At 39.8% G+C, this 1,153,433-nt stretch overlaps 3 protein-coding genes, 1 long non-coding RNA gene and 1 pseudogene across 7 annotated transcripts; 3 read left to right on the top strand and 2 right to left on the bottom strand.

The window, feature by feature from the left end:
* Window positions 1–53,868: 53,868 nt before the first annotated feature.
* On the bottom strand, window positions 53,869–225,861 carry LOC308623396 (uncharacterized protein). 2 transcript variants are annotated; one of them, XM_081245703.1, is made up of 5 exons: window positions 225,738–225,834; window positions 168,590–168,676; window positions 167,360–167,909; window positions 66,950–67,006; window positions 53,869–54,383 (listed from the first exon to the last, which is right to left on the bottom strand). In XM_081245703.1, exons 3-5 carry the CDS (start codon window positions 167,522–167,524, stop codon window positions 54,276–54,278), a joined length of 330 nt encoding a protein of 109 aa, XP_081101829.1. In that variant the 5' UTR covers window positions 167,525–167,909; window positions 168,590–168,676; window positions 225,738–225,834; the 3' UTR covers window positions 53,869–54,275. The 2 variants fall into 2 exon arrangements, with proteins under 2 accessions (XP_081101829.1, XP_081101830.1); XM_081245704.1 differs by lacking the exon at window positions 168,590–168,676 and having other exon boundaries at window positions 225,738–225,861.
* On the top strand, window positions 76,535–77,350 carry LOC308623776 (large ribosomal subunit protein uL18-like; annotated as a pseudogene). Its single transcript has one exon. The product of its transcript is annotated as a large ribosomal subunit protein uL18-like (transcript).
* On the top strand, window positions 224,723–227,753 carry SOX4 (SRY-box transcription factor 4). Its single transcript, XM_081245702.1, has 2 exons — window positions 224,723–226,214; window positions 227,073–227,753. The coding sequence occupies exons 1-2, from the start codon at window positions 224,850–224,852 to the stop codon at window positions 227,280–227,282; spliced, it is 1,575 nt and encodes a 524-aa protein (XP_081101828.1). The 5' UTR covers window positions 224,723–224,849; the 3' UTR covers window positions 227,283–227,753.
* Window positions 227,754–343,653: 115,900 nt separating this feature from the next.
* On the top strand, window positions 343,654–882,110 carry LOC308623326. The gene is made up of 4 exons (XR_014016806.1): window positions 343,654–343,766; window positions 385,697–385,740; window positions 604,731–604,872; window positions 882,020–882,110. It is a non-coding gene; the product is annotated as an uncharacterized lncRNA (long non-coding RNA).
* On the bottom strand, window positions 796,956–807,370 carry PRL (prolactin; the record flags this gene model as incomplete). Of its 2 annotated transcripts, none has more annotated exons than XM_081246810.1 (5): window positions 796,956–797,147; window positions 799,347–799,526; window positions 802,900–803,007; window positions 804,811–804,995; window positions 807,343–807,370. In XM_081246810.1, the coding sequence occupies 5 exons, from the start codon at window positions 807,368–807,370 to the stop codon at window positions 796,956–796,958; spliced, it is 693 nt and encodes a 230-aa protein (XP_081102936.1). The 2 variants fall into 2 exon arrangements, with proteins under 2 accessions (XP_081102936.1, XP_081102937.1); XM_081246811.1 differs by having other exon boundaries at window positions 804,811–804,992.
* Window positions 882,111–1,153,433: the final 271,323 nt, after the last annotated feature.

The raw sequence follows: 1,153,433 nt of genomic DNA, 5'->3' as shown, positions 1-1,153,433 counted from the left end.
GAGTTAATTGATGTTTATAGGATATCCATCCAAAAACAACAGAATACACATTCTTCTCAAGTGCTTATGGAACATTCTCCAGGATAGATCATATCTTGGGTCACAAATCAAGCCTTGGTAAATTTAAGAAAATTGAAATCGTATCAGGTATCTTTTCTGACCACAATGCTATGAGACTATATATCAATTACAGGAAAAACACTGTAAAAAAATACAAACACATGGAATTAAATGATACACTACTTAATAACCAAGAGATCACTGAAGAAATCAAAGAGGAAATCAAAAAATACCTAGAAACAAATGACAATGAAAACACGACGGCCCAAAAACCTATGGGATGCAGAAAAAGCAGTTCTAAGAGGGAAGTTCATAGCAATACAATCCTACCTGAAGAAACAAGAAAAATCTCAAATAAACAACCTAACCTTACACCTAAAGCAATTAGAGAAAGAAGAACAAAAAACCCCCAAAGTTAGCAGAGGGAAAGAAATCATAAATATCAGATCAGAAATAAATGAAAAAGAAATGAAGGAAACAAGAGAAAGATCATTAAAACTAAAAGCTGGTTCAGTGAGAAGGTAAACAAAATTGATAAACCACTAGCCAGACTCATCAAGAAAAAAAGGGAGAAGACTCAAATCAACAGAAATAGAAATGAAAAAGGAGAAGTAACAACTGACACTGCAGAAATACAAAGAATCATGAGGGATTACTACAGGCAATCATATGCCAATAAAGTGGACAACCTGGAAGAAATGGACAAATTCTTAGAAAAGCACAACCTTCTGAGACTAAACCAGGAAGAAATTGTAAATATAAACAGACCAATCACAAGCACTGAAATTGAAACTGTGATTAAAAATCTTCCAAGAGGACTTCCCTGGTGGCTCAGTGGTTGAGAGTCCGCCTGCCGATACAGGGGACATGGGTTCGTGCCTCGGTCCGGGAGGATCCCACATGCTGCAGAGCGGCTGGGCTCGTGAGCCATGGCCGCTGAGCCTGTGCGTCCGGAGCCTGTGCTCCGCAACGGGAGAGGCCACAACAGTGAGAGCCCTGTGTACCGCAAAAAAAAAAAAAAAAAATCTTCCAAGAAACAAAAGCCCAGGACCAGATGGCTTCACAGGCAAATTCCATCACACATTTAGAGAAGAGCTATCACCTATCCTTCTCAAACTCTTCCAAAGTATAGAAGAGGGAGGAACACTCCCAAACTCATTCTACGAGGCCATCATCACCCTGTTACCAAAACCAGACAAAGATGTCACAAAGAAAGAAAACTACAGGCCAATATCACTGATGAACATAGATGTGAAAATCATCAACAAAATACTAGCAAACAGAATCCAATAGCACATTAAAAGGATCATAGACCATGATCAAGTGGGGTTTATCCCAGGAATGCAAGGATTCTTCAATATAGGCAAAACAGTCAATGTGATACACCATATTAACAAACTGAAGGATAAAAACCATATGATCATCTCAATAGATGCAGAAAAAGCTTTAGACAAAATTCAACACACATTTATGATAAAAACTCTCCAGAAAGTAGGCATAGAGGGATCTTACCTCAACTTAATAAAGGCCAAATATGACAAACCCACAGCCAACATTGTTCTCAGTGGTGAAAAACTGAGACCCTTTCCTCCAAAATCAGGAACAAGACAAGGATGCCCACTCTCACCACTGTTATTGAACATCATTTTGGAAGTTTTAGCCACAGCAATCAGAGAGGAAAAAGAAATAAAAGGAATCCAAAAAAGAAAAGAAGAAGTAAAGCTGTCACTGTTTGCAGATGACATGATACTATACATAGAGAATCCTAATGATGCTACCAGAAAACTACTAAAGCTAGTCAAGAATCTGGTAAAGCAGCAGGATACAAAATTAATGCACAGAAATCTCTTGCATTCCTATACACTAATGATGAGAAGTCTGAAAGAGAAATTAAGGAAGCACTCCCATTTACCATTGCAACAAAAAGAATAAAATACCTAGGAATAAAACTACCTAAGGAGACAAGAGACCTGTATGTAGAAAACTGTAAGACACTGATGAAAGAAATCAAAGATGCTACAGACAGATGGAGACATATACCATGTTCTTGGATTGGAAGAATCAACTTTATGAAAATGACTGTACTACCCAAAGCAATCTACAGATTCAATGCAATCCCTATCAAACTACCACTGGCATTTTTCACAGAACTAGAGCAAAGAATTTCACAATTTGTATGGAAACACAAAAGACCCCGATTAGCCAAAGCAATCTTGGGAAAGAAAAACAGAGCTGGAGGAATCAGGCTCCCTGACTTCAGACTCTACTACAAAGCTACAGGAATCAAGACAGTATGGTACTGGCACAAAAACAGAAATATAGATCAATGGAACAGGATAGAAAGCTCAGAGATAGACCCATGCACATATGGTCACCTTATTTTTGATTAAGGAGGCAAGAATATACAGTGGAGCAAAGACAGCCTCTTCAATAAGTGGTGCTGGGAAAACTGGACAGCTACATATTAAAGAATGAAACTAGAACACTCCCTAACACCATACACAAAAATAAACTCAAAATGGATTAAAGACCTAAATGTCAGGCCAGACACTATAAAACTCTTAGAGGAAAACTTAGGAGGAACACTCTGACAAAAATCACAGCAAGATCCTTCTTGACCCACCTCCTAGAGAAATGCAAATAAAGACAAAAATAAACACATTGGACCTAATGAAACTTAAAAGCTTTTGCACAGCAAAGGAAACCATAAACAAGGCAAAAAGACAACCCTCAGAATGGGAGAAAATATTTGCAAATGAAGCAACTGACAAAGGATTAACCTCCAAAATATACAAGCAGCTCATGCAGCTCAATATCAAAAAAACAAACAACTCAATCAAAATATGGGCAGAAGACCTAAATAGACATTTCTCCAAAGAAGATATTCAGATTGCCAACAAACACATGAAAGAATGCTCAACATCACTAATCATTAGAGAAATGCAGATCAAAACTACAGTGAGGTATCACCTCACACCAGTCAGAATGGCTATCATCAAAAAATCTACAAAGAATAAATGCTGGAGAGGGTGTGGAGAAAAGGGAACCCTCTTGCACCGTTGGTGGGAATGTAAATTGATACAGCCACTATGGAGAACAGTATGGAGGTTCCTTAAAAAACTAAAAATAGAATTACCATATTGCCCAGCAATCCCACTACTGGGTCTATACCCTGGGCAAACCATAATTCAAAAAGAGTCGTGTACCACAATGTTCATTGTAGCACCCTTTTACAAGAGCCAGGACACGGAAGCAACCTAGGTGTCCATCGACAGATGAATGGATAAAGTAGATATGGTACATATATACAATGGAATATTACTCAGCCATAAAATGAAACAAAATTGAGTTTTTTATTTTGAGTTGGATGGACCTAGAGTCTGTCATAGAGAGTGAAGTAAGTGAGAAAGAGAAAAACAAATACTGTATGCTAACACATATATATGGAATCTAAAAAAAAAGGTTCTGATGAACCTAGGGGCAGGACAGGAATGAAGATGCAGACATAGAAAATGGACTTGAGGACACAGGAATGGGGAAGGGTAAGCTGGGACGAAGTGAGAGAGTGGCACTGACATATATACACTACCAAACGTAAAATAGATAGCTAGTGGGAAGCAACTGCATAGCACAGGGAGATCAGCTCAGTGCTTTGTGACCACCTAGAGGGGTGGGGTAGAGAGGGTGTGAGGGAGGCCTGAGGGGGAGGGGATATGGGGATATATGTATATGTATAGCTGATTCACTTTGTTATAAAGCAGAAACTAACACACCATTGTAAAGCAATTATACTCCAATAAAGATGTTAAAAAAAAAATCCACAGTCTGTCTTAGGTGGGCTGCCATGGGAACTTAACCTGTCTGATAGCTCAGTCTGACATTTCTTCTCTGAAATGTCTTCTTCTCTATACCTTGTATTTATCCTTAGTCAAGGATTTCCTAGACTGTGATCCAAGAAGCATGAGTCCTGAGAGGTGTTTTGACAAGAAGAATGAAAGGGGGTCTGGCATCTAATATGTTTGGAAAACTCAGCATGCTATAATCCCCTCTTGGAGATTCATAACAAACATTAAAAGCCTCCTCAACCTTGGTTACTGTGGAGTTTTCAAGCTTAGTTGACTCCAGAAGTCTACTTTCACATAACACCTATTAAGAGCGAGAGACACATTCTGGAAAATACTGGCCTGGTAGAAGATATTTTGGATTTTGAAACAAAAGGCCTGTGTCTGAGTCTCCTCTGTGATTTCCTAACTGTTGGCATCAGATAAGTCACTAGGGACCTCAACTGCATTGAATATAAAATAAGTGTATATAGCACTGTCTTACCTTATGCCTACCAGGGTGGTAAGAAGCAAAGAGGTCTGTGAAAGCACTTTTAAAATTATAACGGCTGTTCAAAAATAGTTATGTATACGTAGATCTAGACCAGCACACTAAATCTGTCCCCCTCCCTGATTTTGTAAGTAAAGTTTTATTGGCACACAGCCATGTTCACTTGCTCACACATAGTCTACGGCTGCTGCTACACCAACGGTGGCAGAACTGAGTCGCTGAGACACAGGCCACATGGCATACGAAGCCCCAAATGTTTATTATTTGACCCTTTATAGAAAATGTTCACTGACCCCTGATCTATAATAAAAGAAGTCATTTATATTCAAAGACTTGTTCTGTGTGTGTGGGAAGAGAGATGATAAGGCAAAGCCCCAGCCTGGATTCTTGTCTCAGGGCACCCAGGTGGCTCTGACCCCCTTACCAGGTAGATCAGGTGCTAAGGTCTCCAGGACTAGCAGGAAGGTGGTGGAATAACTGCACACAGACTTTCTCTAGATAGTAACTTGGGCGATGTACATGCCTGGACACTTAAAGTAGATTGTGGAAGGTTGCCCAGTCTACCCCAAGTAGAAAGGGGCCAAAGAGCATGTCGCTCCAGGCCTCTGGAAGGGTCAGAGTGACAGTTTGTCACAAAGGCATTATTGCAAATTGCAACCGAGGACATACTGTTTCTGTGAGTGTCTAAATTCTTTAGGAACCAGACACAGGTGTTCACTTGAAAGTGCACTTCTCAAAGGATTAGCAGAGCCCTGAAATGTCACGGTGACACTGCTTAACATTTCATCCTCAGGTCCTGCCTGGTGCTTTAGGACCCCCAGGTCCCTACCTCTCAGACTGTTGGAAACACTCAGAGAGATCAGCATTCTGAAAATCCGTCTCAGTGATTTTTCTGGAACTCGGCATCCTGAACTCAGCTGCTTTACGATCACAGACCAAGAATGCAAACAGTGAAGCACAGAGACATTCCTGGAGGGAAGAATGCTCTCCACTTAGTCGGCGGGTGAGTAACATGATAAGAGCTTTAAGGCCAGGAGCTAGAGGATGATCGTATCGCTAAGACCCCTGTTTCTGGTCTCCACAGTCATGAGCTGCTAACAGGATCTGGCGTCCGTAACTCCCGGTTGCGGAATGCTGGCAGGGCTATTTGTGGAGCCTGTCTCTGAGAGCACGCTTAAGACACCTCATACATCTCCAGCCTTCCTCCCCAGCTCACGTGGGGCGTGTGCCGTGGATCTGTGCATGACGGGGCGGGGTGAAACAGGCCGGAGAGTCACCGTGACATTTCAGTGCTCCGTTCATCTTTTGGGAATTGCTCTTGAGGGTGTGTACTTACCTCTAATCCCTGACGATTTTAGAAGCTCTAAGAAACAGAGTGATAGTCACAGCATGGGGACAGACTAGCCGATTATCATTCTGCCTGTTCTCCTCTAGTAGAGTCATCAACTTCCCTTAGCAGTTTGGAGGCAAATGGACTTTCCTTCTGCTTGGAGTTCATGGCCCTCTACCATGTGGGGACAGTCTCATTCCCCAGGACTCTCTGGCCACCCACTGCAGGCCAGAGTGTTACTGTCCACAATATTCCCCCCTCTCCCTTCTGCTCGCCTCACTCAGGCTCTTCTCTTCACCCCGCCCCTCAAGCCCCATCTTCAGGAAGCCTTTCCTGACATCTCTAAGCCCTTTTATCTGAACTCCCTTGGAACGTAAGCTCTACATTGCAGTTTAACATTTAATTAGATCTTGTGATTTAGAGCCCACTTTAAATATGTATGTATTTTTACTCTCCTCTCTCCAGAAAGAAACATCCGCTTCTTGAAGGCAGAGACCATTTATTTCCTCTGACCCTCCCTCCCCACCAGTCTAAAATAGTGGTTAGCATTATAGCAGTTTGTCAGTAAATGCAGTTGAAAATGAGAATTTTGAAGATAGGTTTAGGGGTCTCTCTGATTACTACATTTAGAAAAAAAAATGGGGCTTCCCTGGTGGCACAGTGGTTGAGAGTCCACCTGCTAATGCAGGGGACATGGGTTCATGCCCTGGTCTGGGAAGATCCCACATGCCGCGGAGTGGCTGGGCCCGTGAGCCATGGCCACTGAGCCTGCGCGTCCGGAGCCTGTGCTCTGCAACGGGAGAGGCCACAACAGTGAGAGGCCCGTATACCACACACACACATAAAATGACAGGTTTCAGAAAGATACAGTAGCAGTGCCAGCTTCAGAGTGTTAACCATGTTCATTCTAGGACTCAGATGCACCTGGAAGGCCAAGGGTAGGCCACCAAGACCTATTTGTATTTAATCCAAGGAGTTTCTTAGGAAGGGACTCATCCTTGGGGAAGAGAGAGTAAAGGGTCATGATATTTGGACAAGGCCTGTAGGCCAGTGAGGGACAGAAGAGATTTATTAGTTTCCTGGGGCTGCCATAACAAAGTACCACAAATCGAGTGGTGTCAAACAACAGAAATTTGTTCTCTCAGAGTTCTGGAGGGTAGAAGTCCAAAATCAAGATGTTGGCAGGTCCAAATCCTCTTCGGGAAGATCCTTCCTTGCTGCTTCCAGCTTCTGGTGGCCTAAGCATTCCTTGGCTTGTGGCTGCATCACTCCAGTCTCTGCCTGTCTTCACATGGCCATCTTCCCTCTGGGTGTCTGTCTTCACGTGGGGTTCTCTCTCTTTTAAAGACACTGGGCATATAGATTAAGAGCCCACCCTAACGACCTCATCTTAATTTGATTGCCTCTGCAAAGACCCTATTTCCAAATAAATTCACCTTCACAGGTACTGGAGGTTAGGACTTCAACACATCATTTTTGGGGATGTAATTCAGCCTATAACAGGAGACATCTTTAATGGAGACTTGTGTGTTATTCTTTAATATTACTATTCCTTTCTTTAAAGTCTTTGAGAAGTCAGTAAAAGTAAATCTTTATAAAACATTGAATTTATATTCTTACATACAGTCAGCCTTCAGTATCTGCAGGCTCCACCTCTGCACATTCAACCAACCACAGATCAAAAGTATTTGTAAAAAAAAGTTCCAGAACGTTCCAAAAAGCAAAACTTGAATTTGCCATGTGCTGGCAACTATTTACATAGCGGTTACATTGTGTTAAGTATTGTAAGTAATCTAGAGATGATTTAAAGTATACAGGAGGGTGTGCATAGGTTATATACAAATACCATACCATTTCATATAAGAGACTTGAGCATCTGTGGATTTGGGGACCTTGGGGTTCCTGGAAGCAATCCCCTTGGACACCAGGGCTGACTGTCTTGGGGTTAAGTGACATACTAGTGAGGTTACGAGCATCTTCTCCCCTTGAGACTGGAACTTGGTGGAAACTAAAAGGGCAGCCGGGTCTGGGCAGAGGAGCCCAGCCTACACCAGGGGTGGGAGGGAGAGGAGGGAGAGGCCAAGAGGACTGTCCCTGAGTGCGTGCTGGGGGGGAGCCAGACCTCACCGGAGACGATGGGCAACGCTCTTCCCTCCTTTTCTGCCTGCTTCTAAGCCCCCCTCCCACCTCCAGATGTCTTCTGTGGGCTGTCTTCCTTGTTTCTCCAGCTCTCACAGTCCCATGCTCTCTGGGCTTCACTTATACCCTTTCTTCCTTGTTCCAAGAGCCTATCAATCCATTTTATTTAAAGGAAAAAAAAGAAATGATTTTCTCCTGTAGGGAGTGTCATCTATGTCTTTATGGTTCTACTGACTCCGTTTTTCACTGTGCAACTTTCAAGGCCTTTACCAATGAACAAGTACATTGCTTGTACTTGGGAACCTATCTCATTGCCTGGTGCCAATTTCTAGAAAGTGTGACGCCCCTCCCGCCCTCTGGTTTCCCTCTCTGATAATGGTAGAAGGTGGAGATGACCAGATGCTTCCAGGTGGCACAGATGCCCTCTGGCTGTGACATCTCTGAACCCCTGCCCAGAACCGTGTAGGTCAGAGCCGTATGTACCTGTTGTTGGCTGAGCTGGCTTTTACACATCCCCAGTGAGCTCTCTCAGCCTCTTTATTTGGTCATAGGCATCCTCTTTTCCGACATAAAACAGGAATTAGACTAATACCGGCCTCTCAGTCTTGAGGCCCTCATTTGGTGCCTTGGGGAAAAACGTGAGGTGGAAAGCTGCCCCTGTTGACGTGGACCCGCCGGTCCTGGGGCATCTGCCCTGGGGGTGATCCCAAGGAAGGTGGCAGAAGCCAGGCTGCATCTGCAGCAGCCACAGCCCTGGCATGTCCTGCAGAGCCAGGCCTCTGGGGATCTTGTGGCTGGCAATGCTAGCTGCTGCTGGTGTCAGAGCCCCTCCTAAGGGGCGGAGGGGGTGAGGAAGAGATGAGCTCACCCTTCCCCTCCCTGGCCGTTTAGCTCCGAGCTGTGCCCTTGCTCACCTCCCTGTCACCCGGCCCTCGTCAGGCCGGCGCTGACAGGGTAGCAGGACACTGTGTCACAAGCCCGCCAGCCAGACCCCACTTGATTCTTTTGCTGGGTGTGTAATCAGGGCATTAGAGGGAACTCGGCAAACAAAAAGGATAAAGCAAAGTCCTGAGACGTGGGCCAATATTTAGGAATTGAAAAAATCTTTGCTAACATGAGAGTGTCTGTTGCTGATATGTTCTTGCATATGTTTGTGCTTACATATTTACTTACAGAGGCTTAATCATTAAATCATGTTATCCCCTAAAGATGTTCTCAGCGGCAACAAATCTCTTGGCGTGAGATATCATAGCAATAAAAACTACTCATGACAGGCAGGATGCTGCTGGAGTGCAGAAAACAAATTTTAAAAACTAGGTTAAAACAGTAGGAGGCATGATAGTGTAGCAGAAATTAAAATGGCAGTCAGAGATTGTCAAATCTTCTTTTCCTGAATAATCACTGCACTATCTTTAGCTCTTAATTTTTTCATGTGTAAAAATGATGGTAACATTACCTTTTCTCCCAGTTCCTGCCCAGAGCTTCCCCATCTTCCTCAAGTCTGGAATCAATATAATGTTTTTAAAAAAAAGAAAGAAAGAAAGAAAGAAAAGAAAACAAATGCTTGTCATTAATTGATAGAGAAATTGATTCAACAAATTGGGTTCAGAATAAATGATAGGAACGAGGGAGAAGGAAGGAAAAAACTTCAGGGATACAAAGCACACTTTCATGTTCTTACAGGGTTTCAGGTCACATGAAATTGGCTGTGATTTTTTTAGGCTAATACCAGTTAGTCAAGATTAATAATAATATTGACAATTTGAGTGGCCTGTAATATGTGTGGCGGCCTGGCAGATGCCATTTTTCATTAATTACTCAATCACACCAGCTCCCTGAGGAAGGTGGAACACCCCCTGTTTTATAGATGAAAAAACAGTGGCTCCAAAGACCAGACGAGTTGCCTAGGGTCACATGACTAGTGGCCATTGGAGAATGGCCAAAATACCATGCAATGAGCTGATAGAAATATCATAGATCTTGGATATTGATGTTCTGTGGGCTGCTCACTGTATTCTAGCATCTTTACTCTCCCCTTCCCCAAGAAGCTTGCTCTTGCACTGGGCCCTATGTACCTCCTGGGCTTCCAAGGCCTTAGCTAGTTACCCAAGCCCCAATACTCAGAACAAATATAGCCTTGTCCTACGGGGAAATCTGGAGACCAGGAGATTATGTCAGCGTGGCTGATGGACCAGTCAATGCTCCAGTCACTCAGAGGCCTTCGCGGTTCCTGGCTTTCCCTTCCTGTGCAGAGGCAGGCCAGAGGGGGACAGAAGTGATGCTGCCTTAGCTGGAAGACCCTGGGGGTTATGTGGGACCAGACTGGTACCTGGCTTCACTTAGCCTGAGGGCTTTACATGTTCCAAAAGGACGGCCTGTAAGATATACAGATGTTCATTGTTTTTTGTTAATTTTTATTTTATATTGGAGTATGGTTGATTAACAGTGTTGTGTTAGTTTCAGGTGTACAGCAAAGTGATTCAGTTATACATATACATGTATCTGTTCTTTTTTAGATTCTTTTCCCATATAGGTTATTACAGAGTACTGAGTAAAGTTCTCTGACCTACAGAGTATGTCCTTGTTGATTAGAGATGCTCATTTGAATCTCTGTTCTTGAGTGGTTAGTATATACTCTGGTCAGGAACGCCCACCCCCAGGTGGTCTGTTAGATTTGCAGCCCTCTCTGCTCCACAATCCAGATGTGTGTGGCTCCTTCAAGGCTTTGCTTCTTGGCCATCTCCATCAGCAACAGAGGCTTTGTGATTTAGCGCAGGAGACGTTGGGAAACATTTTTCCTTGTCAGGACAAGTGGTGTTGAAGACGCAGGGACTGGCTAGAGCAGCCTCCAGGCCCCTCTGCCCTTGGCCAGACGGGGCTGAAGGCTACAGTCAGCCTGGTCACAGGTTCTCCTCAGAATGGCATTTTGTGTGGCCCTGACACAGTCACCTGATACCCCCTGGAAAGTAAACCGAATCTTGCTGTTAGGGTTGAGGAATACATACCTTAAATGAGAGTTTTTCAGAAAGTGCTTGTTGGGATGTATAAATAGGCAGAGGCCTGGGATTTTACTCACCTTCCAGGGACACGTGCTGTGACTGCACGGGTGCTGGGTGGGTGCCTGTTGGCTGGGAAATGTTTGCCGAACCAGTCTGGGATTTACTTTCATTGTAACGCGTCCCCGGTGGTGAGTGTGTGTGTGTGTGCGTGTGCGCACACCTGTTATTTCACTGGTGGGCTGGAGTTGCATGCACGGGCCCGTGTGAGCTGGAAAGAGGTCAGTGTGCACATCGCTTCTCAACCCTATGTCCAGTGACATCGCTTAAAATCCACCACGAAAATGAGCAAATACTACCAATCAGGGCTTTTTTTCCCCTGGGAAAGCTGGTCATTAAACATTTTCCGAATGCCACTGCCTGTAGTCTCTGGAGGCTAATTAAGAATGTCCAAATTGGTTTAGGAGAGTTTGCAACATCACTAAAATAAATCCACCTGCTTACCTCTATTATTAATCCATAATGATGCTCGAAAAAGGGTTTAATTTGTCTTATAAGAAGAATCCTGGGGTTTTTAAATATATATGTATTGACAAACCAGGTTTAAAAATGTTAAAAGCGACACACCTTTTATGAAATAGTAACAATACAAAGAAGCAAAAAAGCTGGAAATTATCACCCTTAGTTCTACCACCCAAAGATAATAATTTTTAAACATAGATATTTACAAAGTTAAGTCGCTTGACCAAGCTTTACTTTTAAGAAAGAGAACCAAAAAGAAGAGAAGCCCTCTTCTTGATTTTGTTGACATAACCCTTATTCATCGTGGAAGGCCTGTTGGAAAGGTTAATTTTCAGTCTTTCATGATCCCTTAAATGAGTCACGATTCCAAAAAGAAAACCTGCTTTTCCACAAACTTAAAACAAGTTTGAAGTTGGCCCTCCCTTTGTCTTGGATTTCAGTGTTCAAAAAGTTAAGATACTGTCTGACTTCAGCGTGTTTGCTGGAGTTTTAGGGGTTATGAAATAATAAGATAAACTGTCTTCCAAATTCTCACATTTTGCTGCATCTGAGCTCCCTGAGAAACTGTCCTCAGCAAGGAGTTCAGTCTTTGGAATCATTGAAAAACGAAGCCCCTTCTGATTGCACAATGAGAAAGTCGGAAGTAACTGTGGTGAGTTCAGGGACCCACAAAATGCAGTCATCAGGGCCTGGCCGGGTTCAGAAGCACACAACAGAGCACATTAGCTGAGATGTGTTTGCTTTGGCACCAAGACTATTTCAGAAATAAATTAAGGATCCAAATGTAATAAAAGTAGCAGGGACAAGACTCCTCTTCTTTCTAAATAACACTTGCAACTTGTTACCCCACGTTCTGATGCCGTCACACTGCAGTTGATTTGAACCCACTGCATCTGGCACTGATTAAGTCACATGAGGACATCCAACCCCCGAACCTTATAGGGCACCACCATTATCCCTGTCCTGAAAATGCACCCGTGTGAGCTCACCCCTGATGGCTTGTTTCAAGTCATGCTTGTGACCCTTCCAGACCTGTAAGATAATTTTTCTATTCCAGAACTTTAAGATAGGTCCATAGCAAGAGCTGGGCAGAATACTGAAGGCTGTTGGAATTATACAGAACTTGGAACTGGGGTCCCTGCCCTCATGTTGTCTGCCCTCTAATGGGGATATAGGGTAAGCATCAATTTATAAGGCCCAGCAGAACCCAGATCACAGAGCAGGTGCCATAAAAGCCATTGATAAAAAAGCTTCCCCTCACCAAGAGTGAACCTAATGTAAACTATGGACTCTGGATAATAATGACGTTTCGATGTAGGTTCATCAGTTGCAACAAATGTACTCCTCTGGTGTGGAATGTTGGTAGAGGGGGAGGCCCTGTGTATGTGGGGCAGGGAGTACATGGGAACTCTCTGTACTCTCTGCTCAGTTTTGCTGTGAACTGCTCTAAAAAGTAAAAAGAAAAGCTTTTAAAAAAGCTTCCATATTCAAAGGGTAGGAAGAGTCAACTGCCAGAGCTATGACACTTCTGGTGGTCACATGAAAGCCAGACTCTGAGTATGTGTTCAAGGGTGCTTTGGACCCTGAGTCATTAGAAATGAGTTTTTAAATAGGAAAGAGAGAAAAGGAGGGAGGGAGGAAGCGAGGAAAAAAAGGAAGGGAGGAAGGGAGCTCATTTGAAAGACTGTTTCCAATAAACCCACCAACCATTGATTTGTAAAAGCTTTCAGTTAAAAGTAATGAGAGAGAGAGGGAGATGCTGCATTTTCAGTATGTTTCCTTTGAGTACATTGTTTTCAGAAGATTTAATTTATTCTTTTCAGTGTGGTACAGTAGAGGGGGGAATAAAGGTAGAGCAAGGGAGACAGTCAAAGGCCAAGAGATCTGCAGTGTGACTCCTTCCTGCAAATCCGCAAATCTCCAGTAAAATCTGTAAAGAAAAAAAGCTCTAAAATGCCTGCCTCAAAGTAATCAGAGAACAGGCTGAGTTTTGTGTTCTGGGTGTCTTAGGGTGTAACAGGGACAGCTCCCGAGGGTTTAGGAGAGTGAAGGCAAGAGAGCAGCATGAAAGAGAATATGAGCATCAAAGGAAAAATAATTTTATTCGTGCTGGTTTTCTTAACTATGGTGATGGTCAATTTGAGGAATATTGTTACAGCCAGAAGGATCCCTTTGGTGGATATATTATACCCCAGACCTAGAAACTGCTGACATCAACACCAAAACCAGATGGTAGTTTCTAAACTGGCTTAATAATAGAATCCAGAGTTATCACACAGAAGAATTTCAACTACTAAAACAGTTTAATCTGAAATGATGCTCAGAAGGTATAATAGTGACAGAGGAGATAGCTCCAGTCATATGGGAAAGCACTCATGATCCATTAATCTTGGAAGATTATTCTAGAAACAGAGAAATCACCTGGGGATTGACTGTTTATTGTTAGGCGATAAATTGAACCATGCTGGGAGGAAGTCATGACATCTGCTAAGTACTTTGAACTTGGCCAGAAAACCACATATCTCTTCTTGGTGACTCACTTCTCCAAGATGATAGGACTCACGGCTTTTCAACTTATTCATAATCAGACAAGAAAGAAGGTGGCAGGATTTTAGTATGATGCTCAAAGATACTTGTGGGAGAAACATATTATATATGTATTAACTTTCTCTTCTGCTAGATGTGGAGCAGATCTGAAACATTTTTGTGCTGGGTCCATGGAGATTGGGAAGGATGATGGGGGAATGCAGGTATTTCAAGGGATGGATCATTGATCCCACACACATTCAGGCGGCAGGGCCATGGTGGGGTAGGGGTGGGGTTCAGTAGGCGATTACAGTGCTGCGATCCCTGTTGATAAGCTTGGCACCCAGGGAGTGGAGCCAAAAATGCGGCCACTTGACCTTGAAGGGATTATGTAGACCTGGGGAAAGAGGAGCAATATGACTCCCACAGGCTGAGGATCAGGCCCTCTTCCATTTTCCCAGGCCCAAAGACATGTTTTATAACCAGGCTAGTTACAGCTGCCTAAGCATCTCTATCAAAATCTACCTTCATCTGCCTCCTTCCATATCTGTTTCCAGCCAGGTGTGATCCATTCCCATCCTTCCCTAGGGTTAAGCTCTTTTTGTCCATGATAGGAGACCACTACCTGCTCCAGCTGGACTATTTAAGAAAGCTTTAGCTCAGTGTTTCTCAACTGTGACTACAAACTAGAGTCACCAGTTTTAAACCGAACTGTACTCATGCTCCAAATTTGGACTCAGTTGTTATGGACAGAAATTGGTTATTGAATTTAGATTAAAGCATAGCCCAGGTGATTCTAATGTATAGCCAGGGCTGAGAACCATTGCTTAGCTGAATCTACATCTGGGTTCTGGGTAGGGTTTATCTGATGCTTTTGTTGTATTGACTTCTATTGAGTTGACCTTGTATTGATTCTCCAGTCTGCCTAGGTTCTGACCTTTGATAATTTTTTGTCATGTCTCCCAACCTATTGCCTCCTTGGCCTCTGAAACTTGCATTCTCCTACGCAATCTTCTTTAATATGGCTTTTCCTGCAGAAAAACCCAGTTATATCAAGAGGCGTATTGGTAGAACCTTTGATTCTAGAGACCAGGACATGATTTTCTGGTTCCATCTGCAGTCTCTGGCTGTGAGACATTAAAAAAGAGAACATGTGGCCAAGGGGGGCCCTGGTATCACCACCCCAAGGCTATAACAATGTGTCTTTAGGGGTCTTGCTGTCTTCATGGCTCTCTGAGTTCAAGACCCAAGAACTGGAAGGTGTGTGTGTGGCTTCCAAGGTTCCCCAGCTCAGAGCCAGCACTCTGATTATCGAACTTCATACATCTCAGAACGGGGGGAAAAACAGGGTGATCAAAGTTCACACTTTGCCTTAGTAAAATGTCCTCCCAAATGAGGCAAATTTTTGTTTCTGAAATGCCCAGCCTCTACTTTGGGACTCTTGTGTGTTGTTTAAACTTCATCATTTCACTGTTGAGGACACAGAAAGCACGGTGGGTGGCTTCCAGAATTTAGACCAAGGTGAAACTCTCATACACCTTTATTAGGCCTCACAAATCCCTTCCCTACTTTGTGTCTGTTATCCTGAGGCACAGGCTTGCCAGGATGACTGTTTAAAAAAAAGAGTGAGAACTTCCCACATCTCAACAACTTTGGTTAAAACCTCCAGGAGTTCTGGTCTCTTGCAAGTGAGAGGTTAAAAAAAATGCTTAGGAGTTGTGAACTCTTCCTTTGAAATTCTCATTTGCCTTTGAATATACATACTCTTTGTCGTAATATAGGAGAGTCACCTGTATTACCCACAGCTCAGGCTGACTGGGAGAGATTTTCAGTTCTGCAAAGCTAACTTGGTGTTTCGTATGATTAGATCTTCTTTCTTAAGTCTTTTCGGGATGCAGAATGCTTGGTTTTCCTGAGCTCAGGTTCTGTGATCTGACGTACCACCCCTAGGTTTTCAATCTGAAATATAGCTTTAAAAACCTGCATAGAGGGCTTCCCTGGTGGCGCAGTGGTTGAGAGTCCGCCTGCCGATGCAGGGGACACGGGTTCGAGCCCCGGTCTGGGAAGATCCCACATGCCGCGGAGTGGCTGGGCCCGTGAGCCATGGCCGCTGAGCCTGCGCGTCCGGAGCCTGTGCTCCGCAATGGGAGAGGCCACAAGAGTGGGAGGCCAGCGTACCGCAAACAAAACAAAACAAAACAAAACAAAAAACAAAAAAAACCCTGCATAGATATGGTGGTATTTGGAAAAACAAAAACCCAACTCCAAAATAGACTGATAAGTGAAGTTGTCCTCAAAAGGTATTGAATCATATATTTGCTAAGTTAGAAATATTGTTTAAAGCAGCTTTATTCGTTCATTCAATTACTCTCTGTTCATTATGTGTAGGACCTGTACAATTTTAACAGTAGTTTTCTAGACTTCCACTCCTTTGTAGTTATGGGTAGTGGTGCTAATTTTTCAAGAAACTGGAATGGGGATTTAAGGTATGGGTTTAGGCTGCCTGGTGAAATTCAATGAAATCAATAGGAAGCTCCTATGTTTGCATTCTGAGCATTGGAACTAAGGAGGTGCCAACACACGTACATTTCCCAGTAATGAAACTTCAAGATGTGCTCCTTAATGGAAGATAATCAACTGCAATGCAAATTTAATGAACTCTGATTTTGAATTGCAAACCAAACCCAATATCCCACAGAAAATTAATCTAGTCAGTAATCTCATTTGAAGCCTTAAGCTGTGAGAACCATCCCCGGTACTGACCAAATCTGCCTCTTCAGATGCTCATGGGAGGTGACCATCCTTCTCAGGTTTACTGCCTGTTCCTGCAGTATTTTCTGCATATTTCACTACTGGCTCAATGCTACCACTCTTCATCCTTAACAGGGTGCTATCAAACTTATAGTAACCACCCCTAAAATGTTAACCTCCGTAAGACTGTTTGCAAAAAAAAAAAACAAACCCAACTTTATCTGAGCTCATATAAAAAAAGAAAGAAAAGCTCCTTCTCAACCAAACTCCACTCCAGTTTAATGTACATCCACCCCTCCACGGAACAGCTCCACTTTCCCCCCTCCATCCTCCATTAAGCCTTGGGGAGCTTTTCTTACTTTCCTTGAACCACAAAGAATCTCCCTTGGCCCCTCTGTCTCAGAAACTGAGGCTATTTGCCCTGCATCAACTCTTCAAAGTGGAACTTCCTTCCTTGATCTCATGGCCCTTTATCCTTCAAAGGTCCCCAGAAGAGGCCACCTGCAGAGTACTCTTCTTTCCAATGTAAAACTACTTCCTGTGATTACAGGTGCTTCACCTCCCATCATGCCTTTTTAGGAGTGGCCGACAATCAGTGGGACCAGGATGTTTTTCTGGCTCTTTTGATAAGGCCCCCTGGTGCCAGGCTGAGCAGGCAGCAGAATATGTAGGTCTGGAAAGTAGGAGAGAGATCACAGCTGGAGCCCTGGGTTTTGATCATCCCCACATGGAACTATTCATTGACATAATCGCTAAGGTAAGATTCTCAGTCAAGGAGATGGAAAATGGAAACAAAATTCCATAGCACCCTGAATCCTTTAGAAGGTGTGGATAAGCTCCATGAGGCCTGGTCTCCTGCAGGTGAAGGTGAGGGGAAAAATAAAGGAGAGACAAGTGTAGCAACTGGAAAGCCACACCATGTAGAGAATGCTCATGGTATAGAAAAAGGATGTGATCCAGTTTTATGCATCTCTTCTAAGTCAATGAGGGATACAGGTTATTAAGCATTTTGAAGAGTATTTTGGAAGCAAATCAAGCCATCTGTAGAAGTTAATTTCTAAAGGTTTATAGACTTGGTGCTGAACTACTGTTCTTACAGTAACTGCATAAGGGAGAAGAAGACCTAGCAATAATGGCCTGGAAGCAATAAGAGGCTGCCACAGCGTGGTTGGTGCGATTGGTGGTTCACAAACCACATGTGGTATATGCACTGGAATCAAGACTGGAGATGAGGAGAGACTTCTTCTGAAGCCACATTTGGGTTAAAGGTTATTCCCTCCCTGCCCAGGCCCCCCCGCAACCAGCCGCCCAGTTCCTTAGAGGAGAAAGAATTGAAGGCAGGCGATAAAACCCACTTTGTAAACTTTACAGTTCATTTTGCTTAAGTAATCATAGTGTGCATTGTAAACTGAATCTGGGTTGCCAGATTTAGCAAATAAAAATATGGGACACCTAGTTAAATTTGCATTTCAGGTAAACAATGAATGATTGTTCTAGTGTATATCTGTCCCGTGCAGTATCCATTCTGGATTTTATAGGATAACCCTAAACTGAATCTAATTCTCATTAGAGTGTCACATTCAACATTCTCAACAGCACCTACTGTTTTCCTCATGAGGATCCCAGTGAAAGGCCTTCTAGTCTTTGCTGTTGTCCTCTGCACTTACTGGGTGTCCTCAGTAGCTCCACCACATGCTGTTTCTCCAGTTTTTCTATAAAATTTTCATTCCCTTGTGTACCAGTGGCTTAAGGAAACACTCCAGATTCCTGCCCCGTGAACCTGCTGGATCCTTCATGTGGTTTTTCTCTTGTTGACCCTTTTCTCCTAGGTTTTTCTCTTCCTCTAGCCACTCCCCCACCACCTGGCTTTACAGATGGTCTCTTGCTTTCCAAGATGACCCTCGCCTCATCTGTAGATGTCCTCTGCCTCACATTCCAAGCTGGGAGCCAGCCTTGCCCACTTCTAAGTGGGAGCTGATTTTGTGGGTTGTGGCCAGTATGGCACACTGCACCCTACTTACCCCAGTTAGAGAGACCAACAGGTCTGATAGATCCTCCCTAACTATTCAAGCCTAGAATTTCATTTGGCCCACAGTGGCCAAGATGAGAAGTCCCTCTTACAGAGCGCTGTCTCTTTAAGGCTGAGTTCTGCAAGGTTTCCACGGTGAAGGCTGCCCTCCAGGCCCTGGGGCAGTGAGGGGCCAGTTCTCAGCAATCACATAGTTAAGGCAGAAGCACATCTGAGAGTATTTTTACAATGTTTTATTTTATAATACTAGGATTTGGGGGGAAGGGCATCGCACAGTTTCCTGAGGAGCTCCAGACTCCAACTCAAAGCCTCATTCCAAAGAGCCCTTTCACATTTATTCACCCTGAAATAAAAAGGTTTTAATTTGAGCTGACAGTCTCCACATTTCATTAGCACCGAAATCAAGTAAAATCAATTCATGTCAGCAGGATTGTTGATCACAGAGGAGGACTAAATATACATACATATATATATAACCGCATAGTGGCAGATTTCACCCAGTGGTTACAGAGAGAGGATGCCTCTCTTTGCAACTGATGTACTCAATTCCACAGAGTACCCTGGAATTGCTCCCCCTGGTTACCTCTGTAGGGTTATCTCAGCATTTCTTGTGACCTAGATCCCTAAGCGTTCTGGTTTTGGTCCTCTGAGGCATGTTTACCGAGGCCCAGGCTGGCAGTGATAAATGCCATGTCTTTTTCGACCAGAGCTTATTTCTACCAGAGTTCTGCTCAACTCTAATAGCTCAGTAGCTGGGTATAGTTTCTGCAATGGCCCAGGGTGGGTTAGATCCGGGCAGGATGGGGGCAAGCCCCAGGAACCACTCCTAGCTAGTTAAAACATTATTTCCATGTGAGCTAATGCCATTCCTCCAGCTTTTCATGGAAACAGCTCAGAATGATCTAGCGACATCTGGAATGACTCTCTCTCTCTTTTCCCTCACAGTGTGAACACTCAGAGAGCTTTACTTCACGTGACTATTGGCCCTGTAAATGTGATTATCGTAGTGACTGCATTTATCCACGTGGACAAATGAGTTTGTACACGTAAAAATCTTTGGGGCTGAAGCCAAACAAGGCCCCTCTCCTTTGCCACCCTTCATTCCTTCTAGCTCACAGCTATTTTTACAGCAGCTTGAGAGTCTGGAGTTTTGGGAACAAGCCAAGTGTTTTGGGGTGTGTCTGTGCAGATTCAAAGACCTTTGGGGAAAAAAGCAGCAAAAGAAAACAATTTTCCTTTCCTTGGTTTCTAAGCATTTCTGTGCATCTACATCATGTATGTGAATGTTATGCTAAGTTGTTTTACATTGGGGGGAATAGACTGTATTTTAATATTCTCTGTAATCTTGGTTTTCATTTCCTCGCAAGCCCTTTATTCTACTGCCAAATCGCTGACCTGTCTAACCTTTGCTGCAAGGATAAACTCTGACCTTCATGGAAATTCCACCATCTCAGGAAAGGAAAACTTTAGCTCCAGCCAGGCCTAGAATCTTGCAGTGAAAGGAAGCTGAAGTGAGATTTTTATTGGAATAGGCACGGTCAAATGGTTTATTCAAAGTGAGCATTTTAAAGAGTTTCTTCTTTAAAAAATTGTCTCCAGCATTATTGTTTTAAAATATGTAGCTTCAGATGGTGCCTGGAAGTAGGCTGTAAAAAAAAATTAGTAAAATAATAACAAACTCAATGTTTTCTCGTAGCGTACGGATCCTAAGTTCAAATCTTCAAATTTTATCATAATGACTACAGTTCTTAATATTACAAATATGAAAAGCTACTTAATCAATTCCTTAGTCTTTCTCGTCCATATCTTCCCATTTCCCTTCCCAGTTCTGAAGGGTGTTTTTAGTCACTAAATACATTGTGATATTGCTTATCCAAACGTTTAATTCCATGGGCTACAGAGGGTTTATTAAAATGGGTGTGATTCCCAGTACTGTAGAAAAAGTATTCTTTTTGTGGGGAGGGAGCGGTAACAAGCCATACAATTACACTTACTTGCCTAAGTGTTATTTGATTTCCAGAAAGAATTTACTATTAGTCTGAGATCAAAAAGTCATTAGCCAAGATGAAAGGTGAAACAGAAGCCTGCAGTAGTTAAATTCAGCCTCTGGGTAGAGTTGTCTGCTTCTGGTACAGGGACAGTGGGTCTATCCCATGGAAGAACAGAATGGGACCATCTTTCCAGATCCAAGGTCTGAGGGGTTCTAGAATGTGGAATAGATATCACTATTAGCTGGCTGAGAAAATAAAGGTCAACAGGTAAGACACTATTAGCATGAGTCCCTTAGTGCACATACTTTCTCACTGGTATTTCATGACCCCTCTTCCCTCCCTCAGAAGCAGGAGAAACAATGAAACAAATATCTGTATTGAGCTTCTATTATATGCTGTGAGATATTTCAGTGGGGAAAGACTGTGTTCTCACCTGGCCTTGTTAGAGAGCTAAGCCACTTTCACATGAACTCAGAGCCTGGCAAGGACGCATCTACCTTCCAACTTGAGTAGTTGGTGATATTTATGCTCTAGGATACGATATCATGATGATCACAGTCTCCTGAGGAGTTGTAAAAAATGCACTTCATCCCCTGAGATTCTGAACTCGTCAGTAAAATACGAGGCCCAGGAATCTGCATTTTTCAGGAGCACCCACAGTTTCTAGATGCAACCAATCAAAGCTGTCCTCATTTATACCAGGCTTCATCTGTTTTTAAAAAATGTTAGGCAGGAGAAAAGGGCTCCAGCTAAAAAGATTAGTTCTGAAACCATGCACTGAAAGATAGTCTTGAGGATTAATGGATATTTATATATATGTATAAATATATGCATACATATAATACTAAGTAGATATACTCTTTATACTTATATACTAAATATATTTAGTTTTATGTACCTTTTAATATTTTAATTATATATACACAAAAAATATATATAATTAAGGTACATATAGACACAGGTTTTATTTAAGGCTGGAAAATACTAATGCTCCTTAGTAAGCATAATTATTTTTGTACCACATGAGAATTATCTTTGGTAAAAAAATCCAGCAGGGGCTGTTTCGCAAACTCCTTTGGCGGGATTTGTTGTGAAGGCTTTCTGTGTCAGAAAGTTTCTGTGTTGTACGTATATAAGGACGTTGTATGCGTGTGAGGAACATATATAAACTGTATGTATTATATATAATATATACATATATATAAGGGAGAGGGGAAGGAGCAGGGCTCTGTACAGATTGAATTTGGCCATTTGCTCCTCCAAATGCATAAAGTACAATTGTTATAAGTGAACGTGGGTGGAGGTTAAAACTCCTGAAAGAGTGGTGTCACATTCTTGATACCGACAGTTCTTTTCAGAAGCTCAGCGGCAGTCCTATTTTCAGAATTTCTAAACTGACATAGTTTTGAGGTGCCAGCTAGTTAGAGAAGACAGAATATATTAATAGACTCAGGTGGTAAGATCCAGAGGTATGACTTTAACCTTATAAATAAGATCCCTGGTTTTCAAAATCCACCCCCACCCCGCATCCATCTCCAGCTTCCCACACCCCTACTGATTGCTCATCAGTTCCCAAGTTCCCATAATTGAGGACAGGGCCTTCCACTAAAAAGTATCCCTGAAATACATTAGCACATGGACTGCAGTGCAAGCTAAGCACAAGAAACAGACCTCAACCCTTACTCCCTGATATTCTTATTCAGTGGGTCTGGATGAGGCCAGGAATTTGCGTTTTAACAAGCACCCAAGGACTTTCTGAGGGGACGGATACTTGGACTACAGCTTGAGCCAGTCCACATTACAGCGTGCACGGCTGATGGTGGATTCCTTCTCCAGAGCAGAGGGTCTGCCCGTCATGGGAAGTACAGGGAATATACAAGCTCGGGCACACCGACACCTCCTCTGTGCTTTCTCAGGAGTAGCCCTTGATAATCATCCATATAAGACAGATGTTTAAAATATAGAAACAAATGAAAAAGACTAGAAAGAGCTCTTTACCTTCTTAAGACCATTATGAGAAAGATCACAGAAGGGACCCTTTTTTACCGGGGGAGGAGGGTTCCAAGCCTTCAACTTTGGAACTCAGTGAATAAATATCAGCAGCGTTTGTTCTGCAGAGTAGACGGGGCGTGGAGAATGAGCTGGAGGATATTCCTCTGGACACCCTCCCGGGATAGCTGGGGACACACACCCTCTCTCATCTATTCTTCATCTCTCCTCCACGTACACTTGCACTTCTGAGGGCACAGACACTTCACTGTGAGGAAGACTGATTGGACTTGTGACCTGGAGTCAAGGGAGTCAGCTAGGGAGACGGCTGGTCACGAGGTTGAACTTAAGGGGAGCAGCAAGGGCCTCGGAAAAACTGAGTGCACGGAAATGGGGACGGTCCTGGGTCAGAGGGACCGGCCTCCCTGGCCAAGGTGGTGATACCCAGGAAGACCTGAAGCTGACTGATCGTGATTCACGTCAATAAGAAAGTTGTAACAAAGTGCAGTAGAGAGGGACCACTTTGGGTAGAAGGTTTTAGGAAGGAATAGCATCAGCTAGAAGGACCTTGAAGAAAGAAAGGGATATAGACGTCAGATGGGGGAGCCAGGGAAGGGGCGAGAGCCTGGATGCTGAAGGATGCTTGGACTCCTGTGGTCCAGTCCGTTGTCATAGGTAAGGCTGAAAGGCCGGCTGGGAACAGCTGTATGTCAGGCTAAAGGTGTGTTGGTGTGTGTCGGTGATGTGATGGAACAGGTGAGTACTGTGATCAAGCCCAGGCTTTAGGAAGAGCGATCAGGAAGCAGCAGATGAGATGGACTCATGCAGGGCAAGAATGGAGTCAGAGACATAAAGGAGATTCTTGCCGTAGTAAAGGGAGGTGTTAAGGAGGCCTGAACTAGGGCATGGGCCTTTAGGGCCTTTGGGACACTTGAACTGGCAGTGCAGCTGGACCTGGTTAGGGGAAAATTACCAGTTTGGTTTTGGACCTGTTGCACTGGAGATGCCGGCAGGCTGTCCCCGTGGAGATGTCCAGCTGGCATCTGGAAAAGTGGGCCTGATGGTAGGAACGCTGGGTTAGGGAACAGAACCTCGAGAGCTGCCTATGGTTAGAGACGGGAGGAGTGGGGAGGACACAGGAAAGGTGGCGTTCCCCGTGTCAGGGGCTGCTGTGGTGCAGCGTGATGGGACACGGGGAATCAAAGAACCTCAAGGAAGACGTGGCAGCAAACAGTGTCACCTGCTGCAAGGCTGGGGCTGATGATCCCTAGGATCGGGGCTACGGTTGGTGTTAGTGATGCAGGCAAAGTGCGGAATAACTCGTAATCTAGGGTCGAAGCAGGGGAGCAGTTTAGATCCAGAGGTATGTAAGCTCCAGAGCAGTAAGACCCAGAGGTATGTAAGCTCCAGAGCAGTAAGATCCAGAGGTATGTAAGCTCCAGAGCAGTAAGACCCAGAGGTATGTAAGCTCCAGAGCAGTAAGACCCAGAGGTGTGTAAGCTCCAGAGCAGTAAGACCCAGAGGTGTGTAAGATCCAGAGCAGTAAGACCCAGAGGTGTGTAAGCTCCAGAGCAGTAAGACCCAGAGGTATGTAAGCTCCAGAGCAGTAAGACCCAGAGGTATGTAAGGTCCAGAGCAGTAAGATCCAGAGGTATGTAAGATCCAGAGCAGTAAGATCCAGAGGTATGTAAGATCCAGAGCAGTAAGACCCAGAGGTGTGTAAGCTCCAGAGCAGTAAGACCCAGAGGTGTGTAAGCTCCAGAGCAGTAAGACCCAGAGGTGTGTAAGATCCAGAGCAGTAAGACCCAGAGGTATGTAAGCTCCAGAGCAGTAAGACCCAGAGGTATGTAAGCTCCAGAGCAGTAAGATCCAGAGGTATGTAAGATCCAGAGCAGTAAGACCCAGAGGTATGTAAGCTCCAGAGCAGTAAGACCCAGAGGTATGTAAGATCCAGAGCAGTAAGACCCAGAGGTATGTAAGATCCAGAGCAGTAAGATCCAGAGGTATGTAAGCTCCAGAGCAGTAAGACCCAGAGGTATGTAAGCTCCAGAGCAGTAAGACCCAGAGGTATGTAAGCTCCAGAGCAGTAAGACCCAGAGGTATGTAAGCTCCAGAGCAGTAAGACCCAGAGGTATGTAAGCTCCAGAGCAGTAAGACCCAGAGGTATGTAAGATCCAGAGCAGTAAGACCCAGAGGTATGTAAGATCCAGAGCAGTAAGACCCAGAGGTATGTAAGGTCCAGAGCAGTAAGACCCAGAGGTATGTAAGGTCCAGAGCAGTAAGACCCAGAGGTATGTAAGGTCCAGAGCAGTAAGATCCAGAGGTATGTAAGATCCAGAGCAGTAAGACCCAGAGGTATGTAAGATCCAGAGCAGTAAGACCCAGAGGTATGTAAGCTCCAGAGCAGTAAGACCGAGAGGTATGACTTTAACCTTATAAATAAGACCCCTGGTTTTCAAAATACGCCCCCCGTCCATCTCCATCTTCCTACACCCCTACTGATGGCTCATCAGTTCCCAAGGGAGTTGCATAACTAAGGGAAGGATTTTTAAAGTATTCATTCATTCCCTCATTCATTCATTCACTCATATTACTGTCAGAAAGACAGAGGTCTGTTTGTCAGGGAGGTCTAAGGAGAGAGTGCAAAGGCTGAAGATACAAACAGGCCGTGTCCAGGGAAATGGCTCAGAGAGGGTCAGAGAAGATGGAATGAAGGAAAGCGTCGAGCACAGGCCTGGGCACAGGGGGGGCCTACGTTTTCTTCAGAGACAGGACGGAAGTGGCTGGTGAAGGTACAGCAGAGTTAAAAGAGAAAGGGTGTTGTTTAGTGGGTACAGAGTTTCAGTTTGGGATGATGAGAAAGCTCTGGAAATGGATGGTGAATGTACTTAATGCCCCTGAATCGTACACTTACAAGTGGTGAAAATGGGACATGTTATGTTAGCTATATTTGATCAGAGGGAGAGAGAGAAAGGGTGAGCTCAGTCTTGCAGTCAGGTAGGTAGGGAGGGTGAGTGCTGTGAGACCCCGAGGGTGGGCATGGAGGGAGAAAAGCTGTGAGGACCCATACCAGGTGGCACAAGAACTGCGCACCAGAATGGCCCAGGTTCACAGGTGATGTGGGAGGTTCTCCTTTTCTTGGTAAATCTTAATCCTATCACGTCCATCCTTTGCCTAATATTTGTCAATGGTTTCCCATTTCTCTGAGGATAAAATTCTAACTCTACCAGGACTGCCCAGGCCTGGCATGAGCTGAACTCTGCTCACCTCCCTAATCCTGCACCCCCCACCATTCCCCTCAGACTCCTCCCTGCAGCCACACAGGCCTTCTCAGGTTCCTGGATGGACGTGCCGGGCACACTTCCTCCTCAGGGCTTTTGCACGTGCTGTTCCCCCAGAACGGCCCCCCTCATCCTGCAGGTTTCAGCCTGGACGCCCCCTCCTGAGGAAGTGGCCTCCCTCTTCCTGCATCATCCCCGATCACAGCACCTGGTCACTTCCTTCACAGCACCTGTCACACTGGGGAACGATGTATGTATTCATGTGTCAACTTGTTCATTCGCTGTCGCCCCACTAGTCTGTGAGTGTGATATCTGTCCTGTCTCTTCCCAACAAAGTGTTCTCCTCACATAGTAGAGATGTGCTCGGTAAATATTTGTTGCATGAATGAACGAATGAATAGATCAATCTCTTCACATTTTGCAACAGTGCCCAGCAGTCTGGGCACAAGAGGAAAAAAAACAGAGAGTGGTGATTACATAGGACTAGGAATGACTTTGGGGAACATGTGTGAGAAGCTGGGGGCAGGGGGAACTTACCAGATTCAAGAGAAACAGATGTATGAACCCACTAGGACCTCGAATAGACTGATTGAGATGCACGTACCCAGACAAGGAAGAGATGCAGATGCACAGGTTTATTGCATATTTGTGCTCTGCATAGCAAACTGAACGTGATCAGGCCAACAGACACATTAGATTCATACCCAGATTTCCCAAGTGCCGAGATGGCCTGAAACATCAACAGTAGCGAAAGCTACTCTTGCTCCAAAACGGTGCTTGCACTTTGCACATTAGCTTGTTTAATCCTCACAACAACCCTCCGTGATGAGTACTTTTCTGAAGATCAGACAGTGAGCAAGACAGCAGAATCCCCATTCAACTGAGGCCTCTCTGTCTGTGGACACTGGGGTTTAACCACTCCTAGATTGTTACCAAGTGTATGGGGTTCCATATTCACAGTCACTACTACCAAGGAGATTATAACTTCAGAGCAATCACAGGAGGATTGAACATGAAGGTAAAACCCTCAGGTTTACAGAAGGCATGTCTTCCAGGTGCTCATGTGAGACAAAGAGTTGGGCCCCCGCACAACATTTAATAACCAAATCACTTGCCCTGGGGCCTAACATCTTTTCTTTTGCGAAGTATTGTTTAGAAATACTTTGTCCAGAGCACACCCTTTAGTGATTACTTGATTAGAAAGCCTCTGTGAAAACGCCACATCTTGAGTCCCACTTGGAGTCATTCTTCCTCCTTCTTTTTAAGCACCAAATGCTGTCTTTGGCACTTTGCAGATTGGACAGAAGGTTTGCCTTCAGGGGCAGAGAGTGAAAGCCATAATTTTCTGCCCCACTTAGTGCTATAGGCAATTTTCATTTTCTGTTTATAAAAATTATTAGCACCAGTAGTATAGGAGCAGCTTTTGGGGTGGAGTTTTGTTGAAATTTCAGCTTGGGAGCTTGGAAGGAAAAATAAGATCAAAGTGGAGTAACATGAGGAAATGTAAATATTAGGGAAACGGCCTGGAGAGGATGGTGAAATGCCAGTCCATCTGACAGCAGATTTCCAAGGAGAACTGTATTTTCATGACCGGTTCACATGTAAATAGTCAACGGAATGGATTATTTTGGCAAAAGTGAGTTCAGAAAATCTGCTCGATAATATTCATTCAACCTGCTTTGCTTTCCTGTTGACGTCAGTATTTTCCAGGAAGAGCAAGTGCTCAGAAGCCACATGGAAGGCACGAACCCCAGGCAGGAAGCCTTCCCAGCACCAGCCTCCTCTGGGTAATGGAGAGACAGTTCCCTTTGGGTTCTGCTAGAATGGTTTTGAGCTTTGGCAGTAATGATCATGAGGCCGTAAGAAATCGATTGGTGCTGGGAGAGACCCCTGCCTCCTCTTCTCTGAGCCCATAATATACAAATGGTCGTATCAGTAGTAGATATTAACATACTTAAGGGTTCAACGTAGCATCACTGTTGCAGGGCAGAGGAAGTGCTGACGTTATGGCTCCGTGAATCATTTCTCCTTAATTCCAGCCACCTCTGTATTGCTCTTGGAGTACAGCACCACACGTTCGGGAAAAGTAACGTAAAGCACACAGTGAGGTGGTTTTGTAGGAACCATAGGTTGAAAGCTGCTCTAAAGATCACTCTCATCTTCATCAGACCACAGCTGTGGGGGAAATAACCTGAGGTGGACAAGACGTACCGAGGGGGGAATGCCTGAAAAACAATACATTTTGACTGTATTCCCAAACAATGAAGATTTCTGTTCATTCCTGTGAGACTCTCACACATCACTCTGTAAACAAAGCTGATCAGGAAACTTGTGGGAAGCAGTCTGAAGTTTAAATGCGTGCCCACACTCTTCTATTCACATGGAGAGGGCCCTGTTTCCAAATCATGGGGATTTAAAATATAAAGAGGTATTGGTTTTCCAGGGCTGCTGTAACGATGTACCACAAACTGGGTGGCTTAAACAACAGAAATGCGTTGTCTCACAGTTCTGGAAGCTAGAAGATCACCAAGATCAAGGTGTCTGCACAGTTGGTTCCTGCTGAGAGCCATGAGGGAGAATCTGTCCCAGGCCTCTTCTCTCTTAGCTTCTGGTGGTTGCCAGTCATCTTTGGTGTTCCTTGGCTTGTAGAAGCATCTCCTCGATTGCTGCCTTTATCTTCACATGGTGTTCTCTTTGTGTGCATGTGTCTGTGTCCAAATGTATCCTTTTTATAAGAAAGGCAGTCATATTGGATTAAGCTTCACCCAACTCCAGTATGATCTCATTAACTAATTACATCTGCAAGGAACCTATCTGCAAATGAGGTCGTGTTCTGAGGTCCTGTGGGTTAGGACTTCAATATATGAGTTTGGGGAAAACACAATTCAATCCATAACAAAAGAGTTGGTCTCTTGAATTAGGAGCTTATTAATTAGTTTATAAGATATATAGGCTCTTGATTTCCCCTTTTACTTTTTTTTTTTTTTGCTGCCCAGTTTCTTATAATAAAAGTTAGGTAAAGAGGGAAAAAATAAAGTTCAAGCCAATGTGTCTCACTTTGTGGCACGAAGCTTTGGTAACAGGATGGGGTCAAAATGAGGCTTTTAGTTCATGGTGTGTATAAGCAGCTTCCCATCACAATGATAGATAAGGGGGTGGTGGCTGAATTATGGATAAGGTACCAGACCTAATTATAATGACAATGATGAAGTAAGGATTGCAATCCAACTTAAAGTTGGGAGCCATAATATTGATATGTCTTCTTGCAACAGTGCTCACTGCCATGTGATTTACTTGTCTGACACCTTCGTCAAGTGTGTATAGATGGCAGGTTCTATTCTAGGCTGACCTTGGGGAGCCCACACTCCACAGGGTGGAGCTGGAGCATCCCTGCCTGGAGATCCAGGACCCAGGCAGGGCTTGAAATAGGTTGTGTTTCGTTGAACAGACTGGGGCAGACTGGTGGGCTTCATACCAACAGACATGCTTGTTTGCAGGTCAAAAGGTTATGTAGCTCTTATTTTAAAAAAAAAAAAAAACCTTTTTCTTCCCACGTCTCACCACCTCATTTTCCTTCTAACCCATTCTCAAGACCTCAGTCATGTTAGACATGCTACTTTGCCCCATCACTCCCTCTCATTAACTTATTTTAGAGAAAATAGTTGTAACAGCTTTCTCCAAGGGAAATTATTCTGAAATTTCGACCACCAGAGTTTTTCCAGAACATTCTAAAATGCAGCAGTAACTTCTGAAGGTATCAAGGAGAAAATGTTTAGAAAATGAAATTGCATTTTGCTAATTGCCATGCTGCATAGCTCTTAGAGGGCTGTGGTGAGGCTTACGGGAGAAAGGCACCAGAGTGGATTACAACACATAGCTGACCTTTTACCACCCGACTGAAGCTTGAAAAACAAAACCAAATCCCATCTTACTAAACCATACCTGCGTCTTTTCTGGGAAATACCCCAGAATACAAGCTTGTTTGTTTTGTAAGATGGTTTCCCTTGCCTGGGAGAACAGTCCCGAAACTCAAGTCATAATATTCTCATGCTGCATAAGCATTTTGCCTCCTCGGATTGGGCTTGAGGCCTTTTTTCCCCCCTTCCTTCTCCAACACACATCAAATGCTTAAGATCTTAGTTTGTCCTGGGCAGGTTGTGCAATTTTAATCTTATAAATATGAAAATAAAAGGCACAATTAGAGCTAAAACAGGACACTTTATTTTTAAACCAAAGGAAGCCAAAACAGCAACAGGAAAGAAAAGAACCCTATTAGGACTGTCTCTGGGGCAAATGTCCATTGGTCCCAGTTTCTTCTACTTTTCCCACCCTTTTCTCCATCCCCATCCCATCCCTCTCAGCCTTCTCGATCTTGTCTGCCTCCGTGAAGCTCTCATGTTCTGATTCAACCCCAGCTTCGGCCACTAAAATAATGAAACTTAAAAAATAGATTTAATCTGATGTCTTTGTGACAATGCATTTTTCACTCTCAAGAATAAAGGGGGGGCTTCCCTGGTGGCACAGTGGTTGAGAGTCCGCCTGCCGATGCAGGGGACACGGGTTCGTGCCCCAGTGCCGGAAGATCCCACATGCCGTGGAGCGGCTGGGCCCGCGAGCCATGGCCGCTGAGCCTGCGCGTCTGGAGCTTGTGCTCCACAACGGGAGAGGCCACAACAGTGAGAGGCCCGCGTACCGCAAAAAAAAAAAAATTATAATAATAATAATAAAGGGGACTTTGGAGTTGAGGAGATGCTTTAGCCAGTGAGTAAATTGCTGGTGGTGTCGGGTAAGGTGGCCCCAGAGTGGCAGTGGCCTACTGGTACAGACCCCATTAAGAATAATGGCTAATACTTACTAAACTCTTATTGTGTGTGTGTATGAGAACTCGTTTGTATTTTATAACGACAGGTAAAATGGTTTCATTTTACAAGGGAGGAATTTGAGGGGGAAAGAAGTTAAGTCACTTCACAAGTTACTCAGTTCTCCTGGCAGAGTTGGGAAAGGAACCTGGGTCTTTCTGACCAAAACATTACCCATTACTCTCTATCTAATAATAATAGGACAAGAACCAGGAGAACAGGGAGGGAGAGATCTGTTTGTGATCTTAAGAGTAGAGTTATACAAGATCCAGAAGTTGGAATTGCCAGGGAAAGTCATTAAGTTCCAGTATTTTCCATTCTCCTTCAGCCATGGGGCAGGGCGAGTGTGGTTTCTTCTGTCGACAAGGCCTGAGAAAATGTTACAACTGAGGTTTAAGTCAAATGTGTGCATACAGTGGAATATTATTCAGCCTTAAAAAAGGAGATCCTGCCTTATGCAACCACGTGGATGAACCTGGAGGACATTATGCTACATGAAGTAAGCCGGTCACACAAGGACTAATACTGCATGATTCCACTTATGTGAGGAACCTAAAATACCCAAAGTCATAGAAACAGAGAGTAGAATGGTGGTTGCTGGGGAACCGGGGGAAGGAGGGAATGGGGAGTTGCTGTTTAATGGCTATAAAATCTCAGTCTTGCAAGATGAGGGAGTTCTGGAGATCTGCTGTGAGACACGGAGCCTACAGTCAATAATACTGTATTGTACATTAAAAATCTTATGGGGATAAGATGAAGGTAGATCTCATGCTAACTGTTCTTACCACCATAAAAACAACACCACCAAACCACGTCAAATGCATAATGGAGCCAATCAACCTTTTCCAGCAGTAGGATGGGGGTTAGGGGGCAGGCAGCATGGGAGAACATCAATGATTAGATGGTGCTTGAGTGGTGGATTAGAGAGGCAAAGGATCACAAGAGGACACAAGGGCATGGAGGGTGCTGACGAGAGAGGATGTGCTGGAGGGCTCCAGGGTCCCACATGGGCAGATGAGGAGACAAAGCCAGTCACTTGTCTTCTCACCATTTCCTCGGCCTTTCCCTCTTGTTGGCAGCCTTCTGGTTGTAGCATAGCTTCTGTGCCTGGGAAGCTGACGTGCCTGCTTCCTAGTAGGAGGAGGATAAAGAGAGGGGTCTGTCCCCTTCTATCAGGAAAGGGCTGTCAAGGATGTCCCCAGCAGCACTGTGCTTGTGTTCCATTGGCCCGACTGACTCATGGCCACCCCTGGCCAGGAAGGCTGGGAGAAGCAGTAAAGCAGCTGGGATTATAACTACAAGGAAGAAGAGAATGGGTGAGCGAGCAACGTATCTGCTGCTGCTATTGCTGTTCGCACCTTGGTGTAAATAACTTATCAGTTGGCTTTTTTACCTGAAAGCTGTTACGCTCTAGGAAAGGAATTTTGGCAGGTATGTAGGACAGAAATAGACCTAAGGTGAGGAAAGGGAAGGATAGTTTCGTGTACCGTGTGCTTTAAGAACACAGGTTTCTGAGGAGTTCCATGAGCAGGTCGTCGTATAAATAGAAAGTAGCCAGGCAGTTGAGGGGCCCAAAGGCCAAGTGATGGGATGGGGTGATGAAAGCAAGATGTGATGCCAGCAGTGATGAACCCAGTTTATAATTAGACTTTTCCCAGGATTGGCCACTTTTCTGGTGTCCCAGTTGCTAAACAACTTCTCCAATGCCTGTTTATTTGTTTTTGTTTGTTTTTGTTTTTATTGCCATGCAAACTAAACTTCACAGGTGCCTGCTGTCAATAAACCACACCCAGGACCCTTTCCAGGCCATTAAGAAAGATGCTCGCGACCTTCAGCCTGCAGCACAGCTAGGGCTGCAGGTGGAGGGGTGGAAGTAGCAGGCCTTCCTCTCTTTAGGTCACTTGCCTCTGGGACTAAGCCTGGTCCTCGCCCCAGCTGCATGGCCTCAGGGGATGAGGCCGGGATGAAGCTGCCTTCACTCAGCTGCAGACTCTTACTTAGTTTATCAAGAACAAGACCAATCATGAATTAGCTCAACAGGAAGAGCCAAAAGGAGCGGGAGATCCTGAATCGTTGCCTTTCATTTCTTCTCTCTCATTTTGTTTCCCAGTTAGTTTTAGTTCAGTTCCATCTTGGAAGTTCCTTTGGCTGCAAAGGCGTGGCTTTGCCCTGCAGTGAGGTCAGGGCACTGGGCTTGGGGAGGATCGTTTACATTCTTGGTCTCCCCGCCGGTGGAGCCGCTGGCAGCTCTCAAAGGCACACAGTGACTCTTCGTAGACACCCCGTGGGTGACTTGCCAAAGGTCATCTACGGAGATGGGGAGAAGCCACCATCCTTGGGCATCCCACTTGAACGTGTGGCCCACAGGAAACCCAGGGAAAGGTTTGCCCTTTTAGTGTAATTTCAGTTATCACCAGTTCAAGCATTTGGCACTGAACTGCTGGAAGATGGTTTTTTAAATTTGCCTTATTTAAAGAGATTCTATCATACTATCATACTAAGAGATTTATCATACTATCGTTGCTACTTCAGATTCCTAACATATGCATAAGAGTGATTTATGAAAATGTTTGTATCGTCTAAAATTGTAATTATTGAATATTGGTATATTTTTCTCCTATGTCCTCAATTATTTCACTCCTTAATGAGCCCTGATTGCATGAACCACCCATCCCCCCCTTTGAAAGTCAAGCTCTCCCTTCCAGGCTAGGTTTTTGTACCAGATAATTGTGTGTGTGTGTGTGTGGTACGCGGGCCTCTCACTGTTGTGGCCTCTCCCGTTGCGGAGCACAAGCTCCGGACGCGCAGGCTCAGCGGCCATGGCTCACGGGCCCAGCCGCTCCGCGGCATGTGGGATCCTCCCAGACCGGGGCACGAACCCGTGTCCCCTGCATCGGCAGGCGGACTCTCAACCACTGTGCCACCAGGAAAGCCCTGTACCAGATAATTTGATATTACACTCTCATCCCTTTTAAACTACAATGCAAAAAAAAGTCAAATTTTTAAATATTTTTATTTGGAGAAAGTCCCATAATGAAGACAGTTCTACTTATTTTAGATTTTTGACATTCTAGTGAGATTACCATGTTAAAAGTTTAATTCATCTTCTTAATTACCAAAACATATTTATAGGTGCTCTATTAGACAATGTATTAAGGAAAAAAATACAGGCTCTTCTGAGAAGTAGTTTTCATTCTAAGGAATGAATTGATATTTTCTATTCAAGTGCATAAAATTAATTTCAAAGTGATTTGAAAATTACCTCTCACACAACTGACTATTTTTAGGTTCATCTCATGGATCTTTGTAGATCCCTGTATCAGGTGCCACATGGAATTCCAGCTCTGCGTTTACTTGCTTGTCTCCTCTGCCAGCCAGTAAGCTACCAAAATGATTTTGGATGAATATATAAATGGCTGGGAATGGGAAGGAGAGTAAAATTAAACAACTAATAATGAGTTAAAGCAGTCCTTTAAAAGGCAGCAATCACTGGAACAGAAGCACACCGTTTAACGAAGGCACAGTTGCGTTAAGATAGCAGCGTAAAAACACATGGAAATATTTGCATCTTATTGCCTGCAGATTTAGTTAGGGTCCTTTTGGCAGTAGAGAATAGCAAGAGTGGAAATGAAGGTTTCATTTTCTGCCCGCCAATATTTACTTCTCCATTCAATTCACAGAAGTCTCACTTTCCCTCACACCCTCACCATCTCTAGTGGGTCCTACTGCAACAGCCTCCGAGGTTGGTATCCCTGGCCCCTCCGTTCAGATAACCTTTCCAAATCATGGGCCTGAATATGTCATTTCTCCTTTTTTTTTTTTTTTTTTGCCATACGTGGGCCTCTCACTGTTGTGGCCTCTCCCATTGCGGAGCACAGGCTCTGGACGCGCAGGCTCAGCAGCCATGGCTCACGGGCCCAGCCGCTCCGCGGCATGTGGGATCTTCCCGGACCAGGGCACGAACCTGTGTCCCCTGCATCGGCAGGCGGACTCTCAACCACTGCGCCACCAGGGAAACCCTCATTTCTCCTTTAAAAAACACCCAATGCCTCCTCATCATCTTAAAAGAAAGCCAAGCATCTCAGCATGCCCTGCTGCTGGGCTTCTCACTCACCCCCATCTACCACCAAATGGACCATATACGTTAGTTATTGTAAATTTCTTGCAGTCCTTGCACTCGCCATGTTGTTTCACATCTCCGTGCTTTTTGCATGTGCTGTTCGCTCTGCGACTGTCCCTCTGCCCTTTGTCTTCCTATAATCCCATCTTCAGCTTCTAAACTGGGCTCAACAGTTAAGTCCCTTGAGAGCCCTCCCTTCCTTCCCTCTCTTCCTTTGTGACTGAGTTTATCTGCTTCTCTTGTAACATCTCTTTGTCCATTGGTGTTATTTTGTGCATGTGGTGATTGTTTCCTGTGCACTGGCAGGAACTGGGTCTAGTTCATCTCTGACATAAGGATTCACACATTATCTGACATGTTGCATTTGCCTGATTCATATCTGTGGGAATGACTGAGTGGAAGAGTATTTGTAGACTTTGTTGAAGAGGTAGGGGTGTGGGAGATTTTCACATGGTGGGGATGAAAGGTCTAGAATGTCCTTGAATTCCAGGTCTATGTGGATTTAAGTTCCAAATACTGTATATTAGTTTTAGGGAAGTCTTCTTTCTAGTCCTAGAGCATTGGTTCTCAAAGTGGTATCCCCAGATCAGCATCATCAGAGTTACCTGACACCTTGTTGGCAATGCAGATTCTCGGGCCCCATCCCAGACCTGGGCAGGACCCAGCAATCTGTATTTTAACAAGCCCTCCAGGTGATTCTGAAACACACTTAAATTTGAGAACCACTGCCCCAGGGAATAAGGAAGTCAGGATTGAGCAATATGCTGGTTTCCTAGTTTGAATTCAGTGAAGACGAGTGACTTTACACAGGCTCACCGGTGTGAGGAAAACCACTAGCGACTCTGTTCAATTTGCCTAAGTATATAAGACACCCCCCGCTTTCAGATCTACTTTCCTTTCTTAGCCTGGGTTTGCTACATCCCTCAGTTTCTAATGGCAAAACAGAGAGTTCTAGAACATTTGGTTAACAGGAAAAGATATATCAGGAACGAAAAAGGCCTGTTTATGTTGGAGCAAGTGCATTGGCCTCAGGGTCTGCCGTACCCACTGGGGAGAGGGAAGGACACAGTGGTACGTAGTGGATGGACCATGGCTTTGAAGTCAGGGATACCTGGCTGAAGATCCTACCTCCAACGCTCAGAAGCTGGCCAGCCCCTTGACCTTCGCGGGCCTTAACTCCATCAAATGTGAAAGGGGAATCACAGTCCCTATCCTCTAGGGGAATTATGAGGATCAAATGGGACACGACATATTCAGGTGCTCAACAGATGCTCGCCCCTTCCGTCCCCTACCACCTGGTAAAAGGCCTGGCCTGGGCCAGATTCACAAGGGAACGAACGGGTAGGGCTGAATCAGTCAGCGCTACAATCTGCAGCAGGGCTACCCCATGGCATTCCAGCAAGGTTGGGTGACAGAGAAGCCCTGGTAGGTTGCCAGGTGAAATACAGGACACCCAGTTAAATGTGAATTTCAGATAAACGACGAGTAACTTTTTAGGTAGTACTTGTGTGTCCCCTGCAACATCTGGGACGTACACTAAACAATTATTCTTCATTTATCTGAAGTTCACATTGAACTGGCTGGCATGTATTTTTATTTGCTAAATCTGGCAACTCTGACTCACCTTAGGGTAGAAGCAAGTTCCATGGCAAGGCTGTCTGCCCCGCTCCCTCATGTTTTAATAAAGGTCATCTCTGAGCAGAACATTCTGGGTACAACCTAATAAGGAAACTCCGCACTGGGAGATACTGGGTGATGTGGACCCGAAGGGGAGGCCCAGCCAACGGTCTTGGGAACTTGGGAGGAGGGAAGGAATGCTGCTGAGGATTCGTGCCTCTGCTAGCGGAAGAACTGGAAGCCACCTCTTGCCCTCCCTCCCACTCCAGGCCCCTCCAGAGGTGGAGTTGTGGTTGTTGGCCCATTTCTGTGCACATGCTGCACAACTTTAAGTCAGATGAAGGATTCAAAGCATAGCCATCCTTGTTAGGATTTGATGGTGTTTTTTCTTATTTTCCAATCTGGTATTAGTATGGTAATGGGACTCTATTAAATCTAACAAGTGAGTTGGATCTTAAAGCATTTGCTTATTTCCACCCCCTTTGAACGTGCTTAGCAGTTGAATTATTTAAACTAGGGAGAGCCAAGGGAGTTAGGAAGGAGGGCTGCCTGCCCCAGGCAGAGCCGGAGGAGGGTGCTAAGCGTGGTTATCAAGAGATCAAAGACCAAGGAGAGACTCCTTTGATCTGCTGCTTGTCAAAGTTGCAGTTAGATCTTTGAGACTCTGCATTTGGCCCCTGCCTCCTCCCCACCCTTTCTTCTTATTTCTTCTCTTTTCCTGGACACCTGGAAGTGCTAGACCCAGGCATGCCCTGGAGAAAGCCGTGTGGCTGAGTGTGCTTAGGACACAAGAGACATAACCTCTCCTCGAGGAAAACCCCTTTTCTAAATACAGTTGCTTTCATTCATCATTTTTGAGGGGAGAAAAGGTAAATGTGAAATCCCCCCAGTTATACCTGCACATGCATGTCCCAGTGTGTGAGCTGAGATGAATCATACTGTGGTTTCAGTGCGTTTCCTTTGATACAAACAGGAAAGGTACCAATTGGCTGGGACTCACTGTGAGTTGCCTGGGTTTTCCAAATGTTTGGCGTGGCGGGGCCGGGGTCGGGGGGAGGCAGGAGGCGGGGGAACCCGGGGGAGGCCTGTCACATCTGAGCAAAGGCCGCTGCATATCCAAGCCATATTCCACCCCTTCTGATTTCTGTGACTTTTCTACATAACATAGGACTACACAACCACATTTGAGAGCCCTGCTGTGTCTTCCCTTTACCCCGAAAAGCTGCTTATCAGGGCCCTTAAGATCTTATTTATGGCAATCCTCTGAGCAGCCTCGGTCTCATTCTGAGAAGTTTTTACACAACTCGTACGAGTCAGGAAAGTACAAGAATAATGGGTACATTTCTGCCGATGAGTCAAACACTTCATCCCTATCAGTCTGTGCAAGATACAGGATGTCTGTGGTTTTAACGTTTGCGTCCTTAATGGACAAGATTTGATATGTGTGTTTCCTAATCCCGAGCTATTGAAATATTGATTCTCATCCTGACCTGGCCTCCTGGGAACGGAGCCAGTCTATCTGCATCTCTGCGCTCCACATTTAGACTGTCTTCCTGCTGGCCTAGACGGTGAACACCAGCATGAGATTAGATTTGCTGGGGGTGGGGAGGAATGTAAATCCCAGTGAAATAACTGTCTGGCCTCATTTCTGTTTGAGAGAGTGGGGCAGCTATTCTAGACGTTTCTGGCCAGTGTTATCATGTGTTTACCCAAATATCCTTTTTGCCTTCTTTTCCCCATGGGTGATTTTTTTCAAATTTATTTTATTGAAGTATAGTTGATTTACAATGCTGTGTCCATTTCTGCTGCCCAGCAAAGTGACTCAGTTATATATATCTCTTCTTTTTCACATTATTTTCCATTATGGTTTATTACAGGATATTGACTATAATTCCCTGTACTATACAGTAGGACCTTGTTGTCCTATTTGATTTTAATGTATACAGGCTGTCCGGTGAAAATAAGAAAAGAAATCCTAGCTAGAGATCCATTTGAACTTCCGAATAGGATTGGCTAAAAAATGTAAAGTATTTTACAAGGAATTCCGGAAAGATGAATAATTTATACCACGTCGAAAATATCTTCTGACATGGAAAATATTAGAAGCCTTTCCGCTATTTGTGTGATCTTTGAGTATCGATGAAAGATGGTTTGGAACCAAGCTGTCACAGCCTGGGGCTGGGCACAGAGTCTGATGGGCTCTAACGCCATCCTATTTGAAGATGGAGGCGTGGGGAATGTGTGTACCAAGCGACCATCCATCATCATCAGTCCAACCCCTTTGTGCCATGACGATGCTTAAGAAATAGAAATAGAACAAAGGTGAACCCCAAGGAGACTAACAGGCCCTCGCACAACATGTTTAATGTCTTCTTAAACATTGCTGACTCCCTTCCTTCTTCCCTCCCTCTCACACCACTTCCCCAGTTTGCACCCACGCAACCATTCACCTGGACCAGGTGATGACTCCCTACTGTGCCTCCCCTTGCGCAAGCTTGTGCCTTCCCATATTCATCCTCCATACTAGTGCCAGACTGAGGTTTTGAAGATACCCACTTGTTTACAATCCTCTAGGGGCTCCCTACTACCCAGAGTCCCATGGCCCTTTATTAACAGATACAGTCGTCCATGACCTGACCCACCTCCGTCTGCAGACTTGGCTTCCTTCCAAACCTATCTTGAACTTCACCTTCCAGAAATACTGAAATGTCATGTTCCATGTTTGCCTTTGCACGTGTACTTTGTTTTTCTTGGAGGTTCATTCCTTTCTCTTTCCCTTTTGGAGACTCCTCTCAAGGACATCTCCAGGAATCCTTCCGCATTTGCCATCTCTTCCTTCATTAACTTCCCTTCCTTAGCAGTACCTGTGTTTGCCTCCATCGCTGCCCTCCCCGTATTTACTGATTTCTTTTGACCCATTCATCGCCTTGACTACGCGGTGAACTCCCGGAGAGCGGGAGCAGGCCCTATTTACCTTTGTGACTTACTCAGTGGAGCAGAGAAGGTGCTCATGAGGGGTCTTGACCGAAATTTAAGAGAGAATGCTGAGAGTAGAAACAGGAATAATAAAGGCAAAAAGAAATGGGCATCAGTAACATTTTGATTTTGGTGACAACCCTTTAAGGAAGGATTATTATCTCCATTTTATTGATGATGAAACTGAGGGTCACAGAGATTAAGTTTGGCCAAAGGTCACAGACAGCAATTGGGGGAGCCATAACCTGAGCATGAACACCTAGAACAGCTCCAAGAAATGATCAATAAGGATCAATAAATATTTGTTGAATTGAACGGGTTGCTAGAATATCTACCAGCATTATTCCTGAGTGGGTTCATCATCAAATCACACGTAGGAAGAGATCTTCAAAGACCATCTAGTTTCTTTCGGTAGGATTTTATCTTAATACCCATTTGATATAGTAAAATTAGGTAACAGTCTCCTGGATTTAAATATTCATTCATTAGTTCCTTCGGCAAGTATTTATCAAGTATCTTTTATATGCCAGGCACTGTACTAACACATGGAGGTGTGATTTTAGGGGAAGAAACCTGCCCCAATGAGGCTTTTCTGGAAAGTAATCTGTCTAGAAAAATCCCTGTAATAATGTGGAATGAACTGACTCACCAGTGGATGAGATATTGTACCAACCAGACTCATAAAAATGCACACTAGTAGACCCAAGTCACTGAAGCCAGGAGCACTTATGAATCACCCAGGACTTCTGGATCTTTTTGGGTTTGTTAGTTGGAACAGAAAGGCCGATAAGCAGCCAAGGAATTTATTGAAAAGATTAGTTGGCTCAGAGAACCACGAGGACAGCTGAAGGACCAAGCTCAGGAACTGGGCAGAATCAGAGGTAGGCAATGCATCAGATTTCTGGCTAACATCCCTCTGCAGAATGGGCCAGTGGGGACACTGCTGCCACCTGCCAGTCACTGCGGTCCACATGGCTGCCGGTGGTGAATTCTGATGCCGCTGGTACCATTACCACCACTAGAAAAGAATTATCCTATGTCCCCACATCTCGTTATCATCAACTTCTCTTCCTTATGCGTACGTATACTTGGTAAGCCCTGTGCACACTTAAGTCTGTACCTTGGCTGGAAAGGATGCTGGGAATGTGGGTACCCCACCTCTGCAGCTACTATAAAGGATCAGGGGCTATGCCTCCCCAAAAGACTTATACATAGGAGAATTCTCCAACATAGGAAGGGCATCTAGACAGAAAAACAGTGTCCACTATAGTCACTAATTTTAAATCTTAGGATTGAGGTATCTCACCAATGGCCACATCCTACAATATGAAAACGCATAAATATTTATCCTTGTTAACACTACTCATTGAATTCCTGAACTGCCTTTGGTAATTAGCATCAGTGTTTTACAGAAATAGTGGTCAAAGTTTTACCACATGCCTTTCTTTCTGGAAATAATAAAAAATGGAACAATAATATTTTGTGACAATATCTATTTTCCTCCTTCCCTTCCTCCCTCCCTCCCTTCCTTCCTTCCTTCCTTCTGAAAACACTTATCAGGTGTCCACTATATACGAGGCACTGTGCTTGCTACTAGAAAATCAAAGATAAATAAGACGTGCTTTTTACCATCCAGTTGTCCCTAACATCATGGAGGAGAGACGGACATGGACAAAATAATGACCCCGCAATGTTAGAAGACCTAGGATAGACGTCTAAAAAGGGTTCAGTCAGAACATGAAAGGTCGTATGTTCATCTTTACCCTGTGGAACTGAGAGGTTAGAAAAATCTTCATAGACAAGGTGGTCCTTGAATTGAGTCTTCAAAGATGTAAGTGGTCACCTGGAGAAAAGGCAGAGGGACATTCCCAGGTGGTGGGGTGGGGGGACTCATCCTGCGCGAAGAGGGCATGAAAAATTGCTGACTAGTCAGCAACTCTGAGAGCTTGGGATCGCTGGGACATAGTGTTTGGGGAGATGGATGGTGGACTGTGTGAAATAAGACCTGAATGAAATAAAATGACAGGCACTCTTCGCATGCAAAGGGGTTTGGAGCTTATCTTGATGGACCACAGAGCCACTGAAGGGATAACATGATCCAATTTATATTTTCAAAAGATCACTCTAGTGGCAGTGAGGAAAAAGATCTGGAATGGGATGAAACACCAAGAGGCCAATTAGGAGATTATCACAGTCCAGGTGGAAGATGGTATCAGATCCTGTAGTACTGTCATAGTAGTGGGAACGGAAAAGAGGATAAAAAATAATTTTTTAGGAGCTGGAATGTGTAGGACTGTGTATGGCTGAGGAGAAGGCTGGTGGTGCCCTTCCTTTAATAGAGAACTCAGGAGGAGGGAAAGAAGTTTGTTTGGGGGCGAGAGGGCTGGTTGGGTGGAGACTGAGATGACTCTTTATGCTTTAACCATGATCATCTAGATGGAGATGTTGTGTTGGTGGCTGCATATAAAGGACGAGAGCTCAGGAGAGAGATCTGGAATTAGGGTCAAAAATAAGAGTTCCATCTCTGTAGTTACCTTACTAACAAATCTCTAGGCTCTCCTAGTTACCAGAGGAAACCTGATAACATATATTCCCAAAGCGTGAAACTGGAAAATTCAGGCTTAGTCTCAAAACTCCAAAGTTGGAGCTAAAGTTTGCACCGTCCTAAATCTCAGAGTATTTAAAGCAAATAATACCGTATTTATTGGGAGTTGCATTTATGACGATGGAAAAGACACTGGGTTGGCAGTCACGTCTGGGTCTTCTATGGAAACTCTACCCATTACTTACTTTGCAACGGGGGTAAATTACTCTGGACTTGATTAGTTCTTCTCTGCAAAATGAGAACTAATTGATCTCTGTAGTCCTTTTTGGTTCTAAATTAGCCTGAATGACTGGAGTCCCACCTTGGATACATATGAAGCCACATCCTTTTGATTTTTAAGTTAAATCTAGCTGGGGCCTCCAGAGATTGACAGGATACCCAATCTCTCTAAGGTATCCAGATTACTTAGTTCTGGTAATAAACACCTCCTGGAGAGAGAGCTGCCATATGTGACCAGTCCATGAGGCAGCCCTCTTGTGGCTGCTCGTGCTCCTTCACTGCCTTCTTGTAGACCCACGTGGTCACAGCTCAGGGCTCCCATCCTCTCCCGTGACGATGCCATTGCTGGTCCAGATCTTTGTGCCAAGTGGCTCTTTAGGACAGGATGATGAGCGCACTCTCAAGGTCCACAGGTCTTGGTTTACATTTCCTTGCTTGGCCGTTCCCACCACCCCAGTACACCCACGTTATCTACCCTACACCGGAAGCACATCTCCATCGCTCTGCTCTTGTGGAGTTGGGGTTACATTTCTAGGCTCTCCCTTTGCCATCATGCTGAGACCCCCTTTGGAGGCCCTTGGTGTCTTTTCCTGCCAGCAGACCTCAGTCAGTCTACTCCAATCCACCAGGCACTAGTTTGTGGATACCCGCTTAGTTTACATTAAAGTTATTCTTCCAAGAGCCATGGAAACCTCCAAGAGGACTCACCATCTCTAGGATAGAGATGAGATTGCAAATTTTAAGTAACTACCTACTTTTGTTAAAAAATAAAAGTTAACAATTCTGATTAACCAGGCACCCATTTCACATTACACATCTCTGTAAACAATGAACAACAGTAAGAGAAGGGAGGGACCCAAAAGGAAGGACTGGGAAAGAGCTCTGAGAAGTGAAACTTTTGTAGTCAGCATCCCATTAAGCAGATACAGTCCCTGGTTAGAAATCATTTTGTCAGGATCCAATTTTTCAGCTGAGGCTGTGGGAAATTCTTGTGGTGTGTGGCTAGGGGGTGTCCATCATCACGACAGAAGGGATAGATAGTCCACAGCCACCCACCCAGCGATCAGCTCTCCGCATATGGCGGCCACATGCCCAGAACTGCTCTTCCTGCTTCTCCCAGCTTGGATATGAAAGTGAGGGCCAACCACAGACTGCTTGGGGGTGGGGGTGGGGGTGGGGGTGAGGCTGGGAGTGAGAATGTCCACCCCACAGCATCACAGAAGAGCCAGCAAGTGGGAGTGCCTCTGAGACTGCTGAGTGATTTTTCAAAGAGAAAGGGCAGCTTTGCAAACAGCATGGGGAAAGCAAGCTGGATTGATGAGTAAGGAGCAAAACATTCTAGAAAAACATCACCATTTCTTGCACAATCAACCACTGAATATGTGTCATCAAACACGAGATCATCTTTACCTGGCAATAACACAGCTGAAATAGATCATTTGAGTAATTTCTCGTTGTGACTGAGCCCGACAGGGCCTTTAACCATCCCGTAACAAGAATACTGACACAGTAGCCTGAAGTACAGAAAAAGTTTATATTCTTCATAATCAGATGAAAGTGTTGTGGGTACAGAGCCAGAGAACAGCCTCATATTGGAATTTTGGGGTGCCTTAAATTTAAAACAGCTTTTTAATTTTTTTTTTTTTACAGTAACTGTACCATCCTAGTAAACTTTTTGAGATGAAATGAAGAATTTAGGTTTCACTGGGAAATCTACATTCATCTTGAAGAGAGTACACAATATCCTCAACTTTGTTATTCGCTGAAGATAAGTTCTTTGAGAATTAGGATCCTGTTTTTGCTTGTAGTCATCGCATGTGTCAAGGAAAACATTAAAGACAAAGCCACAGATTGACTTCAGCCACAACAGACTGATGTACAGAGCATGAAATATGCAATATGTGTAACTCCTGGACCCAGCATCCCACCTAATGAAAACCCAGGGAGGTGACTGGCTGATCCTTGGTTTCATAATTAGAACTTTTGCAGGAACAAACCAAGTCAAGAGAAAAGGTACACTTTTATAACTAGTGGTTGCTATAATTAAAGTTATTAGTTAAGGAAGGGCTATTACTCGGGGCAAAACAATCAGAAGGAAGTTATAGCAATTAAGTCAAATTCACTGTGGTTGTGAGGGTTTGGGGTTTTTGACCCCTTTCTTTCTGGAAAACAAAACAACCTCAGGCAAGTGTCCTGTACTTCTCAAAGAGCATCTTGACTCCACAGTGGCTGGAGAGCAAACAGCGAACAGTGAACTGTGCCGTTGATTCTATCAGCAGGTTAATTAAGAAAGCTGTTAGTGATGATAAAAAAAAAAAAAAAAGCCAGCACATTTTCAATTCATATTGACAAAATCCATGACCTAGGCAGAACTGACGTTTGTTCAATGCTAGGAAGACATGCTAGAGGCATTTAGAGGAAAAGGCCGACACAGACAGCTGAAAGTCCAGTACAGGATGTCCCCTACCCTATTAATAACGTTAGCAGAACTGATCGTTTGAAATTCCACGTGCTTTTTCCTCTCATATAAATTATGTAAGCGGAAGTGTTCAAGGCCTCAGATTCACTCTGAAAAACCCGGTTCACTCATAATGGAGTCGTCGTGAGATAGGGCTAGTTTGGTAGTTGGGAAACTGAGTTCTAGTCTGGGATCTGAAGCTAATGTGTTATGTGGTTTGGGACAGTGGGTTTGACTCTGCATTTCGACTTCTAGACTATGTGTACCTTCAATACAGTCCAGTCTCAGGAGCACAGAAAATCCACCTTTCCCGTGTAGCGTTTCCCATTGGGGGAAATCTGTTCACAGCTCCGGTATGGGATGGTAGGAATGCATTGCCCTCAGGGCAGTGGCACTGAGTGGGACCATCCTTCTGCAGGATAGAATCACTCCATCTGCTGCTGGGGGGCTGGGCAAAGACTCATGAGGAGTTTGAGATGAGACCATATTGCAGGTTGTCCTATGTTTGCAAACCCTGAAGTCAGACCTTGATCAGGAAAAATCTCTCAGTTCCCTAGTTAGGCTTTTATTTCATTGACCTTGGGGTTGGCTGTCCTGTTTCTCTTTCCATGGCCATTAGTCATTCCCAAGGCCCCCAGAATTTGTCCCCTTGGAGACACCACAAACTGTTTCCTCATGCTACTGGCAAGTTACAAGTGCTTATGGGATTGCTTTAGGGGACATGGAAAAGGAGTAGAAGGGAGTAAAAGGGTTCCTCCTAGACCTGGCATTGACTCTTGCCCCCGATCCCTTTCTCCCTTAGGGAGGCACCACTGGTGAATCCCCAATCCCCAGTTGGGACGGGCCCAGGGCAGGAGCCACCACAGAAAAGAGAAAGCAAGAGAGAAGGGACCTCTCTCAGGAGGCTCTAGGATATAAAGGAGATGTAACTGACAAACCTCTGACTGCAAATGAGGTCAGATGCACTCAACATGTTATTTTGACACAGTTACTCACCACCTCAGAGTTGACTTAACATCATTTCTCAAGGCCTTTTCTATCTGTCAATATTTGAGCACCTTTAGTGACTTAAGCTCTAAATTTAATCCTGTGATATTTTGGACCCTTTGAAAGTCTGGTGGTAAAAGATACAAATATTGACTCCCAAAAGTGAGTTCAGAGATTTGATTGAGAAATTAAAATACACTTAAATAATCTCACTCACTCTGGTTTATAGAAGCAAGGATATTGTGTATTTGGATGAAGTGGCTAGATGGCATATTGAAAAACCCAAATGAAAACGAGAAGGAGAGAGACCTTATAAGTTACATGGAAGGACCACAGGACATCCCTGGGAAGGTCTTAATAGCAAGAGTAAAATGGACAATAGGAATTGGAATGAATAGAGTTGGAAGAACTGAGCTCAGAAAGTATAGAAGGAGATGGAAGCTCAACTTGGGGAGCTAAATACACCACAAAGTAGATAAAAGCAGAATCTCAAAACTAGGATCTATGCCAGAGGCACAGACAAGGACTCTTTATTGCTTTTCAAGGATGACAGTTGAAGTAGCATGGGACTTTATTGGTTATTTATCTCCATTCCATCCTGTTTGCACTTTGCACCTCAGATTTGCTTCATATGATGGTAAAGCTTAACTTGTACAGTTATTTTGACCAAATGCCAGGCAGAAGGATGGAGGAAGGGGTGCCACTAAAAATGGAAAATAAGGGAAGCTAGTGAACATTTGACATTGGTTTTTTTTTGACAAGTAGTCATACTACTTTCAGGTACATGTGCATTTTCTCCATTTTCACAACCTCTTTCTTCTAAGTCTCTAAATATCATTCTCTGATTATATCATTTCCCTGCTCAAAATCCGTAAGTCTTTTCATGTCTGTGGAATAAAGTCCAGCTATCTCAGCCTGGCCCTTGTAAAAGCTCTTCATTATCCAGATCCATACGTGTTAAACTAAAATATATAGCAGACCTATGCCCATACATAGAAGGCACGTGACAAGTGTTGGTCCCCTTAGTGGATGTTAGTTTTTTCCATCTGGCATCCATTTCTTCTCCTCCTTCCTTTATCCTAAGATAACCCTTATTTTTCTTAGATCTCCCTTTATCCAACACTTGGAAATATGTCTCAGGGGGAAAGGGAGGCTCTGGTTGGTCTAAGAATAATCCAAATCCCCTTGCTAGTGACTGGTTTAGGAATGTGCTTATCACACAGTTCTGGCCAATGAGATGTGAGGAGAAGTGTGTCAGAGGCCTCTGGAAGTTTCCTTGCTTTTGAGAGAGTCTTAGGGAGAAGCGAAGTCTGTCTTTGGATGCTTTATGTTTGACTGGGTTTCCTGGAAGTAAGCCAACCCCAAGAAGAACAGAGAGATAGAAAGAACCTAGGTCCATCAATGGCATCCCCAAGCTGCTGAAGCAGCTACTAACTCTCAAGTCTTCCCTGCCTCTGGAGACCCTGTTATATTAACATGATACAATTTTCTATTTTAAATCAGAGTCAGCCTTTCAGCTACTTGCAGCCAAAAGCATTGTACACAATCTTGTTCCATTTTTATTTTCTGTTTCAACCTAATTGCAATCTGGATCTTTACCACTTCAGGGTCCCCAGCCAAATGCATCTGCGCTACTCTATAAATGCCCCTCAAACTCCCTCCCTCCCTCTACCCATCTACTGAAATCCTCACCGTTAAAAACCTTATTAAAACATCATTACCACTAAGAACTCTTTCCTGATAACCCACTCTCCTCCCAGCTGCCAGAAAGTTTTCCCTTCTTTGAATTCCAAAAACCCTTTCCTTCCACCTCTTTAGTCATTTTTCCTATTCGGGCATCATAGTTATTCATGTGAACGTCATGTCTTTTTCTAATTGGAAAATCCTGGGCTGTATCATTTATAGTTTTGTAGTCACCTCCCATCTAGAATAGAGTCTGTGTTTTATATAAAGCACTTGAAATTTGTTGAAGGAATCAGATATTACTAGACTGATTTACCACCCACCCTCTGAGAACTCCATGGACACTAATTGGTGTAGTAATAAAGTAACATTAATTACGCAGTTGATTCTTTAAAATGTCGCCTCCGTGTGAGAAATGTACGAAATGAAATTTTTAAAGAATCTGGTCCCTCTAGTAGGGCGATTGAGTGAAATTTAATGATGACAATTGAATGACATTGTAAACAATAGTATCAGTTCACTTAGAAAGCTCTTTGCATTTAAAATGCAAGAGTAAATCGCCTAAGGAGCTTGGCTATGGTTTTTTCCAGTTGAGTGGAACGGTCAGATGCCCAAATTTCAAAAGCAAAACGGAAACAAAAGACAGTGCAGAAATTGTGCTCCCAATTCATCTGATAAAATATTGGCTCGTCGGATTTACAGTACTGTGACAAACCTAACGAATTAGGAAACTGACATCTTGGTTTGAGAGGAAGGCAATATATTGTACTGTTAAGTAGCAATAGAATCATGGGTCAATAAACTTGCATTTCTCTTTTATGGGATCTTTTAAAACGATGACATTATTTGTTGATCTCTGATCCAAGTCTGACTGTAAGGATACAATTAAGATTGGAGAGACATTTTAACTTCATCATATTTTATTGATTTTAATTAATTTGAAATATTTTATACATGCAGAAAAACACAGACACTAACATTTCAGACACCCCATATACCCAGCATCTTGATTTAACATGATAATATTTGGCTACATTTGTAATATTTATTTTCTATTTTAGATCTCATCCTTCTGTGTGATACTCAGAATAAGGTTCTACTCAGATTTTGAATTCACTAATTCATTATGAATTTCTTGAGTTTTATTTTTAATTTAGGCAACATTTATATAGATTAAAATGCACAGTAAATAAGTGTAAGTCCAATGACCTTTGACAGACCTACACACCTGTGTGTAAATAAACGTCCCAATAAAGATGAACATTTTCATCACTCTAAAAAGTTTGCTCGTGCCATGTTGCAGTCAATCCCTCTCAAGAAGCACATCCTGTTCTATCGCAGCAGATTATTTTTGTCTGTTCTTAAATGTCATTTAAACGAAATCATATGGTATATTCTCTTCTGTGTCTGACTTCTTCAGCATGACAAAATGGGTTTAAGATTTATCCATGTTGTCACATGTTTTAGTAGTTTTTCTCTTCAGGTTGTGTAGTAGTTTTCAATTGTATGAGTATACCACAATTTCTTTGTCCATTCTCCTGTTGATGGACTTCAGGGTAAGTTTGGGATTATGCATAAAGTTGCAATGAACATTCTTGTGCATGTCTTTTGTGGATGTGTGTTTTTATTTTCTTGAGTTAAATACTGAGAATGGAATTGCTGAGTCATAGGGAGGTACATTTTTAACTTTATAAGAAGCCAACAAATTTTTTTCCATAGGAGTTGTACGATTTATATACCCAGCAATGGTATGAGCGTGCCAACCACTGCACATTCTTGCCAGTATTTGATGGTTGTTAGTCTTTTTAATTATTATTTTTTTAGCAGAATGAGTGGCTTCTCATTGTGGTTTTAATTTGCATTTCTTTGTTGACTAGGAAAATTGAACACTCCTTCATATGTTTTTCTTTTATCATTTTAATCTACTTTGGTGAAGTGTCTAAGCATTTTGCCCATTTGAAAATAAGTTTTTCTTTTTTAAAATGTTAATTTATAGTGGATTTTATGTATTTTGCATTCAAGCCCCTTAAGATATGTATATCTATCTACTTATCTATTTATATATACATAATTTTTCTCTTGTGACTTCCCTTTGTATTTTCTTAATGGTACATTTTGATTAGTGGAAATGTTTAATTTTTATTTCTCCTTTCCTACTTTCTTTGGAGTTAATATTTTTTAGTATTCTATTTCCTCTATTGACTTTTTAAAAAACAGCTTTATTAAGGCATATTTGACATACAATAAACTATACATATTTAAAGTGTACAATTTTATGTTTTGTCATATGTATACACCTGCAAAACCATTACCATAACCAAGATGATAAACGTGTCCATCACTTCTGAAATTTCCTCAGTGCTCCTTTTATAATCTTTCTCCCCATCTCTTCTCCTCCCTGTTTTCTTTTAACCCCATGCAGTAACTACAGATATGCTTTCTGTCACTGTAGGTTAGTTTGCATTTTTTAGAATTGTATACAAATGGAATCATACTCTATATACTCTTTTTTGTCTGGCTTCTTTCATTGGCATAATGAATTTTGGTTCCTCCTTATACCTGAGTATATCAATAGTTTGTTACTTTCTATTATTGAGAAGTATTCCATTTGTTTATCCATTCATCTACTGATGAACATTCAGATTGTGTTGTTTTGGGCCATTACAAATACAATTTCTGTGAACATTTGTGTGCAAGTCTTTGTATTGACACACGCTTTCTTTGTTCTTGGGTTAATATCTGGTAGTAGAATGGCTGAATCCTACAATAGGTATATGTGTAAGAAACTGTCACACTGGTTTCCCATGGTTGCATCATTTTATATTGCCATCATCAGTGTAGGAACGTTTCAGGTACTCAACATCATCACCAACACTGATATGGTCATTATAATTTTAGCCATTCTAATAGACATTTGTGGCATCTCATTGTGGTTTTAGTGTGCATTTCCCTAATGATGAAGGTTGAACTTTTTTTTTTAATTTGCTTATTTTCTTTGGCAAAGCATGTGTTCAAATCTTTTGACCATTTTTAAAAACTGGGTTGTTTTCTTATTATTGAATTTTGAGAGTCCTTTATATTTTCTGGATACAAATCTTTTATCGGACATCGTTTGCAAATATTTCTCCCAGTTTGTAGCTGGTCTTTTCATCTTCTTCATTTTCTTCTCATAAATGGCAGACGTTTCTATTTCTGATTATGTCTAATTTATCAATTTGTCTTTTTAGGGGTCTTGCTTTTGTTGTTGTATCTAAGAAATCTTTGCCTTACCCAGGGTCACAGAGGTCTTCTCCTATGTATTCTTCTATAAATTTTAGAGTTTTGGTTTTATATTTAGATCTGTGACCCACTTTGAGTTAATTTTTGTATGGACAGAAGTTAACTTTTGCATATGAATATCCAATTGTGATGCAACATTTGTTGAATGTCTATTGACTTTTTAGGTATTCCTCTTTGTATTTTTTGTTTAACTGTTGCTCTAGGGATTTTATTATGCATTCTTAACTTGTCATAGTCCACTACCACTTCACGTAAAATATGAGAATCTTGCAGTAGTATAATTTCATATGCTGCCACTCCATTCTTCATGAATTGTCATATATTTTGCTTCTATTTATGTTATAAAAATCCACAACAAAATGTTATTATAGTTAATTTAAATGACCAATTTTGTTTTAAAGAAATTTAAAACATAAGAAAGCAGGTTTTTCAAAATGTACCCACGTATTTACTAAGAGTGGTGGTAGTGACCTCTCTCTGTATAACTGAGTTTCCATCTGTTGTCATTTCTCTTCAGTCTGAAGAACTTCCTTTAAGAATTTCTTGAAGTGAGGATCTGCTGGTTATGAAATCTCTTAGCTTTCTTTTATCCAAAAAAAATTTTTTTTAACCTCATTCATTGAAGGATATTTTCACTGGCTGTTGAATTCTAGATTGACAGTTTTCTCTCTGTGTTTTATACATACCATTAGATTGTTTTCTGACCTTCATTATTTTCTGTGAGTAGTAGTCATTCATAATTCTTACCTTTGTCCCCTGACACACAATGACTTTTTCTTTTCCTCTGCTTTATAATTTATCTTTGATTTTTAGTACTTTGTGATATGCTGAGGTATGATTTTCTTAATGTCTTTCATCAAATTTGGAAAATTCTCAGATACTATTGCTTAAATATTTTTTTCTATTCTCTCTCCTCTCCTTCTTCATCTCCACTTACACTGTGTTAGATCACTTTATATTGTCCCACAAGTCACTGGGGCTTTGTTTTTATTTCAAAAAAATTTTTTCCATGTTCATCAATTTGGAAAATTTCTATTGAGCTGTCTTCAAGGTCACTGATGCCTTCTTCTGTAGTGTCCAATTTACTTAATAGTAAATTGCTTATCCAGGTGATCTTTTATTTAAGATTTTATATTTTTCAGCTTAATATCCATTGGCTCTTTTTTTATTGCTTTTATGTATTTTTTATCTTATGACTAAGATTCCCCATCTCTTACATCATAGTTATTCATGCTTTATTTCACATCCTTAAGGATATTTATAATAGGTGTTTTAAAATCCTCATATACCAATCCTAACATCTGGGTCTTTCAAAGTCTGTTTCCATTTTTTCTCCTTGATTCTTTGCAGGTTTAATAATTTTTTATTGCATGCTAGACATTTTAGATGATACATTATAGGGAGAAGTGATTATGTTGTCTCCCTTTAAAGGGTGATAAGTTTTGTTTTGGTGATATTGAATAGTGACATAATTGGTAAATCTTGATCTAGTCAGACTTTTTTTTAAGGTTTCTTAGAATAGTCTATTACTATTTTTGCCCTAAGTCCTAGGGAATGGCTTTTATTCTAGGACATAAATTTTACTAAGATATGGCTTTTCTAGGGTCTCAATTGAATACCTGATGTTTTCAGTGAGGAGTGTCCACTCTGGCTGGGCCACAATCCCAGATTCTCCAACCTCTATGTGCTCGCTAATATCTCTGTTCAGCTCTCAGCTTCCCAGCAGCAGAACTCACAGAGTCAGGCTTTGTACATGTGCTTCTCAGTTCTTGGCCCAGGATCTGAGGGAGTGGCCATCCAGTTTTCTTGGGCCCCAGCTCTGTGTAGCTACCCCTTTCTCTGGCCATGCCCCCAAGAATTTTAGCTGCCTCCAAAACACATTCTGAAGAATAGTGGCAATATGGACAGCTCTATCTTATTTCTGATTTTAACAGAAATTTCTTTAGTATTTCATTGTTAGCTTTCAGTAAATATTCTATCTTGTTTTAAAATCTTCTATTTTTACTTTACTTAGAGATTTCATCATGAATGCTTACTGAATTATATCAATTACTCTTTTGTCATATATTGGTATAGTCCTATATTTTCCCCTTAATTTATTAATGGAATAAATTATGTTGATAAAATTCCTAATGCTCATTCTTAGGTTTCCAAAATAAATCCTTATTTTATACACTGATAGGTATGCTTTTCAATTTTTCAAGCCTTTAACATTTAAATGAATAAAACAGAATAATAAGCTTTAAAATACAGGGTGCTTAAAAAAAAGGACAAATACTTCTTAAATTTCAGTCACTTTGCCTTACTTAAGCATACAAAGGCAAGTTGATTATTAACAGTTAAAAGAAATTTATACTGTGTCTCTCTACTTGTGCTACGAAGACAATTACATTCAGCTTCTTGAAGTATGATTGATGACAACTGCACGTTAAAGACAATTGTCTTTGATATTGTGAAAAGAATTTAGAATCCTAGCTCTACCACTTACGAACCAAGTGACCTTGTTTAACTTACCTTCTCAGAGCTTGTTACCTTCTGTGTAAGATGGGGGTGGAAGTCACACCTACCCTGCACGGTTAACGTGAGCATTAAGTGTGATGATGGGTGGGGGTATGTTTTGTAAGTGCTAAGCTATTGTTGGTGGCTTTTTTTTTTCTTTTCAGAATTGCTCTACTGTATTTCTTTTCCTCCTTTCCCCCCTCTTTTAAAACATTATAAGACTTCTGTGTCTTTTTAAAAGCAATTTAAAATTCACAGCAAAATTGAGATGGAGGTACAGAGATTTCCCATATAGTTCCCATCCTCACACATGCATAGCCTCCCCATTATCAACATTCCCCCACCAGAGTGATGCAGTTGTTACAAATGATGAACCTACATTGATCCATCATAATCACCCAGAGTCCATCCTTTACCTTAGGGTTCGCTCTTGGTGTTGTACATTCTGTGGGTTTGAACAAAAGTCTAAGGACATGTATCCACCATTATAGTATCATACAGAGTATTTTCACTGCTCTAAAACTCCTCTGTGCTCTGTCTATTCATCTCTCTCTCTCCAAACCCCTGATAACCACTGTTCTTTTATTGTCTCTTTAGTTTCGCCATGGAGTTGGGTTTTTTTTTAATTAATTAATTAATTAATTAATCGTTGGCCGCGTTGGGCCTTGGTTACAGCAAGCGGGATCTTTCGTTGCAGTGCACGGGCTCTTCATCGCGGTGCCAGAGCTTCTCTAGTTGTAGCATGCACTCTCCAGAGCACGTGGGCTCTGTAGTTACAGCATGTGGGCTCTCTAGATGTGGCACATGGGCTAAGTTGCCCCGCGGCATGTGGGATCCTAGTTCCCAGACCAGGGATCGAACCGGCATCCCCTGCGTTGCAAGATGAATTCTTAACTATTGGACCACCAGGGAAGTCCCTGCCATGACTATTCTTTATTACCTGTGGTCCCCAAGGACTACACAGATGACACGGGACATTCCTTGTTAAGGAAAGGGCAGTAGGAAGATTCTCTCTTGAGCCTTGTTGTCACTGTCTACTATTGGATTTACTGCCCTGGCTGCTGGGCAGGACTCCCAAGGGTCCTGTTATTGTTTGGAGAGGCATAAAATGGAAGAAGAAATCCACTCTCACTTCCTGAAAAAGAAGGAAAAAAGGAAAAGGGAAGAGAAAATTCATTTGTCCCTGAGAGGAAAAGGAGGAAAGAAATTTAAAGGAAATTCACTTCTGAAGACTAGGACTGTAGCAAAAGCAGAGTTCTCACCCTGCTTCCAATATCCCTGTTAGGACTATTTCATTGTTTTTCCTAAAGAAATAATGGGAAATGATTTTTTCTTTTTCTTTTTTTTTTTTTTTTTGCAGTATACAGGCCTCTCACTGTTGTGGCCTCTCCCGTTGCGGAGCACAGGCTCCGGACGTGCAGGCTCGGCGGCCATGGCTCACAGGCCCAGCCGCTCCGCAGCATGTGGGATCTTCCCGGACCAGGGCACAAACCCGTGTCCCCTGCATCGGCAGGCGGACTCTCAACCACTGCGCCACCAGGGAAGCCTGGGAAATGATGTTAATACTCCAATTCAACTACCTTACCATTTAAATAAATTTTTAGAGGCAGGCTTGGAAACCTAACCATCTAAAGAATTTTTTTTAATGCATTGTATATTAAACAAGCCTACAAACAAACACCTTGCAAAGATGTTTTGTAACTTAATTCACCTTTCTGCCTCTACCCAGATGCTTCATATGCATCTCATCAGCTCAAGCTCGAAATGCCTACAGACATGACAGCAATGCTTATGAAGGGCCCTATTGAATGGCTGAAGAATGGTGATCTGACATCAGGACGGACAGCACAGGAAAGCCGCTGTTCTGTTTTGCAGCCATGGAAATGCTTGGGAATGGTTTTCGAGGAACAGTCAACAAACCTCCAGGTGAGTGTCAGATACTCAGGGCTGCCCTGACCCCAGACAATAAGAATAATGGAGAGTTGTGGACAATTTCAGAGCTGAGAGCGTCCAGAGAAAATCCCAGTAAGGCTACCCTTGGCTAGGTGGCCAAAGTTTTACATGTACCAAAACATATTAAACAAATGTGCACGTATACCCTCAGCTTGTGACTCTGGGCAGTACAACTATTAAATTGCAATATTAGGACTCAAGTATATTCACTTGAACTAATTTAACTTATGTTTCAGATAATGAGTCAGTTAAGTTCCTGGAATTTCGCTCCTCTTATTTTTCTTTCTTCTGAATTTAAATCCTAGTTCACCTAAGAGATTTCAGTATTCTGGGAAATCTGATTTGTCTAAAATAGATGTAAAAAGAAGCCCTCTATATTTATAACCAGACCAGAGCATGGTCAGTGGTGAGAAAAACATCCCCATGGTTCAACTCTATAGCCCTGAAGACAGCTAAAAGAGAATTTGGGTTGGTAGGCAGCTATCTGTTGATGGAATGATGCACTTAGAAGATCTTCAGCTTTCCATTTGTGATGTTATCTGTTTGGTTAGTAGCCAGTTTGTTGTTTTTCAGGAAAAATTCTGCAGAGATAAACATATGCTTCCATGTTGTTATTCTTCTGGTTTCCACAATCCAGGACATGGGCCTGCCCACTATTTCATTTATCTCCCTTTGGAGACTCAAAATTGATTTATTGAGTTGAATTAGCTTGGGTTGATGCAAAGAAAGGTCAGAAATTGTGATGGAAAAAGGATTCAAAAATAATGGTGGAGAAAGGATTAAACAAAGCAAGCAAATCAAGATGGCAGGAGAAAAGGAAAAAAAATAAGGAAGAAGTGAAAATGATGATTGATGTCGATGTTGCTGTTTTAACTGAGAAATTTAAAGGCTGCGAAACATTGAGAAATCAAATTAATGACCTGGAAAATAAACTCAGATTAAGAAATGTCAGATTGGAGGATACTCTTGATGCGGTAGAAGTAGGAGAAACAATGCATGTTCCCCCCCCAACCCCCGCCCCACATACAACATTGCAAAACCGCTTTGGGTGAATAATGTTTAATTCCTTCCACAAGCCATATCTTAATTTCGCTAAAGCTTGATGCCGTGACAGAAATCTGTAGTTTATATGTGAGATGAGAAATTCTTACAGGGAAAAGATAAATATCTTAACTTCTTTTGGCCTCTGATGACTTTTTGTTTCTGTGGAGAAGCTGACAGAGCTACCGGCTTTGATTGTTTTTGATTATGTAGGGCTTAAACCAAAGTTGTTAAGGGTACTAAACCTTATGAGTCAAATGCTTATCTGGCTAACTCCAATGATCATATTTAAGTCACGTACTCCCTTGAACTGTTATCTTGATAAGTATCTTTTCAAGATTGTGCCGAATCAAAAGAATTTTTGAATAGTAAAGAGAAAAGTATTTTAGAGAGGATGTGAGAGGCAAAACACTTTCTTTGTTCCTTATCCTACTTGGAGATTCCCAGAAATTGTTCTAGAGTCACAGTGGCTGAATGGCCTTTTTTATTAATGGGACTGGGTGTGGTGCATAATTATTACACAAATAATAGATAACAGTTGTTGAACATCTACTCTATGACAGACATAGTTCTCTAAGTGCTTTATATGTATAAATTCAGTTGGTCTGCACTACAATCAAAAGTGGTAGGTATGGGACTTCCCTGGTGGTCCAGTGGTTAAGACTCTGCACTTCCAGTGCTGGGGGCATGGGTTCATTCCCTGGTCAGGGAACTAAGATCCCACATGCTGTGCGGCACCACCAAAAAAAAAAAAAAGTGGTAGGTATGATTAGTGTCCCCATTTTAAAGATGAGAAGAGCGAGCTGCAGAGTTAGATCATTGCCCAGGTCACCCAGCTCTTACAAAAGAGGCAGAATTCGTATCCAAGTTATCCTGGCTCCAGAATCCACCTTTTCAACGACAATACTGTGGTTCTAAGTTATTTAAAGACACTGGGATTTTAAAAATAATCTATTTCTGGCCATGGGTGTAAAAATATATTCATGTATCCCAGGAAGAGTTTCATTAGCAAGAGGAAGTCTCTTTTTTGTTACCCATTCATTTTAAGTCAGTTTAAATACAAAACAAATCAGAGTTTTTGCACTGCCAAAAAGAGTACAGTAAGATGTGGAGAAAGCCAGAGAAGCACGTGTTCAGAGGGACTTTGTGTTACCTTCCTGGCCTGAATGGGATCAAGGTTGATATTTTCCTTTTTAAAAAAGATGGAGCTAAAATGTAAAGAACTGATTTTTCTTGTTTTAATTCATTTTATTTCCTTTGACATTACGGCCTATTTAAATTACACAGCAGCTGTGAGTGATAAAAGAAACGCTTCAGTTCAGAGCAGAGAAGAAAGAACATGTTTTAAACCATAGAGTCAGAAGGTGAGAAACTCCCAGGTTACTAGGAACAGAGCTACTCTCAGAAGAATGGGATGAGTTGGTGACTACACCCCTCAGCACAACAGGAAGCGCAGTGTCTCCCAACATGATGGATCTCTCAATACCACAGCATTGGAAAGAGCCTTTGTTTTTTTCCACCCAAGGGATCATTTTAAATAGTCTCTCAAGATGGTTGAAGTGGCTATAATCTGGTCAGTGTTCCTCAAAGTGTGGCGAGTACCCATGGAGCAAAATAGAGAAGAGGTTGGAAGCAGAGTGGGAGAGACGAGCCCCACTTCCAACCCATCCACTACTACACTCATCACTTTTTTCTTCCTGCCTTGCAAGGTACAATGTTGCTACCAAAGTGCAAGAAAGTGTCTTTGTGAGTTTGAGAGCTCAGACAGGTGAGGGGGAAAGGCACCTAAAGTAACAGTGGTAAGAGTTTAGAAACAATATTAAAAGCTGTGGAATTACATCAAAACTCAGTAGGATGGAATTCCATCAAAAGTACACATCTTGGAGCCCACTCCTTAGAGCCAAAGGAAGGCTTAGCTTAGATCTCTATTTTCTACATTGATATTAGGAAAAAGGTATGGTTTCTTTCTTTTTACAATGTTTCCTGGATACAGAAAAAAAATTCCTCAAAATTTTGCGTGCAGAGAGATGGATTAAATAACTTTAAGAGTTATCTCTTTTCCAAAGAGAAGGTGTCCTTGCAATTTTATTAATTAATTTATTTGTGATATCATAGATTAAGCCCGTATTTAATGAGAATGCTGATGGATGAAGCCATGACCGTATGGGGATTATTACAGTGGACCAAGAGTCCAGATTTTGTGCTTGAAGACACGGGCAAAGCAGGTACAAAGTCTCTCAGCAGATATTTTTATTTGTGAAATGGGACAACACTTCTGGTTGCTTTTCAGTGGTGAGGATTAATGCAGTGCATGGTACTGGGCTTGACAACCTGTGAGCAGAGATTTGAGGACTTAGGTGCTGCAATGAGCGCGGTATTATTATCACTTGTAATTTTCTAAATTATGGAATTATGTAGAGTGGCTCCGACTGCAGATTGCACGTGAGGCCTCTGAAAGGCATTTTACTTCATGCTTTCTGGGATGGTAAAATTGTGATCAACTTTATGCAGATCCAAAACAAAGAGTAGAGTTTGGGTTAGATTTCATATGAGACACAACAGTTTGGATGACCCTTATTTTCAATATAGTCAATAAAATGCCAATTTACAACTGAGATGAAGAATTAAAATTCTACTGAAGATTTATCTTCTTACAAGGTGTAGTCTGTATATATTTTCCAAAATTATGTGCTTTATGATTTTGTCATAAAATCAATGCCCATTCATTCAAATATAGAAAAATAGAAATAAATATGTCTTTCTTAAAGAGTCAAGTACCGTGACCAATTTCACAAGCAGTGAGAATGGAAGCCAAGTTAGGAACCCACGGAGTCTGATTCCCAAGCCAATGCTCTTTGCAATGTCACAGTTTAGAGTTTAGCTAATTTAATATTTTGCTTTTTGTTTTCACTTAACATTGTGCCAAAAGCATATTTGATGTAAAACTTTCTTAGGGGGAGGTATAACATTCTATCAAGTACCCCAACAGTGTTTTTGAACATTTAAAAAAATATCTTGCGAATGTCAGTACTTGGGGTGAAGATCAAGGGTGCTGGAAGGTTCGCAATGTGTGTCTGCACCCGGCTGGAAACACAGGTTACACAACAGCCTTGCCCTCCTCACACCTGGCTGGGGTTTTGCAGAGTCAGTAGGAGGAGACGATGAAGTCAGACAATGGCTTAGTAGATTTTACTTGGGAGGGAGAAAGAACATTTAAGAGGAATATTTAAATCATAAGAGAAAGAAATGGGAACTTGTTTCTTGGGGATTCGCTGAAGAAAGAATGGAGAAAAATCCCATCTATCCAGCATGGTTAAAGTGGCCCTTTGCACTTAGATGAGTGTATCAGGGTGTAAATTAGTTGTTTCTACACTTTAGATCTGAAGGGAATGGAAAAAAGTCAAAAAACAAAACAAAGCAAAGGAAAAAGGATAATTCACCATAATACTCTCAAAAGCCAAAGTTGACTAACACTAGCGCCCAGGTTATTCTAAGACATGAATTTTCTGATGACAGGACTGGGAACCCTCCGCTCCTCCTAGGTGTCCCCTCGACCTCCCGGGAGGCCTTCCGCCCACTGCCGCTCTGCTGTCTCCCAGGAAGCTGTTGGCTATCCCTTCATCTGCTCTTTTCTGAGCTCCCCAGTTTCGTTCCAGCAGATCACTCCACTCCAACAAACATACAAATGTTCCTTGTCATGGATACACATCCTATGTAGATTTACTCTATAGTTAGTGAGTACCAGACTCATTTCACAGTTCATAAGCTAAGTTTGGATTCATGCTCAACCTCGCTACCAAAGCTTTTGCAGCTAAGAGCTGCAGCTCACATCACGTGCCCTGAGTTGCCCCTACCTCTGTGCCTATCACCCATCAGCGAGATCTATTTTCTCTGCAGAAGCACATGCATTGCCCCACGCCGACACTCACTGGTTTTAGCATTGGCTAATCACCAATACCATTGTGTTAAGTGAGATTCCTAGATGCTGATTGCATTTATTGCATAAATTACTTCATTATTAAAATCAGATATTTGAGTCCCCAAACCATTAACATGAAAGTTATTAACATAATTTCATAAGCTAATAAATCAAGCACAGGAAAAGAATTAAAGGGTTCTTAGTGATAAGTGTTTCTTCAGAGATTAAGGAACACAATTTTCTTATGCATATATTAACATTTTACCAGTGGGTTCTTGCAAGAGCAGTTTTTTCTCTCTCCGTACGACTTACACTCTGTCTTCTTCATACTTGGCCTCTGAAACTCAGTTTCAAAATTAAGGTGTTTTTTTTTTTTCCTTTTCAAAGAACTATAAAGCAATTTTCCTTTTTTGATGATGAATGTGTAAGAATACACAGAAATTTTATTTTTTTAACATCTTTATTGGAGTATAATTGCTTTACAATGGTGTGTTAGTTTCTGCTGTATAACGAAGTGAATCAGCTATGAATGTACCTACATCCCCATATCTCCTCCCTCTTGCATCTCCCTCCCACCCTCCCTAACCCACCCCTCTAGGTGGACACAAAGCACCGAGCTGATCTCCCTGTGCTATGTGGCTGCTTCCCACTAGCTATCTATTTTCCATTTGGTAGTGTATATATGTTCACGTCACACTCTCACTTTGTTCCAGCTTACTGTTCCCCCTCCCTGTGTCCTGAAGTCCATTCTGTACGTCTGCGTCTTTATTCCTGTCCTGCTCTTGGTTCTTCAGAACTTTTTTTTTTTTAAGATTCCATATATATGTGTTAGCATATGGTATTTGTTTTTCTCTTTCTGACTTACTTCACTCTGTGTGACAGACTCTAGGTTCATCCACCTTACTACAAATAACTCAATTTCGTTTCTTTTTATGGCTGAGTAATATTCCATTGTATATATATGCCACATCTTCTTTATCCATTCATCTGTAGCTGGACACTTAGGTTGCTTCCATGTCCTGGCTATTGTAAATAGTGCTGAAATGAACATTTTGGTACATGACTCTTTTTGAATTATGGTTTTCTCGGGGTATACACCCAGTAGTGGGATTGCTGGGTCGCATGGTAGTTCTATTTTTAGTTTTTTAAGGAACCTCCATACTGTTCTCCATAGTGGCTGTATCAATTCCCACCAACAGTGCAAGAGGGTTCCCTTTTCTCCACACCCTCTGCAGCATTTTATTGTTCGTAGATTTTCTGATGATGGCCATTCTGACTGGTGTGCGGTGATAACATCATTGTAGTTTTGATTTGCATTTCTCTATTGACTAGTGGTGTTGAGCATTCTTTCATATGTTTGTTGGCAATCTGTATATCTTCTTTGGAGGAATGTCTATTTAGGTCTTCTGCCCATTTTTGGATTGGGTTGTTTGTTCTTTTGATATTGAGCTGCATGAGCTGCTTGTAAATTTTGGAGGTTAATCCTTTGTCAGTTGCTTCATTTGCAAATATTTTCTCCCATTCTGAGGGTTGTCTTTCCATCTTGTTTATGGTTTGCTGTGCAAAACCTTTTAGTTTCATTAGGTCCCATTTGTTTATTTTTGTTTTTATTTCCATTTCTGTCGGATGTGGGTCAGAAAGGATCTTGCTGTGATTTATGTCATAGAGTGTTCTGCTTATGTTTTCCTCTAAGAGTTTTATAGTGTCTGGCCTGACATTTAGGTCTTTAATCCATTTTGAGATAACTTTTGTGTATGGTGTTAGGAAGTGTTCTAATTTCATTCTTTTACATGTAGATGTCCAATTTTCCCAGCACCACTTATTGAAGAGGGTGTCTTTTCTCCATTGGATATTCTTGCCTCCTTTATCAAAAATAAGATGACCATATGTGCGTCGGTTTATCTCTGGGCTTTCTATCCTGTTCCATTGATCTATATTTCTGTTTCTGGGCCAGTACCATACTGTCTTGATTACTGTAGCTTTGTAGTATAGTCTGAAGTCAGGGAGTGTGATTCCTCCGGCTCCATTTTTCTTTCTCAAGATTGCTTTGGCTACTTGGGGTCTTTTGTGTTTCCATAAAAATTGTGAAATTTTTTGTTCCAGTTCTGTGAAAAATAGCATTGGTAGTTTGATAGGGATTGCACTGAATATGTAGATTGCTTTGGGTCATATAGAAATTTTAACAAAGTTGATTCTTCCAATCCAAGAACATGGTATATCTCTCCATCTGTTTGTATAATCTTTCATTTCTTTTATCAGTGTCTTATAGTTTTCTGCATACAGGTCTCTTGTCTCCTTAGGTAGGTTTATTCCAAGGTATTTTATTCTTTTTGTTGCAATGGTAAATGGGGTGTTTCCTTAATATCTCTTTCAGATTTTTGATCATTAGTGTATAGGAATGCAAGAGATTTCTGTGCATTAATTTTGTATCCTGCTACTTTACCAAATTCATTGATTACCTCTAGTAGTTTTCTGGTAGAGTCTTTAGGATTCTCTATGTATAGTATCATGTCATCTTCAAACAGTGACAGCTTTACTTCTTCTTTTCTGTTTTGGGTTCCTTTTATTCCTTTTTCTTCTGATTGCTGGGGCTAAAACTTCCAAAACGATGTTGAATAATAGTGGTGAGAGTGGGCACCCTTGTCTTGATCCTGATCTTAGTGGAAATGGTTTCAGTTTTTCAACATTGAGAACGATGTTGGCTGTGGGTTTTTGATATATGGCCTTTATTATGTTGAGGTAGTCTCCCTCTATGCCTACTTTCCAGAGGGTTTTTATCATAAATGGGTATTGAATTTTGTCAAAAGCATTTTCTGCATCTATTGAGATGATCATATGGTTTTTATCCTTCAGTTTGTTAATATGGTGCATCACATTGATTGATTTGCATATACTGAAGAATCCTTGCATTCCTGGGATAAACCCCACTTGATCATAGTGTATGATCCTTTTAATGTACTGTTGGATTCTGTTTGCTAGTATTTTGTTGAGGATTTTTGTATCTGTGTTCATCAGTTGTATTGGCTTGTAGTACTCTTTCTTTGTGACATCTTTGTCTGGTTTTGGTATCAGGGTGATGGTAGCCTTGTAGAATGAGTTTGGAAATGTTCCTCCCTCTGCTATATTTTGGAAGAGTTTGAGAAGGATAGGTGTTCGCTCTTCTCTAAATGTTTGATAGAATTCACCTGTGAAGCCATCTGGTCCTGGGCTTTTGTTTCTTGGAAGATTTTTATTCATAGTCTCAATTTCAGTGCTTGTGATTGGTCTGTTTATATTTTCTATTTCTTCCTGGTTCAGTCTCGGAAGATTGTGCTTTTCTAAGAATTTGTCCATTTCTTCCAGGTTGCTGATTTTATTGGCATAGAGTTGCTTGTAGTTATCTCTCATGATCCTTTGTATTTCTGCAGTGTCAGTTACTTCTTTTTCATTTCTAATTCTATTGATCTGAGTCTTCTCCCTTTTTTTCTTGATGAGTCTGGCTAATGCTTTATCAATTTTGTTTATCTTCTCAAAGAACCAGCTTTTGTTCTTATTGATCTTTGCTGTTGTTTCCTTCATTACTTTTTCATTTATTTCTGATCTGATATTTATGATTTCTTTTCTTCTCCTAACTTTGGGGATTTTTGTTCTTCTTTCTCTAATTTCTTCAGATGTAAGGTTAGGTTGTTTATTTGAGATTTTTCTTGTTTCTTGTACAATTGTACTGCTATTAACTTCCCTCTTAGAACTGCTTTTGCTGCATCGCATAGTTTTTGGGTCGTTGTGTTTTCATTGTCATTTGTTTCTAGGTAACTTTTGATTTCCTCTTTGATTCTTCAGTGATCTCTTGGTTATTAAGTAGTGTATTGTTTAAATCCATGTGTTTGTATTTTTTACAGTGTTTTTCCTGTAATTGATATCTACTCTCATACAGCATTGTGGTCGGAAAAGATACTTGTTATGATTTCAATTTTCTTAAATTTACAAAGACTTGTTTGTTTGTTTGTGGTACACGGGCCTCTCACTGTTGTGGCCTCTCCTGTTGCGGAGCACAGGCTCTGGACACACAGGCTCAGCGGCCATGGCTCACGGGCCCAGCCACTCCGCGGCATGTGGGATCCTCCTGGACCGGGGCACGAACCCATGTCCCCTGCATCAGCAGGCGGGCTCTCAACCACTGCGCCACCAGAGAAGCTCCGAAGGCTTGATTTTTGACCCAAGATATGTTCTATCCTGGAGAATGTTCCATGAGCACTTGAGAAGGAAGTGTATTCTGTTGTTTTTGGATGGAATGTCCTATAAATATCAATGAAGTCCATCGTGTTTAATGTATCATTTAAAGCTTGCATTTCCTTATTTATTTTCCTTTTGGATGATGTGTCCATTGGTGAAAGTGGGGTGTTAAAGTCCCCTACTATGAATGCGTTACTGTCGATTTCCCGTTTTATGGCTGTTAGCATTTGCCTTATGTATTGAGGTGCTCCTATGTTGGGTGCATAAATATTTACAATTGTATATCTTCTTCTTGGACTGATCCCTTGATCATTATGTAGTGTCCTTCTTTGTCTCTTGCAATAGTGTTTATTTTAAAGTCTATCTTGTCTGATATGAGAATTGCTACTCCAGCTTTCTTTTGGTTTCTATTTTCATGGAATATCTTTTTCCATCCCCTCACTTTCAGTCTCTATGTGTCCCTAGGTCTGAAGTGGGTCTCTTGTAGACAGCATATATATGGGTCTTGTTTGTGTATCCATTCAGCCAGTCTGTGTCTTTTGGTTGGAGCATTTAATCCATTTACATTTAGGGTAATTATCGATATGTATGTTCCTATTACCATTTTCTGAATTGTTTGGGGTTTGTTATTGTAGGTCTTTTCCTTCTCTTGTGCTTCCTGCCTAGAGAAGTTCCTTTAGCATTTGTTGTAAAGCTGGTTTGGTGGTGCTGATTTCTCTTAGCTTTTGCTTGTCTGTAAAGGTTTTAATTTCTCCATCAAATCGCAATGAGATCCTTTTTGGGTAGAGTAATCTTGGTTGTAGTCTGTTCCCTTTCATCACTTTAAATATGTCCTACCACTCCATTCTGGCTTGCAGAATTTCTGCTGAAAGATCAGCTGTTAACCTTCTGGGGATTCCCTAGTATGTTATTTGTTGTTTTTCCCTTGCTGCTTTTAATATTTTTTCTTTGTGTTTAATTTTTGATAGTTTGATTAATATGTGTCTTGCCATGTTTCTCCTTGGATTTATCCTGTATGGGACTCTCTGTGCTTCCTGGACTTGATTGGCTATTTCCTTTCCCATGTTAGGGAAGTTTTCAACTATAATCTCTTCAAATATTTTCTCAGACCCTTTCTTTTTCTCTTCTCCATTTGGAACCCCTATAATTCAAATGTTGGTGTGTTTAATGTTGTCCCAGAGGTCTCTGAGACTGTCCTCAATTCTTTTCATTCTTTTTTCTTTATTCTGCTCAGCAGCAGTTATTTCCTCTATTTTATCTTCCAGGTCACTTATCCATTCTTCTGCCTCAGTTATTCTGCTATTGATTCCTTCTAGAGAATTTTTTATTTCATTTATTGTGTCGTTCATCATTGTTTATTTGCTCTTTTGTTCTTCTAGCTCCTTGTTAAACCTTTCTTGTATTTTCTCCATTCTATTTCAGAGATTTTGGATCATCTTTACTGTGATTACTCTGAATTCTTTTTAAGGTAGACTGCCTATTTCCTCTTCATTTGTTTGTTCTGGTGGGTTTTTACCTTGCTCCTTCATCTGCTGTGTATTTCTCTGTCTTCTCATTTTGCTTAACTCACTGTGTTTGGGGTCTCCTTTTTGCAGCCTGCAGGTTCGTAGCTCCCATTGTTTTTGGTGTCTGCCCCCAGTGGCTAATGTTGGTTCAGTGGGTTGTGTAGGCTTCCTGGTGGAGGGGACTGGTGCCTGTGGATGAGGCTAGATCTTGTCTTTCTGGTGGGCTGGACCGTGTCTGGTGGTGTGTCTTGGGGTGTCTGTGACCTTATTATGATTTTAAGCAGCGTCTCTGCTAATGGGCGGGGTTGTGTTCCTGTCTTGCTAGTTGTTTGGCATAGGGTGTCCAACACTGGAGCTTGCTGGTCGTTGAGTGGAGCTGGGTCTTAGCATTGAGATGGAGATCTCTGAGAGAGCTTTTGCCATTTGATATTACGTGGAGCCGGGAGGCCTCTGGTGGACCAGTGTCCTGAACTCGGGTCTCCCACCTCAGAGGCACGGGTCTGACAGCAGGCAGAGCACCAAGACCCGTCAGCCACACGGCTCTTTCAGATACACCTTGGATGATATGGACTCTGAAAATTCAAGTTACACCCGAGATTCCATTCCCCTGTGGTTACTCATCTGGATCACAGACATGTAGGACCTGTCTGCCCTGAGAGGCCACCTCCAGTTTCTTCCCCATAAGCATCTTTGCCATAAACATATAAAGCAATTTTCAACTGAATCCATTAGCCTTCTGTGATATGCACTACCTATAAAATTCTTTCTTCACACTTCTTAGACTGCAAAAGCTTTGGGATGGCAGGGAAGGCAAGGTAGAGTTGGAAGGAAAAATGCCTTGGATTAGTCTTAGGTAGTGCAATTTTCATTCTAGGTGAATTTCAAATGTATTTCTAGATTTAAGAGGTTCTAGTGAAGTTCTAATTATCTCTCTAATTACAACACATACTGAGGTTAAGCATTCTTATCAAATGGTGCATTAAAAATGGGTTTTATTCCCAGGCTGGATCTAATAGGGTGAGATACTGGCCTGAACACATAGAAATTGGTTCCCTCATTCATTTCACTTACCAGATTGTGAAAGATTCTGAGGGTCGGAACCATCATTATCCAGTGCAATGATGTTGCCTAGAAACGAAGATAGGTTCCAATGTAAATTAGACTATAACAACTTTATCCTTTGTGCAATTTGTGTAATGTTTTTGGCAAATAGCAACTGATGGATCATAATTGAAATATGTAGACTGTTGTTAGCAAAGCATTACATGTGATTTTACAGGTGAATTGAGGAAATGGGTGGGCCAACAGTTCCAAGAACAAGTGTAGTGATCACACCACACTTTTTCCTCTATAATCTTCAGTGACTACGAATATTCCCCTGAAGAAAGCACAAACTCCCCTGGACCTCCTCCTCTCCACCTGCTTAAAACCTTTCAACAGCATCTCATTGCTCTTAGAAAAAAACATTTCTCAGCATGGCCCACAACCCCACATGGTCTAGCCTGCCCTTATTGGTCTAGCCTCATCTCAAAGCTGGCTTTGCTATTCTGCTTGCTTGCAGTTCTTCATAAGCACTTTTCCCCTTCCCATCACAGAGCCTTTGCACAGGTTTCCCTCTCTGATTATAATGTTCCCTGCTCTCTGAACCCATTAACTTCTATTCATTCTTCAGATCTCAACTCAAGAGCTACTTCCTCCAGGAAGGCTCCCCTGACCTTTGTGATTAGGTCAGATCTTTCCTGGCTGTGATAATACCATGAATGGCTCAATTACATGTTTGTCAGATTGCCATTTTTTAAGTTTTATAGTGTGTTTTTTTCTACTTTAAACATGTTTACATGGTAAAAAAAATCAAAATGAAATAAAAACATATATACTGAGCTATCTAGCTTTGATTTCTGTTCTCATTTACCCCACAACCTCTCCTTTTATAGACAAACTTTTTTTCATTAGTTTCTTATTTATCTTTACAGTATTGCTTTTTTGCAGGGACAAGTACAAATATGTATCTTGTTTCTCCCCTTTTTGACACAAAAAATAACATACTTTATGCATGTTCTACAACATACTTTTTTCTTCCCTAACAATGTACTCTGGAGCTTATTCTATATCAAGACATAAAGAATCTCTCTCCTTTTTACAGCTGTGTAGAATTCTACTGTGAAACTCTTGCACTGTTTCTGGAACCAGTTCCTTATGCTGGCAGTTGGCTTGTTTTCAGTCTTTTACTATTACAAATAACGCTGCAATTAATAACCACATGTGCATGTCTCTGTCTTTTCCACATGTGCAAGTTCTATGTAAATACCCACAAATAGGATTGCTGGGTCAAAGGATAAATGCATCAGTAATTTTTTTGTGTGTGTGTGGTACGTGGGCCTCTCACCGCCGTGGTCCCCCTGGCTGTGGAGCACAGGCCGCGGATGCACAGGCTCAGCAGCCACGGCTCAGGGGCCCAGCCGCTCCACGGCATGCGGGATCCTCCCGGACCGGGGCATGAACCCGCGTCCCCTGCATCGGCAGGCGGACTCCCAACCACTGCGCCACCAGGGAAGCCCATGCATCAGTAATTTTGATAGAAATCACCGCATTACCCTTCCTGTGGGTTGTACCACTTCCCACCTTCATCAGCAAAACATGAGTGTCCATTTCTCCACAGCTTCACCAGTCGTGTTGTCCAACTTTTGATTGGGAGGTAAGAAATTGTACTCAGGGCAGTGTTAATGTGCCTCTGTCTTATTTTGAGTAAGGTTGAGTATCTTTTTATGTGCTTAAGGGCCATTTATAGTTTTTGTGTGTATGAACTGACTGTTCATGTCTCTTTGCCCATTTTCTGTTGGGCGCTTTATCTTTTCATTCCTGTTAACTAGGTGCTTTTATTAGCTGATATTAACCATTTACCTGTGATGTATGTTGCAGATATTTTCCCCAGTTTGTCATTTGTCTTATGACTTTCCATATTGTGTTTTCAGATAGATAATATCTCTCTCCTGCTAAGACACCAGGGAGGGCAAGTTCCACAGGTCTTGGGCTACCACTATGTCCCCAAATCTGTTTCTTCATCTGTAAAAAATGTGAACCTTGTTGTAGGGCCCCTTCACCTCTGAAAGTCTATGATTTCATTTTCTCTTCTTACCTTTTGGTTTATTAAGGTTCCCCTGCCTTCCCCTCTCCTCTGCCAACCCCCCCGCCTTCCCCTCCCTCTGCCTCTCTGCACTTGGGCTCAGGGGTCACACATACATTGGGAAATGTGGAAACTCACATGGTGTTACCTGAGAAGTGCCTAGAAGGGCTTCCTCCCCCATATATCCCACCTGATTTTCACATGAAATTTCACCATTAGTGATACATTGTCTTCTCAATTCCCACTAACTTTATTCAGGTCTCTGTTACTTCTTATCTGGACTTAAGCTGGTCTCCAAGCTGCTCTGCCTGGATCACTTCTTTTCACCCTTCAGTCTATGTGCTGCCTCCAGATGACATTTCTTATAGAAGAGCTTTGATCAGGGTACTTTCTAACTTTCTTGTATTGTCCATTTATTTTATTGTTAAAGTTCCAAGTCCCTTCATGATAAGATCTCAAACTGTATTTTCAGCTGCAAGTCTCATTGTGCCCTCCCTGGTCCCTTTCCTTCCATCATGTAGGCTACTCACTGTCATCCACCTCCATCCTCTTCTCAGGCTGGTCCTTCCATCTGACATGTCCTCCTTTCAACCAGGTCTAATTCTATCTACAAAATATTACCCATTTCTCATCATCCTCCTCTCAAGCTGGGATTAAACTCTGCTTTCCCGGTGCCCTCATAACAGTTTAAATAAAAGGTCACACTGCATGTTTTTCTTGGAAGGAAAGTTCATGGCTCTCTAGCGGAGTATAACCTCTTTGAGGGTATATTTTTTTCATCCTCATAGGGTCTGTAAGTAATAGTCTCTAGGGCATTTATTGCCTAGAATTGAAGCAATGCTCACTCCCAGGAACTTTAATTTTAATTTAATTTGTACAGTACTCCTGGGATGGTAGCAAGTTAGGTAAGAGTTAATTAGTTTAGCAGATTTGGTTTTTTCCTCTTAAATTATGGTTCAGTAAAATATTAGTGTATACCTTTGTGTATGGGCATGTGTGTGTGTGTTTATGTGTGTGCGCACACACAAATGCCCACACCATTGCATGCTTATGGAAAGGGAATAGTGTTGAAAGAGAGGAAAGTATATAGAGGTGAGAATAGAGGGGAATTGAAGAGAACATTCTTCACTTTATGGTTTTTCCGAAGAACAACTGCACTCTTTCCTGAAACAGCCCACCTCTTTTTTTTTTTTTTACATCTTTATTGGAGTATAATTGCTTTACAATGGTCTGTTAGTTTCTGCTTTATAACAAAGTGAATCAGTTATACATATACATATGTTCCCATATCTCTTCCCTCTTGCATCTCCCTCCCTCCCACCCTCCCTATCCCACCCCTCTAGGTGGTCACAAAGCACCGAGCTGATCTCCCTGTGCTATGCGGCTGCTTCCCACTAGCTATCTATTTTACGTTTGGTAGTGTATATATGTCCATGCCACTCTCTCGCTTTGTCACAGCTTACCCTTCTCCCTCCCCATATCCTCAAGTCCGTTCTCTAGTAGGTCTGTGTCTTTATTCCTGTCTTACCCCTAGGTTCTTCATGACATTTTTTTCTTAAATTCCATATATATGTGTTAGCATACGGTATTTGTCTTTCTCTTTCTGACTTACTTCACTCTGTATGACAGACTCTAGGTCCATCTACCTCATTACAAATAGCTCAATTTCGTTTCTTTTTATGGCTGAGTAATATTCCATTGTATATACGTGCCACATCTTCTTTATCCATTCATCCGATGATGGGCACTTAGGTTGTTTCCATCTCCGGGCTATTGTAAATAGAGCTGCAATGAACATTTTGGTACATGACTCTTTTTGAATTATGGTTTTCTCAGGGTATATGCCCAGTAGTGGGATGGCTGGGTCATATGGTAGTTCTATTTGTAGTTTTTTAAGGAACCTCCATACTGTTCTCCATAGTCAGCCCACCTCTTTGTCCTGCCAAATTATATCTTTCCCATCTCTTTGATTTTGGATAAAATTTATCCATGGAAACTTTTCTAGTTAACCCATCATGACCACACCCCTTGCATCTCTCTGATAGGTTAACACATTCTGCATGGATGTGTTAAGACATTGTTGGAACAGTCTACTGTATCTTGAGGCTATCTTTTATCCATCTTATCGCCTCTTTGTCCTTCCTGAGATAGTACTTCCTAATTTAATCTTATAGCCTTTCCAGAGGAATAGCTCATGACTGTTTGAGAGTGAAAGAATTCTGCAGGATGTTTGATCTGGGTCAGACCCTAGTGCTCATCTCCATAACCCTCTCATTTAGCTGTGCCCATGGCTGCCTGGATTGAAGACTACATTGTTCCAGCCTCCCTTGCAGCTAGCTGTGGCCATGTGACTAAGTTCTGGTCAGTGAGATGTAAGTGGAAGTGCCACATGTAACTTCCAGAAGTGATTTTTAAAGCAAGAAGGTGCTCCCTTTTAAGCCTTCTCTCCTTTCCAGTGGAGAGGGATGTCAAAATAATGGATGAAGCTTGAGGGACCATCTTAGACTATGAGGTGTGATCCCTATGCTAAAACTGGCAGTATAGCAAGATAGAGCCTGCGTCTGTGATGATTTTCTGCTGATGCATTTCTAGATACCTGCCCCTAGTCTTCTTTTATTTATTTATTTATTTATTTTAAAATTATTGATTGATTTATTTGGCTGCACCAGGTCTTAGTTGCAGCACATGGGATCTTTGTTGCCACGTGCAGGATCTTCAGTTGTGGCATGCGAACTCTTAGTTGTGGCATATGGGATCTAGTTCCCTGACCAGGGGTCGAACCCAGGCCCCCTGTATTGGGAGTGTGGAGTCTTAGCCACTGGACCACCAGGAAGTCCCCAGGCTTCTTTCACATGAAAGAGAAGACATTTGCCTTGTGCAGGTCTTCATTATTTAGGGTTCCATTATTCGTGGCCAAACCTAATCCTAACTGAATATAGTCATAAAAAAGAGCAAGATCTGGAGAATTACCAACAGGCCTCAAACAAGATTGACATATTAAAATCACTTTGGAGTGATAGTACCTCTCCTTATTTAAGCCATTCCCAGGAATTTGAAAGAAAGGAGCAAAAACATTCCAGGCTGCCATGATTCCACAAAACAAACTACCTGAGAAGATTCTTGTTGAGAATGCAGTGACGTGGGCATTACATACAGTAGAGAAACTGAGCTCCAAGAAGGAAAGTGACTCTCCCTAGACCACCCACCTCATTAGTTAGGCTCTGAACTCTCCTTCCTTGAGGCTCCTAGGCCAGTTCTTTTGCCTCAGCACGTTTTATCTGCAAATTTAATCCACTCTCCATCAGGGGAATTGGTTATACCCTGGGAAACTGTGCGGAAGCAGAGTGGAATATTCATCTTAGCTATAAGGCCATGGGTAATCAAACACTGAGCTTTCATCTACCACCCACAAAAGAGAAGTTTAGCTTTCAAAATGTCTGCAAAAAAAGTTCTTTCAAGTTGTGTCTTTCTGACTGTAGGAAATGAGTCCTGCATGAGATGATACATGATAAAACACTTTGTGTGGGGCTGAGAGGTGCAGTGGAAGGCAATACTCTCTTGTCTTCCCCGTGGAGTTAGAAATCTCCAGGTCCCAGGAGTTGACAGGTGGACCAGTCACAGTTATAGTTACAAAGTTGTGCTTGAGATCATGAAATGGAAACATAAATATGACAAACATTTTCTTTGGTACTAGATGACAATTTCCCAGTGCACAGAGCTCTTCAAAAAACAATATTGCTATTTTAAAAAAAACAATATGCTGTTTCTTTCTACTAAATCTTTCAGCATATTTCTTATTCATTGCAAATTTCTAACACCTGTCTGTGTATAAAGGTGCTAAATCCGAGTTGGATATAACAAATCCTCATATAATGGGAGTTGTGCTTTTTCAAAGGCTTTCCTCCCCGTCGTTTCAGGAAAGTTGCCTATCTTAGAATCTCAGGTTTTTAACACTGACAGAAACCTCTTAGTTCAATATATAGAGAATCTAATCCCTTCATTTATAAATGAGAAACATTGAGGTCCTACGAGAAGAAAGATTGTGCTACAGACTAGCTCAACTAGCTCTAGGTCAGAGCTAGTTGAAGTTTTAATAAGTATCTCTTCAACTGCTTTTAAATCTTTGAAGAGCAGATTAAAAAGAAATATAGGACTTCCTTGGTGGTGCAGTAGTTAAGAATCCACCTGCCAATGCAGGGGACACGGGTTCAAGCCCTGGTCCGGGAAGATCCCACATGCTGTGGAGCAACTAAGCCTGTACACTACAACTGCTGAGCCTGCGCTCTAGAGCCCGGGAGCCAAAACTACTGAGCCCACGTGCCACAACTACTGAAGCCCACGCACCTAGAGCCCGGGCTTCGCAACAAGAGAAGCCACCGCAATGAGGAGCCTGCGCACTGCAATGAAGAGTAGTCCCTGCTCGCCACAACTATAGAAAGCCCATGCATAGCAGTGAAGACCCAATGCAGCCAAAAATAAAGTTTATTAAAGAAAAAAAAACTTAAAAAAAAAGAAATATATTTTCTTCTGTTTTCCAAGCCACCCAGCAGTCCAGATGAGATCTCAGGTTTGGAATCATAAATATGGGACAACAAAGTACTACAATATACAATTCATCATATTTTTCTTTTACCCTGAAAGAACAAAATGTATCATAACCATTCATTCTTTCTCACCTTTGTCGTCAGCTTTCTATTCATGGGTTGAACTGGCTGTTCTTTGCACTGAGGTGTGTGTGTGAAGATGTCATGTATTAACAGCTAATTAGGAGCATTTCAGAGCAGAGGTCGGCCTCGCTAACACAAGTTTCTTTGTCACGGTGGTGCTGGATGCAGCTGCTGCTCTTAGGTGTCAACAAAGAAAGCCCAATACAGTGGAGACATTAGCCTAGGGCTAGAAGAAGCCTTCTGAGAGCAGCCAAAGTCCTCATTTGGAGCCTGCCACGTAGCTGTGTTGGCTGTTGGTCTGAGCAAACTGCTAGATGCCCGGAGGCCCCTAGTAACCCACTGCTAGCTCCAACACCTCTTATATTTACATGGAACAAACTATAGGCCCCCCAAAAGGGCAGCAAATACTTGTGAAAAGAGCCGTAGTGCTAAGAGAAGGAGACTGAGATTGTAGCCACCACTCTGCCTCTAACTGGGTGATGTTTCCATCCCATTCGCCTGCATTGTCAAAACAGTAGTTGGCCAAGCTTTCAGTCCTCAGACAGAAGTTATCAGGAAAAAGTAAAACAATTAATGAAATAGCATGCTTTGGGGGAAGAGGAGAGAGAATGACATATTAATATAACATAACTAGGAGGTGATAAAATCTACACCTTCTATACATGATTTATCTGATTTACTACTGGCGGTATCACTAGTATATAAAATATCAAAGTTCTGTTTGATGCATTCCAGGGAATTCAATATTTTGCCTTCATTGAAATTGATTAGGGTGTTGTGCTTTTCACTTTTCATTTCAGACATTTAGAATGAGAAGCAGCTGCTTTTCTAGCTTCAACTTAAGAAAAACAGCTAATGAATTCATCAGTATTTATTCAACAACAACTCAGTTTGCACAGGCCTGTGCCCAGCGATATTGGGATTAAAGCTTGGACCTGCCTGATTCTTGGAGTACATTTTAGACAGCATGTAATTCATACAAATGCCCTATTGAGCACCTATTCTAGATGAGGCAAAGAAGGCTGTTTTGACTTTACTATTTTGAGATAGCCACTTGGTAATTGCCATTTTCACTTCCTTTTTTTTCCTTCATAGGGAACACAAAAATTTCAGAACTCTTGTCACTGGTGTTTAGTGAAAACTAATAGAAACTGATTGTCATACAGAACACAGGATATAAAGGATATAATTGGTTTCACAATTACTTAGTGCTCCCAAAAAACAAACCATAGGGACTTCTAGCTAAACACGGCAGATAAAACAAAACATGACCGAATCTCCATTCCCTCTCGAAGCCCCACTAAGATGACAGAGAATGAAAAAGCACACATCAATAAGGACCATGGGAACAAAAGAGGAAATAGCATTATTTTGAAAGCCAGAAAGCAGATGGATGGGCAATAACTGACTTACTAGACAGGAGAAAGCTGAATGGCAAGAGCCTGTAAGAAGCAAAGCCAAAAATCAGGTTTGATGGAGCCACCAAGGCCCCAAGCGTCTCAGTAGTAGAGGCACCAGCTCCCTCCAAAGGGGTGTGGGCAAGACTGACACCAGGAGGAGTGATTAAGAATCTGTTTAAGGAATACTTGGACCTAGGTTCCCTATGGTATCCTGCACTGCCAGTGACTATACCTTCTCAACTCAGTACAAGACTGAATGTTTATTCTCAAAAGAGGTTGAGTGAGACTGCTCTGGATGATGGAATACTGGACACAGCTGAGGGCACTCGTGACAAATAGAAACCAGGGAGGCTAAGAGGGGCATCTGCAGACCAACTAGTGGCACCGCCAGCAACATTTGACCCCCAGAATTCTGCATGTGCACTGGCAGGAGAAAGGAGCCTTCCTCTTTGGGTAAATGGATCAGCCCAGGAGAGAGTGTCTACAGGTACTGGGGTAACTGTGGAAAGAGTGATGTCCACATCCTAATCCCTGAAGCCTGTGACTATGTTAGGTTACATGGCAAAGGAGAATTAAGGTAGCAGATGGAATTAAGGTTGCTAATCAGCCAACCACAATAGGGAGAGTGTCCTGGGTTATCCAGGTGGGCCAGTGTCATCACCAGGGTCTTTAGAAGTGGAAGAGAGAAGCAGAAGAGGTCAGAGTGATGTGATATGAAAAAGACTTGACCATTGTTACTGGCTTTGAAGAGGGAAGAAGAGGGCCAAAGGTCAAGGAATACAAGTGGCTTCTAGAACCTGGAAAAGGGAAGGAAATGGACTCTTCCCTGGAGGCTCCAGAAAGGAATGCAGCCCTGCCGACAACCTAATTTTAGCCCAGCAAGACGGAATCAGACATTTGACCTCCAGAACTGTAAGGTAGTAAATTTGTGTTGCTTTAAGCAGCCAAGTTTGTGGTAATTTGTTACCGTTGCAATAGAAAACTAGTGCAGACACAGACCGTTGGGGGAGCCCAACAGTGAATCTCATTTGTTGCAAATCCCACACATACACTTTCATTCCTCAGACAGGAACTTTTTAGGACTTCTGCCACTAACGTTTTAGGACTTCTCTTGAAAATGGACAGCCAAGGAGTAACAGATATTTGAAGGAAATATCTAACATAAAAGGCAAAGTTCAAAATTAATAAACACCACAGAGGGAAGAGACCATTCAGGTAGCAGAAGAAAATATAAAAAACAAACAAAGCTCTCAGAGAAGTAAGAGAAGATATTGCATCCATGAAACAAGAACAGAGTGCTCTTGGAAAGGAACATTCACAAGACTTAAAGCACTCTTAGAATTTAAAAATATAATAGAATAAATAAATATTAAATAGAATGGTAGAGAAATAAAATTTTAAAAACTCCGAAAAAGAGGTCAATGGCAACCCATCAACATGGATCTCTGTTAAAGATATCAAGAATAAGTCTTACTTTAAGAGATACCAAGTAAAATTTAAAAGAAAACAAGAGGGTAAAATTGATTGCTATGCTCAGAAACACTTGGTAATCCAGGACAAAAGTTAAGTACAACACAACCAAATAAAGAATGTTTGTCCATGTAACCAATAGAGATATCATTTGTCAAATCTCTTATGCCTGAATAGAAGGGCATATGATATTCTGCGAAGATGATGCTCATGAACTCCCAAAGCACGGGGTGATGGTTGGCCTGACGGATATGCTGTGGCATTCTGTCCTGGCCTCCTGCTGGCCCGCAGGCTTCTCAGTTGGTTTTGCATGGACAAGATATAAATACAACGAGGAAAGCTTTGATGGTCAGCCTGGTACCTTCACCTGCTATTTGAACTAAAATTTTGCCAGAACTACCACTGGAAATAAAGTTTTTGGGGCTCTGAGGGGAGTTGTGGATGGAGGCTTATCAATGCCTCACAGTACCAAATTATTCCCTGGTTATGATTCAGAAAGCAGGGAATTCAAAGCAGAAGTACCTCAGAAGCACATTGTGGCTCAGTTACCTTATGGAAGATGATGAAGATGCTAACAAGAAACAATTCTCCCAATACATAAAGAACAACATAGCTGCAGACATGATGGAGGAGATGTACACGAAAACTGTACTACTGTATGAGAGAATCCGGCCAATCAGAAGAAGCCTAAGAAAGAAGTTAAAAAAAAAAGAGTTGGAACTGTTCCAGAATGTCTCTTGCTCAGAGGAAAGATCGAGTAGCTCAGAAAGCAAGCTGCCTCAGAGCTCAGGAGTGGACCACTGAGAGATAAATCAAACCACAATTTTCTATGAAGATTTTTCAGATAAAGACAATAAACTTATTGACAAAGCAGCGAAAACCACCACCACCAACAAAAACCTTCATAAAAGTAAAACAAGTGAAAAGTTTTTAAAATAAGAGAAAATAAGATGTAAAAAAATTATCTGTAAAGGATATCCAATAGAAGTCCCATAATAAGTGGAAGAGTTATTAGATTGAGTCAACATGCAATTAGATGAATGAAAAAGGACCCCTACTGAGATATATCATTGTCTTTTTTTCCCAGAAGTCCAGAAACAGAGATGATTCTGAAAAATTCTAGAGAAGAAAACCTGATTATGGACAAAGGATCAGGCATCAGAAGGTCTCAGAGGTCTTAAAAATAATATTGGAAGTAGAAAAGCAGTGCCTTAACAATTCTGAAGAAAATAATTTCCACCTTAGAATTTCCATCCACGCTGTTAGACAGGTCTGCAGGTGGGGTAGCATTTCAAACATTCAAAGTCTCAAAAAGTTGCTGCCTATGCACCCTTTTCCAGGAACCTACTAGAGCATACCCTCCAAAATAAGGAGAAAGAAAGAGGACACCAGTAGACAAGAAACAGGGTGTTCTACAGAAGAAAGTAGCCAAGGGAACCTCAGAGTGATTACTGTGCAACAGGGCCAGAGAAGACCGAGTCCAGATGGAATAGAAGGATGGAGGGCTCCAGAGGGATGACTCCAAGGGGGTGGGGGAGGAAATTGATCATTCATCTGTTGTTCTTAGGAAATGTATACTTACTGCAGAGTTTGGAGCTGAGTAACTGGCAAGCACATAGAAAAGCTTCAGCAAACAACTCAAAACAGGACAATTATTTACTCTGAGGATCAGAGCAAAAATCCTCACGTAAGAAAGAAAATATAATCCTAGTTCACTATGAGGTCTAGTTATAAGTAAACGTCCATCATTGTAATAGGGTCAATATTAAATACTCATTTAACTCTGACTGGTGATATATGATATGTCCATGTAAAGAGGATGGTGGCGAGGGAAAGTACCCATGTGTATGTATACTACTTGTGTGTAGTAGATTGCAAGAATGGCCACAATTTTCTTCTCCCTGTATCCTTCACGATGAGACTTTATAGCACCTCCCATCAAGAGGTGGAGTCTATTCCTCTTCTACTCAAATCCAGCTGGCCTTGTGAGAGAATGAAGTGGGAGTACCAGAAAGCCAGTTCTGAGCCTGGGCCTCAGGAAGCTGCATCTGCTTCCACTCGGACCCTCGGGACCCTGTCCATCCTCTGTGTGAACGTGCCTGGCCTCACCTGCTAGAGGATGGAAGAAGACCACGTGGAGAATGGAAGAGCCCCCCTAGCTGAGGCCACTCTGGTCAGCCAGCCCCCAGCCACCCCAGTAACTGACCACAGCTGACCATGAGCTCAGCCAAGACCAGAATTGCCCAGCGCAGTCCAGTTCAAACGGCTGATCCACAGAATTGTGAGTACATAAATGGCTGGTTTAAGCCAGTACATTTTGGGATGATTTGTTACACAGCAAAAACGAATTGATACTATGCGTATGTGTGCCTGTATGTCTACAGGAGGATGTTAATGCAGTAAAGTGAAGTTTTTGTGTTCTATAGTGGGAAATCGTTACATCTATCTAAATCTGAAAAAGCAAGCAACACGAGAAGCAGATTGTTTGGAAACATGATGACAAAAGCAGTGAATGGATTTTAAAATGGATATCCAAGGAGTGTAAATCAGGGGTCGGGATGGATAGAAGTTTTCATTACAGGCTGTGTAGAATTGTTTGATTTTTAAAAATTAAGTACACATTTCATTTTGATAAAACTGCAAATTAAGTGGAAATAAAAAAGAAAAATAACTAAACTTTCCAGTTATTGGTAGTCAGCTGGTGTAGAGCATCGGCCATTGCCAGCAGAAGTCATGTGTTCAACAAATGCCCCAGCAGCTGGAGGAATTTCCTACGAACACCTTAAGCCACAACCAACCCAGTTTTCCCTTTTGATTAGTATTCAGTCTTCCAGCTTGCATACTTGTGGTTAGTACACAGTGGGAGAATTGAAAAAAAAGCACATGAAAAGTTAGATGCTGAGCCTCAGACACTGCAGGTGTTCTTCACGTTGGTAGTCTCCATCCTAACAGAGTCAAATAAGGACCACAAACATCAAAACATAATGGAAAACTAGCTGCAACCAAAAGCAGGGCATGGAAAAACTGGTCACTAAAAATCATTCTGTGGTAACATTGTTGAATTGGCCTGGGGAAAAGATGGAGCAAATCACCGTGCTCAGCACAGCAAAGTGGCACTATGAAATCAAGACACACACAACTGCAGCAGCAATATCTATTGTCAGACAATCACCCTCTTCTTCCCTCATAGTATACTTTCTGTGCTTTAAATGTACTTTTACCTTTGTGATGATTCTTTTTAAGTCTGTTTATAGGGTTCTCTTTCCTCTGTTACGTTGGGAGAAAGTAAGTGATATTTTGAGAAGACACAAAAGGTAAAAATAAGATACTAGATTCTAAGTGATGTGTTTATTAGTCAGAATAGATAGATACTGTAGTAATGAAAACCCCCAAGTCTCTAGGACTTAACATCACAGGCTACATCTTCAAAGTTAGGTCTTCAGAAGAACTCTGGTTATCTAATTCACTCAAGATCCGAGCTGATACACCCTGCCATGAGCACTTCCTCTCAAAGCTGACCGGAAGTGACACTCATCACTTCTGCTCGTATTTTTTTAGCCACCTTCACATGGCTGTGTCTAAATTCAAATGGGTGGGAAAATGCAATTCTACCAAGTACCCAGAAGGAGAACTGGAATATTTGTGACATATGCCAACTCAATATGCTATTCTCCCTGCTGTTCAACATAGTCATACGTCACCTAGAATATAAATGAGTTATGTGTATTTTTAATCCAAAGTATAGGAACTTTTCCTCGATGAGTTTTACTCTGGAAAATTATTGTGCTTTAGAGGCAGATGATGCATCCGACTAAGGGGGAGGGCCTGGGAGGTTACATGAGGATTGAAAGTTATGTAAAGTAATGTGGTTTCCTTTTTTTTTCTTCCTGCGGTTTAATGATGCAGCACAGTATTTGTAGACCAATCCTGGTCTTCCTCAAGTGGTTTCTATAACAAGATAATTTTCCTTCACCCGATCACTAACCAGTTTGCTTTTGCTTCCAAGTAGAGCCTTATTTTTTGCCTAAATTTTGAAGACTGTGACTATAAGGGCACACCACTTTCTGCCTATTTAAGAAATAATCGGGGGGTTTCCCTGGTGGCGCAGTGGTTAAGAATCCGCCTGCCAATGCAGGGGACATGGGTTTGAGCCCTGGTCTGGGAAGATCCCATGTGCCACAGAACAACTAAGCCCGTGCACCACAACTACTGAGCCTGTGCTCTAGAGCCCACGAGCCAAAACTACCGAGCCCATGAGCCACAATTACTGAAGGCTGTGCATCTAGAGCCTGTGTTCCGCAGCAAGAGAAGCCACCACAGTGAGAAACCCGCGCAACAAAGAGTAGCCCCCACGCAGCAACGAAGATCCAACGCAAACAAACAAGAAAATTAATTAACTAATTAATTTTTTAAAAAAGAAATAATCCGAGGTGGGCTGGATGTAAAAATGCTAATGCATGCATGAGAAAACTTTATTTATTTAAATCTCAAAGCAACAGTTGCACTTTGAGAAGGAGAGGTTCAGGTGAGCAGGGCCTGTGGATCTGGAGGATCAAAGTGGAGTCTTCAGATGAGACAATGGAGTGGGGAAGGTGGGAAGTAGGTTTCCATCCCTGGGGACCAAGGAAGGAAACTTATTTTCCTACTGTTATTTTTGAAGAACTTCAGTGATAAGCACTGGGCTTCTCTCTTGCATCAGGATGGAAATAGAGAAGTAGGGGTTCTAAATATTTAGCCAAAGTCCCAAAACCCTTTGATAGTACAGCTTCAAATATGTCATGCATCACATCCAAGTATGGTTACACTTCCTTGCTAAAATCCAAACAACCAGAAAGCTGAAATAATCAGAACTCTTTATTGCCTGGCAGTAAGAAAAAAACACATGGCAAGTAAATCAGTTGAAATCAGGCATACCTTCAAAAGAAAAGCAATTATCAGAATGTTACAGGGTTGAGACTGATTTCAGCCAAATTTCCTAACTTCTTTAAAACATATGGCACATTCAGGCAGAAATAAACTTCGCTGAGATGAACCATTTACCACATGTGGCTCATTTTGAACTCTAAAATCTTTATTATGGAAGGTTCCATCTAGTCAGAATTATAAGCAATAAGTTCTTTAACATGAGGCCTAAGGAGATCTGTTGTGAATATTTGTTGTGGATACTCAGACCCATAAGTATGTGCCTTAAACTTTAAACCATCTATTCAGGGTTCTGAGAGAAACCTCTAGTTCTTACTCATGAACATGCTGGTGACATGTGACAACCAGGGGTCTGAAGGAGTGATCTGAGCTGGTCTGCTAAAATCGCCTCTATTTGAGAACCATGGGGCTAGACCACTGCTGTCTTACAGAAATATGATGCAGGACGTTAAGTGTGAGCCTCAGAAGTAATTTTAATTTTTCTAATAGCTACATTAAAGAAACGTAAAAAATAAACTCGCAAGGGCTGTGCTCCGCAACGGGAGGGGCCGCGACGGTGAGAGGCCCACATACCGCAAAAAATAAAAAAATAAATAAACTCGCAAAATAAATTGTAATATTTTTTATTTAACCCAATATATCCAAAATATTATCATTTCAACAGGTAACAATATAAGAAATTATACATGAGGTATTTTCCATAGTGTTTTTTTTGTTTGTTTTGTTTTGTTTTTTGCGGTACGTGGGCCTCTCACTGCTGTGGCCTCTCCCGTTGCGGAGCACAGGCTCTGGACGCGCAGGCTCAGCGGCCATGGCTCACGGGCCCAGCCGCTCCGCGGCATGTGGGATCTTCCCGGACCGGGGCACAAACCCGTGTACCCTGCATCGGCAGGCAGACTCTCAACCACTGCGCCACCAGGGAAGCCCCATAGTGTTTTTTTTCCCCTGCTAAATCTTTGAAATCTGGTGTATAATTTACACTACAGGACATCTCAGTATGGGTGAACCTCCCTTCAAGAGCTCAGTAGCTACATGTGGCTAGTGGCTATCTTGTTGGATAACACGGGTCTAGATGGCTGTTAAGGACTTTGTGTTTGTCCCTCCAGAATTTATGTGTTGAAACCTAACCCCCAATGGACGGTATCAGGAGGTGGATTTGGGATGTAATTATGTTTAGGTAAGGTCATGAGGATGGAGTTCCCCCCGCCCTCACCCTGCCACGCTGGGTTAGTGTCCTTATAGGAAGAGACTAGAGCTTGTTCTCTCAGCCATGTGAGGATACAAGGGGAAGACAGCTGTTTGCAAACCAGGAAGAGGGCCTCACCAGACACCAGTTTTGCCAAAGCCTTAATCTTGGACTTCAGCCTCCAGAAATGAGAGAAATAAATGTTGTGTAAGCTCCCCCAGTCATGGTATTCTGTGATAGCAGCCTGAGCAGACTAAGTGGCTTTGCTTTTTTCCACTATCAGTTTGAATGCCATGGTTCTCTGTCTCTGTAGTTAGAATGTAAGTATTAGAAAGGCAGGGACCAAAACTTATGCTCACAGCCGTAAATCCATTGCCTTAGCACAGTGCCTGACACAAAATCAGCACCTATTGTTGAATGAATATGAGTACACGTACGCACTCTCTGTCAACTGCGTCCTCTTGCTTCCTGTGCTGATGGAAAGGGCGGATAGAGCACAGGCCTTTCTGCTTAGTCACTTCATGCCAGCTTTGTGTGGGTACATTTGTACCTAAAGAATTGCCCAATGAGAACTAAAGATAGGACCTCTTTGATTTATCAAAAAAAAATTATATTTGGGGGGAGGGTGAAATACGTAAAGGGAATCAGCTGTATGATGATGGATGGAAACTAAATTCTGGGTGGTGAGCAAGCTGTAGTGTATATAGAAGTAGAAATATAATGTTGTACATGTGAAACATATAATGTTATAAACCAGTGTTACCTGAATGAAAAAATAAATTTAAAAATTATATTCAGAATATGATTACTGTTAAATACATGGTATGAAACAGTAAACATCGTTATTGCCAATTTATCACAATGTTGGGTTAATTCCGATTCTCTACCAAGCATTCTGGAGGAATGGTAAATTTGAAATTTTGTTGTTTTGTTTCATCATATTAGGTTTTTGGATGAATCCTATTCTAATACTGGTTAATAGAACTGTGTGCAACAAAGAGGGTAAAAGAAACCTCAGTGATGGCCATTCTTCCCTGTAAAGACCTTTTTTTTTTTTTTCATTTAAGAGTACCATTTAGAGAATTAAAACAGGTCGCAGAGTAGCACTTGAATATGAGCTAGCACAGCTGGGTCTGTTTCTTCCTCACTACGAATGATCTCTTCTTTGTATGCATTTTCCTTTGTGTTGTTTCATCGGTGAATCTTCTTTCCCAACAACCATCTCCAAAAATGCTGATGAAATGATAAGACACCTCCACAGCAAATGGTTTTCCTTTAATTCTTTCATTCTAAAACAGAGAGTTTTAAAAATTTTCTAATACCATCTCCTTTCCAAATCTTCAAGATCATCAAACTTCTTTGGGGTGGGGAGCTTTTTAAAAAGATTAAAGGGACAGAAAATGTAGACAATGGAAAATAATAAATAAAGAGGAGTATGAGGTTCGGGACATTTCCAAACAGGAAATAAAAAGCAATATGGAAGTGTGTCAGGCAGTTGATTAGTAAACACATGTTATTTTTCTTGAAAAAGAAGTATTAAAGGACTTCACCTCCAGAGATTATATTTCATTGGCTCTGGTGTGGGTCCTGATCATTGCATGTTTTTAAGTCTCATGGGTGATTTTGATGATCAACCATAGTTAAGAACCAGTGGTTTAATTTCCTATATAAATTAAAAGAGGGGGTATATAATAGGGAGATATATCCTAAAATCCGTTGTTTTTCTCTTGTGAGACCTTCTCTGGGCAAAGTGAGGTCTAGTCCAGGAGTGGATCCTGGACATAAATGAGGGTTAATGAGAAATACTTTGAGATAAAAGTGAAGACAGCTAGGTTTGATTTTGGTACTGACAAACTGTCTTTAAACAAGTCATTTATTCTTGCAATCAGTTTTTCTACCTGCAAAATGGATTTTGCAAGCAATGGCCCTTACTTTATGTTTGTTGAAAATGTGATTTGAAATGTATTTAGGCTGTGGAAGTTACCTTAATTAAAACTGTTATATCAATAATTACTCTGGTATATAAAACAAAAGATCAGACTTGCTTCTCAGTATTTCTCCCCAAACATTTTCTTGCTACTTTATTCATTGGTGGAAGATCCTTTTTATTGTTCTCATGAGAAATCATCCTAAGACTTAGTCTAAGGATGGAGGCATAGACAAACACAGCAGGATCCCAGATACATAACAGAGATAGGCACAAATATACATGGTTTCTCTGATCTCTAGTAAAATCTCAAATTAACACAAAATTAGTTCCAAAAAATTATTTATTTATTGTTTTATAGTATATTTTCAAATATATGTTTTTTTCCTTATTTGGATAATATTTCATAATTAATGCAAAAAATTTAAGGCATTTAAAGCATCCTTTTGTTAATATTTTTTAAATGGTAGGGCTAATTTCAGTGAGACATAAAAGAAAACTGTGGTTAATAACTAAGCATGAAAACATGGCTAGTTAGAATTAATTTGCATATGTAAACTTAATGTTTATTTTATTCAAATCGAGAAATTTGCGTAAAAATTGAAGGGCATTTCTTTTATGTCATGTTTTCATTTTGTTAAAGCTCTGATACTTTATAAATATCGCAATGGCTCCAAGCAGTTATTGTTCTGATATAACAGGGTGTTATAGTGATAGCTAAAATTTTGTGGTGAATTCATTTTCGTGGAAAGCCAGTATTATATACTCCATCAAGTGTGTTTAGGATCTATCTTCAGGGAAGCTAGATAGAAAAAACACATACTTACGTATCTATGTAAAATCAGAATGATCTAGAAAGATGGAAGGTAGTATCAGCCAGCATTGGGCTGTCTTGCCAAGAGGATACTTCTCTGATTGGTTTATCACTCATGAGAAGAGGCGCACACGTGGAAGCCATCTCAGATCGAAGCCAGCACATATGCCTCTTGTAAAATACCACCCTCTGAGGCAGTGGAGAAAAGCTCTTTATTCCCATCCCCACCCCATTTCCTGCAACTTGTGAAGTCACAGAATTTGGGGAAATAGTGACGCTTCCTGGCCTAGATTTAGCACCATCTGGGAACTAGAATGAGCTGCCTGGTGCTGCCACCACCGCTTTCATCTGCCACATTCTCGGAAATTCATCACCCATAGGGTGATTCTAGCCAATGCGAGTCACTCTCGTCCACGGGGAAGAGAAGGAAAGACTAGGAAGTGAGTCCTGCCCAAAACGTCCTCCTGGCTGCTTCTCTGTGCTACCACACCCCGTGTAAAAAGGCCTTAGGCTGACTTCCAAGGCCACCAGTAATTGGGTTCCACCCTGCCCGCTTCTCTCCCCTGCCAAATTGGTCTCAGTGATCTCTGAGCAGACTCCTCTCTGCCTCTGCCCTTACTGAGATTGTTGCTCTTCCCTGTTATCCTTCCAGGGGGCAGCCCAAGTCTCCAATCTCCAACAAGTCTTCCCTGATTCCTCCAGCTCACACTACAGTTCCTCCCTTCTGACCTTACAATTTTGTCTGTAACAAGTAATTTAGAACCTAATTACATGCTAGGAGGTATTGTCTTTTGACTGTTTCATGTGTTAATTTTAGTTCCCCAATTAAATTGTAAGCTCCAGAGGATAACTTTTGTGTCTAATGTCTATTTGCTAAACTCTCACTTTCCCTTTCTTCTGGTAACCATCGGAGTTCTAAGTCCTTAATAGGTGTTCAATAATTCATAGCATCTTAGAGTTGGGACTTTTAAATCCAGATAATAGATGGGCATAATGCTTTGCCCTCTTCTGTCCTCCCTTCCTTCCTTCCTTCCCTCCCTCCCTCCTCCAGTCTTTCCTTCCTTTTTTCCTTCCTCCTTCCCTCCCTCCTTCCCTTGCTTCCACATTTATGCTGAGTTGAAATCTCTCCACCTTTAACTTTTATTAATTTATTCATTCAACCAAGATTCTGGAGCACCTACTGGGAGGTGGACCTTGCCAGGCTCTGGGGATATAAAGGTGACTATGACCTGGCTCCGTCTCCTGGGAAAGGCAAACCAGTGAACACAGGGCAATGTGAAAAGAATTATGCTGGAGGGAGGTTTAAAGTTGCTGAGAGAGCACCTACCTCCCCCTGAGGTCACAGCTTTGCAGTCTTGCAAGGTCAAAACAGATCATTACTAAGGCTTAACTAGCATTGATTCAACCGTGAAGACCTACTACAGATTCTTAGCAGGGAAATGGCTAAGGCTGACTTAAAATCCTACAAGGAAGTTTGCAAATTATGTACCAGTTGTTTTTGCATCATTTTCTTGATAGAAGCCGCAGTCTGAGAGATGTTGTTTTGTCACCAACTTCTAAGACATTTTATCCCTTCCTGGGTTATCATAAAGAGTAGAGGTAATGTATGTAAAGTATCTACTGCTGCAGTAATGACAAATATGAGTAAAATAAGTTTAGTATTATGGAGAGCTTACTATTACTATTAGATACTATTAGATATTAGCAGAGATAGATGCTATTTTAAGCCATTTATCATATTAGCACCTTTGATTCTCACAAAATCCCAATGTACTACTATTACGGCTGATTTATAAGTGAGAAACTGAGATTTAGAAGGTTAAGGAAGGTCACTCACTACGTGGCAAAGCTGGGATTCAAAACTGGGCAGTCTGGTGCCGGAGCCCAGCACTCCGGCTTTTGCTACTATTGTCTGTAGGGCCAGTAGAACAGACATTTAAAACAGAAACTGTCTTAGAAAATTCGGTACACATGCTCTTGGTAGTTTCCAGTGGGTGGGCTAAGCAGAAGGGACACAGGATCATGTGTGAACGTGTAAGAGGGGCGAAGTGGGGATTAAGAGGACAGCTACTGGGCTGGCACCGTCTGTCATGAACTCCAGCCCTCTTGCCCTTGCTCACCCATGGCCCCAGCTCACACACAAACTCCTGGGGCCCGCTTGAGCTCCTAGGCAACGCCATTTCTCTTCCACACTGCTGGTCTGCTGTCAAACTTCCAGATGTCGCTTGCCTGGCTTTTAGAAACCAGGGTTCCTTTCTTGTTTTCTAATTCTGCCATCTTTATAGCAAACACACAGTAGTTTGGGAATTCTGTCTTCCCCCTCCACCCTTTCATCTTCAATTTCAACCAGGAACGGCAATAGATTCATTAGATAATAAAAGCTAACAGCATGTTATTCCCAAACACCATTGTTTAAAGTAAAAATTACAGTTGTCCCTTGGTATCCACAGGGGACTTGTTCCAGCACGCATTCAGATACCCAAATCCAAGGATGCTCCAAGTCCCTTGTATAAAATGGTGTAGTATTTGCATATAACTTATACACATCTTCCCTTATACTTTAAATCATCTCTAGATTCCTTATAATACCAAATACAATGTAAATGCTATGTAAATAATTGTAAATACAATGCATATAATTTTTAGCACATGGCAAATTCAAGTTTTCCTCTTTCGGAACTTTCTGGAACTTTCTGGAATTTCATATTTTGAATATTATCCATCCAAGTCCAGTTGAATCTTGGGATGCGGAACCCATGGATATGTAGGGGCTCCCATACCCTTTTGTTTTAGTAAAACCCCAGCTTCAGGGTACCACTGAGGACTGGCTGCCGGAACAGAGGTGAAGAAGCTTTGGGGGCTTCTGGAAAGTGGAGCTGTGGAGTGGGCCTTAGGTGAAGATGAGGAGGCCATTGCAGGTGGGATGGAAGAGAAGGGAGCATCTGGTTTCTCTCTCACTCTCCTCCCTTCGCCCCTTTTATCTATTCTGATGTCATAGACGCTGCCCTTGCCCAGCCGGTGAGATAAGGGGTCATGCCTGACAGTAGCAGCCAGAGGCTGGTGAGGGCAAGGGGCCGGGCGGCTGCTCTAGGCCTGCTTATGTGCAAGGGACAGATAAAAACTAACTGGCCCAGTGAATTGCACTGGCCTGCATTTTTTTTTAACAAAATTCAAATGCCCCATTTTAACATTTAGAAATTAGACATACAATGCAGAATCACTGTAGAAAAATCAGGATGACTGTTAATCTAGACAGCACTTTTTCTGATCTCTTTTTGTTACATCCAAATAGTGGAATCTGTGGTCATCTCAGCTGCCCACTCATCATTTGTGGTTTTATGCTAACTTCAGATTTGAGGGATAATCTTAGATTTATTTATTTATTTATTTTAAAAATAAATTTATTCATTCATTCATTCATTCATTCATTCATTCATTGGCTGCATTGGGTCTTCGTTGCTGCTCGCGGGCTTTCTCTAGTTGCGGTGAGCGGGGGCTACTCTTCGTTGCGGTGTGCGGGCTTCTCATTGCGGTGGCTTCTCTTCGTTGCTGAGCACGAGCTCTAGGCGCACGGGTTTCAGTAATTGTGGCATGCCAGCTCAGTAGTTGGGGCTCGCGGGCTCTAGAGCGCAGGCTCAGTCGTTGTGGTCCACGTGCTTAGTTGCTCCGTGGCGTGTGGGATCTTCCCGGACCGGGGCTCGAACCCGTGTCCCCCACATTGGCAGGAGGATTCTTAACCACTGCACCACCAGGTAAGCCCCATAATCTTAGATTTAGATCGCCCTGGGTTCATGAATATAAAGGACTTCAATAACTCCTTTACTCCTAGTCCAGGCTAGAAACAGAAAGTAGAATAAAATTATCAAAATAAAAATAACAAGGCAAGGCAAACTTTCAGAACCAGCATTTTAGCTTTTTCAATTGAATGTATTCACAGCCCATTTTCTTTCTTTCTTTCCCTTCCCCCTCCCTCCCTCCCCTCCCTTCCTTCCTTCCTTCCTTCTCTCTCTACCCCCCTCCCCCCCATCTCTCTCCAGCAATGATTTTGCCAACCTGTAGAGAAACGAGTTGTCTCAGGAGCATTAAATATTATAACTGATAACAGTGAACTATGAACAGGGAGTTGGCCCAGAATTTCATACAGCTGAAAAATAATTCCACGGAGAGCTAGATAATATGAGGACAGAGGAATCCTGAAGTGATAATGGGAATTGTGTTCAGGTAACCTTGAATCCCAGAGAGCAGCTTGCAAGGAAAGTCTGAAGCTGATGACTGCTTTTTATGTGGAGAGAAAGGGAAAAGGTATTGATTTACTGCACAAAGTTCACTCATTCCTTGGCCGGCCACTGGGCAGAGTTTTGGGGGACAGGACACCTCGGTACTGGAGTTTGGGGGATTCCATACACCACATCTATATTGTGCTAGGTGCCATGGTGGATAAAAACCAGAGCTTGCCTTCTTAAGGAATCATAGTACCCCCAAAGTGCCTTCTGGTTCTTGGTTTGCCAAGTAAATGTGTAGAACTGTATCCTGTGAATGTGAAGATGGGGAGGGAAATCAACAAGGGACTTAAATTCTAAGCCACATGCCCAAAGGAAATGGTCTTCCCATAGATAAACACCATGTTTGTAATTGGAACCAAATCAACTACAAGCCTGTACTTTGCTTCTTGACTAATGGCAGGTAACCTTAGGGAAAAAAAAAAAAAGATAATTACTAGAGGCAGAATAATACAAAATTAACAATCACAGAGACCAATTTAAGGGGAACTTCCTCCCCTGGTTCCTTTATTTGTATATTCCACAGCTGCTTTCCCATTGCTCAAAAGGTAATTAAGAGGGCTTCCCTGGTGGCGCAGTGGTTGAGAGTCCGCCTGCCGATGCAGGGGACGCGGGTTCGTGCCCCGGTGTGGGAGGATCCCACGTGCCGCGGAGCGGCTGGGCCCGTGAGCCATGGCTGCTGGGCCTGCGCGTCCGGAGCCTGTGCTTCGCAGCAGGAGAGGCCACGACAGTGAGAGGCCCGCATACCGCAAAAAAAAAAAAAAAAAGGTAATTAAGAGGTGATAATGATATGTATCCCCCTTATCAAAGTCATTAACACATTATTATTGTTGTGAGCAGGCTAGCTATTGCTTGGTCGTGGAGATGCCACTTTAGGAGAAGAGTCTTTATTGCTCTACCAGAGATTTCTGCTGTGATGAAGAAATTACAGTTTGGGGATGAATTAGCAGGTTACATTCTCTGTGACTCTTGAGTGTCTGATCTCCCAAAACCTTGTGGGTTTCTGAGAATCCCCAAGGCCATTCTGACTCTCAATTTAGCCGACAGCTTTCCTCCTTTCCGAGCTGTTCTCTGCCAATCAGGGATTGAACTACCTCCTATCCATCAAATTGCACATCTATTGTACTTGAAGATTTGGCTCAAACCCCCCTATCCTTGGTGCCTTCTCTGAATCTATACTCAGATAAAGACTCTACAAATTCTCCTAACATCCGCTGGTTTCCCTGCTTTGGTGAGCAAGTGCTACCATGTACAGATTCACTCAGACTGCGGTAAAGCTTTGTAGTTATGTAATCTCAAACCTCTTGGGAAAATGTGGGTGTATCTGCTTATGGAGCTTCTCACATTTTAAAGATATCTACAGATTGGAGAGGAGAAGGAGAAAATGCATTCAGATTGGTTCTGAAATCTCCTAGGCTTTGTTAGATTAGAAAATGGTCTGTGTGATTTTTCTCAGATGTGTTTAAATTGTACGATCCTTAAGGGCAGAAGTGTATCCGATTTGTTGATCATAAACCTCCTTAGAACCAGAGTTACAGCAGCTTAAAAATAACTTCAGATGTATCCAAATAAATGTATATATTTTAAGAGTCAAATATTACTAAAGCACTTTAAAAAATAAAGATAAAACCCACAGTTATTCTCCTGCCCCCACCCCCTTTACCACTAGTCCCTGCAGGTAGCTACTTTAAATTAATTTTAGCAGTTTCTTCTGGTATTTACTTCCATATTTCTAAGTCATATATGTGTCTGACTAGATCCTTATTTAGTGACTGTTACAGTTGGGGAGGACTTAAGTCTCCTATCCCACAACACTGCTTCCTCTTGTTCCCTTTTTCGGTTAAATCAGTATTCAGGATTTATATTATTATAACTGTATAAATAATGTTCTCTACTGAGCTAACATTACACTATAATTACCTTTCCTTTCTTGTACAACGTTTTGTTTTTCTTGGAGTTAATAATTGCCTTGTTTTTTCCATCAGCCAGGCTTTGTATATAACTATCCCCAACTTTCAACAGTGTCCCCCAAACTTTCCACATAGTAATATAGAACAGGTAATCTATCAGAGTCTAAATACCTCCTTTCTGGGACCCTTGACGTCTTTTTTCCAACCTGGACTGGTTTTTCTCTTGGGCTCCACTGTTCTCCCAGGACTTCCCTCTGCTATCATCCTGTTGATTCTCTTCACCTCCTTCCTGTGCTGGAGCCTCTCCTTCTTGGTTCCTTCCTGGTTTTCCTCTTTCTTGCTTTACTCCCTCATTTTGGTGGCACACCCTTCCTGAGAAAGGGTGCATGTGAGGTAAATTTACTGAGAGCTTTCCTGCCTGAAAATATCTTTATTCTACCCTTGCATTTGTTTGATAGTTTGGCTGAAATTTGAATTCTAGGTTAAAAATAATTCTCACTCTGAATTTAAAGGCATTGCACCATTATCTTCTAGCTTCCAGTGTTTCCATTCACAAGTCTAATGTCATTCTGATCCCCCATGATTTTTATGTGAGTGTTGTGTAGTTCTGTAGTTCTGAAATTTCAAAATGATATGCCTTGGTTGGGTCTTATTGTGTTGGTCATTAAGTGGTCCTTTTAATCTCAAGTTCCACATCCTTTTGGATCTTTTCATCTAAAGATCCATATCCTTCGGGTCTATGAAATTTTCTTGTAGTGTTTCTTCAATAGTTTGTTTCTCCCTATTCCCCAACCCCCCTGATTTTTCCTGTGGAACTCTTATTGGTCAGTTATTGACCCTTCTGGATTAATCTCATGTTTTCTTATCTTTTCGCTCACAAATGCCTGCTTTATCTTTTTGTTTTGCGTTCTGGAAGACTTCAGCTACTTTGTCTCCTAAACTTTCTACTGATATTTTTAAAATATCAGGGCCCATATTTTTAATTTCTAGGGAATTTTTCGTGTTCTAGGATTGTTCCTTTTTTTATAGCACCTGTGCTATTTTATAGATGCAATATGTTTTTTTAACCTGTGGATGTTCAGCATACTTTATTTGAAGTGTTCTTCTAATCCCTGCATTGTCTCTCTTCCCTCTGATTTTCTTGTTTTCTGTTTGCTGGTTTTGTCTCTTTCATGTTGGAGGTTGTCCCTCAAATCTTGTGATCCTTGGCTACAAGGGAATCACACGTGAGCTGAATGTTCTGTGTGTATGTAAGGCTCACCAACTGAGGGGTTCACTATAGAATGATAGGGCAGTAAGCCAACATTTTTATTAGTGTATCCCTGAATTCTACAGGTCCTTTCCTTAAGCCCTTTAATTTCTCGACAGGAGGGCTTTCCAAAGCTTTCTGGGGATTATAAACCTGGCTGAGGCCTTCTGGGTGGTAGGTGGGAGGAGGCTAGAAGAGTTTGGTGATCAGACTCTTGCTAATGGCCCCTATTTCTCTGTCTTCTGTGCCTTGGGTCCCTGGTCCTGAGCCTGTTTGGTTCAATTTTTTGAGAGAATAAGTCACCTGTCTCTGGAGGTGGGAGGTAGGTCATGATGAGACCTAAGGAGCTGGCTGCCTAATGTTGACTTTCAGTCACCCTTGACCTCATGCCTGTATCTTCTGCACACCCCACACCTCCAGTTCCTGAGCCTTCCCGGAGTTCTGAAGGATGGCTAGCTTGTTCCTTATTGGGTTGCCTCTATGGGCACATAGAATCCAGCCTTTTCTGTTCTGCTTAAACTGTTATCATTCCTCCAGTAGTTTTCATTATAGCAGATATTCATTGCCATCCTCATCCACTGATGTCCTCTTTGCTGTTGTATTTCTTGTGGGTTTATACTTTTGTATTCTTTTACTGAATGGGTTTCCAGGAGGAAGTGGAGATAAATATATATGTATGTATTCAATGTCTCACATTTAGTTGGATATGAATTTTGTAACTTGATTGATGATTGCTTCTGAGTTATAGCTTACTTTTTAAGGGATGTCAGACCTTATATTGATAAGTGAAATCAGAGTGGGAATTTAAATATCATATTAACATAGCATTTATTTCAAGTTAATACATGCAGACCCAGTCTTCCCTTATGAATTAAACAATATGTGAAAGTTGGATGTGCTAACTAGGTTAGACCAGGACCAGGGTTTGTTTTATTCAGTTTTGTATCAACCATTCTCCTAGGAGTTAGCCCACAGACTTCTTTTTTTTAATTTATTTATTTTTGGCTGCATTGGGTCTTTGTTGCTGCGCTCAGGCTTTCTCCAGTTGTGGCGAGCGGGGGCTACTCTTCATTATGGTGCACGGGCTTCTCATTGCAGTGGCTTCTCTTTGTGCGGAGCATGGGCTCTAGGTGCACAGGCTTCAGTAGTTGTGGCACGTGGGCTCAGTAGTTGTGGCTCCCAGGCTGTAGAGCACAGGCTCAGCAGTTGCAGCACACGGGCTTAGTTGCTCCGTGGCATGTGGTATCTTCCCGGACCAGGGATCGAACCCATGTCCCCTGCATTGGCAGGTGGATTCTTAACCACTGCGCCACCAGGGAAGCCCAGCCCACAGACCTTTAATGAATAAACTTAAAAACAACAACAACAATGAACTAATACAGCTGCAGTTTTCTTCTTTTCTTCAGTAAACATTTTAATGATCAACTAAGTGCAATAAACTTCTGTATGAGCTGGAAATATCATGATGAAGGAAAAAGAGTCCTTAGCCTGGAGAGCTTCACAGTCTAGTGAAAGAGACTGTCAAGAAAACAGCTAAATATCAGGCAATGTAATTCATCTTAGTTTAGAAATATGCACCCAGAGCAATGGAAGTACCATTTCCCCCTGAAGGTGATAAAAATGCCTAGGTCAGTTTTTCTTGATACTCTTTATGTAGGATCCAAGGCTCTGGCTAGTGTGAAGGTTGGAAATGAGTCCATATGGCTATGTGCTCTATCCTAGATATATAGCTATATGTGATAGATAGATGATAGATCAGATAAATAGATAAACAGATAGACGCTATATTTTAGCAGGCCCAGTACTCTAGAGGAGCATCACCAGAGATAGATAGAAGCTCTGAATACATCTTCTCCTCCTCATGGAGAGACTCCCCAGGCTATGCCCTTCAGAGTTGATCCAGTGGTGTGCATGGGTTCAAAAATGCTCCTCAGTGCTGACCAGAATCCTAGGTAGGCTTTGGAAGTGATGGTATTATTACCATAATCATATCATTGTTATTATTTCTAAACATGTCTGTGATTAATCTTTGAGGGCAGGTTGAAGGTCTTCTTCATTTCAGGAGGCCCTGTGGTGCAGTGCAAAGAATATGGTCTTTTGCAGGGGAGCTGGGTTTGAATTCCACATATTGGCTGTGTGACTTTGGTCAATTACTCAATCTTGCTACACCTAAATTTACTGCTATATCAGATTGAGATAATAATACCTAACTCCCAGATTGGTGGTATTAAATGAACAAAGCCAGATAAAGGGTTATGGGCATTTCTTGATGGCAAGTAGGTGCAGAATAAATGGTAGATATTATTTTTTCTTCCTTCGCCATCAGGGGGTGAACCTCTCAAATGGAGAGACCATGTGCTCTTCTTACATGTAGCCCCACCCTTGGTGCAACACTGGGCATGAAGTTGGCACTTAATGCATATTTAATGAATTAATGAATAAATCAAAGAATGTTTGGATTATACAAGTTGAGGTTATTTTCCTGACATGTGAATCATCATCATTTGCTATTTTCTTCCTTTAGAATGTATTTTCTTAACTATTTGCTGATCCTATATACCACTATTCTTTTCTGAGCTCCTGGATTACTGGTTCTCTAGTGCTGCAAATAAAGCTAAGTGCTAAGTGCTGCTAAGTGCTAAGAGCTAAGTGCTAAGAGCTGCAAATAGAGCTAAGGAACACTAACATTATTTTTAAATGCCCAAATAGCACTTCAAATCCAATACCGTGGTTCGGAATGAAAAGAGGCAACAGATTGTCTCCATTCTTCATTTAAAAGACCCTTTGGCAATCACTTCCTTTGGCAGGTCTGCAGATAAGAGTCTTTGGCTGTGAGTCTCTGCAATGAGAATAAAGGGCGAGAAGAGATGGTGAGATGAAGAGTTCATGTGTCTTTTTTTTTTTATCACGTGTCTTTTCATGCACTGGTAGCTTTCATCCACAGAGCTGGAGTGGGGCATTTCCTGTCAAATCTTCCATTCACTCTTCCATTCATGAATGCAGGAGCAATGTTTGGCTAAACAGCCTTTGTCATTTTCTAGCTTGGGCAATTACATTATATTAGGGCAATTTATTTTTAAAAAGTTCTAGCCTCAGTGTCATCCTTCCTGCAGCAATCTGGGCAGCACCTGCTTTTGCTCTTTGTGGGGTCTAGGGCTCCTTGGCAGCCGGCATCGTGGACCATCGTAGAACCTCCCACCTTCTATAACTGGCATCACGCAATTTAGCTCTGAGTTTTAGTACCACTCTTTGGGTCAGCTTTGTCCTCCCAGTTACTGTTAGAAGTCCTTCGTGTGCCGAAACCATGCCTTCCCCATTTCTTTCCCACTGTGCTTGGCACACGCCTTGCTCCGAAGGGATCTACCAGCCAGCGGCCTATGGTGTTAGTGTTTCCTTGAACTCTGCAACATCTGACTCCGTGAAACACCTTTTTAGATTAAACTCTTTTACAAGGACTTCTTTGAGCTTATGCTTTTTGATTTGCCAATATTATTGCTGATCATGTCTCTTTCGTTTCTTTCCCCAGGGGAATCTCATTTACTTCCAGGGCCCTAATTATGACTTTTATGATAATGACAGCTAACCTACACACCCATCTCCACCTCTTAGGAAATTCACAATCAATACACCTAAAAGGAAATTTATTACCTTTTTGCACAAATCAGTATTCCTCTCTTTTGGAACTTATTTTATTCTACTTTGTATTTATTTAGTTATTTTAGTATGTTTCACTTGATTTTAAACTCTCTCTCTCTTTCCAGCTATACCTGTAGATTTAAATGTATGTCTATGTGGATATCTCTATGTATATTTATCTCTATCACTTGGCCTCTGTAGATGCCTAATGAGTGTTCAATGATTTGTCTTGCTTCACTGTTCTGGCCTTTATATTTAACTCAGGTTAGGTCATAAGGGCAGTGCTTTGAGATGAAGATCCTTCCAATCCCATGGGAAGGAACAGATCCAGTGTGTTCTCCAGAGATGAGTATAGGGCTTCAGACCAGGAAAATTAAAAATAAAGTCATAAGGACATAAATACACAACATTTTTAAAACGTGGATTGTATAAAGGAAATTATTAGGCCATGACAGTGCCATATCAACTCAACAGGAGTGGCTAAATTAGCTCAAGGTTGGATTTTTGAGGCATCTGGGACTTGAGATTAGAAGAATTTTGTGCAATATTATAGGAGACATGACTTAACTCATCTTTTTCAGAATAGTCTTGGGGAATACAAGTTTTCATTATTTCCAAGAGATTTCAGGTGTGGTCCTTGAAACACAAGGATAGATAGGGAGGTCGATCTTTAGGTTCAAGAGTTATACAGACTCATCTTATCGCAAGCACATGGTGGTTAGACTACAGAACACATCATCTCCAGTGGATGCTGTCATTTACCCGCCTACATGAGATGGAGAAGGCCCACTGAACTTGCTAGGCCGAAGGCAGGTTAGACTATCAAAGTGGTTCACGGCCACAGAACCTTCCCAGTGAATCTCTCCTCTTGCCTGCAACCATCTCTTGTGGTGCTTCAGATTCCCCTGTGTTTCGTATGTCCAAACATCCCAACCAGGCACACACTTACAAGTGAGGGAATTGGAATCATCCATTTCCATTCTGAAGCGTCTCCCTGGAGCCTCCATTCTGGTCTCTGTTTAGACTGGACCTCAAAACGCTAAATGTGCTTTTTCTCTGCTAGACACTTGGAAAAGGGGCTGTGAAATTTACGGTGCAATTCATATCATGGCAAGAATATTTTAAAACAGTGGTTTACGGTGTTTAAGCAAGCTTATTAGTCAGCAGGGATTTCTGCTGATGGTCCTTGGGATATCGAGTTAAGAATAGCTGGCTGCATGTCTGTGTTTTGGGCTTTGAAATGCTTTGGTTTCTTGGGCCACATTATCGCAGACTTCACCGCATTTTCAAACAACACACATAATAAATGACGTCTCCAAGAATCACTGTAAGGCTTACCTGGATCCCTCTCCCCTTGTTTTGCACTCCATCATCTGTTGCTTACATTTAAAAGCCTGCTGGAGACTGTTTTTCATCTAGCTCACTAGAGAGGAGTCGTTTTTCATGAAGAATTGGGCTGTTGAAGTGATTGTAATTCTTCTTCCAACAATCTTGGCACCGGAGTCAATTTAAAAATGTATACATTTAGCTGGGTTGCTTTGGCTTGCCCTATTTACGCTGGTGGATTTTGGGTGAATTCTCAGGCCTATGCATGAATTCATATGCCTCAGTGTTTTGTATTAAAACTAGCGTTTGCACCTACAAAGTCTCCAGTTAGATGCTATAATATTTAATTTAGTTGGGGAAATTAAAAACAACAAAACTTCACACATGACATTGAAATCAGAGTATATTAAGATACTCGTCTTCAGGCAGTGTTTCTATGAGCAGTCCTATGTGACGGTAACACTGCCACATGGTTAAGTGAAAAGGCTGATGGACTTATAGATCTGTTGAGTTGAGTTAGCACAGAGTGCATTTCTCTGCTTCTTTGAGACTCATGCTGTCTGTAACCAGACATAATTAAAAGATTAAAGAGACATTTAGAAATGTGAAGCTGGTCACTTTTTAATCAGGGAGATTGATTTTCCAATCCCAATGTGAAAGTGGAATTTTAAATAATTTATCGGGTAGAAATCAGTGGCTTGTCACAACTTGGCTAAAAGAATAAAGGCAAGGGGAAAAGAGGGACTTGATTTTTTCTTCTTCTTTAAGTGCCTTACAGAAAAGAGCATAAAAGGGAGTGAGCCATGATTTGGTTGTTATGGATGAGATGTTTCCCAGCCTCTGTATCTCTGCTGGAAGAATGAAGATTAGTTTGGTTCCTTCCCACCCTCCTTCCTTTTCTCCCTGTGGCTGGAGGTCTGGACAAATTCTCTTGACTACTCAGCAACATTTCTCTTTTATCCTGCAGATACCAGTCAGGTTCCAATCGGGTTAAAACCAGAGTCTCCTAAAGAGGGATTGTGACTGCAGTACAGTGATGCTTCCATTAGCCAAGAGGAGCATTCCAGGGACACGTATTATCAGAAACTAAACAATCAGAGTCAGACTATAGGAGGGTTAAAGGAGGGCTCCATGGGGCTACCTCAGGGCACTTCTGGCATTAAAAGAAAAAGTCATCCGATAGTAATGTAGGTTCCAGTAATATGTGCAAGAAGATATTAAAAGTGTGTTTCAGAAACCTTGGCGCTAAGGTTGATTGATCGATTGTCCGACACCAGAAGAAAGCTTGCAGGGAGCAGATGGCTAGCAGAGGCTGTTCTTTTAAGGGTATGGATTCTTCAGGAAGGATTGGAAAAAACTTCTCCTCCCAGGTTGGCCAAGTTGGTGGGTCTTCCCTAAGTCAGGGGGTGTCCGGTAACAGAGGTTCACTGCTGGTCCCTTCTGCGCATTCACTGATCATGACACCTCTCCTCTTTCCCAAACGAGTTTTCAAGACCAAATCAGACTTACCTTCAGACAAAGCAGTGGGCTTAGTGAAATTTTCAAATTTGGTTTGCCCTCTCTCAAGATTTCTCTGCTGCTTTTAAAGTCTAGAGTGGCTTTGCCAAAGTGGAAGGTGGAATGGGGAAATCCTTTTATTCCACAAGTACCCTATGAAGTCGTGGTTGCTGTGGATGCATTGCTATTAAAGTGCATTGATCGGTAACGGGAAGTAAGTGATGGCAGCTCCTTCTGTGCCAGCTCTTAGTCACCTGCTCTTGCTCTTGGGAAAGGAGGGGGTGGGATGGAGAAGAAGGTGAATAGGTGAGGGCTAAAGAGTGCACACTGTGCTGGAGGGGCGGTGGGAGGGAATTACTCTCATCCGAGGGAAGGAAATACAGAAGAGGCTAGAGAAGAAGATGGCTTCTCATGGCATCTGTCTGCCATGAATTTGGCTGGAACAGTTAGAAGCTGGGAACTAAGGCATTCTTGCCCTCATCAAGATCCGTCAACTGAGTGATTTATTTATAGGAAATTTCCTCCCATAGAACCTGCTGATTAGAGGTATCACTGAAACAGAGACCCAGAGCTTCTTAAAATGAATTGGCTAAGATTCCCAACCTTCTCCTTCTGGCTTCTGAGATGGTGATGAATAGATTAAATGTAGAGGCCAAAACCCAACTCTCCAAACAGCAGACTGTGGGGCTGGATGTAACGATGAATTTCTGAAGATGAGCAACATTCAGCGCCTCTTTTTGCCTTCATGCTCTATATCCATGCATTCCTGTTCCTGTGCAAGATGTAACTAGAAATTACTACATGACAGTTCTGTCATTTCTACAACCCTGGCTACTCACCTGTAACCCTAAAGCAGGGTTTTTCAACTGCAGCACAATTGATAGTTTAGGTTAGATCGTTCTTTTCCGGAAGAGGCTTTCATGTGCCTTGAAGGATGTTTAGAAGCATCCCCAGCCTCTACCCACTCAATGCCAGTAACACCCGCTCCCATCCCCCACTTGTGACAACCAAAAACGTCTCCAGATATTGCCAGTAACCCCTGGGAGGACAGGGCAAAACTGCCCCCAGCTGAGAATCACTGTCTTAATTAAAACCTATCATTTATATTGAATTAGTAGGCCAATTACAAATCAGGTTGAATCTTCACTTATTTATTAAGCTTTCCTACAAATATGTAATAGATAATAAGACCATATTGGGCGTGAGCCTGTGGGTTTGAGCCATACTGGAATCATCCTCTCATAATCGTTACCTACCCTGTTTACACCTGTGTTGCAATACAATCCTTAATAAGGCTCTCCACACACAAAGTTGTATGTTACCACCTTCATTTCAACTCTCTTCCTCTTTGCCTCTCTTTGTATTCCCCACCACCACCCTCTTAACCACCAACTGACTTAAATACGATACCTCTTTGAAGAATGTTTTCCAAAAGGCAATGTGTACTGTAAAGAAATGATTCACTCGTGGTGGAGTTTCAGGCAGCAGCAGGGCTTGGGTGGCCTGGGAGGGAGTTCTGCATGGAAGCCTCTCCCCTGTCCTTAAATCCTACCAGGCAGCAGCCACCCAACCCCTCTCTTCGTATGGTTAGCTCTGTCGGGGCAGATTATGTTTTGAGTGTCCACTGACAACTGGCAGGAGTAGTCAGGGGTTTTGGTAGCTTTGCTAGGAAACAGATCTGGTTTTGCTGTGAAGGATATTGTCTTAAAGGAAATGGAAGCTTTTGGGCCCAGGAAAGGAATACATGTAATCAACGGTTCTTATAGGGATCCTGGTCCAAGCAGTTTTGGTCGGGTTCAGCGTGTCAGCAAATTGAACAAAAGTGTTACCACTGTAGATTATGAAATGCAGAGTCTAACTTTAATAAGGTAACCAGTAAAATTTGGAAGTTCTGGGTCAATAATGGGGAATTCTGGGTGAGTGAGAGCCAAAGAAAAATTAGTAAGACAGACCAACCAACAACAACCTGCAGGGTTACCATGAAGAACTCTTCACTTGAAAACTAAATGAGAACAGGCAGTATAATTTCTATCTGTGAAACTGGAGGGCAATCATCAGTTAGATCCCTTAAACTATAGCTTAATTAATTAATAAAGAATATCCTGTAACCTGCCTTCACTAATTGTTCTTGCAAATTGCACACCCTCCTAGCTTCACAGAGCTTAGGCAATATACATCACAAGTCTCCTTTAACTGCCCCCTATAGATAACACTTCTTATGTATGGATCGCTGTGGTAAATGGTTGATTAAGTTGTTTTTCAGGAACTTGGAGTCAGCTGCTGTCCAGTTCAAATCTGAGCCAATTAAGACTGGCTGGGACCACCAACCCGACAACTGGGCATGCACAAGTGTCCTCTCAGTAACCTTTTGATGTCAGAGGGTCACAAACTCCACCCTCAGACATGCTAACTTCCTGAACATGCATCCCATGAAAAAGCATGTAATTCAGACAGGCCTGTGTAGAGCAGCGATTACCTCACCTTTTTCTGTACCTCCAAACACCTTATACTCTCCACCCACAAATACCCCAAGCCCCTCGCCTTAGTGAGGTGGATTTGAGACTTGTTCTCCCATCTTCTAGTTCAGCTGCCTCATGAACCCTTTCTCTGCTGCAAACCTCAGTGCTCAGCATCTGGCTTGCTGCAAGTCGGGAAAATGAATTTGGTTCGGTAACATGTGCACTAGCGTGGTGTTGCAAGTGATGTTTGATCACTAGGTACATTAGGTGGGGATTCCTGTCCTAAGGGTCTTCTAGCACTTAGGCCAGCTAGAGGAGGGAGTGGGCCTTTGGGGCCACTGATACCAAGGTCTATCTGAAGATGGAGCCCTGAGTAACAGCCAGTCCCTCTGACAGCGAAAGTTGGTCTATTCCTTACCTTTCTGCTAGCTGAATAGAGTGAAAAAGAAATGATCTTGCTGGTTAAAAAACCTCACGCTATATATTTTGAAAAGTTTCTCCAACTACTGGAAACCCAAGTGTTCATTCAAAATCATAAAATGAAACAAAACAAGATGGGATAAACTCAGAGGCAATCCATCCCGTGCTTCTAGCTTTCTTGAACTGGGATACAGTTCCTGTTAAGAACACAACGTCCCTGAAATCTGTAGAGAAGAGCAGGCAGGGCAGCAGCAAGCTGGGATCCATGACTGTCCAGCCTCTCCTGCTTAACTCAGCTCCTGTCTGTGTTTGGAGATATGCCACCTTTCCTGTCTGTACACATGTGTTGACTCTTTCCCGAACCATTTTGAGATGTCTGGTGAAAACTGGATCTGGCATGTAAATGCTTGCTGAGTTTCCAAGCTCTGTAACAACTGTTTCCCTCCCCACATAAATGATCTGCTCAGCATAAGACTCAGGGCTGGCTGTTTCTTACTTAACTTTCAAACATTGGGTAACTCACTCCTAGGTGATCTCATTCAGTTTCAGGGTTTAAATACCATCTGTTTGCTGATGTCTCCCAACTTGCTGTGTCCTCTAATCCAGAATTTTACCTGAACTCCTGCTTCTTATTTCAGGATCACAACTGGGATGTCTCTTGGGCATCTCAAACCTCACATGTTCAGAACCTTGACCCCTGATTCCCATCCAGCAAACCCGTTCTTCCTGCAGTCTTCCGCATCTCAGCAAATGTCAACTCCACTCTTCCCCACGATCAGGCCAAAACCTTGGTATCATCCCATCCCTCATTACCCACATCTAATCCATCACAAAACTGTTGGTTCCACCTTCAAAGAACATCAATCCAGGATCAAGTCAATTCCTGCTGCCCCTACATCTGTATCTGGGCCAAGCCCCGCCTTGTCTCTCGCCTGGTTAAACGCAACAGCTTCCTAACTCATCTTCCTGTTTCCCCTCTTGTGCCCTTTCATCTGCTTTCTCAGCACAGCCGCTAGAGGAGCCCTTTTTAAATTGCTGCTCTGCTTAGGATCATCCAGAGGCCTCCCATCTTAGAGTCAAGCCAGTGTCTTATGGACGAGAGGCCACAGTGATGCTCCCAGTTGCATTTCCTGCCCCTCTTCCTCTTACTGTGTTCCAGACCTACCGTCCTCCTTGTTTTTCCTTAAGCCCACCAAGAATTCTTCTGCATCTGAGTCTCTGCACTTGCTATGACTTGCCTGGACTGCTGTTTCCCTAGACAGCAACCCGACTTCCACCCTCACTAACTTTGGGTTTCTGCTCAAATATCAGCTTACTAGTGGGGGCGGTCCTTGACCCAACTGTCTAAAGCTGCACTTGGACCTTTGCTCCCCACATACACCTCTCTATGCCCTTACCTATATTATTTTTCTCCATGGCATTCATCACTTATACTTACTTGTATCCTCTGTCTCTCCTACGAGGATGTAAGGTCTATGAGGGCGGGACTTCATTTTGTTCACGGCTGTGTCCCTAGGGCCTGTATCAGTGACTAATACCTTCTAGTACACGTTTGTGGAATGAATAGCACCTTTTAATTCCATTTAAATGTTACTTTTGTAGGAAGCCTTCCATGACCCTGTAAGTCTCTGTGAACCGTCCCTCCCACAGCTGTCTGTGCTTTCCCTGTTACAGTACTTCTCACACTGCAGGGTGATTTCATGGTTAATTTATTAAAAACTCCCGTAAGAGCTGCATCTTTTTCATTGATGAATCCCCAATAGTTGCAAAGTGGTTAGCATATCATTGACACTCATATTTGTTAAATTGAATGCAACTTATACATATTTATATGCATATATAGTATACATAATGAGACTGGATTATAATTTGAGTGAAAACTCACATAATGTAGAATTAACTATTTTAAAGTATACAGTTCAGTGGTGTTTCATACATTCACCATGTTGTGCAGTCATCACCTCTATCCAGTTTCTAAGCATTTTCATCACCCCAAGAGGAAACCCCACCCCCATTAAGCAGTCACCACCACCACCTGTCCCTCGACTCCCTCCCTCACTCCAGCCCCTGGCAACTACTCATCTTCTTTCTGTGTCTATGGATTTACCTATTCTGGATATTTCACATAAATGGAACCCTACAATATGGGATTTGTTTTTGTCAGTGAGGTTTCAATATATGTGATGTAGAAAGTCTTTAGTAAAGCAAGACTGTTTTTAATCCTATTGACATGTGTAGCAATAGGTCTAACCTGTATCTCTTTCTTCCTGTCAAGTACATACCACTTGAAATGGCTAAAGAAATGAATGTGAAACACTCTCTTCCAAGGTATCACTGTTATTTTACCAGAAGCCTTTTCTAGTGCAATGGCCAACCCTTCAAGCCTTCATCTTTCTCCAGCTCCCCCATCCTGTGTCTTTCATTCCATTCTCCCCCCACCCCCATAGTTTACTGTCTTCTCTCCCACCTCTTTCTTGATGCCTGCTGGGATGAAAGTATTGGCGGTAAAAGACTAAAGCTGAGGGGAACTGATGAAAATCCATAAAATCATGAAAGGTAGAGAAAATCTGTGTAAGAACTTGTTCCCCAAATCTCAGAATCTTTTTGAAGCTTAAAGGAGCTAGTTTAAGGGAAAAATAGAAAAGAAGTTCTATCTTATGTAGTAGATTGACTACATACAGAACTTGTTATCCCAGTGAAAAGATAAATAGCTTTAGGGTTTAGACAAATATACAGACAATAAATCAATAATAGGCTGTTGAGAGGAAGCTGGGGAGAGGAGTTAACATCCAAGGGCAATTTCATTCCCTCCCACAAATGTCCCCTCACAGGGGCAGGACTGGGCTGATGGGCCCAGGGGGGCCCCATGGTGAGAGGGTTAACTGGAGCCTCCCCAGCTGATCGAGTAGACTGTCTCTTCCTCGGAAATCTTCCTGGAATTGCAGTCGGCTTCAGATTTTCAGAGGCAAATTTCACGAACCATCAGTTCACTTGCCCTTGGGTTGGACATGAACATACTTCGGACTTGGGGCTATTTCAGAACTTGGAGGTGAGAGGGTGACAGGGGAAAAGAAAGGCATGGAAACCAATACATTATTTGCCTTGTTACCAAGAATGGATTCAAATTTTATCTTGGAGGAGGCAAAAGCAAAGGTTTTGGATTACTTTAGGTTTTCAGTAGCCCGGTTAATTACCGTGGAACACTTGAGAATTAGCTGAATAGTTTCAAAATTTTACATTTGATTAAACACCTTATTGAAGAAACAACACTTCTCTTTTATGCTTTGACATCAGCTTGTTTTTACTTTTAGACTTTTTAGTAATTTGGGAGGGGGCCATATTAGCTTGAACCTGTTGTATATAATTCAGTCTATTGTCATATTCCAATGCAAAGGTCTGAAACTGATTTGGTCCCAAAATATTACATTGTTTCTAGACTAATGTTAATATGTATGGTTTAAACTAGGATATGACAAAGTTTCTCTGAAACAAATAAATGAACAGTAACCAAATATTGTTTCCTTTTGCCAGTGAAAATAGCTGGCTCAATGGATGGGCCAAAGAGAACTAAAACCAATGCAGTGAGATTTCTTTTCGAAAGCTTAGGCCTCTGAAATAGGTGACTAGAAAAACTCAGAGGAGTTTTGACCTCTGAAAATGAGGGTGTGCTTTTCTTTCAAAAAGAATCTGGTGAAATTTAGCGTAAAAGTGAAAATAACTTCAAGGCTTCAGGCATGATGCAGAGATTATTAATCTGGGAACAAAGGGCACTTGGCCAGTTAAAATAGTAATGATTTTAAGTAAGGACTACAACTTTCCCAGCAATGGCTGAAACCCAATTAGGTCTTTCCAACTGGAGTTGTAGTACCTTCTTCCAGATTATGCGGTTTGGCATAATACAGAATGAGTAAACATTCTTAGATGGGGAAAATGTAATCAACAGAAAATAATATCGTAGCGTAGCTTGCCCAGAGCCAGTATTAATGAGTGGGGAGGGTGCATTTGCTAGTTAAAGAGTATATGCTAAAGCCTAGGGGTAGGAGGTCCCTTGAAAAGAGATGACAAATCAGAAGACAAATGTTTTTAATTTGTGTGGTTTCCAGTAGGAAATAACTGATCAACTCACATGTGTTTGTTTAGGACCTACTTCATGTCTAGCCCTGTGCTGGGGATTGCTGGGTCTGCAGGAACTTAGCTCATTTGGGATCCTTGCATCCCTCCTCATCATCATCATCAACACAGCCACCGTGAAATGAAACACGCATCAGGTACTGTGAATTTGTTACTTCGTTGAATGTTGGCAAATCCCCTGCACAGCAGATATTATTTTGCCTGTTTCACAAATAGGAAAACTCATGTACAAAGAGATTAGAAAACTTGCCCAAGGTCTTTTATCAGTGGCAGAGTCCAAACCCAAAATTCTACATTTTCAATATCTATAAATCTTATTTGAATGTAGTGAATTTTTTAAAATGTATGTTAAATCTGGTTAGTTTTAGTTCTCGATTATCTGGAGGAAGTTTTAGTTCAAAGCAAAGGTGAAATTTCCTTTTTCCACAAAACAGCTTAGTTTTCCAACTACTTCCACACAACTATATTATCAGTATGTGCGACAGCTATTTAAGTCGTTTTCAAAGTCCCCTTTGGAGCTTTAAAATTATTTTTAATGTACATACATATTAATGGAAAGGGACAGACCTTTTGTTCCCCCGAAGACATTCCCTAATAAACAAATACAGCACATCTGAAATTATTTTGCTTTTACCTTGGCTAAAGTTTATTTAAGGGACCTACATTTTTTTTAGGGACATTTAATTCACACACCATTAAATTCACTCTTTTAAAGCATACAATTCAGTGGTTTTGAATGTACTCACAAAGATGTGCGACCACCACGTTCTCACTGTTCCAGAAAGAAACTCTAGCCTATTAATGGTCACTCCCCATTCCGCCTTCACTCAGTCTCTGGCAACCACTAATCTATTTTCTCTTTTCTTAACTTTTAATTTTTTAAATTTTATTGGAGTATAGTTGATTTACAATGTTGTGTTAGTTTCAGGTGTACAGCAAAGTAATTCAGTTATACATATACATATATTCATTCTTTTTCAGATTCTTTCCCCATATAGTTTATCACAGAATATTGAGTTCCGTGTGCTTTATAGTCAGTCCTTGTTGATTATCTATTTTATATATAGTAGTGTGTGTATGCTAATCCCAAACTCCTAATTTATCCCTCCCCGCCATGTTTCCCCTTTGGTAACTAAGTTTGTTTTTGCAATCTGTGAGTCTGTTTCTGTTTTATAAATAAGTTCATTGGTATCATTTTTTAAAGTTAGATTCCACATATGAGTGATATCACATGATTTTTGTCTTTCTCTGACTTACTTCACTTGGTATTATAATTCCTAGGTCCATCCACGTTGCTGCAAATAGCATTATTTCATTCTTTTTTATGGCTAATATTCCCTTGTATATATGTACCACTTCTTCTTTATCCATTCCTCTGTCGATGGACATTTAGGTAGCTTCCGTGTCTTGGCTACTGTAAACAGTGCTGCAATGAACAGTGGGGTACCACAAATCTATTTTCTGTCTCTATAGATTTGCCTGTTCTGGACATTTCATATTAATGGAATCATACAACACGTGATCTTTCATGTTTGACTTTTTTCATGTAGTGTAATGTTTTCAAGGTTCGTCTGTGGTGTAGATGTATGAGTAATTCCTTTTTATGGCTGCATAATATTCTATTGTATGGGTATACCACATTTTGTTTATACGTTCGTCAGTTGATAAACATTTGGTTTGTTTCCAATTTTTGACTATTATGATAATACTTCTATGAACACTAATGAAAATGTTTTTGTGTGGAAATATGTTTTCAGTTCTCTTGCACATACACAAGAGTAAAACGGCTGGGTTGTATGGTCATTAAGTTTAACTTTTTGAAGAACTGCCATACCGTTTCCTATAGCAACTGGACCATTTTACTTTCCTATCAGTAAGGTAAGAGGTTCTAATTTCTCTGCATTATACCTAATACTTGTTATTGTCTTTTAAATTTTTTAAATTATAGCTATTCTAGAAGGTGTGAGGTGGTATCTCATCACAGTTTTGATTTGCATTTCCCTAATAACTAACGATATTGAGCATCTTTACCTGTTGGCCATTGTATATCTTCTCTGGGAAAATATCTATTCAGGTCCTTTGCCTGTTTTTTAATTGGGCTGTTTGTCTTTTTGTTGTTGAGTTTTAAGAGTTCTTTATATATTCTGGATACTAGACCTTTATCAGATATATGATTTACAAATATTTTTTCCTATTCTGTGGATTGTCATTGAACTTTCTTGATACTGTCCTTTGAAGTGCAAAGGTTTAAAATTTTTTTCTGTTTGTGCGTTTGGTATCATGTCTAAGAAATCATTGTCTAATGACAGATCAAAAAGACATATCTTTGTTTTCTTCTTGGAATTTTATAGTTTGCTCTTACATTTATGTCCTTAATCTAGTTTTATATGTGGTGTGAGGTAGGGTTCCAACTTCAGTTTGTTTTTCCATTGCTAAAATGAAAATGTCTTGGCAGAATAGCAGAGTGATTAAAAGCTCAGGCTCTAGTATCTAACTGCTGAGATTTAAATTCCTTTTATTCAGTTACTAGTTGTATGATCTTAAGAAAGCACTCTATTTTCTCTATGCTTCATCTTTCTCATGTAAAGAGGGATAGAGTAGTAACTATTCATTAGTCTGCATTAAAATTCAAATCATAGAATTGTCGTAAGAATTGAGTCTGTGCATTTAAGGTGCTGATGGATGGTAAGCACTGACAGATAATAAGTTATCATCATCTCTGGTTCCATGAACTCTCTTTACACTTAGGATTATCTCAGCATCTCCTCTAGGTATAAGTTTTCAGTGGCAGACTTGGTAAGTGTCTCATCAAGAAGAAGACTTAGATAGATTTTAATATACCTCGAATGATCCAACAGGGTTGGATGTGGGCTGAATTTATAGTTGTAGCTCACCACAAAAAGAAGCAAAGTATTTGGAGAAAGACATTTCCAGTATTTTACAGAGCTTCACACAAATAAAGAGACTAAAGCAAGGCAAATGTGTTAGTTTGCTAGGGCTGCTGTAACCCAGTACTACAAATGGATGGTTTAAACAACAGAAATTTATTTTTTCACAGTTCTGGAGGCTGGACATTTGTGTCCAGTTTCCTCTTTTATCCTGTTTGGTGGTCCTGCCCCCCACACCCCCCTCTGGGGGGCCAGTCCTCTCATCCAGCTAGCGTCAATTTGATCACACAGAAAAAGCCGAATTCCTACCAACGTGCAAGCAACTTAAAATGTTACCTGTCGATCCAATAATGGACTTCTTACCCAGGTAGTACCACCAATCTATGAACTATTTGACTCCCAATAGGAGGAAGATCTGAAAGCCCAACTTATTTACGAAAAAGGGTGCCAGCCCTGATTTGACCTTCAGTACCCTGCCAGGAGCATGTCTTCTGCTACCAGTTGTCCCACTGATCCCTGCAAAACTAAGCTTCATGCTGCAGGGCCTGGGGGGAGCGGGGGGGCTTCTGAGCTGTCTCTGCTGGGCCCCCCTCCAGGTGAGTGGGTTCCAGTAAGAACCAGAAGTTACTTCTTCCAGGCATGGTACATTTTGATGCAGAAGCAAAGGCAATGATTAACTCTAAAACTGATGTATTTGTTGTGAAATTCTGATATTTGCAACAAGCCAGTGAAGGCAGTGCATTGGAGAGGAACACGTTTTTGCTAACCCTCTAATCTTTTCAAGTAGGGAACAAACTGCCTTCATAGCACATCAGTCCTACTAAGATGAAAGGTCCTGAATTTGGTAGTTTGTAGAACATATTTACCAAGAAACTTTCAGTTCACATAACAAGAAGCTTCTAGGTAATTTAGAGTTACTTGTCTTCTAATGTGAGCTCAGTATTCTTAAAAAGACAAGGCAGGGCTTCCCTGGTGGCGCAGTGGTTGAGAGTCCGCCTGCCGATGCAGGGGATGCGGGTTCGTGCCCCGGTCTGAGAGGATCCCACATGCCGCGGAGCGGCTGGGCCTGTGAGTCCGGAGCCTGTGCTCCGCAATGGGAGAGGCCACAACAGTGAGAGGCCCACGTAAAAAAAAAAAAAAAAAAAAAAAAAAAAAAAAAGACAAGGCAAGGGTTAGTGCTTCCTGGGATTTGGCTTCAAGTAATTAATACACGATTGCTGCCTTCAACAAGGGACACAGGCATGGGGTAAAAGTGTTGCCTCAGGGAGACTTTTGTCAAATGGATAATTCAAAAAAGTCATTCCTTTTGAGCTTGGAGTCATTAACTCCTCTAGTTACCAACTGTGAGAGTTATGTTTGAGCTTGTCTTGAAAATTACTTACAAAAAGGAATAGACAAGGGGCTGTTGACTTGGCTGTCACTTTATTTACACGTCTTAAGCAAGAAGCTGCACATACTTGTTTTAAGATCCATTTGGAATCCTACTGGCACTCTCCAGTCATCTCATAGAAGAGTCTGTCTGTGTTAGAATCAGCCCCTGCTACAGTGCGGGTCAGACTCAAAAGTTGTTATGGACCCTAGATCACTCATTCCTTCTTTTTCATTCAGGAAAAGTAATATTCAAATACTTGTTCTTACACACTCAGTCATTTGAGCAGATCAACTCGAAACAACTCTTTTAGGACAAGCTCACTGTCCGGTACTTGGTTCAACACGTGATGGCTCATCAAAGTGCTGTCCGTTCTGCTGGTCCTTAGTCAATGGGATGTACGTGAGGCAAGGAGAGGGAATCCCAACTCTCCTAGTAGTAGGCGTGTGGGGTAGGTATTTTAGTTTTTTAGGGCTGCTGTAACAGAGTACACAGGGTGGCTTAAATAACAGAAATGTATTGTCTCACGTGTTTGGAAGCTGGGAAGTCTAAAATCAAGGTGTCAGCAGGGTTGGTTCCTTCTGAGGGCTGTGAGGGAAGGATCTATTCCCAGCCTCTCCTTGGCTCATAGATGGCCCTCTTCTCCCTATGTCTTCCTTCTCTAAGTGCTCTGTGTCCAAATTTCTCCCTTTATAAAGACACAGGCCATATTGGATTAGGGCCCATCCTAATGACCTCATTTGAACTTGCTTCCCTCTATAAAGGCCCTATCTCCAAATAAGTTCACTTTTTTTTTTTTTTTTGTGGTACGCGGGCCTCTCACTGTCGTGGCCTCTCCCATTGCGAAGCACAGCTCCGGACGCGCAGGCCCAGCAGCCATAGCTCACGGGCCCAGCCACTCCGCGGTATGTGGGATCCTCCCGGACCGGGGCACGAACCTGTGTCCCCTGCATCGGCAGGCGGACTCTCAACCACTGCGCCACCAGGGAAGCCCCTAAGTTCACATTTTAAGGTATTTATTAGGTGTTAGAACATCAACGTATGAATTTGGCTGGGAGGGGGATGAAATTCAGGCCATTATGTGGGGGAAGTGTGGCATTCAGTGAAAACCCATGCAAGGAGCACCCACTGCTGGTTTCTGGTAGCCTCACTGATACGCTCAGTGCAAAAACAAATGCTTTCAGTGTCTCAAAAACAAACCTCCTAGAAGCAGTCAGATTAAGTTCACTGTGTTCTGTTAACTAATATACAGACGTGCCCAGGACCTTTTGGAAAGATTTTCACCACAAGGTATATAAACCATTAAAAGACTCGGTATTTGAAGGAACATCATTTTAATTGTCAGTGACTTTAACTTATATGTTCATACTGATTTTTCACTCACTGATTCTTCATTCTGAATAACTGAGGTTCCTGTATTTAAATTTTTGCTGTAGCCTATTTCATTCTTATCCAGAGGATGCCTAGGACCATGTGTTCTTTAGCATGGAGTAATGAAGACAATTTTAATGACACTTTTGTTAAGACTGATATATCTGCCTCTTAAAATCAGGATTACTTTGGACAGGTGACTTAACCTCTCTGTGCTTCTCTTCCCTTGTCTGGAACATAGCTTAGTAATAGAGTTGAAGAGTCAGGTGAGATAATGGCAGGTAAGCTCTTGGTTTGGGACCCGGCACATAGTAGATGCTCAATAAATCGTAGCTGCTCCAACTTTATTATAGTTTGTATCTTTATAAACCAAGACTGTGGATCAGAGGCCAGGTCTTCAGTGTCGACAGGCTGAGAGCAGGTGGGGGGGGGCCACCTATCATGAAGGGGGGCTTCCTGAGCTGGAGGGGGTACTTTATAAGCTGGGTGATGCTGAGGAGAGGGAAACGACAAAAGGCTGTGATGTGACCCACACTCCCAACATCCTGCACGTCTCTATAAACTGCACACATCACAGCATCACTGACATGACTGGACTTCCTGTGGAAGTTAGCATGAAATGGTGGTTGGCACCAATCTGGTATTAGAGTACAGGGTTGAGACAAAAAGTCAGCAGGGAGGAGCAGAAGAGGAATCCATGAGTAAATAAGAGCTGAAATTCAGAGTATTCAACCCTTTAATCCCCTACGAATAAATAAATGATTGGGAGAAGCCCATGTTGTTTATGATAAGATATATCTATTGATAGAAAATGAGAAAACTCTCCTCAATCTTGTTGCTTTCAATATTCTCTAGTATAATCAACCCCTTGCTTAATTATCAATTTTCCTTCTATTCTCTTAGCTTTCTTTGGTCCTCTTGGTTGTTTGGGTTTTCATCCATATAATTCGTCTCCCTGTGTAACTTTCTCCCATCCAGTGTATGCAACTCTACCTGTTACTTTCCCTATATTTCTGGCTGCTTCCAATCACTTTTAGTCCAACTGGGGAGATACTGCTTAACGGTGAAGTTCACCCTGATCAGCAGACAATTCAAGAGCACCCAGAAAGTTCCTCTAAACCACTTTTCCAGCCTCATTTACCATCATTCCTTACATCAAACCCTTTAATCAGGGCAAATAAGCGACTTACTGTTCCCCCGGAGTTCCCATTTTCCATGCTGTTGTTTTTTTCTCCCTGGAATAATCCTGTTTCTTTCCATCTCTTCTTCACCCTTTCCTCCCCACTTCCCACCCAATGCACACACACAAAACTGGAGCCTCCAACTTCCAGCTCAAAAAACACCACCCCTGCCCTCTCAAGAAGAAAGAATTCCACTGGTTCTTCCATGGTATTTCCTTCAGATGCCACCCCATACCTCATCTAACAGTATTTTCCGTCTTATTCTTAATGATGTGCATGGTGAGACTGAAGCTCCCCACTCCCCAGAGCCTAGCTCACTGCCTGACATAGAGGGGCAACTCAATACAGGTTTTAATAGAGGGAGAAATGAAGGGATGGGAGTGAATAGTAACAGGGAAAATCCCAAACATCAAATAATCCCAAAGTAATCTATATATGACTTTGGAATGTATTTTATACACACATTCAGAGAACATCAAACACAAAACTTCAAACACAGCAATGAAGCCAGCCTGTGCAGATCCCAGTTGGGTGGGGTGGCCTGGAAAAAGGGTGGGAATCCTAACAGGAAGGGAGGAACATCTCACCAGGCAACTGCCCTTTGCCAGCCTCAATGGCTTATCTAGAAATCAGAGAGACTCCACATGACTTAGAGCTCGAGGGTATAGGGCTGGGTAATTAATAAATGACTGTAATGCCTTTGGAAATGGAAGTGCTATGCAAATGCTAAATGATAATAGAAAATAATCATCTTCCATTATCTTCTTTAAAGATGTAAGTGACATACTCTTAAATCTAAAATGGGTTCAAGAAACAGCAGTTAGCTTAACAGGGAGGGGCACCAAATGATTATGCAAACCCATTCAGCTTCCTAAATGCAATTATAGTGCTGACCATCAGCCCTGAAAACAAATTACAGTAGCTAATGACAGGGAACGGTAAGTAGAATGTTTTTAGAAAATTACTTGGATACAAAATTGTCAACAAAGACCACTCAAATATAGCTGTAAACAGCTTAAATAACAGAACATTGCAGTGACCTAGGCCCCAACTGACATGAAGAAGATGTTAAACACATTCCAGGTCCCAAATCACTGTCTTCCAAGTGCTTATGTACATTGTTTTTAACCTCAGTCTTTCTAGGTCATTCTAAATGAGGTGGAGAGCCAAGTGCCCTTGAACATTCTGCTGTTTAGTAAAGTCTTATCCGGGTTCACTCCTATATTCTGGATAAGTCTCCCTTTCCTCTCTCCTTTGCAGTCTTTGTTATCTTTGGCATTCGTTTTTGAAAAACATGCGCCTCACTTGGAACAAATCCATTAAAGCAAACAACCTTAAAACTTTCCCAACAGACCCCACTGCTGCAATCCGCAGGTGGCCCCGATCCTGGGGAACCCAGCTCCCAGGGCTTACAGTGCTTGCAGAGATCCTGGCGAAAGAGTTTCTTTTTAGCTATAATAGAATCTGACGTTTACATATCTCAATTTTAATTCCCTGCAGACTAGTGCAGCTCAAGCCTGTGATAAGCAAGTGGGGGGATGAAGTATAGAGGAAAAAAAACAGGCATGGGTAGAGGAGGGTATGGAACAGGAGACAAAGGACACCCTGCAAGCCTTGAAATTGAAACATGTTCTCATCCTGTTTCATTAGTAACAGAGCAAAACCACAGAAATTTGAGGAGGGAATTGCTTCTATAAAAAGTTGCCACTTTTTTTTTTTTTTCCAGAAAAGCTCAAGTTTAACTCCTCATTTATTGCCTATAATGGAAGACTGAGCAATTCCTTGCAGTTGTGTGTATCTGTGTGTGTTTTAAGGCAAAACAAGTACCAAAAATATTTTTTAATAAGAAACCATACTCAGTGGAATTCTTTCTGAAATGTGTATTCCACATGTTGCTCTTACTAGACAGCATCCCAAAGAGGTAAGTGTCTTGCAATTGAGGGCTCCAATGTCATTATTAGAGCCAACTGCCATAGAAAATGCTGGAATATAGTTATGCTTGGCACCTAATATTAAATCATTTTCAAAATGTTTTAGTACACTTTGGGGTGGTTTTCTCTACCTCTGGACTTTACTGTCAGGCTGGCAGATGTCACCATCCACTTTTCAATTTCCTGCTTCTCACATGCTATGGCCTAAAACTCTAACTTGTTAGAATCGTGGCAAGAATGAATCTAACTGGCTTTTAGTAGGAGCCTGTGAGTTAAGTGACATTCACTGCTTGCTAGAATCCTTTTTACTTTTATCTGTCTCCTGACCACATTCCAAAGATTTGAGCTGACTGTATAAATGGGGTACCACTGAAATGAATAAAAGGTGCTAATTATAGCATAGAATTTAGGCATCTGATAGAGATTTATATGAGATACCCAGATTACACATAACTTTTGTTCAATTTTCATTTCATATTTTCAGGATGATATGTTAACATCCTATTTATTTTTAATTTAATTTGTAAAATGTCCACTAATAGGATGAATATAATTCTATTACAGAGAATTTGTTATACAGAGAAAATAAACAACAACCCCCAAACCTGTAGTTCCTATCACCCTAACACTACCAGGCTTTGCACTTTGGTGTACTTCTTTTGATATGCATGCTTTTCCTATGCATGCTTTTGCAAACATACGGACATTTGCTGTACAAGTTTACATCCTAGACCTCTTTTTTTAATTTACTGAAGTATAGTTGATTTACAATGATTCAGGTGTACAGCAAAGTGATTCAGTTATACATGCACATATGTACTTATTCTTTTTCAGATTCTTTTCCATTATATTTCCAATATATTGAATATAGTTCCCTCTGTTATACAGTAGGTCCTTGTTGTCTATTTTATATATAGTAGTTTGTACCTGTTAATCCAAGATTCCCAATTTATCCCTCGCCCCTTTCCCTTTGGTATTTGTTTTGTAAATAAGTTTATTTGTACCATATATTTTTTTTTAGATTCCACATATAGGTGATACCATATGATATTTTGTCTTTCTCTGACTTGACTTAGTATGATAATCTCTAGGTCCATCCATGTTGCTACATTCTTTTTTATGGTTGAGTAATATTCCATTACATATCTATATAGATAGATAGATAGATGGATAGATGTATATATATCTTTTTTATCCATTCATCTGTCAATGGACATTTAGGTTGCTTCCATGACTTGGCTCTTGGAAATAGTGCTATGAACTATTTACAAAAGATGTGTGCATCTTTTCAAATTAGAGTTTTCATCTTTTCCAGATACGTGCCCAGGAGTGGGATTGCTGGATTGTATGGTAAACTCTATTTTTAGTTTTTTAAGGAATCTCTATACTGTTCTCCATAGTGGCTGCACCAATTTACATTCCCTCCAACAGTGTAGGAGGGTTCCCTTTTCTCCACACCCTCTCCAGCATTTATTGCTTGTAGACTTTTTGATGGCGGCCATTCTGACTGGTGTGAGGTGATACCTCACTGTAGTTTTGATTTGTATTTCTCTGATAATTAGTGATGTTAAGCATCTTTTCATGTGCCTGTTGGCCATCTGTATGTCTTTCTTGGAGAAATGTCTACTTAGGTTTTCTACCCATTTTTTGATTGGGTTGTTTTGTTCTTTTGATATTGAGCTATATAAGCTGTTTGTATACTTTGGAAATGAAGCCCTTGTCAGTCACATTGTTTGCAAATATTTTCTTGCATTCCGTAGGTTTTCTTTTAGTTTTGTTTATGGTTTCCTTTGCTGTGCAAAAGCTTTTAAGTTTAATAGGTCCCATTTGTTTATTTTTGCCTTTGTTTCCATTGCTCTAGGAGAGGGATCCAAAGAAATATTGCTTTGATTTATGTCAAAGAGTGTCTGTCTGTGTTTTCCTCTAGAAGTATAGCATCCAGTCTTACATTTAGGTCTTTAATCCATTTTGAGTTTATTTTTGTATATGGTATTAAAGAATGTTCTAGTTTCATCTTTTACATGTAGCTGTTCAGTTTTCCCAGCACCACTTATTGAAGAGACTGTCTTTTCTCCATTGTATATTCTTGCCTCCTTTGTCATAGGTTAATTGACCAGAGGTGCGTGGGTTTATTTCTGGGCTTTCTATCCTGTTCCATTGATCTATGTGTCTGTTTTTGTGCCAGTACCACACTGTTTTGATGACTGTAGCTTCATAGTATAGCCTGAGGTCAAGAAGCCTGATTCCTCCAGATCCATTCTTCTTTTGCAAGATCGTTTTGGCTATTCAGGGTCTTTTGTGTTTCCATACAAATTTAAAATTTTTTGTTCTAGTTCCATTGATAATTGGATAGGGATTGCATTGAATCTGTATATTGACTTAAGTAGTATAGTCATTCTGACAATACTGATTCTTCCAATGCAAGAACACCGTATATCTTTCCATCCGTGTCATCTTTGATTTCTTTCATCGGCGTCTTATGGTTTTCGGAGTACAGGTCTTTTGCCTCCTTTGGTAGGTTTATTCCTAGGTAATTTTATTCTTTTTGATGCGATGGTAAATGGGATTGTTTCTTTCTCTGATCTTTTGTTGTTAGTGTATAGAAATGCAACAGATTTGTGTATATTAATTTTGTATCCTGCAGCTTTACCAAATTCACTAATGAGCTCCAGTAGTTTTCTGGTGGAGTCCTTAGGATTTTCTATGTATAGCATCATGTCATCTGCAAACAATGACAGTTTTACTTCTTCCTTTCCAATTTGGATTCCTTTTATTTATTTATTTTTCTGATTGCTGTGGCTAGGACTTCCAAAACTATGTTGAATAAAAGTGATGAGAGCAGATATCCTTGTCTTGTTTCTGCTCTTAGAGGAAGTGCTTTCAGCTTTTCACCATTATGATATTAGCTGTGGGTTTGTCATATATGGTCTTTATTATGTTGAGGTAGGTTCTGTCCATACTCACTTTCTGGAGAGTTTTTTATCATAAATGGGTGTTGAATTTTATCAAAAAGCCTTTTCTGCATCAATTGAGATGATCATATGCTTTTTATTCTTCAATTTGTTAATGTGGTATATCACATTGTTTGATTTGCAGATATTGAAAAATCCTTGCATCCCTGGGATAAATCTAAATTTTGTGGTGTATGAGCCTTTAAAAAAAAATTATTTTATTCAAATATAGTTGATTTATAATTTTGTATTAATTTCTGTTGTACAGCAAAGTGATTCAGTTATATTTACATTCTTTTTCATATTCTTTTCCATTATGGTTTATCACAGGATATTGAATATAGTTCCCTGTGCTACACAGTAGGACCTTGTTGTTTATCCATTTTAAATATAATAGCTTGTATCTACCGACCCCAAACTCCCAGTCCATCCCTCTCCCTCCCCGCCAACCAGTTGGCAGCCACAAGTCTGTTCTCTATGTCTGTGAGTCTGTTTCTGTTTTGCAGATAGGTTCATTTGTGCCATATTTTAGATTCCACATATAAGTGATATCATATAGTATTTGTCTGTTTCTCTTACTTAGTATGATAATCTCTAGGTCCATCCATGTTGCTGCAAATGGCATTATTTCATTCTTTTTAATGCTGAGAGTAATATTCCATTGTATATATGTACCACATCTCCTTTTTTATCCATTCATCTGTTGATGGACATTTGTTTCTATGTCTTGGCTACTGTAAATAGTGCTGTTATAAATATAGGGGTGCATGTTATCTTTTTGAATTATGGTTTTGTCTGGATATATGCCCAGGAGTGGGATTGCTGGATCATATTGTTATTCTATTTTTAGTTTTTTGAGGAACCTCCATACTGTTTTCCATAGTGGCTGCACCAATTTACATTCCCAGCAGTGTAAGTGGGTTCCCTTTCCTGGATGAGCCTTTTAATTGATTGTTGGATTCAGTTTGCTGGATTCAGTTTGTTAGTATTTTGTGGAGGACTTTTGCATCTGTGTTCATCAGTGATATACTGGCCTGTAATTTTCTTTTTTTGTGGTATTTCTGTCTGGTTTTGGTATCAGGGTGATGGTGGCCTCATAGAATGAGTTCAAAAGTGTACCTCTGCCTGCAATTTTTAAAAATAATTTCAGAAACAGGTGTTAACTCTTTTAAAAATATTTGGTAGAATTCACCTGTGAAGCTATTTGGTCTTAGACTTTGGTTTGTTGGGAGTTTTTAAATTACTGATGAAATTTCAGTACTGGTGACTGGTCTGTTCATATTTTCTATTTCTTCCTGGTTCAGTCTTGGGAGATTGTACCTTTCTACAAATTTGTCCATTTCTTCTAGGTTGTCCATTTTATTGGCATAGAGCTGATCATAGTAGTCTCTTGTGATCCTTTGTATTTCTACATCCTGTTTTTAAAGTGTACTATCTCGTAACTATTTTCCTTGTTGCTATATATATCTTCATGGTTATCCTTTTAATGACAACAGATTATTCCACTGAGTAGCTATATAATCAGTTACTTAAATATTTTATTATTGAAACTTTAGATTATTTTCAATTTTTTACTCTTATAATAACCCTGCCATAAACACCTTCCTGAACACAGCTTTTGCTTGCTTGATTGACTGACTTGGGATTTTATCCTTAGGAGTCTCAGAAGTAAAATTACTTAGAAAAAGACTATGACAACTTAGAACCAAGTCTCAGAAAAGGAAATTTTTGGATGGGTATTGGTAACCATGGACAGCAACTGAGAGCAACTCCAAACAAGGTGGCGTGAATCCCAGAGATGAGAGGTACTGGGCTAGGGAAGTGTGTTTCACAGCTCTGCTGCCACACTTCTCAAGTGTACATACTGCTCTACAATGGTAACAAAGGCTTTGGAATGTTTTAAATAAGATAATGTGAAAAGCATACTTGAATCATTGTTGAAATGTGGCAGCTATGTGGAGAAATCTGTATCATAGCAGCAGTACACTTGTGTTCAGGTTGACTCACGGGAGGGAAAAAGGGAAAGAACTACGTTGAGAGAATTCTTACATAAGGTAAGAGTTCTTTCTGGATGAACACTTAAGGCTAATGAGCAATTTCCTTATACTTCTGTCTTTACTGGATGCCACATGAATGCACTGGGATGATTTTGGCAAGTAACAGAAGATCCAAATAAAAGCCTAAACAGGAAGGGGTTTATTATTTCACATAACAAAAATCCATAAGGAATCATATTAATAATAATTTATTCAAGAAATAACATTAAGGACTAAGTCCCAGGTATTATGCTATGCTCTTAACATGTATTAACTCATTTATTCCCTTATATAAAGCTCATCATGTGTCCCCACCTTGAGATGAGGCAACTGAGGCATGGAAAGTTTATTATTAAAGTTTACACAGATATTAGGTGTAAGATCCAGAATTTAAACCCAAGCTGTCCAGCTCCAGATCCTACTCATTTAACTATTATAATAGGACTCTTCTCAAATAGTTAATTCATTGGTTCTATAATTTCATAAATGATAGAAAACCCCAATTCAAGCATACCACTTGATTTACAGTTGGTGTACATTCTGATTGGTTGGTGCCTGTAGTGTACTGGTTTTAACTATTTGCTATATCGCCCCTGGACCTAGGTAATTTCCAGCTTTCTACTTTGCCATCTTTATCACATTGACAGTGTCTTCCTTCATGGTCGAGAGGAGTTCATTAATTTGAAGAATCACAGGTATGATGATGTCCAGCAAAGATGAGTTAGACATTTTCTTTCTCTTAGAATTTATTACTTAGCTTCTTAAAAAGTATAACATACATACACAAATCTTAAACGGTCAGAGGATTTAATTCTTTTCTGGAGGGCAGAGAGCCCACACAAGTTGACCTGAAAATATCCTAAGGGTGGATCCTAGGCTTTGTTAGGCTTGATCTTTTCATGCTTTGTTCTGACTCTCACAGTAGAGTCGTCTGGGGTCTCAACAATATTAGGGGCCTTCAATCATGTTGGGCCTCAAACTTCAACCTCTGTTTTCTCATCCTCTTTGGAAACTCCAAACCTGAACTTTTTCCAGGCCACAGAGATCATCTCTGTGCTGGGCTGTCACTTTCTGCTCCACCTTCACTCCCCACACCATTAATGGGTAGAATTAGAGCATCCTGATGGAGGAAAAAAAAAATGCAGGTCTTCTTTCAGTTTGTCTCCTCTCTCTCCAGAAATTTGGCCAAGCAAGTCCTATTTGCCTTCACTGTTCTCTTATGGCTTTCAATGGATGGTTTAAATATTTTGTTCAGCCTTCATAAGGAGGGGAAAGTCTAGCCAGAATACCCTCAACAGAATACCTCTTGAGTCCCAATGGCAGGGGTTTCCTAAGTGAGTCCGTGACAAGGGGAAGAGACCATCATATATAGTTTAGACCAACTTGGGCACATGGGACATCTAAGCCAAATTGAGACTCTGTCAGAAAAAATGAGGGGAACTGGGATTCCAGACTGTCTATTTATATGATGATGGCTTTCCTTACAAGGACTATCACATGTTGGGATTATATGGGGCTCTCCACAATCTTAATCTCCAGCTAAACCCACCTTCTGCTATAGGAGCTTCTTCTCTGCTTTGATTCTATTAGTTTACAAGCTCCTCTGGACTGGTGTTCTGCCTCTCTTTGTATCCCAAATATAAAATGTGGCTAAAATCTAGATAAGGGAGGTTCCATTATGACTCATTTGATTTAAAATGCAAATTTCACATGTGAAACCAAAATAACATTAAAAATTGTGTTACAGTGTATCACAAAACATGAAAATAATAATTTCTTCCTCAATACCAATAACGCCAAAAGCTATTTTAAAAATTTCTATGGGAAGTTTATATTATAGAAACCTATATAAATTATTTACAATTGGTTATATGTATACTTTTGTTTTTAAAAAGTAGTTGGTTTCCTGGACAAGATGGTGGAGTAGAAGGAACTTGAGCCCACCTCCTCTCACAAGCATACCAAAGTCACAACTAACTGCTGAACGAGACTGGAACCTACCAAAAAAGATATCCTATGTCCAAAGACATAAAGAAGAAACCACAGTAAGACAGTGGGAGGGGTGCACTTGTGATATAATCCCATACCCCCCAGATGGGCGACCCACAGGCTGGAGAATAATTATATTGCAAAAGTTCTCCCACAGGAGTGAGATTTCTGAGCCCCACATCAGGCTCCCCAGCCTGGGGGGGGGGGTCTGGCATTGGGAGGAAAAGCCCCCAGAGCATTTGGCTTTGAAGGCCAGCAGGGCTTCATTAGGACTGGGGAAAACAGAGACTCCACTCTTAGAGGGTGCACACAAGGTCTCGTGTGTACCAGGACAGGGAAAAAGCAGTGATTTCATAGGAGCCTGGGCCAGACCTACCTGCTGCTCTTAGAGGGCCTCCTGGGGAGGCAGGGGGTGGCTGTGGCTCTCTCTGGGGTCATAAAAGCTGCTGGCAGACATATCAGGGAGAGTTCATCTACTGAACTCTTGTTGGAGGCAGAGGGCCTGAGATAATATTGGAAGAGATAATAGCTGAAAACTTCCCTAACATAGGAAAGTGAACAGCCACCCAAGTCCAGGAAGTGCAGAGTGTCCCATACAGGATTAACCCAAGGAGGAACACACTGAGACACAAAGTAATCAAACTGACAAAAATTAAAGAGAAAATATTAAAAGCAACAAGGGGAAAGCAACAAATATCATACAAGGGAATCCCAATAAGGTTATCAGCTGATTTTTCAAAAGAAACTCTGCAGGCCAGAAGGGAGTGGCATGATATATTTAAAGTGATGAAAGGGGAAAACCTACAATCAAGAATACTCTACCCAGCAAGGTAGATTTGATGGAGAAATCAAAAGCTTTACAGACAAGCAAAAGCTAACAGAATTCAGCACCACCAAACTGGCTTTACAACAAATGCTAAAGGAACTTTTCTAGGTGGAAAGAAAAGGCCACAACTAGAAACAAGAAAATTGCAAAATGGGAAAGCTCACCAGAAATGGCAAACATACAGTAAAGGTAGGAAATCATCCACACACAAATATGATATCAAAAACAGTAATCATTAGAGGAGGAGAGTAAAAATACAGGATATTTAAAATGCATTTGAAATTAAGAGACCAGCAACTTAAAACAATCATGTGTATATACATATGCATATGTATATACATATATATACACACATATATATGTGTGTGTATATAGATATGTGTGTGTGTATATATATATGTATATATATATATATATATATATATATATGCTGCTATACTGAAACCTCATGGGAACTGCAAAACAAAAATCTATAATAGATATACACAGAAAAAGGAATCCAAAAACAACACTAAAGACATCATCAAATCACAAGGGAACAAAAGAGGAAGGGAAGAAAAAGACCTACAAAAACAAATCCAAAACAATTAACAAAATGGCAATAAGACCAGACATATCAATAATCACCTTAAATGTAAACAGATTAAATGCTCCTACCAAAAGACACAGACTGGCTGAATGGATACAAAAACAAGACCCATACGTATGCTGTTTACAAGAGACCCCACTTCAGATCTAGAGACACATAAAGATTGAAAGTGAGAGGATGGAAAAAGGTATTCCATGCAAATGGAAATCAAAAGAAAATGGAGTAGCAATACTCATAGCAGATGAAATAGACTCTAAAATAAAGACTGTTACAAGAAACAAAGAAGGACATATTATCCCTTGATAATGATCAAGGGATCAATCCAAGAAGATAAACAATTGTAAATATATATGCACCCAACATAGGAGCACCTCAATATATAAGGCAAATATTAACAGACATAAAATAAGAAGTTGACAGTAACACAGTAATAGTGGGGGACTTTAACACCCCACTTGCATCATCATATCATCCAGATAGAAAATCAATAAGGAAACACAGACCTTAAATGACACATTTCACCAGATGGACTTAATTGATATTTATAGAGCATTCCATCTGAAAGCAGCAGAATACACATTCTTTTCAAGTGCACATAGAACATTCTCCAGGATAGATCACATGCTAACACACAAAGCAAGCCTCAGCAAATTTAGGAAAATTGAAATCATATCAAGCATCTTTTCCGACCACAACACTATGAGATTAAAAATCAACTACAAGAAAAGAAACTACAAAAACACAGACACATGGAGGATACTATGTTTTTAAATATGCTAGTAAACAACCAATGGATCACTGAAGAAATCCAAGAGGAAATTTAAAAATTACCTAGAGACAAATAAAAATGAAAACATGACAATCCAAAATGTATGGGATGCAGCAAAAGCAGTTCAAAGAGGGAAGCTTATAGCAGTACAAGCTTACCTCAGGAAACAAGAAGAATATCAAATAAACAACCTAACCTTACACATAAAGCAACTAGAGAAAGAAGAACAAACAAACCCAAAGTTACTAGAAGGAAAGAAATCATAAAGCTCAGAGCAGAAATACATGAAATAGAGATGAGGAAAACAATAGAACAGATCAATGAAAATAAAAGTTGGCTCTTTGAAAAGATAAACAAAATTGATAAACATTTAGCCAGACTCATCAAAAAAAAAGTGCTGAAATCAATAAAATAAGAAATGAAAAAGGAGAAGTTACAAATAACATCACAGAAATACAAAGGGCCTCAGGAGACTACTACAAGCAACTATATGCCAATAAAATGGACAACCTAGAAAAAAATGGACAAATTCTTAGAAAGGTACAGTCTCCCAAGACTGAAACAGGAAGAAATAGAAAATATGAACAGACCAATCACCAGTACTGAAATTGAAACTGATTTTAAAACTTCCAACAAAAGTCCAGGACTGGATGGCTTCATAGGTGAATTCTATCAAACATTTAGAGAAGAGTTAACACCTTTCTGAAACTATTCCAAAAAATTACAAAGGAAGGAACGCTCCCAAACTCATTCTATGAGACCGCCACCACCCTGATACCAAAACCAGACAAAGACAGCACAAAAAAGAAAATTACAGGCCAATATCGCTGATGAACATAGACGCAAAAATTCTCAACAAAATACTAGCAAACCGAATTCAACAACACATTAAAAGGATCATACACCAGGATCAAGTGGGATTTATCCCAGGGATGCAAGGATTTTTCAATATCTGCAAATCAGCACAATACACATCAACAAATTGAAGAATAAAAACCATATGATCATCTCAATAGATGCAGAAAAAGCTTTTGATAAAATTCAACACCGATTATGATAAAAAGTTTACAGAAATTGGGCATAGAGGGGACATACCTCAACATAATAAAGCCCATAAATCACAAACCTACAGCTAACATTATACAGATGAAAAGCTGAAAGCATTTCCTTTAAGATCAGGAATAAGACAAGGATCCCCATTCTCCCTACCTTTATTCAACATGGTTTTGCAAGTCCTAGCCCCAGCGATCAGACAAGAGAAAGAAATATAAAGAATCCAAATTGGAAAAGAAGTAAAACTGTCACTGTTTGCAGATGACATGATACTATACATAGAAAATGCTAAAGATGCTACAAGAAAACTACTAGAGCTCATCAATGAATCCAGTAAAGTTGCAGGATACAAAATTAACACACAGAAATCTCTTACATTTCTATACACTAACAAAAGATCAGAAAGAGAAATTAAGGAAACAATTTACCATTACATCAAAAAGAATAAGATACATAGGAATAAACCTACCCAAGGAGGCAAAAGACCTGTACTCCGAAAACTATAAGACACTGATGAAAGAAATTAAAGATGACACAAACAATTGGAAAGATATACTGTGTTTTTGGATAGGAAGAATCCATATTGTCAAAACTATATGACCATACTCCCCAAGGCAACCTACATGTTCAATGAAATCCCGATCCAATTACCAATGGTATTTTTTGCAGAACTGGAACAAAACAATTTTTAATTTGTATGGAAACACAGAAGACCCCAAAAAGCCAAAACAATCTTGAGAAAGAAATACGGAGCTGGAGGAATCAGGCTCCATGACTTCAGACTACAAAGCTATAGTAATCAAGACAGTATGGTACTGGCACAAAAACAGAAATATAGATCAATGGAGCAGGATAGAAAGTCCAGACATAAACCCACGCACCTATGGTTAACCTATGACAAAGGAGGCAAGGATATACAACGGAGAAAAGACAGTCTCTTCGATAAGTGGTGCTGGGAAAACTGGACAGCTACATGTAAAAGAATGAAATTAGAACATTCTCTAACACCATACACACTCAAAAATACCCCTCAAAATGAATTAAAGACCTAAGTGTAAGACCAGATACTATATAACTCCTAAAGGAAAACACCGGCAGAACACTCTTTGGCATAAGTCACAGCAATATTTCTTTGGATCCGTCTCCTAGAGTAATGGAAACAAAACAAAAGCAAAAATAAACAAATGAGATCTAATTAAACTTAAAAACTTTTGCACAGCAAAGGAAGCCATAAACAAAATGAAAAGAAAACCTATGGAATGGGAGAAGATATTTGCAAACTAGGACAGACAACAGATTAATCTCCAAACAGCTCATACAGCTCAATATCAAGAAAAAAAAATCAATCAAAATTTGGCCAGAAGATATAAAGACATTTCTCCAAAACAGACATACAGATGGCCAAAAGGCACATGAAAAGATGCTCAACACCGCCAATTATTAGAGAAATGCAAATCAAAACTACAATGAGGTATCACCTCACACCCGTCAGAATGGCTATCATCAAAAGGTCTACAAATAAATTCTTGAGAGAGTGTGGAGAAAAGGGGCCACTCCTATACTGTTGGTGGGAATGTAAATTGGTATAGCCACTATGAAGAACAGCATGGAGATTCCTTAAAAAACTAAAAATATAGCTACTGTATGATCCAGCAGTACCACTCCTGGGCATATATCTGGAGAAAACCATAATTTGAAAAGACACATGCACCCAAATGTTCATTGCAGCACTCTTTACAATAAAGACATGGAAGCAACCTAAATGTCCATCAACAGATGAATGCATAAAGAAGATGTGGTATATATACACAATAGAATATTACTCAGCCATAAGAAAGCCTGAAATAATGCCATTTGCAGCAACATGGATGGACCTAGAGATTATCATACTAAATGAAATAAGCCAGAGAAAGACAAATATCATATCACTTATATGTGGAAATATAAAAACTGATACAAATGAACTGATGTACAAAACAGAAATAGACTCACAGACATAGAAAACAAATTTATGTTTATCAAAGTGGAGGGGGGAGGATAAATTAGGAGTTTGGGATTAACATATACACACTCCTATATGTAACAGATAACCAACAAGAAACTACTGTATAGCAGAGGGAACTATACTCAGTATTTTGTAATAACCTATAAGGGAAAATAATCTAAAAAAGAATTATATATATATACACACACACATATATATATGTATGTGTATATATAAATATATGTATGTGTGTGTATATATACATATATATATAGTGAATCACTTTGCTGTACACCTGAAACACATTATAAAATCAACTATACTTCAATTTTAAGAGAAGTACTTGGCCATTACAGGATGGCACAAAGAAGAAAACAAAATTAACTTCAATCTCACCATCTTGGGATATACCTTGTTAACTTTTGGAGAATATCCATATGACATTTTTTCCCCTGTCTCTCTGTGGGTGTGCACACAATTAAAATAGTTTTAACACTGTGGGCATTTTATACACTTTGAAAACAAACTTTGTTTAAATCTTTGATTTTCTTTTCTTTAAGATATAGACAAAAACTATAGTATTAGATTATCTGAATATTAGGGCTTTTCATATAATAAACACGTTGTAAAAGTGATAATTCCTTGATACTATTTTGACAGTGTTTTTCTCCATTTAAATATGATCACACATCCTGGGAGTTGTGAAGAAAAAAATAAAATAAAATTTTATGAGAGTCAGGTCACAATGAAAACAAACAAGGAATTCAAGAATAATATGTGGAGTTTCACACTGTCATGCCTATGACTTCACAGCAAACCTCTGAGATCAAATTGTGACATTTCCAGACTGAGAACCCAGAGCTCTAAACCCTCCTCCTGTTTTATTTTGCTAACATCTGAAGAATGTGGGTGGTCTCATAAGGGAAACCTGGATAGAGAGAGGAAATAGACAACATCAGGGAATATCCTAGGAAAAGAAAAACATGATCTCCTTTCTACCAGAAAATGTAGCTGCTCAGCCAAATTAGTCTTTGCTTGTGCAAACCAGTCATTGGGGTGGGAAAAGAAAATATTAAAACTTTATTTTTATTTCTTCATTTAAAAAATTTATATTTTCTATACATATCATATATATTAATACAGTAGGATATATGCATACTTTATAAATTAGTATGTATATGTATATTGGAGTTAACTAAAATTTGTGTATATTTACACAAAAAATATAAAATACAAAATATTTTCATGATAGGAGTACACAATTAAAACATTTAGAGATCACCATTTATCATCCTTCAAAATCACTTCTTTATTGGAGTCTGAGATTTTAAGTGCTGGAGAATCGTATATATCCTCAATGGAAAATACACTGTTTAAAAATTTTATGTATGGGGCTTCCCTGGTGGTGCAGTGGTTGAGAGTCCGCCTGCCGATGCAAGGACGCAGGTTTGTGCCCCGGTCTGGGAGGATCCCACATGCCGCGGAGCGGCCATGGCTGAGCCTGCGTGTCCGGAGCCTGTGCTCCGTAACAGGAGAGGCCACAACAGTGAGAGGCCCGCATACTGCAAAAAAAAAAAAAAAAAAAAAAAATTATGTATGTCTTTTAACAACCGAACTAATTACTGAATGGAGTCGAAGGAAGAGGACCTTCTTTCCCAGCCCCTTTGCTGTGCTAATGGAGAATAGATTCATTCACTCGTTCAGCATGTATTGACTGCCACTCTTTGGAGTGCACCGTCCTGGGCACAGTGAAGGGAACAGAAAGGATTAAGACATGGTCCAGATGATAATCTATCATTCAAGGAGAAGTAAGGAGGGAGCTCTTAGTTCAGACTGGGGGTATTGGGAAGACGGTTTCCAAGTGGGAGAGATTTCCATAGGCAAGGAAGTGCCAGGCAGTCATGGATGAGGAACCGAGCAGAGCCGTGGAAGTGCAGAAAGTATTTGGTCTGTCACAGAAAGCCAGTCATTCAAAGAGACAGGATCTCAGGGTACTCAGAGTGATAGAAAGAGCTGTAGACTGGCCTGGAAACGAGACCATTAACAGTTCTTGGAAACTGTGCTGAGTCTGAGCAAAAAACCCTGTAAAACCATATTACCATCCCCATTTTTATACTCAGAGAAGCCTGGTCACAAGGTAGGTATAGACCAGAACTGGCTTCCAAGCTAACGTTCTTTTCACTTTTCATTTATAACTCTTAGCCATATAAAAAGAAAAATGTACCACCTCCTAGATTCATGAAAATAAAAACAAAAATAAACAAATGAGAACTAATTAAACTTAAAAGCTTTTGCAGAGCAAAGGAAACCATAAACAAAATGAAAACCCACAGAATGGGAGAAAATATTTGCAAACAAAGCAACCGACGAGGGATTAATCTCCAAGATATACAAACAGCTTATGCAGCTCAATATCAAAAAAAACCCCACCCAATCAAAAAATGGGTGGAAGATCTAAATAGACATTTATCCAAAGAAGACATACAGATGACCAAGTGGCACATGAAAAGATGCTCAACATCACTAATTATTAGAGAAATGCAAATCAAAACTACAATGAGGTATCACCTCACACCAGTTAGAATGGCCACCATCAAAAAATCTACAAACAATAAATGCTAGAGAGGGAATGGAGAAAAGGGAACCCTCCTACACTGTTGGTGGGAATGTAAATTGGTATAGCCACCATGGAGAACAGCATGGAGATTCCTAAAAAAAGTAAAAAACAGAGCTACCATATGATCCAGCAATCCCACTCCTGGGCATATATCTGGAGAAAACTGTAATTCAAAAGGATACATGCACCCCAATGTTCATTGCAGCACTATTTACAATAGCCAGGACATGGAAGCAACCTAAATGTCCATCAACAGAGGAATGGATAAAGAGGTGGTACATATATATAATGGAATATTACTCAGCCATAAAAAAGAACAAAATAATGCCATTTGCAGTGACATGGATGGACCTAGACATGGTCATACTGAGTGAAGTAACTCAGACCGAGAAAGACAAATATCATATGATATCACTTATACGTGGAATCTAAAGAAATGGTACAAATGAACCTATTTATAAAACAGAAGTTGAGTCACAGATGTAGAAAACAGACTTGTGGTTACCAAGGGAGAAGGGGGGAGGGATAAATGGAGAGATTGGGATTGACATATACACACTACTATATATAGGATAACAACTAAGAACCTACTGAATAGCACACGGAACTCTACTCAATACTCTGTAATAACCTATATGGGAATAGAATCTGAAAAAGAGTGGACATATGTGTATGTATAACTGACTCACTTTGCTGTACAGCAGAAACTAACATTGTAAATCAACTATAGTCCAATTAAAAAAAAAGAAAAATGCAGTATGAAACGCTTTTCTGCTTTATTGCTTAATTGTCATGTGGGTTTAGTAGAGGTAAGTTGAAACACCTAATAAGACTGTACAGCCCTTTTCTCCTTTTATAATATCAGTCCTTTTAAGTCAATATGTTTGAAAACTTGCTGTAGCGCTCACAACGGCAGTCATTAAAGCGTGAATGATGGAGACCGAAACCTCTGTACCTCCATATCCCCAGTGTCTGACATAGTGCCTGGGCCCTAGCAGGTACCTAATAAATAAGAAGGAAATAAAACCAGGTTTTCTATTTTCATTTTAAAGTCCATTAAATTTTATTTCAATCAAGGAAGTTGATTAGGGAAGCATGCACACAAATACATTTGCAATCGATTTACATCCCTTAACTGTGGATTTGGAATTTTATTTATGAAAACTAAGGTTTTTAAATTTCCAGTTGACAACTACCTAATTGTAGTATTGGACAGAGCACAGTGACGGAAAGTATACAGGACTTACGAGTTAGACAAATTCAGGTAAAATCTTGGTTCTATGCTTTAGTTAACTATGGATTAGACTTTATTTAACCTTAGATAATTTCTGTAAGTTTCAGTGTTCTCCTCTGTGACATCAGAATATTACTACTATTTTGCAGGGTTGTTGGAAGGATGAATGGTATAAACTATGTATATATATAAAGTCTCTGTCAAATAGTAGGCACTGAGTAAGTTGTTGCTATTCCTGTTGTTTTCTGTTTTAATTTTTAAAAACTCTGTTATACTTCCTGACAAATAGTCATTTTGTTGGATGGAATTCCAAGCTCGTGAAATCTGAATATGTTCTACAGCCATGTAATTTTTTCAACCTGTGTACATTAAATTTAAATACAGAATAATCCTGGGTAGCTTCAGCTCAGTTGTGTCCTATCTGTGAAAATATCACCATTTATTTAATAACATGTCAGAATACAGTAAAGGCAGCCTACAGAATAGTAGTGAAATTGGGTTTAAACAAATCTGTTTATATTTAATTCTCTCCACTTACTGATAGAATGAAAAGTTTTATTAGAAAATAATCAGCATGTGGATCTCTTTTTTCCCCACATTCTCTCCACCTGCACTACATAGACCCTCTTAATCTCAGTGATTCTTTTTGAGTTGGGTTCTTAACAGATAACAATGAACTTTAAGCATAGTGTTTATCGCACTCTTCATTCTCTGGGGAAATTGATTTGATGGGAGCAATAGATTTGGAGTTCCAACCTGGGGCAATGTGGAAAATTTACAGAAAAAATAGATAACTCGGCAGAGTAAACACTATCTTTAGAGAACTTATCATTCCCTCTCCAGAAAAGGCTAGCAGAATGATTCTCTTGCTATGTATCTTATTTTGCTAGAGACATAAATCTCAGTTATAAAATCCGTTGAGGACTCTGCCGTGCAACTTTATAAAACACATGCTTGTGACAGAACTTCCCTGGTAGTCCAGTGGGTAAAACTCTGCACTCCCAATACAGGGGACCCGGGTTCGATCCCTGGTCGGGGAACTAGATCCCACATACGTGCCACAACTAAGAGTCCACATGCCGCAACTAAGAATCCACATGCCACAACTAAGTAGTCTGCACGCTGCAACTAAAAAAGGTCCCTCATGCCACAATGAAGATCCCGCGTGCCACAACTAAGACCCCGCGAAGCCAAATAAATTAATTAATCAATGAAAAAACCAAAAGCAAGCAAACAAAACAAACCACATGCTTGTGTCTTAAAGTTCCTACATACCCAGAGCATCCTCCTCATTCCCATTCCCTCAGGAATTTTTCATTAGAGGCTTGAGATGTGACTTAATAGGGTTCATGATCTCCATTCTGTTTCTCCTGTAAGCAGGTCTCCTAAGAGTATTAATTTACACATTCTATTTCAATAGAGACTTTCACACTAAAAACGTCCAATTATTACCCACATAATTTTTGTCACTTATTAGTGAAGTCTCAGTTGTCAAGTCCCCCTTCACCTGAGAAGTTCGCAGGAGATGCATTCCAACTTCTCCACAGGCATTCTGCTGAAATTCAGCACTCTGCAAATTCTGTGTGCAAATCTCAACCTGTAGCAAACAGTACCGTTTAACCTTCCACTTCTCCTTCAATAAAAACAAGTTTCATCCTGCTTGGTAGTAGATATTTGTTCATTTCTAACAGTCCAATCTCTTTTTGCCTTTTTATCAGCCATACAAATTCCCCAAATTGTTTGCTTTTCTAGTCAAAAGCAATTAAAAAAAAAAAAAAGGAAACATCCCATATGGTAATGAGCTCTTATTTTGTGGCCAGAGTCCAGAGGTCTTTACAGAGGGTCCCTTGTCGTTTGCTGGGCCTCAGCCAGTCTCCATGGAGGAAAAGCAGGGTGGGAGGACTCTCGGCCTCTTCCCTGCTTTCCTGCTGCAGTGGAACTGGCAGCCTTAGGTCAAGGCGTGGGCCCTGCAGAACTCCACATGAGAACCCTGATTTGGGCCCATTCTCCAATGAATCCATTGATTTATGAGAGGTTTTCCCTGACCTTATAGGGCGATTAAGAATAGGTCCAGAGAGAAAGTAGAACAGTGATTGCCAGGGAGTGGGGGGAGAGAGAATGGGGAGTCATTGTTTAATGGGTACAGAGTTTCAGTGTTATAAGGTGAAAGGAGTTCTGGATGGTGAAGATGGTTGCACATTATGAATATGTTTAATACCACTGGGCTTATACTTTACATTACTTAAGGTGGTAAATTTTATGTTATGTGTATTTTACCACAATTTTTTAAAGTGGGGGATAAAAAAGAGTAAGTCCAGAGATATCACCCCACCTTTAAAGGAAACAGGCTCAGTGCACCTTCAGAGTCGGAGCCAGGACAGCGCTGGCTCAAATGCCCTCTTGATTGTTCTCATCATAGTCTCCTCAGATGGCAGCTCTTGGCCTCCAGCCATTGGTCAGATTCTCAGCAGGAGTCATTGCCTCTTTCCTCCTGGGGGACCCTCTGTGCAGCTCACGTTTGAGGGCTGGAGAGAAGAGCCGCAGGGTGGCTTGGTGACTCCAAGTCCCCACTGCTGCTCTCCGGGCTTTGTTGGACCGGCTCAGTCAGCCTCATTCCTCTCTGTGTCCAGGCCTCCATCTTCAACACAATTTGGAAACTGCCCTATCTTGGGGAACTTTCATTTCAGATGGTTTTCTACTGAGGGTGAAGGTGAGATAAGTGCTTTGATGCTCTAAAAATTCAAGGACCCCAAACTCCAAAGCTTTGGTCACCCCATGACTTTTTCCCTAAAGAGCCTCTCCTTGCAAACATGCCAAGGGAGAGAATAGCGCTGTCTTGAACTGCAAGTTCTCTCCCTCCCAAGAAGAAAGGCCTCCTGAAACCCGATCTTTCAGGCTTCTGCTTCATACCTTTCCATGGTTTCATGTAATTTCCTACACTCTTCCCATCCTCCTTCTCTGCTTTATTTTTAACCTTAGCACACTCATGACTGCCTGATGTACTATGTAGTTGGAAAATGTATCTTATTATCTGTCTGCTTTTTAAAACATGAACCCCGTGATGTCAGATCTTCCTTCCTTTTTGTTCGTTCCTGTATCTCTGGCACCTAGAATAGTCCGTGGTACATACTCTGTGCTCGGTGGACATTTGTTGAATAAATGTGAAGAAGGAACAGAGTGAGGGCAGGCCCAGGGCCATTTACTGCCATCCTGACTACCCTCAGCCAAGGAAACCCAGCTCATCCTTTCTCAGGGGCCACATGGCTCCTCTACAGTTGATCACAGGTGCCCCACAGACTCTGGTTGTGCCCCTGAAAGCCGGAAATGCGATGGATCCCCTTTTCATTGGTCAATGACCTGGTAAATGGTGAATAGTGAGGGGGCTCTTTGTATGCGTAAACTGAGTATCTCAAGCCTCATCCTCCCGTGGAGACAAAGCAGATTATATTTACATGGAAATATAAATCTCAGCACTCTCAGCTCCCAGCCCCTGTAATTGCAGGCCCTCGACACATCTCCCTCTCTCTATTTCTGCCATGTTCTTCCATGCCAACGTGGCCAAGGCACCTGCCCACCATCTCTGCTGCCAGTGCCCTCTTGAGAAAGGTCCTCAGGATGCCAACCACCTGAACCACTTGGGGGTCTCCTCTCCTCAGGCCTGGAGCTTCTCTGTGGGCTCTGGGGGAGTGAGGGGAAGAGGGCAAGCGGCTCTGCATCTGTCTCGAGTCTTCAGCGACGACAGCTGCTTTGGGGTCTGGGTCTGCGGATTTTACAGGCAACTTCCAGACTGGTGGGGGAGTTGGGAACTTGCTCCCTTTTCTTCTCCTTCCAGGTGCTCAGGCAAAATAAACACCCCTCGACGCCCACACCCAACACAGATGTCTCTGCAAATGGATTCTAGGGATTGGGCACTTGGAGTCCTCACCCATGGGCCAGAAGTTTCCAGCCTCTGACCTAACAGGACCCCCTGTAGCTCATCCTCATTCTATTTAGAGGGTCCCCTAGGGTGCCAGTCCACCCTCTGTTTCCGACTCAAGTTCACATGCTGTGGGTCAGGAGACAATTCTTACGCTCCCCTGCTGGGAACACAATCCCAGTTATCTTGAGGGCTTCTGGGAAAATCTGCTGCAGGTTTCTGTGCACAAACCACATCTTTCTTTCTTTATACACATGCTGTTCACTGGACGAAGCACAAACCAGCACAGCCCTAATGGATTTCGGGCCACTTGCCCTAAATTCAAAAATTAGTATTCTTGCACATCACAAGTAAGAGTTCCCTGGCAGAGAAAAAAATATCATTCTGAAGTCATCCTCATAATTCAAAATTATGCCCTTTTATATCTCTTCCTTGCTTTTAAACCCCTCCCTTCCTCCACACAAAGCCTTGATCAATTTGTGACACTACAGGCCTTGGGTTTGAAAAATACGGATTTTAACGACTGTACATCCTTCAAAAGGGAATATGCTGTTTTCAGCATCTTTTAATGATCTGGTTGTAGCTAAAAGATGCCTGTTAGATGTCACCAGTGGAAAATATTATTGTCTGAAATAACCAAAGTTTGGTGCCCACCTCTGAATCATGATGGGTGATGGTCCTAGAGTTATAAAGAAATCCTCAGCAGTGAGCGTCACATGGCTGCTGCCGAGACCCTGAGGGCTTAAGGCTGCTCCCAGAACCCACCTCTCTCTGCCACTGTCTCCATGCCTTGGTCTTGCCGAGTCTCCTGTTACTTTGCACCGTGGCTTTGCACACTTACCCTACTTTGCTATCACTTTAGGACAAACAGAAGTTTGCTTAAGCTCCCAGCTTATGCTTCTCTTTAAAAATGGCTCAAAGCTGAAAAAACACTGAGGATCAACTGTTCTCAGAGGAAGAAGAAAATATGGAGGGTTTGTCACTGCCAGGAAAAGCGGCACTAAACTTTCACCCGGAATTATATACTATCCTTTTCCAAAGTCTGTTTTTAAACACCCCGGCTGGTTCTCGCACAGCAACAAGACAGTCCGCCCAAATGGGGCAGTGGGCAGCTTCTAAATCTCTTCTCCAGGAGCCTGCAGGCCTCAGGCCAGTTCCAGGTGAAGTTCTTTGCTAGATAGTGGCCTGGTCTGCTGTCTTTCGGGCTCAGTTCAAAGTCCACAATTTTTATAAATAAATGTTTCTTGTGGAAAGGGTGTTTTAAGGTTGCTGCTTTGAGAGTCTGTTTTTCCAGAAAATGTGAACTGTTTTTATTATCAAATGTCTTTTAGCCCTGTGACCTGAAACAAAGTATCACAAAGGTTTGAATGTCATAAACTTAAAAACAAAAAAACCTGCCTACCCCAGCATTTTAATAAGTGAAAATGTCAATTTGTAATTAAGGCTCAAATTTTCAATCGCCTAAGTGGCTGACACTGATTCTACTTGGAATCACTGTTGATTTATTTATCCTGGAATAAATGCAATGCCATTATGTCTTGGTGACAACAGAAATAAGCTTTGGCCAGGTCTGTGCATAGTTTGGGGATGATGAAAATAAGTTTTGAAAGGCAATGGGCATTGCTGATTATAGATTTTTATTAGGAACAGATGTGGGGCTGTGGTTTTGAGTGGTAGACAAACTGTTATTGAAACAAGCAGCTAAGAACCATAATATCTTCTTTTTTAGGACAGAAATATTAACAAATTGAATTCATCATCTTTTTCTTCAAGGAGTCACCTAACCATCAAAAACAAACTCTAAGATATTTGTTTATGCATATGTTGAACAGTGTACAACAAACGTGGGGACTGTTTTTGTTAACATATCTCCAGGCTGAGGCAGTGGTTTAGAAAGTAAGTATAAAGATTCCTTTACCACTGTGCTTCAGATCACTTCAATCTAAATTTGTTTATGGCTGCCCCCTTTCTAACAGTTGCATCCTCTTAGGGCGTTGCAATACCAGTGCTAGGTTACATACTGTATGATCATTTTGTGTATTGCAGGCCTATTTCCTTCTTCCTTTAAGAATAAAAGTCAGCGTTCTGGATTACTTGCCGCTCAGTTTGGGGCTGGGTCAGCTAAGGGGGAGACTTTAGCCATTACAGATTATTTCCATGTCTCTCTGCCCGCCTCTTTTGTCCCAAGTCATATATTGAGACCCCCCCCTTTCATTTAATAACACTTCCCAGAAATGTCAAATGATGCTTCCAATCATATACCATTGGCCAGAACTTATTCAAATGTCCACACTTAGCTTCAAAGGAGTCTGGGAAATGGAGTTATTCTGAGTGGCCATGGGCCAAGTTAAAGAATCAGGGTTCAACTTTGTAGAAGTGAAACACGCTGGGACCTGGGACCCTTTGCTGCAGTGCTGCAATGCTTGCACCTGGACAGATGTCTCCTTGAGTACTAAAAATAACTGTGTACATGTGCGGTTGGCACAAATTCTGGACAAGATACAAAAAAAACCCCAAAAGCCCAGCTGCCACTTCTGAAAAGCTGGGAACAAAAGCAGAGGGTTGAGAGCAAAAGCAGCGTACTGTGCATATGCCCTGCACACACCACCACCAAAGGGTTGGGCAAACCACCTAAGCCACGCCTCCAGCCTGACCCCTGGACACACCCCTACCCTCACCCCATACAAGGACCCAGCCCGCTGCCCCCCTCAGCAAGCGAGCAAACAAGAAAGGGAACCTGTTGTTTGTTCTCACTCCCCCCTGCTGCAGCAGGGGCCCCAATAAAGCCTTGCCTGAATTTCTTGTCTGGCCTCTGATCAATTTCTATTCATTAAGGAGGCCAGGAACCCTGGTCGGTAACAGAAGGGGAAATGGATATTGGGATAACTAGTAGACTATACCAATGTTTTGTACCAATTTACACACCTATCATCAGGGTATGAGAGCTCCTTTTCTTACATGTTTTCATTAAAATTTGGTATTGTCAGACACTGATTTTTGTTAAACTGATAGGTACTCGTTTATTAAAAAAAAACTTTTATATGCATATCATATTGCCATTCCCTCCCCCTCCCAGACAACCGATCTAATATATTTAATATATATCTGTTTATATTCTGCAGGATGGGCAGTATTTGGTATGTATCTACTTTTAATTCTTTAGTTCATAAAATGTTTGTACTATATGTCTTTTTTCACTAAGCACTGTGTTTTCAAGGTCTTGCTATGTGTGCAGCTATTCTATTGCTCTGACTGCTACATGATATTCTGTGATTTTCACCCCCACATCTTACTTGTCCATCCTCTCATTGATGGACACTCAGGTTGTCTCTAATTCCCCAACATCACTTATGCCTCACAGCAAGCCTGTGTGGGGAGTATTATCGTTCCAGTTTTACAGATGAGAAAACTGAGGTTCAAGGAAGTTCAAAAAAAATTGCCCCCAAAATTATGAGTCGTAGATTCAAGTATTATATGTTAGGTTAATTTTCCTGAAGCTGATCATTGTGTTGGGATAATATAAGAGATGTTCATATACTTAGGAAATATACATTGAAAGATTTAGGCGTAAGGGGGCATAATGCCAACAGCTTAATCTGAAGTGACTCAGAAAAATATGCATATATAGAGAGAATGATAAAGCAAATGTGGCAAAACGTTAATAATTGGAGAATCTGGGTAAAGGGTCTATGAGAGTTCTTTCTACTATTTTCCCAACATTTTTGTAAGTTTGAAAATGTCTCCAAATTAAAATTTTCTTAACCTCCCCCCTCAAAAAAAAATAAAGTTTTCTCCTCAGTTTAAAAAAAGATTTGCCCCAAGTCCACAAAAACTGACATACAGATCAATGCTACAGAATAGAGAGCCTAGAAATAAACCCACACACCTATGGTCAATTAATCTTCGACAAAGCAGGCAAGAATATACAATGAGGAAAAGACAGTGTCTTCAGCAAGTGGTGTTGGGAAAGTTGGACAGCCGCATGTAAATCAGTGAAGTTAGAACACTCCCTCACACCCTACACAAAAATAAACTCAAAATGGCTTAAATACTTAAATATAAGACATGACACCATAAAACTCCTAGAAAAGAACATAGGCAAAACATTCTCTGACATAAATCGTACCAATGTTTTCTTAGGTAACTCTCCCAAGGCAATAGAAATAAGAGCAAAAATAAACAAATGGGACCCAATCAAACTTACAAGCTTTTGCACAGCCAAGAAAACCATAAGCAAAATGAAAAGACAGCCTATGGACTGGGGGAAAATGTTTGCAAATGATGCAGCCAACAAGGGCTTAATTTCCAAAATATACAAACAGTTCATACAGCTCAAAAAAAAAAAAAAAAACAATCAAAAAATAGGCAGAAGACTTAAATAGACATTTCTCCGAAGAAGACATACAGATGGCCAATAGGCACATGAAAAGATGCTCAACGTCACTAATTATTAGAGAAATGCAAAGCAAAACTACAATGAGGTATCACCTCACACTGGTCAGGATGGCCATCATTAAGAAGTCTACAAATAACAAATGCTGGAGAGGGTGTGGAGAAAAGGGAACCCTCCCACACTGTTGGTAGGAATGTAAACTGGTGCAGCCACTATGGAGAACAGTATGTAGGTTCCTCAAAAAACTACAAACAGAGTTGCCATATGATCCAGCAATCCCACTCCTGGGCATATATCCAGACAAAACTATAATTTGAAAAGATACATGCACCTCTGTGTTCATAGCGGCACTAGTTACAATAGCCAAAACATGGAAACAACCTAAGTGTCCATCCACAGATGAATGGATAAAGAAGATGTGGTTTTTGTATGTATATGTATGTATATACACACATACACACACATAATGGAATACCACTCAGCCATAAAAAAGAACAAAATTTTCCTATTTGCAGCAACATGGATGGACCTAGAGATTATCATACTAAGTGACTTAAGTCAGAAAGAGACAAATACTGTATGATATCACTTATATGTGGAATCTAAAATATGACACAAATGAACTTATCTACAAAACAGAAACAGACTCACAGACACAGAGAACAGACTTGTGGTTGCCAAGGGGAGGGAGGGTATAGGAGGGATGGAGTGGGAGGCTGGGATTAGCAGATACAAACTATTAAATATAGGATGGATAAACAACAAGGTCCTACTGTAGAGCACAGGGAACTATATTCAACATCCTGGAAGAAACCATAGTGGAAAAGAATATGAAAAAGAATGAAAAAAATTTTAATTAAAAAATAATTGCCCCGAGTCCCATAGCTAATGTACCCTACAGCCTTAGGCTAATGGTCTCTAGAAAGAGTGCCAGAGAAGATCCACTTGTAAGTATAAAAGGTAAGTGTCTGGTGTAATTTCAGAGATTCCAGGTAAGCCTTTCTGCTCCAAAATCTCTCTTCCATTTAGCTCCAGTGATGCCTCAAAGTTAAAAGCAGAGATTCCTTTCTTTGACCTCATGATATCTCTCTGATGAGAATCTTAATAGATTGTAAACCTCATTGGTTATTTATGCCTTGTGATTAACTAAGTTTTCAGCCCCTTTTCAGAGGTTAAGGACTAGGTGAGCTGTTTGGCTATTGAGGGGTCAGAGGGCAGCGTATCAGTTGGGACTGTATTCAGCTAGGAATATATAAAGACAGTGGCCTCAACAGATAGGAGTTCAGTTATCCAAGTGGTTCTCAAAGGCTGGTCTCTGACCAGCGGGATCAGCAGCACCTGGGAACTTGTTTCAGGCCCCACCCCAGACCTTCTGAATAAGATACTCTGGGGGAGGGGCCCAGAAACCTGTGTTTTAATGAGCCCTCCAGATGATTAAGATGCCCACTGGAGTATGGGAACCACAGGGGTTATCCTCTCTTACAGGAAGCCCAGGGTTGAGCAGCTGGGGCTGGTACCCTGGCTCAGCAATGCTGAGGATGCCGACTGCTTCTCTCCTCCTGCTCTGACATCTTCAGCATGTGACTTTCATCTTCCTGGGAGCAAGATGTACTCTGTATGCCACCTCTGCATGCCAGGTAGGAAAAATGGGTGGGGCCTTTATCTTTCCCAGACATCCTCTGCTTGTATCTCCTTGACCATAAATGACACACAGCCATGCCCGGATGCTACAGAATCTTGCTGTAACTATGTGTTAACTGTGTACATTGCCATTGTCCCCTTGCCCCGAAGCTGGGATTCTGTTGATAAGAGGAACAAGGGGATGGATGCTGTGTGCAGGGAAATTGGCAGGTTCCACTATTTGCACTTAAAAGCAGAGATAGGAGATACCAAAGTAGAGCAGTAAGTGGTCAAGATGGCCTTAACCTGCGTCATAATTGTTCTGGAGGCTGTCTTAGTATGGAGAGAAGAGCTCTACAAGCTGGTACACTGGAGAGAGATTGCTATTTCACCTTGAATGAACAACAGTCATTTGGGTTTGTGGCCATCAGTCCCCTCTTGTCCTCAGAGATCAAGAGACGTTCCATAATTCACAGTAACTAAATCTGAAACACTAGCCTCAGCACCAAGAATGCATTCTATCCTGCAAAAACTACAGAAGCGATTAGCAGTGGGACAGAAACAGATTAAGAAAGGCTTGTTATGATGAGTTTGTTTACATGAGCTCCCTGCAGCCCAGGAGAGGGGATGATCATTTATTTTTGCTACTCGGCCTTGAGCCTGTTTTTTTCCTTGAGTATCTCTGCCTGTTGACTTAACTCTCCAGCTTGGGGAGTTTTTCACTTACTTTCTAGGTGTACTTGGGAACAAGCCCCCTGATTGGAAAAAAAATAATTATCTTTATTTTAGTCCTCTCAGGGCCATCGTTTGAAAAAGGAAAGCCAGAGCTGCCTTGTCTTAAGCCTGGGGAGGCTGCAAAGTGCAAGAGAGATGCTTTACCCAGAAGTCCTCAGGCAGGCTTGCTTCCTCCAGCCTTCTGCCTGGGACAGGCAGGGCCGCCACAGCTCGCTAGGGACCTTTCACGTTTCCCTGCTCCTGGGAATGGGTTGTGCCCACCAACACTACAGGTGGGTCCCGTGCAAGTGCCAGACAAGCAGCTGCACAGCCCAGGGACTTTGAGCTGTTCGCAGCTCTCCTCTCTTTGTATCCCTGCCAACTCGCACACACCTGGGACCGCACCAGCTGCCTACCTACTGCAGCCCCCTTTCCCCCATGTGACCTAATCCTCATGACACCTGCTCCTCTCCAGGGCTTCGAGGCCCCTCCCCTCCTCGCCTCAGTAAGGCCTGAGGACGTTTGAACAAGACCTACGTTTTTCATGCCTAGAACAGTCAACTCCCACTCATTTCATGGCATATTAGAAGGGATTAAGGTTTACAGTGAAGAAAGGCTGGAGCTGACAATCAGCTTGGTCATTTGGGGATCTAATTAAATTGGACCTGAGACCTCGGCTCAAAAATGGAATCAAATTCTCTCTTTGGCATGATGTGTGTTTTGGACCAAGATTACAAACACAGACTGTCCCCATCTTCCTTCTTTGCCTATAGATGTTCGTTTGCAATTTTAAAACGCAGCAAGGGGTGAGGCAAGTACTACAGTTTGGATTTTTTAAGTGAATGCAGGGCTTCAATTCAGCAAAGAGTCATTCTGTCTTTCTTTTGTCTAAGAAGTCTCTTGGGTGCTGGGGGCAATAAGTCTGTATAATCTCAGATCTGTGTCGTCCTGGAGGTCAAAGTCCAGTAAAGGATATGGAAATGCTATAAATATAAATTTGACTAGAAGTAGAAGAAGCTATAGAAACTATCAATTCCGACTGGGGACGGGCAATGGCTTCACAGAGGAAGTGACATTTGAGCTGACTTTTGAAAGATGGGTGGTAGTTTTGTACTTCCTTCGCGTAGACACTGGGGAGTGACCTACCGTCAGGGTCTTTTAAATTGTGTCTGACATTGTTTTGTACCATTATTGCTCCTAACCTTCTGGGCATGACTACAGTCTAAGGCTAAAAGTGGCAGTCACCTTTGGCAACTGCCAACAAACATGAATAACTTTTCTGGGGCCAGCTTTTCTCGAGGAAGTAATAAATGTACCCTTGTGGCCAATGACAGTCAGCATGAACGTCTCTTTCTGGCTCCCTCGCTGCCTTGTGACTTCGGGCAGGAAACGTATCAATTCATTGCCCTTACAAATGTGATTTCTTTACGATGGTTTGAATTAATCAACAAATGGGTTGTAAGCACCCACTATGTGCTTCGTACTATTCATTGCCACGTCTCTTAGTCACAAAAGTGCAGAAAAGATGAAAAATGGGGAAGAGAAAGCATGCTCATGGCAATATAAGTAAAGAAACAGCCTTGCTATTCTGAAACAAATATCATTTTCAGAAGCCACTGTCGTGGCCACTAAAGGTTTTATATAGTTTGAGAGGTTTAGAGTTCTACTAAGTTTTCTAGTAACTTTTAGCCGCCACCCCAGTGCTCCCTTGGTTAGAGATCATTCACCATGGTAGACTGATAGGCATCAGTGCTGCTCACCAATATTTCTGGTCCTCTTTTTGGGAACACAGAAGGCTGCATTTCTTTAGCTCCTTGAGTTTAAGCATGGCCATGTGTCTTGGTTTTACCAATGTAAAGTGAGCGGACATGGCATTTCATATCTGAGTCAAATCATGTAACCACTGGTCCTCAGTTACAGGACCCTCTTCTCCTTCCTCGGTGTCATGGAAACCTACTTCCATAGGAGGCATCTTGCTGAGCCATCGAAGGAGGACAGCTTCCCTGAAGAGTCACACAGACCTTCAGTGGCCTTTGCTTAAGTGGAAAAAAAAACCTGTAGTTTCTTTTTGAAAGCCACTGAGACTTAGGGATGGCTTGGTATTGCAGTGTAACCTAGCCTCTCCTAACTTATGAGACAATGATTAACCATTACTATCTGTGTTAACATGTAAGAGATTGGAGCAGATTAGACCACACACACCCTAGGTAGGATTGACACACAGGAGTCACCTCAAGGTATTTGTATGCTAAGACCATTTATATACAGACCTGCAGCACATCACATAAATGATCTCACTTTAATCCTTACCATAGCACTATGTGATAGATATTACTACCCACATTGCACAGGTGAGAGGACCAAGAATCACAGAGTTCAAGTAACTTGGCCAAGATCACATAAAAGTGGTCAATGTGATGCCCAAGGTCTCTCCTTTATCCTTGCCACCTCTCAGGTTGCTTATCTAGATCATGCCCTCCTGATTGTATTATTTTATCCATATTCATATAAATCTGAAGTCCACATGGACCAGGTAATTAGCTTCCCTCTTTTTAATGGTCTCTGCCCTAAATCTCTCTAGAATTCCGAATCAAGTGTCTGATGATGTCAGTTGTCAAAGAAACCAGAGAGGAGAATGTGGACAGAATGGAGCAATCTATCCCAACTTCTGGAAAAAAGCAAACCAGACAGTTGGCCAATAAAGTCATTATTATGTTTGAAAACCAAGAAAGATTTTTATGTAATACACAGATGAAACAAACAAAAAAATTTTTTAAGTTCTAAAAAGGTTGTCCGCTCTGTTTTTCCAGAAAAGGTGACTGTAACCCAACCAAGGCATGTGTAAACACTCCTCCACTGTCAGTGATTGCCAATAAACTTTTCACAATTTCATGTAGTAATTTGTTTTGCTAGTACCCCTGACTATGGGTAAGCTCCCCAGTTTCCCCATATTTCCACATGGCTTGCAGTCCAGCATCGGGTTGTACACAGGATAGAGTGAGGCTCTTTGAGGACAGGGACCATGATGATCCCATTAACTGATAGATCTCAGTGCCTAGTTTGATACCCAGCAGGCAGTAAGCCATTAGAGACATTTGGTAAACAAAGAGATGAAGTTAAACAACCCGTGACCACTGACGAAGATGACAAAATAAATACAGAAATTAGAATGTGGTTTTACCAAAATGAAAGTTTTGCTTTAGCCAGTGACATGAAAGACCGTCGCCTAAGATCTGCTTGTGCAACCATAACTAAGTTGCATGGGTTTATTTGAAGTCTAAATTCAGAAATGGAAAATGATACCTCCCTGTACATTTAAGCTGAAAACCTTAGATTTTCCTGTTTCATGCATATTAATTTAATATTAATAAGAATTCTATTACTATTCTGAACATATTCCTTTGGTAAAGGCTGAAATTTAAACTGGGGGCTTTTGAGTTCCTGGGGTGCACTTCCAGTGACCCCAGAGTGGCCAGTGTGCAGGTCTGACAGACAAGAAGGAGTCAGAAGAATCTGCGATGGGCCGTGGGGTGGACTGTGCAGAAGCAGTGAAAAGTGGATGCCTGGATGCAGATAAAGCAAGTGCTCATTCCACAAGTTTCTCTTCTTCAGCTGGGATAAAGCCATCATAATTTGTTTCATAAGAACACTTTTCCATGAGCTTTCAGCGTATATAAAAGATCCTGGGAAAAATCCAATCTTGGGAGACAGAGACAAGATGGTGGAGTAGAAGGACATGGGCTCACCTCTTCTTACAAAAACAACAGAATCACAACTAACTGACGAACAACCATCAAGAAAAAGATGCTGAAACCTACCAAAAAAGATACCCTACATCCAAAGACAAAAAACACCCACAATGAGAGAGCAGGAGGGCTGCAACTGCAATAAACTCAAATCCCATACCCGCTGAGTGGGCAACCCACAAACTGGAAAATAATTATATCACAGAAGTTCTCCCACAGGAGTGAAAATTCTGAGCCCCACATCGGGCTACCCAGCCTGGGGGTGTGGCAATGGGAGGAGAAGCCCCCCAGAGAGTCTGGCTGTGATGGCCCATGGGGTTTGATTGCAGGAATTCCACAGGTCTGGGGGGAAAAGTAACTCCACTCTTGGAGGGCACACACAAGGTCTCATGCGCACCAGGACCCAGGGCAAAAGCAGTGACCTCATAAGAGCCTGGGCCAGACCTACCTGCTAGTTTTGGAGTGTCTCCTGTGGAGGTGGGGATGGGGGCAGCTTTTGCCCACTGCAGGGATAAAGTCACTGGTGGTGGTAGCTCTGGGGAGTACTCATTGGCATAAGCCCTCTTGGAGGCCACCATTTTAGCACCAAGACCTGGCCCCACCCTACAAGCCTGCAGGCTCCAGTGCTGGGACATGTCAGGCCAAACAACCAACAGGGTGGGAACACAGCCCCACCCATCAGCAGACAGGATGCTTAAAGTCTTTCTGAACACACAGCTGCCCACTAAACACACCGCTTGACATGGCCCTGCCCACCAGAGGGGCAAGACACAGCTCCACTCACCAGTGGGCAGGAACTAGTCCCTCCTACCAGGAAGCCTTCACAAGCCTCTTAGACAGCCTCATTCACCAGGGGGCAGACAGCAGAAGCCAGAAGAACTACAACCCTGCAGCCTGCGGAACGGAAATGACAATCACAGAAAGTTAGACAAAATGAGACGGCAGAGGAGTATTTCCCAGATGAAGGAACAAGATAAACCCCCAGAAGAACAACTATGTGAAGTGGAGAGAGGCAAGCTACCCAAAAAAGAATTCAGAGTAATGATAGTAAGGATGATCCAAGATCTCAGAAAAACAGTGGAGGCACAGATCAAGAAGATACAAGAAGTGTTTAACAAAGACCTAAAAGAACAAAAGAACAAACCAACGGAGATGAACAACACAATAACTGAAGTGAAAAATACACTAGAAGGAATCAATAGCAGATTGAGGCAGAACGGATAAGTGAGGTGGAAGAGAATGGTGGAAATTACTGGTGCAGAACAGAATAAAGAATGAAAAGAAATGAGGACAGTCTAAGAGACCTCTGGGACAACTCTAAATGTACCAACATTCGCATTATACAGGTCCCAGGAGGAGAAGAGAGAAAGAAAGGACCTGAGAAAATATTTGAAGAGATAATAGCTGAAAACTTCCCTAACATGGGAAAGGAAATAGTCAGCCAAGTCCAGGAAGCACAGAGAGTCCCAGTCAGAATAAACCCAAGGAGGAACATGCTGAAACACATAGTAATCAAACTGACAAAAATTAAAGGCAAAGAAAGAACATTAAAAGCAACAAGGGAAAAGCAACAAGTAACAAATAAGGGAATTCCCAAAAGGTTATCAGCTGACTTCTCAGCAGAAACTCTGCAAGCCAGAAGGGAGTGGCACAATATACTTAAGCAATGAAAGGGAAAAACCTGCAACCAAGAATACTCTGCATAGCAAGGCTCTCATTCAGATTTGATGGAGAAATCAAAAGCTTTACAGACAAGCAAAAGCTAAGAGAATTCAGCACCACCAGACCAGTGTTACAACAAATGCTAAAGGAAATTCTCTAGATGGAAAAGAAAAGGCCACAACTAGAAAGAAGAAAATTACAAATGGAAAAGCTCATTGGTAAAGGAAAACATACAGTAAAGGTTGGAAATCATCCTCACCCAAATATGATATCAAAACCAGCAACTGTGAGGAGGGCACAAATGCAGGATATTGGAAATGCATTTGAAATTAAAAGGCCAGCAACTTAAAACAAACTTTTTTATATAGACTGCTGTACCAAAACCTCATGTTAACTGCAAATTGAAAATCTACAATAGATACACACAAAAACCAAAAAGGAATCCAAACACAACACTAAATTTAGTCATCAAATCACAAAAGAGAACAAAAAAGGAAGGGAAGAAAAAGTACCTACAAAAACAAATCCAAAACAACTTTTTTAAAATGGCAATAAGAACATACATTTTGATAATTACCTTAAACATAAACAGATTAAATGCTCCAACCAGAAGACAAAGACTGGCTGAATGGATACAAAGACAAGACCTGTGTATATGCTGACCCAATTCAGACCTAGGGACACATACAGACTGAAAGTGAGAGGATGGAAAAAGGTATTCCATGCAAATGGAAATCAAAAGAAAGCTGGAGTAGCAATACTCATATTAGACAAAATAGACTTTAAAATAAAGACTGTTACAAGAGACAAAGACGGACACTACATAATGATCAAGTGATCAATCAAAGAAGAAGATATAACCATTGTAACTATATATGCACCCAACATAGGAGCACCTCAATATATAAGGCAAACACTAATAGCCAGAAAGGGAGAAATCAACAGTAACACAATAATAGTGGGGGACTTTAACACCCCACTTTCATCAATGGATATATCATCCAGATGGAAGATCTGTAAGGAAACACAGGGCTTAAATGACACATTACACCAGATGGACTTAACTGATATTTATAAAGCATTCCATCCAAAAGCAGCAGGATACACATTCTTTTCATTGCACATGGAACATTCTCCAGCATTGACCACATGCTGGGCCACAAAACAAGCCTTGGTAAATTTAAGAAAACTGAAATCATATCAAGCATCTTTTCCAACCACAATGCTATGAGATTAGAAATCAACTACAAGAAAAAAAACTCTAAAAAAAACACAAACAGGTGGAGGCTAAACAATATGCTACTAAATAACCAATTGATCACTGAAGAAATCAAAGAGGAAATAAAAAATTACCTAGAGACAAATGAAAACGAGAGCACAATGGTCTAAAACATATGGGATGTGGCAAAAGCAGTTCTAAGAGGGAAGTTTATAGCAATACAATCTTACATGAGGAAACAAGAAAACTCACAAATAAACAACCTAACCTTACACATAAAGCAACTAGAGAAAGAAGAACAAACAAAACCCAAAGTTAGCAGAAGGAAAGAAATCATAAAGATCAGAGCAGAAATAAATGAAATAGAAACAAAGAAAACAATAGAAAAGATCAATGAAACTAAAAGCTGGTTCTTTGAAAAGATAAATTTGATAAACCCTCAGCCAGACTCATCAAGAAAAAAAGGGAAAGGCCTCAAATCAATAAAATTAGAAACAAAAAAGGAGAAGTTACAGTGGACTTCACAGAAATACAAGGAATCATAAGAGACTAATACTGGCAACTATATGCCAATAAAATGGACAATCTGGAAGAAATGGACAAATTCTTACAAAGGTGCAATCTCCCAGGACCAAACCAGGAAGAAATAGACAATATGAACAGACCAATCACCAGTACTGAAATTGAAACTGTGGTTAAAAATCTTACAGCAAATAAAAGTCCAGGACTAGATGGCTTCATAGGAGAATTCTATCAAACATTTAGAGAAGAGTTAATACCTATCCTTCTGAAACTATTCCAAAAAGTTTCAGAGGAAGGAATACTCCCAAACTCAGTCTATGAGGCCACCATCACCCTGATACCAAAGCCAGACAAAAAATAGCACAAAAAAAGAAAATTACAGGCCAATATCACTGATGAACACAGACCCCAAAATCCTCAACAGAATACTAGCAATCTGAATTCAACAATACATTAAAAGGATCATATAGCAGCATCAAGTGGGATTTATACCAGGGATGCAAGGATTTTTCAATATCCACAAATCAATTTGTTGATGTGGTGTGATACACCACACCAACAAATTGAAGAATAAAAACCATATGATCATCTCAATAGATGCAGCAAAAGCCTCTGATAAAATTCAACACCCATTTATGATAAAAACTCTCCAGAAAGTTGGCATAGAAAGAACATAGCTCAACATAATAAAGGCCATATATGACAAACCTACAGCTAACATCATAGTCACAGATGCAAAGCTGAAAGCATTTCCTCTAAGATCAGGAACAAGACAAGGATGTCCACTCTCACCACTTTTATTCAACATAGTTTTGAAATTCCTAGCCATGGCAGAGAAGAAAAAGAAATAAAAGGAATCTAAATTGGAAAAGAAGAAGTAAAACTGTCATTGTTTGCAGGCAACATGATACTATACATAGAAAATCCTAAAGATGCTACCAGGAAACTACTAGAGCTCATCAATGAATTTGGTAAAGTGACAGGATACAAACTTAATACACAGAAATCTGTTGCATTTCTATACACTAACAATGAAAGATCAGAAAGAGAAATTAAAGAAACAACCCCATTTACCATTGCGTCAAAAAGAATAAAATACCTAGGAATGAACCTACCTAAGGAGGCAAAAGACCTGTACTCCAAAAACTATAAGACACTGATGGAAGAAATCGAAGATGACACAAACAGATGGAAAGATATACCACGTTCTTGGATTGGAAGAATCAATACTGTTAAAATGGCTATATTACCCAAGGCAATCTACAGATTCAATGCAATCCCTGTCAAAGTACCAATGGCATTTTTCACAGAACTAGAATTTTAAAATCTTAAAATTTGTATGGAGACACAAAAGACCCCGAATAGACAAAGCAATGTTGAGAAAGAAAAATGGAGCTGGAGGAATCAGGCTCCCTGACTTCAGACTATACTACAAAGCTATAGTCATCAAAACAGTATGGTACTGGCACAAAAACAGACACATAGATCAATGGAACAGGATAGGAAGCCCAGAAATAAACCCATGCACCTACGGTCAATAAATCTATGGCAAAAGAAGCAAGAATATACAATGGAGAAAAGACAGTCTCTTCAATAAATGGTGCTGGGAAAACTGGACAGCTACATGTAAAAAAATGAAATTAGAACATTCTTTAACACCATACGCAAAAATAAACTCAAAATGGATTAAAGACCTAAATGTAAGACTGGATACTATAAAACTCTTAGAGGAAAACATAGGCAGAACACTCTTTGACATAAGTCACAGCAATATCTTTTTTGATCTGTCAGAGTAATGGAAATAAAAACAAAAATAAACAAGTAAAACCTAATTAAGCTCAAAATTTTTGCATAGCAAAGGTAGCCATAAATAAAACGAAAAGATAACCCACATAATGGGAGAAAATATTTGCAAATGATGTGACCTGCAAGGGATTAATCTCCAAAATTTACAAACAGCTCATGCAGCTCAATATCAAAAAACAAACAACCCAATAAAAAAACGGGCAAAAGATCTAATAGACATTTCTTCAAAGAAGACATACTGATGGCCAAGAGGCACATGAAAAGATGCTCAACACTGATGCTTATTAGAGAAATGCAAGTCAACCTACAGTGAGATTATCACCTCATACCAGTCAGAATGGCCATCATCAAATAGTCTACAAGCAATAAATGCTGGAGAGGGTGTGGAGGAAAGGGAACCCTCCTGCACTGTTGGTGGGAATGTAAATTGGTACAGCCACTATGGAGCACAGTACTGAGGTTCCTTAAAAAACTAAAAATAGAGCTACCATATGATCCAGCAATCCTACTCCTGGGCATATATCTGGAGAAAAACATGGTTCAAAAGGATACATGCACCCCCATGTTCATTGCAGTGCTGTTTACAATAGCCAAGATATGGAAGCCACCTCAATGTCCATCAACAGATGAATGGATAAAGAAGACGTGGTCCATATACAATGGAATATTATTCAGCCATTACAAAGAATGAAATAATGCTGTTTCCGGCAACCTGGATGGACCTGGAGATTGTCATACCAAGTGAACTAAGTCAGGCAGAGAAGACAAATATCATGTGACTTTGCTTATATGCAAAAATCTGAAAAAATGATACAAATGGACTTATTGACCAAACAGAAACACACTCACAGACTTAGTGAATGAAGTTATGGTTACCAGGTGGAGAAGGGTGGGAGGGAGGGACAGACTGGGAGTTTGGGACAGGTACACACTGCTATATTTAAAATAGATAACCCACAAGGACCTACTGTATAGCACAAGGAACTCTGCTCAATATTCTGTAATAACCTAAGTGGAAAGGAGTTTGAAAAAGAATAGGTACATGTATATGCGTAACTGAATCCCTTTGCTGCACACCTGAAAGTAACTCAATATTGTGAATCAACTACAGTCCAATAGAAACTAAGTCTTTTTAAAAGTGGGGGCCTTTGAGAAGTTAGATCGGGGATGCGCTAGTGTCTCGACCTGGCTTTTACCACTTGAGTAATTAGTGGACACACCCTGCAAAGCAAGGTGCCAGAAGAGCAAGAGGCTGTGTGCAGAAGCGCACATTCCTCTTGGAAGTGTAATCACCTGCTGGCTCAACATAACCCACTGGGCCACTGGACTGCTACAAGTATCCATGGCTTTAAAAAACAAACACTGCCGTATTCGGTAAGTCTAATTTCAATGTAGGTGTCATCATTCCGTAGTGCAGGTAAAAGATAAAAGTCTCCAGAGAGATTTTTACCAAGTATAAATAGACCCATATAGTCGATATTACAAAGATGCAAGATAGAGCATACATATACAAATGCATGCCATGAGCATCCAGCTCTAGGAATCTGCAGCTTGCTGTGAATATGCTGGCCTTCTTTTGCATTAAGTCAACTCTGAACCCATAGCTCAATGTCCTTTCCTCTGTGCAATTAGTCATTAACACGTAGTTTTAAGGAGAGGTTTAACTAAACGCTCTGTCCACTAGAATCATACAGAATGGGATTGTGGTTAAGCGACGCACATATGTAACCAGCTCATGAGTTCCTTGCAGGCAGAGTCTACATATGACTACAGTTGACCCTTGAACAATGTGGTGGGTTAGAAGTGTTGACCCCCCCATACCCCACTACCCACCAGTCAAAAACCCACATACTGCTATCTCTACCTCAAAACAAAGGAATTGATAAAATGATTCACCCAAGGGCAAGAAGCTGAAACTGTTTGGATAGAATCAGGACTCAAACCCTAGTTCTTTTGATTCCACATACTGGGATCTCTCATCAAACACAAACTTTTCCCCACACTTAGTTCATTTAAAAATCTGTAAAATGAACATACAGGTACTCTATTTATTGAAAAAAAAATCAGCTTATAAGTGGACCCACACATTCAAACCCATGTTGTTCAAGGGTCAACTGTAGTTTTAAAAAATCCTTATAGCACTTGGTCTTGCATACATTGGTGTCTAGCAAATGTCTGTCAAGCAAGCCCAGTATATACATATCTTCCCCAAATTATTATGAGGTTACATACAGGTAAATCAGTTGTAAGTTGAAAACATCATATGTCAAAAATGTATTTAATACTCCTAACCTACAGAACATTATAGCTTATCCTTAAATGTGCTCAGAACACATTAGCCTACAGCTGGACAAAGTCATCTAACACAAAGCCTATTTTATGCTAGTGTTGAATATCTCAGTAATGTATGGAATACTGTATTGAAAGTGGTAAACAGAACAGTTGTCTGGGTACAGAATAATTGTATGTCTATCAGTTGTTCACCTTCATGATTGTGAAGCTGACCATGAGCTGTGGCTTGCTGCTGCTGCCCAGCGTCACGAGAGTATTGTACCACATATTGCTAGCTTGGGGAAATGATCAAAATTCAAAATTCAAAGTACAGTGCTACTGAATGCATACCACTTTCATGTAGTAGGCAAGAACAAATCTGACTCCATATTGGATCTGTTTCTTTTACTTTCACTTTTGTATTCTGTTGCTTTGGCTACAAGTTAAGAATGTTCCCTATAACCTGAAATATACGAGAGAGCTCATTCTCAAGTCTCTGACCTTTAAAGGTATAAAACTTTTCCCTTCATATAAAGATAAAAAGTTGCAGAACAGAGAATAACATTTGTCTTGTTGGAGGTTTACAGGAACATCATGACCTGACCTAGTGGGGATAGATGCAAGAACAAAGTATTCTCATATCCAGAAGTTTGCAACAATCAGCCACACCCTCTTCCCTTTTAGCATAAAAGCAGCCTTAAATCTAACTTGGTTAGATGGTTCTTTGGGACACTAGTCTGCCATCTTCTCAGTCTGCTGGCTTTCCAAATAAAGTCACTATTCCTTGCCCCAATAACTCGTCTCTCAATTTATTGGCCTGTAGTACAGTAAGCAGTATGGGCTTGGACTCAGTAACATTCACACCATCATAAAGTTGAAAATCATCAGTCTAACCATTGTAAATTGGGGATCATCTGTACTTGTATCCCGTAATAAGGCTAAGTTTATATTTGTGCAAACTCCACAACACATAAGCTGCTGTTCACATTTTATTATTCTTATTAAAGACTTCTTTTTTTTCTTTTTTAGAGCAGTGTTAGGTTCACAGCAAAACTGAGAGAAAAGTACAGCCATTTTCCGTATACCTCCACACATGCATAGCCTCCCCCATTATCAACATCCCCTGCCAGAGAGGTTCATTTGTTCCAACTGATGAACCTACACTGATACATCATAACCCCTCAAGGTCCATAGTTTACTTTAGGGTTCACTCTCGGTGTTGTACACTCTATGGGTTTGGGCTGTCAACTTTTTGATAAGAGCAAAATCAAAAGTTTTCATTTAAGATTAATTTAGTTTGGTTTTAGATTCATTTTAAAAGTCCCATTAGAATTTTTCAAATTTCAAAATAATCACAAATTTACAGAAGAATTAGAGCAACAGTACAAAGAACTTTTCTTTTATGAACCATTTGAGGGTAAATGCTGCTCAGATGCCCCATCACCCTGAATATTCTAGTGTGGATTTTTTCATACTATTTTGGACATTCTCCTACCTGGCACAATACAACCATCAAAGTCAGGAAATTAACATTGATACACAGCTTCCCTCTAATCCTCAGAGCCTATTCAAGGTTCTCCCATCGTCTTATCAATGTCCAACTTTATAGCTAAAAGATTTAGTCACACGGTGCCTTTAGTGATCACCCATCTTCACTTTTCTTCTGTCAGAAACAGTTCCTCAATCTTTCTCTGGTTTTCATGAGCCTGACGTGCTTCTGAAGGGCACAGGACAGTTTACTTTGTAGAATGTCCCTCCACGTGGATTTAGCAGCTACTGTCTCATGATTAGATTTAGGCTATGCAACTTTGGCAGGAATAACACAGAGGCAGCACTCTGTTCTCTTTGCATCCTGATAGGTGGTGCACGATTACACCTTGTCCCCTTACAGGCATTGCTCAGTTTGATTGCTTAAGGTGATGTTTGCCAAGCTTCTCCACTGCAGTTACTCTTTTTTCCCTTATTAATAAGTATTTTGTGGGGTGGTATTTTGTAACCATGTAAAAATACCATTCCTCATTTGAGTTTTACTTTATTAATAATGTAAGGATTCATCATTTCCTATTTTATTTGATCTGTTAAATCTATTTATATAACTATTTAACTTAATGCTCAACTTATCCCACATTTGGCCACAATAGGAGTCTGTTCAAGCTGACTTCTGTGCTTTTTTACATGACATCATCATTTTTTGAGCACTTCCTTAGTTTCTGGCACAAAAAATGTGTTTCAGGCTCATGTTGTACTTCACCTGACCTGACCATGGAATTGACCATTTCTCCAAGGAGCTCTGGTTCCATTTAGTGGAGAGGCCAAGATCTGGAACATAATTGTGTTTATTTCCCAGACACTCTCAGTGGACAGAGCTGGGGAATATATATACAGATACGTGTTTACATGTACATTTAAGTCTATATTTCTATATCTATATATTGGAAATCCTGAGTTCATGCTGATTTCTCCACTCCCTATCCAACCCCACAGGTTAATTCTAGTTTTCTCCCATTATACTTCCCTTCTCTGGTAGTGAGGAACATGATACTATGGATGGAACTATATTCCCCCCCCAAATTTATACATTGAAGCTCTAATCCCCAATGTGATGGTATTTGAAGATAATGCCTTTGGGAGGTAATTGGCTTAGATGAGTTCATGAAGGCGGGACCCTCGTGATGGACTTCTTCCTTTTATAGGAAGAGGAAGAGAGACGCCAGAGCCCTCTGCCATGTGAGGACACAGAAGCCAGCTATATTATGAGAGCCAGGAAGAAACCCGCACCAGAACTAGACCATTCTAGCACCCTGACCTCAGATGTTCAGCCTCCAGAACCATAAGAAAATAAAGTTCTGTTGCGTAAGCCACTCAGTGTAACATACTTTGTTATGGCCGCCCGAGCAGACTAATACATGTGGTTTCCGTCACTCTTAATATACTTATTTGATCAATCTCCTTCATTTGGGATCCGACCCTCCACACTTGGCTACCCTTTCCCTCTATGGGGACACCCCACTTGGGCTCCAATTTCCCGTTCTGGGCCATCCTGTCTCCCTCTCTCCCTACACCATGAACTTCTACTTTCCTCTACTTCATCTAATGGCTTTGGGACTGAGTTACACAGGAAGAGAAGGAAATGATTTTGTTTAATTCCCCAAGGTCTCACTTGATTATTTAGAGAGATGTGTTTTTATCAAGCACAAGTCTGAAAAGTTCATTATTATCATAAATTCAAAGCTAGAAGGAAACTTAAAGATAATCTAACTCAACCACCTTATTTCATTTAGTAACTAATTTCTAGGGATAATTTCTCATTAGAATAAGAAAAATTAAGTCTTATAAAGGAAAACTTTTGCATTAATGAAACTATGATTATAAAAATGCTTCTGGTGTCAAAACCACTGCTTTAAAGAACCTCCTTTTTATTTATAGAAGCTCCATGGTTACCTGGAATGATGGAAGAACTAATGCTATATAACATTTTTGAAGTAATCCATGGCTATTATTGTCATTTCTTCATGTCATTCAAAGTATTTATCCTGCATCTCCTTTGCATTTCCAGTAGAGGGACTTGGAGAAGCAGATGAACAATTGAGACTTAGCAGGAAAGTCTAGGTAATACAGTGACCACACATAAGTGTTTTACTGGGGAATTACGCAGGGCTTAGTCTATAACAGAGATTACAGACAATTATGTGCCTTTAAAGATGGAGCTGATTTAGGGATGAGGGCAGAGTGGGAAGTAAACCAAGAGTAAATAGAGATAATCAAGACAGTATGGTACTGGCACAAAAACAGAAATATAGATCAATGGAACAGGATAGAAAGCCCAGAGATAAACCCATGCACCTACGGTCAATAAATCTATGACAAAAGAAGCAAGAATATACAATGGAGAAAAGAAAGTCTCTTCAATAAATGGTGCTGGGAAAACTGGAGAGCTACATGTGAAAGAATGAAATTAGAACACTCCCTAACACCATACACAAAAATAAACTCAAAATGGATTAAAGACCTAAATGTAAGGCCAGACACTGTAAAACTCTTGGAGGAAAACATAGGCAGAACACTCTTTAACAAAAATTACAGCAAGATCTTTTTTGACCTGCCTCATAGAGTAATGAAAATAAAAACAAAAATAAACAAATGGGAACTAATTAAACTTAAAAGCTTTTGCACAGCAAAGGAAACCATAAACAAGATGAAAAGACAACCCTCAGAATGGGAGAAAATATTTGCAAACGAAGCAACTAACAAGGGATTAATCTCCAAAATATACAAGCAACACATGCAGCTCAATATCAAAAAAACAACCAACCCAATCAAAAAATTGGCAGAAGGGACTTCCCTGGTGGTCCAGTGGTAAAGAATCCGCATTCCAATGCAGGAGATGGGGGTTCGATCCCTGGTCGGGGAACTAAGATCCCACATGCTGCGGGGCAACTACACCCATGAGCCACAACTCCTGAGCTCCTGCACCTCAACTAGAGAGCCCAAGTGCTGCAAACTACAGAGCCTACATGCTCTGGAGCCCACACGCCCTGGAGTCCATGTGCCACAACTAGAGAGAGAAAACCCACAAGCCACAACTAGAGAGAAGCCCACGTGCCACAACTAGAGAGAAGCCTGCACGCCACAACGAAAGATCCCGCGTGTCCCAACAAAGATCCTGCGTACTGCAACTAAGACCCGATGCAGCCAAAAAAAAAAAAGGGCAGAAGACCTAAATAGACATTTTTCCAAAGAAGACATACAGATAGCCGAGAGGCACATGAAAAGATGCTCAACATCACTAATTATTAGAGAAATGCAAATCCAAACCACTATGAGGTATCACCTCACACCAGGCAGAATGGCCATCAGCAAAAACTCTGCAAAAAATAAATGCTGGAGAGGGTGGGGAGAAAAGGGAACCCTCTTGTACTGTTGGTGGGAATGTAAATGGATACAGCCACTATGGAGAACAGTAAGGAGGGTCCTTAAAAAGCTAAAGATAGAACTACCATATGATCCAGCAATCCCACCCCTGGGCATATACCCAGAGAAAACCATCATTCCAAAAGATACATGCACCCCAATGTTCACTGCAGCACTATTTATAATAGCCAGGACATGGAAGCAACCTAAATGTCCATCAACAGAGGAATGGATAAAGAAGATGTGGTACATGTATACAATGGAATATTACTCAGCTATAAGAAGGAAGGAAATTGTGCCACTTGCAGAGACATGGATGGACTTAGAGATGGTCATACAGAGTGAAATAAGTCAGAAAGAGAAAAATATCATATATTAACACATACACGTGGAATCTAGAAAAATGGTACAGATGAACCTATTTGCAAAGCAGAAATAGAGACACAGACATAGAGACAAACATACGGACACCAAGGGGGGAAAAGGGGTGGTGGTGGGATGAATTGGGAGATTGGGATTGACATATATACACTACTATGTATAAAATAGATAACTAATGACAACCTACTGTATAGCACAGGAAACTCTACTCAGTGCTCTGTGGTGACCTAAATGGGAAGGAAACCCAAAAAGGAGGTGATATATGTATACATATAGCTGATTCACTTTGCTGTACAGCAGAAACTAACACAACATTGTAAAGCAACTACACTCCAATAAAATTTTTTTAAAAAGAGTAAACACAGAAAAGTAACCAAGGAACCAATGCCTTCATGAGCGTGCTTTGATTGGGGAAGGGAGGAACTTATAAAAGTGCAGTGGGAGAACAGAGCCTGCCTTGAGAAGCTGAATGGATTTGACTCTTTGGCCACATGAAATCTTTTTTTTTTATTATTATTATTTATTTTTGGCTTTGTTGGGTCTTTGTTGCTGCACACAGGCTTTCTCTAGTTGCGGCGAGTGGGGGCTACTCTTCGTTGCAGTGTGCAGGCTTCTCACTGCAGTGGCTTCTCTTGTTGCAGAGCACGGGCTCTAGGCATGTGGGCTTCAGCAGCTGTGGCACACAGGCTCAGTAGTTGTGGCACACGGGCTTAGTTGCTCCGTGGCATGTGGGATCTTCCCGGACCAGGGCTCGAACCCATGTCCCCTGAGTTGGCAGGCAGATTCTTAACCACTGCACCACCAGGGAAGCCCTGGCCGCATGAAATCTTTTAGATAATGAATTTCAGATAGCATTGAGGTCAATTGCAAATAGTAGAAAACCCAACAATAGTGGCTTAAAGGAATAGGGGTGGATTTTTCTTATCAGAAGTTTGGAGGTTAGTGGTAGCTGCAAGTGGTTCAATTGCTCAAAAAGGTAGGACCAATGTCTGTGTGATTCTCTTGGCCTTTCCCTCATGGTTTCAAGATGGCTACTGTAGCACCAGGCATCACATCTGCATTTAAGACAGGAAGAAAGGAAAAGGCTATCACAAGACATATTTGTCATGTTTTATCAGGACAACAAAAGTTTATCCAGAGCCTTGCTTCATCACCACCCTCAGCAGATATTCATTTGCTGAATATTAGCCTGAAATTTTACAGCATTATTTCTATCTACAAAGGAAGTTGGGAAAGTGACTGGTTAACTTTCCAAGATTCTATAGTGGAGACAGAAAGGGAAAAAGTGATAGGAATGGGTGTTGGGTCTATCAATCTATGTGTCTTCCACAAGAAGTCTGATCAGTTATTTTTATCATTTAGATGACAAAAGAAGTTTCAGTTGGGTGCAGAAAAAAGTTTTTAGCCCTTCAGTCAGGTTAAGACAGACAGCAATGTCTCTATCCTTCAAGATCTTGAAGTTGAGAGATATTCATTACTATGTGTCTTAGAAGATTTAGACATTCTGTTGCCTGAAGCCTGGAGATTGGATCGGGTGATCTCATTAGGTCTATGATGATTTGATTCACTATTTCAAAGCTGTACATTCCCTACCTCTCAAAGTGCTGTGAAATACCAAAAAAATACAAGGACACCCTTCTCCCCTCCATCTACTTCACTGGAAGACTTCCAACACTTTGCTTTTAGAGGTTCTAAGGTTAATACCATTCCTCTTATTCAAAACTAGTTTCAGGTATGTCAAGAAAAAAAAAGAGAACTGGATAAATGAGGCATAAGTAAAAGATCAGAAAATCAAGATTTTTGGATAAAACTAAAAATTGATCTGAGATCGTATTAGGGAGATGTGAAGCCATTACTTGAATATGATGTGGGCACTTTAGAGTCACAAAACTTCCCTCGACATAATATTATATAAGATTATGTGTTATGCTTACTTTTTAAGTAAACACATTCGTAAATCACTTGGCAAACATGTCAAGAGCCCATGGCTTATTTCTGCTTCAATATTGCACCGTAGTCTTGGCTATACCAAGTTCTGTCATGGCAACAACTAACCTTTTTTTCCAGACAATCCTCATACCCTGGAGCAGAGAAGACAATGCCCCGTTGTGAACTTACACAAGATTTGCAAATATGGTGCAATTTTGGTGTACCAGTGGCCTGAAGTTCATAAACCCACTGAAGATTCCAGCTAGTCTATACTTGTCAGCCGGAAGGCATGAGGAAGACTGGGGCAAAGTCCCTTTTCTTAACCATGTTTCAAGATGATCTAAAAGACACTTTCTGATATTGAGCTGCGTGAGCTGCTTGTACATTTTGGAGATTAATCCTTTGTCAGCTGTATACATATAGCTGATTCACTTTGTTATACAGCAGAAACTAACACAACATTGTAAAGCAATTATACTCCAATGAAGATGTTAAAAAAAAATAAAACATAAAAGCACTTTCTTCCCCTCCAGTCTCTTAAATGACCAGAATGAGAATTGGGATTGATTTCATGATAACCAAACAAATCATCTCTTTCATACACATTTATTTTTATGCCATTGCTACATTAATTTAAGGTAACATATTCGCTTCTGGTGCTTCTGTAGAGCTTTGATAGCTGAAAGCCCTTGTTGTTTTCACCAGGCTCCAGACTCCACGTAGGTGCACCATATGTATCTCAAATTCATTTCATCCAATTCAACAGATTTTTTTGTCAAGCATCTACTAATGAACTGGTGTTCTAAGTGTTGGAGGGACATGCTACTGGGAACCCTCACAACATTACAAGGTAGTTATTATTTACATTGTAAAAATTAAGAAACTAAGGGCCCAGAGAGAGTAAATAACTTCTCAAGGTCACACAGCCAGTCCATGGCAAAGCTGGCTTGAAAGGCAAGTCTGTTTCACTCCCTATTCCATGCTTTTCACCCAGTATCTTGCTGCCTTCCTGCTAACAACTGGCCTTATCATAAAAGGCCCATCATCAGAAATGCATGAAATCTTTTCTGAGACTACAATTCCTGAACATTTACAATTATTCTGCCCAAAGAGTTAACGTTCATGGTATGAGAATGGAAAGGGGGACTCTGCCTTTGAACCGGGTCTGAAAGTTTTCACCCAGTCCTTTCCTCCCCAACCACTCATCTTCAGAATTTGATTTCAGAAGCCTTGAAGTTGTATGGAATGCTAATTCATGCTTCCGGGAATTGTCCTGGCAGGCTAGCCTTAGACTGGGCATCAGGTGAATCCTGGTCAGAATATCCTCAGAGAGGTGAGCAGAGAACCCGAGTCTGCAGTCAGGAGCTGAGTTTCTGATCTGCTTGCTCACCACCTGGATGACTTTAAGTTGTTTCAATTCTCTATGCTCCAAGTTCAGGGTCATAAGAAACAAATGAGATAACATAGATGAGAGTGGTTTGAAAATTGGAAAGTAATATATAAAGAATGGCCATTATCCTAACTCACAAAGCAGAAGGGACTGAAAATTAAAGGCAACATGGAAGAGCACATCAGCTTAACTCTACAACACTTCTAATAAAGCATCATTTAATTATCAGCCTCCAAGGAGGGATAATGAAATTAAACGTAGTCCATCACAGCTGCTTTGTTACTGATATCTGGGGCATGAAATTCTGAAGAGCATTCGTTCTTCTCGAACATAAATGCAACCATGGTCAAGAGTGGATCCTGCCTGCCTCACCAATCTTCTAAAAACCAAGAAAGATAATTAGTGGGGTATCAATTACAGCTTCTGAATGGAAGGTTCAGAGTATAGCAAAGGAAAGCAGGCAGCTGACTTCCATTTGGTTGATGGACCTCGAATCAGCTCCATGTGCCCATGGGCGAGAATCACAGAGGCAGGTTTTAAAATGTCCTGAGGCCTCAAGAAGGAAAGAGAATCAAAATGATTTGTGTTGGCCTAAAGCCCTCTGGAAAAGTGGATGGTAAGTATTCTGATCCACTTTTCAAACTCAGAGGTGGGCACATCACCCTGGGGTCCATTCTCCCACCTTCCCAAAGCACCTCCACAAAACCTGGGTCTTCCTGTCGGCAGATGAATGGATAAAGAAGATGTGGAACATATATACAATGGAATATTACTCAGCCATAAAAAGGAACGAAATTGAGTTATTTGTAACAAGGTGGATGGACCTAGAGTCTGTCATACGGAGTGAAGTAAGTCAGAAAGAGAAAAACAAACACCACGCGCTAACGTATATATATGGAATCTAAAAAAAAACAGTACTGATGAACCTAGTAGCAGGGCAGGAATAAAGACACAGGTGTAGAGGATGGACTTGAAGACATGAAGCGGGAAGGGGAAGCTGGGATGAAGTGAGAGAGTAGCATGGACATATATACACTACCAAGTGTAAAATAGCTAGCTAGTGGGAAGCAGCCGCATAGCACAGGGAGATCAGCTCGGTGCTTTGTGACCCACTAGAGGGGTGGGATAGGGAGGGTGGGAGGGAGATGCAAGAGGGAGGGGATATGGGGTATGAGTACACATATGGCTGATCCACTTTGTTATACAGCAGAAACTAACACAACATTGTAAAGCAATTATACTCCAATAAAGAGAGAAAAAACAAAAAAAAACCCGCCTCTTCCGTCTTCCGTTCCTTCATCAGCTACTCCAGTTTTCCAACCAGCTCACCTGTCTCCAGGATTTACGTTGCTGTTTCTAACCTTCTTTTAACTCCTCCTTGGAGAGATCAGCCCTTAGTCGAAAGCACACACAGTGTCTTATAGAGACTGCTCTAGAAAGATGGAGCTGTGTAATGCAAAAACAAAACAAAAACTGGCCAGGAGAAGAGGCACTGGGCTTCGGTTCTTGCAGGCTAGGGCTCCTTGGGTAAGAGCTTTAACTTCCCTGAGTCTCCGTTTCCACATCTATAAGAGTAGGAATTATCCCTGCTTGTTTGGTCCATAGAAATCAAATGAGATGTTTGTGGAAATGCTCGAAAACACTACAAATATAAATGGTCCCGTTCTTCCCCTGGTGATCTTGTGACAAATGCAGTCATTCAGCACATGAGGATTTATGATGGGCCACACTGGGCTGGGCCCTGGAGATACAATAGAAAATCTAGCATGTTCCCTGACCTTGGGGAGCGTACCTGGGGGTGGGGTACAGCAGCGTAAACAAGCAATGAAAATACACTCTGCCACATCTCATAAGTGGACAGCAGAGGGGTGCCCAGCTCAGGCTGAAAGGCTTTGCAGGGAGAGGGATAACACAGGAGCTAAATCTTGAAGGATGATAAGAGAATTCACTAGGAAAAGAAGGGAGTCAAGGTCATTCCAGGCGGAAAAGCAGCATGTGCAATTGTAGGCAAGAAAAATGAGAGCAGGGCACGGTTAGAGTATAGCAAGTATTTCAGTAGAGCTGGCGCCTGAGGTGAGGGGAGCAGGAGAGGGGACACTGGGGACTCAGGAAGGAGGTCCGCCTTGGAGGGCATGCTGCGTGCTCTGATGATGACCTTCACCTCACCAGGTGCCAGGTACTCCTCTAGTGTATCTCATGTATCACCGCTTTTAATTCTCCCAATCACCCCAAGAAATCAGTCCTTTTATTATCCATTGCTTAGAGAAGAGGAAATGGAAGCTCAGAGAAGTAACTTGCTCAAGGTCATACAACTGGCAAGGCTACCAAGGAGTTGGGTTTTTTAGATAATTTCTTGACAGTCTGCATAACTGATAAAGTGCATGTCACTTGCTCATGTGGGAATTTATGTTGTTTGCTTAAATACTTAATGATTAACTATCACTTGGGCTTATCAATAAAGTAATCCAGTAATTGAAGTCTTCTGAGATGAGGAAGATTATACATGGAAATTTATACTTAATGATCAATTAGCTTGACTAATTTTGCTTTCCCCCTTTCCCTAACAATCCTTTGTGAGAGACAAATAGAAGAATCAGTGGACTTGAAAAATACAGAAACTTATAAGACACAGGATATACAAAAAGCCTTCAACTGGACCCTTTTTTTTTTTTAGTAATTTCATTTCTAGGAATTTATACTAAGCAGATCATCAGGCATACTAAGTTATACATACAAGAAGTGTACCCCTGAGACTTGGGTACCATATCATCTTTCCAAACAATATTAAGGCTAGTATATCACCACCAGCTAGAGTTGGTGGGATGCTCAATTATTTTCCGAGTTCTAGTTTTCCTCTTGCAGCCCCTGGGGTTGTGGAGAATCCTTGGGCTTAAGCAGTTGAAGAATTGAGGGATGGTAGTTCCAAGGAGTTTTACTCTCTAGGCTTGCATGCATTTTATCATGGCCAGAGCCTCTGCTAATGACACCACGACCCTCTGGACCCACCTCAGCCACAGGAATGTAGAGTAGTCCCCAGGCAATCCCACAGTCCCCCATTCAAAGTTCTGCACCTCCAGGATGCCACCACCAGCTTGATGCCACCACAGCCTCCTGAGGAACCCACCCCTCATTCCGAATCTCGGAAGAGTCCACCTTCTGCTTCCGGTCTGGCTCTTTTCCCTCTTGACTCTAGACTTTCAAAGCCTCCAGCGCTTTCCTATGTAGGACTCCCAGTTGACTCACCGCCCTGAACACACACTTTTGAAAACACAAGGGCCTACTGACTTGCCCCTAGGGACCAAGGAAAGTACAGATAACCACGACTCAAAGGCCTACACGGGTCCTTGGGAAGAGGAGGGAAGAAAGACCTTGGCTGCTTCTGAATGTATTCTGCCACATTAAACTTTTAATGTTTCCAATTACATCTATAATAGTAGAAATCTGGAAAAATTTAAATGTCCCACTAAAAGGATTGTATATTGGAATAATATACAGCAATTAAAGGGCTCTGTTCTTGATATACTCATTTTTTAAAAGCAGGTTACAAAGCAGGATATGCAATTTAAGTCCAATCTTTTTTTTTTTTTTTTTTGCAGTACGCAGGCCTCTCACCGTTGTGGCCTCTCCCGTTGCAGAGCACAGGCTCCGGATGCACAGGCTCAGCGGCCATGGCTCATGGGCCCAGCCGCTCCGTGGCATGTGGGATCCTCCCGGACTGGGGCACAAACCCGTGTCCCCTGCATCGGCAGGCGGACTCCCAACCACTGTGCCACCAGGGAAGCCCTAAGTCCAATCTTTATAATTTATTTACACACAAACAATTGTATCATACAGACAATCAATGCTTGTCTTAAGAATAGTGGGATTATTGTTGAGGTTTATTTTGCTTCTTACACTTCTGTGCATTTTCCCAATTCCTTTTATATATTTGCATTATTTTTGTAACGAGACTCACTGCACCGTACAATGATGGGATGTGTATGTGTGTGTGGCAACGGCCCTTTTTCTGGAGTACTTAATGCACTGGAGTGCGGTAGTAAGCTCTCTTGGTAGATTATGGGCTAGGAATAAGAGTTAACTTAAAAAGGGAATAACAATGTAAAAAACAACGCTGAAATACAGAAAGGGTAGGACAAAAACTTTAAAAATATATCAGAATAATGTACTACAGTATTTTTTTAAAGTTCCTTTTCCTTCTCCTTTAGACATCTAACAAGTGACACAAATAGATATTTTCATTTTGGCCAAAATCAGCTCTTTGGCAATGTGCCACTCTCAGAATCAGGCCTGATATTTGAATATCTGTGTTGGATGGTGGATCTTTTATTAATTCACTGTGTAATGGGGAACAAGTTAATAACTTCTCTTGACTTGAATTTCTTCATCTTCCATTTTTACTCTGTTATTTAACAAATGCTTCTATAGCATCTGTGTGCCAGCACTCTCCTAAGAGCTTTGTGAATATTAACTAAGTTAATCCTCGTTCCTACCTTCCAAGGAGGGCACTTTTAAAATTTTTTATTTATTTTTTTTATTTTTGGTTGCATTATGTCTTCGTTGCTGTGTGCGGGCTTTCTCTAGTTGTGGTCAGCAGGGGCTACTCTTTGTTGCGGTGCGCGGGCTTCTCATTGCGGTGGCTTCTCTTGTGGCAGAGCACAGGCTCTAGGCACGCGGGCTCAGCAGTTGAGCCACTCAGTGGCTCATGGGCTTAATTGCTCTGCGGCATGTGGGATCTTCCCGGACCAGGGCTCGAACCCGTGCCCCCTGCATTGGCAGGTGGATTCTTAACCACCACGCCACCAGGGAAGCCCAAGGAGGGCACTATTATCCCTACTTTACATATGAGGAAACTGAAAACCAGAGGGGTTAAAAACTCAAACTTCACACAGATGGTAAAGCAACAAAATCAGGATTCAAATCCCAGCTGACGGGCTCCAGACTCGGCTACGTTAGCCCCTGTGTTTTATGCTGGACTAAATGACGTTTAACACGTCTATCGTTTACTGTGTGTAAAACACCCACAGCCCTGGGCATATTCCCTCTCCATGCTTCCCAAATCTCTTTTTGACCCCTGAATTTTCTTTTGGAAATCGAATTTTTTTAAAAAATCATATATACTCTAGGATTTATTTTATGAAACAGGGACTCTCCTACTGCCAGGTATTAATTTTTTAACTTCTCTGTTTTCAACTCACCTCTTCAGTACTGAATATCGTAGTCAGTGCAGTGAAAGAGAGATCATGTCTTTAAGTAGCTCAATAAAATGGCGACTTTGGGTCCACAGCCTCTAATGTACCAATCCTGACCAGCCCCCTATCTAATTCAGTTAGTTGCTGGCTTTCTGGCTAGGTCAAGTACAAAAAACCAGTTTACCTCTTTAATATGTCAGTAGAGAGATAGAATCATTTTCACATTTTTTTTTTTACCCACAGAATGTTCTATACATAAATACAAAATGGAACTTTGATACTTTCTGAATTTACTAACTTTCAAAAACTTTGGGGATTAAAAACCTCAATTAGAGAATAAGCTTCCTAGATGTGAGTGAGCAAACAGCCTTTTTCCCTTTGTACTCACAGTAAAGACTGACTTGTCCACGAACACAATAACGGCCAACCAACCAGGTTTTGGGGGGACTGAGCCTCCAAAAGCGAGCTCAGCTTCAGGCTTGACCACCATGAGCAGGGTCTGGGCAAGAGTACAGACAGAGGCCTCCACACCATCTCTAAATACTTGAAAGGTACAAATAAAGCCAACATGTTGTTAAAGAAAATAAATTCTACTCTCTTCTTACCTTGACAAATCCTCCTTCCCAAGGCCAGAACGGAACGTGGGGCTCTTCCCTGCTCCGGGTTTCCATGCCAGAAAGTGGCGGCGGTGCGGGCAGCAGCCTCTGGCCTGACCAGCGCCTCTGCTCACTCCCAGTGCTTTCTTGCGTTAGGAAAGGCGTCTCCCACATGTGTGGACACTCCAGCCCACCATGGTACCCAACCAAACTTGGGTCCTCTCGCCCACGCGCAGTAAAGCCAAGTTACTGACACCCGGTTGTGGTGAAGGAACGTGCAGCGTTTACTGCAGGGCACCAAGCAAGCAGTCAGGACAGCTAGTGCTCAAAGCACTCAACTCCTCCTTGGGTTTCAGCAAAGTAGTTTTAAAGGCCAAGTGAGGGAGGGGCCTCCCAGGGTCCGTGATCAGCTCGTGCGCAATTCTCTGATTGGCTGATGGTGAGGTAACAGGTGTCACAGGGGTTAACGTGATCAATCCTTAAGTCCCGTAGGCGTGGGGGCTACGTGCTCATGGTCATCAAGCAGTTAATGTCTTCCATTTGGTGGGGGTTTTCTCATCTGTAAAACAATTCAGGAAACGTGCATCAGATACTGTTATCTGGGCACTTGAGAGGGGAGCTTCAGCAGAGGATATGGGGGAGGGGTCTCTCCCGGGAAGGCCCCACAGGGTCCTGCTCGGTTACAGCCTGGGGCTGCCCCCCAACAGCCTCCCCTGCCCACCTCTCAGGCCTAGGAGTACATACACTGGCAGCATCCTTCATCCTCAGCCCAGGATGTTTACACAGAGATGCCTGTGCAGGAATTCAGGATTCCAGGAAGCACGCTCTAGGAGCAGGGGACGCGCAGGCTCTGGATGGGCGAGTCCCCTGGACGCACTGCCTTTGCCCTGTGGGGAGTGCTGTGCCAGGGCATGGCAGCAGAGGGGTAGAGCAGGGCCCTCTGAAGTGCAGCTCTCAAAAGCATGGCGCCCAGGGCAGAGGCCCCTCTTGCTGAGCCTAAAGGCTGTGTTTCTCTGGTATGTCCTCAGTCATCTGCTATGTTTTGCAATGATGCGGTGGGAAATTAATCTTCCACAATTCTACCTTTGACCCTCCTAGACGGAAAGACCCTGTGTCTCCCCGTTTTGTTAAAATTAAATTAAACCTATGCTCGCACATATTCCACAATTTGACTTTGTAATGTAGAATTCTGAAAGCATGAGGGCAGTCTCATGGGGAACAGCTGAGGAAAACCCTCACCTGGAAGAGCTTGATCATTCAGTGAGTTCTATTGGTTGTTTCTGCTCCACACCAAACTGAAAGCTGGGGGGAGGGGCCTTCTTAGACCTTAAAAAAAGGGGGAAATTTAATGTGAGGTCCATTAAAATAAGCAAATTTGGACATGGTAAGAGAGGGCAGTCTGCTAGGATCTATTAGAGCAGGGGTCCCCAACCCCCAGGCCACGGACCAGTACCAGTCTGTTGCCTGTTACGAACCGGGCCGCACATCAGGAGGTGAGGGGCGGGCAAGCGAGAAGCTTCATCTGTATTTACAGCCGCTCCCCATCACTGGCATTACTGCCTGAGCCCCGCCTCCTGTCAGATCAGAGGCGGCATTAGATTCTCATAGGAGCGCGAACCCTACTGTGAACTGCCCATGGGAGGGATCTAGGTTGCGTGCTCCTCATGAGAATCTGATGCCTGGTGTTCTGAGGTGGAGCTGAGGCAGTGATGCCAGCGCTGGGGAACGGCTGCAAATACAGATTATCCTTAGCAAAGAGGTCTGACTGCACAGAGACCAAAATAAATCAATTGCTTTGTATAATTATTTCATTATATATTACAATGTAATAATAATAGAAATAAAGTGCACAATAAATGTTATGTGCTTGAATCATCCAGAAACCATCCTCCCCCACCCCAGTCTGTGGAAAAACTGTCTTCCACGAAACCAGTCCCTGGTGCCAAAAAGGTTAGGGACCGCTGTATTAGAAAACCCAGATTGATGGAGGGCCAGTTGAGTTCTAGGAGGATGGCACCTTTGGTTGATATGATGATGATGGTGGTGATGGTGGTGAGGATGATAAGGACATTAATATATACTGAGTACCAAGTGGGTGCCAAGCATTGTGCTAAATACAGTATATATACTTAATAAAATGTCATATAATTATATATTATATAATATATACATTTCATTTATATATAAATAATATATAATTATAATATAAATAAAAATTCATAAATATATAACTCAATTATAATTTATATTATTTATATATAGATAATATGTATATGTTATATAAATGTAATTTAATATTCACAGCAACCCTTTGAAGAAGTGAAGCTCAAAATGGTTGAGTAACTTGGCTTAGAGTAATGTTGCTAGTTAAGTGGCAATACAGATTACAATCCAGGTTTGTCTAATTACAAAACCTAAACTTTTAACTGGTCTGTTATAACCAACTAGTACTTTATAAAAACAGGCGAATTGGTGGCAATCCAGCCAAAGACAGACCCAGTCACAACGATCTAATGATCTTTTTATCTAATATCTAATGAAAGCTTTAGGCATGCTGAACTGAATGAAGAAAGATGGCCCGAGGGAGAAGCCACCTAGAAAGTGCCATGGGTACATGGACCAAAGATTTGAGAATTTCCTCATCCTGGAGGATCAGGGCCAAGCATAATTTAAGAGGCAGGCCTTGTCCTGCTACTGATGGAAATGTTATGGACCAGAGCTGGTGACCAGAAGCTGAGTCTATGAAACTTAGCAGATTTGGGAAGCAGAGAGAATGTCCTTATTCTTAGGAACTACACCAGTACAGATTATAAAGAAGCTTGGTCTAGGGTTCAGTTAAGAGAGGATTGGATAAATCTCACCCACGAGACTGTTTTCAAGATATGGATTCATGAAGAGGCCTTGAGAGGGCAATCCTTAACTCATTTATGGTTTTATAACATAAATGACCAATCCCTTTAAGCGTTTTTGTGATTCTTTAACTCCCTACCTTTGCTTCCCATAATCATTTCCCTGAAATTGCATGCAGAAGAATGACTTGAAAAATGAAGAGATTTGGTTTTTTGTTCTGGGAAAAAAAATTAGGAGTCAGAAGGAAGTGGAAAAGGGAAAAACCAATTGGGAAAAGTAGGGGAGGAAAGGCAAGAGGCAGAGAAGAATCCAAGTAAAAGAACAGCTGGGGATTGTTCAAGAGGCAAAGGGGTTACTTTTCAAGGACCTGCAGATAAAAGAAGGGAAAGCTGGTCCAAGAATGGGGATAGACCTTGGGAATTAATTATGTATGCCCTGAAACCTCCTCCATCCCAATACTGATGCTGAGTTAGTGGATGAAGGCTCACCTGGGCAATGGGGATTGAGATTGGGAAGGGCTTCTTTCGCTCCACCATTAATGGGGGATTTGTACCTTTAAAACATCGGATCATAAGGGTTTGCAGGCAGTCACTCATCACGTTAAAGAAATAATTAATGCCACATAAGAAAAAACAGTACGTTGTTTTCAAAATTCTATATTCATCATATATAAATTTTACTTAGGAAAGCACTATAAACAAATGTTGAATTCTAGTTAAACACTTCAGCAGGTATCTCCTTAGGGGTAAAGTATACTGACGCCTGCAACTTACTTTGAAATGCATCAAAACAATAAGATGGATTGATGGATAAACAGAAGGGTAGATAGTTGGATATACTTGTGATGAAGCCAGTACAGGAAAATGGTATTTACAGAGTCTAGAGGGTTGGTATCTGGGTGTTTACAACTTTTCAGCTTTTCTGTATGTTTGAAATTTTTCATAGTAAAATGTTGGAAAGATTCTCTTACTAGAGAGAAGAGGCTCTTTAAAAAGACAGTGCACAGACACAGTACACAGACAGGAGATTTTCAACCTTTTTGATCATGGTATTTTTTGGTAAAAAGCCTCACTGAAAAATGTGAGTGCTTTTCTTTGATCTTCACCTGTTTCTTTTGTCTCACCTGCCTTTTTCTCTTTGGCAGCCTAGGATAGCACAAATATTGGTACTTGGTAAAAGCATGTCTCATTACTACACTCCTAAAACTCAGGGAAAACTATACCCTGCCATTGTCCTTGTAGTATATGTTAATTAGAGAAATCTCATATCAACTAGGAATATTCTATTTGACTATATGTGAAACGCATCTGTTCACCAAAGTATTTGTATTGCAGAAAAGTCTGCAATTATTAAGTGATAAAGTTTGCACATCCTATCTTAAAATACGAGGCATTCTTGTGGATGCTATGAGCGTGGTTCTGGTGTTTACATTTTAAATCACTCCTGCTAACTGTAGCTGATGCTCTGTGGTGATTGGGGGTTAGGAGTTAGGAGGGAGGGGATAACTTTTTACCTATCTTTCTCACGCTCATCAAAAAAAAAAAAAGGTACAAAGTAGTGTTAAGCCATGACAGTATCTGAGATTCACCCAAATTAATCCCTACTTTACAGCTGATTCTTTAATTTTTTCAAATTACTTGCAATTGTAAAGTTATCCTGGTAGTCTTTTTCAACTGTTATGCTTATCTAGAGCATTATAAGTAAGACATATCCATAGTGAAAAAAGTTGTCAACAATGGATTAGAAATTATCTATTATTTTATAATACCATGATCATTTACATTCAATGACTTAAATATAGCTTGAAAAGAAAATTTAATTTTAGAGAAATACTGGAGTTCAAGAATTTTAAGTTAGCAGCTCTAAATGTTGAATCTTTTCTTTTTTGTGGCAAAACAAGGCAATTTCAATATCATCAATATCTATCAAGCACTAACACATGATAGCACTAGTGGCACTTGCATCCTAACAAAATAAAACAAACCTCTCATTTTCCAAGAATATGAAGTACAAATACGTGAATCATAAAACTATCAGTTTCAAATTTGCTATTTTATCAAGTGAATACAATTAGTTTCTCATTCCCAAAAAAGTAACAAAAAATCTGATTTCCAATTATTCTTAGAGAATTTTAGGATACCTGTTACTACTTAAATATCAGACTTGTAAACCAGTTTGCTCAATCAATGATTAATTACCCTGCTCCAATTTTGACTATTGGAGAGCTTTAAAATGCCAGGAATTTAAAACCTTGCGCAGAATATCAAGACTATGTTCCCCCCACACACACCGCCCCGCTACAAAAGAAAACACTTTGGCACCTAGGCAGTGTGGGTTTCTGAAAAGCCCTTTGTCCATAAGAGCCAAGCTTCTTCCTCAAAAGATAAGAATAATAGGTTCAGTATTAGAAATGTGAGCTATCTCACAAAACAATATGGTAACAGAATTGACCTCTAGTGAATTGCTGCTATTTTTAAACAAATTATTTACAATGTAAAACTGTTGCCCCCTTTCCTTTGGAAAGCCTTAAAACTTCGTATGTATTCAGACAAAGGGGGAAAAAAAACTGTATTTAAATCACTTTTTAAAAATACCATGTTTCATTTGTATTTAGAAAAAACACAGGAAAAAAAGTTGTTTATTATCCCAAGGTTAGTGAGAATAACAATAAGTGGAAATAAAGTATAACATAAAAAACATATACCCACTGAAACGAGACAACAAGGAACATCATCGGCTATAGAAATGATCAGAAATACAACTTACCTCCTTCGGCCAAAGGTGTTTGCAGGGGTGCAGGAAGAGGTAAAGCTGGGAGAATGGATTAAGAAATATACCAGCGCTCAGGGTCTTCAGCAAACAACTCGCAATATTAGACAGGTGTGTTTCAACCCCACCTTCCTCCGCAGGGATTGTCATTCCTCGAAACCCTACCTAGAGAGTCAAACTTAAATCACTTGACTAGCAGAAGCCCACATACTGTCTGCTACTGAGGGTGAAATTCCACAAGTGCCTGTGCCTATCAAATGATTACAGTCTGTTCTCCACGGAGGCTTGAAAAACCATGCCACTCTCTCAGGTGGCACAGTGACCCCTGAGACAAAACCTGCAGCACTTATTTGGGTGAGACTTCTACTTGGAGAGCGAGCAGACACAAACCAACCAAAGTCTAGGACCAAAGCTTCCTATACCCACTCAGGCACACATGCTCTCAATAAGAGCTGCACAGAGTTATTACTGGATGTCTCTTGAGCTTCTTCTCAATTTGAAACGTTTTTGTTTTTGTTTTAAACACATCACACCAGGATTATAATTCCCTGAAAGGCTCTCTAACCTGAAAGCAGAAAGGGGTTTCAAAAAAGAAACAAAGATGAACACTTCATCTTGGCTGCATTTTTAAACTCCTCCTAGAACAGAATCTTCCCTCCCTTCTGGTAAACACACGCTTGTATACATTAAAATTAAAAGGGTGTATAAATTAAGAAGTCTGTGCTCTCCTGTATCCAAGAATCAACCCCAAATATACAACACGCTCACCAATTCCCCAAATGGACATTTGGGGTATAGGCAATGGAGACACATACACACACACACACACACAAATGCAAACCCAACGAAAGAGACATTGTAACCTAGGAGAATGTTCTTTGCTTTGGGAGTTAAGGTATCACACACACTGCCTCACTTTTGTTTCGGTGCAAGAGAGATCCAGGGTGCCCGGCAGGGTGACATACAATGGGCGTTAAAAGCACACAGTCTTAGCAAATTAGGTAAATTAGAGATCATTTGACGGTATTCTACGGTTGCTATTGTAATCACAGTAATTTTCACTGGTAATGGTGCTTCATGATGAAGTGCAGTTCTCACAGGATAATTGTGAAAGATACCGAAAGATTCAGGGATGCAGCATCTGGTTTTAAAAGCTCTTCAGATTCAAACTGGCATTTTACTTTATCTTGAAAATTTATTAGAGATTCAGAGCATGCCGGTTTAAATGGAAAGGTGGAAAGCAGGGTAATTTCAATCTATGAATTATTCAATCTCAGCCTGGCGAAATTGCCATCCAGGAACTGATGCTCTGAGAGTCCTTCCACAGAGCCTCCATTACGCTTGTCATTTTTATTTCTTTATCCACGATCTCCTTCTCAGTTACCCAGCTTGTCTCTTAGGGCTCGGCTTCACAAACCAAAGTATTTCAAACTGGCAATAACCTAAATGTGCAGCCGTCTCAAATCGCTGTCTCCACAGGCTGCCTTTTTTTCCAAATCATTTTTTAAAAAGGCACACATCCATGATGATATCTGTTAGGCTCTTCGATTAGATGAATTAAAACACACACACAAACACACGCCACACACACACAGAGGAGGGCATCACTGCGAAGAAGAGCAGTTATGTTCCGCTAACATCACAAGAGAAGATGAAGTGATGCTTTCTGCTTCCTTCTTTGTTGTCAGTGTGACTGACCCATCCTAGTTGAATAACATCACGCAGGAAGGAGCCAGCACTAAACAGTCTTGCCTGGCACCCTGATTTCCAACCAGCGCAGACGAAGACTGTGTGGAAGGCAGACTAATCCAGGCAACTGTACACTTAGCGAGCACAATTATTTAGGAAAATAAGAAGAAGCCATCAGAGGACCGCAATTAAACTGTCAATCTCCCAGGCTCCACCTGCACCCAGACTGCAGTCGCAACGATTCTCCACTTGATGGCTGGCTGTGTCACTGCTAGTCGACAGCTGTCCCCGCATCCAGAGAGGACTGGGATGGATTTAGGTCAGTGAGTCTGGTTTCTCCTTTAAACTGTGTTCTAACTGAGAAGCGGGGATCTGCGCCAGCCCCCGTGACCAGCCCGAACTGGGAGCTGGGAGAGTCACACAGCATCAGTTCGGTGGAGTCTGCCTGCCCAGGCCCCAGCCAGGCAAGCGGCATCAGCATCTCCTCTGTCCTAGGGTTTATTCCTGCAGGTAGAGCGGCGCGGCGTGAGAAGCCCGCACACTATTCCCACACGTGCTGGGGACCCAGCCGCGCTCCACCAGGGGCAGTCTGGCCACCAGGCTCCAAGCAGTACCTGCTCTGCTGGAAATGCACGCTGCCAAGTGTGAAGCCATTGTGAGCATTCAGACTGCTTCTCTGCTCCTGGCTAAACAAAGGTAAATACTCCTCACGGAAGAAATGCTAGGTAGCAGCAGGAAAAGCACACTTTCAAACTGTCGCTTTTTGCCTAGTTGTATGCTTTGTGATGAGGAAACGGCAGGAACCAGGGCTGGGGCAGTGCGATGATGCAGAAAGCAGCAGCGATGACACAGCAGTCAGCTGACTTGCAGGGTGTGATCATTCAATGTCCTCTACAGAACCGGGCCAGTTTCTAAGGTGGCACCAGTCAGACGACCTTGACTGTGAAGCGGAGTTGCAGGAGGGCAGCCTTTCTCCGTCCACACCTGGCAGTGCTACCCCACACCTGGCAGGGACACCTCACATTGCGTGTCTCTCAGGCAGAGTTTTTAACTCACAGCCTTCGGGACTTAACTATTTCTGTCCTGCTTGCTAAGAAGGCAGGTGATTCTTGGCGTGACCGTCCCAATGCAAAAAGAGGTGAAAACCTTCACAGTCCTTATTGCTTGGGTTAGTTTCGGCATCAAAAGAAGAATGGTGGGAGAGCTCTCGCCTGCATTTTGGTTTTCAAAAAACACACTGCTTTTTTAGCAGGTAGAAATTGCCTTAAGCTACTTGTATGCTGTAATTAACTTGTAAATTGTACCTAACGGAATGGCAAGGGCAGTAGGAAAAATCTCGAAGATAAATGAGTCCAGCAGTAGCCTTAAATCATGGTCCGGCTGCTATAAAGCTGTGTGCAGGCTCTACTGCAAAAGGCAGGTCGTGCATCCCAATTAATCTGACAATGGAGCAACAGCCTTATATGGTATTACCCCAGTGATTTGAGGAATGCTAATAAGAAAGCATTCATTACCAGGCATTTGTTTAATGACTGTAATCATACAGAATTAATTTTTGTTGCAATGTTTAACAGAAAGTCAATTATAAATTTGTGCTAAAAGAATAACAATACTAGTACCCGCACGGCACCTTCCTCTGAGGCGACATCCCCTGAAGACGATCTCAAATCCCCGACATTTACAGAGCGCTCAGAATGTGCTAAGTGCTCTACGGAGCAACCCATGCCCAGCCTCTCTGAGGAGAGGTGCCTATTGTTCTGAGCCAGAAGGACACATATATCGATATATCACGCAGGTAGCACAGAGGTAGCACCACCTTGACCAATGCCAGGTGTTTTGTAAGGATTCCGTGAGTTTTCTCCCCATTTGTGCCTTATGAATTTTATTTTTCTATTTGCTTCTTATTTGGTTCTCTTGACATGAATCCCACTTGAAAGAGGAAGTTTTTCCATAGCAAACAGAAAGGTCAAAACTGGATGGAAGGGGCTTCCCTGGTGGCGCAGTGGTTGAGAGTCCGCCTCCTGATGCAGGGGACACGGGTTCGTGCCCCGGTCTGGGAAGATCCCACATGCCGCGGAGCAGCTGAGCCCGTGAACCATGGCCGCTGAGCCTGCGTGTCCGGAGTCTGTGCTCCGCAACGGGAGAGGCCACAACAGTGAGAGGCCCGCGTACCGCAAAAAAAAAAAAAAAAAAAAACTGGATGGAAGAGCATCCTCAGGTCATTAGGGAACTACTAAAAGTCGTAAGTGACATTTAAATAAAGCAGTGATTCTACTTTGAGGTGGTCAGTGGGTGCAGGCCCATGCGGAGGGATGCTACCTGGAGAGAACCAAACAGACGCCTTCTCTTCCTGTACCCTTTTTCAGTTCTCAGTCAAGAATCCAAATCTCATAAATTCACCTTGCTGCCTTCTTTCAAAACCTGCTCTCAGGAAATGAGCCCCCGGATGGTACAAATAACCAATAAGTTTTCATGTAATTCCTCAGAGGCACTTATGTCTTTGAAGAACACAAGACTTCCAGAAAAGCCACGGCTATCTAATGGGATTTCAAGCACCAACGCTCCAGGTGGGAAATCATTTCTGTGGGGCAAGGAGGCCTGCCAGGGAGTCTGCATCTCCATCATATGGCAGGTCTGTGCCTGTGGTGCCAGTGGAGCAGGTAAGGCTTGGTCTGGAACCCACTAAAGCCAGCATGTGCCCTGAATATATGTGGTCAGTGTGGGTCATGGGGGCAGGATACAGTCTGGCAACATCTCTCCCCCCTCAAGGGCATCCCATCATTCCTCGTGATTTCTCTCAGGTCCTTGCCCACCAAGGAAAAGTGGCCCACGCATTTGTATTTTTGAAAAGCTCCCCGCCACCCCTGCCATCAGGTCATTAATTCTACTGTGTATCCAACATGGAGAACTACTGATTAAATAATGCAATGTATTCCTTGATGCACATGTGAATTTTGTTTGGAAATTCAAATACACAATATATATTTTAGTTGAATATGAGAATTAAGCAATAAAAATGAGTCCTTAAATGTGTCTATCTTTACTGTTAAAATTCTGTACAAATCAATAAAAACTAACTTTAATCGAGGACATCTACGCAGCTGCAATATACCCATAGGTCCTCTGTAATTGTCTGGCCACCTGTGGAGGTCACACCCTCCCACAGCAACTTGTTCCTTCCTCTCTTTCAGCACCTTGCCTTGTGGCTTTTTGCTCACCTAGTGTCTTCCTCCGTGGACTTAGCTCTTCAACAGCAGGGGCAGGAGACATTTGTCTTAATGGCCCCGGTGCCTTCACTCTGCCTGGCAAGTGGTATGTCCTCAATATCTGTGAAAGGAATGAGGGAATGCTAAAGGATGTCTTCCTGTTAGAGGAGACAGTTCAGCGATACCCAAGTTTCCAACACAAGAAAATCAAGCTTTTCCTTCACTGTAGATTATCCTGAAAGAACATGCTCCCCAATGACTGAAAGAATGTTCATTCTCAACTATAAATATTGACTCAAAGCCGGTATTTATAGTTGGCTTTGAGGAAAGATTTAAAAAGGGGGGGCTGTGTGGAAAAATGAATGACATGCTTTATGAAAGTCAATCAAAATCCCATTAGTATTTAATGGCTAATAAATTTCAGTTAAATTTAGATATTCAGAAAAGTAAGGCACATCTTTTATTTTCCTTTTCATTTTGGAGAGTGAGGCCAGTGAAGTGGTGGCTCCTCAGGACTTTGCTAGAAATCTGCCCTCTCCCAGCACAGATGAGGGGAAAAAAATTCTGTTCCTAAGCCCTCTGGAACTCTCCATTTGGATATGTGCATTTTTTTTGCCATTCAGTCTCCGGTAGTCTTGTAAAGTTTATGGATCATTTCTCAAGGATGCTTTTATATGCATATACAATATAACAAATGGGATTACAAAGAAAACTAATTGTCCTAAATATCCTAGCTGAAGAACTTTTGCCTTAGAAAATCAAAATACTTCCAAGGTAAAATTGCAAAGTGACTTTGATTGTCTTTCCTCCAACAATCACCCAATAAGAAAGCAAAGTTCAAGAAGAGCCTAGACAATGGGAATTCCTTAGCGGTCCAGTGGTTAGGACTCTGTGCTTCCTTTGCAGGGGGCACGGGTTTGATTCCTGGTCGGGGAACTAAGATCCCGCAAGCTGTTCAGTGCAGCCAAAAAAAAAAAAAAAAAAAAAGAGCCTAGACAAGATAAAGGTGGAGGGAGGGAAACAGATGATTGTATTTATTGAATTTCATTAAACTGAAACTTAATTTCTTCTCAAAAGTGACCTTTTTAGTGACTGGCATATTCCTCATTTTCCCATTAAAAAAAGACTATACTTTCCAAACTTCAAGTCACATTATAGAGACCCTTCCTGAGGCTTAAAAAAAAGTGAAGGCAGTGGATTCTATTTTTTGTTTTATAGATGAGGGAGGGCACTGAAGTTCAAGAAAGATTGAGTCTTGCTACAGCAGCATGTAAGTAAAGAGGGAAGACAGCCCAGGACCCAACTCTCCTAAACCTACAGCAAACCCTCTCCTATTACATACTGATATTTAGTCAGTGATGTGCAGGGATTTTACAAACTGGGTACTTGAAATTAGCCACACTGGGAATATTTACACCATGGAAACGGACAAATACTAAAAATTTAGGGTTGTTGCTTTTTTCTGGAGAGCTGGTTGACATGCTGCAATATATTTAATAATGCCAACTTATAATCATATGTTCCTTTATTTCAACCCCAGAATCCAAAATGCTTAAGAATATAAACCACAATGGTTAAGCATGAAGCTCTCAGGTTAGAGGGCCTACCTTTTTTTTTTTTTTTTTTTTTTTTTGCTTTTACGCGGGCCTCTCACTGCTCCGTTGCGGAGCACAGGCTCCGGACGCGCAGGCTCAGCGGCCATGGCTCACGGGCCCAGCCGCTCCGCGGCACGTGGGATCCTCCCAGACCGGGGCACGAACCCGTGTCCCCTGCATCGGCAGGCGGACTCTCAACCACTGTGCCACCAGGGAAGCCCGAGGGCCTACCTTTGAATCCCCTACCACTTATAATCTGTGGGATCTTGGGCAAGTTCACTCCCCTGAGACTGAACTTCCTCTTCTATAAAACAGGGCTCATAATACTGTGTGCCTCATAGGTTGTTTTGTATATTCATAGACTGGTGCATATAAGCCGCTTAGCACGGATTCTCACACAGGCTAAGCTCCCAGTGGCTGTTAGCCATGAAAATTTTCCCCTTCTTCTTCCTCCTTCTTTTTCTTATTCCATTGATCATCGTGGCAGATTGACATTGTTTGCCCTGAAATAACTGACGAGATTTTTATGGGATTACAGGCAGAAAACAAAACCAGAAAAAACATATACAACCAACTTAGGATTCTGGAGAATGGAGGGTTCCCCTGTGGTTCCTGACTCTTGTGGGTAATGGAGGTTTGAAGGGCTGGTGTTATTTTTGCATAAATTGTAGAATCTAAGAAAGTATCACAGTTCAACAGAGAAATTATTGATGGATGTAGTTTCAGCATGATTTAGAGATTTTAGAGAAGACACATTAAAACTATATGCTGTATTAGGGAATCATTGTACCCAACACACGCAATCAATCAGGCCTCTTGCACCTATAGTCCTATAGCCTCATGAATGCGTTTTCACTTGTAGAGTCTAATGGCCAATTTGCACACCTGCTGAAACAGACCATATTTTTCAGAATTAAGCACTCCTCTGTTAATAAGATTGAGCTTTGAGGGAAGACCCTTTGCCTGGAGGCCAGGGAAGACTTAGTTCTCAGAGGCCCAGGAGTTGGAACATCAAGTCAGCTCTATCCAGAGCGTTACAAGCCAGGGAGACACTCCTCTCCCCGCTTTCTGTTGGCACTGGCAGGTCCTTGGAATGGGGGTCACAGGTCTGTCCCTTGGGCCTCTCTGCAGTCAGTGTCACTGAACACAGGGCCACTATTATAGCGAGAGGGTGGAGAAGCAGTTGAGAAGAGGTGGGGGCAGAACCCTGCTTACTTCCACCCAGCCCAGCCCGACCACAAAGGAGCACAAGGGGATAAAGCTATCACCATGGTACCCTCAGGGCTAATATAATCCCAAGGGGATACAGAACAAATTTGTGCAGTTCTTACAGCCTGTCACAGGTAGTAAGTTCTGTCGATTCAAAGAAAGGACAGGTCACCAGGCTCTCCCTGCTCTGCCTGCTTCCACGGGTTGTGGGTCTCCTAGCCCACCCACTTGGTGCTCGTTCATTTTTAAAGCTGAAGGTCCAGTCCCAGAAAATGGCATCCAATGTGACAACAGACACTCTCCAAATAGCCAGGCTGTGGCCCAAGAGACATCAGCCTGCCAGCTGCTAAAGAAAAAGGTGTTTTAACCCAACTGCCAATTCTGTCTAATAATGGAACTGCAAAAAGAAGAAGAAAAGCAATTCCCATTTAGTGAGTGTCTACAGTGTGCTGTGCACGTGATCACCTTCCCAGTCATAAGTACAATAACAGAGACGCATATGGGGCCTTCTATGGCCAGAGTTCCAAATGTTTTACATACAACAACTCATTTAATACCTCCAGCAGCACTTTAAGGAAGATATTATTATTCCTACAACCACTCCATTAGGTGGGGAGCTATTATGCCCCTTTTACAATCCAAAGCTTGACGAGGTGTTATTCAAATCACACATCTGGTAAATACAGGCTTGTGGATGCCAACCCAGGTTGTCTGACCTGGGTTCGAATTCAAATCTATGCTCTTACCTATTCATATTCAAATACAGGCTTCTTACAAATTAGTGTTCAGTTGTGATAGTCTATTGAGGGTTGGAAGAGCTAGAGAGAGAAGGAAGGGAAGTGAGACTTGGAGTCACTCAGGGGAAGCCTTAAAGTCTGAGAGGTGATGAGGAGGGAGACCCTGTCCCATACAAATTATTAGAAAACTGGGCTTCTCATTAGAGTGTTCCTTTAACGATATTTGAACTCAGTGGCATGCTAATAAATTGGCTTGGGTCGGGGCTGGGAGCCCTGGCTTGCAGTGTTTGCCAATTTTCATGGTGTAAATACTCCCACTGTGGCCAGTTTCAAGATTTCCACAGTAACAACCTGTTCCCAAGATTCCTGAATATAACAATTGGTTCTAGCAAGCTAACAGGAGTAGCCCTCAGGACACCACAGTTTGGGCTCAAGCACAGGATTCCCTTGAAGCCTCCAAGAGCCATATCGTTTTATAATGCCTCTACTTGCAGGACAGTCTTCACCTCTCTGATTAAACCCCAGCTCTCTGCTGCTTCAAGGTCTTAGATAGTCTCCTGTATCTTTCTTGTTCTCCCTCGCAAACTGTGTGCCTGTACTTCTTGTATTTAATGAAAGATGGTTTCACTTTTGTTATTCTTGATTTTAAAGGAAGGTGAGACATTTGTATTTCTCTTCCCTTGACTATCTAATACACATAACAAATGTGTGTAGCTTATTAAGTGGGAGTGACCCCTGATTGGGTAAAAGGTTGCTCACTCCGAGAACTGGTCAGCCTTTGCGAGAACAAAGGAGCCTGCAGGTGTGTGTTTGCACGTGCTCCCCCTCACACATGCATTCAATAATATTTATTGCAAGCCCCATACAGCCAGGAGCACGTACAAACACACTGCACTCACCATTTTGGATTCGCACCTGTTCCCAAGGGCTTTCCCATACTTTAGCCAGTGCACAATACTTTGAGGCTCCAACAGCCATGCAAAGTCACTCTGTAAGTACATGAATACCATGAGGTCATGATAGGAATTCAGACCTAGCAAATTAAATTGCAATTACCCTTTGAGAAACCAAGTAACTCTAAGGATAATCACCATGTTCTGTGTAATATTTTTTTTAGATCTTTGGGGGCACTAATTTGTAAAGCACATATAACCAAATGAGCAAGGGGCTGACAGGTAGTTACTAAATAACTGCATGCTATCTGAAAACATGGTTTAATAGAAGATGAAAACAGGTTTAATAGAAGATTCCCCTAAACTGTTTCTTGTACCTGTGGAACACTTTAAAGTTATTCTGTTTTTGCCTTGGTTCTGTTTAATGCTAAGCCATAACTCTTTTGAACAATGTTGTCTGGTAAAATAAACTAGAGTGTAGGCTCTAAGTATAGGTTAGAACTCAATTTGAAATGATTTCTTTTTCCTACATTATGTAGAGTAAAGGTTATTAGCTTTTAAAAGTTGATCGTAAATGCAGTCTATTTTGGAAAAATACATAGCCGTGCAAGCTTCTTGTTTGTTTATTAATGTAGGGGTCTTTCTAGCATCTAGATGTGCTTGCAGAATGCTCCCCAAGTATCACTGCCTTCTTATTCCATTTTATTCTAATAACAAGTCTGGCTGTATTTCTCTCTCCCTCTGTCTCCTTTCTCATTTCGGGAATGGAAGCTAAAAGAGATGAGATAAAAGTAAATAAATGCACGCTTGTGGCATGGGGGGAGAGGTTTTTGAGCTAGGAGATAGAAGACATTGGGCAAATCACTTACCTTCTCCATCTCAGGCTTATTAATTTTAAGCTGAGAATGAATACATTTTGTGAGTAGTGCACACAAATGCATAACGCATGTGAATGTGCTTTAAAAAGCTGGAAGTGCTACTTTAAAATACAGGCACTAATGTAACAGTATTCTTTAAATTTTTGAGTAAATTCTAGTAATCGCACATGACCTGGTTGTATACCACTGTTCACTCTCCCCACCCTGCACTGCTCCTAGACCCTGCCTCTCGTTCCATCCTGTCTTTGGCAATATCTTGTTCTAATCATGCTTTGCAAATGGTCAAAAACAAAAAGCTGCAAAAAGCCAAATCTTGTAGAAAACTTGTTCTTTGTATCTTAGCAGGATATTAAGTTAATTACTGTTTTCCTTCTACCTTTAGGAAATTTTAGGATTTTTCCTTGAAGGATATTGCTTGCTACAATCCACTGAACACAGAAAGAGTCTAAGAGTTAAAATTGGTAAGAAATAGAACTTCTGAACACCACCAGTATTCCTGATATATTCTAGATGGTGGAAGTTTAGAAATATGAAAACCTAAGGTTTTCTATGCCATCATGAAATTATCTGCTTACAAAGCATTTTGCCAAAGGGACTCATGTCTCTTCCATTCTCAGAGGACGTGGTGCTGGGCAATGCCAATCCCAGGGTAGATGCAGACAACACATTTTCTTTTCTCAGATCCTTCATGTCACTAATGCTTATTGCACTAATTCAAAATGGAACCAGCCAGTTTTCATTTACTGTATCACTCAACATACCACCATTTCCATAATAAGTTAGTGTTACAGCCATAAAAATTATTTCCTAAGTATGAAAGAGCTGCAGTAGTCAGCCTTGTTATGTTAAGAATAATATAATAAGAAAACCAATAACGAGCCAATAAAGTCATGCAGTGTTTAGGTTCAGTTTCAAAGTGAATTAAAAGTCATCCTGATTTAGCAGGAGAACACATTTGTGAAAACTAGACTTCGTAACAGATTTATGAATGCTTTCTGGATGCAAATCAGATAAATGAGCAGCCCTTAACGTGCAAGCATCCAACAAGCATCCGGTTTGTCAACTCCTCTGACTTATAAAGACTGCTGCCAGTTGTATGTGCAATGGCTGGTGACGTTCAACATGGTTGGAAATTGAGGAACGTGTGAATGGGAGGCAAAGAGGTAGAGAAAGCATATGTTAGATATTCTTTTAAGAACTATGGTTAACAAAGACCCATTAGAAGGAGTAGTTTAAAAGGTACATATTTCTGCACATGAGATTTGTGGGGGTATTTATTTAGGATAGAAACTTTAAAAATAAAGTTATTGGCTGAGGAAAAATAATTAGTAAAAAGTGTTAAGTTGGAGATATGGAAGATAGAAGGGTTAAATGATGGAGTTCCAGAGAGACACGGGATGAGGCCAAGAACGTCCTTGGAGGAGGAGCTGGCCTTGAGCATCCTTCTTATCCTCTGAAACTGAAGCAAAGATATACGAGGGTATACGAGGGAGCTACTGGTTCCTGTCTGTCTGACTGTGGTTTCCAGAATTAAGAGCAACACTGCAAACACGTTCTGATCAGAAAAGACAGACTATTATCTTCCTAGACATAGATATTGTGAAACTAGGAATGTAGTCCACAACTGAATTAACTTCAGACAGATCACTTTTCCTTAGGAAACAGTATACTATAGAGGTAATTAATAAGAGCCCTGGCCTTAGGTTCAAATCCTGGCTTAGCCACTTACTAGCTATAGGACTTTAGTCAAGTTCCTTATAAGTCTCTGTTTTCTCAAAAATAAAATAGGGATTGTAATTATAATAACTCTACCTCAGAGGATTACTATGAGAATTCAATGAGATGACTAATAGTAAACATTCAAGAACTGTAAAATATTGATTGCTGTTACTACTCGTGGTAAATTTAAATTAATAGAGATTTTTATAGGGTGTGTTAAGAAACATTTTCCCATTCTATCTGTATACAGTTGATTCTTTTAGACTCAGGGGTAAGACGTTAACTCTACTGAATTTTGCATGTTAGATTCATTTTTTTATTCCATTCTCCTAAGATCCTTCTGTGTTCTGACTTCTTCAACATATTTATTGTCCTCCCCAGACTGTGTGATCTGTGAATCTCAGGAGAAGCCTGTGACACCCACTGCTACTACATACCCAATATCCATTTTTCACCTTCTTCTTTACTAACAAATGCTTGATTGCATTAAATTGTAGCAATGTGTTCAATTAAAGTACACTTGACCCCTAACAACATAGGAGTGAACTGTGTGGGTCCACTTATACGCAGATTTTTTTCCATAGTAAATACTATCGTACTACACGTGGTTGGTTGAATCCGAGGATGTGGAAGCCCAGATATGGAGGGCAGACTATAAGGTTACACAGGGAGTTTCGACTGTTCAAGAGTCAACTGAACTCTACGTTCCAGCATCCCTTGCAGCTAGGGGTGGTCATGTGATACAGTTCTGGCCAGTGACGTAAAAGCAGAAGTCACTGGAAAGGCTTCCAGGCAAGCTTATTAAAGAGGCCAGATCCATGAGGATGAAAACCGGAAAGAAAAGTAGCCTGGGGCATGATGCCACTGTGTAGCAGCTGCACAGCCCTTTCACTAGGCATCCCCAGAGTCTTTGTCTTGTGACAAAAACAACCCCTCTTTGGTTAAGCCTCTGTCGTCAGGGTGCTGTTGCATTTAGCAAATGCAATTTCTATGGGCTCCAGATGCCATCTGTAGTCTCATCTAAATATTTGGGGGAAATAAAAGATACTGAAACAGAACAGAGCTAAAGATAGAACTATGGCATATCACTACAAACCATCCTCCAGCTTGATTGTTTTTTTTCCAGATTTACTGAGATATAATTGACATGTAACACTGTAAGTTTAAGGTGTACAACATGATGATTTGATTTTACATATATATATACACACACATATATATATATATATAGAGAGAGAGATGGTTCTTACATTAATATCTTTGTAAAAAAGTTCATGTCAACAGGTCACTGTTTCATCTGTGCTAGTATTGTCTACATTATGAGCACTATGAGAGCATATAGATTATGTCTTATTTCTTTTACATTTGACACAGTGCCTAGCCCTCTCCCGGATGAGTGGTATGCATTCAGTATAGATTTGTAAAATGAAAGGAGTCTTGCAGAGGTCAACTTCTCATGGTACAGATAAGGAAACTGGGGCTCAGAAGCCTTGTCCCAACTCAGGCTTCCAGCAAGTCCTAGAGCCTGTGCTCACTCTCAGATTCTCAGCCAGTGTTCTTTGCATTGCACCACCCCATTTGAATAATTCATACAAAACTTCCTTTTGTCTTATACTCTCTCTTTTCAATATCTCATTTTACTGAACCCAGAATTATATTATTAACCTTTTAAGTACCCTTGGGCATTCACGAGGAATTAAAGAAAATTTTTTGTTTTCTAGGTAAATATACTTTAGCTCTGAGACCTGAGTATCCTGTCCATGATCACAGAGAGCCAGTGGCAGTAAGAAAAGTTCACGAAAAGGCTTTTGCAACTATAGGGGCCATGGTTCCTAAAAGGAAACAGACTGATAAAAGGTCTCAAATTTCCATTTGGACCTGGTCGCCTTGTCCTCCCCCCCACCATTGTTGAGATCTCAGTAAAAATAGCTTTTCCCCAGTGATGACTGCCACTCTTTCTAAATGGAAAACAACTTGTAAATTTCTCTTACCTCCCTAACTGGGACAATATTGGCACAAACATTTCCTTGATATTTCATAACTCCCTAACTCCCTCCAACTGCTGCAGCTGCTCCAGGACGGACACAGGGAGAGATTAGATAGGGCATTTGCACCTGGCCAGCCATAAACTGTTTCTTAGTTGCACATGAAGGTTAACAGGCCCAATTCCCTTCTCAGACCCAGAATGTGGAAACATGAAAGAGAGCTGTAGTTATTTATAAACAATAAAAACTTCTGTGGAGTGTATAAAGTGAATGGATTTATTTGCCTGCTCAGAGGAGAAGCAGACGTTTTCCGGGTAGTTGACAACTTTGGTGCTGTGCTCCTCCTTGCCTAGTCCTTTATGTTCCAACGTTAGACTACAGGTTTTGTTTCCACCAGAGGGTAGGAGTGAACTCATCACTGATTGTGTGCTCCCTCTGCTAGTTCGAGATTCTATCCTTCAACAAGTTGGACGTTTTCTCTTTGCAACTTGGCCTTGGTACTTTCTGGTACATCTGCCTCCAGCTGGACTCTGCCCCCCTCACTCAGCATCAACCCTGAGTGGGGAGAAGTGGAGCTCAGCTTGGGAAACGGGGTGGAGTTGGGTGCATTTCGTGGAGTCCTCTCCTTAATTTGATTCAGTGGATGCTGGCTGGCAGGAAGCACGATTAAACTGAGTTTATAGACCTCTACAGCCAGCTGTCATCTACTTAGCCACAATGTGGTAATTTGAGAGCATTGTGGGAAAAAAAAAAAAGGCTTCATATTAGATCATTTGAATGTGCTCCTTTTTCCCCCCACAAATCCTAAGACTCTACACTTCTGTTATCAGTGTGTTATATAAGCATGATTCATTCTTAGACTTGAATAACTCTTTGACCATGTGCAATTCAGAGGTACACAAGGAACTTCAATTCAAATGGAAATGTGCCATATTCGTGGCACTTTCCACCCCTTTTTTCTAGTAGTTTCCAATCTTTTCAAGTATGGGAGCCCATGTTTTACCTAATAATGGTTTGTTTTAGTCCCTGTTGATTGAGGATTCCAAAAGCTACCATGAAAGCAGCATATTTTGTATTATTAATCATTACAACAGCAACTTACACATGAAAAATAGTACTGCATATATTCCAATGCATTATTTATTCTGTCCTTGATAGTACTTGGTATAAATATAGATTCCAGGACTCCTTAAAGTAACTGCAAGTGTTCCCAGGGGTTCAAGGCCCCAATTATAAATATAGTCACTCTTTGAAAAAAGGAATGACTCTTGCAGAAGGAATTTAGAGGGAGGGCTGTTAAAATCATCTTGCAAAAACTTGCAGAATAAGATCTTTGGTACACCATGTTCCACAGGATAAAAAAAGGGAAAGCTAGGAAGATAGCATTTGAATTTCCAGCAATAAATTTAAGTGTTATGATTTTGCCATTTAGCAAATACTATATATTTTTTTAATGGACCAGTGTAATTAGACAAAATTCCTAAATCAGCTCAAATATTTTTATCTTCTTATAGTGTGTAACCCTTAACCGGTATACTCACTGTGATTAGCAATAGTGAACTGTGCTTGAAAATCCCTATTTATTAAAACTACATTAAGTAAAATATAGAGTACATGATAAACAATCTGATTTAATTTTTATATGAGATTATTAACAAATATTGAACTATTATATATAATATAAAACCATCTTCTCTCTCTTTATTCAGACCTGTAAAATAATATTCAGGTAATTGGATATGTATTAAAAGTTATTTCTAGCTTCATTTTCCCCTCTTGACTTGGGGCAAGCAATGGTTTCTAAAAGATTCTCTGATTCACATCTGAAAACACAAAGCAGAACTCCAGTATAAACCATAGGCCTTTCTTCTCTAAAAATTGTGGAGAAAAACACATTGTGTCCCATTTTTCAGTAATCCTTGACTCTTCTTATTTTCTCCTGAGAGTCCAGTCTTCCTGATGGAATTACATTTGGTTTGCAGTCTAAAGCCCTGATGTTTTCACTGGGGGAGAAGACATGAAAAGATCAGCCTCACACCTAAGCCAAACTATTCCCTGGATAATCCTCTCCAGATAGCAAACATTAGAACAAACAAAGATAAACTTCACATGGGCAGCTCCAAGGCTATGCACCCCTAGGAGGGATACTTCCAGACTTCCCTGGGTGCCTAGTTACAAAAATGATATGATCCGTGATGAAAAAAGATACACATTCCCACGCAAAGTTTATACAAGTTAAATAGTGGTCCCCACCAAGCAGGCAGGGGACCAGATAACCTCTCCTAGTTGGGCTGCCCAGAAAGATCTTTGAAAGCCAAAGGGTGGAATACTGACATACACTCAACTGCCCCGACAACATGCAGTTAACCTGCCAACATCGTATAGCTACACACCTTTGCAGAACTTCCAAAAGGGCAAAAATCAAAGGCTTCAATCTCATTCCTGTTCTGTAGCATGAGGCTGCATCCCTCACATAATGTAACACCTTCCTTCACCCCAAAGAATTCAACTCCCTCTCCCATAGGCCACCACTGAGCCCCCTCTCCCTGGACTTGCATCCAGGTGCAAATTCATACATGTGGTGGGCATCCTTCATCCAGATGCAAATCACTTTGCAAGATCAAAATTCTTTTGCTAAGGACTGTTGCGACCGGACTCTAAGAAAATTTGCATTTTGACTGGTAATATAGGCACAGCCATGGGTCATAGAAATGAAGGGACAAAGAGATCATTACAAAATCAAAGTAACAAACAAATGAAATACAAATATACTTCATTAACTATCTACATTTTTCTGAAACAGGAAGAGACTAGAATTTAGAATGCTGAAATGCAACTAAGTGAAAAGGGGCAAAAAGTATTTTAATGAATTATGAACCTGAGATGCAGACTGGATAATTAGTCTCCAATTGTAACTCAGTGGAAAGCTGGCTTGATTTAGCCCTCTTCCGATGATTTGTTAGAGAAAAATGGCTATATTTCAAAGTAAGAGTTCCATATTGGTTGTAGTTTAAGACAGCTAAGTTAGAAAGAATATTCAAGCTAGTATTAGAAAAATTTTAAAACATTTCCAACTCAATATTTTTAAATTGCTTGCTAAAACATTTAAAGACAGTATTTTTTTGTATTATAAAAAATGAAAATTTCCCCAAATTGAGTTCCCAAAATTCCAGCCTTAGTTTGTTCTTTATATCATTCTCCTGCACCCAAATATATCGACACTGAGAAACCAAGATACCTCGAGTCAGTGATGTGGATGAGTGTGAGGCCAATAAAAACGACTGATAGGAAAAGTATCACCACGCCCACAATGTGTGAGATGGAGTCATACTTTGACTCTTGAGGAGCTCCACAGAGAGGACAGAAATCTGGACAATGACCAACATCATACACCCTTGATCTCTGGGGTTGATCTGGGGCGTGCCTCCCCACCAGACATGGAGATTCACAGCCTTGAGAGCTTCATGGGTAGACATGGGCCCTGCGGGGACCTGAGCCACCTCTACACACAGGCTAGAAGTGGTTCAAGGGATACGTGGAGATGGATCTCCTGACTCAGATACGCAGAACACAGTAAGATCAACTTCCGTAACCGTGGGGAATGAATGACACTGAGGGCATTTTCTCGAGTATGGTTAAAATTATTCACGGACAATGATTAGAATTGTTCGTGTAGTGTTCCCATAAGATTCCAAAGAAGACTGCAAGTTTCTTGGAGCATGAAAAGTCTCCCTGCTGTTGCCTCTCCTGCAAGGCCCCCTTTGCAACCAAGTACCTGACATCCAACCATTGAACCCTTGGCCATCATAGGAGCTAGAGGCTAGATCAGCTGGGGTGTCTATTTGGAATCATTTAATGTAATGACTGGCACAGGATAATGACATATTGATCTCTCTCTTCCTCTCTCTTTCCTACCTTCCCTCCTTGCCTTTCTGAAACCAGAGCAGAAGTGTGTGTGTGTGTACACACTTGAGTGTAGGTCCTGTTCACATCTACCTGTAATTGTAAAACTTCTTCTTATCGCAAAAGACTTGCAAGGCTTATCTTTTTTAAAAGAAAGAAAAAACGGACCCCACCCCTGCCTCCTTAACCCTTCTCCATTCGAGCAGTAAAACTTCCATTCTTTAATGCCAAAGGGAAGCAACAGTTGGGCTTTTACAAACTGTGCTTTCTAAATGCTTGCTTTGAAGAGCACAGCACTTTATATTTTCCCATTCAGCCCTTCCCCAGAGTCAATACTGTACTCAAAATTCAACTATATTCCCAGGTCTAGTAGCACAATTATATAATGCAGTCTGTTTAGGAAGTACAAACTCAATGTCAGGCGTGTATTAAGTATTCAGTGCAAATTCTTTGCCTTTCTACCCCTTATCCTTAAAGCTAACTGAAGGTTAGATATAGCTTATCTCCTATGCTGTTTACTCCACTGAAAAAGATCATAGCAGGTACAAACCATTTGAATGCTAAGCCTCTTTATTTTCTGCATGATTTTAACCTTATTCATGGTTTGTGGTGTATAACACTATTACTTTCCTTTATCCTCTGAAGGATGTCACTCAATAGACATTCACGCAGTACCTTTTATGAACAGGACCATAGTGAGGCAGAGAGGTGATGTAGGGCCATGGTTAACAGAGCAGCCTGGTTAAGAGAAGACTCAGGAACAGCCTCGGTCAAAGTACGTGCTGTTCCTCAGTTTTCTCATCTGTAACTTGGGGATAATTATAGTATTTACCTCATAGGGTTGTTGTAAGGAATAAATGGGGCAGATCATGTGAAGTGCTCTGAACAGTGACAAGCATCTGTTAAGTTATAACTATTTTGATGTATCCAGGAGCTAGTGCAGGGATTCTTAGCCTGGAGTCCATGAACTCCTAGGGCCCACAGATGGATTGAGAGTATCCCAGAACCCCTTGAAATTATTTGCAGAATTTAGATTACTTTGTCTAGAGAGGAAGTTTATAGTTTTCATCAGGTTCTCAAAGGCGTGTGCGAGGCCAAAAGGGTTAGGACCCACTGAACTTGGGCTGTAGAGACACAAGACAAATTTTCCTCTGACAGAGGAGATGGACACTTAGTGACAATAAATATGATAGCAGTTATGTAGAAACGGTCCAAGGTGCAATGGGACACACAGAAGAGCCACCTGGGGGTAGTGATGCAACAAACAAAGCCTCCTGGAGTAGGTGGCATTTCAGAGAAGTATGAATAGAGATAGGTAGATGGAAAAGGGGGTTAACAGTGTCCCAGGGATAGTGAGAGCCATGTGCAAAGGTAGGAGCTGGTGTGCTCTAATTAGGAAAGAGCAAAGACTCAGGTGTGAGTGTGCCAAGAAGAAACTACACCAGAAGTAAAGAAGTTAGGAGGTTAGTACATTAGCCACAAAGTGAAGCACTCAGTTCTCCACCAAGGCAGTGGTCTCAGGTACAGGATAGCAGGTAAGCTTGGGTCCTTTCTTATGCAGCAGGGGCTCATGAGTCTCCCGATTAATTATTGCAAATGTGTACTGAGATAAATTCCCTAGCATATACCTAAAGCATATTATTCCTACCAACCATGACTACCAGCTGAGGTTACTAATTTTCATGTCAGAATTAAGGAAACCTATTGAGGAAAAAAAAGGCAAATTTGAAAGCTAACTTATTTATGAAAAAGCATTTCCAATTCCATTTTAATTTGTTTCTGAAGTCCGGTTGGAATGACCTAAGTATTCCTTGTGAATGCAACATCAAGGGTATCTATGATCATTTCAGTGGTGGTGACTAGTTTTACACATTCTGTAGCTAAATATAATCGATTCTGTAGCTTTCTAATGATCTGCCCTGAGGAGTTATTATTCCTGATGGCAATTAATCAAAATGAAAACAGACTGCATAGAATGAAGCAAATTCAAACCTCTAGCCTCAGTTAGGAACACCTGCACCTTAAGATTAATCATGGATCTTACTTGAATGTGACAGGTATATCAATATTATAGAGAAAAAAGAAGAGTAACATTTTCCAGCAGAGTTCCAAGTGTAATTCCAAGAAGCAAAGGTTCTAAACCTCGGTCTATGTCAAACAAAACCACACAGAATCCATAGTTGTCCACTGCATTGACATTAAAATTATTTTCTTCCCCAAAGCTTAGAAATTTGTGCCATTTGCATTGCAAAACATAAAATGCAGGGAGTGGTGACAACAAAATGGAGCAATTTGACTGTCTTCCTCCCAAGGAACACCAATTTTGACAATCACCCACAAATGAGAGTGCCTTTGTGGACATTCAGGAGTTCAACATAGAAGTTCCAACACACTGTTGGAGAAAAAAAAATCCAAGATTGGACACACTGAAGAAAGTAAGAGGAAGAATTTCACTTTACCCAAGTCAACCCCCTACCCCAAGGCAGTACAGCTCAGTGCTAAGAGAGACCTTCTATGTCAGTGAGAGCACATGAGTGAGTGCCTGGCTTTCCCAGCTGTACAGGATGCAGCCAAAGAGGCCCACCTCATTGGTCCTGTTCATGCCTCATCCAGAATACTGAGATGTGCTGCACAACTGAGAGGAGGGGAGGGGCTAAAAAAACAGTAGCCAGGGCTCTTAGAGGTCAGAAAGGGATGCAGATCCTACTAAACGCCATGCAGACTGCATCAGGAAGCTCAACCACAAGTCACTGGGGATGCCTCTTTTGAGGATCCTCCCAACTGGCCCACAGACACCCTCAACACTCTGCACAGCTCACCTACACACACCACCACCACCATGTCTACATGGTCAGCTCCCTGCTCATGCCCCCAAGGGCAACAAGTGCAAGTCTTTGCAGACAGTTAGTGAGTATGTGCAGAAAGCTGGCTCAACTCTACAGGATTGGGAAAAAGCATAAGAACTTGAGCATTCAGCTCTGCCCTGGGGAAGGCAAATGGGATGCTGTCAGAATTCAGCCAGCCTTTGCAGGATCAAGAGAAAGAATACCATCATTAAGAATTCCCCTCCCCCAAGAGGGAACAAGAAGTGTGGAGCATGTATATCTATAGAAAATTTCTGAGAGAACCTCAGAATACTTAGCAGGGCTGGCAGAAGGTATTTCTCTCCTGAAGACAGTCAGTGGAGACTGCAGGAAGTGACTGCTTCTTCAAATGCAAATACAGCAAAACAAGACTTCAAGGAACATGAAAAAACAAGGAAACATGACACTACCAAATAAACACAATATTTTTCCAATAACAAACTTTAAAGAAATGGAGATCTGCAATTTGCCCAATAAAAGAATTGAAAATAGTTGTCTTCAGGAAGCTCAGTGATAAAAAGAAATACAATTCAAAGAAATCAGGAATACAATACAGAAACAAAATGAGAATTTTAACAGAGATATAGAAATCATAAAAAAGAACCAAACAGAAAGTCTGGAGCTGAAAAATACAATGAATGAAAGGAAAAAATGCAATAGAGAGCATGAACAACAGACTTGATCAAGCAGAAGAAAGAAGCTGTGAAGTCAATTCAGGTCATTTGAAATTATCCAGACAGAGGAGAACAAAGAAAAGAGAATGAAAAAGAGTGAAGAAAGCCTATGTGAATTAGGGGATACCATCAAGAAAAAGAATCTATGAATTAATGGAGTACCAGAAGGAGAATAGAGGGAGAAACAGATAGAAAAATTAAAGAAATGGTGGCTGAGAACTTTGCAAAGCTGGGGAGAAATACGGACACCCAAGTTCATGAAGCTCATGGGTCCTCAAAAGGAGTCAACTGAAAAAGATCTTCTCCAAGCAGATTATAATAAAATGAGCTAAAGTCAAAGACAAAGAATTTTAAAACCAACAGAGAGAAAGAAAAAACCTCGCATACAGGAGAACCCCATAAGGCTATTAGCAGATTTCTCAGCATAAGCCTTGCAGGTCAGGAGAGAGTGGGATAATATATTCAAAGCACTGAAAGAAAAAAAAAACTGCCAACCAGGAAGACTTTACCCAGTAAGGCTATCCTTCAAAAATGAAGGAGAGATAAAGACTTTCCCAGACAATCAAAAGCTGATGGAGTTCATCATCACTAGACCTGCCTTATAAGAAATGGTAAAGGAATTCTTCAAGTTTAAATGAAAGGACACTAATTAGTAACATAAGTAGATAAAAAAATATAAGATATACTGATCAAGGTAACTGTATAGTCAAATTCAGAATACTCTAATACTGTAATATGGTATTGTGTTAATCAACTCCAGTATAAAGGCTAAAGGACAAAAGCATTACAAATAACTATAGCTACAATTATTTGTTAATGGATATACAATATAAAAAGATGTAAATTGTGACATCAAAAACATGAAATGGGGGGGAAGGGTAAAGTTTTTGTATGTGATCAAAGTTAAGTTATCAGCTTGAAATAGACTGCTATAGCTATAAGATGTTCTATGTAAATTCCATAGTAACCACAAAGCAAAAATTTACAATAGACACACAAAGATTAAAGAGGAATGAATCAATCAAAACATACCATTATGGAAAATCATCAATTCATAAAGCAAATCAGCAAGAGAGAAAGGAACAAAGGAACTAGAGAACAGCCAAAAAACAATTAACAAGATGGTAAGTCTTTACCTATTAATAATTACTTTAAATGTAAATGGATTAAATTCTCCAGTCAAAAGACATGGAGTGGCTGAATGGATAAAACAGAAGACCCAACTATCTGCTGCCTACGAGAGACTCAATTCAGTTTTAAGGACACACATATGTTCAAAGTGAAGGAATGGAAAAAGAAATTCCATGCAAATGGAATCCTAAAGAGAAAAGGGGTAGCTATATTTGTATCAGACAAGATAGACTTTAAGTCAAAAACTTTAACAAAAGACAAAGAAGGTCATTAGATAATGATAAAGGAGTCAATTCATCAAAAAGACATAACAATTGAAGTATATATGCAGCCAACATTAGAGCACCTAAATATATAAAGTATATGCTAAATGATTTGAAGAATAAAATAAACAAAACAATAATATTAGGGGAATTCAGTACCCCATTTTCAATGCTGAATAGATCATCCATGCAGAAAATCAATAGGAAACATTACACTTGAACTATACTTTAGACCAAAGGACCTAACAGGCATTTATAGAACATTCTAACAGCAGCAGAATACACATTCTTCTCAAGCCCACAAGGAACATTGTCTAGGAAAGATAATATGTTAGGCAACAAAACAAGTTCAGCAAACTTAAGAAGACTGAAATCATACCAAGTATCTTTTCTGACCACAATGGTATGAAAATAGAAATCAGTAACAGGAGGAAAAATTGAAAATTCACAAGTATGTGGAAATTAAACAACAAACTCCTGAACAACCAATGATCAGAGAAGAAACCAAAAGGAAAATAAAAAATACCTTGAAACAAATGAAAATGGAAGCACAACATATCAAAACTAATGAAATGCAGCAACACAGTTCAAAGAGGGATGTTTATAGCAATAAATCCCTACATTAAGAAAACAGAAAGATCTCAAACAACCTAACATTACACCTCAAAGAACTAGAAAAATTCAAACAAATGAAGCCCAAAAGTTAGCAGAAGGAAGGAAATACAAAGATCAGACAGAAAGAAATGAAATAAAGACCAGAAAAATAATAGAAAAGATCAATGAAACTGAGAGCTGTTTTTTTACAAAACTGACAAACCTTTAACTAGACTAACCATAAAAGAGAGGAGACTCGAATAAATAAAATCAGAAATGAAAGAGGAAACATTAAAACTAATACCACAGAAATACAAAGGATCATAAGACACAACTGTGAACAACTGTATGCCAATAAATTGGACAATCTAGAAGAAATGGACAAATTCCTAGAAATACACAGCCTACCAAGTCTGAATCACGAAGACACAGAAAACTGAACAGACTAATAATGAGTAAGGAGATTGAATCAGTATTGAAATCTCCCAATAAAGAAAAGTCCAGGAACTGATGGTTTTACTGGTGAATTCTACCAAACATTTAAAGAAGAATTAATACCAATCCTTCTCAAACTCTACCAAAAAATTTGAGTACTTACATATTCATTTTACAAGGCCAGTATTACCCTGATACCAAAGCCAGACAAGGACACTACAAGAAAAGAAAACTACAGGCCAATATCCCTGATGAATATAGATGCAAAAATCCTCAACAAAATACTAGCAAGCAGAATTGAACAGCACTGTAAAAGGATCATATACCATGATCAAGTTGGATTTATCCTTGGGGTGCGAGGATGGTTCAACACACAAAAATCAATAAATATGACTCACCACATTAACAGAATGAAGGATAAAAACACGATAATTTCAATAGATGTAGAAAAAAAGAAATCGACAAAATTCAACATCCCATCCTTTCATAATAAAAACTCTTAAAAAATTAGATACATAAGAAATATATCTCAACATAATAAAGGCCATATATGACAAGCCCAAAGCTAACATTGTACTCAATGGTGAAAAAGTGAAAGCTTTTCCTCTAAGATCAGGAACAAGATAAGTGTGTCCACTATCACCACTTCTATTCAACATAGTACCAGAAGTCCTATCCAGTGCAATTAGACAAGGAAAAGAAATAAATGTCATCCAAATTGGAAATAAAGTAGTAAATTTTTCTCTGTTTGTAGATGACATAACGTTATACATAGAAAACCCAAAGACGTCACCCAAAACCTGTTAGAAATAACAAATTCAGTAAAGTTGCAATATACAAAAATCAGTTGCACTTCTATTAACAACAAACTATTAGAAAAAGAAATTAAGAAAACAATCCTATTTACAGTAGCATTAAAAACAATTACTTAAGGATGAATTTAACCAAGGAGGTGAAAGACCTATACACTGAAAACTACAAGACATTGATGAAATAAACTGAGGATGACACAAATAAATGGAAAGATATCCTAAGTTCATGGATTGGAAGAACTGGTATTGTTAAAATGTCCATACTACCCAAAGAGATCTACAGATTCAGTGCAATCCCTATCAAAATTCCATTGGCATTTTCCACAGGAATAGAAAAACACAATCCTAAAATTCATATGGATCCACAAAACACCCTGAAGAGCCAAACCAATCTTGGAAAGGAAGAACAAATCTGCAGGCGTCATACTTCCCGATTTCAAACTCTATTACAAAGCTATAGTAATCAAACATTATGGAACTGGCACAAAACAGACACATAGACCAGTGCAACAGAATAGAGAGCCCAGATACAAACCCACACAAATATGGTCAACTAATCTTTGACAAGGGCACAAGAACACACAATGGGGAAAAGATGGTCTCTTCAGTAAATGCTATTGGGAAAACTGGATATTCACATGCAAAAGAATGAAATTGGACCCCCTACCCTACACCTACACCACTCACAAAAATTAACCTGAAATGGTATAAAGACTAAAATGTAAGCCCTGAAACCATAAAACTCCTATAAGAAAACATAGGGGGAAAGCTTCTTGACATCAGTTTTGGCAATGATTTTTTGGATATGACACCAAAAGCACATATAACAAAAGCAAAAATAAGCAAATGAGACTACATCAAACTAATAAGCTCTGCACAGCAAAGGAAATCATCAACAAAATGAAAAGGCAACCTACAGAATAGTAAAAAAAAGATCTGTAAATCATATATCTGATAAGGGGTTAATATCCAAAATATATAAGGAATCTATACAACTCAATAGCAAAGCTGAAATAAGCAAGAAAGAAATCCTGTCATTTGTAACAATGTGGATGAACTTGGTGGACATTATGGTAAGTGAAATTAGCCAGAGAGAAAAGGCAAATAGGGACTTCCCTGGTGGTACAGTGCTTAAGAATCTGCCTGCCAATGCAGGGGACATGGGTTCGAGCCCTGGTCCAGGAAGATCCCACGTGCCTCAGAGCAACTAAGTCCATGTGCCAAAACTACTGAGCCTGCGCTCTAGAGCGCATGAGCCAAAACTACTGAGCCTGCGTGCCACAACTACTGAAGCCCGCACTCCTAGAGCCAGTGCTCCACTTCTCCCACAATGAGAAGCCCACGCACCACGACAAAGAGTAGCCCCCGCTCAACACAACTACAGAAAAGCCTACAGGCAGCAACAAAGACCCAACACAGCCAAAAAAAAATTTTTAATAAAATAAAAAAAAGAAAAGGCAAATACTGTATGATGTTTCTTATATGTGGAATCTAAAAACAAAGCAACAAAAAGTCAAACTTGGAAACAAAGAGTACAGTGGTGGTTACTAGGGGCTAGCAGGGGAGGGAAAATGGGGAGATGCTGATCAAAGGATCCAAGCCTTCAGCTCTGGGGATCTAATGTACAGAATTATGACAATAGTTAATAATACTGTGCTGTGTACTGGAAATTTGCTAAGAGTAGACCTTAAGCATTCTCACCACACACACACACACACACACACACACACACACACACACACACAAAGATGAGGTGATGGATGTGTTAATTAACCTGATTGTGGTAATCATTTCACAAAGTATATGCATGTCAAATCATCAGGTGGTATACTTTAAATATATGCAATTTTAGGGCTTCCCTGGTGGCACAATGGTTGAGAGTCCGCCTGCCGATGCAGGGGACACGGGTTCGTGTCCCGGTCCGGGAAGATCCCACATGCCGCGGAGCAACTAAGCCCGTGTACCATGGCTGCTGAGCCTGCGCGTCCTGAGCCTGTGCTCCGCAACGGGAGAGGCCACAACAGTGAGAGGCCAGCGTACTGCAAAAATAAATAAATTAAAAAATAATAATAAAATAAATAAATAAATAAATAAATATATGCAATTTTATTTCTCAATTATATTTCAATAAAGCTGGGGGAAAAAAATCCTAAAATGCACTACAGAGAACCCAAAAGAAGGTAGATCAGCTAAATGTTTTCTTTTGTTTTGTATGCCCTGAATTGTACCAGAATACAGATAGGAATTTACCTGTTGTTCCTATATTTAAAATCAAAATATGCTTTTGTGTTTTTCTCAAGCTTCCAATTCTGTATTCACTCATTGTTTTATCAAGGCACAGCACCCCAGAGGAGCACAAGAGAGGCGTATACATATGGTTAAGCACACATTCTCTGAAACCAGATTTCCCAGATTTGAATCCTAGTTTTACCACTTAAGAGCTGTGTGACCTTGAATGAGTTACTTCATAGCTCCGGAACTTAGTCTCGTTCTGCAAACTGGGGATAAAGATAAGATATACCTATTAGGATTGAGGAAATGAATTCACATGTAAACAATTTAGAATGGTGCCTTGTACATAGCGAACACTTTATGATTTTTTTTCTATTATTATTATTTTATAATTATTAGGCAAGTTTCCTTAAATTCTCTGGGCCTCAGCTTCTGTATTTGTAAGATAGGGATGATAGCATTGGTCACATCATAGTATTGTTATGAGGACTAGATAAGATAATAAAAGGACATACTCTCCAACCAACAGCTAATAAATAATGATGATGATGACATCATTTATTGAGTGCTTATTATGTGCTAATCCCTTTACATCTGTTGTCTCACTTGTTTCATAGCAAGTCTAAGAAGTAGATATCACTTTATTCTTTAAAAAGATGAGGAAACTGAGGCCTGGAGAGATGAAGCAAAGTACCTCTGCTCACACATCTTAATAATTGGCCGAATGAGGACTCCAGCCTGTCCACTGCATTTGAAAACTTGTGCCTTTAACAAGTACCCTCTACTAACAAAAAAAGGAAAGAGGAAAATAAAGTGGTTTTTGTCCTGTAGCTGAAATTCCATATTACAGATAATATGATTTAGAATCCAGGCTACCTGTTTTTATCAATGTAATTAGAATAAATAATGAAATGTTAGAATACTTTTAAATGGGAGAAGAAAACTCTAAATAAGAGGCATGGATAAGAATGAAAAGTTTTGAAGTTTGAATTGTATAGAATTGGGTAGGAATTATAATGGTAGCTTTTTTCTTTTTAAATACAAACATGTCTATCTTAGTGGAAATTCAATTTACAGAATTCAAATGATAATTATCATGAATGAATTGGCATGAATTTATTCTCAATGAAAGAATTTATTCTTTGAAAGAATAAATTTGAAATACATTCTTATGAAATAAATTCTTATGAAAGAATAAATATAAAGAATTAAGGAAAGTCCCCAAATGTAAAGAATTTGGAAGTTCCAAGCTACCATCTTGTCCATACCTCTTTTTATACCAAATAACAGGAATGATCACCTATTAAGGTTTAAACAAAATCAGTCCTATGCCTGACACCATCCTCTGATGAATTCATCCCCTAATGAGATCACTTGTCATTATTTATAGAAAAAAATTCTTAGAACAGAAGAGTAAACATAGGTACAAGTTGCAAATGTGTTCCCTAGCTTTCTGATTCTGGCCCTCCAGAAACAGGCCAAGATGGGCAAGACAGGAATGACCCATTAAGCATTCATTTATTCAGCAAATACTCACTGAGTTTCTACTCTATACCCTATATTGAGTTACAACCTAAGAGTCCAACAACAAAGAAAAAAAAGGAAAGAAAAAGAAAAGAAAGACAAAAAACAATGTTCCTATTCTTAGAGCTTACAGTATAGTGAGGAATACAGCTGAGTGAATAGGCAATTTGTGTATAGTGTTAGAAGTGCTTTAATAGGGAAATAACAGGGTGCTTTTTTTCTTTAACTGAAGTAGAGTTGATTTACAATGTTGTGTCAATCTCTGCTGTACAGCAAAGTGACTCAGTTATACACATATAGACATTCTTTTTTAAAAAAATTATTTTCCATTATGGTTTATCCCAGGATGTTGGATATAGTTCCCTGTGCTGTACAGTAGGAACTTGTTGTTTATCCATTCTAAATGTAATAGTTTGCATCTACCAACTCCAAACTCCCAGTCCATCCCTCTCCCTCCCCCACCACCCCCTTGGCAACCACAAGTCTGATCTCTATGTCTGTGAGTCTGTTCCTGTTTTGTAGATAGGTTCATTTGTGCCATACGTTAGATTCCACATATAAGTGATATCATATGGTATTTGTCTTTCTCTTTCTGACTTAACTTCACTCAGTATGATAATCTCTAGTTGCATCCATGTTGCTACAAATGGCATTATTTCATTTTTTTATGGCTGAGTAGTATATATGTACCACATCTTTTCTATCCATTCATCTGTCAACGATAGACATTTAGGTTGTTTCCATGTTTTGTCTATTGTGAATAGTACTGCTATGAACATAGGGGTGCAGGCATCTTTTTGAATTATAGTTTTGTCCGGGTATATGCCCAGGAGTGGGATTGCTGGATCATTTGGTAATGCTATTTTTAGTTTTCTAAGGAACGTCCATACGGTTTTCCATAGTGGCTGCAGAGGGTGCTCTTTTTAATAGGTCCCCATAAATGAAAGGTTAAAGAAAGCTTCTCAATTCTGAATTGAGACCTGAAAAGTTTACTGTGGTGGTGATATTATGAAATTTGCGTACTTGAAAGATCACTGCTTGCAGGGAAAAGACTGAAGGAGGACAATAGTGAAGGGCACTAGGAGACTGCTACAGTGATCCTGGCGAGAGAGGATGGCAGTGGGTACTGGGGAAATGGCAGCCGGGCTGGAGAGACGTGGCTAGATTCTCAAGATGATGATGAAGTAGAATTAATAGAATTTGGTAATTAACTGGAAGAAAAAAGGAAGGGATTGGAAAGAAGGATGATATCTTACTTCGGTTTTCCCCAGAAACAGATCTCAAGGAAAAGGTTCAAGGGCAAGTGCTTCCTTTGAGAAGAACAGGGAATATGGGTAGGAAAATAAGGAAGTGACATCAAGGAGGAAATATAGCCAAGAAAGAGTGCTTTATCAAGCCAACGATGCTATTAATGTCATGGAGACATCCTGGGAAATGCTATAAAACAAATGTCTCAGAGTTCTCCCACCCAAGAGGTTGAGGAGCTGGGGAATTTATAAACCAATTGCCATGAGTCACTGGCTGATAGGTTTAATACCCCAGCATTTCCAGCCTGTTCTGCACAGACAGAGCAGCTTTCTGTTGCTTCTTTAAAGGCCCTCAGGCAAAAAAGACATAGATACAGGCCTTCGGAAATGGGCAGGAGCACAGGGAATGGTGAGGCCCAAAGAATATTTGCTACAGATGACACTCGGTCTCTGGTGTGGGTCAGTAGGGTAAGGATTAACTGAGATGGGGAACCCAGGGGTTAAAGCAAGACAGAAGGGTAGTGGGGAATAGAGATTATGAGTTTCATTTTTGGCATGGTTCATTTGAGGTGCTCATGGGACATCTAAGTGAAGGTGTTTAGGAGACAGTTGGATATGTGAATATGAGTCTTTGGAGAGCAATATGATCTACAGTTACAGATTTGGAAACTATCAGCATGTAAATTCATTAAATTCCATGGGAACTTGTATAGAGTAAGGAACAATGATGGGCATGGGCAGGAACCAAAGATCACTAATATTTAAGGGACAGTGAAAGGAGGAGAACTCTGCAAAGAATAAGACACATCAGAGAGTTATAAGAAAAACCAGAAGTACTAGGTATCTAGAAGCTAAGAAGAGAAATTTAAGAAGTAGAAAGTAAAAATGTGTCACCTGCTGTTGAAAAAGCAAGAATAATGAAAGACAAAACAATGTGATTAGATTCAGCAACAAGCAAGTCTTCAAGGATCTTGGAGTGGTTGGTTAAGAGATTCTATTACATCGAAGAATGCATGTGTGTGAGTCACTGCAAACAGCAAAGATAGATAACTCAAGAAGTTTACCTGAGAATGAGAGGAGCTGGAGAAAACAGAGATTGAAGGTTTAGTACCTGTAAAATACTGTAAAATGAAGCATATTATAATGGTTTAAGAAAACTGAAGATGACCATCAGGTTAAGGGAAGAGTTGTTGGTGACAGAAGGATTGTTTGTTTATAGAAAACGAAAGAGACAAAATTTTGATGAGAAAGAGCCAATGAAGGGGATGGAGAGTGAAGCTACAGGAGAAATGATTCAAAGCCATGGAGTTCGCTAGAAGACAGAAAGGGGACTGAGTCCAGAGACAGGGGCAGGGAAGACCTTACATGGACTTTGTTTCCTTTGTTGCAACTGGCAAGAAGAAAAGTGCTGGGTGCAGATCAAGGCTAATTTGTAGATTTGGTGGCATGAAGTTAAGAATGTACCTGTGTATTTTCTCCATGAACCAAGAGTTGAAGAGAAAGGTGTGAATATGGGGGAATCAGTGATGTCACAGGATTAAGGAGCTTATGGCTAGAATGAAATGCCTCTGCAGGGAACTGAGAGAAAGCTGATGAGGAACACAGCTGTGTGATTTCCTCTCACAGTGCTCAGGTGTGAGCCCAGAGACCAAATAGTTGGACTTCTTCAAGATTGGGCTTCAACAAGTGATTGGAAGAGAGGGATGACAGGGCAAGAGAGTTGCAAGGTGGCTGAAGTGATGACAATAGAAAATTGAAACAAACAGGGAAGAATTAAAGATAGGAGGAAAGGATGGACAGAAGCAATTCATGGGAATGGCGTTCCAGGTTCTGATCAAGGGATTCTATTTCCAGGGTCTGGGGTAAGGAGAGAACACACTAGGAGGGAGACTAGTTACAAACAGGAACCTGTTGTAAATTGATGAAAGTTGACCAGCATTGACTAGTTTGTCATGGTAGAGGGATAAAGCAGGAGATGGCTCAGAAACAAGTGAGGAAGGAAACAAGGCTGCCATGGCTGAGATGACAAATGGCTGGATTTCCTTCCCATTTAGGTCACTACAGAGCACTGAGTACTCCAATGAAAATTAATTATTTAAAAAAAAAACAAGAAAGAAAGACATGGCTGGGCCAGTGTCTAAATAAAGAGCTAATTCGATGGTCATGGTATGGCCATTGTTCTGTCTCTCTATTATGAGCTGAATTGTCTTCTGCAAAAAGATACATTGAAGACCTAACTCCTGGTTCCTGTGAATGTGACCTTCTTTGGAAATAGGGTCTTTGCAGATGTAGTCAAGATTCAGTGGCCCCTAAGCCAATATGACTTATAAGAAGAGGCAGAGAGACACAGATAAAGACACACAGGGAGAACACCATGTGACAACAGAGGCAGAGATTGGAGTGATGTGTTTATAAGCCAAGGGACACCAAGGATTGGTGGCAACACCAGAAGCCAAGAGAAGGGCATGGAACAGATTCTTCCCTAGGGCCCTTAGAGAAAGCATGGCCCTGCTGACACCCAGATACCAGACTTCTAGCATCCAGAACTGTGAGAGAATATATTTTTGTTGTTTAAGGACAAGTTAATTGCCATATCTTGTTACAGTGGCCCTAGGAAACTAATACACCCTCTATGCTTATATATGACTTAGCCTGGGTCATGGGTATTTCCTAATGTCACAGGGCACCAACAGAAGTCAGGCTGTGGTCAACAGATACTGGGGCAATTCTCCATTTCTAAGTAGAAACTGGACCTTTTCGTTCTTATTAAGAGTTGTTTTCAGCTCTCTTCCAGTGATACAGTAATTCAATGTACGGTTATTCCCAAGCAAAGATGTCCAAAGGGTAAGTTCATCCAGTAGGAAGAGAACTAAAAAGAAAGGCAAAATGACTTCTACGTAAATTTAGAAGTGTTAGGATATTTTAGACTAGAGTCAGTCATAGTACCAGAATATCTGGTGTTTACTGTATTTTTTACTTTCAAAAGGAAGTCAGTGCACTTTTTCCGGTGACAGTTCATGCCCATTTTGTGTACTAGAACTTTTTTTTTCACAACAATATTGACACACAATTTAATGTTCCCATTTCTACTGATTGATTTGGCACAAACAATGCATTTCTGTGCCAATGAATAAGAATAGATCTATGTGACCCTTTTCTCTTTTTTCCTCTTACTAACTTGCACACACAGACACATATAAAACAGAAAATATATCAGTATTTTTCATATGAGCAAATATTGAGAATAGTAATTTAATTCATGAATTAATGAATTAATACCCCATGGATTGTTCCCCAAAGGCTCAAAGTCAGGATACTTTTTTTTTTTTTTTTTTTTTTTTTTGCTGTACGCGGGCCTCTCACTGTTGTGGCCTCTCCCGTTGCGGAGCACAGGCTCCGGACACGCAGGCTCAACGGCCATGACTCACGGGCCCAACCGCTCCACGGCATGTGGGATCTTCCCAGACCGGGGCACGAACCCGTGTCCCCTGCATCGGCAGGCGGACTCTCAACCACTGCGCCACCAGGGAAGCCCTGGATACTTTTTTTTTTTAATATTTATTTATTTACTTTTGGCTGCATTGGGTCTTCATTGCTGCACGCGGGCTTACTCTAGTTGTGGCGAGAAAGGGCTACTCTTCGTTGCAGTGCACGGGCTTCTCATTGCGGTGGCTTCTGCTGTTGCAGAACATGGGCTCTAGGCACGCGGGCTCAGTAGTTGTGGCTCGCGGGCTCTAGAGTGCAGGCTCAGTAGTTGTGGCACATGGACTTAGTTGCTCTGCAGCATGTGGGATCTTCCCGGACCAGGGCTCGAACCCATGTCCCCTGCATTGGCAGGCGGATTCTTAACCACTGTGCCACCAGGGGAGTCCCTTTTTTTTCTTTTATAAATTTATTTCAGGATACTTTTATTAGCCAAGGACTAGATGAAAATTCAAGATTTTCTATGGCCTTCAAACGTTGCTAGGTTTTCAGCTTTACACAAATTATTTAAAACTTAAAGTTATAAACAGTTTATATAAATCAGGAAGGCAAACACAACCACCCTCAGGAGTTGGGCACGTAATAAAAATAACTGAAGTTGACCTGATTGTATTCTCGGGACATACTCTGTTTACACATTAAACACGCAGCTTTACTTCCACCCACAAATGTGTTTTCTCCCACTTTTCTTGAAACACAAGGCCCTGCTCAGTCTACTTTTCATTTTTTCATTTTTGCAGAGGCTCATCTATAAAATTATTTCACCATTCTATGAATTCTGTAAAGAGAACCAACAGGGCAAGCATCAGGCTGACTGGCTGGAGGGCTGAGGCCTTGGTGGTGAAAAGAAGACAGTGAGGAAGCTCAGGCTCCATGTGAGGGGGAGCAGGTCTCCCTGGGCTCCAGCTGGTCCTACCCAAGTAGGACTGTGTGCCCAGTTAGTAGACAGGCCAGTTTTCTTTTGTTGTTTGTTTGTTTTTTAAATTAATAAATAAATATTTGTTTATTTTTGGCTGCGTTGGGTCTTCGTTGCTGCGCGCGGGCTTCCTCTAGTTGTGGTGAGTGGGGGCTACTCTTCGTTGCAGTGTGAGGGCTTCTCGCTGCGGTGGCTTCTCTTGTTGTGGAGCACGGGCTCTAGGTGCATGGGCTTCAGTAGTTGTGGTTCATGGGCTCTTGGCATGCAGGCTCAGTAGTTGTGGCGCACGGGCTTAGTTGCTCCGTGGCATGGGGGATCTTCCCGGACCAGGGCTCGAAACCATGTCCCCTGCATTGACAGGTGGATTCTTAACAACTGCACCACCAGGCAAGCCCGATAGACCAATTTTTAAAGGGATTTAATACAAAACCTCCTGATTTCTAAATGTCAGATTTTAATCCCTTCCCTCCCCTCCCCTCCCCTTCTCTCTTTTTTTTTATGCACACAATGATGTCCAAAACAGTTTGAAGCCAAACCAAACATGTCTGGGAGCAGATTTAGCCAATGGGAGGCTAGTTCACAACTTTTGCTAAATATTGTTTTGTTGTGTGGTAAAAAATATATAACATAAATTTTACCATTTTAACTATTTTTCAGTGTATAATTCTGTGACTTGAAGTACACCCACAGACGTGTACAACCATCACCACCATCCATTTCCAGAATAGCTTCATCACCCCAAGGAGAATCTCTAGACTCATTAATCTGTTATGTATTTTTATTATCAACTTTAAAATGGAAAGAGAGCTTGAAAATGAAAATGTCCTCCAAAGTTACCATACTTGATGTTAAAACAAAACCCTTCAGATTTCAGGGCTAGGCTAAGTGCTCACCTTCTTCCAAAAACCATTCAGGAGTTAAATCCTTGCCACATATAAAAGTCTCTCCAGAAATCCTTTATCTCATCAACTCTCAGCTCATACCTGCTTACCACATCCATCATTCCATTTGACCCAACTCTGGACCTCATTACAGCCTTGAAAATGTCTGCTCTGTGTGCTCAGCCAACTTTCCTATCTCTCCACCTTGCTCTCCCCACTCTTTCCACCTCTGCCTCGGTAAACCCTAAGTCCTGTCCAAGAACATCACTTCCCCTGTAGCCCTCTTAAATAGAAACTGCTTATTCTCACTTCAGGTTTGGTAGTTGGGTCCATGTTTGCCTACCTTCAGACATTACTTGCTCCTCTTGTAAATATCCCCTCTCCCTTGAGACCCATAGAGTCACACTTTCCTCCTCTTTAGTGTGGTCACCTGCAGTCACTTCTCTTCATTCACTTGAGATTTCAACACCTGGCTTCCAATCTTCCAGTCCACCTTAACTCCTGTCATCATTTAAGACCACTTCAACATATACTGGAGACCCATGCAAAGGGCAGAGCTGTTAGTTCTGCCTCAGCAACCTACAAAATCACAGAATCAGATGTCCCATTCTCAAATAAAACTTTTACTTTCAGCTTATTCCAACCATCACCCCTCTCTTCCACCATCTTCCGTCTCATGAAGACGTCCAATCCATAACCCCATGGCTTTCTCTTTGCCCATGAGCCCCTCTTGCCTTTACTTCTCTATTTTTTTCCAATCTAATCTATCTTTATTTTTATTTATTTATTTTTGTTATTTTTAAATTATTTTTTTTATTTTTGGCTGTGTGGGGTCTTCACTGTGGTATGTGGGCTCTTCATTGTGCCGTGTGGGCTTCTCTCTAGTTGTGGCGTGCGGGTTTTCTCTCTCTGGTTGTGGCGCACAGGCTCCAGAGCACATGGGCTCTATAGTTTGTGGCAGGCGGGCTCTCTAGTTTAGGGGTGCAGGCTCAGTAGTTGTGGTGCACGGGCTCAGTAGTTGTGGTACGCGGGCTTAGTTGCCTCATGGCATGTGGGATCTTAGTTCCCCGACCAGGGATCAGACCCGCGTCCCCTGCATTGGAAGGCAGATTCTTTACCACTGGACCACCAGGGAAGTCCCTACTTTTCTATTTATTTAGATACGTACAGTCCCTCAGTATAATAACTCCTTTGTAAACACTATAGTAATCCCCATGCTTCTTTATCCTCTGTCAAACACACCAAACCCCAACCCTAGATGAACCCAACCGTCTATCTTTTTGTTCTCATGCTCAAACTGGAGAAAACACACAACTGACCTGATTGGTATCAATAAAAAGTCAACATCTCCAACCTAAACACTGCTTGGCAACCTAAATATGTATCTCCAATAAACTCACTTGATCATTTTCCTAATGATTATTTTGTACTTCCCTACTATTCTCAAATCATTTTCTCCCTCATCCCCATAAAAGAGCCCACCACTAAGTTCTATCAATTTTACCTCCAAAATGTACCCCAAACCATTCACTTCTCTCCTTTGTTGCTACTCAAACCATCATCATCTCTAGACTGGGTTACCACTGTTGTCTTCTAAAGATTCTCCCTGGTATCTTATTGCCCTCCCCATGAATTTTCTACAGAGTGATTACAGTGAAGTTTTTTTAAAACTGAGTTATAGTTGATGTACAATATTATACACAATAAGTTAGAGTGTACAATATAGTGATTCACAATCTTTAAAGGTTATACTTCACTTTATAGCTATTATAAAATACTGGCTATATTCCCAGAGCTGCACAATATATTCTTGTAGCTTATTTTATACATAATAGTTTGTACCTTTTAATATCCTACCCCTATATTGCCCTCCCTTCCCTCTCCCCACTGGTAACCACTAGTTTGTTCTCTATATTTGTGAGTCTGCTTCTTTTTTGGTATCTTCACTAGTTTGTTGTATTTTTAAGATTCCACATATAAGTGATATCATACAGTATTTGTCTTTCTCTGTCTGATTTATTTCACTTAGCATAATACCCTCAAAGACTATCCATGTTGTTGTAAATGGCAAAATTTCACTCTTTTTCATGGCTGAGTAGTATTCGTGTGTGTGTGTGTGTGTGTACACCACATCTTCTTCATCCATTCATCTGTTGATGGACACTTAGACTGCTTCCATATCTTGGCAATTGTAAATAATGCTCCTATGAATATTGGGGTGCACATATTTTTTCAAATTAGTGTTTTTGTTTTTTTCAGATATATACCCAGGAGTGAAATTGCTGGGTCATATGGTAGTTCTATTTTGAGTTTTTTGAGAAAACACCATACTGTTTTCCACAGTGACTACACCAATTTACATTCCCACCAACAGTGTACAAGGATTCCCTTTTCTCCACACCCTCTCCAACATTTATTATTTGTTGACTTTTTGATGATGGCCATTCTGACCAGTGTGAAGAGATACCTCGCTATAGTTCTGATTTGCATTTCTCTAATAATAAGTGATGTTGAGCATATTTTCATGTGCCTGTTGGCCATCTGTAAGTCTTCTTTGGAAAAATGTCTATTCAGATCTTCTGCCCATTTTTAATTGGGTTATTTGTTCTTCTGATGTTGAGCAGTATGAGCTGTTTATATATTTTGGATATTAACCCCTTATTGGTCAAATCATTTACAAATATATTCTCCTATTCAGTACGTTGTCTTTTCATTTTGTCAGTGGTTTCCTTTGCCACTTTTATTGAACATAGTATTGGAAGTCTTAGCAACAGCAATCAGACAAGAAATAAAGGGAATCAAAATTGGAATGAAAGAAGTAAAACTGTCACCGTTTGCAGACATGATATTATACATAGAAAATCCTAAAGATGCTACCAGAAAACTACTAGAGCTCATCAATGAATTCAGTAAAGTTGCAGAATACAAAATTAATATACAGAAATCTGTTGCATTTCTATACACTAACAATGAGCTATCAGAAAGAGAAATTAAGGAAACAATCCCATTTACCATCACACCAAAAAGAATAAAATACCTAGGAGTAAACCTAAGGAGGTAAAACACCTGTACTCCAAAAACTATAAGGCACTGATTAAAGAAATTTAAAATGACACAAACAGGTGGAAAGATATACCTTGTTATTGGATTGGAAGAATTAATATTGTTAAAACAACCATACTACCTAAGGCAACCTACAGATTCAGTGCAATCCCTGTCAAAATACCAATGGCATTTTTCACAAAACTAGAACAAATAATTTAAAAAATTTGTATGGAAACACAAAAGACCTCAAATAGCCAAAACAATATCGAGAAAGAAGTACAGGGTTGGAGGAATCCCACTCCCACTCCGTGGCTTCAGATTACTCTACAAAGCTACAGTAATCAAACAGTAATGATACTGGTAGAGAAATGGACACATAAACCAACAGAACAGGATAGAGAGCCCAGAAAGAAACCGAAGCACTTATGGTCAATTAATCTTCAACAAGGGAGGCAAGAATACATAATAGAGAGAAGACAGTCTCTTCAATTAGTGGTGCTGGGAAAACTGGACAGCTACATGTAAAAGAATGAACTTAGAACATTCTCTAACCTCATACACAAAAATAAACTCAAAATGGATTAAAGACCTAAATGTAAGACCGAAAAGCATAAAACCCCTGGAGGAAAACATAGGCAGAACACTCTTTGGAATAAACCGTAGCAATAGTTTTGGATCTGTCTCCTAAAACAAAGGAAATAAAAACAAGAATAGAATGAAGTTTTTAAAATGTTAATCAGGTCATGCCATTCACTTATTTACAATCAATCCATGACTTCCTATTGCATTTAGAATAAAATCTAAACTCCTTAATATAACCCAGTACCCTGCATGGTCTGGGTCCTACCCACCACTCCTTTTCTTCCGTGCCACTTTTTTTCCTTGCTCATTACGTGCTAGTCACACGGGTTCATGTACCAAGCTTTCCTCTCTCCTGCCTTGGCCCATTTCGTTCCCTCTACCTGGTGTGCTCTCCCTGCCTCCCCCACCTTCCTCACCATTCTTCACCTGGACAACTGCTATTCATTCATTCTTTCGGTCTCCTACTTAACGACTCAACCTCAGATACATCTGCCCTGACCAACTCCATCTTTACATTATGCTCTCCTCTTTCTTCGCGCATGCTTAATCTTTCCTTACAATGCTTACATACGTATTTCTGTGTGTATTCACCTCACTTCTGACTCTTTGATCAGACAGCTTCTTGAGGTTAGGAACCATATCTAATTTGAGTTCCACTACATACTGGTTCCTGACAGAGTATAAGTGTCCCATAAGTTTTTGTTGAATTAATGTTGAATGAAAATCCATTCCTGATTCAGTACAGGAGAAGGGAGAAGGTATAGAAAAAGAGAAAGGTGGGAGAGATATTTTACAACAATTTTGGTATGATTACTGACACTCCTTTTTGTTTTTATAAAAACAAACAAAAAAACCCAGCCTACTTCCAGTACTTCAAAAAAAATCATACTGTACTTGGGCTAGAAGAAACCTTACGACAATTACTTCAAACTATAGAGGAAGGAATTGTATTTTGTGACTTATTTTAACTATAGGGTTATATCTTTGCTAATGTTTTAAAGCAGGAGTCCGTAAACGATGGCTGGCAGGCCAAATCTGGCCTGCCACCTATTTTTGTAAATAAAATTTATTAGAGCACGGCCATGGTCACTTGTTTATATATTGTCTATATCTGCTCTTGCACTACAGCAACAGAGTTAAGTAGCCGTAATGGAGAATACGGCCTTCAAGCCTAAAATATCTGCTGTCTGGCCCTTTACAGATGATGTCTGCTGACTCCTGCTTTAAAGTATTGAAAAGTAGGTTTTCTTTAAATAACTTTTGTCTTTTTCTGATTGTTTTTATCTTTTTTATTGAGGCATATGGACACTAAAGGCATAAACAGCACTGATCTTTAATGAACAGCTCAATTCATTTTTACATATGTATACACCCCTTCGAACATTACCCAGATAAATGTACTGAATACTTCAAGTATTCTATAAGGTTCTTTCATGGCCATGTCCAGTCAACTCCTCATGGACAGATAGTGTCCTTAGTGTCCTCTAAGTTCTATCACTAACAATTAGATTTGCCTGTCCTATACTGCCCTAGCACTCAGCAAATATTCTCTGGGAGAAAAGGCTATTCGATGATCCTGTAGATTCCAGTTTGCCCATGCCAATCAACATGGATAGAAAAAATTTTGTTTTTCCCCTTTCCTTTCCTACGACAGCCTATGACCAGACTCAGCAGATGCTCCCAGGCAAGAAAATGCCCACCAGCAGCCTTAGCCTCTTCTCTCCCTAAAATGTATTTCTTCTAATCTTATATTCTTCTCTCCAATATTTTTTGAAAATATGACTTTGTGATTTCTTTTGTTCTAGTTGTGATAGCTTTCTGCTAGTACCACATCCTACTCAGAAACAGAAATGTTCATGTCTGTAATAATGTTTTTAATCTTCATGTGGCTTAAATAAAAACCAAAGAAAAATATCCTAAAATATTAGTCCAGATACAACTTTTTCCTGGTAGAGTGTAATTTTGATTTTAAATGCAGCTGAAAGGAGCATGAGATTCACTTCCAATAAATCCACTTTATAGCAAATTGAGATGAGCTATATCAATTCCAAAATAACGTGGAACAGATTTCTAGTGTTCACTCATACCCGTTTTTCCTCTTTCCTGGGGCAGAGAGGACAGATATATTTCCAAGCCTTCAGGCAGAGCTATGTGTCCAGTTATGTCCAATGGACTAGAAGCATAAATGAAATGTGTTGCTTTCAAGAAGAGGCATTTAAACATGAGGAAGAGTTCTCTACACTCTCCCTTTCATGACAACCAGGAAGGTCACATGTTTAGATATAGAGCCACTCAGCCTGGTTCTCTAAGCCACTGCTGGGAAAGGAGCCACTCTGGAGAGTTGCTGAGCTCACAGTGGACTTTGCATCAGTAAGAAAGAACTTTTTTTTTTTTTAAGACCTTATTCTTTTTTTTTTAATTAATTAATTTATTTATTTTTGCTGTGTTGGGTCTTCATTTCTGTGCGAAGGCTTTCTCTAGTTGTGGCAAGCGGGGGCTACTCTTCATCACAGTGCAGGGGCCTCTCACTATCGAGGCCTCTCTTGTTGGGGAGCACAGGCTCCAGACGCGCAGGCTCAGTACTTGTAGCTCACGGGCCTAGTTGCTCCGCGGCATGTGGGATCCTCCCAGACCAGGGCTCGAACCCGTGTCCCCTGCATTAGCAGGCAGACTCTCAACCACTGAGCCACCAGGGAAGCCCAGTAAGAAAGAACTTTAATGTGTCGAGTCATTGAGTTTTCAGGACACATCTACATCTCGGCATAGTCCATCCTATGAAGGCAAATACAGTAAGGAATACCTAAACTAACACAAAGACACAGCATTTTCTCAGTTTACTGTTTTTTTTAAATCCTCCAAATTCTAATATTCTAGAAACTGTTGTTTGGACTACTAGATATTATAGGCAATGGTTATAATAAAATTATTTCTAAGGGAAAGTTAGTGAAGAATAACTTTTAGTTACAAGGTATGCAGTTTCCTTTGGAGTCTTTTTTTTCTTTTTCATTTTACCTTTGAGGCATATACATGAAAGGAAAAACTATATCTATTCTGAGCTCAGCTATACCATACCCTAAACTTGAAGTAATTTTAGTGATACTATTGTACATATTAACATCAGGGACTTTCCAGTCTCAGGAAATTAAAGCTATATGTTTAAAGGGGGCAGCAATTTTAACCTTTAGTTCTTCCTTTTCTCATCCATCATACCATACGCTGTAGCTGAGAGCACTGCATTTAAACCTTCCCTTCTCAAAGTGATCTTCTCTTTTACCCTTTCCTCAACCCCTCCCACTCATGTTAAAACCTACTTGAACCTACTAGAAAAGCTATTATAAAGAACTGTACTGTAAGCTGTTATTGCCTAGTAGTAGCTCAATGCAACACCTTCCTGGATAATCTGCATTTTAATTAGAAAAATATATATTATAACCTAAAGGGATAAGCTTTGCTGTTATTTATTGATCGGTGGGGGGAAAGGTTAAGATGTCAGAAGGGAGGATTAAAGATCTTCCCATTTTCCATCAAAACACCTTCTTGGGTGGCTACTTATTCGACCTATACTTGAAGGCCATCCTTGAGTAGTCAATTCTCTAAGCAGGACTATTGGTAACTGTCTGTGATGGTTAATTTTATGTGTCAACTTTACTAAGTCATGAGGTACCCAGAACATTTGGTCAAACATTGTTCTGAGTGTTTCTGTGAAGGAGTTTTTGTGAAGGTTTCCTGAAGGTTTTCCCTAACGTGGGTGGGCCTCAACCAATTGGTCGAAGGAAGGCTTGAAGATAACAAAAAAACTGACTCTCCCCCAAGTAAGAGAGAATTCCCCCTGCCCCACTGCCTGCACACTGGGACACTGGCTTTTTTCCTGCGTTAAGACTCCAACTGAAACATCAGCTCTTCCTGGGGTCTTGAGTCTCTTGGCCTTTGGACTAAAACCACACCACAGGCTTTTAAATCTTGAGAGCTGTCAGCCATATATACTATGTATATATGGCTATACATATATACTATATACATATAGTATATATATATATTCTGTTTCTCTGGAGAACCCTGACTAGTACACCATCCCATGGCATTGGAATCACACCCTGTATGTGACCACTACACTTTTCCAGGGTCTAGAGAGTTGATACTCATCCCATCTCCAACAATTGACTGAAAGAAATTTACAAGCAGGAGCAATGACTAAAAGGCCAAGATAAGCTAAAGAATCAAATAATTGAAGGCTTACTATGGTTGGTCTGTTTACTGATCATAAGTCAATAAATGAAGCAATAGCAGAGAATGAAAAGTAAGACCAGGAAGAAGGAAAAAGAAAAAAAAAATAATGGAGAGAAACACACTAGCCAGGAAAGGCCACAGACAGCAGAAGGAGTGACAGAGATGACAGACAAACAACAGTGCTGGTGGCAGCAGGTCTCCTGAGAGGAGAAAGAATTTCAGGAAAATCTGGGAAATGGCAAAGGAGCACAACTTGCAAGGAGAATAGATAAGCTAGCTGGGTTATTCAAGTCTGGCTCACCCCTATATCCACCATGGGCATTAATGAATACATTGATTGAACTCATAAGGAAGATCTGGAATCACTAAAGAAAGAGAATCTTCTGGGTAGATTTGTATTTTAGCATCTGTCACACGGTATCGTAATTACTACTACTCTGTCCTCTCTTACGGCATAACAAGCCACCCAAGACATAGTGATTTAAAACAACGATGTATTGTTCTCATAATTCTGTGCGTTGTCAATCTAGTGATTCTTCTACTGGACTCATCTGGGATCACTCATGTGGCTGTAGTCATCTGACAATCCTACTGAAGTCCAAGATAGCCTCAGTCACATGCCTGGGACACTAGCGCTGGCAAGGCATCACTTTCTCCCCATAGGGCCTTTTATCCTCCCCGTAAGTCAGACTAGCTTCTTCACAACACAATGCTCTTTAGATTTCCAGTGGCCAAACCCCAAAGTGCAGGCACTTATCAAGCCTCTGCATGGGTCACGCTTGCTAATGCCCCATTGGTCAAAACAAGTCATGTGACCAAATCCTGAGCCGATGGGGTAAGATCCACGAAAGGCATAAATACCAGAAGGCTGATTTATTACAAGAATCCAGAACATCCACTGTGAATTTAAGACTTTGGTATATCAATAGCATTCCCATTCCTTAGTACTTGCCTGGCACCCTTAATTCTTAATTCACATCTGGACAGTACTCCCTAGGGAGAATTTTGGAACTTTTAGACAACATTTTGGATGTTCTAGTGAAATACAACCTGGGCATGCACATTTGAAATGTATATTATTGTATTATAAATTTTGTGCCTATTTCTCCTTTATATTGTAGTTTGAGCATTATGTTGATTCAAAAAATATATTAAGCCATAGTAGGAAATATTATCTACAAATTTTCTCTCAGGGTAGTAAAGTTACATTACAAAACACTGGTTCTGATAAGGCAGTGTTTGGGTGTGATATTTGTGAAATTAATGAGTTAAGTTTGAGCGTTTATGGACTAGGCTTCAGTTACTTGGGGACCCTTCTAGCCCAGATTAAGTGTCACTAAATCATTATTTTAAAATTGTTATTGTTAATTTTGATCTCTGTGTTCTGATAATGTGGGACAGGAAGCACGGGGAGGGGGATCACTCATACTTAAGAAAGCAGAGGGACTTCCGTGGTGGCGCAGTGGTTAAGAATCCGCCTGCCAGTGCAGGGGACACGGGTTTGAGCCCTGGTCCAGGAAGATCCCACATGCCGCGGAGCGGCTGGGCCCGTGAGCCACAACTACTGAGCCTGTGCTCTAGAGCCCGCGTGCCGCAACTAATGAAGTCCACGCACCTAGAGCCCGTGCTCCACAACAAGAGAAGCCACCACAATGAGAAGCCCGTGCACCGCAACGAAGAGTAGCTCCCGCTCGCCGCAACTAGAGAAACCCCATGCGCAGCAACAAAGACCCAACGCAGCCGAAGATAATAAATAAATAAATTTTTTTAAAAAGCAGAGGAAAATCACAGAACTTCCATACCTTACTCTGCCAGACTCATCACCTCTCCAGACCCCCAAACCGCCTCAACCGTCCTCCCGGGCACGGCGAATTTCCTTACAGATAATCGTTCGAATTGTGAATTTATTATACAATGTACAACATACACAACGGAACAGATGGTGCGTTCCTGAGCCCAGCAGCTGGAGGGGACACTCGGCACACAGTAGGGGCACCATAAACATTGACTGACTGAGTTCTTTGCCTCGGTTGACTCGAAGTCATCTTCTCCCCAGGCACTATCCTTACATCTCCCCAAGCCCCCAGCCCTGGCCCGAAAGGCGGTGAGCTGGGAGCAGATGGCGAGTCCCGGGTGCCAGGTGTGCAGCGCGGTGTGGGGCACGGAGTTCTTTGGTCCCTGCTCCACTCCACCCCTCCCATCCCCACGAGCCGCCCTCGGTGCCACACGTGATGTCGGGCCGAGAGGGACCCGGGGAGGGGAGGGCTGGGAGCAAGGAGATCTGGTGCCTGGCGGAGCCCGCGCGTCCTGCGCCCGCTGCCCGCCGAGCGCCCGCCTCCCTTCTCCTCTGACCCGCGTCACCTGGCAGCCCGTGCAGTCTCCGCGCCTTCCCACCCTCCCTCTCTGCAATCGAGCGCCTTTCTTCCTCCCCCTCCCCTCTTCCTCTCGGTCTCTTATCTGACATTTTGCCTCGCTTCCCTCTGCCCACTCCCCAGCGGGTTTCCCTCCCTGGCAGACGCGCCCGCCCCAGCCCGCCCTCGCACACCCTCCAATTGTAGGTCAACCCATTTGCTAACGTTAGCTTAGGTTAGCTCTCGTTGAAGCGTTTTTCCATAAGTGAAATCAGCCGCTTCCCCCGTGGGGCTCCAACTGTAATTGCTTCGACTTGGCTGCTGCGTTGCGGGGTGGGGATCCCACTGGCTGTGCTCCCATCCACACCGCGTGCTGGGGTCACTGGGACGGTTTCGGGGAGCCCCGCGGGGGGGACGGTGTTGGCAGCCCCACCCGGACGCCTGCTCCCGGGCCTGGCTGCCACGGTGGCCTGTGGAAAGCCAGAAACACGCGAATCCAAGGGGGACAAAGGGAGCCGAACCCCTCCTCCAGAACGCTCTGCTTCTAAGTAACTGCGCCTCGGGCGCAGCCTCTACTAGTGATTTACCTGCCAGAAGCTCCCTCTTCCCAGACCTGAGACCCGGGGCCGAGGCACTGGGGGCTTCGGTGCGCCCCGGCCATGGGGCCCTGGCACCGCCACTCCACCCCACCCCCACTCCGCCTTCCCGCACGAGGGAGGGCACCGAGGCACGCTGGCCCCTCCGAAGTCTCTGGGGACGCTTGAAGGGTCGGGTGCAACCAATTGTCAACCTCCCTTCGCCCTGCGGCTTTTTTTCCTCCCCTCGCCCGCCGCGCACACACCCTGCTCTGCCCTCCTGCAAGAGACCAGACAGCTGCACGCTCAACGGGACCAGGGAGGGGCTGCCCAGCCCGTGTACGAATGTCGCATGCCAGCCGGAGCGTGGGTTCCAGACGCACAGCGCGCACAGAGCGTTCAGGCGTCCAGAGCGAAGGCAGTGGGCGCGCTGGAGATCAGGGGCCAAGTGGCTGTCAGTTCCGGTCAGGGACGGAACTGGGCAAGGTGGCCGAGGGCCCAGCTGGCTTTGGGGGTGGGGTGGGGGGATGGAGGAGCCGAGCGCCCGGGAAACGACCCCCCACACACACCCCCGGCTAGCGCGGCCAACTGCAACTTCAAAGGAGGGCTAGGAGCTGGCGAGGGCGAGGGGGCGTGTGTGTTGTGTGTGTGTGTCTCTTCGGCTTCTTCCCCGGTCGTAAACCCTTAACGGAAGACGGGTGTTAAAGTGCTGCTGACAGAATCGCCCGAAACATGTTTACAGTAGGAAAGACTTTCCTCCAAAAAGCACAGCCGGAGTCGATTCCAATTTATTTCCTCCCTGTAACTGTAATCGACAGGCGAGGCTCAGCCGCCGCGGCGGAGCGACACTGAGCACCGCTAATCCCCGCCGAATCCTCGCCGAGCTCAGGGCAGGAAGAGCGCGGTGCCTGCGCCACCGAGTCGCGGCGCTCGGCGAGGCGTCGGGCCGGAGGAAACCATCTTTTGAGGAGGAGGGGCGGCCTTTCCTAGTCCTTAAGTAAGGCGCCGGCTTCGGCAAGATACTGACACGGTAATTGATAATCTCCCGGTTCAGTTACTAGATCCAAACGCGAGGCAGCCTTGGCGTCCCCAGTCTCTGGGAGCTTCTGACAAGTGAACAGGAGGCGGCGGTTCGTTGCCCTAAACCCTGATTTATGATTTTAAAAAGATCAGAATTCACCGACACACCCTATTAACCGCTGATCGTTTAAACTGCTACCTAAAGAAGGTAGAGTAGTGGAGGATGATAGGGGTTCGGGAGAGGAGGAAGGGGGAGAAGAAAGAAATCCGACCGTCCCCACGTTTTCCCACGTCTGCTCGTGGGCGCAGAGAGGCTCAGCGCTGCCACCTGGCGGCTGCTTCTCCCCGGATTGGGGGCCGGCTGGTGGCAGAGCAAACCCGGGTTCCCGATGGGTGTGCCTTGCTTCTGCTTCGCGAAATGGGACAGAAGCTCGTATTCATGCTTCAAATCTACGTGGCCCGGTGCAAACACTCATTTTTTGGCTTGTTCTCATGAGAAAATTGAAAGGAAAGGAAAAGTGAGTTAGCGGTAATATGAAGTGCATACATACATACACCTACCAGGTGCCAGTCACTGGTTAGGAGGGGAAAGAAAATATTAAAAATTATTAGAAATGCAGGGTTCTTATCTCTTAGTTTATTCTAAGAGTAAAAATAATTCGTGGACTTCATTTAACCTCAAATCCTATTTTGATATTTTGCAAATAAGAATTACTTCCATACATTGTTTTTCAATACAACCCCACCCCTTTCCCAGGAAGTCCAGTTCCAATAGTTTCATCAGCCCAAAAAGATGAAGTGCAAGTTATGTTTGTCTACTTGATTGAGAAGTAAATCAGCTTCGGACGGAGGGTTCTTTTCCATAAGGTGTGGAACCAAAAAGCCTGGGGCCTTTCAGTTGGCAAAGGCCAATGACATCCAATTTCTCAGGCTTCTTCCCTGTCTGCTAAAGTAACAAAGACAGGTTTCCCCACCCCCCACCCCTTTATGTTCCTTGAACTGCATAGTTGTCAGGTCAGACCAGGCCCTACAATCACAATTTCTACAACCAAGGCAAGGCAAAATCTTGCAAATCAGTTCAAATCCAAGAGATTTGTTAAACTAATTTCCCTTAAGGTTTTTTTTTCCTCCCTCTATACTGTAGAAATATATTTAGCAGTAGGATAGAATCTTACTTCCATCTATACCCCATACCATTTTATGGATGTGAGATTTTATGTTGTGCAGGTGTGTGAGAGCAGAAGAAAATAAATGAATTAGCAGATATTACATTACATCTCAAATAGAGTTCCATTATTCAATGGAAACTAAATAAAATAAAATATTTACCTTAATTCAAAATTTGGAATGTCTAGCATCATTGCTAATAAAGACAAATAGTCTATTATTCTAAAACAGGAATTTTTCTGCAAATTTTTTTATCTTGGTTTACTGTTAATATGGCTTAAAGAGTAGCATTAAGAATTACTTCATGTACTGCAAAGCCAGCAGAGGGAACACTGAGTACTGATTTAGTAGGGGCCACCAAATATCTGGTATTTGGGAAAAAATGCCAGTAATGGAAAACTGGTTACAAAGCATATGAAGTTAGGTAATGAGAACACAGAAATCTTATCTCATTATTTGGTATTCAGGGGCCTAATACATTCCAGTGTGCACATACTCAGTTGGTGAGAAAGATGACTTTAATAAAAGGCCAGTTGTCACATGTTTTCTTACATTTTAAGAGGACTACTAACACATAAGCACAAACCTACTTTAGAAGTCTAAGCATTCATATATACTATAATAATCTTATAGTCAATAGAGATTACTAATATATTTCTTCATTCTAAGAACTTCATTTTTAACATCTCAGATGTCTTACAACTATGGGGATGTTAGTTTCATTGGCAGTTTTTCTCCCTTAACGGCATGTAACTATGGTATGTCTTAAAGACATCGATTAGATTTGTTGAAGTATAGAAAATACATCTGACAATAGAAATAGGCCAATGGATATTATTTTTAGCACACACTTTAAAAACTCTGTGTGCTTTTGTGTGTGTGTGTGTGTGCGCGTGTGTGCGTGCTTTAAACATAAACAAAAGTACTCTGACTGCTTTGATTAACTTCCACTTTTCCCTGATCATATTCACTGGTAGACTCATAAATGGCTTTGGAAATATAATCAATTACATTGATTAAATTATTCACTCACCTTGACTGAAATATCACAAACTAGCCATACCCTCAAATCATTAGTTGGTGCAAATCCCAAAATAAACATAGTATTTATTCTTTTTTTTATTCTGGTGAAAATATTGATTTTATAAATAATAGATCTCTTAGAGTAATTTTTATGTCAGATTGATAACATGTAGGGGTGTGTTGTAGTGGGAATACTAAAGAAAATGAAAAGCCTGATGACACACCCAACTTTGTTATATGCAAAAGAGGTGCCTGTGGGTTTTTTGTTTGTTTTCAAGATTTGTTTCTCCTTCTAAAGGAAAAAATATATAACTTGGGTAACTACTGGTCAAAAATTATTTGCTTTTACCCACAAAAACATTCTTGCTTGTGGTTGATCCTCAGAGATCCAGTCAGATGTCTCCAAAGGGTGTTCTTTCCAGTAAAATTCTAAATCTGACAACCTGGGCCTCTCGCCAACCTACATACTTCAAAAGTTTGACAAGATAAATAGAAATCTGCTGCCTAGCACTAGTTTGATCTGAATCGAAAGCTGACCTAATTGTGTTGGGTTAGCCCTACCTAACCACTTATCACTGGCCTGTAGAAAAACAGTTTACTATTATGGTGTTAGGGAAGACCAATTTTTACTAGAATTTTAATTTTCATACCTTGGAACAAACGTTTGTGGCCAAATTAACATGTATTCTGACTACCTAGGCACCTTTTCTTTGCTGCATTCTTCACGATGCTCGTGAAGTTTCTTTTCAAATCACTGGGATGACAAGGTTGCCACTGTGGTCCTTGGACAGTTCACATCCATGACCTGTAATTATTTTTTCACATTGGTGGCCATCCTCGATTTTAGCCTCTTGAACAACATGCTGCTTCTACTTTAAGGAGTGTCTCTGGAATCTGAATTATCAAGGGAAGGATAATTGCATTCATTGAGGGCTTATTATACATCAAGCTCACTGAACCCTCACAACAACCCTATATGAAGTAGTTCCTAGTGTTCCCACCTCACAGATGAGGAAAACTGAGACTTGGTCACATCCCCAGGGTCACAGGACTAGTAAGAAAGACTAGCAGCCAGGTCTAATATAAATCCAGAGTTTCCATTCTCTTCTGCTACCAGTTACCACTGCCTTCTACAGTTTCTTTGCCTTGGCCTTTTAGTTCCATTTGATTGAAGTAACAAACATATAGGAGAAAAAATATATATATAGGAAAGGAGGAGGAGGGTGTGGGGGGGAGAAGGATGGAGAGTGAAGCTATCTTTAATTTTGATAATGTGGAAAACAAATATTTAGAAAGTAAAATTGATTCCCATTCTTTGCTCACCATTATCACCTTACACAAAACTCTATGGAAATTCTCCCATTGAGTTAACTACGGAACACTGCCTAATGTGTTCCAGTGGAAAGCTCCTCTGTTTCGGCTATCCAGGATTTATAGGGGAGTTTAAATCATTAAATGACCATAGTTAACCCTTGTTTGGTTAAGAGAGCAAGTAATTATTGCAAAAATTCCTCTTCTCTGCCTTCCACAAACAGCACCAAAATAGCTCTGAAGGGATTTACACAATACTTCAACATCTGTGCTGTACCTGGAATTGTTAAAATAACTGTGATGACAGGTGTCTAGGTACCGCTTTCTTAATGATTTTCAATATCTATTGATTTATTGTCATGGCTTCCCCTCCCCCCTTTACATCCTTGGCTTTATGAAGGAGCCGAGGAACAGATTTTGCACTAGAGGCTGATTCTTTATTCCAATACTGAAAAGAACTAATAAAAATAATCACTTGGCTTTTAAGCAGAGAGCTTCCATTTACAGTATTTCACCCTTCCCCCCTTCTAAGCCCCTTGTTATCTAACATAATGGTTAGAATACATTTCCGTCTCTCCCCTTAATAATTTCATGCATTAACATCCTCTTCACACACCACACACCACACACGCACACGCACACGCAGGCACGCACAGCAAAAGGAAAAGAGGCAGCAGAAATCTCAGCTGTACTTCTAGCCCTTTTAAAAAGTTTGCTCTGTAAATTGGAATGAGGTCAGATTTGGAGCTTCTCATTGCACGCGGAGATTATTATTGCATCGGGTTCCAAGCCAATGGGAAGCCCAGGGGAGGGGCTTGGCTCGAGGAAGCGTTGGTTACAGCGGCTGATTGGCCGCGGCCAAGACTGGGAAAGGATAAAGAGACGCGAGGCGGAATTGGGGTCTGCTCTAAGCTGCAGCAAGGGAAACAGTGTGTGAGGGGAAGAGGCCTGTTTCGCTCCCGGGTCTCTAGTTCTTGCACGCTCTTTAAGAGTCTGCATTGGAGGAACTCTGCCATTACCAGCTCCCTTCTTGCAGAAGGGAGGGGGAAACATACATTTATTCATGCCAGTCTGTTGCATGAAGGCTTTTTGGCTTCCTACCTTGCAACAAAATAATCGCACAAACTCCTTAGTACCGATTCCGCCCACAGAGAGTCCTGGAGCCAGAGTCTTTTCTGCTTTGCATTGTAGGAGAGGGACTAAGTGATAGAGACTATGTCGCTTTCCTGAGCTCCTGAGAGCGCTCGTGAACTGGAATCAACTGCTTCAGGGGAAGGAAAAAAAAAAAAAAAAAAAAAAAACAGACTTGCCTGGGAGGCGGCGAGAAACTTGCATTCGAAGCTTCAGCAACCAGCATTCAAGAAACTCCTCTCCACTTTAGCACGGTCTCCAGGACTCAGGAGCCGAGAGACAGCGCAAACTGCGGCGCGGTGAGAGAGAGAAGAGAGAGAGAGAGAGAGAGGGAGACTCTCCAGCCTGGGAACTATAACTCCTCTGCAAGAGGCGGAGTACTCCCGCCCCGCATCTTTTGGAGACTTTTCTCTCTTCGCCCACCTCCGCCCCGGCCGGGAGTTGAGCCGCCCGCTCGGCCGCCGCGCGCGTCCCCCAGCTCGGCGTGCGCTTGGCCCCGGGAGCCGGGAGGGCCCGGCGATTGCGCCGCGGGCGCCGCAAGGGTGTGAGCGCGCGTGGGCGCCCGCCGAGCCGGGGCCATGGTGCAGCAAACCAACAACGCCGAGAACACGGAAGCGCTGCTGGCCGGCGAGAGCTCGGACTCGGGCGCCGGCCTCGAGCTGGGCATCGCCTCCTCCCCCACTCCCGGCTCCACCGCTTCCACGGGCGGCAAGGCCGACGACCCGAGCTGGTGCAAGACGCCGAGCGGGCACATCAAGAGGCCCATGAACGCCTTCATGGTGTGGTCGCAGATCGAGCGGCGCAAGATCATGGAGCAGTCGCCCGACATGCACAACGCCGAGATCTCCAAGCGGCTGGGCAAACGCTGGAAACTGCTCAAAGACAGCGACAAGATCCCTTTCATTCGGGAGGCGGAGCGGCTGCGTCTCAAGCACATGGCTGACTACCCCGACTACAAGTACCGGCCCAGAAAGAAGGTGAAGTCCGGCAACGCCAACTCCGGCTCCTCGGCCGCCTCCTCCTCCAAGCTGGGGGAGAAGGGCGACAAGGTCGGTGGCAGCGGCGGGGGCGGCCACGGGGGCGGCGGCGGTGGCGGGAGCGGCAACGCGGGGGGAGGAGGCGGCGGCGCGAGCGGCGGCGGCGCCAACTCCAAACCCGCGCAGAAAAAGAGCTGCGGCTCCAAAGTGGCGGGCGGCGCGGGCGGCGGGGTCGGCAAACCCCACGCCAAGCTCATCCTGGCGGGCGGCGGCGGGGGCGGCGGGAAAGCGGCGGCCGCCTCCTCCTCTTTCGCGGCCGAGCAGGCGGGGGCCGCCGCCCTGTTGCCCCTGGGCGCCGCCGCCGCCGACCACCACTCGCTGTACAAGACGCGGACTCCCGGCGCCTCGGCCTCGGCGGCGGCCTCGGCCTCCGCCGGCCTCGCGGCCCCGGGCAAGCACCTGACCGAGAAGAAGGTGAAGCGCGTCTACCTGTTCGGCGGCCTGGGCGCGTCGTCCTCGCCCGTCGGCGGCGTGGGCGCGGGCGCCGACCCCAGCGACCCCCTCGGCCTGTACGAGGAGGGGGGCGCCGGCTGCTCGCCCGACGGGCCGAGCCTGAGCGGCCGCAGTAGCGCCGCTTCGTCGCCGGCCGCCGGCCGCTCGCCCGCCGACCACCGTAGCTACGCCAGCCTGCGCGCCGCCTCGCCCGCCCCGTCCAGCGCGCCCTCGCACGCGTCCTCGTCGGCCTCGTCCCATCACTCCTCCTCCTCGTCCTCCTCCTCCTCGGGCTCGTCGTCCTCGGACGACGAGTTCGAAGACGATCTGCTCGACCTGAACCCCAGCTCAAACTTTGAGAGCATGTCCCTGGGCAGCTTCAGCTCGTCGTCGGCGCTGGACCGGGACCTGGATTTTAACTTCGAGCCTGGTTCCGGCTCGCACTTCGAGTTCCCGGACTACTGCACGCCCGAGGTGAGCGAGATGATCTCGGGAGACTGGCTGGAGTCCAGCATCTCCAACCTGGTCTTCACCTACTGAAGGGCGCGCGGGCTGGGAGAAGAGGGCCGGGGGGCGGGGGAGGGGGGGCAGAGAGGAAAAAGAAAAAAAGAAAAAAAAAAGCGGACAGAGAAAGAGTTGCAAGAGAAAAGGGAAAAAAAAAAAAGGAAAAAGGAAAAGGAAAAAAAAAAAAGTGAGCAGGGCCGGCTTGGGCCGCGTCCCGGTGGTCGGAGAGCAGCGCGGCGGCGTTTGGGGACCCGCGCTCCCATCCCCCACCTCCCCGGCCGGAGGGACGCGGCGGAGGCGGAGGTAGACAGGGGCGACCTTTTATTGTTGTTCTTGATGTTGTTGTTGATGGCGAAAAAGCGACTTCGAGTTTCCTCCCCTTTGCTTGAAGAGACCCCCCCCTCGCCCCGCACCGCTTCCAACGAGCTTCCGGACTTGTCTGCACCCCCGGCCAGAAGCCGAGTTGGTAGTTTTCTGAGACTGAAGGAATCTCGTTCCTCTCTCATCGCCCCCTTGGTGTTTTATATTTGTTTTGTTTTCTGATCCGGAGAGGAGGAGAAAAAAAAAAAAATCCAGCGCGCCCCCGGGGGGTTTTGTTCTTAGCATCCCCGCCCCCATCCTTCTTCGCCACCCCCCCCCCAAGAAGACAGAAGGCTCCGGGGAGTCGAATTTGACCGACAGCAGATGTTGGAGGGTCGCACGGACCCGAGCGTCGGGACTGAGAGACTCCACGCTGGCGAATTCCCGTTTTGTTTTTGGAGGGTTTTTTTTTTTTCCTCTACTTTTTTTTTTTCTTTTTCTTTTTTTTTTTTTTTCTTGCCCCTGCAGCCGGAGGAGGAGATGTTGAGTGACCGGCGCTCGGAAATGACCCAAGAACCTAGTTGGAAAGCCACACCAGCCAGGGCGAGGGGCGGGGAGGAGAAAGACACGAACTGGACAGGGGCGAATAATAAAACTGAAATGGATTTGCACGTTGGGGAGAAGGTGGCGGCGTCTCCTGGGCCTCCGCCTCCCACATCTCTGAAATCAGTGAGGTGAGACTTCAAGGCCCGCAGGCGCGGAGGAGAGGAGACTGTTTGATGTGGTACCGGGGCAGTGGAGGGCGAGTGGTGTCGGGGGGAAAAAAAAGGTTTTTTGCTTCTCTTAATCGGAATCGTGATGGTGTTGGATTATTTCACTGGTGGGGTTAATATAGCATGTTATCCTGTCTATCTTTTAAAGATTTCTGTATAAGACTGTTGAGCAGTTTTTAAAATAGTGTAGGATAATATAAAAAGCAGATAGATGGCGCTATGTTTGATTCCTACGACAGAAATTATCACCAGCTTTTTTTCATTCTTAACTCTTTAAAGGATTCAAACGCAACTCAAATCTGTGCTGGACTTTAAAAAACAATTCAGGACCAAATTTTTTCTCAGTGTGTATGTGTTTATTCCTTATAGGTGTAAATGAGAAGACGTGTTTTTTTCCCTCACCGATGCTCCATCCTCGTTTTTTTTTTCTTTTTTTTTTTCCTTGTAAATGTAATCAGATGCCATTTTATATGTGGACGTATTTATACTGGCCAAACATTTTTTTTTCTAATTTTGTCCCTTTTTTCTTTCTTTTGCTTTTTTTTCTTTTTACTTCCTTATTTACTCCTTCCTTCCTTTCTTTTTTTCTTTCTTTCTTTCTTTTTTTTTCTTGTAGTTGTTGTTACCCACGCCATTTTACGTCTCCTTCACTGAAGGGCTAGAGTTTTAACTTTTAATTTTTTATATTTAAATGTAGACTTTTGACACTTTTAAAAAAACAAAAAAAGACAAGAGAGATGAAAACGTTTGATTATTTTCTCAGTGTATTTTTGTAAAAAATATATAAAGGGGGTGTTAATCGGTGTAAATCGCTGTTTGGATTTCCTGATTTTATAATAGGGCGGCTGGTTAATATCTCACAGTTTAAAAAAATCAGCCCCTAATTTCTCCATGTTTACACTTCAATCTGCAGGCTTCTTAAAGTGACAGTATCCCTTAACCTGCCACCAGTGTCCATCCTTCGATCTCAGTCCTATAAAAAGGGGGAGGAGAATTAGCCAAACACTGTATAATTTTAAGAAAAACAATTTTTTTAAGCAAAATACTGTTGTATCCAGAGGCTTTAAAACTGGGGCATTTACAGCAAAAAGGGATCCTGTAGCTTTAACTTGTAAACCACATCTTTTTTGCACTTTTTTTATAAACAAAAACGTGCCGTTTAAACCACTGGATCTATCTAAATGCCGATTTGAGTTCGCGACACTATGTACTGCGTTTTTCATTCTTGTATTTGACTATTTAATCCTTTCTACTTGTCGCTAAATATAATTGTTTTAGTCTTATGGCATGATGATAGCATATGTGTTCAGGTTTATAGCTGTTGTGTTTAAGATTGAAAAAAGTGGAAAACATCTTTGTACATTTAAGTCTGTATTATAATAAGCAAAAAGATTGTGTGTATGTATGTTTAATATAACATGACAGGCACTAGGACGTCTGCCTTTTAAGGCAGTTCCGTTAAGGGTTTTTGTTTTTAAACTTTTTTTTGCCATCCATCCTGTGCAATATGCCGTGTAGAATATTTGTCTTAAAATTCAAGGCCACAAAAAAACAATGTTTGGGGGAAAAAAAAAGGAAAAAATCATGCCAGCTAATCATGTCAAGTTCACTGCCTGTCAGATTGTTGATATATACCTTCTGTAAATAACTTTTTTTGAGAAGGAAATAAAATCAGCTGGAACTGAACCCTAAATCTTGACTTTTGTCATTATTATGCCCAGAGCCTAAGATTGGAAGGGCCCTATGGTTTCTAGAAACTACACCATCTGCCTTAGCTTTGAAACAAGTGAGTTTCAGAGAGGCCTGTTAAATGCCATCTTATTAAGAAATAATTGCTAAGTTCCTCTCGCCGAGATTTTGCAGGCCCTAACCCTGAAAGGATGCTGTCAGCTGAGTATGTGTCAACTCTACATGCTTTCTAGGAATTTTCTGAGTTTACCCCATTTAAATAAGCGCCCTTTGTCTTGAATTTTAAAAAGTGGGGAGGGGCAACATGGACAGAATTCCTTACAGATGAAACCTGCTGGCTGATCTTTTTTTTAACTTTGTGGTCCTAAAGCTGCTTTCTCCTTGACTTGCCCAGAGTTACCAGCGGCTAGAATTGTTTCCCACAGATTAAGAACACATATGCCTGTTAAATTATCAATATATTGTGGTGGAGAAAGGCATTACCAGTTATGAGATATAAAAGTATCCATTTTTTCCTCAAAGAGAGAAAGCTTCACGTGGTGCCAAAATCTCCATTTTGTGCCATGACCAACGTGGTTATTCATGTAAATGAAAAGCAACAGTAAGGGTGACCTGGAGAAGTTGGCTCTGTAAGGGCTAAGAGGAAAGATTCGCCCCCCCCACCCCGCCCCCAAATCTGGGAATAGCACACATTCAGCTAGTGGAGATTTATACTTTCTATAGTCATCAGGCACAGTATTAATGAGACGTGTATGCAAGGAGAAAAAAGTGCCTTGAATTTCCTAAGGCCTGTTGGTATTTGGTTTGGAGCCTGCACCTTGCTAAGGGGCACAATTTACTGTTTACTTTGAGGGTTAACAATTTCCATTAACTAGCAAAAACCCATCTTCCCTTCCAAATGTTTGTTAAAAATGTCTGCTTTATATGTCTTCTAGTTTTTCAGCACTGGAGAGGAGGGGTTAATAAGCAGACGTATGTGGAAATAACCCTTTAATCATCAGGATTGCTTGTAGGTAAGGAAGTCTCCTTCATCCTGGAATGTACAGCTGGACGAAGAGATTTTTGGAGGCTGTAGTCCAAAACAAGCAATTTTTTTGGTCAATGAAAAGCAATAATTCCCCCCTCCAAAATAATACAACTATCACGTTTCAGTATAATTTCATCTTTTAAAGATCGTTTTAGCTACTAGTCTCCAAATTTTTCTTTCATGTATTTACATACATTTAGTTTTAATTGCATTTGTGTTCTGTAATGGTAATATTGTTTTTTTAAAAAGATCTTAAAAAAAAAAACCAACATGGTATCTTAAGTTTCTTCAAAGACTTTTGTAAAAGGACTCTTCTACAAAGTGCTTTAATTTTTGTTCATGGTAGTGATAGTATGATTGTTTAGTTTTTTCAGATCCAAAGTATGAAAACCTTGATGTAAATGAAGACTATATGTTGTAATTTTTTAAGTATATTTTATTTTGTAGGGTTCTCCTGCTAGAACTATATTTATTCTTCCTTGACTTTCCATATAAGGACAGATGCTTTAACTATTTTCTTTAAGAATTTCGATAACATGGCTTTAAAAACAAAAGGTTAAGTAAAGTGTGTGTCCTTCCTAGGAGATGATAGAGTAAATGTAGGAAACATTTTTGTACTTTCTTTCCTCTGAATCAGTTTTTATTCATAAGGGATACTTACGTGCTAGGTGGTACAAGGCATAATAAACCTGAGAGACCAAATAGTTTAGTACGACTTTTTCTTTCAGATAATTTGGATCAATAGAAAACAAATTTCAGATTTTAAGAATAAGAAGCCACTTTTCTTTAGAGATACTCCTCTGGCCCTGGGCTCCATTAGAAATGTGAATCAGTAATACTTGCTTAAGCAAGTTTTGTCTGTTCCTAGTTGAATACCTATTAAGTGCCAAGAAAAAATGTAAGCTGATAGGCTGGGCTGAGTGCCTGGATTTTCTGCTCACATTGCTTGGTGGGGGGAAACGGGGCAGGGGTGCTGGAGGCATTAAGGGATTCTGAAGAAAGTGAGAAAGCAAAGGGCTGGGACGTGGACATCCACATCTACCAACTCTTCCTTGGGTTTATGGGGTACCCAGGAATCAGAACACATGGTTTGGATAATGCTAGCGTTCAGAATATTTAATCATAAATTTAAAATAATTTATTTTAAAGGGGCATCTGGATAGATCCATATGTCAAGAAAACACTAAGAATTCTGGTAAGAATACAAATCCATCTTACCCATTTGGATTTCTCAGGGTGGAAGGTTGGTACGCTTTATTTTTCTTTGTGGTTATTTTATTATGCCTTTTTTTTTTTCCCCTCCTTTGAGTCCTGTAGTACAATATCTCTCTAACCCATATTTACTAACGTTTACCCTACCCGCCCTATTCTCCTGGAAAATTATCTCCCTATCCATTTTCAGATCTTCACTCTGGCTATCATTTGAAAGCCAAAGGGGGAGGGAGGGAAGCCATTCCAGACGTCTGGTGTTCAGACTCTGCTAGAAACCTGCCAGATTCCCGCTTGCCCCAGGGTAAAGCACAAAATTCGTATGCTGCCATCCAAGGTCCTGCACACAATGAAATGCCCACCTTTCCAGTTCTCCAGAAAGAATTCCAGTCCAGTGGTCTCTCCCATTGGACTGCAATTGTTGAAAGACAGGAACTAGACCTTAAATAATTAGTTTCCCCAAATTTACCTTCTCTGTTTTGTGGCATACAGTAAAAATGTTATTGTTATTTATTGAACTTACATTGTTTCATTGGCACTTTAAGAGCTTCCAAAATGCCTTTGCATATTAGGCTTTATTATCACAGCTGTGGTAAGGAGGGAGCCTTGGATCTATTGAAAGCCTGAGTTACAATGCTACCTCTTAGACCAACCAGCTGTGAAGGATGTTCACATTTCTTAGCCTCCTTAAGCCTCAGTGTTCTAAGCTGTTAAATAGAAAGAATGCTATGTGACATATAAAGCTATTGTGAGAATCTAGTGGAATAACACATGGAGCATATCTGGCATCAAGCCTGGCCTCTTGTATGGGCTCATTAAATGCTAGTTCCTTACCTCATGGGTTGTTCTAAAAAGATAATTCATGTTCAAGCCTAGCACAGTGCAAGCAACATAGAAGGTACCAAGTTCTTAAAAAGAAAACCCTGGAATTGGTGTCTCCTCATCTGCTACATGAACCCTCACATCTCAGAATTACCCCAAGATTCTTGTTAAGGGCAAAGATGATAAAGATTATCAGACTCTGGGGGTGGGGCCCTAAATAAGCCTCCATATACAATGCTCACTGAAGTTGGAGAATCATTGCCTCCACGGTCATTTAGCATTTTCTCCTAATAAATATGCAGCAAGGGCTTATTACCACCTTTTGCTCCATGGAGAAATGGAATTCAGAGTGGCTCAATGAGGTCACGAGGTCAGAAGTGAGAGAAACAGCACTGGAATCCCTTCTCTTGAGCCCTAGTTCTGATTTCCAGAAATAGATGTCTTCTGTACTTTAGTCGTAGAGATAAGAGACTTAACCCAGGCCTTAAGTTGGAGAGAAGGATTGGCAGTCCTCTGACTTCCTGTCCACTTCCCAAGGATGCCCTCCAACCTCCCTAGTTGAGAGGGTAAGTGTAAGTAATTAGCTATGTTCCAGTTCAACAAATGTGAGCTAAGCTCAGGGACTAAGTTTTGGAAGAAGTAACTGAGGCAGAAGAGAATAGGAACAGTATAAACATGGTGAGTGGAACTTCTGCTTTGCTATCTAAAAGTGAGATAATTGGAAATTATTCAGAGGAGTGTACTCAGCCTTTATAGAGAGAGCTACAACCTACCCATTATATCCTAATGAGATTGACCGTTGGCTACAGTTAACTTGAAGGGTTTTATGGTTTCCTGCATGTGTTGTTTTCCTTCTCAATGTTAAAAAGAAGAAGAAAAAAAAGTCTCACATCACCAAACGGTATTTCCCAGGGGGCTGTTGGAGCAGGCTGCTGCATTTTGGTGTGTGCCTTAGTTAACAATGCACCTTCATGTGTGTATGTCTGTGGATCCAGGTGATAATAAATTTAGCCTATTTTTATTTTCTTCTGACAGGTTCAATTCAGGGCAATTGGTTTATGGAGTACTGCCAGACAGGCCAGGCCTAAGTCAGGGCAGGAAGCTTCATGTTAGAGCCTTCCTTTACCCTGCAGACTTGTTCTTTAAGGACCAAGTTGTAACTCATTTTAGCACCAGTACACAAAATTGCTTTCCATTTTTGCATCACTCATACCACATTCAGATGATATTCTACTTGAATTTGTTTTTGGTTTTTTTTAAGGATAGGATAAGAGAAGAAACAAATATCATATTTATCATCATTTAGCCTGCTTGGTACTTTAGATATTTTCCCCAATATATAATTCTTTGGACCAGTTGTTAGACAACTAATGAAAGTGCTGTTTCCTTTCACAACATACAACTGAAAGACTGGAGGCAATGAAAACACTGAGCATTATCTTTAGTAGGCTCTCAGCGTAGTGAATGCCCAGCAGTGTAGCATGATGATTGGCTAGAATGTATGGTGCCTATAACTGCTTTCATAAAAGCTGAGCAGCCAGGCCCTGTTTAACGATCAATTAGCTCTGGTTGTATGTGTGGTTAATTGCCACTTTCTTACCAGGGCTTGTCCTAGCTTCCCCAGCTCCAACACCTAAAACCTGTGAAAATACTCTCTTCTGGAACTCCTGACCTTCAGTCTTGGCCTCTGCTTTCTCCCTCCCCTTTCCCACACTCCCAGTACTTCGGGCCTTTTATCTCTCTTGCCTGCCAATCCCCTGAGACTTTGAATAATTTATTTGAAGTTCCTGGGAAGTTGTGGGGCTGTAGTCTCAAAACACATTGCACTTTGTTCCTCCCCTGGCAGAATTAGGTCCAGAAACCTGTCTTTGAAAGAGGTGGTGCTGGGCTTCCCTGGTGGCGCAGTGGTTGAGAGTCCGCCTGCCGATGCAGGAGACAGGGGTTCGTGCCCCGGTCCAGGAAGATCCCACATGCCGCAGAGTGGCTGGGCCCGTGAGCCATGGCCGCTGAGCCTGCGCGTCCAGAGCCTGTGCTCCACAACGGGAGAGGCCACAACAGTGAGAGCCCCGCGTACCGCAAAAAAAAAAAAAAAAAAAAAAAAGAAAGAAGTGGTGCTAAGGACATTTGGGAATTTGCTAACAGTTATAATTTGGTGTCTGGGTGAGCACCCAAAGAGTCCGAAAGCTGGAGGGGAATAAAACTGGGGTGGAGTTTGGGGAGGTGTTGCTGAAGGTGAAAAGTACTTTACCCAAAGACTATCTACAAATAGTGTCTCTCAAGATTTTAACAGGTGTTCTGTGGTCAAGTAAATTAAAGAAATGCTGTAAGAAGATTTCCATTTTTTATTGTTATATCAATGTATATTTTTTCATATCTGTGCAAACATGTAAGAGTTTTTCTTGAGTAGCTCCTAGAAATAGAATTGCTAAATCTTAGTGTTATAGACATTGGCTTGTGACAGTTTTTCCACCCTGGAGCTGGTTGGGTATGAAGTGGGGTGGATGTTGAGAAAAATCAGTGATAGGTCTAAGTGAATAAATTAGACTGAAACAATCACTTTACGCTCCCCCCTCTGCGCCCAGAGGGTGAATAGATTCTTTTAGCATGTAAAAAGGGACATCTGCAAATCATGTTGAGATGATTTTCTATGCTTAGTGTCTGATAAACATACATGATTCGAAAAACAGAACAATTACAGAAATAGCCTTGACCCTCACATGGTGACAGAGTATAGGGATTTTAGCACTATGGAAATGAACATGAGGACAGGTTCAGCTCCCTCTGGTCTTTTTCTTCTTCTATTAGAATTCACCAGGCTGATTCCCATTCCTGTGTTACTGGCTCTACTTTTTTTAGGCTCTGTGATTGCAAAAAACACTCACTCGAGTAACTTGAAATCATGCGGCTTTATTGCAAAGAAAAGCATGACTATCAGGGAATTAGAAATTTCATGAGCATTCTGAGAGAAATACCATTCAAGATACATGGCTCTAGTGAGCAGGTTAATCGGTTGCCTAATTTAGCATCAAGACTGCAAAAATATTAATACTGACCTGATAGCCTCTTGGACTTCCTATGTGTCTTGACTTTCTCCCAACACTAAATTCTTGATTCTTTTCTCCTTATCTGATCCTTCAAATTCCCTTTTTTTTTTTTTTGCAGTACACAGGCCCCTCACTACCGTGGCCTCTCCCGTCGCGGAGCACAGGCTCTGGACACGCAGGCTCAGCGGCAAGGGCTCACGGGCCTAGCCACTCCGCGGCATGTGGGATCTTCCTGGACCCGGGCACAAACCCGTGTCTCCTGCATCGGCAGGCGGACTCTCAACCACTGCGCCACCAGGGAAGCCCTCAAATTCCCTTTTAAGACAGAATTTCATGTGCTCAGTTACTTCATCATTCACTTGCCCGGCAGTAAATTGGCTGCTTCTGGGTTATATGCCCACTTCTAGACCAATCATTGAGTGTCTACCCACTGATTAGTTGAGTCTATTCTTCACTCTCTCATCCCTCCTTTTTTACCTTTGCTCCAGGGATCTGAAAGCCCTCACTTCCTGTCACATTCCTTCTTTGCTCTCCTTATACTCCAGGATGGCAAGCCCAAGGTCCACGAAGCAGTGCGCTTCCTCCTCTACAATACGCAGTATCGTCACTTGGAACAGTTTGGCTTTTATCTACTTGATAGACTGATTTTTTTCCCTGTAGCTTTAATTTTGTCGCTAAGACTTAGAGATATAAACACAAGGATGAAGTATACCACATTCTAAAGAGAGTGCTCAACATTGGCGGCCAGAGAAAGCCCCTTCCCCAATCGTCCAGAGCAGAATTGATCCTAATATAATCAATATTCTCCTTCTCACCACCCCACCACCGTCCGCAAGTCCAAATAAGCAGAAGATGGGAGAAAGGGAAGGAAGAGAGTCAGAGACCTGAAACATCTTTGAGGGGAGCACAGTGGGTCCTCACGCCATTGTATTTGGTCATCGGCTTATTTGTTCTGCCAGAGAGAGAGAGAGGAGGGCTGGAGGGGTTTGTTGATTATCTGCCTTCTACTGTTTGACTCAGGAAGGATATGAGTTTGCACAGATCAAGTACACTGAAGTAGGAGTCTGAGAAAACTGTGAGGAGTACTTTGGGAGCCAGAATTAGAAAAGTAAGGAAGAATCCAAGCTGGAACCCTCCAGGACAGGGAGAATAGGGCTGTTCCTCAGAAGAACCCACATATGTGCCCTTGGGAAAAAACAGCATTTGGATAATCACCCATCAGAAGGCCATCAGTGATCAGTAGGTGTTCGCTGGAGAATCAACACAAAGAGAGGATTCCAGCCCTGGGCAGTTCAGTGAAGGGATATTCACATTGTTGTCTCTCCTTGCTCCCTCCCCCAACACACTGGAGGAGTTATGCTTTGAAGCGGTATGGGAGGAAAGTATTTTTCCACTCCAAGCTGCTGAAGTTGACTCTGGAAAGGTAAGGAGAGGCGATCTGAGTCAAGTTTGAGGGTAAATGTAAAAATTGTATTCGCTTTTTAAAAATTGGAAGTGACCAGAAAGTTATGGACCATACCATCATGTCAGTAGATGCTCTAGTTTGTTTTTTTTTTCCTGCACCGTGATGCCAGTCTTATCACACTATATTCTACGGGTGGAACATCCATGTGGCAAATTAGCAAAAGATATTTGGGGATGGGCGTGAGGCTATTTTAAAAATAAGTAAGAAAGGGAGTCCATCCTCTCTAGTCATCATGAAGCCCCAAAATTCCCTACTCCCTTCCTTTCTCCTTTAGACAGATGTGCTCAAAGAAATCCACACATAAACACACAACCAGAACAGTTCCCCTTTCACCTATTTTACATAAAAAATTATGCTTAAAAAAAGTGGGGGGCTTCCCTGGTGGCGCAGTGGTTGAGAGTCTGCCTGCCGATGCAGGGGACACGGGTTCGTGCCCCAGTCTGGGAAGATCCCACATGCCGCGGAGCGGCTGGGCCCGTGAGCCATGGCCGCTGAGCCTGCGCGTCCGGAGCCTGTGCTCTGCCATGGGAGAGGCCACAACAGTGAGAAGCCCGCGTACCACAAAAAAAAAAAAAAAAAAAAAAAAAAAGTGGGGAAAAAAAAAAAACTCCACTGCTTTAGGATATGATCGTAGAATTTTAAACTTTTTCGATTACAAAGGAACGTTAGAGGCCATCTGACCCATTGCCCTTCACTGATCCTACCAAATCCCCCAAGCCCCACCTAACCCTGGAGAGCAGTCCACGCTCCCAAATTATGATTGTCAAAATTGTTATTCAAATCCCTGTCCCCTCAAAACAAGATAAAACCCAGTGTCTTTCCCTGAGGACTACTGTTAGGTAGGTGTTGGAAGAATATCAATATGGTTGAAACTTTTAAATTAAATGACCCTCATTCTCTTAACTGCTAGACATATTTACATTTTAAAAAGATGACGTTAAGTTCAACAAAGCTATTCATTTGTACAAGGGTGAGTAGTTTGACAAAATGAAGTGAGAATATGCAGGAAATGGGGGAGATTTCTTTAGCTGTAGGTTAGTAATTGGTCGCCATTTTGGCCGACTCACTGGTAGCAGACCTTGGGAATCTGCCAGAGGGTCGACTCCTCTAAATTGTTTCAACTTCTCCCAATTAATTCTCCTTCGCCATCCAAACTCACATGTTCTCTGAAAGAGTGGGAGGATGTTAAGGGCAGTGTTCAAATGTTGTAGGTTCAAATACATATTACTAACGAAACTGGCTTAAAGAACTTCTCAATAAACCACAAGCATTTTATGAAGGAACCTAGCCTCAAATATTTAGGGAGTAGGAAAACCCAAGATATTCTCCATTCTTTCATGCCCGTTTGTAAGAAGACAGGTTTGCAAACTGGGACTGCCAATTGCTTTCCCCTTCTTGCTACGATTAACAAGACCTTAACAACTGTGGAACGTTTAAAAACTAAACCCCACAAGGGATAATTGAAACTATTCATTTCTACCTAACAAAAGAAGCTGGAGACCACTGTGGTTTTCTAACCTGTACACACTCATACAGTCCGGGAGGAGGACCTCCTCATCTCTTGCCCCTTGATTCCCGCATGGCTCAGTCCCTTGGGATGGAGCACTTTTCTCTCTGTGCCATCTCTGATTCAAGTTGGTCCATCTGGAAGTAGGATTACCCAAGCATTTATACCCCGAGCCTGGTTCGCCACAAGCGACTGCATGTTTCCTGAAACCAACTATTGGCAGCTGTTACATAGGCCTTTTCTGCTTTTTAGATACCTATAATTACACCAATTATGCCAATCACTGATGTTTATAAAGGATTTAAAATTTTACACACCCGGAGGAGTCTATCAGAAAGCGGCATCTGAGGCAGAGTGACACCCCACGGAGGGGCCTATTTGGCCATTGCAGTTGCTGCATCAAAAGAGTAAGTAAGGCTTCTTATGAGCCTATATGTCTTAGGCAAGTTAATCCTGTCACTGAAATAAAATTGTTTGCTTAAGGACCACAGAACTCAATCTAACTTTTATTTTCAAAGGAAAGAACACTGTATCCAAGTCAATGAAATCAGGTTGTTTTTTTTTTTGCGGTACGTGGGCCTCTCACTGTTGTGGCCTCTCCCATTGCGGAGCACAGGCTCCGGACGCGCAGGCTCAGCGGCCACGGCTCACGGGCCCAGCCGCTCCGTGGCATGTGGGATCTTCCCGGACCGGGGCACGAACCCGTGTCCCCTGCATCGGCAGGCGGACTCTCAACCACTGCGCCACCAGGGAAGTCCTGAAATCAGGTTTTTTGAACTGTGACCCTCTGAACCGCAATATGAGGATGAGATGGTTGGTATTCCTGTCCCAGGCTCCACCTTTAGATACAATAAAAGACTGGACGAGGACCATCCAGTCAGCACGCTGAGCTGGAAGGTAAAGAGCCATCCTGGCAGTGCCCAGATGAGCCGTATTACAGCCTGGGGCAAAGGGAAAATAGGGTAATACTGATCCTGTATTTAAAATTTTGATACTTGGTTCATCATGGATTTTTTTTTTTTGCATTGATTTTGATTTTTTTTAAATACTGCATTAAGATATTGTTTATTTTTATTGATGAGTTTTTTGGATCCCCCTTAAATTTTGTGTCTCGCTTGCCTCACCCTAGCCCTTGCCCTGGGTTCCCTGGGGCAAGTTTGGTGTGTGGTTTGCTGGCTTGGTGACTGGTCCTTACACCTGAGTCCTTTTTATATGCCTTTAAATGCAATTAATGTATTTGCCATTTGCCCAGCAGCCAGCTGGACAGAATTTGAAGTATTTTTAGTTGACTTCTTGAAACATTAGAACAATTGTCCTTAATTGATAGTATTTGTAAGGATTGTCTGGGGTGCTTGTTAAGAACCCAGATTCCTAGACCTCATGCCCAGAAGTTTGGGATTTCCTATGCCGAGGTGGAATTCGGATCTCTGCCTATTTGCATTTTTAGATAAAAATGCTTCTGATGCAGGTATTTTACAAACCACACTTGTGTAAAAGCCTCTTTTCAGGGGATAGTTCTATTTTGTGAGTTATACCCCTTTCCATCAGGGGTAAAGGGGATTACTGGGGGTTGGCAGCTGCCTATGGAATAGCCACCAAAAAAGTAACAATAACAAAGTTACTCTCCAAACCAGCCCTGTAAGGAGCAGAGACCCAGAGCCAGAAACTCCTGTTACAGTAGGCTGTTAGCTATCTGCAGCAGGTAGGATTTTCTGATAATTCAGCAGACATTAAATAAAACAACACATGTGTAAGCACTTGATAGCTAAAAGCAGCTCACAAACACAAGAAGTTATTGTTATTACATTTATTCAGTGCTTTTAGAGACACTTAAGAAGTTCCACAGAACATTGCATTCCTTCACAAATCCCCATCAGACCAAATTCTCTAAATTTAATAGGATTATCCCCTCATGGAATGCTTTCACAGTATTTCTGAAATCGAGGTCTGAGGATCACCTCTTTATTGTGCAATCCAGAGGTGATAAGGTGGCTTTTCCTGAAAATGTTACCGGGAGCTTCCCAAATGCTTTTTCACAGCCTCAGGCACTTATGGAAAGCTGCAGCATTATCTAAATCAAGATAGGAGGAACTTCATAACAACAGAAGCTGAAGCGGTTACCATGGGCAGGTTCTATGCATTTGCATGGATTACCGGCCGCACTTAGTTCTTGTAGAGCTGGCAGGGACTTTACCCGTGATCAACAGAGGCAGAATTTGAACTCGGGAAGTAGGACACTGGGAACAGGGCACTTTCCCACAGTACTGCAGCTGGCAGTGCTGGGGACTGTGCTTCTGTAAGCTGAAGTCTCTTCCTCTCTAGAGTAACATTCCTAGCCGGTTTATCAACACTTCTTCCCTAGACAGTTTTTCAGGTGATCCCCCATCTTGGTTCTCTGTTGCACATTTCATACTTGTAAAGGGACTTTGAGGACTGAGGACCCTGTCCATCAGCATAAATCCTATGTCATATGTCAGGCCAGCCCCAAACCTTCCTCAAGTCGCCCCATCTTCTTGGATCTTGGTCACGCTGCTGGTCTCTCTCTCTGAGTTTCCTGCCCTAATCCTAATCCTCAACATTCTTATCTGATGCTCGTGACCCACCATTTACCCCACTAGAATTGTACTGATTGTGGTTTTGGCTGGTGTAGAATGATTTTGATCCAGTTTCTTCAAAGGTACACAAGCATTGACCTCTCCAACTCAATTCCATTTATACTGGCCCTCACTGGCTGTGGTGAGGCATGCTCCGTGTTTGGGATTCTCTTATCTTTCTGCAACAAGATTGGCCCAGGGCATCTGGTTAGGCGAGTCCCCACAATGAGGGGAAAGAACATAGTGCCTCCTTTGAAAGGCAGGAGCAGAAGAGATGACTGCCGTCCCTGCTGCACGCTCTGCTGTAGAAAGGGGCCGTCTAGTTCTCATGAGTTCTGCTTTACTTTTACAGCAGATGGAGAGCTTTTTAACCTCCTGACTTTCTCTCTTTGGGGGAGGTGGGGAGCAGGGAGAGTGCCTGGGCTGGGATGAGAGGTGTGGGGAGGGTAGAGAGGGAGCCAAGCCTGGGAATTATCAGAAAGATACCGATGGAATCTTTATTTTACGTTTGGAAGTTAACAGGGGTGAAGTTAAAAGGCAAGTCTAGTTTCTCTGTCCACACTCTACACACAAACACAGACACACACTCACTCAGTCCCTTCTCCACCGTCATTCTCCTGTTGCATTGCTTAGAAGAGGAAGGTGATTTTTTGAAAGACATTTGATCCACCTAGTGGAAGAGGAAGCAAACAGGGAGATGAGATCAGGGGGATTTCTGGGAAAGAAAGTGTGAAACACAAGGGACAAAAGAGTGAGTCATCGGGCCAGATGCAATCATGAGAGACCATCTGGCTCAGTGCTTCCCAAACTTTTTAAGGGATATTTGTAAATTTCTACATCAGTTAATAATTGCCTGTTTTGCCGCATTAGGGAGGCGGTGGGGGGTGGGGTGGCGTGTTTATCTATTTACCTCTGACAATGAACATCTGTGCAGAGATTGAGGTAGGGCATTCTATTTTGGCTTAGTCATCTGAAATGAGCCTTTGGAAAACAAATATATATCTGATTGATAAGGAAAAGGAGAAACAAAGGTAAAATAAGGTGGCAAACCCTGGTTCACCTTTTTTCTCGTTGGGAAGGTGGGAAATCCCCTTTCCCACTGCTGTGGGTACAAAGGGCAGATACTCAGTTCCCAGCCTCCTCTTGGCCAGGACCAGCCCCTTGTGTCCCACAAGACATGCTGAGAGAAAGCCTGCAGGGGAGGGGAGGGGGATGTCTGAGAATGGTTTTCTTGCCGGATAATGGGTGAGAGGCCTTTGATGAGTGCCTGTTCCTGTTTCCTTCCTGTTGGGAGCAGCTGCAGTGGCTTATCCTGTGGCCATGAGGGAAAACCCGAGAGAACCGTGGAGATGCTGACCCAGAGCCATTCAGACACGGTGAATTATGGAACGAAGTCAAGAACAGCACCGCTGAACTCCTTGTTACACAGGGAAAACAAAGTCACATTGACAAAGACACTTAGTCAGGTGCTCTGTGGCTTGCAAGCAAAATCTTACCTGACACAGATAGAGAAGATCATTTTCATGCAGAAAATATTGATTGGCTTGCTTGGAAACAAATGAAATTACTACTAAACAATTACCACAACTCATGGCATCAACATTTATAGAGCACTTTATATATTTGTGCTTTATATATGTTGTTTCATTTAATACTGGCCCTTTGAGATAGTTATTATTATCCCCATTTTATAGATAAGAAAATTAAGTCCAAAGAGGTTAATTAGCCCCAGGTCTAATAAGAAGTAGAACTGAACCTAGGCAGTGCAATTCCACAACTGACCCCCTTTTCTATTAGACATAGGACCAACATTTAAAGTATGGCATATGTGTTAAGGTAATTCTTAGAAAGTGGTTAGTTATATGTTGTTCATACATAATAGCCTTCACTTAGCCATCACAATTACTTGGATCAACATGTCCATTTTTACAATTATTTTGAATAGCAATTCAATTAGAATTCCTTTGCAAGATTTTCCAATGTCTGAAGTAATAAAAGCTTGCCAAGAATGAAGTCACAAAAGAAAACAAAAGGCACTTTTGAAGAATCATCAAATCTTAGGTTTGAAAGCAACTTGGAGAATATCATGTGACTTTGTGAAATGTTTGGCTGAAATCAGAATTTACCTTAAATGTAGTATTTATATCTGCAAGATTAGTAGCCCCTATTAAAAGAAAAAAAAAAGAAGAAACCAGAATGTAGTCACTTAATTAAATTTAGTTTGGCTCCATGTGATTGCTGAGTTATTTTCTCAGCAATCACAATCAGTTAAATAGAATGAAAATCTTGAGTTTTTCTGGGGCTTAATGTAAAGCACTTTGGCCTATGGTTAATCTTACCCCTTCCGTTCCCTCTTGAAACAGAAGGATGTTTGCCTTTCTCTGCCTGTCTCCATGATTACATAAAGATGCCCAAGGGTGGTCCTTCTGTTGTCCTTCAGCCTTTTGGGTCTTTGGGAGATTTTCCTGTGGGGCCTCAGAGACTCAACCCTGGGGAGACAGACAGGAGAGCTCTCACTTTCTCCCCCCATTTGGGGCCTTGGTTGCTCTCAGCCAACATGCCCTTCTTTTTCTAAAGTCAAGCCTCAAGATGGTGAAGATGGAAACTAAATGGAAGAGAAATTGTTCTGAGTTTTCTCTGGACCGAGCTGCAGGCCTGTCTCTTTCTTTTCGTGCTTCCTTTTTGAGCCACAGACTGTTTTGCTTTCAGGGATGTGCTTCAGAGGCCTCTGGGCATCCAACTTTCTGAATCTGTTTCAGGTTGGTGCCCTTCTCTCATCTTTAGCTCGGGCCCTTTGCAAACCTGAGCACACCAGAAAGCTTTGCATGCAGCTGGCTTGCAGCTGTCTTCACCTTTTCTTCCTCATGCAAATTCTAATAATACAATCACAAATGATCCCGATTTTGACAGTCCTCTGTTCTCTTACACTATTTCTCATTTTCAATTGTACCCATCTTTGAATATTTGAAATCTGCTTTCCTCATCTCTTCAAGAGTATGTTGGATGCTACTTAGCTTTTCCTTTCTCTGTTGGATAATTATGATTCCGTGGGCCTCCTGCCCACCCCCCACCCCCAAGTTTCTTGTCATTTCCACTGTACTAAAGAATTATTTTCCAGATAAGAATTAAATCCAGAAAGAGCATCCAAATTCCACTTTAGAAGGGAAATTTTAATTTATTTGAATTCCAGTGTAGAAGGGAAATTCACCTATTTCAAAATTAAAATCTGTAAACAAAAGAAAAATTTATTCTTTATTCTTAAATCAATTCTATAACCTCCTCCTTCCTGGAATTAATATAACGTATTCCTCTTTGGGTGTTAAAGTATATAATGGTGGATCAAAAATCATGCATAGTTTTGTTGATTTAATTGAAAGATTTGGAAGTAACTTTTTTTCAATTTTTTCCTTCTTTTAAAATTCTATGGACACAAAACTTTAAAACTTGATATGTCTTTTATTATTAGCTATAACTGATTCTTTTAAAAATGCCATAACTTGGGCTTCCCTGGTGGCGCAGTGGTTGAGAGTCCGCCTGCCGATGCAGGGGACACGGGTTCGTGCCCCAGTGCGGGAAGATCCCACATGCCGTGGAGCGGCTGGGCCCGTGAGCCATGGCTGCTGAGCCTGTGCGTCCGGAGCCTGTGCTCCGCAATGGGAGAGGCTACAACAGTGAGAGGCCCGTGTACCGCAAAAAAAAAAAAAAAAAAAATGCCATAACTTAATTGCACTGTGGCCTCAAATCATGTTTATTTTTAAGAATCCTAACTTGATTGTTTCCTGCTAATTTTTTTTTTAATTGAGGCTGTTTTCAACCCTTTTCAGCCCTGATTTGAATTTTTAAATTCAAATCAAAGTAGCTTTTGCAACTTTGAGAACCAAATGTCTTTCAGTGCACAATGCACTCTGTGTGCATGTGTGTGTGTGTATGTATGTGTGTATGTTGTGTATAAAATTATTTTTATTGATTGAGAAAATCAATCAATTTTTATTGATTTTTATTTATTGATTTAAACCTATTTAAAAATGTGTTTAATTATTAGGGTCACTGTCTTCCCCAACAAGAAGTCAAGGGAGCAGTTCCTGGTTGATTGACCATCTCCACAGTGTCTTCAGAAACCCAGTCTCTTTCCTTCTCACTGCTCAGCATCACTTGACCAAATTAATGGGTTTAACAACTCTAGGCATCTCATTGTCACTAAACACCACTGGGAAGCAGGAAGGGAGGAGAAAGCCTTTCTCTTCTTGTCTGCTTCTTTCTCTCTGATGTCTCTCTCTCCCCAAAGTTTCCTGAAAACACCCCCCGCAAACACACACATACATACATATACACACATATATTTTTTATGTCTTACATATATGCATTAACGATATTATTAAAATTTACAACCAGACTACAATTTAAGTAGTGTCATGGAACATTATTAAAGCAAGAAAAAAATAATTCTACTTGTCCTCATTATTTAAAAAATTAGATAAGTAAATTGAGAAAAAAGAAGAAATCTTTGAAATAATGCAGGAGGTGAGGATCATTATTACCCTGATTTAGGCATGTCTGTTGATAAATCACATTCTCTGAAAGAAAACTCTACCAGTAAAAACCTAATATAATGCTATTAAATCTACATTAGGGGTTAATTCTAACCTCTAGCAGTATTTTAAAAACAGTTAATTCTATTAAAATAATCTTCTATTAAAATAAAATAAAAGGTGTAGGTACATATCGAAGACAACAGAACATTTTAGGACTTAGCTCTAAATGAATCCCTGTGCTATGTCTGCAAATTATCAGAATTGGGATCATGTCCTAGGCTCCTTCTAATTAGACTTTATATATGCAAACTGTATTAACTGGTTTGAGTTAATGATAGCTTTTACATGGAAGCCTAGCCTTAACCTTATGCTGCAGCCAACCCATTTTACAGAGGAGCCTGTTGGTACATGAAAGTGAATAGATTATGAAAGCTGTAATTAAGGAAAGGGCATGTACAAGTCCTTTGCTTATTTAACTGCCAACTAAATGAAAGTGCTTGAAAAAAGTTTAAACTTTAAAATTGGCACAAAGCCTTCAGCAATTAAGAGTTCTATGAGTCTCTGTTTCATTCAGGAAACTCTATCAGATGAGAACTTGAGTCTGGGTTCTATTCCCACAAGTCCACTGACCCAGCTCTCACCTTTTTAGTCAATGTCATCTTTGTTACTAAATCCACTGTGTGCTTTTCCATCTTGATCTGACTGGCCCTCCCTGGACACTGCCTGTCACATCCTCCTGCTCAAAGCTCTCCTCCCTTGCTTTCTATGATACCACCTTCTCCCAGGGGTCTACTGCTCCATGGGTGCTTCTCTTGGGCTCTTCTGCTGCTGGACCATGTCTTCCATATTGGTGATCTGTGGTTCTCTCTTCTCATCCTCCACCTTCTCTGGTGAGTAAGAGCATCCAACTAGCATGCTCTTGTTCACTTCCATGGCTTTAAAAATGATATACATTGTACACTCATAACATATAATATTGTATATCAACTATGCTTCAATAAAAAATATTTTTAAAAAAAGACATATGAACTGTTGGCTCCCGGAATCTGTGTTTAAGTGCCCTAGCCTCTCTCCCGCACCCCGGACCTACTAAACAGCTCCATGTGGATGTCTCCCATTGATGTCAAACTCACGTTTGATGTCATGAACTCCTGAGCTCCCCTTCAACACTGCTCTTTCTCTGATACTCTTTTTGATGAGTGACACTATTGTCACTCAGTGGCGAGGTCATTAAAAGGAACAATTCTAGATACCTTCTTCAGCTTTTCTTCACTCACACGTCCAGTGATTTACTAAGTGTCCTGCAGTCTACCTTCTCGATGTCTCTGGAATTTACCTTTCACTCCATTCCTGCTGCCACTACTGTAGGCCAGGACTTTATCATGATCTCACCTGGGATATTTTGGCAGCCTTTCACCTGTTCTCCTATCTAATCTTGCCCAGCTTGAGTCCATTCATCACACTGTCCCTAGCATGGTCTATTTAAAACATAAGTCCAATCATTTCACTCCCCAGGTTGCAATCCTTGAATGCCTCTGCATCACCTTCAGGAGGGTTCAAAGGTTGTAGCATGGCTTACAGCACTCTTGGGAACTGGTCCTGACTTAGCTTCCTGGTGTCATTTGTTGCCGCCCCTCCTTCCTCCTTTACAACGAACCTCTCTGTATTCTGTACATCAGCAGTACTAAAATATTTTCAGTTACCGAAAGATACCACGATTTCTCACTTTTGTGCTCTTGATATGATTTCCTGGCTTCATGTTATCCCCTTTCTCCAATTCTTCACCTGGCTAACCCTTTCCTTGAGAAATCAACGTGGACTTCTCTCCTTGGGGAGGCCTTCCCCACCCCAGTCTGGCCACCTCTGCTGTGATTCCATATTACTCTGTGAATATCAAAGTGCTTATTTCATATCCATCTGTTTGCCTGTCTTCCCCCCTCACCATAAAATCTTTGAGGGAGCAACTAGTGTCTTACTGGTCCTCGTAAGCTCCCCACCTTAAATAGGCCATTCCTTAATACATGCTCTAATGCAGCAAAAATTAGGCAACTAGTTAAGATAGAAAACAAGTTTTGTAACTTTTTCAAGAAGAAGGAAAAAATTAAAGATATATTCAAATGACTATTTGGGGTCGTATTTTGGTAGAGAATAGGAATATTTTGATTATAGTAGAAACATTATTTTGCTTTTTCTGGGGGGGGTGTTATTTATTTAACTGAAGATCTTTTGTTGAAGTGAAATAACTTGGATGTTGGGGGCAAACAAACTGGTCTTCAAACACTAGCCCAAGCCTCCTCTAGTGGTTTGCTTTGGATGAGTTACTTATACTTTGGAAACTCATCTCTCTCATCTGCAAAATGAGGATTGTATTCACCTTAGAAGTGTGTTGTGAAGGTTTAAATAAGAGACTTATTTAAAAGTATCTGGATATAGTGAGTGTTCAGTAAATATTGATCATCTTTCCCCTCTTTGAGTAGCTTATTAAACTAGGAGGTTAAGGGGACTTCCCAGGTGGTCCAGTGGTAAAGAATCACCTTCCAGTGCAGGGTACGCAAGGTTTGATCCCTGGTAGGGGAACTAAGATCCCACATGCCGTGGGGCAACTAAGCCCACATGCCACAACTACTGAGCTCGTGCACCTTAACTAGAAAGCTCGCATGCTGCAAACTACAGAGCCCACACGCTCTGGAATCTGTGTGCCACAACTAGAGAGAAGAAACCCACACACGACAACTAGAGAGAAGCCCGCACGTCACAATGAAGAGCCCGCATGACGCAACTAAGACCTGACACAGCCAAAAAAAAGAGCCTAAGAGACACATCACTTGACCTTCAGATTATATGGATTATAGAATCTAAATATCTCAAAATTGGGTCTATTTGTTCATTTCTTTAATTATAGTAGCTTTGTGAGTTGTGGAATAAACTCATTTTATGGTAATTAATATTATATAAATTATTTTTTCTGTGTAATAATATAGAAGCATCTACAGTTTCCCCAATTATCTATTATATTGAGTAGCACATTAACAAAAGTGGCCTTATTTCATTCCTTTCTAGAAAACATTTTTAGGTATACTAAATAATGTGTAAGTGTACAGAGTTAAAATAAGTCCAAATGATAATCCATATATTGAAAATTACTAGGTGGAAAGTCATACACTTTATAATTTATTTCTTTGCTATTGCACATGGCATAGAGCACTGCTTGTAATTCTGGAAAGTAAATCACATGAATCTGAATAAGTGGATTTAAAAGGAGACTATAATTCAGATAGTTACTAAAATAAATTTTCAGATAAAAAAGCTAAATCTAGGCAGTAAATTGGGCAATTTAACATTTTTAAAGTATTCTGCAAACATTTGAAATGGCTTTTTAAAGTTTTTTAAAAGTCAGTTCAGTCCTTTTTTAGGGTAAATAATTGCTCCACTTGAAAGCCTTGGCAAAGGGACTCAAGCTCCTATCCCAATACCCCTCACTTTATGGGTTCTTTCACCCACAGATCTCTAGCAGGTTAAACTGGCTACATACTGGCTTATTTTCACAAGATATGAGTAATTACTTTAATTGCTCTGTTTTTTTAAGTGAAATCCAAAGTAACTTCTTTGCCTACCTAACATTTAGTTAATGAGCACAGTGGTACCTCCAGGAGATTAATGGGACTTTGATAAAGGGGTAGTTTAATGGGTGAAGCAGCACATCAGATTTCATTGGGAAAGGGATGGAATAATCCATATATTTGGATGCAATTTAATGTAATTACATTGTAATTTTGGTTATTGTGAAAAGACAGTTTGCCACTGGAAGTGGGAGCTGGAGGATAACTAATGTAAGTAATTGGAATCTATAACAAATATTAATTGAGTACCTACAAGTTTCAAGGCTCCAGGGTAAGTATTGTGACAAAGACAAGGAAACATAGGACTTAGTATCTCTTCTCAAGTAACTAACTTTCATTTGAAATGAGAACAGATTATGTCACTCACCTAATTAAAACCCTTCAAATGTTTTCCATTGCAGAGAATAACTTGCAGACTCTTCAACATAGCCACAAGGACTGATGTGACACTGAATATAATGTTCCTCATTGCTCAGTAGATTCTAGCCATACATTCTATGTTTTCCCTGAACATGCCTGGCTTGTTTCTGTCTTAAGGGCTTTGCAGGAACTGTTTCTTATGCCTGGAATGCTCCTTTCCAGTCTTCACATGGCTGCTTCTCATCCTTCAGATCTCACCTCAAATGTCCCTTCTCAGAAAAGACTTCCTCAACCACCAACACATCTCTGGTGCATAACTTACTTTCTACATAGCTTATCACTATGAGAAATTATCTTATTTGTTCTTTCTTTTCCCAGCCATCACTAGAACACAAATAACCTGACTGTGTCTATTCTGTTTGTCTCTGTGATCTCAATGCCTGGAATGATGCTTGATACACAGTAAATAGTCAACAAATATTTGTTGACTATTGAATGAATGAGGTCGCCACATCTCTTTGAGCCCAGAGTTTCTATTAAGAGAGAATTATATGAGATTTTATACATATCACACATGTATATGATATATTGTAAAATATAATTTAACATATATAAAATCTCATTTCATATATCGATATGTAATACGTAAAATCTCATTATATATAATGTATACACATAAAATGAGATTTTATAATATATAAATGCCAGATCTCTATCTATATCTACCTGGCACTTAGCAAAGCATCTGGCCCAAATTAAGAGTGCAGGGCTTCCCTGGTGGTGCAGTGGTTGAGAGTCCGCCTGCCAATGCGGGGGACATGGGTTCGTGCCCCTGTCTGGGAAGATCCCATATGCCACGGAGCGGCTGGGCCCATGAGCCATGGCTGCTGAGCCTGCGCGTCCGGAGCCTGTGCTCTGCGACGGGAGAGGCCACAACAGTGAGAGGCCCAAGTACCACAAAAAAAAAAAAAAAGAGTGCAATATTTGGTAACTGTTGTATTTTCCACGGATAATGCAGGATAAAGTTAGGATCCTGGGAACAAGTTTTGAAACTTACATTTATTCTGCTAACAATACTTATGGAAAACACTTGTAGTTTCTTCAGAAATTTCATCTCAAGAACTTGCTGAAAACATGTTCAAAATTATGAGGAGGCCACTTGATAAGAGTTTTCATAAATATTTTCTCAAACCAGATGGCAATGATTTAGCAAAAGGAAGCACTTCCAAAATCACTGTTCTGAGTTTTACCAAATAACCTGACCCATTCAGAAGATTTGGGAGTTCACTTTAGGAGACTACTGGAAAAGACAAAATTTGTTGTGCAAAACCTATATCATTTTGATTAGGAATTAATTCTTAGTGTCCAATCTTTCCTGAGAAGGCCATTAAATATCTTTTGGATAGCTCATCTTTATCTTGAACTAAGCAACATTGAACTGAATATTCATTTTCAATTGATAAGAATGAAAAAACAGATTTTTCTCTTACTTTCAGGTGTACACTTTTGCAAACCAATTAGCTTTGTTATTACTACTTGAAGATCTTATTTTATTATTTTTTAATTGAGTTGCATTCCTTTGTTTTCATAGTATTTGCTTTTATAGTTATTTTCTATTTACAGAGTAATACAGTGCATATGGTGGTGATATAGTATCATTTAAAAATAAATTTATTTAAATAAAAATTTGATTTTCTTTAAATAAAATTATTATTATTATTATTATTTGTGTGTGTGTGTGTGTGTGTGGTACATGGGCCTCTCACTGTTGTGGCCTCTCCCGTTGCGGAGCACAGGCTCCGGATGCGCAGCCTCAGCAGCCATGGCTCACGGGCCCAGCCGCTCCGCGGCATGTGGGATCTTCCCGGACCAGGGCATGAACCCGTGTCCCCTGCGTCGGCAGGCGGACTCTCAACCACTGCGCCACCAGGGAAGCCCTAAATAAAATTATTGAATAAATGATAAAGTTAGTGACAGATATGGCAGACTCATGAGGATGGTATATGGCCACTGAAGTTGGAGAAACAGGTCTAGAGTAGTATTTCTATATGCGGTAAAGGACCAGTTTTGTTTTGATTTTTAAGTTTTCAAGACATTGCAAGAGTTTACTTTTATAAAACACAGTAGCAATTAATTACTACAAAAATAAAAGCAAAAAAAAATTAAAGGCACTAAAAGAACAGGCTTGGATTTTAAATTATTAGATTCACCATTCATAAAATAATTCTGTCAAATTGATATAAAAGTTTGAAACATTTACTCTCAATTTCAGAACTGACCTCCTTGTATACTGGTGATGGTTTGCAGACTGGCAGGTGGGTCTATAGACCACACTTCGAGTAACAGTGGCCTAGAGAAAGGGTATAGACTGGAGGAAGGTTGGTATTGAAAGCTAGAACAGAGGAAGAGTAGTTGCAGTGTCTCCTTTTTCAAATCCTTAATTCCAGATAGTCACTACTAATTCCTATTAATTTTTTCTCTCTCTATTGCTGTTGACTTAGTTCAAGCCCTCCCTTATGAATTGAATATAAATGTATTATTGTGTAAAAATGTTGTTTCTCATCAAGTTTTTTAAAAAATGAGGCCTATAAAAGTTTACTAAGAAATTATCCAATGACTGTTGAAGATATTGTTCTGTATACAGTTCAACATCTCTGTGTAGATGGACCTGTAAAAGTTTCTCTTTGGAATTTAGTACCAGGAAAATATTTTCTTCTTATGAATCGGTATGCTTCCTTTTATTCCTTCAATGAGAAAATGAGGGTTACATAAAACCTCCTTTTATACACCTCATGGATATTTTTTTGCCGGGAAAATCAGGGATAGATTTAATATATAATCACAGTAATTATATTGGTATTCAATATTCTTCCTCCTTTTATATCAGTTTTAGTTTTCTATTATATGAATCCCCAAACTGAGAAAAGGAATAACCATTGGAAAATCAAAGATATGATTACTTTTTCAGTACTTTACTTCTATCCAAGCAAGGTGAAAGAGCTTAAATCTTAAGAAAAAGAAAGAATTAACAGACACTGAATCTTAAAATACCCATTAGTCTTCCTATTTTTACATATTTCTGAGGTCTTCTATAAGTTCAAAGTAGATAAAGCCTACAGAGCTACAGATTTAAGTGATTTGTTTTAAAATTGTCCTTTTTACCAGCATGGAATTTAACTTGTCCTCTGAGATTGAAACAGTTAACAGGAGAGATCATGATGGAGCTAGTTCTGCATGTATTTTCTGGTTATTGTTAGTTGACTGTTGGAAGTGGACCTAAATTTGTTCAGGATATGAAGTAGGCATGATTCATCCAGTTATTTTGAAAGGGTTGTCTGTCCCAGTTCCGGGAGAGATGCTGTTGTTTGCCCGCTCCACTAAGGAGGAAGGCAGATGTGAAGTGGATTGTATGACTCCATGATTACTGGTCTCAGATAAGGAATTGAAACTGCAGTGTCAACCTAAGGGCATCCAAGCAAAAGTGGCGGGGAATGGGATTTGGAAATACCAGGAGGCAAAGTCCTAGCTTGTAGTCAGTTCAACTCTGTGTTTCTCTAGGTACATTCCTTGTTTTGTTTTGTTTTTCCACATGAGTTTAACTCACAACATGTTCTTATTGGAGGTCCAATAATAGCTCTTTAATTTTTCACTATTTTCTGTGTAACTGCTGGTCAGGTAGAGGTACCATTCCAGCCTTATCTTGGAAGGTGGTTGAGGAGGAACCAGTGAACTAAAGTGTGAATTAGAATGTCAAGAGGATTGGAGCTGTAAGATGGTATACTGAATACAAAGTGTAGAAAAGTAGGAAACGATCATAGTTTTGGTGGCAATGATGAATTTATTGAAATTTGAATTGATATTTGTATTTTTCATCCATCATGAACACTGATTTAGAGTCGGGAGCATATTACAACATTAAGATGCTCATTCTTTATTAGTGATTGGGGTCTGGGAAGTCTTTATTGTGCTACTCAGTTGACTTAATGCATAAGAGATGAGAGAGGAAATAAATTCCTGAAGTATTTACACTAGAAGAAAGTGCTGGCTGCTTGCTCATCCAGAAACATTTATATAAAAGTTACTTCCCTGATCATCATAGGTATTTAGTATATGTGAGTCCTTGCTGCATAAAACGTCCATTTTTATTGGAAAGGACTTTAGTACAGAAACTGTGACTAAATTAGTGGTTTATTTGTGATAGAAGGAATGAGATAACTTCTATTATCTGCCTTTAATGTAAGAAATTCTTTCCCAGCTGTATTAGGAATGTTCTGGAATAGAGCTGCAACAACATACCAAGAAGTCTTGGCTAACAGACTAAACATTCTATCTTATATTGTAAAAAATGATAAAAAGGAATGGACTTATTGATGTAGCAATACTGTTTGTTGCAAAGAACAACCAAAAAACTAAAACACAATGCAAGCTTAGCAGAGTTAAGCAAAGTATAAACAGAAAAGTGCATGCTAGTTATATTAATAAGTGATCAGATTTCACAAGTAATAGGAACACCTTATGGAACTAGAATGTCCCCCATATTTTTGCAATAATTTACAAAGCAGTTCATTTAAAGACTTGTAACTCCAGAATATTTATATTGCTAAAGTTGATTTGACTAGAGCTGATGCTTCTACAGTTATAATCTAATTTTATAGAATTATGAGATTTGAATGCTAAAAATAGCAACCAAGGAGTAATAGTCCCTTCTGACCATAATGAGAACTGTTTGTAGTTCATATTAATATCCTTAAGTTATTCTATGTTCAAGCTAAATGGTTACTGTGGGATTAATTTTTTTTTTTTGCGGTACGCGGGCCTCTCACTGTTGTGGCCTCTCCCGTTGTGGAGCACAGGCTCCGGACGCGCAGGCCCAGCAGCCATGGCTCACGGGCCCAGCCGCTCCGCGGCATGTGGGATCCTCCCGGACCGGGGCACGAACCTGTGTCCCCTGCATTGGCAGGTGGACTCCCAACCACTGCACCACCAGGGAAGCCCCTAATTTTTTAAGATAACTAATTTATACCTTGACATTAGTTTGACTGAACAGGTATTCTAGTATAAAATATTTAGTCACTGAGAAATTAGAAATCACAGAAGAACTTGTTTTCTTTTTTCATATTCCATAGTCTCTAGACAGTTTTCCACTCAGATTACATATTTCAAAAGTATGAGGAAATAAAAACTTTAGACATAAAGATGGCACGTGAAAAGATGCTCAACATTGTTAATTATTAGAGAAATGCAAATCAAAATCACAATGAGGTACCACCTCACACTGGTCAATGGCCGTTATTAAAAAGTCTACAGATACTGGAGAGGGTGTGGAGAAATGGCAACCCTGCTACACTGTTGGTGGGAATATAATTTGATGCAGCCACTATGGAAGACAGTAGGAGGTTCCTAAAAAAAACTAAAAATAGAGCTACCATATCATCCAGCAATCCCACTCCTGGGCATATACCCAGAAAAAATGAAAATTCTAATTCAAAAAGATACATGCACTCCAATGCTCATAGCAGCACTATTTACAATAGCCAAGACATGGAAACAACCCAAGTGCCCATCAACAGATGATTGGTTTAAGAAGATGTGATATATATATATATATATATACATATATATATATACACATACACACACATACACACACACACAATGGAATATTACTCAGCCATAAAAAGAATGAAATATTGCCATTTGCAGCAACATGGATGGACCTAGAGAACATCATACTAAGTGAAGTAAGTCAGGCAGAGAAGGACAAATATTATATGATATCCCTTATATGTGGAATCTAAAAAATAATACAAATAAATCTATATACAAAACAGAAGCAGACTCACAGACATAGAAAAAAAAATTATGGTTACCAAAAGGAGAAGGGGGGAGATAAATTAGGAGTATGGCATTAATAGATACAAACTACTATACATAAAATCAACAACCAACAGGGATTTACTATATAGCACAGGAAACAATAGTCCATATCTTGTAACAACATATAATGGAAAATTATCTGAAAAAATATATATGTAACTGAATGACTTTGCTGTACACCTGAAACTAACACAATATTGTAAATCAACTATACCTCAATGAAAAAAATCTTTCTCTATAAATGAATTCTAGTGTTTCCAGTGAAACCTTTTAAACACACTTCAAAACTTTTCCTTTTCGCGGCATCCATGTCACCTAGCAACAGACTATGTAAGAAATCAACCTCACGATCGGTAGGAATCAGATTGTAAAAGTTTTTCATATTACCTTTGCTTTTTTTTTTTTTTTTTTTTGCAGTACGCGGGCCTCTCACTGTTGTGGCCTCTCCCGTTGCGGAGCACAGGCTCTGGACGCGCAGGCCCAGTGGCCATGGTTCACGGGCCCAGCCGCTCCATGGCACGTGGGATCTTCCTGGACCGGGGTACGAACCGGTGCCCCTGCATCGGCAGGCGGACTCTCAACCACTGCACCATGAGGGAAGCCCTATCTTTGCAATTTTTTAATAGAATCTTTTGCTGTTTACAGCACCATGGTTTTTTATATATTAATATACCCACAAAACTGCTAGAACCCTTATTCCATGTCCCTTGCTATATAATGCGCCAATGTCTTGTGACTTCTCACAGGTCTTAGGTTATCACTGTCTTCTCTGGTTCTGGACTCCTTTTACTGCTGAGTTATTTAAGATTTGAGACTGTTGTTACGTTTTTCCTGCTCTCCATCCTGTTGAGCTAGATAGGGAATTCATTCTTGGTGGGTTTTTTTTTAAAGTTCTCTCAGAAAACAAAAAAAACACTCCCAAAAGGCATTACCACATGTACAGGTCTTTACTGAATATTTTGTCATGGCAGAGACTCTTATTCATGAAAGTTCAAATATCTTAACTATGGAATGTTAAGAAGACCTGGCCCTCAGATCCTTTCTAAATATGGGGTTTGGCCTCTAGCAATATTGCGATCTCTTCCTCTCCCCTCTTTTCAGTCTCATTTTCTCAGACCCAAATATTCTTTGTTTTAAACACAGAGACACTGAGTTTTTTTTTGTTGCTTTGGCTCCTGTTGCCCCAAGCTCTCACCTCCCCACTAGTAGTTTGGCAAGAAAATCTAAACAAAGATAGTTCCTTCCCTAAAGGCATTCATTCTCTTGTATTAACCATAGTAGATGCCAAGATCAAGTTCCATGCCCTTTGCTTTATCTTCCTTTCTTCATTGTTTGAAGCAGGATTTCCAGTAGAATGCTGAAAAGAAACTGTGAAATCAGCTTCTCATTGTTTTTTTCTAACAATCAAAAAAAAAAAAAAAGCTTCTGACATTTCACCATTATGTATGATGTTAGCTATAGTTTTTATCTTTTTAAGATATCCTTTATTATGTTAAGGAAAGGCCAATCCATTCCTAATGTGCTAAATTGTTTATCATGAAAGGATCTAGAATTTTAGTGATGGTTTTCCTGAAATCATTAAGAAAATCTGATAATTATTACCCTTTAACTTGTTATTTTGTTAAGTAACTTCAATAGATTTTTCTAATGCTAAATGATTCACGTATCCTTGGGGTACACCATACCTGTTCTTGTGGTATTACTTTTTAAAGTACAGTGGTAAATTAAGTTTTTTAATATTTCATTAGGATTTTGGGGTCTATGTTAGTAAATAAGATTAAACTCTAGTTTTCCTTTTTTACACTGTCCTTTGCCAATTTTGGTATTAAGGCAATATTAGTCTCATAAAATGAAGTAGGGAACTTGCTCACTTTCTTCAATTCTGGAACAATTTGTGAAAGATGGAGCTTATCTTTTTAACAGTAAAAAATCACTGTAAAATCATTTGGCTCTGATGCCTTTTTGTGAGTAGATTTATGTTTACTGATTTAATTTTTAAAATGATTACAGGTAAGTTCAGATTTTCTCTTCTTGAACCAATTTTGACATTTTATATTTTCAAATAATTTTCAATTTTATATTTTTAAGTTCACTGGCATAAAGTTGTTTCTAATATTGTCTCATGATTAAACATAAGACACAGATCTCTTGACTAGTATTGTGTATTCAAGATCTTTCTTTCTATGTTCATCATCTCTGTAATATCTTTGTCTTCCATTGCATTACTTTCTGCTAATTTTTGTTTTTGTAGTGGTAACAAACTGTTCTAGCACCATTTGTTGTAAAGACTTCTCTTTTCCTATTTAATTGTTTTGACGGCTTGGACAAAAATCAAATGACTGTATAAGTGTGGGTCTTTCTCTGGACTTTTTATTTTATTCCATTGATCTGGTTGTCTGTCTTTACATTAATGCCATACTTTCTTGATTACCTAATGCTATTGCACTAAACAGAGTAAGTTTTAGAGTAACTCTTGAAATCAGATAGTAGAAGTCCTACCCTTACATTTAACATTCATAGGTTACTTGGTGTCTGCTTATTTACATTTCTCATGGCATAGCAATTGCTTTGCCTACTCTTGCTATTTGAATTCTGAGCCTTCACTCGAGTAACATTTCCTTCTTACTAAAATTTGGTGAATAGCAGATTGTCAAGGCCTTTGTAGGTTTAAAATGTCTCTATATTGCCCTCATTCTTGTTTTTTTTTTGCTGTACGCGGGCCTCTCACTGTTGTGGCCTCTCCCGTTGCAGAGCACAGGCTCTGGACGCGCAGGCTCAGCGGCCATGGCTTACGGGCACAGCCACTCCGCGGCATGTGGGATCTTCCTGGACCGGGGCACGAACCCATGTCCCCTGCATTGGCAGGCGGACTCTCAACCACTGCACCACCAGGGAAGCCCTGCCCTCATTCTTGAATGACAGTTAAACTGAGTATAGAATTCTGTGTTATTTTCCCTGAGCACTTAGATAATATTATGATATCATCTTTCTGCCTATATTTCTGCTAATGAGAAGTTTGCTGTTCCTCTTATTGTCATTCATTTTTGTGTGCATGTATATATATTTCTATCATTCTCTCTGGGTAAATTGATACTTCTCTTTTGGTTTTTCCAGTTTTGCTATGTTGTGTCTGGACTCAGTTTTATTTATCTTGAGGACTTGATTCTTCAATCTGTTCAATTCATGGCTTAATTCTCAGGAGCTTATATGCACATATTTATATAAATATATAATTATATATAAAATATATTTATGAATTTATAAATATAAAATTTATATATATAGATTGCCTCTCACATTTTCTCCCTATACAGGCATACCCTGAAGACACTGTGGGTTCAGTTTCAGACCACAATAAAGCAAATACTGCAATAAAGTGAGCCACATGAAATTTTGGGTTTCCCAGTGCATATAAAAGTTACGTTTACACTGTACTGTAGTCTATTTAGTGCAATAGCATTAGGTCTAAAAAAGCAATCTACATACCTTAATTTAAAAATACTTCATTGCTAAAAAAATGCTAATCATCATCTGAGCCTTCAGCAAGTCATAATCTTTTTGCTGGTGGAGTGTGATATATTGCAAGAATTACTAAAATATGACCCAGAGACACAAAATGAGCAAATGTTCAATGCAGGTTGCCACAAACCTTCAATTTGTAAAAAACACAATATCTGCAAAGCACAATAAAGCGAGGCATGCCTGTACTTTCTTCCTGAAAATTATTTAATGTGTTGATATGATTGTCCTTCTCATTCTAGCTTATAAATCTTTCAATTTCTCTTTCATATATTTTATCTCTATCTTCCTGTTTCATTCTAGGATATTTCCTTTGGTCTCTCTTCCAGCTTATAGTGTCTCTCTTTAGCTGTGTTTGCTCCTTAACTCAGTGTAGTATCAGTGGCACAAACATCTCCCTGGGACCTTTCAATGCTTTTTGGCCAGCTTCCAACTGCCAGTATTGCATTTGTTTCTGGAACAGTAGGCTGGAAGTGTTGGGAAATAAGCACCCTTTCCATCAGCCCAAAATGACTAAGACAGCATAGTAGAAATATGGACTCTTTACCCATATATGGAGAGTTTTGGCATTTTGGTTTCTCACAAGACTTTTTTATGCAGTGGACCTGTAAGCTGGTGAAAAACTACTTTGCTGTGTCCCTTAGTGGGAGGTGGAGTTTTTCTGGCTCCTCTTTCACAATATAGACAGCTATAATAGGGATCTCAGCTACAGCTACAGTCTTGCATGGCAAATATCACAAATATCACATCTATTGTAGCACACACACACACACACACACACACACAATCCCATGGACTAGGGCCGCTGCTTCTCTGAGTTTCTAGTTCCTTAAGTTATGTTTTTACTACTCTGTGTAACGTACTCTCTTTCTCTCTGGCACTTTGGCACTTCCCTTTTATTCTTTCAAGTGTGTGTATGTGTGTGTAGTATTTCTATTTGTTTGTAATGGTGATGGGAGAGGGGGAGCCACAATCAGCTCAGTCTCCCATTTTGCCATATGTTGGATTTTGAGATCATCTCATTGATAAACAGGTTGTCATTGCGGCCACTGTGATTTTCCATGGTGCCTTGTTCATGGTGATTGTTTAATTCTCTGAGCTGTGGAAGGCTGCAGTGACTGTGGTGTCTTAAGTGTTCTAATCCATGCCATGCAGACACAGAGTTATGGATTATAATGAACGGAAAAAAAGAATGTTTTGAATATTTAAAATCTTAGAATTTTTATGGAGAAAGGCATTTTACCTCTGAGAAAAAGGAATTTCAAATTTGCAAGTTAAAAGAAAAATTTGTTAAGAATATTTAGCAAAAGTAAGTGGGGCACAATGATAGATCTTTTCAAAAAGAGCTATAGCTGATGAGTCCTTTTTTTTTTTTTTTTTTTGGTTTCTGCAGGTGAAAATACAACCAAAGATAGGGTATATTTGACACACCCTAACTGCACTGCACGTTCACGAGGATTTCCTTATAAATACAAGGATCTTTTTTTTTTAATTGCATGTAGATTTTTTGCCTTCTAGGAAACTGCAAGTATACTGATTTCTTCTGACTTTTTTTTTTTTTTTTTTTTTTTTTTTTTTTTCTTTTTTTTTTTTTTTTTTTTTTTGCGGTATGCGGGCCTCTCACTGTTGTGGCCTCTCCCGCTGCGGAGCACAGGCTCCGGATGCGCAGGCCCAGCGGCCATGGCTCACGGGCCCAGCCGCTCCGCGGCATATGGGATCCTCCCAGACCGGGGCACGAACCCGTATCCCCTGCATCGGCAGGCGGACTCTCAACCACTGCGCCACCAGGGAGGCCCTCTTCTGACTTTTGATGTCAGACTTTGTGAGCAAAATGTATTCACCATCTTTTCTTTTTTTTTTAAGATGTTAGGGGTAGGAGTTTATTAATTTATTTTATTTATTTTTGCTGTGTTGGGTCTTCGTTTCTGTGGGAGGGCTTTCTCTAGTTGTGGCAAGCGGAGGCCACTCTTCATCACGGTGCTCGGGCCTCTCACTATCGCGGCCTCTCGTTGCGGAGCACAGGCTCCAGACGTGCAGGCTCAGTAGTTGTGGCTCACGGGCCTAGTTGCTCCACGGCATGTGGGATCCTCCCAGACCAGGGCTCGAACCCGTGTCCCCTGCATTAGCAGGCAGATTCTCAACCACTGCGCCACCAGGGAAGCCCCTATTCACCATTTTTACATCCATAAATTTCTGGGTTTTATGCTCAGTGTTATATTTTCTACTTTCAGGTAAGTCCAGATGTTTTTAATTGATGTAATAATGACAATAAGTACTTAATACAGTCTTCTGTTTATTCAATTAATATATTCTTAAGTAATGGTTTTCTAAAACATATCTGTTTTGAAAACTTGAAACTCACCTATTTCTCAACATGCTTTATGCCTATGGTATTTTCTATACCATACGTTTTATGCTAATATTATTTTTTATTACCAGCCTCTTTTTGAAGCTGGTGTATCTAAATTACGACAATGCTATTACTCCGGAACAGATCAGGTTCCAGGAAGTCCTGTTAATTATCTTCCATTCCAGAGACTCACAGGTTGTTTCATCCTAGAATCTGTGAGTTGTTTATCAGCCATATTGAAGTAAATCTTGAAAAACACCAACACAGGGTATAGAACAACATTAGATGTTAATACATTTTTTTCCCAAGAATGGGTAGTTGAAATATATCAAGCCTGAGTATAGAGGCCCAGCAGGATACATGAGTGTATCTTAGGTCACTTCTGAATTTTCTAATCCACCATCCACTCCTCTAACTTTCTACATCTTTCATCTCACAGATTGCAGTCTAGAGCTCAAAGTTCAACTAGCCATTTCACAGAAAAGAAACAATTGAATAGCATACGGTGGGTTTATACTTTAGAATTGTTTCAGTGATCTCAAATGAAAGATAGACGGGAATTCAAGTGAGCTATGTCTGGGTTTGAATTCTAGTTTTGTCCCTTGCTACTGCTCTATGAGCTTGTGCAAATTGTTTAGCCTCGCCCAGAAGTGGGCATAGTTGACAAAGCTCCCTTTCTGGGTTAATGGAAGGATTACATGTAATCATGAGCATTGAGACAGCACAATTATCTGGCATATAAGCTCATAGCAAACAATTTTCCTTCCTCACTTTTCCACCATAGCTCTTAGCTTTCTTATACATTTAGATATTACTATAAAACCGGTCCACAAGTAGAATTTTATTCTGCATTTGTTTCAGCAAACATTTAATAGGTACCTATCACCAGTCAGCATGTGCTACACAAGAGTTAGTAATATAGGTTCTCAAGGAATAGACTGTGCCTGAAATTGATTTGTCTCTATTTAATGTATTAGCCTTCATAAATGAACTTGTTTTCAAGTGGGTTTGTATTGATTTACCCATGGTGTTTCACTTTGTCCTCCGTGTGACCCAGATCGCATGTACTGCAGCGTAGACAGACAAAGCAGAGTCTCACTACAGAGAGAGCAAGCCCAGGGCTTGCCTGAGGTGCTGGTAGTCAAGCCTATGAGGCTCGTTTACCATCCAGGCATATAAATGGGCCACGATAAGGACTGAATTCTGATGCTCCATTCCCACTTTTGTGCAAACCATCAAAGCAAGCGAAAAAGATTTTTTAAGTTATGATGCTAAGATGTTAATAGCTTAGGGCAAAAATAACCTATTACCTGGGTGAAAAGCAACCTTTCAAAGAAGGGGAACTGAGAAGCCTATGCAGAAGGAAGTTTAACCCTGGACATGATGGGGAAAACTGCCACATGGTGGCCAAAGACAAATAGATGGAGCCTCCCAAAGTGGGAGCTGAATGGGGAATTACTGTCTAACAGGTACAGAGTTTCTGTTGGGGATGATGAAAAAGTTCTGGAAATGGATAGTGGTGACGGTTGCACCACAATATGATCATATTGTAGCTAATGCCACTGAATTTTGTACACTTTAAAGATGGTCAAAATAGTAAATTTTATGTTATGCATATTTTACCACAATAATAAATAAATTTATTTCTATAAACAAACAAGCAAATAAATAAATAACTTAATTTTTTTAAAAAGCACAATGGAGATATAGCCATTCCCCCCCCTAAAAAGTAGAAGTTGGCTGGTTAAATCCGGAGGTTCTCTAGGAAACCATCTCACTTCCTTATTTCTATGGCTAAAATGCTAAGGTACTGCACTTCCTTTTTTTAACTCATGAACCTGAACATGTGTGTATATGTATGCTTCCTGTGACCTGCTCTATTAAAAAAGTTGGAATCTTTGTATACAAAGTATCATTATGTAGCAATGATAATGATGTGTTTTCTGACTCAAAGCCATTTTCTAATAATCATATAGCACTTCATATTTCTCCAAGTGCTTTTATATCTATTATCTCAATTGATCTATAGAACCCAGGAGGCATTACCTCTGTCTTACAGATTCGAGGAAATGGAAATGCAGAGAGGTTCAGGCCTCACTAGAGTCTTAGTATAATATATAAGTAGGACTAGAACCTGTGTGTCCTGGGAACTGAGTTAACATTTTTCAGATACAAGACAGTAGGACTTTCATTTCACAGGGCTGACACTACAACTTTTCTGTAAAGAGTGAAAAGAACCACCAATCACGAATGTTTGCTTTCAGTGATAATAAGTAGCACCAACACCAAGATAATTAAATTTTTACTTTCTATCCAAGGATTTTGACATGCTACAGTCATACCCTAAATATAAAAAGAATTTATTACAAATGTTGGAACAAAATAATTTGAGGGGCTTCCCTGGTGGTGCAGTGGTTGCAAATCTGCCTGCCAATGCAGGGGACACGGGTTGGAGCCCTGGTTTGGGAGGATCCTACATGCCGTGGAGCAACTGGGCCCGTGAGCCACAGCTACTGAGCCTGCGCGTCTGGAGCCTGTGCTCCACAACGGGAGAGGCCGCGATAGTGAGTGGCCCCCGCTTGCCGCAAATAGAGAAAGCCCTTGCACAGAAACGAAGACCCAACACAGCCATAAATAAATAAATAAATTTATAAAATAATAATAATAATTTGAAACCAGGCCATACTTGGCATAGTCTAAAAAGCTCAGTCTCAACTGGAGCTTCAAGATGGCGGAAGAGCAAGATGCGGAGATCACCTTCCTCCCCACAAATACATCAGAAATACATCTACATGTGGAAAAACTACTATAGAATACCCACTGAACACTGGCAGAAGACTTCAGACCCACCAAAAGGTAAGAAACTCCCCCACGTACCTGGGTAGGGCAGAAGAAAAAAGAAAAAACAGAGACAAAGGATAGGGACGGGACCTGCACCAGTGGGAGGGAGCCGTTAAGGAGGAAAGGTTTCCACACACTAGGAAGCCCCTTCGAGGGCGGAGACTGCGGGTGGCGGAGCGGGGGGAGCTTCGGAGCAACGGAGGAGAGCACAGCAACAGGGGTGCGGACGGCAAAGCGGAGAGATTCCCGCACAGAGGATCGGTGCCGGCCGGCACTCAGACAGCCTGAGAGGCTTGTCTGCTCACCCGCTGGGGCGGGCGGGGCTGGGAGCTGAGGCTCAGGCTTCGGTAGGACGGCAGGGAGAGGACTGGGGTTGGCGGCGTGAACACAGCCTGAAGGGGTTAGTGCGCCACGGCTGGCCGGGAGGGAGTCCGGGAAAAGGTCTGGACCTGCTGAAGAGGCAAGAGACTTTTTGTTGCCTCTTTGTTTCCTGGTGCGCGAGGAGGGGGGGATTCAGAGAGCCGCTTAAAGGAGCTCCAGGGAAGCCCCTGGTGGAGCAGTGGTTGAGAGTCCACCTGCCGATGCAGGGGACACGGGTTCGTGCCCCGGTCCGGGAAGATCCCACATGCCGCGGAGCGGCTTGGCCCGTGAGCCACGGCCACTGAGCCTGCGCATTCGGAGCCTGTGCTCCACAACGGGAGAGGCCACAACAGTGAGAGGCCCATGTACCGCAAAAATAAATAAATAAATAAAGGAGCTCCAGAGACGGGCGCGCGGCTATCAGCCCGGACCCCAGAGACGGGCATGAGACGCTAAGGCTGCTGCTGCCGCCAAGAAGCCTGTGTGCGAGCACAGGTCACTCTCCACACCTCCCCTCCCGGGAGCCTGTGCAGCCCGCCACTGCCAGGGTCCCGAGACCCAGGGACAACTTCTCCGTGAGAACACACGGTGCCTCAGGCTGGTGCAACGTCATGCCCGCCTCTGCCGCCACAGGCTCACCCCGCATCGTGCCCCTCCCTCCCCCCAGCCTGAGTGAGCCAGAGCCCCCAAGCAGCTGCTCCTTTAACCCCGTCCTGTCTGAGCGAAGAACAAACGCCCTCGCGACCTACGGGGCCAAGTCCAAAGTTGAACCCCAGGAGCTATGCGAACAAAGAAAAGAAAGGGAAATCTCTCCCAGCAGCCTCAGGAGCAGCGGATTAAACCTCCACAATCAACTTGATGTACCCGGCATCTGTGCAATACATGAATAGACAACGAATCATCCCAAACTGAGGAGGTGGACTTTGGGAGCAATGATATATATATACATATATTTTTTTCCCCTTTTTCCCTTTTTGTGAGTGTGTATGTGTATGCTTCTGTGTATGATTTTGTCTGTATAGCTTTGCTTTTACCATTTGTCCTAGGGTTCTGTCTGTCCGTTTTTGGTTTTTTTTAAGTATAGTTTTTAGCACTTGTTATCATGGGCGGATTTGTTTTTCTTCTTTCTCCCTTTTATTCTGAGTCGTGTGAATGACAGGCTCTTGGTGCTCCAGCCAGGCGTCATGGCTGTGCCTCTGAGGTGGGAGAGGCAAGTTCAGCACACTGGTCCACAAGATACCTCCCAGCTCCACGTACTATCAAACGGCGAAAATCTCCCAGAGATCTCCATCTCAACGCCAAGACCCAGCTCCACTCAATGACCAGCAAGCTACAGTGCTGGACACCCTGTGCCAAACAACTAGCAAGACAGGAATACAACCCCACCCATTATCAGAGAGGCTGCCTAAAATCATAATAAGTCCACAGACACCCCAAAACACACCACCAGACGTAGACCTGCCCACCAGAAAGACTAGAACCAGCCTCATCCAACAGAACACAGGCACCAGTCCCCTCCACCAGGAACCCTACACAACCCACTGAACAAACCTTAGCCACTGGGGGCAGACAGCCAAAGCAACAGGAACTATGAACCTGCAGCCTGCGAAAAGGAGACCCCAAACACAGTAAATGAATCAAACGAGAAGACAGAGAAACACACAGCAGATGAAGGAGCAAGGTAAAAACGCACCAGACCTAACAAATGAAGAGGAAATAGGCAGTCTAGCTGAAAAAGAATTCAGAATAATGATAGTAAAGATGATCCAAAATCTTGGAAATAGAATGGAGAAAATACAAGAAACGTTTAACAAGGATCTAGAAGAATTAAAGAGCAAACAAACAGTGATGAACAACACAATAAATTAAATTAAAAATTCTCTAGAAGGGATCAATAGCAGAATAACTGAGGCAGAAGAATGACTAAGTGACCTGGAAGACAAAATAGTGGAAATAATTACTGCAGAGCAGAATAAAGAAAAAAGAATGAAAAGAATTGAAGACAGTCTCAGAGACCTCTGGGACAACATTGAATGCACCAATGTTCAAACTATAGGGGTCCCAGAAGAAGAAGAGGAAAAGAAAGGGACTGAGAAAATATTTTAAGAGATTATAGCTGAAAACTTCCTTAATATGGGAAAAGAAATAGTTAATCAAGTCCAGGAAGCACAGAGAGTCCCATACAGGATAAATCCAAGGAAAAACATGCCAAGACTCATATTAACCAAACTATCAAAAATTAAATACAAAGAACAAATATTAAAAGCAGAAAGGGAAAACCAGCAAATAACACACAAGGGAATCCCCATAAGGTTAACAACTGATCTTTCAGCAGAAACTCTGCAAGCCAGAAGGGAGTGGCAGGACATATTTAAAGTGATGAAGGGGAAAAACCTACAACCAAGATTACTCAAAGCAGCAAGGATCTCATTCAGATTTGATGGAGAAATTAAAACCTTTACAGACAAGCAAAAGCTAAGAGAATTCAGCACCACTAAACCAGCTTTACAACAAATGCTAAAGGAACTTCTCTAGGCAGGAAACACAAGAGAAGGAAAAGACCTACAATAAAAAACCCAAAACAATTAAGAAAATGGTAATAGGAACAAACATATTGATAATTACCTTAAATGTAAATGGATTAAATGCTCCAACCAAAAGACATAGACTGGCTGAATGGATACAAAAACAAGACCGGTATATATGCTGTCTGCAAGAGATCCACTTCAGACCTAGGGACACCTACAGACTGAAAGTGAGGGGATGGAAAAAGATATTCCATGCAAATGGAAACCAAAAGAAAGCTGGAGTAGCAATTCTCATATCAGACAAGATAGACTTTAAAATAAACACTATTGGGCTTCCCTGGTGGCCCAGTGATTGAGAGTCTGCCTGCCAATGCAGGGGACATGGTTCATGCCCCAGTCCGGGAAGATCCCACATGCGGCGGAGCGGTTGGGCCCATGAGCCATGGCTGCTGGGCCTGCGCGTCCGGAGCCTGTGCTCCGCAATGGGAGAGGCCACAACAGTGAGAGGCCCACATACGACAAAAATAAATAAGTAAGTAAGTAAATAAATAAATAAATAAATAAACACTATTACAAGAGACAAAGAAGGACACTGTAATGATCAACGGATCAATCCAAGAAGAAGATATAACAATTGTAAATATTTATGCACCCCACATAGGAGCACCTCAATATATAAGGCAAATGCTAACAGCCATAAAAGGGGAAATCGACAGTAACACAATCATAGTAGGGAGCTTTAACACCCCACTTTCACCAATGGACAGATCATCCAAAATGAAAATAAGGAAACACAAGCTTTAAATGATACATTAAACAAGATGGACCTAATTGATATTTATAGGACATTCCATCCAAAAACAACAGAATACACATTCTTCTCAAGTGCTCATGGAACATTCTCCAGGATAGATCATACCTTGGGTTACAAATCAAGCCTTGGTAAATTTAAGAAAATTGAAATCATATCAGGATCTTTTCCGACCACAGTGCTATGAGACTAGATATCAATTACAGGAAAAAATGTGTAAGAAATACAAACACATGGATTTAAACAATACACAACTTAATAACCAAGAGATCACTGAAGAAGTCAAAGAGGAAATCAAAAAATACCTAGAAACAAGTGACAATGAAAACAAAACGATCCAAAACCTATGGGATGCAGCAAAAACAGTTCTAAGAAGGAAGTTTATAGCAATACAATCCTACCTTAAGAAACAAGAAACATCTCAAATAAACAACCTAACCTTACACCTAAAGCAATTAGAGAAAGAAGAACAAAAAACCCCCAAAGTTAGCAGAAGGAAACAAATCATAAAGATCAGATCAGAAGTAAATGAAAAAGAAATGAAGGAAACGATAGCAAAGATCAATAAAACTAAAAGCTGGTTAATTGAGAAGATAAACAAAATTGATAAACCATTAGCCAGACTCATCAAGAAAAAAAGGGAGAAGACTCAAATCAATAGAATTAGAAATGAAAAAGGAGAAGTAACAACGGACACTGCAGAAATACAAAGGATCCTGAGAGATTACTACAAGCAACTCTATGCCAATAAAATGGACAACCTGGAAGAAATGGACACATTCTTAGAAATTGCACAACCTTCCGAGACTGAACTAGGAAGAAATAGAAAATATGAAGACCAATCACAAGCACTGAAATTGAAACTGTGATTAAAAATCTTCCAACAGGGCTTCCCTGGTGGCGCAGTGGTTGAGAGTCCGCCTGCTGATGCAGGGGACACGGGTTTGTGCCCCGGTCCGGGAAAATCCCACATGCCGCGGAGCAGCTGGGCCCGTGAGCCATGGCTGCTGGGCCTGCGCGTCTGGAGCCTGTGCTCCCCAACGGGGGGGGCCACAACAGTGAGAGGCCCGCAAACCGCAAAAAAAAAAAAAAAAAAAAAAAAAAATCTTCCAACAAACAAAAGCCCAGGACCAGATGGCTTCACAGGAGAATTCTATCAAACATTTAGAGAAGAGCTAACACCTATCCTTCTCAAACTCTTGCAAAACATAGCAGAGAGAGGAACACTCCCAAACTCATTCTACAAGGCCACCATCACCCTGATACCAAAACCAGACAAAGATGTCGCAAAGAAACAAAACTACAGGCCAATATCACTGATGAACATAGATGGAAAAATCTTTAACAAAATACTAGCAAACAGAATCCAACAGCATATTAAAAGGGTCATACACTATTATCAAGTGGGGTTTATCCCAGGAATGCAACGATTCTTCAATATATGCAAATCAATCAATGTGATACACCATATTAACACATTGAAGGAGAAAAACTATATGATCATCTGAATAGATGCAGAGAAAGCTTTTGACAAAATTCAACACCCATTTATGATCAAAATCCTCCAGAAAGTAGGCATAGAGGGAACTTTCCTCAACATAATAAAGGCCATATATGACAAACCCACAGGCAACATTATCCTCAATGGTGAAAAACTGAAACCATTTCCACTAAGATCAGGAACAAGACAAGGTTGCCCACTCTCACCACTATTATTCAACATAGTTTTGGAAGTTTTAGCTACAGCAATCAGAGAAGAAAAAGAAATAAAAGGAATCCAAATCAGAAAAGAAGAAGTAAAGCTGTCACTGCAGATATGATACTATACATAGAGAATTCTAATGATGCTACCAGAAAACTACTAGAGCTAATCAATGAATTTGGTAGAGTAGCAGGATACAAAATTAATGCACAGAAATCTGTTACATTCCTATACACTAATGATGAAAAATCTGAAAGAGAAATTAAGGAAACACTCCCATTTACCATTGCAACAAAAAGAATAAAATACCTAGGAATAAACCTACCTAAGGAGACAAAAGACCTGTATGCAGAAAACTATAAGACACTCATGAAAGAAGTTAAAGATGATACAAATAGATGGAGAGATATACCATGTTCTTTGATTGGAAGAATCAACATTGTGAAAATGACTCTACTACTGAAAGCAATCTACAGATTCAGTGCAATCCCTATCAAACTACCACTGGTATGTTTCACAGAACTAGAACAAAAAATTTCCCAATTTGTATGGAAACACAAAATACCCCGAATAGCCAAAGCAATCTTGAGAAAGAAAAACGGAGCTGGAGGAATCAGGCTCCATGAGTTCAGACAATACTACAAAGCCACAGTAATCAAGACAGTATGGTACTGGCACAAAAACAGAAATACAGATCAATGGAACAGGATAGAAAACCCAGAGACAAACCCACACACATATGGTCACCTTATCTTTGATAAAAGAGGCAAGAATATACAGTGGAGAAAAGACAGCTTCTTCAATAAGTGGTGCTGTGAAAACTGGACAGCTACATGTAAAAGAATGAAATTAGAACACTCCCTAACACCATACACAAAAATAAACTCAAAATGGATTAAAGACCTAAATGTCAGGCCAGACACTATCAAACTCTTAGAGGAAAACATAGGAAGAACACTCTATGACATAAATCACAAGATCCTTTTTGACCCACGTCCTAGAGAAATGGAAATAAAAACAAAAATCCACAAATGGGACCTAATGAAACTTAAAAGCTTTTGCACAGCAAAGGAAACCATAAACAAGATGAAAAGACAACCCTCAGAATGGGAGAAAATATTTGCAAAGGAAGCAACTGACAAAGGATTAATCTCCAAATTTTACAGGCAGCTCATGCAGCTCAATATCAAAAAAACCCAAACAACCCAATCCAAAAATGGGCAGAAGACGTAAATAGACATTTCTCCAAAGAAGATATACAGATTGCCAACAAACACATGAAAAAATGCTCAACATCATTAATCATTAGAGAAATGCAAATCAAAACTACAATGAGATATCATCTCACACCAGTCAGAATAGCCATCATCAAAAAATCTACAAAGAATAAATGCTGGAGAGGGTATGGAGAAAAGAAAACCCTCTTGCACTGTTGGTGGGAATGTAAATTATTGATACAGCCACTATGGGGAACATTATGGAGGTTCCTTAAAAAACTAAAAATAGAACTACCATATGACCCAGCAATCCCACTACTGGGCATATACCTTGAGAAAACCATAATTCAAAAAGAGTCATGGACCATAATGTTCATTGCAGCTCTGTTTACAATAGCCAGTGCATGGAAGCAACCTAGGTGTCCATCAACAGATGAATGGATAAAGAAGCTGTGGCACATATATACAATGGAATATTACTCAGCCATAAAAAGAAACGAAATTGAGTTATTTGTAGTGAGGTGGATGGACCTGGAGCCTGTCATACACAGTGAAGTAAGTCAGAAAGAGAAGAACAAATACTGTATGCTAAGACATATATATGGAATCTAAAAAAAAAAAATGTTCATGAAGAACCTAGGGGCAAGATGGGAATAAAGACACAGACCTACTAGAGAATGGATCTGAGGATAGGGGGTGGGGACACAGCTGGGATAAAGTGAGAGAGTGGCATGCACATATATACACTACCAAACGTAAAATAGATAGCTAGTGGGAAGCAGCTGCATAGCACAGGGAGATCAGCTCGGTGCTTTGTGACCACCTAGAGGGGTGGGATAAGGAGGGTGGGAGGGAGGGAGACGCAAGAGGGAAGAGATATGGGGACATATGTATATGTATAACCGATTCACTTTGTTTTAAAGCAGAAACTAACACATCATTGCAAAGCAATTATACTGCAATTAAGATGTTTTTTAAAAAAATAAGCTCAGTTTCATGGGGTTAAAGAGTCTTAAAACTTTAACTAAATTTATCCCCTTATCAGGGCTTTCAATTCCCATGTTTGTAAAAAAAAGACAAAATTATTTTTGCCCCGATTCATGTGCTACATTTGACATAAATGCAAAATATAAACCTCAATTTTTGAAATAATTTTTTGGAGGGTAGAAAATAAGGGTAGAAAAACTAAATGATTAAAGCAAGGGATAAGATTACACACACAAACAGGTTAACCTTCTCACCTTGAGTAGGTGCTAGAGAAGATCGGCTAATTGGGCTTTACATTTCTGAGGAACAAAGCAAAGAGGGAACCTGCTTAATTACAAGATTTATCCACAGGATTAAAGCCAAACTATAAATGGAACACTTTTTCTGAATCTAAAACCTGTGAAACATTTCTCCTGTAGATTCACATAAAGAGGACAGGGTATGATATTGTGAAAATGTCCTTGGCAACATCGCTACAATAGACACAAAAATAACTTTCATGTCTCTGGGTCTTTGATATCCTTCAGTTGAGGCCAATAGCATATCACTAAAGCTCGTTCTGCACGGGGTCACTGAGAATCTGTGTTCTGAAAGTCTCAGCTTCACATGTAGTAACAATAATGGAAATATAGTACATTATAATTTGAGCTCAAATTCAATTTCAAAGTATATATAAAATGCTTAAAATGTTTAGAGTGAACTTTATCAAATCCAAGTGTACACAGACTAAATACTAGTGTATATCATAAACAGTAAGGGACGAGGTAGAAGAAGAAACAATAACTTTACAGATTAAAGCGTGACATATTGGGCGGGACGTTCTTGTGACCAGGTTTACCCTTAGGCAGATATGGTTTAGGGAAAAAAGTTATAATGGATTGTGGCAGTAGAATTAGGTGGATAAGTAAGCAGGTGAAATGTGAAAGTAATTAGTTAATGAATTGATTTCAAAGTAGAGGGAGAGTTTTAATGCCCTTTCTCAGGGCTCTCACCAGGACATATTAATCCTTTTATGAAATCAATAACTTAGCTGAAGGTGCAGAATTTGTAATTGGTGGATCCATTATATTAGATCTAACTGCCAAGAAAAGAAAACAAGCCCAAACCTTGACAGGTCAGAGTGATGAAATAATGTTAGCAAAATCAAAGTCAAGAGATAAAATAAGGTCATCTACTTTTGAAGTAGTAGGAGCAGAAATGCGGTGTTGATATTTTACCTAGGTCATTCTTCCAATTAAACAAACATTGAGTGCCTGTTGTATGCCAGGCACTGTGCTAGGCACTAGAAAGGCAATGATAAATGAGGCACACGACCTAGTAGGGAAGACATGTATAAACCCTGCTAGACAATTGGTCAGTGTTGGAATAGAGATGTGGATGAGTTTCAACGGTTGTATGAGGCATGGGGAATGTTCGGTTTCTTGCATGTGGAAGATCAGGGAAGGCTTCAATGAGAAAGGGAAGCCAAGTTAAAGGAGAGAGGGGTAGAGGGTAGGAGTGGCACAGACAGAAAAAGACACAGCGTGCTGTAAGTTATTTAATGTGGACGGAGATGTTTATATGTGGGGAGGGGAGATGGTAGGAATGAGGGGAGGGTGCTAGATAAGGCTAGATCACAGAGGAGGCTGAGTTTGGACTCTGGCAATGTAGGGAGCCATTAATAATTTTCTTTTTTCTTAAGGAAATAAATAATGTGATCAACATGCCATTTTTATAAAAGTCACTCTGGGAACAGTGCTTCAGGTTGTTTGGACATGGCGCCAGGGTGACTGCGGAGGAAGAGACTGGTTTGGAGACTGTATTGGTCTGCTCGGGCCGCCGTTACAAAATAACACAGACTGGGTGTCTTAAACAGCAGAACATTTATTTTCTCACAGTTCTGGAGGTTAGAAATCCTAGAATAAGGTGCTGGCTGAGTCTGTGGCTGGTGAGGGTTCTCTTCCTGGCTTGTAGATGGCCTCCTCCTTTCTGTGTCCTCACATGACATTTCCTCCATGTGTGCATGGAGAAGGAGAATGAGAGGTTTCTGGTGTCCCTTCTTACAAGATAACTAATCCTATCAGATCGGGACGCCACCCTTATGACCTCATTCAACCTTAATTACTTCCTTAGAGGCCCCATCTCCAAATAAAGCCACACTGGGAGTTAGGGCTTCAAGATAGGAATTTTGGGACCGTTATAGTTGTTCAGTTGAAAGATGATGAGGGCCTGAATTGAGTAGTAGCTATGGGGCAGGATGGGAAGCATGTTGGAGATGCTAAGGAACTAAAACTGACTGTTCTTTTTGAGTGTTTAGGCATTTAGTTGTGGACTGAAGGGAGAGGGGAAAAGTGTGGAGTAACTCCCACAGTTTTGTTGTTTTTGTTCCCTTTACCAGTGTGTATATCTAAATATCCTACTGGTTCTCTTTCTCTGGAGAACCCTGAATATATATGGGTTATAATCTCGTGAGTCAGCTGAGAAGTCCCACCATCTGCAGACTACAAGCTAGAGAACCAAGAAAGCCAGCTGTATAATTCAGTCTGAATGCAAAGTTCTGAGAACCAGCAACACCTGTGTCTGAGGGCAGGAGAAGATGGATGTCCCAAGCTTCTTGGGAGAGAGCAAATTCGCCGTTCCTGTGCCTTTTTGGTCTACTCGGGCCTTCAGCGGATTGGATAACGCCCACTCACGTTGGTGAAGGTGATCTTCTTTACTTAGTCCTGTTTAAATGCTAATCTCCTCTGGAATCACCTTGACAGACAACACGCAGGAATGTTTTACCAGCTATCTGGGCAACCTTTAGCCAAGTCAAGTTGACATAAAATTATCCATCACAATTGGCTAAATAGTAGTAGAGCTAATAAGAAGGATTGTAGGGGAGAGCTTCCGATTTTTGAGAAATAGCTGGTAAAATTAGCTTAAGCTATGTTAAATGAGAGGTATCTGTGGGACCTGTGAGTGAAAACCTCCAGTGAACAGTTGGATTTATAGGTGTTTGGGTCAAGGAAGAACAATCTGGGCTGGAGGTACAGGGATGGGGGTTGTGAAACTCAAAGCCATAGTTGATAGAGTCAGCATAGATAGGCGGGTGTCGTTCAGGAAGAGAAGAAAACCAAGGATTAATTCTTGGGAAGAAACTGGGCATGGAAACATGAAAACCCCTTGTTAAATGTCTTATTACTTTATTTTAAATTTAGGAGAAAAAAAGGGGAAGTACTTTTGGTGTAATACTGTATATTTTCCCACATCAGACTCTCACCCTTATTCTTAGTAATTTTGTATGAGCACATCTGCACCTTTACTGCTGACTCAAAGTGATATTTTTGCTAATAAATGAGTGAACTCTTTGGAAGTTGCTGTAATGAGTAAAGGATTGCACTTAGCTGTAGATTTAACCTCTGTAACTCCAGTGGCAAAATGAAGTCATTTATTACAGGGAAAAATTGCTGGCTCTGAAGGAGAAGACAAATGGTTGCCTCTTTGCCCTAGTTTAAATAGGATGATGGCTCTAACACAGTTCCTTAAAGACAAGGGTCTGTTCCGTGGAGGCTACTGGCAACCATTTATGAGGCCAACTGTGATCGCAGCTGCAACAAGGACCAAGTAGTTCCTCTTATAGGGCGGGAAGTGCTGTTATCAGAATTCCTGCCTGTGCTCTTGATCAATGGATGTCTCTAGCCCTTTTTATGAGGGCTAAGCTTGCCAGCAAATAAAAAGCAAACTAAATAAATAATGAGAGAAGAAAATACTATAAAACTGAAGGAAATCTCTTATGAACTAACATAAACTGAAATGAGAAAAGAATATCTAAGCTGGGAGTATAGAGCTTCCAATCCCAAAGTAGGTGATAACCCAGGCAAAGTAAAAAGATGCACTATTCCAAATCATGTTAGAGAAAGTATAATCAGTGTTACTATTGATATACAGGACAATAAAATAGAAAGCAGGGGAGAGATAGCAGGTGGCTGGGGAAAAAGCCACCTTGTTTTTCCCTTGTTCTTTTTAATTGTATCTATTAGTGATAGGCTTCCTGGATTAAGTCAAAGCTATAATAAAAATGTCTTTCTGAGAAACTTCTATGACTAGGATGACCTTGATTTTTTGTTTTTAGCCTGGAGAAGAAAGTCTAATAATACCTTTCTCCACAAAACAAAATATTCAGCAGTTCTGTTCTTATTTAAGGCTGTTATCATCTCAAATAAGTATTTCCACAGGAAATACTAAGCAATGGCAAAATTACATGAATTTTAGAGCCAAAAATATTGCAAAATTGGAAGAAAACAGGTAAGACTATTTCCATTAAATTGTATTTGCCTTTGGTTAAAGATTTTATCTAAGCTAGATATCAGGGATAAATGTCATGAAACAGAATCGGGAATTAAAACCAAAAATTATGCCATTTCACATAGAACGGTGTCAGGCTTTTACCCCCTGAAGTTAAAGATATTACTGTTGCATAATCATGTTAGCCTGAAGGACTGTTTCATACACAGGGTAATCATCCAAGAACATGAGTCGTAATCAGAAGTTGTGAAGTACATTTTCCTAAAAAAGGTGCCAGCCATCTAATTCATGCGGAGGGGTTCAGGGAGGGCTCTATAATGGATGGAAACTTGATTCCACTGGGAAGCATACAGTATAACAGTGCAAATACAGGGACGGTTAGATGATAGGAACTGGGTGAGCAACAAGCAGAATGGGCAAAGTTGCTGGAAAGGGAAGGAAAAAAAACCTCAACGGAGGGAAATGTTTAAATTTGTTTTTTAAAAGATGCCATGCTGTTTTAGAATCTTCTAGAATAATGACATGGAAATGATCCTTGGTTCAGATGGGAAGACAGAAACTAAGGAGTTGTAATGCATGAAGAAATGCAGGGACTTTGTTGGTGGCGCAGTGGTTAAGAATCCTCCTGCCAATGCAGGGGACACGGGTTCAAGCCCTGGTCTGGCAAGATCCCACCTGCCGGGGAGCAGCTAAGCCCGTGCGCCACAACTACTGAAGCCCGCATGCCTAGAGCCCATGCTTCGCGACAAGAGAAGCCACCGCAATGAGAAGCCCACACACCGCAACGAAGAGTAGCCCCACCTTGCCGCAACTAGAGAAAGCCCACACGCAGCAACAAAGACCCAACGCAGCCAAAATAAATAAATAAATAAATGTATAAAAAATAAAAAAGAAATGCAAGCAGACGCTGATGGATTGTCTTGGACAGATGGAAGGTGGAATTTGTCGGGATCTCTCTTGCACTAATATGGAAAAAGGCTGCATGTGACACATGTGACAAGACAGATTACTGCCAGTACCTTCCTAAATGTCAGGTAAGATATTTCCCCCCAAATGATCCTTCAGAAGAGGAGTTTGCCTTACCCAAAAGACCCTATGATGTAATCTTTCAATTTCTCAATTATTTTATTTCGAACAACAAATTATATTTGGCAAAGCCACATTACCCTCAATCTTTGGGCCTCAAGCTGGTTTCTAATGCTTATGGAGGTCATATAACAAACTAGAAATGAAGGAGGCTAACGTATTTAATATAGACTTATTTATTTAAAAAATTTTATCCTGGGGATAAGACCTCATGATCATCAAATTTTGCTGTCTTTGTAAACAAATCTTTTCAAGGTAAAACAAATCTTTTCGTGTTGTGGCTAGCTCAGCTATACATCTGTAGGAAAGATGACTACCTTTTTTTAATGTTATGTGAATGATATTTGTGGGTTGGGATAAAATTTCCATTTTCAGTATCAACAGCAGCTCCAGAAGAGCTGTGTTTTCAACAATTTAAATAGAAATAAAGATGATGGGCTCTGATAATGAGAGATAAATGAATCAGAGTGGCTATGGGGATGACAAAGATGTGTGAGAAGAGAAAATAAAATTGTTTCGTGAATTGTGAGTGGCAAAAACAGAAATATTTCTGAATTATTATTTCTAAATTTATTAATGTGACGAAAATATGGAAGCATATTAAATAAGTAGACACATGATCTAAAAGTGTGTATATTTAAGTTGGCCAAGAAACTTTTAAAACAATCTTCTTATTGGGAAAATGGAGAATTACTGTATATTATTCAGTTACATACAGTACATAGAGCAGAACTCCACTGTAGCCTGGATGAAATACTCTTCAGTCCAATACATGGACAATACATTAGATTCCTTGCTCTTTCTGAACCTTCTAATGGTCTACTGTGGCCCATATATATTGATATAAAGACTGAAGCACTGTTGATTAGGAAATCTAGTTTCTGGTATAACACTTACAGCACAATTGTCTCTTGAGAGTTTGGGTAGCTTTTGTTTTCAATGCCCAGCATCCTTAAGGAAGATACTTTACTGAAGTTCCATACCTTTATATCGGAGAAGAAAAGCTGAGAATCAAAATGAAATTCACCATCTGCTATTTTACTACTTTAACTTTATTTAAATCTGCTAGAGATAATAAACACTCAATAAATGACAGCTAATTTTTATTACTGTCAGGTTTATATGCTTAGCTCTTTACATTTTTGATGACATTTTATCCATGCAATCCCATGATGCAGGTAGTCTTATGTTATCTTACACATGGTAACCGAGGTCAAAAAGGTAAAGTTACTTGATCACAGTCACACAGCTGGCAGTGGCAAAGCCAGGTGGCAAAGCCAGGTGATACACACCCAGCTGATGACTCTAAAACTCACATTCTTAATAAAAATTCTACTACCTCCTGAAAGGATAGAGATATTTGATGGGATAAATGAAGGAGAGGGACAGTTAGTCCAACTTGGGGTTTCTGGAAGGAAACCTATTACAGGAGATGCTTGTGTAGAAGGATCTGAAAGGCAAGTAAGGATTAGAGATAGGAAAAAGGTGGGATAAATGTCTTCCGAGAGACAGCATGAGTAAAAGTGCATAAGCCTGAGCTGGCATTGCTACAAGCAATTTAGTATTATCAGGGCATGTAGTATGAGTCAGGTTGATGGAAAATACAGATTGAGGGGGTGGGGAGGCTTTCTGTGGAGGACCTTACATTCGAGGCTATGGAGTTGGGATTTTACCAGAGGAAATGGAAATCATTAGAAACAATAACAGTAGCAACAACAAGAGTACAAGTAAAACCAACGGTCCTTAGGGCTTAGAAGTAAAACGGGGTTTCAATTTTCCAGATATCTCTTGGGAAAGGAAAAAGATGTGCTGTTCATTATTCTTAGCAACATTTTTGCAATATAGTGATTATTGCTGGGATATTAAGAAAATGAAAAAACATTTCAGAACAGGCAAGCCTCCTTATTAATGTTTCTGAGCCAGGAAAATTGATAGATAAGCTATGAAGTATTTGTAACTGAACGGTAGCCACTATTACATGTAGCCCCTCGATTAAGGACCTGAAAATCTCATTTAATTCTCATAACAACCCCATGAAGTAGGTGATTACTTCTCAGTTTTATTAGGTAAATAAAACCAGTAAAACTTCACCAAAGGTTAAATGACTTGTGGAAAGAATTTTACTTTAAAATGCAGCATGATAAAGACTCATTGAGTTGACGGTGTTGGTTAAAGAAGTTCTGAAAGTTGGTAAGCCAGTGACAAAGATTGGGGAAAGTCAACTCTTTCTGGGGCAGATGCAAAGGTGAAGTGTATCAGACTCCACAAAATCCTACCCCCTTCTTCGTAATTTGTTGCTAGGCTTTTATTTTTTTAACAAGAAGATAAACTAATCTTTCATAAAACAATTTACCCAGCACAGTACCGTTAAACTTGAAGTCCAGTTGCAAAATATTATGGGAAGTTCACGGGAGCTACTGTATAAACTTTCCAAGATCCCAAACCCATAAGGAAACCAGAAGTATAACTTTGTAAAAATAAATGACTGAGAGTATCTGAACAAGTGAGAAGCAGCCAGGTTGTACCGTGATTACAAACAACCCTAAAATCTCAGTGGCTTAGGACAAGAAAGGGTTATTGTTTGCTAACACAAAATGATCACTGAGGTTGGCTGTGGAGGGGGCTCTCCCTGGTACCCAGGGCAAATCAGCAACCTTATCCAGCATGGAGGCAGATGGAAAAGGGACACATGAAATCATACACTGGCTCTTAAAGCTTCCACCTGGAAAAGACACTTATTATTTCTGCTCGCATTTCATTGGCCAGAACAGATGATATGGCCCCATCTGATTCAAGGGGAGTAGGGAATTGCATTCCTAACGTGTGCCCAGAGGGAGAACAACAAAAATTTGGTGAGGGCTTCCCTGGTGGCGCAGTGGTTGGGAGTCTGCCTGCTGATGCAGGAGACACGGGTTCGTGCCCCAGTCCGGGAAGATCCCACATGCCGCGGAGCGGCTGGGCCCGTAAGCCATGGCCGCTGAGCCTGCGCGTCTGGAGCCTGTGCTCCGCAATGGGAGAAGCCACAGCGGTGAGAGGCCCGCGTGCCGCAAAAAAAAAAAAAAAAAAAAAAAAAAAAAATTTGGTGACTAGCACTGAGGACCATCACAGGGAGAATTTAAGAAAAACAGCAGTGAAAGCAACCTAAGAAGGAAAGTTCTAGGAGCTAGGGACGGCATTGGGGCTTATAATTATGTGGATACTTGAGGACTTATTCATAATGATGGCTAAGAGCAGAATAAGATTTAATATATAATTTCATAAAAACTGTTATAACAGTTGGCCAATTTATGCTGTGAGAAGTTTGGTGAAAAACACCGTAGGATCTCTCACTGGAAATATTACTGACTAGGTCACACTGAGACATAGTATGAGATGTGTTTGTCATCCTTCTTAACTCTCATCAGAGGCTCAAAAAAAGCCCTCTATGTTACTTCTCACTCAGTTTTAAAAAAGGTGATTCTAATAGAACATGCTGTTGCTTTGCTGTCTGCTGGCATCAGACTTAAAGAACTTCTTTTCTTATGAATCTATGTACAGAAATTTCACACACGAGGTACGATTCTATACTTCATTTAGTAAAATATCTAATTTTAAAGTATGACCCAGAAAGTAAACTAGATAACTTAAACACTTTTCATTGCTGAAATAACCTCTTTTCCAGGGAAAATCTGATTTTGTAACTTTGTTCTCCGAATAGAGTGGATTCCTCCCTTTAAAAAGCACGTATCTGAGAGGTGTCTTAGGCTGAGTTCCTGCAGAAGCTGACCGTGAGACCAGGATTCGAGGGCAAGTACTGTGGCCTGTTTGGGATGTGATGGCAGAAAGCACTAGAAGTACGGGGAGACAGGTAAGGAAGGGAGCCAGCATAGGGTTCCTTAGAGAGCAAGTTACTGCTGTGGGAAACTGAGACTCAGAGATGAGGACCTGTGGGAGACAGTGTAGAATACAACTTAGTAAGTCTAGGCCTACCTCCAGGTGAGGAAGCTGGGGTAGTTTTAAACTGACTTGCATCCTCCATTGCTTGAGGGCTTCTCTGAGGGGCATTATCTGCCTGGCACTTCTAGCCTGCCCTCCTGCATTAGCAAAGTGGGGTCTTCTTCTGTTCAAGGAAGCCCTTGAACAGAGAAGCAGAGAAGGGAGAGCTATAGGATGCTGTCAGCCTGCTGTAGGAATGGCAGGGGTGGAGTCCCAAGTGTGGTGCCCACATTGTGAATTCAGAGAGGATACTTGGATTTCCAAGTCCATTTGCTCTGGTATATGCACCATTTTTATTAATTTAAAAATATTAATAATATGGTGGCCTCGGAGAAACGATGGCATCCTTTTCAAAAGTAGCAGTGGCTAGTGTCGTACACAGAGAAGCCCAGGAGAGGAGATGGGGGAGCTCTGACCAGTTAAGGACCAAGATTCTTGGGAGGAGATCACTTGTTTTCCCTGCAAGCAGGTTGGGAAAGAGATACTTCGAACAGCCCTGACAGGAGTGTTTCATAAAGCAGGGAGCAAACCTTCTTGAAGCCATATTGACTGTTCACCTGGCAAACGGCCCTTCCCCCTCATTTCTTGAGAAAAGAGAGAAACAAGCAGTCGATATTTTCAAAAGCTTTGGTAATGTTTTAATAGATTCAATTAGTCCAGTATAGCAGTCAGTGGAGTATTGGGTATTATTTAGAAGTTAGCAACTCTTCGTTGATTTACCCCATAGCTCGAGTATTTTTGAGAGGCAGCAGAATTGAATTGTCTCGAAGTCCTGACTTTTCATTATTTTCCAAGCAGATTCCTGAGAAGAGCGGAAAGTAAGGGTTTGTCGCGTGGGGGTGGGGGGAGGGTAGACTTCTTCTAAAAAGACAATTCTGGAAGTCATCATAATTAGACAAAGAGGAAAATGTGCCAGACAGGAGTGGAAAGGGGCTGTTTTCTCTTTGCGGTTGGTTGTGGAGCGTTCAAGATCCCTAACCTAGGATGAGGCTTCTGAGTTCCCAGTAGGCGAGGAGCCGCCCAGGAGACCCGAGGTTCCAGGAGGAGGCGGCGCAGGTGTCCAGGCTCCGGGCAGGTGAGCAGGCCGATGCGCCAGGAGGCGGGCCGGGCGGCCCCGGACCCCGAGCCCTGATTCTGCGGCCTCGCGGCTGCTCGCCGAGCTGAGAGGGCCGGACAGGGCGCGCGGGAACCCGGCCCGAAAGGCGCGGCTCGCGCTCGCTCCCGCGCTCTCGCCTCCCGCGCAGTCCGAGCCACCGCCCTCCGCCTTCCCTCCGCCCGCTTCTCTATTTGCCACCTCTTTCCTCGACCTCACTACCCAGCCCTGCACGCATCCAAACGAAAACTCGCTTCGTTCTCTTCAGGGAGCCGGGGAAAACGTGTGCTCCTCTGGCCCTTGCACCGTGGGTCACCCTGCGCGCGGGTGTAAACGGCGGCGCCAGGAGTGCTGCTCCTCGTCCGGGAGGGGACGGGGAAGAGGGCATCTCTGGTCCCCGGGTACGATTGTCCCCATTTCTTCTTCTGTTCCCTGCGCCGCGCGCGCTAACTCTGGGGGAAGTTGGTTGCAAAGTTTCCGAGAGCGGCGTGGGCTCGTGCAGGCAAAGCGGAGGGCGGGGTGCGGGCCCCGGGAGGCGAGGACCGAAGCGCTCCTCGCGGCGTCTTTGTTCTGCTCTGGGCGAGAGACCTGGCGAGGAGTCGCCGGGAGAGTATCGGGGCCGTCGGCCGCAACATTCCGGCCTCAGCAGGGGCTCTTCGCTCCTTCCCGCACCTCCTCCTTCAGGCATCCCCCACCTCCACCCCAACCCTGGACACTGGTCCCAGGTTCCCAAGCCTCCTTGTACCGCAGCCCTTTACCCCCAAACTCTACCGTCCCAAAGATCCCAAGTCTAGGATGGGGAAGGAGAAAGGGTGGAGGCGAAGGTGGGCGAAGGGCCGGATACCTCCTGGAGGGTGGATGTTCGCTTTGGAATGCTCGTTGTTGTTGTTTTCCTTTGCCCTAGAAAATGCTTCCCATTGCGGACCCCCATTCTCTCCCATTTCCCCCACCTCCGGCTTTCCTCCTCTTCAATTCTAGTAAGATCTATAAGGAAAATTAGCGCTACTCTGAGTCACTCAGAGCGCCAATACTGTGGCCCGCAGCTGGGATGAGGGTCTAAGGATGGGGGAGGTGAGGATGGGGTCCCCAGTTCTGGAGGTTGGGGAACGACTGGTAAAGGGCCTGGGGAAGAGTGCGGAGCTGTTCCTGGTCCGAGACACCCGATTTGCCCGGGGCAAGGCAGTGGGGGAGGAGACGGAGAGAGGGGATGTTCGGCCTCGCCAGGGGGTAGAGGATGGGGAGGCAGCCAGGGACCCTGAGTCTGATCTTTGGAGCGAGGACACGGCAGTGGTGTAGAGAAGGGAGCCGGTGAGGAGCGCTTGGCTCCAGGGTCAGAGGGAGCGCGGTCACCCGGAGAGCCGTGCAGTCTCGGTCTGAGGTTAGGAGAAGTTTGGGGTCTGAGAGGTGGGTGCGATGCTCGAGGTGGGAATCCGCCCTCGGCGCCCCTGGACCGAGTCGCGCAGCGCCTGCAGCAACAGGTAGCCCCTAGGGGTGGAGGTCCCGGTGGGACCCCGAGCTGGGCTTTGTCCTCCGGATTAGAGGGAGCTCCCAAGGGACAGAGTGAGTGGGGGGTGGGCGGGGGGGGGAGAGTTTTCTAACACTTTTTGATGCCCCTTTGAGTTGTTTTGGTGTGTTGGGTGGAGGGGGTGATCCAAGGGATGGAACCAGGATGGAGAGCCTAGGGTGCACCCCACCTCCAATTGTGTGAGCGCCTTTATATTCTGGGGTTGACCCCTTGCCCTTCGGATTTTGTCTCTTGGGATGAGGAAAAACTGACAGAAACTCGATGCCAAAGTGGATTGCTCACACTGATTGGCAGGGAAAGTGCAAACAAAGAGGTGCATCTCCCGGAAACAATGATTTTGGAGATTCCTCCCCCTCTCCCCCCGCAGACTTGAGCGCGTTAGACAGCGTGGTGGGTGTGGAGGGGACCAGGACAGGCATCTCCCGGGGAAAGTTTCGGGTGAGGTAGTGGGAGCAGAGGGTCGGGGCAGAGTTGCGATGGGCTGGGGACTGAGCCGCCCAGTCTCGCCTCCGAGGTTCCCGGCCGGGCGGGAGATGCGGGGAGAGGGAGGGGGCGGGGAGGGGAGGGGAGAGAGAGAGGAAGAAGGGGTGAGAGGGAGAAACCTGCCGCCGCTCGCCGCCTCTTTGTCTGCTCCGGGACTTGGAACAAAAGGGGGAACTCTGATGAACTCTCTTTCTTCCCCTCTCCCCCCGACGCGCGGGTATCTCCCTCTCGCAACTTTGCCGCCGCGACTTTCTCCGCTGTCAGGCCACACAAAAGTGTCCGAGCGCCGCGAGGACCGTGACAAGGGAGACGTCTCTCAGAAGTGCGACGAAGTGGGGAAGAAGGTGAGTGGGGACTGTTGTCTTGTTTATCTCTCTCCCCCGCAACGCGCCCCGCTCCCCGCCCTCCGGAGGACCGAGGAGCAGTCCGGTGGCGAAGTTTGGCCAAGTTGTACCTCCTTTCCCCTGTTCCCTTCTCTTTTGTTCTTTAAGGAGCTTGCACAGATTGTTTTATGTGTTTATTTCTAATGGGCAAAAGCCAGGCGGGCATTTCTCTCAAGTGCCTCTTTATATGAGGAGCTGGGGGGATGGGGGGAAGGGTGTCTCAAGGGGGCATTGCCTCGCTTTCTCCCAGCTGCGCGCAGACCGGAGGGAAGCGTGCTGAAATGGTTGGGACTTGCCGGGTCTGACTTTGGTCCTGCCAAGGAAAGAGATATGGAAGCGGGGGTCGTTCCCTCACCATTTTATAACTTAACAGCCTGCGAAGCGTTGCGCAGATCCAACGCACCATACCCAAAGCTGCAGCACGAGAACGCAAAAGAGGTTTGGGTGGTAGGGTAATGGACTCTTGTGTTTGCGGTCGAGGGTGTTAGAGCAAACAGGTAAGAGTTCAGAAAGTTTTCTCTGGGGCTGGGATAGGTTGGAGGAAGAAGCCACAGGTTCTCGACTGTCAGAGATGCAGGGATGGAGGGATGGGGCCTGGACCACTAGCTAGAGTCGGCCATCCCGTCCACCCCTCTCAGTTTCACGACCCACCCAGAATAACCTACGCGGTGCTGGCGATCCATCATCACCTCTCTCACTTAACGCGGGCCCCTACCCCCTCCCCATCTCAATGTGTTTGAGTAGAAAGGGGAACGCGAGCGCCTGAAGCTCCACAGACCCAGCGGCCCGCCCCGCCTTTTGTGTTTTAACCTTTTGTTTCTGTCTGCCACGCCCGCCCAAAAGAGGGATGGCTGTTGCAGCTTCTGCGGGGTGGAGGGGCAGCGCAAGTCCCTCTGTGTTTATAGGCAAAAGGAGACTCCCTAACTTTGTTTCCCAAGTAGCTTCACTTCGCAGTGTTTCTGGGTTGGTTCTTGCTCAGATGAGGCGAACACTGCGCACCTAATAAACATCTCCACTTTATAGGGCATTTCTTTCAGCACTTTCCCACTTTATCACCAAGTTGTTTATCCTCCCAGTCACTTGCTTCATAGAAAGACATTTAGGGACAGAAATTGGGAGTTTGTTGAAAGTGGGCAAACGTGGTATGTTCTAGCAGTGTTTAAATATTGCGAATGTGTGGAACAGGGCTCTTGAGTTAGAAAATGCAAATTTAGGTCATCATCTTCAGGTCTGTTTTGTGAGATCGTTCCAAATACCAGGGTAATTAATTTATCACTGCTACCCTCTCCTATCCCCACCCCAGAGCTAGAAGCTTTCCTCCCACCCTTTGCCTTTATCTCCCACCTTTACAGTTTGACCGGACAGAGGAAACATCAAACTGTGCTGCTAATACCTGGAGGAAAGAGCCAAACATAGTCTATTTGAACTTCTTAAAGTTGTGATTTCGTACAGTAGTATCCATTATTAAAACTTGCAGCTAGGAATGATTCAAGTGCCAGAACTATGTAGTTTTGAATTTTTGTGTCCAAGAAAGAAATATATTAATGCTAAGGTTACTTCTTTAAAAGAAACTGAGTGTGTTGAGTGACTTGGAAGCTAACACTAACTAATTTTAATTGTATAGGTGTGATTACTATTGTCAGCATCTAGAAAGCATGATGAGTGCACTGACTCCTTCGTACTGCATTGTTCTTACTGGATCTTTCTATCAGTGAACATTATGGAAGTACCAGTACAACATCAAGTCATTCCTGAATGAAACTTACCAAACTTTTTTCTTTGGAGTTGCTTAAAAGTTGTCGGGATTTTTGATGATGCCTTCCCTATGTGGATTACTACAATTTGATCACTGGACACTCTCCACCTTAAAGAAGGTACGTTGCTTTTTAAATACTTTACAATCACTTCATTTTGGAGCTGGTACTTATGCCACTAGAGAATTGCCTAGTTATTTTGAGCTGTTGCCTGATCAAAGTGATTTATGACTTGGGATTTCCTTGTTTTGAACTGGTTTTTGTAGGTTCATTTTCATCTGGAATGATGATTTGGGTACTTCTACGGAAATTTTATTAATTTGACAGTGTCTTCGAAATTATTACACATAATGAACGTGGATTATATAGTTACTAAGGAAGGTTATGTAACAATGATGGGTCCGATAGGCAAATGTCCTATTTTATTTATGATTGATTTTGCTTTTAAATATCACATTGAATGTTTCTATAGTAGCAGGACTTTTGTGGTTTGCATTAATTTTTTTTCACTTTTGACATTTCATTTTGGTAAACAAAATCCAAAAGTGGTCAGAAGGAAATGAAGTCCTACCAGCTGGGAGTCAATATAAAGTACAATAAGTTCTGTTAGAATAAAAACTTTACTATGTAATAACAACAGAAACTGTACATTTGTTTAATCTTTATGGTAGACATTAAGTTTTTATAGTGGTCATTAAGAGTCTTATATTCCTTCTTTTATGTCTTATAATTCATTCTTGATCATCTCTGCGAGAAAGCCATTCGAATTTCACATAAATACTGTTGGTAATATAAAAAGTATTTTGATACAGTATTTACTTTCCTTGTTTAGCAGTTGTTTGCCATGGAAAGTGAGAGTTTTCTTTGTTTAGAATAGGTTGCTTTGAAATGATTTAAGTTGTAGGATTTGATCCTCAAAATTATTCAAGTTCAAGGTGGTTTTAAATGCTACAGATGGAGAATATCATTGATATATTACTGTAATTGAGAAATGTTAAGGTATGGTCAAAAAGATAATTGGGAATTGGAAATATTTTTATCCCGCTATAAGTAAAAAGTATTATGATTTGCTTTTTTTTAGTTGTAGAAACTTGGACAAATTACTTCATCTTCCTGGACTTTAGTTTGTCATCTATAAAATGAAGGGTTAGGTTAAAGAAACTTGAAGAAATCTTTTAGCTTTAAGGTTTTTTGTGATTTGTTGATTGCTCCTGTAATTAAGGAGCATCCTCTCTTGTGAAGTTCATTTTGAAATTGTTGAACAGTAGAGTTACTGACATGGAAAACTTTATGTGTATTAATAACAATTATTTTATATGACTGTTTAGCTCAGGGAGTATTAGTTCAAGAAATAGGCTTTAAATTTTCTGTGAAGTATACTTTCGGCAGTGTGTTGCATGGAAACGTCAGATTTCCTGAAATGTTTTCAACAAAAGTTTATCTGCTGGAATATTTTGGGGTGTGTGTGTGTGTAGAGTGCAGTGTTATTTCCCAACAAATATTTTACCTACAAATGTCTGATGTGAATATCTTTGAATCTGTTTTAATGGCCATCCAGCATTGCGCTCAGAGGTTTAGAAACAGTCTCTGGAATGAAACAGACCCGAGTTTGAATCCTCATCTTGATAACCTTGGCCAGTTTACTTGCTTTCCTGGGGTCTCAGTTTTCTCATTTGTAAGTGGGGAGCGTAACACTTATCCCATGAAGTTGTTGTGGGGAATGTATTTTTTAAAACCATATATGTAAGAAAAAACTTAACAGAGGGGTAAGCATCTGTAAGTATGTTTAGTTATAATAAAAGCTACTACTATTGCCTTTCACAACGAATCAGTGATGTTTTGATACTTCCAACTTTCTTTGTTGACTGCCTTGCAAGTTTCAAGCCACATTAACCAAAAGTATTCACTGAAATATTCAAAGTCAGTTTGGATAGAAGTTTTCACATGTTTAGATATGTTCTTTTCTCTAAAAGTATGTTCTATTCAAGTTTTTTTATCCAGTTAAGCATGGATTAATTAACTTCAACAAACATTTATTAAGGTTTGTTACGTATAAACATGTTACCGAAGGTCATGACTTCCTCTTGTACTATGTGGCCTTTCCTTTTCCTTACAGAAATTTCTGTAAATTGAGATAAGAGCAAGTTTCTAGAATTGATGTACACAAATTCTCTATTTTCAATGTTGTCAGTGAGGAGTAAACTTAGATATAGTTTAAAAAACTTTGTTCATTCACTTTTCAGCTATGATATAAAGTGATGGTTCAGTGATTGCTTGATGAGGAAATCAAGAACTACAGCACATTTTCTGACGTTAGTTTTTATAGAATCGTCTTTATTTAAATAAAACACCTCACAGTTAGTACATACAACACTTAGAAGAATAGCATATCATTGTGAAATGAAGTTTAAAGTCTTGGATTTTCATTTTCTAGATCTGTAATTTAGCAAAATACATGGCCATCCCTGAGTGATAATTTAGTTTGGGGGAGATTATATTCATTTACCCTTAGGAAGTTTCTGATGGGAATGTTAAAGTACTGTTTCTCCTCATTTGTAATTTATCAGCAGAGAGTTGCCTGGAAATGATAATAATTTAAAAGAAAAACATGGGATAAATCAATATTAAAATGGGAAACTTTTTTTCCATATGTATCCACAACTTTCTGTTTGTGGACAACATCTATTTTAATCAGCAGATTATATATCTTTAGTATAGCAACTACTAATATAAAAATTTGTAATTACAGAGTTTAAAATGGTAAATTCCTTAAAGTTTTTCTGTGATGTTAATTCTTAGGTTATAACCAAATATACTTAATAACTTTACTCTAAGTATCAAATTTTATAGTCTTGGTTATTTAAAAGTGTTTGTTGACATGATTAGTTTGAATTATTGAAACCAGAAAAATTTGCCAAGGTACTCACAAGAAACTTACAGAGGAAGAAAATCTAAATGTTCAGCTCTGCCTTCTAAAATGATAAATACAACACATACTAAGCATCTTACAAGTAAATAGAAAGCATTTACTTAACTTTGAACTTTATAATAAGTCTAGGGGGTGATCAACTGAATATTTTGTTATATTTTGAGTACCATTTCTACTTATTTATTTAATTGAAGTATAGCTACTTACTTATTTGCTATGAGTTTCTTTAGGAACATTAAGTGTTCCCAAATTTACTTTGATTTCTTCTCTATGGCCTCACATTTCCTGACTTTTAAGTGTCAGTCATTTCTAAAAACTTTGATAGTATTTCTGCCCGTTATTGTTGAAGATACAGGTGTTTAGAAATATATTTATCATGAATCTATGAAGCCTACTTTGTTCATTCATTCTTTCCTCATTCATTCTTTTAAGTGATATGCCATCTATGTGTCAGGCATTGCTCTAAGCACCGAGGATACAGAAGAAATAAAAATTTTTGTACTCTTGGAGCTTTTACTAGTGACAGTAAAACATATGTTAAAAGGTGACAACTACTGTTGAGAAAAATAAACCAGGAAAGGAAGATGGGGAGTCAGAGGAAAGGGGCTTGCAATTTTCAATGGGATGGCCAGGGAAGACCTCACAGAGAAGGTGACATTTGAGGAATGATATAAAGGAAATGAAGGAATGAGCCACATGATATCGGGCAGAAGAGCATTCAGGCAGAGGCAGGCCAAGCGTCTAGTTTATCAACAGAAAGCAAGGTGGGCATAGTGGCCGGAGTGGACTGAGCAAAGGGGACAATGGTAGGAGATGAGGTCAATGAGGAAATAGGAGTATGGTGAGCAGATCACATGGATCCTTAAAGGCCATTGTGATTTTACACTGAGAGAGATGGGGTACCAATGAAGGGGTTTAAACAATGATTGACCTGATGTAACTAATGCTGTAACAGAGTGACTCTGGCTGGTGGGTTCAACGAGATCAAAGATGGGCAAGGGCAGAAACAAGGGAGACCATTTCGGAAGCTCTTTCAGCTGTCAAGTGAGGGGTGATGGCAGCTCGGACAAGGGTAAAAGCAGCATGGAGGTAGTGAGAAAGGATTGAATTCTGAAGATATTTTGGTTGGAGGAATTTCTGGTGGACTGGATAGGAAGTATGACAGAAAGAGAGGAGTCAAGTCTGAGATTTTTTTTGACCCAAGCACCTGAATGGACCCAGTGCCCATGAACTGAGATGAAGTGTGTACTCGGGGTGGGGAGACAAGGAGCTCAGTTTGAGCACATTGAGATACTTAAAGCATCTAGGCAGTTTGATACACAAGTTTGGTTTTCAGGGAAGAAATCTACAAATTTGTGAGTTGGAAGAAATTAAATGCTATTTAGGGACTTCCCTGGTGGTCCAGTGGTTAAGACTCTGTGCTTCCACTGCAAGAGACACGGGTTCAATCCCTGGTCAGGGAACTAAGATCCCTCATGCCGCATGGCCAAAAAAAAAAAAAAAAAAAAAAAATTAAATGCTATGTAAAGTCATGAGACTGGATGAGATCACTAAGGGAGTGAGTATAGGAAGGAAAGAGGTCTAGATACTGAGCCTTGGAGCCCTCCAGATTTAGAAGTGGGGAAGATGAGAAGGGGCAAGTAAAGAATAGTGAGAAGGGGCTGCCACTGAGGTGGAAGCCCAGTGAAGAGAGTGTGTCCAGGAGGAAGGCAAGGCCGTCTGGGTCAAGTGCTGCTCATGGATTGAGCAAGATGACAATTGAGAATAGACCTTCGTGGTTAGGCCTTTGGGAGGTCAATGCTCATGGGTAGTCTTGGCTAGAGCTGTTTTGATAAATGGTGAGAGATCACATCTTTTTCCTAATTTGTGTGGGCCATTACATGCCTTTAAAAAAACCTTATCTATTCTAAATAAAATTTGTCAGTGCTTTATAATTGATAAAATGCTCTTGTTAAAATGCATATGTTATGTTAGTTGTCTCATAGTAGTCTAAGAGAGATGGGATGATAATATCCATGTTTATCTTACAGAAGAAGAAATTGAGACTCAGAAGTAAAGTGATTTGTTCAAAGCCACCCAAATATAAGATAGAGCTGTTTTTTTTAAACTTCATACCCTTTGCCATTCACAATAGGGGAGATAGTAATAATAAAACAAATTCCAATACAATGTGACAGAGGTGATAATAGCGATATATACAAGGTATAGAATTAAATCAGGGCAGGGAGTGATTATTTTTTGGGGTCAGGGAAGACTTTCCCAAGTTGGGATTTAAAAGATGCATAACATTTTAACATGTAGTCAAAGGGAGGAACGTTCTAGGCTTGGAAAATATGATGTGCAAAAATGTGGAGGGATGAAACATGGGGTGATAACTGGAATGTATTTGGGATGTTTAAGCCATTTGATTCATGCTGAACATGAAAGAAAGTAGAGGAGAGATAGGCTGGAATGACAGCAAGTGCTAGTTCAAGCTTGGATTGAAATATGTTTTTAGTAAAACAGCTACTAGGTGCCATCTTAAATGTATCTCATGTCACACAAGATAGTATGCAACCTAGTTAGAAATGTCTGAATATATGTATATATACATCACCACAAATGCATTGTCTTTGTCACTTCAGGCTGCTATAACCAAGTACCATAGACTCGGTGGCTTATAAACAGCAGAAATTTATTTCTGTCAGTCCCGGAGGCTGAGTAGTCCAAGATCAAGGTACTGTGTCTGGTGAGGGCTGGCTTCCCAGTTCATAGATGCTGTTTTCTTGCTGTGGTCTCACATGGTGGAAGAGGCAAGGGAGCTCTCTGGGAGCTCTTTATAAGGACACTAATCCCATTCATGAGGGCTCCACTCTCATGACCTAATCACCACCCAAAGGCCCGGCCTCTAAATACTATAATTTTGATATTTTTAGGTTTCAGCATATGAATTTTGGGGGGATACAAACATTCAATCTATAGCATGTGTATCTTCAAAATTCAATGTATATGTGAATCATATACCACTGAAAAAGCTCTGGTGACTGTATTTCTAGTCTATATCAATCAGGATGCTTTTGGCTTCAAGTAAGAAATACTTAAGTGAGGGTTTTTATTTTATTTTATTTTTTGGTTCCACCTTAAATAAATTTGGATTAGGGCTATTTCAAGAGCATCTAATTTAACAGCTCAGCAAATGTCATGCATGGTTCCTGGTTAGCTGACTTTCTCCTTCTGGTCCTGAGATAGCTACTACAGCTTCAAGCATCATGTTCCCACATGGGAACCTAAGATAGGAAGGATTGAATCCTTACTTTCTCTCTCCCCCCCCCCACCCCCATACACACACACACACACACACACACACACACACACATACGCAAATGTACAGAGTTGTGCAACCATCACCACTTTCAGAACTTTTTATTACCCCTAAAATATCCCCTTTGCCCAATGCAATCAATTTCTCTTCTCACCCTCTGATCTCAGGCAACCACTAATGCAGTTTCTGTCTCTTTAGATTTGCCTTTTCTGAACATTTCACACATAAATGGAATTATACAATAGTGATCTTTTTGTCTGGCTTCTTTTGCTTACCATAAAGTTTTTGAAGTTCATCCATATTGTAGCATATATCAGTACCTAGTTCCTTTTTATTGCTGAGTAGTGTTTTATTGTATGGATATATTGTACTTTTTCTGTTCATCAGATGAAGGGCATGTGGGTTGTTTCTGTTTTTTAACTAGAATGAATAATGCTGCTAGGAACATTTATGTGTAAGTTTTTGTGTGGACACATGTTTTCATTTCTCTTGGGTAGCTAGGTAGGAGTTGAATTGCTATATTGTATGGTACATTATTAAACTTTTTTGTGAAACCGCCAAACTGTTTCCCAAGGTGACGACAGCATTTTGTGGGTTGAGGATTCCACCAGTAATGTGTGAGGCTTCCAGTTTCTCCACATCCTGGCCTTTTGTATCTTTTAAGGAGTGAGGAAAACTTTAAAAGAAGTCCATGAGAAGATTCCCAGGGTAACTACCGAGGGCCATGATGAAACCTAGTCACTAGCAAGGGGGATGCAATTGCTCTGAGCTGCTCAGACTGATCACGTGACACCCTGAGCCTGGGAAGATGCCCATCATGTCTATCAGTACATAGTGTCAGAACGAAATTGAAGGGAGATGGCTCATGGGTAGGTAACCAACAGAGTCAGCCAATAGGCTGTGTGTCAGGCTAAGGACCTGTGATACAAACATACAAAGTAGGGCCAAGTGTTTACATTACAATTATGTTTTAAATGGTAGCCACAAACTTGAACAGAAATAACCCATTCTATTGGAATTCAGGTTATTTTCTGCTTATTATGTGAAGAATTTTTGAAAATTAACCTGTCCAAACTAATAGCAAAATAAGCATAGCCTTGGTGAGTGACTCTGGGCAGTTGCTAAGCCCCAGCATTCCTTTCCTATGAAGTACCATGTAACATTTTTGGCATCCCAGTAATAGTTTTATATAATCTCGGTTGAGTGTAAGTTAACAGCCACCAAATCCTGTCTATATCCTTAAGATATAGACAGACATTTAGACTATTTTAAGTGTTGGACAACCTGGTGGCACCTTGAAGAAAAGTATTTGAGCTTTGATGGCAACAAAAACCCCACAAGACTATATTTTATAGTCCTAACTTATTCTTCCTGTTAATTGTTTTTAAATATATCTTTTATTGGGTGGTGTGACATACATAAGGATAGATAAACCTGCAGTGTGTGTAGGAGATTGATGCTACCCTGTCTTACAAAACCCAGAATATGTGGGTCAACATATTCGTTTCAGTGAATGATGGAGTTTCAAGTGATTCATACTTGAAAGTCCCTGAAAATCTGATAATTAGAATGCATAAATAAGTAATTCTAAAAATGTAGGCAGATACAGATAACTGTGGAGGGAAATTATGTTTGAAATTGATTTCTGTGACCCTCTAGCTCTTACAGTTATTTTCTTCTTTCTTCAAATCTTAGCGTAGGCACCTAGAAGACTATGATACCTAAAATTTTGTACTGTAGTTTTAATGCTAACATTTTGAAGTATACAGTGACTTAAAAATCCAAACAACTCCAGTAGTTCTCTCATAATGAGCCACTGATGGGGAAAGCCAAGGAGAGAAATTTAAGTTTCTTAATTATTGGTCTGAGTGGGTATAAAGTATATGTCTTAAAATTCATAGTTCAGTGTTCTGTTTCTCAGAGAAGTGATAACTATCCAGAAACCTCAGACATTTGTGCACCAGTATCTTATACAGCCTCTTATTTGAGCCTCACTCCAATCCCAATGTAGTAGGTGTTAGTGACATTCTCATTTTACAGGGAAGAAATAGGGGTTCAGAGAAATATCTGGCCCAAGTAACCAAACTGGTAAATGGAATATCACAAATCCATTCATTAGGGACCAGCAGTGTAAATTAAGACAAGAAGGAATATCCCTTTGAGAGGTTCTGCTGAACCTGATAACATTTCTAGTTTCACGTTGATGATTTACCCTTATTCTGCAGGTTCTGTGAATATATTTTGAGACCCAAACATTGAATCAGGCTTAAAAAGAGGACCCTCTGCTCTGCTGGTGTTTTAGATTCCTGCTTGTGTTGCAAGCAGCAGTTGAGAAGCTGGTAAGATGGTGAAACCAGTCGGTGTTCAAGAGTTTTACTTGTCGGATTTTAATGGGATGGTGTCATTATTTGTAATGTATTTTTATACATTATTTATAATGTATTGTAATGCATAAATAATTGTAATGTTCTGGATTTTCAAATGATGTATCAAAGATGATACGTAACAATGTTCATAGAGTCGTCTTTCTGTAGCAAAAGAAAAATGGGTTTTGGAACATCTTTTCATTCTGTTTCTTCTTCAAGGAAGATGTCCAAGGAAGAGCTCTGGGTAGAGCTTACAAATCCTGAATGGAAAACCCTGAGTGGAGGACCTCCCTGTGACTACAGCTTACTTTGTCTTTGCCCTTAGGTGTCTCTCTTCCTCTATATATGTATGAAAAAGGACACCATGTAGAGACATACTCTTTGTCCGTAGATCTAGCTCCTGTTCTGGGCTGTCTACTTTGGTGAGCAACTGTTCTGGACTGTGGTGAGGCTCTAGGGGCCCTTCTTGGGGCCTAGGCCAGAGGCTGGCCTAAGTGACCTGGTCCCTGCCTTCTTTCCCTCGTCCCGGGGTTGGCCTTCTTAGGCTTCTGGTTCTTACGGCTTCGATAGGGGGAATAGGACTTCTCTAAAAGTCTAGAGCAGAATTGGCCAAGCTGGAGATGCTTTGCTTCCTTTCCCTTGGACTTGGCCTTTCGATGGTGTTGGTGTCTTTTCTGGGGGGCAGGGGTATACAGTGTTTATATTTTATTATACTTACATTGAAATTTCACCATTAAATACTGAGCATAAGTATTTAAGTAGATGCTGGCCTCATGTTCAGATTTTCAAAATGTAAAGATAAATGGATGGACAGCTTTAAGGATGTGATGGATGAGACATTGAGGAATATATTAAACAATTAGAGAATCTAGGGGGTGGTAAAATTTCATCTCTACACATTTACACATTTAGTGGCACAAGAAAACTCTAGGGACATGAAGACATATGTAAAGCTTTGGGTTGCAATTGGAGGAAAAGCCTGTTCAGGAGTTGTGGGTGTCTTTAATCGGGAGACTTCCTGAAAAAGAGAGGCTTTTCCACAGTAGAAGGAAGAAGAGAACTTGAACCTCCCTCGACACTTCACACCAGAAGTTCCATTGCCTACACTTTTCGCGACCCTCGTATTGTGTCCCCGAGGCTCATTTTGGCCTGCACCCAGATCTTCATAGCTCCTGTTTGGATTGAAGGGTGAACCCTGGATATATGGGCGAGGCGGAGTGCACAACTGAGCCCCTTTCAATTCTTTCATTGGGATGCAAGGAAGATGTAGAAGAAAGGAGTTGTCCCCAAACTCAGAACACCCAGAGGTGGGCAGTTCTTGGCTCTCACTTTGCACGGTGACCCCATGTTTCCACCTCAAATTCTGTTTAGCCCCCACCTCAGATTGACATTCTAGAGAGCTTTCCCTTCCTGTCTTCCCCCTTCCTCGTGAAAAATCTCACACTGCACTGGCATATCAAGGATGATAGTTCCTAATGGTGAGTTAGTATAGAATGGAAAGCCCGTCAGGGGTTGGCACAATTAGTTACGACGAAATACGTCCTACTGTATTTGACCTCAGTGATTATAATAAAGAGATGGTAGTGTAACAAAAAATTACTAGCCTATGTTTTCAGCTTCTTTTATATTTTGCAGATTAGTGTAGTTAAAAGACTAAAAAAAAAAGGCACTTGTTATTCTGTCTTTGGGATAAATAAACCTTGCTTCGTAATATGTTTTCAGTATTTGTCTCAGCGTGGGAATTTGGGTGAAAGTTCATGGAATTTTTTCTTCAAAAATTTCTGTTGAATTCTGCCTGACTCTGCAGCCAAATTCAAAATTCTCACTTGACTGTAATGATTAAACTAGTATACCTAAATATATTGTGTAGGTTTCTAACTAAATGGCTGTAAGAGCGCATTTGAGATGCAAGCAAACAAACAAGGGCAAGAAGCATCATGTTATCATTATTCTACTGCCAAGTCCTTGCCATGTAGGGTGGCCTCCTGAGTCCTCAGAGTTTGTGTGTGCTGAGGATTCCGAAGCCAGGGATGGGTTTGGCTAACTCTGGGTTGGTATCCAGATCACCTTTGGAACATAGGAAGGGATCCGGGTGCCCAGAAAAGGGGCTCAGAGTCTGAGCATCTTGTAATTCCCATCTGATTTTCTGACTCTTGGCTTTGCATCAATTTAATCCTTATTTACCTACTGATTCAGGTTTGCTATGCAAATTCCATGACTTGGTGCGCAGGTTCAAATAGTTTATCTTTGCATATCCTGGCCATTTGTGCTCCTCACTTGTTTTAGTCACTGACCTTAACTCTGCTGGTGGTATCCTGCTACTGCTTCTTGTCCTTGGTTCTTACCTTCTTTAGATCTCAATCCCCAGAGCTCATCAATTTCAGCAGCTCCTGGCCAATCCCAGTGATCTCAGGTTCTACCTCCTGTTCTTATGGAATAACATTAGATCCTAATATGTTGCTAAAAACAGTAATCTAGCATATTTCCAAAATCAGAACTCTCCATTTGCTATCACTTCTGCTCTTTTCCAGGGAATTACTTTGATTCAGTTACCAAAAATGACATCTCCGGAGTACAGTGAAATACAGAGCCTCTCAATCATCTAAAAAGAATCAAGCTGTGCTGAGTACTATTTTTATGCCAAATGTATCTGAGTGTTCTGAGTCTTTGAAAACTGGTGATGGATGAATACTATAGGTGGTGGTTCTTTATTAACCAAGCTATTTGATGAATCCACATAAGGAATTGTAGCAAACTAGCTGAAACAAGTTAGCCTTGGTGGGAGACCTTCTGGAGTGATGAATAAGAATAGGGCATTTTGTTTTGAGTTGCTTAAACCCAGAATAAGCCTAATTTACAAGCATCTGTTGACCTAAAGTCTCTTGCTGGTAAAATTGGATGCTTCAGAAAGGGGCTGGATGCCTGGGTACAGCGGAAGGAGGGAGAATTTTCATGGTATATTCTTGTGTATCATTTGAATTTTGAACTATGTGACTGTATTTTACCCAGTAGAAACAGGAGGATAAAAGGAAAAAAGGAAGGAAGGGAGGGAGGGAAGAAACTAATTACAGGGAAAAATACATCAATTAAGTAATATTTCAAAGTCACGTGCTTATATGAAGCACTTTGCAAAACTCTTGGGAGATAAAAGTGTATAGTAAAAGGAACTCTTCAGAGATTCCTAGATGCTAGTCTTTAGGGAAATGATCTCTAAAGCTGTCAACCACCCCGTAAATTAGGCATTGTTATCCACATTTTGCAAGTGAGGAAAGGGAAGCTGTTAAGGGTAGAGCTGGGAGTTGGATGTAGGTGTGTCTGACTCCAAACACTGTGCCATGTGCCTATCTTAGCTTGGGTTGCTATAACAAAATACTGCAGACTGGGTGGGTTAAACAACAGACATTTATTTCTCACAGTTCTGGAGGCTGGCAAGTCCAAGATGAAGGTGCGGGCAGATTCAGTGTCTGGTAAGGGCCTTCTTCCTGTTTTGCAGATGGCTGCCTTCTTGTTGTATCCTCACCTGGTGGAGAGAGATCTCTGGTCTCTTCATACCTTTATAATGGCACCAATCTCATCATCGGACCTCCACCCTCATGACCTCATTCAAACCCAATTACCTCCCAAAGGTCTCACCTCCAAATACCATCACATTGGAGACTAGGGTTTCAACATATGAATTTTGGGAGAGACACAAACATTCAGTCCATAGCACTACGTCTCCAACAAAGATGTAGCATAAGGGACCTGTAAATGTTCTCTAGTATCAACTCCCTGGTCAAAACTGGCTTCAAGCAAAATTGTCACGTAGTAGAAATTTGACTGCTACTGTCTGCAGTTCTCATTCGCTCAATCCCTTTTCCTTCCTTTGTTATTTTCTCTCCTTCTCTTTGTCTTCTTTCCTTTTCTTGATCATCCAGAGCAGTTGAGTCTCTCAAGATGTTATTCCATCCATCCATCCACCCATCCATCCATCCATCCATCTGTCCACCTACTCATCCATCCACCTACCCATCCATCCATCCACCACACACCCACATGTAAGGACTGGACTAGATGCTGGAGACACAAAGTTGAGCAAAAATGGACATGGTTCCTGCCATCATGTAGCTTAAGAGGAAAAGAGGCATCTGTGTCTGAATATGTTGGGGGAACTCTACACACTGTGCAGCCCCTTTTGGAGGCTCAGCAGGCCCTCTGAACACCCTGAGATGTCCATTGGTTAGAGTTTCACTTTTTTTTAAAAAACTTTTCAAATATGGAATGATGGTTCCACTGTGATCTGTCCTGGAGTGTAATAATTTGGGGCAGCAGAAAACTTTCTGTGCCTCTCAGGTCATATAAGGAAGTTGCTCACTACAGCCGTGAAAAGATTAGCCCCAAGACAAACAACAAAAACAACAATAAAGGGCTTCCCTGGTGGCGCAGTGGTTGAGAGTCCGCCTGCTGATGCAGGGGACGCGGGTTCGTGCCCCGGTCCGGGAAGATCCCACGTGCCGTGGAGCGGCTGGGCCCGTGAGCCATGGCCGCTGAGCCTGCGTGTCCGGAGCCTGTGCTCCGCAACGGGAGAGGCCACAACAGTGAGAGGCCTGCGTACCGCAGAAAAAAAAAAACCACAACAATAAAAACAAAAACAGGAACCCAAAAAATGTACCAGATTATAATGGAGTGGGACAAAACGTAAAGGAGTGCAGTAAAATTAAGATGATGTAATAAGCAAGGGACCGTAAGAACAGCCAGAATGATAAAGACTACTGGGCTGAAAGCGGCCCTTCAGAAGCTCACAAAATCATCTGAGAACAGCTGAAAGAAGATAAGCAGACCCTCATCTAGTCCCAGGAGAACCATCTAAGTTTAGGCAACCTGGACCACATTCCCTGAACTCAGGCAGAAAGTTTGTTGATATCACCCAGTGTAGCACCTGCTTAGGATGCTCTGCTTGGTTTTCAGTCATTTCAGTTTGATGGCTGGTAGCCCTGCCTCCCAAAGAGATCAGGTCCTAATATCTGGAACGTGTAAATATTACCATATAAAGAAAATGGTCTTTGCAGATGTGATTAAATTAAAGATCTTGACATGGAGTGATTGTCCTGGGTTATCTGGGTGGCCCTAAATCCAATCACAAGTGTCCTTCAAAGAGAGAGGCAGAAGATCAACCCCACAGAGCAGAGCAGAAGGTGATATGAAGATGGTGGCAGAGATTAGAGTGATAGGGCCACATTCTAAGAAATAACAGCGTCCGCCACAAGCTAGAAGAGACAAGGAATAGTCTCTGACGGGCACATGGCCCTGTCAACACCTTGATTTTGGACATCTGGCCTCCAGAATCGCGAGAGAATAAATTTCTGTGGTTTTAAGTCATGGAGTTTGTGATAATTTGTTACAGCAGCCCTAGGACACTAATAAAGGTTGTAAACTCTCTGAGTGCCAGGCAATGTCTTCTCCTCTGTATTGGACTTCTACTCAGCATTCAGAATTCTGCACATAATAGGCATTCAAATACTTACGTACTTGAACTAACTGACTTCACTGGTTCAGCCATTCAGAGCCTCAAGACTAGTATTTGAAATTTTATTGGAATAGAAGTGAGACCAGAAAGATCTGGATATTCACTTGCAAAAGAAGGAATTAATACCCCCAAGGCTTAGTCTCTTGTGAATTTGTTTCATCTTAAAACTTGGGGGGCTTCCCTGGTGGCACAGTGGTTGAGAGTCGGCCTGCCGATGCAGGGGACACGGGTTCATGCCCCGGTCCGGGAGGATCCCACATGCCGCGGAGCGGCTGGGCCCGTGAGCTATGGCCGCTAAGCCTGCGCGTCCGGAGCCTGTGCTCCGCAACAGGAGAGGCCACAACAGTGAGAGGCCTGCGTACCGCAAAAAAAAAAACAAAAACCAAAAAAAAACTTGGAGTTACACTGCCTTTTAATGTAGCAATTCTTTTGCTATACTGGAATATTAATAATACCACCGAGGGGGACTTCCCTGGAGGTCCAGTGGTTAAGACTAAGAGCTTCCACTACAGGGGGCGTGGGTTCAATCCCTGGTCGGGGAGCTAAGATCCCGCGTGCCGTGCAGTGCAGCCAAAAATAAAAAATAAAAATAAATAAAAATAATACCACCGATACCACCGAGAAGACTTCATCTAGCAGAACAAGAAAAGTGAGTCATTCCAGGCAGTGGTTTGACATCTTAATTAGATACTTCCTTGGTGCTGGATTTCTCTTCTTTTGCACTGACAGTATCTAAATGACAGTGTTCTGGGATTTCTGGTTCAAACACAAAATGTCTTCTGCTCAAATCTTCCATGAAATGTCATTTTGAAACTATGAGCTTAGTTCTTATTCAAGCAGAACCCTTAGTGTATTTACTGGGACTTTAGCTGAATAGGCACTGCAGGATCATGTTTTTTGGGAAATAGAAACAGTTTGTTTTTACATATAGGGAAGCTGTAGAAAAGAATTTGGAATCTTGACTCAGTAGACTGACCTGGTGGTGAAGATTATTCTCCCTATATTATGGCATTTCTTTATTTTTCTTCTGTAGGGAAACGGTCTCCTCTAAGACCATTCCTCTAGGATCTCAGTTATCTTATATAGCCATGTAACAGCTAAAATAAATTGTTAGAACATTTAACTGATATTATTAAACTAATGGCAAAGGAAAGGCAAATCACATACCATGCAGTGTTGTGGAATGTGTTGATTTTGTTTTTGTTGATCTATAGAGTGTAGGTAGTGGTTTCTTTACAGATTTACTGTGAGATTCATTTTTTTTTTTTTGTTTGTTTGTTTGTTTGTTTTTTGGCGGTACGCGGGCCTCTCACTGCTGTGGCCTCTCCCGTTGCGGAGCACATGCTCCGGATGCGCAGGCTCAGCGGCCATGGCTCACAGGGCCAGCCGCTCCGCGGCATGTGGGATCTTCCCGGACCGGGGCACGAACCCGTGTCCCCTGCATCGGCAGGCGGACTCTCAACCACTGCGCCACCAGGGAAGCCCGAGATTCATTTTTTTAATCACTTATGTCATTGCCTGATGCCACATAGAAACGTTAATACACTCCTAGACTTTACAATATTTGGTCACTTTCATTGATTTTAGTAAGAAAGTCTAGCAGATAATTATATAATTATAGTAGTATGGCTAAAGTGAAATGCAATTAATCTCCACCATGGCTACGCAGGTGGATGGGGTGAGGATTAGATTTGAAAGAGATCTTGTCCCCTCTTGAGTTGAAATTGCATTTGCATGATTACTTTATCTTCTGATTAAGCTTGAAATTTACATTAGACAGTTTTAGCTTTAAATCAACCCACCTCACATATCCAATTAATGAAATCCTTGAATTGTTGTTGACACCATCCCCTTCCCAACTTGCCATATTTTAAATATGCTCCAAATATGCCATTTAGTTTTTACTGCAAATAGCTACAGCCCTATGACCGAAGTATTAAGCTGTGTGATTGGGACCTTGCCTAAAATGTTCCTTATGAAATTCCCTAGACTTTGCCTTATTTCGCCTACAACATAGCAGTTGCTCAATAAATAATTATTTAACTGAATGAAAGAATGATTGAATAATGATTAAAATCCACACATTTGGTGTCAGCAAAGCTTTAACTAGCAAATTAGGTGTCATGGGCTCACATATCAACTTTGTAATTCTCATCTTGTGCTGAAGGTGAGAACAGAAGGATATTCTTAACAGTTTACCCACTGCTGTCCAAGAGAAATATAATGAGAGCCACAAACGTGAGCCACATACATAATTTTAAATTTTCTAATAGCTAGTCCCATTAAAAAAGGAAAAAGAAATGAATGAAATTATTTTTGGTAATATATTTTAACTCTGATATTGAACATATAATTTCATCATGTAATCGAAATAAAAATTATTGAGATATTTTACCTTCTTTAGTTTTTGAAGTTTTATGCGTGTTAGTACTTACATTACATCTCAAATTGGCTTTGCCTTGTTTCAAGTGCTCAAAAGCTACATATGGCTAGTGGCTACCATATTGGATAGTGCATGTTTATACCATCTGGTGGCTCCTATTTTAAGTAATTATTCTCACTAACTAGATGTAAAATTTGGATTTTATAAGCTATTGAGTGGGATAGGTGTATAGTCCTGTCAATGAACTGATAAAAAATTGTATCAGCTATGTAACTGAAACAAAACTTACAAAATTAAAAAAAAATCATCATTTAGAGATTGTGTAAAATATGTAATGCCCTCTAGATTTTTGAGTCCACAGCCAAGCTTCCATTGCTCTGAGATTCAGATTTTCTCCTGTGCTGTAGTGGAGCAAGTTAATTATCCTCTCTTAAGCCTCAGCTTCCTCTTCTGTAAAATGGGAGTAATATTTATCTTAAGGTATAATGTTAACATTTCCAAAGGATTTAATGATGAAGCCCCAAGCACTCATCGTTAGCTGGAATTAGTTCTTATCTAGTATTTTCTTTTGCACACAAAACTCTAGGAAAAAAATGGGTGACTTCTCCCCTATGTTATATATATAATCTTTTCATAATATTTTTTTCCGAAGTCAACTCCCCATTGTGGCAAGAACTTGATGTGATTATTTGATGAATATAAGATCATTGACATTTTGTTTAAATTGGTTCAACATGGGCTGCTCCAGGTAGCTCCTGTACAGGGGGCTGTGGAGGATGCCAAGATAATACAAGACTGGCATTTACAGATAAGAAAACTTGGGAGACCCTTAGTTGACTTTCTTGAGCTATTGAACTGAATTTGGAGATTCCATGAATGCATTTCTATTAAACATATACCAATATCAAGCCAAAATCTATTAGCTAGTGGGAAAAGGTGATCGTGGTAGAGAATTAATTACAAATACATCTAGACTGTTCATTCTACATAAGACCTATTTTGCCCTCTGTACTTTACTGATTTTATAGAAATTTATGATAGAAAAAGGTTCTAAGCCATTGTTTGTTTACCTTGCTTTGGGTAGGAGTGAAACATATAATAAGAGATCCCTGGAGATAATAGCTAAAATTTCTTTCAGCATCCTACCAAAGCACATCTAAGCTTGGTCAAACACTTGTTTTCTATTTTTAAATGATATAAATATTAAAATTTCCTCTGGTACTTCCTAGGAATTTTTTCATAACTTAAGTACCTTTATTTACATGTAGTCCCTGATTCTAAGTAAGACGATATTCCTGATAAAGTTTGGTGACAACTAGAGTTCTATTTTGGGGAATATACAGTCAGTTCCCTGTTGCTTGCACTAATGATTAAGCAGAGTTCTGATCCTCCTTTAATTGTGGAAAAACATTTATCAAGGGAAGAATGTGTAATTTCAACAATACTTGACAAACCTCTGACAGACTAAGGGAGAATATTATTTTTGAGGCTGGTGTAGATTAAGATTCGTCTAGTTTCAATTTTTTTGTGTGTTTTTAACTTTTTAAAAAACCTTTGTCTGGTTAGTGGCCCCCAGACAGTTGGACTTTGGAAAAGAATTGTTAACTTTGGGGTTGAAAACAGAGCTTTAAACTTAGTGAAAGCCGCATACCTTTGCAAAATATGTTTTCCAATAAATAAATAAATAAAATGATTTTTTGCTTTTTTCTTGTAAATTGAAAAAATACACAAAACTGGCCCTTGCATTTTTTTTTACCTTGCACAACACGAATGACTATTTAGTTGAAATAGACATTCATTTAAATGGAGGAAATGGAGAAACACTTAGCATTTCTTTTCAAATGTTGCTGTTAAAATATTGAGGGACTGGGGCTTCCCTGGTAGCGCAGTGGTTGAGAGTCCGCCTGAGATGCAGGGGACACGGGTTCGTGCCCTCGTCTGGGAAGATCCCACATGCTGCGGAGCGGCTGGGCCCGTGAGCCATGGCCGCTGAGCCTGCGCGTCTGGAGCCTGTGCTCCGCAACAGGAGAGGCCACAGCAGTGAGGCCCGAGTACCGGGAGAGGCCACAACAGTGAAAAGCCCGCGTACCGCAAAAAAAAAAAAAAAAAAATATATATATATATATATATATTGAGGGACAAATCATGGAGAATCTAGATCATTGAAAGCAATGGTTTTCCTTTTTTCTGAATCCTTGATTATAAAAACCATATATTTGGCTTATTTTTGAATAGGTGAAAGGTGGCAAACCTAATTTTTGTTTTTGTTTTTGTTTTAAGGGAAATCAGTCTGAGGTCTCCTTTGGCTGTGAGGTCCAGGGCATTTGACTTCTTTTTTGAGCTTTTCTTTGACATAGTCCACCTTAATGGAAATGTTGGAAACTCTTCTCTGAGAGAAGAAATTCTAGCTGATTTGGCACTGCACTTTATCCTGTGTAGAATGCTCACAGAAAGGAAACCATCTCTGCGAACTTTTGGGACAAGTTGTATTCCTGTGATATTGAAGGGGTGTTGAGATAGGTACATATTTTCCCTCCTGTGGAAATAAGATAATCACTCTTCAGTGTTCCTGAGTCAAGAAGCAGTTACAAAGCTATAATGAGGTAGTTTATTTGGGGGGAAAAGAAGAAGGAGAAAAGAAGAGCTGGTGAATTGAAAATAAAAATATTTGTTTTCCTTGTATCTACTTGCAAATCTGGTTTTTCCTTTATTTTGTTTGTAAAGAAACCCAATAGATGTATGAACCTTTCTTCATCTTGTGACTGTGCTTTTTAAACCTTTGTTTCAGCTTTGTTATGACTGTGGTTGGGAATAGGGTAATTTTCCTCCTTGGACCTGTGCTCTCTTAATCATTTGGTAAGAAACCTCTCATTGTCAAAGTAGCCAAAAGGCAGGTCTAGCTAATATTTTTGAACCTAGGAAATACTTATTATACGAAATATTGTTCAACTGATGGGTTAGCAGGAAATCCTGGGATAAGATAATTTTCTTCATGATAAGGAGAAACTGTAGCTCAGTTTCTTTTCTAGAGGGCTTTTTTGTTTTCCTTTTCTGATTACTGATCCCGGATTTAAGACTCACTTTTTAAACTAAATGATGATGCTGTTGAATACGAATGTCACTTTTTTAGTTTGGGGATACTTGGTTTTTATTTCATAAGTTAGTGGAGTTCTGTTCTTCATAATAATGGTGACTATAGAGCCCTGGCCATCAGTCTTTATTGAGCCAATAAAGTTTTATTTACTTGCTCTTAAAAGCTTGGTTCAAAAGCCCTGGCAGTTAGATGGATAAATATATTTAACACAGATTTCAAATATCTTTCTTTGAAATGAGGCAAGGGCCGATTGACTTATTGGTTAGGATCTGTGAGAGCGTTTCAGTTGATGTTTTGAACGTTGCTTGATGCTCTCAGAGATGGTTCATTCTGGAACAGGTCCTTGGATTGTGAGAGAGGTGAAGGTGGTTCCTTCCACCAAAGCTAAGTGATTTGCCCAAGGGGTCATTTACACAGCTTGAGGTAAAGCCTGACCCTGCTATGCAGTCAGTAGTACCCCTTCCTTGCTTTATGATTCAAACAGTCATCCAAGGGAAAGTGGAGTCAATTTTAAGGAATATTTTTTCGGTTAGTAAAATTGAAATTTTTCCTAAAAGCCTTGGTTCTTTTACATTTTATTGTGGAAGAATTGGCCAGGTACCTACATTTGTGAGCACCAGAGACTTTCAGTAAGATAACTTACAAATGTTGAATACTCTATAAATATTATGTATACTCCAGTATGCTAAAGTTTTTGTAGTTACTACTGCATGCAGTGAAAGCAAAGCACTCAAACTCCATTAATGATTAGGGTTTCTTGCAGGCATTGAAGAGCCACCACAAGGCACAATGCTGCCTTCAGAAAGATCCCGGCTTCTCGTAGACTACTGTTAATTTTTTTTTGTGTGTGTGTGTGTGTGTGTGTGTGTGTTTGTTACGCGGGCCTCTCACTGTTGTGGCCTCTCCCGCTGCGGAGCACAGGCTCCGGACGCGCAGGCTCAGCGGCCATGGCTCACGGGCCCAGCTGCTCCACGGCATGTGGGATCTTCCCGGACTGGGGCACGAACCCGTGTCCCCTGCATCGGCAGGCGGACTCTCAACCACTGTGCCACCAGGGAAGCCCTCGTAGACTACTCTTAGCACTGTCATACTGCTGTCGTCTGGTTTAGACAGTCCTGAAATAGAAGTTCTGTAGCAGGAACACTGGATTCATTTTGGTTAATCTTTGGTTATGTGTCATTTAATTATGTATTTAATTAAAAAACCACACTGGTAGAGTTCAGTATCCAGAATAACATGGTGATTTTACCCCTACCCCTCCCTTTCAAGAAAGGACAATATGGGTGTGGGCTATTGGCCAATGTTTGAAAGTAATTGAGTGTACATTAGCTGCTTCCAACACTGAAAGCTTTTATCCCCTAGGCAGTTTGAATTTTTCTGTTTTACTGGATGGTCTCTAGGAATGTCTGATATCCTCGAATTCTGCAGATGGTGGCTATTGAATATTAAAAACATATGTCTGCGAACATTTTAAAATGATGCGATGCAGACTCCTCCTTCGATGTTACATATTGAGTGTGTGGACCCACAAGTGTCCCTCATTAATTACAGGGCTTGACATTTCTAGGACTAACCAAGGAAGATGCAGTTGGTTATGAATCACTTCTTCCCATGCTGAAATGCCAAGCTTCTGTTTTAGAGCACTAAAGAGGAAGTCCAACGGATTCATTGCTATTCTCAGCACCAGTATTTTTTGCCTCCCTCCACTTGCTGATGCAGCATTTGTGTAATAAAAAATGTACCTCTTCACCTCTTTAAAGTGCTTTACATTTCAACAAATATGTTTTATCAAAAGGTTAATCCTGACACATTATTGTAAATTATTTCTGGAAGTTCTGCTACAGGTGCAGTTGAATTAAGTCTATGCTATGCATAGCCAGATGTATATTTTAAGAAAGTTTTAGTGCATTTACTCTGGTAAAAGTAGAACTAGAAGACTAGGGAAGCTCACAATGGGACCGGGATCTTTGCACTACTGGGCAGATAAGGTGCAGATAAGTGATGTTCTGGAAAGGTTCAATTAGAGCTTTAATATTCCTCAATGAAGCACCTTACTTTCTAGTGTAATCCATTTTTTCCCTCTGTCTTTGTGATTTTTTCCCCTTTTCATTTTCTCATCTTAGTGGGAAGGTAAAACCTCTATTCATTTATCTTCTGGAAAGAAATGTTCTTTGTGTTTTTATGACAGGCACTTCTCATACCCATTGTTTGTAGAAGCAGGAGGATTTGTCTCATTTCTTTGCTTCCTGGGTCACAGAGATACAAAGAGAGGATGAAACAAAAGTGGGCCCTGAGAGAGGAATATAAGTTAGTGTTCCAAACAAAGCAAAAGAAAGAAAAAAGGTGTTGAGCACATACCTGCAGGAGAAGGCTTGATAAGTGGAACCGATGAATTAAGTAAGTAGATGCAGCCCCTACCTTAGAGGCACTTTCAATCCAAGACCCACATAGACAGGCTGTAACAGCAACTCACAAATTGATGTTCCTATGGATTGAACCTATGAACCGATGCAATGATGTTTCTGAATTTTGCACTGTGAATGGTGTATTAGTTTGCTCTGGCTGCCATAACAAAGTACCATAGACTGGGTGGATTAAAAACAGAAATTAATTTTCTCACAGTCCTAGAGGCTAGAAGTCTAAGATCAAGGTGTCGGCAGGGTTGGTTTCTTCTGAGGGCTATAAGGGAAGGACCCATCTGAGGCTTCTCTCATTGGCTTGTAGATGGACGTCTTCTCCCTATGTCTTTCACATCATATTCTTTTTGGGGGTGTCTGTGTCCAAATTTCCTCCTCTTCTAAGGATACCAGTCATATCAGATTAAGATATATCCTAATGACTCTTTTTTTTTTTTTTTTTTTTGGCGGTATGCAGGCCTCTCACTGTTGTGGCCTCTCCCGTTGCGGAGCACAGGCTCCGGATGCGCAGCGGCCATGGCTCACGGGCCCAGCCGCTCCGCGGCACGTGGGATCTTCCCAGACCGGGGCACGAACCCGTGTCCCCTGCATCGGCAGGCGGACTCTCAACCACTGCGCCACTAGGGAAGCCCTCCTAATGACTCTTTTAACTTAATTACCTCTTTAAGGACCCTGTCTTGAAATAGTCACATTCTGAGATACTGGGAGTTAGAACTTCAACATATGAATTTTAGGGAAACACAATTCAGCCCATAATAAATGGCTGCACTTATCCCTGGACACTAACCCACATACTTCTTTTCTCTTTTCTTTTGTTCTTTCAAGTATGTAAGAAGTCAGAATTTTAAATGTTTCAGTTTCTCTTAGACGCTTCTGTACTAATGATCTTGAAATCGCTTTTAGAGTTTCTCAGTGAGTTTTGAAGTTCTATTGTAGCCCTCATCATTGGGTCAAATTCAGTGACTTATCATTTCTTATTTTCTGGTGGTCATTATTGGTCTGGTATTGAATAAAACAGTGAATAAAATTAGGAAAAAAAAATTGAAGACTAAAATGTTGGGTCGATCCGTGTAGAGAACATCTTCCTCCTCAAACATTGACAACCTGCCACGTGAGCCTTTTCAGATAGATCTGGGGTGAATGAAGTGATTTTTTTTTTTTTTCTCAGCATGTCTGCTGAGTTAAGAAGTCTTGGGAGAAAAGGAAGGAATGAGAATATCATATCTTGGGTATATTTTTTTTCATAGTTTTTCGGCTAAGTATATTATAGAAATGTAGAATGTACATTAAAGAAAAGCACGCCAGCCTTGAGTGCACAATTCAATACATTATCACAAAGTGAACTCTTTAGATTAAGAACGCTGGTAGCTCCTTTTCTGTCCTTCTCAGTTATGGTTCCTCCCACAGGTAACTATTGTCAAGACTTCTGTCACCATAGATAGACATTTTATACGCTTTTCCATTAATCTAAATGGAATCATATACTATGTACTCTTTTGTGTTTGGCTTCTTTTGCTCAACATTTTATTTGTGAAATTCAACCATGTAGCAATAGTTTCTTTATTTTTATTGCCTTGCAGTTGTCAACTGTTTGGATATTTCGTAATATGTTTATCCACTCTACTGTTGGTGAACATTTGAGTTATTTCCAGTTTTTGACTGTTGTGAATAGTACTGCTGTGAACGTTCTTGTAAATGTCACTTGTTGAACATGTGTATGCATTTCTTTTGTGAGATGGAGTTGCTGGATCATAGGGCATATATTAAACTTTAGTAGGTACTATTAAATGGTTTTCTAAAAGTGCTTGTACCGATTTACACTTCCACCAGTAACGTATGAGAGTTTTTGGTGTTACCACAGCTTTGCTAATACTTTATACTGTCATCAGTTTTAATTTAAAAATAAATAAATAAATAAATATTTATTTATTTATTTTATGGCTGCGTTGGGTCTTCATTGCTGCGCACGGGCTTCCTCTAGTTGCGGTGAGCAGGGGCTACTCTTCTTTGCGGTGTGCGGCCTTCTCATTGTGGTGGCTTCTCTTGTTGAGGGGCACAGGCTCTAGGGACATGGGCTTCAGTAGTTGTGGCATGTGGGTTTCAGTAGTTGTGGCTCATGGGCTCTAGAGGGCAGGCTCAGAAGTTGTGGCACACGGGCTTAGTTGCTCCGCGGCATGTGCGATCTTCCCAGACCAGGTCTCAATCCCGTGTCCCCTGCATTGGCAGGTGGATTCTTAACCACTGCGCCACCAGGGAAGTCCCTATTATCAATTTTTAGACTTTAGCCATTCTCTTGGATGAGTACTGGAATCTCGTTGTGATTTTATTTTAAATTTCCCTGATGACAAATGAGTTTGAGTGTCTTTTCATCTGTTTTGCTCATTCAAATATCTTCATTTATGAAGCATTTTAAAGTAATCTTGACCATGAAACCATCCCTCTCATTTCTCAAAACTCTTCTAAGTCTTAAGCAGACAAATAATGGATTGATCTTTTCGCACATTTTGGTTCCTTATTGCTAGAGTGAAGCAGTTGGTTTGCTTGGGAGAGTCTAAGTGTATATACTTATGAAGAGAATCCTCATTCACTCTCAGAATTGTTTCAATTTGCACAATAAATTTATGGTCATCTTATTTATATCCATCATCTCTTCTGCATTTTTTTTTTTTTTTTTTTTTTGCGGAACGCGGGCCTCTCACTGTTGTGGCCTCTCCCGTTGCGGAGCACAGGATCTGGACGTGCAGGCTCAGCGGCCATGGCTCACGGGCCTAGCCTCTCCGCGGCATGTGGGATCTTCCCGGACCGGGGCACGAACCCGCATCCCCTGCATCGGCAGGCGGATTTTCAACCACTGTGCCACCAGGGAAGCCTGTCTTCTGCATTATTTTTAAAGCTTTTCTATCTGATTTCACTTGTTCACTTATTCTATCATCACTAAGCTCTTACTTTATGCCAGTAGTGTGATAAACACTGGGGATATAAAGAAACATAAAGCATCTGTACCTTAAGGTCCTAAGTCTTGCAGAAGAAAACAGACTATAGAACAGTTTTACCTGATTCAATCACAGCTCTGTAATCACAACTCTAAATTTCAGTGGAGCTAGATTTCTGTAAGAAGAATATCTATGCTAATGAAGTGATTTGTTATACCCAGTAGTTTGCGTTGATGGTTTAGGATATGTTTTATGTGACTGAGCAGTTATATTTGGTCTGAATCACTGAGACAGTTCATTGTATGTTTTCCTCTAGCTTTGTGAGGGCAGTAGTCTAAAAAATATCCCTTTTGTCATTCTATTTGTCTCAAGATCTTAATCTGTGTTGTATATTTATGGCCAGAGAATTCTATCATCAACAGCTTCATAGAACTCATGTTGCAGACACAAGCTTTAAACCCTTGAGTTATAGTGAGAGAAACTGGTCTTAATGAGTTGAACTAAATGTCTTAAAAAAAAATCATTCCAGTCCCTATGTCCTCGTTCATTTGAATCCAGCTGTGTTAAAGAGGCAATCTAATACTGCCTCTTATCCAGCAGAGAATACTGCTTTAATTTAAATGTGTCTTGTCACATCTGCCAAGGTGCTTAGTTATCACTCTGTGCTCACTCCCCTGTGTGACTGAGTCATAAACACTGTCTTGGAATTGTCTGTTTAGTTGTCCACTTCCTAGATTAGATTGTGATCAACTCAAAATTTCTGGCGCCTGACATGATGCCGGTCAGTAAATGTCTTTTGAATGAATTGGGGATAAGCAAATAGCATTAGAACCCAAACTCATTCACTCATTCATTCATTCTTTCTTTCCACTCAGTATGTAATTACCTAGAAACTGTAATGTACCTGGCACAGAACTAGGCACTGGGGCTGGATAAGGGTGGCCCAGAACAGATATGCCGACTGCTTCAATAGGCTTAGAGTTGTGGCGTGAGGAGCAGACAATAATTAAGTAATCACACAAAGTGACGTTTAGTTACAAATTGAGGTGAGTACTTTGACACAAAGGAGCCTGTGACAAATAAGCCTGACCCAGATTTGGAGGGTGGGAAGGCTTCCCAAAGAAAGTGGCCCTTGGGATCTGAAAGATGAACAGAAATTAACTAGAAGCAGGAGGTGGGGCAGAGGTGAAGGCATCTCAGGCTAAGGGAACGGCTTGTGCGAAGGCTCTTGGTGGGAAGGAACATGTGTGTGCTGGACCACAGAGTTATCCAGAAAAGAGGAATCCGGGGTGACAGGTCATGGGTAGACTATTCCTGGCTGAGCAGGCTTCATTGAAGGTGCTGTTCTTCAAGAATAATGGTATGCTTTTTAAAGCTTTTTCAGGAAGGTATAGGAGTGCTATAGGTAGAGATTTGCGCTAGCTGAGGAACTAGCTCATTATTTTACAAATGTAAATAAAGAGAAAGAATCAAATATTTAACTCACTGTGCTGTACAATTTGTATCCCAAAGCAGCTAGCACATGAAAATTTTCTCTGTAGAAGTGTGCCAGCTAATACATGAAAAGGAGTGATGGGATACCATCATTTTGTAGTCCTTAATGAATAGTATGTTTAGGCAAGAATTATCAATAGCTGTGAACATTACAAAAAGAGATACAAGCGGCCATTATATCATTCCTGGAAGTATATAATACCACCTTTTGGTAGACTTGTTAAGAAATCAAACCTGAATCTGACCAAGCTTCTAGACCTGAGTAACCTATTTTCAGGAAATGTGACGGGCAGAGGAATATGCTCCTGTCCACACCACCATGGACATGCAATCAAAGTAAAATCCAGATCCTGGGAGACCCTACAGCATGAACAACCCAGATTATTTCCGCAAAGAAATTGCCAGAGGAAAAAAAGAAAGATGGAGAGGAACCTATAGATTAGAAGATTTACATAAACATATAGATCCTATTTGGATTCCGGTTTGAACACACTACAGTAAAATAAAACAAAACGTTTATGAGACAATTGGGATAATTTGAACAGTGGATGAATATTTGGTGATGTCAAAGGAGTATTATGAATTATTCTTACGTGATAATGTTATTTTAATTATGTTTAAAGAGCAGGAACAGAAAGCATCCCTATCTTTTAAAGATACATGCTGAAGTATTTATGAAAAGAATGATGTGATGTCTGGGATTTGCTTCCAAGGGGGAGTAAAAGTGGATGAATGTTGAAGTTGGGTGATGGGTCAATGGGATTTCATTTTACTTTCTTTCTACTTTTGTTTATACTTGACATTTTCCATGATAAAATTTTGAAAACTTATAGGGGAAAAAAAAGAGATCACCTTGGGTTGACTTTTCTCCTTACCCCCCAAATTCTCGGTATGTTCAAGATGAAATTTTATCGGCTATTCATATTTTAATGTATTAATATATTTAAATATTTTAATTTTAATACCTTGATATATTAGTATATCTTAATGCCCCTTAGAGTGATTAATCTTTTGGAAAATTAATACTGTTAATTGTAGAAAATTAGGATGTTTAGGAGAAACCCAGTGAAGACAATAAATAGCACTGATGATCTCATCACCCTAGGCAGAGCTGTAGTTAATATTTTTGGGTATCCAGTCTCATTGAGGATATATACATATTAAGTATAATTTTTTTTTTTTTTTTTTTTTTTTTTTTTTTTTTTTTTTTGCTGTATGCGGGCCTCTCACTGCTGTGGCCTCTCCCGTTGCGGAGCACAGGCTCCGGACACACAGGCTCCGCGGCCATGGCTCGCGGGCCCAGCCGCTGCGCGGCATGTGGGATCTTCCGGGATAGGGGCACGAACCCGTGTCCCCTGCATCGGCAGGCGGACTCTCAACCACTGCGCCACCAGGGAAGCCCTTAAGTATAATTTTAATCATAAAATTGTTTGATTATCTGATAAGTTCCTTGGTTCTTTTCCTAACAGTCTATTGTAAACCTTTCCCCAAAGCATTAAGGATTCTTTTATAAACTAATTTTAGTGGCCATTTAGTATTACATCATATAGTCATTAGTGGCAAAATTTATTTAATTAGTTCCTTTTTGTTGAATATTTAGGGTTTGTTTTGTTTTTTTTAATTTATACCATTAATGACACTCTAATGAATAGCCTTATTGATATATCTTTGTGCACACTCTGATCATTTCCTTAGAGTAAATTCTTACAATCGAGTAGCTGGGTCAATGAGCCTGTATTTTTAAGCAATTGATACAGAATCTTTCAAAATGTTGACACTGATTTGTGCTCCCATAAGCTGTATTTTGTTTTTTCTGTGTCCTCATTAACTCTGAATATTTTCTATAATTTTTTTTGGCAAGCTTGTTGATGAAAATGGTATTAAAATGCTTTAACTTACATTTCTCTGATTACCTCTGAGGTTGAACATTTTTTCCTATTTATTATTGCATTAATCTTTCAAATTGCCAGACATGTCCTTTGTATATTTTTCTATCTGTGCATTCTTTTTTTTATTATTGATTATACATACTCTTTATATATTAAGGACAGCATCACTTTGCCAGTCACGTGGTAACAATTTTCCCTACGTATTTTTTAATTCAGCATATGGAATTTTCTGGTATAGACTTTTCATATTTTTATATACTCAGATTGATTAATCTCTTTGTTCATGGATTCTCTCTTTGGTATTATAAAGTCCTTTTCCATTTCAAAATTGTTGTATTTGCCTTTTATTCTTCCTATTTTTTTACTTCTTTTACCTTTGACTCTTTAATTCACAGTGACCTTATTTTTGCTATATTGTTTAGATTAGGGATCTAACATTTTTCTAATAGTGACCAATTATCTCAGAAGTTGAACAGTTCTTCTCTCTTTGGTTTGAATTACTACCTCTCTCACATATTAAGATTTTTTGTACATGGGCTTTGTGTATGCCATGCTATACTCTTTCAATGCCACGCTAGCTAATCTTATGCCAGTATAGCAGTATTTTAAGCCTTGCAACTATATAGTTTTTATATATAGTATCAATAATCTCTCTTTTTTAAATTTAATTTTATTTTATTGAAAGGAAATGTCTTGGCTCCCTTCCTTCCCCCCACCCTTTTAATCTTCCAGATGTCTTTCTCACTCTTATTAAGGTTTGACAAGAATTTCCTTGTAATGAATGGGATAACATCAGATTTATTTAAGAGAGATTTGATATTTTCACATTATTCGTCTCATCCAGTAATGGATAAGGTATCACCCTTCAACAATGTTCTTTTATGTTTTTCACATCAAGTTTTGTATAGGCCCTGCATCTTTCTTGTTCATTCCTAGATATTTTATTAAACATTAAACTCTGGTCTCTGTCATCAACTGGCTGTGTGATCTTGCATCACTTAATGTTTCTGGACTTTGTTTTAATCTAAGGTTCTTTCTGGCTCTATATTTCTAAATATACAATAGGCCATCAAAATATTTCAGCCTTACAATTTATATTCTATTTCCCCTCTTTCTAGACTGAATGAATTTATTCATTTAAATTCAGAATAAATTCATTCAGGATAAAGTCATTTAAAAGAATTTAAATGGTAGCAGAGCAAATAAAATGTTACAGAAATGAAATTTTGAAATATATTCTGTGTTTCCTCTTCTTTCTATTTACCTGGTATAAGCTCAATTTGGCATTTTAATTGCCCAAAATGTTAACTTTGGGTCCTAAGACTATCAAGTGTGATTAAGAATAAAGCATGACTTCACTCTTGGAGGCTATGTCACCCCTCTGTTTTAGAAGCTAGTTTTAACACTTCTGATGGGAAGAACACGTTTTTATTTCCAGGTTTATTTTATAACAGATGACCCAACTTTAATATTTTGAAACTGGTAGTGTTTTCACATAGGCTGTTAATTTTCCTACTGACACAAGGAAAGAGTTCACTTAAGTTGAAATCTGAAATGCTTATTGATTATGAAAAACAAAGAGGAAAATTAATGACTAGGAATCCATGCCACAGTCCAGTTGGGCAGAGATTATGTTCCTGGTGAGGTGCTCAGGATTACAAACTTCTGTCAGTTGCTCTTCATTTCTGCCACTGAATATGTAATAACCCTGTGTTCTCAGAAGTAACTGAACTTGCAGAAATAACTCATGAAGTCATTTTCTATTTAAATGGTCTGCACTCTTTAGACTAAATACTCTTTAACTAGGACAATATTAATATATGTCTTTGACAGCAACTGCATTGAGAAGACAGCCTTTGCAAAACACTTTAGTCACCCATCCAAGTGTGGGTCTTTTATGACAGATTGTTGTGTATCTGAAGGAGCTATTGTGTCAACAAAGAGCATCATAATGAGTCCAAAAATCTGACTCAATGGAACAAATGTGTTTTAATGGCATGCATTTTATTTTAAAAGGATGTACCAAAATAGAGCAAGAATCTGAAAGCAGGGCATTATTTTATAATGAAAGACTAATATATGGGTAGTTCTTAGTAAGAATGTAACTGGGAATGAAAATTGACTTAGGGTGGATAAAATCATTCCCATCAGCAAACCACAAATGCTCTATGAGAGTTATCTGCAGTGGTACAGGAGGCAAAATTAAAAGGGGTACAGGCCCCCAGGAATGTCATTTACTGCAGTGCACCCCAGTGAGGTGCAGGATTCCGTTGGGCATAAGATTGCCTTCCTATGGCACTCAACACACATAGCACCTTGTTCTGGGCTTGCAAAATCACACTTACTAAAATGCTGTGCAAGCAATCCCAGAATAGCCTGTTCCTGTCCATGTTTAAATTCTACTTATTAAGTGTGCTATAATCTTGAGGGAGAAAGAGTTAAGTTTGGAGACTGAGATAAATTTTCTAACGTGTTTAGTGGTAAGGGGTATATTTGTAGAACTCAGGACACCAAACTTGTACGTAAAAGGTAGATGTTACATAATAACAGTGTTCTTTGAAATTGATATCACTGAACTTCTGGAGTTGATTTTTAAGGACTGTTTATTATATTTTTGGTAAGGAAATTTGCATTTTATGGGAATGTAGTATAGTTTATTTTCTGCATTTATATTTTTCAATTTATTAGAATCCCTAGTCTGAGATATTGGAAATCCCGTTCATGTGTACTTATATACCAAAAAATTAGGCATGTGATGTCAACCTGGGGATTATGACTTTTTTTTTACTGCCTGTGATGATCCACTTTTTTTTTTTTTTTTTGATTACATCTGCTGCCTGAAAACAATAGAATCTATATTCCAACAAAGGCCCTTTAGGAGGCAGAACCCTTTTGGCAAGACAGAATAGAGGAAATGGGAAGAAGAATATGAGTCCTGAATTGTCACTTCAGACATTTTATTTTCTGGGCAGGGTTTCCTGTTGACCCCAAGTCACCATTATGTCCCTTACCATCTTCTCTTTCCTGCTTAGATTGCTACAGTGTTGTTTCTGGTTTCTTTTGCAAAATTGCTCACTTCATAAATGCATGGTGTGGTTCTTTTCTCCTTCCTTTAGATGCCTCCTTTTAGCTACCAGTAAGCTTGCATAAGGCAGCGATGCCTTTTTATAAATACTGTGTGACTTGCAACTTCTTGGGGGTGGAAGTTTGGGAAGAGAGAAATAACTACAAGAATTAGGATAAGCATTGCTAATTGAGCACCGCTGTGGTGGATACATGGACTTTTATGTCTAATGATCTCCTGAGGAAGGTGCCTTATCCTGATGTGCAACCCGGGGTGCCCTTTGGCAGGAAGCATCTACTTGGTTTACAGATTTGATACAGAATGGGAGCTCTGTGATCTGGAGCTGAAGGGTGGTGAAGCTCAATGCATGTTTTCCAGTCTTCTAGGTTGATGGGAATATGATCCCCCTTTTAAAAAGTAATATGGACCAGCTACTTCGGTGTAGGAGGTACATGTTCTTAGAGCACTGCCGTTATACCATCATTCCAACCATGTTATAAACTATTTAAGAGAATGGACTGTGTCCCATCTACCTCTGTGTTGTCTCTGAAACAATGCCGCCCATTAAAGCACCGATGGCTGCGGACCAATAAATTGATACTCAAATGCTAGTTGAAATGAGAGGAAAAAAATTTGAGAACCATCTCCTCTCCCTTCCAAGTTCCTGAACCATTTGCTTATCTGTGTGGTTGTTCTTCTCCACGGAAAAGAAGCCGGGAGTGTATAGATGATACAAAAAAGACATTCTTGTCAATTGGCACCAGAGAAAGGGCAGAGGTTAAAGAGAGAACAGGGAAAGTCAAACTTTGGGGCTGCAGAGGCATCCCCAGGCTCGTGAGGTGGATGGAGAACTGTCTAGGGGGCACATGCCTCCATCAGTGTGAGGGCTGCCCCGAGAGGTCAGGTCTAGTTTTTTGCAAAGCCCCAGAAGTGAGCTTCTCTTCACAGAATTCCAGACTGTACTTCAGTGAACAGAAGGGAGTCTTTTGTTCTTTGGCAAACTGCACATTCCAGAGTCCACTATGGAGGGGTCAGATTTGTGAATGCTGAAAGGGTTCATTTAAGGAAAAGGCATCTTTATTGAAAATGGAACGGGTCGAGGGTGCAAAGGTGAGGTGAGGCAGATGTCGTTTTGTGTATTGTAGTTTCCCATTATCTAAGACATCACTGGTGAATAGTAATTGCTTAATACCTAGTTGTTGAGTGACGGCCTGATGAATCTTTGGGACATTATTTGCTATGTATGTGTCACTAAAGAGTATTAAACTTTTCCCACACTATCTGGAATGCCTCGCTAGAGAGTGACAATTCTCTTTCCAGAGTGAAGCTTACCACCAGAAAGGAGTCTGTTTTATTGAAAATGTACTGGAGTCAGTTTCCATAGTTGGCATTTTCCTTCTGCATTTAAATGAGTTTCAGAGTGCTTTCCGAAGCTGCTGGTAAAGATTACTCTCTCAGGGTAACCAAAAGGCCAGCACTGCCCATGTCTAGGTTATACAGAGATAGAAACGTGCTTCTGGACCCCTCCTAGGCCAAAACTACTCGTTGGCACCAGAAACTCTTTTCTGTATTTAAAAATTACTGTAGCCTGTAATTTTGGGCACTAAATTTGTCTGTGTTGGCATTGGCATCAGTTAACTCAACCTCTTTTTCCAATGCGTTGCTCACCCACACATTTGTAACCCAGGATGGTGGCATAGGAAATATTTCCAACCTGGAAACATAATAAAGAGAAGGCCTCCTTCAGCAAGACAACTGGAAACCTGCTTTAGCCGTTTCTTAGCAATCTTTGGGTTTACCTTTTCAGTTGTTCAAACTTAAATAAATTTGCTTAACAATACAGATCTGAACACATGATGGGAAAACTGGAGACAGGACATTGGGAAACATTTATTCACAATTCAGTGAACACTGGTTGCCCTCCCCCCAACTCTGTGTTAGGTGCTCTCTTAGGCTTGGGGGCTGTGGGTATGAATAAGGCAATCACCCACCCCTGAGGGTGCTCACAAACTTAATTTTTTCTTCTCCAAGGGAAGTAAGCTTATGAGAAGACATTAATTTAGGAATTACTAGTTCCTTTTTTTTTTTTTTTTTTACCAGTCTCTATGCAAGGCCCTTTATATCCTGTCTAGTCTCGAGAATGCAAGGCACTTACTTACTCTGCTTACTGGTTAGAACAATCCTGTGAGAAAGATTCTGTAGATGTGGAAACTCCAGCTTTGACAGTATGAATAAGCTGTGCAAAGGTCCACACCTGGAGTCAAGATTAGCCCCAGGTCATGGACTCTAACAAATGCTCTTTGGTCTAAACCAAGCTGCCCCCTGCTTCTACACACCCTGTACTCCTATAATCCATCAAGCCATCCTCTAGCGAGGGCAAGAGCTGAAGCAGCAGAATTTTAGAGCTCTCTAAAACCAAGTCTGTCCCTGCCACCGGTTCCTGCTTCTTCCTTGAATGGTTGAATACGACCTGTCTGGGCCACGGTGCTCTCTCTTCATGTAGGGCTTGCTTGGAAAAAAAACCAAATCTTGGTTTTCTTGAGACCCTGTTGACCTGTCAGTCATTTTTTTGTTGACACAAACATATTAGGCTGGTGTCAAGAGAAGATACTTATTTTATTCTGGGAGGAAAACCTTGAAACTTAAATCTAATTTTTCTTTAAGTCTTTAAAAAGGGATGAGATAATTTTCAGTAATCATACCTCCTAAAGGTGTTACCCATTAAAGCACCGATGGCTGTGGACCAATAAATTGAGTTGATAATCAAATGTTAGTTGAAATGAGAGAAAAATAATTAGAGAACCATCTCCTCTCCCTTCCAAGTTCCCGAACCCTTTGTTTATCTGTGTGGTTGTTCTTCCCTACCAAAAAGAACCCGGGAATGTATAGACGATACAAAAAAGACATTCTTGTCAATTGGTACCAGAGAAAGAAGGTCAGAGGTTAAAGAGAGAAAAGGGAAAGTCAAACTTCGGGGCTGAAGAGGCAATATCAACGTTTGATATTATCTCAATTTACTGTGTTTCTCTAATGCAGTCTGTAGCCATAAGCTTGATACATTGAAGGTTTTGACAGACTAATAAAATGGCAAGAATCACTAGCAGAAAACATTTACCAAGAGAGTATAGTTGACCCTTGAATAACACGGATCTGAACTTCATGGGTCCACGTATACGTGGATTTTTTTCAATAAATACACATAAATATGAATTTCTTTTTCACATTAGTCAATTCATTTTTGATGGCTAGTGTTAGTAATACGTATAACATCTACAGTATTTTGTATCATATAAGGCAATAATGATGTAGCTACTGATAGATGATTTATCTTGTGAACAGACAGCAGACACTTATGGTATCCATAAACACAGTAAAATACTGTAAATGTATTTTCTCTTCCTTACGATTTTCTTAATAACACGTTCTTTTCTCTAGCTTACTTTATTGTAAGAATACAGTATATAATACATATAGCATACAAAATACGTGTTAGTCGACCATGTATGTTATCGGCAAGGCTTCTGGCCAATAGTATGCTATTAGTCGTTATGTTTTGGGGGAGTCAAAAGATATATTTGGATTTTCGACTGTGCGAGGGGTCGGTGCCCCTAACCCCTGCGTTGTTCAAGGGTTACCTGTATTTCCTATCCCTGTTACCCTACAGGTATCTAAAGCCTTCATCCCTATTCTTTGGATGCAAAGTCAAAGAAGAGAGGGGTGCTTCATTTATAACTTAGTAATACTTGAGTGTCTTCCGCTTGAGGACATGGCATGACACGTTTAATATTAGTTACTCCTTTAATACGCCTTTAATACTGCACTGTCTTGTTTAAACATTTAAGAAAGTGTGGCTCCATTGTACACTTTGAGTGTTTCATTGGAGGTTAAAAGGAAACTGTCTCTCTCCCACACAATTGTGTAACATGGTTGAGCGTATGTATTATTTATCGCTGAACGGAATGGATTCAGTGCGTAAGTTTCTAGCTGCGATGTACTCTAGAATGTGGAATTCCCTGATGATTGAAAGGATGTGGAGTATTCTTTTGAGGACTGCCTCACATATTTAATGTATAGCTTGTTTTGTCTGGGGACTGCTTCTCAGAACTGTGCCATCTGTAGTGGGTGGCAACCAAATCTCAGTCTTGAAGAATTCATCTGTTAATTTTCTTTCTTTCTTTGACTTGATGACACCATTGTGGTTACTTCTCCTCCCTCTCCAATCAATGACATCTCATTTTCCATTATTACATCTTAAGTATATTGCCGTGGTTGCAAGCTGTTACATTTTCATTGTGGAAATATGATGGCTGGAAAAAATCTGTCTGGAAAAAATAGTAGGAGTTCAGATTCTCCAGACAGGGTGGTCTTTCAGATGAATTAGTGCTTCGATGGGAGAGCAACTCCACCTGCCTACATTTCTCAGTTTACCTCCCACCCTGTGTCACCATTTTGTAGATGAAGGCCCTGGAACTTGGGCGTGAAGTCACCTGTCCCTGTATGGCCAATGTAGCTCTCAGAGTACTGGGTCCTGACTCTGTTCTTCTTTACTGCTTCTTTTAAGCTTACATTTGAAAGAATATCAGGGAATTTTAGAAGCAGAGTCTTATTTCTGTTTGGCTATCAGGAAAGGTGTGTTTGACCATCAATAAAAACCAGCCAGAATTTTCTATGTTGTTCTCTACCTAAACGTTGGAGTGGCAGGCCTCATACAATGGCTGGACTTGAAATCGTGATTTGGTCTTTTGGCAAATGGAAGAAATCTGGAGGGTAATTTCCTTTGTTTCTCTGTGTTAGTGTTTTTAATGCCTTGGTTGATCTCTCACGGACACCCCTTTTTGGCGGAGAGGAATGGGGGTGTTCCTGCCTTTTACCAATGCATTTCAAATGTAGAAAAAAGAATAGCCCATGTTTGTAAAGTTGTATGGGAGCCTTTCTTGAGAAACAATGGAAATACTTAGGGAATGTGTTCTAAATTGGAGGAAGAGTGTGATTTAAGGTTGCTTAGCTTGGTGGGATTGCGACTAATTGGGACTGGATGGTGGATGAATCTTGCCTGGTAATACTCATGGGTAAGTGAACCATGGGGAGCCCTTTCTCCATAATGGTTTGGGCTCAGGATGTTGGTGGGAGGCTAGGCGATGGGGGGCCGGTACCGAGCTTCCCTTTCCTCCAGCATTCTCGCTGGCCTCCACCTTGGGGCCAGGGTAAGGGGAACAGAGTGGGAAGGAATGGGAAAAATTCAGCTCTTGGGCCTCTTACAGCATTCTTTCAGGGAGCTGTGTCTTGGTGCATTTGAGCTAAAATGTAAATCAGGGTTTATTTCCTTTTACAAAGTACAGTATTATACTCCTCTTACAACAAAGAAAAGCCCTCAGGTGGAGGTGGTGCCCCAGAGGAATGGATTGAACGGATTTCTGTGGTAAGAATAGGGCCCGTCTTGTTGACCTCCATTCCTTCTTTCTCTCTCTCTTCCTCCCTCACTCCCTTCAAGTCTATTGTATTAATCTATTGATTTTGCCTTCATAATGTTTTCCTGTGGGTTTCCACCCCAGGACACTCCCAGGGCTTTCTCATTGTAGAACCGAAAACCACTCTTACCCTTCCGGCTCACCTGGATCGCTCCTGTTGAAATATCTTAAAATCCGCAGGGCTGTGTGGCCTTAGGCAGTTACCTATCTCTCAGTGCCTCAGGTGTCCCTACAATGAGCGTGATCATAGTACTGACATCTTGGGTTCTTGTGGGTTTTAGGTGAGTTAATATATGTAAAACACTTCAAAACAGGCCAGGCATACAGTAGGTGCTTTGCCAGTGTTAACTGTTTTTGTTAACACTGTTAATTGTTACTGTTACTCTTCAGTTCCTTGCCCAGGGCCAAAACTCTCAAATGCCTGGCATCACTTACGGGGTAGCATCCCGTGTGGCCTGAACCTGGCCCCCCTTGGCCTGTACCTTCCCTGCTTCCTCCCTGGTGCTAATCTACCCCAGCAGCCTGCCTAGCCCGGGGTGGGGATGGGGTGGGGAGGTCGGCATGCGGCTCCTTCCTCGTTGAACTACTCTGTCCTCCTCATCAGGGCTTCTTCCCTCTCATCTCCCTGCCCCTGTTGCTGGCATTAACCCTCTAACGCATCTCTCCATCTTCTGAGTTTGAACAAGTCACCCTTCTCTACCTCTCTGCTCCCTCTTTTGCCTCTGCTCTTCTTCCCATTTCTCCCTCTCTTTCTTCTTTTTTCTTTCACCTTCTACCTCCCTGACACCCACCCTATGTTTTATTATTAAAAACAGCTTGAACAATGGGAGAAAGGTCACCCTTTTCTCCTATTCCTAGTGGTCTAGCACATAGCAAGAGTGTGTGACTAGAGGGCTGAAAATTTATATTAGGGAGAAGAGCAGGTTGGGAGGACCCTGAAGGTACCTCATCCTGACGGGTGTGAAAAATAGAGGGTGATAAAGTTCATGAAAATTACGTTGCTTAGTATAATTCAGTGGTGGAGCGGCAGTAGTTACAGCAAAAGGATAAACAGAGGTACTTAGGGTAAAAACCTGTAGCACATAGTTTTTGCTTAACGATGTCAGAGAAGTTTCCTCTTCATTTTTATGGAAAAACTGTATTTAAAAAAATAAATTTATTTATTTTGTTTATTTTTGACTGCATTGGGTCTTTGTTGCTGCTCGTGGGCTTTCTCTAGTTGAGACGGGCCGGGGGTGCTGCTCCGTTGTGGTGTGCGGGCTTCTCACTGCAGGGGCTTCTCTTGTTGCAGAGCATGGGCTCTAGGCGCATGGGCTTCAGTAGTTGTGGCACGCAGGCTCAGTAGTTGTGGCTTGCGGGCTCTAGAGCGCAAGCTCAGTAGCTGTGGGGCATGGGCTTAGTTGCTCTGCGGCATGTGGGATCTTCCCGGACGAGGGCTCAAACCCGTGTCGCCTGCATTGGCGGGCAGATTCTTAACCACTGTGCCACCAGGGAAGCCCCAGAAAAACCATATTTTAGAATCTAGAAACTTCTACCTAATTCTTTTGATGTGTGTGTGTGACTATGCGTGATGCACATTCATATTTTAAAATAGGGTAGTTTACTATGAACTTGCTATATTTAAATAGTGTATATGGTTAATGCGAGGGAGATATTTTAATACCACATATTTAAGTGTTCTTGTGAAACACAATATATCTTTTTTTTTTTTTTTTTTTGCGGTTCGCGGGCCTCTCACTGTTGTGGCCTCTCCCGTTGCAGAGCACAGGCTCCGGACGCGCAGGCTCGGCGGCCATGGCTCACGGGCCCAGCTGCTCTGTGGCATGTGGGATCTTCCCGGACCGGGCACGAACCCATGTCCCCTGCATCGGCAGGTGGACTCCCAACCACTGCGCCACCAGGGAAGCCCACAATATATCATTTTTGAATAGGCTTTTTTTTTTTTTTTTTTTTTTTTTGCGTTACATGGGCCTCTCACTGTTGTGGCCTCTCCCGTTGCGGAGCACAGGCTCCGGACGCACAGGCTCAACAGCCATGGCTCACGGGCCCAGCTGCTCCGCGGCATGTGGGATCCTCCCAGACCGGGGCACGAACCCGCGTCCCCTGCATCGGCAGGCGGACTCTCAACCACTGCGCCACCAGGGAAGCCCCTGAATAGGCTTTTTCCCTTTTGTGACTTTTCATTCATTTTACTCCAAATTCCCTGTAAATCTCACTAATAATTAAGGTGAATTAAACAAGGTGCTGGCATACTGATAGATTTGTTCAAGATCTGGTTCACAGCTTTTGTCTTCAACTGGTTTTGTGTGATAAAAGCCCTGCATGCTTAAGAAAATTTCTTTTTTAACCTCATCTATTAATTGATGAGACATTGAGATTCGCAGTTGCATAATATCTAGAGTTGAAAATAGAAAAAATAAGGCTACAGGATCATTTTCTTTTAACATGTTGGGTAATAATTCTTTCTTGTTGAAGCAAGTGGAGGCCTCTCTAGGAAGAGTAGATATTTCTCTGTGAGGCCAGGAGGCTGTCTCTTGGGGCCAAGAACAGATGCTTAGAAATCAGCTTGTTGGCCTCCCCAGATATCAGGAGAGAGTTCAGGGTAAGCACATACCTTCCCCCTTTTCCAACTGTCACCTTTCTTTCTGCCTACAATGCCCATTGATGTTGAGCTGGTGAGAGTGGATGAATAATTTATATCATAGTATCAGCTTCATCAGAAACCCATAAAGATTTCTTGAAGGGTTCAGATCTAAAATCTTTCTGAATTAAGCCCTAAATTATTAATAATGTGAAACTAGGGTATATTTCTTGCCTGTGGTGTGTGTGCTGCTATATTTTGAAACTGAATGATTTGTGGATCCCTTTACCAGTCGTTCCTCTTTTTTTGGTCTAATGCAGACAGCATGGAAAGTTCTAAGCATCTTTACAACCACTACTAGATGTCGTTTATGGCCCTGATAAATTCAGTAGACAAAATAGAAGTAGTTAGTCTCTTGGGCCTTAGTTTTCTCATCTGTAAAACCAAGAGATGCATTGAAGATTCTTTGTAGCTTTAGATTGTGTAATTCTTTCTTTTAGAATTTGTCTGGAATTTATAATATTGATGGGAACTAAAGTTTAAGCCACTAAAACAAGACAGAAATCCGGTTATCAGACACAGGGTTGTTTTTTCAGCCTAGTCTCTGCCATTCCAAGCCTTGTTATAACCACAACGTGGCAAGATCTGATGTCCCATTATTATTTCTTTCACTTGAGAATGCTTCAGCTGTACAGATCTATCACAACAGTTGTTACACTGTGAGTTTCCCCATATCCATCAGAAGAGGAAAATCCATCATACTTTTGACCACTTTTTCCTCTCCAAGAAAATGGTCTTTAAGAGAATGACATGTAATATAGACTTGACTATTCTTAAGGCATTGGAGAAACTGCATCTGAAATAAAATCAATACATGATGCAGTAGTTTATTTACATTTAAAATATTGAATGGCAAAGCATTGTATCAAAGACTTTGGGGCCGAATACACATTCCAGACTTACATAAAGTGAAAGGATAGAAGGAAGCAGAAGTACGGGTATAGTTACTGTGTATAATACCTGGCTGTGGTTCAATTACTCTATGTAGCTCAGCTACACTAACAGAATAAGGTAGATTTTTGAGCACTTAAGAAATGTAGATATTAGGGTCAGTATGTTTAGAGTTTTTTTTAAAAATTTCATCCCATAATCTCAATTTAAGTTAAAATGGTTACCAGGCAACTGAGAGGAACAAAAGTACAGTCTTACCCTTCATATTCCTAGTGTTATTTTACACTCTGTTTTGTAGGTAAAGGTATAAATTTTGTTTTGCTGTTGCATCTTTTTAGAAGGTTCCTTTTTTTAATGTTCTTGTAGCAGTTTATATAGCATGGAAATTGCTGGTCCTTGAAATTTAAAATAATTGGCCAATAAAACCAAATGGGCACTGAGCATTTTTATTGGTGTAAATTACTTTATGCGTTTCTTAATTTCTTCTATTTATTGGTTTACTTTCAAGAATTGAAATCTATATAGAAAACCATCAGTTACATAAAGATTTAAAAAATTTACCATGAATCATTTTGCAATACGTATGTGTATTGAATCATCAGATTGTATTAAATTTACACAATGTTACATGTCAATTATATCTCAGTAAAGATGGCAAAAAGACAAATAAAATTTTGCCATGAAATTATACGTTAGATAATCGTAATTTTCTCAATAAAAACCTAAACACAGTTATTTCTAATTTTATTGGTGTGTTCTATTTCTCTTTGATTAGATCTATATATTCTTCCCCCACAAAAATCTAGCTCTTGGATTCCTTTGTTTACTCTGAGGCTTTTTGGGTTTTCTATATACTTTTGGATGCGATCTTTTTTCTTTTTTTTTTTTTTTTTTGGTATTCTCTCTTCTTTTCTTTCTTTTTTTAAAAAATTAGTTTCTGCTTTATAACAAAGTGAATCAGTCATACATATACATCTGTTCCCACATCCCTTCCCTCTTGCGTCTCCCTCCCTCCCACCCTCCCTATCCCACCCCTCCAGGCGGTCACAAAGCACCGAGCTGATCTCCCTGTGTTATGCGGCTGCTTCCCACTATCTATCTACCTTACGTTTGGTACTGTATATATGTCCATGCCTCTCTTTCGCTTTGTCACAGCTTACCCTTCCCCCTCCCCATATCCTCAAGTCCATTCTCAGTAGGTCTGTGTCTTTATTCCCGTTTTACCCCTAGGTTCTTTATGACATTTTTTTTCTTAAATTCCATATATATGTGTTAGCATACAGTATTTGTCTTTCTCTTTCTGACTTACTTCACTCTGTATGACAGACTCTAGGTCTATCCACCTCATTACAAACAGCTCAGTTTTGCTTCTTTTTATGGCTGAGTAATATTCCATTGTATATATGTGCCACATCTTCTTTATTGGATGCGATCTTTAATCTTCTCCTGCTTTCCTTTGTACGTATTCCAGTGGCTCCCATTATGATATAAGGTGGTATCACATTCACAGGTCAACCCGAAACCCACTGGCTTATAGCCCCGCACTGGGAATAGAAGGCTCTTTGCCTCCTCTGTGGTTCTGTCTCCTTCATTCTCCCGCAGAAGGATTCAAGAACTCACAGGCTTTCATGTCTGTCTGGCTCTTTCCTGCATATCTCCCATCACCTGCCTTCGACTCAGCGCTATTGCTGCTCGTAGGCTCATGGTTTACAGCCACCATCACTGAGGTGGGTTCAAAAAAGGCAGACCCTTTCCTTTATTGCTCTAGTCCAAGCTTGGACTTAGACCACTCCCCTTCTCCTGCTGCCATAGTTCCTCAAAGACTTCTAAATTGAGGCTGTAACACTGAACATGACTTGATCAAAGTTTAGGCTAAGGGAGAATTATAGCACAGAGAATAACTTATAATTAGCTGTGAGATATGATTATTATGGGGATCCATAGGTCTAGGTCATCCATAAGGTTTTATTTTAGGGTTGATGTGTCTCCAGTCTCTGGCTGCTTTCCATGGGGGCAGAAGTCGGGTTTTCTCCCCATTCTCCGGCACCTGTAAGTGAATCTCCACTCCTGAGAGTCCAGGCCAGAGTCTCACTAGAATTAGAGAAGAAAAGGGAGTTTCCTTCTTAGCCTAAGGCCTTTCCTCTTTATTTCCCCATTTAGGATCTACTTCTTCCCAGCATGACTGAAGGAAAAAATACTCAGTTCCATCAAAGGAAACATCACAGCTTATCCAGAGCGTTATTACCTTAACCTAAAGCTCTAGCCAGACCACCATGTAATCTAGTGGTCCATAAGTTTTTAGCTTTGTGGAAGCAGGCTTTGAGCGATCCATGAACACCGTGAAGCTGAGTGCAAAATTTTGTGAGCGTATGCTTTTTTCTGGGGAGCAGATTCACAGCCTTCATCAGGTTGTTAAAATGATCTGGCATCTCCCCAAAAGATTAAGAACCACTTCAGCCGGGATTAATTAGGTAGGACATCCACGGTTTCCTCTAGATGGGGCTTCACTTGTAGTCCTTCCTCCATCAGCACATAAAGATGGGGCTTCCATATCTTCTCTCCAGACATCTGTGTCCAGACAGCTTCTGATCTTCTACAAACAACCACTCAAATGCAGATGTCTCCATGGAATAGTTTGTAGGAATGATAGGGTCCAAATCCATTCTTGGACAAGAAACGTTCCTTCAGGACAAGAAACAGGCTGCAGAGATGCAATTCTGCCTAGTCTTGTAAAGATGTTCATTTCCTAAGAGGTCTTTGCATAGTTAAACTGCCTATTTGGCTGGTTCTTCCAGGACAAAGAGATAGTCTTCTACAAAGGGGTAGGATTTGGGGGGTCTTAAAGCCAAAACTTAACTAGGTCTGAATTCTTATAACCATATGTACCTCCTTTTCCCAGCAGTCTTTGCAAGATGCAAACTTACCTCAGGCACCTGCCCTAGGACTTAGAGCCCAGTAGAGAGATGATGGTAGCAAAAGTTTTCTTTTCTCTCATCACATGTACTGCCAGACGTCTCATCTCCTGTTATACTTGGAACTTGGGTATCTGTCGGGCTTGATATTGGATTCCTCAGTTCCCTCACAGTCCCCATAGACTCTGGCAAAGTCCCTCTTCCTTTGCTGAAATTGCAGGGCAGCTTACTTTGCATTGTAATGAGCCCAGCTTATGATGTCCGGCAATGCGTTTACTGAATGCTGTTTCTCTTTTTGTGCACGGGACTCATTCACTCTTCCAAGTAATGCATGGGTGTTCACTCCAGTGCAGGTTTAGGGTTAAGTGTAGGAGTGGGATAAAGTCATTTGCAGTGGGATGGCAGCTTTGAAAATTGAGGACCACTGTTTTTCTATCTTGTGTGGCTGTCTTTGTAAGAGGTGGTTTCTGGGGCTTTGAAGACAATCTGCTGGAGATTTCTAATACTGTTATTAGGGGTGGAAAAAGGAAACCCGAGAGATGCGAATCTGGGTCACCGCCCTGGCAGGTTGTCCATTTTTTCAGGATAATGTAGTTTCTCGCTCAGGTGCCATCAGCTAAGGTTAGTGGAGCCCTCTCACTTCCATCCCTCACATTGTAACTCAGGAGGTAGCCTGCAAAACGGTGTTTCTGAATCTCACCACAATCAGTGCAAGGGTGGAAAATGTTTCCAGATTACGATCATGCCTGCTTCCTGTCTTTGTTCCCCATGATAAGATTTCTCCCTCTATTGGTATTTTTTCATTTTATAGGAAGCTAGGAGTGAAAAGTCTCAGACTTTACCATTCTATCATTTCACTTGAAATTTTGGAATTTTTTTTTTTTACAAAAAATGATTTCACAAAATTACAACTTGGGATCATTTAGACACTAATAGGGAGTTTTAAGCAATTTAAAATAATGGCTCTCCTACTGACTTGTAGAGCTTGAAATTTCACATAAAGGAAATATAAAACTATGAAGTACCCAGCAGAGTTTAAGATTAAAGGATCCTTCAGTTTAACATGAACTTTTTTTTTTTTTTTTTTTTTTTTTTGTACGCGGGCCTCTCACTGTTGTGGCCTCTCCCCTTGCGGAGCACAGGCTCCGGACGCACAGGCTCAGCGGCCATGGCTCACGGGCGCAGCCGCTCCGCGGCATGTGGGATCCTCCCGGACCGGGGCACGAACCCGTGTCCCCTGCATCGGCAGGCAGACTCTCAACCACTGCGCCACCAGGGAAGCCCTAACATGAACTTTTAAGTGTCTCAGTGAACCGTTTTTATTGTAAAGTATCTGATAGTCTGCGTTAGTATTTATGAAATGTCCAGTTTTGAACTGGATTAAAATAACTATTTTACAGCATTATTAGCACCTTAGTTTAAAACACAGAGTATATAAAGAAAAGTTGTTTCAGGGCTTCCCTGGTGGCTCAGTGGTTAAGAATCTGCCTGCCAATGCAGGGGACACGGGTTTCAGCCCTGGTCCAGGAAGATCCCACACGCCGCGGAGCAACTAAGCCGGTGCGCCCCACTGCTGAGCCTGCGCTCTAGAGCCCGTGTGCCACAGCTACTGAGCCCGTGTGCCACAAGTACTGGAGCCTGCGTGCCTGGAGCCCGTGCTCTGAAACAAGAGAAGCCACCGCAATGAGAAGCCCGTGCACCTCAATGAAGAGTAGCCCCCGCTCGCCGCAACTAGAGAAAGCCCGCGCGCAGCAACGAAGACCCAACACAGCCAAAAATAAATGAATAAACTAAATTTATAAAACAAAAAGGAAAAGTTGTTTCATGATAAATCATTTTGTAATACCGATCTTCATGAAATGACAGTCTCCCCTCACCTGATTTCTTTGAATTTGTACCACTGTAATCCATGTTCCAAAAGAGGACACAGTTTGCAGAGTTTTCAGGCCTAAGTGGCAGTTCTGACCGGATTTCCTGTGGCTGGTGAGGTTTCCACTGACTTCCGAGATAGCGCTGGTGGTGGGACCAGGGCTGGGCCTTGCGCTGCAGCCAGAGGCTGAGCCTGTGTTGCCTTAAAGTTTTGACAGTTGGGCCTGTGCTGTATATCTTTATTTCAGTGTGCTTTTTTTTTTTTTAAACTTACTTTTTGTTTAAGAAGCGCTTTCCCACTCCTAGGTATCATGAGTGTTGTCCTGTATTTTCTTCTATTGACTTTAGAGCTTTACTTTTTGTATTTAAATCTTTAGTCTTTAGGTAATCTTTAGATTACCTGAAGGTAGGAATTTAGTTTTATTTCTTCAATAAAATTAGTCAGTTTTCTCTACACCATCTTCTAAATACTCCATCTTTTTCTGTTTGACTTATGGGGCTATTTTTAATCATATATTAAGTTTTCCTATATGCAGTTGGCCCTTGAACAACACAGGTTTGAACTGCACAGGTCCACTTATATGCAGATTATTTTCAATAAATATGTACTACATTACACATGATTCTTGGTTGGCTGCATCCACAGAAGTGGAACTATGGACATGGAGGGCCAACTGTAAAGTTATACGTAGATTTTTCGCTGCTTGGGGGTCGACACCCTTAACCTCCTTGTTTTCAAGGGTCAACTGTATATGGGTCTGTCTTTAAGCTCTCTAATTTGTTTAATTAGTTCACTTTCCTGTTTTGCCTCAGTACCACACTGAACTAACTTATGGTTGTAGCTTTGAGATCGGTCCCCCCATCCCCTCTCCCCTATCGAGATACTGCAGGGTGCTTTTTCCTGGTATTTGAGCTATTGGTGCCCAGCCTTGATCATTTAGATTCTTCTTTGCTGTCTCCCTGGCATCCTTGCATGTTTAGTTGTTTTGTCATATTATTTATTTTTCCTCGTAGATGTATGTTGTAATACACAGAGGAGGGTGTCTCAGGCTGCTATAAAAAAATACCATAGACTAGGAGGCTTAAATAACGGACATTTACTTCTCATAGTTCTGGAGATTGGGAAGTCCAAGATCAAGGTGGCAGCAGATTTGGTGTCTGGTGAGAGCCTGCTTCCTGGTTCATAGACAGCCACCTTCTTGAGATGTCTTCACACGGTAGAAGGGACAAGGGAGGTCTCTAGTGTCTCTTATATAAGAGCGCTAATCCCATTCATGAGGGCTCCGCCCTCATGGCCTGATCACCTCCCAAAGGCCCCAATTCCAAATACCATCACATTAGGGATTAGGTTTTTAACATAGGCATTTTGAGAGGTTACAAACATTCAGTCAAAACAGATGGGTAGGACTTTCCTGGTGGCGCAGTGATTAAGAATCCGCCTACCAATGCAGGGGACATGGGTTTGAGCCCTGGTTGGGGAAGATCCCACATGCTGCAGAGCAACTAAGCCCATGCCCCACAACTACTGAGCCTGTGCTCTAGAGCCTGCAAGCCACAGCTACCAAAGCCCGCATACCTAGAGCCCAACGAGAGAAGCCACTGCAATGAGACGACCACACACCACAACGAAGAGTAACCCCCGCTCGCCACAGCTAGAAAGCTAGTGCGCAGCAACAAAGACCCAATGCAGACAAAAATAAAATAAATAAATAAATATTTTAAAAAATTTCTTTAAAAAGAAAACAAAACAGGTGGGTTAATATATTGTGTTATTATACTTCCCCAGCAAAGCTTACAGTAGAGCAGAGTTGCAGAGAGCCAAAAAGGAACTTTTATATCATCCAGTCCTGCCCAGTGGTCTCATAAATTTGAAGACTAGGGCCTAGCAAGCCTGACCATGCCTTCCTTTTACTACCTGTAGTTATTTCTGTGTCTGGACTTGTAATCATACATGGATTCATATAGTTCATCACTGAGCACTGAGAACAGCAACATCCACCCTCTTTATGATGAACTATAATGTGGATTCTTCTTCTTCTTTGGTGGGTTCTTCTTCTTATTATTTTTTTTTTTTGCTGTACGCGGGCCTCTCACTGTTGTGGCCTCTCCCGTTGCGGAGCACAGGCTCCGAAAGCACAGGCTCAGCGGCCATGGCTCACAGGCCCAGCCACTCCATGGCATGTGGGATCCTCCTGGACCGGGGCACGAACCCGTGTCCCCTGCATTGGCAGGCGGACTCTCAACCACTGCGCCACCAGGGAGGCCCATTATTTTTAATACATTTGTTGCTACATATGCTGGGAGTCTGTTGAACATTGTTGAATGTAAACTGTTGAATGATTTGAAGTATTTGTACTCATCAGCACTCATAAGTACAAATGTCATTTCTGTCCCTTGAAGTGTGCAAAGCATAGGTGCTTGAGGGCCTGCCAACCAATGCACAGGTACCTTTATTTTCTCTACATCCTCTCCAACACTCGTTATTTGTAGACTTTATGATGATAGCCCTTCTGAGAGGTGTGAAGTAATATCTCCTTGTGGTTTTAATTTGTATTTCTCTGATGATTAGTGGTGTTGAGCGTCTTTTCATGTGCCTGTTGGCTATCTGGTATATCTTCTTTGGAAAAATGTCTGTTCAGGTCCTCTGCCCATTTCTTAATTGGGTTGTTTGTTTTTTTGATATTAAGTTGTATGAGCTGTTTAAATATTTTGGAAATTGACCCCTTATTGGTCATATCATTGGCAAACATTTTCCTTCCATTCAGTAGGCTGTCTTTTTGTTTTGTTGATGTTTTATATCATGGTAAATATTTTAAATTAATTTTTTTTAATTGTGGTAAAATACACATAACATAAAATTTACCACCATGGCTATTTTTAAGTATACAGTTCAGTGGCATTAAGTACATTTACATCATTGTGCAAGCGTCACCACCATCCATCTCCAGATCTCTTTTCATCTTGCAAAACTGAAGTTCTGGTAATGGTAAAATGTATTGTCTCTACAAATACATCCATAAAGCTGAAATAGTAAAATTCTTATGGTTGAAGGTGCAGTAGTGACATATGACTAATTAGGTTTGTATTCTCCATTTCTTCAACATTTCAACATCTTCAATTAACATTTATATGGTGCTTTATTATAAATATTCTCACTTAATATTCAAAACGCATGTGAAGTAGACATTAATATTCCCATTTTATAAAGGAAGAAGTTGAAGTGGTCATAGAGCAGTAGTGAAGGAGTCAGAATTCCAGCTTAATGCCATTGCCCTTACATCCTTTCTGTTTCCACTGTACCGCACTTCAAAAGACTGTGACTAGTATTTTCTTTCCTTCCTCTCTTCCCTCCTTCCCTCCCTCCCCCCCCCCGCCCCTCCTTTCCTGCCTTCCTTCCTTCCGTCCTGATCTATCTATCTCTTTTTTTTTGGTAGTGATGGGGTAGGTGTCCAGAAGGTAAATTTCTGGAGTTTTGTTTTAAATTATGGGTCTTGCCCTAACAGCAGACAGTCTTGTTCATAACCTTGGGCATGCTCATCAGATCAGGGATTATTATGCTTTGCCTAAACACTTAGTACGTGCAGCAGATGTCTATTCAAATATTACTTTAAAAAAATGCCCGGAATTGTATTTAAATGGCTTCCATTCTTCACTAATTAAATTGCAGATTGTTTCTCCTGGGGATTTTGCACTAGGCTGAGTTTCTTCAATTGTTTGTGTTGGACGATGACAAAATAAATCTATTGCATTGCAGCTCAGTGAAAAATCCTGCTGAATGGGCTAAAAAGTCCACATTCATCCTACAACAGACTTATTTAAAATATATATATATTTTCTTTTTTTCCTGGTAAGATGGAGCACGAGCAGCTAGTGGGCTTTTGTTTGTGTGTGTGGTGTTTTTGTTTTTGTTTTTGTTTTTTTGCGGTACACGGACCTCTCACTGTTGTGGCCTCTCCCGTTGAGGAGCACAGGCTCCGGACGCACAGACTCAGCGGCCATGGCTCACGGGCCCAGCCGCTCTGCGGCATGTGGGATCTTCCCGGACTGGGGCACGAACCCATGCCCCCTGCATCAGCAGGCGGACTCTCAACCACTGGGCCACCAGGGAAGCCCTATTTGTGTATTTTGATTCTAGTGCTTAAGATACCTGGAGGGGGTCTGGGATACAATGGAGGCCCATGTGTTCTATTGAGTGTGTCAGCTTCCTTGGTCTGTATGGATTTTACAAAGAGCAGAGCAATGGAATTCAGATATTTTAAAACCACATGTGTGTTTCTTCCATGGGTGCCACAATTTAAATCTTTAATCAGTCTTGTCAAGAGGTTAGGAGTAGCAGCTGGTTCGCCCTCAGACTTCCTCTAGGGTCATTATTAGTTGCTGTTGCCTTGCTAGGTAGCGTTTACAGAACATCCTCCCATGTGCTATTTTCATTTATACTGAGAGAGGGAAGCAAAACCAGAATTAAGAGAAGGAATCAGCCAGAAGAGTTCAATGTTTCTGCAGATCAGAGACTTGTCACAATATGCCTTTGAATTTTTGCAGAGGAATGCTTGCTTGCTCTTAATATGTAAATTACTTCCATTCCCCTAATAAAAAAATAGATGAAAATTTCATGCTAATGTTCAGTCTTATAAACAGATAATTAACTTTGCCCTCAGAATAAATAAATACCTGACACTTGCCAGCAGTGGCTTTGGGGCAGCAGTGTCTTTGCTAAGCCTCATATACATCGTCATAATGAATCCTTACAACCGTGTTAAGAACGTGGTATTCTCCCTATTTTATGGACTAGGAAAGTGAAGCTCAGAGAGGTTAGAAGAATTGCTCAAATGTCACACAGATAATAAATGGCAGATCTGGGATTGTGTCCTTTTTGTGATATCAGTGCTCACTTTTTCAGCATTGTTGTTGATATTAATGTTCTTTAGACCTGAGAACCGACGCTGACCCAACTCAAGCCTGTGGGTGTTATAGACAATCTCAGATAAAATGTAAGAACTTAGTTCAATTCCACAATGCGCTAACATGGCAGAGCTGAAGTGGGGAGCTGTGGAGCTACCAAAATATTGGATGGGAAACTGAATGCTTTTTCAAATCAAGTGCCCTGAGTAGTGACCCTGGACAGTTGGTAAGAGTGTGTCACCAACATAAATAATTGGAAAGAAGTGTTGGATAAGTTGGAAGCAAAGCCAGCGATTCCTACATGGAGCTGTTAAGAGGGGACCAGGAAGCGTGAAGAAATGAAGGTTACTCAGTGTCCAGACTAAAATAAGGGATGGATCTTAGCACAACAGATGGAAACTGCAGCAGCAAGTAACAGAGAACCAGAAGAGAGACACTTCCATCTGGATTCATTCAGAAAAGGATGTCAGAGGACTATAACAATGAAAGCATATAAATCTCCACTGGTTATGTCAGATCAAAATTCAGGACAGATTCAACATGGGCCCTTCACATGCATATTACTGTTTTGAGGTACCCTATGCCATATAAATGATGTTGTAGGTCAAGACCTATTTTAGCCTTATACATTAAATAAACACTTCATAGAATCTCTTACCACTTTATTGTTAATTTTTGGAATAAAATGTAGGTAGTTTGTTCTTACTGTTGTTTCCCAATTTTTAAAAATAAATTTATTTATTTATTTGTTTGTTTATTTATTTACTTATGGCTGCATTGGGTCTTCGTTGCTGTGCACAGGCTTTCTCTTCATTGCGGTGTGCGGGCTTCTCATCGTGGTGGCTTCTCTTGTCGTGGAGCACGGGGCTCTAGGCTCATGGGCTTCAGTGGTTGTGGCATGTGGGCTCAGTAGTTGTGGCTCTCAGGCTCTAGAGCACAGGCTCAGTAGCTGTGACACGCGGGCTTAGTTGCTCCGCAGCATGTGGGATCTTCCTGGACCAGGGCTCGAACCCGTGTCCCCTGCATTGGCAGGTGGATTCTTAACCACTACGCCACCAGGGAATTCCCCCAATGTTTCAGAAGATGAGCTGGCAGACACAATTCTGTTGTTCTGTAGCTGTGATGTGGTCTTTGAGGAATGCTGAGGAAGTTCAATTATCTTTCGTAGGGTGGTGATGAAATTCAGGACTGGAGGGTGATTTACAGGCCAGTAGGAATAAAATGCTGCTGTTTATTTCTGAATGTCAAGTCACAATGACCTACTTTCTTTTTTGCTTATGTTTTTCATGATTCAAGTTTTTTCAGGCATAAATAATTTGGGGGCTTTTGTTCTTTTTCTTTGCTGCCTCTTATCTTAGGATCTTCGTGTTCTGGCACTTGCTTGCTAACATGGATATTTTAATCATATTTCATCTGAAAAGGCATGGGAAAAGATGTTGACACTTTTCATTAGACAAATGGAAATTGTGTTGTATTTGTATACAAAAATGTGTTCTTTACCAAACCAGCAGGATATCATGTATTTTGGAGTCTGTGTGTGTGTGTGTGTGTGTGTGTGTGTGTGTGTGTGAGGTCCCTATGAGAATTTCTTAAAAGCAGTGGAACCTAGCCCCAAGAAAAAATCCATATGTTCACGTACACATAAGATTTTCTCATGCAATTTCAAATGGTGGATTCATCTCTGAATTCTTGGTTATGAATCCTTTGTTCTGAAATATCAAAAGTCAGTTTGAATATACTTGGCCTTGGGCACTGGCTATTTGTGCGGTCCCCAGGGAAAGGTGGACTTTTGCGGTTGTATGAAACAGTAGGTGATTTGGAGATTTCTAGATTTCAAGCGAATGCACTATAAGCCACACTTACAGAGTGTGGTAGAAAAAAAACGTGACTTTGAGAGTGTGTATCCTGGGGATGCCGGATGTTGAGAAATGAAACTAGAGAAATATTAGAAAGCATAATTAGTGATTTAGTTTTTTCTTTAAAAAAAAAAACTTGGAACATATACTCAACATGGGGATTTCCAATAACAAATACAATAAAGACAAATAAAAGTAAATATTTACAGCCACATTAGACCTTGAGAATGAAGGATGGAAATCCTTGAAGGCAAGGACACGGCCCTGTGCTATATGTTCAGGGACCTCCTATATGTGACTGAGGAATTAGCTCTGGGAGTGGAAGAGGCCAGTCCTCATTAGGTATCTTCTGGGAGGAGATGAGTTTTGGGTCAGAGTTTCATCTTGAAGCTTATTGGATTTAATGCTTTTCTCTCAAGGCATCTCAATGATAAACCACCTAGGATGGGAGAAAACCCTAGAAGAGTTAGAGGCCTCCCTGTCCTCCATTCCCCTCATGGTAGAAGCGCCTTTGCTCTCCAGCTCCTGAATTGCTATGGTGAGAGCTGCAACTAAACAAACTGTGCAAAACTTTAACCTAAAAGGAGCCAAAATCTTAGACCACATTTACCATCCTACCAGCCATATACAGTAAAAGCCCATAAAACAAAAAACTTGTCTTCATCCTCCTGTAAATGCCAATAATCCCGTTTATACCGTTTACATAACATCTATAGGTAATGCCTTATAGTTGCCTTAGTTCATTTGCCGGACTGAAAAGCCCTTAAATTAAGGTCAGGGATCTTTTCTAACACCACTTGGTAGTCCTTTTACTAGTAAAGCAAGCCGAGCATGTTGCTGGTGTTCAGCAAATAGTTGCTGAACAAACAGTAAAAAGGCCGGTTAGTGTCACTTAAAATCTCTAAACATTCTCGGTGCTTTGTGACCGCCTGGAGGGGTGGGATGGGGAGGGTGGGACGGAGGGAGACGCAAGAGGGAAGGGATATGGGAACAGATGTATATGTATAACTGATTCACTTTGTTATAAAGCAGAAAGTAATAAAAAATAAAAATAAACATTCTCTTTTGAATTGTCTCCAACTGCTTATCCAGTTGGAACAACAATTCAAAGTTACGTTGACAGAGGTGGAGCTATTTGCTTGTCATTCTGACGATTAGTCTTGTAAGTTACCCAAAGTCTGCATAGCAAGTAACATGTAGTCCTTGCATGTTTGGTTTTCCATTGCTGTTTATGAGGTACAGAATCCTGATGGATGGAATTGCAGTCAGATTCTGATCATTTTGTTGTTTGGTCTCAGTTGTGGGCAGGGATGAAGCAGGTTCGTTCATTAAATGACCATTCATTGACTACCATGTGCTAGGTATTATTTTCTACACCAAGGATCTCAACATGAGTACGATGTGGCATCTGCTTATCATCAGCTCTCCACTTGGTAGGGGAGACAGATACATGAGTAGTGACTGCAACATCTAATGTGTTAAGTGGCTTGAGAGAGGTAAGGAAGGGAAGCGCAAAGAGGGGACTAACTGATTCTGCTCGTGGGTGGGAGGAATGTGCGAGGCACAGGACAGAGGGAGGAATGAGACTGGAATGGCGACATTCCAAGCAGAGAAAAGAGCCAGTGCAAAGCACAGAGGAAGGTTTGGAGATCCTGGAGCGGAGGGTGCGAGGGCCAGGTGTGGCTGGGATGAGACGGAAAGGGGCTATGTAGACGCTCCAGAAGTGTTTTTAAACCCGCCTCCTTTCCCACAGAGAGTAGTTTGGATTTTCTCTTGTAGGCACTGGTGCTTTTGAATGGGAGGAAGCCAGTTCTGACTACCGGGTTTTTTAGAGTAAACATCTACACCCAGATCTCAGTTCTTGCCTGGGGTAAATAGTAAACAGAGGCTGTAATTGGCCAGAGGAACTATTTCATCACACTGCAACAAATTATCAGGGGACCTTAAACAAAATTCAGAGTAGGGCAGGCTGACTGCCAAATTACCGTAGAATCATTTTAGAAAGTGGGGAGATACTCTTGAATATAAGTTTGTTTGCTTAGAATTAAGAGAAATAAGGGTTAACTTTGTTTTTCATTTTAGCATTTTGACCTGGGATCTGAGTGAGGCTAATGGTGTAATCAGCGCTGTCCTTTCTAAACTGACTTTGTATGGGGCTGGCATCAAAGAGTAGTGGCCAGTGGTATAAATAAAAAAGGAACAACAGAGAACAATCAAATACTGAATCTAAGTTGTCTTGCGCTTGGTGGGGTGAGGAAACTACGTTAGATCCAGCACTTGTATAACCTGCATAACTGGATTTCCATGTTCTGGCCCCCTATTCAGAGTCTGACAAGTAATTTTAATTAAAAGAAACCGAAAAACTCCACTTTGTCATATACCTAGTAGCATTGTCACCCTGTTCATTCCTTTATCCAATAGCAAGTATTTATCGAGCACCTACTAAGTGCTACTCTTATAGATTAAATTTTAGGAGGGAGAGGGAAGATGGCACAGTGGGGATGCTGCAGGCATTTGTAGGAGTATGCACCAAAGCCCAGGGTGAGTGTGTGTGTGTGTGTGTGTGTGCGCGCGCGCGCGCACGCGTGCGTGCGTGCGTGCGTGCGTGTGTGCGTGTGTGTGTGTGTGTGAGTTTGGGGAGAATGAAAAACACTTAGCCTGGCTGTACAGTGGAGTGTGACGGGAAGCAGAGAAATTGGACTGAAGCCTTGATCAGAGCCCGATCGTGATTTGAACTATGTTCTGGTGTCTGGAATTTATCCTAATGGCAGTAGGAGATTTGCTTCCTAGAAAGATCGGTTTAGCTGGTGTGAAGAACGGATGGAGTAAGGCAAAGTTGAAGGCAGACCAGTTAGGAGGTTTCTGCCGCAGTCTGGTTGGGAGATAACAGTAGCCCTAACTGGGTAAGAGGCTGTAGGAATGCAGAAACATGGCTGGAGTCCGAAGATATTTAGGAGGTAGATTTTAAATGGGACTTGGTGACTGACTGGAGGTGGGGTTCTTGGGCAGCTAGAAAGAAGAGGATGCTCTTTCTTGATCTAGGAAACATAATACTTATACACGGGGGTGGGCATTCTTTACAGTGTAATTCAAAAAGTATTAAATTTATCTAGGAAATCTTTACATTCTGTGCTAGCTCCGTCAATGTACAGATGCATGAGAAAGGAGAGGAATAAATTCAGAAGCATGAAAGCACTCTCATTTTGATTTTTCTCCCTCTGCTTTTCAACTTCAAGGCCAGGAACATATGCCTCGTGAGTTCGAAGGAGATTGTGATCCTATAATCGTTTTCATTTTCACAGAACTAGAGAGATGTAAACTTCCTCCGAGAAGGTGATTTTGCAGCCTCTGGATTAAAAGCTCTTCCAGTTCCACCTTTGGTTGAAAATCAGTGGTGTCTGGTGTTTATCAGAACCCCCCCCCCCACCCCGCAACACTCTTGTGTACAGGTCACCAGCACTTGTATTTTATGCCTGGCATTTTTTTAATTTTTATTTTTTTTATGCCTGGCATTTTGAGCCAGAAATTTTCCAGTGGTCCCCAACTGCTAGGATCTCAAGCCCCTATTTTCTTGGATCTTCAATTTATTTTAATTAAAAAAAATCTCTTCTAGAAAAGCACATTTGATGTGTTGCTGAATAAATAGGTTTTTTTTTCCTGAACATGTCATCCCGGTCATTAAATGGAAAAATGTAGTTTACGATGCTACAGAGCTTGCCCTTTTTAATACATTTTAAATATAAAAAATCAAAATTGCGCTCTGTTAAAAGAATGTATAGCTGGAATTTTAATTTGATTATCTTCCCCAATTTTCCCAGGCTTTCATAGGCCAGCACTTTGTTTGAACAGCTGTACTCCCGTAAATCTCAGTAACGAATGAATCAGGAATAATTTTGTGGAGCAAGTCAGATGAAAGGAACTTCCTAAGAAAGGTCATTAAGAGAAGGAAGAAGGAAAAACTAGCAAAAATTTGAGACATTTAACGACTGTTTTTTTAATAAAGCAATTTGCTGTCATAATTCTTTTCTGATAATCTTAACATATGCTGTCCTTTATTTCCCTTTAGGTTTTAATATTGGGTGGAAATACAATTTAAAACTAAAGTCAGCAGGAAAAGAGATATGCTAAAAACTGAGAAGCCTAAAAAATAGGATAGAGCAGTGTAGTCAATTTTCTATTATCTATAATTTTCTGTCATCTATACGTGTATTATCCATATGCTGGGGTTGGCGGTATAGAAGAGGAGGGGGTGAAACTGTGAAATCTGTCTGCCTCCAATCACAAAAAGATCAAATTAACATGTGAAAAGATATTTGCAAGAGCTGGAGGATAGAAGGGTTTTTGGCTTTTAACATCTTACCTAGTGGATAGATTTGAAAGCAAAAAATAAAGCTAAAGTAAATTCGGGGAAACATTAATTCACCCAACTGAATAAACAACTTACTGAATTTGCTAAGCTAATTAATCAACTCTTGCTTCTCCTTTCCAACGTAGATTCGCAGGCAGTAAAATAAATTAAATCAACGTTCCCCTCCCCCGCCCTTACTAAAAGTAAGCTTGCTTTCCCTGGGTAACTCAGTCATTTAAATTCCCAAGGCTGTCCCCCCCCCGCAGTCCACTGGCAGGAAGCAATTGTACGGAGACAAAATTGGTTCTCTGCAGATTGCAGACTTTGGGTTCTGAGTATTATACTTTAGCTCAACTACCTAAACTGATGAATAAAATAAATATTAACTGAGGTTATTTTTAGAAATAAATGGCCTATGGATGATGTTGATTTGCAGATAGAGGAGACTGTGACTTATAGATAGATCTTTTTATGAAGCTTAAAACTATATTGACAGTAGGAAATGATGACTTGGGGGGAAAATCCTGGAAAATTAAGGATATTTAAAGTTTGAAAACAATTGTAATTGTGAAAATCTGGACACTGAAATATTTCAGTTCAGTAGTCTGCAGATCTGGTAGTTAATATTGCACTTACTTAAATTTAAATCACTAGAATAAGATTTGGTTTAGATTGCACGTATCTACACATTTGAAACACACATACATTCACCTAAACACAATATACAAGGAACCGTGAAAGAATAAACAGGGAAGAAAACGAATGAAAAAGATTGCAAAGTGGTGAATGACAAGTTTTGCCCAAGTTAGGCAAAATATAATACAGGGATATCCTCATTAACAAGTTAATTATGAGTCAAGACCATATCGCTAGGTTTTTCATTGTTCAAAGGCATGATATCCAGATGCAGAAATAGGAAGATAGCAGATTAGAATTGAGAAAGAAAACAATGCTTAATATAAAAGTTCTTCTCACATTTGCAGCATTTCCTTGCCTTCATCATGATTGGGCACCCTTCCAAGGAAGAATCTAAATGGAAAGTACTTCCAGCTGACTTCTTAACGCCACAAACCTTAATCACCTTCTGGTGCCCTCACCTTGAGGATCAAAGACTCCCCACGGATTGCCTTTCCTTACTTTTCCTTCTCTGCTGGACCAATTCTGATTCTTTCCAGTCTTGTTCACCCTAGGATATTATGCTCAAGACTCATTTACATGCTCAACTAATCTTAATTAAAATGTAAGGGAAGATCAGGGCCTGATCAGATTCGGTTCTGAATAAACTTGAACAGTTGGGCATCAGTTTATAGGATTAGACAGTTCTTGGAACGGCTTCTCTTCCTGACATTGTCTTAGTCTTGCTGTCATTTCTTAATACTCTCATCAACTTCCATGTTTAAGTATTGGCTGAATGTTCTCTTTTAACTTACAGATGATTTTGCTATCTGGAAACTTATGCCCACGTCTTTGACTGCGGGTCAAAATTGCTTTCCTCACAGTCTGATTGGGAGAGTTGTTAAGCGTTGGAATGTCCTTCTGAGGTGGGCTGTGGAATGTCATGTAAGTTATTAATATTTTTTTCTGAATATGATGGATTTCCATATGTTGCAGGAATGGCTTGGGCAAGTCTGTGAAATTTCCTTCTTTTTTTATTGAGGTGCGATTGACATGTAACTCCCTTCACCCATTCTCCTCACGCACCCATTCCCAACCACCAGTCTGTTCTCTATGTCTATGAGTTTGTTTTCTTTTTCTTTTTTTAAAGATTTCACATATAAGTGAGATCATATGGTATTTGTCTTTCTCTGACTTATTTCACTTAGCATAAATGTCCATCCATGCTGTCTCAAATGGCAAGATTTCTTTTTTAATGGCTAAATAATATTCCATTGTATATATACCACATTTTCTTTATCCATTCATTCACCAATGGCCACTTGTTTCCATATGTTGGCTATTATCAATAATGCTGTGGTGAATATTGGGTTGCATGTATCTTTTCAAATTAGTGTTTTCATTTTCTTCAGATAAATACTCAGAAGTAGAATTGCTGGATCACAAGGCAGTTCTATTTTTAATTTTTTGAAGAAAGTCCATACTGTTTTCCATAGTGACTGCACCAATTTACATTCCCACAAACAGTGGACAAGGGTTCCTTTTGCTCCACATCTTCACCAACACTTGTTATTTCTTGTCTTTTTGATAATAGCCATTGGACAGGTGTAAGGTGGCATCTCGTGGTTTTGGCTTGCGTTTCCTGATGATTAGTGATGTTAAGCATCTTTTCATGGACTGGCTGGCCATCTGTATGTCTTTAGAAAAATGTCTACTCAGATCTCTGATGTTTCCTTTTAAGCTTGTGAGTCCCAGAGTTGTTGTTGGGCTTTACAGTGTGAGCTCCTTGATTAGTGAAAATGTAGAAGGCAAAGAAGTAATTTAATTTAATAATATTTAAAATCCACCATCTCCATTCTGTTCTGTGGTCAAATATACTGAAAATTGAATGAACTGTTTTAAACTTGGTTATCATGGATTTAATTGCATACGTGGCCAAACTAGATTGATTTCGAAGAATTCGTAATTTATCAAGTAATCTTTAACTCAAATTGGGGAACAATTTGGCTAGATGCAGGTGAAGAAGATAAACATGACCTTGTGTTAACTGTGATGGCTAAGTCATCCTTAAAAACTCATCACTTCTCCTGTGACATCTTCCCAGGCCTCCCCTCCCCACTCTCCAGCCGTTAGTTGCTACCTGAGTTGATCCATGTGAAGCAGTAAGCAAAGTGTCTAGGACCATGTAAGTGTGTTCATAAATGTTAGGTTTCACTAATAATATTTTTAATATTCATAATAAATTTTTATTTTATATTAATTTAATATGTATAAAAGATTTATTTTTATTTTATAATAAAATACTTATTTTCATAAACTGTGCTCTTATATGGCAGCTTGTACATCATATGTGTATTCAATCAGTCATCAAAAATTTATTGCTTGACTAATGTGTTTTAGGCACTGGCACTAGATCCCAGAGATACAGAGATGACTAAGACAAAGATGTCCTTTTGAAAATGATGGTTTACCTCTTATAATAATGTGTTATCCTAGTGTGTTTATGTCTTTTATATTTGTGAGTTCGTTTGAGGTCAAAACCATGAGAGCGAAAAAAATCATGTCAACTTACCCTGAAATAGTTTAGAATGAGAAAGATAAATCATCACAAAGTAACCTTGCATTGGTTAAACTACTTTAATTTTTAAATTTTAATTAAAAAATTTTTATTAGCACTTAGCACATTATCTGACACATAGAAAACTCTTAATACCCAACTATTATTATCAGGTCATTTATTTTCAATGTTGCTCTCTGAGCGACTTTTCACTGAAAATTACTACTTAGTAAGGAGGCTCTAAAAAGGATAGAGCATCATGCTGATGCTGATCAGCACTGAGTTCTTTTCTCCCAGTTTAACTGAGATATAATTGACCTGTAACATTGTATAAGTCTAAGGTGTACAAGGTAATGATTTGATAGATGTACATTTTGAAAAATGATCAGCATAATAAGTTAACATCCATCACCTCACATGGTTATTTTTTTTTTATCTTGTGACAAATTACTTTTAAAACATTATAGTATATTCAGTTCTGGACACATTAAGAATGTTGAGAACTTCAGCATATTGACATTCCTCTTTATCCTTTAGGAGACCATACTATAGCCACAATGACCACTGGTATCATCATTACAGTTACTCTCTACTAGCAATACCTAGTGTTGTATGGAGCTCCTGCATCTCTTGGCTCATGTGAACCTTAAAACAGTTCTATGAGATATGAAGGGCCGCAGAATCATCTGTTATTTTATGGATGTGGGCAACCTTGCCAGACAATGTGAGTGATGTCCTTAAGATCGTGCATCTAGTAAGTCTAGCATCACGGCTCAAATCCAGGTTTTTTCAGTCAAAATCCATTGTGTTCACCACTAGATTATTATGGCTGGGATATTACGTGGACAGTTGAAGAAGCTGGGATGGTTTTAATGTGGAAAAGAAAATATATGTGGGGAAGATGATCACTGTCTTTGCATGTTTGAAAGCCCATTCTGTATCTGGGGTACTACTTAGTCTTACTCTGAAGCTTCTCAGGATAAAACTTTGAATATTTGTTGCTTATGCCTGCTTTTATTTTGGCTACATAAGGACATTTTTTTTTTTCTGATATGTAGGGCCACAGGTGAGCAAAACCTACCATGCCCTGTGCACCGGCCTCTGTGCATCTATTTGCCTCATTTCATCAAGTTCTTCCCCATCCCATTCATGACTCATTGGTCATCTTTTCTACCACAGGACCTTTGCACCTCTAGACCCTCTGCCTAGGTTGCCATTCCACTTTCCCCACAGTTTTGCTTGGCTGAATGTCATGTATCCCTTTGGACTCAGCTTAAAGATTGCTTGCCCAGAGAAGACTTTCCAAAGAGAATGCTTGTTGTGTGCCAACTTCACTAAAGAGTCAGGGTCCCTCATGGCAAGCAACAGAAAATGCACTTTAAGCAGAAATGAAGCTTACTGAAAGGATATTGAGAAGTTCATGGGAGAGAGCCTCCATGGGAGGGCTGAAGAACTAGGCACACAGCTAAAATTTCAAGAACAATGTCCAAAACCATGCCAGAGAACTGGCCCAGAGAGGAATATTTTGCCCCCTGATTTTCCCCCCTGAGCGCTAGATGCCGTGGTTTGCACTGCTGCCAGGAAATCTGCTTTATTGCAAGCGCTGCCAGCAGTAGTGCTGCTCTGGGAACTCAGCCTTGCAGCCAGCATTGGCCCCCTAAGCTGGACACCTCTCTTGCCATCCTGACCAGTAAAAGCAAATCAAATCCACACCAGTATGTAGCGCCCTTCATCCAGTTGCTCACATGTGAATCCCAGTTTTGGAAGCTTCAGTCTAATTAGTGGTGCTGAAGTCACCCTAGCTGAAAAGTTGGCTGGAGAGCTGAGTTTCCTAGGTTCTATCTTGGGAAAGTGGGACCCCAAAAGCCAAAAATGACCCAGCTGCATCAAGGGTGTTCCAAATGTGCTGGCTGGTCAGAAAACACGGCAAATACCTTCTACACTGAGTCCTAAGGTTCTTATCTATATTATAGGCCAATCATTCCTACTTCACAGGGTTGTTATAAGGATTAAGGAAGGTAATTTAGGTGAAGCTGCTTAATAAACTGTACAGAGAGATATAAGTATAAAATAATATGATTCTTTTACTATGATTTATATCTTTGGCCAAAGCATAAAATTGAGTGCTTAATAAGTTGATTAACCTCCAATTCACTTTAGAGGTTTTTAAAATAGGAAGAATATTCTACTTCCCCCAAAGACATTGTGTAAATATTCAGGAGAAACTGAAAAAAAACAACAGCTACTTCTATCAAAGAGCTGCCCTCATAAATTTATATCATCTCCACATTTTTATTTTGTAATGGAATCATACAAAATGATACCAAGCATAGAAATGGTAGTTTTAAAATTTGGGTGGGTTTTCAGCTACTTTTTGACTCGTTTCTGAATTTTAAGTATTTGTTCTGCTTTAGTTTTTACTCTGGTTTCATCATGAATACAGACCTCTTGTTCCAAAGCAGACAATGGGCTTATTCAACCCTCAATGCCCTCTACATTTGGTTGTTTTGCCGTGGCCTTTCAGTGACTCTACTAGAGGGATTATTACTCAGAAAAAAATGTAGCTGTGACAGATGAGTTTTTAGCACAAGTAATAGCAGTTGTGTAAAAGAGGGTGTTAGTGTAAATGGCTGTAGCAGTTGCCAGATTTGCATTAATGCTAATGCAGTGGGAATTAGTCACATATTCAGTGAATGCCATTCTGGCCTTCCAGGTAAGCCTCCTCTATAGAAGAGGAGAGGTCAATAACAGTGTAATTTCAGAGTAGAAAGAGCCAGGCAGGGCTATTTTCTTCTTTGACAGAAATATTTCTCTGTATACTATCAAGATTTTGAGTTAAGCTACTTGATTAGCTTTCCTTTTTGTAAATATTAAAGTAATATATTGCTAGAAAAATTAAAATATGACCCAGCTTTAGAGTGCTGAAAATTGGGTTATAATTCTCAGATCGTTTGATTTCTGGCAGAAAATGGCAGAAATGAAAAAAGTTATATTTTATTCAAGAATATGGAGAGTTTTAAGATACGTGTTTTCAGATACCTTCTTACTTATGCGATGCTTCATACTAGATTGAACTGCCTCTTGAATTTCCAAATCCCTCATGTTGAATTCCGGGGAATTTCTTCTTAGAATTAAGAATTTCTTCTTAATTTCTTCCTCCATGTCTTCACATATGTGTATACACACTGTCACTCATTTATGTTGAACCTAAATAGGATATTTGTTTCAGGACATTGGACGTCTGGAATCCTTACATTGTGTTTTGATAGAGATCTTAGCTTGGAAGTGGAGGCTGCCTTGTAAATAGCATGTAGTCAAGAGAGCTTACTGGCGTGAACAGAGCATTCTAGCAAATAGTAAATTTTGGTGACTCAAAATTTATTTTGATTATCTGACATGTAGAAGTATTTATGTGATCTGTGAATATTTTCTAGCTCTCAACATTTCTAACTTCAACTCTCGAAGTATGTACTCTAGATAATGGAGCTGACTGTTGGTTGGTTCAGGGCCTGGGGCGGGATGAGGTAGATTGAGCAGCAAATGGAATATTCAGTGCTGAAGCTTTTGCTTTAACTGGTGTTGTTGAAAGTAACTTGACACCCTGCCCCCACCCCCCAGCCAGCTCCAAGTCTGCAAAGGAGTTCTCAGTGTGGGTGTATTGTGATTGCCTTTTATTTTATTGACTCACTAGATTCTTAGATTACTCTCCACCATGTGATATTGACAGACCATAAAATTCTTATGGAACCTGCTAAGTAGTGACTTCTAAAGAATTATCTTGTTAATAAACTCAGAATCGTTGGGAATTCAAGTTTAATTAAAATGGAAAAGTAAATGATTATGTAAATATTTTTCCTCAGTTAAGCTTGTATACTTTTACTGTCTCTTTGCCTTTTCTCCGAATTCATGGATATTATTTCAAACCCATTTTTGGTAGGTGAATTTTTACAGAATCTGTTGTAATACCTGTTTTGTTGTTAGCTTTTGATTTAAAGATTTTTTTTTTTTAATTAAAAAGGCTGAGAAGGACTTCTGAAGTAGAGTCTGAGGGAGGTAAAATTGAAAAACAAATCTATGTTATCCAGGGGGTTTAGTTTTTTAGGATGCTGTTTAAAGATAATGATTGTTTATGGACTCTTTAAAGGTGTTTTCTCATAAGAGTTGCCAGATAACAGATTACTTATCTGGGAGTGGTTTGAAAGGCCTTTTGAAATTGCCTGGGTGACAATATTACCTTACAGTACTTAGAAAGCTCCTTTGAAGTTGGTTTTTTGTTTTTTGTTTTTTTGCCGTTGTGGCCTCTCCTGCTGCGGAGCGCAGGCTCAGCGGCCATGGCTCATGGGCCCAGCCGCTCCACGGCATGTGGGATATTCCCGGACTGGGGCTCGAACCCGTGTCCCCTGCATCGGCAGGCAGACTCTCAACCACTGCACCACCAGGGAAGCCCCTGAAGTTGGTTTTTTATATTGGAAAACCAGAAAATATTTTTCTTTTCTTTTTTTATTAAACAGAAAGTAATACATGGAGTAGAGATTTAGTAAAATGTTGTAGAAGAAATACACTGGTTATTTTTGTGATTGACTTGATTTTTCATCTTTCGGACTTTGTGGGTTACAAGATTTTTCTCAATTTGGATTCTTAGCATCATGTGTGTGCTGTTATTTGCAAATGGTACATCGTTACCAAGTACACACTGCCATGCCTTCAAATCTGAGGCTCTCTTCCCTTTTCTCACCTCTTTTCCTCCAGATATTATTCGGTGCAAATTCTGTATTGCTGCTCCCAAGCATGGTTGTTAAGAGAGCTTTGGGCTGTAGGGCAGGAAACATTCCTGCACAACCTTTGTAATACACAGTCACGCTAAAGGAACAGGGTCAATGGAATGGGCTGTTGGGGTCAAGGCTAGAAACTTGCAGAGGCAGATATTGTTGTCTGGGATGGCGGGAGTTTATGAGAGTCTGAAGTCCAAGCTTATCTGAGCTCACAAAGGAGATTCACGGTCCGTTGCTCTACAAAAGCTATTTAGGCAGGCACTTTCCTTCCCAACTAGCTTTTAAGTGCTCCTGGGGCCTTCCAGCCTGTTCACTTAGGCCTCTTAGATTATGAAGACATAAACCTTAATGATTTTGGAGTCCTAAAGAAAGACATCCTAACCAGAGCATCATCAAAACATGATTCTGCTAATTGAATGAACAAATACATTTTAGGCTATCACAAATTCACTCGATTCTAGTAGTGAATATAGTAGTTAGTCTCTAACACTTGAAGAACATTTATTCTGTTTTAGCATTATAGGATGGTTGATATTGATTATAAATTTGCATTCAAATAGTGGAAACAGTCTTGTGTGATAGATAGATCTAACTTATGAGAGCAGCAGAAATGATTTTAGTTTTTATGGTTTGACAAAACACACAGGGCATTTGATGAATACACAAGTTGTTTACTTCAAACATGTTGGAGCTTTCATTATCTCATAATCCACAGTTACGGAGATTATGCAGCTTTTCCCCCCTTTCAGTTTTTTCTTTCAAAATAAAAATTGTTATTGCAATTATTTTAAATATATTGTCCAATATATTTTAAATATTTCAGTTGCTTTAATCAATGTTTGATATAACATGAATCCAACTCAAAATTCCTTCAAGGGAGAATAGAAACAATCATATGAAATTTGTTATAATAGGATTTAACCTGTAGTGTTCTGATTCTCTCTTCCCTTCAATTTTTATCAAGTTTTTAATTGCCTACCAGATGATTTATTTTAGAATTGGCCTACTTTTTTTTTCTTACTTTAATGCCTGTGGGCAAATGTAAATTTGTAGCTGAATTAGCAAACCAGGGATCTCTGTATAAGTTAATAACTACAATAGGGAATCAAGTAGCTGATTTCTCTGCTTTCCTAGGTTGGCTGTGTATGTAAGGTGGGTAGAGCTAGGACTGGGAGGTAAGGGGGTTTATGGGGGCACAACTGATTTCACATTGTTTTATTAATATAAAAGGAATATATGTCTATTGTAGAAAACACAGAAAAGTATATAAAAGAGAAGGGTGGGCAGAATTAAGATGGAGGACTAGGAGGACGCGGGATTCGCGTCTCCTCACCACTAGGGCACCTACCAGGCACCGGTGGGGGACCACGGACACCTAAGGGGATGGGAGGAACCCCCAGCGACCGGGTAGGACGGGGGGTGTGGGGGGAGTGAAGGGGGAGGAGAAGTGGAGGCGCGACGGGACTGGCGCCCCTGAGGGGCGGCTCGGGGAGGGGAAGGGATCCCACGCCCGAAGGGGGAAACTGGGGAACCACTGGGAGGGCAGAGGATCAAAAGGGAGCGTGGCCAGGTTTCTCCTGCCCACGTGGGTCCCTGGGAGCCTGCTGAGGGCCCCAAGGGCCCCTCCAGCTGCATGGGTCCTGAGGGAGTGGGAGGGAGGGAAGGGGGAGCAAAAGTAAAGGCCGGACCTCTGGGACCGGCACCCCTGAGGTGTGGCTAGGGGAAGGGAGGGGGTCCTACAGCAGCGGGACCCACCCCGGCTAGGGGTCCAGGGGCTACGGGAGAGACACTGGGGGAGACGGTGGGGGAGGGGCACAAAGGAATGGAAGGGAACGGGGCGTGCTCTCCCTGTCCGCTTGGGCACCAGGACGCCTGCTGGTCTCCCGGGCCTAATCCTCTGCCCTCGGAGCCTCCCTCCTGCTGCCCAGAGTCCAAGTCACGCCCCTGCTACCCCACTCGGGACCCCACCTCTACCCTCAGAGATCCCCTCTGAGACCCCTTCCAACGAGCTGGGCCTAACCCCCCCCACACACACCCTCATGTAGGGCCCTAGGAACTCCACACTCTGGAGGCCCTCCTTTGCACATGCCGCCTCTCCCTTTCCGAGCAGGTCCTAAGCAGAGGCCCTGCCCCAGGCTTGAACAGTCACCCTGCCTAGGCCCCACCCCCAGGGCCTTTTCTGGCTAGCCTAGGACCCGCCCCATGCTCAAACGTCACCTCCTCACCCACCTAATCTCGTCCTTGCTTAAGTTCCACCCCCACCTAAACTCCGCCCCCATAGCAAAGGCTTTTTTTTTTCTCTTTTAGATTGGGGTTCTGTTTTACCTTGTTGATTCACTATTGTTGATTATTTTATATTTTTATTTTCCCTAATGAATCTTTTATGGTTCTAATTTTACTTTATACTTTGTTACTGTTCGCTCCTTTTGGCTTGTGCCCCCCCTCCTTTTTTTTTTTTCTTTTTTCTGTTGTGGTTTTCTTTGCCTTGTTGCAGTTGTTCAATTATAATTTTATTTTTCCTAATATATTTTTTAACTTTCTAATTTTAATTACGTTTTTTATTCTTTGATATTGTACTGCTCCGTTTTTACTTTTTTTTTAACCATGCCACGAAGCCTGCAGGATCTTGGTTCCCATGCCAGAGATTGGCCCAAGCTCCTGTGGTGGGAGCTCCAAGTCCAAACCAATGGACTCACAGAGAACCTCAGACCCCAGAGAATATTAATCGGAGTGAGGCCTCCCAGAGGTCCTCATCTTAGCACCAAGACCCGGCTCTATCCAACTGCCTGCAAACTCCAGTGCTGGACGTCTCAGAACAAACAACCAGTAAGACAGGAATACAGCACCACCCATCAAGAAAATAAACAAACAAACAAAAGGAAACAAAAAAATATGTTACAGATGAAGGAGCAAGGTAAAAACCCACAAGACCAAATAAATGAAGAAGTAATAGGCAACCTACCTGAAAAAGAATTCAGAGTAATGATAGTAAAGATGATCCAAAATCTCGAAACAGAATGGAGAAAATACAAGAAGTATTTAACAAGAATCTAGAAGAACTAAAGAGCAAACAAATAGTGGTGAACAACAAAATTACTGAAATTAAAAATACTCTAGAAGGAATCAATAGCAGAATAACTGAGGTAGAAGAACTGATAAGTGAGCTGTAAGATAAAATAGTGGAGATAACTACCACAGAGCAAAATAAAGAAAAAAGAATGAAAAGAATTGAGGACAGTCTCAGAGACCTCTGGGACAACATTAAATGCACCAACATTCGAATTATAGGGGTCCCAGAAGAAGAAGAGAAAAAAAAAGGGACTGAGAAAATATTTGAAGAGATTATAGTTGAAAACTTCTCTAATATGGGAAAGGAAATAGTTAATCAAGTCTGGGAAGCTCAGAGAGTCCCATACAGGATAAATCCAAGGAGAAACACGCCAAGACACATATTAATCAAACAATCAAAAATTAAACACAAAGAAAAAATATTAAAAGCAACAAGGGGAAAACAACAAATAACTTACAAGGGAATCCCCAGAAGGTTAACAGCTGATCTTTCAGCAGAAACTGCAAGCCAGAAGGGAATGACAGGACATATTTAAAGTGATGAAAGGGAAAAACCTACAACCAAGATTACTCTACGCAGCAAAGATCTCATTCAGATTCGATGGAGAAATTAAAACCTTTACAGATAAGCAAAAGTTAAGAGAATTCAGCACCACAAAACCAGCTTTACAACAAATGCTAAAGGAAACACAAGAGAAAGAAACGACCTACAAAAACAAACCCAAAACAACTAAAGAATGGTAATAGGAACATACATATTGATAATTACCTTAAATGTAAATGGATTAAATGCTCCAACCAACAGACATAGCCTGGACGAATGAATGCAAAAACAAGACCTGTACATATGCTGTCTACAAGAGACCCACTTCAAACCTAGGGACACCTACAGACTGAAAGTGAGGGGACGGAAGAAGATATTCCATGCAAACAGAAATCAAAAGAAAGCTGGAGTAGCAATTTTCATATCAGACAAAATAGACTTTAAAATAAAGACTATTACAAGAGACAAAGAAGGACACTATGTAATGATCAAGGGGTCAATCCAAGAAGAAGATATAACATTTGTAAATATTTATGCACCCAACATAGGAGCACCTCAATATATAAGGCAAATGCTAACAGCTATGAAAGGGGAAATCGACAGTAACACAATCATAGTAGGGGTTTTAACACCCCACTTTCACCAAAAGAAAGATCATCCAAAATGAAAATAAATAAGGAAACATAAGCTTTAAATGACACATTAAACAAGATGGACTTAATTGATATTTATACGACATCCCTTCCAAAAACAACAGAATACACATTCTTCTCAAGTGCTCATGGAACATTCTCTAGGATAGATCATATCTTGAGTCACAAATCAAGGCTTGGTAAATTTAAGAAAATTGAAATCATATCAAGTATCTTTTCCGACCACAACACTATGAGACTAGATATCAATTACAGGAAAAAAAAACTAAAAAATACAAACACATGGAGGCTAAACAATACGCTACTAAATAACCAAGAGATCACTGAAGAAATCAAAGAGGAAATCAAAAAATACCTAGAAACATATGACAATTAAAACACGATGACCCAGGGCTTCCCTGGTGGCACAGTGGTTGAGAGTCCGCCTGCTGATGCAGGGGACACGGGTTCGTGCCCCAGTCCGGGAAGATCCCACATGCCGTGGAGCGGCTGGGCCCGTGAGCCGTGGCTGCTGAGCCTGCGCGTCTGGAGCCTGTGCTCTGCAATGGGAGAGGCCACAACAGTGAGAGGCCCGCGTACCGGAAAAAAAAAAAAATTGTATAAAACACGATGACCCAAAACCTATGGGATGCAACAAAAGCAGTTCTAAGAGAGAAGTATATAGCAATACAGTCCTACCTCAAGAAGCAAGAAAAATGTCAAACAAACAACCTAACCTTGCACCTAAAGCAATTAGAGAAAGAAGAACAAAAAGCCCCCAAAGTTAGCAGAAGGAAAGAAATCATAAAGATCAGATCACAAATTAAAGAAAAAGAAATGAAGGAAAGAATAGCAAAGATCAATAAAACTAAAATCTGGTTCTTTGAGAAGATAAACAAAATTGATAAACCATTAGCTGGACTCATCAAGAAAAAAAGGGAGAGGCCTCAAATCAAGAGAATTAGAAATGAAAAAGGAGAAGTAACAACTGACACTGCAGAAATACAAAAGATCATGAGAGATTACTAGAAGCAACTATATGCCAACAGAATGGACAACCTAGAAGAAATGAACAAATTCTTAGAAAAACACAACCTTCTGAGACAGAACCAGGAAGAAATAGAAAATATAAACAGACAAATCACAAGCACTGAAATTGAAACTGTGATTAAAAGTCTTCCAACAGACAAAAGCCCAGGACCAGATGGCTTCACAGGCGAATTCTATCAAACATTTAGAGAAGAGCTAACACCTGTCCTTCTCAAACTCTTCCAAAATATAACAGAGAGAGGAACACTCCCAAACTCATTCTACGAGGCCACCATCACCCTGATACCAAAACCAGACAAAGATGTCACAAAGAAAGAAAACTACAGGCCAATATCTCTGGTGAATATAGATGCAAAAATTCTCAACAAAATGCTAGCAAAGAGAATCCAACAACACATTAAAAGGATCATGCACCAAGATCAAGTGGGGTTTATCTCAGGAATGCAAGGATTCTTCAATATACACAGATCAATCAGTGTGATACACAATATTAACAAACTGAAGGATAAAAACCCTATGATCATCTCAATAGATGCAGAACAAGCTTTTGACAAAATTCAACACCCATTTATGATAAATACCTCCCAGAAAGTAGACATAGAGGGAACCTACCTCAACATAATAAAGGCCATATATGACAAACCCACAGCCAACATCGTTCTCAATGGTGAAAAACTAAAACCATTTCCTCCAAGATCAGGAACAAGACAAGGTTTCCCACTCTCACCACTATTATTCAACATAGTTCTGGAAGTTTTAGCCACAGCAATCAGAGAAGAAAAAGAAATAAAAGGAATCCATATTGAAAAAGAAGAAGTAAAACTGTTACTGTTTGCAGGTGACATGATACTATACATAGAGAATCCTAAAGATGCTACCAGAAAACTACCAGAGCTAATCAATGAATTTGGTAGAGTAGCAGGATACAAAATTAATGCACAGAAATCTCTTGCATTCCTATACACTAATGATGAAAAATCTGAAAGAGAAATTAAGGAAACACTCCCATTTACTATTGCAACAAAAAGAATAAAATACCTAGGAATAAACGTACCTAAGGAGACAAAAGACCTGTATGCAGAAAACTATAAGACACTGAGGAAAGAAATTAAAGATGATCCAAACAGATGGAGAGATATACCATGTTCTTGGATTGGAAGAATCAGCATTGTGAAAATGACTATACTACCCAAAGCAATGTACAGATTCAGTGCAATCCGTATCAAACTATCAGTGGCATTTTTCTCAGAACTAGAAAAAATTGCACAATTTGTATGGAAACACAAAAGACCCCAAATAACCAAAGCAATCTTGAAAAAGAAAAATGGAGCTGGAGGAATCAGGGTCCCAGACTTCAGACTATATCACAAAGCTACAGTAATCAAAACAGTATGGTACTGGAACAAAAACAGAAATATAGATCAATGGAACAGGATAGAAAGCTGAGATAAACCCATGGACATATGGTCACCTTATCTTTGATAAAGGGGGCAAGAGTATACAATGGAGAAAGGACAGCCTCTTCAATAAGTGGTGCTGGGAAAACTGGACAGCTACACGTAAAAGAATGAAATTAGAACACCCCTAACACCATACACAAAAATAAACTCAAAATGGATTAAAGACTAAGTGTCAGGCCAGGCACTACAAAACTCTTAGAGGAAAACATAGGCAGAACACTCTATGACATAAATCACAGCAAGATCCTTTTTTGACCCATCTCCTAGAGAAATGGAAATAAAAACAAGAATAAATAAATGGGACCTAATGAAACTTAAAAGATTTTGCACAACAAAGGAAACCATAAATAAGATGAAAAAACAACCCTCAGAATGGGAGAAAATATTTGCAAATGAAGCAACTGACAAAGCATTAATCTCCAAAATATACAAGCAGCGCGTGCAGCTCAATATAAAAAAAAACAAACAACCGAATTCAAAAATGGGCAGAAGACCTAAATAGACATTTCTCCAAAGAAGATATACAGATTGCCAACAAACACATGAAAAGATGCTCAACATCACTAATCATTAGAGAAATGCAAGTCAAAACTACAATGAGGGGCTCACAGCCCACCCATTGAAACCATCTGGCTCCAGGAACTCTGGTCTGAAATGCCAGATGCAATGCCTCTGCACACGACAGCCTACGAACAAGTTAAACTAGAGGAACGACAAACGGGAAAAAAAGTTTCTTTCCTGCTGCCTGGTGCTAGTTTCTCTGAAGTGGGCAGGGGAGCCCTGTGAGCCCATTGTAAGACCAGGAACCCCAATGTCTGGAAAACCTGTGAGCTGCTGGCCAGAATAAGAAACACCCATTGCCCCCCCACCCAACTTTTGAGGCAAACCTTGGGTGATTATCGACTGAGGTTCCACGAGCTCTCCTCCTGGTATCAGCACAGAATACCATCTGCCCCAGCGGTCTGGCATTATATGGGTGGCAGGACACAGATAAGATCACACAAATCCATGCAATGTAATTTCCTGTCTCTGGGAGAAATCACAGATGATTGCAGAATGTGGACCCCTTCCAGGGCCTGCAAGTGGACTCTTGTCTAACACTCGGAAATGAATTGTCTGGGGAGACACATGTGCTGACAGAGCAAGAGACTTTATTGGGAAGGGGCACCTGGGTGGAGAGCAGAAGGCTTCCTCCGGAAACTTTAATGAGAGTACTTAGCTTCTATTCAAGGGAGGGGCAGGGTTATGATTCTGGGGCTACGGCCTTGGTAACAATATCATTTAACAAAATTTAACAAAATGTTGTAACTCTAATGATTATTTCCCTCATACCCAGTAGACCAGTGGCTTCCAAATGTTTTTAAAATAAACTTTATTGAGGTATAGTTTATGTACAGTGAAGTGCACGTACGTTTCAAAAAAAAAACTACTGTGAGGTCTGATCTCACACTGGTCAGAATGGCCATCATCAATAAGCCTACAAACAATAAATGCTGGAGAGGGTGTGGAGAAAAGGGAACCATCTTACACTGTTGGTGGGAATGTAAATTGATACAGCCACTATGGAGAACAGTATGGAGCTTCCTTAAAAAACTAAAAATAGAACTACCATATGACCCAGCAGTCCCACTACTGGGCATATACCCTGAGAAAACCATAATTCAAAAAGTGTCATGTACCACAATGTTCTTTCCAGCACTATTTACAATAGCCAGGACATGGAAGCAACCTAAGTGTCTACTGACAGATGAATGGATAAAGAAAATGTGGCACATATATACAATGGAATATTACTCAGCCATAAAAAGAAATGAAATTGAGTTATTTGTAGTGAGGTGGATGGACCTAGAGTCTGTCATACAGAGTGAAGTCAGAAAGAGAAAAACAAATACCATATGTTAACATATATATATGGAATCTAAAAAATAAATGCTTCTGATGAACCTAGGGGCAGGACAGGAATAAAGACGCAATGTAGAGAATGGACTTGAGGACACGGGGAGGCCGAAGGGTAAGCTGGGACGAAGTGAGAGAGTGGCATGGACATATATACACTACCAAATGTAAAATAGATAACTAGTGGGAAGCAGCCACATAGCACAGGGAGATCATCTTGGTGCTTTGAGACCACTTAGAGGGGGTGGGATAGGGAGGGTGTGAGGGAGATGCAAGAGGGAGGAGATATGGGGATATATGTATATGTATAGCTGATACACTTCGTTATAGAGCAGAAACTAACACACCATTGTAAAGCAATTACACTCCAATAAAGATGTTAGAAAAAAAAAAGAGAAAATCCATTATTCCTCTACTCAGAGGTAGTCATGTGAACATTTTGATATCTTTTACTTCATACTTTGAAAAAATATTTTATATGTAAAAAGTGTGTTTTTGTAATAAAATATAATAAAATACCCACCTGTGCATCTGCCTCCAGCTTAACAGAGCAGCACCCATCCTGTTTTATCCCCAGTCATGCCTCCTCACTTGTGTTCCAGATGCAGTTTTTTTCCTTTTCAATTCAAATTTGTCTTTCAAAAAAAAATGTTATCTTGATTATTATAAACTTTAAGTCTCAGTGTATTTTAAATAATTCAGTACCTTCGATTTTGTGTGTATCATTTTCATGTGTTCCTTTATAGTTTCACCACACACATGTGTGATCCTAAGTAATCATTGCTTTTTTGTGTGTGTTTTAATCCTTTAAATAAGTGGAATTATATTGTATTTCTTCTACTGCAACTTACTTTTTTCGATTAACATTATATGTTTTGTGAGGCGTGTGGCTGTAGTACATTTATTTTCACTACTGTATAGTATTACTTTGAGTGAATGTACCACAATTTACCCGTTTCCTATCGATGGACATTTGGGTTTTAGTTGTGTAGCAGATTCTGTCAGTGCCTCACCCTTGACCCTTGGGTCTTTCTTGGTGCTCTCAGCAATTTCCAGATGCTGTCCTCTGCATCTATGCCTGAGGACGTTTCTCCCCACTCCCTGCAGAAAGCTGTGTGGCCAGTGCACAGTGCAGCAGGTTAGGCACACCCATAGGAGTAGCTCTGAACCAATGACTCTTGAGAATTGGGATATAAATCCCTTTGCTCCCTCTGATAATTCCAGTCCCCATAGTTTACCCATGAGGTGATAATCCAGTGACCTGCATAGTGTCTCATTTAATAATATGGTCAATATTCGGTATCCGCAAGGGATTGTTTCCAGGAGCCCTGTGTATCCCAAACCCAGGGATATTCAAGCCTCTTATATAAAATTACATAGTACAGTAGGTTCTCTGTATTCATGGGCTTTGCAACCCTGGGTTCAACCAACCATAGATGGACATTTTATGGTTGAATCCATGGGTGCAAGACCTTCAAATTTGGAGGGCCAACTGTTCAGTATTTATTAAAAAAAAATCCACGTATAAGTGGACTCCTGCAGTTCAACCCCATTTTCTTCAAGGCTCAATTATATACCCTTTATTGACTGTCTTTCCTCCCATGTAGTACTTCTCCACACCACTACCAGTCTTCCTGTTTATTTTTCCTTCTAAGTAACCTTAATCCTCACCTCAGGGTCTACTTCTAGGAGAAGCTAAACTAAGATTGGGTGTTTATTGCTGTGGATATTCTTGAACATGTGTCCTGGTACAAAGAGCAAGTATTTTTCTAGGATTTCTTCCCAAGTAGAATGACTGGATTACAGGGTTTGCCTATGTTCAACCTTATTAGATGATACTGAGTTCTTTTCTAAAAAGTGACCAACACTTATGAGTAGTGAATAAATGTTCCTATCATTTAACACCCTTGCTAAGTTACCTTTGGTATCATGGTGAACATAAAGTAGTTTGTCATGGTTTTAATTTGTGTTTTTGGATGATTAATTAGATTGTGCATCTTTACATATATTATTGGCCATTTGTATTTGTCTTCTGTAAAGTGCATATTTGTATCTTTTGTCACTTTTTCTATTGGTCTGTAGTTTCTATTTGTAGGAGCTCTTTATATATTCAAGCTACTAGTGTTTATGTGCTTTAAAGATATCTTCTCTCAGTTTGTGCCTTGTTAGCTCATTTTCTGATGAACACTTTTGATGAACAAATATTAATTTAAAGTAGATTAATTCAGAAGAAAGCATTAAATCTTTAAAAATTAAGTGTGATATTACTTGTAGGTTTTTCTTAGATGCCCTTTTAATTGGAATGTTTAGACCATTTGTATTTAATGTAATTTTTTTTTTTTTTTTTGCGATACGTGGGCCTCTCACTGTTGTGGCCTCTCCCGTTGCGGAGCACAGGCTCCGGACGTGCAGGCTCAGCGGCCATGGCTCACGGGCCCAGCTGCTCCGCGGCATGTGGGATATTCCCGGACCGGGGCACGAACCCGCATCCCCTGCATCGGCAGGCGGACTCCCAACCACTGCGCCACCAGGGAAGCCCTAATGTAATTATTGATATGATTTGGTTTAAATCTATCATCTTACTTACTTTCTGTTTTTCTTATTTTCTTTCTTCTTCATCTCCCTATTTCCCCTTTTCCTCCTCTTCCTCTTCTTCTTGTCATATTCAATACTTCATACATAGAACCAGAAATCCAATACATTAAAATTTTCACAGTGTTTTTATTACGTGGACAAGTAGAGGATTCCTTTCTATCCTGGATTGCCAGCCGTGGAGTACATATCTAGAATAAAGTGTTTCTGACAGAATGGATTTGGACATCACTCATATCATGAAAAGTATGAAGTGTGAGTTTGTAATACTGAGCCACACTCAGTGGGTGACATTGTTTGCTGATAAGGTGGCTCTTCAAATGTCACAGACCCAGACAAATTTCCTAGAAAACACCAAACAATTGAACATAATACTCACCTTTGAAGACCATGTGAGATAAGTGATGGGCAACATGTAGAGAGTGCAACTTAGAGGAACATCTGTATGTAGTTCATTAGGTTCATGATCAAATCAAGAGTCTCATGCAAGGGACCCAAAGCCATGTCTCAGTTCATTCACCAAATAAAGGGAGACTTGTTTCTCAACTTTGTTATGTTAATCTGCCCGTAAGTTCAGCAAAACTCTTTTTTTTTCTTTTAAAGTAACTGAAATTACATGAGAACACTTTATCAGTTAACCTAAGTCTTGCTGCTTTAAACAGCTTAGTGTAGAGGAGTCTTCATAATGTTTATAAAATGTGGTTGTGTGAGGTCCTTAGAATGGTGTTTGTTTTTCTTGCAACTATTTCTGTGACAGTTATATGCTGCTTGATAGGCTTTGTTTGGCAACGCGTGATATCATGAGCATACAAATTTTTGGTCTGTACTTCCTGAAGCAACATTTTACTCTGTGTATAGATAGTGTGGTATATGCTAGTTCCTGTGATTTTAATAACAGAATTATACTGTGTGAGACCTGAAATGGATCTTAGATGTCATCCAACTGCTTCACTTAACAGAAAAATAAATAGGCATGGAGAAATTAAAAATCTTGTTTCAATCATGCTAACTTGGAAATACAGATAGATCACGTAAAGTAGAGTTTACCCCCAAAATGTATTAGTGGTTGAGTATTGATCTGGCAGAACCATTCACAAAATTTTTTTGTTTTTACTATCAGGTCCTTTAATTCAGAAAGTGACTAAAGTTACAAGAATGTTGAAGGAAGGCTAAGTTTCAGGAGAATATCTATTTCTCAAGTGATGCATTCAGTGAAAAGTGGTGGGTAGGGAGATAGGAATCATAAATCTAAGCTTAGGAGTGTTATAGCCAATCTCAGTAATTTGAAGGCCAAATCTCATGCATGCATGTCTTGAGGTAGTCCCTGTCGGTGATTGCTTAAGAAAGAGGGGACGCTTAAAAATAGTTAAAATGGAAAATTTTATATTATGTATATTTTACCACAATTTTAAAAAGAAAGAAATACAAATTTAAAAAAAAAGTAGGCTGTGAATTCACGCCATTTTTTCTAGTTCCTTGGGTAAGAGAGAAGGTAGCCTCTAATGGGTATAACTTCTGTGACTTTCCTGAGGGTTGCTACCAACTCCTGAAGACAGGTATCTCTTTTGAAGGTAGAGCTGAGGGGATCCTCAAAAAAGTTATGGGAAAATAAAAATGGGCCTGGCTGCCAGAGGCTACCCAATCCTCTTCTTTCTGTCTTGTCAAATGAGGACTTCATTCCTTTTGCTCTGGCCTTGCTGCTGTGAATGACTGATGATTCCATGTAAACCTGAATGGATGGTATTTATTCGGTATCTGTTATGTGTGAGGCAATGTACTAGAAATTGTATATACATTATCACAATAGTTCATCACAATCATGTGCTGGAGGTGATATTATCCCTAATTTATATACAAGAAAAATGAGGCTCTGAAAGGTAAAATAAACTATTCAAACTCACATAGGTAGTATTTTAGAGTTAGAGTCCAACTCCAAGTCTGTTATTGAAGTTCTCGATCTTTTTACTATAACACAATTACTTCAAATTTTTTATCCCGTTCAAGTTAAGTGAGGGCAAGAATTTAGCACCTTACACTTGGTATATAATTTTGCAAGGGAAATAAGTATAAGAAAAAGGATTTTGTTTGGCATGAAGTGAGTATTTCATTCATTCATTAGATTTTTAATGAGAGCCCACTTTGTGCTAGGCATGGTGATCCACAGCCCTGAACAAGATAGACAGGGTTCCTGCTTGCAGGGAAAAATAGATTATGTCATTTAAACCCACCTCATCTATATGCAGAAATTTATTTAAAATCTAATTAAAGACAAAAGTAGAGCTTTTGTCTAAACCCACTTCATCTATATGCAGAAATTTATTTAAAACCTAATTAAAGACAAAAGTAGAACTCTTAACCATTTCTCTGCTACTTTCGTTACCACCAGCTGTCGTCTGGTTTAGCAGGAGCAAAATAGACTGATTCGCCAAAATATCTTTCTTTGTAGAACTCCAAGAATACCCATATTTAAAATAAGTGCATTCAATTCTTGTTATTCATGGTAGTTATGCTCTGTAAGGTCACTGTGAACACTGAATTTGTAAATATGGAACCATTGCTCCTAGGGGAAATAGAAGGTTAGGTTCCTGTGAGCCTCTGGTCACAACATTTTTGTCAACTAAACAACACATAGCCTTGTTTTATTTGTGTTTCTGCTTAAAAACACTTGATTTAATATATATTGTTGATTGGTTAATATTTAACTCACAGCCAACAGCCCTGGTACTCATGCCTGAAAGATGTTTATCTAACACAAGAATTTTCTCTGTAAGTACACCATAGCCTTCCTGTGCAAGACGACACTTCAGTACCACACTTGGGGGGGCATCCTAAACAGCAAAATCACCAATAAAAAGCACAAAAATGTGAAAAATGGGCAGTAAATAGACCACAGAAAGGATACTTGTTTGCTGTATGAGACCTGAAACAAAAAATAGAGCAGGGCTTCCCTGGTGGCGCGGTGGTTGAGAGTCCGCCTGCTGATGCAGGGGACATGGGTTCGTGCCCCGGTTCGGGAAGATCCCACATGCCGTGGAGCGGCTGGGCCCGTGAGCCATGGCTGCTGAGTCTGCACGTCCGGAGCCTGTGCTCTGCAATGGGAGAGGCCACAACAGTGAGAGGCCCACGTACTGCAAAAAAAAAAAAAAAGAAAAAAAGAAATAGAGCATGACCTTGTTGGACCCCAGCTGGGAATGTGTGCCTTGGTCAACTCAATAATTTTGCTGCTCTGTGCTTGCCCTGAAGGAATGTGGAAGCACTGCGTGTATTGATTTGGGGGATTACAAATGAATTTTAGCCAGTTAGGCATGTTCATAAATACAAAAGGTGTAACTAATGAAGATGGACTGTTCTGATTTCAATAATAACAAATAATGCGCAAGAAAAATATCAGATGTTGCTCTGCAGAGAATTAAGTGGGGTGATGCAGAAGCACCAGGATGGGTGCCGCTGATTGGGAGGTCAGGTGAGGAGCTTCTGAAGAGGCTTCCTCTACCCTGGGATCTGGATTGCAAGGAGGAGTCGGTCCTGTGAAGATCAGAGGGAAGGGCATTTGAAGTGGGGGGAACAGGCAGAGAAAAGGCTCAAGACAGGAAGGAATTAGGAATGAGGAACCCCAAGAAGGCCAGTGTGGTCCTGAGGCATGAGGGAAGGACAGGCCAGCTCATTAGGGCTTTGTAGGCGGGGGTGAAGGGTGAGGATTGGATTCTCGTGCGATGGGACACACAGGGATGATTGCAATATCAGGGCCGCTGAAGGTCAGTTTGGGGGCTGCCTGTACAGGTTGAGGAACTGTAGCAGTGTCCTGGTTGCACGGGCTATTTCAAGTGTGCCCGGGAAATTCAGGTTTTCCCGATCCCACGCTTGCACAAGCCTCTCCTCTCCCTGTGAGTGCTGGTCCTTGCTTTTCCAACAAATCCCTGGCCAGGAAGTCCTTCCCTTGTCAGAAGGACTTGATCCTGACCACTGCTGTGTTCTGCATTTCCTGAGCACTCTTACTTATTCCTCTGGTACCTCATCACTGACTCTTGGTCTGTTTCTCTGTCAATGTTATACCCTTTAAAGCACTTTCTCAGTCACACTTCCTAAGTGTAGGGGTCATTTTTTCTTCTTTATTCTCTTTTTTTTTTTAAGTAGTAATTTTTTTTTTTAATATATATTTTTATTTTTGGCTGCGTTGGGTCTTTGTTGCTGCGCGCGAGCTTTCTCTAGCTGCCGCGAGCGGGGGCTACTCTTCATTGCGGAACACGGGCTCTAGGTGTGCGGGCTTCAGTAGTTGTGGCTCGAGACTCAGGCTCAGTACTTGTGGCGCACAGGTTTAGTTGCTCCGCGACATGTGGGATCTTCCCCGATGAGGGCTTGAACCCATATCCCCTGCATTGGCAGACGGATTCTTAACCACTGCGCCACCAGGGAAGTCCCTAAAGTAGTAATTTTTTAATTGAAGTATAGTTGATTTATAATGCTCTGTTAATTTCTGCTATACAGCAAAATGATTCAGTTATATATATATTTGATATATATATATGTTCTTTTTTTAATATTCTTTTCCATTATGGTTTATCACAGGTTATTGAATATAGTTCCCTGTGCTATGAAGTAGGACCTTGTTGTCTATCCATTCTATATATTTTATTCTCTTTTGGTACCCTGACACAGTAGCCCCTGTATGTGTTGAATGACATTGAACTTTTGTGTTCCGGTGCTGTGACCATTCATCCTGCGGACATTATGGTTGCGAGTGAAATATACATGAATGATGACACAGGAGTTTGCTGGGAGGTAGGGGCTGAGTGGTGGGAAAGGAGGGAGAGGGCAGTACTTACAGGATGAAGGTTACCTATATGCTTCAGGTCTGAGTTTTCTCTAAAGGAAGAATAGCAATGTTTGCCAGGAAACAAAAGTCTGGACCGGAAATACATTTAAGGTCTTTGATAATTCTTAATATCTATGGCTTTAAGATGGTCATAGAGCAGTTTATGTAGTTCAAACCCTTGAGGAATGGGGCAAGGTAAACATAAAGATATTATACTTTGCTACCTTTTGGTATGTTGGAAGCTCAAAACTTCTGCATTGAGCATTTGATGCCACATTAACCGATAGTTTGGTTCTCTCAGTTATCTGTATTCCCTTTGATCCCTGTCTAACTAAGCTTTTAGTAAATGCAGCTTCTCGCTTCTGTTTAGAAGCATTGACTGAAAATGATAGAACTTGTGAGTTTTAAAATTTCATAGAACACACTTTGTATGTTGTATTTGTTGGACATTTTTCAGCATATTTGGTGAAGGTGGACAAATTAAATTTGCCTTTTCCAATGTCCTCTGAATTTTTAATGAGCTGCTATATGTCTTGTCATTTTTTTTCTGCCCATAACCATTGTTTTCAGCATAACTGTATTCTAGAATTCTTTTTTCTACAGAAGTAATTTGTTTCTTTTACTTTTCAAGATGGCTTCTATTTTTCTGCATGCAGGTTGCAAATTTAGTACAGTATAGGGTGTATAAAACACCTTTTTTTAGACTGAAAAGCTATAGAATCTGTTATATGCAATATATAACTGTGACATATTTATCTAAGAAGAAACATGTCACCACAAAGACATGGATTTCTTTGCTTTGGAAGAGTTTTCAAGTGCATCAGTGCTTTAAAAATCACCCTTGTGTTATCCAAATGTGAGAATGAGTGATTTGTCAGAAAGAAAAAATGTGTTCCAAATAGATCTCAGGTGATTTATTTAATCATGCATTCATATTATGGGCTTTTTTTTTTTTTTTGAAGCTGAATGTTTTTACTAAACACTATGAAACTGCAATTATAAGCTACTGTGTCAATTAGGAATTAGAGGTTCTTAGACCCGTGGATTATTCCATAGCTCTGTGAGAACACTGTCTGCATGCTAAAATTCATTTTGACCATAATTAAGTACAGAAGTAGAGCTTTTAACCACTTCACTGCCAGCTTTTGACACCATTAGTCGTGGTTAAGTTAAGCAGGATCAGATAATAGACTAATTTAATAAAATATATTTTTTTGAGAACTAAAAAATACAGGCACTTAAAAATATTTCATTCTAGTCAAAATTTTGTTTATTTACACAAAACTGTAATTTGGTTTTGGAAAGTACTGATTGTTTTTACCTTGGTTTTAAACCCCAGAAGAAAAAGTCCAGTCTCTACTACAGCCAAGATGAACAAGTTGATCAGCTTGAGTGTCTTTGTAAACAACCCAGTCTTTCAAGAAGATTAATGACTCAGCCGTCTCGGTTGCCTGATGGATTTAGCTTGGGATCATGGACTAGATAGGAAACTGTGGCTCTGTCTTTGCCCAGTTGTCTGTCACATGCCACCCATTGAACACGATGGTTTATACTGAGAAAACGTGAATAATTCAATGCCAGATACGTCTGTAATGATTGGAAATACAACTCAGAATATACAGGTCCCTAATAGTAACGTCATAAGTATGTGAGAAGATGAAATCATTATATTAACCCTGTGTGCAGGAAGGCAGAACCATTTAGAGTTTCCATTATTAATAATGTGATAATTTTATGAAAATATTGCATCTTCGGCAAACAAAGATGTAAACATTCATCCCTTGGTATATGAGGGGGATTGGTTCCAGGACTGGCTGCAGATTCCATAATTCATGGGTGCTCCAGTCCCATAGTTGGGCCCCCCAGTATGCTTGGTTCTGCATCCATGGATTCAACCAGCAATGGTTTGTGTAGTACTCTGTGCATTTATTGAAAACAATCACATGTAAGTGGACTTGTGCAGTTCAAACCTGTATTGTTCAATGGTCAACTGTATACATTTGTCACTATGTTGGTAGACATGCAAAATCAGTAGTATGGGTTTTTTATGGAACTCTGAGTGTCTGGGTGATTGGTGACCTTATAGCAAACACATACAAAAAAATCACGTCTGGCCTCTAGGGTTTATTTGTTTGTGTGTTTTTTTTTTTTTTTTTTTTTTTTTTTTGCGGTAGGCGGGCCTCTCACTGTCGTGGCCTCTCCCCTTGCAGAGCACAGGCTCCGGATGCGCAGGCTCAGCAGCCATGGCCCACGGGCCCAGCCGCTCTGCGGCATGTGGGATCTTCCCAGACCGGGGCACGAACCCGTGTCCCCTGCATCGGCAGGCGGACTCTCAACCACTGCGCCACCAGGGAAGCCCTGTGTGTTTTTTTAAGTATAGTTGATATACAATTTTGTGTTAGTTTCTGGTGTACAACGTAATGATTCAGATATATATATATATATATGTATATACATATACATATATCTGAATCATTCATATATATGCTCTTTTCCTATTCTTTTCCATTATGGTTTATTACAGGGTATTGAATACAGTTCCCTGTGCTATACAGTAGGACCTTGTTGTTTATCTGGGCTTTAGGATTTTTTAAACTGGAGAGTATAAGGGAGACTATTTAAAAGGAGGTTGAAGCCTCATTTTTCTAATGTGCACTCATATTCATGATAAGAACATTATATATTGCCAACCACATCTCTCTTACTATCTATTCATTTACATTGTATCTTTATGTATTACTCTGTATCTCCCAGAAGGTAGCCATTAACTTGCCTCTTAAGATTTAGTTAAGATTTCCTCATATCCTCATTCCTCAGATTTTGAAGGGTTTGAACCCACTTCCCTCACCGTCCCCTGTCAAGATATCCCTGAATTTCCAGGGCTCTTTTGGCCATTTCTTGTTTTTAGCTCCTTTTCCAACTGAATCCTTAATCTCACTCATATGTCCCCCTCTATGGCTGTCCCTTTCTCTTCCCTCTGCACAAACTCAAAGCCTCAGACTCCTTTCCATGATTTAAAAAAAAAAAAAATCACACAATGCATTATGAATGTAGAGACTTTAATGAAAGGGGTTTTAGAATCACAGCAATACCAGTAATTCAAAACTTATAATAAACATCCCTGTTCTTCAGTATCTTACTGGCCATCCTTTCTCCATGGACTCTGGGATTCTGCAAATTGCTGATTCTTCTTTCTCTCTCTCTCTCTCTCAAATTTCCATAATATTTTTACATCAAGAGGTTAGCTACACTATCTCCTTTCTCTCCTGTCTCCCTTGCCCTCAAGTGGCTCATAAAGATATTTTCCTAAATAAAGGCAGTTTCTTCCCCAAGAGGCTCTGGGATCAGCTGTTATAATAATACTTATTTTTCCCACAACAAATACAATTGTCATGCAAAATATTGCCAAATTCTCATCCCATTATCTTTCTTTCTCTCTGTGTTTCTCTATCTTGGGGAATATCTGTAGAGTTTTTGTTTCATATTACAGCAGGCTTTGATTACTTTGGCCATCTGTGCCAAGGCAGCAAGGCGTTGGTACTCAGCAACTCGGTGGCAAAGTAGGAGAGTCACTTTGGTTGCTTCTCATGCTTTTCCACATTATGGCACATAAAATATCTGTAAGGCACACACTCAGGAGCCAATAGATAAGGTTGCATGTGGCCAAAGATGCCTGGTCCAGGGGCTCCAGCTGTTCTGAGGGCTCTGGCCACCCAGGCTCTGTCCAGCCAACACAGGGCTGAAGAGATCAATATGGAAGCATACCTGTGAACATCACGTGGTCACTTGTTGGGAAGCTCTGAAACACAGTAGCCTCACTCAAGCCAGGGAAAATCAACGCAGCTCCTCATCTGTTTGGGTCAAATGTCTCTGTTTGGGACTTCTTGTGATACTTTCAGGAGATGTATAGTTTTTTCTACATAGTCAAATATGTATTGCATTAAGTTGCATTACCTCCAACTGTGGAACTCTTAAAAATACAAAACCAAAAGCCTGCCTTATGGCACCGGGGTTACTGGATTGTACTTCATTAAATCATGTTTCCAAATGTACTATATTAAGATGCACCATAGAACTATCTTTTGTGTTTATTGTTATTTTAACATTCTAGTCATTGCTCCTTTTAATCAGCTGGATAATTTAAGGGGACTTTAGAACATCTGCAGGAGAATCACCTCAACATGTAGGTGGTTAATTCCAAAGCTCATTTTCAAAAGGGATGGAGTGTGATCATTCATTTTTTTCATTCAATCATTCATTCAAGAAGTGTTGGCTGAATGCCTGATGTGTGGAAAAGAGAGAAAGGAAAAAAGTACGTCATAGTTGCTCCCTCCAGGAACTATGGAAACTAGAGTCCAATGGAGAGACAATTCTGGGATATTTGAAGTGTTGAAGTTACGGATAAAAGAGTTTATAGTAGAGAACAACAGTGATGGAGGAATTTCCCCAAAAGTGTGCTCTGGATGAGGGTTCATTGTTAGGGAGTAAGGCATAATTTTAGCTGGTCTGGAAGGATTAGTGGGATTCAGAATAGCAAGAAGTGAGCTAGTCCTAAGACCATGGATTCCTGCAGAGTTCAGTTTAGTATAAGAAAGGGCTTGTTTTAAAGTAAAATACCTTCAAGAAGAGAGGTAAACATTGGAGCTAAGAGTTTTCCTAAGTAAAATTGTATTTATTTTAATGAAAGAGAGGGTGAAATAAAGAAGAAATGATCAATGATGTTGGCATAATTCTAGTGTAAAACGATCCAGCATGATTTATTCACTAAATATTGGCGAAGGATTGTGTGTTAGCTGTTCAGATGGGTGCTCATTGTTCTGATAATGAAGAATAAGTGTCTCAAAATTGTTGCCTACTAAGAGAGCAGAAATAGGAATAATATGCATTTTTAAGACCCTGTAAATATTTTATTTGTTCATAGCCAACACCTTTATTGAAGGGAAACACTTTGGCTATTTTGGGACAATTTATCTTATTAGCCATGCTGCAAGATGTGACTGATGATAAGAGAAATAAGGATTGTCCATCTGTATTCTCATCCCAGCTCAGCAGAACCCAGTTAGATGTTATTTATTTTCCTTTTCTCCTCTGGATTGCTCTAGGGCCTGCAATAGAAAGGACATAAAACTGTGATTTTTGAGTTCTTCTGGGCCAGGGGCCCAGGACTATTTTAAATCCCTAGAAAGAAACAAGACTAAATTCTTGTCCGTTTTTTCCTTGAATGTGCTGGTCTGAATAAATTCTTCCCACGAGTTTTGAAAATTAGTCTGTATAGGAAAGTTGCCCAAGAATTAGAGTGTAGAGGGGCCAGAAAGGGAAAAAAAGAAACACAAAAAAGCCTAGCTGTTCACTTTTGTCATTGTAATCAGTAGAATAAGTAAAAACTGGAGAAGATTCTTTTTGCCAATTAAAAAGAAGTGGACTCTTACACCTACTGAGCAGGTTAAACTTGTCTGTGAAGGTTTTGTTCACATGAGAACCAGCTATTCAATTTATAAAGCAGCCACTTAGAGCATTTATCATTCATTCATTTATTCATTCATCCTTTAAATGTTTTGTACCTACTTCCCAGGTAAGCTACCCTGGTGTATGTGGGTTGTCATACCTCTTTTTGTGCTGTTTGCGTTTTCCCCGTGTTCATATACTATGATCAGCTTTCTGCGCCCAAACAACTAGATCTTCCTTATTCTTACGAATGGCATGGCAGTTTTGGATGGAACAGAATGAATGTATCATAATTTATTCAAGGAGTTTCCTTTAAAAAAGTGCAGGAAAACTTGTCAGTTCTCATACTTAAATTAGAGTTAGGGAAGGCAGTTAATATTTGATTTATTTAAAGAATTCCACAAGCCCTGGGGGGCGGGTGGTCTGTGTATACGAATTAGATATAACATTTTCAAATAGAAAATCTGAAGTTAAAATCACCCCTAAAGGACAAAATACATTCATTCTTTACAGGTCCACACACAGAGACAAGACAAAGCATTCTATGGACTGCAAGAAAGTCTTCTGCAGCTTGGGCTGGCCTCCATTCTTTTTAAGGAGCTATCTGCTTTTGATTGTTCCATTGCCCTTCCTCTCGCATATTCAATCATGGTGGGGCTTTTGCTCCCCAACTGCTCTCCGTATTCCTGGAGGGACCACCTCCCTCCCTAGCCTCATGCATATGTTTGGGTGTCCTGAAGATTTGCAGAAGCCTGCCCACCATGCACCTTCTATTTAAGACTTGCTGTTTTATTGTAGGTAGAACTGGAACCACTCTTCTGTAAGGTTTGGTACAAGACCTGGTCCTGTTTTCACAGAATCTTCCATCCTTGCTTTCTTCCCTCACTTTGAACACCTTGATGTTTTGGTCTGCCTGATTATAGTGATACTAATTTATTTTATTTTACCTATGTGGATCGAACATTTCAGATTCATCTATTCACATCTATGTAAACATCATTACATAAAATTAATTTGAAGGTTGTTTTTCATACAACAAAGAACAATATGTGATGTCTTTAATTTTGGCTGCAAAGTTGAAATAAATCAGTGTTTTAACAAAATGGATTTATTGGGAGATGAAATGCAAACATCGCTGAGAAGGAAATGTGGTATGTATTATCTATTTAGGAGTTTACCAAAGATAGACACTTTTGTAATTTGAGAAATAAAGCCTTCCAGAGATATACAGAATTAATCTTACCCTTTGAATGATTGTGATGGGAGAGGGTTCTTTTTTGTTTAAAACTCAGGTGAAGTCTGATACTTTTGTCTAGAGTCTACTTGGCTGCATTTTATTTGACATCACTGAACAGGACAATGCAACCTTATCCAACATGACTCCCATTCTTTAAAAAAAATTAAAATGGGTCGTGAGACGATAAAAATTTAATTTCTTTTAAATAGAGGAACTTGAGAAAACTATAAAGTGCTTACCCAAACAGTGATATTTCCATGGATTGATAGCTAAGTAATTTAGAAGAGGTTGGTTCATTTCTAACTGTAGAATGATATCTGTACCAAGATACATTTGTGAAATAGGAAATCTCTAGAAAATAATGAAAAATTATAAACCATGCCCATAGACAATACTCAGCCAAACCAGATTGTGGAAGTACAAGAAGATATAGCTCATCTTAGTCATGGTAAGGAGTGGAGAAAATTTGAGAATTATGCACACTCCTCAGAAAAACCCTGTATGGTTAACAGTTCATGCTAAGGCAGCCTGATTGAAAGCATTTCTCTTCATATTATCTTATAGCACTAACATCTACCTGTACATTGTCTCAAAAGAACTTTGGCCTCGTAACGGTCTTGGTTCAGCTCACACAATGTCTTTTTATTGTTCTGAGTTATATTCGTTTCACAGGGATGATGCAACTGATTATAGAATCAGTTTATTTGAAAGAGATGCAGCATAAGTACTGTGAATCCTGAAATGTTTTTATTACTTTTTTTAGATTCTCATTTCCTTTGGTCATGGTCTTATGGGAGATTTCAGTGGTAATATAATCTTGATTTCTCTTTTCACCATTCTTTGCCCATGAGAAGGCAATCTTCCCTTTATTGTTTTTATTTAATAAATTCTGATGTTTTAAAGAAATCAGTTGTTCACTCATTGATAACTTACCAAGCACCTACTAAGTGTCCTGCACTGAATTAGGTGTTAAAAGGATATTATTTTCAGTTTTTCAAGTCATCTTATTTACTGGATTAAAAAAAGGGTATTAGTATAGACTAGAATGTAGATTTTTGTTTTCTTTACCAGTTGTTTGCTGCTTATATAAATGTGGACTAAATGGTTAGTTTTTGGTGTTCCCAACCACCTAACCTTCAGAGTTTTAAAGGTACTGCTGTAGGGGCTTCCCTGGTGGCGCAGTGGTTGAGAGTCCGCCTGCTGATGCAGGGGATGCGGGTTCGTGCCCCGGTCCGGGAGGATCCCACATGCCGTGGAGCGGCTGGGCCCGTGAGCCATGGCCGCTGAGCCTGCGCGTCCAGAGCCTATGCTCCACCACGGGAGAGGCCACAACAGTGAGAGGCCCACGTACAGCAAAAAAAAAAAAAGGTACTGCTGTAGAATTAAAATAAATAGATCCCTTAGTCCTGGCCAAACTCATGAATTGGTGATGCTTCAGAATAATGTTGGCTTTTAATGAACAGAATAGATTTGTATGGAAATGCCATTTTCAGAGAGAGAAATGGAGTTGGGATTTACTTTTCCCCTGAAGATCTGCATTGAAAATTTGTCCCAGGCCTGCTTTGCCCGTATCCTAGTGATAAAAATTATCACTTTTATTCTTCCTTGGGATTCATAAAGGTAAGAATGGCAAACAATCTGTTTTGCAGTGCAATTATTTTTACCTTATCTTTTACCATCCATGTAAAATCACTTTTCCCCTCTTATTCCACCTGCCTTGCACAGACCAGACAAGAAGAGTGAATGTGAAGGTGAATTCAAGGGCATCGCTGAAGTCCTTCGCCTGCCCTGAGCCACAAGAATTTTTTGCATAAAGTTACAAGTTCATATTAACTGCTCAACTTTCAAATTTTAACGGAGAACCCAGTCTTTATTCTTCAGTGGTGTTATCAGTCAACTAAGTTTGTATTCTGCATCCTGTCTTAATATTTTCCCTCTCTTAGCTTCTCCCCAACCCCAGAGATCATATTCTCTGCATGTGTCAAACTTCCTTTTCTCTCCTCATATTTCATCCTTCTAGGATCTGTCAAGTGTCCAAGTTGTCCAGAGCTCACTTAAAAATGGATCAGGTCCAGAGGGACCAGTGCCAACTTCCCATTAATCTATCAGGGTTTCAAATGTACGGGCTTTTGAGGTGGGAGAGGAGAAAAAGAGAGTTAGGGCTCCTCTCCAGGAAAGGAAGGTGTTTCCTCTATTTCTGTGGCAGGATTCTTACTGTAAAGTTCACTTTCTCCAAGGTGAATTCTGAGCTTAGCCATGAAGGGACAAGTCAGCTCAAATCCACAGGAGTGAGACAAGAGTTTGGCTAGGACCCTGTGACTTAGCTTTGTGGTCAAGGAAGAACATGTAAATTCACTCAGTTCCCAGGCCTTTCAGCCCTAGAGGAAGAGGATTAGGGGAATCCAAGAGTCCTGACTTTCCTGGGAGGCTGAATTACAACTAGAGCCTGTTTTAACTAGCACAGCTTGAGTTTCATACTTGAAATGAAGCTTAAATCAAAATACTCTCTACTCTTACCATATTCTAATGGGAAATTTATTAAATGTTAAAGTCTAATCTGAAAGCAAACGTAGCTTTAAATAAAACTATGCAACATCATTTAATAGCGTTTATAACTTGCGTGTTGGGTATCTGGGCCTAATAACCCAGATAGGAGAAGGAATTCCACAGCCCTCCTTCCCAATCTGGACCTGTCTGGAAGCGTTTATTTGTACTAAGTTTTCCAGTCTGAAAGTCTGTGTCATTGTTTAGATTCTGCCTGAATAAACAGGCAGAATGATAAACTTCCTCTTCAGGTGAGGTTTATATCTTTTGAATCAGACCATAGCCTCTAAGCCATAGCTTTCCTGTTCAGAGGCTGCAGAATCAGTTCTGCAGATGTTTCTGGGAGGCCCTAATATGTGCCCAGACCTGTAGGGTGTACTTGTAGGTATAACGATGATGACAATGATACATAGCCCCTAATGAAGCTGTAGTCATGTTGGGAAAGTAAATCTGACACACATGAAATAAGATGCTCATTTAGGAAAATCCTAAAGTAAATATAGTCAAAAGTCACGATGTCACATATCAAGTTCATTTCAAGCAGAAATTTTGCACTTAGTCATCAGGAAGAGGAAAAATGAGTGTGGGCTTTAGTTATTGGGGGAAAGCTTGATGAAATAAATTGGATTTGAGATGGTCAGTGCAGACAGTGTTCAATTTGGGGTGCCAGATTTTAGAAGAGTAACCAATACTATTAGTGTAGATCTTCCCATGTGGCTACCATGCAGGGGTTATAGGCATGCTACACATCCATCCTACGCATCCATGCTACACAATCCTGGGCAGGGGCCTGAGCCAAGAGTCCTCAAGCTGGTCAGCACTGCCCCAAACCCTTGTCATCCTTTCCCAGTATGTACCAGTGAACATACAAGAATTTTGCTCCAATAAGTGTTTTCTTACAATTAAAGTGTCTGACAGGGCACTGTTTTTTCAGAGCAGTGACTCCGTCATCCCTGAAAGCGTGAAGGAGAAGTTGGATGTCCATATGGTCGGCTGTGTGGAGAGGGCGGCCGGGTTGGACCGAGTGGGCTCCAAGATGCTTTTCCATTCTGATAGCTTGATCACTGGGTGTGTATTGAGGAAACCTAGGTGAGTAGGAAGTGTGGTGGCAGAGACCTGAAGGGTGAATAAACATGTCAGGGGAAGCAGGGGGAGAACTGGAGATTTCTCTGCATCAGGTGAGTGGTGAGGAATGAGATTGATGGTTGAGAACTTTACGTATTCTGATAGGCAATGGGGAACTTGCTTCCTGTTCTGGGGCAGGATATGATAAAACCAGTGTTTGAGGAAGCTTTGCTTTCTATTCTGTACTCAAAGGATGTAAGAAAGAGAGCGAGAGAGAGACAGAGAGAGACAGAGAGAGATTGGTTCCAGCCAGGGAGACCACTTAGGAACTTTCCTGTAATCCTATGCCTTACCTGTACTATGGTGGGTGGTAATGGAAATAGAGAAAAAGGGGCAAAATCAGAAGTTAATGGAAGGACTAATATGGGTCTCCTTGAAAATGGCTTGGAATTAGGATTCTTTAGATTATTACTTGAAAGGTATGTGGTTGATGTTTTTAGGTCAGCAGGCCACAATCAAGTATTTACATCTTGTCTACCACTCCAGCTGACCAGTGACCTGAGACAAGTCATGAAAATTCCTCTTATTCCCATTCCCTGGTAGTATCATCCCAACAAGAAAGAGTGTTTACAAAATAGTCTGAGCCCTGGATGTAAGGGGGCTTGTTCTATTAATATTGTGCTATAACAATTCTTGGTGTTGGGGTTATTGTTCTCCAATACATCTCCAATACAATGGTGATGTAACTCTTTATTTCCTACCTTAGGGATATTTTTGTCTTCCAGCAGGATTCTGAAAGTGGGCTTTCCTGTGAGGTGTTCTTTGAAAGACTGGCAAATCTTTCAAATATTTGTTTTAATATTGGTCCATCAGGAGAAAGTGAAAAATATATAATATTCAAGATGATCACTCCTATTCCCCCCTCAATCTAATACCTCAAATATATTGAAAATCCTCTGGCCTCATCTATTTACAAGAAGCTATAATGATTTAGATGGATGCTTTCCTGGGGTACTGATGTTATTTTTCTGTGGAATTCTCTAAGCAGGGCTTTCCTGAAAAGAATACATTAAGACTGTCAGAATGATTCTTTTCAGCAGGCTAAGCTTTGCAGATGCCCTTTGTTGAGGGAAAAATGCATTATTCTGCAAGTCCTTCTGATCTTCAGGAAAACTGAAAATATCAAATGTTCTTCTACAATTTAAACTTCTCTATAAGAAAATCCCGGAAATTTTTATTTTCTGGACTAAGATCATTCAGAGCTTATGGTATTTTAAAACATGAGAATAGAAATGTCTGGAGGAAAACAACAACTTTTAACACATGCGTTTACTGAGAGGAAGACGCCTCTGCTCTCGAAAAGCAGAACTCCTTGTGCCTCCTTTCTGTTTTCCGTTTAACCTTTTTTTTTTGCACCTGAACATTTTTCTGAGCGATGTGTCCAGCATAAACATCTTGGGATATAATTACTTAATGTGTGCAAGTAAGACATGGTTCAGATACTCACTGAGCCCTGGTTGGCTGTGTCCTGAACAAGATCGTGCTGTTTCAGGATTGCAGCAACAAATCCAGCGCATTGGAAAAAGAAGAAAGGAAGACATTCCTTGAAAAGAGTTGCTTTCATGGTTTAGACATCCACTTTGTGCTTCTATGGGCAGACAGAGCTTGGGTGGGAGAGAACTCACTTTGATTTACAGGGCCTTATAAAACATGCTACCCTTTGTACCCAAAGCCACAGACCTGCTGTTAATAGGGCATGGACCCGGAGTTTTTTCTGGTGGTAAAATTTGTAAAACCCAACAATATTCTCTTCGGTGAGCTACTCAAAGATGGGAGCGAGTCTGTTAACTTCCGTCTGTTTGTTCAATGTTTGGCACGGGGCCACATGTCCACAAGCCCTCGCACATGTCTTTGCTGTTGTGGATGATGATTGAAACGGGGATGAGAGTGACGAGCAGAGGGGTTTGTTTAGCATGATGGATAGAGGAGAGCTCGGAGAGGGGGAGGGGAAAGATGGATGGGCAGGTCGAGGACGTATTTTGGCAGATGCTCCTGCTGTTCTTGAAGAAAAAGGAAAAATGGCTCAACTGATCTTCCGGGAGTGTTCTGGCCTTCTGCTAGGAAACTGGTCCCTGGTTTGAAGGTGTCTGAGATGTACAATGTGATTAGAGGGCGAAAGGTCATTTGTGGCAGAATCCTGTCTTGGCTTTGCTGTGTGCCTCCCCTGCTCGGTCTTTTAGGTCAGTCCCAACTCCCTTCCTTTCCTTCCCCTTTAAGTGTCTTCCTTCCTCAACTACTTCTTTAGTGCCTGCTTCTCTTCTAGGCTGGGAAGATACCGTTCTTTTCCTTCACGCATATAGAGACCATTTCAGGGAAGGTAGAAGGACCTCACATCAGCATTTTCGTATGTGAGGAAGCTGAGGCTTGCTTAGGGCCAGAAGGGGAAAACCTACAACGTTTTCTCAGCTGCATATTGCATTTTCTTACCCATTGAGTGGAAAAGCGTATCAATGGGCCATCCTGTCCATAGGATGAATATAAACTTCAGTAGTATTGCGGTTTATTATTGTTTAAAATGTGTTCATTGAAAGCAATTTTGTTGAGAAAAATTTCTCAGTTTGGGGGAAAAGATAGTAGAAGCCAGTATGTGGTTGTTTCATTGTTGAGTTATTCTTTTTTTTTTTTTTTTTTTTTTTTGCGTTACGCGGGCCTCTCACTGTTGTGGCCTCTCGCGTTGCGGAGCACAGGCTCCGGACGTGCAGGCTCAGCGGCCATGGCTCACGGGCCCAGCCGCTCCGCGGCATGTGGGATCTTCCCAGACCGGGGCACGAACCCGCGTCCCCTGCATCGGCAGGCGGACTCTCAACCACTGCGCCACCAGGGAGGCCCCATTGTTAAGTTATTCTTGAAGTAGCAAGAACAATGAAGAAAAATTTCTCTCAGGTTATTGCAACTGAGCTGAAATTCTACTCTGCACACATATGCTTGTGAAAAGTTACAGTAATTTCGAATTGAAAATCCTGAAAAACCTGCATGTTGCTGTCAATAGTTACCCTAATTCTAGTTTTTGCAGAAAAGATGATTCATAATAGAAGGAAGAAAATATACACAAGGTATATAGTTTGTTATACTTTTAAAAGAGATTTTGCACGCACAAATACTGATTTTAAATATGTATTTTTATTTATTTATTTAATTTAATTTTTTTTTCGGTATGCAGGCCTCTCACTGTTCTGGCCTCTCCTGTTGCGGAGCACAGGCTCCGGACGCGCAGGCTCAGCGGCCATGGCTCATGGGCCCAGCCGCTCTGCGGCATATGGGATCTTCCCCGACCGGGGCACGAACCCGTGTCCCCTGCATCGGCAGGCGGACTCTCAACCACTCTCGCCACCAGGGAAGCCCTGTATTTTTATTTTTAAAACGTTCTTTTTTATTTGAATCATAGAGCTCTGTTCAGTGAGAACTTCTTACACTATATATTGGTCAACAAGCACATTTTCTTCTAAAATGAAGCCCTCCAACCTGATTTTTGCCTCTGTCCCCAGTGTAGTCTTCCTTAGGGCAACTCTAACTTTGTCCTACACTCTGGATGGCAGTGGGGCCCTTGTGGCCACAGGAAAAAAATGTCACCCCTCGTGGTTTCCTCACTGCCAGAGGTGGGATGACATCCATCAGTTGTAGGCCCATTTGTTCCCAGAAACAAGTTGTGCCCTTTGCATCTGGAATAGTCCAGTAACCATGGTCAATGGTGTCCCTCCTCAGGTCTGGTTTTGCTTTAGGGTTAAAGTGACCCTACACTCTGGTTTGTCCGACACTCCCGTTAAACACCTGCTATCCCAGTAGAATTACTAGAAGCACCTCTTTCATTCTCTGGGTTTATTGCTGACTTTCCTCAGGTATTAGTAGAGAGAGGCCAGGGTCAAAGTGGGTGTTAAGTTAAACCCAATACTATTGTATTGGGAGAGAGAAACTATTGTTGTTGGTAACTTAGTAACCATGGGTCTACGTGAATAGGTTTCTGGTCTGGGAAGTGGATCTCAATTATTCATTTAAGAGATATTCATTCACCACCTATTTTGCGTCAGATGCTGTTCTAAGTATGGGGAATATCGATGTGAAGAAAACAGAGTCAGGCCCTAAAGAAGCTTATGTTTTGGCAGGGGAGACTGGCAATGGTGAAAATAAAAAGAGCTACAATTTAATGTCAGGTAACAATAAATGCTATAAAGAAATAAAGCAGAGTGTGGGGATACGGGTGTCACCAGTAGTGCGGGGTTAGGTGGAGTGTCCACAGACATCTTCTGACATTTGGACCACCATCATCATTCTCTCAGACAGATCCTGTGCAGCAGGAAAGGCTTCCTTGAGTTGCCTCACATGCTCCTGGAGTAGCCAGAACCCTACAAGGGAAAGGACAGTGATAGCTCAGTGCTATGGCAGATTGTTTTGTGTGTTATCTTCAATTGCTCTGAACTTGCTTTCCACATCTTAACTCCGGTCCCAGCCATCCTACACCAAATATTTTCTACTTGGTCTATTCCCCACATTGCACAGCCAGTCCGTTTAAAAGCTCTAAGAGGTATGGAGAGAGGTGGGCATTTTAAAATACGGTGCAGCAACACTACCAAATGTTTCCCGAGGCTGCTTCCTGTCAGTCACTTGGCTTCTTGGGGAGGCATTCTGGAAACTTCTTCCTATGCCCCAGGTCTTAGTGCAGAGCTTCCTGCCATCTGAGAGGACTGCTGTGTTTCCTGAACCTTACAGAGTGAAGGGGAATGGGCTCCTATATCCAAAACCTTCAGACTTAAGGGTTTGCCAAGTGCTTTGCAATCTGCCTTTGCATAATTCCTCTCATTATCTCTGTGATGGGGTTTATCATGCCGGGACTGCACATCACTGAATACATGGAGGGACAGATGGAGGCGGCAGAATGGAGGAGAGGAGGAAGAAATGACATTGTGTTCTGAGCTCTTCACGGGGATGGTCCGTCTGTGGGCTTCCTGTGGGAACAGGCTTGTGATGGGCAACATGGGATGGGCTTTCAGCAAAAGTGGCATGAGTCAGATACATCAGGTGGTGGGCGGGCTGCTGTTTACCTGAAAAGTTTTGAATACAGTCAGATTGTAAATTAACTAAGAGATCATGCTGTTGATGAGGAATGCGATCTCAAGTCCTCTGGCATGGTGAATCTTCTTGATCTGTATATCGTAAAGAATTTTAAAGAAATGGATGGCATTTAAACCTTTTTGGTAGATGAAGAAAGCCTGAGTGATGAGGGGGTTATTATATGGTGGGTTAGCTCACTACCCCCTCGGGTTTGAATTGCTGACAATATCTTGAAAGCTGTAGCTGATGGCTGGTTGGTCTGTCCCTATGTTCATTTGCCCATCGGTTCATCCATCCACCCATTCGAGTTTGTCATATAGGAAGAGGTTCCATCGCTTCACCAATAGTGTGGTTATTTGGTTTTCTTTTTTTTTGGCCGCACCATGCAGCATGTGGGATCTTAGTTCCCAGACCAGGGATTGAACTCATGCCCTCTGCATTGGAAGGGTGGAGTCTTAACCACTGGACTACCAAGGAAGTCCCTGTTCAGTTTTCTTATCTATAGAGTAAGAAAACTAGATCATTTTGTCTAGATCATTTAAAGGGTCCTGTTAATTCTAGAATCCGGAGCTTCTTATAATTCGATTATATGTAAGACAGTGGAACGAATACAAACATGAATTAAACCTGGGTCCCGCCTCCCCCAAAAAGCACACAGTGTGGTAGGTGTGCTGACATTAGAGGGGTAGTGATAATGCAGTTAGAGGGTGCGGAGGAACCCAGCACAGCTGAGTTAAATTGGGAGGGGAATTGAGAGACGGGAGAGATTATTTTTGGCTGCAGGTGTTAAGGAAGGCTTGGGGGTTAAGGGGATGGTGGCATTTAGTTTGGCGGGGGGAAGTAACACTAAGTTGATGAGCAAGTGTTGGTTATCATCCTGGGCTCACTTAAAGTTCACAACGAGATAGCCTTTATCATCCCCATTTAACAGATGAAGAAACTGAGGCGGGGAATGAGATGAAGTCACTTGTCCAAAGCCACCGGGCTGTTTAGAGGCAGAGCTGTGATCCAGGAGGAGGGCTCTTAACCCCGGTTTCATCCTTCTGTCTTGAAGTTTGAGTCAGTAGAGAGATGAGGATGGCTAGGCATTTCAGGTGAATAAAATACCATCCCCATCGGCATGGCTGGGCGGAAGTGCCTGCACACAGGAGGAACAGCAGGGACGACAGGCGGCCTGGAGCACCGTGAGCCTCAGGGGTAGTAGTAGAAACCAAGCCCGGGAAGACAGTTTGGGGTCTGACAGGAGAGACTCCCTAGTGTCTGGCTACAGGATCTGGTCTTTATTTGGCCCAAACGGAGGTTTTGTTCAGGGATGGGACATGATTAAAGGAGTACATTTTAGGATGTTTATGATGGTAAGACCTTCCTATGATTCTAAAATACTTTCATGCAACTAAGCTCTTCAGTGTGATGCTGAACAAACTCCCTCCCCAAATGCTTCCTGCAGTCTAAGCCCTTGAGAGTTTTAATCCCAGGGTTTCTGTCCTAAGGAACACCCAGGCCCTGGCTCCACCGTCCTGCCATTCTGAGCATCAGCACTTTAAAAATCCCTGCTCGATTCTTGGGATTTTGAGAAGAAAATTCCTTAATCTTCCTCCTCTCTGCTGTTCCCTCGCTTTTAACCTATTTTCTGCTATTTCAAAACTTCTACCTAGATAGACGAATAATTAGATGTCCTTTGGCTTTGCTAGTGAAAAATATACCAAAATATTTAGATTAAAACAGTGTAATAACGACACTAGAAAAATACATCCTGGTTACAAGATGAATTCCTCCTTTTCCTTGTTATTCGTGGTATCCTGGGGTGGCCTACTGGAGAAAAAATACTATTTGATTCTCCCTGGGTGGTCAGACAGGACTTGTAAAGACTCTTGTTTGTTAGTGTTGAGGCTTCAAAGGCACGCAGACTTTCCTACATAAAGATGTACTAAGAAAATAGGAATTTTTTTGAAGTTGCTTTGTATAAAGGGAAATTCAGAGCAAGCATCTTCCTTTAGAACTACAAGCTAATGTGATTAGAGGGTCCCTTTTCACCAGGCATCTTTGTTGTTTCCATCTTGGGTCATTACCACCAGTCTGATGGGGAAATTTGTGCTTACGAAAACCATCTTCACCTTTTTTTTTTTTTAACCCATCATACAAACACATCCTTTCAGTTTTAAAACTACATTTATTGTGCATATTTAGATTTCATAAGAACTAAAAATGTGTGTGTGTGTGTGTGTGTGTGTGTGTAATTCAGGGCTCTCTGGTGGTGTGTACTGCCCAAACCTTCCAGGTCACATGATCTGCACGTTCCAATTAGTAAGGCCCACCTGCTGTGGTATGGGAGAAGAGTTTGGACTGGGGTTAGGGCTGGCTAAATGTAGGGTACTTTTTAGTGCAGGCTTTGCAGAACTCCCTTATTAGGACCTCGGAGTCAATGAGCACTTGGTGAAGCTCGTATCCTGTGCACATTTGGTATTTTCTGCTGTGCGTGGTGTGTTTTGGCCATTTTATTTACCCATGCTTCTCTTTCTCATTTCAGAATATTTTTAAAATGTTAAAAAGCTTATTTATTTATTTATTTTAGAAATTGAAGTACAGTTGATTTACAATGTCGTGTTAGCAAAGTGTACAGCAAAGTGATTCAGTTATACATATCTATTTATCTATCTATTTATAAAATTAATTGTACATAATGGGGGAGGTTGATAGTGCTGAATTATTTTAAGCCTGGAGGGAGCGGAGCAGCTGTGTCCTGCATCATACCACTGATCTATCTAATCGGTTGTCTTGCTACCTGATTCACTGGATGAATGTGCGTAGCCAATTATGTGAATCCCTATAAGGAAGGAAGAATGACCTTGAACCCAGAGAGCCAGACAGTTGCTTTATGCAATGCATTCACCCACTGAAGCTGCTTCACTGCCTTGGCCTAATAGGAGTGTCATATTTCTAATCCCTAGAAAATTATTGCTCCTTAAAAAAATAGCCACGATGTGAAATAGCTGAATCTTTCATGACTTGCCAAGAACTTTGCTTTTGGAAAAAGGTGCTGAGAAAATAAGTAATTTGGGGATGTTGCCTCTAAAAATTTTAAGCAAGCTCAAAACCTCCAAGCTTCTTCCTTGTTGTACCCAGACATAACCTGCTGGTATAAACTATGTTTTTCTGTTAAATGAGGGATATTAGAGAAAGGAAAATACAGATTTTTAAGTAAAAACATTAGAAATACAAGCTAATTTTCCTGGGCATTCTATTGGGTAATTATTTTATAGTCAAGAGCATTTTCACAAAATATCAGATATTTTGAAAAGATAAGTCTGGCACAGAAAACAAACTTAACCCTTGATGTAATCTTGCATGTCTTTTTAAGTCCTGGAGTCAAAGTTCACGGTGGCTTTGATGTGATGCTACCAGCAACACGATGGCATTCGGTAAATCACCAAGGGTGTAGTGGGAAGAGCTTCCCCTTTGGGGTCAGCAAGCTCCTGGTTTTGATCTATGGCTTTGCTACTGCTGGATCTGTGACCTTGGGCACGTTCCTGCACACTCTCAGCCACAGCCTTCTGTTGCTATCAAGACTAGCCTTACTAAAGGGTTTTAGAGGTTAAATGAAATAAGCTATAGAAAAGGACTGTCTAGGGTCTAGCATGTATACTGCCATTAGCTCCCTTTTCTTCTGATTACATCCCAGGACTAGTCTTTTCCAGTGTAGCTTTTTACTGTCAGGTTTGGGAGTCACTCTGGAGAACATCTAAAAACCCTTCATTTTCCAGATAATGAAGTCTGGGCCCAGAGAAGGGGAGTCATGTGCTTGCAGTGCCTTAGTGTAGGACTAGCAGAGCTGGTGCTAAAACCGTGCCTCGCTGGGTGCTTCCAGTTTTACTCCAGGTAGGAGGAGGGCTTAGCACTCTGGAGTGTGTCCCTGGCATGGCTCCAGAGCAGTCAAGTCCAAGGCTGGTTTTAGGGCTATAGTTTAAGACATAATCAGCTCTTCAGATTTTCCTCTAGGTACCTTCAAGGTAGACAAAACTGTGTTCTGAAACCTTACTCTGCTGTGTACTCCTTCCTTTGACAACTTTTGACTCAGTTTCCTTTTCTCTCCTAGTACTCTCAGGTGACTACAGAAGTGTCAGCGCCCACCATGGTCAGGTAAGAGACTTCCTGGATGGGGAAGATTTCCAGACAAATCCCTGACTCCCTCAGTGGTTACCGCTTGTCTTGCTCATTTCTGGGCCACCCCAAAGATCCTAAGGGCCACCATTCCCTTGTCTGTTCTCCATTTTGTTTTCCTTTGTTTAAGTTTCTTTTTTATGCTTTTAGTCTATCACATTTTTGGTTTCATTTTTATACATTTGTCCATGCACGCTGTTATGACATAAAACATGCATGGGGATGGTAAATCCTGCATTCAGGACAAGGGTTGCCTATGAGGAGGGTGGCTGGGTGCAGGGTGGATGCCAACTCTATATGTAATGTTTTAAAAAAAAGAAATTTTTTCAATATGTATCTCTTAAAGATAAGAACTTTTTGTTTTTTAACACATAAATACAACACTATTTTCACACCTAAAACAATAGTTAACAATAATTCCTTTCATAAAATATCTAGTCAATGTTCAATATTATTAGAGAGACAGATACTGGAAAAACAAATCTCTTAGGGATGTAAGGCAGTACAGGAGGGCTGTAGTTCCCACTGCTGTCTGGTATAGCTGACAGTTGTTAAGGTAGATCCCAAGACTTATCATCACAAGGGAAAAATATTTTCTCTCTTTTTTGTTGGGTACCTATACGAGATGATGGGTGTTAACTGGACGTTAAGTAAACTTGCTGTGGTAATCATTTCACAATATATGTAAGTCAAATCATTATACTGTACATGTTAAACTTATACAGGGCTGTATGTTAATTGTCTCAATAAAACTGGGGGAAAAATAAAAACAAAAACCAATCTTTGGTAGTTCGACTATTTGAACGTGCCAGAAGTGTAGTGAGACCAGCGGCATTAGCATCACCAGGAAATTTGTTAGAAATGCAGATAGTTGGACGCTACCCGGAAGGACTGGATCAGAAACTTTGTTGGTGGGGTGTTTTAACAAGCCCTCCAGATGATTCTAATATTTGGTAGAGTTAGAACCACTGGCCCAAGGAAAATAAAAAATGTATGCTCTCTACTCAATTTTAATTTGTGTTTAACACAGCAACATATCTGGAGACCCTCAGAATACCTAAGCTGGTATACTTAACACCTGGATTGCTGTGATATAATAGCAAATACATTTTTTGATCTTTGTCCCTGGCTCCTGGCCAAAGCTCCTAAACGCCCTTCAAGTTCCGAAGACATGAGCAATAGGAGCATGTTTTGTTCTAATATTTGGTTTTTGTCCAAATAACCTGAAACAGCTCTGGAGTGGTGAAGGTGAAAAGACCATCTTTTTTTTTTTTTTTTTTTGCGGTACACGGGCCTCTGCCTGTTGTGGCCTCTCCCGTTGCAGAGCACAGGCTCCGGACGCGCAGGCTCGGCGGCCATAGTTTACGGGCCTAGCCGCTGCGCGGCATGTGGGATCTTCCCCGACCGGGGCACGAACCCGTGTTCTCTCTGTCGGCAGGCGGACTCTCAACCACCGCGCCACCAGGGAAGCCCGAGACTACCTTTCTTGTTTTTCAAAACAAGCCGCTTTCAACCACTGCTGAGTTTATGTTAATGAGGTGATTTTGGAAAGCCCCTAAATATGGAGGCGGGTTGCCAGGGGAACCAACCTTCTAATTGGGGAATCGGCACTCTTAGTCCCGCCCCCTGACCTCCAGGAAGGCGAGTGGGGCGGGAGGTTGAGTTCCTCAGCTGTGGCCAATGATGCAATCAATCGTGCTCACCTGCTTACGTGCTTACGTAAGGAGACCGCCCTTAAAAGCCCTATAAGGCGGGGGATTAGTGAGCAGCTAGGTTCAATACGTGGAGGTAGTGGTAGGTTGGCGTCCTGGAGAGAGCGTGGAGGCTTCACACCTTTCCCTGTGCATCTCTTCCATTTGGCTGACTGTTCCTGGGTTGTACCCTTGATAATAAACCAGTAGTCCGGTAAGTGAACTGTTTTCCTGAGCTGTGTGAGCTGTTCTAGTAAATTGTGGAACCTGACGGAAGGGTCGAGGGAACCCCTGATTTATAGCTGGTGGGTCAGACGCCCAGGCCACAACCTGGACTTGGAATTGGCGTCTGCAGTGCGGAGCGAGCTGCCTTGCGGGCCTGAGCCCTCAGCTAGCGAGGTCTGTGTTAACTTCGGGCAGTTAGTGTCAGAATTGAATTAAGTTATAGGACACCCACTCCGTGTCCGTTGAGAAATGGAAAATTGCTTGCTGTGGAAAAACCCCACACATTTGGCGTCAGAAGTGCTGTGTGAGCAGAGAGAAATGGGAGTTTTGCTTTTCGTTATTATTGTGTTTTATTAAATTAAAAAAATTATACAATTTTTAAAGGTTACTTTCCACCTAGTTATTATAACATTGTCTATTCCCTTGTTGTACAATACATCCTTGAGCCTATGTTATACACAATAGTTTATACCTCCTACTCCCCAAGCTTTTACTTTTTAATCCCCAAGATGGCGTCCGGCGTTTCCTCGCCTCCTGGGGCGGGTCCCAAGCCTGCTCCCACCTCTAGCTGTGGAGAGCTTCAAACTCAACCTGCTCCCACGTTAGGAAGTGCGAGTGCTCGCAGGCGGTGGAAGTAATGACCAGAACTTGCTGGAACAGGACAGCCTGGGTGGAATTAGAGCTCTAATGTCTTTGAGTGGATTTGGTAGAGAAACTAGATGCTTTTGTAAAGAGCATACTTCTAAAGTTGTGGTTCTCATCTACTGGTTGTGTAGTGGAGTCACCTGGGAGGCTTAAGAAACACTGGTCCCCTGGCCTGACTTCAAGAGATTCCAGTTTCAACTGAGTTGGGGGTAGGGGTGGAGGGAGGTGAATGCAAAGGGTCTCAGCACCCCCTTGGTTTGAAGGCTCTCCAGGTGATTCTAATTGCAGTCCTGGTTCAGCACCACTAGGAAAGACAGGTTTGGTTTGGGACTCAGACGAGAAAGAAGGTAAAGAATCCTGCAAGAGTACACTTTCAGGGGTCCTATCCCTCAAATGAGTAAGTGCTTTTCAAACTGTGGGTCTTAAGCTATTAGCGACCTGATTTTGGGGAAGTGTTCTTCTGCCTGTCTTTCACTTTTTTGTTTTTGTTTTCATCTGGTGCTGATCTGTTGCACAGTATTTTTGGCCAGATTGTTCTAGGCCAGGGGACTTGACTAAAGTTTATCTACTCATCTGTAGGTGTGTTGGAGGAGACTGTTTCTGTTGCATGTAAATGACATCCCCTCTCACCTCTGTGGTTCTCTTTATGTGAGTGGATAGAGCTCCAGGGAAGGAAGTCAGAGGTACTGATACACATTTTGCAGTGTGAGGCATTCCTTCCTTGCAATCCCAAAGTTAACAGAAAGGAAAGACTGAGCTGTGTTTGTTGAGTGTTGAAATATTCCATGGAAAAAGGAAAGGGAAACAAGTTCTACCACTGATTTTTTTTTTTTTTTTTTTTTTGGCAGGGTTTATCACCTCCCCCCATACCAAATTTCTGGCAATTGCGATTAGAAATTGACTTGCAGGGTTTGCTCACACTAGCTTCCCAGGACATCTTTTGTTTGCTTGCTGCTGACTAGCAGTAGTTAATTTGCTATCTCTCACACGTGTTATCCAAAAAATCACAGAACTCATTAGCAATAAACAGCATGAACTTGGTCCGTCACATTTGGAGGATTAGCCAGATGCAAATCTGAGTTGCACTTGGGAGGTTTCGTGGGCCTCATTTTAAAAATAAATAGAACTCTAGCCTTGAGTAGAAACAGATTTTTTTTAAAAAAAGAAATATCTTACTGGAAAACAAATTTTTTTTTCCAGTAAAAAATATGTGGAGGAGGTAAGCTTTTCTTGATGCCAGTGCTTATTTGATTTCATGCCCTTCTCCTTGCTGATGGCAGATGTGGCAGAAATAAAGACCCAATTTCATTGTTCAAAATGGGAGAAAAATTTAATCAATTCAGGAATTTATTCTTAATTGACAGCAGACGTTTAAAACTTGATTGGTCACAGTCGACTGTTAAACGTGCCTTTTAGGAAAATAAACATTTTTGTATTTCCCCAACCGTTCTGTGCACTCATCACTACATTGCAGGTTATGGAGGTGTTGGCCTTGATGATGATTCTTAGACCTTTTAAATAATGTTTCTCACTAAGCAATTGAAAGGGGTAATTTTCATGTGGTTACAATATATGATTGATGTGATTAGAAAATTTCTGTTTTCTGTTGATATGCAGACTCGCTGCCAGTGTTACTGGATATTCATATGCCACCTGTTTTTAATTCCAGCAGAACTTATCAGAATGAAATAAATAACTTACCTTTGAAGAATCAGAAAAATAATTCAAATTTATTGAAACTTTTTGTATTTATCCTTCCAGATCATACTAAATCAGATGAGTACACAAATGCCCAGGGGTTGACTCTACCAAGTAGAGATAATGTTTCATGCAGACACATGAATTGAATTAGAGACCTGTTAGAGACTTCCCATGAACTGATTTTGATCATCCTGGTTTCTAGCACTCCCCAAATGCAACAATTATATCACACTACCTCCTGTTTTCTATTTCTTACAAAACTATAACCTCCTTAGGAAGACATCTGCTTTATCAAAATCAGTACAGGACTGTCAGCAGTTCAGTCCATCTTTCTGCTCATGAAATCATTCATTTTCTATTTATCGTCAATCCTGAGGTCAAATTAACAGTGTATGTTTTTCTTCTTTTCTAGGGAGAAAGACATTTTGCCCAGTTAGCATAAATTTAGTGTTTCAGAAGAAGTAGATGGTCAGATCTGCAGCAGGCTGACTTCTCAGGATTCATTACAGAAGGGCTCTTTTTTGAAACATCTGTCACTGAAGGTGTGTCATGAGGGATGTGGGAGGAATGGAGAATATTTGATCTTCCTCACTTCCAAAGAGCTCTGTCCCCTTAAAAGCTCTATGGTAGCAAGGTAGTAGAACATTTCAATAAGGGAGGCTGCAGGAAAGGGTAAAGAGAAAGACAAAATGAAGTACCAGAAGCAGGTAGTTCTATCCATGTTCATATCATGTCCATACGACCTGAGAAACGGATACTGAAGTGGCAGAACCAGACTGCTGCTTCGTCCCGATGATCTAATTAAATGTATTTTCACTTAAAAAGGATAACAATGTTAGATCTTAATGGGATTAACCTAAGTGAAATTTATTACGCTTTGCTTTGACAGTAAAGATTATGGATGGCTCAAGTGCCGTTTTGAGATGGTAGCTTTGGATCCTGTAATTTTTACTATTGCTGCTCTGCTGAAGATACCAAAGTTACCCAACAAAACTTGTGGGTTATATAACTGAGACTTGAAATACAAGCAGAGTTTGAATATTTTTCCCTTTAATTTTTTGGAGGCTAATTTTTACTCTTTCATACTAGAGTGAAGTGTCTTTAGCTGAAACAAAGGAAATGGGAGCTTTTTTAAAAGACAAGGCAGTGTTGATCACTCCTTATGGTCTGTCTTGCTCAGAATTACCTTCAGTCCATGTTCACTTATCTACCTGCTCCTTTTCCTTTGTATGTATTGCAGGAGCTCAATAATATAAATAGATTTTTGGTGGTAAAATATACATAAAATTTACCATTTCAACCGTGTTATGTGTACAGTTGAGTGGAATTAAGTACTCATATAGTTGTGCAACCATAACTACCATCTGTCTTCAGAAGTTTTTCATCTTAAACTGAAACTGCTTACCCATTAGACACTTAATTCCCCATGCTGACCTCCCCCAGGCCTTGGCAATCACCATGCTACTTTGTTTTCATGAATTTGACTATTCTAGTGACCTCATGAGTGGACTCATACAGTATTTGTCTTTTTGTGACTGGCTTATTTCACTTCGCAGAATGTTCTCAAGGCTCATCCATGCTGTAACATGGATCAGAATTTCCTTCCTTCTTAAGACTGGATAATATTCCATTTTATGTATGTACCACACTTTGTTTTCCCATTTGTCAGTGGGATAAGAGCGTTTTTAAACCTTTTGGCTTTTGTGAATAATGCTACTAAGGACACAGGTGTATAAATATCTGTTTGAATTCCTCGATATCTTTGAATTTTTTCCCCATAAGAAATGTCTTTCCAGCTGAATGCTGGTTTTGGTACTAACTTAGTGACTTAATATTGTTTATAATAAAGCCTTTTATGTAGCATAATTGGAATTAGTACGTTGAGTCTGAGTTATGAAGGTCCCCAAAAGCATATGGGACAGGTAATCACAAGGCAATGAAAACCCTTTTGGAACACACCTGACTAGGTATTGTGAGCCATTTTCATTGATAAAGACCCGTTGCAAGAGACTTTTTAAAAAAATTGGATTTATTGTAAAGAGCTGTGTTTTAGCATCTTCATTAAAAGATATGTTGCTGCATGGCATCTGGAAAAACCAAACTGTAAAAATGACTTGCAAAATAAACATCCTGTGATTAACCAAAATCCTCCGAGCAGAAGACAATCCAGGGTTTGGGATGTGTGTCTCCTTCTCTAGAGGAGAGTCTGGCTTCCCTCTTGGAATGTAGAGTAATAGCGCATCTGCTGGCATGGAACACCTGAAGATACATATCCTACCCTCACATTGTTGGTGTTTTCAGTGTCTTCTCTATTTTCTAGAACAACCTTGAGAATTCTTTCAGATACCTTAAGCTTAACTAGACAGAGACAGGCTCCTTCGTTTAGTTAATACTATTTATTGAGCATGAACCATACATCAGAGCTATATTATTACTAGCTAACATTTATTCAGTGCTTGGCATATATTGGGCATTGTTCTAAGCTCTATATGTGTTATAACTTATTTGATCTTCACAACATCTCAATGTATTTGATACCAGCATAACTTCATTTTACAAATGAGCTAAGTGAGACACAAGTTGACTTGACTGAGAACACAGAAATTGGCAGAGTAAGACTCGAACCCAGGCATCTGACTTCAGACCTTGTATCTTTGGCCTCCATGCTGTGCTGACCTGATACTTTACAGTTGATCTAACTTATTAGCCCTGTGAACAACAGTCTCTGGAGGACAAATTCTTTTTAAGAAGAATAACAGCTTGTAAATCTAGAAGTTGTGTGGGTCTGTCTGGAAACCCATGCCATGTTAAATGATCCTAGAGTAGTTTAGAGGTTCAACACCAAAGAACCAAGGTTTCTACTGACCATAGTGACCTTTATGTCACTTTTAAAGGTGAAACAGAAAACGATATTCATAGAAAACATTTCATAGAAAACGATATTCAAAAAGACCATGCTGGGCTTCCCTGGTGGCACAGTGGTTGAGAGTCCGCCTGCCGATGCAGGGGACACGGGTTCGTGCCCCGGTCCAGGAAGATCCCGCATGCCGCGGAGCGGCTGGGCCCGTGAGCCATGGCTGCTGAGCCTGTGTGTCTGGAGCCTGTGCTCCGCAACGGGAGAGGCCACAACAGTGAGAGGCCCGCGTACTGCAAAAAAACAAAAACAAAAAACCATGCTTAGGAATATTGAGGAGTTTATTTTTGTAAAAGGTGTTATTACTTCACTATGAATTCATATTTGGTGAAGAAATTACCAGGAATATGTATTAGGAATCAGCCTCACTCAGATATTTGGTATTAAAGAGTTTGTAAGGAATACCTGCTTAGGTCCATTTATAAAGAGATTTCTCTTAATAGAAGATATTGGGGGTTTCAAAAATACTTGCAGCCACTTTCGTTTAAATATATCTGTGTACCTTTATTTACATCTGTTAGCAAGTGGTGAGTCTTTTTAATGAGAGGTCTTAATTCTTAATGCTCATGGTGAGGTTTAAAGAGTTCTTTACAGCTGAAGGAACATTCACTGAGCAGCAGAGTTGCCAGGAATTTTGCTAGATGCCAGGGCTTTAAAGACAGTCAAGGAATAATTGTTACTTTTAAGGTATGCTTAATCTATGAGATACAGAAGGAAGAAGAGACTTCTTCATCCTCTTGAGGAAAGAGGTTAGGAGAAAACAACTGGGTGGGAGCTGGGTTTTGAAGGTTGAAGAGGAGTTTTCCAGGCAGACAAAGTAGGGTGAGGGGGGTGAGTGGTGTCAGGCAGAGGAAAAGCCATGTACAAGGGCACTGAGACAAGCAGCATGGCACGTTTAGCAAACCTTTAATAGCGAATTGATTATAGTGTAAAGACCGTAGGCTTAGGCAAAAGTTAAAAAACCTACTCTTGAGTCTTGGTTTTACCCTCTTAAAAAAACAAAAACAAAACCTCAGCCACTTTCGTTCTTGTTTTGAGGATTAAAAATAATACATGTAAATTGTTCAGTAATGAACAATTTAATGACATACAGGTTTTTATATTGATACTATCAATTATTTTTAATTTTTGTCTTGATTTATTGTTTTGAATAATAAATCTGCATGGTTCAGAAACCCAAAAAGTAGACAAAGCACCCATCTTTGTGCCTCATCAAGTTCTTCCTTTTCAGCCCCCATCAGAAACCACTGTTCTTCATTTCTTATCCTTCCATAGTCCCTTTATGCTCCACGAGGGCCCTTTTACAAAAAGGTAGCATGTTACACACATTGTGCAATACCGTCCTCTTTTCACTTAACTGTTCATCTTAGAGGACTTTGCCTATCAATTTGTAGGGAGCTTCCTCATCCTACTATAAAGAAGTGCTACTTTATTTTTATGTAGCTTGACTCAAGAAATTGTGACAGTATAGAGTTCCCATTGTGCCCTTCACCCAGCTTCCCCCAGTGGTAATTTTACATGACTGTAGTAAGCTGTCAAAACCAGGAAACTGGCATCAGTATAGTACTATTAACTCAGGTAGAGACCTTATTTGATTTTACATGCATATTTTTATATGCAGTTTTTATATGCATTTTTTTGGGGGGTACATATTTCTATGAGGTTTTATCATCCTTGTACATACAGTATCTTCAAATAACCATCACCACAGTCAAGGTACAGAGCTAATTGTTCCCTTACCACAAAGGAGCTCCCTTCTGCTACTTTAATAGTCACACCCTCTCCCCAATCCTAGCTACTGACAGCTGCTGATTAATCCACACATTGCACGTGTGCTTACTTTAAGACAACCCTACCATGTATTATACCTTCCTCAAGGGTAAGAAACCTACTTTCAAACTTTTTTATTCCCTGCAGGCCTGTGCACTTGATGGGTACTTAATGATTTTTTTCTTTATAGGTTTATTTATTTTTGGCTGCGTTGGGTCTTCGTTGCTGCGCAGGCTTTCTCTCGTTGTGGCGGGCGGGGGCTACCCTTTGCTGCAGTGTGCGGGGTTCTCATTGTGGTGGCTTCTCGTTGTGGACCGTGGGCTCGGCGCATGGGCTCAGTAGTTGTGGCTCGCGGGCTCTAGAGCGCAGGCTCAGTAGTTGTGGCGCACGGGCTTAGTTGCTCTGCGGCATGTGGAATGTTCCCGGACTGGGGATCAAACCCGTGTCCCCTGCATTGGCAGGCGGATTCTTAACCACTGCGCCAAGAGGAATCAAAACCAAAACAAAGCCAAGCCCAAAAGACAATTCAGAGTTGAAAAACAAATGAGTCAGGATAATTTGCTTTCCAAAATAACAGAAGTTCAGACACTCTTAAATAGGAACTCCTCAATGTGAATGAAGTGATAATTTATCACTTCTTTCTGGCAAGACCCAGTAACCTAAAAGTGCTAATGATGAGAAACACAATTTCTCTAAAACATCACTTTGCACTTTTCAAAGCATTTTCATTTTTATAAATTTTTCTCTTTAAGGACTTTGATACGGTAGAACATTTATTATCTGTAGTTGACAGAGTAGGAAACTGAGGCTAAGTGAGGGAAGAAAGAGAACAGTGACTGAATCTAATGTGCTGTTTCGTTTTGTCCTCCCAACAACTCTGGCCTCGACATTGTTGTGCTCGTTTTACAGAAGAGAACGTGGGTGCTCAGAGGTTCAGTAATGTGTCTGTGGTCAGTGTATAACCGAAAAGATTCTCAAACCCCACACACCACTATGCCATTATGAAGCTTTCCTTAGGGAATCTGAATTCTTATTTAACTCCTGACCTTTTCTTTTTTTTTTTTTTTTTGCGGTACGCGGGCCTCTCACTGCTGTGGCCTCTTCCGTTGCGGAGCACAGGCTCCGGACACGCAGGCTCAGCGGCCATGGCTCACGGGCCCAGCCGCTCCGCGGCATGTGGGATCTTCCTGGACCGGGGCACGAACCCGTGTCCCCTGCATCGGCAGGCGGACTCTCAACCACTGCACCACCAGGGAAGCCCAACTCCTAACCTTTTCTAAAAAAATGGTGGTGGGAGTGGTGTTTCAGTACATTACTCAGTTATAAACGATAACTACTGTAGTAGTTTATAGAAGTGGTTAAGGGTTTTGGAGTCAGCCAGACTTCTGTCCAAATCCCAGGTCAGCCATCCTCTAGTTGTGCTGACTGTGGGCACAGTTTTATTTATATTTATTGAAACTTCAGGTAATCAGCTATAAAATGGAGACTCTGGTCGCTCCTCCATCAGGTTGAAGCAATTAAATGGAATAAAACCAGCAAAGCACTTAGCATAGTGCGTGTTGGCTGCCACTCGTTCAATAAACAGCAGCTGTTATATGTGAGTCTTCACTTTATGGACTTTCCACTTCCAATAACAAATTTTAAGCAAATACTAAGATGGTGTTGTGCAAAACAACGTACTGTTGATGGAATTAACGTAGCTACACAGTTAGACTTAATCTTTAAACTTAGAAATTTAGAATACATTTTACCTATACAATTTTAATATCATTCAAGTTGTTGTATTTTCACATCTAAAGCTGCCATTCTCCCCCCAACCCCCTAAAGTTTATGACTTTGGTCTGTGAACGAGTAGACTTTCCATAAATGAAGAATTCGTATCTATAACATGGGAAAACTGTGAAAACTATTTGTGGCTTAGCTCTTGCTAAGGTTCTGGTACCCTTATCCCTATATATCGATGGACATTCATGACCTGAGAAATGGTCCAGTGGAGAAGGGGGTAGCTGGTGTGTGTGTGGAGGGGTGAGGGGTACTCATTGTATACAGCTTTTGTAATACAGATAATTAAGTACAATCAACAGGCATTACAGTCATATCCTTTGAATTGTTCAGAGAATGTGCTTAGCTCTGCTTAGCGGGGTGTGTGTTTAGGGTGAGACTGACAGTTGAGGTATATCGGTGAGAAGCATTTGTATCACAGCGACAGACTGCAGAGCTCTTTCCTGTGTTACAGATTGCTAGGAAATTGGATAGGACCTCCTGAGAAATTCTATCCCACGCCTTCCCCCAAGACTAGTCAGTGACATCCGTTAGGAAGGCAGCGGGGGTGGGGAGGAGAGCCGGGGGCTTTCTGGGAGCGAGCTGCCCCCCCCCACCCGGGCTGGTGTGGGAAACACCCTGTACTTAGGGGCACTCTGCACAGAGCGGTTGAGCGTCCTCAGGTCAGCATGGGGTGTGTGCGAATGTTCCCTTGAGAGCCCCTTGGACTTGTCAAAAAACCTCACCAGAAAGGAGAGCTTGCTTGGCAATTCTCATCAGAAGTCTAAATGACGGAGTTTAATGCTGAGATAGAACAGTGGCTCTCAACTCTACGTGCAGATGACGTGGGAATTTTCTTTAACCTTCCAGGTGATTCTACTGTACCTCTGGGGTTAAGAACCACTGGGATAATGAGAAAGCACTCTGACAAAAGGGCAAAAGGGCAAAAAAGCCCCTCACCCTTCAATGGGTGGCTGGGTCCCCATATTTCCCAATGAGGCCACTGGCCTTTTCAGTTGGCTGAAATTTCTCTTCACATTCTGGATCAGGGTCCACTGGGCGGAGATGCTGTTGACTGCCGTGGCCATCCAGCTGCATTTCCTGGTGAGTGGGATAAAACTGCTCTGCTTGTCTCTGGGGTAAGGAGCATGATGTTTCCTTACTTTGGAATCATTTTTTCAAGCCTCGGCCCTCAGGCTTTAAGCAGAAATGTATGCCACATTCTGAAGGATATTGTGTTTAAATCTTAATAATTTGTCTCTTTCACATAAGAGAAATAACTGTGCAGGGTGGACAAAAACCCTCAGAGAAAACCATGTGTTTCACATTTACTACGAATAAGTCATTCCCTCGCTTAGCTGTCAGAAGTCATAATCTGGGAATCATTCTTTTCCTACGAAAACCAGAAGCCTGTTTTTTTCCCTCTCCTTTTGATAGCAGCCGTAACAAAAGTTCCCATGGGCAAGAGCTTTTGATTTGATAGGATGCAGTGGCTGTCTTTCTAGGGAAGCTGTGGAAAATGCATTGGTGCATTTTTTTTTCTCAGTTGCATGTATCTTGTATCCCCTGAACATCACGTCCAAGCATGATGTCACTCACATGACTTTGCTACATCCCAGGTCCTTTTACAAATGCAAACTACAGAAGAAACAAACTGGTTGAGTGTACAAAGTATATTTCAGGAACGTCCTAAATGGTCTGTTTCAGAGGCACACAATTGTCAGCAGTATTTGCTGACATTTATTGTCCGGCTTCAAATTATTAAATGTCTTTCTGATCACATGGTGCCATGTTTTGCATAGGGTGACATATCTGTCCCCTTTTAAATGCATGGGAATTGGCAACCATCTTATTTCACTGGTGAGTTTGCTCAAGTGTTTACAAGACAGCCAGGATGATTCATGAATGCTCTTCAGGTAGGGAAATGCTGCCAGCTTGGTTTGTGTTTTGTCTACCTAGAGTTCTGCTGCTTAATTTTCTATTTCGGTTAAGAGTAATCCCTTTTCCTGCTAGTAGCCGTACTCACATTATAAGAGACTTAAAAATTCTCATCTCCCAGTAGTTCTCACAATGTAAGCATTTTTATTTCATGTAAGATTGCTCTTTTTTTCCCCTGACATTGGGAAATATAAACTAGGAAATCTAAATATTGGTCTAATTGGAAGAACTCAGGGTATGTTCTGGTCAAGTGGAGAAGTTAAGGAGTGATGGAGGGGAGTCCTGGACTCCATCTGAAAGGGTAGCAATAGGCCTTGAATGTGATAAGAGACTTTACCTTGACAGTTTTTAAAAAAGAACATTAAAATTTTGCCTGAGAATCTGATGCCTTTGGTAAATATGGGATCTAGTGAGGCATACTAGTTTCTGCCTCTCCCCATATATCCCTTTGATCGCGTTTGTGCCGTTTTTGAAAGAACCACGTCTCTCCCTGACTGGACAGGCCCAGAGATGGAGATAAGTAGGCCCTTCGTAGACACCTCTTTTCAAGTTTGTTCTTAAAAGGAGGCCAAGAGTGTGGAGGACAGCTCTAAAATCTGGGAAGTGCAAACTGTAGCTACTTTTTTTTTTTTTTTACAACCTTGAAACTACATTTGGACGTGGTTAATTCTCAGGTGACTTGGAGCCATGGAGCATATGCCTTTCATAATCATATGTATCTATGTCTAGAACTTGTGTTTCATCTCACCTTTCATAGAGTGTTTTGAGTGGTACATTGTTCACAGAACTATCTTTTCTGGACCTAGGATATAAATTTTCTTATTAGGTCCTTTGCCATTCAATACTAGGTATTTAGGAAGTTCACTGCATGTTGAGAGGATGTGATATTACGATATTGCTTGATTAATTGTATGGTTGTTGCAGTTTGGATTTATAGATACTGCAGATACTGTTAATGGTTAGTGGTCAGATAGGCAGAGTGAATCACTAAACTAGCAAGGAAATTGACTTTAACTGGAGGTTTCTGATTGGCTGCCTAAGGCTGCTTAGTGATGTCAATAATCTTAGAAAAGATGAATTGGAAGTATTACCCATTTTTATTTATGAATTTAATCCTGTGGATAAGTAATGTTGAACATGCCAAACAGTAATCCTGTGGCGCTTGTCACCTAAAGGCCACGTGACTAACTCTGTAGTAAGAGACATGGAAACCCATGGTACTCATCTCTTTTGGGATTTGTTCTTTTTTTTCTCCCTTTTTTTGGGTTCATGTCTCCTGATGTTCTAGGGGGCTCATTGAGATACAAGAGTTTTATACTTTGGTTTCTTTGCAGAAAGACGGCAAACAGTTCAAATTAAGTTCATAAGTATTTGCTTGGCTGCAAATAATTTTTTACCAGGTGATGATGGAGGTGAGTGCACATGGAGTCAAGCCAAGGGCAGGCGGAGAGGAGCGGGGGTCTGTGTGTGCAGATGCATTTCCTATTTCCCATAGCTTGGTTCCGTGCTGCTGTCAAAAGTAAAGAAGTTAATTGGTTTTCTTCCTGGGATGGTCTGTTGGACTGACAAGCCCTCAGTCAGCTATTAAATCCCACCGTCTTGGCCTTAGATTGGGAAATTCAGGTTCCTCACAGATGGACTTTTCCAGTTCTTACTTGATTCTCTCCTCCTATTCTCCACTGAGGGAAATGGAATGGAGGGGAGAAGAAAGAAGAATCAGATTTCCAACTCAGATTTTACTGATTTGGAATTAGGAGTTGGCTTAGTTAGATGCTACCTTATTTTCTCGTTTCAAGAAAAACAAAGGGTGTGTGTGGGAGTTATAAGTAGCGTGACCTAAATTGTGTGACATTTATTTGACACGACGTAGTTTAGAAATACAGCTCTTACACCAACAGTTGTTATGTTAATTACATATTTACTAGGCCAAAACTAAAAACATTTTGTTTTGGTATTTTATGCCTTTCAAAGCAATCCAACTTTTTTTTTTTAATTGTAGAATTCAGATGAACCTTCAAGGCAATTAATGTGAGTTAGGTTGTATTGAACCTACATTCAGAGATGCATGATGATCTGAATTAGTGCCTATGACGTGCCAGCTCCTATTATCATTTTAAAGTCAGCGACGGGCAATGTGTTATGACATTGGGGTTAGACGAATGCTACCTAAACCTAGATTTTTTTTTTTTTTTTTCAAATAGTAAACCAAACTGTTAAAACAACGTCGATACATTCTTTGGCTACAGTTCAGTCATTTGAGAGGTTTGAGAGGCTTTTTAAAAGAAAAGTTCATGTACGTGTATTGTCGTCTTTAAATACTAAAGAATTTCACACCAAGAATGTTAACGTTTTGCAGTTAGTTAAAAGACCATTCCACAGTAATTAGAATTACCATGGCATTAAAAAAGCTTACCAAGAATTAAAGAGAGGGGGCAGCTGGGGTATGAGGGGCAATTTGGGGTTCTGTTGATCCTCTGGGGCTGGCAGAGTCTTTGGGCAGCAGAGTTCAGAGCTGGATCTAGGTTGCACCCTGTAGTTTCTCTTTCCACTTGGACAGAAATGGAGGTGTTGGGCCTATAATCTGGTTGTTGCCCACAGCCAAGTTAGTGTTAGGCAGTATTTCTGTTTTGAACACGTTTGTCCTTATTTTCCCTCTTCTCTGCTTGCCCACTAGAAGGGAAAAAAATAATCAGAGGTCCTGCTTGCGTGGAGCCACCCTTTGATCTCAGCGCGCCAGGTTTTTCTAGGTTAACCAACTAGAACTTTTCAGCTGGCTGAGGAGGGAGTGGGCTGCAGCTGCTCTGTGCTGCCTTCTCAGGTTCCCTTCCTCCCTTCCCACTCAGGAGCAGCCCAGTTGCTGAGCTCGGAGGGGAAGACACACTGGTTGAGGGGGCTGGGGACTGTTGACAGCAGCTGTGTCCTTTTGTAGGGAGGAGTCCCAGCAGATTTCCTGGAAGGTGTGGGATGAAAAATATCCACCTTTGAGTTAGCTACTTCTGTAACCTTGCCGTGTGTGCCTGGGAGCTCAGACGTGCTAGGGCGGGGGAATGGTGTGCCTGAAGATTCTGGTGAGGATGGATGGCGAGGAGGTTGAAGCCTCTGGGGCTCCATCAGAACGGGAGTCAGCATCCCAGGAAGCAGAGACTCACCCTTTGGCTTGCATCCTGAACGCTCCCCGGGGGAATTAGGAAGGACCTTGGTCAATTGTGTGGGAGCTGAGAAAGCCAGTGGGGTAACTTGATTCCTCCTTGGAGCAATGGGGCTTGTCAGGCTGCCTCCCCACTGCTTCTCTTTGCTGGGGGTGTGGAAGGGGCAGCGTGGGGAAGTGGGAGGTTTTCTGCTGGAGTTGATTGAAAATACAGCTGCCCTCTTCCATTCTCCCCTCCCTCGCCCCTGCCGCACCCCATCCTTCTTTCTGTGGCAGGATAGAACTATGCTGTAAACTTTGGCAGGGGTGAAACATGTTAATATTTTTCGAAACAGGAAACTTTTTTTTTTTGTTTGGCATGGGCCTGTTAGGTTAAAGCTGGGGGAAAAAAGCATAAATAAAATTTGATATAGTCATTCAAGAAATGATTTGTGTTCGTCCAGAACAGGGTCAGAGTTCAGTGGGTTTGAGTCTAAAAGAGCCAAACGAAGATAAGGTAACGAGCCAGTATTTGGAGCTGGCAAGCTCATGCCAGAACTCGAAGGCGCGTTTGTAGCCCTTCCTTTATTATCATAACCTCTTCAACAGAATACACCATTTGAAATGACAGTAAATGCTTCTCAGTGGATACGTTTATGACCTAGTTTTTTGACCAAGAGCACTTATGGGATTGAACGGCACAGGGAAGCACAGGAGCTTGGACACCATTGGCCAGAAGTTCTGTGCAAATCAGGAGCTCAGGGCTAATGAGAAGCCCGAGACATGAAGCAGCAGCTGTGTTATGGTGTGAACTTTTGCACAGAGGATTTCACCAGGCTCATTCTCCTTGGAAGTCTGTTTGGAGAGTGGTTCTTTGCTGGCTGTTGCTTCATTCTTCTTTGGAGGCCTGTTTTCACTGAGTGTGAGAGTTTTGTGCCAAATCTAGCAATGACCTTCTGGTGCCTGGAGCTGCCTCCCGCCTGGGCTGACCCAGTGGGGCTGGGCTGGGGGGGGATACTTGGGCAGAAATGAATGGGGTGGGAGGGTCATCTTAAGCTCTGCTGGCTCTGGGGTCGTCCCACATCTCAGACCTGGAGTTGAACAGAAACCAAGGGGAAGAGAAAATGTGTCTTCTGTCTGTTCTGCTCATAAAGGGGGATGCTTGGTCCCTTCCTCCCTTGTGCTTTTTCTCTGGACTCTTGGACCCACTCTTACCTATGTCTCTTACCTTACTCTTGGCCCCTTCCCCTCTGCACTCTGTTAAATCTGAACTTGTTTTTTTTGTTACACTTAACATGTGAGAATGTTTTTCAGGGAAAATTTTGGGAAATGAATTAAAATGAATCTGAAGTTCACTAATGGTATGGGCCTTAGGGTGTAGTTGACAAACTCCTCCCCCCCACCCCGCTTTTTCCCTCCTTCTTTCCTCCACAGTTGTTTTTCTTTCTATCCTCCCGCATATATTTGCTTTTACAGTGGAACTACTAAACATTCTTAGAAATGTTTTAGAAAGTAAAATCACTCTCTGAAAAGTACCATTAATGGCATGATAACAGAGTCTGGGATCCATGAGAAATTGCAGAATTAAAAAGGGCTAAAGTTAATATCAATTATTTAATTATTAATAAAAGTTACTTAAATAATTACAGAAAACACTAAATTTTCATATTGCACATTTCTTTTTTAGGAATGCACATCTTAAAGACCTTAAAAGATACACACACTTCTATCATTTATAGACACATGAAGTCTCCATGCAAAAGGCTCTTTACATGGGAAAGCTATGACAATACCCCTATCAATACCCCTATCATACACCAATAGAGAAATAATTATGTATGTTAAAGTGTATGAGAAATATTGGATATTAAAACTGTTTAGGCATTGTTTTTAATTCACATTTAAGTTTGATTTACATTAGAAAATGTGAAAGGAATATAAGAACGCAGATACAATATTACCTATGTAAAGATGTACTTACAGATATTTAGAAGTAACTATGCCAGAACATTTAACAATAGTTGAATAGGGGTTATGAACCTGTGAAATTATTCACATTTGCTCCACTCAGTTTTCCACAATGAGCTAGCAAATCTGTTATAACATCTAACTTTTGCTAATACACTTTAATGAATGAGCATGACAATGGCTTTCTCCTATGTTTCTTTCTGACACAGTTCAGATGAGATATTAATTACAGGACTTCAGCAAAAGTTATTGTTTTAAGTCTATTCACATTTCCAAGGCTTTCAGTCATATGTATGTGTAACTGACATCGTTTGGGGCAAGGCTGGCACAGGTGGTTTGCACCCCGATTTCCAGGAAGAGAATGGAACATTTCTTGTCTTCCATGGTACGTGCCCATTTTTTTCCTCAGTGCTCGATTCCTTTCCTTTGACTTGAAGGACTCATCCTTCCTCCCTGTTCACGTCGTGTTTCTGTTTTTTTTCCTTCTGGAATCCTGCCCGCCCTCCTTGTTGTTGCTGCTGAGTATTCCCTTTCTGCCACCGTGGATATGATCCCTGCATGACTTTATTGAAGATGACTCATAATCAGGGAGCCACAAGTCGCCAGTAAAGTTAATAGTGCATCTTTGGGATCCCATTTGTGGCAATAAAATTTGCAACTAGGTATGAGCAATTTCAATTTGCGACACAGTGTTTTAATTGTTTGGAGGTATCTATAAAAAGCGTGCGGCAAATTAAAATCGCTTATGAACGAGATGCTTTTTCTTACCCAAAGAGGTGCCCCTGGAAAGCACTTCTTTTCCGTGGTGGCATGACTGTTGGCGCCAGCATTTGCTGTCTGCAGATCAGGCTCTGCTTGACACGGGGCGCAGGGGCACACGTTTCTCAAACTGCCAGCTTTCCAAATCTTGTCTGAAGGAAGATTTAAGCTAGAGGTAGCACCACCCAGGTTGGTGAATTGAATGAATCATTCCACTATTGATGCATTTTAGCCCTGACTCAGCCTCTTTACATACCACCCAATGAAATGAAATCTAGTTGAATGAATTCTCCCAATCCCCCCCTTTTTTCATGGGAGAAATTAAAATCTTATGAGCTCTCTTCCGCTTTCCCAATTTCCGAAAGGTAAGTGGGGGAGGAAGGGGATGTCTCTAGGGTGTCATGTTGTCACTAATAACTGTGGTACTAGAATGTTTCAGGTAAATGTTTCTGTTTCTTGCCTATATCTGCCCATCTTACCTTCTTCCTCAGTTTTCTTGGTATCATCCCCCACAAGCGACCCACTCTCTTCCTAAATCATTTCGAGGGTGAATGCCAGTAAATACCTGAGATTGTTGCCTGCTTGTAATGCCTTTCATTTTGAGAAATGCCATATACAGCAAATTTCATGAGGCCATTGCTAGTTAAGCTTGGACATCAATTACGCCCAAAGTATTCTTTCTTCGTGGGTAATTGGTGAATGTTTCAGGCTGAACCAGACACATTCTGGGTAGAGACTACAGTACTTGTTACCAAGAAGAGAGTTTAAGAAACATTGAATTCTTAACCAGATGAACCTGTTGTGTAGGTAACCATCCTCTGAAACCCAACAGAAGGAGATGATTTGGGCAGTGAGGTTTGGAGTCTCCCTCATTCTGTAGATTGTGGCATATAAACAGGATATAGTATGTATATTTGGGGAAGGGTTGGGAGCATAATACTGTATCTGAAATGAAAATGGAAAGTGAGCAGGAGACATACAGAGCATCAGGGAACTACCTCTGTTATCACTAGTAATTCTCAGGTAGAAATGCAGCTTAGAGCGTCTACGGTAGCATTGCGTCCTCCCACTAACAGAAAGGTTGCTGGAGGAGTGAGACAAATACACACTCCAAAATCAGACTTCCTGAGTCGCTTACCTTTCTGTACCTTAGTTGCCCCATCTGTAAAATGGGGGTTAACTCGTAGAGTTGTAAAATCTCTCCTCTGAAGGCCATACAGGAAACACATGCCTGGCTGAATTTGTGGATCTCAGAGCTGGCCTGCTGAGCTGGAGGAAGGCCCCAGAGGCCCTTCTTTGATCAAGTTTTGGCCTTCCCGCCGTCTGTCCTGGGCTGGTCATTGTAGCCTTTCTGACTTGAGTGACTTCCCTTGTGGAATGAGATGATGGTGCTCCGTCATCTATTCCCTTAAATCTCTCTGACCCAAACCATACCCTTCAAGAGTCTGGCTCTCTGGAGGGTCAGGGTGAGGGATGCCTGATCTGGAGATCAGGCAGGGTCATTTCTCCAAGTCTGAGTCCCTTTCTACACTGACAGCCCTCTCGTACGAGTGAGGGGGAGGTGAGGCATCTTCACTGTGCTGGGTGTTACGTGCTTGACCTTAACTGTGAACATCAACAACTTAGGCAGAGGTGGGCAGTAAACTTTCTTGGTTCCAAATCGCCCTCTTTTTTCTTCTCCTCACCTATGTGATTTTTTTTATTACTTAAAAGCAGAGATGACTTGTGCGGGGAAAAAAACACAACCCATTGTAACATTAAAAAAAAACAACAAAAAACACAACAGAACCCCTCCAGATGGCTATTTGTGCTTGTTTTACAGCCGGAAAACCTACCTCCCCTTCCAGTCCCCCGTGGAGCCCTTGAACCTTTGCTTTCCTTCAGACTCCCCCATGTCAGACTTAATTATGAACAACCAGTGTTGCGGGTTTGGAATGGGTTTGTACACTGGGGCAGGCAGAGAACAAAACCCAGTTTGTCCCCACTTTGAGGCCTTAGGGCAATACTTCTGAGCCGCTGATGAAGCTGTAGTACACACTTTCTAGGGAAGGTTGCTTTTCATAAGCATACAGAGAAGAGAGAATTTGTTGTGTCACCAAACCTGTCTCTAGCTTGCCGTTCATACCATTCTCCTATTAGATCCTGCCACTGACAAGATAGTTAAAGAACCTAAGTTGGAGAGGATTTCCTCCATCCACCTAAATTCTGTGCATTTCTTTCAGATCAGATTTTCGAACTGAAAACCTCTACTGTGCTTCTTTGGAAGGAATTACAATGACAGAGTTGATGTTTAGAATCTTGTTTGAATCAACTCTGTGTCTGAGGGCTGGTTTCCCTTCGAAAAGGAAGATCTTTTATTTTTTCTCAAACGTTTTTCTCTAGCACCTTGGAATAGTGACTTGTGCGTGGTTGATGCTTACTTAATACATATGTGTCAGATGAATTAACACTTCCCCTTAATCTTGTCTACCCTCTTTTTTTTTTTTTTTTTTTTGTGGTACGCGGGCCTCTCACTGTTGTGGCTTCTCCGGTTGCGGAGCACAGGCTCCGGATGCGCAGGCTCAGCGGCCATGGCTCACGGGCCCAGCCGCTCCGCGGCATGTGGGATCTTCCCAGACCGGGGCATGAACCCGTGTCCCCTGCATCGGCAGGTGGACTCTCAACCACTGCGCCACCAGGGAAGCCCCTTGTCTACCCTTTTTTTACACCGTTTGCCATCACCATAGTTCTTGAAAATCTGCTAAAGCCAAGTGAGTCTACTTGCTATTTTTTGGCACGCAACACACGTGTTTTCACTTTGTTATTTTGCACAAATTTTCTCTCTGCCTAGGTTGCCCTCCTCCCCCGTTCAGTAACTTATATTTGCTATTACTGACAGTCTAGCTGAAAACCTGAGCCTTGCAGTAAGCCTTCAGTGAGCAGCCCCATGTACCTAGATCTTCTCTCCTCCTTACCTGCATCAGCACATACACTTGCTCTGTTTTGAGCACCCAGAAACCTGGGTGTATCTTTAAATAGTGAGTATACTTTGATATGGTGGAAGAAGAGTGTGGAGCTTGGGTGCTGGAAGGGACAGACCATCCTCCCTGGGCAGCAGCACCCCTGGGCTGCCAGACTGCAGTATGTTGATGCCATGATGGTGGCAGTCCTGATTCCCTGCTCGCATTTACGGGCTCGCCTGTATCTGAGATGAAGCTTATTTCAAGATGACTCTTCCACAGCCTTTCTCTCTTCCGTGACAGCAGTCATGAAGAGAGTAGATTTCCTGAAATATCAGCATTTGTTGGCCCCCTGGCTGAATAGTGATCTGTAGCCTGAGGAGGAAGGGATTTCTGAATAGATCTTCAGCAGTAAAGAAGTGCTGAGCCTTAAAAAGAAACATTCTTAGTGCAATGCACTCTCTTACCTACTGTGAACGGGCATATGCTTCTCAAAAACGTGACTCTGTGAAGGGCATTTAGAGGTGTTTGTAGAGAGGGGAGGGGATTTAAAGGGTGGGGAGGGGCGTGGGATGGAGAAGGAGACACTTGGGTTTCTCATCCTAGTTTGGTAATCATCACACAGTCGTATTTGAATATCCCAGTTCTTACATGTGTAAACCTCTTATTTGGAAGGAATTGCTCAAATTACTTTGCAATTAAACAGTTCTTGGATCAGCATTTATAGGACAAGAGGTTGCAGGATTAAGTAAAGCTATTCTCTGGCCTGTTCAGAACCACAAAGCATCTTTCATAAAGTCTAGCACTCTGTTGCTGAAGTGCCCACTGATGTCAGGGTAAGGAATGAAATGAGACTTAGGATTCAAACTGGTAGTAACAACTTAGAAGCAAATTATATCAAAATAACTACTTAAGGGAAGGCTGTGACCACTTAGAGGGCCTGGGTGTGAGCAGTAGGGTTACTTAGCACCTGGACATGGCAGATCCAGTTTTGCTTGGTAGCTAGAATACAATCCTGCATTTATGGCATTTTTATACCTTTTTTATTAAAAAAAAAGTCTTAGTTGAGGAACCTCTTTGGACAGGAAAAGAGGTCAAAGTTGTATATCTAACGGTCATTTCCAAATCCATTAACCTGATTAGTGAATTGGGTACTATTTAGTGAACATGGGTAGAATTGCATTAACCCAAATGATTGGGCTAGTTCTGATAACTAGACAGAGTAGAACTTTCTGTTTGACTCTACTGCAATCTACTGAGGCTCGCAGCCAGCTGTGGAAACCCAGTGAAATTGGTAGTCAAGCATACTAAAAGATGAGAGAGTACTTTCTCACAGTTGGAGCAGGAAAATAGGGAAGCTACCCTTGGCGTTTGAATAGAAATTCCATGTGCCTTGGTCACATGTACATTGATTCTTGTGTTAGCTCCTGCTTTCATTTTATTACTGATACTTAATTGATAAATCCAAAAGACTTCTTCTGGGTGTTTCTAATAGCACCATGTGTTCACAACGTCATTATCTCCTTCCTTGACCTTTACCTGGGCAACTGCTCTTCTAGATGCAACTTCTTATTTCTTCTAGGTTTTCTTTCTGTCCGCTTCTCTCCATAGAGTTGAAACTAAAATCTTGTGTATCTTAATATGTTTAACAAATAGAAAGAAACCAGCCAAAATTTGTCCCTGAAATATTTTGAGAGTCATGTATATTTCAGCAATTCCTTCATATCGTTGAATAATTAACAATATACATTTGCTTCATATTTTTGGTGATAGAGCTCATGGCCACAGTATGTTCCCATCAATCAGAGTAATTTAACCTAAAACGGAGCTAGTGATGGAGCCTGGAACATGAGCAAAGTTTAAGACCAAAGTGGATAGTAGGCATTAGACATTTCTCACATTATCTTCTCCATGAATCGCTGGTAGGGTCAGGGAGTAACTTTCATCAACGTCTTGACTTGTCTGGCCAATTAAGACATGTTTCTGCAATGTAAGCCTATTAAGTGAAAAGGGTCGAGTCCTATTGGGTATAATTGTAATTAAGAACAGCCCACCATCCCTCAGGTAATTGAACCAAAATAAATAAATACCCTAAATATAAATAAATCATGGTTAAAGCAAAGCAAAACCTGTAACTCATTACCATCCCAGCGATGTTACATCAATATCAATATGTGGATTTCATAGGATATTTTTTCTTCTGTGGGATCTGAGACTCATTTGGAATTACCTTGGCAGAAGAATATTAGCTACTCAGACCTATAAAGCATATTTTGAGCTGAACTATAAGAAGCACATGTAGTAATTAATATAAAAGCAGCTGAAAGTGCCTGAGGTCAGTAGTTGCTACATCTATATTGCATGTAAACAAAGTATTAGCCAAAATTAGTTTCAGAGGGCACTAATTACATCTGTTTTAATTTAGTCTGATTTAATGATGCTTTTTTTAAATATGAATTTGCTTCATGGTTACTCTGATTGCAATTTCCTTTCCCTGAGAAGAGTGTATACGAGCTGGCATAATTGTAAACTTTTGTAATCATTTAGTTTGACCCTGGATATATCAAAGGTGTGGTGTCTTACTGCATAGAATTTTCGGTCTAAAGAATGAAAAGCTAATAGATAGAAAGCTAGTGATTCAGGCTTCATTTCAATTTGTTTACAGTTTTTTTTTAAATGTAAAGTTTACGTATAATCAAGTGCACAAATCTTGCTGGTGTGTTTCATTTTGACAAATGCATACGCTTGTGTAACTTGGACTCCTATCAAGATCTAGAACGTTACTGTCGCCCCAGCTAGTTTTTCTGCACCTTCCGAGTCACCTACTCCTCGCCTTACCAGCAGGTAACCACTCCTCTAGCTTTAAATTTTTTTCCATTGGAGATTAGATATGCCTCTCCTGCAGCTTCACGCAAATTGAAGCCTCACGACGTGTGTGCTGTTGGTTTAAGGCTTCTTTCACTCATAAGCTTAATTTTAATGAATCGTTTTCATAATATATATAATGGAAGCTAGTTATGATAAGTAATTGCTTGGGAATGAAGCAAAGAGCTGTCTTGTTTCAAAGAAGGAAGACAAAATACTAATTCCAAGATGGTTAAGCTAGCAAATACTTGTTCTGTTTTTTTTAATTGAAATTTGAACTAAGATAATTATAGCTTCACATGCAGTTGTAAGAAATAATAAAACCTTAAACTAATTTCCCCAAATGGTAACATTTTGCAGAAGTATAGTATGATATTATAGCCAGGATATTGATGCAATCTACCAATCTTGGTTACACTTACAGTTTAGCTTATACTCATGTGTGTTTGTGTGTATTTAGTTCTGTACAGTTTTATCACGTGTGGACCTGTGGATCCACCACCACAATACAGATACTGAACAGCACAAGGAGCCTTCTTGCTGCCCTTGTTAACAGTGACACCCATGTCCCTCCCACCATTCCTCTACTATCCCTAGCCCCTAACTGGTTTGCCACTTCTAAAAAAGCCTTACATAAATGTAATTATATAGTTTATAACCTTTCGGATCGGCTCTTTCGACTCACCATAACTCCCGGGAGAGTCATCCAGGTTGTTGCATGCACCAAAAACTTGTTTCTTTTTATTGTGGAATAGTATTCCATGGTATGTGTATGCCATAGTTTAACCATTCACCTGTTGAAGGACATCTGGGCTGTTTCCAGTTTTTGGCTATTACGAGTGAAGCTGCTTTGAACATTTGTGTACAGGTTTTTATGTGAACATAAGTTCTCATTTCTCTGGGACAGATGCCCAAGACTGAAATTGCTGGGTCGTATGGTAATTGCATGTTTAGTCTTAAAAGAAACTGCCAAACCATTTTCCAGAGTAGCTGTACCAATTTATACTCCTCCAGCAAAGTATGAGTGATCTAGTTTTTCTGCATCCTCACCAGCACTTGGTGGTGGTCTTATTTTCACTGCTCTGAGAGGTATGAAGTGAGATCTCATTAGATTTAATTTTCAGTTCTGTGATAACGAAGGATGTTGAACCTCTTCGTGTGCTCTTTTGCCATTGATAACGTTCTCTTCGGTGAAATGTCTGTTCGTGCCTTTTAGCCATTTCTCTAATCGAATTTTTAAAAAATCTGTGCTTAAAAGACAGACTAAACAAAACACAACCCAAGTAGTTTTCAAGAACATTTAAGAAAATATCTCAAAGATCTCACTTGGCTTGAGATGCTTTTAGACTCTAGACAAGTAAATTGAATCACTTAACAGATGTAAATGCATGTTTTTCAACAAAGGGGTGGAAAGAATTGGGAGCTTTTTAAGGCTCCCACAATTCTCCTGTCAGTAGCTTGGGCTTCCAACCACTCCCATTTTCCCAGGTTCTGTGCTCTCTTCCCCTCCTCTTCTGTCTCAGACCTTCTATTCTTTATTGCTTTTCTCTGAGAAGCCTGGTGACAGATGTCACCCCCTTGACTAGTTTAATTCTGAAGCATATTAACGGATTCTTTAAACAGATCTTGTGGACCAATTTCTTTTTTGTAGAACTTGGACATTTGAGATCATCTTTCTTTGCACAGTTCAGTAGTAGTGTCTGCTTCTATCATTGTAAGACAGTGTGTCAGTTATCTTGATAGAAGGTTAAGAAAGAAGCAGTCTAGAGACAGAACCTTTCGCGTATACTTGGTAATGAATTACTGTAGAGTGACCTAGGAGTCATCAGAATGTTTCTTAGATGATGCCTTTCTGACCAAATAATAAGAGCCTAAGACTTGCAAAAGGACCTGGATTTGTGACGTTGTTTTGCCCTTATTAACTTAGTGACATTGGGCAGATTATGTAACCTCTCTGAGCCTCCACTTAATTATTTGTGAACATGGGTAATAATTCCCATACTATTACAATGAGTTTATAAGGATCAAAAAGAATAATGTAATGCATTTGTAAGTGGTAAAGCACTATACAAATGTAAGCTGCTATTACACTTATAATAATTATACTTCTCCTTCCCACATCTAAAGCAAACACATACAACCTGAAAGAGAAACAGTCATTTGCACAGAATGAGGTCAAATGATCACTGTTTCTTTCCTAAGGGTGGGGGGAACCTCTACACATTGTTTTCTTAGGTGTGATTTTAATTTTGTTTGGTAGGCAAGAGACTGCTAAAAATTAATCAACCAGCAATAATTGCACTTCATTTATGGCCACTAAGGAAAGCTACTAAAAGTTAAAATTGAGTTGCTTTAGGAGTTTCTTGATCTTACTCATTTAAATTCTAGTTTTAAAGATGGGTTATGAATCTACTTGCCAGTTGAAGCCTTACCTGAAGTCGTATTTCCCTCCACTGTTGTCTTTAGTCGGCAACGACGTTAGCCTTATAAAGAAGCCAGACAGACCTAGGTTTGTACAAGGAATGTTATTAACTGTGTGTAACCTTGGACGAAAGATAGGGTCTCTCTCTCTGTCTGTAATACAGATCCAAATGAAATTGGTAATTGGTGTAGGTGGTAAACTATCTGAATATCTGCCTTTAAATAGTAACTTTGAACAATGCTGTACACAGTAGACACAGGGTAGCTGGTACCCCTATCTATAAATTGAGAAGTGTAGAGAAAAGGTCAGTGAGGGTCTGCTTAGCAGCAAACATACTTTCTTCTAAAATGTCATTGGTAACAAGCAGCCTAAGATTTGATGAAGCCAAAAGCCAGTTCGCAATTCTTTACCCCCAGATCTTAGTTTAGACAATGTATTTTTGTGATTTAGGGAAAATTAAAAGGGCTCAAGACTGTCGTGAGGATCAGATGAGGTAAATGTATGTGAAAATGCTTTGGGAATTTTTATGTGCTATGCAGACTTTCAGTTTTAGAGGTGATGGTGAAGGAGGTGGTAGTGATAGAAGTAGTGCTGTGAGAATGTGTTCATCAAGTTTGATGACTTGTCTAAGAATATGTCCAGTTATTGGATCGCATTGGAAAAACATTTAAACTTTCATTCATTGACTGTCACGTATATCACCACCCCACTCTTGGAACACACAGCCATGAATTGAATCACTGTCCACTTTACGTTTTGAACAATTCAGTTGTAGCAGGTGACGTTTATAAAATTATCCATGAAGTTGGGGAGAACCAGTGCAATGACTTGAGAGCACAACGGGGAGAATCTTGAATTAATGGAAACCCAGCCAATGATTAGATTAGGTGACAGGAAGGGGGTCAAATTCATTATGGAAAAACGAGGAAGGAAGTGAAATGAGTCATTATGCTTTTAGTTACAGTGTATTTTTACAGTTGATTCTGTGGGTGGTATATTGTTTAATTCATTACAGCTTTTAAGGACCAATTTCAGATTAGAAAACATGAATGATGGAAGCTCTAACCAAAGTCTAATTCCAGTTACTAGAAAGATGACTTTTTAAATGTCCTTCTACATATAGCGGATTCACTTTGCTATACAGCAGAAACTAACACAACACTGTAAAGCAATTATACTCCAACAAAAGTGTAAAAAAAAATTAAAAAAATAATCTGAAATAGATTATGGCTTTCCTGTACTGTCGGATTCCTCCAGTATTTATTTTCTCTCAAATACAAGGGTGTATTTCACTCTTTCAAACTTCTAAGGCAGTCGCCTCCTGCCTTTTAATATAGGATATTGGTATCTTTAAAAAATCTGCATGTTTTAAATAAGAATTACACTAGGAATTTGTTTGAAGCTTGTCCCTCCTTTATTAAGAATAAAAAATATGTATCTGATCATAATGGCAATCATATAATCTTTGTAAAATCTTATTACTTAGGCTACTTGCATCTGGTGGTATAAGTTACTACATTCAGTTATTGCTGTGAAAAAGAGAACCCCAAGGAATTCAACAATAGCTTTCCTTGGATTCCTCATTTTTCCTTTTGTGCAGCCCTTTACATGTGAGTCAACCTTGCGAATGATCTTGGTCAGCTCATGTGAGGAGGGCTAGAGGAAGGGCATGCCTCTCTTTCTTTGCTTCAGAGTCAACCAAGCAAATAGAAGAATCTAGCCTCACACTTTTCTTTCCTTCTCTAAAATTCCTAGATACTCATTAATTCACGTGCTTGTAAGCAGCCTTCCACTTCTCATACTGACCCATGATTGTGACTCTGGAGTTAATATTATTCTTGTTGGATTTAGTCAATATGATTTAAATTCTCTTTCTGTCTCCTCTACTTAAAATAGCAAAATTCTTTCCCTAATCCTTTGTCACTTTCCATCCGCCTTATTCCATCTTGTTTTACTTCTTGGCCCTTAAAATTATTTGATGTTATGTTAAATATTTGACTGGTTTTATTGTCAGTCTGCTAGGATATAAGCACTATATGACAAGGACTTGGAGCCTCTCAATTTGGACTGGAGCTGTGGGGCAATACACAAGGATTTGTTGAATCAGTTAATGTGTTTCTGTGAAACACAACCAGCCAATGAGATAGATTCTCCTAATATTTAAATTTCAGGTTCTAAGCTTGGTATCTTTGGAACCATGCTTTTCTCTTTCTGGCTTCTAACACTGTCGTTGTGCTGCGCGAGGAGGAACTCCTAAAGAACATGTTGGGAGGAAGGAAGGCAACTGAGTGTGGGTGTCAGGTTATCAAGTAAACACTGGAACCGTTTTTGCCTATGATTGGGAATGTTTATTTTGTTCAAATGTATGTTTGGTCTGACCTTAGAGTTAGAGTTACTTAAGAAGTTGCATAAATGTTAATGAATGTTTATAATGTTGAGTCTAAGCTGAAAGCACTTAAAATATAAATATTTGAGCCATATGTTAGAAAATAACCAGAGCATTGCAGCTCTCTTGGATTGTGGAGGGAAATTGCTTGATTTATTGACAAGAGCTGGAAATTTTGGAGTCCTGGGTTCTATTTCCATTCCTGCTTTTGACAGCACTTCACAAAATGTCTGTTGAATAAATGCTTAATAGGCAGAGCTAATCCTTTTTAAAAATACTTTTATATCACTTAGACTTCTTGTGCTCCAGGTGCTCCGCTTTATTGATATTTTGTTTGTCTTTTCTTCAGGTTCTTTTTTAAACCTTTTGAGGTCCTCCCTTTAGTGCATGTGTGTGTGTATTTGTGGGAAGTTTGATTCTATCTTATCAGTGCCTCATGAGTATTTTTCTACCTCTTGTTTAAGGTTTACCTAAAAAAAAAAAATGAACATGGTACTTAAAATATAAAGTAGTCTAACTGTGCTTATTGTAGCAAATCTTACAAAAGTAAGAACAACAAAAAAAGACGAACTAGACAAATTTTGATGGTACTGGGGAATGGCATTCCCCCATGAAAGTAACCAAAGATGAGAGCTTTCTTCTCCAAAGCAAAGAAAGCAAAGAGGCTGGACCTCGATAAATCTTGAAAGAAGGCAACTAGGCACAAACAAGGTGCCCTATTTAAAGAAATTCCCATTACCACCATTAGTGTTATCAGGGCTTTCATGTCAGACTTCTGTCTGTGGTGTGTTTGGTGAATTTTTAACTGAGCAGGCTTTGAATTGGAGCAGTGGAACAGACTATAAACAAAGCTAAAACCACTTTAGAATTCCAGAGGCCTGACTCAACTCCTTCTCTCATTCTCTGTACTCGCCTCTCTTGCTGGGGTTTCTCGAGGGGTGGTCCTGGGACCACAGGCATCCAATCACTTGGAGCCCTTGATAAAAGTCCTAGGTCAGGCTCTACCTGTGGACCTGCTGAGTCAGAAACCACGGGGGAAAATTTTTGAAATCATTTTTAACAACCACCGCTCAGGTGATTCTCAGGCACATTCCAATGTGAGAAGCACTGGTTTAGTGCTTCTAGTTTAGTGCTGTCCCTTGTCTTAAGGTAGCAGTTGATTTTTTTTTTTTTTTTTTTTTTTTTTTTTTTTGCGGTACGCGGGCCTCTCACTGTTGTGGCCTCTCCCATTGCGGAGCACAGGCTCCGGACGAGCAGGCTCAGCGGCCACGGCTCACGGGCCCAGCCGCTCCGTGGCATGTGGGATCTTCCCGGACCGGGGCACGAACCCGCGTCCCCTGCATCGGCAGGCGGACTCTCAACCACTGCGCCACCAGGGAAGCCCAAGCAGTTGATTTTTTATAGCTTCTTCTAGGACCACGCTAGGCTGTGAATGGAGGGGGAGAAAACCAAGATATGAAGAAAGACGTGTTTTTTTTCTTCTGAGTCCAGTTTCTTAATAAAGGTTGTAGATGGAGAAGCCATGCACTTGTTTCCTCTGTGGGCCTGCTCTCTAGGGATGCCCTATAACTACCAGACTAACATATTGGTGTGTATTCACTAGGAAAACCTCTGCAGATAGGAAGAAGAAACTATGAGCTCAGCAAGACCATACCCACTGGTGCCTATAACCACTTTGAGGAGGATGTCTGGGTAACCAAGCCAGATGCATTGAGTATGCAGGGTGGGTTGGGGCTGATGTTTCAGCTCTGGGCGACATTGAGGGCTTTTTACAATGACATTGGTGTACAGTCTTTTCTTGGGGAGAGGGTTCACAATAGAAGTACTGCTAGAGGTCCTAAAATGGGATATAATGTGGTTGCACCCTTTGTGATAGTTGTCCAATAAGGAGTTTCTGTAAGAGTCTCGGTTTCCTAATGTGTGAAAGACAGCCCATCTAATGTAAGAATGCAGTCTCCCTGAGACTGGGAGCAGGGGACAGGCTGAAAAAGCCATCAGGAAGGAATTAGAGAGGTTTTGACTGATCACGGAAAAACGGAGTTTCCTTGTCTTACGTGGGGCACCTGCAGTGAAAGAGAAAAAGCAGCTTCCTCAGTTTATTTAAGTCAAAAAAGAAAGTTGGTGTGTCCAGCTTCCATGACATCATTCATAAAGAGAGTTCATGTGGGAACTTCTCAAGCCAGGCTCCCTGCGTGATGTGATGCAGAGAGTGACTGAGATGCTGAACTTCTTGCTGTTCTTGCCCTTCCCCCTTGCCCGTCTGGGGGAGACTGAGAAGCTGAAGCCTGGTATGGAGAATTAATTTATTTTGATATAGACAGATGGCTAGGTCACGAGAATCGGTTGAAATGCTTTAAGAAACTGCTGCATCGGATCAAGTATTGTGTGCTTTTAAATTGAATTGATGGGCTTGAAGAGACCCAGGGAGGAGACAAGGTATGCTCTTGGCGGTGACGTGACAAGACATAAGAACTTAAAACTGCAGGGCGAAGGAGGAGCTGGGCTAAGCTATGGAGGAATCGTGCATACAGATGGGGCTGGCGTGCTGGGCATCTGGTGGAACTTATCCAAGACATGTGGATTCAGGGACGTTGCATTTTCAGGAGAGACACACAGGTCATCTTGAGAACCAATCTTGACTGAAATTCCTGCTGCTGCCTTTGGAGTTAGACCCTTGTTGAGTTCCAGCACACAATTTAGATCCTGCCCCTATTTTGCAGGCTTGTGGGAAGGACTAACTCGGACAATATTTATAAAGCCTCCATCCAGTTTCTGATGCACAATGAGTGCTTGGCAAAATCTCCACTCCATGAAAACACGTACAAAGGAGGAAAAGGAGTTATTCCAGAAATGCTAGAGCATTGTTGCTGCCAATGGCCTTTGAAGATTTTTCCTTCTACCAGTTTTTACTGGAGACAGCCCCTAAGTGTCCTCTTTCCTTTTCACACTACACGCAATTGTGTGGGAGAGCTTGGTTTCCTCGTCTGCACCTCAGGGATTCTTTACCCCTTAGATGGTACCACTGAGTGGATTCATCTATGAATATTTTTGCCATTGGAGTTTGGAAGTGGGGATAAGGGGGCAGAAAACACTGTCTCAGTGACAGAACTCTGTGCTTGTGCCTGGGACACGGTAAGAGAAAAGCTGGATTGAGAAGTGAGGGTTTTTTTTTGTTTTTTTTTGGCGGTACACGGGCCTCTCACTGTTGTGGCCTCTCCCATTGCGGAGCACAGGCTCCGGATGCGCAGGCTCAGCGGCCATGGCTCACGGGCCCAGCCGCTCCGCGGCATGTGGGATCTTCCCGGACCGGGGAGCGAACCCGTGTCCCCTGCATCGGCAGGCGGACTCTCAAACACTGCGCCACCAGGGAAGCCCCGAGAAGTGAGGTTTTTTATCCCCAGTAAACCAAGAATCAAGAAGCCACCTATAATCTCAAGATATTTCAACAGAGCGGGCTTATGGTTTTGTCTTGATCTCCTTCCTCTGTGTGGGTTTTCTTTCTTTCTTTCTTTTTTTTTTTTTTCCTGAGCATAGGATGGGTGAAGAACCAGGCTATAGAGGCCTCATGGAACACCTATTTGAGGATCTGCCTGGGGCTGGGTGTTGGAGAGCTATCCCTGCTTGCTGGGGTGGTGAAGAATGATGCACGTTGACAGGAGCTGTGGAGGCTCTACTAAATGCAGAGAACTCACTGGGTGGGGAGGGAAAGCTTCAGCTTCAGCTGTTTTGACTTTTGCTGCTTGGACTTTTTGAGAAGCACAGCTTGTTTTAAGATTAGCCAAAGCAGCATCTTAATTGAACGAGTAACAGCTATTGGGACAACCACATATAATTAACTTTGATGTTTTTGAATTCCTTTTCCATTCTTTGGTTCGCCTGTGCTTTGATCCTTAATGATGTGTGCACAATGAATTGCCCTGGAAGAGAAATGTCTGTGTTCATATTAAATATTACCAGACCATTCTTTTCACTGAGTGCCGGGGCATTTTCACCTCATGGCAAGACGAATTGGTAAGGCACACAGTGTCCTCGGTAAGTATGTTTTCAGTTGAAGTAACAGCCAGTAACATCACAAATTCAGGGTCAGAATAAACTCTCTTCCAAACAGACAAATATTTGTGATGTTAGGAAATGCAATAAGTTGTGGAAATAGACTCAAAAGATGGAAATTTTCACTTATTAATCATGAAGCAAGCTCACTACCTACTTACTTGTATGTAACTTTGCCTGTGATATTCCTGACTTGGAGAGCTGCACATTCATTAGGTGTTCATTTTCCTGCAGCTTTTATTCCCCTTACTTTTATAAACTGAAAGTTAATGATAAAAATGGAACCTGTTACTCAGGAATCAGAAGATATGTGTTGTGGTTCTCTGGGCACTTGTTATTGTTTTGGGAAAGCCACTTTCCTGAACCTCAGTTTTCTTACCTGTGAAGTGGGTGTGCCTACTTGATGGATTGCTGTGGGATCAAATGAGGAAAATATATGTGAAAATGGCTTGGAAGCTGTAAAACTCTTTATAAATAGGGTTCTACAATTATGCATAGAGAAAGGCAGCCCAGACTAAGCAGAATAGCATACGTGCAGCTTTTTCGAGGTCTAATCCTTTATCTCACACATACGTGGTAAGAAAAGTTTCCTTCTCTAGGTATCTGCCCTTCAGGTTAGTCTCCTTTCACCTGTCTTATCACTGCATCTATTACTTTGGAATCTGTGGTTATTAGGTGACAGACTGTTTGGAGTGCATTGATCAGTTGTTTGAAATTATTGCTGGTTCAGTAAGCCACGGTCAGTTAGAAGACGTAAATACAACTTTTTCTTTTATGGTTCTCACTTGTTTCCTCCATTCCTTTACCCAAGTTTTTGGAACGTAAGTACTGAAATTTTGGTGTATCAGCACAAATTTCTAGATCAAATTATGGATACAGGAATTTGGACCCATTTTATCCAGAGAATGTTGTTCTTTTACTTTCAGGATGAGCTGATGTATCAGCATGTGTTTAGTCTTTTGCTTTTAAGGCTTAAGAACTTGAATAAATTTTACCAGTTCTGTTCTGATCTTGTACCTGTTATGTGTGTTGAAATTGGGTTCTCCTGCAATTTGGTTTGCATTCTTATATTTTGATCGTCACCTCACTGGATGTTCGTTTAGGAAGGTGATTTGAAGCAATTGCTTCTTTGCTTGATTGCTTCATTACATCCATGTCCACTCATTTCTCATGTAAAAATCATTAACCTGTCACCGATGTGACCCAATCCTTGCAGTAAGTGTGTACTAAGTATTAGATAAGCGTGCTGGCATTTAGAGATGCCCATCCCCCTTGTTTCCTTAGATGTGTTTTGTTGTTCTGTGTGACATCAAATTTACACTTGTCCTTTTCTCTTAGAGACAAGCAGTGGGAAGGGAAAGACAAGATCATAACATGAAGATTGAATGTGTTTCTCAATCTTCACATCCTTAACTGGTTTCTTTGATGCATTTGAGTTTGCTATAAAATGTTAGGGGAGGAAGGCAGGCAACCAGTGATAATCAAAGGGGAGGAAAGATCAGGGTAAGGCTCGGTGACATTTGAGGCTGTTTTGGAGCTGTTGCAGGAGTTATTGCTGCTTGTGACTGGCCTGGAGACATGTCAGAGCCATTAACTTGAGAATAACAGACCCTTTAAGAGAATGTCCTCTTTTAGAAAACTCCTCATTAACCTAATTTATGGAAGGGGAGAGGAGTTAGGGAGCCGAGAGCTGGGGGTGCCTGGAGTGGAGGTTAGGAAACAACACGCACAAAAGCTGTGAATGCTGGATTATGTGAAAAATGTAAAGAAACAAATAAACCCCCAAAACGCAGCTCTGCCTCTGGTATTCTCAGAGGCCGGTCCTGCTGGAGATGGAATTGCCTCCTTGGTGATGGCTTTTGAAGCTCAGTCCCTAACATGGTTCCCAGACAGGAAATCTTCAACTCTAATTAAGCTTTGGCTTATTTTGATTCTCTTCCAGCCTTGTGGTTGAATAGCTTTGTGTATATAGTCTTTTGCTCACAACTTTTCCCACAGTCAGGAAAATGTACGTCTGCAGTGCTGATCCTTACCTGAAAGGCTTTGGCCACCGTCTCGCAGAAAGTGGCTGACTGGTGTACATGCCTCTCCCTCGGGTCCCCCACTTGCCCTTCACCATATTTGGGGAGTGGAAGGAATATAGCAGCTATCATTAATAGAAGAATGGGGGAAAAAGTGCTGTCTGGTCTCGTGTAGCCATGAGAACGCGTCAGGATTGGCCATTCCCCTTGAATGTGTGCTGCTCTGCCCCCCCCTGCCTGGGGAGAAGAGGTGGGATAGGAGGAGACAGTTTAAACTAGTAATGAAATCGTTCAAAAATAGTTGATGCTACCCATCTGTCATGTGTTCAGATGCAGAGGAAGGAAGGATATTGTCATGCCAAGTCATTGCAAGGCAGTGGTGGTGTTGCTGTGGTGTTGTGTATGCGGTACCATGATAACAGAGGGAGAAGAGCCCAGCGTGTGTCCTGGGGAGGCCGAGGGAGACTGTCCTGAAAAAGGGGCCTTTTTGGCTGAGGATTAGAGTAAATGTTTGCAAGGTTTTGAAGTGAAAGTAGGGCGTTTGTGTGGAAGGCATATCATGGAAGATGGTATGGGGGAATGAAGCGATCTGTCCACAAGTAGTTTACAATTTCCATAAGACATTCACTTGTTCATTTAATATGGATTTATTGTGCACTTATTTGTACCAAGTGCTTGGCTAGGTACCAAGAGTTTTACTGGTGAATAAGCTGAGATAGTCAATAGAATCTTGTGATGGATGGCCTTTGGGAGGGGAGGTCTCAAGGTATGTAATGTGGACACCTAGGTTGATGGTGGTCCATTTACTGAGCGAGGAGGAGAGGACCAAGTTTCCAGGGGGAGCAGGTGTGGCCATGGTTTGGGTGACAGATGATGAAGCAATTTACATAAGCTCCTTTGTATCTCAGGGAGATGTTAAGTGGATGGTTGGATTTACAGCTTTGGAGTTCCGAGCAGAGGTCTGGGTGGGAGATACGAATTTGAGGCGGTTACAGGTGTATAGATGGTAGTTGAAAGAACGGATGAGACCGACTAGGGGAAGAGCAGAGACTAAGGAAGGAAGAAGACCTCTGGGCCGGTGTCACTGAACTGCAACATTTCATGGCCAGGTAGGAGGCGATAAGCTCCTAAAGGATACTAAGAATCGGGAATGAAAGGAAGGTAAGAAAATCGGGAGAGTTTGTTACTGTAAAAGTCAAGGGAAGAGAGTACTATAGAAGAAGAGACCAACTGCAGACAGAAGATGAGAAAAGCCGAATGTCTACTGGATGTAAGGATGTAAAGATCACGGTCATTTTAGAGCTATTCATATGGAATGATGGGGATGGAAGCTAGATTGCTGGGGAGAGGCGGCTGTTCACTCTGGGGGGTGTTTGGGAAATTTGTGTGATGCTTTTTTTCCATCATAATTGATTGGAGAAGCACTGCTGGCATTTAGTGAGCAAAGCCCAGGGTGCCAGTACCTTACGACACGCTGGCTAGTCCTGCACAAGAAGAATCGACCTGCGCTTAACAGGATCCTCAAAGGTCTTACCAGACCTTTATGTAAGGTTAGGAACAAAACTTGTTTCAGGTGTTTGAGCTGGAACCCAACTCTGCTTTACATACAGGCATGAATATTTGTGATTAGGTTTTAATATACACACTGGATTTTCCAGGAATAAAACATTTTTTAGATTGGAGAAAGATTGTACATCTTTTCATGTGAACCTTTACTAAATTACCCACTTACCAGTAGAAATATTGCTGATCTGTGTTTCTTATTGTTGCGTTCACGGTGATTCTATGTATAGATGTGAGCATCTGTCCACTTCATGATATTCCCTAGTATGGTTTTGTGTAAGTACATGAATAAGAAATTATTTAGTGTAAAGTACACTTTTTTTTCTTCCACCATACTTAGGACATTATGCAGGTAGGTTACAATAATTTTTATTTCGGGACAAAGTGTTAATGCAAAGGGGACTTGAGATTTTCAAGGCTATCAAATGCTGGCTTGACCTGGAAGCACTTCATATACCATGGAAAAGAGCTGTGTATCTTGTAGTCTGTTGTTCCTTATAGGTTGAGCCTCAACCTAATCAGAATCACCTGGAGGGCACATAAAAAGTAGGTTTTCGGGTCCCACTCTGAAACTACTGACTTCCTTGTGGGGAAACCCAGGAATCTGTATTATCAGTCTCCCTTCCCCAATGTAGACAAGATTTTTTTTTTTCATTTACTTGTTTATATGATCACCTTTTCTTTTTCTCTTTTGGCTGCGTGGGGTCTTTGTCACTGCGCACAGGCTTTCTCTAGTTGCGGTGAGCGGGGTCTACTCTTCTTTGCGTAGGCTTCTCATTGTGGTGGCTTCTCTTGTTGAAGAACATGGGCTCTAGGTGCTTGGGCTTCAGTAGTTGTGGCATGTGGGCTGCAGACCGCAGGCTCAGCAGTTGTGGTGCATGGGCTTAGTTGCTCTGCCACATGTGGGATCTTCCTGGACCAGGGATCGAACTGGTGTCCACTGCATTGGCAGGCAGATTCTTAACCACTGCACCACCAGGGAAGTCCCTAGACATGATTCTTAACTCCACTAACATTTGAAAACTCTTCCCTGTAGACAGGGGCAATTGTTTAAGGATTGAGAGAAAGAGGGACAGAAGCTGGTTTTGGGGTTAAAAATAATATTCTGATGGGACTTGAGAAGGTAGGTGGATGGAGCTTGGGACTTCGGGCTGTGAACCAGTGAGGTTTCTATTTTAATGCTCTAGATGAAAAATTTTGATGCAATATAGCAGTGGTAGACCTGGAAGAGAAAAGTTGTTAAAAAGTAAAATGATTCAATGTAGTGATTGCACATGGGGACTAAAAGAATAAAAGAGGGATAAACGGTGATTAGAGATGGTTTCCGGCTATGGTAGGATCATTGATCAAGCTGAGGAATCGAGGAGGGTGGATGGCTAGGCTGTGAGTTCTAGTTTGGGCATGCCGGTGCTTAGGTTCCTGTCTACCTGTAAGTGGAGATGTCAATATAAACATATGTGGTTTAGGAGAGCAGTCATCCAGAGATTAGAATGAGGGAATCATTCATATAAGGTGGAAGCAGAAGCCGTTCAGGTGGTAGAGATTGTCCCCCGGGGGTGTGTGTGTGTGTACAGAACTTTCATTAAAGTAAACATGTGAGCTTGTTTTGTCTTCCTGTTTCTAAGCAAATCTTACTCCCTGAATATTCAAGACTCCTTTTAGGCACGGTGGTTTTGATTATTGAAGACAACATGAGTTGAAACATCAGGTAAAGGGAATGTAGTTACATCTTTGCTGAATAAGCTTAATTGGGGTGGAGCGTGGGAGACCCATAAACCTGATACACAACATGCCTCTGGTTTTGCTGCTCAGTCCCGCCTTGGGACCAAAGATGTGCCTGAAAAAGGCTGATGACACGGTTTATGACATAGGAAGGTTATACTGAAGACAGCTGCCAGTGGACAAAATCAGTGCAGTTTATAGAAATGGCATCTGTGAGGCTTATTGATCATTAAGACCACCAAACCAGTTGGTTTAAAAGATTTTTACTTGTCTTTGCGTTTTCTTTTCCCTTAAGAGTACACATACTCTCGCCTTTGAAAAGATCATCCTTTGGGCTGAGGCAGTAATGAGGATGTTCTAGCTTTGTCAGCTAAGTCACTTCTCATTCAGTTCCTTCCGTTCACTCATGCACATTTGAACTTGCAAAATTAAACAAATAGACTGACTTTGTTTAGCTGTTGACCTCTGCATGTGAAAAATCACAACTTTCTGTTCGTCCTCCTTTCTCTCTGCTGCTAGGAGAAGTGGCAGTGTACAGTTACTCCTGAAGTGAAATCTGTGTATTTCTCTCCTCCCTCTGATAATTTAGTAACACATTGGGCAAGTGCTTTTTAAAATGTTTCTTCGTCAATACTCAGTGCCTTCATTTAGAAGTCCAAGGTCTCCAGCCCTTACCGTGGCTTTCATTGCTGGCGAGTTTCACTTTTACAGTTTAAAATCACAAAGTCATATGCTCTGGAGACTGACTTCATAGGGGAGAGTCAATATATTTAAAAGCCTTTTTGCAGTGCCAGCTGGGGCTAATGTTGTGTCAGCATTTCCATCGTAATTCCCAACATTCGAGGGTTCATAACCAGACTGTTAGTTTCACCACAAACTGAAGCTTGGTATGTAAGAGTAGAGCCTGAAGCAAACTTTCATGAAAAAAAAAAAAATGCAGTTTCTCTATAAAACCACTAATAAAGAAGCAAAGCTAGTGATTATTGTTGTTACAGTACCCGAACTGCTTGGTTTACTTAATGCTGCAGGGACATTAGTCTGTAACATAAACCAGTCACTCCAGGAGTTGGGAAAAAGACAATGAATGTGAATATTTAATTTTGAAGGGTGCCTGTTTGAACAATTGAAAACATTTTCTTCTCAATTTTAGTATAATTTTCAAGGCTTGCTTAACTATCCCATGGGGCAACAAAAGTGCTTGGGACTCGTGATAACAAAGTCAATAGAAATATACAAATGCTGAGGACCTCAGGCAAAACCCTTTTCCCCCATCCTAGGGACAAGAGACATGGAGCATATTGATGAGGGCACTGTGCAGCCCAGCGCTGCTGTAGAGTTGGGCTATCTTGACTCAATAATGTGCTTTCACTTCCAGGTAAACTTGATCCTGAAGGACTGTTGTAGGGAGAGCAGATACCTTGGGAGAGATATTTGTGTGCAGTAATGATGACGGATTTCTGTGGATACACCCCTAAGCTCTGGCCTCTCTGTTGTGACTAGCTGGAAGAATACGCAAGATGCTAATTTGAGTTAGGCACAAAATCTATGGCCCTGGAACAGAAAGAGTGTGACTCACACATGGATGAACCCATGACTCTGGCTCCTCTAACACTCCGTGTTTAAATCACCTAAGTTGCTTAGCACCGGGTTAATGGAATGAAAGCTAAAGATAACCTCGTGTGGGTCAAGTCCTGCCAATCTTGTCCTCCCTCCACTTTGTTGTCCATAGATATTCATTCCACTTTTCTATTTACCTTGTGTTGACTCATCCTCTTTTCTTCATCTTCATCTCTTCTTGGTGGATCTTCTCTTCACTCTGCCTTACTCCAAACAATTTAGGCCTGAGAACTATTTGTAGAGATCCTGCTAAATATGGATACTAGGTGATGAGCTCCATGTTACCACATGCATTCCAAAATTTAAGTGGGTGGACTCAAATTTATTGATAATGAAATGATATACATACGTATATATACACATACATGTATTTATATATACATATATGTATGTATTAACAAATAAGCATATTAAAATAGTTTGAGGGCTTCCCTGGTGGCACAGTGGTTGAGAATCTGCCAGCCAATGCAGGGGACACGGGTTTGAGCCCTGGTCTGGGAAGATCCCACATGCCGCGGAGCAACTGGACCCATGAGCCACAATTACTGAGCCTGCGCGTCTGGAGCCTGTGCTCCGCAACAAGAGAGGCCGCGATAGTGAGAGGCCTGCGCACCGTGATGAAGAGTGGCCTCCGCTTGCCACAACTAGAGAAAGCCCTCGCACAGAGATGAAGACCCAACACAGCCAAAAATAAATAAATAAATTAATAAAAAATACTAAGGTTGTTTCAAAACTGACTTTAGCCAAAAATCAATTAAAAAAAGTTTATTTGAGCAAAAATTGATTTGAATTGGGCAACATCCAATCTAAGAGGCAGAGAGGAGCTCTGAGGAGCTGTACAAAATGAAAGACTTTTATAGTTAGAAGGGAGCAGGAACAAGGAAGTTACACTAGGCAAAAAAGTGGGTTATTGTAAGGTTACTTTCCTCTGGGGGATGGCAGGGGTCCATCAGGCAGATGATCTCACTCGTGCTGATCAGGTGATTCCTGATTGAATAGTTTAAGATTCCATTTCTGGGAGAACTGAAATGCTAAGTTAAGCCTCATTTTGGTGATGTGGGGCTTAGCATAAGTGACTCCATTTTGGGCCTTTTTTTTTTTTTTTTTAAACAGTAGGTGTGTTTGTAATCTGACTTCGGATATTTCTGCAGCTAAAAAACGTACCCAGTTATGCTGTTCAGGTTATGGGTTTGCAGAAAATTTTAATGAATTAGAAAAAGTCCTTTCTGGCACCAGGGCATGTAGTTGGCGAGTAGGTGAGGGCTGGCTGGTGTTCCGCTCATCCCTTTGCTTAGACCACGGTTGTGTAGGGCAGAGCTTGTACAGCCCTGTGAGGTGACCCTGAGAATGTCATTAATTAGCATCAAGCCTCTTTCCAATGTGTTTTTCTCTATTACTCACTGTAACCCCAATTTTAAGAAAAGGGTCACAAATACTCAAGGGATAACAAAGTATTTTTAATATAATGCAAAATTCTTTCATTTATCTGTATCGGAGTGTATCTGAATTTTTAGATGTTGGGAAGAGGCATATGATCTGAGGAATTATTTGTGCTGATATCTGGCTATTCATATTATAGTGTGACTTGCAGGCAAGTGTTAGCCAGGCCTCTGAGTATGACCTGTGATCATTGTTTTTTCACCCTCAATAATTTAGAAGATAAGTTTCAAGCATAGAGACCGTGTTTTATACCAAATTCTATGAGTGCCTGGGGTAGGCCCCTTCTATTCCTAAAGTGTGATGGTTGTCAATTGGAATTATATGCCTGGATAAATAGTATCTTAGTAATTGTTTTGTTTTTATGTAACTCATATCCTAACCTTCTCTCCAAATCCAGTGACTTAACTATAATTAGGGAAGTTAAGAACTAAACCCGGTATATAGGGAAATCAGGACTGCTGAAGATACTGAATTTATTGTGGACCTCCTGTATGGGTGTTTAAAAATGGGCTTATTAATCCTACCGTCACCATGCCTTGTCCTTTTCCATACTCATCAATTTTCTTTCTCCTGTGTGTGGTGAACATGACCCATAATGCTGCTTAAGCCACATTCTCCTCTAATCTCAACTATACAGTATTGAGGTTATAAACACTATGCTGACCCAGCCTGTTAATTGAGAATGTAGAGAATGTGACTATGAATCTGCTGCTCCCAATATGAGACCTTATTTTTATATGGAAGCCAAATCATGTGAAGTGAGATGCAAACCATTCAGATGAAATGTCTGTAAGAACCGACTTAGGTCATTATAAACATAACGAATGATTTGGCTATCTTGGAATATATTGTTCCAGAATAAAAAGTTAATCTGGAGTTGTCTATTTCCTTTGAAAATGATGGGTAGTTCCTTAGCTATGACTCACTTCCTGTGTTGGGGGACAGGACACTGGATAAGTAGTTAAGGCCCGTATATATCCACTAGCTTTGCAAGTGGATGGAGTTTCTATTGCTTATCCAAGGAACAAGGAGTAGAGATTTGCCCCTTGTTAAACTAGAATGATCTTCTTAGAAACAGAAAGCTGTTCTTTAGTGGTGGTTTATCTATAAAATCTTGTGACAAGATCTATTCTGTAACCTTGGCTTTACTGTTTTGTAAGATTATAGACTTCAGTTTGTCTTTTCTAAGTGTAAAAATGACAGCCAGCTCATGTGTATAAGAAGTGATTCATAGCACCTTAAATGTACATCTCCCTTACACCCCCTCCCCAAATTGCCAAGGCATCTAAAAAATGAGTCTTACATGGGATTTAAAATTCCTTGCCTAAAATGTCAAACCTATCTTCATTTCTTTTGTACTTCAAATGCATATTGAAAATAACACCCATATTTGATTTGACCATTGATTTGTCCCAAACAAATCATTGGGGACTATAAGGAATCGTACTTGGGGTTGGGGAGGGAAGAAAAGAAAGATGATTCCTCTTCATGGTGGTGGTCTCATATTTTGGGAATACCTCTTCCACATTTCTTAAACTTTTTCTCTTGAATTCAGAAGCAGACATGATGCTTCTTCATTCCACAAAAGGATCACATAAAAAAATATGATTGGATTTGAATGAAGAGACAACAGCTTACGGTAAGATGAACACAAATAGTACCTCATGAGATAGCTTACATACCAACTGCTTGGTAATATTGAGGAAATAATTCACAATAAAGATAGCAAAGGGGGCTTCCCTGGTGGCGCAGTGGTTGAGAGTCCGCCTGCCGATGCAGGGGATATGGGTTCGTGCCCTGGTCCGGGAACATCCCACATGCCGCGGAGCGGCTGGGCCTGTGAGCCATGGCCGCTGGGCCTGCGTGTCCAGAGCCTGTGCTCCGCAATGGGAGAGGCCACAACGGTGAGAGGCCCCACGTACTGCAAAAAAAAAAAAAAAAAAAGGCAAAGGAAGTAGATAATGTGATACATAAACATACATGAAGGATTTCTGTACATGAAGGCCTGGGTTCACCTGTGTCTACTGGATCAGATTATTGGGCAATTATTATCCAATGTTCTTATGACTTACAATGTAGTCTAACTGTAGAGCCTCTGGAATCACAATTGGGGTCCAAATTCAACATGCCATTTCTGACTTTAATAAGGGTATGGATTTTGGGAATGTGTATGTTGGATTGGAGTTAGAGGTCCCAAGGTGCAAGCAGTGGCCTTACCTTTGAAGAACTGGGGAAGGATCAGGTTATGAGCGTGGAACACTGAGTAAGGGGATGTGGTTATCATGACTAAAATGTGTATTTTTGATGTCTCACTGCCTCTCACACCTGGCCACGTCTGTCCCCACCTTTGCTTGCACACCCATGATATCATTGGCAAACCTAGGCCTCAGGATGCCTACCAGCTCTTGCACCCTGAGCCAAGGCAAAATTCCATCACCGTGATTAGCTACATGTGGATAACTTATCTATGACAATTAAAAAAGCCACAATTGGCTTTTTTCTGTTGCCAGCCGGCCACTGTCTGCAGTTGTTAGCTGGCTTGTGCTGAGGGAATATAAAATTTAAAATCACTCTAAACTGAACTTAATTAGGGAGGAAAGTTGTTGCCAACTTACCACCCTCATGTAACCAAATGTAAATGATTTTTGGATGATCCAAATTAGTTTCGCCTTCTGCCAACTACTTTGGAGCCCCAAGATGAGAGAGAAACAGCAAGGCCTTGTAATAGGTAGGTTTTGGAAGGGATTCCCTTTGCCTTAGGAAAGGGCATTGGGAAGAATGCCCCTTAGAAACACTTAAATGTTTATTTTTGGATTTATGATACCAGCGTATTGCCTTCTAATTTGTTCCTTGATTGTTGGGTGCTCAGCTTTTCCTGTCTTGCTTTTGATTTTTGTCTTGATGAATTTTTATAACTTTGAAAATGACAACTCCCATTGCTTAGCATATGGGACAAAAGGAGCTCTTTTCCCCGTGTGTGTGTGTGTGTGTGTGTGTGTGTGTGTGTGTGTGTGTGTGTGTGTGTGTTTTAAGAAGGCATCTAAAACTTCATTTTTTTTCTCCCCATTCTCTTTAAGCTGCGGATGACCTAAAGATTAGGAGGGTCCTAGGTCAGATTCCTTTCTTCTTTGATTCACACACAACTGTCTTTTCCTTTTTGTGATCCTTGTGATTTGTATGGGGATTCTGCAAGGAGAAGAGTGTATGTGGGTTGTTACAAAATACATAAGCTTTAAGATGTGGTAGGGAGAATCTTTATGCTTCGGTTTAGGTGGGGGCATGTAAGAAATTAGATGACTTTGATTACACAGCCCCTAAATAGTGAGGACCCCAATTCCTCTTCTCCCTCTGAATCTAATTAGTTTGCTTTGACCCCAAGTTAACTGTGGAAGGGGACAGGCTACAGTCACTGTCTTTGCATGTTTTTGGCATGTAGAAGAGTATGGAGTGGGTTGGGGGAGGCTTGTCAGAACCAAACTGAAAGACGCTTGTAGACGCTGAATTTGCTCTGAGCAGATTATTAATTTTTTTTTCTCCTTGTACCTTATTAAATCTGTTGGAAAGAAACACCAGCTCAAGATCTGTTATTCTGGCTCCAGGCCAGCATGCCAAATTCTGTCATCTTTGCGGCATGGCCAAGCATCTTTATTACATGTTACATTCTGGTATTGGGCTGGATCCAGCAATCCTGATAACAACATCAGGTGGGTAGGGGTGTGGAAAAGGAAAAGGGCTATATTCATCTCCCAGTGAGGTTTTGGGAGAAGTGTGAGAGCAGGGTGCATGTTGCGCTTGTCAAGAGCAAGGATTTTTTCATGGATACCATAAACATCTTGTTTGTGTGGTCTCGAATTTGAATTGCATTATCAATTTCTGCTCATACAGATTGGTTTTAGACTGAAGACAAATTGGGGCCATGCTTCTGTTCTGGCCACAGCATTTCCAAGCAGTTTGGTAGTTAGTACCGGCCTTGAGAGCAGTGTCAGCATCACAGATGTGCTGGTTTCATCCCACTGCCCTGTTGCTGGGGTCCCTTGATGACACTTGGCCTCCATCAGTCTGGGGGAGTGGGGAGCTGAACTCCTGAATGGTTCTGTCTGCACTGGCCTAGGAGTGACTGTTGCAGGGTTAACTTTTCTCTCTCCTTCAAAACTGCTTTAGAGGGGGAGGAAGAGGTGGGAACAGAGAATAGTTTAAAAAAATAGGAGGGGGAAAAAGATTGCATTCATTTCTTGAGTACAGGGAACCTTGACCCTGTCTTCTGCAAGCAGCCTCTCCTCTCTGCTCTTAGGGGTTTTGCAGATGAAGCCTTGGCTTCGGTTTGTCAGTGAAGGACTGTTCTGAAGCTCCAGAGTGCGTTCAGCAGCAGCGTCGCAGGAAGCAGTGACACAAGGTCCCGGGCCCTCTCCCCCACTTCCCACTTACTGTTTTGGGATTGTCAGAAAACAGGCTGGGATGAGGAAGAAGAGAGATTGAGGTGTTTTTTTTTTTTTTTCTCTCTCTCTCCAGTTTGGCTGCTGAATGAAAGCAGGCACTTTATTTAGAAGTGAGTAGGGAGGGAAATGCAGCTTAGGGTTGACACCCTTCTGGTGCTTACCCATAAATATGAAATGGTGTTAGAACACCCGACACCAGAGAGCTTTCTGATTGGCTGTTGGTGATGTCATCTTGTCATTAATACTGTGCTCAGAAAATAAACTGATCCGCCTGTTTTCTTTCTTTCCCTCTTTTTTAAAAAGCTGAAACGTATAAAATCCATTTTGTAATCTAAAATGAGGCACGTCAGTCAGAGTGTTTTGAAAGAATATTATATTTCTCATGTGTTCAGAGTCATTTGGCCTTCACTTTGGAGCTGCAGTAATCAACCACCAGTATTCAGCCTGTCTTATTGCTTGAAAGTAAGGCAGGTGCTTTTCGACACCTGGGCACCAACAGTTGACATTTGACCACATTAAAGCTAATGCAGTAGATGGGAATGTTTTCCTTTAAATGTCTTAGGACGCTCAGAGCCAGGGTACGGGAGGGATTTGGATGGGTAATGAAAAGTACTTTAAAAATTTTTCTTAAATCCTTATTTTATTTCTCCATCTCCGATAGCCCTGCAGTTAAATCTAAGCTGGCCTGCTTTTCCCCTTAAAGCATCTAATTGGGTGATGGTGTTTCACCTGGGGCATCACACGTGTGGCATGTCCAGACTGTGTGTGTGGGTGTGTGTGTGTAAAATCCAGTAGCGTTCTTGCTATGTAGGAGTGGAATTCTCAGGAGGAAAGCCACTATTCCAGCATCTCTTTGACCCCTGCATTGATTTATGACCCCTGCAGGTCTGGGAAGGTTTGACAATCCTCCATGCCTACTGGTTTACTCTGTTCGAAGGAGGCATCCTGTTTCCATTAACTATTGGGAAGCATTTTGTATAAACACGGCTCTATGCACTTTAAAAAAAAAGAAATCTAGAACTGCTCTTTTGAGGGAAAGCCATGTTCTTTGTCGTCAGAAATTTTGTGTAGAATTATCTTGCCCTTATTGTAATTAACTTTGCTTATGAAGAACCATTTAATAATGTATTCCTTAGTCAATGTACTCTTAGGAAGAATCTCCTAATATCATGTACAAATGTTATATAAATTCACTCCCCTTCCCTGGAAGCTGTGTCATATAGTGAAAGTGGAACCTAAGAGTTTACTTCATCACTGAAATGGCTGTCCAAGGTTATTTTATGCATGCTGTGGAGGTATTATTTGGATTACCAAAATGCATAGCAAGCAGGTGTAACTTATTTCTGCCGTGCAGTTGTAGCTCTCCTTACAGAGAGATGCTGTGCTACTTTTCAAAGTTTCCCCTCATTTTAGCAAGGTTAGGAACCAGACTTAGCGGCCTTTGGAGTCAAAGGGAAAAGAGAAGGACAATGAGTCCCATTCATTCTTATGAGCTCTAATGAGTCACAGAGATAGTCTGTTTTCCAGGTTAGAGCTCTTTCCCTGACAGCCTTTAATTATCTGTGAGCTGAAACAAGAAGTGATAGAAACATGCAAAAGCCTTTCAGGAACAGATTTTTGAAGATGAATCGCCCAAGTCGGTGTCCTGCTCAGCCTGTTACAAGGGCCGGCTCCCTCTACTTGCTTGCCTCTCGATCACGTGACAGCTGTTTGCAGACTAAAGGAAAGAAACCATCATTCACTAGCAGGAAACTCAATCTTGGGCAGGAACAGTTTGGGTAACGACTCTGGGCCCGGAGGTCATCGTGGTTGCGAGACCTAAGCTTTTGCAGATGGTCTGAGTGGGAGGAGTGAGATCCAAGGGTCCTTCTCCCACTGCGGCTCCCAGACCGTCCCCTCCTCCGGGTGGTGCTACCATCTCTCCAGATACCGCTGAACTTTGGACCTCAAGTACAGTGCGGCGTTTAGGATGTTTGTTTTATAGGCTTCAGATAAAGCAGTAGCGGATTTTAAGGAAACAGTGGACAGATGCATTTCCCTTTTTCCTCCAGTGATGGTAGTGATCTCATTGAAGTCAGTGTTTGAGCAGCTTCCTCTGTATGTGCTTTGGGTTGTCTTTCTTTTTTCTGAAAGACGCTTACGGACGTGAACAAAAGCCGGATGTCGTACTAGAGCTTCTGAACAAGTGCTCTGTGTTAGATACGTCTGGAGTTGACACACCAGACTTGCCTCTGCAGACCAAACGTGATCCTGTCTGGTGTTACGGCTCCTTATTTTCATACAGCTGTTGTTTTCACTCTTTAACAGTGTCCCTCTGCCAGTACTGCTCGGCCATAAAAAAGAATGACATTCTGCCATTTGTAACAACATGGATGGACTTGGAGGACTCAGCTTAGTGAACTAAGTCAGGGAAACACAAACACTGTACGATACCACTTAATATGTGGAATCTAAAAAAAGTTAGGGAATAAAACAAAACAGACTCACAGATACAGAGAACAAACTAGTGGCTAACAGGAGAGGGAATGGGGAAAGGAGCAAGATAAGGGGATTGAGGTACAAACCACTGTACATAAAATAAATAAGCTACAAGGATATATTGTACAGCACAGGGAATAAAGCCAATATAGTATAACTATAAATGGAGTATAATCTATAAAAAATTTTGAATCACTATGTTGTACATCTGAAACTAATAGGATGTTGTGAATCAGCTATACCTCAACTAAAAAAAAAAGTGTCCCTCTGCCATTTTATTTCATATCGATTACTAATGGCTGCTTTTCTAGTTATATTGCTTGGAACTAATGGAGATTCCTGGTGCAGAAACGTGTCACACCTAAGGGCTTGCACACTTGGAAAACTGTAACAGTTGTAAAAGAGGATCAGCAGTCATCCTTTCTGGGGGTTGGGGGGTGGGTACCAAAAAACCCAAATAATAGGGGCTGTAGAAAGTATCAAATGTATAAACTTGTAGGGATAAGAGTAACGTTTTCTCAGTTGCAAACTAATTTATTGAAAACTGTGATTCTGGAAAGAGTATAGAGTATTTGCTAAACTAATCCACTTCTCTGAATAGCCCCTCATTTTTTGTGGCTTGGCGACTAAAACTTAGAAATCCACAATTATACTGTATAGATGAGCCTTGTTCTATATTTAGTGTTTAATCTCCACTCAAGAGGTGCATATGGCCATGAGCACCCACTTAAGAGCTAAAAATGTAAGTTACCGCCCACTTTCTCCCGAATTGGAATCATACATGATTGCTCTATGCTTTAAAAAATCTTGCTTTGAGGAAAGGGTTCAAGATCAAGTTAGTAGGCAATCCCAAATACGAAGCAAAGAGTCACTTGGCCCTTGGACGAAGCTAATTAAATACTTGTTGAACAAGTAACATAACCAGCAAGAATTAACACCTCTCGTTGCTCAATCAGAAAGTGAAATGGTGAGTCCAGTAGCTCTGGAATCATCTTAGAAGTAAACACCCATCACAACATGGGCATACAATATCTAGAAGCAGTAAATGGTGTGCTAGGCTACAAGAACAGGTAAAAATAGAAACTATGGCAAGTCCACTGGTTTGAAAACCTGGCTGTTCATCAGTCATCTTGTGACCCCCCCCCTTTATTTAAACATCTTTATTGGAGTATAATTGCTTTATAATGGTGTGTTAGTTTCTGCTTTATAACAAAGTGAATCAGCGATACATATATATATATCCCCATATCTCCTCCCTCCTGCGTCTCCATCCCACCCTCCCTATCCCACCCGTCTAGGTGGTCACAAACCACGGAGCTGATCTCCCTGTGCTATGCGGCTGCTTCCCATTAGCTATCTGTTTCACATTTGGTAGTGTATATATGTCCATGCCACTCTCTCACTTTGTCACAGCTTACGCTTCCCCCTCCCCGTGTCCTCAAGTCCATTCTCTACGTCTGCGTCTTTATTCCTGTCCTGCCCCTAGGTTCTTCAGAACCATTTTTTTTTATTCCACATATATGTGTTAGCATACAGTATTTGTTTTTCTCTTTCTGACTTACTTCGCTCTGTATGACAGTCTCTGGGTCCATCCACCTCACTACAAATAACTCAATTTTGTTTCTTTATATGGCTGAGTAATATTCCATTGATAAACGTGCCACATCTTCTTTATCCATTTATCTGTGTATGGACACTTAGGTTGCTTCCATGTCCTGGCTATTGTAAATAGAGCTGCAATGAACATTGTGGTACATGTCTCTTTTTGAATTATGGTTTTCTCAGGGTATATGCCCAGTAGTGGGATTGCTGGGTCATATGGTAGTTCAATTTTTAGATTTTAAGGAACCTCCATACTGTTCTCCATAGTGGCTGTATCAATTTACATTCCCACCAACAGTGCAAGAGGGTTCCCTTCTCTCCACAACCTCTCCAGCATTTATTGTTTGTAGATTTTTTGATGATGGCCATTCTGACTGGTGTGAGGTGATACCTCATTGTAGTTTTGATTTGCATTTCTCTAATGATTAGTGCTGTTGAGCATCCTTTCATGTGTTTCTTGGCAATCTGTATATCTTCTTTGGCAAAATATCTATTTATGTCTTCTGCCCATTTTTGGATTGGGTTGTTTTTTTGGTATTGAGCTGCATGAGCTGCTTGTAAGTTTTGGAGATTAAGCCTTTGTCAGTTGATTCATTTGCAAATATTTTCTCCCATTCTGAGGGTGGTCTTTTGGTCTTGTTTATGGTTTCCTTTGCTGTGCAAGAGCTTTTAAGTTTCATTAGGTCCCATTTGTGGATTTTTGTTTTTATTTCCATTTCTCTAGGACGTGGGTCAAAAAGGATCTTGCTGTGATTTCTGTCATAGAGTGTTCTGCCTATGTTTTCCTCTGAGAGTTTGATAGTGTCTAGCCTTACATTTAGGTCTTTAATCCATTTTGAGTTTATTTTTGTGTACGGTGTTGGGAGTGTTCTAATTTCATTCTTTTACATGTATCTGTCTAGTTTTCCCAGCACCACTTACTGAAGAGGCTGTCTTTTCTCCATTGTATATTCTTGCCTCCTTTGTCAAAAATAAACCCTGCACATATGGTCACCTTATCTCTGCGCTTTCATGTTCCATTGATCTGTATTTCTGTTTTTGTGCCAGTACCATAGTATCTTGATTACTGTAACTTTGTAGTATAGTCTGAAGTCTAGGAGCATGATTCCTCCAACTCCGTTTTTCTTAAGACTGCTTTGGCTATTTGGGGTCTTTTGTATTTCCATACAAATTATGAAATTTTTTGTTCTAGTTCTGTGAAAACTGCCATTGGTAGTTTGATAGGGATTGCATTGAACCTGTAGATTGCTTTGGGTAGTATAGTCATTTTCACAATGTTCATTCTTCCAATCCAAGAACATGATATATCTATCCATCTGTTTGTATCATCTTTAATTTCTTTCCTCAGTGTCTTATAATTTTCTGCATACAGGTCTTTTGTCTCCTTAAGGTTTATTCCTAGGTATTTAACTCTTTTTGTTGCAGTGGTAAATGGAAGTGTTTCCTTAATTTCACTTTCAGATTTTTCATCATTAGTGTATAGGAATGCAAGACATTTCTGTGTATTTATTTTGTATCCTGCTACTCTACCAAATTCATTGATTAGCTCTAGTTGTTTTCTGGTAGCATCTTTAGGATTCTCTATGTATAGTATCATGTCATCTGCAAACAGTGACAGCTTTACTTCTTTTCTGATTTGGATTACTTTTATTTCTTTTTCTTCTGATTGCTGTGACTAAAACTTCCAAAACTATGATGAATAATAGTGGTCAGAGTGGACAACGTTGTCTTGTTCCTGATCTTAGTGCAAATGGTTTCAGTTTTTCACTATTGAGAACGATGTTGGCTGTGGGTTTGTCATATATGGCCTTTATTATGTTGAGGTAAGTGCCCTTTATGCCTGCTTTCTGGAGCGTTTTAATCATAAATGAGTGTTGAATTCTGTCGAAAGCTTGTCCTGCATCTATTGAGATGATCATATGGTTTTTCTCCTTCAATTTGTTAATATGCTTGATCACATTGGTTGATTTGTGTATATTGAAGAATCCTTGCATTCCTGGGGTACACCCCACTTGGTCATGGTGTATGATCTTTTTCATGTGCTGTTGGATTCTGTTGGCTAGTATTTTGTTGAGGATTTTTGCATCTATGTTCATCAGTGATACTGGCCTGTAGTTTTCTTTCTTTGTGACATCTTTGTCTGGTCTTAGTAAAAGGGTGATGGTGGCCTCGTAGAATGAGTTTGGGAGTGTTCTTCCCTCTGCTACATTTCGGAAGAGTTTGAGAAGGATGGGTGTTAGCTCTTCTCTAAATGCTTGATAGAATTCACCTGTGAAGCCATCTGGTTCTAGGCTTTTGTTTGTTGGAAGATTTTTAATCACAGTCGCAATTTCAGTGCTTGTGTTGGTCTGTTCATATTTTCTGTTTCTTCCTGGTTCAGTCTCGGAAGATTGTGCTTTTCTAAGAATTTGTCCATTTTTTCCAGGTTGTCCATTTTATTGGCATATAGTTGTTTGTAGTAGTCTCCCATGATCCTTTGTATTTCTGCAGTGTCAGTTTTTACTTCTTTTTCATTTCTAATTTTGTTGATTTGAGTCTTCTTTTTTCTTTTGAGTTTTGCTAATGGTTTATCAATTTTGTTTATCTTCTCAAAGAACCAACCTTTAGTTTTACTGATCTTTGCTATTGTTTCTTTCATGTCTTTTTCATTTATTTATGATCTGATCTTTAGGATTTCTTTGCTCTGCTAACTTTGGGGTTTTTCTGTTCTTTCTCTAATTGCTTTAGGTGTAAGGCTAGGTTTTTTATTTAAGATGTTTCTTGTTTCTTGAGGTAGGATTGTATTGCTGTAAACTTCCCTCTTAGAACTGCTTTTGCTGCAGCCCATAGGTTTTGGATCGTTTTGTTTTCATTGTCATTTGTTTCTAGGTATTTTTTGATTTCCTCTTTAATTTCTTCAGTGATCTCTTACTTATTAAGTAGTGTATTGTTTAGCCTCCATGTGTTTGTACAGATTTTTTCTTGTAATTGATATCTAGTTGAATAGTGTTGTGGTTGGAAAAGATACTTGATATGATTTCAGTTTTCTTAAATTTATCAAGCCTTGATTTGTGACCCATGCTATGATCTGTCCTGGAGAATGTTCCATGAGCACCTGAGAAGAAAGTGTATTCTGTTGTTTTTGGATGGAATGTCCTATAAATATAAATTAAGTCCATCTTGTTTAATGTGTCATTGAAATCTTGTGTTTCCTTATTGATTTTCATTTTGGATGATTTGTCCATTGGTGAAAGCGGGGTGCTAAAAGTCCCCTACTATGATTGTTACTGTTGATTTCCCTTTTATGGCTGTTAGCATTTGCCTTATGTATTGAGGTGCTCCTGTGTTGGGTGCATAATATTTACAATTGTTATATCTTCTTGGATTGATCCCTTGATTATTATGTATTGTCCTTCTTTGTCTCTTGTAATAGTCTTTAGTAAAGTCTATTGTCTGATATGAGAATTGCTACTCTAGCTTTCTTTTGATTTCCATTTTCATGGAATATCATTTTCCATCCCCTCACTTTCAGTCTGTAGGTGTCCCTGGGTCTGAAGTGGGTCTCTTGTAGACAGCATATACACAGGTCTTATTTTTGTATCCATTCAGCCACTCTGTGTCTTTTGGTTGGAGCCTTTAATCCATTTACATTTAAGGTAATTATCAATATGTATGTTCCTATTACCGTTTTCTTAATTGTTTTGGGTTTGTTGCTGTACGTCTCTCCCTTCTCTTGTGCTTCCTGCCTAGAAAAGTTCCTTTAGCATTTGTTGTAAAGCAGGATTGGTGATGCTGAATTCTCTTAGCTTTTGCTTGTCTGTAAAGGTTTTAATTTCTCTGTCAAATCTGAATGAGATCCTTGCTGGGTAGAGTAATCTTGGCTGTAGGTATTTCCCTTTCATCACTTTAAATATGTCCTGCCACTCCCTTCTGGCTTGCAGAGTTTCTGCTGAAAGATCAGCTGTTAACCTTCTGGGGATTCCCTTGTAAGTTATTTGTTGTTTTTGTCTTGCTGCTTTTAATATTTTTTCTTTGTATTTAATTTTTGATAGTTTGATTAATATGTGTCTTGTCACGCTTCTCCTTGGATTTATCCTGTATGGGTCTCTCTGTGCTTCCTGGACTTGATTGAGTATTTCGTTTCCCATATTAGGGAAGTTTTCAACTATAATCTCTTCAATTATTTTCTCAGTCCCTGTTCTTTTCTTCTTCTGGGACCCCTACAGTTCAAGTGTTTGGTGTGTTTAATGTTGTCCCAGAGGTCTCTGAGACTGTGCCCAATCCTTTTCATTCTTTTTCCTTTATTCTGCTCTGTGGTAGTTTTTTCCATTATTCTATCTTCCAGGTCACTTATCCGTTTTCTGCTGCAGTTATTCTGCTATTGTTTCCTTCTAGAGAATTTTTAATTTCATTTATTGTGCTGTTCATCATTGTTTGTTTGCTCTTTAGTTCTTCTAGGTCCTTGTTAAACGTTTCTGGTATTTTCTCCATTATATTTCCAAGATTTTGGATCATCTTTACTATCATTACTCTGAATTCTTTTTCAGGTAGCCTGCCTATTTCCTCTTCATTTGTTTGGTCTGGTGGGTTTTTGCCTTGCTCCTTCATCTGCTGTGTGTTTCTCTGTCTTCTCATTTTGTTCAACTTCTTGTGTTTGGGGTCTCCTTTTTGCAGGCTGCAGGTTCATAGTTCCCGTTGTTTTTGGTGTCTGCCCCCAGTGGCTAAGGTTGGTTCAGTGGGTTGTGTAGGCTTCCTGGTGGAGGGGACTGGTGCCTATGTTCTTGTGGATGAGGCTGGATCTTGTCTTTCTTTTGGGCAGGTCCGCATCCGGTGGTGTGTTTTGGGGTGTCTGTGACCTTATTATGATTTTAGGCAGCCTCTTTGCTAATGGGTGGGGTTGTGTTCTTGTCTTGCTAGTTGTTTGGCATAGGGTGTCCAGCATTGTAGCTTGCTGGTCATTGAGTTGAGCTGGGTCTTAGCGTTGAGATGGAGTTTTCGGGAGAGGTTTTGCTCTTTGATATTATGTGGAACCAGGAGGTCTCTGGTGGACCAATGTCCTGAATTTGGGTCTCCCAGCTCAGAGGCACAGGCTTGACATCTGGCCAGAGCACCGAGACCCTGTCAGCCACATGGCTCAGAAGAAAAGGGAGGAAGAAAATGAAAAAGAAAAAAAATAAAATAGTTATTAAAATAAAATTTTTTTAAATATTAAAAATAAAAAAGTTAAAAAGTAATAAAAAGGAAAAAAAAAAAGAGAGCAAGCAAACCAAAAAACAAATCCACCAGTGATAACAAGCGCTAAAAACTATACCAAAATAGAGAGAGCAAAGAAAAAGAAAAGGACACAGAGAACCCTAGGACAAATGGTAAAAGCAAAGCTATACAGACAGAATCCCACAAAGAAGCATACACATACACACTGACAAAAAGAGAAAAAGGAAAAAAAATATACCTTTTGGGAAGTCTGAGGTGTTCTGCCAGTGTTCAGTAGGTGTTCTGTAGCAGTTGTTCCACATGTAGTTGTATTTCTGCTTTTTTTGTGGGGAGGAGGGTGATCTGCACGTCTTACTCCTCCGCCATCTTGAAGGTCTCATCTTGTGAGCTCTTAAACAAAGACAAACAAGTATACTAAAACCACTGATTCCCAGACCTAACCTTCAGAATCTTATGTGTAGACAAGGAACCACTGCCTTTGTCCATAGATCAGAAAGGCTGGGGATGAGTAAGGGATCTGTGGATGGAGGTGTTTCAGGGAAAGTGTAAACTAGAGACATGGCAAGACTCTGCCAACACAGAGCAAAAGAATTACACTGTCTTTTTGGTTTGTTTTAAAATTGACTTGGCACACATTTATGGAGTTTAACACACTGCATCATGTGTTGTGATAGAAGTACACAAAATGAGACTTACTGCTGCTGATGGGCTCACAGACATATTTATCTTGGACAGAATCTCACACTTCTTGTGTTATGGACCTCTGAGAACAGTTACTGTAGGAACCTAGACAAGGTAGTACTAACACCTGGATTTGAAGAAGTTTTCACAGGGAGGTGATATTTAAACTGGCATGCTGAAGGAGGAGTAGAATTTTTCCAAGAGCAAGAAGACCAAAGGGGAGGTTAAGAAGGTGAAAGATCAAAGCATGCACAGAGACCAGGAAGTAAGAAGGAGCACGTTGTATTTGGGGAGTGGTCGAGAAAACAAAGCATGACCAGAGCTGTCAATACCTTTGTTAGTCTAAAGCCTTTGGGCTTGATACTTGAAAGGACACCTTTCCCCACCTCCAGAAAGAGAGGGAAAGAAGGGTGGGTGTTGCCTCCTGCAGAAGGTAAGCCTTCTGAGGGTGGGGAAGCTTACCTTCCAGAGATTATTCTCATTCTGGCAGCATGCAGTAGGTGTTAATAATGACTCTTTTGCTAATTAAAAGATGTTTAATATATGTCTTATTAAGCAGAATACTCAGTTTCTCTGAGAATGCTCTGTGCCTTATTTTTCTCCTTTTAATAAAGGCAAAAATAAATTAGGGGGATAAAAAATAATTAAGGGCAATCTGCTAGCTCTCCATGTTTTTCCCTTGATAATTCTTCCATTCTCTTCATATCTCACTTTTGGCTGACTTTCTCCCTTGACTCCTGCCTCTTCTGATAATGTGAAAGTGAGTGTAGCCCACAGAACCAAGAGGGCTTAGTACTAGCCTGTTTTTCTTCACACAGCTCCCACGATGGAGCCATAAGGTTGTGGGAATAGAGGGATTTTAAACCTTGGTCATCCATGCTCCTCCATCTTTAATGCTAAGAGGCCTTCACAGGTGCCTTAAGGTGTAAAATGGCCCATATCCATAGGCCAGAGGTGCTGTTTCCAAGAGCTTGTTTTTGTGCTTATTTTTACTGCAGGTTTGTATCTCTACAGAATATTCATGAGATAGAAAAGGAATGTTTTTTTTCCTCCTTTAAGGATGCCAAGTACAGGTAGGGAGTAATGATCTTGATAAATTCTAGCACTTGTCAATTTGAAAATGTTCACGGAAAACAAATGAAAGAGAGAGGATGGATTTGTTTCTATGCTGTCATTCAGTGATTCAGAGCTGCAGACATTTCTGTCTTCCCGTACTTGTGAAGTTAAGGATTGGAACTGGATAACTGACAACCTTCCAACATGAAACATTATCAAGCTTGAGGGGTTTTTATTGTTTTTTTTTGATATTTCATTGTTTTCTAGTTTGCCTTTATGTTGCCTTTATTCCTCTGACAGAAGTGTGGTCATGTTGTTGCTTTCCTTTCTTTTCTAAGCATGTATGGTATGACGGGAATTATTTCTCTCCTTTTTCCTTTCTCTTCCTAATTTTGTTGGTTGCAAGAAAAAAAATTATCTGTCTAGACCTTAGATAAATATACCAGTCAGTTGTAAATCTGCTTTTGTTTTTCCTTCAAATGTTTTCAGTTTTCTTTTTAAGTTTGTTCATAGTAAAGAATTTTAATTATAAATTAAAATGTAATAAAACCGGTTAAACTTTAGCCCAAGTATTTTAGGTTATCCTTGCTTGGTAAACCTTTATCAGTGCTTCGAATTAACAGCTAAATGATATTGTGGTAGATATGGTGGTGGTGGATGTTGAAGAATCCTGGAGTGTAAACTATTTTCAAGTGTCCTGAAGTACTGGAAGTCTCCATTTCCATAGCAGCCCTGGATATTATAATTATGTACAATTCTCCTGTGTTCATTAAAATATGAGCCTGAGGCTCTGCCGACAATTTGTTAGCTTCCCATAGGTTGAAAGTAATAAAATTGCTTTGCTTTAAAACATCTGTACTTCAGGACTTTTACTAATTCAAATGAGCTCTCCCTCTACTTCTTTCCCAAGTAGGTAATGAGAGGAATTACTTTTTAAAATACCTCTGAGAAAATGAGGGGGTCTGGCCATACTAGGGAGGAGAAGGTATGGATGACCCTGGAAGGTGAATGTGATTGTTTTTAGTGCCTTGGTCCTCAAAGGCCAGCAATTTTAAAGACATGGTAGGTAATCCTCTCCCTCTCAGTTCCAGCAGTCAGTCTCTCTCCCTGTGTTTCCAAAAAGGATATGTATTTTTCTAAAACCGAAATAAAAGTTTCCATTACCTCAATAAGACAGATATTTTAAGAATGGGGGAAAAAAGTTTAAAGACATATCCACACCATAGCCAGAAAGGTGGAAGCAACCCAAGTGTCCATCAGCAAAATTTGTCGCATACCTTCAGTAGACTGCTGTTCAGCCTTTAAAAGGAAGGACCTTCTGACACATGCGGCCACATGGATGAACCTTGAGGACATTAGGGTCAGTGAAATAAGCCAGATACAAAAGAACAAATATTGTATGATTCCACTTACATGAGGTACTTGGAATAGTCGAATTCTTAGAGACACAGTAGCATGGTGGCTGCGGGGGGATAGGGTGGAGAAATGGGGAGTTAGGAGTTGGGTGCAGAGTTTGTTTCGTGAGATGAAGGATTGTGTGGCGGGTGGTGATAGTAGTAGCACAACGGTGTGAATGTGCGTAATGCCAGACACCTGTGTGTTCGCTTAAGAATGACTCCCACGGGGCCTCCCTGGTGGCGCAGTGGGACACGGGTTCGTGCCCCGGTCCGGGAGGATCCCACGTGCCGCGGAGCGGCTGGGCCCCTGAGCCATGGCCGCTGAGCCTGCGCGTCTGGAGCCTGTGCTCCGCAATGGGAGAGGCCACAGCAGTGAGAGGCCCACGTACCGAAAAAAAAAAAAAAAAAGACTCCCATAGTCAATTTTGTTAAAAATTTTACCACAAAGTTTACAAAAACAACAACAAAAGGGAAAAAAAACTGTTAGTTTAAAAAACTTACAAGTTAACATAAAACAAATTTGTCGCTTTAGCTAGTTTTAATGTTTTTACAAGCAATATAAATTGCAAATATGTTTAAAGTTACAACACCATCTAAAAAACCCAAAGATGCATGATGTCTTTTTGACAAATAATTGGGCTTAATCTAAAAAAAAACAAGTCAAATTAGGTTTTTGTCATTTGTGGTATTTGTGTCTCCTGTATAGACACTTTTAAAATTTGGATTCCTATCCTAAGAAAAGTAAAATTATTTTCTTTTTTTGAAGTTGGAATTCCCAGAGCACATGAACATTGATATGTGTCCACAAACAAAATAGATTGAACTGAGTTTTTCTCAGTTAATACAAGTATGAAGCTCCTGGGGATTTAACATCCACATTTTGATTGAGTGGGTCTGGGTTGGGACCTGAGATCCTGCATTTCTAACCAAGTCCACCTGCAGAGGTACTTCGAATGGTTCTGCTTTCCTCAGGGCTAATTGGGGATCCCTCCAAAGGCTGGCTAGTCACTTATTTCTCCTCATTCCCCTTTTTAGCTTCCCTAGTAGCGAGGCTGTCATCATCTCGGTTGTCTTGTCCTTGTGGCTTTCTGCATTCTAAATTCCTTCTCTTGCATTTCAGTGGGTTTTTAAATGAGAGGAAGTGAGGTGGTGTTTCTATTTAGCAGGAAGTTACCAATCCCCTTTTCATTATTTGCGGCTATGCGCTCATCGTTGGCAGATCATCAGCACATATCATCATTTCCCCTTGTACCTAACGTTCATTTGAACAAAAATTTATCGAGCACTGAGTATGTGCTGGGTATGACGCTTGTCTTTGGAGCTGAGAGACGTGGCTCCTGCCTTAAGGAAACAGGTCACATATGCCTTAGCTGGAAGATGGAGGAAAAGGAGCTTAGGTGACTTTCTTGACCACGCATGTTCTTGAAGTCTGTCTTATATGGTAGGTGACTAAAATTCTTCTTCAGAGCCAGCTGTATCACTGTGCCGCTCTGTCAGCTTCAGGTTTCTCCCCAGGTTACCCGTCTGTGTTTCGTTTTCCACTCCTATTGGTAAAATGATTGAAGTGGAAAGAATCACTCTGTCCTTAGTTTCAAGCAGTAGAACATGCTTGTTTCTGTGAGAGGTTTTTTAAATTGCATCCATGCCACTTCATGTCAACAATTATTTTTATAATTAGGCAGTGTTTGGAGTGTGGACAGATGTGGCCTTACAGCCTATTGTGTGGAAGGCAGAATTCTGATAGGGCCCTTGAAATCACCTCTCTCACCCCCTACTGCATATGCACCTTGAATAATCCCGGGGACTGTGAATGCGATGGATTTTAAATTGTTACATGGAATGTTTGACCTTAGGGAGATGATACAGGTGAGCCTGACCTAATCACGTGTGCTCTTCAAAAGCAGAGTTTTTTGTCTGGCTCACTGAAGGAGAGCATAAGAAAGATGCAGTCAGTGCACCCTTGCTGGCTTGAAGATGGAGGGGGCCATGGGGCAGGGAGTGCAGACATACTAGAAGATGCCTACCAGCAAGGGAATGGGACCTCAGTCCTATAACTGCAGGGAACTGAATTCTGCCAATGACGAGATCTCAGCCTTTTGATATACTGAACAGAGAACACAGCCATGATGTGCTGAACTTCTGACCTAAAGACCCGTAAGCTAATAAATGCTACTTGTCTCAGCCAGTAAGTTTGTGGACGTAGGTTACATAGGAATAGAAAACTAATACACCATGTTAGTGGCCAAATGCCTTCAAAGGCAGGTACAAGTCATAGCAGTGAAAACAAGCTAATGCTGCTTATACAGCTGGACAAAGAAGTCCCGCTATCTTAAACATAATGGAAATAAAGTGTCACTTGACCCATAGGGAATGTCAAACAGTAGAAAGAACTTAGATTTGGAGAGAGGAGACTTGAGCAAGTTGGGGCTCCCTCACTTGCTAGCTGAGGCAAGGCACTCACTTCTCTGGGTCTTATCTATAAAACCAAGAGGTTGACCAGTGGACATCTCAGCACAGTGCTACCACTGGTTTATTTACCAAGCAGTGTACTCACTTCCATAATTTCCCTAAATCCAGCTTAGCTCTGGCCTACTAGGTATAGAATGAGGGGTGTCTGTCACATTATTTTCTGGATAATTTTTTAAAAAGCTGCAGAAAATTTTCTGAGTTTGTTTTTTTTCCCTGGGGTTTTTTTAGGACCAGTAAAAAAAAAAAAAAAAAAAGTTCCCGTGTCAAAACAGCAATTTCTGTACCAAAAAGCTACATCAAAGTATATTACTTGGAAAAAGTAATGTCTAAGGTCTGCTCTGTCTCTAACAAAACTAATGAACAGTTTTCATATCCTTAAAATCCAGAGATCCCGTTTTTATATGTTTAAAATAAATAACTAGAAATTTACCTTTTTTTTTTTTGGGGTACGCGGGCCTCTCACTGCTGCGGCCTCTCCGTTTGCAGAGCACAGGCTCCGGACGCGCATGCTCAGCGGCCATGGCTCACGGGCCCAGCCGCTCCGCAGCATGTGGGATCTTCCCGGACTGGGGCACGAACCCGTGTCCCCTGCACCGGCAGGCGGACTCTCAACCACTGCGCCACCAGGGAAGCCCTAGAAATTTACCTTTAAATTCTATTTTTGAAACCTAGGGTGATTCTAACTAGAAGTATTTCTTTGTCTGGAACACCTGCTCATCAGAATTCATTCTTAGTGTGTTTCTGCAGTCTTTTGGGGGTGAGCATATCGTTCTTTCTGATGCATCATCGTGCATGAACCAGGTCCCTTGAACTTAGTCATGTGCAGATCCATGGCTGTGTGTCTAAGTGCTGAAGTTGTAAAGGAAGTGGTTACATGGAGCTCTCTGAGTGGCAGTCTTCTCCTACAAGGTGATTCTTCTTGAGCTTCAGGATCTTATTCACACTGTAAACTAAAAATCTGCAGAAAATCAAGGATACTTGAGTTATGCAGTGTTTGGGAATATGATACTTCAAAGGGAAAATGCCCATCATGGTGACTTTCCCCCAACACATGGAGTTTCTTTTCCTGCTATCAACTAGCTGCTGATTTTTGAAAATAGGACCTTAAGAGGGAGGACAAACCCCAATAGCTCAACCATGAGGAAGAGAGAGAAAGGATCTCTCAGTCGTGAGAAAGGGGGAAAAGGCCTGCCTGCTTTTCCAACCACTGCCTAGATGCAGTGTGGAAACAAAGTATGGAAAACAAAGTTGCTTCCATTGACTATACTTAAAAAACAACTTCTGAGTTGCTCTCCTACATACTTTAAAACACATGATGAAAAGACCAGAGGTGAAGATGCCTGAGTTGCATGGTCCATGGCTCCATCAGACATTAATGGAGCCCTTCCATCTACTCAAAGGGCATCCCCTCCATCAGAGCAAATCTGTGCTGTGAGATGTTTCCCCGTCCATCACTTTTAAGTTTGTCCCAGCCTTGCCAGTCCTCATTTGACATTTGACTTGTGAAGATAACTTTTGTGGAGCTCTTGTCTCCTCTGTCACTCTTACACATTAGCAGAGGGTGGGGGGAGGGGAGAGAAACTCATGGCTCCCACACAAGTAGATGCCGGAGATTGCAAAAGCAGTGGTACTCTGGGCATAGTAGTCTAGTTTTTCTTTCTTGTCCATTCTTCACCGTTAGTAGATGAGACATTTTCTGACAGTGGTTCAGGGTCCAAAACCTCGGGACTTTCCTGGTCAGCCACAGTTTTGAGGATGCTGTACTGTGAAAACACACCATGACATTCATTAACCAAAGCTGCCATTCCACCCTAGTGAACACCACCCCAGTGTTCTGTGCTGGGAGGGTTACAGTAAAATCCTTTCGAGTGGCAGTTTGGTAAGCACTTCACAAACAGTTAAGCCTTATGCAAATTAAGCTTCAGTTATTTCAACAATTTTATCCAGCATTTATAGCCTAATGCCATTTCCTCCTCCTTCATATGTATGATTTATAAAATTAAGGGGACCAGAGATCAGTGAGTGTTTTGGTGTTAAAGTTCTTATGTATTTACCTCTGTGAAGAATTTCTGGTGATGCATTGTAAATAGATGGCGGCTGATTTTAATTTACAGTTGCCTAACTCTTTCCACATTACAAAATTCACAGTTTTAAAACCGCAGCTCTGTCCTCCCGAGCAGCAACATTGAACCAATATACTGTCTTCAGAGGTTTGGGCCCTGTGAAGTGTCCTTTGATGGGGAAAGTACCTAGGACCTTCCTGACCAATGGGGATGCTTCCTTCCTGAGCCATTTATTGTTTTAGTGGAACTGGGATTTCACCTGAGTTCTTTGAATCCTGGTTTCTTAACTCTTGGTCAGTTCTCTTTGGGGGGCTTCAGTTTCCTTATGTGGGAAATGGTTATGAGGATAGCTGCTTCACAGTGTCTTGTGGTTAACTGACTTGGGGAAACTAATTGCCAAGCACCTGACACAAAGCCAGGTCCTGAGTGGGCAACACGTTAAGAGTTGGCTCTTGTTACAGGTTTGCTTTTTAAATAGAAAACATTATTTTAACCACATTAACGTAGTCTCTTGCGCATAACAACAAAAAATGATGTCAGATAATATTTTATATATTGGTTTTAAGTGTGTAACTTACAGCATCGACTCTCCCAGAACATACATTTAAGTAGTATTTCCATTCCATGATCTTCCTGCTAATATTTCCAAGAATTGTTTGGGGCCAGTCGTACAGAACAGACTCAAGGGGAGGGGCTTAGCAAAGGCATGGGAGCCTGCAGGCCTTGGGCTGGAGAACCACACTCCAGATGTTTCTCGTTGGGCACCTTTTCTATCTCAGCAAGGGGGTGAGTGGTGTCCTCTGCCTCTCTTGGCTGTTGCCTGAGGTGTGAAGACTCACATAGTGCAGTCAACAAGTAGATCACCATGTTCCTTCTTCCTTTAAATGAAAGATACATTTGAAATGTGGATGCTGGCTGCCAGCAATGGCTTTGGCAGTGTCTTTGAGGTCAAGGCTGCTGCAGCAGTGAAGTGTCAGTGTGTAGATTTTAGTTTCCATCCCTTGTTCCAGACAGGCCCTGTCCTTCTGCCTGGTGTTATGTGTGTGGCCTTGCCTTGGCTTCATCCTCTGCCTGGCGACAGTGCCAGGGTCTTCACACTGCCAGAGCTGACGTCGTGTAGGAGGGCTGCCTTTGAGATCTTTGGAGGAGTCTGAGAAGTTCTCCTGCAGCCTCCCACTCCCTGTTTCCTCGTTTCAGGTCTCTTTTTGCTGCTGGCCAGCTCATTTCATCTTTCTTTTGCCTTCAGAGATGCGTAATCTCACTTGGTCTGGTGTTCCAGTGGTTTCTCTTTTTCTGTGGTGCCTTGTTCTGTGTTTAGACAACTCAGATTATGTTCTATCCTCTTTCTTTTCTCTTCTCCAGTTCCCTTTCCTGGGGGTCCCTGGGCAGGTAGCAGGAAAGGTTGGTGCTGTTATGTGGCTTGTCAGGTTCATGGACCCTTAGGAGTCAAGAATAAACTAATCTAACTGACTCTTCTTTCCTCTTGATTTCCTTGTGTTCTTGTGCAACAGGGTAAGAACTCAAACTGTAAATGAGAAATCTCTTGAACTGTAAGGGTTAATGTTTGCTAGAGTAGAAGTCAGAAGACTTACTTCAGGCATTTTCTGCTCTTTTCTTTTGCCAAGTAAGTTAAGCTTTGATTTCTTCATCTTTAAAATAGACAAAGTATCTAATCTTCTCAATGGAGCCACCAGGAAAATCAAATGAGATAAAGTATATGAAGAACTTTCAAGTTGTAAAATGAGTTAACTAACCTGTCCCAGGCAATACGCTAAGTGCCGTGGGAGAGGTAGTCTACCTAGAAGAGCCAAAAAAAAAGAGAAAAAGATTTAAAGTGAGAAGACCTGGGTTTGAGTCCCAAATGTGCACTGAGTAGCTGTGTTGACCTTCGTTAAATTATTTAGCTTCTTAGATGTTCACTTTCATCAGTTAGAAGAAATAATGTGATATGGTGATGTGTTATGTATCAAATGGCCACGTATGGTGCAAATGTTAGCTGTTTCATTTTCCTCCAAAATTGTCTAGTGATTCAAATAATTAATTTTTGGCTGTATCTTAAAAAAAGCATATTGTGGAATCCGGGGAAACTAGGGAGTATTTCTTGTGATCAAGGCTGCAATTAACTTAAAGGGGCCTATTTCTAAAGTTAACAGAAGGACACCAGCCCAGCTCCCTTAACTTCCACATAGATAATAGTTCTCAATTAGTTAAGCACATTTTAATTTTTTTAGGGTCTTGAGAAAAAGGAAAAGTTTCCTATTTCATCCTTTCTCATATTCTGCAAACCTAAGTGGATACCTGTTCGAACTTTTAAACGCTTTGGTATCTTAATGTTCACATCTTTAAAAGAGATTAAAAATATTTGTCTTACTAGGTGGGATTGTTCTAAAGGCAATGTGAGATAATTCAAGGATAGATTTTGGAAACTTGAAAGCTAACAAATATACTATTGCCATCATTTGAATATTTTGAACCAGACATTAAGCTTTTGTCTAAAGGTACCTTGGACAGAATAACAGGTAATGAAGAAAACAAAACAGAAAACAAAAATGAGTTGGGATTGCTCATTTTAAAATTAGCTCACTTTCAAGATGTTTCATCATGGTGGCCTTGAATTTCATAGTTCACTATAATATGAAATGCAGTTGAAGTAATCTCTCTAAATAACAAAGACACTAGTTTTAGTACCAAAGCTTCACGTATAGTATAACAGGGAAGTTTATTCTGTATCAAGCAGAAAAAAAAATCAAAAGTACAATTTCAAGGAGTAGTCAAATACCTATCAATGTCTGACAAGTCAAATGGACAGATACGAAATAAGGGAGCTAAGGATTCGATCAGTGTAATTAAGATGAATTAAGGGATGTAATGTAATTTGTACCCCACTGAGAACAGGCCTTTTTACGTGCATAAGACCTATTTCCAAGAGTTCATATCATTGCTTCTACTATTTTTAAGTGTCAGGATAATCTGGTGATTCTATGCCATTAAGGTTTTTTTTGTAATAATTAGACTTTTCTGCTGTCTTAGAATAGATGCTTTAGGCTTCACCTAAAACAGGAGGATTTGAAGACCTCACAGTCTGATGAGAACCATGACCATTTGAGGCCAGACACCTCCCCAAGGAGCTTACCGAGAGAATGAAAAACTGGCCCTTCTGCTACCAGTTACCACCCCCTACTCTTACTCCCAATATTTTCTAGTCTGCATAGAACATTGGGGAGGGAGAAGAGAGGCTCATTAGCTTTACACCAAAAGTGAGAGGGCAAATTCCAAGAGACTCACCCAGAGGTTGGGGGTGATTGCAAGAATGTAAGACTGGCATTGGATTTTCTGGCTGGACGTCCACTCAGGCAGACTTGCCTACTTGCCCCTGTGCTTATCTGGGTTGGAAAGGGGAGAACTGGCGAGGCAGGGCGGGAGGAGGGGCTGCCACTGGAGCAGCTTACGTATCTCCTGTTTAGTTTGGCAAGGATATGGGAATTCTTCAGGGTGAACGCTGAGAATGGTAGTTGCTCTTGAGCCATCTTGCGAGACTGTCTGTCCCTAAGTGGCTGGCTTCTGGTTCATGGGGGCCAAACGGTGGGAGGAAGAGGTTGAGCCAGGGCTGGGGTCAGATCTACATCAGAGAAGCTGTGTGGTGAGGAGGTCCTGCAGGGCCCTTGGGAGAATTCCCACACCAGCCAGCATTAGCTTGGGAAGTCATCATGGCCAGTCATGTCGGGAGACATTTGCCTTTCTCTCCTTACCGGTTGATTGCTGGAGGGGGAGGAACAGCCCAGAGGAGGGAGGAGGGAGTGAGTGAAAGCAAATCCCAGCCCTCCCTGTTCACAGTCCAGGTCACAGCTTTGCCTGGGGTCAGAGTGGGGACTGGTGTAAAACCACAACCGAACTTGAGAATAAACATTTAAATTGGCCTTGAGTTTTAATAACCGAAAGTTACCCCAAATGGTGAGATCTGCCCAAGATGCTATTAAAATTGGGAAAGAAGCTGAAAAAGAGCGATTGGTAGCTCCGATGTGAGTAAAGCCATTTCCTGTTAATTGCCCACTGAGACGGTAACACTCAATAAACCCAGTTTCACAAATTCTCCTTCTTGATGTCGTTATGATATCAAATGCTCGTTCTAATATCCAAATTCATCCTAGGAGTGTTGGTATGAAGTGATTAACCTTGAGAAGTTTTACTGTTAAGCTTGTAGCCCTTCGTCATGCTGTGTATGGTGTGAAGTGTGTATGAAGATAAAAAGATGACTCGGCACGAGATGTTTGCTTAAGCGAATTACTTGTGATCATTCCATGGCCTCTTTTTATGTGATTGGAAATGTCTTCATTTTAAAAACTGGGGTTCTGTTGTCAGTAGTGTGTAGGGCAGATCCCTGAGACATATCAAGGATACATACTAGATAAAATAGAGAAACGTATCGATACATAACTGTTGCATTGAAGGAGCCGCCGTGCTCCTTATTTGCTTATGAAGACTAAGCATTATGTGACAGTATGTCAACACACCCTCATAAAGGGAGAAACGGATACAACATGTCCTTCCTAATGTTTCCCAGAAAGTCAGGGAGTGAACTGAAAAGTGGATCCAGGATTTCATGGATCAGCACCATAGATTTTATCATTTATATAATCCTCTTTTTTTTCCCCCCCGTTGCTGTCAAGATTTCAGAGGGATTATGGTTTGAGTTAGAGAGGAGGCAATTCAGGCGCACCACACAAAGTTATTAAATCTCAGGGGCTTGAGATTTCTTAGCTCCTTTTAAGTTTTGGAAGCAGAGCAGTCTTAGGGAATGCTATTAGGAATTGGCTTCATGGAGAAAATTGTAGCTTTTGGACAGTTAGCTTTTGAAGCCGAGGAAGGATAATAGGTTGGCGAACATGAAGGGGGAATTTGCTTCTGGTTTAGAAAACAGGGTGTGAGGAGGTGATGGTCTCGTGCAGACTCGTGCCGTAATAGTTCTTCAGCGGGGCCAAGTGCTTCTCCAGATCGAGTTCAGTTTTCCATTGAGTGCATTTTCTGAGTGTTGACAAAGCCCGGGTACCCCTTGTGGAGTGTGTATCTCTTTGTGCCCTGATTGCTAGGGTTGTGCTATCATCTTGGCCAACTGCCCATTTCCTTTGGGTCTGAAAGGAATTGTTTAATTCCAATCAGATTGTACAGATTTAGGGCTTGGAAGAAAATCTGCAGTGGCTCTTTTTCTTTCTCTGATTCACATTAGTACAGGTCTTGTGTCTAGTGGGTAAATGAGAATGAGTTATACGTAGAAGTGAACATATCAGACGTGAGGGTAGAAAGGAAGGAACGAGCTGCCCCGCCTGCGCTTTCCTGAGTGGGAAGTTTGCCTCTAGACACTCACAGCATGAGACATACGAAAGAGCATGAGCAAGTGTGGAAAGAGGACTGGGGAGTTCTTCTAGGGAGGGCACGCCAGGACAGCCTTCACCCACTCAGGACATGAAAGGAGTCCATGGAAAAACAGGATCACCTCAGTGGCCCTACCCCAGGCTCTGTGCAGACTGTCTTTATTGCTTCACAGGCATTGAGTCAGCTTGTTAAGTGTCATCCCTTATCAAGGATGGAGTTCTTCCTTGCCCCAAAGCTACTGGGATCCTAGTCAGGAAACACGCGTAACATGTACGCAGGTCCCTACACCACAAACGAATAGTGCTGCTGTCTTTCAATTAAGTGGACTGCCGGGCAAAATGAAGTTATCTTGCTGGAAGTCCTCTGCCAGAGGGTTAGCTCAGCTGAGGAGAACTTGAAATTCCCTGTGACTGCAGTGCACCAGTAGCAATGCCATGGGGTCGTGCTTGTGGTATTACCCTTTGAGGAGGTCTTGATTTTGACATAGAGGAAGAGGGAGCTAGTGGCTCTCATCCTCCAGGTGTTTTAGTGAGATTTTTTAAGAGAGATTTTGTTGGGATCCGAAGAGTGCTTCAGCAGGTGCATTGGTAATAAATACCACTGTATTAAATCTTCTTTAGAAGCTCGTGAATGTGCTGGCTAAAAAGTCCTGGAGGCTTCTTGTGCCAGGGGGACGTATGTTTCCATGTCGGTTTCCACGTCCCTTAGAATTCTGAGCTAGAAGAGCACATCTGCTCTTTATTTTACAGATGAGGAAATTGAGTCCCAGAGAGGGAGCAATTTGCCCCTTCCCCTGAGATTAGCCGGCAGAGTCAGTACAAAAATCTAGGTCTTCGGATTCAGCCCAGTGCCTTTCCCTGTATGCCGCACCGTTTCCCTCATTATCTTGAGATTTGCTGGAGCCGCAGGACTACATAATGCTTGTGCATATGTGGATTTTAGTGCTGCAGCTGAATTAACTCATCATGTTGGTCTGATCCTGAGCCCGTTTCTGCAACACGAGGTAAATTGTGACTCCTGTGGTCTGAGAATTGGGCGCCTAGAGGGAGAGCAGCATCACCGGGATGGTTCTTGATGCTGCAGCCTTGGTGTGCTCTCCTCTGCCTCTGCTTGTCCGAAGGCTCTTCCTTTTGGAGGCAGGGACTGAAGGGGTGGAACCTAGCGGTGCACATGTAAAGGCATGTAGCCCCAAGCTGAGCCGAATTTGAGCCCATGGAGTGGTATTCATTTTGACTCAATATATTTTTGAAAATCTAGGGCGTAGTTTTAAGTTGGACTTACTTCTGTTTTAAGAATACTTGTTTGACATCCTCTGAGACAGGATGAGGAGTATTGCCCCAACCTCTGGTGATGAGGACTCCCTTATGGTTTTTCCAGGCTAGAACTTCTCTTCAGACTGGTTTTACCTTGCCAAACTCATGATATCTCTTACCTTACTGGTTGGCAGAGTTTGTGCAGTGGGTTTTATTGATAAGGAATTGAATTTAAATCTTGCAATTATATGAGGTGATTTCTTAGGGGACTTTGACCGTTGCAGGCCAGGACTGCCATCAAACAGGCCCTGGGCTCTGCTGGATTTGGAGTTCTTCACTTGTGGTGGGGGATCACCCTATACGTGTTCTTACTCTAATACGCGATGCAAGGTGTGTCAAGATAATTCACTGGACTTAAGGATCCAAATAGCAGCTATGGAAAATTACTTATTTTTGCATGAAGTGCACCGGCCCCATCCCTGGAGTTACGCTAGCCTCAATCACAGCCCATACTAAGTTTGTGCCTTGACACTCATTCTTAGAAATGTTCCATTTCCTAACTTTTTCAAGGGGCCAACCAAAGTTTGCTTTCATGGTTGTTTTTCTATGTATGCCTGATTTCTCAAAGCCCTTTTCACAAGAACAGCCCACCCAGTTTGGCTGCCCAAGGCATTTTGGCTTCAGGTTTTGGCGCTGTGTGACTTTTCTTGCCCAGCCTCTGGGGCTCCTCACTTGTGCTCCCTGGGTCCCAGGTACTGCTTGCTCCTTTCACTTTACTGCCTATTAGAGGCATGGGCAGGTGGGAATGACCACACTTTTGCCTCTGGTTCCTCCTTCTTCCCCTGGAGAGCAGATATTAAAGAGGAGGATGGGCCGGCAGAGAGCTGTCCAACAGGAGGAAGAGGGCGGAGGCCAAGGGGGGCTGGGGTGCTGATTGCCCGTTAACGTGGCGGGATGCTGAGCACCAGGAAAAGGGTTAATAGAAGCAGGCTTCCTTTCTGTCCCTACAAAAGCCCTTTCCTCCCTGCCACTGCCTCCGGCCCTTAGGTCTGCTTTCCTGCCTAGGTTCTATCAATTACTAGCAGTTATCACCTCAGGTATACATGGAATGAAAAACAAGTTTCTGTAGGCCTGTCTGGAAATCTAATGACTATTGGATATTTCTTTCTATGAGAAAGCTGTGTTCTGAGTACCAAATAAACTACCGCATTCCTTAGGAATATGAACCGTGTGCATGTGAGTAAATGTATCTTGTTTCTGGGTTTTTAAGTTTGCACTTCATTTTAGAATCTAGAGTTGTGATAGTTTTGAAGATAACAGGAGGGCAAAGAGCATATTCTTTGCTGGCATTAAATCTCATTTGCTACTTCCACGTGCTTCTGAGATCTTCACATTTTCCTTTCGTTGAATATCTTTCAGAGGATCATGTTTTGGTCTTTGGATAATTCTGCTTTCAGAATACAGCATATAGCTGGGACTTGCTTTGAAACTACACAGAGTTTTCTCATTTTGGAATATTTTTTTTTCCCTTGGCTGACTTCACTAAATTCTCTAAACTTAAGAAGTGCTCCATGGCTGCAGATCTGGTATCGATTATCATTAATTCTTCCCTTTATGACTCTGCCACTTAAACACACATTTAGAAACAAACCAAATAAACATTAAATAGCATAACTAGAATTTTGACTTGGGTGGTCCAGTTAGTTTCAACATGTGCTTAGCTTTGAAAGGTGGTTATAAAAACACTAGAGTTAACCAAACCATAAAATAATTGCAATAGATTTTTTTTATTTTAAAATGTATTAATTCAGATGTCTTTAAAAATAAACCTTGGATTATTTACAATTTATTGAAATACAAAATAACCGAAGAGGCAAATTTTTGCACGAATAGGTGCTTAGTTTCCCTGTATTTCCATTTGTCCGATATAACCCGATTGACTGGTTTCCAACTGTGTGACTTTAAGTTGCTTAACTGCTTGAGCTTTAGTCTCATTTGTGACAGGAAATATGTACTAGTTGGTTCCCAGGCTCTCTCACTTCTGAAATGCTAGGATTCTGCAATTCTGTGAATTTAAAAGGAATCATATGAAGCAGAAGGTATACTATTGACTCCACAGTAGAAGGGAAGAGATGGCAAGTTGTGGAATAATCGGTAAGGTCTAAAAATAGCATATAATCCTGAGCCTTCTTTAAAAAGTCATTTATTGCCCTGTTTATTGAACTGTGCATATGGTTGGGAAAATAGATGGGACGCCTGGAAAAAGTGTTAAAAAATATTTGTAGGCAGGGACTGTGCCTCAGCACCTTAAGTATGTTGTATTACAACAACGTGTGGTGATACTGCCATTAAATGCAGGGCCAGCCACGTGAATCAGCCCCATTGGAATCATTCTGGATTTGGCCACATGGTGTCTTGGTGGTTTCTGGATTGTGGGTTAGAAATCAGAGCTGCTAGAGTGAATCTCTTACTTATACAGGTATGTAACTCCCTAGTACAGAAAGGAGTCCTTTCCCTTTTTCTTTTCCATATCTCCTTGTGGTTGTCTTGGCTGTCCCTCCTGTGATCCATTTCCAGCATGACAGTAAGAGTTTCTTTGGGGTAATTAGTTGTCCTAAGTTACTTCCATTAAGGGTTCTTAACTGGTTTCCTTGAGTAAGAATTGGAGATTAGATGTAAAACCATTGTAGAAAGGCTGGTTATGTAGAGAAGAAATATGTTAAATGTTAAAAAAAATTCTCAAGATCAGACATGGGTTGTTATTTAAAACTGGTTCCTACAAGCAGAGCAGAGCCCATTTCGATACGTCACAGAGGCAGCCTTTGGGCAAATGCTAACGGCATATGAAGGAAGAGTGACCACAGTGTTTCATTTAGGTTCCTTTAATCACTCTTTTTTTTTTTTTTTTTTTTCCCCCGGTACGCGGGCCTCTCACTGTTGTGGCCTCTCCCGTTGCGGAGCACAGGCTCCGGACGCGCAGGCCCAACGGCCATGGCTCACGGGCCCAGCCGCTCCACGGCATGTGGGATCTTCCCGGACCGGGGCACGAACCTGTGTCCCCTGCATCGGCAGGCGGACTCTCAACCACTGCGCCACCCGGGAAGCCCCTCCTTTAATCACTCTTAACTGGTTTTTAATATGACATCAACATGGTAACAGAAAGCAAAGCATTTCTCAGTACTCTAACTCTGGACATAGTTTTACCCCCTTCTCTGAACCTAGAATGAAAGATGGCTGTTTTGTCAGTATCTCATGTAAGCAACTCTTTCTTAAAAACTATAGTGGTACGGACTTCCAAGTGTTTCTTTCCTTTTGTTCTGGCATGATGAGAGAGGGCAGAGATGATATCTTGTTAGTGTCCCAGGACCCTACTCAGTGCTTGGAGTAGAGTGGGGACTTCCTGTTGTTTGGCTTCTTATTGGATTGGGTTTTTGAGGACCCTGCAGGAATCTGCCTTTGAAATCTTTATAAACTAGATAAAATCTAATTGGTCAGGGAAGGTAGAGAATGCAATGGACCTTGTCTCTGTTGGTCCTTCTGTTATATCTTCAGAAATGAGGGGTTTTCTTCCCCCTTATAAGTGTAATCATGTAGTTTTTAAATCTACATTTGAAGAGTGTTCAAGTTGATTACTAAATGTGAATATTAAGCATAGAGTTGGTGAGAGAATTAAAAAAAATCCCCAAAACTCCTTCCTTTCAGTAATAGGCTAAAGAATTATGATTAAATCCTTAGAAAGCAAGGAGACAAAATTCAAGATGTTCTTGGTGACTTTTTCGGATCATAAGTTATTTAGAGTGGGACAGTCTGGCCATATCTGTTCTGCCTTTTTGGATACGATTGGGCTGTTAAGAAACATGGCTCTATTACCATCTTCACTTAGAACTTGGTTGTGTAGGTCTTGTTCTATGAGTTTTATGGTCATAATTTTTATTGATGTGTAGTTGATATACAGTATTACATAAGTTACAGGTGTATAAAATAGTGATTCACAATTTTTAAAGGTTATACTCCATTTATAGTTATTATAAAATATAGACTGTATTCCCTATCTTGTACAGTATATCCTTGTGGCTTATTTTATACAAAATAGTGTGTACCTCTTAATCCCCTACCTCCTATATTGCTTCTCCCCCCCACCCCGTTTTCTCTCCCTGCTGCTAACCACTAGTTAGTTCTCCATATCTATGAGTCTCTTTTTTGTTATAGTCATTAGTTTGTTGTACTTTTTGAGATTCCACATGTAAGTAATATCATACAGTATTTGACTTTCTCTGACTTACTTCACTTAACATAATACCCTCCAAGTCCATTCATGTTGTTTCAAATGGCAGAATTCTATTCCTTCACAAGGAATAGGTAGTATTCCATTGTGTGTGTGTGTGCGTGTGTGTGTGTGTGTACCACATCTTTATCCATTCATCTGTTGATGGACACTTAGGTTACTTCCATATCTTGGCAATTGTAAATAATGCTGCTATAAACATTGGGGTACATGTATCTTTTTGAATTAGCGTTTTTGTTTCTTTTGGATATATACCCAAGAGTGGAATTTCTGGGTCATGTGGTAGTTCTGTTTTTAGTTTACTGAGAAATCTATGACCATGTTTTTGCCACCTCCTTGCTTGACTTTATCTTTAGGTTCCTCAAAGATTTATCATTCTATGGGCTTCCCTGGTGGCGCAGCGGTTGTGAGTCCCCCTGCCGATGCAGGGGACACGGGTTCGTGCCCCGCCCCCGGAAGATCCCACATGCCGCGGAGCGCCTGGGCCCGTGGGCCATGGCCGCTGAGCCTGCGCGTCGGGAGCCTGTGCTCCGCAACGGGAGAGGCCACGGCAGTGAGAGGCCCGCGTACCGGCAAAAAAAAAAAAAAAAAAGATTTATCATTCTACCATCTAGGCATCCTGCCTTCTGATCATTCCACTGGCTGCTTTTATACTGGAACTGATGTTAGGGGTACAGGTCTGTGCAGCTGTGTTGATGCCTTGAGTATGTTGGGCAGAACCTGTGTTTGTCAGTTGTTGGTTTAGACAAGTTATAGGTAAAACACTATGAAAGCCTTTGTCTAGATTCTTATCTTTTGCTCCAGCAGAGTCCGACAGAAATGAAGTTGAATGTCAGGCAGCCTTTGTTTAAAAAAGAAGATGCTGGTGTTTAGAACAACTCAAGCCACTGAAACAGAGCGGGGCTTGGAGGTGGGGGAAAGATGTCATAAAGCTCCGTGTTAAAAGCCCAACCTGTGAAGTTAAGGCCTAGTAAAATCTCACTATTCCTAAAAGACCGAAACAAACCATCCAGGAATGTGAAGATGTTCATTTTATAAATAGAATGAAATCTTCCTCCATATACCTGAGGTCCCAGGATGGGGTAGTAAAATAGAATAAATCTGAAACGTGATCTCTTTTTAAATGTTCCCATTTGTTTTGTGTGTTCGGTTTGTTTTATAACATCCAGATAAGTCTGAAGGCTGAGAAGAGGTCTGTTAAGACAGCAGTGTTTCTTTGTATGGGATAGTTGAAGGGGATCTAAGTGACTCTGTGACTTATTTTTAGACAATACAGAGCCACCCTTGTGAGCGGGAGGAGCTGGGAAGAGTAGGTGTGTTGGGAGCCGGCTTAGCCTGGAGTTTTCTGTCGTTGCTTGAAGCCTGGAGAAACTGGAAGAAGAAATTACTTCATGGGAACTCAGGCAAAACTGCTCCTCAGATTATGCCAAAGCAGCCCCGTCAGATCTGGGACCCGCCCAGCTTGCTTTACAGAGAAAGTGATCTGGGTTAGAGGAATTATTCACTATATTTTAGCCCACAATTCCTCATTACTCCTACTTCTTTAGCCCAATTTAAAACTCTGGTAAGTGGAAAAACTCCTATCTAAGCACAAGTAAGAGGATGAAGTCACTTATCTTGAAATTTCTTTAAACCTTTAATTATTGTAAACAAAAGATCTAGTTTCTTTGGAGCTCATGGTGATGTCTTAGTTTTGTGGCTGTTGGTGTTTTTTGAGTCTTATCAGATTGAGTCATCGCTTGACTGGAAGATCTAGAATAACATACCAATCTACTATGAAGAAATGATTATGGTAGTTGGTCTTGACACACAAAAATTTGTATTAATTAATAAGATTATCTACAAGATGCTTTATTTAGTTACTGCAGCAAGTCTGTGCTACCCAGTGGCACTTGGAAGACAGGATTGCCATCCTCCTGCTTTCCTTGGGCTCTGGGACTCTTCTGGCCAGTATGAGGCTGAGTACTGAACTCACAGTGATCCCCGCTCCTTAGCGAAAGAAACAATAGAAATGCAAGGGAACATAAAGCTCTTGGCACAGAGTACGCGTTTAGCAAACACTTGGAAGGCAGCTCGTAACAGGGGGCATCACTCGTGGCGGAATTCTGAAGTAGATGGTGGGTGAGGCTACTTTTTTATTTTCCAGCCCAACCTTACACTGCCTGGGCTCACACAGTGTGATCCTTGGGAGCGCAGCATCTGATATTTACTATGCTTTTGTAGACTCGCTCAGGGGGGCTTTGCAGGAGAGTCTGAATCTTGATCCGTGTTGTCCTTCTGTGTCGCTGCTTTAAGGCTTTTCGTCATCTGAGGAGAGTTGTCCTCCTGGTCTCTTTACCCAATTTTGGCAAAGGATCAACGGGCGATCCTCATGCCCCAAAGATCTTGTACAATTTAACTGGTATCAGGACACTGCTTATATGCAAGCAATCCCTACACTAAGAGCTTTAAAAATGAGATTTTTCTTTGAAATTTAAAAGAACGTGGAATAAAACTGTGCTTGCTTTTCAACATAGATTGACCAGCTGGCATGGAGGGAAGGCCGGCCTTTGAAATCTATAGGCATCACGTTGCAGGCCTGACCCCGCCGACCCTGGTGGATTAGTAATGGTCTCCGCGGTCTGCTCTGTCCGCACGTCTGGCAGGGCGTGCACGGACGGTGCCAGCTGGAGAAAATCACTGCTGGATGTTGCATTGCAGCCTCACCTTGGCCAAGCGGCCTTGGGAGGAGGAGCCGAGACTGGGTCGTTTACAGACGTGTCTGTGCCCAGCGTGTCGGCATAGACCTGTGAGGATGCCAGTCTGGGTTTAGGGTGCGTTTGCTGATCGTGACTTAAGTAATGCTTTCTTGTTGTAGCTTGGGCCATCCTGCCCCACTGAGCAGCCGGGATTTCTAACAGGGTCTGTGGCCTTCGGGTTGTTCTGACACGGAATTCGAAACTAGAACTGATCTCATTCCAAGGAGTCAAGCATAATGCAATACTTGTTTAGGATTCCTAGAGTCAGTCAGCCTAAGGAAAATGCTAGTAGGCTGGAATGGGTGGAGGAGGAGTCTTTAGAGTTGGAGTAATGCACTTAGGGGTAAGGGGAGCTTTATTACCGAAAGCAGCACGCATGACCTCTGTCCTTGCAGCTGCCACCAGTGTCTGGGTTGTGAGGTGGTACCGTGACACTTGATAATTAACACTCCTTGTGTGGGGTCTGTCTTAGAAATGGTGATTCTGCCCAAAGATAGCAAGGAAAAGACCCTCATTAACATGTAGCCATCGACTGAAACAGTCTCTCCACAAAGTCGAACTGAGCTGAATCTGTCAGTCTGCTCTTCCGAATTAGACATTGTACCCTTTCAAGTTTCTGCTTCACGTTGCATTGATAGTCCAGTGTTAAAGTGTAGCCTCCCAAGATACCAGCATCTGAGCTGAATTTCAGCAGGTTGAGAACAGGCTAAAAAACACTAATGTTGAACAGAAGATGTGCAGGTGTCTACAGTGGCAGAGGGTCACTCGGTCACTCAGTGGACTTTCACCATTTGTATTTTGATTTTGTATTCTTCCTGTCACAAGTCTAAGTCTCCATCCCAGTTAGTTCTGGCTTTGCAGCTTATTACTGTTTAACTGACTGGTTGGATTCCTTTTGGGTTTGTTTTATGAACTACATTGTTGTTTCATTCTTGAAGAATTTTCCTTGGAGATGCTACTGTTGGGAAATGTGAACTGCCTTTTAAAGCTCTTTAGAAAAGTTTACGGAGGCTTCGTAAAGGGGATTATTTTTTCTTCCCAAAGATGTAAGGAAACGGATCCTGTGCAGTGCCCGCTAGTGCCTTTGAAATGGGGACATAGGGGCATGGCCTGGAGGGAGCTCAGAAAGAATGGAAAGGGCACTGGCTAACCTCACGTGGTGGGCACACACTGCAGTACAGCGTGGCTTGCTGGAGTCTGGAAGAGAGATACTCAGCATACTTAAATCTGACAGAAGTCTAGCTCTTCTTGGTTAATAGAGCGTAGCTCAGGCCAGGATAGCTTTATTGACTAGATGTGAGGCGGAAGGAGAGAGAGAAGTCAAGGATGACTCCCAAGTGTGAGGGGGGAAGCTGGTGGGTGATGCAGTGCACTGGCAAGGGGAAGATGAGTGCAATCCTAAGCAGTTTGTACTTGAAACGTCCATTAGGTCCTCGGATATCTGGGTCAAGATTTAAGCCAAGCAGTCTGGCGTAGAGGGAGAAATTTGGGAGTTGTTGACACATAGCCCATAATGAAGCCACAGGAGTGCATGAGATTGGGTAGAGACCTAAGAGAGATGGGAGTGAATACAATTCAGGACAGAATGCGAAGCAAACTCCCATCCCCTCCTACTCTGGGATTTGAACAATAATGTGTGTATTTGCCTAGAGAGGACGAATAACAAAAATTGCTTAGTGACTGTTTGTGTCAGGATCGTGCTTGATGTCTAGTTGATAGGAAAATTCATAGTAGTCTTTGGATATGTAGAAATAAATTCTTGAAAATAATCCTAAAGTAGGATTTTGGAAGCTTTGGTCCATTTCACAGACACTCTCCCATTTGAAGCAGATGCCAAAACACGCCAGAGGACAGAGAGCCGAGAGAGAGTCTGTAGGACAGGAAGCAAGCATCTGCTAGTTTATCCAGGAACGGGAGCTGGAAGAATGGAGGGACAAGAGGGCAGCAGAAACCAAGAATAAAACCTGGTCAAGAGGCCACATCAGCCCCACTTGGCAGACAGACCTAGTGGCTTCTGTAATTACACTGGTGCCTGCTGTGTGTGCGCCTTTTCCACTGAGTTTAAAAAAGCCTTTCCTCTAACGACCGGGTCTCCCAGAACTTGGGCCACTTCTGCCCTTGGTGGTTTTTTCCTGTGGAATCTTTGCTGTGTCTGTGCTCTGTGCTGTGCATGCTGCTTCCACGAGAGCCCTCCTGGCCCTGCTCTTTGACACAGCTCCTGCCCTCATAGACGGTTTCTAGAAGAGCCCAGCAGAAACCCCATGCCTGCATGGCTAGACTGGCACACGTGGACTCGACCAAAGCCTTGTCTTTTTCTACTTCTCTCTCCCTCCGTCCCCCTTGCTTTTTCCCTCGGTGCTTTTGGCATAAATAATATGTAGCTGTCTAAAATCAATAGAAATTTCAAAGCAAGCCTTACAACTAACGGTGAGGGCTCATTAACACTGGCACTTCCTTTGGATTAATAATGTTATTTTGAATAGAAATGCCTTTTACACCCACATTTGCCACCAATTCTGTTTTCGGTATTCTAATTCCGGGAATGACATAGGAAGGAAGTGTACTCAAACTTTAGGGAAATGAATCCCGAAAAAAATTCTGTACTTTATATATACTTCCACTATTTCTATATAGTCGCATAAGAAATATCCAAGAGACTGATTTTCACCCATAGCTGGGGTTTTGTGTGTGTTGCTTTCTGGGAGAAGATAGTCATAAGCACAAGTTAATAATGCATTTGTCCCTCTGTTACTACATTGATATGATCCTTTAGAAGGGGACACAGAGTACATTGAGACTAGGGTATCTTAAATATTTGCAGTTGGAAATACTTCTGGCATTTGTTGAAATTTTTGTTTCAGAACTCCATTCTGTTCATACATTTGTTTTCTTTTTGCCCCAGTCAGTATCTTTAAAAAAAAAAAACCAGCTCATCCATAGCCTCCTATATATAAATAATAGGTAATGATCAAAGTTAAGCTTAGCCTTTTTTCCTGCCTATCATGTGCTAGGTACTGTGCTACCTTCTGGAGCTCAAAGATGAGTAAGAAATGATTTCTGTCCTCAAGGAGCTTAGGGTCTAGTGATGGTGGGTGTGCACATAAATAGATGATTTTAGTACAGTTTGGAACGGTCCATGGGAGTTTAGTCCATTCTTGGGGGCGGGAATCAGGGGGCACTTTTGGAAAATGCTCTAACTGGATTGTAAAGAATGAGGTGGAGTTAATCTAGGAAGAATGACGTGTTTTCTAATAGGAGTGATCTGAGTTTTAAACATCATGGGATAGGCAGATAAGACTGGAGGCCATGTGGGGAGGGTAGAGTGGCGGGGGGGAGGTGGGACTCAAGAGCACAGCCAAGGTCAGGTTTTGAACCAGGGTTCATATCTATAGTTGATGATGTGTGTATGATAGTAGATTACTCTTCCAGTGGTGCAGAGACTGGGTGGAATTGGGAAATGGGAATCCAGTTGGGTGGTTAATGCAAAAGGGGACAAAGGAATGAATTGAAGCAGGACATTGAGGATAGTCAGGAGGGAGATGGACGTGAGAAATAGTTGGAGATGACCTAGGTGGGACTTTGTCATGTGGTGGTTGTGGTGTGGTGTGTGTCGGGAGTGATAGCCGGTGAGGCGTGGGCCCTCGTCTCCAGCTGAGATGGTTGAGTGGATACCACCTGCTGGAATTGGGAGCAGAAGAGGAAGAACAGTTAGGTGAGATACCAATTGTGAATTTGTACCATTAACATACTTCTTAACTATTTCTTCAGCTCTTAAACTGCATGTAAGGTTATGCTTTACTTCATGTGAATATTCAAACCCGGTAGTAGTGATATTTGAAGACTTGAGACTGTAAGAATTACTGTAGGTATTGGGCCTCTGTGTCTAGAGACAGGAGTTTAGGAGAACTGGAACTGCCCGATTCTCATGATTTTGAGGACGTTCCGCATGTAACCCACTGTAAAGCCTGTGCGGTCTATCTCTGTGATGTATTCAGTTTGATTCCCTACAGCCTCTACTGCTACCGCTCTTACGGTGCAGCCCGCTCACTCCCTTGGTAGTCTGCTCTCAACAAAAACAGCTACGGTGGCCCTTCTATAACAGAAATAAGATTTTGTTGCCCTCTGCTTCAACCTTCAAAGACTTCTTATTTCACTGAAAGTTAACAAAACAAAGAAAAAAAACAGCCGTTGGACGTTTTTTCCAGGATACAGCCTCAGAGTCTGAGATTTGCTTGCAGGAGGCTTACTGAGGAGGGCTCTAGGGAACACCCTATGCGAGGTGAGGGAAGCAGGACGGGGTGGAGGGAGAGGTAGAGCTGTGATGCAGTTGCAGGAGGAGGCTGAGCGGACCTTACAGGGATGCTGAAGCTGGGATGACCCTTCAGGCATATCCCTGTTGCCCTTCATTGACTGGTCACTGGATCTACCCAAGGAGGGAGTTTCCTTTATCATGTGGCGCCTGGAGGAGGACTCGGCTGTGAGCCATCGGCAAGCAACATCTATAGCATCTGGAGGAAGAAGGGTCTTGGTCCTGCAGGAGCATCTGGGTGGTAGGTAAGAGCATCCACTGCACGTGGCCTGTGGGATGCTGTGTGGTCTGAGTACTTACTCGTACCACCGCTGTGGCCTCATTCACTGCTGCTAATTTCTTTGCTCATTTTGCTGTCAGTACATTGTCAGTACACCCCTATAACATGATACACACTGAGTTGGTTTTTGCCTGTCTCATGGGAGTGTAAGCTCTGTGAGGGTAGGAACTGCTTACCACTGGTGTGTTTTCACTTGCGTATCTTTAAGTGTTTTGAAAGTTGTTCTTGGAGAAGATATCCTTAAAGTTGTGCTCTTTTTCTGGAAAGGTGAACATTCAAAGATTTAGAAGTGCAATTGAAATATAATTTGGTGGTAGTTGATACCGTAGTTTGATTACTACAGGACTCTTTTTTAGATGGGTGAATTTACCTAGAACATTTCTCATGTAATGAGATTTACAAAAGACTTTCCATATACCTTAGGTTTTAGGACTATATTTATTGTGTAAAATAATGTTAACCTATTATACCTATGAAGAGTATAGTAGTTTGTCATTGCACTATAATCTTACCTTGGACAAGCTTTAATTGAAATAAATATGTGTTTATCTGAAGGCAGACATGATTCTAGTATCATTAATAATTCAGAAGCATTTTCAACTAAGCATTAACAAATCATTGCCTTTGGCTGTGATCTGACTGCTTGAGCTCATAATATCAAATTATTTTTCTCAATGAAGATAAAATTAAACCTCAGATAACCAGAACTCAAAAGTTCCAGTTCTTTAATCAACATATGCTCTTTTTGAGCATCTCTCTTAGGAGAAAGAGATAGATGACAGTAAAACGTTTCAAGGATTTTAATTTTTTTAAGTGTCCTTTCCCAGGCATATCCTAGGATCTGTGTACATTTGGCCCAGTGTTCTATGATATCATCACAGTTCACCACATGAAAAATTCTGATTCAAAAACATAATCTTGCAGTACTTAAATTCTTTATCATAAAAGATTATGTTCATTACATGAAAATGTGGACTAATACATTCATTCCTAAAAAGTCTCAGTGATAAGTACAGAAAGGCTTCCTTTTATTGGGTGAGATTTAATTGGATCATCTGTACTGTCCCTGCTAACTTTTTTTCTCCAATCAGAAGGCTTGAACCATAAACAGTCTTCTGGTTAATCTTTAGTAAATCAGAAATGCAGTTTATTAAAACACCTGATTCAACCTCTGGGAGCCTAATAACACATTGCATGCATGTACTTTTGGTCAGAAGAATCTTTAACATTTAGTGACTATAGACATGAGAATGAGTCTTTATTTCCTGGAGCAATAGTTGATGCTTCTGCATTTCAAGTAAATGAGTGAATTTTCAGACTTCCAGAGGTGTTGAAGGTATTTGTATTACTCGACATGCCTGTGTGTGTGTGTGTGTGTAAAAACAAAGGCGGTGTTACTCTGAGATTTTATGCATTATTTTAATTTTATTTTTTTGCTAGGGAGATGCATTTCCATCCAGCCTACTTCCAAGTAGGCCAGTATCAAACTCAATACCTCACATTCACCCCTGATTTTTTATAAAAGGCACTTTCCCACCTCAGACACTAATTATTAAAATTGCATGATTTGCCAGGCAAACACGACTCAGTAGTAGTATTTGAGCAACAAATCAATAAGCAAATATTGATGCATCACACATGCCACATGAGCATGACACCATCTGGGGTTCTGTACATGATTTATACAGGAAGGCAGAGCATCTCTGCCTTTAAGTGGCTCAAAATGTAATTAATAGGAGACTGGGAAGAAAAAGCAGAAAAATATAACCAAAGTTCTTAAACCACTTTTCACAGTGGCTAGTGTAGTAGTATCACCATCCATTGATTATCTGTTGAGCACTTTGCTGCTTATCAGGAGGTGTGCTGAGGGCTAGGGATCAAGAGGGAATGGGGACATAGTCCTGGCCCACTAGGAACTTACAGATGGGCTTTACTATCTTCGACCATATATATATATACTCAGTAAGATGAAAAGATCATCTTCAGTGATCCAGAAATGAGTGACATAATTATATTGATTACTTAGGAGTAAATTGTCTGGAAGGTTTAATATCTGCTACTGCAGAAAGAGTACTCTTTATCACTCTTTAAGTGGTGGATTTGCCTATGGGGCTCTAATACTACTTAGAGCATAACTATTGATGCTGGAGTTCACAGTCCTGGTTTTAAGTTTGACTTTGGAATTTACCAGCTGTGTGAAATTAGGTTAATAACAAACTCCTTGTGCCTCCACTTACACATCTGTAGGGGAAAGACAGTACAGTAAGAAGTCTGAACTATCCACTTCATGTGCTCCTTGAGGGTTCAAAAGAGACTATCTGTAGAAACAAAAGGAGTTTGAAAATTGTGCTCTGTGTGTATTAGTTGTTAGTATTGATTGGTGGTGGTGGATTGATCCTCATTAAACACCCCTTCCCAACGTGTGTTTTCAGTTTTTGAAGATAATTGTGGCTGCATGCAAGGGATATGTTACAGTTTGTAGGCTTAATAGTAGAATGCAGGAAGTGTGAGGGCCATGTCTCATGCCTTTGATCATTAATAAAAGGAAGTTAATGATAGTTCCAGGCCTCTAAATTTCATTTGCAGTCAGGTTTGGGCCTTCACAATTGCAAAGAATGATGTAAAAGCAGGCCGAATTCGTGTTTCCTTTTGTTTAAGTAAATTTCCAAGAGATCAAGAAGAAATATTGTTGTTTCTCTAATGTTCATCCATTATCCATTCCAACATCACTTGAATGTAAGCTCAGTGAAGGCTGGCATTTTCCTATGTTTGGTTCACTGCTGGAACCCAGCGCCTAGGGCAGGGCCTCGTCAATAACAGATACTCAATGGATTTTCCTTAAATTACGGACGCTGCGGAGTGCTGGTTGTGTTTGAGGTACTCTGCAAGGCATTTGGAAATATTGGGGAGGTAAATCTAGAGTCCACAACCTCATCATCCAACAGGGAGAAAGAAAAATAAACAGAAAATCATAATTCATAACGTGCTCCAATAGAGGAGTTGGGGGAAGGCTTCACGGAGGTGGTGATCATTACATTCCAGAGTGTTTAATAGTGGGGGCCAGTGGGCATGCTCCGCTCCCTGCATAGGCAGTAAAAGCGTTCACTGTCTGTAGAGAATTTAAAATAATCAAACTGGCTAAAAGTTGGTCTGTTATTTTATTCCTCTGCAGGGAGCAATTCTAAAGTGAGACACTGATTAAAAATACTCCTTCTCCGGGGCCAGCTACAAGGCCTGCTCCCCAAACATCTCACTCACCCCTTAGTGCGCCTGTTTCTCTGGGAGGAGTTGGTCCCTTTGAGACATCTGAGCTTCAGAGACTGTTGTCTCCTAAGGTAGAGCCTTCAGGCTTGGTAGTGATAATTTTACATGTATTCTATAAAAATCCAAATATTGAAAAAAGCTTTAACTCTGAATACACACACAATTCAAGACAACTACGATAGAAGGAAAATGTTTTCTGTAACACTCAGAAGTCTAGAAAGGCTTTTCTTTTCCCATTCTTTCAAAGCAATGTGATCTCTCAAAAAATCTGCTCAGTCTTAAAAATTGATACTTTCTTGGGTCAGCTTCATGTCCCATCACAGTTCTTTTATCAAAGAATGACCTTTCATTTGTTGAAACATAGAATTCAAAAATTTTAATGAAAACTACCATTTTCATTTTGAATGTCCTGTTGTGATACACTGGTCGGTTATGGTTATACATTAGGTATCTTTTTCTAGACTTAAAAAAAATTAACCCCTCTCTTGCACCAGACAGCTGCCTTCCAAAATTTACAATTGAGTGGTCATCGTTTGCTGTTGAATTTCTATCTTAATATTTTGCTCTATTTCGGGTGTTGTCCATGTGACAGGCTAATAAGGATCAGTTACCTCACTGGTTTTCAGGTATGTGGAATTAGGTGGGACATCTTTCTCCATATCTGTAACAAACTAAAAATCAATTTAAGAAAGCTCTGAATTCCCTAGGATGGTTTCATCCCTTGAGACAGTCACTTTTCAAGCGGTACCTAATACTGTGTGGATAGACATACCCACCAAAGTAGCTTATTTACCCGGCAACATGTATACAATTGATTTTTGGAGAGTAAATCATAACAGCCTATTAACATTCCATTATGCTGAGTATAGGACTAATAGGAGAACATCTATGAGGTCAGATCAGAAGTAGACTTTAGAATGTACTAATTCAAAAAAGGACGAAATGTAAACCATTTATGGAGGCCGGTGGGTAAAGCAAAGGCTTTGAGCGAGACTAACAAAGAACAAAACTGTGCCGTTGTGCAGCCTTCTAGTCAGTGGAATATTATGGCACATTCTGTCTATTGCTAACCTTATTTCCTCTTCGCCAAAATTGAGCTGACTTGGACGTCCACACACCTTTGGAGCTTCCTCGAATTTTCTCTTACTAGAGTTTCAAGTATTTAACTCATTTAATTGAATCAGAAAATGCAGGAAAATTACTTGAATGTTCTAATCTCATTTAATGTTATTATGTTGGGGGGAGACCCTCTGAGGGCAGAAAGGGCAGGTGAGACACAGCAGTCGGGGCATGGCAGCATCCTGTGGAAGTTCCTATAAAATAGCTCAGGGTCGCTCTGATGCAGACCTGGTAGGGCTCTGAGAACTACACAGTAAGGGACAGTGGAGATATTCTGCTGCTGCTTTAGTTGTAGTCTGGAGCCCAAGTTGTACCCTTAACTGGCCTTGGAATGAAGGGGACAGTTGAATAGTTTGGGAACTTTTCTCAGTAAAAAACTTGGTGGAGTATGCTAGGGAAAGCAGATTTGAAAGTGAGGAACAAGCCTGTGTTAAGGTTTATTATGTGTCAAATAGTGTGCCAGACAACCAGAGGTGTGAGGTACATGAAATAGAACCCTCATCGTCAAGTGACAGCTCCGGAGGACCTGCATCCTGGAGCCTGTAGAACCTATTACAGGAGCCTCAAAAGAGCACTGTGGATTTGTTAAATCAGTTTAGAGTAAATCGATTTTGTCATCCATTAACCATTGTTTGATGGAAGTTGGGGAAGAAAATCTATTAAGAACGTGATAAGGAAGGAGTGGTCAGACGAGGAGGAGGAGGACGGCCAGGAGAAGACGGTGTTCTGGACACCGAGGGAAGAGATAATTTCCAGAAGGAAGAGGGTGGGTCAGACACATCCCTTGCTACATAGAATCTAAGTGAGATAAGCTCCCAAAGCTGAATAGCAGAGGTGTGAAGGTGATGGGTGACCTTTGGGAGATCTGTGGAGTGGGTGTGGTGTGGGGGAAGCCTGCTTGCAGAAGGTTGATGAGAGAAGTTAGAGAGTAGAGGCAGCGGCTTATAAGATTCTCTTGAAAGAGACGGAGGGTTTGTGTGAGAGGTAAAGGAGGTGACATATGAATTAGGTGCTATCAGTGCCATCAATTTGTGGTTACGATCTTGGACAAGTCATTTAATCACTTTGGGCCTTGTCTGTAAAACAAGGACTAATACTAGTAGCTGCTACTTCAGAGAATCAAATGAGTTAAGAGCATTATAGTAAGTAAATTTCTATTGGATCAATATCTTAAGAGAGAGACAGTGAAAATGCAATAGTAATTTAGAGGAAGGAGCAGTTCCTTCGGATTATGGGCTAGATATGTTTCTCTTTATTTTCAATCATGGGAAAAACAAAGTTTACTATGTTAACTATTTCTAAGTGCACAGTTCAGCAGCATTAGGTATATTCACATTGTTGTGAAACCAATCTCCAGAACTTTTTCAACTTGCAAAACTGAAACTCCTTTCCCATTAAATAGTAACTCCTCATTTTCCAGTTTCCCCCAGGTTCTGACAACCACCATTTTATTTTTCTGCTCATAAGGGTTTGACTACTCCAGTTACCCCACATGAGTGGAATCATACAGCATTTGTCTTTTTGTGTCTGGCTTATTTCTCTTAACATACGGTGTCCTCAAGTTTCATCCGTGTTGTAGCATGAACATTATGCAGCTCTCAGAAGGAAAGGAAAATCCTTTTGAGGGCAGAATAATATTCCATTGTACGGGTATGCCAGATTTCATTTATCCATTCATCTGATGATGAAGAACGCTGCTGTGAACATGGGTGTCCAGGTATATTTTTTTTAAAACAAGTGATGGTCACTCTTCATTTCTGCTCTTTGTATGTGTCATGGCTAGTCCAAAGCCACGTGCAAGAATGGATCATTCAGGGGAGATGGAGTGATTGTCACTCCATCCAGAAGACCACTGATGGAAGGAAGCAGGGCTCAGAGACAGAAAGGCATTTTTCCTTTAGAACTTAAGTACAATTCCAAAGAGTGTTGTATTTTCCAGCAGAGAAGGAAAGGGCCCATGTTCAATTCCTTTTTTAAGCTTTAGTTGCTTGAGAACCTCAGGTGTGTATCACATTGTTTGGGGATGTTAAAACATATTCATTTACTGTACAATTTATCTTGTTATGAAGAACAGTGATAATAAGGTACCTTCTAGATAGGTGAACCTTCTAGACAGGCGAAGAGGGCAAGTGAGTAGTCCTGCTGTGAGTTAACTGCAAAGCTTATGTTCCTCCCCCTGCTGGGATTGGGATTCCCAACCTCCACAGTTGCCTGGTCACTTCCAGGTGGTCTCGAGCCTCTATCCTATGTAAGTCTTACTCCATTTCCCCCTAAGAAATGACATAAGAAGAGCAAATAATTGATGCCGTGTTTGTGGTTGTCTTTACTGAAGTTTTAAAAAAAATGGGGCTGTTTTAAATCTGTAGGAAAAGAAATCTTAGGTTATCCTGAAAATCTCCAGAGAAGGGAGCCCTTTACCTGATCAAAATGGGGCTCCTATTCAAGAGTGGATGTTTCAGGAGGTGCTCCAGACCTGAACATAGCTCATCTAGCAGGGAGCTGATGATCCCAAAGAGTATGGAATGTCAAAGTTTACTCTTCAACTTTGTCAGGGTTTTATGACAAATAATCTTAGGTTGCTCCTAAGTAGCTAGATGTTGAATAAGCTAGTGCGGAACTGTGAACAAAGTAGATTGCAACTGGCCTTTAGGGGTAAAAAGGAAGAAAAAGAGAAAGTAGAAACATTTAAGCTTTGTCTGTGGCCTGTTTAGTGGCTATGCTGGATGTTCCTTCCACCTGACTAAGTGCTGGCTGTGTGACCTGCACCTCCCACCAGCCCCCATTTAAACGTGTGGAACAGCCCCCTGCTCTCTTGCTTCCACCCTGGTTTCTGAGGGTCTCCTTCCTCACCTGCAGATCCCTGTCCCTGACTGTCTTCGGCCCTGTGCCGAATCCCAACTTCTCTGAAGTTTTACCTGGTCCCCACTTCCTTCAGATGTAGCATTCAATGTGTAAAGAAGGACAGTCTGCTGCACTAGGTAAAGGATGTCGCGCGTTTCTGCTCCAGCTGCGCCAGAGCCCAGCCTCTTCAGAGCCTTTGTTGCACTCTTGGAGGAAACGGGGCTCTCCGCTCCGTGAGAACTGGAAACTGCTCTTAAGAGAGCTTGCTTGACCACTGGACAGAGAAGCGTAGACTGCATGTCATTGCTTAGGCTTCTCCTTTGAAACCGGGCAGGAGTCTGCTGATCTGTTGCCCAGCCTTTTGTAATTCTCATATCGAAAGGTTACATGCTATTTGGACATGCACTGTGATCGAGGTCTGGTTGAAGGTATGCTCAACCTGATCTTCCAGTTCTGATTTGATATCATCCCATGCAAGCAGCTAACTTTTTTTTTTCTGCTTTTTTATTTTTTAAAATTAATTTTTACTGGAGTATAGTTGCGTTACAATGTTACAGCAAAGTGAATCAGCTATATGTATAATCCCCTCTTTTTTGGATTTCCTTCCCATTTAGGTCACCACAGAGCACTGAGTAGAGTTCCCTGTGCTACACAGTAGGTTCTCATTAATTATCTATTTTGTACATAGTAGTGCATATATGTCAATCCCAATCTCCCAATTCATCCCACCCTCCCCTGCCCCCATTGGTATCCATACATTAGTTCTCTATGTCTTTGTCTCTTTCTGCTTTGCAAATAAGTTCATGCGATACTATACGATATTAATGTTTTGGTAAGGTTTGAAATGTTGCTCTGCAACTTAAATAGAAGTGACTTTTTCACAATGATAACAGTGAGAAACAACTGGTCCTGGGGATAAAGCCTAGACTCAGAATCAATAGACCAGGCTTCTTTTCCTTGCTCAATGTCTGTGCTCTCTGAGTAAACAAAGCAACACTTTATCTCAATGTAAATATTTTTTTGGTAGATGGAGTTTTAAAAAGGTGGTGCCTGCTTTTACTTAGGTAGAGGATTTTAATTTTTATTTCTGGAATTTTATGAAAGAATTAGAGAAAAGAGTGAGAAAACAGAGGAAGAAAGTATCAGTTGTTATGGGCAAAGGGTTGGCAGGTGCCCAGGGTAATGGGGAGAGAGAGGGGGCAGAAATCCAAGCAAAACAAGGAAGCAAGGCTTTGCTCTCTCCTCCAGCGAATGCATGTTGGCTTTACCTGACTGATGGTGCTGATGATGAGAAAATAAATCCTGAGACGCCGTCTGCTACAAGAAGCCAGGTCTCGGCATTCTCACTTCATAATGGACTAAGATTGTGTCTGTTCTGATAGGCATTTCCTGGACATCTTCCTCCTATTTCCTCAGTCCTCCTCCTGCTTTCTGGGACCCAGTCCACCCTAATTACAAGATTTTTCTCCTGAAATAAAATTACTCCTCCTTGCCCCACTTGTACTGTGCTTTAACTGTTTAACTGATTATGTTCTTTGGCTCTTGGTCACTAGATCACTATATGAAGCAAATTTATGCTAAGGAGTTAATAGCTATTTTATCAAGAAGATTTGATACCCAAGACACTAAGGCATGGTAGGGATTTTGGTATTCTGACAAGCAGCCCAGGAAGAGAGAGTTTTGGAGTAGTTGGGCCTCTTGGTACTCCTGAAATACTGTAGGTGTATGCTTAGTGATCCAGATGTGCGGCTCTGCACATAATGAAATACATACAATGTAGTGCAAATATATAGATATTTTTTTTTCTCTCTTTTTTTTTTTTTTTTTTTTTTTTTGCGGTACGCGGGCCTCTCACTGTTGTGGCCTCTCCCGTTGTGGAGCGCAGGCTCAGCGGCCATGGCTCACGGGCCCAGCCGCTCCACGGCACGTGGGATCTTCCCGGACCAGGGCACAAACCCCTGTCCCCTGCATCGGCAGGCGGACTCTCAACCACTGCGCCACCAGGGAAGCCCTCAAATATTTTTTTGAAATGCAGTTTTCTGTTATTCAGTGTTAGAGACTTTAATGAAATATTAGCACTGGAAAAAACCAACATTGGTCTCATTCTAAAGATCTTTTTCATGAATCAATACATGTATGATTTGTCTCTTTCTTGGGGTAAGAGACGGTGAAAACAAAACAAAAAAATCCCCTGAAGCTGTGCTTCTCACTAGCAAGAAAAGCTTTATTAGCCCAGTGACTTGCAAGAGTGAGTGAGATTGGCTGTGTGTTTGTGTTCTCAGGTCAGTAGTTTATTTAGCTGGTGTTCATTTGGGGCTAAATACCTAAAGCGTTTTTACCTTCAGTGCCTGATTTTTTTGTTTTGTTTTTTGAGCTGTGGTTGAGACCATTTATTGAAATATGCTAAGAATAAATCTAGCTTTTATAAGAAGAAAGGATAAATAAAAGGGTGATTAGAATTGTTAGAAAATGATAGTTCCTTCTTGACTTTTTCCAGAGAAAAATCAAGACAAGACTTCATTCTCTTTCATCAAGTACTTTATGTCTCTTCACAGCTGGTCAGGTCCTTTTTATGTGGCATTTAGGCCTTGAGTTTGTGTGGGTTAGCAAATGGACAATATCAGCAAATGTTAAGCCACCATATTGATGTCAAGCCTACCAAATTGGCAAATTACATGAACACACCAAATGCATAGACAAGTTTGCGTGAGCCAAGTCTTCCAAATGAGAACCACAGCTGCTGGTTTTATCCTTAAGAATAGAAATGCCCCTCCTGATCTTCTAATCTGTTATTGCCCCAGGTTGGGAATTGTCAGCTGTAAGATTTATAGATTTAGGGCTCTGGGATAACAAGTTGCCTCTGAACTTTTCAGCTCCAAGAGCTTCTTGTTACCTAACCAGATAAACATATAGAGACATATTTATGCTTCTCTGTGTAATTCTTGAGTCATTACAACCAGCAGTGGTGGGTTTAAAATTTTTATGTTGGAAATTGATAGAAAGTAATCATTGGTAAGCCATACTAACGTTCAGAAGATGTTCCCTTCAGCTAGTAAATGCTGTTCGTATTGGTAATTGGAGTACAAAACACAGGCTTGCACTCATTTTGCAGTCTGAGCTTAATTGAACCTAAGTGGTACCCCCAGGATAATGGAAAAAATTAGCCCCTCTTCTGCTCTTATATAGCACCAATCCTTTTTGTATCTGTACAGTTTTCTTCTTTCTCGTCTCCACCCAAACTTCCCCTTTAAAATGCTGATGTTTGAAAGCTGCTTTTACGCTTTGGCGGTTTGTTGCTCTCTAATTGAAATTGAATATCTGTGCTTCATTATTCAGTACTGAACTTGATAGGGGCAACATTTTCTGGTAAATCCATAAAACCTTCGTACCTCACTGTAAATAATCCAGTGGCAGGTAGAAGGGACTTCTGACCTATTTGGTCCTCTGCTTTTGATCAAAGAAATGGGTAAACCACTGGGTCTTTGGATCTTCTATGATTCCATAGTGTCAAGAGAACATTTCCATGGATATTTTATTTATACAGAGAAACAAAACCTAAATCAAGTCACCATTTATAAAACCCACAGACTCCTGGGCTGTCATTTTGGTTGCAGACTCTGAGCTGCTTTCTAGTTGTGTTTTGTGTGGTGGGTGAATTGATGGGATTACATTTTAAAGGCAAGACGGATTTAAGGATATAATTTAGTGACGTTTTGCTGAGTACACTCCCCGCTGTACATGTCTCTTCATATATTTTACTATTTTAACAATATTCAGTTATCTCTTGGCCTACTTGAGGCAGGCCTAACAATTTTGTGACTGTTTCAAACATACGTAGTGGCTCAGTGTATGTGTCTGCTTATCACATCAGCCATTCTTGGTTAACTTTAGTCCTAGTTTTTGGCTGTATGTGTGACAAGTGTATATTTAACAAGTGAGCTGACTAAATGCCATTAAATGAGTTGTCTTTAGTTTGGCTTATGCCCTGCCCAGTTTTAAGTTTTCATGTTGATATCTAACATTTAACGACTGCTTTTAAATCTCTGCCTTTTAATTTTGCATACCAAATATGGCAGAGTTATTCAGGTGGCCAAGTAGACTTTTTCTGACCTTGAATGTGGTTTACTGGTCTTACGTTTTTTAAAGTCAGTATTTGCTGTTTTAGGATCGCATAAGTCCCTGTGAGATTTTCTGAAGATCGTTTTTAAAGTCTGACATGCAGCTGCCTGACATCTACATTTTTAACTAAAAGGCACCTTTCTTGCGTTTGTATTTAAGTGGCCCTGGAATGCAATACAGGGATAGTTTGCTGTGGGTTAATCTTTGGATGCTTCCTGACAGGCACCAGCATCTGTGGTTTATATTGCATTGTTCTTTAGGTCTAGCAATAATCTGATGATAGGGGAATGTTTACTAAGGTTGCTTTTCTTCCACTTGCACGGTTTTAAAGCTGAGGTAAAACATAACACAAGTGTGATTCAAAAAAATCTGTCATTCAAAAAGTAATACATGGCACCAGTAAGGTTGAAGTAACCACAGGAACTCATGTTTTGTGGTGGAATGTTCATCAAGATGGATTCCTTTTGTTTAGCAACATATTGTGACCATGTACTTTGATATGGATGCCAGATTTTTGTTAATACAGGCTTAAGGGGAAAGGGTATTTTTGTATATACATATACATTCAGGCTAAGGCCTCATTGTTAGTGTTTTTCCACAGCGCAACCAAAAAGTCAAAGGAGATACTTTCGTTTTAATGTAACATTAATGAAGTCTGGATAAGAGCCCTTTGTTGAAAGTGGAGTGGACCACAATTCATTTATATGCAGTCAAAGAGCTTTTGGCCCTACAGTGCAGGGCATCTAATCTTATTAGAAAGCCCTTTAAAATCAATAAAAAATAAAACAACCTTAAAAGTGTGGTAGCATTGAGTTCATTCTTTAAAAAAAAAAAATCTGTTTTCAATTATATTACTCTTTAAATGTACCACAATGATTTTGATTTAAAAAATACTTTTATCCTATGTATATATTCACCACTATCAAAAATGTGTCATTCTTTGTCCTACAAATTCCTATCCTTAGCCATGTCAGAGCCTAATCCTTGAGGAGGCCATTTTGCTGGAAAGCAGTTAAAGAAACAGTCTGGTAGCCTGGTCTGGTTCTTGCTGAAAGAGTTCATAATGCATTTCTTCACCCAATGTGAGTTTTAGTTCCAGATTTTTGAATGAAATAAAACTAAGGTCAGAGAGTCATATATTAAAAAAAAAAAATCTTGCAGATAAAGCACTCATTCACATCCACTCATTACTCTCAAATGTAGGAGCTAGGAGACCATTGTACTGTTGCCACACTGATACTGAGCTGATAGGAAATTTGATGAAACGTGCTGGCAGTTGTGAAGGGCTGCTGATAATAGTGGTGCAAACTCAACAAAGACATTTAGAAAATACGTCCTGCAGATTTTCCTGTCATTTGGCCTTGTTCTATTGGCTTTTCCTTGGCGAGATGGAGGCCGTGTACTTACCTCCCCAGCTAGAGGGATTTTAAGGTGCTTAAAAGTATGGAGCCAGTACTTGTGATACTGCTTCTCCCCAACAAGACAGACAAATGGAAGCAATGCAGTTGTATATTGAGTAGGAAAACCCACCAAAATTCAGGCAATTCACATAAACCTGGAAACAATTCGCATTTTTTGTAACCAAAATAAAAGTGGGCTTTATAACTATTAAAAAGCTCTTTTCTTCTTTCTGCTCAAGGTGTAGTAAATAAATGGGCACATTTTCTTAGAAAATGGGGTAACCTCAAATATTCTTCAGGACTGATAAACATTTGACCCTGGAACAACATGGGTTTGAACTGCATGGGTCCACTTATGCATGGATTTTTTTCCCAATAAGTACCTACTATAGTATTAATATTACATGATCTGCAGTTGGTTGAATCCATGGATAGGGAACCTTGGATACCCAGGGATGACTGTAAAGTTATACACAAAATTTCAACTGCATCGTTCAAGGGTCAAGTGTATTTTGATTATTAACCACGTCTATGTAAAATTAAATGAGATCTTTTATATAATTAGGTAGCATCTTAAAACATGATGGGTCATGTTTCTGCCCTGCCAAATTTATGAGAGGAAAGTCAGCCTAACCATAGGGCGAATTCTGCTAATTAAAGTCATGCCCAGGTGCATTAACACGATATAGATGTTTGGTTTTAATAGAGCTTAGAAAGGATACTGAGTCCTGAAATGTTCTGTTTGGAAATCTTTGCTCTATAAAAATATGCCTTTAACACGGCTGGTTGACTCAATTAGAATGATACACTTGGTGTGATGTCTATTTGAGAAGAAACAGCACTGGTGTGCCTGAGCATTACTATTTATAATGTATTAAGATCACTTTCTTGGGTATGGCATTTCTGAGGACTGGTCTTCTCTGCTGCGTTTCAGGCGTGAATCATGGTGATGCAGTGAAAGACAGTGATTTACTGCTTTGGGGGGGCACGCGTGTGTATGATTAAGGGATATAAGTGCAGGACTCCAAGGTTTACTTTCTTCCTTTTGCAGCAGGGATAGCTGAGGAGAGTGAGTAAGGGGATAATTTATAACACTGCAGGCCTTTCGTCAAGAGACCTCTTGTCAAAACAGGAAGATAAAACTCAGGAGATTTCAACTAGGAGAGTACAACTTTTGATGCTCTCTGGACATACCTCTTTATTGCAAGCAGCAGAGCCTTGAATTTGTCTTTTACTTTTTCAAGGAGACTTCCATTAAAAAGGTTAGTGTGTTAATCCAGTTAAATCACTTGGTTAAATTTTATATGTCTTTCCTTCATGCTTTTTGTTTCTTGACATTCTGATGTGGTTGGGACATCAAAGAAACTAAGTGGCCTAATTATAGAACTCAGGTTCTTTTTGTAAGGTCAAGGTATTAGCCAGTGTTAGGAGTGTAATGACAAATTCAACATTTTGGTGGGAGTTTAGCTATGGTTTTTTCGGATATTTCATTTTCATTTATATGCACTTAATTCCAGTTTTGAGGTGATCAAATGCGGGGTGGAAGGATAGAGTTCCTTTCCTAACTGTGTGTGTCTAGGGCAAAAGGTTTGAACTGGCCTTGGAGAGGACTTTATCCAGCGAGTTTTTAGTTGCCAGGAAATATAGGAGGAGTTGAACAGGGCATTTGGTAATGTTCATATAGTCTGTTTTATCACCAGTGGTCCTAGATACAGGCTCTGCTTATTTCCATGTTTTTTAAACATGCCTGATACAGCATTTAGAACAAAACTCATTCTAAAACTAAGGTAGGTATATCATCACTTTGGAATTGCTTAACATTCAGAGGTTTCAGGCACAATTTGATGTGGTGGCATCTTCTGATTTACTATTGTAGGTGACATTAGATTCATGAAAATTGAATGCTACAAGTGATTTTTTATGTTAAAAATACTAACTTTACCTTTCACTTTGGAATGTCTTAGGGGTTGGCAGTAGACTTCTTATGTTAGAGATCGTTAAGATAGAATGGGAACAGTTCCAAGTTCTTCCTTTTCTCATCTGCCTTGGGTGACTAAAACATTCCCATAAATAGCTGGTACCCTTTTGAACTGACCTTCAGGTTCATGTGATGTAAATAATGATGGCCTTGACATTTCTTGGTATGTGCACAGCTTGGGAGGCACTGTCTCCAGATAACTGAAAGCAGGTGGACAGGGCTAGACAGCCATGAGCTCTCTCTACTCCCCGTAATTCAGAGGAGCCTTTTGCCATAACCCTGCTTCTGGATTTTGTGCAGGAAGAATGTCATAGGCAAAGTAATCTACAAGCTCGGGTCTTCTAGGCATTTCAATAGCCAGAACTTCCTGTATCGGACCCATGTTAGTCTGGCCTCAAGTGTTTTCTAGGGCAAATAACAGGTAGGTGAGCTGTTTTTCTTTCCCTGTAAAATTATGGACCCCAGGATCACTACTGGGGTGATATTGTATAGTAGCTAAATGCTTGGGCTCTGGAGCCGGAGTTCTCAGGTTCAAATCCTGGTTCTATCATTTACTGGAAATGTGACCTCAGACAAATTATTTAACCTCTCTCTTAAAGCCTTCATTTTCTAAGCTGTAAAATGGGGATAACAGTAACATAGAATTAAACGGGATATATCCAGTTGTGATTAGCACTTTAGTAAAGATGTCTTAAGTGTTACTCATTAATAAGCTTTCAGGTATCCTGTGCCTATAGAGACTAACCTAAAAAGTTGATAAGACCTACAGCATAAGAAAATCTATTTGGAGGTTCACACTCCTGTAGTATATTTGGCAGCATGAAAATCGTATATTAAAAAATGAGAACATAACGTTGACTCTGTAAAACCAGTTTAACAAATGTTATTTTGCTACTGGTTTTAAAGTAAAATTACCAGTTTTATGCAGTGTGTGTATTAGGAATAGGCATATTAGAATACTTTCTTTATGGTATTGTCAAGCAATATTAGTAGCCTTAATTTATAGATCCATTGTGCTATAGTTTTAGTTGCAAACTACCCTCTTCAGGGACTATTATAGCACCATAGGAGCTGGAATTACTGCACTCTGTTTTGGATACATTTTTCACTAAGAAGTATGGGCACCATGAGATAGTACTTACCCATCTGTCTGTCAAAGCATTTGTATGTATATTACCTGAGCACTTAGGCAAACCACTGAGAAGAGGGGATTTAAAACGGAGAAGAAAGAAGAAAAATTGAGAAAAAATAACATGATGGAAATAACAGAAGCCTCTTTGCAAAGAATACCTAAGCTGCTCTTAAAAGCAGATTTAATAGCCAATAGCAAAACCATTCACTATTGTCTTTAAGAAACAAAGCCCAATCCACAAAGTTGAAACTGAAGTACAAATCTGGAAAATTTCCAGGGAAATCAAGCAAGGCAGGCTTCTAGATCTCAAATTCAAGGAGAAAAAAAAAATCCAATTTACAAAGTAACTTCTTACACTGACTGTGAGCTGTCCATGTTTGATGGGTAGATCCTGAAACATTAACTGATTAAATTCATCAATGCTATGTGATCATAATTAGGGCCTCTCTGTTTTAGGAGATTTTAAATTTGTGTATTGACACATGGGATGCTCACTGAATGAGGAGAGAAGAGTGGAGCATTTTGGCTTCAGCTTGATCTTTCTAAAGAGAACCAGTAAAAGGGTGTTGAGTTCAGTGCAAATAGGATGTAACTGACTGCCTAAGCTTTATAGCAGCCGTCCCCAAACTTTTTGACACCAGGGACCGGTTTCGTGGAAGACCGTTTTTCCGCGGACTGGGGTGAGAGGGATGGTTTGGGGGTGATTCAGGCACATCACATTTATTGTGCACTTTATTTCTATTATTATTACATTGTAATATATAATGAAATAATTATACAACTCACCATAATGCAGAATTAGTGGGAGCCCTGAGCTTGTTTTCACTTGCCACTCACTGATAGGGTTTTGATGTGAGTCTGCAAGCAGTTGACTTATTATGGTCTCTGTGCAGTCAAACCTCTATGCTAATGATAATCTGTATTTGCAGCCGTTCCCCAGCACTAGCATCGCTGCCTCAGCTCCACCTCAGATCACCAGGCATCAGATTCTCATGAGGACCACGCAACCTAGATCCCTCCCATGGGCAGTTCACAGTAGGGTTCGCGCTCCTATGAGAATCTAATGCCGCTGCTGATCTGACAGGAGGCGGAGCTCAGGTGGTCATGAGAGCGATGGGGAGCGGCTGTAAATACAGATGAACCTCTGCTCGCTTGCCTGCCGCTCACCTCCTGCTGTGCAGCTCGATTTCTAACAGGCCACGGACTGGTACTGGTCCATGGCCTGGGGGTTGGAGTCCCCTGCTTTATAGCACTTAATAAGCTGTCCTATTCCTTAGAAAAACCCTATCTGCCTAATTCTCCCTTTCCAGTTACACCGGATACAGAAATACTCTGTACTGGGGGAGAAGGGAGGGTTTCAGTGTAGTGGGCACCACTGGGGCTCCCTGCCGGCCCTTCTCCTTTGTGGCTGTGAGCGCTCACACTTTCGAATTCCCCTTGGGGGATAAGATGAAGTGTTCCTCCCTGACCCCCTATTAAATCGCCTTAATATTTTCTCCATGTGGCCCCTACTCCTAAGAACATGTTTTCATAGAACTCTTTCACTCATATGGTAAGAGTGGGGTCTGGCCTCCCATGATTCTTTGCATCTGTGCACACTTGAAAACCTGTGGGCTAAAGACTGCAAGGATTTCAGTGGTGATGGGGGTGCTGAAGATCAACTTCATTTTATGGATGTAGAAGGTGAGGCCCAGAGAGATGAAGACATTGACCCAAGATCATTCAGCCTGTAGGAGTCAGGACAATGCTTTAAAGCAGTGCAATTTCAGCTTTTCCGCTAAGGCATACCGGGAGGGAGGTTTATAATAGGGTGCTGGGCTCTGCCATGGTTAATGGATTGAAGTGGTCTGACAGGGCTGAAAGAAAAAGGGTATAAAGATAGAACAAGGGAATAGGGTTTGTCTGTGGTTATATTAAAGGGATACCCTTTGGTCAGGAAGCATGAATAATTCTTTCTGATGTAAGAGAAAAGGAAGAGATTAAAAGCATGACGAACATTGGATATTTTTAGCAGTAGTTTACCTTCCATTGAAACCATGGAACAGGGAATATTTACTCATCATCAGGTAACTTAGGGTAATGGAGTCTGGACAATTTCTGGTTCTACCTTCTTGCCTCCTTGGGTCCTTGCTACGTTTTGTTCTGCTAAAAGAAAGCAACTGAGACACTTTCCAGATCTCATAACTCAGATTTCAGGTGAAACCTCTGGCTCCCGTCCCAGGGTGGTGAGGTCACACAGTCTGATGTTAGCTGGGTTTATGTCACCCTGTTAACCAAAATGCAAGGCGTGTTGCCATGATTGTGTTTCAGCCATTTATCAGGTGAGTAGAAGTGGCTCTTTGGTCAGTTGGTATACTTTCTCATATCCATGGGCATATGTGTATCTTTTCTTTTTCGATGGTTAATGTTGATTGCATGTGGAAAACAGGACTTTCAGTTGTAACTGGTATTACGGCGTTAGCCTTCTGTGCTCACTCATGTTTTCAAATTCACACTCATCCTGTAGGTCTAGAGGTCTGGTGTTTTGGTTTCCAGGACTCTCTCTTCATCATTGAGGAATCTTGTTTTATGGGAAGACTTTGAATATTTCTTGTCCAGTTCAACTAAGGGCAGGTAGCCATTGCTGATGCCTTATACAGTCAGAACAGTAAGTATATATTAAGTGTATATATCTGAGAATCATGCTCATGATAACTAATGGTTATTGAGTGCTTAAGCCCTACGGAGTTAGTGCTATTAACACATTTTGTAGACGAGGAAATGAGGAACAGAAGTGAACAGAGAAGAGACACATACAGTCTCAACAAACTTATGGTGGAGGTAGAAAATTAATACTTCATTCATCCAGTCAGATGCCTACCAGCCTACTATTTTCTTAATCTAAAGTATGAAAATTTATGTACCTCTCACGCTTGTCCAAAGGAACTTGCAATCCGATGGAGGAATGTTTATGTAAACTGGACTTAAAACTATGTGAGTGGAAAGGAGGATTTCAGGGGAAGCATGGCGACAACCATTTGGATGACCTTCCAGTTGAACTCTTCCCAGAATCATGTTGGAAGCCTAGGGAGATGTGACTGTTAAAAGTGGAAGCAGAAACTCGAGAGAACTGATGTCACCAAACTCTTGTGCCTTGTTGAGTATGTGAAGCGTCAGCAGTAACTCCATTGGGAATCAGGTTGGCAGCCGCAAGAGTTAGATGGCTTGGGCTACTAGGAAGTGACATCATTGGTGTCTCAGCAGCTAAGTTAGCACTTTGGCATTAGCACCTTTGACACTGGTTCTCCTTGGCAGATAGCACTGGGTGCGATTGAGCAGGCGAGTGGCAGATTCTGTGGGATGGATGTGTTCAGGAGCTTATCGGTCCTCTCCTGGGGAGTCTGCGACAATTGCTCACGGTGGGAGAGGGTGCCTGGGGTGGGAGGGACGAGTGTTGGCAATTACCTAGAAAGGAAATCCCTGGTAACAGTTCCGCACTTCTGTTTGGGGTGTGCTTTGGAGACACAAATTCCATAAAGTGCCTTTTAGCAGGTGTTTGTTCTAGCACACCACTGTGCCTCAGTTCCATTTGGAAAATGGTGATAGCAATGGAATTTACCTCATTGGGTTTGTTTAAGGCTTAAATAAGTTAATATAAGGCTAAGAGTTGTGGCTGTAAGCCATTGTCTAAGTGTTATTAGCTCTGATGATGGTGATGAAGAAATAACAGCAATCAATCCCTTAAATTAAACAGTAGGAGACATAAACCACTCTGCTAGAATCCAGGAAAGGTTTTCTTCCCTCAAGGAGACTTATATCTTGTTGGGAGAGATAAGGTATACACAGTTGTAAAAGTAATTAACTCAGTATCCAATTCCCATCTATCCATACCTGTCCAGACCAGGATTACCTTTTACCAGCATACATCCTCATTCTCTAGCAAAGCCAGACAACCTGTGTCCCCCAGATTAAGTTCTCTGAAGTCTTGGTACATTTGCATAAGCCATTTACATCAGTCTACAATTCCTTCTTGTATCTGCCTGTTGAAATACTCTCTGCAAAGTATTTATTTCCTGCCCCAGCCCCTCAGTTCAGCCTGCATTGCATTGCTCTTGTGTCTTATACATGCCTATTTGAAAGTTGTTTTACCTGTGTGCTCCTCCACTAGAAGGTGAACTCCCTAGGGGAAATTTTATGTAAATTTCCATATTTCAGATTCTGTGTAGTTCAGCTTAATGAATGAATGAATGATTTTTCTAACTCCACTGTAAGGTCTTTGAGATTATAGGTATCAATTTTTCTGAGCCTCAGTTTCCTCATCTATAAAATGGGTTACATACAAGCACGAAGAACAGTGGTTAGCGTTACAGTAAACTCTCACTAAGTTGTTGGTTATTGTTATGAGCATAACTTTCAGAAATGTTTTCAACACAGACTTTTTTTTTTTTTGCGGTACTTGGGCCTCTCACTGTTGTGGCCTCTGCGGTTGTGGAGCACAGGCTCTGGACGTGCAGGCTCAGCGGCCCTGGCTCACGGGCCTAGCTGCTCCGCGGCATGTGGGATCTTCCCGGACCGGGGCACGAACCCGTGTCCCCTGCATCGGCAGGCGGACTCTCAACCACTGCGCCACCAGGGAAGCCCAACACAGACTTTTTTTAATTAAGGTAACTACAGTGGCTACTTTCTGTTTTATTCTTCTTAAACTGCTAGTCTTCCTTATTTATAAAAGTACTTCCTCCACTACTTTTAGGCATATTTACCTGGGGCCATTTACCTCCCACTGAAAAGCAAATTAAGCTAATCTCTATGGCTTGAAATCATTCTAGATCAGGGGGAATATGCTAGTCACCTTTGCTAAGTGCTTTTTGGTCAAAGGTGTAAAAGCCCGATTCTACTTGGTGTGTGTGTGGGGTGGGGGTGGGGGGAATTGAATTTTCTGTCTTAAAATTTGTGATTTGGAACTTGCATTTTGAAAGGCAATAGTATCTGAAATTTAATAAGCTCCTTGCAGAGACCTAAGCATAAACTTCTGGGCCTTTTGGTTGAAAGAACTCCAGCAAGGTATAGATTTCTGTGACATGGTGTTTCATTCTGTTACATTCAGTTTAATTTTTAGAAAAACAGTGCAAATCTTTCTCCCACCGTATTGGTGGCGTGTTTTGATAGATGTTTAAGGCCGTTCATTTTCAAAAAGCACAGACCATTTTAAAGAACGGTACTTAAGGCTGTCAGCCTGCCTCAGTTTCTTCGTCAATGAGTATAACCCTGGCCACCTGCATACCTCCCTGGAGTGTTTGGATGAATGGCTCTGAGCTTGTAAAGTACTTTGAATTCCTTGGATGAAAGGATCTCCCTAAGTACAGGTCTTATGAAGGTATTATATGTGGGCTTTGTAAACTGCCACACAGACTGTTTTGCAAGAACACTAAAATGCACTTCTGGATTTAGAGTTGTAAAAAGATGTACGTTCAAAAGCCTCAGGCTGCATCTTGTGAGGTTCCTGAGGCACGTGTCACTGCTTGCTTACCTCTAGCATAGATTCTCTCTGCACTGCAGGTAGCTACAAGCATGCATATGTAGAGCAACCATTGGATTTACAATGGCTTGCATTTGGCTCCTGCTGTATTGAGGAGAAAGCTGCGGGTGTTAAGAGAGACATGGGCTGTGTGGACCCAGCACTTTGCCTCCTGGGAACCCCCCGGGGGGTTAGGTGCTTTGAAGAGGTGAAGTTGAGGGGAGGGGGTTTGCCTCAGGAACTGACACTGAGATTATGAAGAGCTGGGTTTGAGTTCTGTCTGGCTCTTCCAGTTACCGGTCTAGTGTCCTTAGGTAGTTGGTTAATGGCGCTGGGCCTCAGTTTCCTTTACTGATTGTGGGGACTCAGGGCTAGAATGCGAAGGCAGGGTCCACATTGTTTTTGGTTTTTTTTTTCTTTTTTTTTTGGCGGCTTGAGAGATCTTAGTTCCCCGACCAGGGGTCGAACCTGGGCCCTTGGCAGTAAAAGCGCAAGTCCTAACCACTGGACCACCAGGGAATTCCTCACATTCTATATATCTAAACATTTACAAGTTTACACATCAAGCTAAAACTGTCAAAATAAGTTCAGAAATCCTCCTGCTCTGACAAATACACCTTCGTAACAATCTTGAAGGCCAGGTTTGAATTTTGAGTTTCCAAATTCTTCAGAGTCCCACACCTGACCAGGTAGCATGAGGCGAACTGTGGACCTAGCATGCATGCCTGTGGACACCTGAGTCCACACGTCCGTGCTGGAGCCACACCCCATCCTGTGGGCCCAGGGTTGCATATTGAAGGTTGCCTTTGAGAGAATATCTGGGGAAAAATCTGCACAGGTCCAATAAGTGTGCTTGGGTTTGAAAGGGAGCGTCAGGGGCCTAGTACCTGGAATATGAACCTGAAGGGTATTTGGGGCTCCAGGTGGTCATGCCAGGGTAGGGGCCCCTCTTGCCTGGGACTGAAGATGTTACTGCATACAGGATTGGAGAATGTTCATTGCCAAATACATGTGATTGGGCATCTATAAAGTGTTAATATTACATAAATGAAAAGACCTGTTTTCTAGCAGAAAGGTTTCAGCCTTCCGTTCAGCCCTGCTCATATCCATGTTCAGCAGTGAGGAGACTGAGAGCCACTTTTTACTAGATAAGATGATGCATTATATTCCCTCTGTCCCCAGGACCTAGTACAGTACTCTGCTTTTACTTAGCATTTAATTCATTCGTTTGACAACAAAAATTAAGTAAATATGGGCAACTCTTCTTTCCTAAGCATTATCCTATGGCATGTGGGTATTAGCAGTGAGCAGACACAACTTACTGTCTTCGTGGAACTGATATTTTAACAGGAGGAATCAGAAAAAGGATAAATATGTAAAACGTAGTTTCTTTGAAGATGGCTTATTCTTCATTCGTTTCCAGATTATGTATATTATGAATATTTATATGTGCATATATACAGTTAAATACATATGTATAAATTTATTTATGTATAAATATGTATGAATATCTATATAAAGTATAGTGGGCCCATGACAAGGACATTCTGCTTCCACCACAGACCCAGGTATGAAAAGAGTGATCACAAATCAGGAGTGTGGCATCACTAGTTAGTGTGAAGCACTGTTAACTGCCGGGAATACTCATATCCTTTGCAACTGATATTCTGGAATTTTTTTGTTTCATCAAGTGTTCATTCTTCACTATCTGTAAGACATTGTCCTGGGCTCTATGAGAGGTTAAACATATTAGGTGAGACCAGTCCTTAAGAATTCATAATTTATAGGAGGTAATGTGTAGAAATTTTCTAGTAGTTCTTGGCGTATAGCACTTGAATGGTAACAATTTTTACGTGGCTGCCTGGGGTTCCGTCAGCAGAGTGAACTCCTCTGCTTTTACACTGTGTCCTTTAGAGAAATCGTGCCTGAACGAAGTCGCACAGTGGGTGTGTACTGAAAGAATTCTTTTCAGTGCCCTGGAATGCTGTCCTTGGGATCCAGCCGACTTTACTCAATGGGGACTCATACATCAAGAGGGCAGTCATATCATTATCTCAGCTACTGTGAAGCCACTGAAAAGCACTTGCTGAATCTGGGGGTAAATTTATTGTGAGATTTAACAAAGGAAAAGTCACCTTCTTCTTTCTGTTTCTTCCCTTCAACTTGAATTGCATTTTAAAAGTCCTTCTCTTAGGATAAATGTATGTTCCTTAATCTATTAATTGGCCTATCCTATCTGCTTTGGGGTATGTAAATACCTTCATGAAGCAAATGAGATGCTTTGGCTGTTTATACTCCTTCGTGGTGGCAATCATGCTCTAGTTCTTGGTTTTTTTTTTTTTTTTTTTTTTTTTTCTTTTTGCGGTATGCGGGCCTCTCACTGCTGTGGCCTCTCCCGTTGCGGAGCACAGGCTCCGGACGCGCAGGCCCAGAGGCCATGGCTCACGGGCCCAGCCGCTCCGCGGCATATGGGATCCTCCCAGACCGGGGCACGAACCCGTATCCCCTGCATCGGCAGGCGGACTCTCAACCACTGCGCCACCAGGGAGGCCCTAGTTCTTGGTTTTGATAATTAAAAATAAAATAATATAGCTAGAAAGGAAAGTATAACAAGTTGTGGTGAGCTACAGTTTTGACAATCAGGAACTTCTCCCCCTGTTGATAAAAGGGTCAGCCAACCTTGACTGTATTTTTTTCCACAGTGTATTTATGATAATCAACTACCCACTATGGTTTAATCCCTATAAGTATGATTCTTCTGTTATATTTACTTATCTCTATGCAAATGTAAGTTAAGTTTTTAAAAAAAAATTTATTTATTTTTGGCTGCGTTGGGTCTTCATTGCTGTGCGCGGGCTTTGTCTAGTTGCGGCAAGTGGGGGCTACTCTTCATTTTGCGGTGCGTGGGCTTCTCATTGTGGTGGATTCTCGTTGCAGAGCATGGGCTCTAGGCGTGCGGGCTTCAGTAGTTGCAGCACGCAGGCTCAGTAGTTGTGGCTCGCGGGCTCTAGAGCGCAGGCTCAGTAATTGTGGCACATGGGCTTAGTTGCTACGTGGCATGTGGGATCTTTCCGGACCAGGGCTCAAACCCGTGTCCCCTGCATTGGCAGGAGGATTCTTAATCACTGCACCACCAGGGAAGCCCCAGGAATATATATTTTATATGAAAGTTCCCCAGAGATTCTTCTGAGGCACAGCAAGAATTGAGAATGACCCATTTGCTCCCAGTGATTCTAAAATGGGGAGAGTAGTAAGAGTTCTTGAATTTAAGAAACAAGGGACATTTTCCTGAGAAAACTGTATGTACGTTCATGTACCCCTGTATTTAACAAATGTTAAGAGTCCCTGACCCAGAAGTCACTTCTAGGACTCTGTTTTTGTGAATTTCTACTATTCACCTCTGTAATGCCAAACATAATGGGGTTACAGTGTCCACTGATGTGTCTGGTAGGAAATTGCAGTGAGAGCCAGAGACACAGGAATTTGTTGAAACTAGAAAATAGTGGTAGGAGGAGATTTTTAAACTTTAGTTTTGCTTTGGCCTTATTTACTGAGATCTGACCTTTCCGACAGGTTTCATGACTTCTTTGGAATGCAGAGTTGGGGATACTGATATTTGCCACCAGGCAATATTTATTTAGTGATGTGAGAACCTAGGGCATTAGTTGACTGCAAGTATGATTATTAACAGGACCCGGGAAAATGCTACCAGGAATAATGGCACCTTTGTTATCACAGTGATTTTTTTTTTTTTGCCAATGGCACTGAAGGAAAAGTGACATTTGTTATCAAATGAGGCAGGGAATTTACAAATGATAACAAGTTAGAGAGGCTGCATTCTTTCTAGTATCTGTCTTGTAGTCACAAATATCTTTCTCCCCTGGGAAGATAACAACACTTGACCAGGGCCATAAATTCACTCTGTCTTCTATCACCAGGGCCTTCGGAAGTCTGAACGGCCTTGACCTCCTCTTGTTCTTCTTTTATTGAAACGATACTTATTACCTGGGGATCGTTTTAGGAGGGCAGAGGAGAAACAGTAAATACATCAGCAAGAATTCCCAAGAAAAGATGGCTGTGGCCTGCGGGAGGGCAGAAATGTATAGTTTTTGTTGTGGTGGTGATAGTGGTGACGGTTAGACCCCCGATCCTCCGCCAGCACACACGCACAGCATCTTACACAAGAGCTTTGTGCACAGAAGTAGATGTGAATTGGATGGGTTAAGAGTTGGCATTAAGCAGAAACAAAACCCAGCTTTAACAGATTTCTGCCTTTCCTGTTGATTACACGTACCTTGATTGCTGCTCACTATTCAGGCAGGGGTACAGCTATCGCTGGCTTCAGTTTTTATTACTGGGTACGATTGGGGGTTGGCAGTGATGGAAACGAATGGTTAAGAAGAATTTAACTTTGTTTTATTTGAAAGTGCTTAAACGATGTCTTAGGGCACCCTCTGAACTGTACAGTAATTTGCAGAATGGGTATTGCCATGTATATTCTGGGCTTAGCTTTTGAAATGCCAGAGTTGGATACACAAATTACAACTTCACAGTCCAGAGTGGAGAGTGTTATTTCTGCAGGGCATTAGAAGTCTGTCGATTGGTCCAGGGGAGGGGACACTGGGTACACTTGGCTCTGGTCAAGCTTCCTGTTACACTGCAGTTGACCTGAAGCTAGCAGCTGGTATGACATCATCTTGGGTGTTTCTGGCACTTTTTTCTTTTCTCAGTAGATCTGCACTGAACTGTTTTTCCTTTTCAAAATGCAAAACAGAAAATGCTGACTCACTTTGCATACCCTGTAGGTATGTCTGCCTGTTTCTGATGAGTGAGGTATTGTCCTCTTGTTTATTTCCTTGCAAGGAAGTGTCTGGACACAATATACATTGCAATCATCTTTATTACAGAGCAGTCAGAAAAGGCTTAGGGCAAGTCAGGAAAGCCCCCTGAGCAACTTCTGAGCCCCTGAACCAGGCCTAACCAGATAGATACCAGCAGTTCATATTACCGTATTTCTAGCCATTTCTCTCTGATGAGAGCCCTCACAGAATCTTAAAGCATTTTATTGAATTGTACGTTAGATGTGAGCAAAAGTCTCCAGGTGGTGGTCTTGCTCTCTGAGTACGTCAGTCCTGCCAGGATGGCGGTGCCGTGCCGGATCACTTTGCTTAGTGCATAAATGAAGTTGCCCAGCTCAGGTCACCCTGGGGTATTTGGGGCTCCCAGACCCTTTGATCTTTTCTATTTCCTGGCTCCTCAGGATCTTGTACCATACTTGGCTATCAACCATTTCTGCTGAGAAGGCTATTGCTAATGCCAGTTCCAGTCACTCCAGTAGCTTCTGGATTCCGACAGCGGGATTGAATACTTTTCTGGAGCCTTCTCCAGGTGCCTCTCGTACCTCACATTGGCTCTTGAGCAGCTAAAATTTGGGGGAGTTTTCCTGCTCTTTCCCTCTACTTCAATCCTCCTTCCAGGGGTTTTGCACACTTAGAGGTAAGCCAGTTGGACTTAGATGCCCCCAAATAATCATAAGCATGGAAACCTTCATTTTGCTTGGATTTTGTAATTCCTGTTGCCCTTTCTAGTTCTGACCCATCAGCTGCTTTTTCTCAGAGATCAAAAGCAGTATGATTTCTCCTTACCATGTTTATTTCTGATATAATATACTGTATTTTGTCCTTAAACCACCTGCTCCAAAAGGAGTTAATAGCCTGTTTGTGGCCTACAGATACATTCAGAAAAAAGAAAAGCAGAGGAAGAGGACAAGGTTGTGGGTGGGGAATAGAGGAAAGAAGTGTCCCCTATGAGTGAGGGGTGGAAATAGTCTAGCTTCGGGGTTTTGATTAAAATGTTGGTAGAAGAGTACCTGCTGGACTGTAGGTTCTGTTTCATCAGCTGTTGGAACCCTGCCCGGGCTGGAGTGGGCAGGAGGCAGACCTGTTTCTAATTCCCTTGCAAAAGTGGAGTTCAGTGTTGATGGTAGAACACTGCCTCATGATTGGCTTTGATGATGATCATTTTCGAAGAGTGGTTTACAGACTTTCTGAAGCAAAAGGAAACTTGATGTGTCGTAAAACTTTAAATCAGTTTTCAATCAGTGCTCCTTTGCCAAGGGAGCATTTATGATGATAAGAATATATTTTCCATGTTTGATTTCATCTATCCCCAGAGACTTCAGCTCATCAATCACTGACTCCTAAACCTTTGCTTCCAGCCTCTGGGCTCCTGAAACCCACATTCCTGTTTGCACAGAACTGCAGCAAGTCTCCATCTAGTTATCTAGGGGGTACATCACATTGAACACAAACATGTTCAAGAATAATTCATTATCCTCTTCTACCCATTTCTTTTTTTTCTCATATTCTGTGTTTAGGATGTGTCTGTGTTAGAAGCTGGGTGGGACTCCTTCATCATAGTCAATCCGGTCACTAAGTCTTTTCTGTTTTATCTGCTGAACGTCCTTGGACTCTGTCTTCCCCTCTCTATTTTCATGACGACTGTTTTAGTTCAGTCTTTTATCATTTCTTGCTGGACAGCAACAGTAGATGCTACCTGTCTCCGGAGTTCATGTTTTGAGGAAACTTGTGATCACTTCTTTTCCCGTAATCCTCCGGGGTGTGTAAGACCCTTCCCCAAATGGTCTAAGTCTTCTTCCCATCCTAGCCCACCTCATCCTGTGTTTAAAGTGCCCTGAGTTCTAGTGTTACTGAGCAATAATGCTCTTTCATGTTCTGTCTGTGCATGGACCCATCCTTCTCTTGGTTCATCTCCTCTTTTCACTTCCTCTTGAAGACTGTCCTACCTACTCAAAAGCCCAGCCAAAGGTCTTCTCTGTGAAGCCTGTCAATATCCCTTTATCTGTGGCCCCTTTGTTATAGCAAATATCATATTAAATTGTAATTGTTTATGTCTGCCCACTGAACTGGGTATTTCTTGAGAGCAGTGACTACCTCATGTATGGCACCCAATAGATAGTCAATAAATATATTGAATGAATGTTAAGATGTGGTTGGAGGCTATGAGTGTTACTTCATTTTTTTAATGTGGGTCATAATAAAAATGCATATTTTATGTTTAATTGTACTCAAGCTATTACTTTCTGGCATATTTTCCTTTTGCCTTTAAAGTAACTACATTGCTACTGTTGGAGATGAGAGTGTGATTTGAAATTAGAAAATTCAGCAACACTGACATAATACACACTTAAAATATTAAAGTATGCCATAACCAACTCCTCCTTCACTTGACACATGTGACAGAATATCTCAACCCTGACCTATGTTTTCATTAAGTCAAACTTTATTTCCTCTAGGTGAGAAAGTCTCCTAAATGTCTCAAGTGTCTGAGTCATTCACATTTCAGGAACTGAGGTTTTTTTCAATCATTGCATGTCTAAACTTACCTAAGGGTAGGAGGAGGCTAGATAAACTGGATCAGATCAAGAATATAGAATCTCAGTCCTGAGGTAGTTATGGAGCACTGACTCCTTAAATGAATATTGCTGTTAATAACAAATTGCAAGATGATTAGCAGAAAACTAAGGTGAAAGGGACCATATTGACAATATACAGTTTTTTTTTAGTGACTTATAACCAGCTAATGAAGGAGTAGTCTCTTATTTGGTGTGACCTTGCAGTTCTAGAGTATGGCTCAAATGGTTCCTTCATGTTCCATACCAATATTGACAGTATTACAGTGGGCATAGACTATGTCTGACTTGTGATTTACAAATGACTAATTCTAGACACTTAACTCTCTTCTGATTTTTTTTAATGCACAATAGACTTAATTAGATATAATCTAAAAATTTTCAAGTTTTGTAATAACACATATAAATGAAACTAGCTTAAGAGTTTACATATTGAGTTTTCATTTCAAATATTTGGAAATTTTCTTGTTAACAATTTCTAGTTTAATTGCATTATGATCTGAGAATATGCACTGTATGACTGCAATCTTTTAACATAAGTCAAGTTTTTTTAAAGGCCCAAGTTAAGGTTTATCTTGTTTAATGTTTCATTTACTCTTGAGAAGAATGTATTTTGCTGGTGTTGCATGGGGTATTCTATATACGTAAACTGGATCCAATTGCTACGTTACTCAGTTCTTTGCTGTCCTTGCTGATTTTCTGTCAACTAGTTTTAACTATTAATGAGAGGGGTGTGTTGAAGTGTCCAACTATAACTGTGGATTTACTTTTTTTGGTTAGTTTTGCTTTGTGTATTTTGGACTCTTGTTGGGTGCATATACATATGATTATTAGGTCTTAAGGTCTTTTATCATTATGCAGTATCCCCTCTTTATCCCTCGTAATTCTCTTTGCTCTGAAGTTTACTTTGCCTATTAATATAGCCATTCACTCCAGTTTTGTTTTTTACTTAAAAAAAAAAACAAAAGAAAACTTTATATTGAGCATTGTATGTTTACATGCAGTTGCAGGAGTGAACTCTACCTAATGTCCCCTGATGGTAATATCTTACAGAGTGTAATACAGTATCACAAACGGGAAATTGACTTTTACACGTGTCCATTATCTTATTCAGACTTATGGAATTTTACATGTAATTGTGTATATTAGTTAAACACAATTTTATCATGTGCAGGTTTTTGTATTTACAACCACCCTCAAGATACAGAGCAGTTTCATTACCACAAGGACCCCTTGTGTTGCCCTTTTATAGACTTTTTCAGACTCACCTCCCATCGTCCTTCCCCCAGTAACCAACCCTTTGCAACCAGTAGACTGTTCTCCATTTATATAATTTTGTCACTTCAAGAATGTTACATAAATGGAATCATACAGCATATACAACCTTTAGAAATTGGCTGTGTTTCACTCAGCATAATTCCAACTTGTATGTATCAGAAGTTCAGTTTTATTGCTGAGTAGTATTCCAGTGTCTAATTTTATAAGAAACTAAACATTGTTTAGTGGTTTTCCGGAATGGCTGTATCATTTTGTATTCCCACCAGCAATGTATGAATGACCCAGTTTCTCTAAGTTCTTTCCAGAATTTGATGTTTCCACTATATTTTATTTTTACCATTCTGATAGATGTGTAGTGATAAGCTCATTGTGGTTTTAATTTGGATTTCCCTGATGGCTGCTGTTATAGAAGATCTTTGCATGTACTTATTTGCTGTCTTCATATCCTCTTCAGTGAGGTGTCTCTTCATGACTTTTGCCTATTATGTAAATGAATTGCTTGTCTTTCCAGCTTTATTTTAATTATGGTTTACAGTATATATTCATTCTTTTACTTTTGACTTACCAATATAAATATTTCTGAAGTGAATTTCTCATAGGTAGCATATAGTTGTCACTTTTGAAATCTAATATGACATTTTCTGACTTCTAATTGTTTTTAGACCATGTACATTTAATATAATTACTGATATACTTGGGTTTAGGTCTACCATTCCATTATTTTTTTGTTCTTTTACTTTTCTTGTCATGCTTTGAGTTATTGGAACATTTTTAGTATTCCATGTTAATTGTGCTTTTGACAATATCTCTTTATATAGCTTTTTTAGTGGTTGTTCCATGGATGACAAAATACATATTTAACTTTTTTTAACATATGATTGCTACCTATCACTTCTTTTGGCATTTAGAACCCTTATAGATGCATTTACACTTCTTCCTTGATGTCACTGGTGTCTTACGTGTTACATCTACATGAATTGAAAAGGTCATCAGGTACTTTTTGCTTTCAACCATCAAACACATTTTAAAGAACACAAGAGGAGAATAGTCTATATTGGTCCAGTTATTTACCATTTCTGTTGTTCTTCCTTTGTTCCTCTTATTCATGTTTCCTTCTAGTATCATTTTCCTTCTTTCTGAAGTTCTTCTTTAATTCTTTCAAAGTAGGTCTGCTGTGAATTCTTAACATTTCCCTTCATCTGAGAATGTCTTGATTTCACTTTTATTATTGATGTTTTTAATCTGAGATTACAGTTCTTTAAAATTTTTGTGTTATTTCTTTTTAACCTTGATGTTTTGTATGAGATATCCAGAATCATTCTAATCATTGTAATCATGTAGCATATCATTTTACTCTGGCTACTTTGAAGATTATTTCTTTGTCTTTTTTTCTTTTAATTGTGGTAAAATACACATAAAACTTGCCATTTTAGCAATTTTAAAGTATACAGTTTAGTGGCATTAATCATTCACAGTATTGTGCAGCCATCACCACTCTTACTCCAGAAGTTTTTCATCACCCAAATGGAATGTCTTTAGTTTCTAGCAGTTTGTCTTAGGGTAACCCCTCCCCCCAAATTCATGCTGTTTGGGGTTTGCTCAGATACTTGAATCTGTACGTTGGTCTTTTTCCAGAGTTGAGTAATTTTCCACTCTTGTTTCTTCAAATGTTTTTAGCACACATTTTTTCCTATATCTTTCAGGGACTTTGACATGAATGTTAGGCCTTCTGTTATTCAATCACACATCGCTAAAGCTCTGTTCATTTATTTCTCAACCTTTTTTCTCTGTTCAGACTAGATAATTTCTATTGATTCATCTTCAAGTCTGCTGACATTCACTTGCCATCTCCACTCTGCTCTTGAGCCCATTCAGTGAATTTTTTTAATTAATTTTTTTGGAGTATAATTGCTTTACGATGTTATTAGTTTCTGCTGTACAACAAAGAGATGATAACCAAGATTAAAAATTCACTGAATGACATATATACACTATATTCAGTGAATTTTAAATTTCGGTTATTGTCATTTCCAGTTTTAGGATTCCCATTTGTTCTTTATATTTTCTATTTCTTTGCTGAGACTTTTAATGTTTCTTTCAAGAATGTTCATGATTGGTCATTCAAACATTATTTTATATAGTAGCTGCCTTAAAGTCTTTGTCACATAATTTTTCCATCTGCATCATGTCGGCGTTGGCATCTGTTGACTATCTTTTCCTGTGCGAGTTGAAATTCTCATGGTTCTTGGTATGTTGAGTAATTTTGGAATCTATCCTGGATATTTTGAACATTACATTATGAGACTCTGGATTGTATTTAAATCCTACGAAGAATTTTTTTTTTAACCAGTTAATTGACCTGGTTAGATTCTGGCTGCAAGTTCCAACCTACCTCAGGGAACTATTGTTCCAATATCCACCTACTTTTCAAAGTCATTGTCATACTCTTTGGTTCTGTTCTGGGTGTGTATAACCCATTGGCCAGTGTGTGATCTGTGTAGTGGTCCATTTGTTCAGTTCTCAGAATCTTTGTTGTGCTAATTACAATCTGATCCACAGATTCTGGACTTGGTGATGATCCCTGGAATTAATAAATGATGTTACAGGGTCACTTTCTTCAACATCTTCTCTGTACTCTCCCTGGTATATTTCAGTTCCTTAGAGTTGACCAATTTAGTCCTCTCAGCTCTGCTATGTGCTTCCCTATTTGGACTTTTTTGGGGCCCAACAAGCAGGAGGAGAGAGAGTGAAAGAAGCAGCAGGGGTTGGCCTCAGCCTCTTGTGATGACACCTCCAGGAATGGATTGAAAGATTCCCCTCCCTCAGAGTTTTCACTCTTTCTGACCTCTATTCCTGATAACTGCCTCAGCATTGCCTGGGAGCAGGGTCAGGAGAAAACTGACAAGGGAAGAAACAAAGAACAAAATTGGGGAATTTCCACACTCCTGTGAGTGTTAGGAGTCCCCTTTTTTGATTCATGAGTGAGAGGGCTCCTAGAGGATCCCGGAGCTTTATCCATCCCCACCACAATGCTCATTTCTATGTTTCCAGCTATATTCAGGCAAGAGGATACAGCTGGAAAATAAATGGTAAATCCACTGCCACTCTGATTGTACTTCAGATTCCAGCGGACTTCAGAAGTTCACCTGCTGCTATTTACTTTTCATATTTCAAATAGCTGCTCTGTGTCATCTGCCCAGGTTTTATAGTTTCATTCAGTAGTCGAGGTGGGTGAAGTATGCTTACACCACCTTCTTACCTAGAACTGGAAATCTGACCTAATTGGTATTGATTTTTGAGTAACGTAGGTGAATGGCTTTTTTTCTCTGTCACACTAAAGCAGTCATGCATGTAAGTTGTGAGGAATATATTGATTTCTATACTTTTCATGAGTCCTACATGGCTTTTGGTAATCTGAATTATGAAATATAGTTAGATTTTCATGTATATAAGAACATGGGAATCTAGGTAAGGAGACAGAATTTTAAAAGACATACTATATTTGAGTATGCATGCATATACACTCACCTACTCAGACAAAATTATGACTTTGATAAGCTTAATTTAAAATCACATGAATCCTTCAATGTTTATGTAACTGTCCTCAACTCAGAGTGTCATGGTGTACTTAGTATGTCATTCCTATTCTACATGATAAACATCAGTAATCCAAGAGTATGAATCTTTGTGAAATGTTTGAGATGAAAACTTTAATTTTCCTACTTGACCGTGTTCCATAGTCTTGATAATTAACAGAGGAAATGCATAATAATGATTGGGGAAAAAAGCGCTAGAGGGAGTTGGTGGTAGAGTTAGAAAACTGTTCTGTATAGTAATATTGAACCTATTTCCGAAAGGGATCAGAAGAGGATATTCTGCTGCTTGGTAACTCTTAGTCATGGGTCAGTCAAGGAAACTGAACCTGTTTATGTATTTCATGCATAGAAGGACTTAATACAGGGGATTGGGTTACAGTTGTTAAAAAGGACTGGAGAAACAAACCCAGGTCAAGGACTACAGGAAATTCTCTGCTTCTGCCAGTGTGTGTGCTCCCCTGCCCGGACCCTGTCCACCCAGTCACTAAGGCGACCATGGCTCCATGCTGCTCCCACTGCAGGAGGCTGTGTTGGAAGAATTTCCACGAATCTGTTTCTACTACTGCTGTCAGAGTCAAAAACAAATGGATTCTTCCATCTCAATTTCATACAAGTGCCTCTCCTTTAAAGAACCTAAACCTAGAATCTTGGTGGAAAGAAGTTTGAGAAATGTAACTGGTTTTAAGCCCCTGTGATAGGGATACAGTTTAGAAAAATAGGGATGCCACTAATAAATATAAGTATTTAGTTCACGGTTATCTTTTTATTTATTTTTATTGTGTAATGTGTCTGTTAAACAAGATTCTAATCTGCTTGAGAGTAGGAATAGGTTTTATATTCTTCATTAACCACACAAAGCATAGCACAGAGCCTTGTGCTTATTTAGTGATGTTTCCATATAATTGTGACCAAAACACCAAGCATGTCCTCAAATGAAAGATTGATCTTCATTACCTCTGGTTGATTTCAGAGCCACCAACTAAAGAATGAGGGGCCTTCTCTTTAGTTCCTGGGGCAGGAGCCTGAGAAACTTGAGACTGTATTCCATAAGATTCCTAGGCTAGGTCATCACTATATAAGCAGGCCTCAGAGATACTGTAGGTTTGGTTCCAGAACACTGCAATAAACAGAATCGTGATTTTTAAAAAATTTCCCAGTGCATATAAAAGTTATACCACACATCTGCTGTCCAGGGAATTGTTTTTGTGCATTTCCTATCTAGTGAAATGAGGGTGAATTTCTCATTTGCCTTTCCAGCTGTAGTGAAAAAAGATCAAAACATTCTGTTTAAAAAAATGACCAAAAAACCCCACTTTTTTTTGTCTAACAAATAATTTTTAAAAATTTAAAGCAAAAGTCACGTAAAGCCTGGCTACTTAAATACTGTAGAGATTTTGGCACATTTTGATCTGGCTGCTTTTCATTCTTTCATAGTTTTTAGTTTGCATAGATTATTGGATCTTTGTGAGTGTACTTTTTATTGTTGTGTAATGTTTCACCTATTAGATATGCTGAAATTTACATTTCCTTATTTTTGGATATTCCTTTTTTCCATTTATAAATGCATTATGTATTATACCTAAAATGTTTCATATTTGTCATTGCTTCCTTAAGATAATATTCTAGAAGGAGAACTGGGGTCAAATAAATGAAGCATTTGTTTTTCTTTTTTATATGTTTTTTCTTTAAAGTGTAACCTGCATGCAGAAAAGTACACAAATTGTATGTCTAGCTCACTGAATATTTAGATTCTCTCACACAGGCAGCACCTGAATCATTGCCAGCACCTTGGAAACCATCCTTTTGCAGTCCCTTCGACTAGTTTTGCCAGATTTTGAGCTCTGTATAAATGGAATAGCATTGTCTTGCTTGGAGTTTGGCTTTCTTCCCGCTCAACATGTTTGAGAGAGTCAGTGATGTTACCACATTTATTTTAGTCACCATATAAATTCCATTCTATGATACAGACTATCCACTTTACTGTAGATGGGCATAGGTTGTTTCCAGCTTTTGGTATTGTGAATGATGATGCTATGGACATTTTTGTACAGATCTTTTGATACATATGTGTGTACAGTTTTGTTAGGTATATGCATATCCACACAGACACACATACCCTAGAAACAAAATTGCTGGATTATGAAGTTTTCGTGTATTCAATTTTAATAGGCGTTGCCAAACAGATTTGGAAGCTACTTGTACCTTCTCACACTACCACTAAAAGAATATGAAGTTTCTCATTGTTCTGCATCCTTGTCAGCACTTGGCATTGTCACACCTTTTCATTTTAGCCATTCTGGTGGGTTTAGTAGTATGTCTTCATGGTTTTAATTTGCATTTCCCTGTAATGGCTAAGAAGTTGATAATCTTTTATTATGTTTAGTAGACATTTGCATATCCTCTTTTTTCAAGAACTTATTCAAATTTATTGCCCATTTTTATTTGAATTTTTTTTGACTTCTAAGAGTTCTTTGTATACTTTGGAAATGAACCCTTTGATAGTTACGTGTGTTCCAAACATTTTTGCCCACTCTGTGGTTTGCCTTTTTGCTCTCATAATGGCCTTTTGATGAACAGGAGAGATTAATATTCATTTACTCAAATTCATCAGTCATTTCCTCTGATTAATGCCATTTGTGTTCTATGTAAGATTTTTTTTTTGTCTCCAAATCTTGGAGAATCCTTTCCTATGTGTATTCTGTGAGCATGATTGTTTTTCACAGGTAGATCTGTAATCCACCTGGAATTGACTTTTATGTATGCTGTGAAATAAAGGACCACTTTTTTCCCCCCTGATGGATCTCAAATTTGAACCAGCTGTTTTTTTGAAAATACCATCCTTTCCCAGATGCACTGAAGGGTCACCTTCAACATAAATTAGCTTCTGCATATGTGGGCTCCTTCCCTTCTTATGGTGGAGTGTGAGATGCTACATATGACTGCCCTCTCCTTTGGCCGATGATCTCCATTGCTTCTCCTCCCCTCTGCCTGGGCTCCAAACACAGATTATCTTTGTTGTCTTTCATTGTAAGATTTTAGTTGGAAGACCAGTACATACATCTCAGACCAAAAATATGCAGCGTTACCGTTTCCACCTGGTTCCTTATGAATTAGACATTCTGGCATGTCTCTGTAGACCTAAAAGTGACTCACATGGTAGACTTTAGCATTTCTAAAAAGCTCATATGCTGTGATTTACTTTTCATTATTTATCATGCATGTATTGACTCAAATAATTTCAAGCCCTCAGTTTTAGCTGTTAGTTATTTCTACTTCCTCCTAAACTTTTCATCAGAGCTGCCTGAAAGAAAGATGGACTAATTTAATATGATTTTTGCCTTCCCATTACCTCTGTCATTGTTTGGTAAAGGCAGTTTACAATCAGTAGAATTCTCAAAAGTGGAAAAGGTGGGGGATAGTTGTGAGGAGCTGGTGAGGAAAAGAGCAGAGGGTTTGGCTAATCCACAAAGTTATTAACCTCTTCTTAAGTAACCTGGAGGCAGCTCTGAGAGTAGATTAGGAGTGCTAAGAGGTGTGGGGGGGTGTGATTTTAGGAAACTGGCTTTAAAATTGTCTATTTTCCATTGATATATTTGTATTCTCTTATTTTGGTTTTGGAAACCTTCAGCTAGCCTCTTTCACAAACAAACATTAGTGCTTCATTTCTTCTCATATCCTGAGATGAACTTGCAGAAAAGAAAGCTTCATCAAAAAACTGCCCTGAGTTTGCTACATGTAAAAAATAATTAGGAACAATAAAAAGAAAGGATAAACATTGCACATAGTACTTGAAAGATGTTAATGTGTCTTTTTTAACACTGCACTAGTCGCCAGTGTGCATGCATGTTTTTGCTAAAGGTTAACTAAATTGTTTAGACATCTCTAATGGTTGGACATCCCTCCGCTGTACCCAGCTGATAAATGTGCTAGATTTCTGGAGAAGATTCATTTAATTAGTTATTATGAGCTGAGAGTGGCTAATTTTCTGAAACAAAATTGCTGTGTGAAGTTCTTAGCAACCCAGGTAGTTAACAAATATCAGTCTGTACAAGAAAAAAAAAGGAGCTCTTGATGCTTTGAAATGCACTGAAACTTAGTTCTATACCTACTATTGGTATAATACTGGCAATTTACGAAGGCTTTTTTCCTTTTATTTGCTTCTACAGCCCTACAGCAATGCTATGAGGACAGGAACATTATGTTCTTATAAAGAAGAAAGCAGAGCTTATATTTTAAGGACTTGGGCCCAATGGCATCCAACTAGAAAGCTGGTAATTATAACAGCTAAGGTTTATTGAGTGCATACTGTTTCCTGAGAACTTTCCTAATGCTTTAAACATGTTAAATTTTTAAATCTTGACAATAGTCCTATTAGGGAATGCAGTATTATCCCTGTCTTACCCATGGGATGTTGAGCCATGAAGACGCTAAGTAACGTATTCAAGATCCTGTTAAGTGCAGAGGCAGACGTAAACCAGGCTCGGGCTGCACCACCGTGCTGTTCTGACCAGGGCTTGGACCCGCGGTTTTTATTTCAAGTTTAGGGCCCTTGCTGCTTCACAATAGTGCCGCGTAATAAAAATGCTGGTGATGATGTATGTGGATTGAGGTACCCCACTCATCAGTCATGAGTCTTGAATTGGAACCTTGGGTCCTGAGTCTGTTTCTGCTCAGTGCCCAGCACAGTGGTAGGGATGGAAATGTCTGAATTTATCAACACACTCTCCTTGCTGCCGTCCAGACAGTCGAATCCCCTCTGTGTGGTCACTCATGTGTCCCTCATCACTAGAACTCCCTGCTGCAGTCCATCCATCCATTCAGAAGGGCCAGCCTCATGCTGTATCTGTGAGACGGAGGTACTCACTGCCTTTCTCGTTGCTCACAGAATTCATTGCCCCGCTGAACATTTCCACAGAGAATTCTCCCCCGGCTTCTATATTCTGTAATGCTTGTGTGCGTGCATGTTGCATAGGGTTCCCAAACCCTAGATTTCAGGCTGCCTAGGGAGTGCGTTTTGTCCTTTATTTTCATACGTTCATGAGTCTGTACTGGGTAATCATGATTCTGTCTCATGGTCTAATTGTCAGTCCCTGCGTTGTATTAGCTTGTGCCAACAACTGTGAATTTCTAGGGTATTGTTCCCTTGTAGAGTACATCCCTCCAGTTTTTTTTCAAAATTTTCTTAATTACTCTTGGACTTTTGGTTCTCTGTAGAAGTCTCTGTATAAATATAGAGGTTTGTTTGGATTTAGGGGTTTTTGGTGGAGTAAGAATTATTGGTAATGTTGTGTTCTTCCATCAGAAGGCTCAAGATGTCTACTTCTCTTTTTATGGTCTCAGCAGACATTGATAATCATTACCCTGATGGATTATTTCTTTAGGATTTCCAAACTGGTAGTGTACTTATTGCTCAATTATTAGCTGTGATACTTTGATAAACTATAGAGCTATGTAATTTAAAGTTCTATTGGCACAAATGGTTTTTTAGGTCCTTTGATTTTAATCTCTGCTCTGTCTTTATATGCCTTTTATCATTCCTGATATAGTTTACTTACATATAATATTTTTTAAATGCCTTAAGTATTCATTAAACAATTCCCCTCAGCTTGTTTCTGTTGCCTAGATTTTTAACTTTACCCAATTTAACTTAAAAGACTATTGATTTATTAATTAATCAAAATTACTGATATTTTGCCAATTTCTTGTTCTTTATATTCCCATGCTTTTTAAAAAATTCATTGGCTTCACTTTTTATTTTACTGAAGTACAATACTTTCTTTAATATTTGCTTTTGATTTTTGTTTTGCCATCATTTTTCTGAGGTCTTTTTTTCCCTTTTCCTGAAGGAGAAATTTTAAAAACTTATTTGATACAAAGAATACACACACAAACATATATATGTGTGTTATGAAGCATAATATTAAATGAATACACAGTAATTCACCACAGGTGTTCTAATGCAGTTCAGTTTACCTGTGTATAATCCTTTACTTCCTCCCCAAAGGAAACCACTGATCTGAATTTAGTCTTTTTTTTTTTTTTTTTTTTTTTGCCTTAAACACTTTGAAAAAAAACATACACTTTGGGTTTTCAAAAAAAGGTTTAAATAGTTTTTAAAAATAGGTTAAATAGGGACTTCCCTGGTGGTGCAGTGGTTAAGAATCCACCTGCTAATGCAGGGGACACGGGTTCGAGCCCTGGAAGATCCCACATGCTGTGGAGCACCTAAGCCTGTGCACCACAACTACTGAGCCCAAGTGCCACAACTGCTGAAGGCCACGTGCCTAGAACCCATGCTCCGCAACAAGCCACTGCAATGAGAAGCCCGCGCGTCGCAACAAAGAGTAGCCCCCACTCACCACAACTAGAGAAAGCCCGCACACAGCAATGAAGGCCCAATGCAGCCAAAAGAAATTAAAAAAAAAAAGGATCAGTGTTAACTGTAGCAGCAGGTTTTCTGCTGTAGCTATGAATATTATATTCTGCATATATATATTCTCCCATTAGTGGACTTCTGTATTTTTTGCTAGCAATAGTAGTGCTGTTAGGAACGCTCTTGTGCATGTCAACTGATGCACATATTCCAGAGTTTCTCCAGGGCGTAAACCTTTGAGTGAAACTGCTTGATTATGGACTATGCTCAATGATGTGTCAGGCATCAGATTCATCCACTATTGGCTTAGATAGCTCTGAACTCTAGCATCCTGTGGTTTACCCTTTTGCTAGTTGGCATTTTTGGTCTGATTCTGGTCCATGAAGATGTTTATGCTTTTGTCACTTGGGACAAAATCTCTTCTAACTTTGCAATGAGTTTGGAACAATAGTATGTGTCACTTGTGAACTTCAGGCACCATCATGATGTGAAGTCACCATCATTTACTTCTTCAAATGTTTTGTGGTCAAAATGGAGACCCTTTGAAATTTTAAGGTTGAATCCTTTCTATGATGAAGCTAGAGTTTTAACCAGTTGTGGTTTTTGTCCATAAGAAATGAAGAGAAGCAGCTTTACTATTTTTTTTAACATTTTTTTTATTAGTTTCTGCTTTATAACAAAGTGAATCAGTCATACATATACATCTGTTCCCTAGCTCTACTATTCTGAGTTTAATATATATCATTGTTTTTCAACAGAGGGTGATTTTTGTCCCCAGGGCATTTGCCCGTCTCTGGAAACGCTTGACTGTCATGAACAGCAGGGGGTTGAAGATACTACTTGAATCTAGTGTCTAGAGATGTGGATGCTGCTAAACATCCTACAGGACAAGGAGCAAGATAGGTCCCCACAACAAAGAACTACTCGGTCTGATATCTCAGTAGCGCTAGGGTAAAAATACAACTAACCCTACGATGTATAGGATGGCCTCCCATAAAAAAGAATTCTCTGGTTCAATATGTCAATAGTACTAAGGTAAGGAACTGATGTACATGAAGGCCATCGGTCATTGTGTTGTGGAAGTACCGACACTAAAATCTGATGGATTCACAACATTTTTTGGTTTTTCCTTTCATGTGACATCTTTGGAAGCGTGTGTTTGGAATGCCCAGGTAATAAAGCTAACAAATTGTATAAATTCTATGAAGTGTTAATTCATATGAAAGGAGAAAGTAACTACCAAGAAGTAACATGTGCTGATCTGCTCAGCTATAAGAAAAAAGCCGGGTATATAAAAAAATTTCTATTTCTGCAAATGTTGGTGGGCGTTCTTCCTGTCCTAAGACACTAAAGATGACTGCTCTTCCCAACCATCTTAGCCTTTGGTCAGGAGTGAGAGAAGGAGACATTCCCCTGCAACTCAGGAGCTGCTGGTGTGTATGTGGGGATGGGTGGTTGGGGAATTTGGTCCCTGGATTTCACTGAATTTTGGGGGCAGGGGGGAACATACCTCCCATTACTTGATGGGCCCCAGCTCAGCCATAGGGCTACCCAATAAATGTGAATGAGCAGGAAGTTCCGAAGTCTGATTTGCTTCCTTTCTGTTCCAGGTCTCTCCCAGCCAGGCTGAAACCTGAGAGTGGGCTCTGACAAAGGGGGGGTGGGGGGAGGGAGGTGGAGAAAAGGCAGATAACAGCCGAATGTAATCAGCATTTTATTACCGCCCTCAGGAAGTAGGAATAGGAAAAAAAAAAAAAAGTAGGTTGGAGCAAGGAAAGTTAATTATGTGAGGTTATTTGACAGGAAATTACTAAATACAAACAGACAGAAGAAACACATTTTAAAGCAGGGTAGGAAATCTCAAGTTACTTCTCTGTGTGTATTCAAAACCCCCAAAGCAAATTCTGAAAATAGTTTAAACAAAAGCTATCTTATCTGATAAAAGTATTTCAAACACAAAGGGAAATTTATATATTGGGCAGGCAATCTTAAAATAAACCGATTTTGTTGATAACATTGCAAATTTAATTGTGGGAAAACCCCCCTCAGATGTCTGAATTTATCTTGTAAATGTTTTGGATTTATTTTGAATCTGGCATTTCAGTTCTATCAAGGTGTGTCTGTGTATGTGTGTCATCCTGGAAAATTGTGTGTTTGTGAAGTGAAAAATACCTCTGGGTGTTTCTTTTTAGTATATCAGCATTTTTTGGGTGTGCATTTGGTATTATCAGTATTTCCAGAAGTGCGTTATATCAATAAAGCACAAAGAACTGAGAAAGTGTTATCTAAAATATTTATTCCCAGAGGTCATATATTTTAAATGTTTTAATTATTCTGTGATTGATATAATATCATTTGTGGCTTTGCAACAGTTGGGAAAGTTGGCAGAATTTTTGTAAATTAGCCAAGCGCATTTGATAGTGCTTTTCTGCAAAAGACCGTGATGAAGGAGCAAGACCTTTTCCTACCCTAAATGACTTCTGGTTCTGTAACGGCCTCCTGCTGAGTTGTCATTGTTGCAGACTTAGGAAGAAGTGGCAGAAGTGGCGGTTGAATATTTTGTTCCTTTTAGTTAAGGCTGCTATTCTCTCTTTCTGAAGAGCCATGTCATAGAAATACAGTCTGGGTGAATGTAAAATTGCACCGTCTGTGGATAAAGTTACACATTCCAAGTTCAAAGAAAAAGCAATATTTTGAAAACTTAAATGGAGCTCGAAGTCTGCATTCCTTTTAAAAGGCCAACACCTGTGGAAGGAATGCAGGTTGTTTCCACTTGACCTTCACGTGTGGAGCTGGGCAAGGTACTTAGATATGATGGTGGTCAAGTCAGAGCACCTCTCTCCACAGCAAAGCCTCCTGGGGCAGCACCTGTCCTGTCTGTTGTCAGGGAGGGAAAATATGGCAAACAGTCAGGAATAGTCCGAGTGCCTTCGAACTCTTGCTTTGAAGAGCTTGCTTTGTATTCCACCAAGTCACATGGTGATGGATGAGTGGGTGTAGATAATGTGAAGTAAGCCATAACCTCTCTAAGCAATCAGGCTTACATTTGGCAAGTCCTGGGAAACCCTGGGCAGACAGTGTTAGAATACTTAGGCTGAGTCCTCTGTGAGCAGTCGTTGACGATTGAGACGTGGTTGATGTTCCAGACAGATTCTCATTGTGCATAAATAATTCCTTAAGATGGAGTTAGCTACCTCGAGCGGTGCTTCTACGTTCTTAGGCTTCTTGGACTTGCTCAGCAGTTTACTGTTGTGTCTGAAGGACCAAACGCACAATTCAACAACATCAGGAAGAAAGTTAGACATAGAACGTTCTTTTGGAACAAGGGATTTATTAGTGCATGCCACTTGTGATGCGAAAGTGTGAAGGTCTGGCTCCTTTGTCTTTTACTCATCAATTCTTTGTGTGTTCTTACGCCGGGAACTGTTGTCAAGGCTGGGAATACAGTGGAAGCATAGTTCACGACGTCCGTACTTCTTAGAGCACACAGTTCACTGGCGTCTGATCATGCTGCCTCTATAATCAGCTTTGTGATCTTGGACAGGTGACAGTTTCTCTCTACCTCAGTTTCTTTGTATAAATTGTTTTCTCAGATGACCTGTAAGATCTTGCTCAGTGCTAATATTTTCTGGATGTGTACTTTTGTCATTAAGTATTTATCCCTGTGACCTAGCTTGGTGCTCCAGCAAGTGACTGAATAAGGTGGTACCAAATAGATGAGCTTAGACAGTTATATTCAAATTAAGATCATGGATTTGATTTCCACGTGGACTTAGGTACCTTTCCTGAGTTTATACCACTTTTGTATCTTCCAGCTGTTTGATGGGCTCATGTATATATGCAGTTTCCTAAAACTCAAGGTTGTTTTTAAAGAGAAAACATGGATTTCCACGTATGCTGGAAACATTCAACAGTCCTAAAGCATGGTCTTCAGACACAAGATCATTGTCACCAGTACTTCTTTGATGAGACACCAGCTCAGCACAGTTGAGTTGTTTTTAGCTGAAATTCAGTGCTAGCCGACAGAACTGTGCTTGGGACAGGGTTATAGAAGCTTGGATCTTCCAGGATTTAATATTACTGGTAATGTTGATGAACTCAACCGTCAATTACATCGGTTGGTTTTATTGGAACAAAGCCATGCCTACCCATTCACATATTGTTTATGGCTGCTTTTAGGCTGCAGGGTCACAAGTGAGTAGCTGAGACAAAGATAAAATCAAAAATATTTACTGTCTGGCCCTTAATAGAAAACGTTTGGTGACACCTGGATTATGGGATATGCTTGTAGAATTCAGTCTCAAATTCTAGTTTTTAAGGTTGTGTGGAGCCACAATGACCTTTTTTTCTCACAAAATAGTTAATTTGCCTTTTTTGCAGGATGCTCATGAGAAGTGAGCCTTGTTAATGTGTAACCCTTTGATTCCATGCTATTGAGATAGCAGAATTTGATAGCTATATACTCCACAATTTTACTCTTTTGGGGGACTTTTAGCTTCTAGGTGTAATCTTGGCTGCTTTAAAAGCTGGACACCCAAAATTACTGGTGAAAGCCTCTTATTCTGTTAAGTAATTGGTCCTGTGGAGCCTGAGAGCTGAGCTTTCTTCGCATTTCAGCTCTGAGGAGAGCTCAGATCCGCCATCAGCGGTGTGTGAGCACTTGGAGACGTAGGTGCTCACCATCTGCCACGGTCGTTGTTCTGTGCTTGTTGTCGGAGGGGCTCTAGCGCTGATGCGTCCGGGCTACAGGAGTGCTGAAGGCCACACTGAAGAAAGCTGGGGTTAGTCTAAGTTCTGCCCGTTCATCCAGGGAGCTAGAAGGTGGTGAGCTGAAATGCAATACCTTTTATAAAACGAGCAGAGCTGAGTGCTGCGAGTGTCAGTGTGGCAAGTGGACGGTGGGGAGGAAACGGCAGAGACGGCTCTTCGGCATTTCCTCGGGTTCAGAATGGGGTTGCGTAGACACGTCAGTTCCATTTTCAAAGGGTTTAAGGGTGAGACATATAGCTACTGAGTAAATGTTTACTACAACAGAAAACATTACATTAAATGGAAAATAAAAAAGTTTTAGGATCAAGCAGGGCTGCTTTTAGGAGTTCACATTTGCCTTTATGAGTAGTCCTAACACAGAATAATTGCTGGATAAATACTGGTTTATTTAATATATACACTCCTTGGTATTTGAAGTGAACCAAAGGAAAATTTGTGACTCGAGGCTTCATGTTTATAGCCAAATTACCGGAAATTCCTCATTTACTTCATTCACATCTTTTGAGCGCTTACTATATAAGTTTCCTACCCTCTTGGGGCTTACATTCTATTGGGAGTGACAGATAGCTTAACAAATACTTTCCTAAAAAGGTGATATATGCCCAAATAAGGCATGCAATGGACCATAGAATATGGTGAGGAATGATACCGGTTTGGAAAGTGGGGGAGTTCCCCCGAGGAGGGGAGGATGCTTTATTCTGACCCATCCCTGGGGATAGTCTTGTCTGTAGAAGATAAGTATGTGTAAAGCATGTGTACAGGCCTCTGAGGACGGGCCTGGGGCAGAAGCTCACACAAGGGTTGCTGGGGAATCCCGCACCCACCAGTCTAACTTCACCCACTTCAGTTTTTTCCTCGGCCTGGTCTTGTCTGAAAGCGGAGACATGTTCAAGGGCCCCGGGTGTGTAAGACAAACGGCTCCCGTCCTAAGAGCGAGACGATTAAGTCATGCCTTATTGTGAAACAGACCCCAGTACACAGCATCGTCATCGGTGAGCCCAACAGATCACCCAGTCAGCGGTGCCTCTCCAGTCTCCTTCGAAGCCAGCCTGGCTCTCCTTGATGGGTTCTGCTCCTTTCCCTGGCATTTCATAGAATCCTTCTTCCCAGGAGATATTATAATTAAGTGAGATAAATGCAGGAAATCTGTAATTAAGTACTAACTTCCATGGATGCCAGATTAAGGGGGAAAAAAAAACAGCCCACAAAGTAACACAGTCTGGTGGGAAGAGATCAAAGGGCAGCGTGTGACTGGGCTGGCGAAGGGCTGCTTTCCCAGGGAGTCCACATCCTGCCCCTCGGAGCGGGCCCAGTCGGGGAGGAAGTGGTGAGCAGAGGCCGAGGGAGTGCAGTTCTCAGGGGTCCGTCTCAGGACTCGGGGAGCCTGCCTCCGTGCATGGAACGATATGCTCACATCTGCTTGTGTTCAGACAGGGCTCTGGGAGGCGCGGTTCGCAGTCATCACTCCTACCACTGCGAACGTGCCGTGATCCTGGAAAGATGTCAGGTACTGATAGACCTCAGAGGGAGAGCCCTATCTGACGACCCCGTATCAAGTGGTCAGAGAGCCCGGGGATTGGCTTGCAGCAGGAATACCCTAATCTTGATGGCATTGTTTTTCCTCTCCCTAAAAGGGTGGGATTGGATTTGGAGGTGGGAGGAGAGTCTGCAGTGGGGTTGCTGACACCATGTAAGGAAAACCTCAGAGGCTGCGATTCCCATTTGGAGGGCTCAGCAAAAAGGCCAGCAAAACAAGCCTGCCGCTGTTCCCTAATCCTTACCATGGCTTCTGCTGCCCGATCACACAAAGGCAGCCGGGCAGGCAGCAGCTGCCGTGGGGTGGCTGGTACTTTTCTGACAGGGGGAAGCTGAGTGTTGGTTTAGCCATACTCTGGAATTGTTACCTCTAAGTGCAGGCAGGCCAGGTGACTGCACCCTTGACTGCGGGGTGTGGAGACCCCTCCCACGCTGGGCTGGCAGCACTCTGAATGTCCACAGAGGAGCTGGGGGATTTATGCTTCCTCTCTGGTCTTTCCGAGGTTTTGTAGATATACTTAGCAATGACAGTGCTGGTTCGGGAATTTCCCTAGGATGGGCCAGGACTTGTTTCCAAAATAACACCTTTCAAAGCATGCAGAGACTTTTAGAAATTAGATAATTGTGTGATATTTATAAAATGAATTACTTTGTGCTAACAAAGTCTGGGCAGCTGTTTCTGATGCTTAAGTAAATAACACCTTATGATTCATTAAGGTTGGGGGGAAGACCTTTTTAAAAGTTGCGACTTTACATCTGAGTCTTTGCTAAAAAATTAGACCAACTCACAAAGAAGGTAAAACAGTTTCAAGGTAAAATGTTTTTGTCAGTGTGCATAGCATGGTTCTGTTGTCCTATTTCATTCTTAAGACACTTACTGAGCATTTAAAATATGCTTATCCACGTATGCAGAGACACAAAAATAATGCTTTCTTGCTCTTGTCCTCCATGAATTCTGTCTATTGAGGGAGGCAGATGTATAAACAGATAATTGCAATACAGTGAGCTAAGTGCTAACAGAAGGATAAAAGGAATGCTATAATGGTATGAGGGGTATATCCATTTACAGTGCAAATGGAGAGGAGGGAACAGCTTCACAGAGGAAGTGATATTTGAGCAGCATGTGATGGAAAAGGAGGAACTTTGAAAGCGGAGAAGGATGTTGCCTTCTTTTGGCTTCTCCTATTCACCAGCCTCCTCTTAACCCCAGGGCCTTTGCACATTCATTTTCCTCTGCCAGGGACGCTGCTCCCATTTCTCTTCCCTGGTTCAATCCTTTAGATTCCAGATCCCATGTTAATCCCTTAGGCCAGTCTGACTTCTCTAAGTCAAATGCTTTCTATGAGAAGAGCTTACTCATTCAAGTACCTTTTCTATAGAGCAGTTATCACAGCCGTGCTTTGACATTATTTGCATGATTATTTAAATGATATCATTTTTCCCACTAGGCAGAGACTGCCTCTTTGTTCAACTTTGTTTCTTAACTAAATATTTGTTGAATGAATTAGATGAAGGGCATTCCAGGTGTGAGAAAATATTGTACGTTCAGCCAGTGACAAGTAGCAGGGAACGTTGGATCTTGGGGTATGTGAATTGGGAGAGACAGAAAAGCCATTCAAGGAACTTTGAAGATTTTAGCTTCTGTTTATGTACTAGCTCAGTTAATATTTCTAAATATCAAAATATTTCGAAGATCTGCCTCTCAATTACTATAATACCATTATCAGATGGTTTAAGTTGAAGATGAAGTATTAAAATATTTAAATATAAATTTTTGTGGTTTGGGGGCTTAAAAATGGGTATGAGTTAAAAATTGTGATTAAGGTATAACTTACAGAAAAATGTACAGTACTTAACTGTACACGTGGCATAAAGTGAAAATACACGTAACTCCAACATAAGTCAAGAAGTAGGTCTGCATCCTGGAGCCTGAACTGTGAAAATCGGTATGTGTACTATATCAGAAGCAAGAAGGATGAGACAGGAGATTCTCTGCCAGACTCGAGGAAAGTGCAAGCTTTCTGGAGAAAGAAGGATTTTCATAATGCTTCCAGGCTCACTCATGAACTTGAGCAAGCGGAGTGGGAGGGATATAAACCCCATAATCCCTTCATGCATCCCCAAGAAGGGCTGGAGCACACAGAGTGGAGGGTGGGCTGTAGAGGAGCAGCTCAGGTGTTTTCAAAGAAACACTGACTCCTGGCTCACTCCTCACCAGGAACCCCGCTTCCTTAGCGCTCTTCATTGGTGTGGACCTGAGGGCTGAGTTTAGATCCTGTCACCCCAGCATTCTGCAGGTGTTGACTTAACGAGCTTCAAGCTCACAGGTGACTTCGGGGTCACCTATGACGCAGTGGTGCTGGAGACTGGAGTACCTGGGTCTCAGTGCCTGCTCTGTCACTTCTTATTTGGGTGTCCTCTAGTCATTTTTACTTCATTTCTGTATCTCAGTTTCCTGATTGATTACACGGGGATGATAATGTAACGCACTGCATGGAGTTGTGAGATTTGATGCCTTAAAAAATATTTATTTATTTATTTATTTATTGGCTGCACTGGGTCTTCGTTGCTGTGCACGGCCTTTCTCTAGTTGCAGCGAGCGGGGGCTACTCTTTGTTGTGGTGCACAGGCTCCTCATTGCAGTGGCTTCTCATTGCGGAGCACGGGCTCTAGGTGCGTGGGTTTCAGTAGTTGCGGCTCGCGGACTCTAGGGCGCAAGCTCAGTAGTTGTGGTGCACGGGCTTAGTTGCTCCATGGCATGTGGGATCTTCCCGGACCAGGGCTCGAACCGTGTCCCCTGCATTGGCAGGTGGATTCTTAACCACTGCGCCAGCAGGGAGGTCCCGATGATTCTTTTATGTAAAGTGCTTATAACATGACCTGGCATAAAGAAAGCACTCAATAGAAAAGTCTCTGTAGTTGAAAAGGCCTTCTTGTTTTTGCCTTATAATATGAATTTCCTTAATGGGCCACAGAAATTGTTTGAGGACTTTGGAGAGACAAGGTAGTAAGAGAATCAATATTGTAATTTTGGTAAAAGAAAAAAAAGTACGAAAGGGACACCTGCCTTTGTAGATGATACTAAAATCAGGATATGACTTTCTAGACTAGGGCTTGTATATAAAAATGGAGACATGGATTGGGTGGAATGCATCTCAGGAAGAAACAGGAAGAATGCATGTTGAAAAGGAACCTCAACTTGATTTTCAAGGTTTTAAGCCAACATTTGTCTTGTAGTTGGGGGAGGGGATACCATAAGGAAACTATAAGAAGGGGTAAGGGAATAAGAATGATCTATAAATAACCACAATAGTAGGCCATAGCCATAATTCCTAGAAGAAATATTAGGGGAAGGAGATGATTATTAATGACTCAGATACTTAAACTGAATGCAGGTTACAGCTTGGAGAAAAAGGGAATATGACATTAACATCGAGAGGTAAACAGTTGTCCAGATAGCACTGAGATAGAGAAGTACTCCTTGGTTAAGGTAATGGAAAGACAGCGGATAGGAAGAATACATACACATATGTATGTATGTACTTAGATATATTGAATACATACATATCTTATCAGATACCATGTTCAGAGATTCCCATTATTTCTATTCTGAAAGCATCCTTAGAACTCAATATTATTACACCTGTTTCACAGATAAGGAAACTGAGGGTGAGAAAGTTAAGTATCTTGGCAACAAGTCCCAACACCGTATAGATATTGAACAGTAGAACTGTGGATGAGACCTGAGGCTGAATTTCAACCTGAGGCTCCTTCTACTCTCCTATATTGACTCTCTCTTTTTTTTTTTTTTTTAAACTAAGGAGGATAGGCACCTGTATTAAAAAATCTTTCTACCTGAAGGTAGAAGCACTAAGAACAGCATTTGGGGAAGATTAAAAGAGTAAGAGAAAGAAGTGATATTACTCTGGTTCTATACCAAGAGTGCCAAGTCAGATGGAGGAGTTCTTGTATGATGTTTTTTAAAGCTTGAGTTACAAAATTAACACAGTAAAATGAGATGAGGGAGGCGAGACTTCAAATGTCCAGACCTTTGCAGCGAATTTCACTTTTGCTAAGAACACCATGTGTTAAAATCTAGATTTGCCTTTCAGACAGTTTTATCCCTTGAAGGTTAAGTAAATATGCAAGGAGACTAGCACAAAGTTTAACTTTACAAATAAAGAACCTTCAAAATGGTGCCAAAAGTGGCAGAAACCTGGGCAAAAGTAACATTATTTCAAATCTCAGAATGAAGGGGCAGACGAGTTGGTACGGTTTGATCTATACTTGCGATGCTGAATGGCGAAGAGTTTCTATTGAATGTCGATTGACATTGGGTGTGTTTTGTTGTGAAGACGTTTAAGACCGGTTAGGAAAACTCCGTTTCCATAGGTATTTGGATGGGAAGATGGCTTCATGTGTACTAGATCCACCCTAGCCTTTAAGAGTGACGACTTAAAGAATATATTTGCAATATGTCAAGCTTCTTATTAGCTAAAATGTTGTTCATATTACAGGTCTGGGCTTTTCCACCCAGTGCTTATGCAGTTCATTTTTTAAAATCTGAAATGAAGGATTTTCTGTTTGTTTCTGCTAAGATCTGTGATGTGAGTTGGGGCCCATTGCTTTCTCTTGTCAAGATTTAATTCAGTGGATATTTATGTAGAGGCTCTGGTGTGCAGAACCGTGCTAAATGATGTAGAGAGGTCACTGATACAGGAGTTTCAGACGGATTGCGGTGTAGTGATGAGTGTAAAAAACCAACAAAAACAAATGGCCAAACACCCATTTATGATAAAAACCCTGCAGAAAGTAGGCATAGAGGGAACTTACCTCAACATAATAAAGGCCATATATGACAAACCCACAGCCAACATCGTCCTCAATGGTGAAAATCTGAAACCATTTCCACTAAGATCAGGAACAAGACAAGGTTGCCCACTCTCACCACTACTATTCAACATAGTTTTGGAAGTTTTAGCCACAGCAGTCAGAGAAGAAAAAGAAATAAAAGGAATCCAAATCGGAAAAGGAGAAGTAAAGCTGTCACTGTTTGCAGATGACATGATACTATACATAGAGAACCCTAAAGATGCTACCAGAAAACTACTAGAGCTAATCAATGAATTTGGTAAAGTAGCAGGATACGAATTTCATGCACAGAAATCTCTTGCATTCCTATACACTAATGATGAAAAATCTGAAAGTGAAATTAAGAAAACACTCCCATTTACCATTGCAACAAAAAGAATAAAACATCTAGGAATAAACCTACCTAAGGAGACAAAAGAGCTGTATGCAGAAAATTATAAGACACTGATGAAAGAAATTAAAGATGATACAAATAGATGGAGAGATATAGCATGTTCTTGGATTGGAAGAATCAACATTGTGAAAATGACTCTACTACCCAAAGCAGTCTACAGATTCAATGCAATCCCTATCAAACTACCACTGGCATTTTTCACAGAACTAGAACAAAAAATTTCACAATTTATATGGAAACACAAAAGACCCCGAACAGCCAAAGCAATCTTGAGAATGAAAAATGGAGCTGGAGGAATCAGTCTCCCTGACTTCAGACTATACTACAAAGCTTCAGTAATCAAGATAGTATCGTACTGGCACAAAAACAGAAATATAGATCAATGGAACAGGATAGAAAACCCAGAGATAAACCCACACACATATGTCACCTTATCTTTGATAAAGGAGGCAAGAATATACAGTGGAGAAAAGACAGCCTCTTCAATAAGTGGTGCTGGGAAAAGTGGACAGGTACATGTAAAAGTATGAAATTAGAACACTCCCTAACACCATACACAAAAATAAACTCAAAATGGATTAAAGACCTAAATGTAAGGCCAGACACCATCAAACTCTTAGAGGAAAACATAGGCAGAACAGTCTATGACATAAATCACAGCAAGATCCTTTTTGACCCACCTCCTAGAGAAATGGAAATAAAAACAAAAATAAACAAATGGGACCTAATGAAACTTAAAAGCTTTTGCACAGCAAAGGAAACCATAAACAAGACCAAAAGACAACCCTCAGAATGGGAGAAAATATTTGCAAATGAAGCAACTGACAAAGGCTTAATCTCCAAAATTTACAAGCAGCTCATGCAGCTCAGTAACAAGAAAACAAACAACCCAATCCCAAAATGGGCACAAGACCTAAATAGACATTTCTCCAAAGAAGATATACAGATTGCCAACAAACACATGAAAGAATGTTCAAAATCATTAATCATTAGAGAAATGCAAATCAAAACTACAATGAGATATCATCTCACACCCTTCAGAATGGCCATCATCAAAAAATCTAGGAACTGGGCTTCCCTGGTGGCGCAGTGGTTGAGAGTCTGCCTGCCGATGCAGGGGACATGGGTTTGTACCCCGGTCAGGGAGGATTCCACATGCAGCGGAGCAGCTGGGCCCGTGAGCCATGGCTGCTGAGCCTGCGTGTCCAGAGCCTCTGCTCCGCAACGGGAGAGGCCACAACAGTGAGAGGCCCGCGTACTGGGGGAAAAAAATCTAGAAATAATAAATGCTGGAGAGGGTGTGGAGAAAAGGGAACCCTCTTGCACTGTTGGTGGCAATGTAAGTTGATACAGCCACTATGGAGAACAGTATGGAGGTTCCTTAAAAAACTAAAAACAGTACTACCATACGACCCAGCAATCCCACTACTGGGCATATACCCTGAGAAGACCATAATTCAAAAAGAGTCATATACCACAATCTTCATTGCAGCTCTGTTTACAATAGCCAGGACGTGGAAGCAACCTAAGTGTCCATCGACAGATGAGTGGATAAAGAAGATGTGGCACATATATACAATGGAATATTACTCAGCCATAAAAAGAAACGAAAATGAGTTATTTGTAGTGAGGTGGATGGACCTAGAGTCTGTCGTACAGAGTGAAGTAAGTCAGAAAGAGAAAAACAAATACCGTACGCTAACACATATATATGGAGCCTAAGAAAAAAACATGTCATGAAGAACCTAGGGGTAAGATGGGAATAAAGACACAGACCTACTAGAGAACGGACTTGAGGATATGGGGAGGGGGAAGGGTAAGCTGTGACAAAGTGAGAGAGTGGCATGGACATATATACACTACCAAACGTAAAATAGATAGCTAGTGGGAAGCAGCCGCATAGCACAGGGAGATCAGCTTGGTGGTTTGTGACCACCTAGAGGGGTGGGATAGGGAGGGTGTGAGGGTGGGAGACGCAAGAGGGAAGAGATATGGGGACATATGTATATGTATAACTGATTCACTTTGTTATAAAGCAGAAACTAACACACCATTGTAAAGCAATTATACTCCAATAAAGATGTTAAAGATAAAAATGAAAATGGGAAAAAACAAAACAAAAAAAACAAATGGCCATAATGGGTGTTCTAGGAGTTTTTCCTGTTAAAAGAGGGAGAGAATATGTTCAGTTGTGTACAGTCAGGAAAGATAATCAGATAACCTCTACGTTGGGAAGACCATGGGTACAGTCTGTCTTTCTCTCCCCAGAAACTAACACAGCTCCTGGTACAAAGTTGACAAAAATAGGCACATAATAGGTGATAAATGTTTGTTAGGGGAACTTAAAAATGGATCTTGAAGGACAGATTCTGATGGTTTGGAAATGATTAGGTGGGGATGCAAGGTATTCTTAGGGGAAGTGTATTCCAGCTCCAGGTCATAAAGTGCTTTTCAGTAAAAGTGAATTGGTTAGTGTTTGTGGTATATGGGGGCATATTTTTGAAATTTGAGTATTTAGCATATTTACAATTCGTTATTTTCAGTATTTATTTTTCTATTATGCCATTCAAGTCATTGAAACAAATATTGAACAGAACAGATTACACAGACTTGAATATACTCTTCAGTCTTTAGATCTTCAATCTGGTATTTTCAGATCTACTTAAAAATACTCACTGGGAAGGACTGTACGGCATGCTTTCATCTGGGATTGTTTTCCTTCTGCCTTAAGAGCTCCCTTTAGAATTTCTTCAGTTCAGGTCTTCTGGTGTTAAGATCCTTCAGACTTTATGTAAAGGAGTTTATGTTGCCTCTCTTTTTGAAGATATTTTCACTGTGTATAGAATTCTTGGAAATCACTTACAGTGCATTAAAATAGCATTTCTGATATCATGTCTTTTGGCTACCATGATTCTATTGAGACTCTCGGTCTTATTTTTGCCATTTGAAAATACTGTCTCTCCATTAAACTTCTCTGCCCCCCGCAGCTTTAATAATGTTCACTTTTTTTTTTTTAGCAGTTTTAAGAGTTTATTTTTTTCTTTGGTTTTCAGCAGTTTATCTGTAATGGTTTAGGTGTGAACATCCTTATGTTTACCTAACTCAATATTTGTAGCACTTGAATCTGTTCTCTTGTTTTTTTTAAAATCAGTTTTGGAAAATTCTTAGCCATTCTCTCTTCAGATAATGCTTTTACCCCATTTTCTTCTCTCATCTGGTGTTCTAATTACATGTATATTAATCTGGGTTTCATGTGTTGCTTACCCTTTTTCTCTTGATGCTTTAATCTGGATATTTCCTCCTGATGTAGCATCCAGTTCATTTTATCTCTTCAGCTATACATGGTAGGCTATTAAACCCATATATTGAATATTTTCATACCAGTAGTTGTATTTTAAATGATAAGATGTCCTTTGATTCACTTTACACTGAAATTCTTTTGTTGTACAATTCATTGAACTTACTAATCAGTTATTTTAAAGTCATCTGATAACTACAGTGTCTGAATTTCCTGTGGGTCTTTTTCTATTGTTTATTACTTTTCTCTTGATTTTTGGTTCTTATTTTTGTAAGCCTGATTACGTCAGATGAATGCTGAACATCGTGTCTTAAACGTATAGAGGTGACATTTAGCTGTGGGTGATATTTTCCTCTGACGTGTTTACTTGTCTTCTGGGGGGCTGGCAGGGTAAGGACAGACCACCTTGATACCCGCGGGGATTACACGGTTCCACAGGTGGCCTTCAGTCTTCGTGAGGGCTGCTCAGTTTCTGGTTTACTATGTGTACTCCTGTGGTTTAGCCCTTAGGAATCCCCGTTGAGGGTCTGGGTTGCTACCAGGGCCCCTTTCCCTTAGCAGGCCATGAACTCCAATTTTTACCTGCTTAGCTCTGAGACTGTTCAACGTCCTAGGTCTTCCACTCCCTGCAAGAGAATCAGCAGATATCTTTGTTAAAGAGGCAAACAGAAGGCTCTCTTCTTACCACGGTCATGGCCCTTCAAATCTTTGTGCCTTCATGGTCCTTGAATGCCTTCAAACAGAGGCTGTATCAACATTTTCCCCCGTAGTTATTTAGTTCTCTGTTGGGAAGTTTGGTCTGATCTAATCTTCACTGTATTGAAGGGGAAGTAGAAGTAGTTCAAGGTGGTCTCATCCTAGATGTTTTTGGTTCCTTGATACTAAGTTTCAGTAACTTCAAATACGAACTTGCCATTGGATCATTAAAAATTTTCCCCCTGGCCTTAATAAAAACATCACAATGTCATATGGTTGCATAGTTTCTAACACTCTAAAATTGATCATGTTGTTCTTTTTGAAGATTTAAACCTTATTCAAATGACTTCTGAAGCCTTGCTGTACTAAAGATCATGTCTTAGACACTTGTTACAGTTGAGAATGCATTAAAGCAAAGTTCTGAAATAAAAATTTAGAAACTCTCTTTATTATTTTCTTCTCATTTAATCAGCTGTATGATGTCACACCTTACAATAAAGTTCTCCATGGAGACTTATCTGCAGTTGTAATTAGTGAATAAATTGGGTCTTTATTCATTAATCTCCTGTTTGTGAAATTAATATTTTGGAAAATGGGGATGCAGAGAAGGGGGGGAGTACTTGAGAGGAATTAAGGTGTTCAGAATTTTAAAGGACTTGGTGACCAACTGACTGTGGAATGAGGAGGGAGTGGTCATTTTGCTTGGATAAACTGAGACAATGGTAATTTTCCCTTTAAAAAAAAAAGGAACTATATTATGAGAAATAAGGTTTGGCAGGGTCAATAATGAATAGAGAAAATTAGTACTGGATTGTACTCCTAGAAGGGAGAGTTCCTGTGTCAAGTGAACTTGCTGTTGGGTGTTTTAAGGAAAAGAGAAGGAGGCAGGGCCGTCCTGGAGGGAGAGCCTAGCAGTAGAGGTACCTCTCTTCCTCCCCCCACCCCTTCCTATGCGAGGGCTCAGAGTGCCGGACACTGTGCCGTGTTGGTATATACATTCTCATTTAATCTTTAATCCTGCAAGACAGTTACTATCATGGTTCCATCTCAGAGCCTCATTCATTTATTAGGCGCTGAAGCCACTGCCTCAAACGGAGCAAAGTGGTGGAACATACAGTTGATTAGGAGATCCTCATTGCCAATTAGAAAGATCCTGGAGCTGAAGGAGTGCTTTCGAATTGGAACCTGAAGATGACTCGCCGTGCACAGTGCACCTTCCAGAGGCCGGTGTAGGGGGTGTGGAGTGCCTGACGGTTAGGAGGCTGATTTAGGAGGTGTAGAGTCCAGGACAGGGAAGACCGGTGGGGGCTACCTCAGTGGTGCGAGTTGCATAACAAAGTCCTCTGCTGGAGGGGAACCGGCAGCAGGAGAAAGATGGGGCTGCCGTGAGATCTCAGAGCTAGAAAGGTCAGGGCCTGGGGACTGTGAAGACGGGACAGGCAGAGGAGAGGAATGTCCTAAAGATGTGTTCAGCCTGGAGACACAAGCTGCCCTCCCTGCTCTTTCCTGCTTCTGTGCTTCCTGTCCTCTGACTCTCCTAACCCACCAGGTGAGTCCTCTTCAAGGCTCCTTCAACATCTGCTCTCAGCCAAGCCTCTCCTGCCTCTTCCTCCTCCCATCCTGGGATGGAGCTTTCCCCTAAAGGTGTGCTGTGAGTATAGTTGTGTGACTCTTGCTGCCTCCTCCCTGCTTTCCTTTCTCCATTGCTCTGTTAAAAAAAAAAAAAAAATGCTTTTGAACAAATACACCTAGCACGACATTGAGCTTTTTGAGTGTAGGGACTGTGATTTCTTTAGGATTTTATTGCTATTGTCTAACACTATGTCTGATATGTATTATAGGCTGAATAAGTGAACAAATGGAAAATCCTGGTGCTGGTGCCCAATAGGTATAAATGCACAAAGCTCACAGCAACATGGAACGGAGTCAACTGTGATTGATTTGTCAAGTGGTGTTCCCCCCTTTTGTTTCTTTACAAAACAGTTCTCCATGGGTTTTAGGATATTTCACCTATGACTACTCTATAAAATAATAGTCAGTTCCACAAAGTATATGTCTTGAGACAATAGTAACCAAGAAAAGGAAAATCAAAACATGCTGTATCGTACCATTAGTGATGAGGTCTTCTATTTCCTGTGATAACTTCCATTTCTTTTGACAATTGCGTTTATCCCTTCTTGTCCAAATTTCTGCTTGATAAGATTCTGATAAACTCTAAAATACCCAGTTACTGTACAGTAGAATAAGAGAGAGAAAGAGAAGGAAACACCTTCCAGAGGGACTCACTTGCTTCACGAGGTTGACTATAGTGGAGTTCAGGAGAGTGATGGCCAGTTTGGGAAAGCAGATGAAAACGGGATTGCTCAGAGCTTAGGATTCAAAAGAGGAACTGGGGAACAAAGCTGTAACAAAATTCATTAATTTAGACCTAGATGGAGAATTTTTACATTAGGCAAAAAGGCCATAAAAACAACTAGCCACCTCATCTCAAATCCAGCATTGTGTGCTCATAAATTATGGCCCTTGGGTCATTAGCCAGCAGGCGACCTTCCCAGCAGGTTGGTCTTGTGGTAGGGAAACCACACAGCCATCACTGCAGCATTTTGTATTTGTTTGTTTTGTTTTTCAATTTTTAAACTTTCGCCCCATTTGCTATTTTTTTTTTTTTAATTTTAATTTTGGCTGCATTGGGTCTTCATTGCTGCGCGCGGGCTTTCTCTAGTTGTGGCGAGCGGAGGCTACTCTTCATTGCGGTGCGCGGGCTTCTCATTGCAGTGGCTTCTCTTGTTGCGGAGCACGGGCTCTAGGCACACAGGCTTCGATAGCTGTGGCTCGCGAGGTCTAGAATGCAGGCTCAGTAGTTGTGGCACACGGGCTTAGTTGCTCTCCAGCTTATGGGATCTTCCCAGACCAGGGATCGAACCCGTGACCCTTGCATTGGCAGGAGGATTCTTAACCACTGTGCCACCAGGGAAGTCCCAACTGCAGCGTTTTTAATCTATCTCTTGAAGGAGATTCTCTCTCAGCTCTGTGTTTAGGTATTTGACTATCTCTAATAATGCAGGAAGGTCAGCATGTGCTTAGTAATTTTTAAGCTCCTGGGACCAGACTTGAATTGATATTTATCTGCAGTTTGTCCAGTGGTAAGCACACTGTTGAAGAAAAATAAATATTCACAATAATTTTTACTAGCTCATGACCAGTTGTGTGTCAAAGCTGTGAAAAGAGTTTAAGTAGCTTTTCCCAATCCCTGAGATGCGTAGCTCTCCATTTTCATTTGAGCAACGGTGGTAGCTGGACACCAGTGCTCCCCTGGGATGGTGAGCTTAAAGGAGTTTAGCCTTGCCCTTCCCTCTAGCTTTAAAATGTGATGATGTTCTAAGACTAGGGAGAGTGGACTTTTCAGTTTAAATCCCCCGTTTGCCCGTAGGTAGGACTCTGAATTTTAGATTTCATGGCTGAATAGGTAACCTTAGTGAGTGATTTGAGACTACAGTACATAAAAATGTGTCAATAGTTCAGGATGACTGATAGCTCCTCTTGTAACCAAAGCCACCTGCAATTTTTTATAGTCCTGCAGCATAAGCCATCTTGAACAGATAATCAATTCTATTGCACAGTCACTTCTGTTCACCTAGGAGGCCCACTTTCTCTCCCCAAGCAGGACTCAAAAAAAAAAAAAAACCACCTACATAATTGAAATAATCAAAACTTCTGAAATACTGGGGCACTTGTAAAGGTAGCCTTCTGCATCTCCCCTCTCAACCTTGCCCCACTCTTCCCTTATGAGCTAAAGAACAATAGAACCATGTATACAGCGGTAACACATCAGGGAGAAGTTAAATGACGTGTTCATATACATACATGCAAACACACATATATACCCATGAATGTTTGAGTCAAAGTATTGTTTCTTGTACAACATTTCCCCAGAATTTTAATCTTTAAAGGACTAGGAGAAAATTTACTTTTCTCCTTAAGGGATCAGATTGCATTGCAACAACAGCCTGTGGACAGGAGGAATTCATTTTTCTTCAATGACTTTCTTCATTTCATTGAATTAAAATTTGGAGTTTGAATTTGAAATCTGAACGTCTTGAGGTGTTGATTAAAAATATTTTTGTGAATTCAAGTTTTTGATTAAAGCAGATTTATAAACAGTTCACCCATTTTTTCCTCATCCATTAAAACGCCATTATTCTGCAGAATTAGTGATGCTGGGTTTCTTCATTTCTTCAGTATGGTCTACACAGGGTCATATTTGCTGTTTGAATATTCAGCAGTATTCAAATACAAATTAAGTCATGGATTCATTCCACAAATGTTTACTGGGCTTTGAACAGGTGACAGGCACTTGTTTTAGGTGGTGGAGCTGGGGATGCGGGGTTGAACAAGACCGCTAAGGTCCCTGCCCTAAGAGCCGACTTGTGAGCCTAGGTTATCAAGGTCTAATGAATACAAATCTAAAATTCTCTTAGTAGCATTTGGGCCACTAACAAATGATGATTTTGAAGGAAACAGTAAACCTCAGAACTTCACAAAGAGGGGAAAAATCAATAATGATTCTGGCTTTTTAGTTATAAAACATTGTTTTCATATCTGGATCTCAACCTGAGACCTGGTTGTTATTACTTAAACTCATATACTTTCGTAGTAGCGAACAAGCCAAACCCAGTGACTCGTGTCCTTTTCAGTTTCTAGCGTACAGCTTAGAAACTGTATAGAACTCTCAGATTTAGAATTTTTTGACCAATTCCAGGTTGAAAGTCAACTGGGGACATTTTGTTTTTTAAACGTTAAGTGGCCCCTGAAAGATCCCTCAGTGACCTTGTGAACTACTACCACATTCTCAGCTCAAGTCACTATTTGAGGTGCCATGATAGCTTAAAGCAGCAGTGCTCAAAGTTTGGTTCACAGACCCCTAAGGTCCTTGAGACATTTGCAGTGGATTTACAAGGTCAAATCCGTTTTCATAGTAAGACTAGGATGTTATTTGCCTTTTTCATCTTCTTTCTCTCTCACGTGTACCATGAAGTTTTCTACTGTACATTTGGAGCCTCTGTATGACACAGTCAATCAGTATTTTCTAAATACCCTGTCACTGATGTTACAGAATTGGGCATAGGTAAAGATGAAGTGCTAATTCCATCCGTGGATTTTAATGTATCAGAGAAAAGTTCACTGATACGGATTCAGATTCCTATGGAAAGTGCCAGTTGTTGAGTTTTGGTGTAGTATCAGGGAAAGAATATCCAAGATTATCTGAAAACGCTATTAGCTTATTCCTCCACATTCCAATTACGTGCCTGAGAATGTTTTCTTCACGTACTCTAACAAGAAGGTCACAACAGATTGAATGCAGCAGATAGGAGACTTCAGCTGTCCTCTATTAATCCAGGCATGACAAAATTTGCAACACTGTAAAACAATGGCACTACATTTTTTGGGGAAAATCTAATTATTGCTTTTTAAAGTCTCTCACTTAATGATAATGTGTTTTTAGATTATGTTTTAATGAATTAATAAATATTAAGTACTTGTTTGAATCTGCAGTATGGTAAATATTTGACTCCTCAGTACTTTTTAATAAAACGGTCTTGATATTAAGCAAGTTAAGAACAACTGATCTAAAGGAATGTGTTAGCAAATTCACCTTCGGGAAGTTCAAGTGTAGAGTTACGTTCCCTGGGATCCAAGATCTGTTCCTCCTTCTCATTTTGAAGTGGTTTCAGGAAGTTTAGATAGTCTCCTTAATGGCTTGGGGCCCTCCATTCTGTGTGCAGTGACAGAGGATGAAGACAGAAAGCCTGTGCAGTAATTTAGTCAACAGCGTCCATTTTTTTTTTTTTTTTTTTTTTTGTGCTGTACGCGGGCCTCTCACTGTTGTGGCCTCTCCCGTGCGAAGCACAGGCTCCGGACGCGCAGGCTCAGCGGCCATGGCTCACGGGCCCAGCCGCTCCGCGGCATGTGGGATCTTCCCAGACCGGGGCACAAACCCGTGTCCCCTGCATCGGCAGGCGGACTCTCAACCACTGCGCCACCAGGGAAGCCCAACAGCGTCCATTTTTAATCTCCAGTCTCCTGTGTCCAGAGTCAGGAAATCCTCTGGGACCATTTATGAGTTTCGAACTACAGCTACGGAAGATGGAGCGTTTTACAAGGGCTTCATGACATTTATTCTTGGAGATGGAGCTTGCAGCTCTGCATGCTAAAAGGGAATCAAAACTGCTTGTCTGAAACATCTTCATCATCCATTTGGAAATGAAGAATTCTGCCTGCTGTACTTCCATCCCCACAGGAGGCTACACCCAGCTGACTACTCAGTCTGGACTTGTTCTCAAGGTCACCCATGTAATTTTTTTTCAAAGCCTCAGTGTCCTTCGTCTTCTCAGAGATAATAGCACCAAGCCCCTCAGCCATCATTTCCTTGTCCTCAATTTTCTTTCTGGCTTCCTGCAATTTTAATCCCAAGCCCCTGCAGTTCCTTTCCATGGAGGTTTAAGTGGCCCCATTCACAACCAATTTTCAGCTAATATTTGACGCATTCTTTTAAAATAAACCAAACTGTTCTCCTCTGCAGGCTTGGTACACTTGGACTAAATAAAATCAGAGGCCTGATAGTGGGCTTTTAAACTGATGTGGTTTTTGTTCTGTGATTTTTAAAGACAAACAAAGAGATCTTTAAAAATAGGAGGTAGGTACGTTCCTGATGGGTTAATCTCAGAATGTAGTGCTTTCATTAATCAAGGGAAAGAAATCGCTTTCATCTGCACTTTGCTCCAATTCTTTACCAAAGGAGAGAGGGAGGGAACGAGAGTAGGGTAGATGAGTAAAGAAATCGTAGAGTTTTTTTTCTGAGGGCTGTTTCCTTCTAACCTCCTTTGGATGCCTTATCTCCGGCCCCTTCTGTAAGCTGATCCAGCTCATGTCAGCCTGACACATGAACCATGCAAAGCTGCTTTCTAAAGAGATTTTAATTCCTGCTTGACAGGCTAGGCTGAAGCCCATGAGCGACAATAGATAGTGTTTTGTTTTGTTTTGTTTTTAACAAGACTGAAAGCCATGGTGCACCTGGTATTTCACTGAACGTCAGATTTAAATATATTTTTTTCCAGAAAAGGGAAAAAAAACAGTTAAAAATAGCTAATCTTTAAGTAATAAAATACAGCTTAGTTTGCCAGGAGTTGTGTATTAACAGAGCCACCATTTTTGGCTTGCCTGAAGACTGTTTCTGTCCCTGATCTCTTTGAAATCTTTTAAGGGTTTTATTGGTTTTTTCCACCTTTCCATAAAATTAACTCAATTTTTTTTATCCTAGTCTGAAATTTCATCCTTAATGAGCCCCTGCATGGTGAAGTATCAAAGTATAATGTCACGTAAGATAAATGACATCTTTGGACCCAAGATATCTGGGTTAACTGACCATGTTTAATGTCCTGGGTTGGGTAGAGCTAGAAACTGGGATCATCCTGAAGGATTGTATGAGGCCAAATCCAGAAAAAATGAAAATGGTTTAGGAGTTGCCTGCATGTCCTCTTGCAAATAGAAAATGAACTCCCTTTTATTTATGACCATAGCAAATTTCAAATAGCTTTTGTTCCCTGCCGGTAGTGTGCATTGCGAGCATAAGGTCTGAATGTAGTAACAGTAACTCTGATAACAGAGATAGTAGTGGCGGTGCTTTGATGAGGGTGGTGACGATTGGGAGCTGTTATTTATTAACTGGGCACCGGGTGCCAGGCTTCAAGTTCGGCGCTTTAAGTGCTTTTTTCTACTTAATTTGCATACCAGCTCTTACAACTGGGTGTTGTCATTTCCGGTTTACAGATGAGGATCAGGGAAACTGGGCCACCAAAAGTTGGGATGACCTGCTTGGTGTGATGCTTAGTGCGAGCTTGGTGCTAGAGCTGATACCACGTTGCACGAAGTTGGTTTAATCAGCTTTTTGACAGAAACTCCCTATTTACATCAAGGGAAAAAGAGCCACTTAGAACTGTAGGGCACAGCTCTATTTACAGATATTCTCCCAAGCATTATCTTAATCATTCCAGTGTGCTGAGGAGGGAGGTGGTCTTATCGTCTCCATTGTGCATTTCTTCTTCTCCATGGAACCGTGGTGACTGATACTAATTATGACGTCTTGGAGGAATTGCACACTACTAAAATAAGGAATGCTTTTTGGTTATGTGAACTATGTTTATAGCTCAGCATTTGAGTAAGTGTTTTATTAATGTTCCCATGGAAGAGACTGTTCTTTTCTAGTTATTTGAAGGAGGCTTGCTGCATTCATGGGTATAAAGTTTGCTCATGAGGGCTTGCAGCACTGCCTGTTTCTGAGTGGGTATATTTTTAAATTGTATGTTAGTTACGTGGGAAACATTTTCAAAGGTAGCATGGCACACTGATCTGGACAGTAAGGAACCTAAGGGTCGGATGGTACTTTGCTACTAATTAGCTTTGTGACTCCAAGTCAGGCCTGTGACCTTTCTGGGTCCCACTTTCCCCATTTTCATTTTAAGTGGTTTGGATGTTCACTAAGGATTTACTAGAATTTCTGGTATTTCTTTGGAAAAAGTTGATACTAGGTTCTTGAAACTTTTACTACTCAGTAACATAATGCTTATGTCAATTCTTTTTATTATAAATATATGAACAATTACGTGTCTTATACACATCGAAAGAGAGTTGAGCAGCCATTGGAAAACAACTTTAAACTTTTATCTGATGTGGCTAGGGAATGAGGTGCATTGTTGACATATTTCATTTTAGGGCCTAGGTTGTGTTTTTGTTATAAGTAGATTACCAAATCTCAAAACCTTGGTATTGCCAGCCTTGCTTGCTTGCTTCCTTCCTTGCTTAATTTACTTAAAAAGCCATTAGGCAGGTCTGAGCAAGGAGGCCCAGTGAGGCCAATAAGCAAATATATTGAAGGTAATGGGAACCAGACTTCTTACTGTCAGAGAAGAAAGTTACAAATAGAAAAAAGGGGAAAGCTGGAATGAACCCTGTGCTATGGATTGGAATTTGAGGTATTGGTGTGAAATCATGGATTTCAATATGTAGAAATGTCTTGTATATGACATTTAAATATAGAAACAATAAATGTGCATGTATGTGAATATGTACATATATATATACATAGTTGTATATAAATATACAATACACCCATTTCCTAACTCTGCTCACCAAAAGGGCCGGGATTCAGGGACAGCCCAGTGAATACGAGCACATTTATTGTTCAGATCTTAGTTTCTAAATATTAGTCTTTGCTAAAGCAACCACACGATTTTGAAAAAAATGTCTGGTTCTAGGGCTGGGGCAGGGAAGACTCAAAATGAGCTTCGAATATTTTGTTGTGCCAGGAAATACAGACGTTTTCAGAGAATGATCGAAAGATGGTGAAGGAGCACAGCAGCCAGCTTGAAGGCGCTCCCGTTAATCAAACCAGGGACAATTGGGGCATCCGAATAATATTACAGATGACATCCCACTAAACAAACCAGAAGCGCGTGGGGCCATACAGATGACAAAAAATGCATGAATAAGTGACGAGAGAATTTTTTTTTTTTTTTTTTTTTTTGCTGTATGCGGGCCTCTCACTGTTGTGGCCTCTCCCGTTGCGGAGCGCAGGCTCAGTCGCCATGGCTCACGGGCCCAGCCACTCCGTGGCATGTGGGACCTTCCCGGACCGGGGCACGAACCCGTGTCCCCTGCATCAGCAGGCGGACTCTCAACCACTGCACCACCAGAGAAGCCCGAGAATTCTTTTTAAAAAGAGAATGCTATCTGTTAAATAGAAAGAAGCCGAGATTAGAAAGATGGTGATTTGGCATCTTTCTAATAAGAATACAGCTAAGGAACATCAGTGAATGCTAAAACCAGCGAGTGAAGTTGAATGAGGATCAGGATATGTATATTACCTCAAAGTATCTATCCACAAATCCTTATTAATTATAAAGGGCAACCCAAAGTTCTGCTAGAGAACTTGGAAGATTTGACCTTAATCATGTGATCAGTTACCATCACCATTGATGGCACAGACTGACATTATATGGGATGCACTTGATGGGATGCAGCGAGAACACAGCATCTTTTCCTGAAAATGTAATCTTTGAATCTTGTCATGAGAGAACTTTACTAATCCCAATTGAGGGGCATTCTATAAAGTAATTAGCCAGCAGTCTTCAACGATGTAAGGGGAATGAAGGTTAAGAGAAAGCTGGGTACCGCTCCAAACTGAAGACTGGAGAGAGATGACTAAGTACACAGGTCATGGAGTGGATTCTGTGTCTATAAAGAACATTATTGGGGCAGTTGGCCAAAATTGAACGGGTGGGATCTCTGGGTGAAGGGTATATTGGAGTTTTTCGAACCCTTTCTACAACTTGTCCGCAAGTTCACAATTTTTTGGAAATAAAATGTAAAAGAAATAATCAGCACATGAATGCTTAGTTTTAAGTTTTTACCTTGTTGTATGAAGTTTAAAAAATAGTTTCTGAATTCTATTTCATTTTTTGTTTTACTTGTATAAGAATCTTACAGGGTATGATTAAATCAGACTTTAAGTTTTGGATTTTTATGAATGTTGTATAGAGAAGAATATAGTTTTACAAAATCAGGACGTTTCTGGGCAAGTGGTACGGTTTGTGTACCAAGTGGTATGGTTTGACTGAGAAAAGAATCAGAACCTCAGAGGGTCCTAGGGTCAAAACTATGGATATTATAATGGTAGGGCATTTCAGATTAATGGGATTGTGAATAGACGTACTGGGTCAGACAGCGTGGGCTCAAATCCTGCCCTCACCACTTACCAGGTGTGTGACATTAAGTGGGTGAACTAACCTGTTCTCCATAACAGCAGTAAACTAGGTAATAGTGGTACCTATGTAATGGAGTTATTGCGAGGACTATGTGATTAATACTAGGAAAGTGCTTAGAAGGATATTTGGCGTAAAGTAAATGCTATGTAAGTGTTTTGTTATTATTATTGCTACCGTTCTTCTACTACCACAATATCTGTAATTTACGTAAAGACTAGAGAAGCTGGTTAAAAGAAATTCCATTCGTTAGTTGGAAATTTGATCCCTTCTTATATACTGATGAAAGAAAATAATGCCATTGATTTTTGGATGCTAACACTGTGCACTGATTTTTTTTTACAATGCTTTTCTTATCCCCAAAGCCAGCTCCTACCCCTAGGCACACCTTCGGATTTCTTTACTGTTTTATAAGAGGGAAGGCACACATTTTAAATGTTCAGGAAAAATAGCAGAAATGAAGACAGGATCAAAACAAAACACAAAGAAAGCAAGATTGAAGAATCAGAGAATCAAGATCCAAAGAAAAATGTTGACTTTGGCAGAAATACCTAGGAAATAACATGACTGCTGGTCTTATTTCAAGTTCGCATATTGAAGCTCAACAAGTTTACATATTTGCAAATGCAAGTGAATTTGTTCACCAGAGGAGATAGCAAACATGGAATATCCCTGAAAGGAGGGCGCTGTCCTGCGACTCAGTGTTGCCCGTGATGTACTTAGCAGCCTGCCACCTGCACGGGGCCCACAAGGACTCCCTTTCCCCAAAGGCCTGCTGGTCAAGCTCATGATGTATCACACAGGATACTTAGAGAGCATTAAGCATTATGCGTTTTTATTTATTTAAAATAAATGCTCCTTTCCTAAAACGGTTCGAAGGAAGAACTCGAATGGTATATTACCCTAATAAGTGCTAAATTATCCGGGTTAGACCAGCATTAACAAACTGTAAAATGAAAGAAGAGACCAATTGACAGAGAAGAGAGATTTTGACCAGCGCTTGGAGGGATGGGAAATGAAGGACTATTCAGAGGAGGGAAATACAGTGGCAGTGGAAGTGGTGAGGGGCCTCGCAGAATGTATGTTTTCTGCTCACTGATGAGGAATTTTAGGGCTATAAACACATTTGTGTTCAACTAGTTGAGCAAACTCAGGCATGAGAGAACTTGAGAAACATCTCAAGACACAATTCATTAGTTTGCAGTTTTGCTTACAAAACCCAGGTCCCCTCCCTTTGATTTGGTCTCTTTTCTCTATATCATCCTGACTATAGTATTTTGAATTTTGGGTTACATTTATATGTTTTGAGAAACACTAGCAATTGAATCGAAATGAGTTACCTAGAATTCCTCATACTACCCAGGCTTTAGGGTCCTTCCTGGAATAGAGTGTCTGGATGGATGCCCAGGCAGACTGGGTGGTGATGACACACTCGAAACCTAGAGCCAGAATCCCTGCGTTCTAATCTTGGCTGTGCTATTTACTAGCTGCTTCATCTTCATCATCTGTAAAACAGTGCTGGGATAAGAAACAAATGAGGTTATATGTGAAAATGAACCTGCAATAGAGGAGCCTTTCCAAAAATATTACACTAGTATATATCTGTTTAATGAATAGAAATCGGAAACATTTTGTGTCTAAGCAAATTGTTTTATAATGCTGAACATGGAAGCTGATTTTCTTTTTGTTTGTAAAGCATGTGTGGGAAACTTTGAATAACTGGCTGATTTTCTGGTCCCCACTCTTTCCTTTTCTCGATAGAGGTGGTTCTTACCTTTCTCCATTCACTTCAAGGTTCCTACCTTACCAGCTTGCCATATGGTTATAAGAGAAGCTTTGGACGCCACCTTCCTCACCTTCTTTCTTCACGTCCACACGATGAAGCTGTACTCACCCCTGTACCGCCTTTGCCACCAGTGGAAGGTGGGCCACTCCCTCAGTCCCACTCAGTCCCCTTCTCGCCATGGTCTCAACCCACGTCAATTTCTCCCCTTTATCATCTACCATTCTTGCCCTTTGTTTCTTCTTTGTCATCTTTTTTTCTGACCCTTAATTTTGTTAATACTTGCCCACTCTTATTTCTTGTTTCTTTTTCTATTTTGAGATACAATTCATATGCCTTCAACTTTTCCATTTTGCAGTGTACAGTTCAGTCAATTCAGTAGCTTTTAGTATAGTCACCAAGTTCTAAGACTATGATCATGATCTAATTCCAGAATATTTTTATCACCATTGAATAGAACTCCATACTCATTAGCAATCACTCTTCATTCCCTCTTCCCCTCCGGATTCCTCGCCCCACCCTGGAAACCACTAATCTACTTGGTCTCTAGGAATTTCCTTATTTTGGACATTTCATATAAATGGAATCATACAATTTGTGGCCTTTTTATGTCTGGCTTCCTTCATTTAGCATCGTGTTTTCAAGGTTCATCCACATTCGTACGTTTTCCAGCATTTATCAATACTTTGTTCTTTTCTTTTGACTGAATAATAGTTCATTTTGGAATGTACCACAGTTTATTGATCCATTCATCAATTGACAGACATTTGGGTGGTTTCCACTTTGGGGCTATTTTGAATAATATTGCTGTGAACATTCGTGTGCAAGTTTTTGTGTGGACACGTCTTCTATTCTCAGGTATATAACAAGAGTGAAAATTACAGGGTCATAGAGTAATTCTTTAACATTTTGAGGAACTGTCAAACTGTTTCCCAAAGCAGCTGTACCATTTTACATTCTCACAGGTGATGTATTGATATGATGCATGAGGGTTCCAATTTTTCTACATCTTCCCCAACACCTGTTCTTGCCAGTGTTTTTTATCTCTAGCCATCCTAGGGCATGTAAAGTAGTTCCTTATCTGCTAGTCTCTTCTGGACATAATTTTCTCTGGGAGTCTTCTGAACACCCCTAACTCCTTCCCTCTTCAGATTGTGTTAAAATTTCCTCCTATATATTTCCATAGCACCCTGTGTTTATCCTTGTAACATCCCTCATCATGCTGAATTATAATTGTCTGTTAATTTTATCTCCTCCATTTGAGTGTGTACGTGTTAGGGAGGGTACTAAAATATCATTTCCTGTGGTACCTCCCTGGATTAACACACTGTCTGACACAGTTATTTAGTCTTACCTTTTTGGGGGAGAGGTGAAGGAGGGTAGGGAATTTGCTGATTAGACTTCGTAGCATTATTACCTAGACACCTGAATATGAGTGGGAGAATTCATTGCTATTAATTGTTAGCTAATACTTAGTTGTCTGGGAGAGAAGACAGGATTTTTAAGCCCATATGTTTGGTATTCTTTTCTTTACTATTGTACTAATACAGTACAGTGCCTTAATTTACCAAGAAGTAGGAAGGAAAGAACTAGAGACACCATAAAATGTCACCATAGGGAGAAAACGCTGAGGTGACTTTAAAAAATATAAATCAACTAGCCATTTTTACCTTGACCCTTTTTAAAAGCATAACTGATCGAGAATTGTTTCTTTTTTTAAAAAAAATAATACCAGTTTCATATGTTACTCTAAAAAATTTCCTAATGTAGAGAGATGTCAAGGGCAGTGCCATGAAATCTGTGGACCATCAAAACTAACGCTGCATTCTCATGGGGTCTCGTTACAAATATCGGAAATCTGAGATTCATTAGCATCAGAGTTGAACAGATAGGGATCAGTGCCTGGGAAGGAAAGCTGGAAGTAGAATTAAATGTAATTAAAGACTTAAACAATTTGAATTAAAAAGTACATGCAATTCAAGGTTGACTCATAGTAAATTATAATGCCCTGTGCATAAGCAGAAATGAAAAGGCGTATTTAATTAGTTCTTTGGAGCTTTCCTCTCCAAAAATCTATTTGTCTTCATAATCAATATTTAGATAATTTTGTTTCTAGTTATTATTTTTCATCCCATAAAGACTTGTTTTAGTGTTTTTAGATTTTTCTTAGTTGAAATAAGGTTATGCTTGGACTAGATGGCCAGTCTATGCTGTGATAGTGCTGTGCGTTCTTGGAAACTCTATCCAGTTTCTTGGCTGGTTTTCAGATGCTTCTGGAATGAAGAGGAAATGGGGGAGGGAAAGGGAGAGAGAAACAAATGTAAGCTGGATCCAGATCAGTGACATAGTATCAGATGGGGCCAGAAGCGAATCTGGCAGATCCTCTTCTCATGTTTCCCACTTGAGTGCACACATATTGGTACTTGGAATACCACTTGCATTTCTTTCATACTTTTAAGATTTTCTTCAGCTTTAGTAACAAACTTTTTTTTTTTTTTTTTCCATTTTTTTTTAAGTTTATTTATTTATTTTTTTAATTAGTTTCTGCTTTATAACAAAGTGAATCAGTCATACATAAGTAACAAACTTTAACTTCGAATAGGAGCCAGGCATGAATATTAAGATTTTTTTTTCTTAATGTCTGAATGTGCTCAGAATGGAAATTTTGCTATTAGGATTTGGTTAATGAGTAAGAGAGTCTATGCTTTTTAAGCATAGAAATGAAAGTGTGGAGGGGCAGAGTTAGTGGAAGTTGTATCATCTTTAGAGTCGTATAGATCTGAGTTTGAATCCCCACTTTACCACTGAATAGGTGCACAACTTCTGCACATCAATCTGACTTGCTTTCTGTGTGTGTAAAATGGGCGTGTTAATTTCTACTTTAGAGTTGTTACGATGGTAAATGGATTTAACGACACACAGAAGGCGCTCAATACATGGGAGCTGTTTAAAAATTATTTACCGGACAGAAAAGGGGCTTAGTAATTCTTAGGGACAAAGAGTAAATTTCCTTGCCAACATTCTTTTTCATGTCAGCTAGGCATTTGATTCTCATGATGTTCAATTTAGATATGAATGTAGTAGCTCTTTCCCTGGTTTCTGTATGTAAACATGATAGAGAAACATGAAAAACCTGGGAGTGGAAGCATATAAACTTGTATAGATGAAGTAGTACAGTGCCATGTGGTCACAAGTATTTAATGAAACTTTATCAATATTCAATGGGAGTAGAAGGGATCCAATATTTTATTTCTTGTGGTGTGTTGGTCACTGCAGACAACTGAGAATTAGCTTTGAAAAACATCTTCAAAAGAAATATTTATCTCCTATATATACATCAAATATATATTTACATATGAACTGTATCTCACATATACTGCATATAAATATATATTGATACCTATACAAAGTTGTTTCTCATTCTCTCGGTATCCACGGGAGATTGGTTCCAAGACCACCACAGGTATCAAAATACCTGGGTGCTCAACTCACTTGTATAAAATGGTTTAGTATTTGCAAATAACATCCTCCCTTGTACTTCAAATCACCTCTAGATTATTTAATACAATGTAAATGTAATAATGTAGATAGTTGTAAATACAGTGTAAATCCTATGTAAATAGTTGCCAGGCATGTGGCAAATTCAAGTTTTGCCTTTTGGAACTTGGTGGAGTTTTTTTCTGAATATTTTTGATACATAGTTGTCTGAATCTGCAAATTTGTACCCGTGGATATAGGGGGTCAACTGTATACCCAAAGAGAAAAAGCTAGCTAACCTTCCAAGAAGATCATTCCCATTACTTAAAAAAAAAAATTTGTGGGGCTTCCCTGGTGGCACAGTGGTTAAGAATCTGCCTGCCAATGCAGGGGACACGGGTTCGAGTCCTGATCCGGGAAGACCCCACATGCTGCAGAGCAGCTAAGCCCGTGCGCCACAACTACTGAGCCTGCGCCTAGAGCCCACGAGCCCCAACTACTGAGCCTGCAAGCCACAACTACTGAAGTCTGTGCGCCTAGAGCCCGTGCTCTGCAACGAAAGAAGCCACCGCAGTGAGACGCCCGCGCACCGCAACAAAGAGTAGCCCCTGCTTGCCGCAACTAGAGAAAAGCACGTGTGCAGCATCGAAGACCCAATGCAGCCAAAAATAAATACATAAATAAATTTATTAAAAAAAAGAAAAATTTGTATAAAAATAATTTAGGTCACAGGAGTGTGCAAAAATAGTAGAATTTCCATGTACCCTTCACCCAGCTTCCTCAATTATGGTATCTTCAATAACCGTAGTAAAATAATTAAAACCAGGAAACTGACATTGGTAGTTTACAATTCCGGAGTTTAACCCGTTCCAGTATTTTTGAATGGAGGAAATTCTTTTCATGTGGCACTTAATTTTCATTCAAGTATATTTTTAGAGTCATACCCGTAATGAAAAGACATTTTGAATGAAGAATGCTTTGGGTTAAATCTTGGCTCTGCAACTTAGTTCTTCCTGTGTATCCTTTGGCATCTAGGTTAAAGGACTTTTTTTTTTTTTTTTTTAGCATCTATAATGATGTTTCTTCATCTGTAAAGGGGATATCATTTACGTTGCAGAATTGTTGTAAGCATTAGCAATTGTATATTGTAAAGAGCCTTTTCAGTAAATGGGATGTTTCAGTATTGCTGTTCTCTTGCTATATTTTCATCAGAATTGAAAGTAGCTGGTCATTATATTTAACATCGTATGTGTACTTCTGTACTTTGTGAATACCTGTGAGTGAAGGACCAGCAGCCGATAAATACTCTAGAACAACCTGTGGCTCCTCTGTGTCCATCCCTTTTAAATGTACCTGCTAGAGCATATTAGCTTTCTTCCCTTTCCTTCTGTCTTATCTGCATAGCTGGCTCTTTACATTTTTTTCTATCTGATAGGCCAGAAGTCATTCCTCTCGTTGTACAAATTATATTTCTTCTCCAGGTGTTTTTTGTTATATGGATTCTGTGCAACCTAGTTATTTTTAGATTTTTGTTTGTTTTCATAATGCCTCTTCTCACTTAATTCTGTTTTCTGAGTAGTTGATTATAGCCCTAGGTAGATGCCAACTTCAAACACAAGCTCATACAGCCCGGCTATCCCTGCACAGGGAAGGCTTTCCAAGGGTGTGCTTGTTGGGGTGACGGGCGGTGTTGTTCAGAGTACTGTGGCCTCTGTGACTGTGGAGGGGTGTGGTGTTCTGTTTCTAAACCTCTTCACACAGTCTCATCTCTGAACTTGGGTGCAGCTGCAAAGGTAGAAACAAGTTCTGTGCCCTGCTCTTTATTGTACTATTTTCTTTTTTACCTCATTCACCCCTGAAGTGTCTAACCCTATTAAACTTCTTTAAAATGACTATTTTCGGTACTAACCCAATGAATGTGTTTTCTGATAAGACCTTCTGATATAAGGAGGACCTAAAGCTGCCCTCAAATGGTAATTTTCACTTGATTTGGAGTAGAAATTTTTGTTTACTTTTAATCTTTATTGAGCTGCCAACTGGGAAGAACAGATGGACTTTCCTAGTCTCCTGCAGCATTCACCTCCTACTCTGACTTAGCTTCTTGCTCTCTTCAAGTCTGTGTAACCTACTCCTGTTTCCAAGGTTTTTTGTTTTATTGTTCTGGTCCTTAGCACGTCTACCCTTTGCATATCTTCCAACTTGCACTTCCAAGAGAGGGACCATATTTTCTTATATCTACATACTATTGTTTATAAGTATATAAATGTGTTTAAGGAATATTATAGTGTTCTTTAATGTTTTAAAATACCTCTTTATGCTTTAGCAAGTGCCATAGCATTTCCTGCTTTAGTTTTTCTTAGACAAGCCAGGGCTGAAGTAGGGGTGAAAAGTTCACTCTCCAGAAGTGCTGTTTAGGTCTGAATCACATGACAAGGAGCAGCCCAGACTCGGGGTCATTCCCTGTGGATGTGAATCTCTGGACAAGGCGGTACAAGAGAGGCTTTTTCTCAATTCCACTTTCTGTGCTTAAATTGGTAATGAACGCATGGCACTATTATTATTCCAGGAACTCACTATAATGCCCTTATTATTGTCTAGATCCATGCTTTAAAATCAAAAGTTTTAACCATGTAGGTTATGCAATCAATTTTTAGTAGATAGAGATCAGCATTAAACATAGGAAACAAAATATAAAGAGAGCACATTACTTGTAATAAGAATGCTATTTTGTAAAACTTCTGTTTGATACATATATATATATACACACACATGTGTAAACATAAATTTTCATAGGGCCCTACTTGTGTTGGTGCATGTGTGCATGCTGGCATTTGGACATCCCCCTTTATCCCCAGTTCTGCCATTTAAATTTATTTTATTTATTTTTGACTGCGTTGGGTCTTCCTTGGTGTGCGTGGGCTTTCTCTAGTTGTGGTGAGTGGGAGCTGCTCTTCGTTGCAGTGCAAGGGCTTCTTATTGTGGTGGCTTCTCTTGGTGCGGAGCACGGGCTCTAGGCACGTGGGCTCAGTAGTTGTGGCACACGGGCTTTGTTGCTCTGTGGCATGTGGGATCTTCCCAGACCAGGTCTCGAACCCGAGTCCCCTTTATTGGCAGGCAGATTCTTAACCACTGTGCCACCAGGGAAGTCCCAATTCTGTCATTAAAAAAACCCAGTTTTCAAAGTGTATGTACTTGTCGATGAATGTTTCTTATCAAATATCGAGTTTCATATTTTGAATTTATTGTACCTGCATTTTAATTTATGTAAATGTGTTATATATCCTGTTTTATTTTCTCCACTCAGCATTGTTTTAAGGTCCATAAATATTGCTATGTGTACACCTAACCTGCTGCATCATACGCTCATGGTATGTTACAGTGTGCCTAAAACACAGTTTACTTGTATCCTCCCCCAGGAATGGACACTCATACTGTCTTCATCTTATCTCTTACCACCAACAGGGCCACTGTGAACAGCCTCAGACATAGACCCTCTTGGAAAATACCAAAAATACTTACTTGGCATCTAGACTGATAGAATTGCTGGGCCATAGGGCATATGTATACAGCTCAGATACTGTAAGACAGTATAATTTCACAAAGTACTCTCAGGTTACCTCCAGAGTGATTTACCAGTCCATACTGCCACCAGCATTATGAGTGTTTATGTACCCATATTTCCTCCAATACTTATCATTGGTCAGTTTTCTAATTTTCCCTATTTCTGGTAGTGGGTGTAAAATGATATCTTTTTGTTGCTATTATCTGACAGATGAATTTGATCATCTCTTGATATACTTGATGTCTTTTGCATTTTTCTCTTCTGTAAATCTCCCCTTCAAATTTAGTGCACATTTGTCCACTGGAAGGTGTTGTGTTTTTCCTATTGATTTACATAAATTCTTTGTGTATTCCAGATATTCCCTAGCTGGTTTTAAACTTGACAGGTATTCTCCTAGCTTGTCATTTTTCTATTAACTTTGTCCATTGTGTTCTTTTAGTGAACAAAAAATCTAAATCTTTAATGTAATGTAGTTCATCAAGATTTTACTGTGTGGGCTTTGTGAAATAAATGATTCCCTATCCCTCTGTCATAAAATTTATACTACCTATTATATGTATAGTTTTATCTTCCACGTTTAGGTCTTTTATCCACCTCAACAGTCTGTATGTATATATGGTGATAGGCAGGAATCCAGTTTTATATTTCCATGTGACGGTTCTCATTTCCTTGGCAAGTTGGTACCACCTTTGTGCTCCATTGCTCTGTTTTTTAACCATAGTTCATGCTGTTTTGTTACTATAGCTTGGTTGTATATTTCAAAATCTAGCAGAGTAAATCTTCTTTATTGCTTTTCTTCAGAGTGGACTTAGGTATCCGTGAACTTTATTTTTCCATGTGAGTCTTAAATTCTATTAAGTTCCTCACAATAAAACTAAATTTTTGATTAGGAATGAATTTGAATTTTTTTCGGGAGGGGGCACATGCCTCATGGCTTGTGGGATCTTAGTTCTGCAACCAGGAATTGAACCTGAGCCCTCGGCAGTGAGAGTGCAGAGTCCTAACCAGTGGACCGCCAGGGAATTCCTGTAATGTATTTGAATTTATAAATGACAACAGAAGTAGTAACATCTTTTTACTAAGTTCCATTTAGGCGCTTTCTCTGTTTCTCTATTTTGTCATCTTCTATGTAGTTTATTACAGTTCAAATTATGAACCATATCACATTTCAAATTGTTCTCTATAGACCTATAGGTATTCTTGTCAGCAGTTGGAGTCAACAGAAGATGAAGGAAAATAAAACATGCATAAAAATGATTCTAAAATAGTTGAAATATAGAAATTGAGGGTTCAGCAGTTGTTCAAGTAACAGTATCCTTTGATCATGGATTATTTGTGTAATAAGAAATCTTAACGATAATCTCAGATACTCCAACATACTATAAATAACAAAACGAGTTCCCATTGAGGTCAAATGACTCACAGGAGATTAGAGAGTTAGACTGTGAGAGAACCTCACACTGAAATGAGGTTTTCTGACTCTTAGTTCATTACTTTTACCAACAAACCATGCCTGTAATCACCATGTACCTCTCATACCTTGGCATTTAGAGTGTGTGTATGTTTACTTGGTAGAGTTAATATTACAGTTTGCTTATGCTTCAGAAGAAATCAGCTTCTTTTCTCACTGATGTTCACAGATAGAATGATTGACCTGCCAAAGCCCTAAGATAGAAAAATGACCCACCTCTTGAGCAGCATATTGTTTCTTATTAATAATGGTGTGAGTTAGCTTTTGGGTCATTTTCAACGGTTATGTCCCTTGCATTCTAGCTGTGGTTGCTAGAGGCTTTAAAAGATGCAGGGACTCCCCTGGTTGCACAGTGGTTAAGAATCTGCGTGCTAATGTAGGGGACACGGGTTTGAGCCCTGGTCCAGGAAAATCCTACATGCCGCGGAGCAACTAAGCCTGTGTGCCACAACTACTGAGCCTACACTCTAGAGCCTGTGAGCCACAACTGCTGAGCCTGCGAGCCGCAACTATTGAAGCCCGTGCACTTAGAGCCCGTGCTCCACAACAGAAGCTACCACAATGAGAAGCCTGTGCACCACAGCGAAGAGTAGCCCCAGCTCACCACAACTAGAGAAAGGCCATGCAGAGCAATGAAGACCCAATGCAGCCAAAAAAAAACACTCAGACTGTGGTACTTGCACAAAATAATGGGTGCACGTTAGCATATTAATGAAGTGTTAGAGTACCAAGCATGGCGAGCATGCTGAAGCCTGAAGCCTGCGAGGCGGAGGCCTCATCTTCACTGCTGCATCAGCCAGGCTGCACCACCCAAATGGCAGCCGGCTCAGTGGGCTAGAGGGGCGTTATTCATTATTGACACACGTTTTCTTCCTCTCCCCTGTGCATGTTGAAACTTGGTTTTTTTAACCCATCTAATTTTCTCCCCAAATAAGTCGGTTTGGAAACAGAAATGAGTGCTTTTCCTTTTTTTTAGACAGACATCAGAACTCATGAGGGAGTAATTACAAGACTAATTCCTCTGTTTTAATGACATCAATTGAATAACATTAAAAAGTCAAAGCCCACATGATTTTGCAACATTTTTATTCAGCATATTTAAATCTAAATAACATGTCATTTTGCTCTGAGTTTGTCTGTGTAGTAGGGCCATTAACTTTAGCTAAATTCTGTGTGTGTGAGTGTGTGTGTGTGTTTCTGGGGCAAATCATGTTGGTGGGTGGCAGAGAAAATTCCTGCATGTTTCCTGAAGGTTGGCAAGATGTCAGTCTGCTCTTGTAGCCAATATAGACACTACTCTCCCACGTAGAAAACCATAGAAATGCTGCTGAACTCCCATGTGGCCGAGTGATTCTGGAGCCACATCTTCGGGCTCAGCCTTTCTTCAGAATTTCAGTTTATTTCTACTCACTTGTCAGGATTTCTTTACCCAGCTGTTCCCTGCTTGCTTACCCCCCATTAGCTCAACATATCTAAAAGCAAGTTCACTGTCGTTGGCTAAAACCCAGGCCTCCTTTAGTGTCCTCTTTCTTGGAACTGTTAGCCGCTCGCTCTCTCCCAGCCTTGTAGGCTCAACCCTTAGTGCAGGGGTGCAGGTCTCATCTCACACTTGCAGGCCTGTCCTCTTGCTCACTGCCTTTTTACCAAACTACCTTGCAAGCTCTTGGTCATAGAACAGGCTCCTTTTTTTTTTTTAACATCTTTATTGGAGTATAATTGCTTTACAGTGGTGTGTTAGTTGCTGCTGTATAACAAAATGAATCAGCTATATATAAACATTTATCTCCATTTCTCCTCCCTCTTGCATCTCCCTCCCAGCCTCCCTATCCCACCCCTCTAGGTGGACACAAGGCACCAAGCTGATCTCCCTGTGCCATGCAGCTGCTTCCCACTGGCTATCTATTTTACATTTGGCAGTGCACATATGCTTACCCTTACCCCTCCCCTTGTCCTCAAGTCCATTCTCTACATCTGTGTCTTTATTCCTGTCCTGCTCCTAGGTTCTTCAGAACCATTTTTTTAAAAAAGATTCCGTATATATGTGTTATCATACGGTATTTGTTTTTCTCTTTCTGACTTATTTCACTGTGTGTGACAGTCTCTAGTTCCATCCACCTCACTACAAATAACTCAATTTTATTTCTTTTTATGGCTGAGTAATATTCCATTGTATATATGTGCCACATCTTCTTTGTCCATTCATCTGTTGATGGACACTTAGGTTGCTTCCATGTCCTGGCTATTGTAAATAGTGCTGCAGTGAACATTGTGGTACATGACTCTTTTTGAATTATGGTTTTCTCAGGGTATATGCCCAGTAGTGGGATTGCTGGGTCATATGGTAGTTCTATTTTTAGTTTTTTAAGGAACCTCCATACTGTTCTCCATAGTGGCTGTATCAATTTACATTCCCACCAACAGTGCAAGAGGGTTCCCTTTTCTCCACACCCTCTCCAGCATTTATTGTTTGTGGATTTTTTGATGATGGCCATTCTGACCGTGTTAAGTAATATCTCATTGTAGTTTTGATTTGCATTTCTCTAATGATTAATGATGTTGAGCATCCTTTCATGTGTTTGTTGGCAATGTGTATATCTTCTTTGGAGAAATGTCTGTTTAGGTCTTCTGCCCATTTTTGGATTGGGTTGTTTGTTTTTTTAGTATTGAGCTGCATGAGCTGCTTGTAAATTTTGGAGATTAATCCTTTGTCAGTTGCTTCGTTTGCAAATATTTTCTCCCATTCTGAGGGTTGTCTTTTGGTCTTGTTTATGGTTTCCTTTGCTGTGCAAAAGCTTTTAAGTTTCATTAGGTTCCATTTGTTTATTTTTGTTTTTATTTCCATTTCTCCAGGAAATGGGTCAGAAAGGATCTTGCTGTGATTTATGTCATAGAATGTTCTGCCTATGTTTTCCTCTAAGACTTTTATAGTGTTTGGCTTACATTTAGGTCTTTAATCCATTTTGAGTTTATTTTTGTGTATGGTGTTAGGGAGTGTTCTAATTTCATTCTTTTACATGTAACTGTCCAGTTTTCCCAGCACCATTGAAGAGGCTGTCTTTTCTCCATTGTATATTCTTGCCTCCTTTACCAAAGATAAGGTGACCATATGTGCATGGGTTTATCTCTGGGCTTTCTATCCTGTTCCATTGATGTTTCTGTTTTTGTGCCAGTACCATACTGTCTTGATTACTGTAGTTTTGTAATATAGTCTGAAGTCAGGGAGCCTGATTCCTCCAGTTCCGTTTTTCTTTCTCAAGATTTCTTTGGCTATTCGAGGTCTTTTGTGTTTCCATACAAATTGTGAAAATTTTCAACAGGCTCCTTGATGTTTGTCCCCAGAGCTCTTTTCTTCCTCAGTTCAGATTTCACTTTCCATGATGACCCCAAGCCAGAGCAGCCTCACCCATATCTGGAGTTGTTAAAAATCTTTTTATTTCTTGACATTATCTTGTATTTATTTGTCTAACTTTTGCTATCTGTTCTTTTTTCTACTTCTGCACTAGCATCTGAGCTCTATAAAAGCAAAGGCTATGTCTGTCTGCTTTGCTGCTACAGCCTAGAATGAATGAGGGGGCCTTACATATCTTTTTAAGGCATATAAGTTGGAACTCAGCCTTAAGCCATTCAGAGTATAAAGCAGCTGCAGGAGGAGGAGGATGGAGAAAAGTCTCCTAGAGATGAACATAGACCCACGTAGGGCATGAGAACCAGCCTTAATAGGCTTCTGTGTGTTATACATAGAAGAATCACCCTGGTGTAGTAATTATAAAGACTTGAGTAACTCTGTGAAATTGTTTTCTTATTGTTGGATCAGTTTCTTATGGCCATCACCTTCCTGGCATTGGATTTCCTTCAGCCTTGCCCCCAACCCTGACCAGCCCTCAACCTGCCTCACCTATTTCCAGGACCTTAATCCTTATTCATAATCCTACTGCAGGCCACTTAACCCTTCCTTGAGTGACCACAGGTTCAACTTTGCTAAAGGCTGGGCCTCCCCCTGGCCTATGCCCTTCCCTAGCCGACTTGCCTTGTTCTGTGTAACCCTAAACAGACTTGCACCATCACTGTCATTCTTGTTCCCATTCACTGGACAAATAAGCCTGTGCTTTGTATACTGTGTGAGGCACTCCCATATCAGTTGTAGTGTATTAAACCAGCGTAGAAAGCAGCACAGTGACTTGGCCCACTGTGGAGGTGAAAACTCTGGTCTCTAGGTTGCTATTACCTCTCCACCCACCCCGACCGTCACATTTCCCTGTCTCTGCATCTTCTAGTCCACACTTTGTATGTATTTGCTCCACTGTTGGGGAAAGTTCAGTGCTTCCCCAGCTATGACAGGATGACTTTGCACTTCTTAGAGGGCGTTCCAGGCTTGCCCAAACTGGACTACATTTAGTTTCCACTCATGATATCTAAGTGTGAATGCTTTGCCTTGCTTTTACCCTGGTCCACAAAAATATTGGTACATCTGCACTGCAGAATTGTAGCCTTGCCGCAGCTACATCTCTGCCAGGAATGACCCTCTCCTGCTCCTTTGTGCATTTTCAAGTTTGAGCCGGGCTTTAGTTTACAGTTCTTGGTTGTTCCAGGAAGTGTCTCCAACTATTCCAGTTAAAACTTACCCCCCCCCACCCCCGATCTTCTCTTTTCTGCTCTACCCTCATTTGGTGGGTAGCTGCTGCTGCTTACAATGCCCCTCATCTCACAGTGAGTAGATTGGGCCCCCAACTTGTCTCAAAAGCTCCTTAAGGGAAGGGATTTAGCTTTCTTCCTTTTAAAAAAAAAAAAAAGTTGCAACTTCTGGAACTGTTTATTGCTGAAGATGACAGTTATACTTGCTATTTTGGGGGGGGCACCATCTTTCACATTTTGTGCTGAATGTATTACATGTATTACCTCATATAATTTTACAAGAGAAAACTGAAATTCATTTAGCTGATAGTTGGGAGTGTAGTTTCAAAGGTCTGTCTGACTTTAAAGCTTGTGCTCCTTTCCATTGTTCAGTGATTGGTGGTTCAAAGTGGTCTGTATTTTAAAATTTGGAAAGTGAGATTTCTAATATGGTCTGAATACTCTGGAACCTGCTACCAAAGAGAAGGAATAGTAGAGACAGGGAAAGACTCAGTCTGTGGGTCAGACCAACTCACACATGGAGTTCTTTCTGTGAAAATATTTTCATTCTCATTTCCTAGCTGGAAGATGAACTGGCAGTCAGTTCTGTTCAATCAGGTAATGGGAAACATTGACAAATAGAGAAGATAATATCATTGATAATATCTGAAATGTATTTTAGTCATTGGTTTTCAAGACTCCTTTAAACTTTTTACATTAGTGATGTTTACAAGTAAGAACACGATTGGTTCTCGACTTTTTTTTTTTTTCCTTCTGGGCTCTCTTGGGAACCAGTTTGTTTAGTGGAAGGAACATTAGCTTTACAGCAAGTCAATGTGGTTTTAGATTATATTGAATAAGAGAGGAGAGGGCCATAATCGTAATTTCTAAATAATTTGGGATTAAATTTATCTTTCATATCCAGCAGGTCATACTTCCTTCTGTATTTTGGGACTTTTTACAAAGGTATATACCCTTCCATGTGTTCATTTAAATGATTATATCCTAAGAAAAAACCTTATATAACCTTAATAATAGTTAATTATTGGTGTTCACTTTTTATGTGCACATTTTCATTGCTATAGTTATTGCTATCATCACTTAAAAAGTCCTAATAAATGGACACCAGGATCACAGAACCCCTGAGCTCTGAGTAAATATTGATGTCAACTTTTGATGCAATGGTGGATGACAAGAGCCCAGGAATCGTATTTCTTAGAAAATTGGGGCAAACAGTTTACCCTCCCAGGGTCTAGGTTCCAAAAAACAAAATTAGAGGATTAGACTAGATGGCCTTTAAGGTCTCTTGAGCTTAAAATTTTTTCACAATCTATGACTGTAGTTCCACTTCTTGCCTCATTAATCTCTCCTGCAAAAGAAAACCTAATGTCTGACAAGGTCTGAGGAAAGAGAAACAGCATGTTCATAAGAATTGGAAAGACTGTTGGAATGAAGTGGTTATTTACTTCACTTTGTATTTAAAAACAGCAGTGTCTTGAACATCGGGGAATGAACAGCATAAAGGGACGACTGGTCCTATGTGATAAAGAAGTTAAATTCCTATTGTCCAGGATTTTTCTTTTTCACCTGTTCAGACATGGCCAAGAGTCAGTTGGAACTGGGGTGGTAACTGCCCCAGAGTTTTTGTACCTTGAAATAACCAAAGACAATCTTATATCATAGTATGACTCATAAAATAGACGTTATTGTGTTTGCACAGGGCATTCTACTCAGCAGGGACTTAATGTTAAGTCAGTATTACTGTCCCCATTTTTCAGATAAGAAAACGGAAGTGTTGGAGACGTGACTTCCCCACAGTCCCACAGAGCGCTGGAGCGACCATTCAGTGGTGTCTAAGTGTGCCTGCCCCCTGATACTAGGTGGTTGCCCTGTGCTCATTTCTATCAACATCAGATATTCTGCCTGAAGTATTACTTACAGGCTCAAGTTCCAGCTCGGTTTCTGTAGTTAGCTGTGTACAGCATGTGTACTGAAAGTCACTACCAGATCTTTTTGGTGTATGACTTAATTAAATGTTGAACAATAACGAAGGCACACTTCTTCAGGAAGTGTAAAAACACTGTTTACACCTGACAAAATCAACTCACTGTTGTGACTATCAAGGTACAAGAATGCAAATTGTAAAGTGCTAGACAAAGGTCTTTTCTGTCACCTTCTCATTCTTCAAATTAGGGACAAACGATACCAATAGGAAGAAGTGAGTGTTTTGATTATACTGTCCCTTCCTAAAATACGGGCAATCTGTTTCCCATTTTTATAATAATTCATTGCCTTATTTTTTCTGCAGATCCTAATAATGTCTGAAAAATATGTGTAGTTCATTAAAGATTAAATGACACAGTATTGTGCTCTCCAGAGCCATGCTGTCCAATATGGTAGTCACTGTCCACATGTGGCTATTTAAATTTAAAATAAAATCCATTAACATTAAATAAAACTGAAAATTTGGTTCCTCCATTACATTAGCCGTGTTGCAGTGCTTAGTAGCTGGGAACTACCAGGCTGGAAAGTATAGATAGATGTGGACCATTTCTAGCGTTGCAGAAAGTTCTACTGGACCAGGATGATCTAGGGTCACCTTATTGATGTTTAAAAAGACCTTTATTTTTATGATTTTAAAATTTAAGACCATTTTTAGAGCAGTTTAAGGTTCACAGCAAAATGAAGAGATTTCCCACATACTTCCTGCCCCACACATGCATAGCCTCCCTCATTACCAACATCCCCAGCAAGAGTGGTACATTCGATAAACCTGTATTGACACATCGTAAGCGACCCAAGTCCATCGTTTACAGTTCATTCCTGGTGGTATTATCTTTTTTGGGTTTGGACAAATGTGTAATAATGTGTTTCCATCATTATGGTATACAGAGTATTTTCACTGCCTGAAGAATCCTCTGCCTTCCACCTATTCATTCCTCCCCACCTCTGGCCACCACTGATCTTTTTTACTGTCTCTTTAGTTTTGCCTTTTCCAGAATATTATCGAGTTGGTATCACACAGTATGTAGCCTTTTCCAATTGGCTTCTTTCACTTAGTAATATGCATTTGTTTCCTCTATGTATTTTCATGGCTTGATAGCTTATTTCTTTTTAGAACTGAATAGCAGTCCATTGTCTGAATATATCATAGCTTCTTTATCCATTCACCTAATGAAGGACATCTTGATTGCTTCCAAATTTTGGCAATTATGAATAAAGCTGTCATACATATCTGTGTGCAGGCTTTTATGTGGACATAAGTATTCAACTCCTTTGGGTAAATACCAAGGATCATGATTGCTGGATGGTATGGTAAGAGAGTCTTTAGTTTTGTAAGAAACTGTCGAACTGTCTTGGAAAGTGGCTGTCCTATTTTACATTCCAAACAGCAATGAATGAGAGTTCCTGTTGTTTCACATCCTTGTCAGGGTTTGGTGTTGTCAGTGTTCCAGATTTTGGCCATTTTAATAGCTTTGTAGTGATATCTCATTGTCTTAATTTGCATTTCCTTGATGACATATGATGAATATCTTTTCATATGCTTATTTGTCTGTATAACTTCTTTGGTGAGGTGTCTGTTAAGATCTTTGGCTCATTTTTAAATCATGTTGTTTTCTTATTGTTGAGTTTTAAGGGTTCTATGTATATTTTCGATAACAGTCCTTTATCAGATGTCTTTTGCAAATATTTTCTCCCAGTCTGTGGCCTGTCCTCATGCTTGAGACGTTTTCTTTGACAGAGCAGAGGTTTTTAATTTGAGTGAAGTCAAACTTACAAGTTCTTTCTTTCATGGATTGTGCCTTTGGTGTTGTATCTAGAAAGTCATTTTCATACCCAAGGTCATCTAGGTTTTCTCCTATGTTAACTTCTATGATGAGTTATGTGAGTTCTGTGTTTTACATTTAGGTCTTCTGTGATCCATTTTGAGTTAATTTCTGTGACGGGTGTAAGGTATGTGTCTAAGTAAATTTTTTTTTTCATGTGGAAGTCCAGTTCTAGCACCATTTGTTGAAAATACTAGCCTTGTTGCATTGTGTTGCCTTTGCTCCTTTGCAAAGACCAGCATTTGATTGTATTTATGTGGGTGTATTTCTGGACTCTCTATTCTGTTCCGTTGATGTATTTTCTATTTTTTTGCCAATACCATACTGTCTTGATTACTGTAGCTCTATGGTCCACACTATCTTGATGACTGTAGCTCTATGGTAAGTCTCGAAGTCAGGCAGCAGTGATCTGCTTTTAATAATCTTTTTATTTGGATTAAAACATTTTGAACTGGGTGTAAAAGGTAGCCAGATCTTATTGCCAGAAGAAGTTCTGGTATGTGTAGTGTGCTTTGGAAACTTGGGGGGGAGATACATCTAATTCCACATAGGCAGCTATGGATTATGTTGTTTGCTGTAGTGTATGTAATAGCATTGGCTACTGTAATTTAACCTTGTTTCAGAACATATATTCTAAAAGAACTATAATCTTATGAACTATACTGTGCACCTGATTTTGACTGATTCTGTCTTTGGTGAGTGGACTTGGTAAGAAGCAGCCACAGACTCTAATTTAGTAAAAATCCTAACACAGAGAGTCTTATGTTACAGGACTACTTGTTTAAGTTCGTTTTTTAGTCTAGAGATTGTCCTACAGAAATTCACCCTTGAGGTCCGCGGAGAGTTCAGCAGACTGTCTGGTGGTTGTCTGTTCAAGTTCCTTGAGGCAAAGAAAAGAGACAACGGATCCTTGTTCTTTGACAGCTTTATTGAATGTATTCAGTCCCAAGTTTTGAATAATTTGTTTAACTAGAGATATTCTGCACAGCGAATAAAATTTCTTTGGTATGAAATTTAATCTTTATGGTATCTTCAGAATAATTTTAACATTTGCCAGATTGCTATATCTACTGCCCAACTCTGGGTAGGTATCCAAATGCCTGGACTGTTTGAAAAGAAAACTCTGCATTTCTGATTTTTCATCCCTCGTAACAGCTGGGAAGTGTAGAAAATGTTTTTAAAAAGATACAGAAAATGATTGGTTTTAATGTTGCTCTTGATCTTACTCCCTCCAGGCATACACTGTTTGACCAATTTTCACTAATTCTTAGGTTTCTCATTTATAGATGAACAAGTAGAACAGTGTGTAAAAGATAACTCACAAGCTGCACAATTAGCTGAATGGTAATAAAAAAATGACTGGACAAGCATACTCCAAGGGCCTATATGAAATTGAATATGAACTTGGAGGACACTCTTGTTTTCAACTCTGCTGGTGGTTCTTTAAAATCTTTTGTGATTGTGAACAGTTTCACTTAAAATTGTTTGCTATAGTTAGCTTAATATGATACTTTTTGCTTTGTTAAGACGTCCTTCTGTTTTGTTTTTGTTTTTCAACACCAGACCCCATGCATATTTTTAGGGTGAAGGATGGTTACTCATCTCCTGGGCCCTGGCAAGCCCCCTCATTTAAGAGATCTATTTATGGACAGGCCTGAAGCAGGAATGAGTGGGTGGGTGGCTCCTCCAGTGATGGGATCTTAGATTCCTTTGTTGGGTAGCTTACAAAGGGTGTCAGCTGTTTATCATCCTTCCACATTCTATCCAGTTCAAACCTGGTCAGATGAATGCTTAGAAAGCTTCTGCACTCAATTAAGACTGCATGCCAAAGAGTCCATGCAGCAGATGGCTTCGCAACATTTACTGTCCTAAAAGTTTTCTCTGCTTAAATTATAACCTTACCTTTTGTGGCTGCCATGCTTGAAAATGGCCCTTTTGAAAGTGGCAAATTGTTCAGGTTGAGTTTGTTTTATAATGCACCTTGGCTTTAAGTAACCCAAAGAATTTAGTTAATAGAATTATCTCTATTCAACTTGCTGTTTTTGTAAATGATTTACCTAGACTTAAAAGCAACTGAGCAACCCTTCCTAAATTCATGGGCAGAAAATGTTTGTTTTGCAACCTGGTGGTCTTTTAGAATTTGTTGGCTTTGTTTGGAGGCTCAGAACAGAAAGATAAAATGGGTGATGCTGTGTTCAAAGTAGCAGTTGTAATATGGTTAAGCTGGAATGCTTTTTTAATGTTCAGGTTTGTAGGAGTGAATGAAGGGAGACAAGCACAATATTGGCTGCTATTAAAATAATACCACCAAAATGCAAGATACTTCTCATTCTGTGTGAAAGGAAGCTGTGAGTACATATAAAGGGGAAAAAAGGAAGGTCATGCAAAATTTAGTTTTGAAAACTCAAAGTCCTTTGGTAGTCCCTGCTTGGTATTACGGATTTTGGAGAAAACAGTATTTATTTGTATTTTCCATTTCTATTTAACTTTATTTTCTGATCTTTCATATTTGGCCAGCTACTTTCTGAGAACATATTGTACACATGTTCTGATGCTCTTTGAAGGCCCTCTGAGAGACAAGAGTTGATGGAAAGCTCTCAGTTCTACTGAAGTGGGTGGTCCAAGAGCTCGAACTGAACAGCTGCCACACACCCATTGAACTTTTGTCATTTATAAATTATTTTCCATGCCATCTGGAGCAAGAATGGTGCCATGGTTTAGAGAAGCTCTTTGTAGGGTGCATTCATATCCAGTGCTTCTGCAATTTGCTTATTACCACCATGAACTGAAGTTTCCAAATCTGTATTTGCTTGGAGGCTTTAAATGTGAATAAATGAGTTATTTCTGTAAATGTCATATTAAAGACACTACCTCCACCCCTCCTAGCATTTCCTCCTCCCTCTCCCCCTTCCAGTTACTGCATCCTGCCTGCTTTTAGCTCCAGTGGAAAATACATTAATCCCAGAGTCTCCATGAGGTTTCCTGTTCAATGACATAATCAGAAAATCCTCCTCAGTTTGCCCTTGGGGTTGCTGTCTGGATGTTATGTTGTCTTGGTGGGCGTAACTCAGCCATCAAAAGAATCAGCACAGGCCCTAAACTCAGAGCCTGAAATGCATTAATATCATGTTAAAAGAAATAAAGCTGTGGGCATGTCTGCAGCACTGGTGGGGAATTTCATTAATCTGCAGATTCTCGCTGGCGTCGAATGCATTGGCTGGTGACTCCCGTGCATATGGCATGAGCTGGTGCAGTGCCACTAGCAGGAGGTATTTGAACTGCTCTAGTGCAACCTGTTAGACTGCATCTCGTGGCAAAGTACCACAAACCCTTGACTACTAGACTTTGGTAGTGTTGATGTAGGCTTTTAAGTCAGTTCCCCCCAACTCCTCCCTTGCCCGTCTGTCCCACCAAGTCTGTTTACCTAATAAGTGTTGCCCTTGGTTGGTGATCACAGGAAGCTGGGACAAAGAAAACTACCGGGAAGAGTCGGAAATAGAACGCGGGGAGGGGGGATACATTTTAAAATGAAAAAAGCAAGATGGCATCTGACATGTAAAGTGGTTTGTAAAATTTCAGAACTCGTGAGGCAAGAACTTCAGTAGCTGAATTCCTTGGAAAGGAGAAATGGTATAAATTTGAAACAAGAATATGACATTTAGATGGCAAAGGGCAGGCACAGTTTTGCAAGTTTAGAAGTTTATTGGCAAAGGAAATTGTACATATGCTCAAATATGGATTTTTCCTTCAGTATTTGGAAAACTTTTCATGTTTTTTGTTGTTTTGGTAGGCTGCCATAACCTTCCATTTGGTTGCCTTGGATTGAGATATCTCCTGCCTTGGGTCTTGGAAGTCCAAGCTTGGTTGGCACTCGATCAGGGTGAGAACAAGGAGCAGATCCCCAGCAGGGTTTACAGTATCTAGATGCAAGCTGTCTTCATGCCTCTTCCTCCTGTTGTACCCGTCTCCAAGGTCTAGTTCAGAGGGGACTAGTAAGAGAAAGAGAAAAGATGTTACCTGATAAAGCTTCACTGAAGGAAGTAAAAAAGGAAGGAGGAGGGCCTTAAGCCCAGCCCCAGTACACTGAAAGCCTGGAAAGATGTCCCCATTTCTACCTCGTTGTATCAGAGTTATTGTTGGGTTTTCCATATCATATTCTAAGCAGCAATATACCTTTCAACAGGTGCTACCTGTGTGCTTAGGGAGTTTGGATCACATCACGCTAGAATGGAAAAAATATATGTCCCTTTATGGCTATTGTGAAAGTTTTTGAAATTTAAAAATCACTACTGCATGAACTCAAAAACTTAAGAGTTCTGCATTTCAAGTTCTATGATTTGTTTCTTACATAATGGTATAGTGGCTACATGCCCAAACTGTGAACTTTACTCTCAAAATAGGTTCTTTTAAGCATTATATGCCTTATACTTCAATAATGGTACTTCCACGGTGGGATGGGATCTTAAATATCCTGTCTGATGGATGGGTGACTTTTTCTACTGATAACATTTGGAAGAAATGTTATCTGAGCCGAGGTTGAGTATAGCTGATCACAGAGAGTCCACACTTTCTGGAGTCCATTCAGCCTTTGGGTACCTCACATACTTGTACTGGTCGGAAATCTAAGCTTCCTTTTTTGGTGACTCTGTACTGTACCCATTTTGCTAAACTGAAACTGTAATTCCTAGAATCCCTTTCTCACACAATCCCCTTGTGTGGTTCTTGGTTAGACTTGGGCACAAGAGAAATGTATAAAGTTTTGGAGGTGGAAATAAAGGAGCAGCCAGTTTTGATGCTCTGGAGGTCGGTGTAGGGCGCCAGGCACCGTGCAGCTCACGCACCTTGTCCTTCAGCTGTGGCCCCCAGTGCTGGTGTGGGGCTGCACTTGGGTCTCCTCCTCTGTTGGCTTCCCCACATCCTGGGAGTGAGCAGCGTGTGTGTCTGTGTGGAGAAGGCACCACCTTGTCTTCATTCATGTGGGAGATGCTGAGAGACGTGGGTCTCAGTTTTTCCTTGTTTACCCCCACTTCATTTCAGCTCTTCTTCTCAATTGCCTGCTGCATGAACTATAGCGATTCCAGACCAAACAACAGACACAGCCCCTACAATGCGTAAGATTTAATTCCTTTAATAAATCCCTTATTATATATTACTTATGGTGATATATATCATTTCCTGATCAAACTCTGACTAATAAACAAATTGTTCTGTTTCTTTCCTTTCATGACACAGTCTAACACATGGCATTTTTGAAGACAGCTATTAGTCTCTTCTTCCTATCCATAGTTGCTTTTAATCTACTTTAACACCAATAATTCCTTCAGGTATCCTTCCTATGACATGATTTCTTATCCCCTCATTGTCTTGATAACTGTTCGCTGGTTGTCTACTATCTCTCTTAGAGTCTTTTTTTTTTTTTCTTAGAGTCTTCACAAAATGTTGAATGCTCTTGCTTAGGTGGGTTGAGACCAACAGAGAGAAGGGTGACTATGATCCTTTTTACTCTGGATATGGAATGCAGCTTGGCTGGATTAGCACATTGACTGTCTCATAAATCTCATGTTGCTGAATGTTTCAGAACATCTGTGTGACAAAATGGCACTCATCTGCACACACCGGGACTCCATTTGATGTCATTTCTCAGATACTTCCCCTCACTTTTGCTTGTCGAGATCTGTTTGTGTGTATCCTTCAACTATAGTTGTTTGGTCAGAATGTGAAGTCAAAAGACTTAAGGTTAAGTACCAGCTCTATTTTCTTTCTTTCTTTTTTTTTTTTTTCTTTCTTCCAGCTCTGTTTTCTAGCTTTGTTATTTGAAATGAGTAACTTAACCAGGATGTCTGTTTCCTCATTTATAAAATGGAAAATAATGTTTTAACTCCCTCATTGAATAATTGTGAAGGCAAAGAGTAATAGTGTAGGTAGAAGTGTTTGGGGCTAAAAAAATAACATACAACACAAATTATTTTTTTATTGAAAATTAAAGAATATATAAATATTCCTTTTGCTTCATTCAGGTGATTGGTTTAAAAAAAAAAAAAAAGTGCAGCAAAGGGACCAAGGGCAAAACCCTATCTTTAGGAACCCTTCATAGGAAAGTACTGATTGGATGTCAACAGCATTTTGGATCAAACGTTTATTAGTCTAACGAAGTGCCCTGGCATTCAGCCCATATTTTTACATCTTGTCCTTTAAGTTGTCATGAGTCTTTGTCAGATTCTGTCTTCAATTCCAAATGTATTTTGTCCACTGTATTTCCCTGATCTGCCAGGCTACCAGCCTTGTCAGAGAAGGAAATGAGATCTGTCTTGTCCCTACTGAACCCACATTGCGTGCCAGAATTGTTGCTTTTTTTCTGAGTTGTCACAAACCATTCTTTTAATGATGTTCCAATAGTCTTGTCCAGGATCAACACTAAGTGCACTGGTGCTGTGTATTATTGAGATTCTCTCTTTTCGTTTTTCTTCCCTGTCTTTCTGAAAGTGGGAATTTTATTTTCATCATCTCCAGTCTTTTGGCACCAGTTCTGTTTCTCCACCAGTATTTACAAGAAGGAAAATTCAAGAGCAATTAACTTTTGAGTCCAGATTGCATTTACCTTGCTTTTCTGATGGCTCATCATATCTTTGCCAAGCTTGTGGCAAACCCTTCGCAGTGGTGAGGTGTGTCTGCTATTATAAATTCAGATTAGTTACAATCCATGTAATTGGAAGACCCTGGAAATGTGGTCTTAAATATTATAAGTGCAGTTTAAACTCTAGTGTTGTTTTCGGTTCCCTTATGAGAGCAACACCAACAACATAAAAAGCCAATATATCATTAAGGACATTATAAGAACACAATTTTATGGTTGAAAAGCTGGGTTTTTTTTTAAAGTGAAGAAAGCCTGAGAGAAACCTGTTAAATGAATTTTTTACTTGGCCCTGTTAGTTTAATGTGGACATGGACAGGTGATGAAATGATTTGCTCTTAAGGTTTTGTTCTAAATAATACTAATAAAACATGACTAAGCAATTAACTGTTATGTTCTGTGCTATATTTCAGACATTTTACATGTATTAACTCATTTAGTACAATTATTCTGCAAGGTTGCAAATTTTGGAGATGAGAAAACAGACTCAAACAACTTGGGTAAAATGCTTAATAAGTGCCAAGCTGGAACCTGAATTTAGATCATCTGATTGAGATACTGCAGGTTTTTCCATTACACCACAATGTAACTTTAAACGACATTTTCCATTTGACTTTTAATTTTCTTACTTAGTTGATATTATGATGACCATGCTGAGGGACCTTTAACTTGGGCCATGTCACTGGGGATTGCTTTAATAAAGCTGTGTTACAGTAATAAGTTGAGTGATTGTTGAGTTGGACTGCTTCATTAAAATTCATCTAAAATTTAATTTTAGATGAAAGAAATTTACCAATGAGAAAAGAGCTGCCTTTATCAATTGTTGGTCATAAGTGGAGATTTTGCTTTATTTATTACAAATCAATTAATGGTTCTTTCCTCTAACACCCCCATCAATCAATGCATAGAAGTTTCCAATGATAAGGATACCTCACCAAAAGAAATCAATTCTCCTTTGTCATTTTGACAGAAATTAGCTATAAAGGTAGATTAATCTAGAATGCTATAGGGAAATACTACAGGCTAAGGCCAAAACCTAATTTTGTAAAAATCAAAATTGTCTTAAGACAATTTCACAATCGATGATAACAAAAGGTTTTGCCCCTTGTTACCATAGTAAGGATTAATTTGCCTCTCCAACATATGAGTTGAAAACTACGTTTGTTTTTTCATTTCACCACTCTAGTCCTATTGCCAGATGCTGTAGAAAGGCTCAAGATAGTGTCTGCTCTGTTTCCCAAGGCTTGGTTTGGAATTTAAGCCATTTTAATAGGGAACTGTATAAGAAAATCTAGTGTAACGCCTGAAAAATGTACAGTTGCAGATCTTCATGAGGCTGTTTGCTGGCTGTGATACAAGGTTTCTGTAAGAGTAGTCCGAAAGAACCTTTGGAAAGGAGAATTTTCATTAACACAGGCTCACCAGAGGAATGTTTGAACCACTGTGAGCACAGTCAAATGAACAGCTCTATGCATACAATATTACTAATAGCATATTAGAATGCAGCAACCCCAGAAGCTGCATCTGTAGACTCTTATTTTAAAAGGTGATTGCAAACATGTGAGTAGTTACCATGATTATGGCCCAAATTAGGGCATGCTGTTTCCATAGTACTTATGGAAATTCATTTTTATAGAAGTTTAAAACTTAGACATTAAAAATCTTCTCTACTTAACTGTGTGATATAAAGTATTCAAGAAACGTTTATGCTTCTAGTTCATGTTTATCCCCAGGCTGAAAAATTTTAAATCACTTGTAGCCCCTTCTTTCGAGGATATTGCCTCAAGTTTTTATTTATATAACTTACATTATATAGGTCAAGTCCTTGACTAGAAACCCACCTAAATAAGGTTTGCTTCTGAATCTCGGTGTTTAAATAGCTTTGGGGGAATTCTACTTAACTAAATGGTTTTCCCTAATGTAAGACAGTAAGCATTGAGTGTTTGGTCTTTCATTAAAAGAATTTTTTTTCATTATTTTAAAGTTACCATCCTTATTAGAAACATAAAAGTAGTTTTGTATGTTTGTTTCTCCTATAATATATTTGAAGCCTTGGGAGAAAACGTTTACATTTTTGTTGCATATAACTTGTATATATAAAGTTTGATGTTGGACAGTCTTTTACTGGTTACTTCTTAAATCTCAAATTCCAGTCCAGTTCAGTTTTTCCTAGGGTGAGTTTTAAGATTTCTTCGTCTGTCACCTGGTACTTGACTCCTAGAGGTAGAGTAAGTGATTAGTATCTGGTTTAGAAATCGCATGGTCTGTTTCTAAAGTGGTGTAACTCTTAAGATATGGTTATACTATTTTAGCCTCTTTTAGTCAATGCTTTGGGTAGAAAAAATACTTATCACTAAAAATAAATATCTTGTCCATTTTCCACAAGTAGCAGTCACTTTCACCTAATTAAATAAAATTTGTTCTTAGTTTGCTTGTACTTAAGCAATCTAATAAGTGATACAGTATTTTGAATTAATGTAGCCAATGTGAATGCAGCTAAATTATGCTATTTTAATTTCAAATGTGAGACCGTATGCTGAGACGTCAGTAATTTAAAAGGAGTTGAAATTATACAAAATATGTTCTCTGATAACCACAGAATTAGAAGCTAATAACAGAAAGCCATTTAGAAAATTCCCCACATTTGGAAATCAAACAGTGTACTTTTAAATAACCCATAGGTCAAAGAATGATATATTTTGAAATGGTAATAGAGCATGCCCAATATATCAGAGTCTGTGAGAGATGCAGCTAAAGGGTCACTTCAAGGGAAATGTGTAGCTTCAAGGTTTTAAAAACATCAAATATAGTTGGTAAAAGTATAAAGAACTGCAAAATGAAAATCAGTAGTATGGTTGCCCTCGAGGGAAGAGGATTGTGATGTGGGAGGGGCCCACAGAGAGAATGCAAATGTTCAGTTTCTTTAACTTTTGTGGAATATGGGTGTCTGTGTCTGTTACAGATTGAACTGTGTTTCCCCAGATTCACATGTTGAATCCCTAGTACCTCAGAATGTAACCCTATTTGGAGATGAGGTCTTTAGAGAGGTGATTAGGTTAAAATGAGGCTCTTAGGTGGGGCGCTAATCCTCTCAGAATCCTTATAAGAGGAAATTTGGAGCACAATAGAGATAACGGGGACTCCAAAGCACAAAGGGATAACACTGTCAAAGAGGCAACAAGAGGTCGGCTGCCTACAGGTAAGGAGAGAAGCCTCTGAAGAAATGTACCTTGCTGACACCTTGATCTTGGACTTTCAGCCTTCAGAACTGTGAGAAAATCAACTTATGATGCTCAATGTGTGATTTCGTTTTTTGTTTTTTTTTGTTTTTGGTACGCGGGCCTCTCACTGTTGTGGCCTCTCCCGTTGCGGAGCACAGGCTCCGGACGCGCAGGCTCAGGGGCCATGCTCACGGGCCCAGCTGCTCTGTGGCATGTGGGATCTTCCCGGACCGGGGCACGAACCCGTGTCCCCTGCATCGGCAGGTGGACTCTCAACCACTGTGCCACCAGGGAAGCCCAATGTGTGATATTTTGTTATGGCAGTCCTAGCGGGCTAAAAGAGTGTCCATGTTAAAAATAATCTTTATTCTTACACATCTTAAATATTTTTGTATCCAGTATTTTATGTCAATTACACATGAATACATGGAGAATATCCTGTGGAGCCTAAATGTTGCTCTTCTGTGTCAGAGCATGCTAATGGCATTTCCGGGACTCCAATTTTAATGTTTAAATTTACAGGAATAGCTGTGTATAAATATTTAAAATGTGAGAGTACTCTTTGTGGTAATTTTATGTACCTGAAAGTTGTAAGGCTAAATGAGAAAATCTAGGAAAAGCCCTTGTACCACATTCCTGGCACAAAACACGTTAGGTGTTACTACTAATACTGTCATTTATGATTATTTCATTGCAGTTTAGTTTTCTTGAAAGGTATAGGCTCAAAGAATGAGCCTCCCATAGTAGACCTCGGGAAAAGGGTGACAAGTTTCAATATACTTGTTGAGAACATAGTTGTTTTCTGCTGGCCTGAGGTTAAAACATCTTGGGCAGAGACTGCGAGTGTCCTCTTGGAGACAGACGGTTCTGCCGCCAGCATGGATACTGTTCTCTGCCTTTGGGGATTGGTCGGCAGCGGCAGCAGCAGACAGGGAGACAGAGTTCTTGTTCCAGGGCTACTTCTGCCTTTAGGGCCACGTCTGTACTTTTTCCAGAGGAAATCAGGAAAGAGGGAGGGCGGGCACTTTTGAGATACTTAGACCTAAGTTGGTGGACCTGAGCGGTACACAGGCTGGTATGTGTGCGCAGGAATGTGTATACTTAACATCAGGCATGTGTAAATGGGCATATGCTGTGAGAATGATATTAATAGTCAAAGTGCTGTTGACTGAGGGATCAAAGGATGTGTATGTGAAGTGTGCCGTTATTAGAGAGCAATGGGAATTAAGCAAATTTCTCGAAAAACTCTGCCCCTAAATAAATCTTTCTCCTGATCCTTTTCTCTCCCTTTCTCTTTCTCTCTCTCCCCATCATGCCTGGGATTCTAGAGTTAAAAAGGTACTCTTTGGATTAAAGATGTTCTTTTCCAAGAATTTATTTTCATACGATGAATATTCTTGGAAAGTAAGGCATTCCACATGAAGGACTGACTCATATTGCTTTCCCATATGGTAGCTGGGCAGAGAGTAAGGATGGAGGCATATCTGGAGAGGGGTCCATCATTTGGGCTCTGTGTCCTTCTCTCCAGAGCATATACTCTCAGGGGCTTTGCTCCTTCACCAAAGAATGTGTTTCCATCTGGTAACAATGATAAACTGATACAAACACATTCTGAATCATGTGAATGATCATGGTATCACACGGGCATCCCCTGAAACTTCAGCGCCTGTGTTTACATTTGTCCCTGCCTCTAAGTTGTAGTCTTTGTTCCTGGCTAATGCCTGATTTATAAATTATGAGTTTCTAGCAGGCTGAGGCTGGGTGACATCCTTTTCTGATAGAGGTTCGTAGAAAAAGGGGTGGGCGAATTGAACCACCCTGCTGCCTGGAGTAACACAAGCACTCTTAGCACAAGGGTCTTAGCTGGGGCATCAGTGCCATAGTCAGGCTGCAAGTGAGAAATTAGTTGGGGCATCAGTGCCATAGTCAGGCTGCAAGTGAGAAATTAGTTGTAGCAAAACCTCCTCTATCACATTCAATTAATGTTAAGTTGTGTTTTTATAGCTCTTCTTGAATTTTTCTCATAAGTGTGTTTTGGCTTTGTATTTGTATAAGACTTACAAGCTTAAGGAGTTTATTCCTAGTTGTGCTTGTATACCTATTTTGAAAATCTAATAATTTAGGTCAACACTGGGAGTATGAGGAAACTTTTGTAGGTTACTCAGGTTTAAGAAGTGCTGGTCTGATGTGTAGCAGAGAAAGTCGGGACAGGGTGAGTGCTATAGGGAGGGGGGAACCTTGGGAAAGGAGGGGGCGGTGAAGAAGAGAGATTATATGCTTGGGGATGAAGAAGATTGGGTAGATTATTGTGTAGGTGTCTTGGTTGAATACAGGGAAACCAGGAAAGGATTTTAGAAGGTCCTTCTAAACCTTGATTGACTTCGCAACCTGACCTATAGCTGGCACTCGATGAGTTATTAAATAATAGAAGTGCTATCTCAGAAAAATCTAACATCTCTCTTCTGGATTATTTTAAAAAAATGCATTTCGAAAGCAATTCATTATGAAAATGGAGGTCGGTGACCACTGTAAAGAAAGGTGAAGTGGTGTCAGACCCTTTCCATTTAGCTAGTGCTGGGTCCATAGGCCAAATGCGGGGTCTTAGGCTTGTACAGGAGAGCATGTGCAGTCAGCAGCAGACAGACAGGCAGGGGGGCAAGCAGATGGCCAGAGAGAGCTGACCCCCACTCCCCCAAAACTTGGGGAACCTCCTTGCTAATGCTGAATTCCTGTGTTTAATTTGCTGTTGAAGTAAAACTACTGTATTTTTATGTCCTTTTTAGTTCTTCATTAACTAATGCTACTTTTGGGTGGATTCAAAGATGAACCAGCTTTACATCAAATTCCTAGAAAGGGAGTAGTGTCCCCAGGTTCTCCTGTGGTTGACATACATTTTCAGGAAAGGAGCCTGAGCTAAATGACCTTATGCTCTCTTTTAATTTAGTAGAAGTATAACGCTTAGTCTAAATAGAAATGCTAAGGTTTTTTTGTTTTTTTTTTTGCTTTACGCGGGCCTCTCACTGTTGTGGCCTCTCCCGTTGCGGAGCACGGGCTCCGGACGCGCAGGCTCAGCGGCCATGGCTCACGGGCCCAGCCGCTCCGCGGCATGTGGGATCCTCCCGGACCGGGGCACGAATCCGTGTCCCCTGCATCGGCAGGTGGGCTCTCAACCACTGCACCACCAGGGAAGCCCTAAACATAACTTTTATATGCACTGGGGAACCAAAAAATTCGTGAGATTCACTTTACTGTAATATTCACTTTATTGTGGTGGCCTGGAACCGAAGCTATGATATCTCCGAGGTTTGCTTGTATAATGAGAAATACAATATATGCTGTATACAAAACTATTTTCATTTTGTATGTTTATCACATTCCTCCCTGTTATGGGGAAAACTGCTTTGAGTGGAAATCAAGTCTTTGCATCTTCAGAGGAGGAGGAGACCACATTCTCATGGTGAGTGTGGACTTCAGCAAGTAGATTTGAAGCTGGATTTAGTTTGCAGCTTACACTTTGTCACTTCCACTTATTATTATTATTATTTTTTGCGGTATGCGGGCCTCTCAGTGTTGTGGCCTCTCCCTCTGCGGAGCACAGGCTCCGGACGCACAGGCCCAGTGGCCATGGCCCACGGGCCCAGCTGCTCCGCGGCATGTGGGATCCCCCCAGACCGGGGCACGAACCCGTGTCCCCTGCATCGGCAGGCGGACTCTCAAGCACTGCGCCACCAGGGAAGCCCTGTCACTTCCACTTTATGTCAGCATCAAACACCAAAAAGCAATCCTTCTCAAAAGAAAGAGCAGGGTAGGAAGGAAAAAGGGAGAAATGAGACTTATAGAAAGTAGCAGTGCTGAAAATAAATGTGAAATTAACTACAACAAAATTGTCACCTTATGAAAACATAAAAGATATCTTAGACATGAAAGAAGTATGAGATATAAATAAAGCAAACAAAAAACAATGTTGAGTGTGTGGTAGAGGTAGAGATTGAAGAAATTGAGACAGGAAAGAAAGAATAAATAACGACTGGAATGTTATCAAATAGGTTTGAGTTTCAGATTGTTCCTCAAATGATGCCTGTTAAGACTTTGTTAAACTGATTTATTCTCATTTTATAAACATTTGATAATGAAAGAACTTCTGAATGTGTTGAGTTTTTCAGTAATAAGATGAAAACATGTGCTCTCCCCTTTTTTTCCGTAAAACGTTTATTAATGTGTTAAACGAAATGGAAGAAACCCCATAAAACCTAAGTTCTTCTTCCGTGACTTTTTCCTTTGATCAAGGAAAGAGAAAAATGGTATCTTTCATGTTTAAAGTGATTCTACAGGATGCTAAAATGATGTGCAAGTAAAAACGTGGTTATGTCTATGCAAACGAATGGCAGTGTAACACACAGCTTCCACAGTTACGCCGGTATCAGAATTGTAATTTAGATTGCGTAATGGACTTCCCAGTGATGAGTACTGTTTGCTCAAAGTTGGAATTTTACCACCCCCGTAGGAGGTACAGGAGGACTTAGGAGCTGTAGATAATTGTAACTCCCACAGCAAGCCTTTTCTTTGCCTCTTGAAATAAGCAATCCATACAACAGCACAGAATCGCATTATAGGGAGCACAGTGGAGGTTTGTATGTGTTAGTCTTGTAATTGCTGCACCAGCCTTCACAGTAAGTCTTTTACTTAGATCATCGGGACGTAATAGCGTTAACGTGTATTGCGTGCTTTCTGTGTATCAATGATAAGCAATGCTGTAAGAGTGTCACAAGTATTATCACATTGAACTGTCACAACAACACAATGGAGTAGATACTATTTTGCCTCCACTTGTCAGATGAGGAAACAGTGAAGCTCAGAAGAAATGTGCAGTCAGATACTTAGTAAGAAATAAAGCCAGGACTTGAGCCCAGACCATTTGCTCCAGGGCTTTTAATCAGTTCTCTTTAGTGCTTCCCCAGAACAAGCTTGGATGCTCCCTTCTCTGAGCCACAGAAGAGTAATTCTAATTCTGGAGTTACATAATGAACTGCTTTTGTAATGTTTCCGCCATTCTATATGTAATGGTATATTGTTCTTTTCACCTGGTTAAGAAAACATAATACTTGACTATTAGACTGGCCATTTTCCTGTCTGAGTGGTTTTTCAGATGTTACGCTGGTGAATATGTGTTGCACAGTTGACCTTTGAACTGCATGGGTCCACTTGTAAACTTTTTGTTTTCCCAGTAGTAAATACTGTAGTACTACATACGATGGAGGTTGGTTGAATCCATGGATGTGGAACTGTGGATACAGAGGAACTACATCTAGACATGTAGGGCTGACTGTAAGTTACATGCTGATTTCTGACTGCATGGCAGGTTGGCACCCCCTACCCCTTTGTTGTTCAGGGGTCAACTGTATTCTCTCCACGTTACTTTTTAAAAAATAATTAATTAATTAATTTTGGCTGCGCCGGGTCTTAGTTGCAGCAGGTGGGATCTTTAGCTGTGGCATGCATGCAGGATCTAGTTCCCCGACCAGGGATCAAACCTGGTCCCCCTACATTGGGAACGTGGAGTCTTACCCACCGGACCACCAGGGAAGTCCCTATCCAGTTACTTGGAAGTCCAGAGTTCGTTGTTCAATACCCTGCACATTCAGACTTCAGTTGTCTTGGTTTGACTTGCCAAAATCAGATACATATGAACTTGTGTCAGGCTACGTAGGAACGTATTTCCTCCATAGAGACGGATGTACCATATAGTTGCCGTGGAGTTGAGATAGAGAGCCTAATGTCATCTGAGGTCTCCTGAAAGGTAGAGAGTCACATGGATATTCTGGAGGGGGATTAAAATAAGACCTGTGTATATACTACATAAATGTATTTGAAGTTACAAATTTTGACATATAGAGTAGAGTAAAAGGAATTGACTTTGTGGTCACAGAAGGTACGGAAATCCCAATGCTACTCACTTTTTTAAAGGTCCAAGCGTGTTCTGTGTTCATTAAGGTGTTCCTAAGAAATTCCTCTGAGACGTCCATTTGCAGACCTAAGTTGATTGTGTCCTTTTGGTAACTTCTAATCCAGGCCAAAAGATTTTCCAGAGACGATAAATATGCCCAGCTAAGTGTTTTGAGTCATTCTAGGGTCAATCTGATTTTTAATGCTGAAAGCCATTCATGGCATTGCAAAACCTTGTGAGAGGTTACTGGCATGGGTTTCCTAATTCATCAACATATATGTATAGAGCGTCTGCTCTGTTGGAGCAAAATACTATGTATTAGATACTGTAGTAAAAACTAGGAACTCAGAGCCTATTCTCAGCCACTTGTTGGGCAGTTGGGGGACCAGACATGGGTGCAGCAAATAGGGAGTCATAATCCAGGTAGTAGGTGAGTCCTGACAAAGTGTCAGTTTATTTGGGCTGGACTATTCGGGGAAAGGAAAAATCACATTATGTGGAGGAGACACAGGAGGGTGGGATTTTATCTCAAGTGTCAAGGGATTAAATTGAATAAAATGATTGAAGGTAGAAATTCTAGCCCGGGGAATGGTCTGAGCAAAATGGTAGAGCACATGTCTATTGAGGGTAGGTAGAGGAGATGAACTTGACTGGAGGAGAGGCTTTCTGTAGGGGAATCTAGGATGTGAGACCTGCATTGGTCATCAGTTGTCAATGTATGTTCTTGATTATGACTAAGGGTAATTTGGGGCCAGATTCTTAAGTCATGAGTGATAAGCTCAGGAGTTGAGAGCAACATTTACCAAACTGCATTTTATGCAACCCTGATATCCCATGAAAGGCATTCCATGATCAAATAATATGTGTAGGCAACATTTCACCAAGATTCTGTGGACTCCTCAGTGTTGAATTTGCTAATATATACTATGCTTTCCAAAAAGAAGGAAGACTCAGGGCATGCCACGTGTCTCACACTTGGAGCACAGAATCTTAGTTTCCCAGAACACCCATGAACAGCTACCCTGGATGCTAGTTTTCTGTTTTATTCTGTTTAGAAAAAAAAAAAACTGGCTTAGACTGTTCTGTGTACGACGAAGCACTAAGAACCATCTCTGAAGAGGGCAGTAATAAAGTATGATTTAAAGTTTCATACTGCTTAAGCCTGCCTGCAATTTTTTATTCTCACGGGCGTAAATCTAAGCAGCTAAGATTTAAAAACTACCGAGACGTCCTAATGTTTCATGGAAACCCCAAGTCCTTTATAGGAGCTCATTTCAAGGCATTTAAAGAATTTAGTTTATTTTTTTAATTGGTATGCTGAGCTTTTAGCTTCTGGTCTCATTACTGACACTGAGGTTGAGACTTCTTGTTTGTTGATCTTATTTATCCATCGAGATTAGCATTATGTTGGGCATTGGGTGCTATTAGAAGCATGTGGTCGGGGGGAGAGAACATTACCACCCATGTTTCCTGTAACATTGTCCACACCACCATGGTGTTGAAGGAAGGATTCCCTAGGGCCTCGTGTAATGGATAAGGACCTGGTGGGACTGGGGCCATATCCACTCTCTCTGGCAGCTGTTGATAGAGCTTTTAATGCCATTTCTAGCACCCTGCTTCTAAAACCATTCTGAGGATTTGGCCTAGCAGACCCATATGATATATCTAATACTTGTGTTCTATGTTGTCAACTCAGGATTACACAGGATCATGGAAGACTGAACCCAAAAGTTATTTCCTTCTCTACCCATGTTTGAAGTAGAATCACATAGAGAATGGTATTTCATCAAGAAATCATTGGTTGCTTTCTTCTCTGTGTTTCATTAGGACCATTTCCTCCTCTTAAGTTTTGAAATAAGGTAGCAAATAAATGTCTTAGTGAAAAATATCCAAATGAGAAAATTCGAGCCAGAGTAATGTAAGGAGAATCAAAATACAATTAGCTTGATTGTTAGTTGTAAAGGCCTTCAATTAAAATCTGTTCTTTAGAAATACAGGTTGAAACATCAATTTTTAATGCAAGTTGCCGTGCTTACCAAGAATCATGTGCCAGATGCTTGTATAATTCTTTTAAACTCAGATTTAGACTGCAATCAGGGAAAATAGGGGGAAAATTAAAGTGCAAAATAAATCCTGATGTCATCTTAAAGAAATAACTGTATTTAGTCCAAACTCTACTTTAAAAAGTAGATAAATGTGAGTCTTGAGGGAGAATTGCTTTTTTCAGGAGTGGATGCTTCTAGCTCATTCTGTTTTTCTGCCATCCTAAATGGTCAAAAGTTTCTCTACATCCAATTGGAAGTTTTTAAAGTATTCTCAGAAAGTGTCGGTATGTGTGTTGCTATTTTCTTTTGGTTTGTTTGTATTTGTACTCTCGGAGATTATTGAAATAATCAAAAAACACTTATGCCATAGAGAGTGTTTACTGTCTTTAAACAGTAGTTTACTGTTTTTTGTTTTGTTTTTAAATAGGAGATGGGGTGTTGGCTTGTGTATTTGAGAAACAGAATAGAGACATCCTGGATATTTAGTGTGAGACACTGGAATCCTGCTTAGATTCAAGTCCTGGCTCTGCTACATTTTAAAGATGTACCTTTGGTTAACTTAGCCTCTCTGCCTTGGTTTCTCCTTATATAAAACGGGGTTGATGATAACAGTATCTACTCTATTCGATTTTTGTGGATATTTAAGAGTTTAGAACAGAGCCAGTGTTAAGTGGTTCTGTTAAGTGTTAAGCAAATATCGGCTATTCTTTACTAAATCAATTAGTAACAAACATTAGGCCTCATTTTTTGGTTTTCTTGTTTGAAACAGTAGTTTCCCTCGTATTTTTGGTGGGTTACTGCAGGAGAGGGCAAGAAGTGAGACAGGAAGGCAGTGTACTGTTTTTTGCTTGCAGTATGATCACTGAGACATGGAAAATAGGACTCTAACTGGAAGATAGGACTTGCTTGTTAAATGTTTTTGTATGTATGCAGAAGCCATATCATTTACCCCCAATTTATGACAAGATCCAGAACCCTCTATGTACAGTCTGTGCAGCTGTGGGAATCACTTCTAGCTTCAAGTTCTCTACCAGAAGCTCAAAAATGACCCAAGAAAATAATTAGTATACCTTCTTAGTTTCAGAAGTCTTCTGTGGCTCTTAGACACTGCAGCTCACCATGTTTAGGGTCCTAAGGAACCATCAACATATATGTCAGTGGCTGTTAATGTGTTGTCAGTGGCAAGAAGGGAAGGGCACTGAAAATACCAGACCCTGCATACCTGTTGGTGACACTGGTTTTTTGGTCACAGTGTTAATTGTTTAAAATCAAGTTATTAACTGTAATTTACTTACGGAGTTAAATTCCATAGAACTCGATTTAGTGTCATTAGTGAATTCATTATAGCATTGACAGTTTGATATTTTAGGATGACTTTTGCTCGTTAGATGTTTGTCTTTTGAAACGGTTTGAGAGCTCTGGTCCCTGTGTCAGTCCAACCTCATCTCTGAAGTATTTCCAAGTCCTTTGATTTAAAACGTTTCCTGTCAGTTTGTCACTAAAATCAGAAGGTATGGTGGTGTGTTCGAGAAATTTCCAAACCTTTTCACTCCATAGCCCCTGAATTCTTTCTCTAAATGGTTTCTCTAAGGCTGTATTTACTACTTCAGCTTCCTGTCAGTGATCCCTTCTAACTCTAACTCTTCAGTCCACAGCACTCACATTTGCTCTTATTCCTTCAGAAGATATTTTGTCTGGGTTATATACTATTTGCATCTCAGATCCTGTCTTCAAAAACAATCATTTTGTCAAAGTGTGTCCACCTCCTTTCTTCTCAATGGCCTTTAGTGATAGGCTTCTGGTTACTGAGGTGTCATCCCAAGCAATTTGTAACTTTTCCCTCTTCTTTATCCTCTTTATCCACACAGTCGCTGAAGCCTGTTAATTCTTCAGTAGTTCTTTTGTCCCCCACCGTCCCTCTTTCAGCTTTGGCCTTGCTGCCTCCCTGGTCTGGAACTCATGGCTTCATGCCCCCTATAACATAACAGCTTCCTTACTGTACCACTATATACTATAGGTTACTAGAGTTTACTATGGATTACTTTAACAGCTTTCTAACTAGCCTCTAAGACACAGGTGTTCAGTCCTGTTCCCTGTGTAGCTTTCTGATTAAAGCCCGTGTTTTGTGCTTCACTCCTGACATACACCTCATGGTGGTAAGTAAAGCCCAGACCCCTCAATCAACTCGTCTTCATTGGGCCCCATCATCATTTGTCCTTAATGTCTCTGTTCTGCAGCAAGAATTTTTTTTAAGCTTCGTGCCGTAATTGATCACATCAGGGTCATTCTTAACTTCTTTGGGTCCAATCCTTTGGATTCGCCTTCACCCATATTTCCGCTCACGTATCTTTCATCCCCTCCTCATGAGCTTCCCGTTCTCCTTCATACATACCCCTCACTCAAAGACTTAAAACCTGTATTTTTTTTCTCTCATTTCTTGCCCTGAATGAACACTTAATTGTTACCTGCCCATTCTTTGTTTCCATTTTATGTTTTCCATTGTTTACTTTCCATATTTTATATTTTCCATTTAGTTGTTTTTTAACTTCCTAGGACAGGTATTATTACTTATGTTTCTATGTCCCCTCAGTGTGATTGATATAGTAGGCACAAAATAAGGAAATGTGGAGTGAATCCATGGTCAAAACTTGGGGAAGTCAACATATGCACAGCTGTGCCAGGGATCCAGTGAGACATTTATGAAGCAGCATTTATATGAGTCTATGCAGATGCAGGGTGGTGTGATTGTTGGGCATGTTTTGGGCTTTTCCTGCTGATATCTTCTATTCTGGAACAGCAACACTCTGCCTGGACTTCTCGTGACCTTCACAGTTTAATTGGAGACAATAAGATGTGTTTCCATAATAGGTCTTACAAGTAAAACCCTATTTGGTCCTGTTTGTTGAGTCACATGTATTTTACTTGATCTTTTGTTTATTCACTTACAGATATTTGTTGGTCTGTCTTGTCTGTAAAAGATGACTAATTTAGAGTTGCTGTTTTATTGTCACCTCTGTACTGCTGTGGGCTCTCCACTGTAGGACAAAGAAACTTATTTATCTGAACACATACAATTGCTTAAGGACAGGGATTAAGTCAGTCTTTTGCATCTTTGCATTATACCTTCCTGCCTTCCTACATTGTCACCCCTACCGGACTACCTAATCTGGAATTTTAGATGCTGCCCCCTCTAAGCCATTTCCACACTTCACCTAGTACCAGCCATGATGAACTGCAGGCTGGAGGGCAGAGCTGCTTGGATTCTGCCATAGAGCACTGTACACTGAGCCTTTTGGTGAAGAGGAATCTATGTACCTGTAGCTGCAGGGCACAAATGAGTCTTTTTGTGTGTGTCTGATTAGTGTACGTTCTTCTTCCCTGGATAAATCTGTCTTGATTTTTTTCTCATCTCTTTTCCCAGGTGGCCATATTAGTAAACATGTTGGTTTCTCTTTGTAGGATTTGTATTTAGTGCTTTAGCAGTGTCTAAGTTGATGTTCTCTGCAAATTTAAAAAGTGTGCCTTCTTTTCCATCATCAGATCATCCCTAACTGCCTCTGACCCATGGATAGCTATTCTGCTGTCCATTTCACTGGATGTCCTTAAAACTAACAGAAGAGGGAAATGACTGATGGTACGATTCCCGCCCCCACCCCCCGACGTCTTAGAACATTTCTAACTTACTAAATGCTGCCAATGCAGGGTTTTTCTTGTGAGTGGGTGGTATGACTGTAGTTCAGAAATGTTGTTTTTAGAATAGTAAAATGTTAGGAACCTTTTTTGGATCTCTTTCCTAGGGATAGATCAGGAGGAAGAAGATGGAAAGAGCACATTATAGATAACTGATTCAAATCTTCAAATATTCTTGACATTCTGAGTTTTAGATCCCAGTGTTCCATTGGCTTCTGGCTGACACCCCTGGCCTGACCCACCAATACCTTAAACTGAATATAGCCAGGGACAAACTCATTCTGTCTGTTCTGCTATGATCTTATCCTTTGAGTTTTATACTTCAAAGGTTGTTGTTGTCATTTACCTGCTGCTTTCCTGCCCTACCAATCAGTCATGCTTAATTTAAGTAACTTACCATGTGCTCCAAATATTTTTCTCATCCATCACCGTTTTCCCATTCTTACATCTGGCCTCTATCATCTTCAGCCTTGGCTGGTTCAAGCACCTTTTTGCTGGGCTACATAGTCTACTGTGAATACCCCACCCTGCTCCCACCCTGCTCCCACCCTCCTGAAACAGATCACGTTGAGTTACTTCCCTTATTGACTAAAGAGCACATGTAACTTGTTAGTATTTCATGTTCTGTTCATCCCATTGCCTAAACCCTCCCACACCTGGATCCTCTGATGTCTTTGATTTGATGGTCTAGTCCTGGTCTAGTTCCTGAGTCAGTCCTGACTGATCCACGCTGCAGGTAAATGTTTTTCATCTCTTACATCTTCCTATATCCAATGAGTACTTAAAATAAAGCAACTATCCTAGATCAGAAATTTGTCATGGGGATGACCTCTGAGTTGCTGTGTCTCTCCTACTGTTTCCAATACTATTCATGGCCAGTTTCTGTCCCCCATGTGTCATCAATAGGTGGCCGTGATTTGCAGTTCTTCCATCTTGTTTTGACCTAGTCTGGGCCTTTACCAGGGTCCCATTACCTAAATTTTGACTACATGTAGTTACTCAGGTTAATAACGTAGCCTTCCTCTAAGGCTTCAGCTTGGACCTGAACTTCTTGATAGTTGAGGTGCCTTCCATCTGAATCGTTTGTATCAAGACTGGTGATGGTGACTGACACCAAGAGCCCCTGGGGGGATGACTCTTTGCTCACTGTGTTTTAGTTTCCTTTGATGCCCGTAACAAGTTGCCACAAACTTGGTGACTTAAAACGACAAATTTAGGTGTTCAGAGGGCCACAGTCCTGCCAGAGGCCTAGCAGAGAATCTGTTCCTTGTTTTTTCCAGCTTCTGGTGGCTGCTGACATTCCTTGGCTTGTGGTGGCATCACTCCAGTATCTACATCCATGGTCCCATGGCCTTTCCCTTTTCTGTCTGTAGTCAGATGTCCCTCTATCTCCCTCTTATAAGCATACTTGTGATGGCATTTAGGGCTCAGCTGGATAATCCAGAGTAATCTCTGCATCTCAAGATCCCTAATTTAATTGCATCTGCAAAGTCTTTGCCATAGACGGTAACATTTACAGGTTCCAGGGATAAGGACCTGTTACCTTTGGAGGCCATTATTCGTCCTGTTACACTGTGTTTTACCCACTTAACTTGGGCCTGCTCCTTTTCCTGGAAACCCTGGTCCTGACCATTCCTGAGTCATGGTTAGGCTTGCCAAGCCCGTTGGCTTCTCTGCCTTCTTAACCAGCTCATCTCCACCTAGAGAATTGGCCTCAACAAAGCTGTTGGTTTCCCCAGGGTCCTTCTCATGCCAGGGGCCGGCACCACCTCCCCTGCTTCTGTCCATCTTGCCTCAGTCTTATATATTGAGTTGTAGAAAATATCAGGTCCTGGGGACTTCCCTGGCTGTCCAGTGGTTAAGACGTCACCTTCCAATGCAGGGGCGGGGGTGAGGGTTTGATCCGTGGGCAGGGAGCTAAGATCCCACATACCTCGAGGCCAAAAAACCAAAATATAAAACAGAAGCAGTAGTGTAACAAATTCAATAAAGACTTTAAAAATGGTCCACCTCATAAAAATCTTAAAAAAAAAAAAATCAAGTCCTTTTACAAAAATACCATCCTGTGATGCTTTTTCTCTCTTCCACAAAGACCTTGGAATTCAGGCCCTCCCAGATGGTTTCCATTGTTCTTCACTTAACAAGGCATATCTAGACGTGCCCTGAGATATAGGGGCTGCTGTTCGCTTATCTAGAGTGCCCTTTTCCCTTCTGTATTTGGTGCAGTAGTGTTCATTTTATAAGGTCCTGTTCAAGTGTCAGATTCTGTGAAACTTTCCTGCACCACTCCCCTCCCTCCCTCCCTCCCTCCCTCTCTCCATGCAGGATGAATTAACTTCTTTCCCCTGTTCTTCCTTGGCACTCTGTTATGCTTGGTTCTAACCCTTACCACATTGTGTTCTACTTCATTGTGTCTCGGTCTCCTCCTGGCTAGACTTTGAGGTTCATGAGAGCCAGGAATAAGATATTTATCTCTTTTTTAACTTGACACATGGCTCACAGTAAGTGCTTGGTATACTACTATATAATATAATAAATGTGTTTAATCAATTCCAATTTCAAATTTTCCATAATTTAGAATATCTTAGCATGTATAAATATTTAATACTCTTCTCCCAATTTCTTTATGAACCCCAAAGTACTTGTTTTCTTTAGGTGGCTATGTACAGTCCATTTTGGCCTTTGTTTCCATTACAAATGGATTAAAAATACTCATGTATTCTGCGCTTAAATTTCAATGTGAGGACGTCATTACACTTACAACTCTATGGAACCAATTTACTTTAATATTAGACTTCACTAAAACTGAAAAACTACTATATAAAGTTGCTTAATTGTCTTCTTGTAAACTTAGAGCTTTAAGCAAGGATTTGGCATTTTATTTGTCAGGATTGCTTCTTTTGACTTACTGGAGGTTTGTTGAAACAGGACTTTCCCCCCCACACCCCTTTCTCTGGATATTTTGTTTTATCTGAGTAGATCTGAATTTCAGTTATTTTCTCCACCTTTTCACTGGAAGCTGGGGACAGAATTGCCCACCACCTCCCTGATCTTAAATGTTACACGCTGTGAGGTATCTGCTGTGTTGCATTGCTGGTGTCAGTTTCCCATTTCTATAGCCTTGAGCCTCTTAGGAGTTTTGTAGAGGGTGCTGGTATTTTATTAAATTGCATGTCTTATATTTATGAGAAACTCAAAGGGCTTTGAGGATTTTCTTTTTCGGTATCTAATCTTCTGACAGCTCTCTGAGGTAGGAAGTGTGAAGTGTTATCTCCATTTTGCAGATGTTATAACAGAGGCAAAACACAACTTGATGTAGGCCCCATAGCAAATCAAGGGCTGAGTGGGAAATGTCTCCAGGTCTTTTCAACCTCAGTTTCAGTGAGCTAGATGCCAGATGACTTAATTTTAATTTTTAACACCTCTCCCCATTTTGGTTTTGCATGAAATAGTATTGCCAGCACTCATACAGTAGCCAGTGCTCCAGTTTTAGCATTTTTCTAATTTTATCCCTTCTCATTTGTTAACATGCGCACACACTCGTGTGTGTATAATAAAAAAATCACATGTGTATGTATTTTTCTTTCAAAAGAATTGTTATTCAAAATTAGGTTGTGCAAAAAGGTTACTTGGTCTGGGGACTACATGCAGATAAGAGATTCAGCACCAACTCATGTGATACTTTTGACTAACTTTGCAGCTGAACATACTAAATACGTATAGGCTGTGGACACGATGAAAACATTAAAAAATATAACCTGTGACAAGAAATACTATAAAATTGGATAGCAGGCACTCTTAATAAGTGAAATAAATGTCTTTTTATTTGAATAATTCTTCCTTGCAAATGACAGTATCCCCAAAGTGAGCCCCTACTGTAACTTTCGTCTACTTTTCCTCAAATGCTAAGATTTGTTATTCTCTTTCACTCAGGACAGTTAATACATTTTTTTTTAATTTAAAATTTTACTGCAGACGTAAGTTCTTGATCAGATTTGCCCGAGTCTTTAAAGGGAATGTCTCAAGAGGCTTTGTGTCTGCGGTGTAGGCTGTGTGGTAAGGCTCCGTCTCCTTGATGACTGCATTTGGAATGCCCCTCTCTTCGGCCAAGTGGCACTAATTACCCTCTTGGTCCTAGAGCACTGAGAACTGTGTGACAGGGAGATTTCCCCACAATTCCTGTAGTCTCTGAGGCACAGTTTCAGTTTATTGCTGTGGAATGGCGGTGAAGCCGGCTGTGACCCAGCTGCCTTAGCAGTAAGCCTGGAGACCTCTGTGCGCTTTGCCTAAGCCAGGAGAGGGGATTTAGAGCACCTGGTGGGGGGATGCATCTTGCCAGACTCCACTTTGTCAGCCTCCACCCCCCCACCCCCCACCCCCGACTTCTGAGCACCACCCAGCTGCAGTGCTTTTGCCCTGAAACCATTTGGAGCGGCTGGAGCGGAGGCCACCTAGAGCTTCTGTGAGCAGCTGTGGCTGCATGGCTCCTATTGGCCAGAGCAGAGAAGGTTCCCGGTTATCTACCCTGAACACGGGTGGCCATGATCCCTGAGAATAATGCAGCTTCTCACTGTCTGGGGGTGGAAGCTATTGTCCTCCTTTCCAGCTTGCTGTTTGAAGCCCTTTTGTAAGGCTTCCGGCTTTTGCTGACTCACAGCACGCGTGCGCGTGCACACACTCACACACACACACACACTCACACACACATACACTCACACACACACGCACACACAGTAAAACTCCTTCCCTCCCACCGTGCTTCCCTTGCTCACCCCTTCATCTCTGTCCGGCTTCTGCTGACTCACAGCGCGTGTGCGCGTGCACACACACACACACACACACTCACACACACACGCACACACACACTAAAACTCCTTCCCTGCTTCCCTTGCTCACTCCTTCATCCCCATTTAATGGCTTTTGAAACTACTGAGAAGATAACAGATCTCCCTGCTTGGGGGGGTTGGGTGTGGGTGGGGAACGGCTTAAATAGTAAGTAGAAGGAACTGTTCACACAGGTTCACAAAAGTCTGGAAATTTTCATCTCATCATCCTCGTTCACTGTGAACTCTGTTTGCTTTTCTGTCCCTCCTCCCCTCTTTAAATGTTCTGGGCTGAGCCACAAGCCTAAATGTGGCTGGCGTGCGCTTACAGAGGCATCATTCACATGGGGGAGACTTTGCACATGAATGAGTTGAAGGATGCCATTTTTGTTGCCCCTGATAGAAAATTGCCATTTCTGATGAACGTTTTATGAAGGCGGTTTCTTCAGCATCCTCTCACTTGTGCCGACCTGTAATTAAAAAGAATGAAGAACTTGATTCCCAGTGCACGCACCTGAGCTTTTTGTGGAGTCTCTTAGTAGTATGCCCTGAGAGCTGACTGGCAGGTGATGGATTTCTAAGCAGAAAATCAAGCTTATTCACCATAGAAGCTTATAGTTTTAGAAACTGCATGGCGACGGGCGCCGTTATTTGCAGGCTTTGGCAGGCATCATTGAACCCGGCAGCCACCGAGACGGAAAACGTGGAAAGTCCGCTTTGCTTCTTCATTACTTTTAAACGATGTTAGCTCGTTCTCAGGCTCAGAGCAACAGCTTCAATCCTTCATTAGAGTGATACTTTTTGTTGCAAAAAATTAATGTTCTTATGTGGTTTTAGCATAAATTAGGACTTTTTATTAATGGAAGAAAAATCGAACAAGTGTGTGGACAGCATTCCTACCTGGTAGCATGTATAAACTTCTCGTATTAGTAACATGTGCTGGTGGAACATGTGGAACTTTTCAAATCTATTAGAATCCCTATTCTTTGTGGTCACTACTTGTCCCACTAGATACGTCACTTAACTGGTGACACATGCACCTTTCTCAATGATACTTTAGACCAAGATCAGGATACAAAAATAGTCCGTGTCCTCTGTTTTGTTGTCATCAGTTCATGAAAATACTGCCAAAGGGCTGGAAAACAAAATTTTCTCATGTTTTACAACACAGCTCCCCAGGGTCCCTGGGCCTAATTTGTTCTTAATAATTTTCAAAAGGGACTCTGTCCTTTCACTCACCATCAGTGTCTGGACTGCTTTAAAGTGAGCTGTAGCCTGATACAGACTCTCTGCCAGTTTCTATGTAATGGAAAGTTCTGGAAGGTAGATCATTTTCCCTCAGTGGTAGGTACGATGCAAGTGTTAGATGCGTGTGGTGTTTGTGTTTGACATATGCATATACAGCTCCTAGTACAAAAATCAGAAACCTTTCAGTTTCCCTAAGGCTTGACTGCAGTGCCTGTGCCTTGAATACAGATGGTAACAAATAGAGGCAGTCTCTGTTTGCAAATGCTGGACATCTCTGCTTGAGTTGGAGCTCTTGTTCCAGGCCTCAGGGGATAGAGACAGAGGGTTGTTTTCTAGCTTGCCCCGGAGCCCCTGAGCTTTTGCAAATTGACATAGCTGCATTTATCTGTGTGCAGAATCTTGCGTCCAGCCTCCCACAGTGTGGGGAGAAGTGGGAGGAGGGAAGATGATTCAGCCGCTGTTAAATGTCAGGCACTGTGCTGGGTGCTGTACATACATGTCACTGCAGCTATACCATGACCTTGAAAAGTACGTGCTTTATAGATGAGGCAGTGTAGAGCTTCAGAGCTCAGATATTGGAGCGAGACTGCTGGGATTTGCATCATGACGTTGCCACCTTCAAAGTATATAATCTCCTGATGCCTCTGTTTCTCCATTTGTAAAGTGGGGATAATAGAACAAACCTCAATTGTTTGTGGTTGTGAGAAATACCTTAAGAATTGTAAAGTGCTTAGAGCATTTGCCATACAGTATTAGGTAAATGTTTGCTACAGAGAATAGAAACACAGGTCATTTAACTTGCTCAATGTATATAAGTAGCTGGATTAGGATTTGAACTGGATCTTCTGGTTTAAGAAAGGTGATTCTTTTCACCTCCCCACCCACCATACTTCCTTTCTTTTCTTCCCAGTCGCTTTTGAGGTGGTGTCCTGAGTCCATCCTCTTCATTCCTCCTCAGCTCACCCTGGTCAGGGGGGGTTTGTGGGCCCTGTATCACTCTGGGTTTTCCTTTTGCTCTCCCTTGTAGAGACATCCTAGGGTTTTTCTCAGAGCTTAAATGTTTTAGACTGTCCGTACAGGTAGACGATAACGACTCCTTTCTCCAAAAGACTTGGGGTTGAACTGATACTTTACTTGCATGGTCAAGTGATCCTTTGTTATTTCCTATTGTTATTTTGTGTGTTCTTTTCTCTCTCAAAAATGGGAGCATCTTGTGAGCAGATTCTGTGTCCTGTACTTCTCATGGCCCTCACCCTGCGCAGTGGACTCTGCTGAGCAAATAGGCAGCAGCTCTCGGAGGAAGGAAAACACCACATTTAGTAGCTTTTTCAGTCACTACATGAAAATGCCATGGTACAGCGTTTTTCCTTTTCATGGTGGCAGGATCAAGTGTATGGTCCGGATTTTGGGATCTTTGACATGTCCTTTGCTTCGTTGGACAATTTCTGCCAGGATTTTCAGTTCTAAGCTGTGTCCTTCTGTCTTAGGTCTCCAAACACTGTGGAGTTGGCTTCAACCTGTGTATCTTATGCCAGCTTTCCTTCTTGACACTCTTAAGAAATGCTGCTGAAGACGTAGAACGTATATATTTACAGAGTCTTTAGGTGTGACGAGGAACCTAACATTTGGTCTCCGGTAAGGAAAATGTGGAAGGGATTTGATTACTTTTGCTCCAGTCCCTCCTGACTCACCTCCACGTGTCCCATTTATTTTGGATGGAAGTGTTCAATGATGTTAAAATTCATGTAAACTGTGATGGTTTTTTTTGTTGTTTTTTTTTTTTTACTAAGGATGCAAGGTCTTTAAGGCAAGACAACACTATTAATAGAATGTGGATGTGTGTGGTTTATTTTTGTTTTCAAAATGGAAATGTTTCTTTGGGGTTTTGGCATGCTCTTTGATATGCTGAAAGATGAGAAAACATCATTTGGGAAACTCAGCACTTCTACCATATTAGGAAATTTACAGTGCCTCAGATTTCACATTTAATGTTTTAATTGCCTGCTTTGGTAATAGAAAAATGTCAAGCTTCTCTTTTTCCTTTAGAGTTACCACCACTCCCCCCCTCTCCAGTGGTGGGCCGTTGCCAGCTTCTGCTTCCTGCCCCAGCCCCAGTGTGGACTGAGGGTTTGCTCCGAGAAAGCAGTTCATCACATGGCATTTTAAATGAGTATCCTGTTGACTTCTGACATGCTGGGTTTTTTTCTTCCTTATAATACCATACATGCAGTTATTTCCCATGGTGGTTGTAAATATCCTAAAAGTGCAACTGAAATTGAGTTGTATTTTTGAAACTTTTGTTTTTGAATGGAGGGCGCTACTCTGAACATTATGTAAAGTACAGATGAACTCCATCTTGGTCTGAGGGCAGTAATTAAGAGGCATGCCAATACATTAAACAGAGAGAGCGTGAGAGAGATGGGGACGGGGCTGATTGGTGAGCGGACAGTATAGAAGAGAGGAAAGAGAAGAGTTAGAATATTCCATGGAATTTAGGCTTTCTGGAAAAATCAAGATCCAAAATAAAGTTGATATTTACACTTATACATACCTTCTTAGGAAAAAGCATTGATGAAAGCACTTCTAAAAGTCATTTCTTGTTGACAGTAAAATGTGAGGGGAACAATCCTATACCTTGTCTTTACAGTCATGCGTAGTCACAGGTTTAGAAGGGAAATGTGCTCTTGTCTGGAAATTAGGGCTCTGTCACTAGGCAGCTCAGAGTGGGGACTATTTTTACTTTTCCGTGGACAGCTCTGTCTAATTAAAATGTTTATTTTGTTTTTCAGTAACTAAATATAACTTTGAATTACATAGTAATCCATGCTTATTGTAGAAAAATTGGAAAATATGGAAAGACCTCTGAAAGAAAATAAAAATAACCTGTAGTTGTATAACCTAGAGAGAATTTGGATGTATCGCCTTTTAGTATTTCCACATGCTTATCTCTCTATACATTTTTATATAAGTGGGGTCAACTATATGTACACATTTTGAATTTCGTGTAACAATAAAATAAACACGGTATTTAATGGTCAAGTTGTAATTCTTTTTTTAAATTAATTTTTATTGGAGTATAGTTGCTTTGCGATGGTGTTAGTTCCTGCTGTACAGCAAAGTGAATGAGCTATATGTATACATATATCCCCTCTTTTTTGGGTTTCCTTCCCATTTAGGTCACCACAGAGCACTGAGTAGAGTTCCCTGTGCTACACAGTAGGTTCTCATTAGTAATCTGTTTTGTATGTAGTAGTGCATATATGTCAATCCCAGTGTCCCATCGAGTTGTAATTCTTGATACGACTGTATCACAGTTTCACAGTCTCCCTATGGGTTTTCTGCTGTGCTAATTCTGTTGGTAGTGGTTTATTGTGTTAGGCAAGCAATGCTGTAAGGGCCATCTTTGGGCATGAATGGTTTTTTTCCTTATTCCTGATTATTTTATCAAGTTAGCATTCTATATGGGAACTACTGTGCCTTTTAAAGGACCTCTGCACATATTGCTAAACTGCTTCCCAAGGAAGTTGTATCCTCCCAACACTAATCTTTCAGATTGCCCATTTTGCTGCACTTCAGCCACTACTGACCTTTTTTTTTAAAGACTTCTCTAATCAGGAAAAATATCTTATTTGTTACATTTAATTCCCATTCATACATTCAAAATTTAACTCTTATCTGGTGATGAATGCCTTGTAACATCACTTTTCTTTCTTTCCTTTAGTTTTCTTCTTTAGCTTTGATCCTTCTTTCTTTTCTCTTGCGCTGCCTAAATTCCCTTCAAGTTTTTCTTTTCTATGTAATCTGTCTTTCTACTTCTTCAGCCTACTTTTCCAAATCCACGCCCTGCCACTCTCCCAACCACGTCTTGGCTTTAGCCAGATTTCTCTATTGTTCCCACCCACATATCTTGCAAATTTCACTTCCATCTCTGTGCAGGTTTCCCTCACTTGACATGGTATCCCAGGCCCTTCTTTTGTCTTTTAAAGATAGCAGTTTCTGGGCTTCCCAGGTGGCGCAGTGGTTGAGAGTCCGCCTGCCGATGCCAGGGGACACGGGTTCGTGCCCCGGTCCAGGAAGATCCCACATGCCGCGGAGCGGCTGGGCCTGTGAGCCATGGCTGCTGAGCCTGTGCGTCCGGAGCCTGTGCTCCGCAACGGGAGAGGCCACAATAGTGAGAGGCCCGTGTACCGCAAAAAAACAAACAAACAAACCAAAAAAACAAAAAAAAAGATAGCAGTTTCTCTTTGAGAAAGTTTCCCCCTGACTACAGCATGCAGTGACCTGTCCTCAGTCTGTCTACAGGGCTCATTTTGCACTTTTCATAAAAGCTAATTTTTACCTTTAGTTAAATCGTCATGTGTGTGTTCTGTCACCCTATGTGCACTGCCAGACCTTGCCAGCACAGATGCTGTTTAGTTCTTTAGGCACCCCCTCGCCAGCCTGTGTACTCCAAACACATACCTAGAACAGTTCCCACATCCTGGAGAACTGAGTACTCAGCAAAATGTTCATGTTCGATCACTCTCGTGGTTCTTTTTCTGTCTGGTCTCCATGTCCTTTTGCTTTTCCCTTTCTTACTATGGGTTTTCTCCTTCAGTGATAAAGAATCACTTGATGTATTCATTTCGGAAACAGTGTTCCTTACTTGCCCGCCCCCGCCCCCCTCCCGTCTCTGAAACATTATCCTGTGCCCTGTTCATAATGTGTCTTGTTCAACTTCCACAGTATCTTTGAGTCTTCAGAAATTGATTAGCTAATTTTCTCATATCAATTCTCACTGTATATTTTTGTTTTCTTGGCAGACTAGTCTGTCTTACTTTCTCTTAATACACGTCGTACTGCCCACCTTCTCTGACGCCACCACACCCCGCACCATGTTTTGTAACCCCTACTGGCTTCTCTAAGGTGTGAGGTCCTCCCTCTAGGGGACCAGGAATATACAGGTGAAGAATTTAGAGATAAAGCACTGAGTAGTGACATGTGGGCCCTTAATGCACCAGAAGGAGATCCTGAGGAGAGAGACGGATGGGAGCTAGTTTACTCAAGAAAGGCATTATTAATGTGGGTGAGATTTATTTATGGATGTTGAGGGATGCATAACATTTACATGGGGCATGGGGAAGGAGAGGGTATTTACCAGTGGGAACAAGAATAAACAGTTTCAAGAACTGGCGGCGGTAGTGGTGCTGGTAGTATTTGGTGGAAGTGAACATGGTATATTAGTGGGAAGTTGAGGATAATAAGGACATCTAGGCTTAAAATGGGCAAGAGGGGGGCATAATTATCTCTTACAAAGAAGTCAGTCTATGCTTATGTGTGGAAGTTGACCACGAATATCTGATCTGAAGCCCCTTGCTAGGCCTTGTTACCTGGTGTTTTTTCTTTAGATTCTTCCCTGCTGCGCCTCCTTTCTTCTCTTGTTAACCCTCCTACTGGAAATGCCATCATATGTAGACTTATTAAAGTTTTCACGAGGAATTTCCCAAACATTGTCTCATTTGATACTTATAATAATTTTGGGTCGGTGTTGTTACACGAATTTAAAAATAGGAGCCTGAAGGTCACTGAGATTAAGTAGCTCTCCTGAAGCCATGAAACCAGTAAGCCTTAGACCTGGCCTGTGAGGCTCAGGCCCCGATGTGGTCAGGGCTCTCTGGGGTCAGTCATGCCACACCTGCCATTTAGGCCCACTCTGTTCGTTCGCGTGTTCACTCACTCATTCACTGATTCTTGGTAAATCTGTTTCTTTGGTGAGACGCTTTATTTTGGTCCCCTTTGGGGCATTGACTTAACATGAAACTCTGAATCTCAGAGTTACAGGGGCTTTGGGAGGTCATCCAGCTCAGCTTCTCTTCCACTTTATTCATCCATCCGTTCATTTACCTGCCGAGCTTTTACTGAGTACATGCTATGTGCCAGGCACTGGGAGACACCAGTTCCAAAACTGAGGGAGACATAGACCTGTCTTCAGAGAGCTTACAGTTCTAGATGGTGCATTCTGAGGCTTCATTTCCAGGATCCTTGAGGGCCTCAGCTTGAATCACTCCAGTGGCAAGGAGCTTACCACCCCAAAAGGAAGACAGTTCTGCTGATGAACAAGCCTAATCGTTAGAAAGTGCCTTTTTTTTTTTTTTTTTAAAGATCCCAAGGCATTTATTATTTGGCTTATCTCAGAGTAGTTCTCCATCTTAGCCAGATCCAAATTAGTTGTTCATTTTTTAAAAATTAATTTTTATTAGAGTATAGTTGCTTTACAGTGTTGTGTTAGTTTCCACTGTACAGCAAAGTGAATCAGTTATATGTGTACATACATCCCGTCTTTTTTAGATTTCCTTCCCGTTTAGGTTACCACAGAGTATTGAGTAGAGTCCCCTGTGCTACACAGTAGGTTCTCATTAGTTATCTATTTTATATATAATATCAATAGTACTATGATATCGTAGTATCAATCCCAATCTCCTGATTTATCCCTTCCCTCCTCCCCCCGCTTGGTAACTATAAGCTTCTGGGTAAATCTTGACTGACCACCTCCCATGTGCTGGGTGGGCCTTATGTTAAGAGAAAGGTGAACAAGGTGCGCATCTTGTTCCCTCTTGTGAGTTGGGTGGGGTCAGAGATACGAAGGTGGTCGTCGGTCTCGTGGTGATGCTGTGGCTACACCTAGAAGGCTGTTTAAGGCTGAAATCACGGCAGGGACGAAGGCTTCCTGGAGGAAGTGATGCCTGGACTGAAATTTTGGGAAAAGGAGTGTTCTTTGTAGGAATCAGTAACATAAAGGGCTGAAGGAGAGAGAGGGTAGTGGTGAATTTGGAGAGTTAAAACAGTTGAATTCGCCTGTGATGTGGAGTATAAATCGGAGAATGGTGGCGGGTGAAACTGAAGAGGTAGGCAGAGACGAGGTCACGTGCGGTTTTGGAAACCATGGTTTAGGGATTTGAATTTCTCAGAGTGCAGTGAGGCAGTATTTGACAGTTTTGGAGCCTGGGTAACATGGTCAAGTTTGCGGTTTAGAAAGTCTCCCCAGATGCAGTGGGAAGGATGGTCTGCTGAAGGAGAGCCACTAGCAGAGGTCACACGTGCTGATCCTCTCTGTTTCAGGCTCTGGAGTAGGGATCTGGCCGAACAAAAAGGCCTCTTCCCCAGCACAGCTAACCAAGACGGAGAGCGGAGTTTGCTGTCTTCTGTGATTGGGATCCAGATGCACAAGCCTTGTTCCAGTTCTTGTTAACAGCTGTGAGTCTCATGTTAGGAAAACAGCTTGAAAACCAGAATGTCCGCATAGACCTGGCATTCAGAGCACCTTTTCCCAGCTCGGTAACCAAGGGCCAACTTTGATTTCATTAAAATTGTATACTTTTCTCTTTGTCTCCAAGTTATGGGTGTAAAAAAGCAAGCTGTTTCCTGAAAGTTGAGAAGAACGTTCTCTATCTACAGCAAATAAAACCTTAAACTCCATCAAATACAAAATGTAGCTCAGGAGCTTTTCATCATGGACCGGGTTCAGAAGAGCACTTTGCAAGGTAAAGCAAAGAAGCGTGATGAAAATGTGCTTCTGTCACGTTTTCAGGCAGCTGAGGGGCGGGGGGGTGGGTCCAGTTGGTCAGTGTAGCCGAACTTTTTGACTAATGCAGCTGCTTTTTTTTACGTAAAGAAAGCACTTTTCTCTTGTATTTCTTTCTCTATTTTTCTCATGAGCAACAACCTTGAGAGACTGCTTCGTTAATTTTCCCCTTCCTTTCTCCCCCCAAAAAGGAGATGATAGATTATCCCAAGTTGTTGGTGGGGGGTGGGGGCAGGAGCCACCGAGCACTTTGGTTCTTAGGGTCCCTGAAGCACTCTGGGCTTGCTGTGGGCCCCTTCACGGTCCCTCAGATGGCCTCACTGTTTCTGTTACCGTGGTAGAAAGAGTGTGCGACTCCCCCGCCTGCCTGCCATCTCGTTGCCATGGAAACTTCCATTCCACACACCTGATTCACACATCATGCTTGGCTGAGTCCAGACAGAGGTCACAGACTGGCATTTGCCCTTTGTTTCCCCTTCTTGTGTTTTCCAGACACTTAAAAATGGAGACAGAGCTGTGGTGGGGTTGCAGGGGTGTGGTGCGTGTGTGAGGAGGCTTTGCTGCCAGGGGCAGGAGTTGGGGAGTTTCAGAAAATAATATCTGTGAAGGGAGGAGGAGAACAAATGGAAAAGTCTGTGTAGTTTTAAGCTTCTCATGGAAAGAAAGGCTTTGATCCTAGGATGCGTCTGAAAGTGATTTTCTGGATTTCTGGTGAGAGAAGAAACAAGTAGAAAGGATTCAGGAAGCTTTTGCTCCTTAGTGGGTTTTCTGTCCCAGTTTCACCAGATTGTTCAGTCTGAGCTTCACGGGGTACACATTTGGATCGTGATCTGGGTTTAGGCAAACCATTAATGACAGCTGTGTATGAAGAATCAGGTCCTCTGATGACGCTGCTTATACCATGGCTTAACTCTATATAAAGTGAAATGTTTTAGAAAGCATAAGTAACTTTGAGGAAATTATCGTTAGTGAAGTGTCGGTACACTTGCTGGAGTCTATTTTGTTTTCCCTCTGATTACCCCCCCTCTCTTAGAGCTCCTTAAATATATAATTTAGGATGACGCCGTACGAGAGCAGATTATTAACCTTCTTCCACAAGTTGAGTCATATTCTTTTGATTCCTGTTTGAGACCGATCAGAAATTTTAAAAAAGACTTTCAAATTGACATGGTAACCAGCCCTCGTAAGATGTTAGGTTTCTGACCTTCTGTGCGGTGCAGTTAGGTATCACTCACGTCTTGGCAGTGGAGTTGGCTGGCCAGTGCCTGCCTGACTTTTTTGTTTCTCTAATTTGTTAGTGTTCCTCCGATTTGGGTGGCCTTCGTTTATGAAGTGTGCCCTCACTGTCAGCAGTCGGGCTCTAGTGTGGAGCAACTGACTTGAGTGGAACATCTCTACTCCCTTGTTCTTGGACAAATGCTTTTGTTAATCTGAGTTTCCTCATCTGTGAAATGTTAATAATATAAGGTTGCTGTCAAAAACGTTATAACGTTTAAAGTACTTTGTGACATGTCTGCTACATAATATCTATTGTTTTTACCTTGCTAGATCATTTTAGAAATATCATTTATAGCATCTGAAAGTATATTTTGCCATCAGTATTGCTAATATTTGTTGTTACTGACTTTGGCATAGGTGAGGGTAGATGTGGGCTAAGAGTATGAACCGTGGGTTAAAAGAACTAGGTTGTTCTTACCAACAATAGAGTGTGCACTCACTCTCTCATTTGTTTGTGTACATTTGTTGTGTTTTTTTGAGTCTCGTTTGCAAGTTCAAGTGGCAAAATGAAAAGGTTGTACATTAATTGGAAGACAAAATGGTGTCATAGAGACCATCTGGTTTAGAAGCAGTGATGCTCCATCAACATTTCAAGTCTGTCAAGGGGAGATGTGTGAATTCCTATTCAGATGATGCAGGGGTCATTCCAATCTTCCTCTGGCTTCTCACCTTCTTACCTTTCCTCTTGTCACATTTTCTTTTTTTTTTTTTAAATTGTGGTAAAACATACTTAACATCACCTATATCGTTTTAACCATTTTTGAAGTAAACAGTTCAGTGGCATCAAGTACTTTCACACTGCTGTACAACCATCACCGCCAACCATCTCCAGAACTTTTTCATTTTCCCAAACTGAGACTCTATCTATTAAACAGTAATTCCCTACCCCTTCCCCCCACCCCCCTGGCAACCTCCATTCTACTTTCTGTTTCTGTGAATCTGACTACACTGGATGCTTCATATTCGTGGAATCCTGCAGTATTTGCCCTTTTGTGGCTGGCATATTTCACTTAGCATAATGTCTTCAGGGTTCATTCATGTTGTAGCCTATGTTAGAATTGCATTCCTTTTTAAGGCTGAATAATATTCCATTGTATGGATATACCACATTTTGTTTATCCATCTGTCACTGGACATTTGGTTTGTTTCCACCTCTGGACTATTGTGAATAATAGTGCTATAAACATGGGTGTACAAATATCTGAGCACATTTTCTTCTTTTATTATAGTAAAAGATGGTGAGATGTTATACTGGATCAGGGTCTCCATTGTGGACTCTTCAGTAGCAGTTAAATTGATCGTGCTATGCATTTTTTTCTTTTTTCATCGTGGTTAAAAGAAAACATAAAATTTACCATCTTAACCATTTTTAAGTGTACCATTCAGTTAAGTATATTTACCTTGTTATGTAACAGAACTGAACTTTTTCTTCTTGCAAAACTGAAACTCTGTACCCACTGAACAACTCTGCAGTCTCCCCTCCCTCCAGGCATTCACCATTCTACTTTCTGTTTCCATGGGTTTGACTACTTTAGGTAACTCATAAGTGGAATGATATAATATCTGTCCTTTGGGGACTGGCTTGTTTCACTTAACACTGTCCTCTGGATTCACTCACTTTGTAGCATATGGAAGGTCTTCCTTTTTTTAAGTTTGAATAAGTTTCCAGTGTATGTATACACCACATTTTGTTTATCCATTCATCTGTTGAATGGACATTTGGGTTCTCCTCCACCTCTTGGCTTTGTAATTAATGGTGCAATGACCATGGGTGTGCAAGCATCTAACTGAGACCCTGCTTTCATTTCTTTTGGGTATGTACCTGGAAATGGAATTGCCGGATCAGATAGTACTTTTAGTTTTAATTTCTGAGGCTCCTCCATGCTGTTCTCCATGGTGGCTGTGCCAGTTTACATTCCCACCAACAGTGCACAAGGGTTCCAGTTTCTTCCACACCCTCACCAACACTTTTATTTTATTATTATTTTTATAATGGCCATCCTGATGGTGTGGGTGATATCTCACAGTGGTTTTGATTTGCAGTGAATTTTCTGAAAGCACTCTAAAAGAGTATATTAAAAGCAAACAGTTGGACTGAGAGAACAGTTATGTGTAGGATGAAGAGAAGCTTGGAAAACGGTGGGGTTCCCAGATTGGTGGTTTTATTTTCTTACAGTGTGTGTGTGCTTGGTCTTTGGCTCTGCTGAGTCCCCACCATAGGACCGAGGGTTGTTTGGCCTTGGTGGTGTGGCCTGGCCGACAGTCTGTCGCCCTCTCATCCTTTCGGAGTCCTGAGTGATTAGTAAGCATTTTCTCCCAGCAAGTGACTCAGAATGAAGTGTAGCTCTAGATACAAAAGTTATTTCAAAAAACAACTATGCCTCACTACTTTTTAACCATTTCTGTTGACTTTTTCTATGTTGATTTAAAAATACTGATACTGATCTTATGTCAACATTCTTTCGTTCATTCAGCAGCATTAATGGTATATCCAGAACCATGCTGGACATGCTAGACATATAATGCAAATATATTTATATAAATATGTTTATAATGTGATTTAAAATTTTCCAGTAGCCATGTTAAAAAAAGAAAAATGAATGGAATTAATTTTAACAATAGTTTATTTAACCTGATACATCCAAGTATTATTTCAACATGCAATGAATATAAAAAAATTGAGATCTACTCTATTTCTCATGCTAAGTGTTTATAATCTGCTGTGCATTTTAGATATGCAGCACTTCTCAATTTGGATTGGCCACAGTTCAAGTGCTCAAGAGCCACATGTGTTCAGTGGCCACCTTATTAGACAGTGCAGACCTAGCATATTTGGTCAAGGACCTGAAGTCCAGAGAAGGTCAGCCCTCAGCTCGGCCTCGTGGGCAAGACACGTGAATAAAGCACCAGTGATGGCGGTGTGATGTGCGTAGAGTGCCGCAGCAGAGGGGCTCCCTGCGCTGACTCGGGTTGTCCTGCCACCACTACACCTCATTCCTTTGAACTAGTCTCCATGGGGAGGGCACTGAGCTGGAGTGCCCCGTCCGTCAGACATTAACTTTTTGCCTCATGTGTTAAGAGAGCTGCTGGCAAGTTTACCTTTAATTACAGGCTCTGCTCTGGCCACGGGTCTGTGAGCTGGGGTTTCAGTACCACAGCCTCACTGCTCTCCGGGGCCTGCCTTTCATTCCCACACGTAGACTCGTCGCTCTCTTCCTTAAGGGAGACTGGCTCCTGGCCAGGCGGGTCCCCTCACTTCTTTGGGCTACAGACACCTAGGAGGAGGTTAAAACTGTGGTGCTGGGAGAAGGGAAGGAAGAAAGCATTTTGATGTCTTTTCTGTGTCCAGACACCCCTCTGCTCACCTCTGGGAAGCGACCCCAAGAACTCTGATTGCTAATGGAAAGGTCGCTGTCATCAGATGGGCTTCCTTGCGTCCACCCCGACCGCCCTCCAGGCCCAAGCGTCTCAGGGACTTAGGGAGGCGCCTGGTGTGGGTGGCGGGGCTCTGGCAGGCAGGCAAGCCCGTGCGCCTCCCCAGCGCCCTGTGTGGGGACGGGTGGCGGAGATGTATGTACAGGCAGGAAATGCAGGGGAAGAGGAGGAGTTGTTGCCATTAGCCTCCCACCTCCTCTTGGCTTCTGTTCTGCTGTTGCCTAAGGCCAAAGAAGAGGTGGGAATCTGGCAAAGTGAAAGTATATCATTGTAATTCCCTACCCCTCCATCTCATCCCCTTCCTAAGGAAGCCAGGCTGGACTTTTTTTTTTTTTTTTTCCCTACCCAGGTCACTTAACACTCAGGGACATGAAATTCCTTTCCTACTGCTGATGTGGAAGAGGCTTGGAAATATGTTCCTTTCCAGGAGATGAGTGATATGGCAGAAGGACAGGGTCAGATGAGGCCAAGGGACGGGAGCCAGAGTCTTACCAAACTTTCAGGCAGCATTGTGACTGCCAGGCAGGCTTAGCTGGTGGAGCGGGGGAGGCCTCGGGGCTCCACATTGTCCGGATTCCTCCTTGATCCGTGGAGTCAGGGAGGGTAGAGAGGACTTTGGGGGGTGGGGAGACAGGAATGAGTCTGGCCCCTCCCAAGGCTCCTCCGGTATATGTTGATGTGTTGAAAGATGGGACAATTAACGTTGCCAGCCTAGTCTGACTCTGCTTCTGACACCACCTAATCTCTCTTAATCATATTTTAAGAGAGATTTCTTTGGGAATTCTATAATCCTTCCACCCTTAGGAATCAGATCCACGGTGTAAGGATCACAGCAATCTATAAATAATTACCTAAATTAAAGAAGAGGCCAAAGTATAAATATTTCTTCTCCCAGGGAAAAAAATCAAATAGATGATAGCAGAACAATTGCTCTTCTCATTAGGCTGTAGTCATAAGTCTCCTAAAACTCCAAGGTGGCTTTATAGCGTGCATTAGCAGATACTGTTTTCATTGATAAGAAGTATAAGAAGTGTTAAGGAGTTAACTCTAGGAAATGGAAACTGATTAAGAAAATGGAAAATCTCACACATGGCATATTTATTTTGTACTGGAACAAAAAAAGAGGGTCATTATTGCTACTGTGGCCTATGATCATATGCATCTTGGAACCAAAAATATTTTGTATTTTTCTCAGTTTTACTAGATGGGTTGAGTGATAGTTTGAGTCCCTTCAGCCTGTCAGTAGTAGACCAGCCCAGAAGCCAGCTGTGCTTATACCACAGGCTGTGGTCAGGCACTGGGAGCCGTGGCCAGTGTGCAAGACTGTGGGCTCTGGGTTTGAATCCTGACTCCACTACTCATTAGCCCTGGGTGAGTTACTCAACCTCTCTTAGCCTCATTTTCTGTAAAAATCAGAATTACAAATTTATAGTTATGGCGCTTAGTCATGCTAAGATGATCCATGTAAAGTACTTAGTCCAGAGTGTCTGACAAATATTAAATTGTGAGCAAATATTAATTGCTATTATTAATACTTTAGCAGAACATGTGTAATATAGTTGGTAATAAACAGCCGCCCTTGTTATTTTGTGCCAACAGCAAAGCAGTAAAATGTTTGGTTAACATTTGCTTGGTCTCCTTGAAAAACTCTTTAACTGTGTATAGTTTTTCTTTGCAGCATTGCAGGCGTGTGTGTGTGTGTGTGTGTGTGTTTGGAAGGCTGGTAATTACCTCTTGCAGATGGAGCTGCCCCAGAACAGTCTTTCCCATGGCAACTGAAAAAAAAAAAAATAAAAGCCAAAAAAAAAAAACAGAGGTTATAAAAGTGCCGTCAGTGGCCTCGGAGGAGTGTGGAGACGGGAAGGTTTTTCGTGGCTTTTGGTTTTCTTTTGGTTGAAGGTGTTGGGTGAAGATACAAAGGCCCTACTGAGTAACTGAACAGGATGCTGTTGCTTGCTTTGAAGTGAGTAAATTGGTCAAAAGTGCAAGTGGGAGGGAAGTTGAGGTTTGGTGAAGAAGGGTCATTATTAACGTTTCCATGTTTCGAGCAGTTTAAAAGTTGGGAGTTTAGGCAAGGTTGTTGGTTGTGGGGAAAACAGCCCACAGACATTCAGACATGGGTGAAGTTCAGTCCTTCAGTCTTCATTTTAATCTGAAAGTAAGGAGCCAAGCCTTCTGAATAACATAGCAAAGGGATCACCTTATAAGTCTAGCAGTGAATGCTAATTATCGCGTGTTCACAATGCCACAAAATTTAGAAAGCTACACCGTTCTTCTCAAATCCTAATTATTGGAAGGTTGTTTTTTTGAGGAAGGAGAAAGAATATTGGTCTTTTGGATTCCCAGCCCTACTTTCAAAAAGATTTTCATTAGTTTCCCCAAAGTCTAGGTGGAACCAAAATCATTAGCTTTCAATGAACAGGTAGAGTGTCTTTTCTCCAGCATCTATGAAGTGATCTCGTGTACATTCTTTTTGTATCCCTTGTATAAAGGTCATAGATGACTTCATTTATTTGATTGGAAGGCAGGATTGGCTTTTCCACTGGAGATTTGGCCCTCTTGACTCTAGAACAGAGATAGATGAAACTATTAGCCTTCACCTCCCGCCATCCTGCCCAAATGTACGTTATGCCCATTAAATATAATAAATTAGATTATTTTTTCCTCCAAAGACCCAAGAGATAATATAAAGCCAGCTTTACTTTATCAATAATAATATGGGGGCAGAAAGAACACAGAGAACCGAAATCTATAAATTCTCTGAAAACCCAACCTTCAGAAACCTCTCTACTGCTTAGCTCTTTAAATGTAAGCAAAGGATGGAAGAGGGAGAGAGAAGTTATGTTCGGTGAGTGCCCATGGTTTAGGGCCCTTGGAGTCAGGAACTCCGAATTAGAAACCAGCCTCTTCCAATTACCTAGTAAGCTCTGGGAAATTTGTGACTTCTCTGAGTTTTCCTTTCCTCATTTGTCAAGTGGAGATTTTACAATGCTTGTTTTTTGTAGTGGTTCTATTAGACAAGATATGATCTATGTGACAGTTTGTAATCTGTTGGACACTCTTTATACCTTGATAGAGGTGAGGACGAGGCTCACACAACCAGTAGCCTGAGTGAAATGTTTTGTATCATTCACCCTGAATTATCAAGAGTGGCCTGTAAACCAACAATCTTCATGGTGTAACCTCCATCAGCTGTAATTGCCCCAGGCCTAAGAGCTGCTATGGGTAAGGAAACAATCAATAAAAGCAATATCCATATCCTTCTTGTTCACTTTTCCCCATCCATGGTGGTCAACTGGGGATATTTACCTAGTTCTGCTGACCTGGGAGGCTAAATAAGTGAGCTTTTCTTTATCCTTTCTGGGCATCCTGTATCACCCGTTTCGATCTTCATAAGTTGTGGGAGCTGGGAATTTCTTTCTTCCCATTATTGGCCTCTTTTACATCAATAGCCTAGGGAACAAAATTCAGAACTCTGGGGAAAGAAATGGAACAATGGCGGTTTCCTTTAGCCTGAGAGCTCAGGACTTGTGCGACATCTCCGCTCCAAGTTTCTGGTCTACCTAGTTTTTACCTGGATCTTGGGTAAAGAAAGTGTATCTCTGCCTTCTGTCATTCTTCACTTACTCTAACCTAGCAGGCGTAACTCCTTCCTAACAGTGTTGCCTCTTTTCGTGTGCCTTCTCTTCATTGAAGAGTGGGCTGAACATCTTGTTTCTCTTTCAGCTGCTCTTGGTTCAAACCAGTATGGAAGAGTCGGCTTTTCAGTGTCTGTGTTGTGGGTGAGGTACACGAGGCAACTCCCTGCAGGACCACACTGCCTTGAAACAGCCAGAGCTCTCCACTCTCCTAGGGAGTGTCCTTGGTGTAGCCCCAAGCACATACTCTGTGACACCAGGACCCCTGGTAAATTCTGAATACCAATTATCAACATCCAGCCATGAGAAAGGAGTGAATTGGTGGTCTGATTAAAAATGGTAGACATAGTATAAAAATTTATTCCAGCGATGTAATGAAAAGAAATAGTCAGGAGTCAAGATTGGACATCTAGTCTTGGTTTTCCCACTAACTAGAATTGTAAAGGTGATGGAGTAACTTTAACTTTTATGAACCTCATATCCAAGTATGAAGTTATCTCATATTTGAATGTATGACATAAGATTGTAGTCTGAATTATCACTAAGACTTCTCTCAGCATTATGATTGTTTTTAAGTCGAATACTTCCGATTATAGTTTAGTCATTTTCTTAAAGATAACAATGTTTGTACTTTATATTATCTAAATAATATTGCATGTTATTCAAGACCAGCCATTTCTATTAACATGTTCAACAATTCAAAGCACATTAGAGATAAAATTTAGTTTTCTACAAGTCTGACTAATCTGTCCCACCCAGTGGGGGAGAGTGGTCAAGGGTAGTTATCTCATAAAAGCAAGCAAAGAAAGTGAGGTGAAGATGACTTGGTGTCATGCCTTTTATTGGGTCTTTGGAAAAGAGACTAACAACTAAAAAATCTGCTAAGCTGAGTTTAAGACTAGGTATGTTTTGCTTTTGGAATCACTCCTTAAAAATGGAATCGTCAGGTCATTCTGAAGACAGGAGAATTTTAATTGGCCTCTAAAGACTGAGTCTCAACCTTAGCCAGTGTTCAGATGCTTCTCTTTAACATAATCTTTTGATAGTTTATGGAGTCTTTTCAGAAAACATGTAGAAAAAAGATGTAGGTGCTTACGAAAGCCAGCAAGACTGTAGTTGGAAGGTGGATGTGTTCACGTAGAAAGCATTATATGAAAGCCTGTTCCTCAGAAAGATGTAGGAATAATGAGCCCGCCTGTCCTTGTTCTTGTTTTAAAATATACATATTGTAGGATTGTAGTTGGTTCCTGATGACCTGTTCATGGAGCAGTTTAAGGCATAAGCTCTGCCCTGGTATTGAACCAACTGAATCAAAGCTCTTCATAACCTTGTGTACTTTTCCAACATAAACACTATCTCTTAAGTAAATCATTTTTATATTAGCTTATATATAACATCATGTGGGAGCTTTTTCTTTGACTTTTTGTCTGATCTGAATTGCTAGCTAGGCATTCATATCTTCTGATGGTGCTGTTCTAGGTTATCTTTTTACATTCCAAATTGGCATAAGCCAGAGTTATTTATTTTGCCCTTGTCAAGGGATAGCACTTAGTGCTGTGTCATAACCAGGGCTCACAGTCAGTGGGTACTTTTTAAAAGCTGTTTCAATTTTCTGCCTATGTATACAAGTATTCCCTTTAAATGAATGCTTGTATTGAGGAAGCAGAAAGTGTTTTTTACTCATTTATCTCTCACCCTTACTTGTCATTATTGTCCTCCACCTGAAATTGTTTCTGTAGAGGATCTTATGGAGCTTGGTCGTCCATGAATATATTTTGTGTTGACTAAATCAAAGAGGGTAAGGAATGTGATACATTTTTCCCAAGATTAAAATTATTAGTATGACTATATTCCATTCTTCTTTGGTTCTTTTAAAAAACAGACTTCTTTTTAGAGCAGCTTTAGATTTGCAACAAAATTGAGAGGAAGCTACAGAGATTTCTCATATACCCCTTGCTGCCCATACATACATGTTAACATCTCTCATTAGAGTGGTACATTTGTTAAAATTGATGTACCTTCATTGGCACATCATTACCACCCAAAGTTCATAGTTTATATTAGGTTTCACTCTTGGTGTGGTACATTTATGCATGATGACATATATCCATCATTATGGTATCATACAGAGTATTTTCACTGCCCTATAAAACCCCTATGCTCCACCTACTCCTCCCTTCCCCTTTCACATCCTCCCAAACCCTGGCAACCACTAATCTCACTGTCTCCATAGTTTTGCCTTTTCCAGAATGTCAGAGTTGGAATCATACTGTATGTAGCCTTTTCAGATTGGCTATATCACTTATTACGATGCATTTAAGTTTCCTCCATGTCTTTTCCTGGCTTGATAGCTCATTTCTTTTTAATGCTAAATACTAGTCCATTGTATGAATGCACCACAGTTTCTTTATCCATTCTCCTGCTGAAGACATCTTGGTTGCTTCCATGCTTTGACAATTGTGAATAAAGTTGTTCTAAATATTTTTGTGCAGCTCTTTGTGTGGACATACGTTTTTAGCCCCTCTGAGTAAATATCAAGGAACATGATTGGTGAATGTTAAAGAATGTTGGGTTTTCTAAGCAACTGCCAGATTGTCTTCCAAAGTGGCTATACCACTTTGCAATCCCACCAGTAATGGTTGAGTTTCTGTTGCACCACATTCTTGTCAGCATTTGGTATTGTCAGTGTTCTGAATTTTGACCTAGAATGGCAAAATAATACCTACATTAGAATATAGATGGGTCTTCCCTGGTGGTCCAGTGGTTACGAATCTGCCTTCCAATGCAGGGAATGTGGGTTCGATCCCTGGTTGGGGAACTAAGATCCCACATACCGTGGGGCAACTAAGCCCATGTGCCGCAACTACAGAGCCCATGTACTCTGGAGCCCGTGCACCACAACTAGAGAAAAGCCCGTGTGCTGCAACTAAGACATGATGCAGTCAAAAATAAATTAATTAATTAAAATAAAAGAATATAGATACGTGGTGATATCTCATTGTTACTTTAATTTGCATTTCGCTAACAACGTATGATGAGGATAATCTGATCGCATGCTTATTTGCCATTTGTGTATCTTCTTTGCTGAGGTGTCTGTTAAGGTCTGGCTCATTTTTTAATTGGGTTTTCTTTTTGTTGAATTTTAAAAATTCTTTCTGTATTTTGGATGTACAAAGTCCTTTATGAGATATATTTTTTGCAAATATTTTCTCCCATTCTGTGGTTTTTCTTCTCATTCTCTTGACAGTGTCTTTTGCAGAGCAGAAAATTTTAATTATAATGAAGTCCAGCTTGTCAATTATTTTTCATGGATTAAACCTTTGGTGTTGTATCTAAAAAATCACTGCCAAAGCAAGTTCATGTAGATTTTCTCCTATGTCATTTTCTAGGAGTTGTATAGTTTAGTGTTTTACATTTACGTCTGTGATTCATTTTGAAATAATTTTTGTGAAGAGTGTAGGTCTGTGTCTAGATTCTTTTTTTTTTTTTTTTTAATGTCATGTCTAGGTGTTCCAGCACCATTTATGGAAAAGGCTATCCTTGCTCTGCTGTATTACCTTGTCTCTTTGTCAAAGGTCAGTTGACTCTATCCTTGTGTGTTTATTTCTGGGCTCTCTATTCTGTTGATCTGTTTGCCTGTTCTTTTGCCAATACCATGCTGTCTTGATTACTGTAGCTTGATAATAAGTGTTGAAGTTGGGTAGTGTTAGTCCTCCAACTTTGTCTTTCTCCTTCAATATTGCTGGCTATTTTCGGTTATTTCATTTCTTCTTATGCATTTAGTGGATTTCATGAAAGCTGACCTTGGATTTTCACAATATAGAAAAGTGTTCTTTGGAGGGAGGGTCTGGATGTAAGAGATAATGATGATAAATATGATATATCCTAGAAACTTTGGAAGGTTGGAAAAAGTTACTTGTTTCCCAGACTTTTACTGAATGATGTAATCAAAGAGATGAGCATCTGGCTGGAAAGCATTGTTACAAGGAGAACAGTTTCAGTTGTTTTCAAAAAACACTTTATCTGTCTATAACAGTTTCAGTGGCTCCTTACACCTACTGAATAAAAGACAGACATTCAGTGGCCACCACTAGTTGACTCCAATCTGCCTTTCCAGTAGTGGCCTCCACAGCTCTCCATTGTGAATGTATATTCCTGGAGGAAGCATAATTTGATGGGGAGGGGAAAATGGTGGATTTAGAAAACTCTGTGCTCAAATCCTCCTGCTGCAATTAGTAGCTGTGTGAACTTCATTAAATTACATCACCCCTCTGAATCTTAGTCTTCTAAAACCTAAGGAAAAAAAAATAAACTTCTGCTTTCATCTGTGATACCATGTAAGTAAGTATGACGTAGGGTCAGAAATTTAGATCTATTTCTTGAACTACTTATTCTGGCTAATTTCTATCTGGAGTGTATGCACATAGGATACTTGGAATTTGGGAAATACACCCTTTCCTTGTCATCTATTGAGTTGGCAAATTCTTCTTTTCCTTTTTTTCTGATATCAGAACAGTTTGGCCACAAACAAAGATAATTTAAATAATAGATTTGGGGCACAAATAAGTTATTTAAAAGTTAATAAAGAAGGCTATACACAAATCATTTTGAAGCGTATGTCCAATCTTCAATTTTTTATATGTTGCTCAGTTATGAGGAGGAGAGAGAACATAAAAGCTGATTTTTATTGGATTACTTATATGCTCAGTATCTTAATTTTTTTGATCTTATCTAATCCTGCAGAAATATCTAGAAGGACATACAATTCACTGTTGTCAGATACTGCTCACCATCTGTTTTCAAAGTGAAAAATAAGCATCATATTGTACCTTTATTTCCCTTTGTCTGCTAAGTCCAAAATCTGGGGAAGGAGGTCACTGTTTATTCTGTTGACAACTAACTTGATATTAACAATTCACGTTCTGTGGTCTGCTTCCTTTAAATAGTTTTATGGTAACTATTCACCTTTTTTTTTGGCCCTCTCACATACTTGCTGCAACAGATATTCTTAGCTCAAGGAAATAGGGAACTCATTCATCAGGAATGTTTGATTGGGTTTTTTTCAGGAACAAAAAACTGATTTGCTTTTTTTAGTATTTTTTTCCTCTTTCAGACCTGATCCAATGTGCAAGGGAGAGAGAAAAACAAGAGTCTTGGAAAGCTGATGTGAATCACAGCAAGTTCACAGACTTAGATAGAAAATGGGAGGAATGAAAATGTAACGACTGCATGGCTCATCTGTATTTTAGATGCTCTTATATATGTAATTTAGGTTTTATCCAAAGCATTAGCTATTGTGAAGATGATGGGGACACTGAGTAATCTCATTGGGCAAATAAGGAAGCAGGCTCAGAGAGGCAAGTAACCTGGCTCAAAACATATTGCTAGTAAGCATCGTAGGGTTTTCCTTGTTCACTTTGTTGTATGTAGCTCAAAAAGGTGTTTTTTTGTGTAATCATATGGATTGTAGTAAAACCAGTACTATAATTGTATTTCCTTTCAAAACTTTCAACGGTTTCATGCCCTATAGGAACATAATGTTTTAGGATTAGGTTTTTATACTGTTGTCTGTGCCTTATGCTCAAAATGGCAGTGACTTTATAGCAGAGACTTGCCGAGGTAGTGCATTTTCTTGTCTTCTGGAATGTTCTACGGCAGTAATCGTGTAAAAGGCAAGAACATTTGAAGATGACTGTACAGCAATAGCTCTATTATTGAATGCTTACTGTATGCCATGTATGTGTCTGTTTGCTTTATCTGTGTTAACTTTTCTGCTCTGCACAATGCTCCTGTGGGGAAGGCACCGTTAGTTTTTCCATTTATAGGTAAAGAGGTCGAGGCACAATAGGATTCCTAACTTGCCAAGGTCCCAAAGCTAGTGTGGATTCAAATGCAAGCCCTCTGGCTCCATAGCCACCCTACAGTGTGACCTTTCGCCTGATGAGTTAGTGGCTGTGGTTCTCTGAGAGCCCTGACTTGGCCTCAGTGGACATAGGAAATAGTTTCATGTTTGTTTATTTCCAGGACTATCATATTTTTTCATTAATTATAAGTAGTGTACATTTTTTAGCATAGTTGTTGTAAAATGTAACTCCAAGCTGTAGTTAGAGGGTGGGGGAAAATTAAGTCATTTGGAATGGTGAAGAAAAGACCCCTGGGCACCCATCTGGAGTTATAGTGGGATCTCGGCATCCTGAAGGTTTGCAGAGAGTGGGGAGATTTTGTGTCTTTGCTCATAAGTGTCCCTGCGTCAGTTTGGTCTTAAGCCTGAGCCACTCAATGATGGAAAAACAAATCTTGGGAAAGATAAAAAGGTAGAACTAAAGGGAAAACTACATAGGTTTCAAAGGACTAGAGTTTCACAGCTGTAATTTGTAATGTCCACTATCCTCGTTATATTTTACATGAGATTATTTATCTTTCTCTGTTTGGGAATATATTTTCCGTTCTATTTTAAAATACCCTGTCTTTAGAATTCTTTTAATTGTAATGACTGGAGGGTGGAAATAGGTGAACTAGGTTCTTTTTATTCCAGCCTTTTTTAGTCTTTGGGAGAATTACATGTTTCTTTGTTCACTGGTATACTTATTCAGCAGATGTTTATTGAACACCTGCTGTATTCCAGACCCTCTACTAGATTCTGGGGATAAAAGATAAAGTGCTCAATCTGTCCTCAAGGCATTTGGATTCTGGTGGGAGAAGTTGTCCTGTACTCAGCAGTCATCATGCAGACAAAGAAGTACTATGTTCTGTTAGTTCCCTGATGGTGATCAGCAGACATCTGAGCCAAAGCTATGAACAGTGTTAGGACTGGGTAGGCAAAGGTGGGCAGGGTGGGTGTTGGAGGCTGGAGTGCTCAAAAGCCTGGAGCAGTGAAAGGACAGAAATCAGCATAATCATCTCACAGCGAGAAAACTGAGCATTGTAACCAGCTCAGTTTACCTGTGAAGGAAATGCCACCTGCACTCAGGATTCTGGGACCTCCCCAGCCAGTCTTTATTCATTGGGTAAAATTGGGCTGCTTCTCTTTTCCTGCCTTTTTTTTTTTTTTTTTTTTTTTTACTTTTTCTGTTTAGCTCGATGGGTTTGAATGAGATGTAGGTGTTTGCCACATCAGGCTTTAATCCTACTGAGGGAGTAGGGGAAAAAAAACGAGCTGCCTCTATCACACAATGGAATGTAAGGTTTTCTGCCATTTGTTTCTATGTTTTTTTCCTGTTCTTCTCAGGAAGTTCTATTTTTCTGCTATGCCATTAGAATGTCTTTTTCATCAGAAGTGTCTGTATCCCTGCTTTTCTCAGCTTTTTTTGTGTGTGTGTGAGCAATCCTGGATAAGCATGGCATGGCGATGGGGAGACTTCCTCTGTTGAGTACCTTAGATTTGCTGATTTGGGGTTTTATACTGGGACAGCAAAATGCTCTTGTTTAAATAACTTGCAATTCCTGGGAAACTCATAAAATTGCCTGACATGATGTTAAATAGTTTGTGCCTATAAGAAACTTTGCAGATGGCTAAGATAAGTATGAAGGATGTTTTCTATGCTTTGACTTGCTGTCTCTTCAATTACATTATGTAAAATTCAGCAGACTTCTCCATGATCCCTAGGGAAATGAATGATTTTTCCTGCCATAAATCACAAACAGAGGAGGATTGTAATTGACAGGTACCCATCGATAGTTTATTTATATTTTCCAAGAGGGCTCACAAAAAATGTAGCATCCACATATTTATTCAGAAAAAATATATTCTTAAATAAATAAAATTACCCTGACACTGGCTGCTGTACTTAAGAAACTTTAAAAATTCCAACTGCTGACTTTGCTTAGTAAACTAGCTGGGTGTCCCAACCATGATTGTGTAAGGTAAAGATAAATAACTGTGTACATGTACACACACACATACACACAAATGTACAGTTGAATACTCTGTTCACACTGTTCCGATTCAGGGCAACTTGAAGATGATTTGGAGGTGTTATGTGACCAACTTTGCATTTATTCCAGAAAACTTCACTGGAGGAGAAAATACATTCTTGGCATGCAATAAAACCCCACATTAGGTTATATAATTCATTTTGTGATTTAAATTTTTATAATTTATTCAGTAAATCTAATAAACAATGTAGTGTTGGATAATGAGTTAGTCTTATGAGTAAAAAAAAGTACATGACTGATCTGCCATTTTACCAAATGAACCACTGAATTGTGGATTTGGATGTGGTTTGGGGGAGCCTTTCCACTCCCCGCTCCTGGTCTCCTAGCTCCTTCTACGCATTCTTCTTTCTCACCCAAATCTCCTTTGATCAAAGGCAAGCACTTTAAGGAAAGAAATCTTCAGGAGTTTTAGTATAATTACCTTTAGGATGAGAGTTCTGTTCAACATAACATCATTGGCTGATTTAGTAACAGCTTGGATTCTGCCCGGACTTGAAAATACTTCCAGTGTCCATTGCTGAATATTGCTGTTGTCTTGATGTTTTGCTTCTGGGATTGAACTAGATAGGATTTCAGTTTTTAAATGCATTCCAGTGGGTATCAGTGCATTGGCGAGTAAAATTTCCTTAATTGACCTGGTTACAGTAGAAATGATCCAGTCCCCCTGCCCCTAATTTTTCTCCTTTTTAAAAGCGGAGACGAATAACCCACTGTTGTCTCTATCACCTTGAGAAGAGATTCTGTCAACAGTGGTTTACAAAAGCAGCTTTGGGGCCTAGACCCGGGGAGTGGCTAGGACGGCAACAAAACGAGATCCATGTTTTTCTTTTAAGCTACACATGGACAACTTCATAAATTATCAAATTCATATTCTATTCACATAAGAGGGAACATTTTGCAAAAAAAAGTCTGTTCAAATAAAATTTCCTTTGGAATATTTTCTCCTACCCTGAGGACATAGGCCTTTCCCCAGTCCATTTTCCCTGCTCCCAGTACCTTGTGTATGGTGAGCATTCAGTAGTCAGTGAATGAATTCCTTTGTCACTGTGTCTCTATGATGTCGAGTGGAAGGAAGTCTGCACCCGAACAATAGCTCCTGGATGGTCTGCTCTGGGGAGACCCGGGCTCCACTTCAAAAGCGATTTCCCCATCCTGGCAGGGCAGAACACGTTCTCCTGGGGCTGGGAAGTCATAGCTCTCTCCCTGTTAAACACTACACCTCCCTTTTGCTTTTTTTCCTTCCCAGGAGCTGTGGAATCCAAGTGTGGCTGCCAAGAGGAATCCAGAAAAGCCAAAGAGCCCGAGCATGTCAGACCTTCCTGTAGCCACACACACACGTCAAACCCCAGGGAAGTGATTGAGGATCGGCGGGAAGAAGATCCAACCAGGTGAGCAAGCGCATCAGTCTGAGGGCTAAAAGCAACAGGAAAGGATCCTTGGCAGTTCTGTTTATTTGGCAAGATGGGGATATGACCTGAGCTTACACCAGGTTACCCCAGAGCGAATTAATTTTTACTAAGTGCTATAAATATTAGGATGACTCCGCTGAGCTCTTGGGCTGAGGACAGATGAATACATCAAAGATGATGAATTTGTTTCCAGGTGTGATTGGGGGATTGCTTCTCTTCTTTCAGAAAAGGGTTAAAGCCCAACTGGTTTCCACCTTCAGGGGAGGTTCTTTTGTTCCAAGCCAGGAGGGGAGCTTTTGGTTTGGGTCTTGAGTTTGGTTTTGAGTCTTCTGGTTTGGGTATGTATGGGTGTGGGTGTGTGTATGTGTGTTTCCACAAGAGGTGGCCAAGACTGATTTTCCTCTTTATAAATATAAATCTCACTTTTTTTTTTGCTATGTTTGGGTCCTTATGTTTTGAAGCTACCTTCTCGGTGAATTCAGTTTGACAATTCATTACTAAAATGTTAAAAAGTAAATAAAAACAGCAATCACTGGCTGGAGGCTTATGCAGAATTTGGTGCTCTTTACCAGGGTTCCCTTGTGACTCTAAAGTAGTTTTAAATTTCTGCCCCTTGCCTGCCTTTTCATTTATGTTAAATGTTACTATTATGTGGAGAGGAGGGATTTTAATGATAGCAAGATGTCATTTAGAAGCTACTGCTCAACTGCTCCTATATATATGTATATATATAATATCAACAGGGGAGTTGAATCCCTGAAACAGCTCTCAGGCAGAGATATTCATGTTCACACTATTGCCATTTGGAGCTGGATAATTCTGTATTGTAGGGTTTTCGCCTGTGTATTGTAAAATTCAGTGGCGCCCCTGGCCTCTACCCACTAACTGCCATTCCCCCACTATTGCAACCGGAAAAGTACCGCGGAGGGCAGAATTGCTCCTGGTTGGGAACCACACTGCTCTAGGGATACATTTTTACTAAGGCAAAGAAGGTAAAGAACATATTGAAGATGGAGAATGTAGAGCTATTGTTTTTTGCTTTTTAACTATATTGATATTACCTGTGTAGTTCTAAAGAAAGTACATCTTTAGCAGATAAGGTCTGCCAGTAAAATTCCTACCTCACCACCAGTTGTCTGTCCATTGCTGACTGGAATTTGGTTTAGATGAATACAACAGTTGCAACTCACTTAGAACAAGTATTGATTCTTATGTTCTCATTATCAACTAAAGAACTTCTGGGTATTCATATACCATGCAGTACTTCCTTTGAAGGGGACACCCTGGTCCCTGGGTGCTTTCGTGGCGCTAGCCTAGTGGTTGGTGAACAAGATTCAAATGAGGCTCGCATGAAACTTTAACTGAATGTGTGAACTGAAGGAAGAAACACGCCCGCTCTACACTAATTCAGTTTTAGGAATGGGAGGTCAGATACACGATTTAAAGACAGGTTGCACTGAGTTCACCGTCTTCTACAGTACTGAAATTGTCCAGGATATGGCATCCTTCCCATATAGGATGGTAATTCATTTGCTCTGTTCTCAGTCTCCTTCCAAACTCACTTCTCCCTCTAGTAGTAGAATGTTTGGGCTGCCAGACAAGTAGAGTCCTGTCTCCACTGTGATTATTTAACGTTAAATGTCCTGCTGTCTTTATTTCAGAAAACTTTTTTCCTCTTTAGTCTCTCTTCACATGAACATACATGTTTGCCAGGCACGTTCTTGCTTTTCCTTTTTCTCTCATTTTCCATCCCTCCTGCCCTTGTTTTCTTCCCTTTTCTCTGACTATAGGAACTGTCAGGTGGCCTGGCTGGCATCATCTTACCTTTTTTTTTGAACTGTGTTACCCAGAGACCTCCATTTATTATGCCTCAGGCTCACTCTGTCCTTAATGCTGTATCTCTCTGAGGGATAGTTAATGATCTTCGCAGCAAATGAAGGTGAACTGTAGCCACATTATTGTGATAATACAGCCAACTGTATGGAACAGATTGGGCTGAGCTTTGAACAGCTGGGGCTGGCAGAGTGAGTCTTGACTCCTCTCGGAAGAGTTCCAGAACTGCCAGATCATCAAACTTGAAGGGGAAAGAGGGACGAGAAAGGTTATAGGGAGAGTGGTTCCTGCAGGTGCTTTTTTGCCTTTGTGATCTACTGTTTGTAGGTGCTTTTTGAAATGTTCACTGGTTTGTAGATCTGGCGAAGCACAGCCTAGTTGGACCCAGGGGCTGCCGTCACTCCTCTTGGGCTTGCCTGCCTAGTGGCTGGGACGGTATTTTCTTGTTCATTTGCAGGTATGGAACATGAGAGAGAGAGATGCTTCTGTTAAAGCTTGTTCCTCTCTTCAGTCCAGTGAAACCTTTGTAGTTTTAAGGGGGAGTTTTGATGTGCAGAGTGTACAGAACCCTAGTATAAATTCATAAAGGCTCTGTTGGAACTTTTGGACTTAGACTGTTGTGTGGCTTCCTGATGGATATAATAAATGGGCATCAGTGTGGGGTACGGCAGATGTTATAAATTGGTGGCCCATGGAGCCAGATCCAGCCCTCAAATATGTTATTTGCCCATACAAGGGTGTGTGTGTGTGTGTGTGTGTGTGTGTGTTTAAAGAACTAGCTGCCAGTGGTTTTTTGTTTGTTTGTTTGTTTTTAATTACATAAAAATCTGGTTAATCTTGCCAAAGAAGCCAAAAAATCTGGCTTCCCCAGAGCTCTAGTCTCCCATGGTACATACCAGCTGAGGCTGAGTAACCACTGCCCCATACCTGTCTTCAGTAGGCAAGGCAGGGGCTTTGCAGCTCATGGGAGTCCTCACCTAACACCCTCGCATTTACTATTTGATGAGCCTCTTCAGGAGAAAATCAGGAGAGAACAGTTAGAGGCTTTGGGATGGGGAAGAATTGAGTTTGACTTTGAGCTTCATTGCCAGCTTTGTCAATTTGGTTAAGTTACTTACCTTTCTGAGTCTTAGTTTCTTCGTGTATAAAGTGGAAATAAGATTCTTTACCTCATGGTTGCCAGAGAGAACATGAAGTGAGATAGGATATTCGACACTCTTAAAAAAGAGCTATGTATCGATACCTGCCTAGTAGGGTGCTACACACATTAGCCAGCATTGTAATTTTCAGTTGCTATGGATCATAGGTGACGTGAGGCCAATCGTTTAGGGTCACATTGACTATGTTATAAAATTAGATAAACACATCTACTACTCAGGACAATCAGGGGACTTGTGTCTGGGCTTCCCATATTTCTGTTTTTGTCTTAACAATATAGAATTTCCAGTGTCTCTAGGGGAATAATACTGCAGAAACTGAGTTCTTAGGGGTGATATTATCTAAAGAGAGAAAAATCTCATAATTTAGTTCATATTAGGTAGACCCTTGGTTTTCTTTTGACTAGGTCATGACTTTGTAATTTTGGTCTAAACTCCTGAAGTTTCTGTCTCCCCAACCCAATTACATTCAAAATCAGGTTGATGACAACCCTGAGGATTGAAGATACCTGTAATCTTCATGGAAGGAAAGGTACAGAAATGAGAGCACCATATCAATTAATATGTTTTCTTAAAAGTGCGAGTTGAATTTAGTTCTTGTTAGGCTTGTAATCTATCGAAGGCAGCAATGTATCAGCATGTTCTCACAGATTCTTTAAAATTTCAAAGGATTTTTTTCCAGCATTATTGCACTCAGTTGGCATCTTTTCTCTTTAATCCCTGACCTTTGACAATTATCAGAAGGTTCCAGCACACGTCTGGCTGCCACACTAGGTGGGCTTCCTGCTTATTATATATGTAGTTAGGAAATACAGGTTTTTCCGCCTATTTTTCTACTTCCTGCAAAGATGGGTTTCCTTTAGATGTGGATATTTCACTTAAATGCATACTCCTGTCTCAAAATGGTAAGGGATACCAGTGCAGTAATTTCTTATTGTACTTTGTGAAGGTATCTGGAAAACTCCTGTGTTCCAGCGAAGAGCTTCTTAGGTAGAGGAAAGGAGGGTGGCTAGAAGATGTTGAGGCAGTTGTGGGACCAGTGGGAGAAAATATATGTAAAAGGTGAAAAATGATTTGTGATTAGCTCACTTATAGAGTTCAGAATTCAAACAATGTGGTGTGTGTAAACAGTTATGTTTTCAAGCGTTGTCTTAAATCTGCCTTAGATGAGTGAAAGTCATTATTAGGCTAGAAAGTCCCTGAATAGAAGGCATCAGAGAAGAAGACATTATTTTTAGAGCCCAGCTTTTAAAAACTTCATGAATGGACATGCAGGTCTACCTCTGGACCTTGAAATGGGGCCCAAACCAGATCTGGTTCTCGGTGATTACTCAGCACCCCTTCTCCCTTCAGCCTCCATCTACTGCCGTTCAGGGAGGCAGTGCAGGGAGGGATGGAAGGAGGCGAAGAGAGGAGGAGGGAAGAGTGTGGCTGAAAGTGGGAGGATTTGGAGGATGAAGATTCTGTGCACTTTTTTTTTTTTTTTTTTTTTTTTTTTGTGGTATGCGGGCTTCTCACTGTTGTGGCCTCTCCCGTTGCGGAGCACAGGCTCCGGGTATGCAGGCTCAGCGGCCATGGCTCACAGGCCCAGCCGCTCTGCGGCATGAGGGATCTTCCCGGACCGGGGCACGAACCCGTGTCCCCTGCATCGGCAGGCGGACTCTCAACCACTGCGCCACCAGGGAAGCCCTCTCTGCAGTTTTTAAACATCCTGTCCAAATCCCTGAAAGTGCCGTGGCAAGTTTAAGTCTAAGGAAATAGTTGGGTTGATTCCTATGAAATTGGCAGTATTTCATTTGTTCAAAAATGGCAGTTTTACATAGTTCAACCAAATACAATTACGACATTTTTGCTAGAATTGCTACAGGCCCTCCAGCTGGGTGTACGGAGTGGTTTTGAAAGCCAGAACTGTTTTGGCATCCCATTGGTGACTTTTCTTTTTTTGCATGGTTTTGCTAAAATCTACAGGTATTTTCTGGCTTGGATTTTTCTTATCAGTTTTTTTCTAAGTTATACTTATTGCCTCAGATCTCAGAAGAAGCTGAAAGGGCAGCACAGTGTGAGGGGGGCCGAAGCCCGTGGCTCTCACCTGATTGTTTACGGCGGGACGTGCGCAGCAGGCTGCGTTTGGTTGTGGGTCAAAACTGGGTTTTGACCTTAGCTGACTTCATGTTTGTTTGTTTTGTTTTGGAAATAAGACATGGATGTGAAAAGATGAAAAGCTACCCACATGGCACATGATGCAGTAAACCGTGTCCACGTTAGGGTAGGTTGAACCTCGTTGGGAGTCGTGACGCTTGCTCAGTAAGGCATTGTTTTCCTCCGTTTTTGTGGGACACAATGATTCCATGAATACTGTTACAGTTTTTGGGCAAGAAACAAATTTACTTAATCAAGAAAGGATAAACGTCTCTAAGAAGAAAGCCTAGAGGTAGTGAAGTCAATGGCCCTCAGATGGAGGGGCCTGGAGGGGGTGGGGGTGTGTGTGTGTATGTATGTAAGAGTCTTGTGGTGGGGGAGGTTTGTTCTGAGTGAAAGAGACAGATGCTTCCTTCGTTGGCTTGTTTCCTGGTTTTTGCTGTTTTATTTTAAGGTTGGGTGCATTTTCGATCTGTCTGTGAGGGCGTGGTGAGCCCGCGGGCACACGCACCCGCCCCTGTAACTTGTTATTCCGTGTGTAGCATCAATGGAAGGTGCGAGGCTCCACCAACTGCTCTGAGCAGAGCCCACTTCCCTTCACCCACAGAGCCCGTGAAGCAGTTACACCAACATCAATCAAGGAAAACCCACAGGCTGAACTCACACAGTTGAAGCAGGTGCGTGAGTGAGCAGTCTCTGCCAGGCGCATGTGATTGAGGTGTACCTCGGCGTCGTGCCCACAGATGTCAGTTACGATGACTGTGTGGGACTGTGCCCACTCCTTGCAGAGCCAGGGCAAGCCTGTCGTACTTGGAGGACAGAGGAGGGGGCAGCTCCTGGCATCTCAGTAGCTGAGGTGCTCAGACTAAGGGTCTAGTATCTGTGTGTGTGTGCATACACTGGTATAGGTCAAATATATTTATACGGATGCATGCACACGCATGTGTAGATATATGTGTGTGCGTGCACACGTGCGCCAATTTAAAGCAAACTCAAGTGGGCCATGAGATAAAGAGGGAATATGAACTTCGGAGATATTCCTTAGTATCTGACAATAAGGGAAGGCGGTGGTTTACAAAAGGTGCATGTCCCATTCTAAGTTGCACCATCCTGATGCATGTTGAGCTTTAGGAAATTCCTACAAAAGTTTTGCACCATCTTTAAAAAGAAGAAACATTGAACACCAGGACTTCATTATGTGTTGTACCTTATAAATAGTTATTAGTTCCCCAAAGCTGCTTGAACACGTTACTGAGATGCTTCAAAATGTTATGTATATTATTTATATTCAAATATGTGGACAATCACCCTCTCTTTAAGCAATGTTCAGCAAAACAGGACACATTGTTTTTTTAAACTACCAAAACTGGCTAAGTTTGAGAATAATGATAAAATCCAGTGTCACTACAGGTTTGGGAAAACCCCACAATATTGGTGGGGAAATTTTGTAAAAAAAACATTTATCTATTTATTTAGGTTGCACAGGGTCTTAGTTGTGGCATGCAGACTCTTAGTTGGATCTAGTTTCCCAACCAGGGATCGAACCCAGGCCCCTGGCATTGGCAGCGCAGAGTCTTAACCACAGGACCACCAGGGAAGTCTCCTATTGGGGGGAAAATTTTTATATGCTATCTGGAGATTATTTTGCAATATATAAAATCAAAAGTCACCAAATGTGTGTATTCATAGTTCTGGCAGTACAGCTTCTAGGGAGAGTTGTCCTAAGAGTATAATCGAATGTGTGTAAAAAGATTTTACTACGAGACTACTTTACCACAAACTTATTTTTGATGTATCTTGTTATAAATATCTGAACAGTATTAGGGTGTCAAATAAATTATAGTAGACATGTACAGTAAGATGCCAAATGAGCCATTTAAACAATGTTGTAGATTTTTCTGTGATCTTACTTAAAAAAAAATACCTTGTTTGCATGCATACATGAATGGGTAGGCATTGTAATAGTTTGGGAGATTATACATAAACTTAAAAGTTATTATCTGTAGGTGATTTGAGAATAATTAAATGTCTTTATTTTGCTTATCTGTTTACTAATATTCATATGTAATCACCTACATGTTAAGTGTACAGCAGAGGGCAGTCATGGAAACAGTATTTTAAGCCTAAAAGCTATCTAGAAATATTTGTGGAGACCAAGAAGGGAAAGAGCTTTTTTTCCCCCCTAGATGACTGTTTAGCAGATGTTAAAGACTGCTGATTGATTAATTCAATTATATGGGTGTGCCAGGTACTGTACAAGGCTCTGTCATGTTGCTCTGTGCTTCTCACATGGCAAATGGCTTAATCTTTGATAAACTGATTAGTGTGGCTTTAGTAACAGAGTCAATAATACCAATTCAAAAATTCTCATATGGACATGTAAACATCAAGACTAAACAGTGACCTTTGGCTTCATGTTTTTGACATATGTTTTATCTGCTCTAGACTGTCTCACATGGTTAGGCTTTTCCTACCGTGTGGATGCTCGGCAACCTCCAATGTCTGGGGAGCCAAAAGCAGATAGGAAAATCATTGGGAAAACTTGACACCATTTATGAAAACCTTAAAGAACACTAAAAAGCTTATCGGCAACTGCTTTGAAAAATCTGACTTCTCCTTATTTTGTAGGTTTTTGGCTTTGAAACTCAATCTCGTTTTCATGTTCAGCAGGTGTCCTCTGGGGAGTTAGGACAGGGTTTGAAGGGTGGGAGATTAGTGTGATGAATTTGGTGTCCGTGCATCTGGAATGTTGAGACCTTGGAGGATGTAAGTAGGAGGTTTAGATTAGGGATGTCTGCCTGGAAGAGGATCAGGATTCGGGCAGACTTGTAGAGACTCATGTAGAGGTTTTAAATGCTTCTTTGAGCCACTGAGAGTCTACCCAAAAGGCAGGCTGCTTCTGATCCCGGTTTCTTTCTCACTGTTGTGGTCCTAGAAGTGTAACCTTCCTCTTGCCTCTCAACACTTTGGCCTCTTGGACAAGTATGAGAGTAGAAATTTAAGAATTCCAGACTGAATTACCCAGGGCTCCCAGAATGAAAAAGAGTTTTCATGAGTTCAACTATAAAAATAGCAAAGATTCTTGAAGAAGGGTTTGTTTTGGATGAGTACCAAGTACCAATTTGCCAAGTTGCTGTGTGTGTGTGTGTGTGCGTGTGCGTGTGCGTCTGAGGGAATGTTTATGGCTTCTTGAACTTGGTTCATTTCTTTCCCGTTGGTGAAGGGAAGAAATTAAAGTTTGGATTTTGTTCTATTTCCATTGTCCAGTGAATCAGGAGAGTTGGGCCCATTTGTTACTCTACTGCTGTGGGAAAATTTGTCATGATCACTTCCGCTTTTTTCTCTCTATCCTTCTCTTATTAAAACAGATCTGATGTCCTTAACTAATTGCCTTGGGGATAGTTTGAAGTGTAAAGTGTGAGGGTGGTTTGAGCTATCCTTGAGACAAGCCCAGAGAGATAAAAATCAATAATTTAAGGAATCACTTGCTTTAAAACAAACAAACAAACTTGTAAATAGAACAAGACTGTACAAATCCTGTCTTTAGGCAGGCTAACCTAATCACACACAGAAGGCAGCCTGTTTTCTTACTTGCTGGACCACTTCCACTACATATTCTCACAGGGAACAGTATATTAAGTACAGTGTTTAGAAATATTTGTTGAATCCTACTGTCTGACTTTGGCAAATCCCAAGGAAAAAAAAGAATATGTCTTGGACTGCTTGAACCTTCCTGGAAGGATGTAGGAGTTTTCCCAGCGAGGCTGGCTTCACATTGTGGGAAACACTGGTTTGGTAGATAACACTGTTAGAATTTATATTCAGAGGGCAATTTAGTTCTCTTTAGGTTTTTGGAGCAGCCACAGCTGATCTTATATCTCTCAGGATCTCAAAAATACCCAAAGTGTATGCTAATCTTTCCTTATGTTGATGTTGTCATTTCCTTTTGAAGGGCACTCTTGCCTCTAACCCCCTCATCCTGTTTCAGCAGCAGGCTGAGCTCACCAACACTGAAATATACAGTATCAGAAGAGAAGACATGGGTGATAACAAGTGAGAGTGGGTGAAAGATAGGGCATTATAGGGTGAAATATCCATTGGCTAATGCTTTTTTTCTATTATGGAATGTTGGAGCATCAAGATTAAAATTCCTAGAGGAAAACAAAGGCAGAACACTCTTTGACATAAATTGCAGCAATATTTTTTTGGATCCGTCTCTTAAAGCAAAGCAAATAAAAGAGAGAATAAACAAATGGGATCTAATTAAACTTACAGGCTTTTGCACAGCAAAGGAAACCATTGACAAAACAGAAAGATGACCTATTGAAGAGGAGAAAAATTTGCAAATGATCTGACTGATAAGGGCTTAATAGCCAACATATATAAACAGCTCATATAACTCAACATCAAAAAAACCCAAACAACCGGATTAAAAAATGGGCAGAGGGACTGAATAGACATTTTTTCCGAAGAGGAAATGCAGATGGCCAACAGGCACATGAAAAGATAACTCAGTCGCTAACCATCAGGGAAATGCAAATCAAAATCACAAAGAGATATCCTCTCACACCTGTCAGAATGGCTGTCATCAAAAAGAGCACAAATAACAAATGTTGATGAGGATGTGGAGACAAGGGAACCCTCATATACTGTTGGTGGAAATGTAAATTGGTGCAACCCTTGTGGAAAACAGTACAGAGGTTTCTCAAAAAACTAAAAATAGAACTGTTGTATGACCCAGAAGTTCCACTCCTGGGTACATATCCGAAAAAACAAAAAGCTAATTTGTAAAGATATATGCACCCCAATGCTTATAGCAGCATTATTTACCATTGCCAAGGTATGGAAGCGACCTAAGCATCCATGGACAGATGAATGGATAAAGAGGATGTGGTATATATACAGTGGAATACTACTCAGCCATAAAAAGAGAATGAACTTTTGCCGTTTGCAGCAACATGTATGGACTTTGAAGGCACTATTCTCTGAAATTAGTCAGAGAAAGGTAAATACTGTATGCTCTCCCTTGTATGTGGAATCTAAAAAATTACACAAACTAGTGAAGGTAACGTAAAAGAAGCAGACTCGCAGATATAGAGAGCAAACTAGTGGTTACCAGTGGGGCGAGGGGAGAGGGGGGCACTATAGGCGTAGGGGATTAAGAAATACAAACTATTACGTATAAAATAAGCTACAAGGGAGTGGGCCCTGCAGGCCTCGGGCGCCTGCGCACTGGCCTGGCCGCTCAGGCAGGCGGGCGGAACTCCCGTGCTATCTAGCCCTTCGCCTCACCTTGCCTGATGTCTTCCCCAGGCATGGGGGCGTCCTGGCGGTAACGACAGGCGACCCAGGTGCTGTCCAGGCGGAGGGAGCCGCAGCCACACCTCCGCGCCTGCGTTCCCCCTCTTCCCGCAGTGGGTGAGGAGGGCGCACCGCTTTGGCCCAAGACGGGGGCTGCCGGCTGCTGGGTTGCCGGGCCCCCTGAGCTGGAGGCCGAGTGTAGCCTGGGTGGCTGCAGGGGCCGCGAAGAGGACCAGGAGTTGGGAGAGGAGGGCGACGAGCTGGAGGAGGCACGTGTTAAAAAACAGACATAAGGGCTTCCCTGGTGGCGCAGTGGTTGGGAGCCCGCCTGCCGATGCAGGGGACGCGGGTTCGTGCCCCGGTCTGGGAGGATCCCGCGTGCCGCGGAGCGGCTGGGCCCGTGAGCCATGGCCGCTGAGCCTGCGCGTCCGGAGCCTGTGCTCCGCAGCGGGAGAGGCCGCAGCAGTGAGAGGCCCGCGTACCGCAAAAAAAAAAAAAAAAAAAAAACAGACATAAGCTACAAGGGTATATTATACAACATGGGGAATATAGCCAGTACTTGACAATAACTATGAACAGAGTATATAACCTTTAAAAATGGTGAATCACTGTATTGTACACCTGTAACTTATACTGTATAGCAAGTATACTTCAATAGAAGAAGAAGGAAAAAAAGATTTGGCAAAATCTTAAGGTAATTTTGCTTAAATGTGGTCATCACATAGCACTGATAGAGTAATTGAAATTTGTGATGGTGATGAAAATGAAAATCAAATATTTAGAAAGTAATGTTATGGCCGCTTTATTTAAAAAGGTGTAGTACAATGAGGAATGTAGGTGAAATAAATTCATTTAGTTTGCTTCTCAGCATGTATCTGGCATAAAATCGTTTTAATAGATCTTATGTAAGGGCTTATGTTGCAAGGGCTTATCCACTGGTGCTGAAGTGTGAGTAGACATATCTAAGTTCTCCTGCTTTTTAGCTTGTAACTTTGGGAAGCTATTTAAGCTATAGTATCTCATCTCTAGAAGGGAGATAAGAGCATCAACCTCAGAGGGTTTTTAAAATAAACTTTATTTTAGAATAGTTTTAGATAAACAGAAAAGTTGCAAAGATAGGAAGAGGGTATTCATATCCTCTTTACCTAGTTTCCCTTATTGTTACCATGTTACTTTACTGTGGTATGTTTGTCAAAACTAAGGAACCAACACTGGTACTTTATTATTAACTAAAGACAGTTTATTTGGACTTCACTAGTTTTCCCCTGATGTTTTTTCTCTGTTCCAGGATCTTGTCCTGGATACCACATTACATTTGCTCATCATGTCTGCTTAGGCTCCTCTGGTCTATGACAGTTTCTCAGACATGTTTTTGATGACCTTGACAGTTTTGAGGAGTGCAGGTCAGTATGTGGTAGAATGTCCCTCATTTGGAATTTGTCCAATGTTTTTTCACGATTAGGCTGGGCATGGGTTTTTGAGAGAGACTACAGAGGTGAATCATTATTCTCAACACATCAAATCAAGGGTATATACTATGAACACGGCTTATCACTGTAGAGCTTGACCTTGATCACCTGGCTGAGATCATGTTTGCCAGGTTTCTCCATTGTAAAGTTACTCTTTTTTTGCCTTTTCCCTATTGCATTTCTTAGAAGCAAATCCCTAGGCACAGGTCATAGCATTGTTTTAAGGTTTAAATGAGATGATAAAGCTCTTAGCACAGAGCCTGGTGTTTAGAAAACCCTCATGAAATGTCACTTGTGACTGTCGTTGCTTTTGCGCTAGTAATCCCCTTCAGTACTTAAAAGCCAGTAGTCTTTAGAGTGTCTTCCTCATAGTTATACCATTCTCAGTCATGTACTGATGTTGATCCAAAAAATAAAAATGAGGAAGAGTGCTCACAAACTTTTCAAGTGAGATGGCTGTACTCAGAGGCACTCTAGGATGGGGGTGTATGAAGGCACTCAAGCTTTACTGCTGAACAGCTGTGCTAAACTGGGATCATCAGCATCTGGTCCTGTTTCAAGGGGTGGTGTCAGTCATCAAGGATGAGCATGGAGATAGAGGGTGGCTGGGGGTGAGGGTGCCTGGCAAATCTTGAGCACGAGAGGGAGAAGGAAAGTAATTCAGGAGCTGAGCCTACATTATGACGAGACCCTCCCCCCACTACCCATGGTCAATTTTTCAGGTAGAATTCTGAGTTCTTAGGAAAAAAAAACTGTCTTCAGCACTTCTCTATAAAATGAGGGCCTTGTTCTGTGACCTGAGATGCTTCAAAGCCCTTGCAGTTGTTGCTAGAGTATTCGCTGAGCCTGGATAATAGAGCCTGGAGTCCTGTGTAACCACGTCTATTGGAATAAATAAGAACGGCTGGTCTCTTGTACAGATAGTGTTTGGCATGAATTTTTTATTTAAGTCTCTCCATGTATCTAGTAAACAGTAAGCAGTAGTCTAACATTACTAAAAGCCTCCCAAGTCTCCTTCCAATAAATTTCCTTCACTCCTCCCCATTTAGAAGTTCAGGGTGTAGGGCAGGGTTAATGTACCAGAGAAGGAATGCTAGGAAAGTATTTCTGAGCTAGAGAAAATAAGGTTCCTCTTCTATGTATTCTTTCCCATTTGACCTTCAGCTTCTCTCTTAGATAACATATTTTTTGGACTGTTTCTTGGGAAAGCAAGATTTATGCAGACATTCTTTTACTGGTTTGTATGTACTAAGTGAAGAGAGACATATTTGTATTAAAATGGAGTTCTCTGTCCCTGAGTGCTTCATGGGGAGAAAATTTACATCTGCTTTAAGGGTAGATGAGTGAACTATTTGTTTGGTCTTCTTTAAATGACTAGCAAGGAAATTCTTTCCATTTATCTTTGTGAATTTCTGTCTTAACATGCCTACTTGAGACTGAGCCACCCCTTTCCTGTCCTACAGAGAACCCAGGAAGCACTTGAAGGACATACATGGCATCATTCACTTATTCTGTTCTCTTTGTTATTAACAGCGGAAAGAAAATTTTAATTTAATCTGCCAGATTAACTTCGGGGTCCAAAGGAGTGAAAACTATGATGATACATTGTTTAGTCTCGCTCTTCTTTTTTCCAAGCAAACAGTGAGTTCCCTGACCTGGGGGCTGGGAATATAAGTAAAAATAAGATGGGATCTACCTCAAGTATCAAGTGATAACCTTGGTGGGCTCCAGGAGATTTTATTATTCTTTTAAGCCTTTGTAGGGCTCCTGTGGTCCTCACGGATGCTCACAAATGTGTCAGTGGCCCTCTTTGGGGGCATTTAGTACAGTTGCACTTTCTGGCCTCTTTTGAGGTTAGGCATGACCATGTGACTGGCTTTTGCCCAGGAAATGTGAGCAGAGGTTGCATCTGTGACTTCCCAGACGAAGCTGAAGAGTCACCGTGGGATTTGCTTTCATCCCCTTCCACCTACCTTCGTGGGAACCTGCACAGTCCGGTCTCGGAGGGGCCGTGATGGAAAGACCCTCTGACCTAGGTTGGACGTACAGTGTGAGCAAGAAGTGTGCTTAGGTTATTACACGTCAGTAGGATTTGGGGTGGGGTGTTCCTTCAGTACTGTCAGCCTGTCCTGACTAATGCAGTCAGTGTTATTATCTCTTTAGAGTCGCAGGAATTAAGGCCTAGATGTTTGAGCTGTGGAGGGGATGTTCACAGTTGTGATGGTGGTAGCGGTAGGAAATCTGTACACATAGTAGTTACTGTAACACAAGAACTGGGCTGCCAGTGTATGCTCTTAGAGGTGTGACCTACATTTCAGTATAGTTGTTACCTTTCTTCAAGGAGATTACATCCCTTCTGACCCTGCATGCGTTCTTCTCAACAAATATCTTTACATAATGGAGAATAATTCTAGAGAAGGAAAAATCAAAGTGTATATTTAAATACACACACACACACACACACACACACACACACACACACATTATCTTACCCTCCCAAGAGTCATATGGGAGGTTTTAATGCCAAACTACTGGTTGAGTGCCAAGAAGAATTTATTGGGTGGACATAATGCTTAATTTATATTTAGGGAATTTCCACTGCTAAGTCACAGAGCTTATAAAATTTAAAAAGAGGAGGAGGAGGGGGTGGAGAAGGGAAAAAAGGGCCCAGGGATATGGCTGACAATATTCCTTTTAATTTAAAGCCACCTGAAGGCTTTAGTTGAATAATAAATTCCCATATGGTTTCCGTTCTTTCAATGTTAGAACCTCAGAAATGCAATCTACTTTTAGCCTTGGCTTCTGCTTGCCTCTTTGTCAGGGTGAGAATGCTTCCCGTCTGCCTGCTGGTAGGAAGTGTAAGCCAAGCCCACTTCTCATGGGGATAGTTCCCAGGCTGTGCTTTCTACTGGGCAGGTTGGCTTTTCTGGCGGGAGGACCCACTCCTACAGGGAGCTCCTTTTTTTTTTTTTAACATCGTTATTGGAGTATAATTGCTTTACAGTGGTGTTAGTTTCTGCTTTATAACAAAGTGAATCAGCTATACGTATACATATATCCCCATATCCCCTCTTTCTTGCATCTCCCAGCCTCCCTATCCCACCCCTCTATGTGGTCACAAAGCACCGAGCTGATCTCCCTGTGCCATGCTGCTGCTTCCCACTAGCTAGCTATTTGGTATTTGGTAGTGTCTATATGAGGACATGGGGAGGGGGAATGGGAAGCTGGGACGAAGTGAGAGAGTGGCAAGGACTTATATACACTCCGGGGAGCTCTTGACTCCTGGAGGGGCAGAGGCAGCCAGTGCGACCATTCGAGATGACTTCAGGCCTCATTAGTCACAGAGCCTCTTTACAGGCTCTTTCTCAGCTCCCTGTTGTGCTTCCCAACCATACAGTTCTGTTTACAATCAACTTTTCCCCTGAAGGAAAAACCCATCCTCCATTTGGGTTTTGTTGTTTTCCCCGATGTTTTTTTGGTAACCATCAGAGTCTTCAGAACGGCAAATACTCAGTAAAGCCTGAAACTTAAGTAGAGAGTTATTTTCAGTTACTTGTGCTTTCGTTACTAAAAATTTCCTCTTTTCCTGATCGTGTGTAAGTTTACTTTCCTCATGTGTCAGTGAGTTCACGGTACACCCAGGGAGTCTACAGAAAACCTTTCGAGAAAGAGTTTTTAGAGTATGATGATTGCTCTAAGCCTGCCTCCCTTTTTTCTCTTAATTTTGTTTTCAGTCTTAATGCAAAAGCTACTTCACATCAAATGTTAATGAAAAAACACCCAGTGTTCTTTTGAGAGAAACCTAGAAGGAAGATATATATATATATATATGTGTGTGTATATGTACACATTTATATTTAAATTTGGATCTGAAGTGCTTCAATTTTTCAAATAGATTGACTTAAGGTAGCTAAAGACTAGAAATCCATTATAAGCATGTACTCTTGGTTGTGTAAACCATTCGGGGCTGAATTTGTGAAATTCTACACTAATATCATTAAAATGCCAGGAGATAACTTTGTTGTGGCTCAAAAGAAGCCATCTAGAAATTAGGAGATAGGATCTTGGTCCTGCTTCATTGTGCTCGTGTCACTATTTAACTTCTATTACTGTTTATCCATTTAAAAGTTAGATTAATGGTGCTCACCTTTCCAGTCTTCATGGAGTTGCAAAACGATTTCTTCACACAAGGGCAATCGAAATGATATGTATAAAGTGGCCTGAGTCTTTGGAAGAAGAGTCCTACAAATGTATAGGTAGATGGAAGTAGAAGAAGATTACTGTATATGGGAGAACAAATGAATTTGAAAGGAAATGGGGTTACCACCTCTCTCAGCTGACCAGACAGTACTAAGTGAAAACTGTTCTGTTTCCACCAAAGGCAGCATTTTGAAGAGGACCCTCTGGCAGGGTCATTGCGTTAGTATCCTATTAACCTGAAATGAGAAAGTACATTTTGAGTACAGAGGCACTCAAGATGAGCTCATGTCAAATTGGGCCTTCATGATCCTCAGAAATCACTTGTGGGATATACTATTAGGATGAAAATGGTATTATCTGGCTTGTAAATTAAATGCCACAGTTTGTCTCCTGCATAGTGTGTCCTCAAGTGGTATTTCATGTGTTTCTAAAAATGCCTTGTAGAAACTAGACTAACATACAGCTTGTTTTTTCTTTTTGCTTGATTTTTAATTGTCAATTGCTAATATAGTGATTTGAATCAAATGTAAAACAGAAAGAAAATCAAGCACAGTCCCAACACCACTTTCATTTAACACATCTCCTCCATGTCCTATAATTTTCCTCAATACAATGTTTCATATGTGTGTATAACTTTAAAAAAAAAAAAACCTCTACTTCTGGTTTACTTGGATAACTTTACAGTAGCATATTTAAAGATCTGTTTCGTGAGATGAAGGTATGGGCACCTTATCCTTTACCCTAGCTCTACCCTTCTACTTTCCAACGCGTATAAACTGTACATTTATTTTCACATTGCTAAAGTTAACAATCCTATTCTGTAAATTTTACGAAGTCTCTCATGTTACGTATTCGGATTGATACTTAAAAAAACCCCTGAAAACCAATCATCAGTGTTTATATCTACGTATGCAAATAATGTCCACTACAGGACCAAGTAAGATGCTCTGATTACATTTTTTTCCAGTTTCATGATCCCTGTGCCTCTCTGTGAGAGGGGTCAAAGGAAGACTCCTTATTTAATTGTATCAATTCATTGAAACCATACAACATTGTTTGCTTCAAATGTGGCCTCTAACCTTCTTATACAACTTGTTAACCCTGAAGTGTTTGATCTCTATATTTTCTGGGAGAAGAAATAGAAGCCTTTAAAAAAAATTGGATTTTCTTTCTAGATTCAATGTTGTTTTCTCTCATTAAACTTTTGGCATCTCTTTTAAGCTTGATTTTCAGATTTTGTAGTGATGTTCAGGTCTTATTAATTCTGAGTGGTACTTGGAGTAATCTGGAAACTACATCTCCCATTGGCCCTGGGCCATTTTCTCTTATTATTTTGATGTGTTTTCCTTAGGCTTTCTCTGCTGTTTCTTAACAATTTCTGTCAGTCAGATGTTGGATTCCCTTACATCCCTCTACGTCTTATCTTTCCTTCACATTTTCCATCTTTCTGTCTTTGTCCTTAATGTTGTGGGAGATTTTGACTCTATCTCTTAACCCTTTCCTTAGTGGTTTTTAGCCATCAAATTTAATTTCTAAGAGCTCATCAAATTTTTAACTTCTGGGCTTCCCTGGTGGCACAGTGGTTGAGAGTCCGCCTGCTGATGCAGGGGACGCGGTTTTGCGCCCCGGTCCGAGAAGATCCCACATGCCTCGGAGCGGCTGGGCCTGTGAGCCATGGCCGCTGAGCCTGCGTGTCCGGAGCCTGTGCTCCACAACGGGAGAGGCCACGACAGTGAGAGGCCCGTGTACCGCAAAAAAAAAAAAAAAAAATTAACTTGTTTTTATTTTTGTGGCATCTGTTTTGAAATTCATTAAAACAGTGGTGTAAATCACTAGCATTCTGCCAGGAATTCATCTATTATAAAAATATGCATTATAAATTCAAAATCCCCTATGGGTATTTGAAGTGACATCTAGAATTACCCTTCAGTTTCATAATCTGACCACTTAGGAAAAAAGTATCACCAGTTGCTCATTGGCCATCTGATTTGACTTTGACACTATTAGTAATGCATACCGAACAACAGCAATATACAGAGTGAGTGATAAAAAACAAAACAAAACACAGTTGCTGCCCTCAAGGAATTTATGGCCCCGTTGAAAGAAAAAGCTGAAGCATCTTAAGAATAAAAAAATACTCACTTAGGCAGTATAGAGTTTTAAACCAGAAAAGTTTCTTTTTTCAACTAAGATGAAACTTTTGTACACAAAGCCTTTTTCTGTATATTGGATTTTTTATTCATTGAGAGACAGAAAGTCAAATTGTTGGATGGAGACTATTGCTTTTGATATGTATGTTTATATTCTTTTTATAGGGCCATCCGTCATCTATCACCAGATCAAATTTATCAAAATCTAACTAACAAAGTGTGTTGTAATTTTTAAAAAACCGAGTAACTTATTCATGAAACATGGCATTTTCTTATTTAACTGAATTATTTGATTGCTATTATGCTCCTTTTTATCATTCATTGACATGTATATATCATAGTATTCCTATATGCAAAAGATAGTTTCTTTTTCTCTTCCCCCTCCTCTTTCTCCTCTACCTCATCTTCTCTGTTTTCTACTTCTTTAGTCTTACTCACCTACACTATTGATATAAGCATATACTGAGTCCAACTTGTGTCTGAATATTTTCTACACATCATATGCTCAGTACTGTGATGACATAGGGTTATTTCCTGAAGAAGTGGTTAGATGTATATTTACATATACTATTGGTTAGGGGCAATGTCAGTTAATAACAGTAAGGCTACCTGTTCTTAGATGGTAGGAAATGTAAATATGGCTTCTGTTTTGTTAGGACTTGATTTAGAAAGTGGTGGACATTTGTTTTTACTCTTGAACTTTTTCCTGAACAAGAATTTTCATGATTGATTTAAAGGCTGTCTTGATGTGGAATAGAAGAACCATGTTTGAGGGCTTGGATTCTTATGGCTTTTTTTTTTTTTTGGGGCTGTATGTGGGCCTCTCACTGTTGTGGCCTCTCCTGTTGCGGAGCACAGGCTCTGGACGCGCAGGCTCAGCGGCCATGGCTCACGGGCCCAGCTGCTCCACGTCATGTGGGATCTTCCCGAACCGGGGCACGAACCCGTGTGCCCTGCATCGGCAGGCGGACTCTCAAGCACTGCGCTACCAGGGAAGCCCGAGGGCTTGGATTCTTAACCTGGCATCAGGGAGGGACTTAAGTGAATCAGCTCATCACGGTGTTACATCTGTTCTGAAAGCATTCTACAAAAATACACAGAGTCTAACAGTTTCATTCTGAGAGAATGGTAATTGTCCCTACTTACTATATCTAAGTGTTGGTCCCTAAAATTGTTCTTAAGTTTTGAAATTTGGCTGTCAGTATATTTTGGCTCAAGAAAACTCAAGAAGAAATATTGCACCATTTGGAATTAGGCAGTATGTCTGTTTCCCATCAATGAAAAGTTTTAGTTCTTGGGTAAACTAATTCTGAAACTATAAATGCATGTGATATTTGGAGGAAAGCTATTTGAATAGGGTTTTTAGGATGAGAAACTAGGCTGCAGCTACGGATGTAGGATAACTCCTCTGATGTTGAGTATTGGTAGTTGTTTATTATGCTCTAATACTTGTTACCATACCGAGTTTCACATTTAATTGATAAAAAGCTTTCTCTATTTAATCCAGTAAAATTATCTTCAGCTTATAGGTAATGAACATTTAAACACTGTGGTGATGGTGAAAGCCCAAGATGAAGGTATATAGTCTTGGATATAATGCTGTTGGTTCTTAGAGCATTATCTGGCAGAAGGACATGTGATACAGACAATGAGAATCATGGAGATAAGCGTAATTCAGTTTGAGTTTTTAAAGAAAGAATTATTCAGGTACAATATAAATGTGGATAATCTCTATCAAAATATCTTTGAATTTCTTTGATTAAAGCAGTCAATAGGATGCTTCAAACTTTGTGTAAACATGTTCCTGTACTACATGTCACTTTGCGTCCCAGTATTTGTAGGATGATGTTGATAAATTACATGACTGCTTTTCTTCCTGATTGATGGTAATAAAGGACAGTGATTTATCACTGTGCTGTTCAAGCAGGCTTAAGCGATGATAAGGAACTAAACTATTCAACGGAAAAGTGGACCTCTCCGTTCTCCCAGAAGCATATGTCTAAATAGTAGCAGTGAGGAGTGAAGAAGGGGGAGGAAGCGGGTCTAAGGGTTGTTCTGGGAGCATTCCACAGAGTCAGAACCGAACGGAGAGCCCACTTCCTGCCTGGCTGTCTGCTCTGTCAGCAGCACTGGTATCTGGACCTTTATCAGGTTACTGCTGCTGCTGTCTGCAGTTTCATTTGCCTTGGCTGCCATTTAATTAAACAGCAAACAGACAGATGGCTCAGGCAAGGCTAGGAGCGCAGCTGAGGACGGGTGTGGGTTTGTTCGTGCGTCAGTCTGTCACTTCACCTGTGATGTCTACGATGGGACGAAGCCTTGGAATCTTACCAAGCCAGATTCACGATTCTTACTTTCCTAAGTTTTCTAACTTGTTATAATGTTTTGGAAATTATAAAATTGATGAAGACTCTGAGGTCCCATTTCTAGAAGTAGGCCACGTTCAAATTGTGTTTTACATAATCTCAAGTACAAAGATGTCTCTGTTATTGCGGAGGGTAGAGGTATGAGAATGGGAAGGTAACATCTCCTCCGAAAGAGAAGACTTCAACCAAGTCTTTGCCATCGATTGGAGTTCTGTGAAAATTCCTTTTAGAAAAGAATGTTCTGAATAGAGCGTGAAAACCATTGGTCTAGGCCACCATAAATTCTGAAACACCTTCCTTCCTCCAGTATCCCAGCATGGGCAGTTGTTTGTTCCTGTGTTGTACAGCACATTTGCAAAAAGCATTTTGACGTTAATCATAGCTGGAGCTCCTTTCCTCAGACCATCGTGCTTCCCCTAGGATTATGTTTCTGCTCCACGGTAGGTGGCTGGTTAAATTGATGGGTGGATGCATAAGGATAGGAAAGGATGGAAGCAAGGGCATACAATTACTTCCACTTGTCTCTTCCTTTATGTCCATGCATGTATCTTTAAATTATTTGGTTATCTTTCTTACTGCTTTGGGGCAGGATATGATGCATCTTGCTCACACTTCATTGTCTCATATGCACTTACAGTAATAATATTAACTTCCCAGTCCCTCTTTTATGTATATATGGCCCAGGCACCATTCTAGATGCTGAGGATATAGAAGTAAGAAAACACACAAATACCTGACCTCATGGAGCTGCTTTCTAGCTGGAAGGGAAACAGTAAACATCGAAGTGAACTATACAGTGGGGCAGTTAATGAGGAGTGCTGTGCCAAAATAGAACAAGAGAGGGAAGGAGGTAAAACAGCAGAAAGCCTATAAATCAAAACCTACAGAGCTGTTTCACTGAAACTTCTGAGACAGTGAGAAACTTGCAGCACCAAGACAGGCTCCTCCTGTGGCCACGGGCACCAGAAAAAGCAGCATCCTTCCCCTTTGCCAGAGGCCGCAGTTTTGGCTTTATCACCTTAGGGCTCCCAAGCCATCGTGGAAGTGCCCTGCACTGTGCACAGGGCTCCTCACAGAGAGAAGTGGCCATGGAATCTGATGGAGGTGATGGTGAAGGCTAGGGAAATTATTCGAGTTTCTGTGTAACCACATCTGATTCTGCACGGGGGTAAGGCCTGGGTATCTTTGAGGTATACGCATAAGCAGTTAGATCTTGCTCAGTCAGTTATTTTCAGGCACAACCAGGCAATTGAAATAGGAACTGTGAGTTATAAAAGGGCCATTCCTTTTCCAAGTGTTTGTGGATTTGCAGATATAGTCTTAGACATTAAATTTGACCTTGAGCCAAGTAATTGCAATTTCTTTAAGGAAGGAGTTTGGCAGATACTGAGATGGATGGGACCACCTGTTTTTTGGGAATTTCTTGAAACGGAACATTTTTCAATCCAGTGAAAAGGAAAAAAACCCAGTATTTATATTCTCGTCGTGTAATAGAGGCAATAACTGACTCTTAGATAGCACCTCCTCCCGCCGGCCAGGCACACTTTTAAAGTGCTTTCTGTCAAGCTCATTCTGAAAACAACCATGTGACGTAGGTGTTGCTCTTTTTCCCACTGTAGAGTGGAGGATAACTGCTTCCAAAAAGGTTTCATAACTTGCCCAAGGTCACACAGCTTATATAACTGGTGAAGCTGGGATTTGAGCCCATGCAGCCTGACTTCCTAGTTCCTCTTCTTAATCACCACAGTGAGTACGTTTCCACATGCGTGATGCATGGATCCCTGAAAGATACTTTACAGATCAACTCATATTAAACTCTGTGAGTTTGAAATACAATGCAGTCCTCCAGCGAAGCCTCGTGAAAATGATGTACTTTGGGGCATTCTTAGCTTAGTCATTTGTAAATACGGATTTTTGAAAATTTCAGACTTATCTAAAGTAGAGGTCATCTAGAGGAAAGAAGGCTTTGAGCTGGTCAAGAAATGTGTGCTAAACAAATGAATAAAGGAATAGAATGTTATTTGGCAAGCGAGTTGGTCTAGTGTAGAGTTCCCCGGTAAAATTCGCATCTTGACCTAAGTCTTGCTTTTAGCTTTTTAAGCTATTCTTATACTTCCCATAGACACACCCATCTGATAGATGAGAAATCCAGGCAGGAAGCCTTGCAGAAATCATCCAGGATGTTCTTTCTTTGTTCCTGTGTGTGCTCTCTGAACCAGCTCTTACCTTACATCTTTGCAGTCCCAGTATTGATCCTGCCTTGACCCTCTGGGCTCATTTTTCACAGTTTGTCTCTCCAGTGTTTGAAAGTCAGTTTTCCCTAAATAATTCCTGACTTTGGTCAGTCCTCAGACCCTCACAATCACTTGCTGTCTGGGTAGGAACCTTTAGTGTAGGTCCTGCCTCTGTTGGAAAACCAAGCCCCCCATCTGCCTACTTGGATGATATTTCGAAACCAAATGTGCTAGTGCAGTGTCTTGTTCAGAATTCCTGTTTCTTAGAGATCTCTCTGGAGGTTTATATGGGCTAATGGATCCCCACCCACTTGACGTTTTGCCCATTACATTATATGTTTCTTCCAAGGAGCGAAAATGTGACTCTCCTTTTCTGACAGCATGGGAGACATTCTCTTGCTGTTGTTCTCCAGGAAAAATCTCATAATCTAACTAGACAAACCCTTGCTGAAAAATTAGACCAAATGACATTTGTAAACTCCAAGGAAAGCATTTTTCTTCTGTGAAGTATTCCCAAGCTGTAAGTGTTAGAAACCTTACATATAGCAATACCAGTTAAGTTCATGGAAAAAATGAAAGCTATAAACAGCTGGATATACTGTCAAAAATGAATCCTGTCAACCCAATTTTTTCCCTAGCCCTGTGTGCTGAGAAACTTTCAGCCTTCTTAATTCACTTTTATGAGATGAATGAGAAAACTGAATGGATAAAATTTAGTTGCTAAAAGAAATGCTGGGTAGCTAGCTAGCTCCTTTTTGCTTATTTGGGAAGTTTAAGTGAAGAAAATACTACATGGTTACCAAAGGGGAAAGGGGGTGGGGGAGGGATAAAGTGGGAGTTTGGGATTAACAGATATGAACTATTATATATAAAATAAATAGCAAGGTCCTACTGTAGAGCATAGGGAACTCTAGTCAATATCTTACAATAAACTATAATAGAAAACTGAGAAAGATATATAATGTATAGCTGAATCCCTTTGCTGTACACCTGAAACTAACTCAACTTTGTAAATCAACTGTACTTGAATAAGAAAAGAGGGGAGTAGATAAATTGTGAGTTTCATAAGTGGAATACTTATTGGCCTTAGAAAAGAACAGACTACTGATTCATTCAGCAGCATAGATGGATTCTGAAAACCTTTATTCTGTGTGAAAAACCTTACACAAGAGGGTGCCTACTCTGTGGTTCCATTTATATAAAGTCCTTAAATAGGAAAAACTAATTTATGATGAAAATAATCAGAACAGGAGGGATAGGGGCAGGGATTGATCAGGAAGAGGCATGAGGGAAATTTGGGGGCTGATGGCAGTGTTCTTTGCTTTGATGGAGGTTTGTGTTATACAGGTCTATGCATTTGTCAAAGCTTATTGAATGTTATATTTTAAATTTATGTGTATCACTGTATGTTATAAAACAAAGATTTTGAAGCCTATCTTATGTATGCCGAAGTGTTTAGGGGTAAAGTGTATTGACATTTGCAACTAACTTTGAAGTAGATTAAAAAAAATAGATTGATTAAAAGATAGAGGAATGGCAATCTAGCCCTAGAATTGAGGTGGAGTGAAAATGGGTTTTGACTGTGTAATTTTCTGAACTTTCTGTACATATGAAAGTTTTCATAATAGAGTATTGGGGGAGAAGGCAATTTTTCTGTTCTAGCTTCCGAGGATAGAAAAGATGTTGTTTTACAGATGAAGGCACTGAAACCTAACTCCTCAGAATCCAAAGTTGTTGAACAACAGAGCTAGTATTAAGTTGCAGAGGGCTCTAATCCTCCAACCCATGTTCTTTCTGTGTTGCTGCACTACTTTCCAAATCCAGACACCCAGAGCCCGTCGGTTAAAATGGGAACTAGGCATGAAACCTGCTTTTCTTTGAACCCCTGTGGCTACTCTCCAGTCTGAGTCAGCAGACCTTTTTTCAAACCGTTTTCTTGAGAGAAAAAATGCTAGGGGTAGTCAGGTTATTGAGCCCACCTTTACTAAATATCCATATGAAGGTAAATACTGAGATTTAATCAGGTATAAAATAAGTCTGTTTTCTCAGAGAATTACTTTTTTCTCCTAAGTTCATGTACTGGGAATTTCAGATACAGGAATAAAATTCCAAGTATTATAGAATTAAAAAACCAAGCCCATATGTATTTTGTTCCTAGTTCAAGCAGAAATTCTGCAGTCTTGCAGATGGTAAGCATGTCTCCTGTTCAGCAGACTGCTGCAGGCAGGCTTTCTGAGCAGCACGTGGACTGGAGAGAATGCCGTGCGGGGTGCGCAGAGACTGGGACTCTAATCCCAGGTCTGACCGTAACTGGTCCTGTGACTTCGTATAACTCCCCTAACCTTTCTCAGGGCCATCCTTTGATCTTGCTCTCCCTATTAGCTTGAGGATAAAAATAAAGCAAATTTCAAAGTTGAAAGAGTTGAAAGATACTCAAGCCCAACCTCCTTATTTTCTTGGTGGGAAAATTGGAGACTAGTGATTTGTTCAAGGTAATAGAGCTTTGACAGAGGCAAAGCCAGGCCCTGAAACAGTCTTTTCCTGATGTACAGGTTAGTGTAATTGCCCCATCATAATTACCTCCCTGCAATAGCTATGAAAGCACTCCAAGATAAATGTACCATAGGAATGCAAAGTGGTGGTGTGGGTGATATTTCTTAAGATGCACATAAGTATTACATGTATATTTTTACTTAGAGAATATAAGTCTTCTGGTTTTTAATATGTATACTGATGTTTTATGTTAAATCTATAACTATAAAGCCATGTGTAGATAACAGTTTATCTATAGGGAAATGGTCCCTTTGGTAAAATTCATCATCTTTGTTAATACTCTCATCACTATGCTGGACCTTTTTATAGATTATTCTTAAGTGTAGTATTCAATATATGTAATAAACTGCAAGATTCACTATTTCTTCAGTTGTAGGTATTCCACTGGGATGTGGTTGATAAAAAGTATATAAAGCAACACTGTACAGTATTGCATTTTGAAATAATAGGACTTTTGCAACACTGTAACTAAATATAATGGCATGTTTTCAAATATATTGTGTCTACCCTTAAAAAGCCAAAAAACCATTTTGAGGTAAAACAGGCTAAATGAAATTTCTTGAAAGCAAATATGTATTGGCAAGCTTTCTAATTTGGGGTTGGGTTTGTGTTTTGTAGACTTCATGCAAGAGCATTATGTATTGTTTTTACATCTTTATGAGGTGTTATTGAAGTACAATAACTGCACATATTTAATTACAATTTGATCAAATTTAACATCTTTATACACTGGTGAAACCATCACCACAGTCAAGATAAAGAACATGTCTGTCATCCCCCAAACTTTACTCAGAGCTCCTTTGCAATCCCTCCCTCTTTGCTTCTAACCTCATCCCCCAGGTAACCATTGACTTGCTTTTTTCCCCATCCTCTAGAACTGTATGTAAAAAGAATTGTGTGCCTAAGAATTGTTTTCTTTTTTTTCCTTTTGCCTAGTTGCATTCCATTATGTGGATGGATATGCCATAATTTGCTTATTCATTCATCTGCTGGACATTTGGGTTATTTCCAGCTAATGTCTATTACAAACGAAGCTGTCAGAAAATGAAAGCAAAACTGTTTTCCTTTTTCATGGGTAAATGCCTATAACTGGAAGGGCTAGGTTATATGGCATGCATATGCCATATACACATTTTATGGAGCTTCCAAAGTGGTAATACCATTTTCAGTTCCATCATCAGTGAATGAGAGTTCAGGTTGCTCAAAATCCTTGTCAGTGCTTGGTATGGCCAGTCTTTTAGTTTTAGCCAATCTAATGGATGAATAGTGTCACCTCATTTTGTGTTTAGTTTGCTTTTCTCTGAGGACTAATGATGCTTTTCATGTACTTTTGGGCATTTGCTTATCTTTTGTGAAATGTCTAACACTTCTGTCTTTCTTTAATGGGTTCTTATTAATTTACAAGAGTTCTTTCTATAATATATTTTGAACCCAAGTCCTTCATCTGATATTTGCTTGAGCAAATTTTGTTCCTGAATATGGCTTGCATTTTCATTTTTAGTGGTGACTTTCCAAGAACAAAAATCTTACATTTTGATGAAGTCTGATTTATCAATTTTAGCTTAAATGTTTTATATTTTTTTCATGTGTCGTATCTACAAAAACTGCCTACCTTAAGATATAAATATTTTCTCCTATGTTTTCTTTTTGTGGTTTTAGATTGTACATTTAGGTCTATGATTTGAGTCAGTTTTTGTGTTGAGTATGGGGTAAGAATCATTGTACTTTTTTTTCAGTTTTGATTTCCAGTTGAACTAGCACCATTTGAAGAAAAAACTTTCTTCTCACCATTGCGTTGCCTTGACACAGATGTCAAAAATCAACTAAACATGTATGTGTGCCTTTATCTCTGGACACTGTTATGTTCCATGGATCTCTGTCTCTGCCAGTAATCCACATCCTTGATTACTGTAGCCTTATAGTAGATCTTGAAATTAGGTAAGGCAGATTCTCCAACTTTTAACTATCTAGGTCCTTTGTATTTCCAAATTTTAGAAATGTGTTGTCAATTTCTACCAAAAAAGCCAGATAAATTTTGTTTGAAATTATATTGAATCCAGTCTTGGGATAATTGTCATCTATGACTGTGGTGCATCTCTTCATTTATAATTTAATACAGCAATGTTTTGTAGTTTTTAGTGTAGAGGTATTTGATAGCTTTTCTTGGTTTTATTCCTAGGAATTATAAAAATTTTATTAATTTTTTGCCAGTAATATGTCATTATAGAACTAACTTTTCATATTAATCTACACATACACATTGCTGAATCTTTCATTAGACTGTGTAGGTTTTTATGGGTTCCTTGGTATTTTCTAAGTAAATAATCATTTCATGTGAATATTGATAGTTTCACTTCCTTTTTGACTGTTATTCGTTTATTTCCTTTCTTATGTAAATGCAGTGGCTAGGTCTTGTAGTAAAATGTTGAATAAGACTGTTGAAAGCAGACATTCTTGCCTCTTATCTTGCGAGGAAAAAATTAGGTCTTTACCTTTTTGCATGTGATACTGGCTATTGGTTTTTCCTTAGACGCCCTTTATCAGTTTAATGAAGTTCTCTACTATTCCTGATTTGCTTTTTCTGAAATCATGAGGGGTGTTGAATTTTGTTAAATGCTCTTCTTTTTGCATTTATTGAAATGATATTTTTTCCCTTTATCAATAGGTGAATGACATTGATTTCTGCATGTTAAACCAACCTTGCATTCCTAGGAAATGCTTTCGTTGACCCTTGAACAACAGAGATTTAAACTGTACAGGTTCACTTACACATGGATTTTTTTCCAACAAATAGGTACTGCAGTATAACATGGTTTGGGTTGGTTGAATCCGTGAATGCAGAACTTTGAATACAGAGGGCTGACTGTAAAGTTATACATGGAATTTCGACTATGCGGAGGGTCAGCATTCCTAACCTTCACATTGTTCAAGGGTCAACTGTGTATGATTAGATTAGTTTTGGTAACATTTTGTTAAGGATCTTTACATCTATATAAGGGATATTGAACTGTGATTTTTTTTTTTTTACAATATCTTTTTAAGATTTTGATACTAATGTTAAGTTGGCCTTGTAAAACAAAATTGGACAGTGATTCCAACTTCTTTATTTTCTGAAAATATTTATGTAAGATTAGTGACTTGAAAGTTTGCCAGAATTCACCAGTACAAACATTTGGATCTGGGGTTTTCTTTTAGAAAAGGTATTTGCTAATTTAATTTCATATATATATTTCAGCTTTCTATTTGCCTGTGCCAGTTTTGCTAAGTTGTATTTTTCAAGAAGCTTGTCAGTGGCATGTAGTTGTCACATACTTTAGGGTAATGTTGTTGTATTACCTTATACTTTTAAAGCTGTTTGATCTGTGTGACTCTTTTTTATTCCTGATATTGTTGATTTGTGTCTCCTCATTTTCTTGAACATCCCAGGTAGAGCTTTGTTAATTTTGTTGATCTTTTCAAATAACTAGCTATTAGATTTTGTCTGTCTGTTTTATTGATTTCTGCTTTTTTACTAGTTTTTCCTTCTTTCTTTGGGGTTTAACGTGTTTATTTTCTCAGCTTTTTATGGTAGACTCTTAGGTCATTAATTTTATTTTTTTACTTTCTAATACAAGCATTGAAAGTTATGTGTTTATCTCTAATCTTTTCTTTAACTCTATCCCACAACTTTTAGTATATTGTATTTTTGTTATGAAGTTCAAAAAGTTATGTTATGAATTTCTAATTATTTCATGGATTTGTGTTTTATCCATGAATTATTTTGAAGTGTGTTATTTGATTTACAGGTATGTAGTGTTTTTCTAGATATCATTGTTTTCTAATTTAACTACATTATGGTCAGAGAATATACTCTGCTTTTGATTATTTTGATTAAGATTTGATTATTTTGATTTGATTTGATTATTAGTCAATATATTTCTAATATTGACTGTGTTAATGAATCAGAATATGATCTTTCTTGGTGAATGTACCATGCACATTTGAAACTAATACATATTCTGAAATTGTTAGATGAGTTCTATAAATGTTAATTAATCAAAGTAGTCAGTTGTGTCTTTGAGATCTGTGTCTTTGCTGATTTTTTTTTTTTTTTTTTTTGAGGGGAGGAATCTAGTTTTTCTATGATTTACTGAAAGAGGAGACTTTTTCCCCCCCAACCTATAAAGATGTTGTTTTGCCATAAGGTCTTCATGGTTTCAGATGAAAAATCTTAAATATTTTGACCCATTCCCCTGTGTATAATGGGGCATGTACATCTAGCTATTTTCAATAATTCTTTCTTTATATTCTTTCACCAGTTTTATGACGTGTCTTAGTGTACTTTCCTTTGTGCTCATGAATCACTGAGCTTCTTGAGTCTGTCAGTTTAGGTACTTGACTAAATTTGGAAAACTTCCAGGCATTATTTATTCAAAAAAATTTTTTTTTCACAAAAACTGCATCATCTCACTTGAATGTGGAATCTAAAAAAGTTGAATACGTAGAAGAAGAGAGTAGAATGTTGGTTGCCTGGAGTAGGGAGGTGGGGAAAATGGGGAGATATTGGTCAGAGCGTACAAAGTTGGAGTTACGTAGGATGAATGTGTCGAGATGTAATGTACCATATGATACCTATAATTAATTCTGTAGTGAATATTAGAAATTTGTAGTGTCTTTAGTAATAATTTCACATCAAATCATCATCTTGCACACCTTAAATGTATACAATTTTTATTTAAAAATAAAATTTTCTTTTTTTCATCTCCTTTCAGTGGTCCAATTACCTAGGTTAGATCTTTGGACATTGTTCCATAGGTCTGTGAGGCTCTTTTCAAGTATTTCATCCTTCTTTCACCCTGTTTTTCAGATTGGATAATTTCTGTTGATCTGTCTCAAAGTACTTGCTTCTTCCTTGCATTATTTCTATACTGCTATTGAGTTCCCCCAGTAAGTTTTTCATTTTAAGTACTGAATTTTTCACTTCCAAAAATTTAATTTCTTAAAATTTTTCTCTGTTGAATTCCTGTATTTTCATTATTTCAAGAGTGTTTTCCTTTACCCATGGAACATAGTTTTAATAGCTGCTTAAAGTGTCTTTGATAGTTTCATCACCTAGATCATCTCATGCTTTGTTACTTTGTTTTTGTTTTGTCTTTTCCCTTGAGAAAAGACATGTTTCTGGTTCTTTGTGTGATGAGTAGTTTTGGATTGTATTCTGGATATTGTGAATATTCTGTTGTGTAGTCTATTTTATTATTCCTATCATAACCATCTGGAGAATGATGATGTTTATTTTAGCAGGCAGTTGAGCCGCTTAGATTCGGACTGTAAGTTGTGTCCCGCTTTCTTTGGGAGGTAGTTGAGATCTTAATTCAGTTCTCTCAGTCTTGACTGTATGGGTTTGTATCTTTCTGGTGCATGTGCAATTCAGGGTTAGAATGAGACTTGTACAGAAGGCTCAAATCTCTGTTCAGCCAACAGAGCCTTTTATATCCTCATTTTAGACTTTCATGCATGCTTAGCTCAGGAATTAAGGTGATATTTGTTGATTAACAGAATTAAAGGATCCCTTTTTTTCACTTTCTCATCTCTGAGATTCTCCCCAAACTGGCCTGAAGGAGTTCATATTTCTGATTCTCCTTGCCAGAAAAACAAGGTTTGTCTGCTTGTGAAGCTGCCATTGCTCAGTGCTTTGCAACTGGGGTCTACCCTTGGGGTCAGTCGTCCTGCACAAGAAAAAAACAAATGGGAAACATCACTATGCAGGTCACTTTTCCGAGTTTTTACTCTTTGATCATCTTCCAGCTTTTCAGAGTCCTTAGGTGGTCGGTGCATGTGTGTGTAAAATTTAAAGTTTTTAGTTGTAATTAGCATGAGGAATGGATGACAGTGGGCTTACCTTACCACGATAGAATCAGAACCCATGTTGAATTTTTTTCCCAGGAAAATAATTCTATATCAAGATATAGGATCTTTCTTTTAAAATTAGCCAAAATTAGCCATGGTGACAAAGTTCTCTTCATGTGTAACTTGTGCGGAGTAGAGCAGAAGTGATTGTCAAATTGTGTCCATTACACACACGAGCGCACACACACACACCATTTAAGAATATAGCTGCTGTTATATTTTAGTTTATGCGTTCCAACTATTCTTTGCATATACCATTATTTCAAGGACATGGAAGACATTACTATTTTCCTCCTTCACTGGGTTATTAAAGATAAAATCGGTTATGTATGTGAAGTGCTTAGAGCCGTCAGAATCAAGCTGTATATAAATTAAAGTGGTATTATTACTCTAATGCACAACGAATCCTTAGATATTGTTAAAACTTATTAGGACCAATTCTTTGTGGTGATTTAAATGTTTTAGTTAGAGTTTAAGAATTAACATTGGTGACAATATTTCCTGTTGTGAAATGCATATAGTAGGTCAGTGACAACTTTTTAATGAAGGTAAGTTTATATAATGATAAAAAATATAAAAAGCAAAGGACAAGTTATTTCTGAATGATGTACATTTTGGAAATAGCACAGTCTTCTTTTTTTTCATTTTTCAGAATCAGGCTGATGTGAATTGTGTGTTATATATTTCTACTTTTTTTTTGGTAGTGATTAAGTGACTCAAGGAAATGAAAAATGAGGGCAGCAAGGCCATTTTATGTAACAATGAAATTAAATTGTTTTTTAAAAAATAAAGGATGTGTGGACATGTGATAAAATATAAGATTTTCCATACGCTTAAGAAACCCTTCTGACCCTGAATTGGATTAAGTTATTGAAATGGGGCTCGGATAAGGAGCACGTTGGAGTTCAGGTGAAAGAATTTCCTCAGGGGCACCTTCCAAGCATTTATTAGTCTTTAGTCTTATTTGCTCCTTGAAACTGTGGGTATAAAAAAAAGCAATTTTCTAAATTTATGTTATTTGTAAAATGCACTGTTGAGTTAGACATTTTGTTTCATGGCAACCAGAGTTTAAAAAATATTTACCTGATTAAGCTCTGTTGTATCAAGTACAATACCTTGATGTTTTACACTTAAAAATTGAGATATAATTTGCATTCAGTAAAATGCACAAATCTTGTGTAAAACTCAGTGGCTTTCACAGATACATTTTTTAATACATATGTAACCCAGACCAAGATAGAAAATATTCCTATCATCCCTTAAACTTCTTTCATACATTTTCCTTTCAGTATCCTCTATCCCCCAGCCAGAGTTAATCACTTTTGACCTTGATCAGCACATATTAGTTGCCTGTTCTTAAGCTTCATATAAATAGAATCATACATAATGTTTTGAGATCCATATGTATTGTATATATCAGTAGTTCTTTACTTTGTTGAAGAGTACTCAATTTTATCAATAGGCCCCAGTTTGATTATCCATTTTTCTCCTGCTGACTTGCTTCCATTTTGGGGCTATATAAATAAAAATACATATATCTTCCTTGTGCTCATCTTTTTGCGAATTTAGTTTACATTTTTCATATTATGTAAGTTCATTATAAATTATTTGAATATAGCAATTTGTCTATTGAATCTCTTTTTCATGTCAACTTTTATAAGATACTTTGCTATAAAAAAAAAAAAAGGTCCCAAGATGTACAAGTTTACAGTAAGAGATTTTAACATTTTTGAGACTATTTTCCCTTTTTCAAAACACAGATTGTCCTTATTTGATTTTTCTGTACAAGTTATAAGGGAAAATTAACATTTGTAAATCTGTTAAATGCATTTGAAAATTAAAACATACCACATATATGAAATTCTCATTTTTTTCCATCAATTTATATGACTGTTTCATCCCACAAAGACCCATCACATAGTTCTGTATCTTTTCTCCAGTATGCTATTTCACTGTAGTATGTGATAAGCAGTTTGTGTCCCTCTCTCTGTGAGACCATAATCTCCTTGGAGACAAAGACCATCTGTATCTTACTCTTCCATCCCTAGCATCTAGCACTTTACCTGGCACGTGGTAGGTACACATTATATGTTGAGTGAACTGAATAACTGCCTTTTGTCTGGGGTGTTTATTTGCGTTGCAGAAGTCATCTTTGCTATGGAAACATAACACACACTTAGCTTTAACTCAGGAGTTTACTATTCCCTTTACGTCTTAAGTCTTTTGTTTAATACATGAGCTGACTTATCCCAGTTTCCTGTTTATATAGAGTAGGCTTTTGATGAAAATGTGCACTACCAAAAACCTATAAAAGATTTCTGTTTTGTTTAAAAAGATTTCTGTTTTATTTAATAACATTATGTTAAACTTCACTGCTATGTCATTGAGAAAAACAACCTCAAGTGGACCTTCTGTATATATATGCACCCACATATATACATATATTACATACATTATATATATATATATATATATATATATATATATATATATATATATATATATTCCTAACTCACCTTTGCTTCTAGGGTATATATTAGTGCACGATACACTTAGTGCATAGAATACGTCATTTTATTTATCTTTTTTAATATTGGCCAGAGACACAATATCTGTTTTTGACCAAAAAACCTTGAAATTATGCATGATTTTCATTATACTGGGATTTCTATGTTGAGTCAAAGGTCATTATTCTAATCGTCTCAGACCCCCCTTCTTTTTTTTTCCCCCCCTAATAGGTCTGTGCAGTGCCCATCTGTCTGTGGTTCGTGGTATAACCTTTTTTGATAGGAGCAGCGTGGCAGATGGGCAGCAGATGGGAGTTTTGCCCGACATCTTGGTTCAGATCTTGGCACAGGCAGAAACTGTCAGGGACTGTCAGTTTGTCCTCACAGCTTGTGGGCTCCAGTCCTGTGTTTGGCATCACGACCAAGGGTCTGAACTGATGCAGAGCTGGACTAGCTATTGGTCATTCTGACTAGTTAATGGCTAAAGACTAACAATAAGGGTAGGGGACACCCAGTGGGACTGTAAAAAGCACCTGAGAGAAAACGTCCTTTCTATTTCACTGTGTGCTGGATCCTCAGGACCCCAGAGTCAGCTCGTTCTCAAGACGGAAGTGGCAGAACGAGGAAAACAGTCTTGTCATCTAGGCATTTACCTGTTTGCAAAATATAATTCTCAGAAGTCCTTGTTTCTGTTCAAAATCACATGAGGAAGCGAGAAATACAGACAGTGTCTTGATCCTTAAACCAAATGTTCTTGTCTAAATTGTTGGACAACTTGTCATCTTCTGGAATTTCTAAGGATTCTACATGATTAAAACTTGGACTAATGATAACATTTTGAATGCAGTAAGTGTAACTGCTTCTACCAAAGCATTAAAAGATAGTTCATGAGATTACTAGTCTCTCCAAGGGGAAAGAAGAAAGTCTTTTTTTTTTTAAAATTCTGAACTATCAGTGCATAACTCTTCTTTTTTTTTTAGTGTGTACATAAATTTGCTGCCTTAGAAGTCACTCTCTACATTTTAGATAGAAACCAGATTGGAGTAAACAGATGGGGCTGGGCAAATCCTCCTAATGGAGGGTAAGGCTTGGCAGTGACCAAGAATAAAAGGCAATAATGAGTCCAATTGTATGCTGAGCTCAGAGGGTTTTTTTTTTTATTATTGTTTAGTTTCTTTAGACTTAGAGCTTCACAGTGATCATATTGTGCTCTTTCTCTGAGTCCCGAATTTGATAACACAAGCGAGTTTATGTAACGAATATGTGTCCACAGATCTCTAAATAAGTGCCCATCATAAGTATAGAAAACTATCACACTCTTTCCACTGAGCTATCACTAACTTATTACCCAGTATTAAAAGAGAAGCCTAGGGCCTCCCTGGTGGCGCAGTGGTTGAGAGTCCGTCTGCCGATGCAGGGGATACGGGTTCGTGCCCCGGTCTGGGAGGATCCCATATGCCGCGGAGCGGCTGGGCCCGTGAGCCGTGGCCGCTGGGCCTGCGCGTCCGGAGCCTGTGCTCCGCAACGGGAGAGGCCACAACAGTGAGAGGCCCGCATACCACAAAAAGAAAAAAAAAAAAAAAAAAAAAAAAAAAAAAAAAAAAAAAAAAAAGAGAAGCCTAGACTATTCCATTCCTTTCCTGTACTCTGAATTAAATGGAAATATTGTGCCCTGCTGGTTAATAGCATTTCTGTTCATACAGTAGGTAGGTTATAACATGATTACACAGTGTATTAATATGAATTCTTTACATTCAAATCTTGTGTTCTGGGAATCAGTGGTCGCTTATACATATGTGTTGTTCCCAATTATCTCCATAACATTGGGCTATGATGCTGAAATAAATGGTTTGCAGTAGTAGTTCAAGAAATTCCTTCAACCTAATTTATACATTTGCAGTGTGAACCACCATAGGGCACTGGAAAATGTAGGTTATAACAGATTGTCGGGAGCTCAATTACCTAAACCTTGAGTAATAATCATCTATATTATAAAATGGATATACATTGTATACCATGTTCCATCAGGTATTTTATCTTTTAAAATTTCTTCTTTCATAGCTTAATATATTTAAAGTAAGAAAAACTCTATGTCATCTGAGGAGGTGAGGTTGTGTGTATGTAATTATCTATAAGGTTACGTATTTGACAGACGACCAAGGTACCTTCATTTTGGAACCTTGGCACTTTATCTGGGGCTTCCTTGAAACTAACTCATTTATTCTTTACTTTCAAACGAATCTTGAAATGGAAAAATCTTGTTACAATGCTGCCTAGGATGGCCTAAGGACTGTGTTACACCTCATCTAACTCTAAATGTACCTTAATGTGGATCTTGCTAACGTGATTTCAGGTGAGGTGTGGACAGGATCTAATTAGTTATAAATCTGTAAATGCTTGAACAGAGGCTTAGCTTGAAATTCTCCATCTGACCGATAGCACTGCTGCAACACTCTAATCCCAGAAAGCTGTCTTATAATGAACTCCCATTAGCTACGGAGTTCAGGCCAAGTCATGAACTTGAGGAAACCAAGCAGTCCCTGTGACTTAACCAGTTAGATGGAAGCTCTACTTTGCCAGTGTGCTGTTTGCTTCCCCCAGATTTGTTCCTGCTTTGGGAAGGCAGCTCTCAAATGAAAGATTACAACCACGATGAGTAGTTCTATAGAGATTAAGGTATCTTACATAGAATGTCTTCCATAAACAGCTAATTTCTTATATTTAATCATCCTTTAGATTGTATCATGTTTATGGATTTCAAAGGGCTTTACTCATGCTTTACCTCTTTAGATGTTTTAATAACCCCCATTTGGCAATTAGAGAAGAAATCTAAATAACCAAGAAAATAAATCAAAGTTCAGCATCCAGTTTGGTTAATTATTGCCTTTTGGTCATAGCCATTGTCACTGGATATATAATGACAACAATATTAAAAAGTCCTTACTGGCAAGAAACTTATATTCTAACAGGCAATGCAGATAATAAATAAACATATGCTAGAATGTCAAAGCTCAATAAAGAAGTGTTATCACAAATATTAAGGCAGGTGAAAGTGTCAAAAAGAGAGGGAGATGCTACTTTATGTAGGGTGGTCAGAGAAAGTCCATAATTCTGTGTGCGTGTAGATGTATTTTTTTCACATTTAGCTTTTTGTTTTTACTAAGATATAATTTACAGATTCACAGATTGAGAATTGCAGAAATCTTATTCACATAGTTTGAGTTTTGATAAATGTATGCACCCATATAACCATTACTCTATCAATATATGAAACATTTCTATCACCAGGAAAAGATTGCTCCTGCCCTCTCCTAGACAGTCTTCTCATCATCGTTCCCCAAGGCAACCACTCTTCTGCAGTTTCACCATTAGTTAGTTTTGCCTATTTTGGAACTTTGTGTAAGTAGAGAATCCTACAGTTTGTACTCCTCTGTGGCTGGATTCTTTCCTCCTCTTAAGATTTGTGATGTTCATCCGTGTTATTGTTCTATTGAGCTCATTCTCTTTTATTGTGTTCCCTTATCTGGACATATCACAATTTGTTTATCCTTTCTGCTGATGAGCATTTGTACTGTTTCCAGTTTGGGGCCATTTATAAATCTATTAGGAACATTTTTGTGTCAGATTTTTATGTATATGTTGACATTTCTCTCAGGTAAACACCAAAAGGTAGGTGTTGACTTTATAAGTAATTTCCATGCCGTTATCCAGAGAGGTTGTACCATTTTATCCTCCCATCAGTAATGTAAGAGTTCTGTTTTTTTTTTTTTTTTAACATCCTCATCAACATTTGGTGGTCAGTCTTTTAAATTTTAGCCATTTGATTGGGTGTATAGTGGTGTCTTGTGTGGTTTTAATTTGCATTTCCGTAATGACTAATGATGGTGAGCACTGTTTCATGTGCTTATTGGCTTTTCATATATATTCTTCTGTGAAGTGCCTATTCAAGTCTTGTGCCCATTAAATTGAGTCGCTTGTCTTTTTATTATTGAATTGTAGGAGTTAGATAGAAGTCCTTTGTCAGATGTCTTGCAAACATTTTCTCCCAGTCTGTAGCTTTACCTACTTACTTCCCTAATGTTTTTCTAAGAGCAAACATTTTAATTTTGATAATGTCCACTTTTATAATTTTTTCTTTAATTGTTAGTATTTTCTTCTAAGAAATTTTTGCCTTCCCCAGTATCACAAAGATACTCTCCTGTGGTTTTCTGAAAAGATTTATGGTTTAATTTTGATGTTTAGATCTGTGATAATCTAGGATACATTTTTGTGTATAATGCGAGGTTTCATCCCCCTCACCCCAAATGATCAATCAATTATTCTAGTATCACTAGTTGAGAATATTTATTTCTTTAAGATTTTCTTACGGAAATGCTTTGGGGCCTTGGTTGGAAACTCATATTTTGGGCTTTATATTTAGGATGTAGAAAGATGAAAAGAGCAATGTTCCTGCCTTTACAACAACAAAATGGTAGAAAATTTGCAAATACATAACTTTTCTTGAACTCATGGGAGAGTTGAGGTCTCAAAGAAATGAACTAACCTAAGAGCTAACTTAAAGTCCAAGGAGAAATGAGGTGCAATCACTTGCTTACCAGAGGCAGATGTGTAAGGACAGTGGTAAGAATTCAATGAAAATTTTTAACAAATTGCCAAAAGCCAACTGTGGAATGGCAAGAGAAGGTAAAACTACAGGGGACTGCAGATATGAGAGGAATTTGCAGTTATTCCAGGCTCTTCTACTCATGCATAGGATATGCATAAAAAAGAGAGGTCAAACGTCCAGAGAAATCATTCTTAAGGGCAGGCCTGGCAGAGTGGATCAGCTACAGTTGGGGGAAAGCCAGCAAGTCCTGCTGCATCATTCTCTTCTCTCTCCTATGGAGTAAAAGCCTTAAACACTGTGGCAAAGAGCAATAAACTTTTGTCCTTAGGGCACTGATGAAAGCTCATTGCAGCTAGAAGACCGTATAGGAAAAAAAACATCTATCCCTGAGTAAGGTCCAGGAATACATCTTGGGGCCAGACTTAGAGGTTCTAGTGGAGCAGGACTCAGGAGGAGGTCCCATTTCCAAGACCCGGGGACTCAGTGTCTGCCCAATGAATCAGAACAACAGAATACATCCCAGCCTCTGCCACCTGGCCAACAAGTGTGGAGTGGCTAATACTAGTGGGATTCCCAATTTGCAGATGGGAAACTGGGGGCAGAGAAATTAAATGAGTTGCCCCCAAATCTCACAGAAAGTAGAAAAACTGAGCTTTGAGACAAAATAGTCTGGCTCCAAAGTCCTCATAACTACTATGCAATACTGCGGAAGCAAGAGTGGGAATATCGAGAGGAATAAAGCAAATCAGAAGGGTGGACTGTTCCAAGAACAGAGGGGAGTGCTCAGGGGAACATAGAGTTTTAAGAAAGGGATGCAATCAACAAGACCAGATTTAACAGAGCTGTTAAACCAGGTGAGGGATTAAAAGTGTCCATTGGACTAACCAATTTGGAAAATTATCTGTAACTTTAGCAGTAAGTGGTTTCACTAGATCGGTGAAGATTGAAACCAGAATCCATTGGGTTCAGAAATGAATAAGGGGTGAAGAAGATGGGTTAGTAAAAATATTCCACTTCCTCTGAGAGTTTGGATAAGAAGATAAGGATTGGCACGTAGGTAGCGAGTGACCTGGGAACAGGTGTGGTTTTTAAGGATAAGAGTGATTTGAGCTTGTTTACAAGACAAAGCGGAGAAGACAGAATGGGAGCATTTGTCGTCATAAGAAAGAAAAATAGACCAGAAAAAAAGAAAAGAAAAATAAGGTGATGTCAGGAGGTTTGTTGATGTATCTGGGATATGTATTGAGGAAGTTTTCTGTGAATACAAATCCTTTATGTACAGTATTAAAAGATAATTTGCACAATTTCAGTATATTCCTTATGTCAGATAAAAACTTATCCATACATAGAGACACACACATTAATCTTGTATATCTTCCTTGTAATTTTTTTTGAATGAGTTAGCCAGGAAAAAGTTGTTTCATCTTCACTGATGTGTGTTGATATGCACTCCGTCAGAATACAGCTTTTTGGTAATGGTGCAATAAACAACTGTCACTCTGATGTAGTAATATATAGCAGACACAATAACTCAATCATTCCCTGTTACTTGATACAATGGAAAATGGCTTATGAAAAAGAGAGCCCAAGGAATCTGGTTGAAATTCCAGGTAGCGTTGAGTTTTAGGGTCTTTGAGGGAAAGGACTGTAAACTTCCGTGTCTTGATCATCATGCCTAGTATGGTAGATGTCTCAAAATGTCAAATGTATTAAAAGTGAGTACACATTTATGTAAGTCTGTTATCAGCGTTTTAAAGCATATGGCTAAACATTTAAAATCCTGTATCTGACAACTTGTAGAACCTCTAAAAGTTGTGGAATTTCAACTAGAGCCATGAAGTTTCAGTTGACCTTAGAGACTGAGTCATGATACCCAGTTACTCTGGTGAATCTAGAAGGTGTTCCACCTGGCAGAAGCACTGGAAACACTCTCTCTTACGCTTCTGAATCCTTGACTGTGTGGTAAAATTGTGTGGTCAGGTCCATTTCTGTAATATCCATCTTATTCTAAATATTCACTCCTTCCAATAATACAAATATATGACATTTGTTATTTTTTAAATGCATTGCTTTTTTACTCCAGACATGAGATGAATTTATTTATATCTGTATCTTAAGTATTAACACATATTAATGAAAAAGTAAAGTTTTCATTTGGAAATTGAATTGTCATTGGGAACTTTAGGTTGGCTGTCACAGTGGGTCTCATGGAAGAACTTGGCCGAGTTTTTCAGTCATATTTAGCCTAGTTTTCTGCATATGTTTGCCAGATGCAAAAGCCAGTTTATTGCCTGAGGGCACGGAAACCTGGAGGAAAAGCTTGGAAATCGTGCCATTAAATCCATTGGGTGTCTGTCTTTTTGCTTAGATTTTGCCTGGAGAGCTTTGATTGTACCAGTTTATAAATAGAAGAATGATGCTTGTCTTTGCCTTTCATCAGGCACACAGTTTTATAGAATGCTCTTGTCAAGCATTATTGGGAACACAGGTACAAAATAAATTTTAAAGAAGAGCTTTGTGGTGAAAAATACAGTTCTAGATATGAATGGTTGACAGATGAGTGAATTAACAAACACAGTCTCTTTGTTTAAGGGGTCTCAATTCCTTGTGGATGTTATCACTTACAATGGGACACCATGAAAATATTTGTATTCATATGAAGTTAGACCCATATGTAACATATTTTAGAAATTTTGACAAATCAATCACACAGTTAAAGGGCATATATTTACAGCTGATTCAAACCCCAGCTGAATAGAGATGTCAAAGCGTTGAGCATATTGGACGTTTATGTGTGGATAAACGAAGTGGCAGACATTGTTTTCAGGCAGCTCTATTTTTTTGCTTTTCCATGTTTTTTGGTGGTTCTTCAGTTTGCAGTTTTCACAGTATTTTTTCATATTTACATTAGCATGTTATTAGCATATGTAATTTTATAGTGGGATATGTAAATGCTCCCCTTTCACACAAGAGGCAAATGGGTGTGGTTTTTTTTGTTGTTGTTGTTAGGAAGGTGTTTTTATTTATTTATTTATTTTTAACATCTTTATTGGAGTATAATTGCTTTATAGTGGTGTGTTAGTTTCTGCTTTATAACAAAGTAAACCAGCTATACATATACATATATCCCTATAGCTCCTCCCTGCCATCCTCCCTATCCCACCCCTCTAGGTGGAGACAAAGCACGGAGCTGATCTCCCTGTGCTATGCAGCTGCTTCCCACTAGCTAGCTATTTCACATTTGGTAGTGTATATACGTCCATGCCACTCTCTCACTTCGTCCCAGCTTACCCTTCCCCCTCCCCGTGTCCTCAAGTCCATTCTCTACGTCTGCGTCTTTATTCCTGTCCTGCCTCTAGGTCCTTCAGAACCATTTTTTTTTCTTTAGATTCCATAGATATGTGTTAGCACATGGTATTTGTTTTTCTCTTTCTGATTTACTTCACTCTGTATGACAGACCAGTGAGGTCCATCAGCCTCACTACAAAGAACTCAATTTCGTTTCTTTTTATGGCTGAGTAATATTCCATTGTATATATGTACCACATCTTCTTTTTCCATTCATCTGTCAGTGGACACTTAGGTTGCTTCCATGTCCTGGCTGTTGTAAATAGTGCTGCAGTGAACATTGTGATACATGATTCTTTTTGAATTGTGGTTTTCTCAGGGTATATGCCCAGTAGTGGGATTGCTGGGTCGTATGGTAGTTCTATTTTTAGTTTTTTAAGGAGCCTCCATACTGTTCTCCATAGTGGCTGTATCAATTTACATTCCCACCAACAGTGCAAGAGGGTTCCCTTTTCTCCACACCCTCTCCAGCATTTATTGTTTGTAGATTTTTTGATGATGGCCATTCTGACTGGTGTGAAGTGATACCTCATTGTAGTTTTGATTTGCATTTCTCTAATGATTAGTGATGTTGAGCATCCTTTCATGTGTTTGTTGGCAATCTGTATATCTTCTTTGGACAAATGTCTATTTAGGTCTTCTGCCCATTTTTGGATTGGGTTGTTTGTTTTTTGATACTGAGCTGCATGAGCTGCTTGTAAATGTTGGAGATTAATCCTTTGTCAGTTGCTTCATTTGCAAATATTTTCTCCCATTCTGAGGGTTGTCTTTTCATCTTGTTTATGGATTCCTTTGTTGTGCAAAAGCTTTTAAGTTTCATTAAGTCCCATTTGTTTATTTTTGTTTTTATTTCCATTTCTCTAGGAGGCGGGTCAGAAAGGATCTTGCTGTGATTTCTGTCATAGAGTGTTCTGCCTATGTTTTCCTCTAAGAGTTTGATAGTGTCTGTCCTTACATTTAGGTCTTTAATCCATTTTGAGTTTTTTGCAGTATGCGGGCCTGTCACTGTTGTGGCCTCTCGCGTTGCGGAGCACAGGCTCCGGATGCGCAGGCTCAGCAGCCATGGCTCACGGGCCCAGCTGCTCCACAGCATGTGGGATCCTCCCGGACCGGGGCATGAACCCATGTCCCCTGCATCAACAGGTAGACTCTCAACCACTGCGCCACCAGGAAAGCCCTCTAATTTCATTCTTTTGCATGTAGCTGTCCAGTTTCCCCAGCACCACTTACTGAAGAGGCTGTCTTTGCTCCATTGTATATTTTTGCCTCCTTTACCAAAAATAAGGTGATCATATGTGCATGGGTTTATCTCTGGGCTTTCTATCCTGTTCCATTGTTCTATATTTCTGTTTTTGTGTCAGTACCATACTGCCTTGATTACTGTAGCTTTGTAGTATAGTCTGAAGTCCGGGAGCCGGATTCCTCCATCTCTGTTTTTCTTTCTCAAGATTGCTTTGGCTATTTGGGGTCTTTTGTGTTTCCATACAAATTGTGAAATATTTTGTTCTAGTTCTGTGAAAAATGCCATTGGTAGTTCGATAGGGATTGCATTGAATCTGTAGATTGCTTTGGGTAGTATAGTCATTTTCACATTGTTGATTCTTCCAATCCAAGAACATGGTATATCCCTCCATCTGTTTGTATCATGTTTAATTTCTTTCATTAGTGTCTTATAGTTTTCTGCATACAGGTCTTTTGTCTCCTTACGTACGTTTATTCCTGGGTATTTTATTCTTTTTGTTGCAATGGTAAATGAGAGTCTTTCCTTAATTTCTCTTTCAGGTTTTTTGTCATTAGTGTGTAGGAATGCAAGAGATTTCTGTGCATTAATTTTGTATACTGCTACTTTACCAACTTTGTTAATTAGCTCTAGTAGTTTTCTGTTAGCATCTTTAGGATTCTCTATGTATAGTATCATGTCATCTGCAAACAGTGACAGTTTTACTTCTTCTTTTCTGATTCGGATTCTTTTATTTCTTCTTCTTGTCTGTTTGCCATGGCTAAAAGTTCCAAAACTATGTTGAATAGTAGTGGTGAGAGTGGACAGCCTTGTCTTGTTCCTGCTTTTAGTGGAAATGGTTTCAGTTTTTCACCATTGAGGACAATGTTGGCTGTGGGTTTGTCATATATGGCCTTTATTATGTTGAGGTAAGTTCCCTCTATGCCTACTTTCTGGAGGATTTTTATCATAAATGGGTGTTGAATTTTGCCAAAAGCTTTTTCTGCATCTATGGAGATGATCATATGGTTTATCACATTGATTTGAGTATATTGAAGAATCCTTGCATTCTTGGGATAAACCCCTCTTGATCATGGTGTATGATGTTCTTAATGTGCTGTTGGATTCTGTTTGCTAGTACTTGGTTGAGGATTTTTGCATCTGTGTTCATCACTGATATTGGCCTATAGTTTTCTTTCTTTGAGACATATTTGTCTGGTTTTGGTGTCAGAGTGATGGTGGCCTCGTAGAATGAGTTTGGGAGTGTTCCTCCCTGTGCTATATTTTTGATGAGTTTGAGAAGGATAGGTGTTAGCTCTTCTCTAAATGTTTGATGGAATTCGCCTGTGAAGCCATCTGGTCCTGGGCTTTGTTTCTTGGAAGATTTTTAATCACAGTTTCAATTTCAGTGCTTGTGATTGGTCTGTTTATATTATCTATTTCTTCCAGGAGCAGTGTCAGAAGGTTGTGCTTTTCTAAGAATTCGTTCATTTCTTCCAGGTTGTCCATTTTATTGGCATATAGTTGATTGCAGTAATCTCTCATGATCCTTTGTATTTCTGCAGTGTTAGTTGTTACTTCTCCGTTTTCATTTCTAATTCTATTGATTTGAGTCTTCTCCCTTCTTTTCTTGATGAGTCTGACTAATGGTCTATCATTTTGTTTATCTTCTCAAAGAACCAGCATTTAGATTTATTGATCTTTGCTATTGTTTCCTTCATTTCTGTTTCATTTATTTCTGATCTGATCTCTGTGATTTCTTTCCTTCTGCTAACTTTGGGGTTTTTTGTTCTTCTTCTAATTGCTTTAGGTGTAAGGTTAGGTTGTTTATTTGAGATGTTTCTTGTTTCTTGAGGTAGAATTGTATTGCTATAAACTTCCGTCTTAGAACTGCTTTTGCTGCATCCCATAGGTTTTGGGTCATTGTGTTTTCATTGTCATTTGTCTCTAGGTATTTTTTAATTTCCTCTTTGATTTCTTCAGTGGTCTCTTAGTTATTAAGTAGTGTATTGTTCACCCTCCATGTGTTTGTATTTTTTACAGATTTTTTCCTGTAATTGATATATAGTCCCATACTGTTGTGGTCAGAAAAGATACTTGATACGATTTCAATTTTCTTAAATTTACCAAGGCTTGATTTGTGACCCAAGATATGATCTATCCTGGAGAATGTTCCATGAGCACTTGAGAAGAAGGTGTATTTTGTTGTTTTTGGATGGAATGTCCTATAAATATCAATTAAGTCCATCTTGTTTAATGTATCATTTAAAGCTGTGTTTCCTTATTTATTTTCATTTTGGATGATCTGTCCATTGGTGAAAGTAGGGTGTTAAAGTCCCTGACTGTGATTGTGTTACTGTCAATTTCCCCTTTTATGGCTGTTAGCATTGGCCTTATGTATTGAGGTGCTCCTGTGTTGGGTGCATAAATATTTATAATTGTTATATGTTCTTCTTGGATTGATCCCTTGATCATTATGTAGTGTCCTTCTTTGTCTCTTGTAATAGTCTTTATTTTAAAGTCTATTTTTTCTGAAATGAGAATTGCTACTCCAGCTTTCTTTAATTTCCATTTGCATGGGATATGTTTTATCTTTTTTTTCTGCGGTACACGGGCCTCTCACTGTTGTGGCCTCTCCCATTGTGGAGCACAGGCTCCGGACGCACACGTTCAGCGGCCATGGCTCACGGGCCCAGCCACTCTGTGGCACACAGGATCCTCCCAGGCCAGGGAACGAACCCGTGTCCCCTGCATCGGCAGGCGGACCCTCAACCACTGCGCCACCAGGGAAGCCCTGCATGTAATATCTTTTTCCATCCCCTCACTTTCAGTCTGTATGTGTCCCTAGGTCTGAAGTGGGTCTCTTGTAGACAGCATATATACGGGTCTTGTTTTTGTATCCATTCAGCCAGTCTGTGTCTTTTGGTTGGAGCATTTAATCCATTTACATTTAAGGTAATTATTGATATGTATATTCCTATTACCATTTTCTTAATTGTTTTGGTTTTGTTATTGTAGGTCTTTTCCTTCTCTTTTGTTTCCTGCATAGAAAAGTTCCTTTAGCATTTGTTGTAGCGCTGGTTTGGTGGTGCTGAAATCTTTCAGCTTTTGCTTGTCTGTAAAGGTTTTAATTTCTCCGTCGAATCTGAATGAGATCCTTGCTGGGTAGAGTAATCTTGGTTGTAGATTTTTCCCTTTCATCAGTTTAAGTATGTCCTGCCACTCCCTTCTAGCTGGCAGAGTTTCTGCTGAAGGTCAGCTGTTAACCTTATGGGGTTTCCCTTGTATGTTATTTGTTGTTTTTCCCTCGCTGCTTTTAAAATTTTGTCTCTGTATTTAATTTTTGATAGTTTGTTTAATATGTTTCTTGGCATGTTTCTCCTTGGATTTATGCTGTATGGGACTCTGTGCTTCCTGGACTTTATTGACTATTTCCTTTCCCATATTAGGGAAGTTTTCAGCTATCATTTCTTCAAATATTTTCTCAGTCCCTTCCTTCTTCTCTTCTGTTTCTGGGACCTCTATAATTTGAATGTTGGTGCCTTTAATGCTGTCCCAGAAGTCACTGAGACTTTCCTCAATTCTTTTCATTCTTTTTTCTTTATCTGCTCTGTGGTAGTTTTTTCCACTATTTTATCTTCCAGGTCCCTTTTCCGTTCTTCTGCCTTAGTTATTCTGCTATTGATTCCTTGTAGGGAATTTTTAATTTTATTGTGCTGTTCATCATTGTTTGTTTGCTCTTTAGTTCTTCTAGGTCCTTGTTAAGCATTTCTTGTATTTTCTCCTTTCTATTTCAAAGATTTTGGATCATCTTTACTATTATTATTCTGAATTCTTTTTCAGATAGACTTCCTATTTCTTCATTTGTTTGGTCTTGTGGGTTTTCACCTTGCTCCTTCATCTGCTGTTTGTTTCTCTGTCTTCTCATTTTGCTTAACTTACTGTGTTTGTGGCCCCCTTTTTGCAGGCTGCAGGTTTGTAGTTCCCACTGTTTTGGTGTCTTCCCCCAGTGACTAAGATTGGTTCAGTGGGTTGTGTAGGCTTCCTGGTGGATGGGCCTAGTGCCTGTTTTCTGGTAGATGAGGCTGGCTCTTGTCTTTCTGGTGGGCAGGACTGCGTCTGGTGGTGTGTTTTGGGGTGTCTGTGACCTTACTATTCTTTTAGGCAGCCTCTCTGCTAATGGGTGGGTGATGTTCCTCTCTTGCTAGTTGTCTGGCATAGGGTGTCCAGCACTATAGGTTGCTGGTCGTTGAGTGGAGCTGGGTCTTAGCGTTGAGATAGAGATCTGTGGGAGAGCTTTTGCTGTTTGATATTACATGGAGCTGGGAGGTCTCTGGTGGACCAATGTGCTGAACTCAGCTCTCCCACTTCAGAGACACAGGCCCGACACCCAGCTGGAGCACCAAGACCCTGTCATCTGCATGGCTCAGAAGAAAAGTGAGAGAAAGAGAAAGAAAGAAAAAAAAATAAAGTTATTAAAATAAAAATTAAAAAATTATTAAAAATAAAAAATTAAAAGGTATTAAAGAAAGAGAAAGAAAGAAGAGAGCAAGCAAACCAGTAAACAAATCCACAAATGATAACAAGCTCTAAAAAGTGTACTCAGAAAACAAAAAGAAAAACATGGCTGACGGAACCTTAGGACAAATGGTAAAAGTAAAGCTATACAGACAAAATCACACAAAGAAGCATACACATACAGACTCACAAAAGAGAAAAAGGGAAAAAAATATATATGTATATTTAAAAAAATAGGAAAAGAGCAACCAAATCAATAAACAAATCTACCAATGTTAATAAACTCTAAATACTAAACTAAGATAAACATAAAACTAGGAACAAATTAGATGCAGGAAGCAAACCCCAAGTCTACAGTTGCCCCCAAAGTCCACTACCTCAATTTTGGGATGATTCTTTGTCTATTCAGGTATTCCACAGATGCAGGGTACATCACGTTGATTGTGGAGATTTAATCCGCTGCTCCTGAGGCTGCTGGGAGAGATTTCCCTTTCTCTTCTTTGTTCGCACAGCTCCCGGGGTTCAGCTTTGGATTTGGCCCCGCCTCTGCGTGTAGGTTGCCTGAGGGCGTCTGTTCTTTGCTCAGACAGGACGGGGTTAAAGGAACAGCTGATTGGGGGGGCTCTGGCTCCCTCAGGCTAGGCGAAGTGAGGGGTACGGATTCAGGGCAAGCCTTCGGCAGCAGAGGCGGGCGTGACGTTGCACCAGCCTGAGGCGCGCCGTGCATTCTCCCGGGGAAGTTGTCCCTGGATCCCGGGACTCTGGCAGTGGCGGGCTGCACCGGCTCCCAGGAGGGGGGGTGTGGATAGTGACCTGTGCTTTCACACAGGCTTCTTGGTGGCGGCAGCAGCAGCCTTATCGTCTCATGCCCATCTCTGTGGTCCGCGCTGATAGCCGCGGCTCACACCCGTCTCTGGAGCTCGTTTAGGCGGTGCTCTGAATCCCCTCTCCTTGTGCACCACGAAACAAAGAGGTAACAAAAAGCCTCTTGCCTCTTCGGCAGGTCCAGACTTTTCCCAGACTCCCTCCCGGCCAGCCGTGGTGCGCTAGTCCCTTCAGGCTCTGCTCACGCCGCCAACCCCAGTCTTCTCCCTGCGCTCCGACCGAAGCCCGAGCCTCAGCTCCCAGCCCCGCCCGCCCCAGCGGGTGAGCAGACACGCTTCTCGGGCTGGTGAGTGCTGGTCAGCACCGAACCGATCGTCTGTGCGGGAACCTCTCCGCTTTCCCCTCCGCACCCCTGTTGTTGCGCTCTCCTCCGCGGCTCCGAAGCTTCCCCCCTCTGCCACCCGCAGTCTCTGCCCCCGGAAGGGGCTTCTAGTGTGTGGAAACCTTTCCTCCTTCACGGCTCCCTCCCACTGTTGCAGGTCCCATCCCTATCCTTTTGTCTCTGTGTTTTCTTTTTTCTTTTGCCCTACCCAGGTACGTGGGGTGTTTCTTGCCTTTTGGGAGGTCAGAGTTCTTCTGCCAGCGTTCAGTAGGTGTTCTGTAGGAGTTGTTCCACGTGTAGATATATTTCTGATGTATTTGTGGGGAGGAAGGTGATCTCCGTGTCTTACTCCTCCGCCATCTTGAAGGTCTCTGGGTGTGGGTTTTAAATTTTTCTTACTGAGATATCTCCAGACTACTTAGTATTTTGCAAATAACTGTAGTGTTTTGTTTGTGGGGGGGGTTGTTTGTTTTTTTTGCGGTGTGTGGGCCTCTCACTGTTGTGGCCTCTCCCGTTGCGGAGCACAGGCTTTGGACGCGCAGGCTCAGCGGCCATGGCTCACGGGCCCATCCGCTCTGCGGCTTGTGGGATCTTCCCGGACTGGGGCACGAACCCATGTGCCCTGCATCGGCAGGCGGACTCTCAACCGCTGCGCCACCATGGAAGCCCAAACTGTACTTTTTAATTGTAGTTAATAGTTTTAAGTGATGCAGCAGCCTAGTCAGTTCCATTTTTAAGTCAAGCATCTTAATATTTCAGGGCAGGTGTTTGGGTTCCAGGATTTGGAAGAACAGAATTCTGACACATTTGTTACTCTTCCCTTCACCACATTTGTCATTTGAATACTCTTTATGTATCAAAGGAAATCTCGTATTATCCTCATAAAACCTTCACATAACCAGACACCTGAACACTTACTCAGAGTGACAACATACCTCTGGAGGGAGTCTCCCTGTAACTCTCTTCCGATTGCTGGAAAATGTCATATTTGAGGAAATTTTTTTTAAGTATAGTTGACTTATTATATTAGTTGCAGGTGTACATCATAGTTATTCACTATTTTTGTAGATTACACACCATACAAAATTGTTATAACATCATTGACTGTATTCCCTGTGCTGTGCATTATATTCCTGTGACTTATTTATTTTACAGCCCGTAGTTTGTACCTCTTACTCCCCTTCACCTATTTTGCCCACTCCCCCAACCTCCTCCCTTTTGGGAATTACTAGTTTGTTCTCTATATGTGAGTCTGTTTCTGTTTGAGGAAAATGTTTTAATGAAGTTTAACACATTTATTTTTAATGCTTTGTGTGTATGTTTATAGTCAGCTGCAGTTGCTCTAGAGAGGAGCTGTTTGTGGTGGGTTGAGACTGTTGAAAAGTAAGATGGCCAGTGATAAGTGGGCAGGAAGTAGACCTGGGGGCCTCCTGAAACTTCCAAGCTGCTGACTCTTCAATATTTCTGTCTTTCCCTTTGTGATTTGAGGATTTATTGAAACAGGCATTTCTGCTAAGTAATTCCTCACATCCCAACACGTGTAATGAAGCTTCTACCTGTAAAATCACTAACAAATTCTAATAACTATTTGAGGCATGTGAAGAATTGATGTGGAAACCCTGAGACCCTCACGATACCTGAAATCCATACAGCGCTGAACTTGCTTAGGTGTATTATAATTACATTTGTCCATCTCGACACTATATTGTGATTTAATTAAAAGCAGAGACAGTGAAGTTTGAGATTTGTTACCTTGCACCCAGTGTTTGTTATATTGGAGGCTTTCAGTAAATGCTAGGTGAATTAAGAAAATAGGGAATAAAGAAGTTTAATGTCTCATCTGAATTTCTCTTGTTTGTAATCTTCACTGAAGCCAAGTAGATTTTTGCTTCGGTAAGTGGCAGGAACTCATAGCCATGTACTCCCTTTTAGATTGACTGACATTGTCAAGGAACTTCTGTATTAGTAGTAAAAAGAACCTTGGAGTTATGATACAAACACTTGAGTTTAAGCGTTGGCTTCACTGCTCACATGCTGTGCCTCACTGGGGAAAATATTTATCTTCCCCAAGCCATCATTTCTTCATCTATAAGATGGACTAATAACATCTGCTCTATATGATATTTCACAAGGTTACCTTTTTTCCTTTATTCAAGAAGCTCTTGAAATCACCCATAATCTTAAACATCTTAGCTTATGTATAAAATTTTGAAGTATTTAATGATGCTTTTACAAAATCGCCTGTAAATCTTGTTGCCCTGCAGCTGCCAGACTCATGAAATCAATGGCCTTTATTGCTTTAGGCATAGAGCAGATAGAGTCTGGATTCTAGAACACATATACCATTGTGCAGTTGGCAGAGAAGTTCTCATACAAGCCAGGACTCGTTAAAAACGCGAACACTTCCATTTTACGTATGGAGAAGAAAGCCTGAGGGCTTAAGACCAGGTCTTATAAAAGTGGGACCCAATCACGTAGGAAGGGAAGCCCCCACCCAGTAGTGCAAGATGATGCTTGATGGCGGATGGGATAGGAGCAGAGAGCAGGGTGATTTAAAAAGAAAACAGGAATGTTGAGGAGGGAGATGAGAGCAAAGGAGGCTGTGTTGGCCTTCTCTCCCGGAACCCTGGGGAAATGCCTCTTGGGAGTCTGTAAACCACCTTGGCCTGGGGAGCAGAGTTGAGAAGTGGCCTCTTGAGAAAATGCCACCTCTTCTGCAGGTACCTCATCTCTTAGAATGGACTCAGAAGTTCCGACCAGGCCGAGATGACGAACCGAGCTTGTAAGTAGGAGTTGGCATGCCTCACAGGGGGTCCCAGTATCACAGAGCAGGGGAATCTGTGGCAGAGACTGCAGGGTGTCCCTCTATAACTGGAGTTGGGACAGTGGACACAGCCAAGTCTCTGAGACGAGGAGGGAGAGCCGAGCTTGGTCAGTCAGGGAAGATGGCCAGAAGCAGTGTTTGTCCCACGTCTCTGCTGAGAGAACCACCCCGGACACTTAAGAAACAGATACAGTGAAGGTAGGACCAAAACCCGAAGATCAGGCCAGATTAGCTCCAGCTTACTCAGGATGTAGCAGCGCCCCCAGGCAGAGGCTCCAGCCCCACCCCCACAAATCACATAAACTTCTTTTTGAGGAGATTCCAGTATGTCAGGAGAGAGTGGAAGGGGGAGAAAAACCAGAACAGCTAAAAATTGACCCCAAATTGACTGTTTTCTGAAGAACCTGAGTTATGCCCAGTTTACAAGATTTCAATTTCTGTTTTTGATTTGCTTTTCACCAAGAATGAAGGCCTTTGAACAAGATGAGGTCAATTACGTGACAGGATGAACTGTTTTTTTAAGAATCAGTTTTTGTCCATCTGTGTAATAATGAGTAAATTTCAGATCAACCACACTAATCTGTCTTCTTTGTTTGTAATTTACACATATATATTGTTCTCATTGACTCATTTATGTGTTTGTAACATTTTATGGCTTTCACATACACCCTTGCCTCTGTTTACCAAAACAGCATGAGATAATGTCAGTATTACTATGCTTAAGGTTCCGGTGAGGAAACTGAACATTTGTCCAAGAGCAGAGAGCTGGTGAGAGAGAGAAAAAGGAAAGAGAATGGCTTACAAATCAGGTTCTCTTTGCATGCTCAGAACTACCACAAAGCTACTCTGTTCGGCCTCATTTTGTTTCTCTCTGGAGCTCTGTCTGGGTGATACATTGTGAGTACATCTGGGCAGAACCAAAACAACCTATGGAAAACTCATTCTGATAATTTCACATCTAGGAAAAATGCAGAGAACAACAAAAGTGAGCCAGTATGTTATAAATTCAAGGTCAGTATCCTATGTCAATGTCTGTAGTGAATGAGTTCCAAAGGATTTGTGTCACTATTAAATTAGAAATGATCGACTCTTATTTGATGTGTAGTAGATTTAGCCATATAATAGAAAGAAACAATACAACAGATAGAGAGCAAACGTATTTTGTAAGACAATTGCAAACCTCTTATGAGCTTCAACACAAAGTAATAGACCATCTCATCTCTTTGGCTATTCACTCATCTTTAGCATTAGTGAATTTATGGTTTGTATTGTTGACCTTGACCTAGATCCCTGAAGTGTTGCATGTGCTTCAGCAGATACATTTCAGGAGAGTGACTGTGTGTTACAAGTTACATATCTATAACCAGAGATCTTACATAGATGGACACGATTAGAATTGGGAGAGAGGCTATAGGTTGACATTCAGGGATTTCTCCTGTTTGTTTATTTTTGTGTGCTCTATGTCCCCTTTCATTGTAAGCTTTTTATTCTCAATTTTCAATCAGTTGAATTTGTTGAGCTGTTGGTCATAGAAATAGATCTACAGGGTTTTCTTCAGTGATATTTTTTCATGGCTAATGTGTTCTGTAGCCAGCCAAGTTTACGGATAACCCACTTTGTGTACATATCAAAGCAGGTTTCTCCTCCTTGCAGAGGAATTTCTATTTTCCATCTGAGTTCACTGGGTCACACAGTGCCCCCACTGTTCATACAACTTCCACTACTTAAGCAGTTTCTTTTAGGATGTTGAGAGCATGTTGTCCCTTTTATATAACTTTTATTTTCCCAGTCAGACCAAACTTGTCATTAGAGTGTTGTAAATTCACGTCTTAGATTCCTTTGGAATTTCTTGTTCATATTTTTAGAGCCTTCACATCAAGCTGAATTTTTCCAGCCCATCTTTCCTTACTACCACTGATGAAAGAGGATGAGATGAGCAAACCCGTGTTTCTGTGTGCCTACTGTGGCGGGCTCTTTGCCACGTACTTATGATCATTATCTGATACAGAGAATAGCAAATTAAAAAATGCTCAAGTTGGGGCTTCCCTGGTGGCGCAGTGATTGAGAGTCCGCCTGCCGATGCAGGGGACACGGGTTTGTGCCCTGGTCCGGGAAGATCCCACATGCCGCGGAGCAGCTGGGCCTGTGAGCCATGGCCGCTGAGCCTGCGCGTCTGGAGCCTGTGCTCCGAACGGGAGAGGCCACAAGAGTGAGAGGCCTGCGTACCGCAAAAAAAAAAAAAAAAAGAGCTCAAGTTGAATAAATTAAATCTCTTTATCCATCACTTTAGAAGAATGACAATACAACATGTATATGGTTTTAAATGACTTGGAATATTTTTGACTAGATTGGGTGAACATCTCTACTGATAAGCCCACTTGATTGAAGTTTTCCATGGTATATATTTAACTCAGTGTTCTTAATATCCACAGCTCATTTTTTCTATTGATGATGGCTCCACCGTGCAAAGTATAAATATAATGAGGGGCTTCCCTGGTGGCGCAGTGGTTGAGAGTCCGCCTGCCGATGCAGGGGACACGGGTTCGTGCCCCGGTCCGGGAAGATCCCACGTGCCGTGGAGCAGCTAGGCCCGTGAGCCATGGCCACTGAGCCTGTGCGTCTGGAGCCTGTGCTCTGCAATGGGAAAGGCCACAACAGTGAGAGGCCCGCGTACCGCAAAAAAAATAATAAATAAAATAAATAAATAAATATAATGAAAAATATCCCTACCTGTAATTTTTAAAAACTTGAAAGGAGCCTTTAATTCACGTGAATTTTAGTATGTAGTCAGCTCAGAACTGAAGCTATATAAGCTTGAGTTGTGGATGAGGCTACAACATGAGAGAGGCTGCGAGTGTCGTAAGAGCGGATGAGGTGGGACACATAGTGATGATGTGCTTAGAATGAGCCTGCTCCTGCTGCTGTCCTCAGATGAGAGTTTTCCTCTTCTTTTGATCTATTATGTATTTTACATACAGTTATTGTTTCCCTTTGGCTCTCCCATTAACACTTAACTCTTTCAATGTTATCTTTTTTTATCCTCCTCTTTTTGACATAAAGATGACATTAAATGGAAAGTGTAAATAGCTTTGAGCTATTTAAGGAGGGTAGGAAAGAGAATTTCCCAGCCCTCACATATTTCCACATCTGGACCTAGAACATAGCACATCTTGATATGCATCCTCTAATTCATGTCCTGCATACACATTTCAGCCGATTTGGGCAAAAGCCATGTCCTCTGATGAGGAAGTGACTGTCGTCTTCTTGTGTCATTTCCCAGCCCTGGCGTCTTGTTTACACCAAGCTCCTTTGTTAAGAATTCAACATAAAGATCTTTGATACTGTGGAGCCCATCCCTGACTCATTATTAGCTGACACTTTGTGTCTGGCTGGCAATTTTTCCACGAGTGGTAAGATCAGCCTCATACAGTATTACACAAGCTTTCCCCCTTCCTTGTTTGCGTCAGTGAGAATCAAATGACTCTTAATAGTGAAAAACAAAATCTTGGAGCAGGGTAGAAAGATGACCAATCTCTAAATAAAGCAAACCAATGTTCAGACTGGAAGGGTTCTCTCATGTTCATTTTGCATTTTATTGGTTCTCTGTGAAAGGCTTTCTCTTGCTAAAAGGACTGTTAAAATTTGTCTTTGCTGTAGGTGATCATCATCTGTAACGTGTGGTTCTCTCCTTAATAAAGTTAGGGAACATTTGAAGGTCATTCAGGGTCAGCACAATGTAGTGAAGAGGGTATTGAGTCAGTAGGTGCTCCTTGGAAGCACCCTTCTCAATCTATGACTCCATCTGTATGATGGGAATAATCATATCTACCTCACAGGGATGATAGATAATTTAATGTGTGTAAAATAACTTGGCAAATTATTAAAAAATCTCATTTAAGTGAAACGGGCTACTATTTATTTAAGAGCCAGAAGAGCTTGCTGTCATTATTTCAGAGAAGGTCACAGTACTGGGACCTCTTAGAAATTGCAGCATTATGTTCTAGAAGGAGTGACTTGATAAATATTGGCTTAAACTAGTAGGATTTTCAATAGCTCAATTGCAACATTTTTCTTACTACTTTGCCTCTGTAAGGCTACCGTGCTATATTGGAAAAATCTTCTTCCCGTAACCATGAAATTAAAAGTGGAGCTGGGTCTGAGTTAGCTGCTACTCCTTCAGCGGCTTGCGGGCGATGTATTTTGAGTAACTTGCCCCTTACAACTGTTTCAGCTCTGACACCCGTCCTCTTCCCTCAGTCCTTCCTTTGTTACTTGGAAAGAAGCAGTGGGGAATTTCCACTGACTCTCCTTTGCCCAGTTTTTGATGAACATACACAATTTCTTTTTAAGAAGCTGGTATCCAATTCAGAGAAAATGTAATATATGTTTTAAACCTAATGGTGGATACACCAGTTAAGGAACCTATAAATGAAGTTGAACTTTGGAGCCAAAATGATTGTTGGGGCTTGTCATCTTCATCATGGAAGTCTTGCCACTGTAAGCTCATTTGGCAAAGATACGGTTCTCCTCTTGGGAAATACCTTACCAAGTCTTCATCCGTAATTCTGAATTGACGCCAAGCCAGACTGTTGTTTGAAAACTACTTCATATCTTTGCTTTATGGTCTATGCCGTTAACCTCAAGGATTTAGAGTGTGAGCGTTGAACAGCCAGAAACTATAAATAGGAGAAAAGGGCCTTTTTAAAAATTGCAGTCATTAAGGTGTAATGCCATATGGGCTCAAGGGGTGGCAAAGATGGTGAGCGGCTTGTTGTTCATTAAAACTGAAATATTTATATGAGCAGGAACAATAACTGCATATTTTAGAGTCTGTGTGATATGGCATTGAGCACAGATGCAATTAGATAATATTGATGGCCCCTATTGTAATTATGTAAATGGTACCAAGTTCGGCTATCCTTTTATCTTTCATTTCCTTGTGCACGTGTAAAGCGAGGGCTAGAAAGTGAGGAACTTCTGGGCTGGAGTGCTGGGCTATTTATTTACCTGACGTAGTAGCCTGAAGCTTATGTTCCTCTGAGTTATTTTTTCATCCAAATTAAGCGTGTCCGGTGGATTGCACAGAAGGGACACACAAATATGTGTTTATTTGAAGAAATGCTTGGTGATAAAGCATCCACATGAAAACCCTGCCAACCCAGTAGGTCCATTTTGAGTTTTTCCATTTCAGAGCTGTGTGTTTGGATGCCACTTGACCAGTACTGATGCTTCTTTTGTTACCTTTCCAACAGATCATTTTAGATGGTTCTCCTCCCCTAGGGAGGTTTTCTATGCCTATCAGTCTTCCCATCTCAATGCAGAAGCATTTGATTAGTGTGTTTAAAGTAATAAAGATGTCAACAGTCGTGTCACCTTGATTAATGCTAATTATCAGTCTTTAATGGTTCCTCTGCTTTGGCCACCATCCTTGCAGATTGTGAGTTTTATGGTTAAAACAGTGCCCTGCCATCCAACAGCTTAATGATAAATTCTGGTCTATCTTTCTTTAATGATTCTGCATGCAGTGGTATAATCCCAGTAACATACATTATCTTCGTTCTTTAAAAGCAAGCAGTGACTTTCATAGGGGTGATTAATGCATTTATAAGGAGCTTGAAGAATCCTTGTTGGGATCACAGCAGAGGTTATGAAGATTATGCTTGCCAGGCATTAGAATTAGTGGCGATGTTACATAGGCTGCCTGAAAATAATTGAAGATTTTCATGCAGTCCCTGTTTAGCACATTATTGTTGTAAATGAGACTCTAACAGCCGTGGCAAAAAGACTTAGGTTTTGCAAGCTGAAGATGCCATCAGTATGTGGCTGTCACGCCAGTGAAATGAAAAGCACGTTAAATGATCGGAGGGCTTTCCTTCTCTACAACAACAGTCTTGTTAAACAGATCTGGGGTCACTCAATTTGAAATATCCGTTGATTAAAATGTCTTTTCTGCCAGGGTTTTTCAGGCTGAGTTTCCACAGTGCTAGTTTATGTTGAGTCTTTAATCTCCTTACTCTCAAGCCTGGAGATAGAGTTTTAAATAAGAGATGTGCCCAGTCCTCTATACCTTTGCAGGACCTTCAAGATATGGATAATTTGCTTATGTAAATGTAAGCCCATATATTCCACACAATAGTACTTCTCTGAAATGCTGTCTCTTATTGAAGAAACGCTGAACGTAAGTTAACAGGATGCTTTACTATTTTATGAGCCGTTACCTTCACATAGCTCCTTGCTCATAGTAGACATTTTAAAACAGTGTTTTAATGCTATTAACGAAGGTACTGACAACTTTTACCGAGATTTTTTTGAACTAATATTAGTATGCACCTGTTTGTTCTGTGTTTAATATTACTATTTTCTGTGCTCGTAAATTAAGCTAGATGGAGCATCAATCTACTACAATCTCAAATGTGAGATGTGTTTACACCTCTTTGCTTTCAACTAATTTTATCTTCAGTTCTAATGATAATATCCTAGTACAATAACCTCTACTAGCTCTGACCTCTTGCATTTAAAAACTGCTCCTTAACTTCTAGCAGGGAGAAAATATTTAAAAATTTTTTTGAACCATATTCACTTTTAGTTAAGGAAATGCCAAATTGCATTATAGGAAGACAGTTATTCCCCAAGTGGTACCAGCTTAGAGAAACCACAGACCTCAGGGGCCAATCTTGGGAGAGTAGTTCACTTATAATAGCATGTATTTAACATTTCTAGGGGTGGCTTTAGTTTGAGTTTTGGATGATAATAAACTTTACCCAATATATTTCTTTGGCTAGGCATTTAAGGATATATGCCAGGCTGCATAGTGTTTACTAGTAGGCCCCTCAATTTGCAAGCACTGAACTGGGGACTCTTTAACATCTACTTTGGAATTTTACGATGATGACTTACTGCGAAGTCTTTTAATCTTGCAGTCATATAGTTTAAGATGGTTGAAATGTTAATTTTCCTATATCCTAGTGTGCTCTGTTGGATAATGATTGTCATAAGTGAGCCAATGTACATCTCTTTACTAGAGTGGTAATATAGAAATGATACAGCGTATAACCTCTCCCACGGGAAACCCTTTTCTTTTGGAGCTTTGCTCAGACATTTCAAATGTGAGTAGGCTGGAAAGAGATGTTGAGATGGATGAGGAAGGCCAGAATTAATTGAACTAGGATTGATTGGGAGAAAAGCCTGGTATGGGAACTTAACACAGTACCAGAGGTGATCTATATGGTGATTAATTCCCTGTGAAGTCAATGTGTATCCCCAATGTGTTTGTCCACTTCATTTCCACAATTGTAGCATTCCACTTCCAACGGATGGTGTGTCTCATTAGAATAAACAGAGACTCTTCTGTGGGTGCCAAGACTCAGTGGACACCGCAGAGATTTAGACCTTAGAACTACATAGTGTATGATTCTGCAAAGAGAAATACAAACTGCTTGATCAGAGGAGGTGTTAGCTGTGTTGCTTAGTCTCTCACTATATGATTGTTTTCTCTTGTAGTTTTGATAAATTAACATTGACTCACATATTCAATAGGAATATTTTTTAAGGTATTTTTAAAGGCCCCAGGGCTTTGGTTTAAAAATGCAGGTTAATTCTCAGAGGCTTTCAAAAGCATTTCTGCATCATGCTGCTAATTAAGATAAGGTTATCATTTTAAGTTATACCAGGAATGTAATTAGAGCCTCTAGTGAGAACTGTAGCAGTCAATTTTATACAAATTATTCAGACCTGGTAAGGTAGAATACAGTTTTAATAGGACAAGTGAACATACTGTGATTTATTAGATATCATGTGAATTCAAATGACACCTGAACACAGCATGTGTAACTCATCATGCGCCCAAGTCACTGGGAATCCAGCTCAACAGCCTTTCATCAGAAGAGATTTAATAACATGCCTTCCATTCCCTATTGTTCGTTGGCCGTTATTTTGAATTTGAGAGAGATTTTTGTTTTCAGATTTGAATGGTTTTAGACATGAGAAAGCCATCTCATGTGTAGAATACAAAGCACAGATTACCTAGCACTCTCATGTATCAAGACTGATGCGTGCTGCAGCGAAGTCGCTGGCCCCGCTTGCTTGCTTTTTTCTTTTGTGTGGTCTGCAGAGCAAGGTGACCAACTGACAGTGTAATTAACTAATTTTTCTGTGTTGTCCATCTCTGCTGAAGAGTATTGGTTGTTGTATAAGAAAGTTACGTCTTATCTGCCAGCTGTCAGTAATTACTTATTCATTAAGTGGATACCTGCTTTCTAAGGATGTGTGAGGAGGGCAGAGTTGAATAGCTCCTGAGAAGGTTGTCTGCCTTTTCCTTCTAAGATCCCTGCAGGGCATCCAGAGCTCTGTACTAAGGCATATATTTCAAGGACACCTTAAAAATATGTGGAACATCTTTTCCTTTTCCCTGGTTAGGAAAGGTTTCCTTTCCTTTTATTCTCATTTGACATGTCAGCTGTTCTACATTTTGCTATGGGCCTAAATTCCTCAAATTGGAGTCATTCATTCAGTGTGTATTTACTGAGCTTCCATTGTGTGCCATGCATTGTGCTAGGTATTTGGCATGTGGTGGTGAAAAAAAAGATAGTGTACTAGTGTCTGTAGCATGAGCCTAACTTTCCCACCTCTACCATTAACCATATAGCACCATCTCACCTTTATAATTTATAGGGAAGAGAAATAGCATCTCATGCAATCTCCTCCATCTTCTCTGTCCTTCATATCCACTATTATCTACAGCTGAAAGGTTTTCTTTCTGTTCAGTCTCATTGAAAATGTCCATTCTCATCCATAAAATTAACCCGATTAATTCTAAAGTTACTGAATTAATTTTCTTCCTCTCTCCTTTATCTCAGTCTTTCTCACTCCTCTGCTGCTTTCTTTCAACCAAAAAGCGTGCTCGCATTTTGCCCTTAATCTATGGATAAGCAATAAACAAAAATCTGTCTTACCTCTGTCACTCATTCAAACTTTCTAGTTGCCCGGTTTTCTTGAAAGTGTGTCTGTATAGATGCTGAATCTTCTCCCTCATTTCTTCATCTTATTACAACAGTCTGGCTTCTGGACCAGCACATCTACAGACGGATGAACAGTGATGGCCTATTCTCATTCCATGTAACTTCTTAATAACATTTGGTATTGCTGCCTGTTTCCTGCTTCTGGAACTTGGCAGCTTTCTCAAATCCATGATGTCCTTCTCTCCTGGTTCCCATCGAACTGCCTTGATTATTCATCCTCAGTTTCCTTTGCTGAACTGTCCTTCTTTGCCAGTCTTTTTAGTGATGGTGTCCCTCAGGGTTTCAGCTTTAGTTTTCTTCCTTACTTATTATGTCTTAGGAGGTTCTTAAGAGTCTCCAAAGGTGTATTGTGAATGCCCTTAAATCATATACTACATATTTGGTATAGGTTTGGGTATATGCATCTTTCTGGGAAAAGGATTCATAGCTTTTATGTGATTCTCAAAAGTGCCAAAGAGGGCTTCCCTGGTGGCGCAGTGGTTGAGAGTCCGCCTGCGGATTCAGGGGACACGGGTTAGTGCCCCGGTCCAGGAAGATCCCACATGCCACGGAGCGGCTGGGCCTGTGAGCCACGGCTGCTGCGCCTGCGCGTCCGGAGCCTGTGCTCCACAACGGGAGAGGCCACAACAGTGAGAGGCCCGCGTACCGCAAAAAAATAAAAATAAAAGAGATTACCTTATTAAAAAAAAAAAAGCGCCAAAGACTGTACAAATAATAAATGCTGGAGAGGGTGTGGAGAAAAGGGAACACTCCTACACAGTTGGTAGGAATATAAATTGGTGCAGTCATTATGGAAAATGGTATGGAGTTTCCTTAAAAAACTAAAAAGAGAGTTACCATATGATCTTGCAATCTCACTCCTGGGCATATGTTCAGAGAAAACTCTTAATTCGAAAAGATACATGCACCCCAGTGTTCATAGCAGCACTATTTACAATAGCCAAGACATGGAAACAACTTAAATGTCCACTGACAGATGAATGGATGAAGAAGATGTGATATATAGATAGATAGATATACACACACACACACAATGAAATATTACTCAGCCATAAAAAAGAATGAAATAATGCCATTTGCAGCAACATGAATGGACCTAGAGATTATCATACTAAGTAAGTCAAAGACAAATATCATGTGATATCACTTAAGTGGAATCTAAAAAATGATACAAGTGAACTTAATTACAAAACAGAAACAGACTCACAGGCATAGAGAACAAACTTGTGGTTATCAAAGGGGAAAGGGGCAGAGGAATAAATGGGGACTTTGGGATTAGCAGACACACACTAAACACAAAATAACCAACAAGGACCTACTGTATAACACAGGGAACTATATTCAGTATCTTGTAATAACTTGTAATTGAAAAGAGAAAAAAAGGACCAAAGACTGAAAAATGCTTAAAACCTCACTTTGTGAATGATGGTGGCCTCTTCTGTAGTGTCCAACACCAAACCACTCCTGTTTCTATGCTGTGTCTTCTCTCAGGTGGTGGCTTCACTCTTGACCTAGGTTCTTAAAAGACCCTCCTGTCTTTCTCCTTCCACATTTAGTTATATAACACATGCTCTGAATTATGATTCACAGATGTAATTGGTCTCTCACAATGTTGCCTTAATTAGATTCTCTGTCACCTATTTCTCACCACCCTGGTCCAACCTGCTTAGTATTTCCAGAAATATCTTTTGATCTATCCTGAAATAAAAACCTGCTCATACCACTCTCCCTCAGTTAATATTCTTCAGTAGACTCCTTCCCTCCTCCATACAGGTTAAATTCCAAGTCACTTAGATTATAAAAGCCTCCCGTGGAATGTCCTTTACTTTATAAGAGCACTTTGAACCCTTTTCAGTTCCCCCAGTGTGTTGTGGTGCTGTTTTCTTTCCCTGAAATGAACTCCTCTCTGTTCTACGTGGGTGATGTCTCTTTATCTTTCAAGATTCATCTTGACCATTACACTGTCATTGAAGCCTTCCCTAGTCCCAGGAAGAGTTAGCATGGCTTCCCTTTCTTTTTAATGCTGTTGTTGCATTGGCTACTCTGTATTTTAAGTTTCAAAGAAAAAAATTCATTTATTGAGGTAACATTGGTTTAATTGGTTTATAACCTTATATAGGTTTCATGTGTACAACATTATATTTCTACTTCTGTGTAGACTACAGTGTGCTCACCCCCAAAAGTTTAGTTTACATCCATCACCATGCAGTTGACCCCTTTACCCATTTCACCCTCCCCCACCCCCCCTTCCCCTCTGTACCCCCTTTCCCCGCTACTCTGTTCTCTGTATCTGTGTTCTTGGTTTGGTTTGTTCCATTAATTTTGTTGTAGTTTTGTTTTATTTTAAGAGTCTGCATATGAGTGAAATCATGTGGTATTTGTCTTTCTCCATCTGACTTATTTCACTTAGCACAATACCCTCTACTTAAAAAGATATATGCACCTCTGTGTTCATTGCAGCGTTATTTATATGTAATAGCCAAGATATGAACACAATCTAAGTGCCCATCAACAGATGAATGGATAAAGAAGATGTGGTATCTATATGTAATGGAATACTCCGCAGCCATAAAAAAGATAATCTTGCCATTTGCTACATGGATGGACATTGAGGGTATTATGCTAACTGCAACTTCTAAAAAATTCCTTGGGACTTTCCTGGTGGCCCAGTGGTAAAGAATCCGCCTTGCAGTGCAAGGGACGCGCGTTTGATCCCTTGTCAGGGAACTGAGATCCCACATGCCGCAGTGCAACTAAGCCTGTGTGCCACGACTACTGAGCTCGAGCGCCTCAACTAGAGCCCATGTGCTGCAAACTACAGAGCCCATGTGCCCTGGAGCCTGCATGCCACAACTAGAGAGAGAAAACCTGCACGTCATAACTAGAGAGAAGCCTGTGCTCTGCCGTGAAGAGCCCGCGTGCCCCAATGAAAGATCCCACATGCTGCAACTAAGACCCGATGCAACCAAAAATAAATAAAATAAATAAATAAATAATAAATCTTTAAAAAAATAAAAAATTCATGTGACAACGTGAGAGGCCAGGGAATTGGAGGCCAGTTGTTTTAGCTGAGCATCCTCAGTACCCAGCACGATGCTTCAAGACACTTTCTCAGGGAGCACAAGCTCTCAACTTCAACTGGGCATGAGGGTATAAAAGACACTGAGATCATTTTCTGGATCAAACAAGCAAATCAATCTTTTCTGATTCTGTTTTTGAGAGAGACTCGAACTCCTGTGATTAAAAGTAGTTACCATCTCTGAATTTCCTAGCATGATGTATTCTGTACAAATGCCCATCGTATGTAATATATGTTATTATATATGTTATACACTAGGAGAGAAGCTTGGGTCTATTTTATGAAACAAAATGAACAGCATGTATAAGCACATATACTTTCTCTTATATGCCTTTTCAAAGAAAGGTAAATTCTGAGTATGTTGACAGCAGCTTTGGAGTAGTTGATTGATAAGTGACTTCCTTAAGATTTCATTGGAAATCAGGTTATCTTGAAACTTTCTAGCAACTGTGCATTATATGAAGAGAGACCTCTTCCACTTTCCTGTGCCACGGATCTTTTCCCTTTCTTGCCAATGGTTAAGACAATCATTAGACCAAAGCAATTGATACCTCTGTGCCTTAAGTTTCACAGTGCCATGCTTTAATAAAAATGATAGATCTTTTCTGAGATCTGTTAAGTAATTTATTAACAAGACATGTCCTAGGGAAATATATTTTTCTCTTATTCCTATCTTAGTAACATATTTTGTTAATGGGAACTGGATCATAGAGAAATTAAATTACTTTCTGTGGAGTTTTTGTCAGAGAAACATAAGTGTTATATCATTAAAAGTTATAAAAATTTCTTCTGGAAAAAATTGTGATGGTTAATAATCTATATTAATACTTTATTCTACGTCAACTTGGTAGATAGCTTCTAGATACCATGAAGCCAACACCAAGTGGTAGCATCTCGTCACCCTGTGATTCATCAAGCCATCATCACTCTTTCATTTTGTTCTCTATAGCTACTAGAGAAAAATCATAATGATTCTTCAGATTTTTATGAAAAATCTAAAAATGAAATAAAACAAAAATAGGAATAGAAAGAGTTACTTTCCTTTCTTTTTTTTCCTAAAAGCTCTTCAAATATGGAGGGAACTGATTCTTTGGTTATATTAGGTGGATTAATTGGGGGATAGGCGTTTTTTTGTTGTTGTTGTTACCCTTCCTGAATTCTTAGATTTCCTTCTCCCTTTTAGATGGCTTGGTATTTGGGTTCAAATAGAGAGAATTTAGATCTAAGCTCAAATTTCTTTTCATCCTATAAACAGTCCTGTTATGAAGCATCCAAATTAAAATTTTGCCTTGTCACCAATAACTCAAGAGTGTCATCAGTCTCTTTACTCTCTGAAACTGATTTGATTTGTGTTAGTTTTGGTCACCTCACATGTACTTTGTTTTGTAAAAGAATGGAGCCTAGCTATATGAATGCTATAAGGCTAGAAACTAGATTTTTCTTTTTATTTCCTGGAAGGATTTTTAAAGGCTTGAACCATTGTTTTCTGGAGAATGTTAGAGTATAGGGACTTCTCAAGATGTCTGACCATGTCTGTGAAATGCCTGTATATCCTAGGTTGAGTATCACATACCATAATTGAAAGTATGCTTTATGGTCATACATTAATTCTCTCCATTGCAAGGGCTGATTGGCAAATACAAGACATTGTGGGCATGAACTGTGAGCACTCAGTTTTTAACATTGTTTAAATACAAGACAAATTGATCAGAGCCCCCCTGCTAATATCATGAAAACCAGGCAAGTCTTTTGCATATAGGCCACCACTCCCTCTCTTCTACTTGGACTCTGGTCTATGGTGTTTGGTACCTCCTAGCTTTCTGCTCACAGTACTGTCTGTTTTCTGGTCCCATCCACATGTTTATGTAAGATTCACCAACCTGTATTTGAAGCTGCTCTGGGATGAAAATAGGGCATTGGTCAGACTGACAAGAACATCTGGTTGTATTGATAGTTGCACATCTCATTGTAAATTAATAGATTGGCATTCTGATTAGGATTTCTGTGTTGCTTGCTTAGTAGGGGAGTATTCATGGACATGCTAAGTACAGGCATGTTTGCTTGAAAATATTCTTTTTTGATAAAATAATAAAATGGCATATATGTATGCTTCTGTACTTGTGGGAGTGAAGAATATAAGTCTGGATCTAAAAATATGACTAAATATATGAAGTCAAGATGCCTGGTACACTCCAACATTTTCTTTAAATATGACTCCATTTTATATGGGTAAAATGATTATAGTGGTAACTAGATGGAGAACTGCATTGAAACAAATATCCAAAATCATATTGAGTTCCAGAGGGCTTTTTGTTTCAGTAAATGTCCTGGACACAATTCATTCATCCGACAGCTATGTATTAAACATCTTTACCAGGATAGAAACCAGGTGAAAAGGTGGGGGATTGGGCAGCGGGTAGATCTTTCTCAGTCAAAAGGAGAGCATGTGCAAATCATCTGAAGCGAGAAGAAAATGGCATAGTGAGTTATGAAAGCAGGCAGAGATTGCCAAAGGGCAAGGAAACCAATGTGAGATCAAACCCGGGCAGTAGGCAAGACCCGGATCTATTACTAGTTTCCAAGGCATATATTACGTAGAGCATCATTTCATTCCTTGGCTCTGCATGAATATACATGAACATATTTGTTTCATATCTGTCTCATCCTGACTGCTGAAGAAGTTTGCACTATCAGTGTACTCTTTTCTCTCATGTATACTCAACTTCTCCCTCTCAACTGGACCCTTTCCATTGCCTTTAAAACTTGCTTAAAGCTCTCTGGTCTCACACACAAACAACCCTTCCTCGACTCCATATCCCCCTGCAGGTATTGTTTTCTTTCCTCCCCTTTATGGCCAAATTTGTTGAATGCGTTTCTGTCTTTGTTTCTTTACCTCTCAATCACCCCTCTTTAGTTTAGCTTCCGTCTTCATCACTACATCAAAACAGCTTTTCCTAAGTTCACAATGGCCTTCTGTTCTCAGTCTCAGGGTCCTCTTCTCAGTAAACTTCTTAATAGCATTAAAAAAATACATTTTTTTGAACACTAACTCCTCTTGGCTTCGAGGATATTTCAATCTCCTCTTTTTCTTTATGTTTTTGGCAATACATTCTCCTCTTCAAAAGGTACTGTAAAAAGAGGTCTAATTAGTTACTAAATTATTGATACTCTTGAAATCCCTCTTCTGTGTTATTCCCTACTGTCTCCAGAATTAGTCTCATTTCCTTCCTTGGCTTGTTATGAGAGATAGCTTAGCATGACAGGTAAGACCACAAGCTCCAGGGGCAGAGTGCCTGGGTTTATATCCCAGCTGTGTGCGTTAGGCAAGCAACTTAATTTCTAATAGTTTCATTATATGTTAAATAAGGATAATTATAATATCTGCCTCATCTAGCTGTGAAGATAAAATGAGTTCGTGTATGTAAAATGCTTAAAGCAGTGTCTGGAAAAATGGCAAAGACCACTTGAATGCTTAGCTGTAGTATAATTTGTGAATGAAAGGTGAATTTTTATTATCTACATACGTTAGATATTCAGTTGCCTATGAACATCTCCACTTTCAGCTCTAAAGGCACATCAGAGTCAATGTGTCCAAGATCAAATGCACAGCGTTTTGGTGCTTCATCCCTAGAAGAAAATGTCTGGTCACTCCTGATGTTTCCTGCCTCAGTGAGTGAGTGACTCAACCATCCTGTTGTTTACACAAGTCAGAAAAGTAGATCCCATCCTCCATAATCTCTTTTCTCTCATTTCCCGTTTATCACTAAGCCCTGTCAAGTTAACCCACTAAATTTCTAGTGAAAGCTTGAATTTCTCAATGTTTACACTTCAACCACGCCCTCCAGAGATACCATTACCTCTCATCTTAAGTACTATAAAAAGAGGTCTCGGGCTTCCCTGGTGGCACAGTGGTTGAGAGTCCGCCTGCCGATGCAGGGGACATGGGTTCGTGCCCCAGTCCGGGAAGATCTCACATGCCGCAGAGCGGCTGGGCCCGTGAGCCATGGCCGCTGAGCCTGTGCGTCCAGAGCCTGTGCTCCGCAACAGGAGAGGCTGTGATGGTGAGAGGCCTGCGTACCGCAAAAAAAAAAAAGAGGTCTCTCTGTTTTCTCTCTGTCTACTCATCACCTCCAGTAAATTATCTACCCTCTTGCCAGAGTTCTCATTTCAAAAGGCCAAACCGATGATTTCCTCTTGGTTTCATACTTTTCCATGGGTTCCCATTGCTCTGAGGATAATGGCCAAGTCTGCCAGTCCCTCCCTGTGGTCCAAAGCCTCAGGCATACAAAAGCACAGGTGTCTACCAGCCCATCTCCCTTCCCACCTCCTACTGCTCCTTGTGCTCCAGCCACACCTGTTCACTTTCAGCTGCTTGTATACACTCTCTTCTCATCCACCAGAGACTTTTGTGCATGTACTTCCCCATGCTGGAAACCTCTCCCCACTCCTGCCGTACTTACTAATAAATTCTTATACATCCATTAGATGTCAATCCAAACATCACTTCTTCAGGAAAGCCTACCTTGACCTCCTAGTCTACTTCAGGTAACTATGTTATAAGCTCCCATAAATTAAATGCTTTCAGAGTATGTGCCTCAAGTTTTCACTGTAGTTTAATGTCAGGGGTCCCCAAGGCCACCTTTAGGCCCAGTAGTTTGCCCTAAGGACTCGCAGGAAGCTCAAGGAAGCTATTATACTCACTGTTACAGTTTATGACAGTGAAAGGATGCAGATTAAAATCAGCAAGGGAAAAGGTGCATAGGTGGAGGCCAAGAGAGACCAGGTGTAAGCTTCCAGTTGTCCTCTCCCAGTGGAGGCACAGGTACAGCGCTTATCTCTCAGCAATAATGTGTGACCACATTTGCCAAGTGTTGTCAACCAGGGAAGCTCACTTGAGCCTTAGTGTCCAGGGTTTTTATTGGGGTTCAGTTATATAGGCATGCAGCATGCTAGCTACTCGAGTCTCCAGCCGCCTAGAGGTCAAATTGAAACTGTGGTCCAAAGCCTCAGGCATACAAAGACACTCTTATCTGGTAGGGTATTCCAAGGACTTGGAGGTCGTTTCCCAGGTGCCAGGCCAAGGATCAGTTCTGAAGATGAGAAAGTGCAGGGTTTGAGCAGCCCAGGCCTACTGAGTTATCCCTTTCCTGCACATGTTTCAACAGTGCTATTATCCGATTAATATCTATCTTCCTAATAGTCTACATGAGAGCAAAATCTGTAAGTGTTTTTACTCAGCTTAATATACCTAGCCTTTATCATGGTTGCTGACCGATAGCAGATGCTATGTAAATGTTTGTTGAATGAATGAATAAAATCTACATTTTTATTGTCTTTATTTCCTTCCAGTCTATACTGTGTTCTGTATCTTTCTATCCCACTTTTTCATGTACTTTTTCTTTATTACGAAGTCTTATGCATTTTATGCCTAAAGTTACTTTGTGCTAATGAATGATATGTAGTAAGTACCTAATATATTTACTATATTCCTTTAACCTTCAGTTGTATTCCTGTACTTCCAAGTGTTACAGTATCTATGTTTTAAAAACAATTTTTAAAAGGCGAATGTTTTTTACATTTATACCTGAAATATTTGCAGTCAGTATATTGGATCGTGTCATACCCACTTACATCATCAAAGTTATTTCTGTGAGACTGAGGTATTGATCCAGCATTTGTCTTAAGAATTTCAGTAACCAAGTCATGCTTAACTTGAAGCCACTGACTATATATTGAATTTTATCCTGGCTATATCAGAAATAAAGGGGAAAAGTCCCCTGGAATGAGGGTGAATGTCCTCATTTCCTCTGTAAGATTCAAGAGGGGAAGTGTCCTCCTGATGATCTTCAGCATCTTCATCTTCAAGGTATACATGACATCCAAGCACTTTGCTCCACCTACAATCTTTTTGCTTGGCCGGGAGTCAAAAGGTGGCTGGTCCATTCTGGCCAATCAATTTGAATAAATCTCCCTCCATTAAAATTTCCTTTATTGTGGTAGTATTGGATTATAGCCCAAAGTATAAAACAAATATTCATAAATCTATACTGATATTTGAAAAAGGTTGAATAAGTAAGTAAATCGGAGAGAAGAGACAATTTTCCCCTGCAGAAGAGTTCCAGATGATTTATGTAGATATTCTGCCCACAAGTAGTTGGGGCATAACTTCCCACTCCTTAGTGTAGGCTGCCCATGGTGACACCTCTCCAAAGAGCACAGTATGGGGAATTGGGTGGAGGGTGGGGCGGAAGAGTAACTTGACAGTGGAGCAGCATGCCGAGCACTGCTGCAGCCAGGCGATCAAGGTTCACATCAACAATAAAAAGGCACGTTGGTGGTATGTATCCTTTATATAATGTGGGGAGAATGGCAGTGGCACTTGTTAGTTCTCCTCCCCCAAACCCATAACCCCCGTCAAACCATAAGGACAATGTCAGACCAACCAACTTGAAGGGCATTCTCATTCCACACAGTTCCTGAGCAGTACTCCTCAGACTGTCAACACCATCAAAAACAAGGAAAGTCTGAGAAATGCATATCCTAGAGGCACCTAAGACATGACAAATAAATGTAATAGGACATCCTTGATGGGATCCTGGAACAGAAAAAGGACACTAAGTAAAAACTAAGGAACTCTGAATAAAGTATGAATTTTACTTAATACTGTATCAGTTATTCCTTGTTACCAATGTAAGATTTAATAATAAGGAATACTGGGGACGCTCTGTAGTATCTTTTACGTTTTCCTATATCTAAAGCTATTCTAAAAATTTCTTTAAATATTAAAAAATTTTAATGTGATAGTGTTTCAATTTAATCTCAGTGCTATTCAGTGAAATTTGCCTATCAGTTTTACTTGTATTTAATCAAGCATTACCTCTATTTGATTGGCATCACATTTTTTAATGTGATTGTCATATGATTGATTTTTCTCCAACAGAGAAACCATTATATCATTGTTTAATTTTTTGAAAATAAATTTTGTCCTTTGTGATTATGAATTTCTTAAGATTCTTTAAGAAACTGGAAAGATTCTAAGATATTATGAGTTAAAGTTTAGAGGTAACAGGATGAAACCATTAAATTAGCCAAATGCATTGGCACAAATTCAGAAACAGTATTTTTGGGAGCATGAGTCCAGACAATGTATCTGTAAGATAGACTTTACAAACTTAGTTTGATTAATTTTTGTTTTTCTGAGGATATGATTCTTTTCTGTAATTATCTTTCTGTTTTCCCTGACAGGCCATCTAGTACTGGCTGCCTAAAGCTCCCTGCGAATTGAGTTATTCTCAATAATACTCTGTATTATGAAGGCATGATTTGAGTGGCTGTCCACTGTGATCTGGTTATTTGGACCTTTACATAAAACAGGTGGTTCTTCCATCTCATCAACATTTCTTATTATCCAGAATTCACCGTCTTTTTGTCTGTGGTTCATCACACTTTGTCCATCACAGACGTGGCTCTATCCTATAGGTGGCCCCAGTTTATTTAGCTTCTTACTTACATCTTGGTCATTTCTCTTAGCTACTCCAAGTTCCCTTGTTTTCATACTTTATCAGGGCTCATTTTATATGGTTATGTTTTTACTTACACTCTGATTAATTCCCAAGTGGGTTTGCAGCAGCTAATTCTGTTTGTTTGGCTCTGAGATGATCCAGGCAACTCTGATTCCAATCAGATGGCATTTACTTTCAGCAGGCACAGGACTGAAGCCCATAACCAAAGAGCAAGCTGCCTCTGATCTGTGATCCTACTGTCTGAGCTCAACGTTGTTTACTGGTGCCATCTTAATGACCCAGATGCTTGGGGTTTGATCCTGTTCGCCTAGACCTCCCTATTGGTCTTCTTTGATTTAGATAATGCTTTGAACTTGGCCTGTGGTAATATGACTATAATCTCGAGAGCACAAGCTGTAGAGTCAAATAGAGCAAGGTGTGACTCTTATCTCAAATGATCGTTAGCTCTTTGATCTTGAGGAAGTTACTTAATCTCTGCCTCGGTTTCCTCATTTGTAAAATAAAAATAATAGCAGATTTGCAGAGTTGTAAAAATTAAGTGGTTCTAAAGCCCGTGTAGAAAGCTTGATTCTATATCATGGATGTTTAATACATACTGGCTGTCATCAATATGATTATTGGATTGGGCTTATCTACCTCATCTTCTCATCTGGCCCCTTCTAGCTGTCTCTCTACTACTCCCAGGCATGTCTCAGCCCACCATGTTGATTTATACATTCACATGTTTTTCTAGTCACTGTCTCTGTGGTATGAACAAACTTGTCAGCTTTTGTGCCCTGCTTTAATTTTCCTTAAAACTCTATGGTATGCCGGGCTTCCCTGGTGGCGCAGTGGTTGAGAGTCCGCCTGCCGATGCAGGGGACACGGGTTCGTGCCCCTATCTCGGAAGATCCCCCATGCCGCGGAGCGGCTGGGCCCGCGAGCCATGGCCGCGGAGCCTGTGTGTCCGGAGCTTGTGCTCCGCAACGGGAGAGGCCGCGGCAGTGAGAGAGGCCCGCGTACAGCAAAAAACAACAACAACAACAAAAAAAACTCTATGGTATGCCATTTGATTATTTTTCACTAGGTAAACATGTCACTAGAAGAGTTGTCTTTTCTTCCTTGAATTTTGCTGTCTGTTGTTTTCATAATGATGTGAAGACTTGGGCAGACCCAAGAGCAGGATCAGCCTTAAGTGGATATTTGGTATTTGGGGTCTGGTGGGAGAGGGGAGAAAGAAGGAAGAGAGACGCAGGTAGAGTGATGGAGTCTGGTGCAAGAATTCTGGAGCCTGACTGCCTGAATTTGCAGCCTGGCTCCTCCACCTATTTGCCGTGTGGCCTTGGTCAAAGTACTTGACATCTCTGTTGCTGTGGTTTTCTCATCTGTAAAATGGAGATAAGGATAATGCTTAAGTCATAGGTTTCCTTGTGAGGATTGAATGTGGAGTGCTCAGAGCATTGCCTAGCATGTGTTAAGTGATAATTAAGTGTTCAGTGTTATTAGAATGATTCTTTTCCCAATGTTTCACAACATTACTGATAATAATGATAACTGATAACAATAAGATCTTACTGATAGATAGGGCTTGTTACAGCCTCAGTGATAAGATCGTCTTTATTATACCCACACAAATAATTTTGTCCTTTCAAAATACTCACATTAAGAGATGCTATACTTATGTCTATATTAGCATTTTTAAATATCTAAAATTTTTCTTTAGAGTCTTCAGAAAGAATATTCTTTGGAACATCCTCAGTAATAACAAATATTTGTCTTTTGAATATAGACTATCAAGATTTAGAGCCAACTTTATTAAATTTAAGTGAATGATCTGTGTTGACAATATCTTCTATATATTTGTATAATTTCATGTATTTGTATATATAATATGTAAATTTCCTGACTTTATAATAAGATAAATACACATAATATCCATCTGCACACAAAATGTGTATATGTGTGTGTGTGTGCTTGAAAGAGTGTCAAGAACCAGTGTTTAATGTAAGCTCAATTATTTTCACGAAGAAAAAGATCATCTCCGAGCTACAGTTCACTTCAAAAAAAATCACACAGAATCTCATGTTCCAGAAAATTTTAAGAGAACCTAAGTTTCTCACCTTATGCAATGAATTTTATATAAACCATGCATTCAAACAAATGGAAGAAAAAGTAAACATCTCGTCTGTTTCTGGCACTCTTATCTCCTTCCACATCTATACCTTCCTATAGGCACCATAACACTATAGTGCTGATCTTGGGCGACCTGTAGCAAAGGACAGCAGATGCAGGTGTGCAGTGCTCCAATGCGACATGCAATCTACATTTCAGATGTATGCCTAAGTCGATTGCTTGAGAAAACGGCACTGTCTTAACAGCCAATGATATATATCTGTATGTGCTTGGCATGTGCTTGGCATGCTAAACATGGCCATTTTAATTATTTTAAAGTTTCCTCTAAAACTCTGCCTCACGACTTGAAGGGAGATGAGGTCATTTGTGCTAACTGCATTTTAGAGTATTATATTGGTGACAATAAGCTAATGTTTACAACTTTTGTTCACATCAAGTACCATTAGCCACTTAATTAGATAACAATTTGCTATCTAGCTATACTCTGCAAATACCAAAAAGCATCAGTCTCTCTCCCCAGTGCTGCGTGTGTCTGGAACACAGGTGCATCACATAGTCACGGCTTCTCGTCAGGCTCACTGGTGTGCCCCGTGACCCTTGCTACTCAAGCCCAGCATCTTAGCTTGAGAACTCTCTGCCTGACTCCCAGATGGTGGTTTGAGACTGAGACAATAGTGTTGCAGTAGGGCCTTTGCCATGAGGCTTCTGAGAATGAGACAAATTAGGAGGCAGTGTGACTTGTGGATGTCCAGGATCATAGATAGCTAGGGTACTTTACATGTTGAGAACAGAAGACCTTACAAGGAAAAAGAAAAAGCTTCTGACCTATAAGCAGAGAGTATTAGAGCCTGGACACTCAGAGTCCTCCTTGCTTTGCAGAAGAGGATGCTGAGCCCAGAACAGTGAAGGACGTGCAGAAAGAAAGGCTGGCCCAAAACTGTGCTCTGATTTCGTGAAAATCAAGCCTACCCTTCCAATTTTTATTTCTAGTTTTTGATCTAAGAAAAAAAATTGCATAGTCTAATAACATACTTAGTGAAAAGATTAACTATTGTGTTCTGTCAGGTTAATGCTACAAGGGTGGGTTGTGTCTTAGAATCTCATTGTGGAGTGAGTTTTACTGGAATGCCAGATCTCACAGTGAGCTGGTATTCTGTTAGTGACCATAGGCCATCATGCTTCCCTTTCTAACTGAGAATGTGAGGAGTGTTCCCATCGTGTGAACTGCTGATTGACGTCAAGCAATTCTGTTGTCATGGTTCTAGTTAAAACATGTGAAAGAAACTAGATCTTTTCAACCTAAAGGTTCTCTCTGTATAGTTAAAGACATTTTCAGAAGACATTTGGATTATGGGAAAGCAGTGATATCACATTATGACATTTATTTTATTCCCTACCCCAAGAATCTCAGTAATTGGTTCACCTATTCAAAACTGTTATTTTATCCGAGGGTAAAGATCTCAGGACCCCGAGTCAGACTCACCTAATTTATCTAATTGGCATCTTCTTTTATAAACAACTCTAGACATAGGACCTTTCTGATTCATGAATGTGCCATTCACTTGTTTTGAGACAATTTAATGTAAAACTTATCTAATTTCAATGAGAGTCTTTAGGCAACTTTAGCTAAGGGTTAATGTCTTATTTATGCCATTGTATTACAGAAAATTTTAGAAATGAAAAGTCCACCTAAGCTGTTGAAATGCTGGGCAGCTCCAGGTGCATATTGTTGAAGTTGTTCACTTTGCACCTGAAGAAACTAAGATGTGGAAAAAGATGAATGGCTTACCTATGCTCATATAGCAAATAAAACGATGGTGGCAACATGGCTACCAGTACCCAGAGCTTTTGACTTCTGAAAGTCCAGTGGTCTTCCTCTCGGGCCAGGCTATTTTACATACTTGGAGGTATTTCATTTTATGCAGTGCTGTTGAGATACAGGAAAAACAGAAGGTGTACTCACTGCCTTCAGAGAACTCATACCCTTGTGGGGATTGTATCTTCCCATGAAAGAGATAGTATGTGTATTTACAAATACATTTATATTTCCTTCAAGGGTAGTTTACTACTTCTCCTTTCCTTTTTGTTACTGTAGAATCTGCTCATCTATGTTAACCAAAAACAAAGCAAAAAGGGTCATATAGTTGCCTAAAACCACTGTCTGATGGTTTAGGTGGATGGCGTATGAACACAGGCATGGGTGAGCCCCGTGAATCATCACTGTGATGTGCCCACCTGGAGAGCAAAGGCAGATGATGCCTCACTGACTGCAGTCTGGACTCCGAGAGGGAGGGAGGGGGGTGACAGTACCGTTTACTCTGTGCAGCCACACTGGAACCTCGTGTTGTGTTTCCTGTGACACATCGTTCAGAGGGCTGCTGATAAACTGGAATGTATTCATAGGCTGGAGAAGGGGATGTTGGATGGAGTAGACATCACAGAGGAGTGGCTAAAGAAACTGCAAATATTTGGTGTAGAGAAGAACCGTCTGAGTGGGTGATGATACATTCCCTCTAATATTTGAGGGACCATCACGTGAAAAGTACACTAGACTTGAGCTCCCAAGCTTCTAAATTGAGGGCCAATAAATAGAAGCTCCGGCGAGGTTCCCCCTACCGTGGAACCAGACCTTTTGGCTCAGGGCTTCAAAAGATGGAATGGGCCTCTCCCTCCCAGGGCACTGCATTTTCAGGCACTGGAGGTGTTGCATGGAGGAGATATTTTTAAAGGGCAGTGTTCACAATTCAGCTTTGCAGTTGGACAAGATGACCTTTAAGGTGCTTTCCTGCACCTGGGGTTTTACGATTCTATTTCTATTATGCTTTGACGCTGGGTATGTGTCACATTGTTTGAATCAAACACTGGACAGGAGCACAGTTTGGAATGTTGATGGCGCTCACATTTATTTTGTGTTTCAATTTCTGGAAGCGGTCTCTTTGTCTTTGAGGCAGTTTGGTCCCTGACCTTCTGTCACATTTGGATCCCAGCCACACTGTCTTTGTTTACTGTAAAGAGCGTGGAAAAACTGACTTCCTGACACTGCTCTGCAAAGTCTAAGGTCAGACCACTCACAGGTGAACAAACACAGTCTTTCCACCTTCAAATTGCCATTTGGCCCCTGTAAACTGGATCAGGGTAATAATACTGGGTAACAGAAAGAGGGGAAACCAGGGCTCTGCCAGCCATTAGTCACTTTGTCATTCTGCTTTGTGAAGAGTTAATCTTAATTCGGTATCCATTTTGGGGAAATTAGAAAACATGGCATGCAATTTTAAGCCCTCTAGCAACCTAGTAAATAAGCCTATAGAGCCTTCCTTTCTCTACAGCCTGGTCACTATCATCAATATCTCTCAGGATGGCAGAGACAAAGCGTAGCATTCTTATTCACTTAAGGGATTTAAGAGTCACACTCGTTGAGTATTCGTATCATCCAAGCTCCCTCTTTTTATGGGTAAGACCTCAACGTGGCCTAATGGGTTGACTTCCTTTCAAGAAGCAATATCTTTTCTTTTTTTTTTTTAACTAACCTCTGCTGTGCTTTACTGTTGTTCGAACGCAGTAGGTCCCCTTTGTCAAAGAGAGGGAAGTGTCTTCCTGGGTGAGGGAATCATAAGCTCTTTATGGGCCTAGACAGTGCCTCATTCATTTTTTTCTCCTCCCATCATGCTTAATACACCGTCTGATCCTAGAAGGTCCACATAACACATTTGTGTGAGTGTCACTGAACAAACCAGTGACCTCACTCATATATTACCCATTTACTTGAAATCACTTATTTGTCAGATTCAAGTTTCCTTCTTAATATTTAAAGATTAATCACTAGAATTGATCTAAAGCAATATAAAAATACTCCCAACATAAATTTGCATTTTTTTCCCTTTAAGAATGTAAGAATAAATCTGGCTTTAACTGTGTATTTTTTCCCTTGGTCTCTAGTGTAAGCAGGGTCTTGAAATGCCCCAGTTATCTGACACTGCTCTTGAACTCCACTTAGGGATGATATACTAGCCTTTTACTAAAATATATCTGGGTATTAAAAACCCAATTCTTTGTGGCTCATGAGAAAGATTATTAAACTTTTTTTTCCAGCTATAATATGAGGCAGTAATACCCCTTTTTACTTCCAGAGCCAGAGGCAGTATGTCATATTAACCTTCATTAGCTGCCTAAGAAATGAGGTGCATTTGTTAATTTACTATCCTGGTGAGCTAAGATTGTATGCGAAGGCTGATAAACTTGTGTGGTTTCCCTGCTTTGCTACGTATCAAAAAAAAAAAAAAGAATGGTAAAGTATTTTAGGATACTGATTTTATTGCCTTGCTAAGTGCAGTGTTCGAATTAGGGGCTGGGCCTGGGTAAGATGGGTCTGCGGGTGATGCACAAAGATTGATGTGGCTGGAGGAGGGCAGAGCCAACGCGACCTGCAGGCCTGAAGAGGAGCATCTGAGGTGCGTAGTGTGGGTGAAAGCAGGTATCATCGAAAACCTGGGCCGAAGGTGGCAACAGAAAATGGATTCTATTTCCATGTATATGATTTCATGATGGACCTTTCCCCTTGGATGTCCTATGAAATATTAAGTTTTCTGTAGAGTTTTTCCTTCTATGTGGAATTGCTTTTAATTTTCCCATTTCTACCTCCATTTACTTATGGACTCATTCACTCACCATGTTAAAAAAAAATGTATCAAGTGTTGTGCTTGCTACTCAGGAAACAGAGATGAATGACACAACTCCTAAGCTCAAGGAGCTGCTTGCTTAATTTCTCCAGGCTTAAAAAATGTGCAGTCAACTTTGCTATCATCATTTTCCCCATTCCCCAAGAATACCTCAGTAATGTTATTTCTTTTCTCATAAAGCCTCCAGAATCCATCTCAGTTTTTCTTCTGCCACGACCAGAGTGCAGGCACCATGCCCTTAAAGTCAGGCTATTGCAGGAACCTCTTGATTACTCTCCTTATATCCAGTCTTTCCTTCTCCCTCTATTAATTATAGCCGTGGCTACCTGTAATTTTGTTTGCGTGGCTTATGATAAGGGTAACATGCCTTAGTCTTATAATGTGGCTCTCCCTGGTCTGGTCTCACTTCTACAAAACTTAAACTCCAACCAGATTGATCCCCTCACACACCTTCAGTCAGGTTGTGTGTTCTCACCTTTGTGGTTTTCCAGCTCCGAGGCAGTACTGCATGGCAGTTAAAAAGATGTGCCCGGGGGCCAGAAGCACTTCACCTCTTACTTGCTGTGCAGTCTTGGGCAGCTTAGTTAACCTCTCTTTTGTGCTTCTGTTCTGTATCATTGAAAAGAGCTTTTCCAAGCAATAAGTCCCTCACAGGATTGTTAAGATTAAGTGCATTCATGTGTATGAAATGCTTAGAAGAGACCCTGGCATAAATTAAATGCTAGTGTTTCGCTATAGCTATTACTATTAATTGCTATGACCCAAACCTCGCCCCCTACCCTGTCCAGACATTTCATAGCTCACTGCAGATCTCAGGGTTCTCTGGGGACCTTTCCTGACATTTAGGTACAAGTAATCTTTCCCTTTTCAGCCATTTTATGGCGCTATTTAGCCAACGTTCATTTGGTAGGCAGATTTAGACCTGTTTATTATTGTTATAGGAAATAGACCTTGAAGAGATAGCAATTCATGATAGTACATGGTAAGTGCCAGTAGAAAAAGCACAGGTTCATAGATTATACATTGTCTGAGGGCAGGAACAGTGCCTCATGTGTCTTTGTTTTCCTTACAGTGCTCTATGCCTACTATTAACAAAAGTAAGTCAAAATTATTATTTTTTTCCTGATTCAATGGGTGATGTGTTTAGAGGATCAGGAATAGACCAGTCTACTGAAATAGATAATGTACAGTCAGATATAGGGTGTCTTTTTTTTTTTTTTTTTTGCGGTACGCAGGCCTCTCACTGCCGTGGCCTCTCCTGTTGCGGAGCACAGGCTCCGGACACACAGGCCCAGCGGCCATGGCTCACGGGTCCAGCCGCTCCGCGGCATGGGGGATCCTCCCGGACTGGGGCACGAACCCGTGTCCCCTGCATCGGCAGGCGGACTCTCAACCACTGCGCCACCAGGGAAGCCCTAGGGTGTCTTTTACTGGTAGCATATGCATGTGAAAAAAATAAGGAGCCATCCTCAGTTTTGGACAGTGGATTGCCCAGACCCCACGGACAGGGGTTCTGGACATCCAGAACATGGTGGTTTATTAGGATTCGTCTAGTGGCAGGTTGCCCAGTGGACTGGAACAAAGAAGGAGACCAGCGAGAAGATTGTTGAGTGTGAGTGCATGAGCGTAGACTCTAGAATAGAGGAATGGAGAGGAGATCTTAAATTCAAGGGTAGTTTGTAGGGAAAGAATCCATAGAACTTGGGAGTTCAGACAGGTTGATGGCTAGGAAAGAATGAAAACGTGACTGCTGAGTTTCTTCCTTAGATGTCTTTGGAGTATCCAAATTGGGAGAATGTTGGCTTTTTTTTTTTTTTTTTTTTTTGCGGTACGCGGGCCTCTCACTGTTGTGGCCTCTCCCGTTGCGGAGCACAGGCTCCGGACGCGCAGGCTCAGCGGCCTTGGCTTGCGGGCCCAGCCACTCCGCGGCATGTGGGATCTTCCTGGACCGGGGCACGAACCCGCGTCCCCTGCATCGGCAGGCGGACTCTCAACCACTGCGCCACCAGGGAAGCCCAGAAGGTTGGCTTTGAAGATAAAAAGATACATGCAGTTACTGGACTGTGAGCTCCAGGATGGAAGAGACCTTGCCCGTCTTCTCCGCAGTGTCTAGGACAATCCCTGACTGTCTTACAACTGGAGGCTGATCAGTGTATCTTGAACGAATTAAGGGCCACTTACCTTGACATCTACAGTTGAATAAGACAAGTTGTAGATAATTCTTGCCACCTGTTTACTGATTCTCTGGTTCTAGTTAGGTGGCATGATCAAATTTTCTAAAGAAGCATACCTCTCACATCATGGGCAGGATGTCCCAAATTGGCAGCGTATTTAATTCCAGGATGAGTGACGGAATCTACAAGGCCCTGAGGCCACCTCTCTCCTACCTGCCTTAATGTAACTAGTAAAACGTACCTGGCAGTGCAGCATCTCTGCAGAGAGGTGCTCCAGAAAGCAGTTGTTTGCTCTCACCCTGCTAACAAGTAGCAATATCCAAGTGGCTTAAGGGCTCTAGATGCAGCCATGAGCAGCATTAGAAAAATGTCACCACCATTTGCCAGCATTAGATGCCAAACTGCAAATAAGAGGCATGTCAATTCAATGAAGCAGAAACATTTTGCTTGTTTTTAATGCTTACTTCCAGGAGAACTTTATTATATGTTTGTATGCCTTTAAATAAGAAATTGCATTTTTTGAAAATAATGAAAACTGTCTCGTCTTTTCTCCCTACAAAGGGGCAAGCTTCTCCCACTTGGGTGAATATTGCCTGTGCCACTCACTGAAGAAAAGGGGAGCGGTCTTGGCAAGCATCTTATTAGTCTAAAAATAAATTATTCAGAATGCAGGTTCAGATACAGATTGCAGGGAGAGATAATAGAATTGGTTTTCCAAGCCTGATCATGCTCTGAAGACATGGTGTGTGCTTTTCAGGAATCCAGTTAAGTGGAATCAGCTTTGACTAATACAAACTAGAAATAATCTTGCTGCCATCCAGCTAGTGTCTGCGGTACAGCATCCTCAAAATGTCTCCAAGCACCCATGGTCTCTTTAGGCTATGTAAGTGTGTGTATATGAAAGTCTGTAGGCATTCACAAGCATTTCTTCAGAGATGCCTTTTCCTCATTGTTCTTTTAAGGAAATTTCTTCCTGGCAGCATGAGAGGGGCATGTCTCACTTCAGATTTGTCTCCCTCCTACTCCCGTGCCTCGGCAACACAGTTGACCACATCAGCAGCCGACTGCAGTTGTCATGTGGCTTCTCATGTGATGCTGGGTCTGCAGCACTTTGGAGCAAAAAGCCTTTGTGACTCGGCACTCATGGACAGTAGCGTTCGGGGCAGAAGAGATTTTGGAGGGGGCGGGGAGGCCAGTAACCCGAGAAACGTCAGAAATAAAAGTCACATGAAGTACTCTGATCTATGTATTATTTTTTTTTGAAATTTGATTTTAACTCTTGCTTTTTTTATGGTTTGTGTCTGTTTTTTCCACCCCCGCAGGCACCGAGCTGCGCTGTTTTGTGTTTCTTCCTTCCTTCCTTTCTTTTTTTTTAAATTTTAATTCTGAAGCCAGACCGTCTTTCCTCACAGCTCCAGGGCTGCATCGCTGTGGGCACGCCAAGCTTCCCCTGGTTACCTGAGCTGCTCCTGCCGTTTCCTGGCCTCGGCTTCTCCGTGGTGCACCCGAACCCGGCATCGATGGTGTACGCAGTGAGGAAGAAGGACCTGCTGGTGGAGCTCTGGCCAGGGTCCCCTCGCGGCCGGATGAAGGGACTTGGAGGACAGGGTGATGCTGCAAAAGACCCGGGGTGGGATGGATAGAAAGAATGCCAAGGACCAGGGCAGGAGAAGTTAGGAATACTGTCCATCCAATGCCCACCGATCCTCCGCAGGGCGCACCCAGCTCGGGCTGCTCCCAGGGATTAGTCTTGGGGGGAAACCCATGCCGAGATGTGGTGGCATTTTACCTGAGAGTGGAGCTGAAGATGGATAAACCAGGTATCTGACGTGTCTGCCTGCCTGACGACGAGGCAGAGTTGGAGGAAAGCAGAGCAAGCGAGCGCCTGAGAAGAAAGAGATGCCGGATGCCGTTTGTCTGCCGCTCGCCCCGCGTTCTCATTCTAGGGAGGATGGCATAATTTGTAACCCAGTACATGGATGGAGGAACTGTAAATTGTAGTCTGGATGTGCCCGGTGCCGTCAAGGAAGAAACTGTGATGGGCTAGGTGACTGTACCAGTGTCCCCAGAGAAAAGAGCAGCCTTGCAGCATGGATTTAAATGCATGTGCATGCATGTAGAGACATGAGAAAAGAGAGATTTCTGACCATTTTACACAGGAAGTCTGTCACTTTGCTGGGTCGGGCTTGATTGCAGCTTGTATTTTCAGCTTCAGCTCAACACCCATTTCCTGACTAGCTAGAGAGCATGGCCAAAGCAGCTGCATGCAGAATTTTCCTGTCAATGTGAAAGCATCCCTCCTCAGCTTTAACTCCTTGAAGTTCTCAGTGCTCTGTGCTTCACTGGGACTGATTGTAGGGTTTTGTTTTCTTCTTCTTCTGCAAATCCCTGTAAACACAGCTGTATTCAGTATGGTGAAAAATTCTATCCTGTAAATAGAAATCTGATCAATTTAATCAAAATAAATGTATCCCAGATGACTTTGAGACCAGCTGGCTACCACAGACTTCAGATGCTAAACATTCAGTGGAGATGAATGCAGTCTTATATTTACATGTTTTAGAATTCCCGGATCAGCCTCTAATTTTAAAAAGAATTTTAAATTCCTTTTCTAAGGAAGAGGTGGTCTTACCAGCTCACAGGTAGTTGGTTGGATTCAGGTGCAGATGCTGTTCCTGAGATTTGGGATGGCGGGGTCGCATTTTGAGGGCACGTGCCATGTGGCAGAGGACGGTCATACTCAATACAGAGAGAGCCTGCGTCTGCCTAGCCGTGTGGAGACACGAGTGCCCTGGGAAGAGCCTCTGGTGAAGCTGGGGGAGGCACTTGAGGCTTGTTTTGGATTTGGGTGCCTGAGCTGTGGTGCTCCAAGCCCAGCTTGGTGGAGTCAGCTCAAACCTGAGGGTAAGGAGCTTTCCCAGTTGTCATGGGGAGCTCTTCTGGGCCGCCTGTCTGGCCCTTTCACTGTTTGTTACTATTTCTACAAAGGCAGCTCTGTGTGTTGGATTATGTTTGGCCAGCTGTTGATGCATTCCCGCGGGTGGGGCTGGGTGGGGACCTTATTACTGTACTTCCAAACTGTAGATCTCTGTGCGTGTGTGGGGAGTAGGGAGGGAATGGAAAGAAATCAGGTTGGAGAAGCTGATCGCTCTTACTGCTTTCTCCAGGTAGTCCTAGAGCGAATCCAGAAACGCTTAAAGTGGGAAGAAGGGAAAAGGGAATGACGGGGGGAGGGGAGCAGTGAGGGAAAGAGAATGAAACTGAGCAAGCACATATGAGAGAAAAACAGACTTAGAACTTCAAAGCTGCATAGACAAGCAGAATGTCAGCAGCTTGTAATTAGTGGTTCATGGTTGCGTCAGTGACTGTATCTCTCCAAGAATAACTGTGTGATGTGTGCCACAAAGTGAAGAAGATAGTCATAACTAAGTTATCAAACCCAGTTCAAACAAGGGCAAATGGATTTAGGAATTTTCTGTGTTTGTAAATCAAATACTGATGGATTACATGTCTAAGACTTGCTGAATTCTGCATAATTGAAGGCTGAATTATCAATTTGTCACGGGGCGGGGGGATACTGTATATTCATTAAATGAAACTGAACCCTTAAAAATGCGGATTAATTGTGCAAGGAAATATCAGCGCCTGAACCATCGGTACGCGATGTTTCCCCACGTAGCCCCAAACCGTGCTGCCAGTCTCCCTTATCTCTGCATCCACACATAGTTTTTGGTTGCTTGTTTTTGTGCATTAATGTGGAGAGGAGTTAAAAGTTACACTCAGGTCAATAGGGTCAATTACATGCGACAATTTGCATTTTAGAATTCGAAAACTCCGGTGGAGTCCTGATTTTTGTTGGTGGCCCTCGTATAAACCTTGACGGAGCCTTGGTTGTCTTGAAGCCAAACAGCAGTCTGTTAGTAACCCCATGGGAAGTCAGGGCACCACAGTGGTCGGGATTTGAAGGCCACGTTCACTTCCCTCCCTTGTCTCTCGTGCTTAGAGATTGTGGTGTAACTACCGCCCCACAAAGAGACGGTGGGAGGAGCTGATTGGTCGGTAGGCTTAGGATGTTTACTCTTATTTGTTTTCAGCGCTCCTCCAGGGCATTCATTTTGTATTTGTATTTGTGTTCACACTGCACAATTACTCTCGCCCGCTTTGTTCTCTGCCCGAAGAGAAGTCAGTTTTAGTTCAGCTCCCTGCTTTTGGCTGCCTGGGTAATATGTGCATATGTATTGCGTTACCCATGTATGCATTTCCCTTTTTAATGTGGATTAGGGAAAAGCGGAGGCAAGGAAAGCTGTGTATATTAAATCAGTAGCTTTTGGACTCACATGTAATATAATTTAAATATACTTACTCTGAGGTTGCCGAAGCTGAGATTGTCGGAGCCCGTTTAATTTACATCTTCGATTTAGTCAAGAAGCGGAACCTGCCAGATCAGAATAGCGTATTCTGTGCACCCAACAGGGTGGAAGACATGATTTTGTTTGTGTTAGTTCAAACAGCTGGTCATTAATGCAGTCCCCGTTTCTCGAGTGAAGTGCTGGTGGACGTGAATGGCTGCCTGATTAATGCTGTCCCTCCGAGGGTCCTTCACCCAGCAGTCATGCTTGGAGCAGAATAATGTAGCATGCTGTGATTGCTCTCTAACAGGGTAGTATGTCATTGTGTCACCAAGCAATTGAGGTTATTATGGGGCAGGGCAGACAGACGGGACAGTGGGGTTACTAGACCGTAGCATTTTTAGAAATACAGGCCTGACCTACTTAGCGTTATTCTCTCCGGCTGGCAGCTGCCTGGAACATAAAGTCTCCTGATAGGCTGAGGCTGTTGCTAGGGGGAATTAGCCTGAATTTTTCCACACGCAGACTCAGTGACTGAATGATAAAAGCTGACTGGAATTAAAGAGATTTGGTTTAGTCTTATACAGATTTATCTGCCCCGTTTTTCTGTCTCAAGTGCAGAGGAAGGGTGCAAAATACAGATTTTTGCGTCCATTTTGTTCTTTGACCCTCTTGTTCGCCCCATCGAAGAGGCACCAGAGCAGGGAAGTTATGAAATTTGGGTTAATCTCTTAAGGTTGGGGGTCATTGAAACAATGTTGCAAATTGCAAGATATTTAAGCTTAAAGACTGCTGCGAATGACTAACAGAAGGTTAGATTATTTTTCCTCCTCTGTGCACTAAGCTGTTTTGAAGTTGGGCATGCATCTTTCATGCACTGTATACTTAAACTCTCTTTCCCTTTTGGGCTTGAACAAAACATTTATATAAATTATTTTCTATCCAAACAGATAGAAGCTTGCAATCTCTGGCTTGTTTAAAATAAGATAGTAAGGATTCCAGATTTGGGCAGGAAAAATATATATATAGCTCTTTTTTTTTTATTACAAAATATTTTTTTCTGGGCTATTTTGGGTTTGGCTTATTTTTCAAAAGCCAGCCTGGTGTTTAGGCTCATGGATAAAACTTAACGGCTCCCACCCTACCCTCTTGACTCCACAGTGTACGGAAAGATACAGGTTTTTCTCCAGAAGAAAGAATATCTGCTGAATTTATCTGGATATTGTTTTTCCTGGTTGCTGACATATGCACTGCATGTAGAGAGTTCACATAATCAGTTTTATAAGATGACCCATTTTTCTCCGACTCGTGTATTCTCGAAGTATTTCTGTGTTTGTGATTTTTAATAGATCTTTTCCAGAGGCAGATTTTTAATAGCTCTTTTAACGTAAACTCAAAGTCCATCAGGAGAAAAATAAAAGCAATACACAGTCAAGAATACTCTGATTTTTCTTGTTCCTAATTATATACTCTCAGTGCTTAAGCCACAGTGTCCTTCTGTTACCTTATCTGTTCCTCTGCTGAAAGTAATCATTATCCTACCTTTTTGATTTGAAATTAATTTTTGTAAGAACATGCTGTGATATCACAAGTACACATGAAGCTTGGCTACATTAGGGAGAGGAATAGTGTAGATTCTTGTTAGCTTCTAACATTGGATTCCTTGGCCACATGGCAACAAAGTGAATTTAAATGTGGGTTTTTCTTTTCATTTCGGATTTTAAAAGTATTCAGGACTATTTAGCCATATATATTTTCAAACAGTGATTTCCACTTACGCCAGAGACCACACTCAATACAAAATGCTCTGATAGGGTCAGAGCCAAGAAACCCATCAGTTTTCTTTTTCTCTTTTTTAAACCAGCATTGTTTACATTTCAGCATATAAATATAGCTGATCAAGCTAAAATAGAGTGTATTTTTTGATGTTGCAAGTGATGTTTCACACCCTTACTAGCTTTGAGATAACATGTTTTTGTAAAGGTTTCCAACCGTACTACCCATTTTTCTTTACTAAAAAAATGCCGATTTATGTTTGTCGAATAAAAGCTTACCTTGGTGTGCTGCTCCTTCCAAAATGAAGCAATTTCATTTATTATTTTATTAAATGAACATTTTAACTCTTCTCCTGTGGTACTTTGTTTGGGCCAATGGATGATCATTTAAATATTTAAGTTCAAAGTAGACATAAAATATCACTTTAAAATCACTTAAGTAAGGGAATTTGTTAGCCTAAGTTTATTAACAAAGGACAGATGCTTCATTTTTATGTTAAGTACAACCTGTGCTCAGGTACCCAGTCAAATCGAATGTTTATTGTCTGATTCATTAATAAATTAATCACACTGAAATCGTTCAGTGTACGTCTTATTTGGTTGTTAGGTTTTTAAGAATTTTTCACTGTTGTGGCTTTCACCCATTACTAGAGAGAGAAATATTAGGTGGATCAAAAACAAAACAAGACTGAGTGTCATTTATGCTGCCTTGCTATAGTTAAGCTTAACTTCTAGGTATTCACTTTGACAGTGTATGTCTGTGGTATGTATTTCATCCAGTGCCATTGATCAGAAAGCCAAAGGAGCAATCACACTCAATCACTGCATCAATCACTTATTCATTAGGTAAGTATTTACTTTCTGCTCACACATGAGGCTGGCGTCTTCATTTATAAGGTTCAACATGGATCAATGAGTTTTGGGGATGATGTTGAGTGAACAGAAAAGGGAAAATTGCAATTGGTGGTTGTGGTGCACCAACCACAGTTAGATCTTGAGTTAAATTGTTTCCCTTACTGTGTTAAGTTCAACACCTGAAATTATGTAATCCTTATAATTTGAGGACAGAGCTGGTGATAATAACACTAGATCCTTGGAGATGGTGGCTCCCCTGATCTCACAAACAAGCTACATCTCTTCCGAACCATCTGAACACTTTTATAATATTGAAGATCTACAGTAAGCTAGTATGTGTCTTTTGTGAAGTCATGAAAACATATTGTGTGAAGTCATGAAAGCATATTGTAACTCAAAGACTTTAGACATTGTCACTTAAACAATTAATAGTATTTCAGAAACCTTTAAATGCCCGAGCTGTATACTCCCTGGAACGGCATGAGTCATTTTAAATGTTTTTGTCTCGGTTTGGTTCTTCCTATCCTTTCCTTTAATCTCCTTCCACTCCTTGAAGTGTGACTTGGTTACCCTCTTGTGTGGGCACCCCTGAGTTTGCCAAGGAGAGAACGGAACTAACTGTATTCTTGCTTTTCACCCCTCTGATCACCTCTGTAATGAACTGAATTTAGACCTGTCTGATTCCCTCAACGTGATACCTTCCAGGCTTCCTTCTCTTCATGCTCCTAATTCATTAGAGTGGTCATTGCGTGGTGGTTGTCTTCTGTTTCTTCACGAGTCTATGACCAGTTTTTCATCTATGTGCCAGGTGCATAGTAGTTGCTTCACAAACGTTAGTTGGTTAACGAATGAATAAACGAGTGAATTAATGGGAATCCAGATGACAAATTCTAGAGAAGAATAGTAAAGTCTTCTATCTGGGGACTTACCAATGGTATAGAGGCAGGGAGCAGCAAACTTTTTTTAAATAAAGGGCCAGACACTAAATACTTGAGACTTTGTGGACCTTAAAGTCTGTGTTGCAACTCTTAAACTCTGCTGGTGTGGTTGGACAAAGCAGCCACAGATGATATGTAAATGAATGAACATGGCTGTGTTTCAATAAAACTTTACAAAAGATAGGCAGGGTTTGCCTGGTGGCGCAGTGGTTGAGAGTCCGCCTGCTGATGCAGGGGACACGGGTTCGTGCCCCAGTCCGGGAAGATCCCACATGCTGTGGAGCGGCTGGGCCCGTGAGCCATGGCCGCGGAACCTGTGCGTCCGGAGCCTGTGCTCCGCAACGGGACAGGCCACAACAGTGAGAGGCCCGCGTACCGCAAAAAAAAAAAAAAAAGGTAGGCAGTGGGCCCGATTTGGCCTGTGGGGTTTAGTTTGCTGACCCCTGGAATAATCATTACCTGTGATATTTTGAGGGTGTGATTACGCAGGATGTGTATACTGAAGAAGAGCAATGTATTAAAAAAGGAAGAGAATTTCAAACAATTCAATAAAAATTAAGACAAAAGGGCAAATATTTGAGATGAGAACTTGCTGCTAATCTAGTAAATTTCATTCGCTTGCTGATGACACAGGTGGATCAGTTTATCTTAAAATTCAAAGATGAAAGCGAGGATTGTTGCTCTTCCTTAAAACATAATGCAATTATATTGTTCAATATGTAAGAAAGATGAATGGAAAATTTTTACTTTTCAGAATTGACCTTCTAATGCTGATTACCTAGGGGCAAGGAGGAAGCCCAGCCTCTGTTTGTTCAAAGAGCTGGCAGAGCGTTCAAATTGTGCACAGTTGTGAATCCAAAAGGATTGCCTGCTGCCTCTTGTTGTTGTTTGCAGATTCTTCTAATCAATTTAAGTACTGTATTATTTCAGTAACCTAAGTCAGATCTTCCTTTTTCCCATCTCCCCAGTCTCTTCTCCATTAGATAGTAGTTCACCTGCAGTGTTAGAAGCTCTGTGCTCTCCCTTCTCATCTTTGTTCTTGTTCCACTGGAGCTTCTTTTCTTTCCCCTCTCTTATATGTTAGCCTTGGTGGATGGTGTTAGAGGCAGGAAGCAAGTACCTCCAAGTGGTCTAAAAGCCCGAGCCTGGGTTTTAGGCAAGCCTGGATTTAAATCCCACTCCAGCACGAACCAGCTGTGTGATCCAAGGCACCTTAATTAACTTCTGTAAGCTTAACTTTCTCATTCGTAAAACAAAGGTAACAATAGTACCTATCTCACAGAAGTATTGTGAGGGTGAAATGAGATCATTAACATAAAACCCTTCTCATACTTGGTAAGCGTTCCATAAAGTTGACTGCTGGTGCTGCGGCTTCTACTACTGCTCTTAGGTTCATTATTGAGAGTTTTTCTGCAAAGTGTGTGATCCAGCATTAGGCTTTGAGATCTCAGTGGCATCATTATGGGCAGCTCTCCTCAGTGTGAGGAGTCCCCTATTTCTTTATTCTGGGAATCGGGTATCAGAAGTCCTGAAGTCGAGAGCAAAGCAGACACAGACGCCTAGGGGTGCCCAAAAGATTTCAAGGAATTGTATGCTGTTTCCTCTCTAAAATTAAAAAAAAAAAAAGTATCGCCTGGGAGTGTTTTAGCATATTCTAGGACTGTCCTAGAGGCACAGTATGTATTTTGTTTTGTGTTTTTCTCTCTCTCTCTTTTTTTTTTTTTGGCTGTTTAGAGTGAGACCAAAGACTTATGGAACACAAAAGACTGCTGTTCTACCTTAAAGCTACAATTTCCTTTTCTGAAAATTATGCTCAAGGCTTATCTCCTATGGAAAATTTATCCCGATTAAATGGCTTAGGAGCGTTCCTTAGTCTTAAGCTGATTTTGTGTCAAATGATTTTTTTTTTTTAAAAAACATTTGTTGTTCATCATTGCCTGGCTAACTTCTCTGCTCCTTCTAGGCCTCTGTTCAGTCATCATGCTCCCCTTGAAACCTTTTCTGGCCCCTAAATGTGACCTAGGTTATCTCTTGTGTGAGCACCCCTTAATTCCCAAGCAAAACACTTATTCCACCATCATTCTCACTTTTCAGCTCCCTGATCGTCACCCCCAGTAGGCTGTATGTACCATAAGGCAGGAGGACTGTGTCTTTCTTTAGGATGATACACCAGCAAGTAGTAGTGCATGCTAAGTGCTCAATAAATGTTTGGGAAACAGATGTATGTCAGAGGCTTGTCCATTCTGTATATTCTAATAATTCATATTAAATAAGTCACTTGGCATTGTGCTGCACTTGTAGTAGTCAGTATACATTAATGGTGAAGTTCACAAATGAATCTTTCTCAGTAGTCATAGGACATAGTCCTATCCATATAGTTACTGAATTTGTAAATGAGAAAAGACATATATTATTGTAACTTCTGAGATCAGAACCGGCTAATTACACATTTTTATTTTGACATAGTGAAGATGAAAAATATTTTTAAAGTAGCAAAAAGTGGAATTGTTACAAAGCAAGCATTCTATACAAAAGAATGCTCATTCTTCTTTCGTGGGGACTTTATAAGACATATCTCATTCTACAAGCGAGACGTGTTCTTAGTTCTAACAAACCATTGAGGAGCTTATTAAATGAAAAGTGTTCAGGAAACATCAATTGAATTTGATATTTTGGCTTGTCTTTATATTTTTCTTTAATAACAGAAAAATCCTTTTAGTTCTCTCTCTACCCAGAAAAATGTTCCTTTGATGCTTTTAAGGACCCCTTTAGCCCACAAGGCTAAAGTGTATTAATAACAGAGAGGTGTAGATGCAGAAGAGGTGCGGGTGAATTGAACCTATCTGGTCTCCCTGGGGTTTTCCCTCGCTGCTGCTAGTGGCCACAAATGGCCACGTACCCCAGGGGAAGTGAATGCAACAGCATGAGAGTGAGAGCCTTTTTGTGTTTCCTGCCAATTATTAGGTGTGATTGAATATTTTGAAAGAAAGCAGTACATAAAAATTGGCATTTGGCTAGTGCCTTACAGAAGTGATCCTTTCTCCCCGTTTTACTTTCAAATGTGTTTGATACTCTGACAGTAGACTCTGCCTACCCCTCTTGTTAGCAGAGGTGGACACCAGTCTTACAAATGATGCTCTATAGATACGGGGTAGATGATACTGGGTTTACTGTATTTTTCCTTCTTTAGCTACTGTGGGTTTATGTGTTTTTCCTTGTTCTGAACATTACAGGGGTGCCTTTACTTCATCTTTTTCTCTTCTAGGACCATAATAAAGTTTGTACCATAAAGGCTCTTTGGTTTAGGTTTCTAGCTGTAAGAATGAGGAATGCCAGTATTGTTTTCCAAGAATGACCACTGGTACATTTAATGTATTGCATTTTCAGAATGCAAGGCATAACAGAATTTGTAATTTTTGTAATTTATTAAGGGAATCTCTTTACTTTTCCTTACTATAAAAATATCCTATGGAATTTTGCATTTCACGTTGTTTCAACAGAAACACAGTAGTAGCAGGAGTGATGTTGGGCAAACACTAATCTTTACTGGAATATAAGGACTCTTAAATAAAGAATTAAACAAGCCCCAGGGTTTTTTTAGGCAAAACATACATATGGAAAGAAAGGCCCTTATAGCAAAATATTAATCACTTAAAGCCAATTCAGGTGAAGGCCAGCAAATGGAGTATGAGCAATTGTATCCTGCTTTCCACCAATTCTCCATGTTGCTAATTGTTGGAAATCAGGAGTATGGGGACTTGGCTTCATTTTGGGAGATGATGGGAAGGATAGATAACTATGAAATCCTTGAGAGGAAATAATGATGTGATGCTGTGCAGAAAATATATATACTTAAAGTCTTTATGTCTCCAAAGCCTTGGAGTTTTAAGGAAACACTTTAGCATACAGGACCCTGCTGTATATCCACAACCTTGTATTTCCAGTTCTTGCTTTAGAACAAATGTACTCACTTCTGTCTTCTTAATCACATGTACAGGTAGAAAGGTAAACATGGATTAAGGTCTATATTTTTATAAAGCTGCTTTTTTTTAAGATCAATTTTTAATATTGGAAGGTCGACGTGGCCATATTTTATACTCAATCCTTGCATTAGTTTAATTTCCTTTAGATCTGTACATTGGACTATAAAATTCATGGGGACAAGTATTATATCAATTTAGTTCACTATTGCCTGGCTCAGAGAAGGTGCTGTATATGTATCTATTTAATGAATTTAAGGCAGTGGTAGAAGTATTGAGATATTTTATACCAAAATTTCCATTATAATAAATTACCTTTCAGTTCAAAATGTAAAAAGAAAAAAATATATCCATGCAACGTTGTTATAGATCATCCATTTCCCACTTTTATTTCAGTAAAATGCACTTTTCTGAAGGAAAGTGTGGTTTTAACCATGATATCCTATCACTTTGTGTAATGCTTACTGCTGTAGGAGGCTTGCTCATTGAGAAAGCGTGTTATGGTAGTGATTGCTTGAAATTTAATTTTTTTCTGTATAAAATATTCAGTATAATTTGGCCAGTCCTTAGAAGTATCCATAAAGAGAACGGGTGGCAGCATTCATTTTTCTTCTAAGTAGAAGACGAACTTAAGTTGTTATTATATAATCGTTTGTCTAGCAGGAATTAGAATAAGTATCTTAGAACTGGAAGAGACCTTAGAAATAATCTAATCCTCCCTCTGCCAGTCATTTTGCACATAAGGAGATTGGGTCATGGAGATGTTAAAAAGATTTGCTCAAGGTCACACAGCTAGTTTTTTACCAGAGGTAGAAGCAGAACTCGTTTTTACCCGTCGATTCCAAAGCTGTATATGTTCTGCACGGCTGCTATACCGTAGGCCTTGTTCCTCTGCTTCAGAACGAGTCTGCAGTTCTTGCAGTTTAGAAGTCACTTGTACTTGTTCATGCCTAATATATTTATTCTTAAGAGCCCACATAGGAAAAATTATGGGGAAATACCAACGTGATTCTGTGCAGTAGAAATACATACATAGTAGGCTCGCCTGTGTGACAGTCAACACACTGAACAGAAAGTTACAAAACCAGAAATGTAGATTACCAGTCGGGATCTGCTGTCAACCAGCTGTATGCGTTTAGGTGAATCATTCTTCTTTCTCTAGGGCCCAGTCTTGTACAGTGAGAGGATAGCGCTTTGATAATTGCCGGAGGTTTCCTCTGTTCTCTTTCTCTAACAGGCAGTCTTTCAGTGCCCAAGAAAAAGTGATCCTATATTTTTTAAGCTATGACTTAAGTCTCTTTTTAGTCAGTCATGGTCTATGGACTCTGTCATGAACTGAAGGAAGTCTATTTCCAAGTAAAGGCATGGCATAGTTAAAGTTGTGCCATAAGAAACTGTTGCCCTGGTGGTGTCCCTCATATTAAAGGAAAAGAAGAGTTCTGGGTCTGAAATTCTACCAGATTTGTACTCATTTTAAATCTCTGGAATATAATAGTAGATGTGTTTACCTTGAACCTGTGTTTGTAGTTGTGCAACGTTAGGTGAAAACAGAAAAATGAATATGTGGCCCAAAAAAAGTATTGGGCAGTGTGCTATCTAATAGGTAGCTCCCAGCCCCATAAGTCTGCCAAGCACTTGAAACATGGCTAGTATGAATAGTAAGGATAAAATACACTCTAGGATTTGAAGACTTAGCACGATGAGAGGAATACAAAATATGTATTTCATTTTAATATGGATTTCATGTTAAAATGATAATGTTTAGATATATTGGATTAGAAATATGTTATTAAAATTTATTTTCTTTTTATTTTTTATTTTTTATTTTATTTTTTATTTTATTTTACTTTTTAAAATGTGGCTTCTAGAAAATTTAAAATCATATGTGTGGCTCACATTCTGTTTCTACTGGACGGCACCTAATCTGTGCTGTGGCTTGCCAACTTTTTATGTGGAGAATATCTCTTTTGGTCTCAGAATTCTTGTGACTACCAGAATGTAAGGGGGACACTGAGTGTGTACTGCCGAGCTTGGGAAGGATAGATGACTATGAAATCCTTGAGAGAAGTGAGCTTCTCACAGTTGGGGTGTGGCTTTCTTCTCGAATTTGCTAGCTGTGATTCCATATTTATATGTTAATGCCAATAAGTTTACTTGGAATATGCTCCTAAGTGACCCAGAGATGAGTGTGACCAGCTACCAATTCACGATCAACTGATTCAAATCAATTTTCTAAACACTTCTTATCTCCACAGTGCCAGATGTCTTGACTTTTTTTTTTTTTAATTTTATTTATTTATTTATTTTTGGCTGTGTTGGGTCTTCGTTTCTGTGCGTGGGCTTTCTCTATTTGTGGCGAGCGGGGGCCACTCTTAATCGCGGTGCGTGGGCCTCTCACTGTCGCGGCCTCTCTTGTTGCAGAGCACAGGCTCCAGATGCACAGGCTCAGTAGTTGTGGCTCATGGGCCTAGTTGCTCCGCAGCATGTGGGATCTTCCCAGACCAGGGCTCGAACCCATATCCCCTGCATTGGCAAGCAGATTCTCAAACACTGCGCCACCAGGGAAGCCCTGTCTTTTGACTTTTAAAGGGTGTTTCTTTTATAATGCAGCTTGTTGGCTTCAAGTAGATTTAGTCTGAAGTTCTTACAATGCCAAAAAGGCATAATTACCCATAGGATTCATGATAATAGGGAAATTATAGAAGTTGGAATAGAATAGATGGAATAGAAACCATAAAGGATCATAAAAGGGTTATTAAAAATATGCCAGTAATAACAAAACATTTGAGCAATAACAATTGTAAACTTGTGGGATAACCACCATCATCATAAACAAGCCCTTTGAAAATAGTATTGAAGTTTTGAGAGAGAAAGAACAGAACACTGATTATGTTAATGTTCAGTGTATTTCAGTATTGCTTTAAACTGGGAAATAATGTTTATTTAACATTGTAATACTTAGATTTAGCATGTATTAGATGTTTTTCCTACATGATTAAGAGCTCACTGAAGTCAAGTTGAGCTGGACATTTCTAGTGATGAGGAAATAGGTGCAGACATGGTAAGCGATTTGATGTTGCTAGACCTGGGGCCCACATCTCTTGATTTAGAGTCAAGTACAGTTTCCAGGTTACCAAAGAAGTGTACTTCCTTGAAGCTACTATTATTTTTTTTAATGACGTCACTAAAGCACAACATCTTTTAATTTCCTAAATCCTCTTGACAACTTGTATCTTAAATCAGAGAATAAAATGCAGCAAGACCTATCCAGAAGCCTCAGTCTTTTGGGAAAGTTATTTGTTCACACACAAACAAGTGTGGAAATAACTGAAAAGAACCAAATACTATTTGAAAACACTGAAGGAACATCTTGTTTGCTGACTAAATACTTTCTTTGACAAACTAATAGTAACTCTCAAGGTCAGGGCCTCCTGAAACTGAAAACAAGCATCAAAGGAAAAGGGAAGAAGGCTTTTGCTTTATGTAATGACAAAGTACAGTCCTACTGACCGACACCACTACCAGAAAAAAGCTACAAGCTCTGGGTATAACACAATTAGCAGTCTCTTGAAGACACTAGAGTAAACACAAGTAGGCAGAGTCTAATAAAGGAATCATCCTGAAGGAGGGGAATTGAATAGAGTTATTGCCTGTTTTCATGACTTTTAATCTTGAGACATTGTATGCAGGGGAAGAGGGTGCTGGTGAAGAAATCTGTAGTCCTCCTCAACAGAGAACCAGAAAACTACATCTGGGGAAACCACAGCCAGCAGAGGTAAGGGGGAAGTCTTAGAAGGGAAAGGCTATAAGCCAGATTCCCACATTCTGTCTCTCCACACATCTGGCTCACCTGATTCACATATACACTGAACAGATTCAAAACATTTCAGCTAAAGATAAAATATCTGAATCAGGACCATAACTGTCATCCAAAAATAAACATTCACTGTTCCAAGTTGAGGCAACATACTGGTATGCTAAAACAAAAGAAATAACACTCACAGGAGAAAAATAACAGAATCCAGAGTCTCTACATCTTAACATTTATAATGTCAAGGATACAATCCAAAATTACATGACATACAAATAATAAGGACAATGGGGTAGTATTCTCATGAGAAAAGACCATTAACTGAAATAAAGACCAAGATGGCACAGATGTTGAAAGTAACAGACAATATTTAAAACAGCTATCATGACCATCTGATATGAAGTAAATACAATATATTCAAAGTGAATGGAGAGAAAATCTCTGCAGAAAAAATAGGGTAAAGAACTATTGGAAATTCTAGAACTGAAAAATGCAGTATCTGAAAAAAAGATATTCCTGATGGACTAACAGCCAAATAGAGTTGACAAAGAAAAAACTAAGGGAACTTCAAGGTAGATTAATAGTAATTATTTAATGTAAAGGTCAGAGAAAAGAACAGATTGAAATAAAAATGAACAGAACTTCAGAGATCAGTTAGATAATATTGAATGTTTTAACTTACATGTACTTGGAGTTCCAAAAATAGAGAAAAACAATGGAGCAGAAAAAAGTATTTGAAGAAATAATAGCCAATATTTTCCCAAATTTGACGGTAGAAGCTGACTTTTCTTCAGAGACATGGGAGCCAGAAGAACAGCATTTTTATAATGCTGAAAGAAAAAAAAAAAAAAAAAAAAGGTCAACCTAGAATTCTATATCCAGCAACAATAACCTTTAAGAATGAGGACAAAATAAAAACATTTTTTAAATAAAAGAAAGCTACCAGTGTTCCTTATCAGCAAACTTATAATGCAAAAAAAAATTCTTTAAAAAAGTTTTTCAGGCTGAAGGGAATTAATCCCAGGAGGAAAATTTGATCTTAATAAAGGAATGAACATCAAAAATGATAAATAACTGGGTAAATTAAAAATATTATGTTTTGCTTTTTTAAAAAATTCTTTATAATATACACAATTGTTTAAAGGAAATTATAACATTGCATTTATGGTTTCTATAACATGTAGATGTAATATATGTAACAACTAGAGAATAAAGGAAAAGGAGGGGTCATGGTATGGTTCTATACAGTTGCAAAGTTTCTAATTTGTAAAATAGTACAATATTAGCTATAAGATGGCTGTGGACATTTTAAGAATTTATGTTGTACTCCCTAGAGCACAATTTTTTAACTTTGGTACATTGACATTTTGGGCCAGATGAGTCTTTGTGGTGGGGGGCTGTCCCATGTGTTGTAGAATATTTAGCAGCATCCCTCGCCTCTACCTGCCTGTAGCAACCTGTCCACCCCAGTTGTGGTAACCAAAGATGCACAGATTGTCAAATGTTCCCTGAAGACCAGAGTCACTTGTGGTTGAAAATATACATGTACACACACACAACATTTTCTTGATGCTTCAAGTTTGTTATGTGTGTGCATACAAAAATTAAAATAGAATTCTAAAAATTATTCATATAATCCAAAAAAGATAAGAAAAGTAAGATAAATTTTAAAAATAGGATTGAGAAAAAACAAATGTAAACCCAACCATATTAAAAAAATTAAACATTATTAGGATAAATATTCTACTTAAAGTGAGGAAATTATCAAAATGGATTAAAAGAGAAGCCAGATGAAATGATGCTGTTTACATGGTCATGTACTTGAAATACCAGAGATATCGACTCTTATTTTAAATATTTTATTTTAAGTATCAAGACATAGTTAGGTTGAAGTAAATAGATGGAAAATGTATCTTACAAACAGGAAAGAGAAAAATGCTTGAGACAGGTAAATTTCAAGAATAAAGTACTGCCAGAGCTAGAAACATTTCCTGATGATATATAGGTCATTTCATCAAGAACACATAATAGTAATAAATACATATGTACCTAATAGCAGAGCTTCAAAATACATTGAGCTTCTTTTACCTCTGATAATATAAAATTTATTTGTGTCAAAGGGAGAAGTATTTAATTCCACCAAGCTAGAGATTTTAACACCATTGTTTCAGCAACTAATATTACGGGTATACAAAATATCACCGAAAAAGTTAGAAGAGCTGATCCACCTATCAACAACTTTGACATAGATGATATTTATAGAGCACTATATCCAACAATTATAGATTACATAGCTACTGAAGTGCATGTGATGTGTTCTCCAAAACAGATGATATGCTGGGCCATAAACCTTGATATATTTATACACAGTTGACTCTTGAACACCTCAGGGGTTGGAGCACGAACCCTCCTCATAGTGGAAAGTCTGAGTATAACTTTCCAGTCAGCCCTCCGTATCTAGTTCCGCATCCTCAGATTCAGCCAACTCAGATTATGTAGTACTGTAGTACATATATATTGGGAAAAAAAAAAACCTGTGTGTAAGTGGAGCAGTTCAAACCCACATTGCTCAAGGGTCATCAACAACCTTTGATATTTATATGTTTATATTTTGGTGTCTATCTACAGAGTATATATACTTGGTCTCTGTCCCCAGTTCCTGATGTAGAGCTCCTTGTCTATTTCCTGAATAGTAGGGTGACAGAAACCTTTTTTGTTAAAATATTTGGTGTTAATCCCCAGTTCCTGACATGAGTTTCTAAGACCCTTGGAATCTCTGGAGTGATGAAAATCTTTCTTTGTATGCCAATGAGATGACTGGTGGCTGAGGTCCCTAGGTAGCTTCAGGTTGTAGCTGATTGCTAGAGGAAGCAACCGTGTGACTAGAGGGTTGGAACTTCCAGCCCCGTTCACTTATCTCCAGAGAGGGGCCGGGGCTAGAGATGAACTTACTCACCAACAGCCAGTTGTTTCATCAAGCCTGCCGAATAATGAAGCCTCCATAAAAACTCTAAATGACAGGGTTTGGAAATCTTCCAGGTTGGTGAACACATCAAGGTTCTGAGAGGGTGGCACACCCTGAGGGCATGGAAACTCCATATGCCCACCCCATCACCATACCTTATCCTATGGATCTTTTCCATTAGGCTGTTCCTGAGTTGTAGCCTTTATAATAAACTGGTAACAGTAAGTTAAGTGCTTTTCTGAGTTCTGTGAGCCAGTCTAGCAAATTACTGAACTGGAGGAGGAGGTTGTGGGACCCCTCAGTTTTTAATTGGTTGGTCAGAAGTAAATACAGGTCATAACCTGGGAATTGATTGGTGTCAGAAGTGAGGGGTGGCAGTCTAGTGGAACTGAGTCCTTAGCCTGTGGGGTGTGTGCTGACTCCAGGTAGTTAGTGTCATAATTGAATTTTTGGACACCCAGTTGGTATTCTGAGAGTTGGAGAATTGCTTAATGTGAGTGAAAAACTCACACGTTTGCTGTCAAATATGTGTGAGTAAAGAAAAAAAAAGTGTTTTTAATTAATTGGAAATGAAGTAACTTCTAAAAATCAATGATATATGTTCCTACTGTAAAAAGTTACAGTGGAGAGCAAATTAAACCTACTAAGTAGGAGAAAAAAGGGAAGTTATAAAGAAAAAATTAAATCAATGAAGTAGAGTGAAAACAATAGTAGAGAAAATTAATTAAACCAAAAGCTGGCTCTTTGTGTGGGTAAATAAAAATTGATTAATGTATACCTAGATTAACCAATAAAATAAGAAAAAAGAAGCAAATTGCAAATATCAGGAATGAAAGAGACACATCATTACAAAGCCTATAGATATAAAAGGTCAAAGTATTTGACAACCAGGATGAAAGAGACTGATTGGAAGACAAAATTTATCAGAATTGACCAAAGAAGAAATAGGAAACTCTAGACCTATATCAATAAACGAAATTCAATTCATAAATTAAAACTTCCCAACAAAGAAAATTAGAGGCCTTAATACCTTTACTGGTAAATTCTATTTAAGATATAAGAAATAAATAATACTAATCCTACACAAACTCTTTCAGAAAATTGAGAAGGAAGCCCTTTCTTTCAGCAAAGATAGAGTATTAGTCTGGACCAAATAATAAAATGTATCAATAGTTGATTTTTTTTTTCGGGGAGGTCTAAAAACTAAGTATTTTCTAGAGTATCACTGTCCAATACAATTTTCTGCAATGATGGAAATATCTCCCCACTGTCCAATACAGTAGTCACCAGACACATATGGCTTTGAGCACTTGAAATGTGGCTAGTGGGTCTAAGGAAGTAATTTTTTATTTAACTTAAATAGCTGCATGTGACTGGTAGTTACCATACTAGAACAACTCTAGAATACATAAACTTGAAGCATCAAGGGAATGATTCAGTGATTTTCAGTAGCCAGAGGGTGTACAGCTATTGTAATTAAAATTGTTAAAATTAAAAACAAATTATATATATATATATATATATATATATATATATATGTATGTATATATGGCATGCAAAGTATACTACAGTTTTACCTGAAGAAATACTGGGACCTTCTAAAAAGAGGTGCTCACCAGGCTGTTGAAAAATGAGACTAAAATAAAGCTGAGAGGCTAGAATTAGAGATTTATTCATCATCAAAAACAAAGAAGCAAAAGAAAGTTTGAAAGAACAAGGGGTAAATATTAAGTATATAAACTGAATCATATGATTCACTAATCCATATGTTATATTAGAAAAATATTGTAAAACATGTATAACACATATATTTATAACTCTAATGTATATTATATAATACGTTAAATAACTTAAAATAACGTATACTATAATATGATGGATTGTGATTATAATACTTATACTTTATAATAGTACCAGTTTTCAAAGCTGTAGAGTGTAAGAGATAAACGATAAGATTGCCTGACAAAATGTAACCTTTGTTTGAGAATGCAGTGGGATCTTGCAAAAAGTCATAATCATGAGTATGGATTTCTACCATATTGGCAAAGCTTGGAGTTGCTTGTAAAGAGGAGCTTCTGGTTGAAGGACTACCAAATATGCAGGCTTTTACTGTAATCTGTTCTACAGGCTAAAGTTAGTATTGTCAAACACTGCAGGCAACATTATAGGTTTTAGGGCTTCAGTATCATTATATCTCCCAAGGTATTAAATGCAATTCAAACACAGAAAAATGTTCTTCTCTCACTTTGTTTTTTCTTTTTGGTGAGAGATGAATAGATCACTTGAGAAATGATGACATTGACTATTGTAGTTTTAAATTTTCTTTAACACTACAGAACTGGCAAGAAGTGGCAAGCTGGTAAACCCAAATAGGCTGGTGAGGCGTGATTGCACATCACAGATCTTTTCTCTGCAACATAATGGAACAGGGTATACAGTATTGAGTTATTCCCCAATGAATTACATCCCTCTTGCATCCTTACAAATCGTTTAATTAATATTAATCATTACTAATTGTAATTACAGCTTGCCAGTAAATAATGGGAATTACATTTTTACAAATTTGGCCTCACAAAGACTTTTTTTTTCCTGCATCCTGGTCATTGCGCAGTCTGCTGGCTTTCAAAGAACAAGCCAAATTGTCAAACGCTGTCAGTGTGTAATGTCATGTTCGATCTGGAGCTGAAAAATGCCACCTCAGGTTTCTGGCCTGTCTTTTATGTTGCAGAAGCACAGAATTGTTAAACAATCTGGGGAAACTGAAGGCAGCAAATGTGCAATAAAATTTCCTGTGTAGTTCAGTGGTACATAACAAGAGGGACCTTGCTCTCCTCTTGCATTGGATGCTGACTTATCTGTAGGAACACCAATCACAGCAGCTGTAAAGAAGAACAGATAGAACTTTTAAAAAATAAACTTCAGGAAATAGTTTTAAAGTTTTTTTTCTTTCTCTGTGTTTCAACTAAAGCTCAAAGCTTTCCTAAAACGTTTTGTTGGAAACAATGAGAATGGAACGAGGTCTATTTTCCATTTTCTTCCTGGTTTCTGGCCTTGCAGAATGGCCTTTTAATAACCTGAAGTTGTAGGGGTGTTTTAATTAAGGACTTCATTGTTAGAAAATAATAACATAAACCTAAGATCTCCTGTGACAGTCATGCTTTATTTATGGTTTTACAACAACCTTGTGTTTTATCCTGTTGGTATATCACCATTGTATCTTGGCGTTTCTTTTGAAGTTGCCAAAAAATCCCAGAAGCTTAAAGAAGGAGAGAAAACATCTTCAGCCACTTTGTCTTTTTTTCTTGATGAAGTAATTTATCTCTGAAAACTGTACTCAATTCAGTACATGGGACTTATGAGTACATTTATTGTTTTAAAATGTCGTATTAGATCAAATGAAGAATGTGTTGAAATTAAGATAACTATTTTGTAAAAGAATTTCTATCTGTCTCTGCCAAGAATATTATGTGTATTTTCCTCACATCAGGAAATGGGCATAATTCTGATGCCTTTCACTTTATTTTTGAAAGCGCTTGTGTTTTTGTCTTATAAGGAAGGGCAAAAAGGTAAGCAATACTGACTGTTCGTCACCAAAATTAATTTACATTGAGGTAAGATGTTAGTGGAATTCTCTTCTCTTCCTCTTTCTAGCTCTGAAATTCCCTCCTAAGGCTGCAACGTAGGGCAGAGCAAGGTGTGCATCTGCAGCAGGGAGAAAGGGGGCCGTGATGGCTTAGAGCGGGTGTCAGACCCAAGGAGATGAGCAGGCATAGACAGAGAGGGACGTCCGGCAAGGATGTCGGACACTGGTCAGGGTGATGAAGATGCTTATGTTCAGGGAGAGCCTGGTGTGCCATTTTAGAGCCCAAGCAGGGTAAGGAAGGTATCCACGTGTGTAGTGGGTTGAAATACAGATCCTGGATGGATACGTCCAAGTCCTAACTCCTGGTACCAAAATCTGTATTAGTTTACCAGGGCTGCTGTGACAAATTACTGCAAACTTGGTGGCTTAATACATCAGAAATATATTCTTTTACAGTTCTGGAGGACAGAAGATCAAAATCAAGGTATCAGCAGGGTGGTTTCCTTCTGGGGGCACTGAGCGGGAAACTGTGCCAGGCACCTCTCCTAGCTTCTGATGGCTGTCAGCATTCCCCTGACGTTCCTTGGCTTGTAGATACATAACTCCAACCTCTTCCTCTGTCTTCACATGGCCCTCTCTCCTGTGGGTCTGTGTGTCATCTCCTTTTCTGTCTCTTATAAAGACACTTGTTTTGGGGTTTAAGGCCCTCCCTAATCCAGGGTGATCTCATCTTGAAATCCTTACCTTAGTTACATTTGCAAAGACCCTGATTCCAAATAATATCATATTCTGAGACTTCAGGTGTTCATATTTTGGGGGGGCCACTATTCAACACACTACAACATGGCAGGGGACAGCTCATCTTGTGGAGTCAGAGATCAAGGGGAGTGAGAGGGCGTCTCTGTGGAGGGGCAGCTGCATGAGGTATCAAAACCCGTGCAAGGCAAGAGAGCATCCATGCAGGAAGTGGTCTGGCACAGGGTGTCAGATCCAGAGTGGTGTGAAGAGGGCATCTGCATGGGGAAGGGGAGAGAAGGAGGCATGAGAGACTGGTCATATATGATGCAGTGATCAAACAGGCAAATATATTGAGGGCAATGGAAGTGAAGTTTCTCACTGTCAGAGAAGTTAAAAATGTGAAAAAAGAAGAAAGTATTGGAATTGAAGATACTGGTGTGAACTCATGATTTATTAAATTCAATATGGATATAGTAACACACGGAGATGTAAATGTGCATAGATTGTGTATATTCCCTAGCTCTATCCACTGAAGGGTCCTGGGAACAAGACACTACAATAGCAGTGAGCATACTTAGCACCCATATCTTGGCTTCTAATGACCAGACTTTACTAAAAGACAGCTCCTTGGAAAAATGGCTAATTTCAGAGTTTGGATGGAGGAAGTGTAGTATAAGCCTGGAGTGTTAGAAATTGTGGAAGTATTCAAAGAATAATGGGAATATGTCAGAAGGACATAGAAGTCCCCTCGAAGAGGCTTGCATAAGCCAAATTGTGGATAATTAGAGCATGAAAATAAATGATAGTCATGTATTACAACCTATTAAATACAAAATCGGAAGTCCATAGTGATCTCAGTAAATAAATGAGTAAAATGAAAATTTGATGAGATATTTAGATACTTTCAAATACCTCCCCACAAAATGCTTACTCGCAACAAAGGGGAAAGTGAGTAGCCTTTCAGTGGAAAAACCTGGCAGAGACACCACCTTAACCAAGTGATCAAAGTGAACACCATCGGTGATGGCATAAATCAAAATCGTCACCTGATAGAATGCCATGAGAAACATCTGTGATATTCTTGCCATAGATGCACAAATAGAATCTAATTATAAGGAAGTGTCATAAACCCATCTGGGGGCACAGTCTATAAAATAATTGAACTGTAATTTTCAAAAACGTCAAAGGTATGAAAGTCAAGGAAAGACTAAGGAACTGTTCAGTCTGAAGGCATCTAGAAAGACATGATAACCCACTGCAATGTGTGATTCTGAAATGGACCCATGGTTTTGACAATTGGCAGAACTGGGAGTCTGAAAATTAGATTGATGGTAACACCTCAATATATGAATTGCTTAGGACATACCTGGAGCAGGGTAAGCACTCATTAATTTTAGCTTTGATTAAGATGAAGAAGAAGAGGAGGAGGAGGAGGAGGAAAGTGAGTGAAGGACCATATGAAAAATATGTCTGGCAACTGTCTACTGTAATATCCTGGAAATTGGAAGATGAATGTTCTGGATTCATATGGAGAAAACTGTTTCCCTCAGGTCTAGTCAAGTTAAATTGAGATATAAATATAAGTTATATTCTTTTCGGCCCACAGAGAAATAAAAGGCATTTGACCAGGTAACTCGACACTTGGGACCCAGGAATTGTAAAATTAAATTGTTTTCATGTATGTGAAAAATTCACTTTTCTTCCAGTATCCAAAGAAAAGAAATGAATATGAGAAAGGGAGCTTGAAATGTCCCATCATTGGAGTATCGGGAGCAATTCACTGAGCTACAAGGTTGGAAGAGATAATGGAAAGAATGCCAAGATCCTTTTACAATTTGGAAGAACTGATTCCTTATTCTATTTCCATTTTTCAAGGGAAATATAAATCCCAGCATAGTATTAGTACTTCTATGTAGATCTTGGCTTGTGTTTTCCAATGTGTAGAGTTCAAAGTGTGGTGTCGTTTGTGTTCAGGGAAGTCCTGTGAGTATCCTCACTTACTCGTGTTGGGATCACATTTCTGTGGCTTCGGAATATCCATAGGCCATTGTTTCAGCAACACTGACCTAATGCAGCACAACCACAACCAAGAAGTATGTCAAGAAAGTATTTCCAATAATTGCCACAAATTCAGTGTTCTAAAACCATCTCATATTGTCTTGAGTTGTCACTAAATGTGGATTTGACCCTTTTAATATGTAATCCTCAACATGCTTGATTATCTGATTTTCCAGAGGAAAATTTCCCTCATCTAGGAAATAATAAATTATTGGTATAACCTTGATGGTGAGAAAGTCAGTATGAAAGTTAGTTAAAAAAAAACAGAAAACTGGAGGAGAGATGGTGGAAGCAGAGAAGGAGTCAAAGCTGGCCACCTGACAGGAGGGAAGGAAACAATGAAAATGCTCACGCAGAAGTACTTCATTTCGCCGTCCAGAAGAAGGAAGTGTATTTAAGAGAGCACTAGACAAAGATTCTTGAGTTCTAGTCTTACTATTAGCTATGGGAGACCTCAAAAGAGTTATGCAATTACATTATCTGTATTTACATCTATAAAATGGGGATAATAATAACTTCCCTGGCTACCTCACACAGTTGTAGTAAGGAACAATTTTATAATAAAAATGTATTATAACTTAAACATTCTACTCAGATGTAAGGTGGTATTCTCTTACATGTTTACAATGCTGATTGTACTTTAATGAACATATTTGTTATTTAATCTCTACTTAGGCTCAGAGAAGTGTATAACAAATGTGTGAGGAATTTGTATTAAAGGTAGTCTAATTAAAACAGAAATTATGGTGCCCTAAGTCAGCAGTCCCCAGCCTTTTTGGCATCAGGGACTGGTTTCGTGGAAGACAATTTTTCCATGGACCAGGGGGATGGGTGGTGGTTTCGGGATGATTCAAGCACGTTGCATTTATTGTGCACTTTATTTCTATTATTATTACATTGTAACATATAATGAAATAATTATACAACCCACCGTAATGCAGAATCAGTGGGAGCCCTGAGCTTGTTTTCACTTGCCACTCACTGATAGGGTTTTGATGTGAGTCTGCAAGCAATTGACTTATTATGGTCTCTGTGCAGTCAAACCTTTCTGCTAGGGATAATCTGTATTTGCAGCCGCTCCCCAGCACCAGCATCACCGCCTCAGCTCCACCTCAGATCATCAGGCATCAGATTCTCATGAGGAGCACGCAACCTAGATCCCGCACACGGGCAGTTCACAGTAGGGTTCCAGCTCCTGTGAGAATCTAATGCCGCTGCTGATCTGACAGGAGGCGGAGCTCAGGTGGTCATGAGAGCGATGGGGAGCGGCTGTAAATACAGATGAAGCTTTACTTGCTCACCCACTACTCACCTCCTGCTGTGCAGGCCGGTTCCTAACAGGCTATGGACCGGTAGATTGGGGACACCTGCCCTAAGTGGTAAACCCCAGATTAGTGAAAATTCACTTAGCTGATTGTTTAGGATTTTGGATTGCCAGTGACAGAAACCTCAGGTAGGTGAAGCACATACCTGAGATGTTCATGATTTGATTAGGGTTCAGAAAAGGGAGAATGCTGGGATTGGCTCATATATCATCTGTGTTTTTTTATTCCCAGGCAGTCTCTTTGCATGTGGTAGCAAAGAGAACTACCTGCTAATAAAGGTCACCTTTTTAAGGGTCATTTCAAGCCATTCTGGAGAAGCATTAAAAACTACTTTGGGTGTACTGGGAAAGTTATTTTTGCTTTCCCTAGTTCATGATGAGTGGAGCACTGAGCTGAGGTGCACAGTAATGTCCTGTAGCGCAGGGGTTCGTGTAGTATGGCCAGTGGGCTGGATCTGGTTGTCAGTCTGTTTTTGCAAGTTTTATAGAAATACAGCCACAGCCATTCATTTACATATTGTGTATGCCTGCTTTCAGGCTACAACAGCAGAACTGAATAATTGTGACAGAGATATTTACTGTCTGGTCCTTTACAGGAAAAAGTTTGCTAAACCCTGCTCTAGAGGAATGTGTGTTTCTACTGTCAGCAGTAAACTTCCTGGATTTTTGTTTTCTCATCTTTACAATGATGGCTGCAGACTGGATGATCCTTGAGAGTCCTTTCTGAAAGCCACTGTTTATTCTCCGACAGCTCTTTGGCTCTGTTCCTAATGCTACTGAATGCACAGTTTAGTGCCCTGGAATTCCCTTCTGTCTTCTGCTAAGCTCATGCCTCTTCACAGAGTTAAAATCCTGGCCAACCTTAGACATCTCCAAAGTCATTTTCCTCAATAAGAAGAACTGGATTCAAAAGTTAACCATTACGCCATACACACTACGGATGAAAAAAAAAGCACCTCTTTTATGCATTGTGTGGACTTAAGCACCTACTCAGCTTCCCAGGTAGCAGGGAAGACTCTTCTACAGCATATATTATCCATGTAGGGGCCAGAAGCTCCCCTCTACTATGAGGGTGATGAAAAGGAGGTATGGGGTGAAATGGTATGAAGGGATATAATAAAGAATCATAGAATTTGAGAATTAGAAATAGACCTCTGTGATATTTCAATCACTTAAAATTTTTTAAATGAGAAAAATGACTCCTGGTCAGCTTTCACCTCCTTAAATGACTGTATTGGCAATGCCTGTGTATTTGGGTTTAAGAGTCTCAATCTATCAGTTTTAAAAGTTTGAAGTAATGAAATTATAAAGTTAAAACAAATAGACAAAAAATTCCAGAGGCAGCCTCTTCCTCCTTTACTCTTCCTTTGGTGTTGGTTCTAATTTCTCAAGCTAGTAGGCAGTCTTTTGCTTTTTATTACTTGCTTACTGATGGCATTTGCCATTTGTAGCAGTAATAATGGGATCATCTATATGTCTATGACGTTGTTGAATGTCTAATTATATCACTAGAGAAAGGACAGTGGCATTCTCTAATTTTGTAACCCTCCAGCACCTTTGACAGGGGACTATGGTCCATATTTTATACCTTTAGTGTTTCTGCAGAAGCTGGGGAGTTAATGTATTTAGCACACTATCCTAATCACTAGCCTTCTGGGGGAGGGCTGTATACACACACACACACACACACACACGTTATGATGGCATCATTCCTGTTTTAACATAGGGCTGATCAGAGATGGACATGTGTTGCTCATTTTTGCATAACACTGACAAAATTACTTAATTGTTGAAAAATTGGAGCTCGACTCTAGGCATTTAATGTCATTTCAAGTATACCATAATATTTTAAGGCATAAATATTCAACTATCTTCAACAACCTGAGAACAAAAATAAATATTTTAATGAGAAAAAAAATGTGTGCTATGACAAGCTGTGACTTAATAGAGAAAGACAAGGAATGGTCTCCATAGACCAAGAGAAAAATAGGGCCTCAGATATATTTGTACTGGAATGTTATGAATGTAAAAAGCAGCTTGTCAGAAATCACCCACCAAACTTACATTATTTCAAGACCAATGCTTCTTAATGAAAAAAAAAAGGAGAAATCAGTTTTACTTCTCTATGTTTACTATTTATTAAGTTTTTTTAATAATTGCTGGAGGGTTTTAATTTCAAGTACAATAGGATGACAGTAACAGTTTTAAATAAGGCAAATGTGAAAACTGCAAGTAAATGAAAACAAAATAGGGAGAAATGTCTAATGCGTATAAAGCTTAGTACCCCAACTCTGATGTGCAAGAAATGGAATGTATCTTTCTTCATTTAAACCTAATTTCACTTTTGAGCCCCTGATCCCTGGATCTTAATTTCATTCAGTTCAGGGATGCTTCCCTTTTTCTAAGGGTTGTACCTACATTTAAGGGGATAAAATAGAGCCACAGTGTGAAGGGGGTGAGAGCTTGGCGGGGCGTTGCTATTTCGTGGCACCAGGCAGCCTTGCAGGTCTCTTTCTACGCTGGTGTTTATCCACACTGGCCTAGACCCAGATGTCTTCTTTTGCATTTGATTCTTCATTCATTCTTTTCTACAATATGACTTCTTTAGTTCTGACTTGTTCTTGAGTATTTTCAGGCCTCTTTAGACTCCATGGAGAACCTTCTATTTCCTCTTCACCTTGCTGATCCTGGGGTGGGAGGCTCTCTGAGACCTAGTTTGCCTAATCACACCTCATAGATATTTCTTTCCTGGGGTCTTGCCACCTTCCCAGGACAAAATACTATAAGTCTTTCCTCTTAGATCTTCCAGACACCCAAGTCTAACCAGCAATTTCTCAAAAGTCCACAGAGTTTAAACACCCTTGCTTCTCCTTCAATCTCCCCTCCTCTGTGGGGAAACTTTGTCTAGTTTGGAAGTAAAATGGCCTGTCTTTCCCTATTGAGTATAGTCTCGAGACTGTTGCTTATTATTTGAGATTTTTCATTTCTCCCTGAGGACTAGGCTGTTAAAACAATAGGTGACTCCCTTTATCTTTTTCTTTTAGTCTTCTGCTGGGTTATGCCTTCTCTAAAGCAACAAATTAAAAATGCTTTAATTGAATAAATGGCACAAAGATCAAGGAGGACAAGCTAATATTTCAAAGTACTGTCCTGCTATAAATAAAAGTGTGCTTTAAATTACAATGGTCGGGTTACAGGTGATTAAAAACCACCTCATTCATTACTTCCAATGCTCTTGGTTTTCCAAATAGCAGATGAGGAGTCTTCCTGGGCTATTGCAATATCTATCTGAAATTAGACTCAATTCTTTGAAAGCACTAACTCATCTTTAAGATCCAGGATCATTTGCAAATAAGTGGACTTCATTGTGTTAGTTTATTACCAGCTTATTGCTGGGCCCCAGCGGAATGACAGAGTAATGGGTATTAACTAGCAAGCAGAAGTCCCATGTTCAAGTTCTGATTCTGTCACTAATTCTGAAATTCTGCAGTTAGTAGTTGCCTGCTTTGTCTCATTTAAAAATATATAATGAGGAAGTGGATTGATTTTCAAGACTTATATTTCAGTTTTATTTTGATTCAAATGTATACCACATTGGGTGACTTTGGGGTATAAGAAAAGATGAAGGAAAGATCTGGATCCTGAACCTCTAGGGCAGCGGTCCCCAACCTTTTTGGCACCAGGGACCAGTTTCGTGGAGGATAGTTTTTCCATGGACGAGGCGGGGCAAGGAGGATGGTTTTGGGATGATTCAAGCGCATTACATCTGTTGTGCACTTTATTTCTATTATTATTATATTGCAATATATAATGAACTAATTATTACAACTCACCATAATGCTGACGGGAGGCGGAGCTCAGGCGGTAATGCGAGCGGTGGGGAGCGGCTGTAAATACAGATGAAGCTTCGCTAGCTCGCCCACCGCTCACCTCCTGTTGTGTGGCCCAGTTCCTAACAGGCCATGGACTGGTACTGGTCTGTGGCCCGGGGGTTGGGGACCCCTGATCTAGGCAACGCAGGTTAGTGGAGGGTATCTTGGGGGTTCTTAGAACCCCAATGCGAGGAAGAGTCAAGAGGTTATATGGAATGCAATTTGGTAAACAATAATTTCTTACTGAGCATTTTTCTTTAAGCTGTAATATGCCCACATTTTTAACCTCCACCAGGCTGAACTGTTTGACTCAGTTTATATTTCTGATATAAAACTCCATGCAGGGGCTTCCCTGGTGGCGCAGTGGTTGGGAGTCCGCCTTCCAATGCAGGGGACATGGGTTCGTGCCCCGGTCTGGGAGAATCCCACATGCCACGGAGCGGCTGGGCCCGTGAGCCATGGCCGCTGAGCCTGCGCGTCCGGAGCCTGTGCTCTGCAACGGGAGAGGCCACAACAGTGAAAGGCCCATGTACAGCAAAAAAAAAAAAAAAAAAAAAAACTCCATGCAGTAAAAATTGGTCTTGTTGTTTTAGGTACATATTATAAACTGCCCAATAGATTATAGAAAAATCCATACAAAATCTCTGCTCCCAGAGGATTTGTGTTTGTAATTATATGGCACTTTTTATTTTGGCAGGTCGGTTTAGTAGAAATTACTTAAACATTTTTAAATGATGGCCTTAAAACGGGAGTGGGGGGAGAATGAGCACACTTGACCTCCCTCCCGAAAGCGGAATCGCTCTTTGTGTTGAAAGTTTTGACAGAGAGAAAGAATATCCTTATTTGGTAATGGTACCCATTAAAAGGACAGTATTATTACATTTCATCTTCCTCCTTCACATTCCTGCTTGAAGGATTTGCGAGCAGAGTGCTGTGAGACCTCTAGAGTTAAGAGGCTGGAGACAGGTAGTTTGGAGGATGTTTTAAGGCGTTCTCAATAACATGTATAGTCTGAGTGGTGAAGCTTAATTAGCTTCAATTAAATCCAAAACATACCGAACAGCTACTGTGTGTCTAGCGCTGTGCTATGTGCTGATGTAGTATAAAGGGGAAATAAGAGCCATTGACTATTAGAGATGAAAAAAAAAAATTACAACAATTGATTTCCTGTCCAACACACAGTTAAAAGGTCACTAGTGCCTTCTTTTAACTTGCTGATCATTGTCAGCCCCTAATTGTAGATGGATGGTGTGATACAATGAAAAGATGGCTATATTTAGACTCAAAAGTCCTGGGTTTGCATTCTGACTTCACTATCTATTCTATGAACCTGTTAAATGGAGGTGAGGACTATCCCACCTGCCTTTCTGGGTTGCTTTGGGTGGCAAATAAGATGGTGTATACACCAGCTTCTTGCAAACCAGAAAAAGTCATTCTGGCTTTCTAAAGCTGCGCTCTGTGCCTGCCAGTCCAATGCACCACAAGCTTCAGTTGCCCATCCCAGATACCCACTCCTCCACGAAGCTTTCCTGAGCTATCTGGAGGTAATCTCTCTGAGCTTTCATAACATTACTGCTAGTGACTCTCTTAAAGCATGAATTTTATGGTGCCCGTTACTCAAGTGATCAATTTTTAAATTGTGTATTTTTGATAAAATTAAAAATCTCATCCTATTCTTCAATATTCCTTGGAATTTCAAAATGTACTAAATATCATGAGTTAAAACATCATGGTGATTATAATGTTGAGTATTCTTTTTTAGAATATGCATGCCCCTCTCAAGACTCCAGTATACTTTCTGCCCACTCCACATCCTTTCCAAATGCCTCTTATTAAGGTTTACTGACTTAAAGGGCTTGTCTTAGACCTTGGATGGTGGAGGCTGTGCCTGCTACTCCTCCCTTTCCCCCAATAGCTAATGTATAGTTAGTGTTCAGTGAGTATTAATTTTGGATACTAATAAGGACACTGGATAAGGCTTAAAAGTCCAACACATATAAAAATTACACGGTTAACCAGGCACTGAACTGCTGTCAACCAAATAAGCTGAGCTGTCAAAACATGCTCGTAGACACACACGGGTTTATGGTTGCGAAACTAGAAGACGTGGCTGCATCTTACACCACAGAGTGAAGAGCAAAGGAGGTTATGCCTGCCACAGAGGCGGGGCTCCTGGACATGTTGCCCTTTCTTCCTGTTCATTGATACTTATTTTGGCAAATTCAGAGGGCTATCAAACTGGCATCTCATTTGTCTTTATAAACAGAATTATTTGCTGGCCTTGTAATCGAGGCCTCTGTGAGGTAACCAGCCCCTCAGTTTGTGGGAGCAGCGTTACACCTGAGCCTTAGCAGAATGGAAACCCTAAACAATGGTTCAACCCTTTAGTTTCTTTCTCAGTCACCATCTGCTTGAGAGAGCTCTGTTGGTAGAAGCAGATGCCGATGCTCAAGGTGGCAGTGCTGGAATCACATCCGCCATTTATTTCCTTGGGGGGTTTAAGATTTATTTCCCTGGGCGGTTTAAGACTAAATAAATAGAGAAATCATTTAAATAGAAAAAAGCTGAGTACTTTCTTTTTTAAAATTTTATTTATTTTTGGCTGTGTTGGGTCTTCGTTGCTGCTTTCTCTAATTGCGGTGAGCGGGGGCTACTCTTCGTTGTGGTGCGTGGGCTTCTCATTGTGGTGGCTTCTCTTGTTGCGGAACATGGGCTCTAGGCACGTGAGCTTCAGTAATTGTGGCACTCGGGCTCAGAAGTTGTGGTGCACGGGCTTAGTTGCTCTGTGGCATGTGGGATCTTCCTGGACCAGGGCTCGAACCCGTGTCCCTGGCATTGACAGGCAGGTTCTTAACCACTGCGCCACCAGGGAGGTCCCAAAAGCCGTGCACTTTCAGTGTCATCTTAGAAATGAATATAGGGACAAGGTAGATAAGTGGTTAACTAGGGTCTGGGTAAGGAGTGAGGAGTGACTGTAAATGGCACAAGGTTTCTTCCTAGGGTGATTGAAATAAATTAGATCAATGATCGTTATATAGTTCTGTTAATATCCTAAAATTCATTGAATTACACCCTTAAAATGGGTGAGTTTTATTGTATTTAAACTATACCTTAAGAAAACTTGAAAAATGAAGATTTCCTAAGGTAGAATAATATTGGTAAGAGAAACAGTGTGGCCTCTGGGAGCCTCTCTGCACAGTGGACCCATAGTTAGGTAGGTATGTGACAGGGCCAGTTCTGATACCCAAGACAACTGCTCGTTATCACCCCTGACAGGCAAGTGTTCATCCCGTCACAGCAGGTGTCAGAAGGTGATGTAATTCCCTGCTGTTAGTATGATTATATTGACTTAAGTTTTTAATTTTCTTTCTTGCTGTTTTTTGTTTTTTTCCACCTTCTTGGCTACTAAAGCAGGAACATTTGTTTTTCAGTTGCCTTTTCAGAAGGCAATAAAGAGGGTTTGGTCCATTCCTCTCTTCTAGATCCTTAAGATTATCAGCACCCCCTCACTGGCTTAACCAAACACAAACCAGAAGCAACACTGAAAGGATCATGAAAGAGCTGTAATATGTGTCTGCTATGGACTGAATTGTGTCTCCCCCAAATTCATATGTTGAAACCTAGGCCCACAATGTGACTGTCTGGAGACAGGGGCTTTAGGAGGCACTTGAGGTTAAATGACTTCATAAAGTAGGACCCTAATCCGATAGGAGTGGGGCCTTAAAACAGAAGGAAGAGCGAAAGCTTGCTGTCTCAATACCACCCCCTTCCCCATATGAGGACATAGAGAGGAGGAGCCAGGAAAAGAGCTCTCACCAGGCACCAAATCAGTCGGCACTGAAATCAAGATACAAATTTCAGACATGGGTTTAACAACAGATGAGATATAGCTCAAGAGAGGATTGGAACTATGGGTCTATTCCTATTCTATTTTTTGTCCTGTAAGTCAGAAGAAAATATTGATACTAAGACATGAAAAGAGAAAAAGGACAAAAATATGGAAAAAAGAGATACACGGAAGACAGTGAATTAGCCAACATACATATAATTAAAATCTTAGATGAGGAGGAGAAAGAAAATGGTAAAAAAAATTAGAAGAGATGTTTGAGAATTAGACAAAATGAATGAAACACATTGAACCACAAATGCAAAAAGCCTTACAAAACTAGTGTAGAAAAAGAGATAAGTAAACCAAACCTAGGCACACCATAATGAAACGCTAAAAACTAAAGACAAAGAAGAAATCTTGAAAGTACCCAGAGAGCTTCTGGTTCCAGACATGAATGAGTACCTTGTATCACACCAACATTTTCCCAAGCACAACCATAAAAGCTAGACAAAATAAATTTTAGAAAAGCCCAAAGTCATTGGAGTACAACTATTACAGACAGGGCTTAAGGTGCTACAGTCCCTGATAGAGGGGAAGCACATCAAGGTGAGCGTCCAAGTCACACTGATTTTTCCTCAAGGGCACTTGCCAGATCATAGCATTGGGGACATAGTGTCTGAACAGAAAATTATAGTTTCAATGGCCCGAGAGACAAAGGCTGCAACTTGGGACTGCCAGAATTCCTAGGATGTGAAGACCAAAATCCTAGAGAGAAAAGCTGCCGAGAAGTAAGTTTAAAAATTCGCAGGAGTCATTAGCTGATATCTATGTTGTCCATGTGCAGAATAAAATCCCCCCCAAATGCTGGAAGCAGGGGCAAAGATTTGAGCAGTTGTGACTGTTGGGGAGATGAAAATTGGAGTTCAGAGTGTGCCAAGGTGAATGAACTCTGGTGACTACCCCAACTTTTAGTTGAGATTTAAGAAAGGCCACTTCCTAAGAGTAAGAGCCATACCAAAGAGGAAGGGAGAAGCTCTAATATAAACCAGCCCTAACTAAGCATAAAATAAACCTTTGACCGAGTCAAGGTGGTGCTCCTATATTTTCTATACCCGGCAGAGAAAAATTTTCTCAGTTGAAGAGGTCACCATTCAGAGCCTCTACATTTTTATATGGGTCTATTCTTAATAATTTAAAAAATTGAGGCATAGTCAATAACATGACCAAATGACTAGAAACCAAGGAAAAAAATGACAATAGAAACTGACCCCAATATGATTCAGATATTGAGGTTATCAGACAGGGTTGTAAAATAGTTACGAATAATATGTTTAAGAAAATAGAATAAAAATGGAGAATTTCAGCAGAGACTTAATCTACAAAGACAAAATCAAATTGAATATTGGAACTGAAAAATACAATGTCTGAAATTAAGAATTTGATAGATTGTTTCCATTGACTAAGTGAAGAACAATAGAGGATTAATGAACAGGAATACACATCAAAATAAAATGACAATTTTGAAGCACAGAGAGGAGAAATGGAAAATATAGAACAAATCTGAAGAGACATTAAATTGAAGCAATATTTGAATAAATGCTGAACAAGAGTTTTCAGAACTAACAGGCATCTTCAAAACACCATTTTAAGATACTCCATGCATTTCAAACAGGAGTATCTATACCTAGGAAAAACGATACCTAGTTACATCGTAATCAAATTTGATTAAAAAAAGACGAAGTTGAAAAACAGTGGAGTAAAAAGTTCCATTAAAGGGGAACAACAATACTACTAATGGATCACTCTTCAACAGAAATGATGAGAGTCAGATGATAGTAAAATAATACCTTTAAATTTTGGAAAGAAATTATCTGCCAAACTAGAATTCAATATTTGGTGAAAATACTCTTCGAATATGAGAGGGAAATGAAAATACTTCCACACAAATGAAGTGAGAACTTTTCACCATCACAAATGTACTACAAGAATTCTGAATTCTTTATAAAGTAGAATGTTGATCCTAGGAGGAAACAGAGAGATGCAGAAAGAAAAGCAAATCATCAAAAAATGGAATAATAAAATAATAATATAAATAATACAAATAAAAATTCTTGATTAATCCAAAAGAAGGCAAGAAGGGTAAATAATGGAATAGATAATAAACAAATGACAAAATGGTAGATTTAAACAAATGTACTAGTAATTAAAATAAATGGATTAAATTCTTCAGTGATAAGAAAGGTGTCAGACTAGGATAAAACAATAAAACTTGATTATATACTGTTTACATGGGAAAATTTTTATATCTTTCTGCATATTAAGGCCAATGAAAATAACTTTTTTAGTCTGATTTTATTTTTTAAAGTTCTGAGGCTATCTTAAATTATGTGATTTATTTTCTGAAAAGAAATCACTGTCAGTGCATTTAAATCTCTGATCATGTTAGTTTTATTTTAACATGCTTTTCACTCTAATCAGGCTGTATATTTGACTGAAATGAAATCTGTTCAAATCAGTGCTTTTTTTGATATTTGTTAAAGCTGATTATTAAATACTACAACTTCCTTTTATAGCTGTATTTTGATTTTCCAATAAATAGACCAAATCATTAGTCAGCTTTGGTATGGTAACAAAAAAGAAATTCCTTGATGGACCACAGACCTGCTGTCTTAGAACTCTCAGTTCAGGGTTTTCTGTAGCTCTTGGCTTCATCTTTTGGGATGTCCTTCCTTTTCTCCCATTTTCTTTGGCCATATCTGAAGGGAATGTTGGAGAATGTCCTCCTTGGATACTGAGCAGATTTATCAGCCTAATGTCTCATGGGAGAAATTTGGGGCCACAAACATTGGTTTAGGTTTTCAGTTGTCATAGTCTTTCTTAATCCTGGTTGGTGCCACCTTTGCCAATACAATCTGTCAAACTTTTTATTGCCTTCTAAACACCTCCATGTGCTAATAGCTATGCCCACAATTCTTTTTGAGACGCCCCCTCTGTAGATTTATTTTAAGTTTACTGGATTTCTGTGTGAGCTACACAGACACATTCTCTGTATTCTGAGCAGTTTTTTCCTAACTAAAAGATTTTCTGTGGACAGTCTTAAACCATTTATAGTTTTTAACTAAGAAGGTGATGACCATACTCAAGATTTGGTGTTCACCTTGAGATCTAGTCTCAATTTTGTTGCTCAAGTCTTTCTCAGTATTTTCTTTCACTGGTTGTAGATGAAAAAAAAAAAAAAAAAACTGCGTCTGTCAACACTGCTAAAACTGAAGTTTTTGGATTCTCTCTATACATCCTCATTCCTGGATTCTCTTTATCTGCTTTCATACCAATTCTATTGAGCTGCTTTTTCTCATATAAAACCTTGTTCAAAGGCAGCTGATAAAACAAACCAGGGACCCTAGCAAAATCCTTGCTTCACCATCTCTTTGCCTAAAGCCACAAGTTCAGTAGATACATTAGCTGACTTCTATACTATCACAGAGGATGTTTGAAATCAATATCACATCACTGTATAACATGGCTCCTCATTTTTCTCAGCCTCAAATAGTATTTTTCTCACCACCTACCACCTGGTTCCAAGGCTGGTGCCTCATATTTTATGTATTATAAAGTCGTCACCTTGCTTCTGGTACCAATTTCTTTATTCTGGTTCAAATTTATGTATTTTTCAGGTTTGGTTCAGTATCAACAACCATAAAATCCCATTAATTTACAATAACAAACATTTGTTTTTTGCTCTCATCACAATTTGGCAGCACAGCTGTGCTTCACACGTCCTCACATTCTGAGATGCACATAGAAGTGACATCCTTTATATTTTCTGTATACACTTCAGCTCCACTATATACATTCTTTCTACATTTATTATGGTAGAGGGAAAGCACAACAGAGCTTCCAGAAACAGCCAGTGTGTCTTCAAGCTTCTGCTTGTATGTGGCTCACATTATGTCATCTCTTATGCGTTTGGCCAAAGCAAGTCACATGGCTAGGCCTTACAAGGGAATGGGAAAGTATAGCCCACTTCTATGGCACAGCAAGTCACATGGCTAGGCCTTACAAGGGAATGGGAAAGTATAGCCCACTTCCATGGCACAGCAAGTCACATGGCGATGGATGGGGATGTACTGTACTTTTATAATGAAGAGGGGAACAAATAATAGAGGACCGTAATCTACCAAAAACACCAAGGCCAATTGTGTCTAAGAAGATTGATCATTTTGGTGGAATGACTTACTAATGCACTGAGGTGCTCATATTTACTGCCAAACAGACTATTTAGGAAAATCAGAATCCCAGTTACAATGGGAAGAGGTATATCACAAAGATTTTTTTTTTGGAGTGCAGTTGAGTTGTTACAATGTTCATTATTAGTTTTGTTATTACCATGATGTTAGTTGTATGTGCATTTTTATTTATTAAGCACTTACTCTGTGTCAGGCACAGTAGTAAGCCTTCTTCCCACTTTATCTATTTAAACCTAAGAAGAACTTTGAACTGTAACTATTTCTTTTCCAAGTATAGAAGAGAGTGTTAAAGGACAGAATAGGTAAACAGTTTACCTAAGGTCATAGATCCTGATCTTACGCACTGTAATATATCTTATTTCTCCATTATTTCTCTTTCATGTAATGCAGAAATCCTGTGAACATCATCATCCATCCTCTATTTGGACTTCATGAAGTGGTTTATTTACCAAATTACCACTTCATGAAGTAGTTTACTCTAAATTAGGATAGTTCAAATTACCAGAAAAAAAAATTAATGTCTTGAATCAGTTTCCCCTAATATTTTTTCCAGTTGGTCCCAGTTTCATCTTACAGAGCTAAACGTATAGAACATAATCTAATGAATCTTCCTTTTAAGTAGTGTAAATATCTTTTAAGTGTTATCTTTTCTAAAAATAGTTTCTTTAATTTCTTATATGACATGGGTTACAAATTTTCACCATCTCAGTTAACTTTCCCTTGGACTGTCAAACCCTTTTAAGTGTGGAACAATTTCTGTTATGCTTTAGGAACTCAACTATTTTTTCAATTTTAAGGGGATCAGTGGATACATACTTTATCCAGGTTGTCATCATTAGATTTTATCCTCCTTACTGTTAATTAAGTGGTTAGCTCAAAAGTATGGTGGATGTTATTAGCAATAAGCCCTGAAGCCAAATTTTGGAAAATGTTCTAAAAAAATTGCTGGACATGTCATTCCAAATTTAATAATAAGTGCTTTATAGGAACTTTTGTTTTGAACTAGTGTGTCATGATGGAGTTGAACAAGTAGATTAACATCTGAATACCAATTTTAAATTACACGTTTGGCTTATATGAACAGAATGATTGTGATTAATAACTAGGCCTCCTTTGGTCTTGTTTTCCTCATCTGTAAAACAATTCTACTCTTAATTCTCACCAACACTAATGATAAAATCACTTAAAATATTGCTACTTGTGCTAGGCAGAGTTATGGTGCCCTAAAGATGTCCCCAGAAACTGTGAGTCTGCGAACTCGGCCATAGGGCCTTTGCAAATGGACTAAATTAAGAGTCTTGAAGTGAGGGAGATTATCATGGATTATCTGGGGTGGTGGGAAGTGTAATCACAAAGATCCTGAAGAGTAAATGAGGGACGCTGGAGATGACAGAGGCAGAGTCAGAGTGATGCAGCACGAGAAACATTTGACTGTATGCTGCTTGCTGGATTTGAGGATGGAAGGGGCCATGAGCCAAGGAACACAGGCAACTTCTAGAAGCTGGAAAAGGCAATGAAATAGATTCTTCTCTAGAGCCTCCAGAAAAAATGAAGTCCTGCCAACACCTTGATTTTAACTCAAGGAGACCTGTTTTGGACTACTGAGCTCCAAAAAGGTAATATAATAAATTGGTGTTCTTTTAAGTCATTAAATTTGTTGTAATTTGTTACAGCAGCTATAGGAAACTAATACACTACTTTATTAGATTATTATGATGATTTAAAAACTTAACTGATACTGAGAAAGTGCTTTGTAAACTGAAGTACTATAAATGTTAATTATTATTAATAAAATTAAAATGGTTCTAACAACTCTAATTAGAAGGATGATGTCTATTTCAAACAAAATCTGGATTAGAAATGGGCTAGTGGGTCTTTGCCATTTTCATCAACTTTAATAAGGTTTCTCTCAAAGTGAATTAACAGAACCATTTAAAGCAGCCCCTCTGAGACCAGTCTGAAATTAATTTTTTGGCATGATCTCCACAACATTCTCTAAACCATAAATTTAAAAAAAGCAATCATTCTTCTCTGCGTACTGCAACTGCCTAAGTTAGAAGTCCACTGGTACAGCACACAAATGGCCTTAGAAGAAAACAATCTGTTGGTTGAAAACCTTCAAGAAAAGAAAAAGATTTTATGTATGTCATAGCCCATTGTAGTGTAATCCTAATAATAAATTGATTATTTTAAAAATTTGTAGCCTGCAAATATATAGAGGAAACATTTTCTGGCGGTACTAAGCTCAAGAAAGAACTGACCTAATTCTCCCTCTCTCACCTTCCTCTTCCCTTCCCCCAACCTCAACCTCTGGTTGTTACCACTAATTAACCCTCATGAGAAATTATAATGACACTCTTTACTGGTGCAGACTGTAAAATAATCCAGTTGGTACAAATTGTTAGAGATCACCCCTTTTTAGCCAGTGGTTTCCTCCTTTGTGCACCTGAAAAGTATTTTACATTCAGGAACAATGATATTTGAAATTTAAGTCAACATGTGTGTTTGCTTTAAACTATTCATATATGCAGCATTATGTAGAAAAACAATTAATTGACTAAAATCTTCACCATGACTCCAGATATCTTTTTGTCACATTAAAAATAATTCACTTCTTTATCCTCAAAATTGTTTCTTTGCTGCGATATTCAAAAGCATATCAATTGAAATTGAAACATATTTGTCTGTTTATAGACATAACCTTGGTTTCAAACAGATTCTGCTAAATCTGTCCAGTCTAGCACAAAGGGGAGAACATATTAGGAAGAATATGGCTTGGCTACTGGACCTTGTAGGGACATTTACTCTATGATTTCACTCTGGACTTTGAGAAAATGTTCCTTTTGGTTTAATTCCTACACAAAATTATTTTCATCTAGCAATTAAATAACAAAAACCTCCTGGGGAACTTCGAGCCACTAGACTTCTGGGAATTGTAGTCTGCTACAAAAATGGTGGAGTTTAAATGATGCTAGGATGAATGTGAAATTCTGCCTCAGGAGTTGAAGAGTGCCAGGGAAATCTGGGTTTTATTTGTAAGGAATTCTCTTTGGGCCCACACTTAAAACAGTCGGGTGTGGCATGCACTTCAGCAGTACAATTTGAACAGAACAGAAAGCAAGCAGAATTTTGATTTGCTCTGGTTTGGTATGTCAGTATTAATATAACTAAATATGAATTGTTTTTGTATTTGTAACTCTTGTCCAAAACTGCACCAGCGGTTGCAAAAAGTAGACGGGCACCTGCTAGTTCCAGACATTTGACCTCCCTCATCGATGTCCTTGGACACCTTCACTCTAGAAGAACACAGTCCCCTTTGACTACTGGATTAGTCCTGTTTTTCTGAGAAACCTTCACACCTTCCAGTGCCCAGGAGTCGCATCCCTGCTGCCCTGTCGCAGCTTCCTTTACTGTAGAGCTGCTCTCACCTTAAACCATGCTGAGAACAAGGATGCCTCTCTGGATGCAGCCTAGTATGGCCCCAGGGAATATCTCTCTGTTTATTCAGACCTCACCCCCCAAATTCTTTACTTCCCCCAGATATTTTGAAGTGTCCAAGATGGCCTGTATTTATTCTGTCACCTCCCTGTGTCTTCTCAAGCCATAGCAGAAGCTTCGCCTCTCCATCGTACCCTGAGTTTGGAGGACCTTGCTTCCATGTTTCCATTATCGATGCAGGAATAGTGACAGGGCTTTGCTATCCAATGACACTGTTGTGTCAGCTGACTGGCCCTGAACCCTACAAGGTGAGATCCCTGAGGCGAGTGTTTTTCACCTACCTGATCTTTTTCCTCTTTCCAGGTGACCACTACACACTGACTCAGCTAGGCATAAGACAGCCCTGCTCATTTCGGTCAGGTGTTTATTTATGTTATCCTCACGGGTGCTTTTTATCCTAATCATTCTTCATTTCCAGCTCAAGCAGTGTGGCTATACCAACTTGCAACACTGCCCATCTCACTTTCCAGAAGATTTTGGTATTTGGCTTATAGTAAAAGTCCTACCAAAAGTTTGTATTCTGTATAGCTGAGGTAGGTAGTAACTTCCATCTAATGAGGGGTCCATTTTCTTATTACTTCTCTTCCTTTTATGCCCAGTATGGGTCTTAGCATTGATTCCACCTTTTACCAGAACCTCTTGGTTTTTTTAAACTATAATATTTGTTCCATTGAGCTACAAAACTTCAATATGAAACTCATGATATAATTTGCTTTCTGGATTGCCGTGTGAAACTAGAAAGGAGGGAAGGGAAGAAGGGATGGATAGACCACACGACCCTGCCATCTACACCAGCTCAAAAACTAATGGAAATATCCTCTAGGATATTTCTGCATTTCTAATGAACTCCAGGTGATGCCCGTGCGCTGCTGTTCATCTGGCTACATTTCAAATAAGTAGGCTCTAAAGAGGATCCGAGTGATTAGCCTTTTGATTCTTAGTTTAAATATGTAATTGATTCTTGTAATTTTTTGTTCTTGTTGAAATCATAGCAGTAAATTTGCAATTAGTATTGGGAAGCTTAGGAGAATTTGAAATTTTTCTTTGTTTGTAAATTTAATTTATTTAAAGTTTAAAGATTTGTTCAGAACGGGGAAAGATTTCGCTTGTTAAGATCATAAATTTACCCAATCAGTCATATGAAGTAGGACATGTTAATTTATAAATGGAATTTTAAGATTTTAAGGGGATTTAATTAACTAAGTTTTTAAATGACACTGGTTGTTTTAAGGAGAATTTAGTTTATGTAACTTGAGTTTATCAAACACTAATCAACATTTCCTCCACAAGTTGTCCTACTTTATGTAACATTTACTAGATTTGTAAATGGATGAGAAGATTTGCTGGTTGAATTTAATGCAAATTATGTTTCTTTTTTTTTTTTACTTTAATAAACAAAAATAAATCTAAAACACAAATAACTCTGAATAGCTTGGCCCTTGGATAAAACTCACCTTGACACTACTGACAATTTGTGCAACTCTGGCACATGGCTTTGAAAATGCCTAATTTCCTCTGCGTTGCCAGGGCTTCTTTTTTGTTCATTGTTCCACCTTGGGTGGACATCTGAGAGTACTTTCTAAGTTACTCAGGGCACTCAGCTCACTCCTGAGTAGGTGGGGCTTTGTAATTGATTCCTGGAGCTTTCTACACAGTCGCCCCCTACTGGTCTGTCTGGGAACCTCCCCCAGGTGATCTCTCCCTCTCTCCCCATCTCCACACTCCCCACCCCTCACAGTTTCCCCAAAGACTCCTATTTCCTGTAAACTCCTTACCTTCCCTCCTTCCTCTCACCACATGCCATGCAGGCAGGGGACCTACTTCCTTTTGTCCTCAGTCCTTTGGTCCAGGTTCAGTTCCATCTGGTTTGCCATTGTGGAGAGAGCAGGGGATTTAAATCCATGAAGGCCGAGAATAGGATTGAGGAAGGCAAGACATATGCACGACATTAAGAATTTAAGCAAATCCTTTATTAAGCTAATGAAAATATTCTTTGACTCTTTTCTGTGAATTGAGTTGCATTACAAACATAATCCCCTTCCAAGCTTGATATTGATCTGGCTTCCAAATCAGGGAGCGTAAGTACAGACCTTGCGAAATAGATGGGTTGGGGTATGTCATCCTGCAGGAATAGACAGAGCGCTCTTATCTGGTATTCTAACAGAGTAAATCACAATTCTCCTTTACCTTTTATTTCTGTTTGTCAGTTCCTGCCTTCTCCAACCTGTCCCTCCCTTTCAAGAAGATGATCTCTTGACTAAGCCTTTTTTTGGAGACAATTTTTTAGAACAGTTTTAAGGTTCACAGAAAATTTGAAAGAAAGGTACAGAGGTTCTCCATGTGCCCCCTGCCCCCACACATGCATAGCTTCCAACACTGTTAGCATCTCCAGCCAGAGTGGGACGCTTGTTACAACCTGCCCATCATTATCACCCAAAGTCCCCAGCTTACATTAGGGTTCACTCTTGGTGTTGTACATTTTATAGGTTTAGACAAGTGTATGATGATAAGTATCCATTATTATGGTGTCATACAGGGTATGTTCACTGCCCTGTAGATCCCCTGTGCTCTGCCTGTTCATCCCTTTCCACCCTCCCAAACCCAAGCAACCACTAATCTGTGTACTGTCTCCATAGGTCTGCCTTTTCCAGAATGTTGCTGAGTTGGAATCATATAGTATTTAGCCTTTTAAGGTTGACTCCTTTCACTTAGTAATGTGCATTTAAATTTCTTCCATATCTTTGTGTGGATTTTTTATATAGCCTAACAGGAGCCTTTTCTTATCCCCAGGTGACTGTGTTCTGAAATCAACATGCTCACTTAAGCCTGGAATCTGGGATGCTCATTAAGTTGAGCCCCTTCTCCCCACCTCTCCAGCCTGTGCCTAACTTTCTAGTTTCCTGGTTTGCCTTTCAATTGCCTGATGGAACCAGAGCCCTGCTCTGGACCTTACAGACCCAGCCCCAGATTGATGGGCCATATCTTGGAAATCCCAAGAGCTGGATACCCCACATCTGGTTCTAACACCCTGAACCAACTAGATTGGAGACATATGATCTGCCTGCTTTGCTAGTACAGAGATTTGTGGTTTTATGTTCCCAGCACCTGGGCAGTACCTCCTGGATGTATGTATCAGCCTTGATTAAAACCCGAATTCCCTCATCTCCTAGAACTTTATTATTTCAACTGCTTGTTTTACCCTTGGGGGCAAGTCTTGCCACCTGGTTAGTTTTCCCTGCTCTAGACCCTTCCATTCCCTGATTCCATTAGTCTTCCTGCTGCCCTGCTTGTGCTCCCAGCATGCAGAGAGTCCACATGAGTTATAGCCTTGCACATCCGTAGTTCAATTATAATTGATGTTCATAGGCATGTCCCTAAGTCACTGTAGGAGCTAAAGGTGCCTTCTAAATCATCAAGGAAAGAATAAATTATTTTCAGTAAAATTATATCATTCCCACATTTTCATTCTTTAAAACCTGGTAATCCACATAGGAAATATGTTTAGCTCTGTATTAATCAGATTCATCAACAGTCCATTCCTGAATAGCTTGAAATTTACAGCCTTAGGAAAGATCCAGGTGATTGAATATTTCATTTCTTATCCAGATATTTGACATCATGTACACAGATTCCAGGCAGAGTTTAGTATAGAGGGAAGGTAATTTCTAGCACAGGAGCCCTCAGCTCCTTGGCCTTTCATGCCAGCTGCCTCTACTACCTGCTCACTCTTTGGTTTCAGTCATTGACATCTGAAGTCTTCTGAGTCAGTTCCTTTCATTCTTTGAAGAATTAAGCACCTGGTTCACCATATCTCTCTCAAACATTGCCTCCTTGATAATCCTTAAAAATAAAATATTTACCTTGCAGCAGCCAGAAGTGCTCACTAAATATTACACGTGTTACCTTACACTTGGTACAGGTAGTGGGGCATATGACTGGTTTTAGCTGATGAAGTGGTGAGTGGAAATACGAGTATCATCTCTGAACTGAAGCATTTAAGGGCCAATGTGCCCTCTCCATTTTCTCTCTTCTCTTTTAGCAGGAGAGGGAAAAGTCCTTTTAGTGATGACAGATGCCTCAGGTTGAAATGCAGAGTCAAAGCTGGAAAGCTGTTGGACTCTCTGAGTCACTCAGTGGAGAGAGCAGCCTTGAAGAGTCCCTGAGATACAACTTTGCATGCATTTGAAATGTGCAGGTTTGCTTGTTACCACTGAAACACTGGGGTTATTTGTTGCTGCACTGTAGCCTCACCTGTACGTGTAGTTGATGCTTTCAATACACTGAACTCTCGATTCCTTGACCTCTTTTCTTCCAACTGTCTTGGCTCTCATCTTACCTCAGCCATCCATTCCCTTGCTTGTATCCTGGTTGCCACCCATAACGGCATCCTTTGCATAAACTAAATCTTAAGTGCCCTACTCTCCAAACATTATCCCCTGCATTTACAACTTATTTCTACAACTCCAATAACTCCTCAAAACCCCAGTTTTTGTAATTCCTCAACCCACTTGTATCCTCATTTCCTTACTTTTTTGGCCTATATTCCACAGTCCATCACTATAATAATTCCTGTGCGTATACCCTCAACTACTTTGACCTTTGTCCTTTCTTAGCAGACTCCCAACCCAGGTTAAATGCAACTCTCTTGGAACACCATCTTGTTTGTGTGAACAGGCAAGTGGATGTAGTTAGAGAGAATACGAAATACTTCTGACTGGATTCTGATTGTTATTTAATTATTCCTATTCTGTTTTCTGAGTCTTATTACTCCCACTGTCTTGGATGAACATTTCATATCTTCTACTCTCTCCTCAGTTTCCCATCACTTCTCCCGCTTTTACATTCTCAGCTGTTGAGAATGTTTCTTACTTTATTGAGAAAAATGAGCAATCTGAAAAGCACTTCCACACACTTCCACTACCAAATCTACCAACCTGTTTGCATCTCTGTCCATCTTTTCTACTACCCGACCTGCTACTTCAGAGGAACTGTCCTTGCTCCTAAGGACAATCCCATTATTTGTGCACTGGATTCCGTTCTCTATGCCTACTCAAGGTTATTCACCTGTAATTGTCTCTCTTATCTCCTGCATTATAAATGTCCTCTTTTTTTACTAAATCATCTCGTCAACATAAAAACATGCTCTGGTATCTCTTATCTTAGAAAGAAGAACTTAACATGACATAGACACTCCTGCAGTTATCTCACCATTGCTCTACTCAATGTATACAAGGGGTGGTCTGCACATCCTCTTCTCCCATTACCTCCTGAACTCCCTCCAATGAAAGTTTCTTGTCAAGATCTCTTCCATCCTCCACATTACCAAGTCCAAAAACCAATTTTCCATTTTCATCTTACTTTATCATTTGACATAGTTGATCCCTTCATCCACGTTGAAATACTCTTTCACTAGCGTTCACGGACATCACTTTCTCGGTTCCTTCTACCTCACTGTCATTTCCTTCTCAGTTTCCCTTCCCATTTTGTAGACCTTGTGTCATGTTGGCATGACATGGGGGCTTTAAATAAAATTTATACACTGACTACTCCCAAATATGTCTCCATCCCAGACCTGATATTCAAACTTCAGAGTAGACACACAATTATGGAAAAACTCAACATGACATAAAGTGCTACTGGACTCTATTTTGCTTTTCGTTCTGTAAATTAAAGTGCAGGAGGACAACTTTTGCCATGCAAAATATAAAGTGAGTCCCTAAAATATTTCAGTATTTCTATTTGAGTTTTTAAGACATTTGAATATTCTGAGAGATGGGGAGAGATCAATTATACTCATAATTAATTCCAAAAGCATTAAGATTGAACTTAGGTGAACTCATTTCATTTCTTACGTCAGAGACCAAGATCAAGTTAACTTTTTCTAAGTTTTATGCTAAGTGCCTTTTCATTTCTCTGTCTGAACATAGATGTGGTTCTCATTTTTCTTTCTCTTTTTGCCAAACTTCCCCCACAGCTGTAGGGGAGTGCAGACAAAGAATGTAAAATACGTGAGTCAGTAGTTTTGAGACAGATTACAATTAAGTAATTAAATTATTATTTAAATATTAAGGCTGGGTACAGTACCTTGGGCTTAAAACTTAGGCTAAGTTCAATATAAATTTTGAAAAATTTATGTGGGCACCTACTCTCCAATAATGTTTAAAATTTTATTTATTGGCTTTCCATGGAAAAACTTGTGTGAGCAGAGGAAATCATTCAAAGTTGTAACAGCCCTGAAAATCAAGGAATATAGTCCATGATTTTGTCCCAAGTCTTGGAGGTATTAGTACTGACCAGGTTTGGATGGACTCTTGCAACATAATGGGAAGAGCCCTGGACTAGAAATCCTGGAACCTGCCACCAAACAGTGGTTTTGAATGAGTCACTTCTCTGTGGACTTTTGCTGCCTCATAAAAAATATAAGGTTGAATTTAGTGGTTTGTAAGTATCCTTTTAGGTACTTATATCCTTCAACCTTTTTTCCCTCTATCTTTTCAAAGATGGATGAGATCGAATGGGAACTTATGCCTTCCTTTTTTGTGTGCTATGTTATAAACTTTGCAGGCTTGTGCCTGTGACTTACCCTACTTCTGTTAGAAAGCAAACCCTGCTCTTATGTTCTCTGAAGTGGAGTCCATTTTTTCTCTGTCTAGTATCCTTCTGGTTTTGTTAGGATATGCTTCCCCTCTTTTGAAAAATGCTTCTTCTTCTCCCTCCCCTGCAGTTCTCCTGGTTCTTCCATGTGCTTAAATAATACATCTCCTCTTTCATAATGATTATGAAATCAAGCTGCTCCAACCTTAAGAGACTTTTCTCCTGATTATGCATGATTGGTCCCAGAGACAGGCATGTGACCAAACTGGGCCATCAACATTTTTCCGATAATTGTTCAAACTAAAGATGGGGGAAGAAGGCATTTCCTCACTGGTGATGAAGGGAAATAGGAAGCAGGTGGCTTCACATTCTATTGTTTCCTGCTACATGGAGAAAGTTGGTCTGAGAGTGTGATGTGACACAATGAGAAGCCAAGGCACGAGATGAAAGAGATGGCCTTGGTGGTGTTTGAGGCTGTAGCCAGCTGAATCACTCTGCTTCCTGTAGTTACATCAGCCTTCCAATAAATTCCAGTTTTTGCTTAAGTTAGTTGGAGTTTAGATTTCTGTCCGTTGCAACCAAGATTAATTACTGACTTTTAATTTCATACCTAATCAGATATGAAAATATGTGATTGAAGAAGTAGCCACTTTTTTCTTCTTTCTTTTTTCCACCCCCCCACACACTTTTTTAAGCTATCAAAATAATTGAGGACATATGGAAGGATTCTGGTACGAATTAGTATCTATCACATTAAAAAAAAAAAGGCTTACTGTTGTTCTTGTTCATTCTGTGCCTTCTCTCCTTTCTTCTGGTAGCAGTTTTGGCTCCCTGGCCCCAGGAATGAGAACTTGACCCAGGATGCCATAGTTTGTTGTTGTTGTTGTTGTTGTTGTTGTTTTTTATACCCTACTTTATTTTTGCTATTAACAGTATCACTACTGATACTATTATATATGCTGTAATTACATATGGGCAGGAAGTATCTTTTTTATTCACTATGTTTTGAATTGTGCTTGTTTATGATAGACTTGTAATGAATTGTTTTTTTGCTGAATTCACATTTTTTTAATTTTTATTTTTATTTTTTGCTTTATAACAAATTTAATCAGTTATACATATACATATGTTCCCATATCCCCTCCCTTTTGCGTCTCCCTCCAACCCTCCCTATCCCACCCCTCCAGGCGGTCACAAAGCACCGAGCTGATCTCCCTGTGCTATGCGGCTGCTTCCCACTAGCTATCTACCTTATGTTTGGTAGTGTATATATGTCCATGCCGCTCTTTCACTTTGTCACAGCTTACCCTTCCCCCTCCCCATATCCTCAAGTCCATTCTCTAGTAGGTCTGTGTCTTTATTCCTGTCTTACCCCTATGTTCTTCATGACATTTTTTTTTCTTAAATTCCATATATATGTGTCAGCATACAGTATTTGTCTTTCTCTTTCTGACTTACTTCACTCTGTATGACAGGCTCTAGGTCCATCCACCTCATTACAAATAGCTCAATTTCGTTTCTTTTTATGGCTGAGTAATATTCCATTGTATATATGTGCCACATCTTCTTTACCCATTCATCCGATGATGGACACTTAGGTTGTTTCCATCTCCGGGCTATTGTAAATAGGGCTGCTATGAACATTTTGGTACATGTCTCTTTTTGAATTATGGTTTTCTCAGGGTATATGCCCAGTAGTGGGATTGCTGGGTCATATGGTAGTTCTATTTGTAGTTTTTTAAGGAACCTCCATACCGTTCTCCATAGGGGCTGTACCAATTCACATTCCCACCAGCAGTGCAAGAGTGTTCCCTTTTTTCCACACCCTCTCCAGCATTTATTGTTTCTAGATTTTTTGATGATGGCCATTCTGACTGGTGTGAGGTGATATCTCATTGTAGTTTTGATTTGCATTTCTCTAATGAGTAAAGATGTTGAGCATCCTTTCATGTGTTTGTTGGCAGTCTGTATATCTTCTTTGGAGAAATATCTATTTGGGTCTTCTGCCCATTTTTGGATTTGTTTGTTTGTTTTTTTGTTATTGAGCTGCCTGAGCTGCTTATAAATTTTGGAGATTAATCCTTTGTCAGTTGCTTCATTTGCAAATATTTTCTCCCATTCTGAGGGTTGTCTTTTGGTCTTGTTTATGGTTTCTTTTGCTGTGCAAAAGCTTTTAAGTTTCATTAGGTCCCATGTGTTTATTTTTGTCTTTATTTCCATTTCTCTAGGAGGTGGATCAAAAAGGATCTTGCTGTGATTTCTGTCATAGAGTGTTCTGCCTATGTTTTCCTCTAAGAGTTTGATAGTGTCTGGCCTTACATTTAGGTCTTTAATTCATTTTGAGCTTATTTTTGTGTATGGTGTTAGGGAGTGATCTAATCTCATACTTTTACATGTCCCTATCCAGTTTTCCCAGCACCACTTATTGAAGAGACGGTCCTTTCTCCACTGTACATTCCTGCCTCCTTTATCAAAGATAAGGTGACCATATGTCCGTGGGTTTATCTCTGGGCTTTCTATCCTGTTCCATTGATCTATCTTTCTGTTTTTGTGCCAGTACCATATTGTCTTGATTACTGTCACTTTGTAGTACAGTCTGAAGTCAGGGAGCCTGGTTCCTCCAGCTCCATTTTTCGTTCTCAAGATTGCTTTGGGTATTTGGGGTCTTTTGTGTTTCCATACAAATTGTGAAATTTTTTGTTCTAGTTCTGTGAAAAATGCCAGTGGTAGTTTGATAGAGATTGCATTGAATCTGTAGATTGCTTTGGGTAGTAGAGTCATTTTCACAATGTTGATTCTTCCAATCGAAGAACATGGTACATCTCTCCATCTATTTGTATCATCTTTAATTTCTTTCATCAGTGTCTTATAATTTTCTGCATACAAGTCTTTTGTCTCCTTAGGTAGGTTTATTCCTAGATATTTTATTCTTTTTGTTGCAATGGTAAATGGGAGTGTTTCCTTGATTTCACTTTCAGATTTTTCATCATTAGTATATAGGAATGCCAGAGATTTCTGTGCATTAATTTTGTATCCTGCAACTTTACCAAATTCATTGATTAGCTCTAGTAGTTTTCTGGTAGCATCTTTAGGATTCTCTATGTATAGTATCATGTCATCTGCAAACAGTGACAGCTTTACTTCTTCTTTTCCGATTTGGATTCCTTTTATTTCCTTTTCTTCTCTGATTGCTGCGGCTAAAACTTCCAAAACTATGTTGAATAGTAGTGGTGAGAGTGGGCAACCTTGTCTTGTTCCTGATCTTAGTGGAAATGCTTTCAGTTTTTCACCATTGAGGACGATGCTGGCTGTGGGTTTGTCATATGGCCTTTATTATGTTGAGGAAAGTTCCCTCTATGCCTACTTTCTGCAGGGTTTTTATCATAAATGGGTGTTGAATTTTGTCGAAAGCTTTCTCTGCATCTATTGAGATGATCATATGGTTTTTCTCCTTCAATTTGTTAATATGGTGTATCACGTTGATTGATTTGTGTATATTGAGGAATCCTTGCATTCCTGGAATAAACCCCACTTGATCGTGGTGTATGATCCTTTTAATGTGCTGTTGGATTCTGTTTGCTAGTATTTTGTTGAGGATTTTTGCATCTATGTTCATCAGTGATATTGGCCTGTAGTTTTCTTTCTTTGTGACATCCTTGTCTGGTTTTGGTATCAAGGTGATGGTGGCCTCGTAGAATGAGTTTGGGAGTGTTCCTCCCTCTGCTATATTTTGGAAGAGTTTCAGAAGGATAGGTGTTCGCTCTTCTCTAAATGCTTGATAGAATTCGCCTGTGAAGCCATCTGGTCCTGGGCTTTTGTTTGTTGGAAGATTTTTTATCACAGTTTCAATTTCAGTGCTTGTGATTGGTCTGTTCATATTTTCTATTTCTTCTTGATTCAGTCTTGGCAGGTTGTGCATTTCTAAGAATTTGTCCATTTCTTCCAGGTTGTCCATTTTATTGGCATAGAGTTGCTTGTAGTAATCTCTCATGATCTTTTGTATTTCTGCAGTGTCAGTTGTTACTTCTCCTTTTTCATTTCTAATTCTATTGATTTGAGTCTTCTCCCTTTTTTTCTTGATGAGTCTGGCTAATGGTTTATCAATTTTGTTTATCTTCTCAAAGAACCAGCTTTTAGTTTTATTGATCTTTGCTATCGTTTCCTTCATTTCTTTTTCATTTATTTCTGATCTGATTTTTATGATTTCTTTCCTTCTGCTAACTTTGGGATGTTTTTGTTCTTCTTTCTCTAATTGCTTTAGGTGCAAGGTTAGGTTGTTTATTTGAGATGTTTCCTGTTTCTTAAGGTGGGATTGTATTGCTATAAACTTCCCTCTTAGAACTGCTTTTGCTGCATCCCATAGGTTTTGGGTCGTCGTGTCTCCATTGTCATTTGTTTCTAGGTATTTTTTAATTTCCTCTTTGATTTCTTCAGTGATCACTTTGTTATTAAGTAGTGTATTGTTTAGCCTCCATGTGTTTGTATTTTTTACAGCTCTTTTCCTGTAATTGATATCTAGTCTCATAGCATTGTGGTCGGAAAAGATATTTGATACAATTTCAATTTTCTTAAATTTACCAAGGCTTGATTTGTAACCCAAGGTATGATCTATCCTGGAGAATGTTCCATGAGCAGTTGTGAAGAAGGTGTATTTTGTTGTTTTTGGATTGAATGTCTTATAAATATCAATTAAGTCCATCTTGTTTAATGTATCATTTAAAGCTTGTGTTTCCTTATTTATTTTCATTTTGGATGATCTGTCCATTGGTGAAAGTGGGGTGTTAAAGTCCCCTACTATGATTGTGTTACTGTCGATTTCTCCTTTTATGGCTGTTAGTATTTGCCTTATGTATTGAGGTGCTCCTATGTTGGGTGCATAAATATTTATAATTGTTATATCTTCTTCTTGGATCGATCCCTTGATCATTATGTAGTGTCCTTCTTTGTCTCTTCTAGTAGTCTTTATTTTAAAGTCTATTTTGTCTGATATGAGAATTGCTACTCCAGCTTTCTTTTGGTTTCCATTTGCATGGAATATCTTTTTCCATCCCCTTACTTTCAGTCTGTATGTGTCTCTAGGTCTGAAGTGGGTCTCTTGTAGACAGCATATATATGGGTCTTGTTTTTGTATCCATTCAGCCAATCTGTGTCTTTTGGTGGGAGCATTTAGTCCATTTACATTTAAGGTAATTATTGATATGTATGTTCCTATTCCCATTTTCTTAATTGTTTTGGGTTCATTATTTTAGGTCTTTTCCTTCTGTTGTGTTTCTTGCCTAGAGAAGTTCCGTTAGCATTTGTTGTAAAGCTGGTTTGGTGGTGCTGAACTCTCTCAGCTTTTGCTTGTCTGTAAACGTTTTAATTTCTCCATAAAATCTGAATGAGATCCTTGCTGGGTAGAGTAATCTTGGTTGCAGGTTTTTCTCCTTCATCACTTTAATTATGTCCTGCCACTCCCTTCTGGCTTGTAGAGTTTCTGCTGAGAGATCAGCTGTTATCCTGATGGGGATTCCCTTGTGTGTTATTTGTTGTTTTTGCCTTGCTGCTTTTAATATGATTTCTTTGTGTTTAGTTTTTGACAGGTTGATTAATATGTGTCTTGGCATATTTCTCCTTGGATTTATTCTGTATGGGGCTCTCTGTGCCTCCTGGACTTGATTAACTATTTCCTTTCCCATATTAGGGAAGTTTTCAACTATAATCTCTTCAAATATTTTCTCAGTCCCTTTCTTTTTCTCTTCTTCTTCTGGAACCCCTATAATTCGAATGTTGGTGCGTTTAATATTGTCCCAGAGGTCTCTGAGACTGTCCTCTGTTCTTTTCTTTCTTTTTTCTTTATTTTGCTCTGCAGCAGTTATTTCCACTATTTTATCTTCCACCTCACTTATCCGTTCTTCTGCCTCAGTTATTCTGCTATTGATCCCATCTAGAGTATTTTTTATTTCATTTATTGTGTTTTTAATCGATGCTTGATTCATCTTTAGTTCTTCTAGGTCCTTGTTAACTGTTTCTTGCATTTTGTCTATCCTATTTCCAAGATTTTGGATCTTGGAAATAGAATCTTGGATCATCTTTACCATCATTATTCTGAATTCTTTTTCAGGTAGACTGCCTATTACCTCTTCATTTGTTAGGTCTGGTGGGTTTTTATCTTGCTCCTTCTCCTGCTGTGTGTTTTTCTGTCTTCTCATTTTGCTTATGTTACTGTGTTTGGGGTCTCCTTTTTGCAGGCTGCAGGTTCGTAGTTCCCGTTGTTTTTGGTGTCTGTCCCCAGTGGCTAAGGTTGGTTTAGTGGGTTGTGTAGGCTTCCTGGTGGGGGGGACTAGTGCCTGTGTTCTGGTGGATGAGGCTGGATCTTGTCTTTCTGGTGGACAGGTCCACGTCTGGTGGTGTGTTTTGGGGTGTTTGCGGACTCTTTATGATTTTAGGCCACCTCTCTGCTAATGGGTGGCGTTGTGTTCCTGTCTTGCTAGTTGTTTGGCATAGGGTGTCCAGCACTGTAGCTTGCTGGTCGTTGAGTGAAGCTGGGTGCTGGTGTTGAGATGGAGATCTCTGGAAGATTTTCGCCGTTTGATATTATGTGGAGCTGGGAGGTCTCTTGTGGACTAGTGTCCTGAAGTTGGCTCTCCCACCTCAGAGGCACAGCACTGACTCCTGGCTCCTTAATTTGGGATGATTTGTTGTCTATTCATGTATTCCACAGATGCAGGGTACATCAAGTTGATTGTGGAGCTTTAATCCGCTGCTTCTGAGGCTGCTGGGAGAGGTTTCCCTTTCTCTTCTTTGTTCTCACAGCTCCTGGGTCTCAGCTTTGGATTTGGCCCCGCCTCTGCACGTAGGTCGCCGGAGGGCGTCTGTTCTTCGCTCAGACAGGACAGGGTTAAAGAGCAGCCTCTTCGGGGACTCTGGCTCACTCAGGCCGGGCGGGAGGGAGGGGCACAGAGTGCGGGGCGAGCCTGCAGCGGCAGAGGCCGGTGTGACGTTGCACCAGCCCGAGGCGCGCCATGTTCTCCCAGGGAAGCCGCCCCTGGATCCCGGGACCCCGGCAGTGGCGGGCTGCACAGGCTCCCGGAAGGGCGGTGTGGACAGTGACCTGCCGTCGCACACAGGCTTCTTGGAGGCGGCAGCAGCAGCCCCAGCGTCCCACGCCCGTCACTGGGCCCCGTGCTTTCAGCCACGACTCGCGCCCGTCTGTGGAGCTCCTTTAAGCAGCGCTCTTAATCCCCTCTCCTCGCGCACCAGGAAACCAAGAGGGAAGAAAAAGTCTCTTGCCTCTTCGGCAGCTCCAGAGTTTTCCCGGACTCCCTCCCGGCTAGCTGTGGCACATTAGCCCCCTTCAGGCTGAGTTCTCGCCGCCAGCCCCAGTCCTTTCCCTGCGCTCTGACGGAAGCCCGAGCCTCAGCTTCCAGCGCCGCCTGCCCCGGCGGGCGAGCAGACAAGCCTCTCGGGCTGTTGAGTGCCGCTCGGCACCGATCCTCTGTGCGGGAATCTCTCCGCTTTGCCCTACCCAGGTATGTGGGGAGTTTCTTGCCTTTTGGGAGGTCTGGGGTCTTCTGCCAGCGTTCAGTAGGTGTTCTGTAGGAGTTGTTCCACGTGTAGCTGTATTTCTGGTGTATCTGTGGGGAGGAAGGTGATCTCCGCGTCCTACTCTTCCGCCATCTTACCCGGAAGTCCTGTTGTTGTTGTTTTTAATGGCTCTGGGCACAGTGATTAGTCCAAGGTGTGAACACATAAGCAAAACCAGATCAACGAGGGTCTTTTCCTGGATTATTTCAAATTGGACCTGAAAAGATGCTCTTAGACTCTTAGGCCACAGAACTGCTATTGTATGAGTCTGATGTGTCCATGGCTGTGTTTTCCACACACAGGATTGAAAAATTGCATCTTCAGTGGGAGACAGTTAAGCTGATAGGCAGAGAAAGACAGAAATGTTGGAAAGGACGATTCTTAACGCTGTGGAGCTTCTGATTCTAGTTGTCACCAGCTAGAGGCCCGCCATCACATTTGGGTTCTTCAGAAGCAGATGCTGAGATGGAGTTTGACATGCTGGATGTTTTTAGGAATCAGTGTCCGTGGATTGTACATTGTGGGGAGGGGGAACATGTTATCTTGCAAAAGAGGGGTCTTGGCATTGTTTTCAATCAAGGGAACAATGCCAGCTTTTAATAGGGATGTGTGGGCCACTTTTGTAGGCTCCAAAGTTGCAGAGCCCTCTGGGGTTCAAAAATTTGAGGGGCCTTTTCTCAGATGATCCCCATCCCGAATGAAAAGGTCCCATTGTCCCAACCGGGTCCTGATCTTTTTCTAGCAGCCTGTGTTGGCTGGGTGTTTTCCTTTTCTGGATTTTGATTGTCCTGACTTTAAGCCAGAACCTAGTCCAGGTTTTTTTCCTTCTGTTGGAGGAAATGATCTCTTGGTGAGCCACCACAGAGGCCTGCTGGCTTTCACACTTGGTTTTCGTTATCTGTTAATTACCTGTACCTTTTTATTAACTCCTTCTAGAAGAGTTTCAAAGGAGGTCCCAGGAGTAGTACCATCAGTATCACCTTGGAACTTTTTAAAAATGTAAAATTTTCAGCCCCATACAACATCTTCTTAATCAGAAAAATTTTATCGGAGCTCCAAAATCTGTGTATTACCAAACAAGTCATTTTGCTTCATGGTAGTTTGAGAACCAAAGTTTTAGAATATCAACATCACTTACAGTAGCCATTGGAGAACACTGTCCTTTTGGTTACAAGGTCCTAACACCTCTGAAATACCTGATACATCATATCAACTAGTGCATTCCTTTCTGCAGGTGTGCCATCCCTATTCAACACTACTGCGACTTTTAATATTGAACTTCTTCCTTGTGCCAGGAGCTGTCTGGGCTCTGTCTAGCCAGTGACTGAGTCCTTTTTGGCTAAGGCTAATTTAAGTTAGAATTCTACCACTTGCCACTGAATGGATTCTGACTAATATACCTGAAGCACCTAAGTATACCTATGGGGAATGTATTTTTATTAACATTAGTAACGATAATAATTTTGCATCACATAATCATATAGTACATTGCTGCTTACAGAGTGCTTTCATATGTTACATCATGTGATCGTAACAATAAATCTGTAAGAATAAGGGCCAAGCTGGTTCTATTGTAGGTGCTTAGGGCTCTCTTTATCTTTGGATCGTATTTAGTTTTCCTTTTATTGTGATATAAAACATAATGTGTAGTAAGGTAGAAACTTCTGGTTGTTCGCTGTAGTGCAAGATGCTCTCATCCTTTTATTGCCTTTCATTGAAACTTGCTCCTGTACTCTCAGGAGGACTGAAAAGATAAAGACCTGTCCTCTGACTTCCTCAGAGGCCTTTTCTGCAGGATGTGCTGTCACTAGGATGACACAATCCATCCACAAAGCGTATGACAGTATTCAATGACAATATTCCTCACATTCTCTCTGGGTGTATGTGCAGTTACCAAATGACACACTTGATCCTATCATTTTGGTAGTGCTCACATCCAATACCAATCACTGCTCTCAACTAACTGTGATTTACATTGGTTGTTAAGACAGATGAACAGAGTTTTCCATTGCACAGTTCCTGTATTTTGCATCTATGTTCTTGGTCTCTAGGTCTTTACAACTGAAATTAATAGTCTTTACTCCTGTAGATATTTTGATTATAGATATTTCAACCAATCAACCAGAAAACATTTGTTTAATCACATAATATGAGACTGGTATTGTTAGATATTATGGCAGAGAAAAGAAAATACATGAGAAATAGTCTTAAGTCTAAAAACCACTATCTGCTTAGGTGAGTCTCTTAGGTTGTTTTCTTTAGATTCTGAGCCTCATATAGGAAGTCTTGTGCAAGTGAGTAATTGAGGTGATACTCTCAGGAGAACCCTGCACGGGAGCGAGGGAAATGGGATAGGACAGGGCAAGAAGCTAAGCAAAAGCATGGTTTCATAAAACATCTAGGCACAGATTGTTCTCTTTGCAGAACCCTGCAGAGGGAATCATACAACAGACTTGTCCTACACAGAGACAAGGGCACCAGGCTTTTTTACCCTTTGCACTAGTTAGTCATTGGCTGATGGGTTGCCTCTGGGGAAAGGGGTGTAACACCCCAGACCTCATCTGTGGAGTCAATTCCCATTAGCTACAGACAATATTTTGGTGAAGGTTGCAGGTATGAACCTTTAGCAACCAACACCTGCAGCAGCTGGGCAGTGGGTGCATAACCCTGGTAAAGGGGAATCAGACAGAGCAGCAATAGCATCTTATACATAAAAATTATTACCTATAAATCTAATAATAGTGATAATGATGTTAATAATAATGAATAATTATATTAACACTTAATATATGTCAGACACCATTTTGAGTGTTCCACAGCTATTGACCCATTTAATCCAACATCCCTGTGAGGTAAGTAGTATTATTTTCCCCATTTTACACATGAGGAAACTATGAATGGTTGTGATCTTGGAAATAATTTAGGAAGCAAGGGCAAGCGAAACCCAGGCATGGTGGAAAATGTAGTCCAGGCAATGTGTCTTTGGAGAAAGAATAGGATAGGCCTGGTGTTTGCCCAGATGATGATCTAGATGGATGTGGTTCTGACATGGGCAAGCATTGGGAGGTACACTGAAAATAATGAGGATATCAATGATAACACTGCTATTTATAAAATACACTCACTAACAGTCTAATCAAATTTCCACAGTAACCTGGTGAGATAAGGGTTTTAGAGAAGTGAAGACTAAGAATTAGTGTTTATGATCAACTTAGTGACACTCAGGAGAGGTGTCCCAGCTAGGTCTCCAGACCAGACCTTTACTGTCCAGATGGGAATGTTTTCAGTTGTTACAACTATAAGTAGAAAAAATTAAATACATTTGAAGAGTGGTATGGACTGAATTGTATCTCTGCAAAATTAAAGTGTTGAAGCCCTAACCCTCAATGTGACTGTATTTAAAGATAGTACCTTTAAAGAGGTAATTAAGATCAAATGAGGTCATAAGGGTGGGCCCTAATCCAGTATGACTAGTATCCTTATAAGAAGAGGAAGAGACATCAGGGTTGTCCACTCAGAGAAAATGTCACACGAGGACCACAGCAAGAAGGCATCTGTATGCAAGCCAAGGAGGGAGGCCTCAGGAGAAACCAGTGCTGCCAACCCCTTGATCTGGAAATTCCAGTTCCCAGAGCCATGAGAAAATAAATTTCTGTTATTTAAGTCTGTGGTATTTTGTTATGGCAGCCCCAGCTGACCAACACAAAGACCACTGTTAGAGAGAGCTAGTGATTGCAACAATCACCACTAAGTACATTGAATGCACCATTGAATTTTAGAATATAGATGATCCGTATGTATCATTCAATCTAATATACTAACTGTATTAGTTTGCTAGGATTACCATAATGTACTACAGACTAAGTGACTTTAACATCAGAAATTAATTTTCTCACAATTCTGGAGACTAGAAGTTTGAGATCAAAGTAGGGCTGGTTTCTCCTGAAGCCTCTCTCCTTGGGTTGTAGATGGCCATCTTCTCCCTGTGTCTTCAAGTGATCTTCTCTCTGTGTGTCCTAATCTCCTTCTTTTATAAAGATCCCAGTCATATTGGATTAAGGCCCACCCTATAGACCTCACTTTAATTTAATTACCTCTTTAAATATCATATCTCTAAATATAGTCACATTCTGAGGTAATGGGGGTTAGGGCTTCAATATATAAATGGGGTGGGGGGAACACAATTCAACCCAGAAGACTGACCATTTCTGAAAAAAAAACTCAGAGTACCTTCTAGATGTAATATGTCTCTCTCCTGAGAAAATTAGCTGCAGATGTTTCCTTTTGTAGTAGTTGTCTTGCTTTGTACCAAGTGACTTTGCCAAGAAATTTGTAACTGATTGGATCAGTGGCTGAGTCAGAGATAGTCCTGAAGAGGGCTGCCTGCTATGAGAACTCTCCTTAATAGCACAGATTTCAGTTGAGCAGGGAAATCAGCCCAAATATACCCTTTCTTTTGGTGTGTTTGAATTCATAGCCTGCCAAGAGACAGAAGTTAGAAATAGAAGGTAAAGCAGAGACAGGGAGATGCTAAATCCGGAATGGTGGAGTAGTGGGGCTGGGAGCCACAGATGGCCTCTGCTGAAATTTGCCTCTTGGTCCTCAGATTTTCTCCCTAGGCTTCCCCTGCATTGATCTGTATCACTAACTTCCAGTTATGTTAAGCCACTGGAAAGTACTGGTGAGAGATTTGACTGCAGGAGGAAGGGAGAAGCCAGAGTATTTTTCCCACTCTTCTTGTCTTAATTGTTGTCTCAGGCAGAGGCTGTATTACCTTTGTAATTCCAGTTCTGCCTGAAAACATCTCCTTCAATAGTCCCAGCTCCCAATAGGCAGGCTCACCATGGTACCATTTCCCCCCAGGTGGCCATTCTTTGTGGACTCTAGTAACACCATCTTCTCCCTTTGTTTCTCCAGCCCTCAGGATGATAGCAGATTACTGCTGTTTTTAATGAGATCTGCCATCCTCTGTTGGGCTCTCACAGAGAGCCCACTTTTGTCATTTGTGAAACCAATTACTCTATTAAATTCCTTCTACTTGAAATACCTAGAGTAATTTCTGTTTTCCTGATTGGACCACAATTCCATCTTTTTCAAAGGAGATGAATTCTAAAATTGCTGTCAAGGCATCATTTATTTTACCCTAAAAAATTATGAATAGCATTCTGTTTCCAATCTTTGGTGTGCATTGCATTGATGGTTTTTAGAGTTTCTTTCCTTCCCATAGGATCTTACAATATATCCATCATTTGAAATAGATTGGGCATATTTCTGATTCTTGCAACCCGAAAGAGTCCGGCATAACTCAGGCAATAACCTATAGAGGAACAGCACTTTTATCAAAAAGACAAATTGTTAAAATGTCACAAAAAGGATTAGGATAAGGGTAGATCCTAATAGCAGTCTTCTTATCATTTACATGGATGTTTTTCCCATTTACCCATTTACCAGCTAGAATTCTCAGACTGGGCCCCAGCAGGAAAGGCACACTCTGTTTGGAATGTGGACCTGTTTCACAGCTACTCTAACATTTGAGATTATACCCCTTTCAGTTACACAGTGGAGATGGTCAAGGTTATTTTTAATTATCTACATTCCTATAAGAGCCTCAGAGTTAATCTTATAATATTATTGCAGCAGAACCATGGAAAAATCTTGAATAGCCTGATCTATTGGAAGGGGGCACAGGCAACCTGGGGCCAAGGCAATTCTAATTTTTTTAAAAGCCCCATAGTTGATTCTGATACGCATTCAATGCCGAGAAACACTAGTATAGGTCAGTAGAATGATACAATGTCTTTTCAACTTTTTTTTCCCAAGTGTCATCTTGGCTGTGTGGTAGATTTCATGCTGTAAGTTTGTACATGATATTAAAAGCATATTTGGAAAAATAAATATGATTTGGCATTGTTTCAAGTTAAATTCATATGAAGGCATTATTTCAAATTGAATCTGCATAAAGGAATTTAACATGTTCTGTGGGATATCAGTGGATAGAGCATAACATAAATTTAAGACCAAAGTCAAGCCAAGAAGAAGATGGTCGTATAACAGTCCCAGGCTGTCACATGTCAGAGACATTAGTCCTGACTTTTCCAGGCAGTTGTAGCAGTGCCACTTAGAAAACAGCCTCATTAAATCAAATGATAGGAGTTTCGGTGTGATAGTCTGGAGGATTGCTTGCTGACAGATTTTAAAGCAATGCTTCTTATAACACAACTCTGCTGGGAGGAGCTGGGCCAACCCAAGTCATTTGCTGTACATCATCGTGAGTGGAGTGACCAACATCCAGTTGAACAGAAGAACTACTTTCGAGGCAGTCAAAGCTGTCTGGTGGGAGAAGACTGATGAGTAGGAGAAACTAACAAATCTTCCCAGGCATGGGGTGGACAAGGAGAGCGCTGGCTGCCTGGAAGAGCGCCTTGGGTTTGATTCTTCATGCTGTGGGGAGACCAGCTTGGGCTAATCTGCTCTCAGTTTCAGACAAATGTGGCAAACCTGGAGTGGGGTAGTGATGGGAGTTCTGGATAGGATTGTACTTACATAGAGGACCTGAATGCATCCTGGAAACAGCACATTCTGAGGGAATGAGAGAATCAAGAAGTAGGAGGGACAGGAACTTTCCCCCATTTGCATTGCCCTGTGGTAATGGCTCTGGGTGGGTTTTCACATCAAGTCAGATTAGTGGCATCTTTGGGGAAAGGAACAGCTAAGGAATGGTGGAACTGGAGCTTCCAAATGGACAGAAGAGGGAACGATGCCAGGAGAATGAGCCTGAGCATTTTCAGAATGACTCTGGGATGCCTGTTTTCTTAGTGTGGTCAGTTTTGTTTATGTCCTTCTAATTTTTCAACTGATGCTTCTTTCTTACAAAAGGAAAAATGCAAAATCATGAAGTATGTCTGTGTATTTTACTCAAATGATAACTGATTCAAATGATCTGTGTAATGTTATTCATTTCAGTATTAATAACGTCACAGTGATTAAATAGATAATATTTTACTGACTTATTTGGAATAGTTATTTGTGCAGTTATTTTATTAATATTTTCTATTTGTGGTATAAGACTAGTAAGATAAATCATTTCAGGTGGATGAGGAAAATAAGGGAAAGACTGAGTTTTTTTCTAGAACTTTAATACTTTCGATGAAAGGACCTCAAGGCATAGGCTTCTTTGAGATGAAATACATTTTACATCACCATCTCCCCCTCACATCATGGGTCTCTGCCTTTACTCCACCTGGATATTGGCTCAGAGACATGTCTTATCTCTTCCTAACATGCATCCTGCCATGTTATATTTCTGAAATGAATGGAAACCTTTTTCAACAGGGGAGAAATATAATGATCACCTTACCTGTTTAAAATGACTGCATGAGTATGCTTTGGTCATTGTCATTAAAAATATATCTGCTTGGTAAGTTCTACTGCTGTCTGAATGACTCTATAAGAATTCCCCACAATGGTTATTAGGAGATGGAAATATAGGTAAGTGACTACTTCCACACGTATTTTAAAATTAAAGGCGGCAGTTTAATAAAATGAAAAAGAAATAAATTTTGGAGTTAGAACTTAATTCTGAGTCTAGGTTTTCCGTTTACTTTTGTGTGACCTTGGGCAAAACATACGACTTTGTTAAGGCCTCTGATGCTTCATCTGTAAAATGAGAATAAAATCCATTTCATTAAGTTATATTAAGAAAGATTGGTATATAAAAACACCTGACAGAATAGTTGGCACAGTGTAGAAGCATAAACATTATTGTTTGCTTCTTTTACCATTTTCATTTTCATGTTTTTAATTTTACTTGAGAATTCATTGGTAATATCATGTTTTGTTATATAGGTGTTTAAAACTGACTTTGCTACTGTCTTCCAAGAGTGTGTCAAATGTGCATTTTCTTAACAGAAAGGAGAGAAACGTCAGTGAGAATACAGGTTAGGATAAGTCACCTTAGCTCTGGTGATTTTCTCTTGCCATTTTGATCATTTAACATCATTTTTCCATTTTAATTTGAAAACTTCCAAATGTTATCAAAACGAGCATTTTTTAGTTCCATAGAAAACTTCACATTTTACATTCTAGAAAGGACTAAATCGGTGGTAGTATTCCAAGTACTCGGAAAAACAGCTTGACAAGTTCAGTTTAAAGAGAAAGGGATATAAGTAATGAGCATCAGAAAAACAAAAACAAAAAACCCCTTCCTGGCCTATGAATTCAAGCTGCTTGACTCTTTCAGAATGACTGGTTCACAGTTTTAAAGGACCCACAGAAAGAGCCCTTTCTATGGAGGTAGATAATATAATGATATCACTGTGGCTGGCAAGGTCAGCTGGGACGTTGGCTAGGTAGCAGAAAACATGTTGCTTGGCTTCATTTCCTTCCAAACAAGGGCATATTCCATATTTTGAATAGAATACTTATTTCATAGATGTAAAAAGAAACAAGGTTTAGAAACAGAACAGTGTGATGTAGTAAAAGAATATGAATTTTGGAGTCAGATATACTCAGCTGAGGTCATGTGACAGCTGGACACATTTAAGGAAGTCGTGTATCCCTCTGTACCTCAGCATCTAAAAAATGGGAACATTGTCATCCAGTCTGCCAGCTGGTTGTGAGAATTTAAATGAGATAATACGTGTAGAAGTGCCTGGAATATATACTAGACTCTCAGTAAGAGTCATCTGATTCAGTAAGTCATTAGTTTTTTACTAATGATATTCTTATTTATAACTTAATGGTTAAACCAATCCTAAGAGGCCAAGGAGATTTAGAAACCTCGCTGAGTTCTCATGAAGCAATCTTTTAAGAACTTCTGTAAAATAATACCATGAACATATGGAGTAGATTTCCAACTAGAACACACTGTGGCTTTAGGATTAAGATTACAGTGATTGACTTTTACCTACCCTGGAAAGTTTGGCAGGAGTTCAATACATTTGACCTCTCACAAACCTGTTTGCCAAGACCAAGGAGCCAGGAAGTGTTAGATGACGAATTCATCTGATTTAAAGTTCAGGGTTATACATATAGCTGACCTACTATGAGACTGACCATGGAGACTTCTTAATACTTTGACCACTTATTTTTCTTTCCTCCATTTACATTTCTCGTGGCGCTTCTCAGAGATTAAATCACTAGCTCAACCAAAGCATTTTCTCCAGCATTACTCTTTAGCTCATTCCCAAAGATATGCTACAGTTGGATGAGGTTCAGTTGCTTCTGAGAGATTGTTGTTTGACGTTTGGATTCCATTCACATGACTTTATCCTTCATAACTCATAGATGATCATTAATAATAAATACTGTCATGAGCGTGTTATGTGAAAAGTCATATTTAAGAGGCTGAACTCCTAAAGCAAGACCTATTAAGCTGTAGTAAGACATCGAAGTTACAAGGAAACTTACTGCTTCTCTGAACTATGCTCAGTCTCTTTCTCAGTCTTCCTAATGACTGACGCCTCTCATCTTAATGTGGTATTATAATAGAATTAGAGATTTGGAAAAGGTCAGAACTGAGAGGTCATTAGTCCAGCTTCCAATTTTTACTGGTAAGATAACTGACAAAATTGTTTAATGTTTTTGTTTTCAAAACATGCTTACTGCATGGAAGATAATAAGACTGTGTTGTATAAAAGGATACTTGAGGCCAAGGCCACATTTAAGAATAGGAAACGAAGGTGCTTAAGTGCCCGCTGTGGGTTGGGAAATGGAGAAAGTATGATTTAGTGGAAAACATCACTCAGAGCCTCAGTTTCCACATCTGGTAAAATGGTGATGATAGTAACATCTCTCAGGGTTGTTGTGAAGATTATGTGAAGCAAGTCACACAAAATGCTTAGTCCGCTGACAGACACCCGCTAAGAACTCTGTCTGTCTCTATACATATACATATACATATACATATACATATACATATACATATACATATACATATACATATACATATACGTATACGTATAACGCATACATAAATTGTGGCAAAGTGCACATATCATAAAATGCACCATTTTAAGGTTTTTTTTTTTTTTTTGCGGTATGTGGGCCTCTCACTGTCGCGGCCTCTCCCGTTGCGGAGCACAGGCTCTGGATGCGCAGGCTCAGCGGCCATGGCTCACGGGCCCAGCCACTCCGCGGCATGTGGGATCCTCCCGGACCGGAGCACAAAACCGCGTCCCCTGCATCGGCAGGCGGACTCTCAACCACTGCGCCACCAGGGAAGCCCCATTTTAACTATTTTTAAGTACACAATTCAGTGGTATTAAATACATTGACAGTGTTGTGCAACCAGCAATACCGTTATCTCCAGAACTCTTTTCCTCTTGCACAACTGAAACTCTGTACCCATTAACAATAACTCCTCATTCCCCGTGTCCCCCAGCCCCTGGAAACCATCATTGTACTTTAGCTCTCAATGAATGTGAATTAGCTACTTTAGCTAGCTCATATAAGTAGAATCATACAGTGTTTGTCCTTTGGGATTGCTTTATTTTACTTAGCATGATGTCCTCACGGTCCATCTAGATTGTAGCCTGTAGAGAATTTCCTTCTCTTTCAGGTTAAATAAGATTCCATTGTATGTATATGCCACATTTATTTTGTCCATCATTGATGGACACTTAGGTTGCTTTCACCTTTTGGCTAGTGTGAATAATGCTGCTATGAACAAGAGTCTATCTTTGAGACCCTGTTTTCAATTATTTTCAGTTTATATCCAGAAGTGGAATTGTCAGACTGCTGTGAGTTGTGGAGGAAAGGGGAGTGAGAATGTAATATCAGAGCGCGTGGAGAAAGCTTCCAGTGGAGCTTCCAGAAGGAGGGAAAGAACACAGAAATCTAGCAATAGAACCTACATGATGCTGGAGGAGGTCGAAATGTGCCCTGTCCTCTACAGTCGTCTTTTGCCATTTGAGGTGTGGCTAGTGCCACTGAGGAACTGAGTTGTTAACATTTGACTTGATTTTAATTAATTTAATTTAAATAACTCCCCGTGGCTTGGGGCAACCATAGAAGACAGAGCAGAGAGCACGGGATCTCTAGACAAAGAGATTATTGAGGGAGGTTTTTGTTTCTGTTGTTTTCAAGAGAGTAGAGACTTACATGATTATAAACATGACGAGCATTAGGCAGCAAGAAGGAGCTTTTGAAGTTGAAGCACAGGGTCAGAGAAGTAAGAAAGTCTCTGAGAGAGAGGTGGTAGGGTTGATACGAGCTAGAGCAGAGAGGGGTGGTTTGGCCTCTCAGAATACATGGGACCATGATTCTAGGGGAAGAGAGAGGGCGTGTGATGGGGTTGGGGAATGTTAGGTGTGTAGGCTGGTGTCGGGAAGCTGAATGGCTTTCCAGCTGACGGATTCCATTTTCTCTGCGGGGTGGGCATTGAGGTCATCTACTGCGAGGGAGGGGAAGAGTAGTAGGTTAGAGGTTTCTGGAGTTGAGAAGATTTAAAACAGCTTTGTGGAGAAGACAGAATGCTGCGGAGGGAAACATGGAGTGTGTTGAGTGATTCTTATTTTTCAGGTGGGGAAACTGAGACATAGGGAGGGCGTGCACATTGTTCATTTCTCTCAAGTCCAGAGAACAATGGAGCCTTGAATCTTTCTGATTCCACAAGCACAGTTCTCACCACTGCCTGTGTCAAGCTCCTAGCACCTTATCTGTGCCTCTTTTGACACTTTTCACCTCCATCTTTTATCATATTTATTCATGTAAAGGCTCTGTTGCTCTTAGTAAATCCCAGGTGTGCAGAATCTTTCATCTGATTCATCCTTGTATCCCCAGCAGTGCCCAGCACAACTCCACGCCCACAAAATAGGGTCAGTAAATATTTGTGGAGTGGTGCATGGATGAATAAAGAAAGGAAAGATGCATGAGGTGGAGGAAAAGCCCCTTTCTCATACCTGGGTTCACCTTCCCCATTCTTATGCATGATTGACTCCATTTCTACTTTGCATTTCTGGCTTAGACATAGCTGGAGCCTCTCCCCATTATCATGATGGTTTGGAGAGGCATAATTAAGTCATGTGAAGCAATGCAGTGTGAAAAAGAAGGGCTGTTATTTTTGGGGTTTTTTTTTTTTCTTTTAAAAAATGTATTTAATTATTTAATTTATTTTAGAGTCCAGACGTGGCTGGAAAGCTGACACTTGGGTGGTTCCCCTTTCCCCAATATAATTGACATCACAGAGTTCATGCCCTTATCTTTCATTCTCAAGGATATAAACAAACATTGAGATTGGCCAGAACCCTGACCTTGTGGGTGACCAAGGCCCCCTGGAGTTAAAATCTAACTAAGATTTCCCCCTAGAACTCCAATTCTATCATTTTGTGCTATATTTACCAATGATGTTACACTTTATCTTAGCAAATATTTAATTTGTTGAGAGAAAACATGTCATGTATGCATTACTCATAAGTTTCCATATTTCCCAAAGATTCTGGCAAGTTGGCAGAGCTGGAACTTCTGGGGTCCTATTAATACAGCTGAAACAAAGCCAAGTGCCAAACTTTAGCGAATTCAAAGGAGAAGAGATGGGTGTTGTACCGAGGCTGGCAGAGTTATGCTGAATGATTTGAGGTGACCAGTTGATCAGTGGGCCCTTCCTGTGCAATGGTCAGCCTAACTCTGAAATCAGATGGTTTTAGAAATAAGCATCTAAAAATCAAGAAAATGTATCTTACTTCCTGAAAATATGGGCAGCTTACTTTTTTTCCCCCCAATTCCATTCTTCTCTGTTCAATTAAATATACATGGAGCTGCCAATGGATAAACCTAAAGATTGACTGAAAATTTGCATTACCAATTTTTGTGCTAACGTCAAAGCTTCTGAACTGAAACGCCACTGAGAATAAAATACCTCTTGACATTGATGGTTTTGAGACTACTGAAACACATACTATTTTAGAAAACCAAAATAGGCTGTTTAAAGAAGAGTTTTTTGTTTTTTTTTTTAATCAATAAGCACCCGTAAAACCTCGTTATTTGTACTGCGAGCTGAAATCTGACCATAGAAGCCGTTCTCTTGATTTCCCAAGTGACCTCATAAAGGGTTTGGGCTAACTTTCTCTAATTCCAAAATCCAAAGAAAATAAATTTTATCCACATGTTGGGCTTGGAGATTCGTGTTACATTACAAACAAAACTGAATATTTGTTTCTGGAAAATCTTACTACTGTATATAATTTAAAGTAAAGGTTATATGTGTTCCTTCATTCTTGTCACAGCTTCTCGTTGTTTTAGCCTCTGAAGCCACTTTCCCACTTCTGAGTATCCAGCATTTCTGTGTTGTCGACAATGCGTATGATTAAAATGATATTTTCATATTTCAATGTAGTTGGAGCTCCTTAAAGTAGAGGGTTGTAAGTGCAAAAAAAAAAAAAAAAAAAGAGAGAGAGATATGCAGCTCCCTAATGGCTTATTACCATCACATTTGCAATTCAGATCAGCTCTAAATTGACTGAAATTTTTAAACACATAGCAGGCAGTTTAAACTAATGATTGTCTGGAGGTTCACATCTGACATGAACTAAGCTTCTGTTCAAAACAAATTGCAAATAATTCCTCCCTTAGAGTCAAAATGTCACTTTTAAAACTCCATGTTATTGCTAGATTTTTGTCAGTTACATACCAAAAAAAATCTGCTCTTATAGTGTGTTCTACCTTTGAAAGGACTGAGTGACACCATTTCCCTATAAAAACAATAGCACAGCCCCAAGTATCTCTATATACACGGCTCTACATCAGCTTCACTAGGAATAACCCCCCGCCTCCCCTTCAAAAATCCTAATTGTAAAGTAAAACACCCTTGGGGCAGTGGTAGGCCCGGTTGCTTAGCAACCCTCAGCAGGTAGCTGGGATTCAGCTGCAGCTGTCCTGATTCTTTCCTAAGAACCTTCTTATTACTGTTTGTGTTAATCTTTAACCAGGCTTTTAAACCACAGTCTTTCTCTTGGGTCTCTTGTTGTTAGATTGCAGAGGCCTCCTGAAATGTTGTCCCAGAGGTAATGGTATTAAGGGTGGCTATTGAATGTTTGAAGAGTGATAAGCACTGAAAGGGATTAGAGTTGCATGTTCCAACTAACCTTATTTTACGTTCTTAAAAAATATCGTGAACATTGGACCCTAATAGGAACAATGGTTGGTGTTGACACACAGCTCTGAACCTGCTTTCTCTCCCCGCGTGTAAATACGGTGAGGCCACCTCACGATAATTGTTCTTTTTAAAAGGCCCACATTCTCCTACAAAGACCACTTATGGAATTCATTTAGAATTTGTAGATAGCCTTAGACTGATTCCCGAGTCGCTTAATTTAATTACGGGAGAGCCAGGTACGAATGGGTTGAGAGAGAGACAGATTTAATAACGGGTTGAGAAAGTCTCCCTCTTTAGAGAAGCGTTTCTGCCTCCACTGGGGGAGGAGGACCTTGACCGTCCAGAAACTCTGTGGTTGGGTTTAAATTTGACCAATTCTTCAAGGATATGTCAGTCTTCTGACAAGAGAGGCACATTTAAAAGTGTCGAGATTTCTTCATTTCCCCTGTTGTGAGGTTTGGATAAATTTCAGAGACCACCCACAGCTGTTATTAGCCAATAGGAGTAAGCTCATAAAACACATTAAAATAAGGCTATTTCTGCATCCCCATTGCACAACACAAGGCGAAGTGTAGACGACACAGCTTCTCTGAGGTCTTTTCACTCCCTCTCAGTAGATTAAAAAAAAAAAATCATCACAGATGATTCACTCCCAGGACCTGCATTCTGTGTCATTTAAAAGGAATTCAGGCCTTTTCCCAACATAACATTTGGTTACAGACCTGGTCCTATTATGCAACATAATATGTGCTTAATAATACTGATTAACTGACTTGAAATTGGAGAAAGGTCAGAGAAAATGTTGGAGATAACATTTTCATATTTTCCAGACCTTATTGAAGTTAATCTATATTGATACAATCTTCAAACTTTGGATTAAACACACACACACACACACACAAATAAGGCATTAGTCTCCTGATTTCTGAACTCCATTGATATTCTCCTTTTGTTTGAGGCTGTTTAAAAAATATTTTGATCTTAAGTAAAAAACAAAAAGTATAGTTTCCTCCAAAAGGTTGACAGTTGTTAGTCCACTGTCGACTAGGGTATGTGTGGACTAGTTCATTTTTGTTCCTCTAATCTGACCAAACATCAGATGCTAGGAAAATACCTTATATTTCTGATGGAGAAACAGACAGGGAGCTTGTATCCAGTCTTCAGACTGCCATGTTTGGATGACCTGAAAGTACCAGGATATCAGATAAATGTCCCCCAATGTATGGTGGCACTCAGGCTTCCCCTGAGATTAGTTCTGAATTTAGAAGACTAGCTCATTTTCTTTCCAAGAAACCTTGGACATACCATTTAGAAATGATAAATCTTCTCTATAATTTTGATTTGTCTTCTATTTAAACTCCAACCTCTGTCTTTTATCTTTCTCTTGCTCTAAGATAAATTATTTTGTTACATGATGATTGCCCAAGTGGGTCAATTAAATTCTGAATACAGCTGGTGTTGATTACAGTTCTGCTAATGAAAATATCTTTGTGCAATCTTCAAGGCAACTTGTAAAAATAAACTGTTTGATGAACCTAGAAGAAAATTTTAAAAAGTGTGTCCATAAGCATGTTGATAGATTCTATCCTATCAATCAAAATTTAGTTTGTCAAATAATAATTTGTCAAATTCCTGTAGAGGAAAATATCAGTTTAGAAAAGGGTGATTTGAAACAGTGTGCTCGTGCCTAGATTGTAGAGCCATTTTCACAGGGTTGGGTTTGGCCTTTGTCTCTGCAGATAGTGGGAACATAGTCTCCATACTTCCATCACTTGTTATCTCTAGGCAGCTACCTGTGTCTACTCAGGGCAGACAGCTTTGTGGACCTCACGGCTACTCCCCATTAATGCCCAGGATCTGTGGCCTCAAAACCATCAATCCACATGCCAGAACTATAACCCCATCTGTAAAGGGTGTGTCATTGGGGTGACCCATTGTAGGCTCTATGGCGTTCATCGTGGTTCATTATTTATGTAGGAACACACAGTTTTAATGTTTGTAGCCCCCCAATTTCCTTCTTTTTGACTTCTGAATCTAGGTATGATAAAATGCCACATATTTTATTCCTAATTACTATAGTTTACACTAAGTGGTGAAGATTTGTTTAGTCCAGGGTTTTTCAGCCTTGGCACCATTGATATTTGGTTATTATTGATATTTTGAGCCCAGTAATTCTTTAGGATAAGGGCTGTCCTGTGCATTGTGGAATGTTTAGCAGCATTCCTGGCCTCTACCGACTAGATGACTCTCCTCAGTTGTGATAACCAAACATGTCCCTGGGCATTGCCAAGTGTCCCCTGGGAGCACAGAATCGCCCCCACTTGAGAACTACTGGTTTATTTCCTTGCCTCAATGTGTGGTATAGAGTAGTGCATCAGCATCACCTGTAAGCTTGTTAGAGATGCAGAAACTCAAGAGCCACCCCAGACCCACTGAATAGAAATCTGTGTTTTAACAAGATCCCTAGGTGACTTCATATGAACATTAATGTGTGGGAAGTGCTGGTTTAATCCATCATCTTGAGCAGAAGTCTGGGCTTATTTATTTCTTAAGCTAAGATAGCACGACTCCAAGGGTTGAAATGTAATTGTAGCGGAATGCTCAGCCTGCAAGTTGATGTATATACTGGGAAATGTATTTAGAGCAAGGTTAATTGACATATTTAAGAAAAAAGGGCACCGACTAACCTAAAAGTCTTTTTTTTCTCCCAACAGTTATTATATTGTTTTCTCTTCTGGCCCACTTTGCACATGATGAATGCAGATTAATGATACTTAAGAAATATTTTTGTATCTCCCAAGATAATCCATAAATAACACTAACAATAATAAATACTAAAATTCATCTAGTATTTATTAGGTACTAAGTGCTCTATCAGGTACTTCAATCCTAACAACAACTCTGTGAGGTATTAACCTCATTTGACAGATGGAGAAGCTAAGAAAGAAATTGAGTACCTTTGTCCTGATCACACATTTCTACAAAGTGAGAGAGCCGGCACCCAGGCCCATGTTCGTTCCATCCTATTATCCTACCTTTCCTTCTAAAGAGAGAGAAAAAAAACAGTAACGAATATTTCCTCCAGCTAATTATGCCTAAACAGCATCCATGCAGATTCTCAGCCCCAGGAATGAGCAGGGGGAAAGAATTGTTTTTCTGTCAAGCCCTCTTTTGTTCTGTCTTCTTAGATGGGTCTCATTATACCTTGAGAATGTCTGATTGTTGCCAACAGCTTGAGGTGAAGAATCAGGCTCACCCTTTCCCTCCCCTTGCCCTGACAGGATTAGTGTCCAGCAACAACAAAGCCACACAGTACATTGTAAGAAGCATTCTTGGAAAGGACGGGTTTCGTCTCTTGTTTTTGAGATTTGCCCACTGATTGCAGGACTAGGTTCTGTGGACTGATTAGCTAGCCCAAGCATTTGATGAGTAGACACAAACAGAGAAAGAACACTAAATGTGGCGTTTACATGATTTAATTGGAAACTAATACCTCTGTAATTCTTAATTTTTCCTTCATCAGAAAAACCTTCTGCTTTTGCTTCTGATCCTTTCTTTGGCAGAACCTCTTCTACTGTATCACCAACCTATTTTTTAATTCAACCTATATTCCATCAGACAGTATTCCCAGCTTCCTTTTATCACCATGGTGACACCATGTGCTTATGCCTTTATTAAAAATTTATCTTAAATAGATCTTCTAGGAACTAGTCTTCTAGGCAATGACAGTTTTTCAGTTTCAAATCCACCATAATGTCCAGATACTGGGAATTTGTGTGCAAATATTATTCCACTATTACTATAAAGGGAAATAAAGCAAAATGTTTAAAATTAGATAGCTGCTATTCCTGCTAGCTGCTTATGCATGGAAAAAGGCATTTTATATGCATTCCATTCTTACGTTCCAAGTGCACTTGGCACACAATCTTTTTAAAGAAGAACTCTATGTAAGCTTGAATTAGCTTATATGATCATCCATAATTGGTAAATTTTTAACTTTTAAATTTAATGTCAACTTTCCAGGAATATGTCCTATGAAAAAAATCATAAATGCTGATGAAGATGGACATGCATTGGCCTCATATTGTTTATAATAAACAGCTTAAAGACTATATATATGTCCAGTAATGGGAGAAGAAAGAATAGTATGGCAATTTGTACTATTGCTGTAGTATATTACATACTATATACTAATTGGTGTGCTATAGTATAGTATAATTGGTATACTACAAATTGCTCAACGGTAGTAATGATTGAATAATATATATTTCTTACGAATGATATTGCAAATAATTTTAGTGATGAGGAAAGAATTATAATTGAAAATATACTAAATTTATATATGATATGGCTTCTATCTTTATAGCTATGTCTATAGCTCTTCAGTAGTTATATGTCTGTCTATTTATAAAATTTAAAAATTGCCAAATTTTAATAATGACTATACCTGATTGGTGAGTTTATGGATGATTTTTATCTTTTTAAAGATTTTCTCTGTTTTCTACAGTTTTTTGGTGAACATAAAATGCTTTTGAAATCAGAAAGAAAAAAGTGGATATTTGAATATAAAATTAAACTAACTTAATTCTACCTGGATTGTAGTAATATGATTAAGAGGTCCCTGGGATTTTCAATATTTTTCTTGTATTTAAAGAGTCTATTGTTACAGAAACTACTTTTAACCTCGTACTTTTGTTTTAAAAGAGGGTTTCAAAACAATTATTCCAAATGAAGGACAGAGACTATTGTCTTCACCACAGATAATGAAAAATGAGTTAGAAGGAGATAGGAACAAAATCAGGGAACATTGTCCCCAGTGTGTATAAATTAAATAGCTAATTTTCCAAAAGGTCAAATCTGGAGTCTGCAGATGGGTTTGACAGAAGAAAAGATCGCCAGAATATTTTTCATTATACTTAAACAAAAATATTTAAATTAAACAAAATGTAAGAAGATGCTTTTATAAAGGATATGATTAATGGGTATTTTAGGGGGGAAATAGTCAGAGGATGGTGCGGGTATACTAAGTAAAAGGCACAGGATTTGGTCACAGCAAACCTGCTATTCTAGATTTAACTGCCATTACCAAGACTTGGATAAATAATCTCTCTTGGCCTCAGTTTCTTCACATATAATATAGAAGCTATCTAAAATCCCTTAGAGTTGAGAGTCTGCTTTATTCTACTGTTTTATGTGTCCTTGTAGCAGAGATCAAATTATGGGGCTTTATGTTTCTGAAACTTGGATCAAGTTCCTGGCTGATCCTCAATACTAACAACTGTATGGGCATCTCTTGTGATGATAGGAATTCTTCGGTGGACAGTCAGCTTTGTTATTCTCACCAAGTAAATGAAGCCAAGCAACATGGATAGTAAGCCCAAGCACACAGAATGTCTTCTTGGTTTCCACCAAACAGCGCTCTTTCATTTGGAACACTCCTTCCACATGTGGAAGTGTTTCATCTTTCATAAAGTGCTTAGTGTAAATTTGTGATGAGAAACAGCAAACGGTGATAATAGCTGTTCTGTTTTATGAGTACAAGTGTCTGTTAAATATATCTAACATGCACTTGTTTATACGAATGTGTGTATTAAAAAGGCACTTAAGTAATTGATAATAAATAAACGTATTAGTATTTTTAAAAACTGCTTTACTGAAGTGTAATGGATATGCAACAAACTTCATATACACTTAAACATATTTTAAGTATACAATTTGCTGTTTTGATATGTGCATATATATAAGCCCTCACCAAAACCCATAACATCACCCCAAAAGCTTCCTTGTTTCCTTTTGTACTTCCTCTGCAAACTCATGTATGGTATAAAGTATTGATCAGAGTTTTTGGCTTTTTTTTTTTTTTTTGGCATTGTGTATATCCAATTATTCCAGCACCATTTGTTGAAAAACTTCCCTTTCTTCCACTTGCAACTTTGTTAAAAATCAATTGCCCACATATGTTTGGGTTTATTTTTGTTTTTCATTTTGTTTTTTTGGCTGCACTGCTTGTAGGATCTTAGTTCACCGACCAGGGATTGAACACAGGCCAGGGCAGTGAAAGAACCGAGTCCTAACCACTGGACCGCCAGGGAACTCCCATGGGTTTATTTTTGAAATAACTGTTTTGTTTCACTAATATAGTTCTGTGTCTGCCAGTACCACATTGTCTTGATTGCTGTAGTTTTATAATAAGTCTTGGATTTAGATAACATAAATCTTCCAAATGTGTTTTTTTTACATTTTTTCCAAAGTATTTTTGGATATTGAATTTTCATACGAATATTAGAATTAGCTTGTCAATTTCGCTGAGAAATCCTGCCGAAATTTTTCTTGGGATTGCATTGAATCTCTCAGTCAATTTGGGGAGAATTGATATCTTAATGATATTGACCTTTCTGATCCATGATCACAGTACATCTCTCCATTTAAGTTTTCTTTAACTTCTCTCTGCAGAGTTCTGTAGCTTTCAGTGTATAGGCCATGTAAATCTTTTGTCATATTTATACTTAAATATTTCATATTTTTGTTACTGATGTAAATGGTATCACTTCTTTCAATTTCAACTGGTTATTTATTACTGATTGAAAAATACCATTTGATTTTTAAAAATAAAAATACCATTGATTTTTTTTAGTGTTGATCTTGGATCTCATGACCTTGTTAAACTCAATTTTTAGTTCTAGTAGACTTTTGGGGTGGATTTCATAGGATTTTCTACATGGTGATCGTATCATTTGTGAATACTGACAGTTTAACTTCTTTGTCTCCAATCTGGATATTTTTCTTTCTTTTTACTTGTCTTATTACATTGACTTAGCACTCCAGTAAAATAATGAGTAGATGTGGTAAAAGCAGACATCATTTCCTTGTTCCAGATTTTAGGGGAAAAGCACTCAGTGTTCCACCCTTAAGTATGATGTTAGCTGTACTTTTTTTGTAGCTGTCCATTATCATGTTGAAAAAGTTTCCTTCTAGTGGTACTTTCCTGAGAGTTTTTTTTCTTTTAATCAGGAATGGATTTGGATTTTGTCTAAAATATTTTGCATCTATTGAGACTGTGTGTGTGTGTGTGTGCGTGCGCACATGTGTGTTTTAATCAGTTAATATGGTGAATGATATCAAGCCGTTTTTAATGTTAAACCAGACTCATATTCCTGGGGTAAATCCCACTTGGTTATAATGCATTTTCTTTTTAAAATTATATATTGTTGGATTTGATTTGCTAAAATGTTAATTTTTGCATCTGTGTTCATGAGGGATGCTAGTCTGTAGTTATTTTTCATGTATTTGATTTTGGATTTAAAGTAATGCTATTATCACACCTTCTCTTCACATTTCTAGAATTTGTGTAGAATTTGTTATTTCTTCCTTCAGTGTTTGATAGAATTGACAAATAAAGCTACAGGTGGTGACTAGACTTATCGTCATGATCATTTCATAACGTATAAAAATATCATATCAAAAATATCTACTGTGTTGTACACCAGAAATTAATATAACATTGTATGTCGATTATAATTCGGTAAAAAAAGGATTGAGGGCTTCCCTGGTGGTGCAGTGGTTGAGAGTCCGCCTGCCGATGCAGGGGGCATGGGTTCGTGCCCCGGTCCGGGAGGACCCCACGTGCCGTGGAGCGGCTGGGCCTGTGAGCCATGGCCGCTGAGCCTGCGCGTCCGGAGCCTGTGCTCCGCAACGGGAGAGGCCACAGCAGTGAGAGGCCCGCGTACCGCAAAAAAAAAAAAAAAAAGGATTGACCAATCAGGCCATCTAGACATGGGGTTTTCTTTATGGGAAGATTTTAAATTACAAATTCAATTCCTTAATAGGTACAGTGTTATACAGATTATCTGTTTCCTCTTGAGTGAGCTTTAATAGTTCGTGTCTTCTAAGGAATTTGTCATTTTCATCTAGTTGTCAGACTTATAGACATAAAGTTTACAATATTCTTTATTAGCTCTTCTAGTTATCAAATTATTTCCTGTCAGCTCCAGATCCACTGTTTACCTGCTCTGTGACAATGGAGCTTTAAACATTTCTTCTTTGCAGCAAGCATGATAATATGCTTTGTCAGTAGAAGGCACTGAAGGACATTATAGAGGAGGGATTTGTCTTCCTTCTTTCTGTAGGGAGTCAATGTTCTATGTATATTTTCAAATTTTTGCAGTCAGGCTTTTAAGCAAAGAACATTGGCACCTGGGTTGAAGGATGATTGAATAGAACCATGAAGGTAGAGGCATCTGGAGAGAGATACAGATTTATCCCCACAGAGCCATTTGTTTACATTTGTTTATGTTCCAGGGTGGTGTTATAGAGGGGAGAGGAGGGAATCCCCAGAGAGGGTTTGTTTATATTCTGGTGCAAAGGTCTCTCTAAAGAGGAGGCTGGCAGGTGTGCCAGCAGCCCTCTGTAAGCTTTGAGTTTCGTAATTTTGGAGTTCCTATCCTGTGGTGCAAAGCTCATTTTTATGCACAGGGTACATGTGCTCTACCACGTCACACCACGTTTTCATTTGGAACAGCTTCCACACGTGGAAATAGAGCATGTGATGTTCCCCTGCATCATCCTATGGGAGAACTGAGTCATGAGGAAAGGACACAGACTGCTGTGTATGTAAAAGTGCTGTTTCCTGAACAAGAGGTTTTATGCCCACCCACCCACACACACACACACACACACACACACATTTATGTATACATGTACATACACGTGTACCTACCTCTGTGGCAGGCTTACTTGTTGGTTTATAGATCTCATAACATTTCAGATCTTTCACAGTTTCAGACTTAACGGTTCCAGTTGGCTGCTCTTTTGCCCCTTCTTTGCCCCACCTGCATGGTTGCCAAGCAGGGCACTGCCTCAGCAACACATCCAGAGCACTCAGCCCTTCAGTGAGCTCACAGCCCTGGCCACTGCATTCACTGTGGCCCTGCTGACTTGGACACAATATGCTCCAGGTGTTGCTCTGCCCTTTTGGTCAACAGGCTCCCCACACTTCAGCCTCCTCTGCACAATATCCCACCAGCCTTGACCCATCTGCACCCCATAGGGTTGTTTCTCACAATCCTCCTGACATTGACACTGCCTACTCCTGGATGCATTCCACCCTACCAGCGAGTGTGCTCCAGAGCTTTGACTCCTCTTGTGCTGTCATTCACCGGCATGGTTTCACCTGCAGCTGGGGGAGGTTTTTAATTTACCTATTTATTTTGTCCTGCTTCCTCAACACCTGGGGACCAGCTCAGGCTTAGCCAGTCCAGCGAACTTCCCTGCCATGTGGTGGGCTGCAGGACCAACTTTTCTAATAAGGTCTTAATTCAGCCTTGAGGAGGGCACCCCCTTCCAAGTTCATTCCTCCTTGAGTACTCTCCCTCAAGCTTATGTTATTCTTGAGTGCTTTCTTTATATCTTTATTATTACCCTTCATTATAGTGCTTTATTCTTTTTTATAGTTAATGCAGACTTTATTGATAAAAGACTCTCAAATTAGTTGTATAATGCCGTGCATTCCATACAGAATAGGGTGACCATTTAGGGCTACAGGGAGAAGAGCTCACAAACTCAACAGTTAACTACTCTTTATATCAAACTTTCTCTGCTCAAATTACTGTGTGTTTTCTGTCCCCTGATGAGATTCTGACTGATGCGACTGTTCTCTGACTAATGAGAACAAATTTGTACTCAATATACAATAAACTGCACCTGCTTAAAGTGTACAGTTTGATATGTTTGATATATGTATACGCCCATAATACACAATCAGGATAATCAATGTAATTGTTACCTCCAAATGTTCATGTCAGATGGTATTTTGGGTACATTGGGATCAGTTTCTGGGATTCATAGTCACTTTCAGGGAGATTTAAATCACTGCTGGTCATTCTGGTTTAGGAATGGATTCTAGAATTACTTCTACTGACTATTTTCTCTCACTCACATCTGGATAGGAAGGATCAGGGCCAAACGAACATGTCCTGTGGTGCTGAGCATGGACCTGTGTGGCTAATGCAGGAAAAATACGGTTTACAATAAATAAATATTTAGATCCAGGACCTTGGCTGTGGAAAATTGTTCTGAATTCTACACTCATGTGAACAAAGGCTTGATAGAGGTTTTCAAAGTTATCAACAAAACTTTTAATTAAATTACTAATAATGCATCAAGAAGCTAAAAAAATCATTTAAAAACTACCAATAGGGTTTCCCTGGTGGTGCAATGGTTGAGAGTCCGCCTGCCGATGCAGGGGATGCGGGTTCGTGCCCTGGTCCAGGAAGATCCAACATGCCGCGGAGCGGCTGGGCCCGTGAGCCATGGCCACTGAGCCTGCGTGTCCGGAGCCTGTGCTCCATAACGGGAGAGGCCACAGCAGTGAGAGGCCTGCGTACCACAAACAAAACAAAACAAAACAAAAAAAAACTATCAATAATAAAAGGAAAATAAATTTTGGTTAACCACGCTCAAGGAAAGACTGAATTAGCTATCTCGCATCTTTGCAAAAGAGGCAGTCAAAGAGGTTGAAGCTAAAAATGTAGGCAAAACTCACTGTAGAGGTGGGTCTGTCAGGCTATGAATAGAAATGTTTATTTTCCTTTGGTTTATAATGTTTGTGGTATCTGTCAGCTTTTACATGTTGAAATCTGTTGCCGTTTATTTTTTCATCCCAAATAAATATTTACTTTTATACTTAATTTTGTATCCATAATTTGGTATTGTTTTTATAGTGGGACCCCCAAAATGCTTTGAGTCCCAAAACCTGGATCTGCCCCTGTTTCCAAGCATCCTTTTCCTTAAACGTGTGAAAATATACGTAGAACACTGACTCCCACTGGGAAGTAGGAAGACAAGTCCCTCCTCTATAATGTCCTCCAGTGCCTTCTATTGACAAAGCGTATTGTCATGCTTGCTGCAAAGGAGCAATGTTTAAAGTTCCATTACCAGAGAGTGGGTAAAGAAGAGTGGATTTGGAGCTGACAGGCAGTAAGTTGCCCGGTGTATGGAAATTTTTATGGCAACAGACTCTGTAGGGATTTTGAAAATAATGACCATGATGATGATGACGATGACAGAGATGGGAGTGATGGATGGTGATGGTAGTGATAATTAATGGCTGTTTCTTTTATTCCTATAGACCAAGCTAAATCCATTAACCACCTTTGCAGATTTTTCTGACATATCAAAGATTTCTTCTTTATTCTCAAAATTGCACCAACTACAATTTAAACTTCCTCTTATCTATGCTACTGTGCAAGGAGAACCTCTGGTCAGCATTTATCATATATTTCTTTATGTGGTCAGTGTCTGTGATGACTCTGTTTTATCAAACAAAAATCAGAGAGCACAGTTTTTTCTAGTTTATACATTTCTGGTATTATACAACATGGTATTTAAAGCCTTATACAAGTATCCAGTTAATTTGTATTCATTTAAAGTAATTGCCTTTATTGTAAAAAATATATGAAAATTGAGTGTATATTTTGAGTAAATATTTCATGTACATATAGAAGTACATGAAAACTGTACTGAAAAATTAAGGACACTGTTATTTAGAGTATTATTTGTCTAGTCTTCACTAATTATATTTTTGGGTGTGTTTTTTCATTTAAAAGTTAGCGTTGAAATTGGTGGCTTCAGACCTATTTTAGGTTCAAGATAAAGTTTAGAAATGCTCTTGTGTAATATACCTTAAGAATTATTCAACATAGCATAAGGCAACTTATAACTATGCTTTTATCATATTTTATTTATTTATAGGGCAAATGTATTGCTTTTCAGATGTCTATATTTTGCTTTTATTCTTCACGTGTATCTTCCTGGTTTGAATCGATCCCTTTCCTTCTTTTCTCTCTTAGTTTGTCATTTTTTTCACAGTCAGGTTGCTCAATCCCAAGACAAAGAGCTCTTTGATAATGGGGTAGAAAACGGGTTAAAGAATGGTTTAGAACTAATTCAAGAAAGAACGATCTGATTCCCACTTGGACACAGAAACTGAATCAGATGGGGCTGTGGAGCCTGGGGAGGAAATTGTGAGTACTTGCTCTTGATTGAGTATCATTATCCTCCTGTGGTCTAGGAAGATGATTGTTATAATTAGCAACAAATGTCATGGGCAACTATAATTTACCTTTCCCTGTAACAACTGATAGTTTACCTTTTTCAATGCTTTCTTCTACCTACCCACCAGTTCATTCTCCCCACCCTTTCACAACAGTCAAATACAGAATAAAATATATTAGTCTTATAGTGTTATATCTCAATGTATAGTGACAGTAATAATGTGACTATTAATTTTTAAAGTCATTTAATGAATGCTCACCCCAATTTGGGGCTCCCTTAAAATGAAAGTTTCTACAGGGAGAAGTTAGAAACCACAGGATTACATAATAAGCATGCAGGAGGGACCGTAGAGATACTTTAGGACTACTGCTCATTAATCCTTTTTCTAAGTATAGTATAAAGTAGGGTCCCCAACCCCCGGGCGGTGGACCGGTATAGGTCCGTGGCCTGATAGGTACCGGGTCTCACAGCAGGAGGTGAGCAGCGGGTGAGGGAAACTTTATCTGCCGCTCCCCATCGCTCGCATTACTACCTGAACCATTCCCGCCCTCCCCCAACCCCCCGTACGTGGAAAAATTGTCTTCCAAGAAACCGGTCCCTGGTGCCAAAAAGGTTGGGGACCGCTGGTATAAAGGGATATTATTTACTGTGCTGCACAGTATCTTTTAAGTGAATTTTAATATTCTTTAGATTTTATTCATGGCATACTTTTTCCAATTCCAATTTGATGCAGTAATTCAACAGAAGTACGTGTAACTTGAGTTGAATTTTAAAAATAGAATGCAAAGCACAGTATTTTATGAAGCATCATATAATTAATTGTGAAGAATACTTAAATAGCATGTACCTGTGCTAGGTATTTACTACATGGTAGAGTTGTTGAATTGCCTTTAAATGAAAGTAGCTCAAGTGCTGTTTTTAAAAAGATGTCCCACTCTTTTGGAATTTGGACTAAGTCTAGATAAGTAGGTCTCACTGCAGATTTTAAATAACATAGAATATCAAGAAGAGTAATTAAATGAAAAACGTCAACAAAATAAGTAGCTGATAAATCATCTGGCAAAGATGAATATTCCCAAAACTGAGGAGAGATGAGAATAATATAATGATATATTTTTATCATATATGTGTAGCTACTGCTCTGACATTTCTGTTTTTTTACTACCACAATTTTAGAATGAATGGTCAGCATCTCATGTCTATGTGTCTATTCTGTATCCTCATGATCTGAATTAATTCTTTGTTTTCCCTATGACTGTTCTAGAATACCATTCATATGTTCTTTTAACCATATATCATGGCCTTTGCTCAGTGTTCATCCTCCATAACATCCCTTTAGACTTTGATATTTTAGACCACACGCTGCTTCTTGAAACGTTGTCTTTTGTGGCTTTGATTCTGGGTTGTCTTCTGACATCTGGACTGTTTCTTGTTTCATTATTTTTGTCCACTCTTCTAAATGTGCATGTTTTGTAATGCTCATTTCTAGAACATCTGCTCTTTTCCTCCTTCTTTGGGAAATATGTATTTTCTCAACTATCATTTCTCTGTGGACAAGACTGTGATAACTAACATTTTTCCATCTCTAGACTTATTTTCTTGAATATCCTAGAGACAAGGAAAATGAGAGAGCACTAACAAGATTAGGAAATTTTTTTTTGTTAATATCATAAAACTATCTGTTTAGAGAGTTGGAACTACATAAATAATTGGAAAGATGGAGCATCTGTTAGTAAAAACAAAACAAAACAAAACTGGAGTTTGATTTTTTATTTTTGTTCTCTTTTGAAGGACAATAATTTTTTCGTTTTAATATTTATTTTAATTTTCATTCTTTTAGAGGTTGTTCTTATGTTGTTGCATAGCTATTTGCTAAAGCTTAATAACATATATACTATATCCAACAGTTTTCAAGTAATTCAGGTACTAAGCAAAGGTGCATAGTTTTTGAGACAATGGGAAAATTCAATTACTATTTATACTCAAAGTTATATTAATGGCACTGGGGAAAGTCCATTATTTTAACACCACTTGCTGATTTTGCTGGCAGTGATTACAGTAAAATATAATAAATTTTATTTATAAAGGGCTTTTAAGCTATATACTTAGAGTGCCTGGATCTCAAATGACACTCAAGGTTTCCTTTCCTTTGTATGTCAGTTGATAATTTCACTTTCTCAGAGCTGATGAACGTATTTGCATAGAGTTCATTCTGCTGATTACTGACATCACAAAAACCAAATTTACTGCATGTGTTCAAATTATCATAGGACTACCCAATAAAGTCTTGATTTTTTTAAACCATATTATTCTTATATAAGGTTAGGAGTTAAAACAAACAAACAAACAGGAAAACATAGAAAACTTCTGCGTCAAAGTCTTAAACTAGGGCACAAATTAGATTTTTGTGTACTAAGTACAATGTGATATAAGACAATGCACCTGATTTTTATATATGATTGCAAAATTAGTCTCATCTTAAAATCACATACTGGCTATTCTTGTTACCATAAAAAAAGCAAAGAATTGTTTGCTGCCTAAAGCTTGGTTTTACTAATGAAAATATTTCTATGCCACCTCTTAGCTGTTAGGTGTTACATAAAGAGACCCCACAGTTGCTTCTTAGAAGTTAAAGCATACTTGCTTAACAAGTTAATTTTCTCCCTCAATTTCATTTTGTTCACATTCATTCACTTTTTCTTCTCTACCCGTTTCTGTCTTTTCCAAAATGTTTGGATAATGATTGTTTAACAAATTTTTAATTTGAAGAACAGTTTCAGCAAAAAAAGTTTTCCTTTTGTTACCTCATTTTCTGAATTGAAATTACCTGCATATCCACGTATGGCATTCATTATATTTGAAAATTGTATTTGACAGTAAAGAAAATGTTATACCAAGTATTTGATGGAAGTAAGAAATAAAATCTTAGAATGATAGAGCTCATGTAACTAGACAAAACCATTACACGTTATTAAATATTTGTTATAAAAACATATTGAAATAGAAAATTGATGTTACTGTAAACACTTAAAAAATATGGCTACATTGGAAATTTGGGGATGGAAATTTAAGGAATTTGTTTGAATGTTTTTATTTTAACTATTCCTATTAGCTTTTTAAAAAATTTCTATTCAAACTATACCTATTCAAACTATGAGTAAATTGGAGTACTTGAATTACCAAATATTGCAAGACTTACAAAAATATTACCATATTCATATCCTTGTTAAATTCATCATACTGTGTTCTAGTGGCTGCCAAAACATATAGTAATATGACAAATGTATTGAGGGGCATTCTGGAATGTATGTAGTAGTTGAAGAAAATAACTTCTGCATGATATAGGGCAAAAAATTTAAGATATTAAAAGTAAATACTTTCACAAAAGATTCCAATTTTATAACCAATGATTTAAGAAGTCCCATAACATGGGACTAATTTAGTTTATATATGTACTAAAACTTTTTTATCTAGTTTTATGTCACAGTTAGACTTTTCACAAATAGTCTTAGATAAAACAACAGCAGCAAACCCTCCTCCCTCCAAGAAAACCCTTCAGCACCTTAAGGGAAATCAATTTAATTTTTTTTTTTTTTTTTTTTTTTTTTGCGGTACACGGGCCTCTCACTGTTGTGGCCTCTCCCGTTGCGGAGCACAGGCTCCGGACGTGCAGACCCAGCGGCCATGGCTCATGGGCGCAGCCGCTCCACAGCACGTAGGATCTTCCCAGACCGGGGCACGAACCTGCGTCCCCTGCCTTGGCAGGCGGACTCTCAACCACTGTGCCACCAGGGAAGCCCTCAATTTAATTTTATTTGTAAACTTTTAAGGATATTTGGGAGTTATGCTCTCATCTTCAATTCTATTCCAAAGTAACAAAAACATAAGTCGATGATATATTTTCTCTTCCTCCAAATCTTAGACTGATTATATGGTTAGTCATCTGATTTAAAATGTACACCAGCTTTGTTTTTTTTTTTTTTTTTTAATAAAGCAGGCTACTCAATCTCATATTTTTTCCGAAGAGAAAACACATTGTTGGCAAGTCTATTCTACAATTGTAGATTTAAAGGAGACATAAGACACAAGAAAATACAACATAACACTCAGAGTAAATTAAAAATAATTTAAACTTTAAAAGATAAACAATGATAAGGATATTAAATGCATGTTATAAAAACCTCTACACTGCCATAAGTAGACCAAAAATCAGCACTAATCTTTTTAACAATTAACTGAAAAATTGTAACCTGAACAGTTCCATAGTTCACAGAGTTCATGTGTTTAAAAATAGACCAATTGGGGCTTCCCTGGTGGCACAGTGGTTGAGAGTCCACCTGCCGATGCAGGGGACACGGGTTTGTGCCCCGGTCTGGGAAGATCCCACATGCTGCGGATCAGCTGGGCCTGTGAGCCATGGCCGCTGAGCCTGCGCGTCCAGAGCCTGTGCTCCGCAACGGGAGAGGCCACAACAGTGAGAGGCCCGCATATCGCAAAAAAAAAAAAAAAAAAAAATAGACCAATTGTTTAAGAGGTACAATTATTTTGTGTACTAATCCCAGGAAGAAAGTTCTTGCAACGTTTCTCATTAAGAGGATAATATAAACAATGTCCTCCATGAGATTGCTACAGAAGAGTTCAGAAGTCTGTTTTTAAAAAATATATACTAAATATTTAATATTTATTGTTATATATTTATATTAATATATGTGAATTAATATAGAAATATGATAATTGACCATATAAGTATGGTAAATATTAAATGTATGTTATATTCCCTTAGAGTATTACAATAAAGCAGAGAATAGAGAGGTAATCTTATTTTCTATGGAAGTGCATAACATAAGTACCATGAACCAGCAATCGCCTTAATAGACACCTGGCTATGCTATCTGTTGCCAAGCAGAGGGGTTTAGGTGCATCACTCCAAAACAACAGTCATCAACTTGGCAAGCTATCCATACAACTGCCTTTTAATTTATGATCTTATGTAATAGGTTAACTCATTTAGCTCTCCAGGTATATATTTTGCAGTCAATTCTCTACTGTATAGAGAATGGCCTGCTATTCAAGATTAACTACTCTGCGGGTATTTTCCTAATACTTGGGGAAAAAAAAAAAAGCCAAGGGGCAGGCATGTTGGGTTTGCCTGCATATATAATTTTCAGGCTAACTTTTTCTTCAGCCATCTACCCTTTTCTGGAGAACTTTGGGGAACCATTGGTCCCTTCATCCATATATACACAGTTACATCCCAGAGAACTTGTTTCATCTTCCTGTAGGGAGAGCCTTTCTATGCACTGTACGTCCTGTTGGGCAGGCACATCAACTTTTCTAAAAGGATGTTAGTCCATCCCAATTTAGGTATATGGTTCCAAGCTAAGACAGAACATGGGACAGCTCTGCTTCAGGTACCTGTTAAGGAATACTACCTTAAGGTCCCTGCTGCCACACACACACACGCACGCACGCACGCACACACACACACACACACACACGATACGCGGTCCAGCTGAGAATTGCATTAATTGACTGCTTATTGCTGTTGGCCCCTCATGTAATTGCTTTTATTGAATTGCTTCTTTAGCGCAATGCCCCAGCCTACAGTGGGTAATTTTATAAGAAAACAGTCTTATGAAACATATTACTGCATCTAGTGTAAGAACGCTGTGGGGTTTGTTTCATCGCCCAGTGCCATCTTTATGAGGACCCATGGGAGAAGAGTCTCTTGGATTACAAAAATAGGAATGCCTGTCCTGGGCCACATTTGCCCTTCTCATCCATACTATGAATAAGGTACCTGATTGGGCCACAGCTGAATGCTGAGCTTCCTGGCTGTGTCCCCCACGGCCCACCCTTGCGCTGGATGCCAGAAAGGGTAGGGCCAGTATCTGACCTTCTTCCAGCAAAGGTCCAGATCCACAGGCAGCTTATGTATTCACTTCAGTCCTGGCTTCAACTAACTTCTTCTAGTGTCATTTTCCTTTGATTTCATTTTTTTATCCTCTTAATTGAGAGTTTATCTTTTCTTAGTATAGTGTATAGATTTTGAACGCTATCTTAAATGATTTATGGAAGTGAGGGTGAGAGTTTTGAGAACAGCGAAAGCCTTGACCTTTCATTGTTACATGTCCTTCTAGTCCAGGGACCCTTGTGTACTTTAAGCTGCCTCAATATGCAGTCAGACTGCACTCAAGCTTCGCTCACTGTTCCCTCTACAGGGATTTTCTTTACTGATAAAATAATATTTTACCACCTTCCTCAGGGAGGACATGAAACACGGTTGCTGTTGCGTATCACTTGTGCTGTGCTCTTTGAGCATATAAATTTTCATATAAGATTTAAGCCTTCTTGGAAGTATTAGATTCTGTGAGCTTAATGTTTTTGATGACTCATATTGTCACTCAGTTTCTTGGGTGATTTAGTAAAAGATCTGAACTCTTCTCTGAAATGAATATACTCATTTAATTTAAAAAAATGAAATGTTTACATAATTATATTGATAGGAGTTGACAGTAAAGCAGAAATTCTGAGAAATGCTACTACTAAATATTGTCAGTAAACTCATTTCTTCATTGTCTGAAAATACGTCTTACTAAAATGGCATAGCAGAGATTCAGTATATCCTATGAGTCACTTTACCATTCACACTTTTTTTTTTTTTTTTTTGCGGTACGCGGGCCTCTCACCGCTGTGGTCTCTCCCGTTGCGGAGCACGGGCTCCGGACGCGCAGGCCCAGCCGCTCCGCGGCATGTGGGATCTTCCCGGACCGGGGCACGAACCCGTGTCCCCTGCATTGGCAGGCGGAGTCTCAACCACTGCGCCACCAGGGAAGCCCCCATTCACACTTTTTGAAAAACTAAGAGGAATGTGGGAAAATCATTTTGATTACGTTAGCATTCATTCACTCATCCACTTATTCCTGTTGTCAGTAACTACTCTGTACCCTGTACTATTCTAGGTATTGAAGATACAGTGATGAAAATTCAAAACCCCTGCCATTGTGGAACTTATATTCTAGTCAGGGGAGATAGATAATAAACACTAATGAATTCATAAACCACCAAATGAGATGATTTCAGGTGGTTTTGGATGCTGTGAAGAAAAAGAGGTGACTAACTGTGGTGACAACTTTGGTTAGAGGAATCAGGACAGGTCCATGACCTTTGATGCGAGACCTGAACGATGAGGGGGAACCAGCCACACAAAGATCTGGAGAAAGAATCTGCCAAGCAAAGAGAACAGCTAGTGCAAAGGATCTGAGATGAGAACAAGTTTGCATGCTCAGGGTCCAGGGAGAAGTCCAGCATGCTTTGAGCACAGAAGTGGTGGACCAGGTGGGTAATTACGAGGCAGGCAGAGGGCAGGTCACTTGGGGTTGATTAGCTGTGCATGTCTATCTGTCGGGACCTTGAAAAAGTCATCTAACATGTCTTGGTCTCAGTTTCCAGAAGCAAATGGGGAGGATGAAAGCTCCTTCATAGGCTTGTTTGTGACGATTTTGCATGTTAATCAATGGTAAGTGCTCGGGAGAATGCCTGGCACTTAGTAAGAACTGTATGTGTTATCTATTATTGTTATGTATATATGCATGGTACAATTTTCATCTAGCTAACAATTTATTGTTCTGATAGACTTTTCAAGCGAGTATAGATCTTAGTAATCATATCAAATCTTGACATTTTACAGATGAGGCTTTAGCTCAGAGAGGTCAAATGGCTATACAGGTTCCCACAACTAGTAAGTAAATGTTTAGACTAGAATCTTGGTCTTTTGACTCTCAAGCCAAGAGCATTCTCTATTGGATGGTGTTGGCCTTTAGTTATCAACCTAATGGCTTAGAATTATTTTCCTTAGTGTTTGCCTTATAGGATTATATTTAGAAAAGTATAATTGAACCTGACTTTTTTTTTTCTTTTTTTTTTTTTTTGTAGAGATTGAGATAGTTACCATGTTGGTAGTGAATTTATAAGCTAATGATTTACTGATAATTAAAAGATCTTTGGAAGTAATTTGAATTTCAGATTATTCTATTTTAACTAACAGATTAGCCACAGATTCAAATATCCCATTTGTAGCTTTAGCATTTACACTTTTTGGGTTAGGTGGATCTAGGAAAATAATTTCATTTCATTCATTCATCCCCTCAACAACTCCTCTGTGCTCTGTACCCAATACAAAGCACCTGCGCTCATGGAATTTGTACTCTAGTCAGAGAAGCAGATAATAAACACATGAATAAACTAACACATGATTAAAAAAGGAAATTTCAGAGAAGTCCCCCAAAATATTGGAAAATAGGGAAATCAAGTAATCAGTGATTTTTCATTATAATAGATAAGAATGTTATCACTAAAATTGGAAGAGCTAATCACACTTTAAATGATTAACTCTTTTTTTTTTTTTTTTTTTTTTTTTTGCTTTTTCCTTTCAATAGGGCCATGAGTCACTTTGGTTACATAGCTTTACCTCTCTGGGTTTAATGTCCACATGATTATCCATAATTTATCATTTAATAAACATTAATAGGCATCTACATTAGCTGTGGATTCTAAGTGCAATAAACCTGCTTATGTATGTATATATATTCGTTTAAATTTGTCCAATTACTTTGTTAGAACACTTTCCTATAAATTGGAATTGGTAGGCAAAGGGTATACAAAATTTAAATTTTGAGTGATATATGCAAAATTCTCCCTGAATGTAGAGATAGTCTTTTTAAAAAGTTATTTTTCAAGCCTCAGTTCTCTAGCCTCACTACCTACCAATAAACGAATTAATGGTTTACATGAATTCAAATGCAGTTATGTACATGGTGTTATTGAACAGTGAAACTTAAATTAATATGTAGCACAGTCATTGTTAAAGCATTAATATATAGGGCTAAGTTTATTTTACCCAAAATGTGTGATTTGGTGGCTTGGAAAAATTCTAAATTTTAACTTGTCTCTTTCTAGAACTTTATAAATTTTCCTAGGCATAGGTAAATTTGTTCCTGGGATAGTTTTTTCTTTGTTTTTCTCTTCATAGGAAATCCCTTACCTAGGAAAGGTTTGGTTCCAAAAGTTTACTTGTAAACCATTTTGAACTAGATTGCCATAGAACTGGGCTTAACATGGTGGTTAGTTTTAAATGCCAGTTCACAGAAGTTTATTTCCCCATTCTTGAAGCTGAATGGTTGTAGTTATGGTGCTTCCTTGAGTTCTGACCCGATTTGGTTTGGAAGGAGTAAACAGAGGATGCATACTTTTCTCCTCTGAGCTCAGAACTGGAGCCAGTCCATCCCTCGAAGCTGATGAGCTCTCCTCTTTGCACCTTCCTTGCTTCCTTTCTGCACCCCTGTCTCCCCATGGCACCCTTCTCTTTAAGCCCTTATAAAGTTAGAAGTGTTTTTTCCCCAGTAAAAACTGTGTTCCTTATTGCCTGTTTTCCATTTTATTGAAATTATGCCAAAATTGATAATGAGGTACACAAAATGAATATGTGATTTTCAAGATACCGAACAGATATTTCACACTGTTGAAATGATTTCTTTTAAAGTTTGTTCAGATACCTGTTTTTAGGGTTCAAGAACTTATTTTCTCAGCGTCACCTCCCTTTGCCCCCTAACAACACCCCCTGTTCAGTCAGGGCTGCAGCTGAATGGTCCTCAGATGTTCACGGAATGTCCCCGTTTCTCGATTTGAGATGGTAAATTGGATTTGAAAATCTATGAGATTTCACTCAAGGCAAGCTTAGTCCTGTAAGGAAAGGCTGAAAAATTATGGCAATATTATCCAATTAGTTTGGGTTCACCCTGCTGTTGGCATCTGCTTTGTTCTCTATATCGTCTTTGTGCACTTTGCTGTCACTTTAGAGAAATATACTACACAGAATCCTAGCTTAAGCAAACAGCAAACGGAAGCAGTGAGTTTGTCCCACGCCACTCTAAAGACAGTACATAGGTCTGCTGCCTGCCAAAAATAGATATAGTTTATAGTATGTTCAACTCCATGGCTCATATTTTTTCATTTCCTCTTCCCAGACCAATAAATGGGGGGAAAGAGAAAAAATTACTCCCATAAAAAGTACATTTTCCCCTCTCTGTTCAGTTATGGAGGGACATCTATAAACACAGGCATAGAGCCCAGAGGAACGGAGATATTTTCGAAATGTTGTCTGATAGTCACTTTAGCTTCCAAATAAAAATTGTTTGAAAATACATTTAGGCCATACAAGCAGAAATATTGACATATGGTATGCGATATTTGGCTGAGTTCGTGGATGATACACGAGCCTGCCTGAAGGAGATTTGCTGGTAATTGTACAACCTAGGAAGGGACTGATTGTCAGAAACATAGACATTTAGGGATCTATGGAAACTTACTGGTCATGTAAGAGAATTTATTTGGTGATTAAAAGAATGTAACATACAAAATATGAGTAAAACTGATGAGACTTTTTAGAAATAACTGAACTGTTCAGTTTTTGTTTTTGCAATTTCCGAAAGATGCTATTTGCTGGGCCCTAGGTAGCCACTGCAAAAATGTGCCCTTTGTCAATATCTACTGTTGAATTCTGCTTTCCAGGCTATTTAGGGTAAGCATTTATTTGTTCATTGCAATTTTACCTCTGAAGCATAAGTCATATGTGCTTGTAGCATGTTTAAAGTTATAAGGCAAATAGATTTATGAGAAAGAGCAAGATTTGCAGCAAAACCTGCTCAAACCTGTATTTACTTGGAAAGTAGAGTTTTGAATAGATAGTACAGTTTATTGGAATGCACATTGGTTTAAACTCAGGTAACTTTGTTTCTGTTTCTACTTTTGCCATCGATTCTATGAGTTTATATAACTGACTTAATCATTCTTGGATTTATTTATATATCTCTATAATGGGAAGATTGTCTGGTTGATTTTCAAGGTTTCTTCCTTTTCTAAATATCCAATGAATCCCACTGGGTAATTATCTGGATTAAAAAAACCCTTTTATATGCCCAGAGTAGTGGCTGAAATATCTACAAAATTATATAAAAAGAAAATGTCTACATCATTGATTTTTTTAACAATTATTTTTACATGATCTGTGGCATGTTCTTATTCTTACAATTTTGGAGTCAGGAAAAAAGATATCACCCTCCTATTGTGTGCACACTAGTGATAGATCCTTGAGGGGCCATCTTCATCTAGCCACTCCCTAGCCACCTATATCATTGTCAGAAAACAAGATGGTATGTACAAATAAGGAAAATAAAGAGAGCTTAATGAACTTAATGAACTTAGTTGAACTTAGTTGGAAGTTGTATCAGAGTTCAGGATAGCTTAAAAGGAATAACAGAAATCTTTGAGATGGGCAAGAGCAGGGAGACATTAACACATTTAGGCCCACAGGGTAAAGGAAAAGAGTGGACGTTGGAATCTCTAGAGAGACTTGTAGGTAGCTGCAGCTGCAGGAGAGGGCCTCTGACCAGAACTCTGGGCTTCAGTGGAGAAACCTGGCCACTTTCCAGCAAGAAGGGAGTTAGAGGAGAGAATCAATACACTAATCTCTTTCTCCACTGACTCTCCAGTCTCTTGCTTGGTATCTACCATTGGCCAAACTCAAGTAGAAGTCAGAAGTCAGGAGAGCCAGAGGGATGCAGTCTGGTCAGATGAGCCTCCAAATGTCCTTAACATGATAGAAAAGGATCAAGAGTGGTTCTAGAGGGGCAAATAAAGAATATCAAGTATATCCATCATTTTTATACTGTAGATATGTTTTCTTTATCCTATAAATGTAGTTGTAGTTTTTTTGGCATGATTAATTTTAATGGGAAAAGTCAATTTCTAATTTGACCTAGACTTGGATATTTGTCACTATATTGCTATTATGATAATATTATTACTAGGACCCCAACTAACTGTATCACTGATTCAGTTAAACCCTTTGAAGAGATAGGTAGTGTGACCAGACTTAGGAGGGGACCAGAAACTATCAAGGTCTGTTTTTATACATTGTTGGATTCAGTTTGCTGATTTGTATGTGTGAGAGTGAGGCCTTTTAAATCTAAATTTATGAGAGAGATTGGTCTGTAATTTTCTTTTTTTGTACTGTCTTTGTCTCATTTTGGTATTGGGCAATACTGGCCCCCCATCACATTAGTTGGGAAGGGTTTCCTATTCTTTTATTTTCTTGAAGAGATTGGGTACATTTGACCTTAAATCTTTAAATGTTTGTTAGATTTCTCCAGTAAAGCCATCTGGGATTGAAGAATTTATTTTCAGAAGTTTTATATTACAGTTTCAATGTCATTAAAGGTTATAGGACTGTTCAGATGATCTAATACTTCTTGGTTGAGTTGTGGTAATTTGTGAATTTTGAGGAACTGTTCATTTCTTCTAAGTTATCAACTCCGTGAGTATAAAATTGTTTATAGTATTCTCTTGCTAACTTTTATAATAACTGTAGGATCTGTAGTGATATCCCCTATTTCATTCCTAATATTAGTTGTTTGTGTCTTCTTTCTTTTTGTCAGTCTTGCTAGAATTTTATCAATTGTATGATTTTTTTCAAAGAAACAGCTTTTTGTTTTATTGATTTTTCTATTGTTTTCCTATTTTCAGTTTCACTGATTTCTACTATTTTCATTATTTCCTTCATTCTTCTTGAGTTGGGTTTATTTCACCCTTCTTTTTCTAGTTTCTTGAGGTATGAAATTTTATTATTGATTTCAGACCTTGCCTTATTTCTGATGGATATAAGCATTCACTGATAAAAATTTCCCTCTCAGCACTGCTTTAGCTACATCTCACATATTTTGTTATGTTGTCCTTTGCTTTCATTAAGTTCTGTGTATTTTTAAATTCCATTGAGATTTCCTTTGTGACCTCTAGATTATTTAGAAATGTGTTGTTTAATTTACATGTTTAGAGATTTTCTTATTGTCCTTATGTTATTGATTTGTTTGTTTGTTTTCCATTATACTCAGAGAACACACTCTATAGTTTCAATACACACCGTATGGTTTCAATAGTTTCAAATTTGTTGAGCTTTGTTTTATGGCTCAGAATATGGTCTATCTTGGTGAATGTTCCTGGGCACTTGGGAAAAAACATGTATTTTGCCATTGTTGGGGGAGTGTTCTATATGTGTCATTTAGGTCCTGTTTGATTGTGTTGTTCAGATCTTCAGTATCCTTGCTGATTTTCTGTTTAGTGGTTCTATCAGTTTCTGAGAGGGATGTTGAAGTTCCTAATTATAATTGCAGATTTATTTATTTCTCCTTTCAGTTCTGTCATTTTCTGCTTCATGTATTTTGAGACTGTGTTGTTTGGTGTATACATATTTAGGGTTATTATGTATTCCTGCTGCATTGATTCTTTTATCATTATGTAATACCCTTATGTTCCTCTTTGTTTCCAGAAATTGTCTTGAATTGTCTTGAATTCCAGAAATTGTCTTGAAAATTGTTTGAATATTCTTTATCTGATATCAATGTATCTTTTTTTCCTTTTATTTTCAACATACCCATGTCATTAGTGAGTTTCTCTGAAACAACATACAGTGCCTCATTTTTTTATCACTCTGCCAATCTCTGTCTTTTGGTTGATATATTTAGACCATTTATATTTTAGGTAATTAATGATATATTAATGCTTAAGTCTGACATTTTATTATTTGCTTTCCGTTTGTTCTTCTGGTTCTTGTTTCTCTGTTTCTCTTTGCTTCACTTTTTGTGTTGCTTGAACAGTTTTGGGATTCCATTTTAGTCTATTTCAGATGTTTTTGAATGTCTTTATTCTATGGGTCTATCTGTCTATCCATCTGTCAGTCATCTATCTTATCTATGATTTATCACAGCCTGTTGACATCAGTATTTTACATCCTTTAGTGAAGTGTGGAAACTTCTTTCCATTTAGGGTCTTCCACACTTTTAAATACATTCTCATGAGTATCAGATGGTATAATTTTTGTTATAATCATTAAATATGACATAAATGTCATGAGGAAAAGGACAGTCTATTTATATATGCAGTTCTTTCCATTGTTCTTTCTTTTCTCCTAAAGTTCCAAGAGTCTTTCTTTTGTTATTCCCTTTCTGTGTGAAGACTTTCTTTAGCAAGAGTAGATCTGCTAGTGACAAATTCTTTTAGTTTCTCCTTCATCTGAGAATGCTCTTATTTTCCCTTCATTCCTAAAGGATAATTCAGCAGATGAAGAATTTTGTGATAGAAAGTTCTTTTCTTTCAGGACTTATGACTTTCGTATAGCCTCCAGAGTTTCATAAGGGAAATCCACTGACATCTGAGTTGATGTTTCCCCCTAATTAATGCACTATTTCTCCTTGGCTGCCTTCAAGACTTTTCCTTTGTCTTGCATTTTCTGAAATATAATTATGATGTGTCTTGGTATGGATTTCTTTGGGTTTATCCTATTTCGATTTGCTGAGCTTTTTCAGTCTGCAGGTTTGTATCTTTTCCAACATTTAGGAAGTTTTCAGCCATTATTTCTTTGAGTAGTCTTTCACACCCATTTTCCTTCTCTTTTTTTTCCTGGGAATGTGATGAGATGAATGTTGGGTTTTTTTATTGTTCTCTCACAGGTCACTAGGGCTCTATTCATTTTTTTTTTTCAGTCTATATTCTCTTTATTGTTCAGATTACATGAATTGTATTAATCAATCCTAAAATTCACTGATTCTTATCCTCTGTCATCTCTGCTCTGTGAGGTTTTTCTTTGTTATTTTACCTTTCATTTATGTAATTTCCATTTGGTTCTTATTTAAATAACTTCTATTTCATTGACAAGATTTTTTAAGTTATTTCAAGAGAATTTGTAATTTATCTTCAAGTGTTTTTATCATGGCTGCTTGAAAACTTTTGTCAGATTATTACGTCTGATTAATTTCAGTGTTGGCATTGGTTGCTTGTCTTTTCTTAGTCAAGTTTTCATTTTCTTGGTTTTTAGTATGACAGGTCATTTTCAGTTGTTGTCTGGATATTTTGTCTTATGTTAGAGGACTCTGGGATCCTATTTAAATCTTGTTTTACTAGAAAGTCACCCTGTTTAGATTTATCATGGAGTTCCCGACTGAGTTTGTGGGCTGTGGTTCCATTAACAGTTTAATTTTAAAGCCTTTGCCATGTTATTTTGGCCTGTTTGACTTATCTAATGCTGCTTGGGCTCTCACTGGTCTCTTATGGTATGTATGAGGAAGCAAAAGGGGTTTCCCCAGTGTAGGCCACAGGGTGTTTCTAGGTGAAAGAAGGCAGTCCAGGGCCTTTAGGAAAAAGGGGCTTCCTGAGCCAGACTTGTTGTGGCAGGATCCCCCTACTAGTGCCTCCCAGCTGCCCCCCACAGTGATTCTGGGCAGAGGCAGGAAGTTTTAGGCTCTTGGAGACAAAAAGACTTTCCAGGCCCTGCTGACTGTGTGGTTGGGTTCCTTCTGTGGTTCTACCTGCCCACCCTTCTTTCCCTAGTGCAAAAGGGAGTTTCAGGCTTCTGGAGGCTTTCCTGGCCTGGTACTTGTTCTGACAGGATCTTCTCTGCTGTGGGGCACCAACAGTGCTTCCCAGGCTGGCCTGCTTATGGTGGTGGGATCGCCTTACAGGGGAGTCACAGGCATTGGGAGCAAAGAGGCTTCCAGAACCCAGTTGCTTATATGGTGTCTCTTGTTGTGCTGTGTGGCAGCCTTGGAGTCTCCCCCAGGAGACTTCTTCCCATCCATCCCCCTTGCTGATTTGGCTCAGCTCACCTGCTGTTCCTTCATATTCTTTCCTGGGGAGGAATGGCCCTACTCAGGCTGCCTTCTGATGCTAGGTTGGAGGTTAGGAAATGCTGGGCCTGGGTTACCTTCTTCTGTTGGGTGCTGCTGTGTTGCTCCTCCAGTCTTCAGGTCCCAAACTAGTTCACCTTCTTCTTACCAACTCTCAAAGGTCTCCTTTAGTGGCCTCTTGTTATTTCCAGCATGAAGAGTGGGCACAAACAGACCCAGGCCATCTTGTCTGGACCACAAGCCCAAGGTCCATTTTATACCTAGGGAAGACATTTCAGTGAAGGAAGTTGTGGAGGAAAGTGGAAGACTCCACAGTAGGCAGGAGATGAAAGTCATGGAGCCCTTTTTCTTTAGAGGTCATGGGAAGCTGAGAAAGTACTCTAGGTCAGGGGTCCCCAACCCCTGGGCTGTGGACTAGTATCAGTTCATCTGCTGCTCCCCACATTACCACATGAACCATCCTTACCCCCCTAACCATTCTGAAAAAATTGTCTTCCACAAAACCGGTTCCTGGTGCCAGAAAGTTTGGGGACTGTTGCTCTGGGTGATACACACGTTCAGCTCTGATTGAGAACACTTTCTGATACAGCCAACTGTAAGTCTTCTGTATTTCTTCATTAATTCTGTTTACAAATGGACATGTATAATGATACCCATACTACATTTTGTTTCTTCTTGTAGGCCATTGCTCTGCTTTTGGCATGACTTGAGATTTAAACCCTTGAAGAAATCTATTGTAGAATTTGGATTATTTAACAGTAGATGAATTGATGGAATAATAAAAGGGCTAATGGTGATTACTTGATTGAGCTTACAAAATTTTATATCTGCATATGAAGAGAGATATTCACATATAATTTTATTCCCAATCCCTTGTGGTATTCTGAGAGCTTTGTTTTAAATTGTATGTAAAAAAATTATTTTATTATGATAGTTAAACAACTGTGGTATAATTATATGTGTACATACAGAATCCATTAGTCCAGTGGCTGTAAAAGTGAGTGTCAGATTGGTTCAAGATGGTGGAGTAGAAGGACATGTGCTCACTCCCTTGTACGAGAGCACCGGAATCACAACTAACTGCTGAACAACCATTGACAGGAAGACACTGGAACTCACCAAAAAAGATACCACACACCAAAGACAAAAGAGAAGTCACAGTGAGACGGTAGGAGGGGCGCAGTCACAGTAAAATCAAATCCCATGACCACTGGGTGGGTGACTCACAAACTGGAGAACAGTTATACCACGGAAGTCTACCCACTGGAGTGAAGGTTCTGAGCCTCATGTCAGGCTTCCCAACTTGGGGGTCTGGCAACAAGAGGAGGAATTCTCAGAGAATCAGACCTTGAAGGCTAGTGGGATTTGATTGCAGGACTTCGAGAGAACTGGGAGAAACAGACACTCCACTCCTGGAGGGCACACACAAAGTAGTGTGCGCATGAAGACCCAGGGGGAAGGAACAGTGACCCCATAGGAGACTGAACCAGACCTACCTGCTAGTGTTGGAGGGTCTCCTGCAGAGGCGAGGGGTGGCTGTGGCTCACTTTGGGGACAAAGACAGTGGCAACATAAGTTATGGGAAGTACTCCTTGGCATGAGCCCTCCCAGAGTCCACCATTAGCCCCACCAAAGAGCCTGTAGCCTCCAGTGCTGGATCACCTTAGGCCAAACAACCAACAGGGAGGGAACTCAGCCCCACCCATCAGCAGACAAGCAGATTAAAGTTTTACTGAGCTCTGCCCACAAGAGCAACACCCAGCTCTACCCACCACCAGTCCCTCCCATCAGGAAACTTGCACAAGCCTCTTAGATAGCCTCATCCACCACAGGGCAGACAGCAGAAGCAAGAAGAACTACAGTCCTGCAGCCTGTGGAACAAAAACCACATTCACAGAAAGGTAGACAAGATGAAAAGGCAGACGGCTATGTACCAGATGAAGGAACAAGATAAAACCCCAGATAAACAACTAAATGAAGTGGAGATAGGCACCCTTCCAGAAAAAGAATTCAGAATAATGATAGGGAAGATGATCCAGGACCTCAGAAAAAGAATGGAGGCAAAGATCGAGAAGATGCAAGAAATGTTTAACAAAGACCTAGAAGAATTAAAGAACAAACAAACAGATATGAACAATACAATAACTGAAATGAAAAATACACTAGAAGGAATCAGTAGCAGAAAAACTGAGGCAGAAGAACAGGTAAGTCACCTGGAAGACAGAATGGTGGAATTCACTGCCGTGGAACAGAATAAAGAAAAAAAAAGAACGAAAAGAAATGAAGACAGCCTAAGAGACCTCTGGGACAACATTAAACACAACAACATTCGCATTATAGGGGTCCCAGAAGGAGGAGAGAAAGAGAAAGGACCCAAGAAAATATTTGAAGAGATTATAGTTGAAAACTTCCCTCACATGGGAAAGGAAATAGCCACCCAAGTCCAGGAAGTGCACAGAGTCCCAGGCAGGATAAACCCAGGGAGAAACATGCCAAGACACATAGTAATCAAACTGACAAAAATTAATGACAGGGCTTCCCTGGTGGCGCAGTGGTTAAGAATCTGCCTGCCAATGCAGGGGACACGGGTTCGAGCCCTGGTCTGGGAAGATCCCACATGCCGCGGAGCAACTAAGCCCGTGCGCCACAACTACTGAGCCTGCGCATCTGGAGCCTGCGCTCCGCAACAGGAGAGGCCGCGACAGTGAGAGGCCTGCGCACCGCGATGAAGAGTGGCCCCCGCTCGCCGCAACTAGAGAAAGCCCTCGCACAGAAACGAAGACCCAACACAGCCATAAATAAATAAATAAATAAATAATAAATTAAAAAAAAAATTAATGACAAAGAAAAATTATTGACAGCAACAAGGGAAAAACAATAAATAACATACAAGGGAACTCCCGTAAGGTTAACAGCTGATTTCTCAGCAGAAACTCTACAAACCAGAAGGGAGTGCCATGATGTATTTAAAGTGATGAAAGGGAAGAACCTACAACCAAGATTACTCTACCCAGCAAGGATCTCATTCAGATTCGATGGAGAAATCAAAAGTTTTACAGACAAGCAAAAGCTAAGAGAATTCAGCACAACCAAACCAGCTCTACAACAAATGCTAAAGGAACTTCTCTAAGTGGGAAACACAAGAGAAGAAAACGACCTACAAAAACAAGCCCAAAACAATTAAGAAAATGGTAATAGGAACATACATATTGATCATTACCTTAAATGTGAATGGATTAAATGCTCCACCCAAGAGACACAGGCTCGCTGAATGGATTCAAAAACAAGACCCATATATATGCTGTCTACAAGAGACCCACTTGAGACCTAGAGAGACATACAGACTGAAAGTAAGGGGATGGAAAAAGATATTCCATGCAAATGGAAATCAAAAGAAAGCTGGAGTAGCAATTTTCATATCAGACAAAATAGACCTTAAAATAAAGAACATTACAAGAGACAAGGAAGGACACTACATAATGATCAAGGGATCAATCCAAGAAGGTATAACAATTATACATGCACCCAACATAGAAGCACCTCAATATATAAGGCAAATGCTAACAGCTATAAAAGAGTAAATTGACAGTAACACAGTAATAGTGGGGGGCTTTAACACCTCATGCCAATGGACAGATCATCCAGCCAGAAAATTAATAAGGAAACACAAGCTTTAAATGACACAATAGACCAGGTATATTTGATATTTATAGGACAGTCCATCCGTAAACAGCAGATTACAGATTACACTTTCTTCTCAAGTGCACACGGAACACTCTTCAGGGTAGATCATATCTTGGATCACAAATCAAGCCTCAGCACATTTAAGAAAACTGAAATCATATCAAGCATCTTTTCCAACCACAGTGCTATGAGATTAGAAATAAATTACAGTGAAAAAAAAGTAAAAAACACAAACATATGGAGGCTAAACAATACGTTACTAAATAACCAAGAGATCACTGAAGAAATCAAAGAGGAAGTAAAAAAAAAATACCTAGAGACAAATGACAATGAAAACACGATGATACAAAACCTATGGGATGCAGCAAAAGCATTTCTAAGAGGGAAGTTTATAGCAGTACAATCCTACCTCAAGAAACAAGAAAAATCTCAAATAAACAATCTAACCTTACATCTAAAGGAACAGAGAAAGAAGAACAAACAAAACCCAAAGTTAGTAGAAGGAACAAAATCATAAAGATCAGAGCAGAAATAAATGAAATAGAAACAAAGAAAACAATAGCAAAGATCAATAAAACTAAAAGCTGGTTCTTTGAGAAGATAAACAAAATTGATAAACCTTTAGCCAGACTCATCAAGAAAAAGAGGGAGAGGACTCAAATCAATAAAATTAGAATGAAAAAGGAGAAGTTACAACAGACACCACAGAAGTACAAAGCATCATAGGAGACTGCTACAAGCAACTCTATGCCAATAAAATGGGCAACCTGGAAGAAATGGACAAATTCTTAGAAAGGTATAACCTTCCAAGACTGAACCAAGAAGAAATAGAAAACATGAACAAACCAATCACAAGTAATGAAATTGAAACTGTGATTAAAAATCTTCCAACAAACAAAAGTGCAGGACCAGATAACTTCACAGGTGAATTTTGACAAACATTTAGAGAAGAGCTAACACCTATCCTTCTCAAACTCTTCAAAAAAATTGCAGAGGAAGGAAAACTGCCAAACTCATTCTGTGAGGCCACCATCACCCTGATACCAAAACCAGACAACGATACTACAAAAAAAAGAAAATTATAGACAAATATCACTGATGAATATAGATGCAAATATTCTCAACAGAATACTAGCAAACAGAATCCAACAACACATTCAAAGGATCATACACCATAATCAAGTGGGATTTATCCCAGGGGTGCAAGGATTCTTCAGTATACGCAAATCAGTCAGTGTCATACACCATATTAAGAGCTTGAAGAATAAAAACCATATGATCGCCTCAGTGGATGCAGAAAAATCTTTTGACAAAATTCAATACCCATTTATGATAAAAACTCTCCAGAAAGTGGACATAGAGGGAAACTACCTCAACATAATAAAGGCCATATACAACAAACCCATAGCAAACATCACTCTCAGTGGTGAAAAACTGAAAGCATTTCCTCTAAGATCAGGAACAAGACAAGGATGTCCACTCCTGCCACTATTATTCAACATAGTTTTGGAAGTCCTAGCCATGGCAATCAGAGAAGAAAAAGAAATAAAAAGAATACAAATTGGAAAAGAAGAAGTAAAACTGTCACTATTTGCAGAAGACATGATACTATACATAGATAATCCTAAGGAGGCCACCAGAAAGCTGCTAGAGCTAATCAATGAATTTGGTAAAGTTGCAGGATACAAAATTAATGTACAGAAATCTCTTGCATTCCTATACACTAACAACGAAAGATCAGAAAGAGAAATTAAGGAAACAATCCCGTTCACCATTGCAACAAAAAGAATGAAATACCTAGGAATAAACCTACCTAAGGAGGTGAAAGACCTGTACTCAGAAAACTATAAGACACTGATGAAAGAAATCAAAGATGACATAAACAGGTGGAGAAATATACCATGTTCTTGGATTGGAAGAATCAATATTGTAAAATGACTGTACTACCCAAAGCAATCTACAGGTTCAGTGCAATCCCTATCAAATTACCAGTGGTATTTTTTACAGAAGTAGAACAAAAAAATCTTAAAATTTGTGTGGAGAAACAAAAGACCCCGAATAGCCAAAGCAGTCTTGAGGGAAAAAAATGGAGCTGGAGGAATCAGACTCCCTGACTTTAGACTGTGCTACAAAGCTACAGTAATTAAGACAATATGGTACTGGCACCAAAACAGAAATATAGGTCAATGCAACAGGATAGAAAGCCCAGAGATAAACCCATGCACCTATGGTCAACTAATCTGTGACAAAGGAGGCAAGGATATACAATGGAGAAAAGACAGTCTCTTCCATAAATGGTGCTGGGAAAACTGGACAGCTACATGTAAGAGAATGAAATTAGAACACTCCCTAACACCATACACAAAAATAAACTCAAAATGGATTAAAGACCTAAATGTAAGACCAGACACTGTAAAACTCTTAGAGGAAAACATAGGAAGAACACTCTTTGACATAAATCACAGCAAAATCTTTTTTGACTCACCTCCTAGAGTAATGGAAATAGAAACAAAAATAAACAAATGGGACCTAATGGAACTTAAAAGCTTTTGCACAGCAAAGGAAACTGTAAACAAGATGAAAAGACAACTCTTAGAATGGGAGAAAATATTTACAAGTGAATCAACAGACAAAGGATTAATCTCCAAAATATACAAACAGCTCATGCAGCTCAATATTAAAAAAACAACCCAATCCAAAAATGGGCAGAAGACCTAAATAGACATTTCTCCAAGAAGAAATACTGATGGCCAAGAGGCACATGAAAAGCTGCTCAGCATCACTAATTATTAGAGAAATGCAAGTCAAAACTGCAATGAGATATCACCTTACACCAGTTAGAATGGGCATCATCAGAAAATTTAGAAACAACCAATGCTGGAGAGGGTGTGGAGAAAAGGGAACCCTCTTGCACTGTTGGTGGGAATGTAAATTGATACAGCCACTATGCAGAATAGAATGGAGGACCTTAAAAAACTAAAAATAGAACTACCATATGACCCAGCAATCCTACTACTGGCCATATACCCAGAGAAAACCATAATTGAAAAAGACACATGCTCATTGCAGCACTATTTACAATAGCCAGGTCACGGAGACAACGTAAATGCCCATCGGAAGACGAATGGATAAAGAAGATGTGGTACGTGTATACAGTGGAATATTACTCAGCCATAAAAAGGAACGAAATTGGGTCATTTGTAGAGCTGTGGATGGACCAATGACTGTCATACAGAGTGAAGTAAGTCAGAAAGAGAAAAACAAATATTGTATATTAACACATATATGTGGAATCCAGAAAAATGGTACAGATGAACTGGTTTGCAAGGCAGGGATAGAGACACAGATGTAGAGAGCAAATGTATGGACACTAAGGAGGGAAAACGGGTGGGTGGTGGGGGTGGTGGGGTGAATTGGGAAATTGGGATTGACATGTATACAGTGATGTGTATAAAATAGGTAACTAATAAGAACCTGCTGTATAAAAAATTAAAATTAACTTGAAAAAGAAGTGAGTGTCCTCATCCTTTGGGAATAAGATATTAGTATTTCTATGTCTATTTATTTTTATCTTTTTGTTATTTAATTTATATTTTGTGTCTATTTTTAAATGTCACAGTAAATTAGAAGAGCAGTACATATATAATATTTTTACATTATATAATTTTGGGCACTGATAGTGTGTTGTAAAATGAAAATTAGAGATTAGTCCTTCAGGAAACAGAAAATTATCAAAATCTGTTGCATAAAATGTTACTTAGTTTGGGGGAATTTACCCTAAATTATTTATAAAATCTTTCTGTTCAAGTGACAAGAGGCAGAATGTTCAGAATATTCATGTTTGCATAGAGCCTCAGAGATGGAAACCTTTTTGAAGTTGTGCAGAAGAGGAAGACGTCTGCCTGGATGAGGCAAAACTTGGATCTGGAATGCAAGGGAGCACATTTGCATGATTTAACAGAGGAAATTGGCTGCTGCTGCCCACAGTGGGTTCTAAGTTGTCTTTTTAAATCACTTCCCTTTCTTCACCTTTACTCCCTAAAACCCTTCCTCTGCTTTACTATTTCTTTTTCCATAGTACAGATCACCTGTTAACATACTATATGATGTATTTGTATTCATGTTTCTTGTGTGTTGTCCGTCTTCTCCACCCCCCAGCTAGAATATAAGTTCTGTGAGGACAGGCGTCTGCCTGCTTTGTTTATTGATGTAAACCAAGCACCAAAAATAGTGCCTGAGTCAAGTGGGAATTAAGTAAATATTTGTTCAGTGATCAATAGCAGAGTACTCGGCTGGCCTATAGGTTTTAGGATTTAGTGGTTTTTATTAACTATTGTAACTAAACTTGTCTGCAGTTAATGTTACAAGGTTAGGACACTTTTCTGCTTTCTTTATCAGCATAAACATAAACAACATTTGGAGATAAGATTTTAGACCCAATATGCTAGCTAGAAGGTACTTTTGAAAAAAAACCCCAAAATATTAGTTGATTTGCTTTCTTTGTCCAATATATAAAGTATATTTCTTTAAAAAACTTTACACATATATTGGTGTGTATATACACACACATATAAGTTTTAGGTATGCAGCATAATGATTATATAATCATTATGCATATATCACACTGACATATAACATTATATTAGTTTCAGGTGTACAGTGTAATTATTTGGTGTATGTATATGTTGCAAAGTGATCACCACAGTAAGTCTAGTTAATGTACGTCACTATATATAGTTAAAATTTTTTTTTTCTTGTGATGAGAACTTTTCAGATCTCTTAGCAACTTTCAAATATGCAATAAGTATATTCTTTTTTTGACTTAGTGCAGTTAAGTGGGACGAGTGGCTCTGAGTCTTAGAAACAAAGAATCATATTTAAACAGTTGAGCTGAATAAGACTTCTCAGTGCTAGTTGATATAGAGCTTTCTTGAAAACTCCACCCCCGATTAGGCCCACCTGGCTCCCATCACACTGGTATGGTGTGCAAGCATGGATCTGTGTTTAAAACATATGGTATCTTTTCCACTTGTCCATGCATTTCTTTCTAAATGCCTTTCATTGCCTCATTTGTCTTTCTGTCTTTACTATCCAAATAGGTTATAATTACAGCAGAAGATTTCTAAGTAGCTAGAGTCGCATCTGGCTGCCTACTGGGCATTTTGGAAAGAGGCTGGGGAGGAGTCATTCCAATATTAGAGTTTTATTTTCAGAGGATTAGAAAGCTTTTCAGTTTCAAGACTCCTTCAATATGAATATTATCTTCGGAGTGAGCACTTTTTAATTATTTATGTGATTAGTGATTAGCTGACCATCTGCTGAGAGGAAGACAGTGAGAGGACAGTAAACAAGGGTGGATTCAGGCGAAAGGAATGAGAAGCTCTTGGAGAAAGTGGACACATGTTAAAGAGAACATTACTTATGTTTTGTTTAGGTTTGGGGTCGGGCTGGCTCTGTGAAGGAGTGGATTGTTTTCATTTTATTTGCATTCATCCACTATGCTTTACAATGCATGTCTTACTTAAGTGTTGAAAGTGACTAGTGACTTACTACTTGTTATCACTGGGCAGTGATGCGTTGGTTCTGGTATTTGATAGAGTCTAGCAAGGGCTCTTGAGTGTACTTATTTCTGTGATGTGCTATAGTAAGTTAATATTTTTGATGAATTCTTGTACAAAGTTGATGAAATACAGGAAAATAAAGTTCAGACGCTTTTGGACAAAACCTTAATTTATCTCCTGTCTTCTCTCTGACTTTCCAGTCATTGATTTACTCATCCAGTCCCATGTTCTTGGATGCCTTTTTGACTCTTAGGCCTGCCGCATTCCCTCTGTGTAGTCAAGCCTATTTCTTTTCCTGTATCTCTCACATCCTCTGCTGCTTTTTGCTTGGCAGATTTGACTTTTCTTTGATTTTCTTTTAGCGTCATAATATTCCAAGCTGTTTCTGGACTGCTGCTTTTTCTCCATCAGCCCCACACTCCCACCACCCCCTCAGACCAGGTTAATGTTTCTGTTTTCCAATTCTGGACATACTTCCCTCTTGCACTAAAATTTCCTGGTTTCCTGCTGCCTTGTTGAATAAATACAAGCTCTCCAGATTGGCATAAATGATCTTCCACAATGCATAAACAATCCTTACAAGATTTTCCCCATAACAGTAATATATGTAGAATACAGTAATGTATACAGCACATAGTGGGAGCATAATAATGAGAGACATTACATGTCTGTTAAAAAAAAATGAGCATTTCTTGTGTTTTGGTCAAACTTGATTAGTCACTGATACCTTATAATGCCGTATGTATTAATATCTCAGTTCCTTTTGCCCAGGATATAGGAGACACTTATGATTCTAAATGAATTGACAGATATGCTGTCTTCCTGTTTTTGCGTATCAACATCCCATCAGCCTTTCAAAACTCCATCATAAAGCCATCACAACTGTGTCACTCCAAAAAGCTTCCTGTTCTCACAACCAGGTGTCTCCTAGCTGTACTTCAATTCACTGTAGCACTTTGTTTGGTGTCGCCCCTTATACTTACTTTTCTTTACCATATAATATAGTAATTTGCGTGTTTATGTCACCCTCTCTTTCTCCACAGCTTGAGAGCCAACTTCTGGAAAACGGAGATTTTTTTTTAAACCTCAGTTTAAATCTTTACTGTATCCATGACACGTGATTTACTCATCTGTGGGGTCAGTGAACTTCAAGGGTTTTTCATTTGTTTGTTTCTGTTCGGTAACCTCTGCTACTATTCTTGCTATAGCAGGGTCGTTTCTTCAAATGTAATCTTACATGGAAATCTGTAAAAGAGGAAAAAAATAGACTCACTCTGGTTGGCAGGGGAGTGATTGTTATATTCTTCCCAAATACCCTCTTTTCAGCTACCCCTTGCTGACTCTACAGAACACCTAGGGCTCTGCTCAGTATTGTCTGAAATCTACAGTATTCAGTTTATATGTCACGGTCAAGCAGGGAGAGGCCTTTCAGTCTCACCTCCTCCGTTGTTTATCTACAGCCTTAAATTTGTGCTCGGAATAAACTTTGTAAGAGAAGAATACGTGAAGATGTGTGTGGGCTCATGGTGAACGTGTGTTTCCTACAATTGCATTGTCCCCCTTATTGCCCAATTTCCCCTCTGATAAATACCATCCTCTTGGTTGGAAATATCTAGACATTGAAAGAAAGAAAGTTAAGTGGGTAACACAATAGAATTAGATGTTTGCAGCAATAAGTGACTTAGAAAGTGCATACGTGTTTTTCCCATAGTCTTCTGCCTTTTGAAAGAAGAAAGCGCAAATACGAGGAAGCTGACATTTTGCATGCATGCGGGAACAAAGGGAGAGATGGATAGGTTGGTTTGGGGCAGAGTATTCTGTTGTGTTCTGAAAGGTTTGGGTCATCACAGCCAGAGGCAGGAGCAGGACTCAGACAAAAATAACCCTGGCTATGAGGGGAGAGGTTGGTTTTGCTGGACTGTGTCCCTATACGTGTATGAAAAGTTTCTTTGCATGACAGAAGAAAATTGCCTTGAGTTCTGACCTGAAGAGGTGCCCAGTTTTGTTCATCTCTAGAACTATGGCAACTCAATTAGTAGCAGCAAAAGAATACTCCTCATACAAAGGACAATTTCAGAAAAAGAGGAGAGAAGAGGAAATAGAAGTAAAAGGAGAATATGAGGTGATATTTGCTCTTAGGGTATAAAAATTAAAGCATGTATATTTGGGTCTTCACCAAATATAGTATTCTAATAGCATCTCATCCTTCATGACCCGTCTTTTTTTTTTTTTTGTATTTGAAATAATTTTTATGAGATAAAGTACAAAAAAGAATTCAGTTTCTTGAAAGAATATTAGATTACTATTTTTTTCTTTTGTTATTTTTTCCAATAATGCCATCCATTTAATCTTTTTTTCACTTTAAGCATAAATTTTATTTAGAACGCTTTCTAAGTGACCTAAAATTTTTTTTAAATTAGTTTCTGCTTTATAACAAAGTGAATCAGTTATACATATACATATGTCCCCATATCCCTTCCCTCTTGCGTCTCCCTCTCTCCCACCCTCCCTATCCCACCCCTCCAGGCGGTCACAGAGCACCGAGCTGATCTCCCTGTGCTATGCGGCTGCTTCCCACTATCTATCTACCTTAGGTTTGGTAGTGTATATATGTCCATGCCTCTCTCTCGCTTTGTCACAGCTTACCTTTCCCCCTCCCCATATCCTCAAGTCCATTCTCAAGTAGGTCTGTGTCTTTATTCCTGTTTTACCCCTAGGTTCTTCATGACATTTTTTTTCTTAAATTCCATATATATGTGTTAGCATACGGTATTTGTCTTTCTCTTTCTGACTTACTTCACTCTGTATCACGACCCGTCTTTTACTCACTTTCTCTCTTCTGTATTTCCTTCCTTCCATCTTCTTCTTCTTTCCTTCCTCTTCATTCTCCTTCCCTTCTACCTTTTTTATTTCGTCTCTATCAGGATGTTGGATGAAATATTTCCCATTGACTGTTGTCTAGGAATTCCTGCTAAAGCCATAAAGATGCTGCAAAACCAGCCTGGCGACACCACTGCCAGGAGAGCTGGCAATGAGATTGGCCCTCATCCCAGGTTGTTTTGAGGCAGTTGAACAAGCTGAGCTACCCTAATCCAGTCATGTCTCTCCAGTCTCACTAGAAACTAAGTCTATGAGGAGGGCTTTGCAATTCAGGCACCTAGTAGGGAATGTTTGTAAGGCCAACTACCTAATTATTGACAAAGATAGTTCTCATGGTTCTGAAAGGAGGAAAGAATGGTATCTCACTCAGATTAATGTCTGTCTATGAATCCAACTTTCTAATCTACTCTGTGTTCACCAGGTGGAGAATTGTCCAGAGACCCCAGGATGGGGTCACATGCACACCAGTATTATTGCCATTCAGTTGTTTGGAGTGTCTGTGGTGCATGGCTTTCCTATGGGTCAGCTAGTAGGTAGCTGACCTTAAGCCAATTCATTTTCTCCAGGAGGGTGCTTGCAGAGTGAGGGAAACAGACAGACTGCGGAGAATACTGCAGGTGGCTGAGCTGTGGGGTGCCAGAACATTTCCCTTGGTTAAAAAAAACAACAACTATGCAGTGGGGTATCCCCAACTTGAAAATGTCCTGGAAAATCACAGGGGTGCCCCACAAGAGAGACACTTGTCACTCAGGGGAATTCCAGATCACTCCCTCTTGGCCATGGGACAGCTACAAAAGCACCACGTAAGTCAGTGATGTCAGAGGTTTTCCATCTTATCATCCTCTACCCCCTTCCAACATGGCCAGAGGAATGAAGATCCAGAGAGTAAGGGAGAAGAATCCTTGCAGAAACGGTCATATCTGCTTTCCCTGGTAGGTCCCCTGGGCCTCAGTAGGGGAGGGGGAAACATTAAATAGGCTGAATACGAGGTGGAGCTGAAACTTGACCGGACTGAACTTGTTAAACCCAGTGTGACCAGAGCGTATGGAATGTGTGCAAGATGATGCCAAGGAGATGGGGATGCGGTTGAGCACGGCTGAAGACAGCCAGTGGAGGAGGATGAAGCCAGTTCACGTTTGTATCCGCTATGGCCTCAACCTTTGTGGCCCTCAGAGGTTTCATATGTTGAAATCCTAACTCCCAAAAGTGATGGTGTGTGTTCATGGGTGGAGCCTTTGGGAGGTGATTAAGTTATAAGGATGGAGCCTCATGAATGAGATTTAGTGCTTTTATATGTGAGAGAGCTCCCTCGTCCCTCCGCCCACGTGAGGATCCAGTAAGAAGTGTGCGACCGGAAGAGGGCCCCACCTGACCACGCTGTGGAAACCGATTTCTGTTGTTTACAAATCTATGATATTTTGTCATAGCAGCCCAGAAGGGCGAAGATGGTATCCTAATAAATTTTAGACAGTTTGGTAAACCTCACACTATTTGGGTACATTACAGTTTCATAGCACTTAATTGTCTGTTGTAACACTGTGAAAATTGGCTGACAGTACGTGGCTGGTTTTCATAAAGAATCCCGAGAATTCAGTCTTCTCGGTAGCATGACCAGCACGATTAATAATTATCTAATTCTTTGATTCTAATAACCTGACCCAGAATAATTTGCTGTGATGCTAAAGTAAGCTGTTAATGGTCTTCTTTGTAATGCCAGATTCTGCTATTTGTGACAGGTTTTAATAGGAACTTCTCTCAACGGTAGGGATGGATTTTCTTTTGATTTTCTGTTAAATGAAGATAAGAAACTTTGACAAATTGCCTTCTTAGATTTTGACATCTCTGTGGAGTCTGTTTTTATTTTTTAAGATGAGACCCATTACACCCAAGCATGCATTAAAAAGCTATAAAACTAGAAGAAGACTGCTATGGGATGGATCATTAAGAACCATCTCAGAAATGAATGGAATGGATGTGGGCTTAGCAGTTGCTGTCGTAGATGATTCGGCACTTCAGGAGCTTGAGATAACTGTCAATCTTATGTGAATCTCTGCGTAGGCAGTGGAGCAGGTTATAAAAAGCAAAAAGGCGTGTATCTTCATCGGCCATCTGCAGGGATGGAAGTCCCGACCACACGGAGTAGACCTCATTCTCCTTGACTCCAGGATGAACCTAAGCACCCAAAGATAATGACTTATTATGAGTTTTATTAGTATTTGCTTATCTTCGTTCCTTCTAATTATCAAATTAAGTTTTGGGGAGGACACATGAATATAAAACTCTGTAGACGTAGGTTTTGGAGCCAGCGTATCAGAAATCTGTTAGTAATTTACAAGCTAGAAGCAGAACTCAAGTGTAAGTTTTCTTACATGTATGTGATCACAGATTAAGGATATTTGTACAGGAGTAAAACGATGGAGAAACAAAGCTGCTGTTTGAATATTCATATGAATGTGATCAAGGGACACAGTTGTATCACTTGAACTGTTTCATGGCCTGAATCTGTTCTCTGAAATGTACTTTTTACTTTATTTCTTCTGAAGGTCACCATCATTACATTTATCTTTTCCCTGCTTTGAACTGATTCTCTTCTCCATAGAGCGTGTGTTTAAAGACCTTAGAAATGATGAGGATTGTACTCGATGGTTTAAGGGGCAGATAATCTAGTGATGGCTGTGACTGACAAAATCTTCTGAAATAGTCAGGAGGCATTCATATTCCACCCAGGACAGATAACCCCCTGATGTCTCTGAGAAATATCTGCTTTCTCTTGATGCCTCTTAAGTGAGAGGTACTGGGAAAACTGCCTATAAAAAGGGGGTGCTGACAGCAACCCCTCAGTGGTGAGAGGTGGGTGGTAGGGTGGGGAGCATGACTGTGATAACAAAAGGACACTGAGCAACTGAGCACCATGCATCTTCATGCTTGATTACCCTCTGTGGGCTGGGAATCCCCGGAGAACCAAGAGACCAAGTAACCAGCTTGGCAACTAGATATGTCATCTAGTTTGGAGAGCTTCTAGGTATAAACGTGGGATAACTGTAGACCCTGCTAAACTAACTTTCTGCTGCAGAGTAAGACTATTTTTGAAACCTGGGATTCCTTATTGGAATTTAAAGTTTGTGTTTGTTGCCTTGCTTTTTATTTTTTGTTTTGGTGCTTGAGCCCTAAGACAAAATTTACTGTGCAAAGGGCAGTGATATGAATAAGAATAAGTAAGCGGTAAAAAAGAACAAAATGAAGTATTATAGAACAAATTAGTGACCTCAGAAAATAGGCCCACAGGAATGAGGAAAATAACCTGGAAATCTAGGTGTTTATTTCATATGTCCCAGGGTTAAAATGTGCTTTGTATTTGTGATGGATATATTGTTCTCCCCTGAAAATGACAAAAGTGTCACAGGATTAACATGTACTTTGTCCACAATAAGAGAAATATAAAATTGCTCCTATTATTATATTGGTGGGAATGTAAATTATTTTCATTTAGATTATATATTATTTATAAATATATAAATATATATATACATATATTTTTATTTAGATTATATATTATTTCTGAGAACTTCAGGAAGCTGCTTAGATGTTCCCTCCCTCATGTTGAAATTATCCCATCTAAATGGAGATTTATATTGCATATATCAATCTAAATATGATAAATTATTTGGGGAGATTAAATGCAATGATTAGAGTTTTTATTTTGGAGCCCCCCCCCAAAGAAAATTTAGGATGGGAAAACTCTGTATAAATTACAAAATAAAAAAACATTCCAGAAAAGGAGCATTTCCATCTTTTGTGACCCACTGAAATCTAGTGCTTGTGGGATAGCATTCATGCTATGGCCTCCTCTTTTCAATCTCCTTCCTTCCCTGACAGATCTCTCCAGCAGAGCAGGGAGGAGTGGGGAGAAACACCATCCAACCTGGTTTTGACTTTCTCTTTTCTTCCTTCCCACTCTCATCCTTTGGATTGAGGAGGACAGAGAAGGAATACAAGCAGAATCTCAGCAGCAGATGTCCTGGGATACTTTGAAGAAAACATTTATTCTGCAAATTCTATTCTATAGTTCTCTTACCCTTGAAAATATTTCAACCACCTGTGCCCAGGAAAAAGCAAGCTTTTGGTGGGATTGTGTGCAATGCAGGGAAGGCTGCACCTGTCAAAAATCGTAGTAGAATTCTGCTTCACTTACAACAGAATCTATCACTATGATGAATGACTAGGCTCTTGCTCTGTTTAATAGCCGTCTAGAATATAGAAGGCCTGCATCTTGTTCTTGCAAAGTGAGATCTTTCAAAACTCATTCCTCATCACAGAGGTCACTTCTTTCATTCATGAGAAAACCAAGGAAGCCTTCAGGAGGCTGCTCACCTGGCCAACTATCTTCTCCATGCCTTCTAGAAGTCGTTTGTTCTGTTCCTCAATCTCTATGGCTCTTGACAGGATAGCATCTGGGGCTTCTTGCATACCCCGCACCTCAGTGACCAGGTGGTACAGAGGGTCATTCCAGGAGCGCAGCACTCCAAGGATCATGCTCAGAAGGACTTCATGCTAAGCGACCATAGGAAGCAATTTCATTAAAATAAGCATAATACAGTGGGTTTAGTCACATGTGATTTTTGTGTAGAGAGGCTGACCTAAAAAACTCTTTGTTATTCCTGTGTGTATACAAAAATTTTTGAAGGTGGTAAAAGTTGTAAAAGTATAAAATGTAAACTATTTGTTTACATTTTGCTAAAATTTAAAAAAAATCTGGCTTATTTTTTTTCAATGCTTTTATTTTTACTTATTTGAAATTTTGAATTTTATTTATTTTTTTATACAGCAGGTTCTTATTAGTTATCTATTTTATACATATTACTGTGTATATGTCAATCCCAATCCCCCAATTCATCCCACCCACCCCCCCCCACCACTTTCCCCCCTTGGTGTCCATATGTTTGTTCTCTACATCTGTGTCTCTATTTCTACACTGCAAACCGGTTCATCTGTACCATTTTTTCTAGGTTCCACATATATGCCTTAATATACGATATTTGTTTTTCTCTTTCTGACTTACTTCACTCTGTAGGACAGTCTCTAGATCCATCCACGTCTCTACAAATGACCCAATTTCGTTCCTTTTTATAGCTGAGTAATATTCCATTGTATATATGTACCACATCTTCTTTATCCATTTGTCTTGTCGATGGGCATTTAGGTTGCTTCCGTGACCTGGCTATTGTAACTAGTGCTGCAATGAATATTGGGGTGCATGTGTCATTTTGAATTATGGCTTTCTCTGGGTATATGCCCAGTAGTGGGATTGCTGGGTCACAAGGTAATTCTATTTTTAGTTTTTTAAGGAACCTCCCTACTGTTCTTCATAGTGGCTGTATCAATTTACATTCCCACCAACAGTGCAAGAGGCTTTCCTTTTCTCCACACCCTCTGCAGCATTTGTTGTTTGTAGATTTTCTGATGACAGCCATTCTGACCTGTGTGAGGTGATACCTCATTGTAGTTTTGATTTGCATTTCTCTAATAATTAGTGATGTTGAGCAGCTTTTCATGTGCCTCTTGGCCATCTGTATGTCTTCTTTGGAGAATTGTCTATTTAGGTCTTCTGCCCAGTTTTTGATTGGGTTGTTTGTTTTTTTTAATATTGAGCTGCATGAGCTGTTTATGTTTTGGAGATTAATCCTTTGTTGATTCGTTTGCAAATATTTTCTCCCATTCTGAGGGTTATCTTTTCATCTTGTTTGTAGTTTCCTTTGCTTTGCAAGAGCTTTTAAGTTTCATTAGGTCCCATTTGTTTATTTTTATTTCCATTACTCTAGGAGGTGAGTCAAAAAAGATCTTGCTGTGATTTATGTCACAGAGTGTTCTTCCTATGTTTTCCTCTAAGAGTTTTGTGGTGTCTGGTCTTACCTTTAGGTCTCGAATCCATTTTGAGTTTATTTTTGTGTATGGTGTTAGAGAGTCTTCTAATTTCATTCTCTTACATGTAGCTGTCCAGTTTTCCCAGCAGCACTTATTGAAGAGACTCTCTTTCCTCCATTGTATATCCTTGCCTCCTTTGTCATAGATCAGTTGACCATAGGTGCATGGGTTTATCTCTGGGTCTGCCTTATATAAATAACGAATTCTTCTAATGAGTTCTAATTTATAATGTAAAGAATTTTGTTTTTCCCTCAGAAATTCGACCATCTACTCAGTGAGTTCTTTCTATTTGAATACTTTGCTTGTCCAGGGAAAGAAACCTAAGTATTTTGTTAGAACTCAGTATGTGCCTGGAGAATCTACCCAGGAAAGACAGATTTCACCCATGCCCACATCATCTTCCCCCAAAGATTCATTTGTATTAATGAATCAGATCGTGTATTAATGTATTCATTTTTTGATTGGTGATTTTATTTTTTGCTGTTGGAACAAGGAGACAGTGAAGAAGACATGGCATTTAAAAACATGCTTTCCTTAATCTGTCCCAACACCAACCCCCATGCTGCTATCAGAGCAGTCTAGTTTGTCGACATGTGTAGGTGCAGACAATGGCGCAGTACTGTCTTTAGTAACAGCATCAATGGGATTCACAGTGGAGGGTGTTGCCCCCTAGTTTACTACTACCACGATCAGGCATGGAACCCCAAGGGGCTGAGCATCTCTGATTTAAGATGCTTACTTTCTTGATGTCCATGAACTAATCTACTGGTAAAGGAAATGAAGAGTGGAGAAGAATCAAATAGACATTGCAATGGAAGCATGACTAGAATGTGAGAGAAGGAGTTGTAAAGAAGTACAGGCTGTATGGTGAGTGGCACACATGCACTGGGCCATTGTAGCTCAATGATTAAAAGTGAGCGCTCTGAGTTGGATGAAACCCAGATTCACTGCTTCCTAGCTGTGTGACAGGTGCAAATTCCATAACTTCTCTGAGCCTCGGTTTCCTTAGGAAGTGTAATAACAGTACCTGTGTTATAGGATTTTTTGTGATGACTGAATATAATAACGCACACAAAGTGCTTTGTAAAATGTATGGCAATGTAGTAGGTCTCAGTAAATTTTAAATTTATAAAAAATTCCTTCTCCTCCTTCTTCACCTTCTTCCTTCATTTTATCATCATCGTTATGAATGAGCTTAGTAGACTGAAAGAATGCTGGTATCATTAACCAAGTTGTAGAGAGAGAACAGATTGTATTTAAGGGGGGATATATGTGAAAGTATTTAAAATCATGTGAGGACTGTGGTTCGGGCAGGGAAACAGAAGGGAGGGATTATGATGATAAAACAATGGAGCTGGGATAAATGAGCAGGCCTTGATATACAGACTTTGTTGTCATCAGAACAGAGGCAATAGTTGCGGTCATGAGAAGCAAACCATTTTTTAGGACCTGATTTGGGGAGAGACCTGTAATTAAGAATAAGAGGTGACAGAGGAGTCAGTGAAGAATGAAGTAGGTGTCAGAGAATTAGAAACAGAATCAGGAGAGCCTTGAAAGTCAGAAGCAATGGCTCGAATGGTACAGTGGTCCGTCATGGTAAATGCTGCCCATGTAAGAGTCACTAGTAATGGGGAATACATCAACTGGGTTTGCGTTTCTAACGTAAGTTTTGCAAATTTAATATTTTACACATGGAAGTCCCATTCCGTTCATGCTTTCATGCAGTCAAATATATGCAATCCTAGGTCTAATGCATTGGTTGAAGTAATGTTGTCTGCATGGACAATTTATAGATCATTCGGTTTGCTGCTGTAAATCTTTAGTCAGCACTTGATTTTACTCATACTTCATCAAGTGCAGAATGTAATTTCTCTTCGATAGCTTGCTCTTCCTCCACCTTTCTTTGCATGTGCCATTACCATGACTTCTAATAATCTGCAGCCTGGTAACACCCGTGGACTATCTCATTTGTTTAGGTGAAAAACCTGGATAAAAGACTCACATGGACCTGTTGGGCTTGTTCTTTGTCTTCAGGGGTGGAGAGGGAGGAAGTGTGGCAGCTGTTGATAGCCTTGGTAATGAACCCTCTGCCCTGGGCGTACCGTTTATCCTGGAAGTGATCAAGCAGATTTACTGAGTTAGTATTGTTTGGGCATTGAATAAATGAACCCATTACCAGAATAGTAACACATTTGATAGATGTATAATTTTTTTAATGAAAGCCACGTAAAGGTTGAAAGTCATTCTTCTTCCTACTTTTTCTTTCCATTATCTCTATAAAATTGTTTTTTTCATCTAACTTTTCTAAATGCCAAGCTCTTCCCTTTGCTATTCCTTTGTTTAATTTCACCCTTCCCACAAGTTATTATCTGGAGAGCAAACGCTAAGAATACCCCAAATATGAAATATTAAATGTTTTATTAAGTATCATCTTTTTAAAAAGTATTTTAACCAAATATAGTGCATATGTACCTGTATTTAGCCGTTTAATCTCTTGTTCACTGTGGGTTGGAACCAATATACTTCCTTAATAGGAGTTATAAAATGATAACTTTTCTTTGACTAATCTCTGAATCCACATGCCTATAGCTTAGTGTTCATCATAGATGCAGACTACAATTTTGTTGATGGTGACAAAATGGTAAGTCAGAAAAATGTGGCATATATATATAAAATTCTAGGAAATACTAAGCAATGGACTGAGAATAAGAATAGAAAAAACTAGCTAACACATTGATAGAGAAAAACTAATCTTTAGTAAAACTTGTGAATGTTTAAAGGGATTATTTGTAAGATTTGGAAAAAAGGTGGCCAGTTAAAAATGGTGAATGAAAGAGAAACTGGTGGGTAAAAAGAACTACATGAATTTAATACAAACATTGAATACCATTTTTTATCAGCTGTTTGCTCTACTATGTGCTCCTTGATTGTCCTGAGTTAACATAAAACTTTCAAAGTACCTTCATCAGAAAGAGAATAATTGTTTCCACTTCTAAACCAACCCTTCTAGTTGGTTCTAAACCTATTCACTGCAAATCTTAGAACAATAATTTGTAGCATTTAAAAAACTATCATTATTTGTTTTCCTGACATGGATTCAGCTTCATTTATCATGTTCAATCCACCCAATTCACTGCAGTGCAGTTCTCATTTATCGGGTATCTACTGTGTGCTAGGTGAAGAATGCCCAGAGAGACACTTAAGGACCAAAAAGTCAACATACTTCCTTTTCCTCAGCCCTACCTAAAAGTGCTTTGGGTCAGGTGCTGTTACGGACTGAAGGTTTGTGTCTCCCCCAGATTCCTGTGTTGAAGCCCCAACCCTCAATGTACTGTATTTGGAGAAGGACCTTTATGAAGGTAATTAAGGTTAAATGAGCTCATAGGCTAGAACCCTGATCCAGTGTGATTAGTGTCTTTATAAGAGAGTTTTCTTGTTTTCTCTGTAATCTCTGTCTCTTTCTCCCCCGCTTACCATGTGGGGACACATGGAGGAGCCAGATTGGGAAGAGAGAGCCCTTCCAAGAACCTGACCATGCTGGCACCCTGATCTGGGACTTCCAGCCCCCAGAACTGTGAGGAAATGAATTTCTGCTGTTTAATCCACCTAGTCTATGGTATTCTGTTACGGCACTCCAAGCTGACTAATATAGGTGCTTTAAAATTTATTTTGGAAATTAAAAAATAAAATGAAGTAAAGGAAATTGAAAAAAAATTATTACACTCTTTAAGAATCTTGGAGATTTCATGAAACTGACCCTTTCTTCTACATCTTATGAGCTGATGCCTTCTTTGACCTAGAAAGTGTATTATTTGAAATTTGGCTGGTGCAGCTTTCTTGTTTCCGGTGTGGTTTAGCCCAGTCACTTACGCGAAGGTTCTTTCTGGAAAGAAGCATGAAGTGCAGTACTTACAAATTCGTTGAACATTTCCGAGGAGAGGTTATGGATGTAGTCGGACAGGATGACTGCGCGGTCAAACAGGTCTCGAAGGGACACCTGGCAGTTGACAGCCCCGCTGGGACAGATGGGAAGGGAGGCCACGCTCTTGCACAAGAGCAGATTTGACACCAGCAACAGCAGGAGCAGGAGTGACCCTGCTTAAAGAAAAAAATGAGCCACTCCGAGATGATCTATTCAACTGAGGTTATCAAAAGCCATCCTGTCAAGGGAAGCCTTATCTCTCCCCATTGCCCTCTGCATGATTTGGTACTGAAATAGCTGGGGTGGGAAAGAATCTCAACACCTTCCACTGTGTAAATTTAGATGTATAATCGTATTTGCACAGATAGGTAGTTTGAGAAGTAGGTTACTCCCTGCATTTTTGTATTGCTCCCAGAAGTGCTTCTGTGCTTTGCAAACATTTGGAGCTGAAATTAATTCTGAGCCGGAGTGTTTAGGTCATTCTCTTAAGATAGTTTAATGTCTTGGAACTTTCTGCAGATTCTCAGCAGCCAGGCTCTCTAGGAGTTTGTAATTTTTTTAACTCTATGTTGACGAATGCTTGCATTCTAGACACTGAAATGGCAAGAATAGCACAGTTGATCTCTCTGGTTTACTGTCGTGCCTGATAATAATAAACACATGACCGACTGATTGCTAATATTGAGTACAAAGAGAATTCTAAGATAAAAAGGATACTGTAGCCTGGATCTGCTAACTCACCTTAATAACCCCATGCATTTCCTTGATACTTTGCCCAAAGCTTTAAAAATTTTTTTAAATTTGTGCTTCACAATAACGCTGTGAGATAGCCTTGACTTTCATTATCTTCAAATTATATTAATGAAACAAGAAGACTTAGAGAAGGTAAGTAATTTTCCCCAAGTCCCATTATTAGCAGATGGAGGCGGCTGGGTGCCAATACTGTCATCTTTTCACTTCCTCATGTCACGTCACACACGCGTGTGGGCTCTCGGTCTGTGTGTATGTAACAGGGACCACATCGGTAGCTGTGATGACTCAGAGCTAGCAGAGGTCATCGCCATTACTAGTAGAGAAAAATACTTTGATTGCATGATAATAGTGAACCTAGAAAGTTGATTTTATCAGTTTGTTCTGCTCTATCTATAAAACACTCACTTTAAAAATATTTGACAATTATCAGAGATGATTTAGTCACCAATTTACTATCTCAGAAGATGGACAAATAAGAACCACTAACATATCAATAATTTACACTTCCAAAAGGAAAGAAACAATATATTAAAATCACTTTTAACTCCACAGTACTCTAAAAGAATATAAAGGATATAAAATATAAAAATGTGTTTATCAGAAAACTCATTTGCTATGGAATCTTCAATAAATGTAACTGGAAGTGTCCAAGATAAAACTAGGCAGGTGCTAAAGATTTATGGTGAAAAAATACCTAACCCCAAATACCTGAAAATATATAAAAGAATATTTAGTATAGAATGTAGCTAAACAAGCTTTTAGCTGCAAAATAAAAAATATTAATGTTGTGAGATGATTCGTATAACAGACTTTTAATTTTTCAAAAACATGTTTCCAAAGAGTTTATTTTAGGTACATTACAGTCATGTAACATAGCTGATTAGATGTTTTATCTACAAGTATAAATTAAAAGTGCTTTGCAGGTAGAGGCATTGGAATAGTATTGGTTCTAGGAAATTCATAACGGGATAGATATTCTTTAATTCTGACTACATTTGTCTGTACCTTTATCATCTGAAGCATTTTCATAGTCTAAGATGAGATAAAAGAGATAAATGTTTTTGTTGTTTCATGAAATAAATTTTGTTACTAATTTCCTTGTCTTGCAATTTCTTTTTCTTGCAAATGTCAACCAAGAAAGTAAAGGTGATTAGTTATTACTAGCCTGTTTTTTCTTTTATAATGTCATTTGGCTTAAACCCAGTCGACAAAGTATTGTAGGAGACAACTCTGCTATCATTGTCTATATTATGGCTTCAGAGTTAAAAGTTTCATCAGGCTGACTCATCTTGGCCAAACCACATAAGAGGCCTGGGAACTAGAAAATGTTTGTTGCTACCTTCTGGAGTTTTGATGACTTGGACTCAGAGACACTTTTGGTCTTATTCCAGTCCAGGGTTTCTCACCTTTGGCTGATTGACATTTTGAGCTGGATAATTCCTTGTTTGGGGGGCTGTCCTGTGTATTGTAGTATATTTAGCAGCATCTCTGACCTCTACCCACTAGAGACCAGTAGCGCCCCTGCCCCAAATTAAGACAACCAAAAACATCTCCAGACATTAACCAAATGTCTCTGGAAGACATTCATTCCCCTATTTGGGAACCACTGTCCTAGTCCCTTCTGCAATGATTTCTAGAGCAGTGATTAGATAGCTCTTCTAAACTCTGTAATGCTGAAACCTCTGACTAAGAATATTAGCTACAATTTCAGATTAATACCACCACAGGAGTGTTGATAAAGCGAGCAGCTCCATGAGTTGCTGCACATACCTTTCTGTGATGAACCTTTGTTGTCCATGGTGGTGATGATTTCGAAAAACACACTTCACCAGAGAAGATCTGGTAGTCCTACAGCTTTCTCTTTCCCAGATATTGGCTTTATAAGCCTTTGACATCTTCATGAATATATTTAATCAGGCATTCCCTTCCCTTTTGCCAGTCATCTATTTCTGTCATCGAGATTACCCCCATAATTTCAAACATCAAATGGTATTCTATTTCTATTCATATTCAGGAAGACATACTGGCCAGAAATGAACATCTAGGAAGGATTTTGATTAATTAGACCAAAAGGAAATGAGAGAGATAATGAAGGTGAAATCTGGAGACTAGTTTGGGTTAGAGGACCTGTAAAATTATAGCAGTCATTTACTTTAACATTTACCTTTATTTCTCTGCAGTTTCTTGAATATAGCATTATCTTTCACTAAGGTGTCGCATGTATTATCAAAGGTTATTTTTTTTTGCATTCAAAATTGCTGGGTGAAGTCAAAATTTCAAAACTTACACACTGAATACCAAGAAATATAGAATAAGGATGAGTAAGATTTTCAGTTCCTGTTATACTCAATACATTTCCCTCATTTTTTCTTGACTTTTACACATTCTGTTTTGTCCTTTTAAAAATGACATACCTCTGTGGTAAAATGTACATTTTCATTTATCTCTTTTGATTTTAACATTTAGGTAAAGTTATATTTTCATCCCCAGTTTGCAGATTGGAAAACAGAGGATTGGAGATATTAAATGTCAAGGATATAGAAGAAGTAACTAGTCAAGTTAGGTGCTGAAAGGATTGTCGTTTCAAGAGGAATCAGGAGGGATGTGAAGAAGGCTGGAAAATGAATCCTTTAACACACGTTGCCCCCTCTTCTAAAAGTCACCTCTGACCTTAGGGGGTTTATTCTGGGGAAGTGACACACACCCTGGTATATAATGCAGTAAAACAAAATTCTAGACAGTCATGTTCGCTTTCAAGGATAGGGGTGGACAAACTGTTACTAACTTATGGTGGCTTTATTTCTCTGACCTCGAGCTACTCTGGAGCCAAGGTGACAAAAATTCATCTTTCATGGGCTCAAAAGTTCCACTTGCCTTTTAGAGATTTCCTGAATGAAATGACTGTAATGAATACAAACTAAGTTGTTGACGACATTCTCTAATTTTTAAGTCCATGCATCTAAAGCAGCCTGTGACCTTTAGTTTCAATTTTACCATATGTCTCTCATAGTAAATTGACAGGTGAGGTAATTTAAAAAAAATAATGTCTTTCTATGGCATTTACTTTTTCTATAGTTGCTCCTGCCGTATTTATGCTTTAGCAATTATCTAAGTGCTCTTATGGGGACTTAGAAATCTCCACAAAGACTAACGTCACTTAAAAACTATCTTCCTAATTGCCTTAGCTTAGGCAATACTAGATTTTGAATCACATGAATCAAGTATGATGATATATAGGCTCTATCAACCTAAAGCTGGATCAGGATTCCATACGCTCATACTAGGTATCCATTTCTTTCCCCCGGACAGTGAAAGTCTGAATTGTTAAGAGAGCAGTGCCATGTGGTAGAGAAATTAATGCTTAATGCTGGAAACTTAAGGGTAGGAAAATCTGCCATAAGAACTGACAACTTAATCTTAAAATTTAAAGGTGTTGCAACTTTTGTAGATAGCCAGGAAAAGAGTAATCTAAGAAAACCCGAGTTGTGTTGTGTTCAGTGGAGGCCAATTGATTTATTTGACTCCAAAGAGGAACGTGTTTCTCCATAAAATTTCTTGTGTGCTTTCTTGCTGCTTCGCAGACCCATGTTTCCTGCTAAAGGGATATTGCAATATCTAAATAACGCAAAAGGCATATTTTATGTAAAAAGTCATAGTTGTCTTATTTTTCTTTCCTGTAATGTCAGCCCCTTCCCACCTTAATTTTTGTATGCGTTCTTTTGCAAATTTTTCTCTTTATGAAAACCTGCCCTTACTTTAGAGCAGTCAAGAAGTTCACTAAGAATGGACTTGTCTGTTTCTAAATATTTACAAAAATTCATTCTTTGCCATTTTTGGTCTGAGGGTTTAGAATTAAACCTGCTGATTGATTTCTGTCAAGTAGCTGAATAAATAGCTCAAATGATGTTAAATGCTCCATGATATTTTTAGTACCTGAAACTAATAAACAAATTTGCCATCCTTTCTAAATGACTCTAATTTTTAATACTAAGTAACATCAAGTTGGATTTCATTCCTAATTTGGAACTGAGCTTGTATGTTCTTTATATTTTCTTTTGGTCATCTATTTTTAAGTTTGGAATAATATTATTTTTTTCTTCTGTCCTTAATGATGCAAAAATATTTAAAATAATTCACATAACTTGAAAGGTGTCTACTGCAGGATATAGTAGGGAATATTAAAGAGCAAAAGAAATTAGGAGGTTTAAAACCCTGAATAAATGGATCACAAGGATGTTTCAACTTACATTAGTAATGAATTGTCTTCTTATTTTTATTATTTTTTGATTGAAGTACAGTTGACTTACAAAATTAGTTTTAGGTGTACAACATAGTTGAGTAGACCTTTTTTAAGTTATGCTCCATACAAAGTTATTATACTATTATTGGCTATATTCCCTGTGCTGTACATTACATCCCTGTGACTTATTTATTTTATACCTGAAATAAATAATATTCTGAGTTTGTACCTCTGAATCCCCTTCACCCATTTTGCTCATCCCCCCCACCCCCTCCCCTCTGGTAACCACTCGTTTATTCTCTGTATCTGTGAGTCTGTTTCTGTTTTGCTATATTTGTTCTGTATGTTTTCACTTATACGTGGAGTGATGGTATTTAATAAAGTGAAATCTGCAAATGACTAAAGGCATAGTGTTTATGGATTTAAAAATTCCAGAACTTGGACTAAAAGATCAGATAGGAAGTTGAATCTGGAATATGCTCATTGTAATACATTAGCATGCTAAGTGACACACCCACCGATGCCATGACAGTTCTGAGGCCAACCATAAAAGGCCAAGAGGGGGTGGTGGCGCAATTCCTGGAAATCTCTGCCCCTTCTCCAAAATAGTTGGAATAATCCTCCCACTCCTTAGCCTATGAAATTACCTAGCCCGGAAAAGCTAACCACCCCATATTTTGGGGCCTCTCACCTTCTGAGATGGCCCCCACTCTGTGGAGTGTGTTTCTCTCTAAATAAATCCACATCTTTTACCTAAAAAAAAAAAAAAAAAATCGCATAGGATATGTATCGTGTGTTTTTGTTTGTTTTGGCTGTGCCCCCAGGCTTGTGGAATCTTAGTTCCCTGACCAGGGATTGAACCCGCGCCCCCTGCGTTGGAAGTGCGGCTTCCTAACCACTGGACCCAGGGAATTCCTAGGATATGTGTTTTTTGTTTGTTTGTTTTTTAAATTTTTATTGGAGTATAGTTGATTTACAGTGTTGTGTTTCAGGTGTACAGCAAAGTGAATCAGTTATACATATACATATATCCACTCTTTTTTAGATTCTTTTCCCATATAGACCATTACAGAGTATTGCGTAGAGTTCCCTGTGTCATTTTTTATATAAAATATCAGAAAATGTAAAGGGTACATTGGAGACAAGATGAGTCACAATGGGGCTTTCTTGAATTACACTGTTTTCAGGATAAACAAAAGTAATGATTTGATTATATCCTGTTATTTACATTAACTCCATTTGTATTAAGACATACAGTTTTTCCTCCTAAGTTCAATGCTTATCTCTTTGCTAGGGCTTTGCAAATCATCAACTTCCCTAAATAACTCCAGAACCCAAGTTCTTAATCTGTCAACAGTGTCTTGAGGGCATTTGCTCCTTAAATAAGAAAGCAATAGTGTAAGCATTTGGAAATTTCCCCTGTAATTCCTTTTTTCTTTTTCTTTTTTTCACCGACAGGATATTCATATCCTCTGATCTAGTTCCGTGAATTCTTTGTGTTAGCTTATTCTATGAGTTTCTTATCACATGTTTGTTTTGAACCATCTGTACCTTTGGACAAGTTTTAATGCCTGATATAAGACAATGCCAGATCCAAGGATGATGTGTCTAGAGACTTCACAGATTCTCTCCTTGAGATTACATTTTTTCAAGTAAAAGTGTCAAATATTTAGCTGTATTCTAATGCTAAGTGGGGTGGATAACAACTTACCTCATGAAAGTTTCTTCGTATTTTGATATGTGCGTGTGTGTTTGTATGTATGTGTGTATTCCTTGTCTAATGGGAAGTGGATCTGAAGCATGCCCACTTCCAGTGAGAGAGGGAGAGAGATATTATCTAATAGGAAATGGGACTCTGAGCCATGTCTTCTTTCAGGGATAATTTTAAATTTTATAATTAGCATGGGCACCACCAAGCAGAACAGATACCTATAGCAATAGACCAGGGTCCTTGAGGCTCCCTGAACTGACAGGCTTCAATTCTTTAATTGTTCCATTGTGGTGAGACAATGGGGGTCCCAGAGGAGGGGCTGAAACCTTCAAGAGGAGTCAGGACGTGTGGGAAGACACGGCAACAAATCTGTGCTGATCTCAAGAGAAGTATTTTTATGTTGTAATAACTCATAGAGCCGTACATGTGTTGATGTGTGTCACCCCTGCCTTTCTCCACTGTTCATCTTTTTCAATATATTGAAAGAATTTGGATTGGGAAATAGGGTTGGTTCTTCACAGGAAATAATATCCTCCAGTTTCAGTCTGCACCCCCCATCATCCTCTAATACATTTTTCTATTAAAATTTGTCTCCAGTATCTTAGCTGTGACCTGTCTCTATCGTTTTGTCTTATTCACTAAATGCAACATGTCTTGCTAGTGTAATATATGCTTTGATATTCAGGGATTAACTGAAGTGACAATTGTTTGCAAAGCTTTTTTTTTTATCATTTGGGGTTGAAATATAAATAAGAATGAATTCTTTGATGGAATGCTCTATTGACCCAAATAAATATATATGTGTATGTATATATATACACACATTTAAATATGTATATATTTATGTACACACATATTTATATACCTATATAAAGTATGTTTATCTGTATATACATACTTTATACTCTCTCCCTATCTATCTCTATGTAAATAGATAGATGATAGGTAGATATGTACTAGTATATATACTAGTATATATATTATATATATATATATATATATATATTTTTTTTTAAGCTACAAGGGGGAAGTAAAGGTACAAGGTGCTGATGAGGATTTCTGAGATAAGGATACCACACAATCTTGACTCTCCCTAATTCTAATAAAATGAGCAACAAAATAAGCTTTAAAAAAAACTAGCAAAATTACATGTCGGTCAAACATGGAAGGAAGTATGAGCATGTTAATTTTTTCATGGTTCAGTGCGGGGAATCAATAGATATAGTCAAGGTGATTTTTAAAGAAAAAAGATGTCAATAGATGGTGCAGAGTTATCATCACAACCACTGGAAAATGGAGAACAGTTTATAAACCTTTTAGCTTCTCAGAAGAAAGGAAATATCACACAAACACAAGCACACACAAAATGTATTTTCCATTTATCAAAAGATAGAAAACAAAGGAAACGTAAGTAACAAAAAGTATAAAATTAGAGATCAGAATAGAATCAAACATCACACACATTATGGGATAAGTTTACTCATTAAAGAAAAAAAAAGACTTAATTTCTTTAAAAGTGGCAAATCCCAATAGATGGTATTTCCAAAACAAAATAAGTGATATATCCGAAACAGTTGTTTTCAAAGGACAAAGAGTTAGCGGTTGATTTTGAGCCCCCCCGCCAAGAGGACATTTGCCAATGTCTGAAGACATTTCTGATTGTCATAACTGAAGATGGCAGTGCTCCTGGCATGCTCTACTGGGTAGAGGCCAGAGGTGCTGCTAAATAACCTACAACACACGAAAAGCCCCCAAACCAAACTGGTATGGCATCCAAAATGTCAGTAGCTCCAATGTTGAGAAGCCTAATGTTGAGATCTAAAATGAAGTGGCTAAGTAAAGTTAAAGTGTAAGCATAAAAAAACCCACAGCAAGCAAATTATTTAAAATTGCTGGACAGCGTTCCCTGGGCTATACAGTAGGTCCTGGTTGGTTATCTGTTTTAAACATAGCAGTGTGTACATGTCAATCCCAAACTCCTTATTCTTTTATCATAGCCTGTTAATTCTTCATATTAAACTTCTGTTTAATCCACAAAAAAATAAAAATGAAAAAAATAAAATTGCTGGATTAGTAAAGTTACTAATAGGCAAGTTTAAATGTAAGGCAAAAAGTGTTAAAGCAAAGGGCCATCCTTTGTGATACTGTTGTATGCAATCAACAGTGGAGACAAGGCTATCAACAATCTTTATGCATTTAATAATAGGATCCAAAACAGACAGCATATACTAAGAAAATGCGAGGGGAAATTAACAAAGACTTAGGAGTAGGAGATGATATGTATGTGTGTATTTCAAACACCTCAAACATCTAAAATAAATGACATTATACTTGGCCATAATGAAAATGTAACAATTTCCTAAAAGTTAGAACACAGGGCAATAAGAATATATAAGTAGGTCAGTTTGTTTTGTTTTGTTTTCCCTTACTAGTCACCAGTGATTATTTAACTGCTGAATCTAAATAACTCCCTGAGTCCTTTGCAATGTCAAACCTTTTTCTGGCATTCAACCCTCATTCTCCCCATTGGCTGTCATATTCAGTGTCAGGACTTTACCTGTCATATCCATAAAGATGATCCAAACTCTATTTTTCTTTCTCTGACTCTCTTCTGAGCTGTCATCTACTTGCTAGACATTTCAACCTATATGTCTTCAACCAAGATATGCTGACTTATTAAAAGAAAACCTTTAACGACTCGTCTTTTCTCTTAACCTGCTCTCTTCTCAGTCACCCACACTTAGCCTCTCCGAGCTGTGTTTGTTTCCTTTTCTTTTGTCTCCCTTGACTCACACTCAACCAGCTGGTATGGTATGTTGCAATTATTCTGCCTCTCTAACATCCATGAAATTTTCTTTTCTCCTCTCTCTAGGTTATCTTGACCTGAATATTTATAATAGCTTCTCTTCCATTTTCTCCTGATTATGTCCATTTCATTTTCAATCTGTTTATCCATTGGGAAGATTAATCATCCTGAAGGGCAACTTCTGAACAATCTCTAATTTGTCTAAATCATACTATTTGAGATCAGAGGAGCCACAGAGTAAATCTAACCAAATACCTCATTTTACAGGTGAAGAAAATGTGTTGAACATGTGTAATTATTGACAGAACTGGCACTGGAACTCCAGATTTTTTGTCATACCATTAATATTTCTTTTTGCTTTCTGTAATCATACTTGTACCCACTGAGCTTCTTATGCAGCTGATAGTGAGTCTTGGTGAGGAGATATGGATGTGACCTTGAAGACAAATTGAGAAACACATTACTTCAAGGAAAAATGCCACAGTAATTGGGTTCCCAAAGAGAGAGGTGAGAGAAATAGCATGTTTTAAACTCTTTGGAGCCTTTAAGGAAACGTTGCCACTGCCAAAGAGAATTTAAGTATGATTCTAAATTATGTTATAAAATAATAACATTTGTTGAAATATTTCTTGATGAGTTATGCAGATAAGCGATGAAGAGCTATTAATTTTATTTCTTCTTCAAATTGGTCTTTGGTTTATCTGCCATTTTGGTCTCTAAGAATTCTTTTACTAATAATGTGTCTTGCATATGTCATAAAATCTTCATTTAACTTTTTCACTTGTCAATTGTACATCATTAGTAGAATGAAAGTCAAAAAATTCTTGTAGATTAAAAAAAATAAAAGGTTATCTGTCGACCATTGATAGAAGCAATATTATTATTACCTTTAGAGGTGATGTGGCATTTGAATGTTCTCTCTTTTACAGGCCATTTTGTACTCAGACCTTATAAATTTACTTAATAGATGAGAGATAGGGTATTTCTTCCAGGACATTCATTTCATAGAGAAATAAAGAAAATGAATGTAAGTTTCTGTTAATAACTGCAGAATAAGAGCTAGACAGTACTTTCAGCTGCACCTGAAAATAGGGATAATGTCCATTTGGATAAATAGATAATCATACACGTGCATATTGGAAACAGCTATGAAACTGTGAGAACGTTTTTCAAGTTCGGTTTATATAAAGCTTTCTCATTAAGGTCACATCAAGTATATAGGAACACACATTTTATCATTTAAGAACATTTTTGAAGATAAGTCTGTGAAATAACTATGTCTTCCAAACTCCTGTCTACATAAATGAAGTTTAAAAACTGAAGTAATATTCATATGATTCAATCTAAAGAGAACTTTAAGCTCAAATATCAAGACAGAAGGTTTGTTCCTGTTATTTTTTCAAGCAGTTTCAACAAGTACAGTTGTCCCTTGGTTTATCCAGGGGGCATTGGTTCCAGGACCCCATTGGATACAAGATCCACAGATGCTCAAGTCCCTATATAAAATGGTGTTGTAATATAATTGACCCTCCAAATCTGCAGGTTCTGCATCCCCAGATATGGAGGGCCGACTAAATTTGTTGCATTTGCTTGTCCAGATCTGTATCTTATTTTCATTCAGAACCTTTTAAATTTTTGTTTGCACATGAGCAAATTAGATAGTTAAAAACAGCCAATCAAGTTGTTTGGTAGGCTTTGTAGACTCTGAGCAACTGTTAGTGAAATCATTAATAATTTTTACTTTTCAAATACCTTGATGACCTAAACAATGATGATTAAAAGAGTGAAATCTGTTTTTTTTAGTGCTCTGATCAGAATCCTATAACATGCACACTGACGGGTAGATTTTATCAATGTTACCTGAATATTGTAACTTTAAAAATTCAGTAAGTCACTTTTACTCACTGTATTTAGGGGGCGAGCCATAGATGTGTATGTGTGTCTGTTCTGAATTACTCAGATAATTGTCATTGTCTCACCGTGTACCACAAAAATATATAACATGCAAAATGTATTTTAATTCCTTATCAGTGTTTTCAAGTTTTTAGAAAAATGTATCTTTAAAAAATTATGTGTAGCATTGCCATTATATGAAGTATTTCTAGCAATACAACTCAAAATAAAAATTCCATAAAAATGATGCCATTGGAGCTTTCAGTGACTCCGCAGAAAAGTCAAGGGTATGAAAGTAGAAATAAGGCAGTTTTTGATGGATTTAAAATTTTTATATAACATATATGTAAAATAAAAGGTGAAAACTTAGGTCTAGATAGCATCTTATCACCCAGGCCCATTTCCACAGATAACCACTGCTTCCTTCAAAGGTTAATTAAATTGTAAACTCACACCTGCAGAATATTTGCGTATTTAAAAAAGTCATTAAAAATGGAATATACCTTCCTGTTTGGCCAATTCCTTAATGAATATATTTGCATTTAATGATAGCAGCCCACCTTTAGAGCTTTCTTGCTCATTTTCTCTGCCTTTATCCTAAGCAGCCAGCTTTCCAAGGTTAAAACCAAAGGCTTTGTGAAAATGTCATGGGTTTTTCCTTGTCCAAAAAAACCCCCAAAACCTCAAAAGTCTTTTCTTGTAGTTTACTTCAGTGTCATCCCAAGCATAGGAAACTTTATCATCGCAAACATAAAACAAAAAAAAATTTTTTTGTAATGTTATGAAAGACTTTATTATATATATTCTCCCTTTTGACTGACACATTTTAGCACAGTTCATAAAAAATGACATTAAAACTGTTTTACTTTCATTACAATCCCAAATTACAAGTTTACATCTTAAGCCTTATTTTTTAGAAAGGGCTATTTCAGAGCAAACTCCAAGATTTAGGATGAAAAAATGCTTATTCCGTGGATCAAATTGTATGTGATTGTTAAGAAATTATGTAGACTTATGCATAAATCATTGACTATGAAAAAGGAGTTTTGAATTACACTGCTGACTCCTTTACTAGCTTACTGAGGCTGTACCTATATGATTGTGATAAAATAGTTACTTTAGTACCAAATTTAAGGAATGCGATTTGTCATGGTTTATGATAGTTCCTGATTCTTGCCAGCAACTTCCAGTTATATCCAGTTCTGCCAAGGCATCATGAAATAAGATAGGTCAGGTAACTCATTTGGAGCAGTGACCTCTCTGCAGAGGACTGATTTCATGATATATCGAATAATGTTAAGAATATTCTTTGAATCTTTCATAAAAGATAAATAGTTCTGATTATCTATTGTTGCAAACCCCCCCCCCCCCAATTTAGTGGCTTTCAACAACTACAATCAGTTTCTTATTTCTGATGGTTCTTGCTTAGGGTCTTTCATGCAGGTTGCAGGCAGGTGGTAGCTGGGGTTCAGGCATCTCAAAAGCTTCCTCACTCAGATATCTGGTGGTTAATGTTGGCTGTCTGCAGGGACCTCAGCTGGGGCTGTCCAGCAAAACACCTTCTCTTGGGCTCTTCATGTGGTCTGGACTTCTTTACAGCATGGAGGCTAGGTTCCAAGAGCTACCACCCCAAGCCTGAGAAGTTATGCAGCATCACTTCCTTCATGGTCACCAGCATGCACAAATTCAAGGGGACAGACTAGACCCCCATCTATCAATAGGAGGGGTATCAACAGGTCACTGTAAGAAAAGTGTGTGGAATGGAAAATTCTGTCATATCCATTTTGGAAAACATAATCTGCAGTAATCATTATACTTTAGTGCTGATATTATATTTATTCCATAAATTATTCTGCAAAGGATCTTAGATATTTACCATCTAATTAATATTTTTATACAACCAGCAGCACATTTCCCCATATTCTACTCAGGGGTTGCCAGACAATGAAGATTCTTCCTTTGTCCCCCCAAACTGTTTCTATAACTCTTTCTTATAACCTGAGATACAAGTCATGAAAAGGAAAGAATATCAGAAATATTTTTTTGGTCTTTCCAGACTAGATCAGGGGTTGGCAAACTTTTTCTTAAAGAGCTTGATAGTAAATGTTTTTGACTTTGCTAGCCAAGAGGCAATATCGAGGATGTTATGTAGGTACTTATAAAATGATATTAAAATGTAAATAATATTCTTAGCTCATGAGCTGTACAAAAACAGCTTGCTCTGCTGGAGTTGGTATGCAAGCTATAGTTTGTCAACTTCTGGCCTAGCTCATTAGATCATTTGTACCACTGTACAAATCAAATTTTTAAAACCCAGTGAATTACTTTTCATTTGGTTTTAAGGATGTGTAGATGTTGAAAACCTGACTTTACATCTACACTGGTCGCTGCAAATATTCTGCCTAATGCTTTCAATTTTAATTGCTAAGAATTACTGTAACAGTAGTTTGATGGGTCTTTCATAAAACTTGTCAATCAGTTTAAGTTATAAAACTAGTGTGAAAGTGAATCCTAGCTATCCAGAACAGAAAAATAAAGAAGAGAAAAAAAAAGTGATGTTCAGAAAATGCAGTTCCTTTTCTTTTTTCTTTCCTTTTTTGAATGGACCTTAGTTAGATACAAAGGTGGATTATTCATTTCATGATACATCATTGTTATTGCTCAATGCATAGCTACTCCCTTTATTTTTTCATCTATCTACCTATCCATCCATCCATCCATCCATCCATCCATCCATCCATCTTTTTTTATCCTCTTCTGCACTCCCTTCTTTTCCTTTCCCCAGAAACAACCATTCTGACATGTTTATATGAATTACTTTGTATGTGTTCCTGTAAGATGTGTAGTATTGTTGAGTTAGCACACATTTTAATTTACCTAAAACATACGGTCTTAGAGATTTCAGTCTGATCTTTGTCTTGGTTTTTATTTACTCAGTTATGTTTAGAAGATGCATTCATCTTACTATGTGTACATCTCATCTGTTGTTTCTAACTCTTTTATAATACATCATTGAATGCTTCTATGTTTGACTTATCTGCTTTTCCAGATTACATCTAGCCCCTCTCCCACTATAAACAATACCATGATAAATATTTGCCTTTACATGCCTTTATGTGAACTAGTGATAGGAAATTCTTTTCACAATTGAATTGAAATTAGGAATCTAATTACTGTTGTGAGTAAATCAGTGCTTTACAGATCCCTTTGAACTAAATATTATAATTTCTGTTCTGTCATAGAACACACACTTAATAGATTGAAAAGAAACAGTGTAAACAAAATTTCACTAAGAATTGTAATGCCAATTCTTGGTGGCCAAGATGGCAGAGTAGGAGGATCCTGAGCTCACCTCCTCCCATGGGGAACAGCAAAATTACAACTATTTATAGAGCAGCTATATATGAGAAAGACCTGAAGACTAGCAGAAAAAAAATTTTTTTTTTTACAACTAAAGATACAAAGAAGGAACTGCAACAAGAAGGGTAGGAGGGACAGGCTGTGGTATAGACAAGACTTACAGCCCTGGGTAGGTGACCCACAAGTGGGAGGATAAGCACCATTGCAGAGGTCCTCCCCAAGGAAGGAGGGGTATGAGCCCCACATTCATCTCCCCAGCTCAGCGGTCATGCACTGGCAAGGCAAGCTGCAGACTGGCTTTGAAGGTCAGCAGGGCTTGCATATGGGAGAGCCAGAGGGCTGTAGGAAACAGAGACTCCACTCTCAAAGGGCATGCAGACAATCTCACATACTCCGAGACTCAGCATGGAGGAAATCATATGAAAGGAGCCTGGGTCAGACCCACGTGCTGATCTTGGAAGCCTCCTGGAGAAGCAGGAGGCAATTGAGACTCCTCCTGGGTATGGAGATGCTGACAGCAGCCGTTTGGGGGAGCTTGTTCTACCATGAGGACACTGGTGATGGCAGGCACCATTCTGGAATCCTCTCTTTAGCCTATTAGTGCTGAGGGCTTACCCACTCACCAGCAGGGTGGTGCCCGTCCTGGGACCCCCTCTTCCCTGCAGCCAGCAACCCCAGGTATGTGTGGTGAGAGATGGTAACTAGACTTATTGTGATCATTTTGTAATGTGTAAAAATAATGAATCATTATATTGTACACCTGAAACTAATATAATTGTAATATAATTGTAAGTCAATTATACTTCAGTTAAAATAAAGTGCAATGCCAATGATTATTCTATTGGAACTAAATTTATTCACTACCTTGGATTTGACTGAGGTGATGGTCACTCTCTTGAACATGAGTTTTTATGATATTTGAGTTCTCTTCATATTTTAGTAGTTGCTCTAGAGATTATAATATATACCTATAACTTTTTTTTTTTTTTTTAATTTATTTATTTATTTTTGGCTGTGTTGAGTCTTCGTTTCTGTGCGAGGGCTTTCTCCAGTTGCGGCGAGCGGGGGCCACTCTTCATCGCGGTGCGCGGGCCTCTCACTGTCACGGCCTCTCCTGTTGCGGAGCACAGGCTCCAGACGCACAGGCTCAGTAGTTGTGGCACACGGGCTTAGTTGCTCCGCGGCATGTGGGATCTTCCCAGACCAGGACTCGAACCCGTGTCCCCTGCATTGGCAGGCAGACTCCAAACCACTGCGCCACCAGGGAAGCCCCCTATACCTATAACTTTTTACAACTAGGTAGATTAATAATGTTTTATTCCACATAAAATATAGAAACCTTATAACCATATAGGTCCATTTCTTCCCTCTCCGTCTTTTATGCAAAGTTGTCATATGTGTTATATGTACATACATTTTATAACTCAAAACAGTGTTACATTTTTTGCTTTAAATAGTTATATGTATTACATAGAAATCAAGAGAGTAAATATTATTATATATTTATCTAGAAACTTACCGTTTCTGGTGTTCTCCCTTGCTCCCTAGAGGTCCAGTTTTACCTCTGGTATTGTTTTCCATTAGACTGAGAAACTTTCTTTAGCATTTCTTATATTACAGGTTTGCTCATGACAAAGCCTCTCATTTAAAAAATCTAAAATGTCTCTCTATTGCCTTTATTTTTGAGGAATAGCCTTGCTTAATATGAAGTTCTTAGTTTATATTTTTTTCTCTTCAGCACTTTGAATATGTCATTCAAATGTCTTCTGGCATTCGTATTTTTAGATGAGAAGTCATGTGTTAACTAATCACTGTTCCCCTACATTTAATGCATTTATTTTTTCTTATTGCTTTCAGGGATTTTTCTATTTTTGGTTTAAAATAGTTTGACTATAATGTGCTTAGATACGATAGTCTTCGAATTTGTACTGCTTGTGTTTCATTCAGATTCTTGTATCCTTATTATTTTCACTGATTTGAAAACATTTTGGTTGTCATTTATTCAAGTACTTTTGCCCCATTTTCTCTCCTGAGACACCAGTTAAATGTAAATTGGACCTTTTAAAATTATGCCATAGGTGCCTGAGGCTCTGTCTATTTTTCTTTTAGTTTTTCCTTGTTCTTCAGATTAGATAATTTCTATTATTCTACCTTCAAGTTCACCAACTCTTGATTTTGTCATCTCCATTCTGTGATTTTTAAAAAAAATATTTAGATATTGTAATTTTCTGGAATTTTTGTTTGGTTGTTTTTCTTTCACTTTCTCTGCTGCGATTCCTACCTTTTCATTTATTATGAACAAACTTATTTTCATATCATTGATCATAGTTACAAGAATTGTTTTAAGATTCTTGTTTGCTCAGATACCTTAGTCATCTCAAGATTGAACTCTGCTAATTGTCTTTTGAAAAGATGATCAGTGACATTTTCCTGTGTCCTCATATGTCAAGTAATTTTGTATTGCACTTTTCTCATTGTAAATGACATATTGTGTTTGGATTTTGTTATAATCTATTGAAGAGAATTGCTTTTTGTTTGTTTGTTTTACCTGGCGAGTAATTTAACAAGATTCAAACTTCAAACTCCAGTTCTTGGGTGGCAATTGAAACCTTTGATCAGTTCTTTAATCCTTAGCTGTGCTGCGTGGAGTCCGCCACACACACAGAGGTCAGCCAGAAATCTGCACAGAATTTGTACATAAAATTGGGGACTCCTCTTCTCTGGAGAAGAGAGTCTCCCCTCCCTTTCAAGTGGCTACAATTGCCCACAGTAACTGTGGGGCTCCTAACAGAGTTTTAGCCACTCAACAGAACATTACTGCACTCTTCTCTGAGGTTAAAAGCCATACTATACAGAAAAATCATTGTCATTTTCTTCTTCTTGATATTAACAGTCCTCTAGAAATCTACTGCATTTGTTGTTCATCTTCAGTATGTTCAAGTATGGTTTCGCTTGTTTTTCTTTTTTTTTTCCTTTCTCCTTCTTCCTTCCTCCCTTTCCCCCCCTTCCTCCCTCCTTCCCTCTCTCCTTCTTCCTTCCTTCCTATCTTCCTCTCTCTCCTTCTCTTTCTTCTTTTCCCAGAGCTCATAATTGTTCTCAGCAGAAGGAAAAGGTATAGTAGAAGATTCAAGTACATGTAAATTTGAGGATGATAGTAAATCCTCCTTTGAAGTTCAACAAAACACAAATCTTTTGATATCCTACATTGAAAAATGTAAACAGTCCATGGTAATAAGATGAACCACAATCTATTTTATATAAAGTAGTGTTGGGCTTCCCTGGTGGCGCAGTGGTTGAGAGTCCACCTGCCGATGCAGGGGACACGGGTTCGTGCCCCGGTCCGGGAAGATCCCACACGCCGCGGAGCGGCTAGGCCCGTGAGCCATGGCCACTGAGCCTGCGCGTCCGGAGCCTGTGCTCCGCAACGGGAGAGGCCACAACAGTGAGAGGCCCACATACCGCAAAAAAAAAAAAAAAAAATAGAATCACTTAAAGTAGTGTTATTGCAGTTGGCTAAAAAATAATTCACAATAGTATTTTCAAAAATGTTTACTCATTTTCCTTTTTATAAAAAGGATATCAGAGGACAAGCAAATGTCCTTTTAAGCTAAAGTATTTTCATATTCTTATTGTTTTAAATAATTTTATTTTAAATATCTCATTATAAAAATGTTTCTGAGAAGGGAATTTAAAAAATATGTCTACAAACTCTGCCATAGTCAGGTCTGCTCTAAGTTTCATGCTGCCATCAAGTTTTAATAAAACTTGATTTGCTTTTTGCCCGTGACACTGAAAAAAATATATATATTTATACACACACACACACACACACACACACACACACACATATTTGTAGAACCTGACTCTAGAGTAGAAGAATAATATAACTAGTGACCTTTGTAAGTAAGCAGAATTTAAGACTGAAGTGAGCGAGAATTTAGCCTGGACAAGGACTGCTAAATGAGAGAGATTTTATCATCCTGAATAAGATCTGAAGATGATTGTTTTTCCAATTTATCAGAAGTGGTCATTTAATTAAGGATAAGATATCAGCACTTACTAGGTTTTCTCTGCTCTTATTCAATTGTAAATGGGCATGGTATCTAAGAATAAAATGGTTATTTAAAATTAGGTGATGAAAACAAAAGAAGTAGCCCTTAAAAAGAAGAAATAAGTTGGAGAAATTTGGGAATATACCTCTCAACACACTAAGGGCTTATTGTGACAAGCACAGGGGAATAATACTCATATAACATAGACATGTTTGTGTACATATATTTCTGTTTATGTATACATGTGTTATGCATAAGTATAAATATACATTTAATTCCTACATGGTACTTTGGGCCTTATCAAAGTTAGATTTTATAGGAGGCAGTTAAGTATAGCGGAATATCCTAAGTCCTAGTGTAATTGATCATTTTCTGGTAGATGGATAACTGTATGGTTTTTTTCTGTTAAAATGTTATTTGGTGATCATATAACATATCCAAGTATCTAATATATCACCAAAGAGGATCTCAATGAGTCATCAAGACTGTAAACTGAAGGCCTCGATCATCACTGGGTAACTATGCATTAACTTTATAGTTTAATGAGAAAAATAAACACTATTGTCTTTGACTCAGTGTCACAGCAAGATATAATCCCTGCCTACTTTCACTTTTAGGTGCTATAGTGTCCAAGCATTAAAATTGGGGTTGCTTCCAGAAGTGCACAGACATGAGCCCTTTCCCAGAGTTCTTGATCTTGATGCTGGAGTCTTCCATTCTCTGGTCCACCTAGCCCCAAGCTTTCACTCCTGAGCATCCTCTGGTTCTACCATTTGTGCAAGTCTTTGTGTTTTCCAATTCGATTCTCTTGTTCTTTTGATCAGACTTCCAAGCCTCTTGAGGATTTCCTTTTCAGACCCTTTTGTGCTTTGGTTTTCCTGATACTCATTAGTATATTTGCTTTCATATCTACCTCTATTCCTGAATTTCAGTATCTATATATACCCTACTCAGCTTCTCTTACTGTCTAATTTTTGGCTTTTTAGTGTTGTCATATTTTTATGAACTTAATTTTCCCTCTGGTGCAGTTTCTGGTATACAACTTAAGCTGGTTCCTCACATCTGGCTTGCTCTTGGCGTCTCAAGCAACTTTGAGAACTTTGCTTTCTCTCTAGGCAGTACTGCCCCTTACTTTGATACCATTGCTGACTTTCCATAATTTCACTTCCTGCCTCATATTGGGTCTTTGTCTTTCTCTATCCACTGTAATTTCAGTACCATGTGTCTCTATGTTAGTATTAATATTCATAATATATTATTAACCTGATGTACCGGAGAATTAAAAGAAATAAAATTGCAGTAGTAATGATAAATCCTCCCCAAATTATAATCCATAAATGCTCCCATTTTAAAATGATCATCTATCCATATATTATTGAGGTTCTCTAGCTCATTTTTCCTTACTAGATGGTTCAATTTTGACATAGAATGTAGAGAAAAATGGATTGTTAAACTCTAGAAATTACCTCGCTTTTTATATGCCTCATTAGTAAGTATATAAATATTACTTTTTGCCCAGTGGGGCTATTCTGGGGTCCATATTATAGCTCACTGTGGGGTGATTGCTCTTGAGTGAAGGATGTACACTGTGGACTGCAATCGCCAAACAGATGGGTGGAGATGAAAGAAAGCAATGCCAGGAAGACACAGGCTTTTGTTGCTCTGGAAGGAAAAGCTTGCTGTGTCTATCATCTGCAGTCTAATCTTCAGATTTATCAAAGCCCTTACTCTTCCTTTGCTCATTAAAAAAAATGGATTCTTTGTTTTTTTGCTATTGCGTTGTATGAGTCACTTATATATTTTGGATATTAAGCCCTTATTGAATATGTATTTTGCAAATATTTTCTTTCATTCTATAGGTTGCCATTTCATTTTGTTGATGGTTTCCTTTGCTGTGCAGAAGCTTTTGAGTTTGATGTAGTCCCACTTGTTTATTTTTGCACTTGTTGCCTTTGCTTTTGGTGTCAAACCCCAAACCTCAGTGCAAAGACCATTGTCAAAGAGATTACCCCCAATCTTTTCGTCTAGGAGTTTTATGGTTTAAGCTCTTATGTTCAAGTCTTTAATCCATTTGAGTTGATTTTTGTGTATGCTATAAGATGGGGGTACAACTTCATTCTTTTGCATATGGCTATCCAGTTTTCCCAGTACCATTTATTGAAGAGACTGCCCTTTCCCCATTGGATATTCTTGGCTCCTTTGTTGTAAGTTAATTGACCATACATACATGTGTGCTTATTTCTGGCTTCTCTATTCTGGTCTGTTGATCTATGTGTCTGTTTTTATGATACTACGATACTGTTTTGATTACTATATCTTTGTAATATAATTTGAAATCAGGAACTGTGATGCCTCCAGCTTTGTTGTTGTTTCTCAAGATCACTTCGGCTATTTGGTGTCTTTTGTAGTTCTATACAAGCTCTAGAATTGTTTTTTTTTTTTTTTCTATTCCTGTGAAAAATGCCTTGGAATTTTGATAGGGATTGCATTGAATCTGTAGCTAGCTTTGGGTAGTATGGATATTTTAACAATATTAACTATTCCAATCCATAAGCATGAAATATATTTCCTTTTATTTCGGTCTTTTCAAAAATTTCTTTCATCAATGTCTTAAAGTTTTTAGTATATAGATCTCCCAACTCCTTGCTTAAATTTACTCCTGAGTATTTTATTCTTTTTGATGCAATTGTAAATGGGATTGTTTTCTTTATTTCTCATTCCAATAGACTGTTGTTGGTATATGGATATGCACCAACAACTGAATTTTGTATATTGGGATACAATATACAAAACAGTATCCTGCAGCTTTACTGAATAGACACTTTTTTCCCCCAAAGAAGACATACAGATGGCCAAGAGATATGTGACAAGATGCTCAACATCACTAATTATCAGGGAATGGCTGTTACCAAAAAAATAGGAAATAACAAGTGTTGGTGAGGTTGTGGAGAAAAGGGAGCTTTTGTGCACTGTTGGTGGGATTATATATTGGTACAGCTACTGTGGAAAACCACTGTGGAGGTTCATCAAGAAATTTAAAATAGAAATACAATATGATCCAGCAATCTCACTTCTGGATATGTATTCAAAGAAAATGAAATCAATATCTCAAAGAGATATCTTTAGCCCCATGTTCACTGCAGCATTATTCACAATTGCCAAGGTATAGAAACAACCTAAGTGTCTGTCAACAGATGAACAGATTTAAAAAATGTGATATATATATAATATATATATAATATATATAAATATATATATATTTATATATATAATATATATAAATATATATTAGCCATTAACAAAAGAAATCCTGCCATTTGTGGCAATATGGATGAAACTGGAAGGCATTATGCCAAGTGAAATAAGTCAGACAGAGAAAGATAAATACTGTATGATCTCAGTTATCTGGAATTCAAAAAAAAAAAAAAGTTGAACTCAGAAACAGAAAATAGAAAAGTGATTGCCAAAGGCAGGAGGGTGGGAGAAATAGGGAGAGGTTTGTAAAAGGTTACACATTTTTCACTTGTAAGGTTAATAAAGTCTGAGGATCTAATGTATAACATGGTGACTATAATTGATAAGATTGTACTATGTAATTGAAATTGTCTAAGAGAATGGAACTTAAATGTGTTCTCTTCAAAAAATAAAAGGTAAATATGTGAGGTGATGAATATGTTACTTAACTCAATAGAAAGGGGAATTCTTTTACAATATATACATATATCAAATTATCATGTTATACACTTTAAATAATTACAGTTTTATCAGTTACACCTCAAAAAATACTTTTACTCTTCCTACTAGTCACTATTTGTGACATTTGGTATATTTGTGTTGGTGTCTACGTAGGGAAAAAAAAGAACTTGTCTTTGCAGTATCTTCTGAGAAAGGCAGAATGGAGAAGATTTTCAATGGCTAAATACTATTTAAGCAAAAGGGTTAATATTTAAGTAGTTACCAGTGGATGAAAAACCCCTCAGCCACCTGCCTCAGTTTCAACTGGACCCTCTTTTTTTGTCTTTCTAGTATCTTTGTAGGTTCCATCACTTTCAGGACCAATTAACAGGCCAGGCTCCATAAAGATGGTCATTGGTATGACTGGGTGCTTGGTCTCCAGAGGTGCCAAAGTCCCTTATCATTTGAATCAGCTTGTGTGGAATAAAAGCCTCTCCCTCTATCACTTGTGTTTTTGAGGAGTTCAAGAAGGCTGAAGTGACACAGAGGGAGGGGCTTTGTTTTCCAAGCTGGACTCTTCCTGTCAGGACTAGATCGGTGGTGCATGAAATTTTTCAGGCTACTAGAGCACCGGTGGCACTCTTATGCATGTATACATATGGCCCTCTCCAACACATACCACAACATAAAGCTATTGGCATGCAACCAACAGTCAGGATCCCACTTTCCAGTGTGTGAAGATCAAACATTTAGACTTCTTAACTTGTTACCTTAATTCTCTTCTTTTCAGAATAAAGTCTGGACGAAAGAAGTGAAAATACCACACCACAAAATGTTGATATCAGAAGAGAATTTTAACTTTCCCCCTTCATTTTCTTAGAATGAATATTAAAAATAGTAAAAATAGTAAAATACACATACATGCACATCAACATATACATACAGATACACAGAAGTGTAGATGAAAGACCTTGTAACAAGGATGCCATTAACTTTTGTTTGGAAGGTCAGTGACAGTGTTTATGATGACCAGTCACTGAAAGGATGAACATTTTTTTTTTTTTTTTTTTTTTTTTTTTTGCGTTATGCGGGCCTCTCACTGTTGTGGCCTCTCCCCTTGCGGAGCGCAGGCTCCGGACGCACAGGCTCAGCGGCCATGGCTCACGGGCCCAGCCGCTCCGTGGCATGTGGGATCTTCCCGGACCGGGGCACGAACCCGTGTCCCCTGCATCGGCAGGCGGACTCTCAACCACTGCGCCACCAGGGAAGCCCTGATGAACATTTTTGATGTGACCAAAATATTTTTTTTTCCTGGACACTTCAGATCATAAAGGTTTTATGGGGCTGCAAACAAAAGCAGAGAAACTTGGTCTTGTGTTTCTATTACCACCTCTGTGATACAATTTTGAACCTCTTGGAGTGTCTTAGAAGTCTCATCTGAAATAGCTGCTGTTAAAGTTTTCATTTATTGTGTAGTGCATGTTTTATTTAAAAAATATTTTTATTATTTGTTAGCATCATAGCTGGAATTTTAAACCGATTTTCCAATCTGTAGGAGATTTTACTTTTTAAAATGTGGATGTTTGTATTAAAGTTATAGGGACTTTGCATGAGGTCTTTTAAAAAATTAATACGTTGACCGTTTTGGAGCTGGAAAACATGATTGGGGTGACCTAATCTACTCACTCCTTTTGCTTGGTTACAAAGTATGAACCACATCAGATGGTGATCATTCTGCTCCTTATGTAATTCCTAGGAAATCAAACCACAGTCTCCTTTAATGATTCATCCATCCCAGGACTCAACAACCCAGACTGCTGGAATTTCTTTTTATGTATACCTTGAAGCCTGAAGTCATTCCACATTTTTTTTCCTGTTTTCCACAGAGCTTGAAAGCTCCTTAGTCTAATAATCCCTAATATACTTGAATGTAATTATTAAATGATCTTGAACCTAATTTTTTTAAAGGTAAGCAATCTTAAACATATAGCATTTCTCATGTTTTCCTTTCCACTCTATCTTTTGTATATTTCAGTACATGAATTAATAATCATAATTGAAATTATTACAAAGCTTCGTAGTTTACAAAACAGTTTTACATCCATTATGTCTTGTATTTGGTCCTCCCAAGAACATTGTGATAAACAGGGAGACGAAGCTTTCATACATTTATACAGGGAAGGAAGAAATCTATGGGGAGGAAGTTATGCTAATGTGCAATGAAGGGTCAGACAGAACAGGAGAGGAATGTGAGGGCATGAAATATGTGATGTCTATGTATTTCAGTGGCCAAGCTATGTAAGATAGATGGATCTGCCTAGAATACTTTCCCTTTTCTGATTCACTAATTTTCGTAGCAAAATCAAAACCTCTCATTTTTTGCAGACTCTTGCCTGGTCGAATCCCATCCTGACCAAGTTGGCACACAGATGCTCAACATACCAGGTGTGCACACAGACTTTTACAGATGAAATCAGCTGGTTAGTCACATTGTGGCACCAATCGCTTTTTGGTCATCCCCTCTTTCCCTCCAATTTTTTGTACTCTTCTTGGCTGTCTGCTTCATTGCCCATTTGGTAGGCAGTGGAAAACGGGGAGCTCAAACACAGCCATCCATTAAAAGCTTGGGGATAGAGTTGGCTCCGTTAAAAGTTGAAGTAGATCTCAGAGAAGTCATTCCCCCATCACTCCCTCTTTTCTCTGGCCACTGCTGAATATGATTTAAAAGCTGGAGATTTGGGGTTGTAATTGAAAATCAGAATTATTTGTAAAGTTTCTGACTGAAGAATGAGTCGATTAACTCAGCCCCAGAATGTTTAAAGTCTTGGAACTTCCTTAAGCTGTGATGGCCGTGGTGGACAGTCAGGGCTGAGAAATAGAAGCTCAGGTCTTCTCTCCCCAGTGAGGTGGCTGCCAGATGACACTGTGCTCTGAGCTTGTCCTCTTTGCCTCTGTTCTGCTTGTCTCCAGCATGTAGAGCAAGAAAACTTAGAAGGCTATTAGGGTTTCGTGAGTCAGATACCCAATGGCAAAAAATTTTCCCCACTCCCCAATCCCACAAAGAAAACAGCCTCTTTTTGAAATTGGAAACTTTAAGGGAAGATTTATGAACCTTCCGGTTTATGAAACCATCTGGTGCTTTGGAGTTTGCAGGCTGGTTGCTTTGACAGTTCAAAGTATGGACTGGCCCCCCACTCCCCCTTCTCGAATAGTTCAATTTAGTCTCTACATTGATACCTAAGAGGCTAGTCTTTTAAATGTATTGGACAACTTGTAAAAATCAGTAGGATTTAGAAGGATATACCTGCGACTTTTTAAGGGCATTTTTACTGTTTGTTACATGCTGCATTAAGGAGTCCAGTTGGTGAACTCTTGAGTTTCCCCTCTGCTTAGCTTCGTTGCGGGAGCACTGTGTAATTTTGGTTTTGTTTTGACAGTTGGTGACCTTTGACTCCTCTCAGTAAAATGTTTAGGCTGAGGAGGACTGAGAAGAGCTTTCAGATGGGATATTTCCAACCTCTTTCAAGCTAGAGCAATCTTCCCCTCAGCATAGCAAACCCTTATATAGAAATGGTTTTCAGCCTCTATAGAGTGTTCTGGTGGAACAAATTAGATCAAAGCCTCGCTTAATATGTTTGAAAAATGCACATCCGCATTGCAGAGCAAAAAACATGTTATGGAAATCAATAATATCATATTCAAGCAGCTCTAACTTCAAAGTAACTCCTATGTGTGTTCTCAATTTCAAAAGAAAATGGAGAAAATGAGAACAGGGTGCATACGTTTTCTCTGCTTAATTCTCTTTGTAACTGAGCTGAGATCTCAACTGTCTCTCTACTGTTATTTGACGGGCCCCCAAGGACTCTGGGTGTAGGGCAATCTGCTTATTAATTGCCTGCACCTGTGATAATCTTGCACACTTAGGTTACAAGAGTGACAAACTTTCTTCCACCCCATGCTTTTGGAATGCAAATTATTTATACTTTATTGGAGGAATAGCAATTTAGGGAAGAAAACAGAAACACAGAGGTAATGTGAATTGGCCCTTCAGATTCTTTTATTCCCAGAAAATTGGTTGTATTGATAGGTTTTTTTTCTCTTGTTGTTACAGTATTTGTTGAATACCCATTGTATGGCTGGCTGTCTTTCTCTTAGGTACAATATAATTATATCTTTAAATTATACAACTTTTTAGGGATAGGACTTTTTTGCATGTTGGCATGCTTTATGATAACATTAGAACATATAGTCTTATTTGTGCATCTATGCATGCATGTAAATGATTTAGTGTATTATATCAATACTTACTTGACACATGTATCATGCGTACATTATCTGATTGCTAGAAACTAAATTAACCATATTGTGATGGAAGGGTTGTATAAAATCAACTCTCCTGATGACAACTTTTTTTCTTCCTGTGTTCTTTCCTGAAGTGGTGATGGTGAACTATAATATTGTGGAAGTCCACATTCAGGATGTAAAGCTCAAAACAGGAGACTCAGAAGTTAAATCTTGAGGTGTGATCTGTTCCTTAACTTTGCCTTAACCTGTTGGACATCATGTCAGAGGTTAGGCAAGGCAATATTTTTCCTTCCATAACAGTAGCTCTTTCTTTGCTTCTAAACCTCAGGTAAATCTACTTGTTTGCATCCTTTTTCCAACACAGTGTTAACATGTCAAAGTTCATATGACAGACTGAGATGAAAACTGAATTGTGGGTCTTAAATGATACCACACAGTCATTTATTTAGAAAATGGAGAGACTCCAGATTGACCAGATATGATACACTGATCTTTGTCTAAATTGCTTCTGGACCTGACTCATCTGTGACTGAATCTTGGTTACCAGACCTGCATTTCATTTCTACTTAGACTCCAAAAGTGCTTCAAAGATTTTGATCAGGTACTTTTGAATTTACTTTTAGATAATCCCCTTAGTTATAGTTTATAGACTAAGGGGTGCCTCCCAACTCTTTGCACAATGAAGTTGCATCCCCTATGATGGTTCCTTCTTATACTGCTCAGTAACTGGTTTAGAAAAGCAGGCTGACTTGGGCTGCTTTCTTTCCTACTATTTTGTAGTTGGTAGAAAAGAAAAGGGCCCTGTAAGCGTTGTTGAGTGAATACGCAGACAGAGGCTCAAGATTTGAGTCACCTTTCAATCACTCACTCCTCCTTTACCATCTTCATATCCCATCTCTCGCCAGTTCTCTCAGACGTTTCCTCCAGAGAGCAGGTATTTCCACCTAACTCTCATGTCAAGTGCACTGAAAATATTTTTGAGTTTTGACAGATATACCAACTTCAGTTTTTCTAACTAGCAGCACGAAATGAACTCTATTCTGGGGATTACTGACTTTAAGTCTGCCAACTGGGTTTGATCAATGGTTGTCATCACTTTTTAGAAAAGCACATTTGAAAACATCACATGATGTGAGTCTCAATTGCAAAGTTTGGGGAACCCTCAGAATCCAGCTGTTGTCCTAACTCAGAGATTTAGAAAATCTCTGAAACTATATATATATATATATATATATATATATATATATATATATATATATACACACACACACACTATTTTATTTACTGTTTTATATAAATAAATCTAATTTATATATATAATCTGTTATATATGTGTATATATATATATATATAAATTGCAAAGGTTATTTGTGTTAAAAACTTTTTATCAAGAAAGGACAAAAGACATTCTGTTCAGTCTTTCATGTTAGTATGTTTGGTCTTTCCTCTTAAGCTTCTGACTCAAGTTCTAGTTTTCACTCTAAATTGAGTGAAATCCAGACAAAGTTTGTTACTCTTCCCCAGCTTACTAAATGCATCATCATGGAGTCTTCTTCATGTGTTTTCTGACCTCTAAATTTCACCAGAGCAAACCCACAGTTTGCCTCAAAACCATCACAAGAGTCTGCCAGCCTTGACCTCTTGATCATTTGTTTGAGATTTTTATACTAACCATGCATTTCTGCGTAAGTGAGCACACATATCCATGCTCTTCTGCAATATTATGGTAAAAGCCTCGGTCAGTGGTTTTCACAGGGGTTGGGGAAGCTGTATTTTTAGTATTAGAGTGACCCCTGGGTCCTGGGTAAAATGCAGATTGCAGAAAAGAAGACATGACCAATCCAGGAACTTTGGACTTTGGCCCAGAAATATATCTTGATGGTCTCTGGCTGAATTTCCACAGCGATTCTTAGCACAATAAAACTGACAACCATTTCTCAAATGTTTACACTGTAGTTTCTTAACAACATGTGAACACAATTGAAGCATTTAGAAATAATCTTTGGATTCTCAAAGTTCACAGACATTTGTCTGACCTTGAAAAATGCTATAGGCAAGGAATTTGGAATTCTGAATCTGGAATAACTGAATTAAATGAGATAATGTATGTGAAGATTCTCTGTTAACTTGTAACTGCCAGACTGATGTTGGTCATTGGTATTTACAGTTTGATTATTTTCTTTAGCTTCTATGGAATAAGATTCAGGTTAGGTCAGGTTATTTGGTTTATGTATGTGTCATAGTGAAACATAAATCAAATAGGGCTCAGAATAACTGATTCTGCTCTTGCTTCGGTATACCAGATATCTGTTGGTTCTACATTCCTTTCACCCCTACTTCTGGGGAACATTTCTCTCTCTCCCTCTCTCTGTCTCTCTCTCTCACTCTCTTTTTCTTTTAGAAATTATCTATTCCCCACCCGAGTCTATGCTTTGGGTGACCCTATTTTCTTATTCCATGGATGGCCAGCTGTCTTGATCTGACCAATCAGAATTCACTATGATCCATTGATGGTGGGTTTGTGAGTAGTGCTAGCTTAACTATACTCAACTTTGGAACTTTGCTAGAACTTCTGGGGGAAGTAATCTTATAGCTTCTGGTAGTTGTATTTTCTATCCTGTGGGGACAGCCTGCCTGAGAACGAGGTCAACCTGGAGGAAAGCAGAGGGATGGAGAAAAGAGAGACATTCCTAATGACGAAGTTCAGACTCCTGCGTCCAGTGCTCCAACTCAGTTCCATTGAACTTCTAGCTATGCGGTCCAAAGAACATCTCCATCTCTTTTTCTGTTTAATTTGTTTCAGAGAAGCTTCTGTTACTAGCAACAGAATGTTCTGGTTTATTCCCACTAAGTAGTTGTGTTACCTTGAACTTGCCACATGACTTTTCTCAGGTTCAGTGTTTTCATGTGTGAAGTTAAATTGTATCATTTAGAGATCAAACAGAAAGCAAAGAACACACTGAAATGAGAATATTTCAGGAGTGTTTGTTTATCAAGTTATGGGAGTTGGTTAGTATTAGATGAGCTGTTATCACCCTAGGTCCAAAAAGATGAGAGGAGGGGGAATCTCTGGAACCTGAATGGAGCCTTGCAGAGGAGGATACCTTGAAGAAGCTGTGATTTGTATCTGGGGCAAACTTAAGAGGGGGGAGCTGGGGGAATAAGTTTACTGCTCTCATTCTCCTTCCTTCCATCCATCTCCTGCCAGGGCTTCCCTTTCGTTGATCCCAACAGGAAGACAGAGGGTAAGGGGGCCTGTTGATGTGGTCCATAGGAGTCGCCCCACACAGGCCGAAAGCAGGGTGGAGAAGGCAGAGAGTGTATCCGGAGTGGGCAAAGAGAAGGCATCTGTCATGGCAGACAATCTTGGACTTGTCTTCCAGTTCTAAAATTCAATGAGAATCGATGAAAGTTTAGAATGAGGTGACACTGGGATCAGTTTGGATTTATGTACATGTATGAATGAGAAAAGAGGAGGGAAATCTTAAAATTTGTTTCCCCCCGCCCTTTTCTGCACATTTAACATTGTAGTTTATTAAGAACATGAATAATTTGGCCAATGCCTTTTTAGTGTTTCAAATTACATGGCACAAAGGTTTAGCTAATTTACTAGTTAAATTAGATAATGCATTTATTCAAATAATTCTTGAAAGCTTCTTTCAGTAATTAGAGTGAGACTTTATCTGAGTGTCAATTTTGAAAATAGATAAAAAAGTACTTTTGTATGCAGTGGAGTTATATGGCTTTAACTTACTCAACTAACATGTACTTGGGGAAAAAAAAGGCAGACTCAACAGATGTGGAGAGCAAACTAGTGGTTACTGGTGGGTGGGTAGGGCTATCTGGGATGGGGGAGTGGGGTGTACAAACTACTGGATGTAAGATAGGCTCAAGGATGTATTGTACAGCATGGGGAATATAGCCAATATTTTGTAATAGCTAAAAATGGAAAGTAACCTTTAAAAGTTGTATAAAAATTTTTTTAAAAAGCAGAAAGCAGACAAAAAATGTGTTTTTGCAAAATAGCCACTAAACTCAGGCCTGGTGTCTCATTTGGTTTCTCCACTGAAGAAACTGCAATTTGTTTCAATCCTGGATGAAAAGCTGACCCTGTGAGACTTCTCGCAAGACCATAAAATATGTATAAAACCACGTATACCATTCTTTGTGGGTGATTTAAGGAATGTTCAAGAGTAACTTTTTTCACTATGCAATTTTTTCCCCACTGATTTAATTGCTGAGTAAGACGTGACTCCATTGTAATGGCACAATAGTATATTCAGGGAGAAAATAATAATTTTGCATAATGATATGCAGGTCTTACAAATTTAGAAAATGCCTGTTCGATTCCTGTTCTTTTATTAGAACTGCATCCTGATAAATATGGAGTGTAAATGTACGCATGTTAACCTGTAATATAGAAAGGCCACCCTCCTCTTTGGTGGTACTGATGGTCTGTGTCTCTAGTGAAAGAAATAGGACAGGCTCTTTCTGTCCTGGTATGGTTCTCCTGTGCCCTGTCCTCCAAGGGGGTCAGCATGTGGCCAACTCTACCTGCAGGTACCTTGTGCGTGGGTCAACCGCAGTTCTACAGCCTGCCCAAGAACTTTGTCTTGGCTACTGTGGGTGCAAACTGTGCAGTGTCTCAAGACTTTATTCAATCCCAAAGGGTTTCATCAGGAAGGTTTAACCCACAGCAGTAAAAATGGACTCACTGGAGAAAAACGCAAACTCATGGCCTTGATTGTCTTCATAAATTTAAATGACAAATCTCACCAAACTGATTGAGATATAGTCTCAAATAACACTTTTTTATTGGCTGCCAACATGTAAAGGCAGGCCATTCATAATCTGGAGGACTCACTGTAGGCTCTTTCCATGTAGTGACAGTGCTCAGTCACACCACATTCATTTCCATTTGCATTGGTGGGCCGCAGTCTTTGCTCACAATGGAAGAGTTCAAAGATAAGAGGTTTGACCCAGAAAAAAATTCAACTCGCATCACTTGTGAGAAGCATGAAATTTCATTTGACTCGAAAATTGGCCGTTTTCATTGTTTTGAGTTTCTATTGTGCACTAGGCAGTGTTAAGAGATGTGTAATGTAATATATGTTGTCACATTTACATTTTTATTCACACGACCATACATGGCAGGGATGAATATCCTTATTTTATAGCTAGAGAACTTCTTTCTCTCTTGCTTTCCTTATCCCTCCTCTATCTATCCATCGCTCTCTCTCTCTCTCTCTCTCTCATGGTTGTAAATTTCAACCATTCTTTTTCCTAAATCTTTTACAGATTTGTCCATTTCTTTCCTGACCCTCTACCACAGATTGATCCATCATTCTCCTGGATAATCAGCAGTCCCCTAACTAACATCCCTGGGATCTCCTTTTGCCTCCTGTAATGCAGGCTCTGTTCTTCACTAGACTTTGCTTTAAAAATACGAATGTAATGTGTCTCTGCTCCTTAAACCCTTGGATGGCTTCCCCTTGTCCTCAGAATAAAGTCCACTTTCCCGGCGCAGTGTTCCTGGGTCTCTCCTAGATCTGACCCTTGCCTGGGCTTCGGCCTCACTCATGCCCTGTCCTCACTCTTCTCTCTCCAGTCCACATGCACCAAAGCTTAGCAGTTCCCTGAGCGCACCATGATCCTCCACTGTTTTGCCGGCTCTTGTTTTCCTTTGCCTAGAATGCTTCTTCCTGTAATTTCCTCAGCTTTCTCCCACGTATCCCTTAGATTTTTAGCTTCTGTGTCAGTTCCTTGGATAGTGACTCCTAACCCTTCAGACTAGGTTCCCTGCTGTCTGCTCCCACAGCGCCCATCCTTCCCCTTTCAACATCTCTTCAAGATTGCAATTACTTGTTCAAATATCTGTCTTTTCCTCTAGAATGTAATCTCAGTGCTATCAATGACCTTACCTGTCTTATTTACCAAGGTGTTTTCATCCTGTAATGGCAAGCCTGGCACTGAGTAAACATTCAATAAACAGCTGTTGAATACATAAAAATTTTTAAGAAAACAGAAACCTGAGATGTTGAATCACCTACCTGTGGTGGCACCCGGATTAGAACCCATGTGTGTTTAACAAGATTGTTCAGCTTTCCCTCCATTTTACTGCTACCCAGTGGAAGGGCCAAATGTGACTGGAAAGGTTCATTCATGCTGTTTCCTATTTTCTGCCCTAGGAACAGTATTTTGGATTTAGTTTTAAATATTGGAAGGTTCTAAGTTCTTTGCGATAATAGAACATATACTTTAAAATAGTATTTTGAAAACTACAGATGACTGCTTAGTGATATATCTGCATGTTTTGAAAAGTTATATAATCTAGACCCCTCCTGTGAAACCCATCATAAACTACTTCTGATTTTCCTCTTGGATTTTATGTTAAAATTTAAAGGAAATTTTTTATCATCTTCTAATCTTTCTCAAGTAAAGTTTTCCCTGAAAGATTGCTTATAACTCCCAATATTACTTGGGTATTTACTTTTGCATATGCAATACCGGGAGGAAAGAGGTCAGATGCTGCCACAAAGCTGTGTTTGTTTCTGTCTATAAAGGGGAGAACTTCATTTGTTGGCAAGCATTTGACATGTGGAAGGTGAGTCTGGTTCCTGTTTGTCAGTAGTTAGTTCATCTGTGAACTTTATTAATTCCCAGTCCAAACAGTGGTGAGTAATAGAAGTGCAAACCTTGGCTCTGGTTTTGTTTAGCTTATTTCTACTGATATTTATAAACACCTCTTTGGTTGTTAGCAATTTACAAAGATTACAGATTGCCTGAAACCAAAGATAATGAGCGATGTAGACACATCCCTTCATCCTCCTTCCAGACTTCATTTTTTCAGGCATCTCTAATGAGATGAGAATTTACTGAAGACATAGAAACAAGTATCTTTGCCTGGCTTGTGGTGGGAGAATAGGCATTTACGTTTGCTTTCAATTTTAAGGAGTCATTGGTAGTTGGTATGTGCTGCCTGGCAGTTACCTGCTTCTAACTGGTGCCAGTTCTACCCTGGAGGGAGGTTTGGGGACAGAGAGGCTTTCTGGGATCCCATGAACCCTGCTTTCTTACTGATGAAAGTTTGAAAAACAGTAGATCGTTGCAGAGATCTTTGCTTTCCAACACAACTTGAATATTAGTGGAATTTATTTATTTTTCTTGTTACCTGCATCCATTTTGTAACTTTCCATGGATACTCCATGATTTCCAAATTAATTTAGTCACCCGTGATGTAGAATTTGTGGTGTCTGTTGTGAAACGGTAGCAGTGACAATCTTTGAAAGTTTGTTTGTTGTTTGAGAGTGAAGAATATTGAGCCCAATGTCACTGTTCTTTGTTTGCTTAAAAAACCGACCAGTTATGGTTGCATTTGGTTTGTAAACATGAGTGAGCTTAGAGCTATCTTCAATCTCTCCCTAACTCATAGGGAAGAGTTTCTTAAGTAATGACTGCAGAACTAGGCATTTGGGAAATACAGCAAAGTTTCAAATGACTCATAAATGTAGAAGAAAATTTTCTGTTGTAGTTCACTTGAAAGATGAACTTGGTTTTGAGTACTAGCAATGGAATATTAAACTTTTGAGGTACTCAGTGAGATTTTCTAAAACAAAAAAAACTTTGTAAGGTATTTTATCTTTCATTAATTTATGTCTTTTGCAACTTTAGAACTTTTACAATTTTAGCATTCTTTGGGGGGAAAAAACCCACTGGAAGTGGCAATTTCACTAAGCAATCAAGAATTAGTTTTCAGGGCCTCCCTGGTGGCGCAGTGGTTGAGAGTCCGCCTGCCGATGCAGGGGATACGGGTTCGTGCCCCGGTTTGGGAGGATCCCATATGCCGCGGAGCGGCTGGGCCCGTGAGCCATGGCCGCTGGGCCTGCGCATCCGGAGCCTGTGCTCCGCAACGGGAGAGGCCACAACAGTGAGAGGCCCGCATACCGCAAAAAGAAAAAAAAAAAAAAAAAGAATTAGTTTTCAAATAAATAAAATATTGCATGCGATGCTCTTTACTGAGACTCTTGGTATGTTTCACAATTCCGTTCTCAAAAAAGTGAAATTGTTTTTTTTGAACCAGGTGAAAGTTCTAAGTTGTGAATCCCAATTGCCTGGAACAAGGTCCCACTGTGGTTCTACTGCATTGGGATTCTTAACATTCTTAATTTGTTTGGTGGACAAAATGATGTTAATCATAAATGTTCCTCATAAGAATAATCAGCTGAGTGCTCCCTGAAATAGACAACTTTGGTTTTGAACCCAATCTGCCCCTTGAGGAAATCTGACAAGGAAGAGGCAGAACCAAGGCGGGGGTATGAGTTGACTGGGGAAAGTATAACTGGAGCCGTAAAGGTATTCGTTTCTCATTTTTTAGGGCAGCGATTGTAGTCACGTGCTCTCAGTCTGTTCTCCCGTGGATTCAGAAATGAGGAAGTTGTAAGCTGCCACATCCGGGGCAGCTTTTTACCGCTTACTACCACCGTTTGAAACAGAAGATCTACAGTTCTTAGGCAGGAGTGGCAAGAAAAGTCACCACGAGATTCCTGAATATTATTTAGGTTCTAACTAGATAGCATATCTTCTGCCATAGCTTTGTAAATGCCTCATTGGTTGCAAATTTATTTTGAACTCAGGTGGACATTTGATCAAGAAATCATTCATTTCTGCCTAAATGCTTTTGGATGACAGATCAGCGCTTCAGATGAAAGCACAAGCAGTACTTTTACCAAATCCTAATGGTCAGCTTACATTTAATTATAAATGGGCCAGTGCCTTGAACTTTTCCAAACCATTCCACTTTCGTGCTAATTGGTAGAAAGCAAAGTGAATTTGGGATAACTGAGAACAGCCTTTGGATGGCTCCGACACTGAGAAAATACTGTGGCTGGGATCATCTTATTTCAAAGACATTTTTGTCTGCATCACTCATGCTGTAATGCATTAATTTATTATGTTTAAATATATGCTTGTAAATACTTTTTCTTCATACAACATTGCAGTATTTAGTCCATGGGACTACAGAACCCTAACAGGCTCTGTAGTCTTCTTGAGAAAACAGGATGTATGATGAGAAAACAAACAAACAAACAAACAAAAAACTTCACAGAATGTTCTTAATGATCTTAGATTTGAAAGAGGCTTTATGGCCTTTCAAATCAAGGTCCTCTGCAATGTCTTTCATGGAATGGGTGGCACACAGGGACCTTTATGTAAGTGACCCCCACTTAGTTAACTCTCCTTCTGTAGGGATGCCCTCTGTTCTCCTCTAAACATGTGTCTTGGTGTCCCCAGCTGGCTGAATAGTGAACCCAGGACAGGGGGCCCTCGGCAGCCAGCCCATCACAGCGCCCTCCAAGTGAGTTAACGCTCACCCAGAGACAGTTTTGTTAGTCCTCATACCTGTTAATGCCCATGGTGTGTGCTATTATAATTATATAATGTAATGAAGTACTATACAAGTCAATGATGTGTGAGTATGATAAGAGAGCTATTTCAATAAAAATGAAAAGCAATTACTTTGGTATAACCCTCAAGTCTAAAAACATTACTGTCCAGTGAGGAATGAACTACAAAATGTAAACAGTTAAGAAATTAAAGCTTAGGCATCTGTACTCAGATTTTTTCCCAACGTCTTTATACTATTTTACCTTAAAGAACTTGAACCTAGTAATTATGAGTGATGTGTAAAAAGCTTGATTTTTGAAAAAAAAAAAGGGGGGGAGATATTGGAAACTCTACTCACTGAGCATAGCCAGTAGAGGCCACAGCCACATATGAAGAGAAGCATTAGAAAATAAATGTGTTTGAAGGACTTTTTCATTTAACAAAGAAACTACCAGTGTCGATCCTTTGGTTAAGAGGGATTCTACGTAGCTTCCTCTCGGATAACCATAATGTTCATTTGCAAAGTTAAGGCTTTGATAACTTCTGCAGAAAAGAAACTCTCAATTGCTTGACTCAGTGTTTCACAAACGTTTTGGAATTCATAGGTCTTTTCTGATTCACATTTTGGGGAATTATAATTCCAAAGTAAAAATTTCAATTCTCTACTATTCTGTACTATTTGTGAAATATCAGCAGTGTTATAAGCTATGCTGTGCTCTGTGGGGAAGAAAACGACAAATCAGCCATAACCTTCACTCTCAGGGAGCTTACTATCTAATGTGAAAAAAAAAACACATGCATCATTAATTGTAAATATACTGAGGCTGATACAAATATGATAAGATACATACAAAAACATTAATTGTATATGTAGTGAAACTGGAGTACAGAGAGGTTTAAATATTTTACCCAAATTTAGGCAGTGTGGCATGGACTAGAAGCCTGATACATCTGACTCCAAATCTAATATTCTTTTCAGCTTAATAGCATAGTACAAAACATACTCATAAAGTCTTACAAATAGAAAGTAAGCTTCCATAGTTTTCAGCTAAATTTGTTATTTTTAACTCTGAAATGAATTATAAAAATAATTTTATCACTGACTTGGATCCCCTATTTTGTTTTCTGGAGTATGGAATAATAACGTATAAGAAGTGATGTGTACCCTTTTAAAATATGCTTCATTTTAAGTACTTAATTTTTTTTAGCGTTCTTCAATAAACCAGACTCTCCCCACTCCTCCCTATATTGGGATAGATTTCCACCCACCTGGCCTGGAGAGATGGCCAGTTTGTTGGGGTCTCACTGAAATACACAGAATGCCATATATTACTAAGACAGATAAAGTCTCATCTCCCATGTTATAATATCAAGGAGTAGCACAAGTGAGTTTTCACTGAAAAAACATATTTCTGGAAAACCTTCTAATAGTTTGTTCCAATTTATTAGATTAAAAGACCAGAGAAGAGAATACAGATAGTTTTTTTTTAACCCTCTATCTAATATGTTTAGAGAATATACTTTATTGAAATGGTATTCTTAGATAATAAACATAATTGTTACTTGCTGAAATGGTTAATCTTGGACAATAAACTTATACTGTATCACAATATCAGTTTTTCCTTTTTCCTTACCATGGTAAGGTTCCTTACAAGAGACAGAAACAGAACAATTAAAGAGAAAAACATCTAAAACATTTTTTACAGCAGATACTAAAGTAATTATTTCTTCTTTTTTAATTTATTTCTACTATTTTTATTACTTAAAAATTTTTATGAATCATTAAGTCTTTTATATCTGGCTTAGATTTTTATTTATTTATTTTTGAAATGTTAGCTCAGAGCAAACAGATAATAATGTACATTTTAAATCAGTGTTTTTGTTTTCTAAAACTGGAGGATGCAAAGTCCCTTTAAAGTTTTGAAATGACACACATGAATATTTCAGTATTTCATAACTTTTCCTTTTGACCTTTTTTCTGTTTATCTGACAATGCTGCTTTATTTTGCAGATCTGTTTGGTTTTAAAATATAATCCCAGTGCCTGAAGCATAAAGCATATCTCCTTATTTCCTGGAAGTGAAATCTGAGAAATGCCTGAATAATGGGCAGTTTTAGAGTCGTAGGCTTGGTGTGTCAAAAGCATGGCTTTGAGTGAGTGAGCTCGTCCAGAGAGCCGCTGAAAGTTGAATGTTCCTAATAGCCCATTTTGCCTGGAGTAATAGGTACGTAGTTGGGGGTGTGTAAAATAATTTAGGGTCACATTGTCAAGGGACTTGTGTGACATGTTGATAAATTTGGATTGTATCCTTAAGGAATGGTGAACTTTGAAGGAAGTGTGAAGTTAGAGAAAAATTTTGGAAGAATATTAAAGCAAAAGATTTTTTTTCTAATATATCTGCCAGGCAAGCACAGTCTAACATATTATCTACAGACTGTGAATTTTTTGGTTGTAAACCAGACATCTAAACTACCGTTGCCTTAGGTGTAACTACTGTGCCTGCTGAGAATAAAAAAGAAGAAAAGAAAACTGCGTATAGCTTTTCTTGTATTTTAATTGTTCATTTTAAAAGTAAAGCAACTGCTTTAAGTGGTACATTTGGAGAGTTTTTTTTTTTTTTTTTTTCTTTTTGCGGTATGTGGGCCTCTCACTGCTGTGGCCTCTCCCATTGCGGAGCACAGGCTCCGGACGCGCAAGCCCAGCGGCCATGGCTCACGGGCCCAGCCGCTCCGCGGCACGTGGGATCCTCCCAGACCGGGGCACGAACCCGCGTCCCCTGCATCGGCAGGCGGACTCTCAACCACTGCGCCACCAGGGAGGCCCTTGGAGAGTTATTTCACTGAAGCAGATTGTTATGCTCTGAGACATTTCTCCCCCTTTCAAAGATTTCCGTTGCTTTCTCTGAATGAGAGCCCAAGAGAGTATTAAGAAGATTAAGAAGAAGGTTTAAAACAAGCTGTTACATGGGTTTTAAATATTATATAATACAACCTGGAGAAAAGCAAAGACCAGGAGGCTGCTTGCAGTGCAAGCCTGGAGAGTCAGGGAGGCTGGAGTGAGGGATCCGTACAGGGAGGCCACATGGAGAGGTTCAAAAGATGTTTGGGTAGAACTGGCAGATTTGGATGATTGTAAACTGATTCCAGTTTGTGATTTGGGCAACAAACTGGATGGTGAGAGAAGACGACTAGTCAGATGAAAGAGACATGAGGTCAGTGACTTGAAAGTAGACTGCTCGGGTTTCTGTTACCAGACTAAGTAGTCTAAAGCGCTTCTGCCTTTCAAAGGGAGTTTGAAAGTTTCAAAGGGAGAAAAAGATGTCCATACTTACCAAGACTGTGGGTCTAGCAAGGGTTATAATTCCTGCTTTCTGCTGAAGCTGCCTAATGGGAGTTTTAGTGTAGTACATGCCAACAAATGAGCAAATGAATGCTCACTCTTCCACTCTTGTTTCGCCAAGGTAAAGCAACCCAGGAGTATACTTGTGTTTCATTGTAATGTGTTTGGTTATTTACTGGTATTTATTGTTTTGGTGGCTTTGAATATATATAGTATAATATAAGAGATATGGTTACCCTATAGGTGCATTCAAACCCATGTAGTAATATGCCTGATATATTGCATTTTTACCAAAGAAAGTAATTATGTATCTAATTCTGGCTTTCTTACAAAGGCAAATTCCTGTATCTCACTGTAAGAAATGTTTGTCTGAAGGATGTTGAAGACACATATATGTCTTTATAGTTGGTTGTGAGTGATGTAAAAAATGAAGTTAGTAAATATCCATAATATCATCTACCAGAAATTTGGCATTCATTGTAAATTGGACAATATTATTATACATTATTATTGAAATGAAATGAAACATGTGAGATGAATGAGTTATATTTATAAGGCACAACCACTTTGTAGGTGATATATTTGTAACAGTATTTTATCATGTGTTTCCTGATGTGAGGAAATATAAATTGAGATGTAGTGTTCGGAGGTGGTTTAAATTTCAGAAGGATAAGTGAAATGGAATTTTTGATTGAGATGAATACATTAAATTGTTTGGTTTTACATTTGAATTTTCTCTATATATAGACTTCATAATAGGACTTCAAATACATAAAGGGAACCATTCAATAAGCTAGAGTTAGAAATTCATTTTAAATATTTAATGATTTAATTAAGTTTTATTAGTGTGATGTTCTTTGCTGATTAAAAATTGACAAGGGTCTCATATGTTTTCTTTTTTTTCCATTTTGGATAGTATCTTGGCTAGGTTTGTTCTGTATTTTTATAAACAGTGATAAATACTGCTTTCTTAAAATAATTTTTTTCACAGTGACTGAAATTGCCAAGAAAAAAATAGTAAACAATTGTGAAGCATTAAAATCCACAAAATTTACTTATTGCATTGCTCTTTTGATTTAAAAAATGATATGTTATACTGTCTGTCTAGAGAAAATTTGATTTGCTTTGCTCTTTATAGTAAGAGTTTTTGCCAAAATACAGCAGCTGCTCATAGCCTACCTCTCAGGCCAGGTGCAAATGATACTTGTTATTGCAGTGGATCTTGGGGCATGGGTGAGAGTGAGGCAAAATGGTGGTCGAGCAAACAACAGTGAAGAAGATGAAAGAGTAAATTACATGAGTTATACCACTATCTATCTACAGTGTGTTCACTATGGGAGGTGGGTAGGGAGTGGAGGTACCCCAAGTTTATATCTCAGAATTATGCAGGTACTCTTAATGTGTTGGTTATGGATTTATCATAAAAAGTAGAGGGAGACTTTGGCCATATGCATTTCTATGGTCCTTCATATTCCTATTTCACCTATATTAATTGACCTAAGAATCTATGCCGACGTAGCTCTGGATAACTTAATGGCTTGAGAAATTTTACTGACAAGAGGGAGGGAAAGGAAGAGAGTCTAGGTTGTAATATTCATGCAGCAGGCAGTTGACCCTGGGTAACAGAAAACAAGATTCTCCTGACTTTCCTGATAAACTCCCTGCCCTTTGCCCCAGTTGTGATGAATAGTAAAAAGTTACCTTCAAATGTGCTTCTGAAGGAAAAATAAAATATGTTTTAGAGGTAATAGATGTAGATAGTTGTTAACTATCCTCTTTCCTTTTAGAAAAATGAACGCCATTATCCCAATTCACACTTACTTTTGTCAGACTTCTCAAAATTCAGGACCACAGGCTACAAGTAGGTAGGAAGTTATGCTGAAAACAGTCTTGTGTCCTGTTGAAAGTTAGAATGCTTATTACTAAAGGTAAGAACTGAGCTTCCCATTATGGCAGTCACTAGCCACATGTGGTTATTAACACTTAAGCTTAAATTAATTAAAGTTAAATAAATAAAATGCTCATCCTTTCAATAGCCACATGTGACTTGTGGCTGCCATACTGGACAGTGCAAAAACATTTCCATCATCACAGAAAGTTCTTTGTACAGAGTGATAAAATCAACTTTCCCTCAAAATCCATTGGTGAGAACTAGTGATATGGGCCCCCTAGAGGCAAGGCTTTCTAATAGCAACTATATCTTACGGAAGAAGAAGGCATCGAGAAACTGCAACAGTTTCTCAGTAGTTGAGAAACTGCTAAATAAATATGAATTTTATAGGGAAAAATTACCAAATGGTCAAGGGACACTTTTGTGAATTATTAAACTAATTGCATTTCCTCATCTTGAGCATACGTATATTGTTTTCTACCTTTTTTTAGGAATTGGTTTTCACAATATAACTTGATAATCTCTAAGAACCAATTAATATCTTTATCTTCATGTCATACTTTGAACCTCTTTATGCTTCACAAATTAAAAACAATCCAATAGGACAACCCCATTTTTACTGACTTTATATAAAATATTATAGATTCATGGGAAATTTAAATAAAAATGATTCACATTTTTGTGTAGGCTTTTTATTTTATAGATGAAATAGTGATACTCTTTACTAGAAATTTTTTCCTGTGGTTTTAAGTATGATTTAATTTAGAAGAGTAGAATTTATGTAAAATTAGGATCACATGTATTACATAGAGTGAAGTACACTTGCAAAGGAGTATCCCTTATTGTTATATACAAAGAGCTGTTGGCAGAACTCTCATAGAATTACCTCTTGTATATCAACTCGCAAGTTAAAAGATAAACCCCCATGATCCATACTCAAAAGCTGCATGTTATATGCATATGAATATTGTAATTGGATATCCAGTGCATATACATACAAGCATACTTTCCCTTATTAAACCTGGTACTTGGGAACACAAAAAATGATGGTTCCGGGTTACCACTATGTCTAAATTCATTTTGACTATTTTCTTCTATTACTCTCTATATAGCTCCATGTCTATCTGTATCTCGTCTCATCTCTACTTGTACATCTATCTATCTATCATCATTTATCATCTATTATCATCTATCTATACTTATTGACAATCTTCACTTTGCACAGTACTGTGGGATTGTAAAAATGACTTTGAAAACTGAACATGAAGAAAGCAATTTTAATAATAAGAAAAGTCATGTTTCTTGGTGATCTGTATAATTTTTTGTTAAAACATTAAAAACTCTCTTGCTTTGAGTCATAAATGTGTAGGGAAATGAAAAAGCATTCAAATGTTTGTTTATTTAGTGTTTTTTTATAATTTAAAAGAGAAATATTGATAATTAAAGTGCTTTATTTCTTTGTGAGAACGTATCAAGAATAGTTTGAACCTTCTTGGTTCCACGTTGTCTTGTTCTCATTATGTCACTTAGGAGAGGGAGTGAATATCTTCTAGGCCATAGCAACTTGCCCTACTGCTTTCTAAGTTTGGATCATCTTCGAACATTTCATCCTTTGTGCTTTCAATGTCATGAAACTGAGAGTTCTTTTCATATGAATTTATTTTTACTGATGTCACTTCCTCTGGAACATCTTCATCCCAACCATTTTCCTCATTTATGTTGGTAAGTTCTCTTTTACTGAGTTTTTATGGCTGCATGTCCAGAGTCTCTTGAATGGTGGCAGAGTCAACATTCCCATGGTCAGCTATTTATGTAAGATTCTAATTTAACCTCCAGTGTTAGCTCTTTTCATGTCTTTGCCGTACTTTCATCTTTGTTGGCCATTTCCCTCTTGATTATCCTTTCTGTAAAATGTTATGTGGGATTTTCACCGGATGGATGACAAGGTGGCAACACAATGACATGTCTTTCTGTCTGTGCATGCCCTGCATCAGAGATGCACAGTGACCAATCAATCACCAACAGACTTTGAAAGAAGTGCCCTGATTGGTCCTGGGATAGGATGCACACCCATTCTTTACATCGAGATTTGTGGACTGAAGAGCTAGCAGCAAAGTTTATACTCTAAGCAACTGCTCTCATTTGATAGATTGTGGTAACTGAAATTTGAACCGTGTTGTTGGAGACTGATATAATTTCACTGAACCATAATAACTGAAGTTTGTGTATATTGGAATCATGCAGACAAGGACTGCTTCTGTGTGTGTTTTCCTTTTATGGAATCCTCTCTCTGGTCCTCAGATCGTTTCCCATTCTCTGCTGTCCTTGCTCCTGCTACATTCCACATAAAAACCACTTGGAGGCCTTTATTTACTCCCCTATAATGCGTCTATGACATAAGTTGGGGAAAGTTCAGAGAAAATACGTATCGTCATTGAGATAAATCCATAAAACATTTACCTCTGGAAATTGGATGTTGCCTTGAATTAGAGGAAGATACAGAATACCGCAGGTTGCAGGGAGAGCCACACCCAGGTGGGTCTACGTAATCTCTTGATGTGAAAGCATTCTACGTTTAGAGTCAATTGTTCATTACCTGAGGTAGAAAGTAAACGTGAGGCTAGTTAACTACTAGGTTTGTGAAAGAGCAACGCTGATGTTTACAAAGAAATTAGATGTGACTTCGGTGTGCACACACAACAAACTAAAATGATTTTGACGTATACTGTAATGGATAAGGTTTTCCCTTGAGTTATCTTTAGTAGAATCTAGATTCATGCTTTTCAAACTTTAAAATGTATTTGAATCACCGGGTTTTTGTTTTTGTTTTTTCCATTAAAACACTGATTCTTTGGTGAAGTAGGGTCTGAGATTTTGTATTTGTAACTAACTCCCAGGAAATACTAATGCTGCTGACCAAGCACTGTGTATCAAAGATCCGGAGCTACCTAGATTCTGTTGAAAGCCAACGGCTTGAGCAAATAAAAGTTCCCCTTATTTAAAATTGCCTTAATTGGCTATTTTCCACTTCCATGAAAGGAAAATGTGTGCTTGTTAAAAACAACTTTGGACCCTCTCTATCTCTCAAACTTCTGCCTTGTGTTTCCCCCTTTCTTCTAGTGTCCTCTGTAAGATTCATCTTTCTTTACTCCTGTATCGTCACCTTGCACTCACTCACCAGCTCACCAAATTTGGCTTTAACCTGCATCGAAACTGTCTGAGAAAGACTTTTTAAATACAAATAGGGACCTGTGTATGTTCAACTGTATGACGTGTGCGTAAGGTCTGGTAATGTTGAGCTACTTCATGAAATTCTCCCCTCCTCTGGTTTCTGGAACATCACTTCTCTTATTTCTTCTGCAGCTTTTCTGATGCTACCTTCTCTGTCTCCTGCATGAGCTCCTCTGTTTGTCCAGTCCTTCAATGTTGGTCTCCCTAGGGATCCATCTTTCTTCGAACTGACCAGCTGTTCCTTGCTCATCACTTCCCCACAGCTCTAATTCCCATGTATAAATAGTGACTCCTAAGTGTCAGTCTTTCTACCTCCAAGACTGTCATTGTTCCTCTCCCATAATGACCTTGGGCAAGTTTCTTAACTATTCTTATCCTTATTTTCTACCTCCTAATGTTTTTGTGGGGATTAAAAAATTTACTATTTGTAAACTGTCTGAAGGAGTGACTGACATCTAGTAAGGTTGTAAAAAAGATAAGCTATTATGCATTTTTTGCGATTTTGAGAAAAAAGAGACTTTCTCTTCTTTTACACGGTATGTCACAGAATTTAGGAATATAACTGCTTTGAATAATAATCATCATGAGATTGCTCTGATAATATTTCCCATTTCTCTGCGTTGCAGAGAAGCAGGCTACAGTAAATATATCAATTTGAATGTCTCCAGGATGGGACTTTCTGTTTTGACCCTAATGCACTTAGTGACGGTTGATTTAATGGAGGCACCCAGTGTATGGATAGGACATATTTCCTTGTTCATGTTTTTGGTTGTCAATATCTCTCTCCATTTAAAGCCATACTAAGTATAACCGTAAGTTTTTTTCAAGGATTGCATTATCTGTCAAGAATTTGCCTTTGTAGGTGGAATTTTTGAAACTAGTCACCTTTGGAAAATATTTGAACTGATTTTGAGTTTACTATTCTATTCCCTGACATTAATAAAAATTTAACATTATCCTAAGACGTAGCCTAAAGAATTTTGGCATGAGAAATGACCTTGATAATCAACTTATAAATAAATAATGTATTTTGTACATTTAATTCAACATACATTTATGAAATATTTATGAAGGGTCACTATTTGAATTTAAGTCTTGCTGGCCCCAAATTTTTCATGAGAAGGAGGTAAATATGTGAATAAATAGTTATGGTCAGTGGTGTTAATTTCTATGGTAAATGTAAGTAAAACCTACTCTAGTAACACAAAGGAGAGAACAGCTTATTTGTCATGAGAAAAGTCATGAGAATTTTCAAAAAGTAAGTGAAATTGGATCTGGAGGAGTTCTCCAGGAGTGGGAGGAGGAAAAAACTCCAGGTTGGGGAAGAGCAAATACAAAGAAAGGCATTTAAACCCAAAAGGGCACTGCAGTTTTGGGGAAAGATGATAAATTCTATAGGCTCACTCCTATCTTAGTGGGGTCCAGGCAGAAGCAGCAAAGGAGCCCTAGCCTGTGACCCACACCTTTTCACTTGCTACCTATAGTCGTGTCCCTACTATGAGTGGACTTCTAGGCAGACACATGGACACTTGAGCCTAGGAGTGAACCCTCCACTGCCCATCTGTCCCAGAGAAGCCTCCTCATATGGCCTTGGGAGAGGGCTTAGGGCCCTTTAGGCAGAAAATTTCAGGGTTTCAGGGTTTTAGGTCTAGAAAGATGAAGGTACATATCCTGAGAAGGAACATCCTCTTGGTCCTAGGGAAGAAGGCCAGACCAGGGCTTTCTGCAGCCACATCCAGGTCAGAGGTCCTGTGCCAGGTCTGAGGATGGAGCTCAAGTTCCTTATGGCTCATAGACAAGTTGCTTGGAGGTGGTTGAGTATGGAGGATGAAACTGGACATTCGGATTAGAAGCAACTGAGATTAGATTTTTAAAAAATCTAATGGCCATTGTCTCTGAGAATGTAATTTGTGTATCAGATTTTATCATGTAGGATCAAAAAATTAAACCAGAAGGATAATAATACAGTTTATGACATGGTTGTGAATGAATTTTGATTGGTAGTATTACTCATTTTCAAAGAAGTAGAATGCCAGAAACTATACTTAAGCCAGAAGTTATGTTAGATATAATTAAATCTTTTTTCTCTCCAAATTTGATTGTTGCTAGCAGTTTTAAGTTCACAGTGGTTCCAAAAAAAAAAAAAAAGTAAGCATAGCCTATTAGATACTGATAATAACAACAAATCAAAGAATTGTGATTACATTGGGCCTTTTAATTGTGCTGGGATTAGTCTTTATTATAACTCATATATACTGAAGCTATTCTATATGTGTAATGTAAGAGTGCTTATATTTCCTAAATACTAAACTTCATACTCACAAGTGAGGCCTACCAAATACCTAACTAAAACTTTCCATCAAGGTTAATGCTGTGGTTAAAGAAATATATAGCCTTAGGATAACCACATTCCAAGAATTTTTCTTTTCTTTCTTTCTCTCTCTCTCTCTTTTTTTTTTTACCAATTACAATGTTTCTTTTAATAATTCTGATTTATATCTCAAAGTATTCTTTATCATAGAACATGATTCAGATTTACAATGAATCTACTATGTTTGCTAAGAAATCCTATGACTAATGACACAATAAGGGAATAAAATGGAAAAAAAATAAAGTGGGTAAAGCTGGAACTGGAGAAAAAGAAGAGAACAAAAAGGAATTAAAAAGCTGTATGTGTTGGATAAAGTGCTGGGTGGTAAAGTGATAACTGTCAGTTGCCTCTTTATGAACATTTGCCATATGTGTACACCTCTCTACGTTTTACAGATGGGCCTAATATTAAGACAGGGTACCAATTTTTCTATAAAGCTTCCACTTCCTGGGGACAGTGGGTATTAAGAAATTAAAAATTAGAACTCATTTATTTTGCTAGAGGAAATTTAGTGTAGAAGAGATACATTGGGTGTGGCAGGAAAAAAGTCACTTTTCTCAGCAAAAGACATTTTAATCTCAGGGCGTTTTCTAGAATAATCAGTGCTATTAAAAAGCAGGCAGCTGTAGCATCCTATAAAAACAAAATGAAATGAGTTTAATTGATCAGTAGAGATTCAAAATCTTTAGTGTCAGGTAGATGAAACATCCAGATGCCGGATAAAAACCAGCTTTGTTAAATTGGCCAGCTATTTTGGCATTATGTAAGGTAAAAGTCTTAATTCTATAAAGATTGTTAGACAACGTCAGATTTTTTTTCTGCTAAATTGATGAATACTACCTAGATGACTGGCTGAAACATTAAAACTTCAGTTTAAAAAAGTAGTGATTTTGCTTTTCAAGTATACAAAAAGTTTAAATTATTTTCTATTGGGGTCATTCTGTTTTTAATTGGTTGGGAGATATTATGTAAAAACTAAAAAAAAAAAAAAAAAATGCTTAGTAAAAAGCTACCCAGAACAACACAGATTTCTCTAGCAGTGTGATAATATTTTACAATTATAGAGTTCTCTGCTTTTTTCAATGCTTCCATATATATTTTCTCATTTAATTCCCCAAATATTTTGAAATTCAAATTATTAAATTTTCCAATTTAGGGATGAAGAAAATGAGTCCCTGAGAGAGGTTAATTGGCAGATTGTTACAATAATCCCCACCCGCCCATTGTTCACACCTCCCTGTGTTATTCCCTTATGGCATCCCCTTCTACTCTGACTGAGCTTAGTCATATGATTGCTTTGGCCAAGGGAACCGTAGCAAATGTGGTGCAAACAGAGGCTTGGCAAGTGCTTGTGCATTGCATTTGCCCTTTCTTCCTGCTGGGAATCCATCTGCCACGAGGTGAAGAGGCCTGGGCTGGCCTCCTGGAGGCCCGGATGAGGACATCAACCAGCCCCAGCAAGCCAGCCAAGGGGGTAGAACCAACCGGATAACCCACAGAATCATGTACTACTCAGTGATTGTTGTTTTAAGGCACTACAGTTGGGGGTAATTTGTCAAACAGCAAACGCTAACTTGTAAACCTAGCATCGGAAGATGGTAGAGGCAGGACCAAACCCAGATCTTGGTGGTTCAGTTTCAGCGCTCTTGGGGAATGCCATGAAGAAGTGGGTATTTTACTCAGATGTTGGAAAAAATGGGTCTAAAGGATGTTAAAAATTGAGAAGGGAGAAATGAAATCCTTTTACAATGCTAACAGAGGCTTTACTTTTAGTTTATTTTTACAAAATTCTTTTATCTTTTCAGCTAAATGCTATTATCTACAGGCACTTTTTTTTTTCTCCCCTACTCCTAGTTTGTCTGCAGTCTCTGGCATCATAGTATGTGCCTTTTATTATGGGTTAAATTTTCTAGTGAATATGTAAGATAAAAGCATTCAGGTTTATTCATTTATTGTCTTGACATATTTATAATTCATGGCATATGTATTTTACCTTATACAGGCCTATGGAGTTGAATAAAATAACCAAGGTAGTATAAAGTAACGTTTTTTAGTTTCAAAACTTCCTCTGCAGTGGTTTTGCACACTCACATCAGGAGTTCACAACCGCTTAACAAGAAAACATTATTTTTGCTGCTGTTGTTTTACACGCCACCCATGTATTGTGCAGTGTAGAGTATCCCAGTGAAAACAAACATCCATTTTTACAATATTTATTGTCTTTGTAGTTGCTTTGTATTGTCTTTGAATTTCCTTTAACTCTTCATCAGGTTTCTTCTGGTTTTTTGGTACCAAGATTGATCATTTTCAGGCCCAAAATGATTTTTTAAAAATTAAGATTTCATTTGAAATGGGGATGGTGGAGGGCGTAAGACAATGGCTTTTCAAGGGAGGCGGGCAGCAACTTTGAAGTGCAGAGCTGTAGCCATGGCTTCAGAATGCCCCATTTGGAGAAAAAAAAATCCAACAGAAAAGTAGACATTTTGACAAGGATCTAGACATCAATTGGAGCTTATCCAATATTAAACAGAAACACATGCTTTGTTCAAGGCATTTACAGAAACAAAACCATCCTGCCTTCTTTAATTAATTTTCTTTTTGTTTAAAGTTCAGTCTTCTATTTATGCTATGTCATGGCTAAAGGAGGCCATGGAGCTGGAAACAAAGGCAAATTTCTTTCAACTAAAGCTGAAACCCTCCCACTCTCCCCTCCCCAGAGCCTTTATTCATGACCTGGAGACCTTTTCTCCCACCCTGCCCTAACTTACCCCTCGTGATACTGTAAACACACTTTACTCAAGTATTAATTATAAGTGCCAATAAAAAGGAAGCTAAACATACACCCATTCCTTTGAGGAAAATGCTATGAGTCAATCCTTTTTTTGTTTGTTTTATTTCCCACCTTATCTGAGCTGTACCTGCTGGTGCTGGACGTTTCCACTAATGGAAACGGGAGCCAGCTTCTTCCTCTGAACTAAAAGTTTGAAACGTTACCTCACATAACAGTACCAGGAGAGGGTGTCCATGCTTCTTCTGGACCATACAATCCACAAATTTGAAGGACTGGGATATATTAAGTAGCATAGACAACAACGTAAAACCACATAGTTACGAGGCTTTGTCAATCCAGTGGGATAAACTAGCAGCAAACCAAAGCAGATGGTCCCTCAAATCCAGAATATTTTTGGTTTTTTAGTAGGAATGGTACAATTGGTTAATTAAGTAAAACTTTCACTTTTCCACTCATTATATTGATGTGAATTGAGTGCCTTCCATGTTTTATTAAAAACACAACTTCGGAGCATTTGTAGAGTGTAGGTACGATGAAGCACTGACAGTGTTTGGGCCAGATTTCTTTAAAGGTCATTTATTTTCTAATCACTGTAAAATAATCCTCTGAGTAAGGCAGTTTTACCTATTAAATTTTGCAATTACCTTTTTATAAAATTTAAAGGCAGTAAAATAGAAGAACATCTGTATTTAATATTTCTTTAAAATCACAATTGTAACCGCTGTTTCCAAGGCCACCCACCTGAGGGGTAGGGAGACACAGTATAGTCATAAAAGTGTCTCTAGACCTGAATGGTAACTCCACGGCTTATGCTCACCAATTGGCTTCCTGGAAGGAGTTTGAGCTCCTATCCTTCTTCTTCCAGGAAATGCTCTCTCAGATGAAGGTAGAACTAAGAAAGGTGGGAGGCGGGTCATAAATATTCTCCCACTAAGAACACCTTTTGTTGCTTAGGACTGGTCTGTGTTGCTCCTTCATCGCTGTGTCACTTGTATTGCTGTTGTTGGTATCATCTTTTGGATACCATTGGCTACAGTGGAGAGCCCACTCTATCATTAACAAAGGGCTGTGGGCTGAAACACTCCATCATCATGTTACCTGAGCTTAGACTCCATCATTTCCCCTGTCTTCTGTTGTTTGGGGGTGGGGGGGGCTCTTTCTCACAGCACCTTGAGGGCCACATCTCACCAATCACCATTCCTCAGAAAAATTAAAATTTCCTTCTCCCTCTGTGTATCAGACTTAGACTTCAGATTAAATTCCTCATCCATTCACTCCATTTTCAGGACTCCCATTGCAATTTATTAATTATCAACACCATTGCTCACACGGCAAGTTAATGGAAGCTTTACCCAAAATTAAGAAAATCCTCAAAATATTGGATCATTCAGACTAGTTGTTACCAAACCAGGGTATTCTGGGGTGCACAAAGATTTCCATGGAGTATGCTCACATGGAGAGTTATAAGGGAAACAGTTTTCAGACTCTCAACATCCATGTGCTCTCTTTTCTAAAATTTTCTCTCTGAGAAAGCATTTATATTTGAAGACTCAAATACAAGTCTTCTTTCCCACCTCCCCTTTCAGAGTTGCCCTTATCCTGTTTTATAAAGAAAAGCATGCCTTTCACTTATCTGGAATCTTATTATTGTGTGATGCCCCAGGGTGTACAGACCTCTGGGATGCCGGACAAAAAGACCATTTGAAATACTCTTGTCGACTAAGCCTTCTTTGATCAAGGCACCATGAGCTCATGGTGTCTTCATGTCTTTCTGTCTTATGTTTATTTCTGTTAAATGTATAGCAAGAAGTGTTTCATGCTGTAACATTCTTAATTCATATATATTGTGGAACAGAATGGCAGGACTGGACAGTATTCATTCAACAGCCTTGCTTCTTGGGCCATGCACTTGCCTGTGAACATCTACTTCAAATGGAAATGGTGGTATGTTTGCAATATAGTGATTATAAGTATGAACTCTAGACTCTTGTTCCCCTTGTTCATAGTCCCTCTTCACCACTCACTAGCTCTGAATTTTAGGCAAGCCTCAATTTCCTCTTCTCCATAATGCCATTAAAAATCATGTCTACCTCATGGGGCTACAGTAAAGATTAATGGAGACAATACAGGAAAAACATTTCAGAGGAAGACCAGAAGAAAATAAATGCTTGACAAATGTTTGTTGCATGTAGAACCACACTTTCGGATTTTCTTATTGTGAAGTTACAACAGGAGAGCATCCTCAGGCAAAACCAACTATCCAGCTGTGTAGTAAAGAACTCAGCCTCATCCAAAGAGAAGTCTGGACCTTGCCCTTGTCTCCTAGGAGCTAATCTCTAAGCCCTTAGAGTGTTTTCTCTGAGAAAAGTTGACAAAAGTTGTCGAAAGTTGACATTGAGAAAAGTGCTTTTGTTTACCTGGAGGCCTCGGGCCAGCCAGATAGTGACCTAAACAATGTGATTTATAGTGAAGGCTTTGAGCCACACCAACAGTGTGATTTAGGGTGGGTTTTGGGTCATGCAGTATCGGCTGGACCTCTGGAGGAGTTAGAGCCTGAGATTAGCTGTATGGACAGTCAATCATGCTAGGTGATGGAGCCCCAATAAAATCTCTGGACACTGAGGCCTGAGTGAGCTCCCCTGTTTGGAAATGCTCTGTGCCTGTACATCAGTGCTGGGAACATAAAGCTGTTCATGACTCCCAGGGAAGAGGACAACCAGAAGCTCCACATTTCACACTTTCTTTGACTCTGCCCTATATGCCTTTTTAATTGGCCAATTTTAATCTGTAGCTTTTAAAGAGCTGCAATATCCTGGGCATATACCTGGAGAAAACCATAATTCGAAAAGATACATGTACTCCAATGATCATAGGAGCACTATTCACAATAGCTGGGACATGGAAGCCACCTAAATATCCATTGACAGAGGAATGGGTAAAGAAGATGTGGTACATATATACAAGGAAATACTACTCAGCCATAAAAAATGAAATAATGCCATTTGCAGCAACATGGGTGGATCTAGAGATTGTCATACTGAGTGAAGTAGGTCAGACAAAGACAAATATCACTTATATGTGGAATCTAAAAAAATGGTACAAATGAACTTATTTACAAAGCAAAAGTTGTCACAGATGTAGAAAACAATTTTATGGTTACTGGGGGGGGGAATGGGGGGAGGGATAAATTGGGAGATTGGGACTGACATATACACACTACTATATATAAAATAGGTAACTAATAAGGACCTACTGTATAGCACAGGGAACTCAATACTCCATAATGACCTATATGGAAAAAAGAATCTAAAAAAGTGGATATATGTATATGTATAGCTGAGTCACTGTACAGCAGAAACTAACAACATTGTAAATGAAGTATATTCCAATCAATATTAGTAAAATAAAGAAAAAGCCACAATAAACCATAACCATAAGTATAGCAGCTTTCAGTGAGTTCTTAGAGTTCTAGCTGATTATCAAACCGTAGAGTGGTCTTGGGGATCCCTGAACTTGCAGTTGCTATCAGAAGTGGGTAAAGTCATGTGGACTTTTCTCTATAAACTTTGCACCAGCAATCCATAAGTCTTGCTGTTTTCATGTTGATCAGCTGGGATTTTGTGATACTTTGTCTAGGAACTCAGTAATTAACTCATATTCCAAATAGGAGCATGTATGGGGGAGAATTACTCAATGACTAATAACCAAGGAAGAACCTGGAAATACTCATATAGTGTTGTGGAGTCCGTCAAGGAATTTGCCATCTCAGAACCTCCTCCTGGGGCTGTTGGTCCTTATGCAGCTTTCTTAGGACTTGGCTTCCAGTCAGCACCACAGGGCACCCAGTATGAATGAGGAATTTGGTTACCTTAGACGAGTTAGTCTCCTCCCTGGGTGCTATGGTGTGAATGTTTGTGTTCTCCCAAAATTCATATGTTGAAAACCTAATGCTCCAGGTGATGGTATTAGGAGGTGGGACCTTTGGGAAATGATTGGGTTGTGGGGGAAAAGCCCACATGAATGGGATTCGTGCCCTTTTGAAAGAGGCCTGCAAGAGCTAGCTCATCATGTGAGGATAGAAAAGAGATGCCTGTTTCCTGGAAGAAGGCCCTCACCCTACCATGCTGGCACCCTGATCTTGGACTTCCAGCCTCCAGAACTGTGAGAAATAAATGTTGTTTTTAAACCACCCAGCCTCTGGTATTTTGTTACAGCGGCCTGAATGGACTAAGACACTGGGCATGATTAAATGGGAAAAAATTTGTCAATTTCTCTTTCCCTTCCACAGTAATGAAGGTGGAACAGGTAGTATAGATATCCATTTCCAAATAAAATGGCACGTGGATGGTAACGTACTCCACAGAGCTGTAAATTTCCTTCTCTAAATCTCTGACATGCTCTAACATGTATCTACACACGCATCCTTCCTGCTTGCACTTACCAGGCACTCACTAAATTCGGGGTTGTAATGATTAATTTATGTGTCAACATGGTTTGCTCAAACACCAGTCTAGATGTTTCTGGGAAGGTTTTTTTTTTTTTTTTGATGTAATTAACATTTAAACCAATAGATGGTGAATAAAACAAATTACCTTCTATCAGTGTAACGTGGGTGGGCTTTATCCAATCAGTTGAGGGCCTTTAGAACAAAGACTGAGATTTCCCAAAGTAAAAGCAATTCAGCCTCAAGACTGTACCTGAACGTCCAGCCTGTCAGCCTAGTCCACAGAGATGGAGCAACTGGACCCTAAGGCCAGATACTGGGCTCTCACCTGAGTCCTAACATAACTGCTCTTTGATTTGGGAAACTCATTTTCAAGGCCTACGTTTTCTCAACTCTACAAGGAAATTAGATTAGAAAATCCTTTACATTTGCAAAGATAGTGCAAATCTCGATAAAACATGATCCCAAGCTGAGTTTTTGTTTGTGGCTTTCTCGAAAAGAAAATTATCGATTTGTTGTGCAGCTTCCCTGTTTGAATCTCTTATTCTCCTCATTACGTGTTCCAACTCACAGTGTATTTGTCTAGCTTAGCTTTAGGGAAAATATCCTTGATAGAAATAATAACTTGACTGTTCTGGAATACTATTTTTATTTCTTTGGTCTTCCATTTAAAAGCCTGAGTTGTAGTCGGTGTACTCTAGTTGAAAGGAACTATTTCAAAATGTCAGTGTGTCACCTTGAAGAAGTTTACCAGTTTAAAAATAGGTCTTGAAGTATACAGAAGAGGCATGATTTGCATAGTTTTGTTTCCTGCAACAGTGTTTTTCCAAATAACATATCTGTCCTCTTGCTATTTGCCTGAAGCTATATAGAATGCATCCTCTCTTTGAAAGAGAAAATTAACAGAAAGGCAACTTTTATCTGGAATAGCAGTTAAGATTTTGTCCAGTCATCATCTAATCCAAAATTTTAATATCATTTTGGGATTGTAGTCCCTAGGAGGATGGAATTCCCATGTAAATTATCACTAACATCAATTTGATAATCACTCATTTAATATTTGGCATGTGCAAGGGCCCATGCTACATGAGGAATATAAAGAAAAACAACTTCTCTGAGATTGTTTCCTCATCTCTGAAATACTTATAATATTTACCTCAAAAAGAACTAAATAAGATGGTACGTGTAAAATACCAGTTTCTGGCATGGTTGAGATAATAAATAGTAACTTCAATGCAGCTAGTGTAGCCTTTGTTACCCTAAGGGAACTTGAATTTAAGTAGTGGGAATTGGCGCTGTTCAAATAATTAACTATAAGTCAGAATGTGGTCAGTGAGATAAAAGTGGTGAGAATGAAATTAGGAAGTAGCTAGGAGGAAGATGGTACTTTTGTCCAGAAAAATTAGGTAACAGTTCATCAAGGAGGTGAATTTCTTTTGGACCTTAGAAGAGAGATTAGGTGTCCGTATGCAGTGTAAGGAGTTTTGATTTGTAGACTCTCCTTAAAGTATCAGCCATGATCAGGATAGTACAGCTAAGAAATTGAACTTTTATGGTGAAGTATCATAATCCTGTGGTAAGAAGTAGGTTCAAGTGGCGGATTTGGAACTCTTTCTCTAGTTCTCTCCTATTCAGCCTTTTTGTCAGTGACTCGATTATCACATTATCATAGGACATGAAAGTGGGAGGGGTAGTGCATGTTGAATAACAGACTGCAAACCCAATGGTTTCCACCTAATAAGGTGGTGATTAAAAGCAAATGCATTTACCATTCTGTAATTATGCCCAAATAATCAGGCATAAATGTTTGGATGGGGGAAAAAGAATCTCAGTGATTTTAGTCCACTGTAAGTTGTGGCAGGTAGCATCTAAAAATTCATTGACGTTTTACTCTGTAGGAGAAAAATTATTGAATTCAACAAAGACCTAATGAAGACCTGCTGGATGCAAAGAACGGACAGCAGTGAAGAGCACACATGTGGACATTGTAACTCAGGACTTAGATTTTTAACAGAAAAACAGAAATAAGATACATTTCAGTTAAATGTTGCACTACAGTTGTGACAAATGTCGAGAGGGAAATGCACGGGGTGCCATATGTCCACCTAACAAGGAGACCTGAGCTATGTCAGAGTCAGGAAAGGCTTCTTTCTGGAAGTGATTTTTACTGAGACCTGAAAGATGTCTGGGGATTAATCAGGTAAAAGAGAGACAGAGAGTCTTCCCGGTAGAGGAAACAGCATTTTAAAAAGAGCTTTAGCCAAAAATGAGAATATAGAGTGAGAAGAAATGACATTCGAGGATTAAACCTTAAAGGAATTTAGTTTAATTGGTAAAACTTGTGATAACTAGACAACTAATATTAGGTGGAATGTGGTCAGTGCTGGGAAAGAGATAAGAATAAGGTTTTGCAGAGCATAAGAGATATTTCCATTTGCTAGGGGAATTCGGTAAAGATTCATCAAGAAAATGACATTTCCGTTGGGTCTCTAAAGAAAGATCGAGTTTTGGCAGGCAGAGTTAGGGTGTTCTCAATATACAAACGCTGGTAAGAGGAGGATAAGGGAGCAGTAATTTAAATTATTAAACAGAGAGGTACGAGGAAAATCAGGAGAATGTAAGATCATAGGAATTAAAGGAAGAGAGCATTACAAAGAGACAGGGGTCACCATTTGGAATGATTTAACAGCAGTCAAATAATATGAGGACTGAACTATATCCACTGTATTTATTGAACTGGAAGTTATTGGTGAACTTAGCATGAGTAGTTGAAGCTGTGAGTATGAAGTGAAGAAACAGAGGGAACAGGAGATGGCCAAATTGTGGGATTCAAACAGCAGGATCCTTGTGATCATTTTTTGCGTTTTTGGGAGGAAGCCTAATACAGTAGTCTTGTAGCAGTTATACAAAAGTTAATTTCAGTTGTTGAATGAATGAATGTTTGGGAAAAGAAAGGTTAATTATACCAGAAATAGGACAAGACTTTGGGGAAAAAGAGTTGAGATTAAACTCTGGTTCTTGCAAATTACTAACTTTGTGACCTTGGGCAAGTCTTTTAACTAACCACTCTGAGCCCTAGTTTCCTTACTTATAAAATGAGGATAATGATAATTGATCTTATTTCTCTAGAGAGTTGGCGAAAGTAAGAGACTTTGCATGAATGTGCGTTACAGGCTCTGGAGTTCTTACCTAATAGAAGGTACTATTTTGTATGAGAAGCTGTATTAGAGACTGACTAGGTGACCTGACCATTTCCTTTTCTTAGACTACATTTCCCAGTGGCCCTTGCAGTGAGATACCACATGTCCTAGTTTGAGCCAGTGACAATGCTCAGAGGTGATGGGTACCACTTCCAGGATTCAACCATTGAAACCTCCCACTAGGGCTCCTCCATGCTCCTTCTGTTTCTGCTGGCTTGATGCATGTGGGTGGGGGGACCTTGGAAGATATATACTGATGGATGTACACATTGTTACTACCAATTTGGAAAATAATTTGACAATAGCTTCAAATTTTGAACATTTTCATACCCCGTAGTCCTGCAGTGGTACTCCTAAGTATATTTGAAAATGTGCTTTAAGACAGGGGTCCCCAACCCCCGGGGCTGCGGTACCAGTCCTCGGCCTGTGAGGAACCAGACCGCACAGCAGGAGGTGAGCGGCAGCAGAGCGAGCGAAGCTTCCTCTGTATTTACAGCTGCTCCGCATCGCTCCCCATCGCTCGCGTTACCGCCTGAACCAAACTCCCTGCCCCCCCCCCCGTCCGTGGAAAAATTGTCTTCCACGAAACCGGTCCCTGGTACCAAAAAGGTTGGGGAACGCTGCTTTAAGAGACATATATGAGTGGGTTTATTGTTTATAATAACTTGAAACTGAAAACAATCCAAATGTCCATCAATAGGAAAGCCAAATGCCCATCAGAAGAATGGAGAAAATTTATAGTCACAAAAAGTTTAAATAATAGTGAAAATTAATCCCTATATCTACGTGAAACTACATAGATGAGAGTAAGAAATATAATGGTAAGTGGAAAAAAAGGTCACAAAGGAAAGGACATGTGATAAAATTATAAAAAAACTAAAATAACCCCAAAATGCTGGACCAAACAATATAGTTCTCAGCACCATATGCATTTGTGATTTTTTTTAAGAGGAGGAGAATTGTATAAGTAATGTATTGCCAAAACAATACTGCAAACAACGACCTCAAAATTTGCTAGCTTAAAGAAAGAACATGTATTATTTATCTAGCTCACAAGTCTGCTGCATTCATCTGATCTTGCCCGTGCTCAGCTGATCTTGGCTAGGCTTGCTCACGCGTCCATGGGAGCTAGAGGTTACCCAAGTCGTTCTGGTAATCTTGGCTGACACCTGTTCTCAGCTTGGCTCTTGACAGGTCTCGGATAGCCATGATCTAGTGTGAACGGCTCTGCTTCACGTGCCTGTCACGGACCAGTGGGCTAGCCTGGCCTTTCCGGAGGGAAAGGACAAGCAAGCCCAGTCCTGCAAAGGGGCAAGCAGGAATCTGCATGTGCTTTCCAAAGCTCTATTTGCATCGAATTTGCTCACACCCTATCCGCAAAAGCAAGCCACACGACCCAGCCTGGAATCAGAATGGAAAGGGACAGCGATGTTAGAGGCCGAAGGCCAGGGCAGGACCTTAATGGGGCTATGAATACAGTTAGTCAGCCACAAGAACACTCACCACAGAATTCAGGATCATGACGATGACCCCTGTCAGGAAGGCAGGGGTAGAAAGGAGAAAGAATACACGGGCAGCTGCCAGGTTACTGGCAATGCTGTAGTTCTTAACTGAGGTTGAGTTTTATTAGTCTTTATTTTATGTTATGCTTTATAACTTGGATATATATTACCTTCATTCTTATGTAAACATCAGATGCTATATTTTTTCAAATATGGTGGGGGACTTCAAAGATGAGAAAAACTGAAGGGCCAATTTACGGAGTCCCGTGGGAGATGGGGCCTCTGGTTTCTCTTTTTGAGTTTCTGCAAAATGGGATACTGTCACTTTTTAAAAGAAGATTGTGACTTTGACAAAAAAAAAAAAGTCATTTATTAATAGAAGTTGAAGGGCAACCTTGGCTAAACTGGTGAGAATAATTCTCTCTTTCTTCTGGAGACCTCAGATCAAATTTCATCAGCGTAGAAAGCACACATTTATTCTGCTCCCTTTTGCTCTCTTTTATTCAGTTTGTTTTATTCCTGGAACAAAGATACCCCAGCTTCTCCTCGAAAGACTTCCATGTGAGTTTGAAAGAGTGTAGAATTTGGAACATGCTGTATAGTTCAGATAAAACTCCCGAGTTTTTTCAAAGCGCTTCTCAATTGGACCCAGATCTCAGACCTCCGGGGTGGGATTCATTCATCTCTGGCTGGAACTAGGTTTTTTCGCCCCTCTCCAGAAGACTGAGAGATTCATTTTAAAAAGACACTGCTGCTGCTTTTTTCACATCACAAAAGAATTAATGTTCGAGCAGTCCTTTGAAGATGTGGTGTCACGCATGTGCTATTATTAATAATAAACTACAGATCTGCTTCACACCATCTGAAAAACAGGGCTGGGCCGCCTTGAAAAGACTTTTATTTCCACCAGTTCTCCATTATGTTTAGCCTAGATCCAGCTCAGCTTCAGACCGGGGCTAGTCCCAGAACACGGGGAAAGAAAGGAAGCAGCTGGAGGGAAACAAAACAACATATACCACCCAATACATTGAGAAAACACAAGTAAAAAGGAGGCTTTTATAACCATTAGACATCAAGGCCACCCGCTGCAAGCATTTCAGCTAGAATGTGGGTTTGGGACAGAGCGACTAAAGACAGAACTTAAAGGAGACGGATCTTTGATTCTTTATGCATCCTGGGGACGGTAAACATTCCCAGGGTTCCTGAGCCTGCACGGGCAGGAAAGAAGGCACCGATCGCAATCTGCTGTTAGGCTTGCCTCTTGTATTTGCTCACTGCTTTGGAGTATTCATTCTCTTCTTTTCTGAAACCACTAATATCTTGCCTCCTGTAGCTGTTTGCGTTTACTAGCTCCCTTTACATGCCTGTGTTTTGAGGAGATAGATGTAAAATGAGGCTACTGCAAATAACAGTCCAGTAAACACTTCAGGACAGGTTCCATTTGGAGAGGCAAGTGCAGACACACAGAGCTGAATGCAAAGAATGGCTTCTGTGGCTCCACCACCAACAGGCACGCCGCTGACAACAGCAGCCTGAGAAGGAGCAAATTTGAGAGCCGGCTCTGTTATTTTTGTTGAAAAAAAAAAAAAAAATCTTTGCACCTGTCTTTGGTGGCAAGGTTCTCAACTCATTCCCCTGGTTTCAGCCTCCCCTTGGCTCTGCTTGTTTTGGAGCTGGTTGTTCAAAATGAACTCCAACCTTCTTTTTGAATTACAAGGTTGTGCAGAAGGGGAAAGTATTTCTTGCTCTATTTTAGGCCCTAACACAGAAGGTGGTGTATGTGGAAAAGGGAGCTGGAGAGAGAAAGAGAGAAAAAGGGAGAGAGAGAGAGAGGGAGAAAAAAAGAGGCAAACATACAAAACTCAAGGAAATCAAGACCATGCTGTGCAAAATTGTTACAGCTGTTTCTGTTTTTATTGGCTTGCTCTTTTGGCTTCACTTTTTCAGCAACTGCGGTTCATATGAGCAGGAAGGCATCCAGCATGGCCGGGCAGCACGGAGGTGGGAGGGGGGAGGAGAGAGCGGGGAAGGAGGTTGTGAATCGTGTACAGGGCTCGGAGGGGAAACACATCAAAGCATTTCTTTCTGATAGTTTTGTGGAAGCTTTAGCAATAGAATTCAGATGCACTTAATGGAAAGCTCCTAAAAGCATCCCATCTCCCTGGCTGGATCAGATTAGTGGTCCGTTTAAGGCATTGTACTAGCCCTGGAAATGACGTTCAGATATCTCTGAGGAAATAAAGTGTCAGGACACATCCCTTTCCCAATCTCTCCCCGACTGTGATTCACCTAGACCATTGCGCAGGGCTGAACATATGGAGAGTGCATATTTTCCCGGGGCGACTCTATTTCTCATGGTTACAAATGGAATGAGCTCTATGCCTGCTCACTGACCCTAGGAGGAGGATATTGGCAGCTGGGATCCAGCGCCTTAGGGCTTGGGGTAAGCTGCTCACCCACCTTGATCCCCCTGCACAGCAGCTGGAAGGTGAGCCAGAAAAATGCACGTGAAAGAGCCCACCACACTCTTTCTTAAAACTTCCTATTAAACTGGTGATTTAAATGACATTTTTAAGGTTTATAAAATTGCTTAGACTGGAGTTCTTGAATTTGATACTATTCTTAACCACACTTGCCCTAACACACACACACACACACACACACACACACACACACACACACACACTCTGTTAATCAAAATAATTCTACAAACACTAAGGAAATATTCTGAATAGTGTCCCCAAATGAGGGCAAGTGGGCAAGAGAACTGGGAGGTAAGGAATATAATAAGGGGAAAACATATTTTTTGTACTTATATTTGGCTGGCAGTTATAGCAAAAGGGAAAATATAATGAAAATGTGATTAACCCAAAACCCCTACATCTGGTGATAAAAGATTGCCTACTCTCACACTGAAAAACAACAACAACAAAAAACCCAAGCCAGTGAGCCCAGCTGTAGAATGAAAGGCAAATCCCAAGCCCAGTGCCCATGTATTGGTTCTGTTTTGGAGACTTACGTGGTTTTTCTGAACTTGACTTCTGACTTATTGGGCCACAGGAGGGAAAATCATAACCTATATGCCTCTGTGTTCTCATCTAAAAATGGAGCTGGACTTGGAAAGAAGGACTAATTAAAGGTTACAAAGCAATTTGAGGCTGTAAAACACCAGGTAATTGCAAACATTAAATCTAATAACATAATTAGGTGTTGAAGGTTGTGTCTTGGTCATTTTGTTTTCTGAATGCAGGAAAGGACTCCCTTGAAGCTTGTTTTATTTATTTTCCCAAGGAAGTCATTGAATAACTTGAAAAAATGATGATTTGGACTAATGCTATCTTGAACAATTATGTGTTTTGAGATGTACCACGCTTTTTCCACATTTTCTAATATCATTACTTCTATTCATTGTTACCTTTTTCTTCTGTGTTAATAGTGGCTGACAATAATACATCATTAGCAAATATTAAATTTGTTTAAAACTTTTCAGTTGAGACAGTATATGATAAATGTAGAGTGAGACTATTTTTGAAAGGCTTATTAACCTTTGTAAACAGGAAAATGAATGATTTCAAGAACTAGCAATGCCTAGAGAAAGCTCTTCTCTTGTTGTAAAGATTGAAATTGTTCCTCTTGAAAAATAACCTCACCAAATTTCATATTTAGCAACTGACACTTAAAGTTTGGGATAGTGAGTGGTTCATTCTCACCTCAGCCTCTGACTCAGTGTAAGGGTTGCCAATTTTTTTTCCCTTGGATTTTGGCCACAAAATGCGTTGATAGTGCTGGACCCCAAATGAAGTAAGTACAACTGGAGTTTGGAAGCATACAGAATCTCTATTCTTCGAGAACATTTTCCCCTTATGCATCTGTTAGCTGTTGTTACAAATTTGCGATACCATTAATCAGTAGCATCTTTTGCAAATAAAGAGTAGATTTTTGCCTATTGAGGTTCAGCCAGGCACCCCTGTTGGTTGGTGAATATTGAACCTCACATGTTTCTGCTATTATCCTTACAGAAGGCTGCGTGTTCACACACATGCACAATTACGAGACCGAACACTCCCTTCTTCTTTGGGTTGCTCTTTGATCTTTTGTTGTTTTGCTGCTTGCATCCATACGGAAATGTTACCAACCAGCGGACAGTTCCTTTCCACGATGATTCCTCATCCAGTCTTCCCCCCTGTTGTCTCTTATTTGTATTGGGCTCCAGATTGATGCCAATATTTCAGAGGCGCAATATTTTAAAGCAATATTTCAATTTGCTTTAAGTAGCCTTCAAAGGTTACCCTTAGATTTAAGTACCTGCTTATACCCATGTTTTCCTGATGTGCGATGACAACTAGGGCATCTGAGGAGAAACACAGTGTTCTTGTGAGACGGGGGAGACCTCTGGGATTAGGTAGGTAGGTCATAAACACTGTCAGTTTAGTGCTGTCTGTTGATCTCCGTATCAGTCTTTACCAACTAGGGGTATATGTCATACACACACAGGCATGACCTCATCCAAAGAGAATTTATTGAAAATTCTCAAACCCTATAGAAGCTCCATTCGTGGATGCCAGTTTATATTCATTCTTAAATTTTCTTCCTACCCATAGTACCCAGTAACTGTAGTCCTGGAAATCCCTCCTTTTCTTATACTGGAAAATACCAGAGATCTGAGAGCATAGAAGTATGTGCTTACTCAGGGAGCTTTCTTCTTTTTCTTTTTCTTTTTCTTTTTTTTTTTTTCTTTTAGAGCCTTCTGAAGCTCCTCCTAGGAGAGATTAAATAAAGTCAGTGCTTTCCCACTTCCCAAGTCTATCTCCACACATCAAACAAATGAAAATCCTTCCAAAACCCATCTCCCTTCATGCCCACACTCAAATATGCTGTTTTATGTGGGTCGACCAAAGTCTTTTTCTGATTTTCCTCCCCATCTGTTCTTTGAATAAACATGCATCCTAAAGAGAAGGAGGACTTAAAGGATCAAATTTGGTTCCTGTATTTGGAAATGTTTTCAAAAGACCACACCGCACTTGGCTATTCGGTCAAATTAGGTTCCGTTTGCTTCTAATAGCACTTAATTACCCTCCCACATGCTTCTTGGACTCTCCTGCTTCTTAGTCTGTACAGGTTAGCTATTATGATGTCCGAAAAAGTTTGTTTTTTTTTTTAAAAAAATCATGTGCGTGAGCTGGTAGAACTGCTGCCATTGGCTGTGTCTCTACCAGACCAAAGCCACCGGTCTTTTCAGGTGACCACACTGGCTACACTGGGTGTCTGGAATTGTAGAAACCAAATAAGCAGAGATATCATCAGTTGGTTTTCAAGTGTTTTGGTTGCCATAGACATCGTGCCTCGATTTCTTTCTTTTATAAGTCAACCATGTGCACTGATGAATCTCTGAAAGTACAGCCCCACATATGAAAAATTCTGAACAAATCATTATATAGTGTCTTCAAGGTGGGATTTGGTTATCCTGATTAATTAGTTTTTATTTTCCTTTCTCCAGATTAAAACGGAGGGGAGGGTGGAGTAAAGCGCTTCCGTGGCGTGTCATGCATGTTTTCAGTTTTCATTATTTCCAGCTTGAAACCTCTGAATAGGTTGAAAAAATGTTTGTTAATCTGAATTGAATTCCAGTGGCATAACATACAAAGACAAGTTATTTTCCTTATCACAATTTAGTTGAAACCTGGGGTTTTTTCAAAGGGCCAGGTAGTAAATGATTTAGGATTTGTGGACAAAGAGCAAAACTGAACATACCAGTTAGGTACTTATATGAGGGGAGAGAAAACTCTGGCCTCACTGCAGTCCTGGGTGTCAGCATTTGGGTCCTCCTGGTGTTGGGCGCACTGCTCACAGCTGTCGTCGGCTCTGGCTCCAGGGAGGGGGCCTAGTGGGGAGGCAGGAGTGTGTGGGGCTCGGGGGGTGGGGATGGGGGAAGATGGGTGGCCACCAGCCAGAGGGCAGGCGCTGTGAACAGCAGGGGTAACGGGGGTAGTAGGGGGCCCCTAGCTTAGCCTCTGTGGCTCATAATGTTAGCCCACGGGGCCAGTGCTTGAGGGCCATACAGAAATAAGCTTTGGTCTGGATTTGGTCCCCTGGCTGTAGTTTGCCAACTTTTGGTGAAACAAATACCTAGATACTGATGACTCCCAAATTTGTATCTGTGGTCTGAACTCCAGCACTCTGTTGTACATTTCCTCTTAACTACTTGGCGGGCCCTTTAAAGAAAGGATGTTCCAAACTGAACTCATTATTACCTTCATCCCTCTGTGCCCTGTTTCTGTAAATGGCACCACTACTTAACAGTTGCCCAAGTCGGGCACCTTGCATTCATTTTCGACTCCTTCTTTCCTTCATTCTCCTATTCCTCGTGCCATATAGCGGCTGGACTGGAAGCAATGTAAAGGCAGGATCAGGCTTAGCTTATATTTATATTTCAAACTCTCACACTGTAGGCTTTCAAAAATTGGTTGTTGAATTAATCTCTCAATCACCAAACTCAGCTGATTCTTCTTATTTCGTTCCTCTGTCAAAACTCTTCCATGGCTTTCCACTGGTTAGAGAATAAGTATAAAATGTTTGGCGAACCGTGTACAACTTGCTGTTTTGACGTTGTCTCCTCTAAAGACTGACCATGTTACATGAAACGTACTTACGTCTCTCATCCTTCATGTGTCTCTCCAGGCAGTGTTGTTTCCTCTTCCCGCAGGATCCTTTCCCACAGATTTTATTTGATAAACCCCACTCATCCTTCCAGATTTGACTCACGGATCATCTGCGGGAAGGCTCCCCAGGTACCTCCCCGTTCATTAGGAGTTTGTTCTTGTCTTTCACAACACTTCATCAATGCTAAGGTTGTTTGCCAAGTGCATTTAGCCCTTCCCAGGTTATATACAGCACGGAGGCAGGACTATATTTGTCTGTGTTTCCTTGTGTCTTAGTTGGCACTTCGAACATGGCAGACAAAAATGAACATTTGACCGAACTAAACGTGACCCCACAGTGTAACTGAGGAACCTCATCTGCATCCATGAAGACCTAAGAGGGCCTTTTCTATGTTCCACTGGGCCTTTCCCAAACCTAAGGAAGTGAAACCAAGCAGGACCCTACAGGGCCTTCCCTGGAGACATATACCCCTTTCCTTCCCCTGACCACACCCCTGCCGTGTCCACCCACCTCTTGTTTGTAAAAAAGGTTTAGCCTCCTAGGCCTTCCTTGAGTTCCAAACAACAAACTTAATCAGCAAAATGAGAAAATGAGGAAGCAAAGGAAAATAGTCAAGCAAGACAATATAATAGTAGTTTCGCCATAAAACAAAGTCACGGACCCTTAGTTCCTCCTCAAGGGCTATAGATAATATACTGAATCATATCCTTGAGTTGTTTTGCAGCTACTAAAACACCCACCAGGTGGAAGAATTTAACTGCATGTTGACTACCAGCACCTAGATCCCAAACTGGTTGGAATTAGAAGGTTGAGGGTGCTAACACCTGAAATACTACCCTGTTATTTCACCACCAACAAATCAGAAGGATGTCCACAAGTTGATCACACACACCGTGACCCTCTCCCTCCCCTTGCTTTGAAAGTGTCCATCAACAGACGAATGGATAAAGAAGATGTGGCATACATATATAATGGAATACTACTCAGCCATAAAAAAGAATGAAATTTTATCATTTGCAGCAATATGGATGGACTTTGAGGATGTTATTGCTAAGTGAAATAAGTCAGACAGGGAAAGACAAATACTCTAAGATATCTCTGATGCGTGGAATCGAAAAACTACAACAAAACTAGTGAATAAAACAAAAAAAGGAAGCAGACTCGCAGATACAGAGAACAAAGTAGTGGTTACCACTGGGGAGAGGGAAGGGAGCAGGGGCAGTAGAAGGGTGGGGGGAAAAGGAGGTTAATATAGGATTATATGAAATGAGGTGTGTGAAACTGTTGAAAATTATAAAGCACTAAAGAATTTAAAGAATCTTTCATTCAATAAAAATAAATAAATAAAATAAAATTAGAAAGCCAAAGCAAGAAAACCCTTCCCTGAATGCTCTCAGGGAGTTTGGGTTTTTTGAGCATGACCTGGCTATGTTCCTAGCTTAGCCCCACGTTGGATGTCCTGCAAAACACTGTACTTTCCTTCACCACGACCTGACCCCGTGTCAGTAGACTGGCTTTGCTGGACCCAACTTTGGCTGGGTAACAGGAGTAGACTACAATTAGTCTGTATCGGGGGGTGTTTTGTGTGCTGAAAGGACAAAGGGAGAGGCCCTGGCAGGAGGGAAAGAGGACAGTTCTTCAGTGTAGAAATCCCCCTGGCTCTGGATTTGCATTGCACATAAGGCAAGGAAATTGCACTTATCAGTTACCTAGACAAAAAGAAGCTGAGTCTTACTGGGCCCAGCCATCTGGGGACAGCACTGAGGTATAAATTTTGTCTTACAAGTCACAGCAAGAATGTGCAAACAACTCCGGAATCGTCTATAAGAACCTTGACATATTTCTTTATATGCTTAAAATGAGAAAACTCCAGAATGATCACTGTAATCAGTGACTGTAGTACCTCTGTGTGCATGTCAATATTGAAAGAAAACAAATGACAAACAACAAAATCAAGCAATATACTACTTAATTTCTCTTTCCTTTTTTTGAAGTCTCTGTACGTGGAGAATTACAGAGAGGCAAAACTATAAAGAATAAACAATCTTATCACTGTATGAATTCAGAAAATCTGGAACAAGGCCTGGTGGCAGTGACATCAGGAGAGAATATAATATTGGCTAAGTTATTACTTGGGTGTAAGCACTATGTTGTTTAATGCATCCATCGTATAATTAAGTGTCATTAAAAATCTCGCGAGCAGACATTGATGATTGCAATATAATGAAGGAAGAGAGATAGAGGGAAGATTACAGACTTTTGGAGGAAGTTGTGTTTTTGAATTTAATGAGGAATGTAATAGGTATCTGAGAACATTGCATTCAGACTTTTCAGTTATATTCTTTCTTTAACCATGAGGGCCTGGAAGTTAGGTGAATTTGAATTATTATTATAAAAGGAGGAAAAAATTAGAAAATTGGGTGCTTGGAAAATACCTATTTTACTTCCTTCTCCCCTACTTTCCTTTCACCTCAGTAAAAAAGGGATGAAGTTTTCCAAAAGTCCCACTTCCGAATGATGTAGAAATAGGGCTTTTTAGTAACCAAGAACCAACCTCCAACCCCTAAATAATGCAATTAATTTACCAAAACCTGTGACTTATTAAATTCTATAAGGAGAAAACTTCCTATACTTTTCTATTTTCCCGTTTTCGGGAAAAGAAAATAATACATAGTGCTTTGATCCATCATTAATTATGAGAGAATAGAATTCATTTTTGCCGATTTTGGGGAAAAGTGGATAATGTTGATTTTGGGGAAAAGTGGATATACGGTTTTTTCCTTTTCTTTCTTTTTATATAAGGGAATAAACTGGCAGAAATAAATGAACCACAGAATTGTCTGTGGACAAATCAGACCTCTGGAATCAATGAGATCTCTCCAAGTAGAACTTTCTCTGAGGCCAGGTTTAGGCTCTGGCGGGGCGGGGAAAGGAATGCTTGCAGGGCTTTAAAGATGGAAACTGTTTCCCTCTGCATGGTAAAGCAGAAAAGGATTTACCCCACAGAATGTCCCCAGAGTCCTCACTAATATGATAAAATCAGCTGAAAATCACTTTGCTCAGCATGGACTGTGACCTCTGAAAGGCTTATTGAAATTACTCAGTACATTTCTGTCTTATACCGTCTTTATGTTTCACATGGAAGCATGTTCATTAGGACCAAGTGAGGAAGAGATGGTTTCCCAGACACAGGGTGCTGGTGGTCTGGGCAAGTGTCACTTCTTTACAAGGTGGGCTGACACTGGCTGAAAGCAGCTCATCTGAAAGGTTTTGTATGTTGCCGTCGCTGATGTACATGACGAATGGGGCTGACAAGCCTCTGTGTTACCTACTTTCTTCATTCTGGATTATTCTGCTCTGGAGTATTTCAGGCAACATAAAAGACTGAATGACCACACTGCCAGGCAGAAATTAAAGGGAGCAGCCAGGAGAAATGTATCGTGTGCTGGACACTACACAAACCATCAGGAAAATAGTATATGCCTTTGGGGGAGACCCCAGTGGTTCTTTCTAGCCCTGGTGTTTTCGTGGCTGATTTGAGATTCCATCGTAAATGACCTTGTCCTTTTATTTCAGCCACGTCTGTTTTTCTCATCTATTAGAGTGTCATCTATTAGAGGTTTGGGTTGTCTCTGGATTTCTTCAGCCTTGCCATAGAAGTTTGTTCAGTGCTTTGGAGAAAGGAGATACTAAATAGAATTTGAGAAATTGGATTGTAAGGTGAATGACGGAAATGATGCATAAACTCTTGCCCTACAGCAAGATAGTCCTAGATTTTTCTTTCACTTTTGACATTTAAGTAAAATACTTAAGATTATTTTGCATGTTTATGTGTAGGTTTTCCTTTAATTACTATATTTTTTAAAAGTTTTCTGGCATCTATGGTTACACTTTCCCCCTCTTTTCTTCATTGAATCAATAAATTTATAGTGAGGCTTTAAGTGTCTTCCTCTAATAAATTCATTCCAATTCTAAATATATGGCCTTATTTGATAGTTCTTAAGTTTTTGTGATTTTCTTGTGTAGTCTGGGTTTACTTCTTAAGGATGAGGTGGCAGACATAATGTTATGTGTTCACCAAATTTCATTTGATTTTCCTCTTCCTTGGGTACATGGCAAATCATACTTGTCAGGCCCTCTGAGTTATGTGGTGGCAGATGATGGCTTCTGGCTAATGAAATGTGAAAGGAAGCAATACATGTCAGTTCTGGACTGAGGCTGTGAAAAGCCCTCATAGGATTTTTTGGTCAGTTTCATCCCTGCCATGGAGAGTATAGAGGCCTCTTGTTGCTATGGAACAGCCTCAAGATCAAAGCCACTTGGATCACTGGGTTGCTGTGTGGAGGGCACCTGCTGTGGAGAATGGCCTGGCCCTGCTGCCAGACTTCGCATCTAATTTTTTAAACAGCTAAGATTACTGGGTTGTTCCTTACACAGCATAAGCCAAGTCTATTCTAGCTGATACAGAAAGGATGACGTAGGAATGCTTGTCTACTCCCCTGTGAGCATCTCTGTTTCATCACTGGTGATAACGTGGGCCATAAACAAGAGTTGTTTTTGAAAAAAAAAATGTTTTTTTTTAAAACAATCATCAACTTTATTCAGATTTCACTAGTTTTACATGCACTGATTTGTGTGTGAATATGTTTGGTTCTATACAGTTTTATCACATGTATAGATTTGTGTGGCCACTGCCACAGTCAACATACAGAATTGTTCCATCACAAGGATCCCTCATGCCATCCTTCCTTAGCCACAGTCCTCTTCCTCCCTCCCTGACTCCTTTCTAACCAGAGGTAACCGCTAATCTGTTCTTCATCTCTATTTTTTGTCATTTCAAGAGTGCTATGTTATGGAATCAGACAGTATGCAAACTTTCTAAAGTGCCATTTGTTTTTGTTAATTGAAGCATAATTGATCTACAACACTATATTAGTTCCAGGTACACAACATAGTGATTTGATACTGCTATACATTACAAAAGATCCACAGTAAGTCTAGTTACCATCTGTCACCATACAAAGATATTAAGATATTATTGACTATATTCTCCATGCTGTACATTTCATCCCTGTGACTCATTTGCTTTGTAACTGTGTAAACAACAGTCTTGAGCTGAGGATCCTCGTTTTTTTGGATAGTAGGCTCCTAACTTGTTATTCAACCAAAGGGTAAAGTGAGAAGAAGATATATATTGAAGACAAGGTGCCACAGTGGAAAAAATAAGTACGTTGAAGTGAGATAGTCCTGGATAAGACTCCCAATCTGCCTCTTATTACCTCTATTTATCTGAACTTTGTAATTTACCTTCTGAGTCTCAGTTACCTCATCATTAAAATGAAGATACTAGTATCTGCTTTGGCGAGAATTGGTGAGAGGATGTACTGACATGTGCATCATTCATAACAAAACTCATTGGGTCTTGTTTTCATCATTAATAAGCTATGTGACCTTGAGAGAGATACTTGACCTTTGTGACCATGAGGGTTTTTTTTTAAACATTGTCTAGGTTATCTTTATTGTATTTTTTGTCTTCTATTTCATGTATGTTTTATTTATTCTTTTATTTTTTAAAATTTTTAACATCTTTATTGGAGTATAATTGCTTTACAATGGTGTGTTAGTTTCTGCTGTATAACAAAGTGAATCAGCTATACGTATACATATATCCCCATATCCCCTCCCTCTTGCGTCTCCCTCCCACCCTCCCTATCCTACTCCTCTAGGTGGTCACAAAGCACCAAGCTGATCTCCCTGTCCTATGTGGCTACTTCCCACTAGCTATCTGTTTTACGTTTGGTAGTATATATATGTCATTGCTACTCTCTCACTTCGTCCCAGCTTCCCCTTTCTCCCAGCCCCCATGTCCTCAAGTCCATTCTCTATGTCTGCGTCTTTAGTCCCGTCCTGCCCCTAGGTTCATCAGAACCATTTTTTTTAGATTCCATATATATGTGTTAGCATACGGTATTTGTTTTTCTCTTTAGAAGCAGGAATTCCCCAGTGGTCCAGTGGTGAGGACTCCCGCTTCCACTGCAGGGGGCACGGGTTCGATCCCTGGTTGGGGAACTAAGATCCTGCAAGCCATGCGTTGCCGCCAAAAAAAATTAAAAAAAAAAAAGTAGAAGCAATGTCTCCTTCCCCCTACTGGGGGGTTGTGGTAAAGATTAAGGAGAATGTATACATTCTGTGTTGGCTGGCATATGCTAAATTCTCAATAAATGCTGAATTTCTACCATGACTTGACGAGCAGACTCATTGGGATTTACTCTACATAGTGGTATCTCCAAGGGCTTAATCTCTTGATTAAGGGCATGATGAGTTTCCCTTACCCAAGGCTCCATATAGAGCCAAACAGTTTCCTTTTGCTGCTCAGTGTGGTGGTGCAAATTAATAAAATGACACTATGTTGTGCTTCAACCCTATCATGCAGTGTTTTTATAGACAGCTCTTAACGTCCATTTTGGATTCTGCATGGAGAGAAATAGGCTTCAAGTATGTTCTCATCCTGGGATTATAATGTCATAGAGATAAAACCTAGTTTGGGTTTTCTTGGAATTTTCAAGGAAATTTAACACACCATCTACATCTGTACTTTCTCTAGTTAGTTTTTCAAACCATCCTAATCTATTTTTACTAAAAGACACACAGTGGAAGTATAAGATGGAGAATTTGTTCTCCTGCATCAGCTGCCAGCCTTTCCATTCTTGATTCGTTCCTTGTTTTTGATAGGCAAGTTCATTTGAGAAGATTTGAGAAGTGGAAGCACAAATATCAAGCTAGCATCTTGCATACATTATCTTGCAATAATTCACATTACAATAAACAGCTGTTAATGATGAGTCTCAAAGCAGAGATACTGGTTTTACGATTTACTCTATACAACTAATTAAAAAGAAATCTTTATTGCCTCTTCTATCCATACAGTCCCTTCACATTTATGTCTTTTAGAATTCTTTTCTTCAAATTTTATGAGTGGTATTGGCCCACATTGGCTCATGTTCCAGATGGATTAAGATGTAACTGGATTCTCTTAAATCTCCACAACCACCTTTTTTGCCCACTTCCTACACTTTAGGCCTTCCACTTCTCAGGAGCTCCAACACCCTCTGGCTGTCCTGGTTGACCCACCAACAATCTGTTAAAGGAAATAATTTTCAGTTTGTAATGACTTTATTATTTTTTAAATTTTATGTAGTGACTTTATTATGCACTAAATAACTGCATGCATTTGAGCAAGTCACTCACCTCTTCATGTATTTCCTCATCTGTAAAATAATGACATTTGACTAGATGACATATTATAAAACCATTCAAGGGTGAGGATTCTATGGCTAACCAGAAATCATGTCAAGAGTATTAGGGCTTTCAGATAGAAAACTGGAAGGAGGTGATGCTGAATTTAACCAAATAATTAATTTCTAGTGGTAGACTGTATCATAATCGTCTACAAATGTTTTTGAATACATCCCATATGCATGGCACTGTGCATTAGGGTGGAACACACACACAGAAGAATGCAGCAGACATTGTTCCTGCCCTGAAGGAGTTTTCAATTCAGTAGTAGAGACATGTATATGAGTAACATTACATCATAGGATTAAATTAAATTAACTAATGTCATAATGGAGTCACAATCAGCACAATGGCTGGTTTATGTCCATTTTAGTTAGCTAGAGTTTGGTAGATAATTACAGCTGCTTACTTTATCAAAAACAGGATCATTTTTGGAAGTGAAACAATGCCTGAAATGGTTGCCAGAAGTCTATTTAGAGAGTTGAGGTCTACTTGTTTATTGCAAAGAGAACATTTTATGTGTTCTCTAGAAACACTTTAAAATCCAACACATCCTCCATTTTGAATTTCCAGGAAGCCAAAGAGATTCACTCAAGATAAAAGGAGGTAATTTAGTGGCTTAAAACAACCATTTTAGTTTGCTTACAGTTGTGTGTGGGTCACGGATTTAAGAAGGACTCAGCTGGGCAGGTCATCTTTTATCCACATGAGATCACGTGTGTTTGGAGGACCTGTTTCCACAATACTTATTCATGTAGTATCATATCTGGCATCTCCTTGTTGTCTGATTTATCTTTCTCCACATGGTGTCGCATTTTCTAAGGCCTCTCCATGTAGTTTGAGCTCCTCATGGCAAGGTGGTCTCGAGTAGTTTTACTTTTTATCTGGTGGCTGGATTCTAAGAGGGCAGGACAGAAGTATCATTCTCTTAAAGGTTAGGCCCAGGAACTGGTTTAACCTGACTTCTATCTTACTTCATTGGTCAAAGCTGTCATAGGGAACACTCCTCTTCATGGGAAGAGTATCAAAGAATTGAGGTCATCTTTAATATGCCACACACTCTTTGGGGCATGAGGTCTAATATGAAATCATAATTCCTTGATCTTTCATTTGCTCATTTTTTTTATGAGAAGGAAAAAATAAATGGTTAATCCAACCAACTTTCTTAACAGCATTTAACTGGCATTTTGAATGAGATGATTCTTTGTGTGAGTGTGTGCTAAAAGTCATAGGATATTTAGTATATAGCACCCACTAAATGCCATTGGTGCCTCACCCCCATCATTGGACAATAAAAACACAATCCACAACATTTCAGAGCTCTCCGTGGTGGCACAGATAGTACTTCTCCCAGATGAAAACCATAGACCTGATATCTTAAGATGATAGATTTCCTAGAGAGGTGATGATCAGGTTACTCTGTGGGCTGTATTGATGTCGATAGTAATAAAATGACTAGTTGATGTTCATTCCAATCCATACAATTCAAAGTTCTTACTGAGTACCTAGATCCTCTGTGTTTCTGTCAATGGAAGTTGTTGTAGAGCTGTAGGAACATATAACATGCACCCTGCCCTCAAGCAGGATCTAACATTATTGGAGACATATTAGTCAATCTTCAGTGAAAAATACTTCATGCCACTTACAATAAGAAAAGGCATTTATTATGGGATATTCGGAAATGTAGAAAACTAAAGAACACACCCACGCACACCTTGGATCACACAATTCAGATGTACCACTGTTGACATTTTGATGGGTCTCATTCCTATTATTAATATGTGTATCTGTATGGTAGGACTTTATATATATGTATACATACAACGGATAATATCTAGTACTATGTAATACTTGATAATAGAGATATGGTATTATATATAGTACTTTCTGTAATATGCTTTGATAACTCTTACCACTGAAAAGCACTAGAGTTAATTTTTAATATAAGACATTACTTAAATGAAGTGTTAAACAGAATCAAAGGGTAAAGAAGTGTGTATGGCGATGCTGACCAGAGTTAGTGAGGAAGACTTCAGGCTTCATCAGGAACTTGGAGAATGAGTAGAGTTAGGATTATTAAATTATCAATAATTTCATGATAAGAATGGGCATGGTATAATTAGAAGACAGTCTAGTTTTTATCTTGTTATTTTTCCTAACTTTGGTAAATACGATAATGTCTTACTAAGTTTTACCAAGTTTTGAGTTTGGAAATGGTAATGCATTCAAGAGATAATGGGGAAACTGGGAGCAGGTGTTGGTTTTTAAAATGCTCTCTCAAAGATGTCATTAAAATCTGCATAGCAGTCTAAATAAACGCACAGGTGGAGTCAGTGACAGCTGTGATATACTGGTCCTACATGAAATGGTAGGCTGGGAGTTTCAGAAGTTGGTGAGTGAGGAAATAATAAAAGATACCCTCTAAACAACACTTATTATTCACAGTGAGTTCAACTCCAGAATTTCTGTTTCTTTCCCAAAGTGAAAGGAAGGAAACAAAGCCTTCTCTTATTGTTTTCAGTTTACTGCTATAGTGATAAAAGAGACAAGAGAGTTATTACCAGTTACCTTGACAGTAAATATTATATTCTAAACAATAATGCATTTACTAATATTACCCATGGTACCAGTAACTGAAATTACTAATGTACTAATAAAATAAAAATAATGCAAATGAATTTAAGTTGCATGAGGCCAGAAACTTTATTTTGTTCTCTTCTCTCTCCTAACCACTCAACAGTTACTAGCGTATTGTAATATTGAATGAAAGATTCCACATTAAGAAGAATGTACTCCCTTATGAAAAATGGGAGAAGAAATAAATGGCATGAGCAAAAACAAGGAATTACTTTATAGCAAATGTAAATTTTTGCCTATCGAAACTGGCTAGTAAAATGCTGTTTTTATACTGTGACACCTTGGTTGAGTATAACCTACCCAGCGGCAAATCCAGAAAATCTTTGTGTAAGCAAAACAACCTTGAGATTCTTGCCTGCATTTTTGGTTAATCTAGTTATAACTTCTTTAAGACAATGTATTCAAAGTGACTAAAAGATTATTTTGTTAACATTTGAGAGTGACTGTTATTAAAATTCATGCAATTATATAAAGTAGAAAGCCAGAATATGGTAGATAGAGAAACAACACATTATTTTAAACACCACTTAGTCTAGGGTAAATTAGATAATAAGCACTATATAAATACTTGTTATTGAATGAACAAATGGCTTGTTTGTATTATATCATAATGAAGATGAGTCAGTAGGGGGAAAAAAGACTACTAAAGGTGGTTTCTAAAAGAAATAAGCATAAGCACTATTTACAATAGCCAGGACATGGAAGCAACCTAAGTGTCCATCGACAGATGAATGGATAAAGAAGATGTGGCACATATATGCAATGGAATATTACTCGGCCATAAAAAGAAATGAAATTGAGTTATTTGTAGTGAGGTGGATGGACATAGAGTCTGTCATACAGAGTGAAGTAAGTCAGAAAGAGAAAAACAAATACCATATGCTAACATATATATGGAATCTAAAAAAAAAAAAAACTGGTTCTGATGAACCTAGGGGCAGGACAGAAGTAAAGACACAGAGGTAGAGAATGCACTTGAGGGCACGGGGAGGGGGAAGGGTAAGCTGGGCGAAGTGAAAGAGTAGCACTGACATATATACACTACCAAATGTAAAATAGACAGATAGTGGGAAGCAGCCGCATAGCACAGGAGATCAGCTCAGTGCTTTGTGACCATCTAGAAGGGTCGGATAGGGAGGGTGGGAGGGAGACGCAAAAGGGAGGGGACATGGGGATATATGTATACATATAGCTGATTCACTTTGTTATACAGCAGAAACTAACACACCATTGTAAAGCAATTATACTCCAATAAAGATGTTAAAAAAAAGAAAAATAAGCATATTAAAAGAATAATTTTAGTTCATACTTATAAACTTTTTATTAAAACATAACCATTGCAAAATAACCAGGACAGACTCATAATGATAAATGGACCAACAAATCCTGGTCAAATGAAAAGAATATTTCTGAGTTAATTGGTAATTCTAATGCCTCATTTGATAAAGTCAGTATCATAAGTAACGTTGTTATTCTACACAGTAGGAACCATAAGTAGAGTCACTGTTTTAGGGACAACAGTGGTTAAATTTTAGTGGTCAAGAGAATCAGTTGAGAAAGTTGTTAAAAGTCTGATTTCTGGCTCTCAACACTAAATGATCCTCATTCAGCAAGTCTGGGGTCAGGTGTCTGAATCTGCATTTGTCACCTCCATTTCAGGTGATTGCTGGATAGGTGATCTGCAGTCTACATCTTGAAAAACAGTTCTTGGAATGTTTGCTGCTTTGTCCCTGCTCAGAAGATTCAAACTGTAAGTAATTAATGGACCCAAGATACTGTTATTTTGGGGGGACTTTTTTGTTGCAGTTTCTGGGCATTCTTTTGGGGCTTGCCTTCCAACTAGATTACATTCCCCTAAAATCTGCTTTGCCTTGTTAAAATAACTACCCTCACTCGCTCAGGACTTACGTTCACAGGTAAGACTGGTCTGAAAATTCCTTTCTTGTGTACTCTTTACTGGGTTTTAATAACCATGTTATATATGTCTTCCCTTTCTGTGCTATGGAGGCCGTTAAGTTGCATTAGAATCAACTGCTTTTAAAAGTTTGTAAAATCCCCCTATGAAACCATATGGACCTGGTGATTTTGATAAAGGGGGAGACTAGATCTTTGAGCAATTCCTCTGTTTTTCTTTTATTTGTATTTGAACTGTTTGGCTATTTTATCACTTCTAGAGTAAATTTTACATTTTTGAAAACTGTAGGTTTCATTCGTGTGTTCAAATTTTTTTGTTTGTGCAGGATTTAGTAAGCTAGTTTCATATGCTTCTTTGAATTTTACCCATTTTATGAATATTCCTCTCTGTTCCTTATTTTGTGTATTTTTTTCATATCTCACTCTTTTCCCTTCAGTTAGCTTATAGGTGAGTCATGGAGAAAATGACAGCAAGTAATTTAAACAATAATTTTTTAAATTAGAAAAATAATTTAAAATGAGTTTCAAAAAAATTAAAAAAAATAGAGTTTCCTCGAAGATGGGAAAAGTGTATACAAATACACATATGAATCTGCCATTTTCCATTCTAGTTAATCTTGTAGTGTCCTTGGCAAATGGGGCCTGTTCTAATGCATTTATACTTATATAGAAATATAAATAAAAGAATGCGGTTCTATTTTACTAATGGTGTATGCTGATTAAAAACTATTTCGTTTTAGTTTTTTACACTGATGTGTTAATGTTGATTATGTTTTGAATATCTGTTAATCTATATGCAGGCACACCGCCAAGATATTGCAGGTTTGGTTCCAGACAACTGCAATAAAATACATACCGAAATAAAGCTAGTCATACAATTGTTTTGGTTTCCTAGTACATATAAAAGTTAAGTTTACATTATATTGTAGTCTGCTAAATGTGCAATAGCATTATGCTAAAAAACCAATGTACATGCCGTAATTAAAAAGATTTTATTGTTAAAAAATGAGACCCATCATCTGAGCCTTCAGTGAATCCTAGTAGTGACATCAAAGATCACCAATCACGAATCACCATAACAAATAAAATAATAATGGAAACGTTGGAAATATTGTGAGAATTACCAAACTGTGACACAGAGACACAAAGCGAGCAAATGCTGTTGGAAAAGTGGTGCTGATAGACTTGCTCGGTGAGGTCTGCGACAAACCTTCGATTTGTAAAAAAAAATGCAATATCTGCAAAGCACAATCAAATGAAGCACAGTAAAGGGAGGTAGGCCTGTATCTATCCATACATTTAACTGGGTTAAACTTTTTTCACATGGTAAGAATGCTTACCGATCTGTAAAATTCTCCTAAGCATAAGCTAGGGTTGAGCACAGGAAATATGGCAGAATGAGGTCAATAGAATAGCAATGAGTTGTGTTCTGTGCATGTTAGTGTCGGATGGTCATTTGTGCTCACTGAACCCTCCCTACATCTTAAATGTGACTGTTATTAGTCCTCATTTTGTTGACTGGTCTAAAAAGAAGGAGAAATAATGTAATATTAAGTATCTTAATTATACTGGGTAATATTAATCACATTTCACTTATTTCATTCTAATAGGTATAGTTCTGTTAGTCTTATGGTACAAATTTGAAGAAAAAAGATACTTCAACTTGGTCTTTTTTGTGTGTGTAAAAGTAAAATTCCCTTTTTTTTTTGCAAAGCTCATTTGTAGCACTAGGGAGGTCATTTCCTATCTGTAGGTCAGAGATGGATTGAATGCAGAATTCTAATAACTTTTTCAACATATGTTGACACCTATAGTCTTTTCTTTCCCTTGGTGTGTGGGGGGTAGGGTGACGGCTCTAGTTATGTGCAGAATTGCTATGAAGATGCCCTCTGTCACGATAGGTGCCAGGTGCGCTGTTAGCCCTCAATAACTAATGGATAATGATAGGATATATTCACACCTTGGAAATGAGGTGGTGAATTTTTTGAATTTTCTGATAGAATTCAGTGCAATGAGAATCCCCACGGAGGTACACGGAGTGAGGACCTGTCCCAGCGATAGCAGGTGATGACAGGGGACTCTGTTTCAATATGTTTTGGACAGGAAATCACAGCTTTGGTCTGCTGAAGCTGGCGAGTTTTCATCACTTATACACCAGTGGTGTTATAGACTTGTGGAATCTGTCATTCTGAAAAGATTCTGGAAGCCAAAGAGTGACTCTTACCTCAGGTGACATTGGCATCCCCTGGCACTGAAAATTAAATGTATGAAGTGAGAACTTCTCTAAAAACAATAAAACAAACACAATTATGAGGGCAATAAGAAAGTGGTGGTGTTTGTCAAGTTGAGGCTGGAAAGGAAGAGCTTTTGATCTCATTTATAGCAACTCAACTTACTACACAAAGTAAAGACAGACAATGTTTGGAGTGAAATTAATCCTATTTAAATTCTTTAATATCTTCAGATTCTTTTTAAAAATTGGTTACTAGACAGTGGGAGTTGGATGCCAGACTGATATCTAAAGGCCATTGGTCCCCTGGAATTATAAGTATATTAGTACTCCAGTGGGAATCTGTATTGGAAGGCTTTATTAAAAGTGACCCTGATTTAGTTGTTTTGAATTTCTCCATGAAGACTACGAAGTCTGTTACTATTTAGTGGGCCTCATCCAATATTAAGTGTGAAAAGTGGAGGGTACTCCATCAGTTTGGGGATTTATGTTTTCCCACTTGTACAGCCCCAAGGGCAGCTCATTTCCAGGGAGTGAGGTGAGGACAGATGGGACCAGTCCACCTGCCCAGTGCCTCGCAGAGTCATCTTGCTTAGGTCAGAGAACCATGGCAACTAAACACTTCTTATGCTCACTGAGTCACTGCTTGGCTGGGCAGGCCTGGCCAGTTCCTGAGGTCCTGTCTGACCTAAAGTTCTGTTCTCTATGTGTTAAGAAAAAGGACAGGGTCAGCAGAGTAGACACTCCAGGTCATGCTGACCTGCGATCCTAAGACAGGGACATTGGACTGTTTAAAAATAATGATTTCCCTTCTAATCTTTTCCTTGTATATATATTCCTCTTTTCTAATTTGCCCCAGTTTCTTTCACTGTTCTGAAAGCAGTTGCTTTCCTGAACCCCTTGTTGGGGTAAGCCTAGCTTTCACAAGCCATATTCCTCTGTTTTAGAGATTGCACAGCACTCTTTGAAAATGTTTTCAGGTATTTTTAGTTGGTTTAATTATTTTGCCGGCAAGATTTCAGCCCCTGAATAGATTTTGTGTAGCCTTATGAAAGTGCTGTTTTACTACCCTGTTGCAAGGCTGTGAGTTTATCACAGTCCTAAATATTTAGATAAACCCTGGTTTATCTAAATATTGGTTGATTTCTGGTCCTCTGAAGACAGCGTCTGTGATTAAACTTCATCCTTCCTTTCCCAGATCCAGTGTCTACCTCTAATTTGTTCCTGGTGAGTGACAGCAAGTTCATAGCCTCAGTTAGATTTTTACTTCTTTCATTTCTCAAAGCTGCCTTATCTTTTCCTTCTGTGTGTCTTAAGATTTTGTTTGGGCATGCGTTTGAGAGCTTTAAGGGCTTTGTCTTAAGATCCCCGGATTGGAGTCTTTAACTTCCCAACGAAGATCACCCAGCAGTCAGCAGCCCTGCCTCTCCACACTGCCCCATCAACAGGATCACTTAGAGCAGAAGCAGACCCATCCTTTCCCTGGAAGGACCACCCCTTTCCCCAGAAGGACCACCGAGACAGCTTATACAATTGTGTGCGCTGAGAGAGGCCCCTGTTGGCCTGCACCTCCAGAGTTTACTTTTCAGGCTTAGAAAAGCCCACGGACATTCCACACTATATCACCCATTTGCAAAATACGAGATGGAAAATGCAGAAATGAAGCAAGTTTGTAAATTAACGGAGGATGAGCTCCTGTGACTATGTCATCCTCTTCCTTATGAGTTTTCAGATGTTTAGCCCGTGGGATTTGCAGTAGAATCTCATAAGAGCAGGAGTCTTAAGCCTTTAGGTTTGTCAGTGCAAGTGAGTTAAGGGGCTTTTCTGAACAAGAGTGCTAAAATTTCAAACAATTCCTTTGTTTTTGACCTAATTATACATGTGAAAGAGAAAAAACCATTTTGTTTGCTTTCTCAATTCTAAACAGTTTACCTATGGATGTATGTGTCCAGAGTCCATATAGGTGATGGTCTTGGGACCAAAGGAGGAGATGAATCTGAGCTCCCAGAGCTTGGAGAGAAAGAACTGGAAGGACTGAGCTTTGAGATGTGGTCACCCTGACGACCATTGCTTGAGCCAAGCACTTGTCATTGTGTGTCTGGGTATAAAAGAACCAGGGAAACAAAACGTGCATTCAGCCACATGGCCTCAGCAGAACCTCTGTTAGGACTGTGGGATCCTTCCTTTCGTTTGACACGGGCCTCAGGTGGTCATAAACAGATGCTACTCAGAGAACAGATGTTTGGAGACAAGGTAACCTGAATGTCACCCAGCTGTAATGGTTTTAGGTGTGGTACAACCTGGATTTCATACAGTGAGCTTTCTTAGGAACCAGGTTTGGTATATGCTTAGAAACAGAGGAGAGAGGAGAGGAACTCCCCAACACAAGAATTCAGATGACTGCTCCAGCAAGAAGCTCCTTTCCAGAAAAATGAGGGAAGCAGCAGCAAAATGCTGAAAGGAATCAGTGGTCATCGGAGCATTACTTCAGGCAACTGAGACAAAGAAATAGGTGGGAAAATGCTTCATAATTTCCCTAATAACTTGGATCTCTGGTTTTCTGTGAGAAGGCTATTTTAACAGGGACTTGTGCTGTTGAGAGAGAAGTACAGTTAGTGTAAATGCTGAGGTCATAAACATTACATATTAGGGAAAAATCCAACCAGACAAATTATTTTTAGGCCCTTACATTTACACTTAATTTGAATTATTTTATTTTTCTCCTTTCAGTGTTGACCAAATTAGTCTAGAGAGAAACACTCTAGTTGTTGCTGGTTTCTGGTTTCTCTCGTTGTTTTTTTGGCCTACCACTTGATCATTCGAATATTTTGAGGCATATAAACCATTTCCCATCTCCTAAGTTAAGAATTAAAGATGTAGAACATAGGCAAACCGAAAAATTATAGCTGAGAAAAGCTGCTATGTCTCCTTGGAAGGAACGTTGTCCTTTTTCGCTTTTTCTTTCTTTCTTTGTAGTTAGTCTTTGTCTGAAATTTTAACATTTATTGTCCACATGGTTATAATCTCTTTGGGGGCACCAAAATCATGAGACCCGTCTTATTTTCAGACTCTCACAGCAAGATTATTTCTTAGAATACATTTCTCAAAACATATATCACAGGCAGTAATTTGTACTTGTTTCAACTGGGAGTTTTGTAGCAGTGGTTCCTGTCAGTGGGACAGCGTTCGTTGTTAGGTTGGTTCAGCATCGTTTTGATTAGTTCTTCCTTCCATACTCCAAGGACACTGGTTTTCCTTTGCAGACTATATCTTGAGTCAGTGTTAAACTTTGAGTGTTAAATCTCTTGTAGACCTCTCCTTTGTATGGCTGAAGGGAATTTTCAACTTACCCAGCATTCTTGTATATAACAAAATTACATTTTGTGTTCCCAAATGCTTTGTACCATTGGCATTGTTTATTTTGGCTTGGGAGTTCTAGGGACCTCTAGATCTAGCTGCTTCTCCTAGAAGCTGTACAGTAGATTTCCAGAATGCCTATTGAATTGAATAAAGATTTACATTTGTCACAGAGTTTATAATTTAAGAGGTTGTCGTGATCTTCTTTTTCCAGATATACTATTACAGTCAGAAAAATCTCCCATATGAGTGTTTGTACCTCTCCCCTTGCCATCACCTTACAACGGGATGGACCCTTGGCCCACTGAATTAGAAACAATTAAGATTTAAAAAAAAAAAAAAGTCGTCCAGCCACGTCTGACTAGCAGAGACACTGGAAATAGCATGTCATTTTTAAGTTAAAGTGTTCTACTTTTTGTAATGTTTTCATTGTAAAATGTGGGAAAGGATGACATTTGGCTGTCAAAGATAACATTTCTGAAACTTTTGCATTTCTACACTTGAGATTTTAAGTTTTGTTTATGACGTTGACAAAGTACCCTAGAGCATTAATACAGGATTTATAAAAGTAAAAGTTATTTCCTTTACTGTATATATTTAGGATATTTGCTGCTAGGTGTCCTAAACTCATAAAAGAGTTTCTGTAATCTAAATCACCAAAGTTACTTCAGTTTTATCTATTCTTTGAAATACACTGCATTAAATATGGTGAGATGGTGGGAAACGTTTACTTTATGTAGCACTGCAGGTAAATCACCACATCCACATCCCCTCGCATGCCCTCCTCACCCTGGAAAAGTCATTGACAAGACACTTCAGATGGTATGGGCTCTACAAACATGAAGATTGTGTAACATGATGCAGCATTATTGACCTGTTCAGCTGCCCCATCCCACTCCTGAGAACCCCTCCTTACCCTGCCCTGCAGGTATGGCTCCCTGGAAGGGTGACCACTGGCCTTGGTTTGCCTGGACCTCTCCCAATTTTAGTACCCAAAGTCTCATGTCCCAGGAAACTCCTTAGTCCCAGGCAACCAGGACAACTGGTCACCCTACTCTGCAGCCATGTTCTGGATCATGAGCCTCCTCTAGGGCCATGACTGACACGGTCCGTGGTCTATGTTTTTGTCAAATTGGACCAGTCACCTTCTCTGTCCTTGGGATTCTGAATGCTGAACTGAGAGAAACACATTGAGACTAGGAGTTGTTTGCAGCATTATTATATTAAATGCAGTCCTTTAGAGCAGTGCCACATCGATTGCACATTAAAATCACCTGGGACACTTACAGCTGAGTAGGCCTTGGCTCCCAAAACTGATTTAATTGGTTTGAAATGGGGCCTGCATATGGTACTTTAAAGCAGTCTTATCTGATGGTTCTAAGATGTAGCCAGAGTCCCCAGTCCACTGCTCTTAAAAAAAAGATTTACAAACTCCCCAAACTTCCAGTATCAAGGCTTCTGGAAGTGCCTTGTTTTCTGCTATTTCTGAAGCCTGCTTATTCAACAGTTTCTTGGATTCCATAAGGTACTCCAGTATCTTTCTAGTAAATCAGTTAAAAAAAAAATCTACCTTGAATTGTTTCCTATTTTTTACAACAAAAAGAAACATGAATATTATACAAACAAAGTCAGTTTTTCTAAGTTTTCTACTTTGGGTGAAGCAGTTGGAGAAAGAGATCAAAGCAGGGTGCAGTACTGAAGGAAAGACTTGTGCTCAGGACCCAAAGAATAACAGTCTTATAGCTAAGGCCAAAGCCTCAGCATAGCATATATTAAACATTCAAGCATTATGAATTGAATGAATGAATCAGTGAATTCCACAGCCCCATACTATGGAATATGGATCAAAACCCATATGATCATTTAGAATTAAGTTCTAGGAAAAATTGTCACCCTAGATAAAATGAAAAGAGTATTAGTTTAAAAATAAAATATTAGAACAGTTGTAGCACTCTGTTTTCTGTTATTTTGCCTCTGTTGCCAGGAAACTTAGAACCAAAATTATGCTTAATTAGTAAGCATATTTCCCTAAGTTTAAAGCATTTTTATTTTTCCGTTCCTTTCCAAAGTTTATATTTTATAAAGTTTAATTTTCCTTTTTATTCAAATTGTTCTATTTCAAGAGTCTCACATACTAAGCTATTTTAAAGTTTCTTTTGAATTAAAATGTTACAGACTAAGAAGAAGAAAAAATACAAGAATGAAGTGTTCATAAGATGAAAGCCACTATTAATACTCACAGGACATGGCTTGTGGAAATTAAAGATCTTCTTTTAAATTACGAATGCTGATAAATAAGTGCTATGATAATAAATTTGGGAAAAAAATCAGAATGTAGACTAGTTAATATTTTCAGAATATGTTTAATGCAAAAAGTTAATATTTTTAATATAAAAAGTCATAAATAAAAATATAAAAAGGTAAAAGACAAAACTCCAAGAAAAATGGGCAAAGATTGTGATATAACAATTCACAAAATGAAAAAAGGCTAATAATCCTATCAAAACATGTTCATCATTACAAGTAGTCAAGATAAAGCAAATTAAGACAAGAATGAGGTGTTTTGTTTGTTTTTCAAAAAGGCAGAGATTTTTTAAATATCCAAGGTAGTCAAGAATTTTGTAGAAAAAAGAACTGTTTGTTGGGATCACTAAATGGAAATGGAACAATATTTCTAGAGGACAAATCAATAATATAGATGAAGGTATTCATACAGTTCTGCCACTCTGTTAGTAGAGTTGGCCCTTTGTATCGTGCGTTCCTCACCTGAGGATTCAACCAACCATGAATGGAATATTTTGAGAAAAAACAAACAATCCAAAATGTTCCAAAAAGCAAAACTTGAATTCGTAGTGTGCCCTGGCAACTATTTACATACACTTACACTGTATTTACAGCTTTTACATAGCATTTATATTATATTAGCTATTATAAGTAATCTGGAGATGATTTAAAATATATGGGAGGATGTACATAGGTTATGCAAATTCTAGGCTGTTTTATATAAAGGACTTGAGTGTATGCAGATTTGGCCCTGGCACCAGTCGCCCATGGATACCGAGGGATGATTGTACTCATACCTCATATATGTTATAAATGTTATATATAAATTAAAACCAAATACATACGGTACATTTTCACTCTGTGTGTGTACACAAACATACATACAACAAAAATTTTACTAGGATATTGATCTGTACTACCATTATTGATGATTTTTATTGACCTTTCCGTAATTCCTACATTTCTTTAATACATGTATTATTAAAAATCAATAAACTGTTGTCCAGTAATTGGTAACCAATATATGTAAAAGCCATTCTCTTGATTTAATACTATTCTGAAGAGTTCACTATAGTCTTTATAGCTGTATTAGTTGTTTCCCACAGGTATGTATAACGCTGAGAAATTGGATGTGTGTATGTAGCTATTGTCCTATGATGGAAGGTGGATGGTCTTGGCCAGACTCTGAATTTATTATTAGTGGTTGAAATATATCCATGAATTGGGAAGGAGAGGGTGCATGAGGGAAGAAGCCTATTGTGTGCTTTTAAATTCTTTGCATAACTACAGATGCATGCGTTGGTTATAAATATTGTAGACAATCATAACTTTGTATTTGAGCTTTTTTTCTTAGAATTAGTAGGCTTTACTACCATACCAGAAAATTAGGATACAAACCCTAATTATGATAACCCACAGAAAATCTCCTTTGTGGATTAAAAGCTATGATCAAAGCCTTTATGTGAATAGTTACATTTTGGAATAGAAGGCATAGTTTAGATGTTGGGAATATATTGATCATTCATATTTCACTGTGAGCATTGCCTGTTCCTTAGACTATTAAATATTCTTATATACATATGCTTAACAGTATGCATAAAACCAAATTTTGTAATGATTTGTTTGACAGAAAATTTTAATAAAGTTTATTAATTTGGATACATTATTAAATATGAAGTATGGGACTAGGTGCTTTATGTATCATGTCATTTAATTCTCTTATTAACCATTCAAGGCATGTAGCATTATTCCCATTACAGAGGTGATGAAAATAAGTAGTTTGCTTGTAAAGGAATTATCTTTTGTCATCACCTTTATTTTAAAAATATATAATTAGAATCTGTAATCCTCTAAATCCTGTGATTGTTTTATATATGTATTTGGCACAATAGATTTTTTTCTTGCAGGATATGCATTTTAGATGATCATAACCTCTCTGTATATGTATTAGTATATTCTAGAGTAAGTAGAATTTGAGGTTATTGCTTTTGAGTTTTTGCTTATAATTTTGCAATGTGTACTACCATGAATTTATTGCAACTATTAATAAATAATTGGTGAGACTTCTGAAGAACTCCATTTAAGCATTGAACATGGTCTTTCAAATTCACTATTTTACAACATCACATCTAACTAAAATACAGGGGAAAGTAAACTATAAAACAATAAATTACACATGCATTATGTTTTTATATTAATGGCATGAATTATCTTATTCTATTTTATTTAACTAGAACCTGCATTTCCAAAAAACTCCCCCAAGAATTTTGATGCAGCCAGTCTATGTGATGCTTTTTTAAAATCCCTAAAGTGTTCCATGGTTAAATAAGTGTGCAAAATGCTGGGTTAAGTGAAATTAAATAAGTTATTTGGTGTGGGACTTCACAGAATTTTTAAATGGCAGACACACTTTGTAACTCACCCTAAGAAAACTACAGTATGTACCATTTCTCAAATTTGACCACAGAATCCTATTTAAAGGGAACATACCTTGGGACTCGAGTCCTGGGAAACGCTCTGAGAGAAGAGTTTATAACATCTGGACCTGTGTTGCTAGAGTGGAAATAGTGAAAATGGCTTTATTTTTGGCAACCAGAAGACACTCTCAGGCTACACTGCCATCCCCAAATGGGCAAATTTTTCTTAGCAATAACTGTCATACATACAAACAGTACTTCTGTCCCTGTTGGTTTGCTAGCTCAATATATGATTTGAATTTAAAGGCCATTTGAATGAGGAGTCTATTAGCATATGTATAATAATATTTGATAAACAAAACAATATGCCATTTAACAGGGTCCTTAAACCTATATATTGGATTAACATATCAGCCTCACTAAAAATTATTACTTTATAATATCTTTACTAGTAGCAGATAATGTTTTTAAGCAAAATTCAGCATCAAAGGTGACAAGCACAGAGGATTTTTAGGGCAGTGAAATGAATCTGTAAGATAATATAATGGTGGATATGTGTCAAAACCCACGGTGTGTACAACACCAAGAGAGAACCGTAATGTAAACTGTGGACTTTGGGTGATAATGATGTGTCAGTGTAGGTTTATCAGTTATAACAAATGTACCCCTCTGTCAGGGGGCGGATGTTGATATTGGGGGAGGCTGTGTATGTGTGGTTATGGGAAATACACCTTCCATTCAATTTTGCTGTGAACCTAAAACTGCTCTAAAAAATAGTGTATTAAAAAAAGTGACAAGCATATACGTTTTCAAAACATGAAGAAGGGCTTCCCTGGTGGTGCAGTGGTTGAGGGTCCGCCTGCCGATGCAGGAGACACGGGTTCGTGCCCCGGTCTGGGAAGATTCCACATGCCGCGGAGTGGCTGGGCCCGTGAGCCATGGCCGCTGAGCCTGCGCGTCCGGAGCCTGTGCTCCGCAACGGGAGAGACCACAACAGTGAGAGGCCCGTGTACAGGAAAAAAAAAAAAAAAAAAAACATGAAGAAGAACCTCTTCTTTCTCTCTTCTAATGGAGGCATAAGTTGAATGAAGATGAAAGAACAGTGTAGTTAGGGAATATAATGGATTTATAGAAACTTTATGCTCCAAGCACATTTCACATAAAAAATAGGTCAGTAAAAATCTTTGCGCATGGATGGAAAATCACAGCACTGCTGGTACCAGATATCTCAATGGCCAGAAATTCTTCACATGCAGTTCCTTTTTCATATATTTATTATGTACAGATAGGAAAGTCAGTTTTTTTTCAGAAAAGAGCAAATATGCAAAAAAAGTCCCTAAAATAGTACTGATATCCAAGTTTGACATTTCTTTTTTTATTGAAGTATGATTGATTTACAATATTGCATTAGTTTCAGATGTACAGCAAAATGAGTCAGTTACACACACACACATATATATATTTTCAGATTCTTTTCCATTATAGGTTATTACAAGGTATTGAATATAGTTCCCTGTGCTATACAGTAAATCCTTGTTGTTTATCTCTTTTATATACAGTATAAGTTTGACATTTCTTGAAATTAAAATTTATTTTAATGGATTTACAGCTTTTAGTCAGGAATACAGGTTTTCCATACAGCCCTTGAGTTAGTAACAGAAAAGAAAAGGGGTAACTTGGAGGGTCTATGATTTTAAGGATAATGAGTTTAAATGAAAGATCACTTAAGGAGGACTGTGGACAAAGCACATGAAATCTAGAAAAGATTTTTGCATTCTACCTGATCGACTCATTCCAGATTCTAGGTCTCAAGTATAAATGTTGGCATTTGAGGATGCATGGCCATCTGTTTTCATTTTTATTTTTTACTTATTTATTATTAAAAAATTACTGAGTATAATTGACATACAATATTATATTAGTTTCAGGTATACAACATAATGATTCAACATTTGAATACCTTGTGAAATGATTACACAATGAGTCTATTTATCATCTGTCACCATACAAAGTTAATACAATATTATTGACTACATTCCCCATGCTGTACTTTATATCCCCATTACTTATTTATTTTATAACTGGAAGTTTGTGTTTCTTGGTCCCCTTCATCCATTACATCCCCTCCCCACAACCTCTCTCCCCTTTGGCAGTCACCAATCTGTTCTCCGTATCTGTGAGTCCGGGTCTTGTTTTACTTTTTATTTGTCTCTTTGTTTTGTTTGTCAATTTTTAGGTAATGTCAAGATTTAAGGCATTTGGGGCTTCCCTGTTGGTGCAGTGGTTGAGAGTCCACCTGCCAATGCAGGGGATATGGGTTCGTGCCCCGGTCCGGGAAGATCCCACATGCCGCAGAGCAACTAGGCCCGTGAGCCATGGCCACTGAGCCTGCGTGTCCGGAGCCTGTGCTCCGCAACGGGAGAGGCCACAACAGTGAGAGGCCCGCGTACCAAAAAAAAAAAAAAAAAAAAAAAAGCAAAGATTTAAGGCATTTGGTCACCTAAAGATATATTATTTCCATTTTAAAAATTCTAGCACTGGTACTAATCTCAGGGAAATTACTAACTGACCAGGCAAAAAACCCAGATTATCCTAGATCTTCCTAACTCAGACACACAAATCCAACTTAAGCCTTTCTGACATCTAGGTTTTTCATGGAGAGGTCAAGGTATTGGGGTGCAATGGAGAAAGAAGGCATTACTCCAGTCAGTTATTCTCCCTTCTTCCTGTATTCCAAGGATGGGGCCCTTATGATTCAATGATCCTTCCTTAGCATACCGTTGGCCAGTGATGGATGTGATGATAATGACCTATCTATGATTTTGGCTTACTCCACTGGGCTCTCGCCTCAGACACTTATCTGAGACCTGACTTCACTTTTACCAAAGTGTCATGCAAAAAGCAGTAGACACATGCAGTGACCCTTGTCTGAAACCACTGCTACCCTGTCATTTGTCATCAATAGCAGGCTTTTCACTGGCTTATTTCTCCTTAGATTCTTACTGCTTCTTCACTCAAATTGTACCATCAGCTCAAGTGTTTCTATATAATCCTTGGTAAAGCAAAGTTTAGCATAACTCTGAGGTAGCATTTTTTTTTCTTTTTTTTTGCTTAACAATAGCTGACGAAAGAAAGATTATTTTTTTTAAACAAAGCTTTCATTAATTAGCCATTCTAATTTTTCTCTCATTACCTTATCCCTTAAGAGAAACACAACAATCGCAATAAATGCAATAAGGAAAATTACTTAGTACAGACATACCTTGAAGATACTGCAGATTTGGTTTTAGACTACTTCAGTTAAGCAAATATAACAATGAAGTGAGTCATACTAATTTTCTGGTTTCCCAGTGCATATAAAAGGCATGTTTATACTATAATCTTGTCTATTAAGTATGCGATAGCATTATGTCTAAAAAAACAATGTACAAACCTAAATTTAAAAAAACACTTTATTGCTAAAAAATGTTAACTGTCATCTGAACCTTCAGCAAGTTGTAATCTTTTTGCTGGTGGAGGGTCTTGCCTCCATATTTATGGCTGCTGACTGATCAGGGTGGTGGTTGCTGAAGTTGAGTGGCTGTGGGAATTTCTTAAAATAAGAGAACAGTGACGTTTGTCTCATCAATTGACTCTTCCTTTCATGAACAGTTTCTCTATAAGCATGCAATGCTGTTTGATAGCATTTTACCCACAGTACAGCTTCTTTCAGTATCGGACTCAACCCTCTCCAACCCTGCCTCTGCTTTATCAACTAAGTTTACGTAATCTTCTAAATCCTTTGTTGTCATTTCAACAGTCTTCACAGCATCTTCACCAGGAGTAGATTCCATCTAAGAAACCACTTTCTTTGCTCATCCGTAAGAAGCAACTCCTTATCCATTAAAGTTTTATCATGAGATTCAGTCACATCTTCAGGCTCTATTTCTAATTCTAGTTCTCTTGCTGTTCTTACCACATCTGCACTTACTTCCTCCACTGAACTCTTGAACCCCTCAAAGTCATCCATGAGAGTTAGAATCAACTTTTTCCAAACTCCTGTTAATGTTGACATTTTAAACTCTTCCTATGAATCACGAGCATTCTTTTTTTTTTTTTTTTTTTTTTTTGCGGTATGCGGGCCTCTCCCCGTTGTGGCCTCTCCCGTTGTGGAGCACAGGCTCTGGACGCGCAGGCTCAGTGGCCATGGCTCACAGGCCTAGCCTCTCCGCGGCATGTGGGATCCTCCCGGACCGGGGCACGAACCCGTGTCCCCTGCATCGGCAGGCGGACTCTCAACCACTGCGCCACCAGGGAAGCCCACGAGCGTTCTTAATGGCACCTAGAATGGTGAATCTCAGACCCATCAGAGGACTCACTATCTATGGCAGCAATAGCCTTACAAAATGTATTTCTTAAATAATAAAACTTGAAAATTGAAATTACTCCTTGATCTATGGGCTGCAGAATGGATGTTGTGTTAGCAGGCATAAAAACAACATTAATCTCCTTGTGTATCTCCATCAGACCTCTTGGGTGACCAGGTGCATTGTCAATGAGCAGTAATATTTTGAAAGGAATTTTTTTTTTCTGAGCATTAGGTCTCAACATTTGGCTTAAAATATTCAGTAAACCATGTTGTAAACATATGGGCTGTCATCCAGGCTTTGTTGTCCCATTTATAGAGCACAGGCAGAGTAGACTTAGCATCATTCTTAAGGGCCCTAGGATTTTCAGAATGGTGAATGAGCACTGGCTTCAACTTCAAGTCACCAGCTGCATTAGCCCCTAACAAGAGAGTCAGCCTGTCCTTTGAAGCTTTGAAGCCAGGCATTGACTTCTCTCTATGAAAGTTCTAGATGGCATCTTCTTCCAATAGAAGACCATTTCATCTACATTGAAAATCCATTGTTTAGCTTAGCCACCTTCATTAATTATCTTACTGGATCTTCAGGATATCTTGCTGCAGCTTCTACATCAGCACTTGTGCTTCACCTTGTGCTTTTATATATGGAGACGGTTTCTTTTCATAAAGCTCATGAACCAACTTCTTCTAACTTCAGACTTTTCTTCTGCAGCTTCCTTAACTTCTCTCAGCCTCCATAGAATTGAAGAGAGTTAGGCTTTGTTTTTTGTTTTTTTTGTTTTTTTTGCAGTACGCGGGCCTCTCACTGCTGTGGCCTCTCCCATTTCGGAGCACAGGCTCCGGACGCGCAGGCTTAGCGGCCATGGCTCACGGGCCCAGCTGCTCCGCGGCATGTGGGATCCTCCCGGACCAGGGCACGAACCCATGTCTCCTGCATCGGCAGGCGGACTCTCAACCACTGTGCCACCAGGGAAGCCCTAGGCTTTGTTTTAAAACAGAATGCTGTGGCTGATTTGATCTTCTATCTAAACCACTAAAACTTTCTCCATATCAGCAATAAGGCTGTTTCACTTTCTTATCATTCATGTGCTCACTGGAGTAGCACTATTTATTTCCTTCAAGAACTTTTCCTTTGCATTCACAACTTGGCTAACTATTTGACTCAAGAGACCTAGCTTTCAGCCTATCTCTGCTTTCAACATGCCTTCCTCACTAAGCTTAATCATTTCTAGCTTTTGAGTTAAAGTGAGCCTTCCTTTCACTTGGACACGTAGAAGCCATTGTAGGGTTATTAATTGGCCTAATTTCAGTATTGTTATGTCTCAGGGAACAGGGAGGCCCAAGGAGAGGGAGAGAGACAGGGATTTGTTGGTTGATAGAGCAGTCAGAACACACACACATTTATTAATTAACTACACCATCTTATATGGGCACAGTTTGTGGTGTCCCAAAACAATTACAAGAGTAACATCAAAGATCGCTGATCACAGATGACCATGACAAATATAATAATAATTAAAAAGTTGGAAATGTTGCAAGAATTACCAAAATGTGACACAGAGACACAAAGTGAGCAAATGCTGTTGGAAAAATGGTGCCAATAGACTTGCTGGATGCAGGGTTGCCACAAACCTTCAATTTATGAAAAAAAAAATCTGTAAATCACAATAAAGTGAACACAATAAAATGAGGTATGCCTGCAATGAGTTTAGGAGTATAAATCTATAACCAAAGGTTTGTGAGAAATTAGTAAATTTCCTCAGTATTAACTGACTACTTAATTCAGTAGCTTAAAATTATGATGTCTTTGAATGCGAAAACAAGAGAATCAGATGTGCTTTCTTTCTGGCTCAGTGTTCCTCAGGGAAAGTCCTGTTGGTGTGTGGGTGGGAAGAGACTTCTTTGGCAGAATGTCTAGTTACTGTAGTATGTTTAATCCACTGCATGCAATAAGCTCTCTCCAGGTATTCTGACAACTAGAAATCCATTCCTTTCCACATATTTTCTGATGACCCCTAGGAAACACAGTATCACTCCAAGTGAGAAACTTTGCTCTAGTGGGGTTATATTGATCTAATTTGGAAGACAGTTAACTCTGAAAAACAGTATTGTATAAACTGGTGAATATTTGGTGAATCAGAATTGTCAGCCCTTTTGAATGAGTATTTACTATACTTTGTTTCTGGGTGCCAGTAATTACTATATTTTGTCCTAATGACGACCAAACCAATTGCCCTCTCTACATGGTCCCTTTATCACCCACTGAAAGTCATGCTGAGGTAAGAAGGTTCCTAAGGGTCCTTTAGATGTTTTTAGTGTTAAGACCTCTAGAAAATCTGCTAGAAAAGTCAACTTCGCTTTTTAAAACATTGCATATGAGAAGGCAATTGGCTTATTCTTTAACAAATGTAATAATTTTATTATAAAAATCACAATTATAGAAGTTTATTACTTGTTTAAGATATTTAATATCAAAATTTTAATAGGGAGGATAAATCAAAAAGAGTAAAAGAGTAGGATGGCATATTATGTTACAAAAAAATGATGAGTGTCATAGGAGACATGAGTCCAAACCTGGTGCTGATTTTCAGCGCGTGCCTGGGTGACCTGGATTTTATCACCACTTCATCAGTTTTCTCATCTATAAAATGCAGGATTTACATGTTATCAGTTAGATGGAAAATTCAGTCTTTCTGGAACGTCCAGTTAATCTGTACAGAAACAACTGGAAATAAGTATCTCCAGAATTATACATTACAGCTGTCAAAGAATGAGATGTGAGTCAGGAATCATGGCCAACTGAACCTTGTTTTTATAGTGTTGCAGCTCTGTTAAAGAAAAGCTGATTTACATAATGTTAACTCCTAGCAAAATTCTGGGTAAGGTAGCAATGACTTCATTTTTATTTTGGGGTCACATTTCTTGAGGAAGTTACAGTATGATCATCTGGATTACTGTGGATTTATTCAGCTCTTTTTAAATGTTGAGTTATGATATATAGTACAGAAAATCACATGGAGTCTAGACATTATTTAATACCGCAGGCTGCCAGATCATGCTAAGGGCCCCTTTAGCTGCTTCTGAGTTGTGTTTGGAGGGTGACTTAATTCAAAGTGGAAGGCAAGGGGAGTATTATATGAACTCTTATCTTTTTGCTCCCCTAGTAGAATGGTTTAGTAGTTCTTATCCCAAGAAAGGCTGAAAAAATGAAGCACCTTCCGTCAGTGTGTTTATGCTCATTTTCTTAGCTTGAATTCTTCCTGATGTGGTTAATGAATTCCAGGAATAAACAACTTTCTCGCTGATTGACTTGAAGTGTGTAAAGTTCCAAAGAAGCAATGCTTAAATTAACTCGTTTACTTCATTCATCCATCCCCTACACCTTTTGAGATCCTACTTTATACCAGGCACTGTGTTAGGGAATAAAATAAATGTGAAGTGGACTGCCCCCAAGGGTCATACAGGGGACTGTGAGAAACAGACATTCAAGCAAATGATTGCAATTGAATATACTTGTTATGGTGGAGGAAGGTGTAGTAATACAATAAAAAATGGAATAGCAGAGTCTGTCTGCATGATCAGGGAATGTTTCATAGAGAAGGTAGTTAAGACTTCAGGGGAAATCAGAGGATGCACTGGAATCTGATCTTATGGCCTAGGAGCAGGTAGGTGGGGAGAGTGTTTCAGGCACCACAAGGATGAAGGCGTGGAGGATGGGAGAGCCTGTGGTATGTGAGGCACTGGAAGCCTTTAGGGGGCTTGTTGCTTTTACAGTCAAGGAAGCTGAGACACAGCAGGCCACAGAAGTCAGACCCTTAATATTTTTGCATTTCAGGCTGAAATGCAGAGATTCAATCATGTTACACTTGTGTCCCAATACAGACTTAACTTAAACTTGGGTTTAAATGTGAACACGTCACTGGATACGTGAGGTTGCCGGATACCAAAGCAGCATCTTCTTTGAACAGCAATTAAATTCATCTTAAATAATTTGAAATTTTTATTGACAGAAATAAATAGTAAGCACTAGAAAACAAACATCCTGTGTTTTAGAGATTAAACATGAGATTTCAAAGACATTTCTCTAATGAAGGTGAAGTTGAGAGCTACACGCCCAGAGCCTCAGTGAGTTTGTTTGCCTTTGCTTTCCTTGGCCATTAGAGCCTCTTTAGCACAAGGGCCTATGAAGGTGTTCTGGAACGTGATGCATTACTGGCTTTCAAAGACAAGTAATGGAAAAAAATAGATAAAGCTATTATTTACAGTGAAATGGAGTTTAACTTTTTTTCTTGAAACAAATATTTCCTTCAAAATAATTAAACTTTGTTACTGATATCGATAGCCTTGTCCATTATACTACTATATTGTGTTTATCAGGCTTAAGGAGTAGAATAAAAGGATTCTGCATCATATGAGACGATCCAGTAGAGTTTCACATTACTCTTTGGAACTTGAGAATTAAGGCAGCCCTGAAGGCAGACATATGCCCCCAAACAGATCTTCCAGGAGGCATGAGTTGATGACTTAGATCTAGGCAGTTTTGTCATGCTGAAAAATGACATTTTATATCATATTTCAGCTCTATTATAAAATTGCAAGTAATTAAATAAAACATTATCTTGACATGAAACCATGCAACAATAATGATTATTTTCATTTGAGTTTCTCTGTTCATGACCCACATGGACTTTATTTAATTTTTTAGGGAATGATTGATAATATTTTTATTTTAAAATGATTACTTCAAAGGCATTCAGCAACAAATGTCACATGTTAAGCTGAATTCATAATTACTAAGCTTAATTGAAGATAGTGATAACACAAAGGGGAACACAAGCTTATTTTATTTACTATCATTTCAACAAACCAGTAAGGAAGACTAAATTGTAATTTAAAAAAAAATCAAGCGTTTAAAGTTCTAGTCACTTTAAGAGAATCCAAAAGGCTTTATTTATTACTAAAGGTGGACGCAATAGTGGTGTTAATGAAAATTCTGTTTTATGTTCCCATTTCACACACTTGAAATCTCCTTGACCCTGACAAAAGTGCTTAACCTCTCACTCTCCTTCCTCCATCTTGAAAAGGATATAGAAATTAATCTATCTTCTTAGTCTATGATTAAATGAGATAATGTCTGAAAACTAGAACATTTTATGCAAATGTAAGGTAGCATTATTTTTCTGTTAGTGACCATAAATAGTCTCTCACAGGTTAGGGTAATTTTCCTTTCCTTTTGTGGAATTTAAATGACCAGTTTCTTGCAGATAAGCTTGTCATGCTTTACATAGATTCGTCCATATCTTGAAATTGAATTTTCATTCACATTGTTTTTGTTTTCATATTGCTTTTTCACAGTTTTGTGGTTGCCATATTCTCACAATGAAGAAAGTTAATGTCATAAGATAAAAATAAAAGTAATACAATTGTATTACAACCACATGTCCCCCAAGTTAAAAAATATAGGAGAAAGAAAGAGGGAACAGCCATATTGCTGCCATCCAAATACAACTGCTGTTTCCACCCAGTCTTTCTTCCTGTTTACTATTATAGTGTATTCATAGAATTTTTCACATAATATTACAGCATATGAGTTTTTCTAGGTAGTGCTACCTTTCCTCCTCCCTCTGCATCATGCAAATCCAGGGGTCAGCAAAACTGTTCTGCAAAGGGCCAAATGGTAAATATCTTAGGTTTACAGGCCAATGGGTCTATGTCACATCTACTCAGCTCTGTTACTGAAGTGGCCATAAATGGTATGTTGAATGAGTAGGTGTTGCTGTGTTTCTACAAAAGTTTGTTAACAAACATAGGCTGAGGGTTAGATTTGGCCCATGGGTCCATAGTTTGCTAACCCTAGGTTGAAATGATTACAAGCTATTTTATTATTTAACCATGGAATTATTGTATTTCTCTAGAGTTCTTTTATATTTCTTTCTTTCTCAATTGGAATTTGTCTTAAATTCAATGTTGGGCTTAATTTTTTTTCTGTAATTACTCTCTAAGGACATTGTTGAAGTAAACATTGTATTTTATCTACTTCTTTTATCTACTTCTGAGAACAGTGTGTTTTTTTAATTGAATAAATTTGACATGTAACATTGTATAAGTTTAAAGTCCTCTGTCCATTTTTAATTGGATTTTTTTTATTGTTGTTGTTACTGAGCTGTATGAGTTCTTTATGTGTTTTGGATATTAACCCCTTATCAAGTAGACAGTTTGCAAATATCTTCTCCCATTCAGTAGGTTGCCTTTTAATTTTGTTGATCTGTTTCGTTTTTCATACCCTGTATCTCCATTTGTTTTTTCCCAGATGATGACCTATTTCTGTATCTTATCTCCAATATCTTCCCTTATCTCTTCAAAGACATTTCATTACACTTACTTAAAATTCTTCTTGTCTAGTGTATTAATTCTGCTTTGTCTGTTATAGTTTTTTTAATTTATTGAATTTTAAAAATAGCATTTATGTTTAAATGTCTCATTTTCCCTCATGAGATCATTTCCCTGGGGTCTAGAAATGCATTCTTGGGAAAAAAATACTGGCAAAATACTAGATTACATCCCTCCCCGAATATTTCAGAAGGGGAACATGTTTCAGGGAGAAGATTCTTTGGTATTGTGATCCATCAAGATGGACCACTCTTATTTCCCTCCTTTGCTGTATCAACTTACCCTAGGAAATTTCCTTATACCTTCAGTTCAGTCACTGTTCTTTCCCAAATGCTGGTTCTATGAATTGTAATCACCTAGTCCTCGAGGTATTTCAGCAAAGAGAGGAAATGCTCAGGGTCTACAGTGGGCCTATACTTGTTCTTATCCACTCCCTCACTGGCCAGAACACTGCTCTCAAGTTACCTGGTCATTCCAGGCTGGTGCTAGCTTGATATGACTGTGGATTTTATTTTATATTGGGTATGTATATATGTATATATTTTTTTAATCCCACAGAGCCAGTGGAATGCTCAACAGTGTGATAAAGTGATGTAAGGTGGAAGGAATAACAAAGAATGACTAGAAAACTCTTCTTGCTCTCTATTCCAAATGTGACTCCCAGCCTTCGCACTCTGGATTTCTATCCCTGCCCTCAGCATATGTGCCGGAACTCAGGCTCCTTCTATTTCCCCAGAGGGTTATCAAGGTTTCTATGATGTTTTCTCACATCTTCAGTCTCCCTCTCATTTCTGTGACATCTCCAGCATTGTATTGTGGTGGAGGAGGCTACCTAATCCCATGTCTAGGTCACCTTCTCATCAGGAGGACAAATCTAGTTGATTCTTTAAGAAAGGCTTATGGGGACTTCCCTGGTGGCGCAGAGCTTAAGAATCCACCTGCCAATGCAGGGGACATGAGTTTGAGCCGTGGTCCGGGAATATCCCACATGCTGTGGAGCAACTAAGCCCGTGCGCCACAGCTACTGAGCCTGTGCTCTAGAGCCCTCGAGCCACAACTACTGAGCCCGCTTGCCTAGAGCACGTGCTCCACAACAAGAGAAGCCACTGCAATGAGAAGCCCGCTCACTACAACAAAGAGTAGCCCCCACTCGCCACAACTAAAGAAAGCCCACGCACAGCAACAAAGACCCAACATAGCCAAATATAAATAATTAAAAAAAAAAGAAAGGCTTATGAAAACTATGACTGCCTTCGTGTATGCTGAAAATGTCCGTCTTAGACTTGAATGATATTTTGTCTGGGTATATTAATTTAGGACCACACTTTCTTTCCCTGGGGCTTCATGTGTATAGCTTACCTACTCTAAGACATTCTGAGAACTGTCTGATTATTTACTTTTCTATAATTAATTTTTATTGGAGTATAGTTGATTTACAATGTTGTGTTAGTTTCTGCTGTACAGCAAAGTGAATCAGTTATACATATACATATATCAACTCTCTTTTAGATTCTTTTCCCATATAGGTCATTACAGAGTATTGAGTCGAGTTCCCTGTGCTATAGGTCCCCAGGAGTTACCTATTTTATATACAGTAGTGTATATATGTCAATCCCAAATTCCTAATTTATCTCGCTCCCCACCCTCCTTTCCTCCTTGGTAACCATAAGTTTGTTTGCTACATTTGTGATTCTATTTCTGTTTTGTAAATAAGTTCCTTTGTACCACTTTTTTTAGATTCCTCATTTTCCCATTTAAAGTGTCTCAGTTTCCCTGATTTGATTTTCAAGACTGTTTATTTATATGTAAAGTCTAGTAGTTCAATAGTTTTTCTCTTGGGTCTGGTTGTTAATTATATACTACTTTTTTTCCCTGAAACACCGAATGCTTCTTAAAATTGCAGATTCAACCGTCTTCAGTTTCTGAAATTTTTTTGAATTAAAAATAGTAAAAATTTCTGTTTTATTCATTTTTTCTCACCTTTTGGAGATCCAATTATGCCTAAGTTGAATCACCTTTGTGTTACATACATACCATTTTCTTTAGAAATTCTTGGATCATTTGTTCACTTCTGTTAAGCTTTTCTTGTACGTCCCTCTTCTCCATTTTGCTACTTCCAATGCAGGCTTCATTTTGTGACAGTTTTATTATTTGCATTTTCTCTCTTAAGTTCTGCCAAATCATTTTTCATTTCCTAATCTGATGTCTCCTCGTTTCTTTCTTCAATCCCTATCTCTCTTGTGATCTCTTATGTTATAGATGTAGTATTTTCTTTAATTTCATTTAAGTTCTTGGAAATGGCTTAGGTCATGAAGTTTAATCTGTAGAAACATGTTTTCAGAGGTGTTCTTTGCCATTTATTTTCCTTATTCCTTTATTGCTTTTTGAAGAGACTTAAAAAATATGCTGCACTTGTTCTCTTTGATTATTATGCATCTTTTTAAGTATACAACATACAAAAGTTAATAGCTAAAATGAGTCTAAATTGTATGGAGAACAAATCACATAAAAAGAATACCAGAATATGTTTTCCATGTTTGACTGATCAGCCTATAAAATTAAACATAGTAATATTTTTAAATAACAATGATTGCCATTAGGCCTCATTTTTAGCCTTTGATTCATTAATGACATAGGAGTCTAGATATACAGCAATTTTTTGTACCCACTTATTGTCTCTAGAAACAATTGTTTATTTATTCACTCCTTCTCTAATACTCTTCCTTTATTTATGTAGATCTAGGTTTCTGACTTATATCATTTTCCTTCTTTCTAAAGAATTTTCTTTTAAACTTCCTTGCAAGGCAGGTCTACTGGTAACAAAATTTTCAATTTTTGTTTGTCCGAGAAAGTTTTTATTTCTTCTTCACTCTTAAAGGATTCGTTCACAGGGTACAGAATTCTAGGTTGGTGTTTTTTTCCAGAAACTCATCAATTACAGTTCAGGTTTCACTACCCCACACTGATTCTCACAGATGTTGCTCTGATTCTCTGGATTCATCTGTTAGTCTCTCCCATTTGGGGGGCAGTGGTTTGCCCTGTGACCTCACTTACAGATCTAAGAAGAGTTGTTGATTATTCAGTTTGTTCAGTTTTCACCTGTTGTTAGGATGGAGTGATGACTTTCAAGCTCCTTACATGCTGCTCTGGATACAGGATGTCCTATTACTCATTTTTAAAATATGTAATAATGGTTTGTCCTTGCATTCCTGGCCACTTTGAGGTCAGATGGGTTATGAGGTTCATCTGTATCCAGCCCTTTTACCTTAGTCTTTTGCTCTGAGTGAGAGAATTTTGTATTGGTCCTTCACATCCATCTAGCTGAAGAAATCTGTACCTCACACACTCTTTCTAGTAGCTCATTCTCTTTGTGTCATTTTCTCCCCTGCCTAACTCTCAAGGTCTTAATGTTAACTTAATCAAAAATGTGAGAGAAGGAAGGAGAGATGCTAATACATCGCCATCTTAAAATTGGAAGATACCTATTTTAGTTTGCAAAACAATTTAACCCCTCACCTCTTTTTTAGGTATTAGGGAAACATCATGCTTTAGATGTTTTCCTAAAGAAAAGAGCTATCTACCTAGATCTGTACCCTTAACCAAAATGGGATCGTCAGGACTTTCATAATCATGATTCTGCTTAACCTTCCCCAAATTAAATTCTCAGACAAAGCACCATCTCCCACATTAGTCTCTTGTCCCACACTTGGGAAAAAGAGAAAAGTTTATGATCTTAATGTTCAGGAAAAATCCTAGGGGTAGTTCCTGGGGACAGCAGATAAACTAATTCGAGAACGAAGGATAACTTTTCCATGATCTAGGGGAATCACAGAGTGAAAATATAATGTTTACTGTCTGTCCCCTGAGAAATGATGATGATATTTTCAGTCATATTCTTGCTGATCCATAACCCAAATTGGGTGGAATATGTGCTGTTGTGTCCCCCTATCAACCTAAATTATGATCAACACAGAACACAAAAAGTTTCAAAATCTGATTCAAAATTTCTCTGCCAACATGCCAAAACATCAGCAATGCCTTTGCCTTATATTTAACATAGTTTTTAAAAAAATTCATTGACCTATAAAATTAAAGGTAAAATTGTTTTCATACCTGCTTCCTTCAAGTGAAAGGAATGCTTTCTGTATCATCAGAAGGGGTATAGAAGAAACAGGAGAGGAATGAACAATTAGTGGCCATTAACTGTATTACTTATTCAGACAAGAGACATCATTAGTATGGAGATCACCAGTGTTACATCAGCATCCCACGTCCTTCTATTTAAGTGTCAGTCTCCAACTTGGAGTTAAATAGGAGAAACTCTCCAAACCTTAAAGCTTCTGTGTCTGATAGACAAGTCTGATAAACATACAACAAAACATAAACAGAAGACTGATTTAAATGCATCAAAATATCTCATGGGCAACCAAAAGAATTAAGACCTCAAGGATCTGATTCATGAAAATTGTGTATTTAGATTGGGTTGTCACCAGGGGGATTCATTGCTTCTCCTTTGCTTAGATATATCTATGTCTAGTGAATCATTCAGGAAATATTTATCGGGTACCTACTGGCTGAGAAATAGCAATGCTAGAGACATAGTGACAGATATGAAATAAATCAGACATGGGTCCCTCCTTCTACTAACTTACAATGTAAGAGAAGAAAGTCTACATAACATAAAATAGAAAGTTGAAAATAGTGAGTGTTATTAAAATAGTTCTTTTAAACACCTGGCCACTCCATATATTGCTGTGCTGTGGTTTTTCTACATCATCATCTAAGTATGATGTTTAGCCCTTTCTGTGATTTCCACACCAATATACAAACAACAACAAAAAGAACAAAAATACTTACATAGACTTGGCAGATAGGATGAAGGTTTGGTGGAGATGAAGACTGGAATATATCATGTAAATAAAAAGAAACTTAAATTTCATGTTAGAGTTCATTTTCTTTAAAATTTATTTGGCCATTCTGCTGTCTTGATACCCATCCAGTCCTTGTATACAAGTACCATTTTCATCAAAAAGTGGTGTTTATAAGATTGTGTTCTCTAGTTTGTGTCAACAGCCTGCAGAAGAGTATAACCTGTGTCTCTCTAATAAGAAAAAAATATTGTTTCTGGATAAATAAGGAGATTTCAAGTCTTTCCTTACTTTGCATAGGATCCACAAATGCCCGTAATAGACTACTTATGAGGTGTGGGACACACACAGGGCATTGGTTTTCCATGGGGATCCATGGGGATCCAGTTACTTCTATATGATCCCTTTATGTGGAACTGGTAACCTAACAACATTTATTCATAGAATGAAAATTGGTCGTATGAAAAATGGCCCATGTAAAAAGTCTTAGAATCTCACGATATTAGACCTTGAAAGGATCGTAGAGATTCTGAGCTTAACCCATTTGTGTTATAGTTGAGAAACTGAGATATAGAAAGGTCTACCCAAGGACACCCGGCTATCTTACGGGATCAAGCAATTTATAACCTTCTCTTATAGTTCCTAAGATTTACATGCCATAAAGTGGTAGTGTGAAGTCATAATACAGGGGTTGTAGGACAAGATTTCATCCTTGAGAATTGTTTTTAAGACCTTTAGAATTTATGTGATTTTCCATCTCCCTAGATTGATCATTTCTGATGCTTTATAGCTGCAAGTTAATGCATAACCCAGATCCAAATTATTTCCATCAAAGAGCAAATATCATTTCACACTGCAATATAGAATTTGATTTTAATTTAAAAATCGAAATGAAAACCTTGCTCAGAATTCTTTTTTGTTTGTTTGTTTCTAAACTTCCCTAGCACTTACCTGTATCTTTAATACTGCTGTTATACCTTTATTATATTATTATTTCATATTATATTTCTGCTAATCGACTATAAGCACTCTGAAAGCAGAGACAACTGTATCGACACCTCTCTCATGGGTTATCCCAGTGCTTTCCCAAAAAATTTGCTCCATAATCGTTTGATGTCTTAATGAATAAATGAAAGGAACATCTACTTGCTATATTTAAACTTACTACCTGTTTTCCTTATTTAAAAAAGATACATGGTGATAAAGGTAAAAAAGATCAAAGTCCTACACTGTAGGTGAATGACTAGCTTTTCTGGCTGATTGAGGTTAACTTTTTTTCACAGTGAAATATCTAAACATAAATGGGACTGACTTGTTTTCCCTTCATAACTACCAAGTATTTTATTCTTTCCCTTGTTTTACTTGTCAACATGTTTTACTTTTATGATGCTCTTACATTTCAACACAGTTAACACATAATGACTTATTATGCAGTTTTCTGTCTTTTTCTTACTATACGATACTGTTTCTTTTTTGACTTGACTTGCAGTGTGGATTCATTTTAGCAGAGTCACACAGTAAGCTTGTGGTGAAGATGATTGTAGGACTTAATATTTTTCATTTTACATCATTATTCCTAATTACTGACTCTCGATTTTAGAAGGACTTTTCATATACTATCTGCAAATTCATCTTTTGGACCATTTTCCACTGTAGATGAGGCGGGTAACATCAACCTCAATTCATTAAGATCATCAGGGTACAGTCAAGCTTGAATATATTTTAAAAGTGTTATTCCACATTGAGCCTTTGCTTACTTTCATTTTTAATGGAAAAAGCTTAAGGCCCTTCAGGTCAAACCCATTTACAATCAATAGTACAAAAAAAATCATTAAAAAAAATAATCCATTATTGATGAAGGTGGTTGGTAGCATCTTCCCATGTTAACATTTCTAAGTTAATAATAAATCTATAGAGTGGGGAACATAAAATATTTAAAAAATGAATAATTGATTGGATGGAGGATCATTCATTAAGATTAGAAATAATTTACCAATATGGAAATGAGCAGGCACAAACAATATTGGAATTCATTCCTGAGAAATTACGATTTGGCTGAGGAGTAGAAAAGATCCAGGGAGAATGAGAGAAAAGTTATTAATCTCAACTATTTCATTTGAAAGAAAGGTGTAGGTTATAAACAAGTGGCTGAAGCTTTATTTCTCTGTTAGCCACACTTCCAGAGTCTTTTAGGGCAAGTCGCATTTTGCTCTGTGGATCTGAATCAGTATAATAAAAGGGTTGCAACATGAGTAGGTTAGAAGTTTGTGTTTAGAGGACTAAAAAGCACAGTGCAATAATATTCCCACCTATAAACTAGTGAGAGTGGTATAGGTGACATTTTCACGATCCAAACTGGTTTCCCATTTGGGGGAAAATCTGAAGATTACTTCAAGAAAGGAAGATTGTATTTCCCACTAAGGAAGCCAAAAGTGGATATGAATGGGTTGAACAGATACAGCCTTTTCCTGGCTCCTGCCACCTAATACAGAGACACTTGACCTAAGCCCAGCTCCTCCCCAGGACTCTGAAGTTTGAGGAAATGACATAAGGTGCAGGGTCAGATAGAGATTTTTTTCTGACCTCGTTTGGAGTTGGGAATCTGGTTGTAGAGCAGAGGCTAGAGTCAGCATCCTTTCTGTAGCTGCATCTGGGCTGGGTTCTGCTCACCTCCATTCTTCTTCAAGCCTGATGTTTTTTACCCTCACCACAAATGCTTTCAGTCACCCAATTTCTGATTAAATTAGCCAGAGTCCCCACTGATTTATTGGTACTATATTTTCTTCATCAATAAAATAGAGATTAAAAATTGCACCTATTGTACAAGACTTGAGGATTAAATGAGATAATGTGAAGAGTGCTTGGACCTTGGCTTATAGCCAGCACTCCATAATGTTGGCTATTATCATTTTCATCAATATATCAACATAGTGGGTATCAATTAGATCCTGCCAAAAGTATTTTGTCTTGGATGGATTAAGTATTTACCTGCTTAGTGCACTGAGCTAGACCAAATGACCTTTTATGGCTTCCTCTATTGATTTCCTAAAGGCTGTTTATTCCTCTGGGGGCAGCAGTAGCTTTTGGATTCTTGTACAAGATGAGGATGTCGTTCTAAAATTAGCGTGGCACAATGAATGGATAAGAAGATGTCTTTAGGAATGTTGTAAATATGGATCAAAGAGTAATTTTAGAAATACCAAATCAATGTTTTAGGTCAAAGTTGAGGAAATTTTATGGGTAAGTGTGTAATTATATTTCAGTGGATTTGAAACAACCTCTTTGTGACAGATTTAGGTAGCTTGGCCAAGGTCCTAGTTTTTCTGGGGTAGAAGACAGTCTAGGAAATGACTGAGGAGTCTCTACCTTCCTTAGGTCTTGAGCCACACAGTCGTAGAAGACTCATATTTCCAGGCCGATGGAAAAGAAGTTAGATTATGTTCCTTTACAAGAGTCACTCTGTCTAACTCTCTCCTGAGTCTACCCAACATTAATATCTACATCATGTTCCTCATTGGAAAATGAATATATCAGTTGGGTATGTGTAGAAATTAGTATTTTAGCCCTAAAATTGAAATTGCCTGTTTCAACTAATCTTGCATACCCATAGCTAGGAAGAAATCATTACTGTTTATAAGTGGAAAAAATTGGGCATGCAACTGTTACATGATTCCTCCATGTGAGATAATTTCAGAGTGGAGCTAGGAATGAAATACTGGTTTCCTGAAACTAAGCTTAAAGTGTAGATATATGTTTGGTCTCTGATGGAACGAGGTGTTTTTCTAAAACTCTATTTGTTAACTTTTGATGGAAACAGATCATTTTTCTGAAGCTTTGATATCTGGAAGTCTAATTTTAACTGATGAAATGGTGGCATTCTGTTAACTTGAGAACATGCTTTTTAACCCCAATCACTTAACTTTCTCAACCATATTCTTCCCTTTTCATTAAGCTTCCTTCCTTCATTCTTCCCTTCAATCACTTAATTATCCCACAGTTTTTGCCTGCCCGTATTTCTACTATGTCATGCACTCTGCTAGTTTCTGGGATTGTCAAGATAAATAAGGCATTGTTCTTACCTAAAAATGTCTCACTTCAGTGAGGAAGATGAGGACTTCCCTGGTGGCTCAGTGATTAAGAATCCACCTTCCGGGCTTCCCTGGTGGCGCAGTGGTTGGAAGTCCGCCTGCCGATGCAGGGGACACGGGTTCGTGCCCCGGTCCAGGAAGATCCCACATGCCACAGAGCGGCTGGGCCCGTGAGCCATGGCCGCTGAGCCTGCACGTCCGGAGCGTGTGCTCCGCAACGGGAGAGGTCACAACAGTGAGAGGCCCGCGTACCGCAAAAAAAAAAAAGAATCCACCTTCCAATGCAGGGGACACAGGTTCAATCCCTGGTCCGGGAAGATCCCACATGCTGCGGAGCAACTAAGCCCATGCGCCACAACTACTGAGCCTGTGCTCTAGAGCCCGCGAACCACAACTACTGAGCCTGCCTGCCCCAACTACTGAAGCCTGCATACCTAGAGCCCACGCTCCGCAACAAGAGAAGCCACCGCAATGAGAAGCCCGCACACTGCAAAGAAGAGTAGCCCCCACTGGCCGCAACCAGAGAAAGCCTGCTTGCGGCAATGAAGGACCAACTCAGCCACATAAATAAGTAAATAAATAAATAAATCTTTTTTAAAAATGAGGAAGATGGGCAAGTGAATAGAAGATTATAATTTAGCAATAGATTATTTCATGCCTACCCCATCAACTACTAGACTCTATGCTCTAAGAGAGCAGAGACCATCTAGTTCCTAGCATAATGCCTAGAATATAGTAAACAATAAATATTTGTAGAATTGAGGAAATAGGTAAATAAGAGGACGGGCAGCTCATCTTAATGGATAGCTGATTTTGTGTCTTCCACAAAAATTACCAGAGGATCCCATCACATGTTTTATTTTATAATTCACAGATCACACTCCATCCTAATAAATGAATATACTCAGTGCTTTTCTTCCTTGTTGTAAATCTGATTTTTATATACAGGCAGGAAATGTGGGTAGGAAGCAAAAAGTAAACACAAACTGAAGAATATGTGTTTTGTCTTTTAGATTTATGTTTATTTGGCTATTCATGTCAATCTTGGGTCTAAGTATCACATGAGTGATTTAATTGGAAGTATTTGTCTTTGCCTTGACTGGTCTTACTTAGTATCCAAGCAGTGTATATCACTATCATCCTTTATGTTGGCTAGTCTACATCTCTGGAGGTAAATGATGATTTTCAGTGATGGATGTTTTAATTCTTTGTCCAGTCTAATATTATAACTACAGTTTATGCCCTTTCTCAGTCTGACATCTCCCACTGTCAGCAAATTCTTCCTGATATTTAGATGAATGATTTCTCTCCTCCTACTTTATTCAGATGTTTTGTGACAACAGACCTAATTTTTCTAAATTTTTAAATTTTACTGTTAGAAAAATATATACTAAATAGTAAAAGTTGTTCAATATAATAAGAATATAAATATCTATAGACTCATTAACCTTAATTGATCTCACCCTTTTCCCTGTAGTTCTATTGAGTTAAGTTAAATTGAATTTTTTCTTATGACAATTAGATGGGTCAAAAACTCATTTGCTAGAGGATTAGGATAAATTGTAAAATTACCTTAAGATCCTTAATATTACCTTAATAACTTCAGTTATTTTCTTTGCCTTTACACACTTTTCTTGCTAAACTTAAACTAGAAAACAGATATTCTAGATCTTTGTTCCCTGGATAAATGAAATACCTACATAAATCCTTGAATAGTTTTTTACAACTATTTTTCAGTCATTTCCACCTACTGTTCATTCTTCTATATATGCATTTTACTCATTCATTTATTCAACATATATTTACTGATCCCTGGTAAGACATGATGCTAACAGTACCTATTAAGAATAGAACAGAGAAAGACTAATTGCAGGGAAAAATCATGAGGATTGCATCAGCTGCCAAAGGAAGCTGATTTTTATTTATCAATATTAAATTAGGTTTTAAATTATTTGTGAGTATTTGCATTTTACATTCACATCCACATTCAATATGTGTAATATTTCACGTTTTTGTTTACAACATTTAACATGAGTAATCAATAATTCATTTTTCCTTCAAATTCCTTCCTCAAAAAGTGCCTTATCAATGTTGATAAGAAGTACCAAAAGTGGACTTCCCTGGTAGTCCAGTAGTTAAGACTCCACACTCCCAACACTGGGGGCATAGTTTGATCCTGGTGGGGAAGATCTCGCATGCCGAGTGGTGTGCACAAAAAGAAAAAAAGAAAGAAGTACCAAAGGTTAGTCAAAGTTTTGGGCTCATTGTTCACCCATTGTTCATAGGAATGTCAGAGTCTAACTTTACCAGAATGGCAACTCCATCCTCCCCATTCACAAAATTTACACATTGCTTTTCACTCCTTTGTGTTCTTTGCATCTCAAATTTCACCTTTCATGGGGGTCTGCTACCTTAGTCTAGGCTATGGATTTCTACTTATGTTAGGATAGGCTAGGGTGTGTTACAGTTAAACATTACATCTGAACCCTCAGTGGCTTAACACAAGAAAGGTTTAATTTTTGTTCACACCGCATGTTCTATATGTGTTGATTTGCTTGATGCAGGAAAGTTCTGTTTCATGGTCATTCAGAGACCCTGGTTGACATAGCTGGTCACTGAGGCAGGGGAAGGCAGAAATTGAAGGATCATGTAGTCTTCCCACCTCAATGTGGCTTACTCCCATGGCTCAGGACTATGAGTCTGTTTCTTTTTTAATGTGTTCTATGTGTTAATTTCCAAGTCTTTTAAATAAAGGATTGAATGAATGAATGAATTTATAACAGTTTTCAGTGATCTACTTCCAACTCCTTATGACTAGTTTTACTTGGATATCTTTCAGTTTCCTCAAACTCCAAACTTAGCTTTATAATCTTTCTTCCTTAAGCAGCTCCTTCCTTGAATTTCTAACCCAGGGCTCCCAGTTAACCAACTCAAAAACTTGGAGTTTCTTTATATCTATTTCTCTACATCTCTCTATGTCATTCCTCAAAGACCCAGGTTCTACTAGTGGCTGCCTTGCCATAATTGCTTTTCCATCTTCACTCTCCGTTCCCAATGCTGTGGTCTAGTCTGGCCTTCTCCACTGTTCCCTGATGCTTCAGCTGCTGAAACAGCTCCTTAAGGCTCTAATCAAATGTACGTAAAACTACCAGAGCAATCATGGCTGGGATTTTGCTCACCTTCACAAAAATCTCAACTTCCTTATTAATATTGAAATTTCTGCCTTTTTTCGAAGTTTTCCCTAAATTGTATGATACCCTAATTTGTACCTATTTCTAAACATACATCCCCTAATTTTATCAAGTTTGTCAATTTTCTGTTTTACAAACACACTTGTCTCTTCTTCCCTTGGACTCCTCATCTCCCATCCAGTTGTTCAAAGCCAAAGCCATCCCTCCAGGCCCAGCCTAACAATGGTCTTGGAGCCCTCCCTGCCCTCTATTCAGTGCATTGATGCTCTTCTGCTCAGAACTCCTCAAGCCCTTGATTAGTACAGGGTTAGCATCAAATTGCATATTACTTGAATTCATTCATTCATTCAATTAGTATTAATTGACTGGATATATGTGAGAAAACACACACATTGCTGCATATGCAGGGGGTATTAAAAAAACAGCAAAAAAGTTTCAGCTGTCACAGAGATTACTATGTAATTGGACAGGTAGACATAAGACAAATGATTACTCGAAATACATCATCGTAAGTGATGATTAGGGCCATTCAGGAAAGTTACAGGGTGCTCGGAGAGAGAATTACTGGAAAAGCTGTTTAGAGATGCTGCAAAGGATAGTGCCAAGTACATTGACCTTGGACGGAGGGTTCTCAGTTTCAAATCCTAGCCTCACCACAGATCATCTGTAAGCTCTTGTACAAGTTGCTTCACTTGTCCAAGTCCTAGTTTCCTTAGTGATGTCATAGGAATGATCATGGTACCCATCTGTGCAGACCATGTGGGTTACTTACACACTGTCCATTTCCAACTCTGTCTCTAACTTATTTCCACTATGGTTATAAGAAGAGCTAAATACTCTCCAAGTCTTCCTTGTAGTGAAGATTGGGGGTCATGTGACATGTCTCTGGCTCTGGAGGAAAGTACTAGGGGATGTCTGGAAAAACTTTTGCTTTTCTGATGTGGAATGGTGATACACATGTACTGGCTTTCTATGAGGTTCTGTGTGTGATGGCTGAGGATTGTCACTTCCATTGGAGTCTCACAGGAAAAGTCTGTGACCTGAGGTGCCTGATTGCACCTCTGTTCATTGCAGTGTGAAATGCCTAACACACCTGCCATGAAGGACAGCGGGCCGAACCTGGGCTCTATGTGCCTGGGGAGTTCTCTCTCCATCACGGTAGCTTTGCCCATGCCCAGTGCCAAGAGGGATGATGCAGCACTTTCTCCTTCACACAGAGCTCAGATGGCGGTACCAACTCTTGAGTGTCCACTCTCTGACATTTCCTTTATAGGCCACTATGGAAAACTGGGAAAAGTACCCAAATAGTTCAAGTATATCATCATCATTAACATCTTTAGGAGGAAACAAGAAATCCTTTGTGGCAACCCCACTGCTGGCATGACACTTGCTGAATGCTTCCAACTACAGTGTGGCATCGGGCCATGGTGTAAATTGCAGATTAAAGAAGCTCCTGCCCTAGGTAGAATGGTTCCAGCTTTTCCATGCTCTCTTTGGCACCTCTTGTTTCTTGTCATCTGTCTTTTAGCTGATGGTGACCTCTGGCTGCCCAAACAAATCCATAATTACCAGCCTAGGCCTGCCCTGTTCAGAGGTGTCCTCAAATTGACTTTGTACACAAGGTCCACCCAAATAGGCTTGTCTTTGTTTTCAGTTCTTCTCAATACTTTGTTCTTGGCTAGAGTTAATCAGTTAAACCGAATTATACTCAGGTATTCACAGGGTTATTTCTAAAAGCATTACAGATCCTAATAATCTCTTTGTAGGTTAATTGGAGTCCTAATGAAAAATCTGAAGGAATCAGATTTAGATACAAGTAATATTCATTGAACACCTATTTTGAGTGAGCCACCATGGAAGGTATATATCTATACATCTTCCCCACCTGATGACATGGGTATTAGTATTCCTTAAGTAAAGTTAGAAATTTTCATATAGCTAATTAGTGAAGTCAAGACTCAAAATTAGTTCCTTTAACTCTCAGTCTGGTGATATTTCTGTGTTGAGGGCAAAGTACAGCCTAATGGTTAAGAGCATGCATCTGGAGCCATGCAACTTGGTTTGATATTGGCTTTGCTGCTAATTAGCTGTGTGACCTTGAACAAGTTATTTAAGATCTCTGTGCCCCAATTTCTTCAAATGTAAAATGAAGATGATATTAATGATAATAGATAGCCCATACGATAATTATGTGAAGATTAAATGAGTTGGTATCTTTAAAGGGCTTAGAATAGTACTTAGTCTATAGTAAATAATGATCAAAGTGGTCACAATTATTAAACTGGACAGTGGGCTGTTACTGACTGGGCATCTCTGGACTTCTAAAACAACATCACATGGAAAACTGTCTACCTGATAATGCTTATATATGGTGCACTATGAGACACAAGAAAGTTTTGCTAAAGGAAAATGTAGAGTATCCTTCCAGGTAGACCCATTAAAGTAAAAAGATAATTCAGGACATGTAGGACATTTTAGTTACACTATTCAGTAAAGGCCAGGAGATAAAAGTATCACTTTTAAGTAACCTTTTAGCAATTAACCTATATTCCAGCTGGGCAAATATCAGGTTGTTTTCTACAAGTCTTCCAGAAACTCCTAAAGCAGTTTAAGTATCATTTTCTGGGGTAACCATCATGGCCTATTAAATTCACATTTACATTCGTGAAAAGTTTTCCATTCCCATCCTATATTGCTAAATTAGAGTTACATTGATCTTCCATACATCACTTTTATGGCATAGACATTTAACTTAGAGTATAAATATCTTGTCCTTCTAATGTGCTTTGCATATAATGATATAGAGGGATTTAAATGGAACTGGGAAAGCCTGTAGCATAATTCCCAGCATGCAGTGGTGCCCACTATATTTGGTGATGATGTGATTTAGGCTGATACCAAATCTAACATTCTGCAGTAAATCAACCATGTCTATTAGCCTAAAAGGTATTATCTTATCCACTGAAAAGCATATCTGCACACACATTTGGTTGTGAGGTTATTATTGAGGCCAAGCAACATTACAGAGAGGAAACCCATTGTCTGCACCCCACAAATTCTCCCTCAGTTTGCAAATTTGGGGTCAGTTCAATGCAACAAACACTTATTGAAGAGCTTCACCCTGGAAATTCTAGTTGTATTAACAGAATTGTATAAATAATGATACTATAGCCCATTAATTATTATAACTAGAAGTAAGTATCAAGAGCAACGGAAATGCAGATGAAAGGGCACGTGGGGAGTTGTCCTACCCAACTGCAAAATGCTGGCTAGCTCCAAAGCTGAGCAATCCTAATCAGGCAATGCAGCAACCTACTATTTAAGGAAAAATTAGAGCACTTTACATATTAGGTTGGCCAAATAGTTCATTCGGGTTTCTCCATAAGATGTTACGGAAAAACCCGAACAAACTTTTTGGCCAACCCGATACATTGTCTCATTTAATATCTGCCTAATATACTGAAGTAAGTATTATTTTCATGCCTTTAAATGGCTAAATGGATACCCAGAGGGTTAAGTAACTAGCCAAAGGTCATAGAGATAATGCACCACTGAGCTAAAATTCAAATTCACATAGGCTGACTCCAAAACAAAGTTTTAAACTCGCTGTGCTATTGAAATTTTGTAACACTTCAGCTAATGCTTTGTAATATGGTGGAGACTATTTTAATCATTTCATTTTCTGATTTTTGTCACCTCTTCGGCTGTCTGACAGTTGGGAGGAGGAGTTATTACTATCCTTATTTTTCCAAATGAATGGACTGATGTTTAGAGAAGTGCAGTGGTTTGCCTAAATCAGAAAGTTAGTAAAGACAGGAGCTAGGGCTTTGATCCAATTCTAACTCCAAAGATTGTGCTTGTTTTAGGGAAAAGAAAGCCACTATTAAATTTGTGAAGTAGTCAAAATTTGTGTTTGCTATCTCTCATCCTTTGTGGGTCTGATCCCAAATATTGTTCGGTGGTCCCGCAGTGATGGCTAATCAGAGCTTTCATTAAGGAGCCTAATCCAATAATTATTTTATTACATGCCGTTACAGTTAATGAGTATCGTCATATCAACAGTAATGCTTTAAACAGGAATGTATAGCTGCTGGAAAGGTTTCAGCCACTCAGTGTTATTTGGAACTGGAGATTCTCCTCTTTCTACCTCAGAAAAGTATGGAAATACCCTGCCTAATTCCCAGAATTGACTGTGGTCATCCCCCCATAACTAGATACCCAGTTTGCAGACTAAGTCCTCTCCAGCCTCTAACACCTCCACTCTGGCTGCTTGTAGGTTCTCATCTTGCATTGGGTTCTTACCCTGTGCCTCACCCCGCAGGCACAGCCACCACCCTCCCCTCTGACACACATACCTTTGCCTAAACTAGTGTTTCAGCATCCTGACAGCGAATCAGTTCCTTTTGTCTAGACCTTAGACCTTCCTCGCTCTGGAATTACTAGTACCAGTGAATGAAGTGCTGTCAAGTAGTTGAACCTTGCTGCCTGATGCATTAGTTCTCTATGCTGTGTAACCAGTTACTGCAAACTTAGCACCTTAGAACAATACACATATTTTAGCTCAGACTTTTGGTAGGTCAGAAGTCTAGGCTGTGCCTGTTTCAGGCTCTTACCAGGCTGCAACCTAGGTGTTGGCCAGTGTTCTCATCAGAGGCTCAACTGGGGAAAGATCCACTCCTAAGCCCTATGAGGGTGTTGGCAGGACTCATTTCCTTGCAGTTGTAGGGCTGAGATCAGTTTTCTTTCTGGCCATCTTGGCTAGGGGCAACTCTAAGCTCTGAGAGGTCATCTTCAGTTCTTTGCTGTGTGACCCTCCCGGTATGCCCGCTCTGAACATGACATCTGACTTCAAAGCTACTTAGTGGGAGTCTGTTGCTCCAATCTGTTTAGACAGTCTTAGATAATGTAATGTAATCATGGGAATGATATCCTGTCACTTTGGCCAAATTCTGCTGGTTAGAAAGAAGCAAGGCACAGGTTCTGCCAGGACTCAGGGGGAGAGGGTTATTCAAGGGCATGACTCATTGGTGAGAGTCAATTAGGGTGTGTTGACCACATCTGGGAACAATTTTCTTTAACACTCAAGGCCACTCACGTGGATTTCTGGGGCCTGTTTCTCTGACAACTTGATTTCCCATCTTTGCCCATTTGATGACTGTGCAGACCATGGGGCAGGACAATGATCTCTAAGCAGAGCTAAGCTTCACTGAATTAATCAGAAATATGATACCAGTAAAATGAAATTTTCACATGTGACTTTTATATAACATTTGAACTGTAATTAGAGCTGCCTCTAATGAAAGATTTTGAAAGTTCTTCATCTGTCTAGGTCTCACTATGTCAAATAATGTTTCAGTGCACAAGTAAGAGTTGCAAGTGGTAACTCTACCTGCCTTGAGACCAGCCACTTAACTGGCACCTGGAATCAAGAGAAATTCTAAAACCAAACAATGCTTGACTTGCCATGATTTGCCATGAATAGGTGATTTCTCTATTATTTGTTCTGAGTCATTTTATGGGCCTTTCAAATATCTGTCTATTGCACAAAATCATAGTTCTAGGGCAATACCTAATGTTATTTTACATTAAGTACGTGTAATGATTTCCTTATTTTGAAGATGGAATATTTTATAATAGAAAATTAGTTTCTTCCAGTCCTCTAAATAGATGTTTAATAAAGACTTAAAGATACTATTTTCAAGGGGCATTAAATTCTTACTCTGACTAGGATGTCCCTAAGTCTCCATAGGGCCATGCCTGTCAGAAACTACTTGATTTCTTATTACCAACTGCTCACCTATGTTTCCAGTGTTGGCGATCGTATCCCTTTGGTCCTCCGAGTGTCTGCTTCCCTATTTGTCCCCTTATCTTGCCTCACTTCACCTGTAGGTTTAACTCCTGGGAACTGTCCCCTGCTAGCCCCATGCTCTTGTTCTACACTGAGCTGCATTTGGAGTTATGATGGATTTGGGCAAGCAAGCCATGAATGGCATTTGTGTGTGTGTGTGTGTGTGTGTGTGTTACGCAGACCTCTCACTGTTGTGGCCTCTCCCGTTGTGGGGCACAGGCTCCGGATGCGCAGGCTCAGTGGCCATGGCTCACGGGCTCAGCCGCTCTGCGGCATGTGGGATCTTCCCGGACTGGGGCATGAATCCGTGTCCCCTGCATCGGCAGGCGGACTCTCAACCACTGCGCCACCAGGGAAGCCCCATGAATGACATTTTATAGTGTGTTGTAATTTATAAGCCCATTAACATGCTTCATCTCCCTTGATCCCCACAATAACTCTCGTGGGGGTGTATTTCTAAACTTTGTATGTGATGGGCTTTAGTGAGAAAGGGGGAGGGAGATAATGTGTTTTGTAACTGGTTCCTGTGTTTTCTCTTTGGAGCAGCAGAGAGGCCTAGAACTGACCACCCTGTGACTTAACTTTCCTGTGATAGTGATGGGGCCCAAGCCCTTCATAATATCAGTGTCTTAATTTGCCACAGGTTGAGGGGTATACACTTGAGCAAACAACATCTCAATCCCATCTACTAACACTGGAACTCATGTCAGCCTAACTGAGCAAGATTGGTGACTGATGCAATTGGTTTTTTATTTTCACATGACACGAATGCTAAGAGAAATTTACCCTTTTTATTATTCCGAGTGAATAAAAAATGTCAATGCCAAGCTTAGAATGTCTTTCACTCTGCCAAAGTAGCAAACTGGAGGCTGAAAATGCAGCTAAAACTGATAAAAGATGATGGTAGACTTGAAATGGCAAAAATATAGATCAGTTGAAGCAAGTTATTGGAAGAGAGGAAGTTAAGCAAATTCAGCTTGCCCAGACCTATCAGAAGTACTTTTTCCTGCTAGCTGTGCTAGAATGTGATTCACACAGAATGAATGAATGAGTGTCTTCAAACCTAGAGACTCTCCTCTCTCTGCCTCTCTCTCTGTCTCTTTCTCTCAGAGTCATTTACATATTAACATTTTATATAACTGAAAAACATATTCATTGTCAGAGTGACGATGCAAGTTCACTAAAACCTGAGAATCTGTTAATTCCTTTCTTCAGCAATATTCACAGTCAAGCATTATGTGCTTATTTTCTATGTATGTTCTGTGGCAGGTGCTGCTTGGTATAAAAACATCAATAAGAAACTGTCCTGGTTCTCAGAGTGTTTAATTCAATTTAACCAAAAGGGACGATAATGGCCAAAATCTTAGGTTCTAAGTTAGTCTCTAAATTCAGTTTGTAAATAATAACTCAAACAGCATATGATGTCCATACTACATAAAGCTAACCTAAATTCTGTGGCTTCATTAGTGAGTACTACCTTATCCATAAAAGTCTTTCCTGCACTGTCTTCTCTGACACCATTCACTCCTATTTCCCCCTTTTCCCCCTTTCATAATCTCCTCCTTCCTTTATTTACCCTTTAGAGTTTGGTATTTCCTTGGGTTTACACTTAGCCAGTCTCTCTTTTCAATTCCATGCACTCTCATGGCAACCTTTCCGATGCTTACTGCATCCAGCACTACCAGGATACTGATGACTGCAAATCAGTACCTCGTTCCAGGCTTCTTTCTTTAGCTCTCTACTCTTCTTTTCTTTTTTTTTTTTTTTTTTTTTTTTGGCTCCCTGCTATTAATTACTAACAGGATATCCCACTAGAAAATCCAACATATTTAAAACCAAAAGTATCTTTTTCCCTAGACTTGCTCTTATATTATGTATATACCAAAAATCTGGACATAATTACGAACTTCTCCCTTTCTGCTAATACCTAATCTCTCATACCCATCTGGTTACTGGATATTACAGGTTCTCCTAACTTAACATCTCTCAGTCTGTCAACCCTTCTCCAATCCCAGCACTACTGCCCTTTTTCAGGTCTTCATCAGCTCTCTTGTGGACTATTTTAAGGATTCCCTCATAGGTCTTTCTCTCTATGGTTTCTCCAAGTCTGTCTTCCACATTGTTGGTAGTTAAGGTTTTTTTTGTTTTTGTTTTTTAATGAAAACAATATTACTTTACTTCCATGTTTCAAATCTACTGGCTGTGAAATAAATCAGTATCATCTATGGATGCCATTCAAGGTCTTCTGTGATTTGGTCTTTGTCTACTCGCCCATCTCACCTTCTATTTTCTTCTGTGTACAAACTCTGCTTCCATCATAGGTCCCTGGGTGCACCTTGCTACTTCACGTTGCATGCCTTTGCATTTATTCCCTCAGCATCTAAGGCTTTGCTTCCCCCTCTGCCATCTTTCTGGTGAGTCTCTACTGATTCTTTAGGACCTAGATCAAACATCATCTCTGTTTTCTCCCCTTTCTCCATTTCTTCTCTTGTGCCATGATGATATCTTATTTGTTGTCCCATGTTAGTCTGTTAGTACAATTGTTTATTTATATGTGCACCTTCTTTAATCTCAGTGTCTTGACCTAATAAAATAAATGTTGGTAATTTCTAACTTTAGGACCTATCACAAATCTGTGTGATTCAGAGTAGTTGAAGGAATTAAAGTAGGAGAGGGCCGAGGAAACATTTTATCAAAATATCATAACATTTTAATCAAAATTTTAAGTGAAACATGATATTTTGGGAAAAGGATATATTCCAGTGGAGTCTGCCAGTAGAAAGTAAGATTTTTTTTTGCTGTGACAGCGGGTGTCCATTGAGGGAAATACACAAGCATAATATAGACAGATACTTTGTCTCTTCTTCCTCCCTCCCTTCTCCTTCCCTTCCTCTTTTCCTTCTTTCCCCCTTCCCCCCTTCTCTCATTTACGTTTTCTCTACCTCTTTCTGTCACTCATTTTCTAAGCTCACTCATTGTCACTCATTATTGTGACATGGTGACATTGTCACTCATAATAATGTCACTCATTATTACTTCAGTACTTACCAGATAGTAAACACTGTGCCTCCTTCATAATTACACATTTGCTGGACGATTCCAAGTACATAGGAAAGAAAAAAAGTCCACGTTAACACTTTTTGCCTTAGTGGATTATACATAGATATATGTGAACTTATCCTAATGAAAAAGCAATGATTCAATAAGTTAGTTATTTAGGGCAGCAACGTTGCAGCCAAGATGAAGTGAATTAAATGATACAGCTACCCTTATGCCTCAACTCACTTTTGCTTCTGTGTTGACTGCATTTCTGAAGTCTGGTCTTAAAATTATATCATGGAGTTTCTGAGTCTACCAGGAAAGGGCCTTTCCTTTCCATTTGCATGTTTAGTCTTCAGAATTGCAATGTTTAATCTAGTGTCATAAACTCTGGTATTCTGAGAATTCTAAAGGAAGTACAGCCAGTGCGTGAGATGTGCATGTCCCTGTACATAAGATACATCATCTGGGGCTCTGATGCTATAGAACATACATCGTTCCATGTGCAGCCATGACAGGCAGACACTAAAGTTTCCTTCCTGAAGCAGTTTCCAATTCCATTATGAATCTCTGGAAAACCCCAATCTTAGGTGCATTCTCTCAGGATTGGTAAAAGACACCCCTTTATGCTTTTGGTTTGCAACCAGAAAAAATTATATTCCTTGGCAAGCAAGGTAGCAGTAGGTGAGTCCTGTCCTATACAGAAGGTACTGTAACACCAGCAAGTAAGTGATAAAACAAGGCACACAATTCTAAATTGTCTCCAGGTAATATTACACACTTGCAGAGTGTCTCAGTAAAAGTTTCGGTTTTGCATCAGCCAGCTCTGAATCACATCTGAAATATATATCCTCCCTTTCATTTTCCTCTCTTACTGAAAATGATGGAAAGAAAGAGGCTTATCCTATGGGAGGAGCTGCATTTGTTTGATACGTCTCTGACATTGACTTTCTCTGGTTCTTACTAAGAAAAACATGAAATGCTGTTGTTTCTGTGTGCAGAAACATTTGTGTATTGAGCACTCAACATAGGAATATTAAAACATGTATTTTAGATGTAGTTCCTTCTTTTGGAAATGTATTACCTACATCTTCACTACGAAGAACTTTTTAGGACTCATCACCCATGTATGTGCTCTGTTATCTCTAAGAGTATCTCATCTTTCCAGTAAACATGCTCTCCCATTGATTCCTTCTTACTTATTCCTTCATTCATTGTTTATATATTGAGAGCTATCATATGACAGCAACTATGCTGGGTCACAGGTAGAACTGAGCCAAAGCAGAAAAAAAGTGTTTGCCCCCGTGGATCTGAGAGTCTAGTGAGAGAGATATGCAATTTAATTATTCCATGAACAAATATAAAACCGTGGCCTCTATTGGAAGAAGTACATGGCTCAAAAAGAAGTGTATAAGAAGGGTTCCAACTGGTCAGGAAGATCAAGATGGTGTCTCCAAATATGTGAATTGTGAAATGAAGAGATTCAAGGAAGGGGAAGAATTAACTAGGTGGTGAGAGAGGGAAAAGTATTTTAGGCATAAGGAACAGAATTTATTCAATTTCAAAAGTTGTTTCTGATATAACATGGAAGCAACATGTGTGTTTGTTAGTCCTACATTTTTTAAAAAATTGAGATATAATTGACATAAAAATTGTTTTAGTTTTCAGTGTACAACATAATTTTATATATATACAATACACTGTACAATGATCACCACAATAAGTTTATTTATCCATCATCACACATAGTTACAGAATTTTTTCTTGTGGTGAGAACTTTTAATATCTACTCTCTTCATGACTTTCAAATATGCGGTACAGCATTGATAACTCTCGTCGCCATGCTGTATATTACATACCCTGGAAGTAAGTCCTACATTTAAATCTCAGTTTCTATTCCACCCGATTGAGTGACCTTGGGAAAGTTTTCATTTTGTATCCAGAGATAAAACGTACCTCTATGGCTTATTTTAAGGATTATAATTAAGCTAAAATGACTATTTTTAAAATATTTAATTGAAAATAATTATTTACCAAAAATTCTGTTTTATTTCTTTGTCCTTTTTTTTTTTTTTTGGTCTTCTTTCCTACTTTATTTGTATCAATTTTTCTAAGCATAAGCCTCTACCATTAGCCATTAGGAAAAGGGGATAAGAAATCAAGAGGTATGCCATCCTGCCATAGGATATTGAAGAAAAGTTTTGAAGACAATCCCATCAATTTTTCAGTATCTGTTTTATTCTGTTCATTTATGGTCATCTTTTTCTTTTCTGTAGTACTTTAGAGTATTAAACCTAGTTACCTCTTGAAAACCTGAATTATCTTGTTTTATTATTGTTGCTGTCCTTTAAAAATATAAGGTTGTGGTAGATCGGTTATATTAACGATTCTAATTCTTCACCCTTCTCTGTCACGGTGCCTTTGGTCATATGACTTTGCAGCTTTTCTCACGAACAGGGTGGTGTCTACTGCCCTGTCCCTTGGATCTGAGCGGAACTTGGAACTTTCTTTGGCTAATGAGATGTCAGCAGAGATAGCACAAGCAGAGGTGGGAAAAAGCCTTTGTGTGTTTCTGCTTGCCTTTGCTCTTCTGCAGTTTCTGTGAGAACGTGCCCAGGGGAGCCTCCTGGAAGGTGAGACAGGTGAGGGAAGCCAGATCATCCCAGTTGTCCTGGCTGATGCCATCCTCATCAGTAACAGCTGGGTGAGCCCAGGCCAGAACTGTCCAGCTAAGCCCAGCTGAGCCCACCAGAGTCACTGACCTGGAGACGTACGAGCAAAACAGAGGCTTATTGCTTTAAGCCACTGAGTTTGGGATGGTTTATCATGCTGCATTATTGTGGCAGGAGAAAACTGATACAAGGGGAAATTTGGATTGTTTAATTAAACTTGTTTAACAAGTTTAACAAGTTTAATTTGGATTGTTTTTTCCCAGCTACTCACATGTATGTGGCCTTCTCCCTGCCAAAAGTCCAGAAGATGGGAAAACTGTCTAACCAGTAAAGCTCCCCAATCTTTGGGGAAAAGGTTGCAGAATGAGAATATAGTAGAAGGAGGCCACGGGACACGTGAGAGGTCCTGGCCTGCTCTGAGGATTGCTTTATTCTAACACAGCTCATGGAAATTGACTTTATAAAGGTAGCATGTTTTTCAGAAGATTAATTCCTTTTATCCAGCACACCATCTCTGTGGATATACAGCTATTTACAATGACTTCCATTAGTCAAAGAATTAATTTCATCTTAAATGTTGAAATGATTGTATCATAGACTATCCATATAATGGAATATTATACTACATTAAAAAGGATACATTTAAAGAAAATGTTAAGGGCTTAAAAAATGCTTTAGATGTAGATGATAAAGGCCAGTTTTAAAACTGTACATGCAATATAGTCATAATTATATGCCTGTGCATTTCTATTTGTAGTATGAAAAATACAAGAAGGAAGTATACCAGAGCAATAATCTCTATGTGATGGATTTATGATTGTTTTGTTAATCTCCTTCACACGTTTTTTGATTTTTCAATTTAAAAAAGTGATTATATGAGAACTTGTGAGCAGATAAATTAAAGTATTAATTAAAATATACTGGTTTAGGAGCACTTTGGGATAAGGGATGTGTCTTATTTTTTCTCGAATTTGAGCACTCCAGCACCCAGTGCTTAGAAGGTTGTAGGGGGGAAAAAAGAAACATACTTGATGAATAAAAAAGGAGACCTTAGACAAGGGTCCAGTAGGCAGAATAGGGCCTTGGTTAATAAAGCAGAACACCAAGGTTATTTTAAGGTGCAGTTATAAGAAGGCAGAGATTCTGTTTCTTTAATAGTTACTGTCATCCTTATCCTAGAATACCAGGAGCTTCCTGAGATCTAGGAACCATTTTTTCATCAGTTGACCACCTTTGGATTGTTTCTTAATTGCTTTTTTTTTATTGTTATAAATGTATAATTATTTCTGAATGCAGTCTTTCCCTAGAGTAACACTACTCTAATGGGTATATGATGTAAGAGAGACTACGAATGACAAAGAAACTAAAGGGAGCATTTTTCCTATTTTGATGAAAACCTCAGTCCTTTCCTCCAGGAAGTCTTTCTTGATTACTGCAGCTACTATTCTGCTTAACTGCCTTTACTACATATTGTCTTTCAACCAAATGCTATGCCACATGCACACTTAGTTTTCCACTTATTCATTTTGGTAGTGTTCCCCAGGCAGGAATCATTGCATAGAACTGTTCTTTTTCATTATAAAGTGAAAGCTCTGTGGTGGAAGAACATGCCTACAGTTGCTGACTACGTGCTGGGCACTGTCCTAAGCCCTCTGCATATGTGAGCTCATTCATCCTCTCAACAGCCATCAGAAGCAGGTGACCCTTCTTGTTCCCATTTTACAGATGAGAAAACGGGGTAGAGAAGTTAAGGACCCTGCCAAAGTCACATAGTTCATAAAGAGTGGAGCTTTGCTGCTCTAATCACACTTTCCTGCTCCCCATCGCAAGGTTATACTACGTCTTTAATAATATTAGCTAAGTGCTTAGTCAATGTATGTTGATCACTTAAAAAGAACTCCCAGATATTTTTGTGATTTCAAAACCACCGTAGACAGAAAAGCAGAAGAGTTATAGTATCTGACAAGCTTTATAGAACAGTTTGAAAAATTGATCCTACTTTAAGTGATAAATCTCAAACAAATGAATAATTATTGTTTGAATTACTCAAGGGAACATGAGCGGTTGTACCTTTGGGGTGAGTGTATCTATGTGGATACATTAAAACACCTTCTTGTGCTGGGAGAAGTAAACATTTCTGTCCATTTTCTTAACTCTGCATTTTGTTTTGGTCCTTATTTTGTATATGCAGCAGGTTTCTAATGCATGTTAAAAGAAAAACAAAAACAGAAACAGTGTAAGCAACCTCTGTACCTGTTTAAATCGGGAGGTGAGTTAATGGGATAGGAAGGCTTGAAAACAGCACATCAAGTGCAGAGAGTTTGCCCCGTCTGGACAGCTCCTGAGAGCGGAGCAGTCAGTCTGCGAGGACAGTAGGCTCAGGGGAGTCAGACCATTCTGGAGGACAGAACATGATCCGGGAAGGTGGGCCTGAGGTCCTTCTTTCAGCTGTGCCCCGACTCACATGTGTGCTCTGGGTCTAATCGTGTTCCTTCTTTCTGCTTGAGTTTTCTTATCTGTCATTTGGGGAATTAATAACCAGCCCTGCCTTGGAAAGCCTTTTGAAACCATTCCCTGAAAGGTGTTGGTTGTCCGTGTTGTTATTAATATTACCAGATCACCATTACAGGCCAGCCCTGGGCTTGGAATGGAAAAAGTGAGCCGACCTTGCCTGACGTGATTGTAACCCTATGAGCCAGTCAGCTTTCTCTTCTATCTGACCCTGATGGCCTCGTGCTACCCGATGAGGCTCAGCCTTTTGACAGCTGGCCCAGGGTCATCCAGTTCAGAGCAAAAGTGGGCCCTGTAGACACAACACTTTGAGGTCTCTTTGAATGATCCAGCTGGGGCGGGTCCAGGTTCTTTTCATGCCAAATGGAAAAAGAAGTGTGTGTTCGTTCTGGGGAAACACAACACGGGCAGCAGTGCACTCTGTCCTTCCCTTTCCCCCAAACTCGTATTTAGTCTGAGCTGCTGCCTTTATATCCTTTATTACCTACCACTAACCATGAACATCTCCAAAGCCCATGTACTCGGCCTCTTGGCTTTGAACTCTTCAGCTATGACAGAAACTTTAGATTTTTATGTGTGCTTGGCTGAAATCTACTCCTCTGGGAGAGAAAACAGTAATTGCCTTTTGGGTGATTTCACCTCCACTAATTCTTTTCATATTCATAAAGGGTTTTTGATAAAACCTAAAGAAACAAACTTGCATCCTGGGCTACATTGACATTCGAAGAGCAGACTTCAGTGGCAACAGCCTGTTTATAATCTCCTGGGCCCGTTTCTGTTTTTATTTTCCTGAAGATTGAAGTGGATGTAGTGCAGAAAACAATGTAGGATAATACTGTAATCCTCTTGGTTCTCACACATGTTATTCACTAGCATGCATTCAGAGATGTATGTAAGAATCTTCTGTCCTTATACCCATGGGTAAACAAAGGATCCCACAGTCTGTTGCCTATCCCTGGGGAATTAAAAACAAATGTATATACTATAATATTCCCGAAGATTAAGTTATTTGGAAGGCATTTTATTTTACAATCATGCAAATACATCTGTTCTTGTTTTTCAGGCTGGTAACCAGATCTGAAACAGCCAGTAAATAATCTCTCCTTTTCTTTCTTCTCCTCTACCCTGTCTCCCTTATCCTTTGCTCTTTGATGCATACAAGGGGATAGCAGGGTAATCAGGTGCTGAGAAACCACAATTTCTGAGGGTCATTTTTCATTTATTATTTCTTCTGATGCTTTTACTGTTCTCGATTTTACATGGTTAAGGAAAGGGGAGGGAAAGAGGTTGATAAGAAGGTCAGTCTATTGTGTTGCCTCTGGATTCTGTGTATTTGCTCTTCCTAAGTCTCTTTACACTCTGAATCACTTGACATGCTGCACATTCTTCTATAACATCTAGCTTGGAGCACCAGTCTTTGGGCACTAGGGAGGTACACTCAGTTATTCTAGGATTCGAATAGTTAAGAAAACTGGGAGATTTTTTTTAAATGACCTGAAGCCTAGGAGAAGATACTTTCCTTAATGGTGACTAATTCTGTAGTTTTCCTTTTAAATATACTAAGATTGTTATGCGTAATGTATGGAAGCATTGCTCTTTTACAGTTCACATGGAATATGAGTATAAAGTTCACATGGAATATGCCCATTTCTGGTTTGCTTAACGGAAGCACTACTGTGAATGCTACGCACTGCTTTCCTTTGCATAAATAACATAAATGGTAGAATCAAATGTCATAATGGGCCGCTAGAGAGTATCTGGTCTATTATTGGAATTCCAGTAAAATGATATTTAAAGGGTTTGGATAGAAAGGGCATTTACTTAAGAACACCTTAATATATTTTTCATAAACATACATTGCAACTAAAGACAGAAATCCAGTAATTCATAAAATGTATCTACCTGTTTGCAGATTGGAAAATTAAAGATTAGTGTATAGTTTATTCTGAAGGATAATCAAGTGCTGTTCTAAGACTTTAAGTTGATTACAGGCATCAGCATTTGAAAACATCAATTGAATCTGCCTAAAAGTATGTGATGTATGAAATCCAAACACAATGAAATTTAAACATATTTATAAGCACAGATGATATTAAGAAACCTTATAATGATTAAAATGTATTACTGATTTTTAAAAATTATTAATAATTACAAGTAGAGATTTCTCGGCGAATCATCACTCACAAGACAGATAGTTATTGTCTTTTCAAACAAACTTTTAATCATTTAGTGAGTCATATAATCTGTTATTTCATTGTAAAATAATCCATAATTTAACTATTTAAAAATGTATTAACCCAATCTAATCTCTCCAGAGTCATTAAGACCTGACTAGTTGGGAATGACATTTTAATAATCCTGAATCTTTTTGTTTACGCTGGATTCAGGCTCTCATTGGCATTTTGCTGGGTAATCCTGTCGAAGGGCTATGCTATAAATCCAAGTGTGTTTCCCTCCTGAGCTTGAGCCACATGAAACCAAAAGACCTGCGTGTGTCAGAACTTGGATTTTGTTCTTGATTTGAGCATTGAAGCCAAAGGTTGAATTACACCATTCCTTTTCAGTTCAACACTGTACTGGAATCATTTTATACTTTATATTTATAGTGTAAATAGTAGAAGAATATGTGAAATTATAATGAATGAGTGGAAGCTTTTAATTGCTTTTCCCTGCAATCGATAGTATTTTGTGTTTAGTCCTTAGCCATGGCATTCATTTAGAGCAGCAATTCTCAGTGGTGGGGTTGGAGAGTGAAGTAGAAAAAATGGTGTATCACAGTCTCTTGGAAGGAGGGTTGAATTGGTTGCTGGGTTTCAAAAAATATGCTTTCCTACTTGAGAATCAATTCCGTAGTGAAACTCTGTCACGAAAGGGATCGTACTAGGTGAAAGTGATAGGCCTGAAGCCATTGATTTAAAGTATTTGTAGCAGAGTGGTCAATTTAAGTGAATGCAAAGATCTCTCTCTCCTAAAAGGACTTTTTTCGTGAGCTGATATGTAATAAGGAGTGTGTGTGTGTGTGTGTGTGTGTGTGTGTGTGTGTGTGTGTGATGAAAGAAGTTTGGAGAGAGGGTGGTGCTGTTATCCCACTCCAAATGATAGGAAAGACTGGGAACTGGAGGACAGGGTGGTGTCTGTTTCCTGTCCTATACTCAGAGATGATCCTGACTCTGATACTCACTTGTGAGGTGTTTCTAGAGACTCTTGGAATACTTGGAGACACCTCAGTAGTGGTCTGAGATCCTGTAATCATCAGGTCTCAGAGGTAAACCAGTGAAATCTGGATATTAAGGTCCACATTTCATTTTTTCACAAGCTTGTGAGACCTGAAAAGATTTGGGTAACATTTTGTTTAACTTTAATGATTAAGATAATGGATATTTTAGTAATTCAAAATTCTATATAAGTGTCATATTCTGAAGGCTGAATTTTAGACACAATCATTGGCATCAAGAAGATATAAAAATCCTGATTTTTTTTTTAATGAAAAAGAAGCCTTCCAGCAAAATAACACATTCTGAATTCTTTTTCATTTGTGGACTATAGCCAGTAAATATTTTAAACCCTTAGATAAAAATTAATGACTGGAATTGTTCCTGACTCCAACAATTTATTGGCTGTGTGACTTTTGACAGGTTTTGTAATGCTCTGTACCACAGTTTCCCTATCGGTGGAAGAAGGTGAATACTCTTTGCTCTAGATACTTCAGGAAAAGTGCCTTATTAACGTTTTATTTTCATTCCTGAATCCAGTGACTGAAGCAAGGTAAACCTTATTTGTGAACCTAGTTTATCAGAAAGCTGAGAAACGAAATTTCAGAAAATCATCTGAAGGTTTCTGATGTTATAGCAGGATTCTCACAGAATCCCTATGCCCTCACTCCCCCCTCCAAGAAAAGCACCCCCACAAAAAACCCACCTTTGCTACTACTGAACTTTATGCATATTATTTATTGTGATTAAAAAGATAAATTCTCTTTGATGGCAGATATCAATATTTATATGTATAACATTTCTGAAAGTAAATGAGGTGAGCACTTTTTGCCTGGAGAAAATTCCTGGACTACAGCACAGGGAGGGGGAATCGAAACAGAATCTAGCAATCTTGCAGAGTTGAGACCAATACTAGGTTTCAGAAGATCAAGGTATCTAGAGTTTGTGAAGCATAGTACTGTGAGGAGGCAGCTACACAGAGAAAGAGGTCCTGAAATGTGCATAAGAGACCCCTTGAGACCTGTTGAATATGGTTTGCATGGGGTGAAACTACACAAGGCTCAATAAAAACAACTTCCAAAGAAATAACTATTACTTGGGGCTATAAGACAAAAATTCCCAGAGCTCACACAGGACTGGAAATTTTTTGTGTTCCTTCTAACTCAATCCAGAGTGAAGATACCTGGGGCATTCAGTAGACACCCTAGAAAAGGTATAATTTATAAATGGGGCAAAATTAGAGCTAAAATAAAACCACTCTAAGCATATGCCAAAAGGTTTAAAACCATATAACAAGTGGATCAAACTAGCCCTCAATTAACTTAATTATCTGCTGGAAAAGTTCCAATGCTCTTTAAAGCAATACAACAAAATTAATTGCTCAAAAACAGAAAAATCTAGATGTACAGTCTTCAAGAAGTCACTAGAAATTTGAAAAAACAGAAAATATAACACATAACCATAAGGGAATAATTCAATAAAAACATCCAGGAATTATAGGATGAAGAAATTGACAGGAAAAAAAAATATGCCTCTTACGCACAAGATATAAGGAAACCATGAACATGATGAAGAGAGAAATGGAAAGTATGAAAAATAATGCAAATATAACTTGTAGAGATAAAAGGTACAGTATCTGAAATGAAAAATACACTAAATGGGAATTATAGCAGATTCCACACTGGGAGTAAAAATACTAGTGAAACTGAAGGCACAACAATGGGAAAAAATGAAAATTAAAGCATGGTGGATTAAAAAGTAGTCACTGGATGTTGTCCAGTGACCCACTGGATAATATCCAGTGGTATAATATACGTTTAATTGGAGGCCAAGATGGTGAGTCAAACAATACTTGAAAAAAATGATAAAATTTTTCCCAATTTGATGAAAATGATAAAGCCCCATATTTCAGAAACTCAGTAAACCCAAAGCAGAGTAAATATTTTAAAGACACAGACAAATGTACATCATGGTAAAATTGCAGAAAACTAGTGACAAATATAAATGTTAAAACCAGCCAGGTATGCTATATTATTTAAAGGGAGAACCAAAAAAAAAAAAAAAAACCCTTAAGAATTACTTCAGACTTCTATCAGATCAGAAACTATGCAAACCCAACAAAAATAAAGTGACATTTTTATGGGATGAAAGAAAAAATATTTAAAATGTCAAATTAATAATCTATACTCAGTGTAAGTATCTTTAAATAATGACTTTTTCAGACCTTCATTACAAGAAATGCTGAAGGAAGTTCTTTATGTGGAAGAAAAATGACACTAAATAGAAATTCAGATCTGTACAAATAAATGAAGAAAATCAGGAATGGTAAATATGTGTGTAAGGATGAAATATATTTTCCTCATTTGTAAATTCCTTTTAAAAATATTGTCTAGAGCAAAAATGATAATGTATTATGGAGTCTATAACTTGAAGAATGGCACTATAACTTGAAATGGAGTATGTTGTCATAAGGTTCTTAAACTGTGTGTTAGTGATGTAATATGTTAAGAAAGATTGTAATAAGGTAAAGAAGTACATTGTAAATAGTAAAGCAAAGTGATCAATTTAATAAGTCAATGGAAGAAGTAAAATGGAATAATAATAAAATAAGCTCAGTCCAAAAGAACACAGAAAAAAGAATCAACAAAAATATGGGACAAATTGAAAACAAGTAGCAATGTGGTAGATTTACATTCAGTCATATTGATAATTCTATTACATGTAAATGGTTTAAAATGACAATTAATTGGTAGAGATTGTCCAATTCAGAAAAATAAAAAGAGCAAGTCCCTACTATATGTGGTCTACAAGAAACCTACATTAAATACAAATATAGATGTATTAAAAGTAAAAGGATGGGCAAAGAAGACCATCCAAACAATAATCAAAAATAACCTGAAGTGGCTGTATTAATATCAGACAAAAATAGATTTCAGAACAAGAAAAATTACCAGTAAGAGTCATTTCTGAGGATGAAGGAATCTCATCAAGAAGGTATAGCAATCCTAAATGTCTATGCAGTTTCAACATACATGACAAATAGCTGACAGAACTGAAAGAAGATAGAGACAAATTAAAATCTAAAGTTGCAGATGTCTTCTTTCAGTAATTGATAGAAGTATTGATAATAGACAAAATTTAGTAAGGACATAAACAGTTGAACAGTCAGACTGAACACTGACATTTATAGATCACACCACCAAACAGTAGCAGAACACACATACTTTTGAAGCACACATGGAACATTCTCCAAATAGATCATATTCTGATCATTTAAAAAATGCCAAATATTAAAATAATACAATCTATATTCTCTAATCATAACAAAATTAGATTAGAAACAAAAATCAAAAAGTATCTCTAAAATGTGCCAAAATTTGGAAATTAATAATACTCTTTACAAACCCCATGTCGGTGAAAAAATTATAGCCATTTAACTTCATGAAAACAAAAACACAACATGTCAGAATTTGTAAAATACAGCTAAAGTAGTGCTTAGGATGAAATTTATAGCATTAAATGCTCAAATAAGGAATGAAAATGGTCTAAAACCAATGATTTAAGCTTCTATTTAAGTGGAAAAATATCAAATTAAGCTCAAAGTAAGAAGTAGGAAGAAAATGGTAAAGATAAGTACAGGAATCAGTTAAATAGACTATGGACAAACAAAAAGTTAAAGTAACTAAAAACTAGTTCTTTACAGAGACAATAAAATTGCTAAATGTGTAACAAGATTAATGTAGAAAAGGAAAACCCACAAATTACCAATATCAGAAATGATGGTTAGAACCTACAAATAGACCCTACAAATGATAAAAACATGAGGAAATAGTATAAACAAGTTTATGCCAATTGTGACAAGTGTGATGAAATAGACATTCCTTGAAAGACAAAGACAAAAAGAGATACAAGCTTACCCACAAAGAAAGAACATGAATAGCTTTATATCATTGAATTTGTAGTTAAAATTCTTCTTACAAAGAAAATCTAGTTGCAACTGGCTTCATAGTGAAGTTACCAAAAATTTAAATATACAATAACAATTTAAATGCAACAGACCTAGAATAGCCAATATAATGAAAAACAAACAAAAAGAACAAAACTGAAGGCCTTGAACTACTTGATCTCACGAATTACCAGGAATTTACAAAAATAAAGGCAGTATAATGATTGATATGTAAATTAATGGACTAAAACAGATTCCAGAGGTGGATCAACACATACATGCTCAGTTGCCAAGTTAATTCAATAGACTGGAGAAGAATCTTTTCATCAAATGGCACTAGAACAAAATCATCCATAGGGTAAACAAATTTTACCTCACACTATATACAAAAATTAACTCAGTTTGGATCATAGACCTAAACATACATGCCCAAACTATGGACTACAGAAAGAAAACAGCAGAAAAATTTTATGACCTTGAGTTAGACAAAGATTTCTTAGATCACAGAAAAGAATAATAGACTTAAGTGTAGGAGTTAAAACTATAAAAGTTCTAGAAGGAAATCTTTGTGATCTTGGGCTGGACAAGATTTCTTAGATCTCACACACAGAGCATGTACATAAAAGCAAAAATGACATGTTGGACTTCATCAAATTAAGTTTTGCTCTCCAAAGAACACGGCTAATAAAATGAAAAGGCCAGACACAGAATTGGAGAAAATATTTACAAAACATATATCTGATAAAGGATTTGAATACAGAGTAGGTAAAGAACACTTATAACTCAGTAACTAAAAGTCCAACAACTGACAAGAAAAAAACAAGCAAAAGAATTAAGTAAGTACTCCACCAATGAAGATATATGAATGGTTAATAAATACAAGATGTTCAGCATCATTAGTTAATAGTGAAATGCAAATTAAAACTACAGTGTGATACCTCTACATACATTCTAGAACTACTAAAATTAAAAAGACCAAAAATACTAAGTGCTGGTGTTGACGTGGAGCAACTGGAAATATACGATGCTGATGATAATGTCAAATGATACAGACATTTAGGAAAACAGCTTAGAAGTTTACTGTCAAGTTAAATGGCCTCAATGAGCCTAATTTTAAAGTCCTCTGAACCACATTGCAGCTCACTATGTATTTATATACTCATCCACTTATTCACTTAACTAATTATATGAGCTAGGATCTCGTAATTGGGGCCACTTTTAACTACAACATGGTAAACACAACTTGGTACTGAAAGATCTTACAGTTTCGTTGATTGGCTAATTAATTGGACTAATGGAATACTGTGTCCAGAACTGTCCCTATGGGACCATGTAGAAAGACTGTTTATACCAGATTTATGGGGTAAGGGAAGGCTTTTCAGAGGTAAAGACAATCAAATAGAAACCTGAAGGCCTTCTAAATACTGTACCATCTGGCTATACTGTCTCTCCGTGTTTCAGCCCATATAGCTTTTCAGATTTGTGCCAGGCTACACCCCAAAGCAAGGGATCAGAACTGCACCACAAAATGATTTCCTCTCTAGGAGGTGAAGGTAGAGAAATGAACAATGGTATGAACATGAGTTTTATCACAAGACTAGACATGTTGAGCCTTGGCCACCATATCTTGTTCATCTGTGTGTGCTTAACAATCCAGAGAGTAATTAAATAAAGCAGAGAAGTGCTCTTTGAATAATCTGCTGAATGAGTAATAAAGGGATTGCTGGGCAATACATGAATCGGGAACTGAATCCAGTGGTGATGGGGCATAATGGATTATCTGGGGATCCTGGGTCTGTGAGTAAATAGTAACTGCCACTGTTTACAATGAGACCTAGTTGGTCTGGTGGCAGTGACATATATGGCAGGATGGCTTTTGAGTGCTAGATTTTTCAGGTAAAATTTGTAATGACCTACCTCTGCTCTTACTATGCATATTGTTCTCAAATTAATAAATAGTAAGCCTGGAGAAAAGCTTTCTAACACTTTTAAGGCTCTGTAGTGGTAGGGAAAGCCCAGATCTCTCCAGATTATTCTTAATTCACCTTACCAGACTGAAGATTCCTTGATATATATTTTTTCTGAGAACACAGGCAATGTGTATTATTTTAAACAATTAGGTTCATAGATACAGTCAAATAACAGAAGTGTTCTTATTCACAGCAATTGATTTGAAAAGAACATCTCTGATCATAGCAATTTGGAATCAGTGTTATTCAGATTGTATTAACTGAGAAAAAATGTATTATTTGGTCTCTAAGAAAAAATTAGTCATTTCTTCAAAACTGGCCAAATAACCTAAGGTACTGAAGTCATAGAAGTGAAAACAAGGGATTTGGTGTTCTTTTCTCTTTTCATAAAATATAAATCTCTTTCTGTTTTCTCCCTTTCATAGTGCTCTTTATTTTTTTCATTTTTTTCTTTCCATCTTTATTAATCCATGTCTTTTGATTTCCCATTTTGCTTTGTTCATATTCCCTAGCTTGTGAAGTTTCCATATTCCCTGTTTGAATCAATGGTTCTTAAACTTGAGTGTACATAACAACTGCTTAAAAGGTTTGGTAAACACAGATGGCTGGGCTACAGCTCTCAAGTCTCTGATTTGGAAAGAGGAGGGATGTGTGTGAAAATTTGCATTTGTAATAAGTTCCCAGGTGAGACTAATGAGGCTGATCCTGTGACCACACCTTGAGAATCACTGACTTATAAGTCATCCTACTGGTAGCAGCCAAGGGAGGTTGTGACTGTTCTAGAATGGGCTAAAATAGACTTTAAGTGGTCTGGAAGACTAATTGCAAGAGAACCAGACAATAAATCTGCCATCTCAAGGTTAATTGCCAATATTGTTTTTAACCTTGAGATTGGAGATATTTTAAAATCTTTTTATAGAGGTTCCAGTAGATTATAAATTCAGGAAGTGTATAGTTGTGAAACTTTTATCATTGCTGCCTCTTCCCCCTGATAAGTTCTTCTTCTTGGTTTACATAATCACCTTGTAATCTTTAAGCTTTGCTGAATATTTTCTCCTGAAAACATTATAAAGTAGATATCTTATTATCAAATGGTTCTGACAGCTGAAGAAAATTAAAAGGATTATGTCTGTGTTTAATAGGTCAAGAATGGAAGAGTAATTTGTTAACATAAATGAAAAAATGCAGATATCTATATTGTCTGTACACTTGGCATTTTACAGGATTGGGACAACACATCTTTGTTTGCAGGCTTGGTAGTTAAACCCTTTCCTTATGTTTTGCCAAAGTTGAAGTAACAAAGTTAATAAATAAAAACCCTCTGAAAAGTCAGGATCTTCTTTTAGAGTTTCCATCAGGCTTCAAAAAATCACTTTTCTTCTATTTTTTCATACCAGTTTTTGTCTTTCTTCATTTGATGTTCCTGAATTTAATTATGTTTGTGGATTTGCCATCCAGTCTTTTTCTTATTCATACTTGTCTGTTTGTCCTTCTCAGTAAAGTTGATTTCTCTCTTTATTGAAACTCATTTTAAGCTTCCAGGTTACATCTTACTCCTGTGGGCTTTTCGTCCAATACCTGAAGGGAGTATTGTGCATTTTGTGTAGCACATTGATACCTGGAAACAATCGGGTCCCTATTAGCCAATTAAACCTGGCAAGATACGGACCGTTGCCCATCTCTGGGACCTTTTGATCCAGACACGTGGTGCATACCATTTGAACTTAAGAAAATTCTCTACTTTTTCCCCAGCTGTCTCATTGTTTTTGTTGAACAGAGTAGGGGACATAGGTGGCAGGGAACATGGGTGAGAGAGGGGAGACTTGGGAAGAAATACAAGCTGCTCATCCAGAATCTTAGGATGCTTTTCTTACCATTAAAAAGAAAGCCTCTTAACAATTGAGATTTGCTCTTTGTTCTCAAAATGCTTATAGATTCCTTTTTCCGCCTAGAATTCAGGTCAACAGCTAGAGAGGACCATGTCACAAACACTTGAATGTGTTTGACCATGTGCTTAGGAAAGGGTGGTGGGTGCATACCAACCATACCAGCACACACGTTATACCTCGGGCCCTCTTCTGAGCCCTTCAGGAAGGTCAATGGGAGCTTTCTGTCAACATGTAGCAAAGAACTTGGCTCTTTGTGTTTGCTTCTTTGCCTTCAGTCACTTGCATCTGGATCTTAATCTCCTGAACTAAACCTTGGTGAGTCATTCTGCCTTGATTATCCTCTCATTCTATTCACTCCTCTTCCTTGGGACACCTTAGTCATTTTTATTTTGAGAGAGTTCAAATTGGTAAGTGGTCCTGCTCCCAGATTGTGTATAAGGGATTGATAAATTGGCATTGTTTAGGGGCTGGCAGATGTTCAGAGATTAGTAATACGAAGAGCATGAGAGGAAAATGAGAATGGAGAAAAGTTAGTTAAAATGTGGAGGCAGTCCGATTATAGGCTCAATAGAAGATATTTAGGCCAAAGAGCTTTAGAAATCCATTCTCAGTTCTAATCAGTTCCATATGTTTTATGTTCACATGTTGCATGAAGGCATTGTTTTATTGGAGACTTCTTAATATCCAGAAATCTTTGTGTAAATGTTCTTCCTTCACTGAGAGTTTTTTTCTTTTCTTTTTTTTTTCTTTCTTTCCTTCTTTTTTTTTTTTTTTTTTTTTTTTTTGCCGTAAGGAAGTTTTGTTTGGCCTGCAGTAAATGAAACTTAGAGCTCAAAAGGCTCAGTTAAATTGAGCTTGAAACTGAGAACCCATGACGCTCTAATGAGTGCTGAGCAAAAAGAAGAGTATTTGCTGTGCTTCACCCCAGTGGAATCATCTGACTTCTCTATTTCCTCTTTGCTTTCAGAACTAGAAGATAAAAACTTATGAATATATAAAACTAAACCTTCTGAGATATTAAATTTTTATAACCTGGAACTCTTTAATAACTGATGCAGTCATTCAAATTAAACTAATGTTGGTTGTGAGCAGAGTTTATTGACCTAGTTGCAATGAAATGCCCCAGCACTTCATGTTAGCTGCCAACTGTCCATCATACAAGCACTGCACTTGCTACTGAAGCCGTCAGATCTGCGCCAGTTGGCAGCTTTGGTGGCAAAGCCATAGATCCAATGGAGATGGAGAAACCACTGCACCCTACTCTTGCCCACTAGACCAGTCCCATGCTCAATTCAGGTTTGGGACAGCTCAGCCCAGGCCCAAGATAAATTCAGCAAAACTCATGTTAGAGGTGCCTGTTTAAGATCTTCAGTGGACTGGAATAGTTACACCTGTCAACTCCCTGCAATAAATTAATCTCCATGTCAACATTAAGCCTGATAGAAAATTCCAACTGAAGTTAGAACCTAGAAATGGCAACATTTTCTTCATTGTAAACTAAGATTGATGTGCAGAAGACATGTTTCAGGGAAAGACTTTGAAGGCTGGCTGGCATTTTAAAATTAGTCTCTGCCAATTGGTTTGGTTCATTCCTTATCATAAACCTTGGTAATTACATTTTGTAAGTCCCTTGAGGCTTCAAGACTGACAGGACCGTGTATAAGGAAAAGGAATGGAAAAACTCCCAACAATACTTGAATTCAGCTTACTTGGCTGCATGCATTATGACAACATCTTTCATCACTGTAGTAATCTCCTGTAGTGATGCTGGGCAGCATAACAATGAATTGCTTTTATCTTTTTTTTTTTTTTTTCCTCTTTTTGAGCTTAAAGATTTCCCTTATAGCAAACATTTTTCTGTAGAAACTACATACATTTTTCTTAGTGTTTTCCTTGGGGGGAAATGTTGGGTAAATTGATATGTTTTTGCATCTATTTGGTATTTTAGATTTCAATGAAGAAAATAAATGCTCACATTTTCAAGGCTTTCCTTGGTTTTAAACATTTACTCACCACATCACAAAACTGCTCTTAACAGGAGCTATAGCTATATGCTAAGTATGGAAAGTGAGGATTGGATCATGATGGGAGAACAAGAAAAGGTAGACACGAGATAAGAGTATTTATGCTACCTAAACGATTTTAGGCAAGGTTTTCGTACCTATAGTCTTGGTGGCTAATTGATGCTGTTGGTTTTTACTGCAGTTATGAAATTGGTCCTGTTTGTACATGAGAGATGTTGCTTTGTTTCCATCTTGCTTGAAATAGAAGAGAAATGCTAGTCCATTGTGAATCTCCGTGTTCTTAGAAATAGTGAAAGCAGAATTCAGCATCAAGTTAGAGTTTCCTTGTATGAGATGGCCATTCAAAACCTAAAGTTCTTAGACCAAGGTGAGGAATTAATTCACTGCCAGGGGAACAAGCCTCATAATAATCACAATAGTGTATGTTAAAATTTCCAGATAAAATCGAGTGAGTGTAATAGATTTTTTTTCCGTTTGGACATTTGATCCTTTGGCATATTTGGCATCCATTGAAAAAGCTCAAATGGTATTAGTACTATCTGTTAGATGCTTTAAATATGTCACCTTATTGATTCAAATAACAACTCTTGAGGCAGATACCATTATTGTCTCCATTTTTAGATGAGGAAACTGATGAATCAGAAGTTTATCAATTTCTTCAAAGTCGACCGGTTAATTAATGGTGAACACAAGATCCAATCCGGGGGAATCTGACCTAGGAACTCTTGCTTTTAAATGTCGTATTTTAGAGTTAGAGATGTGAATGTGGCTAAGGTTCTGTTGCTTCTTTGCAGACAAACCAGTACCATGGTTGTGTTTCTTCTTGTAGGGAACTGTCTATTGACCTTCACGTTACAACAGTTCACATTATTTCAGTGATTTGTAAGTTCTCCTTTGGATCCTTCTCTGAGTGGTAGGATTCATATTGGAGAAACACAACAGAAGACCTCTCCTGTTAGGTACCTGCCCCAGTCCTTATCTTCAGACTGAGTTTTGACATCAAGATGACCAGAAGGCAGCATCGTCCCTCTGTGGCCTCCAGAGGGAAGACCCCTGGGAGAGACAAAATTTCCCAGAGAGTTAAGAGTGGTCCCTCCATCCAGATCCTTGTACAAAAGTTTCCAAGATAATTAGCAGTTCTCACTCACAGGTTACTCAGTCTTAGGCCTAATTTATAAAGTTTCTTTAAAACTTTGGTATCCAAAATGTGGTGCCAGGGCCACCTGGGAGAATGCAACCAATGAACATTCTTGGCACCTCCCCCATCCAGACCTTCTGAGCCAGAGTCTGCGTTTTAGCAAGATCCTTCAGTGATTCATCTACACAGTAAAGAGTGAAAAGCTCTGCTTGAACGAGCATGAGTGTCTACACTGCTAGGATGTAATCCAAAGACCAAGATCCTGCCTCTGTCAGATATTGGCTGTGTAAACTTGGGCAAGTCACATAGTCTTTGATCCTCAGTTTCCACATCTGTAAAATAGAGGAAATAACCAACAACATAGGGTTGTTGAAGGATGAAAATAGGGAACACATGTAAAGCCCTTGAAATGATGCTGGTATAAATTGTCAAATGAACCTGTTCAGCTTACAAGTCAGGCTGACCCTGTGCAGATGTGACACTTTGTGTCAGGGTGATCTTGAGGACAAGGACCACCTCATCCTTTTAGTCCTGTCCACGGACTGCATCAGGGCAGCATGGTGTGGGCAACAGTGGAAGGGATGTGTGGAGTGGTTGAAGGTCACATGTTCATGATGGCCCCAGGCCTGGAAACTCTGCTGTCAAGGAATGTTCTGGAAGCAGGAGAAAGGTAGCCAGAGTTCAAATAGACCTTCTTCCTTTAGTTTGATTTGTATATTAGCTTTTTCGGTATATTAACACATGGGGTTCATCACACATCCAGCCCAAATCCAGTGGTCTGTCCAATGTAAGAACTGCAAAGGGGGGACTTCTCTGGCAGTCCAGTGGTTAAGACTCCGTGCTTCCACTACAGGGATCGTGGGTTCGATCCCTGGTTGGGGAACTAAGATCCCATATGCTGCGCTGTGCCGCCAAAACCAAACAAACAAAAAAGAAAAAAAAAAAACCCAAAACTAGGGGAAGTAACTTTGGACTTCCCTGGTGGCGTGGTGGTTAAGAATCCGCCTGCCAATGCAGGGGACACGGGTTTGAGCCCTGGTCCGGGAAGATCCCACATGCCACGGAGCAACTAAGCCTGTGTGCCACAACTACTGAGCCCGCGTGCCTAGAGCCCACAAGCCACAACTACTGAATCCCATGTGCCTAGAGCCCGTGCTCCACAACAAGAGAAGCCACCGCAATGAGAAGCCCACGCACCGCAATGAAGAGTAGCCCCCGCTCGCTGCAACTAGAGAAAGCCGGCACGCAGCAACAAAGACCCAATGCAGCCAAATGTAAATAAATAAATAAATTTATATTTAAAAAAAAGAACTGAAAAGGGGAAACGTAAGTCAGCAACCAAGGACTTAAGACATAAGAGAGAGAAAACTAAGAAGGTGGCAAAAAGGGGGTGCTGACCACACCCAAACTCTGAAATAGCTTTGAGGATGTTAATGCACCCGCAAGAAGTGGTGTTCCACAGGCAGGTCTGCCCCCCTCTCTGCCTGCTCTGGGGTGTGCAGGTGAGTGCAGGGCTGGAGTGGGGATTTTCCTATTGTCACTGATGGGCCCAGGGCACATTTTCAGAATGTATTATAAATACAGCACTTCCTCAGCGTCCCTCACTGTGGTCACACTTCCTGATCAACATGGGTTTTGTTATAATAGTTTCTTACTGTTGACAGAAATGTAGTTGGCGACCTCAGGCAGCCTGCAGCTGGACCTCGAGCCAAAACAAACACACCCTTGGGCTGTCCTAGTTTCAGACGATTGTAGTTTTTGAATATGTGCCATGGCGGCCTCCACTTCTATCAGTGTTATTATTTCAATTTATTGTTAAACTTTTTTATCATTCTAGTAAAGATATACATTCCACGATAGGACAAGGGTTAGCTGAGTTCACTGAAAGAGGAGAAAATGCAAAGAGAGGTGTAAAGCTGCTGAGGGCAGCGCTCTTTACCATCAAGGGAATTCATGACCTCTGAGATCACCTTTCCAGTGTCCTGCAGCCAGAGTTGTTTTTCAGATTATATGGGCCACATGAGCCACTGAGTGTGAAATATGCCAACATGACCCAGAATTTACTGGTTATTTTCTCCACCTGGTTTTAATTCTGGTCACCAACAAGTAAAATAAAATTAATAAAAATAAATAGGAACCTACTGTAGAGCACAGGGAACTCTATTCGGTGCTCTGTGATGACTTATATGGGAACAGAGTGTAGAAGAGAGTGGATATATGTACATGTATGGCTGAATCAGTTTGCTGTACAGCAGAAACTAACACAACATTGTAAAGCAACTATATTCCAATTAAAAAATTAATTAAAAATAAATAGATAAATGTAAAAAAATAAATAGGGCTTCGATTTCTTTTGTTATTTCCATTATTTATTTATTATTTCCATTTCTATTTTTTGTTTTGATATTTCTATGCCTTAGATATTAATGTGAACCCTTGACATCGTGGCAAACAGAGTGCCTCACAGTCCATTTTATTCTCTCTGCCTGCCTTCAATCTGCTTTCTCATCCTTTGCCCATCTCCTGCATATATTTTTATAATTTTCATTTAGCACTTGTTATCTGCCTCGGGCTTCTAAGATGCTGACTTCTCTGATCAAAAGGCGAGGTTACTTTTTAATCTTCCTCATTTGCATCTTCGTTTGAACTGGCAACATTCTTTTGAGCTAAGGAGCTGTGAAGACACGTTTATGAAACTATTTAATTCTATCATATCCTGCTCTGGGTCACTAAAAGGGATGTTGAGAGGACTTTGATAATCTCTCTCTAAATGTCCCAAATGCTAAAGAAGTAACCAAACTCTTGGTATCTCATAGAAAACCTTAATTAAAGTAAATGGAGATATTACCAAGCAACCAAACAATTAGTTCCCTTTGACCCCTCAAGTTGGTTGTCTCCCTTGTACTCTATGTCTTAACTTAAATGGCCTAATTTAGAAAAGAAGCAACCATTACATCCTCTCCCCACACCCCTCCTCCGACCTATGACGTTTGTCAACATTGTCAGCGTATGTGTAGTTAGATTTTTCCTTCCGAGTTCTGGAGTGAAGAGCACAGCAGCAGAGAGATGACCTTTCTTCACCAACTAGGGTCTCAGCTGTCTCAGCTAGGGTCTCACCTCTACTGACCATCAAACTGGCCCCTACATCTGTGAAGTTGACAAAAAGGCATCTATAAGAGAAATCTGCCAAAGGACTCAGAATTGTTTCTTCCCTACTATTTGTTGAATTTACACTTAAATTTAAATAACCACACATGCTATTGGCTTGTGTATTGGACAGTGCATTTTCCGAGTGTCCGTCATGTCAGACATTCTTGGTAGCCCATGTTTGCATCTCATTTCCTGGAATATATGAAGCAAATAAGCATCCCAGCATCACCAAGGTCATCAGTGAGAAGCCTCTAGACATGTACTTATCCTTCCTTTAGGAAATCTTCCCACAACTGAGTGCTCTCATAGCAGTCACTACTTACCCCCTCCTGGCATTAAAATTGCTGATTTATTTATATTTCCCCACTAAACTCTATACTCTGAAAAAAAGGGATTGTTTTTGTCTCATTCACCAGTGTATACTGAGTGCAAACTACAATGCCTACCAGAGAGGTATTTGAAAAATACCAGTTGAAAAATAGTTTTCCATATGGATCATTCATAGGGTAATAAAATGTCAAAGCCAAAGGGGCTTGTGTTATTGCAGCATTCCCCCTGTTGCCGACCCTATATCTTTTTTTAGTTCTTCCTTCTGGCTGGTGAAACCCAATGATGTTGGGGTGTTCATGCCTCCCCACTATGACTCAGTGAAATGTGGCCCTTTCTTCCCAGCTCTATGGGTAAATCCTGATTGGTGGAAACAAATCACAGCCGTCTGGCTCAATTCCCTTAGCAACAATCCATTTAAAGGTGAACATGTAACCTAGTTCTGATCGGTAAGATGTGAGAGGTTTCTTCAGGGAGTCGTTTGGGGAAAGGTTGACCCTCAAAAGGAACATAAGAAACAGGTGGCCCATCTTTTGCCTCTAGGTATTTCTGTATCTGGATATGAAACCTGGAGCTTCTGCAGCCATTTTGTAAACACTGCGGGAATTGAACTGAGGGTAGACAGTTGGGACAGATATAGAGTCCAATTTGATGTTGAGCTTGCTAACCGACCAACCCTGAAATCTGCCCAATATCTGCACAGTTTTGTTATGGGAGATAATACCTTCCTTATTTTTAAAGCCAGTTGAATTAGGATTTTCACATGGCTCGACTGGGTCCCCCGCAAAGCTGTAATCAAGGGGTCAGCGGACACTGGGTTCTCACCTGGAGGCCCCTGGGGAAGAATCCAGTTCCAGACTCACATGGTTGTTGGCAGCATTCAGTTCTTTGAAGGCTACCTGGGGTCTTCGCTTTTTGGCTGGCTGTTGGCCAGAGGCTGCTCTCAGCTCCTCGTTGTATGGCCTTTTCCGTGGGTCAGCTCACATCTCAGCTTGCTTCTTCAAAACCATCAAGAAAGAGGTTCCTCGAAGATAGCTTGTTGTAATCCTTTGTATGGTATCATGTCCATCTTGTCACCTTTGCTGTGTTCTGTTGGTTAGAAGTAAATCTCAGATCGTGCCCAAACTCTAGGGCAGAGGATCACACGCGAGCTTGGTCATGGGGCCACCCTAGAGTCTGTTTGCCAAACCTCCTTATTTTAAAGGTGAGGAAATAGGCCCAGAGGGATGACTTGGCTTTCCAAAGACACAGCTGCTTGGTTGAAGATCTAGGAGTAGATACTCCACTTTTTAATTTCAAGCCAGTACTTAAGCCACAAGCTGGCTCTGTGAAATTATCCATGTCACTTAATCTTTTTGAGCCTCAGTTTTCTCATTTCTTTCTTTTGGTGGCGGTGGATTTTATTTTATTTTTTTAAATTAATTTTTATTGGAGTATAGTTGCTTTACAAAGTTGTGTTAGTTTCTACTGTACAGCAAAGTGAATCAGCTGTACGTATACACATATCCCTTCGTTTTGCATTTCCTTCCCATTTAGGTCACCACAGAGCACTGAGTAGAGTTCCCTGAACTATACAGTAGGTTCTCATTAGTTACTTATTTTATACATACATACATTTTATACATAGTATCATTAGTGTATATATGTCAATCCCAATCTCCCAGTTCATCCCACCTGCCCCTTCCCACCTTGGTGTCCATACGTTTGTTCTTTACGTCTGTGTTTCTATTTCTGCTTTGCAAATAAGATCATCTATACCATTTTTCTGGATTCCACATATATGCGTTAATATACAATATTTGTTTTTCTCTTTCTGACTTCACTCTAATTTCTAGGACACGGTTATGATATCTATAAGAAATTATTTTAGAGAGTTTCATATAGTAACATTTGTATTGAATATGTACCTGTCAGAATTTCTGCAAATATTAGATGTTAAAAAATGTTAATTACTATATGCTTTCTTCCTTCTTCTACTGTATCACATAGTCTTGTTCTCTTATCTCCTTAGTGGGGAAGACTAGAAGGTTTGGTTTGTTGTGTTTTAATTTTGAGTTTTAGAATGTAATCTGTTAGGTTGAAAATAATGGTAAGCGAGGTTTTTTGAACCATCTCGGGAGTAAAGTTCCAGGTCCGGAGTCAAATAGGGATGCTTCATTTAAAAGGTGCTAACATAACTGTGTCTTTGCTTTGGCCACAATCTCTGAACTTAAAGTCAAAGCAATTGTATTGCTGAACTGAGCTCTGGGGGCTTTCTCCCTAGCATTTTGGTTTTAGCTTTTTAAATCAAGGTCAACCAGCTCCAGTGGAGGGCATTTTTTGATGCCAGCTGGTCATCATAAATAATACACCAATAACTGCTTTAAAAGGAGGATACAGGCTGAATGGTTAATGAAAATTCTTAAAGTGGTGCTGTTATGCTGTGATTCTTGAAATGAAATTCAGAAATTTCCATGGGTTCAGGATAAGTTCACTCCATAAAGTCTGCATGAAAATTCTATTCCTTTTCTCTGACCCGTGCTGAATTGTTTTATAGCAGAAGGTCAGTGGGTTGAGTTCTTTTTCATGACACTATCAGCCTGCTGTCCTTTGGGGACCAGAGTCTTTAATACACCTGTGAACTGTCATGTGTGATATGAAAGTAATGTCTCATGATAGACTTTGACAGAGTTAAGAGCCAAACTATTGTCCCCTTATTTATTAAGTTAGGCTCCTGAGGAAGAGATATATATTAAAAATGTTTCAACAATATTCATGGACATTTTTCCTAGTTTTTTAGTTCCATGGTGCCATTTTGGCCTTTACTGGAAATCTGTATTGCTTTAGCTAAAATGATTTTGTAGTCTTTGTCTTGTAATTATAATAAAAACAGCTTACAGTTATTGAGATCTGACTATGGACCAAGCCAAGTTTTGTTCTAAGTGCTTTACAAGTATTAAGTCGCTTAGTTCTCTCAAATATCAATACTCTGACATAGGCACTACAATCCTATGAGGAATGTGTTTTTTTAAACAGATACAGATACAACATATGCCACCAAATTATATTTGTCACTTATTTTGTCAGCGAAATGCAAGTATTATTCATGGTATTGCAGGATGGAGGCACATCTAGTCTTCTTACCTGTACTTGTCCAGTGCAACATCTAACTGTTTGATTTACCCTGGCCTTTACCAATGTAGGAGAGCCAAGGCATTCAGAATCATATAGTTTATTATAGAGACTACCCCAAGCCCTTGAGGATAAGGACCATCTTACATCACTTCCTATTTTCTTGCCCCTAAATATTGTTCATTAAATATTGTAAAACTGGAATTGGAGTTAATATAAATATGCCTTATGGATTATAAGTGATTGTCTGATATATTGTTATGCTACAGATATACTCATTATGTGTCAATGTTTCATACGTAAGTAGAAGAAGAAAAAGATGCTTCTTAACTAAGATTTACTTGAACACAACAATTAAAACAAGAGTGTACAATGTTCAGCTCAAAGGGCCTATGACTATGGGTCAGTAATTAATATATTTTAGCATCCTTACTTAGTTTCATGAGCTTTTAGAAAGGGTGAACAGTTTGTTCTGGCACCAATAGCACTGTGCCTCCTTTTCTCAGCTGATTTTTGTCATAGGAGAGACGCTTACTCATGGTTTCTGTACCACACACAGATGTCCTGTCACCTATTTTTATTGGATTACCACAAACTAGAGCAGAACTGTAATTCTTCCCCTTGAAGAGTAAAAGAGGATCACATGCCTCTAATTTTGACTCTAGAACAACTACCAAATTTTTTTTTCTTTTTTTTTTTCCACATCTTTATTGGAGTATAAATGCCTTACAGTGTTGTGTTAGTTTCTGCTGTACGAGGGGATATGGGGATATATGTATACATATAGCTGATTCACTTTGTTGTACTACCAAATTTTATAGTTTGAAAAATCACATTTTAATGGCGGGCTCTTATGAATCAATCATCATCAGGATGGAAAAAACCAATAATATTCGACTTGAATATTCTGTGGCCAGCAGATATTTTGAATAAAGAAGTTGTTTAATGATGAGGGTTTTTTAAGCTAATAGCTATGACTGATACTTCAAAGCTACCCAGTGGTTTTAAGTTGATGCCAAGGTCTTTCTGATGTAATAATCTACTGAATTACACTTGCTTTAACGCATGTTAGCATCCTCTAGAAGCCATATAGAAACTAAAATCCAGTGTCAGAAATCTTTTCAAGGAAATAATATGCATGTTATTTTGAGAATTATTAAAAGAGTCTAGATCCAGCAGAGCCTCAGAGTTACGTCTCAGTAACTTGACAAGTTCCTTTATGTTCCTCACTGCCAGAATAACGGGTAACAAAGAACAGTGGATTTAGTTGGAAAGTTTTATTTCTCCCATGTGCATGAATGTTAGAAACACAGAAATGGACGTGGTTCTTTGCACTGCATCTTCATAGCCAATAGACAGCTGATGTTTTAACTGAACAGATAGGTTCATAAGTAGCTTGGGTGTTAACCTGTGGTGACATTTCCAATTATAGCCCCCTAATGGACAGTAGAAGTTCTGATTTTTTTTAAAATTTACTAACACAAAACAAAGGCCTCTTGATATCCATTTCTTAAAATGTCTGAAAGAAGTTGCAAAGTAGTTGGTGTGCAATATAACTAAAGGAAAAAAATGTACTGCCTTAGATAATCACAAAAATATGTTATACTTAGAACAATCAAGGCATATGTATTGTGGGAGAGATCTGTTGTCTTTCGAAGCCATATACCTTACTTTGCTTAGGTCTTAGATGCCTGGATCGAATTAGTATATCCCAGGAGAAATCAGCAGGGCTGATTATATTCTAGATTGGAAACTCCTGGAAGAGGCTTTCTGACTTGGAGTCTAGTTTGTCTGGAGCAGGGCAGCTGGGTACCCAACTCTAAGGATTTGCTTAATCAGGAAGTCAGACACAGGCATAACAATCTGGGGAGAATTTAATTCCAAATTTCTAAGTGTAGTTTTAATTTTTAATGTGTAGTTCCATATTTGTGTGTGTGCAGGTGTGTAAACTTTTCAAGAACCAGGCTGAGGAGGAACTCTGTACACTTTAATGGTGAGCTACTTATATTTGTCTTTATATGGAACATTATGGTCATTAACCCTATTTCAATATTTTTTTCCTTTGAAGTATACTTTAATTTGCATTTCTCTATGTTATATTTTGCTTTGAACTAATACCTATAGGTGTAACTATTTGGCATGCTTGTTTGAATTCTAATAGTTAATTAACAAAGTGAAAAACAAAGATGAGTGTTTAATTTATGTCAACAAATTTATTAGAATTTTGGCCCGAAAACAATCATTTCTTTGATTTTAACCAGTATTTGTCTTTTTTTTTTTTTTTTTGAGGTGTTCCCATGGAAAATCTCCTAATTAACTAATTAACCTATTGACATTTCAAGTTAAATTTCCACCTAAAACATGCTATTATAATTACAGAAATAAGACTGGTTAGAATTAAGGGTTAACCTTTACATTGTCTAATAATAAAACTGTTAGAAAGATGGCATCCATTATTTGTTACCATAATTCTCTGTGAGCATGCACTGAGAGAGTAAGTTCAGGGTGTATGTTAGCCAAGTTAGGCAGACACAGAAATATATCCACAATCAACTGATAAACATTTGTGTGTGGAAGCTCTGTGTTGGTTTATATACAATGGAATCAATTTCCATTGGCAATTGCTAAATTTTCAGCATGAAATTGCCAAGGATGTAGGGTACAACCTAACTTTACAAATTGTTGATCCTCCCCCCAACACACACTTTATCATTTCTCAAATTCAGCTTTCAAAAATTTTTTTAATGAAAGCAGATTTACAAAGTTTAGACACCATTCCACTTATGGTTTGAAGTTTAGCAGCATTAGAATTGCTGGGAAAATAGGTTTTCATTATGAAATTAAATCTGCTTTCTTCCATACAGAAATTAGACTTGCTTCTGGTTTGTGGGCTAACATCTAAGTAGTAAAAATGATCTGAAGTATAGTCTTTAGTTTGACAAATATGTAGGTCTTTTGAATAAAACCCTACTAGATAGCACTTTAAGTAGGATTAACTTCAAGTTTCTCTGTGGACATAAGACAAGGAATTCATTAAAATAGATACTTCAAACTCCTTGCCTAACAAATGAGAGTAAAATTAGAGCGGCAGTCCACACCTTAAGCTCTCACGGATACATGAATGGATTTGTCAATAAAGTTTAGCGATTCACAAGAAGGCACAGTACAGGAAGGCCAATTTCTATCTTTGATGTTAGAAGGCAAAGAAAGAACTGAAGGGAAGAAAGAAGTATGGGAAAGAGAAAGTGGTGCATCCGCCTCTTCCCTGCTTAATTCTATTCACAAAAGAACATTTAATTCTCTTACCATGGCTTGCTGATTTGAGGTTACTTTCAAAAGCCTTTTATTATTGTCCTACCATGGACACAGTAGAATGGGCAATGGACAAACAGTAAAAAAAAAAATGGTTTCCTGTCTTCCTGGCAATTCAGTAGATTGGGAGATCCATAGGCCTGTAAATAATGATTGTATCTTCTATGGTTCCCATATTTCAAGATGAAACATCTCTTGTGAAGAACATAAAAAAGGCCAAAAATGGTTTTGAAAAAAAAAAACAAAAAAAAACAGGAGGGCTTCCCTGGTGGCACAGTGGTTGAGAATCTGCCTGCTAATGCAGGGGACACGGGTTCGAGCCCTGGTCTGGGAAGATCCCACATGCCGCGGAGCAACTAGGCCCGTGAGCCACAACTACTGAGCCTGTGTGTCTGGAGCCTGTGCTCCACAACAAGAGAGGGTGCGATAGTGAGAGGCCCGCGCACCGCAGTGAAGAGTGGCCCCCGCTTGCCACAACTAGAGAAAGCCCTCGCACAGAAACGAAGACCCAAGACAGCCAAAAAAATAAATAAATAAACAAATGTGGGGTTTAAAAAAAAAAAGAAAAGAATTTTTTTTTAAAAAAAGAGGAAAAACAAAAGCAAATACTGCATGAAAATGGATTTCTAATATTTGAATGAGTGAGAGCAAATGAAATTATCTTCCATTCTTGAGGTCATCCCAAAGGAAGCTGGAAGCTCAGAGTGTTAAAGGCTCACCGAATCTACCCCACACGCAAGAGGGAAGAGATATGGGAACATATGTATATGTATAACTGATTCACTTTGTTATAAAGCAGAAACTAACACACCACTGTAAAGCAATTATACTCCAATAAAGATGTAAAAAAAAAAAGAATGTCAATAGAAGAAGATGAGCTAGGGGCTCGGGCTTGTAAAGTAACCAAGCCTTTATCTGGGGACTCTAGGAAGCATTAGCATTGTGAGAAAGGAAAACATCAGTTTGGTTTTCAAAAGAACTATGGCAAATTTATTTGTGGCAAATTAATTCTTTCTGGCAACCTTTTGCATTTCATGATCTAAGCCCACTAAAACTTTACTTTTTCTCTAAGCTTGGTATACACAGTCAACATTTACACTTATTACAAATTCAAACAAAATTGTCCAAATTCTGAAATCTGGTAGTTTGTCAAATTACCCTTAATTTTTCTCTGTATGATTTTTTTACTGCCCAGTGTTTTAGAATAGTACATGTCTATTCATCTCCTTTAAAGGTTGATATCTGTCTCTGGTAGAGGCTTGCATATGTGTGTGTATATTACCTTTTTTTTTTAAGAATAAGTGAACAGGTATTTAAAAATATATATTTTAAATATTTTTAAAATGTTTAGTAGTTTATATATTAGAAATAGCAAAGTTCTTCTGTATACACGAGAACCTGAAAATTTCTTCTGATGAGAAAATGAGAGATTTTGCATGTTGAACTACTCTAAGTGATTCTGAAGCACTTATTTATTGGGGGGAAAAAAACTTCATAGAGTTGGATGAATCCAGATGTACTTTCAGATTGTGAAACAGCTCAGGCTATTATGTAAATGTTTGGGTTGCGGTAGAAACCATAATATATTTTTCCAAAAGGCATGCTCCTTCCATTTTCAACTTATGTGCTCTTTGAGGGAAATTCAGTACATGGGTTTGTGATTCATTTACACTTAACTCATCACAGTAATGTTTGCTAAGAGCTGTTGGGTATCCAACAGGGTTCTTAATCTATGTGTATTTCATTTTTAAGGTTTTTCTTTTTCTCCTTAGAACCAAGAAGATGCATTTGGTCAAACCACTTGAGTTTTTGCTTTTTTAATTTTTCAAAACTTGGAAACATAAAAGATATATAGTAGATTCCAAGCAGCAAGATACCTGCTTTCTCTTATTAAACAATTACTTTCCTAAGACTTATTTCCTAAAAGAAATCAACTCCTAAGAAATGAACTTTCTAGTGTTGTTAAAACAGTTAGGTTACTACAGAATTACTAAAACTTGATGTGTTGAGTGGCAGTAATTAAAGAATATAGCGGCGAGGCTTGGCCATTTAGAAGTAATATTTCCTTTGCTTTTAACAAACACATTAAAAAAATAGTCTAGTATGATGACATAAAAGAAATAGTCCACTGTGATGACTATAGTTAACAATACTGTGTTGAGAGAGTAGATCTGAATTGTTGTCCCCAATGACAGAAAAAAAAAAAAAAAGGTAACTTTGTGAGGTGACCGAGGTGTTAACTAACCTTATTGTAGTAATCATTCCACAACATATACATATATCAAATCATCGCATCATATACCTTAAACTTATATGATGTTATCTGTCACTTATATCTAATAAAGCTGGACAAGGAAAGAAAAATAGAGAACAAGACATAGGCATTTTGAAAAGAAGGCTTGATAAGGCAACAGAGACATTACTGCTCTACTTAGAGTGATAAAAACTCAAGGAAACACATAAAACAGTGTTGTCCAAGAGCATTCTCTAAGGAAAAACAAGTGCTTTTAAAGTACTTGACTCAGAGAAAAAGAGATATCTACGTCGCTCTTTAGTTTACAAGTAATTTCTCCTCTTAAGACTTTTATGATATTGGAAAATTATAGACAGGTGGATGAATTTTGCCTTTTCTGAAGGGATGAGAACTTCTGTGGTAGCAAAATTCAGATTTTACCATTGTTACTCCAAAGGAATGAGGGGAAAGTGTTACTAAGAAAAAGGGAAGGGAAATATTTACCATGAGATCAAGGAGGTAGGCAGGAATCAGTCAGTGCAGTCCCCTTTGGGCTGTGAGGAGTTTAGATGTGGTTTTAACTGGGACGGGAAACTATTTGTGGATTTTAGGCAGGGGAGTGACATGGTTCAGTTTATGCTTCCAAGATCACTGGGCTACTCTATGGAGAATGGATCACAGAAAGGCAATGGCAGAAACAGCAAGACCAGTTTAGGAGGCACCTGGAGTAGCAGTACAGAAGGAGGTGATGGTGATTTGGCCTATGGCACTAGCAGCTCGGTTAGAGAAAACTGAGCAGATTCGTATCATAGTTTGAAGACAGAATCCACAGGACTTGCTGACGGATTGCAGGATGGGGAAACAATAAAACCAGAGGTGACTCCTTGTCTTGCTTTAGCAACCTGGAATATGGTAGTGTCATATCCTGGGAGAAATGGGTGTGGTCATAGGGGTCATTTGTTTTGCTTTTGCTAAGTTGCTATGTGGCCTATTAAGATGCCCATTAGATAGCCTCATGTAAATGTCAATCAAAGTATAGATAGTGGCAACGTGTACTAGGTATTCTCAGTAGATATGACTGCTGTCAAAAAATTTCTTAGATAAAAGTATTCCTACCTGTGCTCTCTACCTGGACTCTTCAGATGTTTTAATGAAAACCAGGACATCTAAGTGGTCAATATGGAGAATCCTATTTGAACTTTTCTTTAAGACACAGCTTCTTTTTTTTTTTTTTTAATTTTTTAATTAGTTTCTGCTTTATAACAAAGTGAATCAGTCATACATATACATCTGTTCCCACATCCCTTCCCTCATGCAAGGACACAGCTTCTTAAGTAATATTTCCCTGAACCTAGGAGAGAAAGAATTAAAATCATCTACCTGCTGTTTATTATTTGTGGAGTACTGTTAAGTATTTTATACTTATATTAACTGTTTACTGTTTGCATATAACTCATTCCAAAATCCCATACTCAGTTAATCCATTTGTTACAGTTATACAGTTCTTTGGGTGTTATTGAAAATAAGTATCTTTTTAACACTGCCACACACCAGATGGATTTATTAAAATGATGTTTGTTTCTAAAAAATGTATACGTATGTTTATATGTAAAATATAAATTTTATATATAGCATACATATACATGTAAAAATACATATTAATATTTATGTATAGATATGTATCTATTACATACATTATAGCTATTTCTGACCCCGCCTCCAACAATCCCTAAGTTTTGTTTGTATATTCTCAGCCAATGAGTACTTCCCAGGATTTTCCGAGTTAAGTATATTTTGTAAAAAAAAATTCTTTTCCTGTTGTGGTCTCTCCTTCAGCCAAAGATTTGTGTTCTGGCAGTTTTGATCCATTAACTGGATAAAAGTAATAGTGCTGGACTTACAACAAAGAGATTAGCGTTGTAGCTGTTAACATGCAAGTCTCCTAATAACTTGAAGTACCTTTAAGAAATGGCCCATTATGCAGAGAGGACAATCAGTAGGCAATAAGGGACTAATACAAGTTTGCTGACATTACAAAGTGCTTCATTTCATATCACTGCAGCCTGGAAAGATTTGCCTAGCATTATATGGACTATAACTGGGAGCACCTATGGCCGGACAAAGTGCATTCTTTTAGGGAATATATTATCATGATACCACATAGAGCTAGGTCAGTTAGTGATACCATTTCTAGGAACATATGCCTAATGCAAACTGAGGTGTTTATTTGTACGCATATATTCTGAACTGAGTGACTACCAAATAAACCCAAAGTAAGCAGACCTGGTAAGCTTCCATCTCATAGAATGGTTCTGAACAAATCTTGTTATGTGTAAAACCTCTCTCATGTTAAATGAATTCATGCAGGACAATGTGTTGAAGCAGCAGCACTCAAGTTATTTTTTTTTCCATCATGATACACAAGTTGAATGATATGTACTTAGGTAACACTTTCTGATGTGAAATTCCCAATGTCCTAGCTGAAACTCTCCCACATTTTTCCTACTCAAGAAAAGTTATGTATATGAGTGCAAGTACATGATAATAAAAATATACAGATACTCTCATCATTGCTCTAATTTGTATTAAAACATGTATATCATCCACTAACTTTGATTCTTTGTTAATAATTAATTGCATTGAACACATCTCAGAGCTAATGGCTGTCTTGAGTGGTTCTGAGATTCTGAGTACAGCAAATCCAAACACTTTAATGATCCATGTGTGACATTTCTACCCAGAATCAAACCAACACTAAGCCTGCACTTTCCACAGTCCACTCTTAGGACGCAGATTTTTTTATATTATACACTTTGGTAGCTATTCTTTTATATCTTTTGAGTTGTATGCCACACTTAGAAAGGTTTTCCCTTTTCCAAGATTGTATTTTTAGAAGCAATCTATGTTTTCTTCTAGTACTTTTATGGTTTACTTTTTTTAATGTCAGTGCTTGGTACCTCTGCTCTAACTGAGCTGTGGAGAAATCCTATCACAGCTAGCTACTTTGCTGAAAATAGCTCAAAGACTTTTACCACATAGTAAATCTAGAAACAAGGGTTTGCAGACTTCAGAGATAATAATCAGGTTTTAGAGCAAGAATATGCTGTAAAGATCATCTAGTAAAATGTTTTCATTTTCAAGATGGCAAAACGGAAAAAAATGTAAAGAATGCCAGTGTAGGGACTTCCCTGGTGGTTCAGTGGTTAAAAATCCTCCTGCCAATGCAGGGGTTCAAGCCCTGGTCAGGGAAGATCCCACATGCCGCAGAGCAACTAAGCCCGTACACCACAACTAGTGAGCCTGCGTGCCACAACTGCTGAAGCCCATGTGCCTAGGGCCTGTGCTCCGCAGCAAGAGAAGCCACCACAATGAGAAACCCATGCACTGCAACGAAAAGTAACCCCAGCTCGTCGCAACTAGAGAAAGCCACGCACAGCAATGAAGACCCAACACAGCCCAAAATAAATAAATAAATAAATATTTTTTTAAAAAATTAGGGAAAAAAAAAGAATGCCAGCGTAGTAAAATATCTTACTTAAAGTCCTGCAGTATCAGGTGCCAGAAGGAACATCTCTTTCCATGCTCATGAGGTTACTCTCTCATTTCATTCATCCCTCTGCTTTACCATAACTTAATGAGCAAATCGTGATATGGGCATCACATGATTCTAGTTGGCCACATTAATTAATCGTCTTCTTTAATTTAAAAGGATAAAATGTACTCCAGGTTTTTAAAGCTTTTTGGAGGGGAGGGTTGGGAACCTAGTACATCCCAACTGTCAGATTGCACATATTTTACTTCCTGCCCAGATTCAGAATATTGTCACTGGTTATTATAAAGTCTAGGGTTAGTTATAAAAATACCCCTTAATGTGAAACAAATCTGGCTTTATTTAGCACTTGTAAGAGGTTGAGAAGAGGAGGGTAAAGAGTTGAGAACCCATCCACTGCCTTTAGCAACATCACAGCATCCTAAATGAGCAGTATATTTCCCTGCGTTATTCTATAGCCTTACTGGATTAGCAAGTCAGCAAAAGGATGCTTTCAGAGGGAATTGAGATTTAGTGAGATGTAAAATGCAGAACTCAGTTTTCTATGACACAGACATTCTCTAGTTTCATCTTGTTCTCATGCATGTAGATAGTTATAACTATCGATTATATCGTCCATCTGAGGGAAACCCATGAAAAGACTAGATCTGCTTCTTTGGGGAATACACTTCCTTTGTAGAGACTGAAGATTCATGGAGCCATCTCTCTGAAATATTTTCCTTGGGATGCAGTATTTAAACTCACAAAGCTGCACGCAGACAATTCTTAACAGTGATTATTGTTTTAAAGAAACCATATTGCCCACCTGACACCACTCCCTTCCGACCATCTCCCCCCTCAAAAAAACCCCTCACCTTTCACTCCATAGCAGCATCTCAGTCTGTTTTAAAAAATGACAGTGGGTATAAATAGTAATCTAATTATAGTTAGAAGAGATTTACAGCTCTAATTACAACTGCTGTTAAATTTCAAAGGAACTGACATAAGCAATCAACACTTCCCATACAAGAATCCATCTTGCTATTATAAAAGTACCTGCCAATTGTTTGTCAGTTGAATGACATACAACACTGCATACATTATCTCCAGAATTAGTGATACTGACAGTTTTGCCATGTTTAATGTATGTAGGCAGTATGATGCAAAGGCATGGAGCCTAGGAATTACTCAACTCGGGACTACCTCATTGCCAATATGTGCATATTTCATCAAGTATATTATCATCAAAGGCATTTTTAAAAAATTTAGCTCAACCAACTACATATTTAGAACTTCTGTATGGTAAAAACGAGCATTCTGAAAAATATATACACATACACTCACAATCTATTAGACATCTAGACATACATATATATACATACATATATATATATAACAATTATATATATTATATAACAATTACAAGGTATTTGATATGTGTCAGTGTTGAAATTTTATAACAGTCTCAGAATAATCCTTTACTGTATATGCTGTTGTATCTATTCTTTTGGATAATTTCTGTTATGGAATGAATATTGTAAATCTTCTGGAATGAAGCAGACATATGTGCTTTTACAAAAGTTTGCTGATAACTTCTACAGGCTGAGGAAAATTGGTCAAACCATATCTCAGCCCCTACCTTCATTAACCTTGCATAGCTGGGTATGCTGACCTCCACATCTGAGGCCTCAACCTGACCCTGGATTCCTGAACCGTCTGGACAAAGCATATCTAATTCATTCTAGACCAGTTGTCTAATGGGACTTCACATTAGTCATGCTCTGCCATTTGGAATTTGGGGGTCCCAATGCAAACCATCCAGCATCCTGTAGTGTTCTCTAACTCAGTGTTCCCTGCTTCCCTGTTAGGGCTCCTCCTGCCCTGGAGATCTTGACCAGGGACAGGAATTGTGCTAATAAATTTCAGCACAGGGGTAAGGTCCTGGTGTCCTGTGTTCAAACCAATTATGATAACTTGTTACTAACATGTTACACACCACTCTCCAGAGGTGTGTTACCAATACATTCTTCCAGCTCCTTAAAACCTGATACTTTCTGATCTGGGAATCCTGGTCTGACTATTAGTGAAATCCGGATTTGTGTTGGGATTAATATTTGGAGAGTACAAACCAGTGTGGGCATATCAGTCGCTAAAGTAGTGAGATACTTCCCAGCAGTTAGTAACGAGCTGTAGATGCCAGGACCTCCTCTCACCCCCAAGTGTTCCTCATTTCCCTCAGCTGTTATGGCCCCTTTCTCATACATATTGTATCTCACAATATGCAAACATGCATATTATTCAGCAACTGAAGGGTGGGACCCTGGCACCTCAGGAGACATACGGGACACTATTTCGGCTCTAACTGGTGTCCATTCTTCTTGATGGGTGGTCGTTTCTGTTGTGCTGTGTCTGTTAATATTTTGAATATGACTCCTGACGTAGACCTTGCCATTTTGTCTTTGATTTAGACAAAATAGACAGCCCTCTATTTCAGGCTACAGGGTGGGTTTACTGCCAGATCTTTTCTCCTTTTCACTGCTTAGGTTCTCCCTCTTGCCATGAGAAATCTGACGACCCCTACCTCACAAATGATGGATCGACATTTTCATGTTTTAAGTACTTTCGTTTTTTTTTTTTTTTTTTTAGCACAGCTACGGACAGCACAGCTTTTAGTCAGCATAAAAAGTATAAAGGTGTACTAGACTAGCAAAATGAAGGAATTTTAAAAACCAGGGTTTGGCGATGGCCATGCAGTTTAACTAGATTGTAGGTCAAGGCAGTTGGTCACGTCTCTGATTCAGTGACATTTGAAAGACATAATTACAGTAAGACGGCTGCATTCATGCCAACATGAATAGTTTTTTTCCTTGAGATAACTGATCCCAAAGGGTGGCAGGAATTATTTTCTTATGTATTCTACTGGCATTTGTTTTGTCAGAACATAACAAATTATACATAAATCCTGTTTTATAAATGGTATGCTGTGCTTTAAATACAGCCTAATCTGTCATTCTGTCAGAGATTAGCAATAGCAAACTGTTTTGTGGATTGATTCATTATTCTCAGTGCCCAATTGAAAAAATTATTACCGAATATGATGAAAAATCTCCTTTAAATGAATTATTTACATAGTTTACACTGAAATAATAATAAAGGTGTTTTTATTTTTTGCATGTTAAAATTATTACCGAGCCACTGACATGTCTTCCTCGTCACCCTGAGAATTCCCTGTAGCATTAATGATGTATTAGATGGCTACATAAATGGTGTTTGGTTACAACTAATGTGGAATTTGTGTGACAGCATGAGTTACTTTTTTAATAGCACCTGGCATCTTTCAGGAAGCTCTGCAGCTCTAAATCAACTCAAATTTCTTGCTTGATATTTTATTCCCATTCATTTTTATTTTAAATGTCTAAGTGCCCTCACTGAATTAAGAACACACAGCTTTGGCAAACCCAAAGCTTGCTGTGTACTTGCTATGTAGAAGACTAAACTCAAAGATTACATCTAAATGACACCATTTAATCAGAGACAGAATTAAGCCCACATCATCACTGAATACTTTTGTTTTTTTGGCAGCAAATAACTTGGTTGTCTGGTTTTGAATAATTAAAATAGTGAGTCCTTGCTTGGGTTTTGCCTAGCCAATTCCTTTAGGAATCCACAGTTTTAATTCTCTGAGCTTAAAACTTAACACATTCACCTTATTTATGGTTTCCTGCTCAAGATTTTTGTTACTACACCTGCTGAACTCTAGGCTAATTACCATGAATTCAAAACTATGAGTTTTCCTGTATGTAAAATTTTGGCCTAGCTTTTCCTTTCTTTGGTCACAGAATTCTTTCCTTTCAACTCAGTCTAAGCAACACTAACTGTGGAACTCTTGTGTTACTTTCTGTTCTAAGAGGCCAGATAAGGACAAAAATTTGATCTGTCTGTGTAACAAGGCATGGAGTTCCCTTTTATCTCTTTATGGATTAGGCAGTGATCCTTTGATGATTGGGTAAATACCAATATGGATCGAATGAGTCCCCATTTTACTGATTTGGTTTCAACTCTGAAACCAAGGAAGAAAATCTCCAAAACAGATGACCTTGAAGGGCCTTTTTAACTTGCTTATTCTGTTAATTTTCTAAAGGAGCTCACTCTCATACTTCTTTCCCTCCAAAGAAGGAGTTAGATGACAAATACATTTTGATTCTCATTAGCTCTTCAGCTAAATACTACTTTTAGCCTAAATAAACGTTTTCACAAAATTTAAGGTTTAGAAAGAGCTGTTGAATTTACACTAACAGAAAGAAAGAAAGAGAGAGAGAAAGAAGGAAAGAAAGAAAAAAGGAAGAAAGAAAAGGAAGAAAAGGAAGAAAGAAAACACCTTGTTTTGAAATCTTTTAAACTCTGAGTATGAAGGAATGAACTTCTCACAAATGCCCTGAAGAAAGCACTAAATCTAAGTCAGTAGAATTCACTGGAGAACACTTGACACTGAATAGAAAGGTCGGGGCATTGGACAATAACCTGAAAAGAAGTAACTTGAGAATCCTAAATCCAGCTGAACACCCTGTGATAGAAAGCACAACTGAGTTGAAAATAAAATCGAATCCTATTAGAGACAAATTGTAGACCTTTCCTTTATTAAATTTATTAAATTATGAAATTTATTAAATTTCTGGTCCGGGCTTCCCTGGTGGCGCAGTGGTTGAGAGTCCGCCTGCCGATGCAGGGGACACGGGTTCGTGCCCCGGTCTGGGAAGATCCCACATGCCGCAGAGCGGCTAGGCCCGTGAGCCATGGCTGCTGAGCCTGCGCGTCCGGAGCCTGTGCTCTGCAAGGGGAGAGGCCACAGCAGTGAGAGGCCCGCCTACCGCAAAAAAAAAAAAAAAAAAAAAAAAATTTCTGGTCCGAGTGTTAAAAGTCTAGATATTGTTTTGCACTTTAAAAGTATCTTTCTGACAAAGACAGAGTCCTTAGTAAAAGTCCAATGAATGAAAAATTTCACACTGGAGGCAGTCGATATATTCTTGGACTAAATTTACAGGACTCATCTTAAGAGAAAAAGACCTGGACAGTTGAAAAATGCTGTGTTTTCAGATGAAATAGAAGTCCATTTTTGTCATGTTTAGGATCTAATTTAATTCTAGAAGTATACCTGAGATGTAAAATTGTTACAAACTTTAGAATTGTTAACAGCTTTGGTAAAATCTTATTTTTTTATGCTTAGGGTGAATTGATAAAAATAATTTCATAAAGAGATTCATCCTAATGTCATTGCCAACACTCAAACCTGATTTCATAAATATTAAATCATTTACCTTTTCATCCCTATCAATGCTTGTCTTGAACAGTTTTACATATGTATATATTTATATATAGCCACACATACACACGCATACATGCATCTCTTAGGTCAAGTTCCTTGGCAAACAAAGACAAGATCAACAAAGGGTTTTTAGGGGAGTGTTCTTAACTTTTTGTTTTGACCATGCCATGTGGCTTGTGGGATCTTAGTTCCCTGACCAGGGATGAACTCATGCCCCCTGCAGTGGAAGTGTGGAGTCCTAACCACTGGAGTGCCAGGGAATTCCCTAGGGGAGTGTTCTTAAAAACACCAATTGTTGGGGAGTGAAGGAAGCAGTACTGGGCAGATAGGGGAGTTGAGCTCTGATACAGACATAACAGAGCTCTCAGTAGAGCCTTTAGAAAGCTCTGGAACCGGGATCTCCCTTCAGAGCTGTTCTAAATTGAGGCAATAGGCCTTGCCTTTGTACCCTGCATCAACCAGTCATTGGTCATGGGCTGCCCCTGGCGAGGGTGTATCATCTTGGATGATGCAGTTCTTTGCCTGAGGGCAGTTCTCAGGGAGAGACTCAACTGTGAACCACCAGCACCAGACACTCTGGCAGCTTTGGTCCTCAAAGGGTAACTGGACAACGTTTTCATCCACTTGCTTTGTAAAATAATTTCATCCCACCTGAAAAGAGTTTCTCCAGTTCTCTGGTTGATTTCACTTAGGAAATGTGTAAGAAAGGTCAAAGATAGGTCTGTTGTTTCTGGACTGAGTTGTTCGCGATATAAATGTAACACATGGGGAAAGACATAAAGACTTTCAAGGACTAATGTATTGAAGGTTGTGGTGATATCAGAGAATGTGGAGTTGGGATATTAAAAGGTGTGAGATGGTGGTCAGAAGCAGAATGCAAAAATCAACATTATGGGTTGTTTAGAGTTTAAATGAATTGTTCATGATAAGACTACTTCTGGGAATGAGTGGCTGATGTAGTATACAGAACAAGATTTTGCGGGGAAACAAAGTCAAGGAAGAGGCTAAGGAATTGGAAGGCTTGTCTACATGGATACTGAAATCACCAATAATGTTGACAAGGGTAGTCTTGTAGGGAATGGCAGTTAACCAACAACAAATATTTAAAGGAAATGAGGAGGGGTGTTGTGTGTGCAAAAAGTAGGTATCTTGTGAGATTCAAAGCTGGGGTTTTATAGGAAGGAAGGAAAATGATATCCATGTGGTAATATATAGCAAACGGGACATCAGGACCAGTGAAGTAAGAGCCACAGTAGAAGAAGTAGCCACCCCTTGAGGCCATGTGTGAGGTAATGCTTGGTTCTGAAAATTAGGTTTTGAGTAGAGTAAAAAGATGACATTCCGAGAAGTGGCTAAGATAATAGGGGATGTTGCTGATGAAGTGCCCCATGTTTCAGTGGAAGGATTTCAAGAATCAGGAAGGAGTGGGAGATGCCATCAGAAAAGGTATGTAAAAAGCCATATAGCAGTGAGGGTTGGGGGATGAGGAATGACCTGGGAGTCCTGGGCTGTTTGTGTGACTGACATAAATAGGGATTAAAGTCCTGATGGTCCCAAGGCAGACAATAGTGGTGAAATTGTGGGCATTGGAGAGGAAGAAGAGTGAGATTTTGGCAGGAACACGGAGAGATCTGGAGCTTCCCCTAATATGGGATTGTAGCCAGTGGAAGGTGGGCACATTTTTGATTGATCTGTTGTAACATCTTTCTTTTCTATACTTTGGACTCAGAAAGAAGATGGAGGCATTGATAATAGTGTAGACACAAAATAGTGAAGCTCTAGACCATTCCTCTCTGTCCCCACAAAGTCTGCACATCATTACCAGGTTAATCTTTCTAAAACTCTGATTTTATGATGTCACTTTCTTACTTAAAACCTTCATTAATATCCTGTTTTTACCCATGTAATATTCCTAGTTCCTTCACTTGATATTTAAGACCTTCTCTGAAATATCTTAGAACTACTTTTCATTTCTCATTCTTTTGGTTTATTAATTTACTATTTACCTATATTTATTGAGCGCCTACCTAGTGCAGACACGGGGGGCACAGATGGTGAATATTCACTGCCCCAGCCCTCAGGATAGTCTTTTTGTTACCCTAAATTTCTAAATGACATTGCACTTGAGACCACTATTCCTGACCTCCTCCTCCCATTACCAGCTGAAGAAATGTCACACGTACTCAAGTTTGAGCACTTGCTTAAGGTGTTTTTCTGCCATGACACTTCTCCCATTCCTCTGTATTTACTTATAATCTACTTACGCTTTAATGGCCAGCTCAATTTTGACCTCCTTTTCCAGAGAATATTCCAATCACAGGAAGATCTTCCTTTCTGAAGATAGCATGTTGTTTTCATCACCAGCACAAAGCCTAACACTAAGTATTTTCTCACTAAGTATCTGTTGTTGAATAAATAACACCTGTTAATGCATTATACAGTACACTCTAGAAAAACTGAGTTAAACAACAGGAGTGTATCTGTTCACCTATTCCTTCTTTCATTCAAAACTCACCCACTGAGAAACTATTATGTGCCAGATACTGTCTTTGCCATAGGGGGTCTTTTAAGCCGAGATGTCTTCTGGTTCTTCTACCTGACGAGTGTCTTTTTGAAAGTCTTTTAAAACATTTTAAGGAAAATAGCAGTTGACATATTCCTCCAAGTAAGATTATTAAGGCATATCTAACATTTACACAGCAGCAGATTCCCATTTGGAGATGGATTTATTTTAAAATGTCCTGTGTTAGTTACCCACAGCTGCTGTAACAAATCACCACACATTTAGTGGCCTAAAGCACCACAAATTTATTATCTTACAGTTCTGTCATCCAGAAACCCGAAATGGGTCTTCATGGGCTAAAATCAGGGTTTCATAAAGCCTTTCTGGAGGCTCTAAAGGAGAATCCATTTATTTGCCTTTTCCAGCTTCTGGAAGCTGCCCACTTTCCTTGGCTTGTGGCCTTTTTCCATGTTCAGTTTCCCTTGTTCATATTTAAGGAGTTTGTGATTACATTGGGCTCATCTGCTTTATCCAGGATAATTTCCCATCTCAAGGTCAGCTGATTAGGAACTTTCATTACACTACAACCTTAATTCCTCTTTGCCATGTATTCTCATATATTCACAGGTTTCAGACATTAGAATGTGGACGTCTCTGGGGGCAGTTACTCTGTCTACCACATGCTCTTTTGGAAATAAGGCATCAGATATCATCATCTTGGAGGTGTCCAGGCTTCTGGAGGTTTGGCCTTGGGCTGCTTCTCAGTCAACCTTGATGCTTCTGCATTTTGAAAAAGTCACCCACCAGCCAGCACTCACTTATGCTTATTGCGGATTGAATATCATTTGGACACGGAACATTCAGTATCTCGTCTTGCAGGTCTTGTTTAGGGAAACCTGCAGTCCTATCATAGAATTAAGGACCTTTTGTTTAGATAGAAGAACTTCAGAGAATTAAGCAGAAAGAGTGCTTGAGGGAATTTTACTAGAAGAAGGAAATGATAAACTTGGCAGTGAGACAGGTTGTGTCTTGGTTTACTTACTGGAAATCATTCATTCTCTCTTAATAAAAAATTATGGCAATTCTCTTCAGATGAATAGAACTGGGAATTTATCTGAAATTAGAAATACTGTACTTGTACGATGCTGTATGCATTTCAGAAAAGGATTTTGTGTTGTTTGGCTGTGCCAAGACTTGAGCCATACGTCCCCAAGGAGAAAAGTTTTTTAAAAAAAGGAAAAGAAAATTCACTGAAAGACTGAAATGAAGGAAACACCCAGGTCAGGAAAACTAACTTCATACAAGAGATATTACAAGGCAGACAGCCGTATATTTTTGTTTGTTTGTTTGTTTTGATAGTAACATTTAAGATACTTTAAATTTTTATTGGAGTATAGTTGATTTACAATGTTGTGTTAGTTTCAGGTGTGCAGCAAAGTGATTCAATTATGCATTTACTTATATCAACTCTTTTTTTTTAATTAAATGAATTAGTCTCCAGAGAAAAGGGTAGTTGGAAGCTTCTTTTAGTAAAATAGAAATTGAGTGTCTAACATGAACATCAAGATGAAAATCTACTGTGTGTCCTCTATACCGAATTAGCTAAAATCCATTAAAAATTAATATGTATATTATTAAAATGAAATCTGCTTAAAATATTTGGAAGCTCTGTGGCCAGTTTATCTAAGGATGGTCAAACGTATACAGTTCTTTCCTAACTTGTATTATACATGTTAGGAATGGGTAAACTTTTTTCCTATCAGTATTTTTATCATGCCAAAAAATAGAAAGTGATACGCACACACATAAAATTTTCACTACAACTTTATTTCCTTTGGCTTTTTTCCTTACAGACATCATCCCTTATTGTTTCTTTCCAAAATCCCATTTATGAGACCATTTTTTCCAATCCACATTAAAAAGTTAATTGTGCAGAATATCTTTTACTTTTCTTACTTAAGGCTTTATCTATTCATTATGTTCATCAAATACTGGGGAAATATGTATTGTGTAATTACAGAATTCTTTTTCAAACTTGTGCTTAATCAAATTGAAGGTATGCTTTTAGAAAACGTATCTTAGCATTTCCAAGATTATTGACCTTCATTTCCCTTTGGAAAATGTAGGTTAATTTGAAAGTTGTGGCATTGAAATGCAGACAGAATTTGTAAGGACACCATCTATATTTCAATTTGTTTATTTGGTGTGTTCATTTTGACCAACTTGGACACAGTTTGACCCATTCTCCTTGCCCTGGCAGCAGTTCGCGTTTTCATAAAGTTGAGTGTGATCTTAACACACTGTTCTTATTTCTGACAGTGTTTTCAGTTTTAACATCTTCAAGAGCACATTCTTTTCCCTGCACTATTGTATCTAGTCCTGTGAGGAATGGAGACACCATGCTCACCACCTGGATTTTGTTCCTTAACGACAGGCCCATAAAATCGTCGAGCTGGAGAAAGCCTTAGACTCTGTAGTCCTGGGAGCTGTCTGAGACTTAGCCTCAGTCCTTACCCCTTACTCTGCTCTGGGAAGAGAAGCAGCTGCTTTCAACATGAATCCAGCGTAACTCTACCCATCTGAGGAGAGGCTTTCTGTCCAGGAAGCCACAGAGTGGTGTCCAGGGGAAATCTGGCTGGATTTCTGCTGGTCACATCTTCTCCCTGGGCTTAAAGATGGGTTTCCTTCTCCTTCCCTAACAAAGCAGCTTCCTCTCAGTTCACCGTGAAAGGAGGCTTGGCCAATTATTGACACCCTCATGCAGGTAAATCATACTGCATATTGTGATTAATATATATCAAAAATCGAATAATGTTGTAAATGTGATATTCCAACTTTTAGTCAAGATCATATGCATTTTCACACAGTTGTTTTTTCTCCAAACTGGTATCAAGGATAGATAAAATGTGGAAGGAGATAATTAAATAGAGTCAGGGCTTAGAAGATGTGGTAGTAACTCCATGGACCAGAAGTGAAATAGAAATGTAAAGAGTGAGGAGAGAAGGGAAGAGGCTCCTGGAGTCTGTGTCCTGAAGTAGGCAGTAGGTCTGGGAAGTTCTGTTCACAGTGAGCCTGAAAGTCTCAGAAGAAAGGGTTCTGCAGCTCAGCTCACAGGTGGAAACCAGGACCTAACAGGGGCTCTGGTCCTCAAAGAGCACCTTATCCCCTCCCTGAAGTTATGTAAAAGGTTGAAATACACTGCTGCCAAACCGCTGTAGATGATGGAGCTGGTCTAGGTGACCAGGAACTAAAATAGGTCAACAGGTGACTCAGTAGCGGATCCTGAAATGTCCTCAGTTTCACTATAAAGCAGATACTTCGACCCACCATTCTAAAACCAGCTTCTGGAATGAAGACAAAGAGATGAAGATGGGCAGAGATAATTTAAAAAACAATAGCGACATCAATAAAACCGAGAACCCAGCAAGAAGAGAAGTGAAAATAGAATAAGGATATAAAAGAACGGGACAACAGAATTGGAGGACTTGATCTTACAGGCTCGATTCAATAGATATGTGATACAACACCCACTCCCAATGAAGAATATAAAATACTTTTTTGTTTTTAAAAAACTTTTATTGAAATATAGTTGATTTACAACGTTGTATTAGCTTCAGGTGTACAGCAAAGTGATTCAGTTTTATATATATATATATTCTTTTTTAAACATTCTCTTTTATTATAGGTTATTACAAAGTATTGAGTATAGTTCTGTTCTATATATAGTAGGTCCTTGTTGGTTACCTATTTTACATATAGTAGTGTGTATATTTTAATCCCAAACTTCTAATTTATCCCCTGCCCCACCTTTTCCCCTTGGGTAACCATAAGTTTGTGTTATATGTCTAGGAATCTATTTCTGTTTTTGTAAATAAGTTCATTTCTATCAGTTTTTTAGATTCCACATATAAGTGATATCATATGATATTTGTCTTTCTCTGTCTGGCTTACTTCACTTAGTATGATAATCTCTGGTCCATCCATGTTGCTGCAAATGGCATTATTTCATTCTTTTGTATGGCTGAGTAATAATATTCCATTGTGTATATATACCACATCTTCTTTATCCGTCCATCTGTTGATGGACACTTAGGTTGCTTCCATGTCTTGGCTATACTTTTAAAGTACACATGGAACATTTGTAAATATTGGTGCCATAACACATCACAAATAATGTCTTGACAAATTTCAATGAATAGGTATCATGCAATCTAATGCTATAAATTTCACAATAGAATTTTTTTAATCTTTCTATCCTTACTTTACTGAATAAGCTATCTTGTGAGGCTCTTGTGGGAGAGGGATAATCAGAAGTTGTTATAAGGGATGTAACCAAAGGAATAAAACTGATAGAGGGTTGACCGATGGTGAGATCTGAAGCAGAGAGATCCATTTACAGAGCTATTGAATTAATCCAATTCCAGGTAAAAAGGGATTTACACCTGGTGTGATGGGAGAAAGGTAGCTTACTACAGCAGTAGGAAGACTATAGACCTTGAATCACACAAACCTGTGCTGACTTGGAGCTTCATCAATAACTTATTAAACCTTTCTGAGCCTCATTTGCCTCATGTGTAGAATGAGGTTAACACATCCTACTTTGCAGGGTGGTTGTAAGGACTGGTGATAATATATGTAAACACCTTTGCAGTTTCTGGCACATAAAATTACTACCCAGCAAATGTTAGACTGGTGGTCATGGGGAGTGAAAGTTAGGGTGTATGATGCTACTATGTGAAAAATAGAATGAAAATTACTTAACAATTGATTGTATTTTTGAAGTGCTGAAGATTAAAAGACAGTTCCAGGGGCTGCAGCAACCCGATATTTGAATAAAAATTGAAATCAGATATGTTTTCTACATAGTTCTAAACATCTAGGTGTTCATAAATGTCTAGGTAGTTAACTCATTGCTTTTTTAGCTTTTATTCACACATTTGGAGTCATGTCAACAGCCCACAACCTACAAATCAACCTGGCAGTTATAAGGTTCCTATTTTGACCACAGCTAAGACTTTTAAAGAATTAAAAATAAATATCATGCATCTAAAAATTTAAATCTAAGTACTTATCTAGTGTCTCACCATTTCAAATTGTACTCGGTGCACAAATCAGCCTCAGGTCCCTTTATAATTGGCACATACACTTTTCCTCGAATCCAATGTAAATTTAACTAAATTGTAACTCACTTCACTATTAATAAAATAGAGCTTTATCTGAAGTCCAATCTTTATGTTATTTTCTATGTTTTTTAAGTAATTTGCAATAGTATAAAATTATGAATACTTTAAATCATTAGTCACTTTTTAAATAAAAAATGGAAAAATTAAAGATCTTGATATTTAAAATCCTTTTTTTTTTACTGAAATAACTTTATGACTTATCTAACTTGTACATGGGCTAGAACAGAGATGTTTAAAAATTTTATTTTTAATTGAAAGCCATGAGGGGAAAAATTATGAACCATGAACAGAAAACACAAAATATATGTGATACTACAAATAAAAAGTATATCCATGTATTTTAAAATTATGGATCACTAGTTAAGTGGGAACACCAAAAGAAGATGGAGAACCAATCAAATAAGCAAGTAAATAAACGTGATAGATAGGGAAGTATGGAAGAAAGATTTATCACAAAAATATGAAATAGAGAACTTTGTAACCCTTATAAAAAGGGAAGCAGAGACACACCTAGTTATAACCTTCTTTGATGTTAAGTCCCATGTATACCGTACTTTCCTTCTCATTTAAATATCTCTATATCTGTATTCTACTCCCATCCTTTCTAGATGCTGAAGGCATGATGTCCTCTCTCCATTTCACGAAATTCTAATTGGCTGCTTCTTTCAATCATGTCACCTTCCTTCTGTTTATGAATTATTCAAAAAATGTTCCCTTTTTCTAGTATCTCCAGTGTCTTCTAGAAGTCTATGTTTTGAGATACACTGATGCCCCCATAGCTGCCATCTATACTATGTTTTGCTTTCTTTACGTCATAAAATGTTTCAGTGAGCTTAGTACATCTGCTGCTTTTATTTTCTTCATATCTGGTCACTTGTAAATTCTACCACTCCACAACTAAGCTTGATTCTTGGTGAGCAACAATACTCCAACCAAAAACATCCAGTGATCTTTGTAGTCTTTATTTTCTCTTAGCCTTTTAATAGTCTTTGTTTTCTCTTAGTCTTGTTTAAGAAGAAGAGAGGTAATCATACTAGATTACCTTCATCTAAATTTTATAAAACCACAAAATTCTAGTTCTTCACCTAACCACTCAGATCTCTCCCTTTTTGCCTCTTTCAAAGGTTTATTTCCTCTTTCCACCCTGCCTCTCCTTCCAAACACAGATTTTGTGACCCTTTTTTCTTGTTTAATATCTACTTAATCATAGAAACCTCACCCACTTTCTCCAATTTTGATCATCACTTTCAACGTAATCACTTCCAAAGGTCCAAATTTAACTCTGACTTTACCTGCAGGACACCTATCTAGTTTTGTACTTTCTCACCTGGGTGTTTCCGTGCCCCTGAAAAGTTAACATATCTGGAAGCAAACTCCTTGTCTTCTTCTCTAAGCATAATGACATTCCTGAGTTCAGGAGACTTAGAAGCTGTGCTTCAGTCTGATTCCGACACTCTTTGGATCAACTTATCTAATCAGGCAACAAAAATAATCTGGATTTGCTCTTCATTGTGCTTCTAGAACATTTAAAAAATATATTCTACCTCTATTATTATCATCTGAATTCAAGTCTTTCCTTATTTATGTAGTATTGAGATAACTGCTTAATTTCAGTCTTTTTCCCAGGCAGTAATTCATCGGGAATACTCTTGTCAGACTGGTTTCCTAACACATATCACATCATTTCCAATGGCTTTTCACAGGACCATATACCTACTCCTATCCTGGTATTCAATACCTTCTATGACCATTTTAGCTGTGTCTCCCCACTCCTTAGTACACTCTGCCCTGGCTTGGGTATTTTGTATGAACCAGGCATGACTTATACCTCACCCACTCAGTGCTTTGTTCTTGCTATTTCTTTCCCTGGAGCCCCTTCCACATCCTCTCTGCCTATTGAAATACTTCAACTAAGGATCAGCTTAACCAGTTTTACCCTCACTTCCTTCTTAAAATTTTCCTGACTATCTCAGCCCAAATTATCCTCCTCTTTTACTGAGCATCTCTAGTGCATTCTGTTGTGTATTGTCTCTCTAAGTAGACTATAATGCAAGAAGTAATACCTGGTATTTTTTATACCCTTCAGTTCCTGGGAGAATGCTGTATCCCATACTGGGTGATTAATAAGAATCTTTTAACTGATTTTTCTGATTGGAACTTGCTCATCCAATTATGTCTCCTTCCTCTGCAGATTTCCTCTCTAAGACTCAATTTTCACTCTCTTATCCACATTTTCCAAAAAAAAAAAAAAATATATATATATATATATATATATAATATCAAGTGTGATTCTTAGCTATTGGAAAACAAATACCACTCTTCTTAAATTGGTAGGTCAACAGGTGTCAATTAAATACCATTGAGATAAGCTAACTGACTTTCCACCAGCCAGCTACGTGATTTTTTTTTTACTGATAAGAGCCATTTTGTGGGCCAACCAACCTCACTTAAGATGACATACATTCAGGTTTGCCTGGGACAGTTCCGTTTTATGCCCCTTGTCCTGGATTAATGATGAATAGCACCCCCTTTCACTCTCAAAAGTGTCCTGGTTTTGATGATAAATTATACGGTTACTTTACCTGTACTGCCTCCTGTAAAAATGATTTTTTAAATAGAAAGTAAAAGGAAACACTCTGTAAGATTTTAACCATGTGTCATTGAAGCCTCCCCTACAATAAAAGCCCACAAGCATTTTTATTAATGAGCTGAATTTTGTGATTTGGACGGCAAATGTGTGTGCTCTGAGATGGCCTCACAGTGTTTGCAAGTCCCATCTTAGATGGTGTTCAGTGAAGTGTGAGGATGGGCTGAGGTTTATGAATTTATAATAGGCACCTCACTGGGAAGGGCTAAAGGCAGAAAGTTGTATATGATGAAAGAAAACCAGAGAAACAGCTTTCAAAGAACATGGGACCAACTACCCTGTGCTTGACCTGAGCTACTGCTCACTGAGGAGAGGAAGCAGTTTCTAAATTCAATTGAGTTCAAATAAGGGCATAGATGCTACAAACCAGGGATCAGAGAGCGAAGATGGAAGCCAGGGACCTGTAAGGAGAAGGAAAGCACCATAGCTGGTATGCTGGCCCTAACGTCAGGGGAAATTTGGCTGCACAGGTTAAAGGAATCAAGAAACTGTTTGTATATTTCCTCTGAGACATCATGGCTCTTAAAAAAAAATTCTTGGCAATGTTTCAGTTATACTACAGAAATCTGCTCAATGTGGGTTCTCAGATTTCAGCAGGGGATTTGCTGTCAAATGTTTTGGTTCTGATTCATGGCAAATTTTCACATCGTTTATAGGAAACTTTCAGATTAACTCAGAGAACATATATATACAGGGAGTTGAAAAAGTATGTTTTCAAATCTTAAAAGGAAAAAGAATCATTTTAAAATCTCCTCTGTATTTATGTATAAAAAAGTCAGCCCATGTACTATTGCATTCCTAGAGAGGTCTTCAGTTCCTCTTAGTTGGAATGCAATTTATATGTAATGGTTTGTTTCACTTGTAAAAAGAATAAATAAATATGCAGCCCCACCACATAAAATCTTGCAGATACTTCATGATGGTTTTCAGAAATTGGGCTCCTTAATACTCCATTTGCTTTGTCTAGAAGCATGCGGCAAATGGGCTGTTGCGACATCTCAGCTTTCTTTTGTTATTCTTCTTGGTGGATTCCTACAGACAGGCTGCACTTGCAATCAAACTTGTGCCTCCTGAAGTTGTCAGTTCTGGTCTGAAATAGCATGACTGAGGGTTCATTTGTTTTGTCAGAGTTCAAAAGGGCACCCTAGTTTTATCTCCTGTCCCCCTCCCTTTCCTTGCTTTTCAAAATAATTCTGCAATGCCACTTCGAGTTTGGCTCTGTCTCCTGGGCTTGTGCATGCTGGCGGGATGAGGCTCTTTCTGCTCACCTTCCCAATGGAAGATGCTGAGGCTGGAAGGAATGGGAAAATGAAATTTGAAGGTATTAATTTTTAAACTCCCAAACCAGTTGCTGTACCTGTCACTTTAGGCTTCTGAATTTCATTAGTGTTGACAGAGATGAATGATACGTCCTAATTGAGGGCTCGCACCTGCAGCTTGACAGCACTGGCTTCTTTATTAGCAAGAGCGTGGGGCCTCATTCCCCACGTCTGATGTCCTGAGAGGCAGTCATCATCTCCACGGAATGTGTAGCTGGAAGAGGGCAAGGGACCTGCAAGCCAACATCCGATGAAAATCTCTGCTTCTTTCTCTATTCCTTTCTCCTTTCAGCTGCTCTCTTGCAATCCCCTTACCACTAATACATTGAAATACTTCCACCTTTGTAAGCCCCATATAATATCAATGGAAGGGAAGAGAGAGAATGAGGACAGGAGGAAGAAAAATAGTGAGAGAAAAAGGAAAAGTATTCTGGGAGAGAGAAAGCAAGAGAACAAATATTTGAGCTCATTTAAATGAAATCTCATGATCTTTATACTATGTTTTCAGATCATTCTTCTGCTCACTTATGGCTACTTTTCAGTTTAATCGGTTGTTCAGAAGCAATAGCTTTGTGTTAACATCATGTCCATAAGTAAGTACAGTTGAATGAATGCAAAATTCACTCACACCAATGAATCTGAGTTATCTGTTTTGACTTTATTTAACTAAAGCTATTCTTTTTTTTTTTTTTTTTTTTTTCAAGATGTTGGGGGTAGGAGTTTTTATTAATCAATTTATTTATTTTTGCTGTGTTGGGTCTTCATTTCTGTGTGAGGGCTTTCTCTAGTTGTGGCAAGCGGGGGCCACTCTTCATCACGGTGCGCGGGCCTCTCACTATCGCGGCCTCTTGTTGCGGAGCACAGGCTCCAGACGCGCAGGCTCAGCAGTCGTGGCTCACGGGCCCAGTTGCTCCGCGGCATGTGGGATCCTCCCAGACCAGGGCTCGAACCCGTGTCCCCTGCATTAGCAGGCAGATTCTCAACCACTGCGCCACCAGGGAAGCCCCATAACTAAAGCTATTCTTAAGTGAGATCAAAAGGGTTCAGCTGACTATATTTCTATCTACCATTCCTTATAAGTACAAACTTACACATACTTAGTACAGTCATATATAATACACATTTATACAACTAGCCATACTTGGTATGCAGTGGACATTCAATAACTGCTCATTTGCCGTCTTTAATAAGTGAGATTAGTTCCACAATCCATGAATGAAAATTTGCTTCATTAGCTTAATATATATGTATGAATATATATATATGTATATCTCCTAACATGTTTTACTTGAAAACTTAGAATATTTTAAAACACAGAATTATTTAATATATTTATTAATAAATTCAGTTATTTGGATTTTTCCATAAGCTATTCTGTAGCTATTGGGTGGGGGGAGGGAATAGCAATTAAGAATATTTGACTCAGATCAGAATTTCAGATGTATTTTTGCCACTTATTGTGTATGTGATCTTGATAAAAAATCATTTAAACTACAAATTAGTAAGAAAATAATGGGTAATTCTCTAGAAATATGAGCACATATTTTGAATAGGCACTTCCCAAATGAAGCTATCCAGATGGCCTATAACCATCAGGGAAAGTCAAGGTAGCATCATGATGCACTACCACTACACAGACAGGAGAATGGCTAATATTAGAAAGCCGGCCAATACTTTTACATCAACTCTTATAAATTTCTGGTGGAATTTTAAAATGATGAAACCACTCTGAAGGTATGTATAGGCATATTCATATAATCCAACAATTCCAATTCTAGGTATATGTCCTAGAGAAATGCATGCAAATATGTGCCAGAAGATAGGAATAACAAAGTTTGTAGAAGCATCATTCAGAACAATCACAAGGTAAAAATAATGCTAATATCATCAATAGGAGATGGATAAATTATGAATTAATGAAAATGACTGAACTGCAGTTATAAACAACACAATCAACGGATTTTCATCAACATAAGGTTGAACCAAAGAAACCAGACATAAATGAATAAATACTCTATGATTTTAATTATAAAATGCCTTAACTGCATTGTACAAGGAGGGATATTTAAGTAGTAAAGCAATAAAATGTTTAGTATAAAAGTTGAGATAGTAGTTATCTTTAAGGAGGAGGAAGGAGGTTGGATTAAAAGGAACATTAAGAGAGTGTCTGGGGCGCTGGTAATATTCTATTTTTTGACCTGTGTGGTACTTACCTGTACACTTCTATTTTGTACACTTTTCCTTACACGTGTTGTTTTCACAATAAAAATAAATCTTTAAAATGCAATATTTTTAGCTCTTTGTACCTACTTCTACCAAATCTCCCAAGAAAGAAATTCACAGTATCACAAGCAAACATATTTGACTTTCTAAATCTAATCAGACATTTCCAATTTTTAAGCCCATCTCCTTAATCACATTTATGTTCCATCTCTTTGACTCAGTGTTCTTATACTAAAATTAAGGGTCTTGAATCAGAATGGTAAAATGATTATTTTAGCCTATTGTGTTTTCAAAAGAGTCATATGAGTTAGGAGAAAAAGTTCCTCTTTTTTGGTAGTTTGGGCTTGGTTAAGATTTGAGCTCATAATTCTTGTCCTTGATTGGGTTGCTCATATGCTTTGGCATGTCTCCCATATGTTTTTTTTTCATATTTGCTCCATATCCCTAGGGTGAAAATAAGCCACCTTCCATGGGAACTGTGTAGAATTCCTGAGGACTCACAATCTGACTGTTAAGTCACATACCCTGCATTTCCCTTTGTGTGCTCTGGCAAGACAAGGCATTGGGAGAGAATTGGGCTACCCTAGAATAACTTTCTGTGCCCTATATTAATCAGCAGTTCATATTCAACCTAAAGAAAGTTTGGGAATTTCTTAAACATGGCTGGGGTATCATCTAATCTACTTGGTGAACTGAGAAAGGACCTGAGGTTAGACCCGGGTCTAAGGCAGCTGGGAGTTCAAGATAAGGGGAGGGATGAGTCTCAGGTGCAAATCCCCAGGATGGAAAAACACAGCTAATAACTCCCATTTCATTTTATCCCATCAAGCAGTTCTTACCTCAGTTTCACCATAAAACCCTCAGGGAAGAACATATTAGGGAGGAGGCTTGTATTCCCCCAACCCAGGGGTTTAGAGAGGGACAGAGAAGAGAGTGTCAGTCAACGTTCACCTGTATTTCCTTTTTTTCATCTCCTTACCCTTGAATTGTCTATATATTATTCCCAAGGACACCTTGGCCTGGGCCTTCAATGAAGTCCTAAGGTAATGGTCCAAGGTAAGGGAAGAGCAGAACTGATATCATCTTTTTATATTTCTCATCTCAGAGTGGCCACCATTGCCCTCCTTTTCTGGTTGTAATGCAGAACAGCCTTCAGTTTCTCCAGAGTTTTCTTACTTGTCATGTTGCTGCCACTCTTGTTATTTCCTTCATTACACGTTTTACTCTGTAATTTTTCAAGGGTGTGTGTGTGTGGTGGTGGGTAGAGAAATTCCATTTAGTGAGATGAAGAGCCTGAGTCGGTGCCTGCTTGACAAGCAGATACCAAAGTGGGCCAAAGTCCTGGAAAACTATAGAATTCATTACATGTTAAGTCCACAGTAGATAATATATACGGATCAAGTTAGAATTTCAAGGCAAGGCTACCAGGGAGAGTTAAAGCCAAGAAACTAAGTGTAAAAAATACAAAAAATAGAAAGGGCAAGAAGGGCAAAATTGTGTGAACAAAACAATCCACACAAGTTGGAGGTGGGATATTATGAGCCTCTCATGCAAGTTAAAGATACTGGGAATATCTACTGATGCTGAGCATAGGGTAATTATTCACTGAATTCAGTGACGCAACTTCTAAATATAGTTATTGAGTATTTCACACCTTCAACATTATTAAGCACCTTTTTTGTGACATATATTCTTCTAGGCTAATGAGAACATGACACACAATGTCACTGCCCACAGGGAGCTAGTGATAGAGGATGACATATACAGAAGTGTACATGATAATATAGACTCATGTACTTCAATTTCAAGTTGATGGGACTCAGTGCACAGGTGAAGGATTTGGTCTCATAGAGGACGGGAAATCTTCTTCCACTGAACAGTATGACACAGAATAAAGGATTGGTGTTGAGAAGCAGGGGGAGTTGATTTTTCCTAGGTGAGAAACTGACAGGATCACCTACTATGAGCGAGGAGGTGGCAAAAAATGTGAAGATCCGTGGGAGTGTTAAAGGTTCAAAACGGCCAAGAACAGAGTAAGGGAGATGAGTATGGAAACAGAAGTATTGTCAGAACTAGGACCACTTGGGGTTGAAAATCATGAATTTACAGTGAACCAATGTGGGTTAATTTTGTGGCATTTTTAGCCACTTGCAACCACCCAGATTAGATTCATCCATGATTGAGGCTGTTGAATGAGTCTGAATGAAAGAAAATTCAAGATTTGGGGACACTGGGCAAGACAGTTAATTGGACTGTGGCAAAATTGAATGTTGACACTATATCAAAACCTTTTGTTAAATACATCTTAACAGTTAAGACTGAAGAACAACCACCCTACTCAACAATAAATGGAACAACCTTCTATTAGTTGAATGCTATTAATTTTGCTTTGTAAAAACAGCTTCAATTAGAAATTAAAAGAAAATTACGTGCAAGATAAATGCCTTGAAGGCTTTTTGACACTTTCTTTGGTTTGAGTCTATAAAAGTATTTAAAAGAGCTAAAAAATTGGGTAATTTGAGAAGCAGTTACTAGACAAAATTTGACCTTTTAAGCGATGAAAGTCCTAGAAAATACAAAACGTTTACATGGGATGATGACTTAAGCACCACCTCATTAATGCACAGAGAAATACTTGCCAGGATATTTAAAGAAGAGCTAAAAAAAAGTGTGAACATAATCTGTGGTGAATTGTCTCGTCTCAGAACACATACTTTATGACCAAAGCAAATACAAAGAGTAAAAAAATAATATGTCTGGTTTCTAAGTTTTTAGTTTTTGTTTTTTACAAGTAGGTAGAAAACAGGTTCTACTTTGTGTCCCTTCAAGTTAAAATTAAGCAATGGAACTAAACAGCCACTTAATATGATTACAGATTGAATCTAGCATAACATTATCAGTCCTGGTGACAATGGAGAATGTGCTATTGTTAATAGAGATCTGAAAGGACCTCTCAAGTGGATAATGCAAACTTTGGCAACACTAGTATAGGAGTATCACTTGGTACTTTGAGGTCACTCTGGTTCTGAAAAGTTTCTGAACATGGAGACCAGCAGAATTTTTTTAATTTTATTTTATGTAGTGTGGTATCTTTCAGCAGGAAGAGATGTGCACAGATCAAAGCCAGGACATGTGCTTAAAAATAGATACAATGTAACCATCCACTAGCTAGGCAATCTTGAAAAAGGCTTTACTTTCTTAGCCTCAATTTTTTCAACTATAAATCAAAGTAATGCTACTCAATACTTTCTAAAAGTCCTTTCAGTTCAAATATTATGTTGCTTTTAAAGATAGTATTTTTTGGAGTGTGCATATTATCTCTACACAGTGATTGGCCCAGCTTTTCAATAAAAAGAAAATGAATTATTCTGATGATATCTTAAGAGGGTGATCTAACAGGTTTGTGGAGTGGGAAAAATGACCAGAAAACATAAAACTTAGGCTTGTGTCTGGTAATTCCATCAAATGTTGTTGACAACAATTTCCGTAATGGTGGCATGGGAATTCTCATAAACCCTTCCTGTTGCTGGATCAAGATGCAATAATACATACAAAAGAACTTTGATCAAATAGCAAAATAAGACCACAAAGGACTATAAAAATATAAGAGATTTGTGGTCTCTGCTGGTTTGATCACTTGTCTTCATTAACCTATAGAAGCCAAGGGGCTATACAGTTGCACTGGGGTTAGGGGCACAGTATTTATAAAGTCTACTTGGAAAATATGCAGTAGATTTGTTTGGATTATATGGATTGTATGTAGTAGATCTGTTAGACCAATTCTCTCCCCAATCAATCTTTTAATAAAAGAAGCCCCACATAATATCCCTGAATCTTTATTTGGGTGACCTTATAGGTTAGATACTAAAATTCATTTGGATGAGAAAATGCACAAGAACATCCAAGGCAATTTTGAAAAAGAACAGTGGGGAAGGCAATGGCAGTGCTGTGGGCGGTAGGGAGAGGTTTGTTCTACATGATCACAAAACATTTTAAAGAATGGACTTAGAATTCTGTCATTTTGGCATAGGAATAGTCAAGAAGATCATTAGTATTGAGTAGCGAGTCTATTTAATTTGCTAATTTAGAATATTAAAGTGAGAAAAAACATGAAATATTCTACAGCATGGTGATAATTCATTGTCCTTTTTTTCAAAACTTAGAATCCTAACTGACAATCACAAAATTCTAAATGTAAAAAAATAAAACTATAAAAATCATAGAATCAAATGTAGGAGAATGTGCTCATAAACTTGATCCTTGTTTGAGTATATTCTTTATCAAGGTAAAAAATGCAAAAGCCATAAAGGAAAAACAGTATTTAAGAAATAATGAAGTGCTAAATAGAAACTCTATAAATAAAGTTAAAAGCTAATTTGCAGACAAAAATATTTATACCATATATAACAAATGACTAATATTTAGAATGAAGAAAGAGCTATTAAAAAACATTCGAAATCCAATAAAGATGGAGGGAAGGAGAGAAGGAGGAAGGAAGGGAGGGAGGGAGGGAGGAAAGAAGGAAAGAAAGAAAGAAGGAGCAAAGGATATGGACCATACTTCTCACAAGGGGAAGTATAAAAATGTCTGTATGTATATATTGTGTACATTTATATACTTATTTATATTTATGTACTATTTTTACATCTGGTATATATGTATGTATATTAAGTAAATATCCATATGTGAATAGGGTCAGTTGTTGAGGAGGGCTGATCTTCAACTGACAGAGTGATTGGACCATTGAGAATAAACAAACAAAACCAAAAGTCAAGAGTTAAAAACTAATGGCAGTTCTTGGGTGGGGCTAATGGCGGACTCTGAGAGCACTCTCGCCAAGGAGTACATCCCATATCTTCTGCGGCCAGTGTCCTTGTCCTCACAGTGAGACGCAGCCACCCCCCACCTCTGCGGGAGACCCTCCAACACTAGCAGAAACTTCTAGACTGCAGACAGCAGAAGCAAGAAGAACTACAATCCTGCAGCCTGTGGAACAAAAACCACATTCACAGAAATATAGACAGGATGAAAAGGCAGAGGGCTATGTACCAGATGAAGGAACAAGATAAAACCCCAGAAAAACAACAAAATGAAATGGAGATAGGCAATAGTCCAGAAAAAGAATTGAGAATAAGGATAGTGAAGATGATCCAGGACCTCGGAAAAAGAATGGAGGCAGAGATCGAGAAGATGCAAGAAACGTTTAACAAAGATCTAGAAGAATTAAAGAACAAACAAACAGAGATGAACAATACAATAACTGAAATGAAAAATACACTAGAAGGAATCAATAGCAGAATAACTGAGGCAGAAGAACGGATAAATGACCTGGAAGAAAGAATGGTGGAATTCACTGCTGCGGAACACAATAAAGAAAAAAGAATGAAAAGAAATGAAGAGAGCCTAAGAGACCTCTGGGACAACATTAAACGCATCAACATTCTCATTATAGGGGTCCCAGAAGTAGAAGAGAAAGAGAAATGACCCAAGAAAATATTTGAAGACATGATAGTCGAAAACTTCCCTAACATGGGAGAGGAAATAGCCACCCAAGTCCAGGAAGTGCAGAGAGTCCCAGGCAGGATAAACCCAAGGAGAATCACGTTGAGACACAGTCATCAAATTGGCAAAAATTAAAGACAAAGAAAAATTATTGAAAGCAGCAAGGGAAAAACGACAAATAGCATACAAGGGAACTCCCATAAGGTTAACAGCTGATTTCTCAGCAGAAACTCTACAAGCAAGAAGGGAGTGGCATGATATACTTAAAGTGATGAAAGGGAAGAACCTACAACCAAGATTACTCTACCTGGCAAGGATTGCATTCAGATTCGATGGAGAAATCAAAAGCTTTACAGACAAGCAAAAGCTAAGAGAATTCAGCACCACCAAGATGCCACCAGAAAACTACTAAAGCTAATGAATGAATTTGGTAAAGTTGCAAAAATATTGCACAAATACAAAAATATTGCACAGATATGTCTTGCATTCCTATACACTAATGATGAAAAATCTGAAAGAGAAATTAAGGAAACACTCCCATTTACCATTGCAACAAAAAGAATAAAATAGGAATAAACCTACCTAGGAAGACAAAAGACCTGTATGCAGAAAACTATAAGACACTGATGAAAGAAATTAAAGATGATACAAACAGAGGGAGAGATATACCATGTTCTTGGATTGGAAGAATCAATATTATGAAAATGACTATACTACCCAAAGCAATCTACAGATTCAATGCAATCCCTATCAAATTACCAATGGCAGTTTTTACAGAACTAGAACAAAAAATCTTAAAATTTGTATGGAGACACAAAAGACCCCGAATAGCCAAACCAGTCTTGAGGGAACAAAACGGAGATGGAGGAATGAGACTCCCTGACTTCAGACTATACTACAAAGCTACAGTAATCAAGACAATATAGTACTGGCACCAAAACAGAAATATAGATCAATGGAGCAGGATAGAAAGCCCAGAGATAAACCCATGCACCTGTGGTCAACTAATCTATGACAGAGGAGGCAAGGATATACAATGGAGAAAAGACAGTCTCTTCAATAAGTGGTGCTGGGAAAACTAGACAGCTACATGTAAAAGAATGAAATTAGAACACTCCCTAACACCATACACAAAAATAAACTCAAAATGGATTAGAGACCTAAATGAAAGACCGGGCACTATAAAACTCTTACAGGAAACCATAGGAAGAACACTCTTTGACATAAATCACAGCAAGATCTTTTTTGATCCGCCTCCTAGAGTAATGGAAATAAAAACAAAAATAAACAAATGGGGACTAATGAAACTTAAAAGCTTTTGCACAGCAAAGGAAACCATAAACAAGATGAAAAGACAACCCTCAGAATGGGAGAAAATATTTGCAAATGAATCATCGGACAAAGGATTAATCTCCAAAATATATAAACAGCTCATGCAGCTCAATATTAAAAAAACAAACAACCCAATCAAAAAATGGGCAGGAGACCTAAATAGACATTTCTCCATAGAAGATGTACAGATGGCCAAGAAGCACATGAAAAGCTGCTCAACATCCCTAATTATTAGAGAAATGCAAATCAAAACTACAATGAGGTATCACCTCACACGGCTCAGAATGGCCGTCATCAGAAAATCTACAAACAACAAATGCTGGAGAGGGTGTGGAGAAGAGGAAAGCCTCTTGCACTGTTGGTGGGAATGTAAATTGATACAGCCACTACGGAGAACAGTATGGAGGTTCCTTAAAAAACTAAAAATAGAACTACCATGTGACCCAGCAATCCCACTACTGGGCATATACCCAGAGAAAACCATAATTCCAAAAGACACATGCACCCCAGTGTTCATTGTGGCACTATTTACAATAGCCAGGTCATGGAAGCAACCTAAATGCCCACTGACAGACGAATGGATAAAGAAGGTGTGGTACATATATACAGTGGAATATTACTCAGCCATAAAAAGGAACGAAATTGGGTCATTTGTAGAGATGTGGATGGACCTAGAGTCTGTCATACAGAGTGAAGTAAGTCAGAAAGAGAAAAACAAATATCGTATATTAACGCATATATGTGGAACCTAGAAAATGGGACAGATGATCCGGTTTGCAGAGCAGAAAGTGAGACACAGATGTAGAGAACAAACATATGGACACCAAGGGGGGAAAGCAATGGTGGGTGGGGGTGGGGGTGTGATGAATTGGGAGATTGGGATTGACATGTATACACTGATGTGTATAAAATTGATGACTAGGGCTTCCCTGGTGGCACAGTGGTTGAGAGTCCGCCTGCCGATGCAGGGGATGCGGGTTCGTGCCCCGGTCTGGGAAGATCCCACATGCCGTGGAGTGGCTAGGCCCGTGAGCCATGGCCACTGAGCCTGCACGTCCAGAGCCTGTGCTCCGCAACGGGAGAGGCCACAACAGGGAGAGGCCCGCGTACCACGAAAAAAAAAAATTGATGACTAATAAGAAAATAAATAAATAAATAAACATTAAAAAAAAAAACTAATGGCAGTTCTTGTATTAGAAAAAGCATAACTGAGATTGGAGAGTTGGGTTTAAACAAAACAAATTTTTGAATATGAGAAGCAGGGTCTTTAGAATCTGGAGACTGCTGACCTTACAACTTGATGTTACTTTCATGCACCTAGGCTTTAGAGCAGGATACTTAAAAACATGAACAGATGCCTCTAAACCGAGTGTGCAGATAGATTATGACAAAATCTGAAGTTATTGATATTCATCGATTGCATTCTTGAAGTCCTAGGACTAAACGAAACTGCTCTACACTTTCTAAGGACCATTAGACATCAGAGGAACAGGAATGGATTAGGGTTGAGGCAATTTTACTTGTGTCTCTAGGTTTTGCTGTCACCAAAAGATTTTATGAGAGAGACAGAAAAGTAAAACAGGAAAAGTGGCCATACATGATTTTAAATTGTCTTCACAGTTGACTTTGTGATATTTTATTCCTGGGAATGCAAAGTCAAATTAAACACAACCAAATCAAAATAAACTTTTCCAATGATGTGGTTTGGCTTAATCAAGCATTTAACTACACTGTAGCATTCTGTTTAGGTTAGGTGAATTTTAAAAATACAATCTTATATCAAGGTAGACTCGATTCTCGTCTACTTTTCTTCTATTCTTACACATTTGAAACTATCTTTATAGCTATTTATATGAAAATAGCACCTTTAATCATGCTTTAGCCATGTCCAAGAACAGTTAATAGATGTTATAGAGCTAGGTCAATGTCTAAATTTACATGAAAGTCTCATAGTGGTCTTGAGTACACAGTTTTGTTTTGCTTTAAACATAATTAGATTTAATTATGTGCCCAATAAGCATTTTATTGAGGGTTTCACAATGTCCGTGGCCATATAGCTATCTTAACAGCCAAAACATTTGTTGAGCTTCCATTCTATCAGTTATATGAGTTATGGGAAATTGGTTGTTGGGGAACTGAAAGGATGGTCTGCTTAAGGCACAGGGAAAGTAGCCTGTGGGTGCCCTCTCCTCTCTCTGCGTGAGGTTCTGTCCTACAGAAAGGTCTGCCCATTCCAGGGAGGTGATGTGCTTTCTCCCACCCTAGGAGCAGTCCTGAGGCAGGACGTCAGCAGACTATCTCACCTCACCAGTTTTGCCCATCTCAGTACTTAACTCTTTCCCCTGTTTCTCTTCCTGTGTGCCCACATTAACCCTGACCAGGGAGCAATGAAGTGCCTGCCACAGGAAATGGTCATCTAAGGCTTAGAATAAATTACAGACTCTGGAGCTCAGAATTAAAAGCCATCTGTGATCTCATCCTGAGCTAGGTAACCTGCCTTTCCCATTTCCCTTCCTGCAGCCCCAGCTCCAGGAGTTACATATCACATTCTTGCCCTGTGCTTTCACCCCACTCTGGGTTTATTCTCCTCACCTTAAATACTCTCCCTCTCTCCCTCCCATCTCTACGTATTCTAAATTCTGCCATTCTTCAGGGCCTAGCTCAACTTCCACATACTTCTAAAAACTTTCCTCATCCCCTGATCCTTTGTCGTTGTTAATATCTTTGGAATATTCTTGATAACTCTGACATTCGTCAACTTCTGTCTCATCTTGTGAGATGTCTCATTTGCAAAGAAAATTCTGAAAAGCAAACCAACAAACAAACCTTGTTAAATTATTAAATGAAGATAGCAACGACCTCCAGGCTTTCCCTTTATATTTTATTTGGTTGAGAAGTATGCCACTGGCTGAAATGTGGCTTAGAGCTCTCTAGACAACACTGATCAATGAAGGTGAATTCTGAGTCAAGAGGCCATGTGACACTTGAGTGGCACATTATGGAAATCTAGTTTGAGCAGGTCAAGTCTTTATTGGGGCAAACCCTGAGCTTTAATCTGAAGTAGCTCAGGGATACTGTGGGAAACTGGGTTTCCATGGCACTGCTCTGTATAGTTGCCTAGGAGATGCCCCTCTTTCCCTTGCATTGAATAACAAAACCGATTTTTATCTGGGCACATTGCTGCCAGCTAAAATATTACATATCCCTTTTTCCCTTGGAGTTTCATGTAGGCCTGTGACTGTGTTTTTTTCAAAGGATGTAAGTGAAGATTTCCTTCATGAACTCTCTCTAAAGTATGCTTCTTATGCCCCTCTTTCATCTTACTGCTTGGCATGAGAAGGCTGGACATCAGACAGTCATCTTGGACCATTAGGAGAGAGCCGTATATCAATGGAGAGATTGTGGGAGGTGAAAAGTTTAGGTACATTGTCACATTAGGATTTTGGTCACCTGCATCCAAACTTACTTCTCATATGCTCTGTAAAGCTTGGTTCACTTCTGCTAATCTAAGAGTTGCGAACTTAGTTTATTCCCAAACCATAAGAAAATGTTATATGACAGAACCGTAAGTCTACTGCATGTGCTCTGAAAGATAATGAATAGATCAGACTCTTTGAAACAAAGACCAGAAAAATACTGACCTAAGACCAAGACCCCAAACATTACACTACTCTGGCCTCTCCCAGTCCTGTTTCCATGGTCATGTCTGGTTTTAGGCCATATCACTTCTCATTTGGATGACTGGAAAAGTCTCTCTTCCAGTCTCCCCTTGTTCAGTTCTCCCTAATACGTAGTACTAATGGAGTTATCTTTTCAAAGTATTGATTTTGAATGTCCTGCTGTTTGCTAAAAGTAATTTTTTTCCCATTGCTATCTGATGTTTTTCAAGCTACTTACTGGGTAAGGCAATGCATGCTCTCAAATCAAGTTCTTTCTCTGGTTTGTTCCTGTCTAGTCTTCCTTGTGCCCCCTGTACTTTATCAAAATTCATAATTGGTTGTTGCTATGATGAGCCTAGCAATGATTCAGCTCCTGCACACAGCCTTGTCCATATTATTCCTTATATCTGTAATGCTTTCTCACAACATTTGTAAAGGGTTTCATTCATCCTTAAAGATTCAGCTCAAATATTACCTCATATTTGATACTTTCTTTAATAATAATAATGCCTCTTAAATTATGAATATAGGAGTTTAATAATAATGACTAAATTTTAAGTAACTACTGTTACGTAGTAAATGGTCTGAAAGTTTACAGTACTTGCAAGCTAAAAATTTAACCTGACAGTTTATTTATTATGTTTATCTATCTATCTATCTATCTATCTATCCATACATACATACATATATACCTCCACCAACTGTATGTATCTAGGTCAGAGACAAAGGCCATTTGTTCCTCACAAAAAAGCAGCAACAAGAGCAATACCTTTGTGTGGATTCCTTAAGTCTCCAGTCCCCACAGGGTGATGTGGTAAGGGCCAGATGTTGCTTGCACTTCAAAGGAAAGGAAGGAAGTCCAACATTAGGAAACTCTCATCTTATATAGGGCTGCTAGTGACATGCCCATTCTGTCCTCTAGAAAAAGAGAGAAACCTTATCACTGCACTGAATTGTTAGCAAATGTCCAGAGGGAAAGAGGGTGAAGGCATCTTCATCCAGGATTTTATTACCCTGGAATGTAAAAAAAATTTTCTCCAGGGAAGGCAAGGGAAGAGGAAGGAAGGGAAGGGAAGGTCTTTACCTTTATTACCCTAGGATGTCTCCAGGGAGGGCATGTCTCCAGCTTTACTTTCCTGGAATGTCTCCTTATACAAACACTGGCTGTAAATGCCATTTCTCAGACGGCTTGAAACATGAGACGATCACGGAGAATTGTCTTCTAACAACTACCACGTGTCAGGCATATTATATACATTATCTGCAATCCTAACTATAACTGTAATTTAGATGTTAGTATTCTAGTTTTGCAGACAAGGAGAAGAAGTCAAGTCAAATAACATGCCCAAAGCTCCTACTAAGTATTAGAGTCGAGACTCACTGTGGTCAGTGGGTCTTAAAGCCAATACTCTCTTCATTACAAAAATCAACACAGTACATCTTCCACGGAAAGCAGCCTTATGAAGTGTAATGTGAGTTTATTTTATGGTGTATATTTTCTGTTTTTGCTATTCTCATGTCAGCTTCTTGAGGATGGAGTCATGTCTTGTATTCTCCACTGGGCCTAATAAAGTGAACACCTTGTGATTACTGGATACCTTATTAAGATTGTCTGAAAGAAGAAAATCTGTCAAAAGATGTATGATGAAAACTTGACATTATACCACCTAAATAATACATGATTGTGGAAAAGAGGTCACATCATAAAATTCAAATATAGCAACCTCTTGCTTGAAATATTAATAATGATCTCAACTATTTTTTACTTGGCTGACAATTTAGCTTGAATGTTTATGAAAATTTGATGTCTAAAGTTTAGAGAAAGTAACTAAGAGTTGATAATAATCAATGACAAGGAATATATAGAAACATTGCATGGGTCGAGTCACATGAGAATTCATGTTTTAATATAGGATATCTTGAAAAATGCAAAATTTCATTTCATTTTAGAACTAAACTTCCATTCTAACCAAAAATATGCTCTGTGCTGAAGAATGAAAATTAGTGGTTGTCTTACAGACTTTTTCCCCTTCAATCTGGTTCTGGGGCAAACGTCTTTTTCTTATTACAGTTTATTCTAACATAGTCATCTTCTATTTACATAGTCCATCTTCTATTTTCATAATTTATATCCCTGGAATATGTGTTTATAGGTCTTCCTTGCCTGAAACCAGGCTGTTCCACTATTCAGAGCTTAATGAGCTTTTAAAATAAAAACACTAGAGACTGTTAAACAACTATTGAAAACCTTAGTCCCAACTTTGTCATTTAAAAACTCTACTCAAATTATTCAGTAGAATAAATATATTTGGTTGTATTTCCCCCTTTGGGCCAGTATTCACTGCTTTCTTTTCCTCCTTATGTCAAGTCATAAGTTTTTAAGGCTGTTCTTGCATTCCTACTAAATACTTGCTTGAATATGTGCCTCTTCCCGGGATAAGAAACCTCTATTCCCAACATATATGGAAAAAACAAACTATATTTACATAATATTTTCATAAATATTAAAAGCGATGTTTTAAAATAAAGGGGATATTTTTACCTTTCCTCAAAAACATATAACAAGAAAATAGAAATGCAAGTACTCATGCGTGGGAGGAAGGTGATGTTTCATTATACTTTAAACTACTTTGGCAGTTGTTTTCCTTACATATATGCAGGATATTAAAGTGTTAGCTGTGTGTGTGTGTGATTTATTGTGAAACCTCTTTGCCCCAAAAAGCCCTGCTATTTTAGTAGAGTTCAATATATTTCCTTTGGGGGAGATTAAATAAAATATGTTAACTCAGTTAAATTTGGAGTCTGATGACAAACGACTAAGTGTGTTCAAATTAGGCAGGCACAGGAAATCTGTCCCGCAAAGGACTAAACTGGGAAATAATGTTTGAATGTACACTGGCAAAATTTTGCAGTGTGTTGCTCTAGAGTTCAGTATTACAATATGCCATTAATTTTACATAGTAAATTAAACAAGAGAATTGAGTCCTTTATTCTGGCACATGTGCACAACTCAACTATTCAGCTATACACTAAAATACAAATGTACACGTAAAGATGAAATGAAATTAGGATGGGGAAGTGGATCATATCTTAGATTTGATTTTAGTGTATGACATTTAAAAAAAGGGAAGGATATCTCAACCCCAAATAGCATGTCAAAGTATACTCAGAGACTACTCAGTTATTATATTCTGATAATGGAACTAAATTATTCTGGAGGTAGGAGTGCTGTGAGTTTTACATCAATTATTTTATATAAGGGGTAATTGTAAAGATAGGGGTAGGAATTAACTTGGGTCCAATCTAGTCCAGGCCAGTTGACTTTGGTAGGTAAAGCTAGGAAAATAAGGACTGAGGCATATTTTTAAGTGTTTTGCTCAAGATCAACACTGGAGTTGATGACAGTTGGTCATCCCAACTATACATGTTTCTGAAAGTAGAAGTTCAGAATTATTAAGATAATGTTTATAATCCCAGAGTGACTTAGCTGAGAGGTTTAGAAGATAGCCTATTGCTATTAATGCTAAACTCACAAATGTAGGAATAATTTTCTATGTTGTGAATTTCAAATGTTAGAAAAACACATACAGATATAAACAGAGACCTGGAGAATACTACTTAGGCCCCAACATCTTCCTTTTATTTAACCCTTGATGTCCAAGCACAGCTATGCTCCTTAGGAAATACCCAGAGCACCCCTTTCATCCTCAGAACAGAGACTGGGTTCCACTGCTATGTCTGTTCATAGAATAACTATTTCTCCTGAAGGGCAATCCATACTTCCAGCCCCTTGTCCTCATTAAAGAGAGAATCAAACTTATTGAGAACAGAAAGCTGGTAACAGTAATGTAATATAATAAAATGGTTTGTCTCTTAATTATTCTTACTTTCCCGTGAAGCCTAGTTGGCTTTCCCAAAGTCATAAAGGTCAACAAATTATCATCTTATAAGATCAGTTATGTTTTTCTTTTCTTCTATACCATCCAAAATGCATCTTTGGTATGATATTTTCTATTGAAGATAAATCAAAAGAGGAAGTATTCATGTCACTAAATCACAATGGTTTGCCTTTTTTTTTCCCAATAAACTTCTATGTAAACCGTTTCTGATATCTAAAAGAATTATAGGCCAGCATTGAGGATTCAGGCCATTGAAATAAGGATGGATAGGGTTTCTTAGACAATTGGAATTTAATTTCAAATAATGAACCAAAAGGATTTTAAAAGTTGATATTCTCAGTGATGTTGAGTTAGCAGTATTTTCAGATGAAGTTTGCATCACCTTGAAGGAATGACCTCTCTATTTTTTTTTAGAAAATATATTATCACACTACAGAAAACGTAAAATGAACTGTACATATGAGACACTGTATGAGTTAAGATGGGAGCTGAAAATATGGGAAAATGAAATATAAGACTTCATAACAACATAAAAACAGGGTCTGGAAAAAATCTTCCACCAGAGAGAAAAAAAAAATCTGCTTATTAAACTATTCTTAATAGTGCCATGCAAAATGGGATCTATAATTGCAGTTTAGTCTGACAGATTTCCTAGGTCTTCAAAAATGTTCTGATCCCACTTTTCTATCTTGACACCAGTGCACTGCCAACCGGCCACTCGCATGAAGCATTAGTAGCTGGAGATACCGTCACCCATTGTGCTGTGTTGGATCTCTGTCGATTTTGATCAATTTTAAGTGTAAATGGAATAGCTTAAAAATGAGTAGCTTTTAGAGAACTGTTATAGGTGAGTAGAACTGCACTTAAAAGATCACAAGATGGGGGTAGGTTAATGTGTCTGGCAATCTAATTGTTATTGGAAAAAATAATCTCCTTGAGCCTAACAGCCATGGAGAATTAGGCAGCAGGACTTTGACAGATAGGCATCAAGTCTCTGTTTGAACTAAGTGTTTTTGCTTTTATCTCTGTCTATTTGTGATAACTTCTGAGGAAGCTGAATGACTTTGACCCAGTTTAGTAGAAAGTTCAAGATGTACCTTAATTTCTTTTTTTTTAATTTTTAAATTTTCTTTTTTTTTATCTTTGGCTGTGTTGGGTCTTCATTGCTGTGTCCGGGCTTTCTCTAGTTGCAGCAAACTGGGGCTTCTCTTCACTGAGGTGCGCAGGCTTCTCATTGCAGTAGCTTCTCTTGTTGCGAAGCACGGGCTCTAGGCGCGTGGGCTTCAGTAGTTGTAGCACGTGGGCTCAGTAGTCGTGGCTTGCCGGCTCTAGTTGTGGCTCACCGGCTCTAGAGCGCAGGCTCAGTAGTTGTGGCACACGGGCTTAGTTGCTCTGCAGCATGTGGGATCTTCCCGGAGCAGGGATGGAACCTGTGTTCCCTGCATTGGCAGGTGGATTCTTAACCACTGCGCCACCAGGGAAGTCCCACCTTAATTTCAATTAATGGGTTAGTTTGCCATCTTGATTGAATAAAAGTTTGGATGATTTGGGGCTATTTAAAAAATATATTTTTTCTATCTTTCTTATCAAAGAAAATAGCTAGGACCTTTTATACTGCCTTCCTTGATATAACTGTTATTGATAGTAACTCGGTTTAGTTTTCCATGGAGGCAATTTGTTTCAGATAATGTCTACATTTTGTTATAATCTTCAGTGTAAATAATAATGGTGGAATTTCCTCTCATTAAAAAAATTTTTTTAACATCTTTATTGGAATATAATTGCTTTACAATAGTGTGTTAGTTTCTGCTTTATAACATAGTGAATCAGCTATACATATACATATATCCCCATATCTCTTCCCTCTTGCGTCTCCCTCCCACTCTCCCTATCCAACCCCTCTAGGTGGTCACAAACCACGGAGCTGATCTCCCTGTGCTGTGCGGCTGCTTCCCACTAACTATCTATTTTACATTTGGTAGTGTATATATGTCCATGCCACTCTCTCACTTCGTCCTAGCTTACCCTTCCCCGTCCCCATGCCCACAAGTCCATTCTCTACGTCTGTGTCTTTATTTCTGTCCTGCCCCTAGGTTCTTCAGAACCACATTTTTCTCTTTTTTTAGATTCCATATATATGTGTTAGCATACGGTATTTGTTTTTCTCTGACTTACTTCACTCTGTATGACAGACTCTAGGTTCATCCACCTCACTACAAATAACTCAATTTCATTTCTTTTATGGCTGAGTAACATTCCATCATATATATGTGCCACATCTTCTTTATCCATTCATCTGTCGATGGACATTTAGGTTGATTCCATGTCCTGGGTGTTGCAAATAGAGCTGCAATGAACATTGTGGTACATGACTCTTTTTGAATTATGGTTTTCTCAGGGTATATGCCCAGTAGTGGGATTGCTGGATCATATGGTAGTTCTAGTTTTAGTTTTTTAAGGAAGCTCCATACTGTTCTCCATAGTGGCTGTATCAATTTACATTCCCACCAACTGTGCAAGAGGGTTCCCTTTTCTCCACACCCTCTCCAGCAATTATCGTTCGGAGATTTTTTGATGATGTCCATTCTGACTGGTGTGAGGTGATACCTCATTGTAGTTTTGATTTGCATTTCTCTAATGATTAGTGATGTTGAGCATCCTTTCATGTGTTTGTTGGCAATCTGTATATCTTCTTTGGAGAAATGTTCCTCTCACTTTTAAATCAAATAAATAGAGTCTAGAAAGAATTTTTTTCTTCAGTAGATAAAATGGGAACGTGTCAATCTCTGAAAACTCTGGCAACAAGCTAAATTTGGTGAGACACCTGGTAGAACTTGAATCTTTTATAACCCATAGTTGGCAAATTTTGCGCTCTACCCACATCTACCAATACATACACAACATTTTCAGGAACTTACAGTATCCTAAAATACTACCCAGGAGATGTCTTAGATGTACCATGAAACAGGTCTAGTCAATTCCTATACCATTTCGCTCTCCATTTTCCTCCTTTTTTACTCAGTTCTCCTGCACTGCTAAAAGCTCTCTGCTTCTAAGATGCAGTGACACTGCTTATTGACTAAGGATTGCTCAATTCTCTGGAGTTGTCCAAGTGTAAAGGCAGATTGTACTCTAAGCAGTGGTTTGGAGAATCCCTTTCCTCAGCCTAGTATTACGTACTTCCATAATGGTAATTTTAAAAATAGCCCTTAAAAAAATGATAGCCCCTCCCCTTCCAACATTTCTGAGGCTCTGATTACTCCATGAAGTAGAGTCTGGGCAGGGACCAATAGCTTAGTATCAAATATCCATAGGAAGAGCTCCCCCCACTGCTAATAGGCTTTCTTACTGGATCGTATTTGTCTGCTGGGTTTTCTGTTCCCATAGAGTTATCTTCCAGGAAACCCTTCAGTCTCTCCAGCTGGTAGCCTTAGGTTGGGCTCCCCATTAACGTGCCTGAACGCAGCTGTTTCAAAGCAGGACAGTGTTAAGGCTGAGGCCATTTCCTTATCATCTCCATTACTTTTACAGATAAAAATCCTTTGGGGGAAGAGAAGAACTATTTTGATGCAAATTATTACTAAATCTTCTAAGTCATCCTCTAGAGACCTGTAACTGCTGAGGGTAGAATTAGATTCTGGAGGTAGCTCAAGATGGATGCTGTTGCAGGTTTCCCAGTGAGCTAGCACATGCATTATTATTTTTGTTGTTACTGTTATTGCTGTTATTGACTCTCTTGGGGCAGTTATTCTCAGACATGTATTAGTGAAACACAATAACTCCATATGAGTAGCCATGTATCAAAATACATGTATATTTTAAGATTCGTGGAGATTCTCTCTGAACAAGGGAAATGCCATGTCTATGCTCTTCTCTCAGAATTCCATGGCTTAAAGTTATCACTGAATCTGGGCTTCCCTGGTGGCGCAGTGGTTGATGCAGGGGACACGGGTTCGTGCCCTGGTCCGGGAAGATCCCACATGCCGCGGAGCGGCTGGGCCTGTGAGCCATGGCCGCTGAGCCTGCGCGTCCGGAGCCTGTGCTCCGCAACGGGAGAGGCCACAACAGTGAGAGGCCCGTGTACCGCAAAAAAAAAAAAAAAAAAAAAAGTTACCACTGAATCTGATCAAAGTTCATCTGGAGCCTGTGGAAACATTCCCAAGATCTCATGAGCTTTTCAATAGCCCCACGGCCCCTTTGGTGCTGACAGGGAGGCAGAAAGGACTACCTTGTAGTTTAGTGAATCTCCCATCAGGCCTTGGTGTGTGCAGGCAACAGCTTGATGGTCAGAAGTCCCCATCCAGTGAGGAACTCCATTTTCGATCCAGTCTTCTTTCTTGGATGGACCCAGCAAGCATCTCCCTTCTCTGACTCTGTCTGATATGATTCCACAGACAATAATTCTTTCAGCGTCAAGCCAGTACCAGCACTCTAGTATCAGCTTCCCAAGTCTCCATAGTCTGTAATGACTGAAAGTATCCCTGCAATCTGGACACAAAACTGAACATGGTCAACTTAATACGGTTGTTATATTGAACACATGCCTCCTTTTGCTTTGCAAGCAAGTATCACAAGAAGAGTGTGTTGTTCTTACAGACTTAATAAATCAAGAAGTTAAAATAGTTCACCCAGAAGGTAAATCTGTCTCCTAAGGATGCAGCTGTAGAAAGCAAAGAAGAAATCTCCATACATGGCATTTCCCCTGCACTTCAGCATCTTAGCTCTTAAAATGTGTCTCTTAGATATGTTATACCATTTCAGGCAAACAAAATACTATATTCTCTTCAAAGGAAAAAAGGAACTAAATTTCTCAAAGAAAAGGAACTCACATTTCAAAATATTTTTTTCTAATTGTGGAAATAATAGGTGTTTATTGTGGAAATTTAAAAAGTTATATAAAGTCAGAAATAGTTTCCTATAATCCCATCACTGAGTGTTAGCAGATGTTAGTGTTTTATTCAGTTTACTTGGAGTCTGTCTTTCTATGTGCGTACATACCGATCTATAAACTACCCATACAATAACAAGAATACTGGCAATAATGAAAGCTAATATTTATTGAGCATTTTCTATCTTTTCAAACATTAACTCATTTAGTCTTCATGTATCTCTGTGAAAGAAATAATATTAAAAAGAAGTAGTATTATTATAGTATTGTAAAGAAATAGTATTATCCCCATTTCTTAGAGAAGAGAAAACTGAGGTACGGAAAAGTTAAATAACTTTTTAAATGTCACATAAGTAGCATTTGGCAAATTTAAGAAAGGCACAAACACACACATACACACACACACAAACACAGTAACTCACAGACCCGACATACACATACCAACATACATACATAGACACAACATACACTTTATCCAGCTTTTAATAGTTAACATTTTGTAGCAAAATATTTAAAAATAATATAAGCCTGTTATGAACAACATGGAAAATGCACAAAAATTAAAAAGGGAAAAGAACAATCATCTAATCCCACCATTTAAAGTAACCACTGTCAACACATGTAAACTATTTTCTTCTGCTCAACTGGTTCTATGTCTTAAAATATTTTTAAGTGGCTTTTGATGCCACTGTGTTTTTTTATTTAGTACTAAAGCAAATGCATTATTTCATAATATGTCATACCCAACTTCCTGGTTGCCTACTTTTCTATTCTGGGTTTTCCCTCAGGAGCTGCCCATTTTTCTCCTTCTATTATGTAGAAGAGTTAAGCACATGTTCTGACATCTTAGTGTGAGACAACTCCTAGGCTCCAGTGAGGAAAAAAGGAAGTGCTCCAGGCTACGCAAGGCCTGTAGGGTTTAAATACTTTTCCTAAACAAAGGCAGTGTTCTCCCTTAGAGGAATTATGGTGCACGTACATCTTCCTATCTCATTATTCTTAAAATGAAAAAAATATGCAACTTAACTAATATGCAACTTAACTGAGATTTATAGTAATAAGTTAAATTGATTTTAAGTAAGAGCCAACATGTAGAAAGTGGTCAAAAATACATTATAGAGCACAGTTTGAGGTCAATTTCAGTTAAAATAAACATGGGCAACACACATATTCTACTTGCTTTGAATTGTGTACTATCTTATTAATTATACAACTATTACTTATAAATTTAACATGTACTTAAAATTACTGTGAAGAGAGATGCTCAGAAATAATAAACAATTTCAAAATTGTTATTCATGATGACAATCCTCTCCTCCCTTTGCAAAATGTCAGAATGTTTCTTTTGTGATACAAAAACTTTGTGCTTTGGAATAAGAATGTTTTTGTGATGAGAAGGAGTGTTGGTAAGGGATATATTGGTGCCATGGGAAATGGCTACAAGAAATTTTCTGAAGATGGTATGGTAATTTTTTTACCTAGAAATAATTGAATTTTGATCATGACCTAAAACACTGCAACACTTTGATGAGCTGGATATGAGTCTGGCCAAATCATCATGGTGGTCACATTTGGGACACAGTCCTAAGAAAATCTCTTCACTTAAAATTTCTCCCTCAGATCCTAGGAAGCAGCTGAAAGTTGGCGTTGCTTGATTGGGTCCCTCAGCTATTGTCTGGGATTCCAAATGTCCTCAAAGGTACCTTCTGACCCCGGTGACAGGTGTCTTAGTCGTATCTACCACATAGATTTAAACAGCAAATTAATTTCATATGTTTGGCTTGTAGCTTGTTTGTTTTTTTTAGTTCCCTTGTTATAGCAAGTCTGTACTGCCAAGGCTACAATGATAAATATGTTTTTTGCCCAGCACAATAATCTTTATTACCAACAAAGACAATCATTTATTTCACGCTTCACTACAGCTATCATTTAGTGAATTATTCTCAACGCTTATCTTAAAGTATCGGTAGATATTTATAAACACACACAGGGTGTAGAATACCGTATTTTTTTTCTTAGCAGACTATCTGACATTTCTTAGCTAATAAGAGATTAAATGAGAAATCTGATCACTGCATGGATCTTCTCTGCCTGTAAAGTATTGTTGATATTCTCAATTCCAGCATCATCTCAAAATGACACTAAAGCCCCAGGAGGGGCATAGCATAAATTTACAAACTGTCAGTATCACACTTTTTTATCTTACATACACAGGCTTAGTTACCCAGAAGTTTTTAAAAAATCTTTTATGATTATTCTGCTCCTTCCCTCAAAAGTCTGCAATGGTTGCCATTGTTTGAATTGAGATGGTGACCATTACTTTCTTTGAACTAGAATAAAACTTAATTTCTGAATCAAGTGCTAACCATCTAGTAAATATTGAAACTAATATTTTTAATTATCATTGCATATACACACACACATACACACACACGCACACATATATCCTGTTTCTCCAATGAGAGTATAGACTCATTGAAGCTAGGCACTCTACTCTTTAGGCATCTGGAAATAGAAAGATTAAAATTCCTAGTGATCATTGGCTACTATTGAATGCACTTGGCAAGATATTGCAGGAAAAAGAAAAGATCATAGGAAAAAATCACCATTTTGTAAGCAGAAATAAAAGGGAATGGAGAAAGCCTAGAACTCTGAGACTTTGAAGAATGAGAAAATCCTGTTGCTCCAAGATGCAGGAAATAAGAGGAAAAAAACATTTTTGAGGGACAAGAGCTCCTTGAATCCCAGTCTTGCAATAAATGTCAGATTGAGGTTATGGTCTTATAAGGCTGTAGCTTCAAAATAGCTACGACTAAGGAGAGAAAGAGGTGTAGTGGGGGTGAAGGATGTAATAAAACAGAGCAGGTTTGAGAATTCCATCTAGAAAAAAACTCTATGTGTGAATATTGGTACATGGAAGTAACTGGGTTTTGTGGGATATGTATTGCCTAAAACACCAAAATCTGGCACTAAACATTTTTTTGTTCAAAGTTAAAATACACTTGAGTTCTCACCCTTCTATAAACAGGAACAGGTTTCAAAAACTGTACCATCCTCAGAAGGGGTATATGTCCTAATGCTCATGTAGCCATGGAGGACAGTGAACACAGACCCCTTCCCTGCTGAAGTCAGAACCCAGAACTATACAGATAAATGGAAAACAGTTTATTAGAAAGCTTCCCCAGTGCCAGTTCAGGAAACTTTATAATGCCTGTACCATAGTAATACTGCAAACCAGCAACTGCTGAATGTCTTCCATTTTTTCTTTTACAAATAGGAGTTTTATGTGCCTAATGTCCCTACTCCCTCATTGAATATTGGTGTATCTGATAAAAGAGGGGCAAATAAATGTTAACTCTTTAGTTCATGTTTTCCTCTCTAGTACACGCGCATTATTTTCCACACATCCCTCAAAACTGTTGCTCTACTTTATGATTCCAATATGATTTAATTTAACAGTATTCACTGATACTGATAGTATTTCACCAGTAGTTCTTAGTTTTTAAAAATTCTCAAAGAGTTCCCCTTCAATCAGTCTTCCAAAGTCCACAGGTACTCATTCATATACATATGCTCATTTAGATGTTTCCAAGACCATACAATCCCAGAAACAAAGTCCAGGTCCAGCAACACAAAAGCAAACTCTATAAAACCCATCAAGCTCACTCAATCGAAAGCAACCACTCATGTGACAGGCAAGCTGTTGGAAGCCCTCATTCTAGACACCATGATATTGGGTTCTCAGTGTCATGCAATCTCATATTTACTTATTAACTTATCATTTAAGTGATATTTATTAAGCACTTACTGTGTGTCGGACATTGTGTTCAACACTAAGGACATATTGATGAGTAAAACAGATTCCATCCTTTCTAGAAGTCTTTCTAAATGTTGTTGGCAACGCACTGCTTGATAGTAAATACACATTTGGATAGTAAGTCCTCTGCTGGCAGTTTGATAGCTTTCCTGGAAAACACATTAAATATTTTCTATACCTTTCACAAATATGAAATGTAAATTAATTATGATTTTCACAGATATTCTCTGATGTTACATTTTTAAGGTTTAACATAACTGTAAGGAATGACCTGGTCAATTTATCTTGACTCACATACTATTAAGGTAGAGTTTGTCCTAACTAAGTGTTATAAATTCAGTGCTATTCTTCTTATTTGCTACATTTATTATTACTATTGTATTGAATTTTATCACAATGTCATAAAATAAACTAATGTCTAATAAGTTATCCACTAAAGTATAAAAGGAATCAATAACAAATATTTGAAAATAAGATTTTTATTGGAGACTCAATCCATTTTTCCTAACTCTTCAGAGTAGTGTTTATTATGAAGCTTTGTCAATGAGTGACATAAATTCATTAAAGATTTCTTGTCATTTTCGAAGTATAGTAACCTTTCTTATATTCCAAAGAGTATTTCCAGAATAGGGCAAAATAATGCTTTCAGCATGAAAAGTTGTCATGCAAAAGTACAAAACTAGGTGCAAGTCATGGTATCGCTAAGAAGTTGTAAAACCTGCACACTTCATAAAAATTTTTTCAGAGAGAGAGCAGAATGATCAATTGGCAATATTCTCTAATCTGAAGGCACACTTGGATATTGTATCAGTGGCATAAAAAGTGGAGGTTTAGTTACTATCTATGTGCTAGCAGATATTTTTATATTGCAGTAGGATAGAAACAATTGGCTTTTCATTTAAATAATGATTATTTTAAAAAACAATATAAACTGGAAATAGCATTTGGTTCCTAATTGACATAGTTTCAGCTATCTGATCAACAAGGAAAGGCATTGTCACATGAACAAAAAAAGCTGCACAAAGATGACAATCCACTTACCACATTAATTAGAGAAAACAATTGGAAGTAGATAATATGTCTTTGAATTTTGATTCAGTGGTGAAGAAAAGAATTAAAATTGAAAATACAATCAAATTTTGGACTTCTCTGGTGGTGCAGTGGTTAAGAATCTGCCTGCCAATGCAGGGGACATGGGTTCGAGCCCTGGTCTAGGAAGATCCCACATGCTGCAGAGCAACTAAGCCCGTGTACCACACTACTGAGCCTGCACTCTAGAACCCGCGAGCTGCAACTACTGAGCCCACATGCCACAACTCCTGAAGCTTGCGCACCTAGAGCCCATGCTCCACAACAAGAGAAGCCACTGCAATGAGAAGCCTGCTCACCGCAACGAAGAGTAGCCCCAGCTCGCCGCAACTAGAGAAAGCCCGTGTGCAGCAACAAAGACCCAATGCAGCCATAAATAAATAAATAAATAAATAAATAAGAAAATACAATCAAATTTTGCCTCTAAAGGTATGCTTTTTAAGCATGATGTACACATCTATGCTACAGTACGCTGACTATCAATGAAAGGTACACATATAAGTATCTGATAGGAGGCAAGAGAAGATTTATTTAAAAAAATAACTTCTTTAGGTGACTGATAATGCCAAAGAAATATTCAAGATTCTGAGTAACATGACCTAATACTTTAGAATCAAATGATCATGGTTCTAAGTGCAAGACTATCAGGATTTCTAAGAACTGTACTGTCATCTAAATAACTTCATTGCCAAGAAACTGACTTTTTACTACACTCACTGGAAGAAACAGTCAATCATGTATTACTGGACATATTTCAGAATATCATCAAGTTTCCTCAACAGAACATAAATGTTTCCCAGCACTGAGTGCATTGAGAGACTGATTAAAAATCAGTTACTATTATCACCCGAGTTAAAACTGTGCAACCACTAGCCTCTGAATGTGATGTAGTCAACTTTTAGTCTCAGACACACTGCTGAGTGGTCTTCAGTAGGGGAGAACAAGAACTTCTGGGTTTAATCCAAGTAGCCAGAACTATCTGACAGATACATCAACACTTGCAGCCTTTGTCAAAGGCCTTCAGTTGTGAATTAGTTTTCTAATTTAAGGGAAATAGATAAGCAAGAGAAACTGATTTGGTTTAAGCCATCCATTATCAAATTGAATATAGAACAAACAGTAAGTTACTAATTTAAAAATAAGGTGCTTTTTTATTATTTAATGTTACGATAGACCGATTAAAATACGAACAATGAATGTTTTATTTTTGTCAAGCTGTAGTTAAGGAGTCTTTAGATAGATGGCCCCTGACTGCCTCCATCCCAGACCCTAGGGGCCTCTGCAAAAAAAGTCTTCAGGCCCAGCTGCGGCAGCAGTCTAGCTGACTTTCAGACTCTATATAGCTCTATTTACTTCCTATTATTTCCGGGTTCCCAGAAGCTTAGATAAGTAACCAAGACTCTAGAGCAGGGAAGAACCAAGTCTACAGTTATCTAATCCAGTTTGCCTTATGTCACGTGATCCGTACTCTTTAGGTAACTTTTTAGTTTTGGACCAGGCCCCTCATTCTCATTTCCCTTTGGCTGGGCCACTTGCTCTAGCCCGAGGGCCGTGCCCAGAGGCTAACTGAAATGCTCCAAAGGGCAAGAGTCTATCAGCCCCTTTCTAGTTATGCAGTCATTTGCCAAAATTTTGGGAAAGCTTAGGTGCCAGAGGTCTTGATGACAGATAAAACCACACACCCTTGAGTAAACAAATGCTTTCCAAGGATTAAGAATGGTCATTAGTTCTTATTCTGATCTAGTACCAATTCTGATTAAAGTGGGTATTTCAGAGGAGGGTCAGAATAGGAAAGAGATAGCATATGCAAAAGGATTTCATGGAAAATAAATTTACTAAATGAATCACATACAGAGGTGTGATCAGGGTTCCAGAAGTTTACATGATAAGTCATCTAAGGATCAGCTTGTAAATGATGGACACCAGGGATTTCTTCTGGAATTCCTGTTGACTAGTCTTTCGCTCATTCTGATACAGGAAATCACATTTTATTATCTTCTCTTTCTCCATGAATTCTGTTTCCTGGCATTTTCTTTGTGGGATAATATTCAATATAGCTATCCATGTCCATTCACCATTTACCATTGAGAAACTTACATTGTATGGTGTACATTTTCAGAAATGGCAACTTAGATAGTAGAGATCTCTGATGACACTCTGTTGGTGGCATACTTTAAAACTGTGGGTTTGTATTTATGTGAAGTACACAGATGCAGAAAGGATGGGCTCTGTGCAGAAATATGTAAATAAGTAATGCTTAATTTCATTTTGAGAGTCCAAAAACTTACTTGAAGTTAACCACAAATGAGAGGACTTCTTCATAACCTATGAAAGCCTGTTTAAAATCCTAATTATGCACACTTTTTAAGCAATGCCAAATGGTGATTATTTGGAAAGAGCTAGGAGGGACCCAAACCTGGAAAAAGGGCATGTCCTTCCCTAAGTCAAAACTGACTGCACATGCACATATCTAATTTTAATTGCAAAAAAGTCTCATTTTCTTATTCATAAAATATGAGGCATTCTGACGTTGGTTGTTTTTTTTTTCTTCTTCTTTTGACACGGAGAATAAAAAACTAACTTTGACTTAAGAAAGTCACAGATATATACCAACCTTAACTCTGCTGCTAATTAATGCTATCAAAAGACCTAGCAGGATATTCTGCAGGCTTTTTATCTCTGCATGATGAGTAGCTTCAAATAGCTCCCATCTCCCATTACCAGTTGAATGTCATCTAAAAACTGAATAATAGCAGCAACTGTTCTTAGTAAAAATACTGCAGCCTCTTCCTCTAGAGTATAAAGTAAAAGAAAATGGTCAACCACATAATAATCTAATGACCAGTTTTTTTCCAAGGTAGATGAAAGGTCAAGATTAGCTGGGAAAGGAGCACCGGAATATTTTTCTGCTTTGACAGTAAGCAAAAAACCTCTTTACTTGAAACTCTTTCATATAACTCTTTTTTTTCTACACACACACACCACCCACACTCACACACAATTCTTGCCCATCATTTTAATTTTAGAAATAAATGTTCTCTGCCATGTATATTAGCAATGTCTGAAATGTTTCAAGGTGAATTAGTTTTCAGATTGTATCACACTGTACTATAGGAAAACATGGTAGAGTTTTTGGTAAAATATCTCCAGAATCTTTATAGACTTTGCAGTAAAATTTCTTTAAGAGGATAAGCCAAAGCATACATGTCACTGTCATACTCTATATGACAGTTTATGCTGTATATCATCAGATGACACACTTAAGTTTGTGCAGATACATAAATGACTCTTATCTTTTCCAAATGTACTTATAAAATCATGTGTTCTGAATGCAGTTCCCATCATTTCCAAAGTATTTTATTTTTCCATATTGCTATTAAAAATCAATTTATCCTATAAATGACACAATTTCTAGTCTTAGTAAATTGATGAGTTAAATCTTTTTATTTTAAGAATTAAAGAATAGATTGCATGGTTTTGTTTCCATTATTATAAAAGATAAAGGAATACTGTAAATAAATACATGCAAGAATATTTGTAAATGGCTTGTGAGCTAAAACTTTTCTAGGAATGAAAATGAAAACATACAAAATAATTCCACATGTTCCATAATATTCCAAAGAAGAACTAAAGTGAAAAATTTCTGACCAACTCTAGCAATTAAAGAATATTTATTCCACTATAATTTTCAATAGGATTTAGGGGAAAAAAAAGTCACTGGTATATGATTTCGTTCTCATCACAAATCAAGAAACATAGTACCATGGTTTGAAATAACAGGGTTTTTTTTAAATTAAAAAGTCATATTTTAATATGGCTTATAATAGCTATTGAATAAATCATAAGTATTTGGGAAAATATTTTTAAAATCTTTTTTCCCTCTTCTCTCACAAGCTAAATTGTTTGGTATTTCTGAGAGTAATGCCATTGTACTTGTTACATAATTTACAGTAAACACACACCCTCTTAATCACATCACAGATGCTTAAATAGATTTGTAAAACCATTAAAAAATCAATACTTAGCTTTTAGGTGATGAATTAATTAACAGAGTGTGAATGCTTGAAGTCTGCATTACCCAGCATGCACTACGGCTTTTTATAACATCACTGTTGATGAGAACAGTATACAAAGTAACATAATGTAACTAGTTGGGGAAGTGCTGATAAAAATATATCAACCTCTGCTTCCCAATGAGAATATTCCAGTAAAAATTTCCTTTTGGTAAAAAAGGCAATTCAGTATTTTTCTGTTACATATAGTGATAGAAGAAAGAAGCATTGTTGACAAATGAAATCCAGAGAAAAAAATAATCAGGAATGTTCCAACACTTTTTAATTAATCAGGCAAAAGATGAAGATACATGCAATGGCAAGATATGAAATTATGGAGGGCTCTACAGATTGGGGAATGCTATTTTACTGTTTCCTCCATAAGAGTTTTTTAAAAGTCTTTTTCTGAAAAATAGACCATATTTTCCTATTTTGATTTGGTTTTATTCTATCTTATCCCTCTTCCAGTGCTTCTTTCCACTTCTTTTAAACCTTCTTCCTTAAAGTTACCAACCAAGATTTCTACAGGAAAGTGTTGTCAAATATTGGTCCCTGCCTTCAAGAACTTACACTCTAGTTGGATAACATTATAAAGCAGACTGATATTAACAACAAAGGAGTAATTGAAACAGAGGGACTTGTATGTTTTCAGGTGGCAAAATGCATAATTTTGGTAATGATTTTTAAGAATACCAAGTTACAAATATAAAATTAAATTGGAAGGTTTTTACTTTGGGCTATAATTTCAGCCAGACTTAGGCTTTCACTGAGAACAACCAGTAAAGCTGAGGAAATTTTCTAAAAAAATAGTCTATTTAAAGGAACTGGGAAACTATTGTGGCAACCAAGACTTTTGGGCAAGTAATTTCTGAGACTAGGAAACCATACAGAGAAGAGAGAATCCAGTTTTAACCTCAGAACATTGCTGATTCTGGATATAGGGCAAAAGACTTAGGATCCAACATTTTGGACAGAGGACCTCTACTAAGAGGCAGATTAATAAGTAGAGATTTTGGCAATCTTGCAGGAACAGAGACCAAAATTATAGTCTTGAAGGCCCTAATTAAGCTAAAAATAAGTAACAAAATATAACCAAAAAGTACTCAACTTTTAGCAAATTAAGCTATAAACTTCTAAATAATATACTGGTCAAACAAGAAATCAAAAGGAAGTTAAAAATTTTTTTGACTGTGATAATGAAAATAAGACATCAGATGATTAGGATGCAGCTAAACCTGAGTTAAAAAGAAAATGTACAGTCTTGGGGCTTCCCTGGTCGCGCAGTGGTTGAGAGTCTGCCTGCCGATGCAGGGGACACGGGTTCGTGCCCCGGTCCGGGAAGATCCCACATGCCGCGGAGCGGCTGGGCCCGTGAGCCATGGCCGCTGAGCCTGCGCGTCCGGAACCTGTGCTCCACAACGGGAGAGGCCACAAGAGTGAGAGGCCCGTGTACCGCAAAAAAAAAAAAAAAAATCCTCTAAATGTCCTTACTTTGCCATAACATTTGAAAGACAACTGGGTATATAATTCTAGGTTGTAAGTTATATCCTCCTAGCACCTTTAAGATATTGTTTCATTGCCTTCTGACTTTTACTGCTGATATTTTAGTCATTTATGACTTTTTTTTAATGTTCTTTTTTTTTCCCTCACTGTTATTTCTGAGAAAGTTGTCCTTCAGAATTCTAAGTTTTATGTAGTGTTGGAGGGAAGCTTGTGGTAGAGAGATGACAAGGAGAGGGCTTTCTCTGCTCAGCCATCCACTTTGATTGGTACCATGTTCTTTCTCCTAATTATGTTTCTGTCGCCAGTACAGTTCAGGACCTGGCAGCTCTCAAGGAAAGTACTACTTCCAGAGTTTGTTTACCTCCCTTGCTTCACATTTTCACATTTTTGCTGGCCTTGAAGATGTCCTTTGCTTTTCTGCCAGTTAAGCAGGGCGTTTGAAGAGAAGTGTACACAAAATAGTTTTGGATCAATTGAAGTGTTTTTTGTTAGGATAAAGTTTCTGGAAATCTAGTCTGCCTTTTTACCAGAAAAGGTAGTATGGAAAGGATTTGTGTATTCTGTTTGTGTATGGGTTTGTTTACCCTCCTAGACTGTGAACTCCATCTAGTTTGAGGCTCTATTTTAATTATTTTTGATTCCCTAGACCCAGCATATCATCTGATAATGTAATACACATCAATGGATACTTGAGTTTTTGAAGGACTGTGGCCAAAAAAAAAAAAAGACAAAAAATAAGGTTGGTATGACTTTTGAGAAGGAGTGAGGAGGAGATGGACTTTACAGTCAGGGACCAGGAGAGGTCATTGGACATAGACATTAGAAGGTCAATTTGAAAGAATGGTTTGTAAGGTGGTAGAGGGAAAAGGTGTAAAGAGATGAGCAGAGGAGTGAGAGTTAAATGGTGAAGTGGCTTCTCCAAGTAGTGTGAAGATGATGGGAAAAAGATGGAGAGGGGGAGCTCAACGGGCAGGGAGGATTGAGAAAATAACATTCTTTCGAGAAAATAACATTTTTAATATGAAAGATCGTCAATCAGTGCTTAGGGGGGAAGATCTGATAAAGACTGAAAAATTACAGGAAAGAAAGAGTGAATAATTGATGGAACACGGTCACTGAGAAGGCAGTAAAAATATGTGATTAAGAGTAAGAATGGTTAGCTTCAAAACAGGATAGAGAAAAAACGAATGGGTGGTAATAAAATTCAGTTAAGAGGCAAGAAAGGTAAAGGGAGGTTTTACCTGATGGAAACGGTTTTCTCATTTATTTATAATGTATTTCCCACCAATTACATAAAAAGGATTAAAAGCATGTGGAATGTAGGTAAAAGGGCAAGAAACTGCATCCTGAATAATTTAATTGGGACAGCTGCAAGAAAATTTGTAACAGTAGATAGCTAACATTGAATTCCATATGAAACGATAAAGAGAAAAGATGTGGGAAATAAGCCCATGTGATTCATAAGAAAATATCATCTATACATTTATTTTCATTTAGAACTCTCATCTGAGAGGTTCAGGACATGAATCTTTTACTGTGTAATAGTTTTCGCACCTACCAGACAAGCATAGATTTGTTTACAGCTATGGTTTGGAATTCCAAGGCAAAAGTTGTGAGTCTCTCCTGAGGCCAGAGTGGAAACATCCCTATCTCTTTAATTAGATGAAGACAAGAGATGAGACTGAATCTGGACTGATTTTTCCTCCATTTTCAGCTTCGGAGACCTGGGGACTCAATGTCGAGTTTCAGTCTATGTGGAAACTTCAAAACATGGTACCATATCTGCTATCAAGGTACTGAATCATGTCATGAAAATATAACATAAATTTCGGGGTTTCCCTGGTGGCGCAGTGGTTAAGAATCCGCCTGCCAATGCAGGGGACATGGGTTCGAGCCCTGGTCCTTGAAGATCCCACATGCCGCGGAGTAACTAAGCCTGCGCACCACAACTACTGAGCCTGCTCTAGAGCCCACGAGCCACAACTACTGAAGCCTGCGCACCTAGAGCCCTTGCTCTGCAACAGGAGAAGCCACCACAATGAGAAGCCTGCACACCACAACGAACAGTAGCCCCCGCTAGCCGAAAGTAGAGAAAGCCGCCTGCAGCAACGAAGACCCAACGCAGCCAAAAACAAACAAACAAATATATATATATATATATATATATATATATAACATAAATTTCTATATGGAGCAGACCTAGAGGACATTTTTATAATTAGAATTTGCTGCAGTCTTCACTAGCATTCCAGGTATAATTGTGTTACAGTTTTTTTCCCAACACAGAATATTGTATAATATTCAAGTTAAGTCATGTCCAAGGCAGGTAGGCCTTCTTTGAATCATTGACAAGAAAGCATATATTTTTGGGACCCCCTCTCCTACCCTTAGATTTTCACAACTGATTGCTTTAGGTAGAAAAATCCACAGCGCTGAATATCCACTTACTGAGTCACAGAGAGGCAGTGGCCCAATACAAATATCATAGTAAAAGATGAAGCTAAGAAGGAGCAAAAAAGAAGCAAAGATCAAATGGAAAATGCTCTTTCCAAAATGAAACACTTAGTCCAGGAAAGCCTTGGGTGTTAAACCTTGAACCTGAGAAGAGCTTGGCTCTGACATCTTGGCCTCCAGTAGATGAGTGTATCTGTTACTCTCTGTGTGGCTCCATGTGACATATACTCCCCAAGTGTGGAAAAAGAAAACAAATCCCTGCCCTGAGTGGAGGGCTGTCTAAAGATAACATCTCAGTCATCAACCCCATCCCCCGCCCCCTCACAGGGTGCTGTTATCTAACTTCCTCTTTCCTCTTTCTTTGTGTTTCCCACTAAAATGTAAGAACCAGCCATCACACTGTTCTCCACAGGCCATGAAGGGGGCTCTCTCTGCAGTGTCCCTTTGAGACACACTTCCCTTTACCCCCTTATCAATTGCGATACAAACCTTGTTCCCCATTTGCTCAAAGTATCACCAACTAGTAACTAGTACTCCTGTTAGTAAAGGCCAGTGTAACTAATTCTTTTTACGTAACACGTGTTATCATAGGCATCTTTTAGGGGAAGAAATGCTTTCATCCCAAAGAGTGGCTGTGATGAAGGTAATGTCAGCAGCTGGGATTAACCAGTGCGAAAGCATGAGTTGAAAGCGGTCTTGTGTCTCTTCTCACCCCAGACTTTGAGGTGAAGAAGAAGAATTTCTAATGTTTAAGGATCTTGAGTATGTCCTTTGTACCAAACAGTGTGTCGTGTCTGTTGCTTTCACACGCATTGTTTCTTTTAAACCTTCCAAGAACAAGTGAAGAAACAAGCCAGAGGGGTTCACAACTTTCCCACAGAGGATTTAAACCCAGGTGTGCTTGAAACTTAAGTCATGTTAATTCCCTGTTCATAATACTCTGATGGTTTCTAATCACGCTTAAAGTCCCAAGTCTCTACCATGTTCTACAAGGTCTTACCTTTCTGGCCTCTGTCTACACCTCTGCTTTTATCTCCTGTGGTGACCCCCCTCCCTATCTGTGGTCACGTGGCCTTCTTGCTCTCCTTCTAACACAGCAAGTTTGCTCACATGCAGGATCTTGGCATATCCTGATCCCACTGCTTGGAAAGCTCTTCCATTGGATATCTGTAGAGTCTGCTCCACTCAAATGCTTCCTCCTCAGAGAAGCCTTCCCTGCTACCCTATAGAAAAGAGCATTTACCATCCCAAATCGTTCTGCATTCCTTTATCCTACCTCACTTTCCTTTGTGGCCTTTTTCACTCTGTGTTAGCAATATTCCATGATGTCTTGTCATATCATATTTTTATTGTGTTTCCCACTAAAATGTAAGTAAACTGTGTGGGTGGAGACATTTTATAACATGAGTGCTTAGAACAACATCTGGCACTTAGGAGGTGCTAAATAAATGTCAGATATATGAATGAATTATATGATTCGTTTTCTCTCCCCAGCCCTATGCACACGTTTTGATGCAACAGTAATGTTGGCATTTTATAGTTGTTGCTAATGTTTACTGGGTGCTCACTGCATTTGAAGCATGAGCTAAATGCCTTACAGAGTTTATTACATTTAATTTTCACACACTCACATAAAGGCATATGAGTGAGAATTTTTATTATTATTTTTATTATTACCCTAATTTTGCCCTAATTTACATGAGGACATAATATGCTCAGAGAAATTAAATAGTAAGTCACAAAACTAAATAAGTGAACAGCTGGATTTGACTCTTGAATCCATGTCACAGCCACTGTTGACAGATATGCCTGTATTGTCTTATCGGTGATTTTGTTATACCCATCCCCTACTAGAATCGGTGATTTAGCCCTGACCCTTCTTGTACAGATGAGACAAGTTGAGGCCGAGAGTAATTTAGAGAATAGGAAGGACGGCAAGATCTAGAACCCATATTTCTTCACACTTTCCTGCACATACCAAAGCAGCCTGGGACTAATAAAGAACCTGTTGAAGAATATTAGCTACCAATCAAGAAGGAAAAATGTTTAGGTTCTTCCTGACAACACTAATCAAAATAATACATTCAGTGGCAAATTCAGAAGAGAAGTATGTGAAATTGACATTTGGAAGTGTGAACAATATTTGGATGAAATAAGAATCCTTTGGATATAAACTTGAAATTAACCCACAGTATGTGTGAGATTTTAGCACATCCATGTGTGACAAAGTCAGACTTTCAATCCCAAATAGACTTCTGATCCAGTTTGTAACCATGTTTAAAATATTTAAGTGAGCATAATAACCTGGATGACTAAGAAACTCCCTCCAGCACTTATTTCTTCACAATGTACACATTTGAAGATGATTGTTCTCAGATGTTGGAGAAGATTTCAATATATTTTACTCACAGAGATTGAAACTTGCATTAACACTCTATTATATGGAAGGGGGAAATCATCAAAAAAACATAACTACTGAACTTATTTAAAAAATGAATAGGGATGGATGGATAGATACCTAGACAGAGAGTGGTACCCGTACATTTTTTTTTTAACCTCTGCAGTTTTGTTTTGTGTTTCTTTTTACCCCCCATTGGATCAGGGGTTAAAACAAGATTTTTTCCCTTTCTTTTAATTTTGAACTAATTTTAAACTTACAGAAAAATTACAAGACTAGCACACAGAACTTTTTCTGTCCTGAGCTATTTAAGAGTATGTTGCCAGCAGTATGCCCTGTCACCTATATAAATACTTTATGGTGTGTATTTCCTACAAACCACAGTGTTCTCTTGCAAGAAGTACAACACAACCATCAGAACCGGGACATTGACAATGATACTTCACTACAATCTAACCTACAGAGCCCATTCAAGTTTTGACAATTGTCCCAACAATGTCCTTGCAAAAGAATCCAACCCAGGATCATACCTTGCTTTTGACTTTTCATCCCTCTTTAGTTACCTTTAGTCTGGAACATTTCCTCAGTCTTTCCTTGACCTTCATGACCACTCTTGATGATAACAGGCCAGTTATTTTGTAGACTGTCCCTTGATCTGACCCATACATTTTTAGCTCAAGTTTATTGTTTCAAACTATAAGAATATTTCCCTCCAGAAGGCTCCCATTTAGCATTTTTACTAATTACCTACCAGCATGGCAGGAGTTGAACTTAACATTTATCTCTGTTTTTTCCTGAAACAACACAGAAATGACATGACAAAAATAAAGGAAGCATGGATTCCCAAGGAAAAAGAGAGCTGGAGGGAAGACAACATCAGAAAAGAAAGTGTTTTGAAAACTTAGGAAAGAATAGACATGTAGCTTATTTACAGAATAGAGAATCCAGCTAAGCCTGTAGAAGGGGAGGGGCATGGTGGGGGAGCGAAACCAAAAGGAACAGGTTGAATCGTGGCAGAATTCTGGACTTGCCCAGGAATCAGAGGCAGCTCCTTCTGTTGAACGTGGGAATCATATGGGGCTATAACCATGCAGAAAGATGAAAGGTTTAAATACAAAAGCATTTGGTCCTCCAGATCATCTGCCCAGACTTCTTCTATTCCAGCGGAGGACTGGACATTTATCGTGTGGACAAGCTGACCCAGGTAGACTCTGGGCTTGGGGACATCAGACCCAAGCAAAGGCAGGAGTAAGGATATGAGTCATCTTTCTGAAAGAAGACTTAATAAATATCTACAAACTGACCTTCAGCTCCTTTCATGGGCTTAGTGTCTCCACTAAGCCCAGTTGGCCCAGTCTAATTATATCCACTTCCAAGCCCCACCACCTCTCCTTTCCAAGTGGGAGATTTCCTTTTTGGAAAACTGACCTGTTCAAGAGAAGAGACCAACAGATAAAGCCGCTGGGGCTTCCCCCAATAAAGTGTGACAGTCATCAGGATCACGCAGCAGTGAAGACTGCCACAGAACAAGCCTCACTCCCACTCAGAGACTTTCCAACCATCATTCTAAAGCAAAGATGGAAAGACATCACCACCAGACACAGAAGAGAAAGACCCCAACATAAAAGACAGAGACCAAAATAAACAGAAAAAGAAATATGCTTGCAGTCAACACAATGCAGAGAGGAGAAAAAAATTCAAAAGAACTATGATTAATATCTCAGAGAAAAAGAGAATATATCACATCCATTAAAAAAAAAAGAACCAAACACTATATAAAAGAAGTCAGAATTGGAGAGAACTCTCATAAATTAAAAAGTACAGAAAAAATAAATTTAGGGGTAATCAACCCAGAAAGTACAACAAAGATGTGCTATTTCTTACATGCCCTTCCCTGTAGGGCCCACTTGCTGGCCAAGAGTCAATGATGAGTGACACCTGCACGTGATCTGGAAGGCTGAGGAGATGCCTAATATTACAGTGGTCAGCAAGTGCTTGGGTTTGGCAGGCTGGGATTTCACAGTGGCCTCTAGATGTCTTACTGGGAATCACCCACTTCAGTGCTGGAGGAGCTGCAGTTTCTCAGACCCCTAGATTCCCAGAAATCTAAGAGGGCTTTCACTTGTCCGAATTCTTCTAGTCCTTCCCCTGATTTTTAAACACTTAATTCCCGTATCGAATTGCTCTCCACTTATGATACCTGGAGCAGTTTCTGTATCCCAAAGAAAAAGAAATTCTCACATAGCAGGAAAACAGGAATGAGGACTTTGATTAGAGTGTACACGCGGGTGTGTGTGTGTGTGTGTGTGAGTGTGTGTGAGTGGAGATTTGGAGGCAGTCCAGGTGTTTGTCACTAGGGAAATTAATAAGTGAAACACTGTGGGTATAGTTAGTGGTGCATAGTAATGTGTATCAGTTGGAATCACAAACTGTACATGTATCAAATAACGTGGATCAATTGAAGACACAGAAGATAGTACTTACTGGAAATGGGATGAAATGAGATTGAGGACACACTACATTCATGTAAATCAAAACACAGAGGCAAAATAATACTGCACATTTTACACTGGGCTGTGCGTGTTTATGCGAGAAGGAGAAGGGAATTGGAAGCAAGTGTGGATGAAGAGGAGATCATAATACTGCCCTTCCTGTTGACTAAGGAGCAAAATTAACTCAACTCTCCACACCTCCCTCTCTCTCTCTCATACACACACACACACACACACACACACACACACACACACACTAAAATTGGGCAACCAATTTGGAACTAGTACCCACTGATGCTTAAGTCCAGGAGTGATCTGTGACAAGGGCAGATAAAGGTTAGATAAGGATATTTTTTAGCTGTAAGCTCAATGAAGACAGGGATTTAGTTGAGTTCATCATCGTTTTCCCTGTACCTGTAGATGCTCATTAAATTTTTGTGAAACTGACCTGAACTGAAATCAAACTACCTCCTACCACGGAGTCCAGGTTCCAAGGGTAAAATTCCCTGAATTGAAGTAAATCATAAAAATTATCAGATCTTTCTTTTCAGTGCTGCTGCATCAACAGTGTGTAGTAAGTAGTGAATAGCAGGCTTGCAGTTGCCTTAGTTGTGACAATAATAGTATCAAGTGCAGGGACATAAAGTTAGCCTTCTGCTTCCTGACCTTCAGCTTTTACGCTAGCTCTCTAGAGAAAGGTTTGGATTGGGGTGGATTGGGGTGAGTTCGGTCAGAATTCTGTCTCTTAGCAATGTTTGTGATCTTAAACAGCCACATCTGGAATGAGAAGACTCAGTCAGTGACCATTCAAGAAACAGAATTATTTTTCATGCATTTTGAAAAATCTTTGTTTTGGACTTACAGTGACCCTGAACTTTATATAATTATGGAATCCCCTCATCGTTTAGGAAGATCAAATGACTATGTAGAAGATACCTCTATAAAACTGGTATTCAATAACACATGTTGACAATTATAACAAAGTTTAAGAAATATAGTATGTGTATATAGATATATATATTTATATTTATACATACATGTACATGCATATTATACATATACATACATATATATAAATATTTCATGGACTTGACCCAGAGAACATTTGCTCTTATAAACAGCTTTATTGCTTAATTGGTAATTAGGTCCTGCTTGCTTGTATGTGGCATTAACATAAATTGATAGAGAACCTCACCAGGTGCATTCAATTTAAAAAGTTTTAAAGTGAGGTATCATGTTCATTTTGAAAGTATATTTAATAGGTTTATTCCAATGTCAGGGCTGCAATAAATGGAAGTCAAGCTGACTTAAAACAGACCTGTCTTGTGGGTTAATCTTCCTGTCTCCTGATTTCCATCACCTACCTTGAACCTATTTAGTCATCCATTTACAGACCTTGCCAAAGCCTGTGGCTAAAGCTTACAGTTGCTCTTGTCTATGCACAAGAGCTACACATTTTCCTTCGCTTGAAATGTTATTAGTCTGAGTCAGGCTAACCATCAGAATTAACAAGGCACAAGGCCAACTATATCCATTATTTCTGTAAAATGGCTGGATGGACATCGGTGCAGTGTGAATAAGAGAGACTTAAACAGAGACATTAAATAAACTGTGAGCCTATTTTCAAAATGTCCTGCTTCTGGTTAGTATTCATTTACTGCCTCTTGGCACGTGTGATGAACCCCTAGGTCAGGCCCTGACGAGCAGGCATCAGAGGTATATTAGGGCATTATGTAATGCAATTATTTTTAGGATTTCTGAGGATATGAATAGTTTATGAAGTAGCTTAAAGCTGAAAACTCAGGCAGAGGGAAGTAGCATACACTTAGCTTTAGATACTGGATTTCTCTGGGAAATGAATGAATATTGATCCAATTAGTTTTTGCTAATGCTTTCCTGGAAGAATGTTCCTCTAAATGCAATAACACAGTAGTTATACTCTTAATATTTCTTAGAGGACATAGATATGTACACCCATTTCCACCCCTTGCATCAGCTTCTCCAAAATTGAATGACTGCTAGGACAAGTTTTTATGTGAAACTGCTAGGACCCCTCCTAAAATTCTCTCTCAATATTCCCACTTGATTGTGTACCCAGAGATCTAAAATTTAACACACTGTCTTTGTAGCCCTCAAAGCCATTAGTGGAAGGTACATAAACCACATCTTCAGGGCACATAATAAAGTGAATCTGTAAAGAATTAAAATTCATATATTTCGTGTCCATTCAAATTTTACTCATTCCTTAAGAAAAATCTCAACTCCTCCTGCCGTGTTCAAAAAGCCTACCCTGATTATTTTTGTATAAATGGGTACAAGTTTTATTTTTATTAGAATCTCTTTTCTATTCTCTAAATGTTTCTTGCTAGAATGTTTCAGGTTAGAATCTTTTCTCCTCAATTAACTTGCAAACTGCTAAGGGGAAGGGTATGCATGACATTTTATAACTTCCTGATACCTAATTAAGATGTTATAAATTCATGCTTTGAGACCTTCTCTTTTTGATCCAACATATGGCAAATAGCAGATAAAATATAAAAGATACAATTAAATAACTTCCACATACTAAAGGTACTGATAGACCAGAAATGGAAGGAAATGCAAAATGTTGAGATAAACTAACACTGCAGGTCTGTTAGGATCTGAGGCTGGAAGCAAGAGAGGTGGAGTCTGTGGGGTGGAAGGAAATACGGTCCCTCGTGTGCAGTGGTGAACTAGAGCTGGGCCACTGTGGAGCTTCCTGACACTGAAAAGGCAGCTGAAAAAAGCCCCGACTTACTAATTTGGGGGAATACAATGTTTATAATGTTGCCTCTTATACAGGCACAAAGAAGCAGACAGCCTCACAGCCAGGCAACCTTGAGCCAAGCCACCACTTGGCAGCAGGGAATGAACTCATGACAGATTAAATGAAAAAAAGAGAAAAACATCAATAGTGGTTTTAAAATAAGTATGTTTAGAATCTCTAAAGGGACAGAGAAATGAATAACCATGAAAAGAATGAGAAATTATGAAGCCAAAACAGGTATAAATGAAATAATGTAGGGTAAATATAAAAAAATTAGAAATCCTTAGAATGAAAACTATTGTTTTTGAAATGATCATAATTGGGATAACCTTTAAATGAGACACAAAGAATAAATGGAAATACAGTCTTGGGAAGTTTGACAGAATGTAGCACAGTAGATAGAGACATAAAACATGAATAAGAGGTATGGGCTATAGATTGAGATAATTTAATGTAATTATATGTGTTCCAGAAGAGAACTGAAGAAATGTCTGAGACTATATTTAAAAATGTAAGAATTTTCTGGACTGAGGACAGAGATGAGTTCAAAGTCTCCACCAAGTATCAGTCATAATAGATGAAAATAAGTCCATACTCATACACGTCTTAATGAAACCGAAGTATATCAAGGATAACGAAGAGAAAGACATGATACTTGATAAGGAATGACCATCACACTGATGGCAGACTTCTCAGCAGCAATAATAAATGCTAGCAGAACACAGAATAATGCCTTCATAATCTTAAAGGAATGAAATTTTAAATGTAAATTATATACCCAGCTAATATACTGTTTAATAATGAGGTTGTAATAAATACATCTTTAGCTATATAAAGCTAAGAGAATTTATCTATCACTCCATACCCTCACTAAAACAATTACTAAGTGACGTATTTCCTTTAATGAAAGTAAGGGAAGAGTGTGTAAGAAATTAATGATAAAATATCTGAATAATTGTAATAAACGAATTGTAAAAAATAACTATTATGAACTTTTAAAAATATAAAATTTTAGACAATTACAAAGTTGAGTGTTAGGGCTACTAAAAACATGCTCAAGTCTTTAGATTTGGTTACCAACCAGCAAAGGGGAACCAGCAAAGGGGAAAACAATAATAATAATGATGATAATGATTATGATACTAACTTTATCGATCCACTGGAAGGTAGAACAGCAGAGAGGGAAAAAAAAGAACACTCTGAAGGCCTAATAGGTCACAAAATGAGATGGTAGACATAGAATTCATCACCACATATTAAGTAGGTTACAGTCTCTTGATAAAATATTAGATTGAAAGCAATCTACCTATACAGTCGGGTTGGCCCTCCACATGGGGTGGAGGGTAGGGCTCAGCATCCGCAGATTTGATCCACAGCTGGTTGAGTCCACAGATGTGGAACCTGGAATGTGGGGTGGCGTGGGGGCGGGGGCTACGGTACTGTGCCATTTTATACAACAGACTTGAGCATCCATGGATTTTGGGTGTCAGAGGAGGCAGGTGGAGAGTGTCTTGGAACCAATGCCCTGCCTATACGGAGAGTCTGTATACTGGTTTCAAGGGTATAATTAAACAAAATGGCGTAGAAAACTTAAAGAGCTATTAACTATTTTGAAATGCTAATCAAAAAAAAACTCCTGCAGCATCATTAATACCAAAGTAGAATTTAAAGCAAAAGCCTTCAATAGGGCAGTTATTTCACTGTGATAAAATGAAGATTCTAATAGATGGAAAACAATATAAAAATAAAGAATATGCAGGTACTTAACAATAATAGAGCCTTCAAATGCACAAAGCAGAACAAACCTAATTTGAAGGAAATTGACTAATCTAGAAATAATCCATGAAAAATCGTTACATATTTTTATCTTAATTAAATAAAATAGACAAAATATTAGCAAGTATATAGAACTATTGAACAAAACAAGACTGCTCATGTATATTGATAATTTAAAAAATTATTATAAATAATTTTTGTATTGGAAAATATTGTAAATTATAAAAACAGTTCACAAATAATGTTTCAAAATATATCAAAGGATTCATATAACACAGACCACCTAGTATGGTTAAAATATTCTACACTCATCATGTCTTTCCCACAGCACTAGCTTTCTAGTAGCCACATGGTAAGTAAGCACTCAGATATGGTTTACCTGAACTAGTGTCCTAAAAGATACATTACATTCTAGATTTCAGTTTTTGCTGTTTTCTACATATGTAGCCTACAAGCCTACAAACTCCCTGTCAATTCACAGGAGTCCTATAAAGTGAATAGAAGAAAAAACTGAGCAAAACCAGATTAGTCTTTCCCAATATGGTAAAGCTATGTGCTTTCATTCTTTCATTTTTTTCCAGTTAATTTAAAGTGTGAAGCAGCTAAAATTAGTGAAGACAAAGGAACCCAATTAATTACTTCAAAATTATAACAGACTGAAGCATCATTAATTAATTAATTATTAATTAGCATTACATTGTTCAGTTTAACAGTTAAGCATTTTGTATTTATCTGTTCAATGAAAACTTTATTGATTTTGCTTTTACTCAAAGAGAAAACAGCTTGGTCAGCCATCATGAAATAAGATGGTAGCTGGTAAAAAGCTCAGAATATATGCCCTTTGAAAACTTAAAAGATTCTCTTACATGGTTAGAGTTTACAGTTATAAATATCTGAGGAGAAAAAGAAAGGCTGGATATTTTAAAAGGTAGATATTTTATCTATAATATTTATATTGGAGCGATATCATGTCTGTACCATTATTGCTTGATGTGTGGTTAACATTGTTTTACCTTTATAAATATCTGCCAATCATAGATCAGCAGTATAATTACTGTTCTACTTAGATGCATTTCATTGTGAGGAACAGAGGCTCACTCAGACACCCTTAAGATTAAATCTGCACCCTTCATTTCTCCCTCCCCAAATGCCATCATCAAAGATATACATATTTGATACACTATTTTTAATGTAATGTTTTTAATGTAAGGATGCATGTAAACTGAACTCAAATTGTAACAGGAAAAACCTCAGGGACTGAAACTGCCCTCTGAACTGACAGTTTTCTCCATCTCACTTTTATGATCCTTCTATTAACTTACTGTTCATGACATGTCTGCTGTCTTAGCATATGCTTCACTCTTCTGTCTTCATTTTCTCCGAACCAACTTCTCTGGTTGCTTATAGGTGGCATTTCCTCAATGACTGTGCTCACGATGAATCGATGGGCAGGCAAAAGAAAGGAGAAAGGCAGTAGAGCAAAGTGTTTTAAGAATTGAGAAAATAAAGTGCTTACAACAGGGTGTGGCATATATGTGCTCAATAAATGGTAGTTAAAAATTAGTTCTATTGTAATTTTACTTACTATGAATATATTCCCGTTATGGTTGTACTTTGACAAGCAGAAACAGAGTATTGGCTTTTGTTATATCTGATTTTGAAGAGCAAAGATGACAAGACTATATCCTGTTTTATTTAAGTATTTCAAATTTACAAGGATCCAAAATACTGTATTTTGTCTAAGAAGAAATTTATTTTCACCATGAAGAATGAGCGACCAAAGAGAAAAGTGATGATAATATTTGTTCAAAGAGTCATCATTTGTGTTATACAGGACATTTTACTGAGGTATTTAAAAGTGTTTTTATCATCAACTCCGTTTTTAAAGTAAATTCTATAAAAGAGGGAGGCGTTGCTTGTTGAAGTTTGAGTGCAAATGCTGGTTTAGGAAAGTTATGTCGAATTTCTACTGTTCTGCTTTTCTTTTACTTGACCTCTAATTCATGCTTTATGAGTTTTTGAGTATATGAAAAACCACTAAACTAACTCCTTAGAGTACTTATTTATTTATTCCAACAAATAACATACATGTTCCCTAGTACAGAAAAACCTAATGTTTGGAAGGCCAAATATTTCTTTTGCAGTGTTTAAAAAGAGAAAGTCATCCACCTCCAATAATCCTCTGGTTAAAGGATAACTACCAACTCAATACAGATATCGCTAAACTAAAATTAAACGAAAAATTAAAGTCATTTTGTAATAATGAAATAGGAAAAACTTGATAAGTCAAAATGATTATCTACCTCCACATACCATTATCATTAATTCAAAATTAGACATCTTGGCCTAAAAATATTTCCTCCTTTTCATTATCATGCACACTGTTGATGATTTCCTTAAATGGAAATTGTATAAATTATTTATTCCCAAAGATTAATATTTTGGTAATTATATCGAAAGCTAGGAAACTATTGGAAGGAAGAGGTGAAGACTGAAGTTACATCATCAAAAACTTTAGCATGACTTTCTGAAAACTTTGGTCATTTTAACCATTTATATGATATCTTATTATAATGGCAAGAAGTATAAAACTGAAATTGCAATGCCAAGTTCCATATTTGCTTATAGAGATGACATTGTTGATCTTGGATCTTTAAAAATGTATTTTTAGTTCATGAAGAACACACCCCCTCCAAAAAATAAGAAAAAATATATGATTATAATAAAATTAAAGGAACATTGGCAAGGTGTCAAGCTAAATTTAGAACCGGAAACAATCTGAGGGAGGAAAAAACAATAGTTACAAGAAAAGATATGTATCACATACTGCAAAAAAAAAAAAAAAGAAGCCAAACAAACAAAACAAAACAAAAACAAAAACTGCACTTTAATAAAATAAATAAAATAGAGCTAGTACTGGCTATTTTAATAGTAATGGCTAATAGTAATTGAACACTTAATAGGTACCAGGCAACAAACTTGACACGTTGTTCTGTTTATTTTAAGCAGCCTTTCTCTCAAATGGGTACTACATTGGGATCCACATTTTAGATTTAAGGAACTGGGTTTCACATAGGCTAGAAAATTACCTATGTTATATATTTTGTCCTGCCTTTCACTCAACTTCATATTGTAAGAATTTCCAAGTTACTAAATTATACTTTAAAAACTCTAAACACACAGAAGATGGCCATTTAATTATATAATTATTATGTAAATAGAACATGTTATATGTGTCCACTCCCCAGTTATTGAATACTCACCAGCATTGATAACTTGTTTAAACTTTGCTAATTATGTATATTTTTAAAAACCTCATATATTTTCAAGTGGCAGAGTTTGACTAAGTGTCATGCAAGATTCAAATTACAAAAATATTCATATTATTTAGCACATTTTATTTAAATTTTTTTCCAAAGAGTAGTTTTTAAAAGTTTTAAGTGCTCCCAAATCAGTATAATGAAATATTATTCTTAAGCAGCCACATTTATTTATTTTAGAGTGGCAATTTTCTTTCCATGGCTGCTAAAACAGCAATTTTGCAAACAATTCTGAAATCTCTCCATTTGCCCCCTCCTACACCCTACCCCATAACATTTATGATTAGCCAAGGGGGCCCAAATCACCAGCACACATACAGCACTTGGAAGATCTGCACTCTCATCTCTCCCCCCACCCCCAATCCCATCATCAAGTTAGATACAGATTTGACACACTATTCAAATTGATTATGATATGGCTCCTTGGAAACATCCCTTAAATTATCCTTTAGCTGCAGGACATCCCCACTGATACAAGGTTTATCCCCACCCCCAGCAGATCCCTTGGATTTTAGAAATCCCTGAGGCTTTAAAGGTTAGGCTAAGTGTATGCTGATAAAATGTAGAGGTGACAAAATATAGAGGTAGCTCACCTCCTGTGACTTTTAAAGAAAGGAGGGTGGGGGGATTTTCTACCCATGGTGGGATAGGGGATTTACTTTCTGTGTAATTATGTCTGCTAGAACATTTTAGAAAGAAAAGCCTTGACCCCAAATACCAACCATGTATAAACACTTCTGTTGTATAAACACAGAGGCGGCTAATATTTTTTAATGAAACAAAAGCACATAGAAAACAATTACATTTATTTTAAATCATAGTTTATACCAAAGTAATTGAATTTAAAACTAATTAAACAAGAAAACATCCATTGGATATCTAGTCTCTCTCTTGTACAATTACATTGTTTTATTGCCCATGTTTCATAATTGTTGCCAAGCAGCTTTTAAATCCTATCATTAGTTTTCCAGAAAAGGAAACTGTGATGTGTTATCTGTTCTAAGGTGTTTTGATAGGTTTGCTGCTGCTGCTGAAATTAGGTCCTTTTTACAAACAGACGGTCTTCATACTTTGGATTTTATTCGAAATATTTGAACTCAAGGAGATCTAGTTTCTGAAACTTAATAATAATAGTTGCTCCTGAGAACTTTGTTTATATACCAGCCAAATCTAAACCTAACCAAGTTACCATGAACACTACTTACCTACTCTTCTCACTTTGAGCAAAAGAGAGACAATAACTTTAAGAACAAGTTGGTTTCAAGGGTAAAAGAAGCAAAGATCCTACTATTTAATTGCATCATGGAGCATGCAAGTGTAAGAGGATGGGAATATCTGTGAAAGTGGTATCCAACTCTATATGCGTTAAACTTTTTGCTCAACCTTCCTCTTATTCTCCCCTTTTAGTGGTTTTTAAAAAATATTTATTTATTTTATTTTATTTTGGCTGTGCTGGGTCTTAGCTGTGGCATGTGGGCTTCTTAGTTGCGGCATGGGGCTTCTTAGTTGTGGCATGTGGGATCTAGTTCCCTGACCAGGGATCGAACCCAGGCCCCCTGCATTGGGAGCATGGAGCCTTACCCACTGCACCAGCAGGGAAGTCCCTCTCCCCTTTTTGGAATTAGCTACCATTAGGTGATAAATCTAGTTGAAGAATGCTGTTTTAAAAATAATATTTCCAAAGAACAAGAACTTTTATGTTGTTTCATACAGAAGTTGTGCTGGATATGGAATTCCATATGTAGTAAAGAATTTGGCTGGTGGATAACTTTTCTTCATTCTTCAGTGTCCTTATTCATGACTTTACTCCTTTTGACATATTTTTCCTTCATTCAGCCTAATAATAATAATAGCCTGATCCCATCCATAATGAAATTCTACGTCACACTTGTTAGTACATCATAGAACTTTATACCCATTGTCTGGACTTTCATACCCATAATCTCATTAATATATATATAACAATCCTGAGGGAAATTCTAAATATTACTTTAAACATCTTAAGATCATGTAACAGAGGCTCAGACATATTATCTATTCCCAGCTTTACAAGGCTGGTAAACAAGTGAAGGATACTAGAATTCCTTCCATTACATCTGCTGCTACTCCTCCCAAAAGCCTTGCCCTAATAACCACACTCCCACTGGTTTCTCCTAGAATTCCTTCAATATTTATGTAAGAACACATGATTTAGCACTTGAAGACTAGCTTGCATTTCTCTGTAATGAAGTCCCTGATGCTTTCGCTCTTAAATTATATTTTAAAGTCCTCAAAAAGCAGCATCTTTTGTGCCAGCCCTTATGAACACCACACACAGAGTATTATTAGTGGGTAATGGGTGGAGGTACAAAAATGACACTCCTTTGCCTAATAGAATATCTATTACCCTTTGCAGATCTGGATCGTTCTTTACTAGATCCTCTGGCCTCTATTTCCTGACTTTTTGTTTCCGCCTCAGAGCCCTACGTGTTCACCTGCAGTGATTCAACTACCCAACAATCTTTGATGTTTGGCTGATACCCATGGGATCCTTTTGCCGAAGATCACTCTCAACTAGAGCAGCTGTAGTTGACGCCTTCCGCCTACAATGGCACAACTAAGTACCCTTTCTGGGCATGTGTCCATGTTACTTAATTGGTAAAGTTGTAGATATTCGTGGGGCAGATAAGAGTTCTAAGAAAATGGCTTGACAGAAGAGCTAAAAGAAGTTGTTTAGAGGGCTTCCCTGGTGGCACAGTGGTTGAGAGTCCGCCTGCCGATGCAGGGGACATGGGTTCGTGCCCCGGTCCGGGAACATCCCACATGCCGCGTAGCGGCTGGGCCCGTGAGCCATGGCCGCTGAGCCTGCGCGTCTGGAGCCTGTGCTCCGCAACGGGAAAGGCCACAACAGTGAGAGGCCTGCATGCCGCAAAAAAAAAAAAAAAAAGAAGTTGTTTAGAATTATCAAAGTCTATCGTACTTGTTTTGCCTTGTTGGGAGAAGAGAACTTCTTTTGCCCAGAACAGGTCTCCACCACCCAGAGGTAAAATGGCTGATCCAACCCAGCAAACCAGAAACAAATTTGAGTTATATTGAAATGGGTCAGTGGCTCTAATTCTCCTCTGGTCACTGTTGGTTACACTAGGAAAAAACATCTGTGCAATTAAATACACGATTGATATTGAAAGGTCTTTGTCATAATAGCCAAGAGTACTAGTACGACAAATTTGGCTAGGTTTCAGAGTGCAAGCTCACAGCTAGCTAGCAGGACTCAAAAAAGATGCAGACAAATGTGTAACGACTGCAGTTACAGGGAAACTCCCATAATTATCACTTAAGGAGAACAAGTCTATTCTTAAAATAGTCTCTCAGCTGAAATGATTCTTTTTTAGTCTGTAGCCTCCAGGAAGTTCTAGATAGTAACAAGATATTTGATATGAGCAGAGCTCTACCTAATCCTTAAGCCCAATTTTCCCCTCTCTATGAGGATACTGAGAGCATTTGACATCCTTTCCGTGTTATAACCACCAAGAGATAAGAGTCTTATCTCTTAATATATGCAAGAATCAATGAAAGGGTAAGGGCCATGCCCAGCATCCCACGTACAGGAGGAAATTTTGACATGGCTGGTTTGCCATGGTCATGAGGCTACTCTATACATTTTGTGACCCCCCCCACCAAAGTTTAGGACACCAGTTTCCAAGAGATGTGCACTCTAGACATCCTGCCAGCATTGCTGACTCTATTCCTTTGCCTCCACTCTATTCTTGAGCCCCCTTGCAGGCACCAGTGTTAGCTCTCAAGGAAATCAGAAAAGGGGTGAAACCACTGACCCAGGCATCTCCTGAGGCAAGAGTGGGGTTTTCTGTAATGAGCAGATCGGGGTCCCCACGGATACTGCAAACTGGCACACACACACACACACACACACACACACACACACACACACCCCGCTCTCCACCCACTCTCCCTTTCCACCCCTCATCCTTGGGGACTGAGCTGGATGCGGCAGGCCACCAGGCCCTCACCTCTGTGCCCTCACACCACTGGGATCTGAGTCGGGGCCTCCGCTCCCTGGGATGAGATGAGACCACCGTGCCCCCTCCCTGCCTGCAACTGTTTACCAGCGCTTCTGTTGGGCCTGGACCGGCCTTTTCCCCCTTGCGACATCCCTCCATCCCTCCCCTCGGGCATTATGGAGCTCCCTTTGGAATCAGGGGTGGGAGTTTTGGAAGGGGTGAAGAAGGAGCAGGGGGTACTTACAGGGGCCTGCCAGGGGCACCCCTCAAACTGTGGTGGGGCGGGGGTGGTGTCTCCCTGAGTTCCTGTCCACTCCTCCCAGGCCTATTGTATCCGAGGCCTAGTTGCTGAGAAAGTGGGACAGCTTATGGTGCAGGGGCCTCCCTTTTGCCGACCCAGGGAATTATGGGAGTTGTAGTTTTCCATCACATAATTTGGGCGCTTCCAAGTTGTTTGTGCAATCATAACTTTAGCTTTGACTAGCTTCTTGGATTGGAAGGTTGAGGAGCATCTGTCCCCATTTAGATCTTTAGAGCCACACGGGATGTTCTGAGAAGACCCCTGGCCACCCCCTCCCTCTTCCCACAGTTCAAGGCCACCCTACAGTCATATACATCACCCAGGCATAAAAGAAATGGGCATGCCTCCACCCTGTTCCTAGCTCTGCCATTGCTACCCCCATTTCTGAGATGAACTAGGAGGTTCCCTTTCTACTTGGGGTTTGATGACTTGTTTTGTAGTTAAGGTTCGGTCAGTGTTTCTTTGCAGTGTCACTTCCCATCCATATCCCCCAACCTGGTCCCCTCAGGACTGTCACCAGATCTGATATGTAACTGACTGAAAAGACAGAGGGAAACAAGGGGCCCCTCCCCACCTCCTCCTAGTGGTCTCTCTGTGCCTTCCTTCCTCTTTGGTCTCTCTCACCCCTGCCCTTCTCCCTTGGGCTCTGATGAAAAATTGTTGACTGTAGCTTTGGAAGTTTAGATCTGAATTCTTTCAGTTCTAAGGAAATAAAACACGTTGATTACTTTAAACGAATCTCGGGTCTATTCCTTTGGTTTCTGAAGAATTGGCCCTTAAATGTAATGATCCTCTTGTTTTCTATACATCCTATACATGTATACATCTATACATCCTATGTTAAAAGCAATTATTTGTAATGTACAGGTATCTTTTAGAATCACCCTCGATAAACCTTTGTTATCTTAAGGTCTGTACCCTTCACTCTGTCTGTGATAATCACTGCCATTAAATAATTAAAATGTTTGAATGGTGACACCTGGGACAGTAACTGAGTTTCTAATACTCTACATGCTTTGCCAAACAACAGATTTGGTCCTTTTGTTGTTGCTGCTTTCCCAGATCTTCTCACTACTCTTCTCCAACACCTTTTACAGGAAAAAAAGGCAGTTGCTTTTTATTTCCAGTTCTTAAAATAAGGTAGTAGCTGCAGAATATTTTGTGTCTTTTCAATGCTTTGTTCAAATATCTGGGGATATTTAGATCTACTTAATGATAATCATATGCTGGGTTCTAGTTTCTGTATTTGTCAACACTACATGCATGCAGAGACTTACTAAATACTGGAGTCCTTCTCACAGAACATGCCAGGCCATCGCTAACCAGCAGGGTTAGCAACGGAAGGCAATCCTATTTTTCTATCCCTGTATAAAATTGTATTATTTTATTCCAACACAGACACATCAGATGAATCCTTGCTTTTCAACTACTGCTGTTACAATAATATTAATACTAAGAGTTACTATTCAATGAACGTTTACCATGTGCTGAGAAGAATGGTTTCATTCAATCATTGTAATCTGGCAAGGTAGATATTAGTATTCAAATTTCCCATTGGAAGCAGCTCTGGTTCAGAGAGGTTAAGTGATTTTTCTTACACTTCACAGAACAGTCAAGATTCAAATACAAACTTTGCTGGTCCAAGCCTAAGCTTTTTCCCCTGAATTGCACATTTAGAAAGCACTAACCATGAAATCAGAAGTTAAAAAAAATGTTATTTTAGTATCAATAACAAGTAATCATGGGAGTAGTTTATATTGAGTCTCTAAAAGTGAGTCAGGCTGTATACTATATTCTACACATAATGTCTTTATTAATACAACTGCTCAATTAGGTACCTACTATTATCTCTCTTTCAAAGCTGAGGGAGCTGCAGTTCAGAGTTGTTAAGTAATTTTCCCAAGGTCAGACAACTAGTAAATGAACCAAAATTCAAAGGCAGGTCTTTCTCATTCTAATCATGGGTGCTTTGTTTTATTATATTTTATCGTTTGCTATTGTATAAGACTTCCTATTGAATAAAATGGGAGTGCTTGCCCTCTACTATTTTGGAGTGAACGTTTAGAAATTTGTGTGGCAAAGACTATATTAGCAAACATTGCTTGTGGCGTATAAGAAAAATCATTTGGGGCATCTGACAATTGTCATTAAATGACTTCGGGAAATGATGAGGACAACTGCACATTCAATATTTTTCAAGGAGTTTGTGACTGTAGGAAGTTTGAATATGGATCGGTATATTTGCCACAGACAGGCATGTGATTTTGATAAGGTTTTTATGGAGGCACATCTTCCGAAATGATTCAATAACCCAAAAGATAGAAAATGAAATTACTACCATTTGAGTCTTTCTCTTTGTATTATTTCTTTCTTCCTTTTTTTTGTTTCAAATGTTGAAAATAGGAAAATTTAGTGTTTATTAGGGAGCAGCACACACTTGCCTTCTTGGTGACTATAATATTGTAGTTAAAATGGTGATCTAAATACTAGTACATCTAAAGAATGATTCACAGGGTTAGTAAACACAAATAAGACCCAGTAAAGAAAGGGAAACATGGGAAATCTGTATTCTCAGCCCTCTTCTCCTGGGCAGTAGACCCTATATGTATGCTTTGGTGGCCAAGAAATGTTTTGTACAGACTGAAAAAGGTGCTGTTTTCTAAAATTTTCTTTAATTTTAAAATTCTCTGTGATTCCAGTGCTGTTTTTTGTTTTCTTCTGAACAATATGTGTCTCAGTGACAAAATGACTGATGAAAAATTAGTTACTTTACCGAACAAAGAGCACCGCCTGGCCTTTTGCTAATGCTGTGTTGGGGGTATTCAGATATGTTCATGAATGTTCTGAGGATCATGTTGAACCGTTCCACGTAAATGTGTTTTCATCACGTTGTCAGTGATCTGCAGACACATTTAGTGTTCTGGTTTCTGTAAGGCTTTCCAAGTATTTGATATTTCACACAAACATCACAGATAATGTCACTCTGGCACGGGATTAAGATGCCACTGAGGGTTGTAAATTTTGTTTCTTTTTTCCAGCTCTCACCCCTCTGCAAATTCTCATCCACGGTGCAGGTGCAGATTTTTCCTTGTGGTTTGTATGTCCATTTTATGTTTCCTGAAAAGGTGGTAGATATTCAGGGCACATAGAGCATCTTCACTTCATTGTCAACACTCTTGTCAAAGAAAAGCTTCTGCTACACATGCTAAGCACACGTGCTGCTCCTTGTGTTTAGACAGAGCTGCCTCTCTCTTTGAACCTGGCCAGCTAAAGGTAAGAGCCACCCCTGGGTGTTCTTGGAGCACTTTATGCTCACACTGATCATATTGTACCTTGTTGTTTATTTTTTGCCCTTTCACTAGACTAGAGGAGGAAGAAAATATGTTTATTAATATTTTATCTCCATTCCCAAAACATGTTAATAAGTGCATAATAGAGATTTTTTTTTTAAAGAAGATGTTGTGGGTAGGAGTTTATTAATTAATTAATTTATTTTTGCTGTGTTGGATCTTCGTTTCTGTGCAAGGGCTTTCTCTAGTTGTGGCAAGCAGGGGCCACTCTTCATCGCGGTGTGCGGGCCTCTCACTATCGCGGCCTCTCCCGTTGCGGAGCACAGGCTCCAGACACGCAGGCTCAGTAGTTGTGGCTCATGGGCCTAGTTGCTCCGCGGCATGAGGGATCCTCCCAGACCAGGGCTCGAACCCGTGTCCCCTGCATTGGCAGGCAGATTCTCAACCACTGCGCCACCAGGGAAGCCCCATAATAGAGATTTTTGAAGTGCTTCAAAGCCTGTTATCAAATACTCCTTATAATCATGGTGATGGAGTAAAAGTCATAGGTGAGGTTGAACACATTCTAACTCTGAAAACAAGGAGGCAGTGTGTACTGGCCCATAGACTAATGACACAAGCAGGTTGGGTTGATTTTGTGTCCATGTAAGTAGCTTCCTAAATTAATTAGGTGACTCGAAGAGCATTGACAATTCTCAGGGACCCAGAGAAATCTTTGCTCTCTGATGCCAAAGCAACGCTATTTATTTTATCAATATTTGAGTCACTTGTTAAACCACATAAAACAGGGCATCGTTTGCATAATACCTCAGCCCCCAGGTAGGCAAGAGAAGATTCTGGTTGCTGCCTTCTTCAGACAGGAGCCATATATTAACCATTCAGCCCAAAATTTACAACAATAAAATGTGAATATGCCAAGGAGAACTTGCATCTTCCCTTCCTTCAGCCTCATGGTGTAGACACCTCACCCAGGGTCGACATCTCAAAGAATTTAATGTATTTAAAGGAACGGGATCTATTCACCACTCTCACAAGCCAACTATCTGGCTTATATATAAACACTTATCTTTCCCACTCTTGGTGGAAATATTGATCATATTCGACTTTGAGATCTCTAAAATAGAGACCTCCCAAGTGGTTTTCTAGAGTAACTCTGACATCAGACGATTTTCTCTTTGTGGTCTGATTTTACACGTAAACTTCAGCTTCACTGAAATGGTCTTAAGAATTCCAGAGGGTACACAGAAAAAATCATGGCAAAAGGCTCCAGATGGCCAGAGGCAGCTTGGGGCATATGTTGCTCAGGGGCAATCCTAGTCATAGCAAGGCCAAGTCTTTGGCATGGGGACCAGTGAGTAACAAACTCCACCTACTTCCTGTCCTGGTGTGTGGTCAGTGCCTGAGGACTGTGGGTCATTCGGTGAGGGCTGTTTTCTCTCTCGTTTTTATCACTTTGGGACAAGGTCTTCTTTCTGCCCAGAAACTGACAGCTCTACTACTCCCTTCTTCCCTGATGAGCTTCCCCTAAATAACTGCTTCAGAATTAAGTATCACTCCAGTGTGTCCCAGTCAGATCCTGGCTTCCCTACTTCATTTCCATGTACTCCACTCTCTTATGCTCAGTAAACAAGTAAAATTCCTTTACTCGTTTGTATCAACCAATAGGGTGTACCTTCTATATAGACAGGAGCTATGATCATTTTGTTTATTCTAAGAACCTAGCAAGGTGCCTAGTTTATATTAGGCACTCAATAAATGGTTTTCATAAAGAAATAAATGAATGACTAAATCCTTTTGTCCCTCCTCACCCTCATCCCAGCCCTCAGAGGAAAATTTGGGGAATTTTGTCATATAATAATGTCATGTCATGTTTGTAACAAAACACAGGGAGGGTGGTCTAAGGATTTTTTTTTAATGGGTGTGTACCATTTTTAAATAAGATTGTTTTGTTTTTATGTATAGGTAGGTGTTGGTCTCATAAAATAACAAACCTTAGCAATACTGAAGCCCAAGGAGGATAAATCAAATTATCTGTGGTGGACATCTGAATCTGAGTGTGAAGAAGCATATTAAACAATATCCAGATCCTTAAGTTATATTTTCTCTTTAGTAATTTGATGCTTCACTATAAACTTTCTTTAATGCAGGAGGCAGCTGGGTGCCATCCGGCTTTGGAGCTACCCCAACTTCAATGTAATTTCTGGCTCCACTATTTACGAACTGTGCGATCTCAGTTTCCCTCAACTACAAGTTGTGATCATGACTTCCGTGTGACAGGTTTGCTGTGTGAAGCCAAATAGCTCATATATGTTAAAATGTCAAACAGGACCCAGCACAAAATCAGCATTCTATACATGTAAATTCCCTTCCCTTCCATGTAGTCCAGAGAACTCACCATACCATTTGAAATAAGTAGAGCCTAATGCATCACTTTTATTTAGGAAAACACTGGCGGCCTCTGTCTGATGCCCAAGCAGCTTCCTGGGTGTGATAATCCCGTGTTTACCCTGTCCATAGACAGAGAGAAACTGAAATCTTATCCTCCCATTTACTCAGATGGCCCTTCAACTTGTTTCTTTAAATTCCCTCACTGTTAGCTGAATTATTTTGTGCAAACATGTCCCATTTTAAATATTTCTCTCTTTTAACATAACTCATCCAGCCTGTGGCCAGTTTTATTGCTTCTGTTATTTCCCTGGGATCCACTTACTGTTTTCCAGTGGGTATTTCTTCAATGCATCTCCTCCAGTACCTCACAGTCCTGTTTTCTTGCATCTGTGGATATAGCCATCGTATTGCTCTAATTGTGTCTTGGCTCCCTCACCTTTTTGCCAGAGTTATCTGTTCACGCATAATTTTAATGAGCTGCCCAGTTGGATTACTAAAAGGCATCAGAGCGTTACGAGGGATGGACCCTTCTATCCAGAAGCCCTCTCAGGTTTCACGTCCTCCTGTGATTTACCAAGTGTCACTTAATTTTGCTTTTTTTTTTTCTTTTCACACCCTGGCCAACTCTTCATCACAGTCATTACCCACCTCTCTGGGTGATCTACTTAACACTTCATTAAAAAATATGTTCAGCTCAGCTACTTTCTCACTGCTCATCACTTGTCAACAAGACCTGCTTTTTCCCTTCCACTCATGATTCTCCTGGTGCTCAGGATTTGTCAATCATTCCTTCTGCCCTTGGTGCAGCTTCTTCATGTGTTCTCCTCAGTGGCATTTGTATTTCAGCCTGTGCCTACCATCAACTTCTATTCTTTTTATTCATCCTTGTTTTTCCCCTTGGAGGTTGAGATAAAAGCACTAATTTTAGTCCGTGAATACTTTGATGACTACACCTCAAATATCCTTTAAAATCAAAAATAGAAAAAGACAAGAGTCACTGCCATGGTATGCGAATCACTGTTGTTTTTCTTTTAAAAATTACAATCTGCAGAATTATCAGAAATGGAGTAACAGCTTGGCTTTCACAGTTTTGGGTTTGTTAGAGGTGGGTGTTGAAGGGGAAAGCATTCTTGCTACAAATAAGTGGGTGTGGCTGCATCGCCCCAGGCCCTGTGGAGAGCACTGGGGACAGAGCTGCCAGTAAGACAGACAAGCTCTCTACCCTCAGTAAGCTTATGTTCTATGGGAAAAACGGACAAATAGACAAGGAATAAATACAATGGTAACTTCAAAATGCAGTAATACTGGAGTGTGAACAGAGGATGACTGCGTGAGGAACATATATTTTCAATTATGTTAAAGTTAAACTTGGTACATTGTAAGGCTCTTAGGAAGTCTATGGCTCATTTCAAATTAAACTGTTTTAACAAAACTAAATATTTCTGTCCTACTGTGAGTTCACAGCACCAGTGCTTGTACTTACTAAGGATGCTCAGTCTTTCTAACGCATAGAAAAAGATCCCAGAGACATTCATGCAGTAAACATTCCTATACGTGTTCAGTAACAACAAAAACAAAATAGCACCCATTTATTGAGTGCTTACTATGTGTTAGGGCTGGAGATATATCACCAAACAATACAAACAGAGCACCTGGCTTCTTGGTGCTTCCATTTTATCAGGTAGAGAAAGGCAATTAAGACTATACTTAGCAAATAAGGAAACTATATTTTATGTTAGAAAGATAAATACCACTGGAAAAACAAAGCAAGGTAAGACGGGCTGCACAAGGGAAATTCTGTAATGTAAGTAGGGCAGTGAGGGTGGTGGCCAGGTTTAGATGTACACCTGGGGCTTTCACTTGCCCTGCCCTTCCATTTGTCACATCAGAATGTGAGTGTCTAGAGTGGCATCCTTATGTAGGTGACCTTGAATTGATATAATTATGAAAATATACATAATCCACAAGCTCAAATACTCATTATTTATAGTAAATTACTAGTGGTACACCTCACGGCAGAGAAGACACAAATCCTATCATATTTGAAATGAGAATTGTTGCCCAAGGGCATGTTTTGTGTACTTATCATACATATCCATGTGGCATCTTTTGCACTGTGGTATGGACCAAGCTTTTATCTTTATGCCATTTAACATTTTATGTGTTTTTTTTTTTCTCCCCAAATACAAAATACTCAACCACAGGGGCCATGAAATGTTCCGTATCTTCTGCAATACCTAGGAGAGTACTTCACAAAGAATCATCCATTTTTATAATTAATTTAAATGAATGGAGTCAAGAGTAGGTAGACGTTAGCAACACACCTCAGTATCCTGAGAGTTCTGTGTACATGTAAGATAAGTTTCATGTGCAATGCCAGTCACAGTAGAGGTTGGATGCCAATGTAACCTGATGGAGTATTCATGAGGCACATGGTGACTGCATGCCTATAGATTAAGGTTTGCAGGGTGGGTACGTTTGTCAGAACAGATCCCTATCCCAGTCTTTACTAGCTAATATCCTTGAGTAACTCACACTGGAGTATGCATAGGGAGGGAAGTATGTGTGCAGGTGGGGAATACTCTAAAGATAAAGTTTTACTGTAACTCTCAAGGTCAAATTTTTACTTAGATTGCATAAGGATAGGTTGACTTGTTAGTGTTAAGTCATCTTAGGTTTTGAAAGCCATTTTTTTTTCTGGCCCAGAATCTGAATTGTTGTTTCATGGCGGAACAGAGTTAGGAATTGATATAATAGATATAAATCAAATATGTTTCCAGGGTCCTATTTTCTATTCAGTCTCCCAAGGAGAGGCTTGTAGTATCCTAGGATTTTGTAAAACATAACTTGAAATGCCAATCTTTTAGATGAACAGTATAAGCCTGGGTTGGGTGACGGTGCAGAGTGTGCAGAGACAGATTTAGGAAAAGTTAAAAGCCTCCTTTCACACTAGAGAGAAAACCAATAGTTTTGCTCTTTCCACTTGATTGGCATTTGTAACAGCTACTCACCCGTTAGCAGGCATTGCTTTGGGTCTGAATGTCAGAGCCTTGGAAACAATCCACAGTAAGGTTCCTTGGTGAGGCAGAAAAGGGCTGCTAGGCCACATCAATTAATAAGACAGCTGAGTATCCACCTTCTCATATTTCTTATGACTGTCATGAGAAATGGACACTGTAACTATATTTTAATCACATTGATATATGTGTTTGAATGCCAAGCAGATATCATTTAGTGCAGGTACTCTGTAATATTTCTCACTCTGTGGGCTAAAAAGAGGGAGAGAGAATGAGGAAAATGATATTTTACATCCCAAGTGCTAAGTGTGGAACAAAAAAAAACACCAAAAACAAAACACAGCCCACTTTCTCCCCCTCAGCCCTCCTCACCTCCCCCAGAAAACATCACCTGTGTTGGTTCCCAGAAACAAATATTACACTGGGCAAGAGAACGATCCTCTGGTCCTTTGATTGTATTCACCCTAGGAACTGGTTAAGGAGATTACCTCAAAGCCGAATATAAATAATAATGAACACGTTAAAAATGGTGGACAAACAATGGCCCCCAAACCTTCACGTTGACAGCATTGCCATGTGTGTTGTCACGGAGAATCGAAGAGAAACTTCCTTCATAGAAGCTGCATATTTAATCTTTTTTTTTTTTCCTGATCTTGTGGGACCAGGATGGATACCACATATTTATCAAATTTGAAAAACAAACAAACAAACCTCAAGCCACAGATGTTAGTGGCAAGGTGCCTCATGCTACACTTGAAGGGCTGTCTTCGCTGTTCAAATGAAGAGATGCCCCCAAGAATTATATCACAAAAATAATTAGCATAGCGTGTATCTGCAGGGCTGCTCTTTCTGCGTTTTGCTTCTCTGGCTCAGGAGGACAGTGGTGTATTCCCCCTGCTGCCACCACCTCCCTCTAATAATGGCCATTATTCATAGCAGGGCACTTGAGGTCACTGGTGTGGTCTTTGTGCACAGGACCCTGCTATTCATCCTGTACCATCCCCTAGACTGTGAGCTATGGCAAACGGATTCGAAAACCAGTTTGTTCTTTGTATATGAGATGTAGATTTGACCTTGTGTTGTCCTTCTGCATCTTCTATGATCTCGCAAACCGTAGACACAAGACTTTCAACCAGCCTTGTAAAAAAATCTCCAACTGTGCTTTGGTTTTGAGTTTAAATCATGGGATTCCAATCATTTGTTGGTTTTGCTCTAAAGATGCCTGGGGCATCCAGCTGCAGCTGAGAGGGCAGACTCGTCATTGTTAGTAATTAGAAAGAGCCCGCTAGTGATTCAAGGTAGCTCAGAATTCATACTTTTTTTTTTAAACCAAATGTGTTAGTGAGATATAGTTTGCTGAATTCATTGTAGCTGTCTGGCTGCCTTTTTAACCTTGCTGCCCTGCTCACTATACATGCAGTCAGTCACCAAAGACCCTGGTTCCCTGTTGTGTTCCTGAAGCCTGATAAAACGCATCAAATATTAGCTGAACCTCCTGGTCTTCCTCTCTGTTGGTCACCATCTCTGAGATTTCAGCTACATTGACATAACTATACATTGAAAGAACTTTCTAACATTTAATATGTACGCTAGGGTTCGGTAGGCACAGAATAAGTGCCTAATGAATTAATAAATGATTGAATGAAAGGATGTTGCTTATGGTATTTTGAAGAATTATTATTTTTTCTAAAGAAATTGAACGATAGAAGATTGCCAAATCTTGCACACCCAAGGAACATTTCTCAGGGAGGCAAAATCCTATGGCTTCTTTTCCGTTTTTGCTTAGTTACTGTGTAAGGGGCACCTAGATACATAAAATAGTTGCACTGTACCTAAGATCTCATTTCAGGAGTTACTTTATTGTCACTAAAGAAGGTATTAATAGTCATTAGCAATTGGACTCTGCTTTGAACACTGACTTTCTGAAAATAGACAGTGATGCTATTTCAGGGAAAAAAAATCATTTTAGCAGTATAACCAGGAAACATTGGGCGGCATAGCAAATTAATGGATGTCTCACATTGAATAAAATGATAAGGTAATTTGTGATCATCTCAATTAGTAACTTCATAAATTCCAGAGCTTAAGATTAAGGTAGACAAGTTAGAATCATTGAAACATTTATGAATTGTTTACATTTTCATTTGGGTAACATCTATATATCTTATGAGCTCTTCTATTAAAAATAAAACTTTATTCAGCTTTCTTGATCTAGATATGCTGGCATAATTTATCTAGAATTTAAATTTGGGTGCAGTGGAACCAAATTGCATTTTAATGTGAATATGCACAGAAATGAAAATTAATAAATTTCCTAATTAAGCTTTACTCTCAGGCCCTTTGGTTTTTTTTTCTTGTGTCATTAACCTTTTGAATCCTTATTGGGATAATGAACAGTTATTATAAATCATAAACAAAAATTCAAGCTAAAGATAAAGAGAATGAAAGTAGAATTGTCATAAGAGAAAAGCGGGAAAGGGAATTTGGGGAAATTTTTTGGAACCAAGCAAAATGGTCAGATTTTGTATAGTCTGGATGTGACTGTGATGCCAGGGCAGGTCCTGTTCTCACTGGTGAAACCTGGTGAGCCACTCAGCGCTCACTGTGCTGTGCCTCATGCCTTATCCAGGGATTCTGTTAGCATTTTCAGGTAAACTCACCAGAGACACTTATTGAGAAATTTGAGGGAAATCAACCACAGAAGTATTTTTATGTAAAATTATGCCATGTCCCTCAAGAAGAACAAATTTCTCTACACACGCATAGCAGCAAGCATTTACATAGTCTCAAAAAATATTTTTTTCAGAGCCCCAGCTTTCTTTTTTTTTCTTTTTAAAGAAGATGTTGGGGGTAGGAGTTTATTAATTAATTTATTTATTTTGCCGTGTTGGGTCTTCGTTTCTGTGCGAGGGCTTTCTCTTGTTGCGGCAAGCGGGGGCCACTCTTCATCGCGGTGCGCGGGCCTCTCACTGTCGCGGCCTCTCTCGTTGTGGAGCACAGGCTACAGACGCGCAGGCTCAGTAGTTGTGGCTCACGGGCCTAGTCCACGGCATGTGGGATCTTCCCAGACCAGGGCTCGAACCCGTGTCCCCTGCATTAGCAGGCAGACTCTCAACCACTGCGCTACCAGGGAAGCCCCCTGAGCTTTCTTTATGATAAAAATACTTCCACCTCCCTTTCTAAGGTGATAATAGTAAAAAGTTGTGGTTTTTTTCCCCTCATGGTAGCAAGTTATAAATTTACATTGGAAATTTATAAGAAAGAATTTCTGAAAGCTGTAGATTAGCATTTATAACTTCACGGGAAATTTTTAAACAGCTCAACATTTGAATATTTTTGCATTAATAAGGAAGAGGGCTATTCAGTGAGATCTAAGGATGGATTATGAGTGTTAATTTAATGTTCTTTGAAAAATGAAGAAAGTGCAAAGATTTAAACCAAATTCTAAAGCACTTATCCACAGTCTATCTGTTACTTGCCTCCTGGTCAATATTATTTACAATGTATAGTTGAAGAGGCATTAAGTTTCTTTAAACATGTGTGAAAGAAGCATGCGATTTATGAAGGCTATAGGTGATTTATTTAAAACCCTTCCTATTCAAACAGGGAGTTAAGGGCTCATTGTTGTGATGGTAGAAAACACCCATCTTTAACCTAAATCTCCTAATGTTCCCTCTGTACTTAAAATATTTGGCAGACCTGTTTAATGTAACTGTTTCTTTTCTGGCACATAGAACTTTATTTAGTGACTGGGATAACTCATTAACCAAATCCCAGAAATAGAGTTTTCCGTGAGAGTCAGCATTTCTAGTTTCTGATTATGAACTTTAAAAAGTGATGAGATTCTCATGAGCTTAAAGCTAGTGAGAAGAAAACCATCCACTGTCAGGGCAATGTGACTTTGCTTTCCTTACAGGGTTTTAGCATGTGCCCCTAAGAGACAATGGAAAATGTAAAACATTTTAACAGAGATATTTCATTCTGCTACAAATGAGGTCAGAACCTAGTTCCTAAGTTTGAGAATTGGAACCAATTGCTGCCACTTACCATCACAAATTTCTGTCAAGGAAATGGGAAATGTGAGAATAGTGAAAATATGTGTATTTGACAGCTCTTGACAGCATTATCATAGACAGTCAACTTGACTAATGTCTTCTGTGCCATGTGCAAATGAAAGCACACTAGATACCCTGTAAGCTCAGCCCCAAGAGTGGCTCACATCCAGACAAATGAGGCTGTAATGGTGGGTTCTGCACTTCAGCATAAATCAAGATGGGTGTTTGACCACTGGTTTAAATGGGTTTGTGATACTGACCTGTAAACATGGGTGATCGTCTATTGCTTAGATAAATATATAATACCTCATTTCACATCTGAGTTTTTATTAAATACATCATAATTCAGAGTAAAATTGTGAAGCCAAGAATATGTAAGAGGACAATCTTCAAGCAGCCAAAATAGATGTCAATAAAGCTCATGCTTGAGAGAATCTGTCCCTGGGACTCTGGGGATATCGTGGAGAACTATGAAGGCAGGTGGTCAGTCTACCTTATGAGAAGACCCCAACGTTAAGATGCTGAGGGTGTATTGTGGCAGGCCAGAGCCAAGGAGGCAGGTGAGGGAGGTTACGCTGAGTCACATGGCTCATGGGGAGTGGTGCCTCTGCAGGGCCTCTGGAAGGACCAGCATTCTCCCCCTGCCATAGCAAGTTTTCATGACCTGCGACACAGGGCTTGGGCAAGATCCTAAAGATGACACATAGCAGCACCATATGGGGCCTTCTTCCCTTTTTTGTTCCACCCATCCTCCTGGTGGGACAAGGCGGAGGTAGGAGACCTCAGAAGAGAGAGGAGAGATAGGAGAGGCAGCGGCAGGTGGTGGCCAGCAGGTCTGAGGGCCACACTGGACTTGGGGAAGCAAAAGCATTACAGCGGCTGGAGACTGAAATTTGAAACTGAGTTAGATTAGCTTGAACTTTTAAGCAACCGATAATAGTTAAAAATGATAGAATCGGATCCAGATGACATTAAAGGACACAGAAGGGGGATTTTACGGAGCAGGTCTGAAAATAGTGGTTAGAGGGAAAAGGAAGAATCACGTTTTCATCCTGTTGAGTAAAATTTTCAATTTAACTTCATATTCAATGCCTTTTTCTTTTCCTCAGTTGTTATGTTGAATGAATGAAGAGATGAATGAGTGAATTTGGGCCTTTGGATCATTAATCGCAGAGTTAAATGCATGTTTTTCTACATTTAAAACAAAACCAAAGCAAATGGTAGAAGCTTTTCTTCTCCAGGAGACAAGGAACCTATCCACAGCCTGTAACTCACAGCAGTGGGAGTGCATTCCACCCCAGCCCAACCCTGTCCCCAGGAAGACAGCTACAGCTTTCACATTTATTTTATTTAAATTGTCAAAAAAAAAACGTGTTTCAGGGAGCTGTTTGATTTTTGAGAAAATTAATACTCATATTGGTGTTTTCACTTTTATTAAAATTGAAAAAAAAAAACAACCCACACATTCAAAAGACAGCAATCAATTTCCCCAATAGGGAAACCAAGATTTCCAAGAATAGAAATTTAAAATCCCAATACTTGGTATTAGCACTGACGTTGCTTAAATTCCAGAAGGATTTAAATTTGACAATGTGAACTAAAATATGCCAGCTCCTTTGATGTCACAGTTGCTTAAAGTGTTACTCCAAGAAAAGCAACCGAAACTACGCATGTTGTTTGTTATTTCATGGCATAGGATATTTGCTCTTATCAGAGTCTTATTGTTTGAAAGAGACTCCTTTTTTCTAGTGCGAATGTGAAATATCTCCTTTGGGGTCTGAGGCATGCATAAAGATGTATCATTTGCCTTTTAATGGGGGCTTTCTGGTGACTCTACAGTTTTAAATTGTTTTATATGCATCAGGTATTCCTTACCGAATGTTCTTGCTATGTGCTCTACAAATAATGGATGGAAATAATTATAGTGAGGATGGCTTCATATGATGATGTCACTCCAGAGAAAGCCTGCACCGCAGGGAGCATTTCCAGTAAAGTATGGCAGAAACTGCAGGGTAATCAAAGTGCAAATTCCAATTTATTTAAGCAATATTGTTCTTGCTCCTCCATTTCACAAAGCTGTCCTTTCTCATTAAATTTTTGAAAGAGAAGGAATGAATTTTACCAGCATAAATCTGAATGCTAGTTGACCTTTTTGAAAACTCTGCATGGAACACTGGCATCAGCTGTCTTTTCCCACATGTGGTGACAAAGGGAAGAAATTGAGGCTTATAAGGAGTAAGCTGAATATGTGTGAGACTTGATGCCATCTAACTCAGCTTTTGTTTGAAGAGAAGTTTAGGTACGTTGAGGGGAGTGCATTTGTTGATGACCCCATGAAGGGCTTGTTCTGGATGGACATCCCAGGGATTGGCTTTGATTTGACCATGTTTTGCTCTCTGGCAATGAACAAATGAATGAATATAAATAGAGTTGATATCATCTGTATACTGGTGACAATTCAACTGTTAAGTGTCTTTATTTAATAGCTTATTTTTTATCAGATGTTTATTAAGCATCCATGATGTATCCATTGATGATGTGGAAGGATTATAAAATCAAATTAAATGCAGTTCTTGCCCTTAACATGAAAGTAATTAGGAGGGGTCTTCTTATTAGAAGATTATAATACGGTGTGGCCAGTTTTATGATGGAGGGAGACCAAGGGTGCTGTAGGAGTGCCTAGAAGGGACCCTCACCCAGATAGGTGTGAGAAGGAAGCTTCCCAGAAATGGTGATATCTGATGTTTGATTTGAATCTTTAATGACCAGTCGATCAGGAAGGGGTGAAGTGAAAGGGTTTGAAAGCAAAAGGACTAGAGTTTTTCAAAGCACCCAACATTAAAAATGAGAAGAATGGGGAATAAAGTTCCTTTCCTTTGGCTGTGGAGGAGAACATGGAAGAATGAGGAAAGCATCTAGTGGAAAAAAGAAAACAGGAGTTTGCCCATAAAGAGTCCTGTTTTCTCTACTGTGTTTAAAATACATGAATTCTGGTGTAAAGTCCAGAGTAGTTATTGATGTAACTGCTCATAGGCTCAGGCTAGAGGGGCCCTTGCTCCGGAACCCATGCTTTAGGAGGCTTTTCTTTAACAATCACACACACAAAATAAAATCATTAAAGCATGCAAGACCACCTCTGTGCTCCAGATTTAGCAGTCATTGCTGGCCCCGTTCAACACATAATCCAAAACAGCAGCTCTTGTGATGAACGTTCAGGGCCCAGGGAAGCACCCCTCCACAGCTGGCCCTGTGTCCACTTGAGAGGAGAAAAAATGGAAGCAATTTTCTTTTATTCATTTCTGCTAATTGACTTAAAACTTCTCAGATAATATGTAAGCAGTAGATTCTTGCCTAACAAAGGATAGTTTTCAAATTGGACCAAAAGAGCATCCATTTCCTTGCTTATCTTTAATGTTCTAGTTTGTAGACAAAGAACAAACTAGAATGAATTCCTGATTCCTAATTTGGGAAATAAGGTTTGTATTCCCAAAATTTGCACAATGAAGGCTAAGGAATATCGTACAGTATTAAATATTATATTACTAGAAAAAAACTTGCTCTCTGTCCCCCCCCTTTTTCTCTATCTCTATACATACACACTCACACACAATATATACACAAAAATATATACATGAAAACACATAAGCATGATAATTTTACATTGAATGCTAAAATTTGAAAGGCTATTTATATGAAAATAAATTCTTTAAAATTACATAAAAATTTCAGCTTTATGTTAGAACATTTTACTTTTTTGATAGTCTTTTATTAGAATTTGTCTTAATTTTATAGATAACTGAAAATTTTGGGAGAAAAGACTTTTTGAAAATATGAAAAAATATTCATTTTTCGTTTGTACTTATAACTTACATCTTTAATGAGTGAAACTATATTAAACTTTTGTATACTTGGAATATTTTTTAATCCTTTAAATCACTAGAACATATATAAAAATATTGATTAAAATAACATAATTAGTAATTTTGCTAAAATGATTATAGACATACATAAAATCTATATTTTGGTGTGCTTTTATTACCCATTCTAAACTCACCAGATTCTAAACAGAATGCTCAAGTATGCACAACAGTGATACAATTCAGTTGTTTTTACTATTTTCCTAACTTCATATAAAAAAACCATAGCTTTACATGTTATGTTGATATTTTATCAATATAAAGGCATATTTTTCACAGGATATATTCTATTTATCAGTTTGTTAAATTGAATAGTTCTTGTATATTTAGCTATATGTATGTAGGATTCCATTTGTGTGCTTGCCCCAAGCCCTGGTTATTGAAATGTCTTAAGCAAGGGAGTAGCATAACCAACACTTGAGAAAGATTACTCCAGTGGAGACAATAAGACCAGGTAGGAAGCTGGTCTCCTTCTTTGTGGATAATGTTTCGACCTCTAGCCTGAACTTCTGAGTCAACCCCACTCACTTCTTTCCATATTGTATCTTCAGAGAGGGTTTTGAGCCCTGCCACTATAGGTTTCCTGGCCAGTAAGTTCCCCGCTACAGGCCTATCCATTTTCAGACCAGGCATTTTTGACAGCTCAGTCACAGAGATAGATGGACTGGAAAGTCTTCTGTCCTTAAGTAAAAAGAAAGCTGAGAGTCCACAGGAGCCTGTCTTGAGTTTCAAAACCCAAGCAAAACCATAGAGTGAAGTAAGTCAGAAAGAGAAAAACAAATATCGTATATTAACGCATATATGTGGAACCTAGAAAAATGGTACAGATGAACCGGTTTGCAGGGCAGAAATTGAGACACAGATGTAGAGAACAAACGTATGGACACCAAGGGGGGAAAGCAGCGGTGGGGTGGGGATGGTGGTGTGATGAATTGGGAGATTGGGATTGACATGTATACACTGATGTGTATAAAATTGATGACTAATAAGAACTTACTGTATAAAAAAATAAAATTAAATTCAAAAAACAAACAAAAAAAACTTTGGCCCAAAAGATAGAGATTAAAAAAAAAAAAAAAAAAAAAAAACCGTTGGTGGGAAAGCCCTGCAGATATGAGTGGCAAAATAAATGAACTTCTTTAAAAGTCCTTGAACCCTCTAGCCTGACCACTGCCCCAGTGAGTCTGCAAGGTTTCCCTGGATCCTCTCAGGTTGCAGCCTTCCAATCTGATCCACCATGGACCCCTCAGGACTCAGCCCTCCAATGTCTTTAATGACAAATAGACAAGAGCTGGGTGTATTTGAGATGCTATTTCAAATATTCCACATAGGTTCATTTCATGGGGAGAAGGGAATTATGAGGACAGAAACCAGGGGTTATTTTTTTTTTCCAAAGCACTTTTCATTCTGGCTTCAACTTCCAATTGAATGAGAAATCTGCCTACTGTCAAGCTGAAATAAGATGTAGAATTCATCCTAAGCAAGAGCCAGGGATTCTAATTATAGTTCTTCTTGGACTTACAGATTTGAAAGCTTTCTTCTCTATTTTTATCTTAAAGTAAAATACAGGAGTTAAATTTGATGGTAATGCCTTGGTGACATCAAGTTTCTAAAATGGGAAGCAAATTTTGTTTAGAAAATACACTCTGTAATGCTTGTATGTTTTATCATCATTAATAGGAGAATATATCTTGATGGGGATATTGAAGGTTAATAAGTACTAAATTATTAACTAGGAGATGAAATTGAGTAGTCCTGATAAATTAAAGTTTATACATGTAAATGTATAATTTATGTATATGTGCATAAATTTACATATATGATAACATAGAGACAGAGTATTTTAATAAGCCATATAATTTCTGTTTTCAATTTGTATGGAGTTTGTGAATTTCTCATCACATCAGTAGGACTTCTGAAATGGACTTATGTAATTCATACTAGATTTTAAATAATTTTTGGATCTCTTACTGTGGTTATTCTTATTAGCAGTTTAACTTGGCCCTAATACATTTTGTTCTATTTTATGCAACGTCATCTCTCCATTTCCCATAGGAGTGAGATGTAGCAGCATCATCAACTCCAAAGATAGCTTCATACAAGATGAGCATCTTCAACAAGAGTGTCGGAGGCAAAATGTAGTCACAACCACTCACTATGAATTGACTGGGACAAAATGGTACTTAAACAGCAACAACAAAAGGTGAACCTATTTAAGATGATTGGTGGCCAGTTCTCCCTCGCTAAGTTTCATTCAGAAGAGCACAGGTCATACCTGAGAATGTGCTCATCAAACAGTCGATTACCGTTCTGGTTTTCATCTGGGATCTGCTACTTATTACGTGTGGGACCCTAGTCAAGTTAACTTCTCCCTTCCTCAGTGTACTCATCTGTAAAATGGGGAGAAGAATGGTACTTGTTGGGATGTAATAGAATAGAAATAATACCTCTTTGTTGTAAGGATTAAGTGATAAGCTGCAGATGAAACACTTAGCACAGAGACTGGCACTTAGTAAACTCACAATATATGTTAGCCATTATTGTAGTATCTGAAAAGTGTACTCTACTAATAATTGAACAGCCGATTTTCCTTGTTATTTGTCCACAATAATTGACCACCTTGGATATTTGTTTTGAACCATAATGAGGATGGAGTCAAAAAATCAACCAGTCATCCCTCATATTATAATTGTAAAGAATTATCTTTAATGAACTTCAATTAGAAACTTCCAGGAAAGAATATTCTTTATGAGGAAAAAGATAAAGAGAGCTGAGGCCATAAAGAATTGGGCCCCACTTAAACATTCTCTCCCAAACCCAGGACAAAATAATATTGATTGGCGTCAAGTAACAATTCTATCATTTTGGCTACCTGGATCAAGTCTGGCTAAGATAGAAGGACACGGTTCTTGTCTCACTAAATGAGTTTTTAAAGCATTGCTCCCAGTCTCTCTGTGGGTATGTTTCAACTCAGTAGAGGGCTCAGCCTGAAGTACAAGAAATCAGGAGTTAGTCTAGAGCAGGACAGGGTGGCTCTCTGAGATGTCTGAAGACAATCCAGACCTATAGCCTTGATTGAGAGCCCAACGCAGTAAGCCCATGCAGGCACAAGCCACAGAATGGAAAACTCACAGGTTAGCACTTTGGAATATTTATTTTGTCTACTTCTAAAATATTTAGTTTGGGCCATTTAAACTGATACTTTATTGGTGTATACACTTGTCCAAATTTATAGCAGCTGACACTGCATGGAACTTTGGGGACTGTGGTTCATGGCTAGCTGATTGTTTAAAAAGCTCATTTGTGAAAAGCCAGATCTCTCTGTGAATGTAGATAAAAAGTGGGTCAAGCCAAGTGTATGGAAAATGAGATAACGGGAGATTCAAAGCATATTCCCATGGGGGCCACTTTCTCTGATGTCCAACTGAACTCCATATTAATGAAGGATGAAAACTTCTCACAACTGATAAGCACGCTGTCTCCTGGCAATTATCACAGCTCCTGTTGCAAAATAGGTACTTTATTTGGACTTTATCCATTCCTTGGCTTGCTCTCCATGAGGAAGCACAGCCTCAAATAATTGTGCATCTATTAGCACATCAATTATCTAAAGACCTTGATTTTAGCAAGGAGTGGATTTTAATCAATCACTGTAAATGTTATCGAGAGATTAGTTTGTCCCAGAGAATAAAATAAAATTAACTACAATTAGACTGTAATAACTTGCAAGTGCCACGAGCATATATTTTCTAGTTCCTTTAGAATGAACACATTTGCCTCTACCTTGTATAGAAAAAAGATGTTTAGACTTTTGCAATAATAACGGGAATTAATGTGACCTCTTATCTTCCCTTCCTTGTAAGAAACTGAAAGTACACGACTAAACTAATAAATAAATAGATCACCCTTTAATATATCCGAGATCTTGCTAAACAAGACAATGTGAGATAATTAATAGAAACTAAAGAGCTTGTTAAAGAAGGATCTCCTTTCAATCCTAGGTTTTTAAAGCTTTGGTAGTTGGAAAGAAGAGGGGATGATGAGGAGGGAACAGAGAAGATGCAGAAAGGTTCAGTGACAGTCAGCTGAGGTACCAAGTGACAGCGTGGCAGATCTGGGGACATGAGAGCATCCTGTCAGGCATCCAGAGACACTTGGTGAGAGAACTTATTAAAATATCACACTTGCTATTTTCACGCTGAATGGGGGACTATTACAGTGTCTGTAATGATTTACTTTAAAACACTTTGGCACACACTGTACAATATTATGTGTGTGCTAGTTAGTTTAAGCTTCAACTCTAGGGCCATTCAGTTTCTTTAATCTGGAATCCACACACCAAGGATAGAGCTTAACGTGATATGAAAACGGCTCATTGCAAGGGTGGCTACTAAAAGCCCTTTAACTATCTATATAGCTCAATCAACACCTGAGGATTTTCTAATCAGAATAAGGAAGGTCAGACAAGGGTTTGCTCAGTGAAATTCGTGACTTGTTTTTTGGCATGATCTCTAGTAGAACTGTACCCTGGTTAGATAAAATGAAAACTGTTCTGGAGATGTGGCTTGGCTAAAATATTTTAGTGATGTTGCACATACTTGCATGAACAGAATGTGGGAATTCAGGGAGGCCCAAAGTCTGTGTTCTCAGGGATGGCCCCTGATGCTTGATCCGTTAATGGCTTTGTGCCTGCTCCTTGACTGCCTGATGCTAACTATAAATGTCACAGTTTTACACCTCTGGAATGTTAAAACATGTACCTGGAGTGGAAGTTTCATGCAAGGTGCTGGGCAGGGCATCTACAAAAGGCAGAAAGGTGAGATTTCAAGCTTACAGAGTAGGGATTTGATTGCACATAAATGTTTGTTTAATATATTCATATTTATAACAGCAGAATTTGATCTAAAACTTACTTTCTTTATTACCTGGTAAATAAGGTTCTATAGCTAACTTCCACTCACCTCAAACTATTCCGTGATTAACTTTCTCCACCAAAAAGTTGTTCTTGTCCGAACTTAGGCCACTTTGCAGCAGGTCATCAGTGGAAGTATCACTTTTGAAGACCAGAAAAGTCAGAGATATTTGAGTTCCACTTAATTTGTGATATTTCTAGTATTCTGACTCTAAAACAGGGATTCTTAACCTAAATTTAAGGGGCCCATAACCTAGAGGAGGAAACATTATATTTTTAGTTTCACTAACCACTAACAGAATTTATTTCCCTTCATTTTTTGTTTGTTTGTTTGTTTGTTTGTTTGTTGCGGTAGGCGGGCCTCTCACTGTTGTGGCCTCTCCCCTTGCAGAGCACAGGCTCCGGACGCGCAGGCTCAGCAGCCATGGCTCACGGGCCTAGCCGCTCTGCGGCATGTGGGATCTTCCCAGACCAGGGCACGAACCCGTGTCCCCTGCATCGGCAGGCGGACTCTCAACCACTGCGCCACCAGGGAAGCCCTCCCTTCATTTTTGAATGTAGACAGACTACATTTTAGTGCATCCATGATTTGGTTACTAACAGGAATCACAGCTATTTCTTGTATCACTTTGTGTTGGTTGCAGATAGCTCTAAATATCATTTAGGATCATCACCACTTAAAAATTATGGTAGTTTTTAGATCAACTGCTAGATCTTTTTTTTTTTTTTTCACAATTTTTTTTTTTTTGCTTTATAACAAATTTAATCAGTTATACATATACATATGTTTCCATATCCCCTCCCTTTTGCGTCTCCCTCCCACCCTCCCTATCCCACCCCTCCAGGCGGTCACAAAGCACCGAGCTGATCTCCCTGTGCTATGCGGCTGCTTCCCACTAGCTATCTACCTTACGTTTGGTAGTGTATATATGTCCATGCCGCTCTTTCACTTTGTCACAGCTTACCCTTCCCCCTCCCCATATCCTCAAGTCCATTCTCTAGTAGGTCTGTGTCTTTATTCCTGTCTTACCCCTATGTTCTTCATGACATTTTTTTTTCTTAAATTCCATATATATGTGTTAGCATACAGTATTTGTCTTTCTCTTTCTGACTTACTTCACTCTGTATGAAAGACTCTAGGTCTATCCACCTCATTACAAATAGCTCAATTTCATTTCTTTTTATGGCTGAGTAATATTCCATTGTATATATGTGCCACATCTTCTTTATCCATTCATCCGATGATGGACACTTAGGTTGTTTCCATCTCCGGGCTATTGTAAATAGGGCTGCTATGAACATTTTGGTACATGTCTCTTTTTGAATTATGGTTTTCTCAGGGTATATGCCTAGTAGTGGGATTGCTGGGTCATATGGTAGTTCTATTTGTAGTTTTTTAAGGAACCTCCATACCGTTCTCCATAGCGGCTGTACCAATTCACATTCCCACCAGCAGTGCAAGAGTGTTCCCTTTTCTCCACACCCTCTCCAGCATTTATTGTTTCTAGATTTTTTGATGATGGCCATTCTGACTGGTGTGAGATGATATCTCATTGTAGTTTTGATTTGCATTTCTCTAATGAGTAAAGATGTTGAGCAACCTTTCATGTGTTTGTTGGCAGTCTGTATATCTTCTGTGGAGAAATGTCTATTTAGGTCTTCTGCCCATTTTTGGATTGGGTTGTTTGTTTTTTTGTTATTGAGCTGCATGAGCTGCTTATAAATTTTGGAGATTAATCCTTTGTCAGTTGCTTCATTGGCAAATATTTTCTCCCATTCTGAGGGTTGTCTTTTGGTCTTGTTTATGGTTTCCTTTGCTGTGCAAAAGCTTTTAAGTTTCATTAGGTCCCATGTGTTTATTTTTGTCTTTATTTCCATTTCTCTAGGAGGTGGGTCAAAAAGGATCTTGCTGTGATTTATGTCATAGAGTGTTCTGCCTATGTTTTCCTCTAAGAGTTTGATAGTGTCTGGCCTTACATTTAGGTCTTTAATCCATTTTGAGCTTATTTTTGTGTATGGTGTTAGGGAGTGATCTAATCTCATACTTTTACATGTCCCTATCCAGTTTTCCCAGCACCACTTATTGAAGAGACTGTCCTTTCTCCACTGTACATTCCTGCCTCCTTTATCAAAGATAAGGTGACCATATGTCCGTGCGTTTAACTCTGGGCTTTCTATCCTGTTCCATTGATCTATCTTTCTGTTTTTGTGCCAGTACCATACTGTCTTGATTACTGTATCTTTGTAGTATAGTCTGAAGTCAGGGAGCCTGATTCCTCCAGCTCCATTTTTCGTTCTCAAGATTGCTTTGGCTATTCGGGGTCTTTTGTGTTTCCATACAAATTGTGAAATTTTTTGTTCTAGTTCTGTGAAAAATGCCAGTGGTAGTTTGATAGGGATTGCATTGAATCTGTAGATTGCTTTGGGTAGTAGAGTCATTTTCACAATGTTGATTCTTCCACTCCAAGAACATGGTACATCTCTCCATCTATTTGTATCATCTTTAATTTCTTTCATCAGTGTCTTATAATTTTCTGCATACAGGTCTTTTGTCTCCTTAGGTAGGTTTATTCCTAGATATTTTATTCTTTTTGTTGCAATGGTAAATGGGAGTGTTTCCTTGATTTCACTTTCAGATTTTTCATCATTAGTATATAGGAATGCCAGAGATTTCTGTGCATTAATTTTGTATCCTGCAACTTTACCAAATTCATTGATTAGCTCTAGTAGTTTTCTGGTAGCATCTTTAGGATTCTCTGTGTATAGTATCATGTCATCTGCAAACAGTGACAGCTTTACTTCTTCTTTTCCAATTTGGATTCCTTTTATTTCCTTTTCTTCTCTGATTGCTGTGGCTAAAACTTCCAAAACTAGGTTGAATAAGAGTGGTGAGAGTGGGCAACCTTGTCTTGTTCCTGATCTTAGTGGAAATGGTTTCAGTTTTTCACCATTGAGGACGATGCTGGCTGTGGGTTTGTCATATATGGCCTTTATTATGTTGAGGAAAGTTCCCTCTATGCCTACTTTCTGCAGGGTTTTTATCATAAATGGGTGTTGAATTTTGTCGAAAGCTTTCTCTGCATCTATTGAGATGATCATATGGTTTTTCTCCTTCAATTTGTTAATATGGTGTATCACGTTGATTGATTTGCGTATATTGAAGAATCCTTGCATTCCTGGAATAAACCCCACTTGATCATGGTGTATGATCCTTTTAATGTGCTGTTGGATTCTGTTTGCTAGTATTTTGTTGAGGATTTTTGCATCTATGTTCATCAGTGATATTGGCCTGTAGTTTTCTTTCTTTGTGACATCCTTGTCTGGTTTTGGTATCAAGGTGATGGTGGCCTCGTAGAATGAGTTTGGGAGTGTTCCTCCCTCTGCTATATTTTGGAAGAGTTTGAGAAGGATAGGTGTTAGCTCTTCTCTAAATGCTTGATAGAATTCGCCTGTGAAGCCATCTGGTCCTGGGCTTTTGTTTGTTGGAAGATTTTTTATCACAGTTTCAATTTCAGTGCTTGTGATTGGTCTGTTCATATTTTCTATTTCTTCCTGGTTCAGTCTCAGCAGGTTGTGCATTTCTAAGAATTTGTCCATTTCTTCCAGGTTGTCCATTTTATTGGCATAGAGTTGCTTATAGTAATCTCTCATGATCTTTTGTATTTCTGCATTGTCAGTTGTTACTTCTCCTTTTTCATTTCTAATTCTATTGATTTGAGTCTTCTCCCTTCTTTTCTTGATGAGTCTGGCTAATGGTTTATCAATTTTGTTTATCTTCTCAAAGAACCAGCTTTTAGTTTTATTGATCTTTGCTATCGTTTCCTTCATTTCTTTTTCATTTATTTCTGATCTGATTTTTATGATTTCTTTCCTTCTGCTAACTTTGGGATGTTTTTGTTCTTCTTTCTCTAATTGCTTTAGGTGCAAGGTTAGGTTGTTTATTCGAGATGTTTCCTGTTTCTTAAGGTGGGATTGTATTGCTATAAACTTCCCTCTTAGAACTGCTTTTGCTGCATCCCATAGGTTTTGGGTCGTCGTGTCTCCATTGTCATTTGTTTCTCGGTATTTTTAAATTTCCTCTTTGATTTCTTCAGTGATCACTTCATTATTAAGTAGTGTATTGTTTAGCCTCCATGTGTTTGTATTTTTTACAGCTCTTTTCCTGTAATTGATATCTAGTCTCATAGCATTGTGATCGGAAAAGATACTTGATACAATTTCAATTTTCTTAAATTTGCCAAGGCTTGATTTGTGACCCAAGATATGATCTATCCTGGAGAATGTTCCATGAGCACTTGAGAAAAATGTGTATTCTGTTGTTTTTGGATGGAATGTCCTATAAATATCAATTAAGTCCATCTTGTTTAATGTATCATTTAAAGCTTGTGTTTCCTTATTTATTTTCATTTTGGAAGATCTGTCCATTGGTGAAAGTGGGGTGTTAAAGTCCCCTACTATGATTGTGTTACTGTCGATTTCTCCTTTTATGGCTGTTAGTATTTGCCTTATGTATTGAGGTGCTCCTATGTTGGGTGCATAAATATTTACAATTGTTATGTCTTCTTCTTGGATCGATCCCTTGATCATTATGTAGTGTCCTTCTTTGTCTCTTCTAGTAGTCTTTATTTTAAAGTCTATTTTGTCTGATATGAGAATTGCTACTCCAGCTTTCTTTTGGTTTCCATTTGCATGGAATATCTTTTTCCATCCCCTTACTTTCATTCTGTATGTGTCTCTAGGTCTGAAGTGGGTCTCTTGTAGACAGCATATATATGGGTCTTGTTTTTGTATCCATTCAGCCAATCTGTGTCTTTTGGTGGGAGCATTTAGTCCATTTACATTTAAGGTAATTATTGATATGTATGTTCCTATTCCCATTTTCTTAATTGTTTTGGGTTCGTTATTGTAGGTCTTTTCCTTCTGTTGTGTTTCTTGCCTAGAGAAGTTCCGTTAGCATTTGTTGTAAAGCTGGTTTGGTGGTGCTGAACTCTCTCAGCTTTTGCTTGTCTGTAAACGTTTTAATTTCTCCATCAAATCTGAATGAGATCCTTGCTGGGTAGAGTAATCTTGGTTGCAGGTTTTTCTCCTTCATGACTTTAATTATGTCCTGCCACTCCCTTCTGGCTTGTAGAGTTTCTGCTGAGAGATCAGCTGTTATCCTGATGGGGATTCCCTTGTGTGTTATTTGTTGTTTTTGCCTTGCTGCTTTTAATATGATTTCTTTGTGTTTAATTTTTGACAGTTTGATTAATATGTGTCTTGGCGTATTTCTCCTTGGATTTATTCTGTATGGGACTCTCTGTGCCTCCTGGACTTGATTAACTGTTTCCTTTCCCATATTAGGGAAGTTTTCAACTATAATCTCTTCAAATATTTTCTCAGTCCCTTTCTTTTTCTCTTCTTCTTCTGGAACCCCTATAATTCGAATGTTGGTGCGTTTAATATTGTCCCAGAGGTCTCTGAGACTGTCCTCTGTTCTTTTCTTTCTTTTTTCTTTATTTTGCTCTGCAGCAGTTATTTCCACTATTTTATCTTCCACCTCACTTATCCGTTCTTCTGCCTCAGTTATTCTGTTATTGATCCCATCTAGAGTATTTTTTATTTCATTTATTGTGTTTTTAATCGATGCTTGATTCATCTTTAGTTCTTCTAGGTCCTTGTTAACTGTTTCTTGCATTTTGTCTATTCTATTTCCAAGATTTTGGATCTGGGAAATAGAATCTTGGATCATCTTTACCATCATTATTCTGAATTCTTTTTCAGGTAGGCTGCCTATTACCTCTTCATTTGTTAGATCTGGTGGGTTTTTATCTTGCTCCTTCTCCTGCTGTGTGTTTTTCTGTCTTCTCATTTTGCTTATCTTACTGTGTTTGGGGTCTCCTTTTTGCAGGCTGCCGGTTCGTAGTTCCCGTTGTTTTTGGTGTCTGTCCCCAGTGGCTAAGGTTGGTTTAGTGGGTTGTGTAGGCTTCCTGGTGGAGGGGACTAGTGCCTGTGTTCTGGTGGATGAGGCTGGATCTTGTCTTTCTGGTGGGCAGGTCCACGTCTGGTGGTGTGTTTTGGGGTGTTTGCGGACTTTTTATGATTTTAGGCCACCTCTCTGCTAATGGGTGGCGTTGTGTTCCTGTCTTGCTAGTTGTTTGGCATAGGGTGTCCAGCACTGTAGCTTGCTGGTCGTTGAGTGAAGCTGGGTGCTGGTGTTGAGATGGAGATCTCTGGAAGATTTTTGCCGTTTGATATTATGTGGAGCTGGGAGGTCTCTTGTGGACCAGTGTCCTGAAGTTGGCTCTCCCACCTCAGAGGCACAGCACTGACTCCGGGCTCCTCAATTTGGGATGATGTGTTGTCTATTCATGTATTCCACAGATGCAGGGTACATCAAGTTGATTGTGGAGCTTTAATCCGCTGCTTCTGAGGCTGCTGGGAGAGGTTTCCCTTTCTCTTCTTTGTTCTCACAGCTCCTGGGTCTCAGCTTTGGATTTGGCCCCGCCTCTGCGTGTAGGTCGCCGGAGGGCGTCTGTTCTTCGCTCAGACAGGACAGGGTTAAAGGAGCAGCCGCTTCGGGGACTCTTGCTCACTCAGGCCGGGCGGGAGGGAGGGGCACGGAGTGCGGGGCGAGCCTGCAGCGGCAGAGTTCGGCGTGACGTTGCACCAGCCCGAGGCGCGCCGTGCGTTCTCCCAGGGAAGCCGCCCCTGGATCCCAGGACCCCGGCAGTGGCAGGCTGCACAGGCTCTCGGAAGGGCGGTGTGGGCAGTGACCTGCGCTCGCACACAGGCTTCTTGGCGGCAGCAGCAGCAGCCCCAGCCTCCCACGCCCGTCACTGGGCTCCGCGCTTCCAGTCGCGACTCGCGCCCGTCTGTGGAGCCCCTTTAAGCAGCGCTCTTAATCCCCTCTCCTCGCGCACCAGGAAACCAAGAGGGAAGAAAAAGTCTCTTGCCTCTTCGGCAGCTCCAGAGTTTTCCCGGACTCCCTGCCGGCTAGCTGTGGCACACCAGCCCCCTTCAGGCTGAGTTCTCGCCGCCAGCCCCAGTCCTCTCCCTGCGCTCTGACCGAAGCCCGAGCCTCAGCTTCCAGCGCTGCGCGCCCCGGCGGGCGAGCAGACAAGCCTCTCGGGCTGGTGAGTGCCGCTCGGCACCGATCCTCTGTGTGGGGATCTCTCCGCTTTGCCCTACCCAGGTATGTGGGGAGTTTCTTGCCTTTTGGGAGGTCTGGGGTCTTCTGCCAGCATTCAGTAGGTGTTCTGTAGGAGTTGTTCCACGTGTAGCTGTATTTCTGGTGTATCCGTGGGGAGGAAGGTGATCTCCGCGTCTTACTCTTCCGCCATCTTACCCGGAAGTCCTAGATCTTTTAATTTAATGAATGTATCAGTGAAGAGTTGTATAAAGAACTATATCAAAAAACTGTTTTCTTAATATTTTGAAACTTTTTTCATTATAATTGGCTTTCTTTTGAATCCTATGTATTTTATCTTACGCATTTAAAAACATTATTTGGAGAAGGGGTCGACAGGAATCACCAGACCGTGAAAGGGTTTCATGGCACAAAAAAGGTTAAGAACCCCTGTCCTAGAAGGTTCCTTCAATGCCAAATTTTCCTGTTGCCAAAATTAAACCTAGCTACTTGAACTATTTCCTTGTTTATGTGATGTCTCAGAAGTAAGCACATGGTGAGTATGTGTGGAGAAGAAGTTGGGTTTGAGGTGTGAAACAGAGTTTAAAGGATAAGGACAGCTAGTAGCACACTTCCAAAAGAGGAAGGAAATGAGTAAGAATGAAGTTGTTGGTATGATTTGCTTGAAAATCTCTTTTCCAGTCTGTACAGTGGAAGAAGCAAATTTCATGGGGAATGATTTGCTATGACTCTTTCTCCTACCTCAGCATCTCCTGTGGGCCAAGAGGCTCATGAACAAAAACAGGCACTTGGGAGGGGGGCAGTTAGGCAAACAACTGTAGCTTTCAGAGCTGTGATCCTGGGCCCCAGACTTGAAGGCTTTGGGCTGGCCATCTCAACATTCTGGGTTTAATTTGAGTGGGGAAAAAATTCTCACATACCACATTCATTGGATTCAGCTTTCTTACCTCCAGATGTGTGTTGCCCAAATAAGAAAGGGGGTTCCAGATCCTTGACTGCCCTGAACTAGACGTGTCTGTGCTTGGCAGGTCTTCCTGGAGAATCCTTGCACTGCTCATCTGTGAAACCTGGGGAGAAGTGACCTCTGAGTACCAGTGAACTTGTGGATAGATCTCTCCTAGGTCTCCACTGACCTCTCAGAGACAAGTCTTATTGGTATCTGCCCGTGGAACCCTCAGGTGTGAAGAAGCAAAAACCATGAGCATCGACTGGCCTGGTTTGACTCCTGACTATACATCTTGTTGTTAAATGACCTTATACAAGTCATTTTCTCTTTGAGAGCCTCAGTTTCCACATCTGTAAAATGGGAAGAATAATAATAACGATAATAATAATAAAATCATCTCCCTTCTGTGTCTCTGTAAGGTCTAAATCACATCCAAATGATATCTGGCATACATAGGTACTTACTGAATGTGCATCCATCCCGCGTCCATCCCTCCTGGAGTCAAATAACTCCAGATGCTGAATAGCATCTACAGGGACAAATTTGCTCTCTGAGAAGCCTGTTTTAAGATATTTTCCTTTATTTTACATGTTTCTTTCTTAAAAGTGTAGGGAAGAGCTACAACTTGTTTTTATTGATACTTTAGTGTTGTAAAGACCAAGTACCCCATGACAGACATTAATACTCTAGGAGAACACAGTAAAATCAAGCAGTAGAAAAACAAGGCATGACAGTAGCTGCCTCATCTTACACTTGAGGACATGTTCTCTCATTTACTCATTCACTCAAAAAGCACTCCTTGTTTTCAGACTGCCACATCAGAGACCACTGGAAAAAAATAGGGGTAGGAAGAGTAAAGCATTTATGGTAGGAACTATGGTCTTTCTCCTCAAGTAACTTACATTGTACTTGGAAAAACAACAAGACATTATCAAATATGAGCGTTTGTGAAGAAGTCAAAGATCCCGACCTCCTCTTTTTTTTTGCATCTCAGTGATTGGCATACCCTCCACCCTTACTCCCCCAAACTAGGAGTTATCCTTGTTCCTCTCTTTCCTTCGTTTTCCTACGTTTAATTCATCAGCAAGTCCATTCTTGCTACTCTCAGAAAATTAACCAAATCCAATCACATTTAGACCAAGCCGTCATCATCTGTTGCCTGGATGCCTGAAATAATATCCTGAAGCATCTCCCAGCTTTCACTCTTCCTCTTTCAAAATCAGTTCTCCACGAAACAGCCAGAGTAATATCTTTAAAAATTATAAGTTGTGTCAAGTCACTCTCTGGCTTAAAACCATCTAACCATTTCCCCTCCCATTTAGGCTAACATTCAAATGCGTTAACCAGGCTTTCGGAGCCCAACATGAGATCCTCGAGTGCACACTGTCCCATCTCAGCATCTTCGCCTTAGCCATTCCCTCTGCCTCTCATTGTTCTCCCTGATCTTCACATGGACGACTTTTTATCTGTTAATGTCATTCAGTTCTCAGAGTTCTTTAATGGCCATTGGATCACTTGGCTGCCCTTGATTGTATTTTAATTCTCTGATTTGCAGTGATCGCTGTTGATTTTTGCTTATTTGTTTAGTAGTTAACATTTATAGAATATGTGCCACTCATCATCTGAGTCTTTACCAGTTGTAACCACACCTCCATCTGGGATGATCTCTTGCACTCCTAGGGTTTCAGTAAACATCCACATGCAGGGTCCATAAAGGTGGGGACCCTGTCTCCTCCTTTCACTGTTGTTTTTCTAGATTGAGCACAAAGTGTAGCAGAGAGGAAGTGCTCAGTTAATATTTGTCCAATCAGTGATTTGTGACTCTTCCCCCTGGATTTTAGAACCGTTCATTGCAACTAGATGGTAATACGGAGATCTCAAAATTGTGTTCAAAATGGAATCTCTCACCTTGCCCCAAGACTCCTTTTTCCTTCTGTGCTCTGTACTTCCACAAATATTAATGGCACCTACACCATTGCTCAAGCCACAAACATCCTAACGGTGAACCTGAGCAAATTTCTCCTCTGTTAATTGCTATGGAAATAGTCTCAACTCTGTAAAACTGTCAAAGTCCTCCAAGGTCCTGAATGAGCTAGAGCTTATGTCACTAGCTTTATTTCTCTCGACTGTGTCCGTACACCTGCCTTGCGACACACTGTATTCTAGGACGTGATTGTAACAAATGCTTGCTCATATTTAAGGTGCAATGTGGGCTGCTCCCTCAGATTGTAACATGCTTCTCCCACTCCCATCTTATTCAGTGTGCCCCACCAGCCCTGCCCCAGACCCGCCTGAGAGCAGCCTCACACAAGCCTCTCCCTGATCATTTCCCATCCTTTTTTGAGACTCATTTCCTCTGTGAAATGAGCTCTCTCCTGACTTCCCTGACTTGCCAAAACATAGTTCCAATTCAGATGCCTAGAGCACAGTCCTAAGAATGTGGGGTTTTTTTAACATCTTTATTAGAGTATAATTGCTTTACAATGGTGTGTTACTTTCTGCTGTATAACAAAGTGAATCAGCTATACATATATTCCCATATCTCCTCCCCCTTGCATCTCCCTCCCACCCTCCCTATCCCACCCCTCTAGGTGGTCACAAAGCACTGAGCTGATCTCCCTGTGCTATGCGGCTGCTTCCCACTAGCTATCTATTTTGGTAGTATATATAAGTCCATGCCACTTTCTCACTTCGTCCCAACTTACCCTTCCCCGTCCCCATGTCTTCAAGTCCATTCTCTACATCTGCGTCTTTATTCCTGTCCTGCTCCACATTCTTCAGAACCATTTTTTTTTAGATTCCATATATATGTATTAGCATATGGTATTTGTATTTCTATTTCTGACTTACTTCACTCTGTATGACAGACTCTTGGTCCATCCACCTCACTACAAATAACTCAGTATCGTTCCTTTTTATGGCTGAGTAATATTCCATTGTATATATGTGCCACATCTTCTTTGTCCATTCTTCTGTCGATGGACACTTAGGTTGCTTCCATGTCCTGGCTATTGTAAATAGTGCTGCAGTGAACATTATGGTACATGACTCTTTTTGAATTGTGCTTTTCTCAGGGTATATGCCCAGTAGTGGGATTGCTGGGTCATATGGTAGTTCTATTTGTAGTTTTTTAAGGAAATTCCATACCGTTCTCCATAGTGGCTGTATCAATTTACATTCCCACCAACAGTGCAAGAGGGTTCTCTTTTCTGCACACCCTCTCCAGCATTTATTGTTTGTAGATTTTTTGATGATGGCCATTCTGACCCGTCTGAGGTGATACTTCATTGTAGTTTGGATTTGCATTTCTCTAATGATTAGTGATGTTGAGCATCCTTTTATGTGTTTGTTGGCAATCTGTATATCTTCTTTGGAGAAATGTTTGTTTAGGTCTTCTGCCCATTTTTGGATTGGGCTGTTTGTTTTTTTGATATTGAGCTTCATGAGCTGCTTGTATATTGTGTAGATTAATCCTTTGTCAGTTGCTTCATCTGGAAATATTTTCTCCCATTCTGAGGGTTGTCTTTTCGTCTTGTTTATGATTTCGTTTGCTGTGCAAAAGTTTTAAGTTGCATTAGGTCCCATTTTTTATTTTTGCTTTTATTTCCATTTCTCTAGGAGGTGGGTCAAAAAGGATCTTGCTGTGATTTATGTCATAGAGGGTTCTTCCTATGTTTTCCTCTAAGAGTTTTATGGTGTCTGGCCTTACATTTAGGTCTTTAATCCATTTTGAATTTATTTATGTGTATGGTGTTAGGGAGTGTCCTAATTTCATTATTTTACATGTAGCTGTCCAGTTTTCCCAGCACCACTTACTGAAGAGGCCATCTTTTCTCCATTGTATATTCTTGCCTCCTTTATCAAAAATAAGGTGACCATACGTGCGTGTGTTTATCTCTGGGCTTTCTATCCTGTTCCATTGATCTATATGTTTGTTTTTATGCCAGTACCATACTGTCTTGATTACTGTAACCTTGTAGTATAGTGTGAAGTGTGGGAGCCTGATTCCTCCAGCTCCATTTTTCTTTCTCAAGATTGCTTTGGCTATTCAGGGTCTTTTGTGTTTCCATACAAATTGGGAAATTTTTTTTTTAGTTCTGTGAAAAATGCCAGTGGTAGTTTGATAGGCATGGCATTGAATCTGTAGATTGCTTTGGGTAGTATAGACACTTTCACAATGTTGATTCTTCCAATCCAAAAACATGATATATCCCTCCATCTGTTTGTATCATCTATAATTTCTTTCATCAGTGTCTTATAGTTTTCTACATATAGGTCTTTTGTCTCCTTAGGTATGTTTATTTCTAGGTATTTTATTCATTTTGTTGCAGTGGTAAATGGGAGTGTTTCCTTAATTTTTCTTTCAGATTTTTCATCAACAGTGTATATGAATTCAGTAGATTTCTGTGCATGAACTTTGTATCCCGCTACTTTACCAGATTCATTGATTAGCTCTAGTAGTTTTCTGGTAGCATCTTTAGGATTTGCTATATATAGTATCATGTCATCTGCAAACAGTGACAGTTTTACTTCTTCTTTTCCAAATTAGATTCCTTTTATTTCTTTTTCTTCTCTGATTGCTATGGCTGAAACTTACAAAACTATGTTGAATAATAGTGGTGAGAGTGGGCAACCTTGTCTTAGTGGAAATGGTTTCAGTTGTTCACCATTGAGAGCACTGTTGGCTGTGGGTTTGTCATATATGGCCTTTATTATGTTGAGGTAAGTTCCCTCTATGCCTGCTTTGTGGAGGGTTTTTATCATAAATGGGTGTTGAATTTTGTTGAAAGCTTTCTCTGCATCTATTGAGATGATCTTATGGTTTTTCTCCTTCAATGTGTTAATATGTTTTATCACATTGATTGATTTGCATATATTGAAGAATCCTTGCATTCCTCAGATAAACCCCACTTGATCATGGTGTATGATCCTTTTAATGTGCTGTTGGACTCTGTTTGCTAGTATTTTGTTGAGGATTTTTGCATCTGTGTTCATCAGTGAGATTGGCCTGTAGTTTTCTTTCTTTGTGACATCTTTGTCTGGTTTTGGTATCAGGGTGATCGTGGCCTCATAGAATGAGTTGGGGAGTGTTCCTCCCTCTGCTATATTTTGGAAGAGTTTCAGAAGGATAGATGTTAGCTCTTCGCTAAATGTTTGATAGAATTCACCTGTGAAGCCATCTGGTCCTGGTTTTTTGTTTGTTGGAAGATTTTTCATCACAATTTCAATTTCAGTGCTTGTGATTGGTCTGTTTATATTTTCTATTTCTTCCTGGTTCTGTCTCGGAAGGTTGTGCTTTTCTAAGAAGTTGTCCATTTCTTCCAGGTTTTCCATTTTATTGGCATATAGTTGCTTGTAGTAATTTCTCATGATCCTTTGTATTTCTGCAGTGTCAGTTGTTACTTCTCCTTTTTCATTTCTAATTCTATTGATTTGAGTCTTCGCCCTTTTTTTTTTGAGGAGTCTGACTCATGGTTTCTCATTTTGTTTATCTTCTCAAAGAACCAGCTTTTAGTTTTATTGATCTTTGCTATTGTTTCCTTCATTTCTTTTTCATTTATTTCTGGTCTGATCTTTATGTTTTCTTTCCTTCTGCTAACTTTAGGGTTTTTTGTTCTTTCTCTAATTGCATTAGGTGTAAGGTTAGGTTGGTTAGCTGAGATTTTTCGTGTTTCTTGAGGTAGGATTGTATTGCTATAAACTTCCCTCTTAGAACTGCTTTTGCTGCTTCCCATAGGTTTTGGGTGGTCATGTTTTCATTGTCATTTGTTTCTAGGTATTTTTTGATTTCCTCTTTGATTTCTTTAACAATCTTTTGGTTATTTAATATTGTATTGTTTAGCCCCCATGTGTTTGTATTTTTTACAGTTTTTTTCCTGTAACTGATATTTAATCTCATAGTGTTGTAGGCAGAAAAGATAATTGGTATGATTTCAATTTTTTAAAATTTACCAAGGCTTGATTTGTGACCCAAGATATGATCTATCCTGGAGAATGTTCCATGAGCACTTGAGAAGAAAGGGTATTCTGTTGTTTATGGATGGAATGTCTTATAAATATCAGTTAAGTCCATCTTGTTTAATGTATCCTTTAAAGCTTGTGTTTCCTTATTTATTTTCATTTTGGATGATCTGTCAGTTGGTGAAAGTGGGATGTTAAAGTCCCCTGCTATGATTTTGTTATTGTCGATTTCCCCTTTTATGGCTGTTAGCATTTGCCTTATGTACTGAGGTGCTCCTTTGTTGGGTGCATAAATATTTACAATTGTTATATCTTCTTCTTGGATTGATCCCTTGATCGAAGTTTCCTTCTTTGTCTCTTGTAATAGTCTTTATTTTAAAGTCTATTTTTTCTGATATGAGAATTGCTACTCCAGCTTTCTTTTGATTTCCATTTGCATGGAATATCTTTTTTCCATCCCCTCACTTTCAGTCTGTATGTTTCCCTAGGTCTGAAGTGGGTCTCTTATAGATAGCATATACACAGGTCTTGTTTTTGTATCCATTCAGCCACTCTATGTCTTTTGGTGGGAGCATTTAATCCATTTACATTTAAGGTAATTAGTGATATGTATGTTCCCATTACCATTTTCTTAATTGTTTTGGGTTTATTATTGTAGGTCTTTTCCTTCTCTTGTGTTTCCTGCCTAGAGAAGTTCCTTTAGCATTTGTTGTAAAGCTGGTTTGGTGGTGCTGAATTCTGTTAGCTTTTGCTTGTCTGTAAAGGTTTTAGTTTCTCCTTCAAATCTGAATGAGATCCTTGCTGGGTAGAGTAGTCTTGGTTGTAGGTTTTTCCTTTTCATCACTTTAAATATGTCCTGCCCCTCCCTTCTGGCTTGCAGAGTTTCTGCTGAAAGATCAGCTGTTAATCTTATGGGGATTCCCTTGTATGTTATTTGTTGTTTTTCCCTTGCTACAATTAATATTTTTTCTGTTTAATTATTGATAGTTTGATTAATATGTGTCTTGGTGTGTTTTGCCTTGGATTTGTCCTGTATGGGACTCTCTGTGCTTCCTGGACTTGACTGACTACTTCCTTTCCCATATTAGGGAAATTTTCACCTATAATCTCTTCAAATATTTTCTCAGTCCATTTCTTTTTATCTTTTTCTTCTGGGACCCCTATAATTCGAATGTTGTTGTGTTTGTGTTTAAGAGGTCTCTGGGACTGTCCTCAATTCTTTTCATTTTTTTTTCTTTATTCTGCTCTGCGGTAGTTATTTCCACTATTTTATCTTCCAGGTCACTTATCCTTTCTTCTGCCTCAGTTATTCTGCTATTGATTACTTCTAGAGAATTTTTAATTTCATTTATTGTATTGTTCATCACTGTTTGTTTGCTCTTTAGTTCTTCTAGGTCCTTGTTAAACGTTTCTTGTATTTTCTCCATTCTATTTCCAAGATTTTAGATCCTCTTTACTATCATTACTCTGAATTCTTTTTCAGGTAGACTGCCTATTTTCCTCTTTGTTTGGTCTGGTGGGTTTTTACCTTGCTCCTTCATCTGCTGTGTGTTTCTCTGTCTTCTCATTTAGCTTAACTTACTGTGTTTGGGGTCTCCTTTTCACAGGCTACAGGTTCGTAGTTCCCGTTGTTTTTGGTGTCTGCCCCCAGTGGCTAAGGTTGGTTCAGTGGGTTGTTTAGGATTCCTGGTGGAGGGGACTGGTGCTTGTGTTCTGGTATTTGAGGCTGGATCTTGTCTTTCTGGTGGGCAGGACTGCATCCAGTGGTGTGTTTTGGGGTGTCTTTGACCTTATTATGATTTTCTCTGCTAATGGGTGTGGTTGTGTGCCTGTCTTGCTAGTTATTTGGCATAGGGTGTCCAGCACTGTAGCTTGTTGGTCGTTGAGTGGAGCTGGGTCTTAGCATTGAGATGGAGATCTCTGGGAGAACTTTTGCCGTTTGATATTACATGGAGCTGGGAGGTCTCTGGTGGATCAGTGTCCTGAACTCGGCTCTCCCACCTCAGAGGCACAGGCCTGACACCCAGCTGGAGCACCAAGACCCTGTCAGCCACACGGCTCTCTCTGGGCTTTTATTACAACAGCAACAATGTGACTCTGGATGGTGTGAGCCACTTTTTTCGCCAATGCAAAAATGTGTATTTTTAAAAAGCCCTCCAGGTGATATTGATGCAGCATGATTATGAATCATCATTTAGTAAATATGAACACACCGTTTTGTAGTTGGACATTTATTTGTCTGTATTCTTCACTAACCTGTGAGCTCTGTGAGGCAGTGGACATATCTATCTTGTTCACTTTCTAAGAAACACACGATCTAACAATTAGAGACGCTCAATACTTTTTTGTCAAATAAATGCATAAACTCTGTGACTTTTGGGGGGCTATCCAGGGCTCCATCCTATAATTTTTAGGGTTGCTGAGTAGGAGTATCTGGTATGTGAAATGTAGCTATGTCATTTTAATAAGTCATGTCTCACACCAATCTATAATAATATTACTCAAATTTTCCCCATAGCTTTGATGTCATTCCCAGGATTGTTCATAAGATGTATACTAGAGCTTAAATCCGGAAGGCTAATGGTTTCTGATTTCTTTTTTATATAGAAATGAAAAAAGTTTGTTAAAAGTCAAAACCATATTAGCTTCTCTGGTAGATTCCTTATCCTTGACCAATATTTACTAAGAGCCTCTTTTGAGAATAACATTGTAGGATATGTGTTAAGAATAAATTGTTAGGTATAAATGCCATTACCAAAGTCCAGGTAAATGTCAAGGTAAATGTAAGTAATGGTGAAATAGATGGAAGTTTACATACATATGTACACACACACACACACACAAACACACACTTTAAACTGGGGTAATATTTTTACCTGTGAATGTTAACATTTTTCCACGTGTTATACTGAAACTAATTTGAAGGTTTATCAATTGAAATAGAAATGAAACGTTTTCCCACTTGAGGATAATGCTTTCTTTGGAGCCTGTTGTGCTTGACTTGCAAATTACCGCTAATCATCACAGGCAGCTTGTTGTGTCATTCCCCTTCCCTTCTTGCCCCCATACAGATAATAAAAAGTCTTAAACTATGTTTGAAAAATCAATTCTGGTCTTTATGTCTTTAAAATGACATAATTAAATATGATTATCTTGGGGTGTTTATAATACTTAGAGAACTAGGTAAGATAAAAAGAATTGCTCAGATAATTTACATGACTTTCCACTTTGGTACTGTCAGAATGAAATCTATGTGTTGGTAACTCTGTCTTTAAATTATATAGGATAGTCAATTTCTTAATGAAAACTCAATTTGTATCTGATTAATAATGTAATGTATAATGATAGCACATTTTGATAATTTAGAAAAGTATAAAAAAACAACCCATACTGCCATATATGGAGATGACTAATATCTCATGGTTAATATCTCGTGCCTAAACTTCTTTTACAAGGATAGAAAATAGATTTCTCCTTCAGTGGGGTCCTCTATCAGTTTCCTCTAACTGGTGAAAGCTGCCTGGATTACTGTTTTGAGAAAGGCAGAAGCTGCTTCTGAGCCCAAATGGAAAAATAATAGTGAACGATTAGTAAAGACTAACATGGGCATTGGGGAGTGGGGAGTGTGGAGACTATGCCATGCATTTGCTATCTTTAATTTTGAATAAAATACCCATGTGGACAAGGATGTGTAAAATTTATTTTTTAGCATGGATAAGGCTAATTTTTGAGGACGTTAGATAGTGAATTTGTGCAAAAAGCTTTTAAACCCTCCTGCTCAGTTGTGTGCAACCTATAATGTCATTCCTTATATGTGGAGAATTAAACACTTTTTATCAGATATATAGCATGGACATTTATGCATTTTATTTAGTATACCTTCTGCCATGGACCTGGCCCTTTCTATTAGTGCCTTCTTTCTTTAAAAATATACATTTCCACTACAGGCTAAACATATAGGGTTCACCTCTTAATTATCACCTTTTAAAATGTGTTTACCATTATTTGCTTACCATTTTCCCCAGAGAAGAACAAAATGAAGGGTTGGATGGAGGGAAGAATAAAAGGAAGAAAGAAAGGAAGGAAGGGAGGAAGGAAATGAGACAGTTAAGGAGGAAGAGAGAAGTTGGAAGGGGAGTACACACAGGTTTAGAGAGATTAATTGCAACAGCAAATCCCAAGAGAAAAGAAAAATGAATCCTTAAAGGAAAGTGGAAAAGCCTAAACTCTCTCAGACAGTCTTCTCTGAGGATGCTGACTGGACACTCTGCCCTCTGGTAATCAATACAGTCATTTGCAATTAAGCTAAGGGAAAGGCTAACGGGTAACAGGGATCCCCACCCCCACCCCCCACTCCTGTGATCTGAGCTGTGGGAGCAGCAGAGGATGTCTGCAAATGGATAAATGATGTCATGGAGCCGAGGTAGAGACGGGAGCAGGGAGGGAGCGGAAAGGCAGCATGCTCAAGGAACTTCTCTGCTTGCAGCTGGGGACCTGGCGAGCTGAGTTGAAATTAACCGACCCAGAGGAAAGTCAGACACAGGAGGGAGGAAGTGGCAGGAAGAGAGGAGCTGTGGGAACTGAACTGCAGGGTTCTCCGTGTCCCACAATCACAGAGCCAAGGAAGAGGGATGTGGGGCCGGCCGTGGCTGCTCACTAATGCTTCAGGGGACAACTGAGAACCCTTCAGCCAGACTAACCATTTGTTGATGGAAATATTAGGAAAAAAGGTAGAAAAGCATTTGAGCTGGATGTTTGTACTTTGGCTAATATGCCAGAAGGGAAGTTGTGTTCAAAACCTGTGGCTTCATTAGTGGGCCATGCAAACAGCCATGTGGGGACCCAGCCCTGTCCTCCAGCAGGCTGGCAGCAGCCCCCCAGGCCACATTCAACTGCGCAGGGAACTTATTCTGCCTTCCAGTGGGCCTGCAGCCACTACACCAGGCATGGCCTCACAGCCAACCAGGCCAGGGAGCCAGCCCTGCCTACCAGCACACCCTCAATAGTTGGCCCTGCCACAGCAGGATGCACCCAGCCCACATAGGGGGCACCCCTAGAGCATATAGCTCTGATGAACAGAGGGAGCATGTTGCTGGGCCCCATAGGATGTCTTCTACACAAGGCCACTTCCCCAAGATTGGGAAACATAACCAACCTACCTAACACAAGAAAGAAACACAGAGAAGTGGGCAAAATGAGGAGACAGAGGAGTGTGTTCCAAACGAAGGAACAAGACCTAGTGTCAGAAAAAGAACTAGGTGAAGTGGAGATAAGTAATCTACCCAAGAAAGAGTTCAATGCAATAATTATAAAGATGCTCACTGAACTCGGTAGAAGAATGGATGAATACAGTGTGAATTTCAATAAAGAGCTAGAAAACATAAAGAAGAACTATAAAGAAGAATGAAGCAAAGCTGAAGAACACAACAACTGAAATAAAAAAATACACTAGAAGGAATCAACAGTGGAATAGATGATACAGAGGAACAGATCAGCGATCTGGAAGATAGAGAAGTAGAAATCACCCAGTTGAACAGAGAAAAGGAAAAAAAAAATTTTAAATGAGGACAGTTGAAGAGACCTCTGGAACCACATCAAGCATACTAATATTTTCACTATAGGGTCCCAGAAGGAGAAGAGAGAGAAAAAGGGACAGAGAATTTATTTGAAGAAATAATGGCTGACAACTTTCTTAACCTGGGGAAGGAAACAGGCATCCAGGTCCAGGAAGTACAGAGAGTCCCAAATAAGATAAACCCAAGTGGCCCACATCAAGACATTATAATTAAAGTGGCAAAAATTAGAGAAAAAAGGAGAATCTCAAAATTAGTAAGAGAAAAGCAATTAGTGGCAAAAAAAATGAACTCTCTTTCATAAGACCATGAGCTAACTTTTCAGCAAAGACTGCAGGCCAGCAGGGAGTGGCACCATATATTCAAAGTGATGAAAAGAAAAAACCTACAACCAGGAATACTTGGACTTTATTTAGGCACAGATAGCCAGCAAGCTTATCACTCATGTTTGAAGGAGAGAAGAAGAGTTTTATAGACAAGCAAAAGCTCAAAGAGTTCAGCACCACCAAACCAGCTTTACAAGAAATGTTAAAGGGATATTTCTAAGCAAAAAGAAAAGACCACAACTAGAAATATAAAAATTAGGAAAGGAAAAATCTCACTGGTAAAGGCAAACATACAGTAAAGGTAGTAGATCCACCACTTATAGAGCTGGTAGGAAAATTAAAAGACAAAAGTAGAACAATTATCTCCATCTATAATAAGTAGTAAAGGGATACACAAAACAAAATGATGTAAAATATGATGTTAAAAACATTAAACCTGGGGTGAGGGGTAAAAATGTAGGGTGGTTAGAATGTGTTTGAACTTAAGAGATCATCAACTTAAAATAATTATATATATACACACACACACATATATATCCAAAAAAATCTATTATAGATACCCACAAAAAAAACAGAAAGAAAGAAAAAAGAAAAAGGAATCCAAACATAACACTAAAGATAGTCATCAAATCACAAGGGACACTATTCCAAAAAACTGAACAGGAAGTAACACTTCTGAACGCAGCAAAACCAAAGATAGTACATCAACTATATTTAAGTAATAAAAAAAATTCCTGTGGCTTCATTGAGATACAGTATGTACTCTACATTCTGCTTTTATAAGGAATAATATTTTCACTAATACACAAGAACCAGTGGCTTCAAGTTAACAAGATAGAGGCTCTTAGAAAGGACTGTGGAGAGAAGACCACTGCTGTAGCCTATGGAGCTAACCTCCTCCTCCTCAACCTCATGGAAGTGGTGGTCTATCTCAGGCACTTCAGAAGGATTAGGCTGAGAAGCTGATACCTAACTTCAGTGGAGCTGGTTGGGATTGAGAAGGTTGCCTCTAAGATAGAGGTTGCTATAACAAAATACCACAGACTCGGTAGCGTGTGCACAACAGAATTTATTTCTCACAGTTCTCAGATGGATGTCCAATATCAGAATGCCAGTATGATGCGGTGACGACCTTTTGTGGGGTGGTAGATTTCTCCTTGTATCCTCACAGGTGGAAGAGGTTAGGGGTCACTCTGGAGAAAGGGAGACCCTACTTCCATTCATGAGGGTCCACCTTCATGACTTAAGCATTTCCCAAAGCCTCCAACTACCCATACCATCACCTTTGGGGGTTAGGATTTCAACATGTCAATTCTAGGGGGACACAAACTTTCAGACCATAGAGCTCCCAAAGAGAATACTTTGAGACAGCAATGACTACAGTGTTTGCTGAATTTTCATAAATTCCTCTTTATTCTGACTTCTCATATCTTTGGATAGCAAATAATGAAAATAGAAAGTATGTATTAACCTGTTTGAATGGCAACAGCATGAATAAGGGGGAAATATCTCAGGATGATATGAGCTTTTTAATATTTTCTCTGATTTTTACTGACTCTAATTCATATAGTTGTTATAATGATTAAAGGGTACAGTATATAAATTCTCTAGTACACAGAGGACTTAAATAAATGTTAGCTCTCATCTTCTGTTTACTTTAAAAGTTTACCCTCAGTTTATTGGCTAATGCTTGCTAAAACAAATTTTCACCAGTTGACTATTTTCAGAATCATATAAAACTGTTTTTTGCAATTAATTCCAATGAAATCTATCAGATTGATTATATTGTATCCTTGATCTTCTATAGTAAAATAATATTAATATTGATAATATATACCATAGAAAATTTAATCCCCATATAATATTTTTGAAATCAAATTTTGTAAGTAAAGCCTGGTATAGCAAGGCAGGAAAGAGATGGTGTGCTCAAACAAAAAGAAATTAATGTAGGGACTTTTCATGCAGGTATTTGAAGGTTAAGAGAACTAGGGAGACTGGAAGGTGTCCAAGAGGGCAACCAGATGGAACTGTGGCCTTCTGTGGAGAAATACAGCCCCTGCCATCCAGTAGCTGAGCCCGGGAGGAATTTGGGACGTACATACCCTGACCTCATTCTGCTCCTGCCCTCTGTTCTACCAGAGCCTTCCATCAGCTGAATTCAATGAGAAACCAGAGTGAATCTGGGAAAGGAAGCAAAGATTACCCAGGATAGTTGTGTGTGTGTGTGTGTGTATACACATATATAAAATCCAAAGAGGCTCAATCCAGTACCTTTACCAGGAGTTCCCCAGCCTTCCCAGCATAAGGTTATATGCTATAACCTGATTATTTGGGCTTGGAAGATAAATAACTTAGGCAGTCAACTATACTGGGGCAGAAGGTCAGAGCAGGGATTCATCACACAAGTTTCAAGCTCTTGTTGTGCACCGATAGTGTTACCCAAAAACTGGGTTCGCCTCTTGGCTGTCAAACCAAAACACAAACACGCCAAAGATCAGAAGGAAGGATTTATTACTACTGGCAGCAAGTAAGAACACTGAGGATCTTTCCCAAAACAGTGTCCCCCGGAACAGGAAAATTGGGGAAGTTTTAACCTAAAGGTACATGCATATTCATGAAGTGGCTTGAGTGGTTGATAGAGTCCAAGCTTTAGTGGATTCAAGTTACAAGGGTCAGAAAAGGTCACCATCATCACCACTTCGGTTCCTGTAGATCTGGAGGTTGAGCATTTCAGGCTAATCTTCACTACTGAAACAGAACTGGGAGTCTTTACAACTGATATATGACCTTTGCTATCGTTACTTCTCTTGCCTGATAACAGGCAATGTTCTGCACTCTTTTGTTCCCTTAAGATCATTAATTACCAAGACCTGTTCAAGGGCAACCACTGTGGCCAGGCTTAGATCACAGAATGACTTAGGCCAAAAATGGCTTCTCTTCTGTCAAGAAAACCATTCCTCGTTCTCTTTCTCCAGGGACCCCGTACCTTATCAGGTTACAATAAGATAGCTGGGAAATGATTTAACTAACTTGAAATTCAGTCTCTGTTCTTTGGAGGAGAAGAAAGATGGCTCCAAACTGAGATCAGATGTGAGTGGGTTAAAATTTCCATCTGCTTCTTGAGAAGGGCTGAAATTAATTCCCCAATGAACAGACCATCTATTATTTCCCTCACTTAACCTAGTACTCATGGCACGAGAATTATCACCACTGGGACTCTAGTTTGCCCTTTTGACTAATAACTTTCTTGGGAGAGATCTGTTTTGCAATGAGAGGAGCACTGGCTGTTCTATCGGTTGAAAGCTTTCAGATGTTAATGAAATTGGATGCATCCCTGACCCATTTCCTAGTCCTTGGTGTTTCACCTGAGGGTGACCTCAAGAGATAGCCAACTGGGAGACAATGTTCTAACATGCGTCTAACATTTGTCTTACAGGGGAAACTAAGCAACTTTTGACTTCATGTCTAATGAAGATGATAAGCCACATTTCATATTTTCAAATGAATTGAGAGCAAATATGAAACCTGTAATTAGTGAGCTGACAACGTAGTCAGTGCTTTTGATTTGCAGGGATCGCGGTTAACAGAGAAAACAATCTCTGAGTTTGGGGAGGACTAGAGATGGTAATCTTTACCAAACCTAGAAATCATACCCAAGTAGTTCCTTCGCTCCCTCAGCTAGAGGTATGCAGAGCTTTGAGGGAGGCAAACCATAAACGTGGTTACAAATTCTGGCAACCTAAGGGATTTTTTTCTATTGTATATTGACAATACTAAGTCATATGTTATTACTTTATAATTAAGTTTCTCTTTAGACAACCTTGAGATAAGACTGTCCTTTATTTCTGATCTTCCTTAGATTTCTATGAATGCGATGGTAGTACTGTCAACCATAAAATTCTTAGAAATCAACAGCCTGAAAAATGTAAAGGAGAGAGCACTGAGCTGGGTGTTACTATAAAACATTTTAGAGAATGTTTTGTCCGTTGGAAAGTAAGTCTGTCAGTGCTTAAAAGGTATTTCATTTCCAAATTGCCTCAATATGGAAGAAGGCTTCTACACAATGTGCCAGAGTAGTCTTTTCAAAGAGTAGGCATTGTTTTTGTTTTGCTTAAAGCCCTACAAATGTGTTCTCATTTTCATTAAAATAAAACCCAAGCCACTCATCATGGTTTTGAAGGCCCAACGTGTTCTGGTTCCCATCTTCCTTTTCCATCTCACTTACTACCGTTTCTTTGCACTGTACTCTACCCATACTGAGCCCCTTTTTGGCCCTTGAATGTGCCAACCTTGTTCTTGCCCTCAGGGTCTCCTCTGCCTGGATGACTCTTCTCTCAGCTTTCATTAGGCCCCCTCCATTTGAACTTTCCGTTGCATGTGCACACATGACCTCCGTGGAGAGGCAGTCCCTGAAGACTTTTTTGAAACCAGTGCCTCATCCCAGCCAGCCTTTATCTCTAATCTCAATTTGTGTTTTCTTCAGAGCATGTCCACTAAAGGAAATATTCTTACTTGTTTATCTATAGACAGACCTCGGAGATGTTGCATGTTCAGTTCCAGACCACCGCAATAAAGTGAATATCGCAATAAAACCAGTCACATGAATATTGTGGTTTCCCAGTGCGTATAAAAGTTATGTTTACTCTACTGTAGTCTGTTAAGTGTGCAATAGCATTATGTCTAAAAAAATGTACATACCTTAATTAAAAAATACTTTATTGCTAAAAAATGCTAACTATCATCTAAGCCTTCAGCCAGCAGTAGTAGCAACATCAAAGGTCACTGATCACAGATCACCATAGCAAATATAATAATAATGAAAAAGTGTGAAATATTGCGAATTACCAAAATGTGACACAGAGACATGAAGTGAGTGAACGCTGTTGGAAAAATGGCGCCGATAGACTTGTTGAGGCAGAGTTGTCACGAACATTCCATTTGTCAGAAAAGCGGTATCTGTGGAGTGCGATAAAGTGAAGCATGATAAAACGAGGTCTGCCTGTAGGTACATATGGTTTGTCTGTCTTCTTTGTGGAATGTAATCACTTTGAGGGCAAAGACTTGTCTGAAGACCACTTTATCTCTAGCACATAAGGTTATGATTGGCCAAAAATAGCTGTTTCACAATAAATAGCTCTTGAGTGAATGAGTGCTTACATCTCTGGATTGAAGCCCTGCATCCTAATTCCTCTTCTGATTTTATCTTTAACCTCAAAGCAAACATGACTTGGATTAAGTTTTAACGTCTTTAAACTTTAGATTACCACTAATAACTTTCTCTGAGGGTCACACTATCCCTAAGTGGCTTGAAATTCTTCCATGAGAGCTGCTTTATGTGTCAAAATTAGATCTGCAGCCATATGAGAGCTGGGAGATGAGGTTGATAAAGTATTTGGGTGTTTGAGCAGCAAACGTTAACCAGTGTCATTGAATATAACTAAATGCCTCTTGAATTATATTCGCCCTTCATACTTAGCATGGTCAAGGTTCTGTGCGTTGTGCAGTAAAAGGACATTTATTAGTCCATATTTATTGTTCTTGTGTTTGCTTAATATTGCTTTCCATGGGGGTTTGTTTTCATGGAGTAAATATGTCCATCCTATTGAAACAGCTATATTTACTAATTTAAACTGATGAAGTGACAATTTGTTTTCCCACCTCTTTTTTTTTTTAAGTTTTAATTAAAATGTTTTTAATTTAAAAAAGATGTTATATTATTATTATTATTTTGCCACTAACATTTTGGAAAGAATGTATGTCTTTCAGAAGGTTTTTTTTTTTTTAACCACGTAACTCTTATGTGCCTGGGTAATGTGAGTCAATCCCTGAGCGATGAATCACTGTTTCTGATGTGGACAAAATTGCATGGGTTTTGTTTGCTTGTTTGTTTACTATGGCATTCCAGTGCTGCCTTATGAGGGATCAGAGTAGGCAGCCAGTCAACTTTTACAAAATGAGCACCCCTATCTAACTACCAGTCAGATCTAGAGCCTCCTTCAGTCATTTATCTCCAAAGGTAATCATAGATTAATTTTGTCTGTTCTCTAACTTCATATAAGTTGAATAATGTGGTATTAAACCTTTATGATTGTTCTTTCACTCAACATTTATCCATCTTTTCTGCACTTAGCAATATTTGTCCTTTTCCCTTGTTGTATAGTATTCCATTATCCATTATCACAATTGTTCTTTATCCATTCTATTGTAGAAGGATATTGTTTTTATTCCCAGGTTTTAGCTTTTACAGATAGTGTGATATGCAATTTTTTATATGTCTGAGTCCATATATATGCCTTTCTGTTGGGCATACCCACAGCTGGCCTTATTGGACGTCTGAGTGTCTAGATTTATTAGATATGACCAAGCAGTTTTCAAAAGTAATTCCATCGAGCTGTACTCCTACCATCAGTGTGTGAGTCTAATTTGCTCTCAGTTCTTTTAGCTTTAGCCATTTTTGTAGATGTTTAGTAGTTATCATATTTTGAACCTGCTTTTCTTTAGTGACAAATGATGTTGAGCACCTTTTGATATATTTTTGACCATTTGGAAATTAGAAATTAATTATATTTGTTGACTGTTTCTGCAAATTAGGGAAAAGCCTCCATTTTTCAAGACCCTTCAAAGCTATCTGCTGAGAAAACTGCCACAATAACCTTACACATCTAGAATGACTTGAAGGTGCATGACAACACCTGGAGTTGTTCAATGCATAACTTGATACCTAGGGTGAACAATAGCCCCTAATGCACAACACTACAGACATTAAAGGTAGGCTAAATATTTACCTCAGAAATTTACATTGGCCAAAGTGAACAGGACCCTGATCTTTTAAAAGATTCTCAGGGACCGTAAGATTTTAAAGTGGAGCAGATACTGAAGAGAGGAGATGATAACTCTGGCATTGTGTGCTGTTAGTAGAGCTTCGCATGAAAGGAAGGATGTGGCTTAGAGAGCATGAACCATGGGTCATTTTCAAAATATTTCATCACCTGTCTGGGGTAGGCACTGTTCTATCATATGGATGCCAACCATAATAGGCTTATAGTGTAAGGGATGCATGCCAATGTGCATTAGTCCTGGGTTCGGTAATGCTAGGGACCATCATGGACTCAGAAGGTATTTGAGAAAAAAGGGATACATACAAAAGAGGAAATAGGCTACAAGTAAACACTTTTCTTCACAGTTTTGCTTAGACCTGGCCTCTAAGTTCAGTATTAAGAAATATAAATTCTCTTATTAACCAGTATCCCTAATACATTGTGTGATGCCATGTAAATCGATAGCAAATTTGCTATATCTTTAAATTTAGGAATAATATCTTCCTTATTTGTCCTCATTTGTTTCAGATAATATAGGTTCATATTTGGAAATCAATAAAACCTGTTACCAACAGGAGATAATATTGTTGGAAAATTAAATGGGTACTATTAAGTGTTTCAGATTCCTTTTAGATTAAGTGTGATAAGAAATGTGAAACATGTAATGTATAAAAATATTTTCATTAGATGTACGTTTAGATAGATAAAGCACCATTTAAAAGTTGTTCTGGATTCAGAACAGAAGCTATAGTTATATTGATAAAACTTAACCTTACCAAAATTAAAAAATCTTCTGTTTGTGGTAAGTCTCATGACATTTAGTTTTTTTAATCAATGTAATATGAATGATAGGTGAAAGATTATAGCGTATAAAATATTTTCATTAGATATACATTTAGATATCAGGAAACACAATTTAGAAGCAATCTATATTCAGAATATAACCGGTAGTAATATTTATAAATCCTATCAAAATTAAAAAAATCTTCTAATTGTTTAGTGACGTCTCGTGACCTTTAGATTACCTATTGCATTCGATTTTATTTTTAGTACTTTCAATTATCTTCCTGATCTCAGATATTTTACAGTGAATTAATTCTTACGTGGAAGAGTTTCATCTTCGTTGTGGGGTATGAATCATTATTACTTTCATCTTATGCACAGCATTTCCCCATAGTCATTTGGGTAGTAATGAACTATTTAAGCATTTCTGAATATAGAGAGTAGGCACGAATTTGATGGTCATTTATTTGGAGTGAGGGAAATGATCTTATAATGTTAGTGATTATGCTAATTACTTCAAAGGGTGGATTCAGCATGTGAATAGAGAAAATGAAACTACTAATATTGCTAAAACACACAAATGGCATCTGATTTAACCTTATGTAGCATTAGACATAATTAAAATTACATAGGGTATTTTTAGGTTAAAATTTGCTCAACTTTTATATTACCTGTCTTTATTATTTTCTAGGATTCTCTGTGTGAATTTTGATATCCATATCTTATATGCAATTTTGTTAGCTCTTCCCTTCAGAACTTAAATAAATCGTTGCCCTTAATAGAGCCTATATGAGGCAGACATTTCAGTCCCTTAGAGAAAACATGAACATCTCTAGGTCAGCTTGCTTTTATAATAGTGTTGGGAAGCCCAAAGGCCGCATATAAATAAGCGCATTTAAAAGCCCTTGGCAGAGTGATGCATAATGTGTAGGTCATGACAAAGATACAGTGAACTGAATTTCAGTTCAGGCTGGCTAACAAACTAGGAAACGCACATAGCTAATTTAAACAACGTTTGGTGGAGGAAAAGATAACCACTTACTGCTACTCTTCTTAAATTGGATTGTGCATGTTATTTAATTATTAGTACTGTTGCTCTGAATTAATTAAGCAACCACAGTCTTGCTAGGTGTTATGAAATATAGACAGAGATGCAGTATAGGGCTTGGGGTTGACATTCTACTGAAACTGCCAGGAAAATATGCGTGTGTCAAGTGGTCTCAGTGAGAAGAAGGCATTTGGCCCAGAAAGATAAAAGGAGAAAAGGGGGACTCTGCATGGGTAATAATGGGTAAAAGAATATTGGTTTCTTTTTCTCACTATATGTCTCAGCATAGGAATGTATATGGAGTTCCCTTACTAATTTCAAATAAACTTCCATGTGCCTGTTTTGTTTCCTCCTTAACTACAGAAATATTTTACAGCACCATATTAGACTGCAGAAAGAAGAAAATATATATTGTTAATGGGAAAAAGAACACTTGTGATTGACATTCTCCTCATAATAATTCTTAATGCAAATATTTATTAAAACTCTGTAATACTATCTTAGACAAAACTGCCCTGATTCAATTGGAAATTCATCCAGTATAACAGTTCTGGATTTTAAACAAATGTTACATAAATGATATTTACTTATTCAAAAATAATCCTTGAATACTAAGTGGCAGAAACTTAGTTGTCTATCAATTTCCTTTTCCTTTACTTAATAATCAAGTTTCTTAGTTTCACCTGAATGCATTGCCACCCAGATTGGAACTGTGTTTTCTGTCTTCTCTTACAGCTTGGAGTGCCATGTGACTAGATTCTGGCCAGAATCAAGAAGAGACAGGATGCCTCCTTAAAGGTATGGATACTTTCCGTTTCCCTTTTTCACTGTGTGGGAGATATTCTAATATGAAACCACTCACCTCCAGCCAGCATGTCAGAGAGAAACAAATTCCAATATTATAGAAGCCCTTACAATTTGAGGTCTCTTAATTATGCCAGCTTTGCCTGTTGGTTAAATAATACAGGTATTATAATTAGTGATGCTAAGAACATTTTCATGTACCTGTTGACCATTTGAATATTTTTCTTCAGAAAAATGTCTGTTCAGGATTTTGCCCATTTTTCTCATTATTTTTTGTTATTGAGCTATATGAGTTCTTTATGTATTTTGGTTATTAGTCCCTTATCAGATGTGTGGTTTGCACAAATATTTTCTCCCATCCTGTAGGTTGCCTTTTCATTTGTTGATGTTTTCTTTTATTGTGCAGAAGCTTTTTGGCGTGACACAGTCTCATTTAAAAAAAAAAATTTTTGTTGCTTATGCTTTAGGTGTCATATCCAAAAAATCATGCCAAGACCCATGTCAAAAAGCTTTTTCCCTATGCTTTCTCCTAGGAGTTTTATGGTTTCAAGCCTTACATTTAAGGCTTTAAGCCATCTGAGTTAATTTTTGTGAGTGGTATAAGATAGAGGTGTAGTTTCATTCCTTATATGTGAATATCTAATGTTGTATTTCCATTTTCATCTGTCTCAATATACTTTTTCATTTCCCTGCTATCTTCTGCTTTGATCCACTCATTGTTCAGGAGTGTGATGCTTAATTTCCATATATTTGTGAGTTTTCCAGTTTTCCTCCTATTATTGATTTCTAGTTTCATACAATTGTGGTAGAAATGATACTTGGTATGATTTCCATATTCTTAAATCTGCTAAGACTTGTGTTACAACCTAACATATGATTTATCCTGGAGAATGTTTCATGTGCATTTGAGGAGTATATGTATTCTGCTGTTGCTGGATGAAGTGTTCATTATTTATCTGTTGGGTCCATTTGGTTTACAGTATTGTTCCTTATTAATTCGCTTTTTGGATGATTTATCCAATGTTAAGAGTGTAAGGATATTAAAGTACCCAAGCATTATTATACTGCTGTTTATTTCTCCTTTTAGTTTTGTTAGTATTTGCTTTAGATACTTAGGTATTCCCCTGCTGGATGCACAGATATTATAGTTGTTTATGCCTTTTTGATGAACTGACCACCTTATCATTATATACTGACCCTCTTTGTATCTTTTGACCATTTTTAGCTTAAAATCTATTTTGTCTGATATAGATTTAGCTACTCCTGCTTTCTTTTGGTTAACATTTGCTTGAAGTACCATTTTCCATCCCTTTACTCTCAGTCTATGTGTGTCTTTAAAGCTAAGTGTGCATTGTACGCAGCAGATCATTGGATCTTGTTTTTCTATCCATTCAGCCAACTATGACTTTTGATTGGAGAATTTAATCCATTTACATTTAGAGTAATTTTTGGTATATAAAGACTTACTATTGGAATTTTGTTAATTGTTTTCTGAATATTTTATATTTCCAATGTTCCTTTTAATCTTGTTGTCCTCTTTGTGATATGATGATTTTTTGTAGCAATATTCTTTGACTCTTCCATCATAATCTTTTGTGTAACTACATGTATTTCCTTGTGGTTATAATGAAGCTTACATAAAATATATTTTATTTATAACACCTTATTTTAAGCTGATAACAATTTAACTTTGATAGCATTCCTAAACTTTACACTATTAGCTCTGCGCCACTCACATTTTAGGTTATGAATGTTACAACTTAATTTTTTTAATATTGTATATCCAAAACCAAATTATTATAGTTATGATTTATTTTTAATATTTTTGCTTTTTTAACCTTTACACTAGAGTTTTAAGTGAATTACAGACCACCATTACAATATTACAGAATCTGACTTAGACTATATATTTACTTTTATCAGTGAATTTTATACCTATATGTATGCTTTTATGGTGTTAGTTAGCATACTTTTATTTCTGTATGAAGAACTTCCTTTAGCATTTCTTGTAAAGCAGGTTTATTGCCAAGGAACTCCCTCAGCTTTTATTTGTTCTGGAAACTCTTTATCTCTCTTTCAATTGAAGAACATCTTTGCCAAGTATAGTATTCTTGTTATTTGATGAGTTGCTTTTCTGTCACTACTTTCAAAATTCTTTGTCTTTTGACAATTTAATTATAATGTGTCTCAGTGTAGCCCTTTGGGGGTTTAACATATTTGGTATCCTTTAGGCCTCATAAATCTGGATGTCCATTTCTCTACCCAGGTTTGGGAAGTTATCAGCCATTATTGCTTTAAGTATATTTTCTGTTCCTCCTCTTTCTCTTCTCCTTCTGGGATTCCTATAATACATATATTGTTTCCTTTTATGGTATCTCATAAGTCCCTTATGCTTTCTTCACTCTTTCATTTTTTAAAAATAATTTTTGCCCCTCTGACCTACCTTGTAGTTCACTGATTCTCTCTTCCAATTGGTCAAGTCTGTTGTTGAAGCTGTCTATAGAATTTTTCAGTTCAATGATTGTATTCTTCAGCTCTAGAATTTCCAGGGTTTTTTTGTTTTTTGTGGTTTTGATGGTTTCTATTTCTTTGTTGAATTTCCCATTTTGTTCATGCATTTTTTAAAAATTTCATTTAATTGTCTGTGTATTCTTGTAGTTAAGAAGATTATTCTGATTTCTTTTCCAGACAGTTCATAGCTTTCTGTTTCTCTAGGGTCAGTTGTTAGAACTTTATTAGTTTCCTTTGGTAGTATCATGTTTACCTTTTTTAATATTCCTTCATTCCTTATGTCGGTATCTGCATATTTGTGTAAGTGGTTTCCTCTTCTAGACTTCATAGGTTTTCTTTGGCAGAGACAGTTCTTCACCAGTCAGTTTAACTTAGGATTCTGGACAGGTCAGCTGATAGAGGCCTTGGAAGGTGGGGCTTACTATTGGGGTCTATTTTGGGGCAAGGCCACTGCCCAAGCTCTGAAATCAGGAGTGGTGGTGCTGCTTGCTGGGAACACTTCAATAGGACTGTTGGCTTGGTTCCCTGCCCAAACATGGCTGTGGGATGGGCTCGGCAGTTGCCTGGATTCTCACCAACCTTCCTAGTCAGGGGGTGGGGGTGAATTGGGGGGACCGGGTTCTAAGCTCAGCAGTAAGCAGTGCTATGAATTAGCTTCAATTCCTGGTTGGAGCAGCAGAATGGGCCCCAAGGCTCGCATGGCTAGTTGTTTGGGGACCCAAAGCAGGCAGATATGTGCACTGAGTTCCCTGACCAGATGGGCCAACTGGCTTTGTTCTGCAGACAAGCAGAGTCACTGGCTGCACTCTTGGCTCATATGCCACTGTAAACAGGGCTGTAGAATGGGCTACATAGCTTTCTGGATGCTCTGGTTAATTTTTCTTGTTGGGTTGATCTTTAATGCTGTATTCAGGGCTACAAATTAGCTTCCTTGTCTGGGTTGGGCCACAGAACAGGCTCCAAGACTGGCACAGCTTATTATTTGGGGCTAAATCAGACAGGGCTGCACACCAAGCTCCCTGGCCAGACAGGGCTACTGACTTGGCGCTATATATAGCACAGCTGCTGGCCAGGCTCTCTGCTCAAATGCTGCTAGGCTCTTTCCAGGTGCTCTGGCCAGGTTTCCTGGTCAGGTGGGGCTGGGGTGTCACTCGGTAGTAGGCAGGGCTGTGAATTAGCTTCCCTGCCTGGGCAGGGCAGCAGAACAGTCTTCAAAGCTGCCAAGGCTGGTTGGTTGAGGTCCCAATCAGGCAGAACTCTGCACAAAGCTCCCTAGCCAGATTGGTGGTTTGGCCCTACAGAAGGGCAGAGCCATTGGCCAAGCTCTCTGCTTCAATGCTACTGGGCCACACAGCTTCCCAGGTGTTCCAGCCAGGCTTCCTGATTGGGTGGGGCAAAGTGTTACCCTCAGCAGTGGGTGGGATTATGAATTAATTTCCCTGATGGGGGAGGGGGAGGGAAGCAGAACAGGCTCCAATGCTGGTAAGGATCGTTTTTTGGGGGGAGGGGGCCAGGGCAGGTCCCAACTCAGGCAGAACTACATAGCAAACTTCATGGCCCAATGGGGCTGCCAACATGACTCTGCAGAAGGGCAGAGCCACTGGCTACACTCTCTGCTCAGGTGCTGCGGGGCCATGCTTCTCAGGTGCTCTGTCCAGGTTTCCTGGTAGATTAAGGTTGAAGGCTGCACTGAACAGTGGACAGGGCTATGAATTAGCTTTCCTGCCTGGGTGACATGGCAGAACAGACAGCAAGACCACTTATTGTTTCAGATCTCAAATCAGGCAGAACTGCATGCTGAGTTACCTGGCCAGAGGAGCCACCATTCTGGCTCTACAGATGGCCAGCACTGCTGACTAGGCTCTTTCCTTGAGTGCTACTGGGCTACACAGCTTCCCAGGTGCTCCAGCAAGGCTTCCTCGTCCAACAGGGCTGGGGATTACACTTGGCAGTAGGCAGGCCTATGGAATAATGTCCCTGCCCAAGGCTGGAGGGGTGTCAGAACAGGCTCCAAGATCAACAAGACAGGCTCCAAGACCAACAAGACATGCCATTTGGGATCCCAAATTAGGCAGTACCACACACCAAGTTCCCTGGCCAGATGGGGCTGCCATCTTGGCTGTGCAGGTGGGCAAACTGCTGGTTGGGATTTCTACTTGGGTGCTTCTGTAAGAACTCAGTCTGCCAAGATCTGAGTGCTGGTTGCTATAAGCCCTTCCCCTCTTCTCCATCACTGCCTGACCTCTAGAAGTCAAGCCCCATATGATCCCCCTGTAATCCTGTGATATGAGACCTTCTTAATGGGCTTCCCAGGAAGTGACACACAATGCTGGGGGAGCTGGGGGTCCACCTTGGCTTCTATTTTTCCCACTGGGGAAACTATGGGCCCAGGGGTTCCCTCTCAGTATGATGCTATGCCAACCTGGGGGAGGGGAGATGCAGTCAGAGTGTAGCCACTCCTTTACCCTTCAAATTCAGTCCTTCTTTGTCCCTGTTATCCAGGAGGATGCTTCAGCATCACCCCTGTGTTCTAGAATTTATGCAGTGGTGTCTTGTCTATGAATAGTTGTTAGTGGGTCTTCTTGTGAAGGAAACTGAAGTCAGGAACAACCTATATTGCCATCTTGATGACATCACCAGAACCCTATTAGTTTCTTTTTTTTTTTTTTTTTTTTTTTTTTTGGTACGCGGGCCTCTCACTGCTGTGGCCTCTCCCGTTGCGGAGCACAGGCTCCGGACGCGCAGGCCCAGCGGCCATGGCTCACGGGCCCAGCCGCTCCGTGGCATGTGGGATCTTCCCAGACTGGGGCACGAGCCCATGTCCCCTGCATCGGCAGGCGGACTCTCAACCACTGTGCCACCAGGGAAGCCCCCCCTATTAGTTTCTAATGATGAAATGTAGGAATAAGATTGGTGTTAAAGAGAGAAATTCAAAGACAGTGAATCAAAAGAAAAGAAAAAATGAAGAGAAAAAAAATTGCTTTCTTTTAAAGAGTCTATTTAGTAATCTCAGATATATAGAGTTAAAAGGATATTTTGTAGTGACAAATTTCTTCTTTTTTTATATTCACCTAATAAGCAAGAAAGGTTAGACAGGAGGGCCCAGAATCAGTGACTTACAATTACAGAACTGATATTCTTCAATGATCTCAGCGATATCAGGGAAAGTTTTCTTCCATATTTTTATTTCAGTTTGTAAAAGAGTCATTGTTTAAGAGCCAAATGTATATCCCAAAGCAACAAATAACCTATTGATTTTCCAGTACTTTTATTTATTATTGCTATTTCACCTATAGATAAATGATTCCCATATGGTAGTTTCCAAATAGGCTTCCACCCCAGATCTCCTGAGACAACCTTGGAAAATTCATGATGCTCGGGTCAATTCATGATCACTTAGGAATTTCTGAGAACCATGGTAGATATAATAGCATCACAGAAATAAGCCTTGAGCATTTCTAAATATCATTAGTCATCACAGTGTGTACTTATAATTTTATATTATTATCTGAGAAACAGAACTTTTTAAAATAATGGGAAAATACTGTATGTGCACATATAGGCAAACAGTACGTAGAATAGCCTTGAAAATGACTTGTCTATCAGCCTGGAACAGTACTAATGGAACAGATGACTAGGGAGGCATCCCAATTCCAACGATTTACTAAAGGAAGAATATTAAAAAAATGCATTGATAGTAACTGTTGTGTATTTCAAGTCTATTAAAAATTTTAAGTACTTAAAAATGTAGTTATGTTTCAAGTTAAGGTGGACTAGTTCTCAGTATTGAAACATTTAAAATATATCCACCAAGTCCTTGAAAGTATTTGGATATATTTGGACATATTGTCCTTGTGGCAGAATGTGGGTCACAAAAAGTAATAATCTTTCATTTTTAAAATAGAAATATACTGATGCATAAATGTATTGCTTATAATGAATCAGTCTGCAGGGTATTATTTTTCTCATAACAGGAAATGGCAGAAGCAGGTAACTATTTTCTTGTGGCGTAAAATGGAACTGAACAATCTTTTGCAATTACAGTGCATAGACTATACTGGTCCTAGTGCAGGAAGCATAACAATTTGCATATTTTAATTTAGAGGTGAGGGACCCCTGTCAAAGTAACAGCTTGGACCAGGTCAGCAAGGAGAAATCACGGAGAGAGAAATAATTGAAAAGGCAGTTCCCAACAAAATGAAATTTGTCTCACTGTCACTTAAGGTTGTCTTCTTGTCTTTCTCGAGGAGCAAGGTCAGCTTAAGAAGGAAGGGAGGGTAGGGCACGGTAGATCGCTAAGGACCAAAGGATAATTTTTTTTAATAACAGTGGCAATTGCAATATATATTTATGAAGGGGAGAGGAAAAGAATGCACATAACTTTCTGGTAAAGAGTCAGCAGGTGTCCTTTGAGTCCAAATATTGCAGGCATGTACACAGCCGATCCACAGTTTGTCCTCAAAGAAAAGCAGGTTACAGAGGAGATGAAATACTTAATGAAATAATTTAGTGTGACATATTGATATTGAAGGCTGGAAGGCAGAAAAGGATTTGCAACAAAATTAAGGTATGTCTCTTGAAACGGTTCCCCATTCCTTTCTCTGAGGACTGATCTGAGATTTCTTGAGAAAAGAAGCCCATTTTCTTTCTTTCTCCAAGTTGATGCCAAAACAGAGATGGCATTGTGAAGTTCAGCAGCTGCGACCACAGGAAAATCTCATTGGAAAACAGTCCAGAGGAAAGTCAAGTTAGAAAATGTTTCTTTGGTTATATTTGAGAGAGGTTTTAATCTCTCCAGTGTCATGTGTTTTCAGTTAAAATGTACATTAGTGAAAAACGAGGGCACCAGCAGTGAAGGGAATTAAGCCTGGGGAATGTTAGTTTTAGATAGAGGCCATGGAGGATGGCTAGAGCTATTATCAGAGCATAAAAACAGCAGCTAAATTTCAACTCTGAGCAGGGATAAACATTGTCACAAGGATCTGAGTATATTAAAAAATCCTGGCTTGGGAAAATGAAGATAAGCATTTCATGTTCATGGGATAGTATCATCATTTACATAAAAAGAAAAGAAAAAACACTCACAAAAAGCCATATTCTGTGGTTGGCAAGTTATTTTCTGTCCTAACACATTGAAGGGAAACCCACTCATCATGGTGGCTTGCTGTGTCAGTGATTCTCAACTGGTAGGACATTGCACAGCAAAGTCGGCAGATAGGCAAGTAGGGAGCATGAAATGTGTAGGAGCTCCCCCCTCCCTCCCTAGTTGAGAATTAAGGGTATAACATCAATCCCTAGGTGAAGAATCAAAATGTTGGGTTTAGGGCTTCCCTGGTGGCGCAGTGGTTGAGAGTCTGCCTGCCGATGTCGGGGACACGGGTTCGTGCCCTGGTCCAGGAGGATCCCACATGCCGTGGAGCGGCTGGACCCGTGAGCCATGGCTGCTGGGCCTGCGCGTCCGAAGCCTGTGCTCTGCAACGGGAGAGGCCACAACAGAGAGAGGCCCACGTACCGCAAAAAAAAAAAAAAAAAAAAAATGTTGGGTTTAGAGTACTAGCTCTTTAGGTATGCAAATTTGGATAAATTAATTAATAACTCTAAATTTTAGTCTTTTCAACCTGAAACAATGCATTGCTCTACTTCACAGTTTTCATGAAACAACATGCACAGTGCACTATTTTAACCAATAAAGTGTGTTGCAAGTTTAAGTTCTAATTAATTGACAGTGATGAATGTACATACTTGGCTTCTAGATTCTTACACCCCACCCCCCTCAGTTGCTTAGTTATTTCCCCTAAAGCTAAATCTCAAACACCTATGCTTCCTCTTTGGTCCCAAGCAGATAATGTTTCACCAGCTTCTACACACTCACCTGCCCAGGGCATCTCATGAGGAGTGGACTTGTTCTCACGAGTCCATTTTCAATACGAAGAACAACTGTTGCTCCAGAAATGGTCCCCAAATTCCTAGTGACTCCTAAATTCACTGTGATTTTTTTCCCCTTTAAAAAATAAGAAAATGTATTTGTTATAAACATATCTAATAATGAAGTCATGTGAAACTCCGATAGCTCTGGTAAGAAGCTGCTAAGTGGCAATTCTGGAAAGAAAGCTTACAGAATATACTTGGCAATGCTGAGCCTTCCCATTAAAAAGACAAAAAAGAAAGACCACACAGCACTTGCTATGAAAAAATATTACGTTTTCTCCAGGGAAGTAAATACTTCCTACTTTGTCCTGGAGGTTCTCCAATGACTTTAAAGCATTTTTGCATATTACTTTACCTAAAGTTATTTAAACTCACAAAATTGCCATACAGTAATAAAATGAAACTATTAGTATATCAACCAAACAGATATAGAAACAGTAGTCCTAAGAAACTATGACCTGTCTAAAACCTCCCAATAAATGGATACATCCAGAAATAGAATCTAAGCTGCTGACTCTAAACATTGGGCAACACTTCCTTTCTTCGGAATTATCGTTAATAGCCTCTTTACGTAAACAACTTCCTGCTCCTTGAGGATGGATGAGATCATACTCACAAGCTGCCCATTCTTTCCATAAGAAACGCTGCAGTCATGGCCAATGAGCTAGTTCATAGAATGTTCTTGTACCATAGTGAGCAAACACACAGACGCATGCATGCACACACAAAATCCCATTCTCGGTTCAGATTGTTTTGGTTTGTTTTCTTAAACTGAACTCTAGTTGAAATTTTAATTTCAAGCTTTAGCCACAGTTTTTGCCTAAATTTCACACTCTGACCTTTTCTATTCTGATTTGTTCTTCCCTTCCTAAATCAAATAATGAAGAACTAGACGATGGTAGAATGGATTTTTAATAGATTTTATAATTTAGCTATTGTCACTTCTACAAAGACTGTTAATTCAACTAGCATATATTATGGACATGAAATAGAATTTGGAAGGTTGAAAGTCATTCAGCCTTGACTGTGAAAAGTTATCTGATAATTTAAAGTGACCACATCATAATGACACTTGGTCTTAAAGATGTGGAAAAAGATGAATATTTTTGAGAAAAAAATACTTTCAAATAGCATCTCAATATAATGTAGGTGATTTGTGCAATATATATATATACCTTTCCCTGCCAAAATACATCTGGGAAAAGAAAATGGAAAAGATAGTAATAGTAAACAGAAATTGGCTCTTCAGAGACCAGATGAAGTTATAGTCAAAAGGTACTTTATCTGTGTGAGGTTTATAAAAGACTGTTGGCATACATTGGGTTTTAGGTCAAACTGACACAGGAGGGCAAAAGCCATTACCAGCTTCATCTTTATATATGAAAGAGGATATTCTGGCTACATTGTTGGTAATCAGCTGTTTCTGATTCACCCCCTGCAATCTTTCCATTACAATGCTCATGAAAACAGGAAAAGAGATGTAGTTTCAACAACAGTGGAAACTAGAAATTTTGGTCAAAAATGTGTCATGCAAAAGTTGGAGAGTCAACTAAGGAAAGCTTAGCCTGGAGGCAGAATGGTAAAGCCATGTGTGTTAATAAGGTGGGGGATTTCCATTTACACAGACTCATAGAGGCACATGCCCACTTTTCTGTTCCGTGAAAGCTCCTCAATATGGAATTCAGACACATTGTTCCACCCTTTGGCCCCTCTTTAGTCTTTAGTGCATCTCTCAGCTCAGTATTCCTCAGGAATGAAACACTGCCGAGGCCAACATGGATGTGGTAACATTTTAGATCCAGATGTTGGAATATTTATTTCACCATTTGGGTTTTTTTTGCAGTGCAAGAAATACAGACAACTTTAGGCTGTACAGGAAAAGACTCTTCCCTTATGATAAAATAATCAGATCATAAGACCATGGGGTTGTTCCTTAGGCCAACGGATCCTTACTAAAGACAACACAAAACCAGAAAGTTGATTGGGATTGTAAACATAAAGACCTCCTGTGTCTTGAGATCTGAAAGGATGATTCTAACTGGGCTCAGATAAAATTGATTAATACCAACAGATTGATTAGTACCATTCTTTTCAGGGACAAGAGAATATCTTTTCAAAATGAATAAGTATCATATGAAGTGATTCTACTATACAAAACACAGAAACTATAGCACTGAAAAGAAGAACATATGTTGAAAATATTCCTAATTTTAAAAAAGCTTGTAAATTATTGTATTTAGGTTCTAAAAATTTGGGGGGAAACAAGCTTCCTACACAAGGAAATTGTTAAATTATTATTAAAATAACAGACTGAGATAAAGAATGAATTGGAGAAACAAAGCAAGATGGTGGTTGACAGGGGCTGAGGTAGGGGGGATGGGGAGTTGTTTAATGGGTACAGAGTTTCAGTTTCGCAAGATGAAAAGAGGTTTGGAGATTCAACAATGTGAATTTAACACTACTAAACTGCTTAAAAATGAGTAAGTTGGTAAATTTTATGTTACTTGTATTTTATCACAATTAAAAATTTTAAAAGAAACATAATTAAATGTAAAAGAAATGAATTAATTGCATGAGGGGCAAGCTAAATAAACCAGAGATAAAGCTTACTGTGCAGCTCATGAATAAGAATATGGGCTTTGGATTAAAAAATGCCTAGTTATATGTCCTGGTTCCATGTTTTCCAGCTCTCTGCTCTCAAAAAAATTAATCTCTGAAAGCCTTATTTTTTTCACCTTTAGAAGAGATAATAATAGTACATTCTTTGTAGGATTTCTGGAAAAAATTCATTGAGATAATATATTCAAGTGTTTAAGTGGTGTTTGGCATATAGTTAAGTGCTCAATAAATATTAATTATTATTAATATATTCAAACACTAAACTGTAATTGCAGATTAAAATTACTTTTAGAAATAATAAAGAGCTGTATCAGCATTACAGAAAATTGAGCTTTTAATAATGAATAAAAACTTGAGTGTTTGTCTTGGAACACAGAAGAAAAAAATAAGGAAACAGAAACAATGAGAGAAAAGGTGACAGAAAGTCAGAGAAAAAATCTTCAACATATGCTTAACTGGTAAAATAATAAAGAAATGGAAGTAATAAATAAATTTTAATAGAAGCCAAACTTCCTAAACTAATACTTTAGTATGCAGAACAAATTATGTACCAGACAAGTAAGTGGAGAAAAACAGTTAGATACAGGTTCATATAGTTTTATTTTCTTTTTCATGTATCTATAGTTTGAACTTTTAAAGAAATCTCCTTAATTCCATCCAGGCAAAGCATTAAAAAAAAAAAAAAAGGTCACAAGAAACCAGACAACAAAAGCCAGAATTGTTTCACACTTTTCTTCAATAATACAAAATTCTAAAAACCAGTCAAGCAGCATTAGGGCTTACAGTCCCGGTTGCCTTCAGATGTCAGGCAGGTAATGCAAGAGAATGAAGTAGTGCAAATAAGCACTATGGTGAGCTGAAGATTGCAGGTTCAGACCAAAGGCAGAGGTTGCCACTCAACTCTAGTTCTGTATTGCTATGTGAGAATGCCATTCCAGGGCTGCCACCTGTTATAACTTCTGGAGAAAAGCCAGATATGTATATTTTTATGTGAAATTTCCAGATTTTGAGAGTCATCAGCAAATTCACATTTTCTGTTACCACTCTGCACTCTAAGAAAACCATATCAGCAAGCCATATGGTCTCTAAACTAATCCCTAGTCAACAGTTCATAAACAACAGAGCAGTAACTTAAATGAAAGAGTTCAATTTCTAGCCAAGTCTTTGTTCATATGTAACAAAAAATATATTTTCATAAATCAATTATTAATTTTTACATTTTCATAGGTAGCACATCTTTTTCCATCCTTTTGCTTTTAACATATTTCTTTGTATTTATATAATGGATTTCTTTCTTTATATTTATGTAATAGATCTTGGTTTTGATCTAATTATACAATCCCTGCCTTTTAACTCAGTTTAGACCATTTAGATTTGATGTGATTATTGACAATCTATTATCCTGCTACTTGTTTTCTATTTGTCCAATTTGTATTTTTTTTCTCTTTTCTGCCTTCTTTTTAATTATTTTTTATGATTCTATATTATTTCTTTTGTTGGAGCATTAGTTAACACTCTTTATTATGTTATTTTAATGCTCACATTAGGGTTTAAAGTACACATCTTTAACTTATCACTGTCTACCTTAAAGTGATATTATACAAATTAATGCATATTATAAGAAACTTAAAATGATGTAGTTCTATTTCTTCCCTTCTGGCCTTAGAGCTATTGTAATCATACATTTTGCTTTGACATATGTTATAAACCTTGTTACACGTTGTTATTAATTTTGATTTAAAGAGAAGATTCTCTTTTAAAGGTATTTAAATAATTTTCTTACAAATCTTTATATGTATCTACATAGTTATCATTCCCAGTGCTCTTTATTGCTTTCAGGTTTTGTATGGTTGAAAAGTCTTTATTTAATCTTTGTTTTTGAAAGATACCATCAATAGATAAATAACTTTAGGTTGATAGTTTTTCTTTCAGGGCTTTTGGTCTGCATTACTTCCAATGAGAAATCTGCTGTGATAATTATCATTGTTCTTTTATATGAAATGTACTTTTTTCCCCAACTCTGGCTGCTTTTAAGATTTTTTTATTACTTGACTTCCCTGGTGGCACAGTGGTTAAGAATCTGCCTGCCAAAGCAGGGGACACGGGTTTGAACCCTGGTCTGGGATGATCCCACATGCCGTGGAGCAACTAAGTCCATGCACCACAACTACTGAGCCTGCACTCTAGAGCCCATGAGCCACAACTACTGAGCCCGCATGCCACAACTACTGAAGCCCATGTGCCTAGAGCCCATGCTCTGCAGCAAGAGAAGCCACTGCAATGAGAAGCCTGTGCACCGCAACGAAGAGTAGCCCTCACTAGCCGCAACTAGAGATAGCCCATGCACAGCAGCGAAGACCCAATGCAGCCAAAAATAAATAAATTTTTTTAAATCTTAAAAGATTTTTTTATTGTTGATTTTAGGCAATTTGATTGTAATGTGACTTGGCAAAGTCTTCTTTATGTCACTTGCACTTGAGGTTTATTGAGTTTCTTGGATTGGGATATATGGTTTTCAGCAAATTCAGACAAATTGTGCCAGTTATTTTTTAAAATATTCTGTTATGCTTGATTTCCTGTCTTTCAGCAACTCTAATCATGTATATATTTGTTCCAAGGCTCACTAGTGTTATGTCCAATTTTTTTAGCCTTTATCTTTTGTATCTTTCTTTCATATTAGGTGGTTTCTATTGATATGTCTTCAGTTTCACTGATCTTTTCTTCTTCAATATCTATTCGGCCATGATTCCCATCCAGTGAATTTTTCTTCTCAGATATTATAGTCTTTATCAGTACAAGTTCAAGTTCTTTTTTAAAATATATGTTGTGTATCTCTATGTAACATGTTTAATCTCTCATCTAGTTTCTTGAACATATAGAATACAGACATAATAGCTTTTTTAATGTTCTTGTCTACTAATTCTATCATTTGTGTAATTCTGGTTCTCTTCAAATATTATTTTACCCCATTTCCTTTCTCTGCTTCTAGAACAGTTTTATATATCAGGAGTTGGTAAATTTCTGTTAAAGACCAGATAGTAAATACTCTAGGGTTTTCAGGTCATTTGATGTGTCACACCTGCTCAGTTATGCCACTGCAGTGAGGATGCTGCCATATGCAATATGTAAATGAATGGACATGGCTTATGATAAATATTTCTTCTTGTCCTAGTGTTTGTTTTACCAGTATGTAACATCCTTCTTGGCATTAAATTATATTTGTCAGGTATAAGATTACTATGTTATTTCTCTTTGGGTTCATATTTGCTTGATACATCTTAATATTTTTTTCTTTTACACAACATATTATTGACTCTTTTTTTTAAAAATGTATTATTAGAATCTCTACTTTTAACTAGCATGTTTAACTCAATTTTATAGATAACTATAAATGCTAGATAAATACAACTACTGTTATATTGGTACTTATTTTTCGTGTAAACTTCATGTGGTTTTCTCCATCTGTGCTTTCTATTTGAATGACTGTAGTTTGTTTTGCTGTTTAAAATTTATACGACACTTATTTATTTCATTATTATGGCAGTTATCCTTCTCCAAAGACCCAAAATCCTGCTTATATTCTTGAAACAAATTCTTAAACCTTTATTATGTACACACACACACACACACACACACACACACACACACTCATATATAAGAATTTTATATTTTTTTCTTCTGACAACAAAAGTAACAAACAACTTTCCCAAAAGGACATTTTCCTTGACAAAATAACTATCTTAATTCACTTTCATTCCTCAGGTTTCCTACTTCATCAAATCAAATCATGTTGAACTTTAGTTCTGGGTTACTGTATATATACTTCTTCATTTGCTTTAGAGTTTTTTCCATTCTCTCTTTCTCTCTCTCTCTCACACACACACACACACACACACACTCATCCACACCATCAGTCTTTGCCAGCTTTAACTGTTACCACAATATTTGATCATTTTAATGATATCTCTTCCGTCATCTTCTAGATTTGTTCTTTTCTAATTTGATTACATCCTTTAAAATTGTTTTCACTTGGAGTATTTGTCCCTTCCTTTGCTTTCTATTTAGCAGTATTCAGAATTTTCTCTAAGGTGTAAGTTTTTCATTATCAATAATGCTTGGCACTCAGTGGTCCTTCTAAATCCAAGACCTTTCATCTTTCTTTAATTCTGAGAAAAATTCCTAAATTTTAATACATCATATTTCTGTTTGGAATTTCTTTTGTGGTTTATTTTTACTCTTTTATGTGGCTAATATCTTCTAATATTCCTGTAACTATATTTATCATACTATTTTAAATTCTTAATCAGTTCCAGTAGTTTTGCTTAAGATGATACTGTTGTCCAGTTCATTCTTTCTATTTTAGGTAACTGTAGGCATTGCTGTCTAGTCATCTTGGTGATGTCATGCTTTCCTGATGTGTCAGCTACTCTGTTTCACCAGGACCTCTGAACAGAAAAGATGGCCCTGATTTTTCAGAGATGTGTTTTGGGTAATGGCCAAAGGTGAGGCTCCAGTCTATGTGAATTTTGGTGAATTTTAAAAATAGAGGCGGGGTTAAATCCTTGGGCAGAGAGTCTCAGGCACCATAGAACCTCTGTGGATTCCAGGCTGTTAACTATCACTCCTGCAGGGGTTTCATCATGTCTTTTTTATTTTTTTATTTTTATTTTTTTGTGGTACGCAGGCCTCTCACTACCGTGGCCTCTCCCGTTGTGGAGCACAGGCTCCAGACGTGCAGGCCCAGCGGCCATGGCTCACGGGCCCAGCTGCTCCTTGGCATGTGGGATCCTCCCGGACCGGGGCACGAACCCATGTCCCCTGCATCGGCAGGCGGACTCTCAACCACTGCGCCACCAGGGAAGCCCCATCATGTCTCATTTTTAATGGTAACACAGCAATGGGAGGAGGCAGTCTCCCTAGGCTGATATTCATCAATGAATGGATACTGATGGGGAAGAGTGGATGCCCAAGGGGAGCTGGTCAGTCTTCATCTGCTTTTAACAATTCATCACTCAGGCAGGGTCTTTGTGCTGCCCAGCATTACCTCAGAGACACCACGTTAGTGATCTGAGCTGCGGTAGAAGATTTCTGGTGAATGGGAAGGTGATGACTGTCCAAAGACAACGTGAAAGAAAGGCAAGTGCACATTTTAAAAGGCTTTTCTCCACTTTATCTCCTCAAGGTCATCTTTGGAGTACTTCCATGGAAGGATGCGAATCCCCTAAGGAGGATGCGACTCCCCACCCTTTCACAGGCAGCAATTCCAGACATTCTTCAGCCTCCTCAGGGTCTTCTGTTAGTTTGGTTAGCTTCTCAAAGCAGTTTTCCTATAGGGACAGTATTACAAAATAAACTTTAAGGTTGACTTGAGGAAACTGAGCCAGCAGAGCAAGCCATTTTACCATCATGGCAGGAACTGGAAACTGACGGTTAGTGGCTTAGTTAATTGTATAAGTAATTTGCATTTGTTTGTTGTTTGTTTAAATAGTTTAAAACATGTCTCCTAATGTGGGTTTATTTGCATAATTTTCTGCTCAAGGGCTCTTATATATTCAATATATTCACAGCCCATTATAGCTTTAAGATTCCTGTGTCTAAAAGTGGTGTCCATTTCAGTAAGAACTACACCAGTTTAATAAATTCATGTCTTTTAAAGTGGAGGAAAATGGAAGAGCTTGGGCTGAGATGGTTTCCTGTTTCTGGATCTCTAATTTAGAACAATGCTCTCCTGCTAGTAGTTCAAGCTGACAAAAGGACAGACTGTAGTGTGAAAAAAGCTGAATTACATTTTCCCTCCCTCCTTCAATTTAGGTGCCTTTTCAAAATTAGGGATCAAAATGCAAAAATATAAAGCAAATTAAAATGCAAAAATTACTACTTGCACGAAGTCTGTACAATTTTAATTCTAAACATTTCTAAAAACTCTTCTAAGATTGCATGTATTGTGTGTGTGTGTGTGTGTGTGTGTGTGTGTGTGTGTGAAGGTGGAATGGATAATTTGAATTACAAAAAAGCCTGGATAACCCCCCACACATCAATTTACCTGTGAACAAAAAGATTCACACTGAGAAAATGGGACTTGGGACTATTTGATAAATTACTACAGACTACTTGAATATTCCATTAGCAAAATAATAGCTCATTATAGAACCTCAGAAGAATGTAGTATAATTACAACAGCACTCTCCTCCCTTGGGTGGGGGGGAGGTGGGAGGAATGCAAATGTTAAAAATGATAGCTATTTAACCAATGCTGGGGAAAAACGCCTCAAAACAAACTGAGAAGGTATATGATTTCTGGAATTCAGTGAAATTTTTGTCGTTTCTGCCAGCTTTAATTAGTTGAATGTGTTCTGTCAAGTAGAAGGTTATTCTCATTCTTGGACTCTTATAAAACATAACACATGCACACCCCATGTGACAGTGATGATAGAATTGCCTTAGTCTCTTCACTTTTTCTGTAAACCACACCTGGATATATTTGATGGCACGTTCATACTCTCAGTACCAGGTGAGGAAATTTTGAGAAGTTGATAATTGACCAGAGGTAGTAAGGTAGAAGATGAGAAGAGGGGAAAGGATGGAAGGAAAGAATGGAGGACAGGATGAAGGAGGAAAGAGGAGAAAAAGGGAAATAATGAAAGGAAGCCTAGTGTCTAACATACAAATATGATAACGTCTATCACAGAGCTGAAGTACAACATACTAACGTAACAAAATTTCCCAGGTTCATGAGCTAATAAATTTGTAGCAAGTGCCCTTCTCTTGCTACTAAATCAAAATGACACAGAAGTGAATAAACAAAACTCATTTGTTTCTTTAAGAATTTAGCTTCATTTTTCAGGTCTGAGGTTGTTAACTGTGACATTCAATAAACTACCTGGGAAAAGCTAAACTATGCTAACCAAGCCATTTAAACTTTCAAAATTAAAAAGTTGCTTTAAAAAATAAAAAGGTATAATTATTCATTTCAGCTGGGAGAGCACAAATCAGAGGAAAAAGAAGACTGACTCAACCTGTGGCTTTTTTTTTTTTCTCTCTTTCGTAAAGCTGACATATTTGCCTAAATTTAGGAAACTTGCAAAATATTTCAAGGCAAGAATTTCACAGTGAGTGCTATGCTCAATGAGCAGGAATAGTCATACCTAAACCACATTGTTATGTTTAAGATCACTCAGTTGAACATGACGTTTGTAATGGTCCCAAACTTTTCCACGTGCAGTACAGTTGAAAAGAAATGTGATCTGTCCAGTCTCCGCCCTGTCGTAAAGATCACCAGAGGCAAAGTCCGCTTGCAGAATCAATAAGAAAAAACATCTGCCTACTCAGAACAACAATACAGAGCAGTTGCGCTTGTCAGCAGGCCTATATTTTATTCAAATATCCACACTAAGTAGTATGAAGACAGGACCTTAACCAATTTATTCACGCCCACAGTCAAAGGCAGAACTAGATGAACACTCAATAAAATCTGCTGAATGAATAATAAAAAATGTATGAAATAACATGTTACAGTAAGACTGAACATATATTTTCAATATATAGCCACCTTCCGGCTGTTTTAATGATGGTAGTCAGTGGCATGGATAGTTCAAAATCATGACTATTTAAGTTTGTAAAGTATATATTTAGGGAAAAATACTTTAACTTTCTAAAAGATGATTTTCATGGATACAATTAAAATATCCTTCCACTTCTTCAGTACATATTGGCAATGTGATGGGAAAGTGACTAGGAATATAATTAAAGAAATTAGATTCCTTTGAATAATCTATAAGCAGAAAACCAAAAGTGACTTACTTAGCATTCATCTGCAATAATGTTATCGAAAGTGCAAGAAGTAATGTTTTGTAATATTCAGTAATTTTTCCAGAACACATACTTCTCTTATCCCTGGTTAAAATTATTCTAGAAAAATGAAGTTCCAGTTCTGGGTGACACTGAGTAAGCAATCCTTGTATCTCCAACTGAAAGCAACTATAAGCCCTGGATAGAATGTAGGGAGTGTAAGGCCAACTGGCCCGAGGCAGGGGAACGCAATCAGATTCACAGGTTGCATCAGACCGAAACTCTCCGGACCACCCAGCTCCAGAAACTGACCTGGAGACTTTCCGGACCACCCAGTTCCAGGAACTGACCTGGGGACCTTCCACCCGGCCCAGTCTTCCCGCCTTTCGAGGGGCGGGACTAACGGTCCCAAGACTGATGTAACCGGCACCAGATATCGCCACGATACCCGAAGAGACCACCAAATAAGGAATACCCTGCGCCCTCCCAGATTCACCACACCCCTTTCCCTTCTTCCCCTATAAAATCTTGCCCAGCCCTCGCCCGGGTGCGACTTCTCTGGCCCCTTTCTCTCGGACCAGTGACCCTCGCCCGGGAGCGCCCCCTAATAAAGCTCACTTGAAGCTTTCCTCTGTTTTGCGGTGCCGTTTGTTAAGATCCAACCTTACATTTGGTGCCGAAACCCGGGAGGGGTACCAAGCCCCACGGGTTACCGCGCGGGCCGCTCCTCCCGTCCCCCAGGAGACAACCAGGGAACCTCTACTCATCCACCCGATCGGGCAGAAAACGGAGTAAGTCCCGCTCCCTTGTTCCCTCCGAACCCCAGAGTCCCTACCCACCAGACTCCCTGTCCCTAATCGCAGCCGCGTCAGGGACTCCTCCGTCCTCTCTCCGGGCCTCGGGCAACTGTGGAGACGTCTCAACCGCCTGACCGCCCTCCGACCTGCCGTGAATTGGAGACTGAGACCTGGGACGCCTCTCTCCCTCTCCATTCACTCAGGGACAGACTGGGGGTCATGGGAACCTCACAATCGAAACCAGATTCTAAGACGCCCCTGGGGTGTCTCCTAGCCAATTTTACAGCCCTCGGTTTCTCCCAAGATCTCCGTCGCCGACGGCTTATTTTCTATTCCACTGTGGCCTGGCCACAATATCCTCTAGACAATCAATCCAAAATGGCCTCCTGAAGGGACTTTCGATTTTAACATCCTCCGTGATCTAGATAATTACTGCCGCAGGACGGGCAAATGGCCCGAGGTCCCCTACGTTCAGGCCTTCTGGTAGTTACGCTCCCGCCCCTCCCTCCGCGTCGATTGCTCCACTTCCCAGATCCTTCTTGCCAGACATCTCCTACATCCAAGCCCCTCATTTCCTTTGACGATGACGCCTCTCCACTAGCGGACCCACCCGAATCTCTCGCCTCTCCCCGCTCCAGAGCTCCGCTCCAACCTCCACCCAACCCTGAAGCAGTCCCTCCTCCTCCCGAACCCGCTCCAGCCCATCCAACCGCTCCCCCACCTCCCTCAACGGTCCATCCAACCGCTCCCCGCCTCCCTCAACGGTTTCTCCTGCCACGCCCCTTGCTTCGCCAATTAGTGCACATACACGCTCTCATGACTCCCAAGATCCAAATCTCGTCTGCCCTCTGAGGGAGGTGGCAGGAGCGGAAGGAGTAGTTAGAGTTCGTGTTCCCTTTTCCCTCCAAGATCTCTCTCAAATAGAAAAGCGATTAGGCTCCTTTTCTGCCGACTCTTCCCGCTACATCAAAGAATTTCGCTACCTCTCTCAAGCTTACGATCTAACCTGGCACGATATCTTTGTGATCCTATCTTCTACTCTGACCCCTGACGAGAGGGAAAGAATTCAAACTGCTGCCCGAAACCATGCAGATCAGGTTCACCTTACCGACAACTCCATGCCTGTCGGAGCGACTGCCGTACCTGGCACCGATCCAGGCTGGACTTATCAGGATGGCCAAAATGGCCGTCGTAAACGCGACCTCATGATCCAATGCCTCCTGGCTGGCATGCAGGCTGCCGCTCATAGGGTAGTCCATTTTGAAAAACTAAAAGAGATAACCCAAGAACCTAACGAAAATCCAGCTATCTTTCTCAATCGCCTTACAGAGGCCTTAACTCTCTACACCCGGCTGGATCCCAACATCCCAGCAAGGGCAGTGGTCCTAGCCACCCACTTTATCACCCGATCAGCCCCAGACATCCAAAAGAAATTAAAACGGGCAGAAGACGGCCCTCAAACCCCTATTCGAGATCTGTTAAAGATGGCCTTTAAAGTCTACAGTGGCCGTGAGGATTTGGCAGAATCCAGCCGACAGGCTCGGATGCACCAGAAGGTGGCCCTCCAAACCCAAGCTCTTGTAGCCGCCCTAAGGCCGGCCATCTCCCATGGATCACAGCATCCACGGGGTCCGCAAAAGGCAACCCCGCCGGGGGCCTGCTTCAAATGCGGAAAAGAAGGCCACTGGGCTCGCCAATGTCCCAATCCCCGACCTCCTACTAAGCCCTGTCCCAGCTGCGGGCTAACGGGCCACTGGAAGAGTGACTGCCCTACGACTGGCCCTCCTTCGTGTCTTCACGCGGGGGGCAGGCTGACCCCACGGCATTACCACTCGAACTGCTGGGATTGGCTGACGACTGACAGCGCCCGGACTCGAAGATCCCCATCACCCTCACCGAGCCCAGGGTAACGCTACAGGTAGCGGGTAAGTCCATCTCATTTCTGGTGGACACGGGGGCTACCTATTCGGTCCTGCCTACTTATTCCGGGCCAGTTTCTCCTTCCCAGATCTCGGTCACGGGTACTGATGGCAAACCATCCTTCCCACTCCAGACCGGTCCACTCCCAAGTCGTATCGAAGGCCTCCCTTTTACTCTTTCCTTAGTCATACCAACCTGCCCAGTTCCCTTGTTAGGCTGAGATGTCCTTTTCCACTTAGGGGCCTCCCTCCAGCTGGTTAGACTTGACCCTAAGGTCCCCTCCTCCCAACTCCTGCTTCCTCTTCTCGGCCTGTCTCTAGAACCCTCCCCCTCCTATCCCCCTCTTCCAATCACACCAAACCCAATCAATCCCCAAGTCTGGGATACTTCTAAGCCCATAATAGCAACACACCATTCCCCCGTCCTCATCCGCCTAAAGGACCCCTCCAAATTTCCATCAAGGCCCCAACTTCCCATCTCTGAGACTCACCTTAGGGGCCTACAACCTATTATCACCAGACTCCTAAACCAGGGACTCCTTATCCCCACTGACTCTCCCTGCAACACCCCCATCCTGCCTGTCCGCAAGGCCTCTGGGGATTATCACCTGGTCCAGGACCTCCGACTAATCAGTGAGGCCATAATTCCTCTCCACCCAGTAGTACCAAACCCATACACCTTGCTCTCCCATATCCCCCCATCCACAACCCACTTTACGGTTCTGGATCTCAAAGATGCCTTTTTCACTATCCCCCTACATCCCGACTCCTATTTCCTCTTCGCCTTTACGTGGACAGATCTGGATACTCATACTTCCAGTCAGCTCACCTGGACAATTCTTCCCCAGGGCTTCCGCGACAGTCCTCACCTCTTCGGTCAGGCGCTGGCATGGGACCTCACTTCCTGCTCCCTTACCCCCAGCACACTCCTTCAATATGTAGATGACCTCCTCCTTTGCAGCCCATTTCTCAGCCTCTCAAGACAACATACTGCAGATCTCCTCAATTACCTTGGCTCTCGCGGTTATCGGGTCTCCCCCAGCCAAGGCTCAGTTATCTGTATCTTCTGTAACCTACCTGGGGCTCCACCTTACCCCTACCACAAAAGGTCTAACAGCCGATCGCACCCGGATTATCTGTGAACACCAGCCTCCGGAAACAGTGGAACAAGTTCTCTCCTTTTGGGCCTTATAGGATTTTTCCAACACTGGATCCCTAACTTCGCTCTCCTTGCTAAACCCTTATATCTAGCCGCTAAAGAAACCCCTCAAGGACCCCTCACCTCTCCTTCTGCCGTTCGACAGGCCTTTCTCACCCTCCGTAACGCTCTGGTATCTTCTCCTCCCCTTTCTCTGCCCAACCCAAACCGACCTTTTCACATTTTTGCGGATGAACGGGCCGGAATAGCCACTGGACCCCTTGCCCAGCCTGTAGGGCCTTCCTACCGCCCCGTAGCTTACCTCTCCAAACAGCTAGACCCAACCATTCGGGGATGGCAACCATGCCTTCGGGCCCTAGCAGCAGCAGCCGAACTGACCAAACAAACACTCAAACTGACTCTGGCCCACCCACCAACGTGTTTTCCTCCCACTGGCTGGTCGACCTCCTAGGCCACAAGTCTCTCTCCCTCCTGGGCCCCTCCCGCATCCAGGAGTTCCACCTACTATTCATTGAAAACCCAGCTATTTCTCTTGATCTCTCCCCTCGCCTGAACCCGGCTTCCCTCCTGCCTATCTCTGGCACCGGGGGTTTTCCATCCCATTCCTGCCCTCATGTCATAGAAGCCTTCAAACCACCAAGAGAGGGACTCTTTGACACCCCTCTTTCAAATCCGGACTGCACTCTCTTTGTGGACGGTAGTTCGATACTCGGTCCTGACGGAGGCCGATGGGCAGCCTACGCGGTGGTAACTATTTCAACTATTATCGAGGCTAACAGCCTCCCAGAAGGAACAACCTCCCAAAAGGCTGAACTAATCGCACTTACACGAGCCCTTAACCTTTCCAAAGACCAAAGGGTTAACATCTACACAGACTCTAAATATGCCTTTCTCATTGCACACAGCCACTCAGCACTATGGAGGGAACGCGGATTTCCGACCACTAAGGGATCCCCAGTGGTCAGCGCTTCCCTCATTGCAGAACTCCTAGAGGCCCTCCAGCTTCCTAAAGAAGTAGCAATTATCCATTGCAGGGGTCATCAACTCCCATCCAACCCAACAGCACAAGGTAACTCGAAGGCCGATTCCGTGGCCTGAGAGCTTACAAAAGGGGATCCTCCAGCTCCACTCCTATTTTTTTTACCAGTCCTACCCAACCCACATATACCCCGCACGAGGAAGCTGCCTTACTATCAAAAGGGGGACACAAAGACAACAAAGGATGGATTTTTATAGACAACAAAATTGCCCTACCTCTGGCCCAAGCAGCCGGCCTCATATCAGACATCCATAAATCCTTACACATTGGTCCAAAAGCAATGTTCCGTTTTTTGGACCCCCTCTTTCCTCTGCCAGGACTTAGAGAGGCCGTCTCAAAGACTCACATGGCTTGCCAAACCTGCGCATCCGTCTCCCCACAAGGAGGCCTACAGCCCCGAATTCCTACTCACCAGATGCGTGGACATCAGCCTGGTGAAGACTGGCAGATTGACTTTACCCATATGCCCCGCTGCAAATGCTTCCGATATCTGCTCACTCTCATTGACACCTTTTCAGGTTGGATCGAGGCCTATCCAACAACTTGAGAAACGGCAGACACAGTCGCCACCATCCTGCTTCAACACATCATCCCCCGATTTGGTCTGCTGGTCTCCATTCAGTCGGATAACAGACCCGCCTTTGTCTCTCAGGTGGTTCAACAGGTATCCGAGGCTCTCCAGATCACCTGGCAACTCCACATCCCCTACCACCCCCAATCATCCGGTAAGGTTGAGCGCGCCAATGGGATCTTAAAAGACCACCTCACCAAACTGTCCCTTGAGGTCCGTGTCTCATGGCCCGACCTGCTTCCTCAAGCCCTTACCCGAATCCGAGCCTCACCTCGGACTCCTACTGGCCTCAGTCCATTTGAACTACTTTATGGCCGCCCTTTCCTCCTTCATGACCTACCAACCCAGAGTCCACCCCTAGCCTCCTACCTTCCCTACCCCTCCCTGCTTCGCCGTCTTCTCCGCGAACACGCTGTCATCTACCGACAGTGACTGTCTCTGAAACTTCCTCTCTCCCTCTACAACCCGGCAATAGCGTCCTCCTCAAAGAATTACACCCTCAATCTCTCAAGCCACGGTGGACAGGCCCCCATAGGGTGATCCTCACCACTCCCACGGCAGCTGAACTCTTGGGACACCCCTCCTGGTACCATGTCTCCCGCCTTAAAATGGCCCCAACTCCAGAGACTTGGACGGCCCTACCGCTGGGTCCCACGAGACTACGGCTTGTCCGTCACCCTGTCTCTCCTCCTGCTGCTCCTCCTGCCACCCAGGACTCACCAGATGTCCCTATGGCGCTTCCATGTCCACGGGACATGGCAAGCTAAAGGTCGGACCCACACCCGAGTCCTGGGCACGGGAGACTGCCAACCAGATGGGTGCCAGGCCCTGGTAACAGTGCAGATCCCCATCTCTAACACAGAAGGTGTTCCCCTGGGATGGTCCACCCCCGCTGTCTGCTTCACTTACGATCAGACCCGAGGCTACTGTCAGTGGTGGGATGAGACCTATGGGGGGTGCCCCTATCACTCGTGTAACATCCATGTGGCAAAACTAGATACCAGGAGCTTGTTCCGACAATCCCACCTGCTCACTACAAATGGCAAGGGTCAATTATTCATCAACATCAAAGATCCCTGGGACACAAGATGGGTAAAAGGGGTACAAGGAAAAATCTACTGATGGACAACTGATGCCTACCCTGTGGGCTCTATCAGGGTCTTTCGCTCATATATCAGTTTGATTCCCAAAGTTATCCAACAGTTGAGTGAACAAGCCACTGCCATCCAGGAAACAGAACAAGCCCTAAGACACCAACTACCTCACCCCGAACACAAAGAGGACCCTTTTTCTTGGTTGACCCTTGTCTGTCAAGCAGTACAGATACTCAACCACACAGGAATAGGTAACATCTCTGACTGTGTTCTATGTGCCTCGCTTGGCCGGCCACCCTCGGCTGCTGTCCCACTCGACCAGCCCTTCAATTCTACTTCCTACACCTCCCAAAACCCACCTTTTTCCCCGTTAAAAATCCCCATATTCCTTGATTCAAAAAATCTCACCATCTGTTATGGCAGCCGCCCAAATCTAGCTGATACTGGGTTTCTTTGCAACTCATCCCTCACGGTAAACACATCAATTGAAGCACCACCAGGCATGTTTTTGTGGTGCAATGGTTCCCTCGCAAAAGAGATCAATTCTTCCTCCCCCTTCCCATGTATCCTCGTTACTCTCGTCCCACAACTCACACTGTATAGCCAAGCCGAATTTTCCTCGCTAATCACGCCGCCCTTTACCTGACGGAAAAGAGCTATCTTTCTTCCTCTGGTCGCAGGCATCTCTCTCGCCTCCTCCCTGGTCAACATCCCGCGACTTAGAACATAAACTCCAGCTAGCCATTGAAGCCTCCGCCGCCTCCATCTCCTCTCTCCAGCGCCAAATCGCCTCCATAGCCCGAGTCGCTCTCCAGAATCGACGAGCCCTGGATCCCCTGACGGCCGACAAAGGAGGTACCTGCCTCTTCCTACAGGAGGAACGCTGCTACTACATCAATGAAACAGGACTCGGCGAAGACAACGTAAATGCCCTCCATCGCTTAAGAGAAGAGCTCCGACGCAAACACCAACAGTCCACCTCCCCAATTCCCGATTGGTGGCGATCCACCCTCTATACCTGGCTAACACCAATCTTAGGCCCCTTAATTCTCATCTGTATCTTGCTCACGTTTGCCCCGTTTTCTTAGGTTCCTTCGCAGGCGCATGGAGGAAGTCTCTCGGGTGGCCACAAACCAAATGCTCCTCGGTCCTTACACCTTGCTTCCTACAGAACCCCCCACTGGTCTCCCCTAAGCCTCGGACCTCTGGTCGCCCAACTCCCCTTTCGACGCCCCCATTCATCATGAAGTAGCCAGAGATCAGAACGCCGCCCCATTACACCAAAGATGTCGGGATGTAAGGCCAACTGGCCCGAGGCAGGGGAACGCAATCAGATTCACAGGTTGCATCAGACCGAAACTCTCCGGACCACCCAGCTCCAGAAACTGACCTGGAGACTTTCCAGACCACCCAGTTCCAGGAACTGACCTGGGGACTTTCCACCCGGCCCAGCCTTCCCGTCTTTCGAGGGGCGGGACTAGCGGTCCCAAGACTGATGTAACCGGCACCAGATATTGCCACGATACCCGAAGAGACCACCAAATAAGGAATACCCTGCGCCCTCCCAGATTCACCACACCCCTTTCCCTTCTTCCCCTATAAAATCTTGCCCAGCCCTCGCCCGGGTGCGACTTCTCTGGCCCCTTTCTCTCGGACCAGTGACCCTCGCCCGGGAGCGCCCCCTAATAAAGCTCACTTGAAGCTTTCCTCTGTTTCGCGGTGCCATTTGTTAAGATCCGACCTTACACCCCCCACCCCCACTGCCTTTTTTTATGAACAGAATCTTTATTGTTCTGTGCATTCCTTTTATGCATTTGAATGTGAGGGTAGAGGGATTAGAGCCAAACGATGGATTAAATTAACCTCTCAAGTTAGAAAATCTGAAATTTTAGTAGCGGCTTTTACGCACCTAATTATCACAAAGACATGACCACTGGTGCCAGTTCAGGTGCCATTAGAGTAATTAGGGCAGAGAAGTAGCTGGCTATGAAAAGATTGTGCTTGTCCATGTAGACATCTAGGAGGCCCTTTTAACACTCCTTGGGCCAGAACTAGAGTGCTTCTCCTGGATTTCTGTATGTGCCAAGGACCCCTTCCAGTTCTCAGCCATCTTGAATTCAGGCCATGGAACTCTAGAGGGTAATAAAATTGGTGAACTCACTGTCTGTTTGATGGTACTTTTAATTCTGGTCTTCTTATCCAACCCACTTGCTGCTATTTTCTTTTCAAAGTCCTCAAATAGCTACTCCATGCACATTCTTTCCAGGTTTTAAAGCTGCATTCAATAAGACAGATGGATTGGAGAGGGCTTAGTCCTTCTTAGCTAGGAATGAATGAATCTCTCATCTCATTCTCTCTATCCACCTACCTACCTCTCTTTATATCTCTGTCTTTCTATCTAGCTATCTAGCTATCACTATATTGGACTAGCTTAGATGCTTGACTTTAAAGCCATAAATAAGTAATTGACTTTTTTTTTTTTTTTGGCAGACCTATTAACTGTTTGGGTTAAAGCTTCTTAACCCAAAAGCTAGTTTCATGACTCCCTGGTATAGATATTCAAGGTGTAATGAGATGCTTTAGGAAATTGAGTTAGTTAAATATGGTGCACACATGTCCAGCTATATATTTTTTCAAACTACTGTAAAGATTTAGACCCATGATGAGCTTTGTTATTCTCAATGAATCCATGTTTTAAGGGACATGGCAAACTGAATCATCTATGCACCACAAGCTTGAATCCCCTTAATCGTATCTTTGCTAAGTGGCAATCATTCTTGGATGAGTCAAGAAATATTACTTTCTAAGGTAGTTCAGTTTGATTACTATGAAATTCTTCTCTAAATTGAGGCCAAATCAATTTTTCTACATTTTCCACCCATGTTTCATTTTTCTGTCCTTTGGAGTCTTATAAAGAAGAACATTTAAAAATAATCTATTTAATTTTTTTCCAAACAGGAAAACCCTTTAAATATTTGAAGACAGCTTAGCTTTCCCCACCTAAATATTCCTGGTTTCTCTGAAGGCTTTTCATTTAACAGTCTATGGCCATGTTTCTCTGGGTGGTCTGCAGACCATCTGTTGCAGAATCTTCTGAGGTTCCTATTAAAAAATGCCGATCTTTAGGTTTCACCTCAGATGTACTGAATCAGAATGTCAGCTTGGAGAGCTGTTGCTCTGTGCTGTGGGAGCTGGGCCCCAGCTGGACCCAGTGTCAGACTGCTCGGCACTCCTTTTAACTGAGTTTTCTCTGCCCATCAAGTAAATACCAGTGGGGAACTCATCCTTAGAATCTCAAAAGTACTTTAAAAATATTTCCAGAAATTGGCAAGGGCATATGTCTTGGGATTCCTGTATTCTCTGATGAATGATACAATTTATAGCAAGCCATGTAGTGAGAGTCAGGCTCTCTGAGAGTCTGAGGTACTGAAGCTACCTGTTTAAGTGGCTATTTCTAGGTCAAAAAGACTAAATAGTGAGAAGAGAGCTAGAGGTGTGGGGCTTGGTAAAGTGACTATTATTGTTGTTGTTATTATAACCCATTTGGGCTCACAAAGTAAGTTGGCACAGTCTACTTCTCTATAGGAGGAAGGCAGGACAAGTTTAGTTCTAATTCTTTCTTTGTGTCGTGATAGAAATCCTTTCCTACAACCTTTTTTTTTTTTTTGCGGTATGCGGGCCTCTCACTGTTGTGGCCTCTCCCATTGCGGAGCACAGGCTCCGGATGCGCAGGCTCAGTGGCCATGGCTCACGGGCCCAGCCGCTCCGTGGCATATGGGATCCTCCCGGACCGGGGCACGAACCCGTATCCCCTGCATCGGCAGGCAGACTCTCAACCACTGCGCCACCAGGGAGGCCCTCCTACAACCTTTGATTTGCAGCCACAAAGAAGTGGCAGCTCCCTGGGAGGAATTTTTAGCCCCGTCTCCCATGACTGTAGATTCAACTGAGAGTTAGAAATAAAATACCAATGACTGGCTTCCATGTCTAGAGATTATGATTTAGTTGGTCTGGAATAAAGCCCAGACATCCATTCTGTTTAAGCACTCCAGGTGATTCTGATATGCACTGAGGGTTGAGAAGTACGATCCTTAATAATTAAAATAGAAGTAACTTCCTGCTGGCATGTATTGTCAAAAGTGATGTGAACACTTCCAGCTAATTGATAACAGAATCATGAAAAACCTGGTAACTATTTGGGGCTAAACCTCCTCTCTCCTAATCCACATCCAGTTTGAAACTCTAGAGAAGAGAGAGACACGTTTGAATTATTTGGGGAAAAAAAATCTCTTTGCAGCAGGGAATAAATAAAAGGAAATAAATCCAGAAAGAAAAATCTTTAACTTTGCTTCTGAATCACTGGGATACAGTGGAAGTCAGTCACTCATTTTTTAATTAATAATTTTGTTGGCCTAGGGGCTCTTCAGTGGGGCTAATGGTGGACTCAAGGAGGGCTCACGCCAAGGAGTACTTCCCAGAACTTCTGCTCCCAATGTCCTTGTCCCTGAAGTGAGCCAGAACTACCTCCCTCTCTGCAGGACACCATCCAGCACTAGCAGCCATGTGGCTGACAGGGTCTTGGTGCTCCGGCCGGGTGTCAGGCCTGAGCCTCTGAGGTGGGAGAGCCGAGTTCAGGACACTGGTCCACCAGAGATCCCCCGGCTCCATGTGATATCAAACAGTGAAAGCTCTCACAGAGATCTGCATCACAACGCTAAGACCCAGCTCCACTCAACAACCAGCAAGCTACAGTGCTGGACACCCTATGCCAAACAACTAGCAAGACAGGCACACACCACCACCCATTAGCAGAGAGGCTGCCTAAAATCATAATACGGTCACAGACACCCTAAAACACACCACTGGACACGGTCCTGCCCACCAGAAAGACAAGATCCAGCCTCATTCACCAGAACATAGGAACCAGTCCCCTCCACCAGGAAGCCTACACACCCCACTGAACCAACCTTAGCCACTGGGGGCAGACACCAAAAACAATGGGAATTACAAACCTGCAGCCTGCAAAAAGGAGATCCCAAACACAATAAGTTAAGCAAAATGAGAAGACAGAGAAACACAAAGCAGATGAAGGAGCAAGGTAAAAACCCGCCAGACCAAACAAATGAAGAGGAAATAGGCAGTCTACCTGAAAAAGAATTCAGAGTAATGATAGTAAAGATGATCCAAAATCATGGAAATAGAATGGAGAAAATACAAGAAACGTTAACAAGGACCTAGAAGAATGAAAGAGCAAACACATAATGATGAACAACACAATAAATGAAATTTAAAATTCTCTAGAAGAAATCAATAGCAGAATAACTGAGGCAGAAGAACGGATAAGTGACCTGGAAGACAAAATAGTGGAAATAACTACCGCAGAGCAGAATAAAGAAAAAAGAATGAAAAGAATTGAGGACAGTCTCGGAGACGTCAGGAACAACATTAAATGCACCAACATTCGAAGTATAGGGGTCCCAGAAGAAGAAGAGAAAAAGAAATGGACTGAGAAAATATTTGAAGAGATTATAGTTGAAAACTTCCCTAATATGGGAAAGGAAATAGTTAATCAAGTCCAGGAAGAACAGAGAGTCCCATACAGGATAAATCCAAGGCAAAACACACCAAGAAACATATTAATCAAACTATCAAAAATTAAATACACAGAAAAGATGTTAAAAGCAGCAAGGGAAAAGCAACAAATAACATACAAGGGAATCCCAATGAGGTTAACAGCTGAATTTTCTGCAGAAACTCTGCAACCCAGAAGGGAGTGGCAGGACGTATTTAAAGTGATGAAAGGGAAAAACCTACAACCAAGATTACTCTACCCAGCAAGGATCTCATTCAGATTTGATGGAGATATTAAAACCTTTACAGACAAGCCAAAGCTAAGAGAATTCAGCACCACCAAACCAGCTTTACAACAAATGCTAAAGGAACTTCTCTAGGCAGGAAACAAAAGAGAAGGAAAAGACCTATAATAACAAACCCAAAACAATTAAGAAAATGTTAATAGGAACATACATATCGATAACTACCTTAAATGTAAATGGATTAAATGCTCCCAACAAAAGACACAGAGTGCCTGATGGATACAAAAACAAAACCCACATATATGCTGTCTACAAGAGACCCACTTCAGACCTAGGGACACATACAGACTGAAAGTGAGGGGATGGAAAAAGATATTCCATGCAAACGGAAATCAAAAGAAAGCTGGAGTAGCAATTCTCATATCAGACAAAATAGACTTTAAAATAAAGACTATTACAAGAGACAAAGGACACTACATAATGATCAAGGGATTAATCCAAGAAGAAAATAAAACGATTATAAATATTTGTGCACCCAACATAGGAACACCTCAATACAAACAGCAAATGCTAACAGCCATAAAATGGGAAACCAACAGTAACACAATCATAGTAGGGGACTTCAACACCTCACTTTCACCAATGGACAGATCATCCAAAATGAAAATAAAAAAAGAAACACAAACTTTAAATGATACATTGAACAAGATGGACTTAATTGGTATTCATAGGACATTCCATCCAAAAACAACAGAATACACTTTCTTCTCAAGTGCTCATGGAACATTCTCTAGGATAGATCATATTTTGGGTCACAAATCAAGCCATGGTAAATTTAAGAAAACTGAAATTGTATCAAGTACCTTCTCTGACCACAACACTGTGTGACTAGATGTCAATCACAGGAAAAAATCTGTAAAAAATACAAACACATGGAAGCTAAACAATACACTACTAAATAACCAAGAGATCACTGAAGAAATCAAAGAGGAAATCTAAAAATTCCGAGAAACAAATGACAATGAAAGCACGATGACCCAAAACCTATGGGACACAGCAAAAGCAGTTCTAAGAGGGAAGTTCAAAGCAATTCAATCCTACCTCAAGAAACAAGAAACATCTCAAATAAACAACCTAACCTTACACCTAAAGCAATTAGAGGAAGAACCAAAAAAACCCGAAGTTAGCAGAAGGAAAGAAATCATAAAATCAGAGCAGAAATAAATGAAAAAGAAGTGAAGGAAATAGCAAAGATAAATAAAACTAAAAGCTGGTTCTTTGAGAAGATAAACAAAATTGATAAACCATTAGCCAGACTCCTCAAGAAGAAAAGGGAGACGACTCAAATCAATAGGATTAAAAATGAAAAAGTAACAACAGACACTGCAGAAATACAAAGGATCATGAGAGATTACTACAAGCAACTATATGCCAGTAAAATGGACAACCTGGAAGAAATGGATAAATTCTTAGAAAAGCACAACCGTCGGAGATTGAACCAGGAAGCAATAGAAAATATAAACAGACCAATCACAAGCACTGGAATGGAAACTGTGATTAAAAATCTTCCAGCAAACAAAAGCCCAGGACCAGATGGCTTCACAGGTGAATTCTATCAAACATTTAGCAAAGAGCTAACACCTATCCTTCTCAAACTCTTCCAAAATATAGCAGATGGAGGAACACTCCCAAACTCATTCATTCTACGAGGCCACCATCACCCTGATACCAAAACCAGGCAAAGATGTCATAAACAAAGAAAACTACAGCTCAATATCACTGATGAACATAGATGTGAAAAGCCTCAACAAAATACTAGCAAACAGAATACAGCGGCACATTAAAAGGATCATACACCATGATCAAGTGGGGTTTATCCCAGGAATGCAAGGATTCTTCAATATACACAAATCAATTAATGTGATGCAACATATTAACAAATTGAAGGAGAAAAACCATAAGATCATCTCAATAGGTGCAGAGAAAGCTTTTGACAAAATTCAACACCTATTTATGATAAAACCCCTGCAGAAAGTAGGCACAGAGGGAACTTACCTCAACATAATAAAGGCCATATATGACAAACCCACAGCCAGCATCATCCTCAATGGTGAAAATCTGAAACCATTTCCAGTAAGATCAGGAACAAGACAAGGATATCCACTCTCACCATTATCTTTCAACATAGTTTTGGAAGTTTTAGCCACAGCAATCAGAGAAGAAAAATAAGTAAAAGGAATCCAAATCGGAAAACGCGAAGTAAAAATGTCACTGTGTGCCCATGACATGATACTATACATAGAGAATCCTAAAGATGCTACCAGAAAACTACTAGAGCTAATCAATGAATTTGGGAAAGTAGCAGGATACAAAATTAATGCACAGAAATCTATTGAATTCCTATACACTAATGATGAAAAATATGAAAGAGAAATTAAGGAAACACTCCCATTTACCATTGCAACAAAAAGAATAAATACCTAGGAATAAACGTACCTAAGGAGACAAAAGACCTGTATGCAGAAAACTATAAGACACTGATGAAGGAAATTAACGATGATACAAACAGATGGAGAGGTATACCATGTTCTTGGATTGAAAGAATCAGCATTGTGAAAATAAATATAGTACCCAAAGCAATCTACAGATTCAGTGTAATCCCTATCAAACTACAAATGGCATTTTTCACAGAACTAGAAAAAAAATTTCACAATTTGTTTGGAAACACAAAAGACCCTGAATAAGATTATTACAAGAAACAAAGAGGGACACTACATAATGATCAAGGGATGAATCCAAGAAGGAGATATAACAATTGTAAACATTTATGCACCCAACATAGGAGCACCTCAATACATAAGGCAAATACTAACAGTCATAAGAGGGGCAATCGACAGTAACACAATCACAGTAGGGGACTTTAACACCTCACTTTCACCAATGGATAGATCATCCAAAATGAAAATAAATACAGAAATACAAGCTTTAAATGATACATTGAACAAGATGGACTTAATTGATATTTATAGGACATTCCATCCAAAAACAACAGAATACACTTTCTTCTCAAGTGCTCATGGAACATTCTCCAGGATAGATCATATCTTGCATCACAAATCAAGCCTTGGTAAATTTAAGAAAATTGAAATAATATCAAGTCTCTTTTCTGACCACAATGCTATGAGACTAGATATCAATTACAGAAAAAAACCTGTAGAATATACAAACACATGTAGGCTAAACAATACACTACTTAATAACCAAGAGATCACTAAAGAAATCAAAGAGGATATCAAAAAATACCTAGAAACAAATGCCAATGAAAACATGATGACCCAAAACATATGGGATGAAGCAAAAGCAGTTCTAAGAGGGAAGTTTATAGCAATACAATCCTACCTTAAGAAACAGGAAACGTCTCAAATAAAAAACCTAACCTTACACCTAAAGGAATTAGAGAAAGAAGAACAAAAAACCCTAAAGTTAGCAGAAGGAAAGAAATCATAAATATCAGATCAGAAATAAATGAAAAAGAAACGCAGGACACGATAGCAAAGATCAATAAAATTAAACGCTGGTTCTTTGAGAAGATAAAAAAAATTGATAAACCATTAACCAGACTCCTCAAGAAAAAAAGGGAGAAGACTCAAGTCAATAGAATTAGAAATGAAAAAGAAGTAACAACTGACACTGCAGAAATACAAAGGATCATGAGAGATTACTACAAGCAATTATATGCCAATAAAATGGACAACCTGGAAGAAATGGAAAAGTTCTTAGAAATGCACAACCTTCCAAGGCTGAACCAGGAAGCAATAGAAAATATAAACAGACCAATCACAGCACTGAAATGGAAACTGTGATTAAAAATCTTCCAACAAACAAAAGCCCAGGACCAGATGGCTTCACAGACGAATTCTATCAAACATTTAGAGAAGAGCTATCACCTATCCTTCTCATACTCTTCCAAAACATAGCAGAGGGAGGAACACTCCCAAACTCATTTGACAAGGCCACCATCACCCTGATACCAAAACCAGACAAAGATGTCACAAAGAAAGAAAACTATGGGCCAATATCACTGATGAACATAGATGCAAAAATCCTCAACAAAACACTAGCAAACAGAATCCAACAGCACATTAAAAGGATCATACACTATGATCAAGTGGGGTTTATCCCAGGAATGCAAGGATTCTTCAGTATACACAAATCAATTAATGTGATACTCCAGCTTAACAAACTGAAGGAGAAAAACCATAACATCATCTCAATAGATGCAGAGAAAGCTTTTGACAAAATTCAACACCCATTTATGATCAAAACCCTGCAGAAAGTAGGCACAGAGAGAACTTTCCTCAACAAAATAAAGGCCATATATGACAAACCCACAGCCAACATCGTCCTCAATGGTGAAAAACTGAAACCATTTCCACTAAGATCAGGAACAAGACAAGGTTGCCCTCTCACACCACTGTTATTCAACATAGTTTTGGAAGTTTTAGTCACAGCAGTCAGAGAAGAAAAATAAGTAAAAGGAATCCAAATCGGAAAAGAAGAAGTAAAGCTGTCACTGTTTGCAGATGACATGATACTATACATAGAGAATCCTAAAGATGCTACCAGAAAACTACTAGAGCTAATCAATGAATTTGGTAAAGTAGCAGGATACAAAATTAATGCACAGAAATCTCTTACATTCCTATACACTAATGACGAAAAATCTGAAAGTGAAATTAAGGAAGCACTCCCATTTACCATTGCAACAAAAAGAATAAAATACCTAGGAATAAACGTACCTAAGGAGACAAAAGACCTGTATGCAGAAAACTATAAGACACTGATGAAAGAAATTAAGGATGATACAAATATATGGCAAGATATACCATGTTTTTGGATTGAAAGGATCAACATTGTGAAAATGACTCTACTACCCAAAGCAATCTACAGATTCAATGACATGCCTATCAAGCTACCATTGGCATTTTTCACAGAACTAGAACAAAAAATTTCCCAATTTGTATGGAAACACAAAAGACCCTGAATAGCCAAAGCAATCTTGAGAAAGAAAAACAGAGCTGGAGGAATCAGGCTCCCACACGTCACACTCTATTACAAAGCTACAGTAATCAAGACAGTATGGTACTGGCACAAAAACAGAAATATAGATCAATGGAACAGTATAGAAAGCCCAGAGATAAACCCATGCACATATGGTCATCGTATCTTTAGCAAAGGAGGCAAGAATATACAATGGAGAAAAGACAGCCTCTTCAATAAGTGGTGCTGGGAAAACTGGACAGCCACATGGAAAAGAATGAAATTAGAACACTCCCTAACACCATACACAAAAATAAACTCAAAATGGATTAAAAACCTAAATGTAAGGCCAGACACCATCAAACTCTTAGAGGAAAACATAGGCAGAACACTCTATGACATAAATCACAGCAAGATCCTTTTTGACCCACCTCCTAGAGAAATGGAAATAAAAGCAAAAATAAACAAATGGGACCTAATGAAACTTAAAAGGTTCTGTACAGCAAAGGAAACTGTAAACTAGACAAAAAGCAACCCTCAGAATGGGAGAAGGTATTTGCAAATGAAGCAACTGACAAAGAATTAATATGTAAACTTTACAAGCAGCTCATGCAGCTCAATATCAAAAAAACAAACAACCCAATCTAAAAATGGGCAGAAGACCTAAATAGACATTTCTCCAAAGAAGATATACAGACTGCCAACAAATACATGAAAGGATGCTCAACATCACTAATCATTAGAGGAATGCAAATCAAAACTACAATGAGGTATCACCTCACACCAGCCAGAACGGCCATCATCAAAAAATGTACAAACAATAAATGCTGGAGAGGGTGTGGAGAAAAGGCAACCGTCTTGCACTGGTGGTGGGAATGTAAATTGATACAGCCACTATGGAGAACAGTATGGAGGTTCCTTAAAAAACTAAAATTAGAACTACCATATGACCTAGCAGTCCCACTACTGGGCCTATACCCTGTGAAAACCATAATTCAAAAAGAGTCATGTATCACAATGTTCACTGCAGCTCTATTTACAATAGCCAGGACATGGAAGCAACCTAAGTGTCCATCGACAGATGAATGGATAAAGAAGGTGTGGTGCATATATACAATGGAATATTACTCAGCCATAAAAAGAAATGAAATTGAGTTATTTGTAGTGAGGTGGATGGGCCTAGAGACTGTCATACAGAGTGAAGTAAGTCAGAAAGAGAAAAACAAATACCATATGCTAACACATATATATGGAATCTCAAAAAAAAAAAGGTTCTGAGGAACCTAGGGGCAGGACACTAATAAAGACGCAGAAGTAGAAAATGGATTTGAGGACACGGGGAGGGTAAGGGTAAGCTGGGACGAAGTGAGAGAGTGGCATGGACATATATACACTACAAAAATGTAAAACAGCTAGCTAGTGGGAAGCAGTTGCATAGCACAGGGAGATCAGCTTGGTGCTTTGTGACCACCTAGAGGGGTGGGATAGGGAGTGTGGGAGGGAGACGCAAGAGAGAGGGGGTATGGGGATATATGTATATGTATAGCTGATTCACTTTGTTATACAGCAGAAACTAACACACCATTGTAAAGCAATTATACTCCAATAAAGATGTTAAAAAAATAATAATTTTGTTTCACTAACCTGTTTTACATTTAGGACACCACCCCCCCCCATCATTATTCAGATCATGAGAGCCAAAAAAAACCCTGAAAATAGTGAATGTTTTCAGAGATACAAGCTAAAACATCCTAGAGCATTTCAAAACATGTAGTTATTCATTCTGCTTCTAACGGTATATGTGTAATTGGGATTGTGGGTCCAATTTCTTTAGCTTGAAAAAAAATGAACATGTTTTTCTTGTTTTTCACTCTGCATATTCATACATAGTGGTTTTTCCCTCTTCTGAAAACAGTACACTCTAGTAAAACCACATTATAATCAGTCTTGACCTTGTTTTTTTTTCCCCTGCAAGATTCAACTTTCACAGCTGTTTTGAGCCATGGGCCAAATCAAAGTTGATAGAAGCTCTGTAATTTCTGAAATTTCCCCTTCTTTCCAGAAAGTAACAAGAAGTCTTGGGATGAGTGAGCCACTGCCAGCCAGTGACAGGGCTTGAAAGCACTGTCTCCCTTCTCATCTCTCAGGAACTCAGTTGATTGAAGAAAACCACCTGTTCCTAGGCCACTGTCTTTCACTGTAATCAAGACATAACCACATAGGGGAGAAGAATCTCTTTGTTGGTTTTGGTGAGCATCCTAGGAATTTGTGGTATAACCAAACATGAGCAAACTTCAGCTGAAATCAATGCCAAGAGCAAAGTAGAGGCATATTAATAGCCAGTTTTCATTTTTCTTTTATTACCATATGTATCTCTATTGATATTTGAGCTACTACTTCATGTTATGTAGCTATATAAAGAAGGTATTTTTTTTCTCCCACTTTGGAGTTTCAGCTTATTTGTCAAGAAGACCTTTTAAAGGAAGATGTTCCAGTGATAACAGTGACTTGTAGAAAGGGTTTGAGTGAAGAATCAGCAGTCTGAACACACCAGGACATGATCTAGGCTTCGCCAGTTAGATGTTGCAGCCTCAGAATTTTAATCTGGAGCAGACAGTTCAAAGAGAGAGAGAAAGACTGAACATGCATTCATAGCTCTCACAATGTCCAGTGAGTGTGCAGTGTCCAGCCCCATCAGCGTTCTGTGGTAACTGAGGCAACACCTCAACTGGACACATTTCTGCTTAAAAGGCAAATGTTTTGCTTCTTGCTTCTTGTCTTCACCAAATTCCCTTACTTTTTGTCTATTTCCTAAGTCTGATTTTTCATCATCTGCAGGTTCTGTGAGCCCATTATATATCCAATAAATGTTTTTCTATTTAAATTACCCAGGATCAGTTTCTGTTTCTTGCAACCAAGGATCTTACCTGATACACATGAGATGAGAATGATGTAATCATCAGAATGGGAGGTGATAATTGTAATTCCAAGCCTAACAATATTCCTTGGGAACATTTCTGCAGTTTTGCAATATATATGACATTATAGTCTCGAGCACAAACACAAGATTGGAGATAAATATGGGAAATTTCAATTATACGGTACTGTAAAAAGTTGATAGGGATTTTTGAAGTTTGAGAGTGAATATTTTTTACTGGACCGCCTTAAAATTAAATAAGTGCTCCTTTTTCTAAAATAAGGTGAATGCAATCCTGCTTTGAAGCAAGGGCTTGTCTGCATTCTTCCTATATAATGGATGTTTACAGCTCTCAGCAATTAAGTTCATGTGAGAAATGCTGCCCTTTCCCTGTGTTTTAATATTGAATTGGAAGTCTCATCTTCTGATGATGTGAATCTGGGTCAGATATTCTCCACTACTGTGGGGTTGAGGAAAACAAGCATAACCTCCCTATCTTTTGGAATGTTCCAGCCCTTTTATCAATCACTTAGGTCACCTAGTTACAAAGGATTCCTCTCTGGGGCACCTAGACTTCGAGGAACCCCAAAGGAAAGAAAATAAAAGCATCCAAGCAGGCTTTTTTGTTGTGTGAGGGCAGCAGCAGGTGCATGGAAGGAGTCTAAGCACTTGTCTGGTTAGAGCAAGTTAAATAAGAAGAGCTGGGGAAGCCCCTGGGAGTAAAGCCGTTCTCTCTATAGTTTTCCTTTGTAAAGGATCAAGTTAGGGTTGAGTGAACCCAGAAGCTTTTTCCTGTCGGGGGGAATTAGAACAAAGATTTCCTTTAAAGACAGTGTGCTTAGTACTGTCTAGTGACGGGTGAATCTCAAAAGACTTCGTTGTGATAAACCCCAATGTGTAGATTTCTCGGTGGAAGCACAGAGTAACTTCTCTAAACTTTTCTCTGCTTGTCCTTTGTTCCCCTGACACCTCGTTTCCTGTTTCTGGCTCTCTTCCCTCATTCTAATTCCATCTGGCCCTTTACTGAGAAGTATTATTATTAAAATAAAAAAACAACTCCCAAGTTTTCCCCTTTCTGAAAAGCAATATAACTTCAAGTTGTTGAACAAGCATCTTTTCACGATGGAGTGGCGTGGTACTGAAATGGTGCAGAGTTGAAATTCCCATTTAGCATTAGATTTTCTGCCTGATCCTAACCTTCTAAAGTTATTTTTCCAAGAGACTAATATTTATTTACAGTACAGGAAGTCCGGGATGAATAAATAATGACGTTTAGTAAACCACTTAAAACACCTATTGCCCCAGAAATGATACATATTATGACAACCCTACCATATATGCTAAAGGAACAACTCTCTTCACTTTCCTATACTATTCCCTTAATTCCAGCTTTTCCTCAGCCCCGGAGTGCATAGCTCACCTGGTTATACAGTTGCTATTTATTTCTCTACATGTCCTAAATCACTATGTTGACTTCTTATTATGACTCATGTTTGAGATGAAATGTTACCCCATGAGAATAAGTTTGTATTACCTTATCTTCCAATATGGTACTCTGGAGTATTATATACCCAGGATAGGCTGGATAAATACATATGGAAAATTGTTGAAAAAAATATTTGACTAAGGTGGCCTAATTACATAAAACCAGTGCAACTATAGAGCCCTCATGTTCTGCACTTTGATTCTGTGTTTCTGTCATTATTCATATTTCTCCTTAGCAGATGTCTCTCAAACAGCTAGAGAAGTGGAAATAGAGGAACATTCTCCCGGGGTTGTGTAGATGCACATGACACAAATTTAAGGGGAACCATTCTCATTGCAGTCAGTCTTAGTGGCTTCCCTGATGCACCCCAACTTCATACCTTTTCTCCCTTTCTTTAAGACAGTACTTACTAAATAATATAAATGACAGAGATCTCCATTAGATCACCAAACCAAATATAAGCATACTGACTTTGTCAATTATTCCATGGTTTTGTGGGAGTTGGCTTCCATCTATTTCCAGGCTCATGGCACAGTAATTTCCCTCTGTTCATTTATGCTATATTTATTAATTGGGTTTCTACTGTGAGACAGGTAGTTAGCTAAGTAATAGTTATACGATACCACCTGTACTCTAGTCATGCTTACAAAACCTGAATTTCCTATGCCGTATTATACTTCTGGGTCTTTGCACATAGTCTGTTTTGGCCTTTTTTTAAAAAAAAATTTACATACAGTTACATTCATCCTTTTTAGGGTAAAATTTTATGATTTGGGGAAACACATATAGCCTAGTAACCACCACCACAATCAAAATTTAGAACTGTTCCATCAGCCCTACAATTTTCTTCATGCCTATTTAAAGTCAATGCCTCCTCCTATCCCATAGAAACCACTGATTTGTTTTCTCTCCCTATGGTTTTCCCTTGTCCAATATGCCACATGGATGGAATCATACATTATTAATGTCCTGGGTCTGGCTTCTTTCACTTAGCATAATGCATTTGAGATTCATACATGTTATTGTGTGCATCATTAGTTCCTTCTTTTTTATTGCTGAGTAGTAGTCCATGGTAAGAATGTACCACAGTTTGTTTATCCATTCACCCACTGAGGGACATTTGGGTTGTTTCCAGTTTTGGGGTTTTTTTTTCTTTGAGATTATGAATAATCTATAATTATAATTTATAGATTATATATATATTATATATATAATATGTTATATATATATTATATTAATATATATAGATAATCTATAATCATCTATAATAATCTGCTATAAACGTTCATGGAGGGGATTTTGTATAAACATAAATTTTCATTTCATTGGGGCAAATACCTAGGTGTAGGATTGCATCATTTGTTAAGTGGATGTTTAGCTTTATCAGAAATTGACAAACTATTTTCGAAAGTAGCTGTGGCATTTTACATTCTCACCAGTGATGTGGGAGAAATCTGGCTGCTCCAGGTCCTCTCCAATTCTTGGAATTTTCGTCGTTTGGTTTTTTTTTTTTTTTCATTTTTTCCATTCCAATACTTAGGTAGTGGTATCTGGTTGGAGTTTTAATTTGCATTTCCTTAATGACTAATGACGTTTGCACACCATTTTATTTATTTGCCCGTACTCTTCTCTGATTTTCTTCTTAGAGTCTCTACCGTTTGCAGTTGTTCAACAACAGAGCAAATATTATCCTGTCTAGAACACTTCCTCAGGCTGCCCCAGCCAGGGATAAGCCCTTCCTTCTCCATGTTTGAGTGCCGAAAGGAACTTGCCTCTCTGATGCGTTTCATACTGGCCTCTACCTGCCTGTTTCACTATAAAGATGTTGAATCTCAAGTGAATAGGACTTTGCTCTCTTCATGTTTGTATCTTGAGTGCCTATTTCAGAGCCCGATGCTTAACTTTGGCCAATTTGTGATTAACTATATGAATTCCGCAGAGTTTCCTCATGTATCCAATAATAGGGTTAAACAGTATAATTGCAGTAATCCTGTCTGTCTAGATGCTATATGATTTTATCCTTTGGTCTGCCTACAGGAACAAGGTCTAGTAAATGTGTTGAGAGTGCAGTGTGAGGGCAGATACATATCTACATGGCCACTGATAATGTAATAATAAACCATTATTAATAATAACATGCTGAGTGCATTATAGGTGGCAGGAATTGTAGCGAGTCAGAGGTTTAATGCATTGTTGTTCTTCCTAACAACCTTATGCAGTAGATATTATTAACTAATGTCCTTATTTTACAAATCAGGAAATGGAGTATGGAAGAGCTTGAAGGAACCTGTCGAATGCTGCCCAGCTATTAAGTTGCAGAGCTGGGATATGAACTCAGGTCTGACACTCTCTACATCCTTTGCTATGCCCTGCTGGGCAGCTCAGTTCCTATCCTAGGCCGTGCAATGTCCCAGACTCGCTGCACCCTCTGTATCCCTGTCTATCCATTCTAACAATCATAGCTTAAAGACCTGGGAAATTAGGGCGCTCCTGCCTTTGAATAAAACTAAATAAAATGTTAGTGTTTTATAAATAACCTCTTTAAACAGATACCGAGGGGAACACAGAAATAATAGATGGAATTTAATGAGCTCTTTGGATGTCTAAGGTACTTTATCATAGTTGAAAATACTGTACCTTCCTATGAGAAATCAAAATGCCATATTCTAGGTGGATGCATGAGGAGGCTGATGTTTCTGCTGATTAGAGTTCACGGCTGTGAAATACCAGTCGTTTATGTAAGCTATTTCGAAGGCGGTGGGGGGGGGTTCTATTTTTTCCAACACTGCTGTCCCTCAGCCCAAGATCCTGTTGCTTCCCTTAATTGCTTCTGCTTTATTTGGTAATACCTGACAGTTTATTAAGGCAGAGAGAAACTGCGGTGATTTATCATTAAACTTCCACTGCAATTACATTTCCACGCACGTAGGCGCTTGTCAGCCTTACAATTCAGCTCAATATTGCATATGTTAATGTTATTAGGATATTAACAACTATTAGATGCTAGGCAGGGCAATCTTTTTTTCATTAAGCAATAGGTAACAGGCAGGTATGTGCTACTGAGGACATTGACAAGTGAGCCAAGCCCTGGGGCATGGAGGCAGGCTCCACATGGAGACTGCACAAGGCACTGCCACACCCCACACCCCCTTAGTTACAGAGACATGCCATCAGTCACCTGAGTTATTTTCTGAAAGTGTCTGGCCATGATGGGCCTTGGAGGTTTTGAGTGGAGGGGAAATGTTTAATGCATTGAAGAAACTTAAATAGCCTTATCATAATATCCTTTCTGGGATAAATTCCTAAGGTTGGAGGGCTGTCATTCTATCACACTGTGAGTCACAGGAACGACGGACTGGTCCCTCTCCCTCTCTCTCAGGCTCAGAGAACATCCTGTTCTCTTCCACTAGACAAATGTGGAAACAGTGATGACCCTTCCTCCAATATTCTCACTTAGTCAACATGTAGACTCTACTATATTGAGATGTAGTCTGGACAGATCTAAAATCCTATCTTAATGAACTATGTGGTGATGAAAATTCTGGGGATTACTTCTTCAAATTCACAAGATGGTGAATGAAATGTATGAAATGGCTTGTGGTAGGACAACAAATATCTACTCCGAATTCTTCAAAGCAAAATGGAGTATTTATGGTGTTGCTGAAGCTTCTTACATGGATTCCTATGTTCCTCTAGAGCCTCCTTCATTCATGGGTAGCTGTCTAATTGTTGTTCTTTATTGGAGAAATAGTGTCTCAGGTCTCCTACAGTGCCACCTTGGTGCTGTTACTCTCCTGAAATTATTTTTTATTTATTAGCTATGTTATGGGCCAAGGCAGCAACATGTCTATAAAAACGGCAGAACTACATAAGGAAAAAGGAAATGTAGTAATATTCCTGGAAAGAAACAAAGTAAAATAAACTCATGAGAAATTATTTTTAAGTTGTGTGAAATGTCACAATTTGATGGGATGGCTTTGAAAGCAACAAAGTGTTAGTTTCCACTTGGGCAAGGTTTATGTATTATATTAATGTTTGCTTTATTACGGGACATCTTTCAGAATATGTTGACAATTCTATTGGATTTTGTATAGCCTTAGCGTTTTCTCCCAAATTAGAAGTATTTGTCAACTATTTGGAGTACATGTAAGTTGTATTCTAAATTTGTTATAAGATAAAGGACAAAGGTGTTACTTATGTCATGTAACATGATACTACATGCAGTGGAGGGGAAATCAACTTCATTAACTCTCTTCACCTCCCTTGGTCCCTTCCACCTTCCCAAAGTAGAGTTGCTATTTTGATTGTGTTCACCATCTCCCAAACTTTTTTGGACTCATTTTGTAATGACGCTCCATCATGATGCAAATTCTTTTTTGTTTTTTTTTAAACAAGTGATTATTGAAAATTTTCTCATTTTCCAAAACATAGAGAATAGCAGAATTAGAATTTCAGGGAAGTTCACTCTTCCCTACCAAACCGTTCCTTACTCTCAGCACATTTCTTCTGCTTACCCCCACCACACACAGGAACTGCTACTTTGGCCAGATTCCAAAATGCAAATTGGGTACAATTGTGGGGGGGGGGTTGGTGGAGGATAACTAAGCTAAGAGCAATGCATATGAATGTAGCCCCATCACTTTTGCTTCTTCCTTCCATGCGGTAAGTTGCCACGCTTGCCCACACCCTCTTTATATCTCATTCTCTTATCCACATTGTAAAAGCAACAGAGTTTGACCTGACACTCTGGGTGATGAAGAGCCATGTTGATCTCACACAATTACTCTCATGCCTTGGATCTCTCATTAATTTGGGCTTAGTGGTTTGCTAGAGATGAGAACTTAAAGCCAGAGAAAGGCCTCTCCTGTCCAAGTCAAGCATTCCAACCAGATTTATTATGGGGTTTAATTGGGAGTTACGGACAGTTGGATAATCATAGTAATGTGGTAACTGAATTTCTCAATCTTGTAAGAGTGCAACGATGAGACCATCGCAGGTTTGGGGGTCTTCCTTAATCTCATGGCTATAAATCAGCATAATAAAGAACCTCACCTTGATTCTTAATATTTTGGTTATTGTGTATTTTTCAGTGGATTAAGTTCAGTTACTCACTTTCAGACCTCCATAAAGATGATAGAAATATATGAACCTTTCCAAGATTTGATGAACTATGAAGAGTTGCATTAATGGATGTTACTTATATTTCATTTTTCAAGTATGAGTATATATTTCCCCAACTACATTGTAAGCACCTTGAGGAGAAAAATGACATGTTATTCATATATTTTGGACTCTATCACAAGGTAGAGCACATGGTTGGTGCTCAATAAGTGTTAGTTGAATAGAGTTGATGACTGTGTGTTAATGTTAATATTCGAAAAGGGCTAGTTTTCTGCTTATAGTTTTGTTGTATTTCTATTTTTGACATTTTAGGAAAACAACATTAGCAATTATTTACAGGTCTTACTTTGGACCTTTCCGTATGAATTAAAAATGAGTGTAGATCATTGGTGCATTTGATTTAGAAATTATAATTACATCGTGGTTAATAGAGAGGTTAGAAGTAGTGAAACACTCATCTCAGTTTATTTTCAGTACAGACTCTCAGTCAAGCAGTCCTATTTGTCAGCAATACCAGTTCAGTTGCATTGTTGAATGAATACATGTAAAATTAAATTTTCTGAATTAAAGAGCTATGTTGCAATTTTATTTTGTTTACAATTTTAGAAAGGCTCAATTTACTTAGCGGTATATATAACACATTCTGTCAGGGTGTTTTGTTTAAAGAACCTGAGGGAGGAAGTTAATACTGTCTTTCCCATTTCTGTACATTTTCCATCCTTAGAGTTTCTACAATTCTCCATTGCTGTTAGACAGTGGAAGGCAAGTGGTTTTCTTTTCTCTGGTGTGCTTAGACATCACCAATAAAGGCTTATTGGTAGAAGACAGTTACTTCCAACATTAAAATTTTATAAGAATCCGCCCTTGTGAAATTTTGTATTAGAAAAGCTGGTAATAAGAAAAACTTATGGTTACCAAGGGGGAAAGTAGGCAGAGGGATAAACTGGGAGACTGGGATTGACAGATACACACTGCTATATATAAAATAGATAAGAACCTACTGTATACCACAGGGAACTCTACTTAATTCTCTGCAATAACCTACATGGGAAAAGCATCTAAAAAAGAGTGGATATATGTATACGTACAGCTGATTGCCTTTGCTCTGCAGCAGAAACTAACACAACACTATAAGTCAACTATACTCCAATAAAAATTAATTAAAAAAAAAGAAAAGAAGTTTAAGTCTAGGCCACATATGACCCCATCAAATAATACTGATACAGCACAAAGATAAAGCAATTGAGTAATATTTTACTTGGCAACGTACATTTAGATTCCTTTCTAATGTAATTTATCCCTATGCTAGAATGCTATAGGTAAAGTGCTGAAAATCGTGTCCTTCCAATACTGAAAATTGTATCTGTTTGTGACACCCATTCAAATTTTAAAGCATGACTATCCTACCCCATAACAGTAAAGACATTGAGTCTTGAATCACTGCAAGGAAGACTATCCACTCAGCATTCCCATTGGACTGTTGTATGCGAGAAATAAATTTCTAATGTTTAAGCCACTGCAATTTCATGGTTTATCTGTTTTAGCAGCTAGTATGGTTTTAACTACTGCAGTCACTAAACTTCAGTTTATTCATAGGTAGAATGAGGGTAAAGGTATTTAAACTTTGTATCTACAATGATTATTAAGGTTCTATTTAAGTTAGTGCATGTAGAGCATGAAGTATGGAGAAAGCTCTCAAAAAGTGTTGGCTGTTGTTATGAGGTTTTGCTATTTCTATTTTTATATGATCTATGGAAATTTTACTAACACCAGCATTTTTTAGAAGACTTGCAGTAGCACACACCAAGGGATTAAACATAAATATATGTGTAAAATGATTAACATTGAGAATATAGTCAATGATGTCATTTCTTTCCATGTGGGTTGGGAAAAGGTTTCCACTATTTCAGTTTGCTGAATGCAGTGTGCTCTGGGACAAATTACTTTGAAAGTAGGTTGAGCAACCAAGGTAGGTTTGCTCCATCCATAAAAATAGGAGATCAGAGCATAGTACCTCCATCTTTTTCACCCCACTTCTCTTATTTAAAGAGATTCATTTTGGGGCATCTTTTTTCTCATAAGTATTACAATGGTTGATTTTGCTTGTCCTTAAAAGCAGGAAGGATGACATGGGGACACTCGCTGGGAAAGCTCCCAGGGAACAGTAGTGGGAAATCAGTCAAGAGTTTCAGCTGCAGGCATTGCCAAACACTAGGACAAAACATAGTATGAAGGGGAGAGAATTAGGCCAGCGACAAGCTTGGTCAGCCAGTGCAGCCAGTCATGTAAGGGATATGCAGGAAATGAGAATACTCTTCTCTCTTACTCTAAATTGCACATATTGCACACATTCCAATTTATTCCTGTGCCAGTCTCAGGCTTCTAAATTTCACTATTCAATGCGTCTCTTTTCTATAGCATTTCTGTCTCCTTGAAGAGAAGTGATGATTTCTCCTGACCAAAAAAAACAGAAAAAGAAAAACCCCACAGGCTAATATTCAAGTGATAGTTCTCTGTTTGAACTGTATTCCAAAAAGAATATCTACCTAACTTTTAGTTTAGTAAGTACACTAATGTGTTATTATTTGTATGAAGGTTTTCTAGGTTTGTGCATATATTGGCTGCTGCTATTTTGGGCCATTTTTATTTGGCATAATATAACGTGATACGAAGATTGTTATACACAAAATAGCTGGGTTGATGAAGTTAATATAAACAAACTGAACTAAAACTTACTTTAGAAATATACTTTATCTCCCTTCATTTTTACCCAAGAGAGAAGTGTTTTTGGAGAAAATAAGAGAAGGTTAGATATCCATGCTAAATAAAAACAAAATATAAACAGGGCCACTCTGTTTGGGATCTCAGAATAGTCTTACATCCAGGACTAAGTAGTTGTTCAATAAAGTTTTTTCAAGTCAAAGTGTGGTGTTGGTGTATGCACTCAAATCTGACCCTGCCCTTAAGAAACATGAAACATCTCAAATAAACAATCTAACCTTACACCTAAAGCAATTAGAGAAAGAAGAACAAAAAAACCCCAAATTTAGCAGAAGGAAAGAAATCATAAGATCACATCAGAAGTAAATGAAGGAAACGATAGCAAAGATCAATAAAACTGGGCTTCCCTGGTGGCGCAGTGGTTGAGAGTCCGCCTGCCGATGCAGGGGACACGGGTTCGTGCCCCGGAACGGGAAGATCCCATATGCCGCAGAGCAGCTGGGCCCATGAGCCATGGCTGCTGAGCCTGCGCGTCTGGAGCCTGTGCTCCGCAACGGGAGAGGCCACAACAGTGAGAGGTCCGTGTACCGCAAAAAAAAAAAAAAAAAAAAAAAGATCAATAAAACTAAAAGCTGGTTCTTTGAGAAGATAAACAAAATTGATAAACCATTAGCCAGACTCATCAAGAAAAAAAGGGAGAAGACTCAAATCAATAGAATTAGAAATGAAAAAGGAGAAGTAACAACGGACACTGCAGAAATACAAAAGATCATGAGAGATTACTACAAGCAACTCTATGCCAATAAAATGGACAACCTGGAAGAAATGGACAAATTCTTAGAAATGCACAACCTGCCAAGACTGAATCAGGAAGAAATAGAAAATATGAATAGACCAATCACAAGCACTGAAATTGAAACTGTGATTAAAAATCTTCCAACAAACAAAAGCCCAGGACCAGATGGCTTCACAGAAGAATTCTATCAAACATTTAGAGAAGAGCTATCACCTATCCTTCTCAAACTTTTCCAAAATATAGCAGAGGGAGGAACACTCCCCAACTCATTCTACGAGGCCACCATCACTCTCATACCAAAACCAAAGATGTCACAAAGAAAGAAAACTACAGGCCAATATCACTGATGAACATAGATGCAAAAATCCTCAACAAAATACTAGCGAACAGAATCCAACAGCACATTAAAAGAATCATACACTATTATCAAGTGGGGTTTATCCCAGGAATGCAAGGATTCTTCAATATACGCAAATCAGTCAATGTGATACACCATATTAAACTGAAAGAGAAAAACCATATGATCATCTCAATAGATGCAGAGAAAGCTTTTGACAAAATTCAACACCCATTTATGATCAAAACCCTCCAGAAAGTAGGCATGGAGGGAACATTCCTCAACATAATAAAGGTCATATATGACAAACCCACAGCCAACATCATCCTCAATGGTGAAAAACTGAAACCATTTCCACTAAGATCAGGAACAAGACAAGGTTGCCCACTCTCACCACTCTTATTCAACCTAGTTTTGGAAGTTTTAGCCACAGCAATCAGAGAAGAAAAGGAAATAAAAGGAATCCAAATTGGAAAAGAAGAAGTAAAGCTGTCACTGTTTGCAGATGACATGATACTATACATAGAGAATCCTAAAGATGCTACCAGAAAACTACTAGAGCTAATCAATGAATTTGGTAAAGTAGCAGGATACAAAATTAATGCACAGAAATCTCTTACATTCCTATACACTAATGACGAAAAATCTGAAAGTGAAATTAAGGAAGCACTCCCATTTACCACTGCAACAAAAAGAATAAAATATCTAGGAATAAACCTACCTAAGGAGACAAAACACTTGTATGCAGAAAATTATAAGACACTGATGAAAGAAATTAAAGTTGACACAAATAGATGGAGAGATATACCATGTTCTTGGATTGGAAGAATCAACATTGTGAAAATGACTCTACTACCCAAAGCAATCTACAGATTCAATGCAATCCCTATCAAATTACAAATGGCATTTTTCACAGAACTAGAACAAAAAATTTCCCAATTTGTATGGAAACAAAAAAGACCCCGAATAGCCAAAGCAATCTTGAGAAAGAAAAACGGAGCTGGAGGAATCAGGCTCCCGCACTTCACACTATACTACAAAGCTACAGTAATCAAGACAGTATGGTACTGGCACAAAAACAAACATATAGATCAATGGAACAGGATAGAAAGCCCAGAGATAAACTCACGCATATATGGTCACCTTATCTTTGATAAAGGAGGCAATATACAGTGGAGAAAAGACAGCCTCTTCAATAAGTGGTGCTGGGAAAACTGGACAGCTACATGTAAAACAATGAAATTAGAACACTCCCTAACACCATACACAAAAATAAACCCAAAACGGATTAGAAACCTAAATATAAGGCCAGACACCATCAAACTCTTAGAGGAAAACATAGGCAGAACACTCTATGACATAAATCACAGCAAGATCCTTTTTGACCCACCCCCTAGAGAAATGGAAATAAAACCAAAAATAAACAAATGGGACCTAATGAAACTTAAAAGCTTTTGCACAGCAAAGGAAAACATAAACAAGATGAAAAGACAACCCTCAGAACGGGAGAAAATATTTGCAATTGAAGAAACTGATAACGGATTAATCTCCAAAACATACAAGCAAATCATGCAGTTCAATATCATAAAAACAAACAACCCAATCCAAAAATGGGCAGAAGACCTAAATAGACATTTTTCCAAAGAAGATACACAGATTGCCAACAAACACATGAAAGAATGCTCAACATCATTAATCATTAGAGAAATGCAAATCAAAACTACAATGAGATATCATCTCACACCAGCCAGAATGGCCATCATCAAAAAATCTACAGGACTTCCCTGGTGGCGTAGTGGTTGAGAGTCCGCCTGCCGATGCAGGGGACATGGGTTTGTGCCCCGGTCCGGGAAGATCCCACATGCCGCGGAGTGGCTGGGCCCGTGAGCCATGGCCGCTGAGCCTGCGCGTCCGGAGCCTGTGCTCCGCAATGGGAGAGGCCACAACAGTGAGAGGCCTGCGTACCTCAAAAAACAAACAAACAAACAAACAAAAAGCTACAAACAGTAAATGCTGGAGAGGGTGTGGAGAAAAGGGAACCCTCTTGCAATGTTGGTGGGAATGTAAATTGATGCAGCCCCTATGGAGAACAGTATGGAGGTTCCTTAAAAAAGTAAAAATAGAACTACCATACGACCCAGCAATCCCACTACTGGGCCTATACCCTGAGAAAACCATAATTCAAAAAGAGTCATGTACCAAAATATTTGTTGCAGCTCTATTTACAATAGCCAGGACATGGAAGCAACCTAAGTGTCCATCGACAGATGAATGGGTAAAGAAGATGTGGCACATATATACAATGGAATATTACTCAGCCATAAAAAGGAACGAAATTGAGTTATTTGTAGTGAGGTGGATGGAACTGGAGGCTGATACAGAGTGAAGTAAGTAAGAAAGAGAAAAACAAATACCTCATGCTAACATATATATATGGAATCTAAAAAAAAGAAAAGAAAATGGTCAGAAGAACCTAGGGGCAAGATGGGAATAAAGATGCAGACCTACTAGAGAATGGACTTGAGGATACAGGGAGGGGGAAGGGTAAGCTGGGACAAAGCGAAAGAGAGGCATGGACATATATACACTATCCAACGTAAAATAGATAGCTAGTGGGGAGCAGCCGCATAGCACAGGGAGATCAGCTCGGTGCTTTGTGACCACCTACAGGGGTGGGAAAGGGAGGGTGGGAGAGAGGGAGATACAAGAGGGAAGAGATATGGGGACAGATGCATATGTATAACTGATTCACTTTGTTATAAAGCAGAAACTAACATACCACTGTAAAGCAATTATACTCCAATAAAGATGTTAAAAAAAAAAATCTGACCCTGTGTTTACCTTCAAAGTTCACATAGGTTTGCAGTGTGAGAAGATTTGGACTTGGCTTGTTACAGCTGTGGACACAGTCTCTCACTAATATGTTGTGTGCTTACTAGTTGAGAAGCTTCTATTGACTGAGCAATTCTAGCATGTAAGAATCTTCCCTGTGCTGCTTTCTGTCAGTTAATTCAGAGTGATGAACTTGAAGGCCTCAGGTAAGGCTGAAGGCCCTTGATCTAAATGGTCATTACCTGACAAACACACCTGATCTGGGGGCTATTAACACAGCAGAACTTTTAAGAAAACCAAGAAAATCTCTGATAATGAAGTTCCCTTGTATTTGGCAGTTCGATTTGTTTTCATATTTTTCCCTTGTAGAGTTTTATTCTTATTTATTCTTATTCAAGCCAATGACCGATGGGAAGCAGCACATGATTTTCTATACTAGGAGAGATGTAGATATCTATACACATATATATCTCTATCCCTATCTATCTATCTATCTATCTATCCATCTATCATCTAATCAGAGAGAGCGAGCATGCTCATTAAATATCCCATGATATTTTAGTTTTTCATATAGATTCTTTATGATCTTTATTTGGTCAAAATATCTTTTATATTTAACTTAGAAAAGCAACATCAAAATGTGTAATGTAGCAGAGCTTCTAAAAAAGTACCTAAAACCCTGAAGGCTATTCTTAACTATGCCATTTACTACTTCTGCTACTCTGAATAAGTTACTTATTCTTTTTGGTCTTCAGTTTTTTTATTGGCAAAATGAAAAGAATTTTTATTGTGTTTAAGTAAAGTTGTTATAATTGAATAAAAAATATAATATTCTTAAGTCATGGGGATGTAATGTACAGCGTAGGGAATATAGTCAATAATATTGGAATAACTTTGTATGGTGACAGATAGTAACTAGACAATTGTGATCATTTTGCGATGTACAAAAATGTTGGATCACTGTGTTGTACACCTGAAACTGATATGTCAATTATACTTCAATAAAAATGTATAAAATTAAGCCATTTGTATTTTTATGAAATGTATACTGTTTACATATTCATCTGAATATTGTAAGGTCAGTCAAAAACAAATCTCAGTTTTATCAATCAGTATTTTTTTTACTGATTTTGTCTCGTAGCTAATAAAATAAATGGTCTTTGTGCATACCATGTCCATCTGGTTGTATAATATATTCCCACAGATAAAATTTTCAGAATTTAAGTGATCACCATGACTACCTTGACAATAGTCACAGATCCTTTTTCTTGATTAAAGATATAAATGTTACTGCAACACAAATGCATATTACTCATGTATCATTCATGATTTTATCAAGAATTTAGTATAATTTAAATATCTACAGTGCTTTGACAAATTTTTGTTTCTTGGGAAAACCTCTGGGAAACCTGTCTTTGTGATAAATTATTGATTTTCCCTTCCGGAAGGAGGGTGATGGTGATGTAAGTAGTTTGAGGAACATCCTTTCCTTCTTGAAATTTCTACTTTTTCTGATATGAGTGTTCCAAGTACTAGGCACTTAGTCACATTTTCTTGAACTTAACAAATGAGTTTCTGATCATCCATCTGTAAATATGCTCTACATTTCTTTCTGAGCTGTTACAATGTGATCTCAAGATGTAAAGCAAAGGGTCGTTTTGAATATGCTCAGAAACATTTGCCCCCATATAGAGGACAGAAATTGTTGAGCTTGAGGGAAGACATCTTTTCCTATAACCTACTCTGTCCAGAAATGCTTGGCTGAAGATCCTTGCTTCCCCACAGGTGATTCACAAGCCCAGAGGGCAAATACTTTTTTAACAAGGGAATTTCACTCTGGTGCTAAAGAGAAATGAGAGAACATTGCTACTTTTTTTCTTTTACAATTTTATGGATTAATTTATGTCTATGTCCTCAGTTTTTTATTTAAGATATTTAATAAAACTTTCTTTTTTCATTGATTTTTCTACAGCCAAATTCTTTATAAATTTACCCATTACTGGTAACTTAGGTGGTTTTTTTCTTCTGCAAAAACAATGATAGCTTTCTTCTACTTTTACTCACTTTTGGTGCAAGCCTGTTTCACATAATATTGGTAAAGGAGAATGAACTGCAGAGATTTTGCAGGTTTAATTCGGTTTGGCTTTATGAGCAAGAGTAAAGGGGAGAGGTAGATGTGAAGCTCTTGGTTTTATGATGTTGCTGTGTAAAATGGACCTTTTCCTGTCACACAGTGTCCAAATGGCACCATCAGCCTGCTTCCTATTCCCTACAGAACGTGGGAGGGAAAATAATTGACAGTTTTGCATGCAAACAGAACTGTATCAGAAAGCAATTTCAGTGTGGTGACAAGGCTAAGGAGGAGACAGACGCTGTGCTGGCAACAGTGCAGGAGCCAGGGGATGAGCAGATCCTCCACATGATGTCCCCTGATTGCTCCACAAGCCACTCTGGGCTGCATCCCCCACACATTGCAGCGCACAGCTATGGAAACCCAAAGAACAGCACTCGGTGTTGAGTGGCAGGCCCTCTAGTCATAAATGAAAGAAAATGAAAGGCATTTGATGGTTATCACAGAAATGGGCGTTTTACAGAAAAGAAAAATGTACATGTTGGATTTAACCATTCATTTCAAACTTTTTTTTTTTAATCTCAAAATTTGATTTTTTTTCCTAAGTGTTTAACATGTTTCATCAATACTGGTATTTCTGTTTCAGGTTTTAAACTTCACTGTTTTTTAATCTTTTCCACTTTAGTGACGTATAATTGATGAATATATATATATATTTAAGGTGTACAGTGTGGTGGTTTCATATAAATATACATTGTGAAATAATCTTCACTGATTTAAAGAACAGTTTAAAGAAAAATGTCACCATTTTAAAAATATCTAAATAGCTAAATTTAGAATACGTAAAAAGCAAAATATTCTCACTGTCTATAACCTACAATGAGCTATCATTATAAAGCTAAACATGCTTCTCTGGCACTAAGCTGTATGGCATGAGATGGTTAATGTGATGAGATGAGGGTGCCCTTTACCTTCTAGTGTGGCCGCTTAATACAGGATGGACCATCCCATGAGTAGTCACAAGATGCTAGAAGATTTTAGTCTGTAGCCCATGTCAAGAGAAATTCACCTTTTCTATTAAAAAAATTATTACTTTTTTCATTTATATTTTCCTGATCTCATTCCATTTGGGTCAAATATGAATAAATGAAGCGACAAGTTAATCAGAGCTAATTAATAAAACTTTCCTGGTAATGTGCTTCATTTCATCTAATAAGTTGAGTTCAGAGATGCTTAAAAGAAAAGAACAAAACTATAAAGAAAGTTGGAAGTTATGCATTGCCTTTGGTTGTAAACAAGCCCAACACAGGGGTATTTGGCATGATGACAGTTAAGCTGGAGGACGCTGACTCCAATGTTGATAAGTCTGGTCCATCCATTCTGCATTATATCCACATCTTTGGGACTTAGAATCTGGCAAATAGAAGGGGGATTTTATCTTGTTGGAAAATATGAGATGGAAAATCAACCCAAATGAAATTGCACAAGCTGAGAGGTGAAAGAGAGTTCTAGAAATTTTCTAATCCTTCCTTTGCACCTAGCTAGACTACATCATAGGGAACTATGTATTCATTATTTTGAGACACTTTCTAAAGAGTGGCTAGAATTGCAAAGATGCTATTAAGAAAATATCAGTGATAATTTTAAAACTATGTCAGCATTTATATAATGTTAAAATAAACTCAGTTAAAAGGCTTGGCTCAACTTTCTATCTATTGCCTGAGTAGGTTAGAAGACAATTTCAAATGTTATCTTTTTGATGCTTTGTTAGCTGAATATGTTTGACTTTCTCTCTCATGCTTCTAAGCTTTTGTTTCCATGTTCTGATCTGTGTTTTATTGCCATTCTCCCCTCAGTATTATAAGTGTGGTCATGGTTGTTACTCATGTTTAACTTGCTACTCTTAACATTTAGAGATGGGAACAAACATGGAATTAAAGTGGTTCAGGTATCTGGATCTATTTAAGGGCAAAATTTTCTCTGAAAATCAATCATCAGTGTCCATGTACTTGCTTTGAGCAGCAGCTGAACTTAGATGATATTTTACTGAGTCATCCTTATGTAGCATTTATTATAAGCTAAATTTAGTTCTAAATTTTTTACAATTATTAACTTATTTAATCTGTATAGCAGAAGATTATTACTACAAAGTAACCTTTTTATTTCTAATTTTCAGGTGAGGACATTTAGGCACAGAAGGTTAAAGACTTATTCATGCATGGGAACAAGCATTAGATCCAGGATTTAAGCCCAGTCAGGGTGGCTTTGGAAAGTCCTCTGTTAACCACTGCACCAATGCCTGCCAGTGTAGTTTTGCTGACCATTATGGTATTATAAAAAAAAAAAGCAAGAAATAACTTTAACAATTTAGTCAAACAAACGTCAGTGATGAAGCAGCCTTAATTTAAATCAAGTCAGCAAATATTTATCAGATGCATAATATACAGCAAGCAATGTCCCTCCTACTGTATTAGCATCAAATGCAAAGTAAGGTCCAGGGTAAGTGCCTGGCCAGGAGTGGAAGAGGTTGGATGAATCATATTAAACGTTATATATATAATTATTCTATTGGCTGTATTTTGTTGATTAGCAAATGATGTAAGAAATATGAATCTAATCTTGTCAGAGAGTAATTGTGGAGACTTTTATAAAAGCAATCATCACCCTAATTTTGATTCTGGTAAAATTAGTAACTGAGGCTCTAAAAATAAATTGAGAGACCAAAGCTCTAAAATAGTAAACTCAAATGTTTTGGTCTTAGGACCCATTTATGTGCTTAAAAATTATTCAGAACACCCCCAAAAGCTTCTGTGACTATGGGTTATATCTGTTGATATTTGAATTAGAAGTTAAAATAGAGAAACATTTCAGTATTTATTAACTCATTTAAAAATAACAATAGTAATACCATTACATGTTGACATAAATGCATGTTCTTAGGAAAAATAATTATCTCTTTCAACACAAAAAATGATGAGTGGCATTGTTTTGTATTTTTAAACATTTTTTTATTGTCTGGTTTAATAGAAGACAGCTGGATTTTTAGATTTGCTTCTCTATTCAGTCCCTTATGATCTCACACATCATGTATTCTCTGGAAAACTCCACTGGACACTTGCAAGAGAGTGAGAATGGAATAGGAAAATATCATCTTAGGTTATTATGAAATTAGTTCTGACCTCATGGACCCTTTAAAGGGTCTTAGTTTGGAACCCCAGGTGTCCTCTAACCACACTTTGGGAACTATTGCTATAGAATAAATCTGCTGCCAACTTAATCTTTTGTTATGCTGTGTGTTTTAACCCCTTTTCATCTAATATTATCTGACTTTGAGCTTTAGCAATTCAATGTATTGCTTATCTGTAATTTAAAATAAAAGAACACCCATTTATCATAAAAACTCTCCAGAAAATGGGCAAAGAGGGAACCTACCTCAACATAATAAAGGCCATATGTAACAAACCCACAGCAAACATCATACTCAATGGTGAAAAACTGAAAACATTTCCACTAAGATCAGGAACAAGACAAGGATGTCCACTCTCACCACTCTTATTCAACATAGTTTTGGAAGTCCTAGCCATGGCAATCAGAGAAGAAAAAGAAATAAAAGAAATACAAATTGGAAAAGAAGTAAAACTGTCACTGTTTGCAGATGACAGATACTATACATAGAAAATCCTACAGATGCCACCAGAAAACTACTAGAACTAACCAATAAATTTGGTAAGGTTGCAGGATACAAAATTAATGCACAGAAGTCTCTGGCATTCCTATACACTAACAACAAAAAAATCAGAGAAGTCAAGGAAACAAGCCCATTTACCATCACAAAAAAAGAATAAACTACCTAGGAATAAAGCTACCTAAGGAGGCAAAAGACTTGTACTTAGAAAACTATAAGACACTGATGAAAGAAATCAAAGATGACATAAACAGATGGAGAAATATACCATGTTCTTGGATTGGAAGAATCAATATTGTGAAAATGACTATACTACTCAAAGCAATCTATAGATTCAGTGCAACCCCTATCAAATCACCAATGGCATTCTTCACAGAATTAGAACAAAAAAATTTACAATTCATATGGAAACACAAAAGACCCCGAATAGCCAAAGCAATCTTGAGAAAGAAAAACGGAGCTGGAGGAATCAGGCTACCCGAGTTCAAACGATACTACAAAGCTACAGAAATGCTACCAATATGGTATTGGTGCAAAAACAGAAATATAGATCAATGGAACAGGATAGAAAGCCCAGACATAAACCCACACACATATGGTCACCTTATCTTTGATAAAGGAGGCAAGAATATACAATGGAGAAAAGACAGCCTCTTCAATAAGTGGTGCTGGGAAAACTGGACAGCTACATGTAAAAGAATGAAATTAGAACACTACCTACACCATACACAAAAATAAACACCAAATGGATTAAAGACCTAAATGTAAGACTGGACACTATAAAACTCTTAGAGGAAAACATAGGAAAAACACTCATTGGCGTAAACCACAGCAAGATCTTTTTTGCCCCACCTCCTAGAGTAATGAAAATAAAAAAACAAATAAATAAATGGGACCTAATTAAACTTAAAAGCTTTTGCACAGCAAAGGAAACCATAAACAAGACAAAAAGACAACCCTCAGAATGGGAGAAAATATTTGCAAAAGAAGCAATGGACAGAGGATTAATCTCCAAAATTTACAAGCAGCTCATGCAGCTCAATATCAAAAAAAACCAAACAACCCAATTAAAAAATGGGTGGAAGGCCTTCCCTGGTGGCGCAGTGGTTGAGAGTCCACCTGCCAGTGCAGGGGACACAGGTTCGTGCCCCGGTCCAGGAATATCCCACATGCCGCGGAGTGGCTGGGCCCGTGAGCCATGGTCACTGAGCCTGCGTGACCGGAGCCTGTGCTCTGCAACAGGAGAGGCCACAACAGTGAGAGGCCCGCGCACCACAAAAAAAACACAAAAAACCAAAAAGTGGGTGTTAGACCTAACTAGACATTTCACCAAAGAAGACATACAGATGGCCAAGAGGCACATGAAAAGATGCTCAACATCACTAATTATTAGAGAAATACAAATCAAAACTACAATGAGGTATCACCTCACACTGGTCAGAATGGCCATCATCAAAAAATCTACAAACAATAAATGCTGGAGAGGGTGTGGAGAAAAGGGAACCCTCTTGCACTGTTGGCGGGAATGTAAATTTATACAGCCACTATGGAGAACAGTATGGAGGTTCCTTAAGAAACTAAAAATAGAACTACCATATGAACCAGCAATCCCACTACTGGGCATATACTTTGAGAAACCCATAATTCAAAAGGACACATGTACCCCAGTATTCATTGCAGCACTATTTACAATATCCAGGACATGGAAACAACCTAAATGTCCAATGATAGATGAATGGATAAAGAAGATGTGATACATATATACAATGGAATATTACTCAGCCATAGAAAGGAACAAAATTGGGTCATTTGTAGAGATGTGGGTGGACCTAGAGTCTGTCATACGGAGTGAAGTAAGCCAGAAAGAGAAAAACGAATATTGTATATTAACGCATATATGTGGAATCTAGAAAAATGGTACAGATGAACATATCTGTAGGGCAATAATAGAGATGTAGACTTAGAGAACAGACATGTTGACATGCTGGGTGGGGGGGGGAAGAGGAGGTGGGACGAATTGGGAGATTAGGTTTGACATAAATACACTACCATGTGTAAAACAGATAGCGGGAACCTGCTGTATAGCACAGGGAGCTCAGCTCGGTGCTCTATGATGACCTAGATGGAGGGGGAAAGGGGGAGGGAGGTCCAAGAAGGAGGGGACAGAGGTATACATATAGCTGATTCACTTCATTGTACAGCAGAAATTAACACATTGTAAAGCAATTTTACTCCAGTAAAAAAAAATAAAATGAAATAAAAGAACTAGATAATTCCTTCCTAGCATTGCTATTGATATAATTCATGTATTTTAAATATCCATGAATAAAATATAAATTTAAAAAAAAGGCAAATGATACTTTCAAGTAGTCCAACACCCAGGAAGCTACAATATGGTGTACAATGCACACAAGGTGAATTGAGCATCAGATTTATTGAGGCGGATAGACCGACAGACAGACAGATAGATAAATGGAAAGAAAGAATTAGATATATATGCAAGTATCTTTGGCATCTATGTTTGGCTTAAGAAAAACATAAAGTTTCCCACCTATTGTTTTGTAATGTACATTAACAGTCTAATAATTTGTTCTGTTTACCTCACCTACTTGGACTCTTTTCTTCAATGATCTGCAGGTATGGAGATGTTGATTAAATCAGTAAAGACACTACTCTTACACAACTGAGAACACTGTTTAGGTGGGAATAGCCAATAAGATATTAGATATTTATAATTCTTATAATAATTTTAAATGTGTTGACTGTTAATATTCATTTGGCTGGTTTACTTTGTTGTGTTTGAAATGCAGGTGCACAGATAGTAAGAGTGTTTCTAATTTGCTCCTATTAGGGGGCTTTAGGTCCTTTAGTTTTCCCAGGGTCAAAGAGGCATGGGGTCTTTTCATTTTACAGGGGATGCTTACCAATTGCCTTCTATTTACACTCGGCCTTTTTTTTTGCGGTATGTGGGTCTCTCACTGTTGTGGCCTCTCCCGTTGCGGAGCACAGGCTCCGGACGCGCAGGCCCAGCGGCCATGGCTCACGGGCCCAGCCACTCCACGGCATGTGGGACCCTCCTGGACCGGGGCACGAACCTGCGTCTCCTGCATCGGCAGGCGGACCCTCAACCACTGCGCCACCAGGGAAGCCGTACACTCAGCTTTTGAAGTAACTTTTCCTTTTTAGGGTCCAAATCTGTCATATCCAGAGCCTTTTCGGTACATGTTGTGATTTAAAGAGAGTAACTAGCTTTTATTGTTTCAAAAGAATAGTTGAAAAATTTCAAACCGGCATTTTGAAAGAAAGCACAAACAAATAAAAATCTATTTTGAAAGCAAGGAAGAGAAAGTTTTTGTCCCCAGCATGGTAAATATTTTGGAAAAAAGAGAAAACAGTAAATAAGTGTGAATGTGTGTGTGTGCTTGTGTATGCATGCTCTACCCTTTCCAAGAAAACTTGTCATTGCCATGATCATTCAAACTGAACTTTTCTGCTAGAATGAAGAGGTTTCTAACTGAAATGTTTAATTATTACCCCAATAGAGCGGAGAAACAAAGTCTGGGCTCTTCTGTATTTGGAAGTGCCTTGGCGTGGATGAAAGGGCAGTGGCCAACTGCCAAACAGCCACATACAATAGCAGCGTTCTGTTTCTCAGTTGCTAAGGGGACTCTAGGATCTCCCTCCACATTAGGAGGCAAGGAGTCCTCTTCTTTCCTTGGCATCTTTCTTTGGCAGCTCTAGGAGGGTTTGTTACCCAGTCTCAAAAGAATGTTCCTAAAGATAGCTCATGCTAAAGAATGACTTCAAATATATACATTTACTTAGAGAAAACCATAACAACATAGGGTGAATAAATGTGTTTGAAATCAAGGAAACTTTTACTTTTTCTTTCTTTCTTTGATAAGGTGCATTTATTCCATGTTTTTAAACACTATTCTGAAGCTTCTCTCTTCTGAATTTTTTTCTTTGAAATTAGTTCTAGGTTTGAGTTTATAGAAATAGCCCATTTTTCATTTACTAAAATACAATATTACATAATTAAGGCAAAATTGTGCTCCAAAGTAGACATTAACTGTACTCTGTCAATGAATTGGGACACAACAGAAGCTTGATCCACTTATTTGGTCAATAAGTAGCAATTGCTGAAGCCAAATCCATCACACAGCAAACCACATCAATTGTCAGGATGGTCAAAATGAAGAGGCAATAGTGGAGTTTGTTTTACGTATAAGTTATAGATATAGCCAAAAAATAGTAAGGAACTCTGCCAGACATTAGAACACAATACATAAATCTCAATGTGAAGCATACTTTTGGAAAAAGTTTTGCCTACCTGAATATTTGGAGTTAGATTTATACAGGACCATTCTGTTCTGATAGGGTATCATCTTTGAAGCTGACATACAGAGTAGCTTCTATCCAAAGACCCTGAATTAAAGAGACCAGTCAAAGTGAGACACACACATATATTTCATTATCTTGAAACTTCCTTACAAAATAATCATTCTGTGATTCTCAGTTAGGTACAAAATATAATATTTTAAAAATAGTTTTACTAATCAAAGAAGAAATCTAAATAGAATTGCATTCCACTCCAATCAATCAACACTGTCACAAAATCCCAAAAGTCTCCACAGAGGACCACATTGAAGCAATTCTTGATCTGGTGTTGAAATTGCATCGTTTCCTATCTAGTAGGGTGACAGATTTTTCAATACAGAAAGGGTCTGTCCAAAAATTTCCAGTCTTCTGTATCATTTGTTCTAATAGTTAAAATTTTCTCTATTGCTTATAGTAAGCCAACTGTTGTCAGTTAAAAGTTGAAGAACTCACTTTCAAATATTTTAGTTTCTCCAAATAAAATTATACCATGATACAGAGCATTAGGTTGTTATTTACATACTTATGATTCTGAACTCATTTTAGACTTCACCGATGGAAAAGTAAGGGAGATGTGATGAAACAGCAAGTCCATGAAGGGCAAGAGCTAAAAGTTTAAATTGTAGCAGCTTTTGGAGAGCTTGGAGGATAATGGACTGAGAGGCTGAGAGCTTGGAGGATAATGGACTAGGAAAAATTCTTTGGAAGATAATGACCGGAGAAAAATTGTGGGTCAAATGCAGCTATTGCAGTGAAGAGATATTCAGATTTCAGATTTGAAAAGAAATCATTGTTCCACAGATTGAAAGGTGAGCCTCTGCTGCCTGTCATATAGCAAAGAGGAAAAATGAAGACGTATATTCCTTCTTTAGGCCAGAGCCCATGGTACAAATATTCAGTTAGAATTCCTAAAATACATGGTGAATCAGTCTCATGAATGGAAACCTTGATTTTGTTCTTGAACCGGTAATGCTCACAGAGTCCTGTGAGGAAAGACTTCTATAAGATATCTTAAAATACGGTGTCCTCTATTTTGAAAGAAAGACAGAGTATCTTTCCACTCTGAATACGCCCTTTGTGTTATGAACTGCTAGGACATGACAAGGCTAAACAGTTGATTCTTTCTTCTTTCGAAGCCGTTTTTGCTTTGGTTAATGCCATTGTTTGAGAGGATTAGGACACACATTTCTATGTTTCGAGGCTTTTTGACGTTTCCTGATGTTCCATGTAACTTTAACAGAATAACCTGATGAAATAATCCACCACAGCATTGCTCTGACCTTCACTCAAAGGCCAAGACTGAGGGAACTTGGGTCCTCAATAGACTCATTTCCTTTAACAACAAGTTTTCCAGGTCAGGCAGGTATTTCATACCCAAGAAACTGATCTGAGACTTTATCCTGAGGGAGAAGTGGAGATGGAGGCAAACTTGCCCCCTGACCTTGAATATTTATATGTACTGAATATGAGGTTAGCTTTGCCCATGGCTTTCTGAACATGGACATCTGGTGAAAACCTGACTATTAAGAAATCACCTTGAATCAGAGAAACACAGTTTTGTTGACTTAGTTGTGCAAAGTATTTGCTCACTCATTGAATGGAAGCCAGCATTGTAGGGGGAAGAGAATATAGGTTCTGGAATTAGATACCTGGGCTTAGCAACTGCCAAGGTTAGTTTCTTACATTCTCTGAGTCCCTGATTCTTATGTCTCAAAGTTAGAATAATATTTACCTGACAGAATTGTTAGGAATACTAACTGAGATAAAGTATGTAAAGTACATGGCACAAAATATTCAATAAATATTAAGACAGTTTAGTTCAGGCTAAGGGCCTTACTCTCTTTTGTTTTTTGTTTTTTCTTTAACATTATCCAGTGGTTCTTTTTTTTAAATTGAAGTATAGTTGATTTACAGTGTTGTGTTAGTTGCAGGTGTACAGTGAAATGATTCATATATATATGTGTGTGTATATATAGATAGATAGATAGATATAGATATTTATGTATTCTTTTTCAGATTCTTTTCCCTTATAGGCTATTACAAAATACTGACTATAGTTCCTTGTGATATACAGTAGATGCTTGTTGGTTATTTATTTTATATATAAGAGTGTGTATATGTTAATCCCAACCTCCTAATTTATCCCTCCCCTTCCCCCTTTCCCCTTTGGTAACCATAAGTTTGTTTTCTATGTCTGTGGGTCTATTTCTGTTTTGTAAATAGAGATGATATTTTTTCCCACTCTGATTGACTCTTATTATTTACAGAGATAACTATATGATTTTCCTTTCCTCTAATATCTTATTCATTTTCAGTAATTTTTTCTTAAATAGAGAACAAGTACTTATATAAAATGGAACATATTGGGAAGAACTATTCAATGGCCATTCCATGGGCCAAGAAAAGGCAGATGTCATCTATGTTTTTATTCTGTTGATGAGCCCTAAAGAGGCTTGTTCAAGGTCCTGATGCGTTTTCATGCAGGACCCAGATGGTTTCCTTGACCTTCCAAATTTATCGATCTTTCAGTCTTGATATAAGTAAATCTCAGCATTGAACGCCAATGAATTTTTAAATATTGAACATATTCAGTAGGCCACCCATACAGAAAAGGAAGTTTCTGGAAAACCATGCCTAAAGAGACTATTAGAATCCTTCAAGAGTTTAATGATAAAAATTATTCTGAACATTTACATAAATCTCCAGGAAGCAGGCATGAAAGAAGACCTTTAACCAACTAGTAGAACTTTCACTTTAATTGATCTGTGTTTCAGATGAGTAATTAGCAAACATGGTCCCTGATTCAGAGTCAAATTAGGCTTTACTGGGTAGAACAACAAAGAACTTTCATTCTTTCTTCTTGAGTAGGGAAAACGGATTTGCCTAAGACCATATTCTTGCTTAGCAGTGAAGGGAAAAAGTAGGTGATACTTTTTGCTTCTCTTTTTCCCCTTTAGAAATGGAGAAAACTCACCAAGAAAGGAAGGCAAATGCCTTCCTTAACCCCAGATGCAGCTGTAGGGGCTTCCATGGATGTCCAGGGCTTACAGCATGTGGGGATTGAGTTCTGCTTCAAGCATCCACAGTTTGCTCACATACTTAGGAGGCTAAATTTGGGTTTGAGTTGATTCTATGGCTTTCTTTTCCAAATCCTATCCCAGACTGTCATTGTATCAGCATCACCCTCTCCAACTACCACTAATTTCTACCTCAGTAAGAACATTCAACAGTTTTCAAGAGTAACTGACCTCGAGCTGGGTAACAGCACTCCACTGCATCATGGAAGTGAGATGTGGGGACACCTATCAGCCTATGGGACCCGATGCATCCGCTGCAGCATCTTGTTACCCAATCACTGCCTTTGGGTCAGATGAACAAACGTAATCTCCTTCTACCCAGGACAAGTCTCCACAAAGATTTACCTACTGAGTAAATCTTTTCATCTCCCATATTGTACCAGAGATTCCAAAATGAAATTAAAATTAATACTGTCATCACTAAGGTCTCAGGATTAAGAATCTAGACTCCTTCTTTTAGATTATCCATGTTAAAAACAAAACAAAACAAAATTCAACTTAGTAAATTTTAAAAATCTTATTGGCTTTATTCAATGATCCATCCAACTTAGCAGATAGAAAGAAGCTCCAAGGAGCTGTGTGAAATGAAAGACTTTTATAGGCAGAAGGGAGCAGGAACAAGAAAGTTGTACTGGGCAAAAAAGCAGACTCGTTATTTTTAGTGGGTGGCAGGAGCATATCAGGCAGATTACCTGATGCTGATCAGGTGATTCCTTATTGATTGGTTAAGAGCCTATTTCTGGGAGAGCTAAAAATGTAAAGTCTTGGTTTGGTGATGTGGCGCTTAGCATAAGTGACTCCATTGTAGGCCTGTTATCTTGTTTTTAACATCCATCTTTAAAAGAACTGAAGCCAAATTCTCTTTTGACAATCATGGTTTAAATTAAATATCATGTCTCTCAACCTGTAATCTATTATGAACAAGCTGAACTACAGTGTTAGACAGAAGGGAGATTCTTGGAACCAGCATCTAATGATGAAAACCACTGGGCTTTGCCTCTTTGGAAACGCAGAGCATGTTTAAGGGAATTTTTTAAATTTGTAGATAAATGTTTTACTATCAGGGTTCTTTAAAGGAAGTAAAAATTGGCAACTCATTAAGAGTGTACATAGGTACTGTAAATAGCAAAAGAGTACCTCTGGCATATTTCATGGTTCAGACATCAAAAGAAAAAGCCATAAAATCTGCTTGCTGTAAAACAAAGTCAATTTTTTTTTCCCTTGGCATGGCTGGTATCTATTAGCTACCTCATATGTAAAGAAAATAAAATGTTACTAGTTTTTTAGTCAGCTATTTCGAGAAGTTTTGTGAATACATGTGAAATATTAAATCATTTCTGTACTTTATGTTCACATTTTTCTATACTACACAGATGAAAATAACCATCACCATATAAGAGTTCATTCTGTTTTCAATGATACTTACAGTCAGTTGTGTTTATTAAAAGCTTCACTGGGGCTTCCCTGGTGGCGCAGTGGTTGGGAGTCTGCCTGCCGATGCAGGGGACACGGGTTTGTGCCCCGGTCCGGGAGGATGCCACATGCCGCAAAGCGGCTGGGCTCGTGAGCAATGGCCGCTGAGCCTGCGCATCCGGAGCCTGCGCGCCCGGAGCCTGTGCTCCGCAGCGGGAGGGGCCACAACAGTGAGAGGCCCGCCTACCGCCAAAAAAAAAAAAAAGCTTTGCTAATCGTTTACAAGTGGTAGATGACCTCAGTTTTTTAGTTCGTTAGTTTAAGGCATGACCAAGATTGTGTTTTTGTTTTCCCTATCTTACACCAAAAAAAATCACATGTTTAAAATGCTGACAGAAATCAGTTGTTGCTATAAATAAATGAGTTGAATGGGAGTTTTCTGGGCTATTTTATTATGAATACTTCACACAAAAAAAGCTAATGTATCACGCCAGAATGTCAGTGGGGTACAGAGCGAAAGAAATAGATACACCTGGAGTAGATTACACATGTGGGGTTAATCTTCTATTTAAAGCCAGAAAGCTCAGGTAATGTGCTGTCCCCTGTGTGGTAGAGCAGGAGAAATCTGGAAATTAACCACCCAGTGCTACCAAAGCAGTTCATTAAATGCAATTTACAGCCTCCTCTCTGTATTTCTAGATGGCTGAGAATCAAGTAGTTGCACATCAAAATGTGAATTTTTTTTTCTTGCTTCTTGGCATGGGACCTTTATCTGTCATCATTTCATGTCCTCAAAGGCTTGAGAGAAGCTGCATCCTTGGGCAACAAAAGATGCCATGAAAAGCAGCACAGAACTTGAGTTGTTTCAACAGATGCTGTTTTATGTTTTGCCAAAGAATAGTCCCTTTTATTTCTGTCATGAATGCAGTCTTTCTTTCAGCTTCTAAATGTTTTCCAGTATTAAACCTAATCCTTATCTATCATTCTTTTGGATGATAGGCTGTCCCTTTGCCTTTGGAACGAGCATAGCCTTTACCATGTAAAAATGGATTTGCAAAGAAATGGAAACTTCGTGTTCTCCACCTTACAGCTCCTGCTGATTTCTTGGTGGGATGGAGGGGCTGCATTTCAAGGTCAGAGCAGCTGAGCCAAGTCATTCCAAACGTAAGAAAAAATGCTGAGATGGAAATGAACAATTTTACCCTGTAAAAATTCTCTGCTTATGGTAGTGGAAATATTAGAAAAAGTAGCTAGTTGAGGGAAGAGCTAGAATAAACAAAGCAAGCTCAAAACTATTTATTCCTGTGTTTGTTTATGGAAACAGAACCAGGAAGGGTTGATGAGTGCCTGAATTAATGTAGTTTATAGGAAGAGAGGCTTTCCTACAAGGCCATAGGATTCTGTCTTTCCTGGGGTGTTATCAGGATTGACTCCCCAGAAATCCAGGCCATGCCAGGACAAAGATGGTACCCAAGGTCTTCACAGTCTCTAGTTTTAATTCTAATAAAAGGGATTCCGAATTGTTCATTAAAGTTGCTTGGACGACATTTTGAGGATTGTTCTATTTCTTGTCACAGTTGAATTGCTCAAAAGCATTGTCCTAAGGATCTGATTTTCCACAATATACTAGTATTTCTTCTCCTGGGGGCAGGCAAAGGGGTAACCAAATCTCAAAACTAGAACTTCTCCCATTGTACTTTCTAGAAGCACTTGAAGTTTATTTGGTCTGTTTGTTCTGTGGCTCCTTTAATTTACCCTGTCTTTATTTTGCTTTTTAAGGGCAAAGCCACTGTGCTGGCGATTATGGTATATATAAAGGAGAGTAAAGCACTTGCTCAGGGAAGTTCACAGATAGGGTGAATATATACAATAATAACAGCAACAAAAGAAAGAACACAGTCAAAGATACAAGGAATAATGCATTATAGAGATTTTCACAGATTTCAGTGATTGCTACCCAGTTCCTCTGTTTTCCTGTTTCTGTCTCTGATGGGACTTATCAAAATAGCCACTATCTACATGTCCAGTCTGCACAGAGGAGAGATCTATGAAGAAAGCAAGAAGATACTAGCCTATATGCAGGGTAGATATGCTTTAGACCCACACTCAGTTACTATTTTTGATGAAGAGCCTAGAAATAACCATCTGGGCAATCAGACTTTTGCATTAACAAGCATTGTTGGCTAAATCCACAGGCAGCTGGCTGAGTACTATTTAAACTGGGTGCTAAGATAGGAGTAGGCCCTGACAGGCAGTAGTTAAGGGACACTCATCTATTCTACCCAGGTCAATGGTAATGATACTGTAATTCTCTCCAAACCGTAGTCCTTTTAGTATGTTTTGACAGGCTGCTTGTTATTCCAAGGGTCTGTATCATTGGAGATACATAGACTAGATACTAATATACATATATGTGTATGCATGTGTTTGTATGGTATGGCAGTATATATTGATGAAAGAATTCATGAGAGTCGGTCATACTTAATAAATATTGATGACTATGAGAAGCATGTGACTGTGTGATACAGAAAAATGTGGAAAAATTTAAGAACTCTTAAGTCCAGGAGAGGTTGATTCACTTATTTTCCAGAATTTTACTTTGTGTTTCTACCAAATAACTTCTAGGGACCAACCAGAATCTAATATAATTCCTAGGTCTTTTCTGTGATTCTATCTTTCTAAGTAAAAAATAAGTACAATGTTAAAGACACATGGATTAGATTAGTGGTTAAGAGCATAAGCTTTGGTGTCAGGTTTACTTTAAACGCGACTGCAGTTTCTGCCATTGAAAAGTTCTGTGACCCTGTGGAATTTATTAAATCTCATTGGCCTTCAGTGTCCTCAAATGTAAAATGAGAAATTGTAATAGCGATCTACCTCATAGGATTGTTGTATGGATTGAATGCAGTAAGGCGTGTCAAACATTTTGCAGAAATCATAGTGAAGAATAATTATTACAAAAATGTTAGCTTCTATTATGGTGATAGTTATAGGAGTAGTGAAAATTGGGAAAAATAAGTCAGCAAAACCGAATAAACATGATTTCTTTGCATTGACTGTTTGGTTTGAAAAGTTTTGACAGAGTAAATTTTCCCTGTTCTAGGGAAAAATATAGTGCATTTCTTTGTAAAGTTTAGAAGCAAGTAAGGAGCTCTTCTATAAAAAATCACTGAATTTCTATTAGCCCTAATTTTTCCCACAGATAAACCCAGGCTGTAGGTAAGGAAACACTTACGTTTATTTTTTTTCTTTTTTAAAAAAAATGTATTTATTGAACTGTAATGCACCCTTTGAAGTAGGTATAACGGAGTGGCTCTCGCTATATTCGTAATGTTGTACAACTGTCACTTTCAGAACATTAGCAGTCCCTCCCCTCCCCAAACTCCCCTCTCACCAGCTCTTGGCGTTCACTAACCTGCTTTCTGTCTTTATGGATATGCCCATTCTGGACATGTCATAAAAACAGAATCATGTAGTAGGTGGCCTTTTGTGTCTGGCTTCTAACACTTGCATTTATTGAATCAGTTCATTAGCAGTGAAGGGGTGTGTGTGTGTGTGTGTGTGTGTGTGTGTGTGTGTGTGTGTAAAATCATCTTCTACGTATGTCTATAAGAAGGAGCCGGGAGCTGTGCACTGGAAAGCAGGAGACTCAGATTCAAGCACAGTCTCTAATATTAACTGGCAGTATCATTGTGGATGAGTTAGTTAATCTTTGTAGCCTCAGCTCTCTTTGTACAGTTAGGGCTTTGGCTATTAAACTGTCTCAGCTCCAACATGGTTCTGGTATTCTGTGACTCTTTGTCAAAAATGTTCCATAAATGAAAACCTCCACACTAAGAGATTGACTAGGGTGAACTGTGTTTCTCAAGTTAGAATTGGACATCTCAAGAGTTTAGTGTCAACTCAATCAGCAATCTCAGGACCTCCTAGCCAAGGCTGTCCCATTCAGAAGTGCTGTTCTCTCCACGCCAACCCTGCAGTCCCAAATCCGATAGACATGCACTGGGAACCAACAATATGGCAAGCACTGTGCTTGAGGCTCGAAAAGTGAGAAAGAAAAACACACTATCCTAATAAGGAAGACACATAGTATTTACCTTGTGTTCAATGCTAAGAGAAAACAAAGGAAAACTACTGAACCTTCCTGGTAAGGTCTGATAACTTTCCATACAACTGTCCTTGGAGGCATGTTTTATAGGCTGTCAAAGAATTGATATAGTGAATAAGGGGATGAAATAGTGGTAGAAGTTCCCCAGAATGGGGAACAATATTTGTAAACATACAAAAGTATGAGAAATCTCGATGCATTCAGAGAATAGAAATGACTTTATTACTACAGACGTGAAATCGAGCACGTTGGCTAAGAGCCCGGATGGATTCCACTGTCACATGGTCTAGGTTCAAGTACCAGACTTGTCACTTTTTAAGGTGAAACACGGGGCAAAGTATGTAACCTCCTTGCTCCATTTCTTCATCTGTAAAATGAGAACAATAAGATATTGTAAGGCTATGTTTTTGGAACATTCTCAGTAAGTGGCTCTTTTTATTAGCATTAAGCAGAGGGGATGGGTGAGAACAGAGGAGAAAGTGGAGAGGAAGTCACGGATCTGACTGTAATGAAAGGTCATTTTATATATGCTTTACCTAAAAGGGTCTCTTATGTAATGCTGATGGGAGTCATTATGGAATTCACGCCAGAGAGTCTAGCGACCATTTTCATAGAATTGTGAAGGATAAATGAGAAAAAGGGAAAACTGGAGGAAGAGAGTCATTTTATGGAAAGAACTGACTTGTGGAATATGCCAATGTTCAGGCTTTGGTGACTGGGTGAGCTGTGGCCATTAACACGCGACAAGGAGGTGTCAGTTACTGGAAAATGTGATGAATTCAGTTTTGTTGAGTTGAAAGTGTCTGCGGGGCATCAGCTGGAGATGCCCAATGAGTGCTTGGATATAGAACAACATCTCAGAAAAAAAGTCTGGAATCGTGGTGTCCAACAGAAAGCCGTTGTGAGCCTCAAATGCAAATTCTCTGGTAGCCACTCACAAAAGAAAGAGTGAAGAAACAGGTGACGTTCATCTTAATTGTACATTTTACTTAACACAATAGATCTAAAATGTCAGTTCACTTTGTCATCAATACAAAATTATTAACAAGACAGGCTCATTTTTTTCTTGTTAAGTCTCAACCTCTGTGCATACTTAACACCCAGCACATCTGAAGCCACATTTCTAGTGGTCGATAGTCATAATGTAGGTGAGGGACAAGAGTCCTAGAGTACAGTGCAATTTTAGAACATAGGAATGGGTCGAATTGATTTATGAAACAATTATTAGTTGAGAGATATCAGGCGCTGTGATAGGAGCTGAGAATTCAGTGGTGAACAACACAGCCACAGTTTGCTTTCATTAAACTTACCAGTTAATAGAGAATTGGGCTTCTGCTGGCCTAAAAGTTCTGTTTGTGCAAATTAGACAAAGGCACAGCCTCTGGGCAGAGCTGTCCCACTGCAGGGATCACAGAGTGCAGGAGAGATTTCTCTGCCTGTTCACCTTTTCTGTGCTGCACATTTGCATGGAACAAACAGCACCACACCACCAGTGGGGACTCCACAGGGAATACAGGCATTTATGAGTAATTAAAAGAAAATAGGCTGAGTATTCTGATGGAAGAAGTTCACGCAAGGGGACCCAATTGTGTAAAAATCAGAGAAGTCCACCCTGAAGTCGACATCTAAGCTGACACCTAAAGGATGGCCAGGAGTAAGACCAGTGGGAGGGTGGAGGGCATTCCAGCAGAGAGTAGGGTACATTGGGAAGCACAGAGGCAATGACCTCGGGGCAAGTCAGGGAAGCAGAGAAGTTCAGACCACAGGTGGGAGGGGAGGGCTGGCAGGGCACGAGGTGGAAGAGTCCAGGGCTTCCTCTGCCAGGTGGATTAGGAGAGCAAGGGACAGGTGGAGTCCTTGTTACTAATAATACCAGTGGTCAACAGCAAGGGGTCCGAGAAGGAGCAGTCAGAAGCACAGAGCAAAACACAGGAATAGATCATGTCGTAAAGGGCACAGGGAGAGAGCAAATTCACTTTTTGAAAGGGGCCAGCCAGGTGTCAAATGTAGCCCGCTAGTCAAGGAAGGGGAGGGGTGAAGAGCAGCTGTCGAGTCAAGCCACGGAGGCAGCACCGAGGACCTTGGTGAGTACAGTGGTGAGGAAAGGGGTAGAACCCAAGTTGCAGTGGTGGCAGAACCAATGGAGCATGAAGAAGAGAAGATACTTCAAAGAAAGCCGACCACTGTGAAACAAATGCAGAAGATAACAGTCTTACAAAAAGCAAAGTACTATGTAGTATGTGGGAATTGTTGGCCTTTTGATTTTTTTTTTGTCTTTCATCATAGGATACCAGCACCTCTCTAAAATTCATATTTCTGTTGTTCACTCTCCAACACTATTACACCAAAGCAGAGAAATAACCTAGAGAAAAGGTTAGTTTCTCACTCATTCAGTAAACGCTCTTTAAGCAGGTACTTCACGCGAGGAGCAAAGCAACAGCTGCAGCAACAATAAAGCAGTGGATGCATTGATGATTTATTATGTCAATCACTTGTCTCACTTTTTGACAGGTATCACCTCATTTAATCTCTCCCAAATCTTCATTGGGCCCATCCTATAATTCATCCCATTTTACCAATGAGAAAAACTGAGACTCAGAGGGATTAAGTCACTACCCAGAGTCACATGGTTATGCCAGTCCCACATACTGGCTCTAAAACACATGCTCATAACCGCCATGCTATCAGCCGACAGAGTCAGAAGGTGTCCTTTGGTCCGTTGTCACTCCTTGTTGGAGCTTTGGTCAAAACCCTTCTCTTGAAATTCTTCCCTAATTAACTCAGAGCATCCCAGTACATCAACTTTACCTAGTCATATGCTTCCTTTGAGTCATTTGAATTGTTTTCATTAGATATTACACTGTAGTGTTCCTAGTTCATGTTTATGTAGCTATTGTACCAAATCTGTATTATCCTTGGTTTAGTACCTGATAGACATAAAGACCTTTCCAATACTAAAATTTTCTAACATTCTCTGGTTTTTTTTTATCCTTTTAATGGGAGGGTTCCGTGAGGTTCATTTCTTCCTGGGGCAGTCTTGACACCTGAACCGTGGCTGGATGGAGCACCCTCTCTCCTGCACCTTTCTCTTTCTGGTCATCTCTTTCTTTCCTCCATTTTGTTCAGAGTGTTGATTAGATGACCAAAGGTGCCTGGCCCAATGCCAGTTGGTACAGAAAACATGAAGAAGGTGTCATCACTGTCTCACAGATGCCTACATTCCAGAGGATCCCATCAGAGCATAAGAGCTCTTCTGGATAATTAGTAATTGGTCCTCACAGCACCCCCTGGGAAGTACCTGGGTCCGTAGCAAAGATACACAGAGAGTAAATGAGCATTTCCGGAGTGCAAGACCATTTCCTCCTCAGTGAAATGGGGACAATTACAGTGATCCACCTTACAGGAGTGTCAATTATTCACAA

This window comes from Mesoplodon bidens (assembly GCF_964165515.1).
Source record: "Mesoplodon bidens genome assembly, chromosome: 10".
NCBI lineage: Eukaryota > Metazoa > Chordata > Mammalia > Artiodactyla > Ziphiidae > Mesoplodon > Mesoplodon bidens.
Note: the sequence above shows the minus strand (reverse complement) of the source record. Positions and strands in the feature narration are given on the sequence as shown.

Coding starts and splice junctions, on each gene's coding strand:
- LOC308623396 (XM_081245704.1), bottom strand. CDS start 167,524: ATGTGGGAGACGCCTTTCCTAACGCAAGAAAGCACTGGGAGTGAGCAG. Junction 67,007..167,359: donor GGGAAGGAGGATTTGTCAAG/GTAAGAAGAGAG, acceptor CTTCGTTTCTAG/GCAACATCATTGCACTGGAT. Junction 54,384..66,949: donor TCAGAATCTTTCACAATCTG/GTAAGTGAAATG, acceptor CTTCTTTTTCAG/GAAGTGAGAGTGGATTTCTT.
- SOX4 (XM_081245702.1), top strand. CDS start 224,850: ATGGTGCAGCAAACCAACAACGCCGAGAACACGGAAGCGCTGCTGGCC. Junction 226,215..227,072: donor CGGACTACTGCACGCCCGAG/GTGAGCGAGATG, acceptor TTGCCCCTGCAG/CCGGAGGAGGAGATGTTGAG.